Source organism: Sus scrofa, chromosome 15 (assembly GCF_000003025.6).
Source record: "Sus scrofa isolate TJ Tabasco breed Duroc chromosome 15, Sscrofa11.1, whole genome shotgun sequence".
Lineage (NCBI taxonomy): Eukaryota > Metazoa > Chordata > Mammalia > Artiodactyla > Suidae > Sus > Sus scrofa.
In genome coordinates, this window is record NC_010457.5 from 92228735 (window position 1) to 93282912 (window position 1054178).

General features: G+C 34.7%; 3 protein-coding genes and 2 long non-coding RNA genes across 42 annotated transcripts; 3 read left to right on the forward strand and 2 right to left on the reverse strand.

The window, feature by feature from the left end:
- On the reverse strand, window positions 4530-103725 carry CALCRL (calcitonin receptor like receptor). 5 transcript variants are annotated; one of them, XM_005672014.3, is made up of 16 exons: window positions 103438-103725; window positions 84515-84582; window positions 52173-52263; window positions 51910-51999; window positions 50798-50890; window positions 48465-48600; window positions 45276-45386; window positions 45063-45175; window positions 43629-43720; window positions 27680-27806; window positions 24821-24974; window positions 23461-23521; window positions 23311-23377; window positions 17561-17779; window positions 17364-17405; window positions 4532-10851 (listed from the first exon to the last, which is right to left on the reverse strand). In XM_005672014.3, the coding sequence occupies exons 5-16, from the start codon at window positions 50849-50851 to the stop codon at window positions 10636-10638; spliced, it is 1392 nt and encodes a 463-aa protein (XP_005672071.1). In that variant the 5' UTR covers window positions 50852-50890; window positions 51910-51999; window positions 52173-52263; window positions 84515-84582; window positions 103438-103725; the 3' UTR covers window positions 4532-10635.
- On the forward strand, window positions 115747-586115 carry LOC106506297. 2 transcript variants are annotated; one of them, XR_002339164.1, is made up of 7 exons: window positions 115747-115868; window positions 181033-181103; window positions 275391-275727; window positions 281219-281352; window positions 437004-437069; window positions 579914-579964; window positions 583697-586115. It is a non-coding gene; the product is annotated as an uncharacterized LOC106506297 (long non-coding RNA). The 2 variants fall into 2 exon arrangements; XR_002339165.1 differs by lacking the exon at window positions 115747-115868 and adding an exon at window positions 179553-180263.
- On the reverse strand, window positions 116349-181228 carry TFPI (tissue factor pathway inhibitor). 6 transcript variants are annotated; one of them, XM_013984328.2, is made up of 10 exons: window positions 180911-181227; window positions 179469-179537; window positions 172171-172314; window positions 151872-151994; window positions 146414-146611; window positions 140323-140367; window positions 136084-136260; window positions 135350-135445; window positions 119702-119881; window positions 116349-118935 (listed from the first exon to the last, which is right to left on the reverse strand). In XM_013984328.2, exons 4-10 carry the CDS (start codon window positions 151978-151980, stop codon window positions 118829-118831), a joined length of 912 nt encoding a protein of 303 aa, XP_013839782.1. In that variant the 5' UTR covers window positions 151981-151994; window positions 172171-172314; window positions 179469-179537; window positions 180911-181227; the 3' UTR covers window positions 116349-118828.
- On the forward strand, window positions 601088-643606 carry LOC106507094. The gene is made up of 5 exons (XR_002339167.1): window positions 601088-601713; window positions 613087-613170; window positions 636322-636404; window positions 639758-639829; window positions 642969-643606. It is a non-coding gene; the product is annotated as an uncharacterized LOC106507094 (long non-coding RNA).
- On the forward strand, window positions 759360-1023454 carry GULP1 (GULP, engulfment adaptor PTB domain containing 1). Of its 28 annotated transcripts, XM_021075365.1 has the most exons (16): window positions 759787-760053; window positions 845711-845836; window positions 869725-869806; window positions 870151-870234; window positions 925931-926005; window positions 930319-930380; window positions 970782-970853; window positions 976746-976844; window positions 981346-981483; window positions 993671-993787; window positions 993981-994061; window positions 994466-994558; window positions 1008526-1008750; window positions 1010446-1010584; window positions 1014865-1014959; window positions 1021482-1023454. In XM_021075365.1, exons 5-16 carry the CDS (start codon window positions 925978-925980, stop codon window positions 1021551-1021553), a joined length of 1221 nt encoding a protein of 406 aa, XP_020931024.1. In that variant the 5' UTR covers window positions 759787-760053; window positions 845711-845836; window positions 869725-869806; window positions 870151-870234; window positions 925931-925977; the 3' UTR covers window positions 1021554-1023454. The 28 variants fall into 28 exon arrangements, with proteins under 28 accessions (XP_020931041.1, XP_020931025.1, XP_020931035.1 ...); XM_021075371.1 differs by lacking the exons at window positions 845711-845836; window positions 869725-869806; window positions 870151-870234 and adding exons at window positions 949988-950087; window positions 1017264-1017274 and having other exon boundaries at window positions 759775-760053; XM_021075364.1 differs by lacking the exons at window positions 869725-869806; window positions 870151-870234 and adding an exon at window positions 918454-918508.

The window sequence follows — 1054178 nt, forward strand, 5'->3', positions numbered from 1 at the left end:
ACACAGAATAAATACAAAGGAGAAAAATGACTCTAGCTTCATTTGTTACACGAACACAAAGAAGTAAAAGGTGAAAGTAACCAAAATGAACCTTAAAAGAAAGAGAATTTTGAAGTTTGTGAGGAAACTGGGTGTCCTCTGAAAAAGATGAAGAAGATAGCCAACTGCAACTGTCTGGAAAAAGCAATGACAATTTTTGCAGAACTCACTTCAAAGGGAGCACTGTCTGATTTACAGAAGCAATGCTAATTTTAGTTATGTTTTGCTCGCTTTATTGTGAGTTAATGGGTTGTACACAGAGAACTTCTAATGAAATAATGGAGTGTTATGTATTGAATGTTTGTGTCCCTCCCAAATTCATATGTTGAACCCTTAACTCTGGAGTGGCTATATTTGGAGATGGAGTATCTAAGGAAGTAATTAAGGTTAAATGAGATCATAAAGTTTGGGCACTAAAAATATAGGATTAGTGTCCTTATAAGAAGAGAGAGAGAGAAAAACCAGGTAACTCATTTTCTTCACATGCCCAAAGAAGAGATCGTATTTGCACACATCAGATGGCAGCTGCCTACAGGTTCAGAGAAGAGGCCTCAGAATGATATCTCAATCTTGGCACCTTTGTGGCACCTTGAAGTTGGACTTTCCATCCTCCAGAACTGTGAGAAATAAATTTCTGTTGATTAAACCACCTGGTCTATAGTATTTTTGTTATGGAAATTGAGCAGTCTAAGACATGTAATAAACAGTAAGAAGTGTGAATTGAATATACAAATGTGTTTCCAGAAAATTTATGACAATGATGGAATGGTATATAATATGTAGCCTAATGTAAGATAAAGAGAAAAAGATCAAGGGAAAGTTAAAAGTGTAAAGAACAAATTGAAATAGCGAAAATATTAAGGAATACCTTAAAACAAAATTGTTTGATGAAAATATTTGAGCTTTAAGAAGACCTGAGAAATGCCTTCTAGCTGCAGTCTAGAGAGAGGAGAGACTGTAGATGGAATTTAGACACAAAAGGATGTCCATTCGACTTTGCTTCAAATGGAGGCTGAGGGGATTGTATTAAGGTTTAAGTACTCTTCAATCAATCTATTAAATCACTGAAATCATGTGCAAAATCTTATATGCTTATAATTGTAACTTAAACAAACAACCAGCATCTTCACTTTTTTTCCCCAGGCAAAAATCAGTGAGAAGGATGGCTTTTTCTATGGAACTCTGTACCTAACAGGTGATAGTTTCAATGCATTTGCTGCTTTAAAGCTAAGAGAGCAACGATTACCAGTTATGCCCATTTCTTATACCTGGTATTCCAGTGGTGGCACATTTTTAAAGATCAGAACATGGGAACAGAAAAGAATGAATGATTCTCTGGTTGATAATATCATTCTACTCCCCACTCTGATTACTATTTTCTGCTCCAAAGGGTAGTCTGCATACATTTCCTCTCCTCCTGTTCTCTCTGTCCTTCTAATCATGTTCCATTACAACTGTTTTAATTACTGAGGCACATAATTCCTATCCAGGATTATCTCCTAACCCCCATTATTTAGAACCTTCATGACTATGTATTTTTATTACTCTATAGTTAGCCCTCTGTATCCAAGGGTTCTGTACCTGGGGATTCAACCAAACTTAGATGAAATAAAAAATTCTAGAAAATTCCAAAAAGCAAACTTGAATTTGCCACTCACCAAGCAACTGTTTATTTAGTATTTATACTATATTTACTAACTATATAGTATTTATGTTATATTAGATATTACAAATAATTTAGACATGAAGTATACAGGAGGACAAGTGTAGATTATATGCATATGTATGCCATTTTATATAAGGGACCTGAGCATCTGCAGATTTTGATATCTGTGGGAAGGCCAAGTGTCTTGGAACCAAGCCCCCAAAGATAAAAAGACACCAAGAGATAATTGTATGTGAAATTTAGAATCAGCACATTTGGTTTCAAAATAATTACACATATTTATTTTTATTTAGATCATGAATACTTTATATTTTATTTAGGGGCCAGTTGACATTTTTATGATGATCTTCCTATTCAAGAACATGGTGTCTTTCCATGAACTGATGTCCTCTCTTGTGACCATTAGTGGAGTTTAAAATGTATTTCAGGAGTTTGCATTGTAGCTCAGTGGGTTAAGGACCCAGCATTGTCTCTGGTCTTGCTCAGCAGGTTAAGGATCTGGCATTGTTGCAAGCTGTGGTATGGCTGCCCATGCACCTCAGATCCACTGTTGCTGTGGCTGTGGCTGTGGGGTATACCTCAGCTATAGCTCTCATTTGATCCCTAGCCCAGAAACTTCCATATGCCACAGGTGAAGCCGTAAAAAGAAAAAGAGTAAAATATTTCATTCATTTCTTCTTTAACGTGTTCTTATATATTTTATTTCTCTTGATGCCATTATGAATGGCATTTACTCTTTTTTTCCCCACTGCATCTTCTACCTGGTTGTTATATGTATAAATGGAAAATATTGATTTGTGCAGTTACCTTGTATGTTACTGTATTTCTGAATTCTCTTGTTGCTTAGAGTAACATTCTAGGTGTGTCCATATCTATTATCAGAAAATCTTGATAGTTTCTTCTCCCTTTCCATATTTTTTACCTTTATTTTGTTTAGTTTTATTTTGTGATGCATTATCAAATTACATTGGCTGGTTCATCAGTTAGATTCTAAATAATGGTGGTGATAAGTAAGCAATCACATCTAGATCTTGACTTTAAGAACAAAGTTTCCAGTATTTTTCTACTGACATGATGATTATTTGGGGGCTGAGGTATCTTTTATCATGTAAATGAAGTACTTGTGTATAAATCCCTTATTTATTTTTATTTTTAAAAATTAAATATATAAATTTTGTCAAATTCTTCTGCACTCTTTGCAGATGACTATTTGATTTTTTTCTCCTTAATGCTATCAATGTGATGTATTAAGTTAATAGATTTCTAAATTCTGATTCATCCTTGCATTCCTGAAATATATGTTATTTGGTCATGAAAGTTATTTTAATATGCATTGAATTCTGTTTGTCAGTATTTTACTTTTAGTTTTGTATCTATCCATACTCATAAGATATTAATTTTACTACTTTGGTTAATATCAGACTTGGAATTTGATGATATTTTCACTTTATAAAAATAATTTGGGAGGTTTCCTTTTCTAAAGATGTTAATTATGTGTTTTGGGGGTTATTTCTGATATTTTTGTCCATTTTGTCATTTTTGAGCGAGGTAAATGAAAATTGCTCACTACTTTTGTGTTTTTAGCTCCTTCTCCTTTCTTTTATATATTCATACTTGCACAGATATTCGTAAGTGTCATGCTTTCTTTGGGAATTGTACTCTTTAGCATTATAAAGTACCTTTATTTTTCCCAAATGATGCCTTTTTTTAAAAAACTAAATTTTTTCCTGTCTGATACTAAGATCAAGACTATTGTTTTCTCATTTGTTTGTTTAGTTTTGCCTAGTATCCTACCATTGCCAATCCTTTTATTTTCAAAGTTTTAGGTTTATCTTTTGTCTCATGGAGATGGTTTTGCTTGTGATCCAAGTTGAAATCTGTTAATATATGTTAAGCCCTATGCTTATAAATACTAGATGCATTTGATTTTATTCTGCCATATGATTTTTGTGTCATGCTTTCTATTTTTTATTTTGTTCAAAAAATATTTTATGATAATACATTTCTCTGGAACCTGTTCCAGTCAGGATTTTGTTTCAACAACTCCAATGAAACTACCTTTGTCAATGTCACCAATGATGCTTATGTTGCCAAAAAAAAAAAAATTTAACGATATTTTTTGTGTGTCAGTGCACACAGACTTTCAGACCATACCAAATGGAGTGAGCAGGATTTTAAGAACTTTTTTTAGGTACACAAGTGACATCTTAGTGAGACTGTCACTGAGATGCCCCAAAAGTTAATTTCACAGATCAAGAGGATGGCTAAGGGAAAATAGTTTATTGTTATTTGTCAGGAATATTTTTAATATTTTTGAAATATTCTATCTTCTGAATGTATCAGTAAACCTCGTTTTAAGATATCTAACCCCTAATAAAATTATAAACTTTATTTTTAAACTGAAATAAAACTTTTAAAAATAGTAGATTGTAGAATTTTAGAAAAAAAACTTTAGGTATTCTTACTTTTTATGACAACATAGTTGTTTGTATAGGTTCAGTAAGACTTCCTCCTACCTATATGTAATTAGACAAATAGATTATGTACTCACTGACTTAACCAGGGGTGTCATATTTGAGAATGGTATCAAATTATGGTAATTTGGGGAAAAAAGTTAGATCATTCTTATGGAGCCAATGATACAAGGCCCTCCTAGCCATTGACTACAATGGCTTGGTGCTTGACTTATAGGTCCCACTGAGGCCTACAGGTGGTAAGGAAGGTCAATTCCTATTATGCTAGGAATTATGTCAGATTTTGAGGACCTTGAGAAAAATGGAATTCACCCAAATTTGTGGACACAGCAAGTGAAATCTGGCATAGAGACATTTTTAAAGTGTGATTTATTAGTCTCGAGATAGCAAAAATACAGGTTTTTTAAAAATCCAATCCAAAATTCCTTATAAAATTTCCAGGTAAAAGTTAAGTTTGTTGCCTACGTGGTTGTTCAATAGTGTACTGGTAACAAGTTAGATAAATTTGATGATATGGACATAGTCCTAGTAAAACATCAACTACCAAAACTGGCTCAAGAAGAAATAGACAAAACTGAATAGACTTATACTGAGCCAAGAAGTTAAATCAGTAATCAAAAAACTTCACATATGTGGTCCAAATGCAGATGGCTTCACTGGTGTTTCACTAAACAAATACTTAATACAAATTCTTTAAAGAATTCTTCACAAGCTCTTCCCAAAAATAGAAGATGAGGGATTACAATAAAAATCATTCTGAGGCTGATACTACGGTGATACCAAAACCAGACAAGATATCACAAGGAAACTAGAGACCAGTAGTTCTTAGGAATATGAAACACAAAATTCCTCAACAAAATACTAGCAGACTAATTACTAGCAACATGTGAAAATAATTAAACACCATTACCAAGAGAATTTATTCCAGGGATGCAAGATTGTTTTAATATCTGAGAATTAATATAATACATTGTATCAATAAAATATAAAACAAAAATCACATGATTGTATCAATAGATGCAGAAAAAGCATTTGACGAAATCCAACATCTTTTCATGGTAAAAGCAATTAACAAACTAGAAGAGAAGGGAACTGTCTCAAACTGATAAAGGGCATCTATAAAAAACACAGTTAACTAACTTACTGACAAAAGACTAATTACTTTCCCCTAAGATCAGGAACAAGACAATGATGTGTGCTCTAGCTGCTTCTATTCAACATTTTACTGAACATTCTAGCCATGGCATTTAGAAAAGAAAGAAAGAAAAGGCATTCAAATTCAAAAGGAAGAAGTAAAACTATCTCTATTTGCAGATGACATGATTTTTATATGAAAAATCATAAGGAATCCACTAAAATATAACTAATAAATGAGTTCAGCAAGGTTGCAGGATATAAGATCAATATACAAAAGTTAATTTTATTTCTATACACTTGGAATATGCAATCTAAAAGTAAAATTAAGAAAACAATTCCATTAATAATAGCTTCAGAAAGAATAAAATGCTTAGGAATAAATTTGACAAGTAAATGAAAAAGTTACACTCCAAAAACTACAAAACACCATTGAAAACAGTTAAAAATTGAAGTAAGTATGAAGTCATCCAGTGTTCATGATCCAATGTTCATGAATCCAATGTTCATCAAATGTTAAATTTAACATTAGGATAGCAATATTCCCCCAATTATCTATAGATTCAATTAATCTTTATCAGAATTCCAGCAGGCTTCTTTGTACAAATTTACAAGCTCGTTCTAAAATGCATATGGAATTACAAGAGACCTAGAATAGCCAAAACATCTGTGAGAAAGAATAAAATAGAATAACTCAAACTACCTAACATCAAATCTTACAACAAAGCAAAATAATCAAGACATGTGGTTTGGGTACAAAGACCAAGAGAATTGTTCAGAAATAAACCCATACATTTATGGTAAATTGAATTTTGATAAGGACATAGATACAAGGATATTCTTCAGTGCAGAAAAATAACGTTTTTCAGTGAATAGTACCTGGATAATGAAAAAGAATGAATTTGGCTTCTTATCTCACACCATATACAAAAATTCACTCAAAATGGACCAAAGAACACAAACTATAAATTTCTTAGAAGAAACTGTAGGGGTAGATGATCATGACCTTGAATTTGGGAAAGGGTTTTTATATAAAACACCAACGGACTAAGCAACAAAAGAAAAACTAGATAATTGCATTTCATCAATATAATTAACTTTTTTGTGCTATAAAGGCACCATCAAGAAAATGACAAGACAACTCAAGAGACTAGGAGAAAATGTGTGCAAATCTGATGAGGGACCTACATCTGGAATATATTAAGAACTCTTTCAACTCAATAATAAAAGACAAACAATCCAATTGAAAATGGACAAAGGATTTGTATTGACATTTCTCTAAAGAATGTATACAAGTGGCCATTAAAAATGTGAAAAGTTGCTCAACATTATTAGCCATCAAAGAAATGTAAATTAAAACTATAAAATCCACTTCACACCTACTAGGATGACTAAAGCACAAAAACAGATAATAACTTATTATTATCTGTTGGGAAACATGTGGAGAAAGCAGAACCCTCAGACATTGTTAGTGGAAATGTGAAATGGTCCAGCTATTTTGGAAAACAGTCTGGCAGTTCTCAAACACAGTTAACATATGACCCAACATTTCCACTTCTAGGTATATAACCAAGTGAAATTAAAATATATATTTTAAAATAAACAGCTTGTACACAAATGTTTATGGAAACATTATTCATAATAGCCAAAAGATGGAAACAACACAAATGTATATCAACAGACAAATGTGGATAAACAAAATGTGGTAAATCCATACAATGGAATAATTTAGGCATAAAAAGGAATGAAAAACTGAAACAAGCTAAAACATGAATAAACTTTGAAAACATTATAGGTGAAAGAAGTCAGTCACCAAAGATCATGTTCTATGTGATTCCATTCATATGAAAGTTGAGAATATGGAAGTCTATTGAGATAGAAAGTAGGTTAGTTATGCCGAAGGGCTGGCTGAGAGCAGGGATGAAAGGATGAAGGAATGAAACATGCATGGTTTCCTCCTGAGGTCTTGAAAGTGTAATAAAATGAACCGTGGGATGCTTACATATCTTTGAATATATGTAAATATACTACACTAATATAATACACTAAAAATGACTTTAAATGGGTGAATTATTTATTTAAATAGTTCTTTTCCTTCTTTGTCTCCCTGCTATTCAACACAAAATAGTACAATGGAATATAAAGGAGAAAGAAGATAAATCTCTGTACATTTTCCCATATCTGGGCATTTTTATCTTTTCATTTCTTTCAGCCTAGGAAGGAATTTGTATACACTGAAGTTTATTTGGAATTTTCTAACTTATAAAATAAATTATAATTTTAACAAATTGGTTAATGGAATGATTTACAGGGTTATTGATTTTAAGATGTATTCCACTGATTGCTATAAAGATTTATAATTTAGATTAGTCAGTGCTTCAGTAAATGTGAGTGAAAATCAATTTTAGCTCATAACTTTAATATTTTCATACAGTAAAAATATAGAGATATACATTAAGTAGGCATAATATGAGTTTTTTAAATTGATCAGAATATCTTGAATATGTTTTAGAAATAAAAGACATGGTGGTTTCCATTAGCATATTAAAACCAAGAGAAAATAAAAATAAGTTCACATTTTAAAAAAATTATACAAGCAATAAATACAGCACAACAGTTCCCACTACATCTATGTACATGGATTACATTTGAATAAGCGCTAAATTCCAGAATGAAAATTTTATGAATAAATGCACTAAATATATTTAGAAATTAAAGGGCTAAATTTTTTAAAAAATTAAAATGACTTTCACAAGTACTTGCAGAAAAGTAGCAGATTTTCATTTTAAAAGTTAGAAATTCCCCAAATAAGCTTTTAGATACCAAAGAAGTTTGTTTTTAAAAGGTATTAATTATACTTTTTCTTCATGAGTAGGATATAAATGAAATCTTAATTATTAGCACTTCAGCTTTAGAGAAGTCTAATACTAAAAAAATGTTACTCCTAAATATACATGAGTGTAAAACTAACACTAATTAATCATGGATTGCCTACACCAAAAGATGGTACAACAGATAAATCCTGGCCATAAAGGAAATTTGATCTAAACTTAATATGATAAAAACACAGTAAAAATACTTGAAAGTTATAATGTAATTTTAATATAGTGCCCACTGATAATTTGACATTTTCTACTGTTATTTATGGTTTATACTTGATAGTTTGTCTGGAAAAATGCTGAAATATATGAATGACACCAGCAAAGGGTCTGAATCTGTGTCTTTGAATAATAAATAGCTAAAACTGAGTTCATTTAAAGGAATTTTTGTATAATTTAGGAATTAGAAAGTCCAGAACAGCCTGTAATCCTTTTCATGACATCTTATTATGAAATCCATAAATTGAAAACTAACAATATATCAGCTTCTCCATGCATATAGATAAATCATAAATTATAAATCTATCAACCAGGCTATTTAATAAGTTAATTCTTACTAATTTGGATAATTAACCTGGACAATCTCAAATGACTTCTGAACTTACCACCTATTGACAGCTTAAGAAACACTCTATGATGACTAAGTCATTAGTTTAATCCATTTAAAGCAGATTGACATACTGCAATAAAACACATATGAGTTTTTCTGACAAAATTAACCTACTAATAGAAGGCATTTCGTTTTTCAGAAATTTCAGTGGAAAATAACATTAGGGAAACTGAATCTTATTTAAATGTCCCTCTAATTCATTAGCAAGATTCTTCCATCTTAATTTATTTATTCCCTAAATGTTCTGATACATTCATTCTTTCTCACTGATAGATTCAGTTCTTTCACTGAATTGTATAGTAGCTCTATTAAAATATTAAAAATTGTATATGATATATATTGTATTCCTCTACTTTTTAAAAATAGCTTGGAATATTTCCAAAGCCATATATCTTCTTATAGTAATTTAGAAAAGTAATATTTTTAATGGGGTAAAACCAAAAGAGTGGGGATTTACTATAAGAGTCGTTCAAATTTTCTGAATTAGAATGAAAGTTCATCGTCAAAATAGAAGGATAAATATGTCAAACATACCTATTATTAAGGTATGAATCATCAAAGGTAATATATTCAATAAAACAAGGTCCTTGAGGGTTTTCAAAAATAAATATTTCATATCTTATCATAGATATTTCTATTACTTAGTTCTCAAACAAACTTCTGATGCTGGCATCTGGTTGTCTTTAAAATATTTACCAAATATAGAATTCCAGATCCTATTTTATTATAAAATCAGCCCAGACACAGTATCAGACATTAACAAGCACACAATGTTACATTAAGTTTTTTTTTTTAAAAAAAAACTTACTTAGATTGTATATGTTTGAGACTATAAAATAGAATAACAGAGTATTTACAAGCTCACTTTTCACAACAAATTTTTTACAAACTTTTAAGAAAATATGAACTCCTTCATTGTTTTCCTTCATGTAAAATAACTGCTAATTTGTCCACATAGTAGAAATGAGAGGAGCAAAGTTTCTATTTACAGGTACATGGACACAGATTCCCTCCCACTTGTATAGTAGGACGGTAAAATAGTTGACAGCATGTTTTATAGTATCAACCAAGACATCTCCCTAATGATACCAAAGTAGGATTGCATTTCATAATACTATTTATCAAGTCTCAAAAATGGATACGACAGAAAGTATAACTGTGATGTACCAGCACATGAGTAACCAATAGCGGTTCTGCTCTGTTGTTTTTCCTGGGGAGAAGAGAGTAAGCCAATAGGAATAAGTAACGCCTTACCTGTTCTATTTGAAAAAGTAAAAACAAGAAGTGTTAAAATACTTTCTGGGAAAAAAAAAAAATCCTCTGCACAAATGACTGTGGGATAAAGATTTTAAAAACAAAGACATGAAAAGCTGATTTTTCCCTTCAAGTGTATAGGCCTTAACTAGGTCTCTTTAGGCTGTGAGAGTAGAATCTTGCCCATGGTATATATGAACTTTTATAATCTTTTGCCCAAGGTGTATATGAACTTCTATATGTGGATGCATGCAGTGGTGTGCTAGAGCCAGCTCACACCAGCCTACAAGAACTGACTGTGCTCATCTTTACCCAATTCTACATTCAGTGATGTCAAGCTGATAGTTTCAAATCAGCCATGGTGGGGATGTTTACACCATAAAAACTGGCAGACACTACAAATCAGAGCTTTTTTCCCCCATGGAGCTATTATGAAACATTTATCAACACATGGCTATGTTCATGTGAGGGGTTTCTTTGTCATCTTCATGACGTTCACTTAAAGTCTTCTGGTTGTGAAATCACAGATACAAATCCTTGAGTTAGGAGTGGCACAGTTTAGCAATACTCCCTCTAGTATCAGTCGTATAACTTTTCCGGTTTTATGACAATATTTTCCATATCATGGATGCTTTTTCCATTTAAGTGTTCGCTTGGATAGTCATGACTGTAACCTGCACCATCACTGATGGTTGACACAGTGTAAGATGCACTTCGGAGAGCATCTGAGTGGGAAAAGCTGTTTCCAAACTGGATTTTGTATTGATTCCAGTTTCTTCTCAGAATTGCTTGAACCTATAAAACAAAAAGAAACAGAAAGGGCAAGAGCAATTCTATAAATGAAATGAAGATAAGATGTTTAATAGTACAATGAAATAAGTTATATACAAAAGATACTTTTGGAAAAAAGCAATGACGTTAATTAGTGAATAATATTACTTTATTTTCTTAAATAAAAAATGAAATTGAGTAAAACATCTTTATAATAGGAACTTCATTGCAGTTACTCTGTACTTCAGTACATATGGAAAAATTCTTATTTTTCTGTGCCTTATCTTTGAAGCTCTAAAAATGCACATGAATGTCATGTGGTCTAATAGTTAATCCACACCCTCACTTACAAGCTGGCATGTACAACATTGTTTTGTATCGGTGTTTTTATTAAAAGAATGAGAAATAAATTAGAATATAAAAGAAGAGGGAAAACAGATAAAAAGAAGTTAGGGATACAGGGAATATAAATCATCATCATCAATAGCAGTAGCAACAATCTTTTTACTTAGTGATTACCATATGCAAGGTATTGAGCTACATTCTGGTGTTAAAAAAGCAGGGTTTTTGCAGCTTATGACCCAGAGGAAAGAAAGTGTTAAATAAATAATTACAAATGGGATGAGTACTATGGAAAAAAAATAACAACAATAAAAAAAGAGGTTAGAAATGTCACTGCTCTCCTTTTTTGTATTCAGATCCCCCTTGCCTGGATAAATTCGAAGTTTAATGATTTCCTTCTCCTCTGTTTGGGGCCAGAGATCAGAACTAATTAGACCATGTGTAGTGACTTTGGTTTTAATTTAACATAGACAAAGGGGGTTTTCTTTATATTGAGTCAGTGATTGTAAATGAGAATGTTCAAATACACCTCCAGCTTGATCAGATTTCTGTGTCTCATGAGTGAACAGACCTGCTCAGAGTAGTCTACTTCTAGGTTAAGAATGTAATTAGGCACATTCTGTGACCTAATCTATCTCTTTCCAAAGCATGTATAATTTTGAGTTGTCTTCCCCAAATCTCTGCTCCTCTTTGGCCCTTCCCCGAAGGGAATCTGAGCATCCAAAAAGTAATTTTCCAGAAATTCATGTACTATAAACATACTTATGCAATATTGTTTAACTTGCTATTAATTATATACAATTCTTCAACTTTTTATTTACTACATTCATGTGTAAACATCAATATTGAACTTTAAAATAGGGCTTTATTTTTTTTACTTGACCTTGATAGTGTTTTTGAAAGTTTTAGTGAAGTATAATTGATTTACAATGTTGTAATAATTTCCACTGTACAACAAATTGATTCAGTTATACATATACACACATCCATTCTATTTCATATTCTTTTCCCACATAGATTATCACAGAACATTGGATAGAGTTCCTTGTGCTATGCAGCGGGTCCAGTTGGCCAATCATTCTATATATCTCAGCGTGCATATACCAATCCCAAACCCCCAGTCCATCTCTCCCCCACCAACCTGTCTTCTTCGGTAACCACATGCTTTTTCAAAGGCTGTGAGTCTGTTTCTGTTCTGCAAATATGTTCACTTGTATCCTATTTTTAGATTCCACATATAAGTGATATCATATGATGTTTGTCTTTCACTAACTTCTCTTAGTACGATAATCTCTAGGTCCATCCATATTGCTGCAAATGGCATTATTTCCTTGTTTTGTGGCTGAGAAACATTCCATTATATATACGTACCACATCTTCTTTATATATTCCTATGTCAATGGACGTTTACTTTGCTTTTTTGTCTTGGCTATTGTAAATAATGCTGCAGTGAACATTGGGGAACATGTATCTTTTCAAATTATGGTTTTCTCCAGATAGATGCCCAGGACTGGGATTGCTGGATCATATGGTAGTTCTAAAAAGTGTTTTGGGGGCCCTCCATACTGTTTTCCACAGTGGTTGTACCTATTCAAGTCTTTTCATTTTCTTTTCTCTTCTCCAAATTACCATCTATAGCAAATAGGTATTTCCAGGATGTCTACAGTTCTGTGGGACCCTTTAAAGTCCTGTTAGCCTCCTCTACTCTGTCACTTAAAAGAAACACAAGTTTTATGTCTCGCAACATGTTTTAGCATGTAGACAAACAAATATGAAGTCAATGAATTTCTTTAATAATAGTACAGAACGAGTTATTAGAATTTCCAGGAGGCTTTCTATCTATTCTATAATTCAAAAATGTAGTTAGAAATGTAATATATTGGTTTTAAAAGTTATATTTGTATGAAATTCAGAACTTCAGGGACTTCAAACTTCTTTATATATGATAACTATGCAAAGGGAATACTTTATATTCATATAAATTTTCTTTGAAATAAAAGCGTTTATATGACAATAAGCACATTTATCTTCCAAAAATTACACTTAATTTCTCACATGGCTTAGTAATGTATTTCTAAATTATACAAATAACATTTAAATTAAGGTAATTAAAAAATAACATCTGCATATGTAATATCTTCACAAACATAAATAAATGACAATTGGAATGGCATTAGAGTGTGACTTTTAAGTAAGACTTAGAGATTTAAAATAAAAAATGGTATTTGGCCAATTATTTAGCTGGCCTACACCACAGCCACAGCAATGTGGGGTCCGAGCTGCATCTGTGACCTACTGCACAGCTCACAGCAGCACCAGATCCTGGACCTACTGAGTGAGGCTAGGAATTGAACTGGCATCCTCATAGATACCAGTCACACTTGTTTCCACTGTGCCACAAAGGGAACTCCTCTAGGTATTTTTAATAGGAATTGTTTTGGATCCTGATTTTTATGCTTAATTAACTTCACTTTGTTATTAAAAGCTGAACTAATTGAATCCATGTGTTACATAGTTTCTGGTTGAAAGGATGTGGAATTAGATTTGTACGAAAGATTCTACATAAATATTGGGAAGAAGCTGACATGAAGTCATCCAATTCTAAAAGCCAAAATGGTTTTTGAAATATATTACTGCTAGCTCTTGCAGTATCCCTACTTTGATGAGGATCAGCACCCTATTTCTTCCTTGCAACTAAATCATCAGAAAAACCATGGAAAGCCAATTTCCTGAAGTTCAGGATAAAGCTAATTAAAGACCCATAGGCCTTGTAGAGTCTGCTTATATTATTCTTATAAGGATTTTTTTAAATCTATTTTCTCTAATACAAATCAACAGAACATTGAAGTGGACACTCTTAGTGCACTTTCAATGGAAAAAAATTTAATGGGGACAGATAACAAGGAAAATTGCCATTGGAAGGAAAGAGCGCCTGCCTGGTGTTCTTAAAGATAAGAAAATATTTCTCATTGTTTTACACATAAGTGTTAAATAGTAAGGCCAACTTTTTAGAATGTAACACTGCAATATGTGACTGTATACAATATAAAGAATATAGCTTTATCATGCTCATTAGTAACTGATGAGAAACCAACTCTACCCTCAGTCTAAATCATTAAAAGATCTTTAATAGAGCTTCAAATAAAAATTCTACCTTGTTCTCATTACAGAATGTGTTTGTTATTCTCAACAAATCTTTTGTTCACTTTATAAAAATATCTATTCTCAGGTATCATTAAATATACCCATGAGACTAGGAAGGACTCTTCTGATGACTAGAGCTAGTTTATGCTGAGTGCACATTTTTAATGCAGTGGACTAGACATTAGATGAAAGTGGCCTGAGGACTTGTCAAGTCACAGTTATTTAACTAGTGAGAAATGCAAATAGGAATCGTTTGGCTAAGAAACAAAAATAAAATGTGAGAATAAAAAATAAAATAGACACATTAAGATAAAGATAAGCTATTTGACCTAATGTGGAAAGCAAGAAGGAAACAGCCTGAGCAAATGATTTTAAGAAGTACATGACATAGTTGGAACCACATAAAATGAATTTGGCAGCTGTGTCTTCATGTTATGAGACTGGGAAAAACTAGCGGCAAAGAGACAAAAAAGGAAGGATTATAGTATTTCTTAATATGAGCAGTGAATCACACACAAACAAGGATTGTATCTTGAGAGATTGAAGGGGACAGATATTGGAAATGTTAGGAGGGGCTGAAGGATTTGGTAACAACTTGGCTCAGAGACTTTGTATAATTGTAATTTTCCAATGCCAAAATTTTCTCAATTTTAGGACATGGCAAAATGTCAAGCCTGTGTCTTTTTTGCTTACACAGATAATGCAACAAGAGTGTTAGGCATTAGTTTAGGTGTTCCCCAAGCACTCTTTCTAGATAAAATGGGTAGTTTGAGATTTGATTCCAATACAATTAATGTTCCTATTTGTACATATATTTTTAAAAATGAGTGATTTGAAAAATTTAATAAGGACTCTATAATGTACTGAGTATCTACTAAGGGTGAAGCATGGTGCTAAAAACTCTATACTCATAGCTTACATGAATCCCTGTGAGATTTATATAAGGAACTTGCTCTTATTTCCCTTTAATATAAGTATGCACTGAGACTCCTGAAAGTTCAGAGTGATGCCGAGATGTTACAGCCAGGAACAAAGTGGCATCTTAGGGTTTAAATGTATTGCTGTGTCAGTTCCTTTATTCCATAATGCTTCCATCACAAAATATTTTACTAGTGATTATGTATTACACATTTAAAAATACCCTTCATAAAAATCAAATCAGTTTCTGCAGATGCAAAGGTGTATCTTTCATATTGCATACATGCTTTTGGGCATATTGTATCTATATCTCTCTCATCTGTATTTAATTGTAAAATCCTATATAGGTAGAAATTGGATTATATAATTCAGTTGGATTATAAATTCAATAATAAATTTATAAAGGTACATAATAAATGCTGTTTGAATTTTACTATCAAAAGTAGTGTTATCTATTCTTCTTAATTGTATTCTCTGTCTATACTTCTCATTGACTTCAGAAAAAGTCACTCTTTGAGTTCCTGTCGTGGCTCAGTGGTTAACAAATCTGACTAGGAACCATGAGTTTGTGGGTTCTATTCCTGACCTCGCTCAGTGGGTTAAGGATATGACATTGCCGTGAGCTGTGGTGTAGGTCGCAGACACGGCTCGGATCTGGCATTGCTGTGGCTGTGACGTAGGCTGGTGGCTACAGCTCCAATTAGACCCCTAGCCTGGGAATCTCCATATGCCATGGGTGCAGCCCTAGAAAAGACAAAAAGAAAAAAGAAAAAAAAAAAAAAAAAAAAAAGACACTCTTGTTCTCAACACAGCAAAAGAATCAATGGAGACACGACTTAAAAGATGTGAATGTAGTCTCTATATTTGATAGTTCTATACCCCATTATAAATAAATATATAAAATAAATAGTTAATTTTGAAACTGATTAAAAATCAAATATGAAGTTTTATTATATCCTGAGAGAAAAAAAGTAAAATACTACATAAACAAGGGAAAATAATATTTTATAATTTTTCATGACATGTACATGTTTCCAGTGCTGAGGAGTTGTGTAGGAATGATTCTTATAAAGTTATGCCACCTGGTTCCATGTATTGCTCGTCTGAAGCTTTGTGATGTTTATAGTTACCAAGCGGCTAAGTCTCATCAGCTGCTGATTGAATTTCTAAACCTTGTTTAATTCTGTAAAAATTCTCCAACAGGTTAAAATTTGTCAAGTAGATTAAGAACATATGAAGGACTAAATCAATGTAGCTCAAATCACTGAGCTATAGCACTGCTCATGTGCATAAGAAATATGGTATCAGTTTCTAGATGCCTGAAATCTTCCAATTAGGGAGGCCTTTGTTAAAAATCTTGAAATATGCAAGAGCACGTTACCATGCTATGAATTAGAGTGCTCTATTCTGTTTCTTAACACACTATAGCTCTTTCCTGACCATGTTGTGGGGCATGCAAAAAACAAAAATAAAAACAAAAAAACAGAGAAGGGGGAAAATGGAAATGAGCCAATTCTAGTTCCTATTAGCATATATGTTCTACGAGGATAAGGATTGCCTAAAACTGTGCCTATAATGAAGTCTAGACTTAGTAAGATGAGTTCAAAAGGTAGGTCAAAAGACAGGATAAAAAACAAGCCACTGATGGAATTTTTTCTTTTTCTTTTTACAGCCTCACCTGAGATATGGAAGTTCCCAGGCTAGGGTAGAATCAGAGCTGCAGCTGCAGGCCTACACCACAGTCACAGCAATGCTGGGTCTGAGCCCCATCTTTGATCTATGCTGCAGCTTGCAGCAACTCTGAATCCTTAACCCCCTGAGTGAAGCCAGGTTCAAAGCCACATCCTCATGGACACTATGTCAGATTCTTAACCTCCTATACCACAACATGAACTCCAGATGGAATATTTTAAAGCAAGGCTGAATTTGGTCTAGCCTTGAACACCAATATGACCTGAGCTTTTGGGAAGGAGACTTGCATCTAGGAAAAGAGATTTGATGGTTCTTTTTCTTGATAGAAATGGAATTTGAAATAGTTATTCCTAGGAAATTTATAATGCTATCTCATTTTTTAAAGGAAAAAATGTATTGCAAATTCAAAATGATAAAAGGAATAAAATCAGTCACCATACCTCTCCATTAAAGAAGCAATAAATTGTAGATACCAACAGACCCTGTAAAAGAAAAATAAAATTATCTGATTCCAAATGAAAAAGATACAGTATTTGTAAGCAACTTGCTGGGTATGTAGTTAAGAATAAAACCAGCGCTATATATAAATTTAAAACCAAATTTCACAAGGTGCCTTCTTGATGCAAGAACACCATACCTGATAGTGCACAAGGATGTGCATGATGTAATCGTATACCTCCTCTGCAATCTTTCCTTCAGGTCGCCATGGAATCAGCACAAATTCAATGCCAAGTAATGGCACCAAGATAAGTGTAGCTCTCACAGCTTTCATGTAGAGATTGGACTCTGCTTGGTGAGTAACTTTTAACTTGGTGATAAGAACTCGTACAATATTTAAAAGGAAAAAAAGATTCACCTAAAAAGAAATAAAATGTCATATTGAAATTATTTTATATTTAATATTAAGAATCATTATTGAAGGATCCTTGATTTTATAAATCTTAGAATATCTTTAGTGTACAAGAATATGTTCTATTCAAGAGAATATTTGCTTAAATGTTAATTTTTATTTCTGTTATCAAATTTTTTCCTTTTATTTTTCCCAGTTTTACTGAGATATAATCAACATCAAATAAGTTTAGGTTACATAGCATAATGATTTATCTTACACATGTTGTGATATGATTGCCGTAAGTTTAGTTAACATTAATTATCTCATATAGATACCAAAAACAAGTGTGCATGTGTGTGTGTGTGTATATATATGTATGTGTGTGTGTGTGTGTGTGTGTGTGTTATATATAAATATATATATATTTCCTTATGATGAGAACTCTTAGAATTTACTCTCAGTAGCTTTCAGATATATCATACAGAACTATTAACTACAATTATGTTGTACATTATATCCCTTGTACTTATTTATCTTAAACCTGGATGTTTGTGCCTTTTGACCACCTTTATCCAATTCCTCTTCCCTACCATCTCACCCTCTGCCTCCGGTAACCACAAATCAGATCTCTTTATTTTCATTAAAGTATAGTTAATTTACAATATTGTGCCAATTTCTACTGAGTAGCAAAGTGACTCATTCATATATATGTGTGTGTGTGTGTGTGTGTACATTCTTTTTCATATTATCTTCCATCATGGTCTATCCCAGGAGATTGGATATAGTTCCCTGTGCTGTATAGTAGGACCTCATTGCTTATCCATTCTAAATGTAATAGTTTGCATCTACTAACCCCAAACTCCCAGTTCATCCCACTCCCTCCCCCTCCTCCTTGGCACCCACAAGTCTGTTTTCTATGCCTGTGAGTCTGTTTCTGTTTTGTTGATAGGTTCATTTGTACCATATCTTAGATTTGACATATAAGTGATATTATATGGCATTTGTCCTTCTTTTTCTGATTTACTTCACTCAGTATGATAGTCTCTAGTTGTATCTGTGTTGCTGAGTAAATATTTTGTTCTTTTTATGGCTGAGTAGTATTCCACTGTATACATGTACCACATCTTCTTAATCTATTTGTCTGTCAGTTGACATTTAGGTAATTTCCGTGTCTTGGCTATTATTAATTGTACTGCTATGAACATAGGTGTGCATGTACCTTTTTGATTTACAGTTTTGTCTGAAATATTATCTCTTTTTCCTATGAGTTTATTTGTTTAAATTCCCCAAATACGTGAGATCACATAGTATTTGTCTTTCTCTTTCTGACTTATTTCACTTAGCTCAATGTGCTCAAGGTCCATCTGTATTCTCTCAAGTGGCAGAATTTCCTATTTTTTTATGGCTAAATAGTTTTTCATTGTATGTATGCACCACAACTTCTTGTTTCCATTTCTTAGCTATTGTGAATAATGGTGCTATGAACACAGGGGCAGATATGTCTTTGATACAGTGTTTTTGTTTCCTTTGGATATTGGATTTGTGATTTATTAATTTTAAAAGCATATCAAGTTATTAATCTTAAGTTTTAAAAAATAAAATTATAGTGAAATTATTGTGGACAGTATTCAGTTGAGGAACATCTGATTGTTTTGCTTAGTTCATTTCCTTACGCAATTTTTAAAAATTTTGCTATGGTTAAAAGACTAAAGCTTTTGAACATTTTTAGCTCAAAGAAAGGAAAGAATTGTTTATAACAAACACGAATTATTTTAAGTGTTTCCTCTGTGTTAGTGTCCATACCAGGTACTTTTCAAATATGTATGATACCATAATAACCATTACACCTTTTTGGCTTATCCTTCCTGCATTATTTGTGTATGTATGTGTGAGCATGTTGTTTGTGTAACAGCATCCTCACAGCTCCCCATGGTAGTACTGTAATCCTCTTTATCTTTTTAAGGAGGCTGAATCACACACTTGAATCAGTTAATATTCAACCTAGATCATCCTAGAGATAAAACAATGTTGGCACCCAACAGGGCCTCCTGCTAATTACCTTCTATAATTATAAACTTACTATGCGTGAAAACCTTCTCCAAGAGGAGGCATGCTCTTTGAAAGAGAAACATAAACTTCAAAGTTTTAGTATGGATAACTAAGTTACTCAGGAAACAAATAGTTCTGCTGACATACATTTCTCTCTCTCTCCCTCTCCCTGCCGCTCCTTCTCCCTGGATACTACTCTCTATTTTTATTATCTTCATTCAGGATGTCTTCCATAGGATTATGGTCTTTAACTCCAGAAACACCCTTTAGAGTTCTTATGCTACTATGCTCTTATCTTTCCTTTTTGTTCACCCTGACTTCTAGCATCTGTGCTTTGTTTAATAATCTAAAATTTTTAAACTGCTTAGTAACACACGATTTATACCCACATACTTTAATTAATTGGAAAAGGTAGCATCTCGTTTAATATAGAAAGCAAGGAACAAATAACATATATTTGCTGATTTAAGTCATGTATTATGAAAGTTACTGGGCATAAAAATATTCCACTACTATTCTTTCAGAGAATTCTTTGGAACATGTGTTTCAAATTACATAGCTAACTGTAATCCTGATGGAAACACATCTATGAAAAGTAACATGGTTACAGACACAGCAATGTCTCTGCCGAATACAAAATCAGAATAAGCCATTTCAACAGGTGTAAGAATGAAACATGATGAATCAACACATCAGCTGTTATTCCACTCATCGTACTATATTCCCTTCCTAAGCATTCATTGCTATTTTAAAAGTATTGACTAAATGAAAATTATAGCAGCCCACAGAAAAAGGTAATAATGCCCTTTTATATGCTTATAAATTTAGAATATAGAATATTTTATAAACCTAATATATAAAAATCAGTATAACTATTATAGTTTAGATGCCCATTATATGAAAATTTCTAAATGTGAAGTGCTTCTCCAAAAATAGCAAGTCTGATTGAAATTTGCAACTAGGAGCTAGAAAGTCATCCTACTTCAGTTTCTTCAAATACTTCCATTTATTTTAAATACAAACAGAAGAGGAATTGTGAATTTCAGATGAATTACATCTGGATCTCATCTATCCTAGAGAAAAACTATAGGTAAGGAGAAGAGAAAAACTATAGGTAAGGAGAAGAGAAAAAATTTGTTTTTACTCATTTTTACTCCAATACCCATAAAGTTCACCTAGCTGGTAGGTACAACAGGACACTTTCATATCACGATACCACCTATGGTCATGACCAGAAGCTGTGGGAGTCAGCACAGTGGCAGTAGGATTCCTGGAAGCCATCCCCAGATAGATCAGCCAGCAGTCACTTACCTATGCACTGAAGTAACCTAAACATCTCTCACTGAACACAAATTAAATGCATTGCCTCTCAACTTCCCCTTAGCAGAGGAAGTGCTACAGCCACTCCAATACCACCCTGCTCAAGGGGAAATGTGACTGAGGAAGTCTGAGTGGAAAGAAACTAATTGTGGTTGAAATATCTTATATATAAAAACTGTACAAGAACATGTGACCATATAAACAATTTCTAGAGCACCTCCCAAGACCTTGGAATTGTTTAGGACCGGTGAGGGGCCCTAGAGCTTAAACACGGATAGAACATTTTATTCTGATAGAAAAATAGACTCCTAATCTTTTTTTAGGCCAAGAAACATGGAAAAAGCTTTATGCAAATAATTGTGGATTTTTACTTCCTTTCTTAATGAGCGGCTTGATGATCTATATTCCTATGTGATATTTTATCCCAGTTAGGAATCTTAACTTTTTGCATTTTCCTCAAAACAGAACCATGGTATCAAGTAGAAATTATAAGTGAAGAAAGTTTTAAAAGCATTTTTTGAGAGTTTATTATATTCTGAACACTGTGTTAATTGCTTAACAAGATACATCTCATTTAATCCTATAACACCCTATGAGGTATTTACTCTTATTATTCTATAGTCATAGATGAGAAAACATAGGCACAGAGAGGCTAAAAACAAAACAGAACTTGCTTGAGATACACAACCAGCAATGGTAGAAATGGGTTTCAATGCTGATTATTTCCCAGAGCACAAAGTTAGGATACCTCAGGATACAGCTTAAAGAGTATTTACACATGTCCCTCGTGTGTGCAGGTAGCAAAGGGAGGAAATGCTTCTGCCTTTGAAATTTTCACGTGTCTATATTAATGTATATTAAAATTTCCATGAGATATAATAAATTCCCTTCACTGATATTTTGAACTGGTTGTCTTGTGTAGCCAGGCACAAATCAGAAATCTGACATTTGCTCCATGCTCTATACATGCTAGGCTAAGCAATTTTTATGTTTTAACTTACTTAATTTCTTCTTAAAATATTGTCTCTGTTATTATATTCTCTATACTACAAATGAGGGACTTGAGGCACATAGTGATTAGTTTAATTGCATAAAGCCACACAGCAAGTAAGAAGCAGAAGAGCTCAAATCCAGGCAATCAGCTTCCAGAATTTACCCTCTTAATTATGACACACTTTCAAAAATAACAATGATATACTTGAGAATGACTTGAACAGTGTTGTAACATAACCTTATACTAAACTGCAGCTAGCAAATATAGTAAGATAATAGAATATTTCGCTAAAAGAATCTGAAAGCAAATGTTAGAAATCTTTGAATTTTGGCTGAGAAACATACCACCTTCATCTTTTTACATATAATTAAATATTAGCTGTAATTACAGTCTTAGAGTCTGTAATTACATTCTTATCTCTAATATTCTATGAGATAAAGCATATTAGCATAGATTGATTTATTTTCCCATTGAAACAATGTTTTAAAAGCACTGAAATTAACTTCTGTTTCCGTACAACCACATTTTAAAATGTCCAACTTATGCATTTGTATTAAGTACTGATCATCATCATAATAAAACAATTTAAGCAATACTTTTTTCCAAATTAAAGTCTTTTCTTTTTTGAAATATTAATCTTATTACCATCACAGGTGTGGGTTTTTCCTGTTTGTCATCCCTATACCCTAGATTCATCTTCTGTCCTGCTCTGCTCTGCACCTCAGGAGGCTCTGAAGATTGCAGCATCACCAGGCTTTCTTGCCGTCAAATATTTGCCAGTGGGGGGAACCAAGAGATCAGAGCATGGAAAGAGAAGTCCGAGTATTTCTTTCCCCTTTTTCTCTGTCAGGCTGTGGTTTTGGTAGTAGCTGTGTTCTTCTACCCGGGGCCAGAATTCCTTTTGGACAACCCCTCCTGGCCCTCAGGAACACTGTTCTATCCCCTCTTCAAGTCTAGTCAGGATATCAGCTTCCCATCTTGGTCTGCAGTGACTCTCCGTCCCTTAGAAATTACCTCCTTTACTCTTCCTGCCAACACCTCAAATATAACACCTTTATTATACCCTCTTCAATCAATTCCTATGAGTACACTATGTCCACTGAGATCCTATAGGATACCACAGGCTGGATGTATCAGGAAAGAAAGTTGAACTATAAGCAATAATGAAAAAAGGAGCATTTTAATCACATACCAATAAAGCAGCACAAATCGGGCCATGGATAATGTAGAGGAGATGGGTATCAGAACTGATCCAGCAGCTAGGGGAAAAAGCAGGAAAATTATGTTGAAGACTTCCATTGTAATTACTTTCAATAGAAATCAAAAATAGAGATTATCTTACTTGTCATTGTAGTACAAGCGTCTGGCAACAGCATGTATACAAGCAGGAATCAGTGGAAATCCTATAAATATCAAACCAAAAAAATAAACAGGCAACTTTCTCTATAGATGAAATTCTTAAAATATTTCATGAAATATGAAATTCAGAAATACTGCAGGAGCAAAAATAACTGATCGTTATATGCTTATTGAGTAAATACTGTTTAGGTATTCATATTTTCAGGTTGGTGTGTGTATATATGTGTACTGTGTCTTCTTATATGAGTCATTTTGAATCAATGGACTCGAGAGCCTCAGTTTGTAAATGTGCTCCCTGTGTTCAAAGGCTTAGGAGAAATTCAGCATCTCATGTTTTCTGTAAGATAGAATCGGTCAATATTTGGTAGATAATCAGATGTGAGTAGAAGCTGAGCCTTACTGTGTGAAGAGGAAGAGAAGAGAGAGATGGTTTATATAGCAGAAATTTTGAGGGTTTTTAGTATTCTAAACAATAAAATAAAGATATATTTTATAAAGGTAAGCTGAATGTACTAATAGCTTCAATTCATACATACATATAACTGAGCAAAAACTGTACTCACTTGGCAAATATATATCTGACATTTTAATTCTAAATGTTATGCAAAAACCAATAGGAACAATATTTATTTTGATAAAAAAATGAAGATGGTGCAGGTGTGTGTGTATATACCTCTGTATATCTGCATCCGTTACCTGACTGGAGAGATAGGTAGATAGGATAGATGGATATGTAACTATGATTTTAGTTGTTTCTGGAAACTAGTCCTGTTGAATTCATGTTCATCATTTTATGTTTTGCATTATTCCAGTTGTTTTTTTAAATTTGCTAGAGATGTATCATTGTTTGCTTTGTGAATAATACCATGTCAGAAGATTGTGCGGAAAAGTTGATTTTTTGGCTGTCTTTATCCAATTACTGATCCCTTTAAAACTCTAACAATAAAATAACAATATTTTATTTAAACAAATATTTTTTAGAATGGAACTTCCAGGTTTTTAATCCCAATGCCTTTATTTTTCACATAAGTAGAAAGGAGATTTAAAATAGTACAAAGACTAGATCCTTAATTTATTATTCTAACTCTTGTTTTAGTCACTACATATTCAGCCAAAATATACACTGGAATATTAAACAGAAAAAAATTGTATTATGAATTGATCTGTGATTACTGAAAACGATGTCAGTGGTACTTTGAATATTTCAACTTACAGCAATAAGCAAAGGTTAATCATCTGATATTGTTTAAAAATAATAAGTATATTTTTATTACAAAGGAACTCTGCATCCTTCATAAGCTTTCTTAAAAGGTGAGTCAGTAGATATGTGCGATGGCACTTACCCCAGCCAAGAAAATAATACCACATCAAGTGTTGCTTCTCTGCAAACACGGCCACCACAATAAGTGTGTGTAGGTAAATGCCTTCACAAAGCATCCAAAAGTAGTTACATCCCATCAGGTAAAGATGAATGAACTGGAACACTTTACAACTAACCTATGAAGAAAAAAGAAAGCAAGCAACATTTAGTTGTTTATAAATTCATTTGTAAAGCAAATATTCTAGTTTAGCTTAGTTATACAGAAACAGAATTTTCTCTCCTCTACACAAAATCTTTCACACTAATGATTCAGATTTATAAAATGGTGCCTCTAAAGTAGCCACTTATTTCAGAGATTTATAATGATATATTTCCCAGGAAATGTGTAAATTCCAGGATTATTACATTTAGCAGAAGTGAATTTTCCTGATATTGTTTTAGTTATTGTGTAATTACAAGTATAAAAGTTTCACACATGAATGACTTCACATCTCTTTTAATTATGTCATCATGAACTCCATGACTATGGCATTCTGTTGGAAGAATCTTAATAATTATCTTAATAATTTTAAAAGTAGTTCATGGAAAGTATCAAATACTTGAGAGGCCTTGCATATTGTATGCTACCAGGGCAGGTGCTTATTAAACAATAATCTAGTGAGTCCATATTTTATCTTATTCAAATTTGGGGTTTGAGGGTTTCATGTAGGTAAAAAAAGAAAAGTTATGTTTTTTTCTTCCTCTTTTCCTAAGGTCTTCACTTTCTCTTTTTTACTCTTAAAGAGACAGGAAGAGGGAGGTTAAAATACAGGGTAAAGAAAACACAACAGTGTAAGAGATTTAGTTTACTCTCTTACCAAGGGGAATAAATTTAAAGCTCTATCAGAAATAAACAGTTAGTTACTCCCATCAGCTCCAATTTCCAGTCTGGAACTCAAATATTTAGCGGCAAGTATCATTGTTTTGGAAATAAATTTTTTTTTTTGACTATAGGGAAAATTGGAAATCAAAGGCGACAGGAGAAAAAAGTAAATATTAGGTTATTATAAAAGAGTGGTAATAACATTTGCATATGAGTTAGCTTAAAATATTTTAATATGTGTTGTTTTATGTAAGCTTTAAAATAATTCTATGAGGCATGATTTATCACTTAGCCATATATTTTATAGATAAAAAAGTAAGTATTGAAGTTAAGTGATTTGCTAACATTCATACAACATAAATCAAAACTGCACCCTAGACAGAAGTCCTATGATTCCAGTTTTATTTTCATGACTATACATAATGCCTTCTGACTGAGGATATTTATAAAACTTATTCTTTTATTAAATACATCTGCAGAATGCATGCCATTAAATTTTAAATATTTTACATTGATATAAAACACTTATTAAAAAGTTATCTCAAAAATAAAAATGAGCTATTTAACTGTTATATAGAAAAGATATGGTTCATCTTCAGAATTTTATCTGTATTATTTTTAGATATAAATATCTACTTGGGCTTCCAACTCCTTATTTTATTAAAAAATTAATCTATAAACTATTATGATAAAAGATTTAAATCATGCTTTAGAAAAATATTTTTATGAAGGGCATTGGTGATATAAACAATAAATTTCCCTAGAATATATTAGAAGTAACTATATTACATTTTTCAGCTTATGTGTTAAACAGGATATCCTTGTATATAAATGTAAAAATGAGAATCTCTTTCTCTGCAACTTCATGACAAAATGCTGAATCTCCTTGCTCTAGAGAAATTCACTCTAAAATGACAGGATACCTGCAATTTTTTATATTGCTAATTAAGCTCCAGCATTTCCTCACCCAATGACATTAGAGTGGAATATATACAAGATTAAGCAATACGGATACACATGTGCAAACAAAGCAGGGAATTTTAGAATTTTGGAAATTACCCGAAAAACACATATAAAACACATATGAGAGTATTGTTTATTGACCCATTGAGTGAAAATTCCTTCCCTTCTCTGATTTCAGTAACTAGATATCTTCAACTTTAAGAAACCACTTTATAAATACATATACACACACCCCTTCCCTAGTCTGTATCCAAAACTTTAGTATGGATACTATAAACATTATGAAAGCATATACTTTTAAAAACTTGAGTATGTGTTTGCTATTTAAGCAGATATTTTAATCTAAAAATAGCTTATAAGTGCCTGTAGGTTGCATAAAATACATACATTTGTGCAAGTAAATGTCAGATTGTTTTTAAAATGTACCTTTTATGTTATGATAATCTCTGTGTTTGTTTTGTGTGTTTTGATGTTTATCCTAAAGACTGTGCTTCCAAAGGGATGGTAAGGGAACAATTTATAAATGTTTGTTGAGACAGTGAGGACTTCGTAGAGCCTTTTAAAATTTTTATGTTAATAAATTATAACATTATATAGGTATATTTCACTCCCCCCAGTTTTATTAATTCTTTAAAGTCAGCCTGATACCAAACATGATTTAATTTAAATTTTCCATTTTCTTGTGCCTTTTCTAACCACAAAAACTTGTTACTTTAATTGATTTTTTAAAATTTGATTTCATAAAAATGATGTCCCACCGGCAGCAAGACTCTAACCATAAAATGAGGTGAAGCTATGTAACATATATAGACAGTTGAAACAAAGAAAGTTTTTGTCCTTTTGCTAGTCAATCTTTGTAACTTGGGGAATATAAATTAAATTAGAATATAGTTACGTACACATACACTTTACAGGTCGGATCTCAAAATATACATATATTAGTACTTAATTATATATATATATGCATATATCCAGGACACCCCTCCCCCCATCCTCTCCCATTTATTCTTTCTGTTTCAATCCCTTGAACCTCAGGTGCAACCTCATTCTACTTACAGGATTTGTGGCCACTAAGGCCTGGTTGTTGGCCACTGCAGTGAGATGAATGATTGTTACAATGGAGTTACAAACAAAAGAGAAGAACAGATTTTTGTGCAAGGTAATCCTTTGGCAACTTAGGCTCCTGAAAGGCAAGAGACACCAAAGTGTGTTGACATCGTTAAATGTTTCCATATTTTTATTAATAATCATTCAAATAATATACATTCACAATTCATAGCAGCTGTTCCAAATTTGGAAGAATTATTTTTCTTAAAACATGGCGGCACAGGAATTACTTTGGTACAGGTAGACATATGTGGGGACAGGACTTTGCCTTTACAAGGACTCTGAATAAATTTCTTCTGTTAATCTCTCAACATGATTAATATTCTAATTCATTCCAAAGATGTAGAAATTGAAATTAAGTGAAGATAATTGACTTTAAAAAATCATGCAGCTAATTAATTTAAAGAAAAATTTAAATCTACCTGTCAAATTTTCATAGATTTTTATTAACACCTTATAGGCTATTCTACTTACATAAGCTGTTTATGATTTTTTATGGTTGCTCTGTTTGTATAGCTCCTCTGTGGTAGTGCTGATTATATAAATTAATCATGAGAAAAAAATAACATGATTTAACATGTATTTAGAAGAAATTAACACATATTTAGAAGAATGATCAAAATATAGATTGAGCAACTAATGGGGTTTGTTCAGCTTTACTGAATTTTTTTCCAGTTGGCCCAGCCGTACATTATATATACAACTCCTTTTAATGAAGGTCCTTATATGTAAAACAAAATCTAAAAGTTAGTTGCATGGAATTCATATAGAAGTAGATTTGAGGAACAGACATTGTTAAAGACAAATAATGCTGCTCTTTAGATTGAATTCACATTCACTCTTTCAGATTGTATATGACTGCCTTACCTATGATCAAAGACCAACTTAAATACTACCTCCTTTATGAAGCATTATTCAAAGGCTTATTTGGGTAAAGTTTTAAAATAATAGAAAGGAATTCATTTGAAACTGAATACTTAATATCCAAACAAAACATATATACAAAGACATAAGAAATCTTTCATTGCAAGGATTTAAAAGCTCATTTTGGGTTTTACACAATTATGCAATTAATATGGTCAAACTAGATAATTGACCCTATATAAATCAATTCAGTGACGTACTTTGGAAACTTTGAGGAGGTTTTAACCTGGTTTTATCACTATATCACCTTATTCTAAATAGACTAGGTGCCCAGAATATTAAAGTTAGTCTGGGATGCCAAGGTTTTCTATATTCTAAAAAGCAAAGTTAGCTATATTGTCTCTGAAATTTCTTGCAGCTGTAGATCTATCATCCTATACTTAGCTCTAGTATTTTAAAAGATCTGGAAGTAAATCCCATACAAATCAATATTTGTGGATTTTCAATATATGTCTTTCACAGAAGTAGGTGCTATTAGGGAAACTCCTTTGAAAGGCTTCATGAAAAAGATGGCCCTTGGACCGATCACTGTGTATGAGACAGTCATATACCAGCAAGTATAAGTCCAGATGGAGTCCATCAAAATAGAAATAGCTGAGAGGTGCAGGTATTTTCATATTAGAGGGTCTTTAATTCGACTTTGTGCTTGAGAGTAGTGAGAAGCAGGCAGGGATCAAGCAACAGAGTCAAAATGATACTCTATAGAGAAGAAAAATCTTTGAAAGTTTTTAAACAGAGGACTGACATGATTCTTATTACTCAAGTGAAGTTAACATTGAGGCTTTATTTTTGATAAAATGTCACAGCAGTGACATGAGTGCTTCGTGTTCAATAAGAGGAGAATTACTGAATATGAGAAGAGATCTAATAAAAGATATTCTTTTCAAATAATTTATACATATTATGTATAGTTTTTATTGCAATTTATCACTCTTCTGTGTTGAACATTATGAACACACAAAATTTGTCTACATAATCTTATTTTAAAATGCTTGTTTTGAGCTTACCCTGTGTCTATGGCATGCCAACTATTGTTTAGGGAAAAACTGCTTTCTTAGGCAAATATAAAATACCCATGTACTTTTTTTAGTAACAGAATTTAGATAACTCAGCTACCATCATGGGAAAAAACTAAAATATTTTCCTTAACTGGGTTGTTTTGCCCTTTTCTGCTGAACACACTTATATCCAGGTCCATTGGTTAAGATATATATATAAACAAAATTTCATAGTTTTCAAATGATGACCAAAAGAGCAAGAGGGATTGCTTAGATAGCAAATAAGGAATACTTGTAAAAGTAAATTGGAATGAAGGAAAACAAACATTAAAGGCTTTCAAAAATAGCTATTCATGATGAGTAAGAGCTGAAAAATATCAGCTGAAGAACATAAAACAAACAGCATTTATATTATAACAACTTGATATTTATAAGTGAAAAGATTGAAAATATATAAAATAAAATACCAACTGTAGTTGGCTGAAAAACAATTTTAATTTTCCTTGTGTTCATTTAAACTTCCTTCTCTTCGCTCTGCTGGGCTGTATTCCTGTTTCTCTTGGTTCCCTCTTTTTTGATGATTTGGCTCTCACTTTAATCTGAATTGAAAGTTAAAGGCTTAAAAATTATCTGCTAGCATCTCTTCTTTTCTAAAGATGTGATTATTGTGAGTACAGCCACACACAAAAAAAGGGTTTCTTATTCCCTTAATATGTGATAAAACAATATGCCACATTTCCCTCTTTTAGACCTAAACAATGCTGTATTATGGGCAAAATTTTTAAATGGTAGAATGAAATTCTATTGTAAGTGAAATATTGAATATCAAAACCAAACAAATACTTAAATGGACACATGAAATCATTTCAATAGCCATGTGAAGCTTATTTTGAATGTTTTGCAAAATTATCTAAATAATATGATCAACATAGATAATTCACCCACTATAACTCAAGCCATATACTTCTGCTTTGGAAACCCTGATATCCAGTTTAGCAGTTGTAACATACTGGATCATTGCCAAATCACTTCAGTTTGGGTTGTATAAAATATCATCTACAACATTAACCTCTTTGCTTTGGTATCTTCTATTTTTTAACTACAGTTTTGGTGCAACTTAAGTGTAGACAAATGCTATCTGACATGCTTTATATCAATGCCTACTGGTAAAAATGGTTCAGATTTTTATAATGATTCATATTGTTCTCTTTTAAATATATTCACTAATATATATAAGTACATTAGTCAAAATAAAATCAACTTGTAAATGAAAACCAAAACATGTATTTGGTAAAAACACTGGTTCGCTTAACTGAAATAGTAAAAATATTTGAGCATTTTTTAAAATTTTAACCTGCAATCAGTTTCATCTATTCTAAAATTTTAATGCGTTTATTTTACTCGAAATACTAAAACAATTGTTTTACAGGCTTAGAGAATGTTCTACCAAAATCTCTCTGCTTTCTTTAAATGTTACAATATCCCTTTCTGTCCTAGCATAACCACAGAATAGAAAATGTGGATTGTGGGTCTGGATTGTTTCCATTTCGTATTCTCTACGTATAATTATTTTAGAACACTATTTCAATATGCAATGTTGACAAGCAGAGTTACAGAGGCAGTTGGCATAAATGACAACAAAACTATCATACTCCATATGTAATGTAACTATGCCTTTCAATTCTCTTTTGGAACAGTTAGAAGCAGGTAACATCAAGTCAGTACACATTGTTCAGAGTGGGTTTTGAAACTGACCTGAGATTAAACTGGACTGCGCCACCTACTGAAAGTGTGACTTTAGACAAGTTATGTAAAAACTCTAGGGAGCTCCCACTGTGGCACAGTGGAAATGAATCCAACTAGGAATCATGAGGTTGGGGGTTCGATCCCTGGCCTTGCTCAGTGGGTTAAGGATCTGGTGTTTCTGTGAGCTCTGGTGTAGGTCCAATTAGACCCCTAGCCTAGGAACCTGCATATGCTGCAGGTGCGGTCCTAAAAAGCACACACACACATACACAAAAACCCTAAAAAACTAATCCTCAGTGTCAATTTCCTTATCTGTAATATAGGGATAACAATAGTACTTCATAGGATTGGCTGGAAGGTTAAATGAGATAAATCGTGTTTAGTGCTTAGCATAATATCCAACCTATGGTGAACATTCAAAGTTAACTATTATTTTTTAACATAGCTTTCATATGGCTAATTTTAATCAAGTTCTCTAATGGTTTTATCTCACAAATAATACAACAGCATCAAGGTTCATGAATAATATAAAACTGCTCATGTTTCAAGTAATGCAGTGAAATCGTACATTGTTGTCTTTTTGTTACAAAACATAAGAATTTAGCATCAGATAATTTCCAGATGATGAAAGGCAATAAATCAAGCAACTTAAATTATCCTCCCAGAGTCATCTCCAAATTACCACTTTCATTATCACAAGGCAACAAGGCTGTCGCCTTGGTAACAAGGCTGTCCCATATTCAAAGTTCTCAGTAACAAGGCTGTCCCATATTCAAAGTTCTGCAACAGTATGAACAAAATAATGGCCCGCAAAATACTTGTTCCCATTTGGTTTGACGTGAGTTAGAAATTTCCAAACTACTCTCCTCAATGCTTATCCTAAGTAAAAGTAGTCATGGAAGGAGGAAATACAGGCAATGTAAGAATAGCTGACTGTACAAAGTACAGCTCCATATGCCAGTTTATGTAATTTAATTTCTAAATACTCAGCTCTTTTGCCAAGGAAACACAGGCCATGTATCTGAAAAGAAAGCCCATGCTCAGTAGAATACTGCCAAAAACAACAGGCAGAAAGCAATAAATGTATTAAAATAATAAGCAGTATAGCTATCTTTTGTCTACTGAAAATGGAGCCTTGAGTTGATGGAATCACCTGGTTGTGTATGACTCAAATTATATATAACCTCTATCATTAGCTCTCTTTTAGAGGCTGTTGATAATCCATTTGGCCAGAATAGGAAGGGCCCAAGAGTGTTTCAACCCAAGTGCTCAGTGAAGTCCTGCTGGAGAGGAAATGGTTGCTCTTCCCCCATCAAGTCCCTTCCACCCTTGGCCCTGACTTTCAGGGCTGCTCCTTTGATGTAACATATGAGTGTAGGCTGCATAGGAACAGACGTGCTCATTTTATGTGGCCATCTAGTTTTCTTTCATATATGAACTGCCCCAGAGCAAGTGCTCTTTCTCCTAAGAAAACTAAGAGAAGAAATAGTCTGGCTTTCTGAATGCCTATGTTTCTTAGCACCAAAAAATCAACCTTGTTAGAGACAAAATTTATAGTAACAGCAGACACCATAATATTGAGCCTTTACAATATCCCAGGCATAGAGGTAAGTACACTCATCATCTCATTTAACAACCCCTTGAAGTATTATTATCCTTTAATAAAACTGAGGTAAGCTGCTCTAGTTTACAATCTTATTAAGTGATCTTTTGAATTTGAAGGTTTATGTTTTTAAGAATGTCATAAGGCTTTTGTCTCTTTTAATATTAATTTAGTCACATAAATATTTATTGATGTGTACGTAATATATCATGCACTGTTTCCAGATACTGGGGAAACCATTGTGAACAATATGGAGCAAGATCCTGATCTCATGTTGCTTGTGAAACAATGGAGGGTAGACACATAATTTACGTATGCAATTCCAGATAGTGTTTTATGCTTTTTAGAAGTTAAAATAGGATGAGATTAAAAACTGCGGCCAGAGTGAGGGGAATACTCAAGACAGAATTGAAACAGGAATAATAGGTAAGAAAAGCATTTCAAACAGAGAAGCCTCCGTGTATCAAACATAAATAAATAAATAAACAAACAAATAAAAGAGTTAAAGCTTAAGATTTTTGAGGGGCAAGAAGGATGGACGATGTGAATAAAACATATGATAAGACCCCACATTGGTTTTTTTTTTCCCATTCTAAAATGAAGAAAATTAAATTCAAAGAGCATACCTTACTAAATGACTTTTTGATTCTATAGCTCATACTCTTACGTTACATCTTAATGTTCTATCAGCAAATGTTAGCAATGTAATATCTGGTCATTCTTGTTCTTTGGTTTTCAAACTACTAAAAAGATGTTACAGTTTGGAGGGTTTACTTTGTTTTTTCCTCATACATAGTCATATCAGTGTCTAGAAAAATAAACTATATCTGCAAGAGTGGAAAACCAGATTGCAAAACATATTATGACTTTGGAAAGAAAAATGTTATATTAATTATATTATTTAGGTTCTCTATCTCAAATTACAAAGTTTTAATCCATTCGAATGACTGTATAGTTTTTATTCCAAGCAATGGCTCCCTAGTGTTCTTAAAATGATTTGTTGTTTTATTCCAATGAAAACTGAATTATACTGAAATAGTCCTTATGTTTCAGCTTGCTTGAATAAAATAGATGAAATATAATTCCAAAAATGTCCATATTTATCAAAAATATCAACAGAAATATCTATAGTTTAACATTTGACATTTATAGTTTAAATAATAAATTTACTCTAAAATAAGTCCAAATTCTTTAAGTTATTTATATTTACATACTTGGGACTCTTTTCCATAAACCAGTACCAGCAATTACATTTAGAGGAACCGGTTTTTGTTAAGAGTAAATCTATTAGTGCTTGCATCAGTTTGTCCTTATTTAAATCTGATACTCTAATGTGGAAATGCAGTACTTTTATTATATAATTGTAGTGGACATATTGTGAAAGCTTTCCAGCCAAAACTTGCATTACAGTTAGGAATGCTTTCAGCTCTCACCATGTTCAGTTTAAGAGGGAAGGATTTTTCAGCACTTGGATTAAATTCATTAATTTGGAAATAGACTCAAAAATGAGTATGATCTAACTAAACATTACATGAAAAACTATAGTTAATTTAACAATATCTACTGTTAAGCTGAAAGAAGCCTAGGATGCATGTAATAGAATAGAAAGCATCTTAGAACTGTAGTGCATTAGAAACCACAAGAGTGGAGAAAACAAGGATGATCCTGGATATGTGTTCAGAGGTATGTTATTCAGGGACCCGTGGATGACTGTTACTGAGCTCAGCCATTGTCAAACCTCTGACAGTATAGATTTACCAAGTTTTAAACATCTTATTTAAGAGTTCTGATTTGCAAAAAAAAAAAAGGTACATCAGAGTATGATTTGTAAAGGAAGATTCTCTTTTCTCTGTTTCAATGTAGAATTTCTTGAAATAATTAGCTTTGTTTAAACCCAATTTAAAGATTTAATCATGAACAGTTTCAGGAGAAAAATTATAGCTTAAAGAAGAAAACCATACTTCTAACTCAAGAGATATATGAAGAAATTGGAAATGAAATAAAAGTTTACAGTATCAATTGAATATTTTTCACATATGATCTTAGAAAAAAATTGAGAATTTGGATCACTTGTCCTGAAAAGCAGAAATAAAAGCATTAAATAATTATTTTAAGTTAAGATTGTAGGCTTTGGCCTACAATCTGGATAGATTTTTTTGCTGAATTATTTTGGGACATTATCTAAAATGATACTATTGTCTATATAGTTGCAAATATACAATTTGGTTTTAAAATTATTCAGGGAGTTCCCTTCATGGCTCAGTGGAAATGAATCTGACTAGTAACCATGAGGATGCACATACAATCCCTGGCCTCACTCAGTGGGTTAATGGTCTGGCGTTGTTGTGAGCTGTGGTGTAGTTCGCAGACGTAGCTCAGATCTCGCATTGCTGTGGCTGTGGTGTAGGCCAGCAGCTACAGCTCTGATTCAACCCCTGACCTAGGAACTTGCATATGCCGAGGGTGCAGCCCTAAGAAAGAAAAAAAAAAAAAAAAGTCTGAAGTGTCAGCAAAATTAAGATGGTTTAAACAAACAAACAAAAAAGAAGCACTTTTCCCCCCATGCAAGTTAAATGTTACATGCGGTATTTTATGTGCAAGAAGATGGAGCCCTTTGTCTGGGTTGAAAGTAAGAGCAAGATTTGCTATGCTCTCAGATTTTACACAGTAATTAAAATATAATTTATAACTAATTCCGGTAAAGCTTATTTATTTTTTATCTAAAGGGTTCTGCTTTGTTTTTCCAAGGTTCATTACGAATAAGAGTCATTGCCTCTCGGGGCTTGGCAAATCCCAAAGTTCTGTCTCTCTCTCTTCTCCTCCCTTTCTGTTCCCTTTCTTTTTATCTCCCACTCTGACTCTTTCCTTAAATTGGTTCTAATATAAAACTGAAGTATATCTAGTAAATAGTGTTTCATGTTCTCTGTTTCTAATTTAAAGCATGGATGAGTAGTAGATTTTTCTTTCCTCTCTAAATAAAAAATAACAAACAGTACCCTAAATCAACTTTTTTTATGGTTCTTAGTTTTTGTTGGGATGGATCAGTGACCCTCAGTTAACAAATGCAAAAAAAAAAGAAAGAAAAAAGAGGTTTCCTCTACACTAGACTAAGCAAGAATGACTGCATATGTGGAACTGGGTTCAGAAGCAGAAAGGAAATATTGATAGATTTTTGTATACACAGTGATTTCATGTGAACCATCAGCTCTCCTAGGGATTGTTTCCAGGTTAATTGGAAGAAAGCTAAGATTTCTGTTGGCTCATAACTGTATGAACATGCTCTATCGACCATTCAGTAAAGCATTTTCTGAGATGGCCTTGGTCTTCCTTTGATCTTGCTGCGGGGCATTGTATATTATTTTACACAGATGCTTCTACTGGTTAGAATTATAATGTCTTTCTTTGTTGATGGAGACACCAAAGGTCAAACTCAAGGGACTTGTCTAAGGTCATAGCTAAGTTATGAGAAAGTCAGTCCTGGAAATAAACTTCCAAGTCAGTTTATGTCTTCATCCCTTAAAGAAGTATTAAGTGCCTACTATGCATAAGTTTATATGCTAAGCCCTAAAATGTGTAAAGAAACAAAACAGAGATGATTCCTGCTCTCATGGAACTTTGTGGTGTTCTTTCAATTATTTCCTATTTTACTGGATGGTTGTTTTTGACTATTAGCGGCTTTTTCTATTTTAGCCAATAGTTCTGGGGATTATATATTAAAGTGTTTTAAAACCAAAGACTACAAATTCTTTAAAACAGATTCAAGTACTGAGTAAGCTATCTGGTATTTTGCAGACACTTACTTACGAGTTTTTTTTTTCTGATTTAATTGTACTGTTAATTGAGTTTATAAAATTTTTCATTCACTGTGTTTTTATTTTTCTACATGAACATTATAACAATTTCTTTCTTTCTTTCTTTTTTTTTTTTTTGTCTTTTTAGAGCCTGCACATGCAACATATTGAAGTTCCCAGGCTAGGGGTCCAATCAGAGCTGTAGCTGCCGGCCTACACCAGAGCCACAATAACACAGGATCTGAGCTTCGACCTACATTACACCACAGCTCACTGCAACGCTGGATCCTTAACCCACTCTGTGAGATCAGGGATCAGACCGGCGTCCTCATGGATGCTAGTCCAGTTCATTAACTGCTGAGCCATGACAGGAACTCCATAATCTCTTTAAAATGTGGTATACATAAAACTAGAAATTATGTTCTTTAATTTTGTTTTTAAGAACCCACTGTTGTATGCCTATCAGGCCTAAATATTTATGTAAAAATCTTTGAATGGACTAATACAGAAGAGCAAGAGCGATAACTACACCAATAATAGGCAATGTTTTCTGAATGAGACTCTCCACTTAAAGCATGTATATCATCTCAGCACTTATGCCAAATCCATTATATTGATACTAATAGAATCTGCATTTTATTTTATTTTATTGTATATATATTTTTTTGTCTTTTCTGGGGCCACACACGCAGCATATGGAGGTTCCCAGGCTAGGGGTCTGATTGGAGCTGTACCACCAGCCTTCGCCAGAGCCACAGCAACGCAGGATCTGAGCCGCATCTGCAACCTACACCACAGCTCCTGGGAACGCTGGATCCTTAACCCACTGAACGAGGCCTGGGATCGAACCTGCAACTTCATTGTTCCTAGTCAGATTCATTAACTACCAAGCCATGACAGGAACTCCAGCATCTGCATTTTAAAGATGTAAAGTTGAGGATTAAAGAAATGAAAGAATCTGCTCAATGCCATTCATTAAAGTAAGTGATAAATGTGGCATCTGAGACCAGATGTGCCTATTTAGAGAAATACTCTTTTTGGGGCTTTTTTGTTTTGTTTTGTTTTGGCCATGCCTGAGGCATGCAGAAGTTCCCAGGCCAGGGACTGAATCCATGCCACAGCAGTGACCCAAGCTACAGAAGTGACAACACCACATCATTAACCCAACTAGGCCACCAGGGAACGCCCTAGAGAACATACTATTAACCACTTTCCCACAGTGAAGGATGTCTAACACATAAAAAAGTATTTAGAATGCTATATTTGAGTCTTACTTGACCCCGGTTTCTCATGTTTTATCTAAAGCCTGAGAATGTATAATAAGAAAGAAAAATTAATTTGAAATTTGCTTCTTTCTGGTCAAATTCTCCATTTTTTAAAAGATAACTAAAGAAGTCAAATAAAATTACTAAGCCAAAAAAAAAGTACACAGATCAGGAAGAATTCTAGATAACTTAGTTAAGTACTTAGAATATAAGTGAAATTTGGTGTTGAACTAGATAATCTCTTCACTTATTATGGTTTACAATTTTCACCTGTTGAAATTCTACCCGGGTTAACACTTGTTTCAATGGGATTATCAATTCAGGAATCTTCTATGAGATAAAATGAATCTTTTCTTCCTGTCTTTCCATAGCTCTTTGTAGTTCCACAATGACTCTGTTTTTGGTTTTTTACTTTGTATTACTATTATGTAGGGGCAGTGTCAGATGACTGATGAAGTCATCATAGGTCATCTAACATTACATAAGACTATGTGCCTACATGATTGATATAGTCTAATGACAAAATTAGTATCTTTTTACCCTTTATTGAGAAATTGCTACATGCCAGGTACTATGTGAGTCTTCTCTGACCAGTATTTTAAACATTAAGATTACTATAAAGAAACAATCTAACTAAAAGGCAGAAATTAGGATAAGTCCATACTGCTAATAAGTGGTGATGGCAAGATTTGAATATATTCCATGTTTTTAATTACTTTATTACACATCCATTAAAATTAGCTTATGCCTGAAATTGAGTACATATCTATCATACTAAGTCACCATTAAAGGTTTTTGTTTTTGTTGTTGTTGTTCACTATAGAAAATAAGCCAGTTAATTGTATTTTCAGGATAAACTCTAAATATAAGCAATGCAATTAGTTGAAAACCTTAATTTTTCTTTTATATAGAGGCCAAGAACCAAGTTCCATATATTTACAAGATATTTATTTGCTTTAATAAGGTTTTGCCTTTGTTGCATACCAGAAATCTTTTTTAAAAGCATAGAAATTTTAGCGCTTAATATATATATATATTGCATACACTACTTATTTTTTAAAAAAGAAAACTTGCTCTTTTTCTGAGGGAAAAAAAGTCTATTAATATGTTAAACATGAGGACAATGTTTGGGCAAGATGCAATTTTTAGCCTGTCTTAAAGTGAAGTATGACTCTACAAATTGTATTTTTAAAACTAAAGTACTTATGTATACACACAATTTCAGTTTTCTAAAAAGTGTTTCTCTACAGAGAAAAATTAATTCTGAAGTTTAAAATTTTGAGTTTTCACTTAAAAATTAAAATTACTTGTGAGTATTGGTTGAATAGTACTTGCTTTTAAAGTAGAAGTGCTATAAAATTGGGTTGCAATGATTGCTGTACAACTATAAATCTAGTAAAATTCATTGAGAAAAAATAAATAAAAACAAATAAAATATGATATATGTAAATGCAAATATAAAAATATTGAACCAGATATTTTTTCAATTCCTAATCAATAGTAAATATGGTTTATCTGTATAGATAGCTTTCGGCCTGCAAGTATTTTGCAGGCCGAAAGCTAACAAATACTGACTTTACTGATATCAAAATTATGTATTCTGATTTAAAAAATTAACTTTTTCATTCTAATCCTCTTTACTAAATTATAGACTTGGGCTTGGAAGTACCATTATAAATCATTAGGTCCAGCTATGAGCCCAGTATAGAAATCACCTATTTCGGGAGTTCCCATCGTGGCGCAGTGGTTAACGAATCCGACTAGGAACCATGAGGTTGCGGGTTCGATCCCTGCCCTTGCTCAGTGGGTCAAGGTTCCGGCGTTGCCGTGAGCTGTGGTGTAGGCCGCAGATGCGGCTCGGATCCTGCGCCGCTGTGGCTCTGGCGTAGGCTGGCAGCTGCAGCTCGGATCCTGCGCCGCTGTGGCTCTGGCGTAGGCTGGCAGCTGCAGCTCCGATTAGACCCCTAGCCTGGGAACCTCCATATGCCGCGGGAGCGGCCCAAGAAATGACAAAAAGACAAAAAAAAAAAAAAAAAAGAAATCACCTATTTCAAAATTCCTGATAGGTTGACATCTAATATCTGAAAATTTTGGACGACAGGAGGTTCAGTTGGTCAACTGATGATCCAGTCTATTTTGTTTTTGAGTTTTTCATTTTTTTTTAATTCAGCCAAATATTTTTCTATGTTATTATACAAACTCTATTCCCAGTTTTAGTCTTTTGGAATATTAAAGTCCTCTATCGCACCCCTTTATTTTGTCATTTTCTGGCTTAACATTTTTGGTACTTTGATTCCCTGGTCAGCAGACATTATTTTCTTCAATTTCTTCACTCTCCTGATAAGTCAATTCGTATCACATCCTCTTTTCCTCTTCAAAATTACTCCATAGTGGACTGGTCTGATTGGAGATTTGAAACTGCATATTTGTGGTATTGTTTTCACTTGGCAAGCCCACTGTTGCCTCATTAGTCCACAGCAAGAATGTACTCAATTAAATCATAGCTCTTTCATGAAGAAACTTTGTTAGGTTTGCATTTGGATTTATGGAGTTAGTTATATCCTTGAAATCCAAACTTGATTGGGGCCATAGGGCTTGACATTCTAGGACACCCTTGTTCTCTTTTTAACTATTAATTTTGGCATGCAATATAATTGCTATACTTCATGCCCTTGAGAAATTTAATGTGCTTGAATAATTTGTCTTTTTACATGCGAAATAGAGTTCATTTAATCCGAAGGGTCTCAGCTGTATTAGTTTTAAATCTGAAAAGATGATAGTCTCCTAAAGGGTAACTAAAAATGTATTCCACAGCCAGTGCAAACTTAGTTGAAGTTTCAGAAATAGTGCAATGAAAAAAATCACAGAGATTTCACTGATGAAACAATACTAAAGTTTAGACCTGAAAGATGAATAAATTTACTTAAACTAGAGGAGTAGGGGAGAGAATAGACAGACTATTCAGTGATGGCTACATTAATGAATATGATTTTATTTAAATTGTTAGTATGTCTAAAATTTTTAAAGCAAAGGATGACAAAATCAGATCTTTATTTTCTATAATTCTTTGAAAGTATTTTGACTGTGTTATTTAGAAATGAATGAAGGTGGTGAAAGTGGACTAACAGAGTCTAGCTAAGAATAGGAATGTGGTAGTGGCAGAAGAAATGAAATGGATAGATCGGAGTGCTGTTAGGAAGTTATATCCTCAGAGTATGAGGAGATGATGATAGGAATATTGAGATGGTATCTTTGACTGCTCCTAATTCGTAGCTAATGCAACTAGATTGCTGGTAGTGTTTTTTGTAAAGATGGATCACTCTAGAAGAAAAACTGCTTTGGGTTAGGAGGAGATGTGTATTATGAATTTGTTTTGAACATGTTGATTTTAAAATACTTTCAAGATGATGAATTTCAAGAGCCATAAAAAGACATACGTTTGACTAAGAAATCACAAGTCTCTGGGAATGAAGCCTAAAAATAGTGTAAAATATGGGAAAAGATGTGGCCGAAAATGTCCATTGCAGTGTTTTAATAAATAGAAAAAGTTGGAAGCAACATTAATATTTAAATATAAAAAAATGATTCAGTAAACTTTTGTAAATTTACTAAATGAAATATGAGTTAGCCAATTAAACTAAAAGATTGTCTTAAAAATGTCCTAGTGACATGGAAATTCTTTTTCCTAAGGTAACTTTTTACATGAATATTTATAAGATAATCTTAAATAACTTACAATTTCTACAGTATGCCTTTAGGGTAGAAGCTGATCCACTTTATATGTAGTCATAATTATAAAAGTCTTCATGTTAAAAAAAGAATCTTAGCTAATATTAGTTACATTTAAAACAATCCTCTCTGCATTTGTATATGTGGTAATATGTAATTGCTGTGAACTAAAAAATCTGAGTTCTAGAGCATGCATATATTATAGGGAATTATTTGCAGCATTTAGTTTGAATATCTAAGAAAGTCATTTTTTTCAAATTTAGATACCTTGCATTTTTAAATAATAAAGATTTTGTTTTCAGGAAATAAAAAAAGAACTTATATTAATTAGGACTGATATTTTAATTTTGTGTTTTTAAATTCAGTAAATTAAATATTAACTGAGTTTTTATTGCCATATTTTACCAATAAGTTTGTTATGTCAGTAACATTGTTTCACTTTGTCAACTAGCAAAAATAATATATCACTGTAGACTTTGTTTAAAAATTGTCACTTTGGAAAATTATTTATTTTCCATTTTTTAGAACAGATTTTTTAATCTTTTAGAAAGTTTTAATGAAGTCCTACTCCAAAGATAGCATTCATTTCAAAAATCTTACATAAGCTGAGAGTATGTTCAAAAGTAAAGACATGAAGTTTTATTAAACTGTATATAAGCAACTAATATTATGTAACTAATTACAAAGGTAGTGACTGAGAACTGACAGTTTGTTTTGAGCAAGAACATTTTGGCAATTTGTTGCAAAATATAATATAATAAATTTTCAATATTTTAGTATAAAAATTCTTTTCATTTTGATTCATTTATTATACAATGCAATCTGTCGATCCCATGATTTTGAACTTATAAGAGATAATGGTTTGTTGGTTCATGTAGTATTTGATGTACGTTGAATATTTGATGGACTGTGGTTGAAAATATGGTCTCCAATTACGTATGAATCTAATATACTCCTGTCTAATAATTTCTAATTTCAGTTACTTTAATGTCCTATTGCTTTAGTTGGTTTTGAAGCTGCTAGTGTTCCAAGATGACTGCTGAAAAAGTAGAAGGTGAAAAAGGAGGAAGGGGTGGGGAAGGAGGAGGAGAATGAGAAGGGGAGGAAGAAATGAAGACAAAGACAATGGTGACGAAGATACAATAAAATATCTCCACTCTTTATACTGCATTCTATAATGACTGGTGGTGATCAAAATTATGAAGACCATGTTAATGTATAAAACAATATATGCATGTTTTAAATTACTTTCTTATCAATTAAAAAAATCACTATTGATTGGTTGAATCAAGAAACTGGAGCTGATTCTCCTTCCACCAAAAAGAGAGTAATTTTAAGTAAAATTTGAGGTATAATTTAATCATTTTAATGATGACCTCACCAAACCAGGAAAAACAACCTAACAATAATATATTGAAATTATTATTTTAAAAAATATACTAAATACCATAGCTATTATTTGCACAAAAGACTGGTTCCTATCATGTACCATTCATACTGATACTAAAATTGAAAGAAATTGAAAATTTATTTATAATAAGACCTATAACATTTGGCAGTTTCTAAAACAAATACAGATAGATTTACATATTGATTTTAGCTCCCTTCTTACAACATGACTTTAATCTTATAAGTGTACTAATGTTATAAAGTTAGGCTTCAGATATTTCATCTCCTTTCTCTATATAAAGTCAAGATAAAGTCAATATATTTCAAATTATTTTAAACATTATAAATCATCTGTATTTCATATATTCTATCATTGCATGACATACGCATGCATGTGACACTGCATTCACCAAAGACAATAAGTAAATGAAAAAAAAATTTACATGTACTTACTTGAAATAAAAGAATATACCAAGTGAGATAAGCAATGATGCAATAGATAATCCATGTCCAATTATAGTCAGGTAAAATAAATTCAGTGCAGTCTGTAATTTGTATGAATAAAAATGTTAAAGCTCATATAAAACTATAATTCAACAACTGTATAAGTTCAAAATCAATAAAATAACATATTTTTAAAACCATGTGATCTAGGAGCCTTGCCATTTAGCTTGCAAACCAATAAATATTTTAATACATCTAGAATGAAGATATCCATGAAAATTTATCAGTGATATGAAAACTGTCTGCTCTTTTTACTTAAGAAATTAGAAGTCATATTAAACATGAAGGAATAATTGTCTTAATTTAGTTTATGTAAATATGAAACCAGCTTTTTAAATTTTGGAGGACATTGGCAATTTTAACTCCATTACTTTGGGTACCTTAAATCAAATGCTCTTTTTAATTTTTGTTTGTTTAAACTTAAATGCCAGATAATGCTTTCTTTCCCAACTGGTTATATTTTTCCCTTGACAAATTTGAGGCTCCCAAAATGAATCTCAATATGGTAGTTTATGGGAGCCTGTGATATGTACCAAAAAGTTATTTCTCCTGGTTTTAAAGTTTTCTCTTTGATTATTATTCATCTTTATACTATTTATCCCATTTCAGAGTGTATTTTTGTAATTCTCTTCAAACCCTACTCTGAATAAGCAGAGAATACATGATTTATAATTATATTGATAGCTGATAGTTATCAAGTGCTTACTGTATGCTCATTAGTTTTTTAAATACTTTCCTTGTATTAAATCCATTCTTATGAAGACCCAGAGGATGGTTTTATTACTCTCATTTTATACAGGAGGGGACTGAGGCAGAGAAAGGTTAGGGTTTGCCCAAGGTCACAGCTAGTAAGGGGCAGAGAGAGGAAGTCAGATATCAGGACTCAGTTTTAATTGCTGTGACAAACTCCTCTACATACACCCGAAGGCACTTCTTTGTATCCAAGCTTTATTGTTGTGACAAATCATGACTAACCTTGACTTTAATGTATGATGTTAAAATTGGGGATGCCAGTGGGAATGACATAAGAGCGAATCAGAATGAGAGCCTTCTGCTGAGGGGCAAATAGAACTGTGATTCCTGAATATAATTCTAGAAATTCTACCACAAATGAAAAATTTCCCTTTTCTTACACTTTTAAAGTATGTTTACTTTTGAAAACTTGAAACTCCAATACTGAGACATTGACTTGTCCTAATAGGATTGCTTCTTCAGTGTAATGACCAAATCAATAATAATTATTTCTACAAAGGTATTTTTCTTGTTTTTATTATGAAAAGGCTTTACAATAGAAAGAGCACTAGCTAAATTTCTCCAATATTGTATCAGCCACTTTTTAAATAGATAGTCTAAATTAAATTTGAATTTATAATTATTACATACCTGTACTTTCTCATGTGTGTTAATATTACACTGGGTATAATTTGTCCATGTTCTGTTGCTTTCTGGATGTCTAAACCAGTTTCCATCTTGGTCACAGATTTTCGTAACTTTTTCTTTAAAATTAAAAAGGAAAAATAGGGAACGATAATTTGGTAAACATAGGGTTTATTAAATAGATGTCAAGGGAATTTGTATATAAATTTCTGCTTTTACCTGAAGGATCAAAGTCCTGAAAGTAATCAGGGCAATGCTGCATTGATTCTGTTCCTGCAGCAACATCATTCCAGCATAGCCATCCGTCCCAGGTTCTGTTGCAGTAAATGCCTTAAGACGAGAGTAAAAATTATATCTTACTAACTTCCTCTAGTTATACAGAAAGACATATATATATACACATATATATATATATATATTTTTTTTTTTTTTGCTTTTTAGTGCCACACCTGCGGCATATGGTTGTTCCTAGGCTAGAGGCCACAGCAATGCAGGATCTGAATTCACTGCACTACTGGATCCTTAACCCACTGAGTGAGGCCAGGGATTGGACCTGCATCCTTCCTCATGGATCTCAGTTAGAATTGTTAACTACTGAGCCACAAAGGGAACTCCAGACATTAAAGTCTTAATGGTAGACTCACATTGACATGAATGAAGACTGTCTATGTCAATGAAGACATCATATAAAATCTATAACAATTACTTGAGTTTTTCACAAAGTAGTTACTAGAATAACTTCTTTTTTTTTTTTTTTTGTCTTTTTTTTTTTTTTTAGGGCCTCACCAGCAGCATATGGAGGTTCCCAGGCTAGGGGTCTAATTGGAGCTATAGCCGCCGGCCTATGCCAGAGCCATAGCAACACTGGATCTGAGCTGTGTTTGTGACCTACGCTACAGCTCACGGCAATGCTGTATCCTTAACCCACTGAGCGAGGCCAGGGGTCGAACCTGCAACTTCATGGTTCCTAGTTGAATTCTTTTCTATTGTGCCATGATGGGAACTCCCTGAAGTTTAGCTTTAATTCTAATTGTCAAAGGTAGCTACTTATTTGATAAATCATGTGGTCTTTGCTGGTTGTCCTTAACCATAAAGTAGTAACCAACTGGTGTCCCTATGGTTGAAATTTGAAAAATATGGGAAATTGGAGTTCCCGTCGTGGCGCAGTGGTTAACGAATCTGACTGGGAGCCATGAGGTTGCGGGTTCGGTCCTTGCCCTTGCTCAGTGGGTTAATGATCCGGCGTTGCCGTGAGCTGTGGTGTAGGTTGCAGACGCGGCTCGGATCCCGCGTTGCTGTGGCTCTGGCGTAGGCCGGTGGCTATAGCTCCGATTGGACCCCTAGCCTGGGAACTTACATATGCCGTGGGAGAGGCCCAAGAAATAGCAAAAAAAGACCAAAAAAAAAAAAAAAAATGAAAAATATGGGAAATTGTAAACATGCTTTATTTTAGAAACTGTATTCTCAGGGCAAGGTGTATAGTATTTTCTCAGTGAACAGATGAACATTCCAATATTTCCTGATTTACCACATTAACCCTGACACATACTTATTTAGGTCCCTCTTCCAAATTCTAGTTCTTACATTCCTTCCTTTTCTTTTCAAATGGAGTAGAGTGTTTAATCTCATATTTTTCTCTTACCAACATCAAGAGAAAAAACCTTTTACATGAAAAATAGAAAAACTTTAAAGCAGAGAGAAATAAGATGACCAATGTCCCACTGTTATAACAGCCTATAATCAGGGAAAATGTTTCCTCCTTGCTAGGTAAACACACATGTATAGAAATTTGAATGTTGCATGAGGTGTTTATATTTTTAACATTTATACAACAATCTCAGAATCAATCTAGGCTTCATGAAAGTTGAAAAAATTCTATTGGCCTGAAATTTTCAATAATTCTAATTTTTTAAAAACCTCAGATAGTTTCAGTTTTCCCTCCTGTGACTTTTTAAACACTTATTTAAATAGTGTGTGTCGACATATTGTTAAATAAAATGCATTTTGTGACCTATCAGAGAAAATTGCCCTGATATTATTTTGGAAAGCATCTTATACAAATCCTTATCACTGCTCCAAAGGATTCTACCATTATGGCAGCATGATAGATTGTAAGGTCCAGAATTTTGAGTGAGGCATGAATAGGTATTCCATTAAAAAAAGTTTGTGGTCAAGTTGATTTGGAAAACACAAAGTTAGAGACATTTCTTTATTACACAATTTTATAGAATATTTAAAAATTAGAAAGTGCAAGAGTTCCCATGTGGCTCAGCAGTAACAAACTCCACAAGTATCCCCAAGGATGTGGGTTCAATCCCTGGCCAGTGCATGAAAAAGCTCCAAGAGGAAGATTTATTGTGTGGTGATCCTAAACTTATTTTGTCGCAAAATTATTTTACCACAAAATCCTCATAAACTTATTCTTATTGTTCAATGATTAGATTTGAAGTTTAATTTCACATATATCTAGATGATTTGGAAAGTGTTAATTCAATAATTTTAAACTAATAACAGTATATATTGTTCAGTTAGATTAAGATTTCAAGAGTTGAGCAATGTGATAAAAAATGCTTTTTTCTCTTTTTCACAAGCAAATTCATTTTGACAGTTACTCATATTAATAGTAACATACTTTTAACATTCCATGTGTATAACAGATACTGTTTTTATACTATCAAATATTTCCCCACAAATTTTAAAATCCTTGTTTCCACTGATCATTTAAAGATTTAAAAATATCTAGGGTCTTTACATTTTGCTTTGTTTCACTATGAGTTTTGCATTTTATATTTTGAAGATAACTCTGTCTTTAGGGTTGCCAGATAAAATATAGGACTTGGTTTTGGTTTCTGGTTTTTGCTAAAATTTGGCAACTCTACTTGTGCTACTCAGAATCAAAGCAAACATATGGCACTAGTATGCCATCAATAAATGTTTCAAAAATTCGTTAAAAATACCTTCCTGGAAACAGAAACTCTTGTGTTTCATTAGCTTTGCTACCAAATATAATATATAAAGTATGCATCATGCAAAGAAAATTGTCATTTTTTTATGAAGCTCCTATCAAGCAGCTTATGAAAACAGAATAAAAATTACATAAAGTGAAGATCAACTGTCACTAATTTAGTTCAAGACTCACACTTATTTGGTATTTTAAATATCTTTATACCATAAAAAATGTTACTAAAAATATCCCTGTCTTACCTGTTTTTATTAGAATTTTTAAAAGGAGAAAGGTAAATTATGTCATAAAATGTTCTTCATAAATAAGTAATTAAAACTGCAGGTACACCAAGAAACTAGAAACTAACCCATTTGTAAGAATGAACCTAAGGAACTCATAATGATATAATGGGGCCCTTTTCTTTTTAAAATATAGCAAATGCATTTAAAAATACTAATGTTTACCTTCTGTTTGTTGAATAGGGTCTTGCATAATTTTTTGATAACATTCATATTGAGCTGTCATGATTTTATTTCTAGTAACAGTCAACTGAATTAAGTCATCAGGGTTTTCTTCTTCTGTTTCTGCTATGACAAGAATCTAGGAGAGTAAAAAAAATAAAACTTCAGAATTGTGAGAATGTCTGTCAGAGGCAATTTGTTATGATGGAAAAACAGTATGATGTGCTGCATGGGGCTCTGGAGGAAAATCTCTGATTTGTAGTATTGCCAGTTTCCATTGTAAATAGCCCCCTCGTGTTCAATGTCAAGCCACCAGTAAAAGTTGCCATTAGCAATACTGGGAGGCACAGTCCACGCTCTCTTCAGAAGCCTGTGGGAGTCATCTCCTGGCCACGTATTCTGGAATGCAGACAGCTGTATTCAAAATCCACCTCTACTTTTTTACCCACTATGGGAATGTGGGTAAAATATTTAATCCCCTAAGCCTCTGCTTTCTTATTTTCAAGCAGGATAGAATAGCATCAAGATAAGCAGGGAAAGTATCTGGCACATGATAAACACTCAAAATTGTTGCCATTTTTATAATTATATTTTGATAATCCAAATGACAAGTTCATTTATGATGCTGGTAAATAGAACTTTTATTATATGCACAGCGATAAAAGGTTTTAGACAAGGTATATATTTATATACTTCTACTTTAGTAGCACTATTTCTAGCTTCACTTACTCTTTAATTTCTACATGACTTTTTTTTTGTACCATGAAGCCTGTAAAAACTTGTCTTCAACCTTATTTCTTCTTTTCTTTTGCATTAATTCTATTATTTTCCATGAGCAGTTATATTTCTACTCTTTGTCCCCTTATTCTTGATTTTCTGTTCTCTAGCAGGAAGTTGAATTTAACTTAAATTTAAATAGTAATATTCCCTTAGTGTGTTTCAACATCATCTGACCGCCATTGAACATGAACTCTTTCATTCTTTGATTGGTTTTGATTTCTTAATAAAGATTTATGCAACTCTTGTGCTGCACGAGAAATAAGCAGTTTTCATCAAGAAGAGATGCTTTTCTCCTGTTCTCAGAAAGTTTATAGAATTGCATAAAAATCAATATCATTTTTATTTTTACTTAAAACCCACTGCACCTTGTCTGAATGAATTCAAGAAAAAAGGTCATAGTTCCTTAAATTACAATAATCAGATTGGTAATCTGTTACAGAATTACCTGCAGGGAATCAGCTTTGGCCTGTGCAACTCATTGGCATGCTCAAGGGAGGGTGGAAGCTAAAGAAACAGGAATCCTATCTTGCATTCTAGTCTGTTTACCTAAGATAACATCTAGGAGTGCAGAATTTGGACTGTTCCTAGACTTGGGAATGTTTTTAAATCCAAATGCTGACAGGAATGTGGTTGTGTTTTTCTCCTGTTTAAGTTTTCTATATTTTTCTTGAGTTTCTTTGTCTGAATCTTTGTGGGGTTTACTTGGAAACACCACAGGAAAATTATTTGCTCTCACAGAATTAGATGAGATTATGTCTCTCAGTTTCTCATTCATATATTGAGCTAAGAGTAAAGTCACTGCTTTAATGTAAGAAAAATAAGAACAAAATATTTCTGTAAATAAAAATAAAATTAAATGTATAAGGCACATAACCCCTCCAGTATAGCAACTGATTTTTAGTCATTCTTAGTCTACCTTCTACCTCCAGCCCACATCCCCTGAATATTTGTGCAGAGGCACACAGGAGTGCACACACTCACCTACACATCTGCCACAAATTTAGCATCCATGCTTGAAGAAAAATGGACTCAATATTCTTTTTGGAATGAATGGATGAGGAAAGTAATTTTAAACATAGTGCATGGGTACAAATTGCTTTCAGTCATATAAATCAATCAGTTGGCAGAATAAGGGGAAACTCAACAGGTTGAAATTGTTATTTTAATAGATCTAATTCAGAATCAACAGATCTGGTTGAAAATATTTCATCTACTATGTACGACTCCCCAAAGAGTCACTTCATTTTTTTTCTAAACTCTGGCAATTACTTTCCTCCAGTGTTTGCACTTTTGTATCCATAGTCCTTCCTTACTTGACAACCCCCCCGCCACTGCACCACCACATTATAGGGCCTATTGTAGGATTCAAAGCCTAAAAGTGTACACTAGGAAGGAAATAATTATTGCTAAGTTGATTAGATATATAATATATTTAATTTATGCATCAAATAATCACATGTTATTTTGTGTGATTAACTTTTTATCAATTATGGGTATATTGGAAGTTAAAATGTAAGTAATCTTAGATAGGAAGATATATGAGAATTTATGCTTACCATAAAAAAAGGTAAGAGAAACAGAAAATACAGGATATACTTTTTCTCCATCATTAAAGCCGAAATGAACTATGTGATGTAATATAAATCAAACTGCAATAGAAAATAAAAGAAATATAATTTATCAACATTTATGAAATATACATGGCTCTCAGTGGAAAATATCTTTTAAAACCACACAATAGTTTTGCTTCAAGGATTCAATTAAGAGTCTTACATATTACAAATGTTAAGAGCATTATGGCTTAAAGTAGTAAAGAGCTTAATTAAATACATTTTAATTTAATTAGTTTACAAACAGGAAAGCCTATTATAGATATATTTTTAAGTAACTAGAAACATCTTACATTTTACCAAAATTGGTATTAAATGGCTAAAGTATCAAAATTAAGTTTCACAAGAACAAAGAAATACAAGTTTTGATAGCATATTTTACTATAAAACTTACCTTTACTTCCTAAAATATTAATCTCATTTTAAACTTTATAACTCTTCAACAATTTAAGGGAGAAAACTGTATTTAGGCCAATTTCTTGAGAAAGAAAATCTATGTGTCATTAAAAATGGCCTTATAAATTAATTTTTCTTCACTGCGGCATTTAATTTTTTTAATCAAGAAATAAAAGATTCCCTAAGTCTTTAATTATTTACTTATTATTAAAGTAAGATTACAGAAGATGGAGAATACCAAATAAAAGTATTTCTATTAAGTATCAATTCCCTGTTGACTTAATTCTAAGAGTTAAACATTGTGGGGGTAAATTATGCAATGCTTACTCCCTATAAGGTCCATGAGCAACCTACTCTGGTATGACTTTTATGAAATATAAGTTACCATGATATAGTCATAAAATGTAATTTTTATTTAACTGAATGTATAGAAAATGTTTTTCAAGGGAGATTAAGAAAATTTTAACCAATAGATACTTGCCAGTGAATTATGAACTTAGGTTTAATCTTATTAGGAAGTGTGTCACGATTTTTATTATAGGGTGAATGTTAGAGTAAAAATTATTAAAATGTTTTCTATGTTTTACTTATTTTTATTATCATATGCAAGAACACCATTGAGTAGCAATGAGAGCCGTTGCTTGTCCTCATCAATGACTTACCTAGAAAAAGCTTTTCTTTTTAAATGTAGCAATCTTCCAAATAGTATTTTCTCTTCTAACAGGTATTTTGAGCTTTTATTTTTAGTTGATCTTAAGGAAAATACAACCAAAAAATATGAAAAATTGCATTAATTTTAGATACAAAAATCATCTAACAGAAGAAAAATAATTAATCAGTGTTTTGCTGTTCAGTAATTAATGAGTTGATATTTTAGTTTTTATTACATTGTACCATGAGAAGAATCTAATTTTCCAATACTTACATGCACAATTGTCTCCAGACTCAAATCACATTTTCTCTTGGATCAGAATCAACATTGTCTCGAAGAATTTCTTAAATACAAAGGTCAAGACCTGAAATATTGATTGATATAATTTAATACTATTTAAATGAGCCAAAATCATTTCAAATTTTCAAAGACTATATCACTATTAAAATGATACTTTTATTAATATATTCTAATTTTTAAGTTATTTTGCTTATATTTGTTTTGTCACATATATTTGTTATTTTCTATTATATGGAGAAACATCAATTTTCATTTATCCAGAATGGTATTGAGCAATTAAGTGAATATTTTACTTATGTAAATTTCAAAGAACTAGAATATAATAAAAACTCTTTTCAATTAAACTATAAACTTCCTTTGAATTATTTTATTTAGTATTTATTGGAATATTTTATCAGTCTTAGTTACTTATATCTATTTTCCTAGCTGGCGTGGTTTCTCAAAACCAGAAACTATATATAATTGATCTTTGTATGCTTCATGTCATTTAGTTAATTTACATTTGCTGTATAAATTAATGAATAAATGAATAAAAAATGAAATAATAAAGTACTTAAGGATTTTAAGCTAACAACAAGGAACACTAATCATAACTATTCATTAACTATAATTTCTTCTGTTAGAAGATATTAGATAGTGTGTGAATCTATACTGACATTGGAAATTGAGAAAAAAGTTCTTATATCAGCATGTTTATCTTAATACCAAATAAGATCCTTTACTCAGTTTTTGAGTTCTGTAGTTTGAATATTGAATAAATAGTAGTTTACTGTCTTTGGAAGTCATATAGCTTAAGCCAATTTTAAAACATTCATAGCTCACATTTTTATATATTAAATATATATAAGACAGAAATACACAAATGAGAATGTAAGGAAATATTATTTTACTAGGAAATCAAGTTTTTATTAAACAATGCTTTGATATTTTACATGAGTCATGATTAAATTACCTTCAGTGTGTACATGGCCTCAAAAATTGAAGAGGAAAGTACCTCAAAAACTTGTCAGAATTTTCCTATATCCAACATATTTGAAAAATATTTCACTCAACACTACAGGTTATTTTTGTCATTTATCTAATGGGTTTCAAAGTCAGAGTTCCAAAACGTATCTTAGGGAAATATATCTTAGTGTTCAATTGATCATTCTGGTACCAATAATTTAAGAAGACTTTATTCAACTCAAGAAATATTTATCAATGCAAGTAATTTCACGTTTATAGCTTTCTTTTTTTCACCCTATTCCCTAGTGATCTGGAAAATGTGCTACCAGGAACAAGATTGTATTTTGCACTGTGCAAATTCAAAGCACTCCTAACTAAGGGGGCAGGTTTATGACCCCCGGTTTTATCAAGGATACAACAGCAAGTTTGGGTGGCAGTCTTTCAAAAACATGGTGGATAACTGTATTCTTCACTAGGTCTGGCAGTATTCATTTTATGTGGTGATCCATTTCACTTGAGGAAATCTACTCTGCAAAGGACTTAGCAAATTTCCCTGCCAGCAGACACATGTGGTGAGTGGTGGTTATAGAAAAATTACTTCTTTCACCAAGAGTTCCGTAGGTCAATAATGAATGGATCATGCCTGAGCATATAGATAATGCCATTGCAGATACATCTGAAGGTCATTTTAGATTGATTCTCATGCTGGTAGGTTTAATGACATCATTATTATCAGGGGTATGTTTAATTTTACTCCTTGGTTTATCTCATTGGTTCTTTGTTGCCTGGTCAAATATTGTAGTTCCCATTCAATTTTGAGGAGAGATCAAGGACTTAATTAGAGGAGGTCAAGTTAAATGAGTCTGGCAGTGGATTTTTCCATGTGAGCTTAGGTTTGTTTAATGTGAAAGACTTCTTCAAAATTGAGAAATTTCTCATTTAAACTTTTAAGTAAATCTGTAATCACAATGATACTAGTGGTAGCTATTCATATTTTCTCTTTCTCATGGATCCTATAGATGCTGTTTTATATTTTTACTCCTCAAAATTAAACAAAGTGGCAGATTTGGTTCTAGTACTAGAAACAAAATAACTTTTTTTACTGTACACATGAAATAAAAAATAGCTTATTTCTAGATAGTCTTTAGGCTTCTTGCCCAAAGAATCATCAAAATAAAATTTAAATGATTTATTTTATCACAAGAAGAACTTTGACTTAAAACCTCAAATAACTTTTGAAATATATCTTCCTAGTTACTCAAGGCTTTATGTAGCATCATTCTCAGTCCATCTTAACATCTCAATAGATCTGCAACACAAGATATTTCTAAATTTCTTTTTATAGTTCTACATTTCCAAATCCACAAATTTTAATCAATCTTCTTGGCTTATTTCAGTGTAAAAACATGTTTTATTCTACATAAACATTATAAATCAGTGTGACTTAAGCAACACTAATTTACCAGAACACAAAAACATCCAGTGTCTTTCAAACCTACTTATTTCTCAAATTTTTGTTATACCTATATACACTTTCCAATTTTTTAATAATAATTCTTATTTTGTGGTGAGTTACCTAACCCTAATATTAAAAACGTATGTTCACTACAAGATTAAGAAAAAAACCCATGGCGTTCCCATCATGGTTCAGCAGTAATGAAGCTGACTAGTATCTATAAGATATGGGTTCAACCCCTGGCCTTGCTCACTGGGTTAAGGATCAGGTGTTGCCCTGAACTGTGTAATAGGTCACAGAGGCAACTAGGATCCTGTGTTGCTGTGGCTATGGCTGAGGCCAACAGCTGCAGCTCCAATTTGACCCCTAGCCTGGGAACTTCCATATGTCATGGGGTGCGGGCCTAAGAAGACAAAAATGAAAAAAACCCAACTTTCATCTTTCACTTTTCCATTTCCAAAATATCTTAGATTTTCACAGGTTCTAAGCCATATTCTCTCCTGTTTATTCATTCAGTCACTGTAAAGTTGGCTAACAAAAGCATTTCCCACACATCTAATTTGCCATTAAGTATCCTGAACCTTTGCGTGAGCAAAGTGAGGTCATTTCCCATCTAGTACATGCCTTTCTTTATGGTATATTAAACAAATGGAACAGCTTGTACCATTGTCAAGTAAAGGGCTTGACAACTCAGACTTGCCATTCTGCTAAGTTATCAAAATCAAAAGCACATGCATTATCTCACTTTCAAACACTTTAAAATGTGGTTTAGACTAAGAAATTCTTGAAATTCAATAAGCCATTCTTATACTATTTGTTGAGCATCTACTTTTACGTAGTTGTGCTGGGCAACAGAAGAGAACAAAAGATTTCTGCCCTCAGTGTAAAGAGTTATCACGTTAGAGAGCACTAATCTTGTGTTGATTTTTGAGACTTAGTTCAATACTTTTACACTTAGTACATAAGAGTCATTCATAAGGTTCTAAACAGGGATGATGTCATAACTTATAGACAGGAAGCTAGTGCTGGGCTTCAGTCAATAAAATGTCAGTCAGTGACCCTGAGGAAGTTACATACCTTCCACTGTGTTTCATTTGTAAAACAAAGGATAAATTTAAGGTTTGAGTAAGAGTTCAAAATTTATATTTAAAAAAACAATGGTTAATATAAGAACAATTTTTTTTTTTCAAAGTAACCCCAATCCCAAATATCCTTGAAACCAAGTCATTCCTGACACTGTTTTTTCTGGCTCAGGAAGATTTTCCCTAGGTCTCCTACCATCAATTGTCCAAAGAAGTTTGAATTTGAATCTAACACAGTGAAAAGTGGACCATTTGGCTCAATGCTTTTTCTTTTGTTACATAGGGATTCAGGGAAAAGATATTAGGGCCAAAAAAAATTATATTTTGATTTCATATCCTTATATATTTCTTCTTTCTAGAGTCATTTTTACTTTTAAACGGCCATTTGGAAAAAGTCTAGTTCTTTCTTCACCACTGCAGAAAATTGAAATGAGAAAAGCAAACATACTTCTTCATAAGTCCCCTTGCCAGACTTCTCCAAATGGAACCTGATCAGTTCATCTAGGCCAAGCTAAACTTATTACCGTCATCATTGGAGTAGCCTTAATGCTCTTAAGACCAAAAACCAACAATTTCTGAAATTTGGCTACATTAAGTTTTTATCACTTTTGCATTTAATAGAAAATGATGTAGGCAAAAAATTTTAAATTATAGAGCGCCATAAATTACAGGGCATGTTAAGAAATGATTCAGCAATAAACTCAAGTTAATCAGTGAGAGAGTAAGAAACATTATTATATTTAATTCATCAAAATTCTATGAGTTATTTGGTATATAAAAGCTCATCTAATAGCCCACTTTAAAAAGTCAATAAAGCTGCTCATAAAAACCTCTATAAAGTATTTATTTTTGAAAAGACCCCTTAGTTTAATAATAACTATTCAATTCACATGCTAAAAAAACATATATTGTAAATACTGTCCTATTGACTAATACAGTTTTCCTTTTTCAGAAAGTTATTGAAATAAATAAACATCCAACTGATATTTAGAATTAGCAAAATAGAGGGATGATGTGTGATATTAGTTATAAGAAGAGGCAGTGTTTTTACTGGTTGCAAATATGAATTAGACTTCCTGATTTTAAAACCTAACTCAACCTCACACTTGCAAGTTAAACAACTTCTGTAAGAATAATTTTCTCATTTGCAAAACAGTTTCTAAGCTGGAAAGTACTGTGAAAATAAAATGAGAATATACATGAGTTTTATAAAATTCAGTAAACTTTAGTTATTAGTATCATGTTTCATTACAATTTTTAGAAATACATGTAACCTGATACATATTTTATTTGTCACAATTGCTATAGCATTAAAAGTGAAAATCCTACATTTCAAGGTGATTGTCATAAGCATCTTGAGTTTTTTTTTCTGTTGATTATTTTTTATTCTGTCATTTAAGTCAGTTATGAAAATATTAAATTGAGTGGTAACAGCATATTCCCAAATACGATGTCCATCTAGTTAATGTCCATCTGTATATTTCTTAACACTGAGCTTATGAAAACTAAAGCTCTAGCAAATTGTATATATTGTAATCAAATAGTCACATCTTAAATAATATAACATGCTAATCTAATTAAAAACAAGATATTAAACCTCTCAAATTTAACTTTAATTTTAGGTTGACTGTAACAGCATTTACTAACACTGTATTGGAACCAAAAAGAAAAAATATTGACTCTATGCTTACTTGCTTATCTAATGAACATTCCAGCTTGAATAGCTGAATAGCCATTACAGAGAGATAATATTGTGATTAAATTAGGACTTCATTTTGCACTCTGAAGTACTTACTCACGGGAATAATTTTCCCATTGTGGGAATAATTAGCCATTTCCGGTGATTTTGATCACCCTCTTTTTATTTGAAAGAGGCGGTTGGCCAGAGAGCAGCCCAATTACTAAAAGGTGGAAGGGAACCTGAAAAAAATGCTTTGTACTTGATGGAACACTCTCCCTCCAGGAGATCTAATGTGGAAAGAATTGCTTGTCCAAGAGTATAGAAACAAAACATGTATTTCCAGCTCTTTGGACTAAGAATTTTATACTTATTTCCCTTCCATAAAGTCAGGAGGCAAGTTCTATGTGAAAATGTTTTCTTCCTCAGACAATAAAAATCAGAAAATGTATAATTTTGCTGGAATTTTAATTTAAATTAACATATTAGTCCTTCAACAACATCGTAATTTTTTTGTCATTCAGAATTTTTAATCTTTCTCAAAAAAAATTTATACAGCAAGGACTAGCATATCTTAGCACTTAGAAAGCACAGGAACTCTGTTGATACTGTCCTTCCAACACTTTTTCTTTCTTTCCCTGATAAAATGAACCTCTCTTTCTAATAGAAAATCTGTTCCCTCTGATTCAAGTGAGGTTGCACCCCTGGTCACTAAGGTAGGAAGTGACTAAAAACTGGTCAGATTAGCATAATCCTCTGATTTAGGTTGATTTAGGCATGGAAATGTGGTCCAAGTTACACTGTCAGAATTCTGCCCTCAGCATTTCTCTTAATGTTGCTGGGAAGGTTTTCTGTTTCTGTAGGGATTGCAAATCAAGTAGAGAATGTTGGCCTATCCTCATGCATCCTTCCAATTAAAGGGAGAAAACCTATTCTAAAAGTAAAGCCAAGCAGAGGCAATTAGCTGAGCTGGGGATTGGTATAGACTCCCATGACATTATTAGAACCCTTACATCTGACTGTATCTGAAATCAGCTACAATGATGAACTTCCTCTTCAATGTAAACATTTATCTTGCAACCAACACATTTCTAACTAACATCTTGATAAATGCTAGTAAGGTGGAAAGATTACTAAGAATATTCCATTTTGAATTCTGCCTAGCTTTAAGAGCTTAAAGATTCTTAGGTTAATCACATTGCAAGCCCCTTAGTTTCCTGAGCTTTAAATGAGATGGCTTCAGATTCTCTTCTATATTGTAATTGAAATATCTACATATTATTTTCTTTTTCATCAAAGCAAGACATCATTATTCATTCCCAAAGCATATTCCAAGCCCAGCCAATAGGAGTCCATAAACTAACTTTCCCCCCAATATATTTATCTACGAAGTGGTTTTTCTAAAGGTGAAATAGGCTTAACATTATATACCCTTGGATAATAAACAATTAATTTATGCCTATGACAAGATATTTACAGCTAGCTCAAAAAGCAAACACAACTTTTAGATGAAAACAAATGAATAAATCTTTGTGACCTTAGAGGTAATTTTTTTAGATATTATAACAAAAGTATATATATGACCAAAAAAAAAAAAAAAGATAAATTGGGCTACAATAAAATTAGAGACTTTCACGCAATAAATGACATCATCAAGAAAATGAAGAAGCAACTCAGAGAATGGAAAAAAATGATTTGCAAATCACATAGTCCATAAAGGACTTATATCTAGACTACAAAAATAATTTTTATTACTGGATAATAAAAATACAATCCAATTAAAACGGGCAAAATGTCTGAACAGACATTTTTCCAAAGAGATATATGAATCACTAATAAGCATATTGAAAAAAATGTTCAACATCACTAGTCATAATGAAATATAATTCAAAACCGCAATAAGTTATGAGTTCGTACACACCAGGTTAGCTGTAATGAAAAGACAATAACAAGTATAGGAAAGGATGTGAATAAATTGTATAACACTTGTACATTGCTGGTGGGAATGCAAAGTGGTGTAGCTGCTTTGGAAAACAGTTTTAACAGTTTTTCAAAGTGCTAAATATAGAGTTACCATATAACCAGCAATGTTACTGTAGGTATTTACCTAAGAGAAATGAAAACACATGTCCAAAAAAACATTTGTACCTGAATGTTCCTAACAGCTTTATTTTTAATAGCCAAAAAGTGGAAACAACTCATATGTCTATCAATTGATGAATGGATAAACAAAATGTGGTATAACCCGCAAATGATATATTATTTGACAATAAAGAGAAAGGCATATGTGTGCAAACTACAACATGGATAAATCTTGTCAATAGTAAGCTAGGTAAAAGAACATAGCCACAAAAAGATGCATATTATATGACTTCTCTTTTATGAAATGTCTAGAATGGTAAATCTATAGAGACAGAGACCATATTAGTGATTGCTTGAGTCTAGGGGAGAGTGATGAAGGGGAGTGATTGCTAGTGACCACAAGGATCCTTTGTAGGGTGATGAAAATAGTCTAAAATTAGATCATGGTGATAGTTGCACAACCCTGTGAATATACTAAAGCCGTTACATGATACACTTTAAATTAAGGAGTTCCCGTCGTGGCGCAGTGGTTAACGAATCCGACTAGGAACCATGAGGTTGCGGGTTCGGTCCCTGCCCTTGCTCAGTGGGTTAACGATCCGGCGTTGCCGTGAGCTGTGGTGTAGGCTGCAGACGCGGCTCGGATCCCGTGTTGCTGTGGCTCTGGCGTAGGCCGGTGGCTACAGCTCCGATTCAACCCCTAGCCTGGGAACCTCCATATGCCGCGGGAGCGGCCCAAGAAATAGCAACAACAACAACAACAAAAAGACAAAAAAAAAAATAAAATTAAATTAAATTAATAGGCTGTGTGGTATATAATTTATTACTTAATAAAGCTATTTTTAAAAGTAAATGGAAAAAAAAGTTATGTGTATCTAAAGGAGGATATATAGCTAAGAAGAATATCTAGACTCCTTTCTCTCTTCTTTGTCAAGGGACAAATAATGTTCACATTGTAAAAGAAAATACATTGACCAAAAAAACCACACAAAAACATGTCTAGCTTACAGAGCATCTGTGGATGTATACTCTGAATTGTTCCTTCAGTTTGATGCATTATCTCATGTTCAACAACATTTAAAAAAAAATCAACTATAGGAGTTTCCAATGTGGGGCAGCGGAAACGAATCAGAATAGTAACCATGAGCAAGTGGATTCAATCCCTGGCCTCAACTCAGTGGGTGGAGGATCTGGTTTTGCCATGAAACTGTGGTGTAGGTCGCAGACATGGCTCAGATCCTGTGTTGCTGTGAGTGTGGCTGTGCCTGTAGCTCCGATTAGACCCCTAGCCTGGGAACCTCCATAGACCACTGGTGTGGCCCTAAAAAGAAAAAAAAAAAAAATCAACTCTATTTTAAACACTTAGAATTGTTTTGATTTCTAAGGATAATTATATTTTCCTTGAAATTTGCTTTCAACTCATAAACAAAAATTTTATATTTCCCTTGAGAAATAAATTTGTTTATAGAAAATAACATTATATATTACTGAAACAGCATATAGGAATATTAGCAAGAAAGAGAAGAGAAATTATTAAACTTTAATTCATTTTTGTACATTAACCCTGATTTAAAATCTTATACACTATTTCCTTCTATGAGGTTATTAATAGGTAATAGAAAGTGAAAGAATGATAGAAAAAAGAAATGAGAGAAGGAAGGAAAGAAGAAAGAGGGAGAGAGGAAGGAAAGAGAAAAATCAATGTGTGTATATCAGGTTAAAGGCTCACTTTAAAATTTACCCTATATTTCATTATTTTTATAAAGAATCAAACAGAATGTTGATAGTACTTAAATTTGTTCTTTTATACATTTTTTTCTAACAATGATTAAACATAATTCCATCTTAGTATTTTTCAGTATACTTATTTTTTCATTCATTCAACCATTTATTTAGAACCCAATATATTTCAAAAGCTATGTTAAGTTCTGGGGATCCAGAAATGCTATAATTTTTTATTTCAGAGATAGTAAAAAAATTTGTAGGGGGACATGTAGATAATAAAGTATTATAAGTAGTCAATAAATAATTTTTAGTGTCTGTAGATAATAAAGTATTATAGGTAGTCAATAAATAATTTTTAGTGTTGATCAGATATGTAGATAATAAAGTATTATAGGTAGTCAATAAGTAATTTTTAGTGTCTGATCAGATACAATGATTCATTTTACATGGGAGTGTGTGTGTGTGTGTGTGTGTGTTTAGAGAGAGAATATGAAACTTAAGTGAAGTTTTAAAAAAATCAGTACTTTGGCAGTATCAGGTGCTGGAAAGATGCAAGTATCTAAGAGATAAGACTGTCTAGAAAGACAGGGAAGCAAATTAAACATGGTATCTTCTATCATATTGTGGATTTTGACTTCATTCTCTAGGCTAGAGACTTTTCATCTCCATGTCCACTCTGATTTGCTGGTGGTAGCAGACAGCACTGTTGCACTAAGCAGTGACAGCTGAGTCTAGACTCAGCGAGCATCCCTCATGTATCAGTGATGTCTGCCATGGCATCATCCTAAGAAAGAATGACATGTATTCCAAAGATTTGCTAATCCAGCTGCAAAATAATAATAATAATAATAATAATAATAATAATAATGGTAGGGGAATTAAGCAGTAGAGCACTCTGACAAGATTTTCATTTTACAAAGTAGGAGGATTTATTCAAAGATGACAACAAGCGCAGTAAGTACAGAGACAAGTCAGAATACTTCAGTGACTTCTAAGTCAGTGAAGCAAGAAAATAATCATGAAGGATGGAACTAAGATTAACAATAATGGGGATGGAAATGAATATTTAAAATTCAGAGATATTAAAAAGATTTAATCTATGAAGACATGAGAATTCAGTTGAATGTAATTAACCTAAATGAATTCCCCAAATTCTAAAATGAGCATTTGTGTTCCAATCAGTAATATGGGAGATAAAACAGATCAAAAGGGGTGGTGGGAAAATATCTGAGTACGGATCAGATATTTTGAGGAAGAAAGTGCCGAGAATGTCTAGATAGTTCTGGAAATCAATAAGGAAGAGCCTTGAAATAAAATGTTTACACTGGCAATCATATAATAGAACAGTAAACAGTGCCATTTTGTCCAAAAAGACTGTCTCTAATGGGAGGGGAGTAGACATTGAACTCTAAGAGATGTGTATAGAATCGAACTAGAGCACATTTCAAACCACTGGTGAAATTTAAGGAATCCAAAGGAAGCATGTGTGTTGATAGTGGATAGAAGTAGAGCTTTCTAGAGACAAGGAATCAGCAACACAAAGGTATAGGTTCTGAAAAGAGCAAGATTTATTTGAGTAAGGGTAAAGGTGCATTCCTGCAGGAATTTGAGATTCTTTGGGGGAATTAAATGGTGTAAACCTGGATATGTGACTTGAGACATTTCCTAGGCACCCACTCCCATGATATGTTCTACAAACTGCTCTAATGTTGCACATACCAAAGACAGCTTATTTTTAATTATTTAGTCCTGTGACTAAGTCTGGGTTGTAATTTAAAAATAGATTTTCCAGTGCAAAAGAAGTTGCACAGGAAGAAGCTCCTTGCTGAATTAAGCCATGCTGAAGTGAGAACTGCTGCTTGAGAACAACACGTTCCATGTGAAAAAAGATGGCAATTCCATTTCAGTAGGTCTAACCTTTACGGAGTGCTATTATCAACTCAATTGTATGTTTTTTCCTGTTTCACAAACATGTTCCCAAAAGACATTTAAAATAGCTTTCTTTCCTGCTAAATTGTTGTGCCAAGCACTTTTTCTGAATCTCAGCCTTAACCAGACCAGGATGTGTTAAAGAAAAAAATGCCCTGTCACGCTTGACATGGTGTTATAAGCCTAAACAACAACAGTATAACATTTTCCTAACCTGACTGCCCCCATCCCCCAGTCTCACTGTATCTTAAAACAGTGCATTTTCATGAAAATGCAAAATACCCTGAAAAAACAACTGCAGAGGCAGTTTACCCAAAAAGTCACCTTTTTAAATCAAGTGAAAAAATATATCTACCAAAGAAGGAATTTTTTTTCCTAATAAAGAGAAATAAAATCACTACAGAAAAATCAATGTTTGTTTTATAAAAGTTAAAGTAACCAAAAGGAAAATAAATTAATCATATGAAATGGTCCCTCAGTACCAAGCAGAGTAGGTTTTTTTTTTTTTTTTTCCTCTTTTGGAGGAAAGAAAACAATCACAACATCCTGAAATCTGTCTTGGTCACTTCAAAATAAATCCCATGCATTGTTGGTGCATGTTTGTCAAACGGCGACTCAGGTTGTATGACTATGCCTGTCTTTCCAGAGAAAAGTGTTTTCCCACCCAAAGTCTTTCTGAAGAGTAGTAACAATAGCAGTCTCAGAATTAAAAAAGAGAGAGAGAGAGAGAGAGATATGTGGGGGAGGGAGAAGAGGAGGAAGAAGAAGAAAGTAAATGAAAGATAAACACAGCCTGATGGTGTGTTTGGTGGCGGCTGTGGCTGGATAACTCACATGCGGCTTTCTGCGACAGGCATCGAATACATCTATCTGAACAGTATGCTACTTTTGGCAGCGGATAACAACTTTTTAAAAATAACAGCAGGGAACTTGTATTGGAGGGGAGAAAAGAGGAAACTGGTAGAAAGCAAGATGTAGGACAGAGAGCACAAGTTTTTACATCAATGGACTCTGTTTTCAGATACCAGCTGTGGTACTAACTGGAAATGTAGGCAGAAGCCTAGCCTGCAACCTTTACCTGTGTTTCTGTAGTTCTCAGATGGGCATAAGACCTCTATCTTAAGTGTACTGTGGGGGTTAAATATAATAACCCAGATAATCACCTGCTGCTATCTGGAAAGTGATAAGTATCAAAGAAGTAATGGTCTCCCCCCTACAGTAGAAGGGAATGCCTCAATTTGCTTTAATTGGTCCCAGTGACAAAACTTGCAGTTTGGTGTAAAATTACATGTAAATATTTAACAGTGCCAGTTCTCTCAGCTTTCTGTAAAGGAGGAGATTATTAGCCATCAAAGGATTAACATATCCAAAGGGGAGTGGCAATGGGCACTATATCTAAAATCATTTTGTTTTCTTATCAAAACTACTTTGCTCTGTACATAACACTGCTAACCCTTGCTCTGATAGGAGGTGCCATTTCATATATATCAGGCCTTTCTTCTAATAATGGTAATAAACACTGGCACTCAAATCTCTTTTTCTCTTTCTTTTTTTTGCCACACCCACCGCATGTGGAAATTCCCAGGCCAAGGACTGAACCCGCACCACAGCAATGACCCAGGCCACAGAAGTGACAATGCCAGATCCTTAACCAGCTAGGCCACCAGGGAACTCCTCAAATCTCTTCTTTAGATCCCCAGAACAATATTATCAAGAAGGTAAAATCTTTTACGCTTCGTTACAAACATATACCTTATAAAGATTTCTACATCTGCATTATCAACTGTCGTTTTTTATTTTCTTAATTCCTGGATGGAAAAAACAAAAGCAAAACAGTAAAATCGAAGTTATTAGATAGAGTATATGGAAATAGCAGGGAGCTATTAGGCGGAGATAATATGGTACAAAGATATAAAATGTAAATAGCTTAAGGAGAAAGAAAGAAAAGCTTGCAGCAGTTCTTAGTCAAGTTTATTTTGTTTAAAACAATTAACATTTAATACATATATAGATATACATAATACAAAACAAATAATTTATAATTAAGTAGAAAGTATTTATGTTTTAAATTATAAATGCTGCTTTTTAGTATAAAATAGAACAAATACAGAGGTACTAGCAACTGGGCTTTATCACTTCATTTTTACTGTTAAAACTTAATTCTGGACTACGTCACCACCATCCCCAGCCAGAAAAAAAATATATATATGTTAATATGTTTGTGGCAAAGAAACAGAAACAATAGTAGAGCAACTAAAATGATCTTTAAGCTCAAAAATAATTAATTCTGTAAAATTACATATATTTTGATTTAGCTCTTACCCTCTTATGAGTTACTTGTAAGAAACCATGTACTTTAAAAAATTGGAAATAAATATATTAAGTAATGAAGATGTTTTGAATATCCATTCATAATTCAAACACATTTTCTGATAAATATCTTCATCATGAAGAAAATCTTAGGAGGATTTTGCTTCTGCATGATTGCAGGTATAATTGATTTAAAAAAAAAAAAGGAGGAGGAGAAAAAGAGGAAAAGAAGAGGAAGTATTGAGGATCCTAACATTATTTGTTAGCCTCGTTGTGCATACCTACGGTCTTTTAAAATAATCATTGCTTATAACACTGAGATTGATATTTAAAATAAGCAACCAATAAGATTTGAAAAAAGATGTGGCTTGGTCCTTTTTTGCATTCTGTGTGTGTGTGTGTGAGAGAGAGAGAGAGGGGGAGACGGAGAGGGAGAGAAAGAGAGGGAAAGATCTAAAACTAGAAGACAGAAGAACAGGACTTCCTTATTTCCTACTCAGGGAAGGAGTGATGGAATCCACATCATTAAATATACACAGTAACTACTTAACTGGAAACTCTTTTAGTCAAATAATAGCAAAATTCTCCAAAAAAATAGAGCTATTTTGTGTAATAATGCTAATGATGCTTTATGAAGGAGCTAATGGAAGAGCTTTATGAAGGGCATATGGAAGTTCCCAGACTAGGGGTCCAATCGGAGCTGTAGCCACCGGCCTACACCAGAGCCACAGCAACATGGGATCTGAGCCACGTCTGCAACCTACGCCACAGCTCACGGCAACGCCAGATCCTTAACCCACTGAGGAAGGCCAGGGATCAAACCCGCAACCTCATGGGTCCTAGTTGAATTCGTTAACCACTGCACCACGATGGGAACTCCTCATCAATCTTTTAATGAATAAACAAATGAAATAAATATCCATCACAAAATATTTATCTGTACTCTGGTTTCTCTTCATATCATATAAATCTTTTGCTTTTTACTAAAGATCTCCGTGGAGAGGAACAGTTCTGAGTAAAAATCTTAAAAAAGGACAGAATGAACTTCTTTGCAGAGCAGATACTGACTCACAGACTTTGAAAAACTTATGGTCTCCAAAGGAGACAGTTTGGGGGGTGGGGGGATGTGCTGGGATTGTGGGATGGAAATTCTATAAAATTGGATTGTGATGATCATTATACAACTATAAATGTAATAAATTCATTGAGTAATAAAAAACAAAATATTTGTCTGTAGTTACAGTAATTAACTTTTTTTAATAATTTACGAAGACTGATCACAGCAAAGTTCATGTGTAGGAAGTGTGAATGCAGTTAAGATGGTTTGTTTCATCCTTTTGTCAAATATGGAAAAGTTTTCTCATACTTTTGAAGAAAATTTTAAAAAGTTGGTGGGTGGGAGTTCCCTTCGTGGCGCAGTGGTTAACGAATCTGACTAGGAACCATGAGGTTGCGGGTTCGATCCCTGCCTTTGCTCAGTGGGTTAACGATCCGGCGTTGCCCTGAGCTGTGGTGTAGGCCGCAGACGCGGCTCGGATCCTGCGTTGCTGTGGCTCTGGCATAGGCTGGCAGCTACAGCTCCGATTCGACCCCTAGCTTGGAAACCTCCATATGCCGTGGGAGCGGCCCAAGAAATGGCAAAAAGACAAAAAGACAAAAAAAAAAAAAAAAAAAAAAAAAGTTGGTGGGTGATAATATCATGGCAATCAAAATGGGAAAGTTGTGAACATTTTCAAAAGAACTATTTCTTTTAATTCTAAACAATGCATATTTTAAACTTTAGTAGTTTGTTTTGCCTGTTAATCCTAGAAATTTGTGATGAACTTTATATTCCAAGAGAAAAAAATACGAACTTAAAAGTAAAAGAATGAGAACTCTTGGCAGAAGGTGAGAGCTGAGTGAGAGATAAATATATACTCCTCCATAGTAAAATTTTCTTTAGTGTTAAGCATGTATTTAGGTAAAATGTTGCCTTTTTAAAAATTCCAATAGCATCAGGTTGAGCACAAATAAACCCAGGGTTTTAATTTTGCCAAACCTGGGAATCACAAAGGAAAAGGAGTGAAGGCTGGTTCTAATAACAACAGATGTGACCTAAGGCTTCTTGTACGTAGTTTCTTAAGGTTACTAATAGTCCTACCTCTGTATGTTGTCTTGCTATCTGTCACTAAACAAGCTCTATATAATTTGAGCACTTCTCTTTGGTAGTATCAGTTTTTTTTAAATCTGTACAATAAGGGTATTGGACTAGATTCTTCAGTCCTTTTTTGTTCTTTATATTGTTCTGAAGGGAAAATATTAATTATTACATGTAAGACATATATATTAATGCAAATATATTAAATATTGAAGGCCGAACTAAAGTAAAATTTCCCCCATGAATTTATTTCAGATACACATGCAAAAAAAAATCTGTTTACAAAATAATGCTATTTTGATATTTATTTATATACTTAGAAAACTTACTTTGGGATTTTGTTTTTTAGCTATAGTGAGTTATTTTTCTTTTTTTCTTTCTCCTCCCAATGCCTTAATAAATAAGGTAACACTTTTAATAAGCACGACAGTATATTTTAAAGTTTATTTAAAACATTAATAAGAAATAGACTCTAGAAATAAAACTCAAAGATGTCTAATATAACATTATATTACATAATTATCTGTCTTTCTCTTAAAAAAGTAGGATGATACAGAAGCCCAAATACCTGCTAAAGGACATGAATGAATTTACTATAACCTTGCACTAGAATTTCTATTCTGTACAAATGAAAATTAAAAAAACTCCCTTCTGCAGCTGGTTTTGTTTTTGCTCACGTGATAATCTAGAACAGAGTTAAAATTTTATTATAATTCACATACAAATCCTCCTATCTCATAAAAGCTACCAAGAATATTTTAGTGAATTAAGTAATTTAATCACTGTATAGCTTAGTAAAATGATTATACTCCAGTGATAGCTAATGAATAGCTGACCAAGGGGAAAAAAAAAAAGACTTACAAATGCATCTTTTTTCTTTAATGTTTTTATTCTCTTTTCTCTTCCTTCATGATCTATATAGTTTGTAATTAAAACAACATTTTGTGGAAATATAGAACTTGTTTTCTCCTAAAAATTATGTAGCATTTACATTTTGAAAAAGGACAGATAAATTAATTCAGAGCACATAAAATATTTACAATTACTATTGGTTAAAGGTCTAAAGTCTTTTTCCTTCTTCCGTTTTGATATCCTCCCCAGTTTTCTCCCAGGACTGTAGCAGTCTCTGTGAGCTCTTTGTAAAAGGAATGTTTTACATGTGAATGCCTTTAATTGACTCTGTTTACCAAATAATGATGGATAATAGCCTTGAAATCCCTGGGAAAGTGTTTACAACTCTAAAGTCCTTTTTTTCCCCCTTCCCCTCCTTTGGATCAGCTTTTCAATTTATTTGTTTTGAGTTAAGAAATAACCTTAGTAGGGTGTCAGTATTTTCCTCTGGACCAACAAAGGAGATATTATTGTGATCTAAGCATCAGAGAGAGAGAGAGAGAGAGAGAGAGAGAGAGAGAGAGAGAGAGAGAGAGCGAGAGAGAGAGAGCGAGAGAGAGAGAGCATTCCAGATGGGGGAAGGAACCAGTGAAAAATTTTTTTTAAAGACGGGGAAGAAGCGTGAATATCAAATAGCCACAGTATTTACATCTCAGATTTTTTTTTTAACAGCCACACCCACAGCATTTGGAAGTTTCCGGCCAGGAATTGAACTGAGCTGCAGCTGTGACCTAGGCCACAGCTGCCACAGTACTATTCTTTAACCCACTGTGCCAAGCCAGGGACAGAACTGGGGCTGCCTCCAAAGCAACGTGAGCTTTTGCAGTCAGATTCTTAACCCACTGTCCCACAGTGGGAACAACTACCTCTCAGAATTTTTAATTTAAAGGGATTCAAACATTCATTCTACTTTCCTTGACATTGTGTATTATTATACATGATTACTGTCAATTGTTATATTTTAAAACTTTTAAGGTGATTGCCATCTATCTGATGGCTTTTCTACCATAATTGTTATATTTTTTACCAGTTAATTAAAATTTAACTTTTGGCCCTCCCATACGAAGAAAGCAAGAGATTGCTGTAGGATTATAATATAATTTAAGACACAGTTATTCAAATACCAAAAGGACAAATATAGGTTTGGGGCAGACTAAGCTTCCAGCAAATAACAGAAATTATTCTTCCCTTCAGCAATTCTGATAGAAAAACTCCCCAAAGTAATTGTTATTGGCCTGACCTTGAAATAGTCTTTACTCAAGCTCAAACTTCTGTGTTGGCAGAACCAGGGCTAACACAAAAAAATATGATTTATGTCTCAATAGATATAAAATACCAGAGAGGGCAACCAAGAATTGCTTTGTTCACATTTATTTGTTGGCGGAGTGAGAAGGATTATTTTTATGGAGTTAGTCACTGATTGAGTCTGTACTTCATTGAGCTCTGGTATAAATAGACATTATATATCTATGTAACTTAGGCAAATTATTTTACCTTTCTAACCTTGATATCTGCATAAAATGGGAATATTATATTCTATTTAGGGCTGACGTGTTAGTAGATAGTCAGCTAACATTTTCTGTCACATTAGTAAACACAATAAATGTGAGTTATTATGATGCAAATTTATTACTGGATATCTAATTTTCACATAGCAGGAAGCATGGGAAGAACCATACCTAAATAGCGATATCAGCATAGCAAATACTTCATTTATGCAAAAATTTCATTAGTGGGAAGAAAGTTTTCTATCATGTTTTATTAAGGTGCAAGTATGGAAATATGCTAATTGACTTGCCAATACCTAGATTCAGAAACGCTAACATCCAGAACTCTGAAAAAAATTAATTTGTTTTCCATGCCTTAGTCTGTGATTTTTTTTTTTTTATGGTACCCCTAGCAGACTAATACAGTTGAGTTGAGTTAGCTCTCAGAACTTGACTCTAAATAAAACCTGAAGAGAAATTTCCAAGAATTTTATAAAGGTATTTTAAGAATTATCTCATTTTAAACATTTTCTTTTTGAGAAATAGGCCATTTCATTTATTAAAAATTAAAACAAAGAAATATATTTTCATTTGCTAAAGTGCTATTATTTAAAGATAACATTTATTGCATGTGATGAAAAATTAAAATGCATTAAAAGGGCCTTTTTTAGATAAATCTACCTCTAAAGGATCTGTGCCATCTGCCTGAAGACATTATGAAGATGAATAGCATATTAAGCCAGTAAACATAGCAGTTTAAAAAAATACTAAGATTAATAACTATTCATTCAGCAGCCACAGGCTAATCTTTTTGGAAGCAGAGATTGGATCACATGCCGACTTAACCTCTGTTCGCCCACTAATCATTGAAACTTCAGTTGCTACTGTCACACTGAACTATATATTCCTGATAGAAATTACTCTAAAAATTTATAAAATGAAATAGATGCTAGCATTTCTAAAAGAGCCATCAAATTAGGAGCATTAACCATTTTCATGCAGTTCTTAATGTTATTCAAATCTGTTGATACATCATATATTTAAAATTTTGTATCTTTGCCAGATGATTTTGAGAAAAGTTTCTGCCTTTTGTGTCAAGAATCAGTCTGATTAAAAGAATCATGCAATGAATCAATTCTTGAAAAGAACAAAGATCTTTCATGAGTTTATGACATACTGTTTACAATGCATATCTTGGGAAAATAATTTCTTTATTGAACTGCTGTTTTTTCAAAGTTGAAAAATGACATTCTAGTGAAACTGGTTAAAGGTATAGCTCAAGTAGGCTAATGGTCATAATTATATTTCTGCTTTTGAAATTTTTTTAAAAGAAAAAAATTGGACCAATAGGGAGAGGTAACTGTCCATATGGTGAAGATCATTGTAGAGCATGATGCTTTGCCAAGTTTCATCTATTTGCCAAGAGCCACAAATAAAGCTAGGGCAGGCCAAAAAAAATGTTTCTTAATCTGTTAAAAGGTTACATTGAAACCAAACCAAATATGAATTCTTTTTTTTTTTTTTAAACCTTTTTACAGTTGCATGAGCAACATATGGAAGTTCCCAGGCTAGGGGTCAAATCAGGGCTGCAGGTGAGGCCTACACCACAGCAACAGAAGTGCCAGATCTGAGCCGCAGCTTGCAGCAATACCGGATCCTTAACCCACTGACTGAGGCCAGGGATTGAACCTGAATACTCGTGGAGACTACGTCGAGTCCTTTTCCTACTGAGCCACAATGAGAACTCCCAGATGTGAATTCTTATCAAATACTGGCAGGAGGAAACAAAATCATTAAGGGCCTTATATGACTTAATTTGCACTAAACTTGGTAGGAAATAACATGAATTTACGTTTCAGGAGTATATGTATTTGCATGGTATTTTGAGTGAAAAGAAAGAATTTTGAAATTGTGTACGTGTAAGGGATATAAGAAGCAGAGGTGGGGAAAGGCGAATGTTCAGAAAGGAAGCTGAGAGAGAGATAATTTCTAGTATCCACCCTTGGATTATTTATGTATAAATACATTAACAATATATGTCTAGAATTCTATTTTTAAGTAGACTTAACAGAATACTGAGTGTTTTGCATGGGTTTTAAGAAGGGATTAAAGAGTTCAAAGCCATTTGAAAATTTCCTCTAAATACATTAAAGGGAGTCACTTAATGCTGACTTAACAAGAATTTACATGTTACTTTTCTTAGGTGGAACTTCCTAAGTATGATAGATGAATCCTTGGTGTTACACAGATCAGTAGCAGGACCTCCCATGTGGAAATAGCTATATTCATTTTTTTCCCATCTTAAAATAACTTTGTTAGGAAAAATCACATACTGTCTTATTGCCAGGTGACTCATATAAAAGCCCAAGTTACCTTAAATCAGATAGGTAATCCCATAGTTCACTTACTATTTTGATAAATTCAAATACTTTGAAACCTATTTTGGCTCCATACTGGTTAAATATTTATCTTAATAATTATATCTAAATAAACTTTCCTATAGTTATTCTTGTGAATTGAAATCTTGTTAGGTTCCAGAAGCCTCTGGATATCAAGTCATATTAGCAATAGCCCCCAGTGTTCTGATTTTATCTGTACCTGAGAACATGGGACCTCCAGAATCCTGCAAAGTTCTATATGACTCCTGAAATCTCCTAAGAAATGCTTCACATGCCAGCCTCTTTAGGAGGGCTAACATACAGCCTTCTTTCTCTAGCACTCTGATTTCTTTTTTCTATGCCCTCCACCCTTAGAATCACTGGAAGTGACCTTATTCTTGATATTCTTACTGCTTCATCCTGAAATGATAACACAGGGGCACTAATCTCCTGATGCTCTCAAAGTCTTCAACTCTTGGGGCCAGAGTCCTGCTTGTTTTGTGCAGAATTGTTGGAAAAGAGTCTTTTACTTTACCCTCATCTGTGTTGCCACCAGGGCTCCAAGACAGCACAATACCTGTCCAGAGTTTGACTAATACACTCATGAAAATGTTTCTTTCATCTTTAGCTCCCTAGCAGCTACAATCAGTTCATGCCCAGTAAAGCATAATGCCATGCCACTCTCCGAGCCTTTATGCTCTCATCATAGGTTAGGTCCCATAAAGCAAAACAAAACAACCTCCTCTATCTTCAGCAACATTCAGAGCTCCTTTGCATATTATTTTAAGTATATAGATGCTGGTAAGAGGAGAGGAGGAAGTGGGGAAAAGAAGAGGTATTTAGAACAATCATCCCATCCTTGTTCCACTAACTGATAAAATCAGAGTAGAAATTGACAGAGATTTCTTGATTAGCATTCAGAAATCTATCAGCAGAAGATCAAAAGTAGATAGTAGGAAATAAATTGTTATAAACCAAGGCATAATTTGGTGTTATTGACAACAACTGATATCAGAATGGTAGGATAATTTAAATAGTAATAGCTACCATGTATTGGGTGTTGACTGTGTGATAAACACTGTTCCAGCCACTGTAAGCATGCTACCATGTTCAATTCTAAGAGTAAAAAATTATTACACTCTCCCTTTTATTTCTCCAGATCAGAACACTCAAAGTCATCTCCCTAATTAAGTGAGAAGCTCGGACTCCAGCTGGTGACTTTGATTTCTAAACTTCTTAACCAGAATTTCCTCTGGACCCAAATTTCATTCCCCCAAATAGTCACTGGCCATGCAGATATCTATCAGCAGTATTTTAAAGTTTATATGAAGCACAGGCTCTCCCATAGAGTAAAATCATCACTGAAAGACCAATGTTTATGGAGCAACTCCTTAGTATATGCCCACCATCATGCTAGATCCTGGAGGGAATATATTAAAATAAATAATCCTCACCATTCTTTTATATTCAGTTTTGGTTCTTTGCTTATATTAAGAGTATTAAAATATACTTCAGGAAAAAAAATGGACCATTAGAAGATTGAATATAGGACTTATTAAAACTCTGTGCCCAGAAATGTTACCAAAGATTTCTAAGCAATAGAGTTGTAATAGAGGGAATAAAAATTATAATTTACATTATAATATTTTTTTTAATGGCTGCACCTACAGCATATGGAAGTTCCTAGGCCAGATCTAATCTGAGTTGCAGCTATGGCAACACCCGGTCATTTAAATCACTGTGCTGTGCTGGGGATCAAACCTATACGGCAGTAGGATTCTTAAGTCACTGTGCTACAGCAGGTACTCACTCCAACATTACAATATTTAGATGGGACTTATAAGAGAAAACATAGCTCTTCCTTGTTCACTACTAAAAATTTGTAAAGATGAATTTAGCCTTCAAAGAAAATAAGAGATAATGATAGACATTAATAATAGAGTGTAAGGGAAGGATTGTTCTGGCTACAAAGATATACTTTTCCAAGCCAGTCACGACAACATGTGAACCAAATAATATAGTCTTACTCCTTTTAATTTAATATATCTTTGTAAACACACTCCTTTTTCTTCATTTTTCATTCTATGCATTTTTTTTTTCTCAGAACACATTTGAATTTCAGTTATGGTTTAAGTTATATGTTCATATGTATGTTGGTAGGTATTCATATATATTTTCCACCAAATACTCTATAAGATACCATGTCAAATTGGAGATGTTATGAAAGCTTATGATACCATTTTCCCTCATAAAGAAAACACAGAAACTATCTTAATAGGATATTATTGGGGGAATATGCTTATGGTTGGGCTGAAGGATAAGCCCAAAGGTCTGCGATGATTCAGAAAACATATTCTTGTGATAGTAAAATTCATTCTAAAGTATTCTGTGATTTTATGTGTACAGGTGCATTAGTGTTTCCAGTGAGAGGCAGTCTTTGTGTCATGGCACTGTTCTGGATTCTTTATAAAACACCCAAAGGCTTTGGAAAAAATTGAGAGTAAATAGGGAATAATAAACTTTTTCATGACATACTGCAACTAAGATTCGCACACTCTATAAATGATTGCAGTTATTAATCATATAGTAAATGTAAAAACCAAGTTTACTCAATTATGTGAGATTATAAAAAATAATAAATTCGGCATGGCCATATTTTTTTCTTTATAGATAGCAGCCCTCTTGCTTAAAGCCTAGTTAACAATAGCCAAATTTGATTTAAAAGATGTGGATATACCCAATGAGGTAATTTTTAACAATGGCAATTGATAGTTACTGGTTACTCAAAGTTCTCTTACTTAAGCCAAACTTTGGTGTAGACAAAAGATTTGACAGAGAGGTGTTGAACTTTCACCTGAAGGTTTTGGTGGCTATAAAACAGCCAGTAAGAGTACCTGTAAAGGCTCTCAAGTTATTATTGCCAGGTCTACTTGCCAGGTTCATTGAATCGTAGCTTTCTTTTCCTTTAAATCCAGTGTCTGTTTCTCATTGTCAGGCATGCTTTAGATTCATCATATTAAAAGGTACAATAATCTCTATTGTGTTTCCTTTGTCTTATATCTACAGCCATCTGAGAGAGGAAAAACTTTTAGCCACAGCAGGAACTTCCAGTAAAATACAGTAAATGACTGTGTTTTCCTTATGTGCCACACCCTTTCCTCTTCCTAGGTCTTGGGTACTTCTCCACGACATTAGGTAGAAATGTACTCACTTGAACAGGATTCAACTGTAAATGTGTGTTTTTTATTTGTTTGTAATAACTAGTAGGGATACAAATAATATATCATTAAATATATTAGCAGGACTCTACATTAATGGAACAAGCTGCAAAGTGAAAAGGCTTGCCCATCTGGCCATTTATAAGTATGTTGTGACTGATGGAATAACATAGATAGAAAATTAGACAATCTTGGAAAGTTATAAAAAAGGGCAGTTTAGGAAGAACTGGCTTGAAGTCAAAAACTAGCACATTTATAACCATAACTGGTATAAATGAATTGTGGTATAGCATGATTGATCATTTTATTTTGTTGTGTTTCATGTCAGGGTCTGCATAATTTGGAAAGAGGGAAAATTGTATCAAAATCGATCTATTCCATAAAAAGATAACATTTGCTTTGAAAGGAAGCTTAAGGAAGGCCTGGCAGATAAGATGGAAGACAAATGAAACAATAATAAATTATCTAAGTAAAACAGACAAGTTTTGATGTAGGGAGAGGGAGGTGCTTTTTTTAAAAATGTGGGGTTTTCCTACAGAGGGAAATCCACACCCCAATGACTATTAGAATTAATCTGGAGTCTAATGGACTTTGACTGAGATTTGGCTGAGGGATCTGATTCTTAATCATAACTTTGAGTCTGTCTCACTAAACAAGCTTTTCAAATGTGATTAAAAAAAAAAAAACCTTTTGAGATATTCAGATATCAAGTATTCTCTATTCAACTGATTGCTTTTTTAATGGGTCAGTGCATCTTGGAAAAAGACTGGAATTTCCCATATCTAATGATAATCTCCTGTGTTTTTGCACATATATAAAAATATTATCAAAAATAAAACTTCAATATCAAAAAGAAAAGTAAGCTATTTTCTAATAACCATAAGTTACAGATATAAATTATTACACATAGAATTATGAGCTACAGCTGCAAAGGACATTTCTTAATCTCCTTATAATTTATTATCCTTAATAAAAGAGAAGCCCTTTTGGTATCTTCTAGCCCACTGCTTGAAGCTTGCAACACTCTGTATTTATTTTCTTACTAATAGCACTAAGAGCTCATTTCCATATGATGTATGTAGTATCTCATCACCTTATTCCAAAACCAGTTTATCCTCTGTAAATAAGTCAAGATTATGAGGTTAGTGGGATGGACCGGGAGTTTGGGGTTAGTAGGTACAAACTATTATATTTAAAATGGATAAGCAATGAGGTTCTACTCTATAAACAGGGAGCTTATATCCCATCTCTTGGGATAGAACACGATGGAAGATAATATGAGAAAAAGAATATATAATATTAGAAAAAGAATATATACATATACATATATATATGTATGTATGACTGGGTCACTTTGCTGTACAGCAGAGATTGGCACAACACTGTAAATCAAATATACTTTAATAAAAAAAGAATATGAGGTTAGTTGTTTTGGTTACAAATGCATGGTACTATGAAAGATATTATAACTCATCATATTTTCATGATAAAAATGTTATATGCATATTTTAATAAACTTATTTTAAGTGTACTCTTCATGGAAGAGGGAATGCAAAGATAAATTAAACATGCCAATCTAGTGCAGTGTTCTAGCACAGAAAAGTTAGAACTTTTCTGTTGACACTATTTCTAAAATAATTTTTGAAAACTTCAGCCATTTAAGCTAATAGTCATTTGCAACATGGAATTTGGGGCACATTTTAAATGTTGACAATTTAAACTATAACTATGATATCATTCTTTTAAATGACATCAATGAAATATAAATGCAACAACAATTTAATACCTACACAATCATTTATAGATCAATGAATGTTCTCTTGACAGTTGAAAATTTTACTTTATTTCTTAATGTCCTTAACATCATATTACACTACACTATCCACCTTCCCCCAATAGAATTTTGTTCTATTAAAAAATATTTGTATTTTCAAAGTCTTTTAAGTGGCCTCGAAAGAGAACCAGGAAATTGCATAATATAGAAACAGAAGGAATAAAAACAGAGTGGAACTAAAAAACTGGAGGAAGGTAGAAAAAGGTCACTGAGTGAGCAGGTGACATTTAAAAACTATAATGTTGCAATATCTTCCTTTTCCTTAGAAGTTTTTGCACAGCTACAGTGCAAACCTCTCCTAATCTTTTCCTAGGAAATTTTTTAATGAAGTCTCTGCTCAAAATCTTTTATGCAACAAAACATGTACCTAGGTTGAAAATTTATAAAAGCTTCCTGCGTAAACCTCTGTCAATGAATGTTTTAAAAATCTTTCCTGGTGGCATTCCCATTACAATTTTTTTTAGGGAAAAATACTGCAAATGATGATGATGATGATAATAGTAGCTAACACATTTGGAAGGCTTACTAAATTCAAAGCTGTGAGCTAAGCACTAAATTCTTCTCCCTCTACTTCTATCTACCAGTTCATATACAGAGTGGCCACAAAGTCCGGAAACACTAATGGTACATAACAGATGATTTGCTAATTTATATTATAATACATGAAAAAGTAATAATGACATTTTCAGAATTTATGATCACATTATTAAAAACATATAAGGTAGGTACTGTTTATTCCAGGTTTACCTAAGAGGAAATTGAGGCAGAAATAGGTTTATTAACTTCACCAAGTGATTTTAAAAAATGATTGATTCAAGATTTGAACCAGATAGTGTTTGTATGTCTCTAGAGTTTATACTCTAGATCAAAACATAATCCATTTATTACAGATTTTGGTACATAATTTTCAAACACAAAAAGTAAAAATTGTATTAGAAGTACATCATTAATGCGATGAAGAAGGTGGTGAGTTCATGTGTCCTTTTGAAGAAGGCTCGGCAAACATCAGTGTATCCATTGCCCCTGTCCCCTTGTTTATGGCCCAGGTGATGTTACACCTTGCAAAAATGCTTTGTATTAAGACTCATAAAGGTGAAATAATGGGCACGCATGTGCGTGCATGCGTGCGTGTGTGTGTGTGTGTGTGTGTGTGTGTGTGTAGAAGTAAAAGGAAGGCTACGAAAGAAAAAGTTTAAAAAGAAAAACTAGCCTGAAGCTTAGACCTTAGGAATTTTCTATGGAAGATCAGCTTTAGGATAGAGTTCAAATGAAGTTTAAGGATCTGGAAATTTATTTCTGTTAAATAAGCTGTTTCTGCCTACTCCTTAGGGGAATGCATACCCCAGTTTGTAGATCACTGGTCTAAGCTATAAGACATATTAAATGAAGAAATTCAGTTCTACCCAAAATAAAAATACATTTGAGAACTATTATGCTGGGCAATGTAGTCAGAAAAATGAATCAGACAAATTGTAATTTAATGTAAAGCAAATGTGAAAAGGAACAAATGATAGATAAATAAATATATGAAAGTTTATATCCCCACTATATATAACATGGTTCCCCTTCAAGTTCAATGACAACTTATTTTTACCTATTAAATTAAATATTAAATAATTGTCATAATTAACAAATTATCATAATTAAATAGTTGTTATCATTAACGTTGGTACCAGAATTCCTCTTATGGAAAAACTTTTTGTTTTTGGTAAAATACATAAAAAATAACATGGAGTAGAGCAGCCACATGGCCATAAATGTTAGCAGTTGCTCAAATATAAGAAAGAAGAAAAAAAATCTCCACTCCATTAATCAAGGTTTGAAAATGTATTATTTTCACTCCTAGAGGAAAAGTAGGAAAATGACTGATAAAGAGGAAGAGAGGGGATCCAGAAAGGAGAGAGGCTGAAAATAGATAAGGTATTGGAAGGACCAAGTGACATTTTAAAAATATTGATGTCTACTGTTTGTTTTGAAATTGCTTACATTGCTAGTATGTTAATCATTCCTGAGTCTTTTATATGCAAATCTTCAGTGAAGTCTACTATGCTCAAAAGCAATTAATGTGTACTGAATTTTATGAAGGTCAAAGAAAAGGCTATTTCAGGGATCAATACAAAGTAGAACAGCTTTATGCACTAAAATAGAGTTCAATTAAAAGTAAGTTAGCAAGGAGGTTTCAGAGAAGTATATTTATAAAGAATACCACCATTTATAGGATGCATAATAAAACAGAAAACTCTTGGAGATTAGAAAGAATACTAATAGAATTTTGGCACTGAAGATAAGACCCTCAAGTTACTGGATCAATAATCGTACTGAGTTATTGAGGTGATGTGTTATATTTAGGTTCATGCTTTATTTTGCATGAGAGTTATGTAAGTTAACATAAATGACAAGTACATAGAGCAAATGTTCATCGTCAGTTGTGCTAAACAAATTTTGTTGAATCCAAAATATTTATTTGAATGATTTTTATTAGCAACAAGACTTATTACATATAAAAATGTTTATGTAGGTGTTTTTTGGGACATTCTAACTATTAAGAAATTGTATCTTTCTACTCTTAAAAAATTACATTTAAAAATATATGTTGTATGTTTTCATACCTACTTTTTAAACAGGTCATTAATAATGTCTCCTAGAATAATTATGTCTCCTAGTTTACCTGTTTTTAAAACTGAGCAATAAGACAGTGTGCTATAAAATTTTCTAAGGATGGTAAAACAATCTCACATTAAATTGATCCATAAACATAGTTTAAACACTAAAGATATAATTTCAGGGAGTATTGTGGAATAATTTGTAAATTACTTACTGAGTTTACAAGCACTAGAAGATGTACTACAAAGAAGCTTAAAAAACTCTTCACAGATTCTTCTCTAATGTAGCTCAGGGACAAGAAACAAGGAAGTGACAAATTAAAGGACAAAAGAGAGAATGTAAAATGTACCTCAGAGACAAAAACAAAACCATGAGCCAATGACTAGGAAGAGTTAGAATTAGGAATCTTCTTGTTTATTTAGAACAACTTTTTTTTTTTCTTTTTTTTTCTCTCAGTTTTAGTTTAATTTGCTATTTTACAGATGGGGCAGCCAAACTCCAGTCTATTTATGTGCTGAGCATGTCAAAAGCTTAGCCGGAAGGAGAAACTGCTACACACTAGGCTGGTCCTCAGAGGCAGGTTTTTCATATGACACATCAGTGTCCTCCTTGCTCCTGTGTACCCTCCTCCTCTGACCATATGAGATGTAGTTACCTAATCACCGACAACTTGGAGATTTATATGCTATGGTCTTAGATTAGAGAAAACTAACACACTTACAGAATTCCTCTTTTTTTGAAAAAAAACAAACAAAAAAAAAAACAAATCATAAACACAAAATGAAATACAGGGTCTTGAAAGAGTCTTCCTCAAGTGAAAGTCCTAGGGTTTAAGTTTCATTAATTTAATGAAAAGCCTCATATTCCCCTCAAATTAATCTTGATTTAGTTTTCACTTTTCTAACCAACCTGACTCATTCCTGATTCTCTGAACTATTTATATTGTTTGATGAAAAAACTTTCATCATGCTCTATGTGAAAGTCTTATCTGACCTTTAAGAACCAGGCACTCTTCCTGCATGGAGAGCATTTTGAAGAAAATATACAATTATTTTATGGACATAAAATGATCTTTTATAAATAAAGACATTTTTACTAATATACAAAACTAAAATGTATCAAGATCCTTAATTTTCCCCTAAATAATATATAAATGTAATGCTATCAAGATAATAAATAATCTTAAATTTCAATTAAACAAGAAACAACAATAAGACAAATGGGCCCTATAATCCAAAATAATTTTGTTAAAATAATTTAGTAAGTAGAACAATTTTTTTACATTTCAAATCAGTAATAGAAAGGATGAATTATTTAATAAAAAGTGTTAAAACTGTCCATCAATTTTGGGAAAAAAAATATATCCGAGGTTCAGTTTCAGTTGGATTAAGATTTACATGTGAAAATGGACCTATTAAATGATTATGAATGTAAAAGTTAATATTTTTGCTAACTTGGAGTGGAAGAGAATTTTCAGGAAGAATATGAAACTCTAGATAACTAGAAACTGATCCAAACTTTGAAAACAAACTTATGGTTATCAAAGGGGACAGGTTGGGAGTGGGGATGGACTAAGGGTTTGGGATTGGCATATGCACACTGTGGTGTGGAATGATTCATCAATGGGGACCTGCTGTATAGCACAGGGAACTCTACCCAGTATTCTGTGATAATCTATATGGGAAAAGAATTTGAAAAAGAATGGATGTGTGTATATGTATAACCAAATCACTTTGTCTAACAGCAGAAATTATCACAACATTGTAAATCAACTATACTTCAATAAAACTTTAAAAATGGAAAAATAAAAGATATGTGAATGAAAAAGAAAATAGAAACATATCCTTCTATTGCCAAAATTCAATCTAGCCAGATATGTTTTCCTTATATTTTCCTCTTTCTCACCTCTTAACCATCTGTCAAGCTGTCAAGTTTCAGAGTCTACTGAATGATTATGTAAATAAAGCAAGGCAGAAATATTCTAAGTTAGAGGAACTGAGCTATTACAAATCATGTTAGTTGATACAGAGAACTTCAGATGTTATTTTATTTCCAGCTCCTATCTTAATTCAGAGTGGTTACAGTCAGAGGCTTCAGAATCTCAGAGCTAGATGGGACCTGAAAGTTTCAAAGTGTAACCTGCTCATTTTACAGATTTAAAAGGTGGGGGAGTGCCCATTGCGGCTCAGCGGGTTACTAAACTGACAAGTGTCCATGAGGATGCAGGTTCCATCCCTGGCCTTGATCAGTGGGTTAAGGATCCTGCATTGCTGTGAGCTGTGGTATAGGTTGCAGAAGCCACTCAGATCCCGTGTTGCTCTGTAGGCCATTGTCTGTGGCTCTGATGACCCCAGCCTGGGAACTTACATATGCTGCAGGTGCAGCCCTAAGAAGAAAAATAATAATAATAGTAATAATAATAATAATAATAATAATAATAATAATAATAAAAAGGTGAGAGTTCAAGAGAGTTTAGTGATTTGCCTCATATCCCCCAGCAGTGGTAGATGAGCTAAGAGTAGGAGTTTCATGTACCAAGTCTCAGTTCTATGCTTCTTTTATTAGGTTAAAATTAAACCACATGTGAGTCTAACTAATATAGAAACCTGAATACTGGTTCCTCAGATATATATCTATAGATATATATATATATTTTTTGGCCACCCTACATCATATGGAGCTTCCCAGGCCAGGGATCAGATCCAAGCCTCAGCTGCATCAACATCTAGATTCTAACACACTGTGCTGTGCCGGGATCAAACCTGCATCTCTGCTCTCCCAAGACTCTGCCGATTCCTTTGTACAGGAGCCCCTATCAGCTATATTTTTAAATTTCTCTAGAGATCATTTTTCATCCTATTTCTTTCTAGAATTTAAATACATATATACACGAAACTCTACTTGTTAGAAATAAAAATTTAAAAATTACCGTTAGCCTACTAACATCTCATGAAAAATCTTACCAGTATGCTACAAGTCAGAGATCAATTTAATGAATAGAAGGCAGTTTAAATTAGGACCTTTCATTTTCAAGCTATTTCCAATTTATCCCCTTCAAACTATCCAATATACATGAGAATTCATAACTTGGAAAGACACTTAAAAAAATAGTGTGCAATCCTCTTAATTTCTACATGAAGATGATGGGTATTCACAAATAGTGGAAGTCAAAATCAGTTTTAGCCTAGTAAGTGAATCTCCTTCCATTTTATGCTTTTTTATGTCTTCAATAAGCAAAATCAGGGCTTTATAAAAATTGATCTGGCACCACTTCACATAAAAAAATTTCAGGAAGAAAAATCCAGCTGTCAGATATAAGTAGGCATTTTGAGCATTCAATCCTTGCTCTAAGGAACAGTGAGTCATATAAGATGTAATGTGCAAAGGAAGCTGACACATAAAAGGACAGAACAACAATGATGAGTTCCCAAAGACATGGCTGTGGGACAAAGAATAATTATAGAGGGTCTATTTTTGGGCCCAGCAGAATGACTTGGGAATTTAAAACTCAGAAGAAGGAATTAAATCACTTGGCTTTGAATTTAAGATAAAATAATTCAGTAGCCTCCATTTTTCATTAACTGCGTTATAGTTTACTAAGATGATACATGATTGAATTGTTAAATACTTTGCAGTCTAAAAATAAGTGAGGACAGGAAAGCTACTTTAATTTTGTCAGGAAGGAGGATATGAGGTGTAATAATTACATAATTAATATCTGATATGGAACTGTAATACTAAATATAAATCAGGAGACACATCTCTCTGTAGCAGTAATCTTTTTGGAAGCACCAGTACCCCTGAAGCTTGAAATTAATGCCCAGGATTGAAATTGAAACTGTTTGCCAGAAGAGTTCTAAAAATAGTATAGAGAGCAACTTAAATGTTCAATTCAGCTCACCACCCCCCATTTTCCTGTTCCCTTATTTATAAATGATATACTCTTATGTCCAAATTATGGGAAAGTTTTGCAGCTATTTATCAGAATATAACATAATGGTGACTATGTGAATCAGAAAACAAAACTCTACAGAGGAAAAGAATCAGTTCAAAAGAGCAACCTAGACCTATTATTTTTTACATTAAACATAATATGTTTTCTATATGTGTGTATGTAAAAACATATATAGGTATAATAACATTAGCCACAGACATTATATATGTGTGTATTTTATGTGTGACGATTGTGGCTAATATTACAAAATTACTAATATTAATAAATCTATTAAGATCCAGTCAAATTAACACTTCCAGTCCTCTGACCAAGGGGAAAATAAAAAATCATGAGGGATAAATTCATACCCAAAGGTCTCAAGGAAATGACTTTAAAAGTTATCTGAAAGTTATCCATAAATCCACATTTTTCAGTATTTCATTAGGTTGTCTTTCAAAAGCTTTCCATGATTCAGAATTTATTTGGATTTATATTATGTATCATTTTGTGAAATCTTTTGTATGATTATTAACATGTTCATATTATCCTCAACTTCATTGGAAATCCAACATACTACTTTTATTAAGTCATGAATGTTCTTTTGTAATATATTCATATTCAGTACCTGAAAGTAGGGCCATCCATAGTTTTGACAGGTGGTAGCACAAGTGGTTGGTGTATCATCGTAGGACCCTGAATGACAAGAGAACATTCCTGTGAATTTGGTAATATTATTAGTCTCTAGTGGGATTTTATAGACCTTAAACTTATGTGCTAGTGTGGTTTTTGTAAATCACTAATGTATATATTTTAAGTGTTTCAGTTAAAAGGAAGTTGGGAGGAGTTGTATCAGGCACATTTAGGTTGCCAACATGCTAATGTGAAAGTAATCAACAACTTTGTTCTTAGAACTTATGTCTTAAGAATGACGATTTCAAGGAGCATGAGCATGGAGGATGGTTTCTGTTGTTCAAGACCTTAGCACTAGCAAGAGGTGGATGCCCTGAATATTCAGGAGAATGATGTTGTTCCTAGAAGAAAGGATGACTTGGTCAACTGGTTCTGAGAAGGAATGACATGTCTGGTTCAGAGTACATAAAGATCTTGGACAACTGATCAAAGTGGAGGGAATCAGGGAACACAGATCTTGACAAAGAGGAAGACAGAGGCTAGATCATGTCAGTAATGAGAGTTAGCCTCCTTAAACATAGGGTATCACTAACAAGTGAGTTTCATCCACTGTTAAAAGAGTTTAAGCAAGCAAAAAGTCTTCAGACTCAAACTAATGTTAAAAGCAAGATATAGCTAGTTTACCTTGCCTTGCATTTACACAGTACTATCTGGACCTGTAGAATTTCAAAAATGTCAGATTTGCATTTGAGGATTGTTTAGCTCCATTAGCTCATATTGTGATTGAGAAGCTTTGATTAAACTTGCTCTTATGAATCACTGATTTGCTGCGTCTTCTAACAATAATTTCTGAATTATCGTCAAGGATTTCTATGAAGTCACTAGGGATCTTTACATGAAAACCTGAAAGCATTAAGAAAGCTATGCTGGAGTTGCCATCGTGGCTCACCAATAATGAACCAGACTAATATCCATGAGGACATGGGTTCAACCCCCGGCCTCACTCAGTGGATTAAGCATCTGGCATTGCGGTGAGCTATGGTGTAGGTTGCAGATGCGGCTTGGATGCAGCATTCCTGTGGCTATGACATAGATCGGCAGCTCAAACTCCAATTTGACTCCTAGACCCCTAGCCTGGGAATGTCCATATGCCACTGATGTGGCCCTAAAAAAAAAAAAATAATAAGGCTTATGTTAAAAGCAGTTTCTGTAATTGAATCTTTTTTTATAAATAAAAAAAAAGTTTTGAATTACTTTGTAAATTTGTGTTGTAAGTTTTTATACCTTCACATATTTTAATAATTTATTATATATTATAAACAGTCTAGTATATGTTGCAATTAAGATCATGATGTGTCATATTGAAGAGATTGTATTAAAGAGATGTATATTTTTACATCAACAAACACACCGAACACATTTAGAATCTGGATTTTTCTAAAAGCTATTTTAGAATAAATAAACTCTTGTCAGTCTCAGTCTTTGCTAGCATTCATATGGAATTCACAAAGTTCAAAGTTGAAATTTACTTTGAATATTTTCCCAACTTGCTAGAAAATGCCACTAGAAATAGACATGAGCATAGGGCATTTTTGTTCTATTTTTTTTTCTGCATGGTTCTAGAAATTTCATTTTTCATCTCAGCTGAAAATGCTGTGAAAGAATCTTTCCACCCTTTTGGTGATAGGGAATAAGTAGAAAACAAATATGTCTGAGATTATTTCTGGCTATCAGAAGATTTATTGATGAGTTAGTTTTGGTTTGTATATGCATTGGACATATTAATAAAATATCATGTATATGTCAGCATGGTCTTCCACTTTCCTCTGAAAATAAGATTATCTGTAGTACCAAAAAATAGATTAATGTCCAAGAGGAGAAGATATAAAGAGAAAATATTTTAAAGCCTTAATGAAAGTGATAGAGATACCTAGAGAAAACTCAAAAGAAAGCTAATTTTGTGCAAGTAACACTACTGGCTAAAGTGATTAAACAATGAAATCCAGGAGTTCCTGTCATGGCACAGCAGAAACAAATCCGACTGGGAGCAATAAGGTTGCAGGTTCGATCCCTGGCCTTGCTCAGTGGGTTAAGGATCCAGCGTTGCCGTGAACTGTGGTGTAGGTCACAGACTTGGTTGGAGCCTGTGTGGCTGTGGTATAGGCCAGCAGCTGTAGCTCTGATTTGACTCCTAGCCTAGGAACCTTGATATGTCGTGGGTGTGGCCCTAAAAAGCAAAAAAAAAAAAAAAAAAAAAAAAAAATCCAAATCAACTAAACCTTAAAAACACAGAAAGTAAATATATTACATAAGAGTACTGGGCAAACTTTCTTGATGTAATGCCGTTGTAGTGAAGTACAACAATCAAAATAAAAGAAAAAAATGCAAACCTAAGGAGAAATCAGAATCTTGAAGAAATATATTAGTTAAATTCAGCTACTAGGTATAAAAGCAATCAAGTAGAATTACATAAAAGACCCAAACTCCAGTGCTTTCTATGATATTTTTATGTATAAGAAGTAATTTTTTCAACAGTAGTCATTATCTCTTTCAGGAGACTTTTAAGCTCCACAAACGATTTAAAATATTCAAAATATTATAAAGAACACACAATATAGGTCATTATACATTTGTCCTAACTCATAGAATGCACAGTACTAACAGTGAATCCTGCTGTATTTTGGGTGGGCATAATGTATCAATATAGAATCATCAGTTGTAACAAATGTACTACTTTTGGTGGGAGATGTTAATAACAGGGAGGATGGGGACTGGAGCTACATGGAAAATCTTTAACCTTCTACTCAATTTTTATATGAATCTAAAACTGCTCTAAAAATAGTCTATTTTTCAAAAAGGACACATGTATGTGAATGGAATTATTTATTTTCTTCCTCTTTATTTTTAAAGATGAGGATTTCCTGCTGTGGCACAGCAGGTTAAGGATCCAGAGTTGTCTCTGCAACAGCACAGTGTTGCTGCAGCTGGGTTGTAGGTTGGAGCTGTGGCTCAGATTCAATTTCTGGCCCAGGAATTCCATATGCTGTGAGTGCAGGGAAAAAAAAAAAGAATTTTGATGGGGTTTTTGAATAAAAGGATAAAAGGAAATGGAGACTTTGGATGTGATTCTAGGTCTTATCAATCTGCAGTTCTTGTTCATGGTGAGAAATGCCATTCCTACGTTACCAGTTTTAAAAGCAATAGAACAATCTTTCCTTTCCCTAGACCACCTAACCAAAAATAATTAGTCCTTTTCTTAAATAATTATATGCAAAAAGTGGTCTAACTGTAATTCCACAATAAGTTGCTGTTACCCAATTAGAAACAAATGTTTCAGAGGAAAATTTTAATTTGTTTTACATATAAATTTGCTGTGATTCACAATCATGGCAATGCAAATTAAAACCACAATGAGATATTATGTTACACCCACCAGACTGGCAAAAATTACAAAGTTTGACAGTAATACAATGTATTAGAAAGGATGTGGTGCAATGGAAACCTCACACACTGTTGGTGGGAGTATAAATTTGTAGGAGTACTTTGAATTGCTAAAATCCCGAAATGCCACTGGTAAATATATTCCCTAAAGAAACTCAAACACATGTGTACCAGGAAATATGTTTTAAAAATATATTCATTGTTTCATTGTTTGTAACAGCAAAATGGTAGAAGAAATTTGAATGTCCCTCAGCAGGGGACATTGCAGCAGAGAAAAGAAACAACCATAATTATACACATTAACACTGATGCATCTCCAGAACATAAGGCTGAATGAAAGAAGCTTATCTCCAAAGACTAAATTCATATATTCAGAAGGATTATACTTCTATAAAAGTAAAAATAAAAACAGAAAACTAAACAATCATTGCCTAGAAATACGCGTACATATACAGATCTATATATGTATATATTCAAGGCAAAAAATAAAGCAAGAGAATGACTAGCACAAGTTTAGGCTAATGGTTTACTTCTAGGGGACATTATGTGTGATATAATCAAGGAGGAACATGATGCACAAGATGGATTCTAGATATACAGGCATCTATTTATTTAAAGAGTATATTTCAGGAGTTCCTGTTGTGGCGCAGTGGTTAACGAATCTGACTAGGAACCATGAGGTTGTGGGTTCAGTCCCTGCCCTTGCTCAGTGGGTTAAGGATCCGGCGTTGCCGTGAGCTGTGGTGTAGGTTGCAGATGCGGCTCAGATCCTGTGTTGCTGTGGCTCTGGCATAGGCCGGTGGCTATAGCTCTGATTCGACCCCTAGCCTGGGAACCTCCATATGCCGCGGGAGTGGCCCAAGAAATAGCAAAAAGACAAAAAAAATTTAAAAAATTTAAAAAATAAAGAGTATATTTCAATAATCTTTTATATGCATGAAAACTTTAAAGTATAGAAAGCTTTCATAGGACAGTGTGCAGAGTATGATTCCTTACCTTGGAATCATGTACTTGTTGTGGCTCTATAGACCAAAATATATATAATGCAGTGCATTTCAGATAGGTTTGGAAGATCAGATGGGATATGGAGATGGCTCACATGTTACTGATCCAATTTTAAAGTTTACTTCCCTTTGTCAGAATATTGTTAAGATTAGACCCCTTTTAAGATTTTGCAGGTATATGCACAATTTAAACACTTTAACAAATATGATTTAGGTGTCTGAATTCCATTTGATTTTATGTTCATTTCTTAGTTATATGGAGGGAATTTTTACACACCAATGATGAACAACTTGTGAATCAATGTGTGTGTGTGTGTGTGTGTGTGTGTGTGTGTGTGTGTGTGTATTTACCCCTGAGTCCAGAGAAAAAGGAAAGGGTCAGTAAAGTTGTATTTTGGATTATTACCAAGTTCCTAAGACTTTGAATTATAACGGTTCAGATATGGAAAATGTGCCCCTCAAAGCACAAAACTATTAATTCTCAAAGCCAGAGTTAAAAGGGAAAGCAAAATATGTCTTGTTATTTATGTGTGGTTCAAGGTGAATTTGTACTTATTATTTCATTGCTTAGAGAATCACTTGATTTAAACATGTGCCATGTTCATTCATTTTGTTATTGTAAATTTGAACCTAATCATGTTATCATCTCTTAGTCTCACAATATCCAGAGTTCAGTAGGACATAGGGCTCATTTAAGCATCATCTCCCTCTGTACGGTGAGCCATCCCAGATTGTTTTGGTAGGTTTGGAAGGAACCAAGAGATTTGCAACGAACCAAACAAGTTTGGCTATTTTAAATGTGGTATGATTAATGTAGCCCAATTTCAGGGCTACCTCCTAGACAGACTAAGATTTCCTAGTAGGTTAGGTGCCATGAACCCTCCATATTTTAGAGTAGAGTCATTATCTTGACCAGTTGGGCCCAAGTCTTAGAACAAATTTACACCTAGGAGGTGAGATTTGCTTTCACAACTTTTTCATAAACACTCTTCACCTCTTATCAGAAAGAATAACACAACATTCAAGCTCATTCCTCAAAGAAAAGAGCAGATCAGTGTTTTTCCTAACCAAACAGTTAGACCAGGTAGCTGGAAGGCATTTATTTGTACACTAACTCTGTGTCTATATCCATGTATTCAAAGCATCTCCACATCTTAACTGATGCAGTTCAGTGCTAGATTTTTATTTCCTAACCTTTCTGGCAAATAAAATGTCATACTGAACCAATTTATCTTCTTTTATAGCCTCTCCTTTTATCTTCTCCCTCTTTTTTTCTCTATTCTGTTCACTCCCCTTTTCTTTTGCTGGTTTCTTTTACTTACAAATCCCATCTGTCATTCTGACTTTATATTAGTTTTTTGAGTCAGTAAGCGGTAATCACTAAGCTAATTACATTGTTATAGTCATATATATTTAGTGTCTACATGAGAATTTTTCAGTATCTTTTCTGTTCTCTGTCTTCCTGATTAGCTTTTAACTCTCTAATCTTGCTCCTTTCGTTTCTAGTTTCATCAACTTCTGGTTGAATCTCTAAAACTTTCACCTTGCCATTTGCCAAGACACTGTCACCAGACTTGACCTGGGTTTATTCCAAGGGAGAAAAGTTTCGGGTTTGTAAAATGTTTAAGTTAAATGTTTAAAAACAGGAAGTTAAAAAATATGATCTTTGTGAAGAAGGAGAGCACATCCACTCCTTTAGATACAGATGAGGTTAGGATCTCATGAATAAGAGGAATTTGTCAAAACAGAAATAATCAGAGAATTGCTGATAACATTTTTTTGTGGGCAACATCATGAATTATGAAATCTATTTACAGTCATATTCCATGCTATAGGCTAGCAAGCCCCACCTTTGGACTAGGGATATTTAACATAGTCAAGGTGATCCATTATAAACAAAAACTACTTACTAGAAAAGACATGAATTTTGTTCTATGCCCTTAAGTCAATATGCAATGAAGAGTCACTTATAATAATTAGTGAAACTCTTAGGTTGGCATCAATTTATTTAAATTTAATTTAGTATTAGATGATTATTCAGATTTCAAAACAGCCTTTTCATCCTACTAGTAGCACTCTATTAGGAAAGACTCTCATGAATACATGGTACCTCTGCTGAATCTAGATGAGAGTAGACAAATATTTTGGCATCGCCTTTTTCTGAACAGGACTACTGGGAGCACCCATTTGTCACTGTAGGTACTGATATTAGCTTGAGAAAGTGTGAAGTGTCTCTGCTCACTGTGAGAAATTAGTTATTTTTGCACTCCAATTTTAAGTACAAAGCATTTAAACTGCAAATTCTATCAAGGCTTTTATTATGTAATGTTTAAAGGCCCTTTCTATCATTTTATCAAGCCCTTCTAGATTAGAAATGGTCACCTTTTTGTCTCCTAAAATTATTGTTGGTTTCAGCTTTATTATTATTACTATTGTCTATTTTAAGCTCCTTGGAACAAAGAAAGTATGTTGTAGAATATTGGATTGTTATGTTTCATATAAATATACTAGAAATGAATTGAATGTAGATTAATTCTTAAAACAAAATACAGCTTTTGTTAGGGCATGATTAACATTTATGTTTTATAATAGTAACTTTATTGTAAGTATACCAGTAGATAATACCACATTAAAGTCAGAAAGTTCAAAAACACTTAAAGAGGAAGTTATTTTACAACTCATTTTTATGTTTTAAGCAACACTTCATTGAGGACAGAGAGTTGTTTAATACAAACTAGTTTATTGCTCATAGTTTAAATTCCAGTAAGTGTGTTTTTAGGTAATATGTGGAAGCATAGTAAAATTACAACCTCAACACATTTTATATACATATTATTTCCATGAATGATATACATTATTACCTCAGAAGAAAAAAAGCTTGATTATGATATTTCTAGGTGAATGAACAATTAACACCTGTTTTAAAAGAACATAAAGTCAGCTATATGAATCCCAAACATATGGAGAATATAAATTAGAAAAGTATTCTTATAACATGAGTTTTGTCAATTTGGAAGATCTATTTTGTGAAAATCATCATGTGGCTTTCAAACAAATCATGATTTTATTTAAAGACATATATATTTTAATTTATGAAACAGTCCTTTAGCTTTAAGTTCAGAAAACTTCCAAAACTGTAAAATAATGAAAGGGTATTGACATTGGCATTCTTTTTAGAATTATCTTTAAATATTTATAAAGCAAAACTTAAAAGCTTGATAAATTATACATTTACAAACATGTAACTCATCAACTATCAAAGAGAGGTATAATTTTTTGGCAGTTAAACAGAATTTGTAGTCTACCATACATGCTTTTTAAAAAAATGGATTTACTTTCTTTCAGTTTCAGTATGTTCTTTTTTTCCCTCCTTCTATAGACGTTTTTAGTGTTATTGTCCAAAAAGGCAATAAGTAATGGAGTAAGACTTTGTTAGGAGGCAACAGTGGGCAAGTCTGCCAGTTTCAACAAGAAATTCTGCCAATTTCAGCCATTGTTTGGCCATTTGGGGAAATGCTTCAACATTTTGTGTTAAAATACTGAGCAGCCTTCTCATTTACTCCAGTTTGAAAGGTCACACCTTGGAATTCAGTGAAACCTGAACACTAAACATTACAGCAAGCATCTTCATTAATTTATTTTCTTTTACAAAGACAGTGAAGGGATAAATATTAGGTTGACCTGAGGATAATAAAATGGTAATTGGTTTCTGAATATTTTCTCTTTCGCAATGTGTAGTGATTCTAATACCTTCAGAGTTTCAGACATCTGCTGTGTGCTGCATACAAAATCACAGGCACTATCTAGTTTTCTGTGGAGACTGGTATAAAGAAACATGTTTATTCATTTAATCATTTATGAAACAATTTTTAGGCACTTACTATAGCAGGCACTTTAAATGTTTAGAATATGTTAGTAGGGAAAATATGTAAGTGCTTGCACTTGTAGAGCTTACATGTTAGTGGCATAGACAGAAAATAAGTAATAACAGAAAATACATAAATTATGGTTTGTTGCAAGGTGATCAGAGTTAGGGGAAAAATCAAGGACATGCTAAAATAAAGATGAACAAAATGGCTGTGGTGGTGTAGGTGTAGGTTGATTTTAAATAGTGATTGATTAGCTTGGGCTCCACAAAAAGGTTTTTTTTTTTTTTTAATCTGAGCAAAGACTACAGGGAAGGAGAGGGACTTAGGCATATGGATATCTGGGAAAAAAGCATTCTATGCTCATTGAAAGAAACTCAGATATATTTTAATATTCTTTTAAATAATGTATTTACCTTCCCTTAAATTTATGCCAATCTGATATCAGAAATACTGGCAAGAAGTAAACTTATCTGGAGGTGAAAGACTCAATAAAAGGAAGACAAGTTACTAAAACCCAGAATCCAAGAAGTACAAGCCCACAATAACGATTAGTACTTTATTTCATATTCAGGTGCTATAATGATGCATATGTTGTTAAGAGTAGGGGAGAGGAGACAATAAACTTAGAAAGTTTCTTAGTTAATTCATTAAAATAAGTATTCCTTTATTAATTCTTATTATAATTTTATATCAATAAACTTATATATAGAGATCTTTATTGTTTCTTACAAACTTTATTCCAAAGATTTATTCAAATTGGAATAGATTGACTGTGATAACTTTCCAGATAGAAGAAGTTACACATTGTATTTGCAGACCATTTCCCTTCTGTGATATTAAAATTAGGCAATTATGTGGGGAGGAAAAACATAGACCAGGATGTCAGACAATCCTTGAAGTCTAAATGATATTTGATAATCAGGAGTAGAGTGTTGTCTTAGTGTAAAAATCTAACTTTTTTAAAAAGCACATGCTATTTCAAGACCCACATCATAGTTACACTTAATGAAACCTTCTGAGGACACACTGAGCTGGAGTCTTCTATTTCTAAGTTAGGATCCCATTAACTAGATTTATTTAGCTTATTCTGGCTTCTAGCTTCAGAAACAACATATAACGTTAAAAGTGTTGAACATGTAGTCTTTTATGGTATGTATAGTACTATAACTGAGAAAGTTAAGAATTTGTAAACTTAAATATGAAGTCTTTTATGGTACTGGAGTTGTCGACAACTTAGTAAACAAACAGCATTCAGGGGTAATTTGAAAATTTACACAATTAGTGGATTTTTGAAGGATGTTTGAGTTACACCAAAACTCTAACATAAACTCTTTGATTTTGGTATATTTGTTTTGAAGGATGTAGGCTGGGATCTGGTTCATTAAATATGAACATATATTAATTTTATGATCAAAAGACTTAGTAAATCTTCTAATAATTTTTGAACTGATAACATGGAACACATACAGGAAATCCTTCAGGAAAGCGTATAATTAAGGAATATAATTAATTCATGTGAGGACTTCTAGTAATTAAAATATGAAGCAATATATAGGAAAATCATTTTATGGGTTTCACCCCTGTCAGTTTGTTCTAGACTTTAAAACTTTCTCATCTTTCACTTGAAGGCCTTCCTGTTCAAATTAATGAAACCAAACATTCTTCAAAGCTTTATTCTTAAGAATATCACTTTCTTTTACCACATTCTTTTTGTCTGAAAAATGACCAATTTCTCATATATAACCATGACATTTGTGGTGGATTTAGAAGTTAGGAAATCTCTGTTAAAATCTGTACGATCACAGTTAAATTAGAAGCAGTTGAAAAGAAGGTATTTCAGAATCTTAACCAAAGCACATACTATTGTGAGCTAAGAACTCATTAGATTGTTCTTTATTTCAGGTTTTTTAAAAATGTTTTATATATAATCCAAAGTTTCCCAAATATTATAAATATATGCATAAAATATCTGACCTATCAGGTTTTGTCATTTTAGAAAACACTCTAGTTAAATTATTCAGTCCTGATTTTATGACAAGATGAAAAATAAAGTGGCAGCTGGCAGTATAGGGTAAGAGTTCATAGGTACTTTAATCAGTGCCGTCTTACAATGCACAGAGGTGGAGCTGATGTTGTCCAGAGCTGGGGTCCTGTCTTGTTTACCTTTAACATCCAACCTAGTGCCTGGCACATTGTGAGTGCTTACTGAACTGAGGATTATGCTGTTTAACCCTTGCACCCTTAGTAGAAATAATGGCATAGGCATTGAGTTAGCCTACAACTGATCTCCGACAGATTAAACTCTGATATGAATAGAAATTTCCTCAATAAAAGATATTGCAATGAGAATATATTTTAACTTGATAAGAGGAAGAGCAATTCTGGAGGTCCTATGTGGATTATGTAGAGGAAATCATGCTACCTTTTTAAAAAAATGTAGAAATCTTATTTCCTTTTATACCTCTTTACCCTCCTCCATTTATAATACATTTCTTTAAAATATATCCTCAACATCAGACTGCTCCCCTTCTACCTCTTACCCACCCCCCCAAAAAAAGTCCTGAGTAACTGAAGAGTATGTACTGTGCTCATGGTTGAATGACAATATTAAGATGTCAGTACTTGTCAATTTAACCAGTGAATTCACTACAATTCCAGCTATTCCAGAAGGAATTTTTTAAAAGAATTTCTCAAATCTTAAATTCTAAATAATTATGAATAAAAAGAGAAAATATGGATGAATCTCCCTAACTAGTAATGGTGATTAATTTTTTTGTGTTAACTTGCTTAGGCTCTGGTGCCCAGTTGTTTACTCAAACTCTAGTCTAGATGTTGCTCTGAAGGTATTTTGGAGATATGATTGACATCTATGATCAATTGACTTTTAAGCAAAGATTACCCTTGATAATATGTGTGGGCCTCATCCAATCAATTGAAGGCTTTAAGAATAAACACTGAGGTTTCCCAAAGAAGAAAGAATTTTTTTCCAGTGCTACTCTTGAACGTCTGAGCCCAGAAAGGAGCTATTGGGTGTTTGGTTTAGAGGAAGGTAAGGGTTAGGTAGGTCTAGGTGTAGAAACTTAGTGAAAGAAGTGTACAGAGAGAAGACAGAAAATTACAAACTACAGATTCTATCTGCTGTGTAGTTTTTTTCTAGAGACCTGTAGTATTGCCCTCTTGTTGATGGAAATAATCTTATAGGCCATTGGTTTCTGATGTTCATGTCTATTTTTTGAGTTCTTAGATATTTTAATATCTGATGTAGCTGAAAAACATGTACATATAATTTACCTCATTCTAGAAGAAAAATCACCATTTGAATTAGAAAATTTCATAAATGAGAATCTAAGAATTCTTAATAGATCCATCAAAAAGGTAGATCCCATGAAACTGATACAACTATATGGAAATTGTGAGTCCCTATGATTGTAGATTAGTTTGTTTTGTTCTGGAGAAAGAATTTATAGTTTTCATTTTATTCTCAATGTGGGCTATAATTAAAAAATATTCAAAAACATATTTTTAGAATAAATTATCTTAAACTAAAACCTAAGTGAATGTTCACCATCCTATTGCACAGGTACTCTTTCATCATTTTTTTTTTTGAAATATACATAAGAGAATATAAGTGACTACAGTTAGGCAGTAGTAAGTCCCTGAAATAAAGATATTTTTTACAAAATAACCACCAAAAACTTGGAGCCCTACAAGTTTAATTTAATCATCCTAACTATTCCTTAAATTTTGATTTTCTATAGCTGCTGTAAGTAGCCAAAGCTAAAACTTTCTTGACATATATCTAAATTTATCTCTAATGTACCATCTTCCATAAAATCCACATAAGTAACATAAATTAATTTTCTTGTATTATGTTAGAAGAGATTGCATTTAAATTTGGATCATTATTCTTATTCAACTTTGTGTTACATCAGTAATAAGAGATCTAATAATAGATAATACACAATAGTGCAACAAAATAGGATTCAGAGTCACAGTAGATGCATGTAAAAACCAGAGCTTTGTCAATGGTGATCATTTGCCTTGGGAAACACAATGTTCTTCATTGGGCTTCATGTGTAAAATAAAGAAAAAAAGCAGTAATTTCTGTTTAATTTACCTTTAAAATTCTTAGTATGAAAACGTGTTTTAAGTACTCAAATTCTATAGAAATGGTGATTAACAATGTCAGTTTTATTAGGTTCTGACATGTATTATATGATGACAGAAGTGTAATCAGTCTAAAAACTGATTACAAATCATGCTTGTTCACTCTACCTGTCCCCTGAAGAAGCTGTAGTCTGATTGTCTATATGCTGACTGTTTGGAATGAGCTTTGCATAGAAACAAGTTATGTCCTCAGTCTTGTTCACAAAAGACTTATACCAAGCACTAAAATGTGGTGCATACCAGCTAGGTGCCATGTGCTGTGCTAAACAATGTCAATGCATGTAAAAACCAGAGCTTTATCAATGGTGATCATTTGCCCTGGATTCCTTAGAAAACCTTATAAAGCATTATGATTATCATTTCCATTTTATAGAAGAGAAAGGTGAACTAAGAAGTGGTGAAGTTTGGTTTCATATGTGAATGACCTGAAGCCAAATTCCATTAAGCTGAACTTCTGTAATATAGCTCATGTCTCAACTGTGGTGTTTTAGTTTTTGTTTCTGCAATTGATAAGTCGGAAACAAAAACAATTTAAAAAATTAAATTCACACACTAACCTGGGAATCTAAGATTATTTACTCTATTGCTGTTTCAAAGTAATTTCAATTCATTTTACACTTAACCTAAGGTTCTGAGAATAGCATCCCTTTGCACGAGGGATGATAAGTACCAGCCACCAACTGGAAAGGGAAGCAGAGCATGGGCCAGGATTTAAGTCCTGGCTCTGCAATCTGATAGCCATGTGATCTTGGGCACATTACTTAGGAGCTCTGTGCCTTGGTTTTGGAGTTTCTTATCTGCAAACAAAGATAATATTTCCTAGGGCTTTGGGGAAGATTAATAGTTTATACATAAGTAATTAGTAATGTATATGGCAAACCCTCAAATAAATTAGGTAAATCAGCAGCTGCAAGCCACCTTTTAAAAAGGGGTTCTCTTGTGTGAGTGCTGCGTGGACAGATCCACCCACTGCTGACTTCCACCTACTGCTGACTTCGGGAGGGAGCGCTGCAGCAGGGAAGGCAGACTTTCCTGTTTGAGGCAAAAACCAAAAAGTTATTTGTCCCTCAGGGATATTAAGATAGGTGCATCCAATAATGCATCCTTCATCTAATAATGCATCCTCATCTGATAATGCATCTTCATCTAACAATGTCAAGGACCAGAAAGTAAGGCTAACAAAATATATATAAATACGTATATTTATACAAGTAAACCTGACAATGCCAAGGTATTTTAGTTAGTTAACTGGGAGTTTAACAAAATTCTGTTTCACATATTTAAAATGCAGCAATGTCCTTACTATATATGATATGACTGCTGTCTAAAATGTACTCCATTCCAAGAAATTGCTTTGAAAAACAACTATGTATAATTTTTTTTTCTTTTTTAAAAATTTTGTTGAGGTATTATTGATTTAGAATATATTAGCTTCAGGTGTACAGCAAAGTGAATCAGTTATACATATAAATATATTCATTCTATTTTCTCATATAGGTTACTACAGAACATTGAGTACACCTCCTTGTGCTATACAGTAGGTCCTTGTTATCTATTTTAACAGTCTTTTTTGGCTTTTTAGGGCTGCACCAGCGGCTATATATAAATTTCTAAAACACAAATCCATAAGTTCTATTTGTTGTCTTAGCTAATAACATTTATTGTCATGTCCTAAAAAAAGTTTTAAAACCAAAACATTTCAATGAACATAAAATTTTTAGGAAGACATAGTAAATTGATTAACAAAATATTTAAATGTTACCCTAATACTAGACTTGCATTAACGAATCTCCTATTTTGCCTCATATTTGAAAATAGCAGAAGTTTTTAAAAATCGAGTTTCGCATTGATGGTGTTTTTTTCCCATAGGTTTAATCCTCCTTATTTTTGGTTAAAACATTTTTTATTTGTATATAGTACTTACCAAAGTTCCAATATTCCCTTCATATTATTGGAAGAGAAGCAAGATTGAGGTTCATGCACAAATATCTGCATAATAATTGGTCTCAGGTTAACGTATGGTTATGAGTTCAAATTAATACTTATTTGAAAAATGTGTGAAATCAGTGCTTGGATATAAGACAAATTTACCTTAGTTTTGTTTGATAAAACCAAGCTTGTATGCTCATGAATATGCTAATGACCTTCCAGCTGACTAAACTGGAAGGAGAGGGGCACCTTGTCAACCAACTAGCTGTTCTTTCATTATATCACTGCCATTTAATAAACCAAATGACATGCTCACAAGTCACTGTGGTTTTATGAATAGAGAAATAACAACAGATTTATACAAAAGCTTATGCCGTATTAACATTTTTAATTAAAAATATGTTCTAAGTTAAAATGAATAGGATTTCTCTTATTCATTGAAAATTGAGCTCCATCCAAGAACCTCAATAAAATGTAACCTCACTACTGCACGGTTGAGTTGGGTAATTATTTATTTAAATTTATATTGGGTTGAGATCAGTTTTTTGTCCTTTTAATTGGTAGTAATGTAGAAAACATGAAACAGTTAATTAAATGATGAAGGAAGAAAAAGATTAAGACTTGTTTTACATTTAAAAAGTAAATATATCTTTTTGACCACTTTTGCAAACAATAATATATTGGTGTGTTAGTTTTGTATAATACCATCTCTTGTAAGTAAACAAATTAATTTAAAGGGAAATAAAGGAAGAAGCATGTTCTAGGAAAATATTTGCAACTTATAATCTGATAATAATACTAGTAACCTAATAAACATAGATCCTAACTCAGTTCACCGTCAATGATTCCATTTTATTTTTTTAATAAGAATTTTACTGTCTTTAAAATTAAATTTTTCATTTTTTTGTAAAATAATATATTTAATTAAAAAATTTGACTAAGTTTATTCAAATATGGAAAAATGCAGAGATTATTTGCTCTAATCTGATTTAATGAACAATATTGTAATCTTACTTGGACATGAGAATAATCTGGATTTATTGAGGATGAAAATTTAAATTGTTTAAATTGGTATGGCAGTAGGATGTTTAAAGTGTATTTCCTATTATTTAAAAAGGTTTGTTGATTTAATTATCATATATCTAATCATATGTTCTTTTTCTCAAATCACACTACCTCAATATTTATATTCTGAATTTTATAATTAAATGTATATTATTTCTTCAATTTTACATTAATTTCTAGCTTCATAATTATGAACAAATTTATAAGTAGGTAAATTAAAATTAAGGTGTGAAAACTATCTACTTACTTTGAGTTGTATAACTACTCTTGATGAAAGAATTGGGGCAGGAATGGTTGTCCATGTGAGTAAATGAGAAAATGAACAAAATACCTTGTTAATATACAGACTTTGAGTTTCTGGTATATTTTTATCTTCCACCTAATTGCATTAGAACATTTTCTGATATTAAATGAGAGGTTTTCTTGAACTTAATAATGCAGCATGGTAGAAGCACTTTAATAGAAAGAACTTTCCTGATAAATTATAAATGTTTATATAGTTCATGCATGGACTTCAAAATCAGACATAGACAAATATTTTAAATAGTTGTATACTGATTTTCCATCTTAACTAATATTATCTGGTAGCCTGATCAAGAACTAAGAGGTGCTACAAAATTGACTCCTTGAGTGTCTTTCATTAACATCGTTGCAATGATACGTCTTATGTTTATGGGTTAAAAGCTTCTCTGAATCCTAAACAAAGATAAAATTAAAGCGAATGACTTCAAATAATCCTCTTTAAACATATTTGTTGTCTGAAATGTTGACACCATAGTCATTATAACTCCAAAGAATTACGTTTTGAAGCTGTGTTCAAAGTCATACATGGAATATGAAATAAGTTTTGTTTAGTGTATGTATAGTTTGATCTTTAAAAAATTATTTTGTTCTTTTTCTATAGCAGTCCCTAAAGCAATTCTTAAAAAATAAGTAACTAACAAATTTTAACCATGGAGATAAGGGTTGAAAGCAAAATATTGTGATAATGGTCACAAATATGATCTAAGTCAGAAAGATGTAGTAATACTATTAACTGAATTCTGATTAGTTTTTACATGTTTACCAAAGAATTCTTCCATATTAACATAAGTTTATAAGGTAAACATCTTGTCTTAATATTATTTTGAATTTTTCACTGCAGTAAATATGTGTTATGCATAAAATAATGGCAAAATATGTCCAAGTAAATGTGAAGGTTGTCATAAGTACGCTAGGCTGTTGACTTATTTACACTTCAGTATGTCCTAGCCATCACCAGTGAGTAAAGTACATACATCTTGACCATTCATTTAACATAATTTAAAAAATTACAGACCTAGTTCTAATTTCTTTTTAATTTTCTGTTATTCCTTTTTTTCTAAGTGAGTGAATACTCATATGTTCTAAAAATTTACACATTTTAACTAACAAAGTGATATTTTGGTGTGTGCCAAGATATATTGGGAAAAAAAGAACTTGTAGCAATAACCAAAACATGTTCTTAAAGATAACTGAATGTTGTAGGTAAAGTATAGTTCAGATCACATTAGTCACTGTAGTTTTTCAATTCTATATTTTATTTTGCATATTTAGAACTGGCATTAGAGTCTGTGCATTGATTTTATGATCCTATAGGGTAATAACATTCAGAAAAATAATTCTTTATGGCTGAAAGCATGCATTGATCCTCTGATACCCTCTTACCATTAAAGAAAATTAACTATAGAATATAATAATATGAATTCTTGTTTTAAACTTCCAATTATTTTCTCAAATATTATCTTTGCCTAATAACCCTCTATATTCATTGTCTTATGTTTTTCCACAGTATTTTTTAAAAATAAAGATTCTAAATGATACTCTAGTATAGTTACAAAAAATACATTAAATTATGCAAGAAAATTATGGGGTTTTGGCTAGAAATTAAAGACTAGAGATTTTGAGGACTTTGTTATTATAAATATGATATTACTATAATACCTCCTAAGAAAATTATCTAAATTAAAAATAATGCTATTTTAATTTTTGTTACTACCCCCTGGCATTGGATTAGGCATTTAATGTGTTCTTTCCATTTCCTCCCCTAGTTATTTAATGGCTATTTACAAAGTCACATTCTAAAAACACTATCCATTTCTACAAACATGCCAGGGAACTCAGTACAATTAATAAATGACAGAAGATAGGAAGCCAGCCATAATATTTTTAAAGAATCACAAAAATAAGACTTAATTGAAGTTTCCATTATTTGGAGAAATTTGTGGAAAAACTGAGTAAAAAATTATGAAGGAATTACTCAGAATGAGTTGATAGTCCATCATTAATGTGTCAGTTTATGGGTGATTAAGTACAGGCTTTCTCCATTGAAGGACATTTTGCAGAGTATAATTTCATTTTAGGTGAGAAAATAGATTAGAATTATGTCAGTCAATATAATTTGAATCCAAATCTAACATCTGATCTTTCTTAGCAACAAATTTTTCATATGTCTATACCAACAACTTATTAAGGAGATACTAGTTTCTTAATTGTCCAGGACAGTCTGTACTGTTGAAAGAAGCATTAACAGATGTTTCAACTCAACATTTCAGTGTTTGATTCTGGAAATTCTTTAACACACACTTTCTCTGTTTAATAATCTGATATACTCATTTGGGAAACCTTTGTTATTTTTCTTTATACACAGTTGTCTTAATATCACACCCTCCTCGAACAAGCTTGCAGAGGGATACCAGACAAATAGAAGTAACACTTTGAAATTAGAGTTAATATAGAAACATCAACATATTCTGAATCGTAGTTGTGTGTTTTTTCCTTTTCTGCCCACCCCATGATCCAATACAGCGGAAACAGTCCAGGGTTAGTAAAAGAGAGATTTAAATACATCTGGCAACAGCAAACAATGAAAATTCCATTAGTTCAATAGTTAGAGATATATGTATAAATAGAGGTGAAAGGCAAATAGAAGACAAATATAGTAAATCCAAAGTGATTACTTTTCTTTTAATTCTCCACTGTGTTTAACTACAGAATGAGTGAGACTCTGAGACCCCCATAAGTAATTGTTCTTTCACCCCCTTTTTGGAGTACTAATTATATGGAAAATTTAAAGTTTCCTAGGGGAAAAATGTTTTCCAGCTGTCAAAATTTAATCTTAGCTAATAGTAGAGCTAATTTTAAAAGGCATTGTTCCCTGATTATTTTTTCAGAAGTGTGCCTTTTAATCCGTTTAGATGTTTTATTACTTGCTAGTTTTATTTTCTAGACTATCACTGTACATAACATAATCTAGTAGTAATACAGTGTACATCTTAGAGTGATATACTATCATTTTTCTAACATGTGAAATGAGAATTGTTTCAAGTAATTTCAGTGTCACTAAATTCCATAGTAGAAACATTGTCAAACTACGTGAGAATACAATTCTGAATAAATATATTTATTTTGAATAATGCACTTACCCAGCACAGCTCCTTAAGGAAATACTTGGTGAAATAGTCTTAGGATGGAATTTGATTTTCTGAGATTCCGCAGAAGAAATTTACCCCCAGGCAAGGTGGGGAAGGGTGAAAGCTTTGCAATGTGATCCTGCAGGCAGGGTGAGGTCCAGTTAGCAGAGCCTGAAGATCCCAAGACAGGAGGTGACACTCTCTGCTGGAGAGAGAGGGTTGTTCTGAGTAGGTTGGAAGGGTTGTCACATTGTATGTGCTCAGCAGCAGAAGGGAAACATCAGAGCTTCCTGTTACATCACTCTGACCCCGCCTGCAGTTAGTGTTAGGTTACTTTCTTTCTCAAATGGCATACCCCAGGAAAGCAGCACTCCTTTCTTATTCTGAGACAAGAGCAAGAAGCAGCCTGAACAGACGGAGATCCTATGATGTATGAATACATTGTTAGCAGCAAAAGCTGGCTGGATTTCACCTTGACTGAGTTCTGTTAGAACTTGCTAAACAGAGCTGCCTATGATTTGAAGGAAATCTGAGTATAGCATTCAGCTCAAAGAATTAAAGGAGTTAGGATGTGTGTGTGTGTATGTGTAGTTATATTTTACAAAACATCAAGAAAATTTTTTATCTAACATGTCTTTCTTCACAAATGAATACAGGAAAATAAATTTTTCCATCAAAATTAATTTTGTGATCTAATTCTTATTAATTTGGATCTTTGATAATCAAAGCTATTTCCTAATCAGTTTTCCACAATTAAATGATGAAACTCTATCCTGTAAGTTTTTGAGCTGTTTTTTAGTTTTGTTCATGGTATAAGTATGTGTGTATGTGTCATAAACAAAACTATTGTGTGTGTGTTTGTATTGTTTATATACATATACATATATGACTTTTTCATTATATATAAATATACATTTTAGGGAAAATAACTTTGTGAGAACATATGTATACATTTAAAGTAATTGCATATATTTTAAAATATTTAACTTAATCATGCCACCTATGGGATTAAAAACTAATTAATACCATTATACTTATACCTCAAAATAGCCTTAACAAAAATGCAGATAATTTATGAATTATGAAACAATGTAAAATATGTAACATTAATGTTTTAGAAAAAGTTTTGTCTCAAAACATAATTTTATTCTAAATATGTTTAATCAATCATTGGAAATTTTCAGGAAAGTAAGTTTTAAATTTGAAATGCACTTTTTTTGACAATATGGTAAATGTGTGAGATACAACAATTATAATTTCTAAAACCTAAACAGCACTAAATGTCACTTAATTTATCTAGGCATCAATTTTCTCATCTATGAACTAGAAGAGATGTTATCAGGTAACATCTAAAACCCCTATAGTTTTAAGACTTTGAATCAACAAATTAGGTAATATTTAGAAATAGATATTATTATGATTACTGAATTCTTAGTAAATTTGAGGTCGGAGGCACTGAGATATTGGTAAATTACTGTGATTCCAGAACAAAATGAGCTTCTCACAATCCTTGTAGACTAACAAAGGGTGACAGGATGACGGAAAGAGAATTCATATTTTTTAAACAGTGTGCTCCTGCTGAGATTTTTTATTACATGGATCCATGGAAGAAACTTATTACGTAATTGTTGATTTTAAGATCAATAGGATCAAGGTCAATAAAGAATAAAAATACATATAAGAATAGGATACATACTAATCTCTATCAGTTATAAAGCTTTAAGAAACTAGTATCTATTTGATTTGGGGGAGAAAGAAATTAACCAGAAGTTGCAAGATTATAGAATGTTGTTATTTCCAGTTAGGGCTTGGTTTTGTTTTACTTTCGGAGGCTGCTGAGATGTACTTCATTTTGAGCTCTTTCTTTTAGCCCATGAGAAGAAAAGTTAATGTTGCAGATTATGGCTGACTCCATAAACAGTGGCTCTTTAATCAGAGTACCAAGTGGATATTGCCAGGTGAAAGCTCTACTGAATTCTGCTCAGAGAACTGTTAAGAAATAAATACAAAGCACTGTGATTGGACCAAGAGACATGAAATTCCAGTGCTGATTCTGAAACCTTCTAGTGTGACCTTTGACAAAACTTTTTAGGTCTTGCTGTTCCCAACTTAAAATCCAGCAGAATCTGGAGTTCCCGTTGTGGCTCAGCGGAAACAAATCTGACTAGGAACCATGAGGTTGTGGGTTTGATCCCTGGCCTTGCTCAGTGGGCTAAGGATCTGGCATTGCCTTGAGCTTTGGTGTAGGTCGAAGACGTGGCTTGGATGGTGTTGCTGTGGCTGTGGCGTAGGCCAGTGGCAACAGCTCCGATTTGACCCCTAGCTTGGGAACCTCCATATGCCGTGGGTACAACCCTAAAAAACAAACAAACAAAAATTTAAAAAAGAAGAAAAAATAAAATAAAATTCTGAGCAGAATCAAATACTAGACTTTAATATGTACCCGAGACCCTGTCTCATCTCTCGTGCTTGGTATATTATCTGACCCCTATAAAGAGATCAACATATAGCTTTTGAATTTATATTATAAAAAACTGAAACTTTTTCCAATAAGTTTGTAAAAGTATTATTTTTTCCAAAGATTCATTGATTCTATTTGCCCAACATTAGTTAAGTCTAGTGATTGAAAAAAAATCTATGCTTTGAATTTATAAGACTCTTAAACCAATCCTTTTTCCTCTACTATGCATCAAGTGCTATACTAAATGGAAAGCCTAATAGAAATTGTAGTATTTATATATTTAAATAATTGGTCAAGCACATAGTTATACTCCATGAAGGCCCTTGGATAGTTTTTATTAATATCATTTAATAGCCTTATTTAGAAATAACTGGTAAACTGCATCCCACTAATCATATTCTTCAGAGTCACCATTTTATAAACTCCAGGTGAAATAAATGGAATGAGGCCTTTCAGGAATCATTCTGGATATGAGAGTCAGGCGAAAAGATGGATCATGGGACCTCTCAACAGTGAAACAGACAACAAATATTTGGTAAAGTGGAGCAGAACAAAATGAAAATGTTTTGATAATCAATTAGGTAATTCTAGCCAGTGAGACATCAATACATCAGTTCAACCTGATATATCTTAATTATTTATAAAATAATCTTTTCCCAGAATAGACTGAAGACACTTGCAATCATTTAATAAGTAGTGATCAAACCTATATTTTGAGCTAGATGTTGTACTAGTTGTGTTGGGGAGTTAAGGAAAAAATAGGGTATATTCTGTTATCTAGTTGTTTACAACATAGATTTGACTAGCACATGAAGACAAATTCTCTGCAATCAGCAACTAATACTGCTAATACAGAGTCTAGATGTAACCATGCAGAGCACTCAGTAAGGTTTTCTATAGAACCAGGAATGAAGTATGACATATATAATAATAATTAGTCATACTTGTCCTTTTCAGAATCCTACATGCAGGATTGTGCCTACATTTGTGGTCCCATGTAAGGCTCACAAGGGCCGTAGTTCTCCAGTAATGAGTATTAATTACCATGTGAAATGGACTTTGACTAACACTCAGGAGGAAGCTATCTCAGAATCTCTGGATTACTGTTTATATTATTTGACTAACTTAAGTCACATTTGACCAAAAATGTGGTTTGGGTAGAACTGACCACTTATTTTGAAATCATGTGGCTACTGCCTTGGAGCATAGTTTTGCCATGAAAACAAAACAAAACACTTTTAAATGAAACATAACAGACTGTCCCTGATGAGAGTGCAAGAAAAAAAAAAATTGAGAATTATTTCTGTAAAGTTTTTTAGGTATTATGTTATGAGTTAATAATTCCTCTTTATTCTTAATTGTTTGAAAGTCATTATGTACACCCAGAGATAATTTATACATCAACAAAATTGTGTATGCTATGCTTTGTTCGAAATGTACCAATAATTTGAGGAGAAACACATTTTTTTATACTCTACATCAAAAAAATCCTAGTTAGAAAATAAGTTGACCTGACCTTCTATTATTTTACCTAAATTGCTTAGTATTTTTCAAGTTATTTTTATTACTTAATGAACTGTATTTGGTTAAAGGACCCAGATCTGATGTCTAGACTATTGAAAGTGAATATGTTATTTTCCATTACTAAAATCGATTTCACACTAATTTGAGCCTCTCCTTTCCACCAAAGGGCTAGCTGTTGCTAGAATAAAGAACTGGCAGTGGCAAATGAGATATGCTGTGGACTAATTAAAAATAAGTTTTAAAATATAACAAAATCATAAAGCTCACAAAATGAACTCCCCTAAATGGGTGCCCCTGTTTGCTAGGGCAGTTTCAGTTTTTATTTTTGTGCTCAGTGTCCTGGTTTGGATGAAAAATTATATGTGGTAACCCTAGCTATACTTATCCATATTGTACTGACAAGTGGCACATAAATACTGAGAGTAATTCATCTGGAAAAATCTAATCACTACTCCTGAAAGAGTTTAAAATAGTTCTTATTTCTAGGCTAGTATTAGCTGGTATATACTCTGGATATGAATTGTGGATTTATTCTGAAATGCTTCTTATTTGCTGAGTATCAGTCTTGATTTTGAAAATAAATTGTTTAACTTTTGTGTTTATGCGTGTTGACCCAAGTAGCATTTGATTAAATGACCACATATTATATTTTGCTTAAAAGATTAATAATTAAGTTATAGAGATGCCAAATGGCATGAATGTTTTCCCAGTACAGACTATTTTATTCCACTATTGTCATATTTATATAACTTGTAAAATTATTAGCAATTTATATTCTCTTTTCAATAATTGATTCATGTTTAACATCACTATTGTATACAGTGAAAGCTTTTAAATATAAGGAAATGTGTAACTATAATACATATATTAAAGAATTATATTAAAGAATAAACAATGTATCTGCCTAAGAGTTCTTTACACCTTTGAGAAAGCTATCATTTTTTTAATACTCAGCTTCGAGGAATTGAGTGTTATCTACAGTCTCATCCTGCCATCTAGCGTTAAACATTCTCAAATTACCAAAGTTGCTCTCTAGATGAAGTAATAATGCAATTGTCTTTTTTTTTCTTTAAAGAAAAATCCCAATAACTTTGGAAGACTCCTAAGAAAACATTCTGATGATGTTTTGAGATGACTAGAGTTATAATAGACTATACAATCAAAGTAGTATATATAGTGACAAGATGGCAAACAATCATTATAAATGTTAAAATATAAGCAAAACACTACAAATTAAAATGGCATACTAAAGGGTCGGTTAGCTCAGTTGGTTAGAGCATGGTGCTGATAAAATGACATGCCACCTTTGGTCTTTCAGTTAATGTACATGTCACATATATGTACAACATATATATGTAACACACATATATTTAAATATTGTAAAGGATCTAAAGCTGGACAACTCTAAAGCCCATGGCTAGGCCAAAGTAGATTAACTCCTACATACCTGATTGGAAATATGTCACGTTTTTGAAAGCTCACAACAGTGTAAAGTGTTTCTCACATCTGATAAACAAAGCCCTCACTATATTCAAGCATGAAAAATATTTGTTTTACCATTATGTGGTAGAAAAAAAAATCAATGATTAATTGGCTATAAACATGCTCTGGCTTCATACAGCTGACATTTGATAGACAGTGTTTGGGGACATATTAATTACCCCTGAGATCTATCTCTGAAGACAATTGTATCATCAGAAAGCAAGGTTTCTGAACTACAGCCATCCATTAAATACTAATTGATTATCATATTAGTTGATCATCTGCCATGTGACTAAGCATTTGGATAGATACTGGGAGTACAAAATTTGATAATGGAGAAGAGGTCCTACTTTCAAGGAATTTACTTTCTATCCTCAGGTAGACATTGAGAAAAATATACTTATTTCTGCCCTTATTGCTCATATACTCAGATTGCTAAAAAACAATATGTTCAATCAGGACTGAATAGATAGGAAGGGAGGGTGGATGGAGTCTATACTTCTTATAGAACATTTTCTCTCTAGGTGATAGTTACTCTGGAACCTAAAAGTCAAGAAATACAAGATATTCCTTGGCTTAGAAAGGGGCCTGTTCTCCGTAGAGCCAGGAACAGAAGTTGAGAGAAGGATTTGGATTCTTATCATTTAGGCAAAAGGGCTCTTCAGAGGAAAAAACATCCGGCAGCGGTGGGGGGTGGGGAATGAAGCAGGATTGGAAGAATGAGGTGAGCAGGCATGTGGTCTCAGGTGAAATCTGAATTTGGCCTAGTTCATAGGGCTAGGGGTCTGGAGTCTGGAGTGTAAATTGCATGTCAGAGTTGTCCTCCTTTGATGCATGGGAGTCTGTCTTTCACAGCTTCTTCTTAGGTAGTTTTTGTGTGAGCCACTCTGGAAGAGGGAAACATAATTTCTAGGGGAGGAAACAACTATCAGCTGAGGATAATTTGCAGGAAGATACAGCTGGGAGCTATTAAGAGTGAATTCTCCCAGCAACAGGGAGATGAGTGCACCTGCTCAATATGGACGGGGGAAGGCACCAACCAGAATTTGCTAGGAAGACTACTGCAAGTAAGCAAAACCTGTTCAAGTGCTGCACCTTGATTGTTCCTGGAGTTTGGAGACCAGAGACAAGAAGAGTCCCCCGTGAGTATATCAGGACATAGGATGTAGGGCCATTAAGCTGTGATAAGGAATTTGTATTTTAGTCTATTTGCAATGGGTCATGCATGCCAATTCAACTTTTATGCTTTGTTTTGTGCTTTGAATTGTGGGTAGGGGTAATGTGGCTGGCATGAGAAAGCAAGAACAAAATCGTTCCCTGGGAAATGTTTCCCTGTCTTTCTGCAAAGTTATTAGGAAGTTAATGTCAACAGTGTTAACCGTGGTCCCTTACATAGTTATCCTTAAAATTGATTCTCATGGTGTTTGTGATTATCCAGAAAATAAAAATACTGTGGTCGGAGGACTCTTGGGGGAATCATTGTTAAGGAAACATAAAAACAAACTCAACTTTAGGTTGTATAGTTAGTGTGTCTTTACTTAATACTTAGTAGTGCTGCTGCCATCTCTTTTAGGGCAAGCTGAGGAAGAAAAGTAATGTTGTTGATAACTGGCATTCTTCCACAAATGTGCTATATGCTTTGGATATTTTCTTTAACTCTGAGTGAGATTTTATTTTCCCTTTTCAGGTGAGGGAATAGGATCTTAATAAGTTTACACAATTGGGAATTGGTGGAACTATAACTTGAAATTAAAATGTTTAATTTTCAAACCAGTACTCCTTCTTCACAACTTTATTAGCAAAATAGTATCTAGCAAACTACTTCATATATTTTTGGAAGAAAATTGTATGGAATTTAAGTTAAATGATGTTGGTTACTGGGGTTTCAGCTCTATAATTCCACACTGAGAAAAAGACAGTAATCAGTATTAGCAAGATAGGAAAACACAGCACACCATTCAGCAAGTTTATGTTAAAGCATCATCACTAGCTTGACTATTTTTCTATTTAAATATATTTATAATCTGGCTTCTATCTAGAGCATACATTTCCAATATTATTAATATGTGAGTAATATAAGCTTCTGAATATTTGGAAGGATGACAAGGAATAATAGTGGTCATTTTTTTAAACTTAGAAATTCTTACAAACCTAAGATCTATTTCAGTATTTTAAAATGAGTTTTGCATAGGTTCATTTGAGAAATACAAAGAACATTTATTGATTTTTACCCATTTCATTCATGTTCCACATTAAAAATGTTATTATCTTCTCTTAGGCAATTATCTTGAAAACAAATTATTAAATTGTTAAAAAATTCTCAAATGTACATTTTTTACATTTTCCTCAGTTAATCTTGTTGACAGTAAAACTAATCTACTTTCTCATTTTATAAAACTGTTATTTTAGCAAGCAAAATTTACCTCAAATTTCCTATTCCAACTTTTAATTGCATAATTTATGTGAATAATTGTTACAGCTCAGACTGTATTCTAAAACTTTGGGAAATAATAAATATTCAACCAGTTGTAATATCAATAGCTATTCGTCTTATTGGGTTCTTGCGATGTAGCGACCATGCTAAATACTTTACATGTGTGCTCTCATTTACCTTCCTAATTATATCACAAGGAAGAGGGAGTCAGTGATAACAAGTCTTTTTAAGATCAAATCCAAATTGATTTGGATCCAAGTGCTGTGTTATTATTGTATATGATTGGGTGTTTTATGTTTTTCTTCAACAATACTTAAAATACTCTTCGTTTTAGGCTGGCAGTTTATGATCAGTAGATATAAGAGAACCTTCGGGATTTAAAGATTTCTTCCAAATTAAAGGATTGTGTGTGTATGTGTGTAGCTTATAAAGGAAAAAAAGTAATAAAGAGATATGCAAATGGTTAAATAAAAATTTTCCAAGCATATACTTAGCTTTGTAATTCCACAGACTTTCTCATTGAACAGTGGCAGATATTTTGAGTTTAAATGGTAGTTGTTTATTTCTTCATCTCTAGAGTAGAAACTTCTTGGCAAGATGGATCATTTAGGTAGCTCACAGCTGTTCACATTTTGAAACTCTCTGGAAATCTCCCTAGAGTGATTTGCAAACTTTGTAGAACATTCTGTTGAGAATGGGGAATATGTTCAAAAAATTGACTTTTGAAAGTCAAAATTCATGCTTTCTGATTCCAAAAATTGACTAAGAAGGAAGTAGCAGCTTTCTCTGGCTTCTAATTTGAGAGCACCTGCAGCTTAAGAAGGGGAGGTCAATAAATTGGAATTACACCCTTTGTGAAAATACAGATTAAATGTGGATTAACACTGCAAATATACCCAGGTTCATCACTGACTTATCTGATGTCTCATAATTAGTGAGGAACAACAAATTATCAGTAATGTTGACAGGAATGCATTAATTCTGGCTGAAATTGGATTTGCTTAAAATTTATTAGAATAAATTATAGATTGAAATAAAATATTTTGGTACTAAAATAATTTGCTTTTCACTAAATTTTGCTAGTTTTTAAAGAATGATTTAAGAAGAAATTACTCTCAAAATTGTTTCAGAACTTTCTTTGAGCTTGAAATGCCTTGATTACTGTCAAAGTCACATGTATTATTTTCTCTAGAATGCATGTAATTTTGAGAGGGAAAAAAGCTGATGGTTCAGAATTTTTTTTATCTTAAACAAAACCCAAATGGTGAGGCATTTAGAATCTTCCAAAGTGAGTGGGTCTCCCTGTAAAGTAGTAACTTGGAAGTTTCTTATAAAAACTTCTTTTGTTTGGGTGCCAGTTAGGCATGGACAAAGGAAATCTGTTATGGGTGTAATCAGTTTGGATAAGGCAGGCTGCATGCACATAGGCTAGTTTTGGAGGAATATAGCAGACCACTGAAAATAACTTCCATTCTCTACAAGGGATGTGGCTATTACCAAGACAAGGGCCTGGCAGATATTGACTTTTGTTTTTTAAATTACACAACGTCTTCACTGTTTTTTGGGTTTTTTTTTTTTTTTTTTTTTTTTTTTTTGGCTTATATAGTGGTGTTGGAGGCTTTTAAATCACGTTTTCTTAAATGCCAAACTAAGAGTTTTTATAAGCAGTCAAGTCAAAACACTCTAAGTATGAGTAAATATGTGGCTAACGAAATGAGAGGACAAATTCATCCACTAAGTAGTGTCAGTACTTATATAAGAAACAGTATCTTGTAGTTCATACTTCAGAACTTTTCCCTACAGCCTTTGATGGAAAGTGAAGACATTAAACAACTTTATTTTAATTAACTTAAAATTTTCAGCAAAGTACTCCAGGGACATAATTGAAAAATCAATTAGCACTAAAGACATATAACAAGTAATCAGCTATTCCTCATCCTTCAGACTTCCACATTCAACTTTATTCTGGTTTCCTTCCATTCTGTCAAGGGACATTTAGCTTCTTTCCATGTCTTGGCTATTGTGAACAGTGCTGCAATGAACACAGGGGTGCATGTATCTTTTTGAATTATAGTTTGGTCTGGATATATACCAGGAGTGGGGGTTGCTGGACCATATGGTAGTTCTATATTTAGTTTTCCATAGTGGCTATACCAGTTTACATTCCCACCAACAATGTAGGAGGGTCCCCTTTTCTCCACAGCCTCTCCAGCATTTGTTATTTGTAGACTTATTAGTGATGGCCATTCTGACCCATGTGAGGTGGGTCCTCATTGTAGTTTTGATCTGCATTTCTCTAAAAATTAGTGATTCTGAGCATCTTTTCATAGAACCTTTTTATTTTAATTTATTTTTTTGTCTTTTTGTCGTTTTTATAGAGCTGCACCCACGGCATATGTAGGTTCCCAGGCTAGGGGTCTAATCAGACCTGTTGCTGCCAGCCTATGCCTGAGCCACAGCAATGCCAGATTCGAGCCGCATCTGCAACCTACACCACAGCTCATGGCAACGCTGGATCCTTAACCCACTGAGCAAGGCCAGGGATTGAACCCACAACCTCATGGTTCCTAGTCAGATTCGTTTCCACTGCACCATGACAGGAACTCCATAGAACCTTTGTAGATTGGCTTCTTTCACATAGTAGTATGCATTAAGTTTCCGCCATATCTTTTCATGGGTTGGTGGTTCATTTCTTTTTGGCCTTGAATAATATCATGTTGTCTGGATATACCATAATTTATCCATTCATCTACTGAAGGACATCTTGGTTGCTTCCACATTTGCGCAATTGCGAATAAAATTGCTATCTGTGTGAACGTTTTTATGCATACCTACATTTTCAAATCCTTTGGGAATACCAAGGAGCATGATTACCAGATGGTATAGTAAGAGTATGTTTAATTTTGTAAGAAATTATGAAACTGTTTTCCAAAGTGTCTGTGCCATTTTATATTCCTACCAGCAGTGAATGAGTTGTTCTTGATTTTTTCATATCTGTCTTTGCCACTGTTTGGTGGTGTCACTTGTACCTGGTTTTGACCATTCTAGTAGGTGTGTAGCTCATTATTGTTTTAATTTGCATTTCCATGATGACATAAGATGTAGAGCATCTTGTCTTTTTTTAATATATACTTTATTTATTTATTTATTTATTTTCCACTGTATAGCATGGGGACCAAGTTACACATATATGTATACATACTTTTTCCTCCCAATTTTTGGGTTGTGATGTAAGTATCTAGACATAGTTCTCAATGCTACACAGCAGGATCTCATTGTAAATTCATTCCAAGAGCAGTAGTTTGCATCCGTTAACCCCAAGCTCCCGATCCACCCCACTCCCTCCCTTTCCCCCCAGGCAGCCACATGTCTCTTCTCCAAGTCTATGATTTTCTTTTCTCTGGAAACATTCATTTGTGCTGTATATTAGATTCCAGTTATAAGTGATATCATATGGTGTTTATCTTTCTCTTTCTGACATTTCACTCAGTATGAGAGTTTCTAGTTCCATCCATGTTGCTGCAAATGGCATTATGTCATTCTTTTTTATGGCTGAGTAGTATTCCATTGTGTATATATACCCCATCTTCCTAATCCAATCATCTGTCAGTGTACATTTGGGTTGTTTCCAGCTTTTGGCTATTGTGAACAGAGTTGCAGTGAACATACGGGTGCATATGTATTTTTTAAGGAAAATTTTTTCTGGATGTATGCCCAAGAGTGGGATTGCTGGGACATATGGTAGTTCTATGTATAGATTTCTAAGGTACCTCCATACTGTTCTCCATAGTGGCTGTACCAGCTTATATTCCCACCAACAGTGCAGGAGGGTGCCCTTTTCTCCACAATCCCTCCAGCACTTGTTATTTGTGGACTTATTAAATGATGGCCATTCTGACTGGTGTGAGGTGGTATCTCATGGTAGTTTTGATTCGCATGTCTCTAATAATCAGTGATGTTGAACATTTTTTCATGTGCTTGTTGACCATCTGTATATCTTCCTTGGAGAATGGTCTATTCAGATCTTTTGCCAATTTTTCCATTGGGTGGTTGGCTTTTTTTGCTGTTGAGTTGTAACAGAAATAAAAGCAAAATGAACGAATGGGACCTAATCAAACTGACAAGCTTTTGCACAGCAAAGGAAACCAAAAAGAAAACAAAAAGACAACTTACAAAATGGGAGAAAATAGTTTCAAACAATGCAACGGACAAGGGCTTAATCTCTAGGATATAGAGCATCTTTTCATGTGCTCGTTTGCCATATATATATGTTTTTTGAGGTAACTATTATGGTCTTTGGCCTATTTTTAATAAGTTGTTTCCCTCTTGTTGAGTTTTAAGAGTTCTTTGTATATTTTGGATACAAGTCCTGTACCAGATGTGTCTTTTGCATGTATATTCTCTGAGTCTTTGTCTTGTCTTCTGGTTCCTAGATATTGCCTTTTGCAAAGAAGAAAGAATTAATTTGAATAAAGTCCAGCTTATCAGTTATTTCTTTCATGGATCATGCCTGAAGCCAAGACTTTAATTCAATTCTTTGAGGTAAGAGAGTCCAAATTCCTCTAGAAAACTTTACTCTGAGAGGATGTGGGCTTTAAATTCACTCTGGAAGTCATCTTGAAATCCTGTAAGATTAGAAAATAATGGCAAAAAATGTTGGACAGCAGAATCAGGGATGAAGGCAGACTGAGTTTTGATGACAATGGTAAGACCCTGAATCCATCCATAGTGAAGTCCAATACCTGTGACCATTTCAATTTTGTGATTAAAAAGTACCCCTGTTTTGCTTCAGATTGTTTGGGTCAGAATTCTTCTATGAGCAAACTGATAAAGAAATCATTTCATAGTCCTAACGCTCTATTTTATTTATTGTGTTATTATTATATGATTAAATGCTTGTGTGCCTCTCTCTCTTTGGTAGAATAAGTTACCATGTTTTTAGAGCTCTTTTATCTTTGCAATAACAAGAGTATTACATTTTATTTTTTGAAGAATAAAAAAAATTCACGAGTATAGCAGTCATACTTTATTTTCCAGGGTAATATATTTTATTTCTTATACTATAAAAAATAAAATCATTTGAGCAGTTTTCAGCATGACCTGTTAATTTTGAACAGAAAATAAGGTCAGTAAATACATATATATTCTGTATAATGTAATTTTATATAAAATTCACAGTTAGATGCATTTGATTATGCAAAACAAAGGCAGACAATACCTTTAGAGGGAATCTTATTTAAAAACACAGTAAAAATAATATTCACATGCATTAAACATTGCAAACCATCTCTCAGTGTGTGTGTTTCTTAAGTAATGAAGCCATGAATAGTTGTTAGGGGAAATAACTCAATAGTGTGCTGTTTATTTATTTGTCTTTGGTGGCAATTTTTCACTTGACCTAACAAGATTGCACCCTTTATATAAAGCTATTGCTATCCATGTATAAAAGACAACAGACATATTTTATAAGATATTTTGATTTTCAAAAGTTTTGCATTCCACAGCAGAGACTAAGTTTAAGGCAGTTACTTATGCACTGTATATTTGAAATCAATTTATAAAAAATTTCTTAAGTGAACAAATTGATACTATTTTGTAACAATGTAATTTTTATGCCATAGAATGTATGTTAGGACTTTTCATATTTTGTCTCAAAATATAGTAATTTTATAGTTCACATCAGCTGGACCCTGACTTCACATAAATGGTCTGGAGAGGATCATATTTTTAAATAGGAAATCAGCATGAATAAACTAAGTAATGAAATATATGTTCAATAAACAGTGAATATAATTTTAACTAAAGTGAAATAATTATGAAAAAGTAGTGTAGCTATGTCCAAATAATATATAAAGTGAGGGCTGGGGTAGGGTTAAGTACCAATTAGTGAATCTTTTAAGGATTTTGAATGATGGAGAAATGTATTAATTAATTCTTAGGAACTAAATCAATACTAATGTTAAAAATTCAGTAGAGGTAAAAAGCCTGGGAGTGAGATGAAATTTATGAAAAAAGGAAGCAATAGTATGTAGAGACTGATTAGATGTAGTATATAAGGAAAAATAAGAAATCAAAATTAGGTTAAAACTTTCAAGCCCAAAGAAGAGGCAGAATTAATAATACCATTGCTATAGAGAAGACATTCAGCTAAACTAAATGGGTAAAATAGTTGTTTCTAGATGACAAGTTCAAATTTAAATGTGAAAATTGAGGTAGAATGTGAAATGTCTAGGAGTCGAGATAGTAAACTGCACATGACTCAGCAGAGGAGGAAGGGTTTAGATATGGATAAAGTGAATTATCTCCAGAGAAATGTTATTTAAAAGCCTAAGAGTGAATAACATATTTTTTTTTCTAATAGAATCTTCCTTCTGATAATTTTCTCTTCCTTTTCTACAAAAATAACATGCCTTTCAAAAAAATGCACAAATTATAAATGAATAGATTTTGGAGTTCCCGCTGTGGAACAATGGGACTCGTGGCATCTTGGGAGTGCTGGGAGAACACTGGTTAGATATCTGCCAGGTGTAACGGGTTAAGGATTTGGAGTTACCGCAGCTGTGTGGCTGGGATCTGACCCCTGGCTGGGGAACTCCATATGCTATGGAGTGACCCAAAGAGAGAGAGAGAGAAATAGGCTTTAGGAGGTTTAAATATTCTTGCTATTTTTGGTAAAATAAAATTTTGTCAAACAATAAAATTTAGAAGTACATACACAGAATTTCCTTTTGATTGCCATTAAAAACTTCCCATTCTCACCAAGTTTCTTCTTATCATGATCTGTACATAATACACAACTATTCAATCATCTTTACTGGTATTTACCAAAAGCAAATAAAAGTTAAATCAATCAAAATCAGGCAGGCACGTGACACAGAGTTGGCTCTCTTTGTTCAGCTATGGTTTGGCTCAAGATTGTTCCAGGTACTAGTTAGTACTAAAGGAGAAAAAAATATGTCTAAGTAGGAAAACACATGATAGAATCTGGTTATTACCAGATCTTTCCAAAAGCACAACTGAGTAATCTTTATCAGAAGACAGTGCTTGTAACCATTTTAAATGTGAAATCCCCAGTCCACTTGATCTTTAATAGCTGTATTTCTTAATTTGGATATATGCTATTAAGAATATCATTGTATACAATATCAAAACAAATAAGTAACAATATATTCTCAAAAAGATAAATCACCGAATGGTAAAACAGACTGATTTGATATTGCCAGTAGTAATGATAATTTGTGGTTAAATGGCAGATAGTTAGAAAGGGATCCAGAGAATAAGTAAATTAATAGTAGAAAATTAATAAATTATAGCCCTAGCATAAGTAATTTGACTAGATTAGAAAAGGAACTCTGATTCAAATGTATTAAGAGCAGGTAATATATGCATAGATAATCCATGAAAATGTTTATTAAAAGATTTCAGGAGAGAAAACTATAGGAATCATAATGAAAAGTTTTATCCAAAATATTTAGTAGAAATAATGTTGAGCTGTAATAAATTTATATCTTTTTAACAAAAATTTCTTCATATACTATTTTCACTGGCTGCTTCTTTCTTTTTCTTTTGGTTTTAATTAATCCATCTTTTGATATTCTTTGGACAAAACCTACAAAAGGAAGATAAATTTATGCATGATAAGGTAAACAATAAAACATTTAATCTGAAATGCATTCAGCTTTTAATATTTAAACCCCCCAAAATATGTAATTGGTTTAAAACCCTTTAATTTGTCTATGTCATTGTATAAAACCATCTCTTTCTAAGGAAGTCACTTTGCACACATGAGTTAGCAAAAATGGGTAAATGTTATTGATTTTTATTATTCCTCTTCAGTTAAAAATTAATGCTCATTTTATTAAAGAAGATATATGGCTATATATAGTTAGTAGAATTTTAGATGATTTTTATTTACATATTAATACTCTATAAATAGGCATCATTTTTATATTTGGAAGAAAATAAATACATTGAGGGTTTATGCATTAGAATGCTTAAAGATATTTTTGTGTAATCCTTTAAAATGAAAACAGTATATGGGATTGGCAGTGTCTTGGGAATGCTGGGATGCAGGTTTGATCCTCTGCCCGGCACAGTGGGTTAAGGATCTGACGTTGCCACAGCCTGGGAACTCCATATGCCATAGAGTGGCCAAAAAAGAAAAAAATTAAAAATTAAAAAAAGGAATTGCAGTTAACATACCTGGGAATATTATCAAAATATAGTTGGAAGGGGAATATTTATTAGTTAATTCATAATACTGTTTCTTATAAATAGAACTAATTTCATATCTTCATAGATTAAAATTCATTCTTAATTTCAATACAATTGTTATTTTAAACACCAGTGATTAATAGGAATCATGTCCTCTATACCTTTTTTACAAGTCTTAAGACATGCTTTTTTAGAAGTAAAATTATTTTCATTCCCTCCACATCCACTGTACTTAAAGGGGCGGCATTTCCCAATGACTGAATTGTAGTAGAATCTGCGTTCATTGGCTTGACATAATCCTCTGTCTGCCGGGGTCAGACACCAGGAGGGGCCGTAAAATTCTAAGAATATCAAGAAAACATGGTAAGCCATATATGATAGTTAATCTGAAACTTAAAATATTGTTTATAGTTTAGTCTTGTGGCATGTTTATATACAACAAAAATCTGAATAAATTAAAGTATTACTTAGTGAAATTCATGTATTTCAAATCCAGGAAAATGCCTAACCAGTCTCCAAGTGTCCAATATACTGAGACTTTCTCCAATAAATATAAATGTAGATACATTTGTTAAAGTATTGTGATTACTCTCTATATAACAAAACTAGTTGTACATAATATAAGCAATTGCTATTTAATAATTTAATTCATGAAAATGTATTAACCGTATCCACTTAAAAAAATCATTAATGTTTACATGTCATTTGTTCATGAGTATTCAACTTTGGGGAAAAGTCCTGATTAGCAAAATCCTTATTCATTGCATGATACAAACTGAAGCAGAGGAAGCGTTCTGTCCCTGACTTAAGTTCTGAATGCTATAAAAACATATCACACTTTAAAGTGCAGGCAATCTGGGTACAGTAAATTTTAACCTTAAGCTTTGAAAACGGAGCCCAGAAGAGATGATTCGGCTTAGTGCTAAAGTTTTCTTATAAATTGAACCATCAGTTCTAGATGAGCTAGATATTTTTGCAAAGGAAGGAATGTTACTAAAACCAGTAATATCATTTACAGGTTTTAACCAGACAGACAGACTGTTAAATGCAACACACCACTTTCAAAAAGAGAGGGGAAAAAGTGCAGCTAGAATAATGAAAGGATCACTCATTTCCTTAAGGCAAAGTAGAAAAATGGTTTCAGCCTAATGGTAGTTTTTAGCCCCTTCTGGAATTCCTATCAGTGAGGGGAATCCGGTACTTTAGTAGCAGAGCTAAACTGCTTGATGTAAGTAAACCAATATGTTAGGAAAGTTGGTGGATGGTCAGGAATCAGTAAAAGAGAACTTTGATGGCTTTGCCAAATAGTGAGTTGTAGTACAGCAAATGCGAAAAAGATTTGCTAAGTATACAATATTGGCATAAAATAGCATTTTGAGGAATCCAGTAGCAATGAAGGAAAATGGATTGGGCAAAAAGCAAGAAGTGGTTTCATAGCAAGTGAAGCCCAGGTGAATAGACTACAAAAGAAATAAACAATTTGAGAAAAAAAGAAAAATTTTAAATTGATAAACACAATTTTATATCCTCTTGCCTTCTATATATTTAAAAATTAGTGTCTTGATATAATGTCTCATGTAGTAGAGGAAGTCTAGAAAATGTAAGAGAAGGAGTGGGAATGCTATGGTAAGAATTTATGATAAAACATTTTAGAAAGGTGATATTCTGTGTCAAAATTCAAGAACTAAAATCACATTAAAATTTTTTGTATTAGTCTTTGACTGGGTCTATAGACACTGTGATTTTAAAAGAAACTCCTATGATCTATACTAAAACATCATTCAAAAATCATGTAGTCTTAACTTATGTTTTACATCACCCCATTGGGGTTATGGTGTATGATTATTGCCATCATAAATCAAAACTGAAATGTATTTGGTGAGAATGTGTGCTTAATTTTCTATCAAATGTTGATGTCTCCTATTGCCAGAAATGGTTTATGTGAGAGGAATTTTCCAACAATCTAGGAGAGATATATTATAATTGAGTCCTCCTATTGTATAAGATTTTCTAGTATATATGTTATGGATTCTCATCAATCCATAGCCAAGAATATGATATGGTTATCAATTGCCATCAGTTTAGTTCTAATTCCATAAGCTTCCAAAGTCATCACTTATGTTCAGAAACAAATGAGATATCCCATAAGCAAGTAGCCTGATTTGAGAAACAGAGAAAACAGAGGAAATTGCTATTCTTTTAAAAATCATTCTCAGAAAGCAACCACGTATGCTTTATAGCAGATGTGTAAGTAGATGTTATGATTTGTGCATCAGTTTCACTTTAGCATTTTGTACACAAGATGTATTAGCCCACAGTAAGTTGAAGATAATATGGATGTACTTGTTAGTTGCACACTTCTTTACAAATATTAGTTGTTATGTCTTAATAGCAATGCCCTACCTAAAGTTCCTTATTCCAGGACAGAATTTTCTGATGACAGGAAGAAAAAAAAATCATCCTTCTTTTGCCTAACACACAACCTACAGTAAAAGTGGCCCCATTAAAAAAATCAGTGCTATTTCAAGATGAGAATAAGCTGGCTTGGTATATCTGCAAGCACAGTCCCTAGACTAAAGGTACAAGGAATGTGGTTATCATAGGCCATGATCCTGGAATATCAAGTGAAAGCTAGAACCAAAATTGTCTTTCCAGTGGGATCTGAAACCATGGAGCATATACCACAGTTTGGGGGAGGATATAAGCTATAGCTTCTGTCTACCTTTGGCTACCAGTGTTGCAACAGGTTGCCACTCACCACATCTACTCAGAAACCAAAGGATAGAACAAGAAGAAGGCAGAGGATTGGTTTGAAAGCAAAGAGACAGTTAATAGCACAGATTCATCAGAGTTTCACTACCTGTGAAATTGTTCCAGACATTAGATTGCCTCTAACTGAAACTCTCCATAACTTTTGAATCAGAAGATGTCTGTAATGTTGCTTTTTGATCGCCTGGGATCCAGTGTGCAGACTTCTTACCAAATATCAGCTTGTATTCAGAAAGTGTCTATGTTTGACCTGATGACAGTTGCTTGTCTATCTCATTTGTTTGTCCTATTTTAATCACTAGCTACACAGATCATCAAACAGAACTCATATTTGATCCAGATCAATATATAGAAATAATTTTTTTTTAATCTTTTTAGGCCTCCACCCATGGCATATGGAAGTTCCCAGGCTAGGGGTTGAACTGGAGCTGCACCTGCTGGCCTACGTCACAGCCACAGCAACAACGCAGGATCTGAGTCGCGTCTGTGACTTACACCACAGCTCACGGCAATGCAGGATCCTTAACCCACTGAGCAAGGCCAGGGATTGAACCCATATCTTCATACTAGTTGGGTTCATTACTGTTGAGCCACAATGGGAACTCCAAGAATATTTTAATACTGAGTTAAAGCTTGAAATTAATCACTAAGAATGTTGTATTTTAAAGTTCTTTTAATTTTATGTTTTTAATAATGCAATAACTTAGCAGCAATTGGGCAGTCTTTCTAAGGCCATTACTCTTCAGAAACATGAATTATACCTTCTTACATACTAATCTAGTTCTCCTAAAATCATTTTAATTCTAAGCATTTAAGACAATCATTGAATTACTCTAGAATAAACATCAGAATTAAAATGATGAAGTAGATGGTTTCTCAAGAACATTTTAGCTCCAGATTTTTTGAGTCCTTGATTATTACTTGATCAATCTCCAGAGGTAAAAAATTGAAAATTTTTACACCCCATGAGGAGATAAATTCAACTATTTTCAATTAACATATTTATTCTAGATAGACATAGGCACTCACCTATTCAAAATCCAGACTTTGATATCTACAATGAAAGAAAATATAAAGGTTTTGAAGTAGGTGCACAATGCGTTTTTTTTTTTTTTTTTTGGTCTAGATTATAATGTCCACAGAAATTTAAGATAGAATAAAAAGACACTAACCTGACTTCTGTTCATTTCCAAAGGGAATTTAATAACCAAATGCATTCTGTCTTGATCTCACCATTAATAACAAATTGGACAGCTTCCATTTAGAAGGTCTATGATAGGTTTCAGAATTCAGGATCCACTTACATTCTGACACAAACTGCCGTTGTCTAGTATGACTGCTAAACTATGAGGTCATGCTCCCAAGACAGTTTTATATGTAAATTGTCTTATGTAAATTTGCTTTGAAACTTATACAGTAAACTTCAAATTTTGTACCCACTTTGATCTTTATCGTGGCATCTTTCTTACTGTCCCATTTTATCTGCCTATATTTGGGCTTTTACTTTACCTACCAATATAGGTTTTGTGAACCACCTCATCATTTGTTGAGAAAATTATTTTTTGTCTTTTGAGAGTGTTTCAGGGAATTGAATGACAAATCTTTGAATAAAAAATTTTTTCCCATAATTTTATAATGAAGGAAAATATGAAGATTTTTATTTTCTGATTATACTTTTCATTGTAAAATGTTGAAATAATATAAAAGCATGACAGTATGAAACAAATGTTCTCCATAATTTGACCCTTACCCTTTCCTGTGGTATGAGAATATCTTCCCCCCAATTTTTCACATACGCAAACACATATTAGTAAACTGCTTCACGTCTTATTATATTTAATAATATTTGGGGACCATGTTTTCCACATTTCTTCAGGTATATACCTCATTCTTTTTAATATATGCGTAGTACTTACTTTTTTGAATTGACTATAGCATATTTAATCAGTTTATACTCAAGTATACATAGATTATTTAGTTTTTTCAATTCCAGAAAATGGTGCATGAATAGCCTCATATACTGGTTCAGCTATTTCTAGAGGAGATATTTCTAGAATTAGAATTATGCAAAAGCTATATTAAATTTATAATTTGGTAGATGCTGTTAAATTTCCACTAAAAGTTTATATAAATTTATACTTTTACAATAGTGCTTAAAAGTGCCTAAATAATTTAATGAAAATAAAAGTGCATAAAATTTTTTAACAAAATGTGCACCTTCATTGCATTTATTTACCATTCACTGCTTTTATTTTCTCTTCATATTCACAAAAGTGGAAGTAATTCCTCATTACTCAAATGTTCTGCAAAATGTAGTCTACATAGAATCTAAGATGACATTGATTTTAAGATGCACCATTATTTTATGCATTGCTTATAAAGAAAAAAATAATTACATGATTATATGTCATCAGTTATAAGTTTCATTATGATTTGCACCATGTTAAAATGTGGAAAAATATGCATGTTAGAATCAACAAAATACAATAATTTATCATTTTGTGTAAACATACCAAAATTAAGCACATATATACATATATAAATACACACAAAAATTGAAAGTGTGCGCAATCGATGGGAAAAATGATCAGTGTAGAGATGTTTTTATCAGGTAAAGAGCTTAGAGTTTACATTTCTACAAAATAGATTCTTTTTTGCTGAATTATTGTATACAATTGGGATCCTCCACAAGCTACCTTTCCAGTGTTTTGTTTATTTCATGACAAGTTGGAAAACAAAAATTGCAAAGAAATAGTAGAAGGAAATATGTTAGAATCTGGACAGTGAGTGTGTTTCTGTAGTATAAGTATGGCTGATTTTTTTTCTTCCACTTTTGTGTTTTTTTTGCAAGTTGTCTGCAAATTATATAATGAAATATATAATAAATGTCAGAAATAATGTTATATAATAAAAATACTTTTAGTGAGATCCCAGTGTTCTGGGGTCATAAAGAAGAGCTAGAGATCAGAATCTGTTTCTGATGGAAAAGAACAAACCTGTCTCCTATACATTTACTATTTACGGATAGTAAGTCTGTTTTACAGGGAACGCATGCATCTCCATTCACCAGGTAGAACTGGTATTAAATGGACAGAAACTGATGTGCCTGATAGAAAAGAGGGCAGGGAATAGGAAAACAAGCACAGTGGAACTTGGGCTCTACTGGTAGGCCATTTAGCTGAGGCTGAAATGTAAAAGGTAGACTGCTAGAGCATCTGAAACTGAAAGGTTGTGAAGGGAGATGGTATAAGGAGCTTTGCTTGGACAAGGAAGCACCCATAGATAAAAATAAAAAAAAAAGAGGAAGAGAAATTAGGAAGATATGTATCAGGTTGGATTTCCTTGCCTAAATACTGTCTAATCCATTGAAAAAGTTCACAAAATTACCTTCATCCAAGGATTTTTCTAAATAAAGCCACAAAGAAAGAAAGCCATGGTAAACTTACAATTTATGAAACTGTTATGAGTAAATTTATACTAAGATATTTATACCTTAATAATGCATTAGAAAAACTTCATGACATATCTGCAACTTTGAAAACTCTAGTAAAAGGTGAAAATTAATGCTTATTTAGTCTTTTGATCAGCTTTCAAAGAATGAATTTTAACAAGCAAAGGAGGTAGAGGAGAATATAGGTAAAGGAAAGCACAAAAGTCAGAATATTCCCAGTTTGTTTGAGGTTCTTCGTCAACTCCAGGCTCCCTGGAGAACAGTGTGCATGCAGATTTATAGCAGAATGCAAAGCTAGAAGAGTAATTTAGACCAAATTAAGAAGGTCCTTGAATACTAATATATTTGGTTTCCATGATGTAGACATTAATAAGTTACTGAAAGTGTGGAAGGATGAAAGAGACAATTTCTGATTCACCTTTATACATGAAACAAACTCAAAACAGGTATGTGAAGGCTGAATCCAGTAGGAGGCTCGCAACAGAGGAGAATGTAAGGTGACCCTAACTAAAACAGAGTGCTAATGGCTAAAATTAAGCACCAGAGTGAATGTGGGTAGAGAGAGAGCTAGAGAGAAGGTAATTCTAGTATTTCCAGATGAATTTACTTAGCAGATGGAATATTTCTTTGTTGGTGGGGGCAGAGGGCATACCCGTGGCACAATAGAAGTTTCCCAGGCCAGGGGTTGAAATGGAGCTGCAGCACACAGCACAGCCACAGCAACACAGAATCTTTAATCCACTGAGCAGGGCAAGGGATTGAACCTATATCCTCATGGATACTAGTGGGTTTGTTACCACTGAGCCCTAGCAAGAACTCCCAAATATTTCTAATGTATTATGAAATGTAATCACTGTATTAAATATAGTCAGTAGCTTCATAATTTGTAATTTCACCATGGCTTTCAATGTGGCTTCACTTAGAAGATTCCCTGAATGAAGATGGAATTGTGATTTATGCCTGTGGATTAGGTGCCATTAGCCAAACAGGTCCAAGATATTAGGTAGAAGACATTTGAATTTTGACATTCTTCAATGAAAGTACAACACGACTATCTTCCCTTAACATTTGTGTAGGTCTCTGTCTTAGTATATAGCAGGCACTGAAGTTGCCTACATATCTATCTCCTTCCCCTATTTCCCAGGCATGTCTATAAAGGACAAAACCACCTTCTTAATTATTATTAGACTGCCAGACTGCATGGCAAATCCTGTCGTAGAGGAGGCACTCAATATTTGCTGAACTGAATAGACATTAAGAAGTATATCAGATCTGTATCTCAGGTCATAAGATAAAGTTGGAAACACAGGGTTGCAAGTCCTCTGTTTAGAAATAAGATCCAAAGACACAAAACATGTATTGGTATTTTATAATTATGTTTGAATTTTAAAAGTATTGTATGTTCAGATAATCATAGTATTAAATATATTAAATGAAGGTTCTATAGATCAAGATTAGAGGCTTCAGTTATATTAAACAATTATCACTATAAAATGTATACAAATGATACCCCTAATTGTTTTATTTTTTTTCCTGCTATAAACCTCTGTTAATACTGGGTAAGCATCATTATCATCATCATAAAAACCTCAAATATTAATACTTTTGAGCTCTTATTTTTGCTAAACACAGTTTAGCATAAGTCTTCACAAAATTTTTATAAGGTATTACTCTTCACATATACCAAAAGAGGAACCTGAGGCTGAGTTGTGTAATTATTTTCAAGGCCACAGAGAAAATCTGCAAATAGAAGAACTGGAATTTAAACCCACATCTTTCTGCCCACAAATCCAACACTCTTAACCACTCTGATATATTATCTGAAAACTAATTAGAAAATAAAAATAACTGAAAAAAAGATATTCGAGTAATTATCATGTAAAACAAAGGTTGTCACAACTTCCCCTTCATATTTGATTCTCCAAGTCACTCTTCTTTGAAGCTCGGGTTCAGAATGTCTTAGATGCTTCTTCCCCTTTGTTACATAAGTGGAGTTGGAAATGATCAAGTTTGAACAGGAGAAAAATATCTAATCAAAATAGGTCATCAAACAAGGAGTCAGAAAACAAGTTTAGGGAGTAACAGTGCTGAGGCAAACAGTAGTCAGGGAGCTCAAACATTTCAGGGCAAGAATTATTGGGTTGGCAAGTTTTATAGAAATAGGCTAAAGCTCCAGGATTTTATGCCCTCTCTGATCACATTTTCACTGGCCAGTCAGATCCATTTAATAGCATTAAGATGTGATAGAAAACTAGAAAACCATTCTGCTGTGTCCTTAGGAAAGATAGAGTTGGAATATTCCTAATCAACACATTTTATATCAGTGCTTCTCAAATTCATTCCTGCAAAGATTGTCCAGCATTCAAATAGAAAAACGACAGAGAATTACACACAGCCAGAGTAACACAGGCTTTTGTAACCTATTCCTGTCATTCCTGATCTGTCCTGTAGCAGTCCTTACCAAAATCATATTATCATAGGTATTTTTTGCTTTCAGCAAAAAAAAAAGCCTTAAAATAAATCAAAGAATTAGTATTATTAACTTTTAGTTTGCAGTTTGTATTGTATTCATTTGTGAATGTTTTGATTTATAGTTGTATAATAGTCACATAGATAAGGACTTTATCCCTGCCATTTTACTTGTTCATATAAAATTAATATCATTCAAAATAATTTGGTTTTCAAAATGGAAGTCTGTGAATTTTCTCTTTTAAAGATTTTATATATTTAGAAAAACTTATCTGAAGGAATCTTATGACTGGGGCAAAAATTTATCCTTGTTAAAACCAGAGATGGTCCAGGAAGAAAAGGATTAGTAAAATTAGTGGTCACCTAGGGTAACTCTATTTGGATGGCAGCAGTCTTGGCAGAGATGAAGTGCTACATTTTTGTTTCTCACCAGCTCTTCTGCCAGGAAGTAGATGGTCTGAAGGATCCTTGTCAAAGGTTGTTATCTATTTTTATAAATCCAGCTTGAAGGCTCCAGATTCATGCAGGCATATTTAGATTATAAGGGAAGTTTCTGTGCTTCTTGGTCTGAGAACAGTATGTAAAACAGGATACTGCTTTGGGACTATGGAAGTGTGTTGTTGAAGTGGAGTGTTTTAGAATTGTTGACAATGCTAGTGATTAACTGTGGTATACAACTAAGTGTATAACTATTTAGCTGATGGGGGATGTTTTCTTTCCAAAACATCTCCATTTGGAGATTTTGTTGTGATGTTTTTCTATATATAATCACATCTTCAACAAGAAGCCAACTAGGTGACAGCATTCTCTGGCAAATATGTTAATTGATGGTATTTGGTAACAATCAGGCAATTTGTGAGAATAATACCTTTTCCAGAAGGCTAATGATAACCAAACATTTTTTTAAAAGATGTATATGTGTGAGTGTGTGTATGTATGTTCTTATTTTCTACCCATTTATTTTCATATATATATGGAATCTGACCACTAGGTCATACAGGAAATATAGCCAGGAGAGAGACAGAGTTATAAGTACCCAAATGGTCTTCATAACAACATCTAAATGTTTCCCTTGACGTGGAGGCAGCCAGGAAACAACACGGGACTAGATCAAATATATAGACATTCCCTTTCTTAGAGAGCAAGTACCAGATTGGGTAGACAGTAGGCTTTAGAAGTCTATTCAAAGTTTTTTTTTTTTTTTTTATGTTATATAGCTAATGTAGTCCCAAAGCAGCTAGTAAGAGGTGTTATATAGGAGTTCCTACTGTGGTGCAGTGGGTTAAAGGATCCAGTGGAGGTCGTAGCTGCAGCTGGCATTCAATCCCTGGCCCAGGAAAGTTCCACATGCTACAGGTGTGGCCATTAAAAAAAAGAGTTGGTATATAGAAGTAAAAGGAACTATGAGAACCAGAAGGATAACTCAAAATAACTTGATTTTTTTCATACACGTGTCAGGGCCACTCAAAAGGCCCAAAACCAGTATGAGCACTTGAGAACATTAGTTTTTCTTTACTAGTTAGACATTTATCAATGAGTTATATTGAGAAGAATATATTAACTCTATGCATGCAATTAACATTTTATTAATAGTATACTATGGAAGACATCGCATTTACTATATAAATATTAAAGAAATGTCAAAAACACAATTATTAACACATGCATAAAATGCTATGTAATCTTAAAATGAACATTGATGCATGAATGCAGAAGATGTTCAGAAAGACTTGGTAAGTATGATCAGCATTCTTCCAACCATCATTTGTTCTTTCTGTTGTAACTGTGGATTACAAAATTAATAAATAAAAATTATGAGTCATCTGTCCTGAGCCTAACAGTAGGATAAACAGTGGGGGAGAGGGTTTACAAAATATGTAATCCATGGACTGCTTCTTCAAAAAACTTGTAATCTAGTCAGCAAGGCGGAGCTAACACAACATCAAACAATATAAGTATTAAATGAATCAAAATAAAAAGCCCCGGCAAAGAGAGAGGAAAAAGCCTCCTTTGTGGTGGTGAAAGGCAGCTTAGATACTACGGGGAAGGCCTTGAATTAAAACATATGAAATGAGAATGGATAGTTCGGACTTAAAAATAATGGAGAGAGTGTTTAATGGCAATGTCTATTCTGAATGGACAGATAAATTTCATATATACAAGATAGTGTGACAAAATCTGGAATTTTGTCAAACTGAAATAGTTGGAAAATAGTGACAGAACAGGTAGAGGGCTAACAGATAACACAGATAATTTAAGCCAAATAAATGAGGTGAGATTATCACAGTTAATTTTTTAAGTGTTAGCTTTTTTTTTCTATAAAGCAAGAGAAATACGTAAATTTGCTTGATTAGTCTGATGCTACCATGATGGATGTATGGAATTAGGATAGTAATGTCCAAAAGGTTCTATCTAGTGCATTATATATATTTCTCTAATTCTCTGTGTCTCCATTTTTATACATACACATACACAAATGCATAAAATGTTCTATTTGACTTACACCTGATATGAATATACTAATAATATATGTATATAGTATATTGAGTTATATCTGGCCACTGGGATATCTATTTATATATCTCTATCTATCTATACATCATATGGTTTGCCTGAGCTAGTATTATTTCATGGGTTTTTTTTTTTTGGTATATCATGTTCAATATATATGTGATAAAACTAGTTTACTTATCCACCAAAATGACAAACCCAATTTTCTGTCTATACATGTATATTTTAAATAAATAATTTTTTACTGTCCTCCTTTCATTTTCATTAACATTCCAGTTTGGATGACATATGATTGTTGAGGTAATCAAACGCAAAGGATTGATAGTCTGAACAGAACAGGTAAGACTGAAAATGGAGAAGATGGAATGGATATTTTATCAGAAAAATATCAATAGAATTTAATGACTGACTAGAATAGAAGTGATCAAAAGAGATTACCAGATGCTCAAACTGAAATAATGGGAAAATAGTGACAGACAGAAGTCTGAAAACTTGGAATGCTGGAAATATTGAAAAATATAAAGAAAAAATATACAAATAAAACTCTATAGCCACATGATACTTCTACATGCCAATATTCTCAGCTTCTTTCTAGTAAATATAATTGAACTATTTGTTTCCATATATGTATTAATTTCTATTACAAATTTTCTTTTAGAGGTTAATTATAATTTTATTACTATGTGTGAAGCACTTAACTGAATAATTAGAGATTTAATAAGTGGCTGAAATATCACCCTTTCCTGCAAATGGGAACTTATAGAGAGTTGTTTTACAAGTGTGGGAACTAAGTCTTGCATTGCTCTGAATCACATAGGTGATAATGATGAATCATAATGATGTAGCCCTGAATAGGTATATGAACTGATTTCACCTCACAATAAAACCTCTGTAGTAAGTAGGATATTATTACCACCCTCATTTTTTAATGGGCAAAATGAGATTCAGAGAGTTGAGAATTATCTTATAGTTCCACAGCTAGTAAGTAGAAGAAATGGGATTTGAGCCCAAGTCTTCAGGCTCAAAGTCATTTCTCTTATCTAGTATATTAATGTGCCAGTCACAGCAGGAAAGTCAAGAAGCACCAATTGTGACAGCTTTTCATTCTGAAGATCATACACCAGAACTGCATACACTTGGAGATTCTATGTTAGATTATTTCTCTCCCACATGTATTGAGAACAGACATTTATTATAACTACATGAATACCATCATAATTCAGGACAATAAAACCAACTCAAATACATTGCTCTATTTTGTGCACAGGGACATGCTTACACAATGTTAAAAAAAATCTCTCTAAGGAAGAGCAAGTTTCAATTTTTAAGAGCACCTCTGTAGCCTATTAATATTGAAATATGGAAATAAAAGGAGAAAATTAAACATCTGTTCTTAATAAATATTCAAAAATCTTGAGACGATTCATTTGAAAAAAATATCCTCAAGCTAATTTGAAATATTGTGATAGAGAATAAATAGCAATTTAAAAAACAGGAATTCCTGTTGTGGCTCGTGGGTTATGAACCCAACTAGAAATCACGAGAATGCAGTTTCGATCCCTGGCCTTGCTCAGTGGGTTAAGGATCTGGTGTTGCAGTGAGCTGTGGTGTAGTTTGGAGACAGCTCCCATCCAGAGTTGCTGTGGCTGTGGCATGGGCCAGCAGCTCAAATTTGATCCCTAGCTTGGGAGCTTTCAAATGCCACAGATGCAGCCCTAAAAAAGCTAATAATAACAATAATAATAATAACAACAACCAATGTTATTATTCTAAAATTTTTTTCTATTATCATCAGAAAGAGAAACACTAAAATTATATTTACAAATATTTCACTTAATAGTACACTCTAGCTATATTTTTAGAAGACTCAAATATCTAAGGATTTTTTTTAGTGGAAAGAATTTTATACAAATGCTATTCTATTTTTGTTATAGGACATGTTATTATTCCTATACAATGAATGAAAACCTTAAAGGATATACATTTTTTCAAAAGAATCTAATAGCCACAGAAAACCTCACACATTTGCTAAAACCTTGAACAAGTTTTTATGTAAAAAAAATAGAATTATTTTCTTAAATTATGGTAAACTATATTAATATAATTGCAAGAAGCGACAGATGTAATACTTTTTGAGATAGAATATCAAGAATATCTTTATAAGCCTCAGCAAAGCCCTTTGATGGAATTGGGGAGGGATAATCTAGGTATTGGAAGGGTGGGGGGCACAATTGACTTTAACATTCTGGCACTTGGATGGGAAGGGATCATCTAGTCCTTGGATGATGGAGAGGAACAGAAGCACTTCCACCTTCTTCATCTTGGATGTGGGCACACAGGGGATCATGTAGGTCTTAGGAAGAGTGGAGGCAGAGCTTCAGCTATTATGCCACTCTTCACATCAAACTTCTCAGAGAAGTTATTGCAACATTGTTTCATATTTTAAATTAGAAATGTTAGAAAAGAGCAAGAAGAGAATGCTCCTAGAAAAGGGAAAGAGTATCAAATTGCCTAGGAATTTAGATTTTGAGGTAAATACACACAAAAAAATAGTTCTCTAGACAAATAAAGGAGCCCATTACCCTCATTTTAAATGCTGTTAATATGAAAGAATTACCCTTGAATGTCTATTATTTGAAATAAAAAACTCTTATTACTGTTTCCCTTTAAATTTATGTTGTGAATTTTACTGCTTCCTTAGTTAATGATTTGTTCTTATAACCATTAATTTGATAGTTATACTTTTTAGTGTATGTCTATATAAAAACTTAGGATATTTATCAAACAATATTTAAAACATTTATTTTCCCATACTTATTTTGTTTCTCCCTTCTATTTTGGTTGTATGCCTGCCAAAAATCATACTTTTATACTTAATAACACTTCAAGACAAAACCATGTCCTAACTTACTCTAGTCATTTTAATGAAAAATGATTGAAGATCTCTATTTGAATTAGTAAAGTAACCCAAACAAAAAATGTTGAAACATATTGAAAATTGATTTCATACATTCATTTGTGGATATATTGTATCACATGTATCTTTAATTCAGGATTTAAATTCAGAAGTAAAAAGATACTTATCATTATAACAAAATAGCATTTAAAATTATACTCAAATTCATCTGATACTGAATTCACTGCTCTATTTATGAAGGCATTTTGGATATACCTTATTTCCCTCTGAAATTTTGCATGCCCTTTATAACATCTCAAGTGCTATTGGAACACTGCTTGAATGCCTACAATTTAGGGAATTTACTCCATGAGACATCTATTTATTTTTGAAGACCTCACAGTCAAAATAAACAGTTTACAGAAAGAAAATTGTACTTTAGATTTCACTCATTAATCCTCATTCTTAAGCTGGGTTGAGGGAAATAAAGACCAGAAGGATATGAGCAGGGAAAATTGAAATGGAGAGGACTGACAATGAGGCAGGTATAGAATTTAACTCTTTCACTTGAAAGTGTTTCAAGTACTAAGAGCATATGTAATGTTTTCTTAGATCTCACATCTTACACTTTCCAGTCCTTCTGGAAACACATTTCTGGTTGTTCTCTTTGTGATTTCTAAGGTATGGCATTGAGGGCCGAAGCAAGTCCACAGATATTATCAGGTCAAGGCAGGACTATATTCCTCAAGCTAGATAAATCACCATCAATATTTGCAGTGCCTTAAATCCATTTGTTTGTTTGTTGTAAAGAAAGATGCTCAAAGACACTCTGGTTCCTAAACCTACCTGATTCTGCTACATGCCTGGGGTTGGAGAACCCCTCCCTGCCCCAGACACTGTCTTTCTTTACCCTGAGGCTGCAGTTTTAATAGATGCAGAACTCTTTTCAACTCATGCCAACTTTACATTTAGCACTTTAATATGGACTGCTTCTAGGCAGAATCTCCAGTTTCTGAATGAGCACATGTGATTTTTTTTTTTAATTTAGAAATGACCTTACATTCATCCCATTAACATTCAGCTTTTTAGGCTGTTTCTAGTTGCCTAGGTATTTGTGGTGTCTGTCTGTGTTTTCCAGTATTTTCACTATTTTCCCAGCTCTGCATTTTTGTGAACATATTTCCTGTATATTTATTTAAATTTGATAAATATGTTGACAAGATACAGGAAAGAGTTAAGTGTACATCCAAAAGAAAATTCCCTCAGAGTGACATAAATCAGGGATGACTATTCAGTGAATTCCTAATCTGTCCTGTGACTAACACCAGAGACCTTGCCCAATACCATGCTTAATTTAAAAGCTTTAGACTGCCTTTGACACACTGCTGCCGTTACAGTGATATACTAGCTGATAATTTCTAGCATCATTTTATATAATAAATTTTGCATAGAGTTAAATATCGCATAAAAGTTTTCTTGTGATATGTAATCAAAAGCCTATTTAAAAGCATATTTTAAAGCAGATTAGGAAAATTAATCACTTTTCTGGGATTAAAGGTCATAAGCACTTTTGTATCTAAGTATTTCAACACACCTATTATTAAATAACAAAAGAGGTATAATTTTCTAAAAAGCATAGTTCTAATACATATTCTTCTATTGTTAGTATGATAATATTTTTCTGGCAGCAATTAAAATAAAAGAATGTCTTACCAAAGAAGCTGGGTGCTTTGGTAGGCTGGAGAGTCAAGGAGTCATTATTCAAAGCCTCAAGAGGGGTTCTATAATCATCCACCTGGAGATCATTCACTGGAAAAAAATACAGCCAATTAAAATAGAAGACAGCAGCACCAAGCTCATAATTGTACATGTAAAGCGAAGCACAGAAGTTGTGTTAAGAAAAGTTAATGTCTAGAAATTTTATTCCCATTGCTATGTTAAATTTTATTCACAGTGATATGTTATTGCTATGTTATATTTCTTATAGGATAACATTTTCACGAGTAACTTTGTGGTTCTTTGTCAAAAAAAAGATAACAGTTAAAGTCGCTTTAATTAGTTTTATGATCAGATAGAACTGATTGATTTTAGGCAGTAGATTCCAATTTGCCCTCAAATTGCTAGAACCACAAGAGATTTCAGCAGTCTTACTCTTGTGCCTAAATTGTACTACAGTACTCTCAGGAAGGAAAATTAAATAATGTAACCTTAAAAGAAACCAATTTCTATGGAGATAATCTCCACTATATATTTCTTAATTCTTTGTTTCTAAAAAACAAACAAACAAAACATTGTGACTAATTTCTATGAGATTTAGAGTGGATACAAATGGACCTTCATTGCATGGCTGAAACAAAATCTAAAATCTAGGTAAACCTGAACATCCTCTAAGATGCCTTGCTTTAAGAATGCCTATAAAATGAAGTAAAATGAGATAAGAAACATACATGCATCCTCACAGGTGTTCTTGCATTCTTCCAGCGATTCAAAGTTGTTTAGATTGCCAAGGCAGCCACCATACTTGAAGCGTTCACACTGCTTTGACTGATTGTTATAAAAATACCTAGTAATATAACCTCGACAGATTCCAGCATCTTCTTCCAAAAAGCAGAAGTCTGGCTTTTCTAGAAATTATAAAAATGTCAAAAAGCAATATTCCTTTTTGTGAGTACTTTATTTTTTATTTATTTATTTATTTATTTATTTATTTATTTATGTCTTTTTGCCTTTTCTAGGGCCGTACCCGCGGCATATGGAGGTTCCCAGGCTAGGGGTCCAATTGGAGCTGTAGCCACTGGCCTAAGCCAGAGCCATAGCAGCGTGGGATCTGAGCCACGTCTGCAACCTGCAACACAGCTCACTGGCAACGCCTGATCCTTTACCCGCTGAGCAAGGCCAGGGATCAAACCTGCAACCTCATGGTTCCTAGTTGGGTTCGTTAACCACTGAGCCTCGACGGGAACTCCTAATTATTTTAATTAAACATATAAATAACTGGTTAAGTTGAAGTTATTTAAGGAATAAATATGAAAAGTTCAAGATAAAAAGTAAAAATATAATTTTATCCACAGCTTACAGTATTAAAATTACTATATCTACTGTGGCATTTAGAATAAGGAAGATACAATTATTGTCATACCTTGTCTTTGGAATTTCAAGTTCTAGATTTCTCATAGTAAATTAATAAGTCATTGACTATTGGCTCTTTCATGAATTGAGGGAATAAAAGATATTGGGTTAGTTTACCCTTGGTTTGGAATTGCAAAATATTATGTCAAATATTTGGTTTAATAACTTGTTGAGCTTATGTGCATCAACATTTAGGAAAGATCTATTACTATTTCACATTTTTCATGTGTGCAGTCTCATTAAGGAAATAAGTGTTTTTTTCATTAGGAAAGGTTTCTTCATTAGGAATAGTTTCAAACTTTTAAAAATAGAGAAGTTTTGAGGGGTATGGAAGCTTTCAGGGATATACGTAGAAGTTCTTGAATTCCTAGGGTGAAATTAATATCTGTGTTAGGTATGACATCCTGCACACTGTGTCTCTTAATTTTCTTCTATTACTGGAATAATTCCAACAGTGCAGAGGCAGAAAGGAAATACATGATCAGGGATTGGAGAGGCTTTTGAAAAAGTCTAATACCTATTCTTTGATAGTGCTCCAAACCAGGCTAAACACAGTTGTCACAAAAGTTGTGCCACTGTGATCTACATTACAAGCCTTGTTTACATGTAGTGTCTGTAAAGAAGAGCATTAAATTATTTTCAAAATTATTATGACATTGGGCTTGAATTTTTTAGGGCAAAGTCCCAATTTCCTAATTTTCTCCTACAACTGTATATTACCATGGTGGTGAAAATGAATTGTTATCTTGTCATGCCTCAAAGCATCTTGCATTTATCTCAGGAAAGCAATATTTATGAGTGCTTTACTATAAAAAAAGCATTTATTTAATAATGTTACTGATTTTTGCAATAGTTGCAGATATGCAGAAAAAGCAGTCCCCTATGGAAAATTGTTTTATTAAATAAAACATCTTATTTTAATATAGAGTAAAATATTTATTTTGTATAACTTCTCAGAGTACCAGTTTGAAAGTTATAATTTAAAATTGTTTACTGCTTCTTTTTTCTCAAGGTAAATGTCACTAGTATTCCCATTGTAACAATTTGTCGTTAAGTTTAGTATATAGAACAAGAAAAATTGAAATTTTTATAATATTTTATTTAAGAGAAAGAGAAAAATACATTGGAATACTAATTTGATTTATTTTGGTCTTAGTATGTACTTCTTATGAAATTAAAATCATATTAACAGATAATTTAAGAATTCTATGTTTAACAAAAGTGAGTAGGAAACAAATATTCCAAATGAAAAACAGAAAACTAACAAATTCTGCTGAAAATATAACTAAGAAATTTTACACCTAGAAGTTGTTATTATTTATATGAGGACCTATTCTAGAACAGAAATTTATTTTGAGTTGAAATTGCACACTTATAAAATAATTCTGCTTAAGCCTACAGTTTGAAATACAATTGTAAATTAAATTCATGCCCAATATTTCTCAGATAAATAAAGCAACATTTTTATTGACTCTGAATACACAATCCCTGCATTAAATGGATGCTCAATTAAAACACAGAATGACAACTATAAGTTATATACCAACTTCTACCAGCCACATGGTTTTCACCTTTAACTTTTGTTTGAGGCTACATACTTGGCAGTTGTCTTAAAACTTTCTTCCAAATGGGTTGTAAAGAATCTCCATTGTCTTTATCATTTTCTGATGCTAATGCTAAGAAGCGTATCACAAAATTAACTTCAAGCTGATATGCTTAGAGCCTTCACTATGTATTGGTTATAACATCTGAACATTTCTGTACACATGTGAATAGGATTAATAGCTTTATTCTCTAACTTTCATACATATTATCAAATAAGAATAACTGAATTATGAATCATTAAATATAAATTACATAGCCTAATTTTCTAGTATTTTTCCCCTGCATACAATTTTCTCCTGATTCTATATTTTTGAAAAAATACCCAACTTTTAAATGTTGAAGATATCATATTTTACTTGATGGACAAAAAATCTTATTTATAAATATACTGTATTCTTTGATATTACAGATAATGAGAATTTCATTCAATTGAAATTTTGAACGCTTACTAAAGATTAATTCAATATTTATAGAACGTTATTTTAAAACTCATACATTTAATTATGTTCTTTGTACAAGTTTTGCTAATGAGTTTATTTCATAAATTTTGACTGCAATTCTGGACAGTAGGAGTTCTCCTAGTGACTCAGCAGAAAAAATCCAACTAGGCCAGGGATTGTGGGTTCAATCCCTGGCCTCACTCAGTGGGTTAAGGATTCGGCATTGCCGTGAACTCTGGTATAGATCACAGATGTGGCTCGGATCCTGTGTTACTGTGGTACTGTGCCATAGGCTGGTGACTGTAGCTCTGATTTAACCCCTAGCCTAGGAACTTCCATATGCCATGCCATGGGTGCAACCCCAAAAAGCAAAAAAATATTAAAGAAAGAAAGAAATTCTGGACAGCTTATCAGTGGGTCATAGGATTTTTAACCTCTTTCCCATATTATTAAGTCAAAGTCAATAAAATTAAAATTAACTTTGAATTATGCACTCTTTCATATCCTGAGTTAAATAATTTGATCTTTTTGTTCAGTATTTTCCCCTTCAAATATAAATGCCGTAAATTGTAACTGGGCCAAGTCAGTTTCTAGACCTTTATAAAAAGGAGCATATCTTTCTTGTTCTCTTAGAAGTTTTTCTTGTGCTGATATAATATATTCACCAAAAAGTAATTATTTTTTAGTTAAAAACTATAAATAAAATAATTTAAATCACAAAATCAAAAACATGTAAACATACTCTAAATAATACTGACAGCAATTATTTATTTTTAAGTATCACCCTTTACTTTTGCATATAGACTGTTGACCACTCAAAGGCATATAAACATTCACAGGAATATTGGATGAAAATGCTAAAGCCACACAATGCTAAGATTATCAAAGGATTAGAGACCTGAAAACTAAAGTAAGAACAGCAACACTATTTGGAAGATGTTAAAATACCAAGTCCAGGAGTTCCCATCGTTGCTCAGTGGGTTAATGAACCCGACTAGTAACCATGAGGTTGCAGGTTCAATCCCTGGCCTTTCTCAGTGGGTTAAGGATCCAGCATTGCCGTGAGCTGTGGTGTAGGTGGGTTAAGGATCCGGCATTGCCATGAGTTGTGGTGTAGGTCGCAGACATGACTCAGATCCCCCATTGCTGTGGCTGTGGTGTAGGCCGGCAGCTATAGCTCTGATTAGACCCCTAGCCTGGGAACCTCCATATGCCACAGGTGCGGCCCTAAAAAGACAAAGAAAAAAAAATAGCAAGTCTATGGCTCTGGATTTTTACTGATCGAATACTAGATATTATGCTGCATTAGAACCAGTAAATATAGTGTTTGAAGTCTTCCCTTACCAAATATCAGGTATGTTATCTCTAATTTTTCATTATACTCACTGAAACAAAACACCATTTCAAAGATTACATGGATTTATGATGAATCTCCTATCAGAGAAAACTAAGAATTGAGTTTCCAAGTGCCTTATGTAAATGTTACTAATTAGCACACAAATAAACATTCACCTTTTTGCAATGTTGTGTTTAATCTTCTAGTCTTCTTTGGATAATCTGTAAGAAAAACAATAATGTATATCAAGTACCATAATTTATAATATAATGTCATGATTTTCAATTTAACAAACTATGATGATATATTTATTACTATTAAAATTATTCTTATACAGAATGCCAATAATTTTATTATTTTCTTTAAAGATTAAATTATTTAAATTACTGTAACCATAAAGTCATTTACATTTTAAAATAATAATGTCTCAAAAACCATGTTGAAACTTTCTAATGCATTCACAAAAAAATGCAATAATGGTGAACAAAGCTTGCTATTCAAAATATCTATGATTAAAATATTTATTAAAATAATGAGAAATATAAAATTAATTCAAACAACCTACTGTGTCTATGAAAACAGATTATTTCTATAGAGAAGTGAGAATAGGAGTTAAGGAAGCAGAATCATCTGCTTTCCTGATTTCTTCCTTGGCCTCGTTATCTCAATCCAATAACAAGTGTCATTATTATTTCCAAGTACAGAGGAGAAGTGAACCAAAAATGTATCTGTGACATATTTTTTTGGTTAAATCTCATAGAATTATTAGAACTACTCCACTCAAGAACTAAAATGCTACTTATCTTTGATGAACTGTATTTCAAGTATGGATTCTAAATTCTAATTTAAATGATAGATAATGAAATTCAAGTTGATATATAAAATTTTAATATGTCCATGTAAACATTAGAAAAACTGAGTGATATTTATTTTGTGAATAACCATTTGTTTTACAGAGAAAAGCTTTGGTCAAAGCAGTTTAGTATTGGGAGTTCCCATCATGGCTCAGCAGTTAACAAATGAGTATCCACGAAGACGTAGGTTTGATCCCTGGCCTCACTCAGTTGGTTAAAGATCTAGCATTGCTGTGGCTAGGGCATAGGCTGGTGACTGCAGCTCCAATTCGACTTGTAGCCTGGGAACTTCCATATGCCATGAGTGTGGCCCTAAAAAGACCCCCCCGCAAAAAAATTAGCTTAGTATTAGTAATACCGCCAGAGAGACAGAAAGGGAGGGAGAGAGAGGAGAGACAGAGAGAGAAAGAGAGAAAGAACGTGGATATGAGTTGGCTTACATGCCCCTTTCAGCCAGTGATCAGGCAGATTATACTTTGGAGAGTAAGGTGATAGGTGTCTTCTTTTTGAATTTTACTATGTTTTATTTTAATAGTTTTTTTAAAAGGTGTGTGTGTGTGTGTAATTCTAGTTGTATTTTAAATGTTAAGGAAATCTGATTTTTCATTGTAAATAGCTAACCCCCAATTAATTAGTGTATTGTCAAAATAAACTTACATTAAATTATTTTAATGTACAACTGATATGTTAGTTTCAATTTATGAAGGGAGGAAAAGAATGTATACATATAAACAGTATATAAGACTAGAGTGCTAAGTACTCACTTTAACTCTGTTTTACTTAGTGATGAGTGCCATAGATGGGAACATAGAGATGTTTAATTTCAATGTATATGCAATATTAAAAGAGTTCATTTCTGATTTCATCCCAAATAAGATGAGTTCACGTGGTATACCTTCAAACTAACTCAATGTGTTCTAGCACATTTTAATTTTAAGTGCATATATATTACCAATGAGTAACTTTGAGGAGTCTGAAAGTAACAAGCATAAACACCTTATTTAACTGATGCTTATGCTAATTATAGTCTGAAAAAATAAGGTTTACAGCAAATTATCTAAATTATCCTGTTTTCCTACATTTATGCAGAACATCATATTTATTTATGATGTCTTAAATAGTCATCAATATTTTAATAATTTACTTTAGTAATTCCTTAAACTTCAACACATATGAATTAACATTTTAAATATTTCATTATGAATATTAAAATTAATATCCCCAAATCAATTATCTGATACATTTTAGCAATTATAATTTTTTTACTCTATTCTTTCTTTTTATATTCCTCACTTTTCTCAATTGCGATTAAAAAAATGCATAACATAAAATCATCATAAAATACCATCTTAATCATTTTTATGTGTACAGTCTCTTTGAACCCTGCTTTCAATTGTTCTGAATATATTCCAGAAATTAAATTGCTGGATCACATAGTAATTGTGTAATTTTTTGAGGAACCATCATATTGTTATCCATAATAGCTACATCATTTTACATTCCCATCAGCAATGCATAAGGGTTCCCTTTTCTCTACATCTTTTTTTCTTTTTTGGTTAGGGGAAGGAAGGGTAAAATCTGAATGCTAACTTTTAGTATTTCTCCTTCATTGAAGTCAGCCTAGAAAATCTTCTAAGCAGGTGGGAAAATGGCTCTATGGGCAGAATATTCTTATTATAAATAAGTCTTTGCTATTCCAAACAAATAAAACATGACATAACAAATTTAAAAATAAAAAGAACAGGGAATTCCCTGGTGACTCAGTGCATTAAGAATCCAGCATTGTCACTGCTATGGCGTGGGTTGCTGCTGTGGTACAAGTTCAGTCCCTGGCCTGGGAACTTTTACATGCAGCAGGCGCAGCCAAAAATAAATAAATAAAATGGAAAATCTACGTACTCTTTAGTTCCCCGTGGAGAAAATTCTCATGTAAATACCCAGGAAAAGCCACGCGTCACAATTGGCTCAACCAGTAAATCAGTAATTAATATAAACAGCATATTTTCTACAGCTATTAAAGATGTTTGAGGAATTGATGCCCCACTATTTAATGTAGCAGGAGTTCCCATCATGGCTCAGTGGTTAACAAATTCAACTAGGAACCACGAGGTTGCAGGTTTGATCCCTGGCCTCACTCAGTGGGTAGGGATCCATCGTTGATGTGAGCTGTGTCTAGGTGAAAGAGGCAGCTCAGATCCCACATTGCTGTGGCTCTGGCTCAGGCCAGTAGCTACAGCTCCAATTAGACCCCTAGCTTGGGAACCTCCATATGCCGTGGGTGCTGCCCTGGAAAAGACAAAAAAATAAAAAAAAAATTAATGTAACACACTTAAGCTTCCTATAGAAGCTGATTGGCTAAAAAGCTAAGTGGGAATTTGATCTCTTTCATCTAATTCTTTAATTTCCACATTACATACACCTATTTTTCAAAAAAGAATACATTCACATATTTCTTCTGGCCCAATTTCCAGGACTCCAATTATAAATTTTCATAGGTTTCTTGATGTTGGGTCATGAGTTATTGGGATATATTCTTTTTTGTTCACTTCTTTAATCATTTTTTTCTCCCCTACTGTTCTTCATTTTGAACAGTTTGTATTGCTCAGTCTTTTAAGTTTACAGACCTTTTCTTCTGTAATATCTAATCTGCTTGAAGTACATCTGGTGAATTTATTTATATTTTATATTTTTTAGGTTTAGAAATTCCATTTAGTTATCTTTTATATACTCCATTTTTCTCCTTATTGTGTTCATGTTTTCTTTAAATCCTTTAGCTTATTTATAATAGCTATTTTGAAGATCTTGTTTACTAATTCTGTTGCCTCGGTCATTTCTCTGTTTGAATTGAGTAATTATTTCCTAAATATGGATCACAATTTGCTGCTTCTTTGAATATTTTAGTATTGGGAGCAAGGGAGAATTATAGATATTTTTGAATATTATACTATTGGCTGCTATATTTTATTGTCTTCCTTTAAAGAATGTTGAAGTGCTTTTTGTCAGGTTGTTAAATTACTTATGGATAATCTGGAATTTTTAAAGCTTGTTTTAAGCTTCATTATGGCAAGCCTAGAGTAGCTTCTACTCTTAATTTAGTAGTAGCAGTAGTACTAGTAGGGTAGAAGCTACTTTAGGCTTGCCATAATATAGTAAATTAAATGCAACTTTTCTTTTAGCCATGTGTGAGCTCTAGGAATTATTCCGTTTACAAATCCCTAGAATTATTTTCTCAAACTCACAGAATTTCACCAAATGCATGCAATTTTCTTATTCAGTGACAAACTCAAATGGACCCTTATCCAGAATTTTTTTTAGCATTTCCTCTATAGATACCCATTCTTTTTCATATACTGTCCCTCAAAGTCCAGGTACCTCAGTCTACAAGTCTCCAATCTCCATACCCTTTACCAGGGAGACCACTGTGCTTTGCTTGGATTTTTCTCCTTTAACTATGGTCAAGAGTACCTTCATGCAGAATGATGGGGAGATGGGAGGGCTAGCCTCATGTGTTTCCCTTCTCACAGAGATCATAATCCTACACTGCCTTTTGATCAATGTCTGTAAATAGCTGCTTCATATATTTTGTTCACTTTTCTAGCTATTTACATTAGGAGAGAAAGGTCAGTTACAGTTATCCCATTACAGCTAAAGATGGAATTTTCTCCTTAGGTGATTTTTTAAAAACTTAGTAATACTTTTTCTATATGTCAGCTATATCCTTAACAGTAGCTTACTATATAAAACACTCAAATATTCAAACAATAATATAAAATGGCTTTTGAAGAGATAATGAAAATTCATATAGTTATGGTAAGTGTAATGATGTTTGAGAATACATCATATGTAACTGGACACTCACTGAAAAACAAAATGATTATGTTTGGTTAGTTTCTAAAGAAAAAGGTAACTTTACACAGCAGTGAAATAAAAGCTTGTAGATTATAAAAGCAAAAGAGGTATGTATTTCAGGGAAAAGGCCAATTGATAAAAATAAAAAGGCTGCCACATGAAAAAGTGAGGATTAGAAAGAATGAGGCAACTAGGCCTCTAGCCAAGGTGCTGAACCCAAGTGAGCCTCTACTCAACACAAAAGGATGCTTGGCCCAGTATGGAAGACAACAGGGTATAGAACTCTGTGATGAATGGAAAATGACCAGGCAATCACAAAAAACCAAAGGTACCACAGAGAACCACTGAACTGGCTAATCTGTGTGTAGTAACATTTCTAACACATCTATGGAGAGGAAAGAGGGGTAAAGTGCTCAAAGATAAAGAAATACATTCACATCAGTTCTTTTCTGTCAGCCCTGGAGCATACAACAAAGCATCTCAGAGTCACAGGGGGAGAAAACTTTCTCTTTTTACCACATTGAGCTTTTTTCCCAAGCCAAGAACATCATGATGCCAGGGCTGTTTTGTAAAAGCTGTGTAGGAAAGCATTATCAGAGTGAGCATGCAGAGCTCCCTGCTTTGCAAGAAAAAAACCCCAAGACACTGGCATTAGAAGTTACCACCTCTGTAGCCCTGCAATTACATTCAACTGGCTCTAAGAACATGCAATGGGGAAATATGGGGTTAGAAACTGGGGAAATAAAGACAACTCAGTGTCTTCTATCTCTCAAGTAGCTCACAATTCAGAAGAATAAAACAGATAAAGATGCTCAAAATTTTGACCAGTAGTTATTTGGAATTTCATCTCAGTCTGAAGAGAGAAAGTCACATAAAACATTGTAATTTGTAATATTTGCAAAAAAAGTTTTAATATGATTATAACAGAATAAAACTGTTCAATACAGTTTAATAATAATATAATGTGATATGCTCTTAAACCTATAACTTAGTAAAAATATGAAAGGAAGATTGGGATCAGTAAAGTCAGCAGGGATGATATTTTCTTTTCCATATTAGTCCAAGGTTCAAAAGAGGATGACTTAAGTATCATATATATATTTCTCTAATTTTCTAATTAGTAGCTATTGAAAGCCTCAAAATGGTTTATCAGATTCATTATCTTGACAGAGGGCAGCTATGAGATAATTGTACGGATAAAGGAAAGTCTAAGTCATTGTGAATAACAATTTCTTTCCTGCCAACTCATAGCTGCCCAGGGAGGCTGAATTACACTTAATTTGTTGAAGATATAAAACCCGTTCTGTGAATTTAAGTGTTTTCTTCATTTTTTTATCAGGGAGAGAGTATAGAACAAGGAGATTAATATATTTAATAATGACTGGCACAAAACATGAAAAATGGTAGTTGAACATTAAATCTGAAGTAAAAAAGAATTCCTTGAAATCTTGAAAATTAAGATCGTTAAAATTGTTTTCTTTTTAACCTAAAATTATCAAATATATGATTTGATTTAATAATAACCCTAAATGCTCCTGGGTGATAAGCATCTCCAGACATCTACCTCTTGTACATTTTTCTTTGCATTCTTCCAGACTTTCAAATCGATTTTGATTTCCTTCACATCCCCCATATATAAATTCTTCACACTGTTGCGTGTTAATATTGAAAAAAAATCTCTTCATCATTGCTTTGCATGGGCCATCATCTGCTTTCATTGCACAAAATGAATGTATAGGTTTCATTGGTGGCAACTTTGCATCTACAAGATAAAAATAAAAGAATAACACATAACCTTTCATCAGCACTCTATCAATTATTAAACAACTATTAAAGGAAAATGACTATTTTTCTAGACTTTTGTCTAGAAAGCAATATTGTCTAGAAAGCAATATAGATATTGCTTAAACTTGTACATATTGATCTATCTATTGATGGAATTGAGTAGTAGCTGTAAGGTAACTGATGAGTTGACGTTACAAATAAGTAGAGACCTCTCCCTAATCCACAGTTGTATTGTGTCATTTTTTTTACACATGAAGTGATTCTTTAAAAGCAACAGATTAGGGCTCATACATGATCCCAATATTCATGAAAAAAAAGCAACAGTTGGGAGTTCCCCATCATGGCTCAGGGGAAACAAATCTGACTAGTATCCATGAGGATTCAGGTTCAATCCCTGGTCTCTCTCAGTGGGTTAAGGATCCAGCATTGCTGTAAGCTGTGATGTAGGTCACAGATGCAGCTTGGATCCTGCATTGCTGTTGCTGTGGCCAGCAGCTACAGCTCTGATTAGACCCCTAGTCAGGGAACTTCCATATGCTGCAGTTGTGGCCCTAAAAGTCAAACAAACAAAAAAGCAACAGTATGTTTATATTCATATATGTATGCATATGTCATATAATATTAAACCATTCCCTAATTATGAAAGTTTGTGTTTAATATTACAAATTATAAGTATTTTTCTTACATTATACACACAAGTATTTTTCTATAGAAATTCATAACATATATAAAATAGCATTTTAGGATACTTGTGCAAATATTTTTCATAGATAAATATCTGTACATAAATTAAAAAATAACTTATGGAAAATATGTTTTTCCCCTTATCACTGAAGTTATATTTGAATATTTGAATTCAAAAATAACTGAAAGCATTTCTAAGTAGTACATTTACGTGTACTTGTAACTACTGTTTATATTTCCTTCTTAAAGATTGAGTATTCTATAACTGATATTTTGAGTTGTAAAAAAGTTGGGAGAAGCTAGAACGCTTTGCCTCAAGGACACTAAATGGTGCATCTGACTAAGAGCACACAGTGTATCACTGAATTAGCACTTTATGTTTATCTGCTGGAGATACATTTTTGTAGGACCAACAAAAATTTGGCCTATTAAATATCTGATCTTAGAATCATATCTCAGAATTTCAGAGGTCACATAAATAATTTTGAGAAATGACCTGGGCATAAAGATATTCTGACATTTTGAATCTTTTGGCCATATACTATTACTTCAGAAATTTCCATAGTACTTCTCATACAATGATGGCACTGACTCCCAAATTAATGTTACTTTAGAACTTTGTAGGCACCAAATCATTGAAGCAGTGTTTCAGACAGGCATCTTTAATATAGATCTCTACCTGTAGAAAGCAGAAAGCTTTACCTGATACCTCAGTTACCATATACTGTATATTCAGGGAAACTCTTTATTATAAGTTAATAACTTAGATTCTTCCTCATTGATGATTCCCTTCCTTTTGACTTTCATATATTTGACATTTCCTATTATCATGCCAAAGTTTTTATTTTACATTTTCTGGATTATGAGGATAAACTACCCCCCACACAACCTGCTATTTAGTAATTGTGTCACCAGGTGGTGGCATTGCACCACAAATAGAAAGATAGGTGCCCATAATTGTAGCCCATGGTTCCAGTAGTAACGACTAATGTTTACTGAATACTGTGCTCTAGACATTTTTTAATTATATTATTTAATGACCACAATAATTTTCTGAATTAGGCATTATTATATCCATATTTATAAAATAGCACTGGAAAAATTAATAGCTCAGTTCACACCATAAACAATAGCTTTAGAATTGACCCCCACAGTTTTACAGAAGATATCTACCTTCTTAATAACTGAGTGATACTGTCACAGGACTGTGTGACTGAGATTCCTAAATTGGCATTTAGGTCAAGCACATCAATTTAATTATGCAGTTTCCACTCAATTTTTTTTCTAAACCACTAAAAACTAAAAAAAAAACAGTTTTGATAATGAAAGATGGTGATTTTACAGCAGTTTCCTAAAGAAAACACTAAGCACTAACTTTGATTAATGCATTTTATTAGTTATTATCTAATTATTCATCTTTAACATTCACATTTAAATGTATTTCTTACATGAATCCTGTATTAGAATATCCTTTTATTCAGTGCACTTGCAACCTCCCCTCTTGCACAGCATTCCTGAATTCAGGGAGTGGTCAGTGGCCCCCAGACACAGACCCAGGTCACTCCACTCAAAAGGAATCAAAATCTGCCTTGTTTTTATTTCTTAATTTGGATAAACCTTTTTAAAAGTTAAGAATCATGTGTGTCAAGCACTGTGCTGTCATGACAGATATGATAGTAAATTAAGTGGCAGTAATCACCCCACCCCCTTTCATGGAGCATGCAGACCCTAAAGACTTACTTATGTAAATATTCAAGAAGTCAGGGATGCTGTGCAAGTATGTAAAGAGGTACCTAAGCTTGTCTGAGGGGGTCAGGGGTAACTTTCCTGAGATTTAAAGAAAGTGTTGACAGTGACAAGGATCCACCTAAGGCCATAAAACTGGAAAGCACATACAGGGCAATATAAGAGGAATTTAATATGATGTAGTGAGGTAAATGTTTTATATTTAATCTTTTCATGATTAACTTACTGTATTTTATGTTTCACAGTTTGAGGATTACAGTCTCACTCTCCCTTCCCTCTGTACTGAGATGTTGAATAGAAGGTTCATGATCATATTTGGGGATATGGCATATCCTTGACAGTTAGAATCCTCATTCTCCTGGAATTTGTTCGAGAATCTAGAGCTTTAAAGTTACCTGCTATCAGGAAACTGCATGCCACTTGACTCTCTGACTCGAAGATTTCATTTCTCTAGAACAGAACGGAGGCATGTACTCTGCCTTCCCTGTGCTAGAAAAATGCATCAGATGCTTTTATGCAGTTTATATCATAACTGTTTCCATGTAGTTATTTACAGGACTTATTTATAGATTAGGATACTGGGAGTCAGAGAATCTACATAAACTTCTCTAATTTTGCAAAGCTGCTATGTAGCAAACCACACATGCAAACTTAGTTCTGTCTGATTCTAAATTTTCTAAAAGATACTTGCCTTTCTCTAAATGCTCCCTGCTAATCTTCCCTCTCCTGGTCTAAAAGAATTTTTTTTTAAAGCTTATCACTGCTATTTGTTATTACTATTTTTGTATTATCAAGAAGTTTCTTCTATTTCATCCTCCCTAGCTAGTGGGACTAATTTTAAAAAGTCTACTACTGACTTGTGAGAGAAACCTTAAAATCTTTTATGTTTTTCAATAAAATAACGCATTATTTCAATGAAATGGTATACTTCTATAAGATGATGGCATGGCTGTGGCATAATTTGATAAATGCTATCTCCAAAATTGAGTTTATTCAGATGCAGGATCATACCATTGCAAGATTAATTAAAAACAAAATAAAAGCAACTCTGGATAAGACTGCAGCAAGTCAGCTAAGTGGTCTTCAAGTCTAGCCTTATAATCAACATTTTTCCTTATCCAGCAGGTTTGGTCTGGATTTAAAACTCTGGCTTAATTATTGATGGGTTTTATTCTGGTTTCTTGGCCAACTGTGGCAGCAGCAACTACTTCAGGAACGTCCCGCTTAACTGCCATGCATTTCTCAGCCTAATTGAGGGGACTTGGACTAGGTGAATACTGGGAACACTTGAACCCTTTTTCCTCTCACTCTTCAAGATGGGATTGCTGGCGTTTTCCCTATCAGGACTTACTTTAAACTCCACATCCCTTGTCTACTCAACATCCAAAATATTAGAACTTCAGCTGTCCCTTTTAAGAAATGAGCTGAATGAAAGATTCAAGTTAATCTCATAGTGTTCAATTCTTTTTTTCATAAAACACATAATGGTTTTGACTTTATCAAATAACATTCCATCTTTAGGAAATTTTCCTAACAATGTATCTATTTCTCTCATGCATATAATAATAAGCATTTATTTTTCACTCATGAGTAGGATGTCAGTGGCTGTTCTGATCCTAGCTGGGTTTGCTTCTCATCTACCCGTCAGCTGGGGCTGATGTAGGCTGGGTCTGCCTGGGCAGGTAGACTTCAAGCTGTGGGTCTGGTTGGTGCAGATCTTTAGATCTGCTCCCAGTGCCTCATTCTTGGGTGTGGGCTGAAGTGATGCAGCATGTACCACTTGGCCGCTTTCCTATGCCAAGTTCTCAGACTGCCAAGCTTAAATGAGTCCCTTTCCTTGTATTATAGCAGCATCCTATGCATGCCTATGCATATCCTTTCATTTACTATACTATGTTGAAATAATGTCTTCACTTCAGTATGAAAATCTTTTTTATATCATAACCATACATACAAGTAGAATCTATCGCTTTTTGTTGCTCATTATTAAGAATGACTTGAGATTTCTATCGGTAATTTACAAATTTGCCACAAAATATTACTTTTGAGAAAGAAATAAATCTATAATAATGATCACTACGCAGTCTCCTCCTTGTTCTTTTGTTTTATTGTTAATACAGTTGACCCTTAAACAACATGAGTTTGAACCATATGGGTTCACTTATACTTGAATTTTTTTCAGTGGTAAATACTACAGTACGACATGATCTGTGGTTGGTTGAATCTATTCAGAACCCCAGACATAGGGGAATTAAAGATACAGAGAGCTGGCTGTAAGTTATAGGCAGATTTCTGACTTCACAAATGGTTGGGGCCCCTAACCTCTGCACTGCCAAGGGTCAACTGTATTTTACTTTTAGACACAGAACTATATGGGATTAGAACGGACTTCTGTTATCCAAATCTCTTGGTGTCTTGCTTGACTAGATACTCCCATTGGACTCATCTGGGAAGTATTTATTTGATGAGTAAGGGCAAGAAGAGAGTGGCTAAAACCTCAGATGTCTGTAGCTTCCTTTTCCTTCTCACACTTTTCCTAGCCGAGTAACATCAAGGTTCATAGAGAGTTATGTCTACATTATTTTGCTCCTTGCAATTTTCCAGAGATACTTCAATATTTAATATGTGGTTTGAAAAAAAAGAGACCTTCCTTGCTAAGGTAACAGTTTTAGACTAAGGTTTGGAAAAAAAATGTCACTTCAATAAAAACTGATTTTTCTACAGGATGGAGAAAAATATATTAAATTTTTAGATTAAAATTGAGAGCTTTGACTAGCTTAAAAAAAGGAATGCTTCTAACATTTTACCTGTAATGTTTGCATATTCTTCACCTTCCTCAGGAATAGCAGTAAGAGGTCCAAAGGCACAACTAAGCAGCAGACATACAGAAGCCCCAAAAATCTGTCCTTCCTTCATTGTTTCAATGATCTCTGAAATATAGAACCCAAATATATCTAATAAATATAGTGGTAATAGGAAATTATGTATAGACTAGTAGGAATCTTATGCATACCTCCACATGTAAATTTCTTTGACAGTTAAGGTGTATTCTCATACCTCTCTGTCCACAAATTCCGTAAGTCATATTTAAAACATACAATATTTTAGACATGTATACTTTTGGTGCATATATCTAATAATATTCAACTACACAGGTCACAATTTCAATCTTGAACTTTCAAATTAAAATGGCAATAACTGAGAGACATGGGTAAATGCTGATCAACATGTCTAAGTATGTATTAAGATCCATTTTCATATGCACTTCTTGTGTGCCATATCTTTCTCATAGCTATTCTTTTTTGAGTCAGAAGTAATTATATTGTCATTTTTCTTCCATTTTTTCTATTATTTAATGCAATTTTCAAATTCTGATATCTCTTTCCACCTCCCCCTTGTGTTTAAAAAAGAACCAGGAGTTCCCTCGTGGCGCAGTGGTTAACGAATCCGACTAGGAACCATGAGGTTGCGGGTTTGGTCCCTGGCCTTGCTCAGTGGGTTAAGGATCGGGCGTTGCCGTGAGCTGTGGTGTAGGTTGCAGACGCGGCTCGGATCCCGCGTTGCTGTGGTTCTGGCGTAGGCCAGCGGCTACAGCTCCGATTCGACCCCTAGCCTGGGAACCTCCATATGCCGCGGGAGCAGCCCAAAGAAATAGCAAAAAAGACAAAAAAAAAAAAATATATTAAAAAAGAAACACATTTCCAAATTTTCATGCAGGTTTCCTTTAAAATATATTTCTGTTTTTATAACCAATTTTCTAATCAGGTTTTCTATGAGATTGCAAACAGAACAGTTGAAAAAAAGAAATGTCTAAACTTATAGACAGCCCTTTACTCCAGTTCTTCCGCCTCTACTTAGGGAGTTATATGATTCAAAGGAGTTTCGCAGGAAAGTGACTTTAAGTGATAAATCAACACATTTATACCCTATGGAAAACAGATTTCGCAAGAGAGTGAGACTTCTTGTTTCAAAATTATTTAAAGATCCCTAGCAAAAAGGAATGGAAAAGCACCTGTAATTTTTTTTTTCTTTAAGGCTATTTATCTTTTGAATTCAAAAGCGGAAGGAAATGTGTGATGTTCACACAGCACAGGAAGAGAAAAAGAAGGGAATGCATGCACATGGTTCAGCCGCTGATGCTATCAGAATCAGGAAGGAGAGGGCAATCTTACCAGGAAACATTCACAAATGCTGGAACAGATATTTCATCAAAAATAATTTAGAGAATACTATCTTTAAATCTATGCTGGATCGAGGTGCAATATATATCATTAAAGTGTATCCTTATAATAAATAATAAAGTAAAACATGGAATTTTGCTTTAAACTTTATTCAAATCAGTGGTGAACAGTATAACCTATTTTCTTACAACACTTTGGAAATGTTAACATATTTTGGAATTTTAGTAGTTGTTATATACCTTCTAGATCATATCATAAATTATATGAATCCACAAGTATATATGTATTTAAATATAAGCTTACATTTACATATATACTGTGGTTAGATTAAAGATTGAACAGACACTTTTCAAAAGAGTATATATAAGCCAATAAGCATGTTAAAAGATGCTCAACATCATTATTTATCAAGAAAATACAAATTAGCACTATTGTGAGATACTACAACTAAAGTTAATAAAAAATAACAATACAAAATGTTAGGGAAGGGTTCCCACCATGGTGCAGTGGGTTAAGGGTCCTACTGTAGCGGTTCAGGTTGCTGCAAGAGGTGCAGGTTCATTTCCCAGCCTGGGAATTTCCATATGCCATGGGTGCAGCCATAAAATTAAAATTAAAAAATGTTAGTGAGAATGTGGACCTCCAACATTGTTGGTGGGAATATACTATTGTCCTGAATGTTTATTTTCCTTCACATCCTTATGTAGAATTCCAACTCCCAAAGATGATTGTATTAGGAAGCAGGGCCTTTCAGAGGTGATCAGGTCATGAGGGAGGGAATAGTGTTCTTAGAAAAAGAGATTCCACAGAGGTCTCTTGTCCCTTCCATCATGTAAGGACATAGTGAGAAGGCACCAGCTATGAACCAGGAAGAGGGCCTTCACTCTTGCTAAATTCCTTTAATTTCTAATCTGTCATCAGAAGTTATTTAAGCAAGAATATATTATATAAATGTGTCACATTTTGTTAGTGACTAGTTGTGCCAAAGAATATTAGACACTAAGGGAGATTTAAAAATCTAGAGAACAACTTGACCCTTAAGGAATTTTTTTTTTTTTTTTTTTTGTCTTTTTGCTTTCTCTAGGGCCGCTCCCACGACATATAGAGATTCCCAGGCTAGGGGTCGAATCAGAACTGTAGCCACTGGCCTACACCAGAGCCACAGCAATGAGGGATCTGAGCTGCATCTGCAACCTACACCACAGCTCACAGAAATGCCGGATCGTTAACCCACTGAGCAAGGCCAGGGATCGAACCCTCAACCTCATGGTTCCTAGTTGGATTCGTTAACCACTGTGCCATGACAGGAATTCCAAGGAATTTATGCTCAACCCACTGAGTTAAATAAAAATGAAATGTTAGGTGCCAAGATGAATTGTGAGAATATTTTTGCATGTATCAGGCACATAGTTGTGGACAATAAACATATGTTAAATTATTTACCTTGAATTTAAAAAGTATTTGTACATTGGGGCAATAAACTAAAAATTCTAAGCTCTCCTATGTCAGCAACCTAAGCAGCCTTCAAAAATAAATTTGTTTCTAACCCTGATTCATAAAAGGCATGACTTGGGCTAGATTGTCCTTAAATACATTCGGTTCTAAAAATTTATGCATTTGAACTAACACATTTTACTCCCTTTGCAGAATAACTTATAATTACATTGTATAACTTACATTTTATATTCACTTTAATGGTAATTTGCACCATCAATTTTATCCTTTTAGGTCAAGGTATGTTCTTAGAACACTAATTCAGCAAGATGTTACTAATTGTTACATTAAAATGTGTTCATAGGTTAATATACATTTATATCTGAGTTAAAAAATTTATATAGTTTTCTCGATAATAGGACTTTTAAAGAATCCTTAATATGGTAATGTGCAATAGTATCTTCCATGGGGATGCGGTAATTGCATTTCCAAATTTATATGTCAAGAAACTGTTTTCCCATAAATTTTTAGAAAACATCTTGAGAAATAATGTTATAGATAAGGAAAAGACAGTAGATTTTTCTGAGCCAGAAGAATGTTAAAAAGCATAATGTGCTTTGAGCTTTAATAAAATCCAGCATGTGCAGAAAGATGTGGATAGGGCAAACATCAGTAGAGTAACTGGAATTATAATTATTTATCAGACTGAAATTATGAACAGGGGATTATCAGTGGAAATACAGAAAAAGAAGTAGTAGATATATTTGAGTTAGTATTCATAAAACTGAGTCACCGAGTAGATATAGGATGTGAAGGACAGAAGATTTACATATACCTGAGTGAATTGCTGCACTCACCATACAATTTGGTAAATTAATGTAAGTATTGATTGGTTTGCATATTAGGGATAAATTCAGTCAGGAGAGATTACATTTGAGGTTATATTTTCTAAATGAACAGTATGGGGCAGTTAAAGACACAAGGCAGGAGCTGGGAAATCTTTTGCTGTGTCATCATCATCATCATCATGTAAGATCTTTTCAGCAAGGAAACGATGTCCAATAAGTCATTCCCAGCTCCCCCTTCAACTTTATTTCCTGTCAGTCTTTTCTGTAATTACTTGGCTTTATGGGACACTGCCTACTAATATCCTGGTTCTACTGAAACTGTTGATTCTTGAAGAAACACTACTCAATCCAGGCTTAGTACTTTAAAATTCTTTCTTCCTATTGGGGAATACTCTTCTACAAGATCCTGGAATGACAGACTCCCTTCTTATAGTCAGGACACCTGTCAAATATCCTCGCCTCCAAAAGATCTTATTTGAGTGCCATATATCAAGGTAACAACCACCAGTTCTTCTGTTAATCTCTAGCCCAATAACTGGGGTTTTTAAAAAAATTATTTGTCTTTTCATTACTGTATCAGAGTTCTTTATATATTATGGATATAAGTTCTTTGCCAAAGAATATATTTATATATATTATAAGTATATATCAAAACAATATATAAGTATTTTATCTTGGTCTATGGCTTATCTCTTCAATTTTATGTGTTTTTTAATGAGTATAAATTTTTAATTTGATATATTTGATTTTTAAAAATATTTTGAGGCCTATAAGTATACCCACAGATTTATAAAACATCACCACAATTTCAGAAAATTCTCACTACTCTGTAAGGAAATTCCCTAACCTTTAGGCATTATCCCCCACCGACTTTACCATCCCCCAGATCCCTAGGAAACCATTAATATGATTTCCGTTTCTATATACCACCTAATTCTAGACATTTCATAACAATGTCTTCATGTCTGGCTTCTTTCATTTAGCATAATATTTTTGAGGTTCACCCATACTGTAGCATATATTAATATTTAATTTCTTTATATTGCTAAAAATATTCTACAGGTATACCACAATTTATTTATCCATTCATCGTTTAATGAACATTTGTGCTGTTTCCACTTTAGGGATATTATGAATAATGCTATTATGAACATCTGTGTGTAAATTTTTCTGTGGACATATGTTTTTATTCCTTTGGAGTGTATACCTAGGAATGATATGAATGAATATGATAATTCTGCTTAATCATTTGAGGAACTAACTGCCAGATGGTTTTCCAAAGCAGCTGCACCATTTTACAGTCCTAAAAAGAATGACTTGCTTTGTTTTTTGAGTATCACTTATCACCACTTATACATTTATTTGCATACATAGTCACTATCTCTCCATTGCTAAAGCATTTTCCATTCTTAGCATAACATTCACAATTCTATATTTAATGCCCATAATAATGACTGACATAAGGATGAATAAATGAATTAGGATAAACTTTGTGAATTAGAATTTGGTTACAATATGGATCTTTTGATAAATTTGTGCAGTTTTAGTTATTTCTACCAATCCCGCCAAAAAATAAAGAGATTGGAAATAATGTGATGGAATGCCCATCAATTCATATTTATTTTCCTAATTGTGTCTTAGATATTACTTATTCCACTTTTCTGGAAGCATAAAATGTTTTAATTGAAAAAATTTGTTTAAAAATAAATTTGTCAAAGAAAATATAACATGAATAGTGTACATTTTATATTTATAAAATTTTGCTTAAGCAATAGGTAATTTCCAAATAGAAGGAGAAGACAGGGTTATTGGTTAACTCCAATAAAAAGAAATGGTAAATGTGTAGGAGAGGTGACTAAAGAAAGATGTGCTTAGAAAAGAGGTAATTAGATGAAAGAAATGTATTATTTGTTACTTCACCATTTATGGTATTAATATTCTTGAGAGGGTATATGAAAGAAAGACAAGTGGTCTCTGTGAATCTAGTAAGTGAGAAGCCAAAATGGAAAGGAAAAAGGACTTTGATATTTTCACTTTTGGAGGAGATGCGCTCTTCTATGAACGTCATATTAACTGTAATCCTTTTCAAAAACCTATCCTACATGAATATATTATACCAATGTTAAGAAAACTGAAGGTCAGAAAGGAAGTATAATTTTACAAAAAGAATGAAGCTGAGCTAATGTTTGCACCCATGTCCACGTAACTCTAGAGCTCATGGTCACATCACCATAATGACCTGCCATCCCAAGATTTGGTAAATCTGTCTCCAGTATTGTCTAGTAAGCACCCTACCTCCTGCTGCCTACAAAGTTATTCTAGTTTGCTTGACAAGAATATCACTGTGGTAGAGATAGTTATATCTCCTATGGAAACCAAGAGCCACTGATTCAACCCAAGTAGTGCCATATGGCACCATCCCAAGTAACATCTTTCTTCTTCCCTTCCTCCTTCTCTCTCCTTTTATTACTTCTTCCTTCATCCCTTTCTCCTTCCCTCTTCTTTCTTCTTCCTTCCTTCCTTTTCTTTCTCTTTCTCTTTCTCTTTTAGGTAAATTTAGTGGTTAAGAGGAGGGGTCTGGAATAATACTGTGATATGAGCTGAATCATGTATTTTCCAAATTCACATGTTAAAGTCTTAACCCCAAGTACCTCAGAATGCAACTGTCTTTGGAGATAAGGACTTTGAAGAGGTAATTAAGGTTAAATAAGGCCATTGGAGTAGGTACTAATCCAATATGACTAGCCACAGATACACACAGAGGAAAAACAAAGCTCAGGAGAGAGGCCTTAGAAAAAAACAACCTGTTAACATCTTGATCTCAAACTCTAACCTTCAGAACTGTGAGGAAATACAGTTTTCTTGTGTAAGCCACCCAGTCTGTGATACTTCATTATGGAAGCCCTAGTAAAATAGTACAGACTGTAAAACTTTAAATACCAATTGTGTAGCTTACTAATTATGTGAATTTGACAATATATTTATCCTCTTTGCCTCTCTTTACTCATTTATAGAATGAGTATTTTACCAAAACCTATTTCATAGGGCGTGAGGACTAAATGGAAAAGTCATTAGAATAATGACTAATTCTATAAATGTCAGCTATTATTATTAAGTAATCCTTGATATCATTTTGGGTGCACTGTAAAAAATAGAAGTGTAGGAGTTCCCACTGTTGCACAGTGGATTAAGGCATTGCCTCTGCAGCAGCCTGGGTTGATGCTAAGGTGTGGGTTCAGTCCCCATCCTGGTGTACTGAGTTAAGGATCCAGTGTTGCCACATCTGCAGTGCAGTTCAAAGCTTCAATTCAGATTTGATCTCTGGCTTGGCAACTTCCAAATGCCACTGGGTGTGGCCATAAAAAATAACAATACAGAAACGAAATATTCATGGAGATTACTTTGTTAGGAATGTCATCTCAGACTCTTTCAAAGTCTAAAAAATTGAAAATATAGATTTGGAAAGCCTTAGGCCCAAACTGAGAGACCTTTTTGTTCTAATTTGATAAGGCATGGAGGGTTTGCTATACTCTAAGTTGTAAGGTGAGGCAGTACAGGTCTTAATGTAAAGAAATGTTTTTCTGGAGTTCTGGTCATGGCTCAGTGGTTAACGAATCCAACTAGGAACAATGAAGTTGCGGGTTCGATCCCTGGCCGTGCTCAGTGGGTTAAGGATCCAGCGTTGCCATGAGCTGTGGTGTAGGTCGCAGACGCGGTTCGGATCCCCCGTTGCTGTGGCTCTGGCGTAGGCCGGTAGCTACAGCTCTGATTCGACCCCTAGCCTGGGAACCTCCATGTGCCACAGGAGTGGCCCAAGAAATCACACACACACACACACACAGACACACACACACACACAATGTTTTTCTAGGAATCCAAGTCACTTGGAGCTAGAAACATGTTGGCATTTGGGTTTGGTTAACTGGAGGAGAACAATCAAAGGAAATGGTAGTGGATGTTGATATGATGAAACTTGTGGCAGGATTCGAACAGCAAAAAAGCTCACAGAGAATAGAAGAGACTAATTGTAGGCTGGAAAGATAGCGTTAGATTTCTAGTACATCATTTTGGGAAAGGCATGTAACAACATGCAGGCAGTTATCATTCGATTGTTAATCTGGGGGTACACTCTTGTTTTATCATTTATAAATTTATCTGAAAAAATTGCATATTGTGTTTCTGTGTATATTATCATCATGGTACTTATATGTTAAACTTCCCAGTTCAGATTTTCTTTATCACTTATCATTGAACTTTTTCTTTTTTAAAATTTTAATATTAATCTCTAAGCTCAATGAGTACTTTGCCATGACTAAAAGAAATTTTATTTTGGCTGCTTATTATTTGTGGGGTACCACCAGAAAAGGAAAGACAAGTCTGAGAGCCAAAAAAAAAAAGAAAAACATATAACTTGAAAGATAATTCCAATTTTCTGCTCAGCAGTGGCTAATGTTGTTATCCTCTCGGTGTTTAATACTTCCCTCCACTCAATTTGGCTGGTCCCTGGGGGGCTGCCCACTAGAACCTAGAGCTTGTTTTTATCTCTAACCTTTTTGCTTTCTTGGCTATTTCTCATTTTGGTGAGTTTGCAGCACTATAATACTAAGGATAATGAATGAAGAAAGAAAACATTAGAGTAAATCTGTAGTGGAGGGAGGGAGATAAAAAGCCCTACTGAGGATTCTTATAGTTTTCTATTTTTTTTGTGTTTTGAAGTTCATTTCTTATAAGTAGTATTTTCAATTGAAAATTCCCAAAATATTTATAACAAGTTGTATTTGGAAATGGATTTTTGTTAAATACAGTTCTCATTAGACTTCCACCTCTTGTTCCTGAATAGAGATTTGCTGAACTTGCATTATCTCAGTGAGAGGTTTGAGAGCCAGATTTTTCTCAGGAGAAAAGTATTTTCTAAATAAATACATTGTGGAAATGCAAATGTTTGGGCAGTTTCCCAAGAGGGATCTGAGGCTGTGTAACTGCACATTTGCCACATACCAAATTCTAGCAAGTCAATACAGAGCCTTCTTTATCTTTTTATTTACTTCCCCCCTGGATCCCACATTCCTGAGACAGCAAGTCATCACTATAAGCATTATTTTGGCGTCAGGATTATTTATCTATGATATATGATTAAAATTAAGATAAAGTTTCATGAGGCTCTGGCTGTATGCTGTATACACCACATTTATTTTAAGAATGATGATAGAAGTACAAGGATATCATCATAAAACATTTGTATTTTATAATCATTTATTATTTTTTGAAGTGGTTTCCTAGATCTTGACAATGATGCCGGGTGGCCAATGAGCAGGTAAACTGAATTTATATTAGAGATACACAATTTATTTTCCAACAGTATATGTCTCAATGACTAGTAAGTGACAGAGGCAGACCAGGATCCTAAAGCACACTTAAAATAAACAAGATTTGTGGGAGTTCAATAAACAAGATTTGTGGGCTTTCTCATTGTGGCTCAGTGGAAATGAATCCGACTAGTATCCATGAGGACACAGGTTTGATCCCAGGCCTCAGTCAGTGGGTTAAGGATCCAGCATGGCCATGAGCTATAGTGTAGGTCACAGACACAGCTCAGATCCCATGTTGCTGTGGCTATGGTGTAGGTCAGCAGCTGCAGGTCCGATTCAACCCCTAGCCTGGGAACCTCCATATGCCATGGGTGCGGCCCTAAAATGACAAAATAATAATAATAATTTTTTTAAAAAATTTAAAAATAAACAAGATTTGTGGAATAGAGACAAATCCAATTCAGAAAAGTATAATTAAATATATTAATTAGTCTCTCTGTATTTATTTATTAGAAATATTACCTTTATTGTGATGTGAAGATAATTAGGCAATATCTCCAAGGGAACTACAGGATAAAAATGAATTTCTCAAAAAAAAAAAAAAAGATTTCTCTTGTTTGCTAACCCTATAAGTACACTTAATTAACAAATATAAATTTTCATTGTGATCATTATTGTAATTTTTGATTCAGTTAGTTGCCTAAATGTTTTCTCTTCTGGCTTTAACTCTACACTTCATTAGTGATTATACTATTACTATGTAAATATTTTCATATCACTCTATCCATAAATCTGGGTAGTTGGTTTTTGGCCCATGCCTTAGTGAGCCATAGGAGAAGCCATAGGCTTATAATACATCATAAGCCTTAGAAAACTTAGGGGTTTGCCTCTCATACCAGGGAAAAGCACACAGAAGTTCACCCAGCAGTCAAAGCCTGAATGAACAGAGTAGAACAACCCTACACAAGGAACACCTAAAGGAGGTACTTAAAAAATCTGTGAAGTATCATATTTTCTCTTTTTCCCAAAACTTTAGAATAGAAACCACATATACACACACTTTAAAAAATCATGGCTGAAGACCAGAATTGAAAGAAGCAAATTCCTATTTTTATTTAGGCCCCATTTCAAACAAGTAATTATAGTCAGCTCTTGAATTATCTTGGATTTTCATATTGTAGATTAAGTCTTTGTTTAGATTTTCTAGATCCTTGATTTTAAGCCACTTTTTTTTTTTTTTTAAACCATAGGTGGCTAAATTACAGTTCGTCACTTTTTTTTCTAATCTTCTTTTAAGGGTCACACCCATGGCATATGGAGGTTCCCAGGCTAGGGGTTGAATTGGAGCTGTAGCCGCTGGCCTATACCACAGCCACAGGAACATGGGATCCAAGCTGCATCTGCAACCCACACCATAGCTCACAGCCACGCCAGATCCTTACCCCACTGAGCAAAGCCAGGGATCAAACCTACGTCCTCATGAATGCTAGTCAGATTCGTTACGCTGAGCCATGATGGAAACTCCCAATTTGTCACCTTAATAATAATAAATCATAATATGATAGTAGCTTCCAATAATGAACCTTAATTATTAATTCTTTCTTATTTATATTTCACGCTCACTTAAGAGAATGTTACTAATATATCCTCATTTGATAGAGAAAATAAACAGTGATTCAAAATGACAAAATAACTTTTTCAAGAAAACAGCTTAAATGGTTGTATAGATGTAGTCATTCTAAAGTAAATACCTTAATTATAGATTTATACTGTTGGATTAAAGTTTAGGTAAAAGAAAATAAATATTAGTAAAAATTATATTTACACATTCTTCTGTGGATTGATTAGTGAGATTTGTTGTAATAAAAATGGTAAGTAAAGGAAAAACCCCTACAGATTTGATTTAGACAGTTACCATCTTAGAGTGGAATTACGCTCCAAACTGTGTGGCAGGGTAAGTGTTTTGGAACTCTGAGCATACAACATTATAAATGAAGTTTATGTTGATAGGCCAACTGGTACAAAATGAATAAAAGAGCCTCAATGCTTCAAGCTCTTTTTTAGAGCAATCATCAAAGACCTAGTCCAGGTTTGAGGTCTGACAAGAATGCCGAATTAGACCTAGTTCAAGGTAGTTTTTCTTTTCTATTACTTCAAACCAGCCAACAAGGCTCAAAATGGATCTTTATTAGGTAAGGATACAAGGGACTTGGTGGATAAAGCTCACAGGAGCTGTCTTAGTCTACTAGGGCTGCCATAGGAGATACCATGAACTGGATGGCTTAAATGACCGAAACAAATTTCTCATAATTTTGGAGGCTTGGAAGTCCAAGACCAGGGCATTGGCAGAACCAGGCTCCTGGAGAGGCCTCTCTTCTTGGCTTGCAGACACTGCCTTCTCTCCATGTCCTCACGTGGATTTTCCTCTGAGCCTGCATATAGAGAGAGAAGGATCTCTCTCTCTCTTTCTCTCTCTTTTCTTCTCATAAGTCCAGTCCTATAAGATTAGGATACTATGTGTATGATCTCATTTAACATTTATTATCCCCTAAAAGGCCTATGTCCATATACAATCACATTGGGGGTTATGGCTTCAATGTATGAATTTGGGGTCAGGGGACATTTACTTCATAGGAGGAAACCCTCCTAATGTCTTTAAAAAAAGAAAAAAAAAAGTGTCTCTAAACTTGGTTAGTAAATTTGTTTCAGAAGCGAAGGTCACTTACCCTGCCACACAGTTTGGAGCGTAATTCCACTCTAAGATGGTAACTGTCTAAATCAAATCTGTAGGGGTTTTTCCTTTACTTACCATTTTTATTACAACAAATCTCACTAATCAATCCACAGAAGAATGTGTAAATATAATAATATAATATTAGTAAAAATTAGGATGTAAGAAGAGATTCATCAGCACTAGAATTTGCTTTTTAATGTGTAAGCCAATTCTTTCCTTTCTGCACCTCTACATACTATCATGTTCTTTCTATTTCTTGCTGCTTATTAAGCCTGAGGCAGGACTGGCTGTGGCCTGCCACATTCCTATAAGAAATGTAGAAATCACCACATAAGAGGAATACTTAGTATGCAGTTCTCCCAAATGACGCGTTTTGTTGTTGTTTTCTAAGAGGGGACATGTGTTGTGAGAAAATAGTTGTTCCCCGTAATCTCCTCTCTGGAGGAAGTATCTTTTAAAATTCACAACAAGAAGGAAAAACTTGGCAGGTAAAACAGATCCTCACTGCCTAATCCTTTCTCTGCTTCATTCCTCAACTGTAATCGCAAATCATATGTTCCCAAGGAGAAAGAACTGCGCTATATGCCAGTTCTTATAACTTGAAATTGGAGAATAATTTTCATTCAGTCAGTTACATTTGTGGGCTAACTGGAATTACTGAGAAATTTTAAGATTGATTTTTTTTCATAATTTTGCATAATAAAGTTTATTTAAAAAATTTCCTAAGGGCCTGAAAGCTAAGTATGTAATATTCACCACAAGGTTTTAGGAAAATGAGAATTCATTATTACTATTATGGAAAAAGATGTAGAGCCATTCCCAACTATAGCAGAGAGGAAATTCTGCGATAAATTTCTACTTGCAGGGTCTTCTTTACTTCTCCATCCCTAGAATCATGCTCTGACACAATCTCATAAATGCTATGGATAGGAGTTCCCATCGTGGCTCAGTGGGTTAAGAACCCAACTAGTATTCATGAGGATGCGGGTTCGATTCCTGGCCTCTCTTAGTGGGTTAAGGATCCGGCATTGCCACAAGTTGCGGCATAGGTTACAGATGCAGCTTGGATCTGGTGTTGCTGTAGTTATGGCATGGGCCAGCAGCTGAAGTTCCTATTTGATCCCTAACCTGGGAACTTCCATATGCTGTAGGTGTACCCCCAACCAAAAAAAGACAGACAGATAGATAGATAGAGAAATACCATGGGTATATTTCTTCTGTATCAAATCTCTGCTCAAATGGTGTCTTCTCAAAATCCTGCCTTGAACCCCTAAGACAAAATACCTCCATCATTATGTTCCATTCTCTCTCATGTTTTTTTTTTTTTTTAATCTCTGTCCCCATTCCCATGTCAGACACTATATATTTATTTGTTTATTTTTTTATTTCTCTGTCCTTAAAAGCAGAAATTATGTCTGTTCTGTCTGGTACTTAATAGGAGCTCAATAAATGTTTATGGAGCAAATCAATGAATTAAGGGATCTGTAAAAAAATATCTTACAGAAAGTAAAATGTCACCAGAGATATTTAAACCAAATGTATGAAGTTATTTAAAACTGTATGAATAAAAGTGAATGTAATGGACCTCAGTTATAACTTAATTCCTATTAGACAAGACAGTAAGGATTCAACTAATTATTTCTTCTTTCTCTCCACCCTTTCTTCTAAGAAAACCTGCCCATATTCTCTACTCATAAAAGTCTGCTTCCCAAATGCTTACTGAATGGATAATAATGGAATCACACTAACATCTGGCCACTGCTAACCTGCCAGTGGTAGACATCTATATGGAGTCAGATGATTTGCTGGTCTGTAGAGAGAGGTGTGGTGCAGACTTCCAGATAGAGCCAAATTAACAGGAGTTCACCAGAGAGACTACAATGCAATCTTGGCTATTTATATTCCAGTCTCTGGCTTAGGTCAAGACTGTATTTCCTCCAACATGCTCCATAGTCTACCAAGGAATTACAAATTATCCTTGAGATCTTATTATATGTGTTACTTCTTTCCTCTAAATGAATCCTATTTCATGAAACATAATTGAAATGTGATATATTTTATCATCATGTTAATTGATAAAATAGTTTCTTTTTACATTAATTACCAAAAAGTCAATAACAGAAAAGTAAATGTGTTTACATAATTTTTTCTATGTCTACTTTGCAATGATTCAATTATAATTTTCATAACATGAATTTTTCCATTCAAAATTATCTAATTATATTCTTTTAATATAACTTCTTACCCTATAATAAGCTTGTAAGTTCTAGGTACCCAGAAATTTTATTTTTCCCCAACTCTACAGTGAAAACAAAACAAAATTTTTTAGCAATAAGACCATACAGAAACTATTTAATTTGTGTTTGATGTCATTAATAAAAAGTATATAGTTTAGTTTTCATCTAAGTGATATATTTGTATAAATATAAAGAAAACCTATAGAATATAAGTACCAGAGGCTTAAGGATAGGAAAATTTGGAAGATATTTAAGGGCACAAACTTGCAGTCTGTAGATAAATAAATCATGGAGATACTCATCAAAGTGATTATAGACAGCAATACTGTATTACAAACATCATAGTTGCTAAGAGAGATCTGAATTGTTCCTGTCACAAAAAAGACATGATAATTATGTGACATGATAAAGGTATTAGCCAATGCTATGGTAATAATAACATTGTAACATATAAATGTATCAGATCAACACATCATGAATTTTAAGCTTACACAGAGTTATATGTCAAGTATACTTCAATAAAAATAAAGTATGCATTCTATTTGGTATTACTGAAATATTACTAATCATAGGGAAAATTTTACTATGACTATGCACTACTAATTATTATAGATTTAAACAAATACTTTCATCCAAAGCAGGAGAGTTTGAAGTATTTGCGAAACATTCGTTGGAGCCATGAAATAAGAAACTCATCACGTACACATGGAGCTCATGGTGACAGCTCTAATAGAGATAGAAATGGGAGAATCAATATATAAATGATAATTACTTATGTGAAGTGGATGTCATTGTTCTGTTTAACAAGTACTCATGTAGCATTTGATATGAAGCAGGTATTCTTCTAGGTGCTTTTACAAATATTAATTCACATAATCCTCATAGTGACTCTATAAGATGAGTGTGAAGATAGGGAAGGAACACCCTAGAAGTGAACTCTGGAGAACAAAGATGATGCTAAGAGATCTGAAAAGAAGAATGAGAAATAGCCAGGAAAGCAGAAGGAAATTTGTAAGGCTGTAGTGACACAAATGCTTAGGAAGCAAATATCTCATAAAAAAGCCACAAGTTGATAATGTCTAGAGCACAGAGGATTCAAGAACAAGAGCTAAGAAACATGCATGGGGTTTAGGAACAATGGTATTGTCAGTACCATTGCAAAACTGCAAAAGAAAATTTGGTACAGTGCTGGGGGCAGCAGCCAGTGACCTGAGCAAGGAACAGCAATTAAAGATAGCATTTTATAACTCTATGCTGAAAAGTAAGAGAGGGCATTTAAGGGGAAACTTTTGTGGAGGGCATAGTTTAACATGTTTCTGCTATCAGAGGAACAAGCTAAAATAAAAATAAAATAAATAAAGGATGAGATTCTGGACAAAAGTGAAGAGGGTCTAACTCTGGCCTGAAGAAAAGAGTTTATTCCATTAAAATAAGTGGTTTTCTTTGTGGGGAAAGGAATAGGTTACCTTTTCAGGTATGTGTGCACTTATGTTTTGTAATGGAGTTATTGAAGAACAGATAGAAAGTTGAAGATTTTCTTGGCTGTGATTCAATTTTCTATGTGACAGAAGTTGAGATTTTCTCTTGAAAATGTGAAGTATTGGGCTTTTTAAATGTAGCAGTTTGTCATTTTCTCTAGGTAAAATAAAACAGAGTATTGAAAATCTTAAAGGGTTTCTGGACTGCAGGTATCCCCAACTGAATATTCATAGTAATTTGTGCCTTCAGAATTCACCACCCCTTCCCTTCTGATTGAGGAATTAAACTTTCCAAGGATTCAGATTAAGAGCTTATCAATTAGACAGAGATAAAGGACAAAATAGTCCGGCCTTTGAGGAGTGTTGGCAAGAGGAAGTATAAAGTGGCTTATTATTTAATCAACTAATAATTTTTCCTATATGTGTACATTTTTTGTTAAAAATGTAGATGGCACTTTAAGGTAGTGATATCGCATGTGGATTCTTAAAAATATGAAAATGACTAAATGTACATTTATGTTTATTTCACATAGAAAATAATGTTACATTTTTAAACAATGTAGATATGCAACATTAGGACATATTAGTTATGACAGCATGTCCATCTACCACATGTAATACTACACAAAGTTAAATTGGTAAGGATAATGACTAGAAGATAAAGTGGTAATATGAATTTTAAAAGCTGTATACAAAAATTCATGTATAATTTAAGATCAACTAAATGAAAATTGATATTTATGCAGAAAACAAAATGCCTTAATAAGGGAGAATACATTAGGTAAGTGAGATTACGAATGCATTTTAGTCTTTTTTTTTTTAAATTTTTAGAATGTTGTTTCAGTGATCTTGTTTGTTTGCTTATGCCGCAATCATTCTCAGCCACTTTTCACTCATAGCAGATGAGCTGAGTATGTTCATAAGTCCAGCTCTCAGGGAAGGATAGCCTATGCCCACCTAAGGAATAAATGTAGAAATAACAAACTTTGATTAATCTGCATTAATCATGGTGATTCCATTTCCTTTACCGTGATGGGTTTAGATTTCTATATGATAAAACTCTGAGATGAAAGAAAGAAGTATGCTATCTTCCAGGGCTAAGAAGGAGGTACTTTAGACAAAGTTTCTTGTTCTGAATGGAGCTGCATAGAAAGGACCCCATGATGTTTCCTTCCACTGGTTTTATCTGTATGTGATGCCTGCGACTGAAGCAGTGATCTTGAAATGTTAAGGAGAACTACCCCAAGATAGAGACAACCTGCTGTTAATTATGAAATAAGATGATAGAAAGAACCTAGATCTGTGTTGAGGTAATGTATCTTGTAACATCCGCTGTACTTTGTGTAATGTGAGCTAGTAAATGGCCTCATTTTAAAACTACTTATGCTATGGATTCTTCCTTTTAGCAGCCAAATGTAGCATAACAGACAGCTTTTGTTTTCACAAATCAGCTATTAACCAGTTTTTTCCCAGTATTTTTCCCAGTATTTTTGATGGAGGATGCTTGGAGATTGGGAAAATAATATCATCACTACAAAGCTCAGATCGGAATCCCCTTTTCTTATTATTAAAATTATTTTGCTATAAAAATAATGCCTGATGTTTTTCTATAAAAAGTCAAATTTTTAGATTATAATTTAAAAATGTATCCAGACTAATAATAAAATATGGGAAACAATGAAGCAAAACATCCTGAACCTGGTAGGTAAATGAATATTAGAAACAAAACAATATCAAAACAAAAAAACAAGCCTCCCCAAATAGTTGCAAACCACAAACTCTAATCATGTTTACTAAAAGATTAGCCAGTCCACTAGGAAATGTCTATTGAATTTGGCTTATGTTAAGAAAGTCATATATCTGGAGAATTGCTTAATGTGGAATTCCTTAATGTTAACTAATAGCCAAACCACAACATCTATCTGTATTTTAGATAGTGACAATTTCACTGATAAAAAAAGTTTGTTACTCTCTCTTTTAGATACAGAAGTAGTTAAGTATGACAGCAGCTAAGTTTCTTCTAGGAATGATATGCTAAAAGTTGTTTACTATGTAGGTTTAATTTCTTGTCATTTCATAAATAGGAGAAATTAAGAAAAAAAAAATCCTAGAGAAAAGAAATAGCAAATGCCAGGAGAAAAAAATGAGTGTCTTCATTTCACAACCAAATAGCATACATCATGTGTAAACTAAGCTTATTTTAAAAATTAACAAAGCTGAAATGAAGGGTATGGTCATAGAATTATATACTACTAGAGTAAAAGAAACTACAGGGACAAGTATCTGGAATATCCTGGGTTTTTTAATGAGGAAACTGAAGCCCAGAAACTATTCCCCCCCCCCTCAAACTCATATTTGTATATTGGCAGAGCTTCAACTCAAATGTAGGAATTGTGACCGTCCCAGAAAAGGGAAAACTGCAAGCCTAAAAAAGACCCACTATTCTCATAAATACCTTCCTCTTATTTTACCTAAATGAAGTTCAGATTATTTACATTTCTCTAGAAATTAGAAGTTCATCAAATCATAATTAGAGGATTTTTATTCTCTGTTTTGGGCAAGTCCTATAAGTAAAATAAGTCAAGAAATTCACCAATTAAAACAATTATCTTTTTAAAAAAATTGTTTTTATTTTTTAGGAGAAAATAATCCCCCTCTGAATAATAGTAGGGAATATTAATTCTTACTACTAGTTAAGAGAGAATAGTTAAAGACCTGGGATGTAGAAAAGGAAAATTGAGAGGCAATAAGAGAGAACAGAAAAGTAGAGGGATAATTAGAAAGTTAAGAACAGGAAAAATGTAAATATATAAATATATTTCTGAAATTTCTAAGTAAAGTCCAAAGAAAATACTATATATTTTACTAATGAAAATACGATGAACAAATGGAAGTAAGATAGAAACACACAATAAAGGAAATAATGCCAAAGTTTCTTCCATATGTGGTTGCCCATAACTACTACTCTTAGCAAAAAAATGTGTGGAATTATTTTGTCTAGATATTACAGTTAATTTTGTAAGACATTTCACCAAAAAAAAAAAAAAAGGTGGCATTCACTTCTTTGAATGAGTTCATCTTGCCTCATCACAGTGACTATTATCTTTTTTTTTTTTTTTTTTAGAGCAGCACTTGCAGCATGTAGAAGTTCCCAAGCTAGGGGTTGAGTTGGAGCTGCAGCTGCCAGCCTATGCCGCAGTCACAGCAGCTTAGGACTCAAGCCACATCTGTAGCTCTGGATCCTTAACCCACTGAATGGGGCCAAGGATTGAACCCACATCCTCATGTATACTAGTTGGGTTCATTACCACTGAGCCATAACAGGAACTCAGTGACTATTAGCCTTAATCTAATTCAGTTTGTTTAATAGCAAAGCTCTTCAAAGTATGCTGTTTTAATTTCTTTCTTTTAAGCAGGAAAATAAGTAAATATATAAATAAATAAAACTTGGTATTATATATCTAAACCAAAATGGAGATTTCTGAGAATACAGTTTTGCTCAACTATAATACAGGTAGTTCCAAATGGAAGGAAATTTTAAAAATGCAAAAAAAAAAAAAAATACAATGAATTTGGGTGTGACAAAAAAATTGAATATTTTAACTATGTCTTTCTCTGTTATCATTATTGCATATGTTAAGAAAGAAAATTATATAGAAAAACCTATGGCTACTTCTGTTTATTTATACTGCTGATTATATCTGCTCTTCTAGGTAGGTACCCATTATTTAGTAAGATAAGAAAAGTGTATTCAGGAGTTCCCGTCATGGCTCAGTGGTTAACGAATCCAACTAGGAACCATGAGGTTGTATGTTTGATCCCTGGCCTCACTCTGTGGGTTAAGGATCCAGTGTTCCCAGGAGCTGTGGTGTAGGTCGCAGATGGTGGCTCGGATCTGGCATTGCTGTGGCTGTGGCATAAGCTGGCAGCTACAGCTCTGATTAGACCCCTAGCCTGGGAACCTCCATATGCCATGGGTGAGGCCCTAAAAAGACAAAGACAAAAAAAAAAGGGGGTATGTCAGGAGCATTACTTCTCTAATTATATGTCAATCAACTGATCTCTTGAATATATAATTTATTAATTCTAATATGTTAACTAATATTGAGTGTGACATTTTAGGCAGGAGCTATATGTATTTTGGAAATGATAGGGACAGAGTAAAGGGACAAAGTAGGTGATTAGTTAAGGAGTTGTTAAGTAGGAGAAAAGTACAGGAGACCCTTGTAAGTCAATGATCACTCAAGCAGGTTTGCTTAGCAACAAAAGCATGAGACTTCCCCCAAAACAATAAAACAATGGAGGAATGAGACCCACATCCTGCCCTGTGAGATTAGTGAGTTAATGATTCATAGGACATGCTTCTCTGCACACACTGAAAACAAAAATATAGGGAAAGGTGACATACTGAAACCTAAGATGATGTATCATATTTTAGTATATGTTACTGCCTTTTTGCTCATTTCCATTGCACCATGACAATCCCAGTTTGACCATGTAGAAATAAGAAAACTCACCTGCCCACATGGAGGAGGAGCTGACGATGGAAACTTGAAATCTCCTCAAGAATGGGGAAGGTGTCTCCTTCCTCTCCCCTTTCTTCCTTTGATTATAAAATGGTAGCCCACTAAGTTCTTGGCCTGTGGCACTCCCTTGCCTGCCTACTTGTGGTTCTTACAAGCATATTATAGTAATAAACTCCTTCTTTACCCATCATTTTGCCTTTTGCCAAATTCTTTCTGCACGGAGACAGAAGAACCTACATTTTACTAAGACCCCATGTTATGCCAGTTTCAGAAAGACACGGAAAGACAGTTGATACCTTCCTAATAGGGTTCTAATTAAAACTTTGATTCAGAACTTTTATAATTCAGGTTGATAGTACCTTTTTTTAATTTTAAAGATCAATAGTTAAAGTCAGGTCTGTTTCCTCAGTTCCCCTCAAATTCAGTTGCCATGTTAGATTTTTGTCTCTGCTCAGACATATTGGAGACCTCTCAACCTTCAGTTTTCAATAGTCTCAGTTGTACTATGAGAAAAGAAGAACAAAATGTTAGCCTGTGTGAGAATTTTCCACAAAATATTCCTATACTATCACTTCCTTGAAAGAAAGAGAATCAAAATTTATACTCAGTATACCTGAAGCTAGACATTTAGAATATTTTGATTTCAGATAAATGATCAGGTGACTTTCTATGAAAGTGTTATAATTCTAAGTATTAGCTAAATGTTTTCATACTTAAGTATAATAAACATGTTGAACCTGGTAATAACCAATTTTCTCCCTCCTCAGTGACAGTAATTCTATGGGTGAAATAAGTCCTAAAGTGAAAAACCCAAGAATTTGTGATTGTGCTCTAATGAAAAGTACCTGAGCTTAGTTCAGGATTGGAACTGCAGCTGTTGGTGACTACATCCACATGTATAGATAACATCCTGAGTTCAACATTCTGAATTATAATTGTAAAGGAACAGAGAGCTGCAGGCAACTGAGTCAAGGTCCTCCAGGAACCATTAACATGTTGATCTTCAGCCACATTCATTCAGAGGGTAAAATGTCAGACCCAGGAAAGAATGAACTGTAGACTCAGAGAATGAAAGGAAATTGGTTCTACTTCCCTTTTTATTCTTAGCATTCAGTAAATAGTTCTTTTTTTATCTTGGTTCCTCACATTGAATGCTCATTATTTAATGTTTTTATAAAAACCAGCTAGTTTCTCTAAATTGCCATTCCTGTTTCTCCCATTCAAATTCTACTTACATAATCATATAATCAGGAATCATGTAGTATGTTATTGATAAATGTCCTACTTCATTCCCCTGATTGTAATTTCCTAAGAATGAACACCAGAGTTTTGAGTTTTTAAGTTACTTTAAATCCTAACAATTAGATTCATTTATAAATGATTAAAATTTATCACGTTGTACATTTTTTGTATGCTGCAAAGAATCATATTAGATTCTTTTATATATTAATAAAAAGCATATCATAATGTTCAGCTTTGATGATATTAAAAGTTGAATCTATTATTCAAGTGTAATAGTAGAACTGAAGATCCTAATTTAATCTCTCCTAGGTTTCTTGAAAAGATCTTTCCTTACAGCTTTCTTATCCATAGGACAACTATCCATCCCTTCCCAACTCCTACATATCCTATATTATGTTTATCTGCCTTCGAAATCTTTATCTTGCCTTCTTCAGGATATATTATTACTTGACACTCTTTCCTTTTTTTATTTTTATTTTTTGTCTTTCAGAGCAGCACCAGTGGCATATGGAAGTTCCCAGGCTAGGGGTTGAATTGGAGTTGTAGTTTCCGGCCTATAGCACAGCCACTGCAACACGGGATCCAAGACGAGTTTGCAACCTATACAGCAGCTCATGACAACAAGGGATCCTTAATCCACTGAGTGAGGCCAAGGATGGAACCTGCATCCTAATGGATACTAGTTGAGTTCATTGTTACAGCTGAGCCACTACAGGAACTCCTGCCACTCTGATCTGAGTGCTATATACTCTTTTCCTTGGGTTTAGTCATGTCTCAGACACATTTTCCGTGGTGATCTATAGTTTTACTGAGAGATCTGAGGAAAACTATAGATTTCCTTTTAAAGTGCAAATATACATATGCTCAGATATTTTTTTCAGGCACATTTTTGAGGACAATCCATAAATGCCCACTCACTCCTATCTTTTCAGATGAGTCTTCCAGTACCCATTAGGAAGGATAGGTGGTCACTTGTATCTCTGGCTTCTGAATTAGTAGATAATATGGAATGCAGATAAGTAGTGGTAGGAGGGCAGTGTTGAGTATTAGGGCAAACACTAACACCAAAGATAACTTTTACTTTCTTTCTTTCTTTCTTTCTTTTTTTTTTTTTTTTGGTCCTTTTGCCTTTTCTGGGGCCACTCCCACAGCATATGGAGGATCCCAGGCTAGGGGTCTAATCGGAGCTGTAGCCGCTAGCCTACACCAGAGCCACAGCAACACAGGATCCAAGCCGTGTCTCACGGCACAGCTCAGGGCAATGCCGGATCGTTAACCCACTGAGCAAGGCCAGGGATCAAACCCGCAACCTCATGGTTCCTAGTTGGATTCGTTAACCACTGAGCCACAACAGGAACTCCAACTTTTACTTTCTTAAGTGCTGTAATTAATAAATGAAAATGGCTTTAAAGAAGTTTCATCCAGAGGTTACCACAAATGGTGGGCGTACGGAGGTGGGGGGGGGGCACCTTTCTTGCTATGTGAATTGAGTCTAATCTAAATTCTTCCTAATTAGACATTTTCCTTCTGTTGACAAATTCTTCAGCAGTCCTTAAGAGAAAAACATGCAAAAAGAGGTTAATCCTGGGAAATCTGGAGCTCAAAAAAAATTATTGGCACTGAAAGGAGAGCTAGAGTATTTCTAAGATAAATTGCTTATCTCATAATTTTTTAAATAAACCCGCATTCATGCCAGGATGTAGATGCCATGATGATTTCTTTATTATGTACCTGTTTCCGTTTCTCATAGTCCGAATAACTGTGGTAAAGGTGACTAAAACTACACAACTCAAATAAGATGCATAGAAATTTGAATAACATACATACTCTTAAATAACTATAAAAACAAATTCTAATGCTATTTATAATTTTTTCTACCATATTTGTCATTTGAGATGATCTATTTACCTCAATCAGTGTATATAACTAGGGAGGAAACACCTGAAATCAAGCTTCTTTTCATAAAAAGAGAAAGTTTTAATTTGTGCTATCAATGAATTTCCCCAGCTTTCAATATGTAGAAGTATCCAGGAAGCAGGGGAGGAAAGATAATGAGAAATTGTGATAGGAAACTATCAGGAGAGGCAATCTTTAATCTGTTATAAAACTCCGGAGGATCTAGATAACATTCAGCACTCAGAGTTTTGGAATGCCTGTTGAACAAGTGACAACTTGATTGTGTTTAAGCTTGTAGAATTCCTTTGTCATCTAAAACAGAAGAGAGTAAAATATTAGCTGTCCAAACAGCTACTGTCATCAGAAAAACATATTGAAACAAATAAACTGCTTATGAGATGAATATTTGTAGAAATAGTAAATTTAATTTTCTTATTGTACAAACTAATTCATCTAACATAGTTGCTGAGCTATAGCAGGCAAAGGATGTATTTATCTTATTCAGACCAATAGGTGAATTACAGTTTATATGCCCTTAAAATTTTTATTTCCATTTATGTTTATTTTTAGTTTTTTATGATATCATTAAAATATAATTTAAGAAATAGCCTTCCACTTCCAGTCACAGTGGATTCACATTGCGTTTATCTTCCTACCTGAAACAACTTAAAAACATAAAATAGTAAAAATAAGAAATATTTGAAATGATGGTTTTTAACTAATTAAACGTTAGTGATAAGCAGTGATCCCATAAGAATGGGAAATAAGAGCTCAGCCCTACATTCCAGTTTGCTCCAGCACACTGACCAAAGGAGTTTCCATATTCAAGTAAGGAAGAGGAGGCTCTGGAATTGCACAGTAGTCTCCCCAAGTTTAAGAGACAAAATACAACTTCTAGAGAGGCCAAGTGACTGGAGTATGCAGTAGAGTAACAGAGAGGAGAGAGCTATACAGAGAGAGATACAGAAAGAGAGATCCAGACATCTTCAGATGGTCTTTAAGTCTTCAGCTCAATATCAATCAGTGCATGCAAAAGAGAAAAGTACTAAGCTTGGGCGAAGAACCATCTTAAAGGACTGGAAGGGATAACACTTAGAAAACATATAAAGCCACAAATATTTCTCATCCCTAAACTGCAAAAACCTCAATTCATGGTGCATCAAGTAGAGCAGTCAAAAAGCTTTTCCTCAACACTGGGGGAAATTGATCACAGAATAAACTTTTCTCTGATTCTGCCTAACAAAGCTTGACAGTAAGATAATAAAATACCAAACTGTTTCCAAATAATTAAACTGCTTCCCAAAACAGTGCTCAATATTATTTAGAAGAAATAACATATCTAGCACCCAAGAAGGTAAAATTCATAATATCAGGAATTTAAATAAAAATTACAAAGGATGCAAAGAATAGTAAAATATAATGAGAAGATTCAAAATGACATAGAAATTACATAGAAAATAGAATTAATGGACAAGGATGTTAAAATTACAATTTTAACTGTATTCTTATGTTCAAGAAGCTAGAGAAAATACTGAATATGTTAAACAGGGAAGGAAGATACTCAAACAGAATTTATAGAGATGAAAACAATATTTGAGATGAAAAGTATACTAGATGGGATTATAACTAGATTAGACATAGAAGAAAAGATAAGTAAATTTGAAGCCATAATGATAGAAACTATATTAATTGAAATAGAACATCTAAAAATAAAATATTTTTCTTTTACTAATTTTTTTTTCATTTTCAAAAGTTTATTTATTTTGTCTGTACCTGAGTTATATGGGAAGTTCCTGGGCCATGGATCAAATCTGAGCTGCAGCTGTGACCTATGCCACAGCTGCAATAACACCAGATGAAGCTGGATTTTAACCTGCTGACCCACAGCAGAAATGCCTCAAGTTTTATTGAAGTATCGTTGATTTACAGTATTGTGATAATTTCTGCTGTACAACAAAGTGATTCAGTTATACATTTTTATTCGGTTATACAGTTACACATCCTTTATTATTTCTGAATGTGGTAAAATAGATATACAATGAAATTTGCAATTTCAACCAAATTTAAGTGTACAATTCAGTGGCATTAATTACACATATATTTTCGTGCAGTATCACCACTATCTATTTCCAAAATTTTTCATTACACCAAATAGAAATTCCGTATTCATTAAGCAATAACTCACCATTCATCCCTTCCTCCAGAATCTGGTAACCTCTCTTCTACTTTCTTTTTCTATGAATTTGTGTATTGTGATATTCTATATAAATGAGATTATACACTATTTTTTCTTTCATGTCTGACAGTATAATGTTTTCAAATTCATTCGTGTAGCATGAATTAGAAATTCATTTTATAGTCATATATATTTGAAATCAGTTGCACATAAAAAAGCAAGAGTAGGCATATGATATTTTGATATAATCATTTTGAATCATTTTCTGGGATACTCTGAAGTGTTTACCTAAATGAACTTTAAGGATATTACCAATATCTTGCACAAACATTATTATTTTGGAGATTCACCCAATTTCTGAGATTTACTTCATTTCTAATCCTTACAAAATGAGGAATGAGGCGATGCTTAGAGATGGGTTACTCTAGGATTCAATGATAGGATAGATGTTGCTCTTGCAGCATTAATAGGAGAGACAGAATGAGGTTGGCAGCAACGTGGTAGTGGCAGCACTGCGGGTATTGTACAGTTGAAGGATATCAGTGGCACTCTATGCTTGGAAATAAAAACACCACATTTTATCAGTGCTATCTTAATGGATACTTTCACATTCCTGATGTTGAAATAGCCTAATCAACAACATGTAATATTTAGTCAGTCTAGAGAGAATGCTACCATCACATTTAGATTGGGGAATTCTTTGTAGTAAGTCTATGTCTCCCCAGGGACCTGTGGTCTAACAGATGGAACAACTGAGATAGAAATATTGCAGCCCTGGGGCTTCTATGAGGGACGATGGGATTCTTTTGTTTTTTAAAATAATTTAAAAACAGTGGTTGTTCCAACTAAAAAAGAACATAGAATCCCAAAGGAAGGCATGTAGAGAGGTGAACATTTGACATTCATCCAGTGCTTTTTATTATTGGTTCTGAAAAGAAGAAAAGTGGAAATGACTAGGTTGCCCTCATCCTATTGATTAGTTGAATCTCAGGCTCTGATTCTACACAGCACCTGCCACTTGGAGAAGTGAAGACAGGAGAAAGAATAGGAAGACTGGGCTCCTGAAAATGATACATCACACCAAGAAAGCAGTCACTGACCATCTCAAGAGACCCACAAGATATGGTCTAGCATAAAAATAACTCTCTGGAATAATTTAAATTCTTTATTCATTTTGGTGAGATTTAATATCCAGAAACAAGGACTTCAATAGTCATTCCATATCTTGAATTCTGATTTCTCCTAATGCACATGGTAACAATGAGAAATAATTATAGTATTGGTATATTTCTATAAAAATATAATGTGTTTAAAAATATTTGTTTTTAAAAGACAGCTACAAAATAAATTCCCAAGTTAAGTGTCTTTAGTAACCAACGAAAAGGGCAACAAGAGACAGCCTTTACTGAGAATCGACGAGTTAGATTGTAGTACAATTCTTAGATCATTTCAACATAGCAAAAATAAACTTGAAATAATTAACCCATAATCAATAGTATTTTGTCATTGAATTTATAACAAACGAGATTTTTTGAAAACCTTATTTCAAAAAGGAGTACTTTCCTTCCCTTTTCAAATTGTTTCTCCTGCCTCCTCCTTTTTTTTCCTTCTATTAAGTAGAGATGTCAGAGTTGAAATCTGTATTACAAGTTTGTGACACCAAATTTAATAAACCAACCATTCCTAAAGAATCTATAGCACATCTACTATTTGGTTAGATTGCTGGGTACTCTAGGAATAAATAAAGCCTTTTGAGCTTCCTTTTTCCTCTAGAGGTTTATCATCTGTCCAATTATGTTTTGAATTTGAATAATGTAGGTAACTAAATTAATTCTTAGGAAGGAGTAAATTAGTGTTATGAAAATTACAGTTTAATGAAAAAAACAATTTTTGGAATTTCCCTGTGGTATAGTGGGTTAAGCATCTAGAGCTGTCACTGCAGTGGCTTGGGTCACTGCTGTGGTGTGGGTTCAATCTCTGGTCCAGGAACTTCCATATGCCATGGGCACAGCCAATAAATAAATGAATAAAATTTAAAAACAGTTTTACATTCCATTGATTATTATCATTATGTCTTAAATTTAGTTATATATATATATATATATATATACACACACATATATAAAATAGAATATTCTAGGCAAAATAGTTGTATAACTAATAACCAAATAAAGCCTAGAGTTATGGACAGTCAATCAGACCAGCTGATGGCAAAATCCATTTGAACAGGAGCCATGTTTCTCAAAGGGGTTTTGATCTACTCATTGGAGGTAAACCAAACACTCAAAGATATCTGACTATACTTTTAAAAACAAAACCCAAAACTTATCCAATTCAGCATACCTAGTAGAGAAAGGAACCAAATAGTAGTATATATGTCTTTGAAGTTCTCCAACAAGATTGTAGAGTCACCTGAAGAAGACAAATTAGGCTTCCCAATGAAACCATTCTAATTGTTTAAAGTAAATATTTTAAAGTTTTACTCTTTCATCTATAATGCTAATTATGTACATTACATTACATTGCCTCTTAATCAAAGGGAATTTCAGTAGCCTCCTTATAGGCTAATACTCTAATATAATACTCTAATTCATACTCCAATGCATTTCCAAAAATATTACCCTTTAGTTTAAGGATTAGATAAGATATAGATTATGCATCTTGAAATAGTTATGCACTAGAATGATGAATATAAAAAAATCCTAAACATGTATTATGAACAATTTTGCTGGGGTGAAAAACTGCAATATTTCTGAATTGATGCAACTGTTCCCCTCTGATGTAAATACTCTGCTTTTACACATAAAATATGACTCTCTGGGCTGTATGTTTCCTGCTTGGGTTCTGCCCTTTGTGTTTATGTTATCACAATTATACAAAGTCATTTTGTGACTAATTTCCAGAGCACTGAGTCACAGTGTGACTGTTGCTTATCTTTTCTTTTTTTCTGCACAGCACTGTTCCTGGCCCTCATTTTTTTTCATAATACTCTTATACAAATGAACTCTTTCCATAATTAAATAACTTGGTCTCATTATAGTTCTGTAGTTGTTCTATATTATGGGCTTTCCTTTACTACCAGAGGCTAAGTTTAATATCATTTTATAAGCAAAAAGAACATGACAGTTCATCATATAGGTATGTAATCTATTGCTTTAAAATTTGCAAATTTGTACTATATATAGTGCAATCCTATCTATTCTAACTCAAGTACCTTAAAATATAAACTTTTATTTTCAGAGACTTGTAAAATATTTCCTTAAATTAGTTAAAGCTGATATGAAAAATTTATTTCAGATTGCAAATGCAAAAATTCTAAGTTTATAACTCATTTTAATATCACCAATTAAAGGCAATTGAAGAAGTTTCTTTAAACATAAATTGACAGTCTCTTTATTATATTTCTTTATAGGTTACCAAATACTGTTTATAGGTTAAAAAAACTTCAGAATATTTCAATTAAAGATAGTAAATAATTGCAGCTTACAATTATAAACAAGGCTACATCTCACCAACTTAAAAATGTTCATAATCTTAAAAGTATAAGCATATATAAGCATATATTGCATATATATTTGCTTAAGAACTAAATACAGAATTGCTGAGAATTTAATTTTGCATTGCAATATGAGTTTGTTTACAGAGAAGGTTGGATTTTCATTGTAGGGTTACAGACAACGGTCCCCCCTTAAAAGTCTCTGCCTCTCAGTACCCTGCTTTTCCCCCAACAAAAAGAAATAAAGGTTATTTCTCTTGGACTAGAAAGTATATTGCCAAGTACTCACGAGTGAAATCTCTGAAGAAAGTTCTTGGAAAGATTTTTTTCAAAGTGGAGTTGAGATCATTTTGTTTTCTCTTCTAGGCATTAAAGAGAGGAATTATCTTTTCTATTTCTTCTTTTAAACAGATCAAAAAACTGGGGAGTGGAGAATAATGAAAGAAATGCAATCTGATCCTGCCAGCGGTGAAAGGGGTGAGGTAAGAATTTGAATTTGACGTTTATCCAGCCCAAAGTTGCTCCCTTCTATTGGAGCAAAGAAGAGCCTCAGAGGCAGTTAAAGAGATCACCGGCAGTTGGGAATAGCCAGGCTTCCTGTTTAGGTCACTCCAGCTCTTTTAAGGCTAATTTTGCCAAACTCTTCAAAAGTGTTTTCTATTACGGAGGAAACACACAGAGGAATCAGTTTACACTAAGATTTCAGAATTACTATTTTTGAATAACTATTTCTTTCACTTTCCAGGATTGTTTTTGTAATCAAAAAAAAAAAAAACAAAAACAAAAACAAAAAACGCACACACGCTTTTTTCCCTACAGGGCTATATATTTTTTAAACGTTATATATTTGTCATCATACTGTTACTTAATAAAGTGAACTTTTTTTGCAGTTTATTTCTTATTTTCTTCAAATTATTTAATCCACATTGTCAGTATATTTACGAAAAAAAAATCTGGGAGCTGTTGAAAATCCCTTTGATTAAAGGGGCAATGTAATGAATTGCCTATTGCTGAATGTCAGGCTGTAAATGCTGCCTCAGCTACTTGCTATCTTTGCAACTTTGGTCAATTATTTAAACTCTCTGTGCCTCAGTTTCTTTTTCCCTAAAATGATTATAGAATTTCCTAGGTTTGATATAAGTAGTAAATGGATTAATACACATATATTTATAAAACATATAAAGCACTTAAGACAGGTCTCCACATAGAGCAGACCATCAATAAATATTAATTATCATGTTTGTTTATTGCTGTTGTTTATATCATAATTATTATTTTACATGATATGTAAATATTTAAAGGCATTACTCAGTTTGTTCCATTGTAGGTCACTATCACCAAAGTTAACCCTTAGAATTTTCATAATAGAGTTATTTATGATGGTATCAGACTAAGATTACTAGAGATTTCATAAAATGGCAGAATTTACTTTGCCATGAAGGCTGAAGTCAAGTCATTTGTTTCTTGTTTTTTCCATCTCTGATTGTCTTTGTGCCTTCAACTTTTCTTGCTTCTTTGACTTCTGTCTAAGAGGTAAATTTCCCCTTGTGTGTTTTTAATATTTACCGAATAATTCCTGGGAATCTGACCCATAAATTACCTCATTTACTTCTCACAACTAGCTTATGAAGAAGGCCCTCTCTTCATGAACATTTCATGGGTTTAAGAAGGTTGACTATAGTTTGTGGAGCTCTGATTCAAGGTACATAATCTGACTTTGGAGCACAGATACTTAAACACTCTTCTATGCTTCTTATTCACCCATGTTCTGGATTTCATACCACAATAAAATTTTGCTGTGTGATGAAATTTTATTTTTAACCAATAGACCTTTGCTACATAATTATTACCTCTTATTACCTGTGGCAATTTAAGCACATTCAATATTCCCTTCTTGCTCAGACTGTTGAAGAAAGTTGCCTGTTTTTGGACTGGAGTGGACATCAATTCTTTTTTTGGCCAACTTACAGGCTGTGCTTAAGTAGATATAAGCTTAGCCAACTGTATTTACTTTTTGGAAACTTGTACTAAGAGCTATAGGAAAAAAGTGTACAGTGCCAGGCTCCTAAATAAAAAGCTGAGACACAGGAAGTGTTGGCAACCATGGTGTGTGCAAAAATTATATGGAAAAAGCTAGTTGAGAGTCAATGGTGAAGGCAATAAATGAAAGAGGATGTGTAATTTCTGAGAGATAAATAGGGAAAGAATTAAAGCAAGAGCGAGACTGAGAACAGAAGAGATGAGTGTGATGCCTAAGTTCTACAGTGACAGTTGTTCCCCAGGCCTCCTTCACTATATACCTTGTAATAAATGCCTTTCCCCTAAATAAGGTCATTTAAGAAATCTCTTTTTCTTTTTTTCTCTTTTGAGGGCCACATGTGCAGCATATGGAAGTTCCCAGGCTAAGGGTCAAATTGGAGATGTAGCTGCAGGCCTACACCACAGCCACAGCAATGCAGTATCCAAGTCACATCTGCGACCTAGGCCTCAGTTTGTGGCAATGCTGGATCCTTAACCCATTGAGTGAGACCAGGGATCAAATCCATATCCTTATGGATACTAGTTGGGTTCTTAACCCACTGAGCCACAAGGAGAACTCCATAAATCTCTCTCTCTCTCTTTTTTTTTTTTTTTTAAATATGTGAAGAACCCTATCTGAAAGAGCCATAGCTGAGCTGAAATTATTTTTCCAAAGGTCATTTATTTCATAATTAAATTGCACTTGACATTAATGAAGTTTTTTACCATTTTATGTCCATGTACCTTATACACACTTGGGTATTCTTTCCTGAAGAGAACATGTAAACTTTACATAAATTGTTGTTAAGATATAATAGCCTTGGAGTTTTCCTGTGGTGCAGTGGCTTAAGGATCTGGCATTGCCACAGCTGTAGTGCAGGTTGCAAGTGTGGTGCTGATTTGATCCCTAGCCTGGAACTTTTGTGTGACTTGGGTGCTGCCAGAAAAAAAAAGATAGGATAGCCTGACATTGTCCCTCAAGGGCTCTGTAGATTTAGCCTTTCCCTCCCCAAGGCTTGCGGTGTTCCCTTTTGAGGTTTTATAACTAGTTTGCCTTTCCATTGTGTATAACTAAATCATTTGCATAAAAAGATATCCTCACCAACAACTTGATCATGTGCCATTGTATCTTAAAGTTCATTGTATTCAATTATCATCTGGATGTTCCAAGTACCCGCCTAATACTAAATACTCTCCTTTTCATTTCTCACTCTACTCCATTATTTTTTCCTTTCCAAGTCTCACACAATTAAAATAACATACAGGCTTTTCCTGTGAGCTTATTTATTTCTTATCCAGGACATAGTCTTTTTAAAATATATTTGACCTATGGCTCAGAAAACATTTCCTACTTTTATCCATTAAGAATTTGGTCTATTTAAATATATTGACTGTTTCAACAAGTTCAGGTAACTTGGAATGAGGCAAATCTGGAAAGCAGTTGATTCCTTAATGTCACTGTGAAACATGTTGCAGGATGGGGTACATGTTGCAGGATGGGGAACATCAAAATTAGAAAAAAAAAAGATGTTAAAAACAAAATTAGACACATTTCTTGACAAACATCCAAAACAAAATTGTTTTATCATATTGAACACTTATTTCATGCATTTCTATATACTCTCAAGTGTGTGAAAGATTATATATTCCATTATTTCATGTTTCAGCAGCCAATTACTTTCATATAAAGGTACCTGCAAAGATCTTTAATTGGATTAGGTGAAGGGATGAGTCCTTGAACTTCACCCTTTGTCTCAGTTTTCATCTTTATCCAGAATCTAAACCATCTACAACTTATGGTTTGCTTTTCCTGAAAGTGCATTTCTGAAAACTGATTTAAAAAATGAGAACAATACACATTTTCAGATTTCAGATGTAAAAAAAGAATTTTATTCTAGGTTTTGTTAAATTGTATTCATTGGAATTCTGTATAATAGGCATGACACACATAAACATGGGTGCTTAATTGTTTCTGAATTTATTCTGTCACTAAATAATTAATTTAGCTTTTAGTTCCCTATTTTTGCTGATGTGCAAAGTAAAACTTTGCCTATTCTAGATAGTTTACCACTAATTTAATTACTAATTAAAATTTGGCCACTTTCAGATTAACCCAGGCAATATAGATGTTCCCTGCCCCTGACTCCTTCCCTTATCCCTAGGGCTCCTGAATCCTTAGGATAGGATGTGCTCTGTCCTAATTGCCCTCTACTGAGAACCAGCATATTGTCTGGTTATGTCTACTAAAGTTTGGCCAAGATTTTGAAATCAAAATGTTTCTTTTCTTTTCTTTTTTGTCTCTTGTCTTTTTAGCGCCCCACACGAGGCATATGGGGGTTCCCAGGCTAGGGGTTGAATCAGAGTTGTAGCTGCTGGCCTATGCCACAGCCACAGCAATGCAGGATCAGAGCTGCATCTGTGACCTACACCATAGCTCACTGCAACGCCAGATCCTTAACCCACTGAGAGAGGCCAGGGATCGAACCCACATCCTTCATGGATACTAGTTGGGTTTGTTTACCACTGAGCCGTCATGGGAACTCCAAAGTGTTTCTTGCCTTAGATTCTATTCTTACAATTTAAAGCCACAGCTTCCAAGAATATCTTTTCTCCTGTGGGTTGAAATATCAATTCATCAAGCCACAGGAAGCCTCGGGCCTTTGCTCTTAGCTTTTTCTGCCCAGGGTAAAAAATGAGGACAAAAGCAGATGGAAAAATACATCATGTAGTTGTAAATTGAGATACTTCCAGCTACTGTCCAGTTGTCTCATATTTAGCCAAATTCAGTATTGTGCTCATGTTAACCACAGTTGAGATGGTGTGAAGTATGAGTTGGAAGTATCTGCAGGATCAATTTATCTTTGGATTTTTTTTTTTTTCAAGCATCTCAGTTTTCTTATTTTCTAAGTGGAGATTTCCAAAAACAATCTCTGTCATAGGGAAGCAGGGACAATTGGATCTACATCATGGAGAAAGGGAATATTTAGCTTCTTTTCCCACTCCTCTCTGTGGTAGATTATATCATCTGTTCAGATATATTTCCTACTTCTTCCTCTGTGTGAGAAGATTATAATTTGCTCCATGTTGATGTCAAGTTTTTGCTACATTACTAGCTTTACCTAATAGGAGGAGCAGATAAAATATAAGCAACAAATAAGTATATTTTTATGAGCTTTATGAAAAATTTATGAATTCTATGATTTTATAATTATTTTTCATTTTCTCTGCCAGATGATACTCATGTCCCACATAAAGGTTACTCTTTAAAACTGGATCACAATAAAGAAGAAATGTAGAACCAACATAGATAACCCACAAAGGGGACTGAAAATAAATCCTTTCTTGATAAAAACCCTGTAGATTTTAGGATCGTTTGTTATCATGCATAACTTAGGCAGAGATTAAAAAAAAACTTCTTACCCCCTTACCTTCTTCACTTAAAGATTTGTTTTTTTTTTTTTTTAATTTTAATTTTTTTTTTGTCTTTTTGCCTTTTCTAGGGCCACTCCTGTGGCAGACAAAGGTTCCCAAGCTAGAGGTCAAATCGGAGCCACAACTGCCGGCCTACGCCTGAGCCACAGCAACTCGGGATCCAAGCCTCGTCTGCAACCTTCACCACAGCTCACAGCAACGCCAGATCCTTAACCCACTGCGCAAGGCCAGGGATCAAACCCGCAACCTCATGGTTCCTAGTTGGATTCGTTAACCATTGTGCCACGATGGGAACTCCAAGATTTGTTATCTTAATAGCATATTGTTAGGGTATGTAACCTTGGACTCTGGACTACATTGGAGCCTTGGACCCCATGAGCTCAGTCTCCTTGGCATCCTGTCTTCTTTTTCATCCTATGCACTTCATTGCAGGATATGAAGTAATTTGGGGGGAATACTTTCTGTAAGTTTACTGATGCTAAGCAGCAGTATTATCAAAATTAAACAACAATTTGAAATATTTTGCAGATTAAAGTTAATTCTTGTTAAGTAATACAGTAATAACAAAAGGGTTTTCAGAAATTTTATTATCACAAGCAAACTGACTCCATCTGTAGGAAAACAAGTTTTTCTCAGATTACATTTTCCCATGGAACTCAAAATAAATTTACACATGCAAACATGAGTACTGGAAGCATTGTTATTTTTGTTGTATCTAATTCATGTTTCTTATTAATAAGATATTCCTTGCCCAGTTTAAAATGATTATGGAGAAGTAGTGGTAATATGTGAGATCACGAAGTCATGAATGAAGGTTACTCAGCCCTCTCAGGAGAGTCTCCACTGGCGTCCCAGTGATAATTGGCATTATTAACAGGTGGATATCTTGACTAAGTTATTTTCCTTCATTGGGCAAAACATATTAAGAGAGTTTGGAAGGCTCATCTTTGTATCATCTGTGTTTTGGCACTGCATTTCACGGTAAATTTTACTACTTAATTGGAATACTTTCTGGTTACTTCCTAAGAAAGAAAAAAGCCCAAATAGAAAAGGTAATCTCCTGTCAGATATAGTTTGATGAGCAGTGAGAAAAGTCCAGTGTCTTATCCCAGGTCCCGCCATGTGTGAAATGCCAATAATGCCAATAATGAAGAATGCATTTGTCTGCTCACGATATTGTCTTTTAAAGTTCAGATTTTGTTAGAATGGTAAAGCCATTCTGTACCAAAAACTATTCTGTTATTTAAAAATTTTAAACAAATGAATTCCTTTGATGTTTGCAACAACTCTGTTATAACAGACAATGTTTAAATAAATAGTAAGTTCAATTCCAAAATCCTTGAGTTTAACATTTATGTCATTCAGTCATTTGTAGTTGTTGACTCACTACAAATTTTTTTTTTTTTTTTTTTGGTCTTTTTGCCTTTTTTAGGGCCGCTCCCATGGCATATGGAGGGTCCCAGGCTAGGGGCTTAAACAGAGCTGTAGCTACAGGCCTACACCACAGTCATAGCAAGGTGGGATCTGAGCCGCATCTGTGACCTATGCCACAGCCCATGGCAATGCTGGATTCTTAACCCACTGAGCAAGGCCAGGGATCAAACCCAAAGCCTCATGGCTCCTAGTCGGATTCGTTAACCACTGAGCCAGGATAGGAACTCCTCACTACAATTTTTAAGACCAGGTGGATCCCTTTTTCATTATTTTCATGTGGAGGGGATCGTTATAGATGTATATAACTTGGTTGGGTAAACACAAACAAGAGAGAAAAGGCCATGGAAAAGAAGCAAAACTGCAGAGAATAAATTCACAGCCCTAGTGCTAAGGGAGATTAACCCCAGCTGAGTTCACTTGAGTTTCAGTAAATACTCTTTCTAGGCTATCTGCCTGCAGATTTCCTTCAAAGAAAGTCAAAGCAAAGGACAATGGAAAGGCTTAATCTTGACTTCTCTGGTTTCTATCTTGCTTTCTTCCGCATTGGAATGTTAAGCTTTGAAGTTTATACTTTTAAAACTTTTGTCTTTTATTCTTTAATCTTCAAGACTTTAATTGCTTTGCTTATATTTATTTTCTGTATGTAAAATTGGTTTTAGGCTCTTAGTTTTCTGGTTCTTTTAATTATTTTATGATTCTATTAATCATTCTAATTTATATTACTTATACTATTAATCCCATCTATCATATTTTAAATAGTTTTATGTTTAACTCTCATTTTTATGAGTGTCTACTTTAGGTATTAGCAGTAGTACTATATTGATGAAGATATAATATATGATGTCCATGTGAGCAAATATAGCTTGGTGTAAACCAGGAAATGTGGATCTATATTTCTTTCAAGCCCTTAACTCCCTAAGATAGACTATCCTTCCCATAACCAAAGTGGGACTCAGTGACTGTAAGATTGCCATACTGGATAATTTGATAGTTCCACAGAAGAAAATTATTCTCAACCATTGGCTTACTTATATTGCCAGGACAGACACTGACAAACTGCATGAAAGTCTGTCTTCTCACAGCACAAACTTTCATTCTGAACTCTTGGAAAGAACGTGTATAGGGAGAGGTAAGTTTTATTCCAGTCTCTGCTACCAACATACACACATTAATTTACATCTCTTTATTGACTGGGTTTGAGGGGTAATTACTTATACCATTAATCATCTCTTTTATTGATTAAGAGTGCCGAGAAAAGTCTGGCCTCAGAGAGGATTATCCTTATATCCCCATTCCTATTGTTTTAGACTCAGGGAGCTAATCTCTTGATAGATCCTGACTTCAGAGAGGATTGCTGACTGACTAGATAATGTGATCCTGCCCAGAATTTCAAAGTACAAGAGACCAACTACCATCTTATTCTCTCCTATATTGTAATCTCAGCTGGGTTTGGGTAATAATTTTCCATTCAAAATATTCATTTTATTTTTATATCTCTTTCTTAGATATATATTTGTAGTTTCACTATTCTTTTCTAAGATGATCCAGAAAACAATATTATACAGTGTCATTTGGAATTCTGAAAAAAAAAAGAGGCTCACTACAATGGTAGTTTTATTATTATCTGTCTCCCTTTGTCTAATGATATAAGACACAGCTACAAAAAACAAGATTGATTGGTAGACAGAGCTGAGTAGGTTTTTGGTAAGAGTCAGAAATACTGCTAACAGATAAGTTATATTTTAGAAATTTTAAAATGTTGTTTCTCATAAGTTTCTACATTTTTATTAAACTATTTTTACTTATAAATTTCTTAGGAAAAATTTCTAAGTGTAAGATAAAATAGCATATAAATATACCACACTGACATATTTATTGGGCACCAACTGTATGACAAACACCGTTCTAGGATTTAAGGAGACAGACAACAAAGAGCAAGACAGATAAAATTCTGTCTCCTTGGAACTATAATCTTAGTACCATAAACTGAATGCTACTAATGATCACAATTATTACTCACAAAACAAGGGTTATAGCAAACAAAAGAAAGAATGTCTCACCTTTTAAAATATCTCCTTTTAGGGAGTACCCTGATGGCCTAGTGGATAAAGGATCGACTATGGTCATTGCTGTGGCTCAGGTTGTTGCTGTGGCACAGGTTTGATCCCTGGCCCAGGAATGGAATTTTATATGCTGTGGACATAGCCAAGAAGATTAAAATAAAATAAAATATCTCTTTAAGCTGCTTAGAAAGCAGTTATTCCAGGAGCTGCATGGAGAGTTTATTTCTAACTTATAAAAAAATATATGAAGTTTATTTGTGAAGTTTTTCATTGATTATTCAATATTTGAAATGTAAAGACAAATTTCTATTTATTTCATATCTTGATTAATATCTTTAAATTTTAAGAATAGAATTTCATGTTTAAAAATTATACTTTTATATAAATCTCTAACCACTTAAACTTCATAGACTTTGATAGTACCTACATACCAGCTCCCTCAATAACACAGTTAAAAGCTTTTACTCAGTTTTATAGGCAAAACATGGCAAAAATTTTAATTTGCAGTACATTGAGTAACAGTGAAGTTAAATGCTCATTTTCTCATTAGACATTTTTTTCTTTTTTTAATGAATTGCTATTTATATGGTCTTTGCTCTTTTTTAGTTTGATATGTGTGTTTTTTATAGACTTGTAAGAGTTCTTATTTAGTATCCCAGATTCTTCTCTTTTAAAAAGCTTAGAATTGAGATAAAAAAACTAAATTGATGTATATTTTTATTAAAACATGTATAAAATATCCAGTATTTAGTTCAAGAAAACAAGTCATTTTTATTAAAGGAATATATACAGATTATGTATATCTATGCATATACATGCATATGTACAAATATGTGTTTAAGGGTAAAATGCAATATTTCTTCTATTATTAAACTCTATTGTACTAAAACAAGGAAATATGTTTGATGCTAGTAACAGTAATAATAATGATAGTAGTTAACACTATTGAGTACTTATTTATATTCCTGCTATTGACATACCTTTTACAAATAATCATTTTGGTCCTTCAATAATTCACTCAAGTAGCTATTGTTATTATTTTAAATTTGAAGGAAACTGAACAGTGGAAAGCTTAATTTGATTGGCCAGAGGTTAGCACTTAACAAACAGAAAGTTGCTGAGCACAGTGTAAAACCCAAATCTGTAGCAGTGCTTTTCTATAATCTTTCCATGGATGCTACTGCATTAACATTTGCGATGCAAGTGATGAGAAAGAAAAGAGGAAATGATTCTGATTCTCTCCTCTGTCATCACAAAACTCATTTTATATTCTGTTTTCTCATACATTTTCTTCCTAGTGCAAAGAACTGAAGTTGTTTGAGAAGTTGCTGAAGTGTTTGTTTAAATGGGAGGAAACTGGAATGTGATCCAAAATTTCAGGAACAGCAAGAAAAACAGTGGTGCTCTGAATACTATCTTCCTTCAGATTCTATGAAAATTATTCATTTCTTATAGAGGACATGGAACAATTTGTGGTTAATTACTGCCCTCTGTTGACAACATGTTATATGTCTCTCTCTCTCTCTCTCTCTCTTTTTTTTTCTTTTTTGGCCTTGCCTGTGGCATGTGGAAGTTCCTGGGCAGGGGACTGAACTCCTGCCACAGTAATGAGGACACCAAGTCTTTAACCCCTAGGCTACCAGGGAACTTCTGTAAGTCTTAATTTATATTTTAATAGTATTTAAGGTTAGCGATGTAACAAATCTTATCAATAAGATGAGTAATTAAATCCCAGAGAATGGAAATGCCTTGCCCTAACAGCCACAGCTGCTTAATAACAAAGACAGGATGAGACACGAGGTGTCTTCTGTTAACTAAATTAAACACAGTAAATTTTTGGAGTTCCCTCGTGGTTCAGCACACTAAGGATACAGTGTTGTTACTGTTGTAGCTCTGGTTATGGCTGTCCCATGGGTTCGATCCCTGGCCTGGGAACTTCCACATGCCATGGTCATGGCCCAAAAAAAACAAAACAAAAAACAGTAATTTTTTTTTTTTTTACTTGAGAATTATTTTCCATTTTCTAAAGCAAAAACAAAGTTTACAATAGTTAAATTAAATAAATTATCTTATTTTAAAAATTCAAATAAGGAGTTCCTGTCGTGGCTCCGTGGTTAACAAATCCGACTAGGAACCATGAGGTTGCAGGTTTGATACCTGGCCTCGCTCAGTGGGTTAAGGATCCAGCATTGCCGTGAGCTGTGGTATAGGTCTCAGATGCAGCTCGTATCCCATGTTGCTGTGGCCCTGGCATAGGCCAGCAGCTACAGCTCTGATTGGACCCCTAGCCTGGGAACCTCCATATGCCACAGGTGTGGTCCTAGAAAAGACAAAAAAACAAAACAAAACAAAACAAAACAAAATTCAAATAAAATGTTTAGGTTAAAAAAAATCATACAAAAAATTAAAATGAGAAGAGATAACACATCTTTCTCTCACTCTTCAACTGATTCCACTCTCAGAGGTTTCCACTATTAACTATTTCTTTGTCATTCTAGAAATTATATGTGTATATGGAGTCCCTATAGTGGCTTAGTGGGTTAAGAACCCAACATAGTGTCAGTGAGGATGCAAGTTTGATCCCTGGCCTTGCTCAGTGGGTTAAGGATTTAGTGTTGCCACAAGCTGTGGTATAGGTCGTGAATGTGGCTTGGATCCAGTGTTGCTGTGGCTGTGGCATAGTCCTACAGTTGCAGCTCCAATTAGACCCCTATCCTGGGTACGTCCACATGCTGCAAGTGCAGCCCTAAAAAGAGAAAGGAAAGAAAAAAAAGTATGTGTGTGTGTATACAAAATTTAAGTACTATCTTCCAACTCTTTACAAATGTAAAACATGTTTTAGAATTTATTCCATATTACCTCACAGAGGTATAATTTATTTTTTCTATGACTTCCTTTTATTGACACTTCTGAGGATTATAAGAAAATTTAGAATGTCTTTGTTGATGATTGCCTCTTATTTCTCATAATTAGTTTAGGTTGTGCATCTCTTGGACTACTACAGGAGTAGGACTGTTTTGTTCTCATTTTAGTTCATCAGGGAACACTTGATTTGGGCTTATCTCATTACTGATGACAGATGTTAACTTTGATCATTTGATCAAAGTGTTGTATGTAGGTTTCTCCATTGTAAACTACCCAGTTTTTCTGTTTCTGTGCACAGATAGGGTTTGAGTGACAGAAATGGTCAGCTAAGATAAAAAATCAAAATAATCACCTTGTCATATCCTTTGAGATATCTCATATCTTAGGTGGCAAGAAGAGATCTTAAACGCTAAGTATTATTTTGCCAATAGTATTGAGTGTCCATTTCCTGGATTCTCATTTAATTCTAATTCCTCTTTCTGGAAGAACACACAAATATAATGAGGCATCTGCAGTAGTTGCTCTTGGAGTGCAAGGAATGGATTATTATATTAAAAAATTCCTGTAACTCTGGAAGTTTTGTATTTATGTGTATGTATAATATGTGAAATGGAATAATAATTCTTTCCATTGGCAACTAGAGGAACACTGATCACCAGAACTGCTGACAGTTTTATTTTTCTTAAAACATTCAATAATCAGTCAAGTTTTCAAAATTTACATTAAAATTTCAGTCATGTGAATTTTTATTTTAAATTGTGATATTCATTTAAAAATTGCACTTTGCATTTGTATTTTAATAAATAATTTTGAATGCTTTCCAAGAAAAAACTTTTTTAAAGAATGACAAATTTTAATTTAGATTTAATTTACATTTTTGAAAAAATATTTCAAAGTGCAGTAGATAAAGTTATGTGATGATCTTCTCACATAATTATTAATTTTGCTGAAATGAAAGCAAGAAAGATCAATGATATGTAAGATATATATAAATACTCATAAATTATATATATATTTATTTTAGTTTATAATTCATCCAAGCATCACTGGCCAGTTAACCCAATATCCAAATATGCACAATAACAATTCTATTGGATGTCTTACAAGTTTGTCAGCTTTCAGCCATATAAATATTATAGCTTTATAGCATATCTTAACAATTTCATCTTTATGAAATATATTTGTCTAGGTAGAATAAAAAATATTTTATGTAGTAATTTTCTAACTTGATTAATTTTTTTTTTGTCTTTTTAGAGCTGTACCCACTGCATATGGAAGTTTCCAGGCTAGGGGTCAAATAGGAACTGCACCTGCTGGCCTACACTACAGCCACAGCAATACAGGATCTGAGCTGCATCCGCAACCTACACCACAGCTCACAGCAATGCCAGACACTTAACACACTGAGCAAGGCCAGGGACTGAACCGTGTCCTCTTGGATACTAGTCAGGTTCGTTACTGCTGAGCCACGACGGGAACTCCTTGATGAATATCTTTTAATATTTAGCATATGTTCATCCTAATGCCTTGCTACCTCCCACTTCACTATAATGCAAACAGAGCATTTTTCTGAATTTTTCCAGCTGCTTATTGACCACCTACTACATGCCACCACTACTGGGACTATTGTAGTAAACAAACCAGACAGACATTCCTATTTTATTGGAACCTACATTTTTGTACATTTTTCATCAAAGAGGTCAAGGGACATATTCAAGCATATGATATAACTTTTGCCCTCTTAAAAATGGCACAGACAAACCTTCTCAATTTTCTTCAGAGGTATGACAAATTTTGCTGAATTAACATGTGGTTTGGATAGGATGAAGTCATAACTGCAGAAGGATTTATCAGAAGGCTTGGAGGAAAGGTCTGTCCTTGGGGAAAATGTTTAGGGGGCAAAAGAAAGCAGAAGAATGATGGGAAAATGTCAGTGCAGTCAACAGTCCTCAACATTTAATGAGCAAAATTGAAAGAAACAGAAAAGAAGAAAAATATAAATTTCAATTGAGTTTTGTTTCAGATTAGAGAGATATTCTAGAAAATAAGCAGATTCAGCTTGATTAATTGGTGCCGTAACATGTAATAAGCAATAACAAACCATATCCTCTGTATCCCCATGGAGACATAGTGATAAACAGCTGTGGCCCACTGTGCACACACAGAAAAGGAAGGTTAATTAAAAATACTGTGGTTGCAAATTCATTTCCATTAACAGGAAAACCAAGTCAGGAAAAGGTATTTTCATGGCAAGATATGTTTTTTATGAGTTCTATTAAGATTGTGTTATATCCATATATTAAGATTCATTAGCTGGTTTAAAAACTAGGGTGGCTGCCAAAAACCCACCTGAACTGAGAAGAATATCTATTTCTATGTCTTTGGCAACAGTCATTTTTCTCTCTTTTGATGTGGAAGTCATTCAGAACCCAGGTGACATTCATTATAATCAAAGTCAGACTAAACAATGAAGGCATAAAGACAATACTTGGTTTTCATTTTCTCACAAAAACTGAAGTAATGAAATGCATGAAGGACAAGATCCATCTAGATTTTCATATTTCTCTTAAAGTCAGAGAGTGTACCTTTCCTTTCACAAAAGTGGATTACAACTGAGTAATGCATTTACTTTAATGGTGCTTCAGGCTCAATTACTTATATGTCACTAAACATGGAAATAATCTTTAGTGAGTATTAACATTCCTTTATGGCACACAGTCAGGGGGCTGTTTTCCATGTTAGAACATTTTTGGTGATACTTGTTCTATTCACGCTTTGTGGACAGTTTTACAGCCCATAATAGGACCCAAATTTGCTTTACTCTGAAACAGTCTTAGTGCTAGTCCATTCAACAGTCTCTCTTCCTCTTTAGAAATAGTTAATATTCTGAAGTTGGGTGAATTTTTTTCATTTATGATGCTGTACATTGCTATATTTGATATTTGCACAAATAATTTATACAATGGCTTCTTTTTTAATGTGCAATGTGGGTAAATATACTCAACTTATTCTTTTGCAAGTTTCTTTTTCACATATCATTCTATTTCTGAAATGTATATATGGCTGTATGTGTGAATCTACTTCTTTCACTTTGGCTATGGAATAGAATTCCATTTATTAACTACGCAATTAATTTTTCCATGTCTCTACTGAGAAGCAGATCAATTAGCCTACTTGCACTTGTTTTACTTGCACTTGTTTTTGCTTCAAAGAACATTTTTACACATGACACCTTGTTTAAAAGTAAAGCATATCTTTGAGACAGATATACAAGACTAATTGCTGAGTTGTAGAATAAGCAGCATTTAAATTACAAAATTATTGTTAAATTGTTCTACAAAGTAGTCTCACCACAGAACTATATGAGTACTTATTTCCCCAAATGCTTGCCAAAAAGTATTGTCAGAATGTTTAATTTCTGCCTAACTGATATGTAAGAAGATGTCTTATTATAGATTTGATTTTATTTCTTAGATTTCTTGTGAAGAATTGTTCATGTTTATTGGTTTACTTTTCTGAGAAATGCCTGTTCATTATCCTTTGCCCATTTAAAATATTTGATTTTCTGTTCTGTCTTATTCATGTTTAACAATAGATATTTCTTATATAGTCTGGAAAAAAATCAACTATTGGTTATATGGACTGGATATTCCTTTTCCACATATGTGTCTTGTCTTTTTAGTTTGTTGAGAGTATTCTTGTCATATAAGAATTAATATTGACAGGGAGTTCCCATCATGGCTTAGCAGAAACGAACCTGAAGAGTATCCACAAAGATGTGGGTTCGATATAATAATATTACATTATTATTAATATAATAATAATAATATTGACATAGTTAAATATATCAAATTTTTCCTTAATGGCTTATGCTTTTGAAATTTTATGTAAAAAATTCTACCATAATATGTTGAATATATTATTCTATATTTTCTTCTAAATTTTTACTTTTAGATATTTAAAATTTTTTATTAAAGTGTAGTTGATTTACAATGTTGTACCAATTTCTGCTCCACAGCAGAGAGACCCAATAATACATATATATATACACACACACATACATATACATTCCCTTTCTTATATTATCTTCCATCATGGTCTATCCCAAGAGACTGGATATAGTTCCCTGTGCTGTACAGTAGGACCTCATTGCTTATCCATTCTAAATGTAATAGTTTGCATCTACTAACCCCAAACTTCCATTCCATCCCACTCTCTCCTCTCTCCCCCTTGGCAGCCACAAGTCTATTCTCTGTCTGTGAGTCTGTTTCTGTTTTGTAGATGGGGTCATTTGTGCCCTATTTTAGATTCCACACATAAATGGTATCATATGGTATTTATCTTTATCATTCTGACTTATTTCATTTAGAATGAGAATCTAGCTGAATCCATATTGCTGCAAATGACATTATTTTGTTCCTTTTTATGGCTAAGTAGTATTTCATTATATATGTACCACGTATTTCTTTATTTTATTTTTTCCTTCTTAGGGCCACATTTGTAGCATATAGAAGTTTCCAGGCTAGGGGTTGAATCAGAACTCTAGCTACAACAATGCTGAATCCAAGCCTTATCTACAACCTAAACCATAGCTCACAGCAACACCAGATCCTTAACCCACTGAGCCAGGTCAGGGATCAAACCTGCATCCTCATGGATACTAGTTGGGTTTTGTAACCCACTGAGCCACAACCGGAACTCCCTATGTTCCACATCTTCTTAATCCACATCATCTGGTGATGGACATTTAGGTTGTTTCGTTGTCTTGGCTATTGTGAATAGTGCTTCTATGAGCATATAGGTGCATACTTTTAAATATTTATATTTGTTATCATCACTTTTATCTTCTGTTTCAAACATTTCCAAGTTCTTTTGGCTATTTTTGCCCTTTACTTCTTCCATATAGAGTTTAATATTTGATGTGCCAATTTCTTTGAAAAAAATATTATTGACTAAATATTAGTGGTATTGCACAAAGTTAATAAATTAATTTGGAAAGAATAAGCTCGAACAGTGAAGGGAGCTGGAATTGAGTGATCTGGTGGATGTACTGACCTTAGCCAGGAGACAGGCAACTCATCCACAGAAATAGAAGTAAAGGGTAATTAAAGGCTGGCTTTTTCGATGTATGACTGTTGCAATCCCACAGGGCATAGTGCCGAGAAGGGTCTTGTGCTTAGCTTGATACTTTGCTGACACCACCTTGAAATTGATAAAGTGGTCCATATTTTCATTTTCTACTGGGCCCACCAAATATGTAGCTGGTCCTGGAGAGTATATGGGTATGGTCACAAAGTGTGAGTAGATAGGGTGGTGGGTGTATGTGGAAGCTGTCTTCTGTTGGCTTTTACTTTCTTATGAAATAGGAGGTAAAGGTCATTTTTCTCCCTGTGCTGCCTTCTGGGTTATATCTTAAGGTTTCATATTCAATTCATTAATTCTCTCTGTGTCTAACATGCTTTTGGCTGATTCAATAATTTTTTTAAGGCCAAATCTGCATCATATGGATGTTCCTGGACTAGGGGTTGAATCAGAGCTGCAGCTGGGGCCCACGCCACAGCCACAGCAACACTGGATCCCAGCAACATGTACGACCTACTCCATACCTGTGGCAATACTGGATCCTTAATCCACTGAGTGAGGCCAGGGATCAAACTCACATCCTCATGGACACTTATGTTAGATTCTTAACCCGCTGAGCCACAAAGGGACTACTGATTCAATAATTTTTTATTGGCAGTGATTATATTTTATTTTTATAAGTTTCACTTGATTTTCTTTCAGTTCTACCTTTTTTCACAATGTGTTATTTTTGATTTACGTTCTTAATTTCTCATCTGTCTTTAAAAACTTCATACATAAGTATTTCTGATCTTTCTTAACCTTTTGTATGTTTTTTCTACTTTTTGAAGTTTTTATGATGCTAATCATCCTTGTGGCTATGTTTGTTAGTGATCACTTACGATGCTAATATTTTTGGAATATGCTCACTTTCACAGTGAGGTTACTTGTGAGAATCTTGTCATGGAGTGTGTATCTTTTCAGAAAATTGTGCATTTGCATATACTGGGCATCCCAAATGACTGTTATTAGACCACCTGGCAGATTTTGCCGTCTTTGTTAGATGAATTTTATTCCATAAAACTGTTATAATGCATTCAGTTTGTCGACTTAAAAATATGTACAGTTTAAAAATTGAAAGTTAAGCATTATTTGGGGCAAAATTGGGACTATAGCCCGGGAGGTAGCACTTCAGATAGCTCTGAAATACTGCTCCAAAGAGGTAGGAGAAATGGCAATATATATGTGATTTTGGTGAAGGGGGAGGTATATGCGACCATGCATACATTTTGCAGAAGTTTTCTGCAAATCTCGTGAAGGTTACTACTTGTCACGAGGAGCAGATGTCACCATGAAGGATTTTAGTGCTCTTACAGATATGATGAGATGCAAGAACTGGGTTTATAAAATCTTCTGAAAATATCTAGCTCTCTAAAGACCTGTTCTGCCAGTTTTCCCAGAGCACAGAGTTCCTCACTCCTGATCTCCACCCTGAGCTCCTTTCAGGGGTGTTTAGGGTCAGCAGCTGCAGTGGCTCATGATTCAATCCATGTAGAAGCAGATGGCAAGTGCCAGTCTTCAGTTCACAAATTTATTAGAACGGCACAGCTTACTGCCATTACTGGAGCATTACTGGAAAATTATTATATAAAATGTACAATTTATGATGTGAAGGATATGACTCTCCTTGAAGGTGGTAACACTGTGCAGTGCAAAGCTTGCAAAAAATAAAAATAAAAAAATCCATGGTGGTGCTAGTTTCATCTATTTTGATGCTTTTTTTTTTTTTCATTTCTACTGGCATTTCAAAACCATTAGAGTTGTGCAAATTTGTTCTCAAACTCACTTAAGAAGCATGCTCACTGATTTAAGTAATCAAGGGAAGCTTGTTTTCCTGCTCCAATCCCAGCAAAATGTTTTTATGATCTACCTGTGCAGGTAGATAGGTATTTCCATAGTCTTCCTTTTCAGTAACTGTGTAATTCTTTGCATAATCTCAGTTCTTTGTAGGTGCCTCAGTTCTAACCTCCTGTTTGATATAGACTCAAAACTTATCTCTTGTCCCCAAGGGTATGTAAAACCAAACTCAGTGCCCAGCCGCAGCCCCCAGATCAGCTTAGTATCTCCACTGCCTTCCTTGTCTCCCCTACCCCCCAGCAATTCTCATTCTGTCCTATAAACACAATAATACATTTTATCAGAAAAGTTATATTTTTATTCAGCACTTGAGGCATTTCTAGCCAAAAAATTTTTGTGTTATTCTATTACATTGCCGAAATCAGAATACTGTAATTGAATTTCATTAATTCAGAAATTGACATTTTCCCTTCAAGACAAGAGGCCAACTACAAGGACAACTACCAAGATAAAGGCGAGTTTTTGAACACCAACACAAAGTAAAATATTTATAATATTCCTCAAGTCCTTTCTCTAACACTTTATTCTTTACTCTCAATAGAAAATTTTATTTTGCTTGTGGAGAAGAAGGAGACTGAGTTGTCAAATTTCCTCTTCCCCACTAGTAATCTTTTCTCTATTCATACCTTTTATCTAAGTTGTATGGGTCATGATTGAGTTAAAGCAAACAGAATCTAAGGTTTTTCTACAGCCTAGTGACTATAGTGAATACTGTATTGTATACTGAAATTTTGCGGAAGGGAGATCTTAAGTGTTCTCACTACATAAAAGAGAAATAATAATAGTAATAAAGAAGGTGAAAGAAAACTTTTGGAGATGACAGATATGTTTGTGGCCTAGATTGTGGTGATTGTTTCAAAGATGCAAAATTAAATATGTACAGATTTTTGTATGTCAGTCATGTCACAATGAAGTGGTTTAAAAAATAAATATATTTGCTACAGTGTTCTAAATGGGTTATAAATCATTGAGAGAGCTGTCAAAAGATATGTTAATGTAAATTACCAATAGCAGAACTGCTGCCAAAGCAGCAGCAGCTCTTTCCATAATGAGAACTTGTCTACTGAATTGATAAGTTGTCTTTATAGTTGCTGTTTCCAGACAAATGCCAACAGATAACAACACACACGCACACGGTGCCATTATACCTGCTCATTTCAGAACTGTGCTGCCTCTTCCACAAGATGTGCCAACAATTAGAGAACTATCTCCTCTGCTTCCCTCATCAGTAACCTCAGTTCTGATTCAAGTCTTATGTGGATGCATTTGATTATGGAGTCTAAAATACATTTGGAATTCTAGCCATGAGATTATCTGGGATCTGTTTTAAGCTTACCTGTCTCCATGGTATGGGAAGCAATCCTAAAAGGAAGTTGGAATAAATATTGAATTAGTAAATCATTAATATTGTGCCCAGAAGATTATTATTTGGTGTTTATTTCCTCTTATACCCTTAAGTATCTCCGTCAATTATTCCTATCACTTTCTTTCCACATTGGTTCTTTCTGTACATCAATAACATAATCAAGTTTCATCCTTCTTAAAAAGGAAATAAAACTCTTCCTTAAACCTGCATTCTGTTTAGTATTTTATATTCTTTCTTGGCATTTAGAATAAAGACTCACTTCGGCATCTTCCAGTCTCTACTCTGGTCATAGCAAACGTCTACCCACACTGTTGTGATGAAGGCCCTTCTAAGGATTGCAATAACTCCCTATTTGCTAAGTCAAATAGACACTTTTCAGTGACTGTCTTGATCTCTTTACACACCTTGACAGGAGTCACTGTTTATTTTTAGAAATTTCCAAATGGTTTTCTAAGTCTTTGTCTCATTTTTATTCTGTAGCTCCTCTTTCTCTGCCCATCCACAAATTCCTGATTTTTCACCAAGATTTTATACATTTCTTTCTTCTAATCTAAAGGCTGAACTTCAGTTATCACCCCCATATCCTTGGTATAAGTATGCCACATATGTATTGACTCTCCTATATTTTTCTCTAATATTTCTCTTCTAAACAAAAATGTTTTATCTACTGATATATCCTCTTGGATATTCAAGAGACATTTCTAGAACATCATGTATAAAGCTGAATTATATCACAGACTTCCTAAATCTATCATTCTTCTTGATACTCTCGAAGTTTCTCTTAACTCCTCCTTCTCCCTTATGACCTGTGGATAATTGCTCCTAAATAGTATTTTCCAAACCCACCTTGCTTCTTCATTTTTTATTCAAAACTTGTCATATTAGTCTTCCTGACTGCAGTCTTATCCTCCTCTAATTTAGTGTCCAAATTGATATCAGTGTGATTCTTTACAAATAAAACTCTATTTCATTCACTATGTAAATATTTGATGCACTAACTTTATAAATATCTATTACATACTCACTAAGTTCTAAGTATAATAGGCCTAGTTTCAGTAGTCTCAGAGTATATACTCTATAATTCCAGTGGTCTACCTAACATATGACAATAGAGTGAATTATTTTTTAACAACTCCCTCCACTATATGACAAAATTATTCTTTAATGACCATGAAGTTGAAATATGGAGACAGTGGATATTCCAAAATAGATGCAGACATTGCTGTAATTGCTTTTTAGTATATTTTTCTGGTTGCTGTTTGTTTTTTGTTTTTGTTGTTGTTTTCCATATTGAGCTCCACTGGATTGACAAGAGGAGAGGAGTTTGGTAATAGTATTAACTATGAGGAAAATAGCAAAGTGCTGAAAAGAAGGGTGGCTGGACTGTCCTCATAATATCCCCCATAAATGAGAGGACTGAAAAAGGAGGAGTTAGTCACTTAAGACTTAATCTATAGAGAATAAAGAAATGATAGAACTGAAATAATATAAATTTTGTTTCTTTTTTATAATCATCATGTTCTCATAGATTGTTTTTGAATCTGTTCTTTAAATGCAGGAATATCTGGTTCCTCAGGATCAGAGAACCAAATGGCACAAGAAGGGAGCTGGAATTATTCTGGACGGCTGTAAACTGGGTGGTCTGTATTATGGGAGTTATCAGTATTAACATCCACATAAAAGCAAAGGGTTATTAGCAAAATTGTGCTAATTTGAGGATTATTGATCAAGTTGTGTGGTGATGCATAGCAAACCATCCTAAATGGCTTAAAAAAAATTAAGCCATCCTCAGTGGCTTAAAAAAACTATAGTCATTTATTTAGCTTGCATATCTGTAATACGGGTAGGCTAAGTAAAGACAGTTTGTATCTGTTCCATGTGGCACCAGCTGAGGCAGCTAGGAAGACAGCTGGGTGCTGGAATTTCAAGATTCATTTACTCAAATGTTGAAAGGTTGATGAGACCTCACCAGAGAGTGAATCAAAGAAAAAAAATGCATTGGAAGGAGTTAAACAGGCAAGAACACTATTCAAGGATACTGCAATAGGGATATAGACTATTGCAATAGGAAGATTGATTGAAGAGTTTTTAAGTGCTTGAGTTGAGTCAGTGGAAAAGTACTGGGTGACATAGGGGGGAGTCTGGTCTGTGGGATTAGGTCATCTGTGTTGCCTAATTTACATTTATTAAAGTCAGGCTCCCACCCTCCTTCAGACACTGGGAAATAAGGGTCCTATCTTTCTGAATGGTTGCATTTCAAAGGAATGGCTCTTTGGTCCTCAAGAAGGACTTCTCTGGGTTTTAAAACTAGCAGGAGGCCAAGAGATTTAGATTTCAAAAAGGCAAAAGAAAGAATAGACAATTCCAAGTTTTCTAAAGTAAACATTCTAACAAGAATGTCAGGAAGATAGGAGGAAACCTGTGTACAGTTTAGTCAGCTGAGGGGAATATTAAGCCCTCTTGTTCAAGTGTTATCCAGAACATCTCCATATAACTTCTGCAAGTAACTACTTGGATTCCTCACAGTAATGGTGACTGAGTTCTAAAACAAGCGTTGCAAGATAGAGCTACTTATTACCAAACCTCACTTCTGGTGCTATACTCAACAAAGCAGTTATGGACACCCACACAAAAGCAAACAAAAGGGAGAAGGTTTCCACCTCCAGACGGAAGAGTGACAAAATTCTGGATGATCATATGGGACTAGAAATATCATTGCAGCTTTTTTCAAAAAATAATATCTACCCTACTGGCACATATAATATTAAAATTCAGCAATAACTGCAGAAATTTTTTAGAATTAGAGAAACTAAATATTTTTTCAGGGAGGTGTGTTTTATCATTGACTATTTAAATCTGCTGATGCATTAAAAAAAAAAGACTAAGTAAGTTGACTTTATTATTAGTTTTAGGTTTTCTAAAGAAAATGTATTAAATTACTGCCTATACTCATGCAGTTCCTTCACACTACCCTGAACTTGTTATTATCCAAATTCCTTCAGTATAAGATACATATTCCCAATATTGCCTTAAAATGTACTTCATAAACTAAGAATTGCCTTTCCTTTAGAAGTGTTATCTCGGAGTTCCAGTCGTGGCGCAGTGGTTAACGAATCCTACTAGGAACCATGAGGTTGCGGGTTCGATCCCTGCCCTTGCTCAGTGGGTTAACAATCTGGCGTTGCCGTGAGCTGTGGTGTAGGTTGCAGACACGGCTCGGATCCCGAGTTGCTGTGGCTCTGCCATAGGCTAGCAGCTACAGCTCCGATTGGACCCCTAGCCTGGGAACCTCCATATGCCGTGGGAGCAGCCCAAGAAATAGCAAAAAGACAAAACAAAACAAAAACAACAACAACAACAACAACAAAAAAGTGTTATCTCATAATCCCCAATTGAGCCTTATATTCTAGTTATTCTGGGTATCTTGCAGTTCTTGGGGGGGAAAAAGAAGTGACTTACTGCTCTTTTTTGTATGTACTTTCCTTCTGCCTAAAGTGAAAACTGCCTCAGATCTACCTATCAATTCAGGTTTCACTCTTCAGGGAGCTTTCTTAGACCATCTCTGAGACCTTGGACCATTTGGCCCCAGACATAGTTATCTCTCATCTGTTAGGGTGCTTTGCTTTGCAATGGCTCAATTTTTTCTATTCAAAGTCTAAACCCAAGCTCCTACTCACAATGCAGCCTTATCACTTTTCTAATGACAGAATTTACACCAGAATGATAGAATTGTATTGTTTCCTTGGCCCAGGCCTACTACAGCAAAACATTGAAATGGCAGGCATGTTACAAATTTTTTAAATCGACAGTACATCTTCAGAGAAAGAAAGAGAAAGATTGAGGGCACACATGGGCCACCCCGGAAGTAAAAAAGAGGGCCTGCCTCGCTTTACAATTGTTTTTATATCCCCATGCTGTGGACCGTAGTTGGACCTGATTCTTGCCCCGCCAACCTCTCTCCACTCCCCCTCCACCTCACACTCTACCCCCAACCCCAGCCCACTCTGCATGCATAAGGGCTGAGGGTTGACTGGTCTTTGTATGGGGTGTGTTTTGATTCTCAGATTGGTTCTGGGCAGGACACTTCATCTGGGTGGGGAACAGGTGAAATAGAGGAGAGGTGAGGAGTCTACACACCTTTCCTAGTAAGGAGTAGGAAGGAGCAGGACAGGTACTCTAGGTGGGGGAAGGATCTGTTACAATGAGACATGGCTAGAGGCTTTTGGGTTTAATCTCCTTGAAGGGGATTTGAAGCCTGTAACACTAGGACTCAGGTCACCCCAAGAGAAAAATCTGGAATTAGATTCCCTCTAAACTAAAATCCACATTAGGGCCAAGAGTTCTTGACTTGTATATGAGCTAACCTGTGTATTTGCTCCATAGCAATTGCATCAATTGCATCAATTGGAGACGTATAACTGTATAATTCACACTTTATCACTAGGCCAAATGAATTAAGCTACTTTAATACAGAAGCCTATTTGCAGAATGGCTGTGAGCAAGCGGAAATCTACAGTTTCTATCACCAGTGTTTTCTTATGTTAATCATTTTTGCCCAGAAAGCACTCCTTAAATTTGACATAAGTCCTTTGTCCTATTTGGAAAAATATTTGGAAAAAGCTTTCATGTACTTTAGTCCATATCCAATCTCATTCAGGGTCTTTAACAGAGAAAATAAATCCAGATCACTTAATGTTCCATCACAGGTCTAATTATCTGTGTTTTAGATGCTATTTAATCCATTTGCTTCATGGAACTTTCAACTGATTATCTTTTTCATCTTTTTCACAGAACCATAAATGTACATAGAACCCATACTTAATATATTAGAATGATTATTTCATGCTTTCTATAGGCAATAGTTTTGGGTATACATTTAAGTAATGTACTTAATTGTGAAATTCCTGTGATGGATCACAGAATGAATCTTTCTTTTTATTTGCTCTTGCCTGCATTGTCTCTTCCTGTTCTTGCACATAACTAGAAATACACCATCTGTGACTTATACAGTTTGTTGTTTAAGTTATTACTAAATTTCCTTTTCTGTTTCTTGTTTCTGAATCAGTGAACCAAAGTGATTGTAGTGTAAATCCTGACATCTTTTTTTTCTTTTTTGTAATGCAAGTGCCTAACTTTGATTGCTGAGACATCTACTTCAAAGAGGCATCCACTTCAAAGAGGCATCTACTTCAAAGATGGCTATCTTGAATAAACACATTTTATTAATCTAGTCATTGGCTAGACTAGATTAAAAACCAGGTGGCCTTCCCCCACTGAGGCTCCTTTGTTTGAGTGATCTTGGTTGATTTCCATAACTGACCATTTGGGCTACCTGCCTTTTCTCTTCCTTGCTTTAAAATCCCACTCTCATATTTTAAATTCAGTAATAAGTAGTGAGTCTACAAAACCCTAGGCTTCCATCTTCAACCTCAATAAAAGCAGAAACCCAGGTCAGTACTCTCTCCACTAAGACCTTGCTATGTAGCCCCAGGTGTGCTAAGTAATATCCAGATCTTGTAAGTAATACATTTTTTTTTTAAGTTTCCTGATGGTTATTGCCACAGGGCATCTTGCAATCATAATAAGAATCCTAAGGATCCATCCAGCCACAACATTTGCTTTGATAGGCTGAGATCAGCACAAAAAACTGGCATAGTCAACAAGACTGCAAGATTGCCTTTTCATTTAACCAAAAGGGATGCCTTTTACCTGCAAATTATTAACCACCTAACTCAGATGGGTAACACTGGGGAAGTAACACTGCTTGTTGAGGTTCTGTGCTGATGCTCTGTGCTTTCAGATATCATCTTTGTCACATGCTATATGTAGTATCCAATTCAAAATATTGGGGCTGCCATAATGACCCGAAGATCTTCCCAGAGCAGTGTGATCAAGGCCATATGGTCTAATGAGATGATCAGACCATTATTTATAAAAGTCTATTTTAAAATAGCTAATAATTTATAAAAATTATTATATGCCTCAAGATCAAGGAGAGGTAAGGAGGGTGGATTGAATTGAAAGGCTGTAGTCACTGCCTGAAGAAATGGTCTCATCAAAAGGCATGAGGAGGAGTTTCTGTTGTGGCTCAGTGGTTAACAAATCTGACTAGTAACCATGAGGTTGTGGGTTCGATCCCTGGCCTCGCTCAGTGGGTTAAGGATCCAGTGTTGTCATGAGCTGAGATGTAGGTTGCAGACATGGCTCAGATACGCACTGCTGTGGCTCTGGCGTAGGCTGGTGTCTACAGCTCTGATTCAACCCCTAGCCTGGGAACCTCCATATGCCACAGGTGTGGCCCTAGAAAAGATACACACACACACACACACACACACACACACACACACACGGCATGTGGAAAGAATTCTCATAGGTGAGGAGGATGGGAGACCTCCATCTGTGAACCCTGAGTTGGTGGGTCATTTCTGGACTAGTCCTAACTCAGAAAAACTAAACAGCCTTGAAATGGAAATGAATAGCATCATCAGTGGGAAAATACAATAGAAGCCTATGCTCATTTCATTCAGTATCGTGGGTGTTCATTCCCTGATCCAATGGGATAGTGTAGGCTCAACCACTGGCAAGATGTTGCTAAAAGAAAAAATCAAAAAAGAACAAATACAAATGTTTTAAATATCTGGAGCCAGCACCTCCAAAGAACCCTGAGGAGGTATTGCAACTCCATGTGTAAATGCAAAGTCCCATGGAAGCTCTCTAGGCTTTGTTCAGTGTTAGGCATACCATCAAGCCAAGGCTCTGGAATTACACTCCAGAAACCTAGGGACTTTCCCTAGAGACTATGTGTGATAGTGCAAGTGGAAGCAGACTCCAATTCCACACAAGTAGATTGGGACCCTCTGAAAAGGAAAGTCACCACCCAGCAAGAGGGGTCACAGTGATGCTATCCAAACTTTTCCAGTAATAACACAAAAGACAACAGGAGAAAATCAAGAAGTAGAAACTGAGATCAAAAAAAGTTACCTGAAATTCGAAACTTTCTTAAAGATTTTATGCAGCAGGAAGGAAAGAGAGGAGCTAAATGGCCATCGTGGAGTTTTTCTTTGTTTGGAAAAGGTTCTCGGTTGTTAATCATGGCTGCCAAAATGCTTTAACTGGCCTGCATCTCTGAAGACCTTAAAATCTATAACTTTCTTAAAGATTCACCCAGGCCATATGCTTGCTTCGTGATTTACCACAGATCCTGAGTCCCCTTGGCCTTTCCCCGAATGGGGCATATGAGTCCTATCTTCCTCTCTAAAAATGTACTTTGCTTTAATAAATTTGTAAAATGTCGGCTGTTCCAATGCTTTGTTACAGTGAGACAGGGACTGAGGAAACTGTGACAATATCATGTCTGCATGTTTACAAATGTTTATGTATGTACATTAGGTATATACAATTATTTTTCTTCTCTACCTCCAAATGGTATTACCAAAATTAATTCATAAAAGAACTCTGTTTGTCTTAAAAATAGGCTCTTATAAATTAACTATTCCTTAAACTCAGAAATATAAAAACTAACCCAAATGTTTTTCAAGTTTACATGACCTAGGATAAGTTTTGGTAACTAAAATCTAGTTTATGTTTGCTTTAATTAAAATAGGTATATTTTCAGAGTTACCAGCATTGAATATAATGTACAAACTACTTATAGTTTACCTGAGTTTTCTAGCCAAATAAATTCATGTTATCTCTATTATAAAAATCTATCATCAAGAAAAGTTCTTTGGAATGATGACTGACTTTTTCTATTATCTAATGAAGTTTTCACAGGTAATCTAAACAGAATTATTGGAAGCAAATGATATCAATAGATGTAAGTAGGAACAGTTTTTAGGTGAACTTTTTAGCAACAATTTTATGTTATAGTATATGTATTTAAAAATGGTTTTCCAAATCTTTGGTAACTTCCAGGTTTAGACTTGCTGATTTGAAATAAATGATGGCACTTCATTGAATATCTAGATCACTTCCAAATAAGATAAACTACTAAAATTTTAATTGCCAAATGTGTCTAAGTTTACCTACTTTTAACCTTTTATTAAAAAGGAACTGAATAATAGGAAGTCTATTAATAAACACGGAACTAAAAATCTGAAATGTTATAAATCACAATTCCAGTTATCATCTTGAAATGTCATATGTCAGAAATAACAATTCTTTTATCAACATGGTCATTTTTAGGTCGTCATTTATAGAAAGGTTTTTTTTTTGTTTTTCATTTTTTTTTAAAATCTAATGCTTTTGCAAAGGTGCTTCATCTTCAGGGCGATTCATGGAAAGGACTCTAACAAGTACATATTTCTGCTAACTTTCAGATCATACCACTGAACCAGGTAAGAATTTACAGAACTCTAAGAAAAAAATGGATTCATTAAACGGCTAACAAAAGATCAAGAATTAATTACACAGGACTGAATAAACTGAGGAGCATAATTATAATATTTTATAACTTTTTTTGAAAACTTGCTAGTTTTTTAATCTTTTGTTTTCCAGATTTAAGGAAACATTTTCTCTTAAGCTAACTATGATTTATAGCAATTTGTTAAAATACACCTTTGTGAACAAAAATGACCATGATCGCTCATGTATGGACAATATTTGCGCCTGTTGCTATATGGCCACTCAGAAAGATTATCAGAGACATTCAAACTGCTAACCAAGAAAATCTACCAGATTACTGCTGCCTGTCCTCACTCCATCTGAAGATGCTTTGAACTTGACATCTAGAAATCTCTACTGGCTACCCTTTAGACTCAGATTGGGTGTATAGTCTGCTCCAACCATTAACCATTCAATGCTCTGCCCTTGAATTTTAGCATATCAAGGATCATATCAGTTCTTTCACCATGGACTCTGAGGACTTTAGTATTAATTCGGGGTCGTATTGTGTTCCATATTTAGTTTGTGAGGTACCTCCGTAATGTTTTCCATAGTGGCTGTACCAATTTACATTACTACTAACAGTGTAGGAGGGTACCCTTTTCTCCACACCCTCTCCAGCATTTGTTATTTGTGGACTTGTTTTTGTTTTGTTTTGTTTTGTCTTTTTGCCATTTCTTGGGCTGCTCCCGCGGCATATGGAGGTTCCCAGGCTAGGGGTCCAATCGGAGCTATAGCCACCAGCCTATGCCAGAGCCACAGCAACACGGGATCCGAGCCGCGTCTGCAACCTACACCACAGCTCACGGCAATGCTGGATCGTTAACCCACTGAGCAAGGGCAGGGATCAAACCGGCAACCTCATGGCTCCTAGTCGGATTCGTTAACCACTGCGCCACTATGGGAACTCCAATGTTGGCTTGTTAATGATGGCCATTCTGACAGGTGTGAGGTGGTACGTCACAGTAGCTTTGATCTGCATTTTTTTTTTTTAATAATTATGTGGAGCATTTTTCATGTGCCTGTTAACCATCTGTGTGTTTTCGTGTTTTTTTGTTTTTTTGGTTTTTTTTTTGCTGTTGAGTGTATAAGTTGTTTGTATATTTTCTTGTATATTTTAGAGATTAAACCCTTGTAAGTTGCACCATTTGAAACTGTTTTCTCTCATTCTGTAGGTTGTCTTTTTGTTTTTTTATGGTTCCTTTGCTCTGCAAATGCTTGTCAGTTTGATTAGGTCCCATTGATTTATTGCTGCTTTTATTTCTGTTGCCTTGGGATTCTGACCTAAGAAAATAGCAGTCCCACTCTTTGACATATATCTGGACAAAACTTTCCTTTAAAAAGACACATGCACCCATATTTTCATTGCAGCACTATTCACAATAACCAAGACATGGAAACAACCTAAATGTCCATCAAAAGATGAATGGATTAAGAAGATATGGCATATATACATGATGGAATACCACTCAGCCATAAAAAAGAACAAAATAATGCCATTTGCAGCAACATGGATGAAACTAGAAACTCTCATACTGAATGAAGTAAGTCAGAAAGAGAAAGACAAATTCCATATGATATCACTTATATCTGGAATCTAATATATGGTACAGATGATTCTTGCCACAGAAAAAAACCTCATGGACTTGGAGAACTGACTTGTGGGGTTAATAGATGCAAACTATTGCCTTTGGAATGGATAAGCAATGAGATCCTGCTGTATAGCACTGGAAACTATATCTAGTCATTTATGATGGAGAATGATGGAGGATAATGTGAGAAAAAGAATGTACATATGCATATGCGACAGAGTCACTTTGCTATGCAGTAGAAAATTGACATAATACTGTAAACCAACTATAATGGAAAAAATAAAGATCATTTAAAAAAAATTACAAGGACCCCAATTAAAAAAACAAAAAGATTAATTCTGCTTACTTCTAGTTCCTTATCTGCCTAGTCCTACAACAGGCCAGGCATAAAATATAGGACCCTCCAGGACTATTTCACCTTAACATTAATGCAGGCTGAGGGCAAGTGGGGGCAGGAAGTAGCCATCTTTGGGTATCTCTAGAATGAAATGTTGTGACTTTCCTTGCTGGAAGTTTCAAGCCATCCCATGGAGCAACATTAAGATCAAAACCCTGGTTATCCTTTTTATTTTTTATTTATTTATTTATTTATTTTTTGTCTTTTTTGTCTTTTGTCTTTTTGTCTGTTGTTGTTGCTATTTCTTGGGCCGCTCCCGCGGCATATGGAGGTTCCCAGGCTAGGGGTTGAATCGGAGCTGTAGCCACCGGCCTACGCCAGAGCCACAGCAACGTGGGATCCAAGCCGCGTCTGCGACCTACACCACAGCTCACGGCAACGCCGGATCGTTAACCCACTGAGCAAGGGCAGGGACCGAACCCGCAACCTCATGGTTCCTAGTCGGATTCGTTAACCACTGCGCCACGACGGGAACTCCTGGTTATCCTTTTTAAAGATTACCTTGCTTTTCCTAGTTACACTAATAAAAACAAAAATCTAGTTTTTGTTTTAGGAAAAAAAAGTTCCTGTAAGTAAATATTTTCCCTATATTTTACTTGAGTAGAGGGAAGAAGAGGCAGAAAAAATGAAAAAAAGAATAAATTGAGATTTGTGTGGAGCCTAAGTAACTTGAACTATGAACACAGAAGTGGATCTTTACCATTAATAATTATGTTGCTATCTTGGGGAGAGGAAAGATGAAGTTAGGGTTGAAAACAACTCAGGATTGACCAGAGATGAAAGTGCTAATTCCAATGAGTTTGGACAATAAGATGCAGAAATACTTGAAAGTTTCATTTTCCTTATGCTGTGTCTTGGGACTCTCAGATCAGAAGCCAGCATCTCTAGATTAAACATCATAACAGCTGGGACAAAGAAACTCCTCACAGAAGGGCCACCCTAAAAATCAGGAATGAAAAAATGCTAGAGGAATAAACACAACAATATTCCTCAGGAAAATATATCTTGCCAATAGGTGGGAATTGGCCTTGTGTCATACTTGGTATATTTTTTCTTCCATTGAAATAAAGACATTTTTTCTTTTAAAAAAATAAAGCAAAAGTGTTGAGATAAAAGAGAAAATGGAACTTTTTTTTTAGGGCCGCTCCCGCAGCATATGGAGACTAGGGGTCGAATTGGAGCTACAGCTGCCAGCCTACACCACAGCCACAGCAACGTGGGACCTGAGCCACGTCTGTGACCTACACCACAGCTCACAGCAACGCCAGATCCTTAACCTACTGAGCGAGGCCAAGGATTGAACCTGCAACCTCATGGTTTCTAGTTGGATGTGTTTCTGCTGGACCATGATGGGAAGGCCTTAAAATTTTTTTTAATTAGAAGAATTTATTATAAGACTAGTGTAATGCAGCTAATGCAGATTTAAGAAGATAATAAGAAAGACTGATGAAGGATCCCAATTGAAACATTAGAAAAAGAACTAAAATGAAGCTAAAGAAAAGAAACAGGGAATGTAAATCCATAGATATTGAAATAATTTAATAGAAAACAGTACAATGTAGTCTAAACCAATTGGCCAAAAGCTTCTTTAGAAATGCTAATTAGACATATGCATACTGAGGTATATGGAATGACTGGCCAATGGGGACCTGCCATATAGCACAGAGAACTCTACCCAATATTCTGTGATAATCTGTGGGGAAAAAACCTAAAGAGAATGGATGTGTGTACATGTATAACTGAATCACTGCTGTACAGCAGAAATTATCACCACATTATAAATCAGCCATACTTTGATAACACTTTAAAAAATGAAAGAAAAAAAAGAAGAAACACCAATTAGATGGTCTCAACAAATCTGACAAAAGAACTGAGATAGCAAAATTATGTAATATTTATTTGACAAAATAGATATAACTCCAGAAAAAGAAGATAAAAGAATAAAGGAATTATAAAATATTATGAGCAATACTATGGCAATAAGTTAGAAAACCTAGAAAAAATAGATTATTTCCTATCAAATTATAAATTATCAAGAATGACTTCAAAAACAAAGTAATCACTGAATAATAATAATTACAGAAAACAATCAGAAAGATATTTAGAAATCTCCCGTTAAGAGAGCCATAAGACTCTTACTGTTTTATAATTGAACTCTTTAAAATTTTTTTCTTAATTTTTTTTTATTTTCCCACTGTACAGCAAGGGGGTCAGGTTATCCTTACATGTATACACTACAATTACATTTTTTCCCCCACCCTTTCTTCTGTTGCAACATGAGTATCTAGACAAAGTTCTTAGTGCTATTCAGCAGGATCTCCTTGTAAATCTATTCTAAGTTGTGTCTGATAAGCCCAAACTCCCGATCCCTCCCACTCCCTCCCTCTCCCATCAGGCAGCCACAAGTCTCTTCTCCAAGTCCATGATTTTCTTTTCTGAGGAGATGTTCATTTGTGCTGGATATTAGATTCCAGTTGTAAGTGATATCATATGGTATTTGTCTTTGTCTTTTTGACTTATTTCACTCAGTATGAGATTCCCTAGTTCCATCCATGTTGCTGCAAATGGCATTATGTCATTCTTTTTTATGGCTGAGTAGTATTCCATTGTGTATATATACCACCTCTTCCGAATCCAATCATCTGTCGATGGACATTTGGATTGTTTCCATGTCCTGGCTATTGTGAATAGTGCTGCAATGAACATGCGGGTGCACGTGTCTCTTTTAAGTAGAGTTTTGTCTGGATAGATGCCCAAGAGTGGGATTGCGGGGTCATATGGAAGTTCTATGGATAGATTTCTAAGGTATCTCCAAACTGTTCTCCATAGTGGCTGTACCAGTTTACATTCCCACCAACAGTGCAGGAGGGTTCCCTTTTCTCCACAGCCCCTCCAGCACTTGTTATTTGTGGATTTATTAATAATGATGGCCATTCTGACTGGGGTGAGGTGGTATCTCATGGTAGTTTTGATTTGCATTTCTCTTATAATCAGTGATGTTGAGTGTTTTTTCATGTGTTTGTTGGCCATCTGTATATCTTCTTTGGAGAAATGTCTACTCAGGTCTTTTGCCCATTTTTCCATTGATTGATTGGCTTTTTTGCTGTTGAGTTGTATAAGTTGTTTATATATTCTAGAGATTAAGCCCTTGTCGGTTGCATCATTTGAAACTATTTTCTCCCATTCTGTAAGTTGTCTTTTTGTTTTCTTTTTGGTTTCTTTTGCTGTGCAAAAGCTTTTCAGTTTGATGAGGTCCCATGGGTTTATTTTTGCTCTAATTTCTATTGCTTTGGGAGACTGACCTGAGAAAATATTCATGATGTTGATGTCAGAGAGTGTTTTGCCTATGTTTTCTTCTAGGAGTTTGATGGTGTCCTGTTGTATATTTAAGTCTTTCAGCCATTTTGAGTTTATTTTTGTGCATGGTATGAGGGTGTGTTCTAGTTTCATTGCTTTGCGTGCAGCAGTCCAGGTTTCCCAGCAAGGCTTGCTGAATAGACTTTCTTTTTCCCATTTTATGTTCTTGCCTCCCTTGTCAAAGATTAATTGACCATAGGTGTCAGGGTTTATTTCCGGATTCTCTATTCTGTTCCATCGGTCTGTCTGTCTGTTTTGATACCAGTACCACACTGTTTTGCTGACTGTGGCTTTGTAGTATTTCTTGAAGTCTGGGAGAGTGATGCCTCCTGCTTGGTTTTTGTTTCTCAGGATTGCTTTGGCGATTCTGGGTCTTTTGTTGTTCCATATAAATGTTTGGATTGTTTGTTCTAGTTCTGTGAAAAATGTCATGGGTAATTTGATAGGGATTGCATTGAATCTGTAGAGTGCTTTGGGTAGTATGGCCATTTTTACAATATTGATTTTCCCAATCCAGGAACATGGAATATCTTTCCATTTCTTTACATCTTCTTTGATTTCTTTGATTAAGGTTTTATAGTCCTCGGCATATAGGTCCTTTACCTCCTTGGTCAGGTGTATTCCAAGGTATTTGATTTTGTGAGGTGCAATTTTAAAAGGTATCGTATTTTTGTATTCCTTTTCTAATAGTTCATTGCTGGTATACAGAAATGCAACTGACTTCTGAATGTTAATCTTCTATCCTGCTACTTTGCTGAATTTATTAATCAGTTCAAGGAGTTTTGGGGTTGAGTCCTTAGGGTTTTCTAGGTATAGTATCATGTCATCTGCATACAGTGACAGTTTGATCTCTTCTCTTCCTATATGGATGCCTTTTATTTCTTTTGTTTGTCTAATTGCTGTGGCTAGGACTTCCAAAACTATGTTGAAGGAACTCTTTAAAATTTAAAGCTCTATGTAATATGAAGTATTCTAGGTCATAGAGAAACTGAATGTTTCTCATGTCATTTTATATATTTACCATAACTTTCATATTATAACATGTTAAGAAATTCTAGAATAATTCACTTAGTACTATTAACATTCTAAATACATTATATAAAAAAATAAATGTCCATAATGTGAAAAGAATAACAAAAAAATAGAATTTAGACAAAAATATGTTTGGTTCAAAGTTAGGACATCAATCTTAAGTATTTACATATATACATTAAAAAAGAAAAACTATATGCCAAAAAGTATTTGCTATAATTCTGTTTCCAATTTCAGTTAAATTTCTAAACTTCATTAAGAAAATAGAAATGGAAGGAAACTACTCAAAAATAATGAAGAATTTTGGGAGTTCCTGTTGTGGTTCACTGGGTTAAGAACTCAACTAGTATCCATGAGTATGTGATTTTGATCCCTGGCCTCACTCAGTGGGTTAAGGATCCAGCATTGCCACAAGCTGTGCGGTAAGTTGCAGATGCAGCTCAGATCCCATGTTGCTGTGGCTGTGGCAAAGGCTGGCAGCTGCAGCTCAGATTTGACCCTAGCCCAGGAACTTCCATATGCCACAGGTATGGTTATAAAAAATAAAAAATAATGAAAAAATAATAAAAATAATTATTTGACCCTAGCCCAGGAACTTCCATATGCCACAGGTATGGTTGTAAAAAGGAAAAAATAATGAAAAAAATAATTAAAAAATAATGAAAAAAATAATTAAAAAATAATGAAGAGTATTCACTAACACTTGTAAATAATCCAGCACACAACATAAAAAATAGTGAAATGCTGAGATAATTAAAATAATAAGAATATGTGTTGTCTATTATCATGATATTTTTCAAGATTATTTTTGGTGTTTTAGATATGCACTGTCCAGTATAGTAGTAGCTGCTGTTTATATGTGACCATTTATTTTTTATTTATTTAATTTTTATCTTTCCTAGGGCCGTACCCGTGGCATATGAAGGTTCCCAGGCTAGGAGTCCAATCAGAGCTGTAGCTGCCGACCTACGCTAGGGCCACGGCTACGCGGGATCTGAGCCTCGTCTGCAACCTATACTACAGCTCACGGTAATACTGGATCCTTAACCCACTGAGCAAGACCAGGGATCAAACCCACAACCTCATAGTTCCTAGTCAGATTCATTAACCACTGAGGCATGACGGGAACTCCTATACGTGACCATTTAAATTTAAATTAATTAAAATCAAATGAAACTAAAAAGTCAGTTCTACAGTCGTACTAGCTGTGTGTGCCTAGTAACTACCTATTGCCAGTGAAGGTTTAAAACGTTTACATTACTGCAGAAAGTCCTTTTGGTTTTGTTCTAGATAATGTGACAAAACAATAAAAAATAAAACAAGTGTATATGTTAAAAAAGGGAAAGAAACTTACTCTTAGATCTAGATAAATTGAATGTATACTTAGAAAATTAAAGAAACCGTGAGTATATCAATGAGAAAATTTATTGATTATTTAAACTAATACATAAAAGTCAGTATAGTTTTTTATCTCTACTAACAATTGCCATCAAGAAATGGAAATAAAAATACCCTCTTATGGTACAAATAATCAATATATAAATAGTAAATGATAAAATGTCTATAAATAAATTTTATGGAAAAAATGGAAAGCCTATATAATTTCTTTTTTACAATCTGTCCCAAATGGAGAAACCATGTAGCCAAATAAAAGTCATTATAAAATTAATAATTTCAAGCAATCCCATAATAACATGACTTTACCTTACATTTTATATAGATTTTTTTTTCTTTTTCTTTTTCTTTTTAAGGCTCTACCTGTAGCATATGGAAGTTCCTGGGCCAAGGTTGAATCCTAGCTACAGCTGTTGCCTCTGCCATAGCCATGGCAATGCCAGATCTGAGCTGCATCTGCAACCTACACCACAGCCACAGCAATACCAGATACTTACTCCACTGAGCCAGGCCAGGGATTAAACCTGCCTCCTCACAGAGACAACATTGGATCCTTAACCCACAATGGGAACTCTTAAGTAGGTGTTTATGGTTCAGAAAAATTACACCTAGTAAAATTCTGAAGAATAATTGGAAGAGGACGTTTTACTCTTACGTATTAGATATTAAATTTTAGTATGAAAACATTGTATGCAGAAGAAAATGTATTGTTATATCAAGGCACACAGTAACTAGTGGAAAATATACAAAGCAGTTCAGATATAAATCCTATTAAGGAACCTAATATAGTATTATAAAGGAAATATTTAATTCACTGGGAAATAGATTATTTAATAAATGGATGAGGTTGATAATCGGCTAACAGAAGAAAAGCCAGATACCTACTTCATTATTTAAAAATCAATGTCAATGAAGTGAACATTTAAATAAAGAAAATAACAAATATTCTATAAGCATAATAGTAGAAAAATGGAGGGTTTTTTGTTTTATGGCAAAAGATACCACAAAATAACTAAAGACAAATAAATCATAGGCTAAAAGATTGTATCTTAATATAATCTATAAAAAGCTAGTATCTCCTATAAATATTTCTGATAAATTGATGTAAGAAAAAACAAATATCAAGCTATAAAAATGGCAGTTTTAGACATGGTTAGTAGCCATCCAATATTCACCAAATACTGCTAACTTGTATTTCTCAGCCCTACTGAAACTGAGATTGGTGCTATGAGACTAGTTAGTGTAAAAAGAACTGAAGGCTATTATTTGGAATCTAAGGCTGCTATGAGCTAATATGCCTCCTTTGGAAGCTCCCTTGGAACAAATATTGCAGGTGGTTCAAATACACCATTAAAGAACATTTTTTAGTCTGAGTCTCTTGAGTGACTGTGGATCTGGGCCTACTGCTAACCTACTTTGGACATGTAACATAATTGAGAAATTTTTCCTGTGTTATGCCTTCAAAGTTTCTGAGTTAATATATTACCACAGCATATCCTAAATTATCCTAATACAATGGAAAATATAACATCATAAAAAATGTTTTTAACTTCACTCAAGGGAATGCAAATTAAAGCAATAATTAAATAATATTTTTGCCTTCAGATTTACCAAACTTTACAATTTGGTAATATCCAGTGGTATAACACATTGGGGGAAGTGAAATTCTCTTTCATTTTCTTACCTGATTTGCTACAATTTTTTTAAAAAGTAATTTGTAATATCTATTAAACAAAATAAATATACATAGTCTTTAACCTAGCATTGCCACTTTTTTAAAAGGTCCTATAGAATATCATATAAAAATAAAAGCAATAGTAATTAAATGCAGACACAGACAAAGATGTTTGTTGTAAGCAACATGATTGCAATATAAAACTAAAAACTATAATAATGGGAATACCCATCAATTGAAGAAAGACTGAACAAAACTTCTCACCTAGGAATGGTCAATATATTTGTCAAGGGTTGTTTTTTTTTTATGTTACAGTGTACTATTTGGGATCCATATTTTTGTAAAAGAAAATAATAACCTTTACATGTGCATATACTTAATATATTCATATGAATGAAGTATGAAAGAATATACAAAAGACTCTTGAAGCTTATTAATTCAAGGTTGTGGGAAAGGAAATGTATGCATGGAGATGATTATCTTCACACATTTTTGCTTCTTTCACTTGAGACTATATGCCCGTACTAATATTTTGATGAAAGAATAATACTAGTCAACTTAAAGATTACAAGAAGGAGAGTTTTTTACATAAAGAGACAGTGATATAATTTATTATTTCATAATTGGTAATTAGCTGCAAAAATCTTTCTCAAGATTTCCATCATTTGATTTTACATATGTTGCATAAAAATAGAGATGGGTTCTAATTATGTTTAAAATAAAATACATCAATAAGTAAAGTATCTTAATGTTATGTTAATATAATCAAATTCAGCATCAACAACTTAAGTGAAAATCATTGAACCAAAACTTGTTCCCTGTAATTTTTACCTATTGTTCAGTTTCCTTGTAAGAAGAGGGAAATATTATCTCCCAGAGGGAGCCTTCAATTATTTAAAGATAGCTGTTACTGATTATCTGCTTTTCTTTCTTAAACATTCTCAAGTTCAAGCCCTCTCTTCAGCCCTCAGATTACATATTTCAACACTTACATTTTCTCAAGATGCTTTCATTTGTCAATGGTCCCCTTCAGAATGAGGCAACAAGGACTAAACACAGTACTCCAGATGTAGCCTAACCAGCTGGAGTTCACGTTTGGCTTAGTTCCTCCCTTTGTTTTCAAATAAAACAGAATAAAGATAGATATTAAGGCAGACTAAGGCAGACTAAATAAAAACCTCTATCACAAACAGGTCATACTGTATTTGTGTTTAAGATTCTTTGTAACATTTATGCTTCAGTGTAAGCCATTATCAAATTACATCTCCATTATAGTATATTTTTGTGATTGATGTGCCATTTTGTATGTATCCTTGTTAGTTTCATACTAGGACAGTCCATTTTTTTCAGCCTATTATGACAGCATTAAATTGTGATTTTTTTTCTTTTTTTATTTTTTTTGCTGCCCATTGTATTAACTTTTCCACTATGCTTTTAGAAATGGTGAGTTATAAGTGTTCAATATCAATGATACTAATGAAACTACTGAATAATGCAGACAGAGCAAAATAACATGATTGTTAAGTCCTCCTCATCCCAAACATATACAACACCCAATTTAACTTTTGCAATTAAAAGTCATATAGCTACCCAGTCACTATATTACTCAAGATTCATTGCTCCACATATTCAACAAAAATTACGGATAAGGTTGTTCTATATTTTGGTGACAATCCACCATTCCATAAAAGACCATAATTCAGTGATAAAGATTAATCTCAGAATGATAATATTATTGATTGACTTTTTAAAATTAATAGACTTTACTTTTTAAGAGAGCTGATTTATAGAAAAAATGAGAAGGTAGATTCCATATAACCCCACACAAAGTTTCCATTATTATTAACATCACGCATTAGTGTGGTACAATTTTTGCAATTGATAAATCAATATTGTTGCATTATTATTAACCAAAGTCTATAGTTTACATTAAGGTTCACAATTGTACAGTTCTGTGGATTTTGACAAATGTATAATGCCATGAATCCACCATTACAGTATCCTACAGAATAGTTTCACTACCCTAAAACTCTTCTGTGTTTCAACTATTTATCCCTTCCATCTGCAACCGCCCTTTGATAACTGCTGAATTTTTAAAATTTCTCTTTAGTTTTTTTCCCCAGAATGTCATTATAATTAGAATCACACAATACATAGTCTTTTTACACTGGCTTCATTTCATTGGAAATATGCATTTAGCTTTCCTCTGTGCTTTTTTGTGTCTTATTAGCTCATATTTTTATTGCTAAATACCACCCAGTTGTGTGGATATACCACAATTTGTTTATCTACTCACATATTTAAAGGCATTTTAATTTCTTCCAGTTTGGGGTAATTATGATTAAAACTGCTATAAATATTTGGTGTGCAAGTTTTTGTGTGGAGCTGTTTTCAACTTGTATGGGTAAATACCAAGGAACACAATTGCTGGATTATAAAGGCAGTGTTTAGCTTTGTAAGAAACTGCCAAATTTTGGCAGCAAAATGGCTGTAATGTTTTATATTCCAAACAGCAACAAATGAGAAATCCTATTGCTCTCTATCCTTGCCAACATTTGGTTTAATCACTTAAAAAAAAATCTTTTAGCCATTTTAGTAGGTGTATAGTAGTATATCATTGTTGTTTTAATTTGCAATTCCCTTTTTTACATATGTATTGAGTTCTTTGTGTATTTTAGATACAAGTCCCTTATCTGACACATTTTGCAAATATCTTCTCTCAGTCTATGGCTTATCTTTGCATTCTCTAAATCACTGGGTTTTTTTAAATTACTTGATGAATTTTATTACATTTATAGCTGTACAATGATCATCACAACCAAATTTTACAGCATTTCCATCTCAAACCCCCAGAACATGCCCCACCCCCCAACACTGACTGGTTTTTATTTTAATTCAATGATATTTTTATGGACACTCTTAGAGTATCTAAAGCAAATGAAAAAGTGTGCAGATTAATATTTAATAACTTTTCCTTTTCTTGTATGACAAATCTAAACAATATTCCTCGAATATATCTAAATTGTCACTGGATGTCACTGTTGCTTTACCAAATATGACTATTTTGTTCTTAAGAACAATGATTTAGAATATTTTCTAAATAAGCACTTTATTAAAAGAAGCAAATCCATATTTAAGTGCCTGTCAACTAGGTTTAGGTCCAAGTTGCATAGGTCATTAGAAATTTGGAAAACACTTTGTTTTTTAATATGCTTCCTACTAAACTTATAGACATACTTCAGATAATGCTATGAGTTCATTAGGAAGACAGCACAGAATCAAAAAACAATAATTTTACTTTTAAGATAGAGGATAAACATTTAGGCTTCATGTGGTGCATGGCTAATTTATAATACATTAAACATTTTCAAAGTATTTCATTACTTATAAAATGTTTAAAAAACACATGCATATAAAATATATTTACATACACTTAAGTACTAAAACTTAATACAAAATTAGAATAAATTCATCCTGTATACATTTTTTTGTTTTGTATTCTGATATATATGCAGAAATATTTCTTTGAATTTTTTTTTCAATAGGGAAGAAATGTCTGAAAGTAGTTTATCAAAACCTTGGTGTAAGAAAAGATACCATAACCACAGCTAAAACTGCCTAGATAGACCAGCTTCTCTTGCAAAGTGCCTTATGCTAAAACAGCTTCTAGCCATGTTCTTCCATGCTTTGAACATGTCCCACCCACTACCCCACTGTCAGGCTAAACTATTTCACCTTAAGTGTCCTTTCCTCCTGTACTGGGTTAGAGCCTCTTATTTTACATTACCTTGGGACATTACTTTTATCTCTTTTTATTTTATTTTTTTGACATTCATTATTCATGTTGGTACTTGAATGCTTACCTGCTGAACTTGCTGAACTCAGCACAGTATCTGCTTTACTGATTACTAATGTCTAGTAGCACATGGAAGATTATTCATAAAATGTGTTAAATTGTGAAAATTTCTTTAAGCAATAACTATAGCATTGTAAAATGTTACACTAAAAGTGATTTATAAGCATAAAGATATTACTAAAAATTTATGGGGAGATAAGAATAAAACTAAATCTAAACTATAGTTGATAAATAGTCTACTTAACTCTTCCCTGGGTCAAAGGATATATGAAGACATGTGGCAGAACTTTTAGGAATTACACCATTTATACTTTGGAACATATAGGTATCATTATTGAGAAAATGATAATAAAACACTATATATACTTAAAGATCAATGTAAATATGATTTTTATGCACAGATTTTATAATTTAAGTGTTCTATCTTCTTTTTCTTTGAACATTTACTGAATTTTAAGCGTAAGTTGTTCTAGGCTCACCTTATATCCCATAACTGGAATCATTTTTCCAAGGAATCTTACCAGTTTCTTTTAATTAGAATATGATATTTAGAGCAAACATCTCCTTTCCAGACCCTCTCAGTGGAGAGATCTAGGGACTGTATATATGTGTGTATATACACATGCATGTGCAACTACATTATTTCTACATCTATCTATCTATCATCATCTGTTTATCTATCATCTCTCTCTCTAATCTAACCATATTGGAAAACCTGAGTTCACACCAGTATCTTTAATACCAAATCAACACCACTGAGTCTATTCTAGTTTTCTCATAGAATGATAGCATTAAATTGTAACACAGGAGATACCTTAGAAATCCGGACAAAGCTCTACTTAAAAGAGACACATGCACCCGCATGTTCATTGCAGCCCTATTCACAATAGCCAGGACATGGAAACAATCCAAATGTCCATCGACAGATGATTGGATTCGGAAGAGGTGGTATATATACACAATGGAATACTACTCAGCCATAAAAAAGGATGACATAATGCCATTTGCAGCAACATGGATGGAACTAGAGAATCTCATACTGAGTGAAATGAGCCAGAAAGACAAAGACAAATACCATATGATATCACTTATAACTGGAATCTAATATCCAGCACAAATGAACATCTCCTCAGAAAAGAAAATCATGGACTTGGAGAAGAGACTTGTGGTTGCCTGATGGGAGGGGGAGGGAGTGGGAGGGACGGGAGCTTGGGCTTATCAGACACAACCTAGAATAGATTTATAAGGAGATCCTGCTGAATAGCATTGAGAACTATGTCTAGATACTCATGTCGCAACAGAAGAAAGGGTGGGGGAAAAAACTGTAACTGCAATGTATACATCTAAGGATGACCTGACCCCCTTGCTGTACAGTGGGAAAATAATAAAAAAAAATAAATAAATAAATTGTAACACAAAGTATAAAATAAATAGATCTAAATTCATATGAATATAAGTAAATGATAGACTAGATAAACAGATTGATGTGGAAGAAGTGATGGATCTCTCTTACAGAAGGATTTCAAATAATGTAAAAAGAGCAAAAAAGATAAAAAATTTATCATTAAACACCAGAATGGATGAAACTTTAAGGAGAAACAGGATATGTGCTCAAAGTATCGCCTCCAAAGTATGTATTTATTGATTGATTTTACAATCAATGTTGATTTTAACACATCTCTATACAGTCTTTGATACCCTTCTCACTAGGAGGTGGAGCTGAATTCCCTTTCATATCCTTCCTTAATTCCCTTTTGTGTGGCCTAGAATTAGTGTCTCATTTATAACAAATAGATTAGAGAAAGAAAAAGATAGGAGTTTTATAGTAGAGAAACTTGAAAAATATCACTATAACCAGGTGATACATGTTACCATTACCAGTAAGAAATCATGTTTATATCATATACCTTCTGATATGTGATAAGTCCACTGTACATTGTGGTAGTCTTTCCAGTACTCTTCAAAAGTGTCAAGTTTATGAGAGAAAAGAGAAGATGGATAAACTTGAGGAGACTAAGGAGCACCACAGTTAAATACCATATAGTATCCTAGATGGGATTCTGGAATAAGAAAAAGGACATTAATACAAAAACTGCTGAAGTCCAAATAAAATCTATAATTTAGTTGAGAGTATTGTATCTACCACTATTTCATAGCTTTGACAGATACCATGTTTATGTAAGATGTTAACTTTAAGGACGTCTAGGTGATGAGTATAAGGAACTCATATGTACTATATTTGCAACTCTACTATAAACTTCAATTTAAACTATTTTATAAACAAGATACTGCATAGCTAAATACCCTGTTACATATCTATCCCTAAGTTTGAAATGGATAGAAATTCCAATGTGTGATATTAGTCACATGACATAATATTTCATAAACTTATAATTATACATGCAAATTACTATATTTCCATAATAACAATCCCTTCATTTCCTCTATGCTGTGTTTTTACTTTATAGGCACACAAGCAGAAACAGTTTTCATGGGAGGCTGCAAGTACCTCAGCATGCAATTAATGCTAGGGTTCCACAGAACTTTCCAAGGGATACAAAATTGTCTTATGTATTTGCATTTTTATTTAGGAACCAGAATACAACTTTAGATTTCTATGCATAGCAGAAATACAACATTCAAAGTAGAATTAGAACACCTAAAATTGATATGATAAAAAGAGCACGGAATCAAAGAAGGCAAACAAACTCATTCCCCAAAATAAAATAATCAATATTCAATACACTCTCATAATATACCATAAATGCTTTCCCATACATAATCCTTTCTTCCTGAAAAGATACTTTATACAACAAACTATGGACCTAGTTTGTTGAGTGCACCACGGAGTATCCATAGATGTACAAGACATTGTCCTATCTGTGTAATGCAATGTCCATCAGTAGCATTACTGGTCCTTGGAAGATGATTTTTGACAAAAGTCTTCTAAAATATAGACTGACAAAAACAATATTCTTAGCCATAGCTCTAAAAACATATATGCAATAATGTATTTATGCACAGTGAATCAGAACTCTTACGACCTATGATGTTTTGGGGCCATAAATACTTGTGTTTTAAACTAAAAGAAAAAAATCACAATTTCTTAAGCAATTGCAGGTGTTTATATACATGTGGCTGCGCTATGAAATTCACAGTACATTCTCAAGTCTATGTGATAGAGGTACACGAAAAATTTAGGTTCACTTTAAAGAATAAATATTTATAGTATATGTCCTAAAATTTAGGTCTTTAATCCATTTTGAGTTTATTTTTATGTATGATGTTAGAGAATGTTTTATGTATGATGTTAGATGTTATTTTTATGTATGATGTTAGAGAATGTTATTTTTATGTATCATGTTAGAGAATACATTCTTTTACATGTATCTGTCTAGCTTTCTCAGCACCAATTACTGAAGAGACTGTCTTTTCTTCATTGCATATTCTTCCCTCCTTTGTCAGAGAGTAGTTGGCCATGGGTGCATGGGTTTATTTCTGTGGTTTTCTATCCAGTTCCATCAATCTCTATGTCTGTTTTTGTGCCAGGGCCATACTGTTTTGATGATTATAGCTTTGCAGTATGGCATTGCAAATGGGAACCTTACTTGCCATGGTAAAATTGTGAATACATTTCAATGACATTAATAAAATAGACGGTAGTGAGAGTTTTTGTCCAGCAGCTGTCTATATTAAATTTATTATTAATGGAAAGAGTATTTCCATCAGTATAAATTATATAACATTCATGTAAAATATAAGAGGATCACATTTGAACTATAATAGTAGATACAAAAACTATAATAGTAGATACAAAGTTGACTGTGTATCTGAGAAACAAGATGATGAAGAAAGGCAACTGGGAATGGAAACCACTTACCATGACAATGTTGGTCAAATCTAAGACTTATTGATCTGGTATTAAGGAAAACATTTTTAAAATATAGAACTATCTGTAGAAGAGACTGCTACTTTTCTTCTTATATTAAAGTAACCATATAATTTATTTTACAAATAAAAATTACAATCTAATTTTCTATGTAGTTTAAATAAAAAGAGACAATACAGAGAATGGTGCTTACAAAAATAGGAAAAGCTGGAGGATCATTCGTTAGTTAGATTCCTAAGGATAACTTCCAGCAAAACACCATAGTAGGGTTCCATCTGTGACAAATAGAAATCTGGGGAATATGGTCACTGATTCTAGAATCACACTACTTTGGTTAGTCTTGGAACAACAGAACTGATGGCTCTATGAACCCATTGCCTTAGATGGAGACCAGGAATCAGAAAGTTGTTGACCAAAATTTGGCTTCTACTTAATCTATTTAAGTAGATCTATTGCCAGGAATCTAGGAAATGTAACCTTTTACATCCCCTGCCTATCTAAATAATGTAGATAAGTCACTTATGATGGAGCCTGATAATGTGAGAAAAAAGAATGTATACATGTATGTGTAACTGGGTCACCATGCTGTACAGTAGAAAATTGACAGAACACTGTAAACCAGGTATAATGGAAAAAAATAAAAATCCTATATATAAAAAAATAAATAATCTAGATAGGGTTTGGAATGTATACTGAGTAAGACAATGCAGATATCAGATGTGGAGTTAAGTCAGTGGTAAAGGTGATATATTTAATTAATACTTTGCAATTTAAACACATGTTCCTATTACAGTAAATTTCATAAAGAATATTTTCATTTGGAGAAAACTGGAATGCCACCACAAGTTTTCTAAAGGGGAGAAATTACAAGATAACAAAAAGTATAAAAATTGAATAATAATTCTGTTCTTCATATGTACCTAATTAACTATTGTGAAGTTGATAATTAATATAAATTTCTAGTTTCTAAAGTAGACAGCATCTGAAACATCCCAGGTTCTTAAAAGAGCAGTATTTATATATGAAATATGTGATTGCTTAGCTTTCAAATATTTATAAGATTTTAGAAAATAATTTTGAGTATTGTTTATATAATTATTTTCTACTCAAAAATGAACAAGGTAAAGGTTTTACCTCCTTTTTTTCTCTGACTCTTCCTCAGAGGGTCCTCTAAAGTTTGAGGCCTCTAAGCTGGTCATCTTCTCTGCCCCCTTTCTCTAATATTTTCTAAGTAATTTCAGCTAGACTACCAAACTACAATATGGCTTTGACTTAGAATCTTGAATTGTGTATTTTACTTAATAACAATAACAGTAATCTGTTATGATTAACTAAAAAGTAAGATTCTTATTTTAATTCTTTTAAAATTGATATTGCCTATTTTAGTTTGACATTTGAAGTCAATTTAGTTTTGAAATCTAGAATGTAAAAATTACAAAAAGTTTTAATTTAATTTTATGAAATCAATCTAGCATATCAATAAGTAGCTGATATTAAAATTATATTTCTACATCTATATCTTTATCTGTATCCATATTTAGGTATATATCCCCATATATATTTTTTATTTGATTATTACTCTTTTCACTGATATGACTTCAGGTCATATCATACCTTGCTTTTTCAATGCCATAATTATCATCTTACCATCTTCTTATTATGAGCTCCACTCTCCCAGAACAATCATATAATAAGTGAAGATACTATAGGATTAATCATTTATTCAATTAAAAAAAAGAAATCCATCGTGTAATAGAACTGAATTTGAAGCTTCTTGCTATAAGAGAAGTAAGTCTGTAACTATTCCAAAGATATGATAAGGGAAAAACATTTTGGTTCAAGATAAAAAATTCACAAGCACTACTTTCAATAGGACAAACACTTATTTAAACAGAAAATAAATACACTTTGGTTTAAAAACTACAAAACACCACATTGATAAATAGAACTATATAACTTGTTTTATCTTATTGTTTTATGCATCCAGAAAGACAGAAAATGAAGTGCAATAGGACGTGAATATGGCCAAGAACTCTTAGAGCAATGTGATATTTCAATATTAGAGGCAAGCTCTTATCATTTAATAGAGTAGAGGAGGTAGTTTGTTTTTCCATAAATAGTATTTTGCCATTTATGAATAGCTTGCAGCATACCTACACATTGGTACGTCTTAAGAAAATAAATTCTTCCTATGGCTCTATCAGTTCCCTTTCCAACTCCACTATAGAATACATTATCTTAAAATACAATATTGTCAGGATCACTTAGTTCAGATGATAAATCCATTAACCTGTATACTATTTACTTATCTATTTACCCTATCCATCACAATATCTAAGTTTTTAATAATTTGGAACCCTACGAAAACAGAAAGAGGTATAAGTAATCATAATACAGTTGATAATGTACGTACATACCAGATAATATAACAGTATATAGTCATTTATAGTTTTGTCCACATTAAGAAACTGATGTATCTTTAGTCTAGTACAACTATGACAACAGTTGTACTGTCCTGATGTGACGTCCTTTGCTTCACATATTGATCATCTGTTGCTGATTTGTTTTTGTTAATTATGTATTTCTCCTTACACATGCTGATTTTGGTTCTAATGTCTCTTTTTAAAATATGAATCATTATTTTCAGCAGAAAATTTCTATCACCTTATGTGTTATCTCACTGATTTTTTTAATTGTTCATCTATTGTTCCAATATACTATACAAGTGGCTGCTACAAATTATATGTTGTGTAATTAATATTTTCTACTTGTGAAGTATTGCACTTGTGAGTCTGTCTCTCTGACTTAGTTTTCCTACTCCTATGTATACATTCTGCTTTCTGATTTTTTAATGTATGTATCTGTATTTGTGTTTGTGACCTGAATCTCCTCTATTTTTTCAGTGTTTCTACACTTAGGGTGAAACAAAGATAGACTAAGTTCCAATGGGAACTTTTTCACTTACATCTTTAAGAGAAGAAAGATCAATTTTATCTTTTTTACATATGCAATACTATGCAAAGGGAAAGGATAGTCTATGGACGGTTATAGTAATGAAATGAAATAAAAACAACAATTTCTTGAACTCTAAATTTGTAGCAAGACTTGACCATTTCTTCTAAGAATAGGCTAGTTATATTATTTAGGATTTTAAAGCTCAGAAAGTCTTAGTATAAAAATTAATATGGAGCACTTGGTTTAGATATTTCAGTGCTGTATGACATAATGGATGACTGGTAGATATAAAATTGTGTTGCAAATAAAGATCTAAAGATACCCGATTTAAAACATGTCAAAAATAACCTCTGTTAATGTGCTCTCATAAAATAGCAACTTCATATTTGAAATTAGCCTTACTTCCCTCAGGATCCAGGCTACCTCTCATTTGTTTGATTTTTTGGATCAAAAAAAAAAAAAAACCCAAAAAATTCAATATCTTGTGCTAGAATTCTTCATAACCTGGCATCAAAGTGCAGAGAGTATGGACTTTAGAGTTTGACATATCTGGGTTTTAATCTTGCCTCTACCACTCAATAATTCTGTGGCCTCTGGCAGTTACATAAGCTCATTGAGACAGAGATTTCTCACCTATAAATTGAAAACACAATATTAAGCTTGATGCTTAGCTCTAACATTCACCAGCTGGGTGATTTTGGTCAAGCTACCAACACTTGGTGTCTTATGTTTCTTATCTGTAATGTTATGATAATTACAATACTTCCTTTTAGAGGCAGTGTAACCAAGTGGCTAATAAAAAATCTAAGATCCTGTACCTAATTATGTATTCATAATTTTACGTTATTTTTACCTTTCCATATTAAAATCTTCAAGTCCAAGAAAATCTGGATCCTCTTCTGCTTACTACCTACCTTGAGCAGTTCTGACTATTATTGCTTTTTATAATTACTATTATCTTTCAGATTAGATGGCATTATGCTTTATGTCTGGATTAAAATATGTGCTCGTTTAAAGGTAGCTTTAATAATAATACTAGCAGTAATTATTATTATTGTTACTGCTAGTATTATTGTTTTCCTACAAAGACAAAATCATCTTGTCTACCCTAATTGTACAAATTTTGCAACTTTTGATACTCCTTGTCTAGTTAGTTCTCATTTGCAAAACTATCCTTTTAATGTTGGTTAATAAAAACAATAATGGCTCTTCATATTTATAGAGAACCTAAAACTATAATGTGGTAGATGGAAGTAGTGATTTACTTTAGCTATAAAACGTCCGTTAATTTTTGCTGTTTATCCTGTTCTGTATTCATTTCCCCATTCCTCAGCAGCCCTGATCTCTTTTTCAGGTGTTTTCATTTTCATTTTAGATGGTCTTAGTGGAACTGTGGATCAAGACGTTCTGTCCTCCTTTAGGGTCCTAGAACCTCACAGAGCTGTGGGAACTTTCTCATGGGAAGGACTTCCTATCCACTTGAGTCTAAACCCTGCCTTTAAACTTTTAATAAAAGGTTTTGCTGTAGAGATAAGATTGGGAAACTCCATGATTGATTGGACATTTGACAATCACAAACAAGTTTTTATAATAGCTTTTAATAATAATAACAATAATAACTTAAAAGACAAATCATAATTTTCCTGTGATGTTAAAGGTGGTGGAAAGTGAGACTAATATGACAACTATTTCTGCTAAATATTATCACTTAAGTATTATCTCTTCTGGATGAATGAAAAATGTCATGGTTTTCCCTTACGGTCAAAAACTCTAGAATAAGTTCCAAATTGAAAACAGAATCCATCTTATACTAAAGTAAAAGCTATTTTCTATGATGTCACAGAATTCATTAAATCAGTGCCATGTTTAGGGAGACCCATGCTTCTGTAAGTCCTCACATTAATATAGCAGATAGCACCAAAACTATACAATAATCTCTGACAGATAGTATACCCTACTGGAAATGCAGAATAAAAGAGAAAATTCCTCTAAGTACTCATAGAGAATTCTTATGCGATGTCTGGCTGATAATAATGAGGAGGGAAAGAATCTTTAATGAAACTGTGTGATGTGTGAGCTTGGTAATTGCTGTGGTCAAATTCTTTAAATACCTGCAAGGCTTCTAAAGGAAGATCCAAATGCCCTTGATTAAAGGAGGCATGCTTCAGCAGATCTGCAAGGAGTATCCAGCTGTGTGGCATTTCGTAACCACTCATGAGTTAGTTTACTGTACATTATGTAAAAGATTTAGATAGGATTCCTGTTAATAAAGGGAATTTAATTTGGTGGCATACAGTGTTGATTTGTGGAAAGGTATCAGCACTTTCACCCTCTTTTTTAAAAAACATCCACAATATGAAAAACAATTTGCAGAGTATGTAAAGTAAAGCAATTAAAAAAATTTTTTCATGTTCAACAACCAGATTGCTCCTCAACATCATGTTCTAATAACTTAATGACCTGAGGAATGCTCAGAAGTAACTGATAGGTAAACTGCTACATCAATGGCCAGTATGCCTGATGGAAGAGACATAGCAGGCAAGTAGGAATCTCCTAACAAAGGCTTTTAGGGGAAGAAGAAAATCTATTTTATGTGTGGCCTCAAACACTTCCAGGGACTCTTGAGATTACTCTCTGCTTTTGTTAAATGGCATTTTAGGAATGGTTTTGGAGATATGAGACACAATAGACAGACCGGAAATCAAATGCAAAATCATAGAGAATTAAAAATATTTTATCTTAATGTTTGCCTAAAAATATGCTGTAACGTATTTTTTCATCTTATTTGTGCCTTTTCTCTATCACTTATGAGAATATGAGCAATACACCTAACAGGCATATAATTAATTTTGGCTTGTGCAATAAATTTATGGATCAGCAGATTATCCATGTTAGTATATTCTTGAACATGATAATGACATAAAAATATGAATTCCCTAAGGTAACACTATATATATTGATATCTGCATATCAATATATATATTGGTATCAACATTATATTAACATTTGTCCAAATACATACAAAAAAGAATAGGTGTTTACAATTTGAATATAATATTTTTGTAATTTCTTGGATAAAGATTTATTTTGTGAGTCTTAGTAAATACTACACAGGAAAATTTTCAAGACACATTTTATATTATATTACATATTGATAATTAATAATGTATTATGTTTCTAGTATCTCCAGTTGCTCTGGTGTCCTAAATATAAAACAGCACTTATAAGTGGATGCAGTTTACATCTGTTTGTCATAGGTCCTTGAAGAACTCTTTTATGGATATTGTGTCAGTGTTAAGTTCTCTCAGTATGTAATGGTCTAAAAGGAAAAATAAAGAAAATTTTGTAACTACTGTGAGAGCATAAATATAGCCTGGATGGATCATTATGAAACAGAAGAGATTAAGTTGTTTTCCAGAAATCCTCGGTATGAGCTGAGAGGACTAAGTTACAAGATTGTCTAAAGATTTATTTTTTTATTTAATCAGTAAATTCTGGCCAAATAGGCTCTAGAAATTATGTAATTCAGAGTTTAATTTTTAATAGTATAGACACCGCTAGGGTTACAAAAATATTAAGGAAACTAAAAGTTATTTATACAAACAGAAAACAATTTATTTCTTCAATGTGTAAAATAAAACCTCATATATCTTGCCTGATGGCAAGCTATTGATATCTCAAAAACAATAAGATTAAAAAAGAGACTAGCTATATTTTGTAAGTTATTATTACACCAAAGTGAAAATTGAAATTTCTGAATATTATGAGGGAGAGCAGTCAGAAGCTGAAAGGTTTCAGCAGTATTTATTCACACACAACAACCATAATATTTAACTTGAGTAATAATTCTTTTATTAGAAACATCCCTCCAGCTTCCTGATACAACTTATCAGAGTAGGTCAATTATCTCTTAGTTTTGAATTGAGGTAAGCACAAATATAGTGTCACATCAGTATGAATAACGACTGTTAGGGGAGTAATAAAACAAGCCAATAGAATATTTGTAAGAATTAAAGAGTGAAAAGTAGCCTTCATATTAATAATGAACTTTCTTTTCTCCTGTCAGGTATTCCTAATTTAGAACATTTATTTTCTTTTCCTATGTACGAAGTAGAATTAAAAAAAAATTGTTTGTATGTCTTTTTGGGAAATATCCTTAAATTAAAATGGCAAAAACCCTGGTTTTCAAGTTTTTAGCAGACATTTTGGAAATAGCCAACAACAAATTTTACTTTGGGGAGTAAGTGAGCTCTTAAAACTATGTAGGCAAGTTAAGAAACTATGTGATTGCTTTGGAATTTTTATATCTAAGATCATCTGATGAGAGTACTTTAGGGATTTATAAGGTTGTAACATCACTGAGTTCAGAGACTATGCTTTCTCTCATAACTGATTCCTCAGCATGTTGCATAGTCCCTGGGACATACTGCGGCACCAAGTGAACACCTAATGTCTGTTGTCGTTATCCTATTGTCACTTTCCATAAATATAAAAGATGTAGAGAATTCCCATAACTTCAGAGATACTTTTTATTGTAATACTTTCTCTTTCCCTTCCAACCACTAGAACTTTCTAATATTCTTAGAAACATTCAGAGAAGAATAAATGTTATTTTATGTTTTCATTTGATTTACTCTTTCTTTTGAACTGCTGGGAAAACTCAAGAAAAAATTTAAGTTTTTGTTTATAAAGAATCTCTAAAATGACCAAAGTAATCCTTAATTTATAATGTAGGTGCAGGTTCTCAGGATACTAGAAAATATGGCCTCACAATTCTGAGTGTATGCAGCAGAATAAGAAGAAAACTGTATGGTTTGAGGGAAAAATATTTTTTGTTGTCTGAAGAGTGAAATTATTTTTGAAGGTCAGTAATGTACTTCTATGGTAACAACTTCTGGGAATGCTATATTTTAATAAAATTGCTAAGACAAAATTAAAATTTCTATATTGTAATATTTGTGATTTGGGAACTCCTGCCAGAGATTTATGATGTAGTCATAAGTATACAACACATGGAAATTTAATAAAAGCAAGACTTTTACAAGTTGAAGAAGTAGTCAGCTATAGTTTTTCTTCATTCTTTTAAAAATTTAGTTATTTACTGATTAATCACTGACTAATGTTCTGTCATATATTAGCATGTTCTATTATCTAATGACAAATGCACTTTGCCATTAAAAACACTTAAAGAAGGCCTAAATAGTTATGTGTTCAAAATCATAGGCATTAATTAAACTATAGAGACTAATTTTTGGTGTATGGATGGATTCTTTTCTTTATAGTTCTCCATACTACTTTTTGTTAGAATATTAAGTGAAATAGACTATATTGACTAAATCAGGAAGGATACTGTTTGAGGAAAGACTGCCTTGCCAAAGTAAATAGCTGCTAACCAAGCATAACAAAGATAACTGAACAGTCCAAGTGATCAGAACAGCAAAAATAAAGGCAATAAAGTGTGAAATTAAAAGTTAAACTGAGTAGCTAAGATGGGCAGAAATGAACTTCTCTTTAAATCACAGAAAACCCAATAAAAGCCATCTCTTTGCTAACAATAAACACTTTTTGCATACTTCTGGAATTTCCTTCTAAAATCTGAGGGTAAAACTGTGAAATTTTTTATCTATTCCTGGAGTAATATCCAAAAAGGAGAGTTTTACAATATAATGTAAATGTTTCCTCATTTTTTTTACATTTTTAAATTGAAAAGTATATTTGATTTACAATGTTGTGCCAATTTATGCTGTATAGCAAAGTGACTTGGTCATATATACATATATATGTGTGTGTGTGTATATATAGACACATTCTTTTCTTAAAATCTATCATGATCTATCCCAGGAGATTGGATTTAGTTCTCTGTGCTATACAGTAGTATTTTGTTTACCTGTTCTAACAGTAACAGTTTGGATCTGCTAACCCAGACTCCCAGTCCATCCCACTCTCCCCCCACCTCTTGGCAACCACAAGTCTGTTCTCTATATCTGTGAGTTTGCTTTTAAGATAGATTCATTTGTGCCATATCTCAGATTCCACATATAAGTGGTATAATATTGTATTTTTTTTTCACTTTCTAACTTACTGCACTTAGTATGAGAATATCTTGTTGCAACTATGTTGCTGCAAATGGCATTATTTCATTCTTTTTGATGGCTGAGTAGTATTCCATTGTATATATGCACCACATCATCTTAATTCACTGATCTGTCAATGGACATTTAGGTTGTATCCATGTCATGGTCATTTTGAATTATGTGTCTATGAACACATGGGTGCATGTAAACTTTTTAAATTTGTCTGGATATAGGCCCAGGAGAGGGGTTGCTGGATCATATGGTAGTTCTATTTAGTTTTCTGAGTGTTCTCCACAGTGCTTATATTCCCACCAACAGTGTAGGAGGGTTCGTTCCATTTTCTATACAACCTCTCCAACATTTGTTATGTGTAGACATAATGATGGCCTTCTGACCAGTGTGAGGTGGTACCTCATTGTAGTTTTGGTTTGCTTTTCTCTAATAATTGGTGATGCTGAGTATCTTTTCATGTGCCTACTGGCCATCCGTATGTCTTCTTTGAAGAAATGTCTATTTAGGACTTCTGCCCATTTTTCAATTGGGTTTTTTTGTTGTTCTTGTTGTTGTTGAGTTGTATGAGTTATTTATATATTTTGGAGATTAGGCCCTTTTGATTGCATCATTTGCAAATATCTTCTATTCTGTAAGTTGTCTTTTTTTTTTTAATGGTTTATTTGCTGTGCAAAAGCTTGTAAGTTTAAGTCCCATTTGTTTATTTCTGTTTTTATTTCTATTGCCTTGGGAGACTGACCTAAGCACACATTTGTTTGGCTTATGTCAGAAAATGTTTTGCCTATGTTCTCTTCTAGGAGTTTTATGGTATCATGTTTTATGTTTAAGTTTTTAAGCCATTTCAAGTTTATTTTTGTGCATGATGTGAGTTTGTGTTCTGGTTTCGCTGATTTACATGCAGCTATCTGGTTTTCCCAGCACACTTACTTAAGAGGCTGTCTTTTTCCATTTTATATTCTTGCCTCCTTTGTTGAGATTAATTGACTGTAGGTGTCTGGGTTTATTTCTGGGCTTTCTGTTCTGTTCTGTTGATCTATATGTTTGATTTTGTACCAATATCACACTGCTTTGATTTCTGTAACTTCATAATATTGTCAGAAGTGTGGAAGAGTTAGGTGTCCTTCCTTGCCCCACCCCCCCCAGGACTGCTTTGATAATTATGGGTCTTTTATGGTTCCATATAAATTTTGGATTTTTTGTTTCAGTTCTGTGAAAAATGTCAGGGGTAATTTGATAGGGATCATATTAAGTCTGTAGATTGCTTTGGGTAGTATGGCCATTTTAACATTAACAATATTAATTATTAAAGTCCAAGAGCATGGGGTATTTTTCCATTTCTTTGTATCCTCTCTAACTTGCTTTATTAATAAAGTTTTGTAGTTCTTAACATATAAGTCTTTTACCTCCTTGGTCAGGTTTATTCCTAGGTTGTTTTTGTTTTGTGGAGGGGGGGTTGGTGCGATTTTCATAGTTTCCCCCATTTTAATGGAAAGTAGATTCTCATGAAAGTGCCACAAAATCTTGAAGGTAGGGAGAGGCAAGAGTGACCACCTAGCCCTCTTTGCCTAGGTGTAGTGTAGTCGCACATGCAAGGCTTCCAGGAGGGCAGAGTTGGAAGAGGAAGTTATACAAGCATAACACAATCATGCTAGAATAAGTGTAGTGATCAACTTTCTGTGAGACTTCTGTCATTCAGGTGTAACAGTCTGCTTCCTCTGGGAATTTTGTCATTCATGTTGCATGTGCTTCCAATGGCACCATTTTTCAGATTATGAAATGGCAGGGTTGGAGGTCATTAGTTAATTCTACATAAACCATTACTGACTAAGAAGCACAGTTGAGCATAGTGATTATAAGTACAATAAGTAGATGTTTCCTTATTAATTACCTTTTTACGTCTCCTTTTCCCTCTTATGGAAAGTGGGGTTTATAATACCTATGTCTAGGGGTTCTCTGTGGTTTACATAAAATGTAATATTCTTTATTGTGTCAGGCATTTGGAAGCCTTTGTTAAAGTACACATGTGCCTTGGGATCCACAAGATTTAGCTGCATTGAGGGTTGAACTTCTTCACATGTATTTTGAAAGAGATTCCTGGGAGATTTTGAGTATAAACTTAATGAAATAAAGCATAAAGGAGAGAGGAGTCACAAGTGTATATTCTTTTCACATGTTTTTTAGATGGTACATTACTAGGACTTTCGCATACCAAAGGGAAACATTGATTTTGATCATGAAGCTTTTATATTTGAAGCTGTTTCATTTCCTTATAAGCTGTTGCTGGTATGACAATCCTTTTGACTTTGTTGCATTGCTCTGCAGTACTCTCAATTAATGACCATCTATCAACATGATGGTTATTGGTTCTAATTATTGGCTATTTGCCACTATCTATTTTCAGTCTTAACTCCAATTCCTTTTGTGCCCTTTAGCATTTGCCTAGCAGAAGAATGAATTCTGTAACATTGTACCACAAATTAATGAGTTATGCAACTCCTAATTAATGATCAACAGCAATATCCACATCTGCAAAGAATTTTAATTTTAAAATTTATAAATAATGAGTAATTCTTAAATATTAAATCACATTTTTTTCTTTTTATAGCTTCACCTGTGGCATATGGAAGTTCCTAGGCTAGGGGTCAAATCTTAGCTGCAGCTGAGGCCTATGCCAAAGTTACTTTAAAGCACAATATTCTTAAATAAAGAGAACTACTGAAAATATGTTATATTTTACTTTATTTTTATTTACTTTTTTTGCCATGCCCCTGGCCTGTGGAAGTTCCAGGGTCAGTGGTTGAACCTGTGTCACAGCAGCAACATGAGCCACAACAGTGGCAAAGCTGGATCCTTAATCCTCTGAGTCACCAGGGAACTCCTATATAGCATATTTTAGAAGTAATACAAACAATAAAAATATGCCTACAGCTAGCTTAAGAAAATAATAGAGGAAATTAAGAGGTGAGTTTTAAAGGGGCAATGTGGTACAGTTCAATTTTATGGCTCTCCAGTTTTAGTTATTAAAATATGAGGAGTTTTATATTTTATTAGTAATATTTGATAACTATGAACATTATAAACTTCTCTCAAACTGTTGCTTTTAAATAACAGTGAATAGGAGTTCCTGCTGTGGTTCAGTGGCAACAAACCTAACTAGTGTCCATGAGGATGTGGATTCGATCTCTGGCTCCACTCAGAGTTTAAGAATCTGGCTTTGCTGTGAGCTGTTGTGTAGGTCACAGATACAGCTCAGTTCCTGTATTTCTGTGGCTGTGGTGTAGGCCAGCAGCTGCAGCTCTGATTTGATCCCTAGCTTGGGAACCCCCATATGCCATAGGTATGGCCCTAAATAATACATACATACATACATACATAACAGTGAATAATATGAAATACAGAGAGGCAGTGGAAAACACCATATGTGATAGTAGAAATAAAGACTGAGTAGTAAGGGATATGCTCTAAAAACAAAAGTTACCAAGAATAAATCTAACAAAAGTTATGCATCAGTTCTTGGCTGAAAACAATAAATGATGCTGAAAAAAATAAAATGGACCTAAGTAAATGGAGAGATAAACCAAGTTCATGAATTAAAAGTATTTTTAAGATGTTAAATCTTCCCCAAATTGATGTATAGATTCAATGCAATACATATAAAATTATCAGCAGGCTTGTGTGTAGAAATTTATAAACTAATTATAAAATGTTATGGAAAAGCTAAGGACCTAGAACAGCTGAAAGAGATTTGAAAAAGAATAAAGCTGGAGAACTTGCTTTGCCACATTTAAGTCTTAGTAAAAGCTACAGTAATCAAGACGGCTAAAGACTGGCAAAGATAAATAAATGAAACAGAGTAGAGACTCTAGAGACAGACGCATACATTATCAGTGGGTATACAATGAAGGTGCTAAGAAAATTTAATAAGAAAAGAAAACTATTTTTAACAAGTGATGTTTAGGATATAATAGTACCTACTTTCCAGAGTTAGCAACTTAAATACGAAAACATACATTATTTCACATAAATACTGAGTGTTAAGGATTCAGGAGTGGTTTAGCTGGGTCTTCCTTAGGGTTACCAACAAAGTTATAGTCAAATTATTGGGACTACAATCATCTCCTGGCTCAACAAGGCTTGGAAGTCCCATCCAGTATAACTTGTTGGCAGGCCACCACCTCTCCGGCTGTTGACTAGAGCTTTTAGTTTTTTCTTTATAGGTTCTTCTATAGGGATGCTCACAACACTGAAACTTGCTTGTCCCAGAGTGAGTGACGAGAGAGAGTGAGCAAGAGAGAGAGAGGGGAAGCCCCAAATGGAAGCCCAGGCTTTTTATGATTTAAATGACATACCATCATTTCCTCTGCAATGCTCTTAGTCATACTGAACAAATTAGTACAATGTGGGAGGGTATTGCACAAAGGTGTTAATACCAGAGATGTGAGCACCACTGACAACTATCTTGGAGTCTGACTACCACAAGGAAATGAAGGAAATTAAATGCATAAAGCACTCAGGATACTTCCAGACACAGCAGAAGCACTACACAAATGTTACTTATTCCTATTATGAGTATACAAATTATTTTGGTTATTTGGTGACAATAACAAAATAACACATTCAGGATATTATTATTGTGCTTATGACATATTTATAATTATGAATTTTTCTTCTTACATCAATTGAGTTATACTTAGTAGTTTGATATTGCTCCAAAATTTTAAGTTCACTGAATTGAAGTTATTAATGCAAAGAAATCATTTTAGTATTTTTCTTAGGGTATAGTTATTAAATGAATACAGAGACTGTCATTTTAGTGTTAATGCCAATTCTGAGAATTGTCCTCATAATTAAAGGCTGATTGCATTATATTCTATATTGAACATTTATCCTTCTAGACTTTGATAGATAATGCCAAGTTTCAGTTTTCAGTTTCAGTGTCAGCAAGTAGAGCCAATGTGCCAGGTGCAAGCTGAGATGATATTTCAACACATAGCATTTTGGATGCCAATGTTAGTGTTTTGCTTCCTCTAGGTCAGCTCATCTTTCTGACATTGAGCAGTTACTGGCTTAGTGCTCTGGTGATATGAGGTCAAAAATAGATGGAAGTCATTGTGGATGATTCTTGCTACACACATATCCTTGTACAAAAGCTGTTAATTTTATCGCTGCTTAATATCTTCATTTTTAAAGTCAGAATCATGACTGCTTGGAATTTTCATAGGTTGAATGACTGGATTTACAGCATCTCTGAACATAATAGATCTACTTATAAAATAAGAAATCCTAAAATTTCAGATTTGAAATAGACAACCGGTCTAAAGTTAAATGAAGTGTGTTCCTCAGAACTGCAGTTCTATAGGATATTAATAGCTATTACATGATGTCAGTGGCATTTGTAATTTCTTGACCATCTGCAATTCACATTCCTTTCATAATAATCTCTTAAATTCTTTTCAGAAAATTACCTACTTTCAGGGTTCATTAGCCTAAATTCCCTGGAAAACAGAGCCTGAGATAAATTTTCATGCAAATGTTTTATTGGTGAATGTCCTTCAAATGAATAAAACATAGGAGAAAAGGAAATTAGGTGGAGAAGGAGGAAAAGCAAATACAAGCATTTCCAACTCCCAAGAAAACCTAGATGTTTGCTCAATCTCCAAAGAGGCAGTTTAAAACCCCTGCTCATTGAACAGTCCTATTTCCTGTCTCCAGTTAGATAAAGCCCATCCTATATAGTGTTATGTCCTCCATACTTCTGAATCGTGTTGACTATCTCCCAACAGCATCTAGGGGAAGACAGAGTTTACACTGGTTTGGTCTCCTTGGCACTGGAGTTTCTATGACCTCTTTGGGGATGCTTTTAATGGAGGCCATGGGAGTCTGCTTCTCAGTCCTCAGTACAGACTAAGACAATGGTATGACTGTGGGGATGATGAAAACTACTGTGTGAAGGTATTGCCTGGGAAATAAGTCAATGAAGAGTAGCCCTAATAGCAGGTTGTGCTGAGCTAGTCTGTAGAAGGCATAAACCAGGTCCATACAGGACACATATTTTTGGAGAGAATATGAAACTTCTACTGATATCAAAGTGGCCCTATCATCCCATCCCCTTGTTCAGCCAGAAATAGTAAAATAAATGATGATGTGCTTTTCGACCTATCCACATTTGCAAAAGACTTTTAAAAAACTGTATCTGGAGCTCTTGGCTTCTCAAACACTTGGTGATATAAAAGCTTAAGTTGAAATAGCTTTCAAGATAAAGTTATAAACTTGCTGTAAGGAGGTCATGCTTCCCCTTACCTCATATATAGTGATAAAAAATTTATATAAGACTACTTGGAGAATTTGATAGATGTCACTGAAATTTGGAAATTTCAGGAAAAAATGGACTTGTATTTTCCTGCTTAGGAAAAATTGGAGTTTGTGGCAATAAAGTGATCTGGGGTGGGTTTGGAAAATACTCCTACTAATGGCTGGCCAAAGAGTTAGGTTCATCATAGACTATTAGAGAAGGAGAGAGAATGAGAAAGAGAAGGTCCCAATTAAGAGTTTATTTGGCCCAAAAGCCAAAGGAGAAATCATAAATATCCTTGTATCTCCTTTACATTGGAACTGCAGATGAAAGAACTTAAGAAAGATTTATCATTTACATCTCCCCAGTATCTCTCCAACTCTGAAGTGAGATGGAGAAGGAGGACAAGCTGGTCTAGCTGAACTATGGAAGAATTTCAACTTTGAATTTATCGAGAGTATTAAGTATTATACCTGTTTGGGTATATTAACTACAAAGCAAGACTGTTTTAGCATTAAAGTGAATAGGGGAGCTTTGTTAACTAAGAGTGAACAGCTGTGCAACCTGGCCAAATTTTAACCTGATCAGAGACAAATGGCTTTCAGGGGCAGGTTTCTTTCTTTTTCTTTTTCTTTTTTGAAGGCTATACCTGTGGCTAGAGGTCTAATCAGAGCTGCAGCTATGACCTACGCCACAGCCTGTGGCAACACCAGATTCTGAACCCACTGAGTGAGGCCAGTGATTGAACCTGCATTGTCACAGACAATGTCGGGTTCTTAACCCGCTGAGCCATGGTGGGAACTCCTAGGGGCAGTTTTAAGTAAAAAAACCTAAGATTGTTTCATATGTTTTATGATTGTGCCTTATGACTCCTGTTTTCTCAATGTGCTGGTAATGTAATACTTTCTTCTTTCCTGTTTGCAGAAATGCACTACAGAGTTTTCTTTAGTGTTAGCTTTTAATAGTAAACCATCATTCCCATGGGTTACTTTTTCATGATTTTTTGCTCCAATGTTTCCATTAAAGTCTCTTTTAAAATATCTATTTTTGATTTACAGTGTAATTTATTACTTATTATAAAGGAAGTTTAAAAACAAAGTCTATGAAAAGTATTTTAAAAATAAACCAGAAATGTACTACACACAAGAATCACTATTATCATCTTTTTTAATCTTTAAATAGATATATTTATACATATAATATGAATATTTCATACACACAGTATTTTTAAACTGATTTTAAACATCACTTGCGATCATTTCCCCTATCATCAGTTTTAAAGTTTCTCTTGTTTCACTGTATGGACATCTCAGTTTATTTAATATTTCCATATTTGGGGGCATCTTAGCTGCTTCCATTAAAAAAATACCTGACATGAATATTTTTGAAGAGAAGAATTACTTTGGTTTCTGTGTTTATACTTTTCTAAAAGTATATGTATATTACTTGTATTTGATACTCATATTTTTTGTTTCATCCTTTGTTCATATCCTTGTGGCATATCCTCTAACTGGACCATTAATTCAATACTTTTCTCCTTATTCCTTTTTGAATGAAGAGAACTCTGATATGGATAGATCTGTACTGGGCCCTATAAAACATTTATTTCAATGTTTTAAAGTCAATTTGGGTCTTAAGCTTTAGGTATGCTCTTTTTTTCCCCCCAGTAATCCAGCAAGAGTAGCTGCAAGGAAGAAGCTGAAGTTGGAATATTCCTAAAAGAAAATTTTGATCTATTTTTTTTTTGCCTCTGAACTTTAGTATTATGGGCCAAAGGTCTAGAACTAATTTGCCCTTTCCTCTCCTGGAGATATATGTTTAGGACCTCTTTTTAACTATTATAAACAAAAACTGAAACAATTTAATATTCTAATAATATATCTAAAGTTAACAATGAGAATCTCAAATAATGATTCAGTTGTTTGCTTATCTGATATCAAACTTTTGAATATTTAGAGACAACACTGCAAAATTTGTTTTTTAATCTTTCTTTCTTGCCAGTGCCTGTTCAAATACGCTATTTTGTTTGTTTTTTGTTTTGATTTTTCTAGGGCTGCTCCTGCAGCATATGGAGGTTCCCAGGCTAGGGGTCTAATTGGAGCTGTAGCCACCGGACTGTGCCAGAGCCACAACAATGCAGAATCTGAGCCACGTTTGCAACCTACACAGCTTACAGCAATGCCAGATCCTTAACCCACTGAGCAAGGCCAGGGATCAAACCCCTCATGGTTCCTAGTCAGATTCGTTAACCAGTGAGTCACGACGGGAACTCCCTCAAATACGCTATTTTAAACTAAGCTATCTACTCTTAAACTAATAAAGTACCTTAAATAAGTTTGACAAATGCTTTTTATATTACAAAATATAATTTGATTACTTGCATTAACTGCATCATAATCTGGCTTTGTTTCTCATTTCTTCCTTTCCCAAAGATAATTTTTTGCTATGACATTGTGAATTACATAAACTTCAATCTTAATAACTATATAATTCTAGATTGAGATGCCTGTCAATCATAGATCTCAATTTCATATATAATATCTGAATTCAGTTCACACAGATCATGATTGCAAATTGCTTCTTGATGGGGAGATTCTGATCTCTGTACTTCAAACACAGATGCTATATTTGGATCATGTGCCATGGTTCATAGATGAAATTTTGGCTCAAATTAATCATTTATGTTATATTTATAATAGACATATTTAATCAATATTTTGCAAAAGGAGGCTTTCTTAAAAGAGAATAACAAATTTCAGCAACTAAAACAAGTTGTTTTATGAGAGCAAATTAAATCAAATGCATCAAATAAATGCATTAGAATGAAACATTATTGTTAAGTATCACATAGAAAAACATTTCTTACTGGACTTTTATAGCCATCCAATTTAGTAACTTGATTTTTTATACGGTATCACTGGTATTATCATCTAAACAATTCATATGATAGAATACTAAATAATGTCTTTAAATATAAATCATGGTTTTGTAATTATCTCTTCCTGTTGAAAGACAGCATGAATAATAACCTTGAGAAAAATTAATATTCAAGAATAAAGAAGATTACATAGAAATTAATTGAAATCTTTGAGTTTCAGAGACAGAAAAGTTATTTTTGATAAATACAGGAGATAAACAAAGCATGGATGGCTTCATTGAAGCAAATGTTAGATGTCTTAAAGGGATATAATGAGCTAAATCTTTATAACATAAAAGGTACAATTTTTTTTAAATGGGATATCCAGATTTTGAAAAACATATGTTCTGTCTTTCCTAAAAATAAAATTTACAGAAGTAGGAACATATAATGTGCTATGGAAAAAATATGGAAAGCATATACAAAGCTAAAATAATTAAAACATGTCAATAGTGTACCTATTCATTAAAATATATATTAATTTTAAATGGTGTTTAACTTTGATTTGTAGTAAACATTAATAATAGAGCTAAATAATTCACATCAGAAATTTTATATATTGCTATTTGTAGGATATAACAACTGTTTTCTTTGCATGATATATAGAATAACTATTTCATAAATGAGCTACACTTTTCAAATCCCAGGAAATTCATGTTGCAAGGTGTCAAGATGCAATGGACTGTGATTCAAGTTTTATTGCTGATTTTGTACTAATTCTCTATGTAAAATAGTAACAACAGGAACAAAAACAATAACAAAATCTACTATGAGTGCTCTCTTTCTGATGTTCTATCTTCTACCCAATAGTCTGCAGTTTTATAATACTGGTATTATATGAATATATGTATTATAAACCTAATATGATAATATGGGTAGTCATTACCATAATAACTGAAACAGAGTTCAGTTACAAGTAGGTTAGAGACACTATATTCTGAGGACTCCTAAATGTTTGGGTTGACCCCTGACTAAGGGAAGTGCAGTGGAATTTGTGATGATTTATTTAAACTAATAAATTACCCCTAGAAATCCCCCAGACCCAGACATAGTTTCTTTACTGATGGTTTGCAATCAGCCTAACCAGTTAAGTCAGTCTGACTGGTTATGTAGCCAGAGAAGTATTAAAACACTGCTGAGGACTTACGGTTTGAGGTCTCCCAAATTTAACATTCTTTGCACAGATCTTGGTGCTTTCAAGTTGGAGACAGAGCAAGGTAAGCATGTGTGAATTAAGACTCCTAGAGAGCTTGCTCATGGAATGTTTCTTGGAACACTAATGCTTGCCTATATTCTCTCTTTCATTTGCTTTTAAATAAAAACCTACATAAGCAGGCTATAGGGAATAGGGTGAGTCTTTTCAAATGTCTGAATTTGGGAAATCTTTGTAATATGAACTGGGAGATTGAATTAAAGCCCCCCCCCCCAGGATATTATCCTTACAGAGGAGAATTGGCCTGAAGACTTAGAAATGATTAATGGTAGATTGATTGTTTTCTCAGTCATTTAGCAGATATATACAATAAAGTACAAAAAGCTGTATAGCAGGGAGGTAAAAAAATTACAGTTAGTACAAAAATATGAAAAATTTTATCCTAGTGCTTAGATGGTTTAGCTGTAAAATTCCATACCAGAGCCAAACATTTGGTTATTACAAACATTTTGAATTTATATGTAGCTTTTGATTATCTAATTATATGATTTTATAAGGCAAGTGTTGTTGAAAAGCTAAGAATGGGCAGTTTGTCATAAGAAGGCCTTGACTATCAGTTGGCAGGTTGCCTATTCTGTGAGGATTCATTTCAGGAGGTTGGAATTAGCCTTAACTCTCTTACTGAAATAGGAAGTACACATGGATGACATTGCCCTCTGGTCAAGATATGAAACATACTGATTAATAGCATTGCTTTGTGACCATGGATCTGAGGAGATTTGTAGGGGTTTGTACTAGCTTGTCAGCTTTGTTTATTGATTATAGTGAGATTTATGACTTGAATTTGGGTTCAGTGAGATTCCTGGAGGGCTCTCTGCCTATTGAGGCTGGTTACTTAGGCGGAATATGCCTACAGGACTAGCACTTGCTAGTATGTGTCAGGCTTTTTGGTTTTGAGGCATTTTGTGCTTATCTTCTCTTTATTGCCTGATGATGGTTCTCTTTTACTGCAGTGCTCTATAAACATGAAGCATACATTTAGCATTTATTATAGAACTTTCTTCATGCTAAATTCCTACCCACCTAGACACTTTTACTGTTGCTTTTCTAGATCCATCTAACCTTGAGATCTTAACTTTTACTAGATAAACTTTACTAGAGTGCATCCTATGCAAAATAAAACCATACCTCTCATAAAACGAGTTCTTATAAAACAAAAAAAAGCTTTGCCCCACTACTGTGCAATCTATAACTTCTTAAAGGTGCCGGATTCAATCACCTCTGCTATGCTAATATCAGAAACAAGAACTTACAATTTCTGGTTGGAGAACTATGTTGATTTGGAATTGTTAGGATAGGATAGGGACTTGTGGGTGATTCAAAAAGGGCCATTTATCATTACCAAAAAGAGGAGGCCTGGGATCAAATAATGAAGACACATGCAATTACCAGAGGAATGGTCTTTGGAGCACCTCCTTATAACCTTTTTCCCATGCAAATAAGGTGTCCTCACCCAGAACCAATCAGAGCATCAAAATGCACCCCCCCCATACAGAGATTAAAACAACAACATTCAGCCTTACACACGTGCAGAGAGGCGGGACAGATATTAGTGGGCCTGAGACAAGAGAGTAAGGGTCCCCAAACAGGTCCACGATAGAGACATAAGGAAAGAGCCAGTTGCAGCCCAGCCAGTCCCTACCCCAGGGTGGCCCTCTTTCCTGGAGGGCATAAATAAAACTAGCTGTACACTGCTAGTTGACTCTTGATTGTGATCATCATTGGGATCAAGATTTCAATCTCCGAGGCAACCAAAGGGAACTCTAGATCCTTGTTGTGTGTAGGTAAGAAAAGAGAGAGAGAGCGAGAGGGCGAGAAAGAGAGAGAGAGAGCAAGCACAGAGCAGAGGAACTGACAGGATTATGGATCATGTAACCTTAACAGTTGAAGAGCCAGTTATACTGATGATTCCTAAAATAGCTCTTATAGTGAATTCATTCAGGGTATATTTAAAAACTCGGTCTAAAACGTTGTACCTCTTGGAGTTCCCGTCGTGGAGCAGTGGTTAACAAATCCGACTAGGAACCATGAGGTTGTGGGTTTGATCCCTGGCCTTGGGTTAAGGATCTGGTGTTGCTGTGAGCTGTGGTTCCCGCATTTCTGTGGCTCGGGTATAGGCTGGTGGCTACAGCTCCAATTAGACCCCTAGCCTGGGAACCTCCATATGCCACAGGAGCGGCCCTAGAAAAGGCAAAAAGAAAAAAAATAAAAAATTACAAAAGTTTGTACCTTTGAACTGTCACTAAAAGAAAAGAAAGAGGGACTTCACAAAACTTTATCAAAAAGCTCTAATAACTGTTTGGCTTATTAATGAATTTGATAGGGAAATATCTAGTGCTGTATAGGTTCAAATCTGCTAAATTTAACTTAATCCTAACACCTGATTTATGTTTAGTTTAAATAGGTCTACGACAACTTGGGTGCATCATAATCCATGTGAGTAAGTTTTAAAATTGTTTTCATATCCTCAAAATATATTACACTTAAATTGATCACAATAAATTTATATAATAGTAAGAATATCTGAAAATAATTTGGGGAGTAAATTAATATAAATTTATTCAGAACAAAGGCGAGATTTAAAATTACTCCTAGCATTCTTAAACAGAATAAAGAGAATAAGTTCAGTATTGAGCAATTAGTTAAAAAAAAATGCTTAAAATCCACCTATAAATGATTTATTTCCTTTGAAATTATTTTTCTTTTATTAGTTAAAACTTTGAGTGGTTTGAAAAAAAGCAAAGAAATCTAATTTTTTTTAAATTGCATAATTTAAGTATATTTCTTTGATCAAACTTACAGATGCATATCAAATAGAAAAGGCTCTTACTGAGCTTTCAGAGGGAACTGATTCAAGAAATGAGGATTACAAAACTGTTTAGCTTTATTTCATGTCATTCTTAAGAACTAAATTATATTTTGAAAATGTCCATATTTTGCTACATTCCTCAGGCTATTCCAGTTTCTGAATCCTTAGTAAAACAAGACTTTTAAGAACAAATTTCTCAAAAACATCAAAGCACATAAAAATAACTGATGGTGCATACACGGATATGGACCAAATATCACAGGATCCTAAGTGACTTTTCAACTGTTGCATACCAAAAGCATATTAAGCACTTTTTAAAGAAATAGAAAAAGAAATGGATATAGAAAAAATATGTGAGTATAAGTGAAATTAAAGTTACAAGAAAGGATAATTTTTGAAATTATAGATGTCAATACAGGAAATTCCATTAAAACAGAATCCTATTATATTTGAACTTCAAATTTATTTCTTCTAAAAATTCCATGTCTAGTAATACCTATTTCAAATCCCAATTAGTCTGATTGCATGTTGCAGAAACAATACCAAGAATCTTCTAAAAGAGAAGACATTTTTTAAAAGTTATATTGAAGTATACTTGATTTACAATGTTGTGATAATCTCTGCTGTACAACAAAATGATTTGCATCCATTCTTTTTCAGATTCTTTTCCCATATAGATTACCACAGAACATTGTGCAGAGTTCCCTGTGCTATACAGCAGGTCCCCACTGGCCAGTCATTCCATATACCACAGTGTGCACATGCCAGTCCCAAACTCCGAGTCCATCTCTCCCACCCACCCCCACCTGTCCCCATTGGTAACAATAAGTTTTTCAGAGTCTGTGGGTCTGTTTCTCTTCTGTATATCAGTTCATTAGTATCCTTTTTTTTTTTTTTTTTTTTTTTTTTGGATCCACATATACGATGTTTGTTTTTCACTGTCTAACTTCACTTGGTGATGATAACCTCTAGGTCCATCCATGTTGCTGCAAATGGCATTCTTATTTCATTCTTTTTTAAGGCTGAGACATAGTCTATTGTATCTTTATCAATTCTTCATCTATTCTTTATTTACCTTTCTTTATTCTTTATCTATTCTTCTTTATCTATTCCTCTGTTGATGGACATTAGGTTGCTTCCATGTCTTGGCTATTGCAAATTGTGCTGCAATGAACATCAGAGTGCATGTATCTCTTCAAATTATGGTTTTCTCTAAATATATGCTGAGGAGTGAGATTGCCAGACTGTATGGTGGTAGTTCTATTTTTAGTTTTTTGCAGTACCTCCATACTGTTTCCCATGGTAGTTGTACCAATTTTCATTCACATCATCAGTATAAGGGGGTTTACTTTTCTCCAAACCCTCTCCAGCATTCATTGTTTGCAGACTTTTTGATGATGACCATTTTGGGTGGTATAAGGTGGTGCCTCATAGCAGTTTTCATTTTCATTTCTCTAATAATTAGTGATGTTAAACATCTTTTCATGTATTTTTGGCCATCTGTATGTCTTCTTTGGAGAAATGTTTATTTAGGACTTCTGCCCATTTTTTGACTGTGTTGTTTGTTTTTTGATATTGATCGGCATAGGGGCACTTCAATATATAAGGCAACTGTGAACAGCCATACAAAGAAAAATTGACTTGTTAATGATGGCCATTCTGACAGGTATGAGGTGATACCTCATAGTAGTTTTGATTTGCATTTCTCTAATAATTAGTGATGTTGAGCATTTTTTCATGTGCCTGCTGGCCATTCTTCTTCTTCAACCTTTCGGGAAAGTTTAAGAGAGATGGGTATAAGTTCTTTGTATGTTTCGTAGAATTCGCCTGTGAAGCCATCTGATCCTGGACTTTTGTTCATAGAGAGTGTTTTTGTTACATATTCATTTTTATTTCTAGTTATCAGTCTGTTTAGTTGATCTATTTCTTCTTGATTCAGTTCTGATCGGCTTTAAGTCTCTAGAAAGTTGTCCATTTCTTCTAGGTCGTCAAATTTGTTGGCGTATAATTGTTCATAGTGTTCTCTTACATTTTTTTTTTCTTTTTGCAGTTTCCATTGAGAGTACTCCTTTTTTATTTCTTATTTTATCTGGGTTTTTTCTCTCCTCTTTTTGTGAGTCTGGCCAGATGTTTGTCATTTTTGTTTACCCAGCTCTTAGGTTTATTGATTTTTTTTCCTGTTGTTTTTCAAATCTTTATCTTATTGATTTCCTCTCTGACCTTTAAGATTCCTTCCTTCTGCTGAATTAAGTTTTGTTTATTCTTCTTTTTCTAATTCATTTAAGTGGTGGGTTATGTTGTTGATTTGAGATTTTTATTCTTTTATGAGGAAGGCCTGTATCACTATGAACTTCCCCCTAAGCACTGCTTTTGTGGCATCCCATATAGATTTTGAATGGTTGCATCTTTATTATCATTTGTCTCAAGGTATTTCTCATTTCTTTTCCTGTGGTTGATTTCTAGTTTTGTGCCATTGTGGTCAGAGAAGATACTTGAAATAATTTCTATACTCTTAAATTTGTTGAGGTTAGTTTTGTGCCCCAGTATGTGGTCAATCCTTGAGAATATTCCATGTGCACCTGAAAAGAATGTATGTTGATTTTTTGGGTATGTAGTGTCCTAAAAATATCACTGAAGTCTAAAATTTCTTTTGTGTCATTTAGGATCTCTGTTGCCTTATTGATTTTCTTCTGGAGGATCTGAGTGGGGCATTAAAGTCTCCTACTGTTATTGTATTCCCATCAATTTTTCCTTTTATGTCTGTTAATACTTGTTGTAGGTATCTGGGTGTTCCTATATTAGGGGGATATGTATTGATGATTGTAATATTCCTTTCTCAAATGGATCCTTTTATCATTAAATAGTGTTCTTCTTTGTCTTTCTTTATAGCCATCATTTTAAAGTCTATTTTGTCTGATATGAGTATTACATCTCCTGCTTTCCTGTCTTGTCCATTGGCATGAAATATCTTTTCCCATCCCCTTACTTTTAATTTATATGTGTCCTTTGCCCTAAGGTGAGTCTCAGCATATTGTAAAGCTCTTGCTTTTTAATAAAATTGGCCACTCTATGTCTTTCGATTGGGGTGTTCAGTCCATTGACATTTAAGGTAATTATTAATAAATATTATTTATTGCCATTTTAAACCTTGTTTTCCAGTTGATTCTGTTTCTCCTTTGTTCCTTTCTTTCTTTGGTAGGATGATTTCCTTTTATTTTATGCCTGTGTCCTTTCTTTTTAGTTTTTGTGAGTGTAATGTTTGGTTTTGATTTGTGGTTGCCCTCTTTTTCAAGTATGTTAAACCCTTCCTATATCTGCTTGCTTTAGCCTGATAGTCATATAGGCTCAAACATATAAAAAAAGAGAGTCTAGATTTTTTTACTTTCCTTCCCCACATTCTATGATTTTGAAGTCATTTTTTAACATCTTGATGTTTGTCCTTTTGCTGTTCCTTGTGCTTATCATCCCTTTTAAAATAGTTTCCCTTCCCCCCTCCATTTTTAGATTTGTATACTGGCTTAAGTGATTCCCTTCCAATTGTGATTTCCTCCACCGTATTTCTTCTTACTATCCTATCCCCAACAAGGGATTATTCTCCAAAATATTCAAGACTTTTTTTTTTTTTTTTTTTTTTTTGCCTTTTCAAGTTACCAACTGAGCATTTTGGATTTGACTTTCATTTGATTCCCCTAGAGAGAGAGGTCCAGCCTAGCTCCTTCCTGAAAACACTTGCAGGCTAAAGGGGGATCTACCTACCCTTCAAGGACAAGTAGAATCCTGAATGGCAATAAATGCATTCCCCTTTTTTCTGTATACTCCGCTAAAGTGTTTGGGTGAGCAATAACTGCTTTTACTTCTCCCCTTTCCTCCTCCTTCTCTTCTTCTTTTCTTCTTTCTCCTCTTCCTTCTACTTATTGTTGTTATTGAATATAATTAACCATAATCAACATTACATATATTGATTAGTATTAAATTAGTTCTAAACTATAGATCCATGATAATTCACACATGAAAGAACTTGTCATCACTTTATCTGCTAAAAGTTTTTAGAGCTATCAAATTATCATTAAGGAATTCAGCTTAATTGATTTGATAATCACCTGTTGAAAGATACTTGAGGGTTATGTGCAAACTATGGACACTTACAGTCCATAACTAACTACATGACAAGGTGTAGAGACTTTCATCTACTTCAGTATGTATACTCTAGGATCTATAATAACTTGTGATTTCTCCTTCAGAGCCTTATAATTCTTTATAACCTGATACCACCTGGGTAAACACTGTGGTGTGAGATGAGACTGTCACACACTGATCAAGAAAAGAGGAAATTGGAGGATATTGTTGATTGGCTTTATCTGTCTGGCATACTGCAGTTTATAAATTTATTAAATTTTAAATAAATTTAATCCTGTCACTTTTCAAAAATTCCACCCCTGAATTGAAATGAAACAAAACAAACAATACACCCCATGTTTCAAATAGAACTGTATATTATACACAAGGTTAAAAGTGCTGGAAGACTAAATCTGAGGATCTAGGATAATAATGTTGAAAGGGAAAAAATAAAAATTATAAATGCTTTGGTTGTCATTTAGCCATACATATTTTAATTGCTAAAATTAAAAATTTTCCTCAAAACTAGTTTTATAATTTACTATAAATTTATACTTAGTATAAATAAATGCAGCATAAATAAAATGAAATATACAGTTATCATTAGATGGAAATTTGTATTCTCGCTACCAAAAGTTTCTATCTATAATCTTGGTCTTGCTACTTAATTTTCTTGTATGAAAAATTCCTCCTAAATAAAAAAAAATCATTATCATTTATGGCAATTATCTAAGCATTCACTAAAATTGAAGCATATAAAATCAGTGATTATGAAAATAAGTTATTTTAGGTAAAATAATTTATATACCTAATGTTACAACAAAGACAACTTTACAAATTTATAAAAATTCATAAAAATTCAAATTTCATAAGAATAACTGTGTTTATGATCTATATTAATACGAAGCTGAGAGGCAGTTTTTGCAAATAATCCACCATACTCAGAATCTTTCCTTGATTTTGAAAAATGCTATAATTGAATTGCTCTTGAAATATTGCGATACAAGGCATTTTTCTACATGCAAAAGAAGTTGACTCACAGTCAAATCATTTATACTTAGCCATACAATCATGAGTAGCTTGCAGCTGACACTCGATTTTACATAACAATCAGAAAAGGCACATTTTCAAAGCCCTCGACAGGAAATACTCATGATGCATCATATTTTTAATTGTGATATCTCCATATCCATATTTAAGCTTTCATTGTGTTTCCAAATCCAAATATATATGGGAAAAAATAAAGCTTTCTAAAGTTTTATCATTTATAACCCTCTCCCTTCTCAATCACTGCAGTAGATACCCCATGTTACTGCATTGTTTTCCTCATGTAATTATAAAGTATCATTTGAAATATATTAAATTGCTTTATTTTTTAATGCTCCTGCATTTGACAATTTTTGTGTTAATGTCATATATATGCTACAAGATAGAAACAGAATGAGAGGAGAGAACTAAAACTGTTGAAGTAGGAAATGCAAAGAATGAAAAAAAATAACAGCAAGAGTCAATGCTTAGCTTTGGTGGCCAATGAAAATAAATGTTTTGGGTGCTTTTTTTTAATACCCTATCAATATAATAGTGTCAAATTAGAAGGTTTTTCTAAATTTATTAGTCTCTTATTAATAAATGATGGGGTGTACTAGTACCATTGAATATCTGTTTCAGTATAAGCAAGAGATAAAGAGAACTCAGAATATCATGGGGGTATTTGGGGAAAATCCTATTCTCAGAAGAAGGCAGGGGGCATATTATCTAAAAATCTATGCCCTTACTTTTGGACTTTTATGTGAAGAAACTCAGTGTGTGCATATTTCTGGTTCTGGTGGATGGATACTATGATATTTCTGGAGATGCAGTAGAAACTTCCAGAAGTGTAAAAGGAAACATGAGAACCTTGGAACTAGTGACCCAATTCCCTGGATGAAATCCATGAAGGACTCCATTTGGCCTTTTGCCATATTCTACAATAGTACCTATGGGTTGAGGCAGTGGCTACAGAGAAGAATCTGAGGTGACATAATTGCCTCTTATGGGTTACACAGTTCTGTAGAGGATATAGATGCATTCTTTGCTTAGGGATGAACCATAGAGATGCTAAAAATATCCAAAGACCTAGAGAAAGCTGGAGTTGGAATAAGGAGCCACAATGTTTTTTTTTTTTTTTTTTTTTTTTTTTTTTTTTTTTTTTTTATTTTATTTTTTTTTTTTTAATTTTATTTTCCCACTGTACAGCAAGGGGGTCAGGTTATCCTTACATGTATACATTACAATTACAGTTTTTCCCCCACCATTTCTTCTGTTGCAACATGAGTATCTAGACATAGTTCTCAATGCTATTCAGCGGGATCTCCTTGTAAATCTATTCTACATTGTGACTGATAAGCCCAAGCTCCCGATCCCTCCCACTCCCTCCCCCTCCCATCAGGCAACCACAAGTCTCTTCTCCAAGTCCATGATTGATTTTCTTTTCTGAGGAGATGTTCATTTGTGCTGGATATTAGATTCCAGTTATAAGTGATGTCATATGGTATTTGTCTTTGTCTTTCTGGCTCATTTCACTCAGTATGAGATTCTCTAGTTCCATCCATGTTGCTGCAAATGGCATGATGTCATCCTTTTTTATGGCTGAGTAGTATTCCATTGTGTATATATACCACCTCTTCCGAATCCAATCATCTGTCGATGGACATTTGGATTGTTTCCATGTCCTGGCTATTGTGAATAGTGCTGCAATGAACATGCGGGTGCACGTGTCTCTTTTAAGTAGAGTTTTGTCTGGATAGATGCCCAAGAGTGGGATTGCGGGGTCATATGGAAGTTCTATGGATAGATTTCTAAGGTATCTCCAAACTGTTCTCCATAGTGGCTGCACCAGTTTACATTCCCACCAACAGTGCAGGAGGGTTCCCTTTTCTCCACAGCCCCTCCAGCACTTGTTATTTGTGGATTTATTAATGATGGCCATTCTGACTGGTGTGAGGTGGTATCTCATGGTAGTTTTGATTTGCATTTCTCTTATAATCAGCGATGTTGAGCATTTTTTCATGTGTTTGTTGGCCATCTGTATATCTTCCTTGGAGAAATGTCTATTCAGGTCTTTTGCCCATTTTTCCATTGATTGATTGGTTTTTTTGCTGTTGAGTTGTATAAGTTGCTTGTATATTCTAGAGATTAAGCCCTTGTCAGTTGCATCATTTGAAACTATTTTCTCCCATTCTGTAAGTTGTCTTTTTGTTTTCTTTTGGGTTTCCTTTGCTGTGCAAAAGCTTTTCAGTTTGATGAGGTCCCATGGGTTTATTTTTGCTCTAGTTTCTATTGCTTTGGGAGACTGACCTGAGAAAATATTCATGATGTTGATGTCAGAGAGTGTTTTGCCTATGTTTTCTTCTAGGAGTTTGATGGTGTCCTGTCGTATATTTAAGTCTTTCAGCCATTTGGAGTTTATTTTTGTGCATGGTGTGAGGGTGTGTTCTAGTTTCATTGCTTTGCATACAGCTGTCCAGGTTTCCCAGCAATGCTTGCTGAATAGACTTTCCTTTTCCCATTTGATGTTCTTGCCTCCCTTGTCAAAGATTAATTGACCATAGGTGTCAGGGTTTATTTCCGGATTCTCTATTCTGTTCCATTGGTCTGTCTGTCTGTTTTGATACCAGTACCACACTGTTTTGATGACTGTGGCTTTGTAGTATTTCTTGAAGTCTGGGAGAGTTATGCCTCCTGCTTGGTTTTTGTTTCTCAGGATTGCTTTGGCGATTCTGGGTCTTTTGTTGTTCCATATAAATGTTTGGATTGTTTGTTCTAGTTCTGTGAAAAATGTCATGGGTAATTTGATAGGGATTGCATTGAATCTGTAGAGTGCTTTGGGTAGGATGGCCATTTTCACAATATTGATTTTTCCAATCCAGGAACATGGAATATCTTTCCATTTTTTTACATCTTCTTTGATTTCTTTGATTAAGGTTTTATAGTTCTCGGCATATAGGTCCTTTACCTCTTTGGTTAGGTGTATTCCGAGGTATTTGATTTTGTGAGGTACAATTTTAAAAGGTATCGTATTTTTGTACTCCTTTTCTAATGCTTCATTGCTGGTATACAGAAATGCAACTGACTTCTGAATGTTAATCTTATATCCTGCCACTTTGCTGAATTTATTAATCAGTTCAAGGAGTTTTGGGGTTGAGTCCTTAGGGTTTTCTAGGTATAGAATCATGTCATCTGCATACAGTGACAGTTTGATCTCTTCTCTTCCTATATGGATGCCTTTGATTTCTTTTGTTTGTCTAATTGCTGTGGCTAAGACTTCCAAAACTATGTTGAAGAGCAGTGGTGAGAGTGGGCATCCCTGTCTTGTTCCAGATTTGAGTGAGAAGGCTTTCAGTTTTTCCCCATTGAGGATTATATTTGCTGTGGGTTTATCATAAATGGCTTTGATTATATTCAGGAATGTTCCCTCTGTACCCACTTTGGCGAGGGTCTTGATCATGAATGGATGTTGAACTTTGTCAAATGCTTTTTCTGCATCTATTGAGATGATCATATGATTTTTGACTTTTTTTTTTGTTAATGTGGTGTATGATGTTGATTGATTTGCGTATGTTGAACCATCCTTGTGAACCTGGGATGAACCCAACCTGGTCATGGTGTATAATTTTTTTCGTATGTTGTTGGATTCGGTTGGCTAAGATTTTGTTGAGAAGTTTTGCATCTATATTCATCAATGATATTGGGCGATAGTTTTCTTTTTTGGTGGTATCTCTGCCTGGTTTTGGAATGAGGGTGATGGTGGCCTCATAGAATGTCTTTGGGAGTATTCCTTCTTCTTCAACCTTTTGAAAGAGTTTAAGGAGGATGGGCACCAATTCCTCTTTATATGTTTGATAGAATTCACCTGTGAAGCCATCTGGTCCTGGGCTTTTATTTGTAGGGAGTGATTTTATGACCTCTTCAATTTCATTTCTAGTGATTGGTCTGTTCAGTTGGTCTGTTTCTGCTTGATTCAGTTTTGGCAGGGTGTAAGATTCTAGAAAATTGTTCATTTCTTCCAGATTGTCAAACTTATTGCCATATAGTTGTTCATAGTATTCTCTTATGGTTTTTTGTATTTCTGCTGTATCCGTTGTGATTTCTCCTTTTTCATTTATAATTTTGGTGATTTGGGTTCTTTCTCTCCTCTTTTTAGTGAGTCTGGCCAGGGGTTTATCAATTTTGTTCACCTTTTCAAAGAACCAGCTCTTGGTTTTATTAATTTTCTCTATTGTTTTTTGAGTCTCTATTTTATTGATTTCTTCTTTGATCTTTACAATTTCCTTCCTTCTGCTGACTTTAGGACTTCTTTGTTCTTCTTTTTCTAATTCATTTAGGTGGAGGGTTAAGTTGTCAATTTGGGATCTTTCTTCTTTTTTGAGAAAGGCCTGGATTGCTATAAATTTCCCTCTGAGCACTGCTTTCGCAGCATCCCATAGATTTTGAGAGGTTGTGTCTTCATTATCATTTGTTTCAAGATAGTTTTTAATTTCCTTCTTGATTTCCTCATTGACCCATTGGTTTTTTAGTAACATGTTGTTTAGTCTCCATGGAGTAGGTTTTTTCTCTTTCCTTTTCCCATGGTTGATTTCTAATTTCATGGCATTGTGGTCAGAGAAGATACTTGAGATAATTTCTATGCTCCTAAATTTATTGAGATTCGCTTTATGTCCCAATATGTGGTCGATTCTTGAGAATGTTCCATGAGCATTTGAGAAGAATGTGTATTCTGATTTTTTTGGATGTAGTGGGAGCCACAATGTTTAGAGCTGTCTAACCAGAGTTGGATGAGCAATTTATAGCACAAGAGAACCATTTACATCTCAGTAGATAACTAGGTCAGGAAACTATGAGAAAAAAAATTTTTTTCACAGAGACCAGTAAGGGGAGAGAGAACCAAAGAATGTACTTCATCAGAAGAAATTGTTTTAACTGTTCTGTTTTATGTTTCTAAAATAAAGAAATAGTAGTACTATGTAACGATTTATTATCTTTTTACATTTTTTTCCTAGTGATTCTTTGCTTTAAAGCAGGCAATCTTTTTAAGTAACAAATCTACACATCACCTTCCCATTGAAAATGTTTATGGTTTTCCCAGTGCTCTTATGATAAATTTCAACATTCTTCATATGGCCTGCATGGCCCCACAAAATTCAATCCCTATTTTATGTCCAATCTCATCTTTCACACTGCTGTGTACCTTCAATTCAGCCACAATAGTTTTCTATTTTACCAAGCAATCCACATTTATGCCTGACATGAGATCTTTGCCCATGATATACCCTCACACTGAAATGCTCTTGCTTCTTTGTCTGGTTATTCTTCCATCAAATCTTAATCCCTTTTTTTTTTCTTTTTCTTTTTATGGCCATGGCTGTGGCATATGGAAGTTCACAGGCTAGGGGTCAAATCAGAGCTGCAGCTGCAGGCCTAAGCTACAGCCATAGCCACAGCCACAGTAACACAGGATCCAAGCTGCATCTGCAACCTACACAGCAGCTGGCAGAATGACAGATCCTTAATGAATTAAGTGAGACCAGGGATCAAACCCACGCCCTCATGGACACTATGTTGGGTTCTTAACCCAATAACCCATAACAGGAATGCCTTGAATATTAATCAGGTTAATTTCTCTGATAGGCAAATTTCATTCATTCTGGTGCCATCAACTTCATGTTGAATATGACCATGTGCTCCTGTATAACACTTTTATAATTTATTTTGCTGTATTTGTTGGACACCTATATTATCTGTACTTTAAAAATCTCCCCTTGGAGTTCCTGTGGTGCTCAGTGGTAACAAATCTGAATAGTATCCATGAGGATTCCATCCCTGGCCTTGCTCAGTGGGTTAAAGATCTGTCATTGCCATGAGCTGTGGTGTAAGTCGCAGACATGGCTTGAATTTGGCATTGCTGTGGCTGTGGTGTAGGCCAGCAGCTGCAATTCTGATTCAGCCCCTAGCCTGGGAACTTCGATATGCCAGAGGTGTGGCTCTAAAAAGACAAAAAAAAAAAAAAAAAAACCAACAAAAAACAAAACTCCCCTTTAAATTTCAAAAGAACTGTTCAGTTTTAATGCAAAAGAAAATTCATTTTCCATAAATATATATTTTCAAAATAATTTTAGAAATATTATTGCAACATAAAACATTATAGGAAATTCCATGGAATGGGCTGAGAAGAAAGTAGCATCAATAATCTTCTCATAGATTTAGAAACAAAGTCTAAGTAATTTATCATAGTCTCAGGGTCCACAAATTTATCAAGGCATTATATCCTCCTTATGATCTATCCTTTATCTGATGTTATACCATTTGGCTTTGCTTCACTCTTATGAAAATTATCACATGCAGATTATATTAATGTTATGCTGTTCTCCCTATTTTATTTATTTTATTTTTATTTTTTGCTTTTTAGGGCTCCATTTGTGGCATATGGAGGTTCCCAAGCTAGGGGTCAAATCAGAGCTATAGCCGCTGGCCTAGCCACAGCCACAGCAATGCAGAATGTGAGCCGCATCTGTGACCTACACTGCAGGTCATGGCAACGCCAGATCCTTAACCCACTGAGCGAGGCCAGGGATTGAAACCGCTACCTCAGGATTCCTAGTCAGATTCATTTCTGCTGCGCCACGATGGGAATTCCATGTTCTATTTTATTATACTTTTATGAATCTAGTGCTATACTTTATTTTATATCTCATATAGTGGTTGAGAACTGCAGATAATAGACACGAGAGATATTCAATTATTTCAAATTAAAAAATTAAAATTACTTTTAATTCTTTTGAAGGGAAAAGGATAGAATTTTTTAGATTTAGAAAACACTCATATCTTAGCATCTCTCTCTCACCCTAAATAACCATCACTTACCATGTGTGGAAAATAGTTAAGCATTTGATAAATACATCCTTAATGAATTAATAGCAATTCATTCCTTACTTAAATAGGAAATTTATGTGGTGGTTGTTAAGATGACCAAAACAATTTCATGATAATAAGTCATGTCATTCACACAAAATGCATATTAAAAGGAGAAATGATTATTTTGTGTAGGTCATTATAACCATGACAATACTGATCCTACTGATTATTCCAAGTTCAGTTGTCTAGGTTTCTCACTAGAATTCTTCCAGTGAAAAATTAGCTTATATTTTACACAGAATATGCACAATTTTATTAATCAGGCAAAATTCTTATTTACAATAAAGTAAATATATAGCTAGAGTACCATTTGGGGAAATTTCACAATTACTTTATGAGGAATTAATGATCTGTCTGTAAAATCTGATAAATATAAATATCTTGCTTTTATCAGATAAGCCAAAGTATTTTAGTAATATGCAGTGTAGTCTACTCACTTTTCTTTCAATTTGTGCAATAAAAATGTAAAATAAAATTCACCTTTGATGAAACCACAATACGTCAAATGTAGTTTCTGAAAATCCACAAATATTGTGATTATAATTAAATATACATCTTCAGAAATAGTTTATTAAATATGATAGCACATTCTTTCAGGCACTGTTTATGTTTTTCTCTTGCATGATATTAAGTTATATTATATAAATATGAGTTTATGAGCATATTTAATAAGTGCAATGAATTTCTAGAACCTAAAGCAAAAGACCAAAAAGATTTTTTTTAAAATATATTCATGCGTAGTAACAAAGGTAGGAAGTGCAATGACAAGTAAACACCAATTCTTTCATTTATGTCTGAAAAAAGAGCTGATTCTGAAATACTAAGTCGATCCAGTTATAACTCTAGAACGGATCATTTATATAAACTTTCCTTTTAAAGAAGCCAAATTGGAAATCAATAAGTTTTTTAAATGATTAAAAAGTAAAATCACCTCAACACAGATTTCCACTGTAAATTCTAGAATTAAAAAAATGATCTTAAACTTATAGAAAAGTTGTCCATACAATAAAAGGACTCTATTCCCTTTAAACCACTTGAGATTAAATTGAAGTTCTGAAGCCCTATCAGCCTGAAATGCTTTACTGCAAATAAGGACATTCTCATAAATAACAATATTACAACCACCAGAAGCAGGAAATTAATATTGATACATTACTATCATCTAAAAAATCATCCTAGTCAGGTTTCACCAAACAGCACAATAATGTTTTTTATAGCAAAAACTTCAGTTCAGAATCACAAATGGATTTTTAGGTCTCATGTCTCATAATTTCTTTTGGTCTCTTGATTCTCAATCTTTGATTTCTTTGACCTTGACACACTTGGAGATTACAGGGCACTTCCTTTGTAGAAGTTCCCTCTGTTGGTGTTTCGCTGATTGTCCTCATATTAGATTAGGCCATTTATCTTGTCAAGAACATTACTAAAGTCAGAGTTCCCCTTGTGGCTTAGCAGGTTAAAAATCTGACTAATATCCACGAGGATATAGGGTCAATCCCTGGCCTTGCTCAGTGGGTTAAAGGATCTGGGGTTGCTGTAGTATAGGTCGGATCTGGGGTTGCTATGGTTGTCATGTAGGCCAGGAGCTGCAGCTCCGATTCAATCCCCCTAGCCTGGGTACTTCCATATACCCTGTTTGTGGCCCTAAAAAATACAAAAAAAAAAAAAAAAAAAAAAAAAAAGTTACAAAACTGATGCTGTGTTCTCACTGCATCCTATTAGTTCATACATGATTTTATTTTTTCCTGCTATTAATGATTCTGTTTTGATGACAGCAAGCCCTCTTTATTAATTTCCAAATTTACAGGGAACATTTTCAACATTTCGTCACTATATATGGAATTTGCTCTAGCATATTTGGACCTATATAATTTGAAACCTTTAAAAGATTATGAAATATTCGTTCAGTTTATAACCTGCTAAGCATTTTACACAAGGTTATTGCCTTTTTCAAATACTTATTTTGCATGTATTGAAATCATTGTATGATTTTTCTCCTTCATTTTGTTGATATGGTGAATGGTATTGATGGAGTTTTCAAATACTTAACTGTATTATAGTATTGCAATGATCCCAAAGGGTTATGATCCATTGTCCTCTCTCATGTATTACTGGATTCAGTGAGCTAATTTGTTCCTTAGAATTTTAGGTCTGTATTTGTGAGAGAGATTGGCCAGATTTTTTTTTTTAATCAAAGTTATTTTTTTTTATGTCAAAGTTATGCTTGCCTTATAATGCTTGATAGTTTTCCTTTTCCTTTTCTCTGGGAGAATTTGTGTATGATTAGTAGCATTCACTTAGGAAACCATATGGCCTGGAATTTTTGTGAGGAGTTTTTAATTACAGATTCAACTTACTTGAAATCATATTGGACTGTCTTCCCCTGTCTTGAAAAAAAAAAAATGCAGATCCTGAGACAAAGACTCATTAATTTAATTAGTAAGGTATGCCATAAAACTAAAGTAAAGAAATTGAGAAAGAGGAAAGTCAAAGCAGATTTACATAACCAAACTGTTAGTTTTTCTGAGTATTGGAGGGTATTGATTTCCTGAAACCTGTTAATAGGTGTGAAGACTGCACCTCAGAATTGTCTGCCTTAGTCCTGGAAATGAGAAATGTTCCTTATTAGCTCTTCTGCAACATTGGTCAGGCATTGGCCCGAGAGATATTAACTTCCTCAAACCTGCATTTCCAAGTTATATATAGAAACCTTAAAAAAAAAAAACAAAAAACAAAAAACAACTAAGTGGAAGTGATGCAGGGCAAAAGAATTTAAAGCGAACATTATTTAGGTTTTCTATCTTGAACCATCTTCCTATAGTACAACCAAAATAATAAATTTTAGATATTGTTAATTTTGTCTGTTGTGTATTTATTCAGCATTTCATTAATTTCTGCCTTTATTTTTTTCCACTTTTTAAAGTTTTATTGAAGTATAGTTGATTCACAATGTTGTGATAATTTCTGCTGCACAACAAAGTGATTCAGCTATACATGTACACATATCCATTCTTTCTCATATTCTTTTCCCATATAGGTTATCACAGAAGATTGAGTAGAGTTCCCTCTGCTATATAGCAGGTCTACATTGATCAATTTCATAAACAATAGTGTGCATATGCCAATCCCAACCCCTCTAGTTCATCTCTTCCACCCACCAAACTTACCCCTTTGGTAACCATAAGTTTGATATAGAAGTCTCTAAGTCTTTTCTCTTCTGCAAATAAGTTCATTTGTACCTTTTTTTTTTAAAAAGATTCCACATGTAAGTGACATGTGATGTTTTTTTCTAACTTCATTTATTATAATATCTAGGCCCATCTATGTTACTATAAATGGCATAATTTCATTATTTTTATGGGTAATGTTCCATTGTATATATGTACCACATCTTTATCCATCCATTCCTCTGTTGATATACATTTAGGTTGCCTCTGTGTCTTGTCTATTGCAAACAGTGCTGCAGTCAACATTGAGGTGTGTGTATGTTTTTTTTTTTTATTGTTATTTCCCCAATACAATTTTTTTTCTACCTTACAGCATAATGATCCAGTTACACATGCATGTATACGTTCTTTTTTCTCCTATTATCATACTCCGTCATAAGTGATTAGGCATAGTTCTCAGTGCTAAACAGCAGGATCTTATTGCTAATCCATTCCAAAAGCAATAGTTTGCATCCATTAACCCCAAGCTCCCAATCCATCCCACTCCGTCCCCCTCCCCCAGGCAACCACAAGTCTATTCTCCAAGCCCATGATTTCCTGTTCTGTGGAAAGGCTCATTTGTACTGTATATTAGATTCCAGATATAAGTGATATCATATATGTCTTTCTCTTTCTGACTTACCTCACTCAGTATGAGTCTCTAGTTCCATCCATGTTGCTGAAAATGGCATTTTTTTCCTTTTTATGGCTGAGTGGTATTCCATTGTGTATATATACCACATCTTCCTAATCCAATCATCTGTTAATGGACATTTGGCTTGTTTCCATGTCTTGGCTATTGTGAATAGTGCTGCAATGAACATGCTGGGTGCATGTGTTTTTTTCAAGGAAAGTTTTGTCCGGATATATGCCCAAGAGTGGGGTTGCTGGGTCATATGGTAGTTCTATGTATAGTTTTCTAAGGTACCTCCGTACTGTTTTCCATAGTGGTTGTACCAACTTACATTCCCAATAGTGCAGGAGGTTTCCCTTGTCTCCACACCCATCCAGCATTTGTTATTTGTGGATTTATTAATTATGGCCAATCTGACTGCTGTGAGGTAGTATCTCATGGTAGTTTTCATTTGTATTTCTCTAATAATCAGGGATGTTGAGCATTTTTTCATGTGCTTGTTGGCCATCTGTATATATTCCTTGGAGAATTGTCTATTCAGGTCTTTTGCCCATTTTTCCATTGGGTTGTTAGCTTTTTTGCTGTTGAGTCATATAAGTTGTTTGTATATTTTAGAGATTAAGCCCTTGCTGGTTGCATCCTTTGAGATGATTTTCTTCCATTCTGTAAGTTGTCTTTTTGTTTTCTTTTTGGTTTCCTTTGCTGTGCAAAAGCTTTTCAGTTTGATTAGGGCCCATTTGTTTATTTTTGAAATTATGGTTTTCTCTGGATATTTGCCCAGATGTGGGACTATTGGATCATACGGTAATTCTATTTTTAGTTTTCTGAGAAATTTCCATACTGTTTTCCATATGATTTAAATTTTACATTTACATTTACATTTTACAATTACAATTTACATTCCCACCAACAGTAAAAGAGGGCTCCCTTTCCTCCAAACCTTCCTCAGCATCTTTTTTTTTGGAGACTTTTTTTATGATAGCCATTCTGACTGATAAGAGGTGATACCTAATTGTAGTTCTGATTTGCATTTCTCTAATAATTAGTGATGTTGAGCATCTTTTATTTTTTTGGCCATCTATATGTCTTCTTTGGAGAAATGTTTATTTAGGTCTTCTGCCCATTTTTTGATTGGGTTGTTTGTTGTTTTTTTTTTCTTTTATATTGAGTTGCATAAGTTTTTAGTTTATTTTGCAGATTAATTCCCACTTGGTTCCTTTGTTTGCAAATATCTTCTTGCATTCTGTGGGCTGTCTTTTGCATTAATTGCCATTCAGGATTATACTTGTCCTTGAAGGGTAGGTAGATCTCCCTTTGGCCTGCAAATGTTATCATGAAGGAAATAGGCTGGGCCTCTCTCTCTTGAGGAAGCAAATGAAAGTCCAATCCACAATGCTCAGTTGGTACCCTGAAAAGGCAAAAAAAAAATCTTGTATATTTTGGAGAATAAATCCTTCTTGGTCATTTCATGTGCAAATATTTTCTGTCATTCTATGGGCTGACTTTTCATTTTGTTTATGGTTTCCTTTGCTGTGCAAAAACATTTAAGTTTAATTAGGTCCATTTGTTTGTTTTTATTTTCATTACTCTAGGAGCTGGGTCAAAAAAGTTATTGCTGCTATTTATGTCAGAAGGTGTTCTACCCATGTCTTCCTCTCAGCTTTCCATAATATCTGGTCTTACATTTAGGTCTTTAATCCATTTTGAGTTTACTAAGTTTCTATATGTGTTAGAGAGTGTTCTAATTTTATTCTTTTACATGTAGCTTCCCAGTTTTCCTAGCACCACCTATCAGAGAGACCATCTTTTCTCCATTGTATGTTCTTGCCTCCTTTGTCATAGAGTAGTTGACCATACATGCATGGGTTTATTTATGTGGCTTTCTATCCCATTCCATTGATCTCTACGTCTGTTTTTTCACCAGTACCATAGTGTTTTGATGGCTGTAGCTTTGTAGTATGGTCTGAAGCCAGGGAGCCTAATTCCTCCAGCTCACATTTTATTTTCTCAGGATGCTTTGGCTATTTGGGGTATTATGTGTTTCCACACAAATTAAAAAACACTTATTTTTGTTCTAGTTCTGTGAAAAATGCCATTGGTGGTTTGATAAGGATTCCCTACTGAATCCGTAGATTGCCTTGAACCATACCATCATTTTTACAATGTTGTTTCTTCCAGTCCAAGAGCATGGTATATATTTCTATGTATTGGTGTCATCTTTGATTTCTTTCATCAATGTCTTACAGTTTTCAGAGTACATGTCTTTGTCTCTTTAGGTAGGTTTACTCCTAGGTATTTTATTCTTCTTGATGCAATGGTAAATGGGATTGTTTCCCTAATTTCTTTTTGATCTTTCATTGTTAGTATATAGAAAGGCAATCTATTTCTGTGTATTAATTTTGTATCCTGCAACTTTACTGAATTCATTGATGAGCTCTAGTAGTATTCTGATTGAAATTTTATTTTATATGTATAGTATCATGTCCTCTGCAAAGAGCAAGAGTTTTGCTTCTTTTCCAATTTGGATTTCTTTTATTTCTTTTTCTTCTCTGATTGTCGTGGCCATGACTTCCAAAACTGTTGAACAGTAGTTGTAAAAGTGGACATTCTTGTCTTTTTCTGATCTTAGCAGGAATTCTTTCAGCTTTTCACCATTGAGAATGATGTTAGCTGTGGGTTTGTCATATAAGGCTTTTATTATGTTAATGTATGTTCCCTCTATGACCACCTTCTGGAGGGTTTTTATCAGAACTGGGTGTTGGATTTTTGTCAAAAGCTTTTCTTGCATCTATTGAGATGATCATGTGGTTTTTATTCTTCAATTTGTTAATGTGGTGCATCACAGTGATTCATTTGTGGATACCAAAAAATCTTTGCATACCTGTGATAAATCCCACCTGATCATGGTGTACAATCCTTGCAATGTATTGTTGGATTCAGTTTGCTAGTATTTTGTTGAGGATTTTTGCATCTATATTCATCAGTGATACTGGCCTGCAATTTCATTTTTTTCTGGTTTTGGTATTGGGGTGAATGAGTTTGGGAGTGCAATTTTTGGAAGAGTTTCAGAAGGATTGGTATTAACTGTACTCTAAATATTTAACAGAATTTGCCTGTGAAGCTATCTGGTCCTGGACTTTTGTTTTTGGGAAGTTTTTAAATCACAGATTCAATTTCAGTACTTACGATTTTTCTGTTCAAATTTTTTTCCTGGTTCAATCTTGCAAGATTATACCTTTCTAAGAATTTGTTTATTTCTTCTAAACTGCCCATTTTATTTGCATATAGTTGCTTGTAGTGGTCTCTTATAATCCTTTTTATTTCCATGGTGTCAGTTGTAATTTCTTCTTTTTCATTTCTGAGAGAACCCTCTCTCTCTTTTTCTTGATGAGCCTGGCTAAAAGTTTATCCATTTTGCTTATCTTTTGAAAGAACCAGCTTTTAGTTTCATTGATCTTTTCTATTGTTTTCTTTGTCTCTATTTCTTTTATTTCTGTCCCAATCTTTATGATTTATTTTCTTCTACTAACTTTGGTTTTGTTTGTTCTTCTTTCTCTAGTTGTTTTGGATTTTATTTTTATTATTGCCTCCATTCAATTTCATAATGTTTAGTTTTCATTTTTCTCAGTTTTTGACACAGATAATTGGATCTGATTTTCAGTTCTATTTGTTCTCTTTCAGTAAAAGTTATGTTATTCCACTTAACCCTACATTAGTATTGATCCTTCTGTTTTAACGTGATTTAATTTTAACCACAATTCTTTTCAAAACACTTTCTATTTTCTGTTATGATTTCTTGGTTGACCCATGACTGTTTATTTCATAATGTATAACTTTATTTATTATGTTTTGTATATTTCCTAGTTACATTTTATTTGAGTCCAACTTAATATCATTTTGATCAGATAACACACTGTACAATTTATTCAACAGTGTTTGATCAATTCTGGTAAAAGGTTCTAGTGGTCTTAAAAATATGCATTTTGTAAGTTTCTTGGTATAATGTTCCATATATGTCAGTTAGGTCCATGTGATTATATTTGTTCCTCGAACCCTTCAAAGTCTTAATATTCTTTTGTCTCTTTGCCTCTCAATTCCAGAAATAAAAATTGTTATGTTTTCCATTATTATTGTGGGTTTGTATCTTTCTCTTTGTAAACTATGTCAGTTTGCATTATACAATGAAGACTATGTTACTAGGCACATAAAATTTTAAGACACTTTTGCCATTATCTCATTTCCTTCTTTATCACTATATTTTGTTGATGTCTATTTTTGTATGATACTTATGTGGCTATATCATCTTTTTTGGTTGATGTTTACATGCTTTTTACTTCCAATATTCCTGTATTTTGTATTTAAGGTGTGTCTATAGTAAGCAGCATATGACTGAATTCTCAAAATCTGACAATCTTTGTCTTTTATTTGAAATACTTTGTTCACATGTATTTACTGTACTTATAATTTTGTTGTTTGATACATCTTATTTGTATTCCATTTTACCCCCTTTATCTTTTTTGTATTCGTTAATCTTGGATTTCAATTATTTCTTCTACTATCTTGATTTTTTTAACTTTAATAATTTTTAATGATAATACTAGAGATTACACCATATCCCCTGATTTATGCCAATGAAATATATAAAATGATACTTTTACCACTTCCCAGACAGAGTAAAGATGTTGAAACATTTACTTCCATATGTCCTTTCACCATGTTAAAAGTTATTTATTTGTATTTTAAGAAGTAGATATAAACTACTTTCAGTTTTCTTTACCTGAATTTCTATATCTCAGAATTGTGACATAATGTTTTTGAGTTTTGTTCTTTATTTTTTCATTTTTTTTTTATTTGCAGCAAGAGCCAACAGGCATACTCTTTGATATCAAAAGTAGTATGGTGCCATAGCAGAAGTCTGAAGCCTGGAACATTGAGTTTGAGATTTAGCAACATACGAGAAGCTGAAAGGGCCCCCAGGAGACTTAGTGAATGCTGGAAGGTCCTCAAGGAATTTCTTCCTGGACTTGAATATAGTGTGGAAATTGTTATCACTGATAAGATATATGGGACAAAAATCTCCATACACTTTGTTCTATTGATGTGTACAAGGATTATATTACAATTTAATTTAACTAACTAATCCAGTTCAATTACATGAAACAACTCATTTTCAGTGTTAAATCAGAATGAACATTAGGCCTTGATCAGGATGTAGAAAATATAACTCTAAATTGTCCATTAGCCCTATTGTACTACTTCAATTTTATCAGTAATTTGTTCAGACTTGTAATTATTAACATTATATTTTATGCTAATTTCTGTTTTAGTTTTCTCTTAAATAGTTAAGGCCATATAATGTCATGCAATTTTGTCAACCAAAATAATGAAAGAGGTTACTGACATAAATGGCCTTTTAAAATTACTTTTATAGTATAGCAAAGGGAACTTTTTCCATTTTCTTTGGATAGACCATAATGTAAGATAATATAAGAAAAGCAATGTGCATACACACACACATACACACACACACACACACACACACAGAGTTGGGTCACTTTGCTGTACAGCAGAAATTGGCATAACAGTGTAAATCAACTATACTTTAACAAAAAATTCAACTAAAATCACACGTATATATATATATATTTCGTATATTAGACATGTGAATTCCTAGAAAATGGACTTGAAACTCAAATTAGCCAAACATTTTAAAACTGTTCACTCACAAGCATAATATGAACACATCACTTTTTTACTGACATTCATTTCTTTTTAAGAACTGAATGAATTAAAGTATATACATTAAAGATAATAAAAATACATTTACTACATTGACTCCTCATTGTACAGTGGTAAAGTAGTTTCCTGATAAGATAAAAGCAAACAAAATTATAAAAGCAAGATAATTATTTTAAAAGTATGAAGAAGAAAGTATTGCTTCAAATGATAGAGACTTGCAAAACTATAAGTGTAGGAGTCTATTAAAATTTTTAGAGGAAAGATAAATTGTTTAGGAAAGGAAGTATGCTTTAAAAAAAATAGTTATCTTTCACCATCTGAACAAGTTTTATGTTGTTTTCTGTTGAATAACTAGATGGTAAGGGAAATTTTTGACCTGTTCCCATTCCTTAAGTTTCTTTTGTTTAGTGACAGTGAAGCATAAATTTAATTAAACTAATCAAAATGCAGTTTGGGATGATAGATTTTGTTTACAGAAAAACTGGTGAAGCTGCACTGGTCAGAAAATGAATCATTGTCTAGAAAAAATTAGTCAATAGGACAAATTTCTCTGTCAATAATATGCAGAACATCTTTCAATAATTAAAGCTTATTACTTACATTTCAGCAGATTTTCCATTTCTGCCATCTGTTTGGAATAGACATAGTGGTGATGTCTAATCAGCTCATGCACAGCATTTTTCACATGTAGATTTCTCTGAGTCATAAAGTGTCTTTAGCTAATACTTAAATGGTTCACTGATGTAGTTCAGGCACTAGGCTATGGGAAAGTTCTCAAAACAGAATTTGGTGACTTGTGATAGTCCTAATTGTTGTTAGCCAAATATTCCATTTCCTACCACCTCCTGTCCTTTCAGGCCCATAGTAATATTGCACTCTGGCTTATGTATTTGGAAATAGTTTGGTGCCTTGTTTTGGCCAAAGAGTCATAAGCATTTAATTGCTAAAACTAGAACTTAGTATTTACTTGCAGCAGCAAGAACTGCTGAGACAGCAGGGACAGCAGAGCCTGTCCCTTTACTCCGATATAGAAGCCAACAACGTGCAAATGCAGCCACTCCATTGTCCTGAATCCCTGAGTGTGTGCAAAAAAGCAAGATCCACGATAGACATAGGACATAAACAAGAAGTAAATCTTCGTTGTTTTATGCCTCTCATCTACTAGGAGTGATTTGCTACTGCAATAATCCTCAGCTCTAGCCCACATTACCCACGATTTTCGAACTGGGCTTCTATCCCTAAGAGTACAATACTTCTTTTGCAAAGACACAGTAGCATATTCTTTTGATAGAGAGATATTGTGTGTCAAGGGCTCCAGTTTCAGGTGAATTTACTACCTGAAAGCACTTATATATCTTTACTCTAATTTAAATGCTGAAAGAGGAAACTGTTTACAAATTAAAAAAAAAAATCTGTGATGGATCCTTTAAAAAGTTAAGTGTATCTCAGTTTGCAAGCTATGCTATTTCAAAAACCAGATTTTAATAGACTGAAACAGACTGTGTAACATTATTTTATGTATATAATTCATGGCACTTTATGTGGGCAAAAAAATTCTACCCGTTTACTCTTTATTTGGGAAAAACAGTGTTAGGAAAAGGGCATAGATCATAAGTAGTACTAACACCTCTCTATGAAACTTTCATTTTTTACTGTTTTATGAGTTGTCAGAGAAATTTCACCCTGTGATTAATTTAAGAAATAATATAAGGAATTCCTAATCAGTGTACCACATGGTGTCCATGAGGATGCAGGTTCAATCCCTGGCCTTGCTCTCTGGGTTAAGGGTCTAGCATTGCTGTGAGCTGTGGCATAGGTGTCAGATGCTGCTGGAATCCAGTGTTGCTGTGGCTGTGGCTGGGCTGACAGCTGCAGCTCCAATTCCACCCACAGCCTGAGAACTTCGATATGCGTTGGAGCGGCCATAAAAAGAAAAAAGAAAAAAAAAAAGAAATAATACAAACTATTCTGAATAATATAGTTATCTGTTATTGTTCAAGTCATGTTGGTATATGGGTACCTGGAAGCATTTAAAAAGTGAAAGCATTATAAATATTTTGTACTCACTGTTGACTCTTGCTATTGGTTTCCTTTAGTTTTATCCTCTGGCTCAGAAATTTCTATCCAAAATGTTAGGAAATAAAATTATTATTTGCATCATTAGTCAAAGATACATATCAACACTTAAGATTAAAATAGCCATTCTTTTGCTCCAGAAATGATTCTGCACTTGAGATTTTAAGTAAAATTTCATTCATTTAAAATACATAGAATATTATAATTCCACTCAGAGTATGGCATAATTTCATCATGTGTTATGGTATTATGTGAAGTTTACAAATTTCCAAATAGGAATAATTAATTCCCTTTAATGTGACTCAATTCTCAATTTATCTGAGCCTCCCTCCCCGCCAATATGTCTAAGATATACAGTAAAATAAATGTAATGTATAATGTTTCATTAAAGAGGAATATTCTAATGGAAATAATATTTTTGTCATAGAATTTTTTAAATTTAGATTTCAGAAGCTATTATAAATATTGAGATTTCTTAACAGAATGTCTGTCAATACTGATGAAGTGATTTGTGCAGGTTTAGAATCACAAATAAAGGAACAAGAAATTCATAATGCTCCTTGATTTAATTTAATTGCTTTACATAATTTGGGTTGAATTTTTAAAGAGAAATTTGTTGATACTTAAGACAAAAAAGTTCAATGACATTTATTTTAGTATCTTTTCTCAGATATATTTTTGTTGTGATTTTAATATATTTATTTTCAGTTAGCCATTTGTTTTCCAATTATAACAGATTTTTATTTCTATAAATACTACCTTCATTAAACAGTTTGCATCCTCCAGGACACAGATGAGACAGACCCTATCTTCTCCTCAAGAAAGAATCAATTTAAAAGTATGTGCAAAGACATACAACTTTAAGTAAAAGACAAATTATAATACACAAAATTACAAAACAATTATAGAAAATAAAAATTCTATCTGTAAATCTCCCAAAGTAGCAAAAGATGAAATGATGTTTCAGTTGAAGTGAAAATATTCTCAGGAAAATCACAATTCTAATCTTGCTGGATACAAGATTTTATTTTTCAGGGTGTGGGAGAGGACAAATACAGCCAGTGATTCTGCACTTGAGACTTTAAGTGGGGTTAGGGTTAGGGATCTATGTGCACTTACTATATGCCAGAGTCTTAAAGGATTTGCATTTATATATAGTGTAGTCATCATAACAACCATGTGGCACAAGTATCGTTGTATCTATTTTTCACTAATAAGGGAATAGATACAGAGAGGTTAAAGAATTTGGCAATAATCATAAGACAAATAAGTGGGCAAGCTAAATTCAAACCCTTAGACCTAGCTCCAAAGCTTTTATTTTTAATTAAATTTTATTGGAGTATAGTTGACTTAAAATGTTTTGTTAGTTTCACGTACGCAGAAAAGTGAATCAGTTATACATATAACCATTTCTTTTCAGATTATTTTCCCATATAGGTTATTAAATAATACCGAGCTATGATATCAACTTATACAAATGGGATTCATATACCTATATTTTAGGGAATCCAGGTTACTTTCATGATGGCTTTCTTAATCTTGTCACAAAGTGTCAACAGAATTTTTCAAACAACAAATTATGTCTGCCCTTTGTCTATCAGGAATTGTAATCTTGAAAAACACACACTTTTGTAATATGTATTCTGCTTTTATAGAGGTTAAATTGTTGGGGAAATGCATATGAGAATTCATGAAGTAGATGGTAGTCCTTAACAATCTTTCAAAATGCCTTCTTAATTAATTTTGATGGAACCAAATATTTAAATTTTCATAGAACTAATTCCTCCTTATTATTTCAAGTCTTTGCCCATTGTTCACTGTCAATGGTACTTTCTGGAACACTCTAATTTAAAGTTTCAGCTCTCTCCACTCACCCACAGTATTCCTGATTCACTATACTCTGCTCTACTTTTCTTCTTGTCCATAGTTTTATCGTTTTTTAACATGCAATAGATATTATTAGTTATATTTACTATTAGCATCTGCCTTCACTGATCACTGCCCCTTTAGAATACAAAATACCTATGGGAAAGGTATTTGTTTTGTTCACTGATGTATATCTAGCACATAAAACATACCAGGAATTAAACATATACATATATTTTTAATGTCAGAAAAAAATCGGTCATTATTAGACAATAAATTCATATTGTATGATCAGTGTCCCTATAAAAGATGGACAGTTTTAACTTTTCTTCACTGTTTTTAAATCTGAGATTTATTTGGACAATTTTCTCCTGTAGAAAAGGCATATAACTTTATGTATTTAATGTTATAGTAAAACACCTAAAATAAATACAGTAATCATTACCTGTTGAATAATTTTTTCAGCTTACAATCTGATTAGGGAAAAAGCCACACATTAAGCCAAACAATGAAAAAATTAGCCAACTGGCAAATGTGTTTAATATCTCTGAACCTCTGAATATAATTTGCCTATGTATAAAATGGAGATGGAAATAGTATACATCTTAGAGAGTCATTTTGAAGAGCATATGAGATAATACATCAAGGATTTAAAAAAATAATGTTAACTATTATGTTGTTACACAAGAATATAAATGGGGAGTTCCCGTCGTGGCGCAGTGGTTAACGAATTCGACTAGGAACCATGAGGTTGCAGGTTCGATCCCTGCCCTTGCTCAGTGGATTAACGATCCGGCGTTGCCGTGAGCTGTGGTGTAGGTTGCAGACGCGGCTCGGATCCCGCGTTGCTGTGGCTCTGGCGTAGGCCGGTGGCTACAGCTCTGATTCAACCCCTAGCCTGGGAACCTCCATATGCCGCGGGAGCGGCCCAAGAAATAGCAACAATAACAACAACAACAACAACAAAAAAAGACAAAAAAAAAGAATATAAATGAACAGTCCTTTAAGACTCTAACACATAGTAAGTGCTTTACAAGTGCTGGCTGTATTTGCCCTCATCTGGATATGAGGATTTTATCAATAATAAAGATTCCCTCGACTAATACATGGAGATACAAAACTTAGAGACGATTAAGAGTTGCCCTAGAGTTGAGTTCTTTCTCTGTCTTATACCTTAGGAATAATAACAATAACAATAATTAACACTGACCTAAAACGTGGAACACGCAGAGCCAAGATATGACGTCAGAGGTGTAGCCCGTACAGATGACGTCAGGCGTGAGACTCTGGCAAATGACGTCGGACGTGAAGACCTGACCGACGACGTCGGATGTGAGGCTCTGAGGACGTCAGACGTGAAAACCTGTCTGACAAGACGGGCGCCTGTCCTGGAGGTGACTCCGGGAGCATAAGTCTGAGGGATACGATCTGGCTGCCCAGCGCAGATGCGCCATCAGATACGCTGTGAGCATCATGATCTGAGGCACTTACACCTTGGACGCTGTCTGGAGTAAGGTGAGGTTATGTTTACAGGTTGCAGAAGCCACTGAAAGTTGTCTGAGCCACCGAGTTGCAGGGAAAGCTTTGCGAAAGGAAGCAAAAAACTGACTTCGTTGCGATATGCTGCCTATGAATGCGGCTCAGAAGAGAGGGCAGCTGTGAAAGCTACTGGCCATTTCCGATCTTTGAGATCTGAAGAGGGTTAAAGTATAAGGCTCAGAGAGGAATGAAGGGAAGCGGGTAGGGAAAGAAGACTTACTTTAAACAAAAGAAGGATAAAGAGCACACAGCAGCTGTGCTGTGCTGGAGCCATTTAATTGATGCACAGTGGAGGAGGAACAGTTTTGAGGGTAAACAGTTTGGACTTGGACATGTTATATTTCAGAAGTAAGGAGTGATATTAAAATAATTAACATTTGATATTCTCATAGGAACCTGTTAATGAGAAGGCAATTTTCTAAACAGAAAAGATATGAGTCAATATATGCAACTGACATGCACCAGTGCAGAAGTTGCCTGCGGAAATCATGGTATTATATTGAGTAGATACTATATTGTATGAGTGGGAATCTCAGGAAAGAGATCTGGACAGCAACCAAAAAAAAGTGGGGGGTCATTGGCAAGAAACCATTGCTTTGGCATCTTGGAGGTTCCGGTGACTTCGAAAAGAGTAATTTCGATAGTGAACTGGGGTTTAGTCATTTGGCTGAAGAAAGTAAAGGAGGGATACAGGAGATAAGAATGCAGAGGCAGTCAATTTAGACAGTTTGCTCAAAAAGATGAAAGAAGTGGTGTGGTAGGTGAAGAGAAAGGAGGGATCAAAAAAGAGTTATCATTTGTTAAGACGGCAGGTACTAAGGCATATTATTACCCTGATAGTACTGATCCAGTGCAGTGGGAGAAGCTGATGAGGTGATTGAGCAGAGAGTTACTGAGGAAATGCTTTTGAGTATACAGGAAGAGGTAAGATGCTGGGTACAAGTGAGGGATTGGATTCTGATTGGGGAAGGGACACATCAAACATTGTACAAAGAGAGAAGGCCGAGGGAATTGGTGCAGAAGTAGGTATGTTGAAGATTTGGTGGTAAGAAACTGAGAAAACTTATCTAATTGTTTCTGTTTTCTCCATGAAATCTGAGTTCAGGTTAGGAGCTGAGCATGGGAGAAAAGAGGAGACATGAGAAGCATGGAAGTGAAGCAGAAGTGTGAAAGCTTTATTTTTGACACTGGAAATGAAGTTTAATAGGGAAGTGTAGCAGTGCATTTTGAGACTGAATACTTGAATTTGCAATGAGACCAGTCAGCAAGTGTGTGCTTTTCCTGAAGCCACACTTGGCTCTAGAGACAGGTGCAGGTTAAGTGGAGAGCTGGGTTTAAATTGAGTTGGCTCTGCTCAGTGAATGCAGTGGAATGAGAGGAGGCCAGGGAGTTAATGTTATTTGGAGAGCACGGAATCTTACTTGAACTAGAGGGAGTGAGAGCACAGGGAGATGATGACAATGAGAGTATTGTAAATCTGATGTTTTCACAGGGACAACAAATCCAGGAAATTCTGAACAAAGTGACTACATCAGGTGAAGTAAATGGTCAGAAAGACATTTCCAACAAAATGTCGGAGGTGGAATATTTATTAAAGATGGCAAGGTCACAGTAGATGGGGGTGAAGATGAAGGTCCCTGGAGGGGATGATGTCATGGAATGAAGACTAAGGAATAGAAAGGACCATCCATGTTTCATTTGTAATATATTCTAAAACAGGCAAAACTCAAGTGTGCTGGTAGTATTTAAGATAGTGATTATCTGGAGGACAAAGGAAGGACAGTGAAGAGCACGTGAAAAGGCTTCTGGGGGCTGTTGATGGTCTGTGTCTTGATCCAGGTGCTGATTGCACAGGTGTATTCACTTTGTGAAAACTCATCAAGCTGTTACCTTATGAGTTGTGCCCTTTCCTCTGTATTTGTTACAGTTCAATACAGAATTAAAAAAATATAAAGGAGTTCCCATTGTGACTCAGGTTAAGAATCTGACATAGTGTCCGTGAGGATGTGGGTTTGATCCCTGGCCCCACTCAGTGGGTTAACGATCCAGCATTGCCAGATAAGGTTATAAATCAAATTGCATCAGAGACAGATCACCTTCAATAGAAATTACTGTTTTCTTTCCTTGAATTTTTGGGTAAAGTGCTAGTGTAAAATTTGACAGAATTTAATAAAAAAATTAAACTAGCTCCAAATTTTAAGACAAATAAGTGGAAATAATAAAGAAGAACTTAAAAAAATCTTTGGAGGGAACAGTTTTTAAAATATTGTACTATGTATAAGTTATATTGTCTCATCTACTTTCCTGTATAACAGTAATATGTTTAAACAATAAAGTTCTTAAGAAAAAGATGGAGAAACTGAAAAGGATTTAGTGAAAAATTATAGAGAATTATCTTAGGACTTGAAATAAGAACCTATGAATAAAAATTACCTGTTTTGGTTATACAACATAGGATTTGGGGATGTAAATTCTGAATAATATTTCAACATGATAGAAAGGTGATTTTATATTATATCATGATAGAAACATGATAGAATGGTGATTATTTCATTTTCTATTGGAACTTTAGTCCTGACACAGCAGAATTTTAATGAAAAATAATGTTGGCATTGTATATGTAAGGATATAAGATCTAGAACTTATATACTGGAAGAATCAACTAAGAGGAATGACATGAATTCTCGGCCAGTGTAAAGGTGATTCCCTATGATGTAGTCCTGCTGTAATCTTGGGATGTTAGCACATGCCATAATCAATAGTTAAAAAGATTCCATGTGGCCAGTAGTTCTAGATCTTACCCCAGATCCATAACTGAATAAAGATGAAATAAACATTATTTCAGGTCATATCTATATTATACCTTTCTTGCCACCTCTGCAAGAGATGAATGTGGAAAACATATGCAACATCTCTGAGAAGATATGTTACTCCCAGAATGTTCCCAGATACCTAGTGGAACCATATTATGTGTGTGTACACACATAAACTCACAGACAATATTATTTGGAGATTATCTTTAGTTTTCATTTACCTACTTCTTTCTCTTTTGATCAAATATTCATTACATTTTCATTTATTATGTTTATTCCTTCTTAGTAAATGAGCACATCACTGCACTGGACCTGAATAAAATACCAATAAGGAAAAATAAAAATCAAAATATAATAGTAGATATAAACTTTATAAACATTGAAAAATTCAAAATAAGGAAGCCTATGTACTGTAAGTAAAAAAGGAAGCCTTAGTGAGGCATTTGTTTCTTGAATGAGATATTAAAGGAAATAGAAACAAAATTTGGAAGAGAAGAATTTCCAGACAGAGAAGAGTGTGTTTTATATTCAGTAACTCGCATGCAGGAATAATCAAAATTTTGATATTAAGTGATAAGGAAGTTGGTTGTCAGGTGCAGATGATGTAAATGGTAAATGGCTATCAAGTTGGAGGTACATATTTTATGTTGTAATAAGAGAAACATCCTCTTTTTTTTTCTTCAGTATCTTTTAAATGGCCAAGTATGGATGATTTTGATAATGTTGGTGGTAACAATGAAATAATATATTAATGAAATTGGCAATTTATGTTTGGGATTGAGAAACAATACATATTGCTGGAAATCTAAATCATTAATAGTTTGACAGTTTAGTAATACTGAGTGAATGCTACACTGTTGCAAGTTCTAATAATCTACTCCACAATATCATCTCTTCACATTTAAAACCACTTTTTTCACAGCTGCTAAATATGCCTTGATAGTTCTGATACTATTTAAATTGTATTTTAATAGTAGACTGTCTTTTTTATTTGTAAATACTAATTCTAAGTAAATTACCACCGCATGACAAAGTAAAATATATAATTTCTCATGAATAGGACATCAGAAAAATACCTTATGTATAACTAAAAATAGGAAATAACAATCTATGGAGACCCTTTCAGGTAAATGAATTTAGTGAATTACTAGTAAAGTATTCCAGATTCTGAAAAATATTCAAAATCACATAAATATAAACATGGCTGAAATCACTTAATATATTTATTCCAAAAACTGAAAATATAGTTGTATATTATCAAGTCTGGTTCTCTTATATGATTTCTTATATCAGTAGAACTCATTTCTTTATTGATCTTCAGCCAATGGGTAATGTACTTCTGATTTTTCTGCCGCCAACAGCAATGTGTGGTTACAACCAGTAAGATTTAGGCCTTTGGCTATTTTCCTGGTGGTGATCCTCAGGTAACCTCAATAAATTACCTATTCTGTGTTCCTTTTATTTATTCAGTGAACATTTAATAGCATCACTTTGGTTGACAGACACTATTCTAAGAACAAGGGTTTCACAATGGACAAGTCCTTACATGTCAGTATAGAGAGACAGAAAAAGAGCAAGTGAATGATTAGATGAGATAACTTCACTTTGTGGTGGCTACTGTTAGGACAGTTACCTCTACCTTTGATAAGACTCTGGGGTTATTGAATGGTCTGTTGAGGTGCTATAATAAATAAGATTGTGCTTTTCTGGGTGGTAAAGATTTAGTTTAAAATCTGAGTATTACATGAACCCCTGTGTTCACTGCAGCACTGTTCACAGTAGCCAAGTCATGGAAACAACCTAAATGTCCATCGACAGATGAATGGATTAAGAGATATGGTACATGTACATAATAGAATACTATTCAGCCATTAAAAAGGACAAAATAATGCATTTGCAATAACATGGATGGAACTAGAGATTCTCATACTAAGTAAAGTAAGCCAGAAAGAGAAAGACACATACCATATGATACCACTTGTATGTAGAATCTAATATATGGCACAGATGAACCTATCCACAGAAAAGAAATAAATTCATAGACATGGCGAACAGACTTGTGGTTGCTGAGGGGAAGGGGGAGGGAGTGGGATGGACCAGGAGTATTGGCTTAGTAGATGCAAACTATTGCATTTGAAGTAGATAAGCAATGAGGTCTTGCTATATATCACAGGGAACTATATCCAATCACTCATGATGGAACATGATGGAAGATAATAATGAGAAAAAGAATGTATATATATGTATAACTGGATCACTTTGCTGTACAGCAGGAATTGGCAAAATATTGTTAATCGACTGTAAGAAAAATTAAAAAAAAATAAAAACCTGGGTATTGGAAAGGGATCAGTAAAGTGAAGACCAGGAGAGTAGTAGCATTCCAGAAGGAGAGACAACAGAAAAAAGGCCCAAAACAGGAATGAACTTTGTGGATATATTTAAAACAAAAGGCTTTGAGACTGGCCTATGGGAAAATCTTTAGAGCAATATATGTATTATATGTAGGGAGAGTGATTCCCTGCTGGAGCGTATTGTTCCTTGAAACTATAGTGAACTTGCAGGGTTGATGATAGACAAGCAGTCATTAAATCATTTCTTTATCTTTCTCCTCTGAAGTATTTTACTTACATTCTCTCTACTTATATTCTCTTTAGTTGCTGTCATCTCCATCCTCAAGTGGAAGATCAAGGAGACTTACGAGGTACAGTGGAACATCAGAGACCTCTTGGTAAACCCACCAGACATGCAGTGCCCTCTGTGAAAAACAGCAAGGTACTTAATGGAACAGGTTAGTCAAATTATGTCTGGTTTCAAAATTCACCTGAGAGAGGTGCCAGTTTATTATTTCTTTGTTCATTCTTATGATATATTAAAGGAAGTATAAAGACTTTTTTTCTGGTCACCTGAGATCTCATGGTCATGTAACTGAGTTTAGGCTTCCAGCAAAATGTTGACAAGGACAGAAGGATGAAGTGCATTTAAAATTGTTACACGTGAAAAAGTAAAACTTCCTAGAGTCATTAAGAGGTTAGATTGGGAAAGAGTGTTGAGTTATTTGCATAATGAAATATTAAGAGTTTATTTTTAGATTCAAATAAATTATGCTATTTTGACCCTAATTAACAGGATTAATCAGGAATGGAATTCATTTCTTGCGCATATCACACTTTACTGACAGTAAGTGGCTAGTGGACATCAGTTACTGCCAATCATATTTTTTTGGCCTTCAACAGTTCTTTAACTTTTTTTTCCTGTGGTGAATGCCATAGATTGGAATTGTGCTACTAAACATGGGTAAATCTGCAGTTGCAGTGGGATTAGAAGGTCAAGAGTGACCAAGTGATTGGTGCTTCTGTGAGGTTTATTTCTTAAATTTTTTGATCAATTTATTAAGTGATGATTACATGCATCACTCAAGCCACACAATACAGAGACTGACTTATAAACTAAAGACTGGTAATTCAGTAGTGGTGAGAAAAATGCAATTCTAGGGGTGAAAGTCTTTGTCCCCTCTATTTAAGAGTATTTTTGACAGTGTCAATGTTCAATGTTTGAGGAATAAGGACTCAAAGCAAAGAGTTTTGAAATTGTTTAAATTATTTCTTTCAAATGTGACAGCATTCAGAGAATTATTTATTTTCTTCTATAATATCCATCTTTGTAGTTACAAGGACACATGTATGAATTAGTGCCCATCATACTCAGGCTGTCCTGGACTATAACTGTTATTAAGACTTAAAGTCCATAAACTACTTAAATTTTTCATACTTATATTTTGTCATGCAATTAAGCATATATTAGTAATAATCTTACATATATAAAAATATAAATATTTATAGTATCTGCCTCTCAATCAGGTTCTACTGGTAGAAAAATTAGTGGAGAAATGCTGATGATGTCAATGTCATAATTTAAAAGTTTCTTTCTTTTTTTTTTTTTTTTTTTTTTGTCTTTTGTCTTTTTTTGGGGGCCGCACTTGTGGCACGTGGAGGTTTCCAGGCTAGGGGTCCAATCAGAGCTGTAGCCGCCAGCCTATGCCAGAGCCACAGCAACGCCTGATCTGAGCCGTGTCTGTGACCTACACCACAGCTCAGATCAAGCAATGCCAGATCCTTAACCCACTGAGTGAGGCCAGAGATCGAACTCGCAACCTCATGGCTCCTAGTCAGATTCATTTCCATTGCGCCATGACGAGAACTCCAACCAAAAGTTACTTTAACATATTTATGAGAGTGTGTAGAGATACAAATACATGTCTAACATGTGGAATTATGAATCTAGGAAACAATATATGATATAAATATTATTTTCAAATATATTTGAAATATTCTTATATTTATCATGTAGAATTCAGTAAAATGAATCTCAGTAAGTTAAAAAATTTTAATAGTACATCTTTTAACAAAAGACAACAAAAACAAATGAGCAAAATATACATAATTTATTTTCCATAGGAAATGAAAGAATGCCCTTCTACATACATTTTCAGTTCAAGAGGAAAAATAGAAATAATAAACTATTTGATATTGAATTGCAGTATATTAAATAACAAAATGTATATAATGGCCCAATACAGTTTTTAGAGAACAATACATATTATTAAATTCAAAAAACTTGAAATTAATAACCAAAATTTAAAAACAAACTCAAGGAGTTCTCATCTTGGTGCAGCAGAAGTGAATCTGAGTAGGAAATATGAGGTTGCAAGTTCAATCCCTGGCCTCGCTCAGTGTGGTTAAGGATCCGACATTGCTGTGAGCTGTGGTGTAGGTCACAGACATGGCGTGGATCTGGCGTTGCTGTGGCTCTGGCGTAGGCCGGCAGCAACAGCTTTGATTACACCCCTAGCCTGGGAAACTCCACATGCTGCAGGTGCAGACCTAAAAAGACAAAAAGACAAAATAAATAAATAAAAATAAATAAATAAAAACAAACTCAAAAAGATTAGAAGATAATAAAAAGATAAAGATAAGTGATAAAAATTAGAGTTGGTTAATAAAACCAAATGGTTGATAATGTTTAATAAACTGTTGTAGACATACACAAATTTGTGTGATATATATTTTAGAAACTTAGCATTCCCTAATATCAAAACACATTCTCTGATAAACATAAGATAAATTTAGACTAATTTCCTTTCTGAATATAAAAACAAAAATCATATTTGATTTACTATCTCTCCCTATATATCGTATCCTCATTCTCCTTGGGCCACTGGGTTAGCCAGAACATGTTCCTCTCACAGCAGGAGTGGACCAAGTACATGAGGACAAGTAAAAACAATACATCTTAACATTTAGGCTCCAGAAAGGTACATAGTGGTTTCCACCCACCTGCTCTAGATCAAAACTAGTCGCATGGCCAGCCCAAAGTCAAGAGGTATGGATGTACATTTTTCCTATAATAGGGCAATGGAAAGACTGTGGATGTATGGAAGATTGAAAGTCATGCCAGTTAATTCCATTAGCCACAGAGACTCATCATTAGAAAGTCATCTACGTTAATAGTTGAAAATAGAAAAAGCATGTAACCCACTAAATAAATATCCAAAAAGCATTTGGTAACATTTAACATACAGTTATAATATATTAATAACATATTAAGAATAGAACCGGAGCGTCTTAACTTCATACAGGTGCCTACCAGAAACCTACCACAAATATCCTACTTAAAGTTGAAATATTAGAAACTTTCCTATTAAAATAAAGAAAAAGGCAAGAATATCTGCTGAAACAACTTTTCAATGTTTTATTAGAGTTTAGCTAATATCATAAAATAGAAAAAGCAAATAAAAGTTTGAGTGCCAAAAATGGATAGACAAACACATAACCTTGTGTATTTTTATAAGTCAGTGGGAAAAACACAGGTTATCGAACAAATGATGTAGAACAATGCTTCACCTCAGGTCAAGTCCTTCCTGGGGTGGCCGAGATTCAGTGACTGATTGATGCTGTCATCAGACAGCTCTGACAGGCCATTTCAGCTTCAGATCTCCTCAGTGGACTCAAAGGAGACTTTAGGACCTGCATTGCGGCTCTGCTTCTCCCTCTGGACAATTCTGTTTCCTCCCTTTCCACTGTACAAGTACAAGTGTTAATCCCCGATAAACATTCTGTACACAAACCTTTGCCTAAGAGTATGTTTTCTGGAAAACACAGTTTACGTCATGCTATGAACTAGACTTATACCATACCAAGGATATTTTCTTACCTGGAGGGCAAGACAAATAAGGTGCAAAAGGTTTAAATAATTGGGAATGGCTTGGCCATTTAACCCCATTTTTCATAAACCAAATAACAAGACTCTGACACCTGATTGAAAAGACCTGGTTCTCAATTTTTTGTTCTTCTAAAAGTCCACTCCATTAGTAATTGCATCATAAAAATGTCCTTGATGGACAGAGCTTCTAATAGAAAACTATAGTAGGCATTTGTATTTTTACTTATATTAGAATTTTAGTTGGAGTAATTTGCATTAAACAATAATCTGAATGTTTTTCTTACCAAAGCACCTTAGAAAATGGAGTATTAAAACTTCATGGAATAACTGTACTATAGATATTATTATTTTTGTTTCCTTTTTCTTTTAGGAGAGAAAGGATTCTATTTTTTGGTATGGTCTCGAATTAAAATTTGCCTTCAGTGATCTAACTTGTACTTTTTTCTACATACTCGTTCATTTTAATAACAAGGGGTATAGGTCAAAAAAGAGTGTGCTTTTTAAATTAGCCTATGTAACTGAGTATACTGACTACTCTCAGGTTAGATATTTTAACAGATTTTTTTCAAGTCTCATTAACCCTAGGAGTAAAACGTCAATATAACCTACTATCTCCTAGAATAGATCTCGTGGTCACTAAAATATTTAATCCTCTGATAGATATTCCATTTATCAGTAACTATATGATTAAGTTATGGTAGGGAATAAAACAGCAACAACATTAAAAACCCTTACAACAGTGCTCTGTAAAAGTTAGTAAAATTTTGTAAAGTCATAAGGGAAAAGGAATTGTCTCTCTTAAAGAATGTATAAATGTCTCCATTTCAGTTGTCAGCAAACTTTACCAACTCCCCTCAAAAAACAAGGATTAAGACACAGTAAAGGTAGAAGAATAAATGAGATTCAAAGAAATTTAATGACAAAAACAAATTTTATTCAGTACTCTTGTAAATGAATATGAAACTTTTTGTCATTGACTTTTTCTGTGACTTTGTCTTAGTTCACTTGGGCTGCTATAACAGAATACCATGGATTGGATGGCTTATAAACTGCAGAAATTTAGCTCACAGTTCTGGAGAAGTCCAAAGTCAGGGTTTAGCATGGTTGGCCGAGGGCCCTTTTCAAGATCTCAGACTTTTTATTGTATCTTCATGTGGAAGAAGGGACTAGGGAGTTCTCTTGGATCTCTTTTAAAAGAGTTCTAATACCTTTTATGAGGGTTTCACCCTCATAACCTAATCCTCTCCCAAAGCCCACAACTAGTGATACACCTTTAGGAGTTAGGATTTCAACATAGGAATTTGGCAGAGAACACAAAAATTTAGTCCTTAGCAGACTAATTTTTGTAAAACAAAAATCTGAAGAGGATGATTACTAAGGTTTCTTCCAGTGTTCCTGGATGTACATACAGTCTTTCACTTATTTTTTTAGAAGGATATTAAAGTGTTAGATAAAGGAACAGATCATTATTCTTAAGATTAAATATAAAATAGCCAGAACAGGATAGGTACTGAATTATTTCACTGAAATAAATGTAATTTTACTTATATGTGTATAGAAATAAACAAGCTATTGAAATAAAAATAAATGATGCTTTTTGTATGCAACTTGCCAGAAACTGAACTCTGGCTAGCTCAATAAAAAAAAGAAACGTATTACTCTTATAATAAGAAAAGTCATGGATGATAGTAGCAATGGAAACAAACTTTTATTTACTATTTAAAACCTGTTCTTTTAGTGTTGTTCCTTTCTACCTATTGGCATCTTTATTGGAGATATGGCCACAGACAACTTATACTAACATCCTGGAAACTCTCTTGTCAGAGAAGAAAGGGACTTTTATTACCAGCTCTAGTATGAAAAATTTGTGAGTTGGACCAGTGTTCCAGCAAGGGTCTTTGTGGCCAAGGGTCTTTTATTAGAGGCAGAGAAGTAATGGCAATAATGACCATTTAGGGAGTTATTGAAGGAGTTCTGTTAGGTGTTTGTGGTGGCTGACTGAAATATTTTTAGGAACCAGGAAAGTAAATGAGTAGAATGTTTATGTACATTATTATTTAAACTAGGCCATTACTGAGAATGAAAAGGTTGGTATTTGAGAAGTAAATGTTGTGACAAGTGTAAAACAGGACTGTATTCAGCCAGTGGGTAAATATTTTCCTATCATTTGACTAAAAGAGACTGATAATTATTGTGGAAAATTAGAAAAAAACTTTTTCCATCTAAGGGCATTCACTCCAAAGCAGCAATATGGGGTCCTGTTGTTAGAACTAATTTGTTAAGAAAAGCTGGACATGTGTATTTTGATGTAAATTTCAAACTTTTCTATTATTGTTAAATGATTCCATTTTTCATCAGTACTGCTGTGTTTTATTTTATTTTATTTTATTTCGTTTTTTTAGGGCTGTGCCCACGGCACATGGAGGTTCGCAGGCTAGGGTTCAAATCAGAGGTGTAGCTGCTGGCCTAAGCCACAGCCATAGCAATGCCAGATCTGAGCCACATCTGCAACCTATACCACAGCTCAAGGCAACACCAGATCCTTAACCCACTGAGCAAGGCCAGAGATCAAACCTACATTCTCATGGATACTAGTCAGATTCCTTTCTGCTGAGCCAAAACAGAAACTCCTATACTGCTGTATTGACGAAGCCTCATTCAGCCTGTAAGCAAGCAGTTTGCTGCCCCTAGTCTAATATATCAGACAAAATTATTTTAACTCTTTCACTGCCTTATTCACAAAAATGTTTAATACCTTAAGTACCCCTCTCTATCTCTGTCCTATATACCTTTTGACTTAAATCACAATGTGCACATTAATTCACAGAGATTTATTTTGTACTGTATTAGTGTCTAAGATGTAGGATGCTGACATATCTGTCATGAAGCAGTCTGTCTTCTCCAACAGGTGTTGCTAAACATACTCAAATACATGGAACTAAGTATGTGTGTGCATGGTGCAGGATAAGGGGTTGGTAAGATCTAAACGGAAAGAAGGTAACACTTGATTACAAAAAAGTGAGCCCAAAGTTTCCTGACCTGGTGCTCTGATCTCATCCAGCTGGGATGATTTCATAACTGAAAATGTGTAGGTATGTTTAGTAAAACAGGATGGAATCTTAAAATATCCACTACCATCTAAAAAATTATTTTGATTTTGGAGCCTTTTTAAATAGCAAAGACTTGGGAAAAAGCTTTTCTTGTTCCATCCATGATAATGGCTCCTAGAGTAAGGCATTTCACACTTCAGTTAAGTCTCACAATTCATCATTCCCAAGTAATATGTCTAACTGACGTGCTATAAAATATTTCTGAAAATGAAAGCTAAAGGTCTATGGATGGCTGATGGAGGGGATTGGAAGCCAGGTAAACGACATACACGGATTATTTCATGCATAGTAAAGATAATTGCCAAGGCTCTGAGGCCAGGGCCCCTAGATGGAAGAATGAGAATGGGGGTGAAGTAATAAGACTGAAAATGTAACTGTTGAATGATAAATTTGTTCAGCAAACAGGGTTAATATCACTTATGTGCTAGCTTTTGAGTTATGCCTTTCCACATGTTTTGATGTCCTCTGTATATTTTTCAAAGAAATGATACTTGCCAATTAAAAATCTGTTGGTAGTCATTACATTTATTCATAGCTCACTTGCTGGAGGCCTAACCCACAACTGTAAGTATAATGTGAAAATGTTAAGACCACTGCAACTGCTGTTCTTATACATGTAAGACTGTTATAACTAATTATATATTTTACCTGCATGACTTAATATTTTGAGATTATTTACTTTTTATGGGTATGTATTAGTTAACAAATAGATATCTGAGTTTATTATATTTTAATTTTTGCTATATTCATGTTAAATATAAGTAACATTTAGTTTCTATTCATTTTTATACTTCCTTTATATTAATAATTAATAAATTTTTAAATCTTAAAAATTTCATAGTAATAATTAGCATGGATTACTATGAATTTATTATACACTCTCCCTGCCAAATTTGGCGTGATTTTTTATTCCAAGTATTATTAGTATATTTATTCACAGCTAGAGAGTGTTCATTCTCTAAAATACATATATTTATTTCTAACTGTAAACTTATTACAATAGTAATATAACAGGATGATATTATTTTCATTATTACAGTGCATATATGTACATATGCATATGTATATGTGTGTATATATATCTTACAAGTATTTATATCTAATAATTATATATAAAATCTTGTAAGTATTGTTAAACCTTTCTTTGAAAGAAATACAGGGTATGACATCAAATGAACAATATTACAGAGGAAAGAAGTTACAATATCAGAAGACTGGTTCTAGTTTATGCTCTGCCTAATGCACATATACTAGACCTATCACATAAACTCTCTGAGCCCTGATACCCTTACCTATAATTTGAGGTTAATAACATCCATCTCACTGGGCTGTAGGAGGATTATGTATTTTGGGAATAATATGTTAGAAGGATTACATTGGAAAGAACCTTATAAACATTTAGAGTCCTGTAAGGATGTTAGGAATTTTTATTATTATTGTTATTATTATTATTATTATGTCTTTTTGCCATTTCTTGGGCCGCTCCCACGGCATATGGAGGTTCCCAGGCTAGGGGTCGAATCGGAGCTGTGGCCACCGGCCTACAGGATGTTAGGAATTATTATATAATGTTATATTGGATGTAAATAAACATGTGAAACAATATTTGTATGTGGTCATAGAGCAAGGCATATTGTTTTATTATTATATTTCATGCTAGATTGAGGAAATGACCATTATAATTTATTGACTAGAAATAGTGAAAATAAGCATTATCAGATACATGTTACTTTCTAGGCACTACTCTAAATAGCTATCCTCATATACTACTTCCAACTTAGGATGCTTATTTTATCCAGAGTCACACATGGGTAGCTGTTTTATTAACTACAGGAATATGCACTGTGCTATGTCTCTTGTTTGTGTATGAATTACGTTGATTCAAGTTTGGTGCAAAAAAGATCTTTGATTGAATTGTATCAACTAGATTATTTTAAACATTTAGAATATTATAACATGCTGCTTCTTCTTCTGATTTACTGAAGAAAACTATTCCTGTATTTCCTTTCTCATGTGTTTAAGGAAAGTTTAAAGAATTTGTTAGCTCATCTCATTATTTTCTTTATCAAAATATATTCGATTTAGTAGAGATAAACCAAATAGTTACTTGCATGAATTTATAGGAGAATATTATTTATCTCTTTCAAAATAAACTTGATTTTAATTTTCTGCAAGTAAAAAAGCATCAGAAAATCTAAAACCAACAGCAGTAAAGAAATAAATTAGAAAACTTCCGCACTGAAGTTATGATGGAATAACATAGACTAGATTTACTCTCCTACCAAACTAAAAAACTGGACAGAATGTATGAGATGGGGATAAGGGTGACACTTCCCCAACATTACACAGTGGGTAGCATAGGACAGAGATCCCAGACATCCTGAAGCTGAGGGAATACATTACCAGGGAGCCAGTACTACCAGATCTATTAACAAAGTCTTTCTAGAAGACAGATGGGGTGAACTCTGATTGCAGCATATGACTGAATGTAGAGAATTTCCAGTTCTTAACACAAAGATGGGGAGCCCAAATAGAAAGCAGCTGTCTCTGCGTTTGAGGAGACAGAAATTAGAATTCAGGGAGCCCAAGGAGGACAGAATTTATGGGGAAAAGTACTAGAGAAGAGAGGGAGTTTGGGGGAGAGAGATGCATGGGGTCTCTCTCACACACACACACACATACACACACACACACTCTGAGAGGGGAGAGAACATACCAGGATTTAGTGAAGAATCAGGAAAGTGGTAACCATCATACACTGCATTGCTAGGAGCATAAATTAAAAGAATCACTTCACAAAGCAGTTTGGCAGGGTCATTTCGCTTATGCACACAGCCCATCTCAACAATTAGTCTCAGGTTACCATTCCAGAGTAAATGGTAAATTTGCACAAGGAAATATGTGTAAGTATGGTTTTTCAAGAGAGAAAGTGGCACATTAGAAATCTGAAGAGGATATCCCTTGTCTTTGGTTGGGCATTGAGCATTGATAGACATGCATGAGAGGAAACTGCTGCAAAAGAATTACCAGAAAGCAGAGATAACTCACACTAGTTGTCCTAAAATATTTAAGTTCATGAGCCCAATAAAATTTAAAATACCCAATAAAAATTTGAATCTACCAAAATAATGAACAACACTGGTAATTGCAAATATGTAGCAAATATAAAATACTTTATTTGTATTTATATTAAAATCTTTAAAAATTAATTGTATAAAATTAAAATAGTTATAATACACTGTAGAATTTATAACACATTTTGCTGTAGAAAACATACAACAAAAATAATACAAATTCAGGAAAAGGAAGTGGAAATATATTGTTATAAGGTTCTTATGTCTGAAGTGGTGCAGTATTAATTGATGGTAAACTGTTAAAATGTACGTTTAAATTCCAAACCAGCCACAGAACATACCAAAAACAAACAAAAAAGCAAACAAACACTGACGTGTCTAAGCAATAGAATATGGCAAAGGTGATGGGATGCCAATCTCATGATTATGTTATGTAATAACACTTGTTTATTCTGGTGTTATAGGAAAGCAATTAATGTTTGTATATTAACATGTCCTTCAACTTTTTCTTTATAGTTGCCTATTACGTTAGTTTTTTGTCAATTCTGTTAGATTTTTCTACATAGAAGATCATGTCACCTGTGAACAAAGTCAATTTTATTTATCCTTCTGCAATCTGTATACTTTCTCTTTTCAAAAACCTTGTTATATTAGCTAGAACTTCCAGCACAGTGTTGAAGAAGAGTGGTGAGGGGAACATAATTGCCTTGTACCTATCGTAGTGGAAAGGCTTTGAGTTTCTGATCATTAAGTATACTAGCTTTAGATTTTTTTTTTATTGAATTCTTTATAAGTTGAGGAAGTTCCCCTCTATTCTGAGTGCTTTTATCATGAGGTGGATTTTGTGAAATGTTTTTTTCTGAATCTAGGGTATGATCATGTGCCTTTTCTTTTTTAGTCTATTGCTATGAAGAATTACTTTAATTAATTTTCAGATCTTGAATCAGCCTTGACTACCTGGAATAATTACATCTAGTCATGGTGTATTAATCTTTTTTATGCATTGTTTGAATCTATTTGCTAATTTTTATTGAGGATTTTTGCATCTATGTTTGTGAAAGATACTAATGTGTAGTTTTTATTTTTATTTTTCCTAGTCCTGTCTTTGTCTGGTTTTGGTATTAAGGTAAAGCTGGCCTCATAGGATAAATTATGAGGTATTCCCTCTGTGTCCTTCCTCTGAAAGAGATTATGGCGAAATGGTATAATTTCTTCCTTAATATTTGGTGAAATTCACCAGTGAACTTATCTGGGCCTGGTGCTTTCTGTTTAGAACTGTAAATAATTATTGAGTTAACTTCTTTTATAGATATAGACCCATCCAGATGTTTATTTCTTCTTAATCTGAGTTTTGTCAGATACTGTTTTTCAAAGAATTGGTCCATTTTCCCTAGGTTTTCTAATTTGTTGGCACAATATTCCTTTATTATCATTTTAGTGTGATTTTTAGTGATCTCCTCTCTTTCATTGTTTCTGATGTAAGTAATTTGTATTCTTTCTTTTAAAAACTTCAGTTAGCCTGGCTAGAATTTTATTCATTTTATTGATTTTTTTTTGAAGAACTGGTTTTTGGTTTCATTTATTTTCTCTATTGGTTTCCTTTTTTCAGTGTCATTGATTTCTGCTCTAGCTCTTTTTACTTCTTCTGCTTACTTTGGATTTAATTTACTCTTTTTTGTTGTTTCCTATGGTGGAATCTTAGATTATTATTTTAAATATTTCTTCTTTTCTAATATATGCCTTAAAATAAAATAAAAATATATATATTTTTTAAATTTTTATAAGAGTATAGTTGACTTATGGGATTTCCCGTTGCGGCTTAGTGGTTAATGAATCCAACTAGGAACCATGAGGTTGCCAGTTCTATCCCTGGCCTTGCTCAGTGGGTTAAGGATCCGACGTTGCCATGAGCTGTGGTGTAGGTCGCAGATGTGGCTTGGTTCCAGCATTGCTGTGGCTCTGGAGTAGGCCGGTGGCTACAGCTCCGATTCAGCCCCTAGCCTGGGAACCTCCATATGCCATGCGAGTGGCCCAAGAAATGGCAAAAAGCCAAAAAGCCAAAAAAAAAATAAAAAGAATATAGTTGACTTACAATGTGGTAGTTTCAGGTGTATAGTAAAGTGAATCAGTTACATGTGTACATACATTCATTCTTTTTCAGATTCTTTTCCCATATAGGTTATTACAAATGTTGAATAGATCTCCCTATGCTGTACAGTATGTCTTTGTTACTTATCTATTTTCTATGTAGTAGTGTTTATGTTAATCCCAAGCCCTTAATTTATCCCTCCCCCAACATTCCTCCTTTGGTTTCAAAATCTTTGAGTCTATATCTGTTTTGTGAATAAGTTCTTTTGTATCATTTTGTATTAGATTCTACATATAAGTGATCTCATGACTTTCTCTGTCTGACTTCACTTAGTATGATAATCTCTAGGTCCATCCACATTGGTGCCAAATGGCATTATTTTGTTCTATTTCTTTTTTTTTTTGGCCAAGTAATAATTCATTGCCTATATTTACCACATCTTTTTATCCATTCCTCTGTTGATAGGCATTTAGGTTGCTTCCATGTCTTGGCTATTGTAAATAGTGTTGCTATGAACATTGGGGTGCATGTATCTTTTTGAATTATGGTTTTCTCTGGATATTGACTGTTGTGAAATGACACCTCATTGTAGTTTTGGTTTGCATTTCTCTAACAATTAGTGATAGCTAGCATTTTTTTATGTGCTTATCGGCCTTCTGTCTCTCTTCTTTGGATAAATGTCTACTTAGATATTTTGACCATTTTTTAATTGGGTTTTAGTTTGATATAAAGCTGTATGAAATTTTTGTGTATTTTGGGGATTAATCCCTTGTCATGCTCTTTTTCAAAAAGATTTTCTCTCCTTCTGTGGGTTGTCTTTTCAGTTTTTTATGTTTTTCTTTGCTGTGAAAAGCCTTGTAAGTTTAATTGGGTCCCATTTGCTTATTTTTGTTTTTATTTTAATTACCATAGGAGGAAGATTAAAAAATATATTGCTTCAATTTATGTCAGTGTTCTGCCTATGTTTTCCTCTAAGAGTTTTATAGTATCCAGTCTTATGTTTAGATCTTTAATCCGTTTTGAGTTTATTTTTGTGTTAAAATGCTGTATTTTTTCTCTAAACACTAGTTTTGCTGCATCCTAAAATTTTGATGTCATGTGTTCAGTTTCATTTAGTTCAAATATGTTTTTATGTTTTTCTTGAGAAAAAATGTGTTGTTTATCTCCATGTATTTGTGGATTTTCTAGTTATTTTCTTTTTGATTGCTAGTTTAATTCAATTGTAGTAGGAGAGTAGATATTGTATGATTTCAATTCTTTTAAACCTATTAGGGTGTGTTTTATGCCTAGATATTTCATATTAGTTTGAGAAAACTATATTCTACCATTGTTGGATGAAGTAGCCTATAAATGTATTTAATAAAGGGTGGTGTTGAGTTCAACTATGTGCTTATTGATTTTCTGCCTGCAGAATCTGTCCACTTCTGACAGAGCAATATAGAAGTCTCCAACTATGATAGTAGATATACCTGTTTCTCTTGGTGGTTTTATCAGTTTTTGTCTCACATAATTTCTTGCTCTGCTGTAAGAAGCACACATACTAAGGATTGTTTCCTTTGGAAAATTGACCTCTCTATCACTGTGTATTGCCCTTCTTTATCCTTGATAACTTTTCTTGCTTTGGGGTCTGCTCTGTATGAAGTTAATATCACTACTCCTGCTTTCTTTTGTTAGGATGGTATATTTTTTCCATCCATTTATTTTATTTATGTTTATCAAGTTTCTGACTTATGTATATTCCTTCTCCTTAAAGAGAACATTTCTTGCAAGACAGGTCTACTAACAACACATTGCTTCAATTTTTGTTTATCTCAGAAAGCCGTTTTTCCTCCTTTATTTTTGAAGAATAATTTTGTAGGGTACAAAATGTTAGCTTGATGACTTTTTTTCTCTCAACATTTAAAATATGTTGCTCTATCCTCTTTTTGTTTGCATGACCTGTGAGTAGAAGTCAAATAAATTTCTTATCTTTTTTCTAGAATAGGTAATTGTTTCCTCTTGCTTCTGTCAAGTTTTTTTTATCTTTTATTTTCTGTAGTTTAAAAATATTATGACTAAATGATAGTTTGGGGGCATTTATCATCTTGGTATTCTCTGAGCTTCTTGGATATGTGGTTTGATATCTGACATTAATTTGGGGAAGTTTTTAGTCACTATTGTTTCAATTATTACTTTTCTTCCTTTCTCTCTTTCTAGTATTCCCATTATATGTATGTTACGTCTTTTGTAATTATCCCACAGTCTTGGGGATTCTGTTCTATTTTTTCAAGATTTGCTCACATTGTTTTTCAGTTTTAGGAATCTTCATTGAGATATTCTCAAGCTCAGAAATTATTTCCTAAGCTGTGTCCAGTCTGCTAATAAAAACATCAAAGGCATATTTCTTTTCTTTTCTTTTCTTTTTTTGAGTGAGAACCTTCCTTTTTTATTTTTTTAATTTTTTTAAATTTTTTTTATTTTCCCACAGTACAGCAAGGGGATCAAGTTATCCTTACATGTATACATTACAATTACATTTTTTTTCCCCACCCTTTGTTCTGTTGCAACATGAGTATCTAGACAAAGTTCTCAGTGCTATTCAGCAGGATCTCCTTGTAAATCTAGTTTAAGTTGTGTCTGATAACCCCAAGCTCCCGATCCCTCCCCCTCCCTCCCCCTCCCATCAGGCAGCCACAAGTCTTTTCTCCAAGTCCATGATTTTCTTTTCTGAGGAGATGTTCATTTGTGCTGGATATTAGATTCCAGTTATAAGTGATATCATATGGTATTTGTCTTTGTCTTTTTGACTTATTTCACTCAGGATGAGATTCTCTAGTTCCATCCATGTTGCTGCAAATGGCATTATGTCATTCTTTTTTATGGCTGAGTAGTATTCCATTGTGTATATATACCACCTCTTCCGAATCCAATCATCTGTGGATGGACATTTGGGTTGTTTCCATGTCTTGGCTATTGTGAATAGTGCTGCAATGAACATGCGGGTGCACGTGTCTCTTTTAAGTAGAGTTTTGTCCGGATAGATGCCCAAGAGTGGGATTGCGGGGTCATATGGAAGTTCTATGGATAGATTTCTAAGGTATCTCCAAACTGTTCTCCATAGTGGCTGTACCAGTTTACATTCCCACCAACAGTGCAGGAGGGTTCCCTTTTCTCCACAGCCCCTCCAGCACTTGTTATTTGTGGATTTATTAATAATGATGGCCATTCTGACTGGGGTGAGGTGGTATCTCATGGTAGTTTTGATTTGCATTTCTCTTATAATCAGTGATGTTGAGCATTTTTTCATGTGTGTGCTGGCCATCTGTATATCTTCTTTGGAGAAATGTCTATTCAGGTCTTTTGCCCATTTTTCCATTGGTTGATTGGCTTTTTTGCTGTTGAGTTGTATAAGTTGTTTATATATTCTAGAGATTAAGCCCTTGTCAGTTGCATCATTTGAAACTGTTTTCTCCCATTCTGTCAGTTGTCTTTTTGTTTTCTTTTGGATTTCCTTTGCTGTGCAAAAGCTTTTCAGTTTGATGAGGTCCCATGGGTTTATTTTTGCTCTAATTTCTATTGCTTTGGGAGACTGACCTGAGAAAATATTCATGATGTTGATGTCAGAGAGTGTTTTGCCTATGTTTTCTTCTAGGAGTTTGATGGTGTCCTGTCGTATATTTAAGTCTTTCAGCCATTTTGAGTTTATTTTTGTGCATGGTGTGAGGGTGTGTTCTAGTTTCATTGCTTTGTTCTTTTCTGCCTCAGTGTTTTTGATCTGTAGCATTTCTTTTGGGGTCTTTCTTGGGATTTCCAGCTCTCTACTTACATTGTCCATCTGTTCTTGCATACTGTCTACTTTATCCATTAGAACCATTAGCATATTACTGATAGTTGTTTTAAATTCCTGGTCTGATAATTCCAACATTCTTGCTATGTGTGGTTCTAATGTTTTCTCTGTCTATTCAAATTATGTTTTTTGCCTTTTGGTATGCCTTGTAAATTTTCCTTGAGAGCTGCACATAATGTGAGGTAAAAGGAACTGCTGTTAAAAAGCTTTAGTAATGTAGTAGTAAGATGTGTGGGGAAAAGAAGCATTCTGTTACTCTGCAGTTATATATCAGTGTTTCATTGATCCTGTGCATCTGAACCATGAGATTCATAAGCATCTCTCCCTTTAAGTGGGGCAGGAAGGCTAGAGAGGGCTACAGTTCGGCATTTCACTTATCCTGTGTAGAAGGTTGGAGTTGTACCACATCTTCTTGATACACTCCTCTGTCAGTGGATATTTAGGTTGTTTCCATGTCTTGGCTATTGTATATAGTTGCTACAGTGAACGTTGGAGTACATGTATCTTTTCGAGTCATAGTTTTCTCTGGATAGATGCCCAGGAATGGGATTGCTGGATCGAGTGGTAGTTATATTTTTAGTTTTATGAAGCATCTCCATACTGTTTTACACAGTGGTTGCATCAAATAACATTCCCACCAACAGTGTGAAAAGTTCCCCTTTTCTCCACACCCTTTGCAGCATTTATTGTTTAAAGACTTTTTGATTATGGCCATTATAACTGGTGAAAGAAGGTACCTCATAGTGGTTTTGATTGCATTTCTCTAATAATGAATGATGTTGAACATATTTTTATGTGTTTTCTGGCCATCTGTATGTCTTCTTTGGAGAATTGTCTGTTTAGATCTTCTGCCCATTTTTTGATAGGCTTGTTTGTTTTTCTGGTATTGAGGTGCAGGTGGTGTTTATAAATTTTGGAGATTAATCCCTTGTCAGTTGCTTCATTTGCAAAGATTTTCTCCCATTCTGTGGGTTGTCTTTTCGTTTTGTTTAGGGTTTCCTTTGCTGTGCAGAAACTTTTAAGTTTAATTATGTCCCATTTGTTTATTTTTGTTTTTATTGTCATTACTCTAGGAGGTGGATCTGAGAAGATATTGCTGCGGTTTGTGTCAGAGAGTGTTTGGCCTATGTTTTCCTCCAAGTGTTTTATAGTATCCAAGTCTTATATTTAGATCTTTAATCAATTTTGAGTTTATTTTTGTATTTGGTGTTAGGAAGTATTCTAATTTCATTCTTTCCCATGTAGCTGTTCAGTTTTCCCAGCACCACTTATTGAAGGGGCTCCATTGTATATTCTTGCCCCTTTTGTCATAGATTAGTTGGCTGTAGGTATGTGGGTTTAATTCTAGGCATTCTATCCTGTTCCACTGGTCTATATTTCTCTCTTTGTGCCAGTGCTACACAGTTTTGATCACTGTATCTGTGTAGAATAGTGTGAAGTCAGGAAGCCTGGTTCCTCCAGATCTATTTTTCTTTTTGAGGATGTCTTTGACTATTCTGGGGTTTTTGTGCTTCCAAACAAACTTTAAAATATTTTGTTCTAGTTCTGTGAAAAAATATTCTTGGCAATTTGGTAGGGATTGCATTGAATCTGTAGGGGTAATACAGTCATTTTGATAGTATTGATTCTTATTATCCAGGAGCACAGTATGTCTTTCCATCTGTTTGTGTCATCTTTGATTTCCTTTACCATTGTTTTATAGTTTTCAGAGTACAGGTCTTTTGTCTCTTTGGGTAGGTTTATCCCTAGGTATTTTAGTCTTTTTGATGCAATGGTAAATGGGATTGTTTCCCTAATTTCACTTTCCTATCTTTCATTGTTAGTATACAGAAATGCAGTTGATTACTGTATATTAATTTTGTATCCTGCAACTTTGCCAAATTCATTGATGAACTCTAAGAGTTTTCTGGTAGTGTCTTTAGTATTTTCTAGGTATGGTATTGTCATCTGCAAAGAGTGATAGTTTTACTTCTTTTCCCATTTGGATTCTTTTCATGTCTTTTTCTTCTCTGATTGCCATGGCTAGGGCTTCCAAAACTATGTTGAATAGTAGTGGTGAGAGCAGACATCCTTGTCTTGTTCCTGATCTCAGTGGGAATTCTTTCAGCATTTCACCATTGAGAATGATGTTATTAGCTCTGGGTTTGTCATATATGGCCTTTATTATTTCGAGGTAGTTTCCCTCTTTATCCACTTTCTGGAGGATTTTTATCAGAAATTGTTGTTGGATTTTGTTAAAAGTTTTTCTGCATCTATTGAGAGGATCATATGGTTTTTATTCTTTAGTTTGTTAATGTGGTCTATCACACTGATTGATTTGCAGATATTGAAGAATCTTTGCATCCCTGGGATAAATCCCACTTGATCATGATGTACAATCCTTTTAATGTATTTTTGGATTTGGTTTTCTAGTATTTGTTGAGGATTTTTACATCTATGTTCATCAGTGATATTTGCCTGTAATTGTCTTTTTTTTCTGTTTTTTTTTTTTTTTTTTTTTTTTGTCTGGTTTTGGTACTGGGGTGATGGTGGCCTCACAGAATGAATTTTGGAGTGTTCCTTCCTCTACAGTTTTTTGGAATCATTTCAGAAGGATATGTGTTAGCTCTTCTCTAAATGTTTGATAGAATTCACCTGTGAAGTCATCTGGTCCAGGACTTTTGTTTGTTGGAAGTTTTTTAATCACAGTTTCAATTTCAGTACTTGTGATTGGTCCATTCATCTTTTCTATTTTTTCTTGGTTTAGTCTTGGAAGATTGTACTTTTCTTAGAATTTGTCCATTTCTTCTAGGCTGTCCATTTTTTTTGGCATATAGTTGTCTGTAGTAGCCTCTTATATGATCCTTTGTATTTCTGTGATGTCTGCTGTAACTTCTCCTTTTTCATTACTAATTTCATTGATTTGAGTCCTCTTTTTTTTTCTTGATAAGTCTGGCTAAGGGTTTATCAATTTTATTGATGGTTTCAAAGAACCAGCTTTTAGTTTCATTGATCTTTTCTATGGTTTTCTTCATTTCTATTTCATTGATTTCTGCTATGATATTTATGATTTCTTTCCTTCTGCTAACTTTAGGTCTTATCTATTCTTCTCTCTCTAGCTGCTTTAGATGTAAATTTAGTTTGTTTATTTGAGCTTTTTCTTGTTTCCTAAGGTGGGCTTGTATTGCTATATACTTTCCTCTTAGAACTGTTTTTGCTGCATTCCATAGGTTTTGGTGTGTTGTGTCTTTCTTGTCATTTGCTTCTAGGTATTTTTAAAATTCCTCTTTGATTTCTTCAGTGATCCGTTGTTTGATTAGTAGCATGTTGTTTAGTCTCCACATGTTTGTGTTTTTTGCAGTTTTTTTCTTGCTCTTGATTTCCAGTTGTGTAGCGTTGTGGTCGGAAAAGATACTTGATATGATTTCAAGTTAATGAGGCTTGATTTGTAGCCCAGAATGTGATCAATCTTAGAGAATGTTCTGTGTTCACTCAAGAAGAATGTGTATTCTGCTGCTTTTGGATGCAATGTTCTACAAGTATGTATTAAGTCCATCTGGTCTAATGTGTCCTTTAGGGCCTGTGTTTCCTTGTTGATTTTCTGCCTGGATGATCTGTCCATTGCTGTAATTGTCATGTTAAAGTCCTCCTCTACTATTATGTTATTGTGAATTTCTCCTTTTAAGGTTGTTAGCAGTTGCCTTATATATTGAGGTGATCCTGTGTTAGGTGCATGTGTATTTACAATTGCTGTATCTTCTTCTTGGATTGATCTTTTGAACATTAAGTAATGTCCTTCCTTCTCTCTTAAAATATTCTTCATTTTAAGGTCTATTTTTTCTGATATGAGTATTGCTACTCCAGCTTTCTTTTGATCCCCGTTTGCATGGAATATTTTCTTCCATCCTCTCAATTTCAATTTGAATGTGTCCCTAGAAGTGAAGTGGGTCTCTTGAAGACGCATCTATATGGGTCTTGCTTTTGTATACATTCAGCCATTCTATGTCTTTTGGTTGGGACATTTAGTCCATTTGCATTTAAGGTAATTATTGATATGTATGTTCTTATTGCCATTTTATTAACTGTTTTGAATTTGTTTATGTTGCTCTTTTTTCTTCCCTTCTCTTGTTCTCTTTTCTTGTGCTTTGATGACTATCTGTTATGTTGTATTTGAGTTGCTTTTTCTTATTTGCGTGTGTATCTATTGCAGAGTTTTAGTTTGCTGTTACCCTAAAGTTTTGTTTTGATATAGGAATATATATATATATATATATATATATATATATATATATATATATACATACACAAGATTGTTTTAAGTTGGTCTCTTAATTGCAAGTGCATCTCCAGTGTCCTGAATTTGTACCCTCCTCTTCTAATGATTTTGGATTTTGGTAGCATATTTGTGTGTGAATGTGTTCCTACCTTTACAGTATGCCTTTATTGGTGAGCTTGTCATTGTAAAATTTTTGTTTATAGTTGTGGCCTTTTCCACCTAGAGAATTTTCTTTAGTATTTGTGGTTCTTTTTTGATTATTTAAATATGTGAACTTTGTATTGCTCACAGAAATGTCCTGTTTTACTTAAAAGCTTGTGATTTTAAACTTCTCATTTGTATTGCCTCCTGATTCTAATGGTGAATTGATATTCATATGTTTTTTAGTGTAAGATAGTGTGAGTTCATCAAATGAAGTTGCATCTGTGAGATTTACCTTCATCTTTGAATGAGCTTTTTTTTCCCTCAGGAATATCATTTGGCAGATACTCTGGTTTGGCACAGTCTGTGATCACATTTTATGCATGTTTTTCAATTTTTGAGTTTATAAACCACATGGATAATATAGATTCTGACCTCAGGCCATGTGGAGAAGTGCTTTTCCCTTCTACAACCAAGGAACACATAGCAGAGCATCTCTCTTTTTTCCATGCCAGGGCATCCATGTTTCTATAGAACTCTGTTGCTATAGCTCTTAAAAGTTCTTTCTTTCATGCAGGAGTTTCAATTCCTGTAATCACTCTGCATGAAATCAAGAATATTTATCCCATGCCTCAATAGGCATGAAATAAAACTCATGGTCTACCAAGAAGAATATATAACTGAACACACTCATATGTGCAAACACCCACAAGCACACATATAAGTAGACATACCCTAGGGCAGTTAGAGTTTCATATTCCATCTGTGCTTACAATTCTTTGATTCTAGAATTTAGGTTTATCCCTTTATATCTTGCAAGTGTTTTTTGGCATATTTTATCCAGTATTGTAGGAGTTTCAACAGATGGTTTTCCAGATGATTTAGTCCACCTAATTTCTTTATATTTAGAAATATGTGTAAAGCAGAGTAAGCTTAAATAACTCCTATATCACTTCATCAGCAGTTTCTGCTTAGTCTTATGAATGTTAAATGTAAAAAAGTTACCATTTCATTTATAATCATTCATTGAGATTTTTCTTATTCTTGTTAAACTTCTCTTTTCTTCACCTTGTTACCATAAACAGTAAAGACTCTTAGTTTCTTTTGGATATTTCATGAGGGTTTTTTTTTTCCTCTTAAGAATGGAGAAGTCTGACTGTCATTTGATTTTATTGTTTATTGATGCTTCTTTCAAGCCCATATAGTGAAGTTTATGTCTTGAGCTAGTGAAGTATTTGTTATTCCAAATCATGAAATGATACCTCTTCATTTGTTAAGTTAAAGTATATGTAAGAGTAGGCGATTTTGGATTGTTAAATTAAAGGGCACAATAAAATTATACTAGACTTACTTGGATGGATCTGTGGATAATGTAATGCTTCTTTCAGAGTTACCCGAGATATTGATGTCATATTCCTCTCAGTATCTTTTCTTTACAAACACAATCTGAATTTTTTTCTCCCTTTGTTCAGAGATTCCAAATAAGATTCAAATATTTTGTTTATAGTTAATGAGTTTTGTTTCATTTGTAATGATTTATATGTTGTATATGTGCTTTTCAGTTGACATCCTGGACTCCATCTCTGTACTTTTCATAAATATACTTCCTTATATTTAAGAACTTCTAGAAATAAAACAAATGCTATTTTTGTAGCATATCTCCTTAATTCATAAAGGGATTACTGGGCTGTATTGATTTTGTGAATCATTTCTTCAAGCAATTATACTGTAAAATTCTATTTTCAAAATGTCCTTAGACATCATGGAGCAGCAAAGCACGTTAATAAGTGGCATCACAGATTGACTGATGAGACTTATAGAAAATTAAACAGCCGGTAGGTTTTGCTTGGTATTATTTTAAGGAGGAAATATTCAGAAAGATCAATAGCAGAGATGGAATTTTGATTTTTAACAGATATGTTCATGCATATCATGCCTTGTCACTTTTATTTAGAATAGTATGATATGTAAACATATATTTGTGTACATGCAGACATGTATATTTATATATACATATTATGCATATATGCATGTGTATACACACATTTACAGGCACACCACTTATTGTTTCTGCAATATAGTTCAGAGTTACTCAAACATTGGAAAATTTTTAGTAGCATTTTTCTAGAGGTGAAAGAGAAGGAAGAACTTCCCCAGAGATTCTGTTAGTTTCTGTCCAAGAGAATTTTATCTGCTTAAATACTTTCTTTGCTAGTTTTCATGTCTCTTATCAATATTAATGGTTTAAGTTTCATTCTTTAGTGCACACACCCATATCTTAACACCTAGTACTCTTTTTAGTCTATAATTTTTAAAAAAGTTATTAATAAATCACTTTCCCAAGAAACACTCTGTATGAAGGAATATTTGGGGTTAATGGTTCTCTTCATATTTTTCTTCAGCTGGTCTTAATACCAGTCAACATTCCAAGTTCAAATATACTCATACTCCCACCAAACTCAGATTTGGCAGCTTACTGCTCAAAAGCTGATATTTGAGAGGCAGGTGTTGGTAGAGAAGAAAGTTGCTTTAATCGGAAAAGTTGGCATCTAGGAAAAAGTGGACTCAGGTCTCAAAACCAACACTAGAGATTCTACTGGGTCATGAAAATTTTTGAAGAGAAAAAGGGAAGTAATCTCAGTTAATCCTTGAGATAGAGGATCAAACTTGTAGCTATCCTCCACTATGTGCATACTTGTCAACTCCTTGTGCTTTCTTTAGATGCTATCTTGTTTACAAAGTTTGTTATTGACATTACTGAAGGGGAGGCTAGGGAAGAGATCTGGTTATCTGGTAATTATTCTTCATTTCTACCTTTTGATCTAGGAAAAGGACCAACAGGTTAGGCAAAGTATTATATGATCAAAAGATTCGAAAGGTGTACCTGAGTCAGAGATGAATAGAGCATGGGGGTGTCTGGTTTAAAGGTAGTTACAGTATAGCATTGCTAAAGTGACAAGATAAAAGGAGGCTTCTACTGAGAGCTCAAGAGCTCTTTCCTGTCAGAAGCTGTTTACAAATATCCATCATTCCATTTCTCTGGGCTTAGGGACAAAGGTCTGTCTTCTGTAACTTCTTCATGCTGACACAGAGTGCCATATTCTTAGAGTGGAAGATATTGATATTGGTCTGTAGCATGTCTTTGCTGACAGTTTTAGTTGCCTGTTTACATATACAGGCAGGACAAACTGCAATTATTTGATGTCCACCAAGCAATAAACTATTATGAGCAATAGTGTTAACCTCATTCTCTTAAGGCCATTTCTTGGAATTGTGCTAGCCATAGATATAGTACTGCTCAACATGGAGCAGCTTATGTCATGGCTAAAGTTTGGTCATCATGGAGTTAGCTTTTTCCCTCTGGTGGCATTTATAGTATTTGTAAAACAACCCAGGAATATTTATCAGACACTGAGACTTTGACTCTGTTATTATAATCATTAACTGCTTGAACCTGCTCTTTTGTGACTCACAAGGCTTGGGAGACCTCACCTTTTCTACAGAAACAGGGGACATAAGGAGGTCTTTGTACTTGGGAGCCCTGCAGGGTTCAGCTCTTTTATTTATTTTTTTAATTTTTTTTTTTCTTTTTTGTCTTCTTGCTATTTCTTGGGCTGCTCCCGCGGCATATGGAGGTTCCCAGGCTAGGCGTCGAATCGGAGCTATAGCCACTGGCCTACGCCAGAGCCACAGCAACGCAGGATCCAAGCCGCGTCTGCAACCTACACCACAGCTCATGGCAACGCCGGATCGTTAACCCACTGAGCAAGGGCAGGGACCGAACCCGCAACCTCATGGTTCCTAGTCAGATTCGTTAACCACTGCGCCACAACAGGAACTCCAGGATTCAGCTCTTTTAGATAACCGTGTAATCTTTCTTTGTTCAACTTGTTTATGTTCAGTTGATTGATATATCTATCTAATTGCAATCCTTGTTACATTAACTACCATGAATCCTTAGCTCTGTTTTGTAACCCTTGGCAAAGTGTTCAAAAGTTTGATATCTTTATTTGTAACATAGTAATAGAATCTATTTCATAGGATTGTGTTGAGGTTAATTTTGTAAGTATAAGCAATTTTTAAATTATAAGTACTTAAAAGAGTTCATGGTACACAGTGGTTACTTAGTAACTGCTAATTATTATTTAATATTTATTAGAAAAGCTAATATCAAATATCCTAAATTATTAATAATTTCACAGCATCCTTGATATTAATTACATTATATTCTTTGATTTCTACCTCCACGAAGACTTTTATATCTGTCCTAGACATTTCTGCCCACAGAATCACTAATTTAATCTAGTCTTTAACATTTTGCGTAAATTACTGTAATATTTCTTAAAGTATTTGTGTTTAGCCTTTCCTGATAGCCACATTGCCACTGTAATTTATTTGTAAAACAGCTATCTGTTCATATCATCATTTTTTAAAACTTTGGTGGGCTTTTCTAAAAACAAACTTCAGTATGCTGAGCAAGGAGCACAAAAGTTTTTCATTGTCTTATGTTGGGGAAATGATTAAAAATAAAAGCTCTTGTTATTTCAGAAATCTTCTCTACAAATGTAAAAAAGAAAGAAAATAATTTTATTAATGATTAAAGATTAAACGAGACTGCACTGTGCATCACAGGCCATCCACTAAAGAAACTGCGAAGACAGAAAGATTATCTTGTACTTTTATATAGCTAGGTGGATACACTTCATTACATACCGGTTAGTCGTATCAAACAAAGGAAAAATAATCTTGAATTTCTAAGATGGGAAAGAAGTCACTACTTGTTGCCAGGTCTCTATAAACACAAAAACAGATAGACAGATCACAATCCTCCCTGATGTTCCCATTTCAAAAAGATGGCTCATAGTTCCCTTGTGGCCTAATGGGTTAAAAATCCAGCATTATCACTTGCTCCCTGGCCTGGGAACTTTCCTGTGTGGCAGGAGTGTGGGGGTGGGGGGGGGGAGATGGCTCTAAAGACCTCAAGAAAGATTCCTGGGCTGAAAGAGCCTTATTTAGATTTTAAAAGATTTACATACAATTCAAAGAGACAGAGATGTTACATGAAAGTCTTTACAATTAGAAGTTGAAATTATATGGAAATACTGTGAGGAAAGGGAGAGCAAAAAAAGTTCTTTTACATTTGACACAAGGGAAAACTCAGTTTTTTCAGATTTGTTATTATTCTTACTCTTGTCACAGTCCTTAACACTGGCTTAATTTTCTGGCAATGCCTTATATTTCCTTGAAGCACCGTTTGTTTGTACTAATTCATACTTTGATACTTCTATGCCTTTGCTAATGTAGTTTGTTCCCTCATCCTATTATGTCCTTCCTTTCTTTTTCTAGAAAGTATCTGGGCATTTTTCAAGGATCAGGCCAACTACTTTCTCTGTGCATTTGCAAAAATCGAAGCTGCCCTATCTAGTGGGAAATATGGAAAATAAAAACATACTGTTTACCAAGAAAAGGTATATCACAGCATACTTATAAAAGAGATGTTTGATAGATTTATATAGAATAATATTGGACATATGACGAGCAAATAGTGTAAATGTGAATAGGTTGTTGACCTGAAACAAATAGACTGCCATGTATTTCTCTAGTAATGATGGATTTATTTAAGATCAGCAGAGAATTACAGTTCAGGGTTTGCAAGCATGGTGAGCCACCTCCAAGTTCCACCACAGCAAGTAAAAGAGACTGCTTTTATAGAGAGGAGAGTAATTTGGGAGGGTTATAGTAAGCAAAGAATCCATGGCTTTTCATTGACCTAGTCCTTACCAGGAAAGGAGTTTTCTTCTACTGCTAGGGCTCTGCTGTTGTCTCAGGACCTGAGAACTGACCCTTCTGGTTTTTCACCTCTATTTAATTGAAGTTTTTGTTTGTTAATATTTTACAAGGGGCATGAGAACGGTATAAATTATATATATACATATATATAGACCCAGAGACAGTCATGAATCTTTATCAGTTGTGAGCACAAGGCCACAAATAGTTGCTTCTGATCCCTATGGTGCCCTTCAACTTTCCTACTTCAGGAGCTTCAAAAACACAGTAAGATGAATGAGGTAGGGACTTAGGGTTTCCCAGTTTTTAGTGAGTCACTATAAAAAATTGTCTCTACAACATATTCATAAATTATGATAAATATGCTGGCAGTTTACTTTGTACTATATGATCAGCCATATTTTAGATGAGAGGCATACATGAGCCAATATATCTTTCGCTTTTCTTAGTATTTGAAAGTGATTAGTCATCCTACTTTTCAGCCTTAGCTAGTATCATGTCTAAAAGCAGAAATAGAGAAGCCCTATATTTAATTTCCCGAGATTTCATTTCTTTGATCATGTACTTAAATTTGCAGTGATCTATAAAAATCTAAATGGTTTTTTTAATCTCTATTTTTTTAAAACTATTTGTCAAATACCAAAAATGTATGTACTGCTATGTATATTTTTCCTGACAAATAAAACACTTTGTCTTAAAATGCTTTTATAGAATATTGCAACAACTGACATTTAATGAAAATTAATTGTATTTCAATGATACAAAACAGAGAATAGCCACGTTGAAACAAATTACAGAAACTCATGAACAGTTTTATAGTAGTTTAAGACTGTGACCCAGTAGCACACAGGAGAGAAATAGATAATATAAATCTAGACATAAAGACTTGGGTGTTGTGGGAGCATAGGAAGGGTATGAAGTCCTTAGTCCAAATCAAGCTCTGCCACTGATTAACTGCTTGTCTTTGAATGTGTTGAGGAGTTCCTGTCGTGACTCAGTGGTTAACGAATCTGACTAGGAACCATGAGGTTGCATGTTTGATCCCTGGCCTCCCTCAGTGGGTTAAGGATCCGGCGTTGCTGTGAGCTGTGCTATAGTTCGCAGATGCGGCTTGGATGGATCAGGTGTTGCTGTGGCTGTGGCGTAGGCCGGCAGCTAGACCTCCATATACTTGGAACCTCCATATACTGTGGTTGCGGCCCTAGAAAAGACAAAAAATAAAAATAAAAGAGTATGTTGAGTATCATGCTTGATGCATGTACACTTGCCCATCTGAAAAAATTTGTCTCTAAGAGTTGTAGAGAACAGAAATGAGATCATATCCACTAAATGGTCTCTCAAAGCCTGGAATGTCTTAAGATCTCAATGAGAGTTATTTCCATTTTTCCATTTTTTTCTGAACCTTCTGCTAGGAACATACCTAATATTTTGCTCTCTAGCAAGGAGGATTTATTCATGGCAAGAACAAATAACTGTAATATGGATGATTCATATGTTGTTAATTAGCAAGTTTGAAACTTATTTATATGGAAGATTGATCTTTTTCAAAATTTATTTCTGGCTTTGTCAAAGTTATAATCAGTTAAAATAAAGAAGATAAGAGTGCCTACCTTATATAGTTATTGTGAAGGTCAAATAGCTAATATATGTTTAAAAAAAAAAAAAAGAACAAAAGGCTAGAACATAGTAAACAGCCATAAGTGATAACTTTTGAGTAGGCTGCTCATGTTGTTTTACTATGGCAATATTGATGATGATTATTATAATGAAGTTATTTCTCTCTATATTTTAACATTGAATAGGGCATATTTCAAACTTTTTTTTTTTCCATCTTTTTGCCATTTCTTGGGCTGCTCCTGCAGCATATGGAGGGTCCCAGGCTAGGGGTCAAATCGGAGCTGTAGCCACTGGCCTATGCAGAGCCACAGCAACACGGGATCCGAGACGTGTCTGCAACCTACACCAAAGCTCATGGCAACGTTGGATCTTTAACCCACTGAGAAAGGCCAGGTGTCAAACCCGCAACCTCATGGTTCTTAGTCGGATTCGTTAACCACTGCACCACAATGGGAACTCCCAAACTTATTTTTTAATGTATTTACTCTTGCAGGGGAGAAAAAACAAATGATGATGCATAAACATACATTAATTAAAGTATTTTAATAGTTCATCACTGGATTCTATTTTCCTTTTTCATTTTAATGTGAGTGTAGACATTCTCTTACCAAGTAGATCAGAGCTGATACCTGGTAGAGTTAGTCTGAATGCTGAAACTTAGGAGCAGGCATCTTACTTGTAACATTAAGTAGAGAGAAAAAAAATCAAGTGTGTGTATTCAGCACCAGTTTTATGCCACTGGCAAAATTGCTGATGTTTAATTGACTGTTGGGAGAGAATGCTACTTATGCAATTGCACTAATAATGATTCCACTGGAAACAAATGAGTCCTCCTGTCATATTAACCCCTCTGAATGAAGCCCTGTACCCCTTGTCTCCTCTCATGTACCTTTCATCATATGATATAAAACATGTCTCCATGGAAACAAAAAGCCTTTCCCTTAGAAGGCAAGAGGTAAATAATTCCTGCCTAATCTTATCATTATTCTTCAGAGACTGCTTTATTTTATTACAAGTGAAAAAGCTTCAACAACAGTCTATACTCTGCAATTAACAATAGGGGAGTTTAATCATTTCAATAAGGCTGAACCAGCAGCTGCTAAGAACTATTTTATTAACTTCTTAGAGGATTTGTGGCTATAGAACATTAAAAGGTGCCTCATAGTAAACTAAATTCCAGAGGGAAAATAGTATATTTCAACCACGTATGAAAGATCAGAAAAGCTCCTGAGGAGTGTATGAAATACTTGGTCTTTTTAAGTACCTATCAATAAAATGACGCTATGTCGTAGCTGTGTTTACCCCAGGCTGAATGTCCGTATCAATTCTTACTTGTTTAGGATTGATTTTTAAGATTAATAAAAATGCTGATAATGATTTATGGCTTCTAGTTACTTTGTGTAGAAACTTTATTCAGGGGGCCACAGTCTCCTAAAATGCATGAAGCTTTTGCACATTCCATTTTCATTATTGTTTTCATGTCTCTCTTTAATAAGTGTATATGTGATTTATAATCATAGTATAAGACATTACATTGTTTCATCTGTCACCTTTCAAAAACATCGTACAAAAAATCACCAATGACCTATCTCACATTCATTATCCCAGTATTTAGGGCTTTCTGTGTTTTATAAGCAATTACCTATTTTCTACCTTCCTTTATTGCCTCTTAAAAATGTATGGATAAGTGTTCAGCATCTATCTTTTGCAGCAGATGTGAGAATTTAAAACACCCTATTAGAAGCAAGCTCATAAAAATAATATATAGGAGCACTTCAGGCAGACAGATATCAAAAACATCACAAATTGGTAAATTAGACTAGTGGAGTTTTGAGAAGATGCAGGTGCCTTTAGGAGTAAAGAAGTAATGTGTGTGTGTGTGTGTGTGTGTGTGTGTTTACATGCAAGTGTGCATTGTGTGTACATATATGGTGTGTGTATATGTGTTTCATATAGTTGATTAATTTCAGATATGTTCTCTATTTATGCAACATTGTTAATTTCAGTCAAAATTAGAAGGAGTAGTTCCTGTTGTGGCTGTGTTTAATGAACCCAACTAGCATCCATGAAGACATGTGTTTGATCCCTGGCCTGGCTCAGTGGGTTAAGGATCCAGTGTTACCGTGAGCTGTGGTGTAGGTTGCAGACGCAGCTCAGAACTCGAGTTGCTGTAGCTATGGTGTAGGCCAGCAGCTACAGCTCATATTGGACCCCTAGCCTGGGAACCTCCATGTGCTGTGGGTGTGGCCCTAAAAAGACAAAAGGCAAAAAAAAAAATTAGAAGGAAAATACAAAGGACAAGTTTTGGTTTCCTCCAGCAAAATTGTTAAGAATTTAACCTATTTATTTTCTTATTTTATATAATGAGTTCATTGTGTTGAACTTTCTTTTATTTTTAAGAGTATGAACAGTCTATTTAATTCATTCTTTTTAAGTCAAGGCCTGAAAATAAAAAATAATACAAAATAATAAATGTTTACAAATAGGTGAAAGGACAGAAGCTGCTCAAACATCCCCTTCTTGCTTTAGTAAAGAATCCTTAAATGTTACCTGGATGCTGGGCCACTTGGAATAAAAAGTAGAATCTCAGATTTTATTGTAGCAAATTGAAGACATGTGAGTAATATGGACTGATGTAGTACTAATGAAAGTAATGACCTTGAAATAAAAGAGGTCATGATGTCTTTTTCTCTTTCACTGGGTCCAAACACAGCTTTGGTTGTGATTCAGTGGGCCATGGAGATTTGAGTAATGTCATAAAATGGCAGAGCATAAGTTAGGAGGAACTTGAATCCCTGACATTGATATTTACTATATCTCTGTTATTGTGATTCTTTGCTGCAGAAGTTCAATTTGTATTCTCATTAATGCAGAACATAGCCTTTTATGTGAGTGCAAATATTCATTCACTCATACAGTTAACCAGTACTTATTGAGAGTCAACTCTATGCCAACAAAAGATTCTTTCATGGTAATTGTGTTCTTCTGTGATAGGTAGATAATAAACACATTATAAATAAGCATGAAATCAAAATCAAGGTGTGATAAAGGTTCTTCATGCAGACAGCTTCACAAACTAGAATATTGGAAAAATGGAGTTTTGAGAAGGTGCAAATGCCTCTAAGATGAGAAAATGATGATAGATAAGAAGATATATATTATGCAGTAACATAATATTTGAAGGGAATACAGTGTTGAATAAAGTGTTGAATATCACAAGTGCAAAATGAATGAAAGACACTTAAAAGCCACAAATTGGTGATAAGTTTTTGGTGGTATGGGAGTTGTTTTGAAATAGGTACACATGTTTATAAATATACATGAATAAATATAAAAATTACATTAGGAAGCAATATAATACCAAGACAATTTAAATATATTATTTTAAAATATAATTAAAAATTATAAAGTTATGAGAAAACACAAAATAAACTCAATGAAAGATTGGAAAATTCAAACTAATTGGACAAGGGTACACAGATATTACTATAATATTTTTAGACAATTAAATTTTATTATCTAATGAAGACATGGAACTAGACAAAAATACTGTTACACTACTCTAGGAAAATGTTCACATATGTCTCTTTTAAACAATGTTTATTTAATATTCAATTTTAACTCTGGTCAGTATTTAAAAAAATGTTTTTATGAAAATAGTCTTGATGAGGTAGCTTAAAATTTTATCTATTTTATATTGCATATCTGCTCTAATCCTTTCAAGAGTTAACAGTTTGTTGTTATTATGCTGTGGAGAGATGCCTTAATATTTAACAGATCAATTCATTGTATGTACAAAGTTAAAAAAAAGTGTTGAGCTCTTTTAAGAAGCAAAAATTATCTCAAAAATTCTGGTTCATTAAGAAATCAGACATTGAAAATCATATCATAATTGTCTCCAAAATATCCTAAAAACCCAAGTATTTAAATTACTGCTTTAAATTTTTAAAATTTAAAAGCATCTATTTTCAGGTTCTTCTCACTTATTGGTTTTTTGAATTGAGCCTGTCATTTCATTGCTATAATCTAGTCAAAAACTTAAAGCAGTTATATAGAGGTGAAATCCAATGACCTCTAATTAGCGTTTTTTTAATACATGCCCTTGACAAGGAGCAGTGCCTATTCAGGAGAGAATTAAAAGATACAGCAAATAATCAGAAAGCATTTGTTGAATGAGTCATTTTAAATACATGTTTCAAGTCTAAACTTTGAACATGGTTTAACTATACTTAGCTGAGTATTACATTGTTGAGATGGATCGTTATAGAAAGTAGAAACAAACTATTTTGTAAATCATCAATTTGCATTAAACTAGAAATATGTTCAAATATATAGGAACCAAATTTAAGACATATGGGTGCATGCTTAAATATAGTATTGCGTGGTACATCAAATTAAATTGATGTAATCTAAAGCCAATCCCTCCGCTTGATCACTACATCCCATTCTCTCTTCCCTGCTCAAGAATTTTGATTCTACAATTATCTTCTCTCTTACATCATGATTTTCCCCTTTATCTACTGGACAATCCCCAATGACATATAAGATATTATTCATTCCATCTTTTTATAATAACAGTAAAAAAACTTTTTTTAAACCTGTTACTGCTTCTTTTGTAGAAAGGTTCATCAGAAGAATTCTCTTTACATTGTCAATGTCTAATAACTTTCTTTCCATTTCTCTATTCAGTCACCCCAAAAAAATTTTCACCTTTCACCCTCAATGAAATCATTCTTGAACTCTTTGTTGACAGTAGCTGGTTCTTTGTACTTATTTAGCTTGGTCTGTGCTGTATCTTGTTATAGTTTCTTCACTTGGCTTCTAGAAAACTATAATTCATTGCTTTTCCTCCTACTTCACTGGGAAACACTTTTTTTTTTCAGTTATATTCTACTGATTCTTTCTCTTCCCATAGAACTATTAATGTTGTAGTAATCAAGTCCTCAGTCCTTGGCCCTTTTCGGTATTAACTAGCACTCTCTCTGCTAATTTCATTCAGTCTCTTGATACTGTATATCATTTCTGTGCCCGCTAATCTCATATTTATATCTTCAGTCCAGACCCTTTTCTGTAGCTCTAGTTTTATATCCATTTGCTTACTTGATGAAACTGATAGGCATGTGAAACACCATTTGCCTGGAACTGAACACTTAGCTCCCTGACCTAAACCTGTTCCTTCCAATGCTGCCCTATCTCAGTGATAATAGCGCTATCCCTATACACAGAAACCCTAGTGTCATTCATGACTCCACTTTTTCTCTGACATTTCATATCCAGTTTGTCATGAAATCATACTTGCTCTCCCTTCATAATACACCTAGCATCAAATCTCTTTTCACCTCTGCTTTGTTCAAACTACCCATCATCTCTTCCTGGAATTAGATTATTAGCTTCCTAACTGGTCTCCCTGCTTCTCAATTTGCCACACTTCCTACTGAGCCCCGTCTTGCCCTCTCTTCTGCTGTCATACTGGCTTTGTTTTTTTCTTCAAATATACTGGGACAATAGGCATATTACTAAGTGCCCTTTCTACAGTAATTTCCTCTGCCTGGAGCTCTCTTCTTTGGGAATCTGTATGATTTGCCATTTATCATGTCAAAGTCATTGCTCATCTTCTCATTGATGTTTTTCTCAGCCATGCTTTATAAAATTCCTACCTAACAACCACCCCTCCACTGCATTTTTGTTACTCCTTATTGACAGTACTCGATTTGCCTTCCTTTTCCATAAAAACTTATTACCATCCAACATACTTTACTTTATAATTTAAAGTCAGTCATTCCTTCTACCAAGTTAATTAAAAAAAATCAGGAATATATGTATGATTCATTGATGAACTATGAATACCTAAAACAGTGCTTGAAACATACTGAACACACAATAAGGAGTTGTTGACTGGGTGAATATTATTATGTTAAATCACTTCAGCTTGTATTATATAGAAATAACAAAATTTACATCACATGCATTCAATGATTATTTAATGTCATTCACATATTATCAAATGCCTCTCCAGTGGTGCATCACAATAAATGTACTTTCATTTAGTCAAGATTACATTATCTTTTATACAGTGTTGTCATGGAAATAGAAAAGCTCATACTTAAAAATACTTAAAATTCCTGCTTGATACCACTTATAAAGAGATTATAGCAAGTCTAATGACTATAATCAGCTCCTTTAGCCCTTAAGGAAACATCTTGCTTCCATTTACAAGGATTTAGGTGATCAAGATTCTAGCTCTGGGTCATGTGCAGGAAAATTGTATAACCTCAGGCAAAGTACTTTAGAGTACATATATTTTACTTTGAAGTAGAAAAAATACTTACTCTGCAATTTTTTTTGTAGGATGATTGGAAATATCAAGAGATTATGTAAGGGAAAATTTTAAACAAATGTAAATGTTCTGGTTACATAAATTATATACATATTTCAGTTTTTGACATTGAATTCTGATGTATTGGTAGACTCTAAATTCAAATTTGTCAGTGTAGTATGAAATACTAATGAACTATGTAGACTTTAATAACTTGGATTGTTTGGGAGTTCCCACTGTGGTGCAGTGGTTAACAGATCTGACTGGGAACTATGGGGTTGTGGGTTCAATCCCTGGCCTTGCTCGGTGGGTGGGTTAAGGATCCAGCATCGCCGTGAGCTGTGGTGTAGGTCACAGATGCGGCTTGGATCCCACATTGCTAGGCTCTGGTGTAGGCTGGCGGCTACAGGTCTGATTGGACCCCTAGCCTGGGAACCTCCATATGCCACAGAGTGGCCCTATAAAAAGGCAAAAAAAAAAAAATAAATAATAATAATAATTTGGAATGTTTGGAGACATTTTCAAGAACAGTATGTATATTTTAAATACCGTGGTAACTTTCTTAATAATTGTTTAATTTGAAAACAGAGAATTACCCAAAACTATAAGAGAAATGAAGCAAATATATCTTGAGATTTGTTCAAAATGTGTTTATTACACAGAATGAACTGAGTTTCTTTTACTGATAGTATAACAATGGAAAGAACAAACTTCATGCAAATTAGTTCCTAGTAGATTATCGAGAGTTTAGAATATAAAATTAAAGTGCCAAGGTTTTTAATATGTTGCTATATAAGTGATAGCTATATAGTAAGAATAATTTATGGTTATATATTTTGTAGTATATATATTTAAGTATAGATATATTTTAATCATATAAATAATTCACAGTGTATTCAAAATTCATGATTTAATTTTAGTATAATTTCCTCTAATATTTATTGAGCTTCTTACAATTTATGAAACCTTTTTTACATATGTTATCTTCTTACATTCTCACAACTGTTGATTTAAAAAGGTATATTAATCCTATTTTATGGAAGAACATTTTAGTGCTATCTCATAGTAGCCAGTTTACTGACTCTATATTCCGTATCTGTACCATGGTTCCTTATCCTTTACATCATTTCTTATTGCATAAGATTTATGTGTGTATATGTATCGCCAACCTGTGTAATTTAAAAAACCTGTGTATGCATAGCAAACTCACCGAGATTATTGATAATTACCATGAGTAAAACTTTTAACCTAATGTGATAAAATCACCAAAAGTGTTTTATACCTATTTTTTTTTTGCTTTTTAGGGTTGCATCCCTGGCATATGGAGGTTCCCAGGCTAGGCGTCCAATCAAAGCTGCAACTGCTGGCCTATACCACAGCTCATGGCAACTTGCCGGATCCTTAACCCATTGAGTGAGGCCAGGGATGGAACCTGCAACCTCATGGTTCCTAGTTGGATTCATTTCCACTACTCCACAATGGGAACTCCTATACCTACTTTTAAAGATTAGATTGAATAAGCCACTAGTGGAATATATTAAGACATTAGGAAAAATAATTATATAGAAAGAAATTATAAGCTATGACAGCTTTGAAAGACAAAATAACATGATATAGTGGATAGAGTACATACTTTTCATCAGATCAATTTGAATTTCAGTGACGACTATGACCATGAGCAAGTTATATTATTTCTCTAAGCCTTGATTTCCTCATATGCAAAATGGGAATTTTTTTTGGTGGGGGGGGGTGTGCCCATGGCATGTGGAAGTTCTCCAGGCCAGGGACAAAACCCACATGACAGCAGTAACTCCAGCCACTGCAGTGGCTCCTTTAACGCAAGGGAACACAAGAGAACTCCACAAAATGGGGACAATTGTATTTACCTTATATGGCTTTATATTTTTTTGAAGGAACACATGAAAACTCTAATTAAATAAATATATGCAAATGATATGTAATAGTGTAGTGCCAAAAATATGACTGCAATATCTTTATAACTACATATCTAAATATATACTATATGTATATGTACAGATATATATGTCATATGTGTCATATACAAATGTTATATGTTACATAATATATACATGATATCTAATGCTATATAATATATAATATAGATATATGCATACCTATATACAGAAGCATTCACACATACAAACATACATTTACAACTTCTGTGTTTCTATTTTGTTTGAATAATGATGACACTGGCTTTAAATTCTGAAATGTGTCCATATTGTCAAACTAGAATTTCATGAATTTTTATCCCAAGTACACTTATTTCTTTGAAATTTAGAGTTTGACATATATAACTTTTAACCAATTCATATTTACCATAACAATTCCAGATAGTTTTAAAATAATAGATAATGTATCTTTCACCTTTTTTTTAAAGCTCATTCACACTTGTACTTTCATTTTATCCCCAGGAAAATCTTGTGAGCAACATACTGTAAGTATCACTGTTACATGTTACCAGATAGGTTTAAGATATGAGACAATTTGAGACAGTTTTTAAATAAATGTGTTTTATATACCACCTTAATAACAGTATGGATAATTTCTCTTCTTGTCATTTGGTAAATCTAAAATTGTGATTAGCATTTCTTGTTGGACAGATGGGAGTAAAAATCATCATTAGGAATTTTATGGCAAAGGTCTTAACGCAGGTGAAGGTCTTGCATTCATCTCAATCTATTCCATTGCTCTCTTATGGGCTGTGTGAGAAAGATGATATGGAAGCACTGCAAGATTTTTAGTCATTACAGATGCCTCATGATGTCCAGTGCAACTTACCCAATAAAGAATAGAAGTGAGGATAAAATATTTTAAAAGATTTTCCTCCTTTGAAGCAAACCTGTGTTTTTTTGTTTTTTTTTTTAAGTTGAAGAATTTCAGTTATATCATTTAGCATCCATTTAAGGAACAAACTGGCTAGGTAGGTTTTTATTGTAAAAAAAAGATTCTGGAATCTGGTGATGATTTAAGTAGCAAAATGTCATATAAACCAATGTTGGTGCATGAGCCAAATGATTTTAAAATGAAAATGTTATATGTAGAATTTATTCCATAGCCTTAGGATGAATGTTAGCACTTGATTCTGTAGCTGTAATGTTAGCAACTGACTTGTGGAAATATAAATTTATATACATGATATAAAGACTTACTGTGGACTTAGGGCAAGGATCAACACCATAGAAGAATCTAGTAGAAGTTTAAAAGGCTATCCCATGTCTCATTTACTAATTCTTTTTTTCCAGTTTTATTGAGAAATTGAAATGTATCACTACAAAAGCTTAAGGTATATAGCATGTTTTCATTTTTATATATTGTGAAATAATTGCCAAAATAGGTTTAGTTAGTATCTATCATTTTATATAAATTCAATAAAAGAAAAGAAAAAGGTCTTCTTGTGATAAGAACTCTTGGGATCCTCTCTCTTAACAACTACTAATTCTTTTTGAATAAGATCCAAGAAATTACTAAAATTGATGTGCCCAAGTGGTAGTATTACCATTAAGCCACCTCATCTTCAGCACGTTTCTCTTCCCTGGAATTTTTAGGCTTGTGATTATAAGTGATTACAGCCATCTCTGTCTAATACCTGAAGGTTTTAAACTCAATCATTTTTTGAAACCATATTTACTACTGTTTCACCTAGAAAGTAAGAAAAATGCTAGTTTGGGAGTAAGAGAGAAGAGGGAATTCATTGTTCAAGCTTGAGACTGGTGATAGGGAAGGTTTCTGTAGTCTCTACATGTTCCTGAGGCCAACAGCATTCCTTTTTTGTCTCATAAAGATTTCCAGTGTCCTTTGCAAGGATTCCTCCTCATGCCTAACTGGCTTACATTATGATTTTTGCAACTATGTCCAAAAAAGAGCAGAAATATATATTGTGGACCATCATGTTTGTGTGTGGATTAAGCAGTTTAAATTTGCCAAGAAACACATGATCAAGTTACTTCAGTTAATGGTTAGTTGTTTAAGGTGAGGCCAGATAATAAAGAAAATAAGAAGCATTCTCAGCAGTCCAGAGCCAGCCATGGAGAAATGGTGCCCTTTTCATTTGCATTCAAATTATCATTTAAAGAAAAACTTTGCATGATCTGTCCATCGTATGAATATTGAGCTCAGACTCTCTATTTCTGCCTCTCCAGAAGTTCCCTTTTCTTGTTTCTCAAGCAACTCCCAATAACATGGAAATAAAAACTAGCAATCTATTTATAGAACTCCGATGGCTTATGGCTGTGAAGCAAAACTAGGTGGAGCATAGAATTGTGTTCTATCAGAAGAAGCCAGACCTCTTGAGTCGGGGTAGAAATGGAAGGTGAGGAAGAGGTGGTACAACTAGTGGATTCAATTTTGTGACTCTTCTTCTTCAGCTCTCTCTTAGATGCTAATATACTCTTGTGTTCTCTCCTTGGTCTGCCCAATTTATTCAATTTATCTGGATGATCTCATAGTATCTACTATCATCACTGGCAATTCTGGAAATTTGTAAGCATGTAACTTCAGCTTTGACAGAGCTGTTGAACATGTATGTAAAGCCTCTTACTGACTTTCTATGCCTAGATATTTCAGCAGTTCAAATTGAGCATGTTTAATCTTGAACAAATTATTTTTCAGAGCAAACTTCCTCCTCTTGTATCCCCACTGTAGATATAATCACCACAACTTTAAACTTGAGGAACATCATAGAAGTGTCCTTCTGCATTTGGTGATTAATCACTAAGTCCTATGAGTTGAATATTTCTGGTTTTCCAGTCTCTTCACACTGTTGCTACTGTAGTAAGTGGGCCCTAAGTTATATCTCATTTAAAATTTTGAAAACCAATGAATATAATGCCTTAAGAGCATGAGTACTGGGCTGTATCTGCCAACTGTTCTACTTACCTACTCCATAACTTTCTTGTATCTGTGCCTTAGTTTCTTAGACTGTAAAATAGAAAAAAAAATAATCATAGAACCTATCTTAAAAGTTTACTCTGAGAAGCAGGCATGAGTACATACATGTAAAATGCTTAGGATATTGCCTGACAATTGAGTAAGGGCTTGATTAATTTTTATTATGATTTGTATTCCTTTTCCTGATTTGGTTTCCAATCTTTCCAATTCTTCAACATTGCTGTTCTAATTACCAACCCAAAACCAAAACTTGACCTTCTCAAAACCCTCTAATTGATCTTCATTATGTACAGGATGACATCCTGACCCCATTGTATGGCACACAATACCCTGCCTATCTAGCATCATTCATTAAGAACTGATACTTTAATATAATATTAATAATCTAACAAGAATTTCCTGTACAGATGTTGCTGAGTCTTACCTGGTGCTTTTCTTCAAATGTGGTCCACTTCCTTCTCTTGTCTTTCTGTTGAATTACTTCATAATCTCTCTATAGATCATATTGATTTATTCACTGTCCCTTCAGTTATACTTTGTTCACTTTTTCCTCTAATTTTGTGATATCTCGTCCCTGAATTCCTGTCTAAAAAGACCCATATTTCAAGATTTCCTGGATTAATTGATTTTTGAGTTATGATAAAATGTGATCTTTGAATTGTAGTTTTGTATTAAAACAGGGATCTGTAAACTAGGAAGTTTTGTTTGTTTTCATTTTTCTGTAATCAGTGAGAAGTTATTGAGGGATTTAGAGCAGCAAAAAAATTACATTGAAATGGTATTTTAGGAAAATGTATGCATGCGGGAAAATTGGACAGACTAGAGGAGAGATCTCCAAACTATCTCAAGTCAATGTTCTTTTGTACAGTAGAGAATTGGCAGAACACTGTAAACCAGCTATAATGAAAAAAAAAGCAACATATATATATAAAAGAATCACTTAATATTCAATGTCACAATAATACTACCTTAAGAAATCATAGTGAATATCCTTCCTCCTTTCCCTACTTACTTAGTTATTAAGTTTTTTTTTTTTTTTCAAAAAGACATTAACTAATAAATGTACTGTTAGGAAAAAAAGGTCCTTCTGTGTTTCAGTAATTTTTCTAAGGTCCTGCTAGGCCAGAGAAACAAACAAACAAAAACCTAGCAGTTCTATTTATTAAGTAATCATGTCCAAGCCACAGAATAATAATTGTTCATGTGACCTCTGACAAATGTTACCATGTTTCCCCTGAAAATTTAAACTACCCTAAGGAACACCCCAGTGAGTTCAGTGTGGTGCCCTAATGCATGTTGGATCACATGTCTTAACCACAGGTGGGAAGTATGTAAACAGGAAGCCTGGAGAATGAAGACAGGTTTGACAAACCTGGACCAGGGGTCACTGCCTGTTTTTATATAGAAAGTTTTATTGAAATAAAGCCATGGGGAGTTCCCCTCAGGGCTCAGCAGTAATGAACGTGACCACTATTTATGAGACTGTGGGTGTGATCCCTGGTCCCCCTCAGCGGGTTAAGGATCTGGTGTTGCCATGAGCTGTGGTGTAGGTCACAGACACAGCTCAGATCTGGGTGCTGCGGCTGTGGCATAGACCAGCGAATGCAGCTCCAAATCAACCCCTAGCCTGAGAACTTCCATAGGCTGCTGGTGCACCCCACCCAAAGAAAGCCAAAAAAAGAAAAAAACAAAAAAGAAATATAGCTATTGTCATTTGTACATGTAAGTTTTTGTTTCTGTTTTTGTTTTTTGCTAAAATAGCAGAGTTGAGTATTTGAGAAGATACCATGTAGTTTACAAAGCTGAGAACATGTAGTATCTGGTCCCTTACAGAAAAAGCTTGCAAATCCCTGATTTAGAAGGTTAGCCCAGAAGTTCCCTGGTGATGCAGTAGGTTAAGGATTTAGCATTGTTACTACCATGGCTCTGGTTATAGCAGTGGCACGAGTTTGATCCCTGGTTCAGGGACTTCCAGATGCACAATATAAAATTGTGACATCATGGGAATCTGAGCAAAAGAAGTAGCCCTGGAAATTCAGTCTTATATTTAATTCACAAACATTTAAATATCTATGGTATGTCAGACACTCTGGGGAAGCTGTGAGAGATTTATCATTAAATTTAAATCCTACGTGTTAAACCTGGAAATCATGGCAGTTATGGTTTTCAATATATTTTTTTGTAAGCTCCCTTATTAAAATGTCTCAGGAAATCATATTTCCAACAAGGGCCAATTCCTTAATCATCATCATCCTATTTATAGTTGATGAGCATTAAAATAATTTTGAAATCACTTCCTTTCAGATATTAAAAAATATAGCAAAGTCTGATGTGCTAATGTCTCCAGGAAATCTAGATTGTACACCTTGTTCATTACCAAGATTACTGAGACAATTTTAAGCAATGGATATGAAAAGCCAGCTCAAAATATATTCTGGTAGACTCTTTCGCTAAAAAGCTATGATGATATATTAATATTAACTTAGGAGAAATTCTCTCTCTTTTCCTTTAGGAAGCATGTTTCTTTAATACATTCAAGCATAATTGATACTATCCCTTTTCTGTTCTAAATATAATTTCAGAGATTACACATAACAGAATCAGCCTATAGAGGTGTCATTAGTCTTTATTTCAAAAGTCTACATCATTTATCACTCATGGTCCATTCACTTTTGCTTCTGGGCTTCAAAAGTACTCTGCAAATAATGCATCGAAATTCACAGATAGAATCTTAGAGATTTGTCTGCAGTATTTTTGTGTGGCTGGGATGACACCTGAGCCAGATACGGTTTTTTTGGCCTGTAGATAAGATTCAAACCTGAACTCTTTCTCCTGTGGGAAAAGCCTGTATTTGTGTGTGTGTGTGTGTGTGTGTGTGTAAGGTAGGGAAAGAGAGAGAGGTGTTAGAGGCAGATAACATATTAACATATAATGTTTTTCTATGAAAGTAAATAAAGTAAATAGAATAACAAAATTTGTATTTTACTGCAAATAAAAATAAAATTACACCTCAGAATTTAATAATTTACATAAAACACAATGACATTTTTCTTTTAGCATGTTCATCAAGATATTCAGTAATAGTTTCACATAGAAGTGTTTATTACTTAAAGTTTTCTTTGCTTATCGGAGTAATGCTTTTTTTAAAGCTTAAAACCTTTTATTTTTCACAGATAAAATATTATTTCTATTTCTAACACTTATTCGTGGGTACCATAATATTCCTAATATGATTGTAAATTCCAGTAACTTTTGGAAAAATAATGAATGGAAGACTTCTAGGTTTCAGTTCCTTGGAGGATCTATTAGTTCAGACTGCCTGGGCCACTTCCTCTTTCCTTCTTTGCACTTCTTTAGTCTCCCATCCTTCCAGTACATTTTCATTTCTTTTTCTTAAACAATTGTCTCTTCCAGTTAGCAACACTGACTCCAAAGTTACTCTTGCCATTTTCTCATCTTCTGCATCTCTCCAAAAACTGAGATATTCTCTCAGTAAATTGTGCCTTAGAAAAATCTCTTAGCTAAAATTGCTTTTACACCCTTGACGTCAGCTTTGTCATCTGTGGTGTCTTTTCAGGATCTTGCAGCCCTCTCAGCTCTCACTGCCATACCACAGATGCTGGAACTTCAGCTACCACATTCTTTCCATCCTCCACCAAGATGATCATTTCTGACTAATAAAGTTGGAAAGACCAGTTGATCCTCTCTTTGTTAGGATACCATAGATTTCAAATATTATGCCTCTGATCATTTTTTTTTAAGCCCAGAGGACATTTTAAAAAAGATATAGTCCCTGCAGTTCAAGAAATCAGTATTTTTTGTTTATGACTCTTTATATGGTAGGCCACTTTTAAAGAACCACTTGAGGACATACTATTTGTTACTAAACAGTGAATTATGTACTCAGAATTGTAAAGTGTCTTTATAATTGATTTTTCATCAATTATAAAAGTAAATTGAATAAAACTCTAAAATGTGACTCAGAGCCTAAAATCTTTATTCAGTTTTTGTAAAACAGAATAGCAAACACTGAAAACTCAGTCGAACCATAGAGCATCTTTTTAACATCATCTTGAAAATTAGAACCTTTAAGATTCAACTTAATGAGTAATTTGGGATATACATTTTATGTTTGGAAATATACCTAAATATATATTCAGTCAGATTTTATGACTCTAAATCAGAAAATTCTAGTCATAAATCATGGTTTTCTATAATATATGCCAAACTGGAAACATCATTTAATTAAAAATTACTTACTTTAAAAAATTATCTTTCATCTTTGATTACGTTGAATCTTGTGTTTCCCATACTCAGTGTCTCCTTAGTGTAGATCTAAGTAAGGTATTGATAAATTAAAAATATATTATAAAAGTATTCTTCTTAGAAAAAATTAAAACTTTGTATCATAAGAAATACTTTAAAATTCCATTTTTCAGTTAATTCTAAGACAAATATGCAAAAGAGACTGACTTTTTACCAGTAACTATTCTTGTGGCAGTGGATTCATTTACAAAGCTTTTCAACCACGACTTTGAAATCAGTGAATCATAGGCTCTTTTGAGAGAAATCTTCTATTTCTGAATTCAGACAGAAGGATGCATGTAGTTTTAGTGAACTTGTTTTAACAAAAATTGAACTTATATTTATTTTTAGGATACATCTTTTGGGTTTTTCTGTCCTTTTCCATTCCTTCTGCTGTCACTCTGCTTTTAGTCCTAATTCCTTTCCTAATGCAGTCATATATTTAGCACACGTGTGCATGTTCTCCCTTGCTCTCATACACGCACGCGCGCACACACACACACACACACACACACACACACACCCCATTTGCTGTTTCAAACTATTATCATTTCATGTTTACCTTATACTTTTCCAAGTAATGGAAGTGGGAGGGAAAAGTTGTCTTTATAACCAGGGAAATGGCTCTGACGTTAATAACAAAGTAATATAAAATAATGGAAAGAGCATACATCTCTATTGCTTAAAGTATAGCCAAGACATTAATTCATTGCCCGTTACTTTTTTTTCTTAGATATTTAATAAAAAATGGTTTTACAAGCTTGATCTGTCCAATAAATTGAGAGAGGATTTAACTTCCAGTTTATTTTTAGGAAACTATAAGAATGATCTAAGCAAAGAAATGTTTAAGGTTGTTGTCAAGAGGCGTGACTCTATATGTCAGTTTTTCAGTTCCTGTTCTCAGTTACAGTCTGGAAATCAGACTGGGCCCCGAATATTAAACAACAGAATCAAGGGATATAGAAGGCAATGTTTACTGAGACCCTAAACTCTATTAGTCACCATAAGTTCATCTCTGAAAGATGAAAGCATATTGTAACAAAAGTAATTTTATGTGAAAATAGTTTGTTTTACTTTTCCTCAGTGGAAGAACTAATGCTGCAGTGAATACATTATCAGTCACATTACACACACACACACACACACGCACGCACGCACGCACGCACGCACCCTACCCAATCTCTTTTTCATTATAAGCTATTTATCACCATAAGATCAATTTAATTATATTTTATATCATATGTAGTGCTGTTACCTTCTTTAAAGACTCTCTTTTCCTTATGAGATGATGTCACATCTCTGGACTTAGCCTTTAAAACTAAATGTGACCCAGAGCCTAAAATCTTTATTTCAGACATTTTCTTCACAAATATCATTAATAAAAAATCTCATTGCTTTTTTTCTTTCAAAAATGTACAGACAGTTCTCACTATTTCAAGATTGTTCAGCCCCATCTTTTTATGTTCCCACTTTTTCTCTTCTGAGTACTTATCTAAACCTTGGCTTCTTATTTGTTAGAATGTGTTCCACCTTCTTTTGGACTCCTTAAAATCCCAACTTGTTCTTTAGGGCCCAGTTTGTCTCATCTCTACAAAGCTTTCTAGACTACTCCAGAAAAGACTAAGTTCTCTGTCTTTTGAAGTCATCATACTTATAATCAACCATATTTTCTTGACATTAATGATCAATTAATGTATTCAAAATTAGTATTTAAAAGTGGGACTTTATGGAATAGATCATAGTCTGAATCCTAGTCATTCATAAAACAGTGTATATCCAGCATCAATTTGGTGAGCATATACTCTGTAGAGCACTGCTCTAAATGTTGAGTACAAAACAATGACCAAAGCAGATCAAAATCCCTAATATCCTAAAAATCATATTCTAATAAGGTGCATAGTTGAAAAACAAATAAACTCTATAACATACTAGAACTTGTCAAAGAAGAAGGATAGAATGGCGAATTTTTGTATCAACTTGACTGGACCATGAAGTGCCCAGATAATTTGTTCAAAATTATTGTTGGCATGACTGTAAAGATGCTTTTGGATGAGATTAACATTTGAATCAGTGGACTGAGAAAAATCTGTCACCTAGCTAATGTGGGTGGACTTTATCCAGGCAATCGAAGACCCAAACAAAACAAAGAGGCTGAGTGTGAAAGAATTCTTCCTCTCTGACTGCTTGAATTGAGACACTGATTTTTTTTCCTGTCTTTGGACTTGAACTAAAAAATTGGTTGTCCTTTGTTCTCAAGCTTGCCAGCTTTCAGACCTTAACTTACACCATTGGCTTTCCTTGTTCTCATGTCTTCAGACTTAGATAGGAACTATATACCATGTGCTTTTTATTAGTCTTTCCTTTGCTGACTATAGATCTTGGGACTTCTCAGCCTTCCTAATCACATAAGCCAATTCTTGGTTCTGTTTCTCTGGAAAACACTAACTGATACAGAAAGGATAAGCTAGGAAATTAGGAATCCGAATACTAAAAGGTAGATTGGGTCAGCTCATGGAAGAGATTTAATCTTCTTAACAAACTTAATTTACTTCTATTAGGTAATATAAACACATCAGAAGTTTCTAAGAAGGGGTGTAACATTTAAAAAAAATATTTTAGGAAAATCCCTCAGGCAAGAGTATACTGATGTAAGGTAATGATGAAAATGCTGCTAGAGCAGACTCAGTGAAAACTGAAATGAGGTCAGACTATGGGCTGGAGAAGATTAAAACAAGAATTCCAGTCATTGACTTTAATCCTAGGTAAGGGTGGAGATGATAATGCTACTGACAGAACTCAAGACAACTAAGAAAAATCTCATAGCAGAGGGAATGGAATGAGCAGGTATTTGTAAAGAAGTTGCAAACTGGATCCCATAATTCAAGCCTAGACTATTGGTTATTTTCCTTTAATTTATCTGGCAGGTTTTTGAAATTTTAATTTTTTGTCAACTCAAGAATTGTGATAGCTTATCCAAGAAGTTTTTTGTTTGTTTGTTTATTTGTTTTTGGACATTATAACATAAAAAAGAATTGTCCTCCTTCAGTTAGCAATCTCTGTTACATAAGGCAGGGGCATGACACTTTGGTTTGCCATAGGAGCCTTCCCTAGACTCTTCCTTAGACTAAGGGAAATCAAGTCCTCTGTAATTTTCCTGTACTTTGTAAACATCTCAGTCACAGTTGTGGATTTAGCATCTACCTTAGATTGTGTGCAACCTGATGTAAGGAACTTCCCTTTATATTCCTGAGTGTTTAAGCCAGAGCCAGAATCCTTGTACCCACCTTTAATTGAAGTTATTATTTGGTTGAATTAAGCTTTAGTGGCCATAAAATGAAAAGTCTAATTAGAGCCAGGCCTCACTGATTTTTTTTTAATGATTTTTATATTTTCCATTTTATTTGGTTTACAGTGTTCTGTAAATTCTCACTGACTTCTAATCCCAGGTTGTTTAGCGAGGGTCTTATCTTTTCTGAATCTCAGTTTCTATAGGAGTGAAATGAGGATAATAATAGTCCCACTTCTGAGATGATTATGAGGACTTTATGAGCTATTGTGTTAAGAGGCATTCAACGTATTATTTCTAACAATGACCAGGAGAATTTAGCCATCATTTAAGATAAAGTCAAATTTAACATGTGTGATAACCTTATGAAAAAAAAAATTAAAAGAACAAAACTGCAAGTCCTTCAACTCTACTTCTTGGGCAAGTTTTCATAGGCAACAATAATTTAGCTTGCTTAAGGATGTAATCAAATAATTTTCCTATGCTTAACTCATTTCTATCATTTCTTATCAAAACTTTCCATAAAATGGAGTGTGACAATCTTGAAAATTGTACTGTGCAACAATTTGGAAAATTCTGTCACAAGACCAATCAATATTTTTTATCAGTTTGTATGTATTAATGGCGAATGCTGGGGCTTTTTGCTTACTGTTTTATTTTGTTTGCATACTCTGAATTCAATTTAAACATTTGTGTGGTGTTTTCAGCAAATAAATAACAGTTGTTGAAATTTAAAATGAATGCATTGTAGGCAGTAAACAATACTCATTTATATATAAAATACATTATATCAATTTATGTACAGTTAAAATGTTTGGAAAAAAGTGTCCACATAACCAAGAAGAATAAAGTAGTTATTATAATCTAATATATATTGAAATACTACTTGAATATTTGCATAAAATAATTGTTTAATGTAACACTGAATGGGGGCTAAACGAATTTAGACTATCTTGTAAACTTGAAAAAAATAAATGTTTCAATGTACTTTAATTTTATAAACACACCTTCAACATTCCAGGCCCTCCTACTCTTTTTGAGAAGTATAAATATAGTTGATTTTATTTCTTTCTCTAATTTTTTTCTTTCTCATGATTACAAGATAAAATTTAGATTTTGTGTATCTGGAAATGAAATATTTCCTATAGCAAAACATTTAATATAACTGTTTTCATTTCCTGGAAATGAAAAATCCATTGCTTCCCAGGCTAGGGGTCGAATTGGAGCTGCAGCCACCGGCCCACGCCAGAGCCACAGCAACGCAGGATCTGAGCCGTGTCTGCAACCTACACCACAGCTCACAGCAACGCCGGATTGTTAACCCACTGAGCAAGGGCAGGGACCGCACCTGAAACCTCATGGTTCCTAGTCAGATTGTTAACCACTGTGCCACGACGGGAACTCCTTAAAGAAATCCTTTTAAAAGGCCAACACTGGGAGTTCCCATTGTGGCTCAATGGTAATGAACCCACCTGACTAGTATCCGTGAGGACATAGTTTTGATCCTTGGTCTTGATCAGTGGGTTAAGGATCCGGCATTGCCATGAGCTGTGGTATGAAGCTCAGATCTGGCATTACTGTGGCTGTGGTGTACTCTGGCAGCTGCAGCTCTGATTTGACCCCTACCCTGGGAACTTCCATATGCCACGGGTGTAGTCCTAAAAAGACACACACACACAAAAAAAAAAAAAAAAAAAAAAAAAAAAAAGCCAACACTGAATTAAAAGTGAATTTCATCTGGGTAGAGGCAGTTGAATTAGATCCATTAACTTCGGTTGGAATTGAACAGCCACCCTGGGAATGCTTGTCCAAGTGAAAATGAGTATAGTCAAATTTAAGGCAAGGTATATGAGAACATCTGAAATTGTAATGTGATGTAAACTATTTCAGTGTGGCCTATTAGTCACACCTAGAAGCCTATTTTAAAGTCTAGACAGATAATCAAAATAGCTACTAGAGAAAATAGAGATGTCCTAGATGCCCACAGGACTTTCCTTTAGTGAGGAAATAATTTAACTAACCACAAACCACCCCTCCACTATTGAATAACTTTAAGATAGGTTAATTTTAAGTAGAAAAATCACATTTAAATATTTTCTTAAAATGTGGCCAGATTATTCCTCAGAACCTCATGGCTTTACCCTGCTATAAATAAGAAACATTAAAACAAACAAATAAAAAAAAAAACCTTTAAACTATTTTAAATACTCCAGAGAAACTTGTCATTTAAAGAGACTACTTTCTGTAATATTTTCAGAAACAAATAATTGAGCTTTCATTGTAACTGCTGCAAATCCAGAACTCTATGTGTATATTTTACTATTTTTTTCTCCCTTTTTTCAGAGATGTTATTTACATCTAGATTATATAGCTATCCATCTCTAAGGACACACACAACTGTATACAGGTATCTATTAATCTCTCCATCTACAAATGTTTGGAAGTCAGTTCTTAGAAAAAATTATGTTAAAAGATAAACTAAGGCACATTAATATTTTTAGGAGTTCATTTGCATCGTGCATATGAACTGGTCAGTGCCAAACCAGAGGCATTCCACTGACAGGAGCGGTTGACATTGCAGACCAATAGTCTTGCACCCTCGGAGGAAATAGGGTGCAGACACTCTTGGAGGAGTACTTAACCTGTGTCACAGAGAATGTGGACAGGGTGGGGTTAATGTCCCACGTGCTAGCAACAGAAGACACACAAGGTAAAAAGCAGGTGACCCCACCTCTGCTGCCTGCAAATGCTCTTTATAAAAGGTGGCATCACAGCGCACTGACAGGGCAAATGTGAGCCAAAGTAGCAGCCCTTGAACACAGTTTTAATCCAAAGACCAACAGTGAACAATTGTCAGTACAGAGCCCTGAGCTTATCTTGAGCTTGGTGTGAGAGACCTACACAATCAACACATCTGAAACATGCCAGCAGTCCAAGTTAATGTGGTCCTACAAAGTTTGGATAGGGATATACTATACTTTGAGATAGAAGAAGGAATACTTATCAACCTATCGTCTTAGAATTGGGCTTTGACAGTACGGTCTCGGGATACTCCCATGGCTTGGATCCCAGAACTACTCACAGTGTCTGGTCAAGCTCACCCACAGGAAAGCAGTGGTTACTGGGGCCAATGTGGATTCTAGCTGAAGCTCAGTGTATCCGACCCAGATGGTACTATGGCCTCTGACAGGCAAACCTGCTTCTTCCCTCATTTTCAGCCTTAGCCTCCTCACCTTTAAGCATAGCATATCCTAAATTGAACTCAGGAGTAACCTTGGCCTCATCACAAATCTAGTGTTCCATATTTCAGCGAGAAGCATCCATGGGAGCATTCCTGGACACTTTAGAAACCGAGGCATCATTCTTGATACCTTCACCTGTTTCTATGACCAATCCTTCTAATTTCCTATTTTACCTTCTCAAGATATCTAATTATCTTCACTACCATAAACTAACAAAGTTAAGCTACCACCTTATACTATAAATATTGTAACGGATTCCTAATTCATTTGCCTGTAAATACCCATTGAAATGTAAGTTATCTTTTAAAAATTCAAACTCCCTTAAGTCATTTATACCCTGTTCTCACTCTTAAACCTTCACTGACTAAACAGTGATTTTTTTAAGATAAAAACCAAGGTGTTAGATTTGCATGTGTGTTGATTATTTTTTCTTTTGTTCATTAAGGCACACATATATGCTAATAAGAATGAGCTATTAAGAGAGAAATGAAAATGCAGAAGAAACATGGTGGAAAAGGGCTGTGTGAAACCATGTAGTAGGTTAGTGGATGAGATAAGGGTCTAAAGTGATGGGTTGACCTTTGATATAAGCAAATCTTTTATTACAACACAAAGGGAAGCAGAAAATATGAGAATGAATTCTGGAACATGTTAAGACAATGGGGTAGCACTTGATTTTTCCTGTTTCCTCAGTGCAATTTAAGAGGCATCACCAGATAAGAGTATGTGTTATAGGCCTCAGGTTTAGGGGTCTGGGAAGTGATAAAGTGGTACAAGTCATTCCCTTTAAAGACTATTAAGTAAAAAAAGGTGTATTTAAGTCCTTGTTCTTATTATTAAATTAAATTATTAAATTAAACACATAATGTTTTTAAAGTGTTTTAAATTGTAGTGAAAATACAGGCATGGGCACTAATCATTTCTTTGTCACCCATATCCTCACTTTAATCACTTGCAAGATAATCTAAACCCTAATGTATCCCAGTTTACTTATTGGTAAAACTAAGGATCAGACCATATCAGTCTGTTTATTATAAATTCTCTTATTTTCTCAACAAGGTTTTTGATTCTGGGTAACATTATGCTGTATTTCTGAAAATTGGGAAGATCAGTATATATATTCAAATAAGGGTAAATGGTATAAGCAAAGCCATTGAGAAAGGAATATACATGAAATTTTCAGAGATTTATTGGCCAGCTCTCTTTGTAAGAGTATTTCAAAGCATAGCAGAGTTCACAGAGTTCACATTTATTTCTATAACCAAAAACATCATCTTTGCAGACTATAAGTGTTAGTGACTGTTTTCATAGGTTTCTTATTTGACCAGAGTCAGACTTTCTGGACTTTGTCTTGCCAGAAAACATAAGATATCTAGGGCTCCGCCCAAGAAGTGGCATTCAAGGCCCTATTATGAATATCCTCTTCAAAAAGAAAAATAGCATTATTTCTTATCAAGAAATCACTCCTTTGCAATAATATTACTGAAAATATTAAAAACATAAATATAAATAAGCTGTATAAAAGGAATAATAGTTATAGAGGAACGAATTAATAGAAAATAGTTTTAGTATTAGTGACTGAAATACTGAGTTGCTAATATTGAAATAAAGTTTTCTTTTTTTTGTTTATAATAAAATATTATCTGCTAAGATTGATCTACTGTATTACTCTTAAATTGTTTAAGATTTTGTTATTTCACATTCTTACTACAAAATTATTTTATGTTATTGAATAACATAATTTTGTTTATAGCCTCTTCCATACAGATGTAATTGAAATACATTTATGTATTTTATAAATAAAGAAGAGGGAAAGAACATTGTTTGTCTCTAGAGTTCTTGTGCTTAGAAGTTGGAAGCATCAGAAGGGTGATGATGATGTAGCAGGTAATTCTGATAGCATCATACCACACACTGATTTGTATATGTGTAGAAACAAGTAAGGGATTTTAAATGGGAATTTAAAATGACTTACTGTTTAAGAAAGCTGATGGAGAAAATTTCCTAACAGAAAATATTCTTATTTGGAAAACCATATCTGGGAAATGTTCAAAGCAGCCAGCTGTGGAAGATTTCTTCAGAAGAGCAAATACAAAATTTTCATTTCAAACCATTTGAAAAGAAAGTACATTCTGAGTACTTATATACCAAAGAGATCAGAAGCTTTAGAAATGTCTAATATATATATGTTGTATAAAATTATTTTCAAATATTTAGGTCTGGGATAAACCACCAGCACATATAGGGATTTTTCAAATGTTTGTCTTCTCTACATCTTTTTTGAATATATAAATTGAAAATTTATATATCAAATTGATTGAAAATATGTTTTGGAAATGTTCTCTAACATAGAGTCTAATTTGACTTGGAGTATATATGAATTTCTGGCAGTAATTGTAATAAATATGTTTAGGCACTACCTAGCCTTTAAATTTGTTTCTCTCTCATCGAGAATAAGACATAAATGTGAGAGTTTTAATTTTAGTAGCAACTGAATGATTTCATCACAGTCATGCCTTTGTTTTCCTGTTATTGAAATTAGAAGAAAATGCTTTCCTTCCAAGCTATGAGTAGTTATTTTGTAAAGTTATTTTTCTCTATGTTGTGAGAGAAATATATAGGTAAAGTATAGCAATATGCTTAATTTGATAGTCACTCTATAGCTCATTGACTGTATTTAAATTTTTAGTGTGAAAACTCATTTTTGGAGTTCTCATTGTGACTCAGTGGGTTACGAACCTGAAAGTATCTCTGAGGAGCGGGTTCAATCCCTGGTCTTCCTCAGTGGATTAAGGATCCAGTGTTGCCATGGGCTGTGGTGTGGGTTGTAGATGTGGCTCATATCCTGCATATCTGAGACTGTGGTATAGGCCTCAGCTGCAGTATGATTTGACCACTAGTCTGGGAACTTCCATATGTCACAAGTGTGACTCGAAAAAGCAAAAACAACAACAAAAACAGAAAACAAAACTCATTTTCATTCAAGTGTAACTTATACATATGAAATGCTTAGCTCTTTTAAAAAATTTTTATTATACTTGATTTACAATGTTCTGTCAATTTTATGCTGTACAGAAAAGTGACCCAGTTACACACTCACACACACACACACACACACACACACACACACATATACATTCTTTTTCTCATATTATTTTCCATCATGTTCCATCACAAGTGATTAGATATAGTTCCCTGTGCTGTACAGCAGGACCTCATTGCCTGTCCACTCCAAATGCAATAGTTTGTATCTGTTAACTCCAAACTCCCAATCCATCCCACTCCCTCCTTCTTAAATGTATCATGTAATTGACATTTGCAAATTTGTTACAAATGCATACTTTCATGTGACCTACACTCTACCTTCATGTAGAAATTTTCATCCACCCAGAAATTTCTCCTGTGTTTCTATCAATCCCCCTACTAGTATGATTATTTGAATTATAATAGGTTAAAATAGGACACTTCTCAAGTCTTATGCTGTCATAGTATAAGATTAGTAATAGTGATCTACAAGACAAAACTGAGTAACTACTCTTCTGAAACAAGTATAACACAAACAATGACAATATTATGAGATAAGCGCAGTGTTGTGATTTGGTATATGAACCAAGTGAATTCTTATTCATACTATCATATGGAAATAAGTTATTAACTATAGCACTCATTTAGTTGAGATGAGTGTTATCAGGTTAAAGTCTTATTTCATGTGTTTTTTGTTTTGTCTTGGGCTGTCTTATTTCTGTGGCTGTATAAACGTGTGTTATATAAGGCAATATTTAAACTCAACAATTTTCCAATCCAGTGTGAGCCCAATTTGTTAGTTAACAGATGGAGGTCAGTTAAATTGTTAATCAGTTTGTGTTGATTAACTTTGCATTGGGTGCTCTACAAAACCTTCCCAGGGAACTTCTTATCATGTTAATTTGTGAAAAATGGTTACAGTGTCAATGAGTGGTGGCCTCTCTTTCTTGTGGCTAGCATTACCATAATAGGTCAGGTTTATTGGTGGTGCTGTTCAGGGCATCTATAATTTTCTGCCTACTTGGTCTATCAGTTAGTTACAGAGGGATGTTAATGTTTTCAACTGTATTGGTCAGTTTTTCCATTTCTCTTAAGTTTTTACATTTTCCTCATATATTTTGATATGATTATGATATATTATTATGTACTGCCCCTCTGATCTTATCCCTGATAAAATTCTTTGTTCTTAGAGTTCCCATCATGGTTCAGTGGTAATGAACCAGATTTATCCATGAGGGCTTGGGTTTGAGCCCTGGCCTTGCTCAGTGGGTTAAGGATCCAGCATTACCATGAGATGTGGTATAGGTCACAGAAGGGGCTCAGATCCTGTGTTGCTGTGGCTGTGGCACAGGCCGGCGTAGGCAAAGTTCCCCTAGCCTGGAAATTTCATATGCTGTGGGTGTGGTCCTTAAAAGACCAAAAAAAAAAAAAAAAAAATCTTATTACTAAGTCAGTTTTGTCTCTAATTAATAGTTACTCCAGCTTTCTTTTGATCAGTTTAGTATTACATATCTTTCTTCATCCCTTTACCCTTAGCCAGTTTGGTCTTTAAAGTGGACTTGTTTGTACATCATATAGCTGGATCTTGTGTTTCATTTATTCTGACATTATCTGTCTTTTAATTGGTGTATTTTTATCATTCACATTTAAATTGTTATTCATATATTTTATTTAATATCTGCTGTGTTTACAATTTTTATGCATTGAATTTATTCCTTGTTCTTTTTTCTCTTTTTCTGCCTTCTTTGTTTATGATTTCGTTCTATCTCCTCTCATCATTAGGATTACACTTTAAAAAAAAAAAACAACTAGTGGTTGAATTCAAATTTATAATACATGCTTTTAACTAGTCTAAACCAACTTTCAAATAACACTGTAACAATTCATGTGTATTGAAATTCCCATTCCATTCTTTCATGTTGTGTCATTACTGTCATCCCCATGCTGTATTTGCCAGATAGATTGTTGCCATTTAATGCTTTGAATAGTTTTCTCTTAGATCAATTAAGAATAAATAAAATAAAAGATTTTATTTTTTATTATGTCTTTTCCAACACTCTTTCTTTATGTAGAACTCAGTTTTTAATCAAAGCAGAAACCTGAATAACTTATTTTAACATCTCCTTCAGAGCTGGTCTACTGGTATAAATTCTCTTTGTTTTTGTTTTCCTTGGAAATTCTTTATTTCTGTTTCAGTTTTGAAAGGTAGTTTTGCTGGATTTGGAATTCTAGGCCGGTGATAGTTTTCTTTCAGAACTTAACATATTTAGATCTACCCTTTACTTACTCGCATGGTTCCTGATCTTACAAGTAGTCTACTGTAATTCTTTCCCTTGTTCTCTACAGATAAGCTCTTTCATTATCTAGCATCTTTCACTGCTTTTTTGTTTTTTGTTTCTTCAGCTTGAATATGTCAGTGAATGTGTATGTGTGTGTTTGTGCTGTGTGTGTGTATGTGTCTGTTGGCTTTTTTTTTTTTTTTCCTGCTTGCTGTTCTCTGGCCTTTCTAGATCTGATATTTGAAGTCTGTCATTAACTTGCAAAGTTTTCAGCCATTATTACTTCAAATATTTCTTCCGCTTCCCCCTCTCTCTTGTCCTTCTAGTACTCCAATTGTGTGTTATGTTACATAGTTTGACATTTTCCCACAGTTCTTAGTTGAATTACTTTGTTTTCCTTCTTTTTCTTGTTGCATTTCATTTTGGGAGGATTCTGTTGACCTAAATTCAGGATTGCTGATGCAGCAAATTCAAATTCAAGCAATTTCAAATCTGATGATCTCATTAAAGGTGTTATTGATTTCTACTCTAGTAAGTTTAATTTTTATAATTTCCTTTTGAGTATTTTTTAGGGGTTTCCATGTCTCTGCTTACATTTCAGTGTTTCAGTGTCTTTTACACATTGGAATCCTTGACGCATGAATTACATTTATTTTAAATCTTCTGTCTGATAATTTCAATATCAATGTCATATCTAATTCTAGTTCTAATGTTTTTGTATCTTCAGCTTGTTTTTTCTTGACTTTATCATGATTTGTAATTTTTATTGAAAGCTATATACATTATATTAGATACTAGGGACAGTGAATAGGCCTTTAGTGTGAGGATTTGTATTAATTTGGGTAGCAGTTGAACTGTACTTAATATTTCTTAAGATATAAACACTAGAAGCTTCACATTCCTATAGGGTCCTTGTTTCTGTCTCTCTATAACCTTAGGTTTCCCTTGTACCTTTCTTCAGATCACTTCTCTGGCTTGTAGTTCTTCAGCCTTAATCTACTGTCATTATACCTTTTTGGCATGGTGTGGTGTTATGTGGGAGAGAAGGAGCATTCTGTAATAATCTTATGAGTAAATTTCAGCCTTTTAGTAGGCCTGTGACTTTTGGGGATCTACTTTCACAAACATTTCTCAAATGACATAACTCCTCCCCGCCTCACCCCAATCCAGAATCTCTTATTCTCTTCTCTAATCAGTTAACTTGTAGTCCTCATCCCTGTTGACTATTATTTTTCACCTGTTATATGAAACAAGAAGGCAGGGGGTTTCAGGTGTACAACATAGTGAGTCAGTGTTTATTTATAGATAAGAGTTCATTTATTTAAAGTTACTAAAATTATAGCTATATTTCCCTGTGCTGTACAATATATACTTGTTGCTTATATTTTATTTATATTAATTTGTATCTCTTAATGTCATGCCACTATGTTGCCCCTCTGGTACCCATTAGTTTATTTTCTATATCTGTAAATCTGCTCTTATTTTTTTTATATGAATTTGATTTATTTTTTTTAGATTCCACATGTAAGTTATAACGTAAGCTGGCTTTTCTCTCTCTGCTTTATTTCACTAAGTACAGTACTCTCTAGGTCCATCCATGTTGTAAAGAGCAGAATCTTATCTTTTTGATGACTGAGAAATATTCCATTGTATACGTATACAACATATTCCATTTATCTGTTGATGGACACTTAGGTTACTTTCATATTTTGGTTATTATAAATAATGCTGCTATGAACATTGGGGTGCATGTGTCTTTTCAAATTAATGTTTTCATTTTCTTCAGTTATATGTATATATCCAGGAGTGGAACTGATGTGTCATATGGTAGTTATATTTTTAAGTTTTTGAGGGACCTCCATACTGTTTTCCATAGTGTCTGTACCAATTTATATTCTCAGCAACATTGTACAAGAGTTTACTTTTCTCCACATCCTCACCAATTTGTTATTTGTGGTCTTTTTGACAGTCATTCTGATAGGTGTGAGATATCTCGTTGTGGTTTTGATTTGACTTTATCTAATGATTAGTGATGTTGAGCATCTTTTTATGTGCCTGTTGTCTATATGTATTTCTTCTTTGGGAAAACATCTAATCAGGTCTTCTGCCCATGTTTTAATTGTGTTGTTTTTTTTGTACTGTGTTTTATGAGTTGTTTATATATTTTGAATATTAACCCCTCATCAGTCACAGAATTTTCAAATATTTCCTCCTATTCCATAGCTTGTAGCTTGCCTTTTCATTTTGTTAATGTTTTCCTTTGCTGTAATAAAGCTTATAAGTTTGATTAGGTACTATTTGTTTATTTTTGGTTTTTATGTCTTTTGCCATAGGAGACAGATTAAAAAAGAAGTTGCTACAATTTATATCAAAGAGTGTTCTGCCTGTTTTTCCTTCTAGGAGCTTTATGATTTCAGGTCTTACGTTCAAGTCTTTCATCCATTTTGAGTTCATTTTTGCACATGGTATGGGTAAATGTTGCAATTTCATTGGTTTACATGTAGCTATCCAGCTTTCCCAACATCACTTATTGAAGACACTTTTTTTTTGTCCATTGTATATTTTTTTACTCATTTGTCATAGATTGCTTGACCACAAGTGTGTGGGTTTATTTCTGGGCTGTTTTGTTACATTGATCTATGTATCTGTTTTTGTGCCACCACCGTGCTGTTTTGATGACTATAGCTTTGTAGCATAGTCTTAAGTCAGGAGCATGATATCTCCAGATTTGTGTGTGTTGTTTGTTTAGTTTTTTTTTGTTTATTTTATCAAGATAGCTTTGGCAATACAGGATCTTTTATAGTTGCATATGAATTTTAGGATTTTGTTCTACTTCTGTGAAAAATGTCATGGGTATTTTGGTAAGGATTGCATTAAATCTTTAGATTGCTTTGGATAGTATCAACATTTTATCAATATTAGTTCTTCCAATCAAGGAACACAGGAGATCTTTCTGTTCCTTTGTATGATTTTCATATTTCCTTCATCAGTGTTTTATATTTTTTAGAATGTAAGTCTTTTACCTCAGTGGTTAAGCTTATCCCTAAGTATTTTATTCTTTTCGATGTGATTTTAAATGGGATAATTTTCTTGCTTTCTCTTTCTGATAGTTCATTGAGCACATCTCTTATAGATGATCTTATATAAAGTCAAAGACTTGTGGAAAATTAGGCTATTATATAATATTTCTCAGAGAGCTTTAAAAGTTAGTTTTCATACTTTAGAGAAAGGTGGATACTTAGGAGAGAAAAAAAGAATAGTACCAGTTTATCAACATATCTTTTAAACTGGTTTTATATCACTTAATTCTCATATCAATATAAAATAATCTAATGAAAACAAGGGTAAAATATTCTACATCTAAAATAGATATTGTATATTTAATTAATTTCTTCTAGTTGTAGAATTCAGTTAGCTATGATTTTATTACAGTTATGATTTAGGGGGGAAATATGTATTATCTATGATCTTTACTCATTTCCTTTCTTTTTCATTCCTATAAACAGATATTTCTTGAACTTCTATATGTCAGATAAAGCCTGGGAATTTGAAAATGACTAAGTCAAAGGTCTTGACTATAGAGGCAACTAAACAAATAAGTCATATAAATAAATAAAAATTTTGAAAATATGACTTTGCCATTAATCAGGCTGTATAATGAAACAGTATTTCTCTACAGCCCATATTGTAATAGTGACATTTCATAATTATCCTCTTTGAATGACTACTTCTTGCCAGTGACAGACCCAACCCTACTTTGATACTTCTATCGAGATTATTGAGACACTCAGTATGAATCCTTGCATCATGACAGCAACAAATACAGACCTGATCTTTGCAAACCTTAGCTCTCCTCTGAAACATTATGGCCAGCCCTGGCTTTATAAAACTCATCTACTACCTCTTACACAGATGAACATTGTTCCCCTGGTGAGCAGTCTCTCTTGTTGTAGCAAGTTAACAAACCTAAAATACAGATTGTCCCTGATGATTTTTATTAGATAAGTTTTATTAACATGGAAATTAAAATGCTTTTAGCATCCTAGTTTTTTTTAGCTATTTAGTAACACAATTTCTAACATATTTATCTCCTCTTTGTTATATTTTGTATTAGTGTGAAGCTATAGTAAGGACACAAATAAAACTTTATTTTAAACTTTACTATGGGGTGAAAAACACACATATATTAGAAAAGGAAGATTTCTTTTAATTATAAAATAGCTGGAATAAAGCAAATAACATGTCAATTAGGAAATTAGAGTATCTTTTGTAGTCTACAATTCAAATACAAAATAATTGACAATATAAGTAACAAGTTAAATGTCAAATACATCATTTGACACAGATGTAGAAGGAAATAATTACCAAAAACAAAAATGTAATTTGCTAATGAACACATTTTATTTTATATTTAGTTATTTCTTTTTAACCAAATTTTATGAAATATTTACATTTTACATAATCTGATGTCTTTTACATGATTGAGAAATACAAAAATATGATATTGGATATGGAAAAAAAACACCAGATTTGCAAATGCTTAGAATAACAATTTTCTTCATAAGATTCCCATCATTTTGCAAATTTATGTATATGGTTATTCACTTGTTTTCAACAGTTTTAAGCACTTACTATACAAGTTAAGTACCATGATAGATTCTAAAGATGCAAATATGGACAACCCTATACTGAGGATTATACTACTTTTAAAAAGTACTGTGTAACAACAGGTGATTGAAAGAAAAAGTTTTCTGAGATATTTGGGGAAGGCTTTGTTATCCTGGATGGTATGTGAAACAATGCCTGCTATATTACTTAAATGAATAATAATTTTGTTAGCAATAGTACTAAAACCTACCATATATCAAATATTTACTCTGTGGTCTTCATTGTTATGCAAAGAGCACTTATATGCATTACATCATTTAATCCTCGTAAGGACCCTCTGAGGGAGGTACCATTATGATGGCCTTTTTAAAAGTAAAGAAGGTAATGTTTTTATAGGTTAAATATTTGCTCAAGGTCACAAAGAGTGGTGGAATAAGGACCTTAAGTTAGTTATTCTCTCTTAGAGCTAGCATGCTTTTTCAATATTAGTATCAAATTTTGTATACAACTGATGACTTCACTTCTTAGAAGCTTTACAATGCTGCTTTTGAAAGAATATGCTAATAGTGGGATAAGAAATCAACTGCTATGCATTTCCTGATTAAGGGTGTAAAAATCTAAAATGAGAGTAGAATTTTTTGCCAAGTTCCAGGAAAGAATAAAACCAATAGCACGCAGACGTAAAGTCTGGACAAGACTTAGATTAATGAGCATAGAGAGTTAATGAAGGTGTGCAAATGTGTGTATGTTTGGGGGTGTTATTGAAGGTTTTCATGCTTTCCAAAGTGAATCATCAAAAAAAAAATTTGCTCATTTAAGGTAACTTATTTTTTCTAGAGCAGCATTTCTGTAACTGGTTTCCTAGAATGTTATTCATTGAGATAATGATTGGGGGTGTGTGAAGAGAAAGAAAATGAATAGTTCTCCAGCTAAATGCATTTGGAAAATATGATGCACTCTTAGATATTCACAAATACCATTAGTATATTTAAAATTCTGATAATTTCAGTAGGATAAAAACCTGCTTGTGTTAACACAGTATTTATTACCCATTCAATTATTTTTTTTTCAAAGAGCTAGTGTATTAGTTTGCTGCAAATTTTTTCAAGGAGTTAGTGGTATTAGTTTGCTTTAAGACATGTTGGTTCATTGGTTTATGCACATATGCTCAGAAATTTAAAAAACCAATAAGACTTCTAATTCTTTTTTATATAAGTAAAAATTTTAATTTGCTTTCAGTTTCTTAATTATGATTTCCAATTCATTTAGATGGTAGATTAGGTTGTTTATTTGAGATTTTTCTTGTTTCTTCATATAGGCCTGTATCACTATAAATATCCCTCTTAGAACTGCTTGTGCTGTGTTCCATTTATTTTGGAAAATTGTATTTTTATTTTTATTTGTCTCGAGGCATTTTCTGATTTTTTCCTTGATTTCTTTATTGATGCATTGATTTTTTTACTAGCATGTAAAGATTTGCTTTTTTGGGATGGAATGTTCTGTAGATATCTGTTAAGTTCAGCTGGTCTCATGTACCATTTAGAGCCACTGTGCCCTTATTGATTTTCTGTCTGTATGATCTGCTCATTGATGTAAGGATATGGCTGTTAAAGTCCCCTACTATCATTATATTATTGTCAATTTCTCCCTTTCTGTCTGTTAATATTTGTTTTATATATTTAGGTGACCCTTTAATAGGTACACATATGTTGATGAATGTTATATTCTCTTGTCTATTGGTCCCTTTATCATTATATAATATCATTCTTTGTCATTTTTTTTTGTAGACTTCATCTTAACATCTACTTTGTCCGATAAGAATATTACCCCCAGTTTTTTGTCTTTTACATTTGCTTGAAATGCATGTATTTTTCAATCTCCTCACTTTTAGTCACACAGTATCTTTAACTCTGAAGCGAGACTCTTGTCGAAACTCAGCCTTTGTCTACCAGTGCTGGAATAGAAATACAAAAGAGTTTTGGGTGAAGGAGAAAAAAATAGCTAGCTTTTATTGCTTTGCCAGCCAAAGGAAGCCACAACAGCGTAATGTCCTAAAGACTGTACTCTCCCTTGGGAAAGAATCACAGGGAGTTTCATAATCTAAAAGGAGTAAAATAGAGTTTGAAATAAGAATTAGGATGGGGGCCCACATGCATTTTTCTTTCTTTGGGGGAATCTTAGTCATCACAGCTGGTGTTAGGAGATCTTGGCATGATCCTGGTGGTGGTCTTCTGAGTTATTGCCTAGAATAGCTGTACCTGTGCAAAGGGCATATCGATCAGAGATTAGAACAAACTTGGAAAATTCCTGAAAAACATCATGTGCTAATAATCTTTAACCCACAGGCAATTGTGCTCTGGGTACCTGATTTTAGCTTATAGGTGATTGTGTTTTTAGGATATAATCCAACAAGGGAGAAGCACGAGGAAGGGCTCCAAGCTGTTCAGTTTTAAAGTAGTCATTTCCAAGCATAAGGAATATAGCTATATCATTATGTGTATCCCTTGAGAGGGAACCAGGACTCTGCCCCAGGTCTATACTGTTGTTAATTGGCTGTTCCTTTCTTTTCATCCCCTTCCTTCCTTGATCAGCAACTGTCTGAAACTGCACTTTGGAACTCAGGGATGGCCATGGAGGCTGAATGACGCCCATTTCCTTAAAACAATGGGAAACGCAGAAAGGTTTTTGTGCCCAGGAGCCCCACAGGGCCCTGCTCAGTTAAAGGACTCTTGTGGGCAGCCTATGATTGCCCTTCTTTTTTTCCCAACCTGCCACCTTATGTCTTTTTTCTTTTTTTTTTGGCTTTTATATTTTTAGGGCTGCACCTGTGGCATATGGAAGTTCCCCAGGTAGGGGTCATCTGCCGGCCTATGCCACAGCCACAGCAAGTAGGAGTCTGAGCAGCATCTGCGATGGCAGTGCCAGATCCTTAACCCACTGAGCAGGGCCGGGGATCAACCTGCATCTTTATGGATACCAATTGGCTTCATTAACCACTGAGCCAGGATGAGAACTCCTACCTTATGTCTTTTGATTGGTGCATTTAATGCATTGAAATTTAAAGTGATTATTGACCAGTGTTTACTTATTGTCATTTTGTTACTTGTTTTTCAGGTTGTTTTGAGTTTCTTTCCTTTTGGTTTTGATGGTTTTTTAACAGTATGTTTGTGTTCCTTTCTCTCTAGTTTTTGTGTATCTTTTGTAGGTATTTGGATTTTGGTTACCATGGGGTTCATATATGTTAACCTATATCTTTATGTACTTGTTTTAAATGAATAGTAATTTGAGTTCAAACATTACTACATTACTCCCCTCCACATTTTGTGTTTTTGATGTCATATTTTACACTTTATGCCTATCACTTAACTATTTATTATAGATATAGTCAATTTTACAATTTTTTTCTTTTAATTCGTACTTATTTAAGTCATTGATTCATTTTTATGATATATTTTCCTTTTCTGGAGGGTTTTTTCCTTTCTTTAAAATCTTATTTCTTGGTATAGCCTTTTCTTTTTCAGCTATAAAAAACCCATTAACACTTCTTATAGGGTCAGTTTAGTATTGATGAACACTTTCAGATTTCCTTGTCTGGAAGTTCTTTCTCTTTCTTTCAATTCTGAATTATAACCTTGCTGGTTAGAGTATCCTAAGTTATAGGTTTTTCCTTTCAGCACTTTAAATATATTGTGCACTCCCTCTGGTCTGCAGAGTTTTCTGTATAAAAAGCAAATGATAGCCTTATGGATGTTCCCTTTAATGTTAGTCTTCATTTTCCTATTGCTGCCATTAAAGATCTCTTTGTCTTTAACTTTTGTCATTTTAGTTATGATATATCACAGGGAGATCTCTTTGAGTTAATCTTATTTGAGACTTTCTGTGTTTACTGTACTTGGAAATCCGTTTCCTTCTTCAGTTTGGGGAAGTTTTCACACTTAACTTCATCAAATACATTTTTGACTACCTCTTTTCTCAAGATGTTATACACTTGATGTTGTCTCTGAGGTCCCTTAAACTATCCTCATTTTTTAAATTTGTTTTTCTTTTTGTTATTCTAATTGGGCGATTTCCATCATTTTGTCTTTTGGTTAACTTATGTGTTACTTCTAGAATTGATTACTTCTAGAATATTTTCATTTCAGTTGCCATATAACTCAGTGCTTATTGGTTCATTTTTTATATTTTCTAGTTCTTTGTTAAAATTCTCACTGTATTGCTAATACTTTGAACTCTTTATCTGGTATTTGTCATTGTTTCACCAGGCATTTTTTAGAGTTTTTTGTCTTGTTATTTTATTTGAAACAAATTCCTCTATCTTCTCATTTAATATAACTTTCTCTGTCTCTATGAAACAGTTACTTATCCCATTCTTAAAGGAGTGTCCTTGCGTGGGAGTGTCCCTGTACAGTTTGCGTGTGCCCAGTGACTTTGATAGCAAAGCTGGGTCTGAAAGGAGCCAAGGAAGCTTTAGCGTTTGCTGGTAGCTACCATTTTGGTGAGAGCTAGGGCTAGAGAAGGAGTGGATAGTCAAAGTCAGGTGTGAGCCAGGACTTCCATCACTTCCTTTTTGCAAGTGGAGTCACACACTAGGATGCTAGAGCAAAAGCCCTGAAGTTTGAGGCTGAGCTGGTTTCATTCCATTTAAATGGGTACTTTCTTTCCAGCAACAGTAACTTCACCCTACTGGAAAGCAACACTGAAACAAGAAGGGCTGGAGTGGGTACACGGTGCAGGCTGGGGTGTGTGTTGGAACAACCCTAATAAGCAAGTCAGAACCTCAGGACATTTCCAGTCCACTGCCTCTATTCAGAGGCAGGGCTGGGTCTGAGCCAACTCTGCTTCCCCTAAGTGTATTAGTCATCTCTAGCAACAGCACTTTCACCATGGTGGGAGCAGTGCTGGAGCAAAAGGGGCAAGAGTGGATACCTTCATCCTGTTCAGATGCAGGATAGTGTCCAAGCTGGCTCCACCCCCTACAAGTGTGCACCCTTCTCAGCAATGGCAGCCTTTGCCCTTTATAGTCTCTATAACTGGAGAACTATACAAGAACAAGAGGGGATGGAGCAGACTCCTGGTTAAGCCTGGGGTGCCAGTTGGGACAATTGGGGGAAGCCAACTAGAGTTTTGGGGGATTTTCAGTCTACCTTCTCTGCCTTGTTCCTGGGAGTAGGCAATCATGTGCACATTCTTTACTAGTGGAGTCTGGATTTCTTATAGCCCTTAGGAAGTCCACATGCTTTCAGACTAGCTAAGGGATTCACTTTTCACTGCTGAACCCCAGGGCTGGGATGCCTAATATGTGGTTCAAACCCCTTACTCTCCAAGAAAGATCTCAGGGTTCATGATATCATCTTTTTCTGTGTCCCCTGCTAGAAGGGATGATTCCCAACAGAATTGCTTCTCTTCCATCCACAACTCCATGTGGATCTTTCTTTATAGCTTTGCTTGTAGAAGAGCCTTTATGCCAGTCTCCAGTGTGTTTTCAGTGAGAGTTGCTCTACATGTAGATTTAATTTTGAAGTGTTCGTGTGGGAGCTGAGCTCAGTGCCCTCTGATGTCTTGATCTCCCTCTTTATTTTTTTATTTCACATATACTCTTTAAGTGTACATAAATTTATTGAAGATAAATTTGGATATAACTTAGCAAAGAAGAATCAATAGTAGAATATGATTATCATATGGAACAAACAAAATATTAATGGTAATGATAATTCTAATAAAATATATAAATAGAAAACTTTCACCTAGTTTCATTATAATAGCATGCCATGAACCAATAAATTGATCAGTCGTCAAAGTGGTGATATTTCATAACATGATGATATATCTCATTTAATGTACTGATATAATTAATACCTTGATATAATTAACTTTTAAGGATTGCAAGTTTAAAAATATATTACATCTATCAGTAGCATTAAGCATAATCCCAAAAGTTGGAGGATTTCTCAGTATGTTCTGCATAGCCCTCATTGGATTGATGCTTGTTTGGCCTTGGAACCTGGATCAATAGCTATGAATCAAACGTCAGCTTTTCCTGCATACTTATATCTGAGAAAGGGTTTTGAGACACACTGAGTAAGCAACAGACAAGGGCAAAGAATCTATGTATGTGAAAACTGAACATAAAAGTAATTACAACATTATATATAAAATTATCGCTGTAGCAGAACTCTAACTCTGTCAAACCATTCCTAAAGTTCCAAACAATATTCAATTTTGAAAAGTATTTACTATGAGAAAGAAAAGGTACAGGGCAGTTATTATCAGTTTGGTCTCTAGAAAAAGATACTTAATGGGAAAAAAAAAAAAAAAAAACAACCAAGCAGAGAGGTTCAGATGCTTTCAGTATAGAAGTTAGACTGAAAATATCTGAAATTATAGTTACAGAGGAGAACGTTGTTTAACATGGCAGTGTCGATATGGTAATACTTCTAATAACAAAAATCACAATGTAAAGGAGGAAATTCTAGCCAGAGAAATGATATATTCAATTTAGGAAAAATACAGAGTATTTCATAAAGTGAATATATACAAAGTTGTGAATTGGGAATAGTGAACTACAGAGGATAGTGTAACTCCTTACACTAATAACAGGGCAGTAAAAACAGCTCTATTTAATAACTGGGCTATCAGAATTCCTACATCTGAAAAGTAAGGGCTAGGGAGTGATTATGATGGAGAGGGCCACATTAAAAGAAGCTAACATTTTTTGGAAAAAAAATTAATAAAAAAATCTTAATATAGGATAACCATGTAGATGAATCACAAAGAATTTTAAAAATTTACTTTGATTGCACTTGTACAAATAAATTAAAATGAACTGGATATAAAGGAATAACACTTTAACAATTTAGCCTGTTTCTAAAATCGACCCTAGAAGAGGCATATAATATGCATAATTCCTTTAAAGAAAATATAACTAGATGAATTATTCAGAACAGAATGAGAAAATTGTCAGAAATTTACTGGGAAAAATACCTAGTTCCCTATCATTTTATATGAACTAAGCAAAAAAAAAAAAAAAAAAAAAACACTTCAGTACAGAAGAAATAAGAATTTTCAGGATTATTCAGTATTACTTATTCAGTATTACTTAAACTTTCCCTGAGCTGATAGAGAAAATGAAATATTCAATTATTTTTTAAATTAAAATCTATAAGATAAATATATGAGGATATAAGAGCAACAAATCCTTTTCCCTCATGAATGTCAGTAACAATACCAAATAAAATATTGAAAATACGATTTTGAAATACTATTAAAAAATAGTACTTCATGGAGGGAGTTCCCGTCATGGCTCAGCAGTTAACAAACCTGATTGGCATCCATGAGGATGCAGGTTTGATACCTGGCCTCGCTCAGTTGGTTAAGGATCTGGCGCTGCTGTGAGCTATGGTGTAGGTCGCAGACATGGCTCAGATCCCATGTTGCTGTGGCCCTGGTGTAGACTGGTGGCTACAGCTCCAATTGGACCCCTAGCCTGGGAACCTCCATATGCCGTGGATGTGGCCCTAAAAAGAGAGAAAGACAAAAAAAAAAGTGCTTGATGGAAAAATGAGGTTCCTTTGCACAGAATTTTTACAAAGCCAATTTCCCACCCATCACCATCATCTTTACCAATGTATTCTCTATATTGAACTAGATGTGATGGAATTATTCCTTTCAAAATCTTCAACAAAGCTTTGTTTTAGAAATAAAATCTCGTCTGTGTAAAAATTTGTTTTGATATTTGAGATGATTTGTATTTTGTTTTAATAGTCAATTTTTTACTATTGCCTTAAATTTTACATTTAGTTACCTCTCTTTTTTGGAGATACTGTTCATTAATATTGCATTATTAACAGTATTGCAGTTAGCCAGTAAATCTCTTTTTCCCTCTATTCCAAGCCGCTAGTTTAAAGAAATACTATTTTTTTCCCCAGTTAACACATACAGGGTTATTAGTGATCTTTTTCTACTAATAATTTCTCTTTATTTATTCATTTGGGATATTAGTATTATAACTATCTACCTATCACATATATATATACAAATTGTCAGAACATGTAATAGATGCTAGGTGTTTTGTCACTCTGCTCTCTGTAGCTTTGTGTTATTTGTACAGATGAATGGGTAGAGCTCCTTATGCTGAAAGTTCTAAATATATCTTGGCTGTTTGAAGCTGTTTCAGTAATAGTCTTCAGAAGGCATTGATCAGAAAAAGTATTCACTGACTTATTGTGTATATATATATATATATATATATATATATATATATATATCTCAGCTTTTTCTTTTCTTCTGACATAAATTCAGGCTGGCTAGATGAAATTCTATATTCATATTGTTTTTCCTTGCATATTTCAAATACATTTCCTCTGTTGGCTTCTGGCATAACCTACAACTGTTAAACAGGATAATGTATTTATGATTTTCTTTCCCTTTTAAGTGAGTTGGACATTTGTCTGGATGCATGTAGGCTAATTTTCCTTATCTTAAAATTTTAATAATTCTCCAAATTTCACCAAATCTGGGTCAATTTGCCTTGCCCTTTCAAAATTTAGTTTCAAGAGTTCTTTATTTTTAAAAGAGGTATCCTTAATTAGATTATTTAGAATACTTCCCATTGTTTTGTTTGGTTTTGTTCGTTCTTTCAAAAATGTTGTTTATTTAAATTAATTCTTTTCCTTCTATTTTTATTATTTTTTAATCTCTTTCTTTCTTATTTTCTGCTTATTTTTTAAAATTTTTCTCCTTTCACACAACCTAGAATAGATTTACAAGGAGATCCTGCTGAATAGCATTGAGAACTATGTCTAGATACTCATGTTGCAACAGAAGAAAGGGTGGGGGAAAAACTGTAATTGCAATGTATACATGTAAGGATAACCTGACCCCCTTGCTGTACAGTGGGAAAATAAAAAAAAAAAATTTTTTTCTCCTTTCTATGCTTTATTTTCCTTATTGTATGTTTATGGTCTGTTGCTCTTTTATTCCTTCCTGTGGTTGTTTATTTCTAATTTATCTCCAACTGTATTATTTTTTAGATTCTCTTTTTTACCTACTTGTATATTACTATTTCTATTTTTGAGCTGCTATTCTTTCATAGTTTTTATCATTTACATTGTTCTCTCAGTTTTGAAATAATTGGCTGCATTTCTTATTTACATCTTGTGGTCATTTGGACTGTCGTGATTCCCTTTTTCAGTTGTTCAGATTATACTCATTCACTAATTTTAAAATTCATTTTGAAAGCAATATTTTTTCTGTTGCTAATATTTAGCTAACTTTGCCCTTTTTGTGCTACAGTGTTAGGAGAATTCTTTGTGGCAAATGGGTTGGTCAGGATATGTACTCCATCTTCTGTTGTTTTTTAATTTGGCTTTTAACACTGGAAATCTGCTAACAGATTAGGTTTCATGTGCTCTCATCACACAACACAGATAGTAACCGTGTAAAGAGATGACATGTCAATTACCTTGACTGTAGCAATCATTTCACTGTGTATATGTATACAGAATGTTGTACACCTTAAATTTATAAAATTTTTGAAAAACATATAAAATTTTAAAAGTACTCCATCCTTCCTATATTGTTATCATGAATTGTTTTTATTTCTCTTTATAATTATATCACCAATACTTTCTGAGATCTGCCTCCTCTCATTCTCTCTCTCACTAGTATCTTAAACTTCTTTTTCCTTTATTCCAGGGTTTCTGTTTTCAATTTAAATTTTCTTATGAACAGATTTCCTTCAGTTGTTCTCCCTTGATGATGGTCAATGAGACCATATGGCTGTATATGAAATGCAAGCAAATTAGTTTGTCTGATATTAAGGAGACAACCAATGGTATGTAATGGGTTGTAATTACAGAGAAATTAGGATAAGAAATGAGGGTAAGCAGATTGTTAAGGCAGCTATATAAAATATAGAGGTTAAGTTGGAAACTTTACTGCTGCACAGTCTCTTAATACTAGACAAAGCCACATTTTTTATGATACTACAATGAAAATATTAATAAATATTTCTTTAAAAATTCCTCCAGTTAACATAAAGTTCAAAATACTCTGGTCACTTCAGAGCTAATAAAATCTAAAAATAAAGGAGGAATAGAAATGTTTTTCTTTCAACCTCTGAGCTTTTTGCATTGAGTAGGTGGATTAGCATCAAATGGCATTGCTCTGTCCCTCCTCTTAATAAGCTGCTGTTCTCAATTTAGTTTTTCAAATGATTGAATTAACTTTACTATAGGTGATAAAAAAGCAAAGGGAAAAATGAGGAAAATGTGAAGGATGGGAGAGACAAACAAAAGGGTTCTAGGATTGTATAGAACAGTAAAAGGATGTAATCATATAGAGTAAGTGCTATAACATTTTTAAAAATTTTAAGAAGCATTTACAAATGATGGCCGTAAAAGATTTGTGGAAATGTTGTAAATAACATCTTCCATTTACTTATTGTAAAATAATTCGTTGTTAAAATGTACCATTACATTATTTTAAAACAAATTGATCTCAGATTGAAAACAGACTAACATGTAGAATAAATTAAGGAATGTTGTGAATATTTAAATCAAGCCATAAATGGCAAGAGATTTTTTTTCAAAATTAAAATATTAAATTTAATAACTTTAATAATTTCTGAGTTTTGTGTTTTAGTTAAAAGCAGGAGGCTCATCATGAAAAGATGCTTGAGAGTATAATTTTAAACCATTAGTCCACTACATTTAACTGAGCATCTTCTATAATAGAAATTCACTGTGATAGATGCCTGAACACAAATAGTAATGGTGCAAGATTAGGTGAGAAGAGTGACATAAAGGCAACTATATGAGTTAGCAGAAGGAAGGATTATAGTCAACTGGAAATGTTTAAAAATTTCTGTATTTGAGATAAGTCCTGAAGTATAGACAGAAGTGTGCAGTCAAGAAATTGTATATTGACATAGAGCTGGTGTTTGGCAGAGTTCATGCGCTTGTGTGTGTGTGTGTGTGTGTGTGTGTGTGTGTGTGTACATGTGTGTGTTTACATATGAATGCATACATAAGTGTATATCAAACATGTGTCTTGTAAATAGTATAATACATTATATATGTATATGTATGTATATACATGTATGCAGGCATATATCAGGAAATTTAATGTATCTTTTAAAAAGTCTAAGTTCTCTTTTACATTCCAATAAATCAATGTAAAAACCATACTCTAGAAACATTGCCTATGTAGAATTTTGTTTAAATTATCTCTTCCCATTCAGAATGTTACTGAAAGTTACATGAGTGAATGAGCTTACCTAGAGGTAGAGATAAAACAAAGCAGTTGATACTTTCTTCTGCCATTGAATAAGCATTAAACAAAATGCAATTTTGTCTTTTTCCTGCTTCAGGCTTTTACTCTTGATTAAGTCATAAAAAGGACAGTTTCTCTCTTGGTTGTCCTATGTTGGCAAGGTACAGGTTGTGTGACAAGTTTTCTCAGGGTCCATTTTTACTTCTGTCATTGCTCAGGAGACAATAAGTTACTTCCTGTACAGAGTAAACTTTTCAAAGCTCATAAGGAATAACATAGTTTTCTGTATATTTGAAAATAATAGTTGAAATTTCAAAATTAAACCCTATGGTGTATTTTACTCTTAACACATTGAAATGTATGTAAACATGTATTTAAATAAGGAAGATGACCAATCATGTGAGATGACTTTCTTTAAAGTAGATATTGCTGAGAAAAGAAAGGCAGAAGCCAGCCAGTCTCAAGATGCACAGTAAACTAATTTTTCCACCATGACATGGCACCTGGAAAATATGGCATATGTATACTCTTCCGGATGTTTTTCTTTAAAAAAAAAATTTATTTTGAAATAATGTCAAACTTACAGAAAAAGATACAAAATTTGCTCCAGGAATTTCTGTAAACATTATGTTAATTATTTCATTTTATTTTTCAGCCCCCAAATTTAGCAACTCAAAACAACAAGCATTTATTATCTTACACAGTGTCTGAGTCTGGAAGCACTTCAGCTGAGTGATTCTGGTTTAGGGTTTCTCATGAAGTTGTAAACAAGATGTTGACTGGGGCTGCCTTCATTTGAAGAACCTGGAGAATCTGCTTTCAAGCACTCATGGCTATTGACAAGAGGCTTTGGTTCCTTGATTTGACACAAGGACTTTTCTGTAGGACTACTCATGGGACAGAGAAGCTAGCTTTCTGGAGAGAAGAGATGGGGGAATGGAGAGGGGTTAAGGGAGAGAAGAGAGAGCTAGAGAGAGATACCTTTTACTTCCTTTCTGTCTTACTCTTTTTCATAGAAGCAAATTGCTATATCAAGGCCAAACTGAAAGGGAAATGGCCCTTTACTTCTTGAAGGAATAAGTATCAAAGTATGCACATATTTTCAAAGCCACCAACCCAGATTACCCAAATTTTAATATTTTATTCCATTTTTTTTCATTCTCTTGGCTTCCCTTATTATTTACATTTGGGGTGAGGGAAAACTTTTGAAAGTAAGTTTTAGACATGATGCCTCTTTACTTCTAAGCACTTAAATGTGTATTTTCTAAAAACAAACTCATTCTTCTACATAACTACTGTCCAATTTTCAAAAATATTTTCAATGTTATTGTCTAATACACAGACCTTGTTCAGGTTTTTCTTTCTTTTTTTTTTTTTTATTATTTTCCCACTGTACAGCAAGGGGGTCAGGTCATCCTTAGATGTATACATTGCAGTTACAGTTTTTTCCCCCACCCTTTCTTCTGTTGCGACATGAGTATCTAGACATAGTTCTCAATGCTATTCAGCAGGATCTCCTTATAAATCTATTCTAGGTTGTGTCTGATAAGCCCAAGCTCCCAATTGTCCTATTAATGTCCTTATTAAAAGAAAAAATATCCTACTCTTGGACTAATCCATAATTTTCATTGCATTTAATTATCATAGTTTTTCCTCTTTTTTATTTCTTTTTCCTTCTCTTCCCTTTTTTTCTTCCATCTTTTTCTTTCTCCATTGCTCCCTCTTTTCCCTCCCTCCCTCCTTTCCTCTTCCCTCCCTCTCTTCCTCCTTCCTTCCTTCTTTCTTTCCTTCTTTTTTCATTTTTTGTTATCATTTAAATTAGAACAGTACCTTAGATTTTCTTATTTTACGTGACCTTAACCCTTTGAAAAGTAAAAAACATTTATTTTCCACATTGTTCTTCAGTTCTTCTCTGTCTGAATATTTCTTATAATTTAGTACTGGCGATGTGTAATTTTTGGCGGAAATACCATATGTGTGAGTCTCTGTACCCCTCAGAGCATCGTATCAGTAGGTACTTGTCTGTCTCTCTAAATATTACTACCTTTAACTTTAATAACTTGGTTAAAATTGTGCCTGCCAGGTTTCTCTGCTTTTATTTTTTTTTCCTTCGTAGACAATAAGTATCTCGTAGGGAGATTCTTTGAGTTTATGTAAATATATTGTTTCTCATTAGTGTTTTATTTTAGCATGATTATTTTTGCCTGAAGGATTAGTACCGTGGTGATTTTCCAATGATATTTGACTATGTATACTTAGGCTAAATATTTATAAAAAATATAAATGGTAAACTGTAGTTAGTAGATTTTTTTTCTTGGTGGTATAAGTAGGCAATTATGCATGAGAACATTTAGGATTAAGAAAACAAGATATCATGTGTAAGAGGATCCATGCTTCTCATTTTAAAGAAGAGAATTACAAGTGCAGAAAGGGAGGAGGATGAGATATACTCTGTGTATGAGTATCTACACATGTTTTTCTTGGCTCGTTTCTCTAGAGGGTCTCAAGTCAGAGATCCCATTAGCAATGAGCATATTTAGCCCCTAGAACCCATATTTTAGTTCTAAACCAACTAAAAGTAAGCAGATTTGTTAGAAAAATTGCTGACTTCAGGGCTATGCTGGCAAAGTACCAAAGGACTAAAATATCTTGCCATGTTAGAAATAAAGAAATGCTCAAAGAATGATGGAAGCACATTGGAAGTATACAAGATCCAGCTTTAAGAGCCTTCCAGTGACCAAGTTATGAGTACTTTGAGTATAAAAATTCACAATTGTGGTAATAGATTATTGCACATAAAATTATTAAATAATTCTTAAATAAATAAATGTAGAGAAGGGAATGCTATTACACCAAACTGAAAGCTAGGGGAATGAGACCCTTTTATATTTTAATAAACCCTACAAAATACACTTGGTAGATTAAGCAGTTTAATAATTTGTGTTCACTTCAGCTATGAGTGATGAATTACCCTGGGATCGGGTTTTATCCTGGATAAAATTCGCTGCAGGTATTGTGCAATTCTCAGCTTGTTGGTTTTCTTCCACAACCATTAACCACATATGAACATTAGTAAAACTGTCATGATAAGGGGATAACCTTTAGTCACAGTAAATTATTTTATTGTATATGTTTTGAACCCATGTGTAAACTCTTCATTAATAACATACGAAAAACGCCTTGCACAAGGGCCTTCATACTATGTATAAGACTTGAATCTAGATAAAAGCTACAATTCTCATTTCACTTAAAATAGAAAATCTGATAAATGCTGTTATTTCTTTGCTGACAATTTTATCTTTGAAAAGTGAAAAAAGGTTAAGGGAACTGCTTCTATGAACAATTATCACAAAAAAGGAAGTGATGGTTGGTGACGTGAAAGTGATGGAAACAGTTAGAGATACTAATCGTATCATTAAACTGTCTGAAACAGCTGTGAAAGGTAATATTCATCATTGTCAGGCTTGCACAATAAATTTGAGGCAAGAACATTGTAAGATTTTCCAAAAAAATTTCAGGTTTATCCCATCACAGAAAATTTATATTTCTAAAAACATGAATTTATGATATTTTTCCTCAAAATTTGTGAGACTGCACTTGTTACAAGATAGTCTGAAGCTGTAAGCTAGGCACTTAAATGATATGATCTTCCTAATATTTTACTTGTATCTCTTAATTACCCCAATGTCCCACTCGATCCCTATAAATACACATACACACCACGACCCCTCACTACGCATATACATATACACACAGGATGCAAAAACTTCATATATCCCTTTGTTCTAGCATTTTGTGTTTGCATTTTTCTAAATATGATCTTCTCTGTGATACCTCTGTTACACTGGAAATTTCCTCTGCCTGGCATGTCTTTCCACTCCAACCCTTACCTGTTTGGCAAATCCAATTTTCCCCTCAATATTTCTAATATCTTTGTCTCTATGTAGTCTTCCTTGTCTTCTAAGACCCAATTAATTTCCACATACTCATTGTTCCCATTATAGTTTCTGTATACCTTCCTCAATATATATATAAGAATTTCAACAAGCTTTATATAGTCTAAAATATCATATGGTGCCTTCTAACATTAGGGCTTTTGACTTTGTTCTCCTTTGACTGTGTAGTGACATTCACACTATTTGGATCAGACTCAATAAATGTTTGTTGTTTATGAGAATAAAAATTTATATTTGGAACATATAATCACTAAAATGTAAACTTCATTAAAACATGGAATAGTATCTAGCACTCAGTAGTTGATTTCTAAACAGTATTTAAATAAATTATGTTGAATATTCACAAGTCAACATCAGCATAGACCATCGAACTTTCACATGTTTTGTATGCGAGCACAGATTTTAAAAGGAAAGATTCCAAAGATTCCAGATAACTGGGATAGAAAAAAATTATGGCTACATCAAACTTTTTAAATTTTGAAGGAATTCTCATCCTAAAGGAACTTAAATATATTATAAATGTTAAGAACAGGTTGCCAGGTAAAAACCTAATGTGTCTGGTATCTACTTCATTTCAAGCACAGACCTTAGGATGTAAGTCTCAGTTTAATTTAACTTAAGGGCCAGAGATAGAGCAGATAAATTCATAATGGTTCAATGTTTTCAAAAACTGAAGATAGACATCAAGAAATGACCACCAAGCAATCTGAGTCCACCTAGAAATACATGTAGACACTTCATGGCAAAGCTGCTGAAAACGAAAGACAAAAGCAATTTTAAAAGGAGTATGAAGGATGAGAATATATAAGCTTCAAAGAAGCATTGTTAATATTGACAGTTTATTTCTCAGAATAAACTATGGACACCCAAAAGAGAATGATAGCTTCAAACAGCAAAAGAAAAATAATTTTCAATGTAGACTTCTATATAGAGCAAAAATTATCCTTCGTAAATTAAGACAAGATAGAGACTAGTTAGGGTAAACAAAAAACGTTATCACCAGTGAACCCACGTTAAAGGAAAAACTAAAAGGCAGTTGTAGAAACAGTATTTACAGATAAAAACATATTCAGAAAGGAATAAAGAGAATGGACCCAAAAAAGTAACAATGTGGATAAATACAAATAAAATAATATCTATGCAGTTTAATATAAAGAGCTAAGATATATGAAAATAATAGCACAAATATGGAAAAAGTATTAAATGGAGTTGAGTTTTAATATTCTTCTTTTGTACATGATGTAGACAAACTACTCATATATATTATACTTCATGAATCAAGGGTACCTGTGGCTATAAAAGTAGTTTATAAAGAGAGGGGAAATAAAATAGTACATAAAAGTAATACGTATGTGGCAAGAAAAGGTAAATAAAGAACAGACAAGAAAATAGAAAACAAATAATAAAATTAGTGGTACATCTAATTATGTAAGTAATTACATAAAATGTAAATGGACTAAAACACACCAATTAAAAATAAATGTTCAGAAAAAAGGTTGACTTAAATATATGTTGTTTATAAGAAAAACACAGATAAGTTAAAAATAAAAATATGGAAAACATAGTATATCAAGATCAACCCATAGAAAAATGTCTAAAAATGTAGATTTAAGGTAAAACACATTGTTAGGGATAAAAAAGAACACATAATGATAGAAGGATCAGTTCAATAGGAAGACATAATTATGCCATCCATGTTTTTTCAATGGAAGAATGATTAAACAGATGGAGATTTTTAAAGACATTTTTGTAGTAACACAAAGTAAATGCATTGCTGCATGCAAAAGCATTGCTAATTCTCAGAATCATAATATTAAATTATAGAATCTGTAGTTTCATTTATATACTCTACAAAAGCAGATACTGGTTGATTTTAATGATTAAGATGATAGAGATTGAAAGGGAGATTATGAGGAGATTTGCACTGTTAGTAAGGTTTTATATCTCATTCTGAGTAGTGATTCAACAGGTATTTTCTCATTATGCTAATTCATTAATCTATACATTTATGAATTACGTTTCTTCATATCTCTCACACTTCAATAAACCATTTATTTTTAAAAAAGTAAATTGCTGTGAAATTCATTAAAAACTTTAAGGGACTAGTTTATTAAATGTTAACGTAAACACTTCATACAAGATGCATGTAATAGGATTCTATATTTTTTTGGAAGGGATAGATGGCAAAAATTGGCTTAAAAGTTTTTAGAAACTAAATTTTAAAATGAAAACATGATTACTTATGTACAGTCCTTGTGAGTTGAAGATAAACTGTGAATCAGAGTAGGGCAAATATTTCTGGTACAGAGATCACAGAAAAAATTCTCATTCATCCTCAAAAATGAAAAACATACAGTGTATTGAATATTATCTTCAGCAATAACTTCAATGGACATATAAGGTTGAATTTCAAAAAACTCGCAGCTAAATTCATTAAAACAATAAACTATATTGTGGGGATATTTGGGAAGGAAGCAGGAGGGTTTAAGCAAAATCCCATGATGAAATTTTATAAACAGGCTTCTTTAGTTTATCTAGAGAGATATTTAAATTTATCACTTAAAAATTGCACATAATGTTTCTTTTAACTCATTTTTTGTCAGTCCTCACTGTCAAGGTCACACTCCCTAACAAGCACTTGGAACACAGCTATTCTGTGCTGCCAGTTTGTGCTGGGCCATATGCTGCAACAGTCATTGAAACAGAAGGTAAGATTAATGTTCCCCATGAAATATGAGAAGCCTAAAAAGGATAGGTGCCTGACTGGAACGCCATGGCAAATTCACACAGAGGTAGACCAAGATAGTTCCTGCATTCCCCCCCACCTCAAATTAAACCTTAGGGTGTTTTCCAACATATATACAAATAGGTAATAATGTCCAAAAAGTTCTGAGGATGATTGCAAAAATTTGATCTGGGAATATTTCTGTAAATGAAACATCTCAAATATTACCTGTTTTTCCTCTCTTCTACTACCACCACCACATCAGTAATCCTAAATAAACATCTGCTGTATTATTCATTCTGCTAAGAGCTTACATATAGTATTCACTTGGAACCTTAAATATCCCAACAATAATGGCAATGATAATAGTAGTCACCAGTAATACTCATTGTATCTCAGGGCACCATGTTAAAATGTGTACATAATTATCATAGAATTTAATCCTTCCAACACTCGAAGAATAACCTTACTAGTATCATATCATACACATGATGAAAATTAAAGTGTAGAAAAGTTAAACATTCAAAGATGAAGTTCAAAAACCAAGGTATGAACTCAGGTCTGTATGATTAAATTTGTGCTGTTATCACTTAAATGAAGGTATTACTCTTTTACCTTTTAATTGTTGAGGAAACAAGTTTTGTGGGGTTTTTTGTTTTTGGTTTTGGTTTTGGTTTTTTTTTTTTTTTGGCTTTCCTGAGACATATGAGGTTCCCAAGCCAGGGGTCAGATCGAGAAATGGACGTGACTTACACCACACCTGCGGCAATGCCAGATCCTTAACCCACTATGCCAGGCCAGGGATTGAACCTGTGTCTCAGTGCTCCAGAGATGCTGCTGATTCTGTTGTGCCATGGCAGGAACTCATGCAGTTTTAAAAGATGACATAAATAGACCAAAGCATGTACATTAAAAGACATGTAAAGTAAATTACCTTCAGTTCTACCTGGCTTGTTACCTATCTAACCAGAAACACACAAAACCTTTAATATATTAATATGAACCATGGATCTCCAGGACAGTATTAGAATATGTGACATATCATAAATATTTTTAATGTTGTAGTTATTTTTTATTTTATGCTTATTAACATCTCTGGGAAAAATATGTGTAGTGTAGACACATATAAACAGTTTGGAGAATGTTTTTCTATGTCACAGTGTATAGAAGATTAAAAATACATATCTATTGAGAAGGATTTAGAAAATACAGAAGAGCATAGATAATACACATGTACATATATGTATGTATTTAGTACATGTCAGTCAATTTCTTTCTCTTCAGTTTTTTTTTTTTTTTTTCTTTTTTGCCATTTCTTGGGCCACTCCCGTGGCATTTGGAGGTTCCCAGGCTAGGGGTCTAATCAGAGCTGTAGACACCAGCCTACGCCAGAGCCACAGCAACACGAGATCCGAGCCCCGTCTGTGACCTACACCACAGCTCATGACAAAGCCGAATCCTTAACCCACTGAGCAAGGCCAGGGATCAACCTGCAACTTCATGGTTCCTAGTCGGATTTGTTAACCACTGAGCCACAACAGGAACTCCAGTATTGGTTTTCTTTTTACAACTGCACCTGCAGCAAATGGGATTTCCCATGTTAGGGGTCGAATCAGAACTGCAGCTGCTGGCCGACACCACAGCCACAGCAATGTAGGACCCGAGCCTCATCTGTGGCCTAAATTGCAGCTTGTGGCAGTGCCAGATCCTTAACCCAATGAGCAAAGCCAGGAATCAAACCCGTATCCTCACACGCAATATGTCAGGTTCTTAACCTGCTGAGCCACAATGAGAACTCCAGGGGATCAAAATTTTACACAAATATTACAGGGTTAAAACCCCCAGCTTATGGAGTTCCCCTCGTGGTGCAGCAGAAACGAATCTGACTGGGAACCATGAGGTCGCATGTTCGATCCCTGGCCTCGCTCAGTGGGTTAAGGATCTGGCATTGCCATGAGCTGTGGTGTAGGTCACACATGTGGCTCGGATCCCGTGTTGCTGTGGCTCCAGCGTAGGCTGGCAGCTGTAGCTCCGATTGGACCCCTAGCCTGGGAACCTCCATATGCCGTGGGTGCAGCCCTAAAAAGCAAAAAAACAAAAAACAAAAACAAAAAACTCCAGCTTATACTTAAAGCAAAAGCAGCAGTCCTCCATCATTTTCTAGATTTGAAGACAACTGAGCCTGCTCAGAAGGCCATACTAACTTAGGTAACTAGTCTTTGGCAGAAAAACTAGAAGTTTCTTGGCCTGCTTAATCAGGCACTGGTTTTCTTTCCTCTCCTTCCTTTCCTTTCCTCTCCTTTGGTGGTGATGTTTTACAAATAATCTCAATAGTAATTTCTAACAAAATGCTTTGCTCATGTACTTCACCAAACTAAGGGTATTGACACATGAATTCAGATAGGCCTCATCCTTTGAAACTGAATCTTAAGCTGAATGACTCAAGGACAGAAAATAGATTTATTATAGTGACAACCTAAAAAGACTCCAATTCCTACTGCCTTATTCTCCGGAGCCACCTGGATTTTTTAGTTACATTTTATCCTTATAACTTATTTTTTTTTTCTCACTAAATAAACCAGAGTTGACTAAATCCAAGAGAGACTAATTTCCATTGATTACACCACTTGCATTGCTTTTAATTATGGAAACTATATTTTTGAAGAAATTCATTCAATGCAAATGACTTCTGAAAGTGACTATAATAGATAAATGACAATAAACTTTTTTAAGTATAAGAATGTAATTTTTTAAAATTTATAGAATAAGGCTTGATATAAAAGAGGCTTATCAGGACCATGTCAACCAAAGCAACTTAAAACTCAAATATGTTACTTTTTCAGGTAGTGAATTCCTTTTCGATGATGGTATTCAATCAACATAGATTATTGTTAAAACTCTCTTGTATTCATATAATCATCCTTAAAAGTAAATTATTACTATTATATTATACAGACAAAAACATCGATAGCTATGATTCTCTTCCGTGTATCTAACAACATATAAAATGCTCCATGCTCTTCCAGAGGGCTATTCACAAGAAAGTTTATATGGACTATAAGATGTTTTATAACTTCAAATATTCCATTTGTTTACTTTTTAGGTTGAAATTAGGAAAAGCTAAATTATGAAGTCATGGCACTAAGAAGGGGGGAGAAAGTCCATTATTTCACTTGAGATTGGAAATGACATAGAAATATCTTATCAGAGGACACAGATGTTTATTTATGTTTGCAAAACTTGAGCACTAGTAGCAACTCTTGCCAGTATTTGTGGATTGCAGTTTCAATTAGAGACCATATCCTTTGATGTTAAAGCAATTAAGAAAGAAAGTTAGCATTTCCATTAGTGCAAGGATTTGTATTTATGGGAATGGGAGAGAGAGAAAGAAATAGTAGGAAGGAGTAAATTAACTAGCATTTGAGAAAGTAGCTAGTGTACCAGTTATATTTAGAAGAACTGCCCACAATGTTTTGTCTTAAGCAAATATGATCCCAGTTAAAAAGTTTTCTCAAAGGTGCAGAGAGGAGCTAGATAGAATACAAATTTGCTTCTTTGTGGTATCCCCAAAGGCACTTCATTTCCCAGTATCCTTATCCTTAATTTTTGGTCGTTATATTTTGTAGTATTATACTAGGTATTTTGTAATAGAAACTATTCCTGTGAAACTCAGTATTTTATTTAACTACTTAAAATTCAGGAATGATGTCAGCTGAAACATCTACATTTAGAAGTTGCATATGTTCACTAGCAATGATTAATTTGTAATGACCATGAAAAAGATTCCTCTTCTCTAAATACCTGAATCATGACCTTTTTGCCTTTTGGATCTCATCAGTTCTGCTATATTTGTTGTGAAATAAACAGGACAGATAACCTTCTAAGGTATGGATGAGGCATCAACTGAAGCAGAGAAGACAGAAGATATGTTCTCTCAAACTATGGCAAATAAAGGAACTTTTCTATTAAAGCAAAAATATTTTGGACTTTTAAATTAACACTTTCAAACTTTAGGTTTTTTTTTTTTTTTTTTTTTTAGTATTGAGTAGAGAATGCTGAACAGTAGTTATTAGCTAATGTTTTATTAATTTAAAAAATGAGACTGTAGAAGACATACAGGAATATACCCCATGAAAATATTAGATCTATCTATTTCCATGAGAAATGAGAGCCCTGTCTGCTTATCCAATGTGAATCAGGCTCTCAAAAATGTAGTTGATCTATACTGCAAGTATATTTTCAGTCTGAGGAACAAAGGGTATAAAAACTGATTCTATTAGTTCAGTTCAGCTCATCAGCAAAGAAAGCAGTACCATTCTCTCATTATGTTCTAACTCTGGTCTAAATAAGTTCATCCATCTTTACACAATTTCTTCTTTTGTCATCTATGATTCTAATTAATTTATACACCCATGTGTATTAGCAGCATAATTTCTGATTGCAAACAGAATGAGAATTCTCAGTGCCTAGACTTCCAGGTCCATTGTTTCCTGGATCCCAGAGGTAGGTGGTGTACAGATGTTGAACATGCAAATTGATGACATAATTGGTACCCTGCTTCTATATTTCTCTGAGGATTCTCAGGAGCATGTAATATCTTTCCATTTCTTGCATCTTCTTTAATTTCCTTGATTAATGTTTTATAGTTCTCATCATATAAGTCTTTCACCTTCTTGGTCAGGTTTATTCCCAGGTATTTGATTTTTTGGGATGCAATTTTAAAAGGTATTATATTTTTGTATTTCTTTTCTAATATTTCATAATTAGTATACAGAAATGCAACTGATTTCAGAATATTAATCTTGTATCCTGCTACTTTGCTGAATTTGTTGATCAGTTCAAGTAGTTTTTTAGTTGAGTCCTTAGGGTTTTCTATATGTAGTAACATGTCATCTGCATACAGTGACAGTTTTACCTCTTCTCTTCGTATTTGTTTGCCTTTTATTTCTTTTGTTTGTCTGATTGCTGTGGCTAGGACTTAAAGTACTATGTTGAATAACAGTGGTGAGAGTGGGCATCCTTGTCTTATTCCAGATTTTAGTGGGAAGGCTTTTAGCTTTTCTCCATTGAGTATTATATTTGCTGTGGGTTTGTCATAAATGGCTTTTATTATGTTAAGGTATGTTTTCTCTATACCCACTTTGGTAAGAGTTTTTATCATGAATGGATGTTGGTCTTTGTCAAGAGCTTTTTCTGCACCTACTGAGATGATCATGTGGTTTGTAACTTTTCTTTTGTTAATGTGATTTATGACATTGAGTGATTTATGACATTGAGTGATTTGCATTAAGTTGAACCATCCTTATGCACCTGGGATGAATTCAACCTGGGCATGGTGTATGATCTTTTTTATCTGTTGTTGGATTCGGTTGGCTAAAATTTTGTTGAGAATCTTTGCATCTATATTCATCAAAGATATTGGCCTATAGTTTTCTTTTTTGGTGGTATCTTTGTCTGGTTTTGGAGATAGGGTGATGGTGGTGTCAGAGAATGTCTTTGGGAGTGTTCCTTCTTCTTAAACTTTTGAAAAAGTTTAAGGAGGATGGGTATAAGTTCCTCTTTGTATGTTTGGAGAATTTGCCTGGATTCGTCCAGCCATCTGGTCCCAGACTTTTATTTGTAAGGAGTGTTTTTATGACATATTCAATTTCATTTCTAGTGATGGGTCTGTTCAGTTGATCTATTTCTTCTTAATTCAGTTTTGGCAGGCTGTTAAGTTTCTAGAAAGTTGGTCATTTCTTCTAGGTTGTCGAATTTGTTGGCATACAGTTGTTCATAGTATTCTCTCGTGGTTTTTTTTATTTCTGCAGTATCTGTTGTGACTTCTCCTTTTTCATTTCTTATTTTGTTTATTTGGATTTTTTCTCTCCTCTTCTTGGTGATTCTGGCCAGAGGTTTGTCAGTTTTGTTTACCTTTTCAAAGAACCAGCTCTTGGTTTTATTGATTTTTTTCTATTGTTTTTTGAATCTCTGTTTTATTGATTTCCTCTTTGATCTTTATGATTTCCTTCCTTCTGCTGACTTTAGGTTTTGTTTGTTCTTTTCTAATTCATTTAGGTGGTAGGTTAAGTTGTTGATTTGAGATTTTTCTTCTTTTCTGAGGAAAGCCTGTATTGCTATGAACTTCCCTCTGAGCACTGCTTTTGCAGCGTCCCATAGATTTTGAGAGGTTGTGTCTTCATTATTATTTGCCTCAAGGTATTTTTTAATTTCCTTCTTGATTTCCTCATTGACCCATTGGTTTTTTAGTAGCATGTTGTTTAGCATGTTGTCTCTATGTATTCAGTTTTTTCTCATTTCTTTTCCTGTGGTTGATTTCTAGTTTCATGCCATTGTGATCCAATATATTTTAAATAATTTCTATACTCTTAAATTTGGTGAGGTTAGCTTTGTGCCCCAGTATGTGATTGATCCTTGAGAATGTTCTAAATGCATTTGAGAATAATGAATATTCTGATTTTTTTGAATGTAGTGTCCTGAAGATGTCAACTAAGTCTAACTTTTCTATTGTTTCCTTTAGGATCTCTGTTGCCTTATTGATTTTCTGTCTAGAGGATCTGTCCATTGATGTGAGTGGGGTGTTAAAGTCTCCTACTATGATTGTATTCCCATCAAGTTCTCCTTTTATGTCTGTTAGTATTTTTTTGTAGGTATCTGGGTGCTCATATATTAGCAGCATAAATATATTGACAAATGTAATATCCTCTTCTTGAATGGATGCTTTAAGCATTAAATGGTGTCCTCCTTTGTCTTTCCATAAAGCCTTCATTTTTAAAAGTCTATTTTGTCTGATATGAGTATTGCAACTCCTGCTTTCCTGTCTTGTCCATTGGCATGAAATATCTTTTCCCATCCCCTCACTTTCAATCTCTATGTGTCCTTTGCCTTAAGCTGAGTCTCTTGTAGACTGCAGGTTGAAGGTTTTTGCTTTTTAAATCCAATCCATTTCTCTTTGTATTTTAATTGGAGCATTCAGTCCATTGACATTTAAGGTGATTATTGATAGATATGTATTTATTGCCATTTTAAACCTTGTTTTCCAGTTAATTCTGTGTTTCTCCATTCTTCCTTTCTTTCTTTGGTTGGATGATTTCCATTTATTTTATGCTTAAGTATTTTTCTTTTCAGTTTTTGTGAATGTAATGTTCAGTTTTGATTTGTAGTTGCCCTGTTTTTTAAGTATATTAACCCCTCCCTATATCTGCTTGCTTTAGCCTGATAGTCATATAGGTTCAAACACATCATTAAAATAAAAAAAAAAGAATCTGTATTTTCTTACTTTCCTTCCCCCACATTGTATGATTTTGCAGTCTTTTTTTTTTTTTTTTTTTTTAACCTCTTCATGGTTAGATCTGTATGCTGCCTTATTTAAGTGATTGCTTTCCAATTGTGGTTCCCTCTATGCTATTTCTTCTTACTTCATCTTCTTTTTTTTTTTTTTATTTAGAGGAACCCTTTCAGTATTTCTTTTAGAATGGGTTTAGTATTGCTTTACTCTTTTAGCTTTTGTTTGTTGGAGAAATTCTTTATTTCCTCTTCTATTTTAAATGATCTTCTTTCTGGATAGAGTATTCTAGGTTGCAATTTTTTTCCTTTCAGCACTTTAAATATATCTTGCCACTCTCTTCTGGCCTGTAGTGTTGCTGTAGAGAAATCAGCTAATAGCCTTAAGGGGATTCCCTTTTTTTTTTTTTTTTTTTTTTCTCATATTATCTTCTCTTTTTTTTGTATTTCTTTTTAAAAATTTTTTTTATTACTCAATGAATTTATTACATTTATAGTTGTACAATGATCATCACAATCCAATTTCATAGGATTTCCATCCCACAACCCCAGTGCATCCCCCCACCCTTCAAATTGTCTCCTTTGGAAACCATAAGTTTTTCAAACTCTGTGAGTCAGTATCTGTTCTGCAAAGAAGCTCATTCTGTCCTTTTTTCAGATTCCACATGTCAGTGAAAGCATTTGATGTTGGTGTCTCATCGTATAACTGACTTCACTTAGAAGGGGGTTCCCTTATAATTAATGCTGTATTTTTCTCTTGCTCCCATTAGAATCCTTTCTTTATCTTTAACTTTTGCCATTTTTATTATAATATGTCTTGGTGTGGGCCTGTTTGGCTTCAATTTGTTTGGGGCCCTCTGTGCTTCCTGTATCTTAATATCAGCTTCCTTTATATTTGGGAAGTTTTCAGACACAATTTCTTCAAATATACTTTCATTCCCTTTTCTTTTTCTTCTCCTTCTGGAATTTCTATTATGCATAGATTGGCCCACTTTATATTATCCCATAGATCTCTTATATTGCTTTCATGTTTCTTCATTTGATTCTCTGTCTGCTGTCCTGATTGGGTGATTTCCATTATTCTACCACATTACTAATTTTTTCCTCTGCATTATTCATTCTGCTCTTTAGTGCCTTTATCTCAGTTTGCATCTCTGCAGATGAATTTTCTAATTTTTCTTGGCTCCTCCTTATATTTTCTAGTCCCTGTATAAAGGAATCTGCATTACTTTCATATCCTCTCTTAATTCCTTGATATTCAGGCTTAATTCCTTTAGTATGTTCACTGTCTCTCTTTTGAACTCAGTGTCTGCCAGACTGCAGAGGTTTGTTTCATTTTTGACTGCTTTAGGTAACTTCTGTTCCTTTATCTGGGAATGGTTTTTGAGCTTCTTCTTGCTTATGTTTTTCTTTTTCTGTGAGTTTAGGGAAGCCACACTATGGTCTTGTAAGGCTACTGCTATACCCTTTGTATTTTTTTGGGGGGGGGGTTACTATTTATTTTTGGTGTGGGAGCTTACAATTTATTTTTGGTGTGGAAGCTTGAATATTTGCTGTCTCTTTCTTTGGTGTGAGCAGGCTGTTATTCTCAGGATGCTCAGTGTGTTTTCAGGGAGAAGGAAGCAATGAGTAGGGCCAGCAGTCAGTGCCTGGTCACTAGGCTCTCAATAACAGAAAGGACCTGCAGAAAAGTGGCACAGGCTACTCCTAGTTGCAGGGCCCTGGGAAGTGGTATTGAGCCTTATGCAGATTGACAGGGTGTCCAGAGCATTTGGCAATAGCAGCAGCAGGGTGTGTGAGTTCCCAGGGGAGAGCAACAACAGCTTGTGTTTGATTGCAGTGCCCTCCTCTGAGGTGATTGGAACCACAAGTGGTGCCTGTTCAGGGACCCCTAGTGGTAGAAGGTCACGACCACATCTGCAATCAGTGATAACTGTGGTGGTTTGGCCCCACCACCTGTAGACCACATGAAGCACCCTGTCTCACTTAGCCCACATAGGAGGTGCTGCACATGCTGCTCCTAGTTGCAGGATCCTGGGAAGTGACAGAGATCAGGCATGTGGGTATGTCCAGAGCATTCAGCAGTGACAGCACTGGGCTGGTGTGCTCCCAGTGGTGCAAGAGCACCACCAGGTGGTGTTCAGTCACAGTGCCCTCCTCTGTGGTGCCCTTGAGGTGATTAGAGCTGCAAGTGGTGCCTGTTCATTGACCCCTAGTGGTAGCAGGCCACTCCCACCTCTGGAGCCAGAGGTAACTGTGGTGGTTTGCCCCAGTCTTCCGTAGACCATGCAAGAAGCACCTCATTCTACTTAGCCCCCACAGGAGGTGCTTCACAAGCTGCTCCTAGATGCAGGTTCCTGGGAAGGGACAGAGATCAAGTGTCTGGACACTGCCCAGAGCATTTGGCAGTGGCAGCAGCAGGGTAGGTGTGGCCCAGGGGAGTGAGAGCAACAACATATGGTGTTCCATCGCAATATCTTTCTCCGTGATGCCCTCTGAGGTGGTTGGGGATGCAAGTGATTTTTGTTCCGGTATCTCCAGTGGCGATGGGCCAGAGATAACTGCAGTGGTTTGCTCCTGCCAACTGAGAACCACACAAGAAGCACCCTGTCCCACTTAGCCCATGTAGGAGGTGCTGTACCAGCTGCTCCCAGTTGTAGGGTCATGGGAAGGAACAGTGACCAAGTGTCTGAGCACTGCCCAGAACATTTGGCAGTGGCAGTTGCAGGGTGGTATGTTACCATGGGAGTGAGAGCAACAGTGTATGGTACGTGGTTGCAGTGTCCTCTTTTTTTTTTTTTTTTTTGGCCACCCCCTGAGGTGCCTGGGGCCACAGGTGGAGCCCACTCACAGGCCCCCAGTGTTGGCAAGCCACGCCTCCCTCTAGCCTCCGAGATGACCACCGTGGTCTTGTTTAGTTTTTTATAAATTAATTTTTTCACCATGGGTATGGCCCTAAAAAAAGATGAAAAAAAAAAAGTGATCAACATGGTTTCCTGATAGGTGTTGTCTTTATCTGACAACAGTTATTTGAATATAAAGGAAATCTTTTCAAATAACTAAAAATATTTATGAAAAGAACTCTGCTAATTTAAATCATTTTTTTCCCAGTGAAAATAAATGGGTAGGAACAAAGAAACTTCACTGCTCCCCATGCACACCCCTAGAAGCTTTTACACTGCTGTGCCTAATTTCTTAAATATCATTATGTCTTTTCTCAGCTTAATTGAGCCATAAATGACACACAACATTCTGTATGTTTAAGGTTTGCAACATGATGATTTAATACATGTATATGTTATGAAATGGTAACCACAATGAAGTTAGTTAATGCCTTCAGTACCTCACATAATTAGCTTCTCTGGGTGTGTGATGAGAACATTTAAGATCTACTTTCTTAGCAACTTTAACTATGATGAAAAACCCAAAGGAACTGAAATACCACATCAAAAACTTGTTTCTCATCTACAAAATTTTAAATGAAGATTTTAAATACCTTGCCTTCTTTCAATTCATTTCTATTAGTGTAGTTGCATAGATGATTTTTTAAGTGGTTATAACCTTTATTCACAACTCAAACATCATGTTCTAGTGTTTGATAGGCAAAGTATATGCCAGGTGGTATGTAATAAATAAAAGACTACAGCCTTTGGCCATTGCCACCTTTACAAGCCTGCTGCCCACAAATACCAAAACCCACCAGAAAAATTATCTGTGTTACTGAGATAAGTTAAGGTACATCAAATTCTTCTTTTTAATATGCCCTATGAATTTGGAAACTTAGATTAATTTTAGTGGTATCAATAATTTTTTATATATTCAAGGAGAAAAACAAGCTGCTTAGTGAAAATAGTTTTCAGTCAGCAAAATATGATATATAATATATTAGGTACTAGCTTAGGTCCTGGATATAGGTAAGAGTACCTGGTCTCTATCCTCACAGAGCTCATAGTGAAGAGAGCAGAAATATGCACAAATATGGCATACATACTAATTGGCCATAAGAAAGATAAAGTATGTTAGAAGATCACAAGTTGAAGAGTAAGTAATAAATCTTGTCTAAGGCACACATGAATTCCTCAAAAAAAACAGAAAGCTTTGGCTCTGAACTTTGAATGATACATAAAACATCTCTGACATGGTCATAGGAAGAATATTCCTAGTGAAACTAACCTTGGTCAAGGATGTGAAGGTACCGAATGCACGTGTGCTCTGATGATAGTGTTTAGTTTTCTTTAAAGATCTTTTGAAGCGAGGGCTCTCCTTTGAGAGGGCAAAGAGGCGGGTCACAGTCATCCTGTTCAAAGCCTTGCATTTTATATTTTAGGCAATGGAGAACCACTGGAACTTTACTACTACAACTGCTATTATATTACTATTTATTGAATAGCTATCACTGTACTAAGATATAGGGTTATACACGTGAACTAGAGAAACAATATATAATTGATCTAGTATTATAGACAGTTAACAATAAAATAAAAACAGACATGAGATAATTACAGCTTGAGATGCATGCCATGGGAAAGGCAATATAAACTAATCATAGGAGATCCTTGAATGTACACTGTCATTGCCATAGTGGACAGCAGTGTGATTGAAAAAGTGATGGGTCCTTAACTCTATTTTGGTTGACTCTATGTATAATCTCAGTGACATAGCCAAAGAGGGGAGGATGGAGGTGGAAGTTTCAGAAGATTTTGCAATAGCATGGGTGTCCTTCATGAGCAGATAGGAGCAGGAGCTGGGAAATTTACTGTGTAACTCTTCAATTGGCTCTGATTACCCCGGCATGAGGTATAATTATTTTCAAATTATTCATACATCAGATGATGCTCCAAAGCTCTACATTGTTTTACCCATAAAGCTCATGAAACTTAAAACAACAAAACACTTAGAGAAGTTTTTTTTTTTTTTAAGACAGATTAAAAAGATAGGGGATACATTCTTTTACTATAATTCTAGGCTGTTGTTTTTTAAAAAAACTAAGGTAATGTATGCATTTAAATCAATAAAATAATATAATAAATATTAAATAAATCCAGTCAAAATTTATAGAAAAAAATTTTTGTAGCCTGTTTGGTTATTTTTCTAGTTTTAATTTTAGAAGCACATACATTCATTTATATTTAGAGAAAAATTTAATTGGTCCTTGGTTAAAGACTCAGTGTCTTTCTTTTGGAAACATAATGGAGAGGGAGCCTGTGTCAACTTTTTAATTAAGGAATCATATGTGTTATCACATTTGGCCATAGTGTCACTATTGTTGTAATGCATTTGTCCATAGCAAACTTTGAAATGCAGAAAGTTTTCAGTAATTCCCTTAAATAATAGTTTATTTTAACTTAAGTTCACAATATTTGTTCTTTATGATGTCTCAAAGTGTATCTGCAGTAATACGTTTTAAAATGAATTGATAACTGACGAAGTCTATTTAAACTCCACCTTCGTTTATGTACTATGCCATACTTACCAAGTTTAAATTAATATAGACTTCTTTAATTATAAGAAAATTAATATTTTGCAAGGAAATATAAATGAGCAAAAATTTCTCTTTTTACGTCTGAAAGTACCCAACAAGTATGGGCACTTTCTTGCAAATTTAGTTGATTACTCTTCAAATACCTCAGCACATAAGCTAAAAACTGTATTTTTCAGCCTAGCAGATATATTCAAGGTGAAAAAGGAGAAAGAATGAAAAACGTAATTTATTCAGTCATTTTAATAATGAAGTATCTCAAAAAATCTTGTCTTAGAAAATTTATTGTGAGCTTTTTTTTTTTTTTTTTAAGCTTTTGCACAACATTGGTTGGTCAAATCATGCAAATTCTCATGTACCTATACGATCAGGAGAGCCTCTGAAGGCTGATGTTCTTATTATATGGTCATTAGGTGTTACAGAATGCTACTTTCCTTTTAAACTGCCATAGAGATTGTTTATAAATAAAAAATTTACATTCTATTTGCAATATAATCACACATGCTTATTTCAAATATTAGTTTTTCAAATATGAGCTTAAGAGCTTAGTCTTTATATTTATTACTTTAACTTTTTTTTTCTTTTTTGATTTTATGGCTGTACTGTCAGGATATGGAAGTTCCTGGGCCGGGGATTGAATCTGAGCCATGGCTGCCACCTACACTGCAGTTGTGGCAACACCAGATTCTTTAACCCACAGCACCAGGCCAGGGGTCAAACCTGCACCTCTGCAGTGAACCAAGCCACTGCAGTCAGATTCTTAATCCTCTGTGCCACAGCAGGAACTCCTAGCTAACATTATTTTTAAAGCTCATTAGGCACAATCATAATTATTCAAATTTCTTTATTTTGATGAGCAGATTTGGTTCTAATCAAATTGTCTAACATATTAATTGAGGATTTTCACCTGTTTTATAAAACATAGCAATATGAACAGATAAAATATTTTATTAGAAACAGACAAGAATATTGATAGGAATCTGGGGAATATCAAGGCCAAGGATATTAAGTTGAAGACGAAATCTAACAAACCAAAAATTACTCTACTTAGAATTTAAATACAATGAATAATTAAAACTTACACCTTTTCGCTCAATAAAAGAAGTAACTTGCTGAAAAAATTAAAGCAGATAAAGGAGGGGGAAGAGCAAGTGATAGATAAATATGAAAGAACAATCAAAATCAAAATCCTTGCTTCATGTAGACATTTGCATTACTTCAATATGGACAGGAAATAAAAGCAAATAATTGTAAAACTGAAGAAAATATACAAACTTCTGACTTGGGTTTTATTGTTAAAAATTAAACTATGTTTTAACTCAATGCTTAAATTTTTGTTCCCTCACTTTCATGAAGAAATCTTTTTTTTTGAAAATAGGTTAACTTAATTTTTGAAAATCGATTGCATGTTTCCAAGATTATTAAAATATATAATGTTTATGTTTATTTCTTTTATATATTTATTTTTATATGATTTCAATAGAAAAGGTACAAGAATAATACAAGAAACTTCCACATATCCCTTATTAGATTCATAATTTGTTGACATTTTGCCTCATTTGCTTATATGCATACAGACAGATAGACTTTTTCCAGAACAACTCAGGAAAAAAAAAGCTGGAGATACTGTGCTTCTTTGCCACTAAATATCAAGACTCTTAAAAAAATTTTTGGCTTTTTAGGGCCATACCCACTGCATATAGATGTTCCCAGACTAAGGGTCAAATTAGAGCCGCAGCTGCTGGCCTACACCACAGCCACGGCAATGCCAGATCTGAGCCGCATCTACAACCTATGCTGCAGCTTGTGGCAGTGCTGGATCCTTTAATCCACTGAGTGAGGCCAGGGGTTGAACTTGCACCCTCTTGTATACTAGTTGGGTTTTTAACCTGCTTACTGAGCCACAACAGGAACTCCCAAGATCTATTGTTTTAATGGATTAAGAAAGAAATTCTCTCACAAGATCACAGTATAATTATCAAAATCAGGAAATTTTAACCTTAATCTATTTTCATAGATTCTCTATTCAAATGTCATCAGTCGTCCCAATGACATCCTTTATTCAAATGTAATTCTCTATTCAAATGTCATCAGTCATCCCAATGACATCCTTTATAACTAAATTTTTCCTGGTTCAAGCACCAATCTGGAACTGCGCAATTTATTTAGTTGTCGTATTTGTTTAGTCGCCTTTAATATGAAATGGTATCTTAGTCCTAATCTTGCTTTGTAATTTTTGAAGAGTGGAAGACACATATTTTGTAAATTTTTTGCTTAATTAGCATTCTTCCTATTAATTGATTCAAGTTATGCATTTTTTGGAAGGAGTATCACTGGGGTAATGTATCCTTCTCAGTACTTATCAGATACTTAAGGTGAGACTTAAGGGATGAGCAGAAGCCAATTATGTGACAATTGATGTGCCAAAGATTTTCAGGCAGAAAGAATAGCACTTGATGGGAAGGCACTTGGCATGTTTTAAGGACCCAAAAGATCCTTGTGGGTGAGGGAGAGGGCATATCATAAGAAGGAGAGGGCATATCATAAGAAGAGTTTGGAGAGCCAGGTAGGGGCTGGAACATAGGATGTCTGATGAGTCATGTTAGAAACGTGAATGTGGTTTTTAAGTGGAGAAAGAAGCCTTTGGACAGTTTTAGGCAAGAGTAACAAAGGAATTTGTGTTTAAAATTATCACCTTAGTTGCTGTATGGAAAATAAAATGGAAAGTGACAGGGTAGAGATGAGACTAATCAAGAAATTGTTACAGTACTCTAGATAAAAAATGACAGTGATTTGTACCAGAAATGGGTGAAACATATTTGGGGTGGGGGGTAGAATCAAAATGAGATAGATTGGGAAAAAGAAAGGAAAAGTCACAAGTGTCCCAGGACTGACTTGTATAATTGGGTGGATGGTGGGACCATTTACTAATTTGGAAAAAGTCTATAATAAAAAGCTCTTGTGAAAGAACATGAATAGAAGGAGAAATCAAAAATTTATTTATCTTAGTCTTATTAAGTATGAGCTATCTTAGAGACAGCCAAGAACAGTTTTGAGAAAGGCAGTTGGACACACAAATACAAAGCTTGGAAGAAGGGTTTGAGCTGAGAGAAAACTGGGAGGGAGTTTTTCTTCTGTTATATATTTCTAAATAATTTACCTTCTAAATATAATATAGCATAATATAAATAAATCAGTGATTCTAGCACTTTATACTAAGGTGCCATATTTTGATTATAGTGTAGAACAGGAAGAAAAGGACTAATAATTATTGAGTGTAGACTATAAAGCACCATAAATGCTTTACTTTTTTTTTCTTTTCTCAGTAATGCTATATATTTAATTATTTACATTTCATACATGGGAAAACTGAGATTTTAAAAGGTTAATTAAGTTGCCCTAAGATTGGTCCGTTTATAAGTGGTAGAAACAGGATTCAGACTCAGATTTTTGTTCTTAAAACCCTTTTGCTTTCTATATAGCCATTCTGTAAGTTCATATTTTCTCTTCTTCCTTAATGAGAGTATAAATTGTTTTCCAGAATGGAAGCAAATACAGTGATACTGCCAAAAGAACATACATAGTTACAGCTGGTAAAATAACCTCCTTTGTTAGAAATTATGACTACTTCTAAGTAAAGCCTATATATATATTTTATCAGTGTAGTTGAAGAAATAGTGGTAGGAATTAAGCAGCATTTTCATTTATTTCTAATTACCAGTATGCAACTTTTTTTTGTGACCATTATTTAAAAGTAGAATTTTTGTTAAGTTTTTCTGAAAACACACACACACAGAGGAACTATGTCTTAGTAGCCATTAGTTATTTCTAACACAGAAACTTGGTATTTTAGGGGCTTAGGTATTGATCAAAATTCTGGTACTGTTTGTTATTAGAATTACCTGGAGGGCTGGTATTTGCTCTTCTTGCTATGTTTGACAAGGGGCAGGGGCCGTGAGAAACATTGTCTCCTAAGTAAATTTTTCCAAAATGTGATCATGCATTTTTTACAGCATGAAGAATTCTAGCATTTTACATAATTTCATCTCACTTAGAATGTAGAGTGATATTTCCTTTTTATCTTTCTGTAAGAGTTTGGGTGAAAGCAGGATTGTTGTATGAGCCAACTAGAGACATTCCTCTGTGTTCTTACATGAAAATAACCTGTTTTATTAACTTTCTGGAGATAGACAACAAAATCTAAAGATTCTCTTTGATGTACCTTTTACTTTTTGTAAGAAAAGGAAGTTGTATTTAATCCATATGTGTAATTCTGTCCTTTTATATTTCAATGGGAATCTAGAATAGTGACAGTAATAATATTGAAGACATTTTTAAATACTGAAATTCTTTTTGTTATAAAATTCAATTATTTTATTTTTACTTATCTATTAGAAAATAATTTTAGAATTTTAGAATTAAAAATTAAAGGTATGAGTGATTTCATTTTGCTCTGAAAGGAAGAGAAAGGGAAGAAAGAGTAGTATGGGGAGGTATCATTTCCTGAGAGATTAATATATGTGTTTGAGAAATTATGTGTTTTCAGTACCTTGCAGTTTAGGAATTTTTTTCATTACAAATAAGATTAGAAGAAGCCTCAAAAAATTAAATAATTGTCCCAAGCTGATAGAATTAGTAATTTAAAGCATTGTGCAAGTTTCATATTATGTTCTGGAGGTATTTTTTTAATATGGTACTTACAATTATAAATTTCCCTCTGAGCCCTGCTTTAGCTCTATTCCATAAGCTTGGTATATTGTGTTTGTATTTTCATTCATCTCAAATTATTTTTAAATTTCCCTTGTGATTTTTTTCTTGACATATTGGTCATTTAGGAGTGTATTGTTTAATTTTCATATATTTGTAAACTTCCCAAACTTCTTTTTGCTTTTGATTTAATTTCATTCCATTGTGGTTGGAAAACATTTTTTATGATTTCAATCACTTTAAATTTCTTGAGGCTTGTTTTATATTCAGGAGAATGTTCCATAAACAGGAAGAATGTATTTTCTGGTATTTTTGTGTTGAATGTAATATAGATAACTGTTAAGTCCAGTTGGTGTATAGTTTTGTTCATGTCTTGTGTATCTTTACTGATTTCTGTCTAGTTGTTTACCCAATATTGAAAATAAGGTATAGAGGTTTTCAGTTATTGTTGAATTGACTATTTTATCCTTCCGTTTGGTGAGTTTTTTGCTTCATGTATTTGGGGACTTTGTTGCTAGTGCCGTTCATGTTTATTCTTAAAGAATTGAGGTTTTTGTCATATGAAATATCCCTGTTAATGTAAGTGACATTTCTTGTTTTAACTCTATTTTCCTGATACCAGTATAGTCACTCCAACTCTCTTAAGGTTAATTTTTGCGTGATGTCTCTCTTTTTGTTTTTTATTCATTTACTCACACCTGTTTGTGTATTTAAATCTAGTTTGTTTCCTTAAAACAATTTATAGTTGGCTCTTGTTCCTTATCCAATCTAATTTCTGCATTTTGATTGCAATATTTAGTCCACTAACATTCAATGTTATTGCTGATAATGGTTGTATTTATATCTGCCTCATTCCTTTTTGTTCTATATGTCTTATATCTTTTTTGTTCTTTCTTTAATTTAATTTAATTTTATTTTTTCCCGCTGTACAGCATGGGGATCAAGTTACTCTTACATGTATACATCTTTTTCCCCCACCCTTTGTTCTGTTGCAATATGAGTATCTAGACATGGCTCTCAATGCTACTCAGCAGGATTCTTTTTTGTTCTTTTGTTTCTCTTTATCCAGTTCCTTTCCAATTTTGTAGATATTTTTTCAGTGCAAAATATTAATTGCCTTAATAATTTTAATTATATTTTAAAATTATTATCTTCATGATTTTTCTAGGTAATATAGCTTATCAAAATATACTTAGATGTATACTAACATAATTCCAGTGAAATACTGAAGCTTTACCCCCATATTACTACATTTTTCCTCCTATCTGTGTTATTATTGTCATACATTTAGGTCAATATATGTTATAAAATCAGTACTACGTTGGTATATTTTATGTAATCATTTGTCTTTTAATAAATCTGAGAGAAGCCAAGAGATCGAGTATGTATTTGTATAGTTTATTATCTTATATACCATTTTCTTTCATTTCATTTAGAGTTACCATCTTATGTAATTTCTTAATCCAGTACAACTTAGTTCAGTTCACTACTGTGTGTTGTTATTGTCAGATATATATCTAGATATGTTATAGCTAAACAATCCAGGTGTATGAAATTACTCTTTAAATGAGTTAAGAAAAGAAAGAATAAGGATATACATTTATACTGCCTTGTGTATATATACCTGCATAATTACATCTATTGGGATTTTTTACTTTTTATGTAGATTTATATTATAGTCTGGTTTCACTTGCTCTCCTGAAGAATTCCATGTAATATTCTTGTAAGGCAGGTCTGCTAGCAATAAATTCTCTGAGATTTTATTTATCTGGTCTCTATTTTACCTTCATTTTTGAAAGATACTTTTGATGTATGTAAGTTGTGATAGTGTTTTTTAATTTCAGCACTTTGAATATGTTGTAACTAATGCATACTTTCTGGGTTTTTTTTTTTTTTTTTGTCTTTTTGTCTTTTTGCCATTTCTTGGGCCGCTCCCGCGGCATATGGAGGTTCCCAGGTTAGGGGTGGAATCGGAGCTGTAGCCACCGGCCTACGCCAGAGCCACAGCAACGCAGGATCACATCTGCGACCTACACCACAGCTCATGGCAATGCTGGATCGTTAACCCACTGAGCAAGGGCAGGGACCAAACCCGCAACCTCACGGTTCCTAGTCGAATTCATTAACCACTGCGCCACGACGGGAACTCCCAAATGCCTACTTTCTATTAGTCTTTGTGTGTGTGTGTGTGTCTGTGTATGTATGTTGTTTTCAAGACTCACCATTTTGGTCATGATGTGTATGAGTTTGGATCTATTTACCCAGTCTGGAATTCAGAGGACTTCTCAAATTTTCCAGTTAATAATTTTCATCAAATTTGGGAAGCTTTTCAGTTATTGTTTATTTTAATATTTTTCCAGCTCTTTTCTCTCTCTTCTGTGGTCCTCCTATTATGTGTGTTGATGTGCTTATTGATGCCTCATATTTCCTTGGCTCTGTTCATTTTTCTTTCTTTCTCTCTCTCTCTTTTTGTCTTTAAGGGCCACACCCACAGCATATGGAAATTCCCTGGCTCGGGGTCAAATTAGAGCTGCAGCTGCTGGCCTACACCACAGTCACAGCAACACCAGATCAGAGCCAAGTCTGTGACCTACACCACAGCTCATGTCAATACTGGATTCTTAACCCACTGAATGGGTCCAGGAATTGAATACGTCCTCATGAATATTATTTGGGTTTGTTACTGCTGAGCAACAATGGGAACGCCTCTGTTTGTTTTTCTTTATTATTTTTTCTTTCTGTTCTTCAGGTTACCTAATCTCTTTTGACCAATCTTCAATTTTGCTGATTCTGTCTTTAACCAACTCCAATCTATTGCTGGCACTACCTAATGAATATTTCATTTTGGTTATTGTACTTCTCAACTAAAGAATTTCCATTCACTTCTTTTAAAAAATAATTTCTATTCCTTTATTGCTATTTTCTATTTCATGAGATACTGTCACATACTATCTTTCAGTTCTGTAAACACAATTTCTTCTAATTCTTAGAATATATTTTTAATGGCTACTTTGAAGTCTTTTTCCTGCTGACTGCAACATCTGGGCTACTTTTAAGGCAATTTATGTTGTCTACCTTTTTTTCCAGTCTTCTCTATGGTAACAGTCCTGAGGGTTTTTTGCATATCTTGGGCAATTTTTCTTGAAAATGGGACATTTTAGGTAGTAGTATATTGGGGACAGCACAGGATGTTGATCCCTCCACTCCTGAGTTATTTTTTTGTTTTGTTTTGTTTTGATTAATCATTTATTTTCTTACTAACATTACATGAAGTCTGTTTCCTCCCTCAGTTGCCAATGTGACAGCTGATATTTTTGCTCAGATTTTTTCTTGTATCTTGACCTTCTAAGGGTTGTCCTTGGATTAGCATTGACCTTTTAGTACTCAAAGGTTGTATTTGACTACCTAGAGGTTGCCCCTGGATCTACACAACACATTTATTACTCAAAGCTTTGTTAAGCTGTCTTAGCTAGTTGGATTTTTAATCTTTACTATTAGATATGTTCATGGCTGAGAGGGTGCAATCACATCTAAAGTTTATATTTTGCCACATGTTCAGTCAGCCAAGTATGATTAGGTTGGGCTTTTTCCTTTGTAGTCACTCCTGAGAGGGCATAATTTTGGCCATGCAGACGATGTTCTAGGCTGCCAGAAATGGATGCAATTTGATTTTTAAACCACGTTTCCTAGGAGTTGACTCTGTATCAGTCTCTCAGACTGCCCTAACAAGTTCCCATAGATAGAATGGTTTAAACAATAGAAATTTATTTTCTCACAATCATGGAGTCTAGAAGTCTGAGGTCAAGATCTTGCAGGATAAGTTTCTGGTAAGGGCTCTCTTCCTAGCTTGCAGGAAGCCACTTTCTGGCTGGATTCTCATGGAAGAGAGAGAAAAAAGGGTGGGGAGAAAGAGGAGAGAGGGAGATAAAAAAAGAGAACACTCTCTAATATCTCCTGTTATAAGGACATTAATCCTATTGAATCAGGGCTCCACCCTTATTACCTAATCTAACCTTAATTACCTCCATAAAGACCCTATCTCCAAATATAGTCACACTGGGGGTTGAAGCTTTAACATATGAATTTTGGAGGGACACAAACATTCATTCTATAAACATCCATGTCAGAGTAACTTATTATTTAGCCAATGGTTGATCAGAGTTGTTCTTAAGTCCCTCGTATCATTGAGATTTATGACTCTCATTGATCTCTTTGTGTTTTGAGATACGGCTTTCAGTTCTTTTGCACATCCTGGTCTGATTGCTTCAGCTCTGTGAATAATGGCCAATTAAAACAAGAGTATCATGGTTCTTTCAACTATATCTGCTTGGAATAGAATTTCTATAATATGGGGCTGGAGGTGGGATGAGATTATAGCCTACGTGCTCTCGCACCTCTATCTCCAACCTCAGTTGGAAGCTAAAGCCCAAACTGGGACCTGAGGTAGGAGAGAGAACTCATCTTCTTGGCTGCAGTCTTGGATTAGAATTCCTGGAGTAGTTTCCATCAAATATAGTTGAGGCTAAGCAGGAGGCAGGGGGATAGGGGAAGGTCGTTGTGCCTCAGATGTCACAGGCTTTTGCTGTTTTGACTGTGATTTAGAAAATTTACTTGAATGAATGTTTCTAAATTTGCTGTGTGCCCTTAGGACAATTTCCAGAGGCTTTAAATTATTCCTTTTCATAATTTTTTCTAGATAAATTTTTTATTTGAGAGCTTCTTTTGACCCTTCACTCTTTTATTCTGCAGGTTCTCTATTTATAGATTTTTTTTAAAAACTGGAAGTAAGTTTAGACATTTTCATTTTGAAATGAAGGAATTTACCTCAGACTTATCCAGAGATACAGAGTTAACACAAAACATAGACAGCATTAGACATTTCAGTTTGAGTGTGGCACATCTAAAATATTCCTGGCTCCTCAGTCTTATGCCGATTTAATCTTTTCCTTTATTGTCATAAATTCACTGATTTGGCCAGTGGTTCCTTACCTAAGCTGGTTTCTGTATCCTTTTGGTTGAATATTTACATCATTCTTTGAATATCACTTTACTTTCCCAGAGAAAAAAAGATGTTTTATATCCACATACTTTCCATGTCTCAGCCCTCAAATCAGGCATTTTTCCTAGGAGTTGTGGTTCCTTTCTAGAGAAGTTTTAAGAGTAGTAAACATAACCTTTAAATGTTGAGAACTGTAATGTAATTTCCCTTTCATTCTTTCTTTTTTAAATATTTTGGTAAAGTTATTTTCTATAGCCCACTCTATTTTTTTTCTTAATCAGAATAGACTCACATGAGTCTGACTACAGATTATTTTCCCATTCAACTTGGACTTGTTGTTATTCATTTCAACCAAGGCTTCACTAAAATAACCCCCTAGCACATGCTTTTTCTTTGAATCCAGTTTTCAAACCTGTAGCAATATAATCTATTTCCTTCAAGGACTAAATTATCAAATTTAGGAGGAAGGAGTGTTCCCTGGTGGCCTAGGGGTTAAGGATGTGGTGTTGTCACTGCTGTGGCTCAGGTTCATTCCCTGGCCTGGAAAATTCCTCATGTTGCAGGTACAGCCCCCCCCCCACCCCCAAAAAAAAAACCTTAAGAGGAGGAAAATAGAAGGCAAAGCTTAACAGATATATTTAATCATTTCAGGAAAAAAAATCAATATTCTGCAACTGCAAAAATTCAACCTGTAGCTTTCAGCTTTGTGAAAGATGATACTTAAATATATTAAATCATAAAATTAGGAAGTATAAAATACATAAAATAGACCTGAAAGGGAGAGGGGATATGTCAGTATGGTTTCTCAATTTTATCATGAACTTGAAAAAATAAGTTTTTAATGATTTCAAATTATTAAACTGAAGAAGTAAGAATACTTTTATGTCATATAATTTATGACTTTAAAAATTATTTCTTTAAAGAAGTGAAAGTATTTTGCTATGTTCTTTAAGGCTCTTCAACATTATTCTGTCAAACTAATGTGGAAACTCATTTATTTTACATTTGATTCATTATTGAATTTTATCTTAGTATGTTGCCATTATATTTGAGGTAGTCATCTCAGATAGATAACTTTCTGTTTTTCCTCATGAAACATTTTTCTTCATTTTGGAATGGCTGCTATTTTCTGTTATTTACTTGGAAGTTAAATTAGTAAATAGAATTAAATATCTATTTCTAAAATAATTTTATGATTTGTCCTCAACTACACTTGATTATAAGTTATATTTATTGAATATGAAGCTCTAATTACAACTGCCATAGTTGTAATACTTATGACACTGGGAAATTATTTAGCATGCTTGATCCTTTTGCAACTGAAAAAAAATGATATGTACATATCCATTATATGCTGACAGATAATGTCCTTATACAAGCATTTGTTTTCCTTCTGAAGTTTATTCATGTAACAAAACTTACCTGTAAGAATAGTAAAAATAGTTCTCTACCTTGTTCCAACTCTTAAACATTACAAGGTAACACTCACTTAAAATAAAACTCACATGCTCTTGAAGCTACATTAAAGGGAACCCTCCTGCACTGTTGGTGGGAATGTAAGCTGGTACAACCACTATGGAAAACAGTATGGAGGTACCTTAGAAAATTATACATAGTACTACCATATGACCTAGCAATCCTACTCTTGGGCATATATCTGGACAAAACTTTCCTTAAAAAAACACATGCACCTGCATGTTCATTGCAGCACTATTCACAATAGCCAAGACATGGAATCAACACACATGTCCACTGACAGATGATTGGATTAGGAAGATGTGGTATATATACACAATGGAACACTACTCAGCTATAAAAAAGAACAAAATAATGCCATTTTCAGCAACATGGATGGAACTAGAGACTCTCATCCTGAGTGAAGTAAATCAGAAAAAGACAAATACCATATGATTTTACTTATATCTGAAATCTAATATATGACACAAATGAACCTTTCCACAGAAAAGAAATGCATGGACTTGGAGAATAGACTTGTGGTTGCCAAGAGGGAAGGGGAGGGAGTGGGAGAGCCTGGGAGCTTGGGGTAAATAGATGCAGAATGTTGCCTTCGGGATGGATTAGCAATGGAATACTGCTGTGTAGCACTGGGAACTCTGTCTAGTCACTTATGATGGAACATGTAATATGAGAAAAAAGAATGTATACATGTAAGTGTAACTGAGTCACCATGCTGTACAGTAGAAAAAAATATACACATAAATAAAAGATGAAAAAAAAAAGAAAAATTAGCTGCATCTTTAAAGCTTAGCATTTTCAATTACTTTCTGCTTTGTACATTTTGTAAAGACCCTGGGATATATGTGCTTTCTAAAACAGTGCTCACATTACTGTCAAAACTAAACTATGCAAAGGAAAGGTCAGACTTCAACAGATAATTCCTGTTTCCATGGAAACTGACTTGATTTAGGAAAGAGCTATAAGTGCTTATAAATAATCATGGGTTCAAAAACTTCATTGCCTTCTTTGACAGGTGTAGTGATCTCACCTGAGAAAGAGCCATTTCATGGATCACTAAGTGAGAATTTCAAATATTGGTATTAATTTATTTGCCTTTAATTGTCATCTGTACATCCTACTCAGTGTCACATTCCTCCAGTTAAAAAGCTGCCATTAAAATACATGCTTTTTTCACTAGTGGTCATACTTTTATACCCTTTGATTTCCCAAAGAATGAACAAGATACTAAATGGTTTAAACCTATGCCCTTTGGATGTTTCTTTGTTTTATTGTTAAGGAAGTCTATATTAGGGATACTAGTTTTTTATGTATTTTAGACAATAGAATAAGGGAATATCAATTATGCTTACAGCAATGTAGAGCCAAGGGAGAGCTATTTAAATAGTATCAATCATTAATTAGAAAATATTTGGAGGTACATTATTTCAGATAAATGAATTTAATAAAAGTGCCAAACAGCCAAGGCAGAATTGAGTTGGGGCTACTTGGAGTGATTAATATTTACAGTAAATTGTTCAGGTCAGTATTTGCCTATTTCCACAGTTATATTTTGATTATTAGACCCACATTGATAATAAGCCCCTTGGAAAAAGTTGTGAGCAGAAATGCTAGTTACTCTATTACCACTTCCCCCCTTCACTTTCTTTTTCTTGTCTTTTCCCCTGCTTCTGCCCTTATTTTCTTTCCTTATCCCTTATATTTGCCAAATTATCTAAAGATTTTTATGCCAATAATTACAGTTGATGAGAGAAGTTCATAAGGATACCATAATAATTTTTCAGGACTTTTCAATTACATATAATTTTGCTTGAAGATGGCATCAAGACAAATTTAGCCTTATCTTCCTTTTTCCAAATAGCTAGTAAAATACCTTTGAATGAATCTTAACAAACTTGAGATGGAGGTAAATGAAAATGTAAAATTTTTGTCAATCACTGTTAAGAGTCAGGGGGATTGTCTACTGAAAATAGCTGACTTGAAGCTTAAGTGCACATCATAATTAATTGTTTTATGACTGGAAATAGTTTAGAACAAGTCATACAATACAGATAAAAAAAGCCTCCCACATGTTGTCTACCACTTTTTTCAGAGTCCAGTTTTGTACAAAGAGAAAAATGTACCTTCTTGTTTTACCCTTATGTTCTACCTTTATCATAAATTGTATGTACATATATGATTTTGATTGATAGGTCCATAAGAGATGTGGCCTATTATAACAATTACCTTTCTCTGGTAACTGCATATTCTAAACTCTTGCAGCAGAATTGATACTGAATTAGAGATACACAAAACCAAAGAACTGCATAGTACTTATAATAAGTTTTCTAAATGATCAATGTAAAGTACCTGGACTAAAAGGGACTAGAGGGGCATAAAAAGCAATCATGAGAGACTTTAAGGTAGAATTCTATAACTCAGCTCTCTTCTTTGCATTGTCAAATCCTACCCATCCTTTAAGATGCAGCTCAAAATGAAAATTCCTGATGAATTTGAAAAAAGAACTAGTGTTTTTTCTGTGCTTTCAAAACACTTTGTTCAAATTGCCAGTATATATCACTTATCAGAATATGGAGTTAGATCGTACCATATTCAACTTTGTAGCCCTAGTGTTTGCTATTGCACCTGTCAAAAAAAAAAAAAAAAAATCATCACTCAATACATGTTTGCTGAATTGAATTGTATTTTTCAGTCCTTTTTTCTCCTTAAATCTAGGATTTGAGATTTAAAATTAAATCTATAAAGATTAAAGAAATTGAGGTTAGTTACAGTCTGACTTTACAATAATCTTCCAAATAGAAAGGGTCTATTATCAAAAAAGTCAGTGAGGAGTTCCCGTCGTGGCGCAGTGGTTAACGAATCTGACTAGGAACCATGAGGTTGCCGGTTTGATCCCTGGCCTTGCTCAGTGGGTTAACGATCTGGTGTTGCCCTGAGCTGTGGTGTAGGTCGCAGACACGGCTCGGATCCTGCGTTGCTGTGGCTCTGGCGTAGGCTGGCAGCTACAGCTCTGATTCGACCCCTAGCCTGGGAACGTCCATATGCCGCGGGAGCGGCCCAAGAAATGGCAAAAAAAAAAAAAAAAAAAAGTCAGTGACTAGATATTCTTTACGTTTACCATGGTCTCAATAAAATATGTTTAAGCTATAAAGAATAGCTTCATACAGAGGATGTGTCTTTGAAAAAGACCTTTAAACTGTGTTTTGGGGTGTTTTCTAAAACATGTGGCTTATTTTTATCTATGGGCACTATAGCTAATCTTTATGCAGCCCTATGTACTGCATTAAAAGTATGCATCAATAAAAATAAATGAAAAAACTGTGAAAACAATGTACTGCCTTCTATACAAATTAACCATGAAAATATCCTTTTAGAAGTTTTCATGTTTATTAAATATTCTTCAACATAGATACTCAAATTGTGATCAGTTTTTATCACTAATTTTTTTTTTACCATTGTATTATAGAGATGATATGTATTATGTGTATTAATGACTTGATATGGGAAATGTATGTGATTCTTGGCATTATCCAATTGTCAAGTATACCTGCAGCTTTCACTTTAGATTGTAAGGCAGCCTTAACGTAGCAGGATAATATAAGAAAGGAAATATATTATTTAAAACATCATGCCTAAAATGATGCTTTTCTCTTCAACTTCTTGTACTTGAAACTCTAATTCTAAACTATAATTTATACTTGGTAAACATAATAAATGAATATTTTTCTGTGGAGAAAAAATAAAAATATTAGGGCCACCACCATCCACTATCCATTTACTTAATTGTTCAATCCCAAGGACCAAGACAAAGACAATTTGAGCAAAATCTAAATAAATCAGGATTGGATTGTAATACGAAATATAAAATAAGTATTCATTAGTCCTTACTAATAGAAATAAATGACAATAAACAAATACATTAGGAAAATTAGACAAATCTCTGAATAATTTATGTAGATTCTTGCCCCTCAAGGAGATGGAATATAACTCCCCACTCATTACTTTTTTTCTGAAAAGTACAATGTGGAAAGGGAGGAAAGAGTAACTTCGGAGTAGAGAAATCTGGCAACACAACCTTAGGTAATCAAGGTCAGTATCAATATTAGTAAGTCATGTTGGCAGTATGTGTTATTAACATGATTTGATGGTATGGCACTTCATCTTTATGTTCTTCCTCCCCCAAATGCATAACCCTAATCTGATCACAAGAAGAGCACCAGAAAAAATCACAATTGAAGAATAATCTACAAAATATCTGATTAGTAATAAAACAGTCACTCTTCAAAATTGTCTAGGTCATCAAAAAAGCAAGAAAGTGAAAAACTCTCATAGCCAAGAGGAGCCTGAAGAGACATGGATATTAATGTAATGTAGTGCCTGGGACTGGATCTGGGATAGAAAAAGAACATTACATAAAAACTAAGAAAATCTTAATAAATATGGATCTTAATAATGCTCAATATTGGTTCATTAACTGTAACACATGGCACTAATGTGAGAGATTAATAATAGAAGAAATTTGTGTGGGGCATATGGGAAAATTTCTATACTATCTTGATAAGAAGGGATAGTCTGGCATGGGGCATCAGAATCTGAGTAAGTTTAGGAGGTTGTCCCTATGGATTGGTCTGGTGTACAGTGCCAGAGCAAAGCAAGGTGAGAGGGAGGGGAGAATTATGAAAAATATATAACTAAGGATATGGGATCCAGTTTCTTAAAGTGTAAAAAAAATTACACATATAGAAAGTAACAAAAATAGAATGAACTTTGTAGTACTTCTATATCAGCCTATATGGCTAGCTAGATATCTATATATGAATATGTGCTTGTGATGTAAACATATATATGGCCTCCTTGCAGGACATTTGGTCCTGCACAAAATTTCCATAAGACATTTGGCTCATAGGACATTTAGTCTCTTCCAAAAAATCCTTGACATTTCCAGGACCACTTAGTCCTGTCCAGAACATCCTTGGAGACATTCAGTCCACACCAGTAGATCCTTGATATTTGGTCCTGTCGAAAACCATTTGGTATGAACCAAATATGGTAATGGATATTTTGGGACAGAACCAAATTTCAAGGACCTCTGGCATGGACCAGGTGTGTTATGGACATTTGGGACAGGAACAAACTTCAAGGACCTTTTAGTGTGGATCAGATGTCTTAGGGACATTTTAAGACAAAATGTCTACTAACCATATTCCCTAGCTCTATCTACTTGGAGGGCTTTCGAGCATGAATACATCTGGTACTTAGGTACTGGCTCCATGGAAAAGTGGTTGATTCTCATTCTGGGGAAGGGAAATTACAATAGAAGGCTAAAATACCTTGTGACAGAAAGTAAGGAAGACCTCAAAGAAATTTGGGAACATGAAAAAAGGACACAGAAGTCAGTTTGAGCAAGGACCCACTAGGACAATTAGGAAATTAGGACAATTAGAAATTAGGACAATTCGAGTGTCAAAATAAATAATAATGTAATTAAGTATAATCTATTGAGTAAAATAGAAATGAATCTATGTGTGTCCATACTGATATAAATATGTTAATGAATACATTTAAATTTTCTAAAGGAATGATCATAAGTATATAGTTTGAAAGTACCTCCCCACAAAATATTAATTTAAAAAAATAAAAAATATAATTTTATAGTGTAGAAAACTGTCAGATACCAACTTATTCAAGTGACCAAACTAAATCTCATCAGAAATGGAACAAATAAAAATTGTGCTCCACCTGATTGATGCAGTGAAAACATGGCATCATTTCTGTAATGTTTCTGACAAAGGTGTATAACCTGAATCTAACCATAAGGAATCATCAGGCAAGTCTTCCAAACCAAAGAAGACTAAAATGTAACATGTAATTCTTAACGGGATGAAAGACATTTTTGGACAATTGGCAAAACTTTAATAGCCTCTGAGGGTTAGTTATTAGTAATGTCTAAATTTTACATTCCTGATTTTGATGAGAATATTGTGGTTGTGTAGAAGAATATCTTTGTTGTAGAAATACACACTAGAGCATTTCGGAGTGATGGAATTTCAGGGCGACAACTTACTCTCAAAAAATTATTTGTACTGTATGCTCCAAGAGGAGATTTAATCTCAAAAACACAATATTGAACAAAAGAAGCAAAACAAAACAGTACATTTGATAGGATTTCATTTTGTAATAGTTCAAAAACAAGTATAACTAGGCTTCTCATACATAGTGATAAAGTTTTTAAAAAGGAAGAGCATTTCATAGAAGTTGAGGTAATTATATCTATAAGAAAGGGGGAGTGATCCCCCAAAGTTTTAGGGTAGCAATTATCTATTTCTTGACTTGGATGTATATTTTAATTTTTCAATGATTTATATTTATTAGTTTTATTGTATATTATGTAGTTTTTTAAAAAAATTAAAAAGCACCATAGAATAATTAGTTTATACCTTTGAAATATAACCTTAGAGTGGAGAATGCCTTACTGTCATACTTTGACCTATCGATTTCCTGGATCACCATTGTTTATACCAGAAAAAAGAAAAAAAATCTACTAGTTACAATTTCTAAGATACATTTTAATGTCATGAATGTTTATATATGTATGTCTTTCTCTTGATTACAGCTATATAACGTAATATATAGATGTAGTGTAATTATTTGAGCTTCTGAGTCAAAGTGAGTTGGATGCTTTTGCAAAATTAACTCAAATACTATGAACTAAGGACCTTTACTCCCGCAAATATGTATTCCAAGTTACTTGCTTAGTTGTTATCCCAATACATTTAACAAAATAAAATTCTCGGGTAGTTCTTGAATAGGAAATAAATGTAACAATCATTCTAAGAGCAGAAGTTAGGGGGCAGTTTCTCAGAGTAATTCTGGATAGGTGTTTATAAATTTTAATAAAACAAATCCTCATAATAAAATTTTATGGTAAATTACTTGAGTCATTTTGTATTCCAACTTAGTTCCTTTATTCATTTTCTTTTCCTCACTGAAGTTCTTTTCAAAAATACACAAATACTGCCTCTCTTTGGTGCCCTTCAGAATCTAAATTAATTATGCTAATAATCCCATGCAGGTTGACCTAATTAAATTTAATTAGTGGGTCTTGTTAATTCTAAACATCATCCTCTGGGAGATTTTACCTTTAGGGTAAACTAGGTAGAGAATCCAAGTGCTTTCTTATCCTAACACACTTAGGCAGCAGTCATATCACATGTATTTATTCAAATGGAGTTTGTTTAGTCATCTAGCAATTGATGTTCTCTTTATCTATTGATTTTGTTAAAATTCATGTTTCTCATGGAAATTAACTGAGGTAAATGCCAAGGTTTTAATTAGTAATTGAAAACTTCCATTTAAATATTAATCACAAAAAATATGAAATCGTGATATATAATGTGACTAAACCTCTAACTGCCCGATAAAAATTTTTACTAATTTTTACTAATGCTTACTAATTTTCAAATTATTCTCAGAATGTAGCTATGTGTGTTACTGAGTTATTCTTAGTTTTTTGAAATACTTTTCCCTTCTATTCCACTTTTTGCTCTTTCACCCTTCCATTTCATGGGGCATCATTTCCTCAACTGAGCACAATTAAGTAGTACTTTCAAGGCTTCTGCCCTGGTTTTACTGCCCTTCTTTTTTCCCAGAGGGAACTTCACTTACTCTACAAATGACTTTAATTACTATATGGGCTAGAAAATGCTTATATCTATATTTCTAGTATTGAACTTCACTTTGCCGGTCAGAGACTATGTAACAACTTGCTCAACATCAACACTAATGACACACAATCATTAAAACTCAACACATCCAACATTATTTATTTATCTTTCTACCTACTCTCATGGCCATATTAAGGGCCTCATCATTTCTCACCTGGACTATTTCATTAAGCTTCTTATGTTGGTTCTTAACCCCTACCAACCCCACATTTCCTTATCTCTTCTAACAGCAACTAGTAATTATCTTGTTTACTCAATTTGAAAGTGTAAACTTGTTTGAAATTGGCACTCCCTCCCCTTTACCTGGTGTCTAAAAATCACTTTCCATCACTTACAAAATAGAGCCCAAGGAACTCAATAAGAGTCTCTCAGTCTTAGTTCCTCTCTAGCCTGCATCTCTTCTCACTACCCAGAACTTTGGTTACTTCCTGTCACAGACATTGTAGTTATGAACTTCTCTGAGTTTGTTATTGCCCTCTCTGCTTAATGTGTTCTCCTCAACTTTTTAACAGATTTTATATTTAGGTAACATATTATTACATGCTAAGAATGAGGGGAAAAATGGTTTAAACAATACAGATATATATAGAGAAAAATAGAAAATTCTTCCTAAGCCTGTCTCCTATCCCGTTCTTTTTCCACCAGCAACCACTGCTTAAAAAAAAAAAAAAAAATGCGTCATCTCTCCCAGACTTTCTATCTAAGCAATTTGAATATTTTTCCTTTAACAATATGGTTTCTCACTTCATGTCAATACGATAGATTTTTTTTTTTTTTTAACATTGTGGAGTTAAACCTTAGAGTGGATATCCTACAGTTCTATCATTTCTTTTTTTTAAAGATTTCTGTTTTTTCTATTATAGGTGATTTGCAATGTTCTGTCAATTTCTGCTTTACAGCAAAGCGACCCAGTCATACATGTATACATTCTTCTATCATTTCCTTACTGGCAGACCCTTGGTGTTTTTTCTTCTATTTATTATTATTGTTATTATTAATACAGTGAATGGTCTTATATTTCTTTGAACCAAACCTACTCTAGTTAAAAGAAGAACCGTTAAATATTCATTGCTTACATGTAATATATTTTGCATTTTCTATTTAAAAGACTCTTTAAGTAGCTTTTAAAAATGAATTTTCCAAATTATTAGAAATAAACTATGACACTAGGTACTGAAGAGTATTATTGTGCTAGGTGTATACTCAAATTATTTTTTTAAAGTTTCAAGCTTAGTCTTATTTTTTTAATGATTAGAATTAATTAAACAATGAATATGAGAATCATTTAATACTATTTTGGCTAGATTATATGTAAGAATATTATATATGTAACTAATATATAAATAAATATAATTATATTATGAAAATAAATAAAGGAAACATTTAAAATGGAGTCAGAAAGCCCTGAAAGAGGAATTCTCACAATATATCATTATTGCAATCTGCATAAACATCGGGAAGAAGGAAGATAAAAATAATTTTGACAAGGGAGGGCATTAATCACATGGGAATGTTATGTCCAGGTTTACTTTAAAAAAAAAAAGGAGGATCCCTCCCTATCCCAGCAACAACACTCTAACTACCTCTTGCAGCCAATGAGAAACACCACAACCCCATTTTGTTCTGAAACCTAATAAAAGCAAGCCCACCCCCCTTTTTTTCTTAGCCTCCACAGTCAATTCAAAGCTCTTGCTTATCTGACATGCTCTAAAATTGTCATTTACCCAAGAACAAGGACCCTATCATTTTTAGGGCTCTTCTTGTAACACCAGTTCCATAGTAATTATGTTCCATTCTTTCATTCATATCTAGGTGTGTGGTTTTAGAATATACCTCTCCCTATGATCTAATCCTAGATCTCAGTTGTTAGTTGTCAGTGCTGTTTGGCTAAATGCTTAGACCTTTAAATTGCTATGTGCCTTGGGTAATTGTAGTAGGTTGAATTATTGTTCCTAATTTTTCCCTACTTCCTATATCCAGATCCTTTGACAATAACGGCTTGTATGCCTCAGCCCCTTGACTAGGGGCTCTGCCATGTGACTTGCTTTGAGAGTGGAACATGGGCCAAAAAAAAATAATGTGCAGTTCTGGTCCAGGCCTCAAGAGGCATCATGTGTTTCTACTTGCTTTCTTGTGCCACTGTCAGTGCTACAAGAACTTCCCCTGGAAGCCTAACAGCCTGGACTCAGAATAAAATAAATGTGAAGCAGACTAGATGCTGACCCACAGAGTTGCAAAAGCCAGTTGAACTCAAGAATTGGAAGCAGAGCCAGAAAGCCTAGATGAGCCAAGTCTTAACCAACCTGCAGATACATGAGAAACAGATGCATGTCTCTGAGATATAGTTATGCAGTTAAAGATAATCAATATGGTAGGATTAGTTTTTCTTGCATTTTTCCATTGGCTTTGGGGCTTCAGATGTAACTTCTGACACAGCTAGTTCTTCAGGGGATGCACATGCAGAAGAGCTTGAATTCACTTGGAGAGGCCTAAGAAAAGCTCAAATGTGTGCGGTTTTTAGAAGTTAGACCAAACCTTATTAACCTGAAAATGTGTCTTTGATGTCAAAGTCCTTGGTTGCAAGTAGCAGAACGAGATTTTGAATAAATTACAAAAGCAGAAGCTTTTTGGAAGGTATCTATAGTTCAGAGACTTTGTGGGAAAGCTTGAGATCTTGGTTCAAAAACTGACAAAAAACAAGGTGTCTGGGCCACAAGGAATAGAGCCACTATTATATCCCAGAAAACAAAACAAAACAAAACAAAACAAAACAAAACCCAACGTTATGATGTTCTTTAAACACCACCAATCCAGAACACTGGGTGAATGGTAAAGGCTGACTCTGAAAAGTATAAATCAATTTTTGCGTTTTTGTAATAGTCCTTTGAGATTCAAATTTCCAGTGTGGATAACTAATTGGCCACATTGAGTCTAAATGCCTGCATTCTGCATACTGAAGAATGTACGTATATTGAAGGGATGTGTGTAGGGGGTGGATGGAGCAGGCAGAGATTTGGAGCCTTAAGTTTCTTTGGTAGAAAGTGAAGGCCTACCTTCTACCCCAAATCATACAACAGTGCAACGATGTTCAGAATACAAAGGATGTTTAAATATGAGGTGTTAAAACAACAATAGCACTAAGTGATCTCTATGTTATTCCTGGGGAATCACACATGACCACAGTAAAAGAACCGAAGTAAGACATATGGAATCAGGAAGAGCGATCGAGTGTATCACAATTTGGCAGGGTAAAGTGAGCACAGAGCCAAACCACATGTAAAATGTCAAATCAGGATGTCCTGTAAAGAATGAGGTTCATATGGATTAAAGGCTATTTTGGAGATTTAGTTTTATGGGCTCTTCTGCCGGAGGATCCCTCAGAGAGTGGCTTCTGTGTTAGGTACATACCCTCTTGTTAAAACGACCAAGCCATCCTCAGCCACTTTATGACTCCCAAATATTTGGCAGAGGATTGCAAAACCCTAGCCAAGACTGTAACCAGATTCTATGAACAGTATTCGGTACTTAGCAGCCAAGATAAAAAGTATTCCATTCCTTAATCAGACATTCATTTTTAATTTCTTCTCACTAAAACATTCTTACCATGTCAAATTGAGGCTAACAAAGTAAATCTAACCTTGCTCATAGAGGTTGTAAATACATGCACTGTTACTCTGTATGTGAGCTTCTGCAGTACCATGTTGATGTGCTGACAGTTTCATAGATTTTTAAAGCCAAAAGAGATATAAAAACTCCCTTCTTTCACAGAGGAGACTTCTAAGGCCAATGGAATTTAAATAATTTGACAGCTATTACATAGTAAATGAGTAGATTTGGTATTAAATCCAAACTCTCCTTATTGCTTCTCCAGTGAAAATGTTTCATTTTCAGTTATAGAGTAATCTTTTGCATGTTATTATTGTTCACATTATTTATATCAGGAGTTAAAACTCAGCTTTAGAGGGGCAAGGTCATGTGAAGGAGTAAGGAGGAACAATGAAAATATGTAGGTGTGGATTGTGTGAATGGCAGTGCAACCTGGATAGCCAGTGCTCTATCTAAAGAAGCGACTTTTCTCATCCCCAGCTGGCTGCGGCCATTGGTAGTGCATACCCAAAGTGACCACATTTCTTGGAAAAATTTAAGTATCTCTTTTTTAAAGTTATATTTAAAATAAAAACTTAACAAGATGAAGTCCAGATAAAACCCATCCAGGAGGTGAATTTGGTCTGTGGGCCATCGATTTATAATTGTAACTTAAACATCATCTACTAAACAATCATAGGGAATAATATCAATATTCTCAACTGAATTAGAAAAAGAAATATTCAGTATCACTGCCTTCAGTGAGAGAACCTATCAATATAAAATTTAAAAATTAAAGCTTCTAAATCAATTAGTATAAAAATTGATTTGTCACTATTTAATCAAAGCACATCTCTTTAAGGTCTACAAACACTGCTCTCTATGTGAAATGTTCTCTTTAAACAGTGGTAGAGATAATCCCATCAGAAACAGTCTAAGAAAATGTAATTTGGAATAGGTGATCAATACATTCAAATTAACTTTTTATAATCAATCTATGCATACTTAAACTTATGCATGAAACATAGACATATCTCCCTAGCTCTTAGTATAATTGAATACCTTGTCAATTTCTTCACTAATAATTCAGTGGTGATTGACTGATAGTTTCTCTTAGAATTAGTTATTGATTATCAAGATACAGTGATGCCACTGACAACTAATTGTACTTTAACTTGTAGATGTGGTTATTCTAGTGTATAAAATTTAACAGTTGAAATGGCAAAATAAACTCAATTCTTACTCTTTATCTGTTTGACTAATCTTCCGATGAATATTCCAATGAAATTATACTTTGAAAATGAAGTAATTAAAATCAGGTTCAAAAATACTTGTCAGATTTTCTGAAACTTACAGTATTTTTAAAAATACATTTTAGGGCACATTATGTACATTTTTTACTCATTCTTGGTACATATTAGAGGAAAATAACTGCTCAAATTCCTTTGTCAGAAGCATGCAAATTTATAACATTCACCTATTTTAATTCATCAGAATTTTCATATGTGTTAAAGATGGAATTTCCATAAAATTAATATTTCAAGGGAAATAAATCATAAGTGAATGACAAAATGAATACCGACCTATAAATTTTCAAATGTAATCTGATTTTTATAAAAAAAATTCAGTAGTACAGAAAAGTGTTTAAAAAAAAATGAAAGCATCTCTCTTCTTCATTCTTATACCACCAGAGGAGCTCTGTAAATTGCCTAAGAGGGTGCAGCTGGTTCCTATTAGACACCAAAACTTTCTAAAGATACTTTTCTTTATTTGATTCACAACTGTCTCTATATCTAAGAAGGGTGTGAAACAATTTCAGGCCTCCATTTCTCTAGCTGCCTATGCCTCATACAGTGACAAGGAAACTAGAACTTTTTCTGGCTTCCATCCAGTCCATGCTGCCTTTACTTTTATTTCTTTTTTGTTTGTTCTGTTGTTCATTAATTCATTCATTCGTGGCACACCAAAGCACTTTCTTCCTTAGTATTAGGAGACACTTGAGTGCTTATTTGGCTCTGTACCCAGCTTCTAGCTATATAAGACAGCAAATCAGACTCTTGCTTTTCCTCAGACCCAAAGAGCAGGCAGGTTTCTAATTTAAAAGGCTGCACTGATCCCTTCAAGGCTATGTATCAGGACTTGGTAAAGATCACCACACACCTTTTTTTTTTTTCCTATACTCTTTTGAAATCTTTGTAAGAAGTATTTTTACAGATATAGATGCAAAATTCACAAATTGTAAGTATGCAGATACAAAAATGTTTACAAAGTAGACGCACTTGATAACCAGCATAAGATTTGAGAATATTGTCAGCTTCATAAAATAACCTCTTGGTCTCCGCTGAAATAGCTACTACCTTTTCTAAAGTAACTGCTATCATGATTTCTAACTCTGTAGATAAGTTTTGCTTGTTTAGAACTTAATTTACATAAAATAAGACAGTAGTGTACTCATTTATGACTTTACTCGATTATATTTCTATTGCATGAAATTATATCCATTCACTCTATAGAATTTAATTTTATGAAAATATCTCAAATTATTTATTCATTCTAGTGTTGATGGACATTTAGGTAGATCCAGTTTTTGTCTTTTATCAATAATGTGGCTAGAAATATTCTTTACATGTGTTTTGGAGAGCATATAAATGCAGTTCTAATAATGAAATTTGTGGGTCACAGATTTGGCATGTTAAGTTTCCTAAAGTGGTTGTACCAATTCATAATCCTATCAGCAGTGTATGAGAGTTCTACTTCGTCTCTCTGTTTTTAATATTTTGTGTCATCTTTAAGATGTGTTCCATTCAGGCAGTACTAGACAGCAGAGAGGTGTTTTGTTTGATTATTTTCTTGCTTGTTTGTTTTTTCCATTCAACCCCATATAACTATCAAAAAACTCTATTGGGTTTCATGTCCCTTAATGCAGTCTTCTTCCTGGACTATCCCAGAATTCCAGCTTCTAGGCAAGGATTAATAAATGTGTTCAGGGACAGCAGAAGAGATTCAGATGAACTTTGAAAGACTCCTGAATTTTACTTTCTGTAGATACAGCTGCTTTTGCAAATCTCCCTGTATGTTCATACATGTGAATTTTTTTTTTTTAGGGCCACACCTGTGGCACATGGAAATTCTCAGACTAGCTGCTGAATTGGAGCTACAGCTGCTGGCCTGCACCAAGCCACAGCAATGCAGGATCTGAGCCACATCCATATCCTACACCATAGCAGTGTGGGATCCTTAACGCACTGGGAGAGGCCAGGGATTGAACCCTCATCCTTATGGATCCTAGTCAGGTTCATTAACCACTGAGCCATGAAGGGAAATCCCTAGGTATTTTGTTTTTGTTTTTGTGTTTTTTTTTTTTTTTTAATATTTGATTGGCTTTTCAGCTTGTTCTCAGCAGCACTGTTATCGTCTGTGAACTACTTCAACCCACCTGAATACAGAAGTCAGCATGATTTTTAAAGATCTAGTCATTTTATATATAAATTTATATATATATATATATATAATGATTTCAGAAAAGTATTTTAATATTAGAGCTCTTATATTAGGCTAGCAAAGTAATTTTTTCATGGGAAAGTCATTTTTTTTTTGGTCTTTTTGCCTTTTCTAGGGCCGCTACTGCGGAATATGGAGGTTCCCAGGCTAGGGGTCACAGCCACAGCAACGCAGGATCCAAGCCACGTCTGCAACCTACACCACAGCTCACGGCAACGCCGGATCCTTTAACCCACTGAGCAAGGCCAGGGACTGAACCCGCAACCTCATGGTTCCTAGTCAGATTCGTTAACCACTACGCCACGATGGGAACTCCGGCAAAGTCTTATAGACAATGGTATGATTGTCCATCACTAGATTTTAGAGAAAGTGAGCAATAATTGAATCATAAATGGTCTATTTCTATAAGTTCAGTCATAGTTGTTACCTCTTTAGAAAAATGTTATCTTTGTTATTGACATAACTAATAGGAAAATTTTAGTATATCTCTAAAGTATATAGATGTATTTTTTTGAGCTTTACTTCTGTTTTCCAACTCCACTATGCATCCTCTGTAACACATTTCATATTTGTCTTTGAACATATGCACATCTGTGAAAACACAGTATAATGAGGCTGCTGGTGGTGGTAGGGTATGTTTAATTTGAATGAAAATTGCTCTGTGAAATTTATGCTGTATAATTTTTAAATTTTATTTTAAAAAATTAGTCATGCTGTAAGTCTTCTACATAAATCCATAGATTCTAACTGCTAAATAATATGCTAAAATGTACCTGCACAATGTTTTTTACATTCTTCCTAATAGTAATGGGTCTCCAGTTATATCCAACTTATTCCCATAAACAATTTTATAATGAATATCCTTGTACATACAGTTAGCATCTGTGTGTAAATTTCTGTAATATGTATCTGGAAAAAAATGTGCCATGGGGTAAGCACAAGTTTAATTTCACTAAGTACTGTCAGTGCGATCTTCTTATATCTTCCTGTAGTTTCATTCACTTGTGACTACATATCCTTTAATGCTATTGATTCTATTAGAATAAATGTGCCAGTAGTATCTTTCTGTCCTAATATTTGTTGTCTAAATTTCTTGTCTGCTATTTTATCTGAACAGTCTTTTCTTTCCCCACACAATTTACTTGCAGTTTCTCAAAAATAAATTAAGTGATTTTAGGATAACCAACTGTCTGATTTAATAATCTACCTATAGGTATCCTTAATCAAGAAAAGTATCTTAATATACAGCAGACACTTTCTTTCAGAAAGTTATAGTATAATGAAATAAAAATATATTGTCTCCAAATAATATCTCTGCTTTTACCTCATTTATACCATTAGATATTATTTCTAAATGAACTCTTAAAAATTGATTTTGTGTAAATTTGTAAATACACTAAGAAATAAGTACAATGGCATTTGTTTTGTTATTCTAATGGAAAGGCCATTTGTGCTTTCTTTTTGAGGCAAAATTGCAAATTAACTAAAATATTTTAGGATCTAAGAGTTTAAGTTGTGTTTTCCTTTTACACCTTAGTTATATCCAGAAAAGTCAATAGCTTTCTAAAAATGCCTCAACATTTGAGAGTTAATTGTTTGTGTTATTTTACCTCATTACATCCTTCCCCTTGGTACATTTTGCTAATGTGACTCATTTAATCTGGGAATTTGTTTTTTTGCTTTATTTCTGAAATGTTTAGAGGCAGCATACATATAAAATAAGAGTATTGTGTTTTTCAATTTTTAATTTTTATGAAAACTAAGCACTATACTAACTTCCTAGAAATAATTAAAATAAATCATATTTTAAATGGGATGATTCTCAAATGTCTTTATTTTGAAAAAAAAAAAAATTATAGGAGTTCCCATCGTGGCTCAGTGGAAACGAATCAGACTAGGAACCATGAAGTGGTGGGTTTGATCCCTGGCCTTGCTCAGTGGGTTAAGGATCCAGCGTTGCCATGAGCTGTGGTGTAGGTCACAGACTTGGCTCGGATCCCACGTTGCTGTGGCTCTGGCATAGGCCGGCAGCTACAGTTCCGATTCGAACCTTAGCCTGGCAACCTCCAAATGCCACGGGAGCAGCCCAAGAAATGCAAAAAGACAAAAAAAAAAAAATTTATAGTTTAAACATGTTCATAACATTGTATATCTCCGAGATGATGGAGGATTGATTTAAATAAAAGGAGAAATAAACATACATATTTTATGTTGTCATAAATCTTTAATATTTTATTTTTAAGTAAAACATATAGATTCAAGTATTTTCAAATATTTTACCCTATTATGGAGGTATAATTTTCTAGGATTGGCAAGGGAAATGTAAGGATTGACAAGGGTTGGATTTATAATACAACCATGGCAACTTAAATAATATATATTTAATACCTTGTAATAGATTCATGTTTATAATATAAATATATCATAAATATTTATAGTAGATTTATATAATAGATTTCAGTTTAATACTATAATTATATTTCTAAAAATGTCATAGCATTTGGTCTTCAAACTAGTGTATGCATACTCCTGGTGGTAAGAGGACATGGATAATTTTAAGGGATACATTTTAAGATAATCAATTTCCTTGTATATTCTTTTTCAAAAGATAATCTTCTTGAACAATTTTTAAAAAGTACAATTAAAATAGAATGTTACAGAGTTCCCGCTGTGGTGCAATGGGATTGACGAGGCCTGCTCGTCAACCCAGGTCCCGAAGTCAGTGGCACTGCAGGAAAAAGAAATAGAGTGGGGATCGGGAGGCTACTACCTTCAAGAGGCAAGAGCAACCCTCTGAGCCAACTCATGGTTTTTATTTACTATTTTCTACTTCCTTGTATGTGCAGGGGATACATTGGTATTTTACTTCAAACAGATTGGAAGCAAGATATGCTAGGACAGTCATTCCTAAACACATAAAGTAATCATAAATGCTTTAGCCCTCCCAGGCCATAATTTGTTGTTTGCTTCAAGCCATCTATGGCTTCTCCCACGAATCCCCCAGGGCTCCGGTCCTGAGAATGTCAGAGCTGATGGTTTTCCATCAGCAACATCAATGCTTCAGCAATCTTGTTTTCAAGATGCCATTCTTTGATGTTGTTCCCATTCGTTTTGCCTCTAGGGTCATGAGAGTCACAAAGCTTTGTAAAGTATAGACTGACCTTCTACAGCCACTCTATGGCACCAGTCTTTTCTTTCCATTCTTTGTCATGTTGCGTATTCATGCCTCCAACACAGGATCAGCAGTGTCTTAGGAGCACTGGGTCTCAAGTTCAATACCCATCCTCGCACAGTGGGTTAAAGATCTGGTGTTGCCACAGCTGCAGCTTAGGTCATGACTGCAGCTCGGATTTGATCCCTAGCCCAGGAAATGCCACAGGAAGTACAAAAATGAAAAAAGAAAAAAAAAAAATAGAATGTTGGTATAAATTTCTACTGGCAAATAGGATGGAAATATTAATTCAAAAGAGAAAGAATAAAGTAAAATGCCTGACTCTTAAGGAAAAGCTTTATAAAATTTGTTTTATATAGATATTGCTGGAAACGAAATAACAATTATGAGATACATATAGTAGTGATTTACATTAATATATAAAAACTAGTATATAAATAACATATATTTGATATATTTTACATAACTGTATTTCTCTAATTATATAACATACTGTTATATATAAGTATATATTAAATTGATTCATTTAAAATTGCTATAAAATTATTATTTAAATTTTATAGTGATAAAATATAGAAGTCTACTTAAAAATATTTTGAGATAGTATATAGGTTTTCAAAATTATTACAAGAGCAAAAAATTTTGAAAACAACACATAAAGAATTTTGGCATACTTTTGAGAATGCATTAAGGCAAATGTAGAAATCATTTCTAATATCTAGCTACCTTTCTAATATTTTTTAATCCATACAATTGATAGCTCGTTTATTCTCCTAAAATGTATTAAAGTTTTAAAGAAATAGTTCTAAAAGATCAATCCTTAGAGATAGAGAGAAAAGAATGTGTTCATGTATATATGCACGTGTGTACATGTGTATATATAGAGTGTATATCTAAATATATGTATGGGTATATATATTTAAAATTGATGAGAAATGTTCAAATTTAATCATTTTAGTTCAATTTTAATTACAGTACAGTAAGTAACTAGATCCCTGAAATTTTTTCTATATTTTCAGTTGATATATTCTTACATAATACATGAGATTTGTTCAGGTTCCTTTATTTTTACCATTTTGTTATGCTATTTCTGTTGCATGACCCTTTTCCTTCCTATGGTTAGGTCAGTATCTTGACACTTTATCAAGACTGGCCTCAAGCTATGGAGCTGCTTTGCCTTCATGGGCAGAGAGAGTCAATTTGGTTGGGAGTTCATCCCTAATCCACTTAGGCGGTTTTAAGTGTATGGAATGTAAGCTTCCTTACTTTATATAGGGGCAGCTTTGAAGAATAATTCACACTCCCAAGCTCCCCTGCAAGATCAGATTTAAACCTCACTTCTTAGGATCTTACCTAAAATATTTCTCTTTCTTGGTTTCTTGCCCTCCCTGCCCTTCTTCGTATACTCTTCTACCAGAAGCTCTTAGGAAAAATTTTTACATAAATCACTTGACCAGAAATCTACTCCTCAAATTCTGCTTTCTGGGGAACTCAGCTTAAGACAATAAATGTCACAAAATGATTGAAAAGCAGTTCCCTAATTTACTATCATTTGGGAACTGTTTTAAGAATATTACAGAGGTGGAGTTCCTGGGTGGCTTAACCTTGATGGGTTAAGGATCCAGGTGTTTTCAGGGCTGTGGCTTGGGTCCCTGCTGTGGCATGGGTTAGATCTTTGGACCCAGAACTTCTGCATTCCATGGGTGTGGCCAAATAAAAAGTGTGACAAAGTTATATTCTACATATTTCTTAATAAAAAATTATATTTAAGCAGGACCAGTAAGTACTAAGGTCAGGCTAGTAAAGTACTTACCTCAGGCAAAATTTAGGATCACCAAAACCCTCAATAATTAAGTAATACTTTAATGTCTTATTTTTTAAATAAAATTTAATACCAAAAAATCCATGATATAAGAATTATCCACATTTTAGTTAAAGACAGGATCATTATTACTTAGTTTTTTCTTTTTCCTCATTCTCCAATATGATTTTTCAAGGCTTCAAGAAGCTAGAAAAAGGAGATCAAGACAAACCTAAAGCAACTCAGGGAAAGAAATAATAAAGCAAAAATCAATGAAATCAAAAACTGGAAAACAGTAAAAAAATTAATAAAATGAAATAATGATTCTTTAAAAAGAAAATTGATAAACTTTTAGTAAGATAGTCAAATAAACAAGATAAAGACATACATTTCCAGTATCAGGAATAAAGAGAGAATATCACTGCAGATCCACAGTCATTAAAAGAATAATAAGGGAATACTAGGAACAACTCTACACAGATAAATTTGACAACTTAGGAGACAGATCAATTCCTCAAAAAATGCAGATGATCAAAACTCACCCAAAATGAAGTAGATAATCAGAATAGTTTGAAACTATTAAAACATATTGAATTGGTAATTTAAAAGTTTCCAATGAAGAAAACAAAACCCAGGTGATTTTACTAAAGAATTCAACCAGACATTTAAAGAATTCACACCAATTCAAAAGGAAGCAAAACTTCTCAACTTTTTATATAAAGCCATCATTACCCTAATACCAACATCATACAAAGGCAACACACACACACACACACACACACACACACATACACACATACACACACACCCACACACCCACAAAGAAAAGAAAAAAATTATAGACCAAGATCTTATTAAAATACACATAAAGGGAGTTCTCCTCATGGCACAGAGGTAAACTAATCTGACTAGGAACTATGAGGTTGCGGATTCCATCCCTGGCTTCTCTCAGTGGGTTGAGGATCCGGCATTGCCCTGAGCTGTGGTGTAGGTCGCAGAGGTGGCTCAGATACTGCGTTACTGTGGCTACAGCTTAGGCCGGTGGCTATAGCTCTGATTCAACCCCTAGTCTGGAAACCTCCATATGCCATGGATGTGGCCCTAAAAAGCAAAAATAAAAATAAAAATAAATTTAAAAAATTAAAAATAAAATACACCTAAAAAGAGTTCCCATTGTAGCTCAGTGGATTAAGAACCTGACTAGTATCCATGAGGATATGGGTTCAATCTCTGGCCTTTCTCAGTGGATTAAGGATCTGTTGTTATTGCAAGTTGTGGTGTAGGTCACAGATGTGACTTGGATGCAGTATTGATGAGGCTGTGGTGTAGGCTAGCAGCTACAGCTCCAATTTGACTTCTTGCCTAGGAACTTCCAAATGCAATAGGTGTGGCCCTAAAAAGAAAAAAAAAAAATACACACAAAAATCTTAGATAAAATCCAAACCATTATATATATATATATATATATGTATATATGTATGTGTGTGTGTGTGTGTGTGTATATATATATATATGTGTGTATATATATATATATATATATATATATATATATAGCATGATTCAGTGAGATTAATTCTAGGAATGCAATTTAAAAAAATCATCAACATAATCTGTCATATTAGCATAATAAACCCAACTTGATTTGGCCTGATAAACAAAGATCTGAAATGACTGAGAAAATAATCAGTTTGATTTACAGACTGGACATATTTGGTAATTATGATTTTTATGTTTTTCTTAACTATTTCAGCTAGTGTGAAGACAGTAGGACATAATTTTAATATCACCACTGAGTAGCATAAAACTTGTTTTATTCTTTTATTTAATCCACTGCTTGTGTACTGTATGGAAAAATAAGGGTGTTATACATATATAGATATACTTTACTGCAGAATTAGAACTCATAAGTATTTTATTTGGAATATATTTGCATGATAAATTAGATCAACAGTTTTACCCAATTAGTGCACAAACATTAAATCTCTATTCTGCTTTTCACAAGAAATGCTTGCACTTGACAACAAACTTATGTTTTTGACTTACTGACTTTAAAATGGTTTGAAAAATCTTAGCAAACTACTTTTCCCATCCCTAAATAGAAACCACATTCCATACTTTTATCTAGTAAGTATATTAACATTGCACATGTATAAGCATTTGCAGAAATGGTTTTTATGTTTTAGGACATTATTAAATATCATCATTATTTTTAAATGTTATTTTAACTTTATCATTAATATTTGAAAAAATATTGCTAAGACATTTAGTAATTTTTCATTGTGTGATATATATCATAATATTAAGATTAAACAAATATGGCTATTAGTAAACCAAATATGACCAATAAAGGCATTAAAACATGAAGCTTTGAGCAAATACATGGTGGCATGTTATTTTCTGCATGTTATTAACTAGGATCTTGACACCTGCCTATGGAATAGTCACAGATTCTAATATCCACTGATGTCCCTGTAAGTTCCAAGTGTAAAAATAGGTTAGTGTTTTCAAATGTGAAATTGGATTACACATCTTGAAAGATAGAGTGGATGTGTAAGTTACTAAGAGAGCCTAGAGGCCCACCATCATCTTGGTTGCATAGAAGGAAAGTGTAGAGCTCTAAGGAATATCTATTTACTATGCAGATAAATATATAAAAGTGATGAGTGTTATGTATGCCAAAGTACAACTCTATCATGAAATGAGACTGTTTTAGAGTAAGCCCAGGTTATCTATTCAAACCCCATCATTATGGAAATGAAGAAACTAAAGTCCAAATAGAATTCAATTTTTAATCTCTTCAGTAAAATCACAAAGTTATATACTTAGGAACAAATAATGCACCCAAACTCTTTCAGAATATATCTTCCTGTAAGTCATAGATTCCTCTTTAATATCTTCTTATACATGATAGGATTCTCTATAAGGCCAGCCTGGAGTAATCATAACAAAATAATTATTGTCTTTAAAAGTATGTTGGTTAATTACAGCAAAAGAAATGAGCTAATTTGGAAGCCTTACTAATGAGCCCTGTGTGAAACAGGAAAAGGTAAAGCATTAGTCACATGACATTTCAAGGAGGGATTGAAAGGAGAGGTTTTTGTGCAAAGGGATGTTGAGAGAGGCTCATAAAGATAGATATATATATCAGCATTTTAGGTGTTGATTTATATGAATATATTTGAGGACTTATAGTATTACCCAAATAGAATCTCTTCAATCAATCTGATTTAATAAGTTTGTGAAGGAGGAGAACATGTACTAGCAACTGATAGAAAAAGTCATGCCGTAGACATGATTTTTACATCAAAGACTGGATAGTAGGAAGTCTTATGAATCTCGTTATACATTTATATTCAAATGGCTTTAGATGTTGATTTAATATAAGTGAGGGAACTTGAAGCAAAAAAATTATTATTAATATGCTAATTGGGAACTCCATGTAGAGAATGGAAAGGTAAGAATTTTTTTATGAGGTCTCGTAGGAGGGGAATAAAGTTTTCCATCAGAAAAATTTCCCCAGTCAGATGGGGAAATCAGCATGATTTACTACAGTGCTAGATGGACACTGGTACGAAGAAAATCACCTATTTCTAAGTGGGCAACTTTTTCTGTAGGGTTGGTTTTGTTTTTTTTGTTTGTTTGTTTGTTTTTTAAAGGCTGAGAGGTAGTGTGATAAATCCAAGCTCTCGTTTTGCAAACATTTGCTTGCAGACATTCTACTTACTTATACAAGGGCTGTGCTGCCCCCTTCTGGAAGATGAAAAATTCCACTGGGAAAATACTCCTGGGGTACACATCTTCAATGTTAATCACCCTATTCAAGAATGTTACCATTCTATTCAATAGCATACATACACACACACTCACAAATGCACAATATAATCTGTCTATATTGGAATTATTAAATAATAATAACCAAACCAAGTCCTAAGTCAAATTAAAAGACTAGATTTCATCAACTATGAACTGGACGTTAGGGTACAAGTTTCATCCTGTATCCCCCGTATCATCAATGTCTGAAATAGAATAGATACTTAAATCACATCTTAAAATAATCACATTATTTTAGAATTATGTAGCAGGTTCACATGTAACAAAATTCCAACTTTGTAGTTTACCATTAAAATTTCAATTTTAACCTGTATTTCAAGCCATAACATCATCAGGCTTACACATCATCCAGGCTTCAGTCTAGCTGCTGGTATGTTTCCAGACACATGCTTTCTGCCTTTTGTCTACTCACAAGTGGTTCTCATTCTATAGAATGCCTTTCACTTCTCTTTCTATCTCCGGTAGTCAAAATCCTTTTCATCTTTTAAAGTCAAAACTAGTGATTAGGAGTTCTCGTCGTGGCGCAGTGGTTAACGAATCCGACTAGGAACCATGAGGTTGCGGGTTCGGTCCCTGCCCTTGCTCAGTGGGTTAACGATCCGGCGTTGCCGTGAGCTGTGGTGTAGGTTGCAGACGTGGCTCGGATCCCGCGTTGCTGTGGCTCTGGCGTAGGCCGGTGGCTACAGCTCCGATTCAACCCCTAGCCTGGGAACCTCCATATGCCGCGGGAGCGGCCCAAGAAATAGCAACAAAAACAACAACAAAAAAGACAAAAGACCAAAAAAAAAAAAAAAAAAACAAAAAAACTAGTGATTAATTCTTCTGTGATGTCTATCAGTATCCCATATCAAAAGTTGTTTACCTTTTCCTTCAGTTGTTTTCGATTCATTTACATTATAATAATTTACATTAACACCCTTTATTACGTTTACATTATCTACCCCACAGGTTCTTCTAGTTCAGCTTTGACACAAATCACTTATTTATCTTTGCATATTTATTCTCCACAAAATGCCTAATTTGAAATGTGTAATTCAATGGAATAAAGGCCGAGTACAATATTTCTTAAAATTATAGTAGTGTTTTGTATTCAAAGTGAGTTAGCTGAGTTGAAAGTGTGGAGCAATACAGATGGATCATAATATCAGATTGAATAAGGTTTATAACACCAGGGGATGCATTAAGAATTTTTACTAATTATAATCCAGACAGCTAATGATAGTAATTAATCATAAAATCATTTTCTAAAAATGTTAAATTCTGCAGCATGTGTTCTGGCTTGTGTATCTGTGATAGATTGAATAATAACTCCTGTAATGTCCACATCCTTACCTTTGGAACTTGTAAATGAATCTCCTTATATGTTAAAAAGGATTTTGCAGCTGTGATTAAGAATTTTGAAAAGGAGAGAGATTATCCTGAATTATCCAGGTAGGTCCAATGTAATCACAGGGGTTCATATATGGTAGACAAGAGGATCAGAGTCGGAAAAAGCACGTGACAACAGAAGCTGAGGTTGGAGTCATGTGCTTTAAGGTGGAGGAAGGGGTCATGATACAAGGAATGTGGCCTCTAAAAACTGGGAAAGGCAAGGAAATAAATAATTCTCCCCAGAGTCTTAGGAAGTAACATAGCCCTTCAATAACACTGTCTTTAGATTTCTGAACTCTAGACCTTTAAAATGGTAAATTTGTTGTTTTAAGGCACAAAGTTTGTGGTAATATGCTGCAGTAGAAATAGGAAACTAATACAGGATGTTTCTCAAGTATTATGATACAGCTTTTAATACATATCAAGCCTATGGATACGCCAACAGTTGGACAAACATGTAAGCTGTGACACGTCCTAGATTTTCCAGAGGGATATTACCATTGAATTAGTACATGAACTAACTTTTGGTCATTAAAAATAATTACAGTTGAGTTGGAGGATTTGCCCTCTGGAGTTGTGATCCTGACTTTTCAAGTAAAACAATGATTACAAAAACATGCAAAACAATGAAGCTGTTGCTACATTTACCCATGATTAATAACTAATCTTCATGTATTTTATCTGTTAATAGCAAACTACTGGAAATATGCCTATGAATTATACATAAATATATACAATTATAGCCATTAATTTCGGTAATGCATTTTCAATCAGGCTACAACTTTTCCAGATATCAAATGACCAACTGGAATATTCACCTATTGTTGGACAAAGAAATAATCTCAAGTGATATTTTCACAAGCTTGTAATTTTACTAGCATGTAGGACACATCTTAATAAGCCACCATATTTCATAGTTATCTGTATATTTTTATTTTTACACTTTGGTTTTTGTGTGTATATGTATGCTATTTCACATGGTATCAAAATTTGTAAATAGGCTATTTTCTCTAAATCTATTTTTAAATTTTTAAATTTTAAAAATTTTTAAATTTTAAATACATTCTACGTTTTTTGTTTTCTTCTTTTATTCTATTCTATTATAGTTTACTACAAGATATTGAATGTAGTTCCTTGTGCTATAGAGCAAATCTTTGTTGTTTATTTATTTTGTATATGGTATTGTGCGTCTGCTAATTCCATGTTCCCAATTTACGCTTCCCCTCTTCTTCTCCTTTGGTAACCATAAATTTGTTTTCTGTCCCTGAGTATGTTTCTATTTTTGTAAATAAGTTCATTTGTACTATTTTTTTAGATTCCACATATAAATGATAGCATGTGGAATTTGCCTTTTACTGTCTGACTACATAGTCTGATAATCTCTAGGTCCATCCATATTGATACAAATGGTAAAAGTTCATTCTTTTTTATGGCTGAATAATATTCCATTGTGTACATATACCATATCTTCTTTATCCATTCATCTGTTGATAAACATTTAGATTGTTTACCTGTCTTGCCTATTATAAGCAGTGGCACTGTAAACGTTGAGATCCATGTACCTTTTCAATTTTAAGCTTTCATCTTTTCCAGATGTATGCCTGGGGTGGGCTTGCTGGATCATGTGGTAACTCTGTTATTAATTTTTTGAGGAACCTCCGTAATGCTTTCCATAGTGGCTGTACCCATTTACATTCCGACCAGCAGAATAGGAGTGTTCCTTTTCTCCACACCCTCTCCAGCATATATTATTTGCAGACCTTTTGATGATAGCCACTATGATTGGCCATTTTGTTTTTGTTTCTTTTTCTTTAAACAAACAGAAACAAAAACACATTTACTACAATACCAAGCTTCATCTCCCAAGAAGAAGAGTCATACTGGCATTTTCACAGGGTGTAGAATGAGTCATCACCCTGTTTCCCAGCGATAACCTTGACTGCACATTCAAGTCACCTAAGGATGACTAAAAATGCCAGTACCCAGGACCCTTCCTCAAATATTCCACTTAGTTTGTCCATGGGGGGATCTGGCCACACATAATTTTTAAAAGCTGTGTCAATATTTATAATCTGCATTCAGGATTGAAAAAAAACAATCTGTCCACCTCTGATCATAATGGTTAATTTTATATATCAACTTGATGGGGCTAAAGATGCACAGATAGCTGATAGAACATTATCTCCGATGTTTCTGGGAGAAATTCACATTTGAATTAGCAGAATGAGTTAAGAACACACCAGTGAGAACGGGTATAATCCAATCCTTTCAAGGCTTGAATAGAACAAAACAATAGAGAAAGGGCAAAGTTGCTCTTTCTCCTTGAGCCAGAATATCCTTTCCTGCCATCAGACATTGGCTGTCCTGGTTCTTAGGCTTCTAGACTCTCAAAGATGTACAACATTGTGTCAAAGTTTCCCAGGTCTTCAGACTGGGACTGAATTGCTGGCTTTCCTTGTTCTCCAGTTGTGTGTGTGTGTGTGTGTGTGTGTGTGTGTGTGTGTGTGTGTGTGTGTGTGTGTGTGTGTGATATTTAACATTTAATGCATTTTTTCTTTAGAAATGAATATATTCTCCTGGACTCATATGTCCTCCTACAAAACAAAAAACAAAAAACAAACAAACAGAAAACCCAAAAAACTGCTTTAGAAAGAATTTCTTGGGTTTTATCTGTAAGAGGTTATATATCTAGGAAACTGCCTTTACTCCTATCATTTCCAAGTTCTCCAAGTCATTCCTTAATAACCTTCAGCAACTCTCATTAATGAGGTCAACTCATGCCACATATATTCTTCACCTTACTCGTGTAGAATGTAGAATATCACTCAGAAGACAGAGTACTAGAGCAATAACCTTAGCATGATGAAATTAAAATGGAGAAATCAAGTATGTTACTGAATCCCTATATAATATTTTACTCTACATTTTCATTGATTAATTGGCTTATGTCTATTCAAGTTCCAAAATGTCACTTGTGGTATTACTGTTTTGATAATTTCATGCAACTTACCTAAAAGAGGGCATCATCACCCTTCACTTAAAAAGACTGTATATTTCATCATTAGCGAGTGGCCTCCAATTTCAGATTATCTTACTTCAAATCCCAGCTCCAGGATTATAAGGTATGTTATCTTGGGGAAGCCATTCTATGTCACTATGCACCAGTTTCTTTATTTGTAAAATAACTTACAGTGTTATTGCTAAATTAATATCTATCATAACTTAGAAAAGTGCTTGCTACATACTCAGCAGTTAATACATTTTAGCTATTACCCTAGACTTCTCTTAGAGGCCTGTGTCCTCTCCCAGGTTATGTCATGGCGCCATATTTCAACTTTCTTAAGTTTTCTCATAATTATATGGATGTTTCTAATCTTCACCAAGAGGTTGTAACCCAAGAGAAGGGAAAGCTGGCATCTTATCTCCATACCTTATTTCTGTCTTTTATTCCAGTTCTATAAACTCTTGGATCTAGAATGCATTCCCAACTTTCTTTGAGTTCTCTGTGTTGTGTGAGTTAAAGATTAAGTCCATTATGACTGGCTCTTGATAGTAAGAGGAGATTAGAAAATTAATTGACTTCAAAATTTTCTTTTGCAACAGTATCTTTCTTAAAAATATTCCCTTGCCACAGACTCATAAATGTGATTCTAGATGTCAGACATCAAATAACTGCTTTTTTGCATTTGCATTTAGGACTCTATCAGTCCTAAAACTGTCTGAGATAAGTGAATAAGAAAAATCACTTATGATTGTTCTTTGACTTTTTTTGTTGTTGTTGTTGTTGTTGCTATTTCTTGGGCCGCTCCCGCGGCATATGGAGGTTCCCAGGCTAGGGGTCGATTCGGAGCTGTAGCCACCGGCCTACGCCAGAGCCACAGCAACGCGGGATCCGAGCCGCATCTGCAACCTACAAACAGCTCGCGGCAATGCCGGATCGTTAACCCACTGAGCAAGGGCAGGGACCGAACCCGCAACCTCATGGTTCCTAGTCGGATTCGTTAACCACTGCGCCACGACGGGAACTCCTGTTCTTTGACTTTTTAATAAAGATAGCTTCGATATACTTAATGCTAAACACAGTTCTTAGTGAAAAGCAGTAATAAATTAATTACTGCCTTGAAGTATCTAGAAATACTAATCTAGTGGATTAATTAATCTCAAAGATTCAACTGCTAAAATTTTGTCAATTTAATAGCTTTAATATTTAATAAAGCCTTCATTAGAATTTATTTCACCCTATATATTCAAGAATCAGGAGGCGGGGATAAAGTGGGGGAAGAAAAAAGGCTTATTTTTAACCTGAGAGAAAAAAAACAAAGTTCTAAACCTGCACTAATCATCTGGGTACTTTCCTAAAATCACTTGCTGTCTGAAAGTGATAATACTTGAGACTCTTTTTGAGAGTGAAATTGAATACTACATTTAATGTACTTGTCTAAGTGTTTAGTAAATTATGAACGCTCAGTAACTGGTAGATATAAAAGCAATTATTATTGTAATAATTATTAATATGTTTGTTTATTTTTAGGGACAGTTGAAAAGTGGGTATAATTACATTTCCTACTTAAATTAGCATTTCCCACCTAAGTTGGTGAACCCATGTTTCACTAAAGCATTCGTCATTCCTATTTTTAGAACAGACCACTTTTCGTGTACTTGATTATTTTCTAGTATTATTATCAATGAACTTTTAAGAAACTTTCAGTTGTACTTGATATTTTTAAGTCAATAAACATTTTGTTAATGTGTTTGATAATATCCTAGAGGAAATAAACTGACTAAAAAATTAGGGGGAAAATTTTCAAGGAGTGAAAGTTAAAATATTGTGTACATTTGAAATCACAGGCTAATGGGTAGTGAGTCAGGGGAGAAAAAAAGCTTTGTTAACAGAAGTGGATCAAAATACTGAATTAGGGGAGTTCCTGTTGTGGTGTGGCAGAAACAAATCCGACTAGGAACCATGAGGTTGCAGGTTCCATCCCTGGCCTCACTCAGTGGGTTTGGGAATCTGGGGTTGCCGTGAGCTGTGGTATAGGTCGCATACGGGGCTCGGATCCCACATTGCTGTGGCTCTGGCGTAGGCTGGAGGCTACAGCTCCGATTAGACCTGTAGTCTGGGAACCTCCACATGCCATGGGTGAGGCCCTAAAAGGAAAAAGACAAAACAAAAACAAAGACAAATACCATATGATATCACTTCTAACTGGAATCTAATATCCAGCACAAATGAACATCTCCTCAGAAAAGAAAATCATGGACTTGGAGAAGAGACTTGTGGTTGCCTGATGGGAGGGGGAGGGAGTGGGAGGGATCGGGAGCTTGGGCTTATCAGACACAACTTAGAATAGATTTACAAGGAGATCCTGCTGAATAGCATTGAGAACTATGTCTAGATACTCATGTTGCAACAGAAGAAAGGGTGGGGGAAAAACTGTAATTGTAATGTATACATGTAAGGATAACCTGACCCCCTTGCTGTACAGTGGGAAAATAAAAAAAATAAAATAAAATAAAATAAAAAAATAAAATAAAATTAATTATGCATTCATAAAAAAAACAAAAACAAAATTATTAGTTTGACCCTTCAACAGTTAATCAATTACTGAGTGCTGTCTTAACACACATTTATACATCCTCAGTCACTTTGTGACGTCTGATTTCAAGGTAAAAAGAAAATTCTTAATATCAATCAGAAATAAAACAATTTACATAAAATTTCATCTTTTTTTGTAACTGACATAGCAGTGGCCAACAGTATGTTTCGTGGGAGAGTAGATGCTTTTATAATACATTTTAACTGGCATACTGCCGTGTTGATTTTCATAATCCCTATTATTATAATTATTATAGTTAATTTACAATGTTGTGCCAGTTTCTGCTGCATGGTAAAGTGACCCATTCCTCTGTCAGTGGATATAGTTTAGATTGCTTCCATGTCCTGGCTATTGTGAATAGTGCTGTTATGAACATAGAGGTGCATGTATCTTTTTTAACTTAAGGTCTAGTGGATTGGTGAGGTTTATTTCATTATTTGTATTTTCAGAGGATTTTTCTTGTTCTTTTAATTGGGAGTAGTTTCTCTGTTTTTTTACTTCACTTAACTTTCTCTGTCTCTGTGAATTTTAGGAGAAACTGTTATCTACTGAGGTCTCTAAGGGCTGTTTTTATGTGATGGTGTTGTCCCTGCACAGACTATGTGAATCCAATATTTTTACTGTGAAGGATGGTTTTGGTATAGGTGCCAGCCATGTCTTTCCTCAGAATCTACTGGTCATTATCCCTTGATAGGTGATATCATTGGAGTTGTGATGTCTAGAACCTGTGCTGGATGTTGTGTAGGGCCTCTTCTTTGCTCTTTGGTGGTCACAGCCCTGTCAGGTGTGAAGGTGAGAACTGTCTAGTTCAGTTTTTGACATAGACTCCCTGAAGGTCAGGTACAATAAGGTTCCATTGCCCTTGAGTGTGTGCCGCATCCTGCCTAGCATATGCTTCAAGCTGAGAAGTGCAGTGAGGCAGTAGCTGCCAACACTGGTCTGTCTTTGCCGTGATTGCTAGCAAGGCAGCATATGTGCATTCCTTCTGAGCAGATTCTAGCCCCCTCTAGCCCCTCTATCCTTCCCAGAGGACCTCCCAGTTGGCCAGGTGGCTCCCTAGAGCAAGTACCTGCCCATGTGCAACTTCTCCCTTCACAGACTCTTCCCAGATGTGCTGATCCCATCCTAATGCGTTGTTTTTTTTTTGTTTTGTTTTTTTTTGGTTTTTTTTTTTGTTTTTTTTTTCCTGTCCTACCCTGTTACATGGAGACCTTTCAAGCAGTTTTGGTTGTATAAGAGATCTGCCAATTTCCAGTTGGTTTTCTGTGAGAATTGTTCTACATATATATGTACTTTTGATGTGTTTGAGAGGGGAAGTGAGCGCCATATCTTCCCTCCTGGCTTGAGCCTTTTTATTCCTGCTGATATAGTCGCTTGAGGTGAGCCATCCTGGATGTGATGCAGTCTTGAGCCAGTCATATCTCTGCCTCTGAGGCAATCCTTGAAGGGACTGGTAGGTGACAGATGTCTCCTAACATACTTCCAGAAAACCAGGCAAAATGCTTCTGTTTGAAGAAGTATCATTCAGAAGGGCTTGTTATATGTCATCATACCCATGTTTCATTGAATAAGAATCATTAAAATGAATGATCTAATGTGCTTTGTACATAGACACTGGCAGTTTGGCTATTGATATGATTCATCATAACTGGGTGGAATCATTTACTAAGGTATGACTATTTATGTTAAATGTCACAAAAACACTAATGTTATACTTTGAGGTAAAATTTTTAAAAGCTTATTTTTTCTTGCTATACACCTGATGAGTTGAAATTGGCTTGAGATTAATGATTTGTAGCAATATACCATGGAGTATGAGTAAAGATACTACATATAGACTCAAAAGACACTATTAATGGAATTGAACAAGGGACACTGATATGCACAAATATATGGGGTGTTGGTTAACAACAAAAAAAAGAATTATAATTATGTTTTTCATTTGTATAATCAAAATTCCTGTGATTAACTTTTTATCTTACCTACTTTTTCCAAAGGTAAGCCTTTTAATTTTCTAATTAAAATATTGTAAGTAACTAAGCAAATAAATAATTATTGGCAAGCAAAAAATAAATGAGTAGAGTATGTTTTAAAAACTGTCATATTGAAGATTTATTTTCAATATGCATTATTCTGTGAACATATAATCAGATACTAATTACAAGTAATATTGATAACATAATAATTTTGTTAATAAAAATGCCAAATAAGACCAACTTCCTAAAAATCTTGATTATTTAAAATATTTTATGCATGATTATGCTAGAGTAGATCATTTCTAACTGTAGTAAATTAATCAGACTGTATATATACCTAGTTTATTGAAAATCAGTACAGTATGTAGAAGAATTTGAAATAATGATCTGAAATTGTAATGGAAATTATTTATACAAAATGCAAGCCTGCACATTACTGTTGGCATGTATATTGAAAGCCGTACTTGTCTTTTTTTTCCCCCTGACTTGAAATTGCTTTTAAAGTCAAATCTTAAAATAAGGAAACTGTGCTGCTTTCATAAGTTTAACTTTGCATTTATTTTCATCATCTCTTACACCACAAGATCAATGTTTATTACTTGAGTATTAAGTGGTATAGATGGACGAAAAGTCTGAGATAAATTCCTGACATATCTCTCTACCTCTGGTTTTCCTGTCACCATTCTTTACTCAAATGGCTTTGAGTCATTTCGGTCTATTGATTTACTCCTTCATGCACTCATTCATTCTTTTAACATCCTCTGTGCACCAATAGAGTGTCAGTTGTATTCTAGAGCTACACTGTCCTATGTAGCTATTTAAACTTAAATTAGCCAATAAATAAATAAAATTAAGAATTCAGTTCTGTAGCCATGGTAGCCACAATTCAAATGCTCATTGGCTACATATGGCTAGGGGTTATTGTATTGGTGAGCACAGATACAAAACATTTCCATTAGCAAAAAGTTCTCTTGGACAGCCCCATTCTAGTGACTAGCAATACATTGATAAAAGTTAAAATTGCTGCCTTGGAATTCACAGACCATTCTAAGAAAATATGATACAGACATCTCCAAAGTGCTCTTAGATAACAAGGAATAAACACCTAAATGAATCTGGAGAGGGATAAGGAATCAATAAAATGATGCCTAATAGGAATTAACTAGGTGCTGAGGGGCTTATGCAGGAATCTGAAGACTATTCTAGAAAATAGATTTTGAGGGGAGATGAAATAAAGCCTGATAGGCAATTGTTTGTTCATATACAACACTCATTCATCACTTAAAATTTAAAAATGCATTAAGAATGCTGGAGATAGACCTTATATATTTCAAGAAATTCTTCCTCAAAGCTTAGAAGCACCAAATAAATGAGGCAGAAGTGTCAGAACTGCTTGTTCAGAGCACTGAAAAAGCAGCAGAAAGTCAGAAAAATGAACATATTAAAATAGGTTTATTATCAAGACCAGAGAAACTACCAGCTGACATGGAAGTCACAAGGAACAATCTCTTCCTTGGAGAAATAAAATTAATAGTGTGACATCATCTTCATTGAGAAAGTCAATAGAAGCTTGTTTTTTGTACCCTCTTTTTTTAAAACAGAGTATTAATGGAAATAAAATCAGAAATAATCTATTTCTTGAGGTAATGATGAAAATTAATGAATAAGTGGCTGTTATTTAAGAATAAAATATTAAAATGTCAAGAATGCTCTTGAAACAGCATTTCATATCTGCATCAATGAACATATATTTCTTGACTTTAAATAATAAAACTGAGTGTTAGATAAACATTCAGATAGGTCATAATAAATACTTTAAATGATGTAAGTCAATTATTTAAAAATATATAATGCCCTGGGAAATATATTCAGAAAAATGAGAGCAGTCTAGGGGGCAAAAATAATGAATTGTAACTAAACAACATATAGCAAATATTTTCCAAAATTTATTAACTGAAGATAAGTTAGTTTTTACAAAATAGATTTCATCAGTGTCCATGTATCTACAAATCATTACACATTCAAAACACATCTTTTAAGGTTTCTGGATGCATTGTAGATATCAATGTTTCACACCGTGATTTATACACAGAATTTTTCATTAGTCTAATAAGAAATTATTAACTACCTCTTAATCTGATGTTTTTAATTTAATAATAGTTTATATTTATTGAATGTTTACCATGTGCCAAACTCTTTGGTAAATTTTCCTTATTTAATCCTTACACTTAGTCAGTGACCTAGACATTATTTTTATATTAAAAAATTTAGAAACAGAAAATGAAACTAGGAAAGATGAATTAGTTTTCCCAAGATTATTTAGGAGCTAATGACTAAACTGAGAGTTAAATTTATAAACCTGTTTCCAGCATCAATACATTTAACTATTATGATGGTTATAAAAGTACATATTCAATGAGATAATACCTCTGTATATATTACACTTTCCAAATAATTGGAGTGTAAAAATTACTGAAAGAACCAACCACATTTCAATTGGTTTGTATGCCAGGTTTTTCAACACGTATTTCAAATCAAATAAATTTGATTTCAATAGTAACAACCAGCCAGCAGGGGCCCAGAGTTGGCACAACTGACTCCTCCCTCTGCTACAGGCCCACAATCCTTTGATCTTTTGTTTGCTTTTCCACTTCTCAATATTCATTAAAATAACTGTAGTTTGGGCTTTTTAATCTGCAACCTACTTCAGTTAACAGATGCCTACCATTTCTTTCTTTCTTTCTTTTTTTTTTTTGCCTTTTTAGGGCCACACCCTGAGGCATATGGAGGTTCCTAGGCTTAGGGTCTAATCAGAGCTACAGCTGCCGGCCTACACCAGAAATGCAAGGAACATAAGAGATTATTTAGTTCCACATATGTTTTTTAAGATGAGGGAGCTGAGGTGCTCATTATAGCAATACTTAGATTTGTATCTTAATACATTGCCATCTTATTTCCGGATACATGCTTTTTTGGTTTTATTTTTACTCTCTGGGCAAATAATATTTACCAGATAGTTATTGATTGATCTGTGTTTGCACAGCATAAACTTAAATCCTTTTTCCTGGGCTGGTTTATATTAGTATCATATTGTAGGGCTTTTAAAATAACAATTTGCTGGACTTCATTCCCAAAGCTTCTGATTCTGTAAGTTTAGGGTGGAGGCTGACAATTTTATCCTTTTAACAAGTTCCCAGGTGATACTGAAACTGCTGATCCAGGGGCCAAGCTTTGAGAACAACTGGCCTAGGCTATTAACTCATAAATATAACAATCTATCATAAAAATTGTAATACCTCTGTCCTGGGTATTTATTTTCCTCATTTTTTTAATCTAATATACTTTGGTACAATATCAGGAGGACAAATATAACACATCTACTTTGAGTTATTTTGATTTAGATTACCTGACTCATCATACATAAAACATATTTTACCCTTTTGTTAGTTACTAGATCGATGTATTTACATGCACAATTTTTAAAATAATTTATTGGAGTATATTTCACTTACAATGTTGTGTTAGTTTCAGCTGTTTAGCAAAGTGAATCAGTTATATATTTACATATATTTATTCTTTTTCAGATTATTTTCCCATATAGGTTATTACCTAATATTGAGTAGATTTCCCTGTGCTTACAGTAGGTCCCTGCTTGTTCTAATTTATACCTAGTGGTGTGTATATGTTAATTCCAACCTCCTGATTTATTCTTCCCCCCAACATTTCCCCTTTGGTTAATTTGATTTCAGAATCTGAATCTGTTTCTGTTTTGTAAATAAGTTCTTTTGTATCATTTTAATTAGATTTCATATATAAGTGATATCATACAATATTTGTCTTTGTCTGACTTACTTCACTTAGTATGATAATCTCTAGGTCCAGCCATGTTGCTGCAAAAGGTGTTATTTCATTTTTTATGGCTGAGTGTTATTTCATTGTATATATCTACCACATCTTCATCTATTCCTTTGTGGATGAACATTTAGTTTGCCCCCATGTCTTGGCTAATGTAAATAGTGCTGCAGTGAATATTAGAGTGAATGTACCTATTAAAATTATGATTTTTTTTCTGGATAGATGTATAGGAGTGGGATTGCTGGATCATATGGTAGTTCTATATTTAGTTTTTTAAAGAACCTCCATACTTTTCTCCATAGTGATTGCACCAACCTATACTCCCACCAGCGATGTAGGAGGGTTCTATTTTCTCTGCAGCTTCTGCAGCATTTATTGTTTGTAGAGTTTTTGATGATGGTGTGAGGTAATATCTCATTGCGGTTTTGATTTGAATTTGATAATTAGTGATGTTGGGCATTTTTTCTTGTGATTTTGGCCGTCTGTCTTATTAGAGAAACGTCTATTTAGATCTTCTGTCCGTTTTTATTTGTTTGGGTTTTTTTGGTTTTATATAGAGCTGCATAAGATATTTGTATATTTTGGAGATTAATTCATTGTTGGTCACTTTGTTTGCAAAGATTTTCTCCAATTCTGTGGGTTAACCTTTTTTTTTTTTTTTTTAATTGTTTCCTCTGCTGTGCAGAAGCTTTTAAGTTTAATTGGGTCCCATTTGTTTATTTTTGTTCTTATTTACTTTACTGTAGGAGGAGGATTAAAAAAAATTGCTGTGATTTATGTCAGAAAGTGTTCTGCCTATGTTCTATCCACTATTTTTATTTATTTATTATTTATTTATTTTTGTGTTTTCTCTTTTTAGGGCCACACCTGCAGCATATGAAGGTTCCCAGGCCAGGGATTAAACTGGAGCTGTAGCTGCCGGCCTATACCATAGCCACAGCAATGCAGGATCCCAGTTGCATCTGCGACCTACACCACAGCTCACCGCAATGCTGGATCCTTAACCCACTGTGCGAGGCCAGGGATTAAACCTGTGTCCTCATGGATGCTAATCAGATTGTTTTCTGCTAAACCAGGATATGAACTCCTCCCACTATTTTTACAGGGATAGTTGAGGTATTCTTTTTCCTTACATTAGCAATAAAATAAGTTTTATTCAATTTTGTTAAAATATTTCCCTTCCTGGGTTAAAAAAATAAATAAAAAAGAAAGTCTAGGAAAAGGTCATATATCAGAACCATTTACCAGTTAGTTCTTCATTCTTTACCACTAAGAAAAATCTACCAATAGAATGGAATAGCATCTCTCTCAGGACTTTATTAGATTTATAAAGGCCAGTCACAGCAATGTGTAAATGAATAGTCTAGGTGAAAATATCCCAAGTCATGTTAAAAGGATAACATTCCCTGGGATTTTTCATGGCTAATGTACCAAATTCATAACACTTTTTTCACCTGTTCTTATTGAAATTAATAAACAGAAATTGTGGAATCCCTGTATATCTCTAAAGAAAGCCACTCATCCTTAAACAGCAAAGCTATTAGGTGACAAACATGCATTCTAGCACTATTCCTAGAAAAGCTGTATGTGGCATCTGTCGTTTAGGATATTTTAAATTTTCTACATATGTTCATATTGTTTTAGATATGCCAAGGTAAATATAACCAAAGGTTTTCATCTCAGTAGCACTTCCTAGAGAAAATAGTTTGCCAAGGAAGCTGGTAAAATCAGAGCCGGTATCTACACAAACACTGGACATCTGAGATACATTTATCTGTATATCATATACCTAACACATGCTAATAACAGAATAGGAAGAAAAAAAATTTTTAATGTAAGCAATTTATATATACTATATACCTCATTTTCATTATAAAGTAAGTTCGAAGCTTTTGTACAGTCAGATATCATTGCCAGCTCCCCAAACATCAAGAAAACAACCTATTGAAAAAACAAAGCTGAGATTATTGCTTATCACAGTAAAGAGGAATATTACCTTAATAGAATGTTAGTATCATTTCACAAAGAGTAGATACTGAGGTTTTTTTGTTTTTGTTTTTTTTTTTTTTGTTTTGTCTTTTTAGGGCCACACCCACAGCATATGAAAGTTCCCAGGCTGGGGGTCGAATCAGAGCTGTAGCTGCCGGCCTACACTGCCATGGCAGTGTGGGGTCCAAGCTGCATCTGCAACCTCCACTGTAGCTCACAGCCATGCCGGATCCTTAACCCACTGAGCTAGGCCAGGGATGGAACCCATGTCTTCAAGGATACTAGTTGGGTTAGTTACTGCTGAGCCACAATGGTAATTCCAGATACTGAGATTTTGAAGTCTCTTCTAAGGCAAGTTTTTCATCTGGAGACTTGGTTAGGATTGGATAAGGATCATGACATAGTAGTTTGACATCCGTGGACATAAGAGGGTGAAGAGGCTAAGGAGTCCAAAGCATCTTGGAATGTAAATTGTTGTTTGATACTTTTCTTTCTCTTCCTTCCTCCCTTTTTCCCTCCCTCCTTCCTTCCTTTCTTCTTTCTTCCTTCCTCCCTCCCTTATTTCTGTCTCTCCCTCTCTCTCTCCTTTCTTTTTAATGGCCACATCTATGGCATATTGAAGTTCCTAGGTCAGGGATCAAATTTGAACATTATCTTCAACTTATGTCACTGCCGTGGCAATGCCAGATCCTTAATATACTGAGCCAGGCTGGGGATTGAACCCGCACCACCATAGAGACAATGCCAGATCCTTAACCTCCTTGATGCTTTTCTATTGGAGAGTTTTTGAATCTTTTAGGAAAGTTCTGGCAAAAAGTAATTTATCATTTTTGTTTTCCTGGGCAAATGTTTTCTGGAATTCAAAAGTTAAACTGATGAAAATAGTGGAATATTCAAATCATGTTAATGTAGAGTATGCTGTATAGTTATCTTGATTCTCAAATCATTGCTAACGGAAAGGATGACACTTCAGCCCTGCAGAATATTGTCTGAACTGTCATTTCAGTTGTGTCTTCTTTGAGTCTGCCTGACTCTGCTGCATGACACAGTATGAATAGAGGATCTCATGGTCATGGGCCCATTCATATAATGCTTTATTTTTGTGATGTTGGTCCTTTGGTCAAATGACATTTCTGTGAGAGTCCAAGTCTTTGGACCAGGTGTCATGTAATCCATGATTAGTTGTGTTAGCTGACACACTGGACAGAAAGGCAAGTTCATACTGGGAAGATGTAACTATTCTTGTTAGGAAAAATCACTGGCCTTTTCAAGATGAAAGAGGACTTATATAATTGACTTGCACCCAAATAGGCAAGTTTATCTCTGCAAGGAATGGTGCCATATTTAGGGCTCAAAGTTGGTTTCAGTTATTGGAAGATTCAACACTCAGAGACATCAGTAGGTAAATCAGCTTTTGTAAGTAGGAGCCAATGCTATTCAACCTATGTGTAGCATTAATCTCTGTCATTGTGGCCAGTCTGTACATGTGCCTATGGTGACTGATGGATGAAGACTGGCTAACATCAATTGGCCAAACCTTTTTGTTTATTTGGTTATTTGTGCCTCTTTCATGGTAAACATATTCTAGTAAATATTAATATGTGATAAGAAATCTTCATACTCTGTGTTTACAACCAAATATCTCTCCACATGCCTCCACCCCAGAATTCCTTTTCTGTAATTTTCCATGCTCTTTATTTCCAGATCACTCCCAAAACAGCCAGGCCATTGATGACTGCCCAGAAATTAATATATACTTTCACCTCATATTACTTCTTCTTCTACATATGTGATTAATCAGATATGCTATAACTCTTTCCAGTGTCTGTCAGTTAGTCACCCATGTGACTGCCATCCATTTCTGGCTTGTATCCATAGATCCAACAACCATGTAGATGAAACCAATTTTGGGCTTTTTCATCTTCCTGTAAATGGTTATACCGAACCCCCTTATGACTATTGGTACTAGCAGAGGGAAGGACACTGAGACTATGGTGCATGATATGGGAATTCTGGGCACCTGCTTTACACAGTTTATTTATGCCTTCTGGTCCTATGTATGGCATAATCTTGCTCTAAATCCCCAAGGACTTGCATTATAATTCTTCCTCTGAGGTTTTCCATCAAAATACACAGCATCTCTTCTCACCACTGACACATCCAACACCTAAGGGTTTGGCAGATTGTGTGGCCCTACAAGCAGAACAGCGTGAATTGCTAAGCCCAGTTCTACTCCAGACCTAATTTCAGTTTGGCGGCTTTGCATTTAATCCAGTAAACCCAGGTGTGGACTATGTAACCTCCACAACAAAAAAAGAGGCTTGCAGCTGCTGTGCTTCTGTTTAGTAGTAATGATGCAACACGACCATGAAATTTTTGGCATTGCAAATGCCTAAAGAACATCATCAATGATATCAGTAATTGAGATTTTTTTAAACTATGGTAAAAACAGAGATGGTCAAGAAATGGAGGGAAGACATGTTCAGAATCAACACTTCCGGAACTTAAGAAATGTTATTCTAGGTATGGGCACATTTGATGCTACCTATCTTATCTAGTATGTTATGGGGTGGTGACCAAAGAATTATTAAGCTAATTTATATCCATTTGTATAATCAGATATGAAAGTTTCAGCTAGGTCTGATATTAGACCTGATTCTTTAAGGGTTTTTGTGTGTGTGCGCGTGTGCATGTGTATGAGAGAGAGAGAGAAAGATACAGATTTTTAGTAGAGACAGACTTTTAGCAGAACATAGTGTCTGTTTTATAAAGAAGACAGTGATACTGTGGGCAGGAGAAACTAAGATATCCCATTCAGAAAGAAAACATGGTTCACTCTTGACCTTTGTTGCTTATGATTTTTTTAATTTTCTGCCTATCTCTAACCCCATTATTAACTAACACCTGGCCACTAATATTCACAAATGTAGCAAAAGCATGTTATCACCTTCAACTTTCTCATCCTCTAAAGCAATAAATATGGCATGATATTAAGCCATTGCAGTAGGAAAGGAATTGACTCAGCCTTATCCCAATTATGGTCAGCCTTATCCAACCATATACTAACACATTCATTTCCTGTAGCCACTTTAACAAATTGCTACCAACTTAGTGGCTACAAACAACACAAATTTAATCTATTACTTTAGAAGTCAGAATCCAAAATCAATCTCACTGCTCCAAAGTTCAGATGTCACTGAGGTGGTTTGTCTTTTAGGGTCTAGGTAACAATTTGTTTCCTTGCCCGTACCAAGCTATCTATTTTGTTTGGCTTATGACTCCTTCCTCTGTCTCCAAAGCCAGCAGCATAACATCTTTGAATTTCTCTCTGTCTTTTCCACTGCCTCCATCATCACATTGCCCTCCCTCTATTTTTCTGTCAGATCTTTTTCTTCCTTCTTGTAAGGGTACTTGTCATTATATATAGGACTTACTCAAGTAATCCAGGATAATTCTCCATTTAAAGATTCTTAATTTAATCGCATCTGCAAAGTCCTTTCTGCCATATACAGTAACATTCACAGGTATTAAGGATTAAATCATGGATATATTTAAGGGTAGTATTCAGCCTGTTACAACCAGTTATGAGCAAAGGTGTCCAGTGGTCTCCTTCATTAGCTTGTATTCTAGTCTCTGCTCATAATGTTTGATAGATTTGCAATCATTTCTTCAGATCGAGAGAGGTGCTTTCTAATTAAACACTAATCCTATAAATCAAAGGAAGAAAACACATGTAAAATGTTGGATAAGTATCCAATTTGGGATATTATGAATGGAACAATATTTTAAAGGTTTTATCCTAATTTACCTTTCTAATTCATTTACTTTAAGAGGGTGATATGAAGAATGGAATAGTGAATAGTTAGGAGTCATTTTCCTCAAGCCATGAAATAAATTCCAGTTATTATGAGCATCCAGATTAGTAGCTAAAGATAAAATACTCTATATCCTTTTTCTATTCTTGGTAATCAATTTTCTGACTAACTATAATTTTATCTATTCTTCATAATGTCCTCTAATAGTATGTGAAAGTATATATTGTTCTAAATACAGAAAGACTATGCTAGTATAAGATATAGATGTCTGACAATTTAAGATAACATTAATATACTAAATTCCTTCAAGATTTCAAACAGTGTTAAATTTATATTCAAAGTATTAAGTAATTGCTCATGAGATAACCCTTTTAAAATGAGTTTCTATGAACTATAATAACTTCTTATTTATACCTTAATGATTTCATGATCACTAAGACGTGGTCCATTAATAGAAACAAAGTGGTGAAAAAGAGCATTGAAAAACAAAATATAAAAGCTGGCCATCTTATTATACTGAATGAATTAGTGAATGTATGAATATCAGTTAAAGGAATTTTTCACTTTGATATGAAAAAAGGAAATATAATATACATGTATATTAGTATGCATTTATTTATTTCCTAATTTAGAATTGTAGCTTGAGGAGTTCCCGTCGTGGCGCAGTGGTTAACGAATCCGACTGGGAACCATGAGGTTTCGGGTTCAATCCCTGGCCTTGCTCAGTGGGTTAAGGATCTGGCATTGCCGTGAGCTGTGGTGTAGGTCGCAGGCACGGCTCAGATCCCGCCTTGCTGTGGCTGTGGTGTAGGCAGGTGGCTACAGCTCCGATTCGACCCCTAGCCTGGGAACCTCCATATGCCGCGAGAGCGGCCCAAAAAATGGCAAAAAGACAAAAAAAAAAAAAAAAAAAAAGAATTGTAGCTTGAATAAGAAGCATTGTTTTACTATATTGACAAACAAGATATTAAACTTCATAGAATGCATCACTTCATTTCATAGTGACCTAGTATTATTCTATAATATACCATGGTTAAGATTGCTAGCTGGTTACCAGATCCATTTCCTTTTTAAATTATGAACAAAGTTGAGCTATTTTTCCTAACTTTTCTTCTGGTTAGACAAAGGCAAATGACTCAGTTCTAGCCAATGGAATGTGAGTAGAGATGCATTACTTCCAGCAGAGGCATATCACATCAAGACTTCTACATGGGATTCTTAATGAACTTTCCTCTTCAGCTGGCTTCATGCAGACAAGCAAAATGATCTTGGAAACCATATGTTGATGATGGTAGAGTAGCAAGATGGGAAGAATATGTGTCCTATCTTAGAGAAGAGCCATCCATGTTCAGGACTTTAGGAAAGCAGGAAATAATACACAAAAATAAGTATATCTTCTATCTAAAGGAAGTTAGGATAACTCTATTGACTCTAAATTATGCATCTGTCTTGAAAGAAATGTAAAACAGTATTCCCTTTGTTTTAAAAATTGGTTGAGATAACAGACATTAATGACTTTCTGAAATCGAAAACATCTAAAGTAGTTTTGGTGCCAAAAAAAGGAGTAGGATGGAGAAAAACAAAATGAAGAACTAAAGAACATTTTTATAAGCTGCCAGATGTTTGTAATTCTGTATTAAAACAATAAACCTGCCTCATAACTCTCTCTCTCTCAGATTGTTTGCTTACAAAGCCCTAATAGTGCTAGCCTGGGGTTATTAATTTACAAATTTCACCATTCTGAACCTCTTTCTATCTTAAATTCTCAGAGTGCACCTGACAGAGAAGCATTCTCCTAAAGTAAACGTAGACATGGACTATTTGAACAGCCTTAATTTTTATGAACCACATTCCTAATCACAAGTGTTTTTGAAATGTTAGGATACATTTATAAAAGAAAAAAAAAAATTTTCAGGACAGACACCAAAGGAAGTACTTTTCCTAACACATATTGCAAATAACTTTTAAAGATCACAGTTATGAATCAATTGAGATTGATTAAAGAATTATAAACACACAATCCCAGAAAAGTCCTTCTCAATGTATTCTCTATTCTTCAAAGTGTTTCAGTTTGGATAAAGCTTTTTGTCAAAACTTGAGTTATAACAATACAATTCTCTTGGGCTATTTCTAAGAAGAGTAAGTATAACATTGTTTTCATTTGCTCAAGTGGAAAAAAAAGTTCCAATGTCTAGTGGTGTTGCCATTTGTCATCTAATAGATGTTAAAACAAATGAATATAAATAAATAAGCAACTAGGGAAAAAAAAGGCTAACATAATATATAGCTACAGAAAGAAGCTAATGCAGTCTTTAATGTAATTTCCTAAAAATTTTACAAAGCACTAATTTAGTCTTTGAAAGTTGCCATTAACAACTTCACTGGGGATATGCTAATCCCACGGCCTGGCAGATGGAATGCTAATGCTTTGGCAACTGGCAGGGAAGGAGCCTCAACAAATTGCTTGTTACTTCATTGTGGTTTTGAAACATCCTCTGGAGAATAACTGTCATTATACTCCTTAATGTTACATTATAACTCATAGATTCTGACACTGTTATTTAGCTGAAGCAGCGGGTTATTAACCAAACTGCTGTGAATGTTTTTATCTCTTGGAGAATTCCAAAAAGCAAATTGATTAAGTCAATAAGCTACAGTGTACAGACAGATCCCATTCCTCTATCGATGACTGACTCTTAGCTATAAACTAAAGTACTTTTATTTGTCTGTTTTTGATCAAGTTGTTCCATTTATCAATGTGTACATAATGATTAGTATTACCCAAAAGATGGCTCCAAGACCTATCTTTTTAAACTATCTATTGGCAAAATGTCAATATACAGTGAGCTGATTATTCAAAAGAAGCAGCTGTCTCAATCATCTAGCAGCTCTAATTAGTTGATGTGTGTGACTGTGCTGGCTTCATACAATATTAGCCTATCCTGGTTTGCTCAATAATTATTAAAATCAATTATGAATACTGGAAATATCCAAATGAAGAAGGCATTATTAGGGTGCCTGATTATTTGAGGAGATATTTTAGGCAAATTCCAACTAATCATGATGTAAATATGGAAAGAAAGGAAGGAAAGGGCAAGAAGTTTCCAGATTAATGGAGATAGCTGGTGGTATACAGGGAACCAACTCTTACCAGTTTGTGAGAGCTAATTGTTAAATTTTTAGGAATTTTGTAAGCTAGTTATCAAACATAGCCACTATTAAAAATAAATTACATAAATTTACAATTATGTAAATTGTGCTAAAATTCAAAACTCATCATTTTCTAATTTTTTTAGTATATTTAATCATTATATGTGCTCTTAGACTTATTTCTATATATCACATCTCTAAGGTGGAAACAATGTGTAATAAATGCTGTTCAACTGCATACACATCTATTCCCAGCTGTGGGTTCAGTGATGACTTATGGGTAGCTTGAAATCAGCCATAGTGGATAGCTTTAAACCATGAAAATAAGAAAATGGCATAGTTTGCTACTTAGATATTTGAAGGTATTCACCATTCTATTGTAAATCTAAAGGAGAAAATGTCCTGGGATGAAGAGTAGGGAGAACGCCCGGCCATGATGACTAAGCAAGGTCCAGCCAACTGACCCTAATCACTCTGCCCACATGTCTGCTTCTATAAACTTGCTTCTGCATCAGCAATCCTGCCTGTGCCCACTCTGGTCTGTTCCGCCAAGCATGGACCTGGAAGAGCTAGCCCATAAAAGCCTTGTGAAACCCTTCCTTGGTGCTCAGACTCTGGAGAGTGATCTCCTCTGACCCCACCAGCATAATAAACCTGAGTTCTCCAACTCTCTGAGGGCTCGCTTGGTTTCCCACTGGGTAGAAAGGGCTGTTGGAGCTGACACACTGCAGCCACAGGGCTGCTGCTGGAGCTGATGCACTGTTGCTGGAGCTGATGCACTGCTGCCACAGGGCTGCCATGAAGCTGCCATAACAAATCTATAGGGTCTATTGCAGATTCTGACAAGCAACTGTAGCATCAACTTCTTAAGTCAGCAAATACATGGAAATTCTTAAATATTACAAGAATTATACAATCACCAGTTTATATCACTGAATTTACTTCATAAATTATTTTGAAGGATATTAAGAAAAGTGCTTGTTTATATTTGAATGCATATCCCAGAGCTCTTCAACTAGCTGTAACTTTATGTAATAATTATTGCAAAATAAGAGCAAGTCTATTAAAAAGTAAAAGCTGTACTTGGAAGGCAGATAAAACCAACTGAATTTCACAAATAATAGTAGCACCAACCTTGTTATGTAATGACAGAATGCTCATCAAAATGTAACATGATACATTACAGGATAACTCATATAGCTAAACTTGATAGTGTAGAAATATCATTTGGTGAAATACTTTTCCAATAGACACATAAAACATTTTCAAACATCACTACTAAGCTGTTATTATTTTTTCTTCTTCAATAAACCTAATTATGGTTTTAAATTCTGTGCATTGAAATTGTACAAAAAGCTAAATTTTATAATTCTCTTTGAATATTATTTTAGAAAGTTAGATGTTTTTTAGCACAATTCTGGTTGTAAGCCTCTTAGTCATCATCTTCTATCTATAGCCTGGAAAAGAGAGAGCTATGTTTGTGACTTGCTGGTAAGTTTAATTATCAACCTGCTCAGGAGAATTTCACTCACTGCCCTTCCCATGAGGTGTAAAAGTCCCTTATTAAGTTAGCCTACTCTACCACTCCAAGGAACACTGTCACTTCCAACAACACCTTCCTGCTTTGCTCTTCTACAATAGAGCTGCTGGCTCTTTTCTTAGCAACACTTCCCTCTCTGCTTTGATTCTCTTCAATTACAAAATTAATTCACAACTAACCTGACCAATACTATGATGTTTATTTCCTCCGGGAAATTTGTATCTCAATAAAAGATAACCAGTCAGGTGACTGATTTGAATATTAAAGGCTATTCTCTGTTTCCTTTCTTACTAATAGAACTTTTACATTGTTTAAATTCTTTGCCTAAGCTTTGTTATGTTACATCATTGGTGCAGACTAGAATTTATTTTGAAGAATTGGTAAAGGGTTCAGATTTTTTAAACTTAGAAAACTAAAATAGTAGCCAGTTTACAAATAGTATAAAGAAGAAGTGCCCTCCAAAAAGTCTTTTAGAAATGAAATTTAAAAATAAAATTTTGGGTTTTTTGGTTTATATATGTCCTTTGAAATAACCATAATAGATATGTTGGGTAGTAATAATAAAGGAGTTTATTCTAATTCAGTTCATTGAAAGTAAAATCATACTATTTCATCTCCCTCCTCTTTTTTCATACTACAACAGAGTCTACCCTTTAGGGAAGCCTACACTGTTTCATTTGTACTGTTATTTTGAAACCAGAGACAGGAATGCAAAACAAGTCTATTTAGGATGGATTGTCAAAACAACATCTGGTTTTGACAGATTTTGCTTAAATTGCTGATTGTTCAGCATCTGAAAATAGCTTCCTCTTAGACCTTTTTTTTTTTTTCCTCTACAAAAATGGACTTTGCTGGTAAGATTTATCATAAATAAATAAACTCCATTTTATTCTGGCCTTTTCAAATGTGAATTAATCCAAAGACCTTTAAACAGAAGAAAAAGGATTCTAGACCATACATCCACGACTTAAGGACCTAAACCTCTGGGTTCCAAATTTGGAAATCTGGTGTTCTTTCCTCTGGACAAATCTACTTAAGAAATATGTGTGTGCATGTGTATATGTTTATGTTAATTTTTTTCTATGTATGTTAGCACAAGTCCATATGCCTGACACACATTGAGTCCAGAGCAACCAAAACATCACGGTTTGGAGTAGAGAAAGGTTTATTGCATGGCCAGGCAAGGAGACAAGTGACTCATGCCCCCAAAATATCCAACCCCAACCCCCAGCCAAAACTGCAAAGCATATTTAAAGGCAAGGTAAGGAGGGGCTTAGTTGGTTGTTGCAAGCTTCTTGGTGCAGAAATCCTTTGTTCTTGTAGCTGTCCACAGAGGTCAGTCAGGTCATAATGTTCCTGTAAACCTCCAACTAGATACAGGTTATACTTCAGAGAAGCTACAGCAGAGGATATAGGTGAAGGGCCTGCTCCAAGAAGACTCTAAAGGGTCCTGCTTGTTTACATGTATGTCAGTTTTAGTTTATTGAAATAAAAATATCAGGTAGATATAGTATTACCATACTATAGTTTTTTTTTTTTTTTTCTGTTCAACATTAGTAAAACACATGTTGCTTACTGCCAACATGTGCAAAATGTGTATGCATTTAATTCTCTGACTCTATAAATGTATGGAGTAACTCAGTAGTGTTAGTTTTTTGTTTTTGTTTTTTTCATCATAGACAATAAAAGGAATATAAATAAACCATGGTACAATGATCTTCTTTCTCCATGGAATGAACTCATATAAACTTGAAGGTATATAAACTTCATATAAACTTGAAGGTTAGTCAATAGAAGGTTCCCAAATGGAAATGCAAAGTTTTAAGAAACATAATATCCAAAAACTGGGAGAAAAGTTCAGAGGGTGTAATATATGTGTAATCATAATACTAGAAGGGGAAACAAAAGATAACAGAGAAATTGAAATATTTGGGATAGTTATGGCCAAGAACATTTTTATGTTAGTTAGAGACAACAGACCACAGATATAGAGAGATCAGAGAACCTCAAGCAGTAAAAAGACCAAAAACTCCACAGGTAAGCATAACATATTCAAACAACAGAAACCTAAGGGAAAAAATTCTTGAAAGAAGTCAGAGAAAAATGACACCTTATCTAGAAACAAGGATAAGAATTAAATTGGATTTCTATGGTATATAAAAAGTGTATTTGGAGAGGAGCTGTGACCACAGAAGCAGAGGTTGGAGTTGCAGAATCACAAATCAAGGTATGTAGTCTCTAAAAGCTGAACAATGGGAAAAACAACAGTTGTCCCCCAGAACCTCCATAAGAACCATGATCCTGTTAACACCTCAATTTCAGCCTAATGAAACCTATTTCAGACTTCTGCCCTCCAGAACTACATAGAAAAACTGAGGGGATTCATTACTAGCACATCCATACGACAAGAAATGTTAAAGCGAGGGGAAAAAAAAGTTAAAGACAGAAGGAAAATGATACCAGATGTAAGTTTGGCTCAGCATTACGTTAAAAAAAAAACAAAAACAAAAAAACAAAACACTGGAAAAGATATCTACATAGATTTTTAACCCCTCTACTCTCATTGAGTTACTCTAAATCTTATCTTTTCAATCCTGTTGGATAAGTGAAAAAAGCTAAGAGTGGACTCTCCCCAAGCATCAAGTGGGCTCTCATTCCTTTTATGGCAGCACCCAGTGAGCAATTGCTAAATCGTGAGCCAGCAAAGAGAACAGTATGAATTCAAAAAAGTGACTAAAAATACAAAGTACTTCAGTACCAAAGGAGCAGTTCAAACAATAAAGAATCTAGGAATGCAGCAGAAAAGGAGTTATTAAACAGTGGTCAAGGAGGACAAAGTGAGCCAGGCTTTACTTTTCCATGTAAGGGGGTGTGACTTAAAGGGCCACAGAAAGAATCAGGAAATTATTCATAACCTTCTCTCCCATAACTTTTGGCAGGTGTATCTGATATATACAGTCATTTTTTTTTTTTTTTCCTGGATGTATGTCTAATTGAAAGTTTTCTCTTCTCTGGGGCAAATTTATCTTTACCAACTAATAGCTGTCATTAATTTGCTGCATGGTTCTGAGTAAACCCCTTAGTTAGCAGGCCTTACTTCCAATACCTTTAAAGTACACATCACAAAGCGAATGTGCAGATGAACAAGAACACCCTAGACAGTACTTCAAAAAGCATGAAATGCGAGAGAGTTTTTTCTAAAATGCAAGTCTTCAGAAAAAAAGCTTTCTCATGATATCCCTACCCAAACCAAAACTTTTTGGCTTTCAATGCTTTGAAGATTTCTTAATCACAGATGAGGGATTGTGGACTTGGCTAAAATTTGAATACTCTGCAAATGAGGTTAGAATCAGGTAGATCACAGCCTTCCTTTCTTTTTTTCAGAAGAAATAGCACCACTAAGGGAAAACACTTGTTGAAGTTCACAGCTAACTAATGACAAATATTAACTAAAATGTGGTTCCCTGTTTACATTTTAAAATTCTTCCCAACAAGCCAGAAAATGGATAATGTGTTGATTTCATTGCAATGATGTGTTCACGTCACACTACACTGTCTCTCTTTACTACCCTGAAACTTGGGTAGTCAAATCCAATGTCCAGGTAACAGGTGAGAAAGACAGAATCCCTAGCATCTATATCCATACAGAGAGCTACTGTTAATAGTTAACTTCTACAGAAATTATGAAACCCTGCAGAGATTAGAACATTACAGCTAAGTCACTTTAGGGAGAATTGCAGTGGTTGATGTTTGGCTTCTGAAAGAATTCTTGGCTTCTGAGAGAACTCTAAATTAATACAGTGTTTCCTTCAGGGGCGGCATGTGAGAAAATTGGATGTGGTTCATGAGCAAACCTTTTTCATTTTATTAAACATCTAGATATGTTTTAAAAAACATATTTGGTCATTGTTTCCACTTTCTGGAAGATATCTCCTAAAATCTTTGAAACATTCTCAGTGATAGAAGTGTCTTTGTTATACTAATGAATTGACATATATTTTTTATGCACACATATATGTGTATATATTTATATACTTGTATATACATACTTACATGTATATATGTTTACATATGTGTATATATATATATAGGAAGACAAATTGCTTATTCTCAAAGAACTCCAAACTCCCAGAAAGGTTTTCAGGAAAGCATTTTTAAATCAAGATGAGAGATGGGCTAGATTGGTTGTCGCAAACTTCTTGGTTCAGGAATCCTTTTCTCTTGCAGCTGTCCAGGTAGTTCAGGTCAAGGTATTCCTGTAAACCTCCAACAAAACATGTTATTCTCTGTTCTGCAACTTTTTATTTCTATATGAATGGAAAAGTGTTATTTTCTTAAAGACCAGAGCCTATATATTTCAGGCTCTAGGCAACATTCTTTTACAAAAAGTGCAGAGGCAGAATAAGTGCAGACAACACAGCAAAAAGGTTAAAGTAAAAGAAACAGACCTAATACGGAATCAGATTTGTTTTGCCCTATTATAAAACCAAAATATGTAAATTAGTATTTTGAAGTGGCTACATTATACCATGTGAAAGAAAAGCTGAGAAAGTTGATTAGGAACAAAAAAGAAAGAAAGATTATAGAGAGAGAAAATGTATTTTCTGGGTTGTTAATAGGACTTTCCAGTGCATTACTCCAGACCCTACCTTAGACCTGGCCATCTCTATCCTTAGGTCCTATGATTGTTATAAACTAACTATATATGCTCATCCCCAATTAATATGTTAAATCCTAATGCTCAAAGTAAGGTATTTGGAGGTGAAGCCTTGGGAAGTGATTAGGTCATGAAGATGGAGCCCTCAAGAATAGGATCAATGCCCTATAAAAAGACCCCAAAGAACTCCCTTTCCCCTTTTACCATGTGCAATTATAGCAAAAAGCCATTTTTGAACCAGGAAGTAGATCCTTGCCAGGTATTATATCTGTCAGCTTGTTGATGTTGGATTTCCCAGGCTCCAGAACTGTGAGAAATAATTTTCTGTTGTTTTTAAGTCTCCTAGTCTATGGTATTTGTGTTATAGTAGCCTAAATGGACTAAAACAATAGCCGATAAAGCCAGCAGCACATAATAAATCCTTCCTTTGTTGTAAGCAGTTCAGGTTATCACTTTCTTGCCAAAATGCTTTCATTAATCCCTATCTTCAAACTATAGATTATTGCTGCTCAAAAATGTAGTCCAGTCCATGGATAGGTACTCATCCAGGAAATATTTGTTACTGTCAATGATGGCAAGGAGTATGCACTAGATTATAAGCCAGTTACTTCATAAAACACACTGTTGGTTCAACTGACTTAAAGCATTTTTCATAGCAAAACCTTGTCAAAAAAAAAGGAAGCAGTGAATTGATCTATATTCTGGCCCAAGCTCCTTATCACCTTGCAAATCTCTAATAAACAGATTAGATAAAGAAATTAAATCAGTAATTTAAAACTGCCCCACAAAGCAAAACCCAGGCCCAAATATTTCCCTGGTCAAATATATCAAAAAAAAAAAAAAAAAAAAAAAAGAGAGAGAGAGAAAGAATTACCAATTTTCCCAAATTCTTCCAGAAAAGAAAGAGGGAATGCTTAATAACTCATTCTATGAGGCCAGCATTACCCTGTTAAAAAAGCTAGAGAAAAATCAAACTAGAGATCATCTTCATTAAATAGATGCAAAAATTCTCAGCAAAGCTAGCTGACTAAATCTAGCAATGTAGAAAAAGGATTAAATACCATAACCAAGTGGTATTTCCGCCAGGTATACAAGACTAGTTTAAGATCCAAAAAATATCCATTTATAAAAATGCACTATTTTGATTGAATAAAGAATAAAACCACATAAGAATTTCAACTGACACAGAAAAAGTATTTGACAAAGTCCAACATCTATAACTTTCACAGAAAACCGGAAATAGAATTTCCTTAACCTGATCAGGGGCATTTATGAAAAAAAAAATAGCTAATACAATATTTGAAGGCAAATGACTGAATTCTTTCCCCCTAATAACAGGAATAAGGCTAGGCTGTACCCTCTAACCAGTTCAATCAACGTTGTACTAAAGCTTTTTGTTAGTGCAGTCAGGCAAGAAAAATAAAGTGCATCCAGATTGGAAAGGATGTGAAGATGTTTTTATTCACAAATGACATGATCTTTTACAAGGAAAGCCTGAGGGGATCCATGCAAATATCCTCCCCCAACATATACAACAAGCATAAGGCATCCAACTCTCAAAACTATAAATTCAGCAAGTTTGCAGGAAAGGTTGGGATGCAAATTAATTATAATTCATTTATTTAGAGTAGTACTAATAAAGCATTACTGATGACATTGTTTAAAAAGTGTTTTCAAACAAGATATAAAAATTAAGAGGTCATTCTGTTGTCTATTATTTCCAAAGAAATTTCTAAATTGTGTATTTGGGGATATTCTATAGCAATCATGAAATTTAAGCCATGCATATAATTTTTACTAGTTTTATTTATTTAAATTCTATGAAAATTACATTTTTTCATAAGCAATATAGGAGCTGAAGATAAATAAAGGAGAACTTTTCATTATTTAAATATAATAATAATGTTGTTTGCTATTAACTATAATTTTTAAAGGTCTTGGTGAAATTTTCACTTTGGTCTTTGAAAAAAATTATTTTTATATTTTGAGAACTGGTACTTTAATTTTTGTTATTACTGGAGCATGAATAATCAATGTAGGTTTTATGTAGAAGAGATTCAGGGGGTTGATTAATTTCTGCCCACCACACATATCTGCCCAGTGTCAGAAACCTCCGTGCAAGCATACTTCAGTTCAGTAGTCTGCCCTAAGAACCAGCTTGTATTTGGGAGAATCCGTCTTGATTTCCCCTATTACTGAGGGTAATTTTACCAAATAATTAATCAAAAAAAATTACCTACTTTTGAATTTGGTGTAAAATTTAAAAGTAATGTAAAAATTTATACTAAGTAAATTTTAAATTAAAGGGAAAAGATATCTAATAAAGATAATCCTTCAAATTGTATCTGATAAAATTTTGTGAATGATAATACTTTTGGGTAAGTGAGAGCTCTATATTGAGGTAATTTTTGCTGATTTCCTAGGATATTCTAGGCATTGAGTTAGTGTTTGGGACACAGAAATGAAGAAGATAGTGTTTTTGCAGTTAGGGCATTCTCAATCCATTTGAAAAGTTTTGAAAGAATATCAGTACCTGCAGTACTATATATAAGTGCTATAGTATATGAATGAATTAATCATGATGAGAGCACAAATAATTCAAGGTATGAACGAACACTTAATGTCCATGGAAAGAATGTCCAAGTTTTGGTAACAATTATAAGACAAAAGAAACTTAGAACTAGTTGTAGAATAAGAAAGCAAATATATGTAGAGAAAGATTATTTCCAGGTAGAGCAAGCAGAATATGGAAAATCAAGGAACTAACTACACTGTCTCCAACCCTTTAAACTAGGCACACTCATATATAAGCATTGACTCAAAAGGATGATTTGCAAACACCAGCTCGTTTTCATTGTCATCAAATTGTACCTTCTTTATGTATTTCAGGTGGTTCCTGCTCTGATGTTCTTTTGTTGACTGTGGACTCATCATCCTATCTTGCTTCTGACCAAGGTATTTAAATTACTTTGTTTCCTCCATACTACTCACCTTGTCTGAGAAAGTTGACTCCTCAGGACCTAAACCCCAACATTGTTTAGTACCCCTGCAAAGCCTGAATCAGTGCCTCTGTGAGAAAATTGATGGCAGAAGGAATGGGTGTGGGAGAGTGTTAAGAACACACGGAATTAAAGGCAAGGCAGTATACTTGACTGGAAAATTGAAGGAATGGGAAGATATACCTAGAGATGAAACTGGTAAGGTGGATCAAAATAAGACATCAAAAGTCATTTAGTTAATTAGAGTTTGAATGTAACTGTGAGTGAAATGTAATTGGGCTAGAGATGAAGAAAATACAACTGTCATGCTTATGCTAAGGAATACAATGTTTGGACTTGTGTTTCTAGAAAATCATGTTGGGTAATCATAAGGAGAAATAGTAAGGGAAGAAGAGTATATTGCAATAGATTGAGAAAGATGAAATAAGATAGTAAATTTAAGAATTAGCATTGAGGTTTAGAGGAAGAAACTGGAATTTAGTGTCAGTCTCAATTCCTAGAGAATTAAGATTGGTACTCATTTTTCCTACTCTGATATTATTTACTTCTTTTTTACCCACTACCATGCCTGAGGTTCAAAGATGGGATAACACTGACGACATGAAAATGTGAATTCCTGGCTAAAAATTCTGCTTCTGGGTTTTAATCCATATATCTCCCCAGTTAGACCGTGGGCTGGACAATATAGAACCTCAAGAATGCTTTTCACATTTTCCCCCCTTAGGCTACAGTAATCATTCTAACTATTGCCCATCTATATCTCATACAGCTCAGTATATTCGCATCCCTGGAATTTTCTTTCCTTTACATATCTGCCTTAGTTTCCATGTTTCTAGCATGGGTGAACACAACTGATAACCTATATTTTGCTTTATTTTAGTTTTCTATTTGTCTCACTAAAAACTTGAGTTATTCTTAGGGAAGAATATTTTGGATGCAAAGCCCTAATTTCTTTAAAGGCTAAGAAGATTTATATTTTCTTTGCACACTGAGAGTTTAGGCATTTGGAATTCTGGATTTAAAATTTTTTACTCTCATATTAGAATTAGAATTTTACTCACATATTATAGATCACATTCACTTGATCTAATTTTCATATATTCTAGTATGTGTCTGTGACTTAGGCCTATCTAAATTGTACTCTTTATAGATATCATTTTCTTTTCCCTATGGATAATTTTCGGGTTCTAAATTTTATCTGGCTTTATCTAGGTAGAAACCTTTAAAAAGATTATTCCTACCTGACATTCTATATGGAATTTTGGTTCAAAGGTTCATGGCTTCTATCAGTTTAAGGTTTTTTTTTTTTTTTTTTTTTTTTTTTACCTCTCACTTGGTTTCTTCTTCTTTGTGCCTGTTAATTTTGTCCCTTTGTGGCATCCATTAAGTGAATTTGAAGTCCGTAGAACTATCGATGTTACCTAACTTCTACCCATACTTTTCATCTTAATTTTTGCATATATTTTCAGAGATTTCCTCAGTTTATTCTTAGATATTAATTAATTTTCAGAGTGAGGAAGATAAGTAGTCCAAGTTTAGAAATCATCTATAAATATGAAATTCCTGCTTTTAAAACTATCATTTTCATTGTAGTATTCCTGGTCATAGTCAACAGAATATACTTTCACTGTCAGAGGAGAGAGGATATAGCAATATATTAATTACCTTCATATGCTTTATAAGAAAGTATGAATTTCTCATTAAGTTAGTACATGTTCCTTTTCTTCTTCCAAATAAAACAAAGCTTAATGATTTTTGTGTCATGTTTATAATTATAAGATTCATTAGGACTATCAAACATCTTTTAAAAGATGTATGAATATTATAAAATGTGATATTTTTATCTAAGATTTGAAAAATGTAACTACTTTTCCTTTGATATAAAAAAATAAATATCTTTGAACTGAAATACAGTCCATTGGAAAACTTACCTTCCCCAAAGCTAAGAAATCTTAGACACCATGCAAAATCAATTAAACTACCTATAAGCCTATGAAATAAATATGATTGCAAATGAGAAATTACTTCCATTAGTGATAAGCATAATAAATACAACAATGAAACTCATTAAACAGTGATTATAAGACATCCCAGACTGAGAACTTGCTTTAATGAAGTGGAAAGTTAGAGGGAAATTAAACCACATGTTTTAGTTGAGAACTAAATTGTTTATTCCAGAACAAACACTTTTATTGCTCTTGGAAATCCCATGTTTTCTTGAATTAAGAGTAGAATCAATTGAACCATTTTCAGAACAGCATAACATTTTTGTATGGGCTATGATACATAAATGCATGTTTTTCATAAACAATCACAAGGTCTTATGCGTAAGCTGCTTAACAGGTAGACAGAATCTTTAGCAAAGTGAATTAACAACTTCACCGCCTTGAAAAAGAAAACAATTACTTTAAAACACTATCAAGTTGTATCATACTAAAAGAAAGAGTCCTATTCAGGTTCCAAATACAAAGGCAATTTACTTATTTTAATCTATATCATATTTCACAAGATTTTTTAATATCAACTTTTATTAAAGACCCATAGGAGTAACTCTTTAGCAATATCCAAAAGTCTTCAACTTTAGAATAAGTTGATGCATTAGATTTAGAGTAAGAAAAAGAGGAGTCAAATAACATTCCATGAGATTTTTTTTAACCCAAACATCTGGAATTCTGTGTTTGCCACTTACTGAGATTAGGTATGCTATAGGGGAGAAGGTTTCCTGGCAGGATGGCCACTGTTGGATTCAGGAATGCATATTAAGTGGCTGTATTCTTCTTTACTACAAACTCCTGGATGCCAGCATCTGCCAAAAATCAGCTATGTAGTCCGAAAGGATGCATCTTTCTGGTGAAAAAGGCTTAATAGATTTTCCTAGCAAAACTGGAAATGAAAATAATTCAAAATATCTGTTTTCTGGGCAACTCTTTGTTATTAGTCACTACCATTCATCTGTCTGGTAGTTTCCTGTTTTCCATAATTAGGAGTTCTTGACTCACTTTTATATCAATTACAAAGATGGGGGTGCCAAGTTGTTTGAAATAAAATAGGTCTTCTCAATTTTTCTGCTAGGTGTTTACTGTGGATAGGCATTTCACATTAAGATCATCATAATGGTGAAGGAAAATTACTATTAATACAGCTTTCCCAAGCACATATTACTTATTCAGAGAAAAATCATTGATTTATACATTAATAGAAAATATTTTCAAATATAGTTATTTAAAAATATATTCTTTTTATTGCTTTCTTTTATCATTTGAAGATCTTGCATATTTAGTGCTATTCAATATAATTTAAATATTTGGACCAGAAAATAAAATTTAAAAATCAGTCTGTATTCACTTCACTTTATTCTTCTGTACTGATTCTACCCCAGGATTTTTATTCATGAACAGAAATGTTTGAAGAAATAACCAGAAAACCTAGTTAAAATGACCAAGGCATTTTTTTAAATTGTTGTGAAGACTACTGAGGGAGGGAAAAACTGGGTTAAAACCCAAGGTTTAGCCTGGAGATAAAGGCTAAATCTGAGAGAGAGCTTGTGGGCAAACCAGGTATAATGGAAAGTCCACTTTCAAATGATCTAAGAAGATAGCAGCCAACCCAAAATCCTGTACCCTATAAAAATACTCCAGGGAGTTCCCATTGTGGCTCAGCGGTGATGAAGCCAGCTGGAAACCATGAGGATGCTGGTTCGATCCCTGCCCTTGCTCAGTGGGTTAAGGATCTGGCATTGCCATGAGCTGTGGTGTGACATAGGCTTGATGGCTACAGCTCCAATTCGACCCTTAGCCTGGGAACTTCCATATGCCACAGGTGCAGCCAAAAAAGACTAAATAAAATAAAAATATCACTCCAAGATGAAGGTAAATAAAGATGATTTCAGAAAACCAATAACAGAATTTCTCTACAGCTAAATTCTTCTGAAAAATTACTAGCAAGAGATTTTCAGGAAGAGGGAAAATTATTTCAACCTAAACACTGAATTGCTGGAAGAAAAAAGGTGTGGTTTATATGAGTAAATAGGAAAAACTAATGACTATGCAAGACAAGAAATATATAGAAATTAATACATATCAAGAATAATATAAAAGATGTAGTAAATGGGGTTAAAGTTTTCTAAAGTTTTCTTAAAGGAAATTGCTAAAATAATTTATCTTTGATTTTAAAATGCTCTGTTCTTTTAGCAATAACAGGAAATTGCACTGAACAATTAATTTTAATAGACTGCAGTAGATAAAAGAAGGCTATATCATTCAGAGTCTAGATTGGAAACATAACCCACATCCTTTATTTTAATGCAGATATTTAATTCAAAAATTAATAAGAAGAACAGCTATCGCTCTCTCTCTCTATATATATATATACATAAGGATTCTCCAGAAAAATAGAACCAGTGTCTCTCTGTGTGTGTATTCATATATATCTTTGTAGATATAAATATATGTGTGTGGAGAATTTTTTTATTTTATTGTAAATGTCAACTAAAAAAATGCACAACCTGAAAGTTGAGAGTTAAGTTTTATTTGGGGTGCAATTAGGACTTAAGCCCAGGAGACAGCATCTCAGCCCTAAGAAACCACTCTGAGTGGGGGTCGGGGTAGAATGGACTAGGATATATGAGTTTTTGCAACAAAGGAAATGTAGTAAGAACAAAAGATGTATAGATAATAATATTTATTAAAAAAGATGTACAGAAAACCAGTTTCTAAGGGAAGATATAAAGGTCTGGGTTTAGTGCAAGTCATTCTTTTGATGTGCACCTCAGCTGAGGGCCAGTGTTTGTTTCTTTCCTGGGTTCCCTCAGGGCTCACTGGCCCACCCTCGGGAGTGGCTGTTCTCATAGAATGACCTTGACATCTTTTGTTTTGTCTACTTAACTGCAGCCCAGGAAGTAGCATTTCAGATAGCTCTGAAATACTGCTCCAAAGAAGCAAAGGGGAATATCAAGGTGAAGGGGGAGATGCATACAGCCATGCACGCATTTTACAGAAGTTTGCTGCTGGTCTCATGAAGGTTACTACTTGTCGTATATATATTAATCATCATTGAAGGATTTCACTGTTTTTCTAGATACGAGGAGAGGCAAGAATTGGGCCCATAAAATCCTTTCCTAAAAATATCTAACTATCTGAAGACCTGTTCTTCCAGTTTTACCAGAGCACAGAGTGCCTCACTCCTGGTCTCTAGCCTGAACTCTGCTCAGGGGGTGCTTCAGGTCAGCAGTTGCAGTGGCTCATGTTTTAATCCATGTAGAGGCTAATGGCAAGTGCCAAACTTCAGTTCACATAAGAAATTGAGTCACATGATTATGGAATGCTGAATAGTCCCCCAAGATCTGCCCTCTGCAAGCTGGAAACCCAGGAGAGCCATTGGGATAGTTCCATTCAGCGTACAAAGTACCAGGAGAACTTTCTTTCACTGATACAGTATTCAGTTGAGTGCAGGAGAAGACTGACTTCCTGCTTGAAAATAGGCAGAGAGTAAACACCTCCAGGCTGTTAAGAGATTAGATGAGTCTCACCCACACTGGGGAGGATAATCCACTTTACTATCAATTCACATAATTAATCTCATCTAGAAGGCAGAAACACACAGACACACCCAGATTTAATATTTAAACCAAATATCTGGGCATCCATGGCCCAGTAAAGTTGAACCATAAAATTAACCATTACAAAATAAATATTCTCATACTTCTTTTATAACTTTCACAAAAGATCTACTAACTTGTAAATGCTGAGCAGATGTTGACATATCTGTAGTTCCTATAATCTGACCTGTATATATGCTATAAAACTATTTGATAAATATTTTCAAACAAATTGATAACTAATATTTAGCACTCAGATTTAATTTGTACTGAGAAATTACAACACAAGGTCTGCTAAACCTATCAACACAGCCCTAAAATAAAGTTTAAGCTTCCAAAGAAGTATATCCCTGGCTTTGTGATTCTATAGAAAATCTTATCAATAGATGTTAGTCTTTATATTTGGTAAATTTCCCTTTGGGGAAACTTTCAGAAAAAAAAAATTAAGTTCCATCAAACATTTAACTTCAACAAATTTAATTTTTCAGTAAAATTACTATAAATGTTTTAAAGTTCTGAAACTCAGTCAGTTTATTCTTATCTGACTTATAAAAGACATTTTGCTTATATTATTAAATGTCATTATCATCTTCACTATTAAAATAAGTGGCTTAAATAAAGCATAAGTTTTTTTTGTTTTTTTGTTTTTTAAATTCCCCAAGAAGTCTTAGGGATGATGTAGTAGCAAAGAATTAGAAGAAAATGAACTGTAATGTCCTTAGGCCTGTCACAACTTGCCATGACTCACTCTTCCTACCAACTAAATAGGAGCTATCTACAACTACTTTTACCTGTAAATAGAATGTTAAAATAAATCACATGCTATTAAAAAAGTGTTCATGGGAGTTCATGCTGTGATGCAATGGGTTAAGGATCTGGCATTGTTGCAGCCGTGGTCAGCTATGGCCCGGGAACTTTCATGTCCACAGGTGCAGCCAAAAAAGGGAACAAAAAAGTGTCCATGAATTCCATTTGAATAGGATCATTTTATATATATTCTATTCAAAACTAATTTTTCATAATTATAAATCAAAGTAAAAATATTCTCTTGTCCTTAAACACCTTCAATAAAATGTGTGTTTTTGTAGTGCAGGATTAAAGTCTCACTAGCTGTTATTAAATGTGCCAGACATCACACCACTACGCAGGTGTCAAATATGATGGGGTAGTCTTTCTTCTGTCAAACTGTTTTTTGCCTTTATTGTTATTAATACACATTTTGTTAAATAAATCATTTACTTTTGTAGGACAGTGAACATTTCAAATACATTTGTCAAGGTCCCAGAAAATGAAAAAAAGAAGGCATAAAACAGTAATTTCTGTTTATACTGTTTGGTTATGTTGAATAGTTGAGATGAGTAGGAACAGCTGTCAGTCTTTTCCTAACTCAGAGAATAGTTTTGTCTTATTTGTTTCTTTCCTCTAGTCACGCAAGACTGGCATGTATAGTCTTGGGCTACGTTTGCATTTTACATCACTTTAAGATTGAATGGTGAACATTCAAAGAATAAGCTTACCTTTTCCACACATCTGAAAGAGGTAGAGATTTCATCTGGCATCTGAAAAAACTGACTTCTAAATAGTCAATATTGGAGTTCCCCTTGTGGCTTAGCGGAAACGAATCTGACTAGAATCCTTGAGGACACAGGTTTGATCCCTGGCCTTGCTCAATGGGTTAAGGATCCAATGTTGATGTGAGCTTTGGTATAGTCCGCAGATGTGGCTCAGTTCTGGAGCAGCTGTCGCTGTGGCATAGGCCAGCAGCTACAGCTCTGATTGAACTCCTAGCCTGGGAATTTCCATGTGCCTTGGGTGCAGCCCTAAAAAGACAAAAAAAAAAATCAATATCTGCTAGGATAAGGAAAATGTATAATGCTCGGTAGCCAGAAATAACCTCCTGATCACATTACTAGTATTTAATAGTCTGACTTAAATTGAATAGTATCAAAGACTTCTCAAAGTGACATTCCATCAGAAAAAAATGGTATATATTTAAATATCAAACTCCAAATTAACTATTATATTATAAAATAGATAATATATCTAGCATGCAGGAAAGGATTTAGCTATTCTTCCTGCAGCAGATCTAGAATGGAATAAAGGGTGACTACATATTCTAGTTTTTCTGGGGAATTTCAGGTTTATTTTGATGTCCTAATGTAAATATTAAATGTCCCCCTCACAAAGTATCTCAACATAGATAATAATGTATATTCTTGAACCATGCTAAGGACACAGACTCAGGCATCCTCTCTTTTCCTCCTGTAGGCCTCAAGGCATTTTTAATAATCAACACCCCTGGGAGATAGTCTCTTCAAATAAAGTAAAAGTAACCCCATAAGAAAGGTTTGGGACATCACGTATGCTTGATGTCCCTCTTATACAATCCCATAGCAACCATCACTCTTCTGTAACTCATTAACAGAAGACTACAATGACTTGTTCACTTATCTCTCTTCTATAATAAAATCTGAATCCTATGATGGCATCAGGATTTTTACTAAATATTGTATTACAAGTATCTGGCACAATCATTGATATAGAATAAAATCTCAGTGAATGTTGGATGAAAATATGAGCAGAAATAAATTACATTTGGGATTAACATGTAATTGCTTTTTTGCCTCATTGCTATACAGGTTACCAAGCCATTATCCTGTTTGCTAGATATTGATTCTCTTCAAGAAAATCTTTGCCTCATTCTCAAGAAAAGTCAATTGGCTTTGAAATGTTTGTGCTGTTTGTTTACTCTATATCGTTAGATAAAGTTGTTGAGGTCCCTCTGAACATTGACTTTTAAAGCAGGTGTCTAAATATGCATAAATATTTAACCAGCCTTTCACCATTTCTTCAAAATGTTCACCTAGCTTCTTAAATACTCTTTTCCTTAAAATGGTAAAGACAAAAATGGATTAGAAATATTAACTCATTATATCCAGTTGCCAAAGGTGATTACAATGCAATGTTCATATGATTTTAGATTTATCCTATTTGCATTTAAAAGAAAGCTGTGAATTTGCCACACAATAGTGAACTCTCTCTCTTTATACATCAGAGGAAAGTGTGACACAGGAAGAAGTTCATCCAGAAACTAATAAAACAAGCAAATTTTTATATGAAAAATGTCCTTAAAACATATTCAAGTATATGACACTTTTGTTTAACATTGTCACAAAACATAACTGGATACAGAAAATAGTGTGTCTTATTGGAATAAAAAAAGATCACATGTATATGATTTGAAGATTAAGGTAAACTATTTTTTTTTTTTTTTTTTTGTCTTTTTGCTATTTCTTGGGCCGCTCCCGCGGCATATGGAGGTTCCCAGGCTAGGGGTCCAATCGGAGCTGTAGCCACCGGCCTACACCAGAGCCACAGCAACGCGGGATCCGAGCCGCGTCTGCAACCTACACCACAGCTCACGGCAACGCCGAATCGTTAACCCACTGAGCAAGGGCAGGGACTGAACCCGCAACCTCATGGTTCCTAGTTGGATTCGTTAACCACTGTGCCACGACGGGAACTCCTATTTTTTTTTTTTTTAATTTTTGTTTTATTAGCTTGAAAACCCTGCAAAATAGCCAGGGTTTTCTGGAACATTACGTGAACATAACAATGGTATTGAATTCCTTTAGGTCTATAAAACAAACACTAACTAATTTTGAAATAAAGCTTTCATGCTGCATGATTCACTTTCATCTTCTCAAGTCAGTGAATCTTTTGTGTGGTACTTCATCATACTGTTATACAAAGGCAGTAGACCTGTGGAGGGTTTTTTTTTTTTTAATGTTTTATTTCATAACAAGGCTCTGAGCTCTCTCAACTCATGTTAGGTTTTTATTACAGAACTGAAAGCTGAAGCAGGTAGGAGAAAATTTTGACTGCTATCTTTAGTAAAAGTCTCTACTGATGGTTTAAAACTTAGGCCTTTAGGGTAACTTGCTGATTATTTTATTTTTTAAATTATTTCAGTATCTTCCAACACTTAAATATAAGAAACTCCCCATTAAAAAAATCTGAATTTGACTTTCAGAAAATCCAGCAACATTAGGCCAGTTTTCACAGGATGTACATGGCTGGAGCTGAATATCAGTTGCCTCTGTTAGCCAATTAATAATTTACCATAGTCCTCCTGGGCCTACTTTAGTCGTATATGTTACATTACGGAATTTGTAGGCATTTGAGGTTGCCAGCCTTGGCCTTATTTGAAAGTGTCAGCTCTTTGTTTCAGAAAGGAATGTATATCATGGAGGAATAGGCAGACATAGAGAAGAATAGAGGTTTTTCCCAAACCCAGAAAGAAGACAGTGTTTTTGATTTCTGGGTATAACAAGGGACTTGTACCACTTACTGATTGTGTCCCAGGTGGGGTTATCAGATTTAGCAGATAAAAATGCAGCACATTTGGTTAAATTGGAACTTTTGATAAATAATAAATGTTTTTATGTATATACTATGAAATATTTTCAACATAATTAAACTAAAAAAAATTGTGTAGTTTATCTGAAATTCAAACTAAACCTGGCATCTTATGTTTTTCCTGATAGGCCTAGTCTTAGAAGATGGTCAAGTTCTAGAGGAAAGTGGCTGCATCATGCACCCAGAGAGGCTAGACTTTAGGTACTCAAATTTCCCACACTGATAAAAATTCTTCTCCTGGAAAGGCCTGAATTACATGTCTTCAAATAACCACATAAACTTGGGAAATGGGCTTCTGATTAGTAATCATTAATAATTTCAATGAAGAAGAAAGGGAACTTGCCGCATTTTCTAGGTGCTTCTCCAAAAAATGATGCTCTGCTGCACTGTCCAAAAATAGGATTGAATTTCCTGCCAGGGGGATGTGTTTCAATCAGATTTAAGTTGATGGAAAAAATAAATGAAGGGGACATTTCTCGTATATTTGAATGCATATATTAAGAGATATATATGATGCATGGAAATCTTATCCAAAGCTACCTTTCCAGTGAAGTTATCACAACTTCACTACAGTCTCGATTATTCTATTCTATAGAAACAGATATTGTTCAACATTGTAGTTCATATTTGATTGTGACATGACCTAGATGTTTTATTCAGTATCTCAAACCAGTGACTATTTTAGATTATATACCACTGATGAAGCACATAGGAACACTAATTCTGTCACTTAAAAAAAAATCTTACTAATAACAGACTTGTATGTTTATTCAAAATCAAACCTACCTGGTTGTACAAATAAAATATAAAGCAAATGAAAATATATGAAAAATAAACAAATGAGTTCCAATAGTGAAAAGAAATGCTATAAAGTCACACTTCATTATAGCCTAAAGCAATGCCAGGCTAGTAATCTTTACTCCTTTGTCAATGATAGAAAAAGAACATCTATCACATTGTCAGGTGAGATGACACTTTCACGTGCACCATACTTCCTCATTATCTACAGATACCTCTTTGTTTAGGTAGAGAGTACCTCCAAATAAGGAATTATACACACTCAGGACACATTTAAATATCCATATAATGGAATTTTATATATATGCAAAATGTTAATATATGTATAGGAAAGATTTACTTGGGGGTTTTGCAAAATGGGTAATGCCTCTGACTTTAATTCCTTAAGGACATAAATGGTTGGTGAATTTCAGCTTTGGTTTGTAGGGTAAATATGTTTTTGGATAAATAATGTAGGTGAATTTTCTGTATCTATAAATGGAGTATTTTAAATTGAAAATGTAAAAAACATAAATATAAAAGGAGCATAATATTTAAAGCAATCTCTAAAGCCTTTGTTCAATCTTTTGAAAATAGCCCTGATGTGTTATATAGTATTTTCTTAATTCTAAGTTGCACTCTTTTTTACATTTAACACTTCTGAAATTGGGATGGATGTCTTTCTAGTTGGTATATTAAGTGTAGTGCTTATTTTAACTTCAAGAAGCTGCTATTAAAGTTAATTATATATCTTTAAAAATGATAGCTCATTGTTGTATTAGGAGGTAGGTAATTTGTGTTTATCTAAACCAAATTGGCTTTAAAAAAAAATCACAAAACTATTAAGCCTTTGGTGAGGTTTATTGATCTTCAGAGTTCTGGAAAACCTTAAATCCTTTTAACAATTTTCCATTACAACAGGCTGATGTAATAAATTTCTGTATCTGAGCAGATTTTTATTGTTATCTCTTAGAGGAATGGGTTATTTATTGAGTAAGTCTCTGCCTCAGGCTGGTTTGGGAGCCAGAATGCCAATATGGTGTCTGACTTTCATCTAGGGAAAGCAAAATCTGAAGCCTCAATCAAATTATCATTGGGGAAGGAGGAAAAAATAAAGTTACATTCTGATTCCATTTTGACATGTTCTTTTTTTCCTATCTAATGCGGCCAAATGTATATCTTATTTTTTTTTTTTAACACCTACCTTACCAAGAAATGACTAGGGAATAATCAGCATAATATGGCCTGTAATGTAATTCCTAAAATTAATCGAAGCTAACATTTTTGAAGATTTGTTAACCTTGCATTATGGCTTCTATTATTATACTACCAGCTCTCAACATAGAATTTAGACACTTTTTTTTTTTTAACTTTATTAGGGTATAGGAATTTACAAAATTTAGGCACTCTTGAAATTATCCATGATCAATTTACAAGAAATGATATTTCTCCTAGAAGTATTTCAGGGGTAGGTTTTGGTGCCAAAGCACTTCCACTTGTTGTAGGAAATATTATTGTCTCAAATAATGTTCAACTTGTGATGAAAGAGAAGGTACTTTTCTCTGATAATCAAATCCCATATCAGTAATTCTAATAGAAATATAAAATGATAGTAAAAAATAAAATTAATCACATTTAAAAATTTTTGATTGATTTTTTTTAAACAAAGAGGAATGGAAGTAACATTTGGAGATAGAACTATAAAGATAAGCTAAGTGAACTGTGGTGACTTAGTGAGGTGTTTTTATGCATGAAAGTAGGACTTTCCAACCATAGCTGCTGTATCAATGCAATGTTATATATTTTTTATATATAACGGAGGAGGAATTGAAGCTAGGCTGAAATCGGCATGAACTAAAGAATTCTGCTTGAGAGAGAGTTCACATTGTGTCCCCATTTAATGTAATCAGTAGCCTCTTCTTTGTAAATTAAAAATAAATCCCTCTTACCTACTAATGTTTAAAAAGAGGAGGAAGAACACCCTATCTTTTAAAGTGTAATTAGTCTTGCAATAAGTTCCTTTCAAAGTCTTGTCCCAAGAAACATGGAAATGAAAGGAGAAAGCTGTCATACTCCAATGATCTAATTGGTAATAATTTGAAAGTAAGTTCTTAGCTAATTGAATTGGCCCCCAGCACCAAATGAATATACAACTGTGAAATTCCTTTACCAATTTTAAGTCCTTTTAACTTTTACAACTGCAGAGAAGTTTTAGCAAGTTAAAAAAGAATAAAAATTTTTGAAGTATCATTATTTCACATTGGGATGTATTTTTAAAGTTCAAATGTTGATATAGAAGAGGTATTGAAATAAAAATCCAGAGACTTGTTTTGTAGACCCCAAATTTAGACAAATCAGAGAGCTTGAGAAATGTGACTCTAAGAATTTCCATAAGACTATTCACAGGACTATTTCTCAGAATATATATGTACTACACATTGGGGAAAACTGCATCATCAAAATAGTTTTGATGCTACTGTACCCTTTATACAACTGATAGTAAGGATACCTATTAATGTTTTTGTTGAAGATAGCTTCTCTAAATATGTTTAATCTCTATATTGTTGATTATATATGTGTAATTCTAAGTGTTATTTGATTTAACCAGTCCCTTCTTTTTAGGAAAAAAAAAGTTGGTGTCAAGGACACTGTTCCTTCTGGTTTTCATTTTCCCTCAGTAATACTTTTCAGCCTCATTAACTGGATCACCTGCTTCTTCCTAAATTATAAAAATGGATCATTTCTCATCATCACTACACTTAAATCTCAAGTGATCTCAAAGAATTCTATGCATTAAGTAGCAACCTTTAAAAATATAAAAACTGAATTTATATAGCCAGTGACAAAAATTCTCTTATTCTCGACTGAAATGTTTAATGGACATTTCAATCTTATTATAGTTAAACTGAAGTATCATCCAGTCTCCAAAATCTGTTTTTGTCACCAGCCTCACAGTGTTCCTGATCATAGTTTCTGCCATCACAATTTATTAAGATATTAAGGTTAAAACAAAACACACAAAAAGGAACAGAATAAAAGTGGAGATACCTTTGTTTTGGCAAAATTTCTGATAACCTATATCCAGTTGATATAGGTAGTTCAGAAAATTGGTTTCAGCTCTACAGTCAAAACATATCATAGGAGTTCTCTTGTGGTGCAGTGAGTTAAGGATTGGACATTGTCATTGCAGTGGCTTGGGTCACTGCTGTGGCACAGATTTGATCACTGTGCTGGGAACATCCATATGCTGCAGGTTGGCAAAAAAAACAAACAAAAACAAAAACCAGAAACAAACCAAAAAACCCATATCCCTTATCTAATTACTTGTAAAGAAGTCCTTTACTAGTACTTCATTCAATAATTATTTTCATAAACTATTGCAATTGACTCCTTACTTCACTTTTTGCTGTCACTTTTACCTCAGTGCTATCTATGCAGAAGACGACAACATAGGTCTTTTAAGATACAAGTTACTTATACTCTCCTAACTTAACTGTTTGAAGACACTGTAGAGTGACCTAAAGTAGACAGAAAATCAGAAGTCAACAGTTGAAAGAAAGGAACTACAAAGGATAAGCATATTCCATTTGAAAAGACTATTCCCTCTTTGCCTGAAGGCATTCCCTTTAGCATAGGGTAGCTAGAAATGAAAAGGAGATTTATGCTCTTAGCTACTTTTCTTAGGAAAAAATGTTCTAAATGTAGAATCTAAGTTGTACCCTAAGAAGTTTGAAAAGAATGACCAAAAAACCCCAAAATAAGTAAAGAAAAAAAAAAATGAACACAAATCAGTGAAATAAGAAATGCACAAACAATAGAAAAATTAATAAAATTAGCAGTTTACTCTTTAAAAAGATTAATAAAACTAATAAACCAGTAGCAATTTATATCAAGAAAGAAAGGAAAAAAAATCTTCAGTTAACAATATCAGGAATTAGAGAGGAATAACACCACTGATCCTGAATATATCAAAAGAATAATAATGAGAACTACAATGTCAGCATTGTGATGATATGAGAAGCTCCCTTTGTCTTTTCTTTTCAATCTATTAACTAGTTAAATATCCATAGTTCAACAAATGTTCCTCTACTCAACCCACCAAGACACTGGAGAGATCCACATATCTGTGCATCTAAAGATAGGTGGATTGAAAATCATAGAGGAGACAGAGTCGGAGAAATAGCAGAGGTGGTACCAAAGACCCCAGTCCATTGGCCATAGCAGCTGAGCCTACAGCCCCAGAGAACCCAGTAACAGCAACAGAGGCAGCACACATAAATCTGGCCTTCCAAGCTGCAGCAGTAGCTACAGCCATAGGGAAGTAGGCAGCAGTGGTGGTGGGGCCTGTGACCCAGGTCTCTCCAGTTGGGATGGCAGCACCTATGACCCTGACAACCCCAGACAGGGCAGAGGCACCTACAACCCAGGTTCCTCTTCCAAGTCTCCCTCTTTCCTTTTTGACACTGTAGTGGTGGTGCTGGTGACTTAAGTCAACCTAGAGTTGAAGGAGGCACCCACTATCTTGGTGCCTGTGATGTTGACACCAGTAATAGCAGCCACACCAGCATCAGCAAGGCACTAGCAACCAAGAAGCACAAATAGCAATGAGGGCATTGGCATCACTTCTGGAAGAGCTGGTGGAGTAGAAAATACAGATTCTCAAATAAGTCAGAGGCAGCTCACATAAGAGAAACAAAAACTTGTGCTATCATGCTAACTACTGAAAAAAGAAAGCCTTGTAATTAATAATCTGTTGAATTGTTAGAATCAAGTAAGAAAAGCTTTACCAAAAGAAGAAAGGTGTCTACTTATATTTGAAATATTTAAGGAACAGTTCATAAAGCAACATGAAAAATCACAGTAACAAAGTTTAACAAAAAGGAAATGAAAACTTTCCAGAAACCTGGTTTAATGTCATGGAATATTGTGATGTAACTGATAGAGAATTCAAAATTGTTACCATTTAAAAAATCAAATAGCTATAAGAAAATTCGGAAAAGAAATTCAGTAAACTCAGGGGGAAAAAAATGAACAGAAGGAATATTTGACCAAAGAGACTGAAACTCTAAAAAAGAACCAAACAGAAACTCTGGAGCTGAAGAACTCAATAAATAAGATAAAGGATCCATTAGAAACCATAAACAGAGTAGAGCAAATGAAAGAGATAATTGGTGAGCTCAAAGACAGAATTATAGAAATCATTAAGAGAGAAAACTAGGTTTTTGTTTTTTTTTTTAATGAAGAAACTACAAAAACTATCAGACTCCATTATAAAAGGCAACCAAAATATAATGGTTATCTCAGAAGGCAAGAGAGGAAGAAAGGAGCAGAGTTAATTTAAAGAAATAATAGTTGAGAACTTTCCAAGCTAGGGGAAGAAACTGGATATACAAGTTGACAAAGTTAATAGTATACCTAAGTAACTTTTTTTTTTTTTTTTTTCTTGCCTTTTCTAGGGCCGCTCCAGCGGCATATGGAGTTTCCCAGGCTAGGGGTCTAATTGGAGTTGTAGCCACTGGCTGACGCCAGAGCCACAGCAACACGGGATCCGAGCTGTGTCTGCGACCTACACCACAGCTCACGGCAACACTGGATCCTTAACCCACTGAGCAAGGCCAGGGATCGAACCTGCAACCTCATGGTTCCTAGTTGGATTCGTTAACCGCTGTGCCACGATGGGAACTCCCTAAGTGTCTTAAAACAAAAAGATCTTCTCCAAGATATATTAAAACTGTCAAAAGTCAATGCTAAAGAATTTTAAAGCAGCCAGTGAAAATAAGACAGTAACCTACAAAGGAACACTCATTAGACTATCAGCAGATTGCTCATCAGAAACTCTACAGGACAGGAGAGAGTGGAGTGGTCTTGTTAAAATATTGAAAGATTAAACAGTGTCAAATAGATGCCCAGGAGTGGGATTGCAGGATCATATCGTAGTTCTATATTTAGTTTGCTGAGAAGCCTCAATGATGTTCTCCATAGTGGCTGCACCAACTGACATTCCAGCCTACAGTGAAGGAGGGCCCCTTTTTCTCTATACCCTCTCAGCATTTAGAATTTCTGATGATGGCCATTCTGACTAGAGCGAGGTGATACCTTATTGTAGTTTTTATTTGCATTTCTCTAATAATTAGTGAGGGTGAGCATCTTTTGATGTACATGTTGGCCGTCTGCCTGCCTTCTTCAGAGAAGTGTCTATTTAGATTATCCTCCCATTTTTGATTGATTTTTGTTTGTTTGTTTATTTTTTTGGCCGTGCCTGTGACATCTAGAAGTTTCTGGGCCAGGGATTGAACCCATGCTGCAGCAGCAACTCAAGGCTTCTGCCTGATTCTTAATCTGCTAAGCCATACATGAACTCCAGGTTGTTTGTTTTTTTAATGTTAAACTGTATGAACTGTTTGTATAATTTGGAAATTAATCAAATTAATCCCTTATTGATCACATCATTTGCAAATATTTTCTCCCAGTCTCTCAGTTGTTGTTTTGTTTTTGGTTTTCTTTGTTGTGCAAAAGCTTTTAAGTTTAACTAGGCCCCATTAATTTATTTTTGTTTTTATTTCCATTGCTTTAGGAGACAATCCATAAAGATATTGCTGTGATATGTGTCAAAGAATGTTCTGTCTATGTTTTCCTCTAAGGGGTTTACAGTATCTGGTCTTACATTTAGGTCTTTAATCCATTTTGAGTTTATTTTTATGTATACTGTTAGAGAATGTTCTAATTTCATTCTTTCACATGTAGCTGTCTGATAAGTCCAGTGCCACTTATTGAAGAGACTTTTTTTCCCCATTGTACATTCTTACCTCTTTTAGTGTAGATTAATTGACCATAAGTGTGTGGGTTTATTTCTGGCCTGTCTGTTCTCTTCATTGACCTATATCTCTGTTTTTGTGCCAATATCATACCTTTTTGATTACTGTGGCTTTGAAGTATAGTCTGAAGTTGGAACACATGATTACTCCAGCTCCATCCTTCTCCCTCACAATAGTTTTGGCTATTTGGGATCTTTTGTGTTTCCATACAAATTGTAAAATTGTTTGTTCTAGTTCTGTGAAAAATGCCATTGGTAATTTGGTAGGGATTGCATTGACTCTGTGGATTGCCTTGAGTAGGATGTTCATTTTAGCAGTATTGATTCTTTCAATCCAAAAACATGATATATCTGCTCATCTGTTTATGTGGTCTTCAGTTTCTTTCATCAGCATATTATAGTTCTACTTTTATTTTAATAGAGTAGACCCACCTGAAATGCCATTTTCTCTTTGCAGACTCTCCTGACTTTACCAAGCAGCTAGATTCTCTGCTCCAAGTTTGCATGCTACCTCATGTGCATCTTTCTCTTAGCACTTAGCATATTATATTTTGAATTTCATTTATATTGTCTCCCAGTGGTGTAATCTCCTTAGGGTGAGACCTTACCTGACTCATTTTCATAGATGTCATTTTTAGCCCATTGATTGTCACAAACTATGTACATGCTTAGATTGTTGTTGCTATTTTTTTCAGAGAGATATTGAATAAAAAAATCAATGAAATGACATATCAGATATTTGTTTTACTTCTTTAGATATTTGACAAATTTGTTATGTTTCCACATTAGGAACATCAACAACCTCAACGAAAGAATCAGACAAGTAATATCTAGAATCCACTGATGCAAAAACATCAACCATTAAGAACACAGTCAATAAGACAAGTGAAAAATCTCTGAGCTGCATTAGAATAGCGTGCCACCTTTATTGATAAACAGACATGAAATGTATTAACAACAGAACCTCTTAGTATCCCTAACTATTTATCACTATTTTGGGTAAAATCCTGTCATATTTCTTTTATAATTCAAGAACAGTACTTAGAAAGTCTAAAGTAATTGCTAGCACCAGATGTACTATTTCTAGTTCTGACAAACACCATACAGATAAAGAGGAAAAAGGACGGGCAACCAGGATAATAAACCTTGAAAATGTATCAAGTACTGTATGATCATTTACTTTAGAAGTTAATAATCCAAAATACTTGATCATTCCCTGGAGTAATGAATTGAGCATATTCTGTTTAAAGGGTAAACTGTAAAATATTTTGGGGGTGTATTTCCAGCAGAATCAAAAAATAAAGTTTTTGTTCTTCAAAATATAAGCTTCTATTTTCTAAAAATTTAACTCATGCAAAATGGTTCATCCACTACATGAATCTTTATGGTTGATACTATGAAATTAATTGGATCTATTGTTTCTGGAAAAAAAGAGATTCTTTGGTTAAATATTATGAGACTATAATTATTTTTAGCAGCATAGACTGGCTTTTATTTTCATAAGGCAAGTCATTTATTTTGAAATCCAGAAGGCTTTCAAAGAAAAACAGCATAGCAGGACTAGTGATTTCTGGGAATAGCGTCTTATTTTAAAAGTATTCATATGAACCTCTAGATATTTAAAGCTTTAAGGGGACCATTTGGGGATAATGAGGTATGAAATAGCAAACATTAATCTCTACCTAGATTTTCAGATAGAAAAAATTTCCCTTAGGCATTTGATATTCCTAGACCACTTCTAAGTAAGTAATATTTTGGAGTAATTTTTTTTTTTAGAAAAAGTTCATAACTTACTGATTTCAATATAAAAACATGGTGTAGAGCAGCAAGACCAGAGAGGGAAGATCAAGCTGTTTTAAAGTGTAGAGTTTTCACATTTGCATTTAAACCCACAGAAGCACACAGTACCTAGCAAATCAAAAATAAAATTAGCATCACTATCTCGTTCTTTGTCTGATAAACATTCTTTTTAGTCTTAAATAATTTAAGCTTTAAATCATATATATATATTTTTCATTTCTTCTGAATGTATCATTAAATATCTCTTCTCAGAAGTAGGAAATTGAGACTACTTTTTTTTTCTTCCATTACTTAGCTTCCATTTTCTATTTATGTGAGAAAATTCACTAACATAAATTCTGTAATTTGATATCATTAAACAAACATTGGGATAGATGGTTGTTAGAATTAACTAGTGGGTACATGTTATAAAAAAGTAGAATAATTCTTTAAACAAATTAATTCAACATAGTAAGGAACTCTGTCCTCCTATGGATCTCCAGATAATTAGTTTTTACTGCTTTATTTATCTGTCTGTGCTGGTTCTTCTTTATCTCTTCTTCACAATTCTGTGTTCTTCATCCGTAGAACTGAGTACTGTTTGGGGAAAGAAAAAAAAAAAAAAAAAAAAGGCTAAACTAAGCATTCAGTACCACCAAACAATTAACGAAAAATCACTTCACTAAATCTTTTTTAGGAGTTGAATTGTTTCATTGTGGTTGTTATTACAATAACGAACTCTTAAAGCATTAATGCAATTTAGGTATGAAAAATTTAGACAAAGATAAGTTGAATATTTTTATCCAATATCACATGGAAATGAGAGACAGAAAAAACATTTCCTTAATTTCTCTGCAATACTGTGATAAAATGCGGGTAAGAGATGTCAGTAAGCTTTAAGCAAATTAATCTCCAAAACTTAAAGCACTTAATTTTTTAACACTTTTATGTATTTCACATGTCGATGGCATGAATAAAAGCCAGAAAGTCAGTTTCTGGTCTTTTCCCTGCCACTATTTATGATGATCACTTAGACTCTTCAACTCAGAATGTTTTTTTGCTCTACTGTTCCTCCTTCTCTTTCCTTTCCCCTTTCTGGATTCATAGAGTTGAATAAATCACATTACCACATTCTTGTCAGTGTGTTGATTTTAAATTATTGTTTTGCCATCATCGTCCACCCTCATATCTACTTCCATTCTCCTTTAGGTACACACTAACGTATTTGACATTTGCAAATATGAACTTTCATATTTGACCTTTCATGTTATTTATATACCATACCAGTTCCTTCTTCTATAACATGGGTATAATAAAACCTGCTTCTTAGGTTATTCTGAGGCTTAAGTTATTTACATTTCTATAAATAAACATGCACATATGTGAGTATATATAAAATATATATGTATGTATATATATATTAAGTGCACATATGTATTTTTACTTGTGCCACATACTTTGGCTAAAACTCTGTATGCCTGTATATGTGTGTGACTCCTTGAAAGTTCTTTCCATGAAAGAGTATCTTATGCATTTATGCACAATTTTCCTTCAGCACTATATTTTTGAGATCCATCAATGCTGCTCTATTTAACAGTAGTCATTGATTGCTTCTAAGTGTTGAATAGTAATTCTATTGTATGAGTTCCCTATGTATTACATTTCATTACCATGGAGATAGATGATACAGTTAAACTAAGAATTTACTCATCCATATTTCAACATTGATCTGTGTGAGAATAGGTGTATACCAAGGAGTGTTTCCTGGGTCACAAAGCACATCATCCTTTCCCTTCAACAGTGCTGTTGGATAAAACTCTGGAATGGTTTGTAACAATTTATTCTCCCAGAAGAGTGAGAAGGTGTTTCCCCACAGATTTCCCAAAACTTTTAGTTGTTTTGTCTTTCACAGATGTGGTCATTTAAGTCTTCATTTGGAATGTATTTGTGTATGTTATTCCATGAAAGGATTTAAATTTATACTTCTCCATTATTTGAGCCCTTTCTCCTGACATAATTTCCCCCAATTATTTGACCTTAACAGCTCTATTATATATTTAATCCCCATAGTATTTTGATTAGATTTTGTTTGGGAAATGCATTGACTTTATAGCTATGTTGAGGAGAATTGAAATGCTTGAGTAGTTATGTTATCCAGAAATTTATTTCTTCCAGTTATTCAGACCTATTATATAATTAAATATAAATATAGAATTTCTGTATAAATATGTTTTGCATTTTTTCCTAAGTAAAATCATGATTCTTTTTGGATTTTGTTGTTGGAATATACTTTTAATGAAATCTTTGAAACATACAAATAGAGAATAATATAATTAATACTCAGCTACTTATAATTTAGCTCTGTTATTTTAAATATTTTATTATATTTATTTAATATTTTAGGCTATAAAATATTAGTTGTGGTGCTTTTGGGCTCCTTGTAATCCTTCACCTTTTTCCCTTTTTTACCAAAGTTAACTATTCTGATGTAGGAATTTGTCATTGCTGTGCATATGTTTATACTTTTACTATACACACATATGATTATTTTAAAATTTTTAAAACTAAATAATATATTATGATTAATAATAGGTAAACTATGACTGGTTATTTTCTAAACTGGGCATGTGTTTTGACTTTATTCAAATATTAAAACTATGTTTCATAAATGTAAAGTACACAAAATGTTTGGCCTTTGTATATTTGAAAGTGAAATATACAAGGTTTAGACAGGTGTGAGGAGGCTTTTGCTTTCTTGGATCATAGATTTTTAGGAAACGTGGAAGTCGTGAAAATCCATGGGAGGGAGGAAGGCAAAGAAAAATACAGCCCAGTTTGTTCTTAGGTCTTCTCCTAAATACTTCAGTAAATGAGCATTGTAAACCACAAGCTCCAGTAAATATTCTGAGGTAATAACAATTTATTGCAGTGCACTGAGAATGAAAATAGAATATTTATATCTACTGTTTCCTAATTTTTATTTTATTGTAGTTCATACCTTTGTAGAAGTCATAAAATTTCTGATTTTTCAATTTTCAGTGTTTGGCATATGTTATTCTACCTCCATACAATTTTCCCTCATTGTTAATGTTTTATTTTTTTCATGTCATCCAAGTTATCAGGTATACTGTGTTACATTTGATAGAGCTTCAAATGGTGTTTTTGCTTATTGACTAGTTAACTGTGAAATTTGATTTCCCCCAAGGAGCAAAAAATCAAAGTAAGTCTGGTTTTTCTGTTAATGCTTTTCTCATTATCTCTCTCTCTCTCTTTTTTTTTTTCTTTCTCTGTCAAGATTCTATCTTCCTGGTTTTTTCCTTCTTTCCTTCTTTATTAGTATTTTCAATTTTTATGGGTTATGAATGTGAAACCCAACTTTTAACCAAAATATCTTGCTAGAAATGTGTGTGTGTGTTTGTGTGAGTGTGTGTATGTCTGAAAGAGAGGGGTGGGGGAGAGAGAGACAGAGAGGTTATTGCAACAGGGAAAGAGAACATTAACATGCAAAAGCCCTCAAAGTCGTCTTTGGCTCAGAAATCATTTTTTGCTTGTAGTTTAATATTTCTGTTAAAGAACCTCTTAGTAAGTAAGCAAGGTAAGGTAAGACATGATTATGATGAGAAGTGACTATTTAATCAGACTCATTATTTTATCATTCGGTGTAGTCAAATTCAGTGTCACTGGTATTCTGGATCTCTACTAAGATTTAGCCCAAAGAAATGAGCTATACTTCCAGTTGTTTTTACCAAGGGCTTTTTTCTTTCTTTTTAATTTTTACTCAGTTACATTTATAGTTGTACACCGAACATCAAAACTGAATTTTATAGCATTTCCATCCCAAACTGCCAGCGTATCCCCTCACCCCCCAACCTGTCTCATTTGGAAACCATAAGTTTTTCAAAGTCTGAGTCTGTATCTCTTTTGCAAAGTTCATTGTGTCCTTTTTGTGGATTCCACATGTAAATGACAGCATTTGATGTTGGTGTCTCACTATCTGACTGACTCCACTTAGCATGATAATTTCTAGATCCATCCATGTTGCTGCAAATGCTATTATTTCTTTCCTTTTAATTGCTGAGTAATATTCCATTGTGTATATGTACCACATCTTCTGGATCCACTCCTCTGTTGATGGACATTTAGGTTGTTTCCATGTCTTGGCTATTGTAGAGAGTGCTGCAATGAACATTGGAGTATATGTATCTATTCAAGTCATGGTTTTCTCTGGATAGATGCCCAGGAATGGGATTGCTGGATCAAATGGTAATTCTATTTTTAGTTTTCTGAGGAATCTCCCTAGTTTCCCACAATAGTTGCAACAGTTTATATTCCTACCAATGGTATAATAGGGTTCAATTTCTCCACACCCTCTCCAGCACTTACTGTTTGTAGACTTTTTGATGATGGCCATTTTGGCTAGTGTAAAGTGGTACCTAATAGTGGTTTTGATTTGCATTTCTCAAATAATGAGTGATGTTTCTCTAATAATGAGTGATGTTGAACATCCTTTCATGTGTTTTCTGGCCATCTGTATGTCTTCTTTGGAGAATTGTCTGTTTAGATCTTCTACGCATTTTTGATGGGGTTGTTTATTTTTTTTTTTTTTTTGGTATGGAGCTGCAGAGGTTGTTTATAAATTTTGGAGATTCATCCCTTGTCAGTTGCTTCATTTGCAAAGATTTTCTCCCATTCTGTTGGTTGTCTTTTCATTTTGTTTAGGGTTTCCTTTGCTGGGAAGAAACTTTTAAGTTTAATTAAGTCCCATTTATTTATTTATTTATTTATTGTCATTACTTTAGGAGGTGGATCTGAGATGTTGCTGGTTTCTGTTGTAGAGTGTTTGGCCTGTTTTTTCCACTAAGAGTTTTAGAGCATAAGATTTTATATTTAGGTCTTTCGGAGTTCCCATCATGGTGCAGTGATTAACGAATCTGACTAGGAACCATGAGGCTGTGGGTTTGATCCCTTTCCTTGCTCAGTGGGTTAAGGATCTGGCATTTCCGTGAGCTGTGGTGTAGGTTGCAGACATGGCTCGGATCCTGCATTGCTGTGGCTCTGGCATAGGCCGGCAGCTACGGCTCCTATTAGGCCCCTAGCCTTGGAACCTCCATATGTTATGGGAAGCAGCCCTAGAAAAGGCAAAAAGACAAAAAAAAAAAAAAAAGAAAAAGATTTTATATTTAGGTCTTTAATCCACTTCGAGTTTATTTTTGTGTATGGTGTTAATAAATGTTCTAATTTCATTTTTTTTTTACATGTGGCTGTCCAATTTTCCCAGCACCACTTGTTGAACAGGCTGTCTTTTCTCCATTGTATATTCTTGCCTCCTCCATCATAGATTAGTTGACTGTAGGTGTGTGGATTTAATTCTGGCTTTCTATCCTCCACTGATCTATATTTCTGTCTTTGTGCCAGTACTATATGGTTTTGATGACTGTAGCTTTGTAGTATAGTGTGAAGTCAGGGGGCCTGATTCTTCCAGTTCAATTTTTCTTTCTCAGGATGGCTTTAGCTATTCTGGTCTTTTGTGCTTCCAAACAAACTTTAAAATATTTTGTTCAAGTTCTGTGAAAAATGTCCTTTTTAGTTCAATAGGGATTGCATTGAATCTGTAGATTGCCTTGGGTAGTATGGTCATTGTGATAATATTGATTCTTCCAATCCAAGAGCATGGTATGTCTTTCCATCTGTTTGTGTCATCTTTGATTTCTTTCATCAGCATCTTATCATTTTCAGAGTACAGGTCTTTTGTCTCTTTGGGTAGGTTTATTCCTAAGTATTCTATTCTTTTTGATGCAATGGTAAATGGGATCATTTCCCTAATTTCTCTTTCTGATCTTTTGTTGTTGGTATACAGAAATGCAGTTGATTTCTGTGTATTAATTTTGTATCCTGTGACTTTGCCAGATTCATTAATGAGCTCTAACAGTTTTCTGGCAGCATCTTTAGGATTTTCTAGGTATAGTATCATGTTATCTGCAAATAGTGATAGTTTTACTACTTCCTTTCCAATTTGGATTCCTATTATTTATTTTTCTTCTCTGATTGCTATGGCTAGGACTTCCAAAACTGTGTTGAATAGTAGTGGTGAGATCAGACATCCTTGTCTTGTTCCTGATTTCACTGGGAATTCTTTCAGCTTTTCACCATTGAGAATGATGTTAGCTCTGGGTTTGTCTTATATGGCCTTTATTATGTTGAGGTAGGTTCCCTCTATGCCCACTTTCTGAAGGGTTTTTTAATCAGGAATGGGTGTTGGATTTTGTCAAAGGCTTTTTCCCCATCTATTGAAAGGATCATATGATTTTTATTCTTCAGTTTGTTAATGTGGTGTATCATTCTGATTGATTTGCGGATATTGAAGAACCCTTGCATCCCTGGGATAAATCCCACTTGATCACGATGTATAAGCCTTTTAATGTATTGTTGGATTTGGTTTGGGAGTATTTTGTTGAGGATTTTTGCATCTATGTTCATCAGTGAAATTGTCCTGTAGTTTTCTTTTTTTGTGGTATCTTTGGTATTTTTGATGTTAGGGTGATGGTGGCCTCATAGAATGAGTTTGGGAGTGTTCCTTCTTCTGCAATTTTTTGGAATAGTTTCAGAAGGACAGGTGTTAAGCTTTTCTCTAAATGTTTGATAGAATTCAACTGTGAAGTCATCTGGTCCAGGACTTTTGTTTGTTGGAAGTTTTTAAATCACAGTTTCAATTTCAGTACTTGTGATTGGTCCATTCATCTTTTCTATTTTTTCTTGGTTTAGTCTTGGAAGATTGTACTTTTCTAAAAATTTGTCCATTTCTTCTAGGTTTTCATTTTATTGGCATATAATTGTATGTAGTAGTCTCTTATGATCCTTTGTATTTCTGTCATGTCTGTTGTAACTTCTTTTTCATTTCTAATTTTATTGATTTGAGTCCTCTCTCTTTTTTGCTTGATAAATCTGGCTAAGGATTTATCAATTTAGTTGATCATTTCAAAGAACCAGCTTTTAGTTTTATTGTTCTTTTGTATGGATTTCTTTTTTTCTATTTCATTGATTTCTGCTCTGGTCTTTCTTTCTTTCTGCTAACTTTAGATCTTGTCTGTTCTCTCTCTTGCTTCTTTAGATGTAAATTTAGGTTGTTTATTTGAGCTTTTTCTTGTTTTCTGAGGTGGGCTTGTGTTGCTATAAACTTTCTTCTTAGAACAGCTTTTGCTGCATCCCAAAGGTTTTGATGTGTTGTGTCTTTCTTGTCATTTGCTTCTAGGTCTTTTTAAATTTCCTCTTTGACTTCTTCAGTGATCTGTTGGTTGTTTAGTAGCATGTTGTGTAGTCTCCAAGTGTTTGTATTTTTTGCAGTTTTTTTCCTTGTTGTTGATTTCCAGTTTTATAACATTGTGGTCAGAAAAGATGCTTGATAGGATTTCAGTTAAGTTACTGAGGCTTTATTTGTGGCCCAGTATGTGATTAGTCTAGAGAATGTTCCATGTGCACTTGAGAAGACTGTGTATTCTTCTGCTTTTGGATGGAATGCCCTATAAATATCTGTTAAGTCCATCTGGTCTAGTGCTTCGTGTTTCCTTGTTGATCTCTGCCTGGATGATCTGTCCATTGCTGTAAGTGGGGTGTTAAAGTCCCCCTCTATTATTGTGTTATTATCAATTTCTCCTATTAATGTTGTTAGCAGTTGCTTTATATATTGAGTGATCCTATATTGGGTGCATATATTTACAACAGTTATATCTTCTTGGATTTATCCTTTAATCATTATGTAGTGTCCTTCTTTGTCTCTTATAGTATTCTTTATTTTAAGGTCTATTTTGTATGATATGATTATTGCTACTCCAGCTTTCTTTTGATTCCTGTTTGCATGGAATATTTTCTTCCATTCTCTCGCTTTCAATTTGAATGTGTCCCTAGAAGTGAAGTGGGTCTCTTGAAGATAGCATATATATGGATCTTGTTTTTGTATCCATTCAGCCATTCTATGCCTTTTGGTTGGGGCACTTAGTCCATTTACATTTACAATTATTGATATATATGTTCTTACTGCCATTTTATTAACTGTTTTGTATTTGTTTTTGCTGCTCTTTTTTCTTCCCTTCTGTTATTCTCTCCTCTTGCGGTTTGATGACTATCTTTAGTGTTGTATTTGAGTTGGTTTTTCTTATTTGTTGGTGTATCATTTGTAGATTTTTGGTTTGCGGTTACCCTGAAGTTTTGATATAGTAATCTATATATGTATTTGAGATCATTTTAACTTGTTGGTCTTTTAATTGCAAGAGCGTCTTCAGGGTCTTGCGTTTGTACCCTCCTCTTCTCACAATTTCGGATTTGGGTAGCATATTTGTGTGTGGATGATTTCCTACCTTTAGTGTATATATTCCTTTACTGGTGAGCCTTGTCATTTGTCAAGCCTTGTCATTTGTGTCATTTTTGTTTCTAGTTGTGACCTTTTCTTTTCTGCCTAGGGAGATTCCTTTAGTACTTGTTGAAAGCTGGTTTAGTGGGCTGAGTTCTCTTGGCTTTTGCTTATCTGTAAATCTTTAAATTCTCCTTCAAATCTGAATGAGAGCCTTGCTGGATAAAGTAATCTTGGTTGGAGGTTTTTTCCTTTCATCACATTAGGTATATCATGCCACTCCCTTCTGGCCTGCAGAGTTTCTGCTGAAGAATCTGCAGATAACCTTATCAGGTTCCTTGTATGTTATTTGTTTCTTTTCCCTAGCTGTTTTCAATATTTTGTTTTTGTCTTTAATTTTGGTTAGATGGTTTAATGTTTTTTGGGGTGTTCCTCCTTAGGTTGATTTTATTTGGTACTCATTGTTCTTCCTGGATTTGAGTCAGTGGTTCCTTTCCCATGTTAGGGAAGTTTTTGGCTATTATCTCTTCAAATATTTTTTCTGTCACTTTCTCTCTCTTTTCTCCTTCTGGCACCCCTGTAATACAAATGTTGGTGTGTTTAATGTTGTCCCAGAAGTCTCTTAGACTGTCTTCATTTCTTTTCAATCTTTTTTCTCTTTTCTCTTGTGCATCAGTGATTTCCACTAGTCTCTCCTCCACCTCACTTATTCGTTCTTCTGCTTCCTGTATTATGCTCTTGGTTGCTTATAATGAATTTTTTATTTCATTTATTGTATTTTGCATCTCTGCATGCTTAAGTTTTTTAATCTTGTATTTCTTTGCTCAATATTTCCTGTAAATTATCAGTCTTTGCCTCCAGTTTATTTCCAGTGTCCTGCATCATCTTCAGCATCATCAGTCTTAAGTCTTTTTCCTGGAGGCTGATCCAGATCACTTAGCTGTTTTTCTGTTTGTTTTTTTATTTTCTTGCTCCCTTATCTGAGTTATAGTTCTCTGTCTTTTCATTTTTATAGGTTTTTGGTGTGGTGTCCTTTTTGCAGACAAGAGTTGTAGCCTCTCTTACTTCTGATGTATGCCCCCCTTGTGGCTGAAGTTGGTATGGGGGCTTGCTGTAGGCTTCCTGATGGGAGGAGGGACTGATGCCTGCCCACTGGTAGGTGGAGCTGATTCCTGTCCCTCTGGTGGGTGGGGCTTTGTCTTTGGATGAGATCAGAGGTGGCTATGTGCCTGGGGGGTATTTAGGCAGCCTATTTACTTATGGGTAGGCCTGTAATCCCACCTGGATTGTGGTCTGTCCTGTGGCTTCTCAGCACTGATGGGCAGGGCCAGATTTTCCCAAAATGGCCAGCTCTAGAGGAACACACACTGATGAATATTCCCAAGAGCTTTGCTTCCAATGTCCTTTCTCCACAACAAGTCATAGTCACCCCCTATTTTCCCAGGAGATCCTCCAAGAACTGCAGTCAGATCTGACCCAGATTCCTATGGAGCCTCTGCTTTGCCCTGGGACCTAGTGCACATGAAAGCCTTTGTGTGCCTTTCAAGAATGGGGTCTCTGTGTACCCCACACCCATGGAGGTCCTGCACACAAGCCACACTGGCTGTCAGTGCCAGATTCTCTGGTGGCTCTTTCTCCCAATGCCAGATCCCCAGGTGTGGGGACCTGACATGTGGCTCAGAACTCTCACTCCTATAGGTGAGTCTCTGTGATACAGTTACTTTCCAGACTGTGGGCCTCCCACCCAGCAGTTATGGGGTTGATTATATCATGTAATTGCCCCTCCTATCTCTTGATGTGGCCTCCTCTTTGTCTTTTGTAGTAGGATGTCTTTTTGAAAGTTTCCAGTCCATTTGGTTGAAGATTGTTCAGCATTTGGTTGTAATTTTGTTGTTTTTATGAGAGAAGGTGAGCTCCAGTCCTTCTATTCCACCATCTTAATCCTGTCTCCTACCAAAGACTTTGTGAGAGAGAAAAAGAAAAAAATAAAGAACATTTCCTAATTATTGATATGCATTTTCTCCAGGTATGCTCAGGAGTGGGATTTCAGGATAATAAGGTAACTTTCTAAAAAAAAAGAAGAGATCGCAACTAGAAACAAGAAAATTACAAAATGGGAAAACTCACTTATAAAGTAGGAAATCATCCACACACAAATATGATACCAAATCTACCATCTTGGTTTCCTTTTTGCATTCTTGATTTTTTTTTCATTTTCTAACTATTGAGTTGATGCTGTTTCTAAATTCAGTTAATTATTATTACTTTTCCTTTTCCCAATTCTTGACCTTTCAACATTAAAATATTTTGTGTACTATTACCTTATATATAAATTTGATTTGGAATTTTGCATAATTTTAATTGCTCTGTCATTGACCAGTGATTCTTTAATCTCACCCTCTTTTCTTAGATTTGGTTATAGTGTTTTAGTTTCGTAACAGTAAACAATTCATTCAGAAAAGATCTATTCCCCATCAGACTTTGAGCACTTGCATATCTAAAATTAATTACGTTGAGATATATTCCCTCTCTACCCATATTGGTAAAAGTGTTTTTTGTTTGTTTGTCTTTTGTCTTTTTAGGGCTGCATCCATGGCATATGGAGGTTCCCAGTCTAGGGGTCAAATTGGAGCTGTAGTTGCTGGCCTATGGCACAGCCACAGCAACCAGATACAAGCCATGTCTGTGACCTACACCCAGTTCATGGCAATGCTGGATCCTTAACCCACTAAGCAAGGCCAGGGATCAAACCTGTGACCTCATTTCCACTGAGCCACAGTGGGAACTCCTGGTAAGAGTTTTTATCATGAATGAATGTTTAATTTTGTCAAAGGCTTTTCTGCACATGTTAAGATGATGGTGTGGTTTTGATTTTTCTTTTGTTAATGTAGTGTATTTCATTGATTTGTGTATATTGAACCATCCTTGTGAACTTGGGATGAATCCTACTTGGTCGTGGTGTAGCACTATTTACAATAGCTCAGATATAGAAGCAGTGTAAATGTTCAGAGACAGATGAATAGATAAAGAAGATATGGAAAGATATCCTGTACTCTTAGATCAGAAGAATTACTATTGTTAAAATAGCTATGCTACTCAAAGCAATCTACAGATTTAATACAATCTCTATCAAATTAACCATGACATTTTTCACAGAACAAGAACAAATAATCCTAAAATTTATATGGATCCATAAAAGACTCAGAATTGTCAAAGCAGTCCTAAGGGGAAAAAAAAAAAGAAAAGAAAGCAGGAGGCATAATTCTCTCAGACTTCAGACAATACTGTGAAGCCATAGTAATAAAAACAGTGTGATATTAAAGAGACATGCTGATCAATGGAACAGAATAGAGAGCCCAGAAATAAACCTACACACCTATGGTCAAGTAATCCTTGACAAAGGAGAAAGGAATTTAAAATGGGAAAAATACAGTCTTTTCATCAAGTGGTGCTAGGAAAGTTGGACAGCTTCATATAAATCAAAGTTATAAAACACCTCACACCATGCACAAATATAAACTTAAATTGACTTAAATACTTAAACATAGGACTTGGCACTATAAAACTCCTAGAAAAGGGCATAGAAAAAACATTTTCTGATGTAAGTTATGCCACTGTTTTCTTAGTTCAGTCTCCCAAGTCAGTAGAATAAAAACAAAAAAAAACCCAATTTGGACTTCATCAAAGTTACAAGCTTTCCACAGCAAAACAAACCATAAACAAAATGAAAACACAGCCTATAGAATGGGAGAAAATATTCTCAAATAATGAGACCAGTGAGGGCTTAATCTCCAAAATATGCAAACAGCTCATACAACTGGAAAACAAAACAAAACAAAAAATCAAAAAATGGGCTGAAGACCTAAACAGACATTTTTCCAAAGAAGATGTACAGATGACTAGGGGGCACATGAAAAGATGCTGAACATACTAATTTTTAGAGAAATGCAAATTGAAACTACAATGAGGTACCACCTCACACCAGTCAGATTGGCCACCATTAAAAAGTCTGCAACTAACAATTGCTAGATAGGATATGGATAAAGGGGAACCCTCTTACATTGTTGGTGGGAATGTAAGTTAGTGCAACCACTGTGAAAAACAGTAAACTAAAACTAAAAATAGAATTACTGTATGATCCAGAAATCCCATTCTTGGGCATGTACCTGTATAAAACAAGGATTCAAAGGGTTATATGCACCCCAGTATTCATTGCAACACTATTCACAATAGCCAAGATTTGGAAACAACCTTAATATCCTTTGACAGATGATTGAATTAAGATGATAGAGTACATATATGTAATGGAATATTACTCATCCAGAAAGCAGAACAAATAATGCCATTTGCAGCAATATAGATGCAATTAGACATTCTCATATTAAATGAAGTAAGTCAGAAAGAGGAAGACAAATATCATATAATATCACTTGTGTGTGGAATCTAAAATATGGCACAAGTGAACCTATTTATAAAACAGAAACAGACTTATGGACATAGAGAACAGACTTGTGGTTTCCAATAGAGAGTTGGGAAGGAGAGGGTTTGACTGGGATTTTGGAGGTAGTAGGTGCAAACTGTTATGTTTAGAATGGAGAGTCAATGAGGTCCTACTCAACGGCACAGGAAACTATATCCAGTCTCCTGGGACAAACCAAAACCTAAAGGGATATTTCTAAAAAGAGTTTGTGTGCATATGTATATGTATGTATGTGTGTGTATATATATATATATATATGTATATATATATATATAACTAGGTCAATTTGCTGTACAACAGAAATTAGCACAGCATTATAAATGAACTATAATTTTAAAACACTTAAAAAGTTCAAATGATTTAGCTGCATAATAGACCATTTTTTTGTGATCTTTCCTCAGTCACCTAGAAAGGTGATAGAAATAAATAAAATCTAATTAGAACAACAAGACAAAAACAAGATTAACTTTATTTTGCTTTCATACTTGAGTGCTCAGTTGGTTATCTACAAAGTTCTAGTTGAAACTTGACTAATACGTCAGAACTTTGGAGATTTTGTCTGATTATCTTTAAATATCTCACTGCTCAAGCTAAAGCTTGATGTCTACTCTGTTTATTATCACAGATACTCATACATAGCATGTGTTGTCATATTTATCAAAAATTTTGAGTGTTCACTTTTTAAAGTTACACATTTACCAAAATACATTATCTCTTCTTATTCTATAAGTATAATAACCGTAATTACTATATTAAATTTTATTGCATTTCCTCTGTTAACTGTTTCTTCATGATTTCATTTTGTTAATTAATATTGAATCTCTATTGCATGGTCTGGATTTAAGACAAATATTTGGTAATTCACAGTTGTCTGTTTATCTTATGGAGGTCTTAGATGAACAGTGTATTTTCTCAAGTCAAATTCTTCTCTTGGCAGAAAATCAATCTTACTTATAAGATTCAGGCTTTTCAGAGAATGGTTGAGACATGGCTGTGTGGAGTATGGCAAACTTACGTTATGGGGGGTGCAACCCCCATCCTTGTTTGGAATACTCCCTGTACCCACTTTGGATATCTCTTGGAGTAATCTTCCTCAGTTATAAAGCTCTAACTACAGCTTTATCTTGGAAGTACTAGTGAAAACTGATATTTTCTTTTTCTCCTTCATTTTTTCCTCTACTCTTTTTGTTAAGATATGGAGTTGCCGTACTCCCTAATCTACTTTTCATTATTTTCCAATACCCAGGCTAAGCACTGTTTTTGAGCACATCAGTCACATTCTTTAGAAAATAGTGCTTGAGGATTCATCGAGGACAAAACTTTTCTGATGCCATTCGTTTAGTACAGATGGTTGTTAGGATGGGTTCTCTAATATAATCATGCTGGAGGCAAAACTTGTATTGCTTTGATGACTCCCTCACTTTACCCCACTTTGTTGACTTTTTACACTTGAAATTTATGGTGAAAACTACTCTTTACTTTGCTGGCCTTTCTCCTATATATTTTAGACTGATTTTCTTTTTTTCTTTTCTGGTCCCTCCACAAGTCCAATTCTTTGCTTCCTATCTTAAAGATTCCATAATTCCTGCTGCAATGGATGGTAAGGGAGTGTGGATATGTGTTCCATCCACCAATGTGTTTCCTATCCCCCAGTGTAGGATTTCCTTACACAGCAATTGTGCCTGACATCTCTAGACTCTTAAAGGAAAACTCTCATTCTTGAAAGCTTCAATCATTAGAAATTACCATAGAAAGAATAGTGATTCTAGGATACTGAAAGACTGGGGCAGAAGTATACTGATAACTTTCATTTTATTCCTATATCTTTTTATTTAGAAGCATTCACTTTGATCCTAAACAGGTATGAATGCTTTGGAGGGTCTTGCCTTTTCTTTATAGATCAGAAGAAAGCACTTCAACATGAGAAAAGTTGCAATGAAAGGTTAGCCCTTTTTTTTCTTTACCTTTTAATGTTATATTTAGAAACCACCTTGTATAAGAAATGTGCAGTGAACATTAAGTGACATCACAGTGAAGAATAAAACTACTCTCTTAAGAGCGCGTGCACATTTGAAATCAGATGGATGCCAATTTCATGATTTCTAGCAATGCATTACATAAGACTTTATGTGACTTGGAGGTCAATCTCAGACTGCCTTCAATGAAAAAAAGCTTTCAGACATTTATTAATACAATACAAGGATAGATCTCCCTCAAAAGAGTAGATACACGTCATTCTATGCAAATTTATACTGTCATAGAACTAAAATTTTCAACATGGTACTTGCTAATAAACAAAGATTTTATGTTAATACCAAACTCTCAGAACCAGGCTGGGGTTGCCTGAAAGAACAAACCAAAGATCACTGAAATCCTTATTTTCAATCCACATTATTCCCCTATCAGTGGATGCCTATGGGGCTGGTAGAATTCATAGACAGGAGGCATAGATAGCTACATTTTCACAAAGCTTTCTTGATGATTCTTTCACACTGTTTCTTCTGCCTCCAATCTCTGCTATAGATGTGAACTATGTGCTTTTCTCAATTCTAACAATTTTCCCTCTCTACTATTTAAGAAACAAATTCAGTAAATATTTACCAAGGCTTTTTTTTTTTTTTAACTCAGAATCTGCATGAGTTAACAGGATAGCTTTTTGCTATTATCCACATTAAAATAATTAATAAATGTGACATACATATATGCAATTACTGATTCTCATTCGCCTGCAGAATTTTGAGGAAACTTTCCTTTCATTGGGCATGCTCATTTTCAAAGCTTGTAAGCATGAAGTGACTAAACCTTAACTTGCTGCTGGGGTTCAGCATGAGGCATAACAATGAAATGTCATACCTTCAGCACTTCTTTCCAAAAAAGGGAGAAGAAAAGATCACTTTCAAGAGAGCTGCAAAGTCATGGAAACAGAGAGCAAAGGCACATGGAAACAAGATTTTTTTTTTTAATTACTCAATGAATTTTATTACATTTATAGTAGTACAATGATCATCACAACCAATTTTATAGCATTTCCATCCCAAACCCCAGCACATCCCCCCATCCCCCAACCTGTCTCATTTGGAAACCGTAAGTTTTTCAAAGTCTATGAGTCAGTAACAAGATTTTATAGTTCATTCTTAGACTAAAAGAGAAAGTTGAATAACTATTTATTTAAATATTTTTTTCTTAATGAACATTCTTTTTACATATAAACACTCTCTTAGGGAAATCAAAAGCCCAAAGTCTAATAATTCATTCTTTGAAAATATTAAATTAAATGCCATAATAAAATTTAAGAAGTATAATATAGCATTTTATCTATAGAGTAACCACTGACTCAGAATTAAATGTAATAATCTTTTATTATTTTTGCTAGTATGTTGAGTCTAAAATATCACATTATTATAGACTAATTAAATATTATTACTATATTTTCTTGGATTTAGTCAAATTATACTTAACCATCCTTGATGAATAGGAATACAGTAGTGCTTTAGTACCTAAGGGGGGGATCGGTTCTAAGACTAATATAGATAACAAAATCTGCAGATGCTCAAATCCCTTATATAAAATTGCATAGTATTTGCATATAATCTATGCATATCCTTGAGTATACTTTAAACCATCTCTATATTATTTCTAGTACCTAATACAATGTAAATGCTATGTAAGTAGTTGCTGGCACATGGCAAATTTAAGATTTTTTTTTTTTAAACTTTCTGGAATTTTTGTCTCCAAATATTTTTGATTGGTGATTGGTTGAATTTGCATAAGTGAAATCTGTGGAACCCACAAATACAGAGGACTGACACTACCATCTTACTTTTTAATGGATATTCAATAAAGACTCTTATTATTCAATGTAATAACTATTCAGCTTCTTCCCCATGCCACAAAAGAAGACAAAAAATTGCTTTATGCTGTGCTGATCCATGTCTGAAGTGGGGCAAGATTAGGAAAATTACCAGCAAATTATCATAGACTGTAGAAGGGGCAAACTACTTTGTAGAAAAATAAATTCTACTACATGAAGTATATAAAACATAGTTTATGTTTAAACTTGAATTTTGTAGGCAATTTTAACTGACCAGACTTTCTATGATTTACTACAAATATTCTGATGACAAAGCAAAGGTAATTGGTATTAATATATCATTAAAAAGTATTTGTTGAGCCCATTATATCCTTAATGATGAGAAAGACAAAAAAATGCCATTTATAACATATACCTTGATATCTGCCCTCATGCAATTTGAAGTTAAGTAAGAAAAGAAAAAGGAAAATAAAACACGAAATAGAGACTAGAATTCTTATTGTCAGAAGACAGAGATAACAGTAATACCACCCCCTCAAATTAAACAATTTATGCAATATTGCAAAGTATACAAAATGTCCATTACTAGATATATGCTATTAGTTGTCTCTTCTAGTGCAAGGTTTGGATAGGACAGAGCAAAGCAGCTCTGGTCCTGGTCAATCACATTGGAGTGATTAAAGAACTATATAAAAAGCTTGTGAGTGTACTCAACAGGCATAGTGCATTCATATCAGTGCACTAAATAAAGGGATCTCAATTCTGAATCTTAGAAGAAAATGGAGAGTTCATGTTTACTACCTAGCTGTTATTTCAGTATAAAATATAGCAGTAGAATAATGAGCTAAAATAAAGTAAAATTTGGAGTTCTTGTTGTGGCTTGGCAATTAAGAACCCTATCAATATCCATGAGGATGTGGGTTTGATCCCTGGCCTTGCTCAGTGGGTTAAGGATCCAGTATAGGTTGCAGATGTGGCTCGGATCTGGCGTTGCCGTGACTGTGGCTGTGGCTGACAGCTGCAGCTTCAATTCAACTCCTCGTCTGGGAACGTCCATATGTCAAGGTCATGGCCCTAAAAAGAAAAAAAATAGTAAAGTTTTTCTTGGCTATTCTGCATAAATATGGAGAAGTGTATCTGTGTGTGTCTGTGTGCTTGAGAGACAGAGAGAGTACTTGATTTAAATGAAATATAAATAACACTTGGAGACACTGGGCTATCTTACTGCTAAAAACTAGAGGAAGAGAAAGATTTCAGTTTATGCACCAGAAGCCAACATGTTCTGGAAAAGCTGATAGAGGATTACACAGCAGTAATTGTAGCAATGGCTAGTCAAGCCCAGAAGATTTAAGGAATAGCTTGATTTGTGAAAATTAGTGTTTCAATACAGCTAAGTGTGACATCCAGCAAGGCAAGTCTTCTGCAGCTTGTACCTGCCTGCTTAACATAACCTTCACAACAGCAGCAGCCAGTGCCACAAGGGTACCAGCTCTGCACTGCCATCAGCAGAAGCAGGTGGTTTGATTATCCTTAGAACTTCCAGAGCTTTGGGACTTGTCAGCCATAGTAACAAAGAAGAATGCTGTCTCCCACCACAACTGGGCCCCTGAATAAACCTCACCATTCGGGAATGATTGCTACACTGGGTGTAGTAATAATCTTTTAGTCACTGATTTAGGGGATGCTAACCTCAGGCTTCACCAAAGATGGTCGTGGCTACAGAGCACTCTCACCAGTGCTAATGCCAGTGGGGATGGCATGTAGCACCAAAGGATAAATCTGACTTTCCTATCATCTAGCAAAAGACAAAGAAAGACTCCAAGAATATTTTATGAATACATATATGTGCACCTTAGAAATCTTGAGATATGAAAAACAGAGAAAACTAGTAAGAATAGTCTGCTGTAATCACAGGTATGAATGTGAAATCTGTTATCTGAAGGGACTTCCTTTATAAATTATGTATCTGATGCCTACTTCACATTAATTGCATACATAATTATATTTCCCACTAGATAGTGGTTACTTCAGGAGGGTTACTAAGTTTTATTCCTATTGGTAATCCCCAGTGCCTCATTATATTTATGAACATGTAGTGGATATTCAGTGCTTTCTTTTTATTGAAGTATAGTTGATTTACAGTGTTTCAGTTGTACAGCAAAGTGATTCAATCATATATATATATATATATATATATATATATATATATATATATATACAACTATTCTTTTTCAGCATCTTCTCCATTATAGGTTATTTCAGGTTATTGAATATAGTTCCCTGTGCTATTATAGTAAGTCTTTGTTGTTTATCTGTTTTATATATAGTAGTGTGTGTTTGCTAATCCCAAACTCCTAATGTATACCTTACCTCCCTTTCCCCTTTGGTAATAATTAGTTTGTTTTCTGTGTATTTAAATCTATGTTTTGTATAAGTTCATTTGTATCATTTTTTTAGATTTCCACATAGAAATGATGTCATATGATATTTGTATTTCTCTGACTTACTTCACTCAGTATGATAATTTCTAATTGCATCCATGCTGCAAATGGCATTATTTCATTCTTTCTTATGGCTGAGTAATACTCTGTTTTATATATGTACCACATCTTCTTTATCCCTTCATCTGTCAGTGGATGTTTAGGATGCTTCTATGTCTTGGCTGTTGTAAATAGTGCTGCAATGAACACTGGGGTGTATGTATCTTTTCAAATTAGTTTTCTCTGGATATATGCCTGGGAGTGGATTTGCAAGATTGTATGGTAACTCTTAATTTTAGTTTTTTAAGGAACTTCCAGACTGTTCTCCATAGTAGCTGCACCAATTTATGTTCATACCATCAGTGTAGGAGAGTACCCTTCAGTGTAGGAAAGTACCCTTTTCATGATGGCCATTCTGACTAGAATGTGGTAATACTTCATTGTAGTTTTAATTTGCGTTTCTCTCATAATTAGCAATGTTGAGCTCCTTTTCATATGCTTGTTGGCGATCTGTATGTCTTTGGATAAATGTCTATTTAGGTCTTCTATTCAAGGATGTCATCAGAGAGGTACTCCCTTCATATTGTCAAGTGTACACTGGTGCCAAAATATGTGACACCTTGACTTCCACATACTCTTCTTCCCCAGTGTCATCTGTCTGTCTTATAAAAATGCAATAAAAAATAAAAATTTTTGTGATTTATTGTAATTAAGGTTAATAATTTACAGTATTGCCAACCAGAAAAAACATATGTTCAGTCATGAGCATATGTACATCTGGTAAAATGAGTGCCAGATCAAATAATTAGGTACCTTTCTATACCTGTATATTTATAAAAATATGCATTTAGGATACATTCCAAGTTTTACCTTTATTTTTTTCAAATATGTTTGCAATTTCATGGAATACTACCAAATACTCTCACATGATTTAACAGATCCTACAAACTCTCATTTTAATTAACTATTATGTTAATCTAATTTACATCATCTTTGTGAAATGATAATGACATTTCAAAATCTGCATCAAGGAGACAGAGCTACAAAAGAAAAATGATATATTCAGGAATCTGTATTTTTGAAAAAATAATAACCTTTTATTTTTCACTATTGAATGCATTCTTGCATAGCATAGTTATATCTTTTTTAATTCTTTAAAGTTTTATTGAAATATAGTTGATTTACAATGTTGTGGTAATTTCCACTCTTCAACATAGTGAGTCAGTTATACACATATCCATTCTGTTTCAGATTCTTTTCCCATATAGGTTATCATAGCATATTGAGCATAGCACAGGGAACTCTACTCAACAGCATATTATTTCAATTTAAGATTTGTTCTAGTCTCACTGAGAAATAATTGACATACATTACTGTGTAGGTTTAAAGCACATGGCCTGATGGTTTTATTTATATATATTGTGAAATGATCGATTTAAGATTTAATTTAAATTGAATTAATTTAAATACGTTTTCAAATGGAAGTATGCTCAACTTTGCAAATTTGTGGCACATGCAGTACAGCCTGTATTTTAAGACATATAGACCCCTGGAGAAAACACCTGTGAATTTCCTGCAGTCCATAAATCCTAGTTTTAAAACACTTCAGAATATCATTGCCATAAATAAAAAAATATATATACCATAAATGAAAAATACTACTGCATAATAAAACATTTAGCAAATACTCTCTTTTAGAAAAGGACCCATACCAAAAGGAATTTTAAAGAATAATCCAAGGATCACAAAAAGTTGCATTAATGCATTTAATTTAAGTCTCAGGATAACTGAACTAAGAGGGGTACAAATTTTTAGGAATGTTTTTATTTGCCTTAAATAGAGTTGAGGACTAAAATAATTGAACAGAAACAGTCCCTGAATGTGTATAGCTCTGTAAGGAAAGCTACCTACTGCACTGAAAATGCTGAGAACCAAGATCATGATTATAAAATAAGTTATATTCTCCTGGTATAGTTATTAACTTGTATGATTCAATCTAATTACTTCTTACCAAAACTTAAGATAGGCTTTGTAACTCAGAAATCTTTTTGTTATGAAGATCAAAAGGTAGAGAAAAATTTGAATTCCTTCTAAAGAACTGATATACTATTATGTTTTTTACAAAGAACTTACTTAAAGGCCGTGTGAATCTGGTATAATGACACTGGCTTTCATAATGCTTCTATCCTTGGAATAATTTTTATTTTCTTTTGTCATCATGGCTTTGTTGTTCTTCTTTACTGTATGTTTGTTCATCCATGTGTCCTTGTTTTTTCTTTTCATTAGCCTTGATACCCTAAAACACAGAATTTTCAGTATTATTGTCTTCAGTAATTCACAAATCATCTTTAAAAGTTTAGAGACTTTCTAACTCAAATACAAAGATTTAACTAATGGTATTTGTGTATTTTCCCTATGTATATAGGGAGCACTGTGCCTCTGCACAGTGACAATTGTTAGACATACTATTTGGTTTGCTCCTTATCAAAGCCAATGCATGTTGTCTGAGAAATACTACAAAATGTCTGCTTTTACTTTGGCTTGGGGAAAAGGGCATTTACAGACCTTTCTGACTTTTAAATGGAAAAATAATGCCTACATTTGTCTGTTGCCTGGAAAACTCTCCACATTTCTCAGTAGTCTCTGCTATATAGTTGACCTAACCTTCCATTTTCAAGTATCATTCATCTGAGCTACCAATATAAATGTATTAATTCTCCAACTAGGAAAGCTTTGGTTCAGTTTTGCTATTTAGTAGTTTTAGCTCCATTATATATATTATAGGAAATACATGTAAACCCAACTTCTCAGAAGATTTACAAAACATCTTTTCTCTCCTTTATGTCCTGCTTTGAAACAGTTATTTGAGGAAGGAATGTGTATACACTTGTAACAAGTCTTTAAAAGATACATTACTGGTTGAATAACAGGTGGATATTGAAAATGACATCTGAGTAAAGCAGATTGCCCTCTCTAATATGGGTGGATCTCATCCAATCAGCAAAAACCTGAATAGGAAAAAAAGGCTTACTACTTCTCTTGCCCTACTGCCTTTAGCTGAGATACCAGTTTTTTTCCTGCCTTTGGACTTGAAACATCAGCTCTTCTCGTTTGTTTGTTTGATTTTCTGTCTTTTTAGGGCCGCACCCATGGTATGTGGAAGTTCCCAGGCTAGAGGTCAAATCGGAGCTCTAGCCGTCAGCCTATGCCACAGCCACAGCAAGGCTGGATCCAAGCTGCATCTGCAACCCTCATCATAGCTCACAACAATGCTGGATCCTTAACCCCCTGAGTGAGACCAGGGATTGAACCCGCATCCTATGGATGCTAGTTGGGTTTGTTAACTGCTGAGCCACAACTAGAATTCCAAGCTTGCTAGTTTTTGGACTAGAACCATACCATCGGTTCTCCTGGTCTCTAGCTTGCCTACTGTGGATCTTGGGACTTTGTCAGCCTTCATAATTTCGTGAGCTAATTCTTTCTAATAAACTTATTTCATGCAATTATGGAGGCTTATCAGTCCCCAGATATGCAGTATATATAGGAAATATCCTATCTGTATAGGATAGAGATATATATGAGATAGATCTGTGTATCAGAAAACCCTAATACATGATCTAAGAAATTATTTGCCTAAAAAGAGTAGCTTGCCTTTCTGATTGGTGGAAGGAAAAGGTACTACTCTGTTTTATATTTACATTTTGCCTTGGTCATGCCTTACTTTCTTCACATTAATACTTTAGTATCTCAGAGATTTTATTCTCAATAAATAATTTTACAGAGAGAGTAGTTGTTCAGAATGACTATTACCAATGAGAATAGTAATTCTGGGCCTATATAGAAACAAATATGTGTTTAGGGAGAGAGAAAGGGTTGGGAGACACACACACAGAGAGGGTATACCTTATACAGGTACATATGCTGATTAACCCATTAGCAGTATGGTTCAAAAATAATACTTTTTGTTTGTTTGTTAATGGCCTAACATTTTTTTCTAATGTATTCCTACTTCTTGATTCTTCATAGGTTTCTCTCTCTCTCTCTCTCTCTTTTTTTCCCCCTCTGAATCTGTTACTTAATAGATTTGAAGATTTCACCCCATTAATTAATGATGAATATCAGTTTCCCAAGTGATGTGATTTCGAATCTCCTATATAAATTTCCAAATGTGTCTCCTTTTACAATATGTGTTCTTCAGGGTGTCACAAACTTTGCCAAGCAATCATCAGTTTTTCCAGTGCCTCTTGAGAAATTTAATTTGATGGAAAGTATGTTTTCATCATTATCATATTCTGTCCAAGAGGAATTTCATCAACTCTCTTGTGTAGAAAATGAGATAATATAAAAGTAATGATACCATAAGAGCAAGAAAAAAATTAGCAAGAACAAAAATTAATTTTGAGTAGTAAATTAATTAGGTACAAATTCTTTCTTTTTTATTACCAATCTATGCAAATTAATCATTCTGATGTTTTAAGTTGAAATAAAAATTACATTACTGATTTGCTGAACTAAAGGACATACAAAATCTGCCAGGATACTGAAAAAAAAAAATTACCTCAATATAAGGGTTAAATAAAGTAACTTTTAAAATTGTAGTTTATTGTATTTGCTTCTACAGCACATATACTAAAATTGTAGTTTATTTACTCTCAAGTGTGCTGACGTATTTATAGTGTATTCCATAAAGCATCATGTATTTTGCCTCGGTTGGTCACGAAAATTACCTGAGATAACTTTTATTGTCTTCTTTTTAAAATGAGGAAGCCAGTATTCTAAAAAGTTATTTGAGGTCAGACAAATTTGAGGTCAGAGAAACTTCACTTTTAAAGTGCTTTAAAAGTTCATCAGCTACTCAATTGTAAGACAAGCCACAGTCATTAAAGGGGAATGTCTGTCTGCTTAGCTTAAGTGGGGAATAAGGTAGTTCTTGGAAAAGGAACAGAATCTAACCTATTTGAACACTGTGTGTGAGGCACTGGGCTGGATGTTTAATATTTGCTTGTTATGATTGAAGAGGGAATAAATAATGTAAACTTAACGTTATCACTTTTACTTCCTTTCTTGTTTCAGAAATATTTTGAAAATAAATAAAATCAGCTATAATGTTACAACTTTCAAGAAATGAGCTATTGACTGTCTTCACTTTTTCCTAAATTCATTCTACCCAATTTTAGTTGGTTGAATAATGTCCTCCCAAAATTCATGTCTTTCCAGAACCTCAGAATGTGATCCTTTTGAGAAATAGGGTCTTTGCAGATATAATTAAGGTTAAGATCTTGGTGAAATCTTATCAGATTAGGTTTTGGCCCTAAATCCATAGAGAATATCTTTATAAGATACAGAAAAGGATACAGGGACACACAGAGAAGAAGCTCATGGGGAAATGGAGGAAGAAATTGGAGTTATGCTACCACAGTGAGCCAAGGTGGAGCCACCAGAAACTTTAAGAAGCAAGCATTCTCCTTACAGCTGTCTGAAAAGGTGTGGCCCTGCTGACACCTTGATTTTGGAATTCTGACCTTCATACCAGTGAGAGAATAAATTTCTGTTGTTTTAAGCCACCACGTTGGTGGTAATTTGTTATGTCAGCTTTAGAAGTGTCTAATATGTCAATTAATTTTATTTATTTATTTATTTATTTATTTATTTATTTATTTTTGTCTTTTTGCCTTTTCTAGGACCACTTCCTGTGGCATATGGAAGTTCCCAGACTAGGGGTCCAACCGGAGCTGTAGCTGCTTGCTTACACCAGAGCCACAGCAACGCAGGATCCAAGCTGCGTCTGTGACCTGCACCACAGCTCACGGCAACACCTATCCCTAACCCACTGAGCAAGGCCAGGGATCAAACCTGCAACCTCATGGTTCCTAGTCAGATTCCTTAACCACTGCACCACAACAGGAACTCCTCAATTAATATAATTTAAAGAAAAACAAAGTTGCATTAACATTGCTGTGACTAACAGTGAAGTTTACATAGAGAATGACCAATAAATGCCAAATATATCTCTATTAAAAATATACTAAAAATATTCAGCTCTTAACTATTTAGCATGAAGGAGAGATTATGAAATGACAAACCATTATAGAAGTCTCATAAACAGGTAAACCACATTTCTAATTTTTTTGTTTAGATTCAAGAACATATGTTGGCTTTTTTTTTTATTTCCTTGGAATAACTAGTTTTCCCCACCGACCTAATAAATAATATTTCATAGAATATTTTTATAATCTAATTAGGGAACATTTGTTGAGAAACTAAACAAGGAAGTTATACCCATGCTACCGCCCTCATCAAAATGAAAAATAAACCTCTGAATATGAAGTATAAACTTCTAAATAGTTGCCAGAAAAATAGATAAAAGCTCATTCTTTAGCTTTTTTTCATTTTCCTTTGTAAAAAAAATAAATAAACAGAAACCTCAATTAAATAAAGTTGGGAGACCAGAAGTGGGAGCTCTCAAGCCAGGCAACAGTAACAGGGCCAAACAAGAAGTAACACTCCTCTTTCTTGGCAAGAACTCAGCCAGTGAAAAGCCTTGTTTACTGTAGTCTTCCCAACTTCCTTTTTTCCTCTATAAAAGTGTTCTTTTGCTGTGTGGGGACTTGTGTTTGTCTCATCATGGTTGCAAAACCAAATTATAACTCTGTGCTAATCCCGAATAAACCCATCTTTGCTGGAAAACTGTCCTGCAGTCTATTTGTTTTTGGTTAATACCTTTAACAATAATAATTTATATGTTTGAAGAGAGTTAGGGAGAAGACATGGGAACCACTAAATAAATAGAACTATGCTAAATTGTCAAAAAGGATACTACTACACACAGTATTATTCTGCAAAGACTGGAGAAGCCAGGCCAAGTATCAGGAGCTTCTCAAGTTTTAATATTTTTCCTATAGAGATATATACTCTATTGTGCAATTGAACTAAATTTAGATACATTTATATTAACACAGTACTGAAGGAGTTGAGGTGCTCCTTTATATAATAGTTGGATTCTGAGTTTAAATCCAAGCTTTAGTATTTTGTCACAGAGCTCATTTTGGGCAAGCTACTTCAACTTTCCCTAAGCTACAAGGACCCCTCTATAATGAAGTTATATCACCAAGTGGTGCATTAGTAATAGGGAATGTTAATCTGAACAAGCGGACTGAACAGTACCATACATCATATGCATTTAACAAATTTCTGAGGTTTTTTCCCTTTGACTTTTGCATATATATCTCTAATTTTATATATTTTAACAATTAAGAAGGAAAACTTAAAAGTTTCTTTAAAAATAGAAATATTCTGTATACACTATCACAACTAAAATAGTTTTTACAACGCTAGTCAATTTGATGAGTTAATAGAAAAAAAACAAGGCGGTAAAACTTTGTTTTGCAAACAGTATGATTGTTTGATTGCAAAATCATCATATTAAATGAAAAACTGTTCAAAATTAAACAACAACAACAACAACAAATGGAGTTCCCATCGCGGCTCAGCGGAAATAAATCTGGCTAGCATCCATGAGAATGCAAGTTTGATCCTTGGCCTTGCTCAGCATTGCTGTGAGCTGTGATGTAGGTCGCGGACACAGCTCGAATCTTGTGTTGCTGTGGCTGTGGCGTAGGCCGGTGGCTATAGCTCTGAATTGACTCCTAGCCTAGGAATTTCTATATGCCATGGAATGAATGAATGAATGAATAAATAAATAAATAAACAAATTTTAAAAAATAAAAAATAAACAGCAAAAAAATGAATAATGTATGTTATGAACTGAACTGTGGCCCCTCAAAATATATCATATTTCTAAGGCCCCGTACTTAGAAATGTGACCTTTGGTAATAAGGTCTCTGGAGATACAATTAATCTAGATGAGTTCATACTAAAGTAGCATTGACCCTTAATCCAGTATGTCTGTTGTCTTTAAGATTGCTTGTATTTAAAGTTATAATACAAGTTCTAGGCAATACAATTAGATTATTAAAAAGTGAATAATACAAAATGGTAGAAGAATGAACTACTATTTTTTCAAGTTATTAATACTTTTCTAGAAAGTTCAAGAAAACTAACCACAACATAAAAATTAAAACATTAACGCTAAAAACAGAGTTCAGAAATTTGTGATACATTATGAATATTCTCTTTTTTTTTTTTTTGTCTTTTTGCTATTTCTTGGGCCACTCCCATGGCATATGGAGGTTCCCAGGCTAGGGGTCGAATCGGAGCTGTAGCCACTAGCCTACACCAGAGCCACGGCAACACCGGATCCTTAACCCACTGAGCAAGGGCAGGGACTGAACCCGCAACTTCATGGTTCCTAGACGGATTTGTTAACCACTGCGCCACGACGGAAACTCCTGAATATTCTCTTTTTCTCTAGATAAGTAGATAGATAATTTTTTATCCAAAACTGTTTTCACTATCTGACATCCAAAAACCTGAAAGGACCCATTAACATAAAAAAGCTTGTCACAGGGCACCACACAGTGTAGCATAATTTATGTAAAACATAGATATATGAGCTTACATGCCTATGTAAATACATAAAAAGGGAACAAAGGAGTCCTAGGAAATTGTTGACAAGGTTACCATGGGTGAATAGAATTTGAGTGAGGGAGAAGTAAAAAGAGAACAATAGAAATTAGAAAGGTCTTCTCATACTTTCATCTATTAGAAGTGTCTAAAAGGTAAAAAGCAAAACAAAATCAAGAGAAAGAAATGCACTATATTCATGAAATATTTGAATTTTGCTATCTCCTAAGTGTGTTTTGTAGGAACCAATGTGTGGCACAGCAACTTGATGTATAGCTTTTGATTTAATTTCTGAATTATTCTCTAGGCAATGTAGTTTTCTTTAATAGCTATATTTAGAGTTTCTTATGTTTTTGTTTCAAAAGTTAATATAATTTGTATCCTTGTGGATTTGGATTTGTAGTTAGTTCCCCAAAATAAAAATAGCAATTTCAGAAAAATAAAATAAAATGCAATGAAAGAATAGAATTCTCCAACTCAAAGGTCTCTGAGCTTACCAATCAAGACTTGTCTTTTTTCCCTCTGTGTCCTTAGGGAAATGGGTTCATTTCTTTACAACTCAGTTTTTCCATCATTGAAGTGAGAATCATTAAGCCAGTCTTCTTCGTTCTGGAAAACAAAAATCCATTGAAAATCAGTATTTGCTCATCAATTACCAATGGGTCCTTAAATTTTAACATAAATGCATGTTACTTGCTTGACCAGAAATTATTCTACTTACTAGTAGAGTCAATGATAAACATGCTTTTGATAATAGTAATAAATTTTTACTGCAGCCTGAAAATTTTATCTTTAAAAATGTTTATAATACAAAATTTATAAATTAAATGTAACAAAATATTATGGTAAGTGATTAATTGTAAGTTGACAAAGTCCTGTTTTCTCTAGCTTTACAATGTTTCTGTTTGGGCATTTATGCACAGCATTCACAGTAATTTAGAATATACTTTTCCAATTTCATTTATTCATTCATATATCAAGGATATGTAAAATTTATAACCCCTGACCAGTGAGCATAATGATTCACCACTTTTTTAGTGGTTTTTTAGAAAACACACACATACACACAAACATAAACACAAAATATGTATTTGAGAGATGCAGACAACAAACTATATAGTCAGTGGACCAAATCCAAAAAACTCCTGTTTTGTTTGTTCTTTCTTTGTTCTTTGTTCCAAAGACATGTGGAAGTTCCTGGGCTGGGGAAGGAACCTATGCCACTGCAGTGATTCTAGCCACTGCAGTGACAATGCCAGATCCTTAACTCATTGTACCACAAAAGAACTCCTACTTTCTTTTATAAGAAAAGTTTCATTAAAACATAGTTAAATTCATTCGTTTACATGGTATCTATGGCCAATTTTGCACTTCAGTACAAAGTTGAGTAGTTGCAATAAAGGTTATATATGACCAACCAAGCCCAAAATATTTACTTTCTCTTTATAGAAAAGGTTTACTGGTCCCAGTTTTAGATCTGTATTTCACAAACACAGATCAGAGATCCATACCTTATGATCCACATCAGATTGAACTGGGAAATGAATAAAAAGCTCACATAAATTGATGAAATAGCCAAATTATACATGTATGTACTTTTTTGTTAAGGAATCTCACATCTCAGTTTCTAACTCACAGATATGCTAGCCAAAGTATAAAAAGGCAGTGGTACTCCATGCAGCACTATTTGTATTAGTACAAGGCTAGAAACAAATTTAAAAAAAAAAAAAAAAAAGAAAACAAAAGGAAGAAGTGTGCTTTAAAAAAATGTTAATATATTCACAGAATAATTTGGTAGTACAGCTATAATATGGTATGCAGCTAAAGTTATTCTGACTTCTTTTTACCCTCTTCTGAGGGTAAAAAGCTTTTGTATTGAAATATCTCTTTCAAAAACACATTCTTTGGTCAACTGACTTAATGCTGACCAGATTTTATGCTTTTTTCTTACCAGTTGACATTGTCATGGTAAAATGTATAATGAAACTTGAATTAAATTTATTATTGAAATATTCCTTGTAAACTATTTGCTTCAGTAGTAAAAACTATCTAAATATTCTCTATCTAGTCATATTACACACAATGGAATTAGAAAATACCATGATAGTTAAATATTAAGAATTTTATTTATATCATGAAAGTAAAACTAAATTTATTTTTACTGGTAATTTAAAATAATCTTCCCAAATATTTTCTTAGGAATGAAGTATTTCAATCTCATGCCAATTTTCTGCAAGTACCAAAGGTTTAAAAATGCAGGCGGCTTGAATTGGCATAAAATCACATAAGAAATACCAGTCAGAAAGCAAATATATTTAAAAAGCATGTTAAATTTTTATAGAAATTCCCAAAGAACACTAAAAGTGAATATAAATGGTCATAATTACAGGAAATTTTTGCTCTAGCTCACATTTTTCTCTTTTCTCTTTTCTAAAAACTCAAAAAAAATCTTTCTCTGGCCTAGTGTGTGGGGGGCTCATGTGGTTTTGCCTTTTTATTTATTTTATTCTACTGCTACTCTTACCCTTTTCTAAGTGAAGCAGTTTTCATTTGTTTTGCTTTTGCACCCAGCAGCTAGGATTAATCTCTTAAAACAGAAATCAGATCATATCACTCCTTTGTTAAAAACCCACCATATGGTTTAGGCTCCCTTACTTCTGAAGTTCTTCTCTTCACTTGCTTGGCTACTATGTTAAGTGTGAACTTGGGAGATCCTGTTGTGACTTAGCAGGTAAAGAGCCCAATGTTGTCTCTGTGAGGATGCTGTTGGATCCCTGGCCTTACCTAGTGGGTTACTGGCGTTGTGGTAAACTCTGTCGTAGATCACAGATGCAGCTTCGATCCAGTGTTTCCATGGCTGTGGTGTGGACCCCAACTGTAGCTCTGATTTGATTCCTGGTTCAGGAACTTCCATATGCCAGGTGAAGCAGTTAAAAAAAAATGTTAACTTAAACATTCATAGATAGAATAAACTATCTTTGTCAACAAAAATGGGATTAGCTTGGTGATCAACAACTTAATTTTGAATCATTTCATAAAATTCAAGTAATTAAAATTCCTTCACAAAAAAACAATTGGTCAAAAATCCAATTTTTTTCTTTTACTTTTTAGGGCTGCACCTGCTGCAGCCTGCACCATATGGAAGTTCCCAGGCTAGGGGTCGGATTGGAGCTATGGCCTACACCACAGCCTTAGCAACGCAGGATCCAAGCCGCATCTGCCACCTACAGCACAGCTCACATCATCGTTGGATCCCTTACCCACTGAGCAAGGCCAAGGATCATACCTGCATCATCATGGATACTAGTTGGATCTGTTTTCTTTGTGCCCTGATGGGAACTCCAAAAATACAAACTTCTAAACTTATGTTAATAGTGACTGTTCTACTTTATTTTCAGTCTGGCTGATCAAAATAAGAATTACTTGAGCTTTTAGAAAGTATAAAACAAATCTCTGGTAAATAAGTAAAATAAGCAAGTTTTACTGATAGCATTAAAAATTCTACTATAACTGTTAATATATATTTACTCTATTTTGTTATTTTATATATGGGAAGTGTTTAAATGAGTCAGTCTTATAAATGGACAATTATTATTTAAATTATTGTATGGGAGTTCCCGTTGTGGCTCAGTGGAAGTGAATCTGACTAGTATCCCTGAGGACGCAGGTTTGATCCCTGGCCTCGCTCAGTGGGTTAGGGATCTGGCGTTGCCATGAGCTGTGGTGTAGGTCATAGACATGGCTTTGATCTGATGCTGCTGTGGCTGTGGTGTAGGACAGCAGCTGTAGCTCTAGTTCGACTGCTAGCCTGAGAACTGCCATGTGCCATGGGTGTGGCCCTAAAAAAGACAAAAAAGAAAAAAATTATTTTACAGATTTAATTAAGCCTGTAACCAGCATTTAATCTTTTACAAAGAATTAGATTTCTAAGTTTTTTGTGTGGTTGTGTAAATTTAATGTTAAATATAAAGCAAATTACAAGTATTAGTGAGGGTTAGGTACCAAGTATCTGACACAAGTTTTAACTGTTTCCACTGTTTATGTGAATCACTAAACCTTTTCAGGATTGAAGCAAATTTTGCAAGAAGGCTGGTAAAGGAACCTCAAGAAAAGAAAAACATGCTGTGCCAAGACTATTACTCCTTATTGATATCTATGATGTATCACTGAATCACTCCAGATAAAACTGAGTATATCTAAATCTTACTGGTGAACAAACCTAACCTTAAGCTTAACTTCAATAATTAATCCAGAAACAGTGCATAAAGATGGATTAGAAGCAGAATCATTGAAACTGAAAATTTAACAACATAGTTCATCTCAAATACTTTTTTGAAAAGAAGTATAAATTACAAGTAGAATTGGCTGAGTGTTGGAAGAAGTACAAAGAGAATAATAAGGTAAAATAAAAGATTTTGAGATAGTGACTTGAAATAAATGTACTATATACATAGTGGAGTTTTTTGTAAGCTTTTCTTAAAAGTTTCTAAAAAGCTGTGGATGGATAGGATTGTGGTATTGACTAAGAGGGTGGTTTTGACAACAAAGGTTTCCTTAAACTCTAAGATCCTGATATTGTGTGTCTGATGATATCTTCCTTATCCATCAAATATACTTATAGTCACCATTTTGTGCTTTTTTCCCCCCATAACCTTTTTTCCCTCTTTCTGAACACCTATTATTTTCTTTTTTTATAATGATTTTTATTTCTTCCATTAGAGCTGGTTTTCAGTGTTCTGTCAATTTTCTACTTTACAGCAAGGTGACCCAGTTACACATACATGTATACATTCTTTTTTCTCACATTATCATGCTCCATCTTAAGTGACTAGATATAGTTCCCAGTGCTATACAGTAGGATCTCATTGCTTATCCATTCCAAAGGCAATAGATTGCATCTATTTTCATTTTATACCTATTAGATAATACTCCTGACAAATTATCTCCGATTGTACCTCTCTCTATATCTATCTAGCTTCTCTATTTGACTTCTAATATTATGATTCTAGGGATCTTGTCCTGTTCACTTTTGAACCCCTAATTTTGCCTGTGACACTTTGAATTATCACATCCTCATCCGTACATTTGAAAGATTGTCAAACTGTATAAACATCTATATTCTTACTTGACAGGTTAATTGCCTTTCACTCAAAGAGTTTTACTTGACTTTGCTCTAAGTTTCAGCCAAACAAGAATAAAGGAAAAAGGAGACTATACATACTAAATCTAACATCTTTTAATTATATTTAAGTGAACTCATTCCAAAAATATTCTATTAATAATAGTAAACCATCAGTAACAGTATATTCTGGGAATATTCTCATGGCATAATTTAAAGCTTAAGGGGTAATTTAAAACTTTAGGAGCCAAACATTCATGAAATATTTTGGTAATGGAATAATCTTGAAACAATTCAATTAAATAATGTACTTATACCCTTTGAACCTCTCTACTTGAATCCTCATTATTAAAATTTAAATTGAAAAATGATTGAAATTAAAGAAAATAGTAATTCAGATCAGCCAGCTTTTTATGTACACACAAAAAGAGTAATATTTGTTGTTAGTACTTTGTTATGAGTGTCAGAGACATTTAGTGAATTTCAACTATATCAATAAAATAGTCTCATAATATTTTTCTATGTAATTTGCTCTCTGTAGAGGCCTCCAGTTGTGGGATACAACAGAGAGATGTGATATAATGGAAAGAGTAGTGAGCTTGTTCCTGTCATTAAGTAGAGAGACTGGGACTCCCTTTCTATTTGAGACAAGATTAGAATTGACCTAGTCTTTCTAAATCAATGATAATTAGGAACAGTCAGCTTCTTTTTTACAAAATGTGATTTCCATAGATCAGAATAGTCAAGACCATGTTTATAATGTTCTTAGTTACTTAGGTATCAGGATTTGTATCAGGAATAATTAACACTCTGACATACTCTAAATGTCTCTTAGTTAAAAGTAAATTATATGAATTCTAATTAGTGAGAAATAATATTGGGTCTGATTTAATCAGTGAGAAGGGGCTACTTGATTTATTTTTTATATTTTGAAAGATTTAATTTTAAATTTCTTTGAGATCATTATGACAATTATATAGACTTTTTCTACAATAAATAAGAAGTTAAAAGCAGTCCCTCTTACCGAGGAACAATATTTTGATCAAAACTATTATTACTTCCCATTCAGATTATCTCATGATGGATCTAATTTCATGGTGTCATTTATCATTTATCTTGCCATAGGTAAATTACCATATTCAAGATGCTAACCTGGGGGTCCTTAAAATTTTTTAAGAGAAGTTAAAATTTTATTAATCAATGTAAATATCAGTGAGAAGTGGACAAACCCAAAGACCTAAATATGAAGACCTTTCAAAATACTGTAAAAGATTTTTTTATAAATAAAATTCTTAATAATTTTTAAGAGTCAAAAATGAGTGTCAACAACAAAACAAACAAAAAGAGCAGTTTTCTTCTCATGCTCATAATTCAGGCAATTACATACACATTGAGGTCTTTAGAATGTCTGTACACTACATGCAAGACCCCAGGGGGGAATCACAGTTTTCTCACAGTTAAAGTGAGGTGTTGTGCTTTGCATCTACCCTGATCCTTATCTGTGGCTTTATTTTCCACTCCCTCAACAGTGAGACTGTCTCCTAACCTCTCCCAGAGGAGTACACAATTTTTAGGATATTAACCTGCTGTGGTCTCAAAGCAATATTTTATTTTCCTCCTTCATCCACAACTCTATCTCCATGTTTCTATTCGGCACTGGTGGACAGAGGCCAAGTTCCAGCAACAAATTTACTTAATGACTAACATATTTTGGCTCCTTTTCAAAGATTAAAATAGAAAAAAATGAAAAAGATGAAAACATAGAAAAATAGTCCTTCTTTTTCTAATTGTTGGGTAATAATTATAGTTATTATATGATAATTTAATATTTTAACTTAACATTTGATATAGGCTATATTGAATTTTCTTAACCCAAACCGTAAATGTCTCTGTCAGTGTAACTTTTCTATTACATATTGATAGCAAGAAGGCTTAGCTAACATTTTAGAGAATCAAGTTCCACTAAAAAATTTAAGCTATTTACCTTAACACTTTCCCTAATACTTTTATAAACACTAGCCAAAAGGAAACAAAATGCGTTTCTAAATCACTGGGGACAGAGTTTATGCAGTAGGCGATACTCATAGTTTCTTACGTAGTATTTTATTTGCATGCAGACTTACAGAGCCAATTCTTTCAGCATAGTTGCTGTAATTGACCTCAGACATATGTGTTTCTTGGAAACTGTATCATCCATCTTCCCAATCAGTCTACTTCATTGTAATTCTTACCATAACTTCTTTCATTTTAAGCCCAACTCCTGAATGTGGCAGATGGGAACACTTCATGTTATCTTAGGTAGAAAGGAATTTACTAGAAAATATGGAAAAATGAGGAAGGAGACAGGTCATACAATAAATGTGAAGTCTGAAGAATGGGAATGGGAAGAATCCAGAGGATTATGTTATAGGAAATTTAGAAACCCATTCACACAGCTGAGTGTTAGCTTGGCTGCCTGGCCTCTACTACTCCAGTAATAACCTGTATCTCTTCCGAGATTGAGTGAACAATTAGCAGGGAGACCTGTATTAGGGGGAAATGTGATTCCCAGAAGGAAGATAGGAACATAGTAGAAAGGGAATTTGATGTTGAACTTCAAGAAAACAGCCCAAATCCTGTGTGCCTAGTTTGTTCTCAGCTCTATTTCATGTTTCACAATTTAGGTCAATCGTTTAACCACACTGAGTTTTGAGAATAAGTGTTTGTCATTATCCAAATGGCCTAATTTGTATGGTTTTTGTTTATAACAAATTCCACGGCAAGGAACTACTTTGTAATATATTTATGCTAATTTATGAATTTAAGAAACTACTATTGTATGACTAGAGAAACATTTTCTGATACAATATACATTTATGTACAATTATAACTTTTGAATTTTTCAAAGCTGATTTCTCTCTAGATGAAACACTTGTTATCTGAAAAGGAAAAATTGAGTGGAGCCTAGCTATCTTAATTGAGACTATTATGTGCTATCTTGGTAACAGACAATAAAACAGAATAAAAAGCCAAGAAGTTAGTATACAGGATAACTAATATTGGTGAGTTAGGAAAAGCATTAGGCTATGATCCCAGAAGGTTGCCCTGAAGCCTCACAGAAAGAAACTCAGAAAACAAATAAAGAATAATTTTTATATGAATAAATTTTGTGATTGGTTGACTGTGGAATTAAAGCATATACTTTCTTTAATTTGACTCTTTTTTTTTTCCCCAATGTTATTTGCACTACTCTGTATTAAGAAAGCTGCTGGTTGTTTTTTGTTTTGTTTTATTTTTTTGAAGCTCAAAATGGATTACTAAGAAAATTCTAAGTCTGTACTTTCCAGATCACCTAAAATATTACTAACAATCCTGGTTTATTGAAATAGTTTCTCATGGCACTTCTGATGTCTTTTAGCAATTAAAAAATACTTCTAAGAGTTTAAAATAAGGTTTGGAAATTTACTTCCATATCTTCTTTGTCAGTGAGGCATTAAACTAGAGGTTTTCTCTGTTTGCTAGCCCAAATGTCTATTGCTCAAATAACCTCAGAGAATATCTAGAAAGAGCATTATGTAGCTCAAAAGTGGTAACTCTTGTCTTGAAAGCTTTTGTCCATTTTCTTACATCTGAAGAAGCAATCCTTAGAAGGACTCCTTGGTGTCTTCTTAAAGAGATGATCATTATTTAGGTGGGTTTAGTGCCGTTTCAATATCTCAGGAATTAGGGAGCATCAACTCCACCCCCAGATTGTTCAGAAGCTTTTCCTCCATTTTTTCCCCCAAGTTTCTTCTCATCAGATAATGGGAGCACATAAACCAATTATTTCCATAGCAATGACACAAAAAGTGATCACCACACTCATCCTAATTACATGAGAGGACTGACCTAGATCAGTCTAAGTAAAATAACCCCTGAAACTCACTGATCAAAGGAATTCCGTGTTGACATTTAAGAAAGTCACTTTCTCTGAACTAATCTATTGACCCAATGATAAAGTTTCCAAATCAGCTATGATGGTTTGTGAACAGGGTAAAAAAATAATTTTCTGATTAAAGGGAAGGAGATAGATAAATCAAGAAAAATCAAAATCTATCCATTCTATCAATCTGGAAGAATCTTTAAATTTATATGAAATTATGCTAAGTTATAAGACTATATCTCTAAACCAAAAAAAAAAAAATCAGTGAAGTTTCAATATAATTTATTCATCATTAGTCATGATGATGTTTTGATTTTATCTTATTACCTACCTTTCATTAAAATATGACATTTTAGGAAATATGTGTCAAATATTTATTTACTAGCAAATACTTATGTTGCCATTGTTTTAAGAGATAAAGAGCATTCAAAGTATATATGGACAGCATGTTCCCTAGAAATGAACAGAAGCAATTTAAATTGAACACATTTATATTTGAATATTAGTTCTAAAGTTAAATGATTGGTATGACAGTTTAAGTCACTATGTTTTAAAACATGGATTTTGGTTGTCTGATTTGTTCATTCTTAAGAGCTAAATTATTGTCTCTTGGGGTCCTATGAAATGTGATGCTTTATTTTGAATGATCATTAAAAATGAAATTGTGGATATCTGTTCTTCCCGAATGACCTTACAAATAACACCTGAAATACTGTGGGGAGATAGTAAATATGAAGTAAACCTTATGACTTATACAAGAAAATTTTCCAAAGTTATACTCTTCTACTTTGTTGTGCTATTTTGTTGATAGTTTTATTTAGGAAAAAAAGGGAAAATAACTTTCCTATAAGTAAAATAATAGTAATAATGACAAGGAATTAAAGAATATTCCAAGTATCCTCAAAGTTTGTGTCTCTAGAAGCTGTGCCAAAATTAGGAAAAGGGTCAATACAGTGATTCCTGAATTCCTGACTCCATTAATCCACTGACCTGGAGCCCACAGGGTTCTATTATTTCTTCAAATGTACCATCCTCCTTATAAAAGTTGTATGTCTGCCCACATTAAACATATTGTTGAGTGTGTTACTGGTTTCAAAAATCTCATGACATCTACAGGGAAACTAAACAAAAGCTTATATAAAATTTATTTCCAACTTGAAGGCAAATCTTCATTTCCAAAAAGATTTTATTTCCTCATAAAGGATAACTTGAATTGCCATTTAGCATTTCAGGGAGATTTTTCAAATGTACTTTAAACTTTATTGAAATTGTAATTGAGCCTAAATAACTCACTTTATTTACATTTAGCCTATACTTTTATATTATCTCACAAATAGTCAAACAAAATTTCTTTTGACTTGTTAGTCAATTCGAGAATGCCTTCGTCAATATTTTGGAAATGTTTGAATAGAGAGGTAAACAATACATTAATAAATATATTATAGCTTAAAAAGGTAGAATATGTTTTGTTTTATAGGAAGTTATAGCTCTTAAATATTAGAATAATATGAATTTCTTAGAGAAGAATGTGTTATTTTCATCCTTAGAAATTACTGAAACGCAAAGAAAGAAAAGGAAAGATAAGAGTTTTCTATGTAAAATGTCTCCAGAAATAACAATTGTATTTCATCCCATATTCCAACTGACTTCCCAAGGCATTGTTTTGAGAAGGAATCTGAGGCCTTAACTAGAGTCAGGAGATAAGGAAATACCTTAATCTATTAGCAGTGTCTGTCTTAGACAGAAGAGGGTGAAATGGAAGCATGCAAAGCAGATGATTTCATTCCTAATTCAGACAATTAAGTTGCTGAAAGAATAGGAATGGATCTCTAGATGTTCTACCTGATTCTGAGTTTTACATGAAAATTCTAACTAATCTGGAAATTTTGTTAACTCAAATGCAAACAAACAAAAAAGGTAAGGAAATAAAAATTAACAAGCCAGCAACATCTCAAATCTGCCAAAGAGGGAACTTACATTCACAGTTAAAATCTACAAAAGAGCAGCAAATAACGTGACAAGTTGTTAAAATTGAAATTACCCTAGCTGATTTCTGCACAAAAATCGTGTGCCTTTGGGCAAGTCAAGCATCATGTACCTTAATTAGTATAACTTAATGTAATAAAGTATAGATGCATCCATATGTAATATTTTATAATAGCACTTCTTAAGTGTGTTGAAGAACATTCATTCTGTAGGAGGTTAAAAAATATGTGGAAAAAAATGTGTTTCTTCCTTAGATATGTTCATGCACTGCTATAAATTCTCTTAGTCCCATTTATTACCCCAGTCTTTGCTGCCATGGCCATCTATGAACAGGCACCAACCAGGTTTATTCAGCTATACTCAAATAGTGCCTTGCCCTGAAGTCATAGTCACCCTCTTACTTCCTGACACAAGACTTTTCTAATGCCAAATGCAGAGCCACCACTGGACAATGGCCGGTGGGAACCCCCAGGCAAACAATTATGAGATGCATTTCATAAGGCCCTTCAGAATGGCCTTTTGTGATTGACCACCATTCTTATGTGATACCCTTCATATTTATTTTCCTTTTCCTTTTGTTCCTCTTGCTGTGTCCTTCAGTGTTCTTTTGTCTCAGGCTCTACTTTCAGGAGGATCTAGGTTAAACTAGTTGAAATGAGGAGTGGTGCTAAATATTAAATCCCAAAGATGGGCTTATGGAGCTAGATAATTGATAAGTCATTAGGCAATGATGGTCCCATTTCTAGTATAAACCTATGGTTTTAAAAACCACTGACATACAGTAGCATCACAATTACTAAGAATCTTGCTTATAGTAAAACAAAGTACCCCTGCAATATGAAATGCTAGGGTCTGTAGTACCATTGGCAATTAAAGAGTATGGACTTAATGGTGACTGAAAAAAATTCAACTGCTGTAGAATTTTGAAAAAATAAAATGGCAGGGGCAGATTAATCACTATCAACTCAAGGAATATTGAGAAAAATAGAATTTCTACAGTGATGGTGATGTTGATGTTTAGGGAGATCCTTATGTCACAGGTCAGACTATGCTGAAAACCAAACCTAGATTCTTTGTATAAGGGAGGGAGAGCTACAAAGGATATGGTGTTCATTGCTTCAACAAGTTGCCAATTTTTAGGTCAGCATCTTCATAGGAAAAATGTAAGACCTTGAAATCTGGGGTGGAGACTTTGGGTGGACAATCCTGAGAAACTCAAAACTGCCTACTTTATTGAACCCCTGACTTTCTGGGCTGTTGGAAGCAGCTCCCTACCCTACCAGAGGGAGAGCAGTCTATCTTGCTTGGAAACACTGCAGACATCTTATTTAAAGCAGATTCTTTGCAACAGCTTATCCTCCAAAATATTTGTCTCTCCACACCATTTATTGTCTATGTACCACTAAACAAGATACATTGGCACAACTTAAGTAGAAAAATGTGAGTCCAAGTCTGATGAAAATAGCAAACTCTCCAAAGGAAAAGTAGGACTTAGCTAATGTGTACAGCAAGAACTTGAGGAAATACATTTGACCAGAAGAGGAAAAGTATGACTGTAAAGGGAAGAATTTAGTAACTTGAGAACACTCACCCTTGATATATTAACTTGGCAGTGACACTTTGAGCCAATTATAGAACCAAGCTGGGATAATCCTTTTGAAGTTTGTACACAATGATAGTCTACTGTAAGTTAGGTAAACTGCCTTGGTAAAATATTGAAGAAGTCAGAAGGCTCAGAGAAGTGAAAATTTGAGATGGATTTATTATGTAAAACAAAACAAAAAAAATGCCACTTCACCATCTACTTCTTTTCCCTCAGGAGAATTTATGGAAATATTCACTTTTATGTCAGTAAGGAATGATAGGGATTAGATGGGAAAGAGAAAATGCATGGGCATCTTTATGAAACGCAGTAGTGGTTTCCTGAGCAGGCTGATATAAGCAAAAAGAATCCCTTTCACAGAATTCTGGACTATCAGAGACCAGGTAGCAGTACTTAACCATCAAAGCAAGGTAGATGTAATTGTTATAATGGGCAGCAAGATCAGAGTAGCAATCAGGGTGCCTTGACCCTCAGAGATCTGTGGGATGATTGAAAGATCATACTGTTCTAGGCACAGATGATAGAGTGTTACATAACTTTCATAACAAGAAAAAAAAGTGTTCTGCCAAGCAAAAGCCTGATGTCAGCCACCAGAATAGAAAGTTGCAGTTTTTTTATCCAAGTTCCAGATGTATGACATTGCGCAGATCCAAAATCCATTGATTAAAAGGAATCCTGTACCCCTAGAGGAAGTACATAGTGATACCACTATTAGAATATAAAATAAATATCTGCTTACTCTTTCCCCAAAGAGATCTATGACCATTTTCCATGTACTTAGAAAAGAAGAATGTCTATACTTATGAGAACTTTTGGATATGAAATCTAAGCTGACACTAGTAACAGGGAATTCAAAATGTTACTTTGGATCCCTGTTTGGGGATATTACAAGCCACCTGATAAATAGTGTCCTGGCCCAAGATCATCTCACACTAAAATACAGGGTCTTCGAATTGACCTGGTTATCATTTCCCTAGTCTCTGAATTCATACATCACAGCAACTGGCAGAAGCTTCCTTCACATTATTTCTCTGACGTGTGTAGTAAAAGGCTAAGCAAAATTTCTTAAAACTCTATCACCTTCCCTGGAAAGTGGTTTCATTAAAATGAAGCAATACTATATCCCAGATAGATTGGGAAGAATTAGTGTCACCCTCAAAGTTTTAATGAATGCAAAGGTAGAGGTGCCAATCATATCCTCATTTTATTTATGTTGATTCCATAACATCCAAATGGGTTTTGATGGATAGTAGTGGGTTTCTAGCATTTAACTTAGTGGCAGCAAAAGCTCAGTTGCCAGTCCAGTCATGATATCTAATAAGAGAGTTTAATACAGTCCTGGAACTTAGTATGCAGCTGTTAATGTGAAGAGTACATTCACAAAAGCTGCTCAATTTCTGTAGGAAGGACAGACGTATAAGTTAAGTGTCCCCAAGACAAGTTAAACTCTTCTGCTTTGTCACAGTATGGTACACAGAGGACATAACCATTTTGATATTGTGCAGAATATCACACTACTCCACCACTGAAAGGAGTGACTATTTAATATCAGATACAATAACTTTTGAACATATAGCATTACAAAAGATGGAGCTCCTGTTGTGGCTCAGCAGTAATGAACCCAACTATTATATCCATGAGGATGCAGGTTTGATACCTGGCCTCACTCAGTAGGTTAAGGATCTGGTGTTGCTGTGAGCTGTGGTGTAGGTCACAGAAGCGGCTTGGACCTGGTGTGGCTGTGGCCGGGAGCTACAACTCCACTTTGACCCTTAGCCTGGGAACTTCCATATGCTACGGGTACAGCCCTAAAAAGAGAAAAAAAAAAAAAAAGATAAAGAGGGATATTTTGTAGTAATTAAATTGATACATTAAAAGATATAAAAATAAATACACATATGTACCTAAAAATAGAGTTCAAAAGATATACATAAATTGAATTATAAGGATAAAAAAATCACTTCGCAATCATAGTTGGAGATTTTACATAACCTCCTCAGTGACTGATAGAACAGTTATACAAAAAACAATGTAGGAATAGGTAATATAAACAACACCATCAGTTGCTTCACAGATTTTTATAGAGAACTAAGTCTTACAATAGAGGAATATTGTGAATACAGTATGTCCACTTGTATAGACATGTTGGGCCATAAAACAAGTTCAGAAAACCTTAAATTGAAGTCATGTAGAGTATATTCTAAGACCACAAGCAAAGTAGAAAAATAACAATAAAATATTGGTAAATCCCCTAATATTTGGAAATTAAACTATGCATTTACAAACAGTCCAGATGTCAAAGAATAAATTTCAAGAAGAATTAGAAAACATTTTTAACAAATGAGAATAAAATACAATATAGCAAAAGCAGGACTTATACCAGTGAAACAAGATGGAAAAAGTAAGAAGCTCCTGCTGTGGCATAGCAAGTTAAGGATCCAGTGTTGTCTTTGAGGTGGATTAGGGTTAGTCCCTGGCCTGGCACAGTTGGTTAAGAATCCAACATTGCATTTGTGGCTACAGCTCAGATTCAGTCCCTGGCCTGGGAACTTCCATATGACATGAGTGTGGCTTAAAAAAAAAAGTAATAAGAAAGAAAAAATGAAGGCCAGATCAGATATCAATGAAATATACAATAGATAAAAATATAAAGATAATTAAAAGCAAACATTGCGTTTTTGAAAAGGTATCAAGATGGATAAAGCATTTATTAGGCAAGTCAAGAAATAAAGTGAGAGAAATTCAAGAATGAAAAAATAAGTAGAGCTATATGCCTTGTTCATGTCTTGGAATAATCATTTTTAAATTAAAATTCTGTATAAACTAGTGTGTAGATTTACTATACTCTCAACCAAAGTTCTGATATGCTTTTTTTGGTATAGAATTTGAGAATCTGATTCTAACATTTACATGAAAATATAAAGGACTTTGTATCTTAATAAGATAGAAGATAGTTGGAAGACATACTACTTCACTCTGAAACTACAGTGTTAGAAACAATGTGGTTGGTGTAATGATAAAAAGATAGAGAAGTAAGATGGAACAGAGAAACAAGAAATAGATCCATTTAGTTATTTGATTGTCAGCAAAGTACCAAAATATTCCTTTGGGGAAATTTAATTCTATTCGGTAAATGATACTGACTGTCCACATAGAAAAAAAAGATGTGAATCTTGACCTACATCTTATACAATACACAAAAAGTAAATTAAGAAGGATCATTGATTTAAATGTCACCATTAGAAATATAAAGCTATTAGAAGAAAATATAATAAACTATTGTTTATTATTTATTGTTTCTTGGATCCCAGAAACTAATTACCATAAAAGAAGAAAAAAAGATTCATTATACTTAACCAAAATTAAAATAATCCATGCCTCAAAAGATACCATTAATGTATAAGCAAGCCACAGATAGGAGAATGTATTTGTAATACATATATTTAAGAAGAAATCATAATACATCAAGAACCCCTGCAATCAGTGATAAAAAGATAAACACTCCACTAAAAAGGGGTAAATTGTATGAATAAACACTTCACAAAAGAATGTATACAAGTAGTTACTATACATTTAAACAATACTTTGTTAGGCTTTGGGGACATCTATTTTTAATCTAAACTATGATACTGTTACATAAGCACCACAAACGAGAGATCAGTAATCTTTACTAATGAAGAGTGGTGACAATAATGAAGATAATCTTTGCCTGAAAGAGCAAGGGACTGTTCCCTCAAATATAAGAACAACAGTCTGGAAAGAGCTGTGGGAAGCTGGATGACATCAACTACATTTCCAAATCCTGAGTTACCTGGGATGTGAGAGATGAAGCAAGTACAAATTGAAGATATAAAGAAGCGTGCTGATCATTGAACTATGGTTTTAGAGAGTATTATTGAAGAGTTAAGTAGAGATTGTAGAGTAAGACTTGTTTCAGAATACAGAGCACCATGGGTATGACATTGCTGTGATGAATAGACACTCAGAATGGTCTCGGCTGAGAAACGGGGAAAAGTTAGGGATAGCCCCAAGACTGTGTGCATAGTTCCCTGGTGCTGTCACCCTATATGTGGGTAGTGTTGTAGAGAGGGCCAGTCATGACAATAAACTTCTCAGGATTGAACAAGAATTGCTTTTACATATGCAGTGTTGGATCATAAACTGATATTTGGTGCTAAATTGGACTAGTCGTCAAACATTTAAAAAACAAGAAATTAAAAACAAATTTGGAAAATAATTCAGTCAACATAAATCAGGTTGGCAATCATTACATGCATCTAACTTTAAAGACTAACTTTAGCAATAATATATTTTTACTATTACTTAAAGTACAAATGCAGTGTTTACACAGTATTTTTATTAAATATTCAATTTTTTCTTTAGTTGAGTAAAATATTCTGGTCTCAATATAAATATATCAAGTAAAATGTGGCAACATGTCAAGACATGGAATTTGTAATTTAACTGTGAGAGCTAACACATAGATTACTATAGTAGCTTCACAGATTTTGACTTTAAAATAGTGCACCATAAAAAATTGCATTTAGCTTATTTTAATTTAAATCAAAATCAAGGACTATACCATAATTTCTTTCTTAAGGCTTCAACATTCTTTACTGTATCCCTAAGTCAGTAAATTTACTAAGATTCCTTTTGCGTTATTGATGTTAGTAATGAGATGTATTGGTCTCTTTTATAGGAAATGTATTAATTATAATTCTTATTTTCTAGAAAGGTGAACCGATGTTATCACAGAATTACTTTACTGCTAATTGTAATATACCCTATGAATTTGAAGTTATTCTTTTATGTTTTAATTTAATAATTTTGAAAAGTGAATGTAAGGTTAAAATTAGGATGAATGAACATATGTCCCAGTTTGCTAATTCAGTTCTGTTTCATGTCCAACTCCCTAGTGTTCCCTGTGGATAGTGCCATTTTCACTCTAAATACCTCCACATTTGGATAATAAATTATTGTCTTAGTTATAATGCTAAAGAAATCTAAGCTTCTCAAGAGATACCAAGAGCTGTGTGTGAACTTTCTATGGATGCACCTGCTTTCTTCCTCTTATTGTAATGTGTAATAGAACTATCCCTGAAATGAAAAATTTAAAGAACATATATAAATTACTGAATTCAGATTAACCTAACCCAGACATAAAAATGATACTTTTATTTACCCTCCACGTTTCTTTACCTGAGGATATTTTCTAACCATTCTAGAGAAAAAAGAAATTATCTTTGAAAAAAGTATTTGAATAATTCACATCTATAGCCATAATATATTTCAATATGAATATATTACCATGAATATGAGAGGCTCCAAAGCATTTTATTTGTTTACCATTATTGTGAATAAAATATATAGACACATGTATATGCATTTTTATAACAAGTGTGGTTATAAAAGCATCTCTATTTTGAAAATGAGTGAAATATACCTTATAAATATTCTGATGATTATGTGTGTCCTCCCTGAGGTGTCTTCCATTCTGTGTCAGTGGAGAGCTGACACTATGCTGAGTGTATTTTTCTGTCTTGTCTCACTATTAAGCTTAATTTTGGAAATTATTTTTGTCCTTTTTCCTTCAAACTTGTTTCTTCATACATTTTGAAAGAAGGTTAATATAATGAAAGCATTCTGTCAGAAATACATGACTATTAGTCATCCACCACTCCTAGCTCAGGTGTTATTATTCAGACCAAGAAATCCTTTTGTGAATTGCCTGGTCAAAAATACCAATTCATGCTGTGATTTGTGTTCATTCTAAAGTCTATATGATATTACATTACTTTTTGTTTTCCATAAAATACGTTTTTTAGAAAGTCAAATTATTTTTAGAAACTCAAAAATATTAAATACAGGACTAAACATTTTGCTCATAATAGCATTCACATTAATATCAAACCATGATGTCTTGCTCACATCATCTTAGTTCCCACCACCATACTGATTAGCATTATTTTCTCCATAATTGCAAATAAAATTTAGGTTTAAAAAGATTGAATATCTCACCTGAAGTCATATATCTAGGGTATGGCAAAATTGAAATTCAACCTAATACTTACTTTTACATCAATATGTTCTATGTGACCTTTTTTTTTTAACTGGGGGAGGGGCGGGTTGATGGTTGGGAAACTGAAAATAACTTAAATGACTAGAAGGGACTGATTAAGTAAATTATTAAATGGTATTAATAAAATAAAGAGCAAAACAGATGTTAAAATGAAAGACTGGCTAAAAAAATATGACAGGAAGATAAATACAATAAGCTGATAACATCAGTTATTTCCAGAAAAAGTTTTGGGTCAACCTGGAAATGACAACAGGCAAAGAGAATTGTGTGTGTGTGTGTGTGTATTTTTATATGGGCATTATTCTCCTACATGTATTTATTTTTTGTTATAATACCTGGACTATTTTTATAATGCATATCATTTTTATATTTTAGTATTAAAAAAGGAAAAGAGAAATCCTACACATTCAAAATTGCTGGCTCCAAACCTTTCCTCTTTCCTTTAAAACACAATGCATGTAAAGGCTGTTCCTCCTCTTGATGAGTTATTAACAGTTCATACGAGAAAAGAAAAATGGTTCTGCTAATTTAGCCTGACAACTGGTTCTAAGTATGACAGCACTCAGGCTAGCCAGTCGGCTTTCCTGACAACACATTAACAAATGGAAATTGGTTCTTTTGCAGTACAGGTGACTCATTTCTTCAACTTAGTAATAGTGTCACTTGTGATTGAACCACCCTAATAAAAGAAACATACTTTCTTCTCACTTAAATTTAGTGATTCCAAATAATTAAAAGCTGTGAAATTAAAAATTGATCATTATGATTTCTATGATATTTTTGTCTATTTCTTGTAAGTTGTTATAGTTATGATAAATAACTTTATCTCCAGTGAGAACGATTTAAACTGCATAGGCTATTTCCCTCACTTTAGACTCTACGCAGTTAAATTACTGGAAGCAGACTGCACTTCATCCTGTTTCCAATTCCAAGTAAATGCTCAGTACTGTGACATAGTAATTGTGTCAGGAAGTCAGCTTGCTTTGAAGATAATCTGATATTTAGTTCAGAGAAGGTCAATTCAGGCACAGCTGAAGAAATCTTTCTAGGCAGAGAAAAGACTAACAAATTTATCAGAGAAGGAAGTTAAGTCTAATGTGAATGAAAAAAAAATACACCTCTTAGGTAATTGCACAGTATTGCTGGTGATTTTCCAAAATGACCTTGTTCTAATTATAGAAAGACAAAGTTATATTTATAGGTATAATTTAGATCTAGGACATTAGTATTTAAAATAACATCTTACCAACTGCATTGTGCAAGTTGTGATCAGACCAGGAATTAGACTTCCTGCTGGTTTCCTACCCATATTACATTCAGTTATAAGCCAGCTTGCTTAAAGTTCCTGGGAAGAGGGCAGGCAAAAGGTCCCAGAAATGCTCTCCTACCTGAGGAGACACTGGGCTACATAGAAACATAAATAACCCCTTTCCTCACTGAATTCTTTGAGTATGTAGCTCTGAGGTTTTCTTTTCTCCCCTTACCCCAGAACAGAAGCACATCAAATGTATATCACACCACTGCAACCACTAGACAGAGAAAAAGAGAGTACAGGACAGAGGGAATTTTAACATTACTCTAACCACTTTACTTAGGAATCACAACTCATTTGAAGAGAAACATGAACATTTTGCTTTTACAGTAATTGCTACCAAATGTGCTTTGTTTAACCAGATATCTGGGTTTTTTTTTAATGATTCAGTCCAATTTCAAAACTTCACAGTGACATTCTATAGAAAAACAATCTTTTAGTTAAATATCATTCCTGTTCATTCTAAGGTACAATCTCATTTAAATTAGTGTCTTCTACTTCTCAGAGAAAGCTGGACTTACAACTGGTATATAAGCAGAGACAGGGAGAGCAGGGGTCTGCTTTCTGGTTTCCTGTTTCCCTGTATTTATCCCTGGTGCTGGAGGAGAAAGGTAAGAAAAGGAAAACAGGTTTTGATGACCATCATGGCCTATTGCAGGTTTGAATCTCTTCTACTGTTTATTATGGCTTCTGATCTAGCTTGTTGTCTATAGGCTCGATGTAGGCAGACAGATGCTCATGTGAACAGGCAAAGACAAAGAATTGTAATCCTTAACTAGCCATTGTGAACTCTGGTAATATTCATTTATCTGGTAATCCCCAGCTTTGAACCTAAGCCTAATTCCTTGGCTATGTAGGCTTCTTTTCCAAAACTATGAAAACCTCTGGCTGACCTACATCTCTCAATGTCATCTGTTATCATAGTCCCCAAATCTGGAACTGCAAGGACAGGAGATGGACTTTCAGTTGAGGAATTCCTTGCCTTACTGGACCCTGTGATTCTACCATGTTATTGTCTCCAAGGCTCTTTGGCCTTCTGATAGAATTGGATCAAGTTAAGAAGTTTTTGCTTAAGCTGACACTCAGGTCAGCAATAAAAAGCAGTCTCTCCCTTCGTACCAACAGATCCAACTTTTGGAGGAATTTTCTGGCATAACCTTCTCTTGACAGATAATACATTTTTTTATGAATACTCCAGTAAATACTCAATAAAACTAAATACTTCCTTTCTCTAATTTTTCTTTCATTATCTCTTCAAGGTAAAGGTCATCAAAGGAATCCTATATATTTTTCTCTTTCATAACTTTTGACAATATCATTACTTTCTTGTCTGTTTTATTTTAAAATTAAACATGTTATGATTTAACTTATTTCCTTTTTGGGGATTTATATCCTTCTATATATTTTTGTATGTGTATAAACCCATAAGGATGCATATATTTTAATAGTAAAATGCTATTGAACTATAACGCTCTTTCTTAGCCTCTTTTTCCACTTAACCACAACTCTTGAGCACTTTCTATGTGCTAGTTCTGTCATATTTGACATGGATTTGCTCATTTAATCTCCCCATGTTCTTCATTCCATGAAGCTTTATATAGGTTTATATCATCATTTTCCATGGCATTCTAATATATGGAGGTCCCCTGATTTATTTAATCACTTCCTTATTGATGGATTTGTAAGTTGTTTCCATATTTACTACTATAAATTTAACAAAATGACCACGGATAGGCTAGATATTGAAAATCTTGTGATTAACTTACTGGAGCCAGACCTCATTCTTGTAGGTGGGGCAGGAGTGCTCCTGTAGTGACTGGGAATTTACACTTTCTGGTAATTTCCTGGGGCAGGAAATGAAGAATGAGGAGATGCCTTAGATTAGGGCAGTGGAAGAACTTCCTCTCTCTGGAATTGGTGATTGGGTCAGCTGGGCTTGGTTTTGCCAAAAGGAAAGACCTGGGGCAGTTCTAGACATGGAGGGCAGTGAGCTACTTCCAATGAAAGCAGGTGCTTCCCAGTGAGTGACCCTGGGTTGAGGCCAGCCCTATGCAGTGGCCATTATTGATTTAATTTCTTTATAAGAAGATTTGGGAGCATGTAAATAAAAATGTAAAGCTTTTTGAGTCTGGAATTCTATATCATAAAACATAAACTAGAAAAACAACTTTCTGACAATTAAGAGTTTTCTGCAGATGAAAGTCAGAGCATGATTTATGTCATCTATGTCACCTCTCACTGAGCATGTGGGATACTACATTCTTAACACACTGAGAGATCCAAGCGACCACTCTTGGCTTCCCTAACATTCCAGGTTTAGCTTGAGCATAGCAGTACTTGAGAGATATAATAAAACCATTATAGACCTTGACTTGCCTCAGGTGTTCAGTTTAGAAAGCATTGTAGTCAAATTTGAACAGTTCCATGAAAAGTGAAATATGAAATTGCGATTAACATTTAAGTCATGATTGTAAAACAAACTTTAAATCTAAATCATGTAAGTGTGTTTTCTTAATATATCACTTACTCATTTTAGTTGATTTGTCACTTTCTCATTTCATAAATGTGTAAACTTTAAGATTTTGTTTTTATTTAAATTACTATGGTACTGTGACCTCTTTGATGGGGGAGGCAATGTATATTTCATCACTGTATTCCCCTAGATAAGCACTATTCTTGGTGCAAAACAGTGATGCGATGAGTAATCACTTAATTTGAAAATTTGAGTTGTAAACTCAGATATAATCAATGGTAAGTGCCTTACGTGCAAGAATAAACACATGACAAAACAAAATATTTATTCCCAGGGTTGGGTTTAAATATTTTTGTGATTGCTAAGCTGCACTTTATTACAACTTTAGGATAGTGGCACTAACCTCAATAACTTTATTGATAAGAAAGTTAACCTGAACTCCCTTTTAGTACCAACTACATGTCATCAAGTGAAGTGAGTATTTTACTTAATTATCTCCTTTGTTTTTCAATGATATATATAAAGGGAGAACTAGTTATCCTTTTTTTTCTACATATGAAAAGAATAACTAGAATGAGATTACAAACCTAGGGCTAAGTGATAGAATTGGAAATTAAATCCAGGCATCTCTATCTACAAAAACTCTGATTTTAACCACTAAATTTCATGGCCTGAATAGTGCTTAAACTATGATCTTAAAAAACGCATAAGATTAAATATAGAATTTTAGAATGAAATTATAATTTAAAATTATATTCAGCACTATGGTCAATATTTAAAGATTTAAGAAATAAGAATAATTGGTACTCCAATGTCACATAGGTGTAAAAGAATAAGAAAAAATTAGGAGCATATAATGATACTTGTCTAGTTTCTGGATTACATAGTTAAAAAAATAAGTTTAATTGCTTGATTTAAAATGAAGAAAAACTTTCTTTTCATCTCAAACATAATATTAAGAATCTATATGTGACTTTTTGGACTTTTAAAGTTATTTCTTTCTTATTGAATGAAAGTGTCTTTAAATTCTGCAGTGCTTTACAGTTCTCACAAGTTTTACGCATATGGTTGTATGTAATCCCATAACAACCCCATTTTTTAATCCCTTGCCCCTATCTTGCTTCTCCCTCCTTCTTTCTTCTCACTGGTAACCACTAATTTATTCTCTATATCTATGTCTGCTTCTTTTTTGTTTTATTCCATAGTTTGTTGTTTTTTAGATTCTCCATGTAAATGATATCATATAGTATTTACCTTTCTGTATCTGATTTATTTCACTTAGTATAATGCTCTCCAAGTCCATTCATGTGGCTGTAAATGGCATTATTCCATTGTTTTAATGGCTGAGTAGTATTCCACTGTTTATGTGTCTATTACATCTTCTTTATCCATTCATCTGTTGATGGATATTAAGTCGCTTCCATATCTCAGCCATTGTAAATAATGCTGCTTTGGACACTGGAGTGCATGTATCTTTTCAAATTAGTGTTTTGGGGTTTGTTTGTTTGTTTGTTTCAAATACCCAAGTGTGGAATTTCTGGGTCTATATTTAGTTTTTTTGAGAAATTTCCGTACGATTTTCCACAGTGGGTGCACCAATTTACATTCCTACAAACAGTGTACTAGAGTTCCATTTTCTCCACATCCTCACCAACATTTGTTATTTGGGTTCTTTTTCATGATAGCCATTCTGACAGGTGTGAGGTGATATCTTATTGTGGTTTTGATTTGCATTTCCCTGATGGTTAGTGATATTGAGCATCTTTTCATGTGCTTGTTGGACTTCTCCATGTCCTCTTTGGAAAAATGTTTGTGCAATTCTTCTGTCTATTTTTAAAGTTAGTTTGTTTTGATATTGAGTTGTATGAGCTATTTATATATGTTGGATCTCAATCCCTTATTGGTCATATCATTTGCAAATGTCTTCTCTCATTTAGTAGGTTGTATTTTTCATTTCTTCACCTCTTTCCTTTGCTGTGCAAAATTTTTTTGGTTTAATTAGGTCCCATTGGTTTATTTTTGCTTTTGTTTACTGTGTTTTAGGGGATGGATCCAAAAAAATATTGCTGTGATTTGTGTAAAGAGTGTGCTGCATATGTTTTCCTCTAGGAGTTTTATGGTATCAAGTCTTATATTTAGATATTTAATCTATTTTGAGTTTATTTTTGTGCATGGTGTAAGAGAATGTTCTGATTTCATTCTTTTACATGTAGCTGTCTAGTTTTCCCAGCCTCACTTACCGAAGAGACTCTCTTTTTTTAATTGTATATTCTTGCCTCTTTTGTCATAGATTAATTGACCATAAATGTGTGAGTTTATTCCTGGGCTCTCTATTCAGTTTCTTTGATCTGTTAAAATTAATCCTAGGGATCAAAGTTGTCCATAATTAACATTCACTTTACATTTTCAAGTGGAAATAATTTGGAAAATTCCAACTTTGAGGTAGAAACACATAGTCCTTATTCCCAGTCATAACATTACAAAACGTTTATGATGATTAAATCTCCAAAGGAATCTAGATAGAAGGTAATTTAAAATCCTAACTTTTATTCAGTAATATTATATAATCTTCATGCTATCTGCCATAAATCAGGGCAGTTTATTCATAGATGAAAATATGTAAATGTGTAGCAAGAGTAGGTCATGTCAATCACATTCCCAAACTACTGTCTTACTCTATGACCAGCATAATTTACTTCAAGTTACAGATTCACTCTATTGTTTAATTCTGAGAAACTGTAATTTAAGAATTTCTTTAAGGAAAAGCCAGCTCTGAGTCTTTAAATAAAAGTAAGGTAAATTCAGAAAGTGTGAATCCTCTGTTAGGAAACTTCATATACATGTTGCATTGGAGTGTCTTATGCTTATCTGAAAATTCTTTTTTGTGGATTTCTAATCATTAAAAATTTTAAAAATGACCAATTTTAATGACTTTAAGAGAATAAACTCTTAAAGATTTTGAATATCTTAGAATATTTTTATTCTAAACTCATATTGATTTAAAAATTAGGTTTTTATACTATAGATATTATATTTGTTTAAATTGATATTTTTGTTTTTAATGATCTAAGAAATAGATGCTAATGACAGAGAAAATTAAAAGATGGTATTGTTATGTTGTATTATATTTTGTGTTGTACTATTTTATGCTACTATAAATAAATCATATATTAGATTAAAATTAGATAATGTATGAGAAAATTCTAATAGAGTACAAACATTTATTTTAAATTTTACAATTTTAAATTACTGATATAATTGTTTTACATGAATCTTTTATTATTATTGTTGTTGTTTTTCACAGGTATTGGTAGAGCATCTGTTTCTAAATTCACTTTAATTCCCTATGTTAGTGTCAAGAGCTTTTCTCAGCTACCTCTAGGACTCAAATTTGTCATGAAATACCACATGATCCCTTATCTCAACATCCATGATTTATCTTTTTTTTAACAATAACAACTTTATAACTCTTAGAACTAACCGCATAGCTTTACAAATTTTTTCGCATACAGGGGATATATACCAAGAAGAATATTTTATCACAATAGTTAAGTCTTTTTTTATTGCTAGTAATGCACACATCTCAATAACATAGTATTATAAATATACATACACACTTTTTTTCCTCTTAAGATGGGTCTAGACTTAACAAATGATATTTCAGTGGAGTAGACAAAGTGTTAAGAGAAAAAATATGCCAGACAAAAGACAAAGGGACATTAAGTAAAAATGTTAAAGAGTTCTAGGAATATAAATAAGATGTAAATTGAAATGTTCATTGCATTTAGTGACAAAAATACTTAAATAATTATACTTTAGTGCGGCGGTCATAGCTAAAACCATGTGGCAATGCCTTATAAAAGGAATTGTAAAAAGGGTAAATGTGGAGTTCCAGTTGTGGCTCAGCAGGTTATGATCTCGACTACTGTCCACGAGAAAGTGGGTTGGATCCCTGGCCTCACTCAGTGGGTTAAGGATCAGAGCATTGCCCCAAGCTGTGGTGTACATCGCCGACATGTCTTGGGTCCCATCCCACTGCTGTGACTATGGTGTAGGCCAGCAGCTGCAGCTCCAATTCAACCCCTAGCCTGGGAACTTCCATATGCGGCAGGCGCAGTCCTAAAAAGCAAAAATTAATTAATTAATTAATTAATTAAAGATATATACATATTTCATAACTCAAGAACATTGATCTTAAAAGGAAGAGTGCAGATAGGTATTTATTTGAAGAAAATGGGAAATAATCAAAAGAGAAGAAGTTGAAAACACAGGAAAGGGAAGAGGTTATTGAGAAAGTGGGGTCCCTAAAAAGGCCGAAGGGAAAGAGATCAGAGCACAAATGGAAGTTTAGATCCACTATTCTAAAAAGAGAGGAAAATTAATGGGTGCATATGCAACTGTGTGAATGGGTTTTGTGTAAAGAAACTGAGAGACTTCCTAAGTAAAGTATTTTTTTTTCCTATAAAGTAAGAGGCAAGACTTTCTGCTGATGGATGTGAGGGTCAGAGAGGTCTGAGGATTTTTGAGAATGCTTGAAATAACCTCCACAAAAGACTAGGAAAGTTCTTACCTAGAGGATACTATGCAGTTCTCAGCCAGCATTGAGAAGTCAGACCCAGATGATTGATCATAAATCTGTAGTGGTAGCATTGTGCAAGGTCATATGGTTTGCTACATCTTCCTTCATTATCTGGGTGTGGGGCCTGAAGAGATGGACAGTTGGATTCCAAAAAATTTAATGATGAATTGTTTGAGTGATGAATCCTAGTTCTAATTGGAGAGGAAAGGACATAAGCCGTGGCTGTTTACAGCTAATGAAAGCTAAGCTGGAGGACACTTTCTTGCACAGATCACTTCCAAAGCTCCACAAGGGACTTTGGCAATTTAGTACTTGTAATTTACAATTTTATACTATTTTTCGTTAAAAAGGTCCTGCAAATAGTTCACAAGCATGAAACCCCAAAATCTCAATGCAGCCTCAGGGGATGAAAACAGTAGGAATGCCAGTAGGAAATAAACAGTAAAGGAGTCTATGAACTGGATTTTCTAATGATAACAAAGGTGGAAATAGTGGGACTGAAAATACATGAATGCTGGGGGAATAGAATTTTGTGTTTGGAAAGTAGAGTGAATGAAAATAATTTCACAGATGAAATATTTAAAGTAAACTTTAAATTTATTCACTGTGTTCTATTGCCTTTGGATTTTTTCAAATCTTATTATAATAAATAAACATGTGGAATCTCCTTTTGTAATTTATTGAATAAATAAATAAATGATTTATGGAGAGCTCAGTGACATGTATATAAAAAACCAATTGAGAAATTTCTTTAATTGCTTATTACAGGAAGATGTTTAATAAGTAGTGAAAAACCAGGATGCTTACTCTTTTATAGTAATGAGTGATATAACTACTGTGTTTCTCTTTTTGGACCCAAAGTTTAAATTTCAACACAACGCCCAATCACGTGTTAAAACATAAACACACATTGTTCTAATTTCCCCAATTCTTTATTTTTAGTACTTATAATTACTTTTGCCAGAGGACTTATATCATTTGATTAAAAGAACAAGTTGTAAAGGAACATAGTTAATTGTCAAGTAGAAATTGTTATAGCCTTATCATTCATACAAGTGAATTACATTGTTTCTAAAATTTAAGTTGAATTTTACAAAGCCAAACAGTTACTTCAATAAATGTAAATATTTTTACAGCTTAAAAAATATATATATTTCTTTTTTTTTTTTTTTTTTGTCTTTTGCCTTTTTAGGGCCACACCTGTGGCATATGGAGGTTCCCAAGTTAGGGGTCTAATTGGAGCTGTTGCTACCAGCCTGCACCACAGCCACAGCAACACCAGATCCGAGCTGAGTCTGCAAACTACACCACAGCTCATGGCAACGCTGGACCCATAACCCACTGAGAGAGACCAGGGATCGAACCTGCAACCTCATGGTTCCTAGTCAGATTCATTTCCCCTGCACCACAATGGGAACTCCAGAAAATGATTTTATAGTATTTTGTGAAAAGGTATCCTAGTTAGGAACACTGCTTAACTAATAGTTGTGCATATATAATATGTATTATTAGTGCTCCTACTATTTTGACTTCTTGGCTGGCCAAAGCAAGCTATTACTCTGAGTCAGATGAAAAGCATCTTTTAGTTAAACCATTCCTTCATAGGTTAACATTAACAAGAAGCCCTTACAGGAGGAAGATTTAAACGCAATAAAGGAAACCCATTGTTCACTTTTCATTGATCCTTGTTCAGAGAATCAATGTAATCAATTTATCAGTTAATGACATACATTTAAATTTTTTTGTCTTTTTATGACCACACCCATGGCATACAGACTAGGAAGACTTCAGAACTGTAGCTGCCAGTCACAGCTACAGCTGCACTGCAGCCACAGCAACCTGGGATCCAAGCCCTGTCTGCGATTTACACCACAGCTCACTGCAATGCCAGATCCATAACCCACTGAGCGAGGCCAGGGATAGAACTTGCAACCTCATGGTTCCTAGTTGAATTTGTTTCCACTCTAAGAGTGAAAATTCTTTTTTTTCAAAAGATTATTTATATCAGAATATATTTCCTTATGAGTGAATACTACACAAACACAATATTTTCTATATTAGGTTTTGGCAGACTTGAAGTAACTTTTGCCTAGCAGATGTTCTGTGAATGTCCCATAGTACTCTGCCTACTGAATGCAAAGATATTTTTCCTAACTAGATCTTACTTAAAATTAGCAGTTTTAAATATAAGGTCTATTCCCATTATTCACAGATTCCATATTTGCAAATTTGCCTTCTTGCTAAAATTTATTTATAATATCAAAACCACATTTACAGTGTTTTCACAGTCTTTCAAGTACATATGCAGAGCAGCAGCATGTATATTCCCAATTGAGGTCAAGCAAGACAAAGCTCTGCACTCTTTTTTCAGCAAACAAACAATCTGTGTAGTGCCATGTTTTGTATATTTTTGTGTTTTTTGTTAGTGATTTCACTAATTAAAATAACCCTCCAGCATAGTGCTGAAGTGATGTATAGGGTTCCTAAACACAAGAAGGCTCTTGTGTGCCTTACAGAGAAAATGTACTGTGAGACTGGCTTTGTTAAGGCATGAGTTTACATGCTGTTGGTCATGAGTTCAATTTTAATGGATCTCTATTTATCTATGATCTATCTGTCTGTCTGTATATCTATCTATCTATCCATCTATCATGTGTCTTCAAATAGAAGCACATTTAAAACAAGGTAAGTAATTGATTGATTGATGAAAATATTCTGACCAGGGTCCTGCAGGAACTTATTTCTGTCTGTTCCCTAGGAGCAAAAGTTAAGTATTCACTAACTCCAGGTTCTTTGTAGAGCATAACTACTGTAATGAGAATGGACTGTGTACAAAATGAACCAAATCCTGCTAAATAAGTTTTACATCTCTTAATTTTTATATCATTTCATGTCACTAAAGTATATAAAACTTGATCTTCATTCTGTATACAAAAGGGCATTGTCAAGAATTCTAGGTAAGAATTATAAGTTTCCCAAAGTCACATGGCCACTGGAAAAGCTAAGCTAAAAACCATGTCTTTGAGGTATAATTTTGTACCATATGTTAGGATGCCATGATGCTTTCCAAGTATTTTTTTTACCCATTTTTAATTTCAGCATGATTTGAGAGCCTTCAGTTTCTTATTTTCCTACTTAAAAAGAATGTGTCACCATTTTTTTAGAATAATACTTTATTCTAAAAAAGATATTGTGTTTCAAAGATGTCACATATGAATATCATAATTAATATAATCAAATTCTAGTTTTAATGTTTATATAAGAAGCATAGAATGTGTAGAATAATATATATCCATATTGAAGTTGGGCCTCAACTATAATTTGAAAACATTAATAATGTATTACCCTGCATACTGCTTTTATATATTAACTTAATATATGGACTTTCCCTCCAACCCAGATATTTCTATTCGTATCATGTACATTTGGTGTTTTTAAAAGAAACATTTGGTCAATTTATAGCAATGGCATCAGATCAACTTGATAACACACAGCTCCTGGTCAAACTTAATTTGTGACATTTATTTGGGATCGGTATTTTCAGGCAAGTTATGAAAGTTCAAAATTCATGAGGCAGTGAAATTTGCATATCTTATTTTTTTAACCTAGTCTGAATTTAGTGCTAACATTGTCCCCAAATCTGTATGTTATCTTAAACTCTAGATTCATTAAAAATTTTTCTGGCAGAACCTTTTTTTTCAGCCAAAAGTACTATTACAAAGGGAAATTAAAATTTCCTGATGGCGGAGTCATTACAAACCTCTCCAATTCCCAGGATGCACAGGACCACTCCACCAGCAGCTCAGTTCTAGCAAGCAGATATAGCAGAGCTTACAGAATTGCCTTCTTATAAAATATTTGTTTCCAGGGTTTGAGTTAGTATTTTTATTTTTAAACTTTTTCTCAGTTTTTATTTACCATAAAGTTTATAGTATTTTACATCATAATAAGTAAGAAATGTGAAAGTTTCATTTATAGCAAAAGAGGCAAATTTTTTAAATTAAAATTTGAAGTTGGTCTCTTTGGCTAAAAGCTAAAATCAAGAGACAGTTTGATTTCAGAAGAGGTCATGTGTATGTGAATATGTAATTCTTTAGCCAAATCATTTCTTAAATATAGAAATGCTACTATGTAGCCATTTGCTGAATGCAAAGAACTGTTACCATTTTGTAATAAATCTCTATAGGAAAACTTGCATTTGACTAGGCAATTATGAAATTAGTATATGTGAAGCAAAATGTTATAGATTGATTTTCAAAATAAAAATATGAAAAATGAAAATAAGTAGAAAAAGGTTTAAGATTATTAAAGTATATTCTTCCGTAAAACTTACTCATAGAACCAAGTAATTTATAAAACTAATGTATATTATATATAGTAGGATTGTTTATGAACTATCTCTGTCTACCCCTGGGGAAAATAAAATATTATTTTCCCTAGGATAAAAGAATACCAAAGAAAATTCTGGCAAAACTTTAGTCTGTGATTGTCTAGATATAGCCTTTCTCTTGGGTGGCACTTTGCTTTATATACTCATTTTCCCTCAGATAAGAGCAGATAAAGGAATGTTTCCCTCTTGGTATAAATATGAATACTTTCAGCTGCAGAAATAGAAACTCCACATCAATCAGGTTAAATAGTAAACAAATCTATTATCTCTCTCAGGAGAAGGGACTCCAAAGATGGTTGGTTTGCAGCCTAGTGATGTCATCACAGACTTAAGTGTTCATCTGCCTATGTCAGTGTGACATGCCGGCAAGCATAGGATTAATTGTCCTGAGTTGTTTTACTGAAATAGGAATTATACCTACATAGCACTGAACTCTGGCCAAGTCATGAAAAGTGGTTAACGAATCCGACTAAGAACCATGAGGTTGCTGGTTCGATCCCTGGCCTTGCTCAGTGGGTTGACAATCCGGCGTTGCCATAAGCTGTGGTGTAGGTTGCAGACGTGGCTTGGATCCCGCATTGCTGTGGCTCTGGTGTAGGCCAGTGGCTACAGCTCCAATTCGACCCTTAGCCTGGGATCCTCCAAATGCTTCGGGAGCGGCCCAAGAAATGGCAAAAAGACAAAAAAAAAAAAGAGTGTAAGTTTGTAATTAAGTGTCTGAGGGGTTTCAGGTAGTTTGTACCAGCTCTCACCATTTTTTATAGATAACAGTGAGATTGATGATGCTCACCTGGTCTTGAGAATGATAATGTGCCCAGAGATTCCTGAAAGCTTCTCCCATTGGGTTGGTTATGTGGCAATGATATGCTTAGTTGATAACCAGACTAGAAAGATACCTGGGCTGGAATTATTTAGAGGACCCTTCTTCTAAGGGGCTCCGTGCACATTTGCACACTTCAGGTGGTTCTTGATGCATGAGAGAAAGCATATCACTAAGGCCCTTATAGAAGGAGGAGAATTGGAACCTGGCCCCTTTTGAATCCTCAATGTGAGGAAGTCTTCGGCTATGATGCAAATCCTTATTTTAATACTGTTGCTGTATTATATCTTTTTTGTGCAATAAAGTATAGATTTGTAAGCATTACCATTCGGGTATTATGAGTCAGGATATGGACTAGGGTCAACCAAGGGCAGACAGAGTAAATATTTCCTTAAATTTTGTGCACCAGAAGCCTCACTCACTTTACTCTAGTCCTAGCCGTGCTGTGAATCTTCTTGTCTATTGACACTTTCTAACTATGACTCACAGTGAACTCAGCTTCATGCTCAGACTAGTTTACTGTTGTCACAAGTGCCTGCAAATGGTAGTGGAGGCTCCATGCTTTCTTGCTTATATCTATCAGGAGAGAAAATTTCAACTCAGACAAGGACTTATCAATCCTTATCTTAATTTCCTTGATTTGGGACATACCACCCTATATGTCAGGAGAATGTGAGGCTTTGCTTGGTTTAGTAATCAGGATGATTCTATTGAGCTAATATGGGAGTGCTATCTGGAAAGAAAAATAAAATGAAAACAATTCTGTTAAGGAGAGAAGGAGAAGGCCTAGTATAGCCTGAGCAACCAGGACTGTACACTATACCTTCTTACTGACAGAAACGTTAACTTATAAGGAAATGATTAAGTGCAGCTCACAAGTATAATGCCAAATACTTCTAACACTAATGTTTTCCCACTTTTCATTTTCATGATTCAATGTTATAGACTTAACTAAATAGTTAAAATTTTTCTAAGAAAACATTTCTACTTTGGTGTTTAATATACATCATTGACATAATAAAAGATCAGTATCAAAATATGGTAACTGATAACAGAATCTAAGGCAAAGAATTTTAATTAATGACACCAGTGTGCACTAGGATGACAGATATAATTATCATTTTTCTTCCACTGATTTCCATAAAACAGAGTAAATCAAATGATTGAGTATTACTAATAATTTCTTGCCACAGATTATTTTACATGATTTTTAAAATATACTTAAAAATGAATCCAAAGGCTTTATTAAAGATGCAATTATCTCACATTAAAATCTTAACTCATTTGGGTTGAAACCATTTAAAGTTCCAATTATGCATGATAAGGATACTGTTCAAATTTTTCAGAAAAGTTTTAAAGTGTGACATACTTCGCCAGCATCTATTCAGTTCAATGATATTCTTTTTATAGTGCACTATATATCTGGATTATAAAAGTGCTATTTTTAGCTTATAATGAACATATATGATAAAGTGAGAGAGTATTTTTATAAATAACTAGAAATATAAGGCAGAATGTTAGATGTATATAAAATGATAAGAAAAGTAAAAAGATGTAAGAACAACCTGGGAAGAGAATGACTACCAAAAATAAAGGCTCTAGTAAAGAAGTCATTTAACATAGAAATTATTGTTAAAATCTTCAAATTAATATTTAAAATTTTTTTCATTATTAAAATAAGTTCATGCACAGGATAGCCAATCAAATAGTACATAAGAGCTTATGATATAGAACAATAAAATATCTTATTCCTTATCAAATCTATTCTCACTTTGTAAAGACTTTTCTTTTAGCCGTTTATGGTAGTTATATCTAAAACTGTAAGTAATATATGTATTTTCGTACTGTGTTATTTGTCTTTGTTATTTGTACTTTGTAAGAGATGTCTTTGTCTTTCTATGAAGAAGATTTAGCTTCTCTACTAGACTTCTCACACCACCTATTCTGTACTATACAGAAATTTGATAATTATTTTAGATTTATATTTGTTATTTTTTAAATTTTATGTTTTCTTCTAAAACCTCTGTTGTTGTAGTACCCCTTGTGGCACAGCAGAAACGCATCCAACTAGTAACCATGAGATTGAGGGTTCGATCCCTGGCCTTGCTCAGTGATTTAAGGATCCAGCATTGCCACGAGCTGTGGTGTAGGTTGCAGATGTGGCTTGAATCCTGCGTTGCTGTGGCCGTGGCGTAAGCCAGTGGCTGTAGCTCTGATTAGACCCCTAGCCTGGGAACCTCCATATGCCGGCCCTATGAAAACAAAAAAATAAGTAAAAAATTAAAAATAAAACCTCTATTGTTCCACTCATGCTCAACTGCTCATACTATTATATTAGGATAGAATCATCTCTTCTTTGCCCCACCTTCTGTCCGTATCCTATTATTTCTACATTCTGTCCTTACCTGTGCTTTAACAATAATTTATAAGTTGAAAATCAATAGCTAACATTTGAAATATCCTGTTATATTAATAGAAGATATTTACCACCTGGCCAAGTTTTACTCTGGGATTACATTTTCATCTCTATGAGATCACTGTCACACACAGTCTGATGTCACCCAAAACTGACTGTTTCTAATCTCAAGTTTGACTAGTGTTTTCTCTTTTAGTAAGTCAATTACTTAAAATCATCTCACATCTCACTGTGCTTCATATTTGAATTATGACTTTTTTTTTCACCTTTTCTAGGGCTGCTCCCTCAGCATATGGAGGTTCCCAGGCTAGGGGTCTAATCGGAGTTGTAGCCACCTGCTTATGCCAGAGCTGCAACAACGCGGGATCTGAGCCGCATCTGCGACCTACACCATAGCTCATAGCAACGCCAGATCCTTAACCCACTGAGCGAGGCCAGGGATTGAACCCGCAACCTCGTGGTTCCTAGTCGGATTCGTTAACCACTGAGCCACGATGGGAACTCCTGAATTATGACTTTCTTGTAAAGAACTTTGTTCCTCTTAAAGTTTCGGATTGACTTTTTCTTACTTTATATGACCTTTATCATTTCCCTTGGTTTTCAGTCTTTTTCCTACATTATCTAGGAATAGATTAAAAAAAAAAAAGTGGAAGTGCTTTTTCCCAGTAGCTTATAGATCTGATCTTTATGGGTCACTTGTGAGGCCTCAGCCCAGCCTTTCCTTTCCTGCCCTATTTGAGCTACTGTGTACTGGAGACCAGTGGCTTCTTTATTCATAACATTCATAGGAAAGGCCTCTGGATGATTTACTTGATAAATCTCAACATGTATGAAATAATTTTTATTATGCTTTCATACTTGATTGTGTTTTTTAGGTAAAAATTCCTTTTTTTTTTTTTTTTTTTTAAGAGCCACCACCTGTGGTGTATGAAATTCCCAGGTTAAGGGTCAAATCAGAGCTGTAGCTGCCAGCCTATACCACAGCCACAGCAACACAGGATCTGAGCCATGTCTGGGACCTACACCAAAGCTTACGGCAAGGGTGGATACTTTTAACTCTCTGAGCAAGGCCAGGAATCAGACTGGCATCCTCATGGATACTAGTCGGGTCCTTAACCTACTGAGCCACAGTGAGAACTCCTTGTTAGGTAAAAATCCTAATTCAGTTTTCCTCAGAAATGTTGTCTTCGAGCATCCAAATCCTAATGAGAAAATACCCAGCGACAGTTTGATTCTTGCTCTTTTGAAAGTGATTTTTTTTCCCCCTCCATGGAAGCTTTTAAATTCTTCTTTTTGTCCTTATTATTCTGAAGTTTCAATATGATATGCTCAGGTAGAGACAGATAACTTTTTATTCATTGAGCTGGATATTCAGCAGTTCTTTTCGAGGTGAAGACCCATAATTTCTTCACAAATGGGAAATTACACTCTCTCATGATAATCGCCTATCATCTGTTTTTCCAGTTCTCTTTTCCTGCGTTATTAGTCTTATACATGCACATTTCTGCCATTTTTAAAAGCTTACTTGAAAGTTTTCTTTGTTCATCTATTCTGTATTCAGAGATGTCCACCAAAAAACCCTTTGATTTTTATTTTCAATATTAGTATTTTTATTTTAAAACCTGAATACTCGTTCTTATCCCTTTGCTATTCCTTTTGTCTAGTTGCTATAGTTCTGCACTGTGTATATACCACATTCACACATCTCTCTGAGGATAATCTTTACCCCTTTCCCTGAATTATCTGTTTGCTCCATGATCATTTACTTTTGAATGTCCATTGTCTGGTTAAACCATTTTTTCAAACAATTGAGATATCTTTGACATATAAAAATTGAATATTATATATTTTTTGGCCACACCTGCAGCATCTGGAAATTCCCGGGCCAGGGATTGAATCCAAGCCATAGCTGTGACATATGCCACAGCCATGGCAATGACAAATTGTGTATTCTTAATGTATAAAACTATATATATATATATATATATATATATATAGTGAAAGATCATCAGAATCAAGCTGAATAGCATGTTCAACATCTGTACAGTTACCATTGTGTGTGTGTTGAGATTTGTTTTAAGATCTGTCTTCTTAGCAAGTTTCAAGTATACCATATAATATTGTTCACCATGGTCACTGCTATACATTAGCTCCCTGGAACTCGTTAATCTTGCGTAACTGAAATCTGTACTCTTTGACCAACATCACCTTATTGCCCCCTCCGTCCCACCCTAAGTAGCCACCACTCCACTCTGTGCTTCTGTGAGTGACTATTTTAGATTGGGTCACCATTGTCTTTTATACCATTCTCTGCACATATACCCAGTGATACTTGATGGTCTGGTTTAAATTTCAAAAATAAGACCTGCCTACAGTAGGTTTCTTCTGTTGTTGTGTTCATTGATTTTTTTCCATCTCTACTTTTCTCTGAGGAGGTGTTTTCACTGTTAGATCTCTGCAGTAAGGGACAAAAAAGGAAAGGAGGTGAGAACTGGCCTTCTAGCTAAGAGCCTATTTGGTTCAACTCATTTTGAAGAGAGACCTCCATTTCTGATCCCCCCACCTGAAGTGCTAATCGTCTGTTGACATTCTGTGGGTTAGCTATGGAGGGGTACACTGACTAATAGAGTGTCACGTGCCCCCTGGTTAATCCTCCTGTATAGAGCCCCACTGCCACTCCATTTTACCCACTACCTCTGAGCTCAGAGCTACTTAGGGACTGCAGTGGGGACATGTGTTTCCATCTCCACTGTGGTTGCTTTATTGTGTATTTTAGGATACATGTGTCTAGGCCCATTTCCTCTTCTAATGAGGGGGCCCATTTTATGCCACATAAGCATTCTCTTTTCCATAAATTTTTTGTCATCTCTCATCCTTTGTTGGTCACCCTCCCCCGTCTGTCTGCTATGTAAGTTTGTTTTGTCTTTTTTCACTTTTATTCCAAGATGAGGCAGAGAAAGAGACAAAAAGAGAAAGAATACAGTTAGCCATTTTGTCTTTAAAAAATGAAGTTAAATTATATTCTTCAATAAGTTTTCTTCAAGTTCTCTCTTAAAGGAAATCATTACCTGAAACAAATTTATACTGAATCCAGCTTAGATTTACTAAAGATATTAATTAATTTTAAATGATTTTTTTATGTACTTATCTTATGCCTATTGTGGTAAAAACACTTTTTCCTTTACAGGATGGCAAATTTAGTCCCTTCTTCAATATAAGCAGAAAACTTATTTTGTCCCTACATCTGCCAAAGATATAAAATACCCAACTGTATTTCACCAAAATGAAAAGAAACAGACAAAATTCTAAAGCTCAAAAAGCTGAGCAGGAGTTGTTGAAAAACCTTTGAATGGTAAGACTAAGCTTTTTTCTGAGATTACCAAACAACATGCTATAATGCCTTTTGATTAAAAATTACATATTGCAGCCATACAGGAAGCTATAAGATTGGTCTTTACATCCATGAGAATAAGAACCATGGTTTAGTCAAGTCTTTTTTCTTGGAAATAAATTAAATTGATGCAAAGCCCTGAAGTTTGATAAAATAGAAGCCATCTCTTTATTTAGATACAACAAAACTAACTGAGTAATAAGTATGATATAATTTTAGTAATTATAGTTACCACTGTGTGAGGGTCATTTTCTATGATACACTGTTTTAAGCACTGTATTTAGAGAACAACCCTTTGAGGTAAATACTATTACTATAGTTTAAAAGATAAGGTAATTAAAACCAGAAACATTAACAGGTTTGTGCAGGTGACATAGGTAGTAAATGACACAGTGAAAATCCTGCATGTTTCCATCATTAATAATCTAATGGTTCTCTACTCTGCATTTTAGAATTCCGCTTGTTAAGCTTTAGAAGTTAAAAAGAAAGAATGAATGGATAGAGGATGGAAGGAGGAAACAAGAAAAGAAGGATATAAAGGGGGAGAGAGAAAAAAAGCAAGAAAGAAAGATAGACCTCACCATTCTGATTTAAGTGTTTTGGAAATGATTCTAGGCATTGGCATTAATTTTAGAGAGGTTTTTAAGGTATCCTAATGTGTAACCATTGTTGAGAGCCACTGTCCTAAATCATTACTTCTGTATATATGAAACCCAGGGGAAAGCTATTAAAATGTAGATTCTAATTCAGTAGGTAATGTGGAAACTATGACCCTAAACCAAAATGTATTGGACCTAAAGTATTTTGTATACAGCATCGCTGAGGCACCACACATTGGAATGCCCTTTGTCATTAAGAAAAGGACCTGGAATAGTGGAAAAAAATTGTTCGATTACAGAGTAAGTATGTATAGCTTGAAAGTGTATGCCTCAGGTAATACTCCCAGTAGTGAACCACTGATCTAAGGTTTATGTGTCAAGGGAAAAGAGCCAGGAGTGAAAAATCTGGTTTTAAAATGAGAGATGTATCAGAAAGAGTGAAATTGAGAACGAAGATGAAACTGAAGGAAAATCATCGTTACTTTATGTCAGGAAAAATACCACATTCCAATCAAAATTTGTTTCAGGGTAAGCAAGATACCGATGGAGTTTTCCCCTGATGACTCCTATTGGCTTAGTGAAATAAGAGCAAAATGATATTTATGTAAGATAAGAGAATTTATAGAATTGACAGCCTGGGGAAAAGGTAGACATTTAGGATAATACTGAGAGAATAGGAGCAACTATCCGAATGGAGTCAACCACAAAGATTTCCAGGTAGAGGTGTGGACAGTACTCCAGTGGAAGACCATGAGGCACCACATGATTTTTGTGTCCCCTTTAAATAGCACTTTGCTACTAAGCTCTTGACTGGCTTCATTCAAGGATGGGGTTTCGTGGACAGGGTGAGGTAGAAGAAAATTAAGGTAGCCTATAAACCTGAGCAGATACCTGTTGATATTGTGTATTAAGCAAATATTTAAGTTGTAATTCCCAAAGATCCCCTTTAAAATGTTAAAGACAAAATTATTCATTTAACTTTTAAAGGTAGTAAGGCAGACTTGATTCAAGAGGACTACAACAATGGTGTTTTGCAGTAGGGGAGAGGAATTGGATTCAAATGCAAATAAAAGGGCAAGCAGAGATTTCTAACCAAGGAGCACAGTCAGGGTCAGTGGATAGAAGATTACTAAAATGAAATATCCAGGCTAGGGCAGTTATTGCCAGACCTAGTTAAGGATTCTTGCAGAAAGCAGGATAGGATAATAAGATATTGAGGATGGGGGTGAAGTTTACGATCACATATCAAGGGGATTTTTAATAAACTGACCTAGCAGGCTCCTTGCTGGAGTAAATGGGATAAGAAATTAGCCAAAGTCAGGGATTAGTAAGAAAGAGGACTCAGGAGTTTTGTCACGGTGCAGCAGAAACAAATCTGACAAGGAACCATGAGGTTGTGGGTTCGATCCCTGGCCTCGCTCAGTGGGTTACAGATCTGGCGTTGCTGTGAGCTGTGGTATAAATTGCAGACGTGGCTCGGATCCTGCGTTGCTGTGGCTGTGGCTATGGCTGTGGCTATGGCCACAGCTGTAGCTCCAGTTTGTCCCCTAGCCTGGGAACCTCCGTATGCTGTGAGTGCAGCCCTAAAAAGCAAAAAAAAAAAAAAAAAAAAAAAAAAAAAGGACTCAGAAGAGCCTGATTCATGTTTGGTTAAAGAAAAAAGTCTTTATCAAAAGGCAAAACAAACAAGTCATAATAGAAACCCTCACAATTAATTGTATTATGTCTTTATATTTATTGGAATCTCAGGAAACCGTTTAATAAATCAATGGAAAATAATTAGGGGAACCCCATAAGATTAATAACATAGTAAGTCTCAATAATTAACATCTGACATAGTTCCTGTAAAAAATCCATATACTTATTAATATCTTTGTGGAAGGGAAGCAGTTAATTTTATAGTCAAAGATACAATAGGAAAGAGGTTGCAGGCTGCTTTAGAAATAATGTTCACATTGAAATATCTTTATGAGTGACAGCCTCTGAACTGATGCCTGCACCTCAGACAATTTTTTTACAAAACAGAAAAAAATTGATTAGTATGAAGTTATATAAATGTCTAAAAATGGTGAAAAATTGATGTGACTCAGTATCTTAAAATAATTTGAAAAATATTCCATTCCTGAATAAGACAAGTAGCAATTAGTAAATAATAGATCAAAGCAATCATTAGTTTTAAGTTATTTCCATCTCGTAAAATACAGAAAAAGTTATAAATTGAAAGAAACCAAAAGAGTCTAAAATATTATACAATGAGAACTTCATTAAAATAATTGAAGATTGCTTATATCCTAAAGGAGAAATTAAAATGATCTTGCTTCCTTTAATCACAGTTAAAGGTACATCTCTGAGGACTTGGCACAAATTATACATACTACTAAACAGAAAGCCAGAATGAAATAGAAGCTAAAATTGAACCCTAAGGACTATATAGATCTTGGTAGACCTCTTTGCTGGATTAATTTTTGGTATCTTTCTACAACACCTGGCTTATCCAGTTATCATTATTTATTCACTATCATAAATGTGAAATATGTTCCTTAGGAAGAAAGCCCATTTTCTGGGACAGAAATGAGCTTCAGAATAAAAAAATAAAATTTAAAATGTAATACATGAAAATTTCTCTAATAATTATAGATTGTCTTTAGTATACCTATTTAGTTATAATATGATTTTAAAATATTGAGGGGAGAATAGAATAATACTTTGGCATAAGTAAATGTCAAATGGATTGGATAAATTGTGGATCATATGTCTATGAAAATAGAACTATGCACTATAAAGATTCTGATACAATTGGGATTATTAAACAATTACTGTTCCACTTCCCACAAATATAAAAATGTCTGTACTGTGTTTGGATAACTTACTCTCCATATGTACAGGATATACTCTACAAGGTGACATCCTTTGACTCAGTATTTCTAATTAACATCAGATAATTTTTATTTTCCCTGTCTGGGTCATATTTCTAAATACTTTCATTCTCACTACGATTTCTCCATATTGTTTTGTGATACAATTTCTGAATTTTGATGTTCTTTTCCCACTACTGGGAGTTGAGAAGCAATCTCTGTTTCTATTGTCCATGAATAAGCTAAGGAGAGTAGAGCTCTAACAAGATACTTAAATCTGTTTTTTAAATACTTGTCAGTTGTTGGCTCCAGTGTTTAAAACTTTACACCCTTATTGTAATAAACATCAAGAGCACACATAGTTTCTCAGACTTCTCAAATATGTTTCTCTATTTATCAGTAATTATGGGGTATGCCTACCCAAAGAAACATTCTGTGTAATCTACTGGACTGAGAAACTTCCTTGGTTTATTTTGCTTGCTTGCTTATGTGCCCATTTCTGAGTTACTTGGCTTTTGTTATTCAAGTTATCAAAGCTCTCAGAGTGATAATCAAAGTGGTCTTCTAATCCCAGCCATAACTCCCTGGTAATTATACTCAGGTTTCTATTTTGTTCCATCTCCACTTGATGATCTAATTCAGCATGCTGGTACCAGAAAACCTGGATTGTCAACCATGGGACAATACATGATTAAATTCAGTTCTACATTTAGTCCATCTATGAAGAGGAACTTGAGACAGTACAGTTTGCTTTTGAAAACACAGCAAGGGCTATATACACTCACAATGTTTTTAAATAAATTGGTGACAAATTGCTATGGATGCCAAATGATAGGAGTCTGCCTTGGGGACAAAAATGGACAAAATAGACTGTTTCATCTAGACAGGTGAGGATGTCAGGAAAAGCATGTGACTATGTAATTAAAAGTACATACATGTGCACGTGCACACATGCACAAAAATTTAATATGGTATTCTAGAAGTCTTTTTAACCATAGTGGTTAAACTGATACTTGATATCATGAATTTTCTAGAATATTAGATTTGCTAAACATCCTCAAATATAGGTATTAGTTGATATGTTCCCTAAGGAATTGGGACGTAGATAAATAGATATCAATATTTTTTTTACTATTAAAACAATGCTCCTATGGACAATCTTGCACATTTTTCCTGATTCAAATGTGTCTATTTGTCTCTCTCAGAAAACTCTAACATGTTCTTGCCTTTCAAGAATGTTGGATACTTTTAATATTTTTCTACTTTTCATGTGTTTTAGGAAATGCTTCTAAATATCCATGAAAAATCCTGTAAAATTTGGTGATAATTGGATTGAATCTATACACAGATTTAGGAATATTTTTCATCTTTGACATATATTTTCCCAACTAATAAACATTTTTTTTCATTTATTTAGAACGTGTCTTCATTTGGAGATTAAGTATGGTTTAAGGAGGTATGTGATTGTCAAGTTGACAGAGGGATGATGTTGTGATGGTTAGTTTTATGTACCAAATATTTGGTTAAATATTATTCTGAGTATGGCTTTTCTTAAGGCATTTCTGGATGAGATTAGCATTCGCATTGGTAAATTGAGTAAAGCAAATTGGGTGGACCTCATCCAATCTGTTAGAGATTGAAGAGAATAAAACATGAGGTAAAGGAAAATTTGTTCTCTGCCTGATTTTCTTCTAACTGGAACATCTGTCCTCTCTCGCACTCACACTGGAGACTGCATGCCTGGCTTCCCTGGTCTCTAGATTGCAGATGGCAAATCATGGGATTTCTCAGCTTCCATAATCACATGAGGAAATTTCTTAAGATATAAAATTAAATTAAGATATATATATATATCCTTCATATTTATCTTAAATCTTAAATTTATAATAAAATTTAATAATTTTTTTATATATTAACTTATAAAAAGAGATGTTTATATGTTGTATACATAAGTATATTGCCTATTGGTTCAGTTTCTTTGAAAAAATCTAATGCAGAAAGTTTATTGAGGTTATCTGTCTACCATACCACTAGAAACAGAAATGTGTCATTAATTTGTATTTGAGTTCTTAGAGCCCTCCTTCAGCAAGAATTTAGAAAGGCTTTAAGTATATTAACTCCATAATCATGTTATAAAAATGTTTATGGGTTTTTTATTTTACCTATCAAAGTCTTAATAATTGACCATTACTCATTAAATATTGCTAAAGAGACATGGGTTGAGGATTAATTTATTCAATACTTTATATTACTTGTATGCTCAAATCTACCACAATAAGGTAAACTCATGGAATAGTAGTATATGATACAAATAATTGGAACTTAAATGTATTTCTTTTTTAAACCACTTTATTAAAATATGATTGATATACAAAAAGCTGTACATATTTAATATATATAACTTGAGTTTGGAGGTAAGTATGTATCCGTGACACCATCACTACAATCTATGCTGTAAACATCCATAACTGCCAAAGGTTTCCTCTATCCCTCATCATTTATTATTATTTTTTTTTTTTGTCTTTTTTTGCCATTTCTTGGGCCACTCCCATGGCATATGGAGGTTCCCAGGCTAGGGGTCTAATCGGAACTGTAGCTGCCAGAGCCACAGCAACGCAGGATCCGAGCAGTGTCTGCGACCTACACCACAGCTCACGGCAATGCCGGATCGTTAACCCACTGAGCAAGGGCAGGGACCGAACCCGCAACCTCATGGTTCCTAGTCGGATTCGTTAACCACTGCGCCACGACGGGAACTCTCATCATTTATTATTATTATTTGTTTGCGTGTGTGTGTAAGAACACAACATAATATCTCTCTTCTTAGCAAATGTGTACATATAGAACACAATGTTGTTAATTATAAGTTCTGTGCTCTACTGTAAATCTCTGGAATTTATTCATCTGGTATATATTTCATGTCATCTATATTATTTAGTTTTTGAAGAACTAGATAATTGTAAAATGGACATGACAATTATAAGGGGATCCATTTCAATAGAAAAAATAACTTCTTGGAAAACCTAATTTTTTAAAACATATTATTCTCATTGTTTTTGAAACAGATAAATCTGAATTTATTAATGGAAGGTCATTGCAAATATACCATTATACAATAATCAAAATATCATCATGGATTTATCTTAATATTTAATCTATCAAGATTAACATTAATTAAAGAGATATGTTCATATGTAGATTAAATTAAGTACAGTAAATTAGGGATTGTACAATAGACTGAAATTCAGTTCCTGCAAAAGTCATCTCCTCTTTAAACTTGAGAACACTATATGTAGCCTCTCACTCATCTATATGATATAAATGGTCATAGATTTTGCTTCCTACGATTTGGAGAGATTGGGAGTTCCTGTAGTGTATGAGCAGGTTAAGAGCCCAACTAGTATCCATAAGGATGTAGGTTCGATCCCTGGCCTCTCTCAGTGGCATTGCCACAGGCTGAGGCTGGGATTTGGTATTGCTGTGGCTGTGTCTGTGGCCAGCAGCTGTAGCTCTGATTTGACCCCTAGCCTGAGAATTTCCGTATGCCTCAGGTGTGGCCCTAAAAAGACAAAAAAAAAAAAAAAAAAAGGAGATATTAAAAGACAATATTTAAAATGTACTTAAGTAGAACAGTTTTTTGAAGAGTATAATTAGCCAATAAATAAAATATCCTTATTATCATTACTTATTGTTATTATAATTACTAATACTACTCACCAGGAAAAAGCACCCTTAAATATTTCAAAATCTATCATAATTATTCTTATTTAACCATTGATTACTTAAGTTCTTTTGTTATTAGCATTTATTTTATCATAAAGAGGCTTGTTTTCCTCCATCATAGAACACCACCACATTTTCCCCATTTGTTAGACTGTCAGACAGCAAAGATCAGAGCGATGTTGAAGTTACCTCAGATGACAGAGATCATTACAAAGATACAAGAGAAAGTAAGGGAATTAGAAACAGTGGCACCAGGTCTCACACATCTAGAATGCATCCCATAGACTTACACATGCTCACATACATGCAGATGCACACACACTCAAAGGATGGGAATAAGAAGCTTGGCAGCTGAGGCCTGAGCAGTGAAATAAGCAATAGTTGTGTTTAATCATAATTAGAGTGATCACTTACTTGCAAGATTCTCATTCCTCAAATTCTCTACCTTAGGTACAGTGATCATCTGTTTCACTAATAAGTGTTCGTGCCTTTTCTGTTTTTACTTCAAGCTGCGAAATTCCTATTACATTTTCTCTGATTATTTCTTTATCCCTGTCCTTCTGATCTAAGAATGACTGACATATTCTAATGTATATTTTTATACTTCTTTGATATATTTCCTTGAATAAGTGTAGAACACGTTACCTTCTTTGCACAGCATTGCTAATTCATTTGAAGTTTTTCTAAAGTTTTGAGCTGCTGACAGAGATTATTTTTCTCTATTCTTGCCTGCATTTGATGTGCTGAGGCTAACTTCTTACTTTGACATTTTTTTCTTTTCTACTATGCTTTCTTTGAAAATACAGAACGACAGATAGGTGCAGATAACTCTTCATCATAGGCAAAATGCTTCTATACTAGAATGACTGCTTGTGTTGTTTCCCATGCCATTCATAGTATACCAGTTGTGACATCATACATATTATCTACTGTTTAAAACACTTGAGTTCAGTAAAGCAGATTCTTATTAAGAATGTTTTTTAATAACATTATCTCAAATTTTTTGTATATTTAAACTACAGAACTTAATGTAGCTTGCAATTCTCAAGTTTCTGGAATACGATTTATTGATAGCTAATTTGTATCAGATCATTTTACTTTTTAATTAATATGTTGGCTTTGGGTTTTTTAATTGATAAGGACTATATCAGTAGCAAGTGACAACACCTGATACAATCTGATTTGAGCAAAACTGACTTTGTTATTAATAATAGCAAATAATTTGAGATCTCACCTTGTTTTGAGTACTGTTCTGAGTACTTTCCATGAGATACTAAGCATTCATTTACTTATTCATTCAACAAATAGTGACCGAAGGTCTAACTTTTAGAAGAAGGACTCTGTACTAGGTACTGATTTTATGTGCTTGCAATATAGCAAAAAAAAAAAAAATGGACAACTTTTTGCACCTCTACCTTTATTGAGTTTATATCCTATTCAGTGGAAACTGGTCAATAGACAAATAAGATTTCCATCCCACAAGCCCAGCGCACCCCCAACCTATAACATTGGATTGTTATGATCATTGTACAACTATAAATATAATAAATTCATTGAGTAATTAAAAAAAGACAACTAAGAAATACACAGTGGATCAGATGTTTGAAAATACTATGGAAAAAATTAATGCTGACAAGAGAATGGGGAATTCTAAAGTGGTATGGGCAGTGTAATTTTATATCAGATGGTCTGTGAGAAAAGAAAAGACCTGAGGAGATGAGGGAATAGCATACAAGGAAAAAGGATTGTAGATGTATTGAAGGATGATTTTATGGCTAGAGCTAAGCAGAGGAAGTGTGGGGAAAGAAACAAAAGTTGATGGTACAGAGATAACAAAAGGAGAGGTAGGATGAAGTTGAGATCATGTAAGGCAGCAGCCCTCAGCCCTGTCAGGTTCAATATGCCTTTATTTATAATAGCTACAGATGCAAACAGAATTGTTTTAGCAACCATGGCGTGAGTTTCTAAAGTTGTGAAAATCACTTGTTAAATGATCAAACAGCTTGATAATGATATTCCTGGGAATTTTAGTATAATAAAACTATCAGAAAATAGTTTATGTGAAGAATAGGACTAGTTTCTAAGCTTAAAAATAGAAACAGATTTTCAATTTTTCTGAAAGCTTCGTAGGGGACAGGGCAGATCAGAAATATCCACATATTGTAGGACTTCTGGGATCCTTAAATATGGCTCCATAAATGTGAGTGAAGGCCCCCTACCCATCTCTATCATGATAATAAAATTCTCCCATTCTTTGCCAGAATTCCTTCTAGAGAGCAGGGCCAAAGCTATAGGACCTTGAAGGACATTTGTATTTTAGTTTGACCTGACATGTCTTAAAAGGATTGCCACAGCTACTACATTGGGAAGCAAGCCAGAGAGAACGTGTTTGAGTATATTGCAGTGATCCAAGCAAAAATAATGGTGGCTTGGACCAGCTTGTAGAAGTGGAAGGGCTACAATGTAAATGGGTTTTAGGTATATGTTAAACAGAGTTGGGTAGAATTGCTAGAGAATTGCATGTGAAGAATGAGAGGAAGAGAAGAGTCCATATGAGTTGAAGTATTTTAGCTCTGTGTTTGTGTTTGCCTTCTAACAACTAAAAGAATAGAGTTATCTTTTATAAGATAGGAAGTTTACAAAATGGCATCTTGCAGGAGGGAAACTTCAGTTTTGTTTATGCTTGGTTATGTGATTCTCTCAACAGTCTAAGTAGCTATTAGTATTCCTATTTTACAGATGCTGAACTGAGGCATAGTCTAGTAAATGTTCTATAACCATTAAATATGGAATCCAGGCACAAATTCAGATTGTAGCACATAATCTTAAACCCTATCTAAATTGATTCTCAATGTATTGAATTATATTACTGAAAAAATCCAGTGTAGAAAGTGTCTTCAGGCATTGTTGAATTGAAAGACCCAAATGATATCATCAAACTATTGTCTTATCTTCTCCTTTTCTAAGCTCAGCTTTCTTTTGTAGCAGCTCCTTTTTCAGGTAAGTCTTCCTCCATGGTACCAGAACTCTAGGTTTACATTTATTTATTCTTCCTGGCAACTCAACCCTCCATACTCTAAGACTGGGCTTAACCAATGTGTTCAAACTATGGCCAGGGGGATGTGATGGTTTAATGGTCACATATCCCCATCAAAACACATCAGCTGAGCAAGTATGAGGAGAAATTTTCTAATGAGAAATACAGAATACTATTTTTAAAAGATGGAAAGGTGGCTGTTAGGTAAATAAATAGATAGGTAGATAGAACAAACAGATTCCCACTAAAGAGATCATAAAAAGTAAGTGCAGAGATATATCCATGTTATGCTAGCAAGATTACTTTCAGTGCTTTATTTTTCTTTATAATAATGATATTACTAATATAAACTGCCAAGAATTAATAAGTAGGCCAAATATTAACACTTCTATTGACATTAAACATAGCCATCATTAAAAGTCATGAATAGCACACACTTAAACTAAAATTTGTCTCCCAGCAACTGACACACAGTAGAGCTTCAAAAAAATATTTGTTATATTAATAAACACTGGTTCTATAGTGGTAGTCCTCATGAGGACATTTTTTTTTCTTAGCACTTTAGGGAACTTGTTTTCATAATATTCTCAAAGAATCCAAGGTTTTAAGTATTTGAGGACTGTATGGAGCAATAAAGTTTGTGACATATACCATCAATTCCAGGCAAAAGATGCTTCTGAAAGACACCCAGAACCCAAATAGATCGCTTAGTCACAATCATGAAACGTTATAAAAAGGTCAGCAGTGAAAGCGGTTGAAGTGTGGAATTTCAGGGCATGTGCATTTTAGCTACTAAAATTGGGCATGGTTTTAATTTTTTACTGTTTTGGTCGATAGGTAAGATTTTATAATGATGTTTTTATACAAGGACAATTGCACCTGGTAGCTGTTTTAGAATTACATAAGCTTAGTCTAAGTCTTTTAACAGTTTGCATATAAAACAGTTTTCTTTCTGTTTAAATGCTGAGGACAAAATAAATGGTTTTTTTTTTTTTCAACTTCAACCTAGGTATCGTATTTCTGATGCCCACAAGCAAAATTTAGCTGTAGCTTCTAAGAGTTTTTGTTGGAGGCATATTAGACCATCTGTTCTATTGCTTCCTGATACTTGGAGATAAGTAATCCCTGGCATCAGAGGCAGCTACAACAGCTGTGATTTTGCTTGTAGTATACTAGTTGCATCATCAAGATTCCAAAATCCTAGGGAATCATAATGTCTTCCAAGGCCAAATCCATTTAAACCAAGGTCAGTAGATTATTCTCTGAGGACAGGGAAAAAAAATAATAGTTTAGAAATGTGAGCATCAGCCTTAGATATTGAAATTGATTTTAAAGTTAAGATAAAAAGGCTCAAACTGAATAATGTAGGCACAAGTCAATTTAGTAAATATGGATAATCAAAACAAATCAGGTGCTTTATAAAAATCCCTCCTCCTATATTTCTGAGAGTATGTAGCAGGCCTGAAACTTACTCATGTAACTTTTCATTTCTCTAAATCAGACCCACTCAATGCCACTGCTCGTTTGGCTATTGCTAAATACAGTCAAAATCATATTTTATGAGGCCTTCTGTTATCTGTGTTTAAAGCAATCTAGGATACACAGTCTTGGGTTCATATTGAGCACAGCTTGTCAAAACCCACATGACTTACTAAAGCCGGGTGCCTTTGTTGCTTCTATGCCAAGCTTGAGCACAGAGATGTTTTACATATGTACTTTCAGTGCCTTTAGTATTCTGCCCTCTATTTGTCCACTGCAACCCCCATTCTCCTGCCATCTATTTAGAGCATCTGTCATCTAAGACCTCATGGTAGAGATACCTCTACCACAGGTAGACAATTCATCAGTGCTCATCCCTTGCCCTCAACACTTCTTCCAAACCTGTGTGAATAGCTCTGTCTTCTCACAAACTGTATTTATTATCTTCTAGAGCAAAAGTCCAGTGAAGGTTCTCTTCTGGAAGTAATGCAACAATTCTGTTTTGTTTTCAAAGTTCCTAAGTCAAAATGACTATTTTCTAGGGATAGGGAAGAGTTTGCTACTTTTTTTTTCATTCCCTTGCAGCAGAACAAATACAAAATAAACTACCTTCTCACTTGAAGATGTATTTGCAATGCAGGAAAAAAAGTACAAAATGTTTTACAAAACCCTTTGTTTCAAAATATTCCTCTTCTGCTTGGAATTTTATATTCTCAATCCTCTTGAATGGGTTATTTATGAGTAGAGTTTATCATCATCTTATCTATGAGTCACTTAAATTCCACTTTGTGCTGTAAATTATTTAATTGTGAAGCCATTAACATTAAGAATTACAACTATTTTTATTCAGCTAAAAAGTAGAATTTTGCTACTATTGGCCTACCTTAATAGATCAGGTGACAATGTAAATGGAGTCTCCAAATCTTCTAGATCTCAATATATTGATGAACAAGTTCAAAGAATCTCATCAACCCTGGTTCATCGTATAGTAGGAATCACTCACATAATGGGTGAAAAGTATAATTAGCATATTATAACTATTTTGCCCCACATACAAGCAGACAACTTATATATTTTTGGAATTCACTTCTATCCAGGGATTAGAACAGGCGTTAAAATATTGTACTACCAGTTAAACTTCAGTAAAAGTTCCCATAACTACAAATATTTAAAATCTTGCCTGAAAAATAAGCTGTCAGCGTGTTCTAATTCTACAAAGTAGTCTGAATAGTAAAGCTCCTCTCTCATTCATTATCTCTTTTGGTAAAGAAGACAGACAAGGAGGATTGGAAAATAACTAGTGAATATTAAATGACAGAGATAATTATTAATTCAGCCTATTCTAGTGTACAGCCAATGGAAAATAACATTGTACCGACTCAAATATCTGTCAGTGAAATGAATTCAATTTAGAGAGGGGGGAAATTTATTTAAAATTAATCTTCATGTGGGTAAAGTACATTTCAGAAAATATACTGAAAATTCACAGCTATGAGTATCCTGTTGAAGACTGTTTTCTTATCAGCCTCTCTCTTTGTAACATGTAACAGTTTTTGAAGACTACGAGGTTTATAATATTTTTTATTACTCAATGAATTTGTTACATTTATACTTGTACAATAATCATCACAATCCAATTTTATAGGATTTCCTTGATGTATTATCCTATATTTAAGCCCTAGACAAAAATTCTAGGAGCTAAACATTATTGAATATTCCACTAAGTTTATTTGTTCATTTCTTCTTTACTTATTACCCTCATTTAATTAATGACATATTACTTCTCTACATTATTTTGATTGGCACGGTATCCTTTACACAGAAATCTTCCAGACTAGAGAAATAAATTCAGCTTCATTCTCATAACAGTAGACATGGAAAATTGCTAAAGATCACTTGTACAAAAATATTCTTTTTTTAAGTCTTCCAACATCATCCTGCAGATTCTTTCTGGTGTCACTTTGATTTATTTCAGTTCACACTGTTTGAGGATAATAGCTGAAGCTTAACAATGAGTTCTATAGTGAAGTGAGAAGATAGTATGACTTCTAAAAATACAACCGCTTTTGTTTCTTCAATTAAAAGGCCTTCCTCTGCTGCAGGGATTTTTGGCATGTCTATCTTTCTAAGCATTCTATGCATTAATTCATTGTCACACAAATGAAAATATATTTAAGCAGCAAGAATAGTATGGGATGATGCAGGTGAAATAAAAATATGACATGTTGCTTCTGGTTATAAATGCACTACAAGCTAACTGAGGAGCTCAGACATTTTTGTATGGATATCTAACTCAAGATAGTGTGTGTGTGTGTGTGTGTGTGTGTGTGTGTGTGTGTGTGTGTGTGTGCATGTGCCACGTTAGAAGTACAGATTTAGTATTATAGAAGAATATATAGGAAGAATCACACAATTCTACCTAGAGAGATCAGAAAAAAAGTATATCACTTAGATCCAAAGAGGCTGAATTTTGATTTTGAAAAACTTATGATCCTGGGTAAGGGTAACTAACTGTCCTAATTTTCCCAAGACTGAAGGATTTTCCAGGATGTGGAACAGACTTGAACAAATGGGGATAGTTGTTCATGCTGGATTAAGTAAAAGGGTTTTGCTTTGTTTTTTTAACCTTTTGTCTTCTCTCCAATACTATTCTCATGTATATGTCCTTTATATGTCATGCCTCTCCAAAATCAATCTATAATTAGTTTTACATATTAATCTAACAGCCTGTTAAACTCAAGTCAAAATCAATTGAATACTTATTCAGTGCTTGAGCTAGTTACTTAATATTTCAATGTTTTGATTTTCTCATTATATCCATTTCACAGATATCCTCATCTCTTGTGATTGTTATAAGTACTAAATGTATAAATTCACACAAAATGGTTATAATAGATCTTGGGCCACAGTAACAACACAATTTGTGTTAGCCATTTTAAATGTTTGATGTATATATATATGCTTTTATTAGATGAGAAAAATACTCTCTAATGATTTGTAAAAATCAAGACCTGAACAAGTTGCTACAAAGAGTGATTATGCTTTTGTGGTTAAAAGCACAGATTCTGGGGCCAATCTGTTTACATAACTAATTAGATATACAATTTTGATAAGTTATTTAACTTCTGTTGTTCTTCTAAAACAGGGATAATAATATGACTATTTCATAGTAAATATTAAGATAATGAAGTATTAGTAGTGCTGTCATAAAACAAGCACTCTGCTATCACTCCTGTCTAAACAGTCAGTCAGCTTTAAGTCTTCTATAAATATTTTCTTTTTAACTTTTCATAAATGAATAAAAATAATGGAATGACTAGCCAACAGGGACATCCTGTATAGCACAGGGAATAATGCTATGTAATATTCTGTGATAATCTATATGGGGAAATAATCTGAAAAATAATGAGTGCGTGTATAGGTATAGCTGAGTCATTTTGTTATACAACAGAAATTATCACAACATTGTAAAATATATATCACAGTATTGTTAGAAATAAAATAGCATGAGCTGTATTAGCTTGCCAGAGCTACCAGAACAGATACTATAGACTGGATGGCTTAAACAACAAAAATTTATTTCCTCACAGCTCTGAAAGCTAGAAGTCTAAGATCAAGATGTCAGCAGGACTGGTTTCATTATGAAGCCTCTGTCTTTGACATGTAGATAGCCATCTTCTCCCTCTGTCTTCACATGGCTATCTCTATGTATGTGTACACATGTCTGTTTTTTCTCTCATTCTATGTTCAAATTTCCTTTCTTATAAAGGCACTTCTCATTGGACTAGTGTCCACCATAAAGCATTCACCTGAACTTAATCACATTTTTGAATATCTCATCTCTTAATATGGTTATATTTTGAGGAACTAGGCATTAATACTTCAACATATAAAATTTTGGCAACCCATTCAGCCTGTAAGAGTCCACCCTCTGAATTCTCAAAATTCATGTCTTTTTCACATGAAAAGTGCATTTACCTGCATTCCAGCAATCCAAAAATCTTAACACATCCTAGCATCAATTCTAAGTCCAAAATCTTGTTTATATATCATTTAAATCAAGTATAAGTGATACTGAAGTATGATTCATACTGAGGCAAATTTTTTCTCCAGCTTTGAACCCATGAAACCAGATAAATTATTTATTTCCAGAAGACAAAGATGAGATAGATATAGGGTAGGTATTCCCATCACAAAAAGGAAAAATTGGAAGGAAGAAAGGGGTCACTATTCCCAAGCAAGACTGAAATCTAGCAAGGCAAATTTCATTACATTTTAAGACTCAAGACTCATGCTCTTTGTCTTTTTGCTCTGTTCTCAAGGCCAACCAGGAAGGCAGCACTGTCCCTGTGGCTATGGGCAGCAACTCTATCTCAGGGCCCCTAGGCAGCAGCTCAGTCCTATGGAACCAAGAAGGAGACAGCCCCCACACCCAGGCCTGTGCCGTCTCAGCTCTTCGTGGCAGCCCTGCCAGCCCCGGGCTACTTTTGGCTTCATTCTTCCCTTTTCATAAAGGGGTGATGCATGTTCACAGCTGTACCTGCATTTATTGGACCACCATCCTGTAGAATCTCAGAAGGCTGAAAGCTTTCTTTCACTTTGTCCTTTCTCTTTTCCCTTCATTCCATGCTGGCAGCATTTTTATTGAGATGGCTAATTTGATCCATAAGTCACATTAATAATCCTTTATAGCAAAAGATTGTCCAGCTATACACTAGGTGTTCAAAAGAATACACTCTCTCTTTTTATGCCATATGAATGGGCTGAGAATTTTCCTGATCTTCAAATTCTGGTTCCTTTTTGTATAACAATTCCTTTCTTCAATTTATATCTCTCCTCTCACATTTTGCTATAAGCAGAAAGGAGAAACCAATCAGTGCCTTCGATATGTTGCTTAGATAACTCCTCAGCTAAATATTCAAGTTAATCATTTCCAAGTTATACCTTCCACAAAACACCAAAATGCAATTTTGCTACTTTATAGCAACAACTTCTTTTCCCTCCAGTTTTCAATAACATGTTCCTTATTTCTGTCTGAGAACACCAAAAGCACTTGTTCATTTTTCTAACAACAATCTCTTCAAGCAATCTATACTTTTTCTAACATGACTTCAAAACTCTTCCAGCTTCTACCGATTACCCAGTTCAAAATTACTTCCACACTTTAAGTTATTTGTTACAGAAGCCCCTCATGCTAATACAAAAATCTGAATTAGTTTGCTAGGTCTGCCACTGCCATAACAAATACACAGACCGGGTGGCTTAAACAACAGAAATTTACTTACCAACAGTTCTGGAGGCTAGAAGCCAACATCAAGTTGTCGGTAGGGTTAGTTTTATTCTGAGGTTCTTGATGGCCATCTTCTCCCTATGTCTTCACATAGCCATATCTCTGTGTACATGCATTTGGTATCTGTCTGTCTGTCCAAATTTCCTCTTATGAGGACACCAGTCATATTGGATTAGGAACTACCCTAACAGTTTTATTTTAAATTAATCACCTAGACCTTATATCCAAATAAGTTGCTCTAAGGTATTAGGTTTAGGACTTCGACATATGGATTGGGGTAGAGGGAACACAATTCAGCCCATAACATGCACTATTTAAAAAAGCACAATGCAATTAATACAATTCAACATATAGGCAGCTCTGTTATTTTAAAGAGACAAAAACTGAAACAAAGTGGTGAAGTGAATAGTTCAGATTACACAGCTTGTTTAAAGCACAACCAGGCCAAGGTTATTTTTTCCTATTCTGACCATTTTCATAATGCACCTGCAGATTTCTTTTATCATGTTACTTCTTTAATCATTAAATTTATCTTTCTTTTCCTCATATTCTCTTGGGGCAGTTTCCTTCATTCCCATGGAGTAAAATAATATTAAATATAACTATATTTCTGTTCAGAATTCTACTCTCCAGCTACATCCCAATATGTTACTGAGTTCCAGACCCATATATTCAACTAGCTACTGGATAGTGCCACTTGGATAACCTGACAGTCCTCAAATCCAGTCAAATTCTTTGACCTCCAAAAAATTCTCTTTTCACCTCCTATGTCCCCAAACACTTCTCCACCGAAATAAATCTCAGTGGATAGCCCATCCCTTACCTTGCTTAAGCTAGAAATTCTGATAGAATTCTATTTCCCTGTCCCTCATCCCTCATTTACAGTGAATCACTATGTTTTATTTCTTCCAGCTCCTTAAAAATCTTAATTATATCTACTCGTTTTTATCATCTCTTCTTTAGTTTACAAAATTTTTCTCTTGCCTCCAATGTTACATGTAACTGATTTTACATATAACTAATTTAATGTCACTGTACTTTGATATAAATTTAGAAATAATGCCTAGGGCAACTAACTCTGCTGGGTTAGTTCCCTCTCCATGTGCTCTATTCCCACTGTACCTCCATCTATCATAGTACCTATTGCTCTGGATTGTTAGAGCCTGTTTACTTGTCTGATTTCCACACACCCCATCATTAGACTGCATCTTTCTTTATAACAGAAATGATGACTTGTTTACCAAGTTTTCTATAGCAACTGCTTTGTGGGAGATAATAATCACTCAAAAGCTGCTTTTGGAAAATGAATGCTTGTCTACAAGATTTTAATACAAAATTCATTCTGTTTTATTAGGTGTCACATCTTACACTAAAATCATTGATGCCACAAGGAAGAAAATTTATACAAAAATAGATTTTATTTTTTGTAGTATGTTAAGGGATAACACATAGAAAACATTTATCTAATTTATTATCAAACTAGAAAGTCGTATTTAGGATAAAGCAGTATATCTTTCTTAACCTTGTATCTTGGGATTTTTTTTTTTTCCTTCTCTTGAAAGTGAATTGAGGGACATAACCTAGAAAAAGTATCTCAGTTCACTTTGCCTACTCTGAATACTTTTAAATATATTTAAGCTTTTGACAAATTGATACTTGAAAAACCTGAAGACATTTGATGTTAGTGTACAATTATATAAAAAAAAAACACATGCAAACAATAGGAATAGCAGCTCAAAGTAAAAATGAGGACCATAAAACATTTTTGAAATGTGTATACTAGATAATGATGAAATTAAAGTGACACAACCAGCCTGAAACATGGTTGCCTACTATATTTAGACCTATTAGCAATTCTGGCAGGCTTAGCAGGCAGGGGAATTATGGATGAAGTTGTCTTTTGCAGAATGATCTGCAATCTGATCACTGAAAAGCAAAAGCTGTGAGAAGACATCAGGGAAAACTCAGGTCAGAATTCTTCTGAGTCATCTTAGCAGTAACAGTATTCAACTCTAAGAAGTAAATGCATGGGATAAAATTTTAAAATACATACATGTGTATCCCAACCTAGGTTTTAGAGATTAGAGAATTGAGAAAATTTATTAAAATATTCTATTTAAATATTTTCTCAGTGTCATATATCTTAATATTTTACATTATGAGTTTTATATTTTGATCAGAAATAAATGGTATGCTTGTTCTACTGCTAGCTGAAGGCATCTACAGAGAACTGGTTACAGATGTATGTAAGATTGTTTGAATTTTAAAAAGTGTAGAAAATCAGGTGGTAATAGCCATCAATATTTAGTCTTGTTCTTTATTTCGTATACCATCTCAACAGTCTTTTTAAAGGCAGCACTAAAAAAAACTAAGAAGAAGGTTATAAGGCAGTCTACACACAGTTAGATGTTTGTCACTGATGTCCATACCGAGGAAATTGCATGTTATTAGTATTAAAGCATATCTTAAATGCTTGAGGAGAGATTAGAGGGGTAACTTTCTAGAGGTTAAAAAATAACTTTAACAATTTATATATATGATAAATCCTTCACTCAGATTTCCCAAATTGTCTTTTGAATCTTTTAATTATATCATTGGTTCAGATCCCTACCAAAAATCTGAGATACTTGTTTCACTGTTTAGTCCTCATTACCAAGATGCTGTCTGGAGTATAATGAAGGAGGTTTTTAAAAATTATTATTGAGGTATATTTGATATAAAACATTATATTAGTTTCAGGTGTACAACCTAATAACTTGATATTTGTTTATTTATTTTATAACTGGAAGTTTTTACCTATTATAAGAGGTCTTTCCAGGAACTTCTGCATGTAAAATATGTTCTTTGACCACAATGGAATTAAACTAAAAATCATTAACAGAAGGATAACAGGAAACTCTCAAAACACTTAGAAACTAAACAACATATTTGTAAACAATCCATGAGTCAGAGAGAAATTCTCAAGAGAAATAAAAAAATACCATGAACTGGACAAAATAAAAATTAAAATATATCTGATCATGTGGGAAACAGTTAAGCAGTGCTGAGAGGGAAATTTATCCCACTATGTGTCTATTAGGAAAGAAGAAAATTTGTTCCAGAAAACCAAAGACACAGGAATACTTGTCAATTCATATTTTGAAACAAGTCAGGTATCACCCTGATAACAAAACTAGATAAAGACAGGGAGTTCCCACTGTGGCTCAGTGGGTTACAAATCTGACTAGTATCCATGAGGATGTGGGTTCCATACCTGGCCTTGCTCAGTGGGTTAAGGATCTGGCATAGCCCTGAGCTGTGGTGTAGGTCACAGATATGGCTCAGATCCTGTGTTGCTATGGCTGTGGTGTAGCCCAGCAGCTGCAGCTTCAATTCAACCCCTAGCCTGGGAGCTTCCACAGGTGGGTGTGGCCCTAAGAAGCAAAAAAAAAAAAAAAAAAAACTAGATAAAGGTGTTGGTGTGTGTGAGGGGGTTACATGGACCAATATCTACCATGAATATAGACACAAAAATTGCTTAAAAATATACAATTCAGCAATATATAAAAATAATTATACATCAGACTATTATTCATAATATTTCTATATATTATTTCTTAGAGCTTCATATAAATCTACAATAACCTAAAGGTTTAATTTAAAAATATCATGTTCAGCTGTATATTAAATACTTATGACATGTTTAGATTTAGTGGAAATTTTTCTTTCTTATTAATTATTACTTTAGTTTTCTTTCTATGCATTAGCTTTACATTCAGTGAGAAAAAAAAATTTGGTGTTCCCATCATGACCCAGCAGAAATGAACCCGATTAGGAACCATGAGGTTGCAGGTTCGATCCCTGGCCTCGCTAAGTGGGTTAAGGTTCTAGCGTTGCCATGAGCTGTGGTGTAGGTTGCAGACGTGGCTCGGGTCCCATGTTGCTATGGCTCTGGCGTAGGCCAGTGGCTATAGCTCCGATTTGACCCCTCGCCTGGGAACCTCCAGATGCGGCCATAAAAAGACAAAAAGACAAAAAAAAAGATTTTCTTTCAAGAAAAAAAGCAGGCAAAAATATGGGCAGAACATAATTAGGGGGAAAATGAAAAACTGTAAAATATTTATGAGTAAATTTAAGATGGCACTAGCTAAAGTAGTCTTTATACAGATTTTAAAACAATATAGATATATGATAATAATAATCAACAAAGATTTTCTTCATGTGTCTAAAGTAATTTTTTGAAATGAAAACCATGCTTAAAATACATTGAAAATGTTTCCTTCAAAAAAGACTCCTTACACTTAATTACTTTAACAATTGTAGAAGCTAATTGTAATATTTTTTAATGTTGTAAACCAATAGTACTCCCCAGATAACATGGTCTCTAGTTATAAATTATGAAAAAATTAAAGCTCCAACAAACAAGTAAATTTTTCTTTGAAAATCTTGGTTAAATAATGGATGTATAGTATCCATATATCTTTTGGTATCACTAATCACTCACAAATATAAGAATATTTGTATTATTTAGTATACTTGAAAATAACTTACCAAATGTTTTTCATTTTATATACAGTCACCATCCATAATTGAAGACAAATATATACTCTGTGGAGATAACTAATCAGACTGTGATTTGTTGCTAAGTTATGAAAAGCTAAAGGGTGTGCTAACTAGACAAAAACCAAGAGAACCATACTAATATTTTAAAATATAGCTCCAGTACCACATACATATATGGATTTACTTACATAACATGCTTATATTATAGCCCACAAAGCCTTTCAAATTGTGGGATACAATTAAATGCCAAACACAGAAACCAGTGCTATAAGATTCGTCATAGAAGTTAGAGATGTCTTTTGGAAGCTCCCAAATCTATCAGAAGTATTTCATTAGCAAAACTTTTTAACTAACTATAAAAAAAATTACACTCATTGTTTCCAGTTTTTACCAAGAATCACTGTTATTTATTCTTTAAATTAAAAGGCTTATCAGACACAACTTAGAATAGATTTACAAGGAGATCCTGCTGAATAGCAATGAGAATAGATTTACAAGGAGATCCTGCTGAATAGCATTGAGAACTATGTCTAGATACTCATGTTGCAACAGAACAAAGGGTGGGGGAAAAAATGTAATTGTAATGTATACATGTAAGGATAACCTGACCCCCTTGCTGTACAGTGGGAAAAAAAAAAAAAAAAGATAGCAAGAAAATTTCCATATGTTTGAAAATCAGGAGGCACAATTTAACTCATGGGTAAAATAAACCATAACTAAAATTAGGAAATACCTAGAACTGAATGTTTGATATTAAAATTTGTGGAATGTATAGTACTTAGAGGGAAATTTTTAGAATTAAATGCACATGTTAGAAAATTGAGTCCAGCAATAAATAAAAAAATACACAATTAAATTGAAAAAAAAAAGAATTTAAGTTTGGTAAATATTTTATTTATTAGCAATAAACTTTAGGAAGAAACCTTTATACCCCTTGCTATGGGCTATTAGCAATAAACTTTAGGAAGAAACCTTTATACCCCTTGCTATGGGCTATTGTGATTTTGGTCTTAGTATCTGGAAACCAATTTTCATCCCTTTTAAAAGTGTTAAAAATCTATTCTCCAGTCAGAAAAATAGCCTCATGGTTGAATGAATTAAACTATCCTCTGTACCTAGCAGGCACCAGAAATAATCCATTAAGGGTTTTTAGAACTTTATCCCCACATGACTTATATTATCTAATACACAGCTGATTATTATATCACCTCAGGATCTAAAAGACATGAAAACTTCAAGGTCTGTGTCCATGCCAGTTCCAAAAGAGATTTAGCAAAATTTTGGGGCATGTATGTATTAAGAGCTAGCAATTGTTATGTTCAATATACTACATTCAATATTATGAGATGGCATATATGTTTTCTGTTTGGAAAACTCAAAGACAATAGTCCAAAATGTAAAAAAAAAAAAGTCATAAAGTGTTTTTTAAAATGACAATGGGAGGGAGAAAACAAAAACAAACGCATAGCAAAATAAAATAGATACCATAATATTTTCTTCATAATTGTATGTGACTCATATAAAGAAAGAAAACTAAAGTACAATTAAGCATTATTTTAAAAAAATGATTCACTAAGGGCATTGTCAGTACCTTCTTTTTAGAACAACAAATGGTGCAATAGCATTTTGAAAAACAGAGATAGGTTTTGAACAGTCAAAGCCAGAATTCATCTATAGAAAATGTAAAGAGATATATAAACAGAAATGTTATCAGACTTCCAAATACCTGTGTGCTTTTACTACCCTTTTTTTTTTTTTTTGTCTTTTTAGGGCCACACCTGCAGTATATGAAGGTTCCCAGACTAGGGGTCGAATCAGAGCTGTAGCTGCTGGCCTGCACCACAGCCACAGCAACGTGGGATCTGAGATGCATTGCTGACCTACACCACAGCTCATGGCAACGCTGGATCCCAAACCCACTGAGCAAGACCAGGGATCAAACTTGTGTCCTAGTCAGATTCACTTTGACTGAGCCATGATGGGAACTCCACTAACCTCTTAATAAAAAGTTGTATTGTTTTGTATGTACATTAAAAATTTCCCTGACCTTCACGTAGCAGCCTTTTAATAGCCCTATTAGATAGAATACTCATCATCACACCCACATTTTTTTCACTTACCTTTTTTTATTTTACTCTTTTCTTTTTTCATTGAGGTATAATTGACATACCATTATATTAGTATCAAATGTACACTGTAATGATTCAATATACCAAGTGATAGTCACAATGAATTTAATTAACCTTGATCACTATACATAGTTACACATTTTTTTCTCATCATGATAACTTTAAAGATCCACTCCACTCTCCTAGCTACTTTCAAATATGCAGTTGAATGTTGAGAACTGTAGTGACCATGCTACATGACTTATTCCCATGACTTATTCATTTTATAACAAAAATTTGAACGTCTTCACCCCCTTTACCCATTTTGCCCCCCCAGCACTCCTTACCTCAAGCAACCACCAATCTGTCTCTAAATTTATCAGCTCAGTTTTTGCTATTGTTGTTGTTGTTTTTAGGATTCCACATACAAGTGAGATCATATGGCATTTATGTTTTCCTGTTCAACTTACTGCATTTAGCATAATGCCCTCAAGGTCCATTCCTGTCACAAATGGCAGGATTTCATTCTTGTTAATAGCTAATATTCCCTGTATATGTAAATACATATCACATACTAAAAATTAACTCTTCTATCAATGATTATTTAGGTTGTTTCCATGTTTTGGCTATTGTAAATATTGCTACAGTGAATATGAGTGCAGGGTGCAAGTATCTCTTTAAGTTAGTGTTTTTGTTTTCTACAGATAAATACCCACGAGTGGAATTGCTGTATTGTAGCGGAGTTTTCCTTTTAATGTGTTTAGGAACCTCCATAGTGTCTGCACCAATCTATATCCCAACCAACAGTGCACAAAGATTCCATTTTTTCCACGCCCTTGCCAACACTTGTTATTTCTTGTCTTTTTGGTGATAGCCATTCTGACAGGTGTGAGGTGAAATCTCTTTATGATTTTTATTTGCTTTCTTCTAAAGATTAGTGATGTTGAGCATTTTTTCATGTGTCTGTTAGACATGTGTATGTCTTAATTGGGAAAAAGTGTCTATTTAAATCCTCTATCCGTTTTAAAATTGGATTGTTTGGTTTTTTTACTATTGAGTTATATGGGTTCTTAATATATTTTGGATATTAACCCTTTATCAGATAGATGATTTGCAGAAATTTTCTCCCATTAAATAAGTTGTCTTTCCAGTTTACTAATAGTTTCCTTTGCTATGCAGAAGCTTTTCAGTTTATTTTTGGCTTTGCTGTCTTTGATTTTGGTATTAACACACTCCTTTTAAATGAAAGAATCCTGAGAAATTTGTCACTGAAAGACTGAGATTAGAACTCAGTTTTTTTTTATTATTGAAGTATTGCTGATTTACATTACTGTGTTAGTTTCAAGTATATGGCAGAGTGATTCAGTTTTTTTCAGACTATATTCCATTATAGGTTATTATAAAATATTGAATAAATTTCCTGTGCTATACTGTAAATCTTTTTTGCCTATCTGTATTATAGATAGTAATTTGTATTTGTAATTCCATACACCTAATTTTCCCTGCACCTATCTCTCTCCCCTTTGGCACCGCAAGTTTGTTTTCTCTGTCTGTGAGTCTGTTCCTTTTTGTATATAGATTCATTTGTATTATCTTAGAGTCCACATGTAATTGATATTATGTGGTATTTGTCATTTTCTGTCTGACTTATTTCACTAAGAAAAATATTGTCTAATTCCATCTGTGTTGCTGCAAATGGCAATATATCATTCTTTTTTATGTCTGAGTAATACTTCATTATATTTTAGATATATATACATACCACATCTTCTTAAGCTAATTATCTAATAATTGGGCAGTTGGGTTGTTTCCAGTACTTGGCTGTTGTAAATAGTTATGCTATGAATGTCAGGGGGCATATATCTTTTCGAATCCAGAATTTTTTATTCTAAATCGAGTAAGTTTTACAGCTCTATCTGTTCTTAACATTTTAAATAGGTAGGACAGCATGAGACAGTCTCAATAATGTTAAGGAAGCTTAAATTTCCTCAGTATGTATTATATATTTCACACAAAAGCTGTTTTATTCTGTTTTTAAATCAACCTCAGAAGCCTCTCTCATTTATGTATGTATTACTTGATGAGTGATACATAAATTTATAAAATATAAGATATTATTAAAATGCTTTGAGAATTTCCTTGATGACTCATCAGGTTAAAGACTTGATATTGTTCACTGCTGTAACTCGGGTTGCAGCCATGGTGTGAGTTCAATCCCTGGCTCAGGAATTTCTACATGCTGTGGGCATAGCCAAAAGAAAAAAGGAAAAAAAATTCTTTGAAATAATAGTTATTCCCTGGTTAATTTATATCATGGTTTCTTTTTTTGGATATCAAGTGCCATTTTGCTAAAATTCATAATCTTATTACTTAACTCCTAAGTAAATCATACACAATTAATTTGACACAAACCTCCAAAATATAGGGCACAGCCACATTCAGGGCTGGTGTGAATGCATCAAATTTCAGAATCTCTTTAAAGTATTAATTTCATACCAAGATGCTAAAAATCTTATCTAAGTCAATATCAGTAGGATTTTTTTTCATATATTAGTGATTCCCAGATAAAACTTTTAGTTACATTCACACTTATTAAGCCTAAATATGTCTAAAATACAGGCAGTTTATAAAAGGTGTTTATACTTAACAGAGTTGTTTACTCAATTCCAAACAGTTTAATTGGCATTGGAAAAATATGTATCAGTTCTTGCTTTGTTTATAAGAATCCTTACTTTTTAAAAATTGGTTTAATATTAACCAGTTGAAGTTTTGTTATTTTTTTTATATTCTCCCAAGTTCTGAACACTGTATTTCATTTATAAGAAGAATGGGGATAGTAGCATTTGTTGCTTACCTATTATGTCCCCAACCACTCTATGGATTTTTATCATTTTTAGCACATTTAAACATCCAGTGATATCTAGCCTTACTCCTTAAGAGTGTTTCTAACTGTGCTATAAAACAACTTACTGTAAGAGTGGACAATTTACATTAGGAAACCATTTCACTCTTCAGATAGCTATAGTAACACCACCACACAAAAGCCCTTTGGCTGAAGAAAATCCAGAACAAAATTGCAACAATACAGAGATTGTATATAACATCTACAGATAAATAAGTGAGAGAGAGACAGAGCATGTGAGCAATGAGAATTGACGTTTATTATTCCTTTTCATTGTTCTGCCACCTAAATACCAATATCCACAGGAGAGGTATATAGGAATGCTTATGAAATGACAGCTGGCTGCTCCTAACTGCTCTGTGCCAGTGAGCAATTTTCTTGGAAATGATGGGGACTAATACCTAATGAATTTATCTTCTTAAGAAAATATGACATTCTGTTATAGATAAAATTTTAAAACAAACACATACCATTAGAAATGCTTCTCAAGTTGAAAATACTGTGCCTAAAAAATAATTTTAAAAATTGAGGAAGAAATAATGTGGTAATTGGTAATTTTCGATGTACTAAGAATTTCTCTTTGTCACAAATCAATGTTATTTTGTCCTGAATGATTTGTATTAAATAAAAATTAAACAATCAGTGCCTTATATGTAAGGAGTATCCAAAAATGATAACTGCTCACTTATGACTTCCTTGCACATGCTGTTTTTTTAAGAGAAGGTCAGGATTATTGTCTTTTTGATACCTAATTGGAAATGTGTACCTTGAAAGAGGGAGCTGAAATTCTTACAGCCTTGACCTGAGCAGTAAAAAGTAAACATTAAAACCAAAAACAAAAACAAGCAACACAAAACCTCTCATGTTTACTTCTTCAGTCAACTAAAACTTATTGAGTGTACTGAATTCTACTATATATTAGACATTGTCAAAATACAAATACAAGCAAAATCAAAATGACACTTCAAAACCCAGTCTACAAGATTGTCACACTAAATAAACAGCTCTGAACCAATATGAACAAATAAAGAACATATAAGGAAACAAAAATGGATGATTAATTAACTCTATCAATGTGGATGTTGATGAATGTTTTTCAGAAGAAGTGGTAAAGAGCTGAGTCCTTTAGGACATTTACCAGGATAAACAGAAAGGATAAAGAATTATGGGCAATGGCCATGACATTTGTAACAATATCATGAAGAGAGAACAAATATCATTGAGAACTATTAGAAATAAAAAAAGAGAGAACTATTAGAAAAACTTTTTATGATTATTCAGATACTCCACAGAGTCTGACTTCCTCATCCTCCCTGATATTAAAGATCATCTTTTTATCAGCAAAAGTAGGAATCCTTAAAAGTGTCAACCAGGTTTATACCTGTAGGGATGTAAAAGGTACTCTCTGGCAGGGTTTCCTAAAATAAACTGATAACCCACTCTAAGAGTCCAAATAATACCTCTAAGAAGCATAATCACTCAATTGACATAGACATCCATATCCATCCACTGATTCCTGATGTTAATTTGATACGTTTATTCTTACATTGCCCTTCCCGAACCATTCCTTTTTCGTGTGCCAAACACATAGTAACACACATACACTCAAACACACAGAATAAAGGGAAAAGAAACCCATATCTAGAATACTGCTTTTTTTACTAGTATTATCAGATCTTAGATGGTTTAGTGTCAAATATTCCTTTTTCTTGGAACACCTAAATGGGTTTTCATAGGTCAAGAACTCAGAAATATCCAAATTAAAAGAGTCCTTTCCCTCAAAGTTTAGACTATCAGTCTAATGGAGTTGAGCTCCTTCTCATTTTATATGCCTAATCACCTAAGGTGTCAGATCTCATTACAATGAATAACTAGTTTTGCCTCTTTATCTCACTAGTCTTTAGCTAAAGAACACAAAATGTATTATCTCTTTGTGTGTGAAAAAGAGATTTGTAGTCAGATATGTTTAGGGAACACTGAATTAAACACAGTGAAATAGGTTCCCTTATTTCCCAGAAATCCCAGAACCTTTACCGTGATGATATGCTAGTACAAATTATGAATCTTTATGAAGGGTTGATATATAGTGGACAGTGTTTTCCTCTTTTAGTGGAGAAATTGGATAGCCGACCTTTCCTTAGTGACAGACACTGGGAACAATTTCAACAATGTCCTCTTAGCATTTTTCCAGTTAGCACATCCATGGGGTTATATAAATTAGCATCAAATTATAGTCTGATTAATCATCTCCATACTATTTTCTTCAATTATAGATGGCAACAGTATATAAAATGGAAAACATTTGATAATTTTCAAGTACACTAAATAAGGATAGAACAAAATTCATTTCCTTAGATTTTATAATAAATGTGCCCCTCCTAGTAAGTGATCTCTTTCCTCACACTATTAAAGTCATATTAGTTTAGCTGAATGAAGTTTCCTAAGGCAAAAACAATAAATGGCTACTTTCTCATTCAGCTGCATGAAGCTGACCTTCAATAAATATGATGCTCGAGATTGATAATTATTGCTGAAAGAGGTAAAAAGTAGTGGCAAATTTGTTCTTAGGTTATGTACATGAAAATATTGTTGAGTTTAATAAAAATATACAATCAAAAGGTGACCAAGATAGCAGAGTAGGAAGAGCTGAACTCACATTCTCCCATGGACACACCAAAATCACAACTACTTACAGAGCAATTACATAAGAGAACAAGCTCAAGACTGGCAGAAAGTATTTTCTACAACTAAAGATATAAAGGAGAAAATAAGACAAGCAGGAGGGGCAGAGAAGTAGTATTATCAAGACAGGTATCTCCACGTTGGCAACCCACAAACAGGAAAAATATTGCAATTATAGAGGTCCTCCCCAAGAAGTAAGGGATCTGAGGCCCATATTGGGCCATCATTTCTTCAAATGAATTTTTTGTTCCATTTGCTTTCTCTTCTCCTCTGGGACTCCAATTACATGTAAGATAGACCTCTTGATATTGTTCCACACATTCCTGAGACTTGTAAAATTGTTTTCTAAATATTTTCCTCCTGTTCTTCAGAGTACTATTGGTCTATTGTTAGACTCATTTACCCTTACTTTTCTCATTTTTGATCTGTTCATAAGCGTTCTGACTAATTTTTATATTTTAGTAATCATAATTTTGCTTAATTCAAATTTTTATTAAGTTGTAATAGTTTTATTATTGTATGGGTTTGATTCATTTTAGCTAGCACTTCATTGATCTACCCTATGAAATAGAATATGAATGGTTAGATGCAAAAAATTGGGGGGCATAGGTCTTAACAACTGCAGTGGCAGAGCAGAAAACCAAACCCTTTAAAACACATGTTCCTATGTTTAAGGCCCAAACATAGCTACGGGAGGTCTGGGATCCTTTGACATTTTTCACAGAAATGTTTCTGCCTATGCTTATGTTGATTTTTCTGAGATGTACCATGGAAATAACAAAATTCTCAATGGCATTTAGACACAATTTGTTTAAGAATCAAGAATTTCAGTTTGTAAATACCACCAATTTCAAAAGGACGTTGAAAACTGTAAAGCATCATACAACACAAAAGTATCAGTGGCGCAGGGTCTCATATCACAGTGTCTCACCATCATATGTATAGGTGGATACTCTTATGTCAGGTGAATTGATTTTATATAGGAAACAAATAAATACATGAATAGCTGTACAAGAGACAGCATTTCAAATGGTACTGTAATGTAAGTTCCAGATTTTTTCCATATATTACAACTTTCTATATATATAACTGGACTTCTAGTAACTAAGGCTTGATCTTAATTCAATCAATTATTAATGTCTTCATATCATATTCTAATAGCATAGTCATCTCTATTGAATAAATTAGTCTAAATATATAAACAAGTTCTCTGTTTGCACACTCTAACCCAGCAGGAGATAGTTCCAAACTTGCAATTATCTCCTTATCTCTGTAAACATGTAAATAAATACATTTAAAGAAAGACTATGTATACAATGAGCTTTTACTTCATCATCTCTTTTTAGGATGGACTACAACATGTAATTTGATGAGCAAAAAGGAAAGTTAGGCATATTTACCTTCTTCAAAGATTCTTATTCTTGGATTTCATTTGTTTTATATTGAGTAGAATACTCCACACATCTTACCTCCTCATCTAACACATGTATCCCAATTCCCCAATCTAAGTGGGATGAGAATCAGAAATGAAAGTTGTAGGGCCTTGAACTGCTCTATTCCCTCACCTTAATGTCTCATCTTCCACCACTCTACACAATGAAATCAAGTTCCACTCCTTTTCCTACCTTGCTCCCTAATCCTACTTGTGGTCCTTTCGCTGGCTAGAGACCCTGTCCTAACTTTCTCTTCAGCCTATTTATTTCTAATACCTATGTTCAGCCACTCTTCAGTCAGTGGAAGTGTGAACTAGCGTCAGAATATATGTGAAGAAACAACATGAATCTTGATCAAATGGTAAAAAATCATTCTGTGTTCATAAAAAGTGGCATATGATGCTGCCATTAAAATTAGGTAGTAAGTTAATAAAAATTCACATAGAAAGATGATTCTAAAAAATAAATTATAAGAACAAGTTAAAAATATAATTTTTTATGAAAAATTGCCAAATGAGTATATGTGTGAAAAGTTTGAAAATTATACAATGCTTTCAATTGACCAACTCTAAGCAGTGACATTATGAACTCATTTTTCTTTTAAAGAGAAATAAATAAGACAAAGTAATTATTCTTAAATTTTTTAAAAAACACAATCATGTCCATAGAGCCATAGGTAAGACTATGAAGATGTACTAGAGCTTATAGAATAAACTTGGAAAAAACTCCTAAAAATTCTACTTCAAGCAATTAACATCTGACTTGCCCTAGTCCAATAATTGAAAATACTTTTACAATAATTAAGTATAATTCAATCCAGGCTTTAGATTATCCATTTGGAGTCATTAATTTTGAATTGATTTTATATAATACATACAACATATTCTATCTATAATTACATATGACATAATCAATATATACTGCAAGTCATATTATTTATTGCTTATATAATATGTTGTATATACTTATTTATGTATATGTGTTTATTTACCAAAAATGTCAATAAATAGTGACATTCAAATCTGCTTATAGGTGTTCCCTTATGGCACAGCAGGTTAAGGACACAGTGTTGTCAATGCAGTGGCTCGGGTTGCTGCTATGACACAGGTTTAATCCCCAGCCTGGGAACTTCCAAATGCCACAGGCATGGCCAAAAAGAAAAAATAAATCTGCTTATTTGAAAAATACTGTAGGCCATAAATTAAATTGGATTATTTCCTTATTTATAATTTCAAACACTCCTGACAGTCCTTCATAGAAGTTAGTAAATTTATTTTTGATTCATTGATTTCCCTCAAAGTAAAACAACAATTGTTGTTTCATAACTCAGAGGAACCAGGTAACTCATGGGAAATTCCATGTAATCCGCTAGTATGTAGCACTCATTCTGAAATAGATCCTAGGGGACTAAGTAGTGACCAATCAAGTAAGTTTTATTGTACTCACATTGCCCAGGAATGATTTGTTCTAATTTAGCACATTATGTAAACATCTACACCTCCTCAAACAGAGCTCTACTGCCAGAAATTCTTTATTAAGTATAATGTAGGATCATTGCCAACCCTCAAAAACAACAATAAATGACCTCCCCAGAAATGACTACTGACCAGATTACCACACTGCAAGATAGATATAAGGGTTGCTCATTTCCATTTGTGAACTCAGTTACCACATGAAAAAATGAAAGCAAGAGCAACAGGATGAAAAAAGGAACAGTCTTTTTCCATTAATACTTTTAATATATAGTCATGAATGAAATATTTGTAGAAATACGAACATTTAAGGTGCTTCTTAAGGGCTCAAAAAGAAATGAGGGAAGATGTCTTTGGAAACTGAAGGAAAAGTGGTCCTTGTTATATAGTCTTGTTCTATAGTCACAGACAACGTTGTTGAATTATAGTTGCATCAAAGGAAACAGAACTTGTAAGTGATGAACTTCAATATTTAGTCAAGGAGAATTTTAAAAAAAGTGTTGGGAGTGTGACCTGGATTCTTGTTGCTAATAATAAAATATGAGATAAACAAGATAAATTGAGATATAAAATGGTAAGCAAAAGGGAACCAGCATTTGATAATTTGAAATTTTCTTAGCCTTTCCAAATTAAAGAATATACTCAAATGAAATACACTGTTAGGAAAGTATACTATGAAAAGAAGGCCAACTGAGTAGCTGGACAAGCATTTATTAAGGAGATTAGGTGTGTGACTCCTAGGTCTATTCAGCCATCTCAACAGAAGCTAGGAATAGGAATGAAATAATCCAAGAAAGGTCTGTGGAAGACCCTATTGTGTAATAGTGTGTGTGGAATCCCCATGACCTATACAGGAGATCCACAAGGTTTTAGAGAACAGTCTATCTGTAGAAACACTGACAGCTTGTACTGAAAGGGACAGAGACAGAATATGAAAAAAAGAGAATGTTGTCAGACTTCCAAAATTCTACAGAAGGAAGTAGGGTAATATTGCTACTCAGGTACAGAATATGCTATCTTCCAAGAAAAAGGAAGAATGACACAGAAAAATAAGCTATAGGCATAGAGACCTACACAGACATGGCTACAAAGGCCTATAGACAGAGTCCAGTGACGTGTATAGAGGCAGAAGTTGAAGGCATAGGCATATAGAGGTAGGGACATTCCGAGTGGCCACATAGGCAGAGAACCAAAGGCTTGTGGAAATATTTCTGAAGACAGAATCCCTGGAGCTGTCTTGAATACAAAGCCCAGTGGAACTGCAATAGACATGGGAGCCATTGGCCCAGAGGGATTATTCCCAGGCCATGAAATCTAATAGAATTTGATTGCTGGATTTTGAACTTGCTTGAGACCAGTGACTCCTTTATTCCTTCTATTTTCTCACTTTTTGAATAGGAATGTTTATAACTGTTATCATATCTCTATTCAATTATTGTATCTTGGAAGTAGATAACTTGTTTTCTAGTTTCTCAGGTCCACAGATTGAAAGGAATTTTGCTCCAGGATGAATTATACCTGGAGCAAATAGTATCACACCTATGTCTGATTTAGGTGATTTAGATGATGACATTTGGGACCTCTGAGCTGATGATATTTTGATGAGTTTTTTGAACACAGAGTTAATACTTTAGTAGGTTAAAACTTTGGGCAATGTTGTGATGAGGTGAGTACATTTTGTGCATGGGCCTCGTGTAAATTTGGGAGAACTACAGGGCGGACTGTCATGAACTAAATGGTGACCCCCAAGATATGTCTACATCATTATCTGCAGAACCTGTGAATGTTACCTTATTTGTAAAAAAAAAAAAAAAAAAAAAAAAAATCTGAAGATGTAATTAAATTAAGGATCTTGAGGTAGAAGAAATCATCTGGATTTTCTGAGTGAGCCTTAAATTCAACAAGTGTCTATATAAGTGGTGCACAAAGGAGGAGATAATGTGACTATGGAAAGACAGATTGGAGAGATGCAGCCACAAATCAGGGGGAACCTGGAGCTATCAGAATTTAGAAAAAAAAAAAAAACAAGGAATGGATTCTCCTTCACGGAGAGCATTCAGTTAGTGCAGCTCTTTTGACATCTTGATTTTGGACTCTGCATCAAGACAGAGAAGATAAATTTCTGCTGTTTTAAGCTGCCAAGTTTATGGTAATTTAGTACAGCAGCCCTAGGAAGCTAATACAGTGCTATCTAGTCTTTGGTAGCTAGGGAGAGAGAAAGCCTAATTTTCTTGGTTATGCACTCCTATAGGAGAGCTTTTATCATGCTGAGTGCAGGGGCAAAGGAGGGGGGAACAAATCATACTTGTCTCTGTAATGGGCACAAGTGCCATATATGCTTATTGTCCTTGCTGAATTTTTGCAGATTCTCTTGAATAAATGTTTATTTATTTGCTGAATGCCTTTAGGATAGTTCCAGATACTTTAAATGGCTGTTTTTTGTTGTTTTTCATAGTTGTCACCAGTTATGGTTGTTTGGGAATTGGTCTACAGAGTTCCTCACACTGTCATTCCAGAAGTAGATTTCCCCAAGCTTGGTGTATATCTTTGCCTAAATTAGAATAAAACAAACACAGGAAAGTGAAATAGTGAAGTTCAGTTAAAATAATCGTATACCTTGCCAGTATAAGGTCTTATTTACTCACACATTTGTAAAAGAAAAATAATGCCTTGCTAGTCTGGTTAGCTGAAAATATGTGCTTTTATAAAAATCGAACTCTTCTGACAAGAATATAAAAGTGCAATTTGCTTAAAATGAAGTTATTTTCAACAGCCTTATCAAGTTTTGTTTTTTATACTGAGTGGTATATTCAAATAGTGATCATCCCACTCTCACAATCTTCCAAGCAAAGGCTCCTATTCTTTGAGTATAGGCAAAACTGTTTTTTTGGGTTTTTTTTCTTTCCAGAAGGACTATAATCTTAGCTCTGCCTTTTTTATAGTCTTTATAAGCATAGCATTTGAATAATATATCACCAAGGCTAAAACCTGACAGATTTTGAAATTTTTGTAACTCCAACCAAAAAGATAAAGAATCTACATTTCTATCTGCTTGATTTTATTTAAATAATGCACATATCTTTTCAATCAACTACCCAGAATTCTTGTACTTTAGGTACTCTTAGGAATGTTAATATTTTATTGTCTTTTTCCAATTTCAGCACAGAGTGCTACAGAAATGATCAATGTTCCAGAGAACTATGCTAAGAGATACGCTAACTATTCATTTATCTAGTTTCTGAAATCTTAGAACTCTGATCTCAAATCAATTCAGATTTTGAAAAATTATAAGTATAAAATATATATTACTGACATATGTTAGACATATTCTCTCCACTTTTACTAATGTCAGTGATAAGAAACAAACACCTAATGAATGTTTTCACATTTTGGTAGGACACATTCAAAGAAATTATATCATGCAGTGTCCCTTTTTCATTGCTGTAAGAACTTTATGTAATTTTTGTAGGCTCCCAGAAACTAGGTGGTCCATGAGCCTTCTTAATCATATGCCTTAATATTTAATTATACCATAGAGTTAAGGTTTATTAATAGTTGAAAATCATTTTGAATTTGAAGAGTGTCACAACAGTCTGATCATTATTAATTTATATGGAGAGATGCAAGACATTATGAAAGAAAATTGAACTCTTTCCAAGATCAGGTGCATTTATAAATGTTAATACATATTTGCTGATAAAGTCTACATTATTTTAATCTGTAAAAGTGTTGTCTCTTCCTCTAGGAAAATGATTTATTTCTTAAAGAACCCAATTAGACTAAATAGCAGGTATTTTTAAATTCAATAAAGAACTCAATGTACAGAATTTGGGCATTCATATGTTTTAGTGCTTTACATGAATGAATAGTTGTGTCTCCAAAATCTCTATCACTGTGTTATATATTTGCTGTGAAAGGTATGAAGGGAGATTGAAATACTTTTATTAAGTTATTTGGGTTTTTTGAAGAAGCATATAACCTAAGGTATTCTAATTATAAATAATAATAATTCCAAGATTAGCAGCAACTAGTTTGGTAGTAATGGAAATAAGATATTTCAACTATCTTAGAAATAACTTTCTGGTGTTTTTCTGGTAAATTTTTGAACTTTATTTCCTACATACTTTACCTTAGTTAATAATCTGTGAAAATGTATCTCATTTTTTCAGTTTATGACATTGTTAAAATGTAAAAATTTCTGAGAGGTAGGAAAGTTTGAACTCCATATGTCATTTCCATTATGATTCTTTTAAAACATTTCTAAATAAAAAAATAACTCTTTTAGCACACATGCACTCACAAATACAGTGATCTTATTCTTGATTTCTCATTTGGAAAAATAGTTAATAGTCCACATTTGAGGACTTTGTGAAAGTGAGGCTAAAACCAAATGGCTTTCAGGATCTGCCTGTGAAAGGCCCTCCTAGACTGAGTAAGGTCACTGTGCAATGTAAAGGTTTCTAAACTACAAAGACAAATAAAAACTATGATGTAAATATACATCGTCAAAGTATAGGGCATTCTGTGAAAAGAAGTAGTGGAGATTTAAGTTTTAAAGATTTAAGATTTAAATTCATTAGCATATCATATGACTCTGATTTACTTTATGAATGACATATTATTGCAGGCCAGTCTAAAAATAATGAGAAAGGAAAAAAGCAAGCACATGTGTGATGTTATCTAAATTGAATAATTAATTGCTGATTTCTTTTATTGGATATGCAAGTTTTCTGCCTTAAAGATGCTGGCTGTTTTTAAAAGCTTCCAAATCAAGTGGATTTTTTTAGAGTTCTTAACCAATAATTATCCACTTATGATTATACATGCATAAATACATATATAGATATTTGTGTATATGTATATGTGCACATACATAAATCCGTTATAAAATTAGGAAATAATAGCCAGTCACCTTTTAAATATAGTTCACTCTTTCAAATTATGTTTTTGTGTAATTTTCCACAAGAAAATTTTACTATAGTATATACAAATGTGGACTTAAATTCAAGAAAATCAATTTGTATTTGATGTCATGGCTAGTTAAATATTCCAAGAAATTTTGCAATTTAGTAAATAATATTTTAGGCAAGTTTGTCTTTGTGTGTAAATTTGAAAGTTTTCTTTTTATATGTAATGGGTTTTAACAGTATTTTATACTGAAGCACTGAAAGAAAAAAATAAGTAAAGGAGAAGTTCTGCTGTGCTATTCTTTTTTTTTTTTTTTGTTATTTTCCCACTGTACAGCAAGGGGGTCAGGTTATCCTTACATGTATACATTGCAGTTACAGTTTTTTCCCCCACCCTTTCTTCTGTTGCGACATGAGTATCTAGACATAGTTCTCAATGCTATTCAGCAGGATCTCCTTATAAATCTATTCTAGGTTGTGTCTGATAAGCCCAAGCTCCCGCTCCCTCCCACTCCCTCCCCCTCCCATCAGGCAACCACAAGTCTCTTCTCCAAGTCCATGATTTTCTTTTCTGAGGAGATGTTCATTTGTGCTGGATATTAGATTCCAGTTATAAGTGATATCATATGGTATTTGTCTTTGTCTTTCGGGCTCATTTCACTCAGTATGAGATTCTCTAGTTCCATCCATGTTGCTGCAAATGGCATTATGTCATCCTTTTTTATGGCTGAGTAGTATTCCATTGTGTATATATACCACCTCTTCCGAATCCAATCATCTGTGGATGGACATTTGGATTGTTTCCATGTCCTGGCTATTATGAATAGGGCTTCAATGAACATGCGGGTGCATGTGCCTCTTTTAAGTAGAGCTTTGTCCGGATAGATGCCCAAGAGTGGGATTGCAGGGTCATATGGAAGTTCTATGTATAGATTTCTAAGGTATCTCCAAACTGTTCTCCATAGTGGCTGTACCAGTTTACATTCCCACCAGCAGTGCAGGAGGGTTCCCTTTTCTCCACAGCCCCTCCAGCACTTGTTATTTGTGGATTTATTAATGATGGCCATTCTGACTGGTGTGAGGTGGTATCTCATGGTAGTTTTGATTTGCATTTCTCTTATAATCAGCGATGTTGAACATTTTTTCATGTGTTTGTTGGCCATCTGTATATCTTCCTTGGAGAAATGTCTATTCAGGTCTTTTGCCCATTTTTCCATTGATTGATTGGCTTTTTTGCTGTTGAGTTGTATAAGTTGCTTGTATATTCTAGAGATTAAGCCCTTGTCAGTTGCATCATTTGAAACTATTTTCTCCCATTCTGTAAGTTGTCTTTTTGTTTTCTTTTTGGTTTCCTTTGCTGTGCAAAAGCTTTTCAGTTTGATGAGGTCCCATGGGTTTATTTTTGCTCTAATTTCTATTGCTTTGGGAGACTGACCTGAGAAAATATTCATGATGTTGATGTCAGAGAGTGTTTTGCCTATGTTTTCTTCTAGGAGTTTGATGGTGTCCTGTTGTATATGTAAGTCTTTCAGCCATTTGGAGTTTATTTTTGTGCATGGTGTGAGGGTGTGTTCTAGTTTCATTGCTTTGCATGCAGCTGTCCAGGTTTCCCAGCAAGGCTTGCTGAATAGACTTTCCTTTTCCCATTTGATGTTCCTGCCTCCCTTGTCAAAGATTAATTGACCATAGGTGTCAGGGTTTATTTCCGGATTCTCTATTCTGTTCCATTGGTCTGTCTGTCTGTTTTGATACCAGTACCACACTGTTTTGATGACTGTGGCTTTGTAGTATTTCTTGAAGTCTGGGAGAGTGATGCCTCCTGCTTGGTTTTTGTTTCTCAGGATTGCTTTGGCGATTCTGGGTCTTTTGTGGTTCCATCTAAATGTTTGGATTGTTTGTTCTAGTTCTGTGAAAAATGTCATGGGTAATTTGATAGGGATTGCATTGAATCTGTAGATTGCTTTGGGTAGGATGGCCATTTTCACAATATTGATTTTTCCAATCCAGGAACATGGAATATCTTTCCATTTCTTTACATCTTCTTTGATTTCTTTGATTAAAGTTTTATAGTTCTCGGTATATAGGTCCTTTACCTCTTTGGTCAGGTGTATTCCGAGGTATTTGATTTTGTGAGGTGCAATTTTAAAAGGTATCATTTTTTTGTATTCCTTTTCTAATGTTTCATTGCTGGTATACAGAAATGCAACTGACTTCTGAATGTTAATCTTCTATCCTGCCACTTTGCTGAATTTATTAATCAGTTCAAGGAGTTTTGGGGTTGAGTCCTTAGGGTTTTCTAGGTATAGTATCATGTCATCTGCATACAGTGACAGTTTGATCTCTTCTCTTCCTATATGGATGCCTTTTATTTCTTTTGTTTGTCTAATTGCTGTGGCTAAGACTTCCAAAACTATGTTGAAGAGCAGTGGTGAGAGTGGGCATCCCTGTCTTGTTCCAGATTTGAGTGAGAAGGCTTTCAGTTTTTCCCCATTGAGGATTATATTTGCTGTGGGTTTATCATAAATGGCTTTGATTATATTCAGGAATGTTCCCTCTATACCCACTTTGGCGAGTGTCTTGATCATGAATGGATGTTGAACTTTGTCAAATGCTTTTTCTGCGTCTATTGAGATGATCATATGATTTTTTACTTTTCTTTTGTTAATGTGGTGTATGATGCTGATTGATTTGCGTATGTTGAACCATCCTTGTGAACCTGGGATGAACCCAACCTGGTCATGGTGTATAATTTTTTTGATATGTTGTTGGATTCGGTTGGCTAAGATTTTGTTGAGAATTTTTGCATCTATATTCATCAGTGATATTGGCCGATAGTTTTCTTTTTTGGTGGTATCTCTGTCTGGTTTTGGAATGAGGGTGATGGTGGCATCATAGAATGTCTTTGGGAGTATTCCTTCTTCTTCAACCTTTTGAAAGAGTTTTAGGAGGATGGGCACCAATTCCTCTTTATATGTTTGAGAAAATTCACCTGTGAAGCCATCTGGTCCTGGACTTTTATTTGTAGGGAGTGATTTTATGACCTCTTCAATTTCATTTCTAGTGATCGGTCTGTTCAGCTGGTCTGTTTCTGCTTGATTCAGTTTTGGCAGGCTGTAAGATTCTAGAAAATTGTCCATTTCTTCCAGATTGTCAAACTTGTTGCCATACAGTTGTTCATAGTATTCTCTTATGGTTTTTTGTATTTCTGCTGTATCCGTTGTGATTTCTCCTTTTTCATTTATAATTTTGGTTATTTGGGTTCTTTCTCTCCTCTTTTTAGTGAGTCTGGCCAGGGGTTTGTCAATTTTGTTCACCTTTTCAAAGAACCAGCTCTTGGTTTTATTAATTTTCTCTATTGTTTTTTGAGTCTCTATTTTATTGATTTCTTCTTTGATCTTTATAATTTCCTTCCTTCTGCTGACTTTAGGACTTTTTTGTTCTTCTTTTTCTAATTCGTTTAGGTGGAGGGTTAAGTTGTCCATTTGGGATCTTTCTTCTTTTTTGAGAAAGGCCTGGATTGCTATAAATTTCCCTCTGAGCACTGCTTTCGCAGCATCCCATAGATTTTGAGAGGTTGTGTCTTCATTATCATTTGTTTCAAGGTAGTTTTTAATTTCCTTCTTGATTTCCTCATTGAGCCATTGGTTTTTTAGTAGCATGTTGTTTAGTCTCCATGGAGTAGGTTTTTTCTCTTTGCTTTTCCCATGGTTGATTTCTAATTTCATGGCATTGTGGTCAGAGAAGATACTTGAGATAATTTCTACGCTCCTAAATTTATTGAGATTCGCTTTGTGTCCCAATATGTGGTCGATTCTTGAGAATGTTCCATGAGCATTTGAGAAGAATGTGTATTCTGCTTTTTTTGGATGTAGTGTCCTGAAGATATCAATTAAGTCTAACTTTTCTATTGTTTCCTTTAGGATCTCTGTTGCTTTATTGGTTTTCTGTCTAGAGGATCTGTCCATTGATGTGAGGGGGTATTTAGGTCTCCTACTATGATTGTATTCTCATCAATATCTCCCTTTATGTCTGTTAATATTTGTTGTGTGTATCTGGGTGCTCCTGTATTTGGGGCATATATGTTGACAATAGTAACATCCTCTTCTTGGATGGATCCCTTAATCATTAAATAGTGTCCTTCTTTGTCTTTCTTTATGCCTTTTGTTTTAAAGTCTATTTTGTCTGATATGAGCGTTGCGACTCCTGCTTTTCTGTCATGTCTATTGGCGTGAAATATTTTTCCCCACCCTTTCACTTTCAATCTATATGTATCTTTTGTCCTAAGGTGAGTTTCTTGTAGGCAGCATATTGAAGGTTTTTGCCTTTTTATCCACTCAGCCACTCTGTGTCTTTTGATTGGGGCATTCAGTCCATTGACATTTAAGGTGATAATTGATAGATGATTATTTATTGCCATTTGAACCTCATGTTCCAGTTGATTCTATGGTTCTCCATTTTTTTTTTTTTTTTTGGTTGGATGGTCTCCTGTTATTATCTGCTTGAGTGGTTTTTTTTTTTTTCATTTTTTGCAAATGCAATATTTGGTTTTGGCTTGTGATTGCCCTGTTTTTTAAGTATGCTAACCCCTTCCCGTAATTGTATGTTTTAGCCTGATGGTCCTGTAAGTTCAAACACCTCATTACTATATTAAAATTAAGAAGAGAGACATACATATAAACAAAAAGGGTTATTTACCTCCTGACATCCCTTGCCCACATTTTATGGTTTTGATGACTCTTTTTTATTTTTTTCTTTTTAATTTTATTTTGTTTGAAGCATGTTCATGATTAAATCTGTATGCTGGCTTATTTGAGTGACTGCTCTCTGATTGCAGTTTCCTCAGTCCTAGTTCTTCCTCTTCTTCTTCTTCTTTTTTTTTTTTTCTTTTCTTTTTTCTTCCCTTTCCTTCCTTTCTTTTTGGTTTAGAGAAGCCCTTTCAATATTTCCTTTAACCTGGGTTTTGTGTTGCTGTATTCTTTAAGTTTTTGTTTGTTGGGAAAAATTTTTATTTCCCCTTCTATTTTAAATGATATTCTTGCTGGATAGAGTATTCTAGGTTGCATATTTTTTCCTTTTAGCACTTTAAATATCTCTTGCCATTCCCTCCTGGCCTGTAGTGTTTCTGTAGAGAAATCAGCTGATAACCTTATGGGGGGTTCCCTTGTAGGTAACATTCTGTTTTTCTCTTGCTGCCTTTAGGATCTGCTCTTTATCACTAACTTTCGCCATTTTTATTATGATGTGTCTTGGTGTGGGTCTGTTTGGGTTCAGTTTGTTTGGGGCCCTCTGTGCTTCTTGTATCTTGAATCCAGTATCCTTTAGATTTGGGAAGTTTCCAGCAATAATTTCTTCAAATATATTTTCCATTCCCTTATCTTTTTCTATTCCTTCTGGAATTCCTATTATGCGTAGATTGGCCCGCTTTATATTATCCCATGGGTCTCTTATATTGCTTTCCAGTTTTTTGATTCGGTTTTCTGTCTGTTGACCAGATTGAGTGATTTCCATTATTCTATCTTCCATATCACTGATTCGTTCTTCTGCATTATTCATTCTGGTTTTTACTGCCCCTAGTTCAGTTTGCATCTCTGCAAATGAATGTTCTAGTTTTTCTTGGCTCCTCCTTATATTTTCTAGTTCCTTTCTGAGGGTATCTGCATTACTGTTCATATCTTCTCTTAATTCCTTCAGTATTTTCACTATTTCTCTTTTGAACTCCAGGTCTGTCAGTCTGCCGAGATCTGTTTCATTGTTGACTGTTTTAGGTGAGTTCTCCTGTTGGTTTGATTGGGGGTGGTTTCTCAGCTTCTTCATCTTGCTTGTTGTTTTCTTTCTCCTGAGGGCGTTGTACTCTCTGTGATCGGGCAGTGTTTGCCTTGTCACTGCCATGGAATATTTCCTGAGGGCTGGCGTTGTTGGTCAATCTTTTTTGAGGCAGTGTGGCTTTTCTGGAGTGTTGATGGGGCTAACAGTGTTTCTTTGAAGCAAAGGAGGACTTCCTGAGGGCAGACAGGACTGAGAGGTCCACACCGCGATGGTAGCAGATTTCACTTGGCCATGCAGAGCTTGCTCTGGTGTTTTTAGGCTGTGGGGTTCTTGCAGGGGGTTGGCGGTGTTGGGCAGCTGCTTTTTAGGGGTGCATCACCCCCTGGGGGCTGGAGCAGCTATCTGGGGCACTGAGAACCTGAGAGGCTCTTCCCTAGGGCAGCCCAACTCAGAAGGACAGCCTGAGAATGTAGGCGGATCTTTTCACAGTCTGGCTGAGCTTGTGGCAGCTTTTCTGGGCTGCAGGGGGTCCTGCCTGGAGCTGGCAGTCCTATGCAGCTGGTCCACTAGAGCATCCCCTGGGGGCTTGGGCGGGTAGCAGGGCCGTTGGAAACCGAAGAGGCTCCTCCCCGGGGCAACCCGACTCAGAAAAACCCTCCGAGAATTAGGCCGATCTATTCACAGCCTGGCTAAGCTTGTTCTAGCTTTTCTAGGCTGCAGGCCTTTTCTCGGGGGCTGGTGCTGTTTGGTGCTGCTCTGCGGAAGTGTAGCCCCTCCAAAGGGCAAGCAGGCCTGTGCAGGGACAGCCCCTGCGGTGGTAGGCTTCAGGCAATTGTTGAGGCCAGCCCTCCTGGATGGCAGGCAGCCCCAGGTCCGTGAGAGCGTAAGGCGTGGCGGGGGTGGGGGGAGGGGATGCACTGGGAAGCAGAGTTTTCAGCTAGCTAGCGTTGCTGTGGCGTGGGGGGTATTCTATGGGGACCCACCCCTTCTTCTCTCCCCTCCCCAGCACGGGCGCAGACCAGGCTCTTCTCCCAGTTTCCCTCTGATGTGGCTTTCCCCTTCCCCACTCCTGGAGTATTGCTCCCTTCCTCTGAGACAGCTTTGTTTTCTAGTCTCCCAGGCAGTCTCTGCCCCGTCAACTGGTTTCTAGACCTCCCAAGCAGTTTCCGCTCTGCCCCGCCCCCCTAGCCCGGGGACTAATCTCTGGAGCCGAGGTCTCGGTGCCCAGCCCCCACCCAGGCGGCGCCCCCCGGCCCTTTCTCAGGAATTAACCTTCGGCAGCGAGGTCTCGGTGTTCAGCCCCCACCCAGGCGTCCCCCGGCCCTTTCTTAGGGATTAACCTTCGGAGGCGAGGTCTCGGTGCCCAGCCCCCACCCAGGCGTCCCCCGGCTCCCTCTCGGGGACTAACCTTCAGAGGCGAGGTCTCGGTGCCCAGCCCCCACCCAGGCGTCTCAATTTTTGGTGACTCTACCCGTAGTTCAGATGGTCCGTTGGGTTCTTGATCGGCTTTTCCATACTCCAATTTATTGCTACACTCTTCTCTGCATCTGGAGATTCCTCCGGTTCGTTTGATCTTTCGCCCGGTAGGTGACTTTCCAGGGTGCGGGATCCCTTTCTCCTCCGCAGTTCCCTTTCCGGAGCCCCCGTCTCGCTAGGATTCACCTTCTCTCACTCTCCTCTTTTCTCCTGTTCTGCCCAATAATGTCACGAATTTCTTGCCGTTATTGGAGTTTAGGTTCCTCTGCCAGCGATTGGTTGCTGTTCTGTGCGAGTCATTTATTCTGTAGATGTGCTTTTTTTGTTGTGTTTGTGGGAGAGGGTGAGCGTGTCTTCCTACTCCTCCGCCATCTTGTCCTCTCTCCGCTATTCATTTTGATATAATTTCTTTTTTGAAAAAAATTGATTTGTTCTGTTGATCAAAAGAAACAAAAACAAAAAATAGCACATTAACATTGAATCAAAAATTTGAGACAAAACCCATTCTTGCCTCTTAGAATTTCAATTTTGAACTAAATCTCCAGTTGAATAAAGAGCTCATGACTGAGAATGTGATAGAAATGATAATATATAAAAAAATGCAACTGTATGCATATGATAAATGATCAGTATTATATATGATTTCATGCTTATATATGTATATTTTCTTTCTATGTTATTAAATAACCAAAGCTCAAATAATTTTTTTCTTTTACTAGTCAAAAATTCTCAAACATGTGCCTTTTAAAACCCAGTATTATAACCAAGCGCTAATAAACTAATACCAAATATATATATGGAAATTAATAAGAATAAGAATTTGATCAAAATTTGAGTCAGTACTGTAATTATTGATACAAAAGTAAAGATTTCATTTATGCAAACAAAAGGCAGCAATTAGGCATTTAATGCATAACATCAGATGTAAATCATTAGAAACTCTACTACCTCCATATTTGCAGAGATTTAATTTTATTAAACAGCTTAACACTTAACTAATTGTTAACCTCTAGGCTATACTTTTTGATTGGTTTTGAAATTAATTCCAAAGTGTATTCTGATTGTTATAAATGTATCTGAAATAGTATTTTCATAATGTTTAGTAAGAGTTAATGTTATTGTTTCAGGAGATTAATAGATGTTAAATAGAATAATTGGTGTAAATTTTAGCTGTGAATTCTTTATATAAGTGGGGTCAGTTCTAACAAAATTTGTCTCTGAACAATAAAAATTAGTGGGAAATAGAAAAGTCATATAACTTCAGGGGAATTTAGATATATAAAAAAAGTGAGAAGATAATTCAATTTCTCAGTCATTCGTGAGTCTACCTATATGTGTAGCAATATTCCATGAGTGGTAGGATATAAAATATATGTGGTATATATCCAAACTCACACTATCTAGTGGGATGGTAGTTCTCTGGGGAACCATGAAAGGTTTTATTGATAATCCCCAATCACTGAGCAACTATGATTTATTAAATGTGCAGATACTGTAGGGCTTCATAATGCTGCCATATGTCTCCTTCAAGTGAGTGCCACCAAAGAGACTAGGCACAGACTTTCTTCCTGTCAAAAATTAATGTCTAGGTTAAAGCAAAGAGAACAATGGTCAAAAAGAAAGGGTATTTTTCTATTTCACATCTCTCCTTCTTTTCATTCATAATCACTTTTACAAGTAGATTGAAATGTACAAAATCAATTATCTGCACTAATTATTTAAAAAAATACATAAAATTAGCTCATTGTCTAAGACACTGCAATCATCTGCACATATATCTCCTTGTAACCAGTTATCTTTCTATTGTCATGCACTAGGCCAAAAGCTCCTATAAATTAGAGATGTACTTATTATCCAGTGCAGTGGCCCATGCACACAGGATTAAGTTCTCAGTAAATATCCACTAGAAGATGTATCCATTGGAAAAAAAACAAAAATATACTTTACCCACCACTGAAGAATGAGATTAGATCATAGGGTTTAGTAAAGTGGGGCAAACTTCTTGGCTACTTTTTACACTGCAAAGTAACACATTCTAAGAAATACCAGTGACAGTATCAGTGCTTAGCAATCAATTCAAACTGGTCCTTGCAGTAAAATTTAAATTTTTGTGTAGCCTATAAATTAGAGCATTGCATCATTTCATTAAATAGTATCACCAAGTTGTTATATTTTTGGTTTAAATAGCATGCAACAAGAAGGAAAATTTGTTTCATTACTGAATTTGCAATCATTGTAAACTCTTATTATAAACAATTGTTATAAAGCCCACCAAAAGATTTTTAATTATTTTCTTTCTTTTTTTTTTTTTTTTTTTTTTTTTTGTCTTTTTTTTGTTGTTGTTGTTATTGTTGCTATTTCTTGGGCCGCTCCCGCGGCATATGGAGGTTCCCAGGCTAGGGGTTGAATCGGAGCTGTAGCCACCGGCCTACGCCAGAGCCACAGCAACGTGGGATCCGAGCCGTGTCTGCGACCTACACCACAGCTCACGGCAACGCCGGATCGTTAACCCACTGAGCAAGGGCAGGGATCGAACCCGCAACCTCATGGTTCCTAGTCGGATTCGTTAACCACTGCGCCACGACGGGAACTCCCTATTTTCTTTCATTTTAATAATATTAATTTCTTAATAAATTAAGAGGTTATTAAAATATTTTATATTATTGACAAAAAATTCTTATGATGATATACCTTGCTTACCTAATTTAAATATGTATTTTAAAGTTTTCATAAGCAGCAATTTTTTTTAATAATGATTTTTATTTTTTTCCATTATAGCTGTTTTAGTGTTATGTCAATTTTCTACTGTACAGCATGGTGACCCAGTCACACATACATGTATACATTCTTTTTTCTCACATTATATAAGTGACCAGACATAGTTCCCAGTGCTACAGAGTAGGATCTCATTGCTAATCCATTCCAAAGGCAATAGTCCGCATCTATTAACCCCAAGCTCCCAATCCATCCACTCCCTCCCCCTCTGTCGGGAGACATGTTTCTACAATCTTTTCTTAGCCTCTTTCCTTCTATTTTCTATGCTGAAAATGCCATCTTGTCCTGCTTTACCTTTACTCCATATTCCTGCTTGAAAAACAGTCGCAGTGCTGGTAAAAAACTTAAGCTTGAGAACAAAGACCAAAAAGCATGTGGTCAGCTGAATGAGGACTAATGCGTTGGTCTAGGCATGCTGGACCTGTGCAGATAGGCATGCCGTTTGCACAGCATGATATGTCCTGTTAAAATAAGAGAAATAGGAGCCTCACGGCCCCAGGGGCTTTATGAAGGGTTATTAGCAGGATATCCATCAGCAACGAGAACGTGGTACAAACCTAGGCAGGGTTGCTGCAGATAGGCACTGGTCTGCGGAAGCACAATGATGATTCTATAGATGCTATGCGTAGACAGTTAACTCTAGGCTTCCTCAATGCTAATGATTGTTAAATGCCTAAAGGTCAGAATAAAAGTTTAACCAGCTACCAGCTATGTGACTTTTAAAATAATAAAAGAACTATATCCTGCACCTACAACCCCCTCCTCACTTGACATAATCCTAAAGAGTATAATAAAAACAGTGTGGTTTTCTTGAGGCAGCACTCTTAGTCCCTGAGACCTTGAGTCCCCTGGTTCCCACCTTTAATTAAGATAAATGTCTCTGTGTCTTGTTTTATGTTAACTTTTTCTTAAACTTCACAGCACACATTCTTCAGCCCTCACTTGCTAAGCTGATCTCAGCACCCCTCCCCCTTGGCAACCAGAAGTCTGTTCTGCAAGTCCATGCATTTCTTTTCTGTGGAAAGGTTCATTTGTGTCGTATGTTAGATTCCAGATATAAGTGAAATCTTATGGTATTTGTCCTTCTCTTTCTGACTTCCTTCACTCAGTATGAGAGTCTCTAGTTCCTTCCATGTTGCTGCAAATGGCATTATTTTGTTCTTTTTTATGGCTGAGTAGTGTGTATATACCACATCTTCCTAATCCAATCATCTGTCGATGAACATGTGGGTTGTTTCCATGTCTTGGTTATTTTGAATAGTGCTGCAATGAACATGCGGGTGCATGTGTCTTTTTCAAGGAAAGTTTTGCCCTGATACATGCCCAAGAGTGGGATTGCTAGGTCATATGGTAGTTCTATGTATAGATTTCTAAGGTACCTCTATACTGTTCTCCATAGTGGCTATACCAGATTACATTCCCACCAACAGTGCAGGATGGTTCCCTTTTCTCCACAACCCCTCCAGCATTTGTTATTTGTGGACTTATTAATGATGGCTATTCTGACTGGTGTGAGGTGGTATCTCATGGTAGTTTTGATTTGCATTTCTTTAATAATTAGTGATGTTGAGCATTTGTTCTTGTGCTTGTTGGCCATCTGTACATCTTCCTTGGAGAAATGTCTATTCAGGTCTTTTGCCCATTTTTCCATTGGGTTGTTGACTTTTTCGCTGTTAAGTTGTATTAATTGCTTGCATATTCTAGAGGTTAAGCCCTTGTCAGTTGCATCATTTGAAACTGTTTCCTCCCACTATGTAAGTTGTCTTTTTGTTTTCGTTTTTGGTTTCCTTTGCTGTGCAAAAGCTGGTCAGTTTGATTAGGTCCCATTGATTTATTTTTGCTTTTATTTCTATTGTTTTGGGAGACTGATCTGAGAAAACATTTGTCAGGTTGATGTCACAGAATGTTTTGCCTATGTTCTCTTCCAGGAGTATGATGGTGTCTTGTCTTATGTTTAAGTTTTTAAGCCATTTTGAGTTTATTTTCATGCATGGTGTGAAGGTGTGTTCTAGTTTCATTGATTTGCATGCAGCTATCCAGGTTTCCCAGCAATACTTGTTGAAAAGACTGTCTTTTTCCCATTTTGTGTTCTTGCCTCCTTGTCAAAGATTAACTAACCATAGGTGTCCTGGTTTATTTCTGGGTTCTCTATTCTGTCCCATTGGACTGTTTTGGTACCAGTACCACAGTGTCTTGATGACTGTGGCTTTGCACTATTCCCTGAAGTTTGGGAGAGTTAGCCCTCTTGCTTGGTTTTTGTTCCTCGGGATTGCTTTGGCAATTCTGGGTCTTTTGTGCTTCCATCTAAATTTTGGGATTGTTTGTTCTAGTTCTGTGAAAAATGCCATGGGTAATTTGATAGGTATTGCATTGACTCTGTGGATTACTTTGGGTAGTATGGCCATTTTTACAGTATTAATTTTTCCAACCCCAGATCATGGACTATCTTTCCATTTCTTTGAATCCTCTTTAATTTCCTTGATTTATGTTTTATATTTCTCAGCATAAAAGTCTTTCACCTCCTTGGTCAGGTTTATTCCTAGGTATTTAATTTTTGGGGGTGTGATTTTAAAAGGTATTATATTTTTGTATTCCTTTTCTAATATTTCATTGTTAATAGCAATGAAACTGATTTCTGAATGTTAATCTTGTATCCTGCTACTTTGCTGAAGTTGTTGATCAGTTCAAGCAGCTTTTGGTTTGAGTCCTTAGGGTTTTCTGTATGTAGTATCATGTCATCTGCATACAGTGCCAGTTTTACCTCTTCTTTTCCTATTTGGATACCTTTTATTTCTTTTGTTTGTCTGATTGCTGTGGCTAGGACTTCCAGTACTATGTTGAATAACAGTGGTGAGAGTGAGCATCCTTGTCTTATTCCAGATTTTAGTGGGAAGGCTTTCAGCTTTTCTCCATTGAGTATTATATTTGCTGTGGGTTTGCCGTAAATGGCTTTGATTATGTTAAGGAATGTTCCCTTTATACCCACATTGGTAAGAGTTTTTATCATGAATGGATGTTGGACTTTGTCAAATGCTTTGTCTGCTTCTATTGAGATGATCATGTTGTTTTTGAATTTTCTTTTGTTAATGTAGTATCTGACATTGATTGATTTGTCTATGTTGAACCATCCTTGTGAACCTGGGATAAATCCCACTTGGTCATGGTATATGACCTTTCTTATGTGTTGTTGGTTTGGTTGGCTAAAATTTTGTTGAGAATTTTTGCATCTATATTAATCAAAGATATTAGCCTATAATTTTCCTTTTTGGTAGTATATTTGTATGGCTTTGGTTTTAGGATGATAGTGGCTTCATAGAATGTCTTTGGGGGTGTTCTTTCTTCTTCAACCTTTTGGAAAAGTTTAAGGAGGATGGGTATAAGTTCTTCTTTGTATGTTTGGTAGAATTTGCCTGTGAAGCCATATGGTTCTGGACTTTTGTTTGTAGGGTATGTTTTTATTTCATATTCAATTTCATTTCTAGTGATCACTCCATTTAGTTGATCTATTTATTCTTGATTCAGTTTTGGCAGGCTGTAAGTCTCTAGAAGGTTGTCCATTTCTTCTAGGTTGTCATATTTGTTGGCATATAATTGTTCATAGTATTCTCTTATGCTTGTTTTTTATTTTTATTCCTGCAGTTTCCATTGAGATTTCTCCTTTTTCCTTTCTTATTTTGTTTATTTGGTTTTTTCTCTCCTCTTCTTGGCAAGTCTTGCCAGAGGTTTGTCAATTTTGTTTACCTTTTCAAAGGACCTTCTCTTAGTTTTATTGATTTTTTTCTGTTGTTTTTTGATTCTCTATTTTATTGATTTCCTCTGATCTTTATGATTTCCTTCCTTCTGTTGAGTTTAGATTTTGTTCTTCTTTTTCTAATTCATTTAGGTGGTGGGTTAAGTTGTTGATTTGAGATTTTTCTTCTTTTTTGAGGAAAGCCTGTATTGCTATGAATTTCCCTGTGAGCACTGCTTTTGTGGCATCCCGTAGATTTTGAGTGGTTGTGTCTTTATTATCATTTGTCTCAAGGTATTTTTTAATTTCCTTTTTTATTTCCTCAGTGACCCATCGGTTTTTTAGTAGCATGTTGTTTAGTCTCAGTGTAAGCAACAATTTTTTATACTAACCCAGAGAAAGTGGGTTTCTTTTCAATTAACTACAGTGATGTTACAAATTATTTAGAAGTAAACTTCCAAAAACAGAATCTATTGCAATAATTAGGCATTGCAAAAATTCTTTTTGCTTGGTTATCCTCTCATCATGTATTTCTAATTTAATTTTGTGGACACAATTGTGTGTACAAATTTTATGCAAATGAAAATTTGACAGCCACTCAACTATTAGTGTAAAAAAATAAGTTTCAGTCTCTTTGCCATTACTAGACCATCCCCTTCCAAACCAACCTATCTTTAAGATAATTATTTGATCCATAGTAGATAATGGAAGAGGACTATATAGATGATTAGACAGTGTTCCTTACTGGCCTGATTTTATAATTCAACCTCTATATATCATGCAGATGCCAGAGCTTAAATAACTTATCACATTTCTGGAGAAAGTGAGGAATGGATGCTTCATTCTAAAAGTTTTTGCTTTCCCAAGGAATTACTCTATTATGATGTTTTAATAATTATTCATCTTCCATAGTGAATTTTAGCACAATTTTTGGATTCTCCCACTCTTGATATTCCTTGACCATACAAGGCTTTTTCCACTTCATGAACTTGCTGTTCCCTTCTTCTCCTGAAATATTCTTACCCATTAGTCTACATGGTTCAGTTTTTCTTCTTCAGGTCAAATGTTATTATCAGAAAGACCTCCCAATACCAGTGTCTATATAACAGCCCTTCCTTAGCACTACCTATTCATATTCCTTTTTATTTTATTTTATTTTATTTGGTCTTTTTTGTCTTTTCTAGGGCTGCCCCTGTGGCACATGGAGGTTCCCAGGCTAGGGGTCTAATTGGAGCTGTAGCCGATGGCCTGTGCCAGGGCCACAGCAACACAAGATCCGAGCCATGTCTGTGACCTACACCACAGCTCATGACAACACCATATCCTTAACCCACCGAGAGAGGCCAGGGATTGAACCTGCAACCTCATGGTTCCTAGTCAGATTTGTTAACCACTGTGCCATGAGGGGAATTCTCTATATTCCTTTTTATTTTCTCATTCTGCTTATCATGATCTGAAACTTATTTCTTTGTTTATAGTTTTTATACCTCATACTAGAATTTAAGCTCCATGTGTTCATGAGTTGCTCACTTATTTGCTGCACATTCCCAGAGTGCCAGGACCATAGTAGGTTTTCCTGAAATAATTGTAGAATGGAAGAATATGTTAAAAAATTAAAGTGGATTGAATAAGACAGTGATGTAGTCCATAGTAAATCAAGTGCATACTTTAGCAACTCTGTACTTATTCATTCTCATGTGTGTTTGTTTGTGTATACATGATCCTTGTTGAATATTTTATTTCAGAGCTTGAAAATATTTTATTTACCCCCCTCACATTCTTATGCATTAGTCTTTGTAGAGTCAAAGAACCATTGTATACCATAATATAAGGAGAAAAACAATAAAGAAAATTAAGGGATATGAAAATTGTTTATTTGAAAAGAAAATTAAATTGATAAATATCTATCCATACTAATAAAAAAAATGAAAGAAGATACCAATTACAACAGAAAAAGAAGTCATGACTACAAAGTTCATGGACATTAAAAACATAGTGAAGAATTACTACAAATAACTCTGTGGCCATACATTTTATAACTTAGATGAAAGGGACCAAATCTTTTGAAGATAAAAACTACCAAATATACATAAATTCAACTAAAAATCATAACATTTTATTAAACCTATGTGTAATATGGAACTTCTAAAGTTTCAAAAATGATGGTTAAATGCTCAGTCTACAAGTATGGGATGAATAAATCTTATTACAATTTGGACCCAACTTTCTACTATGTGTTATGTTTATAGGCATGAACCTGACAGAAATAGGAAGCAGAAATTGTTTTCAGTTGTTAGAAAGACCTAATGCTTAAAAAAATTTCTCATAGAGACCTACTGACTAAAATTTTACCCCTAGTATTAAATTTCGTGAATGTGTTAAAACATTGGCATTTCCAGGAGATACAACTATGCAGTAATTGGTACATGGAGAGATAATGTTTTAGCCATTTCAAGTCAACAACACTATAGTGTATATTAGATTAACCAATTGTGCAAGCAGAATGAGACAAGAGGAGATAGTGTTTGGCAAAGAAAAATAGGATGAATACAAAACCAAAAATATGTATGGAAACTCTTCAAGTTAAATTTCAATAATGGACATTATTGCCTTCAATCCTCTCTATCTTTGGACTCTTCAGTATTCTCATTGACTATCTCCTAAAACTTCTCAAATATCCTTTTCCCTTTAGCTCATTAAATGATTTAAAAATCCTTTTAAAAGAAGCATGGCTTCTCACACTGCCATGTATTTTCACATGTTGTCCTGAAATGACCTTTCCTGCTTCATAATCAAACTGAGTCTACTCCATTCAGGCATCTCTGGAAGCTTTCTGGGTAATTTTATTCTTGTATACATAAGATCCTCTGATTGCTTTTGACACATTATTTATTAGATTAAATATAAATTAGCTGACAGTAAATTACCTATTGGATTGAGAACTCCTTGTGAATGGGGACCATATTTTATTTTATTTTGTTTTTGATCTTAAGACTGAACCACCTAACCTGGGATCAGAATAAAGAAGAATGTTCAGATGTTTGTTAAGAAGGAAAAATAACATATAATTTTGTATAGCAACTATAATTAAAGAAACAGAAAGAATGAATGGCTTGAGAAGGAATGAGCTTTAAAACAAGAAGGTTTGGATGTTTGCTATATCAGGGGACAAATAGCTTGTAATAGAAATGACAAATAGGTCAATCTGTATCAGAGCATACTGACAACTAAGGCGACTAGTTTATACTAACATGCAAAGGTACACACCTTCATGGATATCACAGCCCTACCTTGACTTTAAAATAGATTAGAAATGGGAAAACTGGACAGACAAGTAAAACAGCTCAGAAAAGAGAGTAGGGCTTCCAGGAACTAGAGCCATGAAGCGTTTTAGGAGGGGCAAAGAAGATGATATTTAGGTCAGGGGAAATTTGAAAAGCTAAAACAGAGACTTCATTCTTCATCCAAATAGGATCAAAAAGTTTTGAGGAATCTACAAGGTAGAAATTCATTGAGTCCAGAGCTAACAAAAAATAGAGGTGGTAGGAAAAAAAATGGAAGGGAAAAAGGATAGTGTCATGATACAAATCTAAGAAGCACATTCTGGAGAAGACTGGGAATCCCAATCCCAATCCTGGCATAACTTCCATGAAGAACCTATTTGGAATGAAGAATGATAAGTTTCACTCACCAATAAAATTCAGTTATTGACACAAGGTTGTGCTAAATTGATTGATAACATGAAAAGAACTGGAGCTTTCTCAAATAACATTAGGAAAGGAGTTTAGAGAGAAGCCTAGGCCAAATACACTGTTGAAGAAAGTTAATAAATATCAACTGGTATCATTACTTTCCAAAACTAGTAATATTTTATGTGTGTTTCAGAGAAGGAAAAAATTAGCGTATTTTAGAAAATGCTCCTCTTTCTATAGAAGAGCTAGGAGTGAAAAAATTACATGCAAGCCAAACACTTAAGTCATACTGCATAAAAAAAAATAATGGAAAAAAGCCAACCTGGGACTGAGACTTGGTTCTAGGGACTGAAAAAAAAAAACATGAATAATAATTCAGAAGTGAATAACCGAAAGAATGAAAAATGAACACACATTAAATATCATTCAGGCGCCAGATTTCACATTAGGCATTTCACAAGTGTATCTCAATGACTCCTCTCAAAAATTGTATGAATTAAGAATTATTATCTCCATTTTGTAGGCAAAATTATTCGAGCTCAAAGAATGATTCAGCTAAGATCATCTAGTCAGAAAGGGACACATCTGTGTCTGAAAGCCAGATCTTCTGATTGCAAGTGTTATTATGTTTTTCCTCTGTTCCTTTCTGCCCCTGTTCTTTTATTGTGCTCTACTTAAAGGCCTATGAGTCCTAGGGGGACTTGAGATCCCCAAGATGGCTGAGAGAAAACTAACAAAGAATAACAGCCTCTATCCCAATTTAGCCAGGAGCCAAATCCCAGTCAAAAATTTCATCAGAACTCTTAGAATTATTTAGCTTCTGTATCTTTTAGAATAAACTTGATGATTGTTTCTCATTTGAAATCATTAACATTCAAATCATCACATTATCAAATTGTTAACATTTCATGGACAATGATTTTAATTTATAGTCACACAGCTCTTCAAGAAACTCAAAATCTATGCTTGATTGAGAGAGATAAATTACATACCATTGAAATATACTTTTTCTTTAAATTATTTTGGAGGTTCTAAAAAATCTGTTAGATACTTACAATATGGAAATATAATCATTTTGCATGTAATGGAAGATTCAGCATTGCTCTTTTACAACTTTTTTTTCTGTACTATTTAGACCTAAAAGCAAGTAATCAGAGATACTCACTCATAAAATAGATGATTTAAGTGATTTTAATCCAGAATGACACATAGAATGTTAAATATTAGCCTTAGAACATTGCCTGCAAAGAAAAATATTTAATATTTTAAGCTAGAACATTGAACACTCTCTGAAGTGAAAGAAATAATCAATATCCATTGTTATTAAAGGATATTACATGAAAATAAAAACTGAAAGCTTAAAAATTAAAACACAATAAAAAGACAAAATAACATTCAAAATAAGTGATAAGGAAGAAAAGATATTTATTTACATATACACTATAGGGGTTTATATCATTTTAGTGAGGCTATTTTTACTCTGATCTTTAGATTTATAAATTAATCAAAATAAAGTATTCAAAAGCATGCAATGTGGGGTTCTTTAAAAATTGCTCATTTTCCAAGTGGTATTATCAAAAATTTTTCAAATAGACTTCTATAAATTTTCAAAGCAATAGGAGGATTATTTATTTATGAATCAGAATAAATCCATAGTTTTTTACCTATTTATTCTTGTTTAATTTTTGGTTATATAAATACTATACTTTTTTTTTTTTCTTTTTAGGGCCGCACCATGGCATATGGAAGTTCCCAGACTAGGGGTCAAATCAGAGCTGCAGCTGCGGCCCTATGCCTCAGACACAGCAATGCTGGATCTGAGCCACATCTGCAATGCACACCACAGCTCATGGCAACGCCAGATCCCCAACCCACCAAGTGAGGCCAGGGATCAAACCCCATGTCTTCATGGACACTAGTGGGTTTGTTACTGCTGAACCATGACAGGAATTCCTATGAATACTATAATTTAAATAAAATAGGAGTAAATTAAATGGATAATATGTTTGAAGAAAAATTATTTTTAATTTATCGTTTTTTTCCTTCCCTTTTACATGACAATTTATTTCAATTCCTCTTTAAAATTTTTGGGGGAATTTAAATTTTGCAGGCTACATTTTTATGTATTCTGAAGAGACTGAAATGTAAAACAACTTAAAAAAAGAAAATATGGACTAACAGATATCACCTATATTTAATTTAAAAAATAACATTGGCATGCTTCTTTCTATTTTCTGAAAAAGTAGCATATTTTTATTTTCCCTTTTCAAATAATACTTCTCTGAACTGCTTTAGGATTTAGGACATAACCCTTATTCTTTTGTGTAGTACTAAAACTAAATGCAGCCAAACATGAAATTCTCTTTGACGAGCAGCTTTGTTCATATTAAGCCTACATTACACTGATACCCAGTGTCCATCAAATATTATGACACTAACATCAATATTCTCTCAATAAAAATGCTTGAACATGTATCATTTAGGATTTTTCTTACTAGAAGTAGCAGATCTTTGGACTTGTAGGTGTTAACTGCCAGCTCTTCTAAAATGTTCTTCTCCTTTATTTCCACAGGCTTCTTTTGGTGTGTCAAATGTCAATCAGGTCCTTTGCACTTATAAATTTATCATATAGGCCCTCCATGTCTAAGACATCATCATTTTAAACATCCTAAAGCACATTGAATGTTATCATAAGGTAACTCTCAAGGAAAATCATTTTAAAGGTCAAGGTAATTTGAGTTTGGTAAATCCAGGTTGAATTCCAAATAAGTTATGGTTTTTGTAAAGAAATTAGAAAAGTCATATTTAACTTCACTGCCTTTTTCTAGTAAGATCTTTTTGCATCATGAAGCAGTCTTATTTTATTTCTAAAAATGAGTCATTTTCTCTGTATGAGTTTTTGTTGCAACCTGCATTTGACAACTCAAGTGTAGTCAGTTCTTGCTTTTCTAGGCACCCTGGGACTCTTCAAAGATCATCAAACATTTTAAGAGAACAGGATAGAAATTTCTGTTTTACTGAATCTTTTTATCTACTTTTATCCTCAGTGTGTTTCCAAATTAGAAAAGGAATTATTTCTTGTTCTACACTTTGAAATTCTGATTTCATGGTTGGGCAGTATTTTATTTTTTCTATGCTCACAGCAACAATAGCCATCTTGTAGGCACAAATCCAAAAAATTTATTCCTTTCCATGTCTATAAGGTTAAACATCTGATTATGTGCTTTTTTATGTTTTAAGGAAACTGTGAAGTGGCCAGAATCTTTCATTGTAGAAGCCTCAATATGGCAGGTAAGCAGATTACATTCCTTTTTAGCCAGCATTGTAGGAGGTATGCAGGTCATTTAGCTGATAAGGTCTTTTCATTTTCTCTGGTAAGTAGTTGATAAATTAAATGGAATATTCCAAAATTTATATTTACATTGTCTGTTTAGTATAAGGATACAGGGGCAAAGTCTAGCTTGTATTTGGATATCAACAGTCTTTTATGTTTTATTAGAAATTAAGAATACCATTTGCAAACCATTGCATTTTTCTAATAACAATACATAAAAGAGAAACATTTTGTTCTAACTATGATACTGCACATCATTTGACCCACTACAGAAAGCATGTTTCTGGAGTCCCCATCGTGGCTCAGTGGTAACAAATCTGACTAGTATACATGAGGACGTGGATTCGATCCCTGGCTTTGCTCAGTGGGTTAAGGATCTAGTGTTGCCATAGCTGTGGTGTAGATCACAGATGTGGCTCAGATCTGGTATTGCTGTTGCTGTGGCTATGTTGTAGGCCGCCAGCTATAGCTCGGACTGGACCCCCAGCCTGGGACCTTCCATGTGCCATGGGTGCAGCCCTAAAAAGACAAAAAAAAGAAAAAGAAAAAGAAAGCATGTTTCTTGCTAAGATTTGGCATAATCAGATCTACTCTATAAAAGTTGAATGCATTTCTTCTCAACCCCCCCCTTTTGTTCTCCCACAGGTCATTTTAGTTGCAATTTCTTTTACTTATTTTAGTTGCGGTTTCTATTTAGTTTTAGTCATTTTAGTTGCAGTTTCAATTAGTTAAAGTTACATTACACAGTTTTGTAGATCCATCAGAGAATAGTACAATAATGGATATTCATTGTTGTGATGTACTCAAAGCAATTTAGTGGCCATGATTTTCAACTGATCATTGATACTTTGGGAGAGACCCCCCAAAAAGTTAAATTAAATAAAACAACCCTTGATTTGTAAGTATTTACCTATATCATGTCAGTCTTGTGAGATTCATTCTCTATGCATGTTTTCCCAACCCTTTCTTCAACATGTCCGATCCCAAATTCTTTCCTGCGTTCTGTGCAAAATAATTTGTTTTGGTTATTTATATTCCTAATACCATCAAAGTAACAAAGTTGCTAAGCCTTCTTTTTTGATAATGTCTGGGTAATGCTACTGTTGGTATTGTAATTATTCTTATTTTTAGTATTTGAATTCTTAGAAAAAATAGACATAATATTACAATGGTAAAATTAATCTATCATGAGAGACTGAATATACAAATAGAGAAGAATCAGACCATATATGACAATAGAACTGTGATCCACAGCTTCTGTAACAATCAGCCCATAAAGCCAACCCACAGGCCCCCATAGCAATCAGCCCAGAAGGGTCAGGATTTAGTCAATAATAGCCAGTTCCCCTAATTTTTGCCCTTACTTCCACCTCAGGACTCACTAAAGTCAAATACACTCTGCAAACCAATTACATAGAATCTTCTGCTGCCACTTAGCCCATTCTGAGCTTCCTCTTACCAGTAACCTCCAATCAGGGCATACCTGAAGCCTTCTCTTTTTTCCATTAGAAAGCTTTTCAGGTGTTACGCTTGCTTTTGAGCATCTGCCAAATCAGCTGATGGTGGCTGACTCTCTTGCTATAGTGATCTCTGAATAAATAGCCTCTGTTCTCATTTGGGTGATCTTTGTTTATTCCTTTAATGCTTGAAATAAAATTTATCAGAATTCCTGTGTGTAGGGCACAACCTATAGTAGTACTATAAGCAGCAATGCAACTGTCGGTAAAGCCACATAGTTTTTGCATCTAAACTGTCAATTTAAAATAATTGATCAACTATAATAGAAAAAGTCTTAATGTCTTTCTAATCTCTCCATAGAAAATACTGTTATAATTTATATAATATTTTATATTATATTAATATTAATATAGTATTAATATAATAAATATATTAATATAATACAGTATTGATACAATAAATACAGTATTAATATAATAAATATATTGTCATATGATGATATTAAAGAGTATGTATCAAAAGTTTATATATCTTTAATATAGAGAGAGCTGTATCAGGAAGGTAGTTCATAGAAATATTATTTTTGTTATTTTATGAAATTGTTAGCATTTATCATCCTTTTACATTTAGTAATGTTTTTAGATTATTTTCCTCATTATAAATAAATATTTGCTTTCATACCTGATTTTGTAATTATAATTTTGAAGACTTTTTTTAGAGAGCCCTTCAACTTCTATAAGAATCAAGCCTCACAGAACTAGGTCTAGTCATCTCTGGAATCTGTTTCCCCACCTTCACCTTCTTTACTCTGGTTTAGGAGTTCATTCTCTCACATTGAACCCAGACATCCAACAAAATGTGTAGTTGGCAGCTTTCCTTACTGGAGTCAATCCTCCCTGCTCCCACCAGGGTTAATGTTCTAAACGATAACTCATTTTTCACATGGCACACAACCATGTACTTCACAAGATGCCAGTAATATTACACAGTAACTACTTGCTATCTCAGTCTCCTCTGACCCAAGCTTCTCCATCTGAAGTCTCACATGGAGCTACTCACATTCCCTAACCTTCACTTTTGAGCATGATGCTCCTTCTCTCTATGAGGTAAAATCCGATTTGACCTTCAAGGTCAGCCTCAAATATCACCTCCTCAGTGAAGATTTGCTCAACTTATCCATTACATAATGTAAGTGTTCTCAAAACATCTTTATTTTTATTTCAGCGTTTTTCACTTCAGATGGTATTTTCTTATGGTTTATATCTATCTCCTAATTAGGAAGATTTTTGAAAGCAAGATCTTTAACTTGTCATGAGTAGAGCATAATGCTTGACTTAGCACTCATTCTTTCATTCACCAATTCATTAATCATACATATCCATATATCTTACCTACTCAGACATTCTTCTAGGTACTAGGGATAAAACTTGTACTTAATTCACAAGAAATATTGTTGAAATGAATAAGTAAATTATCCTCTGATTTTGTCATAAAGATAACTTTACTTCAGATTCCTTCATGTCATTGACATAGAGTTGACAGAATATCTCATCTTACATCCAAAGGAATAGCTATGATATAAAAATAGGACTGAACTAGGATGAAAAGACCTAGATTTCAGTTTCTGGGATATATTTTAATGGATGGGGATCTTGAGCATGTAAATATCGCTGGTAACAATTTTTTTCTCTTTAAAAATAAAGAAAAACACTTTATACCTCACTAACATACTATAAAAATTAAATGTATAACATAGGTTAAGGTGCTTTGCTAGTAATTATTTTACACAAATGCAAAGATACTATGGCTTTCAGATGAAAGTTGTTATTACTCTTCTGCATCTGGGAACATCTTTCATTTACACTTTTGATAGTAAATCACTTTACAATTTATTATTTACTGCCTACGTAGAATGAAAACCACCAAATATCACTTGCTCAAACTGCAGTAACACTCAATTCTCAGAGATGATGGGAATGTAGATGATGAATCTACATTCCCATGTAGATTCCCATGTAGACTGAATCTACATGGGAATGCGTTTTGCTAACTCATAGTCACAGCCCTAAAAGTGAATGTCAAAATGGAACTATAACTCTGGGTAGAGAGTAGTAACAAATGTAGGATATTCTAACAGACATTCTCAAGTTTAGTATTTATCAGATAAAAGGCAGTACTTTACCTCACAATTTTAGTGAATATAAGATAAGTTTAATATCTGTTCTCTTTAGAACTGTCAGGATCTACTTTAGAAGAACAGGACCTGAGAAACTACATACCCACACTGTTTAATGCCTCTATTCATTGTAGGTAAGATTGGATGTGCTCCCATTATCATCTTTAAACACAATTCTGTTCTTTATAGTTAACAACTGATAATCTAATAAAGAAAAGGATTTCCCTTGAAATTTGGAATATAAATTATATATATTATAAATTATGCTACAAAGCATGCTTAATTGACTTGCTATTTTTTGAGAACTAATCCAAAATTTTAGAAAAGAATGTCAAGCCATGCCTCCTTACCAACCACAAGAAGTTACTGTGTAACATTTTTTGAAGCATAGAAAAATATAAATAGAACCTTACATGGTAGGATAACATGTATCATTTTTTCTTCATTCTTTCAATACTTTCCCCCTCATTCAGCTGAAAAATCTTCTGTTCTTTTTTTAGGGAAATGGTTAAACATGTACTCAGGCACACTCCACAGTGCAGTTAACCTCATTACACATGTTTTCTGAGGCAGATATGAGACCAGACAATGTCAACAGTCTTTCTCTAGGATATTTCAAATAGGATATAAAAAAATAAAGTTCCTTCCTCTCCAGTGATAAAGATGAAAAGATGTAAGCCTTGAAGCCACTCATGGCTGAAATTGCACCTTAATCAAGAAATCCACACAGAGGGGTTAGAGGCAACAAACATACAGAGAGAAACACACAAAATATGACAGAAACTGGGAGATACTGGATATCAAACTCTCCTAGCAAGATGGAAAGCAGATTTCAGAATAAGCTGTAATTAGATACTAATACAAAAAAAAGGAGATGATAAATCTGATCAGTAAATCAAAGAAGTTAGAGACTAAGGATAATTTAATCTCTTTAGATTCTTATTAAATAGTGGTTGGACCAGAAGGCAGACCTAGAAAAAGAAATAAAACACATTCCAGAAAATGTAGAGATTTTGTGTATTTTTGTGATGAAAAATACAAAATATTTAAGGGCACTAAGGTCAACTCCGCTGTTCTTAAGATCACTTCACTTTGAATCAACCATTGGACAGTATCATCCACATCTCCAGTGACATACTCTGGCTTTGGTTCTATTTAAAAGCAAGCAATTCATAGTCTTTTCTTTCAAGAAGTGGTGTAAGTTCTGGCTCTCATGATCCTTGACTTCATGATAATCAGATGTGGCCACACCTCCCCATTATAGCCAGTAAGATATACATGGATCTTCCTGGGGGATAGGAGGTATGGGTTCTGGAAGAGCTTTTAATAATAAGGACAGCCTTGGTTGGCATCCTTCTTCAGTTGCTTTCTCTTCCATTTGTGCTTTCCTCTTTTTCTATCTGGACAATGGATACAGTGATCAAAAAACACAGCAACTATTTTTAGACTAAGAATAGGGGTAACATACTAAACATGGTAGAGCAAGAAGATAGAAGGAGATTGAGCCCTTTTTGCTATCCTTGGTTAGTCATGCAAGCCCTAGACAACCTATCTTTAGACATATTGTTATGTAAGGTGAATAATATCCTAAGTAGTTAAGCCCCTGTGATTCTGGTTGGCTATTGCTTACAGCCAGATGCACTCTTGTTATAATAAGAGTTTATACCCCAACCCCTGGCCAGATCCATTGATCCATATAGGTATTTCTTCTTCTTCTTTTTTTTTTTAACCCATAGCAGCTTCAGCATTAACAGATGTTCTTACAAAAGTCCAAGAGAAGCCCTCTTTATTCCAGGACCCATTGTCTTTTTCCTATTGTTTTTAGGTGGCAGGTGAAGGTTTATGTCTGGTTACAGTCAGTTTCCCACCTTTGAGTGGCAGATTTGGCCTCTCTAAATATTGTGTTCATAATATGTCATCAGTTAGTGAAATGTTAAGAAATAAATATACAATTTAAATTTGATTGCTATTATATGAGGAGTTTGTAAGCCATTTCATCATACTTTAGAGAAATTTAATTTTCCACATCTTTAATCTTAATACCTTGGTTTATTTAAAATCAAGTAACTCAACTATTTCAAAATTAATTTTATTATATAAGTCAATGTAGTACAAAAAATTATTCTTAAAAGTTGATTTTGCCTCCCTCTATGTATAATCAATATAATATCAAATATGATTAGAGTCTAAAAATAACATGACATCTTCAGAAATAAACTATAATTTCCTATCAGAAGGAACTAGTTTCTGAGTCATTTAAGAATTAAATGAAGGGTGTTTTATGTTTTTAATTTTAAAGAACTATATTCCATAAGGAATATTATAATTTTTTTCCGTCAGGTCTTTTAAAAAATGTGCATGTCACCTTAGTCATTCTGTCAGAGTGAATCTGACATTAATTTATCTTTAACTGCCATAGCTTTCTTTAACTTTCATGTATCTTTACTTTTCATATACACTAGTAAGCATGGAGTTATACAGGTATTGTACTGATATTTCATTTTCTTTTTTAAATTGACATATAGTTGATTTACAATGTTGTATTTGTTCTAGTTGTACAATATGGTGATTGTATATTTTTATAGATTATACCCCATATTAAATTATTATAAAATAGTGGCTATATTCCCTCTACTGTACATTACATCCTTGTAACATTTATTTTATACCTAGTAGTTTGTACCTTTTAATCCCTTTTACCTATCTTGCCTCTCCCCCAACTCATCTTCCCTCTGGTAACCACTAGATTGTTCTCTGTTTCTGTGAGTCTATTTTTTTATATTTGTTCATTTGTTTTATTTTGTAGATTTCACACATAAGCAAAAACATACAGTATTTGTCTTTCTCTGTCTGACTTATTTCACTAAGCATAATGCCCATACCCTCCAGGTCCATTTGTGTTGTTGCAAATGGCATGATTACTGGCATGATTACATTCTTTTTTTTTTTTTTTTTTAATTTTTGCCATTTCTTGGGCCACTCCTGCAGCATATGGAGGTTCACAGGCTAGGGGTCAAATCAGAGCTGCAGCCGCTGGCCTACACCAGAGCCACAGCAACGCGGGATCCAAGCCATGTCTGTGACCTACACCACAGCTCACGGCAACTCTGGATCCTTAACCCACAGAGCAAGGCCAGGGATTGAATCCACAACCTCATGGTTCCTAGTTGGATTTTCGTTAACCACTGAGCCATGATGGGAACTCCTACATTCTTTTTTTATGACTGGATAATAGTCTATTGTGAGTACCCCCACCCCACATTTTCTGTATCTACTCATCTATTGATGGGCATTTAAGTTGCTTACATATCTTGGCTATTGTAAATAATGACATATTTCAAAATAATGTTTTGATTTCCTTTGGATATATTCCCAGAAGTGGAATTCTAGACCATATGGTCGTTCTGTTTTTACTTTTCTGAGTATCCTTCATACTGTTTTCCATAGTGGCTATACCAATTTACAAACTCATCTACAGTACACAGTTCCTTTTTCTCCACATGCTCACCATTGTTTATATCTCTTGTCTTTTTAATGATAGTCATTCTAACAGGCATAAGGTAATATCTCATTGCAGTTTTGATTTGCATTTCACTGATGATGTGTGCTGTTGAGTATCTTTTCATGTTCCTGTTGGCCATCTGTATGTCTTATTTTGAAAAATGCCTTTGTAGTTCCTCTGCCCAATTTCTAATCAGGTGGTTTGTTTTGTTGATAATTGAGTTGTATGAGTTCTTTGTGTATTTTGGCTATTAGTCCTTTATCAGACATGTTGTTACAAATATCTTTTCCCATTCAGTAGGTTGCGTTTTTGTTTTGTTGATGGTTACCTTGCTGTGCAAAAGTTTTTAAGCTTTTAATGATTAGGTTCCATTTGTTTATTTTTGCTTTGTTTCCCTTGCCTGAGGAGACAGATCCAAAAATACATTGCTAAGACCTATGTTAAAAAATATTCTGCCTATGTTTTCTTCTAGGAATTTTATGGTTTAAGGTATTACACTTAGGTCTTTAATCCATTTTGAGTTTATTTTTATATATAGTGTGAGAAAATGTTCTAATTTCATCCTTTTATGTATAGCTGTCCAATTTCCCACAATACTTATTTAAAGAGACTGTCTTTTCCCCATTTTATAGTCTTGCCTCCTTTGTCATAGATTAATTGAGCAAATGTGTGTGGGCTTTTTCTGAGCTCTCTACTCTGTTTCACTGATCTATATGTTTATTTCTGTGCCCCTACCATACTGTTTTGATTACTGTAGCTTTTAGTGTAGTCCGAAGTCTCCCTGGGATGTTATACCTGATATTTAATTTTAGTAGCTCCATGTTTCCTTTTCATATTGCAACGGACTAAATGTTTCTTCCCCACCGGGATTCATTTGTTGAAATCCTAACCCCCAATGTGATGGTATTAGGAGATGAGCACTCTAGTCCTTTATCCAGCCATGTGAAAATACAATGAGAGGTTCAAAGTATGCATCCCAGAAAAGGGGGCTCACCAGAACCAACAATGCTGGTACCCTGAGCTTGATTTTCAACCTGCAGAACTGTGAGAAATAAATCTGTTGTGTATAAGTCACCCAGTGTATGGTGCTTTGTTGTAGGAGCCTAAACTAAGCTACCTTTAAAATTAAAATGAATGATAATAAGCTCCTTACCTATCACCATTCTCAAAATAAGATCACATGACTATCTCCATAATAAGAAAATTATATGGTTTTTCTCCATGTTTATGGTATGAACTGAATTCATGTAGTTTGTCTTCCTCTATGACTGATCTTAGCTTCTAAAATACTGCTTAAAAAAGCAAATCACAATACATTTTACCTAATTTCTCTTATTTCTTATCCTTTTCCTCCTATATCTAGCAATTATATCTTTGTGTAGACTTTATTGGTTATATGATTCTGCAGATTTCTTGTATAAAAATTTGCATTTTTGCTTTTTATCTTATTTCACAAATAGTCTGTCAAATTCCTGCTTAACTCCCAATGCCAGCTCAGTTGTCACAGGGTTATTTTAATGTACATGTATAAAAATAAAAATATTCATTGCTTCAGTATGAATCTTAAAAATATTTCTGAGTATATCATTTATCCATTGTAATAGGATTGTGTTTAAATGACTGCTCCCTAATATACTATACTACGATATTTATCCCCACCTCAGAAATTTGTCTGGCAAACGAAAGGTTTTCAGTAAATGTATTTTGACCGAATTGATCATAATAGATGTGAGGGCTGGAACTAAGTCTTCTAGTTCTTTTGTAACTTAAGGAGTGCTAATAGTACTCAGAACATATTGAGCAAATGCTGAAAACAGGAAATGAGGCTAGGACTGACTACATTGGGGATTTAAAATTGACTAGGCATTTGTCTTTCCCTTCCATAAGAGGAGTTAGTACATTCTTCCTTAGTTTTTCTACTAATTACAACTAAAAACCCTGGAAGAAATGAATACCACAGGAATCTAAAAGCAGAAGAAAGAACTAGCTAGGGATTTTGTGACTTGAGGAATGACCTAGAAGTGTATTCTAAATGTTTTATTTGTGTGTTTTTGCCTCCAATATACACTAGTCTGGGTACTAAGGAAGCCCATAAACTAGAAATGCCATGGGAACAGACTTAAAAAAAAAAAAAAAGCCCTGAAAAAGTGTAATTTCCCCACACAAAGATTGGAAAAGTTATGTCCTGCAAGACATAATTTTTTGACCTTCCTCCAGGTCTGTAGTAATATAAGTTGTGTCTCACTGCTTTTCTGCAGAGTGCCCTGGAGACTGTGGACAGAATGCTGTCTCCCATCCCTGCCTTATACTCAGTAGCTAGCATTCCTTCCTGTCCCCTCCATGCATTGTGAAGACTGTGTGTCAGAACCCTCTATCAACCTTGCACTGTACTAAAATGAGCAGAAGTGCAGCCCCTCTGGTTCACATTGAACATTGTGGCTATGAAAACCGGAGTTAGCTATGTGGATAATCTCAATTTTTAACTAAGTGAGCAACATCAGTGAAAAAAAGCAGCACCGTTTCACCTCTCTGTTGTGAAGCCAGGGAACACTGGCTTTGAAATCCCAACATTTAAACTACACATGGAGTTCTGGTTGTGGCTCAGCAGTAACAAACCTGATTACTATCCATGAGGATGCAAACTTGATCCCGGCCCTCGCTCAGAGGGTTAAGTATCTGGTGCTGCCGTAAGCTATGGTGTAAGTCATAGACACAGATTCTGTGTTGCTATGGCTTGGTGTAGGCCAGCTGCAGCTCCAATTCAACTCCTAGCCTGGGAACTTCCATATGCCATATGTGCAGCCCTAAAAATGTAAACTACAGCCCCCCAAAGTGGGCCAGAGCATGCATTCTTAACTTTACCAGGTATATTACCTACTAAAATATAAGATATAAACATAACTAGTTTTATAATATGACTTAATATTTCCAGAATTATTCACCATATTGATAACCAGAGACATCAATTTGAATCAACAGGCAGTAAATAAGATATATCAAATGTTGTAATTATCTGGCGATGCTTATAAAGTAGATACCATAAAAATACTGTGACAAGAAATTAGAAACTCTCTTGAATCAAATAAAAACAGAAATTTTGGCAAAGAAATATAAGATATAAGATGATTTTGCAAATCATAAAATTTTAGAACCAAAAAATATAGTAATCAAAAGTAAAAGATAAGTTCAATAGCAAAATGAATTTGAAAAAGGAAATTATGAGCCTAATGAAAGACAGATCAAGAAATTATCCAATTTGAACAATAATAATGGAAGAAATGGGCAACTGATCAAAAGCTGTAAACTATCAAAATATCCAACATGAAATAGAAAAATTGAATAGTCTTTAACAAAATTGAATTTCTAGGTAAAATCTTATGACAAAGAAATATCTAGCTTTGATTGACTCAATAGTGAGCTCTACTAAAAATTTAAAGAAGAAATGACACTAGTCCTACAAAATCTTATCCATAAAACAGATGAGGAAATACTTGCTAATTCATTTTATGAGGCTGCCATCACCATAACCAGATAATATTAGTACAAAAAAAAAAATACAAACCAATTTCCTTCATGAAAATATATGCAATAATATTCCATAAACTATTAGCAAATAGAATCCAGAAATATATGAAAAGAATTATGTACCATTATCAAGTAGGTTTATTCCAGGAATACAATGCTGATTCAGTATTTGAAACTCACCATATTAACAGCATAAAGAAACATGTGATCAAAAAAGGAATTTGCCAAACCATAATATCCATTCATGTAAAACTTTAAGCAAACTTGGATAGAACTTCCTCAATATGATAAAGAACAATTATTGAAAATATACAGTTAACATCACACTTACTGGTGAGAGATTAAATGCTTTCCATCTAAAACTAAGCACAAATCAAAGATGTCTTCTACCACTGCTTTCTAACATAGTACTGGGAGTTCTAACTAGTGCAATAAGTCCAGAAAAGGAAATTAAAGTCATGCAGATTGGAAAAGGAAGAAAGAATTACTATCCCTATTCCCAGATGGTATTATTGTCTGTGTAGAAAATCCTAACTCTCTATTAAGAAAATTTTCTGGCTCTAATAAGTGAGCACAGCTAGTTTAAAGAATATAAGACCATAACACGCAAAATATATGTATTTCTCTCTAGCAGTAATGAACAATTAGAATTTAAGATTTAAAAATTAACAGTACTTTCCCAAAATGGGACACTCAAGTGTAAATGTACTAAATCCAGCTAAAACAATTTTGAAAATGAAAAGCAAATTAGAAAAATCACACTACTATATTTTAAGACTTTCTATATACTTTACAGTAAGTACAGTAGAGATATAGGTAGAGGGACTAACACTAATATCAGTGGAGCAGAATAAAGAGTCTAGTAATGGATTTACACAAGTATGGCCAACTGATTTTTGATAATGATGCAAAAGCAATTCAATGAAGGATAGTTTTTCTAACAAATGAAATAATTGGATACCCCTAGACATAATATAAGCCTCAACCTAAATTTCAATACCTATACAAAAATTAACTGAAAATAGATTACAGATATAAATATAAAATTTAAATCTGTAGTATTTTTAGAATAAAACATAGGAGGAAATGTTTACTATCTTGGTTTAGGCAATGAGTCCTTAGAAAATACAGTGAATACATAATTCACACAAAAACATCAATTATAATTTATTAAAACTAAAAGACTCTGTTGAAAATATGTGCTTAGAGACTAGGAGAAAATTTTCACAAATTTTGCTTATGCTGCACAGGACCTGTGCCTGGAAAATGTAGAGAACTCTAAATTCAACCAGAAAAACAGAGAATTCAACTGGAGAATGTGCAAAAGTCCTGAGCACACATTTAGTCAAAGAGGATGTGTGAATGGCAAAGAAATTACATGAAAAGAAATATATTAGCCATTAAGAAAATACAAGTTAGGAGTTCCCGTAGTGGCACAGTGGTTAACGAATCTGACTAGGAACAATGAGGTTGCAGGTTCGATCCCTGGCCTTACTCAGTGGGTTAAGGATCCGGTGTTGCCGTGAGCTGTGGTGTAGGTCGCAGACGCGGCTCGGATCCCGAGTTGCTGTGGCTGTGGTGTAGGCCGGCGGCGACAGCTCCAATTGGACCCCTAGCCTGGGAACCTCCATATGCCGCGGGAGCGGCCCTAGAAAAAGCAAAAAGACAAAAAAAAAAAAAAAAAAAAAAAGAAAATACAAGTTAAAGCTATGATGAGATACTACTATAAATGTATTAGAATGGCTAAATTAATTTAAAAACTGACAATACCAGAGTCTGGTGAGGATAGAGACCAACTGCATCCTTCACACATTCTTGGCAGGAATGGAAAATGGTGCAACCACTCTGAAACACAGTTTGAAAGTTTCCTATAAATTTAAATATGTACTTATTTATCATATGACCCTGGGTGTATATTCTAGAAAAGTAAAAACTTATGCTTACATAAAAACTTGCATATCAATGTCTATAGCAACTTTACCTGTAACAGTGAAAGCTAGAAGTTAAATTATTTCAGCAAATAAATGTGCAAAGTGTATAGTATTCATACAATGGAATAGTACTCAGGAATTAGAAGAAACAAACTACTGATATAGGAAACTACTTGAATGAATCATGAAGGTGTTATGCTAAGTGAAAGAAGCCAGGCAAAAAATGGTACATTACCGTATGATTCTATTTGTATTAAACTCAAGAAAAATCTAAATTTAAAAGATCTAGAGCAGACTCTTGGTTGCAGGATTAGGATTGGTGGGGAAGGTGTGACTATGAAGAGATACCACAAAAGAGTGTCTTTGAGATTATGGAACTGTTCACTATTCAGATTATAATGGTAGCTAGCCATATCTGTGATTAAATTTCATACAAAAAAAAAAAAAAGTACATGTAAAAATGTGAAACCCAAATAAATTATGTGGTTTACCTTATAAAATTGCACAACTGGCAATTTCCTGATTTTAATGGTTGCATTGAGATTGTATAAGATGTTATCATTAAGAGAACCTTGCTGGGAGTAACAGGAACTGTCTGTACTATTCCTCCAATTTTTAATTTGTATCTAAAATTATTTCAAAATAAAAGTTTAAAATCTTGACTCACTTTAGAAAATGGAATGGCATTTGGTATGAATTCCTAACTCTGAAGTATTTTTCTTGCTCCTACAGTATGTCATCTGTTGCCTAACAACCTCATTTCTTATTGAAAAGCATTACAAATGGAAAAGTGCCACTGAATTACTTCCCACTGACTATAAAGCAATCACATTATTGCTTGGCAACTAGCCCAGGGTGACGGACAGCAGTTGCTGAGGAAAAAAGCTCATGTGGCGTTTTTATTTGAAATTTCCCCTGAAACAGAAGGATGTTCATCAACTCAGGATGGAAGCATACACAGTTTGACAGAATACAAGTGTGTATATAATTTTGCTGAACTTAATATTTGGAATTTCTTGTTAAGCTTCCAAGAAAATATTAAAATAATAATACTCTAAAGCATTTTCTTCATATTTAATCAACATTGTATAAACAGGTCAAATTTAAACAAGCACTATAAAATCATTCTCTACGCAAGCTACTGTTTTATTTCAACCAAGGAACTGATTATATTTGGTGGGAGTATATTCTGATCATGATTAGTAAAACTCTGAATTTTAGCTATATAAATAAAGCAAATAAAAGACATAAAATGTCAAGTTTACTAAATTAGTGTTTCCTTCTACATAAACACAAAGCAGATAGTTTCATATTCCTGCAGACTCTAGATAAATCTGGCTATGTTCTCATCAAATTAACTTTTTTTTTTTTTTTTTTGGTCATTTCAGGGCCACACCCGCAGCATATAGAGATGCCCAGGCTAAGGGTTGAATTGGAACTACAGCTGCTGGCCCACACCACAGCCACAGCAATGCCAGTTCTGAGCTGGCTCTGTGATCTACACCACAGCCCACAGCAACGCCGGACCCTTAACCCACTGAGATAGGCCAGGGATTGAACCCACATTCTCATGATTACTAGTCAGATTCGTTTCTGCTGAGCCATGACGGGAACTCCAAATTGACTTTTCTTTATACTTAAAATTTTCTCAAATTCAAGTTGCGACACAGTTTTGTAAAATAAATAAGCACTTAGGAAGAAATGATGAAAATGTATTTATGTTGAGGACATAGAATTCACATGTGAAAAATTAACAATATTAACTTTACCTGAGCACTATCTTCCAAGAAAACAATGATTGTTATGAAATTCCGCTACACTCTGTTTTTGTTTTTGTTTTGTTTTAAATCTTCCCAGCATTTTATATTCCAGGAAAGAATTTACCATAAAGAACCACATTTCCTCATAAGATTTGACAAGATTCACTATTTACTCTTTACTGATTCCCTTAAGATTTACAGACAACTCCCTGGAATATCTGAGTGACCAAATGCAGGCTCTCTGAATTCTTATTCTTTGTCTCAAGAATGATTAGCTGAGATTAGAACTGTTTGTCCCTCTGAAAAGAGCTAGACAGAGAGATAACCATTCCCAGTTGAGCTGATAGAAAATTCCCCTAATTGTAAAACAATCACAATTCTAAATCATCCCACCTATAAATTGTTGTCTTCCAGTAAAAGTCTAAGCCTTTAAAATCACCCTACCTCAACACTCTATAATCCTCAAACCTATCATGCTTTCCCTATTGCAACAGATTGAATAACAATCTCTCCTTAACTAGTGCATTTTGTCTTTGATAACAAGAAGTTGTTTTAATTTTTGTTTAACATTATACTGTTTTGTTTAGCAAGTGATTCTGATGGCAAATTTTGTGTCAATTTGGCTGGGATGTACAAATTAAATATCATTTCTGGGTGTGCCTATGAAAGAGTTTCCAGTTTGAATTGGTGCATTTAGCCCCTCAGCAATGTGAGTGGGCAATATTCAATCTGTCCAGGGCCTGAATAAAACAGAAAGTAGAGGAAGTAAATATTTATTCCTTTACTGCCTTCCCACTTGAGCTGGGATATCAGTATTCTGCCTTTGGACTAGGATTACAGCATTAACTTCTCTGGTTTTCTTCAGACTCAGACTGGAATTATACAACCCATTTTCTTGGGTCTTCAGCTTGCAGACAGCAGATTGTGAGACTTCTCAGACTCCATAATCATGTGAGCAAATCCTTCATAATAAATAAATATATATATGCTCTATAGAATATATGTATATATGTGAAATATATGTGTAGAATATATGTTTATATATGTGATATATATGTATATCCTATTAGTTTTGTTTCTCTGGAGAACCCTAATAAAATTCCCATGCAAGATTTAAATTTTACTTCTAAATTAGTAGCTCAGTTTCTTGTTAATGTACTTTAGAAAGATACAAGTTGGAAACTAAACTGTATAAGAGGACATGCCACCTTAAAAGTAGTACTGACATGGGCTCTAAAGTTTAGACCTTAAGAAGCCATTCTTGGGCAATTAGAATATGTCATCAGAGAATTTGGTCATGGGCCAGGCAAAAACAGAGGAGATTTTCCTGCCAATTTAAGCTTTATATAATTAATAAATAAGAGATAGCTTCCTCAAATTGAATTTGTAATTCTAATAATTATTTCAAGTATATTTGGAGTTAAACTAAGTCCATCATATCAACACAATAGAATTGGGGAAGAAAAATTCTTTTTTTCTCCTTCTTCTACCAACAGAGAAAATAGAAAAAAATTCTGACTCTGAAATTCCTTATGTGTTCAGTTTTTCAGAACAAAAACAAATAGACAAAATGGAGTGGGCGTTGGGGGTTCTTGAAAAGAACCTGTGTTGTGCTAATACAAACAGAGAGAGAGACAGTCATTTTTAAGAAGAAAATGTATCCTCTATACAAGTAGCAAAGGATATTTGGTGGAAAGAATAGGCATATAAAAGAGAGTCTATTGAAAAATTGGAAAAGGGAAGTGTGGACTGAATATGGTGATTTTCCATCATTCGTCCTGGATGAAAATACCATATTTTCATTAAAAACTGATGTTAATTTTATGGACTCTTCCTCTTCATCACTCTATGTCAGTGGCCAAATCCTATAGGTTCCTAGCCTCAGTATCTTTCAAATCTAACTCCTTCTCTCCATTAGCATTTTAATAACTTCCACCATTATTCTTATTTCTCACTTAAAGCACTGCCACAATACAAGTTAATCTCCTTGGATCCACTCAGGGTCCCACTCTCAATCAAATCCCTTTTTTCCCATTATGGTTAGAATTATTTTTTTTTTAATTTCAAATACAAATTTTTTTTAATGTACTGAATACCTTAAATGTTTCACATTGTTCTTAGATTTAAAACCTCACTTTATTAACATGTTCTGATGTTAAAATTCTTCCCACTTTTCTCAAGGTCATTTCTAAACACTTCCATCACTGAGTACAAATTAGTCAGTCTGTGCTTTGTTTCTGTAATTTATTTTTCACTGTTCTTCAGGTCTTTCCATATATTTTTTCCCTCTGACAAGAATGTTTCTTTTTCCATTTCCTTTTTTTTTTTTTTTTCAACCCTGCCTTATTATTTATCCTCAGTCCTCACTTTTAATTTTACCTCTGCATAGAGGTTCCTTTCCATGGCCATTCCTCAGTTCAAAAATTAGATTCAGTTTACACTCATACAGCAATCTTTCCATTCATAGTATTCCTCAAATTATGAATAAATAACCATATTTTTGCTAAAGTATAATATCAAAGCAAACTGGCAGAAATCTTGTTTACACGACAATCTTTTTTTTTAGAATCAACTGTGAAATAGTGAGAGATGACTTGAGTACCAGGAAACTAAGATTAAGACCTTTCACTGAATTCATAGGAGGTTGTCAAAAGACAAGCACTTCATGTAGAGATATTAAGACTGAAGAAAGTGTCTGAATGACCACTTGAAAGTGCTTTGACTCAGCCCAAGGGAAATTGTTCCACATTATTAAGTGGATAAAAGAGGGTTATAGAAAATCTAAAAGGACAAGTTAACCTTTGCTGAGCAAAATGAAATAGTTGTAAATGTTGGCTGAGTGAGAGACATTCTTTGGCAGCATTAGAGACAAGATCAGCATTTCAGGAAAAAATTAGCAATTGAAAAAGGCAATCAATTGCAGAGCAACAGCAGTCAAAAAGATTTTGCAGCCAATTCTGGGAGCCATTCTTGACTATGCCTGAGTGTTTTAGAACTTTTGGAAATAATTATGTGAGTCATTAAATTCTTCCCCTTTTAAAAAAAATTAGATTTGTGTTGGAATTCTGTAAAATGTAATACTAATCAATACAAAACATTACTAAGCAAAAGAATTACTCGGATAATTAAAGAAAATTGATACTTACTTCTGTACAACATGTATACCTAAGGCTTTATCATTGTGGAAAAGCAGATAGACCTTGGATAAAATATGAATTTTTATGTAATGCTACGTTGAGGAGGTGGAAATAAAGAAAACTTCCAAGGGGGAAGACATGACCCTGAGATCTGAGCTTAAGCTAATAGTGTCAAGGTAGGTTTTTCTTAAGGAACATTACAATATGACTGCCTAAAGAAAGAGGAAGAAGGTGAACCAAAATCTACTGTACTGAGCCAGGGAATCTGAAAGGGGCTGTGAAATTGGTAATATTCCTTGGCCCAAAAACCAAGCAAAAGCCAATATTCTCTAGATGAAAATCTTTTCAATTTAGGCCCCAGCTTTTACACATTTTAAGATCAAGCAAATATGAGCTTTTATCAAAAACAATCAAATTTATAAGAAAATAATCTTTTTGAGAGGCAGCAAAAACAAGAAATATTACCATTAATTTTATATGTACAAAATACCTAAATAAAAGATATAATTATATATGTGAAATATATAAAGAATCAAGAAATTCAATGACAGAAAAATGAAAAATTAAAAAAACATAAAATGATCAGCTAAATTTGAAAATAGACCAAATAGATCTTTCAAAAATAAAAATAGAGAGGCATCTAAGATGGCGGTATAGAAAGACCCTGAATTCACCTTCTCCTGTGAACACAACAGTATACCTAGCTGCATTTAGTGTCCCTTCAAAAAACATCTCTTTTTCCCCATTCACTTCCTTTGATCTGCTGAGAATTTGCACAGCTACTTCTGCTTTTTTATATCTCCCAACCAGACAAATAGTTCAGACAAAATGGAAAAGGGACCTCCTCAGTGGCTTCTGATAACACTCTTCCTCTAACACAAGCCAGAGTGTCTGGGAAATGTGCAGGAGCTTCCTACTCTTCTAGCATAGTCTATCACACAGGCCCATATGTCTTTAGAAGTTCTCGGCACTGGCCTGCCTTTTCAGAGCCGTACCACCTGGGATAATCCCTGTGAAATCTGCAGTTTAGAAGTATACCAAATAGCGGAGATTGCAGGTTCTAAGAATTCTATACAGTTGAAACAACATAGACTATGATTAGCATTCTAGTAAGTTAGAAACCTATCTATATGTCTAGTCAAAAATTCTCATTTTTAAATTTAAAAATGATTGCCTATACGTTTAGGTATATTGTGTTTTTATTTTATTTTATTTTTGCTTTTTTAGGGCCACACCACAGCATATGTAAGTTCCCAGGCTAAGGGTCAAATCAGAGATACAGCTGCTGGCCTACGCCACAACCACAGCAATGTGGAATCAGAGCCGTGTCTGCGACCTACACCACAGCTCATGGCAACGCCAGATCCTTCACCCACTGAGCGAAGCCAGGGATTGAATCTGCATACTCATGGAAACTAGTTGGATTTGTTTCCACTGTGCCACAATGGGAACTGTGGGTATACTGTATTTTTAAAACAAAACATTTGTTGTCATGCTTTCCAGAAGTATTGCTTCAGATATTATGGGCATTCAAGGTGAATTTCAGAAACCAGCTTGTTCCTATTACCTTAATTCCTGTGGCTGAAGTTGTGTGAATGAAAATGTTTCAGCTCTCAATGATGCTTTACTCTTGCAATGTACTGAGATGAATCCCAATCCTCTCCCTGTCCAATAAACACAGATAACTTCAAACAACACTGGTGAACTGGTGATGCCCAACTAAAGACATTCCTTTTTTACTCACAGATTATGTAACAGGTAACTCTGCAACTGATGGTGAGAACACACAAAGGAACTGCTGGCAACGGCCCAAGTTTTTGGTAGCTGGTTGGTTGGGTACAATTACCTCTGGTTCGTAACACCTGAAGCGATTCTTTAACTTAAACCTTCACAGTGCGGCAGCGATTAAGAGTGCACAGCCTCTGGAGACAAATTGCTTGGTTGAAATCAGGCTCTACTGCATTCAGGCTACAGAGAAAGTGAGCTGGCCCTCCTATACTCTATGTTCTCATCTATAAAAAGAGAATAACAGCAGCACCTAGACAGCAGGGAACTTGTGATGACAATGAATTGCTTGCTATAAAGCAGAGAAAGCACACTTATGACAGTGACTCGACAAATGTTATTAAATTACTTAGGAGCCAAACAAAATGATGATATTATGTAGGTTTACTAAGTGGTTAACTTTGGCACATGTGTAAAAGTTAATTACATAAAGCCCATTTCATCCTTATCTAACTTGATTCTTGATAGTTTGGGGCTTGTTTTTTTCTTTTTCAAGTCCTCTCAGTTGTTTCCTTCCTTGCCTCCATATGATAATTCTTTATTTCTGTACATAGCTATTTCCCTTAGAGGTAAGCTGGCAACAGGGAGCACTCAGACATCTTCTGAGTTCAGTTGACTGAAAAGTGTAAGATTTTCGAATTAACCTGTGGATTTGAGAGGGGTTTTGTTTCTGATACTTTGTTTTGTGTTGCTTGTATCTATACCAAGCCATGCTTAAGCACATGACTGGAAGAGAAACTTCTAGGTTTAAGTAATAAACCCTGGCTCTTGTTTTCAGATTTAACTTGAACACCCTAGAAATCTGTACTGGGTTTCATTTCCCCCTAGGGCAAGGCTCAGCTATTCTCCCTTCTTGGGCTTGCTATTTACCTATACTTCTTGGGAAACTTCTTGCCTCCAAAGGGAGTTTGCTAGGCTTCCTATGGTATTCCTTCCTTTGTGGTAGGCAGACTTTGAGACGAATATCTCAGTGATTTGCTGCCTCCGGGTATTCATGTCCTTGTAAAAATCCCCTGGAGGTGAATTTAGTCACTTATGTCTAATGAATAGAATGTGGTGAAAGTGATGGGATGTCACTTTGACATTAGATTGTAAATATACTGTGGCATCTACCTTGAATGTCCTTTTGCACACTCTTTTGCCCTCTCCAGATCCCTCACTCTGGGAGAAACAAGCCTCCCTGTTGTGAAGTGTCCTGCAAAGAGGCCCAAGTCGCAAGGAGCTGTCTTTAACCAAAAGGCAGGAGGACCTGAAATCTATTAAAAAACCATGTGAGCTGAGTTCCCGTCGTGGCACAGTGGTTAACGAATCCAACTAGGAACCATGAGGTTGCGGGTTTGATCCCTGCCCTTGCTCAGTGGGTTAACCATCCAGTGTTGCCGTGAGCTGTGGTGTAGGTCGAAGACACGGCTCGGATCCCGCGTTGCTATGGCTCTGGGTAGGCCTGTGGCTATAGCTCCGATTCAACCGCTAGCCTGGGAACCTCCGTATGCCGTGTGAGCGGCCCTAGAAATGGCAAAAAGACCAAAAAAAAAAAGTGAGCAAACTCAGAAAGGTATAGATGACTGCAGTTCTCATCAACACCTTGACTGCCTTTTTTTTTTTTTTTTTGGTCTTTTGTCTTTTTAAGGCTGCACTCTGCTTTCACAGCATATGGAGGCTCCCAGGCTAGGGGTTGAATTGGTACTGTAGTCACTGGCCTACACCACAGCCACAGCAACGTGGGATCTGAGCTGCAGCTATGACCTACACCACAGCTCACCACAGTGCTGGAGCCTTAACCCACTGAGCAAGGTCGGGGATTAAACTAGCGTCCTCATGGATGCTAGTCGGGTTCATTAACCACTGAGTCATGATGGGAACTCCCTGACTGCCTTTTTTATGAGTTTCTGACCCAGCTAAAATAAAACCTTTTCCACCCCATTAGTTTAAAGAGGTGAAGTGAACTTTACAGTAAGTGTGAAAAATTGTAAAGAGTATAGGTAAAGTACAAAAGTAGAAGCTCCTGTGTCCAGCCAGTTGCTGGTATTTGGGAATACTGCCCAGTGTTGCCAGTGCTTCTGACATTCTCAAGAGAAGTCCGGTATACTTTCTTTGGAATTTTTCTGTGAAAATTTAAAGGTTGGTGACCAATGAAATGTAAAAACCTTGTGTTCTAAATAAAACACATGGGAGACCATATGTCACCAGTTTTCAACCTCTGGTCTAAATGAATATTACTCTCTGGGTTTATTTAATCACTTTACTCAATTTTATTTAGCTTTACTTTTTTTTTTTTTTTTTTAATTTTGCTTTCCAAGCAAGGTTTTAGCTCTGCTTGGTAAAAATGGAAAGGGGAAATCTTAACAGTTTGAGAAGATGGCTACAATGAGATACGCTTGATGGTGGCATTAATAAAAAGAAACCTCAAGAAGGGAAACTCAAGAACAGAGGTATATCATTCATCTATCTCTGCATTAAAAGTGTACTTTAAATGTCAGCCTATGAAATCTTGGGTTTTAATTTATGAAGAAAAGTTGGATGTTTCCGCATGTGGTTATTTAGATGTCACTTTCATTGACAGATATTGTGCTGGGACTTTTTGATTTTTTTTTTTTTTTTTTTTTTTTTTTTTGTCTTTTTGCCTTTTCTAGGACCACTTCCGCAGCATATAGAGGTTCCCAGGCCAGGGGTCAAATCGGAGCTGTAGCCACCGGCCTACACCACAGCCACAGCAATATGGGATCCAAGCCGTGTCTGTAACCTACTCCACAGTTCACGGCAACACCGGATCCTTAACCCACTGAGCAAGGCCAGGGACCAAACCCGCAACCTCATTGTTCCTAGTCAGATTCGTTAACCGCTGAGCCACGATGGGAACTCCTTTTTTTTAATGTTATTACCATTTTTAATATTTTCTGGAAATCAGTTCCAGATCAGTTAAGAGGTATGGGCAATGTTAAATTTATTTTGTCTTACATTCTCTGAGTATTTTTAAATCCTTGGACCATGAAAATTTCTCTTGTTTCTCTTAGCCTTCTCAGCTAATCTTCCTCACCCAAATTTAGTCATTTTCTGTTCTGGTCATTTTCTTTTACCCACTCAAATAGGGCTACATATTTTTATCTTCAAGTAGGGCTAAAATAAAATGGTAATGAATTGTTACTGTTAATTCAAACTGCTGCTGCTTCAAATGAAAAGTCAATTTCAATACTTAAAACATTTAATTTTTTTTCCTGACCCACTAATTTCAAAGATGATAATATAAGCAATATAAGGCTGTTTACAAAACAAAAAGCATTACTACTATCTTCCAAGTTATCAACCATGTGAGGAAACAACTTTTTCTTGCCTTATTTAAAAAAAGGACTAGCGGAAACATGAAACCTGATTATGGAAATAAACCTCTGCCAGTATTTCCTAGATTGGAAAATATAAGTAATAGTAAGATATAAGACTAGATGTTATATTTAATATTTTTTAAACTTTCAATCAATCATAAATGTCAAGCCATGTATTAATATAGAGAAAATTCATAGCTTTGACTTTTTTCTATTCTCTAGAACAAATGTAAAGAAAAATTATATTGCTCATGCAAGCCTACGAAATTTCAAGAACTTAATATTTTATCATAGTACCTGCAATATTTTATCTCAGAATTGGTTGTGACTTTCCAAGTTCTTTTTTTTAATCTACCTACTATTACATAGCTTGGCCTAGTTTATAATACTTTACTAAGGAATTGATGTTTTCAGCTAAAAATGGGTTAGGGAAAAAATAAGAAATACAGTGACTATTCCAATAAAGTAAGCTGAAATAAAATTTCAGTTTAATCAACATTTTAACATAGACGTGACTAATGCAGAATACAAGTATCAGTCAACATTATTTCAGCAAATCACTAGCTGTATTATAACATTATCAAGTCCTTTTTAATTTTTTTTTTTCTTCTTTTTAGGGCCACACCTGCAGCATATGGAAGTTCCCAGGTTAGGGATTAAATTGGAGCTGCAGCTGCTGCCGTACACCACAGCCAGCAACTTGGGATCCAGGCCGCATCTGCAACCCTTCATCGTAGCTTGTGGTAACACCGGATCCTCAAACTACTGAGCGAGGCAGGGATTGAAGCCCATATCCTCATGGATAATAGTTGAGTTCTTAATGCACTGAGCCACAACAAGAACTTGTCAATTTTTTTTTTTTTTTTTTTTTTTTTAAGAAGCTTCATTTACATGATGCCAAATAACTGAGGAAAAAGGAAAATTTTGGCTGGTCATCCTCATTTGGACTCTTTGTGCCGGTTATGTACCAGTATCCCTTTTTTCTCCCAGGGTTCTGTGTATCATATGGATACATCTTAGAGCATTAATGGCTCCTGTTTAGTAATGGGGCAATATTGATTTAAAAACAGGTACTTTGCAGGTGTTGGTCACAAAACAGAAAGTATTGTGGTGATTAATCCTGGGGTAAATATTGCTTAATATTTTTAAATAAATTTAGACTTAAAAGATACATTCAGTACAATGATTAAATATGAGAGATGTGAAGAGAGAGGGATGATTACTATATTTTAAATTATCATTTCAATAGATTTCCACTACTGGAAGGAGTGATCAGATTCTTAAAAATAGAATAAAGTTAAAACCAAGTGCAAATGCATTGAAACTTTGGAAATGCAATCTCAAATATATCTCGTTTGGTGCTTTCAACCTTCCTAGAGGAGTATGACTATAATATCTCAGTATTAAGAAACTGAGCCCTGGAGTTCCCATCATGGTGCAGTGGTTAACGAATCCGACTAAGAACCATGAGGTTGCTGGTTCAATCCCTGGCCTTGCTCAGTGGGTTAAGGATCTGGCATTGCCGTGAGCTGTGGTGTGGGTTGCAGACATGGCTCGGATCCCACGTTGCTGTGGCTGTGGTGTAGGCCGGTGGCTACAGACCCCTGGCCTGGGACCCTCCATATGCTGGGGGAGCGGCCCAAGAAAAGGCAAAAAGACACACACACACAAAAAAAACAACTGAGCCCTGTGTAGATTGGTAATTTGGTGATCCAGGATTTTAGGTTAGGTCTTTCAGGCCAAGGCTGTGCAATCTCCTATACCATGTGAGGAGATAAATAATACAAAATTAAATGCTAGTGTTAGAGAGTATAACTATGTGTCAGACAAAAAATGCTAAATAGTTTGGTGTCATGGTTAGTTTTATATGAGGTGAGAGATTTCCCAGTAGCTGGTAAAACATTATACCTGGATATGTCTATAAGGGTATTTCTGCAAGGGATTAGCATTTGAATCAGTAGACTGAATAAAGAAGATTGTTCTCACCAATGAAGATGGGCCTTGCTCACTGGGTTAAGGATCTGGCATTGCTGTGAGCTGTGAGCCACTGAGAGTCTGAATTAAACAAAAAAGGCAGAGGACGAGCTAATTTGCTGTCTATTGGTGTTGAGATATCTGCTTTCTGTGCTTGGACATCAGTTCTGCTGATTCTCAGGTCTTCAGACTCATTTTGAATTAACCCACTGGCTTTCCTCCAGCTTGCAGATTGCCCCTTGTGGGACTTCTCCACATCCATAGTCACATGATCCAATTCCTATAATAAATCTTTCCCTCTCTGGACATAGGTACAAACATATAAAGTATATAAATATAGATATAATATAAATCTATAAATCTTTATATAAATATAGATTTTATCTATATCTGTATATCCTATTGATTCTGTTTCTCTAGAGAATCTTGAATAATACATGAGAGGAGTTCCCGTCGTGGCTCAGTGGTTAATGAATCCAACTAGGAACCATGAGGTTGTGGGTTCGATCCCTGGCCTTGCTTAGCGGGTTAAGGTTCCGTCGTTGCTGTGAGCTGTGGTGTAGGTTGAAGACAGGACTCGGATCCCGTGTTGCTGTGACTTTGGTGTAGGCCAGCAGCTACAGCTCCAAATAGACCCCTAGCCTGGGAACCTCCATATGCTGTGGGTGTGGCCCTAGAAAAGACAAAAAAAGACCACAAAAAAAAAAAAAAAAAAAAAAAAAAACCATGAGAAATAAATGTTTTGTCTGACTATTGACTATCTGGCATGAGTTGCTAAAAGTTATGCTAGTCCCCTGAGAAAACAAGTCCAAAATTCTAATCCTTCCACATAAAAAAAAAAAAAATTAGCAAACTAGAAAAATACGGCACATTGAAAACCCAAGTAAGATTCTAGCCCAACTGATCAGGAAAAAGGGAAGAAACAAATTACTAATGTAAGGTATGATAGATTTGTTAGACATTAAAATGATTACTAATAGAGTGTCCTGATAGTCTAATGATTAGGACTTGGCACCTTCACCACCATGCCTCAGGTTCAATCCTTAGTCTGTGAAGTGAGATCCCACATAAAGCTGTTGCACTATGTTGCCAAAAAATTAAATTAAATTAAAATGATAATAATATTATGAAAAGTGCCTTGTCAATAAATTTGAAACAGGTAAAATTGACTAATTTATTAAAAGCTACAAACTACCTAGGCTTATTCAAAAAGACAGATAATCTGTATATCCTTATATCTATTTTAAAAATTGAATTTTTAACTAGAAACATTCACATAGAAGAAATGTTGGGCCAAGATGGCTTTACCATGAAATTCAATGATTCAGTTAAGAGAGAAATAATACTAAAATCTAGAAAGTGGAAAGGGAGAGAATACTGTCCAGCTCATAATATGAGGCTATCAGTAGTTTTATTCCAATACTAGGAAAGAAAATAAATATTCCTCATAAACACAGATGTGAAAATTTTTTGTCATAAATTTAGCAAAGCAATTCCAACAATATCTAAAAAGGGTAATATATCATGACCAAGAGAGGTTTAACCAAGAAAATCAAGTTTGGTTTAATATTTGAGAAACTATCAAATAAACAGACTAAAACAGATAACCTATATGGGGATCACAATAAATGCTGAAAAAACATTTGACAGAATCCACCACTCCTAATAAAAAGCTCTTAACTAATTGGTAAGGAAATACACTTTCTTAACCAATTTGTTTTTTAAATCTACTAACTGTTAGTTAACATCATTTCCTTATGAACTTTCTTATGGTTACCATCTCTCCACTGACATTATCCATCTGATCTTGAATGCCTCCTATTGTTTCCATTAGAGTTCTAATTATTTTAGTCATATGTATTTTAAATTCCTTGTTGGATAGTTTTAATATATGTTTCATATCTGAATCTGGTTCTGATTTTTGTATCTCCTTAGACTTTATTTTCACTCACTTTTTGGCTTGCCTGCTATTTTTGGTGTTGGTATCGAAAGCTGGACATGTTGCATTGGGTAATGGGTAATGAAGTAAAAAAAAAAACTTTAATGTTAATTAAGAGGATAGTTTTGTTTAACACTTGTTATAGCTGCAACTACTAGAGGCTTCAAACTAATAATATGCCTTATTTATTTCCCTCCTTGACTTTGGGGTTTACATTTGCACTGTTCTTCAGAGAAAGTCTGCATCTTTCAGACCATTCTGCTATTAGAATGAAGGCCTTGTGGAGTAATGATGGGGCACACGGTATTCTCTAATCTCTTTTTAAGTCCATTGTTTTAATATGCTTTTATCTCAGAGTGAGGTCTTGCCAAGAGTTTTTGTCCCTCCCCCAGGAGTGTGGCTGTTTAATCTCTCTCTTCCCCACATTCCTTTCCCTGGTACAGCATTCACAATCTGTTTCATTGAGGTCTTCTCTGTTTAGTATCCTTTTTTATTTTACCATTTAGGTGGGACAGAAAGGCTGAGGCAGGCTGGTGTGGGTGGAATTTTCTTTGCCAGATGAGACAGGTTTTAGTAAAACCTTGTGGTAAGCCTTCTGGTAAAGTAGGTAAGCCTTTCCTGGTAAAGCCTCTCTGGAGAGTAGGCTTCTGTTAAGCTGAAGGATCTAGATAGATTTCACAATATTTTTTCTCCCCCCGCCCCCTTCAGAGACAGGAAGAGATTATTCTCAATTCCTCATCATGAGAACCCCTTGGGCTTCCTGGAAGGAAAGTCCATGAAAGTGTACAGGAGCCTCTAAAACTGCAGCTTTAGGATTTTCTTACTTTCTCATACATCTGCATTCAGTCTCCAGCAATTTGTCAAAATTATTAGTTAAGGAAGTGTTTCTACAATGTATGATGTTGAGGATCTTCTGCCCTATATAAGCGGCTCTTAACACAGCGTATCTCTCTGAATTCATCTTTCTCTCTAGATTTCAGAGTAGTGATTTTCTTTCAAACCACTGTTCTCTGATATAGAGTTCAAATCATATTAATCACATGAAGAAGGTTGCTGATTTTTGTCCAGCGTTTTTTTATCAGGAATGGAGTGACAATTTTCAAGCTCTTTGTATGTGGGAGTTAAAAATGAAAGTGTTAAGTCAGTTTGGAAAACAGTTTAGCATTTTTAAAGAGTAAATATATTTTTACTGTATGACCTAGCCATTCCACTCCTGAGTATTTCTCCAGGAAAAAAATGATAACATGTGTACACAAAGACTTGTACATAAATGTTCATAGTAGAATTGTTCATAATATCCAAAATGTGGAGTCAATGCAAATGTGTATCAGCTGGTGAATGGGCATACAAATTGTAGTATATCCGGCCAATAGAATACTACTCAGCAGTAAAAATACATGATACATGTAATGGCATGGATCAATCTCAAAATAATTGTACTGAGTAAAACACATCAGACAAAAAAATCTATTGTGTTGATTCCATTGTTACAAAGTTCCAGAACATGCAAACTAATTTATAGTGACCAAAAGCAGATTAATGTCTATATTTGGATGGACAGGATAAAGAGGGTTACTTGGAAGGAAGTACAAAAAGCACAAGGAAACTTTGGGGGTTATGGCTATGTTTTCATCTTGATTGTAGTGTAGATGATTAGAATTTCATTTTAGGGATGATCCAGTTTCAGTCTTAAGTTCAGGTCTTATTTCTCATGCTTTCATCCCTTAATCTTCTTCCTGGTCCTACATTTAATTTCACAGAATTCACTTGTGTTTTTTGGGGAATAGTGTTGAAAGGAAGGGGAATTAATTAACATGGGTCAAGACGTTTTTATGAAAAGAGGTTGCTCCTCTGCCAGTTGAAAATGCTGATATTTTGACTGGTCTTAACACAGGCTATTCCAGGGTCTTCTGTCATGCAGTATATTCAAGATTTTTCAGGCAGGCTACTGACTGAGCATCCCAGAGCTTTTGACACAGTGCCCCTTGGACTTTCTAAACTTGCTGTTTTGGTGGAAGTGGAAGGTTCCTGTCAAACATAACCCAAGCCCTGTCTAGCTTCCAGAGTCTTCTCTAAATTTACAGGAAACCTACCAGTTTCTTCTGGATGTGATTCTAAGGTCTTACTGTTTGGCCATGGGCAGGTAGGTGACTTGTCTTCTCTGTGTTTCAGTTCTGGCCCCAAGCATAAGTTAGAGCTAAGAATGTTTTACTACTGTTTTAAACTGGGACCTCTCCCCAGAATAATCTAGTACTTCCCTGTTAGCTCTTAACATGGGGCACATCAGAAAGGAGGTATATTATGAGTGGTTTGTATAGCCCTTAAAAATGGAGAACATTAGAAATAGCTTGGCAAAGTCAGCTCAGCATAGCACTGGAATTTTTAGTATTTCTGAGAAAGCTTTAAATATGTGAAGTATGTCAATATCATCTGTAGTTTCATAAGATTAAGGACTATTCTGGTCTGCACTACTGAGCTTAGAGGTATAGAGCATGGGTTTTGAACTGGATCACCTAGAATTGATTTCTACTTCATTCTTTACTACATGTCCCTGAGCAAATAAGTTAATTTCTCCATGATTCAGTTGCTCCATCCATATGGAGGGTTTACTAATGATGCCTTCATCATAAAATGGTCATTATGATGCAAATTTAATTTATATCAAATTAGGCTTAGAAGAATGCCTAACACATAGAAAATAATAAATAAGTAATAGCTTTTTAACATTAAAAATAGAACTAATACAGTTGAATATTTTTACTTATCACACAGAACATCCCAGCAATGATCTGATAAGACCAATTGAAAACACAGTTTTTGAGACTTGTGAAGCAACTCGATAGTAGGCAGTGGTATTTATGTACATGAATCTTAACACACAAAGAAGTCTTAATTAAGCTTAAATACCCATTCTTTCCAGTTAAGTATCCAAATGGACAGTTACTGTAGGTTGAAAGGACATTATGAATTATGGAGAACTAAACATATTAATAAACATATTACTTATTACATGTTATATATAATATGTAATATTTATTATGTATTACCAATATTATTATATATTACCAATATTACTAACACTCAATTTATTCTTGGTACTTTTTCCTTGGATTACATATCAAATGTAACCTATGAAAATCAAGGTCTAAATATACATTTGAACCTGAGAGGAATTAAACTTATATATGAGATAAAAGGTTTAGTTTCCAATTGAAATTTTTTTTTCTAAGCCTAGTGTATAAAATATTTCCATGAGGCAGAGGTGATCAAACTAGGTCAGTTCCTCACAGTTTTTTCCTGGAAAGGATTAATTGTGTCAAAATATTATACTGATCACCTAATGGTGAAAAAAAGAAATAGCAATGTAATTTTTTTTGGGGGGGTGCTTGGGACACCCCTTCCAAAATTCTTGGAAATATATATATATATATAAAACTCACAATTACTTTTTTTTTTTGGCTTTTTAGGGCCACACCTGCAGCATATGGAAATACCCAAGCTAGAGGCTCGTGGCCTACGCCACAGCCACAGCATCATGGAATCCAAGCTGTATCTGCAACCTATACCACAGCTCATGGCAACGCTAGACCCTTAACCTGCTGAGCTAGACCAGGGATCGAACGTGCCTCCTCATGGATCCTAGTGGTGACAGGAACTCCACCAATTACCATTTTACATGATCCAAATTTTAGATTGTAAAAACACAGCCCACCTATCCTCTTTACATTAAACACATATTCAGTCAGTCAATCAATAGCATGCATGCCCTGAGTTGGTTAAATATTATTTCAAATTGTTGACGTTCTGAAAATATTTCCTGAATAGTTAATTTACCTTCAAAAATGAAGATTAGAAAAAGCCTTTATTTTGATAACCAGTGATAGAGCAATATAAACTAAGACACAAATTTGATTAGATCTGAAGGAAACTTCATTTTTAATCTCTCTGAGAAAAAAACTTCAGATTTTTTATGGAACATTTATTATTTCCAATAAATGTTACAAGTTTGAATACATTCTAAAACAGAGACATCAATCAACTCCACACAGCATTAACTTTTGTAATTCTGACTTGAGGCAGCTAACTCAATTATAGGAATAAAGCAAATAACCTAAGATAATAAAAAAGCCAATTATTTGGATAAAGGAAAATGACTTATCCCTTAGAATGAAGCAGCAACTTCTCAGCTTCAAACAATTGCAGTGTGGGGGTGTTGGAATTTTGGAATGTGGAGCATATGTAAATCTTCACTTTTTCACAAGAGATCGGAAACCCATTGTTTCTCTGCTTTTATTTATTTATTTTATTTATTTTTTTTGTCTTTTTGCCATTTCTTGGGCCGCTCCCGCGGCATATGGAGGTTCCCAGGCTAGGGGTTGAATCGGAGCTGCAGCCACCGGCCTACACCAGAGCCACAGCAACGCGGGATCCGAGCTGTGTCTGCGACCTACACCGCAGCTCACGGCAACGCCAGATCATTAATCCACTGAGCAAGGGCAGGGATCAAACCCACAACCTCTTCGTTCCCAGTCGGATTTGTTAACCACTGCGCCAAGATGGGAACTCTATATTTATTTACTTATGTTTTGGCTGCACCCACAACATTCGGAATTCTTTTCCTGGGCCAGGGATTGAACCTGCACCACAGCAGTGACTGGAGCCACAGCAGTGACAATGCCTAATCCTTAACCACTAGACCACTCAGAAACTCCTATTTCTCATCTTTTTAATGTTGGCAACAATTCTAAACAATTTTAACTATGATACAGGACAATCAAAACATCTCTGCAGGCCAAATTAAGCCAGCTGGCCACCAGTTGGTGAATCCGCACCAACACTCATCACTCTGCAGGTTTGCTCACCACCTTACCTCAGCTGAGAATGCACTTTCTGCTCAGATCACTGCATGTGAATTTCCCAGCTAAACATCCACTGTCTGCATGAACTCTTTCTCCTGAGTTAAAGATGGAAATAATGCCTGCTTCCCCAGTGTTTGTGGAGCACTTCCTCAGTACTTGTCTACCACTCATATCACAAATCTTAAATATAATTGTTTTTAATCTGTGTCTGATTCCCAGACCCTAAAAGCATGAATAATTTCTTATGAATTTGATATGTATTCTTTTAGTATAATGCCTTTCACATAACAGAGTTTAAATACACAATGAATGAATAAATTCTAGCATTAGTATCTTCAAAATAAGTTACTGTAGAGTGGTAGAGTGGTGGATGTCAAATGGAAACAATAATTTCTAACATTTTAAAATAATAATTGCATGATGTAAAAGATTCATCTGAATTCATGGGGATAGGAATTAAGGCAATGGGGAGTATGTGAGCACACACAAAGTGGTATTTAGGCTTAAACCATTTTAATAATTGGTAGTTACAGTTCTAAAGATAATCCTTTAGATTAACACAGTGAAATATGTTTAATGCCCCAAAGGATCAAAAAGAAATATTTTTCCAAATTAATATTTGAAATAATAGAATCACCTTATATGATTTAATACAAATGATATAGCTTTATCAAACTAGATAATTTGTATTTGAATAGCAGTCTAAAATGGCTCATTACCTTCTGTGAATTATTTGATATTGACCTTCACTTAGCCAATGACATTGATTTATTTCTTGAGCTCTGAGTTATGGGAAAACCTTTACTGAACAGACATCCTACCTCTATCCTTTTCCATTGTGCTATATTTCACACTTAACAGAAAGAACAAAGAAATCAAGGTGCAAGGGTACTAAAATCACCTGCAAAGAGGATATAGAGTGTGATTTTTCAAGAGTACTTTAATAGTTACAAATTTATGAAATAAGACTAACATCACCGTAATAAATTCAGCAACCTGTATGTGGGGTTCATTTATAGAAGCAAATATCTCTAAGATTCATAGTAATGAAACCTTGACAAGCTCTAAGTTTATGCAGTAAGCTCTTTAAAATATCAATTTCAGGCAAGTCCTCAAACCAGACAATGACAAAAATCTAATATTTGGAACAACAGTATTTCCCTATTTTACATAGTGACATACTTAACAATAAAAATAACTTTCTTGCAGGTATTATCTCATTTGATGAACACGACTCTGCTAAAGATAAAAGGGAAAACCCCTATATGCATTTAAGAATGGGAAACCAATTATTAGTAAAATAGTTGGCTTGCTGAATATTAGCTCTTAGCAAGCAGTGGAATCAGAGCTAGGCCCTGGTCTCCTGATCACATTTCTAGGGTTCTTTATACTACAATTTTTAGCTTGTCACAGATTTAGAGTACAATTATGGAGTACTGATTAATATAATAATATATTTTTGTATATATATTTTTGTAGCAAGAGTGGGAGGTTAGCAAGAGTGCTACTTTGTAGCAAGAGTGGGAGGTTTTGTAGCAATGTATTAATATATTTTTGTAACAAGAGTGGGAGGTTATCTAGTCTTTTTTTTTTAATTTAAAGTAAAATTTGCTAAAATTACCAAGGAGAAATTAAAGTTAATTTCTGTATAATAGAATCTAGATGGTGCATTTGTTGGTACTTTCTTGACATCTACTCTTTACTCTTCGCAAGTGGTTCCAGATTTTTATTTGATGAAAGTGTGCTTCTGGAGACACTGACTCTTCTCAGCTCCATTTTTAGAGCAAGAATCATGAGGTAAGCCAATGAGCACTTATTTTCCTATTTCCAGTGATCGGTTCTCTTTGGGGCATCTGAATTAAGCTTAGCCAATCAGTGTGAAGGGAAGAGATTTGCTATGAATGATGATATAACTGAGGAATAGTGTAGTCCTGAAGCCTGGGATCATCACAGGAACACAATTTAAAATAAAGTGAGTATCTTTTAAGGTAAATACAGAGATAGAAACTGAACCCTTAGTGATATCACTGAGCCTTGCATGGCCTGCTTCAGTTACATTAGCCAGTACATTATTTAGGTGAATTCAAGTTTTTGGTTGTTACCAACTGAAAATTTTTAAATTATTGATGAATTCATCAATTCGAACTGAAAGTAGTTCTAGTCATTCTCAGTAATCCATTCATATGTTTAAAAGAAACAACTCTTAGGGATATGACCAAAATTCCTTAGGCTACTAGAAGTGAATACTGTGCCTAATGACTTTTATTGTATACCTTGTTTTCTTGGAATTCTCTGGAAAAGTCAAGTGTATGGCTGTCACTCTGCAGAAGGAATCTTTGTCTACTTCTTAATTCACACTGTAGTCTTAGTTCCTCCAACTAAATAATCTTGATCCCTTGTCTTTTTAAATAGGTAGGACTTTTTTTCAAGACTTGTCTTTATTATAAGTTTCATCTGTCCTTCATGTATCCACATAATTATTAAGTGAGCACTACTACTGGATGAAATATAAATTCTTGAGCTATGTTAAAAATTTTGGGACCATGTAAATTAAGAAAGTCTGTACATTTTCAAGAATACACCCTTGTAGTCAGGAAACCTACTTTTGTAACATCCTATTACCTGAAATAAAGCTTCTCTGTATTTATTTCATAGAACAATTCTCACTAGTAGTTTTTGATTAAAAGAATAATGATTGGTTCTTAAATTGCAAGATACAACAAATTCCTTGAGCATTTTTTCTTACTTTTTAAATCTATTATATCTTCCTCCCCCCACATTTTACAGAATACATTGCTTAGTAGAAATTGAATAAACATTTTAAAATGAATCACAAATATTTTTACCAGTTGTTAATTTCATTGTTATAGAATAAGCCAAGCAAGATTTTTGAGAAATAATGCATGAATTGAAAATACTTTGAGGTATCAATGAGTACCTATTATTTTCCTTGACATGTGAGGCTATTAGCATCAGTAATAAATATTAATGGTAGCCACCACTTATTGGGGACTTATGATAGGCCAGGTACTGGTTCTAAGTGCTTTACCTATGTTAACCTATGTTACTTCCAGCCGTATCAGATACACAATATAATTTGGTCCATTTCTTAGATAACTAAATGCCTTAAATTTCTGTGCAGAATTATTTAAAACACTTTATATAGGGTTACACAACTAGTGAGTAGTCGTGCTAGGATTCAAACTCTGACAGTGCAACAAAGGCCATACAGTCTGGAAGCATGTATACTTACTACAGGTCACACAGAGGGCTCCAAAAGAGGATGTGAAATTCCTTAAAGAAGTGCCTGCAAAATTCATTCTATACTGTACTGACTGTCTCCTCTCGATGCCTAATCTTTACCAGTTCCCTGAGTCCAATAACTCTAGCCTCCCTTGCTTTTCCCTGAAAATGTATCTATATCATCTCTAGTTTTGTACATTTCTGGTTTATAATCTACCTTCTTGGGTCCTCATTTGTAGGGTTTTCCTCTTTCTGAGACACACAAATGCATGCATTGTCTAATAATCTGATATATGAGAGCTCTGGTGGTCTGACGCTCCCATACCCCTGCTTTATAATTCTGGATCCTTGACAAGGAGTTTTTAAAAAGTAACACCACCAGTCACCTAAGTGGCCTTCACATTCCAAACTACAAGTCTTAGATTAGATCCAGTTTTCAGGGATTTTGGTTTATGGGGTTTGAAATTTACCATGTGGGTATTAACTATCTAGAAAAGTCCCAGAGAGTGGTAATTTGAGATACCAGAGCTAATCAGTCTTTGGAATAGGAAAGTGGAGATGGATATAGAACCGATGGTTATTGAGTGCTTATTATATATAGGAATTAGGTGTTTTTTTCTTTGAGTCTGACCATCTTGCGGTAATCTAGAACATCAGCAAGAAGAACAGAGTTTATAGCTTTGCCCAGTTCTTCACAGAACTTCCCAAGGTTACCTCAATATTTTTAATTGAGGGTTTGTAACAGAGGGAGTTTGTAATTAAAATATATGTCAAGTTTGTAATCAAAGTATGTATTAAGTCAAGGCTTAAGTGGCAAACAGATACCAGCCTCAAACCAGAACCTTGGAAAAACAATTCCCTCCTCAAAGGATTAAAGCTGTAACATATTTGTTATAGCAGCAATTTGAAAGGGAATAGAAATCTTTAAGTTTATATTCTACTTATTTGAATATTTAGTAAAATTGTGCTTCTCTACAATTTACAACAAATAGGTTTTTACTGGGTTTTTTTAGGAATGTTCTTGCTGACTCTAATTGTATGGCTGTGTTGCAGTGTTATTCAGCTACTTGGCTTTAACTTCTGAAATGGCTTGAACAGGAAAACAAATGACCTGAGAGCTGAATTTAGTTTATTTTGCTGATCAATGCTCTATATTTTTATGGCTGTTGGAATTCTCTTGTCAATATGTTTATCATGTTGACAATATGACATTAGAACTGTGCTTTTAATACCTAGAAAGTATATGATCATGAGTTTCTTTAAATGAAAAGACTCTACTAAGGTTACCATTAAAATGACTATCAACTTTTAAAATGATTGATGTTTAGTTGATGCCTCACTACCTTATCTTAAAACTTCTAAGAATGTAATATGACTAGATTCTTATTGCCAGACTATAAACTCACTGCTATTTCCATGTGGAATGATAATCAGAGTTAGTCAAAAAATGATTGTGTGAACTAAACTATATCCATGGAGCCAATAGGCAAACTAGTAAGAGGAAAAAAAAAAAGGAAGAAAAAAATTAACCAAAACAAACTTTTGGTTTAAAAACATCAGATAAGAAGTTCTATTTGTTCAAATGTTTTCCTTGAGTTTGTAATTTCTATTATTAACATTATTTCAGAAAAAAAAAGTCAAGAATTTTTATGCTTCCTACATAATTTCACCCACACTTCTTTGAGTATGCTCTAAAATAATAACCATAGCTGCCAGTAGAAGCTTAGGGATTTTATAAACATCAATCAATGTCACAGCTAGACGTAGATGAATCGAAGAATACATCTGTAAATCATGAAGTGCCTTTTCTATGACCCTAGTCAGTTATTTCATTAATGAACATTTAGATTAAAAATAAAATGCACTGCATTTTTATCAGGGCAGACAAGGTTATAGAGATGGGGAAAGGAAGGGGAAAGATTGGTTCCTCAAATATTTTATTTGGAAAGGGGTTTAGACATGTCCCTGACTTCGCTTCTTTACCTTCAGGATAAGCCATCACAGTCCTTGAGCTCTAACAAATGTGGTAAACTGAAGTAGAAAAAAGTAAAAGTGTTTGTGCCTGTAGCTTAGAAGCAGGTGGAGTGATTTGCTTAAATAATCTGCTAGTCTCCAGGCTCCTCTTAATTCCCATGTGTTCTAATGCATGGTGTGAGGTGGAGGATTGGGGTTTCTGGGTTCTTCCACTCTAGAAGAAAAATTATTTAGGACAGGCGCCACAAGACAGGAGGGTACCTGATTCAGCTGTAAGTAGCTGTTTCAAATGAGGTAATCCAAAGAGGGTACAAGTGAGGACTTTAATGCTTTTGAATTATTTGTCCCTTTCACTCCAAGTCCAAAGCATAGCCAGTTGTATCCTCTCACAACAGAAATGGAATAAGCAGAAGGGCCCTTCAGTTCTCTGAAGTGGTTAAAGTGTGTCATTAAGGTTTCCTACATCTAGAGCTGAGGCACTGAGCCTAGTCAGCATAGAAATCTCTTCTTGAAAATTACAAATAAACCATAGTTTCTGGCAGTAAAATACTTCCTGTGGACTCTCCAGATTACCTCAACTGTCCCTCCTGAACTCCTATCTTGAAATCTATAAGCTCAGCATTGCTCCTACTAACTGACTCAAGAAGGAAAACACTTGAAGAGAACTGATAGCTTATCTATAAAATGCTTTTTCCAAAATGTTAGTTTTAGGCTTTCAACAGTTGACTCTAGAGAGTAGGTCAGTGTCTCACTATAGGACATGGCATACCTAGCCCACTGATCTATAGTCTTAGCACAGTGTGGACTTTCATACTCCACAGAGCCTAATGTGAAATATTTTTAATATCATCTTTGCCTAAAACGGAAGTTACCATGGAGATACCATCATTTTCTGCTGTCAGTAATTGAAATGTGCAGTGTCTCCTAGTAAGACTAGCGAATTTTTTGCATACATACTATGTCCCCAGCAGGTAAAATTATGTCGCACAGCTTGAGTCATCTAAGAGCAGTCAACTCAGGGATCTGAAAAATATAGAATATATCCCTATTACCTTGACAGTGATTCATCTTTTACTCTGGAGAAGTCAGCATCCTTCAGTAAATGAACTGAAGATCTCAAATTTAACTAGGGTAGTGTTGAATTAGATACATCCATCTAACACAGTTAATGCCCAAATGTAATCCATGTTTCTCTAAATTCCATCCTGTTTAAACCTTCATGAAGTAAAGTTTAAATATCAGGAAGAAAAGAAAAAAATTATGAAACTAAATAAGGTGATTCAAAAATAATTGCTAGAATTGTTGTAAGCGGTTCAAAATAAGTAAAACAAATTCTGTCATGACAGATTTTAGAGTCTTTGGATTTAGTCTCCAGAGCCAATATTCCATTTGAAAAGCTCTAACTCACAATGAAAACAGTGATATTGATGATTAGGTGAAGTACTTCATTCAAATTTATAATATTTGGAAGACCTTTCTGAATTTTTTTATAGTTCTGGGATTTCTGTCATTTTATCTGCTATGAAATGCATAAGCTTTTTAAACTGAAAAAGCCAAATCAGGCAATCTTTGCAACTATATTTTTTTCTTCCCCTGAAAAATGAATTCAGCCACTTTATCTAAACCGTTTTAGAAGCTTTTATGATAGTCTCAAAATATAATCTAATTTATTGTCATGAAAAGAAGTCCTTATCCCCTCATGTTATAAATACTTTTATATGTTGAATATCACCTTAATAATATACTAGGCTTCTTTTTCAACAGATTATAGGAATGAATAATTCAATTTAATATCTTTCATGAGAAGCAAGCAGATTTTAGACACAATTATACCACTACTGTGTCTGACCTCTCTCTCATCTTATCAAGAAAATGGATAATAATAGAATAAGCTCTTCACTGTGCTCATTGATCTTGCCTTGATTCCACAAATAGATTCTGACTGTGTTCCAGCATGAACAGTCTTGATAGAGATCCTAAGCTATTAATGCATCAACAAAGTCTGTACCATAATATTACTCTAAGACTCAGACCCAGGAGAGTTTCTGGCAGCTAAAATTCCCTTATTGTATGCCTTATGTGTGTGTTAGCCTCACCCTTGTTTTTTTAATATCTGATTAATTTACAAACTGTTTTAGATTAATACCCTGTATCAAATAGAGAAAACAACTGTCATCTTGTATATTGGTGGTTTTTATTATTAAAAAAAAGAAGGGAAAAAAAAAAAAAAAAAAACAAGATTCCAGAAGTTCCCATTGTGGCTCAGTTGAAACATACCTGACTGGAATTTATCAATCCCTGGCTTCGCTCAGTGGGTTAAGGATCTGGCATTGCTTGAGCTGTGGTGTAGGTCACAGACATGGCTCAGATCCCACATTGCTGTGGCTGTGGTGTAGACTGGCAGCTGCAACTCTGATTAGACACCTCGCCTAGGAAATTCCATATGCTGCAAGTGTGGCCCTAAAAAGAAAAAACAAGCAGCAGCAACAACAACAAAAAAACAAAATTCAGAATAAAAAACAAATTAAACTCTTGGCTAAATTATTACTAAAAAGAAAAATTTAGTATCAATAAAACTAAAATTAAATAATGATTTTTGATAGAATTTATCAAAATCTAACAATAGTAAATTACTCTTCTAACAAATTAACTTATTCTATCATTTTGGGATATTTGGCTATAATTCATCCTAAAATATCCCCTGGGATAAAACCCTACCAAAAAGCAAAAGTTGGGGTGGGGAGGATTCATGTATCTATGGATGTTGATGAACAACAAGGAGATCAAATAACAATGGCATATCTTAAAAAGAAAAATTATGTCAAAATCAGCTCTTCCATTTTTATGTTGCAATACATTGAAAAATTGCCCAGGGAACTTGGCAGTGAAATACTCTCTTTTGAAAATAAAATTGGCCCTGCTCCCAAGTTCTACTATAACTCAGTTTTCTTTGGAAATAAGATGGCCCTTTACCACTTAGTTCTAATACTTTATAATTATCTCTACCTACTTTCTATTATCAATACAACCTATTTTTTAAAAACATTTTGATTATTTTAAATGTTAGTAATCCTCTAGTCCTTATGGTACTAGATTATCACTTTCTGTTTTGTTTTATTTTTAAAGGTATTTAGGTATGCATGTATGTATTTACTCTTTTTGTCTCATGTTACTTATTGGAAGACTGTAACCTGTCCAGAACTTTGTTGCGGTTAGAAGAGAACATACTTGAAAAGCTTTACTCAGCTTAACTGGTGAACTGTGATACCAGGACCCCCTGCCCTGGGACACACCTGCAGACACCTGCTGAATCCCAAGAGGTTTCCCACAGTCTTGTGTTCCTTAGATGCAGAGGCTTTTCCCTGAGTTCTGGGGCAGCTCCAGATCTGGTCTGAAAATAAAGCTAAGTTTGCCATCTTGTCAGCTCCTTGTCATTTATATAATTTAGTATTGTGAATCGGTTACTTTATATCCATTTTGAAACTAGTCATGGTCTAATTGTGTTTTCTTACAAATGACAAAAATTACATTTAATGTCTTTTCCCATTCTTTTCCTATTAGACCATTTTGGGATCCCCATGAGTACTGTCAGCCACCATTTCCATTCACCTACTTTCCATTAGTGCCTAAATGAGAATAGCATTTCTAACTCTTCATCATGTAAGTTGATTGTTTACTAAAAACAACTATATTCCCTTTATGATGTCTATCCCTTTTGCTCAGAGTAAAATTTCTAATTTCAGCTTCAGGTCATCTATAAGACAAAGGACCATAATAATAAAATTAAGTTATGCCAAAATAAAATAGATTTCTCTCTAGGCTAATATGAAAGGGGAGGGGAAAAAGATTTATTATATGCAAATTTGAGCATTAATTGGAATTTATATTCTTTAGATGTTTTCCTAGGTACTATCATAATATGAAAATACCATAATTTTAAGAATATTTTGAAAAATTTTTATTTATATTACATAATTAATATGATTTAAGTTATTTTGATTGAATTATGTTCTAAAACGTTATCTATTGGATTTACATTTATAAAAAGCAATTATTCAGACTGTTAGTTCCTAATGAGCTTTCTTATTAGATGGATTTAAAGAATTTCTCATTTGCTTATAACATGTAGTAAAAGAGCCCACAGATGGCTGATACAACTTTTGAAAAAAAGCATATGCTCAGATTGCTCTCCAACATCTTTTTAAAAATTAATTATATGTATAGTAATCACCTTAAATTCAATCTAAAAATAATCTGTCAAACGTTTTGAAATAAGTGAAAATTTCCAAGGACATTTGGGTAAATTATTGCTAATAAAACACCAAATAGACAAATCTTTTCATGCATAATGTCTTATCACTACATCCCAAGTTTCTGTATTTGTGGGGGTTTTTTAATCTACTGAAGTCCTCCTGGTAATAATTTATACACCCTGTATATAGAAAAATTTTAATATTCAGTCAGGCATCTCTTTACTCAGGAAACATGTATTGAACTCCAACTCTCTTCCAGGTAATATGCTAATCACAAAGAATTCTAAGACAATTGGGAAGGAGGAAACATATTTGAATATATGTACAATAAGAGTTATGAAAGTATAATGTATCATATGGTTTGATTAATTATAGTATGTAAGTAAAGTATTAGAAAATACTTCAAATGTGCAATATGTTAATGACACAGCAAATATCTATGTAGCAACTGCTCAGCCTTAACATAATTTACATTTTCATATACCTCCTTCATATTTTTTAAAAAATAAAATGTAGCAGGTAAAATTGAAGCTGCACAGCTCTCTTAGATTCTCTCTCCTTTCTTTTAATAGCAGCCACTGCCTTGAATTTCTGTTTCATTATTTCCATTCATCATTTTATACTTTTAATATATTTGATTCGGAAAGAATATATAGCTTTCATTTGCATATTTTCATACTTTTGTATATGGTATTCAACTTCATGTATCATTAGTTAATTCCTTTCCCATGTCAATATTAGGCATTCTAGATTTATCCACATGAAATTAATTCCAACAATTTTCAAATAAAAGCTCTGATTCGTGAACAATCTTGTGTAGGTTTCCTACCCTATTAGTGAATGAAAGCATTTCTCTAGGGTGTATTCCTGGAAATGGAATTATTTGGTTGGGCATAAGGTAAATTTCTTTTGTAGCCTTTCTAGTGTGGTTGCACCAATTCACTCTTCTATCTGCATTGTATAAAAGTTTATATTTTGAATTTCCATCATTGCCAACGGTTGTATTTTCAGACTCTATATTATTTTGCCAAACTGATGAGCATGAAACTATAACTTATTTTTATATGTAGAGGAATGAGTTCCCTTTCATAGATTTATCAGCTTCCTGATTTTCCTCCGGTATGTATATTTCCTATACATATTCACAGACTAGTTTTCTATCAGGTCAGGTTTTTTTGTCACATTTTAAATATTGAAGATCTCGAAACAATTGAAGGTCTCACTGATATCACCTGAGGCAACCATAGTAATTTACAATATGTCTTTTAAAGTCCTAAATGGTTGTCAGGAGAACTGAATTAGCTAAAGTATATAAAAATTTATAAAACTTGGCACATGATACACAAACAATAATACTTGCTCCTGTCATCCTTATCAACATCATCATCATTATCATAAGTTAGCAGCAGCAGCACCAGCAGCTCACTCTCCTTCTTCTTCTTCTCCATCTTATTGTCTTCTTCTTATTATTATTATTATATAGTACATTACCATATGTGTGTTTCCAGGCTCCCTATTTGGTCACATTTTTCTTCCAGTTATTAGATAACTGGTATATATTTTCTATTCCCTTATTTTTATGTTTTCTATATGATTTTAACATGTGTGCTTGGTACAAAGCATGTTACAGTACTCTAGTTTTTCAAATCCATTTATTTCTAGTTTTATAGGTAAGAGAATACAGTTATTCTCAGATTATTACTAATATACGTAAGCTTAATTATCTCACCTTATTTTTTAACTTGATCATTTATCATTCTCTTCTTTTAATTATTTTTTTCTACTTTCTTGTCTGCTGCTGAACTGATAAAAATTTTCTATATTTTCCTTTTCCCCTTGTAATGTTTGGAAGCCATTCTTTCAGTGGTTACTTTTGTATTTTTGACGTACATTCTTAACCATAATTTTTTCTGTCAAGGTCTAAAGTTAATCGTTTTTTTTTCCTTCTGAACATTACCAAGAGTTCAGCATGTTTTAATTATTCATCATGTAGCCCTTCAATCTTGATATTTTTGTCTGTCCTCTTATTTATATTTATTAACATATAAAATTTTATTTTATTTTTCAGTTGAAATAAATACTTTTTTGTGTGTTTGTTTGTTTTTCTCACCCCAGTCTCCATTTCTTTTTATATAGTTGGTAGTTTCCTAATTGTCTCTAATTATCTCTGGAGCCCTTTAGTTCACAAAAAAAAAATAATAATTGTGTTCTTTAGGTTCCTGCCTCATGGTGATATTGAGGTGATATAGCAGATTCCATCTTCGGGGTGGCACTTAGCTCAGTTTTGGGACTCGGAGCTGAATCCCCCATTCCACCTACTATCCCATCCCTGTGTCTCTAGCCAGCAGTTTCCTAGGCAGAAGTGACTAACACGTTTTCGCAGCCTTATTTTTCAAGTAAAATATCACCAGCCATTCTACACCTAAGCTGTAAGTATTGTGCCGGGCTCTAATAACCTAATTGTCATGTCTTGTTGAAAAATTTAATACCATTATCCCAAAGAGGCCAAATCATGGATACTCTTCTGTCAGCTTACAGACCCAGACCCTTCAGCCTTGTGGCTTCAGCCTCACTAGCTCCTTTACATTTCTGGTTTCATTACTGGTTCACAGAGATGCTCATCTTATTTTTGAGATGGTGTGTTTTTTGGCTATGTTACTGTTTTGTCTATCTTTGTTTTGGGGTCTGTAGCAGAGAAAAAGCATCAAACTAAGACCATCCCTGCCATTGTAGCATAAATCTTGAATTGGTTCACCTAAATCTGGATATGCTTAAAATTCAAATTTCATACTGAGGGAAACAAAAATTCATTTCTTATCCTTTATTTTGCACAGCCATTCAGTATGAAACTGTGGGGTTAAGCGCAGTTGGCAATGAGATTTATTCAAAATTATAACCAACAATTGTTAATTAGTTAATTGCATTGATGTTATCAAGGTTATGTTACTTTTGTGAGAAAACAGGGCTTTTTCATATTATCTGAAATATAGTAATGAAATTTTATGATGGCTATGAATATGCATTTATATAAAGGCAAAAATAATTCCTCTTGTTTCTATATCAAATTTTTCAAAAATCACACAGTTTGGAAAATACACACTTGCTTTGTATTAACATATCATACTTATGTAGTTGTTCAGCAATTCCAGGGTGTTTTAAAACAGCAGTATTTGGATATAAAAAGAAATAAGAGTGTATACTTTTCTACCTACTTAAAGTATAATTGCTGCTTTAATCCCGTTAACAAAATTTAATTTTAGGTTAGGTCATATGTTTACATTTATTTTCCAAATCAGATATGTTTTTTCTAATGAACTCCCATTGTATGCTAACCCAATTATATTTATTTCAATTTCCTTTAAAATGTAGAGTTACTTTCATCACTTTTTTGAGTCAGATTGTTACTCATTAATAGTGGGCTGATATTTATTAGTTTTTGTATTTTTCTAATTTCTATGATATAATTTTATTAACCATGTCCATTTTTCTCACTATTACATAAAAAGCAGTAATTAACTAATTTAAGTATATATATGTTCTGCTGTTAAATTCAGAAGTGATTAAAATAATACTTTATATGTTTCACACTGTAGTCAGAACACTTTCACTTACATTACCTCATTGAATTCTCAGAACAGCAGCAGGAGAGAGGCAGAGTCTAAGAGTTATTTGTCTACCCATCCACAGCAGCAATGGAAAATAACATCCAGATAATTTGGTTCAAAACTGTTTCCCGTTTGGAAGTTGCAAAAGTATTGATGCAAAAGACAAATGATAGGGTTGCCACTATGGCACAGTAGGTTAAGAATCAGGCTACAGTGGCTCAGGTCACTGCAGAGGCTTGGGTTCCATCCCTGCCCCAGTGCAGTGGGTTAAAGGATTTGGCATAGGTCACAACTGCAGTTCAGATTCAATCCCTGGCCTAGGGAACTTCCTTATTCCACAGATGCACCACGCCCCCCAAAAGACAAATGGCAATAAGTAGTAAGATATAACTCACAATTGAAATAAAAATCATTAATTAATTCTTTTTTTTTCAGATTTTAATTTTAATGAAACTTTAAGTACATGGATAACCATTATTTCCCTCCCTGACAGAGGTTTCTGGCCCAGTCAGTTCTTGGTCAGAGGTGGTCCAGGCAATGTCTGCTTTCCAATGGGGCCTCTTGGTGGGAGTCTCCAAAGACTCAAGCAGAACTGTTCTCAGCAAGGATTCATTTATTAAAAAAAAAAAAATGTTGTTATGAAAAAATTATAACTCTTTGGAAATTCAAAAGATAATTGTATTACTTTTGGAGGAAAAGTATATCTATGTAGTTCTCTACTGAGAACACTGAAAATTAATTTTAGATAAGAAAATCGATGGGTTTTCCAAAAGTTTTTGGAAGAGAAGTTATATAGACAGAAACAGTTAGAGATTAATTTATATGAGTTGGTTTAGCAGCAGTAAGGACATTGGTCAGATTGTATATTTTATATATATAATCATATACAAAGAGATCATATATTATAATATTAGACTTTGGGTAAAGTCAAATAGACATATCTTTGAAATCTAGGATGAATATATGTGTGCAGTAATATAGGTATTCATCATTCTGAGAAAAATATGTCTCTTGTACATCTCATACACATCTCATACACATCTCATACATATTTTTTTGAGTGAATGATACTTAAAAAAACAAAAAATAAGAGGCCAAAGAGCTGGCCCCTGCCCAAGTGAGACAACTGTAAATGAAAAATAAGGGGCAGTTTAAAGTTGAAACTTTATCATGCAATAAGAATAGTTTCAGTATGTCCTTCATAATATTATTAATTAGTTCCTAGCTTTATGTAATATTTTAAAATAATTATTTAAAATAATTAGCTTTCTATGTATTTTGAGACAATATAAAATGAGTTAAATAACAAGTACTTGTGAATAATTTCTATCTATAATGATTAAAGTTTGACCATGTTTTTGCAGCCTCTCTTTCCTATTTCCTTTGTGGACTCATACTTAATCTTAAAGGTCATCTCTTTGTCACTCAGTCTTTATTGTTCTCTTTTGCATTATTATGTAAATTAGACAAAAAAAGGGTCAGGTAGTAAGACGTACTAAGTGCAGTATGTCTGAGGACACAATATTGAACACAGCCTCTGCTATTACTTTTTTAAATGAATACTAAAGTAACAATGCTACTTTGGTAGGTCAATGGAGAAAATTTTCTTTTTTTTCTTTTTTTTCTTTTTTTTTTTTTGTCTTTTTGCTTTTCTAGGGCCGCTCCCATGGCATAAGGAGGTTCCCAGGTTAGGGGTCGAATCGGAGCTGTAGCCACCAGCCTACGCCACAGCCACAGCAATGCGGGATCTGAGCTGCGTCTGCAACCTACCCCACAGCTCACAGCAACGCCGGATCCTTAACCCACTGAGCAAGGCCAGGGATCGAACCCACAACCTCATGGTTCCTAGTCGGATTCGTTAACCACTGAGCCACGATGGTAACTCCGAGAAAATTTTCTAATAGGCTTACCATAAAATAACAGATAATTATAATGACCTCATAAGATTTCTGTGGAAGATAACTAATAAACTATTGAAAACTCTGTTCAAATGTAAAATTTTTCAAGACTATATTATGATCAGGATTACTGTCCAAGACTATAAAAAAATGAATATGATTTTTTCACAAAATTAAATCTAACAATGAGAAAAATTGGTAATCTAACTATACGTTATTTGTTCCTGTTCACTTGATAAAAAAATGCTCAGACTGCATTCACTCTAAGAGGCTGGGCATAAACGATTTAATGTCAGAGTCTGGATCAACAAAACAACTGTAGTAATTATCATTATTTCACATCATCATTTCAGTTGAAACAATTTGAAGAATTAAGCATTTAAAAATACCAGATGTTTAGAATACCAAAAAGTTCTAAGACTCAAAATGTTCTATTGGCCTTAAAAAATATAATTACATATTTCATTCCAACCCCAAGAGCCTTGTCTACATCTTATTTTGTCCATTCAATCAAAGGAGTAAGAAAGAGAAGATGATTAACCAAATTGGTGTCATGAATATGTATGTATAAATGACAAATGTATGTGCATGTTAAGATTTAGATGACAAATGTGGAGAAAACCCTAAAGCAGTATTGAATATTTTAGACGTTTAAAAATTCAGACGACAACCTTTAAAATGATAGTTCCCATATCGTTTTTAGAGGATAGGAACTAAAGCTTTAAAATTTAATCGAGTTAATACTCATAAAACAAAGCTGTATGTATCAGACATGATTACATTAAATATATAGGTAGAAAACTCACACAATGTGTAAAATAAAGACTATGATAATGCCTTAAATTTCTTACATTTTAATTTTCTTTGAAGTTTTTGTTTTAGATAATAATCCTTATGTTGAAATTAAAATTTCTTGTTTTAATTCTTTTGAGTATCTCCCATCTTGTGAAATCGGTCATCCATTCCTTTTTACTGCCTTTAATGGTCTAGGGCATAACCACTATGTCCCTTTGTCAGTTATACCCTGGCATACTGTCAGTAAAATAGAAGCAGCTGATCATTAACCAACTCTGAAATTTTTCCTGGACTTACTTCTTCCCTTACTACAATCCAACAGTGACACTTTTTTTTTGGTCTTGTTTTTCACATTGCCCATTTGAATGTGGTTTTGGTTTGGGGAGTCTGCTTTATTTGGGAAACCTAGACTAACACCATAGCTACAGTGAAATATACTTATATTACACTTTTATCATGCTTGTCCGTATTACCTCCAAAATGTATGCTTCTCCACTATCAACCATTTCCAAAAACCAGATTCTACATTTGTTGCTCAAAATAGTGACCGTCACCTATATTTCAGAATAAAACTACCTTTAATCCTTTTTTTAGTGTTCAAGAGTATGCTCAAACACATACATATTAATGAGTGCATGTATATGTGTGATTATGTTTGTCGAAAGAATGTTGCTAAAACTCTGCAGATGAGAATGTTGCAAGGCTAAGTCCATTACCTTCATCAAATAACCCAGCATTTCTGCAGGGATGGATCATGGCATACAGTTGAAAGGTGATGACTTAGTCTTTTGATGCTTAGTTCCCAAATTTGTGAATATGCACTGGGACAATATTTCTTTTCTGCTAAGGTTGAAATGCATCTCTCAATTCTGGAAATGAGTGACATTTGAAAGGCTTTGGCAGATACTCTGGCAACATGGACTATTTGGCAATAATAGCTATGATAGCAGAAACCCCAAGGAGCCTCAGAGGAGGCTCAGGGTCGGAGGCGAAAAGATGTAGCAGAGACCAGAGTCTCCAAGGGGAACCATAATGTGTTCCATTAGCCAAACTGCTGTCTCTCTGCTAGCAGGTAACAAAGCTTTAAAGGCACCAAAATCCATTGCTAAGAAAGTGAAAAGTGAATGAACTGAATTAACACCAACACTGAAGAAGAGAGTAATTCTCAGTCATGACTGACCATCAGAATTGTATTCAAAACAAAACCCCCAGGCTCCATCTCCAGAGAGTCTACTTCAATAAGGTTTAGGAAACTAGAACAAACCATATAAGGGCTTGTAGGGCAAGATAATTTAGATTTTACTCTGAGAGAAAAGGGAAGCTATTTTAAGCACTTGAAGCAAGGAAGGAATATAATTTCATTTATATTTTAAAAGTGACATTCTAGCTGTTCTGTAGAGAAGAATTTGTGATAGAAGGGACCAACATGAAGGCTATTGTTGGAGTCTGGAGAGATAATTGTGGCTGGGACTAGAATAGTGTCAGCAAGGTAGAAATTTGTCATGGATTTCAAGTACATTTGACTAGAAAAGGCAATCCCTAATAGATTGAAATGAGGGGATTAGGAAAAGAAGCAATGATGCATGACTTCTAAATTTTAAAAAATTAGCCTACATTTAAATATGATGAATAACCCATACTATCATTAGCCCTATTAAAATTATGAATAAAGCCATCAAGCCCCAATATCATGGAGCTTTCCAGATCATCTTGACTCTGAGAACAGTGAGGATCTCTTTTAAATCCTGGAAATTAAGTTTATTTTTAGTTGTAAGGAGTATTGCTACTTATACCATATAATTTTGGGAATACCACATGATTATTTACTCCCAATGATATAATGGCTCTGTAAGAAATGCCCACTACAGAGAATATAATACTTGTTTACCTCAAATTTATTGAGCATGAAATATATACTTAGTAAAATACATGTTATCTTTAGAAGATACAAACAATATGTATTGCTTTAGAATGTGGAAATACCCTGGCAAACATCTATAGTCTCTTTCTTTGCTGCAATATTTCCTAAGTTGTTGTCTGCAATATGTTAATGAGTTTCATAAATAAGATTGATTATCAAATAAGTTTTGAAAAATAAATTAAGAAGTTTCTCTACTATGGAACTTTTTAGTGTTTTTCTCTGTTAATGTGCATGGAGATCTTGAAGAGATATGTAAGATTTCCTAAACTCATTTTAAATTATTACTTTTGGACTTCCTTAGTGGCTCAGAGGGTTAAGGATGCAGTGTGTCACTGCTGTGGCATAGGTTCAACATGGGCGTGGAAAAAACATAAATTAGTTTAAAAAGTAAAATTATTACTTTTGAGTTGCATATCATTCTTTAATGTCAAGAAGGTGAGGTACTTTTGAGAAGCAAATAAAGTCAAAAGGAGATGGGCATTGTTGCTTTATGCTGAGATAAGTTTTTCAGTCACTCTCAATCTCGTTGATTCTTACCCATTGGCCAGACTTGTCTCCAGGAGCTAAAAACTTGACATTGTAGTTCTCTTTTGTCCCCTCTTTACTCCCTTTGGGCTCTCTCTTCCTTCTAAATGGTGATATGAGACAGCCAGGGATGTGGACCTGACCTGGAGACACCCTGGACTGAGAAGACCTGGCATGAGAGGCTCTTGATTTTGGGGAAAATTATCTGGCTTCTAGTTCTAGTTTTTATGCTCATTTGCTTGTTTTCTGTCAACTAAATTGACTTTTCTCATCAGAGGACAGGATTAATGGATATGAAGTCATTTACCTTCTTGAACTTGAGCCTGTCCTCAGTGAGGCCACAGAGTCCCTCTTTTGAACCTTCTAGCTAATATAGTCCTTCTAAAGCTGTTTTGATCTCTAATCAAAATAATAACAATGTTTCTATACTATGCCTCCAAATCTGTGTATACATTTCCTCAGGTGTCTCAAAAGCAAGAGGAAATAAATTAAGGATATTTTATTAGTGGTCCAGGTCATCTACCTCCCTCATCTCAACCAATTTTCACACTGATTCCAAGAAAGTAGTTCTTAATGAATCAGTCTCCTCTTGTCTTTATATTTCTTATACCTACACCATCTTCATATTCACCACATTTCAAAATCTTAGACATTTCCTTCCTCATTCCCAACCTCTAATTGGTGTTATTTCTTTTTCTTTTTCTTTTTATATATATATAATGATTTTTATTTTTTTTCCATTATAGCTGGTTTATAGTGTTCTGCCAATTTCCTACTGTACAGCATGGTGACCCAGTTACACATACATGTATACATTTCTTTTTAAAAATTTCTCTGATTTTCTTAGTTTAGGTATGCTGTCTCTTCTGTGATTAATCTCTTGTTTGATAATGGTCTATACATTTTCACTAGATAGTGAGCTCATTAAGAGAAAGGAATGAGTTGTTTACCCTTGGTATTCCCAGAAACCCATGTAGGAGTAAATGCATGTTGACATAGAAATACAGGAACAAATGTGCAAATAAGTGAATGAATTAATTAGCATGTGAAAGAAGGAAGATTTATCTTTGTAATAATTTTCTGAGCCATTCTTAATGGTATTATCCTTTTACCTCAATTATTGCCATAATCTTCTATAATGAGTATATTGTTCTTAGTCTCCCTCATCTCAATCCATTTTCATCCTCTGCTGTCTGACCTATTATCATGGATCATCTGCTTGATTATTTCATTTTTCTATTTAAAAACTCTCAGCGACTTCCCAGTGATACAATCTGTAGTAAAATCCAAACAGAAGCAAATACACTTCAACTTCTCTCTCTTATTATAAGGATACTCATTACCTGGAATGGGATGAGCTATTCTCTCTTTCGTAGTGTCTCTGGTGCTCCATGACTTTACTGTCTTCTTTAAACTATTTTTTTGCCAATTAGATTCCTGAACCCCATTTTTATTTTCTGGTTATGCCCACCATGGCCCCTTCAGATTCTTCCCCTAATCATGACAGTTGTTCTTTAATCTCCACCACCCACTAATTTATTCTCACTGTATTTCTTATTTAAAACTCACTGGCTTACCTTGGTTATTTGCAGAAAATATTCAGTAGGATTTGCAAAAAATATCTTTTCTCTGAGAGCATGACAGGAAGGCAGGACTTTATGATTAAGAAACACAGCCCATGAGAACTACCCTTTTTTTTTTTTTTTTTTTTTTTTTTTTTTTGTCTTTTTGTTGTTGCTATTTCTTGGGCCGCTCCCGCGGCATATGGAGGGTCCCAGGCTAGGGGTTGAATCGGAGCTGTAGCCAGCGGCCTACGCCAGAGCCACAGCAACGCAGGATCCAAGCCGCTTCTGCAACCTACACCACAGCTCACGGCAACGCCGGATCGTTAACCCACTGAGCAAGGGCAGGGACCGAACCCACAACCTCATGGCTCCTAGTCGGATTCGTTAACCACTGCGCCACGACGGGAACTCCCCCAGAACTACCCTTTTAAGAGCTGTGGGCAGAGCAGATGATCTCAAAATGGGATATAGAATGAAAGACACTGGTGCTGGATCTAGTCTGCATGGCTAGCTGTTACAAGCTGTGTGTCCTTGGGAAAGTTTCCCAATCTCTTGTTACCTTAATTTCTTTATTTATGTACTGGTGACTGTAATAATACCGACTCAGATGTGAGGACAATCTGGCTGCAACATCAGTCACCTCATTGCTCACTGGGTATGATTTGGCTTATCTGGCAAGGCAGATGTCTCCACTGCTCCATGTATCTGTCCTGAACCTGAACACTCAGTAGAAGAGGACAACCTTCCCCAGTAGAGGAGGATGCTTCATCACATATACACCAGTGGCTGCTCTCTCTTGCTAGAACCTCCAAACAAGCTCTCTGGTAGGACCAACCTAATAGGATTTTGTAAGTACTAAAGGACTACATATGCATAAGGCACATGGAATGTTACCTGACCCCTAATAAGCACTAAAAGTGTTAAATAGTTAATTTTTATCTAACTCCATCAACACCCAGGTTAAATGAAACTTCCAGCCCAAACTCATCTAAACACCCTACTCACCACCATTCCTAGAACAACTGAAACACAGATATTAATTCTTCTCCTCTGAAATTGTCTTCCCTCTATTATACTGGATGGTTCAGGCTCTCTCTCATGTTATTTGCACCTCCCACTTTGGGACAACACATATCAAATCTTTGCTTAATTTAACTCTATTTAAAAGGAAATCTCAGTTTTGAATTGTGATTTTTTTTAGCAAATATAATATTTTCACATTTCTCAGGAGATATATAGTTTTAAGGAATATGATTAGATCTTGGTCATTTTTTTCTCTGGCTTGCAAATTGCTCATCTGAGAGTGGGAATTCAACACCTCATCAGGTCCACTGAGCTCACTCTATGCTAATCTGAAGTGTCCTCCTTATTTATTAGACAAAGATAGAGTTAATGGGCATAGTTAATACTGGCAAAGTCTGATATTCCAGCTCATCGGGTCCTTATTATGAATAATTATTTTATGGAAGACTCGCAGTTGTTTAAACTAGATGAATGATTGGAATAAAATGAATGCCCAGCTTACTAGTTAAAAAGATCAATTACTTGAACATACAGTTAAAGAGAGTATTACTTCTAATGTAGTTACTGAAGTTGTATAAATGTTTATCAATCTTTATGTGTAATAGTATTCAAGTCTTTTTTTGTCTCAGGAAATATTTATTTATGGCAAATGCTTATCTTCCAATGCCATTCATTTTTAGAAAGGGGAAACAAAACAGTGATTATGTATTACAGATTTAAAAATGCAAACTATCCTAATAGATAGAAGGACTCTTTATTGAATAAATAACCTCATTTATGGTTAGTAGTGGCCAATGCATAGATTCTGACCACTACCTCTTTTAGAATCACAGTATATTTTTGGATAGCCAAATATTGTCCAGAGATCCACTAGACTTCTACCTCTCTCAGATATAGAATCCCAACTAATCATCACATCTAATTCAAGATGCCATTGGTTGATTTTTCAAATGAATTCTCATATGACAGAAATGAGAATGAATAGGAATCTTGAAAGACAAAAATAATGGTGGCCAAGAGAAAATTCCCATCTAGTACAGGATATTGGTTCTTTAAAAATGAAAATGCCAGAGTTCCTGCTGTGGGTTAAGGACCTGACATTGTCTTTGTGAGGATGTGGGTTCGATCTCTGGCCTTGCTCACTAGGTTAAGGAGCTAGCATTGCTGCAAGCTATGGCATAGATCACACATACAGCTTGGATCCCCAGTTGTGGCGACTGTGGCATAAGCCTTCAGCTCCAACTCAAGCTCAGCCCAGGAGCTTTAAGATTGCAGGTGTGGGAGTTCCCATCGTGGCTCAGCTGTTAGCGAACCTGACTAGGATCCATGAGGATGCAGGTTCAATCCCTGGCCTTACTCAGTGGATTAAGGATCCAGCATTGCTGTGAGGTTGCAGATGCAGCTTGGATCCCAAGTTGCTGTGGCTGTGGCATAGGCCAGTGTTTACAGTTCTGATTGGACCCCTAGCCTGAGAACCTCCATATGCCACATGTGTGGCCCTAAAAGACAAAAAAAAAAACAAAAAACAAAAAAAACAAAAACAAAAAAAAAACAGATTGCAGGCATGACTGTAAAACAAAACAAAACAAAAAAAGGGGGAAATGCCATTATCAGTTATTCTAAAACAAACAACCAACAAATTCTGACTTTGATTAACCTAAGTTGAAAAGTGAGAATGGCATAGAGAAACTGAGACAACCAACAGCAAGGCTGGAATAAAGGCTGTAGCATGCATGAGCCAAGCTGTAGATGCACAGGGCTTTGCCATTTGCAGCATGGATGCACACTGCTACCACCTCTGGCACTGAGAACATTTAAACTTTTCAGACACACAGCTAGGCACTCACTGCTTTGCCTCAAACTTTCTACTCTACCACTGACATCTCTGGCTGGCCTTACTCCAGATGTTCCTCAGTTGACGCATATTCACCATAGACTCCTACATTTCAGAGAATATATTTCACCTATTAAAAGTTAAATATGATCTTAACATACTGAGTGAATTACAGATCATTCTTATAGACTATTGTGAATTTTTAAGCAATTATTACAGTTACAAATACTGTTCAATGTGTATTAGGGAGAAAGGATTGCTTTTATAGTTCTGGAGTTGTTTAAAAGATTTTTCCAGTCTCATAATCTACAGCAAAGATGATCTGCGAAAATAATATGTAATTAGAGTTCATGTTTCAGAAGTGAACACAGTCAATATAGTTCAGAAAGAAGACAGTCAATAATCATATAAGTAAAAACATATGACTCTTAATAATGATCAATGGAACTGAGAAAGAAATAGTTCCTTAAATATGGGAATCATCTTTATTTTATTTATTTATTTATTTTATCTTTTTTGCCTTTTCTAGGGCTGCTCCTGTGGCATATGGAGGTCCCAGGCTAGGGGTGTAATCAGAACTGTAGCCACCAGCCTACGTCAGAACCACAGCAATGCGGGATCTGAGCCGCTTCTGCAACCTACACCACAGCTCACGGCAACGCCGGATCCTTAACCCACTGAGCAAGGCCAGGGATCGAACCTGCAACCTCATGGTTCCTAGTTGGATTCGTTAACCCCTGAGCCACGATGGAAACTCTGGGAATCATATTTAAATATATATTTAATATAAATATATAAATCATTAATAAAGTATGGTTATATTTGATATACATGAAGGCATAAAAAGGAAGCAATGAGTTTAATTTTAGAACAGTGATTTTTGGAGTAATATTATTCATATCAATGAGACATACATTCAGTGTTATTTTTTCCAGTAAAGATAAGATTCAAATTAATATCACTTTATGGAATCAAGGGGAAACATATGAGTCAATAGCTATAGCTGGAAAGTCATTCCATAACAGCAAAGTCGACTGGACCACATAGATGTGGAACTGGTGATCTTGCTGTCTGCATCACATTGTCTAGACCTACAGAACTCAGTTGTTATAAATACCCACAGTGCTGTGCTGCTAAATGTTTAACAGTTAGCTTTCTGATTGTAGTTCCAGCATGAATGTTAGTTGATATGTTTATTTACATTAAGTAAGGTGTGAGTAAAATAAAGATGTATGCCATAACTTCTGAGTTTTATCAGTGATATGAATTATTATTTTATTTAATTAGGCAATACCTTTTGAATAGTGGAAGTTTCCTCCTTTATAAAAACTCTATTCACATTAAAAAGCTACAAAAGGAGTTCCCACTGTGGCTCAGTGGTTAACAAATCCGACTAGGAACCATGAGGTTATAGGTTCGATCCCTGGCCTTGCTCAGTGGGTTAAGGATCTGGCGTTGCCGTGAGCTGTGGTGTAGGTTGCAGACACGGCTTGGATCCTGAGTTGCTGTGGCTCTGGTGTAGGCTGGTGGCTACAGCTCCGATTAGACCCCCTAGCCTGGGAACCTCCATATGCTGCGGGAGCGGCCCTAGAAAAGGCAAAAAGACAAAAAAAAAAAAAAAAAAAAGCTACAAAAACTCTACCTTTTAAAGTTGAGGCTTTATTATTAACATTTTAACCCATTCTATATAATTTGAGAATATATTCAAATGTGTAAGTTCATCAAGATATCTCTAGTGAATGTATAGATCTAGTTCACACATGTATTAAAATGGTGATTTGATTTTTATCTTTCACTAAATAAGTTTAAAGAATATAAATGATATGGTGATATAATAGAGATGGTGTTTTATATATTTATGTACAAATACAAGATCTTTTTTCAGTAATTTGTTAAAATTTGTTTTATTAAGTAGTAAGAAAACAATATAAAATAAGTCACTAAAGTGTGATTCTGGACCTCTTTCTGGTCAGAGTCTCTAATGAACGTGTAGATATACATACAATATTTTAAATTAAGTATCTGAGAATTCAGTAATCCTAGGGTTTAAAAATGCACATCAACACATATATGCACTCAATTCCCATCTAAGGCAAACATTTATTTTGCTGAAAAGCAAAAACATGCTAAGTTCTTTTTCCATAGGCCAAATAGATTAATACTTCAAATGGGTGAAAAGCACAGCATGAATAACTAATACAATTTAAGGCTTCCTATCTTTTTCCAGAAAATTGAGCCAAAGTATCTAATCAGTCCAATGTGCTTAAATGGGGTAAACCTGATCTAATTATGTCGTTTCTTTCTTTTTAAAGCTTGCCTTGGTAGAAGATGTGACTCATTAGAAGTTGTGATACATCCTGCCAATAAAATCTAGCAGATTGCACATTAGAAGCAGGTAATTAAGTTAATATATAAGACACATAAACTCACAAGTCCTATTTTAAGCTTCTAATCAGTCAGACACCACAGGAAAGACAAATATTTGAAGCTAAATGATATTTTCAGCATATACACATGCCATTTTTAAAAGGCAAAATTAATTCATTATTTTAGCACATAAACACCTTAAATGTTAAAGCACAAAGGAAATTTTTCTCTTAACTTGTGAAAGAAGGGTCATGAATGTTGGGGGTCATGCCTTCTGTTGGCTACCTCAATTTGTATCTTCTAATATCCTGATTTATGTTGTTGGTTCCGAGAGTTACTCCGTATCCATCAAAATTTTCATTTTGGACCTAATTTAAGAGTGTTTGTTGTTGCTTAAGACCAAACTTCTTCACCAATACACATTTATAAGATGAGGAGACCAAAAACATGTGGCCATCATATGAAAGATAATGGTAAAATACACTTTATCAAAATAAAGTGTAACACATATCAAGAATAGAAGATTAGTATAAATAAAGGGAGAAAGATGGAAAAGTAGCCTTATAAAATATATACTTGCATGTAATAAACTAAGCAAGATTGTTAACTATTTAATGATCAATCCAGAAAGATTTTCCAGCATAAGTGAAATATTGTTAGATACCATTTAAGAGATGGGGCTTGGGAGGGGAGTCAGATATTTTGGTAGTCATTGAAGGAAAATAATTTCAGTCTGTGGCATTGCTTTGAGAGGGGAAAAAACTCAAAGATGGGAGTAAAGAAAACTGACGTAAGGCTTCCAGGAAATAAGTTCAGAAAATTGTATTTTAAAATAGAAAATTAGGAGGAGAAACACATCTACCTTAGTGGGAGAGTTTTGATGTATGGCATAAGGACCTGAGACTTGATCTATAGTGGAATGGGAAGACAGAGATAAACTTCCAGGGGCTCAGAGTGGGTGTGATATATTCAAAGTATCCTAACTAGAACACCTTTGATGGTAGAAATAAGGGTAGATTGTCGGGGCAGAGCCTCAATGGATGAGAATAAGAGTATTGAAAGAATATCCTGTGAAGTGACAGTTCCAAAAGTATTTCTAGAAGAAATGACATCCAGGACTGTACTGCAGGTAAAATAGGAAGGGTGTCTCAGGGGAACTATATGAAGAAGCAGCAGGATCTTTCAACCCAATGTATATGACAGTCAAAAGAGAGATGCACTGAAAACCACTTTATGTCCTCACTTGAGATGTCAGCAAAATAACACATTTTCATCCAGTTAGATGGATATTATACAAGTAGGAAAAAGTTAAATTATATGTGTGAGTATAATTATGTATATATATGTGTATCTTCATTATGTGTAGCTGAAGTTGACAATAGGTCACTCAATCAAATTTGAATACACACAGATGCTATAGAAAACTAAATACAAAACATGAGTGTGAAGTGGAAGGAGTGGACCCCATCCTCTGTCCACTGCATTAGACAGTCTTTCTTCTCATATGGAAATAAGGAGAAAATAATAATCACAAAGTTGAAATCAGAAGAGTAAACCTCATTAGGCTGGTTATTAGAAGGATAAAGACATTATTATTATTATTACTACTAAAACCTATCAGTTCAATTTGAAAGCTGAAGAAAGAAAGCATTTACTTCCTTTTGTTTTTAGTGATATAACTCTGTCGTCGCAGTATTTTATTTTTAAGCATTAAACTTAATATATGAAATCCCTGACAAAAGTTCACTGTGTCTCCCGATTATTTTATCTTGCTATTTTATACATGAAGACAGTCTTGGATAATACTCTCTGAAGCATCTACTGTTCTCAGTGATCAAAAATTTAACAAAGCTTTAACCAAATAGGGGGAAAATTGCATTATAGTAAGAAGCCTTTACTCTTAGTTAAAATGTATAAGGAGATAACAATGTGAAGGTACCATCTTCAAAGTTTAAAATGAATCTTTAAAAGAAAATGTGCAGCTTTTCATCTGCATTTTTGTGTATAACTGAATAGGAAAATCCACATTTGAGAGTGTATAGATTAAAATATCTAGGAAAATGTCAGCATAGTATAAAAGAACCTAAAAGGGAGATATTGTATATTGCTGTGTCAGTGAGCATTTATTCCAAAATACTGCAATAAGCTATGACCTGAAGAGTGTTTAGGACCTGGCTGAGTAAACAGTGGCCAAAAGAACATTTGCGATAGAGAAGCATATGTGTAAAAACTTCAAAGAAAAAAATAACTGGAAGCCAAATGAAAATTTAGAGGGGGTTAGGATATAACAAGAGGAAAAAGTGGCTTGAGGTGAGTAGTTATGAGTAAGACCTTTAACACCATCTTAAGGATTTGAAGCATATGCTAACTATAAAAAGTTATTAAAAAGTATAAAGCAGAGGTTTTTTATGAAAAATGATAAGAGAGTAAAAAGAAAATCAGGGACACCAAGAAACATACTGCTGCGATCGAAGAGATATAATTGCAGCTTGAATTGAGAAGGAGAAGTGAAGTAAAAGGATTATAAAGTAAAAGAATTTAATGGGAGATTTCAAGTCAGAGTTCAGGAGAAGGACAAATAATGAAGGAGGATACCAATATTTCTGGAGCAAGCAACAAAATGGGGCAGGGGTGATGGTAGTAAGTGGATATCAGAAAATTTAAGATGTCTGTAAACATATATGAGTGCTGGATATATGGGGCAGAAAATTGTGTGTGTGTGTGTGTGTGTGTGTGTGTGTGTGTGTGTGTGTGTGTGTCTGTACTAAAGAAATACATTTGGGATCAAGCATATGAAAGGCTTTGGAAGCTTATCATAATGGATAAAAGTGAGGAGTAAAAGCAAAGATAAGGATGCCTAGAACTGAGCCCCAGCAGCATAGAAGAGAGATTAAGAAAGGTCAGATTTATAAGAGGAAAACCAGGAAAATGTGCTATCAAACTTCTTTTCACAAACAAATAGAATGTTTCTAGAATAGATTCTTAGGCCACAAGGAAAATCTCAATAAATAATAAAATTTAGAGCATGTTTTTAAGAAACTGATATATAAATGTAAATATCAAAACCTCAAAAACATGATCCATAAAAAAAAGTTGGGCTTTTATTTAAATTTAAAACTTCTGTTCAGTGGAAGACAGAAGTTCAGAGAAAGAAATAAAACACAGCTTGATTGGGGGTAGATATTTGCAAAACACATAGGCATGTGTTAGTAAGCAGAGCAAAGAAACTCATCCATTGCTGGTAGAAATGCAAAATAGTATAGCCACTTTCAGAGACAGTTTTGCAAGTTCTTACAAAACTAGACACAATCTTACCATATAATCTAGTGATTGTGCTCCTAGGTATTTACCAAATTGATTTTAAAATTTATATCCACACAGATCTCCACATGAATGTAGCAGCTTTATTCAAAATTGTCAGATACAGGAAGCAACCAAGGTGTCCTTCAATAGGTGAGTGGATAAATAAATTATGGTATATCTGTACAATGGAGGATTAATCAGTGATAAAGAAAAAGGAGCTAGCAAGTCAGAGAAATACATGGATGAATCTTAAATGAATACTGCTGAGTGAAGCAAGCCAAGGTTAGCTTGATGCCAAATATATGATGTTCTGGAAAAGGCAAAACTATGGAAACATTAAAGATATCAGTGGTTTCAGAAGATCCAGTGACAAGGGAAGAGAATTGAATAGATGTTGTGTGGAAAATCTTTTTCAGGACAATAAAACCATTCTGTGTGATATTTTAATAGTGGAGATATGACATTACCCATTTTCCAAAATCCTTATAACTTTCTTGCACAGAGTGAATTTTTATCCAAATATTTTTAAAAAATGTTTAGAAGGTTGGGAATCCTATGATGGAATGTAGAACATAGCAAGACAGTCTAACAGTATTAAAATATATGAAAGAACTTCACTAAAGGGCGTGGAGATAAAAAGCATTAAGTAATTTTTTTTTAATGAGTGGAATCTCTAAGACTAAAGGTGAAAGAAACTGGAAATAAACATTGTATTCTAGTACATAAAATTAATCTCCATGGGGGTATGAAGTAACAATTCTGATACCACTATACACTTATATTAGAATGGAAAGATTAAGGAAATGGATGGTAGATGGTGTGAGCCAGGTTTCTCACTTTTTTTTTTCACATACATATACACATGCTATTTTCTCACATTACCATACTCCATCATAAGTAACTAGACATAGTTCCCAGCGCTACACAGCAGGATCTCATTGCTAATAAATACAAACTATTGCCTTTGGAATAGTTTAGGTTTCTCACTTTTAGAGTGTGGGACAACAGAGAAACAAAGGAAGGAGGGTAGAATGATTCATCTGGTAATGGATTATAGTTGGAGTCATTGTATTTAGCTTAATGTGGATAAAGATGGTTACATAAAGAAAGGTATATAGATTTATGTATATACACAAGTTTATACACATGAATTCCTTTGATCTGTCAGCTGAGAAGACCTAGAAACAATGAACCTCCAAGAGCAATGAACACACCTAGTTCTTGGATCTTGGTTTCTAATACTGTCCTCCAGCAAGAGAAACCAAGATCATTGGAGAAATGGCTTATGCTAGGAATGGGGCAGAAAATATAGAGATGAGCCTATAGTATCTTGTAGTGTTAGAAAATAAGTATTCAAAAAAGAGAAAATTTAAAAAAAAAAGGAAAGAAAAAGTAAACTACAGTGGTGCCAAAGGAATACATGAGCCAAATGAAATAGCTGCCAATGGCCAAGCTGTAACAATTTGAGAAAGAAAATAAATGAAATAGTACTGGATTATAGCCCAAAGTATTAAATAACTATGGGTCCCTACTGATATAAATAAATAATCAAATAAATTTTGTAAATGGGAGAGAATAGACATCTCCAATGCAAAAGAATTCCAAATAATTTATGTAGATACTCTCCCCTCAAAGAAATGGAGCATAATTTTCACTTCTTAACTGTGGTTGTGTACAGTGACTTCTTTCCAAATTACAGTATGCAAAAGGGGAAACAACTTTACAGCAGAGAAACTTGGCAAATGCTATTTCAACAGGTAATCAAAATAAGTCACCTTGACAGTAGGTATATTGCTACGGTATGATGAAAATGACATTTTACCTCTGTAGTCTTTCTCCCAAAAATCCACAACCCTAATCTGATCATAAGAGAAATGTCAGGTGAAAACCAGTATAGGGACATTCTATAAAATATTTGACTACTACTCTTCAAAAGTGTCAAAATCTTCAAAAACTAGGGAAGTATGAAAAATTGTCACAGCCAAGTGGTATCTAAGGAGACCTGACAACTAAATGTAATGTATTCTTGATGGGATTCTGAAACAGAAGAAGGACATGCATTAAAAACCAAGGAAATCTAGGAAGTTCCCATTGTGGCTCAGCAGTAACAAACCTGACTAGTATTTATGAGGATATGGGTTCGATCCCTGGCCTCACTCAGTGGGTTAAGGATCCGGTGTTGCTGTGAGCTGTGGTATAGGTCACAGCTGTGGCTTGGATCCTGTGTTTCTGCGGCTGTGGTGTAGGCCAGCAACTGTAACTCTGATTTGACACCTACTCAGGGGACTTCTATATGCTGCAGATGTGGCCCTAAAAACCAAAAAAAAAAAAAAAAAAAAAAAAAAAAAAAAGGAAATCTTAAGGAAATATGGACTGTAGTTAATATTAACATCACAACTTTTCTGTAAATTAAAAACTGTTCTAAAATATAAAGTTTATTGAAATGGTACTTAAAAGAAAAAATTATACTCTGAAGGTAAAAAATTTTATCCTCAAAGTTTGAGAGGAAAAAAAAATATGTCTTTTAGAAAAGATATTCAACTGTCTACATGAGATTAAGGTGTGTGAAACTTAAATACAACCTAAAGTTAACTTGGTTTGACACAGAGTCTTTCATCTTCCAAATATGTTAAATATACTTTCTTTTGAAGAGATGTGCCAGCTTCTTCTGCTACTCAAATGGGTTATTTCCAAACATAATGTCTTTTTAGTTTTCCTATGCTGCTGGTTCTCTGTGACTTTTTAATGAAGATCTTGTTTGTTATTGCTTTTATCTATGCCATTATTTTTCAAAACAATGTGCTTCTTTATTACAGTTTCCAAATAATGAATCAGGAAAACATTACCATTTTATTGAGAAAATGCCACCACCCAACGCATTCTCTTTCTTTCATTACTTGCATATTTTTTTACCTGAATTCAAAATAATTTATTGCTTTCTTTTAAGAAATGATTCTACAGATCTCACTGGTATATTGTCTTAATAGATGCATATATATGACAAACACTCTTATTCATGAAAACATAAGAAAATGCATTTGTTTTGAGACCTTAGGTTTCAAATGGTACCCTAAATGATGTAAATACCAAAAGATGGGGTAAAAATTAAAAAAAAAAACAACAACCTGTCTTCATCTTTAAGTATTACTGTGCATTTTAGATATACACAATTAAAAATCAAATAAACTTTAACTTTCCAAGATGAATAATTGGATAAGGTAAGGATGTCTTACTAGTTGATTATTTGAATTGCATCAATAATATTTTTTCTCTTGTTCACCATGTGAAGTTCTATACCAGAAGAAAAACATAGTGATTAAGTGAACCTTGGTGAAAACCAAGCTTCCAGCATTTTCTTAAGACAATGAAGATTGAAGGATTCAGTAAACTGTAAAGTGGTGTGTGAAAGGTAATGTTTAATTATATTTTAATCCCTGTGAGAATATGAGTTAGAGATGTGGGAAATCAACAGATTGTTGAAGATGCTAAGGCCATTTTAGGTCATCTTTCACAAGACCAGGATCAAAATGAAATTAAAGTCTTCAAAAAAAGGATCAGGATACTCTTCCATTTTGTAGCTTCCTCCTGCAGACTTTAAGGGAAGGTCTAAAAATCTCTTCCGTTCACAAAGTGAAGGATCAACAGAGCCTTTTTAGATAACTTTTGCCTTAAACTTATCACTGTACTTATCTGAATGCTGGGGCACCCACCTCTATTGTTCAAACCTTTTTCCTTCCTGTTGATAAGGTATAATCACATTAGATTAGATTCAAGTCTTCTATTTTCCCACTGTGAATGCTTTCATGGAGGTTGTGATTAAAGAAAGTTTCACCATTTGCCCAATAAAGCATGGATAAGCACCTCCAATTTTCCTCAAAGGCAGACATATAAAATTGCATAAAATGCAACAATAGGGCTAAAGTAAAATGGCACATTAGCATTTAAAAATTCTTGAATTTTTCATTTTTAACTAAATCATGTTGAGGATTTTTATTTTATCTTTAATTTTCTTGTCCTTGTTTCAACTTTTTACAAGGAATAGTAATAACATTTATAGTAATAATAAAAAAATAGTGGTACTTTACATATACCTTACGTTGTTATTTTAAAACTCTGATTAAAATTATATAATACAATCAGAATAAATTCTAACCTTCTTAAATGTGACTCATGTCTGTTATTCTATATCCATCACTTTCTAGATGCACTCTGTACTTGAGCTATTCTAAGTTGCTTATAATTATGGGAATATGGAATTTTGTCTTTAGCCTCTGGTACTTTTTGCATGTTTTTTTCTCTACCTCTCCTCCTGTTAACTCATATTCATCCTGCAAATCTTGGTTTAGAAAATTCAGCCCTTTTCACTCTCAAGTTTGGATTAGATGACCTTCATTAGTGCTGACTTTCATAAAATATAGCACTTCCAGTATCAGAGTATTTAATGTGTTTTGAAATTGCCTGTATACTGACTGTATTCATTACTATACACAAAGCCCTTAGTCTTCAGTGTGCAACTATTGCCTGACACATACCCATACCTGGCACATAGGAGGTGATAAGTAGATACTTATGGATAAATGGATGATGGAGGGATAAATGGGGCTTGAGAAAATCTTAGGAAAAGAAAAACAAATGGGGGCGATGGGCCTGTCCAGGTGACAGGGAGATGAAAGTGCACACGGCAAAAATCCTCCATCATAAGAATGAAAAGGAAAGCTAGAGCTGAGAATCTGATAATGGAGCAATAGTGGAGGTGGGGAATACATGAGGCTGGGTTTGAAAGCAGAGAAGATGTTGGAATAGACAGGTTGGAACCAATGATTGTTCTCAATCAGTACAGTAGCAGAGTTCAATGTGTGCTTGAATGTAATTGAATAGAAATACTTAATATTGGTTAATGACAGAAATAAGGAGACCAGAAGATAGTTTCAGTAATCCAGGGCAAGGTGGCTAAGGCCTGGAAAAAGCTAGTAGTTCTGAATAAGGAAAGGTGAAATCAAGAATTGCAAACAATGAGAAAATTAGGTCTTTAATCCATTTTGAGTTTTATTTTGCATATGTGCTAGTGCATTTATTCTTTTGGCTTATACATTAATTAATGCTTCGTTAAGCCTCCTTTTTCTTTGGAAAGTTAATAAATCCTTAAACCTCATAATGAATTAATTGATCAGACTAGCAGTATCCCACTATTAAGCATTCCTTGCTCCAGGGTGATAGTTTTCGCAAATTCAACCCACATAAATGTTATGTGTTTTTATGGAACTAAGTTTTCTCTTTTCCTAGTAAGCACAGAGAAGAAGAGTATTAAGAGAAAAAATAGAAAAAAAGAGCTATTTTTTTTGTCTCACTTCATTTATACACTTTAAATATTAAACAAAGACCTATTTAAAGAAGTAAAAGTGAATGACTGTGCCATGATGTATTCATGGCTCTCCTTGCCCCTGTGCCCCTTTAAACAGTAAAACATATTTTCCTGATGAGTTAAAACTCTCAATGATGGCCTCACATGACTGGAAAATAACTCACGAGAACAAGATCTGAACCAAGGCTCTGAAATTCATTATGGGAAATGTGCAAAAGCATCCCCCTCAGAAGAGCAGTAGCAAACATAGATGGCATTGTACTTAAGTTAAAAATTCTCTCATGATACTTGGAACATACTCATAATTATGCAAATTTAAAAGCACACATTTTTTCTGGAATGTTAAAAATTAAAATTAATTTTGAACCCAGTAATGACAGGCATGATCTATATTGACCAATACTCTCCTTTGCCTTAATATGATCGGGTCACATTAAAATTCTGGCCAAATTCTCTTTTTATCTACTTAGTGGGAAAACACATTTTTCAAAGTTTATGAATGATGGTTTTATAAAAATGCAAGTATGATCCAGTTATTCCCCGACTTTGAACTGTTCTGTGTCTTAGCGTTGCTTTTGGTCTGTTCTGATAATTTTAAACTAGCCTATAATCTTCTTCCTATATCTCCCATTCATTGTATGCTGTTTTCCCTTTGCCTTCTAGATCTCAGCCATGCTGATCTTCTTTTGCTTTCTCAGATGTCACTGTTTCCTCCATTCTCAAAACTTGAGCCTGCCAGTCACTCCCCTGGATTAGGGTGGAATTCTCTGTCCTGGTAGACTAGGGCAAGTACCCCTATTGTCATTGTCTGAGACCTTTTCTTCATAATACATAACAGTATATAATTGTATTTTTGTATTATGATTTGATTGAGAATCCTGCCCACATTAGTCTTTAAGTATCCTGATAGCAAAGATCTGAGGTGCTTTTTATTATATTCCCTGTACTAGCCCAGAGCCTAGCACCTGGCAAGCACAGAAATATTTACTGAAAGAACAAACAATTTGATTATTGGACAGCACCGGAGCTGCTGCATGGGAAATCATGCCCCATAGGCTCCAAATTCAGAGCACAAAAGGTGACACGTACTACATTTAGCATATGTCATAGCTTTAGTCAACCCAAGATTTCTAGATCTTCAGAGAGCCATAAAGTAGTGGGGACACTCAAGCTCCAAGAATAATTATGCTCTTATCCTGAAAAATAGTGCACAAAATGATTAAAATACCAACTCTTTTGGACTGTGACATTGGACATCATTTCAGTATTCCAACTCATGCTCATCAAGGGCTTTGATTCGCTTCTGTATGTGTGTGAGTAATACCAAATGGGAAAAGCATCATTTATAAAAAGCAGTTTAGAAGGCCAAGTTCTTTAGGATACGATCCACTAAGGAGAAAAGCAGTGGAAGTGGTCTAGAGGCTTAGACAAAAAGACAGAGAAGTGAGGATATCAACTCTCAGTTCTCAGCTGTGCTACTCCCAACTCTATAAATTTCTCACAAATGTCTTAAACCAAGTGAGCCTCAGTTCCTAATCTATAAGACAGGGATAAGAATATTTACTGTATATATGTAAGGTGCTTAACACATTTCTACATTAGAGGGAAGGCACTGTCAGTGATGAGCGCCAGTGTGGATAGTGCCAGTAGAATTAGTAACTCCAGTAGACATATGAAGACAAGAATCAGTTTTTACTAAGATGTCTTAAATGGCATCTGTAAACAGAATTTTAGCATGTGCATTAGCATGTCTTTTCATAAGTTTAAACTAAGCAGATAGCAAATATGTTTCAGTGAGGGAATTTTTCCTATCTTAATTGACTGACATGTTTTAGTAAAAATTATAGGAGACTATCTATAATCTAATTTTTAGCTATTTTGACTTTTAAATTGCTTCTACCCTTTGATTTTCTGGCCACATCAAGGTAAATATAATCAAGTTTGCACATTTCCCATGCATCTTTTATTGAGCCAGTTTAATTTTGTATGTTTGTAATGGCCATTTTTTTGGTTGTCTGAAACATGACAAACTTTTTTTTTTTTTTCCCACTGTACAGCAAAGGGGTCAGGTTATCCTTACATGTATACATTACAATTACATTTTTTCCCCGCACCCTTTCTTCTGTTGCAACATGATTATCTAGACAAAGTTCTCAATGCTATTCAGCAGGATCTCCTTGTAAATCTATTCTAAGTTGTGTCTGATAAGCCCAAGCTCCCAATCCCTCCCACTCCCTCCCTCTCCCATCAGGCAGCCACAAGTCTCTTCTCCAAGTCCATGATTTTCTTTTCTGAGGAGATGTTCATTTGTGCTGGATATTAGATTCCAGTTAGAAGTGATATCATATGGTATTTGCCTTTGTCTTTCTGGCTCATTTCACTCAGGATGAGATTCTCTAGTTCCATCCATGTTGCTGCAAATGGCATTATGTCGTTCTTTTTTATGGCTGAGTAGTATTCCATTGTGTATATATACCACTTCTTCCGAATCCAATCATCTGTGGATGGACATTTGGGTTGTTTCCATGTCCTGGCTATTGTGAATAGTGCTGCAATGAACATGCGGGTGCATGTGCCTCTTTTAAGTAGAGTTTTGTCTGGATAGATGCCCAAGAGTGGGATTGCGGGGTCATATGGAAGTTCTATGTATAGATTTCTAAGGTATCTCCAAACTGTTCTCCATAGTGGCTGTACCAGTTTACATTCCCACCAACAGTGCAGGAGGGTTCCCTTTTCTCCACAGCCCCTCCAGCACTTGCCATTTGTGGATTTATGAATGATGGCCATTCTGACTGGTGTGAGGTGATATCTCATGGTAGTTTTGATTTGCATTTCTCTTATAATCAGCGATGTTGAGCATTTTTTCATGTGTTTGCTGGCCATCTGTATATCTTCTTTGGAGAAATGTCTATTCAGGTCTTTTGCCCATTTTTCCATTGATTGATTGGCTTTTTTGCTGTTGGGTTGTATAAGTTGTTTATATATTCTAGAGATTAAGCCCTTGTCAGTTGCATCATTTGAAACTATTTTCTCCCATTCTGTAAGTTGTCTTTTTGAAACATGACAAACATTTTAATCACTGCTAAAAATTACAAAATAATTCTGTTTGTACCTCACACTTACACAGTATTTTCAAGTGGATGTATCTATAATATTTAAAATTTTTAATTTTAGGAGTTCCCGTCGTGGTGCAGTGGTTAACGAATCTGACTAGGAACCATGAGGTTGCGGGTTCAATCCCTGGCCTCTCTCAGTGGGTTGGGGATCAAGCGTTGCCGTGAGCTGTGGTGTAGGTTGCAGACGCGGCTCAGATCCCGCGTTGCTGTGGCTCTGGTGTAGGCCAGCGGCTACAGCTCCAACTTGACCCCTAGCCTGGGAACTTCCATATGCCGTGGGAGCGGCCCAAGAAATGGCAAAAAGACAAAAAAAAACAAAAACAAAAAAAAAAAAAACACTGCAAAAAATTACAAAATAATTCTGTTTGTACCTCACACTTACACAATATTTTCAGATGGATGTATCTATAATATTTAAATTTTTAATTTTAGGAGTTCCCGTCGTGGCTCAGTGGTTAACAATCCAATTAGTAACCATGAGGTTGCGGGTTTGATACCTGGCTTTGCTCAGTGGGTTAAGGATCCGGTGTTACCATGAGCTGTGGTGGAGGTCGCAAACACGGCTCAGATTCCACGTTCCTGTGGCTGTGGCATAGGCTGGCAGCTACAGCTCCAATTCGACCCCTAGCCTGGGAACTTCCATATGCCGTGGGTGCAGCCCTAAAAAGACAAAAGACAAAAAAAAAATTAATTTTATGTACTAGGTGAAAGGAGGTACAGAGCAAATCTTAATTTATTAGAAGACAGTTTTATTGAACCACCATAATAAAAAGAAAAACTAACACAATGGTTATTTGCATTCACACAAGGCAAAAATGATTCTCTTATCTCCTAAGTCAATACACAGATATACATCTCTTTTTTTTTTTTTGAAAAAAAGAATTTACATGTCTCACAAATCCATTAACATTTATTTTTACCCCGTGTTCAATTATAAGCTGTAATAAGGATTTTATTTTCAAGTTCTCAAATCCTTAGGATACAGCAAAATATAAACACTGATATGAAAATTGTATTTCTACCAAGATGGACATTTGCAATAGGCTTCAGAGTGTCTATCAATTCTCTGCAGACTATATCCCAATGGTTGTACATGTTCTCATGTTTCTTAAGAGTATGTCAGAAATTTAAAGGAGTCTCTCTGTCCCTGGATCTTTGAAGTGAAGGCCATTATATAAGAGAAGACACATTTTGTGCACTCATGAATCTTACATCATGGAGAATATGGACAAAAAAATGTAAGAAATGTGTGTATAAGTATGTCTCATAATGGGAAAAGCAGCAGCATCTACTTTATATTCATTCATTCATTAAGCATCTTTTGAGAATTAAAGTACAAGCAAATTATTCTAGGTTTTGGAGATAAAGTTACAAAAAAAAAAAAAAACAACCCAATAAATCTTTAGTCTTATTGAAGCTATATTCTAGAAGTGGTGACAATAAACAAGGTCAACAACAGTAACAAAAGTCACACATTAGAAAGCAATTAATGTTAATGAGACAAATAAGGCAGAAAGTGAACCTAGAAACTATGGTAGCAATGGGAGAGGTTGCAGCTTTAGACAGGGAAGGTCTTGCTGAGGATACGATTTTTGAAAAATGATCGAAAGAAGTGTTTTGAATCAAATCACTGAAAGACAAGCCTTCCAGGCAGATGAAATACAAATTAAAATAGGGAATGTACACGTGGTTGCATTCCTTGCTTATTCAAGAAGCAGCTAGGGAATCTACACTTCATGCAGTGGAGTAATAAGCAAGGGACAGATTTATAGGAGATAAGGTAGTTATGTTGTGAGCCACATGGGAAGTCCTGTAGGAGATAAGGTAATCAGGCCCTGTAGGTCATTATAAGAATTGTGTCTGTTGTCTGACTGAGATTGTGTGACTTTGGAGGATTTTGGACAAAAGAATAACATGAATAGACATGTTAAGGAGTCTTACTCTGATTTCTGAGCTGAGAATATACTTTAGGAGTATAGCCATGAAGTCAAGGTGACAGGCTAGGTAAGAAGACAATGTCATCATCAAGGTGAGGTATGATTATTATCGTTTGGACAAGTAGTAACAATGGAAGTGGTAAGAAGTAGTAGACTCTGCATAGATTTTAAAGGTAGAGCTCACAAAATAATGACAGCACATTGGATGAGGCACATAAAAGAGATCAGTAAAATGACTGGAAGGCTTTTATTCTGAGCACATTGAAAATAGAGGTATCATTTACTACCATGAGGAAGTGTGGGGTACAAGCAGAGTTGAGGAGCATGTTATTCCAGAACCTCAGCTTTTGACATATCGTGTTGGAGATGCCTATTAAACATCCAAGTATAGTTTTCCAATAGATGGTTTGATATATGATCCTGGAATTCAGAGGAGAGGTCCTGGCTGAAGCTATACATTTGGGAATAAGAGAAGCATCAGAATATACAGTGTATCACCAAAAAAAAAGTGGATAAAAAGTAAAGTGAAAGGGGTTCCTAGGATTCTGAATCAAAATTTAGAGATCAGGGAAACAACAGGAACCAGCAAATATGACCAGTGAACTAGAGGGAAAAAAGCAAGCATGTAATCATGGAAGTGAGGAAAAAAATGTATTAACTCTGCTATATGCTGCTGAAGTTTAAGTAATAGGGAATTGACCACTAGATTTGACAACATGGAGGTCACTTTTCACCTTGACAAGATTATGTTCAGAGCCTAGTTAGGGCAAAACTTGATAGAGAATTGTAGATTAAAATTTAAGATCATAACAATTGACTTCCTTTTCAATGGTTATTTCTGCAAAAAGGATAGAAAAGAGGCAGGATCTAGCAAGAAAAGTAGAGTCAAGAAAAATGCTCTTCTGTGGGTGGGAGAAATAACACATCTTTATCTACCTATGGAAATGATCTGGGAGATGTGGATAATGGATGAGCAGTTCATAAGATGGTTCATATTTTAACATTCCCATTCTGGCATCTGGGTGGAGAATACACTTGACAGGAACAAGAATGTAAGCAGATCAAACTAAGTAACAAGAATGGAAATGGTGAGAAATAATTCTAATCAGGATAGATTTTGACGCTAAAAGGGAAAAATTAATAAAAATAATTTCCTTGAGCAAGTGATAGGTGAAGAAATCTAATGAACAAGTGTATGCATTTAGCTTTAAATAAAAGCATGGAAGCACAACAATAAAAACAAGAGAATATGAACATGGACAGAGCTAGGTATATAGATGGAGTGATGGAGCCTTGTAAGTGGTGTTTTTTTGGGGGTTTTTTTTTGTTTGTTTGTTTGTTTGTTTCCTTTTGCTTCTATTTTCTCAGTAGCATAAGAAAATAAGTGTAAGCTTAGGATGTGGAACATGTAGAAATGGACTGAGGAAAAAGGAAAGTGTGGGAAACTATCATTAGTAGAATAGAAGATAGAATAGAATAAGGAACTATAGCTGGGCACATTTAAGAGTTCATTTGAGGTACATGATTATGAATTTGAAGTCAGACTAGCTGGAAGTTTTCATGTTTTCCTTCAGTTATTTTCAGCTACATAAGTATAAACACAGAGTTGGGTTTAGCCAGAATGTAGTTTAGCCAGACAAATACAACCGAAAGAGGCAAGAAATTGACAGAGTAAGTGAGGAAATAATAGTCTTCAATTGCTGCCATAGCGAATCACCATTAATGTAGCAGCTTAACACAAATGTGTAATCTTACAGTTTTGTAGTTCAGAAGTCTAACATGGGTCTCACTGGGCTAAAATCAAGGTATCAACAGGGTTACATTCTTTTCTGGAGATTCCAGGGGAGAATACATTTCTTTGCATTTGCCCATTTTCTAAAAGTGGCCCACATTCCTTGGCTCATGGACCCCTTCTTACATCTTCAAATCCAATAATGACTTTGCACATCATCATGCCTTTCTTCCATAACCACACGTCTCTCTGACCAAAGCAGGAAAACGGTTTCCTCTTTTAAGGACTCATGTGATTGAATTGGATAATTTCTTCATTTTAATGGTCTTACCTTAATCACATTGTCGTGGCTTTCTGTCAAGAGCAGAGTTCTGATTTTCACAATTTTGCCAGTATTTTTGTTGTATTTATGAAGTGGATTTATGGAGTTTCTCATTCACTCTGACATTTAGGGAGTCCCTATTGCTGCTTAGAGAGTGGGCTGGAAGGCATTGTAGATGGAGGATACCCCCAATGAGGTGGCATTTGCAGTGCCCTGAAGAAGAATGGTGATACCTTGGGCATGTAGTTGCAGAGCTATAAAGGTGAGACTTGAAGGGACTTGCAGTATATTTATCCTTCTTACTGACTGATTCCAAATCTTTTAACACTTATTTCCTCTCTCATTCAATCAAGGATATAAGAGGAAGCAATAAAACTTCATGCTTTTACTTTACCTATTTTATTAATTCATAGGAGAACAAGTCTTAACTCCTATAACTTTATCCTACTGTTAGTAGCTTTTTAAAACTCTTTGGTTTGCAAGGAGTAGACATGTTCTAACCTGGGCCATGTGCCCTTGTGTAAGCCTATCCAGATTTGTATTTGGATTAATTCTTACTTAAACACAGACTTTCAATTACTGTGTAATTCACAGGCACTTGTATCCACACCTTTTTCTCCTCAGCCTAGGTGTATACACCCATGAGGTCTGATTGTTCCACTGAGGGTACAGTTTAGACGAGTAGCTTTTCTCTGAACCTTAAGGCTTTCTAAACTAGGAAGGCCCTGCTTCATCCTGGTTGGCTATATTTATTTTGTTCTTTATGCCTCCTAAAAATTAAACAAATAGGTTTTGATTCAATTTGAGTCAAAACATTAATGACAAAAACATTGGTAAAGATTTTTCTAAACATAGAGTGACCAATAAAAGGATTTTTTATTCTAGAAACACATTTTGGTGAACATTCTCTTCAAAAATAAGTCAAATGCTGATATATTCTTTTCTATTTCACTCAGTTGTAATTCACATCTCATATCTACACTAATAGAAAAGTAAACACACTTTTTCTCTGAAGAAACCAATGCCTATTCATGCATCATGCCATGCGTCCCTTTCGCTACCAGATAAACACCACATGCTAATGACCTCTGTCAGTCTTAGAGACTGACACTATCTAGAGGGTAGAGTAATACTAAGAATAGTATATATTTCATTCTGTTTCTCCTAATTAAGAACAAAGTAGACAGACCAACAAGAGTTTTAGTGGAATTGTACATTTTTAAAGTTTATGAAGTCTATTCTAAGTCACACTAAGTCAAATTTATAAATGTCCTGTCTACAAATTACTGTAATTAAGCCTAAGAGATAATTTGAACAAAAGTAATTTTCTTTTTCTTATCTGTGATCATGACTGGACTGTCATTTAAAAAAAAAAGACTTTGGCCTTACACTTGAAAGTGGTTCTTCAGACTGTAAAAGGAATATCTAGTGAATGATTTGATGTGGTTCAAATTTTAAAACAAATAGATTACTTTTAAGACCTACTACCAATATTTGGTAGTATGTTCATTTATTTTTATATTTGAATGAGATATTTTGATGTGTTTTCTAATTTAGAATCAAGGAATGAACATAATACTCAGGTTTTAAGTTTCCAATAAATAATTTATGCTTATATATATGAGCTTTTCAAGGTCAAGGACTTACTGAATTTTCTAATACTAAGATTCAAAACAGTATATGGTTATTCTAGAATGATCATTGAGTGTGCAGGAGAAAGATGAGCAGAAATATTCTTGGCAGGAGTTCCCGTCGTGGCGCAGTGGTTAACAAATCCGACTAGGAACCATGAGGTTGCGGGTTCGGTCCCTGCCCTTGCTCAGTGGGTTAACAATCCGGCGTTGCTGTGAGCTGTGGTGTAGGTTGCAGACGCGGCTCGGATCCCGCGTTGCTGTGGCTCTGGCATAGGCCGGTGGCTGCAGCTCTGATTCGACCCCTAGCCTGGGAACCTCTATATGCTGCGGGAGCGGCCCAAAGAAATAGCAAAAAGACAAAAAAAAAAAAAAAAAAAAAAATTAAAATTAAAAAAAAAAAGAAAGAAATATTCTTGGCATATAGGTTTTAGACTTCAACCCAGGGTTGTTTTGGTCAAAATCTCTTCCCACAAAAATATCCCAAAGATTCAAAACACCAACAAGAGTCTTATTTTATTGCCTTCTTTATTCTGTGTTTAACCCGATTGTTGTGTCTTCTCCATTACCCATGCCTTTAATTAAGTTCAGAATTCTCTAGCTGATATCTCTCCAAGAAATCTTCTGATACTTGTAACCAATCTTTTATTATTTGCCTCATAGCATTATGATGTGGTTTGTAATAGAATTTAGAAGATATTTTTGCTATGGAAAGATAGCTTAGAGACAGATGATCTAGGCTCTTTTATAGGCAAAAATATCAAAACCTAGAGAATCATAGCAGGGACTTGTTCAAGTTTAGACATTGTATTGGGGCAGAAGCAGGAACTGACCTAAGGTCTGCTTTAAAGCAATTCAGAGTTGATGAGATCCCATGTCATCCAAAACACATTTGTTCTAATGTCTACTTTTTTTTTTTTTTTTTTTTTTTTTTTTGGTATTTTTGCCATTTCTTGGGCCACTCCTGCGGCACATGAAGGTTCCCAGGCTAGTGGTCCAATCGGAACTATAGCTGCCAGCCTACGCCAGAGCCACAGCAACGTGGGATCCAAGCCATGTCTGCAACCTACACCACAGCTCAGGGCAACGCCAGGTCACTAACCCACTAAGCAAGGCCAGGGATCGAACCTGCAACCTCATGGTTCCTAGTCGGATTCATTAACCACTGAGCCATGATGGGAACTCCCTCCAATGTCTAATTTTAAATCAACATATCTGAATCATGTCAAAGAATAGCAGGAAAGCACACAATATATACCACAAGCTTAAGCCAGTTCCACCATGGCAGATATGCATACCACCTGCATAGAGTAAAGGTAAATGAAGTGAGAGAAATGTCAGTTTAATATATATGACTGTCATAAAAACCTATGTGCAGCAAAATAAGGCATTCCTAGAACTTTGACAAACTGAACAGGGAAATCAAGAATAATAGCTAGCAAGTGTGGTGAGCGACTTGTGGAAATGATCCACCCTGAAGAACAGAGAGAAAATGGGTGAAGAAAAAGCTTCCATCAGAATGACTACAGCAGTCTCAATTATACAATTTTTATCCTAATCATAATAATAAATTATTCTGTAGCTTAAATCAATTGTAGAAATGGATGGAGTTTATCATAGACACAATCAGTGGTACTGAAACCTGTCTGAAGGAAAAAAATGTCAGTGTAAGGGGATTTATCAGAATGGCGATTATTATTTGTTTCTAGTAAACTCTTTAAAAATCCATTTCTTTGGTTTCACTCTTTTCTATATAGACTTTTTTATTAACATACCTGTCACCTTCTTTGACAGCACAATCTCCTGAAGGATCTAACGTTAATTAGGAAAATTGTGTCAGGGATTGGAGAATCTGTCAGTTTTTAGCATCTGTACACATGAAGCACTAAATTTGAAGATCATAATCATTCTGGGATTAAAGGAGAATTTTCTGTTTTGAGGCAGAAGCAATATTTAAGGTTTCTTTGTTGCCTGGATAAAATATACCTTCTCACTAGTCAGCTTTCTTTCCTCTCATTCCATATTCACGGTGCTCATTCATTCACCTCATTGCCAATTTGGACTCTGAGAGGCTCTATTATTTGGAGGGCAGTGATTTAGAGGTAAGAACATCTGGTATTCCAGGACTGGGAAAAAATGTCCCCTTAGTGAGTTAATAGGCATTCTGACTTAAATATTTTGAGTTTTTCTACTGTTAACTCTCTCTCTCACCTCTCTCATGTTCTAGATTTACAAATCTGAAGTACAGCCCACAAAATGTATTTATTCCACTCTGTGTATCCCCACATGTGATGTCCCACCTAAGTGAAAGGCTGGCTTCCTGTTGTCCTTTCAAATCATCATAATTGTTGTCATAAAACTGATGCATATTTTTTAATTAGAAAGTTGTGAAATAAACATGAAATTTTAAAACATGAGAAGAAAATAGCATAAAAAGAAAGCCAGCTCTATTTTTTCATTTCTTCTAAATGCTCTCTGAACTCTAAACTCTCTCCTTTAGCTTCATTCCGCCTCATAAAGACCTCTTTATTAAACATTCTTGCCAGCTTCTTTGAGAGGCTAAGCTCCTGGAAGACAGGAATTCAGTAGTAATAGCTTTTGTATCCCTGGAGTCTGGCACAATGTCTGTTATATAATGGCCACTAAATAATTTTTTTAATAATGAGAAAATTAATGAACGAATTTGCTTTCTGACGGAAAGAAACAATTCATTCTTTCCTATATGTCTCATATGTTTATAGGATCTCTAAGTAATCATTATCAATAACAAAGAGAATTGATTGAGTGCCTGTTTAGATAATTGTATTCAAATAATGAGCAAGCATATTCTTTCTCTTCTTAACTAGATGACTCCTTTGTTTTGAAGTACTGAAGTTCAAAATAGTATTCAAGATAATTTGTTAATAAATACATTAAAGGAGGAAAACAATTATACAAAAATGAAGATACAGGAGTAGATGAATAAAGAGAAAATCCAGAAATATTTCTTATAATGGATTCCTCTAGAGTTATGACTCCAAATATGAAAGTCACAAGGTAGAGGTTTGCCTTCCATGTTGATCAGAAAAGCCTTGGAATTTTAAACAACTTACTTTATAATTATTTATTAGGTAATATTTACTGCCCTTGCTTTCATTACTCTTGGACATTAGACACAGTATGAATCTATGTTGATCATTTATTCCAACATCTGTGTAATCGTGTAAGAGGAAAGAGGTCATTGTTCAGCATAATAATAGTGCATTACAGTACCATTATAATGGCAAGTAATTGAAAGAGAGCAGGTGTTTTCCCAGTAGATGTTTGTGATAAGCAAAAGATCGCTTCTCCCATACTCAAGTAGGCCATTGCCATGATAAAGATGACAGTAGTTTGGAAAATTATAAAGCTCCCATTTAGTCAAAGTGTGTCCTTGTCTATGACTCTGTAATCACTTTTTAATGGGCTATGCTGACTAACTGAACATGCATTATCTATGGTTCTCATAGTTTTTATTGCCTAACCTCTTAAGTACATCCCTTCATTATTTCCATGCTACAGGCTACTTGTCTTTTTTTGCTTTAAAGTTAACATCATCACCAAACTTGTGAATGCTACATTTCCAACTTCTCTTCAAATACTATGGAAAATCTAAATGTTTTAAAAAATAAAAATTCAGGAAAAAATTCTGGAGAAACTAATTGCTAGATCATGGCACTTATTTTTAAAGTTTTACTGCTTTTATAACAAAATAGCCATTTGGAGTTATGCATATACATCAGTCTTCATAGCCAATTTGACATTCTTTTTAAGAATTTCAGCTCCAGATTTTCAGATCAATGATGGAAATTAATTGATCTTAATTAATTAATTAAACAAGCTATGATTATTATTTTCTACCACTTCTAGTTCAGGATCAACATTTTGATAATTACATTCCTGAACCCACCTTCCAGGTTGTTTTTTGAAGTGTAGTGCAATATTTCAATGGCTGCTAACCTTAATAATATAGTAATATCTCCAAAGAAGAAATTCAAGATAGCTTATGTTGACATGACTGAAACTATCTTGACTTTTTAAGGCAAGTTTTCATATGGCCTCAGTATCTACAGTAACAGATGGTTGGTGGTTATTTCCCCTACTTGTTTGTTGCATATTCAGATTCCAACATCAAAGCCTCAGCTGGAACATCAGGTAGAAAAGTACTGTCTAGCATATTTAAGTTTTGCCAAATCCAAATGCCAGTGTAAATCCAAGGCCATAGTGCTCTGTTCAGAGACATACCACCTATCAAATATTAAAATTCACATCTTAAACCTAATAGTGAACTATTAAGTGAACTGTTAATATAATTATAGTGAATATAGTGAATTAATGGTGAACTATTAATATAATGATAAAAGAAAATGATAGTTTTAATTGTGTAAACTAGAATTAATTTAATTAATTAAATTGAAAACGAGAACAACTCAATCAAAAATATTTCTGGTGATTTTGTTCAACAAAACACACTTTTACTATACATATACTTTGTGCAAAATAATATGGTAATTATAAGGGGAGCAGAAGTGGCACAAGCAAGGAGCAATACAAAGTAAGACACAAATCCTGATTTCATTATACCTACAAATAGTATTTTTTAAATAGAGAAAATGCTAAAATACCTTTTATAATCTACGTAATTTTATGATTTGGGTGTTTGCTATTTTTTTCTGTATTGGAAAAACTCTGTCTCTCCTTTACACAGAACACTTCTGAAACTAGATGTATATAGGTTTTCCACACATCAAGCAATTGTGTAACACCTGCTGGTGTCCTACAATTCAATTCAGTTCTGACAGTATCTACCTGGGGTTATCATTAGATCCTGCAGGTTAAGTGATTAGTCCAGCAAGACTGTACCCCTACCCACTTCTCCCTCATTTCAGACACCAGTCCCAATTCTAGGTTGTCATCTGTACTTCTAACCTCCTGGCTGTAGATTGGAGGTTTTTGTGAACCTTTCCTGGAGTTCAGTTAATTTCTAGAGCAGCTCAAAGAACACAGGAAAACATTTTACTTATTAGATTACCACTTCATTATAAAAGGATATAACTCAAGAACAACCAGATAAAAGAGATGCACAGGACAAAGTGTGTGAGAGAGCCACTCTTCCAGTACCTCCAGGTGTTCACCAACCTATAAGCTTCCCAAATTCATACTATTGGGAATTTTAAGGCGGTTTCATCACTTATACATTAATGATTATTAACTCCATTTTCAGCCCCTCTCTCTTTTTTGGAAAATAGAGGGTGGGATAAAAATTCCAAGCTCCTAATCATGGCTGCGATGGGCTTTTTGGTGACCAACCTTCATCCAAAAGCCCATCAAGAGTCATCTCATTAAATCAAAAATCATACCTATCACCCAGAAAATCCCAAGGGATTTAGAAGTTCAGTGTCAGAGGCTGTTATCACTCAGGAAATTACAAAGGTCTTTCTTAGGAGCTCTGTATGTCAGAAACCAGGAAATATGTAAGAAATGTATTTCATATTATTTCAAAGTTTGTTGAAAGCAGAATAAGCTAAACTATAATAGAGATTCAAGAAAGTAATAAGTGACTGTTATCTGATGGCTTGGCTCATGGAAAGCTTTATGAATGAGGTAGCATTTTTAAAGAATGGTAGAAGTCAAAAAAAGGTAAAATAAAACAGTAAGGAGAGGTGTAGAAGTGGGACAATATATAGTGTGTTAAGGAAACATCCAGGTGTCCAAATTCAGCATCTGTGAAGAATAATAAGAGATGAATCTGGAGAAACAGGTGGGAGCCAGATCACTCACTGAGTGCCTTAAAATGCGAGCCTGACAAGTTTAAGCTCTAGGCAGTTGGAAGTACTGGCAGTTTCTGTTTTGTTTGTTTTTTAGCAGATGGCTCAAGTTTTATTAGAATTCTACTTAAGAAAGAATAGCCTTTTAGTCTTGTGCTGGGTGGAATTCAGGAGTGGAAGCAAAATGAGAGACCTTTACTCTATATGGTGCAGACTCAAGCCCTGGATTGAAATGATGATGGTAAAAGAGAGAACTTATGTGGGTGAAATTATTTCCCTTTTGAGATCTTGAAAGAAAATCTTTCTACATCCCTTATGCAACTATTATCTTGTCATATTTTAACAGTGAAAGTCTATCATTAACATTTTCTGCAGTAATTTATCTTGCTAAATACTAAAATAGTTTGTTTGCAATGTGAAACTTTATTTTCTATGCTGTCTCTGTGAATGTGAAAGTGGTCTGAAGATTGGAAAAATATTGGAAGTTAAAGAGATATTTGGTGGTCAAACATATTCATATTCAGAGTTTTTCATTTGTTGTCTTTCAGAGGTCTTTTTAAGAATCAGTTTGGCTTCCAAACTAATAGCTCAAAGAATATAATAAAATTTAGAAGCCATAAACATATAGCATAAATAACCAGTAAAAGGAAGAAAACTCAATACATAGTTGTAGAACTGATTTAACTGTTGGAACTGAGTGATGCAATAAACTTGTTGGGAAAATAAGGCATAAAAATAGAAGCTAGCCATCTGAAAATATGGACCTCAATAAAGTAGAGAAGCATGTATTCTTTCATTCATTTATTCACTCTATCATGACTTAACCATGACCTAGACATTATATTTGACAGAAAACTGACTTTGTGTTTTTAATCAGTTATTAATTGTTTAGTATGAAACAATTGAAATGTTTTCTAGTATTTAAGGACTATAAAGCATAAGTAAATATACTAATATTTAAGGCAATCTTCTACATAATTATTTTCTTTAATAAATTCATACTATGAATCAAATATATGAGCAATGATGTTCCTTAGATTTCTCCTTAAAGTAGCAAACACTTGGACACCATGTGAATTTCTGATTATTTTGGTATATATGTGTTGCTATTTACATATTGATTGTATCTTTAAAAATTATTTTATAGTGGTCTATTTATCAACATGAAAAAATACTTAATATATTATTAAATTTCTAAAGCCAAGCTAAAATTTACATAGTATAATTTATCATCTCTATAGGTAGAGAAGAAAAAAATTTTATAAATGTGTGCATTATAAAATGTATTGATTACTTTTAGAATCATAATAGCAGTTATTTCTGAATGAGGGGCTTAAAGAATGATTTTTATTTACCCTAATATTTTTCAAAACATAATTTTACAATTGGAAAGGAAAACACATATTTTAACCTTACCAGTTTAAATAATTTCATATTTTAAGGGATATCTGAAGATGGAAAATTTTTCAAATAAAATAGTGTGGGCATTCTTTTAGCCCAGTTTAAATTGTACTAGAGAATAAAGGAGCCGTTCCCTAGTAGCCTAGTAGTTAAGGATTCAGCATTGTCACTGCTGTGGCTTGGGCTTGATCCCTAGCCTGTGAATTTCTGCATTCCATGGGGCACCCCCCCAAAAAAACAAAAAGATTAAAGGGAAGTTTATAAAACTTATTCTAATTCAGACTTATTCTAATTTTCAACAGTGGGAAGAGTGTGCATTACATGAATAGAAAATATATAATTAAAATAACTTCAATATAAAATATATGGCTGTCGTGAAACCCATTGATATTAAAGCACACGAGAGAAAGTAAGCCATTCCCAGAATTTTAACAAGATGAAGAATGAAATCCAGAAGAATAGCAATCAAATATTATAAGCCACCTGTGGGCAATTGCCTACTAGAAGAAGCAGAAAGTAAATCCAGGAATAAAACACTTAGGTCTGGCCAGATTTATAAGAGAGACAAGAGCAAGTAAAAAAGCAAGTCTCCAGCTGTAATCTAATCCTAAAAATAAATGAGGATGTGTCATAATCCATTATAAAAATAGATGAAGCTTACCCTTGTCATAACAGTTGTCATAACAGAATTTACATTACACAAAATATTTTCCTAATACAATATTCTCTAAAAGGACCCTAAAACTGAAATAATGAAAGTAAAAAATGACACTGGTACTGGATCTCACTTTTTACAAAGTACATTTCATTAACCATGTTTTCCTACTTTTTAAAACTTTCTCTTTTCAGATAACTGTAGATATATGTAAAAGTGTGAGAAATAATACGGAGGCTATACTTGTCATCCAGTGTCCCATAATGATAACATTTTGCATAACTGTAATGCTATATCACAACCAGAAAGTGAACATTTATACGATCCATTGACCTTATTCAGATTTCAGCAGTATTATATGTTATCATTTAGTTCTAGTTTATATGTTATCATTTAATTTAGTGTATATTTAGTTATATCTAATTTTGTCACATGTATAGATTTGTGTGACTATGACAGAGTCAAGATACAGAATAGTTCCATCAACAGAATCCCTTCGGGTATGCTTTTATGGCCAAAGCTACTTTCTTCCTCCCATGATCTTGACCCCACCACTAATCTGTTCTTCATTTCTGTAATTGACATTTCAAACATACTGTATCAGTGGAATCATACAGAATGTTATCTCTTGAGATTGGCTTTTTACATTCAGCTCAATTCCCTGGAGATTCATCTAAGGTGTTATAGGGATCAGTGATTTGTTCGTTTTTATTGTTGAGTGGTATCCACTGTTGTCAGAGATAACGATTCCTTCCACTTTATTATCCTTTTCAAGATTTTTTTTTAACTATTCTAGTTTGACTTTCCATATAAATTTTAGAATAATTTTATCTGGGTCTAAAAAAAAACTTGCTAAATTTTTTATAAGAATTGCATTAAACCTATGGCTCAATTCTGGGAGAGGTGAATCTTCTTTTCTACATTGAGTGTTCCAAACTATAAATATATGTTTCTCCTTTTATTTGGGTCTTTTTAAAAATGTTTTATTAGAGTATAGTTGTGTTACAATGTTGTGCCAATTTCTGATGTGCAGCAAAGTGACCCATTAATACATATAGATACATTTCCTTTCTTAAATGAACTTAAAAATATGGAATGCTTCACAAATTTGCCTGTCATCCTTGCACAGGGGCCATGCTAATTTTCTCTGTATTGTTCTAATTTTAATGTATGTACTGCCAAAGCAAGCATTATAAGATCTTTTTTTATAATTTCTTCCATCGGTATTTATAATTTCCACAAGGATTTTGTAGAAATTTTATTGTATTTATACCGAAGTATTTAATTTTTATTGGAGTGATTATAAATGTTCTATAGATATGCATTATTAGCATATAGAAACAGATTGATTTTTGTGTGTTGGTCTTATATCCAGTAGCCTCGCCTAAGTGACTTATTAGTTCTAGGATATTAGGTTTATTTGTTTGGATGGTTTTTGTTTTGTGTTGTAGACTTCTTGCTGTTGTTGACATAGGCAATCACGTAATTTAAAATTGGAGACAAATTTTCTTCCTTTCTAATCTGTATGCTTTTTACAAGCATAGCTCAGAAATACTACAGGTTAGGTTCCAGACCAATTTAATTAAGCAAACATTCCCATCAAGTGAGTCACACAGATTTTTTGATTTCTCAGTGAATGTAAAATTTATGTTTATACTGTTGACAGAAATAATCAATAAACAATCTATAATAAGGTTAGAAAAGAATATTACTGGAGCCAACCTGGAGACTATAGCCCAGAGACACAGATTCAAGAAGCACTTGAATTGTGTTCTGCTGGACTACAAAATAGGGGAGGCTTATAAAAATAGAAACTGCAAAATTATGTAAGTTGTTTGTCAAGAGTTATAATTGGAGCTGGCAAGAAATAAGAGTGCTTGTTAAGCTAGCATTGGTTGGGGTCCGAAATGGTTGCATAGTTACAAGGAGAAACCTTGAGATCATAAGGTTGCAGCTGGCAGCTGCTAGCAGATGCTATTTTGAGAATGGCTGGTGGTGTCCTTGAGTATGAAAGTGTTCAGAACATTCAAGTTCTCAGTGATGCAGGAATATATCTGAAACTACATACACATGACCACCTTGCTCCATTTTGGATGCCTGAACCACAGTTTCTCCATTTTAATTTTTAAATGCATTCTTTTCTTTAACAGATACAGCAGGTATACAGTGTATGTTTGACAGCCCTAAGACATGTTGTACTAGTTAACATCAGGTTCAAGTCAAATCATGTATAAGGTAGAATGACTTTCACATACCTCAACATGTGAAAATTTCTTCCATCAACACTATACTGTAGTCTCTTATGTGTTCAATAGAATTATCTATAAAAATAATGCATATATCTTAATTTTAAAATACTTAATTGCTAAAAAGTGCTATCATCTGAGCTTTCAGTGAGTTATAATCTTTTTTTTTTACTGGTGAAGGGTCTTATATCCACTGATCACCACTTGATTAGTCAGTTGTTGGCTGCTGACTAATCAAGGTAGTGGTTGCCAAAGGTTGGGTGGTTATGGCAATTTCTTAAAATAAGGCAATAATGAAGTTTGTCCATCAATTGACCCTTTCACTGGAACACTAAAAACCATTGTGGGGTTATTAAGTGGCCTAATTTCAATAATCTTGTGTTTCAGAGAATAGGCAGGCCCTCAGAGAGGAAGAGAAACAGAGGAACAACTGGTCAGTAAAGCATCCAGAACACATACAACATTTATTAAGTTTGCCATCTTATATGGGCACAGTTTGTGGTGCCCCAAAACAATTACAATAGTAACATCAAAGATCACTGATCACAGATCACTAGAACAAATATAATAATAATGAAAAAGATTGAAATTTTTTTGAGGATTACCAAAATGTGACAGAGAGACACTAACTGAGCAGATGCTGTTGGGAAAAAAAAGTCAAGTAGATTTGCTTAAAGAGTGCCAGCAACCTTCAATGTGTAAAAAAAAAAAAAAAAAAAAAAAAATGTAGTATGTGCAAAGTTCAGTAAAGTGAAGCACAATGAAATTAAGTATACTTTTGCTTTGTTTTCTTACTTTTTAAAGTGTGCTGTTATATATAGATAGATGAAGATACCAAGAGTTCTAAAAATATATACCTACACAATTTTATTTTCTATAAATAATAGTTTTAATAAAATGAAATATAGAAAGAAAATTACACTGTAAACTATCTCTAAACTGTATTATTTTGTAATCACTTCAAGTCAGTCCCCAAAAATGACATTAATAAGTTGGGAACACATTTCTGTGGGTAAGTTTCGCTCAACTGTATCAAGTATGTTGTTAAAATTATTTTTCTTCTCTCAACAACTAATTTCTTAGAAACAAATCAGAATAAATTGAATCTATTATAGTCTGTAATCTTAATCAAGAGGTTTTTATTTTAATCACTTCAAATATAAATGAGTATTCTTATGATTACCACAAATTAATTATAGTCAAGAGTTTGGATCTGTTATGAAATTAAAACTCTATAAATTCTTTTTTTAATGTCTAAATGAGAGAAAGTAATATTACAAAAGTTTCATTTTATCTTTTAGCAATACCTTCAAAAATAAAATTTCATACAAGGCTAACTTTGTCTTTGCACAGGGAACTCTTGCTTTGCCAAATGGTTGAAATCAGGGCTTTATACTGTGGATTTATTATTAATAGATCTAGGAGAGCATGTTCCAAAGAGCATGTTCCATAAAATACTGGCCAAAAGAGAGATTCTAGCACAAAGGTATTCATTGATTAGTTTAGTTTGGGATAAATTATATAAATCTCTTTTCGAGATCATTACCTATTATCTTATTCAAAGATCTCTGAAGTCCTGCCATACTGAAACCTTTTTACCTTTGTTTAATTCATTGTTTCTTTTATTTATTCGACCATTAAACATACTCTGGACTAATAAACACACCAGATTTTATAGATTCTTAGAATTCATGCTGGGAAATGCTAATGTAGGAAATGCTGGCCTAAGCTGTTCAGTAAGTGCTTAGTGCTTAGGGATATCGAGGGGGAGGGGGAGGCATTACTGAAATATTTGGTATTCTCTTTTCTCTAGTCACTATTCCTCTGGATATAATGCCACCATCTGGTACTAAATAATGGTGTGCCAGTATCTGACTGGATGACTAGTAAACTAATCTGAAAACTGTTCCTGCTAGTTTATAGCTGAACAAATCTTATTGTATAAATGCTTCACAGCTAACATAGCAAGTCAGTGCACTTCTGTGAATAGTACAGAGTATTTGAAAAATGTTTATTTTTCTCCCACCCTTACCTCTGTCTCCAATACTTAGACCCAACCAAATTATAGTTGTAAGCACCTCAGGAAATGTGACAGCCTTAAAAAGCTGTTTTGGAGTCAGCAAACTTTTAACTTTCCATATATCATACAACTTGAATGACTGGCCAGTCTATGAAGAATGTCTATTCAAATAAATGACTTTAAATTCTAGCTGCTGTAGTTGATTTCAAAGGAATACTAAGATTAGGTCAATTTGAGACTATCTCTTAATTTTAATTTTGTTACTCTTATCAAAGGATATTAGCAATATAGCAGCTTATAAACTTTCAAGTTACAGTAGGCTCATAGAATGAATTAATGTCATAATTTCATATCACTGACAACCACTGATTATGTTTCTCTGAACTTGTTTACCCAATGTATTATTTTAAATTAAACTACCAAAATGAAGGAATTACTTTTCAACTATTTTATTAGCTGCTTCTAATCATTCGAATTGTTGCTCTGCTATTTTTTGTCAGTTTTTCAAAATCAAATTCCTCTTAATGGAATATTTGCTACACTGTTTCTCTGTTTACATTAAAGAAAAGCTGTGAGGACACTATGAAAAGCCAGGGAATACATTTCTTTTCCAAAAACTATCATACCAAAGTCTTTGTATGAAACAGTCCATTTTATTATCCTAGCAATAACCTTTAAACCAGTTTAGTCCTCTTTCAATGAAAACATGTCAAAAACTTTGACTCGATTTAACATAACCCTTGGCTTATATCTCTTTTTTGAAATAGCTCTGTGTTTACATGTCATTCCTAAATTTCTTAAATCCAGATGACACTTTTTTTGGTTATTCTTTTAAAACCAGCCAAATCAACACTTAACAGTTTAAAATACAACAAATATTAAAAGCAAAATGAATTTTCTTTTTATGTTTGACCATTGAATTTTTTCTAAAGCTTATAAAATTTCACCTTCTGCTTACATTCTTCTCCAGAAAGAACTAATACTTTGAAACATTGAAGAGACACCTTCATGATACGTAAAGAAAACTTCTGTAATCATCCTTGTGCATTTCATATTTTATTTTCATATCACATATGTCTATGTTTGCATTTCAGAAAATATCTAAGCTTCTTAGAGACCTGAAGCAGATCTTTCCAATAAATATTCAAGAGCAAGCCTGGTAGGATTTTCAAGAATTCAGGTGTTGAAGTCAACTAATTAGAATAGGGATTTTTGTAAGAATTTGCTCAGGGAATTAAGAGCTATGACATAAAGATGATTAGGACTATAGGGAAACTTGTAGGTAATTCTCTCATTCTGTCATTCCAACAAAGAGGCAATAATCTCTGACTAGTTATTGTACATTCTTCCTAACAAATGAAATTAACTCTTAACTTAACCTGGTTCCTGGCAAAATTATCTAGACATATTAGCCTACTATTCAGCCACCTCACTTGGAACCAGATAATTTAGGCACATATGATATGCTCTAGAAATTGTGGGATATTCTTGTTGAAAACATGTAAACTACAGATTTGGATAGTTAAAGCTCTAAACTGGAGAAGCCCTGGGCATAATTCCTTGACAAATATGAAGATGTATTTTTACAACCACATGTAATACCTCAAATTTAATGCCTAGGATAGCTTGATTTTCTTGTTTGCAATCAACAAAAACTTGTCAAGTTATCTCAAGTAATCAAAAGTTGTAAGAATAAATATTGTGGTTCATACGTATTAGGTTATTTTTTTCAGCCTCTTTTCTCTGAAAACTACCTACCTTTAACACTGAAGTCGCTTCCACGGTCCTTTTTCGGTGTATAACTCTGCTTCCTCAAGTATCTTAATAAAACATCTAAAAAAAAGCTAGGATAATCAACTATTTTTGCCTACAAATTAGTAATTTTAAACTAGATAATAGAGAGTTTGAGTTCATGGGAACTGAATTAGATTAATGGCAACATGTTAAAATTTTCATAAAATCTTATTTTTTCCACATCTGGTGGTCCAACTATTCACTGGGTTGGAGTCAGTGATAGGCCCAAGTATTTCATAATAAATAATTATTCTTACAGAAGTTATTGTAACCAAAAGAACCTTGACTTTTATATATGAACATTTAAGTTCATAAAATGCTGAGCAGTCAAAGCTGAATAGCATGGCCTGAGAAAAGCCAGATACCTGGCTAAATCTGGAATCTATGGTAATGCTTATCCTAAAATTTTTAGTCCATGGGCCATGACTGAAGATGCTTGCTAAAATTCTTTGTTTCAGGCTATGTCAGTTTTTCTCAATCTCTACTATATATTTTTTCTCTGCCTAATAGTGTCTGCTGAAATGGGATTTCAGCTTCCTTAGGATGTTGACTTGTTATAACTCTTCAGAGTCTTAACTCAAAACCTTATGACTTCTTAGCTTCCAATCTCATTGCTAACAGTATTTTTATTTTAATAGTTTTAGTTAAATTTCTAAGAAAGACAATTACCTTTTCTTGTCCAGTTTGCCACAGATCGATGGACAGCCATCAGTGGAATGACTGTCCTTAAGTTACCTGATGACCTCTTGTTCGTACAACTAAAAAAATCTCAGAATTTGTATAGCTCCCCCATTTCAGCATTGCAGGTCCATCTAGTACTAGGACAAAAAATTATTAACTTTACAAGCTTTAAAATTAGACAGAGTTTAACTTAAAAGAAACTTATTCTAAAGCTAAATATAATTTTGTTTTAAAATAGAACGGCAACATAGCTCTGTCCTTGATATTAGATAATAATATCTGAAATTGTCAGATGCCAAGTTGTAAATTTAACTATTCAATACTACATATCATCATGGGGACCTAAAAGTGGGCAATTTTAGAGACAGATGATCCTTGTTGGTGGTTTACAATGGCTTTTTATCATGCATTTCTAAGCCTGTTGTCATAAAAACATGAATATCATCAGATGGCATCTGCTTCTCTAGATATAGTAGAGACAAAAATGGGGAAGGAAGTACAAGAGGACTTATATTTGTGAGACTTGGTCTTTTTATTTGGGAAAAAAAGCCTTTCTCAGTATTTGTGAATACATGCCATTGGCCAAATCTGTGTCACATGGCCTCCCATGGCTATAATGGAAACTGAGAGTGAAATGACTTTGCTTCCCAACCTAATGTCTGCCTTCACAATATCTGCCTCTGCAAATATATAGTTCCTCAGAAAACAGAGGATTCTAGTTTGGAAAGCTGGAGTCAGTAGATAAATGGAAATGAAGAGCACAGCCTACGTACAGCCAGTATATCTCATGTGAAAATAGTTTCAGGAAAAAAAAAAAAAAAGTTGGTTGCTTTTCAGCAGCACTGTAGATCTCAGATGTATGTGTACAGCTGAAGATAACATGTATCAAAGTATCTTAAACCCTACAATAGATGTCTTTTGTAATGCATACCGGTGTGTAAAGCCTCCCAGCAGTCTTAAATTTATTATTGGGTGTTTGTTTTGTCTTGCTTAAGAGTCATTTAAAATGGAGAAATATCAACAGGTATCGTAGAATAATGAAATAATAAACTAATAATGCCAATGTGGATTAACTAAATTAAATGTGGATAGTTTGTATACTACCATAGTAACTACTTACTCCATCTGAAGAAAGCAGAACTCTCTTATCTATATAGTTCTTGCATGGAATTTACCATTAACCAAATGTGGGACTACTCTTTTTAAATTGTTTTATAGCACAAATGAGCAACTTAGATATCAGGAGCCACATCATGTCCCCTCCCTTAGATCCTATTTTACAAAAGTATCAGTGAACAGTGTGTAATTTATTAATAATTTTGTATGGGACACAGAATATATCAAAAGCCCACAGCAAGATTCTTGAAATCCTATGAAGGGATGTTTGCTCTCCAAATTCCCTTTGAAGCCAGACTGTCACCAAAGAGTCTAGCTTACTTCATCTTTAATCATGTAGCATATAGCCTTGCTTTCTCCTGTCTCCTTCATCTTGAATTTTTTTTTTCTTTTTTTTTTTTTTTTTTTGTCTTTTTGACATTTCTTGGGCTGCTCCCGTGGCATATGGAGGTTCCCAGGCTAGGGGTCTAATTGGAGCTGTAGTCACTGGCCTACACCAGAGCCACAGCAAGTGGGATCTGAGCCGCGTCTGCAACCTACACCACAGCTCAAGGCAACGCCAGATCCTTAACCCACTGAGCAAGGCCAGGGACCCAACCCACAACCTCGTGGTTCCTAGTCGGATTCGTTAATCACTGCGCCACAACAGGAACTCCGAGAGAGAGTCTTTTATTACAAAATGTGCTCTCTCCTTTGTCAAAAAGAGTTGTTTCTTACCTTCTATCTAATACTTACATACTAAATCCACCATGTTTGGAAAGTCTTTCCAATTAATAGCATCCTCTCTTCGGATTTCCCATCGTGGCTCAGCAGTAACGAATGTACCTAGTATCCGTGAAGATGCGGATTTGATCCCTGGACTCGCTCAGTGGTTTAAGAATCTGGCATTGCTGAGAACTATAGTGTAGGTTGTAGATGTGGCTCTGATCCTGCTTTGCTGTGGCTGTGGTATAGGCTGGCAGCTGCAGCTCCAATTTGACCCTAGGCTGAGAACTTCCATATGCTGCTGGTGTGGCCCTAAAAGACAAAAAAGAAACAAACAAATAAACAAAAATAGCATCCTCTTTTCTTAGAAAGCAAGGAGAAGTGATAAATAGAATTTTCATTGCTAAACTAGAAAATTATTCCTATTATTTACCTTCCTCCAACTCCCTATCTTAGTATATCTTGGCCATATTTCTTTCTATTTTATCTTTTTTTTTTAATGAACACAAGTTAGGAGAACATATAGAATCAGAATAGTAAGTAAACTATTGGTGAGATGATGAAGAGATGAGAGAATACAAGCTAGTATTATCAAGCAGTACAAGGACAAAGTGTTTTTATCCTTGCAGAGAATATATTTGGAAGTAGACTCAATATCAGCTAATGTATGTTCTAGGAATATTTTACACTGTGAAAATACAACTTACCAAAATTTGTGGGATATAGCAAAATCAGTTTTTAGAGGTAAACTTATGGCCTTGAAAGCATATATTACAAAAGAAGAAATATCTAAAAATCAATACTCTGTCTCCATCTTAGAAAACTTAAAAAAGAACAGTGTAAGTCTAAAGTAAGCAAAAAAAAAGAGAGAAATAATTAGATCAGAAATGAAACTAGGAGTTCCCGTCGTGGCGCAGTGGTTAACGAATCCGACTAGGAACAATGAGGTTGCGGGTTCGGTCCCTGCGCTTGCTCAGTGGGCTAACGATCTGGCGTTGCCGTGAGCTGTGGTGTAGGTTGCAGACGCGGCTCAGATCCTGCGTTGCTGTGGCTCTGGCGTGGGCCGGTGGCTACAGCTCCGATTGGACCCCTAGCCTGGGAACCTCCATATGCCGCGGAAGCGGCCCAAAGAATTAGCAAAAAAAAAAAAAAAAAGAAAGAAACTAAAAACAGGGAATTAGTAGATTAAATAAAGCCAAATTCTGATTCTTTTTTAAAGATCAATGTATTGATAAACCTGAAACCAAGTTTACCAAGAATAAAAGAAAGATAACACAAATTACTAATATCAGAAACAGAGGCCATCATATCAGATCCTATAGAGATTAAAGAATAATAAAGAAATACTATGAGCAACTCTATGCCCATTTTGATGAAATGGACCAATTTCTTGAAAAACACAATTTAAAACTCATACAAGAAGAAATTGATCATCTAAACCAGCCTGTATCTTTTAAAGAAATTGAATCAACAATTAATAAACTTCTTACAGAAAACATCAATGTCAATTGGCTTCACTGGTGAAGTCTACCAAACATTTAAGGAATAAATTAATCAGTTCTTGGTAAGTCACTTTTTAACATATGCTTAAACATATTCTGTATATTACCTTCTCCCAAATTTAAGGAAAATGAGAATTGTGTCCTGTTGATTAAGTTATTCTCTCTCAATTTTAATAATTTCCTAAAACTACTTAGAAATATATGTAGTGTCCCTATTATATGTCTATTAAAGAAACATACCAATAAAAGTTTGGATATACAAAAGAGAAGGAATAAATTGTACGTCATAGGTATCCCTCTCTTTTTAAGGTTTTGGGACAGTAATGCATATAATGCCTAAAAACAATAAGGAGAAAAATTGTGCCTAAATCAAACATTTCTGACTTTTAGAACAAATTTTTAAAGATTTACATGTTACAAATAAAAGTAAATACACTAATGTCTTAATAAATCATAAAAATCTTTCTATGGCCATATTTTTCTTTGAGTTCTATTACAGTCAGTATGGATTTTATATCACTTTACACTTCTGTTTTTCTGAAAGCTAAATATGGTGTAAATAAATCTATGTATAACATTTCTTAATAATGATAATGTGGGAGTTCCCGTCGTGGCGCAGTGATTAACGAATCCGACTAGGAACCATGAGGTTGCGGGTTCGGTCTCTGCCCTTGCTCAGTGGGTTTATGATCCAGAGTTGCCGTGAGCTGTGGTGTAGGTTGCAGACGCGGCTCGGAGGCTCGGATCCAGCGTTGCTGTGGCTCTGGCGTAGGCTGGTGGCTGCAGCTCCGATTCAACCCCTAGCCTGGGAACCTCCATGTGCCGCAGGAGCGGCCCAAAAAAATAGCAAAAAGACAAAAACAAACAAAAACAAAAAACAAAAAACAAAATGACAATGTGACAATATATACTACTACACACCATGATAGTTCTACAAAATTAAAAGTACTTATCGTGACTGATTTATATAAAACAATAAAATATATGTAATATTTTTTGAAAATTCTTATAATGAGCTGAAACTTGTGCTGATTACATTTTATGCAAGTTATTAAAACATGCATGTATGGTGCTTAACTCCCTATATGATGCCTCATTTTTCAAAGAGAAAATGACAGTTATTCTTAGAAGGTCTTCAGTTCCCCCAGGAAGTATTGTCAGTGAACCAAAAATGTTTTTCTCTTTCCTTAATAATGTTTTAATTTTTGGTGTAACATAGTAGAAAATGTTATTATTCCTATTTCTGTTTCATTATTAACAGATCATTTCCTTTTTTTACGCCCAATATGGCTAAGAACTACAATTAATCATGATTTGTCTAGCGATATTCTGAAAACTAACTCTTAGGATTTAGGATGCCAGCCATAACATGTTTCTTTGAGACTAGACTAAAGCATAGTAAGGAAGTTAATTAAAAGTTAATTTTCTGAAAAACCATGATCAGTAGTGAAACAGACTTCAAACCGCAATATAACTAAGACATTGTTTCTTTGGATTACTTAATTGTGGCAAGGGTTTAATACAGACAAATCGACTACACTTTTACATTTGCTATAACATAAATAATGGGATCTCTCAAACTATTTTTTCTGCTATGTAGAAGAAAACTATAAATGCCAAGTGCAAGATCCTTCCCATCCAAATTTCAGTTTTGCTAAATACAACAAAGCCTTTCTTCCCCACTCATAAGATACATCTGAGTGTCACAGATGGTGACATTATTGAAGAAATAATTTGAATCCACTTAAACATATTTAAGATATAAATTATTCAAATTCCTCATTATCTTTTTTTTGAGAGAATCACTTTCAACACACTTCACAATTGATTGGACTAAAACTAGTAACACCTACTGCAAGGAGGAATTACGTTAAGTGAATAATTTGTGATGATATGCACTGTATGAAGTGTCACACTATTTAAAAAAGTGAGTCCATATTTAAAAAAGTGAGTCCTTTTTTATGCCATAAATTAATTGTACAGATAGATGAAAAACTACCTTGACACCAACTCATATTCATTTCATTAAAATAACCAAAATTCTTATTTAATATCCTCCCCAGAATTAGTTTTATCATTCTCCTTATAAATTTCAAATCCTTATCAACAATGAGACATTGATATGTGATTACCACCTTCTTAGAAACAAAGATAATAAAAACATGCTTCAGTCACAAATAAAGTAAAAGAAAACCAAGGACTTTAGTTAATTCTATGTAAAATTCAGTGAAGAAAGGTACAAAAATAAATACGTTGGTAACTAAAGATATAAGGGTACCATAACATGTGCTACTCTTGGTGACCAAAAAAATTTTTTTAATTCAACATTGTATTAGTTTCCCACAGCTGCAATAAAAAGATACCACAGGTTAGGTGACTTAAAACAACAGATAGTTCTGAAGGTTAGAAATCCAAAGTCAAAATATTGGTACGGTCTTGCTCCCTCCAAAGCCTCTAGGAGAGGATCTCTCTTTGCCTATTCCCCAGCTTCAGATGGCCCCAGGCATTATCAAGCTTGTGGACCAATCTCTGCTTCTGTTGTCACATGGCTGTCTTCCGTCTGTCTCAGATCATAGAACAGATCCTGGATTTTCCAGAAAGAACTGCAGGTAGGGCCAGAAGAGCTTTCCCCTCATGTCCTGGATATGATTCCCTTGCTGGGTATATCCAATACCACATGCTTCCCCCATTTTAGGAATAATCATACTATATTGTAATTATTTACTTAGTTGTGTGTTTCACCTAGTTTATTCTAATATTCCTAAAGGCAAATTCGGTGCATATTCTGCTCATTGTATTTCTGGTGTATTAACAGTGCCTGGCACAATCAGTACTTACTAATGAATGAATTTTTCAAAATGAATAAATGAGTAAGTGAATATACGAAGCATTGTTGAGAACTGTGGTTGAGGTTGCAGGAGGGCAGAGGGAGGACATTTACTTTGTCTATTTCAGGGGAAGGAAGATATTGAAAATACTATCTCAGGATGAGAATATTGTTATTTGTTTTTTGTTTTTGTTTTTGTATTTAGTAAAAGAGAGCCAAGAGAGGATAGAAATGCAACTAAAAGCTACTTAATGAAGTACTGCCTTAGAGAAATGATTATCAAATTTTGAGCATGTACAGATGATGTAGATATTGTGTTAAAAACACAGGTCTGATTTAGCACATCTGGGATGGTACATGTGATACTATATTTCTAAAAACCTCTCAAGTGATACTGATGCTTGGTAATATCACTATCCTAAAGTCTGGGGACAAAACTTTAAGGGACACTGTGCCAGAAAATGTAGGACAAGATGGATTCAAGGGAACTGCAATAAGTGTTACCCTAGCAAGGAAGAAACATTTCAGTTTACACAGACAGGTATATAGACAGGTGAAGACAGAAACTTGAAGAAGGAAAAAAAGGGAAATTAATAGGATATTCTCAATTCTCCAATAAATGGGTGAAAGATTACTTAAGAATTAAAAGTGAAGAGAGACCAGGACTTGCACAAAGAAGAAATATAGGGAAACTTTTGCAGGGAAGGTACTGTGACAATGGTTCTCAATTTTTGACTTTTCCAAATAAAATTGCCAGGGACTTTTTTAAAATTCCAATGCTTAGATCACACACCAGGCCAGTTTATCAGAATCTCTTGAGAGTGTCCCAGGTGTCAGTATTCATTGGAGCTTCCAAGGATGAGAATTACAAATTACCCAAATCAGTTTGGCAGCTGTCAATGATTTGAGGCAGATGAGACCAATAGTTTTCCTCTCCTAGAACCTCGCTACCAGGTGATATGTGATGATAACAGTAACTCTCAGACTGAAGTTTTCTATGTTGTTTTGGCCATGCCTACTGCATGCAGAAGTTCCAGGCCAGGGATCAAACTTGAGCCACAGCAGTGACAATACCAAATCCTTAACCAATATGCCACCAGGGAGTTCTCCGTATTTATAAAAACCTACAAAAATAGTTAAAGCCATGTTAATGTAAGCTACATGAAGTCTCACCTTTCTATCCTTTTAGGCACTCCAACTAATGTCTTGATAAAAATTTCAGCTGAGGCAAATTCAACCAATATTTGCTGGCAAATATGATCACCTATTATGATCCTTCCTAGTTGGATCAAGAGAAAACCCTCTAGACAAGCGAAGGGGAAAATCATGGAACACTAGAACTCGAGTGATCCTCCAAAGGTGTCCAAATGCTGATCTTCCTAGATTTTGGTACCCTGTTAATGGATACCTGTATAACTTTTTCTTTATTCTTATTTTTTAAATTGAGGTATAGTTGATTTACAGGTGTACAACATAATGATTTGATGCTTTTATAAATTATTCTCCATGTAAAATTATAAAATATTGGTTATATTATTCCCTGTGTTATGTGTTCAATCCTTATATCTTTTTCTATACCTAGTAGTGTGTATATCTTAATCCCCTGCCCTTATTTGGCCCTTCCCCACCCACCTGTGCATTATTTTTAACCAATCATGTATCTTGTATCACTCATTTTGCAGGTAAAAATTTATTTTATTGTTTCCTATGTTAACAAATTAGTGCAAATTTAGATAACGCTAATTAAATGGCTTGCTAAACCTATGGCTGAAGTTTGGGCCTTTGATTAAAGTCTTTCAAATGCTAATTAACCACCCTTGAATTTAAACAACTGATTCTGGTACTAGAAATTTAAAGAACACTTCCTAAAGTATTGATTGAAGTCAATATCAGCAAAACATATAACATCCTGTCTCTATGTAGAAGGTGAGGGCTATTTGAGACTCTGGTTGTTATTACTATGTAATTGATGGGTGCTTAGTGAATAGAGGCTAGAATTGCTAGATATACTGCAGGACATAGAAGAGTCCCTTACAAAAAAGAATTTGACAGACTCAGTTTTGAACTGCCTGTCTAGTAAATGAATATTTTATTCATATATATCTGGTCCCAGACTTATTCTCTACTTTACAGAAAAGTGTATTTCTGCAACTTTTTAGTAAACATATAATTTTCCAACTATGCAAGTGACTTATGAGTTAGGGACAACACTTGCTGTCCCTAAATCTTTATCAAGAATTGCTTATAATTACAAGAAATAAAAGTCACCAATGCCAGCATTAATCATACTATTTGAATCAATCAGTACAACACACAGTGTCCATCTACATTTGTGGCTGTCGTAATCACAGTAATATTAAACACTGGTGCAAACATCAGGCTATTTCATATTGCCTCTTAGTATAAGTTGTACATAATCTTTTATAAAATAAAATGCATATAATTTTATTATAACTTTCCTTTTATATTATAACTGTTTCATTTATGTTACAGTAATTTAATTTTTTAAAATTCTATGTCTAAGTTGGTCATATTACTTAATGGATTTCATTTCATAATAGTAAAGAGACAGTTTAAAATATTAAGCCATCGGCTACACTGCACTGTTTTAAGGTAAATTATAGAAAATATAAGAGTTTTTGAACAAATCTGTTAAATAGTGTTGTGGACATGATAACTCAATAGAAGACAGAGTATGTGCTTTTAAAGTTGACTTAATCACATTGTTTTGTGATGTTTTCCATCAGCCCTTTTTAGTTGATCCATAAGCATAGTTGTTCCTGAAGATGACAGACAATAAGAGGTGAGAATCACTTTGACTAAGTTCATAAACTCATCTAACAAGATGAAAAAGTGTGTTAGATGTAATTAGATGTGTGAGTGATCGGAAAGAGACAGGAATAAAGATTTTCTTTTTCAAAGCAAAACTCACATCAGACAATGTTAAACAGGTAAAGAAGACTTTATTCAAGGCTGCTGCAACAGAAAAGAGATTAGCAGGCAGTATAAACTCAGCTCCATTTAAATATGAGCCAGGATAGTTTTTGAAAAGCTGAGATGGGTCATCAAACGTCATTTGTATTTGCTAATTGGCCTTCCCCAGAGCAAAACTAAACCTTCTCAAACCTCAGGATGGAAGGTAGTCTTGTTACTTAGAGCAAGGAACACCGCCAAGTTAGACCCCTACCTTCCCACTGGGATTTGGAAATAGGGGTGCTGCCTCCCTTGTTTACATTTCAAAGAGATGGAAACCCTGTCCCAGAAAAAGACATTCCTGGGTTGAAAAACTTCAAGGGGAGAGAAAGAATTATAATTACGTCTTTACCAAATAAGATGTTCTAAGAAAAGGAAGGTCAGGGCTAGAGTCAGGAAGAAGCCTGCCTAAAATTCAGTCAAGCTGAGGGAAGCATTAAGAACACCTTGGTCACCTCCAGATTAATCACCCTGAGAACCATAGCTGAATCCAGTGACACTGTAGTTTACTCCACGGTTTCTAGAACTCTTCTTTAGGATGAGGGCATGACTGTATTTTGAATCATTTGCCCAGTTTTCTTGGTCTAATTCCTCTAGTTACTAAAATTTTGAGGCTAAGACAAAAGCAATTCCCGTATAGGTTCTATCACATGTGAAGAAAATACTGTGGCTGATATTAATGTACACATGAAAGATAAATCCGGAAGTGTCTGTCAAATGTGTTATTGCACTTATACATCTTAATGCACAGGGTGAATATTGCATTTTATTGATGAATAAGATTGCCCCAAATGCCACAATTTATCATGATTTACCCTATTAACATTGACAATATAAGTAATTACTTAAATGACTAAGCAATAAAATAATTTTACTTTATAAAATTCAGACTCAAGACCCCACAAGTACATTTTATATACTCCTTAAAACTGATCTACTTCTGCTATATTCCATCTAAAATAGGTTTTCATTTATATAATGCTCTACTGGTAGAACACTGGGCACTTACTTTAGAAATGTGCATTGCATTTTAAAGTACAAGACAGTGCAAAATACAAAACCTCTCATTATTATCTCCACTTGAAAATATGTTTATGCAAGACTTGAAAATAAGCAAAATGTTTTCTTAAGAAACCATTAAGCAAGAATTTATTTATCCCTAAGGATAGAAATAATCGTATCTGGCTTTATAATTTATCTAATATGTCTAAATTTGCAGATAATTTCTATTAGAGTTTTTCCTAGATATACCCTGAAATAACAATTTCCAGATACCAATAATGAGTCTTTGAAAAATATACTGTAATATTTTTTCTTTATCTCTCTTATTTGCATCATCTTTGCTTCATATTTGTCCCTAAATGGTTAAACACAGTTCTAATAATATGGCACTTGGGAGCCAGAGAATATTTCCTATGTAAAGGATCAAAAAAAGTGCATTTTTCTCTTCCAAAGTCTTGTTGCTAGTCTGTCTTATTTAGCCTCTTGAGTAGACATAATTCTTTTTTTTGTTCTTTTTTTTTTTTGGCTGAGCCCCATGCATGTGGAAGTTCCCAGGTGTGGAACAGAACCCAAGCCACAACATAAACTAGAAAATATTTAGCAAGGACACCTGTTTCATTTGCAATTTGAATCATTAAAAATTAATTTGATCATTTTTTTAATTCAATTTATTCATCCTAAATTTCCCAGGAATAAGAGAACAAAAATGTTTGAAGTGAGGCAAATCGCTCATTTGGAAAAGGAGGTCTGAGACTCCCTGTGGGAATGAGGGTGATCCTGCAGCAACTCCAGGCAGCCTACTGTTTGGAAAATCAGTAGATTCAGAGGCAGGTAGATATGGATCTGAATTTCAGATGTATCTCCTGGCACGTCTTCTTTTTTTTCCCCTTTTATTTTTAAATTTTTTAATGATTTTTATTTTTTCCATTATAGTTGGTTTACAGTGTTCTGTCAGTTTCTACTGTACAGCCAAATGACCCAGACACATATATATGTACATTCTTTTTCTCACATTATCTTCCATCATGTTCCATCATAAGTGACCAGATATAGTTCCCCATGCTAGGCAGCAGGATCTCATTGCCTATCCACTCCAAATGCAATAGTTTGCATCTACTAACCCCAGAAAACAAAGAATGACTTGTTACTTTCTTTCTTGTCTATATTCACATATCAGCATGTGATTATTAAATTGTTCTTCACCTTTATATTGTTAAATATGCTCAGAATTTAGACTGTTTAGCCCTCTTCCCTCTTTAGCAATAATTTTATAATTTTTATCTATTTTTATTTTATTTCTTTTTAACTTTCTTTTAAGTTCCTCTTTAACTTTGCAGTTCACACCAGACAAGAAGTAGTGTGAGTAAACTTTCAGATCGGAAATGTATCATCCAGTGGATCACCTTTAGACATGTATCTAGTAGCAGCCACATGGTTCTGATATTTCCCCTGATCTAAATCTATCCTCTCCATAAAACTATACAAAGATTCTACCTGTAGAATAATAGATGGCTTTTTCCTTCCCTGTATTTTCCAAATTTTCAAATTTTGATGATTTCAACTCAGCTGCTGCATTGTATTTAGATGACACTGACCTGAGGTAGTAATAGAATGGTATTAACATTTTTTAAAAATTCCCCTTGTTTTGATTCTCCTCTCTTTGCAAGAGTTTCAACTCTGAGTTCCTCCCTGATAGCTTTTATTTTCTTTAGGACAGTGTCTTTTTTTGCTCACCAAATATTGATCTCGGTTGCCCCCTGCTGTGTCTGTGGTTTTTCATACCCTTGCTCTATTTCCTTGTGGGGTCTACCATCAAAGCTATCAAGACTGGCACCAGAGGTAGCACCAGTCAGGTTGAAAGCACCAAGACTTGATGTCTGTTTCCTATCCCAAACATAAGCTAGTCTGAATGGACATCATGCACTGGAAACTGCAGCTCAAACATTGCTCTTCTGTTTTAAAAGACCTAAGTAGTGCTTTCAATATCTTATATAAAATATAAAGCAACTGACACTAAGTTTTTCTTTTTCTCTCATTGGAGCTTTTTCCCTCTGGAGTTAAGACATAAGTTCTTGGATGTGAGGCACAGAATAATCTAAGGAGAGCCTACAGCTTTAGCTCTGATCAGTTTTCTCCTGCTACTGATGCCATGTCTTTAAACCAACCTTACATGCCTTTACTCTTTATGTTGTTTTTTCTCCAAAGGGATTTCTTTGTTTCTTAAGTAGGCAGGCATCCTAAGAGATAAATTTTCCTAATGCCACTTACCCCTACATGGCTGCTTTCACAATAGTTTAGAAAAAAAAGACAAGTCTAAGTTCTATTCTGAGTTGTTTTGGGATGTGTATAGCCCCCTTCAGTAAAAGGACATCTTAAGCTCTATAGAGTACAGTTATTTATTGTTGGTTGGCTGGTTTTGTTTTGTTTTATTTTCCCCCTAGGCAGACATAATAACAGTTAGAAGAAGAAAAAAAGAAGTACCTATGTCCCAATCACTGGGACTTAATCTGAAGTAGGCTAAAGGGAACTATGGAACACTAAGTCTTATATGGTGCACTACAAACAGAAAAGACTAAAGAACTCACTCTGAAGAAAGCAAAGAACATTTCTCCCAAGATGCCACTAGCAAATAAACAAATTAACCTAAAAACTGCAAGGACAATTCGTTTCATATTTTAATTACATCTATAGCTATGATAAATTTTATACTTTATTATCTTCAGCATTTTCATACTTTTAGATATAAATAAAAAGTGCAAAGTTGGAGTTGCTGTCGTGGCTCAGTCGTTAACAAACCCGATGAGTATCCATGAGGTCGCAGGTTCAATCCCTGGCCTCTCTCAGTGGGTTAAGGATCTGGCGTTGCTATGAGCCATGGTGTAGGTCGCAGACACAGCTCAGATTCCCTGTTGCTGTAGCTGTGGTGTAGGCCAGCAGCTACAGCTCTGATTTAACTCCTAGCCTGGGAACTTCCATATACCATAGGTGCAGCCATAAAAAGCAAAAAAAAAAAAAAGTGCAAAGTTAATGAAAATTGATAGATTTTTTGAATTACTAAACCCATTTTAATTTAGCAGTATCAAAAAACATAACTTCATAGTAAAGGCATCATGGGTCCAAGCAAAATACTTAAGTGGAATTGATAACATGTTACCCTACTATGTAGCAAATTAAGATTATTCTGTGCTTCTAGATTAGCAAAACTATTCTACCAATGCTGAAATAAAAAATTAACCCAGGAGTTCCTGTTGTGGCTCAGTGATAATGAACCCAATTAGTATCCATGAGGACACAGATTCGATTCCCTAGCCCCCCTCAGTGGATTAAGGTCCGGTGTTGCCATAAGCTGTGGTGTAGGTCGTAGGTCGCAGGTTTAGCTCAGATCCTGCGTTGCTGTGGCTGTGTCATAGGCCGGCAGCTGCAGCTCCCATTTGAACCTTAGCCTGGGGACTTCCATATGTCACAGTGTGGCTTTAAAAAAAAAATTAACCTAATGAGTGATTTTGTGGATGATTTACTCTTGAATGGCCATATTCTACTTTGGCATTCTCCATTTACTCCATTTTACCTTTTAAAGTAGTCAATCTTGAAAGGAACAATATATATATTTTAAAATATATATTACATATAAGTATACATATATACTATGTAGAATATATATGTGTGTGTGTATATATATAGCTAAAAAGATCCCACTAGAAACCCCTTCTGTTGGTTTTCTTTTCCATCTCTGAACAATGTCCTGGATAGAATCTATAGCTATGCATTAACTTGTGGATATTTGAACTGTATTTTTGTCAGATATTAAAAATCTTTGTCTAATTTAATATAGGCTCCTTGGAGAGATTGTGGGTTTGGCTCCAGACCAGTGCAATGAAATGAATGTCGCGATAAAGTGAGTTACATGAATTTTTTGGTTTCCCAATGCATATAAATGTTGTTTACACTATACTGTAGTTTATTAAGTTTGCAAGAGCATAATGTCTAAAAGAGCAATGTGCTACCTGAATTTAAATACCATATTAATAGAAAATGTTAACCATTATCTGAGCCCTCAGTGAGTCATAATCTTTTTTCTGGTGGACAGTTTTGGCTCAGTGTTTGATAGCTGCTGACTGATCAGGGTAGTAGCTGGTGAAGGTTAGGGTCAGTGTGTCAATTTCTTAAAATAACAGTAAAGTTTGCTGTATTGATTGACTCTTCCTTTCACAAATGATTTCTCAGTAGCATGCAATAGCTTTTGATTTTGATAGCATTTTACCTCCAGAACGTCTTCAATATTGGAGTCAGTCTTCTCAAAGTCTACTGTGGCTTTATTAACTAAGCTTGTATAATCTAAATCCTTTGTTGTCATTTTAACAATCTTCAAAGCATCTTCATCAGGAGTAGATTTCATCTTAAAAACCACTTCTTTTTCTCATCCATAAGAAGCAAATCCTTATTCATTAACTTTTTTTCATGAGATTGTAGTTCTTCAGTCCCATATTCAGGCTTCACTTCTAATTCTAGTTCTCTTACTATTTCCACCATATCTTCTGTTACTTCATCCACTGAAGTATTAAATCCCTCAAAGTCATCCATGAGGGTTGAAATCAGTTTTATTCCAAATTCCCATTAATATTGGTATTTTGACCTCTTCCCATTTACAAATGTTCTTAAAGGTACCTAGAATTATGAATCCTTTCCAAAATGTTTTCAATTTACTTTACTCAGATCCATCAGAGGAATCACTCTCTATAGCAACTATAGCCTTACAAAATGTATTTCTTAAAGAATTAGACTTGAAAGTCTAAATTACACCTTGATCCATGGCCTAGAGAATGAATGTTGTATTATCAGGCATGGAACAGAATTGAAGAGTTAAGAGTTAGGGCCTTGCTATGGATTAGGGGTTGACCTGAGGAAATGTTGTGGTTGGTTTGATCTATCCAGACCACTACAACTTCCTCCATATCAGGAAAAAGGTGGTTTCACTTTCTTATCATTCATGTGTTCTCTGGAGTGGCACTTTTAATTTCCTTCAGAACCTTTTTCTTTTCAATCACAACTTGGCTAACTGGTGGTAGAGGCCTAGCTATTAGCCTGTCTCAGCTTTTGACATGCCTTCGTCACTAAGTTTAATCATTTTTAGCTTTTGATTTAAAGTGAGAGACATGCCCCCAAAACAGTTACAGTAGTAGCATAAAAGATTACTAATTACAGATCACAATGACAAATATAGCAATAATGAAAAAGTTTGAAATACTGCAAGAATTACCAAAATGTGGCACAGAGATATGAAGTGAACAAATGGTGTTGGAAAAACGGCATCGATAGACTTGCCTGAGGCAGGGTTGCCACAAACCTTCAATTTGTTAAAAATGCAGTATTTGCAAAGTACAATTTAAAAAAGTGCAATAAAATAAAATAAGCCTGTATTAATTAATATCAAATCTGGCTCCTTCTCTTGTAGGACACTTTCTTAGAATCCTTGGAACATCTTCCTTTGTCAATCAGCTATTATTACATGACAAACTACCCCCAAAATCAGTGGTTTTAAACAACAATATATTATGATTTTTCAGAAGTCCATGGTTTGGCTTAATTTTTTGAGTGGCTGAGTGGCCCTGTTCCACCTGTCTGTCACTCTTCGTCCCTCTGGGATGAAGGGACCAGCTGAGGCATGTTCTTTTCATAGTCATGGCAGAGGAATGTGTGAGAACAGCCTACTGTGTAGGCATGATTCAAATCTATTTTGTGTCACATATGCTCTCATTTCAATAGCCAAAGCAAATGGGCAAGACCAACATCAGTGAAGCATATACTCATTCCATGGAATGGATCAACCATACTCTCTCACATCCCTGACCTGCCCCAGCTCCCATGGCACTATTCTCTGAATTAGTGATGCAGATAACTGGGATCTTACTGCTTTTTCTCAGTCTTTTTGTGTAGAAGTTGGTACATCTTAGAGGCAGTCCTTTCCACCTCCAGAATAGTATCCTTTTAGAATAATTCTAGTCTGCGACCTTCTAAAGGGTCTTTATAGCCCATTGAAAAACTCAGCATCTTTGAGCCATCACACTATAAAAGTTGTGGTCACTTCCACAACCACTCTGTCTGTTTACACCACTCAGAGGCATTTCCAGTGAGCTTTTTGCTATTTGGTTTTCCAGGTGAAATGTAGGCATTATCTCCATGACCTTCCCAAACTCCGGGGAACATAGATCAAGATTTTCCAACATTTACTCATGTGTTGGCACCTGGAATCTTTGAACTCTCTTATGTTGCCTGATCACCAAGATAGAAGAGAAGAAAAACTCAGGCATCATAACTTAGCTAAAAGTTTAAGTATCCCCACCCCCTATCATCAGAGATCACACAACAGCAATGTGCTATAGGTGAGCAAAATCTGCCACCCAAAAATGTGTCTCTTTGGCATGAGAATTAATTTAGGTTGATTATTTTCAAGGCCCAAAAGATTCAGGAAGAAACCTTGACCTTCCTCTAACTACCTAAAGAATGTAGATAGAGCAGCTGTTCCAGGAAGGGAGCAATCACCATAGTTAACTATAGTATGAGCTAGGTGTACAAGCAGGGAGGGATCTAGCAAACTCTGTTTGTTAAAATTTCTCTGTATCCCACTTTCTCTGCCTGGTCCAGCAAACATTTGTTTAGTAAACATTTGCTTTTCTGTCTCCATGCCAATTGCCTTCCTTCCCTTTGAAGTCTCAAACCACTACTCCCAACACTGTCTTCTGTCTTTAGCTAAACATGGTATTTAAGGTGAGATTTTAGCCATTTGGGTGAGTTACTTAGTTCTCCTGGGTCTCTCCCCTGTATAATATTATTAAATTTTTGTGTGATTTCCTCCTGTTAATCTGTCTCATGTCAGTTTATACTTTAGAACCTAGAAGGGTAGAGAAAATTTCTTCTTTCCCAATCTTACCATCTTCAGAGCCCCATTGCCCTTATGTGCTTTATTTTAAGTCTAATTTAGAATGCAGAGTTGGAGCTGAAAAAGTGAAAAGAACACATATATTTTAATCAAGATATTGACAATTAACTATTTTATGAGGGTCACCTGTGGAAAGAATAATTAGAATGCCAAGTTTGACGTGATAAGTAAAGGTTAGTTTTACTCCTTTCAGTATCAGCTCTGAGAGTATCAATACAACACAAAACTGTTGGTCCTTATGTTTGTTTCAAAGTATTCAATTTATTAAATATAGATTAGTTTATTTATGGAAAAATTAAATATAGAATACTGTAATCAATTTTGGCATATATGCAAATAAATTTCATCATCTACTACTTTAAGTTTCCTGGAGATGATTTAATAAAGTATCAAACACTGGGTAGCTTAAAACTGCAGAAATTTATTGTCATAATTAGAGAGACTAGAAGTCTGAAATCAAGGTGTCAGCAGAACCATATTCCCTCTGACACCTGAGGAGAATCCTTTCTTGCCTCTTTCTAGCTTCTAGAGGTTTGCCAGCAGTTATTAACATCCTTTGGCTTGTAGGTGCATCACTCCAATCTTCCATCTTCCCATTTTTTCCTGTGTCTTCCCTGTGTCCTCCCCCTGTGCGTTTCTATCTCTGTGTTCAAATTTCTCCTTTTTGTAAGCACATCAGTCATGCTGAATTGGAGCCCACCTTAACAACCTCATTTTAACTACATTGCCACTGTAAAAACATGAGACTCACAGAGTAAAAAGGTGACTTACCTTAAATTTACACAATGTTATGTGTCAATTATATTTCAATAAAGCTAGAAAAGATCTATCCATATGAGGTAACCTTCTGACTGCTAGGGATTTAGGACTCTAACTTATCTTTTTAGAAGGAGTACAATTCAACTCATAGTATGTACATTAGTTCTATTAAAATTAATGTGGCAAGATAATGGTAACTAAGGTGATAAATCTAAGTCTGTGGATTTGCAATAAAAAATTAAAGGCTAGTGAATATATTTATAACACAAATTTCTCATGAGGAACTTACTCTGTAACTCCATAAGCCATAACTTCTAATGCAATTTTTATTGGAATTGTATTATCTTGTGGATTTAATATGAAAAGTTGATTTCTTTTTGATATGAAATATCCCATCCATAAACACAGTATTGTTTTGCATATACTCAAGCACTATCTTTATATTTTTATATTAACGTTGTTTTTCATAATAGTCTTGGCCATTTCATGTTTGATTAATTTCCAGAAAGTTTATACTTCTACTATAATTGGTTATGAGGCCCATATAATTATATAGATTAATAACACATGTCCATAAATATCTTTCTCTTCCTCCATTCCTTTTCTCTTTCTGTCCATCTGGGTTCACACATACACACACACATACCCTCCATATTTTGAAGATATTATAGAGGATATTATTACTACATTGGGAATTGGAGCGATCATGGCATTAAGAAGTAAATAACAAAACAAGAAAATGACTTTGCATGGCCCTGATAATGGTTTTTCAGTAAGTGAAGGGTGTGATTAATTGAACTTTATGCACTTAAAGGCAATAATTCAATTGCAAAATCAATGTCTCTTTATGATTTTGACACTTTTAGATACGAAGAAAAAATTTTATATCCAATGTGGTGACAAATGCAATGAAAGAATAAGTTTCCTCTGACTAATTAGACAAGTTTAGATAATCTTTAAGATGATACTACCAATAAATAACAGCAGGTTTAAAACTGAAGAGAAAAATATTCTTCATTGAAGGAGCAGGAGGGGGAGAATAGAAAAAATATTCCCCTACTTGGATTGTTCAGTGCTCACTAGGAGGACTTCTTCATTTCAGCTGGTCATTTTGCAGCAGTCTAGTCAGAGAATTTAGGTCAGGAGCCACATCTTCCAGGAAGGCCCATCAGCCATTTCCTTTGCACAAGAATTGTCTTCTCAGCAGTCTGCAGCTGTCCTTTTACAAGCTTTTCTTTTTCATCCCCAGGTGACAGCCCAGGTAGAAGGGAATGTAACTCACTTGAGGTAGATGTGCTGATTACTCTGATTTTAAAAACGAAAGAGACAAAACTTGCTGTGATATCTCCAATGGCCTAGCTTCCAAATTATCTGTAGTGATGTGCCCAGTTTCAGAAATCGTTGTAATTGGAGCAATGTCAAAAGACATTATTTCTCAACAGATTACCAAGGGACAAAAATAGAAAATAAATTCTGTCTCACAAAGAAGGGGAAAATATTTGATAACTCTTCAGCAGAGAGTACAAAGTAAAAAGTAAGCAGCAAATTTTGCATTCAGGCAGAGGATAATATTTCTAATTCCTTCTGTTCCACTTTTTGCCTTATTATCTTTTTTTTTTCTTTGGTTGTTTTTTTTTTTTTTTTTCGCTATTTCTTGGGCCGCTCCCGCGGCATATGGGGGTTCCCAGGCTAGGGGTCGAATCAGAGCTGTAGCCACCGGCCTACGCCAGAGCCACAGCAACGCAGGATCCGAGCCGCGTCTGCAACCTACACCACAGCTCACGGCAACGCCGGATCGCCAACCCACTGAGCAAGGGCAGGGACCGAACCCGCAACCTCATGGTTCCTAGTCGGATTCGTTAACCACTGCGCCACGACGGGAACTCCTCTTTTTTTCTTTTTAATTCTTAGGTCATATTTACCCCAATCAGACCACGATAGTCATGCATGGTTCACCTAGTTTGGGCAACTATGAGAACTGACATAACTAAGTCTCACTACATAAATCTAATAATTAGCTAAAGATATAAGAGAGGTCTACCCTGCAGATTTGTTTCAATAACTTTTTATTCTGAAAAAGAAATACCAGGCAGTTTAGCTTAGCACTGCTTTGTTTTCCCTTAAATAGGAGCATTGCTCTTTCAGTACTTTCATATTCCCTTAAGCCAGCTTTCTCTTCACGTTCCACTTCATTGTTGCATTCCTTCTAAGTCCCTTAGATCTGGCATCACTACTGCTTTCTCTCGTCCCTGGATTCTCTGCTTTTAACCAATCACCAATTTTGCCAATTCCTACTTCATATTGTCTTCCACAATCTTCCTTTAACTTCTATTCCCTCATTTCTCATTAGCAAAGGCTAACATACATATTATGTTTTCAGTTCCAGGAAGCTACGTGGTAAAAAGAAGGGCTCCTGGATAGCTATGTGGACATTTTAAAAGAAGAAGGAAAGAATCACTCTAGTTTTATCCCATGGAAAAACCAAACTACCAAACATTATTCTTTTCAATGAGGTTGTGAAGTTTTAGTCAGTATGTTCACTCTTGAAAGTGCTTCCTCTGTGCTCTCTTTCATCCTCAGTGTCAGCAAAACATGCACTTTGGAATTCTTTGCCATCAAAACTTATTATATCATTTTTATTCCTTTTCCTGTCTTGCATTGTGATCTCCTAAAAGAATGTTTGTATAGCTTAGGGATGTGACTCACTGGTTGAGACTCTGGCACTCAAACTCTTGACCACAGTGGTCTCAATAAGGCCTAAGAATAAGGTAGATTTCATAGGTCAGGGAAGATAATCACCTAAAGTTAGAGCAGTATCTTCTATCTTTGAGTCATCCATATTTTTTATCTAGGGGCTTGAACTATTTAGTGATAGATTACATATAAAACTGTAGCTGGAAATAAGCAAAATACAAAAGAAAAAAGTTCTTGAACTCAACACTGAAAACCCAGCCCAAATTACACAATAACTATGTGTGAACATGATTTTTAAACTTCCAAACTGTAGGTCATAGAATCTTTTAATATGATTATTCTCAGAAAAGAAGTAATAAGGAGGCAGAAACACTATTTATGAGTGTTTCTATTAAGAGAGTAAGGTTTTGTTCCAGAAATTATGTGCTTATAACTTTTAACTCTTTAGTGAGCTCTTCAAGTTATTTTGCTTGATTGTTTTTATTGGAGTTAGGAACTTGTTATTTCATTTTTTTTCACATTTTCTGTTAAGCTATTCAGTTGATACCTTTAAACTACAGAAATATAGTTCAGTTTGTTTCAATTGTTTTCCCAAATTGCCATCTCCATTTGTCTGTTATTTTTTTAGGAAGTTGATAATTTTTCTTTTCTTATAAAAAGCCTTTTCTATTTGATGATTCTTCTGCTTCCAGAGTAATTAATTTTCTGTTCATAAAGTCCCTCATTATGTTTCCCAGTAAATATTTATCTTTCTATAAATCCTGCAATCTGTTGCTTTGGGTTTTTTTAAATCTGCCAAAAAAATACTATAATGAAAATTGCTAATCTCTATCTGCAAAAACTGAAAAATAATCAGTTAACAGATTTAACTTTATTAAGAACTCAGATCATAATTTCACTTTACAAATTGTGACTTTATAGAAAATGCAATGCAGTTCCATATTTTCATGTAATTATGAAAGCCTTTGGCTTAGCAGAGGTATTAATAGGTTCCACTGAGACTCATTCTGAAAAAAATAAAAATAAAAACAAAAGAAAGGGACTATGGAATTCCTCCACAGCAAGCAAAAGTATTAACAGGTTCCACTGAGACTCATTTTTAAAAAAGAGTAAGGGACTATGCAATTCCTCCACAGCAAACCTCTCTACATTTTTGAGTGGCATCAACTCATGCTGGTGCTACAGATGATAGTAAACAGAGGATGAGCATTTATGTGCAGAGACCCCAGAGAATGCCTCTGGATTCGCCATGCTCTGTCTTCAGCCCGGAGGAGTTCAGGACACAGACTGGAAAACCAGCCAGAGGGAGGACCTTCTTCTTACCAATCAAGAAATGAAATGGAGATAACAGTTATTTTATGAAAATTATAATGAAGTATAAAAAGAGAGAGAGAAGAAGAACATAAATGAATAAATGAATAAATAAATAAACAAATAAATAAATAAATAAATAAACACAAAAGCAAGCCTGATATCCTGGGCCCTCTGAAAATGATAAAGCTCTCTTTGCAGCATGAGGTTGAACTCATTTGCCATTTGTCCTTGAATTAGGTTTTTAAAGCTTAGCTGTCATCTAGAAATCATCCCATCAATTCAAAGGAAAAACAAAAGAGAAACCCAGAGTAATTTATCAGCCCTGGTTGCCCAGCTTGGATGCAGAATAGAAACAAGAAGCCAGACTTTCTGACTCCAAATCTAGGCCCTTTCTCTCCATCTTACTCTTAAAAATGGGAGAATTGGGGATAATTTTTCTCTAGACTGAATTCCTATCTTTGCAAAAGATTAATCCCTCACCTGCTATCTAAAGTCAACTTTGGATCCTTATGTTGATCAAGAGCTAACGACTGACCTTATACTGACCTCTTTCCCCTCTTCTTGAACAGCTCATGAAGTCATCACCCCCATTACATGATCTTTCTGTTTCTCTGTGACTTCATTTTAAAATCCTCTTTTCTGCCCCTGCAATGCTTCCTCGCTGTCCCTTGAATGTATCCCAGGCACATTCACAGTTCAGGGCTTTGCACTTACTCCCCTGTAAGCAGGTAACATTATGCCTCCAGATACTTGCATGGCTCACTCCCTTCCTACCTTCAGTTTTCTGCACACACATCACCTTATCAGTGAGGACTGTCTTAACTGTACTACATGAAACAGGCCCACCCCAACTTTAAGACTCTCTATTTCTCTTCTCTGCTTTCTTTTTCTCCATAACCCTTACCATTATGTGACGTGCTATGTTTTGTGTATTCATTTGTTGATTGTTCTATCCACTAGAAATATAACTTCTTTGAGGGTAGATTTTTTTTTTCTCTTTTTTTTTTAGGGCTGCACCTGTGGTATATGGAAGTTCCCAGGCTGGGAGTTGAATCAGAGCTGCAGCAGCCAGCCTGCTCCACAGCCACAGCAAAGCCAGATCTGAGCCACATTTGCCGACCTACACCACAGCTCACAGCAATGCTGGATCCCTAACCCACTGAGCAAGACCAGAGATTGGACAACATCCTCATGGATACTAGCCATGTACTTAACCCACTGAGCCACAACTTGAACTCCTGAGGGTATATTTGTGCTTGTTTTGTGTGCTACTGTATGCCCAGAACCTAGAACAGTACTTGATATAATTTGTACTCAATAAGTAGTTGTTGAATGAATTAATTGTTAGAGCCTCTCTGGCAGATTCCTATTTCTCCGAGTTCCTTTACCCCTCAACGTAGTTCACCACTGCTTTTCTTTTAGGACTGCTAGGCATTCCAGATAGAAAGAGACAGAAAAAATGAAAACTTGAGATTAGCTAAGTCACAAAGGAGAAATTACATCAGCAACAAGGCAACAAAGCAATAGGTCTCTGTTGGCTATGTATACATCAAGGGAAATGAAACATAAATGTCAAATGTAGTGATGAGCAGTCCTCTCTCTTTACCTTGCTCCCAAAGGTATAAAGTTATATCCTTTCTCAAAACTCCCACAAGTTGAATAAACATCTATCTTACCAGTCATTATACTCTGCCTTATATGTTTGTAAATGTTGGTCTCTCTAACCTGAGATTCTTAAGTCAGAGATGGTGCTACATCTGTGTTTCCCTCAGGATAGTGACTTATAAACAGGAGATGCTAGAAAATGTTTACTTGGTTGACTTAAATATTATAGAGAAAGTAGGACAGAAAGAACTCCATGAAGCCTTGTATCCCTGGAGTCCCAGTGCTTGGAGCAATGTTTGCAGATAGGAGGAAACCAATAAATTTGGAATGAATGAAAAAAATAAGGCGACAGAGTTGGAAAAAGGCAAAAGTTCAGAGTAAAGGGAATATGGGTAAAGTGATTCATGCCAAAAATGAGGGGAAAAAAATTTAAAGCCTGAGGCAAAGAGAGAAGCTCTTCCAGAAACAGACTGAAAACTTTGATGCTTTACTATGTCTTCATTTAATTTTTCTTTGGACTCGTTACACTTATAGCAGTCAACTGCTCACCATTAACTATCTCCCACTTGGCACTTACCTACGAGATAACTCTGTGCAAAAGTTTCACTCTCCCTTCATTTGTGGAAAAAATAGCCCATGAGCCAAGAATATACTCCAACTTTATTTCAATTTATTTAATATGCCTAAACACTCTCACTGAGACTTCACTTCACAAATAGTTCCAAAAGCCTCAACTTCTCTACATAATTATTAATATTTCAAGCAACAATATGAATATACTCTTTTTTTCAGATATTCACTCAAAGGAAGTTCTCTGTAAGTTTTTTTAAACTGAACAATTTTAATTTATTGAACTTGTCATAATAAATAATTATTATCAAATTTTCTCTAAACATAAGCTTCAAGTCCCAAGGATCTGTTGTTTAGAAACATAAATATTTATAGAGTGACCCTTGGAAATCCATCATTCTATTAGGTGCTTGTTAACCACTGTAGAAACAGATAAGTGTGTACAGGCACTGAAATACCTACTTATCCTGAGAAGCCAAATCCCATAAACCCAGATAAATTAACTCTATTCAAACTGATTTGATCAGAGAACCACCAGGAATCCGAGGCATTTGCCACACTATTAGCAAAAATAGTGCCTAAACTGCTTTCAAATTGAATCAAGGACAGCAGTAGGATATAAAAGAAAGTATCAACAATGAATGATTCTAGAGCTTTCCTTTTGGTGCTTCTAAAGGAATGTAGGCTGACTTTATTTGAGCTGTTGTATGTATAATTGTATTTTGTACATATAAAATAGCATTTGCACACTAAGAAATCAATGGTAAATTCAAAATCATTTTAAAGTGCACAAGTAACTTGGGTTTTAGAATTTTTTAAATTTATATGTATCATGTGTGGATTCCCCTGCACACCCCTTCCAAATATAGTGTGTTCCTGTGAAATCTGTTGTTGGTTGAAACAGTGTAAAGTGAAGAAGCAATTACCTTTGAATCCTCTTGCTAATGGATGCACAAAGTAAATTGAAACAAAGCACAAATGTTTACAGACACCATTCAAAGCTGTGGGCACTTGATGCTGAGATACTGAGTGTAGGTCCCAGGGAAGGAGCTTGGCCCAGAGGTTCTTGCTGCCTCTGTAACACTGTCCTTCAAAACAAACACCGAGTGCTACTTTTACTTTCTGCCCTTTTTCCATAAAAGTGAAAATTCTCTTTAGATTTCTTTCAGTGAGTGAAAACAGAGACTAATGTAGGTCTTCTAAAAGCAAAGTTGTGTAAACTTTAAAAAGTGAGAGATAGTTGTGTATCAACAGCAAGTTAGTATTATGTTCTTGTAGAATTTGAAAGACAAGCACAGCATAGCTAAGATAAAACCTGCACACAGCACATTTACAGTGAAATACATTGGTACACTTAAATTAGAAAAATATGAGGCCTGAAGCTTTGAGCAATTGACATCTATTTGATAGATTCACAGAGAAAGGAAAGATATTTGAGGCAGCAAGAACAACATAATTATAATTAATTATAATTTTAAAAATTATAATTCAGAATATAATGAAACAGAAGACTTTCCAGAAATATCTCCATTATGTAATGATTTTTTATGACCCTTTTATTTATAAAACTATTCCGTAAAATATTCGTCAAGTATTTAATATCCCCAAGTCTGGAATTATTGCCAAAATCCTTAATTATGCAGCTCTTTACTTATTTTATTTATTTATTTTTTACAGTCGCACCTATGGCATGTGAAAGTTCCCATACCAGGAGTCATATCAGAGCTTCAGCTGCTGGCCTATGCCACAGTCACAGCAACACTGGATCCAAGCAGCATCCAGTGACGTATGACATAGCTTGCCGCCGTGCTGGACCCCGAACCCACAGAGCAAGGCCAGGGATCAAATTTTCATCCTCACAGTGATGTCAGGTCTTTAACCTGCTGAGCCACAGTGGGAACTCCTCAGTATATTAGTTTATAATCTTTCTTAGTTATGAGTTTATAATAAACTATTCTTTTCACCCCGTAAACTAATTTTAAACCATGAGATTTTTTTCCCCTATGACCTTTTAGTTTCATGAATGTTGTAAAGAAACAAAGCAGATTCCTTAAGCAATTTTTTTTACAGAGGAAAGAATATTTATTTACAACTCTTTGAAGGAAAACATCTTCATATACTGAGAGATCCTTTTCACTGAACTTATAGGTTAAGATATCTAGAAAAGGAAAATAAACTTCTGTCCAAGTATTGATAGTTGTCTGAGAAGCTTATTTATCTCCTTGGTTATCTTACCTATTTTAAATGAACATAGTCTGCCTTAGAATATTCAGTGTATATTCCATGCAGAGGCTAAAGCCTCATATCCTCTGTGGTGGCTGATGCTTCTCCTTGAGAACTAAGAAATACATTCTCCTGCCCAAGATTTTCATTCCCTTGGAAGCATAACTACCATATGTTTGCCTACCTATTGAGGCTTCTATTGTTTCTGCCCTAGGAGAGGGTTCCAGAAACTAATTCTATCCATTGCACTGTTGACAAAGGATTTCTTTGGATTTCCCATACAATCCTTCTGTCAGTTTCTTTTTGAAAGCCTGTTGGCTAGTCTCTTTACACCTGAGATCAACAAAAGCTCAGCATACATTACAATGACAGTGTCACATAATATTTCAAAGTCAGATGTTTTCTCCACAGCTCTCATCACTTTAGTTGTTGTTAGTTTCCCCCACTGATACTCTTTCCTTCACTATATATATATATTTGAGAGTTTTCCCCTCCTTTTCTCTGACTTACCCAAGTCCTATCTTTCCTGAAAACCTTTTCTACTCTGGTGTCTAGAAACCACATTCCATATTTACTAAGCTTTCCTCTCAACACAAAATCCTCTCTTTGTCTCCATGATTTGGCCTCAACTCAAATGTAAATCTTTCCTTGGTATGATCTTTACACTGGAACCTTCCCAGGAGAAGCTGTTTTTACACTCCATGTTCCATAAGCCATTTCGCAATATAAATCACTACTCCATTCCCTAATGCTACCTACCATTCACTTACATCCTTATCAGGTTCTTAAAGTGATTGCAAACTTTTTACCCAAGCAACAGAATTTCTCTAAACTCTAAATTCCCACATTACTCCCTAGTCTTGACTCTTTACACACCTTACTTCCATTAAACTGGGCTTCTATTCCCTCAAACAATCAGTATTTGTAGCCATGACCTCTATGTTGTTCATGTTTCTTGCCCAGAAACACTTGATTTCATCTTTTATTCATCTTTAATGACTTCCTGGTAGTGTCCTTGTTGTTCTCTGAACATACCAAACTTATTGTCACTACTGTTTCTCTACACAAACTCATTTCTGGACTGTATATGTCAGTCAGGATGATTTCAGCTTCAGGTAGCAGGAGAAAAAAAAAAAGAGTATTAAACAATAGAACATATATTGGTTCACATAAGTAGAAATTAGAGGGAGGTCATGCTTTAGGGTTGGTTGATCCAGAGCTCAATACTATAATAAAGTTCATTAATTCTTTCTACCTTTTGATTTCATCACCCATCATGCTGACTTCATTCTAAATCTAGTTCTTATGTTCTAAGGACATCTTCCAGTTGGAATCAGGATAAGATGCTTTCTCTTTGATACCCAGAATTGGATTGTCATCAACCTCTAGAAAAGCTGTCAACTTCCCTTTCCTGAAACCCTCATAAATCCCTCTTTTCATCTCATTCCACAGAAAGAGAGTCATATACCCATTCCTAAATCAATAACTGTGACCAGGCAGACGGGATTACTTTGGTCAGCAGGAATTTGGACCCAGCCCAGGAGCTAGAAATGAGCATTTCGGAAGGTGGATATATAGATAGATGATAGATGATAGATAGGTAGATAGATAGATAGATAGATAGATAGATAGATAGATAGATATGGAGATATGTGTAGATATAGATAGATAGATCTATCTATGCTAACAGAATTGTCCCTATGTTGGATACTAATCCAATGTGATTCAGGAATTGAGCTTAAGGAATCTATAGAAAAGGATGGTTCCCATAATCCTTAGAACAGTGATTTGCAAACCTCCTTTTTGTTTGAGAAACGTTTTCCAAATGAATGCTTGTGCAGGGGCTAATATTGAAAGATATCAAAGCAAACCTCCTTTTCTTGCAGAGGACAGAGGTTAGCAATGGTTCCTTATCTACCCAGGAAGCTTCTTAAGGCTAACTTGAAAACTCTGGAGAAACCCTTGTGCTGCATAGGATGTAGTTAGAGAACCAATGTCTTAGATTGTTTCATGAGTGGCATTCAGTTATTTTAACCAGATTACAAAGAGGGTGATTATTAACTAATATAAGAATGGTGTCTGAATTTATTCCTTATTACTTATTGAGTGACAAAACTCTATACATTCTAAATAGCAGGCATGCTGTTATCATAGTTGATATTTAACTATGAAAATTAATAAACTCACTGTGATTTTACTTCAAATGAAGAACTTTTCTGTCGCTACATAAAGATGGATACCAGGAGTACCTGTAAGACAGAACCAGGATTTTATCATGAATCATAAGATTTACTCCATATATGTCAAAATCTAACCTGGAGTTAATTTGTTTATCCTAGGTAATGGTTTGGCCAAAGGAAAGTCTTCATAGAACCACATTTAGAACCATTAGATCACATTTAGGACCAGTCTTTTTGTACCAAGAGAAAAGCATGACCACATAGAGCCTGAAAGACCCATTTACATTTTGAGTTATTTACATTATGAATCCTTGACATTTTGATTCAAAGTTTAAAGACCAGACCTGTAGCCACTTGAATTTCTCTTCCCCATGCATTTCTACCATTCCCTTTTATTGTTGAGATGTGGGGAAAGGAGATAATAAAATGTCACATATTTTTAGTAATCAGTCCAGACTTCCTACAAGGACATTACTTTTCTACAAGAATAGTCAGAGATCAGTCACAGAGGGTTCATAAAGTGTATTAAACTCAGGTATCTGAATTGCTTTTTTGAGAGCTAGCAAGTCTTGATACTGCCTGTCAAGCTCTTATCAGGGACAACCACTGTGATGGAAGAATAAAGTGAGAAATAGAGTTATACACTTGAAAATGCCTAGCTTCCCCTTCTTAGACTTCAAAAGCTGTACAGAACTTCAGTCATGCTTAAGTCATCTCAGTGTCTCTAGATAGAAATGAAACCAGGACCACATTCCAGCACCAAGCCTTCAGTTTAGTTGTTTGTTATTGTACTTGTTCATTTGTTTGTCTGTAACAAACAACTTCAGAAGGAAATAAGATACAAAACGTATGCCACATTTCTCAACTTTTTGTTCATAGCAGGCATCATTAATCAGAACTGGCCCCTACTGATACAACCTATTTGCCATTCCCGATTTGTTACACTAAAATTAACTTTAAAATGAGATGATTTTAGAAGATTTAATACCTAAGATGAACAAAAAAATAACCGTATGAACCAAACATAATTAGAGAAGATGGGTAGCTGTGGAGAAATCAGAGTTAAAACTGAAGAAACCTGGAGTTCCCACTGTGGCACATTGGGTTAAGAATCCAGCATTGCTGCAGCTGTGGCATAGGTTGCAGCTGTAGCTCATATTTAATCCCTGGTCCTGGAAGTTCCATATGCTGTGGGAATAGCCAAATAAACAAACTAACGAAAAACCTTAAGAAATCTGGCGTAAGAAAATAGAATTAAAATGTACAAAACTTCTTAAGCGTATGAAAACGTTACTTCATTTTAAAAGCTAAGGTTTAAACTATAAATGTATGAAGTCAAAAAAAACTAAAATGGAGAAAAATGGGAAAAAATTTAAAATGGGTATCAAGGAAAAAGATAGAACCTTCTTGAACAAGTTTTCAAATGAGACAGTAAGAAAAAAAGAGTTGAAAACAATAAGGTAACTGATGAAATGACAAAGTTTTAAAAGTCTAACTGGAGTTCCCATCGTGGTGCAGTGGTTAACGAATCTGACTAGGAACCATGAGGTTGCAGGTTCGATCCCTGGCCTTGCTCAGTGGGTTAAGGATCCAACGTTGCCCATGGGCTGTGGTGTAGGTCGCTGACGGGGCTCGGATCCTGCGTTGCTGTGGCTCTGGCGTAGGCTGGTGGCTGCAGCTCCGATTAGACCCCTAGCCTGGGAACCTCCATGTACCACAGGAGCAGCCCTAGAAAAGGCAAAAAAGACAAAAAAATAAAAATAAAAGTCTAACAAATTGTAGAGTGGGAGGAATAGGAATACAGTTTCATTGCTAATGAATGATAGAAAAACTGATTTGCCTTAAATTCAGGCTGACAACCACTAATGGCCCATACACTGCCCAATATCATAGGTCTCTAGCCAGTTTCCAGTTGATATACTCCACAAAGGTCAAAGTCTCCACTGTGCCTTGTGGTTATGCACCTTATAACTGTAGGGAGCACTCTTCTCACAGCATGGTAACCCCTGAAGTGAATGGGGTACAACTTGCTCATCTGCGCATGGCTGTCCTGCCCTCCACGGTGTTCTCAAATCCTCTCTTCTCACATTCTGACTCCTGGTGCCATCTCCTCAGTCACTCTCAGCAGATGAGTTTACACCTATTACAGACAGAAAATAGCAAATGGAATTACATCAAAATTCTGCCTCCAGGCCTCCAGTTATTTTTCATCTGTCTTCATCCTTTTCTACTCTCCTGCAGATGGAATTGCTGTCTTATTACTTGACTAGAGACAATTACTCCACTACCAATTATGTCTTTTTCACAATGTCTTCAAATTGTTTGTATTTATGATTTATTCTATAATAATCTAATTATAAAAAAATGTTCCTATCTTGGAAGTTTTCTGGTGGTCTAGTGATTAAGACTCTATGCTTTCACTGCTGTGGCCCAAGTTCAATCCCTGGTCTGGGAACTGAGATCCCACATCAAGCTGCTGAATGCCCTGGCCAAAGAAAAAAAAAGAAAAGAAAAGAAAAGGTTCCTATCTTAAAAGATCCTCCCCTTTAGACCCTCTTTTCCCTTGAGCTTCTGTCCCACTCTCTGTTTTCTCATGATGAGTTTTCTTTAAAAAGTACACCACTTCCGCTCTTGGTAAATCCCCTTTAGTCTGCTGTAACTAGGTCACTAGACAATGCCATGTAACTAAACACAGAGTGCATTTTTCTTGCCTAAATCAGGAGATTGTAAGTGACTCTGTCTAACTTTCAGTATCCTTAAAAGGAAGAAATGACCTCCTCTTTTCCCTTTCCTTTGGCCTGGAATGTGTTCGGCATGGCATAGGCTACAACAGCCACCACAGGTCCGGAGATAAAACTATATCCTGAAATTCATAGAGTTAATTGACCAGCCCTGTATTACCTTCCTCTGCACTGTTGAAAATGATATATATCAATTTCTATCTTGTTTAATCCATTATATTTAGTATTTCTTTCATTAGAACAACTTAAGACTAAACCCTGACCAATATATTGATGTTGATGACTCTCAAATCTGTTTTTCCAGGGCAAGCTCCAAATTCCTATACTCATCTACTTACTTGACGTGTCTCATAGACATCATAAACTAATAAATCCAAAAATTAGCATTTTTGATCTTCATCTGCAAACTTGATTTTTCTCTTGCTTTCCAGTCTTTGATACTCATACCATTATCCACTGACCCTTGGAGTCATGTTGGTCCTCTCCCGATTCCTCACATTCTTGTTCTCAGGAAGGTACCCAGTCCCTTCCTGTTGATCAACAATTTATGTTTCTCTTTTTTCACTGCCAGTAGCATAGTTCATCCTTTCTGACCTCAAATCTTCTAATAACCTGAGCATGACCTGCATAATACAGGGCTTTGTGCTTCTCAGTCATTTAATAGGACACTCTGTCCACGTCTCTCCATGCCAGCTGTCTGGGGTTCTCTCATTTCCTTACACCCATTTAACTGTTTGTCCTCTCAGAGTCTTTGCCTACTTTTCCTTCTGCCTGGAACACTCTTCTCTTTGTCTTTGCCTACATAATCGCTATTCTCCTTCATGACTTAACATTGCTTCCTACGGGAAATGCTTCCTGTACTCCCAGGCTAGGGTAAGTTACCCTATTTGTTATAAACTTCTATGGCCAACTGGAAATATTGTTTTAAACAATACACTTTTCAACATCTAATTCTGTATTTACTTGAAGTAATCATTCATTCATTTTCCTACCTAGAATGGCGAAATATGTCTATTCTATTCTCTCCAAGCCAACACTTGGAATCAGGAACAATTCTTTATACAAGCTTAGGTGTTCCGTGAAAACTTTTGACCTCTGATTTTGAAAACAATGAACAATAGATGGCAATGTTGAAAAATAATAATTAAAGCATGTTTAACTAGGGCTTAATTTAAGAGACTTTATTAAACTAGTAGTCTGAATTGCATTCACTCACCAACTTATTTAGTGAAATGAAATGTCCTGGTTTATGTATTTGAGCAAATTATCCAACAAATTATTTCCTAATTTCTCTACTACTAGTGAAAATGTTTATGAAGACTTTGTCATAAAATAGGCAGCAGATAAGTAATGAATAAAAGGAATGAAAAATACCAGAGGAGAGAGGACACAGTAAAGAGAAATCTGAATAAGACTAGCATTTGTTCTTTCAGTGACCGAATAGTTTTGCTGAAGTCGCTCATTTAGGCAAGGCAGTAACACATAGTGAGACTTTTCTCCCATAGATTTCTCCAGTCTAGCTTTTGTAAGTGAAATAATAGATGTTGCTTTTTTGCTCTTATTGGTGTTTAGCTCATCCATTTTAAACAACTATATATCTGAGCTAGATGCCAAACTTAGAAATATAAAATGGCCATTAGGTGGCTCTAATATTCTCCACCCTACAATTTTTAGTACATTTGTGTCAATGTAACCATCTAGTCAATACAAAAAAGTAAAAAAACAAAAAACATACTTTTGTTGCACCGCTGCTTTTCTTTGTCTAATTGGTTTGTGCTGAATAGTTAAGACATATTCTTATTTGAGAATAATCCTTTCTGCCTTTTTGTATTAAGGAAAATCTGCCTAATATTTTGTAGGAATCCTTTAAACAAAGGCTCTACCACTATGGTCCCCAACAGTTAAGTTTATGTGTGTGCATTGGAGTATATTTAACTTGACGAATTCACTTAAGTGACAATTTCCAAAGTTAATAAAAATCACGTTGATATAAAATGTCATAGGAAATTTTCCTTTTAAAAGAAGAAAGATAACTCGAAGAATAGCCAAGGTGATTTAAATAATTTATCCTCCAAGAAGAGGACCTTTAAAATCCCACAATAAGTGTTATAATTTTTCCATATGCTCAACATATAAATATCCTAGATGGGAAGTTCCCTGGTGGCTCAGTGGGTTAAGGATACGGTATTTTCACTGCTGTGACACTGGAACTTCCGCAGTCTAAATAAATAAATAAATATCCAAATAGTCTATTCTGTACTGAAAAAAAAGTCCATTTCTTAAGGGACAGCAGCACAAAACAATTAAATAAAACAAACCATGACTTGTCATCACGTTAGGATTCATGTAAGTGATGGAAAGAGAATAGACAAGAGGACTTGTTGAGAATCTACACACACACATACCAGCTCATCAGTAACAAGATAAAATTGTCCACATTTGTCTGAGTATGCTGTAAAATAGATTGAAAGTTGAAGTGCAGCAAAGAGGCCTTTAAAAAGTAACAGTTAACTGAGTTTGAAGAATCGGTACTCCTTCTTACCTAACTAATGGGGGTTTCATCCTGAGGCATATAAAAAAAAGGAAACAAAGAGAAATCTCACCATATGACCTTTGGAACATTGTCTTTACTTCAAGAACCTACCACCTCTATGTCTTGGCTTTTCAATTTCGAAGTATTTATTTTTGTTTGAGTTTTCTGAATATTAAATATTGTATTAGACAAACTCACAGGGAAGCAAAGCTTTCTAAAAATGTCTATCAGAAAACAACAACAAAAACAAGCCATGCTTGAGTGTCTGCAGGGAAGATAACTGAATGAAAGAAAAGTAGTCAAATTAGCATTATTCTCCTCTGAGGTTCACTCAGGAGCCTACTCCACCTGAGAAAATAGCACTCTCCAGTCCAACCCTGCCCATTAAAAAAATGTTTTACACACAACTAATGATCCAAGATAATGCTAAATGTTAGGAGCAGCTTAAGTATAAGAAACCTAAACTCATTTAAGGAAATGGCTCTGTTTTTCTTCCCATTTATACATCTTCTTAACTAACATGTCAGCAAATAAAAATTATATGTGCTTCATACCCTACAGCTTTCTCTAAGCACTCCAGATAAAGTGATAAGAAAAATTTTCAGATTAATTAAACTCTAGCCTGAGCTCATGAAAAAGGTAAAGTTAGCAAAAAGAAAATGGATTTACTCTAAGAAAGCTAAAGGAAGAATCTGTTGGCTTCCTCTCCCCATCTATGAAATGGAAATGCTCACAACTATTCTCTGTTCTGTATGGTACAGCTCGATGGATCAGAAGAAAGATTGGATGCAAAAATCTTCACAAGCATGAAGGACTATACAAATTCTGTTAGTATTGCTGATAGTATAAATTCTGCATAGTATTCTGATAGTATTGCTCTTAGATACTTTGTAGATACTATTCATTTCCAAGCAACATGCAAAAACAAAGGTAGAAAACTTGCTTTTATTTTTATCTATATGAATAATTTTTCCAATACAAACTCCTTTATCAAAATTTCTCAGAAGTGATGGTTTTAATCATTTTAATAAAATTTCAAATGAAAACCTACAGTACCCAAGATGGTACTATACATATTTCATAATCATTATTTCTTTGTGACTAATTTGGTGAGTTTTGATTCTAAATAATTTAGCCTAATGGAATAAGTTGTAGAGATGCATAATTCAAGGTGAAATATTACTCTATCCATGGTAGTTGTCAGTTTCTTTCAACCCTAAGCATACGTTGAAACATTTTTAAGGTTTATTTTAAAATTTTAAAATTATTTAAAATTCACTGTTTGTAGTGAGCACTAGTCAGTTTTGGCTGCCCAGCATGTAAATTCCTTTTGCTATGTTTAGATGTTCCACCTTTCAGGTCTTGGTGGAATGTAGAGCTTACTATTGAATGTAAAATACTAGAAACTCACTTTTGTGGCCTCCCTCACAGTGCAGCCAATCAGATACATAGGAAATAAGAGCTAGAGATTCAAACATAACTTGAAGCGATTTCAAGAGGAATGCCACTAACTATATAGCCCCCATGAGCATCTGTGGCAACACTGGCAAATGTAGTGCCACTGTTCTATGCCAGCAGCTCCAGAGTAAAAGTTATGACAGGTGTTTAATAGTGATTTCGTCAGAGTCCTCCCTGCCCTGTTCTGCCATGATTTTAACTGTGACCCTGGTTCTGTGGTCCCCATAATCCCTCTTCCTTTTTTTCCAGGAAGTTCTATCTACAGTCATCCTTTGTTCTGCTAGCAACCCAATATCATTTTAACAAAATTTATAGCCGATGCTGATACACTATTGATAATAAACTATTGGTACTTTGGCCCCAGAACTTCTGCATGCCATGGGTGCAGCAGTAAATAAATAAACAAATAAATATGCCCTTGTAAAAATCCTTTCCAGTTCTCCAGTCCATCATTTTGACATGCTCATCAGTAACTCTTTATATGTAGTATTAAAAAACAAGAAGTTGTAAGTTTTCATTGAATAGATTTAAGATGCAATAAAAAAGCAATTCAGTAAATTACTTCTATGTTTTAACTTAATACCTATGTTTGTTTTATGGAAATGTATAAATGCACAGTCAAAAGTTAAAAAATTTAAATGTCATCCATTTTTCTCCTGTCCATATGGAATTTCTTTCATCTTGATATAGCTCCATGTCACGGCTCAGTAAAGTGAAATAGTAAAGTATTATCACCTGTGGTTTCTGGCACCACTCAACCTGACTCCAGGAATTAGTCAGAAATGCCATACCTAAGACAAGGTCAGGGGTATAACTGTAGATTTAACATCTTTTCTCCTAGCCTCCATAACCATTTTGTCTACTCTTCCATATCTGTAAAGTCAGCCAACTGAAATATCCTTGTTAATACTATTAATAGAATTATCCTTGCTAATACTATTAATAGTATTTGTTAATAGTGTCCGGAGAACAGAACTGGGCCGCCTTGGAAAATCACAGCAGTAGCTGCATGAGGAAGGCCCTTCACTCGTAAGAGAACACACACAAATAGCCAAGGAATTCATTCCAACTAATCTTTATTACTATAAGAATTTTAAACTCATGTTGGAGAGAGGCTGTGAGAATGCAGTAGGGCATGGCCCTCATATGGGTGAAACAATGACTGAGGGTAAAAGATCAGGTTCCCTGGAGAGACCACTTTGGATGGGTTCACAGCCAGCTGACTCCAAGGGGCAAATGGACAGTAATCACTGATCCCTGACATTTATATGTGGCATTCCTAGTACATACAAATGTGATAAATAGGTATAGAAGTGAAAAAAAAATTCTAGAAAAGAAAGAGGAATGTTATACTACTCAAGTTATAGTAGGTTTCTTGAATTTTATTTTAAAATATTTTTCTGGGAGTTCCCCTCGTGGCTCAGTGGTTAGTGAATCCGACTAGGAACCATGAGGTTGAGGGTTCAATCCTTGGCCTTGCTCATTGGGTTAAGAATCTGGCATTGCTATGAGCTGTGGTGTAGGTTGCAGACGCGGCTCAGATCCCGCATTGCTGTGGCTCTGGCGTAGGCCGGTGTCTACAGCTCCGATTCGACCCCTAGCATGGGAACCTCCATGTGCCGCAGAAGCGGCCCTAGAAATGGCAGAAAGACAAAAAGACAAAAAAAAAAAAAAAAATCATTAAAATATTTTTCCTGGAGACACTTTGTCACAATTTCTCCAAATCTTGGTTTTCTTTATGTATATGCTTAATAGAACTTAGTCAATATTTGGATGTGGAAAATAATTGCTCTTTTCTTAAAGGTAGGGCTTCAGACCCAGCCCCATGAATAACAAAAAAGATTTTTTTTCTTTCTTATAATCAAATCTCATTTAATTTTGCAGTTTAGTCATTAACCTTATTCAATAGATATGGGTTTTAATGTTACAAGCTGTTTAAAAAATAAAAGTTATCTTTAAAGAACCATGTTTTGCTACTATAAAGGTTATCTGATAAAAACCTGCCTAGATTGCAAAGACAAATCCACAGGCAACACCAAACAACAATCTTTGGGTCCACAGCTTTTGTTCAGCTACATTTGAAGACTATTTCCTATGCTGAAATAGTTGGAGCTGAAAACACATGGCTCTAGAAATTATGTTAAGTAGTATTCATCAGAAATGTACCATGAAGATGAAAATAAACAGAATAACCATTGATATCCTTGACTGCAAGGAAAATCAGTACCATCTATCATATTGTAATGATGTTTACATCACCCGGGAGTTTTTCAAATAAACATTGGAGTGAAAGGAGTCCTCTAGGAGAAAACATAGTTTTCAGTATTCTCGGAAAACTGTCATCTCCATTTGGTAAACTTCACACTCATTGTTTAGTTGTTACGAATTAATTTGGCTACTTGTCATTTCAGATTTTTTTCTTCTTACCTACTTTTGAAGCATCTAGTGTTGAATTTTCTGGTCAAACAGTCACTCATATGAAACTTGTATTCTAAGTTTCAAGTCTTTGTGTTCTATATTTAGTGTGGGTGGGTGTGTGCGTGCATGCGTGCACAAGCACTCACACACACAACCATGTGTATGAAAGAGAGACAGAGTGACAGAGAAAATGATGCATATTTGATGTGATAAATTATAAGACCCTAAAGGAAAATATTCTAATGCATAAAATTTATTAGCATCCAAATTTTCTTGTTTAGTATGCCTTTCTGAATCTATAAAACTTTTCTGAAAATCTACTAAATACTTTTTCAAGAGAATGTTGCTTATGGTTTTCCTGTGCTTCTGTTTGTTTAGGCTTAAGGCTTGGGTGGGGGTTCCTTGTATTGTGTGTGGTTTTCTAAGAGCAGAGGATAACATTTTTTGTGTAGTTCAGTTAAACTGAAATCAAGAAATGTAACATATGACTAGACTTTGAAGGTGATTCTAATACAATTCTTTATATGTTCAAATTCCATAATCAGGGGTAACATTGCATTTTAGTAATCCCATTTATTGAGGGTTTTTTTTTTTTCTTTTTTGTATTGAGTTAGTTAATCTTGAATTGGTGATATGTAATTTTGATTTTTTTTTCTCCAGGATAAAAGGCCTTCAATTTTTCTGCCATTTTTCATGTGAAATGACTGCACCTCCTCTTCGTTCTGATGATTTCTCCAGATACATTCCAGTTTAGGCCTTACTTAAGAGGCAGTGCCCATAAATAAACCTAGCCTTCTAAGTAGAATGCGATAATAGCACACTTGATGTGGAAGTTGACCATGCAATTGGTCAATAGTGGTCAATTAATTTTAATGAAGAAATATTTCTTACTCATTAGCCACTCACTAGCTTAGGCCTCCAACTCCTCTCACCTGGGCTAATTCAACAGCTGCCTCGGTGATGTCTCTTCCTTGCAACCACTTCCGCCCCCACCCAGCTCTATCATCACCACGACTGTCAGAAAACCTTCCTAACACACAAATCTGATAGTACCACTGACTGCCATGTGTCAGACATTTGCCATGTGCTTTATCTTCATTTCCCAAATTCTCTAGTTTAGTCTTCATGTTAGAAACTGTTATGTATTTTATAGCTGATAATACCAAGATTTGGAAAGAATGGCTAAATTTCCCAAGATGACACATCCACTGGGTTGGGGAGCTGGAATTTGAATAGGTCTGCCAACACCCAAACACCATATCTGTACCTACCTCAGAATCCAAGTATCCATAGAAGGTGTATCACTTTCTGACCTCATCAACTGCCACTTCCTCCCCACACAGTAAAATTCAGCAATTGCAGTTTCCTGGACTTTTTATTCTCTCTCACAGTTCTTTCTGACTGCAGTATCCTTTCCTCATTCTTATCTAGAGATAACGATGTTGAAGACAATCCTGATAAAAATGACATAGTAGTTTCCTAGAGCTACTGTAACATAGTACCACAAACATGGTTGCTTTTTCAAAAGAAATTTATTTTTCAGTTCTAGAAGCAAGTCAAAAGTCAAGTGTCAGAGGGCCATGTTTTCTCTCTGCCAGCTTCTGGTGGTTGCCAGCAATACTTGGCCTTCCTGAGTTTGCATCTGTACAACTCCAATCTTTGCCTCTCTCATCACATGGCTTGTCTTCCTTCTGTGTTTGTCTGTGTCTTTACATGTTTTCCTCTGTGTGTGTATCTATCTCCATGTCTCTCCTCTACTCACAAGGATACCACATATGAGTCCACCCTACTCCAGTATAATCTCACCTTAACTTTCATCTTAATTACATCTATAAGGACCCTAATTCCTAAATAAGTTCACATTCACTGGTAACAGGGGTTAGGACTTCAGTGTATGCTTTTGGGGGAAACAATTCAACTTACAACAAATTGGAACAGTAAATAATAATAAAATAATAGCAAATTATTGTTGCCATTGTAACTGACAAATCCACATTCACTTTAAGCTATTAAAATTCAGTTGAGGAGTTCTCATCGTGGCTCAGCAGTTAACAAACCCGACCAGCTAGTATCCATGAGGACGTGGGTTAGATCCCTGGCCTTGCTCGGTGGGTTAAGGATCTGGCATTGCCATGAGCTATGGTGTAGGTTCACAGATATGGCTTAGATCCTGTGTTGCTGTGGCCGTGGCATAGGCTGGCAGCTACAGCTCCGATTGGACCCCTAGCCTGGGAACTTTCACATGCCATGGCTATGGTCCTAAAAAGACAGAAAGACAAAAAAAAAAAAAAAAAAAAAAAAATTCAGTTGAAACATTACTTACCCTGAGCAGCTTCCCTGATACCGCCTCTTCATCTCACATGTTAGACAATGATGTGTTCCTTCCTCTAGATCCCTATTCACATTTCCATTACAGTATTTAGACATGCTGTAATTATCTATGTCCAAGTGTTTTCCCCTCCAGAATATGAAATCAGATCATCTGTCTTATTCAGCTTCTTAACCTTAGTAACTTGCCTCACAACTAGCACGTAACAGATATGCATTAAATAGCTGTTTAGTTAAATTGATTATCTGCTGCATTGCCACACTGATAAATACCATAGTGCTGACAGGGTAGAATTCATAGAGTACTCAGTATGTACTCACCATTGTCTAAGTATCAAAAACCCTGAGTGGTCCGAGTTTGTTTTTTGTTTTTTTTTTTCCTACTTGCAAACTATGAAGTTAGCCTACTACAGTTTCATTGATGCAGGCAGGAAATTATAATGTCAGGGTCACAGGCAAATGACTTTATTACGCATGGCACAGCAGTCCCCCTGAGTTTCAAGATTGAATCTGTTCTTTCTACCTCTCATACCTCTCAACACCCGCAGCAACAGTGCTGCCCACACAATGGGTTTGTGTCACAGCTGGGGAACCCAGAGTTTAAGAAACCTTAATCTCTTTTTCTTTTAAGAGCCACACCTGCAGCACATGGAGGTTCTTGGGCTAGGGGTCGAATTGGAGCTGCAGTTTGCAAGCCTACGCCACAGCTAGCAACACCAGATGCAAACCAAATCTGCAACATGTGCCGCAGCTTGCAACAATACCAAATCCTTAACCCGCATCCTCATGGACACTATATTGGGTTCTTAAACTGCTAAGCCACAATGGGAACTCCCGAAACCTTAATCTTTTAAGGAAAGTTGCTAGCAAATCTGCCAAATCTTTGTCCTAGAGGGAAATAATATCTTTAAAAGATAATAATCCTGGCCTCTGCCCTGATGGGAGACATTATCTCTATTTCTCATGACTGTTTCCTCTACAAACACCCTTAAAAAGATAGCTCAGAACAAAAAAATCTAAGATATGCAGAAAAGCCATGGAGAATTATATACTGTAATATGTGTTTTATATTCATTACTTCACTTAGCTTCAACCTGATTTTATCCCTCTTCGTAGATAGGCAAAGTAATGCAACTGCTTTGTCATAAGTAGGAAGTGGAATGAGACTTTGTGATTGGATGAGTTTCCTTTGCCTGCTGCTTGTTTTTAGGGTTTCAGAAAACTTTTTTACACCTCACCATCTTGATTCAATGAATGCTTATTATATGCTAGGAACTATTTCATGTGATTTTATACTCTTTAAAACAACTCTAAAGTATAGCTGTTATAGTAATAACAACTCTGCCTACCTCATTAAGATGGTGAAAATAGTAGTTGAGTTAATATCTGAAAGCATTTTTTGTACTGCCTGGTGTACATCATGTTTGGAGCATTGAAAAACCTTCCCCAGTCTCATGTCCCTTAGAAAAGTCTCTCTAGGAGTTCCCATCGTGGCTCAACAGAAACGAATCTGACTAGCCTCCATGATAATGCAGGTTCGATCCCTGGCCTCACTCAATGGGTTAAGGATCCGGTATTGCCATGAGCTTTGGTGTAGGTCACAGACACAGCTTGGATACCACCTTGCTGTGGCTGTGCTATAGGCCAGCAGGTACAGCTCCAATTGGACCCCTAGCCTGGGAACCTCCACATACCCAAGGTGTGGCCCTAAAAAGACAAAAGACGGAAAAAAAAAAAAAGAAAGAAAGAAAAGAAAAGGCTCTCTAGTGCAGTGGTTCTCAAACTGCTGGGTGCATACTCAGTGCACTATAAAATAAATTTGGTGAGTCAGGAATAGCATCTTAATAAAATAGACTAAAACAGAATACTACAGAAAGTGAACAAAATAAAGTAGAAAATGTTAGATTGCATCTCATCTGAAAAAGGAAGATAATGTGTGTGTGTGTGTGTGTGTGTGTGTGTGTGTGTGAGTGTGTACATGCACACACTGTCCCAATGTATACTAACAAAGGTTTGAAAGCCACTTCTTCAGTTAAATTCTGTATATAGAAATTCATGTACTGCTAAAACCTCTTCACTCTGGAATCTAAATGTTTGGACTAAACCTTTAAAAAAATTCTATCCCATTTTCAAACAGATTTTAGGTAAAAGTAGTCAACTCACCATCAAATTATCACCAACTGCATTACCAGAACCTAGGTTTGTTTTTTTTTCCCCAGTATTTTCTCCAATAGAAAGTCTACATTTTAGCTTTTAAAATCAAGGAGCTACAATTCAGGGATCTTCTTTTCAGGTTCTAACACAGCTAGTCTGGCTCAGGCATTATGGCATTTCTTATTTAGTCTGAAAAAGACTTCAGTATTAATCTTAATAAACCTATTCTTTCTTTTTACTAGATATAAACACATAAAAATTTGATGCTAATAAAAGTTATTTTTCTTACAATGACCATTTCTCTTTATATTGCTCTCACACAGTCTTTTAACTAATTCCCTTATAATTTCCTCACATGTTGGGATGCATCCTTCAAGGAAATTTCCTTACTTTTCATCAGCAATCAATTAGTAATCATTAGTTAGTCTATCATTTATTCGATTCATTTAGTGCCAGTGTCCCCTTTGATGGAATATTTATACCCTCTAAATATACAGAAGAGTTAGATTTTATTCATTTAAGCAGGAAGAGAGACTAAGGACTTGAAATTACATTCAAAGCTTTCTCAATAAGTGTTGGTTGTCTTCTCTACTTCTATGAATTCCTCTAATATTAGTTTCCTGTGGCTGCTGTAACATTATCACAGATGTAGTGGTTTAAAACAATAGAAATTTATTATCTTATAGTGGTAGAGTTCACAAGTCTGAGATGGATCTCATTGGGTTTGTGAGGTGTTAGCAGGACCACACTTCTGCTGAAGGCCTGCCTTAGAACCTGTTCCCTTGCCTTTTCTCGCTTCTAGGGGCCACCCACATTTCTTGACTCATGACACTTTCACTCTGTTGTCAGAACCAGCAGCTTCAGGCTAAATCTTTCTCATGCTGCCATCTATCTGTTTCTCTCTCTTCTGCACCCCCTCGTCCATATATAAATACTCTTGTGATTACTTTGGACCCTTTCAGTTAATACAGAATAATCTCTCTAGGTCAAAGTCAGTTAATTAGCAAACATAATTCTATTTGCAACCTTAATTCTCCTCTGCCATGTAATCACAAATACTGAGGTAATATTAGAACATGCAGTTTTTTAGGTGGCTAGTACTCTGCCTACCACAGTAGGAAGAATAGGTAAACTATTACGTGTAGGACACTAGAGAAATGGAAAGAGATTTTTTTTTTAAGTCAAAATAGAAAGAAAAGGATGATGGATAGTGAGATACAGAAAAGTATAGGTATAGATGTACCTGGCATGACCTCATTCACTACCTTCAGGTACAAGTTAAAAATTATATTCTCACCAAAAATTTTAATCTCCCAAGTGCCAAAATTAACAAGATGTTCCAAAACTCTCTTTTGTTTTAAAACTCTCTTCCAAGAATTATTCAAGAACCTTAATGGTTTACTCAGTTCAAAAGGGAGTTCCCGTCGTGGCTCAGTGGTTAATGAATCCAACTAGGAACCGTGAGGTTGCAGGTTAGGTCCCTGGCCTTGCTCAGTGGGTTAAGGATCTGGCGTTGCGGTGAACTGTGGTGTAGATTGCAGACACGGCTCAGATCCCACATTGCTGTGGCTCTGGCGTAGGCTGGCAGCTACAGCTCCGATTGGACTCCTGGCCTGGGAACCTCCATATGCTGTGGGAGCGGCTCAAGAAATGGCCAAAAAAAAAGACAAAAAAAAAAAAGAAGGTATACTCTTCCTTCCAAGATCCTACTGGTAATAGATTAGTAAATTAAATCGGGGCAGGAGAATTCCTAGTTTTCGTTGTTCCCATTTCAGTTATTACCAGAACAATGGAAAATATAGACTAAAGAGAAATATGATACTAAATAGAACTTTATCTATTAATGAAACTTAAGGAGTAATTAAAATTATACCTAGTACAAAAACAAACAAAAATATCATGTCTAGTGAATGTTCCAAGCAAATCATATCTCAATCTGCGAGTAAATGTTTGAGTACCAAAAAAAAAGGGGGGGGGTGATGCTCTCTTAATTCATTTATAACCTTAATACCAAAACTTTTCACTAGGAAAACATAAAAGGTCAATCCTATTTATAAGCATAGCTTAAATTTTTAAAAAATATTATCAACCAAAATCAAGCAACATAAAAAATAAATGATCAAGTTTTATCTAATCTCCAAGATATAAAAAGAGATGAAATTCAGACAATATATTAATGTGCTTGGTTTACTTAAAAATTAAAGGAGAAAAGTCAGATTGTCATTTCAAATGAGTAAGAATAAAGTTGTTTTTTTTTTTTCCTTCTTAATGGCTGCACCTGCAGCATATGGAAGTTTCTGGGCCAGGTGTCTAGTCAGACCTGCAGGCCTTTGCCACAGCAACACCAGATTTGAGCTGTATCTACAACCTATGCTGCAACCCAGGATCCTTAACCCACTGAGCAAGGCCAGGGATCAAACCTACATCTTCACAGAGACTACATTGAATTCTTAACCCACTGAGCCACAGTGAGAACTCCCAGGGACAAGGGGGAAAAAAGTATCAGGATTTGGTTTAGAGAAAAAAATTAATTCTCTACAGACTTTTAAAAAATATATTATTGGAGTTCCCGTTGTGGCGCAGTGGTTAACGAATGCGACTAGGAACCATGAGGTTGTGGGTTCGATCCCTGCCCTTGCTCAGTGGGTTAACGATCCGGTGTTGCCATGAGCTGTGGTGTAGGTCACAGACACGGCTCGGATCCTGCGTTGCTGTGGCTCTGGCGTAGGCTGGCAGCTACAGCTCCGATTCGACCCCCAGCCTGGGAACCTCCATATGCCGCGGGAGCGGCCCAAAGAAATGGCAAAAAGACAAAAAAAAAAAAAAAAGTAAAAATTATATTATTAAGGCTTTATTTTTTTAAGAGCAGTTTAAGGTTCACAGCAAAATCAAAGAGAAAGTACAGAGATTTCTTATACATCCTCTACCCCCACACATACATAAACTCCCATTATCAGTATCCCCCATTGAAGGAAAAATCTGTTGAAACTGATGAGCCTATTGGCCTATCATTATTATCCAAAGTCCATAGTTTAAATTACAATATAGGCGGTTCCCTTGTGGCACAGTGGGTTAAGGATCCAACATTGCCGCTGTTGAGGGGAAACTGACCAGGGGGAACTTCTACATGCCACTGGTACAGCTAAAAAACAAAATAAATGAATAAATTACAATATAGTCTTTATATTGTGCATTCTAAGGGTTTTACCTTTAATGAAATCAATGTGTCAATTATTTTCTTTAATAGATTATGCCTTTGTTGTTGAATCTAAAAACTCATTGCCATACCCAAGTCATTTAGATTTCTCATAGTTATCTTCTAGTTTATAGTTTTGTGTTTTACTCTTAGGTCTCTGATCCATTTTCAGTTAATTTTTGTGAGGGGTACAAGGTCTGTGTTTTGATTTCTCTCTCTCTCTCTCTTTTCTTTACTTTTCTTTCTTTTTTTTTTTTTTTTTTTTTTTTTTGCATGTAAATGTTTCAGCTCCATTTGCTGAATAGACTGATAGGCTGTCTTTGCTCTGTCATATTGCCTTTGCTCCTTTGTCAAAAATCAGTTAACTGTATAATGGGTATCTATTTCAGGGCTTTCTAACCTGCATCATTGATCTGTTTGTCTGTTATTTTACCAATACTGTACTGCCTTGATTACTGTAGCTTTATGGTAAATCTTGGAGCTGGATAGTCAATTCTCCAACTTTATTTTTCTCCTCATGTTGTATTGGCTACAGTCTTAAGTATGTTAGGTATGTGTTAGGTATGATGCTAGCTGTAGGGTTTTTGTAGATATTCCTTCTCATGTTGAGGAAGTTTCCATCTATTACTAGTTTACTGAGAGTATTTTTTCATGAATGTATGTTGCGTTTTGTCAAATTCTTTTTATTCATCTATTGATGCGATGGATTATATTCATTGACTTTCAATTATTGAATCATTTTTGCAGAACTAAGATAAGTCCCGATGGTTGTGTATGTAATTTTTTTAAAAATTGTTGGATTCAATTTGCTAATACTTTGTTAAGTATATTTACATCTATGTTCATGAGAAATTTTGGAGAAATTCCAATTTCTTGTAATGTTTTTGTCTGGTTTTGGCACTAGAATAATATTGGCCTCACAGAATGAGTTAGGAAGTATTCACTCTGCTGCTGATTTCCAGTACAAATTTTAGCAGGCTTGTATAATTTCATCCTCAATGTTTTAAATTCTCAGTCTGATAATTTCAAAATTCCTTCCCTATCTGGTTTTAGATCATGTTTTTTGCCTTTTGGCATACCTTATAGGTTTTTCTTGATAGCAGGATATGAAGTATTGGATAAAAGGAATACTACAAATAGGTCTATGGTAATGGTTCTCAGTCTTTTAGTGAGTCTTTGCTTCTGGACGTTGAACTTCACAAAGTCTCTCCATTACTCCTCCTGCTCCCATAGGTGGGACAGGAGGGCTAGATAGGCTGGAGTTGAGTATTTACCTTCCCCTGGATCAGTTAAGCTTTGATAATACCCCTGCTCTGCTTAACTCGTTTCTCCTAAGGACAGGCATTTTTATGAAGAACAGCATGCTCTGGTTTATTTCAAAATGGTTTCTTTTCCCCTCTCCCTGTAGGAAGTAGAAGGGGATTTTTGGTCTGATATTTATTATGGGAACATGATTGAGCTCCTGATGGTAAATTTCACAATATCATGGGGGTCCTCCTATGACTTGGTAACCTTGGAGTTTTTTGCTTTCAGAATTGTCTCCACTGAGCCTCCAAAAATTCAAACATTACAGTTCAGGCTTTCCTACCCCAGCATTGGGGTTTCTGCTGGTGAGGCTCTGCTCTGGTAAAGATGACCTATATTTGCCTGTCTATCTCTCTAATCTTGGTGCAGAGGTTTGTCTTGTGTCCTCCTCTCTCTTACAGATCCAAGAAGAGTTATTGATTTTTCAGTCTACTTAGCTTTTTACTTGTTAGGACAGAGTAATGACTTGCAAGCTCCTTATATGCAAGGACCAGAACAGAGGTTCATTACAAAGAAAGTTTAAAAAAAACTACAAAGTATTAAAATGACTCCATGGTGATGAAATAAAAATTTATATTTTAAGATAAGACGAGAACAATTTGAACATAATTTGTTGTTCTGCACATTTTGACCTCCTTCTTCCCCTCTAGTGTGCATTGTGCATCTAAATTATGTGTTAACCAGACCTTCCCAATGGCAGAAAGACCTGCTCAACCATAAAAATCATTTTTCTTCTTCTGGCACTAGCCATGTAACTCCTTAGAAGAAAACATTCTATAAGGGGTCACAGTGACCCACCACTAGCTTTGTACATGCAGACATCTTAGGTGCAACGCCAGTAACTCATTTCGCTTAAAGATAGTAGTGGTGCTTGGGGTTCCCCATCGTGGTGCAGTGGTTAATGAATCTGACTAGGAACCATGAGGTTGCTGGTTCGATCCCTGGCCTTGCTCAGTGGGTTAAGGATCTGGCATTGCCATGAGCTGTGGTGTGGGTTGCAGACATGGCTCGGATCCCACATTAATGTGGCTCTGGTGTAGGCCAGTGCTCCAATTAGACCCCTAGCCTGGGAACCTCCACATGCCGCAGGAGCGGCCCTAGAAAAGGCAAAAAGACAAAAAAAAAAAAAAAAAAAAAAAAGATAGTAGTGGTACAGAACAGATAAGTCAGATGGTCAGAGGAAATTCTGGGCCATGCCTAATTGAAGTTCTTAGCTTTAAATTCTTACTATTGCCTTATTAATGTTACTAGATATATTACTTGTATTCTGCCTACTTTATAAGACCATTTCTTGCATTACCAAATGTGTGACTGAGCCTCAGATAAAAGTAATCGTGATTAGGAGTTCCCTGGTGGCTCAGCGGGTTAAGGATCCAACATTATTACTGCTGTGGCTCTGGTAACTTCTATGGCACAGGTTCAGTCCCTGACCTGGGAATGTCTGTGTCCCATGAGCATGCTCTAAAAAAAATTAGTGATTAGGTGACTTGAAACAATTGACCAAACATATATTTCTGTTAAGATTAATGACTATAATAGTGTAACTCTAAAATGTGGGAAGACACTAACAAGAGGGAATCTTCTCTTAGACCATAACACACTGGTTAGATAGATGGTCCAGGCACCTTTGGCTACCATTAACAGGGTCTGGTCTATTAATAACATAGTAATGTCTCATCAATGAAATCCTTGACTGACCTGGGAATAAGCATTCCTAGTGACGTGGGACAATTTGATCATGAAATGCCTCCCAAACCTTAGTTGAAATTAAGACCAAAAAGAAAGCAATTGTAAAATAAAAACATTGCCTACCATCCACTTCTCCAAGAATCAAGTCGTTAGCCATTGCAGTCAACTACCTACAACTCACCCTGAAAGGAATTCGGGGTTGAGATCAGGATGAGGCACTCTGTGCTCTGGGGAAATCAACAGAACTGGCCCTCAAATCGTTAAATATTTTCAGAAGGAAATTTTTATGAAATAGATTCTTTCATCTTTCCATACTTAGAAAAGCACTACAATCATTGACTAAGATTGTGTTCCTCAAGACCAGCACCAACCTTATATGGAGATGTGCGCCTGACTGCACACACCTCTTTTGCCAAGATCACATATATATCAGCCTCCCCCTTCACCTGTTCAAAGCAGTTCTCAGATTTCTCCGAGACACTGCCTTCCCAGTTTTAATCCTCACTTTTCCTCAAATAAGATTTTCCATTTCATTCTTAGATTGAGTATTGATTAATTTTCTTCATTGACAGTGGTAACCTTCTTAATGAGGCTTCCTTTGATCAGCACTAGCTACACACACACACACCACAGTTCACATCATATCTGTTTTTCCCGGTTCAATTTTGTATCTCTTTAGCACTTATCACTACCTAATGTTTTATGTTTTACTCATTTATTTTATTTATTACAACCACTGGAATATTAAGTTCCATAAAGGCAATGGTTTTTAGCTGATTTTTTTTATATACTGCTATACCTCCTGTACCTTACAATACTTAGAACACAGTAAGTGAATAAATGAATGAAGAAACACATAGAAGGATTCAACAAGATTACTGTAGATTTAGTATATTTTTAATCAGAATCTCAACAGGATTTTTCTTGGAGCTCTGTGGTCTCATTTAAAACGTATATTGAAGAGTAAAAAGCCAGAGAAAGCAAAAATTTTAAGAATAAAAAAAATGAAAGAATTAGGAGTTCCCATCATGGTGCAGTGGTTAACGAATCTGACTAGGAACCATGAGGTTGCAGATTCAATCCCTGTCCTTGCTCAGTGGGTTAAGGATCCCGTGTTGCAGTGAGCTGTGGTGTAGGTCGCAGACGTGGCTCAGATCTGGCATATTGCTGTAGCCAGTGGCTACAGCTCTGATTGGACCCCTAGCCATGGGAGCAGCACTAGAAAAGGCAAAATGACAAAAAAAAAAAAAAAGAAAGAAAGAAAGAAAGAAAGAATTAACCGAACCAGAAAACAAGCTCTAGTATTTGAGATTGTGTGGTTATAATTGAAGAATTAGATAGATGATTAGTTTAATAACTCAAAATACAGATAATTGATACATGATTTTACCAAAAATATAATAATGGACTATTTTACAAATGGTGCTAGAAAAATTCTTAATCCATATGAAACAAGATAATTCTATATTTCTATATCATCTCATATACAAAAAACTCACTTAAATTTCAGATGAGTAAATACTTTAACATAAAGAGCAATTCGTAGCCCTTCTACAAGTAAGGGTAGTAGCCTATGTTTAGGACTCCAGATAAATGAGTTTATTAAACAAACATGAATAGGTAAGCTCCAAAAAATGATAACTTTGACCACACTGAAATTTAAACATTTAGTACTATAAATAATTTCATAAAATGTGAAATATCTAGCCGTTATTAATATTCAGAAACATTATGGTTACCTACAGATCAGTAAGAGAAAGTAAAACAATCTAATTAAAACAAAACAACAGTAAGGGCTAGGAACAGGCAAGTCACGAAAGGAGAAACCCAAATGGTTGAAAAACTGATGGAATGGTGTTCAATCTCTCTAGAAATTAGGGAAATGAAAAATAAGATTGTAAGAAAATGCCATTCATCAATTCAGAAACTTTTTTTAAATGCCTGGTTCTAGAGAGGAAGTAGAGAAAATAGAATCATACCTTGCTGAGGGAAATATAAGTTTGTAAAATTTCCCTTGGAAGGAAGTTTTGCACTGTCTTGTAACATTTGCATTATCTTGTAATATTGGCGATGCATGTGATCTAAGACCCAGCATTTTCACTCCTAGGCATACATATATCCTGAAGAAATTTAACACTTGTGTATAAGACACATAAATCAAGATAATTTCTAAATCATTTTTTAAGAATGATAAGTAACATTATCATGTAGAGTCTTATTCTACTAAATGTTTTACCTATTTAGGTTTTATATTAACTATTTTAGGTTTCACAACAACCCTCTGAGGTAGGCGGCTAATTATAACCCCTTTTGTAGATAATGAACTTAAGGCATGGAAAGAGTATAGAGTTTGCCGGTTAACACAGCTGGTAAGTGGTGGAACAAGGATTTCAAAAGAGGTATCTAGCCCCACAGTCCATCCTCCTGATCTATATGCTATACCATCCCCAAAGCCTACAGGGAAGTATTTCAAAGCAATCTAAACATCTGTCAACAAAGGAATAAAGTGTATAGCCATTCAATAGAGAACTTTGCAGTAGCTTCATCTATCTACGTGGATATAGCTGAAATCATAACCCTCAACAACAAAATTTGCAGATGAATAACTCACTTTTATATCATATATATATGTTATTTAAAATTATGTACATATGGAGTTCCCATAGTGGCTTAGTGGATTAAGAACCCAACATAAGCCTAGGAATTTCCACATGTTGTAAGTGCAACTGTAAAAAAAAGCATGTTTTAATTTAAAAAATTTCTAAAGATTAAAAAGAAAGAATCTGAAGCAAGTCTGACACAACGTTAATATTTGTCAGAATTATGAAACAGGTACTCAAATGTTTCTTGTATTATTTTGTAAAAATCTTTTGGAGGGAAAAAACCATCTACCCCCAACCCCATCATCTCATTCATGGTTAAGGATATTTTACACGTGGACTCCTAAAGTTGTGACTCATCACACTGAACTCCACTCTCCTTGACATAGTTGCTGGATCAAAACTGGAGTCTTGGTCACATGCGGTGCTAGACCTGCTCTCCCCACCCTCTGTTATTTTTGGCCTTGAGTCCTACTGCAGCCATCATGGTGAGTTTACTTAGGTAACATGTAGTATTATTTGCCTTCAAAAGAATTAAGATCAGCTTTCACCATAAAAAGTGGATATAATAAAACTATATTATAAAAGAGAATGATATATATATACCCTGTGTCTTGCAGAGCTCCCCCAGGTGTTCTGCAGATTTTTCATGTCCTCCTCAGGAGACCTTGAACCCTTCCTACCAAGAATATTAAGGGAACACCTTTATAAGGAAACAATAGCGATAGCAACAACAAAGTTTTCATCACTCTAAATTCATACCACTAAGATGAGCCACTTAAAGGATTCTAAACAAATGCTGTCCACTCAGAAAGGACCCACTGTCTACCCCAAGACCAGGAAGCTGTTGACAGCTTTTAAAGAGCAACACTGACTGCTCAGCTTCTGGCTGATCAGGTTTCCACCAATATACTTCATTCATATTTAAACGCTCTCTTTAAGAACCTGAGTGTGGATATGATGATATTCTGTCTCTATTTTTCAAGTCATCTGCAATTTTAAAAAAAGGGGGAATTTTACCGTGGCTTTAAAAAAAGGCATTTTAACTGGAATTGAAAACTTTAAGTGGAATGAATTCTGCTTCCACAGCTCAATTTCAGGCATCAGTGAGTAGGGGGAGATTTGCCCCCTTACTCCCTATTTAAGGCTTTGACTTTGCTTATGTCTAAATCTAAAAACATTCTTTTACTAAAGTGATTATTTCCACATAATTAAATTCCCCCACCTCAACATATTTAATTTCCACCTATGCAATATTTATTTTCATTTAGGAAATAAGTATCTAATATTTGACTGTTGCAATAATTTTTAAGAAGCTGTTCATCTCTTTATACAATACTGTTTAGAATGCAAAAGAGTAGTGGTTTAATTTGGCACTTACATAATTTCGTAGAAAAATATCCCTTTCCTCCCTGCCTTTCTGTATTGAGAAAGGATGTCAATATGTAAAATATTTTCTCTATTATGTTTACTATTATGATCATGTTATCATGAAATATAACTTAACCTAACATTTTAAAAACAAATATTATTGTAGATGTGGCTTACTTCATAAATCTATAGAATTAAATCTATACTAAATAATCCTACAAGAAGAAAGTGTGCACATTTATTTTTGAGAATTCAAAAGGAATACTCTTTGAGGATGAATGTAAATGATGTGCTCTCCACAATTTAGTGTCTTTCCACACAGATACTTCAAATTCCATTGTGACAGGGACACACTTTATTTTACCGATGAAAGAAGTGAGGTAGATTAATCCCTCCATCCCCCCCTTTTCTTTTCTTGGACAAAATGTTTTTGGCAGAAGTCAAAACTTTATTATTCTCCAGACAAACTGCTTGAGTGCTCCGTTAATAATTCTGATACAGGTTCTGCCACATGCCTGACATGGTAAGATGTGTTTGGCAGATGACATCAGGATATAATCTGAGTGCATAGTGGTTCATGTTAGAAGTGCTTATACCTAAGAATTGTATGGTTTTAATGTAGGAACATCAGAGTTCAGCAGGCCCTAGATACTACTGTGGATTTATAATGTTTATCTCTAATTCATTCAGTAAATGATTTTCAAATGCCTACATATGTGATGCACTAACTAGGTGTTGAGGAAACAAAAGACTAATAAAATTAGTTTCTTGACTGAAGGAATCTTGGTTTCATGAAGAAGCAAACACAAATAAACAACTATTGAAAAGTAAAATACTATGCAAAATAGTGCATTTTTTTGCCATAATGCCTCTGTGGTGGAGTGTATAATTAATTGTCTGTAAGTACTCACTGTCTTTTCCAGTTAGGGAAGGGAAATCATTTTTACATGAGAACAATATTTGAGAACTTAATTACAAATAGTAAAATATTTAAATATCTGTAACTTCTTTGATTACATTAGGTATAAATTATGTAGATTTTTAAATGAATAATTTTTAAAGGAACAAACTATCTGCAGATAAAGGATGATGAGAAGGAAATCACAAAGGTGAACAGTACTAATGAGTATTTTTCAATATAATTCAAAGTTTAACTGGTTTCAGATGTTCTGAAAGAACTGGGTAAAGAGTGAGAAGATGTTAGGAGATCAAGTAGGTGATATTCCTCAGTTTGAAGTCAGTTAAGCTTCAACTTCTCTTCTCACACCCCCTTTAAATATTGCTAATCGAGGATTGTCAGATTACAGCTCTGTACAGAAGAAGGACATAGCTGCAAAACCAGGATAAGCACTACTTCTCTAACTCTGCGTACCCGAATCACCAAGGGATATTATTAAAATGCAACTTCTGAGACAGCAAGTCTGGGGTTAGGGTCTGCATTTCTAACAAGCTTCACCTGATACCTATCCAGCCAATCTTGTCATCACATATTTGTGTGTCAAGATTGGTGCTGGTATGTTTCCAGTCTGATGCTCTTTTGTCTGTGATTTACTACCTTAATTAATTAGCTATTCACTATACTTTTTTTTTTGCAGTAACAAAATAATTTCTTTGTAGGTGATAATACAATGAAAATAATCTCTTTATATTACTTAATCTACCATTTCAGTTAAATTGAGTGAATTTTGGAAAAATGAAATGGAATGAGAAAAAGATATTTTCTCAAATAACTACTTAAGAAAATTAAGCAAGCAGAAAAATAAAATGAACAATACTTTGTCTAAATGATAGTTTGTTCTTTATTAGACCATATAATACTATCACTTAAAATACCTAAATAATTTTTGTAATAGTAAGTCAGTTTTGTTCTATCTAGATGACTGGCTTGAAATAATATGACTAAATTTTCCTGTCCTAATCTATATAAATAAGTTCGATAAAATTAGTTTAATATCTTCAAAGTTCTGAAAATGTATACGAATGTTTAAACCCTTATTTAGCATTAACATAAAACAAATATTGGTTAGTGGATTTAATACAAGTTTAACCTCAAAGCCCAGATCATCAAAAGCAAGAGTATAGAAATCTGATAGCTTAATAAGACAGGGTAATAAGAGGTTTGAATACCAGCTCTTCTACTTCCTGGCCAAGGCTATGTTTCCCTTTAGTCACTTAATAAAAAGAGAAATAAAGCAAAATTTTATCTCCTAGGGTTGTTTTAAAGACTAGACAGTTTAGTAAATGTAAGAATTTAAAACCATATATACATATGTTTAATGTGTATAAAGGCAAGCAAAGGACAGTCCCGCTTCAATAACAAATTCTGTACAATTCTTGTGGTGGGGTTGAGAAGGAAAGGGAAGAGTCCCAGTGAAGACCTAAATAAACATTCCTCCAAAGAAGACATGCAGATACAAATAACAAATAACAAATGCTGGAGAGTGTGTGGAGGAAAGGGAACCCTCCCACACTTCTGGGGGGAATGTACATTGGTACAACCACTATGGAAAACAGTAAGGAGGTTCCTCAGAAAACTGAAGATAGAACTACCATATGACCCAGCAATCCCACTCATGGGCATATATCCAGACAAAACTTTCATTGAAAAAGATACACCCATATGTTCATTGCAGCACTATTCACAATAGTCAAGACATGGAAAAAACCTAACTGTCCATCAACAGATGAATGGATCAAGAAGATGTGGTATATATATACAATGGAATACTACTCAGCCATAAAAAGAATGCAATAACACCATTTGCTGCAATATGGATGCAACTAGAGATTATCACACTAAGTGAAGTAAGTCAGAAAGAGAAAGATAAATGCCATGTGATATCCTTTATATCCCTTATACCACAGAAGTGAACCTATCTACAAAACAGAAACAGACTCACAGACATAGAGAACAGACTTGTGGTTGCCAAGAGGAGGGCTGGGTGAAGGAGGGAAGGATTGGGAGTTTGGGATTAGCAGATACAGACTATTGTGTATAGAGTGGATAAACAAGTTCCTACTATAAAGCACAGGGAACTGTATTCAATATCCTGTGATAAACCATAATGGAAAAGAATATGTATCTGGATAACTCTATTCAATTATTAACTGCTCAGAACCATTGTAAATCAACTGTACTTCAATAAATTTTTGACTTAAAAAATAAATATATGCCTACAAATTAGGAAGCTATTTATTAAATTAATCATCAAGAATAGAAAAGTGAAATATTAGAGGAGTCCGAACTGTAACAAAAATAAGCATAGCAATTTTTAAACTATAATTATTAAAAATATCTTGCAAGTTTCCTCTATAATAGAAGCTTCAAAATAAAAGCAAAAACTCCAAAATTCAATGTCAGTTGTAAATTAAGCCTGAAAACTTAAAGGGTAAACAAAAACTATCAAGTTTTTTACCATTAGTCAAAGTCAAGTACAGTGATCTAATAGAAAGGACATGTTCTTATCAGAAGCATGAATTTTAAACTTCTTACGGGAATAGTTTTTTTTTTTTCTTGAATAATTTAGTAATGTTAAGTGAAGTCAGTCAGAAAGAGAAAGACAAATACCATATGGTATCACCTATATCTGGAATCTAATATATGGCACAAATGACCTTTCCACAGAAAAGAAAATCATGGACTTGGAGAATAGACTTGTGGTTGTCAAGGGGAGGGAGAGGGAGTGGGATGGACAGGGAGTCTGGTCACCATGCTGTATAGCAGAAAATTGACAGAACACTGTAAACCAGCTATAATGGAAAAAATAAATAAAAATCATCAAAAAACCACAAAATTTAGTTGAGTAAAATTGGCTTTATAATAGGGCAGCATCCCATCTAGCAACTTCAAGGAGCTATAAAAAAATGAAAGGCTTTTAACAAGCAGAAGGTGGGTGGGACGAGGAAGTTAAAGTAATAAATTATTTCAAGCAAAGTCACTTTCGCCTCTGGGAAGGCAAGGGGGTCTTATCACTGCAGATGACTACAAGAGTGTTGATCAGGAATTTCCAGACTGATTGGTTTAAAATTACTCTCCTGGGAGAGACTGAAATTGCAGTTAGGTTAGGTATTAAGTCTTGGTAGGGCTTAGGATAAGTGACTTCAGTTTGGGCCTGTTTCCTTTTTCTTTTTTCATTTTTTAAAGTTTTGTTGAAGTATAGTTGATTTACAGTGTTGTAATAATTCCTGCTGTACAACAAAGTGACTCAGTTATACATATACACACATCAATTCTTTTTCATATTTTTCCCCATATAGATTATCACAGAATTTTGGGTAGAGTTTCCTATGCTATACAGCAGGTCCTCATTGGCCAGTCATTCCATGTATCACAGTGTGCCACTCTCAAACCACCAGTCCATCCCTTACCCCACTCCCAACCAGTCGCCTTTAGTAACCATAAGTTTGTTTTCAAAGTCTGTGGGTCTGTTTCTATTCTGCACATAAGTCCATTTGTATCCTTTTTTTATATTCCATATATAAGCAATATAATATTATGCTTGTCTTTTACTGTCTTTACTTAGTATGATAAGCTCTAGTTGCATCCATTTTGCTGCAAATGGCATTATTAATTCTTTTTTATGGCTGAGTAGTATTCCATTGTATATATGTGTCACATATTCTTTATCCATTCTTCTTGGGTTTTTTTTATTATTTATTTATTTTTATTTTTTATTGTTATTTCAGAAAATAGTTTCAAACGATGAAACTGACAAGGGCTTAATCTCTAGAATGTATAAGCAACTTATACAACTCAACAGCAAAAAAGCCAACAACCCATTTGAAAAGTGGGCAAAAGACCTGAATAGACATTTCTCCAAGGAATATATACAGATGGCCAACAAGCACATGAAAAATGTTCAACATCCCTGACTATTAGAGAAATGCCAATCAAAACTACCATGAGACCACCATTCCTCTGTTGATGGACATGTAGGTTGATTCCTTGTCTTGGCTATGGTAAATAGTGCTGCAATAACATTGAGGTGCATATGTCTTTCTGAATTATGATTTTCTCTGGATAAAGGCCCAAGAGTGGGGTTTCTGGATCATATGGTAATTCTATTTTTAGTTTTTTGAGGAACCTCTATACTGTTTTCCATAATTATTTTACCAATGTACATTCCCACCAACAGTGTAGGAGGTTTCCCTTTTCTCCACACCCTCTCCAGCATTTATTGTTTGTAGACTTATGAATGATGGCCATTCTGACAGATGTGAAGAGATACCTCACAGTGGGTTTGATTTGCATTTCCCTAATAATTAGTGATGTTGAGCATTTTTTCATGTGCTTTTTGGCCATCTGCCTATCTTTGAAGAAATGTCTGTTTAGATCTTCTGCCCATTTTTTGATTGGATTGTTTGGTTTTTTTGGTATTGAGTTGCATGAGTTGTTTGTATAGATTGGAGATTAATCCCTTGTCAGTTGCTTCATTTGCAAATATTTTCTCCCATTCTGTGGGTTGTCTTTTCATTTTGTTTATGGTTTCCTTTGCTGTGCAAAAACTTTTAAGTTTAATTAGGTCCCATTTGCTTATTTTTGCTTTTATTTTCAATACTCTAGGAGGTAAATCTGAAAAGCTATTGCTGTGGTTTATGTCAAAGTGATCTGTCTATGTTTTCCCTCTAAGAGTTTTATGGTATCCAGTCATATATTTAGGTCTTTAATACATTGTAGTGTATCTAAACAATGGGATACTGTTGGCAATCAAAAGGAATGATGCATTTGTACAAAAAACAACAAATTGGGATCTCAAGATAATTATGATGAGTGACAGAAACCAAAAGAAAAAGACAATGTAAAAATATGATTTAATTTATATTAAATTCTAGAAAGGAATATAAGCAGACTTCTGCTGATGGATGTTTATTATCTTGATGTTGATTTTACAATTGTATACATATGTTATAAACTTAACAGTTTGCACACATTAAAGTATACAGTTTATTTTATGTCAGTAATGCTTCAGTAAAGCTGTTTTTTAAGAGGGGGCAAACAAAATACATATAATTCCTGCAATATAAAAATATAACAAAAATATTTAAGAATATATAATTAATAAAATGTATTATATACTATATTAATAATAATATATAATAAAATATAAATTATGGTTTAACAAGTTCTCTTTTTTGGGAGAACTGAACAGAAGTTTTTGGGGTTTTTTTAATTAAGGACAATCTTTTTACAAGTGATAAATATTAACACATTTCTTAGTGTAACTTTGCTGTACGTCCAGATAGCTGGTGAGGTCTCTCATGACAGAAATTAGTACTATTAGTGATAATTTTGCAGCAGCACCAGGATTGTGTACAACACTGATTCTAGTGACTGTGTAAAAAGAATGATGAAGAATAACTGCCAAAGGGCAAAGGACTCAGACTATTTCCTCCAATAACTTCTGCACACACATTTTTTAAAGAGCAAGATAATGAATGTTTCCCAGGTGAGGAGGAGAAAAAGGAATTAAGGAGCTTAAAAAATATAAATGCAAGAAAAGTCCCTGTTTTCTTCACCCCAGTTGTGGGATTAATCTCTTTCAGTAGGACAGGCTTTCAACTACTCACAGGAGAAAAAAAATCATTCTTAGAACATCTTGCCCAGGTTCAATATTCCCCAGATAATTATTTTCCATCTAAAAGGAATGTTGGCTCAAACATAAATAAATAAACAAAAAAAGTGTGAATTTGGAAGCCAGACAGACTTAAATTTGAATCTTGGTTTCAATAGCTAAACTTTAGGTTTTTTTTTTAAAATCTATGTAATGGATGAATTAATGCAAGCATTGCAAGATCATTGTGAAGATTTGAAAAAATTTGTATGAACTATAAAAGGTAAAAGGTAGTAGTATGAAATTGTCTAAGCTCCTCTATATTCATTTATTGATTCATTCATTTATTCATATGGCCCCTATTTCAGCTTCTATTATATATCAGAGGTCAGATACTCTTCTAAATGCACGAATGCTATCTGTGAAAGAGATAAATATTTCCCAGCCTTGTTAAATTGAAGCATGGGAGGCTTGCAATTAAATATAGTAAAAGTAATAAGTTATGTTCTTTGTTGGAAAGTACAAAATTGAAGCAAGCTAAAAGAGATCAGTGGTGCAGGGGTGGGGGTTGGTTGTAATTTAAAATAAGGGGGATTCAAAGTAAGCCTCATTGACATGGTGATATTTGGCAAAGGAGATAAGGGAATTAGCTTTGTGAATATTTGACAGAAGGGCAGGAAGTGAGAAAGCTGGTGCAAAGCCCTAAAAGCTGGAAGATGCTTTATAAGTCAAAAGCAAGGAGAAAAGGGAGAGAGATGATATTAGAGAGATGCTGTGGTTGTGGGGATAGAGGGGTGGCTAGTAGTGCTCATGTTGGATTTTACAAGTTACTATGGACTGGCTTTTCCTATTAGTGAAATAGAAAAGTTTTGACTAGAGGAGTGACATAATCTGACTTTCATTTGAAAATATTCATTCTGGCTACAGTATTAAGACTAAAACATTTGAGTTGAAAGCAGTTAAGAGTGTATGGCGTTGTGCTATGGTAGTCTTTCTCCCTTAGCAGGTTCAACACATCTTTAATAGGATTATATGAATTTAACCTGGTTAGTGGCTTAGGCAGCAGGAAGGGAGATGGAAGGAGATCCTGAGGGGACTGTATATTGTCTTACAGTGTAGCTGACCTTGATGGTCTTTAAGAAGTGGATGGAGCTTTAACAGAGAGTAGTGGACCATTAATGCAGTCACAGAGCATTCAGAAGAACATGGAAGGTCAAGATTTTTAAGATTATCAACCCACATATCCCATCCCATGTGTCAGGATCTAATTTTTCCCAATAAGTCTCTGGCCTTGTCAAATAGATATATCTAGTTGAGAGTTTAACTTTGTTCAGAGCTTGGCTACATTTGTGATTGAGTCCGGGGCCTTGGTTCAGCTTTTTCTTCCCTTTTCCTAAAGAGTTTGAGAGTTATGGTATCAAGGAGTCTCCCTGGTTTTTATATTTGGCTTTTAATTGCTAATGGTTCATTCTCAGTTTTTCTTAACCTTTACCCAGAACAATTGTACTTCATAATAGCCAACCAACTTCCTTGCCCTTATAATCAAAATTTCCCCCTAATGTTTCTCAAATGCTGAAACATCTCACTAGCTAATATAGTTTATTTATAGACCATCTCCTACATCAATGGAAAAAGTTTTTATAACTACTTTGTTACCTTATGCTTTCTGAACTTTTCTTCTGAATCTCGGTTACCAATGACTGAGTCCACTTTCCTAACTGGGTGATAGATGATCTGGCTCCAGAATTTCATCCTAACATCTGCTTTCTTAAACCACTCCCTGATATCAATTTTTGCACATTGAGCTTTGGGGGAAGAAGAATCTAAGAGGTATATTAACGTGTAGATATTTATTAAGAATCTTGTCAGGAAGGGGGAAAAAGCAGGATTGATCAGAAAAAGATGAGTTATAATGCAGTCCAAACTAAATTCCCAGCTGACCTTGGTGAGGAGATATGGCACTGGAATGGTCCTAAGGGTTATCTTGAGTTGGGGCAAGGTGACCAGATGCTTTATTCATACAAACAGATGGTAGGTACTGAACAGAAATTTGATAAAATCACTTATTAATGGGAGGTTTTGTTGGGAGCTATGATTTAACATTCTGAAAGGGCCCCACAATATAAACACTTCTAGAATAGCCTAGAGCATGATAAAAGCAATAGCTCGCATATTGTGAGATAGGATTGCCATAATTACTGAGGTAGACAGTGAAATAACAATTTAAAAGACTCACAGAAAAGTAAATTTGGGGATGGAGGTGTGGGAGGTAGTATGATATAAGGCTGTAAAACCTCAACAGTTGACCACATTCCATGAGAGGGCCTTGAAGGTCACAAAAGCAAGAAAAGTTACACACATAGCAGGAACACCTGCATCTCTAAGAAGTTTGGTGGTTGTGCTCCTCAGCAGCTAAGACTGACAGTTGGCAATACCATTACAGAACTGGGAAGGGAACGATAAGACCCCAAAACAATATAGGAGAGATGGCAGTGACTGACGGATGGAAATCTGCATCTGGTAGCCGCAAGGGAACCTTCTCTGAAGAGAATTATAGAAATGGTCTTTAGAACAAGCCAATCCAGGAACAAAATTTAAAAAGTAGTGTTTATTCTGTTTGGTCATAAGAAATCAAGGATGAATGATCAAGAGGCCAAAGAAAGTGACAGTCATAAATAAGCATCATTCCTTGACTGCTTTACTGACCTAGAATCCTTTGGCTTGCCAAAAAATAATAAACAAAGTAAACCTCAGACTTCTACAAAACTTGTCTCATTTGCCTGAGTAACTGTACACTAAAGGAAGAGAAATGTATTTGGAGAACAGTTGAACACAGGATCCAAGTAAATAGTGATACGCATAAGCATGACCTACCTGATAGAATGGGGCTAAATGGGCCAGGTAATAAATGGGATCCTGGGGCCTAGCTACATATTTTTGAAGCCCATTGCGAAACGAAAATACAAGGTTTCTAGTTAAAAAAACTATTGAGAATTTATAGAGGGCAGCAGTGGAGCATTAACCCAAGTATAGAATACTTCTAAGTATGGGAGCCTATGCAACTGCACAGGGACCTGTGCCCAGATATGACTTACAGTGGATTCATTTGGTCTTTGGACCCTCCCAGTTGTCAGCTCCTTGTTCCCCAGATATATAATTGGAATGAATCTACTTAGCAGTTGGCACACTCCCATATTGGGTCTTTGACATGTGGGGTGAATTCTCTGATGCACTACATAGGTTCCCTTTAAGAAAGACATAATTATTCTGCTAATTCTCTGGAGTAATGCCAGAAGCCAGCTCTCAGCCATTAGTCCTCTTTAGGCATTGCCTCAGCTAGAGAAATTTGCCAAACACAAAGTGATGCCTTTGTTTGGATGCTTCCATCCAATTACTAATCATTACTAATCATGAATAGAGGTTCAGCCCAAGCGGCCCAAGAAATGGCAAAAAAAGACAAAAAAAAACAAAAAAAAGTCCTGCACATAAATTTCCATTCCAACTCTGTTTCCCAGGGGACCCAACCCATGACAGTATTCTAGCAACTGTGACTGAAATATTCTGAAATCAAAGGCAACCACTCACCTGAGGGGCCCAGCAGTTTATACAAAGAAGAACAACAAAACATTTAGTATAGTTCTTTATTAAAATAGAAGTTTGGAGGAAGAACGTTTAAAGACAAACATATATGCAAAAGAATTTCTGTAAATGATACATAACCTTGCACTAAAATCTCTGCAGATAAGATAAACTATGGGTACTTTTGAAATTTCACAGAAACAAATAGATGATCTAGTGCAAGAGATAGCTCCAAGCACCACACAAAAGCACTAACACATGGAAAAAGTAAGTGAAGATAAGAGACTTAAAGAATAGATAGAGGCAACCTATCTAACAATTGAAAAATAGTTCCAGAAAAAGAAAAAAAGAATACATGGAGAGAGGCAATGATTAAACTAATAGTAAAAAAAAAAAAAATTCTTCAAGCTAGATAAAGCTTACTCATTAAAATTCCTCATCAAATTCCAAATAGTGTTCATGACAAAAATTTTCTTTTTTTTCTTTTTTTTCTTTTTTTTTTTTTTTTTTTTTGTCCTTTTGCCATTTCTTGGGCCGCTCCCCCGCGGGCATATGGAGGTTCCCAGGCTAGAGGTGGAATCGGAGCTGTAGCCACCAGCCTACGCCAGAGCCACAGCAACGCTGGATCTGAACCGCGTCTGCAACATACACCACAGCTCACGGCAACGCCAGATCGTTAACACACTGAGCAAAGGCAGGGTTAACCACTGCGCCACGACGGGAACTCCATGACAAAAGATTTTCTACCAAAGCACAATCTGGTAAAAATTTTTGAACTCAAAAAATTATGAGAAAATTCTACAAATTTCTAGATAGAAAGAACTAGTCTTTTACAAGGAAAAAGAATGGCTTATGTCTAACTTCTTTTCTTCTAGAGAGAAATGGGTTAATACTCAGACTACTGAAAAAAAAAGAATGAAAACCTGAGAATTCTGTAGTCAAAACGGATGTCATTCTCCTGAAACAGAGAAAGATATTTGTGGATATAAAGATTCAGAGCTTATTATCCACATTCATCATTTGAGAATAATAGTTAAGAAAAGTGTTACAGTTAAGATGCAGCTTTATCAGAGTTGATAATTCGAGATAAAGAGGAAGCAAAGGTTAGTAATAACCCTGGAGATATATAGATACAGATATATAGATATAGATATCTCAGAGGATAGCGGACCATCAAAGAGTATGAATGTAAGTTTCTAGTTTCAAAAAATCTTAATATAGAAGGGGTATGTTCCAAGAGAAATTATACAACTTGTAAGAAACTAAAATATTTACCTGCCTTAGTGAAATCCAGGATCAGAATTAGGAGTGTAGAGAGAAAGGGAAAAGTACTCCTGCATGTCCCAATGAAATAGGGCAACATGGTAGAAAGGAAAGTTATGTTCACATAAAAATAATCCAGGCACATAAGACACTTACTTAGGTGATTTCTTGCAGTCTGTACTTGTTACAAGACATATGATTGGTGTCACAGTTTCCATAATAGAAATGACATAGTTTTGATATGACCACATTTGCCAATATTTACTATAATAATCAACAAATTCTGTTGATTAAGAAATAGATTAGAACAAGACGCTAGAATCTGGGAGGGGGAAATCCAAGAAAACTCCAAAAGAAAATGGATAGAAACAGCTGCAAGTTGCTTTTTTCCTTCAGCTACAAAACATCCCCCTCTGCTTAAAATGTTTTTGCCTTGAATCTCAACTCTCATTGAAAAGTTTTACTAAATAATTAAGAAAATAAAAAGAGTGAATGAATCAGTGAATGAATAATAAAATTCACATACTCAACTCCCAACTATAAATGTCACAGAGAAGAATTACCTGCTTTTTAATAAGAAACAATTTACTCTTAGAATCTCTATTTTAAGGTACTCCTTTTTCAGAATTTCTTTTGTCTTTCCCTTTACTGATGTTCTCTACATAAAATGAGTTCAGGTTTCTTTGTAGTCATTAATCAACCAGTAAAAAAGAAAATGTGTAATATATGCAAATTAAAAGCATTTTTCCAAGTTTTTTGTACCATAAATATGAATGGGAAGATGTGTGAATGTTTTCATACAAAATCACTGATATAGCTTATAACAAGTGTTTTAGTAGTCTTACCTATTGTTCTAGTTTTTTTTTCTCTCTTCCTACCTATAGATGAAATAATATGTAAGAAAAAAGGGATATTTTTTTTTCCATCAGAATTTTCTAGCCAAAACCACAACACAGAATGAAGATATCTATCTGCAACATGATCAACCAAAGATTAGAACCTAGAATATAGAAACTATAAAGCAATAGGAAAGAGCAAATAATGGTATTCTACACAATAGCAGGCAATTAAATGAAAGAATGAACAAGTTCTAGACATATCAACATGGATAAATACCTAAACATGAGTAAAAATAAAGCAAATTCTCAAGAGTTATCATACTTGGTATAATATATGTAAATTTAGGATCTGAACAAATAATAGTGTAAATATAATGTAGATAGAATATATGCCTTCAAAAAGGGAAGTGCAGGGATTGGTTGGGGAAAGGAACATTTAGCTGTACCTATAGCTTTTTTTAAAAGGACAAATTTGAAACAAATTAGACAAAATATGAATATCTTTAAAATTGAGACAGGTATGTCAGGTTAATTAAAATATTTTCACTCTATTTAAATATTAAATCACATGGCTTTTAAATGTTGTGGGCTGAAACACTGTCTCTGTTACTCTGAGTTACTCTAAGCAGCAAGCAAAATAGATTATTGAAAAAAAAGATGTCACACCACATTTTTTTCTCTCAAACGTTGGATCTATAATTTCATCTTCAATAAAAAAATATATCTATGATCCAAAGAGTTAGCTTTTATATTTTTATGAGAATATTTTAAAAAGTGGAATCAGAAAAAAAAGTAATCTGATTCTGTCTTGAAATGGAATATGGCAACGTAAAGAATTAAATGTGAATAGTATTCTACTTAAAATCACAGTGCATACCATTTGACTGTTTGGATCTCAGTTTCTTTCTCTAGTTTTTTCTATTCTGTACTACATTGCCCAGATCCTCTCGCCCATTAACTTTAGCCAGTGTCAACCAAAGGAAGCACTCACAGGACCTTAGAATACAGAATGAAATAAATCAGGATGTTTTACCTCATAGTCTCTCTCCATAAAGCATCTACCTCCACTGGCATCTCCAGCAGTGGCTGAATTTTGGTGGGCCTTTTAGCCCACCAAATAATCCTTCACAGCATGTATTAAGGTCTTATTGTACGGACCCACTGTATTTCCAGATACTCCTAGGTTTATCTTTGGCTTCTGAAATTCAGTAATGTGGCCTTCTTGCTTTGTCCTTCCAGCCTACTGATGATGGCAATTTCTTGCTATTACAAATTGTCTTATCATCCTTATTTTGGCCTTGCAGTTTGACTTTCACCTGTGTAAATATTCTCTGTGTTAAATTCTTCTTGTTTGAAATCTAAGGATAGTTTTCTGACTTGATTCTGACTGGTACATCAATACCATCAAAAACAAAAACAAAAAACTCAGCGTGCCTTGCTATTAGACCCTCCACAAACAAGTATAAAATATATGGACAATATAATATAGAACTCTTTTTTGGGAAGTTCTTATTCTATTAAAGGGAGGAACTCACATTCCCAGATCCTTTCATTTTCTGCACTTATGTATCATTGTGAAATTTGTTAATTTATTCCTTCAGTCATCTATTCATTCATTTGACAAAATATTTGATGAGCATTTATCTTGTTGGTAAATTATTGAGGATATAGCTATTGACAAAATTAAGTTGCTGCTTTCAAGGAACTTAACAATGGCAATCTTTCTAAGGCGTTTTAAAATAATAAAACGATATAATCCCCTGGTGGTAAAAATTAATGAAATCAAATCATCATCTATAGCTATTACAGACTGTTTGTCTCCCTCCACATTCATATGCTGAAGCTTTATTCCCCATTGTGATAGCCTTTGGGAGGTAATTAGGGTTCAGTTAGGTCACGAGGGCATTAATAGCCTTATAAGAAGAACTAGCCTCTTCCCCTCCCTTCCCTCCATCTCTCTCTGTTCTGTCTGCATGCAAGCACCAAGGAAAGGCCATGTGAGGAGATAGCAAGAAGGCAGTAGTCTGCAAGCCAGGAAAAAAATCTCTGACCAATAACTAATGTCATGGCATCTTGATCTTGAACTTCCCAGACTCCAGAACTATGAGAAAGGAATTTCTGCCATTTAAACCACCCAGGTAATCGTATTTCATTATGGCAGCCCAGTCTAATACACTATTTCATATACTGAAGTTTAGCAAAAAAGATTTATTAAGATGTCAAACTCAGCATTCATTTGCTTTTTCTATTTTGAGTAGATAGCTAGAATTTTCTCATTTTTTCATTAGGAAATTATCTTTCAATGTAGTATATTTCAGTACATGACTAAAAAGTTGTTTCACAAAAGTTCAAAGTTAAATTCTCACACTTGTTGGCATGGGAAAGAGTTCCAGTTTACTCTAGTCTTTTGATATATTGACCCCTGTACAACAATATACTTGTTCCTTTAATAGAATGACTTCTAGTCCTTTCATTCAATAGGTAACATGCAACCTCAAAGCCAGATGTTCATGTCAATTTAAAGCTACCAGAGTAAACAGAAGATAATTACATGTATTTATCTCAAAAGTTGCATTTTATTCATTGTTTTTGATTGTTTGCTTATGTGTTATTGGGTTGAGGTGAGGAGTTTTTTGGCATAATGTGTATTTATTGATACTGCTAGTCATGCAAACTATTTCATTCAGTTGGGTTTTAAACAAAGTCAGAGTTTTCAACTCTGAATATGCTCTATTTGGTATTTGTTTATAAAATTGTTATTGTGCGTTTTTCCGCACTGTATAGTCACCTTATTTTTTGGTCCCCACGTGTAAACTTCAAGAGAGAATTCACATGGTAGCTCAGAAGAGATAAGGTATTCGACAAGACATGCATTCTGCTTTAATGCCCTAGTGAGATAAAGAAAATTTTTGATGTGGGGATGCTTTAAAGTACCTCTAAGTTTTCAGATTTCATTATATACAATTTGATGAGGAAAATCACAGAGCAATAAAAAAAAAAAAACAAAGTCCTTCACAGCGTAGCTATCTAGCTGAGAAAATACTCTTGGAGCAGTTATGCCCAATGCAGTGCTGTGTTCAGTTTGTTTTGTTTTTCTTCCTTTCTGGTATTTGTATGCATTCAAGACATATTTTATTGCAATCCACTTTTACACATAGTAAGTGCTGGTGGATAAAAAATGAATCAGATAAAATTACAACCTTCAATAAGCACACAGTGATGAAGATAACTAGATATTAAGAAATAATTACATTATAGTGTTATATGTACACAGATGGTGTGTAAGAGATGAAGCACTGGTACAGAGTGAAATGAAGTTTGCAAGCAAGAGATGAGGAGAGGGAGATGCATACTATCATTGGAGCTGCCATCGAAAACATCAGTATAATCTTTGTGCTGGACCTTAATCTAAAAATATAATATACCTGGATAATGAAAGTGCTTTTCCATTGCTAGACCAAAATGGAGAGAAGGGTAATATGGTAGGAAAAGTCCAAGGAGGAGGGTCCTTCAACTCCTATAGCATTATTACTATCTTTTTGATTCAGGATTCTTTCAATTTCAAGCAATAAAAACCCTAAACATGTTAGCTTAATATAAAAACGGAATTTTTTTTTCATGCAACAGAAACATCCCGAGATAGCATCAGAAAAGAAGATACTGGAAACTAGATCCAGATGAATTTATGAAAGTCAATATTTAAGTATCATAAAATTGCTGGAGATTTAGGTTGATGCACTAAGGGATTTAAGAGAATTGATCATCTTCTCCCTACTGATTCTTGTGACCATAGAAATAATGATACCATTGCCTCAGCAAAGCACAGTCAGTAGTGAGGAAACTGGAGATACTTAGGAAGCCAGGCTTACTCAACAGCTACTATCCTGCTGTTTATAAAATTGTATAATTGTATTGTAAAATTGTAAAATTGTATTGTATTCTTTGAACTTATAGGTATAAAATCTACCTTATGAAAGAACATATTCATTGAAGTGCTCATTTTCACAGTTCGTCAAATCTAGTGCTCTACTGGATCCACTTATTTCTTAAGTAATTCTGAGATGCCATTATCAGAAGCACAGCTTGTTAGACAAAAAACCCTTCTAAGTCCACTTAGAAGCTAACTGCTTAATTGTGTAAGGGGCTATAAAAGAAAAGGAAAATGTTCCCAAACTTCTTAACTTTCTGTATCACTCAAAAGAAAGTTGAATTAGAATGCATAAAATTTATAAGATTTTATTAAGACCAACTAAACAGCTTCTTCCTTTTCTACAGTATTTTTTCCTGAATCCCAAAGAACTTGTTTATATTACACATTTTATTACTGACATTTGGAGCCTATACATTTGCTAAATAATTTCGAATGTGCAAAAGTTTTGTCATTTTAATTAGGTTATAACCACCTAGTCGATAGGCTATGCTTTTTATCCTATCCCTCTGCCAGCCAGCTGCTACTACAAAGTCATTAATTTATTCAATTATCCTCTTGCTTATCAAATACATCTCTGGCTAATTGCCAGAGATACAAAGATAAGTATGATACTATCCCTTACTATAGATTTCAAATTAATTGTTTTACAACATTTCTTACCAAAAGTGTGTCCTAATAAATAAATCACTACACTGCAATCAAGAAAATAGTATGAGGAAATTCTCAGGGCAGCCTCACCAATGAGATGATTGTTTAGACTAAATTGTATAATGTAAACTGAGCTTACTTGAGAGAAGGAAAATCAACTACTTCAGTGTCTAACTTTGTTTCTTTCTATCTGTCTGTGCTATCTATCTATCTATCTATCTATTTATCTATCTATCATCCATCTATCTATTATGGGTCTATTGACGAAAATTCCTTCAGATCCTCTTTATCTAGAATTTTTTTAATTTTCCTTAAATTTGGGGAGTTTTTACTAGTATAAAGTGATAGCTTGGGATTATTTTCTTTTAGCACTATGAAAAAGTTATTTCATTACATGATTGTTTCTGCAATTTTTGAGTCATTTGTAAGTATTTCTGTTGTTCTTTTAAAGATAATACATTTTCCCCACTCTTAAGGTTTGTCTTTAGTTTTCGTCAGTGTTAATATAGTTTTTGAAACATGTTTTGTTTGAATTTATCTTGAATGAGTTCAGAAAGCTTCTTAAATCAGTTTTGGAAAAATAGCAGCCATTAGTGATCACTTCAAGTATTGCATTCTCTCTCCTCTCCTAAAATCACAATGCTAGTAAGAAGGAAAGATTTGGTCAACTCCAAGAAAATATGCCTTTTCTTTTATTAGCTATGCCTTTTTTTTTTTCTGTGCTATAATAACAAGTATTTTAGCTAAAATATAAGATGAGCTTTTCTATTTCCACCTTTGTTCAAAAGAATCAATTTTGGAAGAATTTTCTCAAATATCATTTTCTATAAATTATTTTAATGTCTCTCTAAACAAACCAAGGGTTTCAAAGACACAATTTAACTTCCCATTTCATTATGTTTAAAATGAGATTTTATCTTTTTCTAGAAACACAGTTTTAACCTATCACAAAATATTTGCTAAGTATGTGTGTGTCTGTGTGTGTGTGTTTTCAATTCTCCATTGTTGGAGATTTCTTAGAACTAGAGTTTCTAACTTAAGCAGTATTTCCTGACTTTAATGTTAGCATCTTTTCATTTATATATTGGGACTTTATACATTGTTTTTGAAGTTGTTTTTATATTACTCCTGATGACTTTTCTTTTAAACAATTTCCTATTTCCTAAAAGGGCATTTTTAACAACATACCATCTCATTGTTTCTTTCAATTATAATAGGCTCAGAATTTTTAACATGTACTGTTTAAGAAAAATGATTTTCAATATGTAACAGGGGAAAGATTTTTATTTATACCACTAATTAGGAAACATCACAAAATACTATTTTAAAAAGAACAATTATTTGTCCCAAGAAATATTATGACCAAGAAGAAAATAAACAATTATTGTTAGAGTAGTATTTGAATTAGCAAAGTATTATACTAATGTTCTCTTTATGTATTTACACTAGTATATCTATATAAAAATAAAATAATGTCCAAATTATTCTTTAATTTTCTCTAAATTAACACCATTTTTCTCAAGAAATGTTACCCTTTTTCGTATATGTAGCTTCACATTACGTAATTTAAGATTAATTGATCTGATATGAAAATATACCAAATTTTAAAGAATGTGTTAAACTGAAACCACAAGGGTATATAAAGTAGGAGAAATGAAAACATGAGCTTAAATATTTTCACAACTGTAAATATGCAAGAATGTTTTCTTACGAACATTCTTATAAACAAAATGTCTATGTTTATTTTCATTTGGAAAAGAATAAATTATCTTAATTATTGTAATTATACATGCAATTTCCAATGTTGCTGTTTACTTATCTATTTTATCGTATATAATCAGTGTCCATACACAGAAGCATGGTATTTAAAAGTGAAAAGGCAACCGATGTAGTAGAATCTCTGGAAAATTATTTATTAAAAACATTTGTAGATCTTATTAATTAAAATTATACCTTTAAGTGGTATTTTTCTAAAGTTAATATAGTTTATGTTGATTCTAAACATTATGTTGTATGGTTGAAATAAATTACCTATTTCAACTGAGAGTGTAATTAATCAAATCTGTATTATTCTCTATTTTGAAAACATTAAGGTGTATCATAACACTAGAGACCTTTGCTCCAAAGCATCCTGTCATCTCTACAATGAGTCCGTGAGGAGAGGGGCTTAGCCAAGGCTGAGATTTTAGGGGTTAAATGGGGTCAACCCATTTAACTCTGGCAATCCAAATTTATTTAAAGGATCACTAGAGGAGTTCCTATTGTGGCTCAGCTGGTTACGACCTCAACTAGTATCCATGAAGATGCAAGTCTAATCCCTGGCCTCCCTCAGTGAGTTGAGGGTCTGGCATTGCTGCAAGCTGTGGTGTAGGCCAGCAGATGGATTTGACCACTAGCCTAGGAACTTCCATATGCCCTAAAAAGAAAAAATAAATAAATAAAATTTAAAAAAAGATCACTAGAGAATTACCAAGTATGTAAATACTTTTACTTATTATTGTATTAATCCATGCACTGGAAAATAAACAGAGAAACCAACTACAGTATGAAAAGTGTGAGCTATTGTCCAGAAGGTTCAGGGCAACATGGAACCTGAATGTGTACCTCAACCACTATGAACTTTGGTTTATTATCAAGAAGGGAAAAGAAGTGTCTTAGTTCAGAGCAAGCTGGAAAAATGGAATTGAGATTTCAATGAAAGGAACATTTAATGCCATTAAATGAAAATTGAAAATAATAAAGATGAAACAAAATATAATGAAAGAACAAGAACCACAAACAGAAAAAGAGTGATTCAAGAAAAATAATTTCTGAAGTGAAAAATATAGAAATTGCAATTTAAAACTAGGTGTATAGTTTTTGTTTGTTGTCTTTTTAGGGCCGCACCACGGCATATGGAGGTTCCCAGACTAGGGGTTGAATCTGAGCTGCAGCTGCCAGCCTATGCCACAGCCACATCAAGGCCAGATCTGAACTGTGTCTGCGACCTACACCACAGTTCATGACAACACAGGATCCTTAACTCACTGAATGAAGCCAGGGATCGAACCTGCGTCCTCACGAGTACTAGTCAGATTTGTTTCAGCTGAGCCACGATGAGAATACCTAAACCTAAGTGTATAGTTAAACATTGGAGTTCCTGCTGTGGTGTAGCAGGTTAAGGATCCAGCGTTGAATCTGTGACAGTGTGGTTTTGATTTCCGGCCCGGTGCAGTGGGTTAAAGTTCTGGGGTTGCCCAGCTGTGGCACAGGTTGCAGCTGCAGCTCAGATCTGATCTCTGGCACAGGAACTTCCATATGCCCTGGGTGTGGCAAAAAAAAAAAAAAAAAAAAGGTGTGTTGTTAATGCATGAATAGATAGAGTGAGACAAAATAAAGTAAATGGAAACAGATCCACAAATATGACATTAGTATACAAGTGATATGGAATTATAAATCAGTAAAGAGGTGGACAGTTGCTGGGACAACTGGCTATTCACATGAATGAAAGTAAAATAAAATTAGATCTTCATCTCATATAAACAAAAATTCAGTCCGGTTAAGTCAAAATATAGAATTTTAGGGCATTTCAAACTGTATTTGCATGTATTTTTTAATTGATAAAAAGATTTTTCTCTGTAAGCATTATTTTAATCTATTCTAGATAACCTTGATTCCTTTTTTATGGAAATATATTTTATATACATACTTGCCTTTCTTTTCTTTTTTATTATGAGCTAGTTATTTATAAAAAAATGCACTTCCTAAAATTGCAGGTTTATTTACTATAGTTAAACTATAGTCATCCATCAGTCAATATTTTAAACATCAACTAAAAGTAAGGTACATAACATTAAAGATGGTTATAAAATCTTTAAGCTTTTTCAATAATTCTTGGTTAATATTTTTGTTTCCAAAATTTCCTCTATTCCTTTTACCATCTATCATACACGTATTCTAATGTATTTAGAATACATTTTCTAAATATATTCTTTAAACACATGGTTAAATCTTCATATGAATATCTGCCCCCTCTTTTTCCACCCTCCTTCCCGAGAAATATGCTTCATGGTCTCCTTCTGAGTTTCTATGGTCTTTTCAAATGTCATGTGTTTTGGTTATTTATTGCTGTGAAAACACTCCCCTAAAACATAGTAGCTTAAAACAACCTCCATTTAATTATTATGTAATACTACAGGTGTGATATGTGAACAGAGCACAGTGGGTTTGGATAGTCTCAGCTCCACAGGATGTCTGCTGGGCAGGACAAGCTACCTGATTTGTCAGGCCAGTGCAAGGTGAAAATGTGAAACTTCGTTTATAAATTATTAAGGATTTCAAGTTGGTGGCAGCAAGAATACTAAACCAAGCAGGGAGCTTTTAAAGGCATGGATATCTTCTGTGTGACTCTTCAGGTCACATACCATCGAGCAGCATGCACTGCTGTCAGTGCTGGAACATCCAAAATGGCGTCTTCACTCATATGTTCAGTGTGTTAAGTTGGATAGTTGGAAAAACTGGGCACTTGGCTAGAGTGACTCAATTGAGTTCACTTGTTTGGGACCTTGTTCTCACTGTTGGCTGGGTTTCTTGGTTCTCTATGTAGTTTGAGAACTTTTCTTTCCACATGGCATTGCCGCATGGGCTCTTTGGTTTGGGCTTCTCGCAGCCTGGAAGCTAGAGTCCAAGAGAAACAAACAAAATGAAAGTGCCTTGTTCTTTTTAAACCTGGTCTTAAAAGTCCACTGAATTCTACAGGGTGAATCTAGTCACAGGGCCGGCAAAGATTGAAGGAGAGGGTAATTAAGCTGTTTCCCTTGGGAGAAGTAGAATGTGATGTGAAGGGGAAGGAAATATGGAGATTACCAGATTAAGTGCATAATGTTAGAGATAAGATGATGTAAAAATGTTAGGTAGAAAGCTTAGCATTTGAACCCAAGGTTGTTTTCAAAATTCACACTCTTTCTACTGGTTCAAACTTTATCCCAAGGATGAGAGACTGTATTTACTTTAAGAATTACATCAAAATAGAAGGGCATATAACTATCAGGTTTTGTTTTTGTTTTGCTTTGATTTTTCAGAATCATGGTGTATAAGCTAAACACATCAAACTTAGTTAACATTCAGTGAACTGGGGATTTAAATTGGAATTGTAAACATTTTTCACTAAGTGGTATTTTTCCACTAATTTTTGGAATAAAGAGAGGAAAATATATTGCTTTCATACTACTAAATGATTTCTATAGAACTCAAATGACATAATATTTCTATCAATTTTATCTTGTTATAATTTAGGCATTAGAAAACTACAGCTAAATTAAAAAGAATGCAAGTTGTATAAAATTTAGGAAATGCAAACAATTTAAAAAATTAACTAATTTTTATTTCTACCACCAAGACTAGTGGCTATTATGCACATCATATCACCATTGTACACAATTTAATGTGTGTTTTTTAATCACCATTTTACACAGTACAAAAAAAAATCAGCTTAGAAACATCTATTATTATTTTATTCATCAGGACCTTCTCCTTACCTTAAATTATGTTTTTTCTGTATTGTTACATTTGTTCGTGGTTTATTCTCAGTTATCTATTATTTCTAAGATTTGGCCAAATGTTACTTGCTTCAGCAAAGATATTACAAAGAAAAGGAATTTTTTCCTGTCCTGGAGTAGACTGAGGTTTTAGAGTCAAATTATTTGGCAGTAGATGGAATAAAGAATATGAAACAATAAAAGAAACAGTGTTATCTGAGATAGAAGAAGAAAACTGAAGGAAATGTACAGTCTCATATTTCCAAAATAATCCTACTAGATTTTCTTACATTGTTATTTCTCAAATAATACCAACAGCATAACTTTCTTACAAAGGGAAAAAGGAAAGTCTTATCCATAATTTAAGTGTGAGTCTAAAGTAATTAACTGGTTCATTCAAACTTTTGAAAATAATACATTAGTTAAAATTACATCTTTTACAGAGCTTTCTTGCCCTCAATACATTTTTTCCTATTTCCCTCATATTCTGGAATGGGAGGTTAAATAGAATTCACTGAGTTGTTTCCAAGTCAGAGTGAGAACCTTTAAAAACAGAGCTCCTAACAGTGTGGCATTGTTTCTAATTTAATCTTTCTTAAATATTTTCCACCACTAACGTTCTATGAAAATAATGCCTTACAGAACAAGTCTATTTATAAATCAGAGTTTTCATATTTTTCTGAGTAATAATACATGCTGTGTGTGTCCTTACAACATACTCTGTATGATTTCCAAGTGGAATCATGCTGTGTCACAATGACCAGTCCAATTTTCCATTGTATAAAAAATGTATTATGTAGCTATATCCTGAAGCAGATGTAAATGAGGTGTATCATTACATCAAAATTATCCTTCAGTTTTGACAGCTAGGTCTTATATTCCAGATAGCAGTTTTCATGAACTTTTTATATTGAATAAAATGCACATAGGAATCCATGTTTCGAAAACATGTTAAATGTGTTCTTTTCTCCTTTGCAAACTCGTTTTATCATTGCTGAAATGTCAACAAGCAACATTATAATTGCTTAACTTCTCAACTTAGATTGTAATCTTTAAAAAATTATTTCTGAATTACCATAAATTATGTCACAGTTATTTCTAGATGATCTTCAGGACATTTGCATAACAGAACATTGAATGGGATTTTCCTGCTGTCCTATTGTGCTCTAGCCTTAGGCTAGAGGTAAAGAATGTACATTCTAAAGGGAGCCTCCCACAAGTGGTTCAGTCCCAGCTAACTCTGAAGCAAAACAAACCCCTTTTTAACAGACAGTGCAGACAGGAAGAGGACTGGGACCTAAAAAGAAGGGTTGTAGTCCTCAGCTTCCTGGGGAGTGCAGTGTTCACAGAGAAAATTTCATGCCATCTCACTGAGAAGATGGGGCTCTCCTTAGCCTGTGAGTGGGATTCTCTCCCATAGACCCACTTACTCTTAACTCTCTGGCAAAGTGGTGGGTACTACAGAGCTTCAAGGCAATTATGAAATCTAAGTAGCTGTAGCTGCTATTTTCAGAATCACCCAAATTAAGACTTTGTTTGTTTGGCGCAGGAAAGGTGATAGATTATCACTCATCTCTACTTGGGTTTCTGTCATTATTTCCACCAACCTTGCCTTTAATATGCAAAACCCAGCTTTCAAAATTCCAAATGAACCTTTTCTCTCTCAACAAAGCCTGTCACTTGGAAATCAAAAGCACTTTTGCTTTCAAGGTATTGTTTGCAAGATGAATTTTAAAAAGCAAGAATACATGCACTTGTATGTGCATAAGCATAGGACAGAAGGACATATTGCTACCAGAGCAATGGGTACAGGAAGCATGTAAAACAATATCTAATTTACTATCATACACTATTATCCTGGGCTGGTACAGTTGATGCACAGGGCTCCAGAAGAACATAACCAAGATGCAAATCCAATTGGACTTCAATTCACGCATTTTTTGAAATCTTTTTCTGTGTCACTACGTTATTTCTCTCTCTCATGATCTCAAATTATTTTTTTAAACTTGTCAAGGCCAATTACATAATAATGACATTTATTACTCATATTTATGACTAGAACTTTTGCATCTGTTTAACATTTGAGTGTTCTTGTCGAGAAAATAAAAATAATACTATCACATTAACAAAAATCAGTTATTAAAATTGAAAGCTATGGAAATAGTCTACTTAGTACAGTTGAAAAGTCAAGACTTTCCGTACACAAATAAATGTGAAAATTACCTCCTCTCTGTAAAAATAAAACTAAAGATATTTACCAGCAACAATTAATATTTATATAGTACTTTTGACCATGACCTGGCTAATAGAAACTAATTTTGTAGCTGATACAAAATAAAATATTCTGAAAAAGAACACAAAATTTGTAAAATAAGTTGCCTTAAGACTTTTATTCTCAAGCAAGTATTTGAATATTGTTTTACTTTAAATATTTACAATAAAAAGGAAATTATTTTCCCACACTGGTTGAAATAATAAGCACTAATACTCTTGGCTACTAAAATTATAATCTTCTTCTACTTTTAAACATTATTTGAAGTAGATAATGAAACAATATTGTTTCAATTATCCATTTGAAAATCCAAGCATTGTATCAACAGATGTGCAAAAAAATCCCCAGATTCTTACATGATATACTTTGCTTGAAGAAGAAATTTTAGATGTTAGTATCATAAAAACACATTCTGCTTTGCCTAAAGGCATCTAAGTGGATTTTGATATTTGAGTATTATGTAAATGATTTTTCTAAATATCTTTTATGGATTTTCATATTTATTTTAATGTCAAATTGGATTTCAGGATGCCCAGTAGGCAACTGATATTTTTAAGCTTATAAACTATACCCATTTTTACACTTTATGTCATTCTTTTATATTTTATTTGCATGTTCCTTCTGCTTCCAATAACTATAAAATTTATTTTTAAATGATAGAAAATCTTCAACATGCTAAGTTCTATGCTTCCCCCAAATTTAATGAATCCCAAACCAAAGAAACTTATATTAAAACCCCTCTATCTTTAAAGAGAGTTACACTCAAATAAAATCCAATTTTATGAAAGATAAATCTTTTTTGCTTCTTACAAATTATTAGTTAAAATGTGTTAAATATCTTCAGTCTAACCCTGCAGATTCACTCTCCATCATCCTTTATCCTGCTCTGCTCCCTGGAGAAGGACCCATCAGGGCTGCCTCCCATTGCTTCATTGCCTTCAGATTTTCAACTGCAGTAGGGCAAAGGGAAGCAGCAGCAGGAGATGGGATTGTGGGAGGAGAGTGATGGCAGCACATTTATAAACAAACCCCCATTCTCTTCCTGACCAGTTGCCATTTGGCTGTGCCCCTTACTGAAGGCCACAACTTTTAATAGGTATTCTCCACATAATTATCCTGTCTGGGTTCTAGTAACCTTTCTTCCCCCTTCCTCTTGCCCCTCTAGGTCTAGGTGTGTTAATAGCTTCCCAAAGTATTTCCCTGTGAGGATAACTATATTTCTTAAAACTTGCGTACACCTTTATAAACAGTCTTTTAATTAAACTCTTTTCAGATTACCTAGTTTGAATGACCTCTTTGTTTCCTTCCAGGACTCTGACTGATACATACAGTTTCTCATAGAACTTTCTGAAATATTTGTGTAGGTTAATACTCCTGGTACTAATGGAAGCTTAAATATTTTTATACATAAACTCATAGGTCAACCTGTTGCTAGCGCATCAGAGTAACATGTAATCTAAATTGCCAATAACTATGCATTTCTCTTTAATATCTCATTAGCCCCATTGTATGATGTAGAGTCTTTGTTCTTCAGTAATAACGAGTGTTTCTTTACAGTTTACCTTCCCTCATGAGCTTCTTAATCTTATCCTTTTCTGAAATTCCTTTAATCATAGGCTTTACTCGCGTGACTGTTTTCTCAACAGCTGAGATTAAATATTAACTTAAAATAATGAAAAAAGTGTGATCCCTGGTAAATATAACTTTAGGAATTTGCATTTAATAGGTTCCCTAGAGGTACCCATTCCATTCTAGTTTTCTACATAATATTAAAGATTATGAAAATATACATTGCAGGGTTGTAAAGGTAGCTAGACAAAAGCAGTGGCTACAAGAACTAAATTTTCCATTATCATGTTATATCATTGACGGTTCTCAGAAGTCAGGCGAATCTGAAACATCAATAATGCAAAATTTTAAGATACTCAAAAATGCTAGAGTCATGAGCTGGGCTCATAATTTGTTAAATTAAATCTGTACAACCTTCTGGTACCTTTTTCTAATATAATAATCACATTACTCTAAAGTTTGTCATTTTTATGCCCTCTTGTATTTAGTGCTCAGATACCCAATAATACTAAATTTGATAAAAAGGGAGGCCAAGTCCCTTAATTGGTCTCCCCACTTTCATTTTTATACAACTTCAGTATTTTTTTCTAAACAGTCACCCCAGTGTATTTCCCAAAACAAAAGTGTGTATTAGAAGACTTTGAGTAGCTCACATCACTTTTACAAGATAAATTCAAGACTGTCACTGAATACTTACTAACACACTAATCTGTTTGAACTTCCTCGTATTTATCTTTGTATCTCAAGCTTCTCAGCCTTTGATCGTACTCTCTGCCAAGAATGCCTTTCTCTGTCTTGCCTGCCTGCTGAACACCCAATCACATTTCAAAACTCAGCTCACTTTGTGACAATGTACCTGGTTTCTCAATTGTTAACACATCTTGCCCCCAACACTAAGGAATGTACTTATTAAATGTAACCTGCATTTATTTATTACATGAGTTTCTCTCCATTAGGCTGCGAATTCCTTAAGGGCAAATACAGGGCTTATTTACTATCATTTCTCTGTACCAACTCAATGCCTGGCATTAGAGGTACTCAATTCTGAATGCAGCATCATGAGTGATGATGGAACTCCTGGAGCAGGTCTGACCTCCATCATTCCTGCTCCCTAGCAGTACACTTACTCCAGTTCTTTGAACAGACACAGTTTTAAGATTCAAAGGAAACTCAGTCAAATGATGACATTAGATGAGGTGGAAGAAACATACCACCTTACAAAAGAATCCCAATTAATAATTGCAAAAATGGTGAGGAAAAGAAAAATCACTGTTAGAACATCATAGTCAAGTTGTTGGAGGCAAGATCTGTCAATGCATGTTAAAATTACTGGGCAGAAGTTTAAGGAGAAATTGGATATATTCACATAGTCTCAAAGTATCTCCTCCTATTAATTACAAAGAGAAAAAGAGTAACTTTACAGTGGAGAAACCTGGTGGATACCACCTTAACTACATTTACATCACCAGTGAACTCATGTCAATATCATGTACCTCCATGATGATAGGACAAGGATGCTTCACCTCTGCACTATCTTCCCCCAGTATAATTATGAGAAAACAGCAGACAAACCTGATTTGAGAGACATTCTACAAAATACTCTTCAAAAGAATGAAGATCTGGAAAGACCAGGGTAGAGGAAGGAACTCTTAGGGAAGCCACAGATTAGGGGAGATGTAAAAGCTGTGTGGGATTCTGGAACAGAAAATGTACATTTGCAGAAAAACTGGCAATATCTGAATAAATGCTATTGATTACTTGAAAGATAAAAATAAATACATAACTGGAACTTGATACTTTTTCACCACCATTTTAAACTTCTGGTTATAAAATAAATAGTAACTGGAATGCAATGTACAGTATTATTGACTATAGTTAACAATACTGTATTAAATATGTGAAAGTTACGGCAAGAGTAGATCTTAAAGTTCTCATCACAAGAAAAAAAAATTGTAATCATGTGTGGTGGTGGATGTTAACAAAACTTCCTGTTGTGATCATTTAAAAATATACTACATATATCAGTAGTTCCTGTTGTGGCACAGTGGAAACAAATCTGTCTAGGATCCATGAGGATGCAGGTTCGATCCCTGGCCTCATTCAATGGGTTAAGGATCTGGCTATGCCATGAGCTGTGGCATAGGTCTCAGATGTGGCTTGGATCTGGTGTTGCTATGGCTGTGGTGTAAGCCCATGGCAATAGCTCCAATTTGACCCCTAGCCTGGGAACCTCCATATGCTGCAGGTACGGGCGGTCCTAAAAAGCAAAAACAAACAAACAAAAAAACAAACAAAAAACATGCATATATCAAATCATTATGTTGTATACCTGGAACTAATCAACATATAACAAACCTCAATAATTTATAAATTTATTGAGATACAGTTGATACACAATATTACATATGTTTCAGGCATATAACAAGTGATTCAAAATTTTTAAAGGTCATATTCCATTTATAGTTATTATAAAATATTGGCTATATTGCCTGAGTTGTACAATATATCCTTGTAGCTTATTTATTTTACACATGATAGCTTATACCTCTTAATCTTCAAATGTCTTTTTTTATTAAAAAAAAAGAGTCAGAAATATCTTTTACTTCCCCAAAGAAAAATGTAAGGTTATAGTTTAATTTTTAGCCAAACTATTATTTTCCTTTTATTTTGGCCCACATTGATTCAGTTTCAAGACAAACTCCCATAAACATATCAAAAAATCAAATAGTTTTATGTTTCTTTGTACAACTACCATATATTTTATATCTACTTTCCAGTCTATGTTAAATGCTTTACATTTACTAACTAGTAATTTTGACAAAAATGCTGTTTCAGAAATGAGGAAACTAATTTTAAAGGAGGGGAAATTACTTGTCCAAGATTCCATAGCCAGGAAGTGGCAGAGCACATATTTGAACCCATGACTATGACTCCAAAGCCCATATTTAAAACTATGCTATGCTTTTTCCTTCAAAAATCAACAGCCCAAAAGTTCACATTTATAAGAAATATCTGAAACAATTCTGCAAAAGGATTTTAAGCTGCGAAAGCTTCTTGAAATTTTAAACACTATCTTATAAGATAAATCCATGCTATCATTCACTTACACTTCATTAATTCTCCCCTAAACTCATGGCCCAGTACACAAAATTTTCAATAAAAACAACTTAATGTCATTAAGTACTTTATTATATTCTTCATGTGTGCAATGTATAGATTTTCAAATAGGACATTGTCTTTATAGATAATGGTGTTCATTTTAAGATCTTCAGCAAGTTATTTTTATGTAGAAAATGGACGATCCTTACCTACACTATCAGTATGTGTGAAAGATTGAAAGATTTGTGTAATTTTTATGTTGCTTCTGGAAGGCTTCACTTCTGAAATTCAACAGTGGGCTTGCACAGTTACACCTCTTGAAAACCAGCCAATTTCCATTGGACTGATAGCATTTTATCTGTGTGTATTCTCAGGTTGCCGGGCTAGAGAGATTGTTGACAGAGAACCAACATGACAGGTCTATGTTCTAGTGATTCATGTCACAGATTGCATTTTGCAGAAAAGTCACTGTTGGAATTATTTAACCCTTGTAATGAAAAAGAGACTCAGTGCTTTGTTCTTAGATTGTGATAGGACCCAATGTTCCCTTTGCATTTTAAAGAATGATGACATTTTCCCAAATCACATTATATCAAGCTCAAGCGTATAGGTGCATTGCTTTGCTTTGCTTTTCTGTCAAGCCCTATCCTCAGGTCTGGGTAAGTTCTGATATAGAATTTTGAAGGGCATTTAAGAAATTAGCATTTTCATAAAAGACTGCAAATCATAATTTTCCAAAGAAAAAGTTTTCTGTTGCTCCAAATCACTTTTTAGACAATCTAGAATGTATTATTTGTTTCCAACCTTATTGAAAAAAAAATTATTCTACTTACAGTAAAATTGTTTGTTCTACTTTTTTGTATTTTAAGTATGTGAGGCTTCAAATGGACAAAATATCTTCTGAACTCAGCAGTTTTTCGTGCAAATGAAACTGCTTTGAGCAAACTTTCCAGGCCTGCAGATGCTGGGGCAGGAGAGCATATCTCAGGAGACCACTCCTGGTCATTAGGCCAGGCCTTTCCATGAAACAGGTCCAAGTTTTTCTCTTTTGATCATGACTGGCTTCCACAAAAGACACTCACTCTGGTCTTGGGTGCACACAAACTGGAAATAGAAGTTGAAACCTGACCTGGATTAAGATCTGTGTTTTCCTTCATTCCTGCTGTAAAGTAGGGTTTGGCATTCCAAGTGTTTTTGTGTGTGTGTATGTGTATGTTCTGTAGTTCCTGTAGAATAATGGCCCTTTCATTCTCAGCAGTAAACAAGATCTCAACAAGTAGCAGCGTAATGGGTTGGAAGGTAAAGATATCATATAAGTGGGTGGAGAAGTCAACTCTGTTCATGTTGGAAATGCATCTTCTGTTTCAGGTTCAGAAGAAAAAATTGAATAATGAAGTGGTTCAGGTAAACTGATATATATGTTTAACACAATTCTAACAGAAGACTTTGGGATTCAAAGGCAGAAAAGAAGAAGATGTGATAAGGAAACATAAAATTACTCCAAAATTCATTTTGGCAAAATAAACTTGATAGAATAGTGATGAAACTTTTGAATGGGATGTAATTAAGGGAAACTTAGCCAACAATTTTTTAAAAAAATTATTGGCTGAAAAAATTAATAACATTTTATTGCAGGAATACACTGAAGGATAAATGAGAAAGGGCTGCTGCTAGCCCATCTGGTGCCTTTGTGCAAACTAGAGAAACCCTGAGCACCCTTCCAAGGAAGCTGTGCAGGTACTTAGCTAAGAACTGAGGATGTCTTTGTATTAGAAAGATACCCCTTTCTTCATACTCATACTCATGGATGAGCTCCACTGGCTTGGCTGGAAGAGGAGCCTGGCTGCATTTCAGTCTGCATTATACCTTTTTTGGGGGGAATGTCTTACTGCATTATCTATACTGTTTTATCACACCTGGGAGTTCATAAACAGACACTATTTTATATCTAAATTGATATATGATAAGGATTACTTCTAAAATCACTGCAGAAAGAATAGATCATTCAGTAAGTGGTATTGGACACTCAGGTAATTATCCTGGTGAAGCGGGGGAAAGACAGAAGCCCTTAGATTTCATCAACTAAATTGAAAAGAAAAAACAAAAAGTGAAACTACAAAATATTAGAAGAAAATATAGGTGATCAGTTCCAGTAGAATGTCTTTATAAGCATTACCAGAGAACCTAGAAATCATAAAAGACCACATATAAAGAAATTCTATACAGTCCAAAGAAGAAGAAGGAGAAGAAAGAAGAAGGAGGAGAAGAAGAAGAATCCCACAGTTAAGGATTTGGCATGCTGTGAGCTGTGGTGTAGATTGCAGATGCAGTTCAGAGCCCATGATGCTGTGGCTGTGGCATAGGCTGGCAGCTACAGCTCCAATTTGACCCCTAGCCTGGGGAAATTCTATATGCTGTGGATGCGGCCTGAAAAGAACCAAACAAATCACAATAATTATTTAAATTAAGTTTAAAGAAACAAATACTTTAGGTTTTTTTCTATACATTAATACATTTATTAAAGAACACTTAAAATGAGTAAGGAGAAAAAAATATACAGGGAGTTCCCTTCGTGGCGCAGTGGTTAACGAATCCGACTAGGAACCATGAGGTTGCGGGTTCTGTCCCTGCCCTTGCTCAGTGGGTTGACGATCTGGCGTTGCCGTGAGCTGTGGTATAGGTCGCAGACACGGCTCGGATCCCATGTTGCTGTGGCTCTGGTGTAGGCCGGTGGGTACAGCTCGGATTGGACCCCTAGCCTGGGAACCTCCATATGCTGCGGGAGCGGCCCAAGAAATAGCAAAAAAAAAAAAACAAAAATATATATATATATATATAAATCCATAAGGAAAAGAGGAAAATAGGCAATAGGCATAAACAGCCAATTCATAAAAGAAAATATCAAAGCTTCCTAACTATATTAACAACTTTATTAACAGAGAAAGTAATAAAAATTAAAACAGGAGTTCCCGTCGTGGCGCAGTGGTTGACGAATCCGACTGGGAACCATGAGGTTGCGGGTTCCATCCCTGGCCTTGTTCAGTGGGTTGGGGATCCCACGTTGCCGTGGGCTATGATGTGGGTCGCAGACGCGGATCGGATCCTACGTTGCTATGGCTCTGGTGTGGGTTGGTGGCTGCAGCTCCGATTGGACCCCTAGCCTGGGAACCTTCATATGCCGTGGGAGCAGCCCAATAAATGGCAAAAAGACAAAAAAAAATTAAATCAATTATTGAGCTTATTTTTCACTTAAATTATTTGAAATCAGAAGTGTCTGGGAGAAAAAGCAATGACCAAGTTGGCGTAGTTTACACAATAGCATTTGTACATTTAAATTATATATAAAATACATTTTTAGAGTTATTTCTAATTCAGGCACACCTATATAAACAAAAAAGATACATATTAAACGCAATAGAATGAGTATCTGTGCTAGGTAAGTGAATAGGAGAAAATAGGAATAAAATGAGAGGGGTCTGTGGGAATTTGCAGGATAATGTGATGTGACAGACACCAAGAAGCACGCTTCACACAGCCAATCTGCACCTGTTTCCTTACTAACTACGTACACAATATAGGTAAAAAATAAAATAGAAGTGAGTAAATGGTGTTCTGATACTTTTGAAGAAATGGCACTCAGTTATATGTTGTGCATGGGAGTACACATTTTCATAAACTTTCCAGAAGTAATTTGATAATATGATATTCAGTTATTAGGAGGGGCAGGTGAGTAAACGTTCACATTAACACCTGAACTGGGGGATTGCAATGGCCCAGAGAGCAGCTAAGAAGCTGGGATGTGGTGAAAATGGTGTCACTGTGGAAGATCAACCTCCTAACAAGTTGGAGCCTGAGCAAGATGCAGTGGAAATCTATACAGAAGGCAGCCTGGGCAATGTACTGGAGCCTTAGGTGGGTGAAGAGTCCAGAAGAAAGCTGACCTTCTTGAGTTGTTGGCCCTTGAGCAGAACAACGAAGATGTTCCTAAAGAGGAGTGACCTGACCTGGCCACATAGGGGAAAGGGCTGTGACAGTATGAGAGACTAGTATATATGACAATATATAATAAGAAAAATGGGAGTGGAAGCCATATTTTTACCAGAAGAGAAGGGAGCTACAAATATGAAAAGTGGTATTGGCTGAAATTGAAAACAAGTGTATGAACTCATGGCTTCCATAAAGAGAGAGAGAGGAAGGAAGAAAGAAGGAAAGAGAGGGAAAGGAAGGGAGGGAGGGAGGACGGAGGGGAGGAAGGGAAAAGAAATAGGTGTATGTTTTCTCTTCTTTTGGCCACTGAGAGGACCTAAGTGAAGCAGAAGTCCAATAGCAGCAACGTTGGACCTAGAACTCGAGCTTCTAAATACCATTCTTTGGTAAAAGGGACTGACTTCTTTGGAGAAATATCTGATTCCAGGGTTGGGGTTGGAAAAATACAAGATGAAATGTAGATACATTTTTGTGCCCTAAGTAAGAAAGTGCTCCTGAATGATAGAGACTTTGCAAAAGAGCACACAAGTCAGCTTGAAAACTGAGCCAAACCGAAGACAATTTGATTGTCAAAGTAAATGATAAAAACAGATTATAAAGTGTTTGAGTGAAGTAGGAAACCATATGTCTATACTAACATAAATAAATAAATGAATAAATTGAAAATTTGATGAGGAATGAAATACTTACATAGTTTCAAAGTACCCCCCCCCAAAATACCTACCAATTACCAAGGAAAAAAGATTATCATTACAGAGAAGCCTGACAATATCATCACCTTAATCAAGTGAAGATCATCAGCAATGGGACAATTTAATGTTAGATGCAACTTGACAGAATTTTAGTAAAAAGAATATAGTATCAGAGCTCTTGCTGTGGCACAATGGAATTTCCAGTGAGCCAAGTTTGATCCTTGCCCTGGCACAGTAATTTAAGTATCCTGCATTGCCGAAGTTGCTACGTAGGTTGCATCTGATCCCTGGCCTGGGAACTCCATATGCTCTGGGGCGCCCTCCTGCAAAAAAAAAAAAAGGAATATAGTATCATACTTCCTTGTTTTAGCAGCCAAAGATTCATAACTTGAATCTAACATGATAAATTAAAAGACGTTTTGCAGTATAACTAGAGGGCAAGTCTCAAAAAAACTATTAATGTCATTGAAGTCAAAGAGACATGGTAACTACATGTTACATGTGATCTCAAACTTGACCCTGTTTATATAAAGGACATAATAAGGATAATTGGAAAAAACTTGAATGGGCTCCAAGAGGTAGATATAGAAATGTATCAGTATTAATGTCTTGAATTTTGATGATTTAACAACCTTTATGGAGAGGTCTGTGTTTATAGGAATTACACTAAATTGTTTGGGGAGGAATGGGATATTGGGGAGGAATGGTAAGTATTGTGTGTGGTAACCATACCCAAATGCTTCAGAGAAAAATAATTATTTGCACTATACCTGCAAATTTTCTGTAACTTGAGATTTTTTTCAAAATGAATCAGAGTCTATTCTCTAAACTTGAGAATCTACTTCTAGGTATTTATTCTGATGAAATAACTGGTAAGGGGTAGGCAAAATATGTACAGATGGTGTACAAAAATATGTGCACAAATGTTCTTAATTTCTTCAGTTATAATACCAAAAGTGTCAATAGACACTGGTAAGGGAAAAGCTCACAATATACTGGGATATTGTTAGGAAGTAGTAAGTATGTACAGTATACTTTCATGTGAAAAAAAGTGAAAGAGGAAAGAAGTGGCTCAAGGTATTGGATAAAGCCTTTCTTCTACTCTTGATTTCCATGCAAAAATTTTTTTTCTGCATCTTTACTCACTTGCCCTTGGAGAAGTGTTATGACATATTTGATAAATACATTTAGGAATAAACCTGGGAAGAATTATTGGGAATGCAGCGTTCAGCTACATTCCTCCTCCTCTTCCTCCCCATCCTCCTTCTTCTCCTAATCCTTCTTCCTCTCTCTCCCTCTCTCTCTCTCTCTCTCTCTCTCTCTCTCTCTCTCTCATGCTCTCTCTCTCTCTCAGATCTCAGTGAACTCCTTTTTCAAAGACACTAGCTCCTTGTAGGTAGGGAACCTGGGAACCACAGTGAGACTGAGAATGTTATTTTGGTTGTTCATTTTTAGATCTACCAGTTCAAACGAGGTCTCTGTTAGTCCTACAGGTAATATTTTAGCCTCCATTTTAAACTTTTATTTTATTTTTCAATTTATTCCCAATCCAATATATATAAAGCAAATATTAGCAATGGGTTCTCTCGATGGTGACACAGGTGCTATTGCCCTGTTCTTTCTTTTGCAATTAATATATCTCATGTTCTTAATCAGGAGGACCAAAATTAACTGAGAGATAAAATGATAGAAGACAGATAGTAATTGTAACTCTGGAACCCTGATTCCCTTAGGAGTTCAGTGGGCATTTGGCTTTTGTTGCACATAACAGAAAGAAATACACCCCTTTTCGAACGCTCCTGCACTGTTGGTGGGAATGTAAACTGGTACAGCCCACTATGGAGAACAGTTTGGAGATACCTTAGAAATTTATACATAGAACTTCCATATGACCCCGCAATCCCACTCTTGGGCATCTATCCGGACAAAACTTTACTTAAAAGAGACACATGCACCTGCATGTTCATTGCAGCACTATTCACAATAGCCAGGACATGGAAACAACCCAAATGTCCATCGACAGATGATTGGATTCGGAAGAAGTGGTATATATACACAATGGAATACTACTCAGCCATAAAAAAGAATGACATAATGCCATTTGCAGCAACATGGATGGAACTAGAGAATCTCATACCAAGTGAAATGAGCCAGAAAGACAAAGACAAATACCATATGGTATCACTTATAACTGGAATCTAATATCCAGCACAAATGACCATCTCCTCAGAAAAGAAAATCATGGACTTGGAGAAAAAAGACTTGTGGCTGCCTGATGAGAGGGGGAGGGAGTGGGAGGGATCGGGAGCTTGGGTTTATCAGACACAACTTAGAATAGATTTACAAGGAGATCCTGCTGAGTAGCATTGAGAACTTTGTCTAGATACTCATGTTGCAACAAAACAAAGGGTGGGGGAAAAAATGTAATTGTAATGTATACATGTAAGGATAACTTGATCCCCTTGCTGTACAGTGGGAAAATAAAAAAATAAAAAAAAAAAAAGAAATACACCCCTTTTCAATTCACATGACTGAGATTTTGAATTCCATCTTGTGTTTTATTTCCTTTTAGAAAAATTTTCAAATACTTTAACTGATTGCTTTGCAGTAATACGGCTAAACAACCAGTACATGAGTATGTTTTTGTAATAATCAGCAACAAAATTGTTATTCTCACCATAAATAACAGATCTGTCTTAGTCAAAGTTCTTTTAGTTCAAGTAAGAGTAACTTGAAACTGGCTTGAGCCAGAAAATTAATTTTAAAATATTGGGAGGCTGCTGAGTCTCTATCAGGGTCCATATATTCCTATGATGACTGGGAAGGCTTTTCAAACGGAAATCTGAGTATTTGCTATGGGGAGAATTAGGCATATTGGTAGTATTCTGCCAGAACCCCTGCAGCCCTTCTCCTTGGCATCTCCCTTCTTCAGTTCCAGGGGCATGCTATAGATCTGATTTTAAATCTTGTTTTATTTGATTTTAGTGTTTTTAAAAACTTGTTTCTGACATCCTTGAGGTTTTTATACCTCTAAGCCATTTCATAAAGCAGTGCATATCGAAAGTCAGGTTCTAAGAATTACAGAGCAATAGCAAATTTGGAGATTCTAAACACTGGGAGGAAATATAAAAATGAGTAATCTTTAGCCTTGTATGTCATGACTGGAAAAAGAGAGTTATAGGGATCCATGCTTCCCCATTCTTACATCTATGATGGATATACTATGTAAATTAACTATATAAATAAATAGTTATATAAACTATTATTTATATAATAGTCTAAATTTATTTTATATTTATACTATATAAATTATAATTTTTTCTCTTTTTGGCAACTTCCAAAATTTCAAATATTGTGTTAAAAGAACACAGAGATGTTTATAATTATATAATGGAAGCATGGGTTTGATCAGCTGGTCAACTTCCTTATTCATATTGGGCTATCTCTTGATTTATTTTTATAATCATTTTGATATTAAGTAAGCATCATTTTTTAGTGATTGAATATTGTTATTTACAGAAAAAGCAACCAACATTGTCCTATGATTCATGTTTTCAGTGGAGTCATTTTACTGTGTGCTTGGCTGTTGTAATAAAGTAGGAAGCATACTGAAAAGATAATAATGCCCACATATGAAGAGGCCTAATTTCTGGCCCTATTTGGCGTGTCCCAACAATGAGATTTGGGGAAAGTCAATTAAGATTATTGGACTTCAGTTGCCTTGTATTTAAATTAAGAGAGTTTGGCTAGAATTAGCTAATCCCTAAATTTAGTTTAGTTTTGTCTTTGTAGGGCCATACCTGCAACTGTTCCCAAGTTAGGGGTCGAATGGCAGCTGCAGCTGCTGGCCTACCCCACAGCAACATGGGATCCGAGCTGTATCTGTGACCCATACCACAGCTCACAGCAAAGTCGGATCCTTAACCCACTGAGCGAGGCCAGGGATCGAACCTGCTTTCTCATGGATACTAGTCAGATTTGTTTCTGCTGAGCCACTACAGGAACTCCTAAACTTAGTTTTCATTTCAAAAATTGTGATTTTACATTTTTAAAGCATTTGGGAGAAGAAAACTGATTCAATTAAAGTCTTTGGGGGAAATTTCTAGTACTATCTTCTAGTTACAAATATAGTGTGACATAAGAACCAAATATTTATTGACTACTTTCTCCATGCCTGATGCTATTCTAACTCCTGTAAATGTGATCTTGACTCTATGAGTTCTCTTACACAGTTTCTTTGGCAGCTGTAATTGTGACCAGTGACCTAGGGTAGAGAATAAGTGTGTAGTCTTGAAAGGAATATGACCAGTCTGATTCTAAGCCCCAGATTCCACTGTAACACAATATATTTAAGTCTTGCAAAATGCTTCCCCCCCTCTCCATCTATTTTCACATTCAAATTAAAAATTTAGTAAACTAAATTCTGAGCAATGTCTAGAAAAACTTTAGTAAAGTTCCACTTGTTCTCAAAGAATCACTTAAACGAGGATACTACTCCTTGTCCTTCTTCCCACATAGAAGTTAATCGTGTCAGTGAGAACATTTGCTGTGTTTTCCCTTGAACCTGTAGAAGTCCTGAGTTCTGAGGTTAATATCTGAAAGGAGCAAAGGAGCATTATCTGGTGGTGTTGGCAGTTTTCTTTCTTTCCCTTCCTTTCTTTTTTATTTTTAAGGCATAACAAAGTGCAGAGATTCGATCTGAATTTTTTAAAAATGAGGAAAAATAGAGAAAAAGTGTAGAGGTGCAGTCAGAGCCACAGCAAACACTGTATCCACGCTTTCTTGATAAAGGCTGTAAAGAAGGCGTGTTCTACTCAAATTCGTGTGTCTGCTTCTTTTGACACTCTTTCCGCCGTTGTTAAGCAGCACAAGTGTTTTAAGATTGTGTTCGGAAACACATAGAGATAAGGGAAGGCAAATAATCCCCATTCAGTGCTTCAGGCAGGAGGTTCGAAAGGAAACGCGGCGGGGGACGAGGGCTGGGGGTGGGAGAGGAGCTGCATTTTTGCTTCTGTGCCGGCTAAGAAGCCAGCAAGGTAAGGCTTCCCTTCTCCAGTCGGGTTTCTCTCGCATTCCATTCTCCCCCATGGGTCCTGCGTGCAGACGACACATAGCTCAGTGGGCGCACAGGAGGCGAGCATTAGAGATTAAAGAAAGTCAGCGAGATTGAACACGGGCGTCCCGTTTGGAAGTGTCCAAGGAGACCAGCCGAGACTGGGAGCGTTTCCTTCTGGCCGAGAGGGGGAGCCCCGCGTTCCCAGCCTGGAGCGACCCGGAGTCCCGAGCCTCGAGCCCCAGCCGCCAGCCAGCGCGTTTTGGCTCCAGCCGCTAAGGAAGAGGAGGGAGGGGGCAGAGAATGCGTAGAGGGAGGGGACCGGAGCCGGAGGGTCCCGAGTCCAGCACGGTGTTGACGTAGAGAAACTTTCCCTCTCGGCCGCGGAAACGGCGCCCCGGCTGTGCTGGAGCGGAGATCGCCAGGTTCCGAGGACGCCGCGGCTCTCCACGCCCCTGCCCGGAGCCTGACCCGACTGCATCAGTCAGTAAGGTACGGAGAGACGCCGTTTATCCTGGGGCTTCGCTGGCTGCAAACCCCAGCGTCCCGCCAGGTAGCGTTCAGTCCCTTTTAAGTCGACATCCTGAGAAACGGCGGGCCGGTGGTCAGCCCCGGCCGGGTGCAGGGGAAGGAGGGCGCGGGGCTGTGAGCCGCCGCTGCTGCCGCTGGGCAGGTTGCAAAGATTGGGACAGTGAAAGGCTTTGGGAGACGTCCGGCAAGGAAGGAGAATAAGACCTGTTGACGACCGCTGTGGCAGTGCTTCAGGGATGACGAGGAGTCAGTCTCACGAGGTCGGGGACGCAGTGTTCTCCCGACTCCTGGAGCCCTTTGTGGTAACTTTGGTCCGGGTGACCGGGGCCGGCGGGCGGGAGCTGGAGGGAGCCGAGGGTCGACTGTGGTCAGTACGGCTGCGGGGGTAGGGACCAGACGCGACTGAGCAAGCAAGTCTTCGCCGGGTCACAGCGGGGCGACCCAGGAGCTAAACTTCTTTAGCTTAACCTCCCTTTTGTTGGCCGCGGGAGGGAGTGTGAGCAGGGGGGGCGGGGAGGCGCGAAGCTCCGAGGCCCGGCCGCGGATTCTTTAAAGCCCAGGCTGGGAGGGCCCAAACTCAGGGGCCGCGCCCACAGGGTTACCCTTTGGCTGGGTGGGTCAAGTATTTCTTTCTGGTGGGCGCTACTTAGAGGGGCGCGTGGCGCTGCGCGGTATTGAGACCCTGGGTTCTCGCTGGGGTCCACCACCCTGTGGGCTGAATCACTGCACGGATCAGAACCCAAAGAGATCGGTTCTTCCCTGAGGCTCCTGGGGCCGCCTCTCAGACTTCCCTGTGTGCGGGAGGGAACTCTGGGCAGGCTGGTTTTCTTGGAATGTGTTTACGATGTTGAATGGAACTTGAACAGGAAGCTGGACGCTGCAGCTGGAACCAGCTTGCCAGGGTAGAGTAAGGAAGACGTAGCTGGAGTTGGACTTGTCATGTGCACTTAGTACCTTGGGCAAACCCCGAGTAAAAGCGGGCCGTCGATCAACATATCCCTTCCTGGGTCCCAATAGTTTTTCCCGACTGAGCTCACCTTACTTTCACTTGCAATCAGACATTTGAATGCACTATTTCAATCTGCAAATTTGACAAAGTATAATGCAATTAGGAAGGCTTTAATAACTTTGGGACCTGCTTTTTTTTAAAAAAAAAATCTTGCATCAGCAGTTGAGAATAAAAGTTTTTGAAGAATGTTCTAGTTATGACTCCCTTCTAGGATTAGAATGAGACTAGGATACTGGTGATTTTGTGTCTTTGATGCCAAATGGGTGATAAGGTGCTAAAAGAAGGCAGTAATGAGACGGAGTGAATGTGAGGAAGTAGGAAACTGTGAGAGGAGTTGGACATTTTTCAGATTTGCAAATCAACCCTTTTTCTGCTAGTCTTTCTCTCCTTCCCCCACATAAACAAGTGGTCTTGCTAGAAAATCCACCAATTGGGAGAGTGCAGTCACTGGCGACTACAACCCTTGCTGGAAACAGCAGACAGGCTAAGGTACTGCCCCACTGCATAATTAAAAGGTCTCCTTGAGCTGTCCAGGAGTGTTTTCCAAGTTTTTACGACTGACAAGGAAAGAAGAGAGGAACCTGGCCGGCAGCCAAACTAGACTGAGCTCAGTAGCCAGGCATGAAAGAGACTGGGGAAGTTGCAGGGGATAATTGGAAAGGAGCTGTTGGTTGTACTTGGATTTAAACAAGGGGTTTCTTTTGCAATGAGAATTTTTAGGTGACTAAGATCAGCCTTCTTGGCAAAAAAAAAAAAAAAATAAATAAATAAACCGAGCATAGAGTGCAGTGGGATGTGACAGAGGAGAGTGAAAGAAGTGGTTCTAGGAGGGAAGTGAGATCCTTCCCTATCTGTGTTGCTGTGGAATAGCTGGGGGCATGATGCATTTTGCACTAATCATTCTGTGCAGATACCCACACTTTGTTGCTTTTTGTCTCCTCAACTTGGACCAGGCTTGCTGAAACTTCAAGCTCTTGACCTTGACTTTCCTTGTTTTTCCTAGCCAGTATGAACTGAAGACTTGGGTTTTGAGCAGATGGTTTTCCACCTTAATCGAATAATTCCATTAGGTATTCTCAAATGGAACAGATTTGGGTCATGAAATTAAAGTGGAAAATGCATCCAACTGTCTTCCTTGTATTTGTCAAAGTAATCCAGATAATAGATCTCCTTCACGGAAAGGAGTAGAAGTTGGTGTGATCTCAGTATTTCTCGCATTTGCCTAATACTTAAGGGCCTGCTGCTTCTAAGTTACAGACCAGCCAGGACCTCAGAGCCTTATCTGAAATTAGTTCCCATCGTTTACATTGGAAACGTTTTATGTTTCCTCTATTTTTTTTTTTTTTTCAGGAATGTAGGTCTACTATTGTGGGTTTGGGAGTTGATTAGTAAAAAATTGCTAATGTAATTTGTATTTCTTCTGGGTTGGTGAGTTTGAGATTGTGAATATCAGCCTACTCTGAGATTGACTTTATGAATCACCCTTGGCAAAGTGTTTTCCTGTTCCTATGATTTTAGTTTTCCACTTGCAAAGTAAAGAAATTTCCTTTACATAATTACAAGCTTACAGTGAGCATTAAAAAGATGAAGTTATATTAATAGGTTTTTAGACATAAAGGTCATAGGGCTTCTAGCTCAGTTGATTCACTTGAGATTTATAGGGGTAAATTGGAATATTTATATCTAAAATACACATTTAATAGTGACATATCTGTATTTAATTTATAAAAATTACTACTTTGCATTTTAATCATAGCTTTAGTTTAATCATAAATTTTATTCTTTGTGAATATTGGGTGAGATTATCTTAAGGCTAAAGCTGAGTCATTCTCTCAAATAGAAAAGAACAATCAGCAGATTCTGTTTTTTTTTTTTTTATTTTGGCTTATATTTATACTTAAGGACCGGTTATGTTTTTAAGACCAGCTCAATTTTGCCTTTATGAGAAGTTACCAAATATATTTGCAGAATTTGGCTCCCTTCTCGGAAATAACACTTGAGAGACAGAAATACACTGATGATGTACAAACAAACTTTCTTTTCACCATGGCCACAACAATTTCCTTAAAAGTTTAAAGGGTATATTTAGGAGCCATTCATTAATTGATTCAACCAGTATTTGTTTCATACTTTCTATGTCACAGGAAACATCAGGTTTGGATCTGAATCCTGGCACAGAACTTTTCAGCACTGTGATTTGTGCAGGTTATTTTACTTCTTAAACTTTTTGCCAACATATAATTTATTATCTGTGTTGCTATCTGTACTGTATGAACTTGTTAATTATTGATATACACATGATAATAATTGTTAAATATTTAATTTTTCGTTTGACATGTCATTAGTAAAATGAGTGCAATAAGCTACCTACTTTTTTTTCAATGTACTGTATCTACCCTTAGTTGCTTAGCTTAACTATTTTTCAGTTGAACAGGTCACTGTATTAGAGAAGGAATACAGAATAAATATGAATAAATTAAAGTATAAAATCTTTTGGTAAAATAATTATAACTTTTAGACTATCATTAATAGTGAATCTATAAAAGGTGGGAGCAAATTATAGTTGTATTTATGGTCATACTAACACGATAGACTTCTTTGCATAATCAAAGAATGAGTGAGTGTTCAGGGACATAATAGAGTAATTTTAATGTAAAATATCTAGTTTTGCTTTTGATTTCAAGTTAACTCTTTAAAATCTTAATCTCCATTGCTGAATATTAGATAATTTTTATTTAGATTTTACTTAGCAGAGCACTTTGCGGTTGCAGTTTGTTTTTTAAAATCTCTAAAGAACACTAAAAAGTTGTTTTATTCAAATGTAATAATGAATTCAAAAGTAATTACCAGAGACAACTGAATGACCGGCCTGAGCCCTGGTCTCTAAACGTAATTAGAGGCTGGTGGATCTAATAGTGTTTGTCTTAATGCATTTAGTGATCAGGAAACTTAAACTTGTTCCTATGGGAGCTTAAATATATTCACATTGGAAAAAAAAAAAGTATAAACTTTGAGCGGAGAAATTGCTTTGCTTCCAAATAGTGAGGATATGAAGTTGAAATCAACTCTTTTATTTTTAAAGATAAAGGCTACAAGTTATTGTTCCAGAGTTAGGCTTAGAAAACGTTCTTATACATTTCTTAGGCCCTGTTATTTGTTTCTTTTGTGTTTGTTTTATGGTAAGAAAATGTTTTCAGATACTCTAGTGTTGCTTACACTGCATGATTATTTTTTCATCAGAAGACAGTTAATTGACTCAAATGTTGTGCAGTAGAGTGTCAGTTTTTACTGTTGAAATGTATAGTTATGGTAAATTTGGAATTATTTTTGTCATTCAGTATTATGTACTTAAAGATATTTTTGGAAAGACTTCTCTAATTTGCACAGGTAATATGAGTCAGTAAGTTAGTTTTTATAACATGCGATTGCAGAAATCAATATGACTTTTGAAAAGAGTTTTAAATAACACCATATATATTTTTCAGGATTCACCTGAGACCGTATCTAGGTAGTAATAGCTGCTATTCATGTTTGTTTTTTTGCTATTAATGTTATGTAAATATACCTACATAGTCTTCCTCACATACCTTCTGAAGAGGAGATTCAGAATATACCTTAGGAACTTCCAAGCTTTGGATAACTAATCCCTCCTTCATATATATGTCACATGGATGTATATAATGCATGTAGAATTATGACATATATATTCTTTGATGTTTCTCTATTTGTGCTAGGTATATTTTTCATGGGGAAAAACAATGTCAATCAATTGATATTTCTGAGCTAATTTTTACCATTAATTTAAAATCTTTTCCAGACAACTCTTGCCATAGGTTCTTGATTGCCCTCCCCCAAAAAATTCTAAAGGAGTTTTCAGGCTTTTATTTATACCTGTAAAGGTAAAGAAAAATAGTGGGAGAAACCTATTATCATCATTGTTGGTTAATGGTTCTGATGATGACAAAATCATCGAAGCCTTTTCTACTTAAGTAGAACACAGGCAAATGGGCATTTAACTGCTGTCATAATGTAAATGTAAATTCACTGCTTGGAAGATAGCTATTACTGGTATGTTTGTAAGGTTCTGCGAAGTGAGAATTGTGTGTGAATGTAGTGTTTTCCTGGTATTGTGTGGCTTTTTCTTATGGTTATTATAATTGACCTGTTTCCTAAAACTTCAACCACAAGTTCTCCAAGAATTTCAGGGAACTTAAATTTTGCCAAGCTATGAACCAAAAGCTCATTGAGTGATTTGGACCCAATCTTTTGTCCTTAGAAATGATGATAGTCATTAAACTGACCAAAACAGGAGTTCCTATTGTGGCTCAGCGGATTAAGGACCTGATGTTTCTGTAAGGATGTGAATTTTATCCCTGGCCTCCCTCTGTGGGTTAAGGATATGACATTGCCACAAGCCGTGGCATAGATCACAGATGGGGCTCAGATCTGATGTTGGTATGGCTGTGGCATAGGCCACAGCTACAGCTCTAGTTCTTCCCCTAGTCTGAGAACTTCCCTGTGTTACAGGTGTGGCTATAAAAGAAAAACAAAATTAAAAAAGGACCAAAACACAGCTAGTGGAGAGGTTTGGGAGAAGAAAATGTAGATCACAAGTAACTTACTAAAGGAAACATCAAGAATTGACTGTATAACCTTTTAAAATAATTATGTAATATTTCATCAAATGATAACTAAGATCTTGAATGAGGTAATACTGATTTTGGACAGCATTTTAGCTAAAAAAGCAAACAGAACTATCTGTTTGGTGGCAGCAGATCTCCAAATTTGGGGTAACAAAAAGTTGATATAAGAGAATGAGCTTCATTTTAGCCTCTTGATTTCCCCTCTGTTTACAACCATCAAGAGTGCCAGTAGAATCTTAACAGCAAATAGGTTAATTTACCCAGATTTCCACTTGGGTTAGTGGATGTAACTTGATGTAAGTACTGATAAAAGATATATTTAAGAAGACTAAGAGCACTAAGTGTTTTTAAAGGTCGACTTGCATGTTATTCTCTGTAATCTATTTAATTTTGTCTACCTTTGAGGAACTCCATAATAAATACAGAATTTTAGCTGATAGTTGAATCTTCCTGCTACCTCCTTGAGGTAGTATTAAATGTGCACTATTGTCATCATAAAAAATGACTTTAAATGTTGATTATTGCTGGTGGTTTACATAAATACAGAGAAAGTTTAGCTTATTGTAAAAAACGACTGTATAACTGAGTTAATTTCAAAGCAATTTATCTCTGTGCTGCTGTAGTAACTGAGTATAATTAATAAGAGGATGCAGCTTATGCAGCAGTGTAGTTTAGCAAAATGCATTTGAGAGAATTGTTAATCACATTTGCGTAAACGAATTATATTTGAAATTATCTAAATGCCATCTGAAATGGCAAAATATATTGAATTTTCAGATATATAAAGTAAGAATTCTTTATAATAAGAATAGGTATTGTTTTGAAATTTCGTGAGTTATTATTTCTGTTTTAATGCATCATCGCGACTTTGGATGAGTAGGAGAAAAGCCTTTAAAATTCTAAACTGGGAGTTTCCATCGTGGCGCAGTGGTTAATGAATCCGACTAGGAACCATGAGGTTGTGGGTTCGGTCCCTGCCCTTGCTCAGTGAGTTAACTATCCGGCGTTGCCATTAGCTGTGGTGTAGGTTGCAGATGCGTTGCTGTGGCTCTAGCGTAGGCCGGCAGCTACAGCTCCTATTTGACCCCTAGCCTGGGAACCTCCAAATGCCGCGAGAAGGGCCCAAGAAATGGCAAAAAGACAAAAAAAAAAAAACTAAACTGCAAACAAACAAGATATATCATATTGCCCACATTGCCTTTAATTCTTTTTAAAGGAGGAATTGCTACTAAATTTAAAACATCTGAATTATCATAGGCTTAACTGATTAAATTAGATAGACTAGGAAACTTATGATTAATTTGGATAAATGAAATTTCCTAGATTAGTGCAGATGAGGCTTTAAAGAACAATGTTATAATCAATCTTTCTTTGGGACTTTCTTACTCGATGAGATACTGACTTTGACTCAAGTCCTCATAAAAATTTGCAGTCTGTTTTCCCCCTCTTCTCATTCTGAAAAATGTGACTATGTTTAAACTATGAGTTGACAAGTAAAGGGATTCTAATATGATCTTTGAATTTAATAAATATTTATTGAATACCACTTTTTTTCTGGCAATTAGATCCTTTTTATAATAGGTGTCAGAGACTGATCTCAAATTAACTTTATTAGATTTAAATAGAACTTGTTATTTTTATATAATTCTGTGCCACGATGGAGAGAATGTTGAAGGAGTAGGGGTGGAGGCTGTTTATCAGCGTGAGGGGAAGCAGTATCTGGAAAGAAAAAGTGTGGTGGTGATTCCTGGGCAAAGATGAAGATGTGTTAGCAGGCAACAAAGCGGGGGCAGCTCAAGATTGCAAGTGGTGTGTGCTTGGAGGCATGGTACCATTTGAATGGGTTAATAGAGCAAGCTGAATTTTGGAACTTCAGAGATGTTTCTCCTTTCTGTCTTCATGTTGATGACTATGATCATTAGTAATTACATAAGCGAGTTTAGGAACTTTAACTGGATTAATCATCATAAAAAACTCTATCTTATTTTTATTTTTCCAGATCTAACTAATGTGTAATTGGAGTCATAAGGTATTGTGTGTGGGCTCCATTTTACACTCCAGGGGATCCATGAACTTGGATATAAAACAATAACATTATTACTCTAAAGGGTATCTCACTTAAGTTTAGTATCATTATAGTTTTGAAGGCAGGGAAGCATGCACACAACTAGTCTTTACATGTAGCTTCTAGAAGCTGCACATATTTATTGTCATGTCTCATTGCTCTGACTGCACATATTTTGAAATTTTTTTATGTTTACAACCAGTTTAAAATTACAATAAAAATTACACCTGCTTCTAGGTATTATTTTTATATGTAGATATATCTATAGATATGAAGCTGTGTATCAAATTTTAAATATAATTTTTGTATTTTTTAATATAATTTAATCATTTTACTTTAAGCCTGCTTTTTTTCACATAATTTATATTTTGTTTCATGCGTTGAAAAACAGATTTTGAGAAGGGGTCCATAGACTTCCTTAGCTGCCAAACGGATTCATAGCTCAAAAAAGGTTAAGAACACTTAGAAATCTATACTAATTTATTTAGAGGTGCCAGTAGGCTGTGCTGTCATTTAATGAGGTTAAAAGAAATTGAAGCTATTTAACTCAGTTTTATCTGATAGCATATAGTTATACAGCGGTGTCCTAAATTGTCTTTGAAAGTAAATTCCTGATAAATAATGCTTATTTTGTGGATAATTTGCACTATTCAAGAAGAGTGTCTGTGGTTTTTGGTAATCTTACTTAGTGACACAGTTCAACAAAGAAGCATTTAATTCTATTTTAGAACTTGTACATTTAAAAATAGGTTTATCTTTTTCACATTACAACATTAACTATTTTTTTCTTTCTTTCTTTTTTTTTTTTTGTCTTTTTAGGGCCTCACCCATGGTATATGGCAATTCCCAGGCAAGGGGTCGAATCAGAGCTGTAGCTGCCAGCCTGCCTGCCTATGCCACAGCCACGGCAACACCAGATACAAGCTGGGTCTGTGAACTTCATCATAGCTCATGGCAACGCCAGACCCTTGACCCACTGAGTGAGGCCAGGGATCCAACCCCCGTCCTCATGGATACTATCCAGGTTAGTTACCGCTGAGCCAAGATGGTAACTCCAGCATTAACTATTTTTAACAATTCCTGGTTGGCTGGTAGTTTAGTCTTGTGGTACTGATTTGTTTTTAATATAAATGTTTTGTCTCCTCAGCTTCACTTTAAGTTTCAGGAGAGAATAGATATGTTAAGCAGGTTTTTGTATCCCTGGTTAGTAACAGGTAACCATGCCAGTATTAGCAATTTCCTCTGAATACCAAGGAAGAAATAAATAAATTATGTGCATTGGAAACTTGATATTTCTTTATGCATCGCTGAGTTACTTAAGGTTATACATTTGGTTAGATGATGTGTATTATTCGTGACCACTACTGATGAAAAATTTAATGTATGCCAAGAATTCTGGAAAATAAGAATACATAATACATAAAAGTATAGCAAATTTTGGTGTTATGAAGGAGATATATAATTAAACATAGATGACGTAATTTTTGCCCTATTTTCCCTTTCTTCTTTTTGCTTGACTTGGCAACTCTATGAAGATACCTTCATTTTAAAATTAGTTTCCTGTTTTATTGGTATTTGATTTAATTGAAATCGATGACTCAATTTTATTTTTGAAGTATGTGACAAAAGCTATTTCTTTAAAATTATTAATTTGAGATAATTACTTTGTAAAGCTTCAGATTCAATTATCAGTTCAGTTGTAGTTAGTCTGGAGCACCTTAACATTCTAAGCGGTGGGTGCAAAGTTTTGTACTTGAATTGACAGTAACTTCAAAATCACAGTGAATGATGATTGTCTTTTAATTTGCTTCCTGTTTGTGGCTCTACTTTGTGTCTCCTTTAATGGTGGGCATCAACATGCCTTTGCCTCCCTTCCCTGTTGCTCTCCATGTTCCCTCTGAATGACACTGGATAGCACAAGCCAGGTGGGATTCTCTACCGAAAGGTAATTCTCCTTTCCTATTTATGCACATCGATTCCTAGGAAGCATGTTTTCACTTCTAAGAGTCACTGACAGTCCTTGATATTGATGGTTCATTGATGATTTCCTTATTCCTTTTTGTTCATAGAACTCTGATATTATGCAGATATCCACTCTTTCCCACATAAATCAGAGGAAGACAATTCATTCCTAAGAGAAGTGAAATTTGGATTAGGCTGAGCTAACCGGTCATGGTGTTTCTATTCCCCTTGTCAGTGACTGATTATTGTGAGGTCACTTGTTTCTTGTCCCAGTCATAAACAATTATGTAAAACGACATAGCTGTAGGGAGATCAGGTAGAAAAAAAGTTTTTTACACTTGGAAAGGGGACATTGGCTGAGATAGCCTGTATCAGCTATTGATTTGGGTCCTGTCTCAAATTGCAACAGAGGGTCATCTTCTGTCCTTGAGGAGATCTAGCCCAAAGGCAAAACAAATGCTTTAATGATGAAAGAAAAAAATGTAAGGAACCTGGATGCTTGATGCCATTGTTGGGTTGCTGAATCAACTTACCATATTTCTGGGTTTACTATTGTGTGAGAGAATGAATTTATTTTTCAAACCAATTTGAACTAGAACTTTCAGTTACTTAAATGAGATGGTATCTTAATTAGAATATTTATTAAGTGGTAATTTAGGTAATTAAAGGAAATTTATAGACTACTTGGGTTTTATAAGCTGTGGATATGACTGGTGCTATTACGCTATACAAATATTTCATTATTCCATTCACCAAATTTTATTTTGTTTTTAATACAGTAAATTTATTAATCATCTTAGTTAAATGTATTCTGGGTTGACTATATTCTACGTATATCTCAGAATACATTATTCAATAAAAAATAAAATAATTTGAAGTACAAATTCAAAATCTAATCTATAAAATCATACCACTGTTTGTTCAGTGTCTTTAGTGTATTGAGAACATTAAATGTATCTTAAGAAACACTAAAGGAATCTCAGTGCTTTGTCTGAGTAATTTTAAGATTGGAGTCATGATAAAACTAACATAATTATTTAAATATAAATATAAGAATAAAATTAATAAAATAGTGAAGTGCAGATCCATTCACAGAGATTAAAAAATGCAGACATATAATAATCTAGACATATAATAAACTAGTCAGAACTAGTTATAAACTGGTTATAAAACTAGTTCACGAACCATAAACAATTTAATTATTTTCTGCCACTATGTTCTTGAGTTAACTTTTTTGATGATTTAGCATTATGCACATTTTTTTGATAATTTGTTATTTCAAAGTATGGAGATATATCTGAGTCTTTGTCTTCTTGTTCTAAAGTGGTTAGGAATTACCCAAAGCTGAGAATTGACCAAAGCAAGAGTGACATATATTTTAAAGTATTAATGCTGTCCTTATTGGAAATGGCTAACCAGTAGTTTAAGCAGGAGGTGGAGGCAAGCAAAACCAGGAATAATCTAACAGGCTCAGAATAGGCAAGTATCACAGTGGGCAGTTTTGTTGGAAATGAGTGAGTGTGAGAAAAAGAAAGTTAAAGATTGTGTCGGCAGTGGAGATGAAGAAGAGCAGTTGTTGAAACTGGAAGTGGAAATATTACAGATATTAGAAGCCTGCAGTCAGGCATAGTGGCAAATGGCTCTTTGGTCAAGAAAGAGCAAGGCTATTGTATTGGAACTCTATCTATGTGGATGTTGAAAGCATGAAGACAGGTTGGAGAGGGATATGGAGAGCCAGTAATTTGAATACCAAAGGAAAGTGAGAGACCTTAGGAGAAGTTACTGGATGGAGATATCCAAAGAACATTACTGTGATTGAGATGTGCTTATTAGTTTTATGCATAAAAATGAGGTAAACATACTTGAGATGCTTGCTCTAGGAGATCATGACCTTTCAAATTTAGGCAAAAGAACCAGAGAATACAAAGTACTGCCATTATCAGAGGATTATTGTTCTTTTAAAAGCTGTGATTCAGGGGTTGGTCTGGGGTATCTCATTATCCAGAATCAGAGTGCCCTCTGATTTTCCTTGGTTTTAAAGGGACCCACATTCTTATGGGCTTTTGAATGTGAATAAATGTCTCTTGGTATGGAAACTTATAAAGGGACTCTGCTTATCTACTTTGGAAATTTTAGTTGAACATGTAAGTTGCTCACAGCAGATGTAAAATGAGGAAGAGGTTAAGTATGCAGATAATTAAAATTCCAACTCTCACTAGTGCTGAAATAATCAAATAAGTTGAAAATGGTAACCACCCCCCACCCTCATCATTGTCTCTCTTTTTGATCTTCATGGCATGAGAATTCTTTTCTTAATCTGTTCTCTTATACCTGTGAGTCCACAAAACATTTTTTGAACAAGAGAGAAATGGTAATAAGAATGTAATGGGGATAATATAATATCTTATAATCAGGATAATAAGAATAAATTTTGAGGCCAGGCTACCTGAAAATATGGCCCCTTGACATATTGAATATTTCAACCTGAAAGAATTTGAAAAATGGCATGTGAAGGAAGGATGTTCTGAACTGCTCTTGAAGCAGTTCGTAAAATCCTTATGCGAGAAGTACCCTCTCTATCCTAAGAGGAAAGGAACATCCTTAGCTCTGAAAACATAGGGACACAGAGAGGTATCTCAGTGAACTTGCTAAGCTTCCCTTAGTTTGCAATATTTAGCTCATACTCTCTGTCCTATCATACCTTTCTGAGACTTGTAACTCTCCTTCAAACTTAGCATAAAAAAGAAAATGTTTAGGTTTAATTATTTTTGTTCAGGTCTTCATTTCTTTTTTTTGGCTGCACCTGGGCATGTGGAAGTTCCAAGCCAGTGATTGAACTTAAGACACAGCAGTTTCAACACTGAATTCTTAGCCACTAGGCCACCAGGAAACTCCTGGGTCTTCATTTCTTTATGCAGGTACTATGTCATGAAAAACTTATATTAAACTGTCTTTTGTTACAGAGAGTTTCAGATGAGAATCCAGGAGGGTAGAGGGAAAAAAATATTTTTCCTCCCCTACAAATAGCATTTATAGAGTGCTCACTATGTCCTAAGCATTGTGCTAAATGTTGTTTTTAATGATTCATAAATGATTAAGAAATGTGTCTACTGTTCCATAGCTGGCAAACAGTGGACCAGGCAGATAATAGGGTGGGAAGTAGCGCATCTTAACCACTGTATAAGTTGGGGAATGTTCTGTAAAGTGGCCAGAGTCCCCCTAAAGGTCCTCTAGTCCTCTTCACTGGTGAGAACAAATAACCATTGAATACCTGATGGTCTAGACTCCTGCCTGAGGCTTCACTCCCCGTGTTTTGCAGCACCATGGGCTGCTCATCTCCTAGTCTTAGAAGTGACGACTTGGAACTCCCATTGGATAGGATATTTGTTTACTTTACTCTGTTTAGTTAGATAAAGTATGAAAATTAATTCATCGCCTAAATGGTGTCTGCATATTGCTTTGGCTTTCTCTTGATGTGAATTGTCAGGAGAGTTAAAATGTTGAGTGAGAAAATATGACTTTTTTTTTGGTTTTTAGGGCCTTACCTGCGGCATATGGAGGTTCCCAGGCCAGGGGTCCAGTGGGAGCTACAGCTGACACCACAGCTATAGCAATGCCAAATCCGAGCCACGTGTGCGACCTACACCACAGGTCACGGCAACGCTGGATCCTTAACCCACTGAGCAAGGCCAGGGATTGAACCCACAACCTCATTGTTCCTATTCGGATTCTTTTCTGCTGTGCCACGACAGGAACTCCAAAATATGACTTTCTTAATCCTGTATTTCCTTGGTTTTGTCAAAATGATAAGGTTTGTATAAATAAAGCCCAAGGTATTAAATAACTAATATTATTAGTTTCTAATAACATGTCATGTACTTTTCATTTAAGCATTTGATATTTCCTTCACTGAGAAGATGGACTAGGTAACTTCAAAGAACATTTCAGCCCTTACAGCAGTCTACATTTTAATTTTAAATAGTTTTTTTAAAACTAAAACAAGTTTCTTAGTCAAAATAGTTTATTTAAAGTTGACCTGATTTTAATACTCAATTTCATCCTTTTGTCTTTTTTGAGTAAGTTAACAGACATTTGATCTCCTGTGGTATTTATAGTTTCTGTATTCTGAAAAGGTTCTCTTGAACACTTAGAGTCAAAGCCTGGGGGTATGACAAATCTTCAAGCTAGGAAAGACTCAGCAGTAGAAAGCAAGGAGCACAGAGTGAGTGATTCAAGCAAATAGGAAGTCCTAAAGGAGCGAGTATATGATTCTGCCACAGAATTGCAAGACTGAAAATAGAGCCGGAGAATAGAGTGTAAGGGAAAGAACTAGAATTGCCGGAGATAAAACCAGTGAGGCAAAGACTGAGTCTTAAAGGACTTTCAAATGCAGGGTTCTCTCTTTATTCTGTTAGCAGTTGGAAACCCTTGAAGGATTCAAATAAAGTTGGTGGCAAATGTCCTCTGCATTTGTGAAAGATTTAAGTAGATGCACTACCAGTAAGTCTAGGCAAGAGAAGGGGTAGTTGAGAGGGATGGCAATGAAAAATGAGTTTCTTCCAGAGGTATTTAGGAGGAAACAAATCTGTACATTTTGATGATTTGTTAGTGATTGTGGAGCAGGCCAGAACTGTGGCATAAATGTTGATGCTAAGATTTCTAATTTTGGCAACCTGGGTGTTGGCATCCATCAGGAAAATGAATAAAGTAGAAGTAGAATTATTGAAGGAAATGAATGATTTCAATTTTGGACACATTTTGATATGTCTCTGAATCATTTCTTTTGTAGATGTCCAGTAGCAGTCATTTATGTATATACACATATATGCCTGGAGCTAAGAAGTTTGGTGTTAGCTGGTGATATACACATATATATTTATTTCTCTATCTATCTATCTATCTACCTATCTATCTATCTATTGACTTCAGATTACAAATGGTAGATTTTCATTTAGAAGGGGCCATCTTATGACAAGGCTCAGAGGAACAGAATGCCAAGCCCCAAGCACAACTAAGAAGGAATTATCAGTGATGTGAAATTTAAGATAAAAAATAATAATTTGAGAAGGAGAGGATGATCAATAATCTTAAATAGTATAGAAAGATAAGTAAACCAACAGATTAAAGTGTCAATTATGTGTCTGTTGTACTTGGTGAGAAGGTCCTTCGTGACTGTAGTGAGAACAGTTTTGGAGGGATTATGTATGTGGTGAGTTGTGGAGTAGAGTAACTGAAAACACAGTATAAATCTGTAGGTTGTTCTGGAAATAGCTTGAGCTTTGGCCTCTTTGGAGACAGGATTTGCTGTTTACAACCCGAGTGCTCTTCAACGGGCAAATAAATCACATACTGTTACCCTTTCTCAACCTGTAGGATGGCACAGACAGTAACTCCATGCAGGATTAAACATGTTGCATATAGCATAGTGGCTAGAGTTTTGTAAGTGGTCCGTAAATGGCAGCTAGTGTTATTATATAAATTATACTTTTTACACTGTTATATTTAACCTCACAATAAAATGATATTCTGGTAGTTCCCGTCATGGCTCAGTGGTTAACGAATCCGACTAGGAACCATGAGGTTGTGGGTTTGATCACCTGGCCTTGCTCAGTGGGTTGAGGATCCGGTGTTGCCGTGAGCTGTGGTGTAGGTCGTAGATGCAGCTCGGATCCAGCGTTGCTGTGGCTGTGGCGTAGGCCAGTGGCTACAGCTCCGATTCGACCCCTAACCTGGAAACCTCCATATGCCGTGAGAGCGGCCCTAGGGAAGAAAAAAAAAATGATATTCTGTTTTCATTCTGAGTAACAAATATGCTATTGTATGTAAATGAATTTACCCTAAACTATAAATACAAATGGAACAACTTCAGGGTAGTATGTCTTTTGCAACTTCGAAGATATAATAAATTAGGGGAGTACAGAATGAGTCTCTGTTTTTGACTATATCTCCATCAAAAATTATATATTTTCAACGAAAGAGCCCCACTTAAAACATCGTGTAATTTGAACTGAGATATATCTCCTCTTTTTAGACTTGTTTTGGTTCTTTTTTATATATTACAGATGAAACATGGTAGAAGAAAACTTGTAAATATTAACCTGAAACAAAGTAAGAAATCCTTAATCCTAAAATTATGTAGGATAAAGCTATTTTTAACTTTTTAGTGTATATACAGCAACACTTTTTTCTAAATTTTACAATTGATGCATGCTGTTGCAATAAGTTAAGAATACTGAAGAGGATAAGGGGAAAAATGGTTTCACTGATTGATTTGATGACATTTCTTTAGTTAAAAAAAATGATGTTCTGTGCTACACACTAGTTGTTAATTTGACTTTTTTACTTGTTGTGCTGTGACGGCCCTTAGAGCTGTCTTGGGTGTGTGGACTGGTATCGGGGAAGAAAGAATTGGAGGAAAGAATCCTGTAGATATCACTTCATGATTTCAAACCCACGTTACTTTTAAGGATGAACGTAACAGGCTGTGGATTGATAACATCTAAACAGAAAAAAGTAATCAAGGATAAATCATTTGACAGTGGTTTCTGTCAGAATCAAGATTTTTTTCCCTGAGAAGACAGGTGACTGAGGAAGGACCAGTACGCTATAAACAGATCAACACAAGAGCCAGTCTGTGCCCCTTTGCTTTTTCTTACTCACACTTTCAAGACTTGGTTCATTTTTCAACCCAATAGCTGTATCCGTGATTACCAGAGGCCTAAAATCTGGATTATTTAGGCTGGTATTTTCTGGATGCACCCATTAGCACCCACATATGCCTGGACTCAACTTATTTTTGGTTTCTAGAGAAGGCTGGATCTCTGAGTCTCTTCTTGGTTTCAAACAGGCATTAAAGTCACTTGGACCTCGAGGATGGGATCTGTTTTTCAAGTCTGATGTTTAAAATACTTCATTTCCATCAAGGGCTAAGAGCAAGCAGCATTGTGTTTTGTAAATTTGCATTTGAAAACGATTATCACAGAAAAGTATTTTAGAAACTAATTTTCAGTATTAAAATTTAAACCTTACAAAAACCAGCTTTTGATATTTTTTTTTTCTCCTTAACACTTTTAAAAGAAATTTCCCCTGGTTAAAATTTGGAAAGCAAAGAAATATACAAAAAAAAAAAAAAAAAAAAGAGAGAAAACAAACTCACAAAGCAGCAGTGCAGTGGGGCTAGGTTTAACCTTTATGTACTTCCCACACATCTTTTGCACTGAACCTGTGCAATAAAAGATCAGGTGAAATGTGTAGAACGTGAGCTGTTATGGAAGATTCCCGATGAGTTTTTGAAGACTTACTGCGATACAGATAAACTTGGCCCCTTACCAAATGTTCCCATGCTGTGTAGTCTTGCTTGGGCTCCATCATTTACTAGCTTAGGGATCCTGGGGAGGTTATTTAGCATCTCTGGAACTTTTTTCTTGAATGTAAAATGAAGGTAATGACCTGAACCTTGTGTGTATCACTGAGAAGCATAAAACAATCTTCCGTGGCACCAGTAGATTTTCACAGAGCTTTCTCTTATGTGTGTTGACTTGAAAAACACACAGACTGAGAGTTGTGAGTCTTAAGTTTTATTCAGGGACCTTCCTGAGGACTATAGCCTGGGAGATAGCCTCTCAGTAGCTCTGAGAAAATTGCTCCAAAAGCTAGGGAAGAAGCCAGTGTTTGTATGATTTTTGACTGCAGAGTATGTGCAGTCAAGCATGCATCTTTGTAAAAGATTACTGCTAGTCACAAAGGGCAGATAATGATTTTAGTGCTTTTCTATGAAGGGGAAGAGGCAAGAATCTGAGTTCATTAAAATTCTTCCTGAGATATACATCTGACCATCAAAAGGACCTGCTTTTCCAAAGCACAAAGTGTCTCATCCTGTTTTTCATACTGAATTTCTCTCAGGGTGCACAGTTGGTCAGTGACTGCAATAGCTAGCATCTTAATCCTTGTAGAACAAGATGCTGAGCAGAATATTTTGTCTCTTCCCTTGGCTTCAAGATTTTTACAGTTTGCACTGTCTCCATTGGGCTCAGAGAGCAGGCAGCATCGGATTTCCTTGTTTTCCTTATCAGATAGGGAGGAGGCTTCTGAGGGTCAATAAATGGTTAAAGTTCCTATTGTTACATTGTTATTTTTGAAACTGTTCCTTTTCATAGTTTGAATCCAGTGGCATTTTCCTCTATCAGTCTGTATTTTGGGAGATGTAACATTATGAATGGTCTCTATGTGAAGAAGAAATTGTGTTATCTTCAGATTCCAATCCTGTATAAGAAAGCAGTTTCTGACAGTGCATCAAGATTGATTATTTGATAGTGATGTTCTGTTACTGAACCTATTTGGAGAAGGGCTGAATAGCTATGGTCAGTGCTGCTATAGAAAATATCCTGTAGCTTCTCTGTAGCTTGAGACATTAGGTAAGAAAATTTCTAAGATTCACCTGTGATAATGGTTGAAATTTAAATGGAGTGATCAGTCTCCTGGAGTAACATTTATAAAATAAGGGAGAGCCAATAATTGTGTGCTAAGTGGAATAAAACTACTGAGATTTAATCATGCAGAACTTCATTCATTCAAAATACTTTGCAAAGTTTATTCTTATGTACCAGCTACTGTGCTAGATTCTTCCAAAGTATCCTCCTGTCAAAGAAATGTGGACTAACAAGCTTAATCTGCCTGCTCCAAATTCAGTTTCTTTGAAGTCTCAAATTCATTTGAATTTGAACTTCTACTCTATAAGCTTTGTTTTAATGTGGAATATTTATTTTTATTATAGTGAGGCTACACCTGTCCTTCAGGATTATGGCGTATTTGTCCTGTGACTTCATTTACCCCTTGGCTCGATGTTACTTTTCCCTAATAGCTAGTATATGTGCCTCTGTTAGTTCTATGGCTGAGAGCTGTACTGAGTCCATCAAGGTTTCAAACCTTGAAGAGAGAAAGGTAGAGAATGGAAGAAATAGGAGAATAAGGGAAAAGGTAAAGGATGGAAGGAACTTGGTAAACTGTGTTTATGAAATCTTATGGCTTTGGGCAAGATGGAGTGAAGAGATATGAGGATAACATCATGGAGCTAAGGAAATGTTAACATATTCTAGATGAGGGATAATAAGGGCCTGAGTGTAGGAGCTGTCAGTAATACTGGAAGAGAATGAATTGAAGTGATGTTTAATTTATAGAATTGTTGGCTAATTGGATGTGAGCATTTTAGAAAGAAGGAATAAAGAGGCTCAGTGCAGACTTGGATTGTTGAGTAGATTGTGGTACTGTTCATCACAATAGAATACACAATACAAAGACACGATGCTAGGAAAAGACTAAAAATTCCACTTTGGATTTTTGAATTTGAGGTGTTTGGGGACCATTACCGAGGAGATACCCTATAGCAAGCTGGATATGCCATTTGGAAATAAGGAAAAATCCTGGGATAGAGATAAAGCTTTGAAAATTATCAACTTAGGGTGATTATTAGTTCCCTGATGTCAGACCCTTGAGAGCATTGATAGTTGAGAGGAATTAGAAAATGAAAAGGCAGCAAAAGAGACTGAGAAGAACCCCCAAATGAACCTGAAGTCTTTATTTATTTATTTTTGTCCTTTTTAGGGCTGCATCCACAGCACATGGAGGTTCCCAGGCTAGGGGTTGAATTGGAGCTGTAGCTGCCAGCCTACACCACAGCCACAGCAACATGGGACCTGAGCCGTGTCTGTGACCTACACCATAGCTCATGGCAATGCCAGATCCTTAACCCATTGAGTGAGGCCAGGGGTCACACCTGTGTCCTCATGGATGCTAGTTGGATTTGTTTCCACTGAGCCACAATGGGAACTATTTATTTAAAACTATTTATTTAATAAATACTGTGAAGGATTTATTCCACAGAAGAGTCCTGCCTGCCTGGGAGGTCAATAATAGAGATCTAAACTAGAATCATCCTATAGGGATAGGAAAGAAAGGACTGACTTGCCAAATATTTAAAAAGAACTATTTTGTAATGTTCAAGGTAAAGGCCAAATTGCACCTAATTTAAGGCAGGTATTTCTAGAACTGGCCAGTTTAGCTGGCCAGGGCTTCATGTTCATTTTAGGGTTGGGGCTTTCTGTGTTTACACCATGCCACTCCAGAAACTGAATATGAATTTTACAGGTTGGCAAAGTGAACCTCAATCCATGGTCAAAGAATGAAATATAGGACTCCCTAGGTTATCCTTAATTCCCCAAAGACTGTGTCTATAGTTGTTTCCACCAAGCTATTCTTAAAGGTAACGAGAATTGCATTGTGGAGTTATCTGTACCCGTTTGTGACTCCACATTGGGCTTTGCTGATTCCCCACACCATTTTGAATTTGACCAGTCATTGAAGTAGACGTAGCTAGAAGTGAATATGAGTATATATAATCCATTATGACAAAGTGGTTTTTCCTAGATTATTGAACACTATTTACTATAGGGTTATATTAATATTAATCAGATAGGCATTTCATTATTTATGATAAACACTATAAATTTGTGCCTATATGTCAAGTATAGTTATATTATTAAACATTTTTATTGTCTTAAATCAAACCTGATTTTCATAAAATAATTCTGCTGGAAAAATAAAGAATTGAGAAAGAGTATTGAAATAGAATTCAGACCCTACTTTTGTTCCGATCTTTTTTGATAGCCCCTTCAATACAATTCCAAACAGCATACCTAGATTTGTTATTCTCTTTAAGTTTTTCTTTAAAAACCAGGACTTAAGAAGATACCCAAGGCTTTAAAATTTTCTTCTTTATAAATTTTTTTTCATAAAAAGGAAAATAAAAAGATAAAAATTCATATAAAAGAATCTTTTTAAATTAACTTGGTAAGACACTGTTCTTGGATATAGTACAGAAATGGATTCTTTTAGCACTTCATCTAGATTCATTTTTAGCACATTTTTAGTTGTGGACTCTTGAATTTTCTACCTGATTCTTGGTACTAACTGGATAGACTTCATCGGATTACTTAGAATTTAGGGGGGTGGGTGAGAAATAATAATGTATTTAAGTGTTAAGTCCTTTTATGCTTGTATGTCTTGCTCGCTAAAATGGATGTCCTGCAAAAGCAGGAAATGTGGTGCATTTGCTTATCTCTAGAGACCAAAACCTAAAAGCATGCCTTAAGATGAAATGTGCCTCATCCAACATGCGTATCCTAAAATAATGTCTTGGTAAGAGCAGTTTGAAAGATGCAAATGTTGGTTAATGGATTAGGGAAGGACATACCTGTACATTGACCCTTAACCTATCCATTACATGAGGACTAGTGCTTGGAAAAATCAGTTTTTAATCTCAGAAGTATCCTCAGAAAGATTTCAGACTCTTCACCATAAACCACACAGCTCTGCAGACTCTTGCATTGGCATCTCACCACCTCACCTTGTGCCATGTGAAGGAATGATAGGATTTTTCATGGCCCACTTTTTCTATGATTATTTAGGATTATACATATGATTTACCTATGTGAGGACTTCAGTCCTAAAAATATGTTGCTTCTCAGATTGAATTGGAATAGTCTGAGGTCGAATGAAATAGAAATTGTATTTTTACAAAATGTACTGGAAGCAAAACGGAGTTGACGCTATCTAGTCAACTGGTATTTCAGTTGATAATTGGGGGAACAAATTCTAAGTAGTGATAACTAAAGAGAACTATATCTAGCATAATTTAGTAGTAAGTTGGTTTGCATGTGTTTGTTGGAATGATACATGGATTTATTCTGGTATCTTTTACTACATTATTTCAAGTTTATTTCTCCATATTGTGGTGCAGCCAGTCAAAATGTTTATGTGTTGAAAAATGCCACTTAGTAATAAAGCATGAGAAATAAAGACTAAACATGTTTTTAATTAGCCAATGCTCTGTTAGTGGATAAATATCCTTGAAAATTTGAGGAGGAAATTGGTTTTACCTCTAATATATAATAATATACCTAAACATATGATCATATGACTATAAGCATATGTTTTGTAAAGACATGTTTATAATATTCTTTAAAATATGCTAGTAAATGTATTAGTATAGTTGTTTTATTCTTTGTATATTATAATATCTGTATCTATAGCCGTTCATTGAATAGAAGATGATTTTAGATGGAACAAGAAATATTTTTCTGAGAATGAAATTATAGTTCCATAAAAAGGTTGATTTTATGATCACAACTTTTTCATTTACAGTTTTTCATTGTTAATTTTTTTTTTTTTTTTTTTTTGTCTTTTTTGTCTTGTTGTTGTTGTTGTTGTTGTTGCTATTTCTTGGGCCACTCCCGCGGCATATGGAGGTTCCCAGGCTAGGGGTTGAATCGGAGCTGTAGCCACCGGCCTACGCCAGAGCCACAGCAACTCGGGATCCGAGCCGCGTCTGCAACCTACACCACAGCTCACGGCAACGCCGGATCGTTAACCCACTGAGCAAGGGCAGGGACCGAACCCGCAACCTCATGGTTCTTCGTCGGATTCGTTAACCACTGCGCCACGACGGGAACTCCTTCATTGTTAATTTTTTATACCTTGGCAAGTCTATCTTAAGCATCAGCCAAAATTTCGCTTGGCTATTTATTGTAAATTACCCTAGTTGATGAGTGAGCAAACTTTATGATAACCTGCATAATTTTAGTTGGATGAAATAACTGATTTTCTTCTGATTCTTTTTTTTGCCCCTTAAAATGATATGTTAATAAATGAGAAAAATCAATCATAAAATAGCAAAGTGCAGTTATTTGTGCTCAGAATTAAATAAAGCAGAATGGAAAAAATTCAAAATGGTTCTTAATTTTTCATCAACTATTGATGTGTATACTACATCAGTGAATCAGAATAGCCCTCATAAAAGTTGTAAAACACTTATAGAATCCATTTCAGAAGTGTACAATTTTTTTTATAACTATTAGGAGAATTTGTAAGTTCTTAAAAATGCCTTAAGTGCTGCAATGGCATCAACTGATTAATTTTCAGAAAGAATCAAAGAAAACCTGTCAGTAAAATTCCCAGGGGTAACAATGATGTGCTGATGGTATTCAATTGTTCTTCTTTTTCAATAAACTCCATATATGGAAATTTAGCTCAATATGTCATTTAGTTAATGAGCGATTTTTTTTTTTTTTTTTTTTTTTTTATTTTTCTTAATGTCCACACTTGCTGCATATGGAAGTTCCCGGGCCAGGGACCGAATCCAAGCCCCAGCTGCAGCAACACCAGATCCTTTAATCCACTGCATAGGTCAGGGAATCAAACCCACACCTTCGTAATGACCCAAGCTCCTGCGGTTAGATTCTTAACCCAATGCGTCAAGGTGGAAACTCCATGTTTTCTAAAAAGTTTTTTAACCCTGTGAAATAAATTCTGCAGGATTTCTTTAACTAGCAAATTCCTTTTTCGGAGTATGATTTAAGCTGTTACAACAACTTTTAAACAACATATATCTCATATAAAGCGATATTGTGTTAAGTGTTTACAGACCATAGCATAATATTTGAATTTTGCTTTTCGGAAAATTCATTAAAAAAACATTATTACACATGAACACATTCCCAGCATAAAAGATTTGAATACTCCCAAGATCTAGCAAAATGTGAATGTTTACCTTCATGCCTTGTCACACCCATGCTCCTCAGAGGTAAACATTAAGAATTTAGTATGCATTATTCCAACACAAATTCTATCCATTTACAAACATATACACCTTCAGATGTTGGTAAATGTACTCTGGGGGCCAAAAGCACCCCCAGCTGATGCACCTGTCCTCTAGGAGTGCATAATCCCTCATTGAGAACATGGTTTAGTAGCATTTCTAAACTCTTATTTTTCTGGCATACATTTGAAGGGATAGATATTGTTCCCTAAACCAGTCCATAATATGTTTTTTGTTTTTTGTTTGTTTGTTTGTTTTGCCATTTCTAGGCCGCTCCCACGGCATATGGATGTTCCCAGGCTAGGGGTCTAATCATAACTGTAGACATTGGCCTACACCAGAGCCACAGCAACTCGGGATCCGAGCTGCATCTGCAGCCTACACCACAGCTCACGGCAACGCCGGATCCTTAACCCACTGAGCAAGGCCAGGGATCGAACCCACAACCTCATGGTTCCTAGTCGGATTCGTTAACCACTGAGCCACGACGGGAACTCCAATAATATGTTTTGAAGTATCATTAAAATTGTATAAATACAACACTGTTAGAACTTCATGCCATATAGCTATAATTGACTTTAACTCTCTTAGAAATAAATAGGTGTTTGCTGTATAGTTGGGTTAAAATATGTATCTATATTTAAATAATTGCTGTGGAAAAGACCTCTCAACTTGAAAAAAATGTCCTTCCTATCTATATGGGTGAAATCTGAAACCTGAAATTAAATCTTTTTCCTTATGTCTTGAGAAAGTTATTTCAGCACTTTAACTCTTAGTACTTTATATGTGTATGTACACACACACACACACACACACACACACAATGTATATGCATTTGGGCTATTGCAATGTGACATATAAACATGTATTCTGAGAAGGTGTTGAACCAAACCAAACTACTTTCCAGAATAGACCAGGGATCATCATAAAGTCTAAATATATATGGATTTTTTTCACACATAACCCCTCAGTATTTATTTTCTCAGATATGTGAATCTGAGTATGTTCAATTTAAATGAAAATGACATAAACTGAAATTTTAATATTTTGTATGAAATTTGTGAAGCTCAGTAAAAGTGATTTAATAATAAAAATCCTACCCTATGTACTATCTAGGAAATGTTTTCAGACATATTTATCTTTGAAACTTAGCGCTTTGGCACTCCTCCAGAAAAAGGGCCAAGAGCAAAAAAACTGACCTTCACAATGAAATCCAGACTACTTCAAACAATGTTTCCTGTATTTTATACTTTATATTCCTATTTCTGCCCTTAATATATTTTCTTGTTTAATTAATTTCCTGTTGATTTTAAAGGAATTTCTTACTATAAGCTATTTTAAAAGAATTACGTATTTCAAGCTTTTCTCAATATATATTTAAATCATTTTCTTTGCAGAAACAGCACTCATCAGTTTTTGAAGTTAAACTTTGAGTGTTTTTGTTCTTTTTTATGTACCACAACTTCCTAATCCAATCATCTGTCCATGGACATTTGGGTTGTTTTCATGTCTTGGCTATTGTGAATAGTGCTGCAATGAACATGCGGGTGCATGTGTCTTTTTTAAGGAAAAGTTTTGTCCAGATATATGCCCAAGAGTGGGATTGCTGGGTCATATGGTAGTTCTATGTATGGATTTCTAAGGTATCGCCATACTGTTCTCCATAGTGTTGTACCAGCTTATATTCACACCACTAGTGCCAGGAGGGTTCCCTTTTCTCCACACCCCCTGTAACACTGAGAACTATGTCTAGTCACTTATGATAGAGCATGATAATGGGAGAAAAAAGAATGTATACATGTATGTATAACTGGGTCCCCATTCTGTAGAAGAAAAATTGTATTGGGGAAATAACAATTAAAAACATTTTAAAAAATTTGAGTGTTTTTGAAATCCAAGCATTATATTAATTTTAATCTGTCAAATTATGGTTTTCAATTCAGCCATCTTTAAATCTGTAATTTCTTTTTTTTGTTTTTTGTTTTTTTTTTGTCTTCTAGCCATTTCTCGGGCCGCTCTCGCGGCATATGGAGGTTCCCAGGCTAGGGGTCGAATTGAATCGGAGCTGTAGCCACCAGCCTACACCAGAGCCACAGCAACGCAGGATCCAATCTGCGTCTGCAACCTACAGCAACGCCGGATCGTTAACCCACTGAGCAAGGGCAGGGACCGAACCCGCAACCTCATGGTTCCTAGTCGGATTCGCTAACCACTGCACCACGACGGGAACTCCTAAATCTGTAATTTCTGATTCTCTTTTTATAATTTCTCCTTTAAATTACCCAGTCCAGTTTAAAAGATTTGAAAATGTCAAATGCAATAGAAAGAGGAAATGTTTTCTTTGTTCTCAGACTGATATAAACCGCATTCTATATATTGAATTTAATACTAATATAAATTCTGACTAAAGTAATAGACCTTTTTTCCTTAAACTTGAGATCACGTAAAAATTATTATAAGTAATATTATGATAAAAATATCTATGCCACTAAATTTAATGGATATTAAAATCTATGTGCACAGTGTCATGCTAAAAGTATTTTCCATATTTAAGTCTTTATTGTTTCACTGGCAATATCACCAGCAATATGAGTATCACTGTACAGCTTTTAATATTTTTATTTAAATAAACCTGACTTAAAACCTAAATATATTTAAAAGAGAAATATAATGGTCCATATTTTTCAATCCACATTAAAATAAATAGTAAAATGAAAAAGGCTACAGAAAAGGTTACTCATGAATCACTTTATGTCATCTATCTAATCACCTGCCACATTTGGGAAACACTGATTTGAGAGAAATAATCTGTGCATTATAAGAGTTAGCCTCTGATTTGCAGAGGCTTCAGGTTACAGAAGTAGGAATTTTCCAGAACGTGACCAAAAATTCTTCTGTTTCATTATTTTGAAATTTGATACACAATGATCCCTGTAAAATACTCATTGCTATAGAATATAGTGGAGTCTAATACATATGTCTTAGAACTCTTTTTGAGGGGGAAGGAAGGAGATTGGTGTTGGCTATTAGGTGGAATTGTGAAGAAAATAACAATATGGCCTCTTCATTTGGTTCTGTTCTCATGACATTAACTTTAGTAATACCTTAAAGGAGAGAGTTGAAACTGATTCTAGTTTGTTGTTTAATTCTAAATTTCCACAAGAATCATATTAAGAACAGTTTATAGCATATGGCTGAGCATAATATTAACGGTGATATATTTCAAATTTGTAGTTGTTCTTTTACCAGATATTTCTTTGGTTGTTTCTTGGTCTTTCACAACACTACAATTCTTCCCTACCTTTGTTATTTCAGCTGTGTCATGGAGGTTTATTTTGGAAATGTGTATTGACTAAAGTTTCTTACTCTACCCTCACTTAGCTCTATGTAGTAAAGGTCACATTTATTTAGAATGTAGACTTTATGGCTGAGAGGTACATTAGAACCAGCCAATTTCCATTCCATTCCATTCCTATTACCTCTTTGACCTTAATTTGGCCTTTACTACTTCTTCCCTTATTACTTGAAATTCTGTCTTAACTTTTCTCTCAGCCTTTGGTGTTTTCTCAATCTAGTTCATTGCAGCTCTGAATTTGTTTCATCTTTGTCAAAAGTCTTCAACATTGCATCTTTGCAAAAACCTCTTTTTTCCTGCTGTGTTCCCGCCATTATCTGTCATATGTTCCTATTCCTCTTGTATTCTACACAAACTATAGTCATTGGGCCTTTAGGAGACTGTACCTGTGCTTTTTCTGTCCTCTTTTCTTATTCACTTACTCTTTCTCAACACCAAAGTATATTTACTTGTCTGTTAATAAATGTCTACACTCCTTTCCAGGCTCTCTACCCCTCACTTGAGGCTTCTTGGGTTCTCTTTTAACCCTCCACAACAGAATGTACTACCTCTCTTCTCCCTGAATCACCACTGTACTTCTTAAAAAAAAAAAAAAATAGCATGACTGTAACCTCAGCATAGAGGTAAGGCATGGATTTTTGGGTCTGCTTTGTTCCCTGTGCAACTCCCATGAGCAGGGACTGTGTTGTGTCATATATAGATAGTCCCCGATTTACAGTGATTCTTATGATTTTTCGACTTTACCATGGTGTAAAAGTGATATGCATTCAGTAGGAACCATACTTAGAATTTTAATCTTTTCCCGGTCAGCAGCGTGATGTAAGATATTCTCTGACACAGGGCGGTGGTGGTGAACTACAGCTCCCAGTCAGGCAGGTGATCAAGATTGCAATAGTCTATACACTTACAATCATTCTGTACCCAAATAACCATTCTAGTTTTTTTCACTTTCGGCACAGTATTCAATAAATTACATGATATATTCAACACTTTATTACAAAATAGGTTTTGCATTAGATGGTTTGCCCAACTGGTGGACAATATAAATGTTCTGAGCATTTTAAGGTAGGCTAGGTTAAGTTATGATACTAGGTACTTTAGGTGTATTAAATGCATTTTTGACTTAGGATATTTTCAATTTAGGATGAGTTTATCAGGACGTAAGCACATCATAGATTGAAGAAAATAGGTGTTCTTTTATGTTCTGGGGACTATATTCTTGCACACAAAGTTGTGTTGGCAATGCATTGTTAGAAGGATGAATAACTACTTATTTATGAAAGAATGTTATTTTAATATTTACCCAAAGAGTATCCTGAAGAATCTCAGTGTTTTTTGCCACCCACAGGGAACTAATTTCCTTTACAATAAAATGCACAGTTAAGGGGTTTGCGAGCAGGAATTGAATGAAAATTCACCATTGAAGAGAGAGCTGAAGATTTCCTTTGCGTGTTTGTACAAAATTGGAGAAAGAGGTTTCTCTTACCAGCAATGCTTCCCAATTGTTTTTAGTCGGTGTGTACCTATCAAATGTATTCAGTCCCACTTCATTTTAGAGCCATCTGGGGTCACTTATGAGCCCTAATGCCAGTTTCCAAATTTTAAGGGGGAAATTGCTGTGGCAGTGAATTCAGAGCTCATGGGGCATCCCAGTCTCTTATTCCTCCATGGTTTATTTATCTCCTTGCAGCAGGTTACCAGACATGAAAAAAGATGACTTGTTTGAGAATATGAAGAATATCAAATGATTTTGTAATTTGATAATAATCTATTAATTGATTATTACGTGTTTAGGCTCCTGAATATAATAATTTGCTTTTATACTTTCTTGTGTCTTCCATGAAGCCTTGTTATTGCAGCATGCATGATGTGGCAAAATTTAGTACCAGGTATATTTTTCTTAAACGTAGACCAAAGTGCTAATGACAAAAATAGGAAAGGGGATTTAATTATATGACATAATAAATCTAAAGCCTGGACCTCCATGCTGCTTATGCACAGAGGTGTCTGTGATTACTCTGAGCACTTTTTTTTTTTTTGTATTTATTTGGGACTAAATGAGTAAATGACTCAATGTCAGCAGTGTTAATTAAACTCGTTGAAGAATCTCTGATGCCTCTGAATCATTTTCCAGGAGACATTCTGAAACTAGACCTGTAACAATAATTGCTTAGTGAACATAGAAAATGCTCTCCTTTCAAGAAGAGTAATATTCAAAGAAGCCTCCTTCTAAAGGATCCACAAGCATTTTTTTTTCTCCCTCCTTAGATGCCTGTTTATTTTAACTGGAATTTTAAGACTGAATATAGCAATTCAGGATTCGTTAAGTTTATACCTCAGCTTAATTATTTAACCAGTTCAAAAATTGATTTCCTTTAGAAGCATCTTCTCATTTCTAATCTACTGAAGTCAGTGGCAGATATGTTGGTGTTAAATGAATCTATTGCATACTGAAACTTTTATTAACGTGTATTTTCTAAAACTCAGTGCAGTAATATCTCTTCGTATATCCTTAACGTAGATTACATGGAATTGTGTTGATATTCTCTGATGTGGAGAATCTGGGGCATTCTCTAGAAATATATAAGGTCTTGACTATAGTTGGAAGACTCAGAGAATACAATATGATTTCTGATTATATTTTAGACTGGCAGCTTTGAATACAATGGAGATAGTAGAAGGAAAACAAGTAAAATTTTTAAGTATGGCTATAGTTCCTTCATGCTTTGTTTAATCTCCTGCTATATCTGGTCAAATAGAATTATTTTAAATTTGATTTTCTTTGTTTCTTTCTATCAGAGATTCGTATTTATACATGGGAGAATTATGTGTAGAAAAACCCCATACTGAACTGATATTCATAATTGACTATAACTTTTCTAAGTTTTTGAATGCTCCTTTAGATAGCAATAATGTTATTAGTCTTTCTGTAATTTTAAGAGGAATATATAAATATCTTAAAATTTCATTTTATTTTATGGTTAAATATTTTTTGCTGGCTTTCCTTTTATAGCTCTTTATTTGGAAATAATTTCAAAACTGGAATGAATTTGTAAGGATAGTCAAAGGGGTGCCCTTTACCTACAGTAACCTATTGGTAATACTTCATTTATGTTATCATTCATGCTCTCTCTCTCAATGTGTGTATGTGTGTATATATACATGTGTGTTTATGTAATATGTTTATATATATATTTATGTGTATTACATTTTTTTTAAACCACTTAAAAGTGACATTTTAAAAAACTTTGTTTCTAGTAAGCCTTCTTATATCCTTTATTTTTGAATACATGTGTTCATGATTTAATCAAGATGTTTTGGTCTGATTTAGTGTTGATAATCAGAGCATTCTGGTAAATTTGACTTTCCATTATTAGTAATTTTTATCCTAGTTGCAATTTTTTTAATATTCTCCAGGCTGCTTTATCGTAGCTACAATTTTTATGCTCAGTTTATAGGACTACTGTGAAAATTTGTAGAGCAGTAGAACCAGTATATGCTCTTTCTTCTATCTTCCTTTGAGGTATTTTGACTAATAGTTCCAGGGGAGGAGGTAAGGGGAATGGTGGTACAGGGAGAGGATGGCATTAGCTCTCCATAGGGTAATGTTGGCTCTTTGGGATAGAACTACCAGCTAACCTTGTCACTTAGCATAGTTACCACTTTCATGTTCAAGGTGGGTTTTAGTATGAAAATTACATATTGAACACAGATGTTCTTGAGTTCTCACTCTTCATAGATCCTTGATTTTCAAGGGTGTAGACTAATATTTCATTTTGCTACTTATTTCATCATTACTCTTTTATGCATTGCTCCAAACAACAGACTAATGTAATACTTGTATATGTTCTACAGTCTTAAAATACAGTTTCAGAAGGACCATTATTACTTTCTTTGCAGTTTCCTGCTATGCTTGAGTAGGCATTTAATACATGCTGACTGAATTAAATGATGACATGCCCCACGCAGCTGCTCGGCTCCATTTTTGTTAGCTTACTCTTCAGATCTGTGTTATCAACAAGGCAGTGTCTTTGATCACCTGATGAGGTGCTTGAAGTTTTCTGAATGTTTTCCATGTTCAATCTGGAGCTAATATATACAATCTGTATAAACTTTGAATTTCATAATATTTTAATAACAAATATTTTATTTCATACCTCTGATGTAGAATGCTCAATGCTTTATCTATATTATCTTTAATTTTTTACCAAAATCTTATGAAATAAGTAAAATTATTGTTGTTTTAAAAGTGAGAAAAGTGAAGCTTACAGGGTTAACATTAGATAATAATACCTCCCTTATTGTATAAATGTGAGAATCGAGACACTTATATGTGTTGGAAGTAGCTCACACAGAGACTGGCACATAATAATCCTTCAATAAATAAAAGTTCTAACACTATTGTCATTGGTTGTTGTTATCACTCTTATCAGTGCCAGTGTGTCATCCAGTGGCATAGCTCATGTTCTGCCTTATCTGAATCTATGGTCTATGCTGATTATATTTAATATCTTTCAAACTATAAATGGACTGAACATTTGATGTAGTTGTATTTATTACCTTTACCTTATGCAGCTGTGTTCTTAATGACTGCAGAGAAGCCAGGTGTTAAGGACCTGCTGGAATAAGTTTTCATCATTGGCTTTCACTTCCAAAGCCATCCTTTAATGGTGAGGGCTGACACCATGTTTCATGCTGATGACACCACTACTAGAAGCTCTGCAACAGATGGTAGCTGTTGTGGAGACTCAGTACAGTTCCCCTGGACTGTGCTGCCAACTCAGCATCATTCTGCAGATAAGCAGTTTGCCTTTATAAGGCATCAGTGTGAGGTGGAGAGATTCATCTGTAAAGCCAGAGGGGGAATACAAAGATTCTTACTAAGATGGGTTGAGGACTGTAGCTGAACTTTGTTCTCTGTGTGGCATTTTGTGTCCAATTTTAAAAGCATATGGCCAGAGAGCTACTTCACTGTAGGTCCATTTAGCAAATGGGCTGGTGTCAGGTTCCACATAAACCAAGAGTTTACATTTTACATTGAGAACATTTTTATATGAGGGCCCTGCGGTTTCAAAGTGCTCACATAGGGGCAAGAGGCCTGCTGTCCAGAACATGCAATTGATGAAAGCCTTAGGGAATAATGATAGGGAGTTGAGATTCCTGTGCCAACAAAAGACTCTTTGTTTCACAGAAATTTTCATCATTTGGACAGGATTATTTGAATCTGGTAATGGATGGATAAGGCTTGCTCTGCTTGTGTCTATAAACTGGGAATCGTTTCTGTGCGACATGTGGGAACTATTTCTTTGGGAGGAAAAAGAAGTGTGTTAGCTTTTCCGACATGCCTTGTAGATTTCCCTGGGACTGCTCAGATAACAAAACTTTCAGTGAGCTATAGCATTGGGACTGCAGAGTGATTTACTGTGAAATTAATGAAGCTTAGGCTTTAGGCTCCTTATTTTCCTGGGTCCTTTCCCAGACCTTGGGCCTTATTCACGTGATCATATGTAAAATTTGCAATTAAGATGTTTTAAACATAATCAGGTAAGATGGTAATCTTTCTGCCCACCTACTCCCCTCTGTAACATTTCTTCTAGTGCAAAGTGTGCTCAAGTTGCCACAGTCAGTTTTAGAATCTGGCTGACGGGATGCTGAGTTGGAGATACACATATTTTGGGCTTAGTGGGATATATTAATGTGAGAAATATGAAATTGTCATTTTTGGAGTTCAAAGATGACTGAACATTGGCAATTTCGTATGGTCATATGTGGTTGGAAGTTAGTTCAGTGTATAATTAAGTTATTTCTACTATCCTGGTAAAGGAATGTCTTCCAGGAATCTTCCCACTGCTCACTGAGCCTATATATCCAGTGTGATGAGTACGTGGACAGAGGTCATTTTCTGAAATGCATGTGTCCCAGAGCACCTGGTGCAGAAAACATGAATAAAGGAGAAACAACAATATATAAAACTTTGAATGACCTGATAGCAAAAACTGCATTATCCTTTTAGTCTTCCCATAGAAAGTAATATACAATCCTTAAAATATTAAGAGGCAACTAAAGTGTATAAAGCCAAAGTAAAATAAAACACCATAAAAAGAAAATATACAGAGGCATGTCTAGTAATTACTTGAAAACATGCAGTCTTTCTGGATTTTGTGATTTTTTTGTAATAAGTATTAAATTATTTGTCTGTGATATTTTGAAATTTATTTACTTAAAGGGCTCCCCTGCTCCAATATGTAAACTTCAAAGTTCATAATTCTTGGATCTGCCCCTAAATAGGAAGCCTATGGAATGGGGTCCTGATAGCATACAGGTTTTCTTCTAGGAACCCAAAAATCCTTTTCAGAGATTATTTTTATAACTTCTTGAATTGAGGATCAATCATTGTAACATAACTGATTTCCTTTCAGAGAAAAAAGGTGTGTAACAAGATGAAAATAGATTATAAGAATGATACTAGAATATATAAATTTATGTTTCTAGGGTTAGGATTAGAGCAAATTTCGAAGACCATAGCAACTCAATCCGTGTGTTTCTATCCCTGTCTTCTCTCAGCCTTGTTTGTCACCATCTTTCCTTTCAGGAAAACAAAGACAGATAGGGATCAACAGTGAGTAAGATTCTTTACTTAATGAATTGGGTGTGGGTGTGAAAAAACTTCTCTAAGGCTATCTTCTAGTATTTTCCAATCTGTCTCCTAATGATATGTTACCCTGGGAGCTTTGTTTTTGCTTTTTCTTCAGGGGTGGACTGGGAGGCCCTACTAGAATCAGCAAATACATTATTTGCTAATAAATTGCCCATCGTCATGAATTTCTCAGTTTTCAGAAGTAAAACAGATGTATTTTTCTTCTGCCCTGTTGTTTTATTTTTTCCTCTAATTGTACCGACTTCAGGGAATCTGGGAAACTAACGAAAAATGAATGCTCTTCTTATTTCTGCATGCAAGTCCCCAAATGTCACAAATAATTTAGAAAACTGAGGAATCAGAAATTCTACTAATGTTTGTTCCTCAAAGAACTTTTCTTTAACGAACCCTTGTCAGGGGGATGAAACGTCTCATGAGAAGCACTGCTTGATTTATTCATGTCATAGTTGAGTATGTAGGATGGATATTTAAACATTTAATACTCTCTTACCCTTCAGAATATAACATACGTATGACTTTTATCCCATTGTTTGTTTGTTTCTTTCTTTCTTTCTTTTTTTTGTCTTTTTAGGGCTGCACACATGGCGTATGGAGGTTCCCAGGCTAGGGGTCTAGTCAGAGCTGCAGCTACTGGCCAACACCACAGCAACAGCAACACCAGATCCAAGCCACGTCTGCAACCTACACTACAGCTCACTGCACCACTGGATCCTTAACCCACTAAGCAAGGCCAGGGATCAAACCAGCAACCTCTTGGTTCCTAGTCGGATTCATTAACCCCTGAGCCACAATGGGAACTCCCATTGTTTCTTTATCAGAAACATTTATGTCATAAATCAAACATCAGGGATCAACTTACCATAAATCACTTGCAAAGCATCAAGGTTGGCAGTGGGTGGAGGTCAATGCAGTACCCACCCATGACCCCACCTCCTTTCTTGCATGTTTTTCTGTCTTGGTGAACACGATAACCAACTTAAGTTCTTTAAGGCAGAATGTGAGACAAGCAAGATACCTCATGACCTATTCACCATATCAAGCTTATTAAGCCTTCTCAGTCTCTTCATTGGATGACCTCTGTGGCTCCTAACTCCTTCTGACCCACTGTCAGAGGAGTTCTTTTAAGTAACCATAATTTCTATAGCATGTTTCAAAGCCTTATTCAATGGACAGTCACCATTGCTTTATACTGATTCATTGAACAAATACTGCTTGAGTGCTAGGGAGAAATGGAATGAAGTGATGGGCTGGATGTCTTCAGATATCTCTTCCAAGTCCATTAATTACTCTTCTTCATTTTGCTCTCTGCGCTGGGAGGCAAATCAATACAAACCATATTAATAGACCCCCTTGGTAAGAGAGAGAGAGAGAAAGAGAAAGAGAGAGAGAGAGGTAAGAGTTCACACTATTTATTCTCTTAGCTCTTTTCTTGCAGGTGGTCTTAACCTGACTGCTGCCCCATTCCAGTTGTCAATGTTCCTCTCAAGGCCGCCCTTTCTCCCTCTTGGACTCTTTCTGGTTTTCAGTATCTTTTCTCTGTCTGCCCTTTTAAGAGCTAAGAGTGGCAGTAGCCCCACTATTACTATTCATGTGGTTCTGCATTATCCCTTTTGATTTCCCTACACCCTTCCCAAACTCTTATAAATAGTTCTTTATTAAACTCTCCATTGATTATCTTAATTTTAGTGTGGTACTCATTTCCTTCTAGACCATGACTGATACAGATCTTAGCCACGGAATACCTCCATGATGCTTTGATATATCAATGATATATGAAGTAGGTGAGGAAAAAAGTCATGTAGGAAAAGAACCTTCTGGGAGGAAAAAATCTTTCCTTGGAATATTGGAAGGACAGCAAGGTGGACTGGGTAGCTGGAATGAAATAGTCAAATGGGAGAGTAGCAAGAAATTAAATCAAGATAGTAGTGGAAAGACCACAGAGTGCTTTATAGAGCTTATTTCCAGTGTGAGATTGGAAGTCACTGAGGGTGATGACTGGTTTATAATGTGTTGTTCTGGCTACTATTTGGAGAATAGACTGGGAGCAAAGGTAAAAGCAGGGAGGCCAGTTAAGAGGTTTTTGAGAAAGTTGATGGTGATTGCAGCAGCAAAAGTAGTGAGAAATGGTGGGATTCTGTAAGTATTTTGGAATATGGAGACATGATTTTGCTGATGGTTAAGAAAGAATCAGAATCCTGACAAGTTTATCAATTAGGTGAATGGACCTGTCATTTCTGGTATGGAGATGACCACTGGAGGAGGAGTTTAAGGAGGAAGATTAAGAATTTGATTGGGGAACTGTTAAGTTCGAGATGCATTGAAGTAGATATATTGGGTGGGTGTGGCTCATAGGAAATGTGTAGGGTGGTGGTACAAATTTAGGAGTCATTAACATATAGGTGATATTTAAATTGAAATTACCTAGGTTGTTGATTCTCAAACTTGTTCGATATTTGTAAATATAATTTTCACTGTAAATATATGGTGGTCGGGTCAGTCAGTCAACCTCTCAGAACAATATTATTAGAATTAGATGTGGTATTTTATGAAAATAAAAAGAACTTTTATGTTCTATAATTAACACGTATACAATGTAAGCGTCTATAAACAAGCATATCCATTAAGATACTGATGTGTATATAAACTCAGGTAGACATATAAAGTGTAACATAAAGACTATGTTTGAAAATATTTTTTGTCTTTTTGGAAAGCATTTTTATTTAAATGTCAGAAAGTGAGAGCAGTCACTGATTTTCCTGCCAAACAAGGAAATTAAATTATAACTCAGAGAAGAAGAACATAAGGAACATTATTGCAACTATCCCTGAAATGTCAGTCAGCTTTTAAAATGCAATTATTTTAAGCCATTTGTTTACAATAGGGCATCTTTATTTGTATACAGTTTCAAACACTTGGCCCTTGTGTGGTTTATCTCTAACTAGCATCCATGAGGACACAAGTTCGATCCCTTACCTTGCTCAGTGGGTTAAGTATCTGGGTTGCCTTTGAGCTGTGGTATAGGCAGATGAGGCTCGGATCTGATGTGGCTGTGGTGCTACAGCTCTGATTTGACCCCTAGCCTGGGAACCCACACATGCTGCAGGTATGGCCCTAAAAAGACAAAAAAAAAAAAAAAGAAGAAAGAAAGAAAATTGGAAGGTGAAATTAGATTACCGGTATTTCCATAGTTCTGCGCGTGCATGCGCGTACACACACACACACACACACACACCACTCCCCTTCAGCCCCGCCCCCTTCCCGTCCTGACTCAGTCCCCAGACTAGTCATAGTATGCCATGCATACCTGTGTCCTTCACTCCTTCAGCCAGAGCCTTTACTTTTTATTTGCTCTCTGTTAGTGCTACCAAGGAAGACATTTTTGAAATATAGGGTCACCGGTTTAATGGTCTTAGAAAACCAGCTAATTGCTAATCTTTTCTAGAAAAATAATTCTTTTCAATTAATGATGTGAAAGTTTTTGTCAGCTTTGAGAGCTGCCTTACATCTAAACCACTGTCCAAAAAACATCCAGTCAGTTCCATAACTCTCTTCCCAGGTAACTTTTTTTTTTTTTGCCTCTGAACTATATTTTAGCCTTGACATTCTTTAATTATGGAGTCTTGGAATTTTACAGTTGAGACAGACCTTAGAAATTATCTCTTTCAGCCTCTTTCCTGATACAGAATGACCACCACATCCTTGAGACTAGTTATTCAAAATCTATTTGCAGAGTACGAGGGGCTCATCAACTAGGATGGTAACCCATTCCATTTTGTAATAGCTCTTATGCTTTTCTTATGTGCAGCCAAAATAAATACCTTTGAAACCTTCATTTTTCTGTCCTTTACCATAGGGATTTGAAAACACTATCTGTGGTTAGTGACTCTCAAAGTTTACTGTACATAGAATTATATTCCAAGACACCAACTATCCAAAGATTGTTTCAAGAGATTAAGAGATGGAGTCCAGCAGTCTACATTTTTAATAAACTTTTTACCTGTTCAAACTGCCTCTTGCAGTTCTCTCAAGGGCAACCAGCCCTTTAGCCATCTCAAATTACGTACAGTTCCCCACTTATGATACAGAAAGTTAAATTTCCATGGGCTAAGAATATGCTTCTCAAGGAAAAAATCTCCCCGTCTTCTCATCAGCTTAGATAAGACTGCTCCAAGGAAAGACATCTCCTCTGTTCTTTATACTACTTTTGCCTCCTCTGCTCTGGTAAGAATTTGGTACACAGGTTTTCCTTTATAGCTTTAGAGAGTGGCATAGATCCTATGAACACAAATGTTTGTTGAAAGAACAAACGGATGACTGATAATATGGCCTTGGACAGATTAATGAGGTGACAACAATGCTGAGCATTATTCTCCTGAAACTGAGTTCCCCCAAACCTGATTCCTTTACTGGGTTTATGATTAGTATCTCTATCCAAATCCTTATTATCTTCCTTGTCCCACCCCTGTTCTCTTCAGGATTGAGGAGTATCAAAGGAAAGGGGAGTTGAAACCAGACAGAACCCCACTGGGCCTTCCAGGTGCAAAAGCCCCTCCATATCCCGTTTTTTTGTTTGTAGAAAAGGGTTTTAGTCTCCTAGGCCTTCTCCGAGTTCCAAAGAGCAGATTCAAACAGTTAATGATTAAGATGACGGAGTCACAGGACTCCTAGTTCCTCCTGAAGGGATACAGATAACAATCTGATCCACATCTTTGAGTAGTCAGGTAGGAAATAACACCCTCAACTGGTGGAGGATGGTGGCTACATGCTGATCACAAGCACCAGACCTCAGACTGGTTGGAACCATAAGGTCGAGATTCCTGAAACATCATCCTGATACCTCACCACTAACCAATCAGAATGTCCACAGGCTGATTATACACACTATGACCCTGTCCCCTAACAATGTCTTTTGAAACCCTTGCCTGAAAGCCATTGGGAAGTTCGGGTCTTTTGAGCATGTACTGCCCGTTCTTCTTGTTTGGAGTCCTGTAAATAAACCCTAACTTTGCTATAAACACCCCCTATCAGAGTTTGGGTTTCTGTGTCACAAGCACACAGAGCCTGTGCTTGGTAACACCCCCTGTAGAACAGTGGAAGAGTCAGTATTTTTTATCCCAAGATCATAACTCTAATTTGCCCTGAAAGGACTCAGATGCAGTAACATCTGCTATGTGACATATCTTCTTCCTTGCAAGTCTTTGACCTCCATAAAATCACCTTTATGATAAGTACTGGGAATGATAAATGACTCATTAAAATTTACAATTTTTAATGATAAAAGTCATATATAATCATCATAAAAATATCAGAATGTAAAGATAAGTGAAAGTATAAGTTGTCCCATAATCCCAATAGGCAGAAATAATACTACCATTCCGGTGACATCCCCCTAAATTGATCTTGCTAATATAAACAGATGCTATTACATACAAAAATGGAATCATATAAACTATTTTATAACTGAATTTTTCATTTCACAATATTCTGTGATGAGTTATAGTGATGACCTACAATCATAATCACATGAAGAGTAAGCAGGAGCACCATCTCAGAGCATCTCATACACCATTTTAAAGAACCTGGGAATTTAGGCAAGTAACTTGATGACCTTTATAATGTGACAGCAGCGTGGCAGGTAGATTGGAGGGGGTGGCTGGAGATTGCAAAACTATTCTGGTACTAAGAAAACACGTTAGAGGCAGGAGTTATTAAAGGGTTGGAATAAGCAGAACGTCTTGACTGAGTGGTTATGGGGGATAATGAAGAGGAAGGAGCCTGGCATGATTCCTCGTTTTTTGTAGACAGTTTCTGGGTGGCTTGGATTCTAGCATCATTTTCTGCAAGTCAGTAGATAGGAGGATATTAGTCATTAAAATTATTTTCAATTTAGAATATTATTCCTCTCATGGTATGGAACAGGCAAAAATTACATGGCATATAATCGGCATAAAAGAGAATAAAATATCGGAATTCTCCCTGTAGACCTTGTTTTCCATGTGCCCATCTCTATATTTAATTTCAGCATTTTTATGTCTCAGAAGCTTTTTGTGGCCTGGAAGGTTTTCATTGTGACTTCTCATTTATGCTACTTCTCCCTTTGTCTGTGTGAATCTAGAGATAACTGTGAGAGAGATAATAACCTTTTAAAAAAATCAGAAAGTCCATATTGACCAGATAAGAACAGGATATGCATATGGTCTCTGTAGGCATCATTAGATAATTTTACATAAAGGGTAAGACTCTACAACTAAATGAGCTTAAGTGATTTTTTCAGTGTGTCGATGGTAGCTGCTAATGCAGTGTATCTAGTCAGTTGATTTGCAAAAGTAATTTTCTTGTACCTTGACCAAGAAATAGCGACTGCTGTATCTCTAAAGCAAATTTATCATACATTTCTAAAAGTAACATATATTTTAATTTTTAAAAAAGGTACAAAAATGGAAGTAAAATGTAAAGTATAATTTGATGAGTATTCTTCCATATTTATATGTGTCTTGTTGCCTGAAGAAAAATGCATGACCTAAAAGTTGAGAATTATGATTTATTCGGGGGGGGACTGGCTGAGGACTTAGGTCCATGAGGCAGCCTCCCCGAAAGCTCTGAAGCACTGTTCGAAGAAGTAAGGGAGGAGCCAGGATGTATGGGGTGGGGGGTATCAAACACAACAAATCAGTAATCAAAAGATTACTGCTAATTAAAGAAAACCAGATATCGCCAGTTAATAAGTTGAGCTCTTGTCTATGTTTGGGAAGATGCAAGAGTCTGGGCTCATGGAGATCATTTCTTCTATATGCTCCTTAACTGTCTAGGGCTGGTGTCCCATTTTTCTCCATCCTGAATCCCCTCAGGGTGCACAGTAGCGTTGGCTGCAGTGCCTGATGGCTTGATGGCTGCAGCATCCTTTATTTATTGACATGCAGGCAACACTTCTTTGTCTGTGGTTTGTATAAATACCCTCTCTTTCTTAAAGTATATTACTCAAATGATATAAGATGATAGGAATAAAACAGCCTTGGAAAATATTGTGTAATTTAAGTCTTGATAGGCGATAGCATTCCAGCTACTCAAGCAGGTGACCATATTTTGGGCAAAAATGCTTATCTGTTACTAAAAAAATCAGTAATTTGTTTAGGTGAAACCAGGATTAATTGTCTTTGTAGTTGTTTTCTCAAAGGAGATAGTAGTTATGTATGGCATCTGTTACTCTTTTAACTTCTCTCATCACCCCAAGAACCTAATAACCTTAGTTTAGTTTGATAAAAACAGTTGATTGAGGAACATAAAGAAAAGATAACCATTTATCCTCCAGCATCTGCTAAAAGGGAGTTACTTTTATATTCCTTAGAGTTGGAGAAGAGGCTGTATGTTAGAAGAAAAGATGTAAAAGACTTGCAGGGGTTTTTTGTTGTTGGTGGTGGTGGTGGTGGTAGTGGTTTTTTTTTTTTTTTTGCAACTGTTAGTGTCCTCTGGCCTGAATTTTAATGACCACATATCACTCTGAATTTTATTGGGAACTTTGCCCTCAAGCCTATGAATAGCATTTTGAAACCAGAAGATTCTCTGAGATCTCTCCTCAAGACCAGCTGCAGTTCAGATGTGGCCACTTATTGTTCTGGAATGAGCAGCTTAGACCCGTCTAGCCACCCTGTGGACTGTCCCCGTACAAAGCTGTTTCTGTCCCACATAGGCAGGAACTCCAGTCTCAACTGTGGGGCCTGCTGAATTAATCAAAGGATGCTTAGACCACATTCCCTAAAGACTAGCAGATTTCTATGGTGACTCCACCCCAACCCTGTGAACTCCTGCCCTTTTATGTGACAGCTGGAGAGCTGAGAGCAGTCTAACTTTGGCAAGACAGCTTAGGAAGAATGCTCTCAGAGGTTTATTAGTGAGAAATGTGGGTTTACATGTCCTTTTGCCTGTCAAAATTTATAATTAACATTTTTAAGCACCTAGAATTTAATAAGCACTGAATTTAGTGTGACTTTCACTGCTTTGTTTAGTCTCCATAACACCTGATGAGATACCTGTGTTTATTTCTGTTTTACATGGAAGGAAACTGAGAGTATCCTAAAATATGAGTGTTTAACAATTTAGGAGGATAAATGGGTTTTGACTCTGACTGCACATTGGATTCACTTGAAAAGCTTTTTTTCCCCCAGGCTTGGGGTTGAATCAGAGCTACAGCTTCAGGCCTATGCCATAACCACAGCAAAGCCAGATCTGAGCCATGTCTGTGACCTACACTGCAGTTCATGGCAATGCAGATCCTTAACCCACTGGGAAGAGCCAGGGATCAAACCCATGTCCTCATGGACACTTGGGTTCGTTACTGTGAGCCACAACAGAAACTCTGAAAAGCTTTTTTGAAATACAGATTCTGGAGTTCCCTGGTGACCTAGTGAGTTAAGGATCCATTGTCACTGCTGTGGCAAGTGTTTGATTCCTGGCATCAGAACTTCTGCATGCTGTGAAAAATAAAAAAATTAGTGAATAAAAGTACACAAACCATCTCCTGAAGTGGTTCCAGTTTGCAGCCAGGGTTGCAAACCTTTGTCCTAATTTGTCTGACATCCATGCCCTAGCAAATCTTGGTCCCTGAACCAATAGCATTTGCATGAAGTAGAAACTTGTTAGAACTTCATACTAGCTGGACTCCTCCCCCACCCTCCAGCTCAGACCTGCTGTATCAGAATCTGAATTTTAAAAAGATCCCTAGGGAACTATTTGTACTGCCTTTGCAACTTTTCTGTAAATCTAAAGCTCTTCTAAAATTAAAAATGTTTATTAGAAAAAAAAGAGCATGTTTAGGATACAAAGATCAAAACCTTCCCTCCAGAAGCTCGATATAGCAAGAGAGAAACTTATTAAAAGGCAATTTGCTAAGAGCAATAATGGAAGTAATATAGAAAGTGCTGTCACTTTATGGAAGGAAATGAAAAATGCTGCTTGGAAGAATTAAGAGAAAATTGCCCAAGGAAGGTGACTTTAAGGCATTCTGGGCACAGAGAAGGACACAAAGGACAATTCCTTTTAGAAAATTTGCTAACATGAAGGGAATTAAAAAAGAAAATAAACAATGAAAATATAATGTTGAAAACTCATGTATGTATTTTTAAAAAATGATAAATCCAAACCCCAAACTGAGGATTAGTGCCAAACTAGAGAGGTACTCATAATTAATGGGAGAATTTCTTTCTCCTTTTTGAGAAAAGCAAAGTAATTAAGGGACAGTTAATCATTTGTAGTATTAGTGCTCTTGAAGGGGGTTGAGGAGAAGCCATTTTTTGAAATTCTCTCTTCTGGGGACTGTTGTAACCTTACTGTCTTGAACTTTCTGGTTCCTTAGAGGTGCTGTGCTTTATTTCTTCACGGGGCCTTTGCAGCTGCTATTTTCTCTGCCAGGAGGTCTGACCCCGTCTCCTACTCCTGGTTAACAACTCATTTTCCTTCAGCTGGGATTCTGCCCAGAACCCCTTCTTCCAGTTTACGCTCTAGGTCAGATACCGATCTTCTGGGTTCCTATAGCATCTTATATATGTCGCATTATTGCTAATTTTCTATGTTTTTATCTCCTGAAACAGTAAGTACCTGGAAGGCAGGGATTATTTTTCAATGGCTTCTGTGTCTCTAGAACTTTTTTTTTATTATCCCGATATATGCTTTGAGGGAATTCCCTGGTGGCCTCCTGGTTAGGACTCAGTGCTTTCACCACTGTGGCCCGGGTCCGGGTGCATGGGGTCTGGGAACTGAGATCTCACATGGAGCTGCTGCACACCATGGCAAAAATAAATAAATAAATAAATAAAAAGGTTTGAAATAAATGAAAAGAGTGAAGTAATAGTTTATTTTTGCTCTTAGTTTACAGTTACAAGATAATCTTTGGAGATAGCTGTAAGCAATTGAAATGTCTTTAACGTTAACAGCTAGGGAGAAATTTAGAAACTTCAGCCTGTGCATAACAGGAACCTATGCCTGACATAAAGCAGATTCCCAATAAATTTTAGTTGTGGGAAAGAATGAACATTTCATTTTAATTATGAGAACTCTGATGTAGATTATATTAAGGGTATTTCTCTTAGCTTGTTATTAAGAGAATGAACTCAGATGTGTTCATGACTCAAATTTAACAACCCTTTTTATGGCCTCCAAATGTTAAGCACCCATATCTGTCACTTGTTATAGAGTTAACAGATATGTATAATATACATATATAGTCGTATTTAATTCTCTGGGAAAATGATGAGGCTTATGTTAGGTTTGGGGGCACAGATTTGAACTCAGCAATGTATGATTATAGAACTCATGCCTTTTTCTTCATCAGTGTTCTGCTCTTCCCTGCTGCCTTCCTTTCTTTAAGAAGCAGCTGAAACTGCTTACCTTTCTCTTCCTGGAAACTGCATGGTCAGGAATCAAGGACTTGCCCTTTATTACTCTTCTGTGTGGTCATATACAAATCATGGAATCTCTCTTCCTCAGTCTCCACATTTATAAGATGGATCAATTAAACTATAGCAGGCATCCATTCATTATGCAAAACATATTTGAAAGGCTAACAGTACCAGACAATGTTCTAGGTGCTGAAGATACAGTAGCAAATAAAGGAAAGACAATTCCTATAGTCCCACAGAACTGACATTATTGTGATTATGGCAGTTGAAGCTGAAAACAAATAAGTAAAACAAAATCAAATGGTGATCAGTACCATGATGCAAATAGAACAGGTGACAAGGAAGAATGTGGCTGGAGTAGGGTGAGCACATCCATGGATGGGGTGGTCTGGAAATCTCCCGCAGAAAGTGATATTGAAGTTGAGACCAGAAGGCAAAGCAAGAGGTGGCCATGAATACATCTGGAGGCGTAGAGTTTGAAGCAGAGGGAAACTCTGGGGCAGAAATCCTAAAGCCAGAAGATCTCTGCGTGTTGGAGGACCACTAAAGACCACTGTGGCTGGTGGGAAGAGAGTGGTAGGAGATGAGAGCAGAGGTTGGCAGTTCCATGTTATGGATCTATATTCAATGGTGGAGGCTGTTTCTCAAATGCCAGGGTGCAGATACTCCGGGGAAATCTATCCTGATACTCTCACATCTTTGATACCTATGGCATCTTAGATATTTCTTCCAACATCTTTGCCACTTTTCACATGTTTGGGAAAATCCTTTCTTAGGAGCAGTGTCCCGGAATAGAAGCCAGAATCTTGCTTCCTCAGCCTCTTGTGCATCAAGCACATGATTATGACCCAGGCTGTGTTGATCAGATACACAGGTAAGATTTCCAACTGGAAATTAATGACAAGTAACAGGCACTATAGACTCCATTCTGGTAGTGGTGGCAGGTGATTCATTTTATCTATAGGAGTAGCCATGCAGAGTTCCTGATAAAGCGTCCGATGTACACATTTTGTTTAGCAAAGTGGTCTCTGGTGACAATGCCTGGTGATGGCAGCAATTCTGAGCCTATGGAACCAATTCAACACTCTTGTTTAGGACTGTTTCTGACTGTACAGCTTGGTTCTTTAGCCATCATGGAGTTTTTGTGAGTCTCTAATATCCTTCCATAAATTTCTTTTTACTTACATTTACTAGAGTGCATTTCCATTGTTTGCTATTAAGAGCCCTGTGTCAATGACCCCAACCTTGAGTTTTATTTTTTTTTATTTTTTTTGGTCTTTTTGCCATTTCTTGGGCCGCTCCCGTGGCATATGGAGTTTCCCAGGCTAGAGGTCAAATCGGAGCTGTAGCTGCCAGCCTACACCAGAGCCACAGCAACGTGGGATCCGAGCCATGTCTGCAACCTACACCACAGCTCACGGCAACGCCGGATCATTAACCCACTGAGCAAGGCTGGGGATCGAACCCGCAACCTCATGGTTCCTAGTCGGATTCGTTAACCACTGCGCCATGACGGGAACTCCCCAACCTTGAAAATAAAGGTCTAGGAGATTTACTACCTGTATCTGAGAAGCTTAAATCTATGGGGTTCATTCCAGCTCTAAATTCTTTAATTAGCAGCTAAAAGTGACCTGAAGATGTGAACACTGCTTATTTCAAAACCCTATTTCACATGTTTTTATTTACAAAACTAGTATTTGTAAACTTGTTCCTGTTGTAGAAGCCTACTTTATTCTTTGCAGACTTTCATGGGAAGGCAGACTAATTATTCAGTTGTTTCTTCTGGAAATCTCTCACTGACCTTCTTTAATTTAAAGAGCAGGATCAAGTACAAAGACGCTACCTTCCCATTAAGCTGAAGATCTCTTCAGGCTCCCAGAAATATCACTCATAAGGGATGCATTACCCTGGATAACTCCTCTCTCATTAGGAGCTCCCCACCCCCCTTGTAGGTAAAACTAAGTGAGTATTTAATTATTAATTGCAATCTTAAACATATATGCACTTTAAGAGAAATGCTTATCTGTTTAGTAGTCATTATTTGAATAATATATGTAACTAGCCATTTTTGAGGTCTGCTCTGCTGGATTTGAGAAAGGGCTTCTAAAAGTTAAGTGGTCCTTAATGGCTGCACAAAAGTAAGGTGAAAATATGTTTATAATTGTCATCACCCCCATCTGTCCTGCACTTGTGCCAGGCTATTCTTGGAAGAGTTCTTAAAAATGTAGCTACTTAGCTAAAATGGCTTTTCATTTTCTGCCTCTCTGGCTATCTGTCCACTCTGTGTTCAAGTTCTGAATCTTTACTAACTCATGCCAATTTTATTTCTTAGAATATATTCTTTTATTTATAGCTGAATTTGTTTTCTTTTTCATTGACATGTCAGTTGAATGCAGTGCTCTGCATGATGACTGTACAAGTCAAGAAAATCACTCTTTCACCATCTTCGCAGGTAAACATGGTGATTCCTGGAAATATTTTCACAATGGGACTTGCTCATTGTTACAGATAAGAGGGAAAGAAGTACCCCATTTTTCTTATTTAAAGGCATTAGCTCTCAATGATACCACTGTATACTCTTAAGAGTGACTTAGATTGAGTATCAATTGAAAAGCAGATTTTTGACTCAGAGTGTCTTTATGTCAGATATAATCACTAGGCTTATGCATATTCAGGTTTTGCCTTTGGCAGTGAATTTTCAGCAACTTCATACTTAGTTCGTACTTTCTCAGGAAGTTTAGGTGTAAACATATATGGTCACTTGAATGTTAATACCTAGGGAGATTCTCTTTGCTTTTATGGGTTTAGAGATAGAATGCTTAGGGTGGAAAATTTTCATTCTGGAATGTCTTTTCTGGGTGTTTCTTTTCCTCCTTTTGACTTAGTACATGATGCACATTTTAAATTATGTGTTACAGCTGGAGATGTGTATTTGTTATTTTATTAGAGAGATTTTGAGATGTTAAAGTAATTCTTCTAAATAAACATAGCTGGATTATGGGTATATGATGGTTTACTATATTATTATGTTACTTTATATATGTTTGCTTTTTTTTCATCATAAAAAGTTGAGGAAAACATTATATGTTAGACTATTCTAACACTGTGACTTAGGCAGTACACTAGGCTTCTTTGAGCTTCAGTGTCCTGAACAAAGAGAATACATAAATAAATAAAGAAATGCTTCATTTATAGGATTAGGATTTTATCATGAAATGAATGCTCTAGTGTTCCAGTGTGGACTCTACTCTGAAATACTATTCACATGTTGAGTATTAATTATAGAAGGGTTTTGTGCAAGTGTCACTCAATATTGATTAACCTAAAAAGAACTAGATGGAGATTTGCATAATTGTTTTTTGTATTAGAAAAATGGAGGATCATAGAGGCCAAGAGAGGACATGGGTTGCCTTTAGAAGGTGGCCATTTAGGAAATGGTGGAACACTTTGGGGCGAGAAACTCTTCATTTCCTGTGTTAGTGAAGTAATTGGTGATCCTAGTTAAAAATAGATAACTGTTTGTCTTAGGAGATATTCTTAGTATTATCTTACTTAAATTAGTTGGATAGAAGGATAGGTAGATAAATATGTGATAAAAAAAACATGTATGGAAAAATTTTAATAATAGAATCAAGGTGGTGAGAATACCAGTGATCACTGTTAATTTTTTTTTCAACTTTGTTGTATGTTAAAAATGTTCATAATAAAAATCTGGGGGAAAGTTAAATTACCCTTAATACTTAAAAAGACTGTCTTAAATTAATATCAGTTTTGTGGGTGAGGTTCTTTAACACTAGAGCAGCTGTCACTGGAGAAATAACAGGCTAGCTTCTCAGGGAGACTCATGAGAATTTATATTTGCTCCAAAGGGATAGACTTGGAGATGATCCATTATGAATATTTAATTCTAATTAATAACAGATAACAGTTATTCAGAGTTTACTGTATGCCTGGAAATGTGCAAAAATTTTAACATAAACTCTTGTATGTTTTTCATAACCACAGAAGAAAGAGTGTTATTATCTTTTGTTATACAGATGAGGTAGGTCATTGTGGCTTAGAGATGTTATATATGAAGTTCATATGAATACAGGAATTTCCGTGATGGTGCAGAGGAAACAATGCAGCTAGGAACCATGAAGTTGTGGGTTCAATCTCTGGCCTCACTCAGTGGGTTAAGGGATCCGGTGTTGCCGTGAGCTATGGTGTAGGTCTCAGACGAGACGAGGCTTGGATCTGGCATTGCTGTTGCTGTGGTATAGGCCGGCAGCTGTAGCTCTGATTAGACCCCTAGTCTGGGAATCTTCATATGGGACAGGTGCGGCCCTAAAAAGCAAAAAAAAAAAAAAAAAAAAAACAAAACACATGAATACAAAAATGATAGAATTAAGAATAGAATTTGGCATTCTAATCCTAAGACCTATAGTCTTTACTGTATGTACCATATTGTTTCTTTATAGCAATTATTTTAGGTTTTTTCCTAGATTTTTTTGTTTTTTCTACCTCTTTCTGTGTGCTTCTTTATTTAGCTATATATATGAGCAGGTATATATCAAATGGTCCAGAAAGACTATTTTTGGAAGTCAAAAGGGAATTAAATGAAAATGTGTAAATGCATATAGGTAATCATATTGTATCAATTTCCTAGGACTACCATAACAAATATCACACACTTGGTGGCTTAAAACAACAGAAATGTATTTTCTCATAGTTCTGGAGGTGAGAAGTCCAACATCTATGTGTTGGCAGGGTTGATTTCTTCTGGAAGCTCTGAGTGAAAATCAGTTCATGGTTCGCTTCTGATGATGGTTGGCTGTCCTCAGCAAACCTTGGCTTGTAGCTTCATAACTCCAGTCTTGGCCTCTGTCTTCACATGGCCTTCTCTCTATCATTCTGTGTCTCAGATTTTCCTCTCTTCTAAGGACGCTTGTCATCGGCTGCTGAGCCCACCCCTAATTCAGAATGATCTCATCTTAGATTTTTAACTGATATAATTATCATTTGCCAGCCTCTATTAACAAATAAGGTCACAGGTACCTGAGCTTAGGATTTGGACATATTTTGGTGGGGGTTATTATTTGACTCACTGTTTATGTTTTACGTCTGTATTAAAGGCATAGGTAAAACGGTACGAGTACAATGCAAACTTTAATTTCAGACTATCTCAACTAACTGATTACTTAGTTTTAAGTGTATTTTAATTTGCTATTTTATGTACATTATCTCAATGCCAGAAACACCCCTTAAAGATTTTAGACTTAAATTTTATTTTCTTTCTGCTGCTTTGCTAGTAAAAATACATGCAAATTGTCATTTTTCAGTTATTTCCTGAAGCTATGATATTTGAAATTATTTTTAAGAGGCTCTAAAAGGTAAAAAATATTTTCTCCATCTCAATGGGGTCTCCTGATTCTCATCCCAAAGCACTTACTAACATAAAGTAAAATATTAGCACTAGATTTACTGAAGAGAGATTGAATTTGAAAGATTGACATGACAAAGAGAATGTAATATTTGGTGAGTGACCAAAATTTGGGGCATCTACAAGAGGAGAACCAAACTTGACATCAAGAAATCTGGATTCTTTTCTCAGCATTCTACAAGTTCTCCACCTCTGTAGAGTGGAACAGAAAACAAAACTTCTAGAGAACAAAATGAATGTGGAGATAATCACAGCTGGCAGATTGCTAAGAGCCTAGGAGAGGGTAATTCATGAAGAAACATGGATCAGATTTTGAGCAAACTTCTAGAGATTAAAAAAGGGAACCAAGAGTGAAAGGTGATCCATACATGTTTAGAGCGATCTATGTATTTTTGACATAAATAGAAATACTTGATTTGTTTTTAATCAGTTTAGTGGTATATTAGGACCTAGGAGGATGCGAAGTGAACAATAACCAGTAGTAAGGAGTTCCCTTGTGGCCTAATGGTTAAGGATCTGGCATCGTCATTATTGTGGCTCGGGTTTGATCCCCGGCCTGGGAACTTCTGCATGATGTTGATGTGGACAACCCCCCCCCAAACAAACAAAACCCCAATAAAAACCCAAACTCCCAATAACCAGAAGTATTGCTGATGCATATCTACTTAAACTATCTTATTTTAACATAAAGCTTATACAAATGTATTTATTAGTCAAACTTTTCAAGTAACTTAATGCATTTTCTTTGAGTGTGAGTCTGTTGATTGGAGTTCTACAGACTTCCTTACTTAAAAATACCCATGACACATCATCATCCCAATGATTACTTCATCAAATGAGCAGGAGAACTTAGAGACATTTACACACATGCACATTCCTTCTAAATTGTAATAATTTTATCCCAATCTTTTTTTTTTTTTTTTTGTCTTTTTGCCTTTTTCTAGGGCCGCTCCCATGGCATATGGAGGTTCCCAGGCTAGGTCTAATCGGAGCCGCAGCCACCGGCCTATGCCAGAGACACAGCAACATGGGATCCGATCCGTGTCTGCAACCTACACCACAGCTCACAGCAATGCCGGATCCTTAGCCCACTGAGCAAGGCCAGGGATCGAACCCGCAACCTCATGGTTCCTAGTCGGATTCGATAACTACTGAGCCACAACGGGAACTCCTATCCCAATCTTTTATAAATGTATTGCCCACATATAATATGACAGTAGGGAGTAAATACTTGACTAAATTGTGGTTTTTTACTAGGAAGGAAGACTGAAGAATAGATGCTTGTTGGGCAGCCAACAGTTTTCATCACAGTGAGCATGCAACAGAATTGGTGGGAACAGGACTGCTTAAATACATATGGGACAAAGTCTAGTAGCTGTAAATTTTCACTTAGCTACGGGCAGTGGTTGCTGTGGTTTACATGTTAATGGAGAGTTTCAATTTATCTAGCAAGTGATGAACTGGTTAAATGGAACTCTGTTTTGAGAGCCTCTATTCTTCTAAGTGAGCTTTAAAATACTACAGAGGCTGACACAAGATGCAAGTGGAAGGAATTTGCAGAGAAAATTAGATTTGAACCAACTTTGAAGGAGAAGACAGTAGAAGGATTCATGATAAGGAGAGTGCTTGTTTGTTTTGTGAGGTTGAGAAACTGTATCAATTCCTGGCATGTGTAGCACAGACTGAGAGATAAAGAGGAATTCCCAGCGTTGAATTGATTTCAGGTCCTAAGAGAGCATTTCTATGAGGACTGGGTCACCTAGTTATGTAGCTATGCTGTTGGGTGGTCTTTTCTTGGGTGGCCATTGTTATCCCATTTGAACATGGTAAATCAGACACAAATGTAGATGTGATGATCTTGGCGGGCTGAAAACTGTATCTGTTTGTTGCATGATATCATTTATATACATACACACATTTAGTTTAATATCAGTTAATTAGAACAGATACGTCTTTGCAAAATAAGGTTAAATACTTTTCTAAAGTGTAACTTTGTTATTATAAAAACAATTAGAATCTTATTTTCATGAATAATATTTTTTTTTTGCCAAAACTCTGAACAATGCTTGTAAATATCTTAAAAATTTCAGATTATGTAATTTAGGCTCTGCCAGAAATGCACTTTTTGCTTACTAAGTATCGTTTTGAAAAATTTTCTTTTTGTTTTCATGACCCATTTGTAGTGCTGGCTGTGAAGCAGATGTACCTCCTCCCCTCCATTCAGTTATGCAAGACTATTTTCCTAAATCATTAGCATCATACCACTCTCCTAAGCAATTTGCACTATCCTCCAGTTGCCCCTGCTGTCACAACAGAACGCTGTAAAATGTTTTTCATGATCCTTTTTACTTTACCCATTTTTTAAAAATCCCTTTAAGAAACTTCACTACACTTCGGCTAGCTTGTTTGATCTCACAGACAATGGGAGGGAACTTATCTCAGAGGACAATAAACAGGGTAGAATGGTGAAGGGACGCAGGATTGCTGTGTTTTCACCTGTACGTGGGAAGTAAGAAAATACAAATATTCTATGAAGACCACTCTTCCAAAAAGGTTAGCTATGAATGGGAAGGGATAGAGTGGATATAAGATTTTATTTAAATTAAAATAAATGTGATTATAAAGAAGCAGTAAGAGACAATAGAAATAATAGAAGAGATGAGAAAATTGATATATCCTGGACCTATTCACTCTTCCTGAAACAGTGTTCTCCCTCATTTTTTCAAACCCTTATTGATAGCAATAGCTTCACTATTACTTGAATATATTGAATGTGTCACTCTGTCAGATGTTATATGAAGAGAACTATGAGGTTCTTATTCTTGCTCTTTGGAATTTACTGTCTAAAGCCATAGCACATGCTTGTGATTAGGGATCATTCCTGCTTTGAGCATGTTCTTTCACAGGGTTTTAATAGGGCCTATTTTTTGAGAGTTATGATTTAATACACCTATCTGAATCACATGGAGCGGAACTTCTTAACCTTGGCACCAAAAACAGAAATAACCCTTGTTTTATAGGCGCTCGTGCTAGTAGTATTTTATCTGGCTTCTATTGTTTAAGATGATAACATTGTTTAAGATGGCTTGATCAAAGGTAGAGTTAGAACCATGTAATGATCAGTTGTGTTATAATGGGATGGTTGGCTTGAGCCCAGAGAGAACTTTCAAAGACATTGCAGACATTTCCAGGTTAGTGGGACTTCCTGATGAGTCAATTAATGCCTCCAAATGCTTATCAAAGTAGTCAGTTAGTGGCTGCTGGACTCAAGTGTACACAAAATTCTAATGAAGGCTAATAACAGAGTCTTAAAAAAAAAGACAAGACTTGGAGCTTTTTTTTTGGAAACAGCCTTCATAATCCATTGTGAGTATTTGATAAATCACAGTATTAAAGAATGTTTTACATTTGTGGACTACCCATTACTTACAGTTTATCAAACAATATCATTGGCATTATTGCTTTTGATTCCCAATACAGGTGATCCATAGGCAGAAGTGTTTCTATTGTATTATCACGGGCAAGGAAAGTGAGGCTCATAAACATTAGTATTAACAGCTGACATGTTGAGGGCTTATTATGCACCAGGAATGGAGTTAAGAAATTTACATGTAGTTTATCTTTTAACACTTTCTTGTACTATAGAGGTTATTAATACACAGATTTTGTAGTTGATAAAGTTGAGACAAGGCTAAGTAACTTATCCAAGTGTATATTGTCTGGTAAGTGACAGAGTCAGGACTCAAACCCAGATGGACCTGCCCAAGGGCAGTTGGAGCCTCTGTGTAATATTATGTTGCCTCTTCAGGCTCTTTATAAGTGAGTTTTCTTTCTTCTCTGTGGCTCTTATAACCTCTAATTACAATAAACTATGAGAAACCATACATTACATAATAGTTATTTAAATACCCTCAAAAAAGTCAGCGGACTAAATATAATCTTGCTTTTAATTGGCACTTGAGTGATTTCAGTGTCCAGTCAGTGACTGGTTCTTCTGATAGGGTTTTTTGTTTGTTTGTTTGTTTGTTTATTGGAGAATTAAAACATATTATCTACTGAAGTGAATTTTGGAACTTGTTATCAACTAGAGCCAGTACCTGTTTTTCCTTTGTAAACATTCTAGATGTAATAGGAAAGGAATAAAATTCACTAAAGGAGGGATTTATCATGAAATATTTGAGAAAACATGATTACTTTATATAGCACTTGACAGATGTGTTCTTAAGAATGCTTATTTTAATGAAACTGTTAATTGATATTTATGGGCTATATCAATATTATATAACTATTCTCTGATATTAGCTTTAGATATATCTAAGAAGAATGCTAAACTTATTTTATTGTTGGGCAATAATCTGCATTTAATAGTTAATGGGTCATATCCACCATGCCAGGAAGTTATCTAGTCAACTGTGTAAATATTGACTGGGACATTAGCCCATGGGTTGGTTTTATACACTAACAGCCCCCGCTGAAACATGTAGTCCATTCAGCAATTGCAGAGTATGCTCCAAGTCTTGCCTCATGATTTAAATGTGATGCTGATGTTACTCGATGATTAATATAGGTTAAACATCCATTTGTGTAAACACCAGTTCTTGTTCTATGGAGGTGAATAAAAAAGATTTTGGTTAAAAGCCTAATCTTGAATTGTTCTTCTAGTCATATCTGAAACAAATAGGACATCATCAGAATACTTAAAAGTGGAAATGAGGAGATATGATGTTTTTTAAAAATTTTATTTTGTTTACTATGGTGTCGCAAGAGTTGTAAAACTAGTGAGAATTCCCATGTACCCAATACCCAGCTTCCCGTCTGGTAACATCTTACATGACTATAGTACATTATCTACTATTAATAAATAACCTGAAGTGACAGTTGCCTACGTATAAACCAGTTTTGCAAATATTGAAATTTAATACCTTTCTCTCAATAATAGATGAAAATTACTGACACCTTCTGATACACACAAAAAGACAGATATTAAAATGTATCTCAGAAAGAAAACCTGACATTTTATCTTTTTTTTAAGGAGCTATCATTTATTTAAAATGGACCACCTAAGAGTTCCTTTGAATAGCTACCAATAGGAAAGACTTATACATGTAAATATAAGGTAATTACAATATAAATAATTACAGTAATATCATTTTATCTTAAAGAAATAAATTAATGCAGAATGAATTCAAAGTTCTGGTGGTTTTTGAAACTTACACTTTCCAAAGAAATAAAGTTTCTACAAATTCCTCATTCTAACACAATTTGTTTATGCGTTTTTCCATTGATAAACATCTAGGTTATTTCTATTTTTTATTTATTTTGAATAATGCTGCTGAGAATATTTGTGTAAATTTTTTTTGTGTGTACACATATGTTTTCAGTTCTCTTGGGTATATACTTCAGAGAAGAATTAGTGGATCATATGGTAACTCTGTTTTTAATATTTTGAAGACCTGCCAGACTCTCCCCTAAGTGGCCACACCACTGTACAATCTTACCAGCCATGTTTGAGGATTCTGATTTCTCTTCATGGTTGCCAACAATTCTTAATGTCTATCTTGTTTATTTCAGCCATGTTGCGGGGTGGCATGTAGTGTTATCTTTTTGCGGCTTTGATTTTTGTTTATCTGATAACTAATGATATTGAGCATCTTTTCAAGCATTTATTGGTCAACTGTATATCTTCTTTGGAGAAATAGCAATTTAGAGCCTTTGCTCTGTTTTTAGTTGAATTTCTTTTTTATTGTTGAGTTGTTCTCTTATCAGATGTATGATTGGCAAATACTTTCTGCCATCCTGTGAGTGTCTTCACTTTCTTGATGACCTTTGAAGCACAAAATTTTAAAGTTTTGGTGCAAACCCATGTTTATATATCTTTTGTTGCTTTTGCTTTTGGTGTCATATCTAAGAAATCATTCCCTAAATTAAAGTCATGAAAATTTACTCCTACATTTTCTTTTATAGTTTTAGTTGTTGCATTATGGTCTATATACTACATTTTGAATGACATTTTATATATAGTATAATGTAGAGGTCCAATTTCATTTTTTTTTGGCATGTGGATAGCTACCACAATTTATTGAAAAAAATTTTTCTTTTTTATTTGGCATGGCATTATTGCAGAAAATCAATTGATAAATAAATGAAGGGCTTATTTTTGACTTTCAGTTTTATTCCACTGGTCTATATGTTTAGCCTTAATGTCAACACAACACTGTTTTAATTACTAGAGCTTTGTAGTAAATTTTAAAATTAGGGAAAAGGAGTTACAACTTTTTTTTTTCCTTTTCAAGATTGTTTTGTCTATTCTGGGTTCTTTGTACTACTATTTTGGCATCAGCTTGTCAATTCAGAAAAAAAAAAAAATCCAAGGCAGCTGGATATTGATAGGGACTGCTTTAAATCTGTAGGGTAATTTTGAGGAATTGCCTTTTAAACTATATTAAGTCATCTATTCTGTGACCGTGGAGTATCTTTCTGTTAGTCAGAGATGCTTTAATTTCTTTTAATAACATTTTGTAGTTTTCAGTGTACACATCTTGTACTCTTTTGTCAGATTTATCTTATACTAGTCTTATTAGTATTATTATAAATAGAATTGTTTCCTTAATTTCACTTTCAAATTGTTCATTACTAATATATAGAAATAGAATTGATTTTTGTATTTATCTTACTGAACTGTTGTATTAGTTCTTAAATTTTTTTGGTTGTTTCTGTTGGATTTTCTATATATAATATCTTCTGTGAGTAGGGATGATCATCGTTCTTCTTTTCCATATTGTTCTGCTCAGGCCACTGTATCTAAATACCACTGATTAAGTGTCTTACTACAAACATTTTGTTTTCAGTTCAGAAGACTGGGAAATCTAAGATCAATGTGGTGGCAGATTCCATGTCTGGAGAGGGCTCTCTTCCTAGCTTGTACATGGCTGCCTTCTTGCTGTATCTTCACAAGACAGAGAGAGATCTGGTCCCTCCTTATGAAGACACTAGTCTCATAATGGGACACCACCCTCATAACTTATTAATCTAATCCTAATTACTTCCCAGAGGCCTCACCTCCTAATAGTATTACACTGGGGAGTGGGATGGGTTTAGGACTTTAGTCTATGAAATTTGGAGGACACAAACATTCCATCCATAACACTCCCTAATCTGATCCCTTTTATTTCTTTTGCTTAACTAATTTTGATTTTTATAGTAAAATACATATAATAATATTTAATCATAACAGGTTTTAAAGCATTACAGTCATATTCATTTGGACATCTGTTTCATTCAGTACAACAATGGGTAAACCTGGAAAGCAAACTATCCTCAGTGTGCCAATATGGTTGTCAGCTGATGCTTATTGAAGGCAACATTAATTTCCAGGAATGTAGCAGGCATTGTGGAAAGTATTTTTGAAAAATGAGGTCTGTCCACAAACTTAATTTTATAGAAAAGCCAAGTTTCAACATGCTTGAAATACCTCCAAAGAAAATGTAGAACCAAATACAAATTCTGTAGGTATTAGGAAAACTAAATTGAGATTGCACACAGAGGCAAATAACAAGACTATGGAAATGACAGAATGCAGTCTCATTCTTTTAAAGAATGGATTGGTCTTGGCAAAGAAGGCAAATAAAGCAGAAATTATTCTACATACAAACTGGCATGAGTAAGGTCAGAGTGTAGGGAAAATTTTTTTTTTTTTTTTGTCTTTTTGCCATTTCTTGGGCCGCTCCTGAGGCATATGGAGGTTCCCAAGCTAGGGGTCTAATCGGAACTGTAGCTGCTGGCCTCCACCACAGCCACAGCAACGCAGGATCCGAGCCATGTCTGCAACCTACACCACAGCTCACGGCAACGCTGGATCGTTAACCCGCTTAGCAAGGGCAGGGACTGAACCCGCAGCCTCATGGTTCCTAGTCGGATTCGTTAACCACTGCGCTACAATGGGAACTCCAAAGATTCTTTTTTTTTTTTTTTTTTTTTTTTTTTTTTGTCTTTTTGCCATTTCTTGGGCCGCTCCCACAGCATATGGAGGTTCCCAGGCTAGGGGTCTAATCGAAGCTGTAGCCACCGGCCTACACCAGAGCCAAAGCAATGCAGGATCCAAGCCCCGTCTGCAACTTACACCACAGCTCACGGCAAGGCCCAATCGTTAACCCACTGAACAAGGGCAGGGATCGAACCCGCAACCTCATGTTTCCTAGTCAGATTCGTTAACCACTGCGCCACGACAGAAACTCAAAATATTTTTTTAAATTATTTTTGACTCCAAAAAAATCATGCAGGGGCTAGAATATAGTGTGAGGAAGACTGAAGAAGAAAAAAAAAAAAAAGGAAGAGTGGTAAGATGCATCTTATAGTAAGACAAATATAAAGAGAAGAGGATACTCTTAATAATAATTGAAAAGAAGGGTGACAAGAGAACCTCAGGGGGACAAAAAATAACTCTTGTTATAAGATTGATGACAGTAGAATGAAGAGGAGGAAGTGGCAAAAATTACTGATATTGCCAGCTAAAAATCTGAGAAGAGATCCTGTGAATTGGTCGAGGACTCAAAGCCATGAATGGCAGAACTAGGACTTAAAATAACCCTCTGACTCAAAATCTTGCTGCATTTCAGGAGTAACTACAGAGGATTGTGGGCTTTATTACACCCCCAAATCTCCAACCCATGTTTCTCAGCAGAAAAAATTGTACTTTACAACAGAGGAGTGTGAGGTCTTCACAAATTCTAGAGGTTTTAGCCAAAGGTGCTCACAGAAAATAGGAAAAAGGGAAAGAGCAAACATTTATATTAAAAATTTACATGAATGTGTTATAATCCATAATATGCAACTGATGCTTTTGTTAGCATCACCCAGTCACACAAGTTTGGACTCCTATGGGTAATCCTACTGCAGGAGCCAAGTGTAACTGATATATTGTGCTCCCTTTCTGTCATTTGACTTGAGAATCCCGTGTACATACTTCATGTATTCATTTATTTATTGAGCAAGTATTTACTTCATCCCAAATATTCATTTACATCCCAAGCTCCATGAAGAGAAACTAAGGCTTTGGGAAAAGAAGAAGGTAACTTACTTCTTCTAGTAGCTAAATTTTTCTTTACTATCCCCACTCTTTCAGTGGGGGGTAACATTGCAACCATACCAGTCAGGGATAATCTGAGTTTGTACCAGTTGTCCCAGTATCCTATCTAGTTAGCTCTCTTCTTACTGTCAGAAGTGTCCCAATTTGGATGCTAAATTACATGGTACCCTACATGTGATAGATTCAAACGCATATTTCAGTAAAATTTCACTTTGAATGCTAATCTCCAGCCTTCAGCATTGCTATTGAGGAGCTGAAATCAGCAAATGTTCAGTGTATGAATGACACCAAATCTTCAGTAATTTTAGTTTGAACTTCCAAGAAAACCATCTAAACTAGAGGTGAAGAAGTCTGGTAATTCACAAAACGAGACAACACTGATTTGACATTTATGGAATATAGTATATTTCTATTTTAAATAAAACCAGTTAAATAAAACCTCTTTCCCCCTTTCAGTTGATTGCTAAGGCTTTAGCAGAAATGTGAGATGAGTTGCTTTTGTGTACAAAGACTTATAATAAATAAACTATTATCCTGGCAAAATCCATAAGATAATAAATGAGGCAACAGCTTTAAATTTATATTCTTTATTTACAGGGTGGAAAATACCTTACTAGACCCTTTAAGTGAACTGTTTTAGAAAAAGACCTGGTAGGGATAGGAAGAACTTCCATTAGTGATAGGAAATACTAAATAAAAAATGAAAGCTAACATCCACTAGGCCCTCACTATATGCCAGGCACATTTTTAAGCCCTTTACTTATACTTATGCCATACACAAACCTTGATGATATTATTTTAACCCCACAAATGAAGAAAATGAGAATGAAACACAGATTAGTTAACTTGCAGGGCCACTTAATTGGCAATTTAAAACCAGGTATTCTGGGTCCACAGGCTGTGCTTTTAAATACCGCTTAACAGCTCTCCTTTGTTCTTGGGTGCCCATTTACACTTAATAATGATGATGCTATGTTACATTTTTAGAACACTTTTTGGTTAACAAAGTCCTTATCTGCATATTCTGCCATATTCTCTTTGTCTGTCTGTCTCTCTCTTTCACACACACACACACACACACACACACACACACGTGTATATATGCATAGATCCTCTGAAGCAATACACATTGATACCTTCTTATACAGAAGGGATATATTTATGTGGTTTGTCTAAAGTTTTCCAGTTAGGAAGCAGTGGAACAGAGGTTGGCTGAAGCTTCTTCATAGTCTATGAGCTTGTCATTCTACAGTGCACACATCACAATGCACATGCTGAAATTGTTGTCACATTGGACCCTGGGAAGAATCCTTCTTGGCAGCATAAAAATGGAAACCAGCATATTCATCAACCTTTTATCCTGGATATTTTCCCATACTAAGGTGACTTTATAAAGTTTCATGCTGATATAATGAATCCATCAAAAATAGACTGATAGTTCACTTTAATTTCCCATCTGTGAAATAGTGGTAATATTAGTACTTAACTGTATACTTGCTGTCAGAAATTTAGTAACTAACACATCTGTAAAGCACACAGAACTGTATCTGGTACTCTTGTTATCTCATGTTATTAATAAGAACTGGGTTTTTTAAGGTGGAGTTCCCATCGTGGCTCAGTGGAAACAAATCTGACCAGTATCCATGAATACGCAGGTTTGATCCCTGGCCTCCTTCAGTGGGTTAAGGATCCAGCGTTGCCACGAGCTGTGATGTAGGTCGCAGATGAGGCTCAGATCCCACGTTGCTGTGGCTGTGGTACAGGCCAGTGGCCAGAGCTCCTATTCAACCCCTAGCCTGGGAACCTCCTTATGCCTCTGGTGCAGCCCTAAAAAGACAAAATAAAATAAAAGTATAGGTAGGTTGTGAGAAATCATCCTCATTATTGGAAGTAACTTCCAATGCACAGGCACCTCTGATCTTCAGAAAACAATGCAATGTTTTTGTGCTAATTATGAAGAGAGATTGTCAATGACCAACACATACTTGAGGAAAGACCTCTATGCAGTAAAGTTTGAAGAAATATAAAATGTATTTTAGGAAGTTCATTTCCTCAATGAATTCATACTTTCCCAACATTTATAAATACATTAATTTCTTCAGGGCCTGCAAAGAGTGAGGATTACTGACAATGGGGATTGATGTTTAATAGAGTGTAGTGTGTTTCAAAATGAAACACAGTTTTTGCAAAATGAAGAGTGTTGGAAATGATTGCACAACAAGGTGAATGTACTTATAACTGAACTGTTCACTTAATGGTTAAAGAGGTAAATTTTATGTTATATATATTTTGCTAGAATGAAAAACTTAAAAAAAGAAAAAAATGGGGTTTTTTAGTCTTAAGAAATCTTACTTTCATATTTTATTCAAGCCCAAATCTGTGGAAGTTAAAAAAGATACACAGGAATAAATAACACATGAATCAGAAAGTTGTCAAATAAGAAAATTGGGTCTATAATAAAGGAGCTTTGACAGATAGCTCCTCCCACCACCTTCCACCCCCAAAGACTGAATAGAAAACTGATGTAAAAGGCTGATGAGCAAAAATGAAATAGGCAAGTACTTCATCAAAGACAAAAAGAATACAAACAGAGTACAGTTTAAACATTCCATAGTGAAACATCCATTCTGTAAATCTGAGAAAATGCCGAACTTGGATTAATAGGTTTTATTTTTATATTTTTATTTACATGAGTGAAAAGTATTATTTCTTTTCCTTTCCTTTTACTCCCTCCCTCCCTTTCTTCCTTGTCAAAATACCCAGTCTAACTTGATTTTGCAAAAGATACTCTGCTTTGTTTTTTGTTTGGTTCTCTCAAGCTAGTCAGCTAAGCAATAAGATGTTTGTTATAACACACAAAAAAGTAAGAATGACTGTCAGACTTTGGATAAATGTATTTGTAAAGCATTGACATGGCCCATTATCACAGCAGGGCAAGTAAACAAATTAGTGTATTTGCTAAGGAATTTTTATCTGTGACTCTTGTGCTTTGGTATGGTATTGTTATCACTGCACTTAATTTTATTGCATATATTTATTTATGTTAAATTAGAAACTAAGTGAAATATTTCTAAAATCTTTTAACCTATGTTACTAATCTGTATATCTTTAGACCACTCACAGACTCACAAATTCACATCAGCTTATGTACGGAAGAAGCAATAAAAGTTAAGTGGCAATTCTTAGTATATTGGGGTTATAGGCCCTTTTGAGAATAGGCTCAAAATACCTATGAACACATCTAATATTGTATATAATTTTAGGTCATCTTGGAACTTCTTGGAATACATTCATATAGCTATAAACTAGTTGGAGACCAAAAAACCTCCCCAACTAAGAGAGAATAGAAAATAGAATGAAGACCTTGTCAGAGATGCTGATGAATAACTTTCTAGACCAAGACAGAACAATCAGTTGCTTTCGGTGATGAGGTTTTAAAAAATTTTACCTTTAGGATACATGTACATATGCCTTAGTACATAGTTGTGTAACTTTTGATAGCTATTATTTCATTTATTTATTTATTTATTTATTTATTTATTTATTGCTTTCTAGGGCTGCACCTGAAGCATATGGAAGTTCCCAGGCTAGGGGTCGAATTGGAGCTGCAGCTGCCAGCCTACACCACAGCCACAGCAATGCTATATCTGACCTGCATCTGCAACTTACACCACAGCTACCAGAATCCGGGTTCTTGTTTGAGCTGAAGAATATTCTTTGCCAACACACAGGTGGCAAGCAAACAAAAGTCTTTGTTACAGGAAGGCAGACAGCTCCCAGCACAGACATTGGGATGGGGAGGAAGAGTTACTGTCCTCTAATCTTCTAAGGAGGTTTTATCTCTTACAGACAGGGATACCAATGTGGGGTCCTGTATTATCAGTTCTTCTCCCTATTGGCCTTGCCCAACACCTGTATTGGGCCTTGTCCAGTAGGGGCTTAGAGTTAGGATAGGCTCCATATGTTTAATGGAACTTTTATTCTTCTTTCTCTAGACTTAGAGTTGCCATTTTTACATTTTTTTCTAACAGTAAGATGTGTAGATCAGAGGTTAATGTCCACAGATGTACTTTCAAAGTTAATCTTCCAACAAGCAAGGCCTGTTTATCTTGATTTGTTTTTACAAATTTTAAACCATGGACATTAATCAGGGAATATATCGAAGCCCATATGCCTACACTAACTACCTGAATTATTATTCTGCCTCAACAGTAACGCCAGATCCTTAACCCACTGAGCAAGGCCAGGGATCGAACCTGCATCCTTTTGGGTACTAGTCAGGTTCGTAACCTGCTGAGCCACAACAGGAACTCCTGTTATTATTTTAAAAGGATAATTTTCTATTTCAGTTTGTAGAATCTTACTCTCTATTTTTAAACATATAGATATTAATCATTTTAGTTAAGTATCAATTTTAACCCATGTAGAAATATTCAAGTACATGTAAACAATAACCACTCCAAAAAAAGTTGAAATAACTTTTAAAGAAAAAGGCATTGTCATAGAGAATTTCAAAATGATGTGTTCAAAACAATGTAGTCATAATCAGAGTCTTCAGAAATTTATTCTTCGTGATAAATAAAATCTTTTTAAATCTTTCTATTAAATAGTAATTGGAAATTTTCATTTTCCATATAAAATAAAATGAAATACAGTAAAATTAATATATATATATGAAATTAACAAATCATGGTCTCTTTATTTTTGTATATTTATACCATTAACTTATATTCATGTATGTAAACTTATGCATCACTGATACACTGTATGATTAGAATAAAAATTTTCACTTTTTAGCCATATTTAGGTCATGGGCAGTACAGTTCTGAATATGAGGAAAAATCCTTTTTCATTTTATCAAAGTTCAAAAACTTTCTCTGTAGCCTTATATCTTGATATATTTTATTCAAGATCCTCCTGTTGGTAAGCAGGTGATGAAGCCCACCCAATAAGATCAGCTGAAAAGATTAATTAATGTTATAGGTCTTAGATTAGAATGGATATTTAATCAATGTGTATACTGGGATCTATTAGGGGGTCGTTTTGGTGGCAGATCACACTGATTGGTTGTATTTTAGGTACACTAATGCTTTGAAGTACCAAACAAAAGGACAAACAGACTTGGCACCGAGAAATATTGCATTCTGTATGTTTTTTACTTTTGTGAGCTAGGGTTTAGGACAGATATTTCTTGATAACATCATGTAAATTGTGGTAGAGGAGAAAGAAAGGAAATAGAAATACTTGAGAAAAACAGTTATGTTATTAAAGAGGTAAGAAACTGAAAAAAGATTTAGTATTAAGAATCTAGATTTTTAAAATTATTAGGCAAAATATTGCATAACTTCCTGCTACTATAATTCTAATAGAGATGGTGACAAATATAATAAAATTTGGAGTTCATGGAGTTGAGAACTGAACCAGCAAATTTGCCTTATTGCCTAAGAAATTATTTTCCACTGAATACTAAGTTTAGGGTTAAGGAATATGAGGGGGGTTTTGTTTGTTTGTTTTTCATGGCTGTACCCATGGCATGTGGAAGTTCCCAGGCCAAGGATTGAATCGGAGCCCCAGCTGCAACCTATACCACAGCTGCAGGAACAGCAAATCCTTTAACTTACTGTGCCAGGTCAGGGATCAAATCCACGCCTCCACAGTGACCTAGGCTGCTGCAGTCAGATTCTTAACCTTCTATGCCACCGTGGGAACTCCTGAGTTAATATTTTTTGAGGTGATTGGAAAAAGAATAGATAAACTCTTAACATGTCAAATAAAAAAAAAGAAAAGAAAAAGAATAGAAATAATGTTTATTTTTAATAACAATTATAGGATTCTAAAAAAATGTGTGAGAAAAAGCTATAAAATCACAAACAAAAGTTTTTGTGTGTATGCTTCATGGTTGTTTTTCTGGTATTTTCTTATTGTCCTGAAAAATTTTGATAGAGATACAAAATTATCTTTAGGAGACATTTAACAATGTCAGTATAGAATTTACAGGATAACATTTAAGACTGCTTACTCCTTGCACAGTGTTTTACATGAAGAAAAGAAAAGAAAAATAAACTTGTTTCTAATGCCAAGTGTATTTGAGACCATCCTTTTAAAAGCATGAACACTGAACATCCTTTTTTAAAAATCTGTAAGGTATTATTTTTTTTAATTGAGGTGTAATTGACATAAAAAGTCATGTTAGTTTAAGGTGTACACTATAATGGATCAAAATTTGTATATATTATGATATGATTAGCACAGTAAGTCTAGTTAACATCCATCTTCATACATAGTTATAGAATTTTTTTTCCTTGTGATCAGAACTTTTAAAATCTGTTCTCTTTTCAACTTTCTATTATGCAGTACAGTTAAAATTAACTGTAGTTTCCATGCTGTATGTTACATTTCCATGACTTATTTATTTTATAACTGAAAGTCTGTACCTTTGACTCCCTTCATTCATTTTTCCCACCACCCACCCTCTATGTTGTTTCTCATGGTGGCTGCACCGATTTATATTCCCACCAGCGGTGTACAAGGGTTTCCTTTTCTCCTCACCCTTGCCACCATTTGTTATTTTTGTCTTTTTGATAATAGCCATCCTAACAAGGGTGAGATGATATCTAATTATAGTTTTTCACTTGCATTCTCCTGATGATTGTTCATGCTTTGAGCATCTTTTGGACATCCATTTCTAATCAGAAAATATCGAGTAATTGATACATTTAAAAAATAAGTAATCAGTCTAGCTTCTTAATTATATGGTGGGTAATTGACTCAATTATATTCTTTTGGCTCTTTGGTCTTTTTATTTTGAGAAGAGAACCAAAAATTCTTTTTGACTTAAAAAAAATGCCAACATAATTATAAGATAATTACAAAGATGTATTGGAAGGCTTATCAATGATAATTTTCTTCATAGATAAATTTAGTATTTTTAAATTGAATTTGTATGCCAAAAAATACAGAAAAGTTTCAAGTATCTGTTTCAAAGTACCTATAAACTGATATGCTGCCACCCTGCTCTCACTTCCTTATAAATTTTTAACAATTTATTCTTTGAACAGATATTTATTGAGTTACAGTTAGATGCCAGGCATTGTACCAAATGTTGAAGATATAGCAGTGAGCAAAACAGATGTAGTCACTGATAATTAATTAGGCTCCAGAGTGGTACAAACCATGAAGGAGAAGTAAATGGTGCTATGATTATGTTTAACAGTCCTTAAAATGAGAGTAAAAACACTGGCACAAGCTATTCTCTACTCACTCAAATTATCTATCTATGTAAACCAAAATTTTGGAATGCTTTTCTCCTCTAGCAGGTTAGTGAATACATTTCCTGTTATGTTTGCTTCATGATTCTACAACCTGCAAAATCAAAACCTTTAATTCGGTGGTGATCAGATTCATCTCAGAAAAACTGGACTTCCTGTGTGGCTCACAACATCTCATGGAAAAAGTTGTACAGTTTTGAATAAAAGTGGTGGTGAATAAAAGTGACTTAATAGTTACAGATGTAAGAGCCAGTTGAATTAAAAAATGATGCTCATTTAGGAGTTCCCGTCATGGCTCAGTGGTTAACGAATGCAACTAGGAACCATGAGGTTGCGGGTTCATTCCCTGCCTTGCTCAGTGGGCTAAGGATCCGGTGTTGCCCTGAGCTGTGGTGTAGGTTGCAGACACGGCTCGGATCCTGCGTTGCTGTGGCTCTGGCTTAGGCTGGTGACTACAGCTCTGATTGGACCCCTAGCCTGGGAACCTCCATATGCCACTGGAGCGGCTCAAGAAATAGCAAAAAGACAAAAAAAAAAAAAAAAAAAAAAAAAGATACTCATTTAGTATTAATTTTCCTAAAGAGAGGTGACAGGCCTAATATACTTGATTGTTCTTTTTTTTTTTATAATTTTAGAAGGAAAATACTTTGTTTTTTTACATGATATTAACAGTGCTATAGGACTTAGAAAAGTGAACTCAATTTGATATGTTGCTTATACATTGGTTAGCTTTAGGAATTGTGCAAGATGATGTATGTCTGAGTTATTGTCACAGAAAGGAAAGAAAAGGATAGATAAGTAAATGGGGGTAGGAAAAAGGTTGGAAACTAGCTAAATATAAAGATTTCAGTGTTTATTTTGTGGTTGTTTCATATTTTATGACTACAGTTGCTTTAAAAAATATCTTGTAATAGGATGTGAACTCTTCGATGTTGGAGAATTTTGTTTCCCCTTTGGAAATAAGCTCTGCTGCCTCTTGATCTCCAATTCTCTTTGATTGACATCCTGTAGTTAGTGCCTCACTGGCTTACTTTGATGATTTTACCTAGTTCATTCTGTGATTCTCTAGTTATAATCCTATAAACAGTGTCATTCATGACTCAGAATGTTTTCTGACCAAAATAGGCTTCACTTCTACTCCTAACTGCTGATATTTTTCAGGTAGAAAGACCTTCAGTCACAATCCCTAAAGTCTCTGTTTACTCAGCATAACTTTTAAAGACACCTGATTGAGCACTATAAACAACTCCATGTTTTCTTTTAACATTGGTTTTTCAAGCAATGAAAATTTCCTCTACTAATTGGAAACTACTAGAAACATTCCAAGATTTTCATCACTTTTTTTGGCACCAAATCTTGGATGTGTCAAATTGTGGAAAGCCCTTTGGCAGTAAGAGCTGCTTCTACCTGTGAAACCTTTAATCTGATTTCTTGAGGAAGATTTGATTTAATTATTAATGTTGACTAAGTCAGTGGTGAGCCATTTGATTTTTGTTTGAGTCAAGATGTGCACAGTGTTTGATCCCTATACCCTTGACAGTGCTCTTGTCTGCTGAGTTGCTGGAGGAAGAGATTTGGCTGCTATTTTTGGAAGGATGGGAAGATATGACATGCTTACTTTAATGCAGGGCAATAAGACATAAACTGCTTTCTAGAATTTTATTGTGGGAGTTGATATTTCATTTTATTATCAAGTTATAAAAACTGAAGAGTAAATAGCTCAATTAACAGTGTTAGTTTTAGTATATCATGCGTTAACCACACAATTGAAGGCTATTATCATTCAACACAATCATGGAAAGAACTCCTCCTTTATAGTGACAGAAACTTGAAAACAAATTATTTTCCCCAACAAATTAGCAATCTGAAACGGTCTTTGCCTTTCTAAAATGTCCATGTACTGTGTAACATTGAACAGATGACAATTATAGATATCTTGACCATTAAATATTAAATGCTAAATATTGCATGCAACATTCCAAATATGATCATCTCTGTAAATGTATTTGATAGGAAGTAGGTGTCTTCATTTATGTCACTCAGTCCTTCATTTATTCACTTATTACATCACAGACATCTTTCTCTCTAGTCATTCTCAAGAAACACATGCCTAAGCCTTTATTGCATACTATTTAAGTTAGAAATGCGTAACACTCAGGCATTTGCACATTTTAAAACCTTTTAGGGTTTCTAATATACGACTAGATTTGTAAAGCATGTTTTTGAGTAGTAAAGAAGAAAGCTAAGAGCTCTCATTTTAGTGAAGGAAACATACAATAAACAAATGAAAAATTAAGCTGCTGATAAACACGAAAAAGGAAAGTAAGAGTAAGAGGAGAGGGCATGGAAGCATGTGAAATTATTATAGAGCAGGAGTCAGATAGGAGCATTTTTTTCATGTGGTGACATTTGTGCAGAAGGTTGAGCGATGGTTGAATTGAAGATTCTTGAGCTACATGAAGGTCTAGGAAAAAGGTTGTATAAAGACCCTAAGACAAGAGTGACCCTGGCTTGTTTGAGGCAGAGCAAGAAGACTTGTGTGGATGGGTTGGAGGAAGAGGAAGAGAGAGAGGAAAGGAAGAGGATGGGAAGGGAAGAGAGAGAGCTCAAGAGAGAAAACATGGGACAGCTCATGCAGGGTTTCCTGGTGAGAAGGGTAAGCAGAAACAATTAATGATTTGACCTTATTTACATTTAAAAAAAATTACAAGTATATCATTATCGTTACAAAAGAAAATACAGAGAATATCTTTGGACATTCCACCTTTGATGTTATTATGATTTGTCAGGCATTCACACCTACAACAAATCTAGGTGATTCTTTTTTCCAAACTAAATTGTATGAGAAAAAAACATATTGGGGCAAATTGACACACACATACATCTTTTGATGACCTGGTTTAAAAAGCAACTTGGTTTTCACCATGTCTTTGATGTGTTTGGTAATAATTATTACATTCTAATGGGGAAGAGGCATGTTTCTTTTAAGAAAATACACATGTCATTTATGTTCAATAAAACTTTTTCTTAATTCAGAGGGACTTTGAACAAAACCTAGTTTACATCATGATTGTCTGTCTTTTCAAATATAATTCTATTTCCTTTTTAATGACAAAATGTTCTTTATGAATACTGGTATATATTGCCAGCTGCATTTTAAAAAATAGAAATCATTTCATGGCCTCTTTCTGAATCTGATTTTATATGCTCTTGACTACTTGCATGTCAGATCCTTCTGCATTCCAGTTAAGAGGTTAGTTGTAAAAATTGACTCACTTTCTGGAAATAAAATTGTTAATCATGAAACCATCTCTATCTCCTCATTTTTCTGGAAGCATTATGAATAAAACTCTGGAGGTACTCCAAGAAAAAGTGTTTTCCTGGTGAAATAAAATAAGGAATCCTGTTACAATATATTTTTGGAGCTTCAAAATACATAATAATATTTTAAAAACATGAGAAATACCAAAGTAAAAACATTGTTTAAATTTATTTTTCCAAATGTTTTCCAAACCTATGTAACTATGGAACCTTTTGAGTGTGTGTGTGTGTTTGTGTGTGTGAGACATGTATTTCATGTAGTGTTTTTCCGAATTAATTTTGAGAAAGGTTATACTACATATGTAACTGAGTTTTATTTCTGCAGGTTTTATTATTGATGCTTTACTCACCTGCACATGTTTATAAATGGAATAGTGGATGGTTTATGATTCTTTTTGACACTGAGCAGACGTGAATTTTATTCCCTTATTATTACCTGAGAGACTTACAAATAAACCTGTTGATAGGTTGCTTGTTTTCCAAAGTCTTAAGTTTACATTCATTGATGACTCCAGGCTTCTCATGGAAAGAATAGCTGAGGTCCTCCTAGCCATAAGCCAAAATATTAAATGATTTTTTTTCTTTCATAAGCCTTGGAACATTGAGCAGTATGGGTTCTTTCTATTTTTTTTTTCTCTATTATCTGACCTAAAAGGCTACTAGGTAATACTGGAGAAGAGAGTAGAACATTCTTTGATTCCTTTGGTGTACACAGTGGCTTTTTCCACCAAATATGTGACAATTGAACCATCTGGAGAATTATCACCACTTACTTCCAACCAGGTAAAGGATATAGAGTAGATAGAGAAAAAGAAACTGATGCTGGAGTTCCCGTCGTGGCTCAGTGGTTAACGAATCCGACTAGGAACCATGAGGTTGCGGGTTCGGTCCCTGCACTTGCTCAGTGGGTTAACGATCCGGCGTTGCCGTGAGCTGTGGTGTAGGTTGCAGACGCGGCTCGGATCCCGTGTTGCTGTGGCTCTGGCGTAGGCCGGTGGCTACAGCTCCCATTCGACCCCTAGCCTGGGAGCCTCCATATGCCGCCGGAGCGGCCCAAGAAATAGCAAAAAGACAAAAAAAAAAAAGAAAAAAAGAAACTGATACTTAATAGGAGGTGGGTTCCATCTATTGTAAGAAAAACCAAACATGGATTTTAAAGACAGGTGGAAGACATAGCTGTGTAAGTGATTGGAAAGCCCTTTCCACTCTTAGTTTCCCAGGAGCAATGGATATATTAAATTTTGAAAATCTATTTCCTTCCCAATTTTAATATCTTTTCTGTTAACATCATTGCCTATTTCTTCTAGAAAATATTATTTTTGTCAGTTGTACTTACAGAATTCAGAGTTATAACTTGAATTGCCTTTGGTACTTTCAAGGATTCATTTTTATACCTTTGAACAATAGTAGTGTGTTTCTGCATGTGATGTTTTTAGTCTAGAGAAGATAATTGGTGTACCTGTGGACTTGGAGATGCTTTGCAGGACCTTTATAGTCACTCAGGGAATTGAATCCATTGAACAGGAACTATTGAAAGCAGTGGAAATGCATCAGGTAATGGTTGACTAGTGGTGGTTTTAGTGGTGTCTGTAGGGACCAAATTATGGAAGCCTGTGAAATTTATCCTGCAGATTCCAAGGATGCACTGAAGGATGGTTAATAGGTGGGTGGCAGAATCAAGATTTGCATTTCTGGGTGGTGCAGCCAGGAGGTAGGGCAAGAACTGGGGGGAGCATGCAGATGATGAAAGTTAGTCCAGTTTTCAAGGCAAAGTGTTTTTAGCGTCTGGCAGAGGGAGTGGAGAAGATGGAATAGATTCTAGAGCTCTTTTGAAAGTAAAATGGACAAGATATGGTGGCAGGATATAAGGAGTTGACTAAAGGGAAGAGATGTGATGTAATTTGAAGGGTTGGCAACATTTTCCTAGGTGAAAAATTTGGAAGCAGAGCAGCATTGGCTGTCACAAAGATAAGAGCTTATTTTGGTTTGTCTAATTTGTGACACCTTTGGGAGCTGATCTAGTGGCAATGATCTTGCTAGTTATACTTCATATGCTTGTGCAACACTGAATATTGTAGATTGTGTTTTATTAAACATAGCAGATCTAATAGTGCCATTTTTCAAAAAGTATATTAAAAATCTTCAATTTACATGCAGTGGGCTTTAATATATGCTATGGCTACTTTCTTGTCTGTCTTACTCAGAACTAGCCTACCTCCCTTGGTATTGCTCAGAAAAATCTTTTACTATCATTAAACAAATAAATCCTTGTTGTTTCCTATTTGATTATCCTGCTGCTGGTGCTCAAGTAATTGGAAGCCCTTTTGCCATGCTGGGCATGCACAGCCCAGAGGAAGTCCTGTTGGCTTTCCATGTGGGGGTTTGAAGTTCTGTTACTTGGAAGGAATGAGCCTCCCGAGAACATCTTTGGTTTCCCAGAATTACATGGGTAACTTACTGGTACAGAGATGTGTGTGGAGAGAATTCACAGTGGAACGTGAGGATTTTATATTCCAAGCAGCATAGTCAGAGTATCAAGTTCATGGTACCAGGCCCTCAGCACCTGCATCCATGTTCTAGTGAAGCCCAACTAATTTGGAGTAGTCTATCTCTAGAATGTATAAAAGAGAGATCACATATATTTTATTTCTTGTAGTAATAGACAATGATTTTTTCTTCGTGTGTAGTTAGATTTTAGTTTCTATATGTAGATAAATAGAATATAAATTACTTGAGGGCAGAGAATCTGTCTTGTTCATCATTGTATCACTACTGTCTGGATATATCCCTGACACTCAGTAAGTATGGATTAAATAAATGAGGTTTATAGTTACTGAAACAGTGATTTCAGTTTCTCTCTTATTGTCTGTCTCTGTGTGAACTGGCCAGAAAGGATAAAGGAGAGGGCACACGGCTGGGGAAGTTGCCTCAGTTGTAAGGGCAGACAGTGAGTTCCAGCAGGTAAATAGAACTGTTGTGTCCAAGGTTACCTTAGACTCCCTCCAGGCACTCTCATGGAAATAGCTTAACTCCAGGAGTTCAGGTTGAAGCAACAGGGAGCCTTAGCTTGTGGGTATAGCACAGCACAGCCATGGAGAATCAGATGGCGTTTAATGCATATATACCCCAGGCCTTTACAGGTGTTTTTTGAGGTCTAGGTGAGCCCATGCCATTGAGTAGAATTTATTTGTTAAGTTATAGTTCTAAAGGTGTGACAAAAGTACAGTATCATCCTAGCAACTTCAGAAACATGTACCAAGTTAGTAACAGTTACATGCCAACCTATATGAGGGATACACAGTTAGGAAAGTGGACATCTCTGTTTTTCTTACCAGAATGGGTGGCTTTGGGAGGGAGGGACTGTGACTCAGAGCCATCAGCATGTCCTTCAGCCAATAAGATGAATGATCAACATCAATGAATGAGAAATGGAAAAGTCTATTTTGCTCTTTGCCCTGCCAAGCTTTGGCTCTAGAGTGGGTGGGTGGCAACCTGGCGTAAAACCTGGGAATAAGGATGTGGTGATGGTCCATGGCGCACTGCAACTATTAGTCCTCCGCCTCCCTTTTCCTTCCCCTGTTGCATCCTTTTACTTCTCCTTACCTCCTTTCTACATCCTATCCTCTCCTCTTCTCCCTTTTGACGTGTTCATTCCCCCTTTCTCATCTTCCTTTCTTCCAGCTGCAGAGTATGATTTTTAAGGACAAATTCTGTACCTGTATTTTATATTATAGGAAAATAAAATTTGGTGCATAAATAAGGATGATCTAGGGAAAATGTCTGGATTTTGAGAGATGCATAACATTGAAAAGAATTAATTTTTCTGCTATATGAATATCATCTATGAATACATTTAATTTAGCCTTGAGTTAAAAAAAAAATTAACACAGGAAGGAAAATACAGAAGCCATAGGTAAATCATATCTGCTTTATTGCTCTTATGAAGAAACAGAAAAATCATAGCACAGATTTGTTTGTTTGCTTTTGCTTTTTAATTAGCTGTAGGAGAACAGATGTCTGCAAAATGTAGAGCATATTTTCTTTTTTGGAGAGCACACTTTTTCAGTGACTTGAGATGTGTAAATTTGTGTGGCTTTCTTTTTTTTCATTGGATTACTATAATTTTTGAGACTATTAATTTGGTAGGGTAAAAAATAATATTTTTACAGTGTTCTATATGGTAAAGTTTTGATCATTTGTGGTTTTAAGACTGATTCCTTAGGTGACTATTGAGCCCAAACAGAAGAGACGATGCTGGGTTCTTTTGATGCAAGGAAAAACACTCACTCAGTTTACTTCCGTAAAGTGAAGTTTAGGAATGAAGACGACAGGAATCCCATTCTTTAAGAGAACCCAGGGAAGATGGACTGAAATTCAGAAATGGGAAGTAACCAGTACAGCTTTTCTGAGCTGATTCCCTCTCTGCCCCCTAGTGACAGAGTCGATCCTTTGCCGTTGGAAGGATGTAGCTCCCTTCTGTCTGCTTTTCCTGCTCCTACCAGCATTCTTTCTCTTCTTTCCATATATTTCTCCACTTTTCTTTTTGACTCAGTTTCTGATCACTCATAGTTGTTATTCTTCATGACTTCTACTGCTTCCTAATATCAATAAAGCACATTCTCCCTGTGTATCTTGTTTTCTGCTCTAAGTGCAAATAGTCTGATTCTCTTCCCTGTCAAAAGTTCAGAATCTAGAGCATGTTCTTGGTTCACTGTTGCTTTGTTTAGGTGGAGCTTTTGCCTGAGGTCTCCATGCAGATGATGCAGTCTTATCTTAGGTGCACATTTTAGTCTCCTCAGAGGGGAAAGTTATGCCAGGTGCTTCCAGGTGGGTCGATCTTGTAGCAGGAGGACCAGGGCAGGACCCTCATAGATAGGATTTATAGGCACTGTAGGCATTTTGAGAGCAGCAGATGGCTAGTTTGCATATAGTGAGAAATTACTTTGGCATAGGAGTGTGGTGGTTGGAGGACACTAGCCCAGTGACCTGTTCATATTTGGCTGTCCATGTATTTTGGCCTTGATGAAGCAATCAATGAATGAGAAATAACTGTTCCTTGCTTAGCTTTGGAGGCCTTCCTTGGATCTCATTCCATGTTTATTTATCACCCTTCTCATTTAATTCACACATTTTTCTTCCAACTTAATTTTTATTTTGCGGGTTATTTCAACCCATAGATGGGGCATACATGCATACACACACACACACACACACACACACACACACACACACACACACACACAAACAATTTCTAAAGGAGTTAAACTTATTTCATAATGAGGCTCTTTCAGTTTTAAAAGATGATAAAGATTGCATCTCAGAGTGTTGTCTCTATCTTGGACAAATTACTTATCTGAAAGTATAGTCTCTGAGCATATACTCAAAGACTATATGGCTAACACTGGCAAAAAAGCAGAGTTACAGTTTTTAAAATGTGAGAAGAGGTTGTGTTTAAATGTATATATTGCTTCTGTTTCACTAACTGTGTGTGTGTGTGTGGTTTTATTACTATTGGTATTTTTATTTGTTTGATTTTTGGCAAGGTGGACCTTGATGACCTATTGGTAAGATTTTTCTCTCTTCTAGCACTCTGCCTTTCATCCCTCAAATCTTTCTTGTATATCTATTGAACATTTACAATGTACCAGACACAAAGAAAGTGATTCAGTTTTTATCTAATTCAGACATACAGTAAGCCTGTGATTGCTGTACTTATAATTCAGCTGGCAAGATGTAAATAGATTAGAAAGTATGGTTTCCTTGATTAGGCAGCAATTTTCAGTGTGTACAAGCACCTAATATATTCTTTCAGACTTCACGCTGTGTCTGTTTTCCTCTATAGAAGGTTTCCTTGGCAGGTACTAATAGACGAAAAATAAATTTCACCATTATTTTATTTGATAATAAGCAATTCATAGCTTTGAATAATTTTCTCACAAAAGCATGAATTAGCTACAATGGGTAAGAGTTTTTCTCTTCCGGTATTATCAATTAAAGCTTAGAGTTCACTAAGAATATGTGAAATAAAATGGTATTTAGTACATGGAATTTTAACTTGCAAACTGGATGTGGGTTATCTTCTAGTCGTGAAAAGTAAATAGTCAGAATTCCTGAGTTGTGGTCTTGGCTCTGATACTTCTAATTCGCCTCTCAATATTAATTGTATTGATTTTAGTTTTGGTAAAATAAGGAAACACAGCCCTTTGGGGACAGGGTTGTCTTGAAAGTAAAATGCTATACCACTGAAAAACATTTTGAAAAGCTAAAAGATCCTAAAAGATTCATCATCATTGGCGGCTGACCTCGTTTAAATAAATTGCTATTTAGAAATTAAGAATTAAGTTAGATGTAAGCTCCTAATAAGATGACATCTATTTTAGTTTTTATAGTAACAAGTTATAATATCTTAAATGTCTCATTCCTCTGCTAGATTTAAAGCTCCATTTCTTTGTCTGCATGCCCAGTGCAGAGCACTGAGCAAGTATTCAGTAAATGTTCATTGGATGAATGAGACTGGGGAGGAGATGAGGAAAGAACATTTCTAACATCATAGTCTGATTACTATAAACTAGAGGACTAGCTTTCAGCCATATTTTGGAGAGAGGACAATCTATTAAACAGGTCATTGTTTCCCCTTTGCCTCAACCTATAAGACTGTCAGGTTTTTGTTTCTTTAATTTCACCTTATTTGCCATTGAGTGGGTATAGAGAGGATATGCTCTTGGTAATACCATCTTTGTTAGCTGTATTAGGTGAAGCCATCATTGCCTAAAAGAATGTACTTGTACTGATTTGATTTTTAAGTGTTTTTGTTCATAGCAAAGAGATGAAGATTGGTTTGCCCAGTCTTACCTGGTTGTGAGTTCTTCCAAAGAGTGACCTGCTCTGGCTAATGCTAGTACTTTTCCCTGTAATAATAGATTCAGAACATTACTGAGACTGCTCTTTAATCATTTATTTCTTTTAACTACTCACAGCTTGCAAATTAGACATAGGTGGCATTACATGGTTTTTTGATTTCTGAGGCTCAATGTTGAAATCTAGTGACATGTCTTTGCAAAAGTTTACATGTATGTGTGGACTCTGATATCCTTTAGAAAATGGAAATTTGGTTGTCAATTTTACTTTTTCAGCACAAGTCATAAATGCTCCTGGAATGCATCTTTTTTTGGCTGGTAACATGATCTCTTACACTATACTATGCTGTTTGTATAGTAGTTTACAGTTTTGAAATTGTTTTCATATGGAACTCCTTTGAAAATACCCCTGAAGAGAGAAAAGACAGGTATTATAGGCATCGTGTTACAAGTGCTCTGTAGGTTATTTGACCTAATTTATATATAAAATACTTAATTGTCAAATAAAATTAGACAACCTAATTATGTTGACATCGCCACACTTTTTACCATTCTGATAAATCCATGAACCAAGGAGAGGCTGTCTATATCTATGCTAAATCATATCATTGGTTTTGGGGACCTTATGTCTCAAGAGATTAGGCTCAGATGAGAGATCGCAATCTCCTTTGTTCACAGATAGGAAACAATCTTCATTTATCGCAGAGTACCTGAAGAATAACTGAAAGAGAGATTTTTCATCTTTTATCAAGATAGAAATGTCTCCCTTCTGGTGAGGAAAATGACTAACAGAAACGGCTGAAGAGAAAAATGTTTTTATAGCTTGGATAAATATAATGGTGGTTTATTGTAAGTGCTTTATGTGTTTATTTTATAGCTTTGTCTCTATCCTGTGGGGTCAGGGGGAGAAACGATTCAAATATATATTTATAATCCATGACCTCTTTCTTTAGTGACTATAGTTTATTGAATTCTGTTTGAGATGGGGCTAAGGTCTAAAAGAGTGGGAGGGGGCGGGAAATGGAGAGAAAATTCTAGAGGAGGATCGTGTGTCTTTGGGGAGCAATGGATATTTAGATAGCGTAATATGTTTAAAACTATTTGTGAAAAAAGGAAAATGGTCATATTTTTTTTTCTTAACAAAGGAACAATGAAGAAAAATGAACTTGGTAAGCTAAACTTTTATTTCTTTATAGCTGATATTTGAAGAGAACTTTTTGGTACCTTATGATATTCTGTACAGTCTTAAAAATAAAGTTGTGAAATTGTAGGCCCAAGTATCTTATATACCCTTAAGTATCTTATAAAGTTTTTTTTTTCCAGTCTATAAACACTGATAGTTCAAGTCTTTATTTTTTATGGGTCATTCAGATAGCACATAGTAGATATCAAATCCTTATCAGACAGTGAAAGTCTATAAAAGGTCCAGATGTCAAAGCAAATAGCTTTAGAAATTTCTATGACCAGTTAGTAAGGCACAAAAGATTTACTTGGTGTCATTCTCAAAAACTTAAAAGAAATAAGAAGGTACCTTATTAGAATACAGTTGGGTTGAATAATTCTTTTCAACTGCCAATCAATTTTTTATTTGCTTTCATGTAAACCATAATATTAATTCAGCAGGAGGAAGAGATATCACCCATCTTGTATGATTTTTAATTAGTAAAATTTCACCTCTTATCACATATGAGATTTATTAAGTTGTTCATATCTATCCTGAATCTGTTAAGTATAATTGTTTAAACCAATCGCATTTATACTGTATTCAACAGAATTGAAGATGTGATTAATGTAATAGTCCAACCTAAGTTCAATGAAAAGCTATATTATATGATTTCCTAAGAAAACACAAACATTTTAAAGTATGTAGATTCTGCCCTGATAATTCTGAAAAATCTAATGATGGCACATTATGCCTTCAGCTTCAAGCAACAAGATACCTTCAAACACCAAAGGAGTTGTTGAATAACAATTTTGTAGAAAATTTTTTTATTGTTTTCAATATATCAATCAATCATTTTGGCCTGTTATTATTTTATACTGTTAGATCAATTTAGGGAAAGTCACATAAAACATGTATTACACATTAGTAAATAACATATTTGAGAGTGATTATTTGGTTGTACTTGACATAAAGCCAACTAAAACAAAAGGTATATTGGTTATGATAATTGAAAGTTCCATAGTGATGCCTCAGACATAGCTGAATCCAGGCACTCACTCTCAGAGCTCTGTTTTCCTCTGAGATTCATTTTAAGGCAGGAAACCTGAGAACAAAATAGCCATGAGGCTTTCAATCTTCCATTTACTCAAGTGGATAGGAATTGCTTCTTTTTATTTATTTATTTTTATTTTTTGGAATGGCTTCTTTTTAAATAATTTTAGAAAAGGGTTCTGATTTGACTTGCTTTGTTTTAACTTAATCCAACTCTCTTTTTTTTTTTTTTTTTTGATTTTTAGGGCTGCACTCACGGCATATGGAAATTCCCAGGCTAGGGGTCAAATCGTAGCTACAGCTGCCAGCCTATGCCACGGCCACAGCAACTCGGGATCCGAGCCGCAACTGCACCTTACACCACAGCTCATGGCAACACTGGATCCTTAACCCACTGAGTGTGGCCAGGGATCAAACCCGCAACCTCATGGTTCCTAGTCACATTCGTTTCCACTGCGCCAGGTTGGGAATTCCAGTTTAGTCCAATTTTCCATTCCTGAATGAATATGTATGACTAAGGTTATGGTGCATTAACTGGCCTATCCTGGATCATAACTAAGAAGAAGGAGGAATGAAGTATAGGTCTGCAAGGGAAACCGAGGGTGCTATTATGAGAATGTATTTTGCTTTGTCTTTGTTTTTGTTTTGGTGAGAGGCAGTGGTGGCAGCAGCAAAGCAGAATGTGTACATCCACTGACTTAAATGAAGAGTGAAATGTGTAGCATTATGTGTAAATCCCATTGAACAAAAGAGCAGCAGCTTAAAATGGTATACTAATATTTGGTAGCAGAGCAATGTAAAGAATGTTTGTAAAACCTTAATACTTGAAAATGTTGGCTAAAGAAAGGCCTTGGAACATAACCAATCATCATACAAAATACTTGTGATCGTGGCATTTTTGAGACTTTTTCATGTGTAAAATAATAATTATTTGGTTAACAGTGGATACATTTATATACTTTTTTGCACTGAATATATTAATATAGAAGGTATTGCTGATTTTATTGAACAATGTTTGTGTAATTTAATTATACCCAATTATGGTGATATTGCAATTAATTTAGACTAAAGACAAGGATTAGTAAAACTCTCCTCCCTACCCCCTGCCTTAACTGTAGGAAATTGGAACGCTGCATTAGAACTCACAGAAATTTGCCTTTAAATACATTATTCATTTCATGGATATTAATGTGAATAAAATTAAACTCCACAGGACTGGAAAAATTAAACTAATGACTTTTTATGTAATCCAAGTTAATGAACACTTTCTGGTCCAATTTTTCATTAAGGAATCAACCACAGTTTCTTGATTCCCTTCATTTGAATAGTCTCTATTGTGGACTATTTACCAAAATGCTTAATAAGAGCCTTTGATGAATAGGTGCTCTATTTCTTTCTTTCTTTCTTTTCTTTTTTTTTGGCTTTTTAGGGCCACACCTGAGGCATATAGAGGTTTCCAAGCTAGGGGGTGAATTGGAGATACAGCTGCTGGCCTACGCCACAGCCACAGCAATGCAGGATCCAAGCCATGTCTGTGACCTATACCACAGCTCGTGGCAACGCCAGATCCTTAACCCACTGAGCAACGCCATGGATCGAACCTGAAACCTCATGGTTCCTAGTCAGATTCATTTCCTCGGAGCCACAATGGGAACTCCAGGTGCTCTATTTCTATACATATTGAAATATATTTACACAGTTTTACAGTTTTGGGGTATTAATGTAAAGTCTTTTAAAAATTGAGTGGCTTTTAGCATAGGTGTTTTGTAAATTTAATTTATAAATTTAATTGCTGGAATATGTTTTTATTGTATTAAGTACTATAGTAAAGAATAGTGACTCATAATTTTCATCTTCTAAGTTGAAGGAAGGAAAGGAAGAAGAGTGGAAAGAAGAGGTAGGAAGAAAGAATGAAGGAAGGAGAGAAGGTGCCTTTTAAAAATGGGGAATATTTGAAAAAAATTCTATTCCCAAATAACTTGGTGCTGAAATCCATATTTGCAGTGCTTTAGAAATAGTCCTAGTATTAGGAGATACAGTGAATAAGATAACTAATTCAAAAAAATTAAATGTAATTAAATCTGTAAAATATATTAGAGAAATAAAATTTTAACCATTAATTAAATAAAAGTCTTTGACGCTTTTGATAATGACTTAGTTGCTTTAATACCTTTGTATCAATTCATAGCTCAGATCTTAATATAAGGATTAACAACTTGTATTATTTTGTGTGTAAAATATGTATCCAACATTAAGGGAACTCTAACATACAAACCAGTCTTCCTAATTTAATGGAGGAGTTGAGGAAATAAATGTAGTAATCTGAGAGAAGAACAATGAAGGCAGAGGAAACTAAAAAAGTTCAAAGGTCCTGAGACTTGCATGAAAATCTCAAAAAAACCTTGTCAAAATATAAAAATAAAAAGTCACATCAAAAGGAAAATAAACCTTATAAATTAAATATTTAATAAATTAAACACATAAAAGCTGCACTTCACTTGCAACTAAAGCAGTGTACGTTTCAGGAAAAAAGAGAATTTTTTTATAATCCAATTGTCAAAAGATTAGAAAAAAGATCATTGCTGGAAAGGATGGCTTGAAATTAGCATGGCTTGAAATTAGCATTATCATCTGCTGTTGGTAGAAGTCTGTATTGGTATGTCTTTCTAGAAAGCTATTTGGTGATATATAAGAAAATACTTCAAATACTTTTTCACCTAGTAATTTCATTTCTAGGAAGACGTAATAAAGGAGTAACTTGAGATGAGCACAAATGGTTATACATGAAGATGTGTATTGCAGTTCTAGTTATACTCTGAAAGTATGGAACTTTTAAACAATTCATCATCATAATAATTGTCTTGAATTATTGTCTTTTTTTTAATGTGCCAGGCACCGTGTGTGGCACATTTATATAATGTATAGTTAGTGTTTATTTGTTAATTTTCCTACCACTGTGTTTATAACAGGTCAGCTTTTCCTTGGTGAAATTCATCTTTCATAGTGGATAGTAGTCGTGAGTCTAAAGCAAACTGGCCATTATCTGTATCTCCATTGGCCTATGACAGTCAGTGAGTCTACATCCAAAGTGATTGATTAGGGATGTGTGTGTCACCTTATTGGCCCAATCAGAGGAAGTCCCAGAATTTTTGATTACTGACTAAGGGAGAAATGCTCACTCTCCTTTAGCTCTCACTTTTGGTTTTGGTCTGGATTTCTTGCTCTTTTTTTCTTTTTCCCTCACCTCTTTCCTCCAAACATTTCTAAATGTTCCATTCCTTTCTCTAATCAGATTTATTTTCTTCTTCAAATTTCCATCGCATTAAGAAGTTAATCTACCCCAGTATGAATTTCACTCTATCATACATATTCACAAACTCAAGTAAATTTTTAACCCGTGCCCAGTTTTCACTACTTTGAAACCATCTCAGTGCCCAGGTGGTGTTTTACATAACAAGATCTAAATATTTGAGAGGTCAGAGTTTGTGAAGCGCTAATGTTAAAAAGAACTAATACTTTACCTTAGCCTGTTTACGCTGAAAAATATAATAACGAAAGTTTCATAGAAAGTGGCTTGTGTTTTCCACTGATTGCAGCAGAAAGACGAAATGACTTGATAATGGTTCTCCTACTTCTTCTAATTAGGAAAATTTCCTGCTGGTGACAGCTTCAAAGCACTGCTAAAAGTTTCATGTTAAGTGGAGAGGAAAGAGCTAGATTTAATTTGTTTTTAAATTCGTGAACTTAAAATTGCTATTAATTCTGAAATAGTTTGTCATATCTCATCCTCTATCACTTTCTTCTTTACCATATTGAGAGCTGAGGGTTAAGAATTTAAAACACACATGAAACTGTAACGGATGATGTCAATTCTTGCTCCTGCTTGACATCTCTGAGAATAGGAAAGACCAGAACCAGGGCTGCCTTGGTCTTGTGCTCTTCTTACATTAATTAAATCCCAAGCACCATTGCCCTTTTATGTCTTACAAATATGAATGCCCTGAGTCTATTTCTGTTTTCCATTGCCGTTTAACAAATATACACAAATTCCTAACAAGCAATGTGTTGGTCTCACCTTCTTTCTTTCATGGTCACTTCAGAGCCACATGAACCACATGATCTTCCTAAAATACGTCTTCTTACACCACTTCCTTGTTTTCCCTCTCATACTCATATCACCTTTAGGATAAAATCCAAATTTCATAGCATAGCATTCAGGAGGCTTCTTGATATGGCCTTACTGTACTGCAGAAATGTCTTATAAATTAATTCCATAAACTCTATTTTCAAGTCATGTATACCTAATCCCTTACCTGTGCTTAAAAGTAGCAGGTTCTTTTCTCATTTCTGTGCCTTTGCTTATGATGTTCCCTCCACCAGCTGTGACCTTAACCAGTTTCTTCATTGACACCTTCTGAACTGATGGTTCATAGGTTTCATATTTTTAAGGAAGACTTTCCTGAACCTTCTCTATGTTTCTTCAGTACCTCACTTTGCCATTAACATAGTCCTTATTGGGTTGACAGATTCAAAGGAGGGTATCAATGGATTTTCCTCTCTCTAATGACTAGTACTATTAGGCATTCAGTAGGTATTCATTGAATATTTGTTTAATGAACTAAATTAGTTTTCCGGGTTTACTTTCCTTAGAGCATAGGGATATCATTAGGACTGGATGGATGGCACTGCCTCACTAAGAAGACTAGAACGTGCAGGAAAAGCTTGCCTCAGGCTGCTTATGACAATCATCTCATGTTTGTATTCCTTGCCTAGAGCATTAGGGTGAAAACATTTGAGAAGGCATCTCTAAGGAAAGATGCTAAGGCATTTGGACTAAGATGCTCAGGCATGCTAAGTCATTTGGACTTTGTCCAGAGGGTGTTGTGGTTAGATTATTTGTTAGAAAATTATGGCCGACTACTGATGGGTTGGTGAGGACGTAAACTTGGAGAGGTAACAAAGTGGAGTGTTCTGTATTAAGTAGAATTGAATTTATTCCGATTTAACTGCATGTAGATGGTAAGGGAAATAAAAGGGATTAATAATGCCAGGTTTCTGGCTTGAACAGTTAGAATGAAAATTGTACTATAAATGTAATTAAAATCACAGGACAAAGAAAGAAAAACAAAAAAGATAATCATGGGCCAAGGATCTGATTTCATATATTTTGACTTTGGATGTTTTAGATAGAAATAAGAAATGAATTACCAGGAAACTTTTTTTGCAACATTTTGCAAATTAATTTAAAATATTGCTGAATTCTTGGAGCTAGCTATAAAAAGGAAAATAAGTAGTCAAACGATTTTTAAAAAAATTTTTAAGATCATAATAATGGTGGTCTTTATTTCAGGGTGGTCTCTATTTCATTTGATGACAAGTAAAAATAGCTTTTAGCTTGGCATGTTTGTTTAGGTTGGTTTTATTATGTATGGAATATTTAAATATGGAAAGTATTATATTAACAAATTGAGGCATCTAGTTATATAGCAATGTTAATAATGTTTTTCTTAAACTAATACTGTTAGAAAAAAACGAAGATTTCGGTAAAGAAATGGTTGTCCTCATTTAATTTCACGTATGTCTTTGGATTTCATTATGTAGAACAAATGGTGGGAAAAAAGAATAAATTTGAGTGTATTAATTGTGCATACTAAAAATTTAAGAATCAAGATTTTATATTTGAAAGTAAAAATATGTTAAAAAATGCAGCTTATAAGCACTTCTTTTTTTCAAGAATATTTAAGATATCCTTTATATGAACAAATCTAAATCATATAAGACAGTGGAATAATAGATTCGCTTCAGAGTGTATGTCATTTTCCTGCAAGGAGAAAGATAGAAGTGGGCACAAGTTCATTCTTGTTTTTTGATGTGGGTATTTTTGTGTTCTTCTTTATTCTGTCACATTGCATAAAATATTCTATGTTGAAAAGTATTTTCCACAGTGAGAGTGGATTTCAGTCGATTTGAGATAGAAATAAAAGCTGTGGAGATAAGTTGAATTAACCATTTTAAGTAAAATATTTACTTTGCTGTACTTTTTTGAACAGTTTTCTTTTTAACAGTAATTTTTTTGAACAGTTTTTTCCTTAACAGTTACTTATGTTATTTTGGGTGATTTCCTTCTTATTTCATCCCATTAGACTAGTATTTGCACAAAATAAATAAAGAACTAGCCATTATGCTAAAAAGAACTAATCTTGTCTCCTCTTTTCTCTCCCTTCTCCAAGACTGACACAAAATAAAAACTGATTTGATTTGGATAATCACTTTGGAAGTCATGAAGTAGTTTCATGGTTACCTTTGCTGTGCCATGTTTGAAATTTCCTATGCAGGATGAACAGATCTATTTTTAAAGCTAGAAGTATGTGATAATGCATTTTGAAGAAAGATAAAATGAGTTGTATCATTTATATACCTTGAGAGTCAACACTAAGAGAAACCATGCATATGATCTAATAAATAATAGCATCACTGGGGAGATAAATTTTTTTTTCACTAAAATTATAAAATACTTATAAATGGCCTTAAAATATACCCTGCTTATATTTTAATTCAGATTTTCAGTTGTTGCCTTCTCTGTGAGATGCTGATGATGATCTGCCATGGGCCCTCCCCCTCAGCATCTCCCAAATAAGAGAGCTTTTTTACTTGAATTATTGACCCCGAGTTTGTCTCTGGGGCCTCCTAAACTAAAATCCTTTCTTTCTTTGTCTCTAAAGTTATGTTAGAAAATGAAAAAGAATAGGATGAACAAATAGATAAAACAGGCCTCTAAAGAAAACTGTGGCTAAGTTGGAAAAAGATAGTTTCAGAGTATTCAGATGGTTCAGATACAAAGAGGCAAAAAAAAAAAAAAAAATATTTGAGGTCTGTCTTTATAATTTTAGAAGTAAATATATATAGGTCTGGCTTTATCAATGATCTGTATCAGAAGGATGGAAATAGGCAGAATTATGGAGGCTAGATATGTTTCTGTACTTTTGCTCCACCTCAAAAAAAAGAAAGAAAAAAAGCTATTGTTGCTGTTTTGGCAAGAAGAGATACTATACTATGAATCTTTCTGCTGCTATTTAAATTGATATCAGAGGTCCATTTGACATGGAATTAAGGAAAGGCATGATTTGTGCTGTTGCATCTGGAAGGACTTTTTCCCTTTGTCTGTTGGAATAAAAATGTAAAAATCTTAATCATCCGCTATGTCTGTTCTAGTTATAGCATGAGAATAAATAGAAGGATAAGCTACCATAATGCTTCTCCATAACAGTCAAAGTGGAATGAAAGTTAAAATAGATCAGTGCTTTTCTCGAATTCTGTTTCACCTTCTTAATCAGGGACAGAGTATGTGCTTGGTTAGTCTAATTAGCTAATAAGTAAAAGAGATAGCTGGGCCTAGTTGTTGCACAGCTCGAGGGACAAAGGGGGTATACTGTTGACTAACTATCACTGTATCTTAATAGTAACCTATCCATGAGTTAAAACATTTAACTCATTATCTAGCAGTCTTACTATTTGACTTTCTTTAACAATCTGTTATTCTACCTTTGAAATAAAATTACATGCATTACTATTGTTTTCCTATTATTGGGTAACTTTCTTGAACTTTCACAGGAAATATTAGAATTTTACAATATGTATTGTAATATCTAAATTAAAATACACAAAAATGTAATTATTGATTAATTCTACTGAGTCCAGTTTTAACTTTATTTTTAGTTATATGTGATTCCATCTAATATACACAAGGCAGAAAGTAATTGAAGGACAATTCAGATGGCAGCTGTATGATTGAAAGTCAAGTGTCGCATATTCTTTCAACTGTATTTGAACATATCTACCCAGGTAAGAAGAAAGGATTGCTTGTTTATGTACTTAACATTTTGAAAAAATATTTGAAACTATAAAAGTTGTTTTTTTAATACCAATTATTTATAAAGTTTTACTATAGAAAATAGTAAAATACGTAAAAATAAAACAAATCATGAATGAGTCTTTTTTAAAAACAACATCTGTTATCATTTTGTTCTATATCATTTGATTTTTGTTTTGGTACCTTTTGCCTTAAAACAGGTTGGGCTAATATTATATGTATTCTTTGTTGAATTTCTTTATTATTTTTGTAACAAATCTATTTGTTCTATTTGAGAATATGAATGACTACTTCATATATTCCATTGTATCTGTTAATATAAACATAAATGATTAAATAGGAGTTCCTTTGTAGCTCAGTGGGTTAAAGATCTGGTATTGTCACTGCCGTGGCTCTGGTTGCTGTTGTGGTGCAGGTTCTTTCCTTGGCCTGGTAACTTCATCATGCCATGGGTGCAGCCAAAAAGAAAGAAAAAAATAAATGATTTAAAATATTTTTTAGATTGAGTTTATTATTTGGAGAATATCCTTATAGATAAATTGATGTATACACGGTGCTCACTTTTCATTAGTGGAGTTACTAAAATTAGAGTCTCTGACCCAATGGCTATGATATTTTAAAGGCTTTTTGCATTGAGAACTATTTCTAGATACTCATATTGCAGCAGAACAAAAGGTGGGGGAAAAATATATACATGTAAGGATAACTTGATCCCCTTGCTATACAGTGGGAAAAAAATAAATTTAAATAAATAAATAAATAAATAATAAAGGCTTTTTATTCTTATTGTTGAATTTTTACCTCCATAAGGTGGTAATGAATTATAGTTTTCATTAGCTGTTTCTAAAAACATTTGTTAACCCATTGAATCATATCATTCAAAAAAATTTCCCTAACAAAACCTGGTTTGTGTTCAATTAAAAATACAAAACTAAGTTAAGATTCTGAATTTTGGTTGCAAGCAACCCTTGCATGACTAAGCCTGGAAAAAAAGTGAATATTATATATGAATAATCCTTTCATTCTGTCTAAAAATACATTATTTGTAGATGACAGCAAGTATATATTTATTCAGTTAATATTTATTGAAAACTTACTGTTGCACTAAACCCAAGCTCTATGATTATTTGAGCAATGATGGTAGTGATGGCAGACATTAGGGACAGGAAAGCACAAAAGTGCTTGCCTCTTCTCATTTTCAATAAATTGAGACAAAATAAGAAACATATTTCAGTTCCTGGGTACAGGTAGGATATATTAAGTGTCAAGAAAGAAGTAAAACTAAAGGGCAACTGCTGATGATACTTTCATCTTGGGAATTGAACCCTTCACAAACGAGAGACCAGTTGAGTTGTGTTTTTTAGAGGAGGTAGAACTTTGGAAGGTGAACATTTTAATGAAGGGCCAATTGGAGCAAAGATACAGGGTTGAGAAAGCCCAGGGGATATTCTGGAAATTGGAAAGATAGGGTAGATACAGCAGAGTACTGGGAAATATGTTCTGTGATTTGATTCCTGTACTTTGGCATTTATATTTCATCATTATATGATGAGGGACAGTTGCAGGGGAATAAGATGATCCATGATTTATTCTAAGAAGCTTAATTTAGATGTGATATGTGCATTAGACTAATGAAGAGAGAGAAAATCCAAAGGGAGGGAGAATAATTTGCAGACTTTTCTGGTTTATTTTCATTAGCATCTGTTTAAACACTTGCTATTTGCCAGGCACTATGGTAGGAACTGTAGAAAAAAGATAAAGAAGACATTGTCTTTTCTCCTGAGGCTCTTATAGTGTAGTGAGTAAGACGTGCATGGCAAACAAATGAATATAATACATCATGACAGTGTAACAATGGAATCATATTCCAGGTAAGACTAATTGGTAACTAATTATATTGAGATTCAGGTACTGGGTTAGCAACTGATACAGTTTTCCCTAAGACATCAAGTCTGTTCAGGATTACCCTAGGGAGTTCCCGTCATGGCTCCGTGGAAAGGAATCTGACTAGGAACCATGAGGTTGAAGGTTCAATCCCTGGCCTCACTCAGTGGGTTAAGGATCGTTATTGCTGTGAGCTGTGGTGTAGGTTGCAGATGCGGCTCGGATCTGGTGTGGCTCTGGTGTAGGCTGGTGGCAACAGCTCAGATAAGACCCTAGCCTGGGAACCTCCATATGCCATGAGTGTGGCCCTAAAAAGACAAAAAGACAAAAAAACAAAAAACAAAGATTATGCTAGAAGCAGTATTTTCCAAACTTGAAAAGAATTCAAACAAGAAACAGTGAAACTTCATCTAGGGTAAAAGCAGTAAAAATAAAAAACAAGGAAGTGGTAGAAGTGGTGGAAGATTAAGGAGAAGGTCTTTTATCTTAAGCAAAAAGAACGTCTTAATGGCTAACAGATGTGGGGGAAAATAGCAAAAGTAGGACTTTTGTATTGGTAAAATAATAGGTTTAGTTTTACTTGTTCTCTCATTGAGTTTTGCTCCTACCTTTGCTAGAGCCCTCAAGGAGTTTTAAAATTTCATTGTAATTTTTTACATAATTAAAGACTCATTTAGTATAAAGAGTGATACAAGTTTCCTTAAAAGTATGAGTAAAAATAAGTGTAAAAAAAAGTATGAGTGAAAATAAGTTAACACCAAACAAAACGTGTGAAGTATGAAGTAATGACCTGATTTGATTCATAGCCACTGTGTATATAATTTAGCTTTAGCCTTTCCAGCAGTCACAAAAGTGGATATATGTTCTTGTCCTTAGAGCTTAAATAAATTTGTTATAGAAGTCTTAGTATAATGGACAGGAAAATTGTCCTTAGCATTTAGAGGTGCCTTAAATTTTGTGTTGTTGAAAGGAAAAGGATCTTTGTTAATACATGGTTATATGTCATATATATATTACGTAGATAAGTTTGTGGAATTTGAGAATTCAACCACTCCAGGAAGTCTTTCCTAATTTTTGGAAAGTAGGCCAGATCCTTCTTCCTTTTGCTACGTACCTTAACACCATTTACATTCCTTGGTCATGCTACTCATTGTGGTTTTGTCTTTCGTTTCCTGAGACTAAGATTCTTACTGAGTGGGTTGCCATTTATCATTACAGATATAAATACACATCTAAATAAAACTCACCACAATGTTGACTTAATAGATACATCTTAAATGCAAAATCAAATCCACTTTCATGGCTTGTCTTAATGACTGCTGTCCTAGCCTAGACATTTTTGTGAGCTCCATGTTAGTTTTCAATTGCTGTGTGATAAATCACTTCAAAACTTAGCTTAAGACAGTGCTATGTATTATCTCACAATTTTCTGTGGGCTATAAATCTAGGCACAGCTTAGCTGAAGCCTCTGGCTCTAGCTCTCTCATAATGTTGCACTCAAGCTGTCCACTGCAACTACAGTCATTTCACAGCTCAACTGGGGCTAAAGGGTCCAAACCTAGCCATGGAGGGCCTCTCTCTGTAGAGCTGCCTCCTAATATGGAAGCAAGAAATCCAAGAAAGAACAAAAGTGAGCACCCGTGACAGAAACCACATTCCTTTATAACCAAATCTAGGAAGTGTCATCCCATTTGTGGTGAGTTGAGCGATGGCCTCCAAAAAAGCTATGTTCCCAAGTCCTAACCTCTGTTACTGGTGAAGGTGACATTATTTGGAAAAAGAGTGAAGACTTCAAAGGTAGGTAGAATTAAATTAAGGATCTGGAGTGTGAACATCCTGGATTAACCATATGAGCCTTAAATCCAATAACATGTGTCCTTGTGAGGAAGACAGGAGAGAAGATTCTGTGAAGACAGAGGCAAGGACTGATGTGAGGCAACCACACATCAGGGATCTCCTGGAGCCACTGGAAACTGGAAGAGGCAAGAGCAGAAGCTCCCATAGAGCCTTCAGAGGAAGTATAGCCTTTCTGACACCTCACTTTCAGACTTCTGGACTTCCAAAGCATGAGATAATAAATTTCTGTTGTTTGAAGTCATTCAATTTGTGGTAGTTTGTTCTAGAAGCCACAGGAAACTAGCACACAGCCCTTTTTTGCTGCCTTCCATATTTTAGCAGTGAGTCATAGGTCCAGGCCACATTCAAGGGCAGAGTACGCAAGGGCATGAGGAATAGGAGGCAGAGATCTTCGGAAGGCATCTGAGAATCTTCTATCAGATTTCCAAATGCCTCCGTTTGTGTGATGTTTGTTCGACATATCTGTGTAGATGGACCAAACTGTGCAAGCCAGAGATTAGAATCACATTCCTAAAAATTATGATCTTCCTTTTGTATCTCCTATCTCTCTAATTACTATTCATTTGCATAGTCAAATTGGAAACCTTAGAGTTAATTTGAATTTCTACTTTTTTCTCAATACTTACAGCCTTTCATTGATTAACCCAGTCTATTTCTTTCTGTTCCTTAAATTACTTTCATCTACCCCTTTCTTTTCAATCTCTCTGCCACTGTTTGCGGGCTTCTATTATCCCTTTCTAGAAGTAGCAGTCTAGCCCCTAAAATGGTCAATCTGTTTCTGAGTTTTTCCCTTCAGATCTTTCCTAGCAAAGTGGCTTTTGAAAACTCAAATGGGATTATGTAATTCCCTTTATAATTAACATTCTCAGAAAAAAAGATCTAGTTTGTGATCTGACTCTTCCCTTCCTAAAATCCATACTGTATCTTTAATCATTCCTTAGTATAGATCTATAAAATTATAGTAAACTTTCCAGATACATTATATTCTTTCATTTTTGCTTGCCTTTTTCTGAGATTCTCTTTTTTCCAGTAATCATATGTGTTTGTTTGTTTTTATATCCAAAACACCTAGCAGAATGTCTAACATAATGGCCAACACAGAATAGGTTTTCATCTGTTGTAAACTAATATTAAAGATGAAAGAGAAGAAAGATGAAGGGAAGAAAGAGGAGGCCTCAAATAGCCATAAAATGGCTAAACTCACAGACTTGCCTAACAGGGAAACAAATGAAAGAGAAAGGGAAACAATAGACTAATGATGGAGCAAGACTGGATAATTTAAGGTAGGATAAAGGCAAATGTGTGTTCAGTGTAAATGTGCAGAAGTAGAAGGTCAAGAAAATGTGACAGAAAGAGAGTTTTAGTTTTGAGACCCTAAATGAAGTTTAGTTTCAAATGTGGCTACAATGTTGTTTTATGCTTTTAGGAATATTAAAGTGTATATCCTCAGGGACCTTACAATATATTAGGTGACAAGTGTAAGGAAAATGATGTAGTCGTTGAAGACAATAGGAGTGAAATAAATAGATGACAAAAATGTGATGCACTGTTAAGAAAGTAGCAGAAAGGAACTAGAAGTATAATTTCTTTTGCCCCCTTTGATTGTAATAAGTAAGACTATTGCCTTTGGAGTGGATAAGCAATGAGATCCTGCTGTGTAGCCCTGGGAACTATATCTAGTCACTTATGATGGAGCATGATAATGTGAGAAAAAAAGAAAGTATACATGTATGTGTAACTGGGTCACCATGCTGTACAGTAGAAAATTGACAGAACACTGTAAACCAGCTATAAAGAAAAACAAAAATAAAATAAAAAACATTATATATATAAAAAAAGTCATTAAGTCCTGCCTATACTGAAAAGGGTAATTGGATTTCACCTGAAGAAAGGAGTATTAAATAATGTGTGAAATTGACAGAATACTGTAAACCAACCATAGTGGAAAAAATAAAATTCATTTAAAAAAATAAATAAGACAAACAGCACTATAGTCTGACGAGTGTCTCTGGGGAAATCCCTCAGTGGAAAGCAAATTCATATCTTATTCAGGAGATGTGTTATGCTTGATCAGCATTTGAACACCAAAGGAAATAATCTTTAAGCCGTTTGAAGAGATTGAAGAAAGCCGTTTTGCTTTCACTGACCTTTGGTTGTACATTGAAAATTTATATTCAGTACATCTGTGTGTGTAAACCATACTTCTAGCCTAATAATTGATGATACTCAAGTTAATCTTTACTGATATAATATTAACATTCAAGGAAGAGATTTAAAAGAAAAAAGTATTGTATGTATAGTTAAGTATTGTAATGAATGGTTTCTTTGTAAATTAATTGCTATTTGAATGAAATAGTGAAATCTGGGGAAGTGGTTTTTTCATCATATATTAGTTTCTATGTTACAAAGTGGTGAACTGTGGGCTTTTTAGTGTAAACTAATTATTCATGCTGTGAGAGTAGTGTATATGATATACCAAAGCCTTCACTTATTGAAAGGTAACATTCATTTTTTTTGACCTCTGAACCATATTCCCCAAGAGTATTATAAAATGGTTTACTTTGATTTTAGGAGCATAATTTACATTGGGAAAATTTAATATAGTGAAAAATAAAAAAAAATCTTTAAAAAGGATAATTTTTACACATAAAGACAGAAATAAATGAGGAAGAATACTAGGATTTACATAATTGTGCAGTAAATGAAGAGATGGAAATTGGTCATCTCAGAGAAGGAAATTGGTTAAGTCATGGGTTTGGAATTGCATGGTTCATCATTGGGTGGCCTGACAATCTAAACTGGAATCTTTTTCATCAAGTGACTATCTGTGATCAGTCAATACTTATTTATACAAGTAGTCTTTACTAGGTGGTAATCACATCTACCTCTGAAGAGTCTTTCAATTATGGTTCTTAATTTGCAAGTAACAAAAACTATTTCTGGGGACTTCAAGCCAAAGAAGGCATTTTTTGTAAAGATATGTGTTAACTCATAGAATCAGAGGGTATTCAGAAAAACAGTTCTCAGGAAAAATAGGAGCTAGAGTGTTTCCAGGGATCTATGCCAAGACCAGCTCAACAGGATGGGGCTGAAGAACAGGTGCTGTGAAACTTAAGGAAAAAAGTTTACATAAAACAAGACACAGAGACATTTATCTTAAGTAAAGGTGGGAACCGGGGGACTCAAGGTCTCAGGGACCAAGAGTTCTGCCTCAAGAAACCACACTGCTTTTACTGTGCTCTTTAGGATTAAGTCAAGTGAGGAGGGGCTATGGATGGAGGATATAGGGTTTGTTTACTATTTTATAAGTTCTTTTATTATTTTAAAAGCCACTTAGCTGGTAGAAGGTTAAGCTTTTTACTCTGACCTTTAGGCACATAACAATCATTAGAATTTGAGTTAGCTATGTATACATAGCTTTCCAGAGAATCCTCCCTGTGCTTCCGCATTTGCAGCAACCTGACCTGCCTAGGTTTGCACCTTGGTTCTCTTTGCTAATGCATATTCTGCTAACCACCACTCATAAACCGCTTGGCCATGAGGTTCCTCTTTGTCTTATTCTTTAGAGGACATATCATGCTTGTGCAAATGGCATGCCATTCTGCACAGGTCCAGCATGCCTAGACCAACTCATTATGTCCTCATTCAGTTGACCCTATGAATAGCTTATGCCTTTAGGTCTTTGTTCTTAAGCGTAAGTCATTTACCAGCACTGTGACTGTTTTTCAAGCAGGAAGATGGGATAAAGTAAAACAGGACAAGATGGAGTTTTCAGCAAACAGGCTAAGAAAATATTGTAGAAACATGTCTTGCGATAGATCTAGAAAGCAGGAAGTGGGGACTGTGAGAGGTACTCCTTGGAGCTAAATCTGGACCAATAATGTAGTTTAATGCTATTCCTCCCACATTCACAAAAGGAGTGTGCATGGCTGGGTTTGAATCATGTGTCCTCTGCTAAGAGCCATGGCACTTGATTAATGATTCTCCAGAGACTGCCAGCATGTAGGGTGGTTAGGTTCCCAAAAAGAATTTCAAAGTTTTAGAATCAGGATGGGGAGTTGATGTGGGTGGGGCAAGTAAAAACAATAGAAATTGCTAAAATCTTTCTTCAGAAATATTATTCGAGGAGTTCCCGTCGTGGCGCAGTGGAAACGGATCCGACTAGGAACCCTGAGGTTGTGGGTTTGATCCCTGGCCTTGCTCAGTGGGTTAAGGATCTGGTGTTGCCGTGAGCTGTGGTGTCAGCCAAAGATGCAGCTCGGATCCCACGTTTCTGTGGCTGTGGTGCTGTGGTGCAGGCTGGCAACTATAGCTCCAATTGGACCCCTAGCCTGGGGACTTCCATATGCCTTGAGTGTGGCCCTCAAAAGACCAAAAAAAAAAAAAAAATTATTCGAAATCCATCAAACTTAAATGGTGATAAAATCTCAAATATAGTTTTGCCATTAAAATGAACTTGGGTTAAATAATAGTGTTTCTTGGGTTTCCATAGATACCTACTATTATGAAAATTTTATTCTTTCTTTCTTTTATCCGTATGCTTATTAATTGCCTGTCATGTGCTAAGTGCTATCCTGAGCAGTGAACATAAAACTATAAACAATAGTATTATTCCTTACTTTGCTTAGAGCTTGTAGTCTAGTTAGAATTGAAACATGTACAACAGTTAATACATTTCAGTAAGCCTTGGATGGGAAGTGTATTAGTTTCCTAGGGCTTCTGTAACAAAGAGCCACTAATTGCATGGCTTTAAACAACAAAAATTCTAGAGGCTAGAAGTCTGAAATCTAGTTGTCAGGAGGGTCATCATGCTCCTGCCAGAGACTCTAGGGGAGGAACCTTCTTTGTTTCTTCCAGCTTCTAGTAGCTGATGGTGTTTCTTGGCTTTTGGCAGCCTAACTCTGATCTTTGGCTCCCTCTTCATGTGGCCTTAGAGTACTTTATACCCTTCTTATAAAAGTACCAGTCATGGGCTTAGGGTCTATTCTAAATCCATAATGATTTTTACCTCAAGGTCATGAGCTGATTCCATCTGTAAAGACCCTATTTCCAAATAAGGTCACATTCTGAGGTTCTGATTAAACATGAATTTTACGGAGATGCTATCTAACCCACTTATGGCGGGTACATGATACCATTTTCCTAGTAGGGTCCCTGGGCCTGTTATAGGGGTATATTAGAGAAGGCCACCTAGTGAGAACTGAGTGGGAAGGCCACCTAGCAGAAGGAATGGGATGTATAATGGACCCTCCAGCACTTATGAGGAAGCATAGTTCATTAGAAGAACTGAAAGTGGTTCAGTGCAGCTGGATCAAAGAGTACACATGGCTGGGTAAGAGGTAGAGAGGAGAGAGATTGTGACGAGGTTAAGTAGGGCAGATGTTAAGGGAATGTGCAAGGAATATGACATTATCCCAAGTGTAGTGGGGTGCCACTGAGGGAATAACCATTATAAAATGCAAAAAGAACAAAGTTAAAAAAGCGAAACTGGGACACACAACTGAATCTACAGCAAGATCTCAACACTCTATGTATCTAAAATTAAATGCTCAGTATAAGAGTCTCTAGTTCCATACATGTTGCTACAAATGGAATTATTTTGTTCTTTTGTATGGCTGAGTAGTATTCTGTTGTGTATATATACCACATCTTCCTAATCCAATCATCTGTTGATGGACATTTAGGTTGTTTCTATGTCTTGGTTATTGTGAATAAGTGGGTGCATGTGTCTTTTTTAAGGAAAGTTTTGTCCGGATATATGCCCAAGAGTGGGATTGCTGGGTCATATGATAGTTCTATGTATATTTTTCTAAGGTACCTCCATACTGTTCTCCATAGTGGTTGTACCAGCTTACATTCCCATCAGCAGTGCAGAAGGGTTAGCAATGAGATCTTGCTCTGTAGCACTGGGAACTATGTCTGGTCACTTGTGATGGAGCATGATAATGTGAGAAAAAAAGAATGTATACATGTATGTGTAACTGGGTCACCATGCTGTATAGTAGAAAATTGACAGAACACTGTAAACCAGCTATAATGGAAAAAAATAAAAATAATTACATAAAAAAATAAAATGAGAAGCATCACAGACAAGGCAAAAAATTAAATTAAATTAAATTAAATTAAATGCTGAAAGTAAATGCACCTGTTAGCAGTGGTTATTCTTAGGGGACTTCAATTTTATTCTTTCTAACATTTTGAAAGCATGGTGAGTTCAATGAGCATATATTACTTTTACAATGAGGAAAAAAAAAGGCTTTTTTGGTAAATTGTAACACATTTGAAATAAGATTTTCATAGCATAGTTTTTTAAAAATAAGTAATTAATTTTAAGGATTGAGTATCTTTTGAATTAGGAGGAAAAAGAGTTATGAGTGAATAAAGTATTATACCACCTGAGCCAGGTATTTCATAAAATACCCTGAAATATCTATGGGGATATAGATTGCACATCCTCAGCTGGGTTAAATAGCCATTAGATAAATCAGGGGAAGAACTTCTACTTTTGGACATAAAATAGGAAATGAATTTGTATTGAAAGCACTTTTCTCTTGATTTTGAAAACCATGTCAGTGAATGAGCAATTTAATAAAACATAGAAATTGAACCTTTTATGTAAGTTGTCATTGGCAGTGCCAGGTTGCCTTATGTAAGGTGATTAGACATAACATTCCTGTGAAGATTTTACTAATTTTTGTAAGACTGAAGTGGTATTTAGATTTCTGGAATGCAAAATTAGAGCTTTAATATTAAATCTACTTTACATATCCAAGGGTACTGTGAGAACAGAACATATTTGCATGTTCTTCTGTTTTTTTCCACCCGGTTTCAGAATATTAAACACCTATTCTGTTAACACATACTGGATGATATGATAGGGCAATTAAAACTCTCACGTCCTCTTTAGAATATTTTCTTTTTTTGAAGTTACTGAGAGATAATACAGCTTAATTAATGTCTCATAATAAGGTTTATAAAAGGCTGAATGCTGGCTAATACTTGCAATTAGGAAAATCATTTGATACATCTACAAGAGGTTTTTTTTTTTTTTTCAAAAATGTTGATAATTGCTTGAATCACATTGTTTACTTTGATTCATCAATAAAATTATTTGCTAATCCTGACTTGGATTGAAGTATAAACATTTTGTTGTTCAAGGATAGTTCAGAGTTCGAACATTTTGCTTGCTAATGACTATTAAGTAAGCAGACCTTCTTTCTTTAAAAATAGCTTCAAATATACTCTACTAGTAGGTATACTAGAAATATATTTATTGGTTAATTTAGTTATAAGAAAATGTAATTAATAATAATTGTAATTTTAAAAGTACACTTACATTTCAGTGGAGAGTTTAACTTTTTCATAGCAAGTGTATATTAGACTCTTCCAAGAATATTTTAGGTGACTTGTCCTAATCAAAATTTAACTTAATGGACTATGAGCCTGAAATTTGACTAGAAAATCTGCCTGCTTGAAGTTTATAGGCCCTCCCCTTGTCCCCCCATTCTTTCTTTTTTTTAGGGCTGTACCTGAATATGGAGGCTCCCAGACTAGGGGTGGAATCAGAGCTGTAGCCCCTGGCCTGTGCCACAGCAACACCAGATCCAAGCCACGTCTGCAGTCTACACCATAGCTCACTGCATTGCCGGATCCTCAACCCACTGAGCCGGGCCAGGGATCGAACCTATGTCCTCATGGATACTAGTTAGATTTGTTTCACTGAGCGGTGACGGGAACTCCTCCCCTGCTCCCTCCATTCTTGAGTGGAGTTTTCTAAACTCCTGAGAATCAGAAATCTTCCATGGCAGTCCTAGAAACATTAATAGTATTGATTTTAATGTCCAACACTTACATGTTGCTTAGTATCAGGCACTGTTTTTAAGATATCTTTACAAATTAACATATTTAATCCTCAGAGGTATGTTTTGAGGTAGGAACTCAGTTTACAGATGAGAAAGCTGGGTCAGAAACACACAAAGTAAATTTGCTCAAGATCAAATGGTAGAGAGGAGATTAGAACGCAGGTATTTATTTTATCCATTGCACTACTGTATGAAGAACACATATATTAACCATGAGAGAGAGCATTTTAATCCTCAGATATCAAACACCTTGTCAGTATTCCCTTGTCAGTTTCTCGTGGGAAGATCTGACATTACAACTCTGTGCTAGACACATTTCATATTTCATCTTCTCCCACATTTTGTACCTCTCATCCTCCTCAATCCTTCTCATGTTTCATTTATCTCAGATCCTTTAACTCTTCTCTTACCTCATATTCAGTTAGTTTTATAGTTTTATTTACATGTTGTCTAGTATGCATCAAGAGATTCTAAGATAAACCTCTTATTTTAATTAGAAAGGATGAAAACATCATTTTGAGAAAGTAAAACATAAGTACATTATTTCTGTGTTCTAACACTGATATAAACAGCCATAGTAAGTTTCAAGGTAATGAGATTTATTAAAATAGTTTTTGATATCCCCTTTCATAATTTAAACTTAGACTTGATATTAAATTTTATTTTGAGAAGAAAATTATAGAGTTTCTATTCTTTATGATAAACCAAGCATACACAGTCATGTCCCAGTTTCTAACCTCACATCCCTGGATAGAACAGAAAATAAGTATGTATAATTCAATTCAGTGCTGTGTTGGAAACTAAGTCAGAGAACCCTCAACAGACCAAAAGGTATGAGGAACCTGGAAAAAAATACAGTGTCAGATTTGAGAAGGAAGCCACAACACGCTATGCACCTTACTAAGGGTGAGTACAGCACAAGAATGTGCCATTCTCGGAAATGAGAGGTTCCAGATTCCTGGAGAAGCCATGAGTCCAGGGATGAGTAACTAGTTGCTTAGTTGTGGTAAAAACAGAGGAGTAGTTCAGTATTCAAACCTACAGAGGCCCCTTTTATCTTCTGTGGTGTAATCACTGAGGATGCAGGCTTGGATTAGAGAAAAAGAGTGAAGTGTTCCCATACTAGCAGTGATGAGGAGAATCAGGGAACCCTACCACCAAAGTGGTCCTTTCTTCCCTCACTCTCATTGAAGCCAGATTACAGCCAGATTATCAAGGGTTAATAAAGTAAGCAGGGTGCAATTAATATTTATTAATACTTAGCAGCACAGTGGTCGAAGAGATTTTCCTTGGGTAGAAGAGAGTAAAACAGATATTAATTAATATATTGCTCATATTCCTTTAACATTTCCATTAGGCCAAAGCATAAATCAGAAATATTTCAGCCTAAAATTCCACTGTATATTTGAAATGTTAGAAATAATGCTAAAAATCGGGAACCAAGATGGAGATCATTATATCATTTCAAAACAAAAAATTTTTTGAGAATGCCGTCTTGTTTTATTTTGTATAATTCTTTCCAAACTTACAGTACGATGTGTCTTTTTTACTTTAGAACATCTTCAAATATTTCAATTCTTAAACCATAGAAAATATTTCAGTCTTAAATGGTGTCATAATCAGAATTTCACTAAGTTATTTTCTGACAAATGCAGTTTAACAGCAGGAAGAAAACTTGTTTGCCTGTGTAGAGTTTGAGCTGTTTATTCTGTGTGTAGAGTTTACACTGTTTATTCTCATTGTTTATTCTCACTTCTCAAGGACAATATAAACAATTTTGAAGAAAATAAACTCTGATAAAAAATGAAGTATTTGAATGCAAAAAGGTATTTCTCCATCCCAACCTTTATTTAGGAAATAAATTGAACCCACTTTAAAGAGTAGCAGATGGCACTCTAGTTTGTCAGGCTTTTATAATGACTGGATATTTATTCTAGAAATAGAGAGCTGTGTGCATGTGTCTATCTGTGTGGTAGGGCATAAAGAATACTTTTTTCCTATCTCTGAGCTTTGAAAGTTTCCAAAATGTAACAAAATATTTTAATTGTTTTAAACTGTAGATTTTTTAGCTTTTTGACACTGGCTTGCTTCTTTCCATTGCCAAAACTAGGTGTAATATTATTTAGCTTTATTAGCCTATTATCCTCAAGCCTAACAGATTCCCAGTCATACTCTTAATATTTCATTGCAAACAAACCTTTTAAATTAGTATTGAAAAGGTGTTGGATACTTTTCCCCTCTACCCCTGATAGCCATATGTATAATGCTGAGGAAAGTTGGAATCTTTTGGAGTCCTTGGTTTTTTCCCAAATTACAGAATTGCTAGCCCATTAGTGTTTTTAGTATTGTTGCTGTTTCAGTAACTAGTCAGAATGATGCTGGAATAAAGACAATAATATATATTATTTAACATATATTTTTAAAGCTCCACTTATTTAGTGCCTGCTTTGTTTCTGGTACTGATGTAACTGATGCTTTCATACGTATCCAACATTTATTTCTCAAAAAACTCAGTATATAAGAAACCTCACATTCTTCTCTTGTGCAGATGAGAAAGCTGGGATTCAGAAGGATTAAGCTACTTGCCCAAGTAAATTCAGGAAACATAACCCTGAAGACAAAGTTCAAGTTCAGTGCAGGCCCTTCTGACTGAAATTGGTCATTTTTTCACAGTACTTTTAAAAAAATTGTGGACATTCTTTTTGTATGAGGTTCTGCATCAGCATTTTTTTAGCATATTAAAAATTGAAGTAAAGTTGATGTACAATATGTTACAGGTACACAGTATAGTGATATACAACTTTTAAAGTTTATACTCCATTCATAGTTTTTATAAAATATTTGTTGTTATGTCCCATATTGTATAGTATATCCTCATAGCTTATTTTACACCTGATAGTTTGTACCTCTTAATCTGCCACTCCTGTATTTCCTCCCCTCTTCCCTCTCCACACTGGTAACCACTAGTTTGTTCTCTGTCTGTGAGTCGGTTTCTTTTTTGTTATATTCACTAGTTTGTTGTACTTTTTAGATTAGATATATAAGTGATATCATACAGTATTTGTCTTTTCTCTGTCTGACTTAATTCAGTTAGCATAATGTTCTCCAAGTCCATCCATGTTACTGCAAATAGAAACATTTTGCTCTTATATGGCTGAGTAGTATTCCAGTTTGTGTGTGTGTGTGTGTGTGTGTGTGTGTGTGTGTGTGTACCACATCTTTATCTGTCAGTGGACACAGTTGTTTCCATACCTTGGTAATTGTAAATAATGCTGCTATGAACATTGCCTTGCATGTATCTTTTCAAATTAGTGGTTTTCTTCTTTTGTATTCGTTTTTGTTTTTGTTTGGATACCTACTCAGGAGTGCTGGGTCATATGGTAGTTTTATTCATTTTTTGAGAAATTTCCATAATGTTTTCCACAGTTGCTGCACGAATTTACATTCTCACCATCAATGTACAAGGGCTCCCTTTTCTCCACATCCTCTCTACACATTTGTTATTTGTGTTCTTGTTGATAAGGGCCATTCTAATGGGTGTGAGGTAATATCACATTGTGGTTTTGATTTGCATTTGCTTGATGATTAGCAATGTTGAGCATCTCACAGTAATTCTTAATAGGTGTTAATAAAGATGCATGTTGCTGATATTTTCAGAAATAATATCATATGCATAAGAATGCAGTATAAGATCTGGCTGCTTCTTGTACTTTGTCCTCATTCTCCCTGCCAAGCCCGCAAGAGTGAGAATGTAGGTACGGGCATTTGAGGGCGTTATTCCCGACTTCCTAGGCAGATGCTTTAAGTTGCTGGAATTGTTAGTTTCAGTTTGGACCTGTGATACTTAGTCATGATCTCTATATACATCATTCATTCACATTCATTCATTCATTCACACTTTTATTCTGCGGGTATTTATTGAACAGCCACCATGTGCCTGGCACTGTTGTAGGCACTGTGGATTCAGTAAGAAGCAAAATAGACAAAACCCCTTACTTTCCAGTGCCAGAGCATTACTGCAGCCACTTCCTTCTCAATTTCCATGACCATGAATTAAAGGACTTCTTTAAAAATAGAAACTGCCTTTTCAGTTTTTTGGTTTTTTTGTTGTTGGTGTTGTTTTTTTGTTTGTTTTTGTCTTTTTGCTTTTTAGGGCTGCACTTGTGGCATATGGAGGTTCCCAGGCTAGGGGTTCTAATTGGAGCTACAGCTCCTGGCCTATGCCACAGCCACAGCAACTCTGGATCCGAGCCGCATTTGTGACCTACAACACAGCTCACAGCAATGCTGAATCCTTAACCCACTGAGTGAGGCCAGGGATCAAACCTGCAACCTCATAGTTCCTAGTCAGATTTGTTTTCCTTGTGCCATGATGAGAACTCCAGTTTTTTGCATATTTAAAAAAAATGAAATAATAATGGAAAAAATGTAATAAGGTCATTAACTGCAAGCTAATACTTTACAGATAAATCTGACCAACATGTAGAAATTGTTAGCTTTCAGACAGTGCCACCATGTTATAGTTTGAAATTTCCATTGAAAGTACAAAGAATGTATTCATAATAAGAGAGACCCCCATAGAGGTGTCTGTGAACAATATTCAGAAGCCTGGACTGTGTGAAGGTTAAATTCCACCTCTCTAACTCTAGATCTGGATTTAACTATCTGTCCCTCCTCGCTTCCATGGATTGACAAGGGCAGCCAGGCTATTCTCTCCATTTAGATTCTGTCCAACTCTATCCTTTAACTTCAAACGCTTGGTCATCCTCCTCTGCGTCTCAAAGTTTATAACGCTACTGTGAACATTGGGGTGCATGTATCTTTTCAAATTGGTCTCTTCATGTTGGCAGAACATGTGTATTAAGGCTACAGTTTGGGGTCTGTCTGAGAGCTTACTTATAGGACAGTATTCAAAGCATAACTTTTCTGTATCTATAAGAGTTTTATTGATTACATTTTTGAACTGTTTCTGTCATTTTTATAGAGGTAGCTGGGTGTTTTAAAATGTTGGTGACCCATAAGAGAAGGCCTGTGGTGACTGAGAATGTTTTTGGCTTATAAGTCTGCAATTACATATTAGAATATTTTCTATGAATTATCTGTAGCAGCTGAAGTCAGAGGATTACTTACTTGAACTGTAGAATTGCTGCTGAGTTTGAGACCAAACATCAATTTATGTTCAAGATATTAATGTGCATGGTTCAGTGGTTCTCCTCCATACTCCAATACTGGGAAGCATTTTCCTCCAGAGGTATTTTGGTTTTATTTTTTGTCTCAGGATACATACTCTCTCCTTTACCACCTAATAGATTCAAACTATAGTTAAGAGATGTTTGATGCTAGATATTTAAATATTTCATACTGACAAATAACTACAACAAAATTTTCAGCCAGCTTTATAAGCATATTATGCTCATTTGTTATCTGCTTTTTTGGTGCTTCTTAGAGTTCACCTTGAGTATCATTTATCTGTCCTTTGTAGTGATTCCATGTTGTTGGATAAGGATTTATGTCCCCAATTTATAAGAAAATGATGGAGATGTGGCAAAACTCAATTAAATATCGTTATTCCTTTTCCTCCTTAATAAAATATTACGAGTTCCTTGTTTTTTTTAACTGATATTTAACCCAATCTACATTTAATTGCAAAAACATCATGCTTTACCCTTCACTCTGGAATCTTTGGATAAATTTCCAATCTTTCAGTTTTCACAAAAGGCTTGAATTCCTTGTATAGCAAATTTGATTAAATAGTTAATCTAAAACCATATTGAGTCAGGTAAGGCAGCTTTTCTTTGACTAGAAGAGCTGTATCTCTTTCCTAGAACTAGTCCTCTTTTCCAGATTCACCAGGGCTTCAATTTACTACTAAAGCTTTAATTCTGTGGTATTTTGTCTGCCCTCCTACACCCCCGTACTTTCAGGCACTAAATCTTGCCCATTAAACCTTTTAAATATAATGCATTTACCTTCTTCTGTTCTCGGAAACAAGCTTGTTTCTTTACCATCATCTTTTTCTTTTATTTTTCTTTCTTTCTCTCTCTTTTTTTTTTTTTCCCCCACATCTGCAGTATGTGGAAGTTCCCAGGCCAGGGATCAAACCTGTGCCACATTTGCAGTCTGTGCTACTGCCATGGCAACAGCTGGATCCTTAACCCCTGCACCACAAGGGAACTTCCACTCTATGGTAATCTTGCTTGAGTTACAGTAACTGCTTTTTAACTCTTCTAGTATTTGTTTCAGTAATAGGAATATATTAATATGTATATTTACATGCAGATTTAACATCTCCCAGTCAACTTCAGTTGCTTCCTATTGCAGTGCTCAAGGTACTCAACAGCTTTCTTCCTGGTCTCACCTCTTCAGCTCTGTCTGTTGTCACTCCTTCCCCACTTCTCTGCTCTTCATCCTTATTGGCCTGTTTTCAGTTCTTTGAATACAATGTTTGCACACCTTCAAACTTTGCACACCATGTTCTTTCTGCTTGGTAAACTTTACCTAGATCTTTCAAATTGTAGTTCAAACATTACTTCCTCAGGAAAGGCTCCCTTGATTTTTTAAATTTAGTTAACGTTCTCTTTAATGTGCTACCATAACACCCTATATATAATTATTTTTTTCTTCTCATTATGTGTGCAATAATTTTTTCCCAGTTTCTGCCTTTCCTGATAGTGTGTAAGCTCCACTGGACATAGGTTTATTCTGTCTTGTTCACGTGTATTATTATATCATCCAAAATATAAATTCATAGCAAATATTATTTAAATGAGGGACTGAATGATTGAAAGATACTTTTAAAGATGGAGTATTTTTGAGATAAGTCAATTTATCTCTTTTGTATCTTTCAGATTATCAAATTCTTTGATATTATCTCTAAATAAATGACCTGAATAATTTAAAAGCCTATGCCTTTACCTCATGCAGTAATTATGACTAAATGTTAAAATAACTTTTTGGGGAATAAATTGTATAACTGGTTATTATATTTGTTGAGAGATGTTCCTGTTTCAGCTTGGTAAACACTAAATTTACTTTCATGTATTAAAAATAAAGTTAATGCTGTTTTATAAGGAAAATGTTTTTAGTTATTGATTGATTTTTATATCCTGCTATTTGGTGACCAATTTTTGCTCTATGTCTTCCTTACTGAATTCTGTCATTTCCTTTTCAAAGAAGCTACACAAATATATTTTAATTGGAATATTGACTACAGCTCTGTAACCATTAGACAAATCATTTTTATGACTTATTCTAGCCTGTAGGCAGTTATTCTAAATCACAACACTTCAGTAATCTTCATTAGAAAAAAATGATTTGTGTGTTTTTTAAGAGCTTAATTTAGCAAGAACTAAATAAGGATTTGACAGATAAGATGCTTGCCCTCCTAGAGTGTTCAAAAGAATGCTGAGGCTGGAAAGGCTAAATATGTCAGTAGCTTGGCAATTCCTCTGAGAACTCAACACTATTAATCATTAAAAGAAGTTTTTGTATTTTGTCAGGGGCTTATAATTTTGTTCTATTCTAAAATAATATTTGTGACAGGAAAATGATTTCATTTTCTGTGTTTGGATCTATGAAAATTTTTAATCACACAATGACAGAAATAATTCTGGTCTCTTCAGAAAACAAACTTTATTTAGAGTAATTTATAATTTCTTAAGTGGAATTATTTTACATGACTGTTTTATAGTTATAAAACAGGTTTCTAACAGAGTTGAATAGGTGGTGTTACATCTCTTTTGTAAAGATAATCATTCTTGGTCTTATGGAATAATATTATATTAAGAGTAAATATGTTACCATGTGGAATGAATCTTAAGGTGTTGTAATGCAGTGTTTAAAGATGACTTTTAGCAGTATGCAAGAAATGAAAGTTGACTTCCCTCATTTTGCAGTCCCAAATTACTTTGCAAATACCTAAGATTCCTTGCTATAGATTAATATGATCCTGAGAATTTTCTTCATATTTTTTGGTACCTCTGATAGAATATCTGATAGAATAAGGAGTAAATCTAAGGAAACTGTGTACTTTATAGACAAGAGTAAAAGGCACATTTTGGGGACTTTTATTTAAAGACTAGAGCATGAAGCTACTATGGTTTCTATATCTCAGGGATAGCTGGAATGATTTCTGATAAAATCTAATTCATCTAAGTGATAAAGCAACTTTATCTCAAAAGATTGCAAAGAGATATATAATATATATATAGATATAAATAATATATCTATGTAATGTAGCCCAGATACCAAAAAGCTCAATGCTAATTCCTGTGAGTTGGCTTTTTGAAGTGTCCCATGATAACTTGAAGAATGTGACACTTATTCTTCTACACTAGCAAATTTCAAAGAAAAATTTGGATGAAATGTTAACATTTGTCTTAATCCTTTGTCAATGTAGAACAAATCAGAGAAAAAAAAAAGATGTTTGTAATTGGAAAAGAAAGAATAGAAGAATTTAGAATTCAACACCTGTTTCTGATAAAGACTCTCCAGAGAGTGGGCATAAAGAGAACCTATCTCAGCATAATTGCCTCTCAGTCTTGGGGTTATTTCTGACACATATTATGCACCTATTGACAACTTGTTGAGCACTCTTCTGAAGATGTGGTTCTTTCAAGGTAAGGTCTCATCAGATCCAGTAGTGCATCACAGCGTCAGTGAGAACTCTCATGTATATATATTTTTAAAACCAAAATATACCAGAGCCTCAGGCAACAATATCATGCCCTATGCAGCTACTTTCCAACAAGAATGGGGGTCATTGTTAGTGACTCTCTAGTCTCATGCCTTTTCTTGATCTTTTTCAGTATATACCTCTAAGAAGGGAGACAAGTCTACCTGTGGTACCAAAGCTGCAGCCACCAGAGGGGGCCCTTAAGCCACCTGTTGGGAAGCTTCATCAGCAGTCTGGTTCCCTTTGACCATTAACAGTGTCTACTTGTTGATGTCTAGGATAATGCATGATAACTATAGCCTCTGGCAGAGGAATTACCTGTCACAGGATATTTTAATATTTTATCAGGATATTTGATTTCCCTGTTCCTTACATCAAAAGCCCCCTTTTTTTCCAAATGGCTCCAATGGTTATTATGAAAGCATACCTAGAATTGGTGTAGGTATTTACCTTCTTACCCTGAGACAGTTCTATGGCTCGGGTGAATGCTATCAGCTTGGCCTTCTGTGCAGATGTACCAGCTGGCAAGGCCCAAGCCTCAATCACCTGTTCCTGTGTGACCACTGCATACCCTGCTCATCATTGTCCATTGTCCATGAAGCCGTTCCCATCAGTATAGAGAATCCAATCCACAGTTAGCAGAGGCTGGTCACTCAGGTCAAGTCTGCTAGAAAACACAGTGTCTGTGATTTCCAAGCAGTCATGGTCTACAGCCCTACCCTCACCGGCAGGGAGGAGGGTGGCTGGGTTGAGGGCTTCTGTTGTTCAAGTAGGCATATTAGGATCATCTAGTAGGACACTGACTAATCCTGGAGTCAGTACCCATCCTTGTTGCAGCAGTGTCAATGCTTGATGAGGAATGTTCCCAGTCATTTCCTGGCCTGAAGCAAAAATTTTCAGCTTCTTTTAATATATCACAAGTAAAAGCTACTGCTCTTAAGCAAGGAGGTCAGCCTCTAGCAGTTTGTTCTAATTATTTTGAGAAATATGCCTCCAGCTGGGGCACTTCTCTAACATTTTGAATGAGGACCCCCCAATCCTAGTCCATGTTTTTTATGCACTTGGAGACAGAAGGGTTTCCTGAGATCTGGCAAGCCCAAAGTCAGGGCTGTTATTAACTTTTATGATATTGGAAGCATTCTGGCATTCCATGGTCCAAATCAGGGCCTCTGAGTCAAGGCCCTTCAGGGTTTCATATAAAGTTTCACAGTAAGACCATTTTTAGATATCCAGATTCAGCAAAAGCCAGACATCCTTAGAAATCCCCTCAATTGTCTTCAGTTGGTGGGGGCCTTAAGAGAGCTCAGGTAGTAGGCTTCGTCCTCCTTTTTTTTGTACCAAATCCTCAGTAATTACCAGTCTCCTTCACTTCTGTGCCTTGGGGGGAGAAATTTTGTACCCAGTGTGCTGGGTGATTGAGCCCCACGATAGTATTTTCCAGGTGCTGGTGCTGTTAGTAGGTTGGACTGGCTGTTAACAAGCCATCTACATATTACAGTAGCATTCTGTTAATTCTAAGTCTTGCAAGTCTCAGGCTAATAATTCCCTAAAGACGGTGGGGGAATTCTTAAATCCTTGTGGAAGTCCAATCCAGCAATACTGGAAGACAGCCTAAGTTTTGGGACTTTGTTATTCAAAAGTAAGCAGAAATTGGGATTATTCCTTCAAGGGGTTGCAAAAAAAAAAAGCATCTTTCAAAACTGAACACCATTTGTAATCTCCTGGAATGGCCATCAAAATAGTGTAAGGATTGGAAACAGTAGGATGTATGTCCTGGCCAATATTGGTAATTACCCTTAAATCCTGGACAAATCTGTACTTATTGGTATGTGGCTTCTTGACCAAGATGTTAGAAGGGGACCTGCATTCTCAAATGAAGCCAGAGATTAAAAATCTGTAAAGGAAAGTTTGTTTTCCTTCTAAGACTTCCCTTTTAACCAAGTATTGTTTCTTCCTAAGGGTTAAAACCCTGTTTTTTTTTTTTTAAATTCATTATCACTGTCCTCACAGTCTTGGCTCTCCCAGGGATACCATCAGCCCTTGTAGATTTCAGATAGAAAGAGTCTCAGTTACATCGTTTGGTTGGGTCAGGTGCAGATTGGAGACACAGGGCCTGCTCTGGAGGAACTTGGATTTTAAGCATCTGTTTTTGGGGGGAGAAAACGAGTTTTCTCTTTCTCAACTTAAAACTCGAGTTTTAAGTTTGCACGGCAAACCTTATCCCAGAAAAGGGATAGGTCAGTCTGCCATGTAAAGTAAGCTATGTTTTAGGTTTAAGGTTCCTAACTTTCATTTCAGAGGATGAAGAAATGGATATTGTTGAAGTTCGCCTGTAACCCCCACCACTGCATTGGCATTTTTTGAGTTTCCAGTAAATTTATTATTCAGCACACTGTAAGTGACCCTGATATCAAGTAAACATAATATATTAGTCGATTCTCTACTGTCAGTTGTACGTGGAGCTCCTATGGAATTGAGTTGGAGGAACCAAACGGTGTCCCTGGGCAGCCTCATTCACTATTTGAATCATGTTCTTGTTCCACCATCTACCTCTGGTCCTTTCTTTTGACATTCCTTATCCTTCTAATTTCCTTTCAGCTTTGGGCAGTCTTTCTTCCAATGTTCTTCTCCCTTACAGTATATACACTGATTTCCCCCTAAGAGGGCTTGTGCCTTGCCAGGGCCTTTTCCAGGTAAAAGTCCTGGTTCCCTTTGAAGAACACTTTGAACAAACAGTGGCTTGTTTAAGCCTCCTGGTTTCTCTGGCACCTTGTATGCTATGTCAACCAATTGAAATGGATTCATTCCGATTGCTCCTTCTAAATTCTGAAGCTGCCTCCTAATGTCTGGGCACTTTGTCCTGTAAAGGTCATGTTTACCATCCAGGTATTCTCAGGGACTTCAGGGGCCATATCTGAATACTTCCTGTGTACTTGTTAAGTTCTTTTCTACCAAGCAGCTGTATTCTCATTAGCCTCTCGCTGCATCTCTTGAATTTCATTTAGACTCCTTTGTTTAGGGCCCCCTTTCTGCAAGCCAGCCAGAGTACACTGGCCATAGTATCCTAGTTGGAGCATGCCATCTCCATTGGGGGTTAGACTTGGCCATTGGAACAGCCAGACTGGGTTCTGGGGTATTGGCTGGATCTCCTAGTGGAGGTGACTGACCTCTTTTCTGGCTTTATCTAAGACCAGCCAGCATTCAGTCAGCAGTGAGCATGATACTCATCAGAGCCTGCACATTAGCCCAAGAAGGGCAATGAGTTGAGACTATGCTAATAAGCATTTCAACCATTTTTTGAGGATCATCTTTCTAGGGTAGACTAGCATTTTTCCAGTGAAGTGAGTCAGCAGTAGAAAAAGGAGTATAAGTCCAGTAATATCCAATGGGTTTTCCCTGAACATTCAATCCACCAGCAGGAAATTGTTTTAACGGAAATTACCCTCCTGCTGGATGGTTGATTCCCTAGCCAAATTAGGTGCCCTGTCAAGTCTTAAGTGGAGAGAGAGACCATTTTGGGCCCTGTCTTATAACTCTGTTTTCGTGGTTCTAAAGCATTGGACAAACAAGAGTCTTTTTCCAGGAACTGGCAAGGGAGGAAGGCTCCAGATTGAAGATCTTCCACCATGGCTCCAGGTTGAAGATCTAGTAGGACTGAAGCAAAGGTCAGTTCAGATAGTGGAGGGAGGTTTAGTTCCTGTAGTGGCAAATCTTTCTCCTCCATAGCCTGCTGGGTTTCATCAAAAGAGGGAGTAGTCTTTTTCCCTTCCTTTTAGCCTGTTGTACCATTAGCTTATTCTCTTTATTAGAAGAGCCTTTGCTGTGTAACAGTATAAAGGCTTGTACCCAAAATACCTCATTCCATTTCCCTGATCTTTGACTGAACAATTCTCATGTGGAATGGTATGGCAGTTCAGAGATCCATTCAAAGACCACTATTCTTCTGGTTCTAAAACATACAAGGGCCAAATAGTATTACACCACAAAATCATTTTCTTCTTTGTCATAGGATTATAGCTATAATTCTGCCAATCTGCTAAAATCCTTCCCAAGGGACTTCAAGATGGAATGGATTCCCTCCTGCCCTAACTAGGTACATATTCTTTTTCTTTTTAACTTCAAATAGCTAATCTGTAAACAAACAAACAGTTTCCCCTTTGGAAGAGACTGGTATGGAGTGACCACTGAGCCATTTCCCACCCCAAATGGTGCCAACAATGACCCTTCTGGTCCAAATGGCACAAGTGCCCAAATGGGCAGAAAGGAAGGCTCCCAGCTTTCACCAGTAGACTTACGCAGTGTTTCCCTCTCCCAAGTAAAGTAAAAGTAGGCTGTTTGTGCCAAGCAGGAAAAGGTAGGAAGAATCTCATAAACAAATGCTTTTGGCAGCTACTGGGATGTGTCCCCCCAAATCTCCCTCTTGGGACTGACAGGATATAAGCAATGGGGTTCCCCATTGGCCTACCCAAACACTCCTGGCCTTTCAGACAGGGGGTGGCTAGGAGAGGTAGGGATAAGACACTCCTGGGCTGGTTTGCCAGAAATCTGTTACTGCATTCAGGTTTGGTTGCTGAGTTGTGGCCCAGCAGTCCAATACTGAGAGACAAATGTTGCAGAAAAGGAAAGATAGCTTTATTAAGAAAGCCAGCAGTCCTGGGGAGAAGGTGGACTTGTGTCCCAAAGAACCAGTTCCCAACTTTCCAGGTTTTGTTCAGAGATCATATAGGGAAAAGAGAAAGGGCTGTGAGTTGGACGGGGGCAATTTTCTGTTTTCAGAGATGATTGCCTTTGTCATGGTTCCATGACAAGTCTTATTTGTGCTGGAACATTATCAAAGTCATAAATCTCTGGCTAGCTAATCCTGAAAAGCAAGACACAAAGGGCAAAAACAAAACTAATCTTCAATCTTAACAAGCATCACCAGCTTTTTCCATTAGCAGCAAGGTAAGCTAAGTTAATGGTGATCTAGGGTAGAAGTCAGATGTGGTAAGTATAAAGTCATAGTCATATCGTAAGTAAGAACTAGGGTTGGAGTAATGCCAAGGAGCTGAGAGTCTCTAGTTATAGTCTCACTGCTTCAGTTACAGAAATACTTTAATTATTTCAAAATTCCTCAAGGTAACATGGAATGAGTCCAACTACTCTTAGTTAAAAGTGAATTTCATGGTTTGCAAAGTGATAGAACTAATCCAAGATGCCCCAGTGCTCTGTTTACAAAATTCTATTCCAGGAATCTTTTGCCCATCCTGTTACTAATAATGAAAAAGGAAGGAAAGATATAATCATCTAGAATAAAGTGAGAAATATACTTTAAAAATTTTATTGAATATATATTTACAGTGTTTTTTTAAAGTTCCTATTTTTTATAAGCATTGTTTTCACTCTTTAAAATGAAATTCCTTCTTTCCTTCTTTCCCTTTCTTCCTCTTTTTTCCTCTTCTTCTCTTCTTCCTTTGGGAGGTCTTTTTGGGGTGATGAAAATGTTCTGCCTAAGTGTAATTAGATTATGTGATGGTTGCACAATTTTGTAAATATTCTAAAAACCATTGAATTGTGTATTTAAATGAGCGAACTCTATGGTATGTAAATTATATATCAAGTAAACTGTTTTTACAAAGTGAAATGCCAGAGGTTAACTAAGGTGACGGGACTGGAGTGAGTAAAGTACAAAGACACTAGGTCTTTTCTCAGATTGATTACAGCAAATCACAAGGCTAGCCACTCCGTTTCAGAACTCAATTGGTAAGTCTTTTCAGGTCTTAACAATCTTGTGCTTTTTAGTCTTGTGTTGGAAGAGATGGACTGACAATCAGAAAATTGGCATCAGTCACAGCTTTAATTCACCTATTTCAATTTGTGGACTTTGTGCCCTACATCCTGGGAAGGGAAATTGTCAGTGATAATTCAGAGACAGGATTTGCCCTTTATGAAGACAAGCCACAGGATGGCAAGCCCTTGAATACGTAGTGTTCAACTGAAAGCTGAATAAATAGCACACAAAATATACAAGACATTTACCGCATTTAATCAAATATAGTTGAGTAAACATATTTGGACATTTGTTTTTAAGGTCTGATAGTCTTTATTCATTCTCAAGTAAATGCCCAGATTACAATGGTGAAGACTGAGTTTTTGAAAAAGTGTTATAATTTCTGATTTTGAAAAAGTTTTGGGTACCCAGAAAATATTTTTGTCCACGTCAGGAAATTTTTCAAAATGCTTAATGGTTAATCTTTATTGTAAAACCGGGACAGTGAAAATCCAGGCAATCAAAGTAAGTGTGACATTATACAAATACTAGGTTGTTTTCTTTTTCTTGTTCTGTAAAGCAGCATCAATTTGGTTGTTTTCGTTACTTTGTCTCACTCATTACAGCAGGAAATTCCTTTTTACATTATCTCTTATGGGATAACATTGCTGCTTTTTAATGACTGTGAGTGCTTCTCAGGGAACACTAGAGCTTTTAAAGCATGGCTCATTGGATTATAAAAGATTTTTGTTTTGTTACATGTTAGCTCAAACTAGTGCTGTTTGCTAAAATTACCCAATAGTTTCTTTGCACTTAGTGTGCCAGAAGTTGTCTATACACTCTAAGTTATGGGAATAGTGCAGACGATATTTGTTAGCAGGAAGAAAGATGCATTTTAATAGTTTTTTCCCAATGACAACTATATAATTTATTCCAATTATTTAAAAATAGCAAAAAATATATTACTATTGAAGTCTACAGAATTAGTTCATATTCAACTGTGCTATTATTTGAAAAAATTATATTCACTTCATTTTAAAATGTTGTTCCTTTCTAATACATGAAGATATCCAATCTTAAAGTTTGGTTTAATGGAAGTTTGACTTCATGGAAACAGTTATTTAAAATTCGAATTCAAAGGGTCCTTATTGATTATTTGGTCTCACCTTCTCATCCACAAAGAGCAAATTTGTTCTTTTAAGGAGGAGCTTATATTTCCCTCATTTAAAAGTTTTGAGGAGTTCCTGTCGTGACTCAGTGGAAATGAATCTGACTAGTATCCATGAGGATTCAGGTTTGATCCTTGGCCTCACTCATTAGTTTAAGGATCCAGCGTTGCCATGAGCTGTGGTTTAGGTCGTGGACGTGGCTCAGATCCCGCGTTGCTATGGCCGTGGTGTAGACCGGTGGCTACAGCTTCAGTTCAACCCCTAGCCTGGGAACCTCCATATGCTAATTGTGCAGCCCTAAAAAAAGAAATAAATAAAAATATAAAATAAAATTTTTGAGTCTGTCACAGTCATTAATAAATTTGTCATCTATACCCCTGTGAAAATTATGAAAATTTAAATATGTGAAGTCCAAACTAATAAAGTTTATATTTTAACTTGGAATATTTGTGTGTGTGTGAGAGATGTGTTTCCAGAGGGATGTAGGAGTGAATACAATGTCAGTATTCTCAAATACCAAAAATGTTTTTATCTTAACATCAGCCTTCATTTAAAGTGCTTAATGTTTTTATCTTAAAACATTTTTTTACTAAAATTTCAGATTAAAAAGATAAAAGGTTATCATCAACAGTCCTTTGTTGTTGGTACTTCCATTGCCTCCATTCAGTCATTCATCAATCAGTTCAGTGTTTTTTATGTGTCAGGTTTGAGCTTATAACCATGCAGAGGGCATGGCTTTTGTGTTTGAGAGTCTTTTCTGTTTAATAGAGTGAAAACATGTATAAGTTAATAACTTCAAATAATGTGAAAGATAATATATGGGGACATATGGAGGAAGTGACCATCTTTTGGGGAGTGGAGCACTCAAATGCATATTTAATATGGGAGAAAGCTTGACAGGCAGAGAGACAGGTAGAGCTGAAGAGTGGAAGTATGAAGGACTCAGTAGGAGACTGGAAAATCACATTTTAATTTTTAGGAATATAACTGTAGCTGCTTTTTGCTTCCCATGTGGACAAACACCTCAAGTAGAGCTAAGTAGCTATTCTTTTTTTTTTTTTTTGCTCTTTGATTTAAAATTATATTACAAAGCTACAGCAATCAAAACAATATAATATTGACATAAAAACAGAGATGAATGGAACTGAAGAGAAAACCCAAAAATAAATCCACGTATCAATGATCAATTAATTTATGACAAAGGAGGCAAGACTATAATGCAGAAAGGATAGTCTCTTCAAAAACATGTTGGGAAAAATTGACAGCCACATGCACAAATAAAACTGGACCCCTTTCTTATGTCATACACAAAAATCAACTCAAAATGATTCACGTGTTTAAACATAGACCTGAAATTGTAAAATTCCTAGAAGAAAACGTTTGGGGAACATTCTTTTTTTTAAATTTATTTTTTATTGTTACTTCCCCCAACACACTTTTTTTTCCCACTGTGTAGCATGGGGACCCAGTTACACATACATGTATACATAATTTTTTTTCCCATTGTCATGCTGCATAGTAAGTATTTACACATAGTTCTTAGTGCTACACAGCAGGATCTCATTGTAAATCCATTCCGTGTAGCTATTCTTTATTTTTATTCCAAAGTAAAGTGTTGAACCTCTTTCTTCATATTTTCTTTTATATATCTTTTGCATGTCAAAAAATTCAAAATTAAAAAAAAAATCCACAATGTAGATAAACATTGAATAACCTCTGGACACACTGTTATTTTCTTGACCTTTTCATTTCTTTTTTTTTTTTTTGGTCTTTTGTCTTTTTTGTTGTTGTTATTGTTGCTATTTCTTGGGCCGCTCCCGTGGCATATGGAGGTTCCCAGGCTAGGGGTCGAATCGAGCTGTAGCCACCGGCCTACGCCAGAGCCACAGCAACGCGGGATCCCAGCCGCGTCTGCAACCTACACCACAGCTCACGGCAACGCCGGATCGTTAACCCACTGAGCAAGGGCAGGGACCGAACCCGCGACCTCATGGTTCCTAGTCGGATTCGTTAACCACTGCGCCACAACGGGAACTCCTCATTTCTTTTTAAGTTTACTTTTTTTCTCCATCATGTATTATATTTTTTAAACATTTTATTTATTCCTTTCAAAATTCTTTTTAATACTTCAGTCTAGAATTCATCAGCCTTCATTTAAAGTGCTTAATTAGTGATAAATTTAACCATTAATTAGTTCTTATCAGTGGCCTTTTTTTGCAGCTTAATAATTTAGGCATTTTAATTGGTTAATTTCTAATAGCAAATCAGTTATCATGCTTTTACAAATATGTATGTATTACACATACACTATGCACATATATCAGACATACACACATAAAATTTACATATGATTTATATATATATATATATATATATATATACTCATAAATTCATTCTTGGAACTAAATGATAGGCCATTTCTTCAACAATTTCCTACACCGAAATAACATTAGTCAATTTGATGTTTTCTTATTTGGCAAACATGAAATTTAAAAATAGAAACTTATTTTAGACTTGCTTTTTTACTTTAGATTTTGAAGCTCTGATATATTTTCTAATGTAATTGAATATGTGTACATCTATTTGAAATAAATAAGCATTAAAATTAAATAATTTTAATAAAATATTATTAATTAATATTGAACTCAGGAATTGTGATTTAGAAAAAAATCCCTGCAGCACATTGAAAAGAAATTTTCTCAACTGTTAACTGAAAGTACCTTTTCTTTCCTAAGCATTTTCCAGGACACACAGGTTACAGGATGTAATAAGACTCTCTTTCTCACTTGTGACTATGTAAGAGCAGTGGAGGTTCTCTTTGTGCTAATTAGAGGCACTGACCCTAAGGAGACACTATTTATTTCTCTGCTGCTTCAGTTTCCAGACCCCTGGACTCCTCAGACATCTCTTTGACCTCCTTTCTGAGAAATACTGCATAGAAGATGATTTGCTCGCAAATCAGATAGAGATTCAGGTTAATCTTTCATACTATATGGTCTGCTTTTCTAAAGTCAACCACGGAGGGAGTCTTTTTCCTAGCAGTTTCCAGTTTATTCATTTCTCCTGAGGATGAAAGAAAAATCAGGTTCTACCAGCTGAGGGTGAGTTTTTCGGAGTTTGCTTATAATTATACCCTGCTTTTCTGAAGCACTCAATGAGCCCAGGAAAGAATCAACATTATTATCCCATTTTAAAGATGAGATATCTCTGTTCCTTTAAAATTATTGAATGTGTTTGCAGAAACAATTTATTCCTATTTTATGATACCAATGAAAGAAATTCAATTCTAGATAGTATATGATTTTCCCTTGGCCATATAGATAATGATAGTAACAATCAGAACCTGTGTTTATCTATTCCTAAGGGAGTATTTTTTTTTTTTTTTTTTTTTTTTTTGCTGCACAATACTGCTTACACATATATGCCTCTTTCATTATTTTTAAATAAAACAGTAGATTGTTCCAAAAATTCCATGATGATGACCTGATTCCATTTTAAGAGTACTACATCCTTGTAAATACTCTTTTAGAGATTTCTGAGAAAGAAGTATTTTAAATTTTAAAAATGTGATAAAAACAAAATTTGTGTGCTAATGAGTATTTTCTAGATCCATATAATTTTAGTAACTGGAAATTCAATTAGACGTACTGTTGTGAAAAATTTAACATGTCAAAATTATTTTCATATAAGTTAACAGCATGATTTCATATAAGTTAACAGCATGATTAGCATCTTAAAATAGAGTTGAATTGAAAATAGCACTTTTTAAAATTTATTTCTCTTTATTTTCAGACCTCTATTATGTTTCTATTTTAAAAATATATATTTTATATATACATATCCACAAATATATATACATGTGTATACATATATATGTATGTCTATGTGTGTGTACTTGAGTTTCAGTCCTAAAAATAAACCTTTTTTAAAGTCAAGTGTAGCTTTGACTCATTTCAGGATATTTTGGTATTTCATTTATTCTAGGTATTAAAAAATAATTATGTGTTCTTAAATGTGTAGCTATTAGAGGAATCATTCTTTAGCCAAGTGATATCAATCTTTCTGTTAAATTAAAATGTCAAGGAGGTCCCATCGTGGCTCAGCGGAAATGAATCCAACTTGGAACCGTGAGGTTGCAGGTTCAATCCCTGGCCTTGCTCAGTGGGTTAAGGATACGGCATTGCCTTAAGCTGTCGCAGATGCAGCTCGGATCTGGTGTGTCTGTGGCTGTGGTGTAGGCCAGCAGCTGTAGCTCCGATTAGACCCCCTAGCCTGGGAACCTCCATATGCTGGTGTGGCCCTAAAAAGACAAATACATACATACATACATACATACAACAATCCCAAAATAAAAAAAAAAAAAAAATTAAAATGTCATATGTAAAGTTGAGTAGCTGAGAATGTTATTTGAATTGATGACAAAGAGGACTACTATTAGCACATACAATATGCCTATTAAAAATTGCAATTCTTTTAATTTCTTAAAATCTTTACATGTGTGTAAATTTTATAATATAAAAATACTTAAAAGTACTAGTGTCAGTTGAGTTGAATTCACTGTAATAGTTCCAAATTGGTTTTAATTTTACTATGAAAAACGTCAGACATGTACAGAGGTTCACAGTAGTGTAATGAACCCTCATGTATCCATCATTTATCCTCAGCAATTTCCATGTATGACCATTTTGTTCATTCCTATGGCCATTCCTTACCCCTCGCCTAATATTATTTTGATGAAAATTCCAACATTCTCTAATTTCATCCATAAGTATTTCTGTGTGACTCTCTAAAAGATAAAACTATTTTAAATGTAATTACCATGCTATTGACTTTAAAATAAATAATTATTTAATATCATCAATAGCTAGCCATGTTTAAACTCCCAACTGTCTCATAAACATCATAGTGTTTTCAATTTACTTTTAAAATATAACCCATCTTCCTTAAAAAGTCCAAAATTTATAATTTTTCATGTCTTTTTGATCTCTTTTAATCAAAAATTTTCTCTTTTGGAGTTCCTGTCATGGCTCAGCGGAAATGAATCTGACTAGTATCCATGAGGATGCAGGTTCGATCCCTGGCCTTGCTCAGTGGGTTAAGCCACGAGCGTTGCCACGAGCTGTGGTGTAGGTCACAGAAGCAGCTTGAATCTGGTGTTGCTGTGGCTGTGGTGTAGGTCAGCAGCTACAGCTCCAGTTTGACCCCTAGCCTAGGAAACTCCATATGCCATCGATGCCCTAAAAAGATGAAAAAAAAAAAAATTCTCTTTCATCTCTCTCTCTTTTTTCCACATGTAACAAATAAATGTTGAAAAAGCCTGGTCCTTTGTGCTGTAGAGTTTCTCACCATCTGGATTTTAATGATGAGGCATCCCCATGGAGTAGTTTAACATGTTCCTCAGTTGTATGAATTTTCTGTAAGCTGTTAGTTGGATATAGAGGTTTGATCAGAATCAGGTTTGATTTTTCTTTCAGCAAGTCTGTTTCATAGTGGTGTAATGTTCTTTCATCAGGAGTTATGTAACCTTTGTTTTTCTTGGTTTGATATTAATAGCCATTGATGATTAATTGCTTCATTAATTTATTAGGTATTGAAAATAAATATCCCAACTCCATCATTACTTTTTCACTTACTAGTAGGATACTTCTAAAGAAAAAATTGCTCTTCTACTATTGGGTTAAAATGAAATGGTATATATAGGAAAATCAAGATTAAGTGGTTGGTTCTTTACCTTTATTTGCTGGCTCTCAAAGTAATGAATTTGTTTTCTGGCATTTTCCACTGTTGAGTGATGAGTTATTATCCTTTTTATTCTTATTAGCTCATGGATTTAGACATATTTGACGTGTTTCAATCCATTGTAGTTAATTATTCTAATTGATGATGAATTTTCCATTGGGGCCTCTTCAAGCTTGTACTTAGAATCTGTGTAATTCCTGTCTCAGACATTGAATCAACTATTTGCCCAAGGAACTTTGGTTTGCTGGTGAAAAATAGTATTTTCAAGACTAAAATTTGAGTGCCAGAATGCTGCTCATTCCTTTTCAATATTCCGTTTTTTACGAGATAGAAATGTGTCGAGTATTTATACTGATAGTTCCAGTTTGAAATCGGGACTGCAGAGTTTTTACGTAACTATTTCTGTTTCACATATGTATCTTCTTTCACGTTCGTTAAGAATCCCTGTTCTCAGTACTAATGAAGGTAATATAATATCATGTTATGCACTGTTTTCCCACTATATACACAAAAGAAACTCTCAATCGCAATTCCAATACTGTCTCACCTGTGAATACTGAAATGAGTTTAAATTTTGTTTGCACTTCCTTTTACCCTTATGATACATCCCCTTAGAGATATTAGGTCAAATTACTCCATTTTGGACTCACATGAAATAGCTCCTATCTGTGTGGTTATGCTACCAATAGGTTACATATTTAGGATCATAATTTTCATTTTATTTTCTATTTTCTGAAATTACCCTTTTAAAATTTAATTTTGCTTTATAATTTGGTAAAAATGTACCTGTTTTCGAAGGTCAGTCTGTTAAACAATGTATACTTAAAGAAGACTGGTTTCAATCTTTGTCCTCTCCAGCCTACATCGTCTTCTCATTAGAGATGACCAATGAAGTCTGATAATTATGACACAATCTTTTTTAAAAGGAAGTTTCTATTGTACAGATGTGTTTTAAGCATAATATGAAAAACTCCATTTAATCTTATCTAGCTTTCCATTTGTTGTAATTTTACTGCAATAGGCATATATCATTTTTTTCTCTATCCTTCTCTCTTCTCTGTATGTGTGTATACATGCATATACATACATTTACACATCCACTGTGTAGTACCTAATAACACACGTAAATATAAAATGTTTTTCAGAACCATTTGAGATGAAGTAGCAGACATGCTGTTCCATTACCTCTATTATTTCAGTGACTTTCTCCTGAAAACGAGGACATTCTCCTTTTTAACCACAGTATAGCCATCAGAATCACAAAACTGACATTGAATTCCATCATCTCACTCACTGACTCTATTCATGTTTTGCTGATAGTCCCAATAGTGTCCTCCAAGATCCAATTAAGGATTGCATATCACATTTAGCTGTCTCTTTAATCTCTTAGTTTGGAAAGTTACCAGGCCTTTTCTTTCATGACCTTGACATTTCTTAAGAGTCCTACTTTGTAGAATATCTCTCAGCTTGGGTTTGTCTGATGTTTTCTCATGATTAGATGATTAGATTCAGGTTATGCTCTTTATTGCCTTGAACTTCATAGAAGTGATGTTGTGTTCTCAATACATCACAAGTCACACGATGTCTCTGTATCCCAATTCTGGTGATTATTTTCTCAACTTGGTTAATATGGTATCTGCTATTACTCTTCTGTAAAGTTTGGCAATCAGTAGTTTCATGCAAATTAGTAATTAGTAGTAGGAAAGTTATTTTAATATCTTGTGAATAACTTGAGCTTCATCAAATTTCACCTGTTAGTTTTAGCACTGATTACCCTTATATTCATTAGTTATTGCTGTGATGATCACCAAATAGTGACTTTTTAAATCTGTCATTCCTATATGTTGGCATTCTACTATAAAGTATAACTTTTCTTCTCCATAACATATGTCTTTATCATTATTGACTCATGGTGCCTATTTTATTCAATAGTTTATAATCCATTACTATCATTATTTATGTTGTTCTTTAAATTGTCTCAGTGGTAACTCTTTAGGCTCCTGTGTCACATTGACATGTCTCCATCATTCTTTGAGCACTTTTTTGCTTTTTGGTACAGAAGAGATTTGGGCTTTTCTTGTATTTTCTCTGCTTTAGTCCTACTATCAATCATCTCTCCAAGGACTGCCAGCACTGGCCTTGACAAAGAACACACAGGAACTGGCTGGCAGGTCCCAGTTCAGCATGGTGAACATATCAGTCTAGTCCTGAGTAATACCCTGGGCTAGACTGAGTTCTGACTGTATGAACCCTTTGTTTTATGTATTTATTTATTTATTTATTTAAATTAATGAATTTTATTACATTTATAGTTGTACAACGATCATCACAACCCAATTTTATAGCATTTCCATCCCAAACCCCCAGTGCATCCCACCATTCCCTAGCCTGTCTCCTTTGGAAACCTTAAGTTTTTCAAAATCTCTGAGTCAGTATCCGTTCTGCAAAGAAGTTCATTGTGTTGGTTTTTTATTTTTATTTATTTATTTATTTTATTTATTTATTTTTTTTGTCTTTTTGCTATTTCTTTGGGCCGCTCCTGCGGCATATGGAGGTTCCCAGGCTAGGGGTCGAATCGGAGCCACAGCCACCAGCCTACGCCAGAGCCACAGCAACGCAGGATCCGAGCCGCGTCTGCAACCTACACCACAGCTCACGGCAAGGCCGGATCGTTAACCCACTGAGCAAGGGCAGGGACTGAACCCGCAACCTCATGGTTCCTAGTCGGATTCGTTAACCACTGCGCCACGACGGGAACTCCAGTGTGTTGGTTTTTTAGATTCCACATGTAAGTGATACCATATGATGTTGGTGTCTTGCTGTCTGACTGACTTCACTTAGCATGATAATTTCTAGTCCATCCTTGTTGCTGCAAATGCTGTTATTTCTTTCCTTTTAATGGCTGAGTGAGATTCCATTGTGGATATGTACCACGTGTTCTTGATCCACTCCTCTGTCAGTGGACATTTATGTTGTTTCCATGTCTTGGCTATTGAAAATATTGCTGCAGTGAACATTGGAGTACATGTATCTTTTTGAGTCATGGTTTTCTCTGGATAGATGCCTAGGAGTGGGATTGCTGAATCAAATGGTAATCCTATTTTTAGTTTTCTGAGGAATCTCCATTCTGTTTTCCACAGTGGTTGCACCAAACTACATTCCAACCAACAGTGTAATAGGGTTCCCTTTCCTCTACACCCTCTCCAGCATTTACTGTTCATAGAATTTTTGATGATGGCCATTCTGGCTGGTGTAAGGTGGTATCTCATAGTGGTTTTGATTTGCATTTCTCTAATGAGTGATGTTGAACATCTTTTCATGTGTTTTTTTTGGCCATCTGTGTGTCTTCTTTGGAGAATTGTCTGTTTAGATCTTCTGCCCATTTTTTGATGGGGTTGTTTGTTTTTTTGGTACTGAGCTGCAAAAGGTGTTTATAAATTTTGGAGATTAATCCCTTCATTAGTTAGTTGCTTCATTTGCAAAGATTTCTCCCATTCTGTGGATTGTCTTTTCATTTTGTTTAGGGTTTCCTTTGCTGTACACCCTTTGTTTTATTTTATGTTTTGTTTCAATCTTGTTTTCCTGATGAGCAATATCAGATCTCATCTTCTTTCTCTCCTCATTAACTCCAGCATCTGACTCAAATTATTTTATTTATACTCAAATTATTTTAATGATGAAACTTTATTTTACCATTAATTTATAAAAGACAATTAACAAGACTATTCTACTTTTCAGAAAATTTCCATGATTACATCTATTTTTGATTTTGACCTTTACATTGTACACTATGTAGTCTATCTTGTGCTCATTTCATCTTAGTTTTACATGTAAACATATACATCTTTTAAAATTTTGATTTCTATTTTATAAATGAAATTCACAACATAAAAATAATTAATGTCAAAGTGTGCAATTCAGTGGTAGTTAGTACTCTTATAGTGTCCTTTATCCACCTTCTCCATCTAGTTCCAAAATGTTTTCATTGTGCTGAGAGAAAGCCCCATACCTATTAAGCAGTCAGTCTTTATTCCTACCTACCCCTAGCACCTGACCACCACCAATTTGCTTTCTGATTTACTCATTCTAGATATTTTTAAAAAATGAAGTCCTATAATAATCTGTTTTTTTGTCTGATTTCTTTCACTTGGTACAATGTTTCTGAGGTTTATCCAGGTCATAAAATGTATCAATATTTCAGTCCTTTTAATAACTAAATAATATCCCATTGTGTGTATATACCCGATTTTGTTTAACTATTCATCCATTGATGGACATTGGGTTGTTTCCAGATTTTGGTTAATATAAATAGTGCTGCCATGAGCATTGGCAACCAAGTATTTGAGTACTTGTTTTCAATTCTTTTGGGTCAGTTCTTGGGTCTTGGAGTAATTATATGTTTAACTTTTGAGGAACAACCAAACTGTTCCATAGTGGTTGCATCATTTTACATCCTCACCAGCAATGTCTTCATAAAGGTATTATTATAGCGATTCTGGTGAACATGAAATGGTATCTCATTATGGTTTTGATTTGCATTTCCCTAATGATTGATGCTGTCAGGCATCTTTTCATATAGTTGTTGGCCCTCTATGTATCTTTGGAGAAACATCCATTCAATTCCTTTGACCTTTTTATTTTTCTTTTAATGGCCGAACCCACAGCATTTGGAAGTTCCTGGGCCAGGGGTCAAATTGCAGCTGCAATGCTGAATCCTTAATCCACTGAGCGCGGCCAGGGATCAAACCTGAATCCTCACAGAGACTGAATCAGGTCCTTAATCCACTGAGCCACAACAGGAACTCCTAACCATTTTTAATTGGGTTGTCTTTTTGTTGTTTGAATAATAAATGTCCTTTATATAGTAAAGATGCATTTGATGTTTACTATTAGCCTTATGTGATGGTTTCTCCTATTAGTTTGGCTGCCTGAAGGTGATACCTAAGGAAGAACTGATTGGAATGTTTCCTTAATTCTCACATTCAGACAACATTTGGTCTGCATACTAATATTTCAAAATCACTAGTTGATTGATCTAAAATCATTAGTTCCATTTTCCTTTCTTTAATTGCCTTCTGCCATTAGCATCATTGTCAAAACTTTGATTTCAATCTGACTTTTTTCTTCTTTGTAAGTACTTTGAAGTTTTTGCCTACATTCCCAAAGTAGTTTTTTTTCCCTTACTCTTTCTTTCTTTCACTTTAAATTTTATTGAAATTTGACTAGACTATATCCTGTTGGTCACTTTGGTGACTTTGCCCAAGTATACATATTCATATGCACATATTTAAAAATTTTTTTTTCCATTATAGTAAGAGTTTTTTTTTTTTAAGTTTTAATTTTAGTATTCATTCTGTCTCATCACTTTAGCTGTTTTCTTTGCGGACTCATTATATGTTGGGAGGTTTTTTTTTGCATTCTATATTTGAGACTTCATTTCAAATCCTTTGTATCTCTTTCTTCATTTCTTTTTCTAACTTAAAAATTCCTCCTATTTTTATCTTTTAGTTCTTTATAGCATTGCTCTGGTTTAGTTTTCTTTTCTGAAATTATTGATTTCATTTATTTCTAAATTTTCTGAGTTTTATCACCTAATTTTTGAGTTTTCTTAATTTTTATTTATGTCATTTTTCATGTATTTTATTTTCTTTATTTTGGCTTATTTTGAAAATTTAGGCTAGAATTTTAATCTGATTTGTTGTCAAGTCTTTGGTATGCTTTCATTGCTTCTGGTGATATTCTCTTCTCATTTTCTTTTATGTTTTTATTACAACTTTATAAGATTCAAATATAATCCTTTTTTTCATTTTAATTCTTTCACATGAGTTAGGATTGCTGAAAGTTTGAACAAAAAAAGTGGCTTACAATAGATCTTTCTTAGCTTCCCAATGCTGAAATTCTCTATTCTGTGATATAGCTTCATACTTTCAAATTCTGGCCCTATCTTTTCCCCTAAACTTTTATGGACTTTTTCTTTAGTCACCATTATTCTAGTTTATCTCATTTGTTTATCTCCCCAGAATTTATAATGTGTAGCTTTTGGAAATTCATGGTGTCCAGATTGCTCTGACCATTTTGGACCTTAACCCAAATCTCTTGCCCTCCTCAGTGAGTTGGAATGGAAAATGCTCTCAGTCGCTGCAACTCTCACTGAGGACTCTCGGCTATTTTGGTGTGTTACATGATCTTTTGATTTCCTTTATTTTCTCCATCACAGATGTTGTTACTGTGAGTGCCTCTGGCTGTCAGTTGTTTATCCCCACTCAGTTGCATTATGAGACTCTTGGAGATAGCTCGTGTATTCATTTTCTATGCCTTGTAACAAATGTTATGTTGTATTAAACATGTTACTGCTTAAAGCAATAGTCATTTATCACCTCACAGTTTTTGGGTGTCAAAAGTCCCATAGACTTTCTAAGCTGGGTCCTCTTCTTAGGGTATCACAAGGCTGAAATTAAGGTATTAGCCAAACTGCATTCTCATCAGTAGACTTGACTGGAGAAGAATCTGCTTCTAAGACTCCATGAGTTTTTGTCAGAATTCATTTTCTTGCAGCTGTACAATTCATGGCAAAGTCATTGAAGAAAAGTCAAAGTCTGTTCTTTGGGGGAGAAGCTGGGCTCTCTTCATAGGCAGTTCACAGCATGGCTCTTTGCTTCTTCAAGGATAGAAGGAGAGTTTCTCTCTTCAGAAAGGGCCCTGTCTCTCTTTTAAGGACTTTCACTTGATTAACCCAGGTCCGCCCAGAATATACTTTTTTGATTAAAAAATCAACTGTTTGGGGACCTTAATTGTACCTACAAAATCTCTCCACCTTTACTCTGTTATCTAATGTAATCCTGAGAGTGCTATCCCATTATATTCACAGGTACAGCCCATGTTCAATAGGGAGACATTTAAAGGGTGTGTATACTAGCAGGCAAGAATCTTGGGGACATCTTAAAATTCTGCCCATCACATTTTGTCACCTAATTTTATTGTCAGTTTCATACCTGGATTTTTTTTATTTTGCTCTACTGGTTTTGTTACAGCTGTGTTTTTTGTTTTGTTTCTTTCTTTTTCTTTTTTTTTTTTTTTTTTAGCTCTTGCACACCTGCAGCAAAGAATTGAAAGTGTAAACAATCTCTTAAAGCAAAAGTGTTACAGCAACTTTGTTAAAGCAAAAGTACACTCTCAGAGGGAGAGAGGGCCACCCCTTGAATAGGGACTGGCCCCGCTTTACAATTGGGTTTCCCTTATATCCCCTGCTGTGGACTTCTTCTTAAGAAGAGGCCCACTCTGTGTTTGTGTGTGAGGGCTGCATGTTGGTTGGTCTCTGTATGAGTGTATTTGATCTTCTGATTGGTCTAGAGAAGGATATTTCATTTGCATGGGGGACAGGTTATGGGGAAGTTCCCTGGAGAGTCCCTTTACATTGTGCCTGCATGTGTTTTTATGGCTCCTATAGAGGCAGGGTGAGGAGTAGGCCACATACCTTTCCTAGTAGGGAGTATGAAGGAGTAGGCCAGGTTGCTCAAAGTGGGAGAAGGGGCTTTGCATGAGTCAGGTGGGTTGATGATAAGGGTCTGGTAATTCTTATCTTGGCCAGAGGCTTCGAGTTCAGTCTCCTTGAAGCGGATTTGAAGCCCAACAGTTGTACTGTCTTTTTTTAAGTGAAGGAATTCACAAATTATCCACCATTATCAGCTTTTTAAAAATCCTATAATTAATTTTTATGCTAACAAAATTAAACAGGAGGTAATATAATAACAAAAGACACTATAGTATCATAGGTGTGATCTTCCTATTTTATCAAAGTGTAGGTACTTAAGTCCTCATCGTTTTATTTGTGGATTACCTTCCTCCTTGCTAATTTAAATAGTCCTCCAAGAACCCATCACACAGAAAAAAAAAATATGCCCTTTTTTGGTAGTAATTAGTACATTTTACTGTCTTTTTTCTTTGAACAGTGGTTTCCAAAGTGGGATACATGAACCCCTGTAGGGAATTTAAGGAGAAAAAAAAAAAAAAGAAATATTGAAATTTTTAATCAACATCAATTTTTATCTCATATCTTTTAATTTCTGTTTTTAGGTGTATTTCACAATATCTTAATATTAAGAAAGTACAGTCATTAGATTATGTATTATAATATATCCTTTATGTATATATGAATTTGTACATGTGTTGGGACACATGCTCAAGAATTTTCTACATACAATCATTGTAAAGAAAACATTTTGAAAACTGCTTTTTTAATAGTGAAATACTTCAAGAGGGGCTATATACTAGCTCTATATCCTTACCAATAAAATAGGCTGTTTTGCCATAAAAATAACAAATATTATTACTTATCTGGACCATAGCATTATTCATCATAGTCTTACCTTCTTTTATCAGATTTACCATACTTGTTTTGCTAGGGTAACTTTGCTAGGATCTTGTTTTTAGTATGTGAAAGTTACTGTTGAATTATATTTTTCATATTACTCATTAATATTTGTTAACTGATAGGACACATTAATACTTGAGGCAATGTGCCTGAATCTTTTATAGAAATGTAGAACTTATGCTTTCTAGGTTACATTTTGTTCCTGAAGAATGAAGAGCATTAAGAACTAAATTTACTGATTCTTTTTGAAAATGTTCTTCAGGCCTCTTTAAAATTCAGAGCCCACACAATCTAATTGGCAGTTGCACATATCAAGTTGAAGTTGGAATTGATTATACATTGGTATCATCTGTTTGTTCTATTTAGAGGTGAAATAGCATTTTTTTTTCCCCACTTTGGCTTCAGTATTTGCTTGGCAAGCAAAGTGCTTGGAGTTGTAAGTTATATCGGCATAAGAAAATGAAGGAGAATTTTTTTAAAAATTAATTCTTCAAAAGAATGTTTAGCAGTTCTGAGATCAAAGGTCAGCTAGTAATATCTTGCATCTTATCCAAAAACAGATATTAATTCCCTAGATGCACATAGCATGGTGCCTGTACAACACCAATGAAATAAACATCCTTTTTGGCTGTCAAGAAATGTTTATTTGTGTTTTTTGCCCCTATGAGTGAAAGTCCTGCTTCACTTAAAATTGTTTTTATATCCCCACCCTGTGGACCTGAGTGGAGACCTGGTTCTGCTGCCCCAGCCCCCTAAGCCATGCATAAGGACTGAATGTTGTTTGATCTTTGTATGGGGCGTATCTGATCTTCTGATTGGTCTTGGGCAGGATACCTTATTTGCATGGGGAACAGGTTATGTAGGTGGGGTGAGGAATGGGCAGCATTCCTTCCCTGGTAGGGAGTGAGCATCTCTGTTTGCTTAAGGTGGAGAAAGGGACCTTACAATGAGAGAGGACCAGAGGGTTTAACCTCCTCCAAGGGAACTTGAAGCCTATAAGCTAAGACTTAACATATTAATAATGTGTTCTATCAATTCATAAATGTAAAAATATTAAATTAAAAACTTAAAATCTCAACAATTTAAACTGAATAATATAGAAGGATTTTTTAGGCCATCTACAAATTTGATCTTGTTAACACAAATATCTTTGAATCTGTCAGATAATCCAAACAATGGCATGATCTTTGTAACTTTAACATTGACTTGAATATTTTTAAATGTTATGATAATTGTACTGCATAGTACTTCATAGACAGGTCAGGAAGAGATCAAACCAACATGAAAAGTAAGTATCATGCATATTTAGATACCACACTCCATGGTTTTTGTGATTAGAGAAAGGAAAAGTAGAGCATAAGCTACATTGCCACCAGCCTCTTTGTTACTCTAGTTGAAGCTAGCCCCAGGTATAAAGAAAGGAACAGAAACAGGGGCTTTTGCTTTAAGATTATGTTTTAGGAAGTGTTTTTCCAAATCAGTAGTACTGTTAGTCCATCTCTTAGAAAAATGTCCAGAAGAGAAATCTTGACTTGCAGTTGACCCCCAAGTTTGCTTCATCCTCATTTTTTTTCCTTTAAGATCCCACAGATCACTGATTTTTCACTTTCTTTCAAATCTGCTATACCCCATAGTCCAGCTGTTAGTAAGAACTTTGGTTCCATCCTCAAAATGTATGCACCAATTTTTTCCACTGTGTCATTAAGTCCTTAGGGCAAAATACCTTTATCTGTCATTTCCAGCAAGCCCCCTACTTGGCCTCCCAGCTTCCTCTCTTTTGCAATGTTCCCTCCCGTTGATGGTCTATTTTTCATTTGCTGTCAGAGTGATACTTTAAATAAAAAGTTAAATAAAAAATATATAGGCTTTTTTGCTAAATATTCTCTGTGTCTTATACTTAAGAACAGAATCCATAACCTTTACCATGTTTACAAAGCCCTCAGTATCTGGCCCTGCTGACCTCTTCTCCTACCACTTTCCTTCTTACCTGCAGCCTCTGTATACTGGTTTCCTTGCTATTTTTCAAAATGCCAGACTTGTTTTTCCCTCCTGCTCTTCTTAGAAATCTTCTTGACTTACTGCCCCACTTCACTTAAGTCTCAACTCAAAATCGTGTTATCTTCCTTCTCTAAACCACCAGTCTAAAATTGTGGCCCATCGCATCAATTTCTTTTTACCCTATCTTATTTTTAGAGTACTTTTCACTGCTTAAAATTGTTATATATTCATTTTATTAATGCCTCCTCCTACCTCCAGCCCCGCCACCAACACACACACAAACAAGAATGTCAGGAGAGCAGGGAGTTTGTCTTCTTCAGCGCCATCTTCCCAGCCTTTGGATCCATGCCAGGGAACAGAGAAGATGCTCAGTAAATATTTGTGAAAAGGAAGAAGGAAAGAATGAAGGAAAGGAGGGAAAGAGGGAAGAAAGAATGTTGATTTCCTTAAGGCCTGTTTTCATTGTCCTTGTGAAAGGAAAAAAAAAAACCATGCTATTTCCTTCTACTCACAACACATCTGACAGCTCATGTGTGAGTTTTCCACAGCACGCAATTCTCCAGTTCTTGGTGGACACCAACTGACCATATCTACCTGTAGTTAGTACAGATCTCACAGGTTCATGATTCCAGTCCCACAAGGCTGCCCACAAGTCCCAGATTGTCACCTGTACTTTTTCTGACCAGTTGGATATAAATTCCCATGATCCTCTTTGCACGTTTAATAATTTGTTTATAGAATTCAGGGGAATAGTCCACTTACAATTACTGATTTATTACAAATTATATTTTACAGGACACACATGAGTAGTCAAATGGAGGGTCCTCAGCACAGGGGCTTCTGTCTCTGTGCAGTCCGGGGTGCCCCACCCTCCAGGCACATGGGTACATCTTGTCCACCAACCCAGAAGCTCTTCAGACTCCTTTATTTGGGGTTTTTATGAGGTTCCATTATGTCGGCAGGGATTATTAGACCATTGGTCACTGCATTAAGCTCAGTCTCTAGTTCCTCTCCCTCCCCCAGAGGTGGGAGGTACAGCTGAAAGTTCCAACGCTCATATTTAATCCTCTAGCAGGGAGCCCCCATCCTGCAGGAGTCACCTCATTAGCATAAATGCAGATCTGGTAGAAAAGGGCTTATTATGAATAACAAAAGGCACCCCTCTCATCCCAGTCACTCAGGAAATATCAAAGGTTTTAGGAGCTCTGCCTGGATCCAGAAAGAAGACCAAATATACATTTCTTATTATATCAAAACATCATACCCTCTAAACTGGAATGATCTCTCATATTACTTTAAATACTTGTTTCATTTGATACTTTTACTCTCTATTATTTATTATTTATATGTATGCACACATTGAATCTTTCCTGATGACTGTCATCTCCTTAAAGCCAAGTTCTGCTCTTTGATTTGAGTATATAGTATCATAGGCTCTTAATAAATAATTGTTTAGTGAACAAGTCACACTACTCGGCCTTGCCTAGGTGAGTTTTGGTCTGAGGCACCTCCCAAAAGTGAGAATTAATTGTGATGTTATTATTATTCTTAACTTTCTGCTCAGTTTCTTCCAATGCTTTTTATTTACTTATTCCATGTTCAAATAAGCTAGTCAGGGACAGGCCGTTTGAGTGGCTTTGGGTAAATATCAAGTTAATCTAATGTGGACTGAACTCTCCTTCTATTTTATATAGTTAGAAATATTTGAAAGATATCCAAAAAGTGTTTGAGTGTTCAGCCAAATTCTGAAGATAGGAAAGTCATTCTGGGATAGAAGATATAGCCTTGGGCTTGCTGAAAATGAGATTGCTGACATCCAGCTACATACATAAAGCTTGAGTGTTGCCACCACTATGAACAGGAGGTTAAAAAATAAAAACCTGTCCACTGATCTAGGTAAGCAGTTTGAACACTTTTTTCCGTATAGGTTCTTGGATGGGAGAAAAATAATCATCAAGTAATTCAAATTCCAGGCCTAGGGAGTTCCCGTCATGGCTCAGAGGAAACGAATCTGAGTAGGAAGTGTGAGGTTGCAGGTTCGACCCCTGGCCTCGCTCAGTAGGTTAAGGATCTGGTGTTGCTGTGGCTGTGGTGTAGGCTAACAGCTACAGTTCCAATTGGACCCCTAGCCTGGGAACCTCCATGTACCGTGGGTGCGGCCCTAAAAAGACAAAAAGACAAAACAAAACAAAGGAACAAAATAAACCCCAACAAATTCTAGGCCTAAAAATGCAGGGAAGGGAATTCTGATATATACTACCAGTGTGGTACAAGAAACCCAGTCTGAAATTAATATGAAATTCTATCCAGAACAAATCAGAGTTCAGAAGCAGCTATGCATTGTTGAAAAGCAAATACACTTCATTTCAGCCTACTTCTTGCATTTTATCTTCAAACATCTCACTGGCTAATGCAGGTTAGTGTTCAAGCCTAAAGCCAGCCACCATGAGGTTGTGTCATGGGTATGTACATATAATGTTGTAACATGAGAGTGAGGAATTGGGAACAGTCATTCATTCAAACACTGTGATAATCCAGTAGTAACTAGGAAGAGGAAACAAAAAATGTATAGTAAGGCATAGAAAAAGCACAAAATAAAGTTGCATGAACAAATCCAAATATATTAGTAGTGTCAATATATGTAAACAGATAAAATTGGTTAAAAGGCATGTTATCAGACTGAAATAAATATGAGTTCAGCCATACTAAGTTTGTACAGTGCTTAAAATCATGTATTCTTGCTCTAAGTGTTTTTATGTGATTGTAATAAATGCTATTGTGTAATATTAAAAAAAGTGAATCCAGCACAAAATACCTTCATTTATATGTGAAGTAGATATTCCACAAATATTCAAAAATCAAATTTCACTTAAAGGTTTGGGAGGGGATTTTTTTAAAAAAGAAACAATTATTTCCTCAAATTAGAACTATAATTATCATTTTGAAATTATACTGTTCTCAAAAAGCCATATCCCATTACTTTTCATTTCCCTAGGGGAACAGAAATTGATATTCAATAAATATTTGGAAATGATGGTGAGCTAATAATCTTAACAATCCAGAGAATAAGTGAATTCAGAAAAAGTAAAATTTGGGGTTGGGAAGGGATAGATTTCATGAAGATTAAAATCTAAAAACTCATGAATTTTGCTAATGGAGAAATCCTTAGCCCCTCACTTAAAGCGCATTTGTCATTTTATATGGCATTCTAATCAGCTTGATTCTCCAAGTTCCTGTCAGGTAGCAAATTAAAACCATTAAATTAAAGTTAGAGGAGGAAAAAAAATCTGTCCTAGAAAAATTCTTCAGCAGACAAAGCTGTACATACAGGAATGTCTTTATAACATTCTTTCTATATCCTCAATCCAAAAAATATTTATTAATTAGAGTTTGGATAAATAAATCGTAGTGTATCTATACAGCAGAATGGCAATTGACCTCCTCTCCATTTTATTGAAGTATAACTGACAAATAAAAAATTGCATATGTTTAGTGTGTACAGCTTGATTTAATATATCTATATATTGTTAAATGAATACAACAATCAAGCTAATTAACACATTCATCACCTCACATAGAAACCTAACTGCTTGATGAGAACAAATAAGATTTATTCAGCACATTTCAAATTTGCAATACAGTATTATTAACTGTAGTTGCCATGTTGTACATTTGACTCTCAGAACTTACTTATTTTATAACTGAAAGTTTATACTCTTGCCCAGCATCTCCCCATATCCCTGACCCCCACGCTCCCACCCCAGCTCCTGGCACCATTCTTCTCTCTATTTCTGTGAGTGACTTTTTTAGGTTTCAGATTAAGTAAGGTCATGCAGTATTTGTTTTTCTGTGTCAGGCTTATTTCTCTCGGCTTAATGTTCTCTAGGGTCATCCATATTGTTAAAAGTGGTAAGATTTACTTCTTTTATGGCTGAATAATATTTCATTTTGTATATATACCACATTTTCCTTATCCATTCATCTGGACACTTAGGTTGTTCATATACCTTGGCCATTGTGAATAATGCTGCAGTGAACATGAGAGATGTTTGTTTATCTGATATGAGAGTAGCCACCACTAATCTATTTTGGTTACTCTTTTCATGGAATTTCTTTTTCTACCCCTTCACTTTCATCATATGTGTGTCCTTAAAGCTGAGTTAGTCTTTATAGGTAGCATATTGTTGGATTTTTTTTTTTTTATCCTTTCAACCATTCTGAATTATTTGATTGAAGAATTTAATCCATTTCTATAGAAGTAATTATTTAGACATAAGGATTTAACTATTGCCATTTTGTTAATTGTTTTCTGATTCATTTGTAGTTTGTTTCTTTTTTCCTCTCTTTATATCTGCCTTTGGTATTTTTTGATTGGGACTAGAATCAAGTCTCAAGGCTCCTTTAGGGACACAGATTGACATGCCTCCTGCCAGGTTCCTGAGGGGGCAGGAGTGCCCCTAGATTGGGGCAAAGTGAGGCTTGAGCTGGGTCATAGGGTTGCCTAAAGATCCTAAGCTGGATCAAGATTATTGGGTCTTCCTTCTGGGGCGTAGATGAACTTATCTCCCTCTAGTTCCCTGAGCAGACAGACCACTCCTGGAAAGGAGCTGAAAGGAGCTAGACCCAGGTTAAAGGGCTGCTTCAGGATCCACAGACAAAATGCCTATATCTGGGGACACAGACAGGTGTGTCTCCTGGGTTAGGGGAGGTTTCTGGGTAGCCAGGACCACCTTTAGCCTGTGACTGGGGACTGAATTCAAGTTACAGGGCTCTTTAACGCTCTGCAGTGGAGTTGAGGTTGGTAGGCTTGTCTTGGGGCACAGACAGGTGTGTCTCCTGCCCCATCATTGAGTAGCAAGGCCATTTCTGGGCTACAGCCAAAAGGAACAAGACCCAAGGTTTAGGGCCTTTACAGGGTCTATTTAAGACCGAGGAGGTTGGTGGGCCAACCTCCCGGTGCTCGGACAGGTGTGCCTCCTGGCAGTTGTCTAAGAGAGCAGAATTGCTCCCAGCCTGAGACTGGATCCCAGAGCTTCCAGAAAGCACTTTTGACATTGATAGCTGTCAAGTTGTTGTTGCTGAGGGGGAATATGAGCAGGACAGCTTCTCTTCTGTCCACTTGCTGATATCACTAGGGTAATCATTGACCTTGAAAGATGTGACAAGTGAGAGAAAGGCTGCAAATACACCTCCCTCACACACACACACACACACACACACACACACACACACACACACACACAAATGCTGTGTGTACATGTGTTTGTAACATTCTATACCAAATTGTTACCAGTGGTCAGCATGGTCTTTGAGGTATGGCTCTACCAGGAAGAAACAACTAGAAGAAGGGGAGAAAGGAACAGTAGTTAAAGTGGGGAGATGGGTTTTAATCTTTCCCTTTCTGTATCTCTGTATTTTTCAAAATTTTGTAACAGATATGCAGATTTTTATCATAAAAAAATCAATAAGAAAAAAGTGTAAAATACTAGAGACACCATATGAAGCAGTGTTTAAGAGTAAGGTGATGCAGGAAAACCATAATGAAATGAGACTGTATCGCATCAGGTAGCATCAGATGATAGGAAAAGGAAATTGTTTATATCCTTCCTTATTTATGCATATTCTACGTTTTTCAAAAAAGAGCACAATCGAAACATCTAAGAGAATTCAAAAGTGAGGAAATGACACAGAAGGGATAAACAAAGGAAGTGAAACTGAAGTGAACTGGTTTATATATGTATATCCTGGGGGTCTAGCATATTTGCTAAAATAGGCCATAAATATGGATTCCAAGTTTTCTATAGAACAGAACAGATAAAGAAACCTCATTCAGTGTTCATTACACAAAAACGTATCTACTTGGGGGAAGGTCTAGAAGTCATTTTGTGTTGAGCTGAGAATAACTGCTGAAGCTCCTTTCCAAGTCTCTCTCAGCTACCAAATTTAACCGTACGAAGGTTCCATTCTGACATTTAGATACCAGCCAGATTTAAAGACAAAAAAATCTGAAAAGTTACTCATGTGGAATATCTCAATCCTCAGGGATAAGTGGGAGCATTACTAATATTTTTCTGCAGAATCACACAAACAGAAATATATTTTGATTTTGTAGTATTTCGACTTTGTAATGACTCCTATCTTCAATTTACCACCTGTGTTGTGGGTTATGGCTATAAATTTTGATTAATTGTAGTGTTCACAAGGCCTTTACTATAATTTGCACAAGAATTGGAAGATATTCAAAACATGCAGATGTAAGAGTTAACAACTTGAAAGCAGAACTGTGAATGATCATGTACTTGATTACCCAATACTTTAAGGATTACTTTTGGTAGGAAAAAAAGATGAAATTTCACTGTTACCCTCATTGGGAATTTTCATTTATGTTAATGGTGAAATAGTCAGATAATCATGATCTGTTAATCAGTTTCAGACGTCTGTTTCCTCCATGCTCAGCATGGTGTTAGGGGGATGGATGGGGGAGGGAGATGTAAGAAGTGGCCTCTACCTTGGGTTGTTTACACAGAGGGCAAATGCATTCGAATAGCCTTGAAAGCCTGATTGGGACAGGTGAACATGAGGTTGACACTGTATAAATCAAAGTGTGGAGATGAATATAGCATAACCAGAATTTACAGAGCCCCTTAATGTTTACAAAATACTTGCCCATATGTTTGATCCTCCCAGAAACCGCAAGATTTCTCTTAGTCTCCTAGCATATATAATAAACGGTAGCTATATATGTCAGATCCTCTACAAGCCCTTTTGTATGCTCTTTCACTGAATCGTAATTACAAAGTAAGTGGTTATTATAAGCTTTAAAGTTTGGGAATCTGAGGCTGAGGACAGTTGATATTTAGTCTACATCACCCTCTAAATTTGTTGCTGGGTGTGAAACCAAGCTCTGCCCTCCCCGAATCCAGTGAGCGTTTCTGCCAGCATTCCAAGGTGCTAGCATCCTGTCTGTGGTGCTTATGCTCAGTTTCAGGGTTCATTACATGGCATCAGAGAACCCTTGCAATGGGTGTTTGCTTTCATGCTTAACCACTCACCCACAGTGAATCTTTTAGAAAGCTACCTAAAAGGGGAAACCTGAAATTCCATATTATCTTGGTTCAGGTTAACCCAAACGATGAACAGAGAGGCCTGGTACTGTCTAGTCCACCTTGAGCCCAGCTCCGTCCACCAGCTTCTCATCTTCTGTGGTTTGGCTAAATGAGTCAACAAAGCCTCTCCCTTCTTTGCTTGAGCTAAAATGGATTTTTCTTTACTTGGGACCAAAAGAGCTCTGACTGATAAAGCTTTGTTAAGTTTAAAATAATGCAACAGAGCAAACATTTTGAATTAGACTTTACGATGATGGGTTGATGGGTTAAGATCATTGGTTTTCAAAAACATGAAAAATAGCCTTTTAAAAACTAGGTGTAAAGTTGTCAAATGTCAGCACATAAAAATGTTCTTTTATTTTTAGAATGTCAGTAAAATGACTCTTCTGATGATGATTACAGAGAGACAGTAAGAAATTAGCTAAAATGAAGGGTACTGACCACATTCTAACTCAGTGGTTGGCCAAAAGTCTTCAAGCTGGGTTTGTGCTTCCAGGTCCTTAGGAGCCCCAGTGCTCCTTTTGTATTGCAACTGGCAGAATTTTCGTGTTTATTTTACCTGCAGGTTCTTGAAGTCTTCTCAGTGTTCAATATCTGATCGAAAGCTACATGCACCACACTGCAGACGTTCAATGGGAACTCTCTATGGGGTTTTGTTTGTTTGTTTGTTTGTTCTTTGCTTTTTAGGGCCGTACCCATGGCATATGGAGGTTCCCAGGCTAGGGATCGAATCGGAGCTGTAGCCAACCGGCCTATGCCAGAGCCACAACAACACCGGTCCTGAGCCTCATGTGTGAACTACACCACAGCTCATGGCAACGCCGGATCCTTAGCCCACTGAGAGAGGCCTGGGATCGAGCTTGCAACCTCATGCATTTTTAATCAATGTTTTTTTTTTTTTTTTTTTTTGCTATTTCTTTGGGGCCGCTCCCACAGCATATGGAGGTTCCCAGGCTAGGGGTCGAATCGGAGCTGTAGCCACCGGCCTACGCCAGAGCCACAGCAATGCGGGATCCGAGCCGCGTCTGCAACCTACACCACAGTTCACGGCAACGCCGGATCGTTAACCCACTGAGCAAGGGCAGGGATCGAACCCTCAACCTCATTGTTCCTAGTCGGATTCGTTAACCACTGCGCCATGACGGGAACTCCATTAATCAATGTTAAATACAATGACCACCACTGCACCACAAGGAAAAAATTTTATAACAGTTTCAACTCTGGAACCTAAGGAGTAAAGCAAATAAGTAGTTAGAACACTATTTTATCAATTTATATTTTCATTAGTTTAGATTACAAACCAGCAAGCATTTCTTTGAAAAAACTTTTTATTAAAAAATTATTTTATGAAGTTCTTTTGGGTCACAGTAGGTTAAGGATCCAGTGTTGTCACTGCAGTAGCTTGAGTCACTACTGTGGCACAGGTTTGATCCCTGGTCTGGGAACTTTCATATACTGTGGGCAAAGCCAAGGGAAAAAAAAAAACATTTTATAAAATACCTTAACTGAAAACATTTGAGTTTCTAAGAAGTTTTAATTGTATCTGAACATGAAATTTCAATATATATTAAAATAATAATTCTAATCATACGTACTTTCTCTCAGAAAGTCAATTGCACATGTTTTCTTTAATTTTTATTTTTTGGCCTCATCTGTGGCATATGGAAATTCCCAGGCCAGGGATTCAACCTGCATTGCAGCAGTGACCTGAGCTGCAGCAGTGACAACACCAGATCCTTAACCTGCTGAGCCACCAGGGAACTCCATGACTCAAACATATTAAAAAAATTTTTAATTACAGTTGATTTACAATGTTCTCTCAATTTCTGCTGTACAGCAAAGTGAAAGTGACCCAGTTATACACACACGCACACACACATTATATACATTCTTTTCCTCATAATCTCTTCGATCATGTTCTAGCCCAAGTGATTGGGTATAGTTCTCTGTGCTATGCAGCAGGACCTTACTGCTTATCCATTCTAAATGTAATAGTTTGCATGTACTAATTCTAACCTCCCAGTCCATCCTACTTCTTTCCCCAACCCCTTGACAACCACAAGTCTGTTTTCCATGTCTCTGAGCTGTTTCTGTTCATCTGCTTTTCTGTTCAGATAGGTTCATTTGCAATTGTACATGTTTTCTTATGCAAAAGATAGTTCTAGAAAGTTTTTTTTTTTTTTTTTTTGTCTTTTTGCTATTTCTTGGGCCGCTCCCACGGCATATGGAGGTTCCCAGGCTAGGGGTCTAATCGGAGCTGTAGCCACCGGCCTACACCAGAGCCACAGCAACGCGGGATCTGAGCCACATCTGCAACTTACACCACAGCTCACGGCAACACCGGATCGTTAACCCACTGAGCAAGGGCAGGGACCGAACCCCCAACCTCATGGCTCCTAGTCGGATTCGTTAACCAATGCGCCACGACGGGAACTCCTAGAAAGATTTTTAAATAGCCACTGTTGTATCCCACTTTTTTCTCCTAGTGCTACATGAGTTTCTAGCATTCTTACACCTTTTCTGGTTCCACTTAGGCCTTTCCTCTGGCCCAGACCATTTCAGTCCACCCTTAGGCGATTTCCCTGCCTTGTAAACTCTTCCTATTCAAATTATCCTGTTCTCTGCTACCAGATTAATATTAATAAAACATATTTTCTTGGATCAATATCCAATATCAGTAACTGTCAAAGTATTTTTTTTTTCTAGCCTAAATTTAATTGGGAGTTCCCATTGTGGTGCAGCAGAAACAAATCCGACCAGGAACCAGGAGGTTTCGGGTTCGATCCCTGGCCTCACTCAGTGGGTTAAGGTTCCGGCATTGCTGTGAGCTGTGTAGGTCGCAGATGCAGCTCAGATCTGGCGTTGCTGTGGCTGTGGCTGAGGCCAGCAGCAGCAGCTGCGATTAGACCCCTAGCCTGGGAGCCTCTGTATGCCACCGGCGCAGCCCTAAAAAAAGACAAAAATAAATAAATTTAATTGGAAAAGCTGGCTCCTCATATAAGCCAAGAGTGATTTCTGCCTTCTTCTGGATCACTCCTAGGTCACAGACTCGTGGCAGTTTTCCATGACCACACTGTATTCCTTTCAGTCATCAGCACATCAGCACACTGAGCTGCTGTGCTGGAAAATGCCCAGGGCTTGTTTGATCAAAAGCAGTCAATAAATTTTTGTCGAAATTCTAAGGTTGTGTATTCTGGGCCGGAAAGATATAGACAGGTTCTACAAAAATATTCTATGTCTTTTTATCTAAAACTGACATTATCTTACAAAAAAATTTTAAGAATCCAGTCTACTAAGTGTCCATTTTGAATAACAGAATTATAAGAATATGAAGGAATTTCAAAAACGGACTCCAACTGATTGTCACCTCATTTTTTAAAAATGTTAACATTCTCCTTGTTTTGTCATATTTGTAATTGAGAACTTTGTATTTGTCAAAGAGGAAGAGGTTTCTACTTCATGCAGAGATAGAACTTTGAGTGGCTTAGTATCATTAGTTTAGGGAATCCTAAGCCCTGTATTGTTTTTGACTTTGGTTGGTGTATGATCCTTGAAGTTGATTCCACTCAGCCTTATCTCAATTCTAGGTCCCCTCATCCAGTTGCTAACTATGTCCTGCCATTTATCCAGCCCCTTAATAAATTAAAATTAAAACAACAAAAGTTCCCGCTGTGGTGCAGTGGGTTAAGAATCTGACTAGAGAGCCTCAGGTCACTGTGAAAGTATGGGTTTGATTCCCAACCCAGTGCAGTGGGTTAAAGGATTCAATGTTGGCACAGCTGTGACATAGGTTGCAGCTGTGGCTCAGATTCAGTCCCTGACCTGGGAACTTCCATATGCGAGGCCATACATTTTTTAAAAACCATTAAAAAATAAAAACAACAACAATAAACTACAAATTAAGGAGTTCCCCTTGTGGCACAGTGAAAATGAATCCAACCAGGAACCATGAGGTTGCGGGTTTGATCCCTGGCCTTGCTTAGTGGGTTAAGGATCTGGCATTGCCGTGAGCTGTGGTGTAGGTTGCAGATGTGGCTCAGATCTGGCATTGCTGTGGCTCTGGCATAGGCCGGTGGCCACAGCTCCGATTAGACCCCTAGCCTGGGAACCTCCATATGCCATGCGCGTGACCCTAAAAAGACAAAAACAAACAAACGAACTAAAAAACCCCTACAAATTAAGAATTCTTAAAAAGACATTAAAAGCAGACAAGGAAAACAGGTATAGAATGTATTTCATAGTGAATAATTGGGAGAGTGATTCAAAGACAGTAAATATGAGGGGACTCACAGAGGCTCATTTATGAGTAGCTAAAACAACGATTATGAAAATGATTGTATACCAAATGCTCTAGCAGTCATTGGCTTTGACAAAAAAATAAATATAATAATTTTGAAAGACAGGATTAGCAATGAAAGAGACATATTTCAGGTCTCTGCATGATTTTTTAATTTCCTACCACAGAGTCCTCTCCAGGTCTGTCATGATCCTGGTTTAGATCCATTACCATGGTTTAAGAGATGTTTCATCTTTAAGACATTTAGGTTGGTATGTTTCAGCATAACCACAGATATTTTCATTTTATTCATGCTCTATTCATTTACTCTTTGTTTCATTTTAAATTTATTACTAATCCTAGAAGTTGAAACTATTCTCTTAACCTCCTGATAAATTCCATAGGTGGATGGGAAAAGCAGTGAAACAAAATCGAGGAGTTCCCATTGTGGCACAGTGGAAACGAACCCATGAGGATATGGGTTCTGTCCCTGGCCTTGCTCAGTGGGTAGGGAATCCAGCATTGCCATAAGTTGTGGTGTAGGTACCAGATGTGGCTTGGATCCCGCATTGCTGTGACTGGGGTGCGGGCAGGCAACTTTAGTTCCAATTTGACCCCTATCCTGGGAACTTACATATGCCCCCCCCCAAAAAAAAAAAAACCTGAACATGTCAGATAATTTTAGGAAAGCATCTATTGCAAAGAATGGTCATTTAAGATCTTATCGTGTTTGTGATTACAGATTTACATGTAGTAGACACTATCAGCTGCATATCCTTCAGCCAGTCTCCCATCCTTTCTTACCAGTGAGCCCACGTGAAGAAGCTAAAATGTTTGATACTTACTTTCCCGTGTTTGGTTTTCAACGCGTTCTAGTTGTGAGAACCAGTTCTTCTTGGAAGCTTCTAGAAAGTTTGTGGGTTTATTCCAGTGAGTAAATGAAATACCCTTCTTGCTACATTTGTATGGGTTTAGGTGAATAGGAGCAGTCATTTTGTGAATGCAAAGGCACAACCTAAAGACAAACGCCAACATACTGAGGATCAGAGCAGAAGAACTGAAAGCACTGTGGTCTCTGGTGACAGCTATGTGTTGCCGTATTTACCAACCCAGGAACCATTTGCCTTCAGATTTCTTGTTATGTGAGACAATAAGCCCCTATTATGCAAGCCATATTTAGTCAGTCTCTTACTTGCATCCCCAAAGCACCCTAAGTAAGACAAACTGGGTCCAAGTTTGGCAGCTCTTTAAGTTGGCATCATACAATTGTGCATAGGAAACACGCACATTCTGACTTCCTAGATTCTGTGTTCAGCCTTGCTTCCTGGGTTTTGTGTTTGGATTCTGCTGTTCTGACTGGGTGTAGGTAACTTGTCTGTCCTTGTCTGCCGCAGGTGACTTGTCTGGTCTAGATCTCTTCAGGGTTTGTGCATGTTATGTCCTCAGGATTCTCTCATCCCACTACATGGTAACCAGGCAAGATTTTAAAACAGTAAATTTCAATTTATACACATTGAAAGTATTGTGGGGTTTTTTTGTTTTTTGTTTTTTTTCCACTGGCATAAGTGAAGTATGATTTAGTTAATTATGTATTGGTATTTCTTGCTAGATGTCTTACAGGTTTGGGAATAAGAGTTGTTATGGTCATTTCATTGTACACAGTGGTAATTTAGAAGGAATTTGCTTTAATGAATCCAAGGTGAGAGTCAGGCTGATAAAGTAGAAAGTTCAAACATATCCATAAGAGTCACATCAACTTACAGTAAAATTCTAACTCTGCTGCTTTGATTGACACATAGATTTGGGTAAATCATTTTATTCCGTTCGTCCAGATGTGGTCATATCGAATTGCTACCACTCTGAGAATATAATTTTGAAAAGTAAATGAGATGCTGTAGTTAAAGTACTAGTGCATTGCCAGGCACACACTAGATACCAAATACATGGTATATTAACTCTCCAGAGCTCCCTGAAAATGAGACTGAGGTAAGAATTCTAGTTACTCTATTAACCCATTGATTCTATTTATTTCATATCCATAGACTGTATGACCCTCTACATGTATCTTGCTATCTTACCATTGATCATAACATGTCCTTTGGGAGAAAGAATTTAAATATATTTCTTTCAGGGTAAAACATAACATAAAGTATCAGTATCTAACATTATTATAGGAATATAGAGTGCATACTGGTCAAAGCAAAAATCAGACACCAAGACTAAACACATGATAGAAAACATCAGAGCCTGTAGTCTGTATCAGGTCCAGAAAAAAGAGGTAAAGTCAGAGGGATATGGTTCAGATTCTGAGATAGTGGAATTTCTGAGATATTTTGATCTCATAATGGTGAAAGGGAAAATTATGAGCATCCTAGAAGGTCTGTGATTAAAAGTTTAAATAGATGTTTGATCACGTGTATAAAGTTGCACTGCTAAATTGTAACTTATCTATTTTTAAGAAATATCAGAATTCTCACTGGGTCAGCAGGTTAAAAACCCAAAATAGGAGTTCCCGTCGTGGCGCATTGGTTAACGAATCCGACTAGGAGCCATGAGGTTGGGGGTTCGGTCCCTGCCCTTGCTCAGTGGGTTAACGATCCGGCGTTGCCATGAGCTGTGGTGTAGGTCTCAGACGCGGCTCAGATCCTGCATTGCTGTGGCTCTCTGGTGTAGGCCAGTGGCTACAGCTCCGATTCAACTCCTAGCCTGGGAGCCTCCATATGCCGCAGAAGTGGCACAAAGAAATAGCAAAAAGACAAAAAACAAAACAAAACCCAAAATAGTGTCCATGATGATGCAGGCTTGATCCCTGGCCTCACTCAGTGGGTTAAGGCTATGGCATTGCCATCCATGCTGTGGTATAGGCCTCGGCTGCAGCTCCAATTGACCCCTAGCCTGGGAACTTCCTTATGTGGCAGATGTGATCGTAAAAAAAAGCAAAAACAAACAAAATCTGTGTAACCCTTTGACCTACATTATTACAATCAGTTAAAACCCATATTGTTTTCCTCCTTTGCAACCCCAATTTTAGTTCCACTAGAAAAAACAAAAAACAAAAAACTGTTTCCCCACATCACTAAAGAAATGAATAAATTAAAACAAATATTTTATGTAACAAATTTATCTCCCTTCTATCTTCCATATGAGAATGTATTTGTATGGAATTTGTAATATAATGTAAAAGTCTCTTGAACTTATCATTAGAAGACCTAGGGTTAAATATTCAGTATGTCTTTTACCAGCCTTTTGATTTGGAGAATATTTAAAACCTACATGATCCTCTGTATACCCATCTATAAATAGTATTGCCTGCCTCAAAGAATGGCTGTATTAAACAGAAACATATGTGAAAGCACCTAGATAAACAGAGCCTGGCACAAAATAGGCACACAGATGATGTTTGGTGAATCACACATTATTCTTAATTTTGGTGTTTATTGCCTCCCACCTTGCTTTCCCTGGCCTTGCAAAGAAACAGAGTATTTATTTTGCAAAAATATGTTAGCCCTATAGCAACTTTACTCTCATTTATCTTGTCATATAGTAAAGCTAACCTCAGATATAGCAAATGTGTTTACTATTTTTTCATCTTCCTTCATCCATAAGTTTTCTTTATATTCCTCTCCATCCCTAATTGAATCTCTATTTGAGCCTCAGCTTTGGCTGGCCTCCCCAATACATCTGTGTATTTTTTCTCACTAAAGAAATTTTTTAAATGAATACTAATTTGATAGTAAATATACTTCTGGTAACAGCATTATGGAATCCAACATAGAACAGTATGAGAACACAGATGGCCATGAGCATTGTGAGATCTCATTGCTTCCATGGGTTAGTGTGTGCAATATAGGGTAAGTAGCACAGAGATAAAGCTAGAAAATTAAAATAGATGTTTCTGCTACAGATTTTCCAAATAAGAATACATTTCTGCTAATGGTAAAGAGTGCAAAGCGGAGTTCCCGTCATGGCGCAGTGGTTAACGAATCCGACTAGGAACCATGAGGTTGCGGGTTCGATCCCTGCCCTTGCTCAGTGGGTTAACGATCCGGCGTTGCCGTGAGCTGTGGTGTAGGTTGCAGACACGGCTCGGATCCTGTGTTGCTGTGGCTCTGGCGTAGGCTGGCAGCTACAGCTCCATTTAGACCCCTAGCCTGGGAACTTCCATATGCTGCGGGAGCAGCCCAAGAAATGACAAAAAAAAAAAAAAGAGTGCAAAGCCATTCCCATTGCTCTGGGATTCGAAGTCTTGGAATCATGCCTGGAAATAATGCATTGGAAGGTTATATAAGTCTATGACCATAATGAATTATTGCCACATTACTGGCAAATTCATTGAGAAACTGGTTTTGCCTGAACTTTAAAGGAAGTAGAGTATAGCAATAGTTCAAATGGCCTCTGTAGAGTTTCTTTTTTTTTTTATTTTTTAAGGTATTTGGAAAATTGTCCTTGTCTCTGATTTACTTTCCTTCTCCTTTGCTAATAGTTTAAATTTAGATTTCAGCTAATTCAATTTTTCTAAGTCTAAACAATATTGCAATATATATGGCTTACATATTAACAGATGCAAATTGGAGTTCCCATTGTGGCTCAGTGGCTAACAAATCCTACTAGGAACCATAAGGTTGCTGGTTTGATCCCTGGCCTTGCTTAGTGGGTTAAGGATCCGGTGTTGCCATGAGCTATGGTGTATGTTGCAGACATGGCTCAGATCCTGTGTTACTGTGGCTGTGGCGTAGGCCATCGGCTACAGCTCCAATTCAACCCCTAGCCTGGGAACCTCCATGTGCAGTGGGGGTGCCCTAAAAAGACAAAAGACAAAAAAAAATGCAAATTGATTATTACCTAAAATATTAAAAATGTACATTATATGAAGAAAATACCAAAAATATGTATTACATTATCAGCAATACCATTAAGACAGATATTTTAGTGTTCTTGCACTATATTTTTGTCATCATAACAGGTGATTTAGAATTTCCAGAATGTGACAAAAATAATTCTGACTTTAGTAGCTAAAGTGGGAATTTTCTTTCAGATTCACATTAATTTGCTATCTAATTACTGTTTTAATCTTAATATTTAAAATATATAATTGCTTATTGGTTTATGATCAATAATATACACACAGTTACATTTTTGATCCATTTCTAATTAATATTTTGAATTAGAGGAATAATAGTTACCCGGAATAACTAAATGGAGGAAACGAGTTGACCACACAAATTTTGTAATGACTCTTTAGTATTAAAAAAGCAGTGTATGTTTAATCACTGTAGAAATATATACATGTTACATTTATACATGCAATTATATATTATTCAATATATATATAAGTATATATGTGTGTGTATATATAATATATACACATATATATTCAAGTACAAAAATCCATGCATCTGTGACTAAGATGTATTACTATCATTTTCTATTTTTTTTTTTTTTTCTTTTTAGGGCCGCACCCATAGCACATGGAAGTTCCCAGACTAGGGGTCAAATCAGAGCTGCAGCTGCCAGCCTACACCACAGCCACAGCAATGTGGGATCCGGGCCACATCTTCGACCTAACACCACAGCTCATAGAATCACCAATCCCAACCACTGAGCAAGGGAAGGGCATCCTCATGGGTAGTCAGGTTCATTACCGCTGAACCACAATGGGAACTCCACTATCATTTTCTTAACACTCTTCAATTTAGTATGTTTTAATCAATATAAAAGGAATAGAAGATATTAGAACATGAGATTTCTTTTTTGAGCCAAAGATGTTTTCTGTCTGGTAGATATATTTGGACTTACTAAACTTTCAGAAGGAATTGTTCTTCAACAGTCCAAAGCAGGGAACACAGCGGAAGCAAGAGTAGAATTCCTCCATTTTTCAGGAGCTCCATCACTACTGTTCAAAAAGAGCTCTAATTCAGTCTGAAGCACCATCTGTCTCACAGCCCAAGTTCACTAAGTTTCAGCAACATTCCCCCTTTTTAATTCCTGATTTTTCCCAAGCAAATGAGAGGTTTTCCCTTTACCTTATAGCAAATTATACTCAGGCCATAAATGAAGATATGCACTCATTTAAACTGTGAAATGTGGTGACTCTTTTTGGCTTAAAACAAAAGCAGTACTGGTGTATTAACTATTAACATTATATTTTGGTTGATGATTTCTGAATTTAAATTACTGAAGAATGAGTTTTCTACTGATTTTTTTTTCTAACAGTTTATTTTCTAAAAATATAATACATTCCAGAGCAAAGACACGTTGTTTACTGTACCTGGCCAACACTGTCACAGAAAAGATCAAAGACATTCACAACATTCAGTCACTTTTTTTGGACTGCTGAGTGAGCACATTTGTGTAATGTTAAAGGAATGAGCCAGGCTGCATATTGTCACATAAGGTTTACATTATGAGAACAGAATGTTAATAGGAAAAAAAAAAAAAAGGCACTAAGAAACATGAGAAAACTCCAGATTTCGTTTCCCTTTAAAAGAACGCTTTGATTTCACCTCCACCAAGATAGGACTTCTTTTTAATGGTGCATATACTGCATTTTTATCCTTAAGTAATGATTATCTGCTTATGATTCTATTGGTTAAATGGAGAAATCCCAGCATTTAAAATGTGTTTACACTTTGCCAATAGTCCCATCATTTTAAAATGCTTATTTTAATTTAAGCTTCTTATTCTCAATTTTAATATTGTTCTCAATATTAATCTGAACTTTACAAAGAAGGTCACTGGGAAATGTACACCTTATCTCAGTTTACTTTTATCTTTGAATCCCTACTAGGGTGTACTAGGAGAAAGAGGAATAAATTTAAAATTGCATGAAGTCATTTCTAATCCATTGAAACACTTGTTTTCTATGCACGATAGAAATGTATGTCATACCATAGATATATTAACGTTTTAATATAAAAGCAAAGGTAGATGGACCTCAATTTATGTTTTTAAATATTTAGAATTCAATATTTCTCTAACAGATAAAATAAAATTTTAAAAGATGTGTAGAATTAAGATGAATTTTGTTGTAATTATTTGCATTATTTTTATAACTTTGGATCATTAAAAGTAAGTATACAAACTACAGTATTTAATATATTCTAAAACGCAGCTAATACTTAGCTAAACTAATAGTCAAGCTGATACTTAGCTTTCTAAATATAAGTAGGCTAGGGATCAACTATTCTTGTTATTCCCAGACAGACTTGTTTCTTCTCTGTCTGGTTGCCACTAAATCTGGAACTTATATTTTTGTGACTTCTCTTTTTATATGTTAAAAATAACAAAAGCACCAGATCCAGAAGCAAGTGTGTGCTCCTGCAGAGAAATCACACAATGAGCCTTTTCACCTCCAGGTCATTGGCCTGAAAGCAGAGCCAGCCTACCAGGTTGTACCTGACAGCAGTTCTAAGATACAAAAATGCAAAGTAAGGAGATGGACTCACATCACATGGTTCGAAAGTCTCCTTGCTAGATATTAAAAATGCCAAGGATTATATTTGTATCTGTTCCCTAACATACTTAGAGACTTTTCAAACCCACCTTGCTTAAAAGGATTTTCTCATTTTATGTTCTGTAGTTCTCACCAACCAAGATTTTTATAGAGCTTCCTTCTTGTATCTTCTGTTATGAACCTAATAAATACACTGTTTACATGTTTTTCAAAACTACAAATGCCACGTCCCTTCCCTGCTCCCACTGCTGACAGTGGGAGGTGTGTCTTCCCACCGTCCCCATCCCCATGGGAATCACAAGTCCAGAGTAATCCACACTGATATTTTTTGTATTATTTTTGTTTCTAGATATGGAATGTTAATATTTATTAATATAATACCATGGCATATTTCAAAAGCAGTAAATACACCTTTAAGAATTATTAGAGCTTACACAATTAAGTGGTAAGATACAAAACAAAAATATCAAATATACCTTTGTGAAGGATTGCCTGTGAAACAGTAAAGTTGAATAACTATATCTGTTGAAAGATGTGCTTTCCTTTTCAAATTAGAATGACTCACTTCTGTCTTCCATTTATTTATCCATAAATATTTATGTACTAAAATTACATAATTCACAAGATACTGACAATACTTTTATTTCTGTATGTGAGTACATATATACAAGATACTAGCAAAATGGGGAGGAATTCAAAAATATTGATATATTTAGAAATATACATGCTTATAAATATTAAAAAAGTTATTGTTTTATAAAATTATTTCATCCTAAAAATTATTATAGATTTGTTGCCATCTATAACCCCTCTAGGATATGTTTATACGAATATTTTTCGGTCGTTAGATATATGCTTTTAGAGGAATTGGCATTGATTGGTAGATGTGACTCAATACTTTTATCTCTTAAGACTTTGAAAGCAAAACTCAAATTGAGCAAAGATATAAATATTAATCACAAATCCCAGAGATTGGGAGCTCTGAGTGTTCCTTTTGCTTTGCAGTAAGCAAAATCTAAATAATAACAGTTATTGACTTATTTTAAGAAACAGAACAAGGGCCACGTGTAGTTTGAATTTTTGTCTTTTTCTCTGAATAACTTACTCAGAGGAGAGCATCACCTTTAGTTAACCACTCCGTTTGGTGTCTAGTCCAGGGAAAAAAAGGAAATTACTCCATTAGTGGAATGGAGGCCAGAATATGAAAAGAGTCAGAGTTTCAAGATTTTTCAGTAGAGGAGTCCCGTTGTGGTGCATCAGATCCACAGCATCTCTGCAGCTCCAGGACACAGGTTCGATCCCTGGCCCAGCACAGTGGGTTAAAGGACCTGGCATTTCTGCAGCTGTGTCATAGGTCACAACTGTGGCTTGGATATGATCCCTGGCCCTGGAATTCCACATGCTGCAGGCAGCCAATTAAAAGAAAAAGGGAAAAAATTTTTTTTCAGTAACTCTTCTAGAAGGGTGAGGGTATAGTTGCAAATACCTGAGTACTCTCTTGGCATTTCTCTCCTTTCTCTCTGTGACACTGGACTCCAATTTCTCAGCCCAGACCTGCTCATTCCTTCTGGCAGATCAGCGTCAAAAAAACCTAGCTGAAATTCAATAAAAGGACTTAATGAGTGAAAAGGATGGGGAATTTCAAAACTGAAAAGTCGTAGTACTAATATATAAAGATAATCAGTAATTTTAGTCACTGACCCACATTTGTGTTGAAATGCACATTAAGCCCATAGGGACACTAAAATGTATCTGCCTCTAACCTGTGCTGCCCCGTTAAAAGAAATTCAGGAAAGCCTTCTTAGGTATAAATGTGTTAGTATGGCAAATATAATGTATGAGGGTGTATGTATGTATATATTTCCCCCTTGGTTATTAAACGGTGGACGAGTTTTCCTACTATGATAATTTAAAAATATTTCTGTAATAGTAAATTGTAACTGAATATTTGTGTAAACTTCAATAAAGAGATTAGTAAAAGAGGGGATAATTGATGTCATTTCTAAGGCAAGTCTTGTTTCAATATATGGAATATAATTTACCAAGACACTTTTACTTCCCTTTTCTCACTGTTATACTTGCCAGGAAAAATCCCTACTCCTATTGACTGACTGTTCTCTTCTATGCTTAAGTAGCCCATAAACACGCATGGAACAAACACGCATGCACACACAAACTCATATGAATGTGTTGATTAGTCTGCCTTTTTTTTAGATTGCAGTCCTCATCGGGTTAAAATTGCCCAGATATTCAACTGCCTTGTCGCTTCAGTTTGCTCTTCTATTCGAGACTACTCTTTTCTGATCCCTCCTCTCCTCTTCTCTTCTTTAATCCTTAACCCCTTCATTTTCCTCACTTAGAGATAATAACCTGCTTTTTACTTAACTGATAAGATGCATGCAATTAGAAAAGAAATTTCATATTTTCTCACCACTAATTCTACTTCACTACCAAATACTTTTATATGTTCCAAAGACTCAGCCTTTCCTTTAATGTTAACTGCTGCTCCTTTTGTCTAAGGATGGTCACTTCATTTGTGGATTTGACCATATCCCTTTAGGCCTGTTAAAGGAATTGGCTCCTGCATTTATTCTTTCTCCTATCTGTGTCATCAGTTTTCTCCTGTTAAAGTTAACTTCGCATCAGCCGAAATACACCTGCAGTTGTACCAGTAAACATCTGTTCCTTGAATTTATCACCCTTAAGACCTGCCTTATTACTTGCTTTCCTTTATAAAATTCCATGAGTTTCTCCACTTCTTGCCTTTATTTCCTCCCTTCATAGTCTCTCATAAACCAAATCCAACGAAGCTATCTTAGCTCCTCCAACCCTGACACTACAATGCAAAAGTCACTGATAATCTCCATGTTGCAAAACTGATAGCCATTTCTCAGACTTCCTTTTTGTAGATATGTCCGTATTATTTAATCTTCTCTTAATGAAAACATTCTTCATTTGATTGCTAGAACTGCACAGTTTCTTGGTTTTCATTTGATTTTGTTGGCTGTTTCTTAATTATCTCCCAGCTTAATCTTCTTTTTCTGCCTAATTTATAAAATTAGGCATGCCCATGGGCTCAGTTATCATTTGACTATTTATATCCACTTCCTAGCTGACCTCATCATCTAGAAACTGGTTACTTCACAAATTATATTTCTATTCCAATTCTGCCTGCCAGTTCCAGACCCCATATCTAACCATTTACTCAACTTCTCTTAGACATCTAGTAGATATCTCAAATTAAAATATCCAAAACAGAAGTCTTGAATTCCACTTTCCAAACTTTGCTGTCCCCAAGTCCCCTTCTCAGGACATAATTTACTCGGCTAAAGAGAAAAAAAGAAAATAGTTTTGTCCTTGTGTTCTCTTTCCCTTACTTTCAATATCCATCCATCAATTAGACTGGTCAGCTCTCCATTTGCAATAAAGATCAAAAAATATTGGAAAGTGTCTGAGGACATGACATAATGGAAAAAAGTAACCAAAGTTTCAAGAACTTTGTGGCAAAAGTTAAAAGGGGAATCTACAACTCTAATGATTTCTCTCTCTTGATGGAGGGAGGATGATAATGGTTCTAATTCTCAAGAATTGGAAAGAACTGGAATTAAACTAAACAAAGGCTGGGAAGCTGTTCCTGTACCTCCAAGATAAGAGAGAAGGTGAAGAGACTAGGCAGAGATTAATGACGGGGAATTTGGATTTCGGCCTTAAAGTGGGTAATCACCATTGCCCAAATGACTAGTGGAGATAGAAAAAAAAATGAGGGGATGTGAATGGGCTAACATCAATCATCTCAGTAAAGTAAGAGGCAAAGTTATCTCCTAGCAAATGACTTGACAAGCATATAAAGCATATTTGAAATAGCTGCTATGAGGTATCAAAGGACAAGGAATAAAAGGAACACTGAGTAGCCAGGAGGGCCCAGTCTAGATTCCTCCATTGTGTGGAAGATATGGTTTTCCAATCTTAGATGAGCCTCTGTGTTTTCCTGTACTGAAGGGCAGGGGCTCTGACATCACCCCATAAATGTACCACAAGACTCGCTGTATCCTGGGTGACTGAATAAAGAAGAGGGGCAAGAGAGAGCCAGCCTTGTATACATACATATCATACACACACACACACACACACACACTATATATATATATATATATATTATATACATATGATTTATATATCGATGGCAAGTGCAAAGTATTAAAATAGTCATACTCCTTAGGGCTGCTCCAAATCAGTCCTCTGATTTATTTCCTTTTATGCCCATTCTTTACCCCCTTTCTCCCTCTTCACTACACTCAGTTGTTTGTATTTTTGTTTGTATTTATTCTTTTAAAATTAGTATTGTACTGTTTGTATTTATACTTTTAAAATTAGTATAAGCACTGTGTAATTTGGGGATTTTCTTGGTCACCTTCTTATTGGTTGTAATCAGTATTGTTCCTAAGATCCATTCATGTTGTTATGTGCACATTTAATCATCATTTTCAATCAGTTGTTCTGCATAGCAGTCTCTGATGTACCTCTACCACATTTTGTCTGTTTCTTCTACTGGTGGTAAACAACCAAACTGCCCCAGCTCCTTACCACAAAAAGTATTAACGAGATTTTCCTCAGAAGTCTTTGGGGATCTGTGAGAATTCCTTTGGGATGAATATTCAGGAACAGAGTTTCTGAATTATAGGGTATGTGAACATTAAATTTGCTTAAGCACTATGGATTGGTCTTCAAATGAGCCTTGATATTTATAAATGGTCCCCAATAGTGCTTGAAGGCTACTATGTCCTAGTTTTCCTCAACTCTCCTTGAGTGGTAGCACTACCTGGAAGATTCTTTAAAAATGGTAAAGTCAGGACCCTATATTCTGATTGAAATAGAGTAAATCTTTGACATTTAATAGTTTTTAATCTTCCCAGGTGATTCTAATGAGCATATAAATGTGAGAATGATTGTTATAACGTCATAACATCACTGATACTTGGCATTATACAATTTTCTAACTTTGCCAGTCAAATTAATATAAATAATATGGTTTAAATTTGCATTTCAGTGATTACCGATACGTTTGAGCATATGTTTATATGCTTCTTAGCCTTTTGGGTTCCTCTATAAACTGGTAGTTCTTATGGTTTGTCCATTGAGGGGAGAGTTACTGACTTTTGCAAACTGATTTTTAGTAAAGTCTGTATATTTTAGATATTACCAGATTGAGAGAGACAACATATCTTTTCTCAGAATTGTCATTTGTCTATTACCTCTTTCATGGTTACCTTTTCTGAAATGAAATCTGTAATTGTATAATCAAATTTATTTCTATTTTTGCATATTTTTTGAAGAAATTCTTTTCTTGCTTTAGTTCAAAATGATATTCTTTTTTTTTTAAAGGTCACACCTTTGGCATATAGAAGTTCCTGGGCCAGGGGTGGAATCAGAACCACAGCTACAGGCCTACACCACAGCCATGGCAACACTGGATCCTAACCCCATCTGCAACCTACACTACAGCTTGAGGCAATACTAGATCCTTAACCTACTGAGCGAGGCCAGGGATCCAACATGCATCCTTATGGAAACTTCCTCAGGTTCTTAACCCACTGAGCCACAACGGGAACTCAAAATGATATTCCTTTTACATTTTCTTATATTTTATAGGTTTTGTTTCTTATTCATAAAGGCATCAATGCATTTGAATCCCAACGTTGTGTAAAGGATAAAATGTTTTGTTTTGTTTTTTCCCCTGATTTTTGAATACCATCTGTTAAAGAGCATATCCTTTGATTTGTGATGTCCACTTAATTATATACTAAGATTCCATCCTTAATCAGAATTAAGATACCATCTTTCAGGAATGTTTATGAACTCTTTATTCCAATCTATTTCTTAAATTTTTTAAAATTTCTTGCAGTGTTACACTGTTTTATGTTTTGTTGTTTTTGTTACACCTGCAGTATACAGAAATTCCCAGGCCAGGGATTGAATCCAAGCCATAGTAGTGACATGCAGTGCATTTTCATAAGTTACTAAATATAGTTGGAAATTTTGATTATATGTATTATATATATAAATTATTTAGGGAGTAATTGACACTTTTATAACATTATGTTATCAGAGCAAGAAATATATCCATTCGTTTAACTCTTCTTTGTTTATATACAAGTTAAAATACTTTTCTTCGTAGAAATATTAAGAATTTTTATATTAACTTCCAGTGTACTTTGTACTTGAAAATATCTTCAAGTTAATTCAAGATTTTTTGTTATAAATTTTCAACAGATTTTCCGAGCTAAGATATATTGCAATAAAATACGTTATTTTAGAAGACTTAATTTGTTAATTCACTTTGTAATTAAACAGGCATTTTCTATAGATATGAACTAGATGCTAAGGATATAAAGAGATGAAATTTTTAAAGCCCAAATTCATTTACTTTTCCTGGACATCTTTTTGCACTTTATTTAATGTGAAATGAAAGTACCCCTGAGTGCAAGAGACTGAGACGGCTGGCTCCATTTGAGTAGATATATTCAAAGGAAAATTTGCGAATTATTTCAGTGAAGTAGGTTGACGTTAGTTGCCAGCACTCTTTCTAAAATATGATCAAATGGAGTGTCAAATAAAAGATAATTCCAGATTTAGGTAAAGAAAACCTTATTTGAAAAGATGACTGCAATAAAGGGAGTGGGTGATGGCAGTAGGGAGAATATGCCAAGCATAAGATCTGTAAGCCTCTCGATAGCTAGGCAGAAGGGGGCTTTTCTCTTAAGAGTGAAAGAGCCTGGAAAGAATGGGATGTGGGAGGGAAGATAGGATGAGGATGGGGACGGTACACCCAAGAATATTTTCCTCCCAGGTCAGCCTCTTCTTAGGCAAGACTGTGAAGGGAGGGTTGAGGCTGCTAGGCTGAGTCTGGGTCAAAGTTCAGGATCCTGGGAGAAGGAGAGAAGCTTAGCTAAAGTTTAGTCAAATCAAAGTAGCAGGTATTTTGTCCAAATTGGTCAGTGGCATAAACAGTTCAGATAATCATTAGTGAAGCAAAGAATGGGAATTTGGAGGGTATAAAGTCTGGCCTTATCTTAGGGAAACAGAGGAGTGCCCTAAAGCTAAGTCCTGTGGGGAAGGGTGGTTCTTTGTTGCAAGCCATTTCCAGAACACAAAGGGAAGCAGGGTGGATTTCCTTAACCTTTGTTATTTTCCAGGATCATGGGCTAGGGTAAAGTTCAGTATTGTCCGGATGGTGATGAAGATAAAGAGATTTCTGAGGAGAAATGTTTAGGCAGCTAGATGGCTAAGACAGGCAGAAAGCCCACTGGCAGAAAGCCAGCATATTTAAGATTATCATAGATCCACTCAAGTTAAAAATAGAAAGTTTTGATTGAAGTAGCAGAGGCAGAATGCATTATTAACTGGGGTCAAGCGGTATTGCTTGTAAGCAAGTGCCTCTAGTACTAACAGTAATGCCGGTAAGGAAAGCATGATTTTCCAGTGGAAGTATTTGGAGGCTCAGTTTTGGAGGATTTGATTTCCTGCCCATCAGTGCCCACTCAGTGAAGCCTCTAACACTGTGAGATGCTCTAGATATGAGGTCAAAAGATATGAGAATTCTATCTATCTTAAACAAAACTCTTAAAACAAAACTGTATTAAGTGGTTAAATAGTAAATATATTCATATTTATGACTGATTGTTAGAATTAACATAGAGATAAAAACTGCTTACCATAAGAAACACCAAAAAAAAAAAAAAGGGGGCAGAAAAAAAACCCCGATCACATTAAAGCAGGACATTTAAATAAAAAAATCCTTCCAAGTGAAATATGCTAATAAAAACCAGAAAATTTGAAACTGAAATAAAGTATTTTTTGTTGTTGCTTTATCTGTAGAGATCAATCAGCCAAATCTTTTTGTGTGTGTGTGCTTTTTAGGGCCACACCTGCAGCATATGGAAGTTCCCAGGCTAGGGCTCGAATTGATAGGGATGGAATAGGAACTACAGCTACCAGCCTATGCCGCAGCCACAGCAACGTAGGATTTGAGCCTTGTCTGTGACCTACCTACACCACAGCTCACAGCAGTGCCGGATCCTGGACCCACTGAGTAAGGCCACAGACCAAACCTGCAGCCTCATGGATACTAGTGGAATTCCTTTCCTGTGTGCCACAATGGGAACTCCAATCAACTGAATTTTAAAACATGTATTTTACAAATTCTAGTCTTAAAATACATAAAGTCTTGAGCCCTAGACTATATAATAGCATTAATTGAGCAATCAAGCAGTTTTATTCTAGTCTTTCAAAGGAATTCAGACAGTTTTGCTAAAGATAATATTACCTCAGTAATTGGATCCCACAAGTTCTCACTCACAGGATATGGATATCAAAGTGTTTGGTGAAATGAGGAAAACAGCAAGTCTAAAAAGATATAGGTCTTTTGTGTTCAATCAGAATAAAAAGGAGGAGTTCCCGTCGTGGCGCAGTGGTTAACGAATCCGACTAGGAACCATGAGGTTGCGGGTTCGGTCCCTGCCCTTGCTCAGTGGGTTAACGATCCGGCATTGCCGTGAGCTGTGGTGTAGGTTGCAGATGCGGCTGGGATCCTGCGTTGCTGTGCCTCTGGCGTAGGCCGGTGGCTACAGCTCCGATTCAACCCCTAGCCTGGGAACCTCCATATGCCGCGAGAGCGGCCCAAGAAATAGCAACAACAAGAACAACAACAACTAAAGACAAAAAGACAAAAAGACAAAAAAAAAAAAAAAAAAAGAATAAAAAGGAGAGACAGTATATTGTGATTTAAAAGGGGGGGGTGGATACTGAGAAGGACTTCTACAAAGAACATCAAAATCTAAAGTTCATGGAGTTCCTTTCGTGGTTCAGTGGTTAACAAACCTGACTAGTATCCATGAGGACGTGGGTTCGATCTCTGGCCTTGCTCAGTGGGTTAAGGATCTCACGTTGCCATGAGCTATGGTGTAGGTCTCAGATGAGGCCCTGATCCCATGTTGCTGTGGTCAGTGGTTTCAGCTCTAATTCGACCCCTAGCCTGGGAACCCTAAAAAGCCAAAAATAAAATAAAATAAATAATCTAATGTTCACAATGAAACTAAACCTAGATGCTCAGAGGAGAGTCATAGTCTATTGTAAATAGTGTGTGTTTCAAGATAATTATTTATCTTAGTTTAACTTATTTATTGTTGTGATTGTCACATTTTAGAGAAAGGTAACTGACCTCCCATTAAGAACATAAGATAAGGAGTTCCTACTGTGGAAGGCCTGGTCCTCAGCATCTCTGCAGCACCGGGACACAGGTTCGATCCCTGGTGGAGCACAGTGGGTTAAAGGATCCAGCAGTTGCCTCAGCTGTGGTGTAGGTTACAACTGGGACTCAGATCTGATCCCTGGCCCAGAAACTCCATATGCCTGAGGGTGGAGAAAAAGAAAAAGAAAAAGGAAACAAAACAAAACAAAACAAAACAAAAAATGTAAGATAATGAAGAAAATCCAGGGAGAGAAATAGTTAATTGATCTTTAGATGCAGTTTTCATGAAAAATCTTAGTATCTGATTATTGAAACAGACTGCTACAAGCCTGCCAAAGTTTAGCTCAGAATTTTATAGATACTTATGAAGTATATTGGGGTACTTACTCATCATGCCCCTGGGATTGCTCAGACAGTTTGAGATTTGTGCTACATGTCCTTTCTCTCTTTTGGCTGCAGGGGCTCAAAAAGGACCCATGATATCCTCATTCTGGAGGTGCTGAGTGGTGGCCTCACTTCCAGGCCGATACCCAATCCCTGCTTGGAGCGTTGTGATATCCCAACATTGCCATAATTATGGCCCAGATACTTCCTGCACAATACTTAGAGGGTTTCCAGCTCTGGGAATGACTTTTGAACATGCCTCATTCAAATCATCTTTTGGTAGAAAGTGTTATTGTCAAAATAAAGTGGTTCACATTTCAGTAGCTTTCATTGTCAGTAAGGATAGGTTGCGTATGCCTATTTTTACTTTTGATTCATTGTAGCCTTTATTTTGACCTCAGCCTTGGCATTGGAAGAAATCCAGACCCTTTATATTTTGTCCCATAGATCTGGTATTTCTGTACCTTGTACTCTAAGGTTTTCCCATATAATAAGCCATTCTGAAGAGTTGACCACATTATCAAGCACCAAAGCTCTTCTTAGACCGTCTCTGCTTCTAGTCAAGGGTGTTGAAGAATAGTCTAGAGCCTCGGGGAGGGCCAGGGCATGGCTCCCAGAAGGTGATTAGCAGTGCGGCCAGGAGTCCCATGCCTGCAGTCAACACACACCACACATGCTCTGCCCTTGGGCCTGAAACCTTCTTTCCTCCTCTCACATTTAACCTTTGCCCATTTGGGAAGTGACTGGTTACCTACACTCTGAAGCATCCCCATTCCATGCTTCATCCTCTCACTTTCAATGGTACCTACCTCTTTTCTAGGGCTCATCATTATCCATGGAGTCCCATACCCATCCTCCCTTACCTCTCAAAGATGGTAAGTTCTTTGAAAGCAGGGACTTTTCTTTACTTATTTTCACTTCTCCACTCTTACAATGCTCATCAAATAATGTGGTCTCCATATTATCTACTAGAAGGGAAAAGGATGTTTTTATAAATGTTAAGAGATACAGGGGGAGTTTCCGTCAAGGCACAGCGGAAACTAATCTGACTAGGAACCATGAGGTTGTGGGTTCGGTCCCTGCCCTTGCTCAGTGGGTTAAGGATCTGAGGTTGCACTGAGCTGTGGTGTAGGTCACAGACATGGCTCAGATCTGGCCTTGCTGTGGCTGTGGCATAGGCCATCAGCTTCAGCTCCGATTTGACCCCTAGCCTGGGAACCTCCATATACCACAGATGTGGCCCTAGAAAGACAAAAAAAAAAAGAGAGCAAGAGAGAGAGATAGGTCGATTTCATTTAAAAAAAGGAAAATAACTATAGGCATTTATATCCCAAGTTAGGGAATTACAAAAGACACTAATGTTGCTATTTCTCATAAATTATAAATGTATAGTCTCTGAAACACATTATCATGTGACTTCCTTTCCTGTGAAATATGTTTGTTTACTGGTTAGTTTTCTTGGCTACCCTTAGATAGTATTGATCTACAAAAGCAAAGATTCCCTTGCAAATTACAGTCCTAAAATATGGTGAAGAAGAGTATTACAAGATTTCTTACAACTGGGAGATTTAAAAAGAGAACCTTTACAATAGAGATGAATTAGATCCAGAAGACTGTAAAAAATGAGCTGAGTTCTCCCAGGAAGATTTTGGAAGTTTTGTTCACCATTGCAAGCAGGGAAGTTCCAATTGTTAGCACCTACTTTAGAGCATTTAGCAACGTGGAGGATTTAATGCAGGATCTAAAATTGTCTGACATTGTCTCAAGATTACCTTCCTAAATTATATATTCAAAAAGCACAGAAAAAGTTTGAGAATAAAAAAATGCATATTATATGCATTCACAGAAGAAGCAACTTTTTTGACTTCACCTAGTTTACCATCCTACACAGAACTAATGATGAGTTTTCATTATTTTAGCATCATCTCAGATCTCTTAGGGAACAATAGTATTTTAGTGTCTTATGACATATTAATGTGAATCATGTTTCAATCAGTTTTGAGGGTTTTTTTTTTTTTTTTCTTTTAACCATGACAGAATTCCAGGGAAGTTTGATATTAAATGTACTCATAAGGATAAAATGAAATTCAGAACCAGCTGTTTTTGCAGCTTTTAATATTCCTACCACATAGAGTTTCTTTAGTCATGACAGTATGATTTAATTTTTTAAAATAAATGCTTGGGCAGCAGGTTGCAAAGCAAGAAACTGCCATTCATTAAAAAGCTACTCCAAACTTTTTCTGAGCTAGTTTATAAATATCTGTGAATTTCCTTTGGTAAATAGTTTTCAAATTTGTATGTCCTGGATTTATTTTAAAAAATGATTGTTGGCTTCACATTTCTTTTAAAAGAAGGCCTAAAATTTATAGAGTAAATGAATACCAAGTGGCCTTATGGTATTTTGTCATAAAATTTGGGATTATATAATTCATCTAATGACATCTGCCTTTAATGTTCTTAATGTATTTTAAATTTTTTATTTAGAGGTTTAAAATTTCCAATTGGCTTTAAAATTGAAGTGATAATATGATAATAAATTACAAACGTATTATGAGTTATGAGTTTTTTTCTTGATCATGGTTAAATATTCCATTTATATTTTGACATAGCTATCAAATGAATTTATAAGGTTCCCTAATGATATTTACAGTATGTTATAAATATTTAATATAGGATCTTAATTCTGGGTTCTTAAGAAAGATAAAAGCAAAAATGTAAATAGCGGTGTTTTATAAAGAAATTCAGAATGGCTACCAGAAAAAAAAGTCCCTCTTACCTTTCCCCATATATAATTAGATTATCTGTTTCTTCTTGATTAAGCTTTGGTCTTTTTCATATTTTGTAGATGTTCCCCCTCTATCTTCTAGTTGGCAATGTTTCAGATTTAAAAACTGCTTCCATCCTCATCTTTTTTCCTCTATACATAATGTCTTTTCTTCTGGCTGTTTTTAAGCATTTCAATTTGTTCTTGAATTTGAGCAATTTGATTATGATGTGTCATGGTGTTTTTGTTTCTTGTATTTGGTGTTTAAGCTTGTTAAATCTCTGGATTTATATTTTTAATCATTTGGAAAATTCTCAGTCTATATTTCTTCAAATATGTTCCTATCCTTCTTCTATCTCTCCTCTCTTTCAAAGACTATTTGATCACACGAAGTTTTTCCATAATTATGTGATCCTCTTTCTCTCCCTTTGTTTTTGTTTTTGTTTTTTAGGGCCACACCTGTGGCATATGGAGGTTCCCAGGCTAGGGGTCAAATCAGAGCTGTAGCCACCAGCCTACACCAGAGCCACAGCAACATGGGATCCGAGCCACATCTGGGACCTACACCACAGCTCACGGCAACACCAGATTCCTTAACTCACTGAGCAAGGCCAGGGATCCAACCCGCATCCTCATAGATGCTAGTCAGGTTCATTAACAACTGAGCCACGTAGGGAACTCCCCTTCCTACCTTCTTACTATCCTTCTATCCATCCTGCCTGCTCACAAGACTCTTTTCTGTCTGTGTTGCATTTTGAGTAGTTTTTATGTCTGTATCTTCAATTTCATCACTCTTTTCTTTGCAATATCTTATCTGCTATTTATCCCAGGTAGTGTATATTTTATTTTATACATTATGGTTTTTATACCTAGAAGTTCAATTTAAGTGCTTTTTTGTATCTCCCACATTTCTAAGTAGCAACTGCTTAATCAGTCCTTTGGGTTCTTTTTTTTTTTTTTTTTTTTTTTTTGTCTTTTTGCTATTTCTTTGGGCTGCTCCCGTGGCATATGGAGGTTCCCAGGCTAGAGGTCGAATCGGAGCTGTAGCCACTAGCCTACACCATAGCCACAGCAACGCGGGATCCGAGCCGCGTCTGAGACCTACACCACAGCTCACGGCAACGCCGGATCGTTAACCCACTGAGCAAGGGCAGGGACCGAACCCCCAACCTCATGGTTCCTAGTCGGATTCGTTAACCACTGCGCCACGACGGGAACTCCTCCTTTGGGTTCTTGAGTGTAGGGAACCTGTCTGAATGTTCTTGCCAACCACTGCTGTTTCCCATGTCGCTTGTCACTCGTGGATCAGTTTTGATTAATTTTTCTCATTGTGGATTGTATTTTTCTGCTTCTTTGCACACATTGGGTGCAAGATATTGTGCACTTTACCTTGTTGGATGCTAATTATTTTTACAGTCCTTAAAATCTTTTGAAGCATAGTTTGAGATATAGTGAAGTTACTTGGAAATAGTTTAATTCTTTTGGGTCTTGTTTTTAAAAGTTATTAGGTAGGGCTAAAGCAACATTTAGTCTAGCCTTAATTTTTTCCTGCTGATAAGGAGAAACTCTTCTTAGTAATCTAGTTGAAGTTCTGTAAATTCAGAATTTTCCTTCCTTGCTGTTTGCTCTTTAGTGAGCTACAGACACTGTTCTTTCTAAACTTTGAGGGGGCTCTTTCCTCAGTTTTGGGTAGTTGTCAGTATTAGACTCACTTGTAAGAAGGATTTTCTGCAGGTATGTTTAGGGCTCTCTGTGAAGCTAACTCCTCTCCAGTGCTCTGGATTACAAAATAGGCATCTTCACTTCACCACATTATCAGCCATACTTCCAAAATTCAAGGAGATTGCTTAGATTGGACTGAATTCCACCTCCCTGGACGAGTGCCTGGAAACTTTCTCCATGCATTAAGCTAGGGAAATCATAGGGCTTACCTTATTTGTAATCACTGTCCATTGTTGCCTGATGTCTAATGTCTTAATGGTCTTTGTTTTATACATTTTTGTCTCATTTTTAGGTGTTTCAGATGGTTAAGATAAATATAGCCTCTGTTACTTTCTCTTGTTCAGAATCAAAGTGTCTGTATAACTGAATGTAATATATGGAAAGTTGGTAACATAAATTTTTTTTTTTTTTTTTTTTTTTTAGGGCTGCACTTGTGGCATGTGGAGGTTCCTAGGCTAGGGGTCCAATCAGAGCTACAGCTGCCGGCCTATACCACAGCCGCAGCAATGCGGGATCCGAGCTGCGTCTGTGACCTACACCACTGCTCATGGCAATGCCGGATCCTTAATCCGCTGAGTAAGGCCAGGGATCAAACCCACAATCTCATGGTTCCTAGTTGGATTCATTTCCACTGGGCCATGATGGGAACTCCATAAATTTCTAAAAAAAAAAAGAAAATAAAAGAATAGAGCTCCCGTCGCGGCTCAGTGGTTAATGAACCCGGTTAACATCCATGAAGACGTGGGTTTGATCCCTGGCCTCTCTCAGTGGGTTAAGGATCTGGCATTGCCTTGAGCTGTGGTGTAGGTCGCAGATGCAGCTTGGATCCCGCATTGCTGTGGCTCTGGTGTAGGCCAGCTGTGATAGCTCCGATTGGACCCCTAGCCTGGGACCCTCCATTTGCCACAGGTGCAGCCTTAAAAAGACCAAAAAAAAAAAAAAAAAAAAAAAGATAAATTTCTGAGGAAGGTTTGAGCTATTCATTGAATGATAAGTGCCTCTTGTATTATATACATTGGGGAAATCAGTGTAAGTTCTCATACCATATAACACTATTAATCCTGAAGACTTTTATATTTTAAAAACAGGGTTATAAAAATATAGCACACACAAGTATACCTAGAGACACATAGTATTCGGTATTCAATCCTGGGGAGTATAAAGTTAAATGAGTGTTGTCATACATAACTGATGGCCTTGCTGAATTGTTATAATCCCTTTGTGTTTAATTAAAAAAAAAAAAGAAAAAGAAAACCTAAATAGTAATACTTCAGACCTTATGATCTTCACTCTGGGATGCTATTAAAGGTAATTTTATGTGAATTATTTCTGTATATTTGCTGAAATTTAAAAATAACAATTTTTTAATGATAAGGAAATTATGTGTCCATGTGTATACAGCCACTGAAACAATGTTTATGAAAAGTTTATCCTAAAGGAAAGATTTATGTTATATTGTAAATGGAAGTAAAATATGTTTATGTAGAACTTAATTTCTTAATTTATTAACATGTTAAATTGATAAAAATATATAACTTATCATCTCAACTGTATAGTGCATGAAAACATTAATACTTTAAACAAGTATAAGTATATTAAATACTGACTTGGTGTAATGCACTGTATTATATATATGTTATAGTGTTAACATACATGACATATGGAGTTTCTGTCGTGGCTCAGTGTGTTAAGGATCTGGCATTGCCATATGAGCTGTGGTGTAGTGCTGAGACCAACTCAGCAGATGAGGGCTGAAGAACGGGTGCTGTGAAACTTAAGGAAAAAATTAACATAAAACAAGACACAGAGACATTTACTTTAATTAAAGGTGGGAACCAGGGGACTCAAGGTCTCAGGGACCAAGAGTTCTGCCTCAAGAAACCATGCTGCTTTTACTATGCTCTTTAGGATGAAGTCAAGTGAAGAGGGGGCTATAGATACAGGATACAGGTTTTTTTTATTACTTTAAAAGTTCTTTTATTATTTTAAAAGTCACATAGCTGGTAGATGTTTAAGTTTTTATTGTGACCTTTAGGCATTTAACAATCATTAGCATTTGAGGAAGCTTGGCCTTAGCTATCTATGCATAGCATCTAGAGAATCATCACTGTGCTGCAAATGGCATGCCTATCTGCAGCGACCACGCCAGGTTTGCACCTTGGTTCTCTTTGCTAATGCATATTCTGCTAATGACCACTCATAAACCACTTGGGGCCATGAGGTTCCTCTTTCTCTTATTCTCTTATTCTTATCATGCTGTGCAAGCGGCGTGCCAATCTGCACAGGTCCTGCATGCCCAGACCAATGCATTATGTCCACATTCAGCTGACCCTATGAATAACTTATGCCTTTAGGTCTTTGTTCTTAAGCTTAAGTCATTTACCAGCACTGCGACTGTTTTTCAAGCAGGAAGATGGGGTAAAGGAAAAAGAGGAGAGCTAGAGAGAAAGCCTCCATCTTCTTAGAGAATACATAGGTAACAGTAAACAGAATGTCAGTAGAAATATAAATGGTAAAGACCATTCTGATATGGTTTTAGAAAAGTAGAACATGTTTCTGAACAAGGGAAAAAAGGGGATCCTTGTTATAGAGTCACCAAAAATTCAGCCGAATTGTATTTGTATTCCAGTGTTTTGTGGAGGGTAGAGCTTGGCATCAATGAAATTGGATATTAAGCTGAGGGGATTTCTAAGCCAAATATTGAAGGAATGGCTTTGTTTCTCCTAAGTGATTATGCTAAAATGCCAGAAGGAAATGAATTTGTTAAGCAGAAATAATCTGATCCATGTAGCAGAGAACACCAAGAGCCCAGCCAACCAGCCCTTTGAGGAGATTAGTATCCATGTGAACCACAGACCTAATCAGCTCTTCTGGCAGAAACACTGCCAGTTTCAACTGAAGGAGTTGCAGATGGGATGAAATGAAGAAAAGCTATTGGATTTCTTAGCTCCTATAGGACAAGATCATAGAGCTATTTGGCTTGAATGTGCACTATTCTTCAAGACTAGGGATAAATGATCTTGAAGGTGATTCAGAGATCATCAAGCCTCCTTCCTTGGTTTAAGGGAAAAGGAGGTGTACCATGCATTGCCTTGGTACAGAATCAAGCTTAGCCTGAGGGGGGCATGACCTCCACTTTTCATAATCAAAAGACTTCTGTTTTTCCACCACTGCTGTTAATGATAACCCAAAACTTTACCACACTTCTTACCAACAAGATCGGGGAAAAATTAATCTAATTTCTTCCTAAATTTGCAGGTAAAAATAATTCGTGATAGATGCAGAATATGAAAAAAAGAAAAAAGAAAAGAAAATTAAGGAACTGGAGGGATTTGATATATTCAGTATACTCATTTGATATACTGTGGTTTTTTTGCCTGTTTTTTAGGGCTACATTTGCAGCAGGTATATCGAATTTCTCAGGCTAGGTGTCGAATCAGTGCTATAGCTGCCAGCCTATGCCACAGCCATAGCAATGCCAGATCTGAGCTGCATCTGCAACCCACACCACAGCTCACAGCAATGCCAGATCCTTAACTCACTAAGCAAGGCCAGTGATCGAACCCGAATCCTCATGGATCCCAATTGAGTTGGTTACCCCTGAGCCACAGCAGAAACTCCCTGCTATGTTGTTCTTATCGGCTATGCCACTCATAATATTTAGTACTTTTGTTTATTCTTATCCAGTGTCCTCGAGGACATTTCAGAATACTATTTGTAAATGTTTAAAAAATTTAAAAAGACTTCATGATTAAAAGGCATTTGGTCAACATTCCTTTATTTATGCTTCACTATTTTCTTATTTTTATAGGATATAGAGTGTGATTGAACTGAACATCTATTTGGCTGATCCTCATCATGAACCGTGCTTTTAGCCGGAAGAAAGGTAAGTGTGCCCATTTGAAGCACCTGGGAGTCAATTCAATATTACTGTTAAAACGGAGCAGAGATGTTGAACATCAGTTTTTCCTATTATCAAACTATGTGGCTCCAGAATGAAGTTAGAGTAGAGTAACCCAAACCTGTAAATATTGCTAATTAATCTTTTTTGGTTATCATCCCAATGAAGGTGTAGGATTGTTTAGTGTATTTAGTTCAGAAAACATTTATGATAATATGTTATCTGGCTATATGATTCTGTGGTGTGAAATTACAAAAAATAAAGTGATTTGACTTAGGAAGTTAGTCCTAACTTCACTTTTCATAACCATAATACTAAATTTCCTGGGTTTACATAGGTTACAGTGATTTAAATCCACTCATATGTGTATATTTCACTTTTATTGAATAATGTGTGAGGATTAATATTAGGTGAATTGATAGCAATGAGGCCAAAGTAAATTTGTTATTAATTTTACTGTAGGAGTTTAAAATAAATTTAAATATACCATAGTTATCAGTACAGGAATGGACACAGCTGTTTTTTTTTAATAAAATGACTTTTATTTTTCCATTAACTGTTATTTTTTTATAAAGTGATTTTTATTTTTTCCATTAGCTGTTTTTTTTTTTTTTTTAAAGGGCAGGAAAACGTGACATTTGATAATATATTTCATGATATACTCATAGGAAAGATAGGAAAATTTGATAGTTTTCTATAGTTCAGTGAAGTTAAAATAATGTATCCTTGTCATCCTGGAAAGAGTTCTCTAGTGATGGGCACCAGGCTGTCTCCTGTTTAACATGCTCTCAGTGACCTGGGAGAGAATACTTAGACAATGCTGCTCAAGTTCTTAGGTAATTGAAAGTAGGAAGAGATGGCTGATGTGGTAGGTATGTGGGGAGGAAATGACCAGTTTGGTCATATTCCATACGACAAACTGAATAAGATACTGTAAATTGCCAAACATGGGTCTAAAAACTCTAATGCTTCTATACTGTTTATATATTGTTATTATTGGGAAGATGCACCCAATTTCTGTGCAGGTAAAAGCATGGCTGAAAAATAAAAGTCCTCAGTGTGATTATCAAGGGTTCTAGTTCATTTTCTAATAGATGAATAATGAACCTTCTTGAACCAAGAAATAGATTGTCTGTACTACTCCATGCCATCAGGCACAGTGTGTTCTTGCTTTAAAGGATTAATTGATACATTACAACATGCCTGGTTATAAAGGATGACTTCAGGACTTTCAGCCATGTAATAGGAAGCATAGCTGAGAACTCTTGGTGTTTTTCCTTGCAATGTTTGAAGACCTTTGAATGTTCGAATGCGGTTATTTAGTTATGGGGCTAAGTTTAACAAAGGGAAAATAGGTGTAAATTATAAGGTCATTGATTAAATGTAGGGAAAAATTTCCAACAAAGTTGTACTAAAATATAATGGCATTATTCAAAGTACTAACTTTTTTTGTTACTGAAAAGAGAAGTGTTCAAACATTTGGATGTGGTACAGAGGATCAATGTATTCAGTAGGGATTTAGGTAAAGTGAAGAACTTTTAGGCACTTTTCAACCCTGGGAAACTAGGAATTTATTATTTTACTTATTTTTTCTGAGTAAAAGGAAAGCAAAATGACATTTGCTGTAGTCTCTAGCTTGCTTCCCAGATTTTTGTGATTTTTTTAATCACACTATCTTGTTTTTTAAAAACTCTTCTAGATCCTCCCTCTTTTTTTTCCTTACAATTCCTTTTCCCATGGTTTTAAAGTAGAAACTTTACATTTCTAATTTACTATTTATTTGAAGGGGATTTGGAGTGTTTTTTAATTACTATGCCAAGAGCTGGATAGTGAGATGAGTAACTAGCAGTTAAATATTTGTTTCACTTGAAGGCAGTGGGACTAGAACCATGAGGAAAATTAGAATGATTTAGAGAATCAAGAAGCAGAAGCACCTGCTATTTCCTGCTTTGCTGCGTTCTCTTTTTTCTTTTGACGTCTCTTATTATTTCTGTCAAGTGATTATATGTCTTTATCAGGAAATTATTGATCAACATTTTACTCCAGTTCAGTTAGAACTTGATACCAGAAGTTCTGCTTTAAGTCCACCAGTCACTTTGGACTCTCATGTAGTACAGCTGTTAAAAGAAAAATTCTTGGAGTCTGTGCTCCTAGGTTCAACCAATCGCACTCTTTAGTTGAATTTTAATTTGAGATGCAAAACTGAAATTTTATGAGGGAGTTTATATAATTTGGCCATTGAGAACTATAATTGTAGCCCTAGAGGATATATAACTCATCTTTCCAATAACTAGCATCATCATACACTGTACTGTACTCTAAACAAAGCAAGACGCTCTTCTATCATTAAAAACTTATCTCTTATTTATAGATATCCAATTTACTTGGTTATCATGTGTAAACTTACTAAAAGTTGCTTCATCCTGTGCCTCAGAAACCTAAGGAAAAGAGATAGTTACGTTAAACCTAAATATAATTTTTTTTCTCTTTTTATTAAATCTCTCAATTAGTAATTTGCCTGGTATTCTTTGATGGAATTGGCCAGATACTTCACTGATTTTAATTGTAAATGCTTTAATGGTTATTAGAGTTGCTCATAGGTTCTGAAAAAAGACCAAATGTACTAGAATTGCATCATTTGGGACTATTTTGAAGAGCTCTGTAAAAATTACTTAGCTTCATAATCATAGATTAAACCTTAATGAATGTATTTGTTTTATAGCTTCTTTCTCTATGTTAGCTTTCTTTTTGATTTTTAAAAATCCTATAGTCTGTATTACATCAAAATGAATCATTTAGTCAAAAAAGCGTAAAATATAGCATGTGAATAGATGTGATTAAATAATTAAACTAATTACACTTTAGGTTCTTCAGCTTATCAGTTGACGTACTGATGAGTAGCTATAACCATAGTGCAAAGCACTTAAAATTCAATAACATTTAAATATTATTTCCTTTTTATGAAAATTTTACTCAAATATATCCATTAATCCAACAATATTTAGTTTTAAATTTAATTAATTAATTAATTAATTTATTTATTTATTTATTTATTTATTTTATTTTTTTGTCTTTTTGACTTTTTTTCTATGCCACTACCGCAGCATGTGGAGATTCCCAGGTTAGGGGTCTAATTGGAGCTCTAGCCACCGGCCTGCACCAGACCCACTGCAATGTGGGATCCAAGCCGTGTCTGTGACCCACAACACAGCTCACAGCAATGCTGGGTCCTTAACCCACTGAGGAAGGTCAGGGATTGAACCCGAAACCTCATGGTTCCTAGTTAGATTCGTTAACCACTGAGCCATGACGGGAACTCCAGTTTTAAACTTAATATAGTCAGAAAAGGCACTTTCACTCTCTTAAGCTCTGGTGACAAGAATAATGGTGTTTACTGCGTCTTTCTAGATGAGCTCTTAATCTAAATACGTTTTGAACACCTAGATTTACTGACCCAGTAGTCAGAGTGGTTTGACATCTGACTGATATTTTGAAATGTTGGCATTTCCTTTCATGTGAATGTTCACTATTGAATTAGTGATTACAGTTTAATTTCAAGAAAAGGAACACATTCTAGAGTGTCAGTGTTCCTATTTCTGCACCAGTTCCATTATCTAATATCTTCTGTGGGTCTAAGGACCACTATTTGTACCCTCTCTTCAAGGTCAGACACATCTGTATGAGTTAACATAGAGTTTTGTCCTATCATTTTTTTTCTTTTGCCAAAGTATACATTAAAATGACATGAAGGGAAGTTCCCTTGCGGCACAGTAGGTTAAGGATCCGGTGCTGTTGCATCTGTGGCACAGGCTGCAGCAATGGCATGGGTTTGTTCCCTGGACCAGGAACTTCCACATGCTGTAGGTACGACCAAAAAAAATCTTGATGCTGAGGAGTAGTAATAATCATAACTAAAGAGCGGGTTATAAGACTAATAACCTGTAATTCATGAAAGTATAATGTAAAAGAAGAAAGATAACACATTAATCATTTACTTAATTGATATAATTACTTATGGCCTAACTGATGTTACTTTTTAATATTCTTTAAAAATTAAGAGTTGTTTTATTATTTGAAAACTTTTAAAAGGAAAAGACTTTTATATCAAGGAAAAATTCCTGTAATGCTTTCTGGTTACATTGTTCTTATATCTGACTAGTTATGCTTTGTCTATTTGGCAAAAGAATCTCAGAATGAGAAATGCTTCCACTCATATCAGACTCCTTACAAATGCTAATGCATGAATGACACCCTTAGAACCTGTGATTCAATTTGACACTGTGTATTCTTCATTGCAGACAAAACATGGATGCATACACCTGAAGCTTTATCAAAACATTACATTCCCTATAATGCAAAGGTAAAAAAATTCATCTGATATCACCGAATTTTATTTTGTTATAATATTATTGCTGATTTGTGGCTGATCTTAGAAAGATCGCTCATGCATTGGAATTGCTTGGTATATGGTCCCTGAAAAAATGTTTCATGAATAAAATAATTTTGTAGTATATAATACGAGAAGATATTTTTTTCCAAAGAAGTATTCTTTATTGAAAAACACTGTCCTTTATCATTTCTGTTTAAGTCATGCATGTATTTTCTTCCAATGATTTTAGCTATGATTTTCAGTATCATGGCCTATAGGAAATAAAACAATCAACAAATTAGTTTCCTTTAAAAATACTTCATGTTGCATTACACAGATGAATGTAAATACAAATGTGGAAATGAGCTACAGTTTTAGTGAATGTAATTATCACCCAAAAAAGGAGACAAAAACTGTTAAGAAAATGCAGAAAAAGATGCTTTTTTAATGAATCTTTTGTTCAGATTGCTGCATTTTAGTAGAAAATGGAAACAGTTCTATGTCTTCAAAGCTCTGTGTCTTCAAAGATTTGATTCATTGCTGTTATTGGAAAAGTAGACAAATCAATGAATGCAATTTACAAGAGTCTTTAGGAGTGCCCATCATGGCTCAGCAGAAATGAATCTGACTGGCATCCATGAGGACACAGGTTCTATCCCTGGCCTCACCTGGTGAGTTAAGGGTCCACTGTTGCCTCGAGCTGTGGTGTAGGTCACAGATGTGGCTCAGATCCTGCGTTACTGTTGCCATGGCTAGGCCAGCAGCTGTAACTCCAATTTTGACCTCTAGCCTGGGAACCTCCATATGCTGCAGGTGTGGCCCTAAAAAAAAAAAAAAAAAAAAGGAGTCTTTAAAGAAAGGTATTATTTTATAATTAATGATCACAAAACTTGAAATAGATTTTAGAAAAATCTGTTTAAATTTGGGAGAGACAGAAGTGAATTAAGGAAATGGGTTTGGGAATAAGAATAAGAGAGTGGGCTAGACTTAAGCAACTGACTTTCAGAAATGGCATGGGGAAAAATAGAAAATGATAAAAATTATTTACTTATTTGTTTATTTTCTTTTTCAGCTGCCTCAAGGCATATGGAGTTCCCCAGCCAGGGATCAGATCCAAGCCTCGGCAACCATGCCCCAGCTGTGGCAACACTGGATCCTTAACCCACTGTGCCAGGCTAAGAATTGAACCTGTGTCCCAGTGCTCCAGAGACACAGCTGATACTTTTGTGCCCCAGTGGGAACTCTGATAAACTTATTTTTATAAGAGAGCAGTGGACTGGTATACTCTACACTGAGATGTAAGGAGATTACTTATGAGATATTATTTCAGGAAACTTTTTCTAAAGATTTATTGAACTAAGAATCAATAGTGTTTAATAAAGAACCTCTACAGTGCTGGTCTGAGTCTGAATCAGCAGGAAGTAGCATTTAAAAAACCATCTAGAAGTCCTTCCAGAGGGTTGCTCAGTAGTGAGCTTTTTAGAGTGCAGCAACTATTTGTCTTCTTACTGACTTTGCAACAAAGAAAATGCTAAAAAATGTTTTCTGTGTGAAACTAACATACTTGAAACCACTACAATGCTTATAAGTTTCCCTGTAAACTTACCATGAAGATTGATTGCCATGATTTAGTTTTTGCCCTTAAAAGTTTACTTAACTGAATGAGAAAAGATGAGTTAATATTATCCATCTTTCCAGATATTCCTCATATTAGCTCTATGACATCTTCATAGAAAAAAAATTATCTAGAAAACCACAATTATTTTAAAGCACATACTTCATTTTTTAAAATCTAATCAGTCGACATAGAATTATATCCATAAGTGAAAATGATTGAAGTGCCTCATTTTGAAATACTGGTTTATAAAGGGTTGAAAAATTATATTGTAATTAGGACTATCTTTAAATCTTTGGGTTAATGTGACAATGGAGATCTGCTTGTCTACATGGAAAAGTTGCCCTTGCTAATTCACAGGTCCATAACAACTGTAAGACATCCCACACAAAGTAGAAGGCACATCTTCCAGACAGGAGTCAGTCAAATATGGAAGAGCAGGTTGGTTTCCTTCATTCTCATGTGACTTTCTGAGTGATATCACGTGTACCAAGAAGTGTTAAAAATATTTGAAGGACACTTTTTTTTTTTCTGAATTCCTTTCTTTGTGGCACTTTTAAAATTGATTGTTTAGTTGTTATTCTTGAAAAATTTCTCTACCTCTTATTAGAATACCTATACCACTTGAAAGCCAAATTCATGTCCACAGGAAGTATCTTGGAACAACAGGAAAAAAATACAGACTCTAGAACTAGATTGCCTTGGGTTACATCCTGACTCCAATACTTAATAGCTGTGTGTTTCGGGGCAAATTATTTAACCTTTCTGTGTCTATGGTTATTTGCAAATAGGGGTGATAGTAATTTATCATTAGAGTTGTTATAAACATAAAGATGTTACACGATGTGTTAGGATAGTATCTGGAATAAAATAACCACTCATAAATGTTAGCAATTATTAATTTATCTTTTTATTTTTCACTGGACTTACCAAGTGCCTATCTCACCGTAGATATTCACTAGATATGTGTTTGATGAATTAATGCATAATAACATTTCCAAAGTAACTACAAAATAGTTAAATTTCATTGAGCCCAGGGTATGCAAGGAACTGTGCTGGTATGTTTCTATATGATTTAATATTTCCATGAACCAGTACAGTGATTATTAATGTTATTACCACTTTACATAAGAGAAAACTAAAGCTGAAAGATTACTTTGCCTATTGTCACAAAACAAGTAATGCAGAGCCAGACTAAAACAAGTAATGCAGAGCCAGACTAAAAAACTGAAGTCTATCTGACTTCAAAGATTTGCTTCTTTTATGTATATAATAACACTTGATTATTGATTCATTAAATGACTGTTATGTCTAAGGCACTACTGCTAACACTTAATTGAACATTGGTGGGGCTTCAGACACACGGGTTGTATAATCTTATGGAACTTTTTATCATAAGGAAATATCTTACACAAATAACTAACATAAAAGGCAGATCTTATTCTTTGCCATTCAAGTGGCACTTAATAGAAAACTATGAGAGAATGGTGAGTCACTCCTGTTTTATGAAACTGGGAGTGAGATAGGGTTTCTGAGAGTCAAAACAAGAGTGGATTGACTATTTTAAGCTGAGGAATCTGGAAGAGGAGGAGCTCTGTCGGGTCTAAGGCACAAACTGAAAATGGGAAGAGTTGGGTTGGGCATAAAATGCTAATGATGGTAAAGTACTTTATCAGTCAATGTTCCACCTAAGAAACAGAACTAGTAGAATGTACACACATACACACTCACGTTTATTTCAAGGAATGGGTTACACAATTAGGGGTCCTGTCCTGGCAAGTGTGAAATCCATATGGCAGATCATCAGGAAGGGCAGGCTCAATCTCTTGGGCAGGCACTGACTGCAGGTAGAATTTCTTCTTCAGGAACATAGCAGGTCTGTCTCAGTTCTGTTAAAGCCTTTAAAGTGATTGTATCAAGACTAGACAGATTACGCAGAATAAGCTCCGCAGAATAAGCTCCTTTTCGTAAAGTCAACTGATTATAGATGTTAATCATATCTACAGAATAACTTTGTGACAACATCTAGATGAGTATTTGATTGATTAACTGCATAGTGTACCCTGGTGAAGCTGACATGTGACATTGACCATCGCAAGTATTAATGATGGACTAAGATAAATTGGGAAGGCTTTGAATGACAAGAGAAGCAATTTGTGTACTGAACTAATCAAATAGGATTTGGGGAAGATAAATCTATAGTCATCTGAAAGTTGATTTGGATCAAGAGAGATAAGACGACATTAAACTTCAGCTATCCAGTGTGTGGTTTTAAGTTTATATGGGATAGTAGATAAACATGTAGTAGAAAATAAAGTTGAAAGAATGGATGCAACAGAGAACTTACTTGTATATGGTAGAAAACAAAAATATCTATTTTTGTTCTATCTAAAAGGGAAAATGATCATACCATTAAAAAATTGCCATCACTTTATTCACTGTTGGCATCCACTGGTTACAAATTAATCTGATAAATTTAACAGAGCTGTTTAAGAATTACAATTCTTGGAGTTCCTGTCATGGCTCAGTGGTTAACGAATCCGACTAGGAACCATGAGGTTGTGGGTTCGGTCCCTGCCCTTGCTCAGTGGGTTAACGATCCGGTGTTGCCATGAGCTGTGGTGTAGGTCTTAGACGCGGCTCGGATCCTGCATTGCTGTGGCTCTGGCGTAGGCCAGTGGCTACAGCTCCGATTCAACCCCTATCCTGGGAGCCTCCATATGCCGCAAGAGCGGCCCAAGAAAATGGCAAAAAGACAAAAAAAAAAAAAAGAATTACAATTCTTCCTGGGGAAATATGTAATAACCTTTACCCTTTTTTCAGTTTTAAAGTAATTAATTTTTTGTTTTCATATTCTAATTTCTTTAGTTTCTTTTTTAGGAGCATATTTTATTTCCATATTCTTTCATTTTATAAAACATTCTATTTCAAAAATTCGCATTTAATATTCATAGTGTACTTATTTCAGATCATATGTAGATATAAAATAGTAGTTGGTTTTGAAAGCATTTTCTATGTAGGGTTCATTTTTTGTTGTTGTTTTAATGAGCAGTCACAGCATTAGTACTAGCTAATTGGGAAGTCTACAGTTTTCCTATGTACCTTGTAGTGATGCCCCTGATGGGGCAGGGGTGTCACATAGTACCTCACAGGTGGCTCAGGGTAGGGCACCTCAAAATATGTCGCAATGGCATATTGATAATTTTGAATTAAAATTACTTAAGGAATTGCCAACACAAGAGGAACATGCTAACCTTCTTTTCTATCTTTCTAAAAGCAAGAAATAAATCTCTCTTATGAAAGGTGCATTCCCTACACCTGGAAATAGGACACCCTTATTGCCAGAGACAGGGGATTTGGACTAGAAGCTGACATAAACAAACCTTGTTAGTTCTTTAATTTACTACCTCAAGCCCATATTCTATTTAGATTCTTCACTGTTTGAGCAACCCAAGTTTCTTTGGCTTGTCAATTCCTCACAAATTTATTGTTTCTTTGTCTTAACAGTATGAAAATATAAAAGCTTCCTGTTTTGGCCACTTCTTATGTGCTGTTTTTCTGAGACCTTGTTGTACATGAATTAAAATTTGTTTTTTCTCCTGTTAATCTGTCCTGCATTAATTTTATTATTAGTCCAGCCACAAGAACTCAAGAGGGGTAGAGAGGTAAGCTCCCCCTCCTCGATATAGACCATTGTAAAATTTGAGAACTCCCCATTTACAGAGTTTTGATAGAAAGAATGACAAGAAGTAAGACAAGTTTACCAAGAATCAGCTGTGAGGCAAAAATGAGTACACGTCAGGAGTCTAGTACAGGGGTCCAGGCAAGGAGAGTGATTGTGGCTTGAAGCTGAATAGGAGCTGAAGAAGGAAAGTGGTAGGCATCCAGGTATGTTTTGATGATAGTGCTGAAGGGCTCTATAGGTGGATTGTGTATTAGCTTTCTATTGCTTCTATAATTAGAACATTAAAGCATAGATTTAGAAATAATTTTTGATCACCCTTAAGGAAGAATGTAGTATTTTCCATTTCTCCAAACTTTTGATGAGATGACTAAACTGTCTTTTCTATATAAAGATGAAATATTGGAACAATTTAATGAACTTATTATTATGTTGGTATGAGAAAGTCATTTCCCAGATGAAGAACTGTCATGTAATTTATAAAAAACACATTTATTTATTGTTTTGTTCTAAAATGTATAACTGCCCCCCCAAACATGATGTATTTATCTTTTTATGAAACATCTAGCTTTGTTAAAGTATATAAGAATTCAATTCTAAAGAGATTACTACATTATTTGGCACCATGTGGCAGTAAAGAGAGTCAGTGTTCCTTGATTTTCTGTTTACTGTGTTTCAAACAAATAGGAACATAGACCTTGACCGTAAAAACTTCTGACTTCTCTAGGAAGAGAGAGCAGGCACATTAAATAAATTTTGGAAGAAAACTAAGTAGATGATGACCACCAATAAACTATGAAAGTTAAAGAGGTTTAAAAAGAAAGATTGTCATATTTCAGTAATTTCTAGAAGTATCAGAGTTTCATATATGAAAATACATGTTTTTTCCCACTAGATGTGGTTGATAAATCAGAGAAGGTTTGACTGAGCGGTGACCCTCAAGATGGTCTTTATTCAGTGAGTTTGTGGTTTCAAACCAGCTTTCTCAATCTTTACAACCTAATCTTTTTCAACAACATTTATAGCCTGTAAGCTCTTATTTGGCTTTGAAAAAACAACAGAGAACAAAAACAAAACAAAAACCAGATGCAATCTCAGATATGACAGTGGTTAGAACTTGAGTTCTAACCCTTAGATAGTTGAAATCCACATCTTAGCCACTTACATTTGAAATTTCCAGCTAAACTTATGCAATAGTCATTAATGGAGGAAAATTAGAATCTAGAAATGTAGTGTGTTCAGATGCATGCCAACATCTGCACTGATGCTTTTAGAATTTAATAGCCTCATAGTTGCTACAGTGATTGGATCAGCCACTTCTCAGTCAAATTATCTGGGTTCAAATTTCAGCTCCCCCAAATAATATCTGAATTACGTAACTTTTCTGTCCCTTAGTAGTCTCATTTGTTAAATGAAATTAATAATCGTACCTACCTTATTGGATTATTAGGAGGTTTAAACGAGTTAATGTATTTTGAGAAAACCCTTAGATTAGTGTTTTATATATCAAAAGCTTGTTATGTCTTTGTTACAAAATGTGTGCTGTCAGCTCTAGAGCTGGACTGGTTATTGTTATCTCTTGAAATAATTTAGCCTTTGCATTGTTATCTGAGAACAGAGAACCAAGTTCCTAGAATACAAGTCAGATACCATATCTTTTTTTTTTTTAATTTACCTCAGAAACGGTGAAATCAGCCAGAGTATCTGTTGTGGCTAGTCTGAGAGTTTCAATTGGGGAAGGAATGGCTTTTCCTGCAAGGATGGCAGGAAATGCTAATTACCTTGTGGGTTAATACACAAAAGGCAGCTTTGATTATTAAAGAAAAATACCTCTGTAATCATACTTTCCTATTACTTTCAGTTTTCAACAACTGTGTTCCAGAGCAAGATGTTAATGTAAAGATCATCTTGGTCTTAAAATTAAATGCAGAAGTATAAGGAAGTCTACATAAACCTTTTAAAACTGTTATGCAGTTTGATTAGTAAGAAGTAAATAAAGAGAGACTGTTACAACATTATGTGGCCTAATGAATGATGGTAAAGGAAGGTATTAATAGAACTAAAGCATTTTACCAAAGCGTCTCAAAATTAGTTTTGATGAATATATGATAAATTACCCTACAATGGAAAGTTAATATTATTTTATGACTTAATAGAAGAAAATTTGACATGAGACATAAATGATGTCTATAGTCAGGTCAAAAGAAAAAAGAAAGGAAATTGGGAAAGAAAACATTCATGTTCAAATTGAACCTTGTGAAACCTTTAAAGGTTGGGAAAAAGCTACATCCTTCTTTCTTTCTTTTCTTTTTTTCTTTTTTTTTTTTTTGCCATATCCCATGGCATGTGGAAGTTCCTGGGCCCGGGATTAAACCTGCCCCATAGCAGTGACCCAAGCTGCTGCAATGACAATGCTGGATCATTAACCCACTGTACCACAAGAGAACTCCAAAAGATACATTCTTATAATCAATGAGATGCATTGCTAAAACATCCAAAATAGTTCAGAATTCCAAATTCATAAGATTCTTTTCTTTTTTTCTTCTTTGTCTTTTCTAGGGCCGCACCCGTGGCATATGGAAGTTCCAGACTAGGGGTCTAATCGGAGCTGTAGCCACCAGCCTATGCCAGAACCACAGCAATGCGGGATCCGAGCCGTGTCAGTGACGTATACCACAGCTCATGGCAACGCGGGATCCTTAACCTGCTGAGCGGGGTCAGGGATTGAACCCGCAATCTCATGGTTCCTAGTTGGATTCGTTAACCACTGAGCCATGACAGGAACTCCAAATTCATAAGATTCTTTTTTTCTTTTTTTTTTTTTTTTGTCTTTTGTCTTTTTTGTTGTTGTTGTTGTTGTTGTTGTTGCTATTTCTTGGGCCGCTCCCGCAGCATATGGAGGTTCCCAGGCTAGGGGTTGAATCGGAGCTGTAGCCACCGGCCTACGCCAGAGCCACAGCAACGCGGGATCCGAGCCGTGTCTGCAACCTACACCACAGCTCACAGCAACGCCGCATCGTTAACCCACTGAGCAAGGGCAGGGACCGAACCCTCAACCTCATGGTTCCTAGTCGGATTCGTTAACCACTGCGCCACGACGGGAACTCCAAAATTCATAAGATTCTTAATGCAGTTTTGTAATAGCAGGAAACATAAGCATTTGCCAGTTTTGCTGGTTGTGGATGGATACCTGGAGGAATGTAAAAAATATGAAGAATATGAGTTGCTCAACTACATTCCATGTAATTCATTTTGTTTGTTCAAAAATCAGTTTTTAGTTAATTTCAAAGTGTAAGAACTACTTCAAAAAATCAATTGTAGAGTTCCTGTTGTGGCACAGTGGGTAAACAATCTGGCTTGGGTCACTGCAAATGTTTGAGTTTGATCCCTGACCTGGTGCAGTGGGTTAAAAGGATCCGGTGTTGCCACAACTGAGGTAGTTATTCAATACCCAGCCCAGGAACTTCCGTGTGCCTCAAGTGCACCATAAAATTAAAAAATATATATATATTTTTAAAATCAATTTTATGTAGCACCTTTATAAAAAGTTTTCTTAGATTTTAAAATTGGTCCTCAATAAAGCTAATATGTACAACTTATTTTCATTCTTAACATGTAAACATTTTATAAGCATATCTGTTGAACATTAAATGTCATTCCCTTCAATTAAAAGTGATATATACTGTTATATTTATTGATAGTAATTCTGCATCTGTAACCATATGTAAATGTCCCTTTCTTTATGTGTCACAGCAGTGCTGACACATACTTAAAAGGAAATTAGAATGCTATAATGTTATCTTTCCATTGCTTTCTTTAGAGTGGGAAGTTATAAGTGTTTTTCATACCTAGACAATGTGAAAACAAATAAGAATATAGTAATAACTGGAAGTTTGTTGAATTATGACTTTATGGTTGGTATGTGCTTATAAAATATAAGAATAAATGTAAAAAGAGAAATGAAACTAAAGACTGAACATTACCTACTTCTCAATTCTTAAGATGAATTTATAAAATTAATTTAATTTTTAAAGATCATATGCTTATTTTAAAAAGAATACTTTGTTTCCTCCCCCAAGTTTTCTGAATTAACTAGAATAGTTATTTATTTTAAATTTTTATTTATTTAGTATTATTTTTTGTTGTATATACAAACCATTTTGGTTTCAAGTGTATAACATAAACATTCCATATTTGTGAATATTGTGAAATGATCACCAGAAAAATTGAGCTAACATTTAATAGTTATTAAATGTAATGTTGAAGTTCATCATCATTGGAAACTATTACTCTATATGAGAAAGTTCTAAAAAAAGTGTAATGTGGCTGTTAGAAGTTGCTGAATAGGAAAAAAAAAATTTACTGAATAAAAACTAAAGACTCCATGTTAATTATTCCTTACATTTCATTGTGGGTTTCAGTGTCTTTAAAAAGACAACACATGTGCTACAGGTTCAAGACATTTAGTCTTGAAAAGGACTTCGGGAATCATTTATTCCAGTGCCATCATTTTCTTGATAAAGTAAATCGAAGCCTAGAAAGGCTAAGTGATTTGCTAAAAGCTTGTATAACAGGATAGCAAAATTAGGTCTAGAAATCGTCTCCTCTTCAACATTCATTTTTTCTTTCCATTGTAATATATTATTCCCAATTTTAAAGAGATAACCTACTTAGCAGGCACATGAATGAAACCAGAGAAAAAATAGACTGTGTGTATCTGCCTTTTGTATATGTCATATGTGAGATTGGTTCCTCTGTGGAGCCCTGTCCATAATTGATCCCTTGAACATCATTTAAAGTCAGCCAGGAGTTTGGCAAAGATATGAGCCTAGCAGATTAAAGTCTATACATGCCTCCCTAACAGAGAGGCCACAGAGTCTTGGCTTTTGTAAAGTATTTTATTTCCATTACTCTGCTTTGCATAATAATATCTCTGTTAATATCACCCCTGGATAAAATTGCCTTTGGTGTAATCTATCTTTAAATGCCTCTTCAACTTGAGAGTACCTGATCATAAATTAGGATTTTTCTGAATGTTGGATATATTTATTATTTATCTCATATTTCTACATAGTTATATGTGGCAATACATGAGATGACAAGAAAGCTTGTTCAGAGCCGAAGAGTATAAAAAATGAAAAGTCTGATTTGATCTCAAAAGGGTCAAGAAGTAGCATTCTGAATCCTGAAATATGAAGCTTAGGGATCTGAGCAGAAAAGACAGGAAATATCGTAGTTTGGGAGGAAAAGTGTTTGAAAAAGGTAAAAAAAAAAATAATGTTTCCATCAAAATCATTTCAGTAGTGGTTTTGTTGAGTAACTAAAACAAACATATGCTAAATATAAGAAGATTAGCAAAGAGGTGAGTGTTTTTTGAACAAAGGAGCCAATAGAAATGAAAAATGGAAATGAAGATGAAGGGGTTGTTGTGAGAGCAGGAATACAGCAGGAAATACCAGGGTTTTTAAAATCATTTAGATTTAAACATCTAATCAGCATTATCATTGGATATATGGTTGCATTTCAAATATTGATTAGAAAACTGTAGGTACAAGAAAGTTGCCTCCAGAGTTTTCTTTTTGTTGTTGAATTTGAGTGGTGTGAGATAAGGAAAGTAGTCTGTTCATTTCAGAGACAGAATCCCTTCAGATTACAAACCAAGATGCCAGCTCCCCTGTCCTTACATTTTAAGAGACATTTGGAGGAAAAAAATCTTTCATCCCTTAAGAAATACGTACATAAATACACCTATTTTAAATCAAACTAAAGTCATTTTTGCCCTTCTTCTAATTTTATGAACTATGGGAAACTTCATCTCCAGAGCAGTTATGCATATTTTTACATTTAAGAATGGTCTCCTATTGTGTGCATATTTCTTCTGTTTCCAAGAAAGTGTTTATCATCTTCTCTTTTTAGTTCCTACTGAAACTAAGTACTTTCTTTTTCTGAACCTTTAAAAATCATATTCAAGAAAGTAAAGGTAGAGTCAAATGTCAGTCTGTACATCAGAGAATATCAGAGCACTTCCTTTCTCTGTGACTTGTATAGTCGTGATAGCAAAGCAGTAAAAAGAAAGGCCATCAGGGAGCTAAAGATCTGATGTAATTTATGCAACCATAGCTGAGAAAAGATATCATCTCAAAGAGAACACAGGACAAAGCATAGAAGAGGCAATTGTTCACACTATAGATCTGCACTGTATTATTTTCTAAGAATAATAACCTTGTTTTTTTGTAAACATAGTATGTTGCAAGACATGTTTCCTTGAAAACTCCATCTTGTCCTTCTTTACTTTATCCCATCTTCTTGTCTTACTTTATCCCATCTTCCTTCTTGGAAAAACAGTCATAGCAGTGCTGGTAAATGGCTTAACCTTAAGAGCAAAGACCTAAAGGCATAAATGACTTAAGCTTAAGAACTGTTATGTGCCTAGAGGTCAGAGTAAGAGCTTAACCCTTTACCACCTAAGTGGCTTTCTAAACAAACCCTGTATCATCCACCCATAGCCACTCCTCACTTAATCTCACAATAAAAGCAGTGTGGTTTCTTGAGGCAGGGCTCTTGGTCCCTGAGACCTTGAGTCCCTGGCTCCCACCTTTACTTAAGATAAATGTCTCTGTGTCTTGTTTTATGTTAACTATTTTTCCCTAAGTTCCACAGCACCCGTTCTTCAGCCCCATCCTGCTGAGCTGGCCCCGGCAATAGTATGTGCTCATTATTAAGATTTAAGCCATACAGAAAAGCACGGAAGTATAGACATCAACACACTGCTCAAAATCCTAGCAGGCAGATATAACCCAGTATTATTTTTGATTAACATAAGTCTATGCATAAATAGATAAATAGGTAAAAAATAGCATTCAACAATGTATAAACAACCCTATACCAATAACTTTCTAAGCATTTTCCAGCTATTATATCCTTTTATCTTCACAAATGCCCAATGAAATTGGGAATATTAATATCCCCCATTAAACAGTGGAATTATAACATTAAAGGTATAAGTAATTAAATAATTAAGGAGATTGAGGCTGGGAATGAATAGATGCAAAGAATTAACTTTATAAGAAGGAAATTTTAACATGCATGCTATTTTGTAATAAGAAGCACTGAACTTTACTTGAATTTAGCAGAAGAAAAAATGAAACTGAAGTCAGTCTAAGGAGTTACTAAATTTCAGATACGTATATCTGTGCCAAAAGTAATATTAGTTCCTCAAAGATTGCTCTTGGGTTAAAGGAAGACAATTATGAAAGTCATTAAGTGTTTGGCATCCTTCTGTTTTTCCTTAACAGAGCATTTCGGTTTTTGACAGTGTGTACATGTGAATGATGGGGTGGATAGCCTACTTTCATTTCCTACCTCTAGTGTGCTTCACTCCTCAGTTTCTGCTGCTCCTTTCACTTTTACTTGCCAGGATTTGCAACATATACATTTTGTTCTGAAACAATAATTCCCCAGTTGTTTAATCTTAATTGTGTATTGAAATGGATTCAAATCACCAACACCCCATTTACCATTTCTTCTCTATTCCTGAGTTCTGTATTCGATTTTGGTTTTCCTCTTCAAGAAGTACTTTCCGAGGAGGCTTCATAACTTCAGTATATCATGAGGTATTTCACATTTGAGAATGTCTATCATCTTAGATCTTTCTTTCCCTCAGAACATTAGTCCCTGCTGCACTGTCTTTCCTCATTCTCTGTTGAGGAAAATGTCTGAATCTACCTCACTTTCCCCCCTGGAAGGTATCTTACTTTTTCTGTATGGATACCTGTGACTTCATTCTTTATCATTAAGTTTTAATAACCTAGCTTATGGGCCTAATTTAAGTCCCAGCAAGCATGCTTTGGAACCAGAAAATGACATCCTCAGTTCTGTTGGGAAGGCTGCCTATGAGGAGAAGTTAGAATAAAATGTGGTTTATGGTCTTCAAAATATAAAAACAAATTCACTTTTTCAAAGAAATATATATGCTAATTAAGAGCTATTATGCTCTCAGTACAGCAAAACCAACAGTTCTGGATGTCGGAAGGCAGTGTGCTATAATCAAAAGAGTGTTGGGTTCTGGAGTCTCATAGAAAGGAGTTGAAAGTAAACTCTGCAACTGAAGAGCAAGCCTATATTTAACTCATTTTTCACATCTATAAAGTGCAAATGATATCTTCCTCATAAAGCTTTGTCTGTACAGTGCCTGGTACATGGTTGGTACTCACTAAATGTTGGTTTTCCCCTTTTCTCTCTTTCAGGTCTACCTACATTTAACAAAGATTTGATATAACGTTGTTGCTGTGGGAAATAACTTCCATAGTTTCAAACAGTCAACATACAGATTGGAGTTTTTAGAACATAGGGTATTCATTAGGAGATTAGTTCCTGATTCTTTGCATATTTGAATAGCATGGCTATCCCAGGATTCACTGTTGTGAAATAGTAGAAGCAAGCTGGTAGACTCGCACAATCCCCCCTCTCTTCCTACCCTGTCTCAGGCAGATTTTATCTGTGATGGAATTACAGACGGTGAGAGGCAGGCAGCAATGGTTAATTATTTCCTAGGAGATTTAGAGTCAGAAAGGCATAAATCACCCCACCCCAGACTCTGCAGGTTCAGATAAAAAATGGTGCCCTGGGCAGCAAACAAGCAGTGAAGGGGCTTGATCTACCTTTAGTTGATCCCCAGTCATAATCCTAAATAATTAAAGCTTGATCTCTAGCTCCGTGAAGTTTTGCATTTATTTCTAAGGATTACCATACCACTTACTTGGTAACATGTCTGCTTTTATTGCTCATTAGAATGGTATTACTCCAGGCTTGCTCATACAAACACTTGCTGAGACAATGGGATGTAAACAAAGCAAGTCTTACAAGCAGAGAAGCTATTTCCATTTGCAAATATTCAGACCAAATGATATGTTGCAGGAACTGCTGGGGAAAATAGGTGGGATTGCTATGTTCAAGCCTTGCCAGGAGAAACATGTCAATAAATTTACTTTTTTAAAAAGTTAGTAGAAAGAGTAAGGGAACAACAGCTAAATAATTTAAGAAGTGAACTTAGAATTCTACAGGTGCTTTGGTGTGTTTAGGTGTGAGTGTGGCAATGGCAGGTTAAAGTAGTATCAGGTATTATAATGAATGAATTGATTGTCCTTTTTGGAAAAGTAAGACAAAAAAAATTTATGGCAAAGATGTGCTGCAGAGCATAGACCTATGAGCATTGTATCAATGGTACTTGTGCACATTTAGCTTGAACTTTTATAATGGATTAGTGAATAAATATGTTTTTTACCATCTAATTAGTAGATTTCATAAGCAATATTCTCCCATATGTTTTCCAGTTTACTATAATAAAAGTATAGTAAATGATCTAAATAACAGAACATTAATTAAGTGGGTGCAGTGATTCTTTCAATGGCCACCATTATAAAATGGAAATCACTGTAGTTAAAAAAATAGTTAATGGACTATTACAAATTTAAATGATTTTGTTTTCAATTTCACCATGAATCACCTCATGGTGAGATGATGTGTATAATTGTATCTATAGGGGTTTGGTTTTATGGCATAAATTAACAATCTTTTAAGCTAGTACCAAGAGCCAGGTTTGTAATTCCAGAATATCTGATTAACAAAAGACATGAACTTTTACTTTACAGATGTTTACAGACTGGTTCAGCCCTCTTCTTTTTAGCAGGTACTAGGTGCCAGACTCCAGGTGTTTAAAGTGCCTGCCCCACAGACCCATGGAAGAGGTAGACTCTCTCCAAGGATTACACAAGGCTGGATGATTATTAGAACATACAAGACCCCTTGGGCCTCATGCATGTCCTTACTCATGCAAGGCTTTTAAAAAAGCAATGCAAATGTTACGGTGAGAGAAAGAATTCACACAGAAGCATCAGGAGCCCAAGAAGCTTCCAGACATCCCTCTCTAGGGTGCTTGGTTAGTCACACAAGACTCATCTCCAGATTACAAGCCACTAACATATGTGGAAGGAATTTGGGGTTCAGAAGACTTTTTTATTTTTATTTTTTGTCTTTTTGTCATTTCTTTGGCCACTCCCACGGCATATGGAGGTTCCCAGGCAAGGGGTCTAATCGAAGCTGTAGCCACCGGCCTACGCCAGAGCCACAGCAATGTGGGATCTGAGCCGCGTCTGTGACCTACACCATAGCTCACAGCAACGCCGGATCCTTAACCTACTGAGCAAGGCCAAGGATCGAACCTGCAACCTCATTGTTCCCAGTCAGATCCGTTAACCACTGAGCCACGCGGGAACTCCCTGTTTTTATCTTGGCCAAGTATTTAGTATCAGGCTTCTACACATTCCAAAGATATGCATATAGCTGGCTCACTGTCTTACACACCATGGCACCTTGAATCATACTGAAGTGTTATCTGTGGGAAGGGTGAAGAAAGATTTCCTAATGGAGATCAAGAACCGGTAGAGGAGTTCCATCATGGCTCAGCAGGTTAAGGATCTGGCATTGTCACTGCTGTGACTCTGGTTACAGCTGTGGTGTGGTTTTGATCTCTGGCCCAGAGAACTTACTGCATGCTGCAGGCTCAGTTAAAAAAAAAAAAAAAAAGGAACCAGTACAAACCCTCAGTAATGGAGACAAGGTGGCCATTACAGTCAGAGGAAACAGTATATATGACCTTCCAGAGACATCCCAGAACATGACTAATTGTAGAAAGGCTAAGGGTTCAATAGGTTGTAGTGCAAATGTATACAGGTAAAGTAGATAAAGAAATATGAGGCTAATCCCCCAGTTGTATTCCTAGGTGATAAGAGTGCAGTGATAGACACAAACTTAAAATGGGGGTAATGAGGTTCCAGGTCAGAAATATCTCTTGGTTCCAGGCATTGAATTAGGTCGTATGGAACATTTAGATTGGAGATATGCAAGAAAGAATTTAAAGCAAAGAATATTCAGCATAATATTTTGTGACCATTCAGTAAACACTAAACAACTAAAAGGGTAATTTTGTGATCTTGCATTTTAAAAGCTCTAATAATTTCTGTCAGAAACCTACATGTTATAAATAGGAAAAACAAGCTAACAAAAATTGCTTTTAAATCTGTCTCATGCTGTGAACTTATGTTAGAACAGACTACTGTTTTCGAGTTTCAACATTGTCAAGGGAAAGGATGTTTTTCTCAGTTAACAAAGGTGCTTGCAGAAGATCAGGTGAAAGTTGGCTTCCTGTGGAGGAGTTTTGCCTTGAGAATTTCAATGTGGCTTTTTTTCACTACAGAGAATCAAATGAGACTTTCTCTTCTTTTTGTTCCATTTTCTCTTTTATTCAAGATTTTTTTTTTTTTTTTTTTGGTCTTTTTGTGTTTTAGGGCCACCCCTGAGGCATATGGAGGTTCCCAGGCTAGGGGTCCAGTCAGAGCTGCAGCTGCTGGCCTACACCACAGCCACAGTAAAGAGGGATCCGAGCCATGTCTGTGACCTACACCACAGCTCATGGCAATGCCAGATCCTTAACCCACTGAGGGAGGCCAGGGATCAAACCCGCATCCTTGTGGACACTCAGCTAACCGCTGAGCCACGATGGGACCTCCTATCCAAGGATTTTAATTTGACTTCCAAAATAATTAACTGAAGTTAAATTCATGTATACAAATATACATAAGGTACACACATCTGTATATATCCATATATATACACTCATGTAAGTGCAGGTAAGAATAAGAACTGAGTTTATTGTCTCGTACAGATCAAAGGACAAATGATACCAGCTTTTAAATCTGCCCATCTTCATGTTTGCATAGCATTTTTTAAATAAGCAATTTCTTGACATCTGAAAAAAAACCCCACAAAACTTGATTTTTTTCTAAATGATGAGCCACTTCCTTTCAAATACTAAACAGCAAGAAGAGTCATCAATATCATATTGTATATGTCCTCATCCTCCCTCACGATGAAATGTCTAAAAAAGTAATCACAAACATCAAAAAGCCATTTTCTGTGAACCACAAAATTACCTATGCCATGTAGAGTAGTGGTCTCTATACCTTTGCAAACTGCAGTGTCTCTTTGCTAAGTATCATTACCTTACATTTGTTTTTGCTTTTGCATTACAGTGAGATAGTCAGAACCACTATTATTATATTTTACAAATAGGAATACAATCTTAGAGTGCTTAAATTATCTGTCTAAAGTCACACCACATAAAGACTAAAACCTGACCTGTGCAGATAAAGTTCATTTAAGTTCTAACCTATTTGAAATACCATGTTTTTCCTCTCCAAGCTGCCTTCTCTAATTTCAGAAACTAATAGTAGACGAACATATTGTATAACTTCAAAATTTTTAAACTTCAAAATTTTTAAACAGATATAGTATTTTTATTGTCACGTATATGCCTTTTATTTTGAATTTTACGTTAAAGCAACTTTCTGCATAGAAGTATAAAAAAAGAAAACTGCTTTTGAGAGCTGTGGGCTTTTATACAGAGGAATGGTGCTGTGTGCTACCCTATTGCCCCATTTTTTTAAACCTATACATGCCCTTTCTGCACTATCCTAATACAAATAGACATTTTAATAAGTAGGGCATGCATGTCTTTGACCAGATTAAGAACTGTCACAATGCTTTGTGGCACAAGGAAACGTTATCACTGAATATGCAGAAGTAATCTTATTTGGTTTTATTTAGAATTGATCAGTGCTTCTTAAACTGGTGTGCTTGTAAAAAAAAAAAAAAAAAAATGCAGATTTCCTGTTCATGTATTTTGATTGAGTAGGTCCAGAGTGAGCCTAAAACCTTGCACTTTGACTGCAATTGTACTTGTGAAGCACTGGGAAAGACAGGGTATTTTCTTTGTGTTGGAAGATACAAATAGCTAAAAACACCAAATGAAATACACAGATAAAGCCTATTTAATCAATGCTCTCTACCTTGCTCCCTACTACTCTTTAGAGGAAGCTAATAATGAGCTGAAAAATTGAGTTGCTTTAGTTTCAGTTCTTTTTGCTGTTGCACACCAGCTGTAGCAGTGTTAATAAGCATTAAACCATCCAAAGATGATGATTAGGAAGAATAAGAAGAAAATTGCAGGATCTGAATAATCCATGTACTGGTGATACCTGGATGAATAAAACTTTCAAGTACAAAAGTCTTATAATAAAATGGATTGTTATAAACTAAGGAGTAAATTTCCAGTGCAGTGGAATACTTTTCTTAAGCTGTTCCTGTATGTATTTGTATAGTATAGCTATCTCTATCAAGATTTTCTGAATGTCTCTCTATGATTAGCAAGACTTGTGGAGTCGAATTTATCGGGAGTCATTTGTTTTAGTAACCCCTTGCCTTTCTCCAGTTTCTCTTTCATGCTCCCTCCGTGGTGACTTGCCCAACTTCCTTTTCCTTGAATTCATATTCTCTAACCTGCTACTTTTGATCATATTGGATAAGGGTTTGTGTTTGGTCATTGGTATGTGCTAACTGACCCCTGTTTTAGCAGTGATACTAGTCCTAGCATTGTCGACTGCTCTAAATTGTTAGACAGGTATTCTCTCCCCATCCTCCTGTCAATACTATGAGGTAGTTAATGTAATTATAACAACTCTCTATATTGTTACCTGCTTTGGTTCCTATTATGTCCCCTACTTCACAAATAAGGATGTTGAAGTTTAGAATAATTAAATTTCTTGCCCATGGTTACATGGTTATTTTTTAAATTAGAATTCACCTTTAATGTGTTTTATAATTAAATTACATGAAGAACAAAAATTATCTATTATAGTACCTAGACATAGTGGTGGGCATCTGCTATTCGTCTCACCATTATCAGTCCCCCATACTATTTTTTGTTGTTGTTTTACATTTTTTTCTAGTTTTATTGAGATAAAATTGACATAGGACACTGCATAAGATGTATAGCATAATGACTTATACACCCTGTGAAATGATTACCACAATAGGTTTCATAAAATCCAACATCTTGTATAGATACAAAGATAAAATTACAAAATGTTTTTTTCCTTTTGATGAGAACTCTTAAGATTTACTCTTAACAGCTTTCACATATATCATTCAGTAGTGTTAACTATAGTCATCATGTTTTACGTTAAATCTCTAGTTACTTATCTTATAAATCCCCCCACCCCCAGCTTCTGATTGGTTACAGTTATTAATCAGCAGAGTTCTCAAGTTCAGACAGTATGATTTTAGAGTATGAGCTTCTAATCACTGTAGCCTGTCATCAGGGCTTAGAACTTGAAAGCTTTTGACTTATATAAGTAGAAGTTGTCTCCTGTTAAAGATTTCCTGTATCTTATTCTGTTCTGTTAGAAGGAGTTTCTCTAGGTCTCATTGCTTGATAGGCTCCTGCTCTTCTGATGAAGTTTCTAGCAATTTATTCCTGAGAAATTGCCAGAACAGAAAAGAACAAGTAAGTATCCTATTGTCCCGCCCTCTTCCAGAACGTATCTGCCAGTAGGCTGCCTTCCCTTCCTCCCTCAGACTGCCTTTCCCCACCTTGAACACTCATCTTGTCACTTCTTCCTATGCACTAGTTTTTCCAGAGCTAAGTTTTCTGTTCCTCTGCTTATAAATTTCATTTTATCCAAAAAGTACATTTGTTCCTCATTTGCTCTGATTTCATAGGGCACTCATGCTTTATTAGAGTTCTGGTACTTAGGAAAGCCCTGGCAGGGTAAGAAGCGATTGTGGGAGGCTTTGAGTAGAGAAGGACGCAAAGGGTGGAATGGACAGTTCTACACTGGGCCAGTTCCTGTAAGAAGAAGGAGCGAGAGGGGACAGAGCCAGATTTGATGGCCATGGATAGAGGAGTTCCATTAGGCATTTAATTTGTCATGATTGCCGCATGGTTGATAAGGCGATTCTTAAAAATTATCTGAACATTTTAGAACTCCTCTTTTCTAAATTTGCCAGAATTAGAACTTAGACTCACTTCTAATAAGGAGCCTATGGTATGTTTGTTATTAGCTCTAAGAGTATACTAGGGTAAATCATTTACTTTGTCCATAAGGTAATGTCTATAATTTTAATTTATGTACAAATGAATATTAATTATCATACTAAAGATAAAAAAAAATTGTCAGCCTTCGGTCTGCAAACTTATGGAACATTTCCTGATGTTTTCGTTATCCTTAACGAAATGAGGTATTATAGGTATTGAAATGAGGTATTATATTGAATGAAGTATTATATTGAAATAAGGTATTGTATTGAAAACAGTATGTGACACATAGAGATGTTAGGAATCACCCCTTTCTCTGTGCTTGCCAGCCATCTGCAAGAACTTCATTTAATCTCTGAGTATTTCAAAATGCCAGCAGAACATAACTTCTTGACGGAGCTTTTAAAGGACACTCTAATGGAGTTTTCTTGGAAAGTCTCCTTTTCCTGTAAACATAAAATAGATGTGAATACAGCTGCCATGGGCTTGGCATATAAACCACTCACTGAATCATTTCTACAAATGACTCTGAGCATATCCAGCTAATACTTTATGAATCCATGAACCAGTAATGTTCTCATCATGTTTATTTTGGTAATATTTTATAATAGAAAGTGTTAGTAATTGATATACATTTAAATTAATTCTCAGAGATCTATCCCTACCTGCACCCTGACTCTCTGGATTTAACTTTATGTTAACACATACTTATTAAAATTGTTTGTAAACTGTTTATTATAAATGGCCCAAATACATTTTTTCCCTGATAGTTACTACCTTTGATTTAGTACTACACAATATCTCAAAAATAAAGGTAGCAATGATACTTAGGAGAGCTAAGTAGGAAAAATATTTCAGCTGTCACTACCCTGTAGAAGGGAATGTCATGACTTCTAACATCCAACATTAAGAGTGTTGAGATAAGGAAAGTTCTAAGAAGAACATATTGTCTGAAAAATAAAACTGGCAAAATGTCATGATTCATATGTTTTCAGTTTGGAAAACCTGACTCTGGAATCTCCTTGAGACTTTCAAAAGCTCTGTGGATCTACTGGAGGTGAATCTAAGGAGAATCATTTTTAAAGCAGGGTTTGAGTTGCCTGTAAGTTATATATACACTACAATCCCTCAAAGTGCATTTCACAGCCAAGAATTAGTTCATGGTTGAGTAAATTAAATGTTGATGTAATAATTATAAAGAAAGTTATTTAAGAGTTCCCACTGTGGCACAGTGCCTTAAGGATCTGACTGCAGCAGCTCAGGTTGCTGCAGAGGCTCAGGTTCAATCCCCAACCCAGGAACTTCCATCTACCCCAGGTGCAGCCAAAAACAAAACAAAACAAAACAAAAAAACAAGAAAGAAGAAAAAGAAAAAAAAGAAAAGACAAAAGAAAGGCTGTTGTGTAGGACAGAATGTAAAAGCCAAAGTAATTAATGTTTTATCCTGTTTTGATTGAAAGTGATAGGTATCTCTCTCCAGTGCACCTGGACATAGTAAAGAAGATGATAGGTTGATATAAAGTCAATAATAACTGTGAAGTTGTTTTCCATATTCATAGTTATTGTAAAAATAAAGCTAATATCTAGTGGTCTATTTGAAATGTAATTTACTATCAAACAATCCTGCTAGTGAGATCACGTATTAATCCAGTTACATGTCAAAGTCCCATTTTATAATGAAACACTTATTTTTATTTTAATTTTGCCTTGTCAACAGTGAATCTTACAGTTAAATGATAGTGTTTCTTTATGCTGCTGCTCAAGAATTTCAAGCCTAGTTTATGACCCACTTCTAGCAAATTTACAGGATTTCATGGTTTTTGACTATAAGCCTATTTCTACTCTATGTTCTTGATTTATTTTCCCTTAGCTTCATTTTTATAATTTATTTTACCTTCCTCTATTTTATAACTCTTTATAAGACACTTTAAATGCATTTGGGGACATAGTGGAATTATTTTTTAAATCAGTGAAATGAAAAAAAAGGTGTTTTTTTCTTTGAAGGATTAACAATGCCTGGGTCTCTGGAAACTCAAGATCAATCATCAGCAAAATCCCTTTTGTCTTTCACCTCTCCTTTGAACCTTGCTTCTTCTTTCTTCAAAGAAAACCAGCTCCTTCAGAAGACCCTAAGTCCCCTGTTGCCTTTCCCAACCTTGACACTTTCCACAAGTGGTGGATGTTTTCTCTGCCCATCTCTCCTCAGAACACCTGTCCTGGCAGGCAACTGAGTTTCCTTCTTCTGTCTTTCTCCCTCAAATCCCCTAGATCTGAGTCTCATGTTATCAAACTGTGCCACTCTTCCTCACCCACTGACAATCCTCACCCCTTCCTTCCTTCAGTTTTCTAGTTTCTAGTCATTCTCCCCTAAATAACTCCATGCTAGGAAGAAGATTATACAGAATGGTCATTCTAGTGGCAGTGCCCTTGTGAGGTAGTAACCTCCCTGTCAGCAAGTATGCTCAAGCAAACAGATATCACATGCCACATCTTTGAACGTGGCCTATAACTCATTTGTCCATTGAGTGCAGATGTGTTATTCTCGCTGGCAGTGGAATTATCAGTATGCAATTCTATTCGTACAGAAAATCATAACCAATAGGTTAAATACTTTGGCCTCAACTCAGTACATCTGTCTATCTACATATTGACCTTGAGGGATATAAATTCAAGGCATTGAGATCATTTACATGATGTGTTTCCTGAATGCTGTGCTTTGATCTTCACAAACTGGATCATTTACCAGGGCAAGTTTCAACTTTAGACAATGTCTAGTCACTGAAGTAGAGCATTTCTGATTACCTCAGACTAACTTCTTTTGTACCATATGGTTGACCAACTGCATGATCTCATTAATGAAATTACCACACACTTAACATTGTATACTTACACCACATAATTAAAGAAGCAACATAATTATAGTAACTTATCAAATATTTACTGTATTAAACATAGAAGTTTCTAAGAAAAGATCATATGCAGTATACTTATTACCTAATTAAGTTTTAATGCAGTATTTCCTATAGATTTTAATCTTTAACATTTGATAAATAGTACTGTATTTATCATTTTCCTTTTGTCTTTATTTTAAATACTGACTCATGGTTATATTTAGACACATACATTTCAAAACCACTATTTATTTATTTATTTATTTATTTATTTATTTATTTATTTTGCCTTTTCTAGGGCCACACCCATGGCATGTGGAGGTTCCCAGGATAGGGGTCTAATCAGAGCTGTAGCTGCCAAGCCTATGCCAGAGCCACAGCAACAAGGGATCCGAGCCGCATCTGCAACCCACACCACAGCTCACAGCAACGCCAGATCCTTAAACCACTGAGCAAGGCCAGGGATCGAACCCGCAACCTCATGGTTCCCAGTCAGATTCGTTAACCACTGAGCCACGATGGGAACTCCTCAAAAGCACTTTTAAATAACAGATTTCCATTTATTAAATTCCTGGAGTTATACTGGGACATTAAAATCGGGAGGGAACTAGCATGACAAACACCCTTTCCTTTCAGTCTCATTTGTATAATTTCAAAGTCATAGATAAAAACCAGAAACTAATTGATTATAGTTGTTTTTTTATTATATTCTTGGATCATGTAGTATGGAACAGTTTAATTTCAAGGAGACTTTTTTCTTTTTATTATAAAATAGTTTTACTTCTCTTTCTTGATGAAGTGAGACAAACATTCAATACTAATTTATTTTTTATTTTTTTTATTTTTTTATTTATTTTTTTGTCTTTTGTTGTTGTTGCTATTTCTTGGGCCGCTTCCGCGGCATATGGAGGTTCCCAGGCTAGGGGTTGAATCGGAGCTGTAGCCACCGGCCTACGCCAGAGCCACAGCAACGCAGGATCCGAGCCACGTCTGCAACCTACACCACAGCTCACGGCAACACCGGATCGTTAACCCACTGAGCAAGGGCAGGGACCGAACCCGCAACCTCATGGTTCCTAGTCGGATTCGTTAACCACTGCGCCACGACGGGAACGCCTCAATACTAATTTATTAAGTAAATAACCATACTAAATTCAATTGTCTCATTATCTTCAGCAATCCTCAGAATGATTCAATTTAGAAGTATCACTACCATGTTTTATAAAGACTAACAGATTTGGGGATATAAAGTAGATTGACGCAAAAACAGAGTAGCAATAGAGCCAAAAGTCAAATCTTAATCTCCATGAATCCATAGATTCTTCTTAGCTCTATGTCATTGTTCAGAATGAAGTTTGACCTGGTCATTCAGTAAGCAGCCAATCTTTGAAGACAATAAGAATTAACAAAAATGAAGCCCCTTGACTTCAGCGTTTCCCTGAAGATTTGTGTTTTACACATGTGGCAAGTTGATTAATTTATTATCTTAATAACAAATGGAAATGCAATCAAAGTACAGAAGAACCAACAAACCACAACCTGAATTTCTTCCTTCTCAAAAGAAGTGTTTTTTTTTATTTATTTATTTTGGCCATGCCTGTGGCATGCAGAAGTATCGAGGCCAAGGATCAAACCTGCACCACAGCAGCAACCTGAGCGACAGCAGTGACCACACCAGACCCTTAATCCACTAGGCTGCCAGAGAAGTCCCCAAGAAGTATTTTTAGAGCAGCAAACCAAAAAAACACTTTCTGTGGAGAGGCTAGTATGACTGTTGAGAGAATAAGAGAAAGTTATTTGCCCTTCTCCTGACATTTTCCCTACCAACCCAGTTTGCCTTCTTTCCTGCAAGCTGCTAGCAGGATTTCTATAGGCAGGTTTGACAGATGGGGTTCTATTGACTGAGGCCCCACCAACTCCAATGAGATGATGTAAAGGACTTCAAAAGGCCCCTCCCCAAGGTGTCAGGGTGTGAAGTGCTCTCTACCTTCAGATAAAGAATTAATCGTGTTTAAATAACAGTAGCTCTTGAAATTGTTAGTAAAATTCCTTTTCAGGGTTTATTGGAGCCTTATAGATTGAGGCTTCCTGTGTTCGGATAGATCTTTTAACTAGAGCATGCAGTAACAGAGTGTAAACTTGTGGTACAAAGAGAGAATACCATTTGTTTTCTAATTCTTACATGTAACAGCATCATAATTTCTATTATGGAAAACTATAAACTTCATGTATAATTTTTAAATTTATACTAGATTAGCTCTGAAATGAGATGCAATTAAGTATAATTTTAATGCTATTATATCCTTGCTCTACTTCACTTATCTGTGTATTTTAATAGCATTTATTGCTTTTAAATGAAAACAAATTAATCTTAGGATTGAGACAGTATATGTATTTTAAATTAAGCCTGATGGGCAAGAAATTGAAATAGTATGTCACAAAATGCATAAGTTAAAAATGTTAAAAATAAAGCTTTCTTTCAACTTTAGTTATATTAATAATGGAACTGCATGTATGGTATAGATTCTTCTAAGATACCAGTTTTACAGTCTTAAAATAGCAAATTTAAGTTATTTAATATATTAATCAAATATATCATAGGAAATAGAAACATATATAATTCTTTCTGAGAAAAGTAATATGCTGCAATATAATTCTGTATATATAAAGGGATGTTTTTATATCTTTTGGAATTATATTCACTAATCAGGTTATTAAATTTTTAGAGGTATTCCAATAAAAACATAAAGGTCTGTGTTAATACCAGGATTAGAATTTTCAAAGGGCAACTGGAAAATGCTCTCAAAAGCTCCCTAGGCATATGTGACAATTGATTTTTTTTAAAGGTCAAGGAAAAATCAAAGAAAATCAGCATATAGTAGAGTTCGAGAAAAACCAATTAAGCATTGCAGTGAAGACTGGTGGTAATTAGTTATAATTGACTTCAAGTATTGAAAAAAAGACTAAGTAAAATTGTCTTTAAAAAGAAAAAAGCATGGATCTAAAAAATAAATTATCAAATTAAGTTAGAAGTATAGAGAATCACCCTAATGGTAGCAAAAGCAGAAAGAATGAGTTGTAACCATAGAAGCAGAATAGCTGCTCATTTTTACAAAGAGGAGGAGAGAGAGAATTAGGCTATTAGCTAATGAGATAAAACAGCATATGTCCTTATATCAGCATCTGATTACAAGGCAGATTCCTTATGTAGATACACTCAACTGATTACACAAAACAGAGTGACCCACTCGTTCTCCTGTTCTGCTGTAGGAGTTGCCAGGACCCTGCCAGGGTTGGATGCTTGATGTGTCTGTGCTTCCCCATCTGCCGCTTAATTAGCTAGAGTCATCTGCTTCCCAGCAGATTATTAATAGAATTTTGTTGAATCTATAAAATAAGGATGAAAATGGCCTGACTGTTGTTGCAAATAAAGTCACAGACTTTGTTCCAGCATTATTCTAGGATCTAGAACCAAATAATCAGTACTTAGGCAGCACTTAGGAGCATTTATTGAATGGAGAAAATTCTTTTTGAATGCCTGACACTTTTTGCTGACCCATACAATTTTTGGTGACAACCCACTTATAAGTATAGAGATATTTTATCTATGTTTTATAAAAGAAGAAGCTACTACTCAGAGAGTTTAAGATTCATATGCCTATTAAGTGGCAGAGTCAGAATTCAAACCCTGTATCCATGTGGTTCAAAAACCCTTTTGCATGGTTCCAACCAAGACACTTTCATAGAGATCTTTGAGTTTTCTGTTCATCACTATACAGTGCCTGACACAATATAGGTCCTCAGTAAACAGCTCTTGAATAAAAGAAGTCCTGCTCTGTGCAGAGCCTGCTATCCTTTGTGCCAATGGAAGGGAGTAGGATAGTACATTCATAGTCAGTGACATTGAGCTTGTCTCATTCCGTTCCAGATCTTAGGGTTTTGTTTGTTTGTCTTGGGTTTTTTGTTGTTCTCTTTGCCTTTTCTTGTGTGTGTTTGAATCTCTAAATCTAAGAAATAAGACCCCAGGGGGCAGTATTCGGTGTTTGCTTGTACCATCACGACATACTAAAGAATGTTCTGCATGCAGTGGGCTTTCACAGAGTGATCAGGTTATATTAATCATGGACAGAAAGTCTGTTGAAAGAAAGAAAGAAATCTGCATTTCAGGAGTATCATTAGCCCACACTATTTAATATGATCCCTCATTTTCTGTGATGTTTAAATGTTAAGGAGAAGTTCTGTTCACAGCTTGAAATGAGGTCTTCTCCAGGATGCCTTAAGATTTCAAAACTTCTCACTTACAGTCAGAAAACTCCACTATGGCAATTATTGTCGATTTGGAAGCTTTCTTGTTGCTGTCTATTTAGATAGTTGGAGTGGAATGGAAGAACCTGTGAAAAATTATCGGCACCCTCTCTGGGCATTGAAGAAAGGGGTATAGCCTACAGCATCATTAGTAGGTCAGGGATTTGGGTCTGTTTTGTTCACTACTGTATCCCTGGTATCCCCAACAGTACCTGTGACACGTAGATGATGCACAACAAATATTTTTAAATGGATTAGTATGTAGACATGATGATGATGATAATTAGGGTGTAGAAATTATGATGATGATGATACAGTGTCTCAAAGCGGAAGTAATGGGAATGCTATCCCCTGAATTAGGAGGGATACAAGAGCTTTTAAAGAACATTCTCTCCAAAAGAGGGGAAAAAAGATAAATTTAGCTCAGGGGAGCTGTGAGGGTTCTTGAAATGTTAGAGCCTTCTCCAGATAAATATATTCTCTTTGGACAGAGTTCAGGAACACAAGAAGTTTGGGGGCAATTACATTGTTGAAGTTTAAAACTGATGTAGAATGGTAGGCAGTATATTATATTGCCAGAGCTTAATTAAATGCCATGAAAATTAAGAATATGAAATGGATACTTGTTATCACTGTTACGTAACATTGTTTTATAAGCAAGGAAAATGAAAGAATTGGTAGCAATATTGAAAAAGAAAAGAAAATGTATTTTTGCTTTATTAATAATTACATTCCAGTAGACTCAAATTTTTCAAGCTTAATAAGAAAATTGGGTAAGCTGACCAGATGTGGGATAGATGTTTCCTACAGTAACAATAATTTATTATAAATAGAATTTAAGAAGCTTACCCGAAACTATAAAGGACCTGGAAATATTATTTAGCAAGAAAAGTACTTGGCCTTCCTGAAAAACAGTATAAAGACTTGCTGATAATGCATCAAGTAAGTTCTAAAAAAAAAAAAATCTCACTTTTCTCAAGTTTTACATAATTGATTGAATTGCAAGTAAGTTAAATTACAATGAGAATTTAGAAAAATAAATGTTTGAAACTAGCCAATAAAATTTTGAGGAAAAAATACACTCGTGGTATGAGTTGGTGAGGGTTCTAGATGTCTGTACAGCTAAAATCTGATTATCAGTGGCCTAAAATAACCTTTTTTCTTGCTTACTTCATAATCTGATATGGACAGGTTGGCTTTTTAAATTTTCTTGCTGTGACTTTTATTTTATCATTGCATTTTAATTTCTAATCATAAATTCAGTGAATATTCACTCTGCCGCTGGTTATGTTTTCTTATTTAATTCTCACAAAAAACACTATGTGTTATCCCCATTTTATGAATAAGGAAACTGAGGCTCTGAGAGGCTCAGAAAAATAACTGGTAGAGGAAACTCAAGTTACCTAACTGTAAAGACAAGCAAATATTCATTTGACTTTTTTGGATTTTACACATATCTCACAGTAGAAAGAACATACAACAAAAAACTTAATAAGCCTAGTGGATATGGAGTAAATGGGTAATATATACCCAGTATACTATATTGTCTTTCATTCTATTTCTGTTTTATTTGAGATAGCAAAAATAAAAAGTGTGTGTCTGAAAATTAGGAAAGCTAGAGTCTTAGCCCTAATTCAGCTACTGAAAGTTTTGTGACCTTGCGAAGTCACTTCACCTTCATGGTCCTCAGTTTATATTTTCTATAAATTAATGAGAGTTGAATAAATCTTCACAGTTCACAATCCAGTGGTTCTCGAATGAGAAAATGGGTTATAAACCATGTCTGGATCCAAAACCCATGCTTTTGTTTTCTTCTAAGTTGCTGTTTATTTTTGTTAACACTTCTGTTTATTACAACACAGGTGAATGCCCTGCCCTGCCCTTCACTCCTCAGATGTGAAGGAAGTTTGACAAGAGAGGGGCCTCTAGGACAGAACAAAAACTAACTACCTCTTATTGCGATCATGTGACTGGAAACTCTATTTTAGAGACCCTTCCACAGCGGGCAATAAGCACAGTTCCTCGTTTATAGCAAATAGGTTTATTTTGGTTTAAACTTAGAAACTTTAAAAGCCAGAGCCTGTTAAAATAATACACTCTGTATTCATGCAAAATAAGATAAGATGTGTTAATAGAAAGTTACTATGATAAAATGAGAATAAATATCAAATCAAATGTAAAATGTAGACTTTTAAATATTGACCCCAGTATTTTTAAAATTTTCTATTAAATTCTGCTCCTCTGCTAAAGGATAACCTTCAGAGTGTTTAGTTTAAAAGTATAACCTTTCTTTTTTGGCAGATCTATTTTATTTTATTTTTTAGGATTATGGTTTTGATGATTAAGTAATAGGTTTAAATTTGATTGATTCTGACCTTTCTTTAGCAATTGACTATTATGATGTGCTTTTGAAAAATGATTTTTCCTGTATTGCTTGGCACTGTGACATGGCAAGTCAGCCAAATAAAGACTATAAAATAAAATTGGCTTACTCCTATATGGCTTATCTACAGGATGCAGTTGAGTAGCTAGAAGGTTTAAGTACTTGTTTTTTGTTTTTTCACACATATGCAGTCAAGTTAATACAAAGAAAATTATCCCCTTAGTATACAGAGATAGAGACATACTCTTCTTTTTTTTTTCTATAGTTAGAATATCCATTGGTTATTATGCTCCCAATAGATATTTATTAGCTTTGATTTTAGATAAAGCTTTTATGTGGTAAAAAATGAAAGTTATTTTCCTTTAATACTTTAAAATAATTATATAGAGAATGTATTATCTACATAACAACTGGCTTATTTTGAATTTGATATAAACAAAACATAAATTAGCTCTTTCTTATGTTAAATAGTGTCAGATTTCATAGCAATTAGGCTTAGTAACTCAAGTTAATTATTTTAATTGTTGTTTATCTGGCATTTATTTTTAAGAAACCTACATTATTCATATTTATAGTGATTCTAAAAACATTTGAGAAAGCAAGCAAAGCAGATGTAATAATTGGGTCCATGCAATGTCCAACACTGCTCTCTACTGGCAAAGAAGCAAGTCATAAAACAAACTATTCAGTCTTACAAATGAAAAAAAATCTATTTCAAGTAATAGTTGAAAATGAAGGAGAAATTCTCAAACTTTCACAGATGTTTTTGCAGAATGCTTATTGTAGGCATAATGGAATACAGTGAAATAACTGGAAGAAATGACTGCAGACATCATGAGACCAATTTAAAAGAAAAGCCTGTGTGATTTTAATTAATTGAAAGATAGTTGTGGGGGTTTTGGAAAATATTAAGTCAAACACGAAACATCTTTCTAGCATTCTGATTTTTAAAGTCTAAAAAGTATTTTTATATAATAGTGATTTTGATGATTTTTTTTTTTTTTTAATAGCCGCACCTGTGTCATGTATGGAAGTTCCTGGGCTAGGGGTTAAATCTGAGTTGTGGCTGCAGCCTATGCCACCGCATCCAAGCCGAATTTGCAACCTACACCACAACTCACAGCAACACGGGATCCTTGATCCACTGAGCAAGGCCCCGGATCAAGCCCACATCCTCACAGGGATGTCGGGTCTTAACCCCCTGAGCCACAAAAGAAACTCCCTGATGATATTTTGTTTTTAATTTCAACAAACTGAAGCTTCTAAAATACCCATTGTTAGTAATCTTCTAAGTATCCAAATGCACTGAGCAAAGAGATAAATAGGTTGGCATATTGGCGTGGCATATGTAGTTAGCTTTATACTATAAAAAATTTGCTCTTGGGGGTAGGGAAAAATTTTTTTAATTGCTCTGTATTTGTCAAGGTTTTTATTGACTGTTTTCCAAAGGTATTCTGTAGTTTGTAAAATCTGTGGAAAATATATTCTATTTTGTTATACCTTTCAATATGTAAACTAAGAATACACAATACATTTTTAGATCACTATCATTTTTCACAAATTAATATATTTTAAATGTCCCCTTGGTGTTTTATAGCTTTCTCATCTGTTCATATTATTTAGAAGTCATAGTCAGTGTTTTAAGCTTCAACTGTTCTTTTTTTTTTTTTTTTTTTTTTTTTTAATGGCTATACCCATGGAATATGGAAGTTCCCAGGTCAGGAATCAAATCCAAGATGCAGCTACCTACACCACAGCTGTGGATCCTTTAACCCGGAATCTAATCCATGCCTATGCAGTGACCCTAGCTGTTGCAGTTGGATTCTTAACCCACTGAGCTACAGAGGGAACTCTATAATCTTCAATCCTATTTATAATTTAACTAGTAGCCAAAATTTAAGTATATACACACATAATAATGCCCAATAAGTGAATCAATCACATACAGTCAATTAAGAGGTTTTGTTTGTTTTTGTAGGGTTGCCGAGTACCGGCATTGGCTGATTAGTTTTATTGTAGTAAATTTAGTATATATATTAAATTTTCAATGATAATTTACCTTTGATTATGAAAAATAAATTGATGCTTATTTTCCTTGATACTTTTTTCTGTAGTTTCTAAACTTTCTATAGTGAACCTACATCACTATTAAAATATACATGAGTAAACAGGAAAAATTTATTGTAAATTTCAAAGCACAGGCACACAAGATACACACTTGTACTTATGTGAAGTCTAGTGCCTGATCACATAAAAAAATGTGTTGAAAAGAATGTTTTGTATTTGATACCATAAAGAAAAATAATTGATAAAATCTGGAATACTTAGAGTAAGGGAAATAGCACTCAGCGTTATCACTAGCCATGGAACACATAACTTTCTTTCGCTCTTTTGCCACACTGAAAAATTGCGCTTGCAGTTGCTGCATGTACAAAGCAAAACAGTCTTATATGTTATACTCTTTCTCATCATTATTTTCTACCACATGGAGGAGCTAAGACATAAAGTTGCCAAAAACATAAAAGCAATTATTTTTTGCTTAGTTTTGTATTACCAATACCAATGTCCTGTGTTCTAAGAGAATATAATTTTTTTCCTATGTTTTTTATTTTGATTAAATCCAAAGTAGAAAAGAAAAAAATTTTAAATCGATTATCTTTTATTCAGCATACTTCCCTTAATATCCATCCAGGTTGTGTGTATAACAATAATTCATTCATTTGTATTGCTGAGTAGTGTTCCATGGGATGGATGTACCACAGTTGGTTTAACCATTTACTCACTGAAGAACATTTGGGCTGTTTCTGACATTTGACTATTACAAATAGATCTGTTGTAAACAACATTCACAAAAATATTTGCAGGAATATAAGTTTTCCTCTCTTTGGGATAAATACCAAAAAGTGTAGTCACTGTATCTTATGATAAGGGCATGTTTAGATTTCAGAGAAACTACCAAACTGTCGTCCAGAGTGGCTGTCACATTTTACACTCCCACCACCAGCAGCATCCTATAATTTTATTTGCTAATCTGAAAATCCTAATTATTTGTGGACTTTTCCTAAAAGTTGAGAGTTATGTTTTATTTGGGGCAAAACGGGAGGCATCATCTAAAGTAACTGTGAGAGGAGTTCCCGTCGTGGCTCAGTGGTTAACGAATCTGACTAGGAACCATGAGGTTGTGGGTTTGATCCCTGGCCTTGCTCAATGGGTTAAGGATCTGGCGTTGCCGTGAGCTGTAGTGTTGGTCACAGACGTGGCTTGGATCTGGCATTGCTGTGGTTCTGGAGAAGGCTGGCATCTACCGCTCCAATTAGACCCCTAGCCTGGGAACCTCCCCATGCCGCGGGTGCGGCCCTAGAAAAGACAAAAAACAAAAAAACTGAGAAAACTGCTCAGAGGAAGCAAGGTGGGGAGCTAGAACATATAGGAGTTTTGTAACAAAGGGCAGCCAGTAGGAATAAAAGATTGCTGTTAACAGAAGACATCTAGATCTCTCAAGGAATTTAGCACTTTTGCTTTTCTGTATGAGAACATGCAAGGTCTGGGCTCGCTGAAATCTTTCCTTTGATATGCACCTCAGTTATCTCGGGCCAGTATCCTATGTTTTCACATCCTGAATTTCTTCAGGGTGCACTGTCCGGGAGTGGCTGCAAGTCTGATGCAGGTATTCTTTGTTTCCTTCCTGAGTTCCTTCAGGGTTCATCTGCTCAAAGGTGGCTTCAATCAATGAATGATGACTGTGACAGCCTTTGTTTAGTGATACAGCAGATAATATTTTACTTCTCAACTAATATTAAGGATCTAACTTTCTTTATTTTCCTGAACATTAAACATTATTGTTTGCGGCATTATTCTCTTTCATCTCCCTCTGCAACATGGCAGCTACATGGGGTCCCCATGATTCTGGCACTCCTCAGCCCTTCCACTGAGACCTCAGTGCCAAGGTCTCCCTAACCCACACCTTCTACCCAGAATTCTGCTTTCCTAAGCTTCACTTGAAATACGCTACTGTTGAATCTGCTTCCCTAGCTGACTCACCAGGGGAATTTGAACTCAATATGTTTGAGTACATGTTTCATTTCTTCCTTTCATTCAAGTCTCTATTAAAACATCACCTTTCTCCATGTCCAGCTATAATGGAAAAAAATTAAAAAAAAAACAAAAAATAAACCATCACCTTTTTAGAGAAGACTTTCCTGATCACGCAGTCTTAAATATTACACTTTGCAAAGTCTATGCTATTATTTATGTTATTTTAACTTATGCCATCTAAGATATATCTGTGATCTAGACATGAACATAGAAATAAAGATGAATGGATAGATACATACATACATACATAGACAGACAGATACACACATATGTACAAGACACAGGTATGCTCACTAGGACATAAACTCCACTAGAACAGTAACATTTTCCCCTTGTTTTACACTCAGCACTTAGTAAATGCTTGACTCGTAAATACTCAGTGTTTTGGGTTTTTTTTTTTAAGGAATAAATGCACATGTCCAATATCAACTTGTTACCATTTGGGGGCTTAATTTATTTTCTATTTCATCATCCTTTTTTTTTTTTTTTTTTTCTTTTTAGGGCCACACCTGTGACACATGGAGATTTCCAGGCTAGGGGTTGAATCAGAGCTGTAGCTGCCGGCCTATGCCATTGCCACAGCAACACCAGATCCAAGCCATATCTGTGATCCACACCACAGCTCAGGCAAGGCGGATTCTTAACCCACTGAGCGAGGCCGGGGATCAAATCTGCATCCTCATGGATACTAGTCAGATTTGTTTCCGCTGAGCCATGACAGGAACTCCACCTTCGTCCATGTCCATTTTAAACAGTCATATCTCCCCGAGGCTTAGAAAGAAAAAGCAAAACATCCCCCAGCTCTTCTCCCAGCTGTCACTCACTGAAGCAACCATTTGCAACTCATTGTTTTCTTCTTTATTCTTGGATAACCTGCTCCACTGCTATGCCTTGACTTGTCATACTTGCAGTGGTTATCTACACCCTCTGTCATTCCTCCCTGTTTCCTGGGTTCCATTGCTTCTTCTGCTTTATTTTATGCACTCCCCACTTTTGTGACAGAGAACCAGGGCATGGGAGTTTAAATTTTCAGTCCCTTCCACATCTCTGTGTGTATTTTTTCTCTCTTCGTAATCCGTAAACTTGGCTCTAAATCTTTTCTTCCTTAGAATTTGAAGTTATTTTTCTTCCATTGTGGCTGACACAAAGTCTGATGTCATTCATATTCCTGGTCCTGTGTGTTTTTTTCTGTTTCTCTCTGGGATCTTTCGTGGGCTTTTCTCTATCTTTAGTGTGTTAATGATGAGCTTAATATCTTGTGCTTGTCTATATGTTTTCACTCATTACAATGGTGTAATCTTGAGCCCTTTAGCCTGAAATTTCATATCTTTGTTTCTGGAAAGGTGCTACATAATTTTCTTCCTTCAGTTTTTATAGTTCCCTATTTCTAGAACTCTATCTGGCTTGGATGTTGGATCTCCTAGAACAGTGGTTTTCACATTGAAGCTTGCATCAGAATTTCCAGGAGAAGATATTAAAATAGATTGCTGGACCCTCCCCAGAGTTTTCTGATTCAGTAGAATTTGTTATTTATAACAACTTCTCAGATAATGCTGATAGTACTATTCCAGGGACCAAATTTTGAAAAATGCTGTCCTAGACCAATTCTCTAATAGTTATATTTTTAATCTTCTTTTAAAGTATCTGGCTTTTGCATTTTCTGTTCCCTTGACCTGACTTGCCTTCCCTCATGCATCTAGATGCATCACTGCCTTTTTGGTTGGTTTACACTTCACTTTATCAGTGAGGTCTCCACCCATCCTGTTTGAAATGGCCTAACTCACAGATGCACTCACATGCTTTGCACTTCTGTTCCTCTCTTCCTTCTTTCTCTCTCTCAAGTAATATATAATTCACTTATTTATATAACATTGCTTGTGTTTGGCTCCCTCCACTAAGGTGTAACATCTGTAAGGGCAGGCAGTTTGCTTTGTTTCCTTTTCTGCTGTATCCCCAATTCCTAAAATAGTACTTGATAAATAGTAAGGACCCAATAATTACTTCCTGGTGAATTTCCTCAACTTTATCTTCTAATATCCTTTTTACTTTTTAAGTTGCCTGCATCATATTTTTAATCTCGGTGAGTTCTTTGTTGTTCTCTAAATACTGCTTTTTATATTATCCTGTTTTTATCATGGATGAAATATATTTATATTGACTTTGGATTTTTAGTCATCTTTTTTTTGTCCCTGCTTTCTCTCTGATTCCTTCCTGCTCTACTGTGTTCCTGTTTCTTTGTTTTTCTCCCTATTTTTTTTGTGTGAGTAGCTTTCCTCAAGTATACACACATATGTGATACATTTTGCTGTTGAAGCCTGACTCAAAAGCTTGCTAGCAATTCTGTGTACCTGGGCTTGTCAGCTGGTAGCAGCAGCTCAGGTGGCCCATATATTTCATGTAGAAACCCCAGCGGTCAGCAAGCATTGTCCTTTGAGGGGAGGCACTTGCCCTAGGGAAGAATCCTGGTCTTTAGGGGCTTAGAGGGCTAACAGCCAGTCTTCTGGGAGACAGGCTGGGAAAGTGGTCCAGTGGGTGTTCAATTCTGCATGTGGACATTGGCTCTTTTTCTTTGTTTCAGTGGGATGCTTCGCCTCTGCTCTTAGTCAGGCTGAGCATTTCCACAACTCCCCTGGCCGTGTTTTTCCAGCTAGTTAACAGCTCTGTTGGGATGGGATGAATTAATCCCTTGGCCATGGCTTGATTCATTTCCATTTTTTCTTTCACTCTTTGGGCCCCAGGCAGAGTGGGAAAAAATGAAAACTAAAGTCCTACGACTAACCTGTACTGGGTACAAGCCTTTCGAGAGCACTTACGACAAGAGTATTTCAGTGTTTGTAAGTTTTGTATACTAGATTATATGTCCCTGAGTGGAAGTGTTTAAGCGTTTAACAGCGTGTTAAGCCAGTTTCTCCCAGAATTACACCCAGAGACTAAGATTTAGGGGCAAGTGATTTGTTGAGGGAGTGCCCCCAGGAGCAACAAGCAGGACAGAGCAGGGGAAGAAAGCCCCAGCCTCAGCCTGATTCTAAGGGAAGCTCTGCATCATGATATTATGCCTTAGAGTTTACCCCACTTTCAAGCAAAGGACCAGGCCTCTGTGCTTCCACACCAGTCATTGGCTCAGGAATGTTGATATGGAGGGAAGCAAAAAAACTTCCAGGCATTTCTAGCTCTCAAGACTGGCAAGGTTATCTCATTGCCTAAAGGGAAATCCTCTGAAGTCTTGGGTGTGAGCCATTACCAGCAAAGCCTGGGGAAGCTGGAAGATGTGCCCCAGCGGTGATAAAGAGGGTCCAAGGAAAGCTGAGCAGGCACCACCAGTATCCACTAAATTCTAGTGTCTTCCCGAAACAGTCATTACATAAAACAGTGGCATTCCCTCATAATTTTAAAGCACTTTGCAGTTTACAGGATTTTTTTTTCTCATCTCTTATTATAATTACTCTGCAGAGCAATTTTATAAGGGAGAAGAATAATCTTATCTTTATTTTTTAAGAGTCAAGTAAGGCAGAGATTGTGACTTTCTTAACATCTTCAGATTCTAAGCCTAGAGTTTATTCCAGCATGCTGCATCAGACTCAAGAGTCTTGCAGATACTTTATACAGACATGGAAGGCATAAAAATATGAACTTTTTAATCCAAGTATCATGACCTTTATAACTTAAAAATGCAGGAAATATTATAAGGAATAATCTGCTCCTCAGTTTTTTAAAGTATTTCCATTCAATTCATCCAACAGGACATAGAACATCTAGGTGGCAAAGTCCATATTAGATATCTTTTTAGTTTAGTTCTTACCATCATTCAAGGCTTCTCCCTGTGCTTTATTTTCAGACAGTTTAATTAAAGCCAGTGTGAAAGAAACGCATTAAAAGTTCCTGGAGCACTACAAGAAGTTGATTCATTTAGAATGTTCTTGGAGCTCTTCCATAATTTTCCCATATGGGCCTATTTACATGTAACACTAATGACTCATGACATTACTGCCAATGTACGAATATCTTTCCACAAATATTTCCAGTAACTTTTACAGTCTGTTATCAACAGATCACATACTTCTTTCTTGTAGTTCAAGAATCACTTATCAGTATAGGGTCTGCTTTTGCCTCCCTGTACCACTAACACTAGACCACCCACCAATGGGGAAATTCTCCGTGATATGATAAATTCAGGACATTGAGAACAGGAGTTTGCTCCATGGATTTACTCAGAACTAAATAGTGTCTATTGTGTTAGCTCTCCTTCTGTCACTTGAACCCTTTATCCTTTCTGGATGATCTGAAGCAGTGCTTTTCAAATCTGGTGGCATGTTAAAATCATCTGGGGAGGTTTAAAATACACAGATGCCCTGGCTCCTCCCCAGACTAATTAAACCAGAGTCCCAGGCACTGGTCTAAGTTTAAAGCTCCCATGTGATTGTATAATGCAGCCAAAGTTGAATACTTTGACCTGAAACAGAAGAAATGTAATGGGTCCATTGGTGTCAGGAATTGATTTAGCATCTCTTATATCTTAGTAGCAGTTTTTCAGTGTCTAAAAGCTGAGAATTTCTCCATTTATTTTGGTCTTTTTTTGCAAGCCTGGTAACCAACTTAAGGTCACAGTGGGGCAAACCAGTGCCTAATGATATATTACATCTAGACGAGGTAGCAGTTGTTTTGGCATAGTTTGCACATATAACAAAAAGAAGCTGTTGTACCTTATCAAATCTTAAGACTGAATCTTTTTGGCCTTAATGCTTCTGGGCTTCACTCTCTCTCCATGAGGTCATCGGAAAGGGATCAGCGTTATCGCCTGTATTTCCAGCTCACCATTTCTATCTACCTTCCACTATTCTCCTGACCTCTTACTATTTTCTCAGTCTGTACCTTAGACTTTAGTACCAGGAATCACCTGTGATGCTTTTAGAAATAGAACTCCCTAGCCCTACCCTTATTAGACCAAAGAATCTACGTTGTTCGTTTTAACCGACTATAGAGAGCCCATTTTGAAAAACAACTCTAATTTCTTTAGTTGTCATTGTTAGTTTTTCAAGAATGCAAGAAGGAATAAAATGCGATTTTAAAAAGATACCCTGACATTACTATTTTGCTCTCTTCCGTTTTGTGAGTTAACACATAAAAAAGACTCTACTCAATTATTTGATGCAAAGTGTATACAAATACATATTCATGCATATATCTATTTATATAAGAAGTGATGAATTCATGACTCACTTTGGTGTCATAATTGGTAGTATGTGACAAGAAAAAAAGTCTTTGGGAAATTATATATGCCTAGTGAATTTAATGATTATTTGCTATTTATATAGGAATATTCCATAAAATAAAATATCTGTATTTCAGTTCTAATTGGTCATAAACATTTCATTACACTAAAAACCTCCAATGATATTTTAAAACAATAAAATTATAGAGCATGTGTGTTTTATTTTTTTAATGTTCTTTAGCTTATAGCTTTAGTGGGTGATATATACCGGGTGTTAAAAAAAAGTGTGTATTTTTAAATTTTACATGTTATATGAATGTCCTAATTGGAAAACAAAGACATTGTAAATTGTATTAAACCACATTAATATCTCAAAATATACTATTGACAATTAAATAACATAAAAATTTATATGCTTTAAATTTTCAGAGAACAATTTTCAATTAATATGTTTTCAGTTTTAAATTTGAGATCATCCTTATTCCTTTGAACCCAGTAAAAAGCTACAAGTAAAATACTCAGGAAAAGTACGGGGTTTTTTTTTTGTTTGTTTGTTTGTTTGTTTTGCTTTTTAGCCCCTCACCCATGGCATATGGAGGTTCCTAGGCTAGGGGTCCAATCGGAGCTATAGCCACTGGCCTATGCCACAGCAACACCAGATCTGAGCCGCATCTGCAATCTACACCACAGCTCACGGCAACACTGGATCTTTAACCCACTGAGCAAAGCCAGGGGTTCCTAGTTAGATTCGTTTCTGCTGCACCCTGATGGGAACTCCAGGAAAAGTATGTTTTAAAAAAACTTTGATTAATAGGAATTGTATGTGTTTTTTTTGTTTTGTTTTGTTTTGTTTTGCTTTTTAGGGCTATACCTGCAGCATATGGAAGTTCCCAGGCTAGGGGTCTAATCAGAGCTGCAGCTGCCGCCGGCCTACACCACAGCCACAGCAACACCAGATCCAAGTTGTGTCTGCAACCTATGCAGAGTCTTTTTCACAGCTCGAAGCAAGGTGGGATCCTTAATGATTGAGCAAGGCCAGGGATTGAACCCGCATCCTCGTGGATACTAGCCAAGTTCGTTACAGCCGAGCACAGTGGGAACTCCTGTGTGTGATTAATATATTCACATTTTCATATAATATAAAAGAATGTAAATTAATAACTTTTTTAGGACCTCAATTTACATTAGTATCACATCATTCTGTTATTCCATGTTGTATATCAAAATGATTTAATAATGTATGATATAGTAAAGCATGTCTCACAAATGACCATTTTCAGTTTCTTGGAAGCACAGAAGTGGAGCAGCCCAAAGGAACAGAAGTTGTGAGAGATGCTGTAAGGAAACTAAAGGTAGGTCAAGCCCTCCAAATAAATGTCTAGTGTATTCAACTTTGATTACTTCTCTGAATGTGGCACACACTCTTTGTATTTTTTTAAGGTATAAGTTCCATACTCAACAAAAAAATGTAACAGCAGTATTTCCCAAGTGTCATTTAGTAGCTTGCCTTTACTTTGCTTGGATAATTTGGACTCATGCTCTAACTCAAAACCCAATAATGACAGAACTGTCTCTAATATTTAGAATATCATATCTACCAATTGAAAGTATAGAGCTAGAGGTAATTCCAAAGCAGAGTTTTGCAGTGACGTTGTATGTTAAGGATGTCCCAGCGGACAACTGCACAAGGATCTGGCCATGTCCATGAGCAGATATGAGGAACTTGTGAGACTAAGGACAAAAAAGGACATTTAAAGCAACTCCACATATTATTACCAAGTTTCCTGAGAAAATCTTATGAAAGCTGCCACACATCCTTTACATTTTTTTCTGATTGCATTCCATCCCAAAAGACATTGTTCCCACTGAGATATTAAGATTTGAAAAACTCCTTCAATGGAATTCTAATGTTTATCTCAGTAGGAAAATTTAACATAGCAATATTTATTAACACAGTTTATTGTTATTCTCTGTGGCTGCTATCAAAAATTTTGAGAAACAGCCTTTCTCTAACTATTCAGTTAGGGATCATCTAATTATTCCATAGTAGGACTGTGCCTAGCAATTATTGTATAGGAGGAATGGTGCCAGGCAAAGTCATAGACACTAAAAAGTATTACTTTGCTTTGAGAATGTTTACCAACTGGAATTTACTGAGTGTTTAAATTGAGAAAAAATTCATGTGGGTTGGCTTATTTTCTGGACAAAGAAATAAAAGTAGGTAATTTTTGTATCTATTTTTTATGTAAATATTTTATCTAATTTTACCTAATTTTTAATATTTTAAAAATAATTTATATATTTTATGTTTTACTTATTTTTAAGTAAATGTACTAAAAGGTCTCAAAATGGTATCACACCCATTTGGAAAAAAAGAGGACTAGCCTAACCATTTCTTTCATTAGGCAATAAGTCATGCTTGCACTTGTTTGGCAAATAATTTTAAGCACTAATAGAGGATTTAAAAGGTCTCAAAATTTATGGACAATGTTTGGAAGATTCTATTTAAATATTCAAAATGTTGCACATTCTGGCCATGATTCCAACCTGACTACAATTAGAGTGTTTTATAAAAGAGTAATGATATTTACACTTAATATTTCTGTGTACCTAGAAGGTTCTTTATTCATTAAATCTAAATCCAAACCGAAAAGGATTCAATTACATAATGACTATATAAAATATAAAGAGATATTCCAGATGATATGCTTTCCAAACAATGGCTAGTTTTCGTATATTTCTTGTGAGACTTTATATGTAATTCTTACATAGTTTCGTATTTGGAAGTGTGCTCTATTAATAAGGGTATGTGACTCAATAAGATAAAAGTCATAAAAAAAATAAATAAAAGTCATGCAGCATAGCTTAAAAATGTATACTCAGTTGATAACAGCTTTTGTCTTTCAGGTATCTTCCAGAATACTTAATCTGATAAGCAGTGTGTACTCTGTTGATTGCAAAAATTTTATAGATCAGGAAAGTATATCTAAGGATAATGATTCATAAACCAATGAAAATGAAGAAAACAAGCCTTTTTATTTTAATATTTTCTGGTTTCTTTGTGTCAAAGGTTAGATACTACAATTCAAGAGTATACAAAAGTATTTACATTTAAGAGTTTAGTCCCTGGCTCCTCTTTAATTCTGTTGTCATGAAGAAATGGCCAGAAGATGGTGCTATGGCTCTACTTAAAAAAAAAAGAAAGAAATTTGCTTATTAATTCAGTTTTGACACATCCCCCATTTTAATTTCCTGCTTATTTTTCTTAAACATATGTTTCCTGATTACTTTTTAAATTCACTATGGTTCAGTAATTTTATTTGCCACATAAGGTAACATTATATTTATATTTAATAATTTTTTTAAAGTTTGCAATGTTAATATATTGGCTTCTGACATTAAAGAAAAATTCAAAATTTAAGGCTAATACAGGATGTTAGAAACCTTCCAAGATTTTCAGTAATGTATTTTTAATCCTTCTGTGTTTAATGATGCTTAACTGTTTTCCAAGAAGAATTTTAAACTTTGATTTATTTTATTGAGTACTATTTTTCTATAATTTTGTGGAGAATTTATAAAGTTTTCATAAATATAATTTTGTTAAGTGTTTACTTTCAGAAATTCAATATTCTCTGAACAACATATTTTTCCATTTCTCAGTCATGTTCAACAATTTCTACCACTTATGCATGTTTAGTCTACCATTTAAGAAAATACCAAATTTTTCAAAAAGTGGTAATTTAAAAGCCCTTTTAACTTGTGCATATGTAATACCATTGTTATTGTAATGAATTTTGTTTTTAATAGTGAGTTATTTTTATTCATACAACAGGATTAGAATTAATTCATTAATTTTATTGCCTAATAAGTATATTCCATTAATAATTAGTTAGATTTCACTTTTTTAAAGTCTTTCGAGAAAGGAATAGAAATTGTGTGATCATGATAATTAAAATTCAATTGCATTCCCTTTAGTATTCTTTAAACTATTCCACTTACCAGTAGCATATTATTACAAAGAACTTTATGTATTTCAAGTAATAGTTCATCCTTCCACATCATTTGCGGTGATAAAGGCTTGTTTTTATTTGTTTGTTGTATCCAGGTAACCTCCAAAATTCTTAGGCTTTACCCCCTTTTACTATTTTTTTTGGACTATTGTATTCAAGCTTTTTGGTCATCTAAATCACTCTATCTAGATGACCAAAAGATAAATTCAGTGGAGCAAAAATAGAAAATAAAACTGCAAAAAGGCTGTTTAGCATTAACATTCCAGTAATAAATAGGGAGAAAAAAAGAATACAATGTAAGAATGAAAGTGTCTTCAAAATGTAAATTAGAAGTGTTCTGGAACACAGTTGAGAGGTCTCCAAGTAGGAAAAGAAATGTAGATCATGCAAACTATAGAATATGGTCATCTTAAATTTTAAAAATAAGGGCAGGAATGAGAATATTAAACCGTTTAAAATATAGATTGAACAGATGTAACCTTAAGCTTAAATGTTTTGCAATATCTATGCAACAATCAAGGCCAGTAACCAGTGAAAACCTTGATAAACATGACAATAGAACTGAAATTTTTTTTGTCTAACTCAGAAAATGTGCTGTGCAAAAGAAAAGTGTTATTTAGTAGGTAGCAGAACTAGGTTCTAGGCCTGATTGCTATAGATTCATGTTATGATCCAAGTAAATAACTTCTTTGAGACTTACTTTCTCACCTTTGAAATGGGAGGATTGGATTGGGTGACCTCTGAATCTTCTTTGAGCACAATTACTTTATCTTGATGTGAAGCAGAGGAAAAGGTTTCACAAGCTGTAGGCCAGGTATTTTATGTTCCTTTCTTTTTCTTTGTCCCATTCTCTTGCTTCCCTTCCTCCCTCCCATGTTTTTTCTACTTCTAGCCCCTACTTCCTCCCTTTGTTCATTTTTTCCATTATTTCTTCCCTTTTTTTTTTTTTTTTTTTTTTTTTTCCGGGCAGAAAAGAAATAACTCAACAGATAAGTTTAATATTAGTGGTTGTTTTGTGATGTACTTTTTGGAAAGTAAAAGAGGTCACAGGAACGGTGGTGTCCAGATGTGGAAAAGGAGCTATTGCTCATTGTCTGTTTCTGGAAAAGAGCAGCACCCAGGAAGCCAGCTTAGACTGCTTCTGCAGCCAACCATGGGAATGGCTTTGTTCAGATGCGTTCCCATAGATGGAAAGCAGCTGACTTACTTTGTCAGACTCCATATGTGAAAACCCGCAAATTGTTTTGATTATACCAATACAGGAAGAAGATTATGAAGGGAAAAGAAACAAATTAATCCACTTTCTTTGGGAGGGAGCTGGGATAATTTTTAAAGATCTTTACTGAAGCAAAACATAGTTTCTTAAAGACAAAAGAAAAAGAAAATTCCTCTGGCATGAATTAGTCAAATTTATGTGCAAAATGTAAGACTGCTGAAGACCAAGAAAAAAAGCTGTCTGTATTTATAGAACAGGACAGACAGCAAGCTGAAAAATTATACCATCCAAAATGAAATAAAAGAAATAGAACCACCCCCTGACCCCCCCATTCCCCCTCTGTCTTGGCTAACAAGGCAGACACTTCAAGGCATTCTTATATGCATTAAGTACATTATTCTCCATGCAGTGCAAAGCCATGAAGAGAGAAAGAGGCCTTCAGCCACTCTCTGCTCTGGGACTGAACTATACCATGTGTATTCACATCTGGCCTGAATTAGAAAGAAATGCACAATGCAATAAATATGACACACAAAAGAAGACTGAAACCCCACCCTGCCTTACGTATAGTCTATTTTGAATCAAGTTAGGGTGAGCCATATGCTGAAAAATTTTATACTAGAAACTAACTTTTGAAGCCCTCACAAGGGGAGAATGAATAAAATTATTTTCCAATGGTTCTTTTCTGTTTCTTGAAAAAAAAAAGGTAGGCAGGGGAGGACGGAAAGAAGGAAAGTGGGGAGAGAGTAGCATTGCCAAATAAAACTAAGACACTTGGTAAACTTTGAATTTCAGATAAACAATGAATGATTTTTTTGGTACAACTGTGTCCCAAGTATTGCATGGGACATACTTATACTAAATAGCATATATATGTTATATATAAGTGTGTGTGTGTGTGTGTGTGTGGAGTGTATATGTGTATTCTAAAATAAAGATTTTTGAAAATAGTCATTGTTTAATATTCATATTTAACTGAGCTTCTGTAATTTTTCTACCACTAAATCTGACAGTGCTGAGAGAGAGAGGAAGAAACTCCATCCACTAAGTGCATGAGTATTCTGATTTTCTTTTTGATTTTTTTTTTGGTTTGTTTTGCTTTTTAGGACCGAACTCGCAGCATATGGAAATTCCCAGGCTAGGGGTCAAATCAGAGCTGCAGCTGCCAGGCTATGCCACAGGCACAGTAACGCCAGATCCAAGCTGCATTTGCAACCTGCACCACAGCTCACAGCAATGCCGAATTCTTAACCCGCTGAGCGAGGCCAGAGATCGAAACGCTACCTCAAGGATACTAGTCAGATTTGTTACCACTGAGCCACAATGGAAACTCTCCTTTTTGATTTTATAACAGAATCTAACATGCATTTATATATACCTACTAACTCAATAAGAAGAAACAATAAATACTACTATGAAAGCACTGAAAAAAGTTTGTCTTTGAGAAACCTACTATATTTCTACTTCTAGGCTGAGTCTTGTTCTGAGTCTTTTAGCTGGGAAAACTACTTCAGTTCCTAGCTTCAGTTTGAAGGTAGTAGTCTGTCTCTTTTCACTCATTGATTTGATTGGGTAGGAGAGTACACCAAACAAGGTAAGTATTTAAAAATGGCAAAGATGACATATCCAATACTGGTGGACTTAAAGTTCTCTGAAGTTATGGCAAACAAAAGATCCAGAGAAAAAGAAATCTCTGCTTCTTGATCTCTGCTTATTTTCCCACAAAGAGTTTTCATTTTCTGTTTGGTATGAATATAGTTTTTTAAATATCATGGAAGAAATGCATTAAAAATGTTTTTTAAAGTTATTGGAAATTAATATGATTTTAATTACAGTAATGGAAGATTACTCTGATTTCTAAATATTTAGGTGCTGTGTGGGGTTTCTAAAAACACTTTATAATGGGTGATAATTAACTTAATGAAAGTTCAACATTGAATACAAACTCCAAATATATATTTGTGGTCATTTTACTTAGAAATGGAATTATTATTTTGTGAATAAATTTTCATTTGTAGTTTGCAAGACATATCAAGAAATCTGAAGGCCAGAAAATTCCTAAAGTTGAGTTGCAAATATCAATTTATGGAGTAAAAATTTTAGAACCCAAAACAAAGGTAAGGCTTATTTTTGAACATTGGAAGCACTCTAATCTTTAATTAATTGCAATTACATTCTTATTTTAATGAATACTTAAAATTTGTTATCCATTAAAACTCTTTAGTTCTCAGTTAACTAGACTTTAAAACTCCATAGGATTTATAGGGCAAAAAACGTCTGGGATTGCTTTCTGAGTGGTTTGTTCTTCAGTCTCTTTGAGATATCAAAATTTATATTAAGTAGATTTAATGTTATTTGGTCTGATATTTAAGAATTTTGTATTCATGTGCTGTGAAGGAAATGCATGTAAGTGTGCTTCACTGAGTGTGAAAGAAGACAAAATCTGTATGTTGTTCATCAAAAAGTCCTGGACTGACCCTTATTGCCTGTAGACATAGTCAATATCTATTGGTTTATCTCCATAATAAAATACCACAGACCTGCTGGGTCAAACAACAGAAGTTTATTTTTCATAGTCCTGGAGGCTGGAAATCCAAGTTTTTTTTTTTTTTTTTTTTGGTCTTTTTGCCTTTTCTAGGGCTGCTCCCTGTGCAGCATATGGAGGTTCCCAGGCTAGGGGGTCTAATCAGAGCTATAGCCACTGGCCTATGCCAGAGCCACAGCAACGTGGGATCCAGCCATGCCTGCAACCTACACCACAGCTCACGGCAACGCTGGATCCTTAACCCACTGAGCAAGGCCACTGATCGAACCTGCAACCTCATGGTTCCTAGTCAGATTCGTTAACCACCGCGCCACGAGGGGAACTCCTGGAAATCCAAGATTAAGTTGACAGAAGCAGGCAAGGTTTCTTCCAAGGCTTTTCTCTTTGGCTTGCAAATGGCAGCCCATCTGCTGCCTCTTAACATGGTTGTCTGTGTGCACACACCCTTAGGGTCTCTTTGTGTGTCCAATTTCCTCTTCTTTTAAGGACACAAGTCAGGTTGGATCAGAAACCACCCTGAAGATCTTATTTTAACTTAATCACCTCTTTCAAGCCTTATCTCCAAATACAGTCACATTCTCAGGCAAGGGGAATTAAGGCTTTACCATATATGTTTGAGAGGAACATAATTCAGCCTATAACACTGTATAAAATTAAAGTTCCTGTATTTAAGAGCTTTTCCTCCTACAGATCCAATGAGAAAAAAAGTTGAAAATATAATCTATTCTAGATTCATATTTATTAATATGTACTAATATGTTGTGAATGTGAATTTTTTTCACCTAAAATTCCTATGTTTAAGCCTAATCAGCAATGTGACTATATTTGGAGATAGAGCCTGTAGGGTAATTAAAGTTAAATGATGTCTTAATTGGGCCTTAATCCAGTAAGGCTACTGTCCTTACAATAAGAGAAAGAGACACCAGGGGTTTGTGAGCACAGAGGAAAAGCAATGTGAGGACACAGCAAGAAGATAGGCATCTGCAATCCAAAGGGCAAGACTTCAGCAGAAACCAAACCTTCCAACACCTTGACCTTCGACTTTTAGCCTCCAGAACTGTGAGGAAATACATTTCTGTTGTTGAAGTCACCCAGCCTGTGGTATTTTGTTATGGCAGCCCTAAAAAATAAATATAGTACTTTATTCACAGAACCTCAGAATTACTGTTTAGTAATGTTGGTAAACCACTGAAAGTCAGTTTGGAAAAATTGACTAACGTTCAACTCCAATTATTTTTCAAATATATATTATCAATACTTTCTTTTAATAATGTAGTATGCTTACTGACAAATTAATTCAACATGAAAGCCCAAGGAAACCCTGGACTATAAAAAGGTTATGAAAATATTTTTACAGATCTTGGAGTACCCTTGCAGCACGGTGGGTTAAAGATCAGCTTATGTCACTGCTGTGGCATGGGTGTGATCCCTGGTCCAGGAACTTCCATGTGACTCAGCCCTGTGAATGAATGAATCAATCAATAAATAAATAAATAAAATTGTTTCACAGGTCTGCAGTTTTCACTAGTCCAGGTTTGCCACTGATACCTTCAATCTATGTGCTTAACAACCCCTGACAATGTCTTGCTCTTCACAGTGGACTAGCAGTATCTGCATCACCTGGAAGCTTGTTAGAACCGTAAAAACGCAGGCCCTGTTCCAGACTTACTAAATCTGTAATTCAAGAAGAAACACAGTACCTACCATGCACGCTAAAGTTTGAGGAGTTCTAGTATAGTGCACAGACTGCTGGCTACATGCAGTAGCCTTCCCTTTCAAATTATAATCCGTGGAATACTTGCATCAAAATGCCTGAGACATTTGCAAAAATAAGTCCTACCCCATATCTTAGCCTACAGAATAGCCATGGAGATTTTGCCTTTTTAATATGTTTGAGGACAGCTGGACAATGGCATGGATGCACCCACAGTTACTGTTCAATTCCAACTTAAAGAATAATTACATTCCTTCAAACCTTTCAAACCATGAATTTAAGACCTCCCATAGCTGTTCTAACTTCCTCCCATTCTCTATACTCGATATTAAATAATAATTAAAGAGTTGGAGACTTCACTTTGGTTATGGTTATCCCACGATTACTATTGCCAAGATGGCTGAAAGCAGACAAAAGAAGTCATGGTGAAAGGAAACTAAATATATAGTTTTATATATATATAGTTTGCCAGGAAACAAGGCAGTTGCAAATGAGGAATTATCTACTGAACGGTGTGTCTGCTGAGATGAATTCATTAGGTAAATGGTAGTTACTAAAGAACAGTAGGCTGAGGAAGCCATAAACTACAGAGAGACAATTCAGCCAAAAGTGTAGCAACGAATGAAAAAGAAAAACAATCCTAGTCCTGCATATCCTTTTTAAAATCAAGTGCATGTCCAATTAGAACAGGTCATTTGTAGACAGTGTTTGTGTTTAAAGTTTTTTCTAAACCATATGGGTCAGTTTTGGAGTGTATGTGTGTAATTTATGAATAGATAATTTCTTACATGAATTTTAGGACTTGCTAAACACACCTTGAAATATGTAGGCCTGATAATACATGTTATGTATCTTCTACACGTGTTCTTGTTTGTTTTGATTAGAAACTACCAATAATATATCCTAGACCATAAGAATTTCACCAATACCATAATCTATAAATTATAATCTACTAAACCATTCTTCCGTTATTGAGCATTTAGAATGCTTCATTTTTTCAGTAATTAATACAGAGTTTAAGTATTAGGAAAATACAAATATGATTAAATGCAGTATATAAAGAGAACTTCTTTAGTGTTTAGAATTGACAGTTTAATAATGGCATATCTTTACAAAAGCACAAAATGTAAAGACTTAAGGATACTGCAGGATAACTAACACTGGTTTAGTATCTGGTGTGGAGTGTGTGTGTATGTATGTATGTATGTATGTACGTATGTAAAAACAGACAGAGAGGCAGGTGGATCATGGGAATCCCAAATGAATGGAAGGATGGATGAAAATGGAAGCAAAAAGCAATCTCAGTTGACTCCAATATCTTTCTTTCTGTGCCTTCATCAGAAGTTTTAGTTAATTGAGCATTGTTTCTCCTTGCTGTTGAAATGGATGAAACAGGCTATCTAGTAATGACAAAAACCATTACAATTATACAGTATACTTCCTCATTTTAATTTTGACGCTTGCAAACCACCGTTTGCTGACTACCATTTGCTTTGTATGTGGGGAAAGAATGCAGTACTGTGGATGCATTCTTTTAACATCTATTTGTATATCTCATGTACTTGTTTTCAATCTGATGAGCAGTAATGCAATTCAGTTTGGTAGATCAAATCTCAACAAGCTGACACATCAAACCTTGAACTTGGAAAGATTCAGTGACATGCTAGCTGTAGTTTTATGTATATATACACACATATATATATATATATACATGCAATATTTATTTTTGTACTGATTAACAAGGTTGATTCAGTCATTTGGATGCTGGATGTGTAGACCTCCATTCACTGCTCCAATGGAAATATTACAGAAGTTGCAAGCATGATCTTCCTTAGACAGAAGAGTTTCAGTAGTATATATATATATATGTTACCATGAAGATATGTACTGTGTAGTTATGTTTCATATAAAATTGTGTACAGATGAAGTTATGTTTTACACAGGAATGTTTATTTGCAGCAGTAAAATAAAATGAAAAGTATTTTGGTTAAAAAGCATTCTTCTAATTCTGTAACCTTGTGGAAGTATTTTAATCTCTCTAGACCTCAATATCCTCCTAAGTAAAGTTGCACAGTTTAAAGTAATGGTTTATGTAGCTCCCTTGTAGCTCAGGAAGCCCATGAACCTCTGATCCTTTTTTCCCTTGTGTTTTTCTAACTGCTATTGAAATGACTTAGTTTAATCCTGAGTCAGGAGGTTTATCTCCATTACATATTTGTTAAAGTTTGAGGTGTATATAATTATAAAACCAAAATATGATAGGTAATGTTTCATAAATTGTAAATTATTAACACAGCTGGTATTTCAGAAAATGAAAAAAAGTCTCTTCAACTATGTTTATTTTCGTCTGTGTTCACAGGAAGTTCAACACAATTGCCAGCTTCACAGAATATCATTTTGTGCAGATGATAAAACTGACAAGAGAATATTCACTTTCATATGCAAAGATTCTGAGTCAAATAAACATTTGTGCTATGTATTTGACAGTGAAAAGTGTGTAAGTATGCCAGATGTTTTAGGGTGGTTGGTTCTGTTTTACAAGCCAGGAATTGTCTTGTTTCCGGTATTAGTAAAGTATTTGGAAGTGAATAAGGTCTGCAAATACTTAACTACACTAATAGATTCATCCTGTCATGAGAATATGTTTTAGGATTTCATTCCTAACTAAATTCTCATGTTCATGGGCACAAGCTTGCATGCAAATATTTTTTCTTAGAACGTCATGCCTGCTTATGTTATACATTTATTTATGTTATAATCATTTAATTTATTCGGAGTTTTAAACTCAAGTACAGTTTAGTGATATGCATAGAATGCAAAAGTATAATAATGAGCAGAGTTTTGTTTTTTTTTTTCCCCTGGAGTGTGATGGATCAGATGAAAATAAATATTTTAAACTCCAGGAAATGAAATCTGTATGGCTCCTCAAAAAACTTTAATACTTTGAAAATCTGGATCTTGATTTTCATTATTCAGTAAACTTAATATAATGAAAGGTGATAGAATTGTATGTGCTTGTGTATGTGCCTATTTGAGTTCATGTGTGTGAGCTTATGAATGTACTCTAAAGTAAGAACAATTAAGGAGGTCCAAAGCTAAATTCTGTAACAGCTTTTTAATCATCTGGGATCCTAAGGAAAACCCTATATCTTGACTATAAGCATAAGAGAATGCTAATCATAACTTAGTCTAGGGTCCTGTTATAAAACAAAGGAAGTGAATTTGAAGCACACATTATAGCCATTGATGGCTTTACTTGAAGAAGAACATCTAACCTCAACAACATGATTGCCTTCAACAGGAAGAAACTTTATTTGCTCATTCTTCATACTGCCAAAAATAGCAGGGACTAGTATTATCAGCATTATGTAATTTATTTCTGTGGTTTCAGTATTCAGGAGCTTCTGGAGAACAAATACTTTTTGATTTGTTCATGTTAACTCCTACATCAGGTGGATAATAGGTTCTCAATGAATTTTTTTCCTTAAAGAAAACACTATGTGGACAAATTTACAAAGGTAGAGCAAGTTATTATCTGTATTATTTAAACTACAGTTCTCTAAAATGTTAAACTAATGTGCTAAGCTACTTGACATCATAATACATTCTAAGAGTTTAATGAACATTTTGAAACTTGCCTCAGAAAAATATGTTTATCCATATAAGACAATATTTTGTGAACAAGACGGAACTTTATATGAAGTTTAAAAAGTCAGTTTTTGGAGATCCCATCATGGTGCAGCAGAAATGAATCCAACTAGAAACCATGAGGTTGCAGGTTTGATCCCTGGCCTCACTCAGTGGGTTAAGGATTCCGCATTGCTGTGAGCTGTGGTGTAGGTCACAGAGGCAGCTCAGATTCCGAGGTTGCTAGGCTGTGGTGTAGGCCAGCAGCTACACCTCCGATTTGACCCCTAGCCTGGGAACCTTCATATGCCACAGGTGCTGCCCTAAAAAAGACAAAAAAAAGTTGATTTTTAAATTTATCTTATTGAATGAATGCATTGTATTTAATGTTCCAGTTGCTTCTTAACTATGACAGCTTGCAGATCTTTTCTCTGTGATTAAAAAGACTCAGGTTGATATTGGCCAAATATCTTCTACTTGTAGGATATTTTAATCTTTTACCACTTATAACACAGTAAATTCAGTTGTCTTTCTTTCTTGTCTTACACATAGAAATAAACTTCCTTGGGCTCCTGTCAAATACTCATAAACCAAGTCCATTATAAATATTGGTCTTCTTATAGCTTTTTATCACATGTTTTATCTTTCTTGATCTCCATCCAAATTTGTTACGTGATTATTTAAAATATAAAAGTGCCAGAATTCCCATGTAGTTATATTGTTTTCAAAGTATAAAGTTTATTTTTTCCTGATCATAATTGTTTGTAACTGATTTCCACAATTTCAATTATTTGATCCATTTTTGTCTCTGGATATAGCATATTAGCTTTCTTTTTTCTTAAAGGTCGAAAATATTTTCTTGACACCTACAACAGTGGCTCACAGCCATTAATGTGCATATTATGAGGAGAACCTTTTAAAATACAGCTCATTGGTTCCCACTTCAAAAAAATAAGTTCATATCAACTGGGGCTAGAACTCAGGAAATCCTCATTTAGCAAGTTTACCAAGTGATTCTGCTTTAGCTAGGTGGAAGTCTGAACTTTGTAAAGCAAGGATCCAAGATAATCTCTCCAGCTAGAAGGGAACATCACTTTCATTAGCTTAAAGAGGACATGTTTCCTCAAAGTTTCATTATGTCATTTCCACTTCAAAGTTTTATTGGCTCTAATTATACCAGTGTCCACACCTATAAAATTTATTTGATATGTATGTAAAATTTTTTAAATGCCATCCTCTCCAATTTTCTTTTTATATAGTTATTGAAAATTAAAACAGCAAAGTAAATTATGGCCCAATTGGCACAACCCTTTCCTCTTATTTTAAGAAACAAAGTCCAGAGAGGTTTGAGTGCCTTTCCCAAAGTTACAAAGCAAGGTAATAATAGAATCAGGATTAAAATTTAAGACCTTAGATTGCCATTGTGACATTCATCCAGTCATGCTATATTGCAACCATAAATGTGACCTGTTCCAGGGACCTTGTCCTATTTATTCATTATATTTATCCCTTCAGTAGTACTTCCCACCAAGAGGACATAGCAATCCCAAATTTGTATGACCAAATTATAAATGAACCAAAAATTGATACAACTGAAATGATATAAAATGTAAATAGACAAATAGCCAATTATAATTGGATATTTAACCACCACTTTCCTTAAAATTAGTAGAACAACTAGACAGGAAATCATCAAGAATATAGAATTACCCAACAACATCATCAACTAATGGGATCTAATTAGCAACTAAAGAGAACTTCATTTAACAACAGCGGAATGTACATTGTTTTCCATTGCCAAAGGAACACGTACCAAAAAAGGCTGTATCCTGGGCTGTAAAACAAATCCCAAAAGTTTAAAAGAGTTGAAATTATAAAGCATATGTTCTCTGACAACAAAAGTCAATCTAAAAATCAGTAACAGAAAGATAATAGGAATGTCTTCAAAAACTTGGAAATTTTGTTTTTCCATATATCAAAAAGTACATCATATTTGTAAACATCAGTTTGTCAAACAGAAATCTAAAAATAAAAAAATTAAATGCATGAACTGTATAAAAATGAAATATAACATATCAACATTTGTGTAATATAGCTAAAACGGTTCCGAAAGAGAAATTTATAACAACGAAGTTAATATATTTGAAAGCAGAAAGTCTCAAATCAGTAATCTAAGTTCCTATCTCATGCACTCAGAGAACAGATTGTCAAATTAAATCAAAATAAGCAGAAAGAAGGAAATAAGAAAGATAACAGAAATTAATGAAATTGAAAACAGAACCAAGAAAATCAAAACAAAGAGCTGGTTCTTTGAAAGATTGTAAAAGTAAAAAATTTTTAGTTAAGATTGGGAAAGAAAAAAAAAAAAAAAGACACAAGTTACCAATGTCAGGAATGAAACAGGATTTCACTAAAGACCTCCATATATCAAAAGAATAATCAGTAGAGGCCAGAGGAGAATATAACAATATCTTTAACATGAATAAAGTAAAATGATGTCATAACAGAATTTTATACCCATTGAAGATGTCTTTCAAATTTTAACTTAAAATATTTTGAGATAAATTAAATTGGAGTGATTTCTCACTAGCAGAACTGTGCTTCAGGGTATGCTAAAGGAAGTTCTTTAACCCAAAGAGAAATGACACAAAAAGGAAATTCACTTGTACAAAAAAGATAAAGGAAAAAAAAAAGCACAGGCTAAAACCTCTACATTTATTATGTATTCCTTATTCTTTTTTTTTTTTCTTTCGTCTTATGCCTTTCCTAGGGCTGCTCCCATGGCATATGGAGGTTCCTAGCCTAGGGGTTGAATCAGAGCTGTAGCCGCTGGCCTATGCCAGAGCCACAGCAACTCGGGATCCGAGCCGCATCTGCAACCTACACCACAGCTCACGGCAATGCCAGATCCTTAACCCACTGAACAAGGCCAGGGATTGAACCCGCAACCTCATGGTTCCTAGTCGGATTCATTAACCACTGCGCTACGATGGGAACTCCTATGTCCCTCCACCCTTTAAAACAGAACTGTTTTAAAGCAAAAAATTATAGTGTTGTATCATAATGTTGTATAATGATGTTAATAATGACAATAATAGCACAAAGGAGGTATACTGTGGGACTTAAAGAATGTATACTATTTCAAGGTTGTTATTATTTATGTAAAAAGATACTGTATTAACTCTAAGTAGACTCTGCTAACTTAAGGGTTGTTATTATTTATGTAAAATGATACCATGTTAACTCTAAGTAGACTCTTAACTTTTTTTTTGTCTTTTGTCTTTTTAGGACCACACCCATGGCATATGGAGGTCCCCAGGCTAGGGGCTGAATCAGAGCTACAACTGCTGGCCTATACCACAGCCACAGCAACCTCGGAATCTGAGCTGCCTCTGCAACTTACAACACAGCTCACGGCAACACCAGATCCTTAACCCACTGATTGAGGCCAGGGATCGAACCTGCGTCCTCATGGGTACTAGTCAGATCTGTTTCCACTGAGCAACGATGGGAACTCCTTAGACTCTTAACTTTTAATCACTAGAGCAATCCACTAAAAAATAATTCAAATGTATATAGCTAAAAGTCTATAGAGAAAGTTAAATGGAAAACAATTTTTTTTAATGAAACTAAAAGAAGACAGGAAATGAAAAGAAACATGAAAACAGATGGACCAAATAGAAGATAAAGAAATAGAATACAGTTACAAGGTAAATGTAAAAAGACTGAATACACCAATCGAAGACTGAGATTATCAGAATTTTTTTTTTTTTTTTTTTGTCTTTTTGCCCTTTCTAGGGCCACTCCTGCAGCATATGGAGGTTTCTAGGCTAGGGGTCGAATCGGACCTGTAGACGCCAGCCTACCCAGAGCCACAGCAACTCGGGATCCGAGCCATGTCTGCAACGTACACCACAGCTCATGGCAATGCCAGATCCTTAACCCACTGAGCAAGGCCAGGGATCGAACCCTCAACCTCATGGTTCCTTGTCAGATTTGTTAACCACTGAGCCACGACGGGAACTCCCGGAAAAAATTTTTAAACGTACAACTGTTTGCTCTCTAGAAGATACATACTTTAAATATAAAGACAAATATAGTTGAAAAACAGAATATTGAAAAAAAAATATTCCAGGAGTTCCCATTGTGGCTCAGTGGAAGTAAATGAGCCTGACTAGTATCTAGGGTGTGGGTTTGATCCTTGGCCTTGCTCAGTTGGCCAGGGAACCGGTGTTGCCATGAGCTGTGGTATAGGTCGCAGATGTGGCTTGGATCCTGCGTTGCTGTGCCGATGGCATAGACCTGCAGATGCAGCAGTGACTCCACCCTTAGCCTGAGAACTTCTATGTATTGCAGGTGAAGCCCTAAAAAAGCAAAAAAAGAAAAGAAAAAGAAAAAATATGCCATGTGAACAGTAAGTATGAAAGTTGGTGTGGCTATACTCATATCAAAAACGTGACCAAGGCAAGGAATATTATCAGACATTAAGAGAAACAGCTCACAATGATTAAAGGACCAATGAATTCCATTTCAATAGCGTTGCTTTTTAAGAAATTAAGCAGCAAGAAAAATACCTAAGTTAGAGGAAGAAATAGACAATGACCAATAGTTTGAAGCCATTCTTAGCACTTGAAAGAATAGAAATAAATCAGTAAAGTTACAAAAAATGAAAAAAAATTATTCCCCATTTTGATACAGTTGATGTGTATGTATAGAACATCATTATCCTAAACAACAGCATACTTTCCTTGTGAGTACATATGGGATGTTTTCAAAGATATATACTGGACCATATTGCAAGACTTCAAATTCCAAAATTGAAAATATCACAGAGTATGTTCTCTGACCACAAATTATGAAAGTGTTTTATGTTTAAATACACTTTATGTAACAACAGCTCAAAGAAAAGTCATAAGAGGAATTAAATTATTTTTATCTCAGTAGCAACAAAACACAATGTATCAAAATTTGTGAAAGACATTAAAGCAGTGCTTGGAGAAGTATTTATAGCTTTAAATGTTTCTATGAGGAAAGACAAAAAAGGTTAAAAGTAATCATCATACTATTGACCTTAAGGAGTTAGAATAAGAATAATATAAAAACAAAATAAAAGGTCAAAAATAAGAAAAAGGACAATGAGTGATGAGTGCAAACAGGCAAATTATAAAGAGAATTAATAAAGCCAAGAGTTGATTCTTTGATGAGGATGATAAAATTAACAGTTCTCTAAAAACGAAGATCAGGAGTTCCTGTTGTGGCTCAGCATATTAAGATTCAGATATAATGGCCATGAGGATGTGGGTTTGATCCCTGGCCTCATTCAGTGGGTTAAGGATTCAGCATTGCAAGCTGCAGTGTAGGTTGCAGATGAGGCTCTGATTTGGTTTTGCCATGGCCGTGACCTAGGCCTATAGCTGCAGCTCTAATTTGACCCCTAGTCTAGGAAATTCCATATGCTGTGGCCATTAAATAAATGAATTAAATAAATAAATAAATAACAACTCAAAGACAAAAATGAGAGAAAGCACAAATTACCAATATTAAAAATAAAAGCATGGATTATAAATAAGTACAGATCCTACATCTTTATAGTTATTATTAATTAAATTTGGCAAGGAGAAATTGATGAATATTTGAAAACTCATGTTACTGAAACTGAATAACAAATCTGAATATACATGTAATAAAATATATTTTTTAAAAAATCTCTTGGAGTTTCCATTGTGGCTCAATGGAAATGAATCTGAATCTGACTAGTATCCATGAGGATGCTAGTTCAAACCCTGGCTTCACTCAGTGGGTCGGGGATCTGGTGTTGTCATGAGCTGTGGTGTAGGTCACAGACCACAGCTCAGATCCTGCATTGCTGTGGCTGTGGCGTAGAACAGCAGCTGTAGCTCTGATTTGACCCCTATCCTGGGAACTTCCGTATGCTGAGGTGAGGCCCTAGAAAGCAAAAAATTTAAAAAAAAAAAAAAATCTTTTGGAGTTCCTGTCGTGGCGCAGTGGAAATGAATCTAAGAACCATGAGGTTGTGGATTTGATCCCTGGCCTCACTCAGTGGATTAAAGATCTGGCGTTGCTGTGAGCTGTGGTATAGGTTGCAGATGTGACTCGGATCTCATGTTGCTATGGCTCTGATTAGACCCCTAGCCTGGGAATCTCTACATGCCGCAGGTCCTGCCCTAAAAGGACAAAAGACAAAAAAAAAAAAAAAAAAAAATCTTTTGTCAAATAAATATCAGATCCAGATAGTTTCAATGGTAAGTTCTATAAAAAATCATCTCACAGATGCAGAAAAAGCACTAGACAAAATTCAATCCAATTGATGATAAAATTCACAGTATCCTAGGGACACAAGGAATGTTTTTTTATTTCAATAAGGACTTTAAAAACCCTGCAGGTGGAGTTCCCGTCGTGGCACAGTGGTTAACGAATCCGACTAGGAACCATGAGGTTGAGGGTTCGGTCCCTGCCCTTGCTCAGTGGGTTAAGGATCCGGCGTTGCCGTGAGCTGTGGTGTAGGTCTCAGACGCGGCTCGGATCCCGCGTTGCTGTGGCTCTGGCATAGGCCAGTGGCTACAGCTCTGATTAGACCCCCTAGCCTGGGAACCTCCATATGCTGCACGGGGAGCAGCCCTAGAAAAGGCAAAAAGACCAAAAAAAAAAAAACAAAAACAAGAAAAAACCCTGCAGGTGACTGACATCAGAATTAGTGGTGAATTATTATATGCTTTTCCCTAAGACTGGGAACAGGGCAAGGTTGTTTATTCTTACCATCTCTATTTAGTATGGTAGTAGATATCTTAGCTGGGGAATAGTCTGTGAAAATAGTCCTGTGAAATCTATAAATCACTATAACTATGAAGCAAATTTAGTCACAGAATTCATGGCTCTCATGCAAAAATTGCTTCTGCCTACTAGAAAAAAGAAAAATCTATTTACTATAGCATCAACAAATATAAAATAATTAGTATTTTTAAAAGAAGACATGCTGAAATCTCTAAAACATTGCAGAAACTACAGAAAACCTAAAAAAAATGGGAGAGAGAAACTATATTAATGGAAGCTTTAGTTTAGTTAAATGATCAATTCCACCAAATTGATCTGTATTTCAATATGGTAATTGTCAAAATCACAATGGGATTTTTAGTAGAAGTTGAAAAGTAGTTTTTAATATATAAAACCACACAATAGCAAAATTAAACCTTGAAAGGAAAGACCAAAGCGGGAAAACACATTCTATCTGACCTCACAAAATACTTTAAAGAAACTCTTATCAGAATCGGTGGTACTGATGTAATGATAGATAAATAATAAGTGAACATTACTGTAGAGGCCTGAAATACCCACAAATACATTGTCAATTGATTTTTCGACAAATGTGACAAGACAATTCAATGGAGAAAGTCTCTGACAAATGGTATTAGAACAACTAGCTAAATATATGAAAAAATAATTAAAAATTAACCCCTACCAGAGTTCCCATGTGGTTCAGTGTGTTAAGGATCTGGCATTGTCACTGCAGTGGCTTAGGTCACTGTTGTGGCACAGGTTTGATCCCTGGCCTGGGAACTTTCACATGCTGTGAGCACAGCTAAAAAAAAATTAACCCCTACGTATGCTACATAAAAATAATTTGAGATGAATCATAGATATAAAGTAGAAGCTTTTATATCAGACTATAAAACTTCAATTTTATAGTCTGATATAAAAGTAGAAGCTTTTATAGTCTGCTATAAAACTTTCCCTCTATGAACTTTGAGTAGGCAATGACTTCTTGGAAATGACCCCAAAAGTACTAAACATAACAGAGAAAAGAGTTTGTACAATGGCACTTTTAACCCCCTGCCAATTTTTTTCTGTTATTCTGCAATCTATATTACAAAGTGAAATGGCAAGTCACATACATACATCTGAAAAAGAATTTGTATCCAGAATATATGAAGAACTAAATATCAGAGTTCCCATTGTGGTTCAACTGTAACAAACTCGACTAGTATCCATGAAGATGTGGGTTCAATCCCTGGCCTTGCTCGGTGGGTTAAGGATCCAGGGTTGCTGTGAATTGTGGTATAGTTTGCAGACATGGCTTAGATTTGGCATTGCTGTGGTGTAGGCTGATAGCTACAACTCCAGTTTGACTCCTAGTTTGGTTCCTTATGCTAGGAAACAAAATGAAACAAACTTAAAACAACAAAATGAAACAAACTTAAATATCAATAATAAAAGGACAAAAAAACCTGATAAAAAATGGGCAGGAGACTGTCTTCCACAGGGGAATCCAAATTGAAAACACATTGTGTTTTACTCATGCCGTAAAATGACCAAATTAAAAAATGTTCATATTTGTTGTTGGTGAGAATGCAGAGCAAGTAGAGATCTCTTACTATAGGAGGGAATGGAAAATGATACAAATACTTTGGAAAACAGTTTGGCAGTATTTTATAATGTTAAACATAGACCCGTCTTAGGGTAGGTATTTACCCAGACATATGAAAACATATGTCCACAAAAATTTTTATAAGAATATTTGTATTTGTAACAGTTTTATTTATAACTAAGAACTGAAAACATCACAAATGTCCCTCAGTAGACAAATGGAAAAAATCATTTGCGGTATATACACTGGATGGAAAGTAATCAGCAATAAAACAAATGATTCATGTAACATTTGAGAAACTCCAAAAGAAGATAGACGCAAAAGAATATATACTTTATTGCCCATTTTATAGATTAAAGGACAGGCAAAATTGACCCTTGGCAATAGAAATTAGAGGGATGATTATCCATAAGAAATGTGATTTGACTAGAAGTAGCCATAAGAGAACTTTCAAGGGTGATAGAAATATTCTATTTCTTTAATGATGCAGTGGTTATGTAGGTACACACATTTATCAAAACACATCTGATTGTACAATTATGATCTGTACATTTCATTGTATATAAATTCCCCCCCCCCCCAAGAAGTGTGAGGCTTACAGAGTCAGATATTATGGATTTGAATCCAGGTTCTTTAAGACTTTAATCAAGTTATACAACCTCAAAGAATTGCAGTTGCATAAGTATTGTGGGGGTAATAATAATCCCCACCTTATAGAGTCTTTATGAGAACAAAGTGAGATAGTATATGGTGAATATTTACTAGGGAGCTAAATGCTGTCTTACCGTAAAAAGGGAATATGGCTTTTAAAAAGTTATAATTGTAAAAAATAATTACTAATGAAGTCAAATGTTATAGTGATGAATCTATGGTGTTACCATTTAAATGATTCTCTGTACAGCTTGGGTATTTGAGGAAAACACATTGTCCTATTAAGAGGACACAATGAACTCATTTTCATTTAGTTAGTATATTTTATTTTATTTTATTTATTTATTTTTTTGCCTTTTCTAGGGCCACTTCCCATGGCATATGGAGGTTCCCAGGCTAGGGGTCTAACCAGAGCTGTAGCCCCAGCCTATGCCAGAGCCACAGCAACATGGGATCTGAGCCGTGTCTGCAACCTATACCACAGCTCACAGCAATGCCGGATACTTAACCCACTGAGCAAGGCCAGGGAGCAAGGCCAGGGATCGAACCAGCAACCTCATGGTTCCTAGTCGGATTTGTTAACCACTGAGCCACGACGGGAACTCCAAGTTAGTATATTTTAATATTCCTTAATGTAGCTATTTTCTTTTCCTGCATTTATGTAAGACAGATAGTTCTCATATATAATTTTAAGCATATATTTTGCATTTAGTTAATGGAATTAAACACAATTTTTTTTTTTGGCTAAAAGCCTTTTTAAACAATTTCTGAACTAAAAAAAAAAAAGACTTGATGTCTTAAGAAATCTAAGCTTTATTGGTAAAGCGTATTTTCAATTTAGACTGCACATGGGAAATCATTAAATTTTTAGGATTTGCAATAGATTAGTGAAAGCATGGCATTTTCTTTCTTTTCTTCTTTTTTTTTAATGGCCACACCCACTGCATATGGAAGTTCCCAGGCCAGGGATTGAATTCTAGCCACTTTAACCTACTGCACTGGGCCAGGGATCGAACCTATACCTCCACAGCGACCCAAGCTTTTGCAGCCGGGTACTTAACTTACTTTGGGAACTCCAGCATGGCATTTTCAAGATTTAATATTGTTACCAATTGTTATGTCATCTAGAGGTCTTATAATTAAATATGAAGTACTTATGATGCATTAAATCAATTAATGCCTTTACCAAACTTCTTTATAATGTCAATAAAGTAAATAAATCTTTATTGAGTGTTTACATTATGATATAAGAGTGGAGAAGGAATGAGCTGGGTGGACTTAGGACGTTTGTGACAGTTTCTCATTGATAGATCAGGGATTGTTAATTGTTTAGGAGGCCAAATTCCTATAGCAGATATATTTTGTTCAGTTAACACTGTTTTTTACAAAAATATTGTTTCCTATCAATTAAAATTAGGAGCTTTCCATATAAAAATTTGGGATTTCTGGCCTCTTCTCACCTATTTAAAAATCTGACAAGTCTGGGTTGGAATTGCCCATTTCCATAAGCCAGCACTTAACTGGAACTGAGTAGCAGTTTGCTCCGTTTAAGAGAGGGCACACCTCAGGTTTTCCACAGACACCAGCCAGCCAACCTCATTCAAGTTACCTGCCAGGTTTAACAAACCCTCCTCACTATGAAAATGAAGTAAATAGCAAAGCAAAAGAAAAGCTGCAGTTGCCACTATGCTTTCATTTAATAGGCACCAAATATTTGAGGAAGGAGGAAAACAAACTAGGGGGAAAATACTATGATAAAAGAGGTGAGACACTGGATGGGACTCTTGCTTCCAACTTCAACAGCTATTCATTTAATTGCCAAAAGATTTCTTATTTTTTATGTTGGACATAGGTAGACATTGAACTATTATGTTAGCATAGGCTACTATACTCATTTACTCCATCTCTAACCCTAGACATTGCCCTTTGGCAGTACCTCCTGTTAATGTTTTTTCTTGATCCAAAGAATAGTCTGACATATTATTATTAAAATGCAAATCTTCTTTGTTTGGTTTTTACAAAGGCTGAAGAGATAACGTTAACAATTGGCCAAGCGTTTGACCTGGCATACAGGAAATTTCTAGAATCTGGAGGAAAAGATGTTGAAACAAGAAAGCAGATTGCAGGGTTACAGAAAAGAGTGAGTAAACTAAGCTTGTTTCACATTTATGTGATGTAAGTACAGGGAAACTTGCATATCATCAAACAAATTTAAAAGGCCTGCCATTAAATTTTCCCCACACTGATTGGAACTGCTTTCACTGTGTTCCTATAATTTTTCATTCCTGATCCCCTGCACAGTTTTTAACCATTTTATATTGAATTCCCACAAGAACTTAGTGTTCTCATGTGACTTTGCTTCACTTCCTGATGCTTCTCATGGGGATCAGAGCAGCAGAAGCAGCAGATGCTGGGTAAGTGGTTTCCCATGCAGCTCAGATTCCTTTATAATTAAATTACACCCTTTCTCCACTCTCTTCAAAATCGTCATAAGCAAGTTTCACTGTCTTGCGGTTATACTCCAAGATTATGGGTACAGATTGCACAGTGCTACAAGAAAACACAGAGATGAGGTATCAGGAACACGAAAGTTGCACACACATAAAAACATGTTTTAAATGTAATAATATGCCTTTCCAGTGACCTAGAATTCTATGATAAATCCCAAGCTTTATCAAAGAAATTTTTTCCCGTGTCAAAAAAACACATTAAAAATTTAAATAATATGAAATCCTGTTCATTAATGTAGTCAATATAACAACCAATATTTTCCAGGAATGCATTTCTGAAGGTTATTCAATAATCATTTGCTTTTTAGATTCAAGACTTAGAAACAGAAAATATGGAACTTAAAAACAAAGTACAAGATTTGGAAAACCAGTTAAGAATAACCCAAGTATCAGCATCTCCAGTAAGTATATAGAATGCATGCATCTTTTTGTAGAAACAAGATTTCATGGTGATAAAACATGTCTGGATCATCAGCTCTTCAATATTTCAAATAATACTCTGGTGTCAGTAATTTTAAACTAAATGGAAATAGAAATTAAAGGTGCTAAATAAGATTAATTTAAAAATTAAAAGTATCTAGGTAGCTCAAGTCAGAGTTGTTTTTCTATGTTTCTAGAAAAATTCAGCCCTCAATTTGGTCTTTTCCTCTTTCTGGCATAATCTTTCTTTCATTCCAATCAATTACTGTTTACTGAGGTTAGATTTAATAATCTAAGCCAATCTACCCTTGGAGTATAGAACTTCATTATAGAAACTGGACTGTTAACAAGATCAAATTGGTTTCTTATATTACATAGCAAAAGTTCCTTTTAGGAGTGACACCGTTATATTTCAGACACCAAAATCAGTAGTAGTCTCTGCAGACAACTCTCAGTATTTTATAATTAAATGTTTTACTTTTCGTTTATCATAGATTTGAAATTCTTTTCTCAATGCCATGCATGATGCCATTATTTTGTGATTTTTGGCTAAGGTAATTTTTTAGAGGAAGACAGAAATTAAAACAATTACTTTTTTTTACACACAAAATATACTTAGGCATTTCATTTTCTTTTTGAATCATTTGTACCACTAATATTATCCATTAAAATGTGTATTTTATTTGGCATTTAGAAATTTTAATGTTTATAACTGTTGGCATGATACTATGAAGTGATCACCATTATGGCATTTATCAACTTCTGAAAAGAATTTTCACTGCAAAATTTTATTTGCCAGTCCATTTTGGTTCAAACTCTAGGTTAACTCAATGAAAACTTTGTGTAGGTGTGTGTATATATATATATATATATACACACACACACACACAATATATATATTGCTGTACTAGACTATTTCACCAGTTCATTACCATGAAATATGCTTCTATAAGAAGCTGCAATTAGGGTTTTAAATTTGATGTGCCCTGGAAATGGGTCAAATTCATTTTTTCTCTTCTGGCCTCCCACTTTGCCATCTTCCACACTGAGAAAGTTCATATTTCCATTGCTCAGTGTATCCTGTGTGACAGTGGGGTTGACATGGCTGAGGTAAGAGAGGTTGGAAGTTGAGGTTCCAGTGTTGCTGTGAACCTCTGTTATGCACAGTGAGGTTCTAGAGCATCCTCTTCAGGTACTGGTTTTATTATAACATTGCTCTCTGTTTGTTTGTTTTTCTTTACTACCATTATTATTTGCTTCTCATCAGGATTATGATTTTTTCTTGCCTTCCCCACCCCAAGGAAAGTCAAATTCTTCACCTTCAGACCCAAAAGGAGCAACATTTTTTGGGGTCTTATTGAAAGTCTCATAAGCCATCCTGTGAAACACATTAGGAGTATAAAGATAAGTTGAAGTTAAGGGAAGTTGCTTTTTGAAGCAGGCTTAATAAGGTGGTCTTTGCTGGAATTCATTGCATATGAAAAGTAACTTTACTTCAGACTTTGTGTTTACGAAGGACTAAAAATAAGATCCATCACCATTTTGAATACAAACCCAAAGCTTATTCATTGTGTATCTTCCTTCCTAGAAAGAGAGCTAGGGGTACATGTTAAAGGGTGTGGTAGATTTGGGAAGAGCAGACAAGTTTGGGACATGTTGGTAGAACAGCACATCTTTCTTTATCTCCTGAAAGCAGACACTGCCCTAGACTAGCACCGGGGCAACTGAGCAGAAGGTGGGTCAGGGTTGGAGTTGTGCATGTGCATTGGTGATCTCACGTGGTTATCAGGACAGCTCCAGAAATAGCAAGGGCCAGAAAGAATGAAATAACACTCTTCAGTTTCTTGGGCCCTCTGGCTGAGATAGTTATTAGAAGCAGTGAGCTTGAAAGTTGGTATGTAATTTCTATACATATGGAATTCATAAGTATGCATATTCATTTATTCAACAATTCTTATTGGTGGAGTCAGTTATGTAAAAAAAAAAAAAAAAAAAAAAAAAAAACCACAATAAAATCATTCAAATAGCCAGTTATCAGAATGGAGTAACTCTCAAGTTGTCATTTAGTTTATTATCATAGGCATTGTGTTTGTCTCAGTACTGAATGCCTCAGAGGAGTGCTTCAAAGAGTATGACTAAAAGGTTCAATTAAATAAAGAGAAATAATGTTCTCTAAACCATTCTTTTGTGCTTTATGCACCTGTGTAGAAAATGTATTGCATTATTGATCATTATGTAACTAGCTCAAATTATAACTTTTGCAATCTCCTTATATTCTTTTATCACGGTTATATCTTTGTCTTTGTTTTTCTTTAACTTTTAAAAATTACTTGTCTCATAACTTTTCAGCTCCTTAGAGTTTCATTATGTGGTTTTTGAAATTGCTGATACCTCAGAGAATGTACATTTTCTTTAAGATTAAAAAATAGAATTATTCAATTCTTTTTAAATTTTATCTTTTTCTATAAAGTTGATTTACAATGTTGTGCCATTTTCTGCTGTATAGCAAAGTGACCCAATCATATTTACATGTGCATTCCCTTTCTTATATTATCTTCCATTATGTTCTATCTTAAGATTCCCCATTGTGGCGCAGTGGTTAACGAATCCAACTAGGAACCATGAGGTTGCGGGTTCGATCCCTGGCCTTGTTCAGTGGGTTAAGGATCTGGCGTTGCCGTGGGCTGTGGTGTAGGTCACAGACACGGCTCGGATCCCATGTTGCTATGGCTATGGTGTAGGCCGGCAGCTACAGCTCCGATTAGACCCTTAGCCTGGGAACCTCCGTATGCCATGGGAGCTGCCCTAGAAAAGGCAAAAAGAAAAAAAAAAGAAACTGGATATAATTGCCTCTGCTATATAGTAGGACCTCATTGCTTATTCATTCTAAATGTAATAGTTAGCATCTACTAACCCCAAATTCTCAGTCCATCCCACTCCCTTCCCTCTCACCCTTGGCAGTAACAAGTCTGCTCTCCATGTCTGCGAGTCTGTTTCTGTTTTGTAGATAGGTTCATGTGTGCCATATTTTAGATTCCACATATAAGTCATATCATATGGTATTTGTCTTTCTGACTTACTTCACATAGCATAAGAATCTCTAGTTGCATCCATGTTGCTGCAAATGGCATTATGTCATTCTTTTTAATGGCTGAGTAGTATTAATCCACTCATCTGTTGATGGACATTTAGGTTGCTTTCATGTCTTGGCTATTGTGAATAGTGCTGTTATGAACAGAGTAGTTTCTTTCTTGTTTTGTTTTGTCTTTTTTTGGTCTTTTTTTTCCTTTTTCCATGTCTGCCCCCACAGCACATGGAGGTTCCCAGGCTAGGGGCCTAATCAGAGTTGTAGCTGCCGGCCTACACCCAGAGCCACAAAAACGCCAGATCCTTAACCCACTGAGCAAGGCCAGGGATCAAACCTGCAACCTCATGGTTCCTAGTCAGATTCGTTAACCACTGGGCCACAACGGGAACTCCAAGAGTAGTTTTTGAATTATAGTTTTGTTCAGATATATGCCCAGGAGTGGGATTGCTGGATCATATGGTAGTTCAATATTCAGCTTTCTGAGGAACCTCCATACTGTTCTGCATAATGGTTGTAACAATTTACATTCCCATCAGCAGTGCAGGAGGGTTCTCTTTTCTCCACACCCTCTCCAGCATTTGTTATTCGTAGGCTTATTAGTGATGGCCATTCAGACTGGTATGAGGTGGTACTTCATTTTAGTTTTGATTTACATTTCTCTAATGATTAGTGATGTGAATTCAAAATTTTAAATTGCTAAAGATACCTGATTAATTTAAATGATTTTGAAGATACTGTTATAGGTACTTATTAACTTATTTCTAAAACATTTTGAAGAGTATAAAAATATTTTTGCTTTTTATGTTCAATTTTAGTTATGTAGCTAAGAAATAACTTAATATAACTCTAAGTCATCTCTTTCATACCTGTTGAAAAGATGTCCCAATTTTCTGATTTAAAAATAAACTAAAATAAATAAAATTAAAATACCTGCAATTAATTATTAAGTATGAAATATTGCCATGCTTATAAATATCCACTCTGCCAAAGGTTTATTTTATTTTATTTTATTTTTTTAGGGCCACACCTATGGCATATGGAAGTTCCAAGGTTAGGGGTTGAATCGGAGCTACAGCTGCTGGCCAACACCACAGCCACAGCAGTGCAGGATCCCCAACACTGAGTGAGGCCAGGGATCAGATCTACATTCTCATGATACTAGTCATATTTGTTTCCTCTGCACCACAGTGGGAACCCCTGCTGAAGGTATTAATTATTCAAACTATTGAAATTGAACTTGAAAAATAATGAAAATTATAAATAATTAAAATATAGAGATTTTTTTTGTTGTTTTTTCTATTTAGGGCCACACAGGTGGCATAAGGAAGTTCTTAGATTAGGGGTTGAATTGTAGTAGCAGCAGCTTCCAGCCTTACACCAGAGCTCACAGCAACACCAGACCCCTTACCCACTGAGTGAGGCCAGGGATGGAATCCCCATCCTCCGGTTACTAGTTGGGTTCCTTAACACTGAGACACAGCAGGAACTCCCTAAAATATAAATTCAAATTATATGTACCTCTTATTTAATAGCTTGCAATGAGTCTACAGTAAAGTGAATTTCAGTAAAATTAGAAGTGTTTTACATTTGTTCTTTCTTATGAAATGTGAGCATTAGTTTTACGGAACACGCAATTTGGGACACCAAGTACCGCACAGAGTGCCATTGTGCCCAGCAAAGTTCATGAACAGTAAATGCCTGCTAGACTTATAACTCTGGAAATGAGATTCTGTAGGTTTTGTTTGTTTTGCTTTTAGAGGACTGAAGGCTAGAAGGCTCCAAAATTGTTAAAGTTTTTGGCAGTTTGTCGAAAGGATTACAGGCAGCAATTAATATGTTAACTGAAGAAGCATTGGAGTAAATTGTGAATCCTATTATGTACATTGAAATTAGAATATAGGTGGGTTTGTTATATAGGATTAATTGGGCTTCAGCTTCTCCATGAGTTTTTAAGTGTGTAATGATGACAGGAACCCCCAAGACAGATGACTCTTCTCAAATGACCTCCAAACAGGCCTTAATTCTATTGGGAGCCAAATTTTCCTAAGTCACAGTCACATAGAGGTAACTTTTTTGCCATATAAAGCCCTCCAATTTGGAAGTGGTTCTCTATAAATAATTTAATAAGACAGTTTGGTTCATTAAAAAAGATACAGTAATTTTCTGAAATATCAGAAATTACTAAACACAATATAATCCATCAAGAAACTGCTAGTCAAAGTAAAATAGATTTATCTCTAATTTCAGCTTTTACATAGTCTTTGAGAAGAGGGAACAAAGAGAACAAAAGTTTGAATGGAATTTTGAGGGTTTTGTGGCATTAAATTTAATGTAAAAAATGAAAATGATGTAAATTACTGGTATGGATGCTATTCTTCTTATCAGCATGTGACAAAGTAACAGATAAAGTCAGTTATGGGAAGAATCAGAAAAATAATAAGAAACATTGTAGGTAAAATTTGATTAGATAACTAAACGATCACAAGCCACCTCCCCTAGCAAGTGATCCAAGGTTAAAGTTGAATTTCTGTAACATAGAACAGTTGCTCAAAGGTCAGTTCTTCAAATAAAAAATTTCAGTCATATAGATGTTGATTCTTCTATTCTGTATTAAAGCATAGATTAAAAATGTGAGGCCCTGGTACGTAGAATGTCCACGTGGAGAACCTTTGCACTCTGAAGAGTCACTGTGTGGGTGAGAACATAGATGAATTTCTCTAGTCTCCTCAGAGGCATCCTGAGGAAAGGTGGCTATTTCTTAGATGGTAGCCCACCAACCACATATGTTTTATATATGTCAATGTGATTTGGTCATAGTGATGTATTTTGAAAATGAGAACTCATTTTAGGTTCAGTTTTTTTTAAATTTTATAATGATTTTTATTTTTTCCATTATAGCTGGTTTACAGTGTTCTGTCAATTTTCTATTGTATAGCAAACAGTCGCACATACATGTATATATTCTCACATTATCATGCTCCATCATAAGTGACTAGATATGGTTATCAGTGCTATACACCAGGAAGGTTCAAGTTTTTAATAAAAATCTTTAAGAATTCTAAAAATTCTCTCAAGGTATGATTATATAAATTTTATTTTTATTTTTATTTTTCCTAATCCCACTAAGTCATCACTGGTTATTTCAAAATGATATCTAAGGGATATATTTTAAGTATTATAATGCCTACCACTTTGATTTTTATTTTCTCATATTTGCCAATTGGATAGATTCAATACAGTTGTGATCTGTTACAGCAGCTTGTAAACCATTTGTTAAACATCTTATATGACCATATGATATTATAGACCTTAGGTTTTAGCAGTATATAAATTTCAGCTCTTAAGAAACTTGCATAGCATAGAGAAAAAGAGAGATAATAAACCCATAGGTAAATGAATAAATAAACTTGGAAGTTTAGATCTTATGCATGTTATGAATAAAATAAAATAGAGCAGAATTGAAGAGAATGATTAGGAGTTTATTTTAGAGACAGTGATCTGGGAAGCCCTTTCTAAGAAGGTAGCATTTAAATTGAAAATAATTAAAAGTTACTGAAAATAAAAAGTTAATCACTACAAAGAACTGAAAACAATAACAAGAACCTTTGTGCATAGTAACCAAGAGACAAAAAAATTGAAGAGAAACTCAGAGGCTAGATTTTATAGGCCCCATGGTTTAATTTTTTTTTCTTTAATTGCCATGAGAAACTACTCACAGTTTTAAACAGGGGATTTGGAGATGGTCTGGCTGCTGTATGCACCATGGGATATAAAGAGGCCAAAATGAGGTTCCTGAACTGGTGGGAGGCTATCTCAGTATCTAGGAGAGGAGGAGAGTAAACTGGCCTAGAATTCTGTCAGTTGGGGTGATGTATATAGCTTGATATATTTTGGAAATAGAATTTGAAGAATTTACTAATGGATTGGTTGTGGACTCTAGAATAAAAGAGGCATCTGGATTGTCCCTCAGGGTTTTATCCTAATCATCTGGGCAGTGGTGCCACTTTCCAAAATAGACATCACTTGGGGAAGGCGAATGATATACAGTCAGTATTTTTTTCTTTCTTTTCTTTTTCTCTTTTTGGGGCTGCACCTGTGGCATATAGAAGTTCCTGGGTAGGGGCTGAATCAGAGTGCCTCTGCTGGCCTACACCACAGCCACAGCAATGCTAGATCCCAGCTGTGTCTGCAACCTACCCCAAGCTCACTGCAATGCTGGATCCATAACCCACTGAATGAGACCAGGGATTGAACCCTCATCCTCATGGATACTGTATTCTTAACCTGCTGAACCACAATGGGAACAACAGTCAGTATTTCACTTTTGCTCATGTTACTTCTGCCTGCTAGACCACCAAGTGGAGACACTTATTAAAAGGTTGGATATACAAATCTGGCATTCAAAGAAGAGGTCTGGCTTCATGATAGAGTACTCAGATTTAAAAGTTTGCTCTCATGGAGTTCCCGTCGTGGCGCAGTGGTTAACGAATCCGACTAGGAACCATGAGGTTGCGGGTTCGGTCCCTGCCCTTGCTCAGTGGGTTAACGATCCGGCGTTGCCGTGAGCTGTGGTGTACGATCCGGCGTTGCCGTGAGCTGTGGTGTAGGTTGCAGACGCGGCTCGGATCCTGCGTTGCTGTGGCTCTGGCGTAGGCCGGTGGCTGCAGCTCCGATTCAACCCCTAGCCTGGGAACCTCCATATGCCGCGGGAGCGGCCCAAAGAAATAGCAAAAAGACCAAAAAATAAATAAATAAATAAATAAAAGTTTGCTCTTTTTCTATCATCATTTGGACTACTATTTATTGTTTTAGTTCATACACCCAGTATAAACTTTAATGTGAGATTATAGAGTGGTTTAGTTCTAAGGAAAACAAGAGGCTTTTTTTTTCCTTTCTTTTTTTTTTTTTTTTCTCAGTATTAGATTAAAAGACCTTCTTCCTAACTACAGAAATGTATATTATTAGTATATATCTCAAACCTTTTTTTCCAGTTAAAACCAATTCCTCATATGCATAATTAATAAAGAACTGCTCTTATTTTTCAGTTTTTCATGTATAAATTGACATTCTGTTTTTTTAACTTGTTCTTAACAGAATGCTTACAGGTCTCCTAAATACCACTAGAATGATTCAATCTTGTATTCCTTTTCTGGCAAATGAAATAACCTTTTGATAGTCTCCATATTACGTACCTCTACATCACACTGAATTTGTGGAAATCTTTTCATTGGTTTTAGAAATTGGGTCTTTATTTTATATGGTCATTTAGATACACTGAGAAATTTCCGTTACTTGACTGTGCTCTTTGCTTTTTGCTGTGTTCTAGTGGTTTGGCAATAGATTAGAGGTTGGGTTTTCCACCATTTGGTACTAATTAACTAGGGACAATCTGATTTCCATTTATTACATTCACATGGAAGTGCTGCCTATATTTATATGAGAAAAAAAGGGTTTATTCGGCCCTCCTAGCCTCATGAATGACTCCAGAAGATTGTTCCATTATAAGATGTGGGCATAGCAAGTTAAATCAAATTGTTCTTCTTGATTCTTGTGTTTGGATGTTTACATTTTACTTTTCTGGCTAGAGAAGGTTTTAGCCAAATCAGACTATTGCCAGGAAGTTAAATGAATAAAATTGTAGTCCTAAGAAATACTGGACCTTCTATTGCTGAGTATAATAAATGTCTCCCTTTCAATTAAACCAAGTGTTACCGGATAAAATTCTACCTTTACATAATCAACTGTGTGGCCACTGATTAGACTCGATAGGACAAATTATAACCTAAAATGAGTATTTCGCTGTGGGTAAATAAAACTGCCTATTTATCATCCTCTGGGGTTTTCTCAACTACTATTGAAGTCAAAATGAGCAAGAGAAGATTGTGAAAACTCTGAATTACACAACAAGCCAAATGTGAATCTCTAAACAAAGGCATAAATTTTAAACATGAACATTGATTCAAGAATATTTGTTGCCCACAAAAAAAATGACAACCAGTTCACAACTTCACTTTCACAATTTTTACTTACACACATGATGATTCTGAAGAAGTAATCCCTATTTAACAGGGAGAAAAACATATTTCATTCCAGTTCTGACCTCAAGTACCTAATCAAGTCATCTGATCTCTTCTTGTTCCAGTTTTACTCTTTGGGATACGTAGATCATGATATCCATTTAATTTGCAAGATTCCTATAAGAACATGCAAAGGTCTTACAATTAAGAGACCAATATAACCAAACTGTGTATCTAGAAGTCTTAAAAATAACATACATGGTACTATAAATTCTAAATTCTAGAAGTTGTTACTTTTAAAACATACTTCTTTTTTTAAATTTAGTTTCTGCTACAATTGTATTTTTTCTTTTCTTTCTTTATTTATTGCTTTTTAGGGCCACACGGAAGGTATATGGAAGTTCCCAGGCTAGGGTCAAATTGGAGCTAGAGCTGCCGGCCTACACCATAGCCAAAGCAACACCATATCTGAGCTGCCTCTGCAACTTACACCACAGCTCACAGCAATGCAGGATCCTTAACCCACTGAGTGAGGCCAGGGATCTAAGCCACATCCTCATGGATACTAGTTTGGATTCCTTTCCACAAGCTTATTTAAAAAGTGACGTTGAAAATGTGCCGAAATAGTGAACTCCAAGATAATGAATCTTCATGGCAATGTAGAAGGATTTGCTAGAACATTTTATGTTACATTTGCATTTTCCCATCTTTAACGTTTTTCATAATCTACCAGCTTTTTAACTAGAAAAATTTCAACATGTACTTGTTGAACACTGTTCCTCATTCCCTTTAGTAGAATGATTCAGATCTTGTGTACCTTCCTAGAGACCAAAGCCCTTAAGATTATAAGCATAAAAGGATTTGTCAAATAGTAGTGCCATAAACCTCTATAGGAAAGTCTCAAAAATTTGGTTTCTAGCCATCTGTCAAAATGGTCAGAAACTGATAGAAAGGCCAATGTAAAAATATGTAACCATTTTCACTTGATATTTCATTTCTTAAAAAAAAAACATCCTCAATCAGTTAAAAATGGAGAATTAAAAAATGCCTCGTTCCTGAACCCTTAAATTTAGAGACACTACTCCAAATATTTATCCAGTGCCCAGATTGGCACTGTATGCCATTTAGGGGCTATATTCACATATTTAATAGGCCTAATAGTTTGGTGCAGAATCAGATTCTATTGAAATATGTCTGTATATTTAAATATGCTGGGCTTAGATTTCATTCTTATAAGGAATCAGATGTAACTTGTAATTCCCTGACTTGAATTGTTTATGAGTCAGGAATCATAAACTCAAATGTCAGCAGAGCCCAGGCTATGGCATAAATGTGTGAAAGGGATTGTGTAGTGGAGAACACACACCAACTTAAAAGACACAGCAAATACTCAATCCCAGTCAGTTACTGTTACACAATGTGTGTGCCCACTTTCTAGATTGTCTACTTCTAAACGAACTCTCTGGATTTTATGTACAACCTCTTAATATTAACCTGTAAGCAACTGAGTCAATATTTTAAAGACCTCTGTGACCCAAACAAAAAATCCTAGTTGACCAAAACTGCATTACTGATGACCCAAAGTAAACATAATAATTAGTGCTAGAGTTTTAAACTTTAGATACCAAAATTATTGGTAGATATCCCTACTTTACCCTTCTGAAAGTGAACATACTTCTTAATTGGGGTATTTAAGTACCCCAATTGCTTATTTTCATAGTATATACATTATTCATTTGTATATATATACTTTCTCAGAAAAAGTAGAATGCATGGTATTAACACCATGATAAAACAGTAGAGCACTTTCAAGTTAGGCTATATTGGCTTTTAGCTTGTTTTGAGGCACCTGGTAAAGATTTTTGATTGATACAAGTCATAAAACCATATATAGTACTCTTATTTGTGTTATAAGCCAAATGATACCAACAACACCTTCCATTTAATATCTTTTTTTTTTTTTTTTTTTTTGTCTTTTGTCTTTTGTTGTTGTTGTTGTTGCTATTTCTTGGGCCGCTCCCGCGGCATATGGAGGTTCCCAGGCTAGGGGTTGAATCGGAGCTGTAGCCACCGGCCTACGCCAGAGCCACAGCAACGCGGGATCCCAGTCGTGTCTGCAACCTACACCACAGCTCACGGCAACGCCTGATCGTTAACCCACTGAGCAAGGGCAGGGACCGAACCCGCAACCTCATGGTTCCTAGTCGGATTCATTAACCACTGCGCCATGACGGGAACTCCTTAATATCTTTTTGTGTTGTACTCAGTACAGACATCTGTATCAATTTGCAATTTAATTTTAAAATGTCTGCAGTATAACTTAGACAATAAATATTCATTGATACTTAACTAAGTACTCCTATGTGTTATTTAAAGTATTTAAAAAAAGCAAATTTTGTCCAAAAAGAGCCTTTGGTTGTTACCTACAATTAAGTAAAAAGTGGCTGCCAATTACAAAATTTTACAGTAAACAATATAGACCATAAAAAATTATGCAATTATATACATACACACATGCATGTATGCATATCTATAGATAGATAGCTCACTATGGCGATCAATAGGGAAAGTAATGATTATGTGACTATATGCATATTAATAGAGTGATATTTAATTCAGACCATCAGTAATTTGCTTCCACACTGAATTCTTTCCTCAACTTAAATTTCTCACTCTGTGGTGCCTTGTTTTCCCTTCTGCTTCCTGAAATGTGTGAAGAGGTGACTCCTAGTTTAAAGATTCTTTCAAACTTGTTGGTTCTCCTAACTATAATTTTAGTTACAACCTTTCACCATGAGGTTTATCAAAAGCCAGATTTGTGTTAGCTGCCTCTAAGTTCTATTAGTGTTGAAAAAAATCTCTGCAGTGTGACTTATAGCTGAGAAGTCTGGCTCTAGGCCAAACCCTTCAGGCCCTACCAAGTTACAAGCCTCAGCCTCATGGGGGACAGCTGCCCTCTGCACCCCAGATTTAGTGCACTGCATGGAAGAGTTGCAGTCAGGGAGCCAGCTCCTACTCCACCCAGGCCAGCCACACTGTTATGCACAACTGCATTCCCAGCTCAGGTCTCCATTTGGAGGCCTCCTTACTGAAGGCCCTTGGCCTAGGTCTCTCTTAAGTGCCTCTTTCAGACCACCTTTTACGGGCTTTAAAGACACTTTTCTCCATATGACTCCTTTTTCAGTATTTTCTACTCTTAGTTCTTTTCCCTTTTTCTCTCTCTACCCCTCCTCCCAAACAAAACAAAATAAAACCAGCCTTTTGTTCGGGGTTCCCTCAGAAGGAAGATAACATCCTGCTTCTGTACTGATACTTCTGACCTTTGCCCAGTGCCATTCACTGGGGAAAAATGGGGCATTTAGGGAGCCAACACTTTCTCTCTGCCCTCTTGCTTACACTATCACAGTAAATGAATAAAGACTCAATTATTACGTACTTTAATTTTGGTGGTTGTTTTAACAGACTGCTCTGACATCTGGCTGCTCTGCTCTATTCCAACTCAGTTCTTGACAGTAGCTTTCTATGATGTAATGGAAATAGCTTCCAAAAGTCATCCAAAGACTGGATGTGCAGACCCAGTACAGTGTACTACTTATTATTATTTGCTATCTCTCTGACTTATTTGAAATGCCGACAACTCCCTTCACACATGCCCCCAAAGTTTTACCACTTGGAACTCACTAGCTATAGACTGGACATGATGAATAGAGTCAGATTGTATTGAACTTTGGCTTTGCTTCTTACCTTATAAAGAATAAGTCACAAAGATTCTATGGGCCTTGAGTCCCCTATCTTTATTATAATAAGGACATACTATTACTATTGTTAGTCCTTCAAAAGAATGTTTTGGAGTTCCCGTCGTGGCGCAGTGGTTAACGAACCGACTAGGAACCATGAGGTTGCAGGTTCTGTCCCTGGCCTTGCTCAGTGAGTTAAGGATCCGGCATTGCCATGAGCTGTGGTGTAGGTCGAGTTGCTGTGGCTCTGGTGTAGGCTGGCGGCTACAGCTCGGATTCGACCCCTAGCCTGGGAACTTCCATATGCCGCAGGAACAGCCCAAGAAATGGCAAAAAGACAAAAAAAAAAAAAAGAATGTTTTGAGCCATAAATCTAAAATGCATGTAGCCCTTTTTGAAAATTCTAGAAAGGGTCTTAACATTTTACTAGACTTTACTCCAACTTCAGTGACTGTAATTTTCTTATTGCTATTCTTTCTTCTCACATTTCATTACACAGAGGCTCCCCCAGAAATAAATCTTCAGGGTTTTGTCATTTTCCTCTCCATTGTCTTCCACTCAAGTCATACTGAATGCAATATTTTATATAAATATCTAAAAATGTAATATTTCAGTGAAAAATCATCACACTAAAACAACCCAGAATCTGGAGAGTCTTGCAGTAGGAAAAAAGTGTTCTCAAACTATTTGAGTTTTTTTGTCTGTTTGCTTGCTTGCTTGCTTGCTTGCTTTTTAGGGCCACACCTGCAACATATGGAAGTTCCCAGGCAAGGTGACGAATCAGAGCTACAGCTTCAGGCCTACACCACAGCCACAACAACTCAAGATCCAAGCCATGTCTGTGACCTACAGCTCAGGGCAATACCAGATCCTTATCCCACTGAGCAAGGCCAGGGATTGAAGCCGCATCCTCATGGATAATAGTTGGGTTCATTACCACTGAGCCATGATAAGAACTCCCAAACTATTTGTTTTAATTTTAGGAAAGTTATTTTGAAATTACTTATCATTTTTCACCAAATATCCTTTTATGAGTAAATTTTCATATATACTTTTTTCCTCCACGTCTTCTTTCTTCTTAGTATATATCTGTCATTCCTTTACAGCTGCTGCACAAAATGTCTGATCATGAACAACATGGGTTTCAGAGATGCTCACCCTCTTTCTGGCATAATACTGATGGTTCATCTCCCTGTCTAAATATTTCTTCCATTACTGTCACTCCTGTCAACTCGCCTGATTCCAGACTATCATTGGGACTGTTAATACCATCACCTTCTAAATGTGGCCTTCCAAAGCCAGTCAGTGAGAGCAGCATCCCAAGACCTCATGTAATTTGCTAAACAGAAAATTTTTATTATCCCATTTATTTTTTTTTAATTCTGCCAAAACATACCATGTATATTGTAATGAAAAAAATCAGGTATGTCTTTAACTGATGTTAAGTGATCTGGGGCTCTTGGTGCTATTTTTGCATCCTTTGATCATCTGATATTAGAGAGTTTCTGGTAGAGAGGGGTGGTACAAATCCACAAAAAAAAAAAAAAAAAAAAAGTGAAATAGGACAGGTACTTCCCAGAATTTATTGGATATGGTAGTTGGGAAATTAGGCCCTTAGTGATATTGGCAAAAGCTATTGAAATCAATAGAATTCAGCAAAAAGAGCAAAATCTAGAATGATATGAATTCAGGATTGAACGAAGTAAAAGTTAGGGTAAGGAGCTCAGCTTTGAAAGGAAGAGAAAGGAGATGAAAGTCTAGAGAGGTAAAGAGGGACTTGGGTAAAGACCGTTTTGGTTGAAAGTTTTATTTTTCACAACAGTCAAGAATTGAGTATCTTTATTTCTCTACAAAGAGAAGAGAGATGGAAGCCAGGGAAAAGAGAGGGCTAGGATGATTTGGAGAACAATATTCCTGAGTAGGAGCAAAGAACAGGTGGATAAAGTTGCCTCCAAGTCTTTGATAATGTTAATCACTGATAAACTGTTAAAGTAAATTGCTAAAGAAAGGGAGATGACAGCAGTGTTCCTGCATTAAAAAATGTACTAACAGTCATGTTAACTGAATAAGAAATCTGTCATTCTTTACACACATTCAGCCTTATTTTCTTTATTATCAGCATCATCTGTGAATCAGAAAAAATACATGTATTATGAGAACACAAATTTTAATATGAACCACTCTAAGCAATTCTAAACAACGTTCATGTTCTTATAAAGTTTTCCTCACTATTTCTCTCCAAATTGGGAATTCCCTTTCTTTTATAGAAGACAAATAAGATATATGTATGAAAATAATTTTTTCCCAATATGACAATCAAAGTGATGATTGTTTCATTCTTACATTATGTCCTAGCCCAGACTAGCCCAGATAACTTAATGATTGGGGGTGTGTGTTTAGTAATTGTAATAAACGAAAATTACTAAAGGTAGCTATTTATTGTAGAAAGCTTGATGAAATCTTATTCCAAGAATAAAGGGCATTGCAATGAATGTAATAGTTGGCTGCCATTATAATTATATGTACAAATGAAAATAGACTCCTTAAACTTTTAAAAATTGTTATCAAATGCCTTTAAATGGTTATATTTAAGAAGGTGCATCTCTTATGTTCATTTATTTCTAAATTTTATAAGCTTATGCAAAATATGTTACCAAAATCATGTTTTTATATAAATAGTTTCTAGCATGTTTTCAGTTCTCTAATATAAATGGCAATTATTTCTAGATATACAAAAAATCCAATATATCTTTTACATCTATCTAGAATAGTACCATCAGCATTTCTGTCGTCATCTTCAAGAACATTTTTGTAGAAGTTTTCTTGCCAATGAGTACTTGGCCTAAGTGGTTGAATCATATGAATTGGCAATATTTAACTACTTTTGATCTATAGAATGGCAGGTTCATCTGACTCAGCCGCATTCGTTGTTGTGGTTATGTTATGTTTTATATATGTATGAAATGTTTAGCGTTAAAAGGTTGCTGCAAGGAATAGTGCCCTAATTCATGTTATCTTCATTGCAGGCAGGCAGTGTGACACCTAAGTCACCCTCCACTGACATCTTTGACATGATTCCGTTCTCTGCACTGTCACACCAGTCTTCAATACCTACTCGCAACGGCACACAGCCTCCTCCAGTACCTAGTAGATCTACCGAGATTAGTAAGCTTTCTAAACAAATCAATATTTTTGGCTTTATTTAAGTACATTTTAGATGTTTCATTAACATTGTATGGCAATTTGTGTACCTTACCAAGCTGACTAAAAATTTTAATCACTGCACAATTATGTTAATATACGTGCCAAATTCAGTTAATTTTATTTTACTTTATAATTCAGAGTATACTGCTAAAGACATCACTATTTGCAGTTGCAACTATTTTATGAAAGGTGGTATTTTGCTATAGGCTTAATTACAGCATAATACGTAGTACCTAATTATGTTTTTATGGTGTTTAGGGCTATATTTTTTAAAGGTTTTTAATGATTAAAAACAATTCTAGCGGTAATTATTTTAATCATCTTTGACATTTTATAGAGCTCAGTTTACATTTTTTATTATGGAGTACATGGATAGTCTCAGTTAAAGAAATATGTAAATCTGTGAATTCCATGATTTACATTTTATTAACCCCCTGTAAGTGTTCTTTCTTGGATGTCTAAAAAGCTGTAAATTCATTGCTTTTCTGACTTTCTGTATGTCTGTAAGGAACATAAAAGTCCCTTTTTGATGAATTGGAAAGCATCTAAGAACTGCTCACCATCAAGGTCTTGACTGTATTTTGCTCTGTGCCCAGTAACAGAGAGTGAAAGAATAGTTTCCAGTGGCCGTGATCGGTCCTCAGAGCCAAAGGGGCACTGAAGAAGAGACTTTTACATATTCTTCTCTATTCCATCCCCTCTGGTTCACATTTAAGACATTTTCAATGTAACTCTGAAGTTTTAGCTTAAGGCTATTAAACATTTGGGGGCTTATAGTTTATTTATTTCCCTTGTGGAATTTTTTTTTTATTTTATTTTCCCACTGTACAGCAAGGGGGTCAGGTTATCCTTAGATGTATACATTGCAATTACAGTTTTTTCCCCCACCCTTTCTTCTGTTGCAACTTGAGTATCTAGACATAGTTCTCAATGCTATTCAGCAGGATCTCCTTGTAAATCTATTCTAGGTTGTGTCTGATAAGCCCAAGCTCCCGATCCCTCCCACTCCCTCCCCCTCCCATCAGGCAACCACAAGTCTCTTCTCCAAGTCCATGATTTTCTTTTCTGAGGAGATGTTCATTTGTGCTGGATATTAGATTCCAGTTATAAGTGATATCTTAAATCCCTTGTGGAATTTAACAGATTACATTGCACCTTTTAGGCATTCAATAGATTTCAGAGGACTAATTTGTAAATACAAAGTCATAACATTAGGACTTCAAAACTCAGTGTACAAAAATATTTCAATACTTTACATAAGTTGAAACATGGTATATTTAAATTCCTCGGAATATATTTTGTGTCAATGCAAATTTTTTTCAAGGATATAACTCATAATATACACATCTTAGTGTGTTTTTTAGAAAATGTTGCCAATATCTTGATATCATAAGGGGTAATTTTTGTCTCTATGAATGTCCCACCTCTCTTTCTTGGCCACTGTTTTTTACTTTCTTGGACTTCATCACTGATTTACACATTTATTTATTTAATTCAATGGGCCTTTGTTTAGCATGTACAGTGCACTTGAGTTATATGCTAGAATTTGAAATATAAATTAGCAATGTATCCACACTGGAAGATTTTAATTCAAGTAGAAATATAAGTTGAGAAGAGCGATTTTAAGATATTTAGAAGGGATAATTCATCAGGAAGGTAATTGAGATCTGAAAATCAACTACGATTCAGGATTCTAGATCAGATGTTAACAGGAGAGCTAGAGGTAGAGAAGGAGAAAAATGATGGTTTCTCTTTTAGACATTTATGAGTTTTGAAACACCTTCTGTAAATGTAGGTAGAGATAATCAAATGGTTTTACGGTATTTTTTTAATGAGAAACTGAAGTAACACCTTGCTATATTTTTTTAATGTCTTCATATCCTGAATGCCAAAATTTAGTATATACAGCAGTCTATATCAATAGATAGAAAGATTAGATAAATAGAAATGGTGTTCTGATTACCACTGCACCATCTCTCTCTACCTATCAATCATCTTTTTGTCTATCTATAACTCATAATTAAAGGACAGATTATTCAACTCAATTTTAATTGTAAAACTCTAATCCACTGGGACTTCAGTAATAGGACTTTTGTTTAAATTAAATCTTAAGTGTATTCATTCATTTTCTTTATATTCTAAATACATCAAAGCAGAAACCTACAAGATTGTTCCTTAGTTTCTGTCCTTACTGCCTGAGAACTCTAGCAGTTCTCCAGAACATATTTTTGATCTTTGAATATGTATCAAACTTTAATTAATTTGTTTAAGATCATGTTTCCTAACTGATTATAAATTACATGAGGGAAGAGACTTGGTTGTAAAGTCCTTTCCTCACTGCTTTAATCCAATGCCTAGAAAAATGTATGGCACATAATATGGGTTCAATAAATATTTAGTAGATAAAGGAAATAATGACTGAGTAAAGAATCACCTATTTTTTAATTCTTCCATTCTTGCATTAGATTAAATAATTTTCATTTTATTAATTACACAGCAAAATCTTTTTAAATTGTGAATTGAACTTATATGATTTTTTTGTTATAAATTTTAGGTTCATCTAAGCTGAATGAAATATGCCAAAGAGCTCTGTAATGTTTATTAATTTGCACAGTGTTTATATCTATAGGTAATATATAAAGTAGCATTACCTTAACTTGTGGGGGAGTTATGGACTCTTGAGAATAAGATAAAAGTTAAACATGTCACAGAAAAACACAACATGCCCACTCATAAAATTTTGCATTGCATTTCAAGAATAAGGATGCCTTTTAGCCCATCTGAAATCTCTGGTGATTTTGAGTACTAACTTTAAAAAATCTCTGTAATGAGTACATGTTTCTTCTGATATCTATACTTCCTCTTTATTAATTCATTTTTTTTGACAAACATCTACCATATGTAAAGCATTGTTTGATGTGTTTGTGGTATGGTGGTAACCAGGATATCCTCCAAAGAAAAGTTCCTCTGTCTCTAAGTTCTGGTTTATTGCCTACAATAAACATCAGACTGAGGAAAGCAAACAGTAATAACAATAATAATACCCATCAATTATATGCAAGATGACAATAAATTCCCATTTGTTAAGGACCACCCTGGCTAATACCTTTTGTCTTGGTGAAACTATTGGTAGCACTCTTCACTTTTAGTATCTTTATTTGGATGATAAATTATATGTTCTTCTTATTTATAAAATACTCACCAGCACCAGGAGCTTCTAAGCATTTCACATTTATTAACTTACTTAGTACATGAATCTGCAAAAAACTGTTATAAATAGGGAAGCAAGAATCTCTCATAGTGGGAGTCACAGAATGATTTTGAGGATATGGTAGAATTCAAGTGGTGTAAATACTCTTTTTTTACATAACATTGAATTTAGAGAATATGGTTTCCCAAAAAACAAAAGTCTTGAAACATTATAAATTCCCCAGTCCATATATAATTTAACTTTTTGTCAATTAAGGCTGCATTTGAATTGATTCAGAAGAAATAAACATCTTATATTAAAAAGAACTTTAATTGTATAATGTCACAGTCTTATCAATTATAAACATCAATTTTAACTTTGATACTTCTTTAGTGATTCAAAACAACATATACGTTAAAATATACATCTGGAGAGCTCTTTGGTAGTTAATTACTGCTGTTTTTAAAAAGAAATTTGGGGAATAGAATGCATTTTTAAAGAACCTATCTCAATTGTGTTATCTACGAAAGTGATATGATTTCATTCAGCATGAGATGATGTGCCTTATTTCTTTTCTGGCTAAAAGGTGAGATTAAAGTACATGAACTATGAGTAAAAGCACTTACTAATCTACCAGGTCCTATATATTGCTTCACTATTGTGTTGCAAAGTCATCAATAAATGGAACAGGGAAGTCTCAGTGAATAACATATTAATTTTAGTACATTTAAATTGCTTCAGTAAAATATGGATATTTTAATATATTAGTTATCAAATATTTGATGAATTTAGTATTAATAGGTCTTAAAGACACAGGAAACTATGAATACTTTGTAATCAAATAGTCTTTAAGTCATAATGAAATGGATCTTCGCTTCTTTGTTGGTATTTAACCAGCCTAAGTTCAGGAAAGCCCAACATGAAGTGTCCATGTGGATAGAGGCTCATTTGGTTGTGCAGGTATTTCTTTATGTAATCTTGCCTTTGAAATCTGACTTGCCCCCACTCACTCCTTGTCATTTCATTTACTAAATTATTTTCTTCCTTTTAGAACGAGACCTGTTTGGAGCAGAACCTTTTGACCCATTTAACTGTGGAGCAGGGGATTTCCCTCCAGATATTCAATCAAAATTAGATGAGATGCAGGTGACTATTTTAACAGATTGGCTCATATTTTTTTTTCTTTTTTCTATGGCACTAAGAGGATGCTAAACATTAAAACTACTATTCCCTTGAATTATTATCAATTACTTAAAATAATTACTTTAAAGTCATAGTATACATTTAGTCCTAAAAATACTCAGACAGATGCTAAGGATAAGGTTTTGCTGTATTTTGTTCTGAATGATGCAATTTATGATGGCAATAAGATGGTTCATTTTTTTATACAAAATTACATGAATTCTAAAGATTCATTATTCAAAATTCAAAAATTAAAAGGTCATTGAACTAGATTTCCAAGATTTGATCTCAGTTTTAACAATTATGAATTTCAAAATTGTGAATGGGTGGATGAAGGAAAATCTTTGTAAGAATGATATCAGTCTCTCTTAGAAAGAACCATTGTAAATAAGGTCAACTATATGGTTGGTGATGGATGGAAATTAAACTTTTAGTGGTAAGCACACTATAGTGTTTATAGAGGTAGCAATATAATATTGTACACATGAAACATATAATGTTACAAACCAGTGTTACCTCAATTAATTAAACAAAAAGTTAGAGCTGTGAGCTAAAACAGAGAGTTCCAGAGGAGCAGGGTGGGTATTAAAAAAAAAAAGAAGCATTGTAACTGCAGTTCATAACCTCTGGGCTCTTACTGAAAAAGCAGATACCCAATGACAACGTCTTCAGGAATGTAGTCCAGTTGGGTTTTCATTTATTTCTCTCCCTTTTATTGTTCAATTCTTAATTGCTCTGGAATTTTGAACATATTGGTTTCGAAAGCTTTGTAGAGTGGAGCATGATTAGTAAGCAATCTTATAAGCACTATAATAAAGCCTTCTCTTCATATTTCCCTTTATATTTTGATGAAATTATTATGTCTTATTTTTCATCAAAAAGGCTAGATATATGGTAGAATGTTGACACAGACCAATGGTATGAAGCTGATTAAGGAAAAGAAGGCGTGATATTTATTTATCAGGCCTAGGTTAATACATTCACTCTCTATGCTTCACTTCCTGGGAAAAAAATTAGTTAGTGGATTATGATCACACTGATGAAACACTGCCTCCTAGAAGGAAAATAAATATGCTTTCACAGATTTTAGACTGCAGGTATGAAGCAGTCTTTTTTTCTAGGTATTACATGAATTTCCTTATTGTTCTAGATCTCATAATAACTTTGCATTTTAAAATTTAGATTTTAAAGTATATGTTAAAACAAAATTTCTCAAGTTGGGTTATTTATAATTCCCTTTTACATGAAAAATTATTTTAATTCTTAATATTGACTTAAACTATTATTATAGCATTTCTTAAGTATTTACGAAAAAGTTATAAACATTTTATCCTTATAGCTATTATTATAACATTTCTTAAAATATTTACAAAAAAATTATGAAAATTATATCCTTATAGCTTTTATACAACTATTAATTCAAAACATAAATTAAATAAAAACAAAATTACAACACCTAATAAAATTCAAATTAAGAACTTTAGTAGTTTCTATTGTGGCTCAGTGGGTTAAGGACTGAACTTTGTCTCCATGAGGATGTGGCTTCCATCCCTGGCCTCACTCAGTGGGCTAAGGATCTGGCATTGCCACAAGCTGTGGTGTAAGTCACAGATGTGGCTTGGATCCAGCGTTGCTGTGGCTGTGGAGTAGTCCTCAGCTATATCTCTGATTCGACCCTTAGCCTGAGAACTTGTATTTGCTGCAGGTACGGCCATTAAAAAGAAAAAAAAGAAACTAAAACCATCAACATCAAACTTCTATTGATTTCAGCATGTATCCTGTTTGATGATACAATTTCCCTTCATCTTTTCTGTAGTTCAAATACTATGAGAATTTCACTCAAATAGTGCATGATTATTTAGTAAGAATGCTTTATTTACTTCATATGAAATTAATTTCTTTCCTTTTTCATCAATTCTACCAATTATGCTTGTACTACTTGAGACTAATGCTTTTGTAGAAATAAACACAAACATGGGCACTGATGTGGTAGTATTTGTTCTCAAAGATTATATATAACAACAGAATGTCTATTAATATTTTTTAGATTTTCACACAATAAATATTTTCTATAGATTTTTTGAAGATAAGCCTATATTTCCAGATTCTTGTCAGGACTTAGTTTGGGAAATACTGTATTAGAATGATTTAATAATGTGTTAGTCAAATAATGCTACACTGTGGTATTTTTGCTTTTGGTTTTGTTTTTGTTATTTCTAATATATTCTTAATGTCTTTTTTATTTTTTTCTGCTTTCATGGTGGGTAGCGCCAGAGATGGTTGGTATATTGTTTTCATAATTTTAAACAACTTATTCTTAAAGCTAAACCTTAATATTTGCATGTTTTATTTAGTAAGTACTCAAGTAGCAGTTTCATATGGATATGTCTGATTATTAGTTGTGTTTAGCGAGGTTTTATAAGCCATATTTTGGGAGTTATTTTTCAATTACTTGGTCACATTGTCCACCTCATTTTTCAATTACTTGGTCACATTGTCCACCTCATTGTTTGTCTTTCTTTTAGTCCACAGTTTGTTTGCAAGGTCACTTTAACTAAAGTAAAATAGTATTTTATCTGAAGGCTGTGGTGACTTTCATTATTAATCTTATTAGCCTAGTTAATTGAATGAACACATTTAGTCACTGTTTTTAATCTTTGCATATAATGCAAAAACCTAATACAGTATAATGGATTGCATAAACCATACTGAGTAAGCCTAGTGAACTTTTGGTTTTCCTCTTTTATTTGCAGAAGAAATCAAAGAAATATTTCATGAATATAAGAATTTAAACAGAAATATTAAGCCATATGATTTTTTAAACTTGTTAGATATTTGTTTGAAATCAGTTTAGATGTATGATTTGACAAAATTTAAACTTCTCAATACATGTTACCAACAGGCAAATCAATGTAATAGTATTGATAACCCAGAAGTGTACCTTGTATGTTATAATAATTCCATACATTAAAAAAGAAGCATAGCAAGTCAATGAAAGAGTTTCGCAGTAAATGGTGTTAAGTCAACTACTTAATAATTTGGGAGAAGATCAATGTATAGCTGAAATGTGTAACAAATACATAAATTTTAGAAGCATTGGCATTTTAAAATGTTTGAAATGTGATTCAATATTTATCAGATTTTTGAACTGGAAAGAAATTTTTACTAACAAAATAAAAATATATACATATAGTCTCCTATAGAAGAACTTCTATAGTTCTTTTAAATTTTCTCTTAAAAAATATAAATATAGCATATACGCATAATTTAAGTAGACAAGTTATTAGGTCACTAAATAATCAACAGATAAATAAAAAAGTAGTTGTTCACAAAAGAAGACCACAGGTGGCTACTTACTTGTAGACATGTTAAGTCTTATCAAAGAAAACATACAAATTAAGAACTATAAATGCTGTTTTGCTCATTAAAATAGAACTTTTATTTGTTTACTAATATAAGTACAAATAAAAGTGTGAAATAAACACTCTAAATCATTTCTGGGCCAGGGTCAGTTCATAGCATCCTTTTGGAGAGTAATTTGTTACTAATACTTGGATTTGTATTTGATATTAAAACTTTAATAAAATCTATTCTGAGGAGAAAATAACTATAAATATGGAAAATCTCAATTCATAAAAGCATCCAGTCAATCTTATATGTAATTATGAAGTATAGGAAATGAATCACGTAAAATTAATAGAACATTATAAAATCATTTTAGGGACTCAAACTAATAAAGTTGTTCTTCTAAGATTACCAAAAAATAGAAATGTGTATATATATATATATATGTGATTCAGTAAATACATTATATATAATGTATAGTTATTTGTAATATTATTAAAATTATTTTTTACTATATAGGTAGAGTAAAGGGAGACTTAAAGGGAATGCGTCAACATGTAAATTGCAGCATATGAGTAGTTTTTTTTTCCTTGATATGGTTTTTTCCCTATGTCAAGGTAACAAAATGCAACTGGGCAAAATATTTTATATTAGTAATAACATATTAATAACAAAATCAGTCTTTTGTGTGATATTAGTTTATAATAGTTTCCATTACAACATAAATTAAATAAAGCCTTATTTTCCTTCAGAGGTTTAAAATTCAAGAGATATGAAAACCTTAGAAGGATTTAGAACCCATTATATCATAACTTACTAAATGAGACCTAGAAGGAAAGGTCAGAAAATGTGTGGGACATTTTATTTTAGGAGGAAAGAAAACCAAGGAGATATAAAACAATCTGTCTGTCAATAGGGATAATTAAGTTAATCTAAGAGGACTCCAAAAGAATCCTTAAAAAATCATGGAGAAATTCTTGTGATATGACTTTGTTGAAATAATGATAGATTCCTATTTTACTTTGATTGTTATTCTGCCTTTCATATATTTATAATACATTGATAAATAGTATTTTCAGGGTAATTGAAGTGATAGCAATGTAACATTTAAAAAACAATTGTATCAAATTTTTCCAAAAGTAATATATATCCACGTTTCTTATCTATCTATCTATCTATCTATCCATCTAGTTTAGCAGAAGATGACATAGTACCTAGATTCTTAGATATCCAAATAAAAGATTTTTAAAAACAGTTTGCTTTCAATATTTTTAATTTGAAGTAGAGACTTCTCTAAGTATTTGGCAGCTATTTAAAAATATACGTACATGTGGCAAAATATTTCTCCTGGTGTTAGTCTTAGTCTTTAAGGAGTTCCTGTCATGGCTGAGCAGAAATGAATCTGACTAGTATCCATGAGGCCTCGCTCAGTGGGTTAAGGATCTGGGGTTGCCTTGAGCTGTGATGAAGGTCGCAGATGCGGCTCAGATCCCGTGTGGCTCTGGCTGTGGCGTAGGCAGCAGTGGTTCTGATTTGACCCCTGGTCTGGGAACTTCCATATGCCATACCTGTGGGCCTAAAAAGCAAAAAAAAAAAAAAAAATGTATACACACACACACACACACACTCATAGATATAATTTGTATTCTAAGTACCAGGAAGTAGTTTTGAAAAACCCTTAAAGTGACAGCATTGCTGTGTGGTCTTTGTGCTGTAGACATAATGAAGAGTGGTCTCTATAAACATTAATCCTGAAAAGGGTGTTGCTTGCATTTTGTAATGAATTCTTCCTCTATATGATACTGTTTACGTTGGATGTATAATAAGATAGATACATTGGATACCTGATCTAAGCGAAAGTAATTTGAGTAAATGCAAATAGATACGCAATTGGCTAACACACAAGTAGATAAAAAACAAAACATAAAGCAGAACAGAGGACAGAAGTCTTCTCTTTGAGAGAAATTTTCTTCTCCTGGGGAATAGACTGCCCTTCACATTTCATTTTATGAGCAAGGATGGGGGGCGGAGAAGGTGATAAGACCAGAGATGGTCCTCAGTTCAGTTATCTTATACAGAAAAGAGAGCTTTGAGTAGGGAAGGACAAACTCCTTTGCCACTAACTTTTAACTCAACTCCCCCCCACAAAAAAAAAAAAAAAAAGAAAAGAAAGAAAGAAAACCAAGACAATTCATGGTAATTGTATTCTTGCTCTCAATAAATCAAAGGCAATGTAATTTCCAGAAATATCTAAAACATACTTGGGGAGAGTGGGATTTGAAGCAGTAATTTGCTACTACAGGCAGCTGCAAGGCTGATAAAGGAAGCTTTCTCTGTGGCAAAGTGGTCTGCAATCCTGTGTTCCATATAGGATACAGCATTGCATTTAGGGAAAATATTTTAAAGTATTTTACCAGGCTCTGGACAGTGGTAACCAGGAAGAAAAGGTGAAAATCATCAAACTGTTATCAACTTGCAGTCTAGCTATCTTATGTTTAAATGAATATTGCCCTTTCAAACCAAGGGATTTAAGCTACAGGAGAATGACATAATTAATTAGACTTTTCTGAAAAGAAGCGTTTAAGTCTTAAAACTACTTAATTCCACATATTTCTGTTTTCTTCTATCTCTTATACATGCTAACCTCATGAATATTTAAAACTTTTAAAGGGATAATGGGCAGTTCCCCTGTGGCTCAGTGGTTAACCAATCCAACTAGGTTGAGGTTGCGGGTTCAATCCCTGGCCTCGCTCACTCAGTGGGTTAAGGATCCGGCGTTGCCCTGAGCTGTGGTGTAGGTCGCAGACATGGCTCGGATCCTACTTGCTGTGGCCTTGGCCTAGGCCGGCCGGCGGCTACAGCTCCGATTAGACCCCTTAGCCTGGGAACCTCCATATGCTGTGGGTGCAGTCCTAGAAAAGACAAAAAGACAAAAAAAAAAGGGCGCCCTAATGGGTAAGAAAGCACTTGATAAAAATTTGACAAGCCAACATTTGACATGATTATTTCTTAGTTGATCAAAGTGTGAAGATTTCAACTTCTGTTCATACTGTCTCATTTATGGTTTCTTTCCTTTCTTTTTTTTTTTTTTTTTTTTGCTATGAACATTTCCTATTTTAATGATTTTACTTTGTTTTATAGGAGGGGTTCAAAATGGGACTAACTCTTGAAGGCACAGTATTTTGTCTCGACCCATTAGACAGTAGGTGCTGATGTCAAGAAGAAGAGGTCCTGAATGTGTTAAATTTGTTTTGTATACATATGTATCATTCATCATTTACTTACGACAGGTATTATACATGTGCCAATATATTTTTGAATATCTTAACTTTTTGATGATTATTTCAGTAAAATTTCCCAACATCCACTGTAGATCTGTAATATTTTGTTTGAAAAACAACCACTGTAAAGTAGGTCATACTTTTATGTTCCTTTCTGTTTCTGTTTGTAAAATTTATAATTGAAAGACAAATTATCCAAATATCTGCCTTGTCTGAGTTCTAAATAATTAGTTTTTTCGAATTTCTGCCCACACTGCAGGCTACTAATTTATTACTGATTTCCCAAAAGCCATACCTTAATAATGTGTTTGAAAGTCCTAAAGAGATACACCAATGCCAGACTAAATAGGTTCTGTATTCAAACCAAGAAACATGTTATCACTCATGAGACAGATGGCATTTTATGTATGAAATGTTGTTCATATTATTGGGAAAATGTAAACTTTGAATATAATATCACCAGGTTATTTTTAGCAGGTAAGATAACAAAAATATAAATTCCAATATTAATTACACCAAATGTATTTAGAGTATTTATTAGTAAAGTCAAGGTAATAATTTTAGTTATTATTATCAATTATACTCTAAATATTTTATTTATTTCGTCAATAAAGATTTGTGGAAAAAACAAAAACTTGCTATTTACACTTAAAATTTAATTTCTAATGAGGTAAGTTACATTACCAGACAGATGTTTACTGAACATCATCTGATCTGATGTTTTCTAAAAAATGTTTGGAATATATGCTATTGTTTCAGTATCTATTGCCCATATTTACTTTACCAAATATATTTTTTCTCACTGAATAAGACTGTCCTTCTTATATTTTTCTCCTTTAAAAAGATATTTTCTCACCAAAGTTTATTTTGTGATGGCACATTTGTTTTGATACTTTAAAAAATCTATGGCACCTCTACTTATGAATTGTCAATGTTATTTAGCAAATTTAATTTGTATTTGATTTGTTAAAGTCAGAATGTCATATTTCACAAAAATCAAATTACTGCTCAGTTTGGTTTTAATATGAACAATAACATTTTCTTGTACCTGATTCTTGACATGCTGATGAACTCTGACTTTTAAAAATGTTTCTTTCCTATGCCTTTGCCAGTTACGTAACAGATTCTAATTTGTCCTCAGTGCAGCAAAAATTTATGGTCAAATTTATAATTTGGTTCATCACATTATAAGAAAAATAAATTAATGAACCTGTGAGCTTAGATTGAGGGTAGATCTCAAAAATTTTCTTTTCTTTTAGTCATGGGGATTTACTTTAAGTGCTAAAGGTATATTTTCACTAGGAAAAGAGATCAAATATGCTTATGCAATATTATATTTGTATGTATCTTCATAATGTTCTATGGTATATATAAGCCTTCTTGTTTGTTTTCTGTTATTTGCTAAGTTGTACCTTAACTAGAGGTAGTATATGTTTCATAAAGAGGAGTCTTTTTAATTTTGTTTGTCATATAGTATTTTGGAATTTGTATAATGAGAATGTTTAGAAGCCATATCAATGGCTTTTTTTAACAGATAGAATTTGTATTTTTATTGTACTTTAAAAAGCTTTATGTAATAGGTATATATTTAGTGGCAATTTATTATCAATGGTAACACAATAGAGTACTTTGCACATTTAAGGTATGTTCCTTTACCAATTTTTAATGGTAATCAATTCTGCTACTGGCATGATTAAACAGTACATAATTGGTCATTAATTATGAACATTTATTTCACCAGTGCATTTTTATGAAGATCCAGTTGAAAATTGTATTTCTATGTAAACTCAGTGATATGTTTGATTTTGCTGAGAATAAATAATTTTAAATAAATTATATTGTATAATTTACTCATTTAATAACCTCTAATTAATTTAGGCACATTCTGAAGCTACTTCATGCCAGATTTTCCTGGTCATAAATTAAAGCCAAAAGAAAGACAGAATGAGAAAGAAGAAAGCATGAAGATATTTTACCTTTAATTTCATTTCTTACAGCCCACACACATTTTAGCCTTATGATGAAACATCCTTTGGTTGTGAAAACAGTGGACTTCATCCTGTTGATGAGAGAGATCATAGTTTGGTTCCATTCACGAAGCATTTGGTATAATAATTATATTATGTAAGTATCTCTTTTGAAAATGGAGAGCCTTTTTATCCTGGTAATACAAAGAGTGTCTTGGCCAATGGTCTTAAAAAGGTGGACTTGATAATAGGATTTGAGCTGTGGCTAATTGGAATATCGTGAAGACGTTTTGAACCTATTTAAAACACAATGTAAAGTATTCGAATGGCACACAGGACTCACATGCACAGCCTTTGCACACCTATGAACAATTCATCCAGCCATTCAATAAAGTTCATTTATTACTCACTCTATGTGAATGACATGTATTGGGTGGGTAGGCATGTCTGGCAAGTTTGCTAATAGTCATTGTTAAATTGAAGATGATAGGAGCCTTGCCTTTAGTGAATTTATCATTGTAAAGGAAAAGTAAGGCAAATATATGAATAAATAAATGAAAGTTAATATATATTAAAGTACTATGTGAACCAAAATGGATCTTGAAAACACTTATATTTAACTATGTTTAAATTTGGGTACCTAGCACTGGCTAGTTTATATAATGTTAGATAACCAGTGTGAGACTTAGAAAGACAGGCCAATGACAGTAATTTTCTTTATCTCTTCTTGTTTTTTGTGTTTGGGCTTTAAATTTTTTTTTTAATTTTAGTCACATTATGGGAATTTGTTTTCACAGAATTCTAATAAATTTTGTGTTGTTGCATTTCTAAATACTGACTTTTATTTTTACCCTTTTTGATGTTACTTAACATAACCATGAAAACAACTGGCTGTTAATATTTTTCTGTTCCAGTGTTTCCCTCTATAGTTCCAAATTCAATATTTATTCATGATTTTGGGTTTCAGCCTCTGTTGAATTACTTGAAGAATCTTGGACTCAGTTTTGACAACTGAATCCCAGCTCCACCCAAACTACACTTTTTACCGGCAAATAACACACTGTTGATATGGACATGGGTATCATTACCCTTGGACCCCTAAGTCTCATGCAGGAAGTGCCTAGCTTAAGTGGCCTCTCCTTCCTAGATAACCTCAGACAAATGTCTCAAGAACTTCCCCCTCCAACACCCATCTCATAAACTTGACACAAACCTTAATTCTTATACACTTGTTACATGTCTTGATCTCATGTTATTAAGGTCCAAATATAACCCACTTCTAGAATTCTCTCCCTCAAAACATATTTTCTCTGGAATTCATCTAAAGCAGGATTCCTTACAGTAGTGAGGAGACTGCCTCCTAAAATAATTTGTATCTTCTATTTCCTTACTTTCAAGTGAAATTTTATGAAACTGGATATTATTTAAATAGCAAAAGCCATTATCTTTCTCTGAATTCATTTCTTTCCACTCTAGTTCATGAATCCTAAGACATACAACTTCCAAAATCATAGTTAAACAATATACATACTGAAGAAGGAACTGAGTTTAAAAGTTCACTTCAAATTTTTCTGACACTACAGGATAAACTGAAAGATCTGATTTTCTTATTTCTATATCACCAACATTGGGTTCTGTGTGAGCTAACAGTAAGTACCATCACAACTGTATAACCAAAACTATGCTAAAACTATGCCTTATAGTTACCTTTAGCTACATTTTTGGTATTTATTCAGATGCACACTCAAAATTCATTGAACCAAATTTTTCCAGTTTGTAAGCATCGTTCTAGGCATTTTGGAACTTGAATTGACCTTTTAAATGTTGCTGTTTTCATTAAAAGAATCTAGCTAGAAGCTGTAGGAGCTATCTTCTTAGAAGAATTCCCCAGTACACACTGGGCCTAATTAGGTTTTCTGTTCAAGGACATTCTGAAATCTCACAGCATTTTCTCTGTCAATTGTAGTTTATCAACTTATTGTTACTAATATATTTTGTAAAAATCAATAAAATACTGTATTGGAAACATCTTTTAAATATATTTCAATAAAGTTTTTTTTTAAACTTCTGTTTATTCTCCAAAAATCTTAAAGGAGGTTTGCTTTACAATTTTATATCTTCTTTGGTGCTATAAGCATTCAGTGAAAGATTGAATGATTCTTAAGCATGTTTTTTGCTAATGATGTGAACTAAACCTTCTTAGGCTCTCTATGAAAGAAAAGAATGACACGCCTTCGAAGTAAATATTAGGAGATAACCATTTTGTTCTCTCTTTTTTTTAATCAGTATTTTAACTGTCTTCATATGTAACAATGATTTTCTACATAAAGATTTTGACATTCTCTAAGAGCATCTATTAACCACCATAGCTTCATAGACTAAGAAAATGTGGCTCAGTAAAGGGAGGAAAAACAATTGGTTACTGTTTATATGATTATGTTATATTAATTATGTTAGTATTATTTATTAATTGATTATTAGAACTTCAATGAGGCTGTGAAGATTCAAAGATTAATGTTGTATAATTAAGGGACATTGCCTACACTCAGCAGGTGGAGAACTATATTTGTTGAACATATGAAGTAAAAAATGATAGGAAAGGCTCAAATTGAGTCTTTTCTTGAATCCAATGTTGTGGTCACACGGTTTTCATTGGCTTTAAATGTTTTTAAGTTCATTTATTTGTCCTTAGCTTTTTATTGTCCTCTTACTTCAAATGACATTTCATAGGAACATGTTGGGACCCTTCCCAGTTGACTACTCCTTCCCCTCTGTCTGGCCAAGCTGCTATGTTCTAGTCTGTTCCAAAGGTCACTTGTTCCAGTTGAAATAGCTGTCTGGATGGCCTGGAAATAATCCAGATACTGGTTCTTTCCTGCAAAGAAAGCAAAGAAAGATGTTTGTTTCTTGGCTACATTTTGAAAGGAAAAAAAAATTTATGGCTGAATCTACTAGTAGTTGAAAAAAATTAATGTAACTCTGAGACTAACTGAAAGGGTTATTATTTTCCAGTGCTTTGTATTATTTTGCTTTTCTATATAGTTTTCAAAATGTAATATTAGTATCATTTATTGATTGGTATTAAATAGCTAAGTACATGTAGAAAGGGTATGAAGACAGATTTTGGCCAAGATTCAGTTTATATTAATTTCTCTTGTACATAGACAAACACACGCTTCATTTAGCTATTTAGTTCTTCATTTATTTTACTCTTGGCATCTTCTTCAACTGAGAAAAAAAAAAAACTTGTACTAGACAGTACAAGGGGTGGGAGGAGACAGATAGTGAGTGGGTATCACAAATGTTCAAAGATACCAACTAACCCACACTTGGCAAAGTGACTAGCACAGATACCTGACCTGTTCTCCCTTCATTTTTCAGACAGTTTGGACCATTTGCAGGCTAGGGAGTGATAAGTATGATGCAATTATGTAAAAAGCTGTTTCTATAGTAATTCCTCTTTAATTCCTTTTAATTCTCTGATAATGCCTCCAGTTTTCATCTTTTCTACATAAAAGGAATTAAACAGGAAAGTGCCTGAAGAAAAGCTGGCCACTTCTTTCATGCCTTCCTGCCATCAATGGCCATTAGAAAAATATATATCACTTTTTTTGAATCACATGATTTTGAAAATTTCTAAACCATAGTTACGTGAATTAAGTAATTTTTTAAGAAGATTACTTACATAAACTGCATTTGCTTTAGAACAACTCAGTCTGAGCTATAGGCAACCACTGAACTAGATTGAAAACTTCATTCTTTGATGTTAACTTACAGTTATAGCTCTAGACTGATCTTTGACTTTGGGAAAGTTGTGTAATGGGGTTCATAAAGTTCCTGAACATTAGCTATTCTTGGCATAAAAAAGGAAGTCTTCCAAATAAACCAAAGATTAGAAAACACTGTCATAGAAAGCACATATTTCCTCTTTTATTTACACATACTAGTTATAAACAAAAATTGAATCAATGGCTCCTAGGTAAATAGTGCCTCTGGAGGACCAGGGTCCTATAAAAGAAGACAACAGAAACCACAAAACTGTCTTGGCTTTTGTATCTGTTTATCATCTTAAAATCCATGTGTAGAGTTCTGTCCCTTCATAACTAAGTTGAATGGGAGGCAAAAGCATGATTCAAAAACTCTCTCCTTTCTCAGCCTTTCCTAATCCCAGGGACACAGACCTCAGAGTACATGTATTTACAGGGCAGAAATGGGACCTGTGCTTCCTTCAAAAGTACTATTGGCTTTTCCATATTTTCAAAATAACTTTAAGATAAATGATGTCTCAAAGGAATTCCCATCTTTCCAAGTACACATTAAACCTTAAAAATGCCAGCAAAAAAAAAAAAATGCTGAAATGTATAAGATAATCCTAGATCAAACTATCAAAGCATAAATATTCTTAAATGTTTACATGGAGTCAAATATTTAGACTCACAAAAAATTTGTTATATTTCTGGATTTTATAGACACCTACTTGTATGTGCTTAGGTTTTGTAATGAAGCTTCATATGTGAGATTGTGAATAGTAGAATATTTTCTTGAAATGTATTCAGATAAAACTTTCCTTTGACATATGTTGTGTTTAATCCTTTGTTATCAGTTTTTTGGTAGCATTTTTCTTATTGCTGTACTTATAAAGAAAAGAAAAACAGAACATAAAAATTCCCCAGCATGCCTGTTATATCTTCCAAAGGCAGCAATTGCATTTCTCATCACTCTGTATCCCTTCCTTAAGGCTTAATCATAGAACTGAAACTAGAGAAAACAGCTGTCTTTGAAAACCACAAGGGGCTAAGTATTTATTTTTGCTATGCAAATTGATCAGATCTGTACAAACCTTTAGAAGATATCTTGCCAAAAAACCCTAAAGCAGTACCTCATTCTTAGCGAACCGTTCAATTTTTTAAAAAAAGTAATTAAGAACATATATATAATCAAAAAATTAATTAGAAAGTTTGTAGACATAAAATAAAGTCAGACCATGGAAAGCCCATGAGTCATATGACCTAGTTGAGTTTATTTAGAACACACACACTTAAAATTTTGGGATTCCATCAAAACCAGATTGTTTCCCGTACTGTTCCCCAACTCAAAATTAGAAGGTCAAGGGAAAATTGTACAAAAATGTCCCCAAAAGCAATGCATGAAAATTGTTTAACAACCAACAAAAAAATTAAATGGAAAAGTAAAAGGAAGACTATGTTTTATCAGTTTGAATTTTATGTGTTAGAGACTTCAACAGTTTTTACATCATATAATATTTAATATTAACTTGCATATAATACCACTCATTTTTTCCTCTAGCAATTATCAAGAAAATTGCCATAGTGAATTCATTTTTTCAGATGTATAATGAAACAGTGTAGCTAGGATTTAAAGAACACAGAGAGCTATTTTGGAATGTGCTTGCTCTCAAAAAAGGCCAAGTGAGATTAAAATAAATGCATTAATTGGTTATTGTTCTTCATGAGAATGAGCAATTTCAAGTAGAGAGAAACTTCAGCTCTGTTTCAAAAGGTCAGCTGTGATGGTATTTAAGAAGAAAACTGAAGTCACATTTTTAATACTTAAGACAGATGCCTTATGTTAAAAGGCTTCTCTGATGCCTTTTGTGCTGACTGAAGTCTACTCTCCTGGGTGGGTATAGATGGAAAGAAAAAATAAGTTATTGTGCTTCACTGATTCTTTTATGTGCCCTAACTGTACATATTTTGAAGGGAGAAATGAAATTTCTGTGCCCTGGCTGCACCTCCGCTCTGACTATGCTCATTTCAACAAGATAAATCTTTCTCTCAAAAGAAAAAAAGAAAAAAAGATAGAAAGAAAGAGAAGCTTCTAGAAATGTGGTTCTGAGTTTGGTCTAAGTCAATTATTAAAGTAGCTTGTGTTATTTAATAAAAATTTGGAAAAAATAGAGACATACTTCTTTTTTTCTCATTTCCTAAAGGCTAATATATCAAAAGAAATGGTCTGAATAATGAATCTATATTGACAAGAATAATGTATATTTAGGACTGCCAAAATTTCAAGACTACTGATACAGATTGTGGTATGTCTATGTGGCCAGAAAGATCATTGTGAGATGAACAATCTTTTCCATTTGGCACTCATCACAGAATATTTCTTGGTATATGTGAAACCACAAATGCATCAGTGGGTACTTACTTGTATGGAAATACTATACTCAAACCACTAATCATGGCAGCCAGATTTCCCAGAATAAAGCAGTTGCTCTAGAAACTCTGCCAACTACTTGGGATAAAAATATGTCCCCAAAAAATTGCGGATCAGCATAATATAGCAAGATTATTAGTAAACTACAGAATGTGATTCTAAAGTAGATGGTGTTGAACAGCAATTCATGCTGCCTTATTCTTTCCCTTAGGGAGGTTTAAACAAAAGAAAGTTCAAACAAAATCAGTTATACATTCAGTCAAGCTGGTTTGCATCTAAATATCTCTGTCCTGCCTAAATAAATTTTAACCCAAAATATGGAAGACTTTTGTATAGAATACAGGTCACTATATAGAAACAATTTTTCTCATTTTAAAGTACATACTTATTCAGATATTTTACTAACATTATTCTTGACTTTATTATTTGACATAATATTTCATAATAGTTGTAAATTAATACGAATTAGAGCCAAGGCAATTATGGATATAGAAAAATGTTACTTCTATTTATTTATAGATATATTCCAGACAGATTTTGTATGAAAGGCAAACATATCCACTATATTTAAGCTTCTGTAAGAACTTCAAATTTTAAAATCTAATGATTATGCATATATTCATTAAGCATGTTTGTTTTTATATCAAGATTTTGTGAAAATAAATTCACAAAATGTTTCTATTTCTTAATTTTACTGTATACTTTAGTACTACATAATGTTCATTTGCTCTACAAGATATTTTTTAAAGTTAGCTTACTCATATAAATAATGCTTTTTTCTGTTCCCTATTAATTTATCTCTAATATGGCACCATACAGAAAATTTTATTCAGTGTCTTCCATTGAGCTATTTCAGTAGAGCAGAAATCATCTATTAGTGCTGTGATAGAAGGATTATTTACTATCAAATGTTCTAGCTTAGGTTTTTCACAGAGTACATAAAGTGGTAGAGAAATTTCTCATTGTGATGTCATAACCCTTTATTCCTATACATGTGAAAGTGCAACATGGACTATTGAGTTTTTGATATGAATAGTCAAAAATTTGCAAGCTGAAAGGAGTTTCTGCTGTGGTGCAGTGGGTTAATAATCTGATTGCAGTGGCTCGGGTCACTGGTAGAGGTCTGGATTCTCTCCCTGGCCAGATGCAGTGGGTTAAAGGATCCAGTATTGCTGCAGTTGTGGCTGGGATTTAACCCCTAGCCTGGGAACTTCCAATGGCATGGCAGGTGCAGCCATTTAAAAAAAAAAAAAATCTGACTGCAGCAGCTAGGGTCACCATGGTCACTCGGGTTTGAAGCCCAGCTGGGTACAGTGGGTTAAAGGATCTAGCATTGCTGCAACTGCAGCATAGGTTGCAGCTGTGGCTTAGATTCAATCCCTGGCCCAGGAAACTTCTATATGCTGTGGGTGTGCCCATAAAAATACAATACAATACAATGCAATAATACAATACAGTACTGATTGCAGACAAGGATGTAGCACAATAGAAACTCTCATTCATTGCTGATGATAATGGAAAATGGCACAGTGTGGCAGCTTCTTACAAAACTAAACACGGTCCTACCATTTGATTCAACGATAACTCTCATAGGTGTTTATCCAACTAATTTACACAAAAACCTGTATGTAAATGCTTAAATCAACTTTATTCATGATTGCCGCAGATAGCAACCAAGATGTCCTTCAAGAGGTGAATGTATAAACTGTGGTACATTTGTACAATGTACATCCATAAAATACTATTAAAGGAAAAAAGAAATGAGCTATCAGACCACAAAAAGATGTGGATGAATTTAAAACACATTGTTTCCCATTCTTGGCCACACCCACATCACATGGAAGTTCATAGGCCAGGAATCGAATCTGAGCCACATCTGTGACCTATGCCACAGCTGCTGCAACACCAGATCCTTAACCCAGTGTGCTAGGAAGGGCATCTAACTGACAATGCTACAGGGACAAGATGGATCATTAATCCACTGCACCACAGTGAGAACACCTTAAACACATATTTCTACCCCAAAGAAGTCACTCTGAAAAGGCTATGTACTGTATGATTCCAAAACTATGTATTGTGGAAAAAGCAAAAGTACAGTCATGGTAAAAAAAAAGGTCAGTATTTGCCAAGGGTTTAGATAAGGAGAGAGAATTTAATAGATGAAGCATAGAAAAAAAATTTAAAGCAGTGAAACTATTTTGTATGATACTATAATGGTGGATAAATGACACTGTGCAGCACATGCAGAAACTTAATGCATGAAAAATTTTAAAAGTCACTTAGGATATTGGGAGATCCTAGAATGAAATGTGGAACATAGCAAAAACAATCTAACTGTAAGAATGTATGGAACAGGTTCACAGAAAAGGGAGGAAGTAAATGTGCTGACCTAAGTCATCTTGGAAATTAGTGGGTCTTCAAGGCAAAGTGAATTGTGCATAAGCAATATGCTCTAGGTCTTATAGTTATTTCACATGGGGATGTGAGTAAATAATTCTAATACCACTATATATGCATGTTGGAATTAAACAATTAAGTAAATCTATGGCCAATGATGGTAACCAGGTTTCTCACTATTGGAGTGGACGTTTACAGATAAGCAAGGGAAGAAGCCCACACAGTGATCTATGTGGAAATGGATTAGATTTGGATACACCAGCAAAGACCCATTTTTAACTTAATATAGATATAAATAGTTACATATAGATATATTTATAGATAAGCATGTATACACCAATTAGAATACAAACATTCCTTGCTTTGTCAGCTCAGAGGCTCTAGAAGCAGTGACATCCTAGTAGCAATGAGCACATGTGTTACTTAGATCTTGGCTTCTAATACCATTTTTCAATAAAAGGAACCAGGGCTCCTCCTTGAAATGTTGGTTGATTCTATAATTTGTGTAAAAAATACCCCCAATGAGTTTGGAGCATCTTGTAGTATCTGAAAATAAGGAAACAGTTAAAAAGAAAAGCAAGAAAAGGAAAACACACTGATGGATTGCATCAGAGGGATACAGGAGTCAACTGAAAGAACTTCCAATGGCCAAAGATGGAAAAATTTGAGCACCAAAATAAAGTAGAATTGGATTACAATCCAAAGTTACAAATAAATATCCATGAGTTTATCTTGATATAAACAAGTGATTGAATAAATTAATAAATTGTGGAGAAAAGATAAATATGGCATACAGAAGAATTCCAAATAATTTGTGCAGATACTTTCCCCTCAAGGAGGTGAAGCAGAACTCCCCACTCCTTAAGTGTGGACTGTTTAGAGAAAAGCATAACATAGGGAAAAAAAAATGGAAAATAGTACAGCATCAGAAGTTGGGAAAAGTTAACTTTGCAGTGGAAAAACCTGAGAGACACTACCTCTGACAGGGAATCAGTGTTCACATCAAAAGTAATCAACCATGTTGATATTATGCACCCTAGAAACGATGGAATCAAAATGGCACTTTACCTCTGAGAACGTCCTCTCATAAACCACGGCCACATCTACTCACAAGGAAAAATCATCAGACAAGTCAGAATAGAGGGCTGTTCTACAAAATAGCTAACTAGGATGACTCAAAACTCTCATGGTCATCAAAAACTAAGCCAACGTGGAATTCCCTGTGGCATAGCAAGTTAGGTTCTGGTGTTGTCACTGCTGCAGCTTGGGTTGCTGCTGTGGTGAGTGCGTGTTTTATCTCTGGCCTGGAAACTTCCGCATGCCACAGGCATGGCCAAAAATAAGCAAAAACAAAAGCAAAAAACCTAGGAAAACATGAGAAATTGACACTGCCAAGAGGAACCTAAGGAGATGTGACTACTCAATAGAATGTGGTATCTGGATGGGATTCAGAAACAGAAAGAGGACCTTAGGTAAAAACTAAGGAAATCTGAATAATTTTTGGAATTTAGTTAACAATAATACATCAATATTAGTCATTAATTGTAACAAATGCACTAATCAAGACAAGTGAATAAGAGAGGTATATGTGTGCAGTACATGGGAACTCACTGAACTATCTTCGTGATTTTCCTCCAAATCTAAAATGATCTCTGAATTTAAAAGTTTATTTTAAACATGACTTAAATGTTTTCTAGGGAATTTTTTAAATTAATTAACATAACACTCAAATATTTACAAAGCAAAATAAAGATAAAAGAAGAAATTAACTTTAGACATGCCAGTTTTTCTCTAGACCTAAGCAATAGAAGAAAAGATGATTAAATCTAAAAAAAATAAGAGAAATGTGCATCATAAATACAGAAGTGGTGATAAACTAGAAATATGTGAGAATTAATTTTACATAAACTCAGTAAAATATTAGATTATTTAAGTTGTAGAAATGTTACAAAATGATATTTTACAATGGTATTCCAAAGAACCTGTTTATTTCATTTTAAGGGTTAGTGTCTGCCAAGTGTAAATAAAGTAACTTTGGGAGATGAAAAAATAGTATGGCATATATAATATACTTAAGGTTACACAGAAGAAAAGATATACACATATACTATTGTGCAGTCACAGGTTAAAAGTGCAAAAGCAAGTGTCTATTCAGATTTTCTGCCCAGTTTTTTAATTGGTTTGTTTGTTTTTTTGATATTGAGTTCCGTGTGTTGTTCTTGTATTTTGGAGATTAATCACTTGTTGGTCACTTCTTCAGAAATATTTTCTTCCCTTCTGTGGGTTGTCTTTTCATTTTGTTTATGGTCTCCTTTGCTGTGCAAAAGCTTTTAGGTTTAATTAAATCCCATTCATTTATTTTTGTTTTTATTGTCATAATTCTAGGAGGTATATCAAAAAGATATTGCTCCAGTTTATGTCAAAGTGTGTTCTGCTTACGTTTTCTTCTACGGGTTTTATGGTATCCAGAATTAAATTTAGATCTTTATCCTTTTTAAGTTTATTTTTGTTTATGGTGTTAGTGTTCTAATTTCATTCTTTTACATGTAGCCATACAGCTTTCCCAGCACTGCTTAATTGAAGAAGCTATCTTTTTTCCATTGTATATTCTTGCCTCCTTCATCAAAGATTAATTGACCATAGGTGCATGGGTTTATTTCTGGGCTTTCTATCCAATTCCATTGATCTACACTTCCGTTTTTGTTTCCATACCATACTGTCTTGATGACTGTAGCTTTGTAGTATGGTCTGAAGAAATAGAGATGGCTAAAATGCACACGAAAGGATGTTCAACATCACCAATTATTAGAAAAATCCAAATCAAAACTACAATTAGGTATCACCTAACACCAGTCAGAATGGTCCTCATCAAAAAGTCTATAAACAATAAATGCTACAGAGAGTGTGGAGAAAAGGGAACCCTCTTACACTGTTGGTGGGAATGTAAATTAGTACAACCACTATGGAAAACAGTATGGAGTTTATTTAGAAAAGTAAAAATATTACTACCATATGATCAAGCAGTCCCACACCTGGGCATATATCCAGAGAAAACCATACTTCAAAAAGATAGGAATTTCTGCTGTTGCGCAGTGGGTTGCGAATCTGATGCAGTGGCTTGGGTCACTGTGGAGGTGCAAGTTTGATCCCTGGCCTAGTGTAGTGGGTTAAGGGCCAGGCATTGCCACACCTGCAGCATAGGTTGCAGCTGTAGCTTAGAATCAATCCCTGGCCCAAGAACTTTCATATGCTATGGGTACAGCCAAAAAGTAAAAAGAAAAAAAAAAAAGAAAAGATTAGATATTCATTGCAGACTGTTCATTGCAGAACTATTTATAGTAGCCAAGACATGGAAACAACCTAAATGTCCATCAACAGATGAATAGATAAAAAATTGTGGTGCATATGTAAAATGGAATATTACTCAGCCATAAAAAATTAAATAATGCCACTTGCAGCAACATGGGTGGGACCAGTGATTATCATAGTAAGTGATTATCAGTAAGAGAAAGATGAATATTATATGATATTAGTTATATGTGGAATCTGAAAAAATGATGCAAATGAATTTATTTAAAAACAGAAACAGACTTACAGACTTCAAAAACAAAACTATTGCTACCAAAGGGGAAGTTTCAGGGTAGGGAGGGTTTGGGAGGATGGGATGTCATGGCAGCTATGATATATGGAATGGATGGTCCATAGGGACCTGCAATCTAGCACAGGGAAATCTACTCAATTTTCTATGATAATCCATATGGGACTGGATATGTGTATATATATATATATATATATATATATATATATATATATATATATATATAACTGAATCACATTTCCTTACAGCAGAAATTAATACAGCATTGTAAATCAACTATACTTCAACACAATTTTTAAAAAAAATTTAAAATGTGCAGAAGCAAAAACAATGAAGGCAGAGCTTCTGTTGTGGCTCCACAGAAATGAATCTGACTAGTATCCATGAGGACGCAGTTTTGCTCCTTGGCCTCATTCAGTGGGTTAAAGATCTGGCATTGCTATGAGCTGTGGTGTAGACTCGGCTTGGATCCCATATTGCTGTGGCTGTGGCATAGGCCAGCGGCTACAGCTTCGATTGGACCCCTAGCCTGGGAACCTCCATATGCTGCAGGTGCTGCCCTAAAAAAACAAACACAAACAAACAAAAAACAAAACCAATGAAGGCAAATGAATATAATCTCATTCAGTCACATCAGATGCCACATAAATACTTTGAGTAGAGCAATTTTTTTTTGTTGGAGAGAAACGTGAAAGTGTAAACATAACACATTATGTTTGCAACAATCATGGAAAAGGTGTTGAATCAAGTCGAAGTGACTTCTATTTGTCAATTCTATTAAATCAATCCAGGCCAGGAAATACTGTGTCAACAAGTGACCCCCAATTTTCAGAAGTGAACAACAGTTTTTTCACTCACATTTCATGCCCATTACAAAATGTTGCTTCTGTTTACCCCAAGATGGATCTACTCCAGGCTAAAGGAGCTGTCTCTAACTGGAGCATTACTGAGTGTGTGGTAAAAAAGGAAAAAGTCATGATGAGCAATTTGCTGACTCTTAACACTTCTGCTTGGCAGTGGCACACACCACTTTTGCTTAGAAGTGAACATACATTATTTCATTGGCCAAAACAAGGACATGCCTTTTCCTGGGTTCATCAGGAAAGGGATATAGTGGGAAACTACAAGGAAGGAAACCAAATTTTGCAAGCATTGACATAATCCATCATACTCATTAAATACCTCAAACACTTATTGTGACCTTAGAAAAAACTTTGTGACCTTGGAAAAACACTTAGTATCTTTAAGCTTCAGTCTCCTTGCCTATAAAATATAAACAATATTTAATGACAGAGTTAAGTATAAAATGAAAATGAATACATAAAGCATCTAAATTAGATAGGAACTAAATAAGTGATAGCTATTATTATAAAAATGCCCAATGTATGTCAAGGTACTGTTACAGCAATGTCAATTCTTATGCTTCAAAACAATTCTTAGGTAATAAAAATAAAGCATTAAGGAAATTAATATAAAAGGGCTTAACCTTGTATTTCTTTCACTCTTTTATATATCATCAAATGACTTAATAACAAATATTATCTGGATACATTTTTTAGAATAATTTCATTTGGTCTGGCCAATAAATGTCCTGTAATGTTGAGCTGCTTCTTTGCTCCATATGATATCTTTAATGAAAGTAAGATTCAATCTTTCCAGGATTTGATATCCAGAACTAAATAAATCATAACAAGACCTACATAATTGAAAACAGGAATATTGGTCTTTTGAAGGGCTTACCCCTGCAATAGTGGCCATTGGCATGGCTTTCAAAATGGGTCTGTGTCTGCCAGAAGCCTTTGCGCTGAGCATGGCTGGAGAACTGAGAGTCCCACAAAGTATAATCTGGGTTGCCTTACTGGTAAGCCAAAAAACTATGTGTTTTCTCTTTGGTTTGAAATTTTCCCAAAGAAGAATTCAAACCAAAGCCAAAACTGGCTAACAGTCTTAGAAAATATGAGTACTCAGGCAACTCAAATGTGCTGAACTGTAAATGGCTGCTGACAGAGGATCTGTTCAATTTTGCTTCGTTGAACATGGTAGACAGACTAGAAAGTGATGCATAAAGCTTAGATGGACTGCCCTTATCTTTCTTCTGCTTGACAATTTGAATTTTTGTTTCCATGAATCTACACTCTTCTGATACTCCATTTTATACAAGAAGAGATTCTTTCTTTCTCACTAGTAGGTCTCCCCTCATGTTCTTATTGTTTTTATCCACTTCTACTTGGATACTGTTAAATCCTTAGATTTAATGTTATCTTATGTGACATCTTTTGCCTTTCCATCTAGCTTTTAGGTGCTTACTAACAGCAACTATAAAGTATACTTTTTTATGTCCTGCCCAGTGTCTAGCACAGTGCAGTTATATATACAATGTATTAATAAGCATGCATTTTGCTCATAAACCCTTTCATCTGTCTACTCATCATTTTTCTTGGTTTTATTGCTATCATATATACAAAATTATATTTTTCCTCAAATATAATTATGGTCTGAGGGTTGACTCAGAGAAATATTTGATTAGTTTTAACCGAGGAAACAAAAACTATTTTTAAATATTTTCAAGTCAGTCCATGTGGGACTTTGCTTAATAAAGGCACAATTTAAAACTGTATTTGTCCTACATAAATCTCTAAAAACGTGTGTTTAAGATATTCCTGGCATTGAAACCACCAAGCTGCTCTCCTTGCATAAAGTCAGAAGAGAGTACAGATACTTTCAGCAAAAATGTGGGAGGTTGGGTAAAAATGGAAACTTGAGAATTATTAAAGGATGGATTACCCAGAATGGAATATCTGGAGTAAACAATCCCAAACTGGGCTTCAAATCAGAGAAATAAAAGAGGGTGAATGCAGGAGATGCTGCTGAATTTGGGCAGTTTGAGCTATAACTTAGTAAAGATCTTTTGAGCTTTCACAAACAAGAAACAATATAAGCAGTACAGCAGCCTTTTCCATGTGAAAGAGCCTGTTTGGAAAAGACTCCATTTCTCCAGAATCCTGGGAAGAAAGGGCCCAGAGTCCAGGGGACAAGGGGCTTACAGCAATTACAAGAATCAAAGAATCGCCCAAGGAAAGACCACTTTGGAAGTGTGGCACTGGGAGGTGAGAGTCAAATTAACATGTTTGAAATATATGCAAAATAATTAAGATGTAATAATGTCACAGGACAAGTTCCCTAGGAAAAGGACTCTGAGATGGATATTTGCATACAGGTGGTTCAGTGGGGATTGTTTTTGGCAGGCAATGCTGTCTTTGCATGAGTGAGAGAGGTGGGTTGGGCAGAAGGAGATGTTCAACTGTGATGCAACACAGGCTTCAGTCATCCAGCAGGGAGCTCTGGGGCTGGAATGAACCTTCAAAGATACTCTGAACTGAATAAAGTGGGCTATGTCTACTCCTGGTTTAGTAATTATATGCAAGTTGCTTTGGAGTATCCCAGTTAATTTGACTGAGGCATCTCCCTTCAGCCGAAAATAATTACTGGAGAAGGATTTGACTAGGAGCTGTTAGAAGGCAATATTTCTGGCAACCAGAAACATCAATGCCTTGGAACATCCTAATGGAGGTATGTGGGGATCTAAGATTTTCCCATTTGGAAACAGCCCCTCAGTGATTGTGGTTGGTCTTTGTTTCATGAAGAAATGTACATGAGTAAGATTGATGGGAAAAACTAGGGCTTCCTCCACTGCAGCCGGTATTTACAAAGCAAATAATTTTTATCATTATCTTCTACTACTATCCATTTTAAATCCCTGTCATAACTGGCACATTTTTTGGTATAAATGCTTGCTCTAGTGGGGAAAGCAAGACACTTATTAACAAGGAGACTGAGGCTCTGCCTGACATAATTTTCTAGTTTATAACTTCTACATTTGTTTATTTATAATTAGAATTGAGCAGAGGAATTACCAAGCAGTACCCCCAGTGGATCACCTGGCCCCATTGTGTAGCAGCAGCCCTATTTCCACCTGTTGATCAGAATAGATTATTCCTACCAGGATAGTGACGCCTTTCCTTGCCAGAAGACCTCTAACATGAGGAGCATCAAATAAATGATGGCATAGATAGCATAAAATTTAATGGGACTCTTGCTATTTTCCTGGTAGAAGCACTTCTGAACAAGGAATTGAGACTTCTGAAGCCACAGAGCCAAAAATTGCAGGAACTAGAAGCATAAATTCCTCCTGGGGGGTCATTGGGAGAAATTGTAAGCAGGGCCACACTTACTCCTCGGTTATGGGTACCATGTATTACACCTGTCAGTGACACATCACTGATAATGGTAATTAATTGAAGGTATATATTATGCTTTGGATGATGACTCTTCATGCTAATGGAAAATCATCTCCAAGTTAGTAGCTTAGGTTCATTGTCAAAAGGCCATCATGCTCTCAGGAGTGCAGTTCTTGAATTATACAATATGTGACTGGACCACTGGACCCCCAGGATATGTACTCACTACTGTACCTTCTATTCTGTAAAATCAGTCCCTCAGTCAAAAGCGATGTTACTCAGAAATTCCTTGTTAATATAACAAACCCATTTTAAGTCCTGAAGTCTTATATGCAAGAAAGGTAAAGCCATACCCAGAACATATATCTATTATATTATAGATGGATTGCTATGCCTTCTATGGTAAAAGTGGTCCAATATAGTCAAGTTGCCATTGAATGCTACTTTTCCTTCTCAGAGAATGTATTTGGGGAATTTGGGATGTCTTCCACTACTAGAAGACTGACATTGGGCAATGCCAGTGACATTGTCAGCCTTAGCGAATGAGAGCCTAGGCTGCTGGACCATGCATTGCTCCCATCTCTGTCACAATGATACTCTGTTCTTGTACAAATTTTTCTGGAGACAGAGTATGCCTGTGTCTACAAAACTTTCTAAGTCATTCTTATGACCTGAATGTTAATTACAACTTCCATAATGCCATCCACATGCCATAAACTCAGATTTACTTGTTCTTGATCCTACAATTTTTCTCTAGGTCTCAGACCAACAAACCAATTCACTCATCACTGCCTCTAAGTCTGTATGTATATTATTACAAGAAGACACTTCTTCACAAAGTGGATGATTAAATGCATCATCAATAATATGCTTATTTTGAGGATTTCCTGTCATGATGGTCTTACTGGGAAATGGAATGGAAAAACATCCATTCTCCAGGTCAAATCACATATCATTTATCTGAGACCCAGTTAATCTGTTCTGGCAGAAGAGCTGTAATTGAGACTACTGATGGGTTGAATTTGTTTTGGAACACTCATCTACCAGCAGTGAGAATCAGACTTTTGCATTAAATAGAGTTTTGATGGGACCATTGATTCTGCATCCTTCAGATCTTTAATAATAGAAATATTTACTCCCATTCCCACTCTCCATTCTCTTGGAATTCAGTTTTTATTGTTTTTGATTTACTCTCTTGTCTGGAGAAGGAGAGGATATAGTTTCAATGGTTTCTACTTTAATTATTGCACTGCAATGTCTCTGACTCTATGGACCAAAGAATGAATTTTGGAGTTTTGCTTAATAATACATACATTAATTAAAGTTATAAATTTATATACCAGGGGAATGACCAAGAACCCAACTGACGCATTGCAAGTTAAACTTTAGCCAGGAATTCATTTATCACTAGGCCTCAAACACTGTCACTTTAACAGAGGGTCTATGATGAAGTCTTGTGTCTTCACAAGTTAATTTTTTTTCCTCAGTATACAATTACTCAAATAATAGTCCATAGATCCTTTGGGAGAAAGTTTGCTATATGTCATCATTATCATATACACTTGATACAGTGTTGCAGAGTCCTTATTTCTGAGGATTTGTCTTCTTCAGTCAGTGGGCTCTAATTCTGAAAACATGCTTAATTATAGCTCTAGACAAAGGATTATGAAATTTTATTGGAGTAGCTGAACTCAGTCTCCTGATTATCTATCCTTCACTTTTCACTGATCCAGGTAAACTGTTTGAAATTTTTGTCTGTACAGGGTCTTGAATGGGAGAAAATTCATCATCAAGTAATCAAATTCCAGGCTTAAAAATGCAGTGAGGGCACTATGTCTAGTCACTTATGATGGAGCATGATAATGTGAGAAAAAGGAATGTATACATGTATGTGTAATTGGGTTACCATGCTGTACAATAGAAAAGAAAAAATAATGTATTGCGGAATAAAAAAAATAAAAATAAAAATAAATGAAAGAAAAAAAAAGCAGTGAGGGGAGTTCTAATACATACTGTCAGTGTGGTGCAAGAAACCTAAAATTAATATAAAATCTTATCTAGGACAAACCAGAGTTCAAAAGCAACTGTGAAAATTTCTCAGCAGGTTATGAACCCGACACAGTGTCTGTGAGGATAGGTTCGACCCCTGCCCTCGCTCAGTGGGTTAAGGATCTAGCATTGCCACAAGCTGTGGCGTAGGTTGCAGATGCAGCACAGATCTGACATTGCCCTGGCCATGGCATAATCCTGTAGCTACAGCTCCAGTTCAATCTCTAACCTGGGAAGTTCTATATGCCACAGTTATGCTGAAAAAAAAAAAAAAAAAGATTGGGCCTTTTCTGTGGCTTCAGAGGGTTTAAGGCAATCTTAGTATTCAAGATTTTAATGCATTTACTCATGTGTCCCACTCCATTTCTTCCCAGTCATAGCCCTGACATTGTGTAATGGATTTCTCAGTTTGAGAATTCCACCTTTTCTGGAGCCAGCCTCTTCTTTATATCCTGAATCTTTCCTTAGTTTTTTCCTTCCCTTTAGATGAAGCAGATAAGAGTCTCTCTCTCTCTCCTTTTTTTTTTTTTTTGCAAGGTGTTTTAATGAGTTCTCAAATATTTCCCTTTTGGAAGGCGGTAGGATATTATATTTAAAAAAAAAAGTTGTGCAATGGGGATGTGGGATGGAAATCCTATAAAACTGGATTGTGATGATCAAAGAGTCTCTTTACATTGTGTCAAGGCTCTCTGGTTTTCATAGTTTGTCTTAAATTGTTGATTAATTGTTTTTTACAACTATTGTTTTCTTTTGTTTTTCTTTTCCTAATCTATCCACATACTCAAGCAACAGCTATCAGATTCCACAGTCCTTATAATTACTACATTATCCAAACCCTTGAGAATATATGGTATTGCATCTAGCAGTGTGTTCCCTTCCAATGGTACCTGATCCTTTTCATCACTTTTATCAACTTCATTTTTGCTGCATCCCAGGCCCTTGGTATTCTGCCCATCAGCAGTGATTGGTCTTAACCGTCAATTTGCCAAAAATTTACTTGCTTCAAAATATCACCTTAGAGTTTGCCTTTTAGGACCACACCCTGTATTAACTGTCATAGGTCAGTTTCCTGAGGAAATAGACTCTGTCTTGGGAATTTGCAGTACCAACACTTGTAAAGAAAGTAGGATTGGGCAGAGGGAGAAATTGCAGTGCAATGTAGTTGCAACAAAGACTTAAAATGATCCCATATGGAACCCTGTAGTTGTAATCTCTTTTCAGAAATGTCCCAAATTAAAGAAAGTTTGTACATCCTATTTAGATTAGTCATCAGATATAGCCCTCCCTGAGGATGGTGTGTAATGTTAGGTGAGGTAGCTCCCTTTGGCAGAGGGCAATTCCTAGGGACACATTCAGCTATAGATCCATCAGGGGGCAACACTACCAGCATTTGGGAGAATGAGTACCTCAAGCTCTGTGGAAGTATCTGAGAGGCAGAGGCATACCATTCAGCATCAGTCTCAAACACTGTATGGTAGTAAAATGCATCACTGTGCTTGATTTGTAAAACAAAATAATCTCACTCAGTAATAAATTTTAATGATATTCTGTCGTAACATTCCCAGTGTCCAGATGTGGTAAGTATATTTTAAAAAGAGCCTCCAGATTCCCACCCTGTAGTTTACATGTCCTGTATGATTCCCTTTTCTCAATGTGAGCAGGACCAGTGAACATAGTGGGCCATCAGTCATTCCCATGATTGTGTTACTAATCTATTGAATTTGAGTTAATCCAAAGGAAGCGATTATCTTGAGTGGGTCTGGAATACTCAAGTGAGCCTAATAAAAAACAGTGAAGAGAGTTCCCATTGTGGCTCAGCAGGTTAAAAACATGATGTTGCCTCTGTGAGGATGTGTGTTCTATCCCTGGCCTCCCTCAGTGGGTTAGGATCTCGCATTTGCTGCAAGCTGTAGCATAGGTCATAGTGTGGCTCAGGTCCAGTGTTGGTGTGGCTGTGGCATAGACCTCAGCTGCAGCTCCTACTCAACACCTAGCCTGGGAACTTCCATATGCTGCATGTGCAACCAATAAAAAAAAAAGAAAAATCAGGGTGAGGAAGACGGTCTACCCGTGACCATTAAGAAGCTGCACACTCCCTTGCTGTCAGAATGTTTGGGAATGGAAGGCTTCTGGCTGCTAAGAGAGAACCGTGACTGACAGCTAGCAAGAAACTGAGGGCTCAATCACACAAACACAAAGTAACAAATTCTGTCAATAACCTGAATGAGCTTAAAAGAGGACCCCAAGTCTCAGATAAGAAGCAGTTCCAGTTTTGGAACTTGACTCCAGCCTTATTTCAGCCTTGTATGATACTGAGCAGAGAATCCAGCTAAGCCATGCCTGGACTCCTGATTTATAGAAACTGAGATAACAAATATGTGTTGTTTTGAGTCACTACATTTGTGGTAATTTTTATGTGGCAATTGATCACTTATGACAAACATTTAAGACACTCTACAACTCAAACTTGGTTTATCTATCCTGGGGTATTTCTCAAGATAAGCCAGAACGAAAACATTTTTTCAGTACTTCCAGCTTTCCTAATTTTGCCCCTAAACACATGGTTCTCATTCCTGCATCTGTACTTGTTCCGATGATGTGTCCTCTATGTGGAATTCTTGCTTCATCCACTCCACTTATCTAAATATGAATCATTCTTCAAGTTCCAAGATCCACAACTTTTATACAGAATTTAATCTGTATATGAGACTATATGTATATATATGACTATATGTATATATATGACTATATGTATATATATGACTATATGTGTATGTGTGTATGTGTGTATATCCATATATATAAAAGACTATAAATACATACCCATAGCCTTAAAAAGTAAGAGAATGTGTATATGTGTATATATATGTGTATGTGTGTATATGAGTGTATATATGTGTATATGAGTGTGTATGTGTATATATATTTTTTTTTCCAGATTTATTTCAAAAATGTGACAAACTTTGGAGAGAGGAATATTCTATGTCTTTTTCTCCCCACTACCGTCTTTATCCTAGTTCAATTTTGATACTTTAACGATAAAGTGGCTACTGAAATAAATGGGCAAATTCTACAGAATGAAGAGTTGGCATTAGGGGGCAAAAGGGACTTTGTACAATATTTATTCTAAAAATCCCATTATACACACAATGAAAGTGAAGCACAAAGAGTTTAAAGTCAAAATTCCTCAGTTCTAAATTGGAATAGAGATCTAATATCTCCCAGTTTCCAATTTAGTAAGTTAATGATCAGAGAAATGCTAAACATAACAATAAAAAACTAGATCCGTACTTGTCTAACTCGTAAATAATTATTAACTTGATCTATCACGAGTGATGGTATAATATTATAATAGGGTATCAGAATATTGTCATGAGTAGTGGGTCTATGTCTCTAAATCCCGAGTTTGAACCCTATTTTGCCATAGTGAGTTATATGGCTTCTAGTAAGTAATCTTTGCTACTAGTGATAATTTTATGCTTCAGTTTTATATAAAGAATATCCGTAATAAAACGTACTATCTTCTAGTGTATTTCCCACAATAAAAATTGGCTTAATTACATTTCCTTAATTAAAAAATTTTTATTACCTTAAAAAACACATAAGAATTGTTGCACTAAAAATTGTTCTGAAAAATATGTTGGATATATTGTGCCATTGCTTTTGGTAAGTGAAAGAAGCCCTTTTCTTGATGTCCAGGTGATGTTTAGACAGACAAGTCTGTAGGTGGCGTAAACAGTCAACAGAGAGCCAGCCATTCACAGAATGGGAACACGTTGGAGTAACTGATAAACAAGCAGGAGAGAGTGAGTGCGAAGCATGCTGACAGTTCAATTTTTTATTCAGATTATTTTAACAAACTCTTCCCAATTTGTCCCTAGAGTGCTTCAGAATTACTTCTAGATTTTACATTTTTAAGGAGACTTCCAACTTGTGAGTATTTTTTTTTTTAATCAAATTAAATTTGAATTTCGGGTCAATACAGCTTGAAGGTCTTTGGCAGTACTCCACTTATTCCTGATGTTCTGCAATTGGTGATTCATTGCTTTCTCTAGAATTCATTATTTTAAAGTAAAATAATTCTGCTCTAAAAATAAAAATGCAATTCTTAGCATTGCTTGATCACTGATTTGCATGTTGTAACGAATAACTACAGAGGGACAGAGATATTCTCAGTGAACTTGTAAACAAACACACTTTTTTTTTTTTTTTGTCTTTTGTTGTTGTTGTTGTTGCTATTTCTTGGGCCGCTCCCGCAGCATATGGAGGTTCCCAGGCTAGGGGTTGAATCGGAGCTGTAGCCACCGGCCTACGCCAGAGCCACAGCAACGCGGGATCCGAGCCGCATCTGCAACCTACACCACAGCTCACGGGCAACGCCTGATCGTTAACCCACTGAGCAGGGGCAGGGATCGAACCCGCAACCTCATGGTTCCTAGTCCGATTCGTTAACCACTGCGCCGCGACGGGAACTCCCATTTACACACTTTTGATTTGGATGGATAGAAACTATTGAAGCAGCTTTGTTTTTCTTTTTTGTTTGCTTTTTTTTTTTTAGGGCTTCACCTGTGGCATATGGAATTTCCCAGGCTAGAGGTCGAATGGGAGCTGCAATTGCTGGCCTACACCACAGACACAGCAACTCAGGATATAAGCCAAATCTGCGAACTACACCACAGCTCACGGCAATGCTGAATCCTTAACCCACTGATGGAGACTGGGAATGGAACCTTTATCCTCATGGATACTAGTTGGATTTGTTTCCGCTACACCATAACGGGAACTCCCACTGAGGCACTTTGTACAATTAAATAAAAAAAAAAAGAAAAGTTCTAGGAAGTGCTGGGTAGTTTAATAAAACAGCCAAATAAACAACTCCAGATAAACCATATTTACCTGGCAAGAGCATGTTAGAGATATGTTCACAATTTTTCCTCAACTGTTTTCTGGGTCTGGGGGAAAAAAAGATAATCCCCCAGTTCCCATGCCAATATTGGTTTCATGTGCTACTATGGGAAATATACTTCTTCATGCCTTTTTCCTTAAAGGAAAGATGGTAGATCTCTGCTTATTTAGTTGAGAAAGTGATGATGAGTGGTAAGTAGAATAATGGATGTTAAAACAGAAAAACAGTGTAAAAAAACTATCAAATACAAGAAATTGGCTTTGTTCATTTTGGTTATGAAGGAATCAAGAATATGTAAATATGTTTCATTAATAAATAGATACTTGATTTCAGTGAATACTGAATATACTTGCTTAGAGTAATGTGAAACTCTCTATCAACATTTAAAAATGTACAAACTAATCTAATTGTTATTCATTCGAAGTATAAGAGGAATGATTTTGCGTCTTTGGTTGGGAGGGAGAAAAATAATGCTTATCAAAATGATTCTTTCATTTTTATATAGTTATCTGGAAAGACTAGGGAGGATATTGCTTTCCTTCTAGCAGACTTCACATGTTTAACCACTGCACACTGGCCTGATATGAAACTTGACACTGTCATATGAAACAGTGGGATTTGGGAAGGAAAGAGAAAGAAAAAAACAATCTGACTCATTGCGGCAGAGATTTCTTATTCTGATAATCTCTCTCTGATTTTACAGATCACAATTTGATGATCATGGACAGATCACAATTTGATGACTTTTTTTTTTTATTTTACAAGGAGAAGTAAAGTTTTGTAGCAGAACAATTTATTTTTTTCCTCTTTCTTTTTCTTGCGTGACCTGACCACAGACTGAACCCGTCACTGCAATTGTGCTGTTTCCACTTTGGTTTATTCTCTGATGTGAAATGATATCATGTTTCCGTTGTTTCTGGATAAACTCAAGCACAGGCTAAACCTCAGCATGTCTTGTGGCTTTGATCTAAGCCTCTGTCTATGGTTCATAAGCCCCAGACAGTGCTATGGTAAAATATTTGCAAACTGTCTATTTCTTATAAAACTGTTAAGTTTTACTGAAATGAATCTGGTGATTTTCATGCCTCTATGTGTCTCTTCTTTTCCAGATGCCCAACATGAAAGGGCTAGAGCCTACTTATCATACAAATAAATAAAAATCCTTTCATTAAAAAGTAGACTTTCTGCTTGGAACTTCTAATTTAGCATTTTCTTTCCTGGAAGGGTCCCTACAGGCCTGAAGATTTGTTATTTTTGTTTGTTCATTTTTATATCTCAGTATCACTGACATTGTTCAAATCATTTAATAGCCTGATTTTTTTTTCTTTCTTTTTAGGGCCTCACCCGTGGCATATGAAAGTTCTCAGGCTAGGGGTTTAATCCAAGCTACAACTGCCAGCCTATGCCATAGCCACAACAACATAGGATCCGAGCTGTGTCTGCAACCTACACCACAGCTCACAGAAACACCAGATCCTTAACCCACTGAGCAAGGCGAAGGACTGAACCCGCAACCTCATGGTTAGCAGTTGGATTCATTTCCATTGTGCCACAACAGGAACTCCTAATAGTCTGATTTTTTTAAATCGAATTGCTCAAAAAATTAAACAAATGACCAAAAACTCCCTCTAAGTTCAAATTTCATCACATGACTTATTTTATATTGTCTTTATCTGATATTAAATTTAAATAGATTGAGACTAATTCCCAAGGCAGATTTCATCAATATCATATAATGGATGTTCAACTTTCTGAGATCAGATTTTGGAGGCAAATATTCAAAGTGAGAGACTGCTGAACATACTTCCTTTCTGCCCCTAGTCAGTTCTTTATGACATTATGGAAGTCAGCTAAAATCCTAGGAGACATGTTAATTTTACCTGGCAGCTCATCTAGGAAGTCTCTACAATCTGTGTGTTACCTCCTTGTCTCCACATGTCACTCACCCCATAATGCTGGTATATATATATATATATATATATATATATATATATATATGAAAGAAAATTTTTCCCTTCTTATATTCATCCATCCTCATGTAAACACAGACACAGACACAGACACAGACACACACACACACACACACACACACACACACACACAGAGTTATGTGCTATTTTGGACATAGTACGTAGCATAAAATACTACATTTTATTCTTATATCTCAATGATTAATAAATGCATACATGAAGGGATTTTTGTTACTAAAATTACTTACCTCCTTATATGCCTTTGTAGCTGTGGTATGACATCCCTGGGTAAATCTGTATTTTTCCTTGATATAAAAGGAAATAGTAAGATGATCTTTTTATTTCCCCCTTTGCATCTTGGACTACAGGCATTATGCCTAAATGTTTTTTAGCTAGTTTGTACTATATGGATAAAAACTAGGTACTTACAGACAACAGAAAATATGGTGAAGCCTCTTTAATGGCGTTATGCTTCCCCCCACCCATACCAATTCTGAGCTATTTACCTCTGAATTTCTTGTTATGGCAGAAAAAATATAGTTAAGCCAATAGATTGAATACCTGATGCATAGAAAAAAACTAAACAACAAAAATGTATGTATTTTTAAAAAAACTATTCAATCAGTAAGGCCTTAAAGTAATAGCCCGTAACTTGAATTTTTGTCTCTTCATTTTATAGTATCTGAATTTTCCTGTCTGGAAGGAAAAAAAATAAAATCTTTTTTTTTTTTTTCCAATTATCAGAATTCCTGGCAAGTAGGTTTAAGGGCAAAATGATAAACTCTTTCTTTTCATAAAAGGAATACTGAGTTCACAAGACAATGTAGAGAATAATTGAACTATCCATGTAAAAAAGAAACACTAATTTTATAATTTCATAACTTTCAAATGTTTAGTTTTTATTTTTTTGTGCTTTTTAGGGCTGCACCCACAGTGTATAGAGATTCCCAGGCTAGAGGTCTAATCGGAGCTGTAGCCACTGGCCTGCGCCAGAGCCACAGCAACTCCAGATCCGAGCAGCACCTGCGACCTACACCACAGCTCATGGCAACGCCAGATCCCCAACTGACTGAGCGAGGCCAGGGATCAAACCCGCAACCCCATGGTTCCTAGTTGTATTCGTTTCCACTGCACCACGATGGGAACTCCAAATGTTTATTTTTTTATTTTTAATGATTTTTATTTTTTCACTATAGTTGGTTTACTGTGTTCTGTCAATTTTTTACTATATAGCAAACTGACCCAGTCTCATACACACACACACAGACACACACACACATTCTTTTTCTCACATTATCTTCCATTATGTTCCATCACTAGTGACTAGATATAGTTCCCTGTGCTATGCAGCAGGATCTCATTGCTTATTCATTCTAAATGCAGTAGTTTGCGTCTATTATCCCCAAGCTCCCAGTTACTGTCTCATAGGCTTAGAACTGATATTGAAAGATCACTAAGTCATACATGTATTTATCCTCCAGGTGTTTCTTCTCTTCAGAGAAATTAGGAATAATTTATCTAAACCATATATGAATATTCTGGGATAGCCCCAGTTTCAATAATTCTTACAGGCCATGCACCCTGATCTCTTTTTTAAATTATTTTACTCTTTGTTCTAAAACTCTCCCTGTAGGCTATGCTATTTTGGAAGTCAGATGTAAGTTCTCTCAGATTTTGATCCTTTTTCCTTTCACTCATTTTGAGGTTTTACTTCTCTATATGAATTCTAAATTTTTCTTTGAGATTGCACTTCGATTTTTTTCTGTGTCTGGGATCCCTCACAGAATTCATCACCTTGCTCAAAACCTAAAATATACCCATCCACAATTTCTGTCTGACACTCAATGCCTTCTGAGACATAGTGCCAAGCCAAACTTCTTAATTGTGTCTCCACCTGCATTCTTGTGCAAAAGAAAGCTGGACCCTTAGGAAAATGAATTGCATTATTTCTAATGATTCATTTTCAAGGCAGCTCTGAGTCCATAACATTCAAGAAGTCCCTTAGTAGTATAGCTCTGAAGACCTCTTAAAGGTTTGGTTAGAAAAAAAAAAAAAAGAAAGAAAAGAGGATCCCTTGGAATCTTTGTGTTAAGGATGAAGATCCGGTTTCATTGCTCAATTATGGAGCTAAGGCTCACAGAAAGTGAAAGACACATCTCAAAGTTATATGCATGTGGTAGAGATGTTACAAATCACCTTCAACCGATTGGTCTCCAACTTGTTTAGATCATTCATCCAAACCTGATCCTAATGCTCCATCCCATCATGCTAGTTACAGTCTTGATGCACGTGGACATCATGGGGCTTCTTGGGATTATCTACATCAAGTCTGAGCAAAGTTTTGTGGCACAGACAAGGGTTAACTCCTGCTCAGCCATTGGTGGTGGGGGTTGGGCTTCATTAGTGCAGTGAGATGACCAACCAGGCTAGCCCCAGATGCATGTGACTTTATGTTCCTACCAGAGAGAAAAGACTGAATAATCAGTCAAAGGAGCCTCAAGCTCAACTAAGACCAAGTTTTATAACAATGTCTCCTGAAGGAGTCTTTTACTTGGTTCCGTATCTGACATTTTTACTTGGCGGCAACTTCTATTCTTTCTTAAGTACCATGACTGTGGTTGAGTACCTAGACTTCTCTCTCCTCCCTTCCAGGTTCCTGCTGACCCACCTTTCCCCATCTTCTTTATCTCTCAATATCTTCTTCACTTCCACTTCAAATAAGGAAAGAAATATCTTGTGTCATGTCTTTTCATAGTAGGACAAAGTTCCAATTATAGACTCAGAGTCATTTGCAAAAAAACACTCTCCAGTTCCCAGAGGACACAGAGAAGCTTAATCACACAACCTCCTCATTTGATGCAAACTAATTATACTATAAAATCTAACTACATATAATATAAACATTTACATACATATATACACATGTATAATGAAATGTTCTAAATTTAAAATAGAATACAATTTCTGTTTTGCTTCATTTAAGCTATGTATTTTATGTTGCCTCTTAAAAATCATACCAGAAAAGAAATGGGGGTGGGGCTACGTACCTCAGGGACATCCATTTTGGATCTTACAAGTCTCATTGCTAAGGAGCTTGACAATGGTCCTGATGTGGGAAATCCCCCAGTTCTAGCTTCTATTGCAGACTCAGCCAGAAGCTGGGAGATATGCAAGAAAAAAGGGTGAATACTGCAGAAGCTTGCAAAGTTTCTTTTGTGCTTGGCATCACAGAATACCAGGAACAAGAGACATAGTACACAGCCAATGGTGAAGACACCAAAAAGCCCCAGATTGGAGCATTACTCATCCCCAGACACTGTGAAATTCAGGATTTAAAGATTTCTCATTCCCCCAAGTTTCAAGTGTAATCTTATAACTGGAACTCAAGATTGAGCAGTTGTCCCCCCTTATATTTATGAAGAAGTTATTCTGTGCTCAGCCTCAGGTATGTGAACAATTTCAGGAGAGAACACTGTGTGCCCTCAGCTAAGGTCAGAGTGATGAAAGTGAGAGCCTCCAGAGATGTTTAGTCTGAGGAATCCACGGGAAACTAGAATTCATTCTGAGCACAAGCACCTGACAGAATTGGGACAGGAACCTTGGAGGTGGAGACCTTGAATGAGGCTGTTTTCTACCTCTCTCCACAGCTGTGACGTCTGAGTAAGGAAAGCAGGATGTGGATGGGAAATGTTAGAGAAAATGCAGGATGCTCCTTTTCTTTTGAATGTTTTAGATGCTTTGCCTGAGATCACTGTACTGTGAGAGCTGAGCCAGGCCAGGGATCTGGAAGATAACATTTGCTGTTTGTTCTTGGTGTCCGACGAGGTGCAGCGCTCTAGGATTCTTGCATGTGCAGGCCTTGCTCTATGTGGAAGGGTTTGCTGTGGATAAATATGAGTGTATATTGTTCAGGAAAAGCTCAGTGGGTTGATAGTCCTTTCATCATCCTTTGTGTAACTCATGGCCAAGAAAACCCCTGGAGGAAGGGCAGAGATCTGAGGGGAATGGGCTCTTCAGGATCCAAATGCACCCTTATTCTTGCTGACTTCCTGTGGGCATTAGGGTTGGCAGTCAAACTCCTGGAGGCCTGGGAAGAATAACCTTGTTGTAAAGCTGTCTCCCTTGAATCTGTCTCAAAAAAAGAAAAGAAAAATGAAAAAAAGAAAGAAAAAGAAAAAAAAAGAAAAGAAAAATGAAAAAAAGAAAGAAAAAGAAAAAAAAAGTCTTCATACAGATGGTGAAAACTTTTCTCAGCCTCTACTGGGGGAAAGTGAAAAGGTTAAAAGTCAGCATTCATTCCATTCCTGAATCTTAGAGCATCTTTATAATTCTGTCGAGAGCAAGCAAAATAGACCTTAAAGGTCTCATACTTCAGCAGTCTAATGTTGACACAAAGGCAGCCAATTTTGATGGTTTTTATAGATGGCTCTTGCCCAAGATTCCAACTCAAATTCCCTAGGCACTGTTCTAGATTTGGAGAGTCAGTGGCAGAGTGGGCAGAAAACTGTGGAATGAGAAGGGAAGCTCTAGGCTTCCAGGCCCCCATTCTGCTGTAGAACTTTAGGAGAGGCCAGGATGAAGCCTTCATAACAGTGTATTTTATTGTATTTAAATTTTCATTATAACATCTCATCAAATCTAATGCCATATGGGTATAAATTTTAATCTATACACTGGGGCAAGTACCTTACTTCAGCCGTGCGTAACTCAGGAATGGTTAGATAGCATTCTAAAAACTCTAGTTACCAATGCACACATCAGAAGGAATTAACAGAAAGGAGGTTTTAATATTCTATTTTATTTTTTAATTTATTTTTTGTCTTTTTTTTTAGGGCCGCACCTGTGACATACGGAGGTTCCCAGGCTAGAGGTCTAAACGGAGCTGTAGCCCTGGGCTTACACCAGAGCCACAGCAACGTGGGATCTGAGATGCGTCTGTGACCTACACCACAGCTCACAGCAATGCTGGATCCTTAACCAACTGAGTGAGGTCAGGGACCGAACCTGTATCCTCATGGTTCCTAGTAGGATTTGTTTCCTCTGAGCCAGGATGGGAATTCCTTTTTTTTTTTTTCTTAGGGCCTCACTCTTGGCATATGGAGTTTCCCAGGCTAGGGGTTCAACTGGAGCTATAGCTGCCAGCCTACACCACAGCCACAGCAATGCTGGATCCTTAACCCCCACTGAGTGAGTCCAAAGATCGAACCCGCAACCTCATGGTTCCCCAGTCGGATTCTGGTTCCTGACACAACAGG

Excerpts from the sequence above, each read along its gene's own strand:
- CALCRL (XM_021074680.1), bottom strand. The coding sequence starts at position 50,851 with ATGATGGAGAAAAAGTATATCCTGTATTTTCTGTTTCTCTTACCTTTT. Across the intron at positions 23,378-23,460 it reads CGCTTGTACTACAATGACAA|CTGCTGGATCAGTTCTGATA; the intron begins GTAAGATAATCT and ends TTTTTCCCCTAG. Across the intron at positions 17,780-23,310 it reads CGATTTGTGCTGCTTTATTG|GTGAATCTTTTTTTCCTTTT; the intron begins GTATGTGATTAA and ends ATTTCTTTTTAG.
- TFPI (XM_013984329.2), bottom strand. The coding sequence starts at position 151,980 with ATGAAGGAAGGACAGATTTTTGGGGCTTCTGTATGTCTGCTGCTTAGT. Across the intron at positions 136,261-140,322 it reads AAACACAACATTGCAAAAAG|AAAAGCCAGACTTCTGCTTT; the intron begins GTGAATGTTTAT and ends TATAATTTCTAG. Across the intron at positions 119,882-135,349 it reads CAAAGCACCCAGCTTCTTTG|AATTTTACGGCCCCTCCTGG; the intron begins GTAAGACATTCT and ends TGATATTCTTAG.
- GULP1 (XM_021075360.1), top strand. Across the intron at positions 994,559-1,008,525 it reads CCCAAGTATCAGCATCTCCA|CTGCTGCACAAAATGTCTGA; the intron begins GTAAGTATATAG and ends ATTCCTTTACAG. Across the intron at positions 1,010,585-1,014,864 it reads TAGTAGATCTACCGAGATTA|AACGAGACCTGTTTGGAGCA; the intron begins GTAAGCTTTCTA and ends TCTTCCTTTTAG.